Source organism: Ceratotherium simum, chromosome 18 (genome assembly GCF_057802395.1).
Source record: "Ceratotherium simum simum isolate JZ-2026a chromosome 18, ASM5780239v1, whole genome shotgun sequence".
NCBI classification, from domain to species: Eukaryota; Metazoa; Chordata; class Mammalia; order Perissodactyla; family Rhinocerotidae; genus Ceratotherium; species Ceratotherium simum.
The window spans coordinates 18,286,334-19,439,766 of NC_141917.1; the positions used below are offsets into that span (position 1 = coordinate 18,286,334).

The window sequence follows — 1,153,433 nt, forward strand, 5'->3', positions numbered from 1 at the left end:
TGACTCCTGCCATGCCATCACAGCAGAGTGTACTGTACACCACTTTAAATGATAAGAGTTTCAATAGGCACTTTAGTGGAATTAAGAAAAATCTAACACTCTTCCACTGTGATGCCACATAGCTATCTTCGTTCTAGGTTGTCATGTCAGTACATTGTATTTAATAGGCCTGAGCTTGTCTCAGTGTGTTTCCAAAACAACAAAACAAAACCAAGCAAGTACATATTATGGGATTTATCTCGTCTTGGCAGAAAAAACCAAACTGACAATATGATAAATATAGCAACTTGCTAGAAACCAGATAATCAAAGGAATCTTGTTCTAGCAAGCCTGGGGCGTGTGTGTGTGTGCGCGCGCGTGTGTGTGTGATTTCTATTTGCGTTTCTTTTAAATTTCTCCTGTTGGTTGTGTTTTAGCCTTCGCTTCTCGCCTAAGTGACTTTATCAGAGTTATAACTCTCTTCTTCACCAAACATGTCTGCCAAGACCTTAAAGCGGGGTCCCCAGTCTGTCAGATAGTCATAGTCCTGGTCAGCTTCCGTGGTGAGAGAGTCTATGGAGCTAAGGGAGTCTGCTACAGATCCATTTCCTTCATAGGCGTATGTTGCCAATGAATCGTATGGTGGGGCTGTTGGGTCGACATCGTTTTCCTGTAGCCTTTGATTAATGAAATCCCTTATGTCTGTGTTATCTTCCACAGGTGGTCTCTGACGAGGTAAACAGAGAGAGTCGGGCTTTATATCCCTGCGAATTTTGTTATCTTCAATCACTTTTGGATTTCTCAGAGCACCAATGTCGAAAGCCTGGGTGTCCTCTTCACCCCCTCCTTCATCATCATAATGGATAACGTTGTCTCTGATGTCTTCTTTAGAGGTCATCAGGGTATCTTTCTTCTTCTGCCTTCGCAGAGCTACATACAGCACAACTATGGCTAGAACGAGACAGAAATTGCAATTTGAGAATACGTCAGTTCATCTCTCTCTCAAACATCAAAATTGATTGGGGCTGGCTGAGTTTCTTTAATGACATCCTATTATTTTCAAAGTAAACATACTGTAATCATTACGGATCATATCTATGTTTACATTTTTTTCCTTGTCTAAACTTAACTTCATTTTGAAATCATAACTAACAAGAAACCATAGCAAAATTATTCACAAAATCAAATAATCATAGCTTTATATTTAACATGTATTATGTTTAAATATGTTAGCATCATGTAAAAAGTGCATGTTATAAAATTTAAAAAAAGAGGAAAGAATGGTTAAGCATACAGAGAGCTGTATAGCATTGATGTAACAAAACTTGAATAGTATAGCCTGTAAATAACATCTGGATATTATTCATACCTAGATTTCCCAGTTGTAACATTAATGTGTTTCTACTGAAATAAACACAAATCTTCAAGTGACAATCACTATTAAAAGCAATAAATGAGAAAAAGAGAAGAGAGACCATAGAATATAAGGGCCTTAGTTGTACAAATCATGTCAACAATCATTTACTGCAGCAGTCTGGAAGCCTCTTGTCATAGGATTAGAAAGTGGAGGAGAGGGCATGATGATGAAATCCTATTTATTCTCTCTTCCTCCAAAATAAGAATTTGGTGAATTGGAAGGAGGGAAGAGATGTAGGCAGAGCTTCTGTACAATGGGCCTTGGAGAGATCTTTAGCACTCTGCACTCCTCCCAGGGTTTAGGCAAATCCCGGAATTAAAGACACTCTTGTTTATTCACATGCGGAGTGTGTGAGTGACTGCAAGCCTCATAGAGAAGCCCTGCATATAAATGGTTTTAGAGTTACCATGGCTGAGAAAGGGACTAGTTAGATGTGCCTGAGGGCCACTTAAAAGATACCCAAGCATCACAAGATTCTTGGGCATCCCTTCACGCCTGGAAGGATATAAAAACAGCTAAGAATAAGCTGGCAGATGTAAAGGAGTCTGAGATTGGTTAAGGAGATGAAAGAAGAGACGGATTTTTAAGCAGACCCCGTGGCAGGACTAAGTGTCAACATTCACTGCTGGAGATAGCAAATTCACGATTCTAGAACAGCACAGGTGCGCTGTGGACGCTTGCAAAGTATTTGGATGAATGAGTGGCAGATGGAAGTACATGATAATGTTGATCTGAGCAAAATTAATTGCAACAATATAAGAGGGGCAGGAGGCCAAAGGCGAGAATCCAGAACATGACAAATCATGCTGGGTTGATACGGAAATATTATGGGACTAGCTCCTAGAGAGGAGAGGAGCATGAGAGAGAAACACTTGATTTGAAGTTAAATATTTAATTGATAATGTTCCATTTTAGATGTGAGAATGTTATTTTGAATCAGCCCTCTTAAGGCTTATATAATCAGCACAAACAGATGCCAGATATAATTTATTATAAATTATAAGGATATAACGATTGCTTTGTTCCACACACCCAAGTCACTTGCGTGGAATTAATATCTACACCATGCAAATTGGACTAGAACTTTACCCTCCAACCTCGCCTGAGCTTCTGACTCAGAGAATGTTCTTCACAAACTATTATATAATGCCTTACTCCATGCTTGCACCCCAGTAATTTTTTAAAATGTTGTTTTCTAAGCTACAGATAAAAGTAGATATCCACATCTGTCAAAATATTTTGGTTAAATAATAAACATACGTATACAAACTGATTCCACAGTGCCCAACCATATATCTGCTGCAATTTGAATTTAAAGGAATGACTGGAAAAATAGAAAATTTCTCTTTATTTTTGTGATTCTGGCAGCAAATTAATAAGTGAAATGGAGTCAGCTGAACAGAGTTGATGGAAGAGGGAACCCCCTATGGTAGGTTTGTATTTATTCTCAGAGATGTTACAGAATACATTTACTTCAGCCCTTTTCCTTTGCCGTGCTTCTAGATATTTTAGTGTGTTCTGTTCTGTTCTAGCAGGAATAGTTAGAATTTTGACGTGAGGAGATGTGACAAAAGTAGAATAAGAATTGTTTCTGGCTGGCATGTTAAACAGAAAAAAACAAATTTGGAGGTCCCTTCACTTTTTCTCTATTTCTTTCCTGTCCATCCTCTTTTCCTCCTTTCTTCATTGACCCGGTATTTGAGAACTATCATTCATCTAGCATATTTTTAAAAGGTTATATAATATCTTATTAGGCAATAATAATTACTAGGATGTAAAATGAATTGAGAAACCATTGCTGCAAATGAGATATTTTTTATAGAAAATGTTATTGCGGCTAGTGCCACAAACTGTTATTACTTGAAAATCCCCTAGGGCTTGAACAGATTTTTGCATTTTTGATGATGTTATTTATGTATTTCTAATGATATATATTCATGAAATATGAAATGGAAAATTAACTTTAACAAAAATATAATTCAATATAGACAATCTTCCTTCTATCCAGATGTGGCATCTTAATAAAGAAAAACTGATTTATATGGTAAACTGAGGAGAGAGATACACAGAAAGGAGAGAGAGAGAGAGAGAGAGAGAGAGAAAGAATGTAATTAATACTGCAACCCACCTAAGAGTATAACAACGCACAGTAGGATTGCAATCAAAGCCCCAGTGCTGAGTCCTACAGGTAGAAAAATTGCTTCCACATTACAAGACAGGATGGTACCATCAGAGTCACATCTACAAACTCGAATAGTCATTGTGTTTGTGCTGCTCTGGACAGGATAACTGCTGTCTTCTATTACAACAGGGAGGAAATACAGCTCTTGCTGCCTGCGGCTGTATCCATTTCTTCGAGTTTCAATTCCAGCTGTGTTGTCTACAAAACATGACATTTATGATAAGATGGTTACTATGAGCTTCACTTCACATCTTAAAGTTACTACCTGTTAAACAGTAGGAAGCTCTTCTTAAATCAGTAAAATATTGCATATTTTAATTCTTTCTTTTATCATTATGAAAGCTGCCGAAATGTAATCAAAATAATCCTTAGAGAAAGAAGAAACATTAAACTTGCCTGGTGTAAGAATTAAATTTTCTCCTCAGAAAGAATATAGAATGGTTTACAAGACAAGAAGTGTGTTGTGTTCACCCATTTTTTTCTGAGATCAAAATCTCCTTGGGAAAAAATACTTCTGTGGATGTTTTCTTACAAAACAGAAGAGCAAAGATTACAAAGTATGAATCTGTAAAACATCTTAGCTAAGAACCTATTCTTTAAAATATAACAAGTATCAATTTACTATTCCAGATAAAAACTTGATTTTTTACTTTTTCCCAAATCTCTATCTATGTTATATATGTACTTTCATTTTTGCACATCTGTTAGTGTAAGAGACATGGAAAGAAAAAATGTGTTAAAAAAATCAAGATTCAATAAAAATTTTAAACATCATGAATTATAATCAGCACCACTTTAATATAATTATAAAAGTAATTTATTTTAATTCTGTAAAAACCAATAACAGTAATATTTACTAGGAATAATCGAAGGCAATAAAAATCTAAAATTTTATATAAGTGCAACTATTTCATCCAAAGTGTTATTTTGCACGCCTTTGTTCTTTAATTCTTTTATTTCTTTACATAGAAGTGGAAATTTTGTTTCATTCATAACACTATTTTATTTTTTGTCTTTTAAAGTAACTCCTAGAAACACTTTGCTATTTTTAGAAATGTATTAATATTTAGTTTATTATAGTCATACATGATACCCAATTTGCAATAAGGTAAAATAAATTTAGAAAAATATATTACTCATTAAAATACAAGTGTCAGAAAAATGTTACTATCTCAATAATACTCCATTCACCTATGTATTTGTAGATTCTAATTTCAACAACTGAAAATTAGGCAGCTTCTCTATACTCATTTCAATAGGAAGCATCAAATTGAGAAAACTTTACATGATAAGATAGAGTTTGGCATGAGAAGACTAATTTATTATTACATAAAGGGTATTTCTAAATTGAGAAACAAAATATCAAGATACTAAATGTCTAATACAATATTCTCAATAAGAGTTAGTGATGCCTGGCACTTATGGCAAAAGTAGGAATGGAAAAAGGGGAAATAGTTGAATTAACGTCAAAATCTTTGATGATTTTTTTGATGATTAAATACTTGAGTCTCAGAAAAAAGATTAAAGTTTGAAATCTGGGTGAAAATGATTATTAGGAATAGAAAGTCAGAAAAGCTGGTATATTTCCATTTGTGGAGTCAGGGTTTGATATTTTTGAACACAAGTTATGTCAAAAGGCAGCCTATACTTTTTTAATGTTTATTTTCAACCCATTATTATTATTGATATAGACCATATAAAACTCATTGTGCTCTCCATAATGGGAAGAAAAAGACATATTAAACCTCATTTTCACCCTTAAAATGGTTTTCTATCAATGAACGGACACACACACACACACACACACACACACACACACACAGAAGAATAGTATTCAGCCATAAGAAAGAAGAAAATTCTGTGCTTTGTGACAACATGGTTGAAGCTGGAGGGCATTTTGCTAAGTGAAATAAGCCGAACAAAGACAGACAAATACTGGATGGTATCACTTATATTTGAAATCTTAAAAAAAAGGTGAAACTCATGGAAACAGAGAGTAGAAAAGTGGTTGCCAGGGGCTGGGGGTGGAGGAAATAGGGAGAGCTTGGTAAAAAGGTACAAACTCTCAGTTATAAGATGAATAAGGTCTGAGGATCTAATGTATAACATGGTGACTATAGTTGACAACACTGTATTATATAATTAAAATTTGCTCACAGAGTAGAACTTAAATGTTTTCCCTAAAAAAAAAGGGTAAATATGTGAGGTGAAAAAAAACGTTTCTATCCGCTTAAAAAAACTTACACTTACAATTAAAATATAACTTAAGATAAAACAGGGAATATGGTAAATGGCATATGAGAGACAAATACATGTTCAGACTATGAGAAAACACTATGCTATGAGGCAAGATGATCTGATTCATATTATTATGATTAATCAAATATAGATTCTCCAGTAAAGATACAATGGTGAGAAATAGTCAATACTTTCATTCCTGAATGACATAGCCATCTACTTAGTTGCCCAAGCCAATGATCTGGAAGTCTGATTCGTCTCCTTCTCCATCATATTTACATATGGCATCTAGAGGATCTAGCATCAAGCCCTATGAATTCTATCTCCATCCACCTATCTCCATCCTCACAGCCATTACCCTAATCTAAGACTCCTACTCAATATCTGCACTAGCATCAGAAGTAGTCTTATATCCCTCCATGGTATTTTCCACACTGCATCTGGACTGATCTCCCCGAAACGCAAATCTGACCGTGTTATACTCTTGTGGAAACTTTTCAGAGACTTCTCAAATCACTGGATTTAAGTTATGATCTCTTTAAATGGCTTATAGAAAGGGTGACCATATTGTCCAGTGTGTCTTGGACAGCCATATTTCATGTGTGCTGTTCTAATTAAAATTGCCAACATTGTCCACTTCTATTCTCAAAAGTGCTTCAGTTTTCATGATAAAATACGTGGTCTCTCTATTTAAAAGGTCCTTCATATATGGGATCCTCTTTCATCTACAGGATTCCTCACACAACATTATTGGATGGAGCATATCCCACTGAATTTCCTTCTGTGACAAAATGTAGGGACTCTGATTTCCCTCCCCTCAATATTTGCAGAAAACTCAGTTTTCTCAAAACATCCTTTGGCTTCTATCAGTCATCACCATCATCATCCTCTCATCACAATTTGTTCATTTGTTCTATAAGCATATAATTTAGTAAAAAATTAGCTTTTCACTGCCCAATATTATGAACTCAGGTATTTTTAATTCTTATTTTATAACTATGGAAACTTAGAGAAGATAAAATACCCAAAGTCACAGAACTACTATAGTCAGAACAACTGACCAGTATTTAGCCTTAATATTCTAAGCCAGTGTCCTTTCTATTCTTGCAGTGACTGTGATGGCAGTAGATGTGATAGTAGTAGTAGGAGGAGCAGTGGTAGAAATGTAAATGCAGACATGACGGTAGAGGTGGTGTCTAAAATGATCTTGAAAGTAATAGATTTTCGGCATTGTGTTAAAGGATTTTCATACATTACCTTATTTAATGTAAATACTATGATGTGAATTTATTTCAACTATGAGGTTAAAATTATTTAGTATAATTTAATACATTGAGAGTCTGCCATTTCACTAGTAATGGAGTGGGAACGAAAACCTATATCATTCTAATGACAAAGCCTGTGTTCTTAACCTGTCTGTACCTAGGTTTATTCAAATAAAACAAGTACTAAGAATTTACCTTTTTGGACATATATGTAATGTGCATGTGGAACAAATGATATATTTAAAACATGGAAAGCATTCAATTCCCCAGATAGCCTATTGTTTGCTTGACTCGTTAAGGAACTGTCCACGTTATAAATGGAAGTAATTTGCCTCATTAGATACAGTCTATACAGGTTAAATATTTAATTTACTGCTAGCTATAGAATTTTGTATTCCTCATATATGGATTTCAATATTTTATGAACCTGAGTGCTTTTAGGAAAGCATTGATTTCTACTTTCGTATCTTTTTACAAAGTTACATGATAAGAGGTAAATTTTTATGTGGTTAAACTTACTTCTGAAGTCACGGACTGTAAAATTTGGTTTGATGGCAGCTTCGGGCGATAATCTAAAGGAGAATTGCTGCCCAGCAGGTGAAAGATCTCGGTCTGCAGCGCTGACTATCTGAATTATCTGAAACAAAGTTGAGATGAAACTTGAAGTCAGTCATCATTTTCAAAGGGAACTCTACATACCAGGCTAATAAGTTTATTTAATGAAGCATGCAAATAGAAATACATTTTTAGGATTCATATCAGTGGGCCAATTATTTACAAGTAATTTTTATAAACAAATATCTAAACATTTACAGTTAATAATGGCGGGTACATTTATAGGGTATGGGCTAATTCCAAATCAATATCTGCATAACTAAAAGGCTTAACAGCATTGAAAATTCTCATTAATAAGCAAAATAAAATTAAAATATACTTGCTTGCATTTTAAATTAGATGAAATAAATGCTTTCTAACCTAAATATGAAAATGCTTACTGGAAATAAAATCTCTGATTTTTTAAAAGCCTTTGCAATAGCAAAATTTTAGTAGAGTTATGTTTGTGAGAATGTTTTATTTTCATAAATAAATAAAATGATGACAAAGAGCGATACAAAGAATGTATATCTGCTTTTGTTGTTATGTTTGTTTTCCCCCAGTGGATAAGAATACAAATCATGTTTTTACAGAGTTTTTAAGAAGTAAGTGCTATGAACCCTGTTTCAAAATTTTCCCTAAATTGCTCCACAGTTTGTGCATCTAGTAGATAAAATTATGATACTTCAACAAGATGTCCTGAAGAATTTGGAAGTTAAAAATAACTTCTGAGAGTCAAACTATGAAATTGATAATTCGCTACAGAGATAAGCAAATCAGAATGGCTTCGAGGCATTTATTTAATAACATAGCCACTGGCTTTGCATCAGGAAGAATTTCAGGAAGTGTGTGTGGAAGAGGGTGAGTGCAGTGTGCTGGTCAGGTGGTCACTCTCTTAGACTAAATTTGAATTTGCCAGAGGAAGATCTTAGATTTCAGTCCCACATCCTGGTCCCAGTGGGCAAAGCATGTGATCTTAGATGGATGCCATTAAACATGTGATTTATTTACTACTATTTGTTTTGATTCCATGGTTAAAACTCAATCCCATGCCTACGATTTTCCTGTATAGCTGTGTTCGTGCATGCACACACTCACACACACACACATTCTCGCTGTCACACACAAACATATATACTGAGACTCTGAATGTCTGGTGCAGTATTAGTAATTTGTAATTTGATAAATTGGTCCTCTAATGAGAATTTCAGTTCTCTGGTTCAGTGTGAATCAGTCACACAGGATCTATTCACCCTTCAGAATTGTCATGAAGGAGACTTTCATTATTCAACACCAAAGGCCAGATCATGAGATGTGGCAATTTATTTAAAGAATGACCATATAGACCCTGTAAAACTTCAACCCTGTAAAACTTTCTTTCACACAAACCCGTATACTCAGATCAGTATATCTCATCCATAAAATTTCTGTAAATTCTGGGGGGTTTATTTGCCAAGTTTTGTTTTGTTTTGCTTTAACTACTATCAACTAGCATAATCATTTACTAAATTAAAGGTATTTAACATCAAATATATCAAGAACATAAATCTAGAATGAAGAAAAGTCCTTTAAAACAGCATACATAAATGAAAATTTTGGTATAAACTGGCACTTATCTGGCATTGACACCTGGGAGTCATTGCCCTAAGGAAAACAAATCCTATGCTTCCTTGATTCACCATATAAATCATTATTGATTTATACAGCATCATATTTCTCTCTTTTCTTTCTTCTTTAGATAGACAGATGATAGATAGAAAGATAGATAGAAAGATAATGCATACATACATACATACATACATATTCAATTACACTCCAGAAGAGATAGATAGTTTCTATGCATGTTCTTAGACAAGGGGCAGAATGGCTGGGGTCAAAAGCAGAAAACGCTCATATACACTCCCTGAAAACTCAAGAGACATTTCAGTGTTATGCTTTGTACATAAAGGTGGCCCAGTAGGACACCACAAGCCCAACAGATATTTATTAGACAAAAATCCTCCAAGGATCCCACAGATTCCTCACCTCTTTGTCCCAATGTAAGAAAATCAAGTCATCTCTAGTAACTTTCACTATTGCCAACTTTTTAAACTTTAATTTACTAGACAAACATAGAAGCATTAAATAGAGTTCTATTTCCAAAAGGCTTTCATTTAGTGCATTACAAGGTTCTGATTGACATGAAATAATTAATGTCCCTAATTACCTATAAAAATAAAGGACTGGCTTTTGGGGGTGTGGCAGAGGGATCTGGAAAGTGGAAAATAGCTAAGTTGTGGAATTTTGGTAAACCTCTTATAACTTTCCAAATAAACAAATCTGGTTATTTATTTGTGTAAACACTTATGCAGCATCTACTATTTCAGACACTAAAGCAGGCACTGGGCTAGTCCCATGTAAATTGTGGTTACATTTAAGGTGATAAAACACTAAAACTTTGTTTAAATGCATTTCTGTGTCAATTCAAAATTAAGGATGCAAATTTTACACTAGGGAAGATATGACTAAATAAGTCATGTTGTAATAAAATTAATACTTTCTCCAAATTATCAAAAGAAGGATTAAAGCAGCACAGGCCACTAGAAGTTTCTGTACTGATGGAAATATTCTATATCTATACTGACAAAAATGGTAGCCACTCACCACATACAGCTGTTGAGCATTTGAAATGGACTTAGTGTGAATGAGAACATAGATTTTTTTTTTCTTTTTTTTTAGTGAGGAAGATTAGCCCTGACCTAACACTGTTGCCAATCTTCCTCTTTTTGCAGAAGATTTGCCCTGGGCTATCATCCGTGCCCATCTTCTTCTACTTTATATGTGCGATGCCGGCCACAGCATGGCTTGATAAGCAGTATGTAGGTCCACGTCCGGGATCTGAACCTTCGAACCGCGGGCCACCGAAGCGGAGTGCGTGACCGTAACTACTACACCACCAGGCCGGCCTGAGAACGTAGATTTTTAATTTAATAGCTATGTGGCTAGTGGATATCACAGGATTATGGGACAAATGTTCTACGAAGCAATAGAAAACATTCGAATTGAAACAAATACTAAAGATTAAAGAATGACCTTTTTCAATAAAGATACTGTTTCAAATATTAAGATTTTTTTCAAATAAGAATTAAAACTTCAAATTTCCTTAAATGAGTAATTATGCTGTTTAAAGGTGATTGAAATATACAGCAAACCAAAGCATACTGATATAATTTTCCTTTGGAAACTAGATGCACAGTATTGGATTAGTCATATTCTTGTTTCATGACATATTCTCACCATTTACTCATGACTGATTCCTACTACATTACACTACATTACATTACATTACATTATATTATATTATTTATTCATTTGTTTATAACAGTGTAGGAAAAAACTGGCTACCCACCACCACCCACATAATATCTAGGGTTTTGACAGTAACTTTCATTAACTATACGGTCTTCCTTCATGACATCTCCCCACTAGAACCTCCCCTTGAGCAGTATTGACTGAATAAGGAAAATGTAATTCAGATATTTTGAATAACCTAGATGTTCCATCAAGGCCACCATAGAAGAAAGTTTTATACTTTTCATTGGCTTAAGAGTTTTGCCGTACCCCTTTATAAAAGCATGTGAACAAAGCAAGAAATACTTTAGAAGAATGCTCTCTAAAGTTGTTTGCTTACTGGGTTTATAGTCACAAGTTCATTAGAAACTCCACAACAAAAGAATGGAAAACATAGAATCTGCAATCCTAGACCTTTTAGTTATACAAAGAATATTCACTAGCCCATCATCACTTTATCCCCTGTGGTATTCTACATCCAAATATGTACCATTAATTTATAAGAGTGTATTATCTCTTATAGTTTCTTTTATGAAGACATATAACCCAGAAAAATAATATATATATGTTTTTATATATTATATATTATTTATATATATCGTCTTATAACCTAAAACACATGCATATAGCGGGTCTTTTTACATTCTTAATTGATAATATTGATAAGATACCTGTCCTGGTTTGGCATTTTCACACACAGCTGTCTCATACGGCACAGATATTTCTGGAGGAAATTCATTGACATCTAGGACATTAATCAATATGTTGACTTTGCTGGTTAATAATGGGTTACCTGTTGAAAACGTAAAAAGAGAAAAGAGGATTATAAAACCTGGTCTGTTATTGCTTTTACAGTAAAAATTACTAAATTTTTTAAAAAATCAGCTTTCATGTAGAATCCAAATGACCCTTTCTTTGTGGAAACTCTGAGGTGTTGTGTCAAATATAAACGATAAAGGATGAATAAGTGTGGTATCAATGTTTTGCTGTCAGAGCACTAGCAGTGCACTATCCCCGTGTTTATCTCTGAAAATCACCCCCAAAATTGAGGTCAATCATTTAGCTGGTATTTTATCACTGTGTAGCCATCACACTAGGGTTAGTTTATGGAACCAATCTTCACCAGTAGTCATATTTTTCACTGGATAAAACATGTTTTTCTACGTTATTTCCATATTTAAAACTATATTGGGTAGAATCGTCTACACATTTTAAATAACTCTCTCAAAATGATTCCTCCTAAAAAGAAAGATAGTAAATTACAAAGAGAACAAAAGACAGAGAGCTTTTCATAAATGAAAATTAAAATAACAGCTTTAAGAAAGTAGAAGAGATAGGCTATGGAAAGCTAGAATACACCCTGAAATTACTTGCTGGTGATAAGAACGGAAAGAATAAATGAGCCTTTCTTTCTACAGCATCAAAAGGAATGTTGGCTTGAAAAATATATCCAACGAAATCATATCGTAAGTTTTAGCCTCAGCCTATGATACATTATCTGCATCCCTGTCATTTGTAGAAGACTAGAAATAATTAAACTAATAAGGCACAACAGAACGAACATGTTTTAACTTACTTATTATAAAATTTTACCTTATGAAGTTTTACAGATGGATAAGCTGCCCCAAATTGTTGAAGGAATCTTGCCCAGAGTCACACATCTAGAGGAATGGGGAGTTAAGATTCAAACCGAGGACTCTGGACATCCAAATACCATGTTCATTCCACCATACCTTCTCTTTCACTTGGTTTGTGTGTTAAATTCCTCATCTGCAGTGCCACTGAAGATTCATAATATTAGTATTCTTTTAGATCTCTATCTGGATTCTTTGAAAGAATGCATACAAAATCTCACCACATGAATGATTCTGACAAGTCTACAATATCCTGCTGTGTTAACATTTATTAAAAAGTAAAAAGCACTGTAAACAGTAGCTTAAGAAATGTTCATATATTCACATATGACACGGTGAAATCTATCATTGTGTACCACGACAGACACAGATAACACAAAGTGAGGATAAATGGAGTATTTTGTAATACGGGGTGTGTTTACAGAGGGTGCGTGGGTAATCTTGGAGAAGGATGTAGAAAATATCTATCATCAAAAAATTAATATTGGTCACAGGGCATTATCTTATTTGATAGAAAAGGAGCTTTCACAAGTTATTTAATCTTTCTTCAAATCATGTTTTTCATATGAAACGCATGATATTAACAGACTCTAATCCATAGGTTTGTTGTATTAAATGAAATGATGTTTACAAAATGTTAGATCATTTTTAGTAAATTATCATTACTCTTATTACCAACAGCACTTTGCGGAGATTATCCAGCTCTGCTTCTGTTAGCGTATTAATTACTCATACAGCATAAAATGTAGAAAAAATTCAACAATTTGGTTAAACTAGGTCCACTTTCCTGAACAAACTGGAAATTATCAAAAATAACAACAAAAATTAATGCCTAATATTTTATAATGCTTACCATGTATCTATATTCTAAAATTCATTACGTAGATTAACTCATTTAGGGTTCACAATTCTGATATAGACACTGTTATTCCCAATGTTAGACAACTAATTCATATTAGAGATTAAAGTTTAGTAAATTCACGTGAATAACTTAACCTAGTCAACTTCTGTACAATATGAAAATCAGTCCCTACTTCTTATTTCACTTGGTCCACAAGGTACAAGTCCCAAGGACATATGAAAAGGAGAATTTTGTTTTTATTTTTTTCCAGAATTACAGTTTTATCTTATTAAATTAGTGTGAGGATGGGATATCTTCCAAAGAGGGTGGGACTTCTCCCACAATTATATTTATAATGCATATTTGCCTTTATAATGTATATACATGTTATTAAAATTAATTTAACTCAATTTTTTACACATAAGAAATTCCCTTTTGGTAGTTTTAAATTGTTTATCCTCCTGCAATATAGATTTTAACATCTGCTCCAATGCGTAATATGTCACAAAAATATAATCCCTACTGTAACATCTAATTATTAAAAGTGTTTCTCAGAGGGGTGCTTTTGGTATTTTAGCTAAGACAAGTATTTGTTGTGTAAGATTTTCCTGTGCACCATAGGATTTGTAGAATTACTGAAAACTAAATGTCACTAGTCATCATTTTGGCAATTATAAAATAAATACCCAAACAAAGATAGAGGAAACCTATAACAACAACAAAAACAACATGTTCATATTGTCGAAAATGAGTAATGGGTTTATGGGTTTCATTATATTGTTCTCTCTTCTATTGTATATTTGTGAAACTTTTCATAATTAAAGGCTTAAAAATGCTACCTTATGATTTTAAATGCCAGCTGGGGAAGCACTAAAATCTCTATTCATGAACTACTGTACCCAAGTAAGCACTGAACTTTTCACAAGAGAATATAATTTATTAGAGTAATATAGAATTGTTTTCATTTATATATATATATTTCACTAAATTATGCGAAAAAGTAATGATCTATTTCCTTTCTGATTTATCTAATCTTTATTTGGGACAGCAATAATGAAATCTGTTTAAACTTGATTCAGCATGAGCACTACTATCCAAATTTTTGCCAGGTAGTTATCATTGACTACTTAGAAAGCAAATTCAAATATAAACTTAGTAAGTATTTAATAACAAAAATATTACACAATTAATTGCTGTGTTAGTAGTATTCAAACCATTTAAACTCCAATTATCATTGATCCATGTTGCTTATATTTAATAACCAGCTTTATTAAGGGCTCATATAAGATCATCAAGAAATAATTATATTTTTATCCCTCAGGCCTTCAAAACGTTTGTTACGTCTTCTTTCCCTATCCCTTGTTGATAGCTCATTCAGCTCCCATAGCTTTCTGTGTCGATTTGAGTTAGAACTGCTTTATTATCAGTATTTTAAAGTACAACTTAAACTAAGAAAAACAAAGTAAATCCCCAGTTACGAAAACCAGGAATGAAGAAGGAAACTTCAGTTTTTATCAAAATGAATTAAAATATTATAAGATAATATCGTAAATTACTTTACGCCAAAAATTTAGTCAACATAGATGGACTGGACAAATTCCTAGAAAGACACAAATTACCAAAACTGACCTCAAAAAGAAATAGAAAATTTTAATAGACCTAAAATAAGTGAAGAAAATGAAACTGTAATTAAAAATCCTCCCACCAAGAAAAACTCATGCTCACGTGGTTTCACTGGGGAATTCTATCAAGTATTTAAAGACCACATCATATCAATTCTTCACAAACTCAGAAAATAGAGGAGGAAACATTTACCTAGTCATTCTACTTATCCTGATACCAAAGCCAATCAAAAACATCACAAGAAAACAAAAGCATGGACTAATATCACTCATGAAGACAAGTACAAAAATTCCTTAACAAAATCAGTTCCAGAAGTGTATTATAAAGCTAATACACAATGATGAAATGGCGTTTATCCTAGGGATGCAAGGTTAGTTTAATGTCCAAGAATAATCAATGCAATACAACATATTAATAGAAGAAAGAACAAAAAAGAAATCACATGGCCATCCCAATAGAGTCAGAATTAGCATTTGACAAAGTCCTACATCCATTCATGACTGAAAAAAAAAAACTTTCAACAACTAATGAATAGAAGGGAATTGAAGGCAACATCTTCAACCTGACATAATCTATCTAGCAGAAATCTTTAGCTAACATCATACTCAATGGTGAAAAGACAGAATGTTAGCTCTCTATTAGGCACTGGGCAAGAATGTCTGCTCTTGCCACTTATAGTCAACACTGTACTTGAAGGTTTACCCAGTGCAATCAAATGAAAATAAAATTAAAAAAATAAAAGTCTCCAGATTGAAAAGAACGAAAACTATTTCTGTTCAAAAATCACATGCCCCTGTAGGTAGGAAACCCTAAAGAATCCACAAAGAAACTGATAGATGTAAGAAAGGAGTACACCAAGGCCATGGGATAAGACAGCAATATGAAAAATAGCAATTGCATACTTAATATACTAGCAAAGAACAAACCGAAAAGGAAATTGAGAAAACAATTCAATTCACAGTAGAATCAAAGAAAATAAAATATTTAGGAATAAATTTAGCATAATAAATGCAGGACTTGTAAACTGAAATTCACAAATCATTGCTCAAAAAAATAACATGAATTGCTGATGGAAAAGATTTCTGGTAGAAATATAAAGTTGTATAGTCACTCTGGAAAATAGGTTAGAACTTTCTTTAAGCAGTAAACATGAATTTATAACCCAGCAATTCCACTCCTAGGTATCCACCCAAGAGAACAAAATAAATGTGCACACAAAAACGTGTATGCATTATGCATATGCACATAGAAGTATTACACATATAGTCCAAAACTGGAAACAATTCAAATGTCTATCTTTGGATGAATGGATAAACATCATGTGGCATATCCATACAATAAAAAATTCTTCAACAATAAAATGAACAAAATACTGATATGTGCTACAACAACATGAGTGAACCTCAAATATATTATGCTTCATTGATGAGAAAAGAAGACTGATATTGCTCCTCACTTGGAGCTTGACTAGCTGCAGAAAGCAAAAGGTTTCAGTGCCTTTGGGTTTCTTAAGTACAAGAGCCTTCAGAAGATTCCAGCTCCCAGCTGCCCAGCCCTCCAGACTTCCTGGAGCAGATATTAAGCCATTCCTTTCAGATGAATCCTTTTAGAATCCCCGACTCAAAGAAACTCTATGATAATTTGTTATGCAGCAATAAATAACTAATCCTGGTGATAAAACATATTAAAATCTATATTCAAAGGAAAGAAGGATTCTCACTAGGGGTTGCAGCTGGGATGGACCCTGCAGGGCTGGGTGGCAGTAGCAATGGTGGGCAGAGCAGGCCCCACTCCAGGTAGCCATGCAGAAACTTTGCCTGAATGGCCTGTCACTGGGGGTTGAGCTGCCACTTTACTCACTAAGGGAAGGTGTCCCAGGTCTGCAGAAACTTCCAGAGAGGATTGTGCATGGAGATCAATGCAGCTATCAGCACCCACAGCCCCCAGGCTGCCTAGAGTGGAGTTGCCGCCATTTGTAGCCACCTGCCACTGTGCTCTGACCTGCAGGGATTCCCAGCCCACCTACCTGCCCTCTGAGGCTGTGGTTTGGGGTTGGGGCTGGGCCGGGGCCTGCTGGGGGATGGAGCCTGGCTTGGAGCGGTTGGCCAGCAAGGCCGAGGAGGTTGGTGGAAGTCCCTGTCTCCATCAACTGCTGACCAGGTTCACAGCTAGTCCCAGGAGTCTCAGCCCAAGTCACCCCCTGCCTGGGAGCTTGTGGCCCCACTTTAGAGCCTGGACCTTGACGTTGAGATAGAGCAGGACAGTCTGGACGTCATGTGTGGCATCTGCATGGACAAGACATGGGATAAGCCAGAGGCTGGGCGGATCTTCGGCATCCTGTCCAACTGTACCCATGCCCACTGCCTGGGCTGCCTGTCCACATGGCCAGGAAAGCTGACAGAACTTCTTGCTAGATTTCATCGAGGCCTGTCCCCAGTGCCATGTCCATTCCAGCTACATCATCTCTCACAAATTCTGGGTGAGCAAGGGGGCCAAGAAGGAGCAACTCATCAGGAACTTCAAGGCTTGGACCAACTATATTCCACGCCGGTTCTTCACCAGGGAGAATGGCTGCTGCCCCTTCAAATCGGACTGCATTTACCTCCACCAGCTCCCGGCTTAAGGCCCCGAGCTCTGGTCCTACCTGGCCTGAGAGTGTGCAGCTGGCCTCTGGGAGTGAGGTGCTAGGCCCAACAGTGCTCCTAGAGCACACTGCATTAGAGGACACAGTGTTCTTCACGGACTGTGCCTTGGCCGTGGCCTTCTGGGGCTCAGAATGTTAGGCGGTGGGTCTTTTCTCTTTTCTGGCTTGGTGGGAGATGAAAGGGTCAAGCCCTCCAACCCCATGGACTACAGCAATGACTCAGCTGGGGAACATGGGGAGAGTGGGAGGGCTCTCGGGAAAGAGGAAGGGTTCTCATCCTCTTGCCAGGGCCTTGGTTTTTGATTTTGCTCTTTTGTAGAAAGATTCTGAAAGAAAACCAATAAAATGCACCTAAGCCATCAAAAAAAATGAAAGAAAACTATCGTTTCTCTCTGAGTTGACGCTTTTTTAGCTGGAATCATCTGAAGTTTCATTTAGTCACATGTCTGGTGCTTGATGCTGGTGGTTTGCTAGAACCCGGGATGGAGATGTAGACAAGAATACTCATGTATGGTCTCTTTGTGTAGAGTGGGCTTCCTCACAACATGGTGTCTCAAGTTCAAAGGCAAGTATTTCAAGAATTAGAGAAATCCAGAAACTGTTGCCTTTATGACCTAACACAGTCACATAAGAACACGCCTCCTCTATGTTAGTCAAGGCAGTCACTAGCCCACTTTCAATTTCAAGAGAAGGAAAGATAGACCCTACTTCTTGATAGAAAGAATGCTAGTCTCATTGTTAGAAGAACATGTGGGATGGGACAGACACAAAGGTGTGGCCATCTTTGGAACTCAGAGTCAGAAATCTCTCTTAGAAGTGAGTTCACTAGTAACTAGCATTGTAAACCTTTGATAAATACAAGAAAAACAAAATTTTAAATCTAAAAATTGTTATAAACTTATGGTTCTCATGCCATCCTCCTTGGTGGTAAGGAGTTTCAAGGGTCAAAGAGAATTCATTGGCTTTATCCACAGATCTCTTTATGTAGTATATCGGGATTCCACATAAGATTTCATTTGACAGAGTATCCTGATGATCTACAAAGCTGGAACATTACAGATCTATAAACACCCATTTATAGGTAAGAAAACTTTGGCATAATCTTGCCCCATAACTTGTGTCAGAGCCCAGACTGGAATCCAAGTCTCCTTATTATACTTTTCATTGCTCTGGGATATGTATCAACTAACTCACAGAGCAAGATGCACTGCCTGAGATCTGCCCACATAAATGATGATCATTGACTTTCAATAAGTCACGCTTATCCTGCAATCTTAGCCACCGTGTTGTGCGGAAGCCCAGTTTACATTAGAGGGTCAAGGTAGTGAGGTTTTTTTTCAATTACATAATAAATGCTCAATAAATACTGGCCAAATGATAGAATGTTTCCATGAACCAAATGAGAAGTATAATTGAAAATGTTTTGAAAACTGTAAAGTACTGACAAATACAAGGTTCTTAGTATGTTAAAATACACTGGAGCTATTAGGCTTCCTTATTTAAAAATGACATCTACTTTTGAAAAACTATAGGAGTTAAAAATTCAATTTTGTGAATGTGTACTAAACTGCAACTACAATAACTTCAAGAATGGAATCTTAGCTTTTATGCCAAAAAAAACTGAATTATAGTGCAAATTGAGCAAGATACAGTGAATAAATAACACCATCTTTCTTTGTCTTTTCTCTTTAAATCTGTTCACTTTTAAATTACAAGTTAAGATAAACCATGTCAAATAATAGTTCTGTTCAATTACAGTAGTATGATTGGTAGGTAGACTGAGCAACCCATAAAGATTTAAATTATTCATATATACCTATGCTAAAGAGTCAAATACTACCTTCTATCCTGCTGGTGACAAAAACTGATCTCCAAAGAAAAAGAAATCCTTAACAATACCACCAATCAATTTATTTTTCCAGTGAAAACAGTAGGGAAAACCTATCATTGATTCCAAATATTTGCAATACATAAAGCCTTAGACATTCTTAGTTCTTTGAGAGTAGGAACTGAGTCATATTCACCTTTAAACTTCCAGAGATTAACGCAGTGACTAGTACTTGTTAGCAATTTGGATATATTGATGAATAAATATACTTTCAAAAATAGACTGAACTGGGGCCAGCCCCATGGCCTGGTGGTTAAGTTTGGCACACTCTGCTTCAGCAGCCTAGGTTCGATTCCCAGTCACAGACCTACACTTGTCAGCAGCTATGTTGTGCAGCGACCCACACACAAAATAGAGGAAGATTGGCACAGATGTTAGATCAAGGTGAATCTTCCTCAGCAAAAAAAAAATAATAATAATAGACCGAACTGAGAAGCAAAAGTGGGTTAGATGCAGCTGATGTACCAGGAAACCTCTGTAGATCATGACCTGCTGACATCATGAGAGTTAACATATTTTCCTTGAATTCACCCAAGGTCAACAAGACTTAACTTTAGATGTCATTTCACTTTATGTTAAACTATCTGTAATTTTAAAAAATTCTTCTCAAGTGACTTTCTTTGATATAATCAGAGCAAAATTAAATTAGTATTTTGGAGGCATGTAAGACTCATTACTGATTTAACTAAAAACAGGCAATTGTATACAAGTAGTAATAGATGTTAGTCAGTAAACAACCAAATTTCTGAAACATGCACTTGCAAAAATATAATAAACTGTTAATAGTCTATGATTATATATTATTTTCTATTCATTATAATCAACCAAGTCACAGTCGCAATGAGAATATAATGCACAAAATACAAAGCTATGTTTTATCCTCTACTCTTCCCTTTCTCCTACATTCTTCATCAAATTACTTGACTAAAATTTTGTTTCTATCACCTAAATATATCTCTGTTCACTTCTACCTTTAGAAGTTTGTTCTTTTCCGATCTTTCTGCTTGTCTTTTTGCCCACCCCTTAAGTGGCTTAAGTGCACATCATTGACCCACTTTTCTTCCCATCTTTCATGCTCACATATTTATTATAATCTAAATGTAGATAAATCCCAAATTTATTTATCAAACCTAATCCCTCTTCTGATTTCTTGACCAGTGTACACAATGATTACATAACTACTTATATAAGCATCAAGAATATCAAATTCAATCTGGTCAAAACTGAACTCAGAATCTTTGCACAATACCACTGTTTCTATTTCTGTATTTCCTACCTCAGTTTACAGTACCACCAGTCTCCCTGCTGTCTATCTAGAAATCTGACCATTAATGGTGACTCCTCATTCACCTCATTCCCACATCCAATCAATATCAGTTCTCATCAATTTCACCTCTAAACTTTCTCTCAAATTTCTCCATTTCTTTTTTATCATCCCTGCCATTACTCTACAAGTCATCAAAGTTTCTTTCTTAGATTACTGCAAAATATTTCTACCATTTTTCCCACCATTATCTAACCCTGCTTTCCGCCAACTCTTTCTCAATTCTGCAACCAGCATATATTTTCAAAAATACCAGTCAAATCAAGTTCTGTGTTTGATCACATCTCTTCAATGTTTACCTATTTACTGCAGGATAAAATCAAAACAACATAGCATGCTGGAAAAGACCCTTCATATTTCTTATCTAAATTCTCTTTATTAGTGGGAGAGGATGAGTGGGAAGAGATAAGTATGGAGAGAGAAAGACAGACAGACACAGAGAGACAGAGATACAGAGAACGAGTGAGACAGAAAGACAGAAGAGCTTTGCCTTTTACTCACCCTTAATTTCTATTTTTTGCTATATTGAATTACTTTATGTTCCTTTGTGTATCCTGTGCTTTCTTCCACTTCCACAGCTTGGCGTATGCCATTTCCATCACCTAGAACACTTTTTACTCTCCTTTCACTATTTCCTTTCTAATCTTCTACCTTTCAGTTTAGATACTGTGTTCTTGTGGAGGATTTTCCTCATATCTTTCTGTGTGCTCCCATAAAGCCCTGCTTCTTTGCTTAGTTTCCATGTTAACCTTATACATGGTATTTATGGCCAGTTTACCATGCGGGAGCCCATTAGACTGTAAGCTCATCTGAGAAAGATATTTTTTCTCTGTAAACCTTATGTTCTGAATACGAAGGATGGGCTTTAACATATACCAAGGAATAAATAAATGAATGAGTAGTAAAATATTGCTGTTACATTTATACTCATGATGGATATAAATTTCTTAAAAAATTAATAAACAAAAGTTATGATATAATATTTTTCACTTAGGATGTAACACATATTTCATACAAGTATAAAGCTACTCACAATTTATTCATTAATTATGTACATATCCATATGTTCCAGAGAGTATGATAGACCACGGACGTCAAAGATGTATAAGATAAAGTCCTTGAAATTAAGAAGTTCTACTTGAGAGGATAACAATACAAATAGGTGAAATACAGTATAGTGCATGATGTCAATAAAAAAGCATTTTCCATGTAAAAATGTTTCCTATTTTTGAATTCTATTTTTGGTATATTATATTAAAATGAATTTTCTGTATATATCTAAATATCATTTTTTACCCAAATTTCAACCTTTAGGTGAAATGCTAAGTTTTAATTTCCTGAGAAGGTCAGATGCTAATTAAGAAAAAAAACAAGCCTGGCATTATTGTTGTGTATGTGATTTTGATGGTGCAATTATACTGATTTAAAGTACTCCTAAGCAATTTGATTATGGTAGTGTACCCATAAGCAGTTGAAAGTTTAAAACAAAATATAAGCTATTGCAACACAAATTTGGATTCCATTATATTTACACAGCATAAAACAGTGATAAAAATGGTATCATTTCTAAATTAAGTTGAGGATTATGATGGTGTTAATGATTATTATTTCTAGGTATATGATACATTGTAAGGCTTTATAAAACTGTGTGAATATTTATAAGTGATTCTTTCTTCAAATTATTACTCTTACAAGTAATACTGAAAAGCTGCCAATACTAGTATAAATCAAACTTACCTTTCTTTGAGAAAACAAAATAGTTTCATACAGTCACTTGGGAAAAAGAAAGATAATCAGAAAATGGTAGATAAACTACCTAGACTCATACATGTAAAGTAAGACATTCATGAAAAGTAAGAGAAAGGTAATCAGGGCAAGAGAAGGAAGAAAAAATGACTCCAATCCAGAATTGAAGCCAATGGTTACATTTAGCCCTCAAAAGTGAACTGTACTCTCTGAGTAAGTACATTTACACATGATAGCTGATTCCACTGTTCTGTTTCCCAAAATCTATGTTCATCTTCAGGATGCTGGAGAGTCTGGCATGTTAGTTCCAAAATCAGTGTCCATTAGAAGACGTAGAGAGCTTGTTTAAAACGGAGATTTCTTGGCAATACTCCCAGAAATTCTGATTCAATATGTCTTGAATATGACAGATCTAGGAATCTGTCCTTCAAAAAGTCTCCCAGGTGATTCTGATGCAGGTGACAATGACTGAGAAGTTGAGGAAGAGTTGTAAGAAGAAAGGGCCAACTCAAGCATGCTCATTCTCAATTAATGTGAGAGAATTAATAATATCTTTCTGAAAAAAAGATTGGCCAAACTAGAGAGGAGTGTCTGCTGCTCAGACACTGCAGAGAATCCAGACTCACCCTTGTCTCTTGATTTTGGTGAAGTTAACCATAGTCACCCAGGCAGATAAATGTAAGGCGATCAGTGCTGGCTTATAGGAATGAAGGTCCAGAGCATAACCACCTTCCACACTCACCAGACTGGGAGAGTTGGAGAAGTGATATATGCCTCTTTGGATGTACGCTAAGCTGGGGACACATAGTAGAGACAACAGGAATAAGGACAGGCTCATACGCCTGCCTGAAAAATGTTGTAATTTCTCAGTGAGGCATTTAAGGCTGTTTGATAAAGCCTCAGCCTTCCTTTCTTTGCTTTTTTTTACTGAGATATAATTGACATATAACATTATAGTACTTTCAGATGTACAACATAATGATTTGATATTTGTATATGTTGTGAAGTGGTTACCAGAAGCGAGGGGTAAGCAGTAGGCGAAAAAGGTAAAGGGGGTCAGAAGGTACAAAATTCCAGATATAAAATCAATAAGTCCCGGGGATGTACTGTACAGTATGGTGACTATAGTTAATAATACTGTATTGTATATTTGAAAGTCGCTAAGAGAGTAGATCTCAGGCTTCCTTTCTGAATGCATTTTCTCTACCTCCCAATAGGCACCCTTGATACACACTGTACCAACCTATTTGCAACATCTGGTCTCAACATGAACTTTGATATTTCTATGCCTTTGCTTGGGATGTTTCTTCAACCCAGAATACCTTTCTTACCTCCCTTACAATATCTTTTTCATATTTTAAAGACTCAACTCGAATGACAATTCCTGTGTGACTTACTATGTTTATTCCTCCCCAAATAATTATTTTAATTATTTTCTTTCTTACAGCACTTGGTTTTTTGGTTGTATACTTAATGAATTCAGCCAGATTGCATTTCTCACAGTATTTTCAGTGCCTAGGGCCAGGTAATATGGTCTCTAAACTTTCTTAATTTTAAGAGTGACTTCACTGGTTGCCAAGAACTACAAATGGTAGGGAACCTTCTAAAGTGGCTCCCAATAATTCCTACTTCCTGATATCCACGTGAGTTACTGTCACGTAACTCCCTGCTCTTAAGTGTGGCTTGGATCTAGTGACTAGCTTCTACTGAATAGAATGTGGCAAAAGTGATACCTGTGATGTCAGAAATGACATCTTATCACTTTTGCAGCGGAGCAGGACTCTAGTCAAACAAGCCAATCCCATGTCCTCACTGGCTCCTCCGACTCCTCCTTCTTCTGGTCTGTCTTCTTCTCTGCTGTGGCTGGGGGGGAACCAGCAGCAGGAGATGCAGATCCCGGGGTGCTGGAGAAGGCCACAGCCTACCGCTGTCATGCTGGCCAGCTTGGTGATCCTCTGGGCAACGATTCTTCAGTGTTTTTCTGTTCAGCTCACTGAAGAACTTGTTGAGCTGGTCATGGGTCCACCTTAACGCCCACACTATCCAGGATCTTCTTGATGTCCTTGGCACAGAGGAAGGCATTGTCCCCGAGAGCGGCCAGCATATAGGAGGCGATGCAGCAAAGGTCAACAAAATCTTTCAATACACAGGGAAATTATGAAAAAGGATCCTTCACGATGAAATCTTTAGGAACTCTTGTTGCAGCTTGAGACTGATCTAGTAATACATGCTTATTGGGCATAGATAGAAATCTACCTAAATACACCACTGTCACACACTTAATATTGCACATATGTTTTCCTATTCTTATATTTTGTCTTTTTATTTTATTTCTAGAATGCAAATTCACTATAGAATTCTAATAGTTAAGCAATCTAACAAGCTTAAATATAGATAGATGATGATAGATAGATAGAGAGATGATAGATAATCAAGACTAACAATAATTTCAATCCAATTATATGTGTATTGCAAATGTATATATAATTTTTTACTACATTGTACTTAATCATCTATGCATATGAAAATCACTCTGACTAGTTTTACTACTAACTTATTTAAAATAAGTAAAATGAAGCATAGGCAATTTAATAGTTGTCCCTGTGGAATTATGTTTTTGAGTAAGATAGAGTCCAGGACTCATCTTAGCTTGATCATCATTCATTGTGTGGCACAGGGCTACAAAGAAAATATCTCTGAGCCTCCATTTTCTCACTCCTAAATTTGGACAATAATACTCACTCTGACTTAATGTATATGAAGCTATTAGAATAGTTTAGTTTATTAGTTTATATTATTATTACTATTAGTCAAAAAAATTAGGTACTTTCTTCTCATTTGGTCTAAGAACATCATTTCACGGCTAAGTATTTGGCATATAGGCAGATGAAATCCTTCAGAAAATTCTACACAAAATCTATTTCTTTCCATTTAAATCCTTCCTCACTTAGTGACCACACTCTGGTCAGTCATAACCTTTTTCAACTTCCCCCTGGAGATTATACGAGGGTATACTTAAATATGAAGTCCCTGGAATTCAGTGTAATTTGTATAGTTATAACTTAATAAAATTCTCTATTTTGGTCAATTTTGAACTACTCCTAAATTTTAAAATGCTTAAGAATACACTTCAGTCAGTTTTTTCATAACCCACAACTAATAGTGCTTTGTACATAAATGATATTCTGTTCAAGTTTATTAAAAAAATGTATGAATTTATGTTGTGCCTGAATTATGGATAGTAATCTAAGAGTTTGATTTTTCTGTACATATGAAGATGACATCACTTGAATTATGTTGAAGAGAAGTTTTAACAATATAGCTCTATATACCAAATAACCTTAAAAATCAACTACTCAGCCATTTAATCCAAACTTATAATGATATATTCACATACAAAATTTCCCCCAAAGATAGCATTTAGTAAGTCAATTCACTGATTTTTTTTACCTATTCTGCAATGAATGAAAGCAATCCATTGCCATCTGGATAACTACACGACCAAGAAAAGAAGACTTGACTCTGGTATCATCTGTTTATTTTATAATTACATAAGATATGTTTTAGGGCTTTAATGTAGTTATTTTTAGTTATCTTTGCCTAATGATATTTGTTATAGTAACATAAAAACACAAAAGAAAACAAAAAATTAGAAACTTTTGCATGTTGAAAGTTTCTGATAATTTGAATGAAGTGAATTTTTGGAGCTTCGGTCTCTTCTAACGTTCTCAAGATTAGTATCATAAAAACAGCCAAGCAGTAATGCACAAAAGAATTATTAGGAGTCTAATAAAATTATTTGGTCCTACAACTACAGCAACACTGATTAATGACTGCTTTTCAATTAATTGGAAGTTGTTCATCATACGATTTCATTTCACCTGCGAGTTTTTATAGAAGGGTCAAAGCCCAAACATATGCTGGTTCAAGCTGCAATAAGGTGTAGTTACACCTTTTTGTTCTTCTTGGCAGGGCAAGTGTGGACTACGTATTTCTCAGCCATTCACTGTGATGATAGTTTCCTGCTCAGCTGGCTCACTGATCAATGAAAACAGCCTTATGCATTAGAATATGAGTAAAATTTACTTTTAAACTCTGTAAACTCAAGCAAAATAAAGCCCAGAATAAGCTATTCTTACTACTGAATCATCAATGATCCCATGGTGTGTGTTTAGTTTCTTTATTTTTCACACAGACATATAGTGTTTACTCCAGCAGACTTTCTCAAAAGATCTAAAATCCACACAGTGGTCTTTGCATAGGTGCTAGAATAGACCTGGGGTAGATATTTTAGAAATATTAGTTTGGTATTATACTTATATTGTGTATATATATGGATTATGTGTCTAAGTTTCAGTTCTACATATGTCCCAGCAAGGACCAACATAACTTATGAGATCCACACACAAGGGTTTCCTCATTTGCATTTAGGCAAAAACTACAGCCAGCAGGTTGGAGTGGCAGAGCCAGCCTATACCCTAATCATATAGAGAATTTAAAAAATAGGGTTCCCCTAGTTTTAAAAAATACAAGCTTTTGAGGATCAATGATACTTGCTTCCGTTGTAAGGGTGCATTTTCCAAATGGTTGAAGCTCAAGGTTCTGACTGGAGATGCCAGACCTGCTACCATTAGAGCCCTCATACCATGATGATGCTTTTGGTGGACTAGGTAGCCATTAGGGAGAGAGACCTTCCAGAGCCACAACACAGGTGATTAATGAACTATCTGCAGACTTTCATCTCGAGTTAAGTTACAGGAGCCTATTACTCCTACTTAAAAATAAGCACATGTTTTCTGTGTGTATTAATAGGAAAGTTTAGGTTAGATTAGATAGTTTTCTAATGAACAATCTTTTATTATGGACAATATGTCTTTATAAATAGAAGTTATTTGAAGAGACTTCCTCTGGTGAGTTGTCACTTACTATGTCCAAGCCATTAGCGTGAATGTAACATAGTTCACAGAGGTCTTCTACTCTCTAACTTAGACAACTCATTTTCACTCTACTTGCCAAAGATCTTAGAAAACTAAAGTTTATTTTCTAAGTACAATGTGGTTAAGCTGTCCCCAACATTCTGGATGAATGAAATAATTGAAAGTTGGCAGGAAAGAAAGAATGAATAACATACATAACTGTAATAGGATGTGGTACAGGAGGGATGTAAGATGCCACGTGTGAAAGGAGACTTCAGGAAAACAAAGAGAATGGTGGGGCTCCAGAAAGGGGAGACTGGCATTCTGTTCTCAGTGTATCTGCCCAGGCAGCTGACTGGATGATCTGCATTCAGAGCCTTAAGGCAGATTCGAATGGAGATTTGAAGGCAGGACAGAGAAAGCTTAGAGTAGAAGAGCAGCCTGTAATGCACCTGTTTAGCATGACAAGGGTGTGTGAATTTTCTCAGGGTCAAGTGGGCACAACTGAAAGCTACAATTGAGAAATCATGCTACTAAGTCACCCAAGAAGGCTGCCTGTTGCACAAGGGGTCCCTGGAATTAAGAAGCTGTAAGGTCTACCACTGGGTGCCCCTATCAAGTTCCTATGCAGATGGGACGCCAGAGTCCTCAGCATCAAATAAGTCAAAAATCATCTAAGAAGACAGTGTTTGGCAACTGCCTCTACTGCCAGTCCATTTTAGCCCTAGAAGCAGTAGCAACCAACGGAGCACTATATGGGGGCAGATAAGAGAGATTTGTGCATTTTTATTTCTCTCTCTCATTTCCACTCCAACTGACTGGAGAATCTGTACCACCACCAGCAAAATCATAGTTCCAACTTACAGTGTCATTGAGTTCTACAGTTATCTAAAGCCAGGTAACAACAAACGATCACAAAATGTAGTTGCTTGAAATAATTACAATTTTAGTATTTCTCACAATTTTGGAGGTAAGAATCTGGGCAAAGTTTGGCTGGGTGTATATTTCATTTCACAAGGCATTGACAGAGGTTACGTTGTGGTATTCAGCTGGCAAGTGGTCTGGACTAGAGATTCCAAGATAGTTTCACTTACATAAACAGCATGCTGGCAGGTATGGCTGGAAGGCTGAGCTGAGCTAGATGATCAACCTGACCCCCAACGTAAGAACTTTAATATGGCAGCCTCGGGGAAGTCAGCCTTCTTACCAGACAGGTCAATGTTCCAAAGAACAATGTAGAAGTTGCATGTTTTTTTATGTTAGGCTTACCTTTAATAATCAGAATAACCTAAAAGTAATGAAATCAGCTAAAGACGTCCTTAAGGCCTGGGAATAGGTGTTTGACTATTCATCTTTGGAAGCAGTTGTTGAAGATAAAAATAACTGTCTCATATTTATACCCCACTGAGTTGAGATTGATCAAAAACGTCTCAACAGAAATATTCACAGTTAGCTTTTCCCTGCATTGAAAGGTGAAATTAGCTGCCAAAGTGTTTGTACCAGATGCACAAAATGAAATAGGATGAAAACAAAGTGAAAGATACGCAGAAGGGAGTTCCCTAAATCTTTCAAGAGACCGTAAACTGAAGGATTGGTAAGGTGCACTTCTATTACGAACAAGCATGTTGACAGCTGAATGTCGTCACTCCTACCCTAATCTGTTACCTTGGGAAGTTCTGATAATATCCTTGATTGTCTAGCCAAACAATTAAGACCTATAATCACTCTCAGCCTAGAGTACTCTTTTCTGGGCCAAGTAGAAACCAACACAAGGAATCATTCCTAACAATCGTATAGATTCTGAGTGATTCCTTGAAGAATGGTACTTAAAACTCCTGTATATTCCACAGTGATATTCATAAAAATTACATTCTAATGAAAGGAGAGAGAAGAAAGAGGGAGGACTTAAAAAATGCTCTCTTCAATTTCAGAAAATACTTCAGAATGGGTGATTTTATGTGATAATTATTTCCTCCTGCCTGGTCTGTGAAGCTCCCAATAATATCTACAGGGATCTGGTATGGAAGAGAAATTGGAACTCCGGGGGATTTTTGAGGGTACAGCGTGGAAAGGGATGAGGTCATACAATGAAATTCACTACTAGATATTCATGCAGTCTTGCAAACAGGGCTCATTGGCAGCTGTCACAATTTTTCTGGACTTATGCTATGAGGAAAAGGAACAGGTTTCTGAGTTTGCCCAGGAGACCACTGAGCTGTCAGTCTAAAAATGAAAAACACCTCAGCAGGGACGCATTTAAGAGTGTTAAATCCACAGAAATGCAGTATAACATTGATTCTGTCCGTGCCATACTTACTAACTTTACTCGCAATTATGGAGAAATTATACTGCGCGGTGCTTTCTCTGTCCAGTAATTCATTAGTGGCGATGGTTCCTTCAGTTCCGTCTATTGTAAAGTAGCCGTCCCCATCACTCTTCCAATCTATGAAGTACCTGTACATAAAAAGAGTAGATGCAAATGTGCAATGATTACACATTAATCACAATGGCAGTCAGGCTAACTCAACACAGTTCCTTATTTTCCTCCCTGTAGCTATTACCCACCTAGCAATACAGAAGAGTGTAAATGACAGCTTCTTTATTGCCAAGTCAGTATGCTCAAGGGGAAACCGGAAATAATGAAAGATTTAGTACTCCTGCTGTTCATATTATTTTAGGGTCTTGACACCTTGAAAGCTCAGCAGAGACTAAAATTCTAAAGCTGACCGTGGGTTTTCTTAACCTGCTGAATATTAAAACTTTTTCAAGCAGTAAAAGATTCCTTAATGGTGGCTGTCGGAAGAGCTGGGGGTGGGGGAAGCATCTGGAAGCAACCACAACAGAATAGAGCTTAGGCCAAGACAGAGATAGAATCTTTGTTTCCATGGATAGAAAAAATCATATTATGGACACTAAGGGAAATTTTTTAACTTACAATGTGGTAATTGTACAGAAATATTTCCTTTAAACACATATAAAACGGCCATTGTTTTATTACTCTATAGATCAGAACAACTTTCTAAAAAAACAAGTGACTTTGGCTAATAATATTTCTTTGTCTTCTTTATTAGCTAACCTTCTCGATAATAACAGATGTTGCCTTCTTTACATGAGACAGCTGGACTAAAAAATCCAAGAACATGAATTAAAAAACACACATTGCATTTATATAAATATTTATATAACAGTAGACAAATAGACTGATATAGGTAAGATTATTTTTCAAACATATATTTTCAATCATAATAATAACAGACATTTCAAAATATTACCATGTGCCAGATACCAATATAAATACCTACACATATTAACTTATTAAATAGCTACAAAAGCTTAAAAAATGAGTATTATTAATCTCCCCATTTTTCCATACGAGGATGAACCTCCTTAGTGACTACAGCATTTACAGAAATATTGTTGGTGTAGACTAACTATGTTCAATTGTACAATTTACTAAATATTTGCTGAGTGCCCACCATGCACACTGTACTAGGGTTGCAACATATAAAAATAAGTAATGTACAATGCCCACCAATGAAGAGTCTAGTTGGGGAGACACATATAACAGACTATTTCAACGTCTGATATAAGGACAGAGAAGATACTACAGAAAGACAAAGAAGACACCTAGTTCAAAAATCTATTGGTTCAGACGAGATCGGAAGTGTTCTGGGTAGTATGGCTGTAGACTATATATCTTCATTGCAAAGGTGATTACACAGGAGTGTAAATGCGACAATACTCATCATAGGGTACAGTCAAAATATGTGCATTTACTGTGTATAATTATACCTCAATAAAATCAATGTAAAAAACAAAACAAAACAAAACAAGCAAAGAAAACCTATTGGTTCAGGCAAACCTTTCTGCACATGAGGTTTGGCTGACATTAGAAGACTGTATAAGAATTATTCAGGAGAAAAGCGAGGCAGACAAAGTGAGGAAAGGGGAAAGTTATTTCAGGAAGATACAACAGCAGTAGCGAAACCATGGGGTTTGCATGGAAAACTATAAGCTGCTGAGAATTATGAAAAAATATCTGAGCCACAATAACGTGAAAAAAGATAAGTAATCTAGGTCAAGAAGGCCTCATAAATTACAGTAAGGAGGCTGGACACAATCCTGTGGGTAATGAACACCATCGAGCGTGCAATTAGGGTATGGATTAAAAGTTAATCACTTTTAAGGCATATGGTGGATGTATTTGAAAGGGGCAAGGCTGTAAGCATTTCCTGTACACCAGAATTTTGCCAAGAGACCAAGAGAGTGACCAGGCCTGTAGAGATTTGATTCAATGGGTTGTGAGGAGTCATTGAAACAACTAGGGAAATGCAGGCTGAAAGAACAAAGACACAAGAAGAACATGCTGGTTGCCTTTAATTTGATAAGGATACTCATGCGAAGCAGGCGTCAGATTGACCTGTTATGTTTCAGTGGAATGGAGCTAGAACAGGAGAATGGAATCTACAGAAATTATGACCGCAGTTAAATATAACAAACGCTGTGATGTCAGAGCTGTACAAGGTCATAATGGGTTTCTTCAGGAAACAGTGAGCACCAGGAGTAATCAAAAATCGATTATCGAAATACCTGGTGCAGATGTGGCAGAACAAATTTAAGCATGGTGGGAGATTCTGAAGGTACCTTACAAGGCTGAGATTCTATTACTATTTCCTGTATAGAATGAAATCTTTTTCTCTTACTGTGCGTAGAATACAGTACTTTCCAGTCATTATTTCCTACTAGCTCTCTTGTTCTGACCTCAACAAACATACTCTACTCCAAGCACTGCAATAAATTCTCAATTTTCAAATATATGCTTAATTTCTCTTTAAGCTTTTTTTTAAATAATAACTTTATTTACATACCATACAATTCCCCCATTTAAACCCAATGATTCAATCGTTTTAGTATATTCACAGAGTTATGCAATAAAGTGATAGTTTTTAAGACAAATTTTAACTTATTAGTTCAGATTTTTTTCATTTAATGGGGTAAGCTCCAATTATCTGGAAATTTCACTTCTAAAGGATAAAAATTGCAATGTGTTAGGTTCCTGGATTTCTTCTCTGCTACTTTCTTTTGCATTAAGTGAACAATTTTCTAGTGTAATATTAAATCCTTTAATGATTTTTATACTATTTTTGAGTTATTTTCTTGTTATCTGCTCCAGGTTTTACCATATACATCTTTTAACTTGTCTGATTCAAATTCATACTAACTTAATTCCAATAAAATATAGAAATGTTGCTCTGATGTAGCTATGTTCTATTATACATGTGTTATATGTGTATACACATATTTACATATGTTGTTACATATATTACATCTATATAGTTAAAAAGCCAATAAAATATCATTTCAATTAATACTTTTTATTATTTTATGTCTATTAAAGCTGAAAAAATAAAAGAAATCAAATATTTTGGGAAAGTTTCAGAGTTCTCTATTCTTTTTTTTTTTTTTGTGAGGAAGATCATCTCTGAGCTAACATCTGTCAATCCTCCTCTTTTTTTGCTGAGGAAGACTGGCCCTGGGCTAACATCCACACCCATCTTCCTCCACTTTATATGGGTTGCCACCACAGCATGGCTTGCCAAGTGGTGCATCGGTGCGCACACGGGATCTGAACCGGGGATCCAAACCAGCGAACCCCAGGCCGCCGCAGCAGAGCGCGTGCACTTAACCACTTGCGCCACTGGGCCAGCCCCCAGAGTTCTCTATTCTTATGGACTTTCTTTTACACTGGGAAATTACTGAGCCACTTCTCCTGGCACTGGATGAAGGCAAGATGGTCTTCCTGCTCTGACTCTCTAGAAATGGAACTAGCAACCTGAGGTAAGAGTGACTGGGCCCCATATTATCATCCTGCCTGTGCCCTATGAGTGGGTTTGGATGGAGGAAGTAAGCTGCCAACTTCTCAACCACACTCACCAGTAATTTAAGCCTCTGAAAACTTGGAGTGGAGGGGATGAGAAATGTTGGCATCCTGTCCCTCCTGGTGAGATATGATATAATATCTTGATTGAGAGGTGAGGAGACAGGAGCCATATTTTTTCAACCAAATCCTGCCCAGAGTGGATTTTCTATCATGCTGAGTCAGGAGATGGGAGTGGGAGGGAGAGAGCAGATCCTGGGTCAAGTGGCACCTCTCTCGCTGTTCTTATCATGGTTTAGTAGCTCTTCTTGAATAAATGTGTCTTCATTTGCTGTATGCTCTTTGGAAATTTTCCAGAAACAGTAAATGGTTGTTTTTAATCTTTTAAAAAATAATTTTCACTATTTATGCTTGTTTCACTGGGAAGTCTATCTGTAGAGCTCCTCATGGTGCCATTTTTAAGTGGAACTATCATCAGTTTTTGGAATTTCCTTCATCTTCTCTCAATCATTCCAAGTAAACTGAATGCTATTTTTTAAAGCTCTTCTTTATTTGCATTTTTGCTAATCTTTGCAATGAACAAATCCTTCTTTGATGCTACACAGCATTCAGTTTTTATGTATATTTTGGCAAATGTAAGACAGCTTATATACTTTTTGTGCATGTGATTATGTTTCTTACCCAAGGCCCTTTAAATTACTTGAAGCTAGTTTTATTCACCTCTGTGTTGCCAAAGACCTGGGATGTTATTTTGCACCCAGCATCTGCTACTTAAATATTATATTGACTTCAACGCACAGATCCTATTCTCTCTATCTATATAATAGTTAAATAGTTCTACTTCAAAGGAACATATTTAGGCTTTTAAGAATGTCTTATTTAGGATAATCAGCTCTTTCTGGTTTGCTGAGGGCTTTCTCACTTTTAGTTCTGAAAGTCCTGAGGCCTGGAAAATTCCTCAGTCTTAGACAAAATTGGCACAATTGATCACCTTACTTCTAGTTACTACTTAGAGCATGTGTTATAACTTACAAATCTGATTCAAACAGAAGTCTATCTTTGTATAATCAATCACTATACACACATAGGTCATTTTTAATTGTAAGTTTAAGTTTTTTTGGTAACATGTTTTAAAATTCAAGAACTTACACAATGCACACATAAAATAATGTGTCTATCTCTCTGTTTCATGTTTCTATATATCTATCAACCAAAATCCAATATCTTGCATGCAAACTTAGTAAGCAAATTTCATTTATTTAGTCAGTTCAGTATAACATTGACATATAGTTTATATTCCATAAATCAACCACCACTGAGATGCAATGAAATACAGCATGAAGAACACTAATTTTTTGGACAGAGTGAACTAGGGTGATATACTAATTCCTTCTCTCACCTTGTGCAATCAGGTTAGGAATCTTGTCCTCTATAAATATTGTGTTCTATAAATTTTGTCTAATTAGGTCAATTTAGTTCATATTACAATATTGTGATTAATTGCAATTAAAACATCATTCTACCCTTAGATTGGATGTGGTCTGTAGCAAACCCAAAGTAAACGTGTGATGGTTCACTCCAAGAGGGTGTATCTCCTGAAAATGATCTAGACATTTTAGAACTGGGTCATGTCTTCTCTGAAAACGCCCAGGAAGTGTAGGAGTGGTTTCATTGTCAGTTCATTCATCGTCATTTCTTATAAATGTCTCCTAATTGCTATATTGGGCAAAATATCACAGTAAAAAATGGTAGTCTTGTCTTCCTTGTCTCTATAAAATTTGAGACTCCTTGTCTTCTATAAAATTTGGAAAATAATACCCATCTAACAGTGTAACAGTGAGTGTTGTTACAAAGATGAAATGAGATAAGATATATGTGCCTCTGCAAAGAATCTTGTGTGTTTGTCTGTATTCCTTCCTTCCTCTCTCTTTCCACATTGTTGATTAATTTGTATTTCTTCCCAGATAAAAAAAAAATTTCTTTCTAATGTATAAATGTATGCTTAGTTCTGGGACCAAGTTGTAATATATATAGCCTTCAACTTTAAAGTACCTGAACTGCAAAGCTCCCACACAAAGCCCTGAAGAACAAACCATGGGCACACATAGCCAGGCCCTGTTGCACAAAATGGTGCTCTTGTTTGGCTCTCATTCACTATTTTCTGGCATTTGGTTTTTACCCTTCACCTTGTGAGATTTGGTACTCCCCTTTTTCAGGATGTTATCCTCAGAAAGCTTACTGCCTTCTTCCGGAGTACTGTTGAAACTTATTTGAACATTTTCTTCTCAGCTAAATATCTGCAGCATCTTCCCACATCTGGTCAGACTCCAAGACGGTAGGTCTAGTACTAGGTGCTGGTGTTTCCCTGATGTCCTACCTTTATGTGACTGACTGATCTACGTGCCTGATGAATGATAAATATGAGACACCAACTACCATTTTCTATTGTGATTTTGCCCAATATAGCAATTAGGAGACATTTATAAGAAATGATGATCAAGGAACTGACAATGAAACCACTCCTACATTTCTTGGACATTTTCGGAGAAGACATGAACCAGTTCTAAAAAGTCTAGATCATTTTAGGGAGATACACCCTCTCAGAGTGAACCATCACATGTTCACTTTGGGTTTGCCACAGACCGCATCCAATCTAAGGGTAGAATATTTTAATTGCAGTTAATCACAACAGTATAATGTGAACTATCTAATTTGACCCAACTCACCAGTTTAAATGAGCAAAACCCCTTAAACAAAGAATTTGTTTGAGCCATCTTATACTTATTTGGTGAGTAGATGAGATTCAAATAAAAAAATGTTTATGATATATATAGAGAGAGAAACAAATCTCTAGTTCATACAGGTATGCATAGTGACTGTTGCTAAGAAACCTGTTTTAACAATTGAATGGAAATCAGAAATGAAAGCCTTAACTTAATCTGTGCAGGCCAGTTGACAGAGTACAATTTTATTACTTTTCTGTAAATGAGTTTTCAGAAATGCCTTAAAAAGTTTTATTCTCTTTATTAGGTAAGCATTCCCCTTAAAATTGTTTCTTTTAATTTGTCTAATAACTTTCTCACAGTTAATGGAAAAGCTAACTTTGACCCTGTCCCAATTCTCAAACACATTTTGTAAAAAGTACTTGATGATACAGAGTTCCTCTAAAAGTATTACTTCTCATTCTTTAAGCAATAAAGACGTAGGAGTAATGATTCAGGACAAGGTAGGGAATATTCTTTTGTTAAGGTAATAATAATAGATTAGAATCCCTTCACTCTTGTCTTCTCTTATTTGCTAATGTTTCTTTTTTTAATTTTTTTTTCTTGTGGCAGATAATTAAATGAAAGTAAATTCAGTTCAATTTATTTCCCCAAACATTTATTGAGAACCTAACCCACATAGAGCAACACTTAGATTGTAATTGCCTCATCAACAACCACAATTAAATTTTTTTTCTTAGGAATCTCAATATGTTTATCTGAAATTTTGTTGAATAGTAGTTGCTAATTTCCTATTAGTTCCTATTAGGGTTTTTTTTTTCCCCTAATCCTCCTCCTCATTCTTATTTTCCCCATGGTAGAATTAAAAGTTATACCTTAGACAGTTTAGCTGGCTTCTCTTGTTTTAAGTGTTTGATGAAAAACTTGTAATGAATTTATAAAGGCATAACTCTTCTGTCCTTAAATTTTCCATTTGGGAAGCATGTAATATGATTAAAATAGATGGTTAAAGAAAGAGAAATACATCATAATCTACATATTATTAAAATTATGGTTGTTATATTTTTATTTCCCTCCAAGTTGCTTAGGCTCTCCTCTTTTTTTTTAGTCATTTTTAAATAGTCACACATGGTCTTCTAACTGCATTTCCTTTTCTGTACCTGGATGCCGACTTCCATCTGCCCCCAAAGTTTTTTACCTGGACTTTAATTTATTCTTCAGAGACTTTGAAGCAGCTTGCTCTAATGGGAAGAAAGTAAAGTTTAGGCAAATATTGATTAAATTTGGATTCTGCACGTAAGAGCTTCAATATTAAACATGTAGTCTCAGTTTTCTCATATATTAAAACATATGGACCCCAGTACCTGACTAAATAAGTAAAGAACGTGATTATGCCTTTGCTCAAGTTCTTCCCATGAAGCCTTGCCAAATCCCTCTAGGCAGCATTTATTCCTTCCTTCTTAGAAGAATCTATCTTCTTACTGCTTTTATCTTAATTATCTATTTTAATCAGTGTTAACAGTCTCCCTCAAATGAGAATAGCAAAATAATTGTATTTTGTTTTTTGGATCATACAGGAAGTTCCTTTAGAGTAGGAAGGATTCATTACTGAATTTATTGTTCTGTCCATTATACCTGTTACTTGCACATATGAATTGAATTATTTTATAAAAACATCTGACTGTTCTTGCTAATAATGACCTGATCACATTTCAAGCAGGCAATTATTTATTTTATATCTCTGAGTATTCAATCATATTTATTCTGAAGTCTTTTTCAGATAGCTTCAACATAACTACTCCCTTGAACTGAATCAAATGCCTGTTGCTCCAGGTCACAGGTGGACTTACTGACTCTCTCTCGTGGCATGGGCAAATGGCTCTGAAGAAACATGCCACTTTAACTAGAGTCATTTACCATTTGAGACCCAAGTAAAGACATCATATTTGAAAGACAGCTTTTTTATTTCCCTTTTTTTTTTTTTTTTTGATAACTAAGCTTGCAACTCCTCCTTGAGCTTTGTCTGCTCTTCAGCTCATTTGCACTCTGAAAATGACTCATGTTCTCTAAACTCATTAAATAGTCTGGGGCAGCTTATGAACTGGATCATGATTATTACAATATTTTCTAAGGAGAGTGTTTTATATCTATTTATGATATATTTAAAGCAACTAATCTTCAAAAAATTAAAATAATATAAAAAGTTTCAAATATGTGTGAGAAAAGGGCTATCTTCTAAAAGCAATTAAAGAAATTATAGAGAGAAAAGAGAGAGCTACGAAATTTGCACTTAATATAGGGTACTCCCTCAGTACTTCAAAATAAAGCAAAGAACTGGAACTTCTAGCAAGCAAAAGGTAAACCCAAAAAGTTCAGTTCAGTAATAAAGAATATATAGACTTGAATATTCCATCATTTTAAGGAGTTACATGAAGTATAACAAAATAGCCTTAAAAGTAGTTCACCATCCTAACTAATATCTGGATACTTAACCACTGAGATTTCCTGCAGTATACTACTAGAATAATATAAAATTTGTTTAAAAATAAAACCAAATTTATCATTGGTCATCAAGATCCAATACTCACAAAAATTATAGCTGTAGATCTGTATCACAAATCCACTGAATTTTGTCAATAAATCCTTATGTATAAATATTGTAAGAACTTTGTGGTTGTCTAGAAAACTCAAAGGTAATGAAACTCAAATAGTAAGATCTTCTCCCATACATACTAAAAAAATGTGTTAATAAAACAACTGTATATTTTGGTTTTTGCATTTTCAGCCTGACTAATCTCAATATTGCCATAGTTCAATTAAATACATTTCAGATTTATTTAAAGTTGTTGTAAGGTTTAAATCAGGAAAACACATGTAAGTGTTTAGCATATTTTCAGATATATAATAAGGTCCATAGTTATCATATTTTAAAGAATCAAATATTGTACGTTTTTACTAATTGTTTACTTTTTGGCTATTTGGTTTAATAGGCTATTGAAAACCATATGTAATTTTAATTATATTTTCAACAACCTTAGAATTACAAAGGAACTCAAAAAACTTAGACAATATTTCAATTAAACTTAAGTAGCAGGGCAACTTAGTAGCTTGACCTTTAGAATCTGGCTGCTCATGTTCAAATCCTTTTCCCACCTTTACTGAAGACATAATTAGATCTTCCTGGGCCTCAGTTTCTCCCTGAGGAGATGTTTGAACAAATCTGACCAAAGTGCTCAGCCCAAAGCCGGGTACAAATTAGTTATTACAACGTCACTGTCTGTTGATAGCTAATTGCCGCCAAAGCAAATAAAAGTAAACTTGTCCATCCTGGTACCTGTTCTTTGCAATAGCTCTTTTTATATTGATTGTCAATAAATTGGTCATTTGAGGGGGAAAGCAAAATAAGTTTATTCACAAAGGCATTTCTCATTCATCATAGTGAGTTAAATTCTGTATCAACAAGTTCTCAAATGAGTAATTCTTAATCATTCATTTGGTGCAAATTTAGAGGGAATGATTTTTTTTTTTCCACTGAAAACAAAAGTATTAGGGAATACTATTACAGGTGTTGCCTTTCTTTAATATTGTCAATGACAGACGTGATCCCATGGTAAGAGGGAAGATTCTGATGGATGAATAACTTGATAAGAGCATGTCTGAAGCTTATAAATATTCAATTATTTCACTGGGGGTAGCTTCTGCTGGGTTTCTGGGCAATGGCTACCCAGAGACATCAAGGAGAAATTACAGATATGCAAATCAAGTCACTGATAAATTATAAAACTCAGAACTAACATTTCAGAAGAAATCTGAAAATGAGGGTTACCAAAACTCAACTTTACTCATTACCTTTGTTCACACAATTCCATTCCCTCCAATTAAAATAGTTTCCCACACTCTATTTCATCTCCTTAAGCCTAGACTTTTAAGAATTCTTTGTGCGGTTTGGAGAAAAGTCCTTTATCAAATGTGCCTCTTGCAAATATATATCAAAATTCACATTGTGAATGCTAAAGGAAAGAGATAAGGTAAGCAGTGCTCAAAAAGGATTAACTATTTTATCTTAATGAATATTTTATATAACCTTATGGATAAAATGTTTTCTCTCAATTGCTGTTTGAATCTTTAATATTTTCTAAGAAAACAGGCCATAAAAATAAAATCAGTTTGTTTTCTGCTAAATAATAAATGCTAGAGTATGAAAGAGTGACTAGAGTTACACAAAACAAGAAATTGGACTCTACATAAGGAAGTATTTTTAAAGTCCACTTTAAGGAAAAAGAAGAGTGTGTTTGTCTCTGTATCAGAAACTATCTTTCACAAATTAATTAATTCTAAGTGGAGATAACAACTGGCATTTAACCACTGTTAGGACTAAGTATTGCTAAAAGGTATACTGTAAATTCTTAGATCATTTGAAAGTATGCAGGGAACATAAGTGTATAAACAATCCAAAAAAGTGTTAAAAGAAAAAAATAGAGACATTGTGTACAAATGGTAGACATGGAAACAAAAAGCAGATAGAACCCGATAATATGGAATTTTTTCAAAGAAACTCAGGGAAAAAAATAAGAAGGAGCGTGGAATTTAGACACTGTAGTAGTAGGTAAATGTCTTAATATCTGGAGAGTTTGCCTTATTTGACTTTTCACAACTGTCTTTTATTTACTATTTAGGACTCTCAAGAGGATTATTTTTCTGAAGTCGATTTTTGTATGAAGTCTACTTGCAAATGTACTACCGATGATACTGGCTCAACACAAGCTTGACATAAGGAAAGCCATTTTGTAGAAAGGGAACCATATTGTAACTATGGATAACCTCAAAGTAATTAACCCAGCTGGGCATACTCTGGCTTACACATAGGCTAGATAATAAATAAATGAAACATAGAGAAAATTGCACACATTATGATTGTGTGCATTATGATTTGTGTGTATCTGCTTAGCTTTATACCTCCCAATTGCGATGAGATGATAACTTTGTTCTTTTGAGTTCCTTAGAAATGTAGCAACCCCCAGTGTATAGCGCCAGGACAACATTCCTGACTTTCTCCTCCAACAACGTCCAGAGAGAGACTCTATACTGGCATACATCATCAATGACAACTGAAAGGTATGGTGTGGCATCCCCCAGTCTATAGTGCCAGATGGTGCAGAGACCCCCAGTCTACTGCGCCAGATGGTCAACATTCCTGATCCACTCCTCGATAGCCCACTAGCCCTATATAACTGCTTCAAGATTCTGTATTTGCCTTAAGACGGTTCTTCAGGACACTAGTCCACTGTCTTCTGATTAGCTAGCTCCTCACTTAATAAAAGTCCCTTCTCTACCACCATCTTGCCTCTTGACACATTGGCATTTGTCTTGCAGTGAGCAAATCATACCATTTGTGTGGTAGCACTGATAGCATTTAGCTTTCATTACCTCCATTTATAGAAGCCAAGGAACTGAGAAACCATTTTACCAAAAAAAGGAAAAAGAAGAAAGAAAATATGTTCTTGACTGCATTGTGCTAAAATAGCAGAGATTAAGACCTACATAGATCATATCCAAATACCCAGGTCTACAAACCCTTAAAAAGAAAAAAAAAAAAAAAAAACTATTATATTTATATATCTACGTCTAGATCTAGATCTGATTACAATCAATTTGGAAAAATAGAAATGCATACATCCACATATAGATACATTCTACATTTCATTAATACATTGCATTATATATTAGGATAAATATATTACATCAAGACAATTTTAAAATTAAATTAATTTGGCATGTACTAAATGAGAGAACAAGGAAATATTCCCAACTCTCAAGTATTGTCTCATTTCGTGCATTTTGGGGATGGTGGTTAAAAAAGTGAATACATATTTATGCAATAAGCAGAAAATGTTAAGTACCATGACAAAGTTCAATATGTTGTCTTTAGTGAATATGAAAGATGGAAAAGATGATATTGGGAGGGAGGAGGAGAAGTGAGTTAGAATAGGCAATGAGTGTACATATGGTTTTGCCACCTAAGATGGCAGAAGTCTAGGATGAAGAAGATGAAATAGAGGGTGAGAAACTATTTTAATTGGAGGGAATGGAATTGTGAACAAAGGTAATGAGAAAAGTTGAGTTTTGATGAACCTAATTTTCAGATTTCTTAATGCTAGGTCTGAGTTTTATACTTTTTCAGTGACTTAATTTGCACATGTGTAACCTCTCCTTGATTTCCTTGGGAAGCCATTGCCCAGAAACTACCTCCAATGAGACGACTGAGTATATGTAAGCTTCAGATTTGCTCTTATCAAGTTATTCATCCATCAGAATCTCCCTATTACAATAGGATTGAATCTGTAATTGACAATACTAAACAAAGGCAACAGCTTTACTAGTATACTCTGCTTATTTTGTTTGCACTGGAGGAAAAAAGCATTCTTAAAACTTAACAATATGAAAATAAACAACCTGATTAAAAAATGGGTCAAATACCTTAACAAACATCTTACCAAAGAAGATACAGAAATGGCAAATAAATATATGAAAGATGCTCCACATCATATGTCATCAGGGAAATGCAAATTAAAACAACTATGAGGTACCACTACGCACCTATAAGAATGTCCAAAATCTGGAACGCTGACAACACCAAATGCTGGCGAGGATGTGGAACAACAGGAACTCTCATTCATTGCTGGTGGGAATGCAGAATAGCACAGCAACTTTGGAAGACAATTTGGTGGATTCTTACAAATATAAACATACTCTTACCATATGATCCGGCAATTGCACTCTTTGGTACTTACACGAAGGAGTTGAAAATGTATGTCCACATAAAATCCTGTACATGGATGTTTATATAGCTTTATTAGTAACTGCCAAAACTTGAAAGCAATCAAGATGTCCTTTAGTACGTGAGTGGATACATCCAGACAACAGAATATTATTCAGCAGTAAAAAAAAAAATGAGCTATCAAGCCATGACAAGACATGAGGGAAGCTTTATGTATATTACATAAGAGAAAGATGTCAATCTGAAAAGTCTACCCACAGTATGATCCCAACTATAAGACATTCTAGGAAAAGTTAAAATGTGGAGACAGCAAAAAGATCAATGGTTTCCATGGATTGGTGGGGGGAGGGATGAATAGGCCGAGCACAGATTTTTAGGGCAGTGAAAATACTCCACATGATATTATAATGATGGATACATGTCATTATGCATTTGTTAAAACTTATAGAATGTACAACACCAAAAGTGAATCCTAAGGTAAACTACAGACTTGGGTAATAACATGTCAATGTAGGTTCATCATTTATAACAGATGTCCCATGCTGGTAGGGGATGTTGATAACAGTGGAGGTTATCCATGTGTGCAGGGGTATATGGAGAATCTCTATACCTTCTCTCAATATTGCTGTGAACCCAAACTGCTCTAAAAATATAAAGTTGATAAAAAAATTTAAAACTTAAACATTGTATGCCAATACCTCATTTAATCCTCACAAAAATCTTGCTAAATAAGTAAAACATAGAAAATGGGGAGTTTCTCAAATTTTTAATTTTTAACATTTAATTTAATTAATAATTAAAATAAATGATATATGTTGCTATAGGATACCACTTAATAAGCTGGGCCTCTCTTTCCTCTCACTCCCTAAGCATGTTTTGTAGTCAATCTTAAGTTTTTGCCTATGTAATAAAAGATTCCTGATGTATTGAGAAGGGCCCTCAAATGAAAACCAGCCACTTCGATAGCTTCTTAACCCATGATGAAAAATCAAGTACAATTGATTTCAGAAATTTTTCCAAAAGTGTGGTGAACAGACCAGACTTGGGATATAAGATAATTTTAAGCAGGGCATGGATAGACTTTTATATTTTAACAACCAGTTACGAATTATTTTAAGTATTATATTCTTTTTTTTTATTATTCTTTTTATTTTTATTATTTTTTTTATTTTTTGTTTATTGCAGTAACATTGGTTTATAACATTGTAAAAATTTCAGGTGTACATCATTGTACTTCTATTTCTGCATAGATTAGATCATGTTCACCACCCAAATACTAATTACAACCCATCACCACACACATGTACCTAATTATCCCTTTCACCCTCCTCCCTCTCCCCTTCCCCTCTGGTAACCACTAATCCAATCTCTGTCCCTATGTGTTTGTTTATTGTTGTTATTATCTACTACTTAATGAAGGAAATCATGCGGTATTTGACCTTCTCCCTCTGACTTATTTCACTTTGCATTATACCCTCAATGTCCATCCATGATGTCACAAATGGCTGGATTTCATCATTTCTTATGGCTGAGTAGTATTCCATTGTGTATATATACCACAGCTTCTTTATCCATTCGTCCCTTGATGGGCACTTAGGTTGCTTCCAAGTCTTGGCTATCGTGAATAACACTGCAATGAACACATGGGTGCATGTACCTTTACAAATTGGTGTTTTCAAGTTCTTTGGATAAATACCCAGCAGTGGGATGGCTGGATCATATGGTAGTTGTATCCTTGAGTTTTTGAGGAATCTCCATACTGTTTTCCATAGTGGCTGCACCAGTTTGCACTCCCACCAGCAGTGGATGAGAGTTCCCTTCTCTCCACATCCTCTCCAACACATGTTGTTTCCTGTCTTGTTAATTATAGCCATTCTGACGGGCGTCAGGTCATATCTCATTGTAGTTTTGATTTGCATTTCTCTGATAGTTAATGATTTTGAACATCTTTTCATGTGTCTGTTGGCCATCTGTATATCTTCTTTGGAGAAATGTCTGTTCAGGTCCTTTGCCCATTTTTTTAATTGGGTTGGTAGTTTTTTTGTTGTTGAGATGCATGAGTTCTTTATATATTTTGGAGATTAAGCCCTTATCAGAAGTATGGTTTGCAAATATCTTCTCCCAAATGTTAGGTTGTCTTTTCGTTTTGTTGATGGTTTCCTTTGCTGTGCAGAAGATTTTTACTTTGATGTAGTCCCATTGGTTTATTTTTTCTATTGTTTCTCTTGCCCGGTCAGACGTGGTGTTTGAGAAGATGTTGCTAAGACTGATGTCGAAGAGCGTACTGCCTATGTTTTCTTCTAGACGTTTCACAGTTTCAGGTCTTACATTCAAGTCTTTAATCCATTTGGAGTTAATTTTTGTGTATGGTGTAAGGTAAGGGTCTACTTGCATTTTTTTGCATATGGCTATCCAGTTTTCCCAACACCATTTGTTGAAGAGACTTTCTTTTCCCCATTGCATGTTCTTGGCTTCTTTGTCAAAGATTAGCTGTCCATAGATGTGTGGGTTCATTTCTGGGCTTTCGATTCTATTCCATTGATCTGTGTGTCTGTTTTTGTGCCAGTACCATGCTGTTTTGGTTACTACAGCTTTGTAGTATATTTTGAAATCAGGGAGTGTGATACCTCAAGCTTTGTTCTTTTTTCTCAGGATTCCTTTAGCTATTCGGGGTCTTTTGTTGTTCCATATAAATTTTAGGATTCTTTGTTCTATTTCTGTGAAAAATGTTGTTGGAACTTTGATAGGGATTGCATTGAATCTATAGATGGCTTTAGGAAGTGTGGACATCTTAACTATGTTAATTCTTCCAATCCAAGAGCACAGAATATCTTTCCATTTCTTTGTGTCTTCTTCAATTTCTTTCAGAAATGTTTTATAGTTTTCGGTGTACAGATCTTTCACCTCTTTGGTTAAGTTTATTCCTAGGTATTTTATTCTTTTTGTTGCAATTGTAAATGGGATGGTATTCTTAATTTCTCTTTCTGCTACTTCGTTGTTAGTGTACAGAAATGCAACTGATTTTTGTATGTTGATTTTGTATCCTGCAACTTTACCATATTCGTTTATTACTTCTAAAAGTTTTCTGGTGGATTCTTTGGGGTTTTCTATATATAAAATCATGTCATCTGCAAATAGTGACAGTTTCACTTCTTCCTTTCCAATTTGGATCCCTTTTATTTCTTTCTCTTGCCTGATTGCTCTGGCTAGAACTTCCAGTACTATGTTAAATAGGAGTGGTGACAGTGGGCATGCTTGTCTGGTTCCTGTTCTTAGAGGGATGGCTTTCAGTTTTTCACCATTGAGGATGATATTAGCTGTGGGTTTCTCATATATGGTCTTTATTATGTTGAGGTACTTTCCTTCTATCCCCATTTTGTTCAGAGTTTTTATCATAAATGGATGCTGGATCTTGTCAAATGCTTTCTCTGCATCTATTGAGATGATCATGTGATTTTTATTCTTCATTTTATTAATGTGGTGTATTACATTGATTGATTTGCAAATGTTAAACCATCCCTGCATCCCTGGAATAAATCCCACTTGATCATGGTGTATAATCTTTTTAACATATTGTTGTATGCGATTTGCTAGTATTTTATTGAGGATTTTTGCATCAATGTTCATCAGTGATATTGGCCTGTAATTTTCTTCTTTTGTGTTATCCTTGTCTGGTTTTGGTATCAGGGTAATGTCAGCTTCGTAGAATGAGTGAGGGAGCTTCCCCCCCTCCTCAGTTTTTTGGAAGAGTTTGAGAAGGATAGGTATTAAGTCTTCTTTGAATGTTTGGTAGAATTCACCAGGGAGCCGTCTGGTCCTGGACTTTTATTTTTGGGGAGGTTTGTTATTACTGTTTCGATCTCCTTACTGGTGATTGGGCTATTCAAATTCTCTACTTCTTCTTGATCCAGTTTTGGAAGGTTGTATGATTCTAAGAATTTATCCATTTCTTCCAGATTGTCGAATTGGTTGGCATATAGCTTTTCATAGTATTCTCTTATAATCTTTTGTATTTCTGAAGTGTCTGTTGTAACCTCTCCTCTTTCATTTCTGATTTTACTTATTTGTGCCTTCTCTCTTTTTTTCTTGGTGAGTCTAGCTAAAGGTTTGTCAATTTTGTTGATCTTTTCAAAGAACCAGCTCTTGGTTTTATTAATTTTTTCTATTGTTTTTTTGGTCTCTATTTCATTTATTTCTGCTCTGATTTTTATTATTTCCCTTCTACTGATTTTGGGCTTTGTTTGTTCTTTTTTTTCCAGTTCCTTCAGGTGCATTGTTAGATTGTTTATTTGAGATTTTTCTTATTTGTTGAGATAGGCCTGTATCGCTATAAACTTCCCTCTTAGAACTGCTTTTGCTGTATCCCATAAATTCTGGCATGTCATATTTTCATTTTCATTTGTCTCCAGGTATTTTTTGATTTCTTCTTTGATTTCTTCCTTAACCCAGTCGTTGTTCAGTAGCATTTTGTTTAATCTCAACGTATTTGTGGCTTTTCTGATTTTCTTCCTATAGTTGATTTCTAGTTTCATACCGTTGTGGTCAGAAAAGATGCTTGGTATAATTTCAATCTTCTTAAATTTATGGAGACTTGTTTTGTGGCTTAATATGTGATCAATCCTGGAGAATGTTCCATGTGCTTTTGAAAAGAACGTGTATTCTTCGGTTTTTGGATGGAATGCTCTGTATATATCTACTAGGTCCATCTGTTGTAGTGTGTCGTTTGAGGCCAATGTTTCCTTATTGATCTTCTGTTTGGATGATCTATCCGTTGGTGTAAGTGGATTGTTAAAGTCCCCTACTATTATTGTGTTACTGTCTATTTCTGTTTTTATGTCTGTTAATAATTGCTTTATATATTTAGGTGCACCTACATTGGGTGCGTAGATATTTACAAGTGTTATATCCTCTTGTTGGATTGTTCCCTTGATCATTATGTAATGCCCTTCTTTGTCTCTTTTTACAGTTTTTGTTTTAAAGTCTATTTTGTCTGATATGAGTACTGCTACCCCAGCTTTCTTTTCATTGCCCTTTGCGTGGAGTATCTTTTTCCATCCCTTCACTTTCAGTTTGTGAGTGTCTTTAGGTCCGAAGTGTGTCTCTTGTATGCAGCATATATATGGGTCTTGTTTTTTTATCCAGTCAGCCACCCTATGCCTTTTAATTGGAGCATTTAGTCCATTGACATTTAAAGTAGCTATTGATAAGTATGTACTTACTGACATTTTTTAACTTTTTTTTTTCTCAGTGTTTGAGTAGTCCTTCTCTGTTCCTTTCTTCTTCTATACAGAATTGATGGTTACTTTAGTTTGACCTCTGTCTGAAAGCTGTACTCTTTAACTCCCCTCCTCCCTCATGTTTTTGATATCATATCTAACCTCTTTGTTGTGCATTTGTATCCATTACGTTCTAATCATGGAAATAGATAATTTTTCCTATTTGTGGTCTTCTCTTTTCCCCTTAAATCAGTCCCTTTAACATTTCTTGTAGCACTGGTTTCTTGGTGACAAACTCCTTTAATTTTTGCTTATCTGGGAAAATTTTGATCTCTCCTTCCATTTTGAATGATAACCTTGCTGGGTAGAGTATTCTTGGCTGGAAGTTTTTTCCTTTTAGCACTTTAAATATATCGTGCCATTCTCTTCTAGCCTGTAAGGTTTCTGCAGAGAAGTCAGCTGATAGCCTTATGGGGTTTCCTTTGTACGTAACTTGACATTCTCTTGCGGCTTTTAGGATTCTCTCTTTATCTTTAATTCTGGACATTTTGATTATGATGTGTCTTGGTGTGGGCCTCTTTGGGTTTATCTTGTTTGGGGCTCTCTGTGCTTCCTGTACCTGGATGTCTGTTTCCTTCCTTAGGTTAGGGAAGTTTTCATCTATTATTTCTTGAAATAGATTCTCTGCCCCCTTGTCTCGCTCTTCTCCTTCCGGGACACCTATAACACGGATGTTAGTGCGCTTGATGTTGTCCCAGACGTCCCTTAGAATGTCCTCAGTCTTTTTAATTCTTTTCTCTTTTACCTGTTCACCTCGGGTAATTTCTTCTAGTCTTTCTTCCAGCTCACAGATCCGTTCTTCTGTATCCTCTACTCTGCTTTTGAGTCCCTCTAATGAATTTTTCATTTCCAGTATTGTATTCTTCATTTCTGATTGGTTCTTTTTTATATCTTCAATTTCTTTGTTGACATTCTCACTGAGTTCATCTATTCTTCTCCCCACATAAGTGAGCATCCTTAACACACTTAGTTTGAACTCTCTGTCAGGTAGGTTGCTCATTTCTGTTTCACTTAGTTCCTTTTCTGGGGTTTCGTCCTGTTCCCTTACTTGGAATGTATTCTTTTGCCTCTTCATTTTGCCTCTTTTCCTGTGCTTGTGTCTACGTATTAGGTAGGTCAGCTACGTCTCTTGCTCTTGGATAGGTGACCTTAAGTAAGTGATGCCTTAGGAGGCTTCCAGTGTGCTTCCCTCAGTTCTCAATGTTCCAGGGGTGACCCCTATGTTGGCTACGTGTATCCTTCTGCTGTGGCCTGTTTGCTTTCCCTGTAGGCGCCCAGGGAGGCTGAGTTATGCTCCTGGCCAGCTGTTGTAATGCTCAGATGCTTGTAGTTGTTGTGGGCCCTTCAGTCTCTTTATCAGGTGTGGGGAGCCCCAGCACAGTTGGCTGCAAGTTCTAATACCACATTTGTGTTGCAGTATTTCTTTTAAGTGAGTAGGCCCCCACCGTGGCAGGTTGTTAGGCTCAGGGCCTTACAATTGCTGTAAGCCTCTAGCCTATTAGGTCTCTTGTCAGCTCTCTGAGGATTGCAGCTGGTGGGGCTGGCCTCAGGCACAAGAGCACCCAATTGTTTCAGGTTTTGGAAGGTGGAGCAAACCTCCTATGTGGGTCTTCGAGAAGTACAAGTCTTCTGCGGCTGAGAAGCCCTGCTGTCCACAGGTCCACACACACAGTCAACACAGTCCTGCCCCGTGTGAGTGCTCCGACCTCCCCAAGCGGACCCAGTCTCTCCACGGCGGGAGCCCCACACACTCTGCCACCACCCCCACTCTCCACCCGCTCCTTGTGCACACCCTGCCCTGCTCAAGTCAGCTCAGTTGCCAGGCTGCAGAGAATCCAGTCACCAATCTATGCAGGCCCACACGTTGCCTGTGGGCTTGTTGTTGGGTGGGACCAGTCTCTAGGGTGGGCTGCCTGCCCCAGCTGAGCTGGATTAAACCGGTGCTCTAGCGGGTGGGGCAGACCCTGGGCTAGCAGGCCTCAGGGAGAACTCCAATGGCGTCTGTGTCATCACGCCCACACCAGGCCACAACAATGGCCGCCGCCAATGTCCCAGTCCCTGGAGAGGTCTCACCCCTCACCGAGATGCACTCAGGGCCTATTAGGTGAGTCTCTTGTCACCAAAGCACTGTGCACCTTTCTTTCTGGTGATTTTAGGATGCTTCCTAAAATGGGTGAGTTTGTGCGCGGGCCCTTTAAGAGCCAGTTTTAGTTTCTTTGTGAACCGGGTTTTCTGGGGGTACTCCCCAGTGTTTTAGTAGCAGGCACAGTCAGATATTATGCCGCTGGTCTCGATTGTGCTGGGTCCACAAAATGCCCACAGCGTGGGCGCTCCCCGGCTCAGGGCCCCGCGCCTCCAGGGAGGCTGCGTCCCTGTGAGCTGCTCCAGGCGGCCGTGAAGCTGGCGGCTTGTGAAGGCGGCGTTTTTCCTCTCCAGAAGGGAGTCTCTGCCTCTTCCACCTCAGTTAGGATTGTCCGTTGTTGCAGGAGTTCCTCTCATCCAGTTTTCAGTTCTGTCTCAGGGGTAATTTTTCCACGAGTGGTTGTAAATTGGCTGTGTCCACGGGAGGAGGTGAGTTCAGAGTCTGCCTACGCCGCCATCTTGACTCCTCTCCTTAAGTATTATATTCTACTTATGGTAATTGATAATGATTTTCTATTTATTAATCAATTTCACTAGTTGATTTTAAGTGGTGGATTTTGGTTGGAAATATCATTAAGCAGAAGGAGGTAACATGAAAAGTAAACTCTTCAATTATTCTATTAAGTACAGTATTTTTTTGAATTGATACATGGAAGTTTATATGCATAAAATAAATTTTACTTTATATCATCAGTATGTTATCATCTGACACTTCTTACATGGAGTTAGTTTAAAATTGAATTGTCTATTTTTTCATTTTATACACAAAATTAGTTTGATTAAACTTTATTTTGAAATTCTTTCATAGAATAAGATTTTTACATATTTCAAGCAAAAGAAAAGTGGCATGTATTAAAAAACATAATCCACTAAAATCTCTCAAAAACTCAAATTACTCATATTCAAAACAAATATTAATTTCCAATGTAACTGAATAGTCACCTGTTCTAAATTTCATTTCTTAACTTAAGAGACTATTGTGAAAATGCCTCACGTCACTAGCAGTGGGTACTCATTGCACTCTTGTTTGACTCACTAGAAATCACTCCCATGAATTATATAATAAGATGGTCAAAGCATATAGAACATTAGAGGCAGGAAGTCAGTGCATCTTACAGCAAAGGCTAGAAGAGTAAAGGAAACAATGACTAGAAATGAAGCTCGGGGCAGGGGCACCAGACGTGGAACATTTGGAAGTATCACATCTAACCGAACCTTTCTTCTAAGCTGTTCAGTCCTTGGTTAATGTCATTGCATTCGGGGTCTTTGCTATGCTCAGCAATGATAAAAGAACAATAATAATGAAATACCCAGTGGTATGAAATAACATAGTTCTAAAAGAATACTTGGCACAATAACTCTGGGAAAAGACAGTAAAGCAAAGGAAAACAAAACCCACAAAGCATACAAAAACATGTCAAGCAATTTTACATTTTGATGCTTATTTTTCACAACATATTTTTACTATCATTCTTAAGTGAGCAAACAAGTTTTCAGACCAAGAAAAGATGATTCATACCCCCACATTCCTCAATTGACATGATTCAAGCTTCTTGTTTACTCCAGGATGTGGAAGTAAGACAACTTTCACTAAGACAACTTTCACGTTGATTCAAAAGCAACTCTCTCTTTTGACAACCCCTCAGGGGGCTAAATTAGACCCATCTGTGTCTACAGCTTTCGTTAGTTAGGCTGCTACCCATTAGAAGTAAAACTAGGGACACTACTTTGTTTACATAAAGTAGCACGTATCAGATGCTAGTTCCTGTGACATTAAAAAAAAAAAAAAACTGGCTTGTAGCTGGAGAATTTCTTTAAAATGTAGACTTCCTTTATCCTCACACTAGTGTCTTGACTCTAACCGTTTTCCTGTATTTGGAAGTTTGTAACTGTCACCTTACTTTACCAAGTGGTATTGCTAAGTATTGCATTAAAATCATATTTTTATTAATATTTTGACCTCATCATGCTTTCATCAGACTTCAAAAATAGAACACACAGTAAATTAAATAACTTAGCATATTCTCTATCATGTTCCACTATGTCCCCAAATTCTCATTTATTGACCTGTAGGGAGTTTCAATCCACAGTTATTTACCTTTTTATTACTTTTTTTTACAACCTTCAATATTTCTCCCATAACTGTTTATGCTCTTGAAATTACCTGTAAATCTACTCACCAGGCATTTCCAACTTTTGCAATTACCAACAGCACATGCAGGGTCATCAGGAACGAGATTGATGAGTGATGACAGGTTAATATATAACAACTACTAATGTGGCAGATGCTTGAGAATGCCCCTACAAATACTGGTAATACATATTCCAGTTTAACTGGAAGTGAATTGTGCTATAATACGGACATGGAGAACAATAGCTTGAATCCAATGAGTAAATTAGCCTGCATTCAACCTGGCAGGTAGGGGTGCTAGTAATTGCTATTTTTGTTCCCTTTCCCAAGACAAATGTGCTTCTTTAGAGTTCTGTCTTGACCAGAGACATGCCTCAAAAGGAAAATATTCAGGCCACTTGGGGAGATGGATTCAACCGAATATAAAGAGCAGGGCTTGGAAGCTTTCAAACCATTTCCTGAGATTTTTCTAAATCTATGAATGTGTTGAGACGGCTGATGAATGGTTGATCCATTTTTTTTATCAGTCATTACCCTATGACATAAAATCTTATGAGATATGTGTGTATATGTTCCCTATGTTAATAGAATAGTGGTTTTGCATTAAAATGTTGGCATTAATGTTGTCTTTGGTCTTGTTCAACTCTTTAGAAGGGGAAGATTCAGAACAAATCACTTTTCTCTGTTTTTCTTTTTTTGTTTGGTTTCCCAGTACTTGTAGGCATGTGGGCTAAGGGCATGCATGTGGCAGAAAATTGAAACACACAGAAGCAGCAAAGTTGAATCAGAACGAGTCTCATAATATGTTGCAAGATCAATGTATAAATGAGGGAAAGGGAAATCGCACCATGTTTCCGTAGTGCACCTGGAATTTGTGGGTTTAGGGGGTGGGAAGGGGAGAGAGATTATTTACTTACTCTTTCTTATTCTATTGATTGCCGCGTTGACTCACTCACTACCCAGCAGCCTTATGTCAATACGAGCTCCTTTCAAAGTCTGGGCTTTGAGCGTTTCCATAATTCATCTTACCCTAGGATTGCTTTAACTGTGCTTCCATCAGCAGACACAATTGTCACAGTGAAAAAAAGAACTGCAAATTGCAAATGGTAAAGCTATCTTTTTCAAACACTAACTTTGGCTAAGGGACAGAGATTTTAGAGTAATTGAAATATGTATTAAATGTCTATTACATAGTGGGCACTGCGGAAGTATCTTAATATCATTAATCATGAGAATCATCCTTTGAGATTGTACTATTAAATCCTTTTTATAGATGAAAAATTGAGATTGGTTAGCTTGAGTGACATGTCCACCATCATACACTGCTAAACCTCTGTTTCAGGAATGGACCGAGGTTTTCGTTCAAACTCTATGGCTTTTCCTCCAATACTTAGGTATTGTGAAGTCATTACATTTTCAAGCACCATATTCCAAAACTAAATCATTCATGCAAGTTTGGAGAGTACTGTTTTTCTTTCTTTCTTTTTCTGAAACACAGAAAAGAAAATGTTTCTTTTTCTTACCTAACAGCACTACTGCCCACATCGAGGTCTTGCGCAGTGACGGCACCAATGATGGTCCCAACCGGCGTGTCTTCGTAAACCTCCATGGTGTAGAGCGGCTTGCTGAAAACCGGCGGCTCCTCCACGTCCAGCACGCTGATCTTCACTGTGGCCGTGTCCTTGAACGGGCCCGCGGAGTGAAACCGGTGGTCAAGGTGGAGGTTGGAGGCTTCCACTTTAAAAGTATACGCCTTCTTTGTTTCAAAATCTAATGGCTGTAGATAGGACAAATCAGAAGTGAAGAGATACATTCATATAGAATGTGGCAAAGATGGGGAACATGGCTTCAGAGCATTCGCAAGTTAATACCAATTGCATTGGTTTCAAAAACTCATTTTCCTTTATAATTAATGGGGAAGGGAATATTTTAAGAAGAGAATCACCCACGTGTAGAAGATTCTGGGTAACTTGTAAGGATAATCAGTTACATACATTAAAATGACACATATGCGCACATGCATGCTAGGTAGGGCTTATTCGGTTCATATGAGCGTTTAAAGCAAGAGAACAGGTTTAAGGGAAGCATTTTCAGCTCTTATACAATACTGACATCTAGTGGAGTGAAGCAGTAATAAAAACATAAAATTAAAATAGGATATTGAAGATACTCTTTAGATTCCAGTTAAAAATTTGGTATAACAAAATATGTTTTTTTTTCTCGGACCACTTTTCTTATCCTGACAATAATATCATTTTCTATTAAACACTTTTGAATAACAAAGGACTGTATCAGGATTTGAAAACATACACAGTGGTAATTACGAAGAGTTTCAGTCTTTTGTGTGCTCAGCATTGTATACATAATTAGTAGGCACTGTAATGCATGGTCAGGATATTTTACCAATAATTAAGGCTTTGAACATATATGACCAAATTAAAGTAGAGTGTGAAACATAATATTTGGAAGTCATTTGTCCAGGGAGTTACTGATTGTCTCTTTTAACTTTACCACTACTTGCATTCACTTTTATTCTGAATATTGGTTTTATGTTCCCCATAACTGAAAATATTAGATTCTATAAATATGGTGTTGCTGTGGTGCTTTATTTAAATGAAAACTTTAAGGTCAATGGCTCTGATTTCTAATCACCTATGAAAAACTAAGACAACATGAAATTAAAATTAATATAGTGATTTTCTGGGACCTTTAAGTTTCTGTTTTATAAATTCATTCCCTCTAATATGACTCCAATGACCTGCTAATTGTTGTGTCGACACATCTCTTTTTGCCTCAGTGCACCAGGGGGAAATAAAGGAGGTATATTTCTCTCTTGTAAGGACAAGATTGCTGTTTTATGCATTTTCTCTGAGGGCGGAAAAAGAAAATTTAAAAAATCACTGTGAAATCCTCAAAAACGTTCACAATTCCATGGAGTTTATTATAGCAAACAGTAACACCTCTTGGACTTGACATTAAATCTCTTTCACAGTAATTTTCATTTAGAGGGATCTATATTTATTTTCCCTATAATTATTCCCTGTATTTCATCTAATTAATCCCATTCTTTTTTTTTTTTTTTGTGAGGAAGATCAGCCCTGACCTAACCTCTGATGCCAATCTTCCTCTTTTTACTGACGAAGATTGGCCCTGGGCTAACTTGCCCATCTTCCTCTACTTTATATGGGACGCCATATGGCTTGAAAAGTAGTACATCGGTGCGCACCCAGGATCCAAACCCGTGAGCCCTGGGCCGCCGAAGCAGAGTATGTGCACTTAACCACTAGCCACCAGGCCATCCCCCAATTCATCCAATTCTTATTCATGTTTTTTTATCTGCTTTGTACTCAATGCTTTCTCTTACTTTCTATATTTTTAGTTACCTCATACTTATTTACTTCAATTTCTATGTCCTTCTTGTTAGGAATTTTGACTTATCTTTAAGCCAATAAAAGTAAAGAATGGTGTGTATAATATGCCCTGGTTGATATTATAGCTATTGATTACATGAATAGAAATATAATGTCTAGAAAAAGAGAGGAGATCGTCCCATAATGCTCTTGTTGTGATCAGCCCACAGTTTGACTACCGTGTTTTGTTCAAGGAATCAAACTTAAAAAAAAACACCAACCAATTGCCAGAATAGGATAGCAAAACATTATTCAAGCGAAAAATACAAAATGCTACAATTACTGGAAATGTTCAGCCTGGAATGATAAAGATCAAAGCAAGACAAGACACATATTTTTAAATATTGAAGGGCTATCATGCTGAATGTCAGTTAGGCTTATTCTATTAGTCTCTTATTAGAATTAACAATTTAAATTATTAAAATGGTAACTTTGGGTAAAAAAAGGAATAAATCTCTAAAAAAATTACACTATTCAAAATTGAGTTAATTTAAAAAATATCCATGGCCTTTGGGGTGGTAGGGACAGAGATACATCCTGGGAGGACAGGAAGATGCAATGACAAATGAAGCTTGCTCTCTCTCTACATTCAACAAACCTAGAGAATAGTGAGAACACATCATCTTGTTTAATGAATGAGTTGTTTGAAGAGGTCCTAAGTCCCCCGTCATTTGAAGTGTTCGAGAGAAATCGGATGCCTTAAGAGAAGTCTGAAAGAGATCAATGTATAAGGTAGAATGCTGCACTAGTTAATTTAAAGAACATAGAAAAATATATTTTCTGTTTTTGTAAACTCTAAATGCTCTATGAATGTTAAACAATATAATTTGTCTGCCATAAAGATCCCTAACTTCTAGTGTAAGACGATTTTGACTTTATCACATCAGGTCCTTTTACCTAGAAAGCTAATGGAGCTGCCCTGGCTCATCCTTACTCCTTTTTTGGCTCAGAATTAACTTCTGTCTTAGAATGTAGGAGTTCATACCAATTGTTCTTTCTTTTTCTCTCTACTTGCTTGTAGGCATTCAAATGCCTCTGATTAGCTGTATGATGAAGTGAATTCTTTCTAGATGAGATCTAAATTTTATTTACCTCCTTGAGGAGCATTCTACAGCTGTCTGATGGACTTGACTCCCCCTTCAAAGTCTATTTCAAGCCCAGAAATAAGGGAGCATTCTGGAATCTTTTCTACATTTTTAGTAGATCAGACATATTCTATCTTTTAAGAACCTCTGACCCGTCACACCAGGCAAATATTTGGTGGTCAGGGAGAAATAGAGTAAGATGAAAGAACCTTTCTGTACATACAAATTTTTTTTGTACAGAACAACTGAGAACTTATATCCTTCAGTGATATAAAGAACTGGAGGAAATTGTAAGAGAAATGCCACAATAATCTCCTAGGTAGCCTTGTTTCTTCACGCCCCTGGCCCTTAGGCAATGCCACTTTGTAAAACCGGATGGCTCAGAAAGAGCAAAGAGAATCAGTGCTGATATCTCTCTGTTTGACTTGATCCAACCCATCTGACTGACTACTCTCTACTTTTTTTTGGAGGGGCAACACTGAGGAATGAAATTCACCTGACTTTACAATCAACAAAAACCCTAATATTTGAAATAAGTATAGAACAAACAGTATTACTTTTTTATTGGTAGAAAATTAATCACATTCTATGACAGACATCCATTACTATGAAGTTGAGCTAATTTAGCTCTTGCACAATAAATAGAAACCTTTGCGGCGTTACTTGGGGCCCGTTCAATTTAATGAACCTTTCTAGAAAAGTAAGAAAATGATTGACTAAGAGAATGTACTTGAGAAACTCCTTGCTCCTAAGGGTATTTCAATAAAGGAAAGTTAGTGAGACCAGAATTTTCAGGAAATAATTCACATTGTAGGGAGTTGTACAGTAAAAAACCATAACTATGGAGAAATAATATATGATATATTTAATTGTTCTTCAGAATATAAAGGAAGAATGATACAATTTTTGCATCTTTGTTTTGAGCCACTTTCTCTGCTCGCTCTTTTCTAAAATCCAGGTCATGAAAAACTGCATAAAATACTAAGTGCTAACTGATTTTCTCACTTCAAAGAGGGATAAGCAATTTTTGGCATAAGATACAAAAGAATAACTCTCTGGGCTCTTCCAGGTCTCATCATGCTTCTAGATACTGTTGAATGGAAATGGATAGCCATAGTTATATTTTGAGGAATTTGAAAAACAGCAGCTTTGGTAGACAGACTTCCAAGATGTCCTCAAGATTCCCACCCCCCATGACCTGTACTCTTGTACAATCTCCTGCCCTGGAGTGTGTGTGGGGCCTGTGAATTGCATGGGATATCACCTCATGAATTTGTTAAGTTTTATGTAAAAATAAACTATGCAAATATAATTAAAGTCCTTAATCACTCGACGTTGAGTGAATTAAAAGGGAGATTTTACTTGAGATGTGTGAACTAACCATGTGAACCTTTAAAGGAAAGAGGCAGTCCAGATGATTGGTGGCTTTGGAGAAAGAAACTTCTGAGTGTAGGAGCCCACCTGGCAAGTGCCTAAGAGGTGCCTATAGGGACTGAGACTGGAACTTGGCCAATAGCTAGCAAAATATAGGGACCTCAGTCATAAAGCCATGAAGAAATGAACTCTGCCAACAACCAGTAAGCTTGGGAAAGGTTTCAAGGTGGGAAGCCTCAGGTGGGATCACAACCCCAGTCTACACCTTGATTTCAGCCTGAGGGACCCTGAGCAGAGGACCCCGTTATACCAAACTCGGACCTACAAGACCTGTGCTTCCATCCCTCTACTTTTTACCATTCTATAGTTTCAATCTTTATGATGAACATGTGTCATTTTCACTAACACAGTAAAGTCATCACTCTTAATAAAATGTATCCTTTAGTAATAAGACTCTGCTGTCTCAATCATATAGTAGGTCTTCAGATCCAATGGAAAGGAATGTTGTCAATGAATCCAAATGACTGAAGGCTGTACATTTATCTGAAACAGACTAGATGCTTTTGAGGACAAGCAATTAGAAAACAGATTTATACAAGGCTGACCCACGCTGAGAAGACAATAGGAACAAGCACTTGTAAAGTAGGTTTATTATACCAGGCTGAACACAAAGATAAGGCTTTCAGATCAAGCATCATTTTTTTTTTTTTTTTTTGGTGAGGAAGATCAGTCCTGAGCTAACATCCATGCTAATCCTCCTCTTTTTGCTGAAAAAGACCAGATCTGAGCTAACATCTATTGCCAATCCTCCTCCCTTTTTTCCCCAAAGCCCTGGTAGATAGTTGTACATCACAGTTGCACATCCTTCTAGTTGCTGTATGTGGGACGTGGCCTCAGCATGGCCGGAGAAGCGGTGCGTCCGTGCGCGCCTGGGGATGCGAACCTGGGCCGCCAGTAGCGGAGCGCTCGCACTTAACCACTAAGCCACGGGGCCGGCCCAGATCAAGCATCATTTAAAAGGAAAATCAGGTTTCCCAAAACTTAGTTTTATGATCAGTATAATAGCCAATTCATTTATTCGTTGCTAGCACTTTCATTCAGGGAGGAAAGGATAAGTTGCATGAAGATAAGGTGTGCAACTCGGAGAACAGCCATTACGAGGGTGGTAAGGAGTAACTAGGAGGCTTGTAAGTCAACCCATGAGGAGGAGAAAGAAGGAAATTTTAGTCCATGTTCAGGAGAAATCAGGCTTAATGTCGGCTTCATGTCTTATTTGTCAGGAGGAAGTTGATGGCAATGGAAGCAGCATAAGAAAATTCTAGGGGCCGGCCCCATGGCATAGCTGTTAAGTGTGCACGCTCTGCTGCTGGCAGCTGGGGTTCAGATCCCGGGTGCACACCAATGCACCACTTGTCAGGCCATGCTGTGGCGGCCTCCCATATAAAGTGGAGGAAAATGGGCACCGATGTTAGCCCAGGGCCAGTCTTCCTCAGCAAAAAGAGGAGAATTGGCATGGATGTTAGCTCAGGGCTGATCTTCCTCAAAAAAAAAAAAAAAGAAAGAAAGAAAATTCTAGATTTCTGATTTAAGAAACTAGAGAGGAGGTGAGGCCTTATCCAAGAAGGAGAAAATATGAGCATGCACCCTTTTGTTGGAAGAAGAGAAGGAATTTGGCTTTGGACATTCTGAGTTTAAAAAGACCATGGAACTCAGTTAGAAATGTCTACAAGGCAGCAAACAATTTGCATTGGCTATGTCAATTTGGGGGCTAATTTAAAGTTGATAAGATTGTTTAGGGAAGTTAGGTAAGATGTTTGAAGGTGAGGACAAGTATTTACCAAAACAGGAACATAATATTTACAGAAAGAAGTAAAGAACACCACTTATTTTTCTTTGAAATTATGCATGTCAGACTGTCTAAAAATAGTAGTATTTTAAACTTTATAAATTGAGGTGTATGTTAGGCCATATGAAATAGGTTTTTACAAATTTTATTTTCATTTTTTTCCTAAGAGTTATTCAAGAATTAACCACAAGATGGTGCTATGATACCAAATCATTTGCTGTGAACTCACTCCTTGACATTTAAGACTGCAAAAAGAAAAGGAGTTTTAGTGACTTACAGCGCATAAGTAAAATATAAAGTTTCAGTGTGCTCGGTTGAGACCTTAGCCTATTTATTAAAGGTTCCTGGTGAAGAATAAAGTATTTTATGTCTTATGTTTTCAAGAAAAAAGAAAGTAATTTTTCTTTGGATTCAATGTGATCACATTTATGTGTATCTGAAATGAAATAATATTGCCAAGTAACACCAAAATAGTAAGGATTTTTTAAATTCCAAACAAGTTTTACTTATTTTAAAATAAATAGGAAATCACTTCACCATTCTTTATTTTAAACTGATGCTATCATTACTTATTAGTTCCCGATAGATATTTTTGTAGAAATGGTACAGAACTGCTTGAGAAATTAGGCAAGATATTAAAATTGTCCTTTTGCATAATTTAGGTATTCATCCCACTATTTAATTGCCTAAATTTCTAAATCAGTAACAAGAAAGCCACAATACTTCTATAAATACATGTATTTTCAGTTCTTAAATGTTTTTAATTCATATAACTTTATATTTATATCCAATAAGTATATATTTATTCTCATTTATCCAGTAGGAAAAAAACTCTACTGACTGAAAATATATTTCATTTAGCTTTTAACTTAAGAATTAAATTGCTGCATTCAAAACACCTTATTCTCTCATTTTAAATGTAGCAGATCTCCTAATTTTTACATGGGATATAAAATTTAAAATGCTTTATTATCCTGATTTTGTTGGTGTTTTTATTGTTGTAATACTGAATATATAGGGCGTTTTTCATTTGTTTATACTTTGCTCAGCGCAATATGACATTACTATAGAATAAGAGTAGTCCTTTTTTTAAGCAATATCTTGTGCCTTGGACAAATTTATATATAAAGTTTCATCATGTTATTCTGAATTCAAAGTGACACAGTGAAATGACATTCTCTCACAGGGCTCATAAACTGAATCCAAGTTAAAGTTAAAAAATAAAATAAAGAAAAATACCTTTTTTCATTTTTCTCACCTCACATAAATCTGACCTTCATTTTTACCCACTTAGACCAGCCCCTCCGTCGATAGAGAAAGAGGAGAGAGGAGGAAATAGTAAAGGGAAAGCAAATAAAGATTTTAGAGATAAAACAATAATGAGAATATGTGCGTCAGAGAATTTACGCATTTTAATTTATTTTTAAGTGAGTTAAAAAAAGAAAAACTCTCAGAAAACAAAGAATATCATGCTCTAATGTTAGCCAAACAATTAAAATAACTGTTGTTTAAAAAACAGCTACATATTCAAATGTAGAATATATACTTTAGGACTTTCTAAATGCATTTAGTACACTTAAGAACATAATTCCTATGTGAATTTTGTTTTACATCAAAACTCTTCATTGCAATTCTACACTGAGATATTGAAGGGGAAAGTTTCAAAAACCTAATTTTAAGATCATTATGGAACTGAAACACTTCCGTTGATGTTACATACATCTTTATTATCATGTATCTAATTCTTTTAGGACTTCTAATGATAAGTTCAAGATAAAGTTTTCTAAGAACTTACTGGATCTATGCATAAATAGTCGCATAATATAATCTTCACTCAAAAAACTCTATTTAAAGAACTGCAGGCCAATAGGTACATGAAAAGATGCTCAACATCACTAATCATCAGGGATATGCAAATCAAAACCACAAGGAGATATCACCACACACCTGTTAGAATGGCTACTATCAAAAAGATGAGAAATAACAAGTGTTGGCAAGGATGTGGAGAAAAGAGAATCCTTGTGCACTGTTGGTGGGAATGTAAATTGGTGCAGCCACTATGGAAAACAGTATGGAGATTCCCCCCAAATTAAAAATAGAGCTGCCATATGATCCAGCAATTCCACTTCTGAGTATTTATCCAAAGAAAACAAAAACAATAACTCGAAAAGATATATGTACCCTCATGTTCATTGCAGCATTATTTACAATAGTCAAGATATGGAAACAACCTAAGTGTCTATGGATGGATGAATAGATAAAGAAAATGTGGTGTATATATACAATGGAATATTATTCAGCCATAAAAAAGAATGAAATCTTGCCATTTGCGACAACATGGTTGAAACTTGAGGTCATTAAGCTAAGTAAAATAAGTCAGACAGAGAAAGAAAAATACTGTATGATCTCACTTTTACATAGAATCTAAAAAACATCAAGCTCATCAATATAAAGAACAGATCAGTGGTTTCCAAAGGCAGGGGTTGGGGGGGTAGGTGAAATGGGTGAAGGGGGTCAAAAGGTACAAACTTCCCAGTAAAAAATAGATAAGTCATGGAGATATAATGTACAGCATGGTGACTATAAGTTAATAATAGTTAATAATAATAATATTGTACATTTGAAAGTTTCTGAGAGTGAATCTTAAAAGTTCTCATCACAAGAAAAAAGTATTCAGTAACTATGTATGGTAATGTATGTTAACTAGACTTATTGTAGTGATCATTTTGTGATATATACAAATATCAAATGATTATGTTGTACATCTGAAACTAAAAAAATGTTGTATGTCAGTTATACCTCAATAAAAATGTAATAATAAAGAACTGTAGTTGTTTAAATTAATCTTGAGTTTTTCATGGGCTTTATTCAACTAAATATTTTCTTATTATTTTATTTTTACAAAATCATGCTGCCATGTCATATATGTATATGCATATGTGTATATGTATATGTGTGCACACAGATGCATTCAATACCATATATACACCAGATAGGTAGATAGGTAGCTAGACAGATAGATACATAGATAGAAAGATGATAGAGAATTTTAAAATTTTGTTACAAATATGTCCTCCTGAGTAATCTTTTAAAAATTTAATAGATGTAGTTTGTAGGTTGCAATTTTCTTTTGCAACGGTACACAATAGGTTAGCAGGCAGGGATTGCCTCTGGTGATTCCTCATTTAGAAATTAAAACAATGACACTGAAAACAAATCTATTCAAATGCTTGGTGTAATTTACCAGATGATCAGAATATTTATAAAAATCTGTTTTGGCTGTTCCTTTAAAATCTAGCCAGAATCTCACCATTTCTCACAACCTCCATTGCTACAAACAGCACTGTCTAGATCTCCGTCATTGGTTTCCTGGATTATTTCTATAGTTTCTTAACTGGTCTATTTCTGTTCTCACTTCTTAGTCATTATTCTCCTCAGAACAGCCAGAGTACCCTGGCTTGACAAGGGTCAAGGAAATTTAGGTCTGAACTCACCATGGGCTTCCCATATCATGATCTAACTCAAGTCCTTGGCCTGGCCTACAAGGATCTCCAAGATGGGCCCTTCCTCGGAGTCTTTGACCTCATATCTGGCTATAGACCCTGCATTCACTGCACTGGGTCTCCTTGCCCAGCCTGCTCCCATCTCAGAGATTTTGCAATTGCTGCTCAATCTTTCCGGGACACACATCACTCAGACACCACATGGCTCATCTTTTGCTTCTTTCAGGTCGCTGCTGAAATTTTACCCTAACAGAGGAGGCTTTTCTGACTATAAGAGCCACCACCCTCCACATTACTTGTCATCCCCTTTACTCTGCTTTACATTTTTCAAACTTGAATTTGTTACTGTTGACAGTGCTTTTGGATCTGTTCATTGTCTAACTTCTCCAATTAAACGGAAGCTGCTTGAGTCAGGGAATGTGTCTGTTTCATTCAGTGCTCCATCCCGAGAGTCCAGATCAGGGTCTGGGATTTAGTGGCTGCTCCATCAATATTTGTTGAATGAAGGAGTGATGTTAGTTGTGGGTGAGCTTTATTTAGATAAATTTTATGTCAGCAAAATGGACAATTATTCATCCACTGCAGAAGGAAAAGTATATTTTTTTACTTAGAGATATACTTTCCAGACTATTTTCTACATTATGTAAAGCAATTTTAATAAAGATATATCATAATTTCCCAAATCTCAATTTTAATCTAGTTAAACAATTGAAAATTCTCAAAAAATTAAACAAAATAAATACAACAAAGTAAATATGTCAAACCGTTTATGATATTTTCATAAGCTAAAAAGGGAAAAGATGTGTTCCTATTCCTTTAGTGATGATGTATAATAAATAAATATGTACAAAACGTTGATTTGTATAAGTGAATCATTACCTTCAAAGATTAATCCATTCTGATATAATAATATAAAGGAATATGGTAAGCACACTGTACTCTTTTCAAATGTGTTAAAAAATAGATAAGAAAGCCACACATTTTTCCAGATTGAAACTTAAACATCAATTATTTATTGGCATAGATGGTAAATGAGGGTAAATAAAAATAAAATATAGAATCATATGTGTAAATATAAAAAAATTCATAATAAATATATAAATGTAAAAAATATATAAATATAAATACATATAGTATACACAATATGACTCTTCTGTATCTCAATTCTACTTTGTAAATATAATTAATTTTATACTTAAATTTTATGAACCATCAATGTAAAATATTTTCTATTATTTCTTATATTAAGAGAACTTATATTTGTTCCATTTGAATTGTTGTCTTTAACCATTTAAATGTGGTTAGTTTTGGAGATCATTTTTAAAAAATTAAGTGACGAGAATTTTCACTGATTTTTTATTGAATAGAAAAGAGAAAAACAGGCAAAACTACAACAAATAAGAAAGAAATAACGTTGACAAGAATTTGACACAAATTTTTTTCTAGGTGTACTTTGAAAATACAGCATAAATGCATAATTTTGCTAAATGGGGTCATATGGTTAAATTAATTTCTAGACAAAGTACAATTTATGTGCAATAGTAGGAATAAAAAATGAAAAATAACCGATATGAAAATTGTGTTTCTTTTTGAGATTATTTTCATTACTACGTATATTGTTTCTTTGTTAAAATTCAGAGTTCCTGAGCAAATTTGGGAACAGCAGCCTGATTAATGGGACTGAATGCAAAAATACTTCCTGTGGGTTAAAATCATCACAATTATTAAACGTGTATGATATACTGCAATTTGGGATAAATACAGTGTACTTTGTAGGAGAGGGGAAAAGAGGACTAAATTAAATGAGGTTCACTTTTTTGTCTACATTCCATTATTGGAAATTCCTATAATTTGCCACATTGTTCTAGAAACAATCTAAACACCTCAAATATAATCATGATTTTTCTCTTTCTCACATTTACATACACCTTTTTCATGCTACCACCCAACAAAAGACAAGCTACCTATACTAAAAATAGTGGTTTATTTCAAATATTTTGAATTTTGCTCTCCCCTTCTGCAATCCTCTTCTATACTAATCCATTTAATATTACAAATGGCTTCCCATCATGGACCACCTTTTTTCTCTCTCAATAATTTTTCTTTTTACTTATCTCATTATAGCTCCCTCAAGCCCAACATTTCCCATTCTCATTTCTTCCACTCCTCCAGTAGTAGAGCCTGCCCATATCAGGATTCCTCCACTGCGATGTCAATGCTCGCCAACAAGGTGTGAATTAAATATTTATATCCTCAGAAAAGTCACAAAAAGGGCAAGACCAAGCCTGGTGGGGTCAGAGTTTACTTCTAGATCTTATTTTTAAATCAATCTTTTCATCTAAGTTTGTAACAGTAAAAAATTAAATTACAGTTAAACTCTGGTATGAATTTTTTAAATAATCTAGTCAAATTAATAGGCCTAATTGTTTCAACATAAAATATATATCTATTGAATCACAGAATAAAAGTGCCTGTGGGATTGAATACTTCATAGTCACCTGGTCTTTTTTTATTTAAAATAATTGAAGGAAAATTAAAATTGCTATCATTTTTAAGTTTTAGTCTTACTATTCTTTAATTATTGGGTAGACAACTGTCCAAAAACTTTGTATACCTTTTTCAATTTGATGACTCCTTCTTGTGTATCTTCATCTGTGACGATGTCAAACAAATTTCCCCCATCTCCTGGAACAATATTGTATTCAATTTCTGCATTTTGTCCAAAATCAGGATCCACAGCTCTTATTCTTCCAATAGCTGAGCCAATAGGAGAAGACTCAGGAACTTTCAGATGGAAGATGCCTGATAAAACACATGTAATTTGTGTTGACAATGGTGTTAGTAAAGTATATAGTAAGATTACCAGGCTTGAAAAACATAGTCTACAGAAAATAAATCAAATTTAAAACATAATAGTGCAAAATTGGTAGGAAATTTGCTGTCAAGTTAAGGATTGTAATTAGGAGTAATAACTTCTCAATTCAATAGATCCTGTTCTGGAATTTGAGTTGCGCATTAGAAACAGTAGTGTGTGTTAAATTTAAATTACTGTGAGGAAATACTTTACATAATAGCAGCATCAAAATGTACCTAACATCAAGTGTGAAGATGGGAATACACATGAAATTAATTGGCACTAATACAACAGAACTTAGGATACAAGACGTAGTAAAAAAGATACATAGATAGATGATAGATAGATAGATGATAGACAGAAGATAGATAGAACATAGATATTTAGATATTTATAGAAAGTTATGTTTCCTAACATCTATAAATATAAAAATAGCTGGACTATTTATGCAATCATTCAACTAAAAATGACCTGTAAAATGACTATAGGTACAGTTACACAAAATTTTAATCCATGATGTATTTAATATATTATAGACTAATATTCACCTCATGTTTAGTAGATTTTTACTGGGTACCCTGGTAGGTACGTTAACACACTTTTAAAATCAGGATATAAAGTTTTATCTCCCAATTTTTTGCGCTGAAAAACAGTAAAATGCTTATTTTTTACCACCAGGTGGAGCACCGACATTATTATGAATTTCATACTGAATAAAAAAAAACCCATCTTTAGAAAACATACCAGAATCATGAAAAATTATAATATCCCACAAAAATAAAAACATAAACATTCTTTAAAGAAGTTTTCAAAATTTTATAAGGTATAACATGAAGAAAAAGACACAGTATAGGCTATGTTACTGACATCTCATCAAAGTAAACACTAACGGATTAAACAGCAGTCTGTTCAAATCAAATTTTGGAAAGGAAGAGGATGGGAGGAAATAAAAATACAGAAGCAAAACTAAACACCCAATACAAAGTTCAAATTCTGATATTTACTTTTCAGTTTAAATTTCTATTAATGGATTTTGGATTGCACTTTCCCGTGGGGAAAGCAACCAGGGTCATTAATTTGCTGTAGACTTCTAGTGACATCTACAGAAATTACATTCGGAAGCTCTTTAACGTGTTTTTTGAATGGTAAAGTTCATTCAACAAACCACATTACAATGCTACAGTTATTGCCTTCAAGAGGTATGAGAAAAAAAAAAATAATCACCCTATATAAGGATTCTGCAAAATAGTTTCTTTTTCATTCTCAAATATTTTTAAAAGTCTTGTAGATCTTTCACAATCAGTTTTAAAATTTGGTAATTTCGTTAGCTTTGGTAGCACTTAAATCTTACCATCTGCCCCTCCTCTTCCCCTCAAAGAAGATAGCCACCATTCACCCTTATAACATTAAAATCAGCCTTATTTACATCCAATAACGTTATCTCAATGGGATATATAATATATTTAGTCTCAAGAGAGCTAAATATTTACCTAAGACTTGTTTGGTTCCAGGTAAAAGACAGAAAGTACACTTTACGGTAGTATAAAATACTTATTTAATTAATTAACTTAATCATTAATTAATAGTATACCTGCCTTCAAAGGGGATATCAGGAATCTTTCTAAAAAACAAATTTAAAAGTTAAATAAATAAGTAAATAAACATAGACAAAAAAAGATACTCAAGTGGCAATAATGGAGTGTGATATAGACATTATAAAAGAATTTCGGTTAAAGAAGTCGCATTAATCAATCAAACTAGCAACTTGTCATAGGCTAGGATTGTGTTACATTAGGTTTTATTCTCTAAACACTAGGATAGTGGTTATCATATAGAGATGCTCAACGTTTGTGGACTTAAAGCACGGTTTGAACTTGAGGCAACCAGAGCAAAGAGAAAGAATAAAACTATAGGTTACATTGTATACTCATTGTCTACAGGAAGGATAAAGACAGATATTCAAGGAGAATTTGTCTGAATTCAAGTAGCCGTGATTACATAAGCACAACCTAATGTGACTTTTGCAACCTGCTTTCTATAGATCGTGTTTCACAAATGCCGTACTAAACCTTGATCCTATTAAAGCACTCCTGAGATATTAGCAAATACGAGGATGCCCAAATTCCTGTTTTATGTGGCAAGAAAGCACGTGACACAGTTATGTAAAGTTGTACTAAACTTCTCACGGACAAATTCCAAAGAAAAAGAACACGGCATAGAACATATGAGTTATTTCTCATTTCCTTTTTTCTTCCTTTCTTAATGCCTACTAAATAGAAATACAATTTATCAGAAACGTGTCCACATCCTTTGCCTCTCCTTGTGTGATTCTGATAAAAACCTGAAGAAACACCAAAAGCCTGGAATCTATAGTAGGATCAGTCGTGGTCCCATCTCGTGGTTCATAAATAAGTGTTAGGAAAGGTCTTGAATTTTTTCCAAATGAAATAGAGCAATGGAGGTCTGTGTTGAATAATGAACTGTAAATCCTTCTCTAACAGGATATTTAGTTCGGAAACTTACTGACTAAAAATTATCAAAGACATACCAGGCAGACAGAACTGAGAGAGAGAGAGAGCTGTCAAGTGTAGTGAATTTCCAATTTTAAACAAGGTCAGCCGTGCATGGCACTGATGGTGGTGTGGCATTGAGGCAGAGGGAGGGTTGGATGGAATCTTTAGGAAAATGTGAGCATCTAACTTAAAAAGCTTGGGATATTTCTGCTTACTCTATCTGATCCATTCAAGGGGAACAACTTCAGGTTACTTATTAGGTTTATGAGTTAGCTTTTCATTTGAACATTTAAAAGTAAAAATAAAAGAATCAAAACTCAAGGGAAATATTCTAGTCTGGCGGCATCACTTAAGGATTATAGTTAGTGTAGGATGAAGAGTTTAGCAGAATTGAGACCCTCCAATATCAGAAGAGTTTTTAAAACTCTGAAAGGTAATCTGAAGGACATCAGATAATGCAGACTACAGAGGAAAGAGTACCCCTTTTCAAGACAAGTTGCTGAGATATGAATTTTATGTTTATAAAAGATATGAATTTGATATTTTATGAGGCCAATAACAATAAATGTGAAGACAGCTATGCTTCGTAGTACTCTATCAGTATAAGTTAAATGGCAGTTTTTTAAAAAGTTGTCATCATACATTATGCCCACAAATTTCAAAATTATCTAAGGGCATTGGAAAACTTGTGATAAATTGAAATAGTACCATCATCCAAAAAAGATTGACTCAGTAGCATTCCACTAATATGCCCTACCCAAATTAAGATATAATAGAAGTCAAACAGTGATTCACCACTTACATCTTTTTTGTGCACTGAAGTTTTAATGTACATAAAATACACACAGAGCACTGAATTTTCTGTTCTTCACATAGCATACATACATTCTAGTAAGGTGGAAGACACTCACATTCATTAAGACAAGCATTTCTCAATAAAATATTGTAGTTGGTAATAAAGTCTACAGAATATGGAACAAGTCAGAGAAACTATGCATTTGTCATGTCAGATTGTTTAGGTTCTGTCGTTTTATTTCCAGTGACTTGACATTTTATCATTTCTAGAAACTCAACAGCAGTAAAGCTGGGGTCATTCAGATTAATTCAAAACTGAAGTAATCTTCAGCCGTGCCAAAGTCAGATCGCTTATGTTGTACTACACAATTACGTTGCCATCATCTTCCAGGCGTCCTACTTTTGATGCATATGAAACATCTTAATGGCACTACCTGTACAACACAGATTAAGAAATAAAACAGTTGACAAGAAACTGTTCACAGAGTCAATAAGAATATATACTTATATATTCATCAAATACACATGCTATGCTTACCAAAATAACTGTAGTCCCGTGGAAAAGGAGAAGATTGCATGCAGTGAACTAAGCTGGAATTATAGTGACCAAATTCTATAACTTCTTACAGATAATGTTCCCTGTTAATTCCAAAGGTAAAAATATACCTGTTACTCAGTTACAGCCTAAGTGGGCATCCTCTCAGTAACTATGCCATTTAAAAAATTATACTTTGATTATTCGGACTCACACTGGGTGTGCGTGTTTGTCAGGGGGCATTCATTGATGTCTAAGGAGAAAGACTATACAATATATACAATATATTTTCCTTATATAAACTATGTACCTGTTATAGCCTCTTATTAGCTCTGTGACCTTGGGCAAAACAGGTAATCTTTATTTTCTCGATCTGCAAACTTGATGTAATAATAATAATAATGTTATTATTGTTATATCCACCTTGTAGATTGGTTTTTGAAAAGTCACTTATACAATAGTGCATGAAACACCATAAGTAATATCTATCATTACTAGCTGTTTGTCAAATAGCATTTTGGTAGATAATCTCTATATCTACATTACAATATTTTCCGGTACGAATGGCCATAGTCAATAGGAAACTGCTGAGAGAGGTGTGGAGATGAAAGAAAGGGAGCATTTAAAGAGTTCTGAAAAGTCATTCTAATTTAAATGAAACATTTTTCCCATATCTTCAAAATTGGAGGATTCAGGAATAAAAATATTTTGATGGTTGAAGAACATTTTATGCCCTCTGTTTCTTCAAAAGCCTGAAGCTATGAGTATTTCCAATAAGTCCAAATTAAAGTAATAGAAATAAAGTCCACAAGGAAGAATGCTCCTCATAACATAGTTAGATTCTAGCTGGGTTTTAATCAAGCATACTAAACATACAGCAAACGGAATCTCTCGGTAATGACAGAGAAATCCACTCTTGCTCATTCTTAGGATGAGTCTAGAATGAACAAATTTTTGGAAGTGTCAAGTATTTGGCATCAAGAGATTTACTGTATTGGCTAAATTACTTCACCTTTATAAAGGTTATGATTTCCCAATCTAGCTTTTAATTAACCATATACATGAATATGAATTGCAATGCACACAATAGCCAACATATTAATGGATAAAGTTTTATAAATTCTATTTAACCATAACAATATTTCTTTTCTCTGAGCAGTGAGAAATTCATTCCTCTAAACTTTCTAGTTCTGAGCAGCTAAACACAAAACAAAATTTTAGGGCTAGATATTGAGCTGTTCCTTTAAAATACCCTTTGGATAGTAGATTAATTATTAAGTCTTCCAGTAACTCAGATTATTGATATTTGATTCAATTACAAGTTGTAGTAACCTCCTGCATGGAATGATGAAGAAAAAACAAACAAACAAAAGACTGCGTTTATCCTGATGGCATTTATAGTCTAGTGCAGGAGGTAGACATTAATTAAACAATCACACAAAGTAAAATTGCAAAGTAACATCAGTGCTCTAAGGGAAAGTTATACAATTCTATTCACTTTTTATAACATTTAAGCTGAGAATTTGAGCTGAGTTAGCCAGGTGATGTTGGGTCTGTGAGGTTAGCTAATAAAATACATTCCTAATAGAAGTAACCATATGACAAAGCCGATAAGATCACGACCTCCTGCCTTCCTATTTTGTTTGTTTAATTAATCCCACTATGACCTATCAACTCGCATATAAGATATTGATGTAACATAAAGATATATATATATAAAGTAATATCAACTTTGTTATCAAATTTAAATACTTTAATATCAATTAATATCAGTATATTAATCTCTCTACGTCCAGCAATCCATTATCATTTCTCTCCCTGCCTTCTTTCCTCATCCAACTGAAACACATTTTATCATTTCAATTAACCTATGGCCTATATATCTTGCCCGGGTCCTTTTGTTGCTGCAGTCTGGGAAAACTCATCCCTTGATAATGATAATTATCTTCCTTCTCAAGAAGGAGGTGTGGTTGACTGAGGAAAATCAAAGAGAGGCAGCTAGGTATCACTATAAATTTTGATCATTAACCTCATATGCACCTTCAAGATCGGCTGCAAAGCATACAAACTTGCAAAGGGAACTTATTACCGTTCTCCATGACTTCTATTTTAAACTGATCTACTCTCCACAAACCTCTGCTTTACTATTTTTACTACTTCCTTTCTCAGTTGGCGACCTTGTCTTGAATGTCACAGAAAAGATAAACTCATACCACATAGGAGATCACTCAGCTTCCTGAACCTTGAACAATCCCACATCAGTGTAACTGTTAGTTTGAAAAAACATAACACGCAAGAAGTAATAACACGTTTTTTTTCTTTGTCTCCTATTGCTCCTTTAGACTTTCTTCAGTGAGGATAAGCTTTGTCTATTCTTGGATGAAGACTATGGTGAGCCACTGATGTTTCCTGTGTTCACTTGAATTCCCAAAATCTAGATTTGGAATTTAGAAATTCCTAGTATGTCATATTGATATGTACTTCGATCCTTATGCAAAATTAAGAACTCTTGTGTGCCACCCCACCTCTGAGTCAACCTGGGCCAGCAACAGATGGGACTTCATTTGGGATATGAATGGTTTGGCAGGCTTCCCTCTGTCTCACCAGCCACTTGCAATAGATGCTCTCACCTCGCCTTAGATACTCTCACCCTCATCAAAGCTAGGGGATTAGGTTGTTCTTACTTGAATGGACTTTTGTCTCTCAGGGACTGACTCTTTCAGTGGCGCTTTTGGGAGACTCTTGGAAGCCTCTCCTATTACACGCTCCATGACAAAGACGTTGCCTGTGCTTCGATGTAACATTCTCCTTAGTCTCTGGATCTCCAAATGATCCATTCCACACACAGAATCTCGCTTGGAGGAACATCTCTTTGGCAGGACTTAAAACAACTCTAGGTTGCTTTCCCCTTCTGCTTACACACTTTTAAGCCCTGCTCTTATTGTCGTAGAACTACTTTTCCAAACAAAACCTTGTTCCTCTGTCTCTGCTCTTTCCCGGGACACTTTCAGTTCATTAAGCATGAGGCAGGCATCAGTCCATGGATTTCTCCCATTTTCTGGGAAAATATATTAGACTTCGTTGTTGGTCCTTGTTGAAGGGAAGGTTCTCTTCACCAGACCTGAGAGGAGCAAGAAGGGCATCCCTCCCCTTACTTTTATTAGGTGGGGGCTCAGCAGGGCTTTCTCCAAATAAATCCTCTATGCAAAATTCTCCCTGCACTCCACACTCCATATAAAAGTATTTAAAATGGTACAAATAGCCTTGCTGTGATTGAGGGTTTCAAGAGTCTTCAATACATCCTAACATTTCTATTGTAAATTCTGAATTTTGTTTTGGGACCACACTTGGCTATGTGGTATCCATTGCATCTTAGCTTCCAGCAGAAACTTCAATTTTAACCTCTTGCTATGTCTGTAAAACTTCTCCCCATTTCTCTCTAGTTTCAATTGAGGTATCCTTCTTCTGTGTCCTCTTTTACTAAACTCTAGCAGTTTGTACATATTGTACTATGTATCAAAGAGTCTATCTTCTCTGCATTCAATACTTTCTTCTCCAATGAGATATTCTGAAGAAGACAAAAACTGCTCATATTTGATCATATTACGAAAGTTTTCCCTTGTCCCAAAATCTGATTCCAGCCATCTCCTTAATTTTCTTTTCCTTTCCCAACAAAACTTCTCAAATATAGACGCTGTTACCCATTCCTACCTAACAATCACTCCAAAAGCAGCTTTAACCTGGTTTCTGAACCCATAACTCTATTAAAACAGTTTCCCCTGAGATTTCCATGACACTAAATCCAGTGACAACTTCTCAGTAGCATTCAACACTCAGTTATTCCAGTTTTCCTGAAGCATATTTCTCCTTAACATCTGTGACACTCTACAGTTCTGGTTTTTCCCACCTCATAGCTTGTTCCTTGTTAGCTTCCTTTCTTGGTGTTTTCAGAGAGGATCTAGATAAGTGATTCCCAAATTTGACTGCATATTGACATGATATGGAAAGTTAAAAAAAAAAGAAAGACTGAATCCCAGGGGCCATCCAAGATATTCCAATTTTATTGTTCTGAGTTTAGACCTGAACAGCAGAATTGATTAAATTCCCTCCTGTTGTTCTTTGCAATCATGGTCAAAAACCATTATCTCAGACTGTGTTTATTCAGGTTTTTCTCATCCTAGGTTATTTCATCTATCCATTTGACTTTGTTTACTATCTTTATGCTAAACTTTCTTTATATTTTAATTCCAGCCCCTATAAGTATTTTGAGTCTCATTCATACTTGGCAAAACATTATCTTATTCCAAAAGTTCACATATATCTATAAGTTATCTCAGCCTTGACATATTCAAAACTGAGTTTAAGACTTGCCATGCACCTAGAAGAAGACATCTCCTAATATTCATTGTCTCCACAAGTAGTATTACCATCTCTCCAGTTCCACAAACTAAAATCCCCCTCTCCATAGCAAATTCATTGATATTGTTGATTTTTTACCTCCTCAAATCATTCAAATCTAACCACACATTGTTGTTTTTCACAACTACCCTTCGCACCACCATTACTGATTCAATGACTTACATTACTTGTCTGTACCACTACAGGTGTTTGCTAACTGGCTTTCCTATGTCTACTCTCCCTTCCTGCCTCCCATTCGCAATCTCTTTTCCATGACACACTGCAAGAATAGAAGGGGTCATTTCTGTCACTCTCAGGTAGCTCTATTCCTATATTATGGAGAAGACTGTTGCAAGGAAATATATGAACTATTAAAAAATCTATGAGTGTAAATATGAAAGAAATAAAGAACTTTTAAAATAGAGATTACTCTTTAAGTAGAATAGACACATCATTATCATCATCACCATTGCAACCATTTGTATAGTGCTTTCTATTTCCCAGGCACTTTTCTAAGCACTTGTCCGTTATTAACTAATTTTATAACTTTGGGGGCCTGGGTTCAGTACCCAGGTATGGACCTACACCACTCGTCTGTCAGTGGCCCTGCGGTGGTGGCGCCTCACATACAAAAAGAGGAAGATTGGCAGCAAATCTTAGCTCAGGGTGAATTTTCCTCAGTAAAAAAAAAGAAAAGATAGATACTATTATAATTTCCAGTCAGTGATGTCCCAGTAAATGCTTAACAATCAGATTAGAGGGTGGAGAGAGAACAGATGTAAGCACTGATTTTAATGTATGTAAATTTCTGTGGTGTAAGAACTCCCACCATGGCTGATCTCAAGCCAACCTGACATCACTGAACACAGAGTTGGGAGGACATGTGCACAACTGTCTCTGATGATCTGACAGAGTCAGCTCCAGGACACCACTCTACCAGTCGGTAAATAAGGAAATTGGTGCATACAACTAGTCACTTATAGGCAGTGATATGAACCAATCAAGTGACATCTCTGATCTAAACTAGAGTCCCTCATTTGGTCTGCCCATTTCACTTCATTGGTGTTATTGCCCAGATGTCATTCAAATGGAAACAATATTGGGTTAAAAAATAAACTCCTTTAAAATGCAAATAATTCATATTCCTAAATTCAACTACGCTGATGAATGCAAATTCCAATTAAGGGTAGGTTGAGTGGGTTGGGTAGACTTGGGAAAAACTTCTCTTTTTAGTGCTTAGAGAACAAAATCAATGTAGATATAGAGAAAAGTGAATTAGGAGATGTAAGAGGGTTCTGGGCAGGAGATGTGGCTCTAAAATTAAAATGACTTCTGCTTATGCACCCAAGAAAGGAAGGACTATTTATTACATCTCCTTCTGTCCTTCCAATTCTACTTTTTTTATATGTAGCTCCCAGCTTTCAAGTACAAATTGTTATGTTTAATACTTTAGTTCTACTTACTTGTAGATGCAATAAACATGTACCTGTATTTCCCTGCAAAACTAATTGATCTTTATAACATTATTTTTTCAAGAGATTGCATTGGAGATCTGAACCAAAACAATTCAAAATGAGCCGTGAAACACAACCCACTTATATTACATAATGATTGCCAGAATAAAGTGTTTCTGATTCTCAAAAATAAGTATTTTTAATACATATGATTTATGTAACCACTATCCCCATTACATAATAGTAAACATGATGGAGATCTGGGCAAGAGTTCACATTTCAACTGCATCAATAACTGTCCACTGTTAATCCATTTTATGGAGTACATTTAATATCCCCTTAAAACCTCCATTAAATATGTAAATCTTTCTTTTGTCTTTGTCCACATAATTTCTGATTTATCTAACAAAATACAGTAGGTGGATAAATTCTCAGTGATAATGCTCCTTGATTTCACAAAAATAAAAGTTTTATTGCAAATTACAAATAAATTTGACACCTTATAAACTAAGCTCCTGCAAAATGCTTGGAATTCAAATTCACCTGAGAATATTTATTTATTGAAAGCTTGGAGTTCTCACAGGTATTTTTTGAAACATTGGAGGATAGTCTGGAAAAATGAAATTTGGTAATAGTCCCTTCCCGCATGTCATTTTGGTTTCTTTTAGCAAAACTAATTTTTTCAATAGCACTCAATTCATTGATCTGCCATTTTTTTTCCTGAACATTCATCATATATTCATGCATAATGTACGTACACAATGGTTTAATTTTTCTGTCATTGCCTATATTTTATTATTTGAATACTCCCTATATCTTCTCTATTTTGGTGTTTATGCTTAAAATGTGTCACTTGCCTACTACTCCTCATCTCTCTATGTATAAATTCTATTTTTCATTCTTTCAAAGGCAGTTTACAGCCGTTTTTTGATGAAAATTTTTCTTGTCTTTGTACGTCCATTTTTCACAATTCTATGTATGCAATCCTTTAAATAATACATCATGTTCTTGCGGTGGCCTAAATATTTCGATGCACATTTGCTCTCCTACTGGTTAACTCTTATTATAGATTTTAGAAACCAATATGAATATCATTTCCTTCAAAATCCTCTCAGATCTCCTCTGTAATGATTTAGGTGCCCTTCTTATACATTTATATTTCATTGTGTACATTTGTCTATCATTTATTTTACTTTAAGTAGTATAATGGCCCATTAATAATCTGCCCATTATAACTGAGCTACTTGAGGGAAGAGACGAAAAATTTGTATCTCCCTTATACAGTACCAAAAAAAAATACAGACTTTTTTGCATTTACCTCAATAAAACTAGCAATCAATGAAACAATACTCATTGAATGATATAATTAGTTGTGTTTGATATCTGTTAATAAAAGAGATTTCTTATGTACCACGTTTTATTTCCATTGGTTTTATAATGCTTAAATTCAGTTTAACTCTCATAAATACTTTAGAAGTCCAATTTCCTGGCCTATATAAATGCTAAGACCAATAATAAGGCAAATATGAAATAGAGAAACTTAAATCATGTGAAATAAATGTGAATTTAAGATGCTTTCACAAATTTCAAATCTATGATTAAAATTTGCCACCACTGTTAGAAATCTATGTATTAAAAGATTGAGGTGGTTATATTTAAGGTTCTCCTCATATCTTTGCTCATTCTCCTTCCTGTATTTTCTTATACATGAAATTTGAAGAGTTTTGTCTTCTCTAATCTGTTTAATTTTACGTATGTCTCAGACTTCATTTCTCTTAGAAATGCTTCTTTGACTCTGACTTCTCTTTGAGGATCCCTGAATTTTCAACCATCTCCTCTCATCTCCACTCAAATTTCAGCATATCAACAGATAAACCATCTTCCTATTTAAATCATTTCTTCACATGCTCTTTATCTTACTTATCTCTGAATCCAATAGATCACAAAGTCTTTTCCATTCTGTTACTGAAACATCTCTCAATTCTGTCTCTACTTCTCTATTCCAAACAACTGCCCCAGGTTTTCTCCACATCTACTTTCTTCTCTAGTCTTTACCAAGTTACCAAGGTTATTTTTTAACATATTTTTGATATACAATATTGCCCCTCTACTCAAAAGCACACACATATGTACGTAAATATATGTTTATATTACAGCATTGTGTCAGTCTGTAACCAACATCCTTTCTTTTAAATCTGTTAAATTCTTATTGTACACTTTTTCTCAAATGCTATGTTCTTCATAAATATGTTCCTAATAATCCCAGTTAGATCTAATTACCATATCCTATTTATGCCAATAATTACTCTGATCATATTACTATTTGAAGTGTTATTGTGGTTGTAATATATTTATACCTCTAGATATTTCTTTTATGGAGTGAATTATTGACTGAGAAATGTAACCTTGTATTAATCAATTCACATTTCTTACGAATCAGGAACAAATGTCAATAAACATATATATTTGATTATATAAATGTTGCAGGAATTTTTAATTGGCTATTAATGTCATATTCATACACTGCAAAGATAATAACTTAAGCTTTTTAAGAAAACTGGAGAATGATATTAACTAGAGCATATATTTTTTACTGTGGGTAAAATTGTTTAAAAATAGTATTATTTTTATTATAATACACATATATCATAAATACCTTCACTGTAGATTCATTTAGGATAAATGCAGTGGATATCAGTCTAGATAAGCTGGGATTCAATTAAGGCTAGCCTGTAGAGGCAACTCACAGTCTTCTTAATACTTTGATAGAACGAGAAGACTAAGACTTCACAGGAGAAAGGATTTCTCTTTCACTTGCCCAAACAGAGTTTCAACAGTAATATTTTGGTGACTATCAAGCAAATAGAGACTTCATAGATCAGTTTAATTTTACAAGTGTGTTTTATCCAGGCTAAAGTAAAATGAAATCAGAATATTGATATGTAAATCAATGCAGTCATCGTAAATGGCTAAGGGTAGAAGTAATATTATTTTGGTGATAGAATTATCTTGTATTCACCTCCCAAGAATTTCTTTGCAGTTACAAATTTTGAAATTGATTTTTCTATTTGCATAAAATGTATATAATCTGTCCTAAGATTTTAATTTTTTTTTTCTGTTGGTAAGACCAGCTATGAATTTAGGCATGAGCTATTTCTTGAGCTATTTCTCTATTCAATGCATGTTTGATCGTACATTAATTGTGAATTCTGATAAAGCAACAGCAAAAGACACAAATGAATAATACAAGAAGGGCGTATAATACACTCTAGGTGGAGAGATATAAAGGAGATATGGAGATAGGTTGAAAATGAGGGAGGAAAATGTGGGAAGGGGTACAAGAGGAAAAAAGACACTTTTACCACTAGATACTATAATTGTATTATTTTATTTAATCCTCCCAGAAGCATTGTATATTATTATTAAGATGGCTGTATAATTTATTATGCAAACAGAGCCACTTTTGAGAGGAATCACTATTACTAATTAATTTGGGACTACGAGTGTAAACTGGAACTGTTGCAGGCAAACCAGGATATATGGTCATCCTATTTATTATCTTAATCCGATGATGTAAAAACATGAGACAGTGCAAGTTTATTTAGCTTACTCAGGCCCCAGCGAGTAAATGGTAGAACTGAGATTTCCATCAGTACCTTTCCCAAAGCCTCAGCTCTCTCTGTTCTACAAACCACTTTACAAACATGAAAATACCCACAGAGACTTTAAGAGAATGACTTTTCAGCTTTGATTAGTGGAGCAGTGGGCTGAATGCCCCACATTCACGTTCAGGGCTCCTACTCCTATCGAATGGCTCAATTCTAGTGTTGAAAGCAGTAATCTATATTTTCATAAATATGAATATTTAAAAATCACAGCTTTAATGAGCTTTAATAACTACAAATTACCTGCTCCATCTCTTACTATCTCTTCTACTTTCAGTTTCCTCGTTTAAAAGTTGTAGAAATAAACAGAACCTACGCATAAAGATTAAAGAAGTTAAAATCTGATGTTAATGGTGCGTTTACACAGTACATGTGCAATAAATGTTAGGGGTTCTTCTCTCTATTATCATTCTGTAAAGAGAAGTGGCAAGTGGACCACCCAGGGAAAATCTTGTACCCAGCTAACTCAGTTCTAGAGTCAAACACAAAACAGCCGACTGAGGACCTATGAACTTGAGGATTGAAAAAATAAATAAGAGGTATGTATGGATTACAGCCAGAGGCTGAGAGGTTTTATTATTACTTAAGTCAGTGAAGTTCTGTATCTGTCATCTACTTAACTTGCTCTGATTGACAGGAAGTTGTCAGAAGAGACATGTTTCTCCTCTTTTTACAGTAAGGCTGGAACTAGAATGTGTGGATGGAAGAACTCTCTCATTTAGATTTTCTCATGTGTTAACTTATTTGTCTGTTTAGGAACCTGAGAGTTTTATTATGTCATAGGTAAAGTCTTACATTTAAATTGTGGATTATGCAATGCCAAAACATTCAAGCCACCAAGATAACATTGGTTGATAACATTGGTAAGATTAAGCACAATATCTTTGATATCACTTCAATTTTAAACTTCATTTAATACTGTTCGTGAAAATAATTTAAAACTAAGAGTCAGATTTCTTGAAGTCTTATTGATGTTGTAGTTTATAAGCTCTCCTGCGAATCAGTTAATGGGGTTATGGAGAAACCAGGCTGCAATATTTTGCCCTTTGCCACATGGGGAAACAGACCAAGTAAATCATCAAAAGGTTTCAGCATCATTTAAAAAACATTCATGCTCTCATTAGCAAAGCACAACATGATATTAATGTGACAATTATAGCAACGAGAAATGATTTCAAAATTACGTTTTTTGTTTGCTTACTTCTGCCTGAATGAAGTCCAGTGTAACTCACTATTCCATTCTGGTGGGAGAATCTGGAGTACCAAGTTTTTCACTGAGCTTGTATTCAAATTGGATTCAGTTCAGTGTTAGCCTCAGAGTATCAGCATTTGACATTTATAAGCTTTTTAGAAGACTTTTAAGCAAGATATATGACTGTATATGAGTGTTTACTTAAAAAAACTTTCACAATACTTAGCTTAAAATGAATAAATTTTAATATTCAGTTTCCACCCAAATACATCTGTAGCAATAGAATTTTGCATGAATAAAAACAATTCTCAGGAGACACAAAATAATTAACTCATTACCTCTATTTAATGAATAATGAAAATGCCTTCTCTGAGAACGAACACCGGCTGCTTCATCACAGTAAACCAGTGATTTTCAAATTGTTCCCTGCAAACTACCTATATCAGAATCTATCAGAACCCTTATTTAAAGTTTAGATTTCTGGATCCAAGCTATGTCAATTGAAACACAATTTCCATCACCGGGACATAGGATCCCAAGAGATTCCTAAGGCAAATACAATTTGAGAACTATTGGAAGAACCACTGGTGAAGACCCAGGTTATCATTTGCACGCATTATCTTCAGGAAATAGTTATTTCTTATTTATTTTTATTGAAGTAGACAAATATCTATTTGGGAATTAAACTAGAAGTATTTATTCCACTTAATAAAAAGCCAGTGTTATAACATGTCTTGGCTTATTTTTCAAGAAAATAAATAGAGTCGTCAAAGGTGATGACTCATGCCTACAATCTATATGAGACCCAGGTAATACCTGAATATAAGCTCTTTTCGTAATTTTTTTAATCTCTTAGATTTACAATTCATTTTTGATGCTTGTTAAACATTTCCCCCAAATGAGGAGTGATATATATGATATATTAATATGTGTAATGTATATAATTGTCATATATCATGCATACCTACAATATCAAAGGTTTACTTTTCTATTTCTTTGTCTTATTCATATCTTTGGGAGGTACTGACCTAAAAGGTCATATTTTAATACATACTATCTACACACTGTGGGTTGGGTTAAAATATGAATATTACGTAAAACACTACTTCTGAAAATTACATTCTCTTTCTACTATGGAGACATCTGGGAAAGAAGCAAGCCCCTAAAAGCCCTGGGCTGGGTAAAGTTGTTGTCAGAGAATGCCAGAAAAGTGTTATCTGGGGCCAGCCCGGTGGCATTGCCATTAAGTTCGCGTATTCCCCTTCAGCGGCCAAGGGTTCCCTGGTTTGGATCCTGCGCGCAAAAGGATCTACTCACTGCTCATCAAGCCATGCTGAGGCGGCATCCCACGCGGAAGAACTAGAAGGACCTACAACTAGGATATACAACTATGTACTGGGGCTTTGGGGAGAAAGAAAGAAAAAGAGGAAGATTGGCAACAGATGTTAGCTCAGGGCCAATCTTCAAAAAAAAAAAAGAAAGAAAGAAAGAAAGGAAAGTGTTATTTATTTGAAAAAATTGATTATATATTAGTAAAAACTGAATTGTGAGAATTAAAATGTGTACTAAAGTTGATGCTAAATCAGCACCAGTACTAAATTTGAGAAACATAACAAATGTGAATTTATGTCAACAGATTAATATATTATTAATTTTGTATTACTATTTAAAACCTCCACCTGGTTCCAATTAAGGAAAGGCTTAACTTGCATTTGTAATCAAAACTTCTGCATTAAATAATATGTTCTATACTGTTAACTTCACAATAAATTGGCCTGACCTCAAATATTTAAATGAAGCTGATGTAGTTATCCTCATTTAAGTAGTGGTGGATTTCACATAAGACCCATTAATTTAGCCATGCTTCTTCTGGGATCCTGTCAGAGTAATTGCCACCATCTTCTCTTTTCCATTCCTTCACCTAAGATAACATATTGGAGATAGTGATAAGAGCAGAAATTCAGCCTTTGCTGAGCCTCAGAGGAGTCATTTAGGAAGTTGCTAGGGGTATTTTTGGTTATTTGCGCTTGTCCTGCAGGTAGGTAGTAGGAAGCAGGAAGTACTTAGGAAGGAAGGAAGCCAGTTAGCCAGGGTCTCCAAGGAAGTTGGGAAGTCAGAGTTGTATGTAATTCACTCCCTAACAGTAACAGACAGAGGTTGTGAAACAAACTGAAGCGATCCTCGCCATATTTACATATTTGGGCATATCCTGGGTAGCAGAGTACCTTCTCTGCACTCAAAGTTCAGGGAATATTTTTTCCTATGATGTTATTTAATGATTTTGAAACTATATATAGATACATATATATCTATATATAGTCTCTCTCTCTATATATATATAGTCTCTCTATATATTCATATATATATATATGAATTTAGCTATAAAATGAATACAAAGTTGTGATAAATATATACATAAACTTAAATTGTGGAACTGGTATCTCTAATGGTCAATCTCAGTCATGCCCATGACAGTCAAATACGGGGCACCTGGAAGAACGCGAGGGTACATTTTCTATGGCTGGATCCGGGTAACTGTCAAAATTCATTTAGCCTTTAGTTCTGCATTCACAATGACTTATTACATGGTTTTACCAAGAAAATTTCTGTCTAGAAGCTTACAATTTTCCAAGTGTAAGGATACTAAATGGTAAACAAAGACAAATAGACTTTATGGTCGCATCTGGATATAATTGGGGTCATGTTGATTCTAATGAAAATCTATAAAAATTACATACTGTAAAGAATATTTCTTTAAATAAATGATATATTATAAATTTCAAGATAGTAAAGGAGCCAATTTTAACCCAGATAACAAAAAAGTAATGACAGGATGAAAAGAGGAAATGTATTTTAAACACATCGATATTTTTCACTAAATGAGTGTATAGTTATCAACATTTATTTATTTAATAATTCAAAATTAGTCTGGGCATCCTGTAGTCTTTCTATGTCATAAATGTACAATAGAAGAAAGAATGTATAGATGCCTATATGTATATATATATATTGTTCATAGATCTGTAGTCTTTATCTGATAGTTTGTGTAAACAAAATAATCAAATATTGCTCATTGTGCAGTAGACATTTTGGCTGATGCATTTAATGCTTTAATTTTATTTAGATTATTTTTATATTAACTTGAGGACAATAACGTTTTTTCCTGGGGAGAAGTCTAATATTTGTTTTTTATTTGTTAAATTAACAAACTATATCTTTTATATAGTAATTATTGTGCAAATAATGTATGATTGGTAACTGAATTAAAATTCCTATCGCTAGAAACTGAATCAACATTTCTACAGTATAAACAGTCAATAAAAACATATTTGGTAGGTATTTGATTGAAAATACTTACTATAAAATATTGTTTTATGATTAAGAGATTTTCAAAGAACAATTATTAATGTCCTATTTTCTACATTCAAACTCATGTACAATACAAACAGTTCTCTTATTCTCTTGTTATAGTGATTAAAAAAGAAAAGAGAAGTGAGTACTTCTTTACATTTCCTATAAATTATCTCTTTTCATGCAAAATTTTATACAAAGTACTTTATTTCATTTAAGTTGTTTTTTTATTCATTACAAAATTATTATACAGAAGAAAGAGACCAAGTGGGTGAAGTATAAATATTTCACCTAGTGTGAATTAACCACATCACTTAATTGATTTGATCTCATAATGTATAATTTAGATCAAATTGTTAGATGGTTTTGTCATTTAAAATTCAAGTAACGGAAACCATCAGCATTTTTCTGTAGCTTATTTTAACAGATGGAGATCCTCTACTGATATCCTTAATTATAGAAGGTGGTAGTTTCATAACTATACAGAAAAGATTTTGTAAAAAAAATATTTGCCTTCATGTGACTGCAGGTAGAGCTCTTTTAACGCACCAGGTATTATTTTTATTTCTGAAACAGTATTACTACCTTTGTTTGTGGACAGTTTTCAGGGTTATCTGTAGGACCTTTTGGGGCACACACAGGCACCAAAGGCAGATTGCCTTTCAAGAAGGGGAGTGATACAAGGTTGGAGTCAGTAGTCCCTGCATAAGATGAGGTCTTAGTTCTCTCATCTAGTGGTTGCATGATCTTTGCCAAGTTACTTAACCTTTCTTAATAATATAGTCTTGCTATTTTATTTCCAAAATTGAGCTAATACTGTACAGTCATTGTAAGAGTTAAATGGGAACATATATGCAAATCACTTTGCATAATGCATGAAACATAGTAATTTATTAGTCAATATCATTGGCACCATCATCATATCAAATTGGAAGGAAGTTCTGATGTCCCAGGAACCACCTATTTTGCAACAATAAAACAGCAAACTATTTACACTTGCATGACACAAATGCATATGCAATTCAATTTTCGTTTAATCTCTAACAGATTTATAAAAGGAAATGGATGGAAATGGGTGTTGAACAATATGACATATGTATATGTACACACACAAAGCCAAAAAAAATGATTAGTAAATTTTAGGAAATTATCTTGTGAATTTTTAAGCAATGAAAAATGTAACTTACGAAGGAAAATTTTTTTGTTTAGCATAATTGCTTAACAGGCATAAACAAAGAGAGCTAGTTGTGAGAAATTCTCTTTTAAGTCATTTACGTATGAAATATATGTTTTCTTGACTTTTACATTCAAAAGGCTATTATTTCAGCTTGTAATTTTATGTCATATTTTCAGTTTAATTGCTCCACATGAGAAATATTCCTACCAAAAGAGCACTGGTTTCTAAAGAGATGGCTTTTCTGTTTATAAATGTATTCTGTCTTTTCCTCTGAAGGATGTAATTCAAAATGACAGTACACTAAAAAGCGCTTGACATGAAGGCATGTAAAATTTCAAGGGGATTAATTTTTTATTCATTCAAAATGTGAAAACTCTCTTTTTTCTCATGATTCAAAAATATCTCTCACCTATTATAGTTTCAGACTATGGTTCAAATATGCATGTAACACAAGCAGAAAATAATTTGATCACAGTGATCTACATGGTATATTTCTTCTGCCCTCTCATTTCTCTGTTTATAGTGACAATTCAACATATGTCATGTGACTTTTTTTCAGATGTATTCTAAAAATATAGTTTTAGAGTGGCCGGTAAGAGAAAAGAATAACTTTTAATTTTCATATTATGTTAAAATAGAAGGAATTTGAACTTGAGTAAAAACAAAATCTCTGCCACTTTATTTTGTTGACTTTGGCAAGTTATTTAATCTTTCTAAGCAAGTTATTTCATCTCTCTGAGCCTCAATTTTCTTAACAGTAAAATGTGAAAAATAGAGATCTCAGAGTATTGTGAAAATGAAATAAGATGATGATCAAGTTCTTGACACAAAACATGTAAATGCTCTAAAAGTTCCAATACTCTTATCCCCCACAATCTTTCCTAGTGGGTCTTATTTAGTTACTGCTAGACCCACAGATTCAACTTTGAATAAATTCCAAACAAGCCTACTGCTTTATCCAGATTCTCTTTTCACTACATAAGATCTGTAGGTGAGCTTCCTGTTTCGTTGGGACCTGAGCACACCATCTTGGTTTCCTAAGCATACTCTAGTTTCTCTCCCACTGAGACATTTTTATTTCCCTGCACCCCAGTCTATGTGTCTGCTTCCCTGTCCAAATTTTTACAAGCTATCCTTCATCCATACCCATAAGAGCTGTGTGCTTCCACTGGCTGAATTTTGTATTCCTCATCTGAAAAATCTCACTACCATCCTTGTGAATAAGAATATTGACACTATCTAGGAATATCTCTGTTATTTCCTATACTTTAGACTGAATGTATTTTATATGCATAAAACCCAAAACAAGACCCAAGTTCACAACGTTGCCTTTGATATATAAGAAGAGTAATCTCCCAAACCATCCTCCTCAATTAGCAATTACAGCTTGCTACACGTAAGTAGTACAAAAAAAAAAAAATCAATGCTTTTTGAGTTGGGAACATATTCTCCATTAATGCCATATGCTACAGAATCAATTTCATTATTTTTTCTCCTTTTTAATATTTATTTATACTTTTCCTATTTCCCTTAATAGCAAGGTAAGGGAATGTGTTGCTCTAAGATTCTCTGTGTTATTAATCATAATATATCATACACTAGCCATTTGTCATATATGTTCCATTTGCTAAAGTATGATGATTTCTAATTGCCACTCATAACATTTGGCCATTAGACTTTCTGATCACTAAGTAAAAATATTTCCGTTAAAAAATATAGGTTGATGATTTTAAGAAAAAATGACAAACAAGTAAAATATGAAAAACCATGCAGCGAAAGGAATAAAATGTCCACTTAGTTAAGCATTCTCAGTATTATATACTTTAGTATGTGAACTCAACTCTCCTTCTGGAGTTGGAAGAGGAAAATCATTTTGTTTTGTTTTTTAAACTGTTGATGCAAATGAGTACCTTGTGATTTAATCAAGTTCCTTATATAACCAGTGACAGAAACATTCAGTTCTGTATCGTAAGTCCTAGGAACACTAAACTAATCCTTGAAAATGTACCAGAAACGAAACGGGTACTGATTGGTGTTAAATGTAAGACTGCAAAAGAAAACTAGATGTAACACAAGTGAGAAGTATTCATTTTCAACAAGAAACACAGAGTTATAGAGAAGATACAGGTGTGAATCATTCTATTATCCTAGAAACTGTAGCAATTTTCACCTATGGCAAAACTAAAATAAAATAGAACTAAAGTAATGTAAATAGCATCACTGTAATAATCATCTGATACATGGAAGTAAATGAAAATGATTCAACACATAGAATCGCTAAAGAGAAGGCAGAGAATTCTTATGCTAATGAGATGATGTAGCAAATAATGTGGTGGCACATATGTCATAAATATGAGTCCTAAATTACATCGGAATTTTTATAGACATATTTGTTTTTGAATGAACAAAAAATTAAAGCACGATCTTAACCTATTGTGAATATTTTACTTTGATAGGAGTTGATAGCATAAGACTCACTGTTCATTTATTGAGTTATTTATATTATTTTCTCTTAGTCACACTGTACATGATTCTAATGGAAAATTGAAATTCTGAAGTCACTTAATTTTTATCCATTAGCTTCTGCTTCCTGAAGACCAAGTATCTAGAAAATTATCACAATTCCTGTGACATTCAATGAAATGTAAGAAATTTTTTTAAAAGCTTCACTAATTTAGACTGAACAGGAAAGAACATACTTTTGGGGAACCGAGGTGGATTGTCATTGACATCGGTGAGGGTGATGTTGACTATTGTCGTTCCGGCTAGCCCTCCCAGCTGTCCGCCCATGTCCTTGGCTTGGATGAGGACTTGGTATTGTTCTTTGACTTCCCTGTCCATGTTTGGCAAAGCTGTTCTAATAATACCTTAAGGAAAAAAACATAATAAAAGATAAATATCACAAATGTCGTGTTTTCTAAAATAAAATAGTCCACAACAAGAAAATGATTTTATCTAGATTCACTAGGAAAGACACGCTAACAAAAATTACATGTTTTTCAAGAAGTGAAACACCCAAAATGTCCAACCGTTAGGATATAATTAAATATGTTATAGTAACAGCCATATAATGAAACATTGTACAGCATTGTGGAATATGGTTAAGGAACAATGTAACAACTCTAAAAGATGGTCATCGTTCATTAAGTCAACCAGGTTGGACATGATTTATACAGAATGATCCTGTCTTTAAAAGAGAATGAAATTGTTAAACTGTGATATTTTAATATAGATAAAAATACGTATACTAAAAAATTAAGTGATTACGCTGAGTGTAAGATTTCTAAAGAATGCCATTTTCTTCTTCATTCTTATCTTTATTTTCTAGGATAAATGTATTACTTTACTTTTTTAAGCACATGAAATTTCTCCTGCATGTATTTTATTTTGTCTTTCAGGATTTCTTAATTATTTTAGCCACAGTTTTTTTCACTTAGATCTCATTAAGCTTTGCCGTTGCAGAGACATTGTCTCTCTTGTCACCAGGTTACTCCAGCATCTAGGGCAGTGCCGGCCATTTAGAAGGAACTCAATAAGAACGTGTTGACAAACTGACTAGTTGAATGACTGGCTGAATGAATGAATCTATAAATAATTAAATTTCCAGTTACGAATCATACAGCATATATGCATATCTACATATCCGACTATTTTCTTCCCTTGTGTCCAAGTGTAGAACTGATTTATATTTATATTTATTCATAGCGAAATAACTAAAACCTTCTGGATTTGTTGCAATAAAATTATGACTAAATTTTATACCAAATTCCAATCTATAGCCAATGGTTTTAGGGAGACATTGCCAAGCATTTGTCTTAAACCCATGTGTCTTGGTTAGTGTTGCTTCTTAAATAAAGTAGCATATATAAATAACAAAGATCATATCAACTGTCAACACAATGTATAGCATCCAAATCATAAACTGAATATACATCCCCGTTTTATCTGTACCTTCCACTATCAACTTACCAAATGCTGTTCTGTTGCTAATTCAGACTTAACTACAATCTAAAGTTTCTTCTGACCCTTGGCATGAAATAGTTGCAAAAAAGGCAAGCTCTTTTTTGTTGCTACTGCTGCTCTATTCATACACTGGAACCGACACCATTTTAATTCAATCTGTTTGTCCTCTCTCAGCTCAGATTCCTTATGTTTCATTTCCAAGTGTCTTAACTAAGATTCTTCATCTCTTCATCTCAGTGGCCTAGTCCTACATGCCTTAAGCTACATGACTTCTGCTCGTTCTATAATGTTTATATTTTCTAGATAAATGCCTGGGTTTAATTCATGTGCATGCTGTATTGTCCTGTTCTTGACCAGATCTATCTCTACTATCTTTACTCAATTCATTTCCAATGTGAATATATATGATGTCAATATGAATCACATATGTATCATTTCCACTATGAATTATACATATAATTTTTACTTTACTCAATTCATTTCTAATATAAAATTGTCAAATATGAAAATTTATAAATGTTATATATATAAATTTTATACTTTATATAAAAATTTATATAAACACTAAGATGCTATGTAAAAGAGAGCAGATAGGCACAATCAGCCTTATTGAAGACTAGATTTTTTTTTCTGATGATTTGTTACAATTGTCATCAAGACCCCAGACTGCCCTGCCCTCCTGCTCTATCCAGTGTCTGATAGGTGACTATCTGCTGATTCTAACCCTCCTTTTATTGTAATGCGGCTCAGTTGGAAGACTGTATTTTAGAATTTAGAGAGAGGAAAGGGTTGTATATGTAGTTTCAAAGAAAATCTCCTGTGATGACCATGACAAGCTTCCCCTTCCCCACCACCATCTCCATTTAAGAACCACTGTCCCAGAGAAATAAAATACGGCATTCACAGAATTTTTTGAGTCAAATCTGGGGAATCAGGCAGACTGCTAAGTTCAGTGTGAGAAATCTTGAAGCACTGTGGAGTACTGAGAAAGCCAAGGGAGAAAATCTCCTTTTCAAGAAGTTACTCTTTTATGAGCACCCATTGTTTATTGACTGTCTAACATTTAAAACCAAATAAACAAAAATGGACTGCATGGTCTTGAACAAGGAGGAACTTTGCAAAGGACTGGGCTAAAGGGCTTCCATTGTAGAATGTAACTAGCAGAAGAAAATGCTACATTCTGTTATTTTAGTCTTAGGCTTAAGTTCATGTGTCCATCTCTATTTTTCAGTATTTGTATATAAAGGTACAGCGACAGCCTTGTGTGACAATAGCTGAAGCCTAAAAAGAAAAAAAACACACATTTCATAAAACAATATAAATACTCCATAGCAGTGATACCACAAACTTTAATTAATTTGATATAATTCTGAAATAAATTGTATTTATTGGATGAAAAGAGTAGATAGGCATGTATACACGGAATCGTGGTATAATTTGAGTGTCTTGTACCTGATGAACTTCCAATATATTAATCAAGATAATTACAGTAAAAACAAGAATGAGTAAAATAATCGGATTTTGTTTCTGCCAATAGAAATGGAAATATATGGTTGCGAGAGTTATAAACTGAAAATAATACATCAAAGGACACTAGTTTGCCAGGCGATACATTCTCCCTTTGCAATCACCCTCATTTTGTATGCAAGTCCCTCAATCTTGGTGGATCTCAGCTAATTTTGTAAAAATGGGTTAACTACTTTGATGATAACATTTCGAGATGAAAATCATGCAATACTATATATGAAAAATCATAAAATATTACATGTGACAATCCAGGGTATGGTTTTATATGACCCATTTCTTGAATTGAGTATTGAATTACAGGATTGAGACATAAGACTGTAGATTCAGTCAACACTTGCACTAACATATATGTTTCATTCACGCACTGCTATTAGGTTTGAGGGTATAATGGTGAACATTCGTCCATTTGCCCCTCCAGATCCACTTTAGATACTTTTCTGGACTTCTCTCTGCTCTCTGGCTTCTGGTTGCCTTAGGTCAATTGGCAGGAGATTGGATGGTAGTATAAGAATGAGGCTGGGTTTTCTTTCCATGGATCCCCCCCACATTCCACAGTGTCTCTGGCCATGGTCCCTCACTCTACAGCTGCATGTGTCTGCAGGCCCCCCTCATTCCTTCAACCCTAGTGTGGTAACTGCAGCCACTTGCTACTCCTTCTCTAGATTCTGCCCTACCCCTTATATTTTCCCTACAGTCTGCTTGCACTTTCAGAAAGACTCTTTTTATTAACTAATTTCAAATTGCCCAATTGGGTGTCATCTGTTTTCATCTGTAATAATAATTTATAGAGTCTCTGTACAAGGCTCTTTCATGGAATGTACATTTAATGGAAATGTGTTCATGTGAAGTGGTGAGGAGACCATAAAGAAGTATTTAAATAATTAAGCTAATTTCAGATGGTGATTAGTGTTATGAGGAAAATGAAATCAAGTGCCTTTGAAGATGGTGTCAGAAAAGTCCTCTCTGAGGAAAGGCTTTAGAGCTGCGATCTCAGAGAAATGGAGGAGGCGGAATTGGAAAGGACACAGGGAGGAGCATCTAGGGAAGGAAAGCAGGAGAGCACTGCTCCTTCAAAGAGCATGAGAGGAGCAGTCAGAGGCCAATTTGGCTGCAGCCTACCTACCTCTATGGGAAAGGATGGCATAAAATAAGACCACAGAGGGGGAAAGAAGAAGTAACGTAGAGGTTTTCAAAGATAAAAAAAAAACTCTCTGGGGAAGCACTTTGAAAATCACCAAGTGAGATTACATCAAACTAAAAAGCTTCTGCACAGCAAAAGAAGCAATCAACAAAATGAAAAGGCAACCTATGGAATGGGAGAAAATATTTACAAATCATATATCTGATAAGGGGTTAGTATCCAAAATATAAAAGAACTCATGCAACTCAATAAGAAAAACCAAACTGATTAAGAAATGGGCCTAAGAACTCAATAGACATTTTTCCAAAAAGTCATGGCCAACAATTCCGAAAAAAGTTGCTTAACATCACCAATCATCAGGGAAATGCAAATCAAAACCACAAAGAGATATCATTTCACACTTAGAATGGGTGTCATCAAAAATCCAAGAGATAACAAATGGTGGCGAGGATGTGGAGAAAACAGAATCCTTGTACACTGCTGGTGGGAATGTACAGCCACCTTGGAAAATAGTACAGAGCTTCCTCAAAAAGTTAAAAATAGGGCTACCATACGATCCAGCAATCCCACTTCTGGGTATATATCCAGAGGAAATGAAAATAGGATCTCAAAGAGATATCTGCACCTCCATGTTCATTGCAGCATTATTCACAATACCCAAGGTATGGAAACAACCTAAGTGTGCATCAGCAGATGACTGAATAAAGAAGATGTGATATATACGTGTGTGTATATATGTGTATATATATAATGGAATATTATTCAGTCATGAGAATGAAAAAATTCGTGCCATTTGCAATAACATGGATGAAACTTGAGGGCGTTATGCTAAGTGAAATAAGTCAGACAGAGAAAAAGACTCTATGATATTACTTATATGTAGCATCTAAAATAGCCGAGCTCATAGAAACAAAGTATAGAATAGCAGTTACCAGGGTATGCGGGGTGGGGGAGCTGGGGAGATGCTGGTCAAAAGGCACAAACTTCCAGTTCCAAGACAGATAAGTTCTGAGGATCTAATATACAGCATGGCAATTATAGTTAATATTACTGTATTATATACTTGAAAATTGCTAAGAGAGTAGCTCCTAAAAGTTCTCACCACAAAAAGAAATGGTAACTGTGATATGGTGGAGGTGTTGGCTAACATTATGGTGGTAATCATTTTGCAACATATAAGTGTATCAAATCAATACACTGTATACCTTAAACTTACACAATGTTATATGTCATTTATATCTCAATAAAGCTGGGGAAAATGTTAGTTATTATTTTGAGACTATTCAGATAGAGAGAGAGAGAGACAGATAGATAGATAGACATAGAAAGATAGATAGATAAACAATGGATGAATGGCTCTGTTCTCCATTCACTAAGGATTAGAGTCCAAAGGAAGCCTTGGCCACTAGTCTGTTCTCAAAAGAGCAGCCATAGTGGTGAGGTCAGAGTATGACCTGGGTCACAGTGCCCCTCTACTCTGAAATCCTCAGAGACTGTCCAGGTCACTCAGAGTAAAGACCTCACATAATCTCCACCTTCCCCTTCTGATTTTATCTCCTACAACTCCCTCCTTCATTCACCAGAGCTTTGCACACTCTTTTCTCTCTGCCAGAAATGTTCTTCCCGAGGAATACTTATGAACAGCTCCTCCACTTCCTTCATATCTGTTCTCAAAGTCATCTTCATAGGACTTCATTGGTCACTCTATCTAAAATTCTATACTGACTTAGTTCCCTATTGCGTCTGTAATAAATTACCACAAACTTAGTGGCCTAAAAACAACACAAGCTTATTATCTTACAATTCTGGAGGTCAGAAGTCCCACATGGGTCTTGCTGGGCTAAAATCAAGGTGTTGGCAGGATGCATTCCTTTCTAAAGACTTTCTATCTTCCAGAAGATGCCCAAACTCTGGCTCCTGGCTGTCTTCCTTCATCTTCTAAGGTAGCAGCGTAGTATCTTCAAGTCTTTCCTGGACTCTGACTCACTTGCCTCCCTCTGACCCTTACAGGGTTACATGTAATTAAATTGGGCCCATCCATATAATACAGGATAATCTCCCTACCTCAATGGCAAGTGATTAGCAAACCTTAATTCCATCTGCAAATTTAATTCCCCTTTGCCATGTACTGTAGCATATTCCATGGGTCCGGGGATTAGGATGTGGACGTTTTTGGGAAATCATTATTCTGTCTACAACACATATACCTCCCCAGCATGTCATATGCCCTTTCTCTACTTTATCATTTTCTCCTTTGCCCTTATTGCTATTCAAAACACTATGTATTTCACTTATATATTCTGTTTGTTTTCTGTTTCCCCAAATAAAATGTATATTCTTGAAGGTGGGGTTTTTGTCTTTATTTCTTCTTCCCTGCAGCATACTAGTTCTAGAACAATGCCAGGCATATAGTAGGCACACAATAAATATTAGTGAAATAAATAAATTAACACATTAACAATAGCTTAAGTAAACAGAGAAAATAAGCATGCATCTTTCAAGAAAGATTATGATTTAATATATTAATAACAGTCTTGGATTTTATTGACCAAAATACTCTGGATGTAATTTTGAGTAAGATGGAGTTGTTAGTATGTACCAATGTGTATAATTGGTGTATTACGGAAAAAAAATCAACTTAATTAAAGGTTATTTTTGCATCCAAAAATGATCTCTCTTAGTAGATCACAGACTCTAGTGTTGGCCATGTCATAGTTAACCTTTTTAAATGATCTGAAGGAAGCATTGATGCACAAATCTGTTAGGAATAGCTAATGGATGGTAGGATAGCAAAAATAATGACATTAAAGATGGAAACCTTTACTTTAGCAGTGATGATGAAAGTTCCTGTTTTCAATTCCACAGCTAAATTTTATTTAAAAACAGTTGTGAGAGGGGGCCAGCTTGGTGGCATAGTGGTTAAGTTTGCCTGCTCTGCTTTGGTGGCCTGGGGTTTGTGGGTTAGGATCTGGGGAGCGGACCTAGGCACCACGCATCAGGCCATGCTGTGGAGGCAGCCCACATACAAAATAGAGGAAGATAGGCATAGATGTTAGCTCAGAACCAGTCTTCCTCACACGCACACAAAAAAACGGTTATGAATGACCTGCTTTTGCAGCAGTTTGTATGAAAAGTTACTGAGTTTCATTTCATTACAGTCTTAAAGAAGCTTAAAATGTGAAATAGATTTTTCAAAGCCAGTGCATTCTTTTTTTTTTTTAAATCTCGTTTCTCAATTGCTCTTTGAACTGTTTTTTTTTGTTTTTTATAATTTTGTTTATTTATTTTTTCCCCCAAAGCCCCAGTAGATAGTTGTATGTCATAGCTGCACATCCTTCTAGTTGCTGTATGTGGGACTCAGCCTCAGCATGGCCGGAGAAGTGGTGCGTCGGTGGGCGCCTGGGATCCGAACCCAGGCCGCCAGCAGCAGAGCACGAGCACTTAACCGCTAAGCCATGGGGCCGGCCCAGCCAGTGCATTCTTAAAGAATATTAACAAAAATGTGTCCATCACCACACAGACGTGGTGTATGTTTTTTAAAAATTTGTTGCCAATAAGTATTTTGAGGACAAGAAGAGTTATCAGGTTATTTTCAATAAGAAGGAAATTTAGAGACCGTGTGGTCCACCTTCCCATCTATAATGTGCCGTAGCTATTCTTTAGGATTTAGAAGTCACTTCTTCAGGAGTTCTTCCCTCAAGAAGTTTCTCCTGCCTCCATCAGTCTATATCTAGTGCCCGGCAATAGCGTGATTTATCATAGAATTTTATTCTACGAAACTCAAATGTTATCTTCTGAGGACCTGAGGACCTCCCTGCAATAGATGCAAATCTACTTGAGGATCTACTTGATTCATCTCAGTATCTCAGTAGCAAAGCACCTGTCAGGCCACCGGTTATACATAAATGTGCATCAAATGAATTAATAATAATCAAATCCAGCACCACTCACTCATGGCTCATCATCTGCTTTAACACGTCCGGTAATGTGAGGCTCACAATCTCATGAGGTACGCCTCTTATTTATGGACAAGTATTAACATCTTTTTTTTTTTAAATATCAAACGAAAATTCTTCCTTCCTGTAACACATACCAGCCATTGACAGCCCTGTCCTCCCGAGCAGCACAGATTATAAGTTCCTCTTCTGCATGACAACTCTACAACTTTCTAAAGGCGTGTACTACATCCCCCTAGAGGATTTTCCTTTCAAGGCCAAATATTCTTAGTTCTAGCTGCTGGATGTGTGCATTCCAGGATTTCTAAAATAAGGCAAGTGGAGTTCACACAGAGTTCTCGAGAAGTGTGACAGTGCAGAATACAAGGAAACCATTGTCTGCAGTACATAGTCAAGTAGTTTTACTACACATATGCAAAATATTACATAATTTTAATCTTAATAACGGTCTATTTCTATGACACATTTTTCCTCTTTTATATTTATTAGCATCCCTTGCTGTCCTTGTTCTTGCTATGGCCATAATCAGTCCCTGTCTTCACGTAAAAAGTATTAAACGAGTGATAATTTGTGTAAGCAAATCTTCTTTTATTTTGCCCTTGAAGAAAGAAGAGTATTTATCTTTCTCTCACCAGCGCCAGGTGAGGTGTTTGAATCCCGTAAGACTTTACTGAGTTAATATCAAAAGCATTTTCAAGCCATAAAACAGTGCAAGTATTTATATAGTAGTTTAAAGTATTAGCTAAAAATATAGTCTGACCAATGCTTTAACTGTAATGTGAGGCTTTAAAACACCAGCACATTTTTAAAGACCTAAAAGAATTAATATCAGTCAGGATATTGAAGGAACTTTCATTTAGGACATAGGCTTGAAGATTATAATCTATGAATAAAAGGTGATGGTTTGATTCAAGGAGTAAAAATCTTGAGATAGCGTCAGTTCTCTCATCAACCTTTATCAGATTTCTCTAAACAGAAGCTAGGACAGGATTTCAGAGCATGAGATATAAGAATGGTGAATATAAAGAAAAAAAAAATAAAGTAGCTCATGCATGCAACTCCATTCTCACTCAACTGTTTTCATATAACTTCTACAAATGTGCATATAAGTACATAAAATCTTATAAATGAACATTGCTTTTGACAGTGCACTTAAATGAAAAGATATTGATGAAAAAGTTCTGGAGATGGATGGTAGTGATGATTGCACAACAATGTGAACTTACTTAATGCCACTGAATTGTTCTTAAAATGATAAATTTTATGTTATATATATTTTACCACAGTAGAAAAAATTAAAGTGCATAAGTTTAAAAAAATGTTTAGAAAAATACATATTATCACCACATGATATATGAAATAGCAATGTCTAGTTACCCAAGTCAGACTAGTTTTTGAAATCATTTAGGGTAAAAACTAAACACTTTTAAAGAATTTAAACATAAATTAAGTCATGAGATCAATCTTTTATAATAATGTTTGTTTTCCTAAATGAAATAATTCTATTATCAATGCTATGGAGATGTTTAGCATTCTGATTTCAGGCACTGGATAAAATATTACAATGTCTATCGTTTAATGTTTTGTACATTATAAACGTTTTTCTAATGTATAATGTGTAATAAACATTAAGTATAAATATATATATAATATAATATGTTAATATGGCAAACGTTTTCATGTTTTATAAACATTAAGCATAAGTATAAATGTTATTTAATGTTTTATAGATATAGCTACATTTTTGAGTTTTTAAAATATCATTTAATAATCATTTGAGGCATATACAGGAATGCATGTAAATTTTAACTCACAATAAATAGTTTCATAGTTAAGCCAAATAATCGGAAAATTAGCCAATTTTAAAGTAACTGTTATTTCTGGGCTTATTTCATAGAATGCATTAATTTATATTGTTTATAAATAAGCTTGCCATATTCACTTGGATAGAGGTGCTAGGAATGTCAAATAGCAATAGCAATACGGAAATCTTTTTTATTTTCTCTTTCCAAATATATAATAAATGGTTATATTTATCTCTTCATAAATATTTAGGCACAAGAAGTTTTGATGATACTCTTCCTTTAAAAATTATTTTAAACTGTATTCTACACTCAAATGTGGAAAATTTTAGATAATATTAGTTTTTCATGCATTTTATTTAATAATAGCAAAAGGAATCATAAAAGGAAGCTATATAGCTGGAACAAATGGAGACTATTTCTGAGAAATGGCAATTATCCTTGATTTTTGATTTACTCTTATCTACCACAAGGTGATAAATTTGACAGAAAGTCTTCTTAATGGGTTCTGTGCACGAAGAACTAGTTATCATTCTATTAATGAAGTGCCTCATCATCCAGTCTTTTCCTGTCTAGTGGTCTGAGGCGTTGTTAATATCAAGACTTCTGTCTCCAGTGAAAATCAATGCTTCAAAAAATCTGTTCCATAGTTTATGCCAGAATTGTTTCACCTTTAGTTCTAAATAATCAGCATTACATAAAAATATAAATACACAATTATAAAAGTCAGATCATGAATATACATACTCTTCTGAAAGATAATACTTTCTAAAGGCATTAGAATTCATCTAAAGTTGATAATGAGCAAGTAAAGTCAAGGGGAGAGCAAGTGTTTTGACTCATATAATTATTGTCTGCCTAGTATTAATATGACAAGAGCAATTATTATCTTAACCCATGCTTTATGCTTAAGTTCATCTTTGTATGATTTTATCTTGCTTTTTTTAGTTAGATGTTGGCTCCATTTATACTTATTTCACCAGTATTAAATCATTAACCTTTCTTCTGCCACACTTATTATGAGTATATAAACTCACCTACTCTGTAGAGTTAATCAGTGCAACACTGTAAGTATATCTCATACTGAACTACCCTCTTCACCAGTCTCTACACACTCTCCTTTCTCTTTCTTCCATCTCCTCTGTCTCCGAGGAGTGCTTCTCAGAGGCTGAAGGGATCTAAGAGACATATATTGTCGATACTTCTGTTTCTGGTCAGATTATCTATTACAGTAAATTTGGAAAAGACAGGTAGTTACGTAAGAAAAAATAACCCATAATACTCCCATCTGATAAAATGATGTACGATATTTTAGATAACTTCTCTTCATTATTTATCTATACATTGAGCCTATTGTCCAAACCTTCTTAATTCCTCTGGAACTTTGTACCATCATACACTTAGTTGAACAACTTCCCCAAACTCTTTCCTCAACATTTTTTTCCTTTTTCCTACAAACACTATGATTTTCCCACAGTTAAACAACAACCACCACAAAGCTTCCTTAACCCCGATATTATCAAACATCTTATCTTCACTGCCATACTTTTAAAAAATAACCTATATTGTAGATGTAATTTCCTCATCATGCCCTCATTTTTAACATTTGACACTCTGACTTTTGGTCTCTGATCCTATTTCCAAACCAAAAGAGCTTCTTTCTCCTAACCTTTCTGGATTCTCTTCAGCACCGATGTTCCCTGCTTAAAGGACTGATGTTGTCCTTGTTACAATCTATTCTTTTTTAAGTTTACAAAAGTGAGCAACTCCCTGCCTTATCCCTTAACTTTTTGATGACTTCTGTCCCCCTATTGGCTTGGTGAGGAGGGTAAGAAGTGAGGCGAGAATGGCAGGTTCAATTGACAGAAAGTTTGCAGATTCTCTATTTCCACTTAATTGACTTTATGTTTCTAGGCAACATTAATATATGGTCAATTACTAATTAACCTATATCTAATTGGTATTCTAGATTTTAGCACACACTCATGAGGAAGCGTAAATTTTGAAATGTTTAGCCTATTTGCATGTCTAGTGTCTGAAATTAATACCTTTCAAATCGATGTCGCTCTTTAAAGATTTATTTACAAATTGAAAAAGTAATTTATTAGTTCAGTATGTTGACAATTTATTCCATTATTTTAAGCCAACGTTATAAATACTATTGAATTCAATATGTGATATATTATAATGTGAGATACAAGAGTTGATAAAATAACTATCATTGTGGAGTTCCTGCTTTAATTGGGACATGGAACACCTATTTTGATCACTGATCAGCATGACTGGTCTTAAAAACTATCCAACATTCAAAAACAGATTCACTAGAAACAGGGGACCTCATTTCATTTAAAAGGGAATCCAAGTCTTCCTGCATATACTCCTGCCCTTTCTGTACTCCCCATAGATTCTCATATATTTAGCTTTGAAAACTGCAATTTAAGTGGTTTGACTTAAAAATGAAACTGGCTTCAAGAGCATCGACCAGAAAAATTAGTGAGCTTGGTGTTCCAAGTTTGTCAACCCTCTCCTCTCCCCTGCTAGAAGCATAGGTCTAAATGTATCCAAATCCACCATCCCTAACCATTAAAGATAGCAATAGAAGCTCCATGATTTTACCACATGTTGACAAGACCCCAAACTGAGTATAATTGAACCCAATCAAGAAAACCTGAAATGAAAAGCTATTTTAGCCAGAAGAATCAAAAACCAAATAAGGCCAGATTTTTGAAAATTTAAAGTGAAACATACAGTGAATCTCTAACTAATGAATTTGGACTTGACACATATATATGAAATGGCTTATGTTTGAACAAAGTTCTATCCAAAAGATAGTTCTGCAGCAGCAGGATAAGATTCTATCTTCCTTTGCTTAATGTGCAGCACACTGAATCTTTATTGCAGTATTAGAATAGGCAACTTCCACGCCAAGATTTAATTAAAGTTTAAATATTTGAAGGGGTGGTGATAATGTTGTCTCTAATAAAAAATTTACCTGTCTTGGGATCAATAGAGAAATAAGGTTGTCCCTGAAGAATGCTGTAAACGACTCTGGCACTGTTTCCATATGTCGGGTCATCTGCGTCCGTGGCCTTGACCTGGAGCACATACGCACCTGGAAAATGAGACAATATGACTCTAGCACCTTTGTTTTACAGAGGTCAAGGTCATGTCTATTATCTGCTGGACTCCATTTTCCTTTGGAATTTGGCATTACTTAATGATTCTGTGAGTATATGATGCCACCGATAACAATTCAACTATTATAACCAAAATGTTGGGCAACAATATAGCTGTTAGTGCAAATGATACATATTTTAAATATCTATTTTTAGAGCTGTGTCCATTTCCAGTACCTAGATCATTGAACTGAAAGTCATCACGATAGCTTTATTGATCTGTGCACCAAAGAAAACATGACACTGCTTACGTTAGCTCATCTGCTCACTATAGATGATTTAACTCCATGATTAGGATATCAATAGAGAAGCTAAAAGGTTTAAAGGCTTACTGAAATTAAGAGGGTGTTAAGTAACTTGCAATTGCAATTTAAAAATGAACAACAACATACTAGCATTAGGAAGGCTTTAAATAGGACAGAACATTTGAGAAATTGAGGAACTGAAAATAATGCAATTATAGTCACAGGAGTGCCTCTATGCCTTAAGACTGAATTAACCTAAGGGTTCATTGACATAGGAAAATATTGAAGACAATCCAAATTATCTGTAGCTTTTCTCATTTTTTGACACCCTGTCATATTATTTATGTACTAAGAGAAGTTGAAGGGAGAATTTTTATCTTATATATACATAATCATTGTTAAGTTTTTCTCTAAGGAATTTTTAAGTGGGTATTTCTTCTTAATGTCATGTTCAATGTTACCATTCTGCATTGAGAACAAAGTAAAATCAAAAGTATCAAACTTGACATAAATAAAATCAGTATGTCACTGATGGTTAGAAGGAAGTCTTTACTGAGCATAAAGGAAGTGATTTGTACATCCAAATTTACACAATGGACAGAATGCATCTCTTGGAGACATTCAAAGTGACTGCCCATCTTGGGAATACAAGGTTGCTCCTTTCCATTCAGTAACTCATTCAGGCTTTTCTCTTAAGGCAATACAAAATAGGAACAAACTATATCTTAAAGGTTTACCCCAAAATCTAAGAGAATGAACCATCTCTTTGCCTCTACTTTTTAAAAAAGTAATAATGTGTTAGAATGATGAAAAAAGATGATAATTTTTGGTAGACATTTAATGCCAAAGCCTTTATTTTTAAGATGCTTTGGTGAATTCTAGCTATATCAACAGAGGAAAAATATGTTTTATTACAGCAACGTTTCCCAGGAAAGGAAATTTCTGAAAGGAAAGTAGGCAACCATTACTAGGATGTCAAGAGTGATAACTGATACTACCCATCATCATCATTATCATCATCATCATCAATATTTGTGCCATCATTAATAATTATTTGCCAAGTAGGCATTGGGCACCTCTATTAAAGAGTCATCAAAACTACATCCTCCTTAATGCTGTAGGAATGAACAGTTTATCGAGAATAAATTCCTCTCTCCCCTCCCCTCTTTCCACCTGGATCTTCACTATCACTTCATCACACATGTTTTGTGCAGGCAAAGTCTACAAATATTAAACAATGCCCCAAATCTAGATATAAATATTTCAGTCAAACAGCTATGGACTGTTTTACCCTGAAAATACGTTTGAAGAAAAAAGTATTTTATTTGCCAAAAAATATTTAGTAACAAATTTACTAAACTTTTACCTAACCCAGACCACACGCTCAATGGGGAACAAAGATGAACAAGATAGTATCTTTTCTTTTACAAAAAACCTTTAGTAAGCATTTGAAAAATATTTCCTCCCAAAAGTAGTATTGCATTCTTTATATTAATCATTTTTTTCTTTAAAGCTCAAATATTAAGAGAGCACATTAAGAAATAGCCCCGTAAGTCATAGAAGCATCAGATATGTGTCATTTAATTCCACTTCGTGCAACTCAAAAGGAGCAGTGGATAGCAAGAATAATTGCACTTGTAGCATATTTCTCCAGTTTCATCCACAGTATCAAAAATGATTGTTCACTCAAAGTAGAGATTAATTCTGGTTTAGTGAAAAAGCAGATTGCAATATGTTATTAGAAAGTGCGTAGAGCTGCCTCTGTAGATGTTTCCAAGAACACAATTAAACACCATTATATCAGCTTGTTTTACTGGTTGCTCCATGACTTTCACCTAACCAATGCAAAAGAGAGATTTCATACTCCTTTCGTTAAGAAGACTCAGTTAATTGCCTGGAGCATGTGAATCTCCAAAGACTACCTTTGTCAGTGCTTATATAGCATGCCAGTTCCTGACACTTTTAAACACTGAATACCCAAGAGTTAGGAGCAAGAGGCTGTGGTTGGGGGCCATGCTTAACATGCAACAAGGAAATAATATAGTCAATGATGTTCACAAAACTGGAGTAGACTTCTTGTATGTAACAGTCATCCCGGGATTTATTCTCTTATCACTCAAATACAGGATGACAATATAATAACTCCCAATGTTGAAGTGCACAGAGAATGTAACTCACAGAGAAGCCATTCCTTTATTAGCAGCTAGAGATGGAGTGCCAAATGTGCAATGGAGAGTATTGAATCACTTCAATTTTCCATGCAATACTGCTCTGATTAGTAGTAAATTAATTAATGTAATTTTTAGTAACCATTAAAGCTAATACTAAAAAAGTTATTTCATAGTAATAGTAAAATTAACAGTAAATAGTAATACTAAAATTTTAAATTTACAGTAATAGTAAAATTCTAAATTTTAAGCAGTCGCTCAAAAGACAATGTGTATAATATATTAATGTATACATTTGTATGTATGTATATATGTGTATGTACATAAATAACGGAGCAATGAACAGAGAAATTGATCATTAAGAGTTACAGAACCATCATGAAGAAAGAACAAGCATTAGGAGAAGCCCATTTGATATAAACTGAACACCAAATAAGAGTTTTGCTAAAACACTTACATAACTGAGTTAAGTTCATATGAGAACCAATTTGGATATCATTTTTGTATACATATATGTATATGTTAAAATGTATTTGGAAAATCAGTTCCATGTTGTTAAATTCACACTTATAATATGATGTGATCTCAATCTTTTGCCAATAAACATTCACTTCATAACATTTTGAATAAAAAATATGTTAAAGAGGGATACATTACCTACATGAATTAAATTAGTCAATATTCTCTTCTCCATTTTATGTTGAAGGCACTAATAAAAGACATGGTGTTTGACTTAGTAACTGCAATTTGAGAATTCCTACACATGATATTTTATACGTACGTTCAGGCAGTGCACATAAACAAACACAGAAAAGTGGTTTAACAGTTTTCAAGGACTTTTCTCAAAGTTATGAGCATGCATTCATCCATTCAGTCAGTTATTCATTTAACAAAGATTCACTGACTTTCCATGATATGCCAGGCACACTGTTCAGGGTACTAGGGAAACATCGTGAAGAAAATGGAGAGGCCAAAATACTCAAGAATGATGTTCTATTTAGAGGAGAATGGGAAGAGCAACAGATTTTAAAATAAACAAATATATAGATAAATCTAGATGTAGATGTAGATATAGATACAGATAGATATGATGTCCCATTGTGATCAGTGGTAAGAAATGAAATACGGCAGTGTAAAGAAAGAGAGTGACAAGGTAAAGGATTTTCTATATGATGATCAGGAAAAACAATTTTGAGAAATGTCATTTATGTGGAGACCTGAATGAAGTGAGTTTTTTTTTTTTTTGAAAGTTCATGCCATGCAGAGGGAACTCTAGGCACAAAACAGTCCTGAGGCAAAGGCATGTTGGAAGTGTTGAGGGGAACCTCAAGGAAATCAGAGCCCCCCTCCCTGTGGATTGAAAACAAGATAGAAGAGAGAGGTGATGCTGCAGCCACTGTTTTTAAGCCACTGTTAGGACTTTTCCAGTGTTCAGCTACCCCTCCAACATTTATTTATCTCATTATAACTATCTATCTATCTATTTACCTACTAGCCTATATTTCAAATTTCATTTATATGAAAGAGATGGAACTATTCACACATTCTTGAACCTTACTTTACTCCTTAAATAGTAAATTGGGCGGGGATTTTATCTTTATAAAAGCACATAAACATTATTAAAATAATAAATATTATTACATAATAAAAGCATATAATCATTATTTTTAATTAATCTCCTTTTAGTGGACACTCTGTTTAGAAAATTTTGGGTTTTTTACCTATTACCAAATTTTGCAATTGGTAAATTCATACCATTGAGATAGCCGGGTCAAATAGCGTATGAATTCAACATAGTGATATATATTGTCAAATTGACTACCGAAAGATTGTACTAATTTATGTTCCTATCAACAGAGTCTATTTTCCAGTTTTTTCACCATGTTCATTGTTCTTAATTTTTAAAATATATATTATGAGTGAATTTCAGCACCTTATGTTGATTGGTCACTTTTATTTTGTGTGTATTTATTTATTTTGTATGTAAACTGTACTCATATTCTTAACCCATTTTACTTCATAGTTTATATCTGTCTGTCAATCTATCTATTGAAAGTATACTTACTAGCTTATTTTGACTTAGTTTGTAGTCTTTTTTTTCATTTTGTGATCATTTTAAGTGGTTTTCTTTTATGTGTATATGTTTGTGTGTGTGTGCATGTATGTATGTATACTTATCTCAAAAACACTGTTCTATAACTGTGTTTGATGAGATTAGGTGCTTTTAATTATCTCTTCTTCCTAAATTCTGTTAAATGAGCACGTGAGCTCTGGAGCCCAGAGCAGGCAAACCAGCTTACTTTCATAATGAACCACACGTAGCCTACTTTTCCTTTATCTGTGTCACGTGATAGTCATGCTCTCTTCATTTGCTCATTAAGATCATCTTTATGGGTCACTAAGGTCAATATTATCAAGACAGGCGATGACTTTTAGAAATAATCTGACGTAGCGTCTGCACTTTACAATTGAATAATTGAAGCCAGTAATGTTAAAATCATTCTTGTTGATACTAATGACATTCTCATACAAAATGGCAGAGAGGTAGGAGTAGAACTGAGCTCTACTAACTCACAATTTCAGCAAAAGTAGGCATTAATTCGTTGATTCATTCATTTCTTCTTTCATTCAACAAATGTTCAGTGGTACACACCATTCACCAGGCACTACGCTCAACATACAGTAAAAAACAATATATTACACAATTATTTATTCCATCAAATGGCACTTTCAGCATGGTTGTTTTATAGTCTATGCATTTTTTGCATTTGGGGTAGTACACAAACTTGCTAGAAATACATTGAAAATATAAGTGGATTATATTTACTCTATGGCTTCTGTAAAATATGTTTTAATCTCCCAATTTAATTTAATATTCTGTTCATTGAATATGTTCTTTGCTCTTTATCGCCCCAGCCACTGTCTCAGCTGGTCTGGATTCTCACTCTCTCGCACTTGGAAAGCTAAAAAGCATCTTAATTTCTTCCTCCTCCTTTTCCTTTTACACAGGAGCATCACTGTCGTTGTCCCATAACACAAGATTGATCTTGTCACTCTCCTTCATTAAAAAAAAGTTAAAATTAAAAAGAAATCTCTAATGTGCTTCTATTTCTATCGAAAGAAAAATCATCTAAACACACTGACATACTATGAATAGTATGACATGAATGGATTTCAAATGTGCTTCCCAGATTAGTTTCCGACTGTGTTGTCAGAGCCCCCACGCTGTGCCTGCACTTACTTATTTACTGTTTATTTGAGGCTCTTTCTTGCCTCTGCTGCCTGGAGGACATTCTCTTTCACCAACTGGAGAAATCCTACTCATCCTTCATGTCCCAGTTCTGCTGTCACTTCTGTGAATTCTTGTTTTTCTGCTCCCAGGTAGAGATAATATGTCCACTCCTCTGTACTCCCATCAGCCTTAGGATATTTTGATTTTTTGAAACTCAATACATCGTGTGTTCTTGTCATGGACTACAAATCTTTTACATCAACTGCCCTTCCATATTCATTCTTTGTACATTTAGTGTCTGTCATGAAGTAAGTCCCAAATCAATGTTTATCTTTTGGATACTTATAGTACTCATATATACACGCAAAAGGCACGAACACTATAGACACAATACTTTAAATGGGTGACCTAGTAGCTGGCTGTGACCTTTAGAATCTTTTTTTAGTACTAAAGTGGAAGTTTAACTTACTTGCTTTTAATTTCTAATGTACATCATTGTTCTCACTCAAGAAGGCAGAGCCAAAAATGAGTGACACTACATTAAAAAAAAATCACATAAGCAAGATTGAGCCACAGTATGGAATGCAAACCCAAGAGGACTTAACGTAAATTTCCTTGCTGAATGATGTTTAACCTTTTCAGGACTGATGCGTAAACAGGAAAAGAGAGAAATTTCAGGTAATAAATCATTTTCTTTTTGCTTTTGCCTTATGTATACATTGCATTATAACTAAGAAATAATACAGTTAGAATTAGAAAGGTATGGAATGATAAATACACAGAAATTTCTTTTCAAATAGGATTGGAAAATAAATGTACATTTTATTGTATACAGAAAACATTAAGCAGCAGAGAAACGTAAAGCAGAAATGTTTTCAGAATCAAGTCAAATAGAGTGGATTTGTGTGTGTGTGTGTGTGTGTGTGTGTGTGTGTGTGCGCGCGCGCGCGCACAAACGCGCATGAGATCCTACAAAGGAACAGGACACTATGAGACATTGAAACACAAGGTCTGCTAAAGCAGAGTTAATTACAAAATAGGGTTAAGCATAGATGCACAGCAGGTGAATTTAGTCTTTAAAGTAACTGGGTCTTGAATCAATTTTATGTTAGATTTCACTGCACTGCTCCTGAACACTTGGGTCTTAGCTTCCTTCTGTGGTTTCTCTTCTTATATTTGCCCCTTAAAGTTGTAAATGCCTCCTCTGTCCCCTTTATCTTCAACAAGGGCTGCATATAAGGCATTTATGAGGATTATTAAGAACAATTCCTGGGCCCCCAGCAGAAAGTCTAATGTGATTTTTCTTGCTTGTTCCAGGTATCCGAAATCTTTAAAAATCTCTGCAGATGTGTCTGATGAGAAGCCAAGGCCAGTTCTACACAATTTCCCTAGATTTCTCCAATTAGGAAAGTCCGCATTGCATGCCATTGTGATTGTCATCTTTGTCTCTGAAGCCTTGCTGCCTAGGTTTGAATCCTAGATCGACCACTGGCCAACTGTGTGACCTCAGGCAAATTACTTAACCTCTCTGTGTAGATTACTCATATGCAGGGAAAAAATAGAATCCATTATCTAGCAGTATGAAATGAGTTAATACTTATAAAGAAAGTATAATAGAGTTTTCCAGCATGTGCTGTTTAAGTGTATATACAATGAAATACACACTTAATTTCTGTTCTCCCCCACCACAAATAGGGTGACAATTCCCAAATGTGTAACACTAGCATGATTCTTGTCCTCAAGTCTCATATCTAACTATTCAAATACTGATCTGGACTTTGTCTCTTGTGTGTTAAAAAATGAAATTTTGAGATGCATATTTAAAATATGTTAAAATGCAAAAAAGTAGACTATGACAATATTGGACCACTTTGTTAGAGACCTAAGAAAGAAGAGTTTGTACACTTGTTAAATCTCCCTGAAATAATCAGAACTTTTACAGATTGGAAAAGATATATGTCATAAAAATCCCCTAGAGTAGAAGCTATGCCCTCTCGAACTGTACTTCCAGATCAGAGCAGGCAATTTGGTTTTGTTCTGCCCCCAACTCCAACTCTGCTTGGCCTGGCCTCAGAGTATCCCCTCACACACCTAATATTGTAACATCCATTTATGATGTGTTATTCAGTCCCAGGACCCAAAAGGAGTCTAAGGCTATAAAACTTTCCTCCTAGATATGTCCTAAATATTTTAGACTATACATATTTACATCTTATGATTCAAATGTACTTTGATGGATAAGTGAATCCATTTTTATGAGCACTTTATCTCTCTGTTGTGTGCCAAGAATTCTATACCACGAACACCAATACAAAAGCTAATGCCAGCTCCCAGTGACACATCCTGAACTCCATTTCCCGTGACGGTATAATGTTGCCTCCTTTGTGCCTAATGTCGTTTAGAAATTATTTTCACAGACGCTGTGAGGAAATTCCATAGAAATCAAGATGAAATGTATGAGCTTGGAATTCACTCACTCAGTAGCTCTCAGCTATAATTCAGTAAGCTTTGCATTTTTTCTGTGTAACGTATTTTTAAAGGATAAAAAAATCACTTCCTATTCAAATGCATTTAACCAAGGTGTTAAGGACCAGTTAATGTGACTAATTAGTTTAATACACACATTACACACCTAAAATTATTTGTTTTTATTTGAACAAATGATTCTGCCATTTTAAGGGTAAGAAAGATCCATCTACCTATCTATCCATCTCAGTCCGTCAGTCCATCCATCTATCCATCCACCGTCTATCCTTCCATCTGTCATCTGTCTTTCTATCTATCTACCTACCTATCTCTCATCTTCCTATCCATTTCTATATATGTAGTTTTAGTGAAAGGAAAAATACAAATTGCATATGTATGTGTGTGTATATATATATGTGTGTATGTGTTTGTGTATATGTGTGTGTGTAAACCGGAGGTCAGAAGTATTGAATCCTAGAACCAGCTCTGTAATTAAATAGACATATGATCTTTTGTAAATTATTTCAATTCTGTAAGGATAATAATGTAATTTTAGTGGATAGTATAGTAACCCTCCCCTAAAAATTATTCCCACCTAATCTTAAAATTGTCCATATACATATTCGTATATCACTATCTCCCTCACACTTCCGTGTATGTTAGAATAAGCTTAACTCCCATGAAGGCATTTGGCTCAAGACTACACTAACAAACACAAGCCTTTTTTTCTGACTAATAGTGATTGGTTAAGGAGTGTAAATGTAACCCATTTCAAGCCAATAAAACCAGAGATGTTTGCTGAGATCTTCTAGGAAATGCTCTCTCTTTTTCTCTGAATGCTGTATGCAAATGTCTGGAACTGCTATAGTCATTCCAACACTTGGGGGAAATGTGACAAGAGACAGTCACACACAAGAGGTTACAAACTTAGGAATCCCAGGAAAGGAAATGGGAAGTCTTGATCAACCCTGGCTGAAGGTCACCCTTCAAGCATATTGATGATTTGAGACCATGAATCCCTTTTTGTGTAAGATTTTATACTTTGAGTTGGATTGAGATTTTCTATTACATCCAAATTAACAAAATATTGGCAAATCACTTAAACACTCCAAGCCTCTGTTACTTCAAATCAAAACTCGGAATATAAATAGGTGGGACCTCATGGAACTCACTTATGAGTTAATGCATGTAAATTGCTTGGGCATAATACATGGCACATAGGGAGCCCACATCAAAACGATTGTTGTTAAAATTCTTCAACTTTGTAATGAAGGGGTAAGATTTCCTCGTTTCCTTCTAATTCCAGTAATTTGTTCAACAAATTGAAACAGAATCCAATTTTACCACTCTCCAAAATAACTTTCCCATTACTGCAGATTAATCTTTTTGTTAAAGGATTTTGAACATATCACCGCTCTGTCCAAATCCTTCAGTGATGTGCCAGGAATCATTACGTGCAATCTGAACTCCTTCAAGAGAGCTATCAGGCTGACATCTGTCTGATTTTTCATCCTAAAATTTAACTCCTCGGCTTCTTCAAATGTCCTCTTGGGGAAATTTGTTTTTTCCACTGTCCAACAAAAATTAGAGCTCTGACAATTAATTTTGGGTAACAACTCTGAGCCTCTCATCTAAGAATTGGAAACATATACCTGAATTCCATAAAGGCTTTGTAAAATATAAATTAAGCAACATATGTAAATCACCTCCTTCTGGTTTCTTCACTATTGTCTGTTCCCTGGTCACTTCCCCTAATCCAGTCTAGTGCTGGAAGTACTACAGATAAACTCACTCATTGATACACTTGCAGAATATTTCCATCGTTTCCTTTCCTTAATTGAAATTTTGCTTTCTCCTGAGCCCAGAACTCCCTGTAGCACATTTTAGGCCCACAACTGCGTTCCTTCAGCTTTCCAATACTGCTTCCGATTAACTGGTCTTTCCTGCCAAGAGTGAAAGGTGCTCCTCATGCTTACCTGCCTTCTTCAGGGGCATTTAACTGGTTGATACCAATCTCTTTCTTCAAGTAGCCTCCAACTATGGTTGGTTTCCTCAACATCATTTATTCTTGGCTCTCACCTTTCTTCTGTGATCACTGTTTCTTAGTCGTCTTTACAGCCCCCTTTTCCTCTCCCCGCCCTTTGAAGGTTCATGCACCCCAAGTTCTGTCTCTCACTCTATATGCCTAACTCTACAATCTCATCCATGTTTGTCTCTAGGTGCTAGTGACTAGACCATCATTTATATTTTCCAGTTGCTTGAAAAATAAAACTACAAGTTAACTAGATCAAGACACACCCAATCTCTTGGTTACATTCTAAATATTTTTTTATAACTTATTGTTTATATCCAGTCCAGTTTCCTTCATTGATTAAAAATTGCTAAAATACGTTTCTTCTCTTCACTCTGCTGCTATTTTTCTAAAAATTTTACTGCTTCCCACCTGTATTATAGTGTTATAATATTTAATAATCTCTCTGTTGCCTGTTAAACCACCTATCATCCAACCTGTATACATAAAGCCATGTTTGTCTTTCAAAAATGCAAAAATGCCCTCAGCACTATCTCTAATTCTTTTTGTGAATCTGCCTCTACCTACATTTCTAGATTCATCTCTTTCCACGCTTTCTGCCTACTTTCTGCTGCCTCAATACAGTACTAATTCCCTAAGACATAGTGCTACTTCATATCCTGCTCTTTATAGCTTCTATCATGGATATCAGAAATATCCTTTTTCACCCAGGTGACCTTCAGCCCAAATTAAAGATTGGCCTCAATAGCTCCTTGTCTAGAAACTGCTTTCCGTATATTCACAGAACGTCTTATTTCACATCTCTCACGTTTCCTGTAGGTAGCAAGCACAACATACAGATTGAAGACTGTGTACTGTTCTTTTTGGAATCCCAGTACCTACTATGGAGCGTGGTACATAATAGTTACTTAATACATGCCTCTTCAGTAAGTAAATTTTAAAAAATGGGTTTGGCTTAGAAAATATCTTTGATCAGCTGACGTTAGAAGTTTGCAATGATGCCTCTATGATATCTCTTGACTCAAGCAGAAAGTTCAACGTCCCCTCCTGTCAACAATTACGACAGAGATGCTGCTTTGCTTTCCGTTACAGAAATCAAAGGAGAAGCTTCAAATCAAAAGTGTCTTCAGAACTCTTAATAGCAGTGGCAAAAGAACACAAGAAATCAGTTACTAGAATGTTGCTCATCTTGACATATCAAGCCCTGCTAAGTCAACAGAAGAGTACACAATTCTACTCCCAGTTTCAAGGAAGAAAATAAACTTTTGTAAAAGCAAGGACTATACTGAGATCATAAGTGTGGAAAATTCATTATAATAAAGTCTAGAACTTATGGCAGTTGACGTTATCTGGAATCAAATGACTTTGCTTACTGATTATTTCACAAACTCAAAGACGTGATGATGCCACGTGACTTTCAATATTTGCAAAAGTGCTCACGAATCCACATAATGACAGAAAGAGTGACCAGCTAAAAAGTAGGAATAATTGTAGCCATTACTGTTCATATACCCATAGTTAATAGAGAAGGGTGTGTTATTTGTGAAAAGTACTATGATTTAATATTAAGGTTCTGTTCCTTTTGTGTTGCTGTGGTTAAATGCTGCAATGATTTAGGCTGAGGTTCGGTTTTAGTAATTGTTACAGAAATAAGAGACTTGAAAACCTATTTGTTTTGCTAGATTCATTGTAACTCAATTCATCAGGGCAGAAACGCATTGTAGCTAAACAAAATTTAAACTTTACTAAATTTCCTATGCCTTCTGATCCAAATTCTCCTAGCTGATGAGCAAATGACAATGGTTAAGTCAATTAATCTGATCTCAGTTTCTTCATCTATAAAATGGGAGGATCGGACTGGATGCCTTTGGATCCACTATACAAACATGTTGTAATTCTAGACAAAAGAGCCTGATTAAACTGCCAGTTGATGAAATTAAACTTTTCATATCCATTTTCATTTCATTTCATATAAATTTCTCTCTTGAGAATGGAACTTAAGATTTGAATTAGAAGGAGTTCTTATATAGTTATCATTTTCATGATGTACATTTTCATTTATAAAAAAATTTTATGAGTTGGACATGAGTTTTAAAACTCATAAAAAAGAAAAATTACATATATATTATTACTACCTTATAGGACAATGATCTGTTTATTAACCACTTTGAACTTTTCAGAGTAGCACATAAAAAGAAATTAAAAACCATTATATCACTAAAGTATAGTTTTAATGCATACTATATGGAACATTGAACTTAACCTAGTACTTGCACAATAGATGCAGATATCTTGGAGGCATTCATGTTATTTAAAGCAATGAAACATACATAGATGTTACTTTAAAACATATGTTGGATAACAAAAATAGAATTAACTATGCCATTATTTCCAAATAAAAGTTATGTCTCCTAGTCTATGATTCCGTTACTTATCATGAAGCTTCTCCCAGTACATTAAAACTATTTCTTTTCAATATTTTGATGACTATATCATTACATGGAATTTTTCATATGTAGTATTTTAAAAAAATTTTTTTCAAGTTATAAGCCAGTCATAAAACAGTGCAGATTAAAAGATAAAAGGGATTAAAAGTCCAAGAGAGAATGAGTTATAGCTAGATGGGGTTACCCATGAATTTGTTTTATGACCCAGCTGAGGAGAGAGAAAAGAGATCAAATGAAAAGTGGGCTGACAGCAGAAGACAATGCTCCAGGAGCACAAAGAGTGTTCAGAGTATTAAAGTCTAGAATTCCATTCATGTTTGATTTAAAAGGTAGACCGAAAACTTGGTGAAGGGCAATTTTGCCTGCTACAATTACAAATTATGGGTTAGTGGTATTAAAAAAAGAAGCTGTGAGAAGATAAATTTCAGGAAAGGGTTTGATACCCTTGCACATAAAAATTTAGCAGCTGGCCAGAAGTCCACCTGAGAAACCAGAGTGCTTAATGCATACAGGGGCTGAGGTTCAGGTCCCAGTTCTCCTCTTACTCTTTTAGAGCACTGAACCTGGGGCCACAGTCAGCAGAAGTTTCCAAGCCTGTGAAGTTTTGGATAGCAGTTTGGTCCATTCCCTAAGTCCTACCCAACTGAATAGTTATGACTCAGGCAGTCATATTTCCTATTTCTGTGGTTTCCCTTACTGTCTTTTCTATAGATTCTGATGGTTTGCTTCCACTGGAGTCAGTACCAAGAGTGTGGCTTCCTTCTAGTCTGTGACTTTCTCTACAATTATTGCTTTTTGTTTTATAATTTTTTTTTGCCCGGATGTTGCCTTATCCACAGGCATCCACACCCTGCAAACTATGTGTTAGAAAACAGGGTCCCAGTGGACCCCATCTCCTAGGATTTTGTATCTGAGAGAGAAAGCTTCAGGTTCTCAGGGCTTCCACATCTTAGTTCTGAAGGGTGAGATTTTGCACTGAAGTGTAGACTTGAGTGTAGAGTCTTCCATATTTTCTAGAGTACAGAAACACAGGAATCCTAACCCACTTATCTAGTGATAGGCTCTAAACATACACATTTAATATGAGGGCATCTCTTCAGATACACTCTAGGGAGAAAAAAATTCCATAGTTTTTCATTTATAGGGCACCAATTAAATGACAAATAGCCAACAGTTACATCAAAAGATGCTCAATATCACAAATCATTGGAGAAATTTAAATTAAAACCAAAATGAGATATCACTTCACACCTGTTAAGACAGGTTGTTACCAAAAAAAAAAAGATAAGTGCAGGAGAGGATATGGAGAAATTGGAACTCTTATCCATTGTCGTGGCAGCTAATACTACACTACGCACTGAAAATTAAAAAAGAAGCAAAAATAAAAACAAAAGAGAACTCTGCCCTTAAAAAGTAGTATTCAAAGAACTTAAGTTTATTTTATATGATTTCTTTTTTGGAACTCAGAAAATTAGTCTCATCTTCAATGCCCTCTTTTTTCCTAAAAAGGGTTAGAGTATACCAATTAATATATATGGAACTACTGCAATGTATCCAATATTGTGCAAAACATTTTGCATGTATTATTACACTTAATGCTTGAAATAATCTCACCTTCTATAATTAGCTCCATTTTTACCGATGCTAACTTACATTTAGCGAGCTGTGGAGCTGGGATAACTCAGGCAGTTGACAACAAAGCCTTTGCCCGTAGCCACTACCTTGGACCACGTCCAGGGAACACAAGAGCTCTTCGAAAAGTGACTAAGCTGTTCCATTTTGTTTGGCCATACTTGGTACAAAAATTTTCTTCTAAATTTTTTTTTTTAAATTTGGAATTGAGCTTTTAGAAATACACTACTCATTTTAATGTTTGTACTTTTGTAATGTATTGAAATCAGTAAGCTTGATGCCTCCAGCTTTATTCTTCTTTCTTAAGGTCGTTTTTACTATTGTGAGGTTTTTGTGTTTCTATATGAATTTTAGAGTTGTTTTTCCTATTTCTGTAAAAACAAGCCATTGAGATTTTGATAGGGATTGCTTTGAATCTGTAGATCACTTTGGGTAGTGTGGACATTTTATCAATATTAAGACTTTCAATCCATAAACATGGGATATCTTTCCATTTACTTGTGTTTTCTTTATTTCTTTCATTAATGTTTTGTAGTTTTCAATGTATAAGGCTTTCACTTCCTTTGTTAAGTTTACTAAAAGTATTTTATTCTTTTTGATGTTACTGTAAGTGCAATTATTTTCTTAATTCCTTTTTTGAATAGTTTGTTCTTGGTGATAGAAATGAAACTGATTTTTGTATGTTGATTTCGTACCCTGTAATTTTACTGAATTCGTTTATTAATTCTAATAGGTTTTTTGGTGATGTTCTTTAGGGTTTTCTACACATTAGAGCATGTCCTCCACAAAGAGAAATAATTTTACTTCTTCCTTTCAGCCTTGAATGCCTTTATTTCTGTTTCTTGCCTATTTGCTCTGGGTAGGACTTCCAGTACTATGTTGAAGAGAAGTGGGTGAGAGTGGGCATCCTTACCTTCTTCCTGATCTTAAAAGAAAAGCTTTCAGTTTTTCACCATTGACTATGATGTTAGTTGAGGACTTTTCAGATATGGTCTTTATCATATTGAGGTAAATTTCTTCTATATGTAGTTTGTTGAATTTTTATTGTCAAAGGGTGTTAAATTCTGTCAAGTGTTTTTTTTTGCATCTACTGAGATGGTTATGTAATTTTTATTCTTCATTCTGTCAATGTGGTGTATCACATTAATTGATTTGGGTATGTCGAACCATCCTTTATCCCAGGGCTAAATATATAGAAGACTGGAACAAACTAGAGAGCCCAGAAATAAATCCATGCATATAGGGTCAACTAATCTTTGACAAGGGAGCCAAGCATACACAATGGGGAAAGGATAATCTCTTTAACAAACTGTGTTGGGATAACTGGATATTCACATGCAAAAGAATGAAATTGGACTCTTATTCCATACACACAAACTAGCTCAAAATGGATTAAAAAATAAACATAAGACCTAAAATTGTAAACCTCCTAGAAGAAAACATATTGGAAAATCTTCACGACATTGGTCTTGGCAATTATTTCTTGGATACGATACCAAAAGCACAAGCAACAAAAGCAAAAATAGACAAATGGGACTATATCAAGCTAAAAATCTTCTGCACAGCAAAGGAAACAATCAAAAGGGTGAAAAAGCAATCTTCAGAATAGGAAAAAATATTTGCAAACCATATATCTGATAAGAGATTGAAGTTCAAAATATATAAGGAACTCCTACACCTCAACAGCAAAAAAAACACAAACAATACAATTAAAAAATGGGCAACAGACTTGAATAGACATTTCTCCAAAGTATACACACAAATAGCCAACAGTTATATGAAAAGAGGCTCAATATCACTAATCACTGGAGAAATTTAAATCAAAACCAAAACGAGATATCACTTCAAACCTGTTAGGGTAGGTTATTACCAAAAAAATAAAAAACAAAAAAATAAGTGCAGGTGAGGATGTGGAGAAATTGGAGCCCTTGTGTGCTGTTGATGGGGACGTAAAATGATCCAGCTGCTACGGAAGACAGTATGGAGGTTCCTCAAAAAATTAAAAATAGAACAATCATAGGATTTAACAATCCCACTTCTGAGTATACATCCAAAAAAAATGAAATCAGGTTCTCAAAAGGATATCCATACTCCTATGTCATTGCAACATTATTCACAATAGGCAAGAAATGGAAACAATCTCAATGCCCATCAGCAGATGAATGGATGAAGAAAATGTGACATATACACACAATGGAATAATATTCAGACTTTTTTTAAAAAAAGAAGGAAATCCTGCCATATGCAACACCATGGATGAACCTGGGGGACATTATGGTTAGTGAAATAAGCTGTCACAGAAGGAAAAATACTGCATGATTCCACTTATAGGAGATATTTAAAATAGTGAAACTGATAGAAACAGAGTAGAATGGTGGTTGCCAGGGGCTGGGGGAAGGGTAAAATGGGGAGCTGCTGTTCAAAAGCGTAAAGTTTCAGTTATAGAAGAAGAACAAATTCTTGAGATCTGCTATACAACACTCTGCCTGTGGTTAAAAATACTATATTGTGCACTCAAAAATTTAAGAGGGTAGATCTCATGTATCTTAAGTGTTCTTACCACAACAATAAAAAAAAATTACACTACTCTTTTTGTTAATTCAAGTAGTCAAATAGATCGTTTTGTTAAACTTAGTATTATTCTTAAGTTTTGGTTTGTCTGATACTAAACGGTAACTGATGGATCTGTAATTATATATAACAAAGAATTTCAAATTAATTGATTACTTAGAAAGTACGCAAGAAACTTTCAAAGTAGCCACACACATCTAAGATTAAACGGGAATAACATACATCGAGACTTGGATCTTTTTCTTTTAATCTTATTATTTAACTGTCTAGCATCATTGTAGCCCATACTTTCACATTCAGAAAAAGTGGGGAAATTGATCTTCTGTTTAGGCCCCAATTTTAGATGCATTTTGATGCTTCATGATTTATTGATTTGGAAATTCAAGATAAATAATAAGTGCCTTAACTGAAAATAGATTACAAAGCAATGCTTGTAAAATTATACCAAACAATATTGCCAATATTTAATTAAGAATCAATGTCTAGGTGTCAGCATTATGTTTTTAGCACCAGTTATTATCAGTGGATTTCTTTGTTAACGCCATAATAAATTAGGCACTGATACATCATGCTGATTCCCCCTTTACTGAAAATCATGTTTTGTCAGAATTTATTCTTATGCCAAGATGTTCATGACATACATGTAATTTACTTTATTGCCACACATTCGCACAGACACATACAAAGATCATGTAAAGCAATTGTGGAAATTATAAAAAACATGCATTATTGTGGCCAGCCCAGTGGTACAAGCGGTTAAGCACGCGAGCTCCACTGCGGCGGCCCGGGGTTCACCAGTTCAGACCCCGGGCGCGTACTGACACACCGCTTGGCAAGCCATGTTGCGGTGGCGACCCATATAAAGTAGAGGAAGATGGGCACGGATGTTAGCCCAGGGCCAGTCTTCCTCAGCAAAAAAAAGAGGAGGATTGGTAGATGTTAGCACAGGGCTGATCTTCCTCACACACACAAAAAAAGATGCATTATTATTTCTTTATCAGTATTTTTCAATTGAATTTTTAATCAGGAAAACACAAGTTATTTGTACCAGAAATAGATAGGCTGTATTGCTCTCACCTTTTGGTAGGTGTCTGTGTGTTTCCATTTATGCTGCTACTACACTGAATTGCTAATCCTTTTTTAGTGTTACATTAGGCAACATTCTAAGTTTTCATTTTTTAAATATATTCACCTAATTTTTGCAACTACCCTATATGGTAATAACTTATTATAACAGGCTCTGTTCTAAGCACTTCCCTTATCTTAACGCATTTAATCCTCACAACAACATTGTGAGAAAGATACCATCATCTACTTTTTATAGGTGATGAAACTAAGGCAGTTGAGGGTTTGTATCATTTGCCCAAGGTCAGACAACTACAGAGCTAGTTTATGATTCAGTTGGTCTGATTCCTCAGCCACTGTTCTTGATCTGTGTGCTGCACAGCCTGTTAGTTTACATCAAAATGGTCATATGCAGATTGAATTGGGTAGCTGGTAGCATAACTTTTGGCTTCATAATGTTTCACTCTTTCAAGAAAAGACCCACTCAAGCTCACCATATTTGGTCAAACACAATTGTAGATGGCAAACTTGAATCCACGGTCTGGATGATATAATTTTATATTTCACCACTCCAAACTAGAGTTGCATCTCAATATGTCTTTTGTGTTGATTTTATGTATAAAGTATAAATATATTTTAGTTCATCAAAGAATAACTTCATATGGCTAAAAGCAACAATCCTTAGCCCATTTATTACATTTTCTTTTTATAAACATATTTGTTTTTTATAGAGTTTTAATTACCTTTCTTCTTTACACTCTATTTGTCTTTATTTATCATCAGTGCTTTCCAAACACATCGCTCATTAATATCAGTATGATATTAAATTCCTATTTTCTTAAGTAGTTCCTCCTCACCATCATCCATCCTCCTGCTTTCCTTCACTGCTTTGATGGATGGATACCTCTGATCTCTCCACGTCATGTTTAACTCTTTCTGGTTTAGACTTTTATTTTTGAAGAAGGAAATTCTAGCATAATTTCCAAAAGTGTATTGGGAATGTATATTGCATGTGCACTTCCTTAAATTTATCCTTGGAATAGATTTGATCATTTGGATTGATCATTCTTGATTGGAAATCATCTTTCTTTGTGACATAAAATCGTTTCATTAACTCATAATATTCATCATGTTTCCATGTTGCTCTTGAGAAGTCTAATGTTGTTCTGATTTTTCATTTAAAGTGAATTATTTTATTAGTTTGTCCTCCTTTTTTGTTTTTATTTTTTATCTTTTTTATGTTTCTTTTCCTCCTCTGAAATTTTGGAAATTTCTCTTCATCTTCAGCATTCTGATTTTTAAAATGTTTACCTCTTTTTTTCATTCATTATTTAGTGTGTTCACTGGATGAAAATTTTCAGTCTATAGCTTGTAGTCACAGATTTGTGAACCTGTATGTACTATTTCTTTCATAATTGTCTAACCTTCATTATCTCAGTCTTCTCTTTCTGGAACTACTATTCTTAGATTCTCTTGATTGATGATTTCTGTTATTCCTTTCCCACATTTAAAAAAATCTGACACTTTGTTCTGTTTCTTTGGAAAATCCCTCATCTTTCGTCAACTGTGTCTTCAAATACTACATACAGGCACTTAATCTCTAATTATTCCTTTTTTCTAATATTTATTCTTTTATTATAGATATAAGTGTAACTTGAATTTCTGTGGATGTTGGGGAAAGCGAAAAGTATTCTTATTGATCTCTTATTACTAACTGATCTCTCTCATTCAAGATCATTATTTTTTCTCTTTTATGTATTTTTTGTTGTAGTTTTCCTCAAATGTATGATGATTTTTGGTTTTTGGATCATCTTTTAAGATGGAACAATAAAATCCTCTTGAGATCTCTGTGTATGTAGTCAGAATTTGTTTATTTAGAGCAGAGCCTTCTAATCAATGTGCCATGGACCAATAGTCTGCTGTGAAGGTGTTACAGGTTTGGCAAGAGTTTAATTGCCTCAGCCCATGAAACACTGAGCCAGTAGTCATGGCCACAGGAGTCATGGAGCCAATAGCCTCTGGTCAATTTCCTCCAGCGTTCTATGCAAATTCTCTTATTATCTACATGTGTTGTGATATGATAATATCAGTGTTTTATTAATATCAGTATTCCCGTGATCAAATGTGATGTGAAAATAGGTAGAATGTTCTTCTTTAGGATTTTCAGGATTTGTGTACTGATTTGACTTGATTAATTTTATTCTTTATTTTTTCTAAACTTGACAATATCTGAGAAGACTTTCCATTTACGTTTCCATTCTTCTCTATCTTTATCTCGCCACTTTAGAATTTCTCTCTGGTGATAATTCTTTGAATCACCTTCATTTACCCATTCATTCACCCCTACTGAGTGTTATTTTTAGACACGATTTGGTATAGTGAATAAAATATTTAAACATGATGTTTATGATATTTGATAGAGATTGAAAAAATAAAAACATACATAACCATAATATAAAAAATATAATAAAGTTAATATTATTATGAGAAACTAGCTGTAGAAATTCATTCCATTGTGATAGAATAGATAAAATTTCTCAACTCTAAGTTGTGTCTCTTATTTAGAGCCTAAGCAATGACTATGAATACTGCTGAATTAACATTTAGGTTTGCATAATTAGATATATGAAGTAACTTATGAAACCAAGAATTTTTTATATCTGCATATGCATATTGTTCACATATAGTTTTTTAGGTGCATATATGTATACATATATACATATATAATGTAATATATATTCATATACATATAATCATATACATAGGCACGATTCAGCAAATGTCTTAGCATCTCTAAAGTTCTGTTTCCTCATCAGCAAAACAGTAATAATAAGAGTACAAATCTTCTAATAATATTACCCTCAATTCAAAATGAAAATTTAAGGCATAGAGAGGCTAAAATGCTCATATATTAATAACAGGTAAGCTGTGACGAGTTTGCAGATCTGATTGGCTTTGAAGCCCACACTGAAATCACAGACATGACCTACCATTTCTAAGCACCATGTAGCCCAACAGCCCCCACCTATATGTAACAGGATCATAGAATCTTCTCCCATCTACATGTAGAAAGATCTGAGACCCTTCTCCTCTATCAAATGCCGCCTACCCCCACCCACCGCAGCTGCTATCCCTATGTCCCTGGCTCCTTTAAGTAAAGCAACCACAACTGAAAATATTAACAGCCTACAGAAAGAATGATATCTTTAGATCAGTATTTTAAACTTATTTGACCAAATAAGGTAGGCATTTTATATTAGAAAGTATTTAAACAGATTCATTAAAACACAAAACCTTCTAGGTAGATATTTTGTCTATTTTGTTCGCAGCTGTATGTATTTCTTGTGCCTAGAACAGTGCCTAGCAATACAGTGATCAATGAATATTTGTGAAATATATATATATATATAGTCATTAATTTATAAAATAAAAGATCAATTACAGGATATCATTTCAAATCCTCTAAAACCAGTTATCTGGAGGTGCTTGGTTAGTTGTAATTTTATTTTTTTTTTTGGTGAGGAAGATTGTCCCTGAGCTAACATCTATTGCCAATCTTCCCCTTTTGGCTTGAGGAAGATTGTCCCTGAGCTAACGTCTGTGCCCATCTTCCTCTATTTTGTATGTGGGATGCCACCACAGCATGGCTTGATGAGCAGTGTGTAGGTCCATGTCTGGGACCCAAATCCAGGAACCCCAGGCCACCAAAGCAGAGTGTGTAGCTTAACCACTATGCCACCAGGCTGGCCCAGGTTAGTTGTATTTTTAACAAGCACTACATGATGAGTCTCATCTTGAGAACATTTTGAGAAACATCATAAAGCTTCCACTTCTAGATGAGCTAGGATGTTGCCAGGCTCCTTTTAGAGGCATAGAATGCTGCTAATGGCTAACTCTCCAGCCCTCTTTCATACTTTTTCTCTGGAGACTTTGTAGATGCTTTTCTAATGCCCAAATTCCCACATAGCACATAGCCTCTTTTGGATATTGTATCTTTTTCTCTTCTAATCCCATCACCAGGAGGATCAAAACTTGTCACAACCTATCAAGTTCTCTTCCCATTTCCTACCTCTTATAAAATTCCCTCTTTTATCCATGTAACTAATCTCAATGGTTTACTCACATGTGCAGAGGTAGATGCTTATGCACACAGGGGTGTGTGAATGCCAGGGTGGGATGAATGTGGTGGGGATGAAAAGAGAAAGCGATGCTATCTCTTCCAAATTATTATTTCCCAAATTTGGTAGACCATTACTATCACCTCAGTGTTCTATTTCTGTTTTAAATACATATTTCCTTACTCAATCACTGGAGATTCTGGAATCCGTATTTTTTTTATATCTCCCTATTAAATTTTTGATGACTTAGGAACTTGGTGTACCAACCAAAACAAAAGCAAAATGTGTACCCCATGTTATGCATGTTCTATTCTCTGACTTTAAGAAGTTTGCAATCAAATTGTAAGATATGTTTAACAGCTAGAACCATGGACCAGACAGAACATACGTTTACGATAGTCAAACGAGAAATGGTTTGATAAGATCGCTCTACCTCTTTAGAGTCGTTGGAAAAGGTTTGTGGTGCTTAGGCAACTCCTTTAAATTTGAAGAATGAGTTTTGGGGGCAAGGAGGGCTGGAAGAAAACTGTCCAAGTGATGAAGTAATATAAGATAATACCGGGAAGTAGAGATGAGCATGTTCCCTCAAACCCACAAGGGAATTGCTCAGGAACAGAGGGAGTTGTGTTAATGAAGAAGAAGTGAAAACAAAATGAATGGGGTCAGAATGTGGGTTATTATCTCCCCCAAGCTTCTCAATCGACACATTTAACAAAAGTTTCCTGAGAGCATACCATAAGCCTCAAACGAATTGTTCAGGTTATTTTAATCAACAGACAAAACAGCTTTCAATATTTGTAGAAGACAATGTTCAAAGGATTTCTTCTAGCAATACAAAATCTTTAGCTATCAACAAGGAAATTGTCTGACTGCTTAGAACATTATTACAAAAAAATCAACTGTTCTTTTCTCTAATTTTTTAATCTCCAATTCTTGACTGGTTCCACCTCACTATCGTTTAAGATAACAGGCAGGCGGACTAATAAAAAGATAACAGGCAGGCACTGTGCTAAGATATTGATAAGCAGCTGACAAATCAACACCCTTTCTCTGCATGAACATCAATGATAACACAGGCTACTTCTAGTGGTTAGAAAGATCTTCCTCACACAGTTAAAATCTGGCCTCCTGTAATTTCCACTAAGTTGTTCCTATTTTACTCTCTGGAGACAATGAGGATCTATACCTTACATGATGACCTTCAAATATTGGAAGTCAGCTCTCATGTTCCTCATTCTTTCTTCTTCCAACTGAACATACCCACCTTCTTCAACTATTCCTTGTGTAACATGGTTTCGTACCATATACTTCTCACTCTGTCTCTCCTGGTCCCTCTGGTGCTGCTAAATGTCACTCCTGGCACCCAGAAATGAATTTTTGAGTTATAGACAAGTCAGTACCAGGTTGCCTGAAACTTCCCTTTAATATTAATTTAATCAGAGCCTGTATTAACTCTTTTAGGTGGTTAATTATATAGTGGGGCACAAGAGCTAGAAATAAAAATACTCTTGAGCAGTGCTGGGAGTAGATGGCATAAGCAGGGACCGCCTTAAGTCCAATCTTTCTTCTCCTAGCCCCAGGTTTTCTTTCAGCTTTCTTCCATTAGTACTAATTAATGAGCCAATTAATTGAGCACTTGGTCCAAACAAAGTCTACAGATGTAAGATAAAAAACAGATTCATTAAGGAGAGTCTGAGAAAAGGGCTACGTTAGCCAGGTCTAGGGCAGTGTCTTAGAGGCAAAGGTTTGATTATAATACATGCAAAGGTTAAGTTCTAAACTGATGTCAACCTAGCCATGTAGCAGATCTGAGAAAGAATGAGAGGACATGAGCTTTCCTTTCTTTTTTTCCCATAATTTTCTTTAATATAAATTCAGATTATTAAATGTTTACTTCTTCAAATGAAACATAGAAACATCTTAGTTTTCAAGCTTTAAGAAGATAATTACTAGTTAATTGCAAGCACCTCACGTGTTAGGTCATAGATAATATATTTCACTAACAACACCGGGAGGTAGACAGCACCTAGTTTTAATTTTTCCTCAGTCTAGAAAATAATTTGCAATGTTTTATCTAAAAACAGAAGTAACATATCTTCATAGAAATTAAATTCACTCATAATCTCAATATCTGGAAGGCATTTCTGATAATTTTTTTAAGTTTTACTGTCATTTCTACAAAGATTTAAGTAAATTGAGATCATACTATTTGTAATACACTACAATCTACTTTTTTAAATTTAACACTATATAGTGATAACTGTTCAGTTTTTAAATATTACTGGATGACATACTTTTAATAAGTATTCAATATTTCATCAGATCAATTATCACACTATATTTTTAAAGCCATTCTGTCTTTAATGGTCATCTAGTTCATTTCATGCTTTCACATTATAAATAAAGGCACAGTGTATATCTTTGCATATACAGATGGATGCATCTTAGAGAATTAATTTATTTCTAAATAAGTACTAAGTATTTAGAATAGAAAAGAATATTTGATTTTATATTTCTGATAGGAAAATGAATACATTTAAAATGCTACTCTTATATTTTTAATTACGGAAATATAAGGTTGACATGCCTCATTATACACAGCATTTTTATATTTTATCTCTGAAACAGTTTTTCGATAAAGGAAAGAGGAAAATGATGCCAGCATTTTCTAAAAAATACAATTGGATCATTAAAAGTACTTAAGCTCTTAATGTCTGAACCCAAAAATGTGTAAAGGATATTTTTCTTTTAAATATTAATATAATTTAACAAAACAAAGTGGGAAGCAGGGAGATTTGGTTCCTGGCTCACCACGGAGGGACATTACCATTCCAATCAGGAGGCCACTAGTCTCTGAACACAGTCCCCTCCCTGTCACCGCCAGTTTTAGCAAAGCTGTAGTTGCCTGCACCTGTACAGAGACAGGCCAACATAGCCTTTGTGGGCTTATCTTTTGAAGGAAAAATATTACCAGTAATGTGCTCTGAAGCTAGACTCCTGAAGCTGCTTTTACAGAAATAATGTGAAACAAAATATTATACCTAAAGATGCCTCTTCTTAGTCTGTGTATTCTCATGTGTACAGCCTTGATAACACGTCATCAATATCTTGAATGCTGAACAAAATCAGGAAGGCATATTCTCCTGCTCTTTTGCATTCTAGACATCACAAAAAACAAGTGTGGTTTTCTTTCTGTTTTCTCTTTCTGTCTGCTGTAGGAAGCAACAATATCCATAAAAGCAATACACTGTTTCTCTATAGAGATGATGAAGAACGGCTGCCTTTGCCTAAAACCCTTTTTGTGCTAGCATCAGAGGCCAGAGATGCTTTTCTTAGCATATCAGTTACCCCACCACTGGCAAGGTTTGACTTTTATTGCCTACAGAATGAGGTAAAGCATCAGGTGCAGTCTAAGACACTTCCTCTTATAATACGAACTATATTTGACAAGTAAAATATAAATCTCAAAGTTTCATTCTATGTTTCAGGAAATACAGGAAGCAAGTTTAAATGATTGGCACTTAAGTGAATCAATTCCAGAAATAGTATCCCATTTTCCCTTTGCCAAATTATGGTAAATACTCACACTTCCATGTGTGTTTGTGTATGTGTGTGTTTTACTATTTCTTTTTATTTCTATGTGTATGTCTTTCTATTTCAAGATCTAAACAACTATTGTACTTTAACTGTTAAAGTTTATTTGTCTCACTCATCTCGTCATCCTGGGCTCATGACTCAGCACAACACCTACCACAAATATTTATTTAATTGTTGCTTAAATGAATAACATCTTTATGGATGAAACTCTTGAATAAACGCATAAAGTCAATTATCTGTTAATAATAGTTAATGGAAAATAAGAAAAGAGAGAACTGCAGTCTTACTTTTAGATAATTATTTGATTAAGAAAGGATTTCAATTGGTATATTTCTCATGTGCTTTCAGAATTCTAACTTACATTGGGCTTCCACCTCAGTAGAGAGGCATAACAAACAATTTCGTGTTTTACATTCGTTTATTTTTATTTTCATGTTAATAAATACGCATATGCTCCACACTCATTAAAGCACAGTTTTAGAGGTAGAGTGACTTTACACATGTAGATTTTGCAACAGAGATGTACATAAAGTAAAAGAATGTTTGTGATTCTCTATATATTTGAAAAGTAGACTAGCTCAATAAAGCTCATTTTGTAAGATTGCACCAAAAATACAAGGGCATTGTCAAATCCAGCTTATTGGGTAAATCGCAATATTTAGAAGAAAAAAAGAGAAAGTAAAAATAGAAAATTTAAAGTAAAAACAATTATATTTAATATACTTCTATGTTAAAGACACACACCAAAATAAGGAAGCAAGTTGAAAGAGATAGAAATCTGACTTTTTACAGTTGGCATATCTGTTGTCAATGTTATCCAAATTACATAAACATCAATATGTCTTCATAGAATGTAGACTAGAATTTAAATAAATGATGGCATTAAGTCCAAAAGTTAAGATATACCAATATACCTAAAACACCTTCCCAAAAGAGTGACCCGCCAGCCATATCCTGAGTAGTTTACATATATCATAATTGCAATGCATAGTTCTATAGTAAACATAAGATCTCATTCATTTTAGGGTCAGCATAACATATGAGATTAAGTAGAATTAGGAGAAGATTAAGAGTTCTGGAAAATACATCCTTACGTATTTGATACTATATACCAATTCCTTTTATACATCTAAAACAAAGTTAACTTACAAATGTGGAATTTTCAGGCCCAAGCCCATTTTTCGAAAATTCAACCAGAAATATTAACATTGCATCCTTCATAGACTCAGAATTTTTGAGCTGGAAGTTACTTAAGATAAAATCTCTTTTTATCCTCCATTTTTTGAAACGAGGACAATAGCCAGAGAATGTTCAATGAATTACACCTCACATGGTCTGTTACTATCACAGTTGGGAGAAAGACACTAAATCCCTTCGTTATCAAGGCAATGCTCTTCCCTCTGCCCAACATTAAAGAAAATCTTCACTTCATCAACAATTCTTACACAGACAAATTTTGAGGGCAGGTGAGTGATGCGGCTAATGAGCAAACGCAATTACAATCAGCAGATGTTTGCCTCTTTTCATGTGGCTCCTTTTCATAATGAAGAACACTCTGCAAGGCATCTCCACAGACTAAATAATGATCAGAAGTCAACCTTTGGATTAAGTCATCTATATTTGGACGTGGCCAAAGTAGCTGAATTTATCTCTATAGGGGACAATAAAAATTATCTTCAAACAAATCAATATTGCATGGTTACAGTTTCTGTTTTTACTTAATTTTCCTTGCTAAATGTACCCTATTAATTATTTGGAAACAAGGCAAGATTGTGTGGCTGGATAAAACCAAAACTTTAAAGAAAGGGAGGGGAGAAGAAAGGAAGAAAGGAGGGAAGGAGGGAGGGAGAAAAGGAGATAAGACAGATCAAAAAAAGACAGAAAACTAGGAAAAACTTCAAATGTATGCTTAATTGATAGCTACTAATTTCAGTTCTCTTGGAGTTATTCCAACTCTGTGCTGAGAAATTTAACTGCAGAATATTATGCTAAAGTGATATAAGACAGTTAGTTTAAAATCCATTATAATTTCTTTGATTTCAGGTTAATAAAATCATATTTAAATTCTTACCATTTTCAGCAAAAAGTAAGAATGATTATAGAGCTGAACTCCATTTTGGAAATAAAAAATGAATAACATTTTGAAATGACTCCTATGATGGTGTTAGTAATTCCATTTTTTAAGTTTTTTTAATAGCAGAAAACCAATGATTGATAAATAGCTTCTGGCTTAGTCTTATAGATACTTGGCAAGGTTCAGAGTCATGTGTTTATCAATCATGGTGATGAGCTATCTTGTTGGTTTAACATGATTTTTCCTGGAAGACAACAAAAACCCCCTTAGAAAATCCCACAGCTGTGGAGCCCATGGCCATTTCAGAGTGACAGTGGGAATAAGTGGCATATTTCATTGTTGTCACTTTTCTCAGGTCCCCTAATCACATGCAGCCAGTTACTTAGGTCCAGAGATTAATTTGGATTGAGAGAGAAATAAGTCTTCCTCTTCTAGCCTAATTTTATTCATCAGAATACTAAAATATTCATATGTATATTAATATAAAAATATTCATGTCTATATTAAAAACATTTATTTTACTTTAAATATTTGAACATAAATATATATGTTTATAAAAATGTTTATACCAAAGTAAATTTATCTACAATGGGAAATCTTTTGGAAACTCTAATGGAAAATGGTTCTCAGGGATCTGATCTATGGCTCTTCTGATCCTCAAAGACACTGCGATGCTGGGGCCGGCCAGGTGGCATAGTGGTTAAATTCACGCGCTCCGCTTCAGTGGCATGCGGTTCGCAGGTTTGGATCCTTGGCGTGGACCTATAGATTGCTCATCAAGCCATGTGGCAGGCATCCCACATATAAAGTACAGGAAGATGAGCACAGATGTTAGCCCAGGGACAATCTTCCTCAGCAAAAAGAGGAGGAATGGCAATGGATGTTAGCTCAGAGCTAATCTTCCTCACCAAAACAAAGAAAAGAAACTGTGATACTGCCTGAATTGGTTTTAGGAAAATCAAAAGCATGATGCTCATCTCTGTTTTCCTCCTTACAAAACCTGTGCGGTCCAATAAGTTTACTTAAACAGCAACTTAATTAATGAAATAGTTATATCCCAAAGTTTAATAATGTGATATAGAGTAATGATCAGAAAGAAACAAGCATCTATGCTTCACACAGAATTGGGCTTACTCCGGATGAAAGGGGTAGACCAGGTTTGTCTTTGATTCGTGTATCCCCATTCTCCACCATTTACCAGCTACTTAACGTTTTCCTGCATCTCATTTTTGTCCCTATCTTTTGAACATCAATATCTGCTAGCAGAGATTTCATTTGCGCTGCACTTTAAATGACTTAGAAGAGTTTTGATCATTATCTTTCAAGTTAATTGTGGAATTTCAAACATGGATGGATCATTCTAATGGCTATTAGCAGGAACTATTTAGTCTAAGCTGTGGTTGAGGGCAGAGGACAGGATTCAGGAATTACAGTAATAGAATCTGAAAAAGTGAATGGCAATGATAAAAGGAAAATTCAAGAAAGAAAGAAGAAAATTGGGTCCAGAAATGCATAAGGGGTTTAGAAATGGGCACATCAGAGAAGAAGGGGCAAATCCAGACACATATCCTTGTGGCACAGACACACCAACAGAAATATCAATGCTGCTTCTTTCTTGCTAAATAGTTCTGCTTACATTTACTAGCTGTATCTAACAGTTATCAGCTGTATCTAACAATGTCTTTGAATTTTTGGTACAGTACTACAAAATTAGTTTTCTTGAGCTATTCAACTTTTCAAAAAATAGGAATTCCAAATATTTTTGTAATTTTAATAGATATTTACTGCAAAATGTATGCACGTAGAGTCACTCTGCTGTTGAGATTGTTTTTAATGAGGACTGTATATTTTCATATCTACTGCCGTATGAAAAAAAATACACGAATATAACATTTAAAATCAATTATAGCACCCTTCTCCACCACTGGTTTTGAAGCCTAGTAGAGTTATAAAGCAATCCATTTATCAGAGAAACACACAAACTGAAATGTTTCTTTAAGTAAATTGTAAGCTGCAAGTAAAATTTTTCTCTGTATTTGTTGTTAACTTTAATCAAGGAATAAAGGTCTTACATCATAGAAGAAGGATTCAAGATTTCATACTTTAATTAGTCATTCACTCAGGAAACCATTTATTTAATGCTCGCGGCTAGCGCTTTGTTAGGTGCTAGTTCCTGGAGATGAGTGAGGGAAATAGATCTTAAACAAAATGTGATAGGCGTTTAATAAGTAGAAATATACTTAAACTCGTAAACACACACACAACACATACACATCAAAGTAAAATACAATAAGTGTTCAATAGGTGTAGAAATATATTTAAGACACATACACACACACACGCACGAACCAATATAAACATGCAATTTGAAAGAAAGGTAATCTGACCTTTTTTTACCCTGGTAAACCTGTTTATAACTTTTATTCAAATCATATAAAGAGTGTTACCCCTTTTTTGAATTTGAAATGCACTCAAGACCTCCATAAATTTTTTTCTGAGCAACTTCTGACATCGAGATAGAGTGGATTGCTTTTTTATCTTTATCTCTTTAGAGCATATCTAAAGGAATCTAACATTGTCTGCGTAAGTTTCTTTTTCTGGCTGAATTACAACCATTCTCATCCCTTTAAGAGCTCCGTATATAAGAATGACTACATAGAGCACAGGTGGTTGATAATATTTGCTCAAGTGAAGTAAAATATGAAGTAAAATGAATCTATACAGTCAGTAAACTGAAAAAGGACTGGTTTTCAGACAACTGCTACTTTTGAACCTGCTATTCTGTTACTAATTAGTTGACTTTAGTCTATTTAGCTTTATTTGTTATAAAAAGGGACGGGTCTAGTGTAGGTGAGAGCACAGAACTAAGGAGAGGAGCTAAGTAAGTTTGTATGAAGCTTCCAATGACTTTCTGAGAGAAATGAAACATACCTCCACCATCCACCCACCTCACACACCATTTTTTTGGAGATACTATTGGAGTTAAAGTTATGTGGTTCAAACCAAAAATGTAGCAAGGATGGCATTATGGTTCCATGTGGGGAGAAAGAAACAGAAATGAGTAGGCTTGTGCTGGAACTGAATAGAGAGCAGAAACCATGGTTCTGTATCCATGTATTTTATTAATTCATGGAGCCTTCTTGACTTAGCACATCACAGAAGGCTCATCCTTCTGTTGAAAAACCTACTGTTCCAGTAACAATCTTCAGTCTATTAGAGCAGCCAGGGATTTTCTCCCAAGCTCCATATGTGACAACATGGGAAACTCATCACCCTGTTAGACACATTGCTGCTCTTTCCTTCTTTACTCGGAACCAGCTGAGCTGCTGACAACAGACCCCCTCTCCCCAATTAGAAATGTGTTGGAGCTCAGAGGGGTGTCTGCTCCCCACCTGCAGCCACTGAGGCAGGGGAGCCCAATCATACCATCTAGAGAGGCTCAAGCCTTGCCAAAGTGGGCAGGTACAAGCGCCCATCATTGAATGTAAAGGTAGGTAGTGGGCTGGCTGCCTTCAAATAATCATGCGTGATGGTAAAGACAGTAAGAGCACCCCATGCTTGAGAGCAAATAGAGCATGGGAGCCCACTCCAGCACTGGACAGAACCCCTTAAATCTCACTTCCGTTCAGCAGTGTGTGGCTCTTGGCTGCAGCCTGAGGAAGAGGAAAAGAACAGATCAGGCTAAACAACTCCTTTCCCTTGGGAGCCAGCAGATACCTTGAGGGAAGGTAAATTGGCTTTTATGGCTATATATAGTGTCAGGTTTGAGTGCTGAACTCTGGTCATAAATGAGGCACAATATCTGCCCTGCCAGCTGGAATGATAGACAGCCAGTCATATTAACTTAATTGAAAAAAAACTGAGAGCCACCAAAAGACTGAGAAAAAAAATATAGATATATGATCTTGAAGAATTACAATACATGAATCTTTCTTATAAAAATCAATATGTTTGATATCAACTCTTTCCAAACATAGATAATTATCTTCACAGCTTGGGCAATTAAAAAGTGGTAAAACATAATTTTTCCCAGCTCAAATACCTAAGAGATGGCACACTTTTTTTCATTACATGTAGATTATTTCAGAAGCTATCGCATGAATACGATGCAATACAAGTGAGAGCAATTCTCAGCAGATTATCAGAATTCTACATCTTTCCCTTCCATTCACCTACAAAACACCAGGTTGTCGTAACAACCTTTAAAGAATGAACTTGATAGAGACAGGAAGTGCAGTTCAAGGTAATCCACAATCCAACTGACGTGTAAACGAATATAATTTAGCTGTCATTTTGAAATTAAAAAAAATCAGCTAAGATTGACAAATGACTGAAAATGTGTGAGACAAAAGTAACTTTTTATTGAATGCTTGACAGATGGCTAAACCTGTTTACACTCCAGGCTTCCCACACACTTTAGAAAAGTGATACTGTAGATTCATAAGATGTTAACCATACGGTAACATACCACTTTCCAGGTTTATTTGCTTATTTATTTTGGTGAATATAATTCTTCTAAAATCACCAGTAAAAATTCCCAATTTAGAATATTGCTGGAAAAGAAAATAAGCAGGACTTTTTGTTTTCTATCCCTTATTGATAGAATAATGGGAAAATACAAAATAACCCCAAAAATTAAACTGCTTACAACTAAATCTGAAAAAAACTACTTGAAAAAAAATCAACATAAAATCTGTGTTATTTCAAAAGAAATTGCTATAAAATATGATCAACAGAAAAGTTGCTCAACAAGGAGCTAGAAAAAAACTGTAAATAAAACCACACAGCCAGGCATTGTCACTTTCAATGTCTCCATTAACTATTGGTCACAGATTGTCTTTATGAATATGACTGAGAAAAATTTTCTGCATCAATCCAAGAATTAAAATACATTGGTCAAAAAATATTGGCTGTACACGACTTTTGACAACTAGAAAGCTTCTGGCATTCTCAGAGATTATGATATCAATCTCTTTTATATTTTGCTAACAAAAGAAAACTTCTAGTGATACCTTGATGTTACTGAAGAGAAATGAAGCACAGACCATCTGTTGTGTTGAATGAAAATTTACTTACAAACGTGATCTGAGGTTTCTAGAGACAGTACCATTAGCCAATCCTGTATACCTCAAAGTTTCTGAGTTACTCAAAAATAAAACTGACAGAGAGGACTGTCAGATTTTTTTGATTGTATTTAAGCCAACTGTAAAATAATCCTAAAAGCGTGAATATGTTAGCTATGTATACATATGTTTGCAATAAAAATGTTATATTAAGATTTCACAAATATTCCTGACATAATTTATAAGCTAAAAACTCAGCATTATAAAACACTTATCAGAGCTATTTAAAAAATAATAGTAAAAATAGCTCACCTAAGTTTTATCTTTTGCAATGCATTAGAATGTTTCTTCCAATCCTATGACACCAACCAAATACTTCCAAAAGATTGCAATTTTAAATACTCATATACCATAATTAAATTATAAGAAACAACATCATTAAAAATGTAAAGAAAGTTGAGTGGGTTATATGCCACTTAATGTTTATAATAGCTTTGATATTTTTATTAAAGTCATCATAAAATTGACACGTTCCTTCTTAATGACAAGTGTGACCTTATGTAATAAAAGTACTGTTTTGAATATTCAACACCTGTTTGAGTCATCAAAATTAATCAAAAGGTTGGTTTATTTTGGGAAAGAATTATAGGAGGAATCCATATTTGTGGCCATGAAATATAGATTAAGATATCTTAAAGAAACAATTTGAGGAGAGAGAATTTAAATTTTATGAAAAAAACTTTTGATAAGGGAAAAACAATGTCAAGCTTAATGAAGAGAGGTAATAATAAAGAATGGAGAGAAAAATGGTGACCATATAACTTGAATTTTATCATGGGGACTAAAATAAAAATGATTTGACCTAGGGGATGAGTAAGAATCTATAATGGAAAAGGCATTTCTCCATGGCCCAAACTCTCTTTCCAGCCTGTCTCCCACTATTTGTCTTCTCTTCCAGAAAAACTTCACTTCTCAGTCCCCAAATCTTTCCACTTCTATGATTTAATTCATACTTTTCTTTTCACCTGGGGGTTCTTTCTTCCCACACTTTCTATACTTGTTGTAAATTTACCTATCCTTGAAATCTACATTTAAGTATCATAACCATCATGGATTTATCCATGACCTTTCTGGCTAGAATTAATTTTCTCCCCTGTGCTTCCACAATACTCTTTATTTATACTAAAGTATTTATTGCATGCAACCTCGCATCACAGGTCTTTATGAACACAGTTAGCCTCATTCCTGGTTTGCAGATCTATTGAAGGTGAGAGGAATCTGGTTTCTCTTTGCATCTCTCATAAGAACCAGAGAATCTAGCATAGTGCCACTTAGAAAGTACATACTTGATACAATGCAGCAAAAACAGGTCCTGGATACAGTCAATCAAAACCCTAATTAAAGCCTTGTTATCAACAAGGAAAAAGTTCCAAGCTTTCAAGTTTATTGTGTTTCGAAATATCAACGTTATGCACTAATTAGGAAAGAAAGAGCAATCTCAAAATTTGAACTCCTTTAAAATTCAAAATGCCTCAAATATCTGAGGATTTTCTTTTTTCTTTTTTTTTTTGGTGAGGAGATCAGCCCTGAGCTAATATCCATGCCAATCCTCCACTTTTTTTTTTTCCCTTTTTCTCCCCAAAGCCCCAGTAGATAGTTGTATGTCATAGTGGCACATCCTTCTGGGTGCTGTATGTGGGACACGGCCTCAGCATGGCCTGAGAACAGCGGTGTGTTGGTGCGTGCCCAGAGTCCGAACCCAGACGGCCAGTAGCGGAGCACGTGCACTTAACCGGCAAGGCACGGGGCCAGCCCACTGAGGACTTCTACTGACAAAACAATCAGTTTTTAGAGGCATTTGAGGTAATGCATTCCAGTACACTAGGAAGACATTTTTTAAAGAAGTATAAATAGGGAGAGAAGTCAAGATGGCAGCGTAAGCAGACTCTGAACTCACCTCCTCCCATGGACACAGTCAACTTGCAACAACTTGTGGAAAATTTTCCCCAGAGACAGAACTGAAAACTGGATAAGAGGAACTCCTGCAACAAAGGACAATCCTAATTGAGGTGGAAGAGGCAGAAATTCCCTTTTGGAGAGGAAAAACGCTGCCTTCACAAGCTGCCAGCTTCACGATGGCCCGGGAGCAGCCAACAGGTCTGCAATCTCCCTGAAGGAGCAGGGACCTGAACCAAGGAGCACCCCCGCTGTGGGCACTGTGTGGACCCAGCACAATCGAGACAAGTGGCATAATATCTGACTTTGCCTGCTACTAAAACATTGGGGAGCACCCCCAGAAAAGCTGGTTCACAAAGAAATCAAAACTGGCTCTTAAAGGGCCCACAAGCAAACTCACCCGTTTCAGAAAGCAACCTAAAATCACCAGAAAGAAAGGTGCAGAGTGCTTTGGAGAAAAGAGACTCACCTGATAGTCCCTGAGTGCATCTCGGTGAGAGGTGAGACCTCTCCAGGGACTGGGACATTGGCGGTGGCCATTGTTGGGGCCTGGTGTGGGCATGCTGACACAGATGCAAATGGAGTTCTCCGTGGGGCCTGCTCGCCCAGGTCTGCCCCACCCACTAGAGCACCGATTTAATCCAGCTCAGCCAGGGCAGGCAGCCCACCCTAGAGACTGGCCCCACCCAACAACAAGCCCTCAGGCAACTAGTGGGCCTGCATAGATTGGTGACTGGATTCTCTGCAGCCTGGCAACTGAGCCCAATTGATTGGGGTAGGGCATGCACAAGGAGTGGGTGGAGAGTGTGGGGCGGTGGTGGAGTGTGTGGGGCTCCCGCTGTGGAGAGACTGGGTCCGCGTTGGAAGGTCGGGGCACACACATGGAGCAAGACTGTGTTGACTGTGTGTGTGGACCTGTGGGCAGCAGGGCTTGTCACCTGCAGAAGACTTGTGCTTCTCAAAGACCCACATAGGGGGTTTGCCCCACTTTCCAAAGCCTGAAATAATTGGGTGCACCCATGCCTGATGCCAGCCCCACCAAGCTGCAATCCTTAGAGAGCTGACAAGAGACCTAAAGGCTGGAGGTTTATAGCAATAATAAGCCCCTGAGCCTAACAACTGGCCACGCTGGGGGCCTTTTCACTTAAAAGAAATACTGAAACACATATGTGGTATTAGAACTTGCAGCCAACTGTGCTGGGGCTCCCCACACGTGATAAAGAGACTCAAGGACCCACAACAACTACAAGCAGCTGAGCATTACAACAGCTGACCAGAAGCATAACTCGGCATCCTTGGGCGCTTACATGGAGAGCAAATAGGCCACAACAGAAGGATACACATGGCCCACATAGGGGTTACGCCTGGAACATTGAGAACTGAGGGAAGCACACTGCAGGCCTCCTAAGGCATCACTTATATAAAGTCACCTATCCAAGAGCAGGAGACGTAGCTGACCTACCTAATACATAAACACAAGCACAGGGAAAGAGGCAAAATGAGGAGGCAAAGGAATATATTCCAAGTAAGGGAACAGGACAAAACCCCAGAAAAGGAATTAAGTGAAACAGAAATGAGCAACCTACCTGACAGAGAGTTCAAACAAAGAGTGTTAAGGATGCTCACTGATCTGGGGAGAAGAATAGATGAACTCAGTGAGAATGTCAACAAAGAAATGGAAGATATAAAAAAGAACCAATCAGGAATGAAGAATACAATACTGGAAATTAAAAATTCACTAGAGGGACTCAAAAGCAGAGTAGAGGATACAGAAGAATGGATCTGTGAGCTGGATGAAAGACTAGAAGAAATTACTCAAGCTGAACAGGTAAAAGAGAAAAGAATTAAAAAGAGTGAGGACAGTCTAAGGGACCTCTGGGACAACATCAAGTGCACTAACATCCTTGTTATAGGTGTCCTGGAAGGAGAAGAGTGAGACAAAGAGGCAGAGAGTCTATTTCAAGAAATAATAGATGAAAACTTCCCTAACCTAAGGAAGGAAACAGACATCCAGGTACAGTAAGCACAGAAAGACCCAAACAATGTAAACCCAAAGAGGCCCACACCAAGACACATCATAATCAAAATGTCCAGAATTAAAGATAAAGAGAGAATCCTAAAAACCACAAGAGAAAGACAAGTTACATACAAAGGAAACCCCATAAGACTATCAGCTGACTTCTCAGAAGAAACCTTACAGGCTAGAAGAGAGTGGCATGGCATATTTAAAGTGCTAAAAGGAAAAAACTTACAGCCAAGAATACTCTACCCAGCAAGGTTGTCATTCAACATGGAAGGAGAGATCAAAAATTTCCCAGACAAGCAAAAATTAAAGGAGTTTGTCACCAAGAAACCAGTGCTACAAGAAATGTTAAAGGGACTGATTTAAGGGGAAAAGAGAAGACCACAAATAGGAAAAATTATCTATTTCCATGATAAGAGGGTAATGGATACAAATGCACAAAAAAGAGGTTAGATATGATATCAAAAACACAAAATGAGCGAAGAGGGGAGTTAAAGAGTAGAACTTTCAGACAGAGGTCAAACTAAAGAGACGATCAATTGTGTATAGAAGGAGAAAGGAACAGAGATGGACTAGTAAAACACTGAAAAAAAAAGTTAAAAAATGGCCGTAAGTACATACTTATCAATAGCTACTTTAAACGTCAATGGATTAAATGCTCCAATTAAACAGCATAGGGTGGCTGATTGGCTAAAACACCAAGACCCATATATATGCTGCATACAAGAGACACACTTCAGACCTAAAGACACTCCAAATTGACAGTGAAAGGGTGGAAAAAGATACTCCACACAAATGGCTATGAAAAGAAAGCTGGGGTAACAGTAGTCATATCAGACAAAATAGACTTTAAAACAAAAACTGTAAAAAGAGACAAAGAAGGGCATTACATAATGATCAAGGGAAGTATCCAACATGAGGATATAACACGTGTAATTATCTACGCACCCAATGTAGGTGCACCTAAATATATAAAGCAATTATTAACAGACATAAAAACAGAAATAGACAGTAACACAATAATAGTAGGGGACTTTAACACTCCACTTACACCAATGGACAGGTCATCCAAACAGAAGATCAATATGGAAACATTGGCCTTAAATGACACACTAGAACAAATGAACCTAGCAGATATATACAGAGCATTCCACCCAAAAACCGAAGAATACCCCTTCTTTACAAATGCACATGGAACATTCTCCAGGATTGATCACATATTAGGCCACAAAACAAGTCTCCATATATTTAAGAAGATTGAAACAATACCAAGCATCTTTTCTGACAACACCACTATGAAACCGAAAATCAACCATAGGAAGAAAATCAGAAAAGCCACATATACATGGAGATTAAACAAAATGCTACTGAACAACTACTGGGTCAATGAAGAAATCAAAGAAGAAATAAAAAAATACCTGCAGACAAATGAAAATGAAAATATGACATGCCAGAATTTATGGGATACAGCAAAAGCCATTCTAAGAGCGAAGTTTATAGCAATACATGCCTATCTCAACAAACAAGAAAAATCTCAAATAAACAATCTAACAATGCACCTAAAGGAACTGGAAAAAGAAGAACAAACAAAACCAAAAATCACTAGAAGAAGGGAAATAATAAAAATGAGAGCAGAACTAAATGAAATAGAGACTCAAATAACAACAGAAAAAATTAACAAAACCAAGAGCTGGTTCTTTGAAAAGATAAACTAAATTGAAAACCTTTAGCTAGACTCACCAAGAAAAAAAAAAAGAGAAGGCACAAATAAGTAAAATCAGAAATGAAAGAGGAGAGGTTACAACAGACACCTCAGAAATACAAAAGATTATAAGAGAATACTATGAAAAGCTATATGCCAACCAATTTGACAGTCTGGAAGAAATGGATAAATTCTTAGAATCATACAACCTTCCAAAACCGGATCAAGAAGAAGTAGAGAATTTGAATAGACCAATCACCAGTAAGGAGATCGAAACAGTAATCCAAAACCTCTCCCAAAATAAAAGTCCAGGACCAGCTGGCTTCCCTGGTGAATTCTACCAAACATTCAAAGAAGACTTAATACCTATCCTTCTCAAACTCTTCCAAAAAATTGTGGAGGGGGGAAGCTCCCTAACTCATTCTACGAAGCTGACCTTACCCTGATACCAAAACCAGACAAGGACAACACGAAAAAAGAAAATTACAGGCCAATATCACTGATGAACATCAATGCAAAAATCCTCAACAAAATACTAGCAAATCACATACAATAATACGTTAAAAAGATTATACACCATGATCAAGTGGGATTTATTCCAGGTATGCAGGAGTGGTTCAACATTCGCAAATCAATCAATGTGATACACCACATTAATAAAATGAAGAATAAAAATCACATGATCATCTAAATAGATGCAGAGAAAGCATTTGACAAGATACAGCATCCATTTCTGATAAAAACTCTGAATAAAATGGGTATAGAAGGAAAATACCTCAACATAATAAAGGCCATATATGAGAAACCCACAGCTAATATCATCCTCAATGGTGAAAAACTGAAAGCTATCCCTCTAAGAACAGGAACCAGACAAGGATGCCCACTGTCACCACTCCTATTGAGCATAGTACTGGAAGTCCTAGCCAGAGCAATCAGGCAAGAGAAAGAAATAAAAGGGATCCAAATTGGAAAGGAAGAAGTGAAACTGTCACTATTTGCAGATGACATGATTTTATATATAGAAAACCCTAAAGAATCCACCAGAAAACTTTTAGAAGTAATACACGAATACGGTACAGTTGCAGGATACAAAATCAACATACAAAAATCAGTTGCATTTCTATACACTAACAACGAAGTAGCAGAAAGAGAAATTAAGAACACAATCCCATTTACAATTGCAACAGAAAGAATAAAATACCTAGAAATAAACTTAACCAAAGAGGTGAAAGAGCTGTACACGGAAAACTGTAAAACATTGCTAAAGGAAATTGAAGAAGACACAAAGAAATGGAAAGATATTCCGTGCTCTTGGATTGGGAGAATTAACATAGTTAAGATGTCCATACATACTAAAGCAATCTATAGATTCAATGCAATCCCTATCAAAGTTCCAACAACATTTTTCACAGAAATAGAACAAAGAATCCTAAAATTTATATGGAACAACAAAAGACCCCGAATAGCTAAAGGAATCCTGAGACAAAAGAACAAAGCTGGAGGTATCACACTCCCTGATTTCAAAATATACTACAAAGCTATAGTAACCAAAACAGCATGGTACTGGCACAAAACAGACACACAGATCAATGGAATAGAATTGAAAGCCCAGAAATAAACCCACACATCTGAGGACAGCTAATCTTTCACAAGGGAGCCAAGAACATACAATGGCTAAAGAAAGTCTCTTCAACAAATGGTTTTGGGAAAACTGGATAGCCATATGCAAAAAAATGAAAGTCGACCCTTACCTTACACCATACACAAAAATTAACTCCAAATGGATTAAAGAGTTGAATGTAAGACCTGAAACTATGAAACTTGTAGAAGAAAACATAGGCAGTACGCTCTTTGACATTGGTCTTAGCAACATCTTCTCAAACACCACGTCTGACTGGGCAAGAGAAACAATAGAAAAAATAAACAAATGGGACTACATCAAACTAAAAAGCTTCTGCACAGCAAAGGAAACCATCAACAAAACAAAAAGACAACCTAACAATTGGGAGAAGATATTTGCAAACCATACATCTGATAAGGGCTTAATCTCCAAAATATATAAACAACTCATATATCTCAGCAACAAAAAAACTAACAAGCCAATTAAAAAATGGGCAAAAGACCTGAACAGACATTTTTCCAAAGAAGATATACAGATGGCCAACAGACACATGAAAAGATGTTCAAAATCATTAACTATCAGGGAAATGCAAATCAAAACTACAATGAGATATCACCTCATGCCCGTCAGAATGGCTATAATTAACAAGACAGGAAACAACATGTGTTGGGGAGGTTGCGGAGAGAAGGGAACTTTCATATACTGCTGGGGCGAGTGGAAACTGGTGCAGCCACTATGGAAAACAGTATGGAGATTCCTCAAAAAATCAAGGATAAAACTACCATACGATCCAGCTATCCCACTGCTGGGTATTTCTCCAAAAAACTTGAAAACACCAATGCATAAAGATACATGCACCCCTGTGTTCATTTCAGTGTTATTCACAATAGCCAAGACTTGGAAGCAACCTAAGTGCCCATCAAGGGACGAATGGATAAAGAAGATGTGGTATATATACACATCTACTATACTACTATATATACTACTCAGCCATAAGAAATGATGAAATCCAACCATTTGTGACAACATGGATGGATATTGAGGGTATTATGCAAAGTGAAATAAGTCAGAGGGAGAAGGTCAAATACTGTATGATTTCCTTCATTAAGTAGTAGATAATAACAACACATAGAGACAGAGATTGGATTGGTGGTTACCACAGGGGAAGGGGGGAGGGAGGAGGGTGAAAGGGATAATTCGGCACATGTGTGTGGTGATGGGTTGTAATTAGTATTTGGGTGGTGAACATGATGTAAACTAGGCAGAAATAGAAGTATAATGATGTACACCTGAAATTTATACAATGTTATAAACCAATGTTACTGCAATAAACAAAAAATTTAAAAAAAAAAGAATAGGATGAATCTGTAACAAATAAACAAGTTATTTGGAAGTTTAATTTAAAAGGACTCCATTTAGCAACAATTAATATTATTATTATTATTAACATTATTGTTATACTGACTATGAGCCAGTGAGAAAAGTCAGCCCTGGTGGTCTAGTGATTAAGAGTCAGCACTCTCGCCGTTGCAGCCCTGGTTCCCTTCCTGGTCAGGGAACCACACCACCCATCTGTTGTTGTCACATGGTTGTGGCTGAGTGTTACTACGATGCTGAAAGCTATGCCACCAGTATTTCAAATACCAGCAGGGTCACCCATGGTGGACAGGTTTCAGCAGAGCTTCCAGAGTAAGACAGACCAGGAAGAAAGACCTGACCACCAACTTCCAAAAAAACTGGCCATGAAAACTCTTTGAATAGCAGTGGAGCATTGTCTGAGGCAGTGCCAGAAGGTGAGAGGATGGCACTAAAAGTCCGGCAGGCTTCTGCCCTGCTGTACACAGGGTCACTAGGAGTCAGAACTGACTTGATGGCACTAACAAAACAGTGTGAGAAAAGCATCATTGATGCTAAACATTCAGAGGCAAAGAGCTGGGACATCACAGCCACCTTTAAAACCTCTGCCTAAATAAAGATGAGAAATCCTTGAGAAGATAAGAGAGCATCACAGCCCACAGAGTACCTGTCTACATGTCACACTGCAGACAAAAGGCTCCATGCTGTTCTTTCTCACTATTGTTTCCGCCATACAAAGTCTCTGGCACAGAGTCATTGCTCAGTAAACAGCGTGAAATAATGTAAATGGATTTAAAAGTTTGATCTAGACTCAGCCAGAAAAGAGATTGCTCACGGTTCTTCAAGCCTTTCTCCAAATCTTTAGTGAGGTGGTACATATTGTAGCACAAGTTGCATATTTTTCATTGTAAAATGTAATTTGAGCCACTTTCAAGAATATGTTTGGGTTTTCTAAAGTCCAATATACATTAAAAATTTTTCTATATGGTATAGAAGATGCCTGAGGCTTAGGAATCATGTTAATTACTAGAGTTAAGATTTCAATTCTGAAAGTGGGCAAAACAGAGTAAAATGCACTTTTTATAATTATGCCCAATTATGGCTTATTTCTAACTGGTGTGGATCCATGTCACACATGATAAGAGCCCATGCAAAACTTCACCATTTTTGATCCACGTAAATAGCTTCAGATTCAGAATTTTCAAATATCCTTATTTGTCAGAAACTCATTGGAACTGTTCTAGTTCCACGACATGCTTTCCCTACTGAACTTAAAAGTGATATCTCAATTTACTTTGATTTATATCTCTGACACTACTGCCTCAATGCTTTATGATTTCTCATCTGCATAATAAACTTCGTGCTTTGCTCCTCAAATTTTGGCAAATGACTACCACTACATCTCTCTGGATACTGTCTTTGTCAAGTCTCCAGCCTCGCTTCAACTAACCACCTCCACATAGGTTTTTCAGCAACTCTGAGTCCCAAAGAGAGCCAGTGTTTTCCCTTACCTCACTTTGCTTGCAATTAATCCAGTCTTGTCAAATAATATCACAGTGCTGCAGCCATTTATATCCATGGTGAGGTTTTCCAAACTTCATTCAACTATTTCCTTACCAGTTTTTGCTCTACCTGCATATTACTGGAACTATTATCACTATGCCTTGAAAGTATAACAGACATTCTATGATGAAAGGGATTTTTTGTTTTGTTAATCATGGTAGGTATACAACTTAGAATAATACCTTCCATGTAGTGTGTACTCAAGAAATATCTGTTCAAGGAACATATGAAGGTATAAATAGATGGAATCTATTAAAATCATTACAATACAAACAAAGCAATATTATTAAGTTCTGTCTCTATACTGTGGCCTTCTGTAGGGTCTGTCCTAGAGGTCTGCCCCCTTTTGGTTATGAAGAGGGACTTGCAAGTAATAAATAAATATAAAGACTTACTAAACCAAAATGAAGCTCTTTCTAAAATCCTTGCTACTCAAATTATGGTTCCACCACCAGCAATCAGCCAAGAGAGACAACAAATAAAAACACAAATGAATAATAAAAGTCAAAAGATGTAATTTCCAATTTATTTCCTAGAAGTAAAGACATCAAGTTCCACATTAAAAAGTCTCACTCAGAGCCCTGCATGATGCATAAAAATAGATCCACAACAAGACTCAAGATTGGGAATTTTCAAAACATCAGGATCCACCTCTGTAGTCGCTTCAGAGAAGCATCCATCTTAGTCCAACCTCAGTCCCCCTCTCTGTTGGATAATTAGAATACTATCTGCTTTGCTGCGTTTCTGCCCTAAATTCTGCCAATAAACCTCATTTTACATTTCACTATGTGTCTTTCGTGGTGTTTGGCCTCTTTTCTATTGCATGACGCAAGATCTCAAAAATTTTACCTACCGTGCATCCTGTTACAGAAAGTAATTGGGGAGGGGGTATGTGCTCCACCAAAATAGGGAACCAAACCAAGCGGAAGATCAGCAGAAGATCCCCTAGAAGAAAGGGGAGCGAACTCAAGAGAGAGGTGGAAGGAATAAAAACAGGGTGACTATTAAGGAGAAGCCCACAGCCACTGGAAGCTGGAATTTTAGAGAGCAATCAATCTAGATTGGAGTAGGTCAGAAAAGACTGAGGAAGACTTCTTCAAGACTATAAATTAAGAGAATAGCTAATGTATTGAGATGTGATTTACATTGTTGGGAGGTGAGATTGAGGATGCATTAATAATAAGTATATAGGAACCCCCCCCAAAAAAACACAAAAAACCACAATGTTCACAAATTTATTAAGTTAAGGGAAACCAAGGAAGTGACAAGAGATTTTCACATATTGAGGTATATGGGGTAACTATTTGGGTTCAAAACTGATTCAGCTTGAACCGAAAAGCCTGACTTATGGCCTATCAGACATACATTGTACATCTGCTTTATCCATTAAGGTAAAGAATGTACTCTTTTAAGATAAGAATGATTACTTCCCCTCCTATGCCCTACTGGTAATGCCCATATTAGTCCCTTTCCCAACATCAGGGTCATGTTGACCTGCTAATTTGCCACTGAATACCTCTTTGAAACTTTGATGAATATGTATCTTAGGCATGTTTAACGTATGATTCTTTGTTTTAAAAAGGTATAATACTATTCAAAACCATGCTTCTTCGGAACGTTTTCTTCCTTTCTGGAAAAGCCCTTCCCAGGTTATAATCCTCACTCTGGCTCAAGTAAAACTCACCTTATCTCTCTTATCTATAGAAAGGCTATTGGTGATTTTGTGTTGACAGAAGTATGCATTTGCACAGCCATAATAATGTATACTTTGGATGTCACTAAACTTCTGTATTTAGGGACAGAGTTATATAGATAAAAATAATCAAAAATAGTTTTATGTGGGTACCAGTGAGCACAGGAAATGGGTGGGGTGAAGGAGGAAGACAATAGACAATTTTGTAGGGGATTACTTTGCCTTATAACCTTTTAGAACTATTTGACTCAAAAACTCAAGCTAAAAACATACCAATGATAAAAACAAGGTGGAAACAAACTAAATTTTAAAGAAATGGGAGAAAATTTCATACCAACTGTGACCATGCTCTAAGTTTATTAGGAAATTTCCCAACTATTTCTAGAGTGCCAACTAAGGGTCTTCCAGAGCACTAGAAATAAAACAGTGAATGAAACAGACAGAAATTACTGACTCTATAGAGTCTGTCTTCTCTTCACTGGTAGATTGGAAAATGACTGTAGGAAACAAAATCTGCTCTAAAATTTTCTAACTCCAGGTTTTAGAAGTTTTGCAACTGACTACAGTTGCCAGGCTGTGGCCACCACTCTGATCCCTCCTATCTCCCCACTCCAGTTAAATATGCCCTCCTCACAGTCTTTGCTTTTTCTGTTTATGAGGGCTAGAAAGCTCTCCCCACTAGATAATCTCAATTAGGTCATTCATTCCAGCCTGATGCCAAATGCCATCTCATCAGAGAGGCCTCCCTGATCATTATCTTTAAAATGTCTACCATACAAGCAACAAAAGCAGAAATAAACAAGCGGGTATATCAAACTAAAAAGCATCTGCACAGAAGGAAAAGGCTACCTATGGAATGGGAGAAAGTATTTTCAAGCCATATATCTGACAAGCGGTTAATATCAAAAATATATAAGTAACTCATACAACTCGATATCAAAAAAACAAATAATCCAATTAAAAAATGGGCAAAGAAACTGAATAGACAGTTTTCCAAATAAGACATACAAATGGCTAACAGCTACATGAAAAGGTGCTCAATGTCGCTAATCATTAAGGAAATGCAAATCAAAACCACAGAGACATCACCTCATACCTGTTAGAATGGCTGTCACCAAAAAGACAAGAGATACAAGTGTTGGTGAGGATATGGAGAAAAGGGAAGCCTTGTGCACTGTTGGTCGGAATGTAAATTGGTACAGCCACTATGGAAAACGTACGGAGGTTCCTCAAAAAATTTAAAAAAATAGTATCATATGATTCAGCAATCTCACTTCTGGATATATATCTGAAAGAAATGACTCACTATCTCAAAGAGATATCTGTTTTCCCATGTTCATTGCAGCATTATTCGCAATAGTCAAGATATGGAAACAATCTAAGTTTCCGCACGTGGATGAATGGATAAAGAAAATGTAGTGTGTATATACATGTAAAGAAATTGTAGTATGTATATATACACCCACAATGGAATATTATTCAGCTGTAAAAAGAAGGAAATTCTGCCATTTGTGACAAAATGGATGGACCTCATGGGCATTATGCTAAGTGAAATAAGTCAGATAAAGACCAATATTGCATGATCTCACTTATATGTAGAATATAAAAAAATTCAAACCCATAGAAACAGAGAGTAGAATGGTAGTTGCCAGGGGCTTGGGGGTGGGTGAAATGGGGAGTTGTTGGTCGACGGGTACAAACCTCTGGTTACAGCATAAATAAGTTCTGGGGATCTAATGTATAGCATGGTGACTATAGTTAATAATATTATATTGTATAACTTGAAAGTTGCTAAGACAGCAATTCTTTTTTTTTGGTGGGGAATATTAGCCCTTAGCTAACATCTGTTGCCAATCCTCCTCTTTTTTGCTGAGCAAGATTGGCCCTGGGCTAATATCTGTGCCCATCATCTTCCTCTACTTTACATGGGACGCCACCACAGCATGGCTTAATAAGCAGTGAGTCGGTCTGCGCCCAGGATCTGAAACCTTGAACCCTGGGCCGCCAAAGCAGAGCACACGAACTTAACCACTACACCACCAGGCCAGCCCCATGTAATTCTTAAAGATCCTCTACACACACACACACACACACACACACACACACACACACACACACACAAGCTTACTGTGTGAGGTGATGGATGTGTTAACTAACTTTACTGTGGTAATCGTTTCACTATATATACACAAAATCATCACATAGTACACGTTAAGTTTACACAGTGTTTTATGTCAATTATATCTCAATAAAGCTGAAAAAACTTTAAAATAAAATAAAATAGAATACCTACCAGTCAGTCACTCTTTTTCTCTCTCTCATTTCCCTGCTTTATTTTTTTGTTACAGCACTTACAACCACCTGATCTAATACATATTTGTTTATCTGTTCATAGTCATTTTTGTTGTTGTTGTTTATTGCAGTAACTTTGGTTTATAACATTGTATAAATTTCAGGTGTACATCATTATACGTCTATTTCTGCCTAGATTAAATCATGTTCACCACCCAAATACTAATTACAACCCATCACCACACACATGTGCCGAATTATCCCTTTCGCCCTCCTCCCTCACCCCTTCCCCTCTGGTAACCACCAATCCAATCTCTGTCTCTATGTGTTTGTGTTGTTGTTATTATCTACTACGTAATGGAGGAAATCATACAGTATTTGACCTTCTCTCTCTGACTTATTTCACTTTGCATAATACCCTCAATGTCCATCCATGTTGTCACAAATGGCTGGATTTCATCGTTTCTTATGGCTGAGTAGTATTCCATTGTGTATATATACCACATCTTCTTTATCCATTCGTCCCTTGATGGGCACTGAGGTTGCTTCCAAGTCTTGGCTATTGTGAATAACACTGCAATGAACACAGGGGTGCATGAGTCTTTATGCATTGGTGTTTTCAAGTTCTTTGGAGAAATACCCAGCAGTGGAATAGCTGAATCGTATGGTAGTTCTATCCTTGATTTTTTGAGGAATCTCCATACTGTTTTCCATAGTGGCTGCACCAGTTTGCACTCGCCCCAGCAGTGTATGAGAGTTCCCATCTCTCCACATCCTCCCCAACACATGTTGTTTCCTGTCTTCTTAATTATAGCCATTCTGACGGGCATGAGGTGACATCTCATTGTAGTTTTGATTTGCATTTCCCTGATAGTTAATGATTTTGAACATCTTTTCATGTGTCTGTTGGCAATCTGTATATCTTCTTTGGAGAAATGTCTGTTCAGGTCTTTTGCACATTTTTTAATTGGGTTGTTAGTTTTTTGTTGTTGAGATGCATGAGTTGTTTATATATTTTGGAGATTAAGCCCTCATCAGATGTATGGTTTGCAAATATCTTCTCCCAATTGTTAGGTTGTTTTTTCGTTTTGTTGATGGTTTCCTTTGCTGTGCAGAAGCTTTTTAGTTTGATGTAGTCCCATTTGTTTATTTTTTCTATTGTTTTTCTTGCCCAGTCAGACATGGTGCTTGAAAAGATATTGCTAAGACCAATGTCAAAGAGCGTACTGCCTATGTTTTCTTCTAGAAGTTTCATAGTTTCAGGTCTTACATTCAACTCTTTAATCCATTTGGAGTTAATTTTTGTGTATGGTGTAAGGTAAGGGTTGACTTTCATTTTTTTGCATGTCCTGTCCAGTTTGCCCAACATCATTTGTTGAAGAGACTTTCTTATCTCTAAAGATATTAGCTGTGGGTTTCTCATATATGACCTTTATTATGTTGAGGTACATTGTATGTTCTTGGCTCCTTTGTCAAAGATTAGCTGTCCATAGATGTGTGGGTTTATTTCTAGCCTTTCGATTCTATTCCATCGATCTGTGTGTCTGTTTTTGTGCCAGTACCATGCTGTTTTGGTTACTATAGCTTTGTAGTATATTTTGAAATCAGGGAGTGTGATATCTCCAGCTTTGTTCTTTTGTCTCAGGATTCCTTTAGCTATTCGGGGTCTTTTGTTGTTCCATATAAATTTTAGGATTCTTTGTTCTATTTCTGTGGAAAATGTTGTTGGAACTTTGATAGGGATTGCATTGAATCTATCAATTGCTTTAGGAAGTATGGACATCTTAACTATGTTAATTCTTCCAATCCAAGAGCACGGAATATCTTTCCATTTCTTTGTGTCTTCTTCAATTTCTTTCAGCAATGTTTTATAGTTTTCAGTGTACAGATCTTTCACCTCTTTGGTTAATTTTATTCCTAGGTATTTTATTCCTTTTGTTGCAATTGTAAATGGGATTGTATTCTTAATTTCTCTTTCTGCTACTTCGTTGTTAGTGTATAGAAATGCAACTGATTTTTGTATGTTGATTTTGTATCCTGCAACTGTACCATATTCGTTTATTACTTCTAAAAGTTTTCTGGTGGATTCTTTAGGGTTTTCTATATATAAAATCATGTCATCTGCAAATAGTGACAGTTTCACTTCTTCCTTTCCAATTTGGATCCCTTTTATTTCTTTTTATTGCCTGATTGCTCTGGCTAGGACTTCCAGTACTATGCTCAATAGGAGTGGTGACAGTGGGCATGCTTGTCTGGTTCCTGTTCTTAGAGGGATAGCTTTCAGCTTTTCACCATTGAGGATGATATTAGCTGTGGGTTTCTCATATATGACCTTTATTATGTTGAGGTACTTTCCTTCTATACCCATTTTATTCAGAGTTTTTATCAGAAATGGATGCTGTATCTTGTCAAATGCTTTCTCTGCATCTATTGAGATGATCATGTGATTTTTATTCTTCTTTTTATTAATGTAGTGTATCACGTTGATTGATTTGCAAATGTTAACCCACCCCTGCATACCTGGAATAAATCCCACTTGATCATGGTGTATAATCTTTTTAACGTATTATTGTATGTGATTTGCTAGTATTTTGTTGAGGATGTTTGCATCGATGTTCATCAGTGATATTGGCCTTTAATATTCTTTTTTCGTGTTGTCCTTGTCTGGTTTTGGTATCAGGGTAATGTCGGCTTCATAGAATGACTTAGGGAGCTTCCCCCCCTCCTCAATTTTTTGGAAGAGTTTGAGAAGGATAGGTATTAAGTCTTTGAATGTTTGGTAGAATTCACCAGGGAAGCCGTCTTGTCCTGGACTTTTATTTTGGGAGAGGTTTTGGATTACTATTTCGATGTCCTTACTGGTGATTGGTCTATTCAAATTCTCTACTTCTTCTTGATCCAGTTTTGGAAGGTTGTATGATTCTAAGAATTTATCCATTTCTTCCAGATTGTCAAATGGTTGGCATATAGCTTTTCATAGTATTCTCTTACAATCGTTTGTATTTCTGAGGTGTCGTAATTTCTCCTCTTTCATATCTGATTTTACTTATTTGTGCCTTCTCTCTTTTTTTCTTGGTGAGTCTAGCTAAAAGTTTGTCAATTTAGTTTATCTTTTCAAAGAACCAGCTCTTGGTTTTATTAATTCTTTCTATTGTTTTATTGGTCTCTATTTCATTTAATTCTGCTCTGATTTTTATTATTTCCCTTCTTCTACTGATTTTGGGCTTGGTTTGTTCTTCTTTTTCCAGTTCCTTTAGGTGCATTGTTAGATTGTTTATTTGAGATTTTTCTTGTTTGTTGAGATAAGCCTGTATTGCTGTAAATTTCCCTCTTAGAACCACTTTTGCTGTATCTCATAAATTCTGGCATGTCATATTTTCATTTTCATTTGTCTCCAGGTATTTTTTGATTTCTTCTTTGATTTCTTCGTTGACCCAGTCGTTGTTCAGTAGCATTTTGTGTAATCTCCACGTATTTGTGGCTTTTCTGATTTTCTTCCTACAGTTGATTTCTAGTTTCATACTGTTGTGGTCAGAAAAGATGCTTGGTATAATTTCAATCTTCTTAAATTTATGGAGACTTGTTTTGTGGCCTAATATGTGATCGATTCTGGAGAATGTTCCATGTGCATTTGAAAAGAAAGTGTATTCTTTGGTTTTTGGATGGAATGCTCTGTATATATCTACTAGGTCCATCTGTTCTAGTGTATCATTTAAGGCCAATGTTTCCTTATTGATCTTCTGTTTGGATGATCTATCCGTTGGTGTAAGTGGAGCGTTAAAGTCCCCTACTATTATTGTGTTACTGTCTATTTCTGTTTTTATGTCTGTTAATAATTGCTTTATATATTTAGGTGCACCTACATTGGGTGCGTAGATAATTACAAGTGTTATATCTTCTTGTTGGTTTGTTCCCTTGATCATTATGTAATGCCCTTCTTTTTCTCTTTTTACAGTTTTTGTTTTAAAGTCTATTTTGTCTGATATGAGTACTGCTACCCCAGGTTTCTTTTCATTGCCATTTGCATGCAGTATCTTTTTCCATCCCTTCACTTTCCATTTGTGAGTGTCTTTAGGTCTGAAGTGTGTTTCTTGTATGCAGCATATATATGGGTCTTGTTTTTTTATCCAATCAGCCACCCTATGCCTTTTAATTGGAGCATTTAGTCCATTGACTTTTAAAGTAGCTATTGATAAGTATGTATTTGCAGTCATTTTTTAACTTTTTTTTCCTCAGTGTTTTACTAGTTCTTCTCTGTTCCTTTCTTCTTCTATACAGATTTGATGGTCTCTTTAGTTTGACCTCTATCTGAAAGCTCTACTCTTTAACTCCCCTCCTCCCTCCTTTTATGTTTTTGATATCATATCTAACCTCTTTTTTGTGCATTTGTATCCATTATGCTCTTATCATGGAAATAGATAATTTTTCCTATTTGTAGTCTTCTCTTTTCCCCTTAAATCAGTTCCTTTAACATTTCTTGTAGCACTGATTTCTTGGTGATAAACTGCTTTAATTTTTGCTTGTCTGGGAAATTTTTGATCTCTCCTTCCATTTTGAATGATAACCTTGCTGGGTAGAGTATTCTTGGCTGTAAGTTTTTTCCTTTTAGCACTTTAAATATATCATGCCATTCTCTTCTACCCTGTAAGGTTTTGTCTGAGAAGTCAGCTGATAACCTTATGGGGTTTCCTTTGTAAGTAACTCGACTTTCTCTTGTGGCTTTTATGATTCTCTCTTTATCTTTAATTCTGGACATTTTGATTATGATGTGTGTTGGTGTGGGCCTCTTTGGGTTTATCTTGTTTGGGGCTCTCTCTGCTTTCTGTACCTGGATGTCTGTTTCCTTCCTTAGGTTAAGGAAGTTTTCATCTATTATTTCTTGAAATAGATTCTCTGCCCCCTTGTCTTGCTCTTCTCCTTCCGGGACACATATAACACGGATGTTAGTGCACTTTTCGTTGTCTCAGAGGTCCCTGATACTGTCCTCACTCTTTTTAATTCTTTTCTCTTTTACCTGTTCAGCTTGGGTAATTTCTTCTAGTCTTTTGTCCAGCTCGCAGATCCGTTCTTCTGTATCCTCTACTCTGCTTTTGAGTCCCTCTAGTGAATTTTTAATTTCCAGTATTGTATTCTTCATTCCTGATTGGTTCTTTTTTATATCTTCCATTTCTTTGTTGACATTCTCACTGAGTTCATCTATTCTTCTCCCCAGATCAGTGAGCATCCTTAACACTCTTTGTTTGAACTCTCTGTCAGGTAGGTTGCTCATTTCTGTTTCACTTAATTCCTTTTCTGGGGTTTTGTCCTGTTCCCTTACTTGGAATATATTCCTTTGCCTCCTCATTTTGCCTCTTTCCCTGTGCTTGTGACTACGTATTAGGTAGGTCAGCTAAGTCTCCTGCTCTTGGGTAGGTGACCTTATGTAAGTGATGGCTTAGGAGGCCTGCAGTGTGCTTCCCTCAGTTCTCAATGTTCCAGGGGTGACCCCTATGTGGGCTACGTGTGTCCTTCTGTTGTGGCCTGTTTGCTCTCCCTGTAGGTGCCCAGGGAGGCCAAGTTATGCTCCTGGCCAGCTGTTGTAATGCTCAGCTGCTTGTAGTTGTTGTGGGTCCTTGAGTCTCTTTATCACGTGTGGGGAGCCCCAGCACAGTTGGCTGCAAGTTCTAATACCACGTTTGTGTTGCAGTATTTCTTTTAAGTGAGTAGGCCTCCAGCGTGGCAGGTTGTTAGGCTCAGGGCCTTACAATTGCTATAAGCATCCAGCTGTTAGGTCTCTTGTCAGCTCTCTGAGGATTGCAGCTGGGTGGGGCTGGCCTCAGGCACGGGAGCACCCAATTGTTTCAGGCTTTGCAAGGTGGGGCAAACCCCCTAAGTGGGTCTTTGAGAAGCACAAGTCTTCTGCAGTTGACAAGCCCTGCCGCCCACAGGTCCACACACACAGTCAACACAGTCCTGCCCCGTGTGCGTACCCACCCTGACCTCCTGAGGTGGACCCAGTCTCTTCATGGTGGGAGCCCCACACACTCCACCACCGCCCCACCCTCTCCACCCACTCCTTGTGCATGCCCTGCCCCACTGAATTGGGCTCAGTTCCCAGGCTGCAGAGAATCCAGTCACCAATCTATGCAGGCCCACTAGTTGCCTGAGGGCTTGTTGTTGGGTGGGGCCAGTCTCTAGGGTGGGCTGCCTGCCCTGGCTGAGCTGGATTAAATCGGTGCTCTAGCGGGTGGGGCAGACCCTGGGCTAGCAGGCCTCAGGGAGAACTCCAATGGCGTCTGTGTCAGCACACCCACACCAGGCCACAACAATGGCCGCCGCCAATGTCCCAGTCCCTGGAGAGGTCTCACCTCTCACCGAGATGTCCTCAGGGCCTATTAGATGAGTCTCTTTTCACCAAAGCACTGTGCACCTTTCTTTTCTGGTGATTTTAGTTTGCTTTCTGAAACGGGTGAGTTTGCTTGTGGGCCCTTTAAGAGCCAGTTTTGATTTCTTTGTGAACCAGCTTTTCTGGGGGTGCTCCCCAATGTTTTAGTAGCAGGCAAAGTTGGATATTCTGCCACTGGTCTCGATTGTGCTGGGTCCACAAAATGCCCTCAGCGGGGGCGCTCCCGGCTCAAGGCCCCACGCCTCCAGGGAGGGTGCGTACCTGTGAGCTGCTCCCGCTGGCTGTGAAGCTGGCGGCTTGTGAAGGCGGAGTTTTTCCTCTCCAGAAGGGAGTCTCTGCCTCTTCCACCTCAGTTAGGATTGTCTGTTTTTGCAGGAGTTCCACTTATCCAGTTTTCACTTCCGTCTCAGGGGTAATTTTTCCACGAGTAGTTGTAAATTGGCTGTGTCTGAGGGAGGAGGTGAGTTCAGAGTCTGCCTACACTGCCATCTTGACTTCCTCCCATAGTCATTTTTTTTGATAGAAGCTAAGACATATGAGATTATTCTGGTGTCTAGAACACTGCCTGGTAAATATTAGATTCTCAATATTAATATTTGGAAGAAAAGAAGGAAGAATGTAAAGGAGAAAGTAAGACAATAGATTGAAATGAGAGATCAAAAGAAACTCCGATAATATGTTACTATATGCACATATTTATATTTATAAAGTTATTTTAACTTCTAATCTTTAAGTAATGTTTAAGTAGTTTGCCTCAGGTGAGGCAAGAGTAGTATTTTAGGTAGTTTTAGAAAATAGAATTAGTGTTCAAAAAATTAAGTTAATTTCTTGAAATAATAGAATATTTTCCAGATGTGTATATAATTCCATGAAGCAGATAGGTCAGAGTTTTTCATAAGTTCAGCGATTTCCTTTAGGGTTCTTGCCATATTTACTCATTGAGCAGACTTTTGTTTTTATATGTTTAGCAAAACGTGAAGTTTGTAATGCTCTATGTCCAACATAATGAGGTTTTGACACATACTTTAGAAGATAACAACACCTTATTAGCTACAGAATAATAAACAGATCCTGAAATGAGAAAAGGAGACAACTCTGAAGTCCTGCTTGTCACTTTACTCTCCAGGGAAGGAAAAGGTGTTAAGAGGTGCTGAATAATAATCACGGATGAGTCCCTTTCTGACTCTGTTGTCTTGCATGATTCACAGAATATAACCCTTCGTGTGATCTTTGCTTTCTTTCCCAACCTTCAAAAGGAGGTATTCATTTTTATTGTGTTTATTAAATCACAGAGTTTAGGCAGCTTGATAAGAACTTTGGGGCCTGACACTATTTGAGTCTACAGGTGTGGCCACTGTTGTCCTTCCGCACCTGAGGCAACACTTCTTAGCTACATTCAGATTTCCTCCCTGCCCCATCCTCTCCAGCTGCCCCCGTCATTATTCGCAAATATGAAGTAGGAAATGATGGTTTTGTTGACATAGAACCCAGTTCCTGTGAAAATCTGCAGTGAAATGTGATAAACTAGCTATTACAAAAGGCAGCCACACTCCTACAGAAATATAACCTACTTCAGTACTGTTATTTATGGGGGAAACCGATCAAATGAACTCCAACAGCAGCCCACCATGCACTAGAAAAGCTGAATTGCTGCAGATCTGTAACGCAGCTGCCAGTTAGGAGATGATGATGGAAAGGAGGGGTTAAAAAAAACAAAAAACAATTGCGAAGAGTTAAACTGAAAGCCTTTCTGCCAAAGACCTCTTGCGTTTGAGTGGGTGTTAGAGGATGGGGATTGGAGGGGGAAGGTGGAGAAAGATAGGGCAGCTCAAAGCCTGTGACCCAGATAGGCAAGAGAAAAACAGGGGCATGATTTTCTCACTAATCTTGAGAGCACTGGGTGAGATTTAAGTGGAAACTGTATGTGAAACTGCAAAGCAAGCATATGAAATATAATTTGCTTCCACGTTGGCAGAGGGAGGGGGCTGCAGGTGGGCACAGGGATAATCGGTATCATGCAATGTAAGCTTGATGGAAATAGCTTCAGAAAAGCGTATGATTGCTGCAACCAATTTAAGATTGGAAGTAAAACATGATTACTCTGTATCTGGGAGTTCCGACCCCAGCTCTCTCCCAGGTGGTAATCAAAGACTACCCACTTGCAAGCCTCCTTACCAAAATCTTACAACTACCCGAGGCCTCTAGGGCAGGATGTTGGTAGAAATGGGATTCGGGATAAAATATCTGCTGCTCATCCTGGCTTGGAATTTCATTTTCGCATTTCAGTAGCAGGCTCTAGTGTCTGCCCCCTTCCAGAAAATAGATTATCTGCTCAGACTATTCTACCCCAACACTTTGAATACCCAGAATAATATCACCTCCTCACCAAGCCTCAGTTTTCTCTGTTATAAAATGGGTGTAATAATAGGGGTTTTATGAGGATCCAGTGAGTTTATACATGTCATAAGCTCAGAAGAATGCCCAGTGCATTGTAACTTCTCCAGTTAAGTGAAAAAATGTTACCCATCCCTTCTCTTGACTTGTTGAGAAGATGGATTATTTCTGTTTCTCTAATGGTGGAACTTGGGGTATTTTTGCTGAGGGAAAATTGTGATATAAACCTGCACAGCTGTCAAGGCTCTTGGTTATTTTACCCAGTTAAGAGATAGTTGGATAGAAGAATAGAATCATAGCATGGAGCAACTGGGAAGGAGGAAGCAGATTAGTGAACCTGCCAGAGCAATTGGGAATTTGGAGAGAGAATGTTTAAAGGGAATTCTTATGAAGTTCTGTGATAACAATTGTAACAGCTATCACAATAATGCTGTGTAACAAATACCCCAAAATTCATTTGCAAACTACAATAAGCAATTACTCTCATGCTTATGGTTCTGCCGATTCAAGCTGGGCTGTTCTGACAGGCTTTGTTTCAATCTGTGGATCCAACTGTGCTTGGTTAGGCTAAGGTCTCATCCGTCTGTCTTTATTCTGGGGCCCAAGTTGACATATAAACAGGTATCTGGCAGAAGCTGTCTTGGTGGCACTTACAGAGCACAAAAAGTAAAACCCCTGTACATGCACATGTCAAGTCTCCTCACTCGTCATGTCTGTTAACATCCCATTTACCAAAGCAAGTCATATCACCAAACCCCAAATCAAGAAGCAGAGAAGAATCTTCTTCTGCCTGTAGTAGGACAAAGATCCATAACAAAGGAGAGGAATACAGGAAAATGTGCTAATCTTCCATATAATGTTACTCCATCCTCATCCTTTATCATCAAATAAATCCCCAGAACAGGCGGTCACTGCTCTTTAATGCTTTTGAAATCAGATTGTGGGTGTAGGTTAGTTGTTTGCTTGCTTCGTGTAACTGTTTGTGAGACCTTCTCAAAGGCAGGTGCAGGGGATAAATGAGGGTGCCGAAAAGGGCACATATTTGTTTGGGTTTTATTAGGATTTCTCTGATTTAATAGTTAGCTTGAGCTCAGTGTTGGAGAATTATCTTTCTCCCTTTGCTCGTGCCTGTTATTTTTTTTGTGTTCTCTTCTTAAAACAGATCACATAAAAACACTGAAGAAAAACTCCTCTTGCATTGTTCAATAATTTAGACTGCAGCTGTATGAATATCGTCATCGCCCAAGTGTCTAAAGAAATCTTTATCCCGTTATTCCAGTATCTTCCCTTCCTGGGTCTATTGAATCTGGGACATGTCATATCTCCAGTAATAATTACCCACAATGTTGATGCCTTTATTCATGCCTCTGTGATTGTATCACACTTGTGCTTGAATTTAATCTATTTATTTAATGCCCTATAGGATATGTACCAGGCTGGGGCCTACCCCAGACTCCTCGCATCAGGCACTGCTGAGGGGCATACAGGTAAATCTGAACTATTTCCAGGAAAACAGGAAAAGGCACTTTTGTAAACTTTATGTTTGGCTCACAATTTTGCACGGTTTCATAGGGTGAGATGTAATGAGTGTCAGTCCATATATTATTTTAGTGAATAAGGATAGTTTACAGAGCAAAATAAACATTACAAAAATCTACTACAAATTATAAGTTAATTTTCTTAGAGACATTTGTAAGCCAAAATAAAAAAAAATGTAAGAGATAATCTCAGAATAAAAGACAATTTAGCTATAAGAGAAAAAAAAAAAGTATGGCTTTGTCCTGATACTTTTCCATTTTCTCACTCGTTGGTGATAACATCATCATAGACTGGAACCTAGGAATCATTACCCTAAATATCTTTATCTTCACACATTTCAAGAGGTACTCGATGGTATGGAATTCCAAATGCTATAGGGGTCAAATGGAAATCTCCTTTGGTCACAGAGAGAAAAATAGCTGTTATTTGACACAGAACCAGATTGTTCCAGTTTAGAAAAATCTATACTTCTCAGTTATTTTATTATCTATAGGGGTATGTTTAGCATTTAACACCCAGGCTACCACTTATCTAAATGAGTTGCCATGTGGAAAATGTGTATGTACTCGTGGCCTGAGCATCCTAGATGCATTATTCAGGACTCTTCTGGCTGTGAGTGATAGAAAATCAACTCAAACTGCCTTAAGGGGGAAATGGACTTTATTGACTCACATAACCTAAAAGTCACGAATAGTCTGGCTTCAAGTATATCAGATCCAGAGGTTCCAAGGATGTCATCAGGACTCATGCTTTTTGTCTCGGGGCTCTGTTTCCATTTGTAGTGCCTCATTTCTCAGACATAGTGACAACAAGCCTGCCAGTGACTCCAGGTTTACGCTTTTTCCCTCAGCCACTTCAGGAGGAAGAAAAAGTCTGTTCCCTACAAGACAGCGCCAGCATAAACCTTAGAACTGGAACTCATTGGCTCAGATTGGTTTGGCGTGGATCACGTGGCATGCCTGAACTTATAACTGATGGTCAGATCTGTCCTACCTCTGGAGCAGATGCTGCTGCAACCCACACCCAGGAGTGGAGAAAAGTGAGGAAGAGGTAGTTCCCAAGAAGAAAAGTAGGATTTATTTATTTTTTTAACCAAAAGGAGGAGGAAAAAATGCTGGCGTGCTGGGCAGGTCAAAATACAGATTCAATGACTCTAAGAAACCTCATTACATAAACCCTCCACTGACGTTTATATACAACAAAAGATATCCCCTCTTCTGTGCTAAAGGAAAGCTGATGGATAGACCCTACGTGTTTGCCCTTCTAGAAGCTTCAATAACTCAGATCCCAAAGGGTAAGGAAACTAGAGGACTCAACAATACAAATCCAATTAGCAACTCCTGTCTTTGGAACCAAAATGCTCTCAAAGGATGTTTCTTGAGGCTTTCATTTTGTTAGACGCAGCAGCCTAATAATAAGCCTTGTAGTGTTTAAAAGAAATTATTTTGCAAAGTTAATTTACCGCAAGAAATGAAAATAACATATGTGTTGTCTTCTTCACCCTAAGTAAGTATTAAATTAAATTTAGTCTTTAAAAGGCCCCAGACAGACATAGTAACTGTTTCTCCCCATTGATGGCCATTCCATTATTTACCTTAGCTTAACTAGTTCTTAGAAAAACCCTGAGCTCTTCATTAAAGTCAGAATAAATCTTAGTGTGTAGAAGTATCAAATCCCAATACATCCTATAAGAATAGAGTCATCCTTGGGCTATAAAGTAGAGGTCATACTTAATGTTTGTTTTAAAATACTTAGTAGAATTCTTATAATTATTGATCACTAGTTGACTTTTGTCCAAGGTTTAGTTAGATTGCTAAAAGAGGGGCTGGTATATGAAATGATACTACAATATTATTGTTAACAATTTTTAAAGTTTTTATTAGAAAGCTATCATATATAATGTATGTTAGAAGATACAGAAGAATGATTACATATGGTTGAAGTCATCAAGAGCTTATGCTTAGTTGGAGAGTTTCCTTATGAAAATTAATAAAATATAATTTAAAAATATGAACAAAGGGTAACATTTTAACTTTGGCATAGTTTATTCTAACTACATGGAAAACACTCATCTCTACTTGTATTTCTTGACAGGAAACATGTACTTTTATTCTTTTAATCATAATCACTCCTTAGCTTGAAAAATAGAAGCAAATTTATTTTATATAAATTGCTATATAACTATTCAAATATTAATCCTCATGTCTGGCATATTCTTTTTTATCTTATTTTCAAGCTTAATTCAACCTCAAAAATATTTTTTTGTTGTTTTTCCCCTGGAAAAGTTTGCATCTTCTGTGATTGCATTAAATTTGTTTGGAATATCATGGTTATATTATGTGGGTTGAACTGTTTTAAATACTCTGATTACAAAATTCATTGCCTAACAAAACTCTAAGACTTACCAAGAGAAATTAGTTTGGCTAGTCTTTGTACAGTTCTCCTGTAAAAGTCAGAGGAGAGCAAGAGAGAAACTATTTCCAAAAACATATCAAAAAAATGATCCACGGCTAGATATTCCAAGAGAAAATTAAGAATCAAGCTGTGTGATTTTGAGATGGTCAGTTTTGACACTTTTTGATCTTAGTAAATAGTAGGTAAGGTGAATACGGTATTTAACACCAGGAACATAGTATGTTTTTTGAGTGAAAATAAAATGAGAAACGGAAAGGAAATGGACCGAAAAATTGTTAAGCAGCTTCGTTTATTTCCTAGAGTCTTATATAACTCTTAATCCTATCCATCAGCTCTGCATCCAGTCAGGTCACTTCAACAAACACACAACAGGATTTTAACTGGAACTGCTTTTTTCTCAGTTTTGATTGCAGTCCCAATGTCGAGAATAAAATATGTCACTCTTCATATTTGTAAAGATCTGCAACCATCTATGAGAGGTCGGCCCAAAGGAGGATCAAAAACAAATCTACCACAAGTGGACCATTAACCACCCCCCACGCCACCTAAAGACAAGGTATTCTTGGCGGTGTCAGTAATATGGGTGTCTTGAGAGCGCCTCTGTCAACCTTGACTCTGCAGAGGAATCATTAAAGATGCTCAGGCCGTACATGAAACGTTATATCCCAATCTCTGGTGGTGGAACACAGGCATCGGTAGTTTTTAAGGTTCCCAGGTGAGTCCAGTGTGCAGCCAGGTTAGAGACACAATCCATGCAGTGTTTCTAGCATTTCTCTCTTTCTCCTGGTTGTGCTCAAGCCAAATGAAGGGCTTCGGAAATGCTGGGAAGGCTTGACTGGTGTACCGGGGAGCTTGGGGCTCATAGAGATCATTTGACCCACATCTGAGAAATTTTAAAGGAAGGAGGACCACAAAAGGGGGCCTGGTGTGAGAAGGAGAGAACTAGAGAATTACCAGAACTGTAGTAGGAGGGAGCTCTACTTCCACTAACTGCAGGATAAAAGAGCTGTGTCGTAGGGGCTGCATATGGACATTCTAAAATAGAACTATTCTTGAGTAGTTTTGAAAGGAATTTCATTTAAAAAGAATGTTTCAAGACCATGAAAACCTCCAGAGAGAGAGTGTGTACATGAGACTGTAAAAGCCAATACTAACAAAATGAAGCATTGCCTGGGCCAGAGAACTGAGTCACTGGCCCCAGTGGGCTACCTCCTAGCAACCCACAGAACCCACAGGGGTGAGGTGTTCTTTGAACTTTGAGTTAGCCCTACCCAGAGAGTATCAATCAAGATTACAGTTATACTCTCCTCGAAAACTTTGCCTTTTTCCCTCCACCCACGCCGAACTCCAGGCCTAACATCAGAGGGACCAGAAACAGTTGTCAGTTCATAGGGGAGAATGAAGGATGTTAGGTGGGGCAAGGAAGAGGGAAGAAACTAATTATTCTCTTCATACCTCCCCAAAGCTGGCTTCCAATCATCTCTGATCTACAAGCAAAGGGAAGGTTTGACAACTGGACTCTGAAAAGACCACAAATGAGACCCATTTGATATTCGAGTTTTAATCCAAAGGCAAGAAGAATCTTTCAATGGAGTTTGTTTGAAGACAGAGAAGTAGAAAAAATAACCTGTTCTATAATTGTGATCTTTCTGAGTCCAGCTCATTCAATTAATGTGTAATTTATCTTAAGTTCCTAATTGACAGACACTACGCTAAGTATACAGGAGACAAAGATAATTATATTTATGTGGGTATATGGATGGTCTAGCACACAACATTGTGAACTCCTTGTAGATAGAACACTTACATAATCATAATAACTACTGTTGATGTGTTGTTATTATTATATTAGCAGTAATAGTATTTGTCTCATGGCCCAGTATCACCCATACCTGGTAGTCATAGATGTTCAAAAACACTTATTGAATAGATAGATGAATAAAGAAATATGCAAGTATGAATTAGGGTGATATTCATTAGTACTGTGGAGACACTTTTTTGTTATGAAGTAAGAGAGCATAGACTTTATAGTTTAAATTCATATATTTTTGCTAATTACAAGCACTAAAAGCTTGTTCTCTTCCTCCCTCACCTACCCTGGTCCCTTGTTTTTCTTTTTCCTCTCCTAATCTATTTTACGCACTTCTTTCCACTCTTAAACATACACAAATACACACACAAATGGTTAAAATAGAAGTAAAATTAAAATGTAAAAAGAATTGCATAATTCATTTATGGCACCCCTGAAATAATTCACCCTGTGAAAAGACTCCCACAGGGGTGGGTGGGTGGAACATGTCTTTCCTGCTCCTGATTTTTCCTTGCACACTGACCTCGCGCCACACCTCACACCTGTACTCAATCTTCCACCCCAAGCGAGGAGAATGAGTTCCCGCTCCTCCACTGATCGCCTTGGAGAGGAGGGACACTGGCAGGGGTGGTGACCCAGTCTACCACGGCTAATGGATAAATCTGTCTAAATCTGGGATGTCATGTTTGAGAATCTCCATCTCTGCAGATTATAACCTACGCTCTCCATACCAATCTCGTTAGAAATGGATGTGGCATTTTGGGCTCCAAATACTTTCCTTCTGTGTCTATTCTCTACTGGCTCAAAACTCAGGTCATGAGAGAGGTTATTCAGTATGTCTTTTTCAAAAATCCTAATAATTGTCTTTGCCTACCTTTTCCTTTAGCTGGTCAAATCTTGGCACTTCAATTTCCTAGGGTTTTGGGTTTTTTTCCCTCATATTTACCTTCTTCTCTCCATACTGCTATTTCTATTAACTGTTATTCCCTCAAACATTGTCCCTCTCTCAGAATGTAAAACTCACCTTTGACCCCAATTCCTACAAATTTCTAGTCTTTTCTTCAACCTATGCTATAAAATAATAAGATCAGATTTATTTTTCCAAAAGACGTATCTAATTATGTTACTTTTTGCTTAAAATCTTTCATGGCCACTAGTTGCCTTCAAGAAAACAATGACTTTTCAGGTCATTCCCAGGCTGACTTACCCTGCCTTTCCAGTATTTGATCCTACTTCATCTACAGACATCGTCTGCACACTGGCCTCCCCATTCCTCAACACAGCACAGTCTGTCCTGTCTTATTGCACACATGGTCTCTGCATTTTTCAGCCTTTGTTGTACTAATCATACAGTTTGAACATTTCTTACTCTTTAAAAAAATACTCACTCTCACCTGCCCTCTCAAGTTGACATTAGTTGGTGTGATGATTAATTTTAATGTCTGAACTTGGCTAGACTATGGTACCCAGTTATTTAATCAAACACTAATGTAGGTCTTGCTATGAAAGTATTTTGTAGATATGTTTAATACCTACAATCAGTTGACTTCAAGTAAAGGAGATTTCCCTCAATAATGCAAGTGGGCCTTATCCAATCAGTTGAAGAGCTTAAGAAAAAAATTGAGGTTTCCTGGAGAAGAAGAAATTCTGCCTGAAGTTTGCCACATCAAACTCCTGCCTGAGTTTCCAGACTGCTGACCCACCCTAAAGATTTCAGACTTGTCAACACCCACAATTGTGTGAGCCAATTTCTTAAAATAAATCTCTCGATTGATAGATGATAGATAGATGACAGATACATACATAGATATATACATATACGATAAATGTAAAGATTTCATATATACACATGAAATATATGAAATATAGGATACATATATCTTGTTGGTATGCTTCTGTGGAGAATCCTGATTGATACAATTGGCTCTTCTCCGTGTTCCTGTAAAATGTTGCCTGCTCCTCAATTACATCACCCATTATTCCTAAATTTTATCACTTTAGTGCCTTTTGACTTTATTAGATATGGACTATTTGATATCCTCTCATAGTACTTTGCATCTGGAAAATGCACAATAAATGCTCCATTAAAGAGAAAAGCAAGAGTATTAGTAATACCATCTAAGTTTTTTTGTGTCAGAAGTATTACTTCAATGGATTTTTATTGCTATTGTCGAGGAAGATTGGCCCTGAGCTAACATCTGTGCCAATATTCCTCTATTTTGTATGTGGGACACTGCCTCAGCATGGCCTGATGAGTGGTGTATAGGTCCGTGCCTGGGATCTGAACCCATGAACCCTGGGCCGCCAAAGCAGAGTGCATGAACTTAACCACTACGCCACTGGGCTGGCCCCTTCAATGGACTTTTTATAATGAGGAACTGACATTGTCTGTCATCTTCAGAGACTAAGACTAAAAGGAAAAATGACTTTGTGTATATTGAGACTTATTATGTATGACATACACCTTACACCATTTCTGACAAAGGACCTGACTTATCAAATACTAAGAAACTATCGTCGCACAGTATGGAAACTGTGTCACTTATCTTCTAATTAACATGTGTGAAATATTTTATATATAAACACCATTAATGTTAAAAGGTTTTAACTGATTTGTAAAATAGACCAGCCTAAAAAAAGTAGGGTTTTGAATGCATGGTTTGATTTTGAACAAAATTTTGAAAGTTACTGAAGCAAAAATAGTGAATGATGCCCCCAAGCAGAATCTTATTTTATTTCACTACTATGTAAACTTTTTAAATTTCTTTTTCCCAAAAGAAGCACATATATCATTCTTTTGAATGTTTTGACATTCCCTCAAACTCCAAAGGAAAAAGAAATTAGATGCACTTTTAGATGCAAAAGGATAAAGTTTTCATAACTATAATGGTTTAATGTATGCATTTATTTTCATTTTCATACAATTTTAAATATTCTATAAACCTCACATTTTCATTTCCTCCCTAATTCATAGTTCTTTTCTTAGTCATCACATAAGAATGAGAATCTATGGAAGTTTGGGCATCCTTGACACACAGAAGATAATATCTAAGCTTGATCTCAATATTAAGTTTCTAATTTATTTGAAAATTATTTCAAACTTTTAGAAAGAATCTTTTTTTTTTTTTTTGAGGAAGATCAGCCCTGAGCTAACATCAGTGCTAATCCTCCTCTTTTTGCTGAGGAAGACCGGCTCTGAGCTAACATCCATCACCAATCCTCCTCCTTTTTTTCCCCAAAGCCCCAGTACATAGTTGTATGTCACAGTAGCACATCCTTCTAGTTGCTGTATGTGGGACACGGCCTCAGCATGGCAGGAAAAGCAGTGTGTCGGTGCGCACCCAGGATCCGAACCCAGGCCGCCAATAGCGGAGCACTCGCACTTAACCGCTAAGCCACGGGGCCAGCCCCTAGAAAGAATCTTAAGGCTCATTCCAATGTGGTTAGAAAGATAAAACTATTAAAAGTAATTTTTCTCAGATACTCGGTTTTTCTGAATTACTAAGAAATGAAAGATAAATTATTTAGGTTTTTAATTTTGTCCGCTGTAAAAAGTAATTTATACATGCAAATCTCATTTATTCCTCTTGAAGTTATTTTCTTTCCTTAAAGAAATAGTTATATAGTGATTTTTAGATGCTCTTAATAATATCATTTATATTAGATTTTTTAAAAGAAACTAGACATTGAAATAGTATTTAATAGAATAGTACTCAGTATTTACTTACTATCAGTTTCTGAACTTAACTCTAAGTTATTTTTAATATATTTATTTATCAGAGGAAGGAAAAATGAAAGCAAATGGGTAGGTAAATATGAAAATACACCTATGGGCCGGCTCCACGGCTTAGTGGTTAAGTGCGCGCCCTCTGCTGATGGCGGCCTGGGTTTGGATCCCGGGCACGCACCGACGCACCGCTTCTCCGGCCATGCTGAGGCCGTGTCCCGCATGCAGCAACTGGAAGGATGTGCAGCTATGACATACAACTATCTACTGGGGCTTTGGGGGAAAAATAAATTAATTAATTAATTAAAAAAAAAGAAAATACACCTATGTCTTTAATTTAGACTTATTTCATGTGGAAGTGTAACGCTTAAAAGGCTTAAGAAAGGAGATGGCTGTGCTTTCAAAATAGAAGTAATGGTTCATATTAGATAGCTTCTCATTCTACTCATTATTTTCCTGCAGCTAAACACTGTCAAAGAAGAACACTCTTTCTTCCTCTATTATATAATCCAGAATCTGCTTAATCAGCTATCCCAGTGGAATAGCCAAATCACATAAGATCAGGACAATTCATTCTGGCAATCTCTAACTTAGGCCTTCTTCTTTGACAGAACATCCAAGCCTACAGAATATGCAGGCATAGCATCCAATGCCTATTTTTCTAAACAGAGCTGTCTGATCAGGCTCAATGCTGCCTCATTTCATGAGAAAAAAACGAGCTGCCATTTAGATTAGCTCAATAAATTTGCAGTAGGTCAATCATTGTACAAACTCTTGTCCTCACTTAGGATATGGTGGAATCAGGTACCAAATGAAAAATATAGAGATATTTGAATTTGCTTTGTATATTTTTGAGGAATTTATTTAACAAATATCTACTGAGCCCCTACCACATGCAAAAGAATATTAAACTCTGTGAAATATAAAGCTTTTTTTTTTTTGCATCTACTATTTAAAACCAGTATTAAAGGTATTATCTCATCTAATTCTTTGATGAGCTATTGTGAGAAAGTTATTTTACTCACATCTTATATATGAAGTTGATATTGGGAGAGAGTGCATAATTTGCCCAAGATCTTAGAGCTAGTAAGAGCCAAAATAAAACTGAAATACAGATTTGGGTAATTACACAACCCGCATGGACTTCCTTCCAACAATGCCCAGCGGCCTTCAAAGAGCTTACAGGTTACCATGGACAAAATATAATACAAGATGAAAAGTGATATGTTTAAAGAGAGACATTCAGAAGTTGTAATTCAGGAGTGAGATTATCTCTAACTGGGAGGATCAAAATCCTGGCTCAGCTTTATTTGAGTGGAATGTTTTATAGGACATACATATTTTCATCATAAGACCTAAATAGTTTGCTCAGAACCCCTATTGCTCCCAAGAGTGGGGGGAAACAAAAAAATAAACCAAGCATGATCCATAATCTGTGATATTTTATCTATATGCTACATGTCGGAAGATTTATTTCAGTTCTTGATGTGGCTCCAATATTTTAAATCTTCGTTGACTGAAACAAATAAACCAAAAAATAATGAAGAAAACTTTCTATAGCCATTATGATGTCAACCCACTCTTTCAACTGTAATGAAAAAAGGAAAGAGTTTGTTACTGCTCTATATTGTTTTGTCTGGAGATAAGTTTCAGAAAGAGGCGATCATATTTCAGATTTTGGCATTTAATGAGAAAGAGATAGCTTGTACTAATATTCGTTTGATTTTTAATTGTACTCTGTATTCTGTTGTAGGTGCTTATTGATCATAATAATATTTTCATTATTTTTACGTGAGTCAGTGCAATGATCTTCACATTAGAAAAGTAGAAGACTGTTTTCCTTTTTCACTATCAAAGCAGGGAAATATACAATAGAATATGCTTTGGCTGAAGTTTTGAAGTGGACATTATGTAAAATGTTTAATTAATCTTTCTTTGACAATTTCAAGATGTTTCTCTTATATTCTTAGAGCTTCTTAGAGTTCCCACTGATGGTTACTTTTATACCGGTAGGTTGAAATTACTTTCAGTGCTAGACACCAAGCAAAAACTATTAAATACCTTTAATTTCGTTATGTGATGAACCTACTAAGCTTTGTGAGGAAAACATTAGACTTTGGAATAGGCAAAATAGATTACTGAAAGACTTTTCACTGAAATGCTGGAGACATCAGGGGTTATCTGATCTTATGAGGTGTAGACATTGTCTTTGGGTTATTTTAAACAACTCTAGAAATAGAAGTTAATTTAGAGAAAACAGATAGTAATGTAAATATTTCTTGTCCATAGAAGTACAAATTACTTATGGCTGCTGGAATGCAATTGATTATTGCCCCATGGATTGACGAGATTTTCAAATTCATTTCAATATTCCTTTGCTGCATACAAATTTATGCATCTTGGATTTCTCCTTTGTATCAGTCATAACATCTTACTGGTTCCCTCTTCAATAATGAGATAAATAAAATCTTTAATGCTTGCTCATTTTAGCTCTGCATGAAAGTCATGAATTTGCTTTTTTATTGAAAATAGTCCTTTAATAACTTTAAGATGTATTTCCATATATAGTATGAAAATAAATATGCTAATGTACAATGTTATTTAAAAGAGATCTTCAAATGTTTCATTTTCCTTTAACACTAATAAAACTACCACTTAGAAAATTGTTATTTCACTATTAATCATCATACACTGGAAAAATTTATTTTATTCTAGTTTCCTACATGCATTTAAATATGTATTGGGATTAAAGTAATCTTAATTTCTTAGTAATACAATTCCTATCTAGATACTATAATAAGGTTATTTCATTCTGAAGCATACTTTGTGTCTAAAAATCCATTTTTCTTAACAAAGTATTTGAAAACATTTTTGGTATAAGTTATACCATCATATTATCATTTATCTTAATTCAGGAGGGAATCACATGATTATCCAAATAAGAATTTTTTTATAAATTCAATTCTGGTTATTTTATCATTGTTTATCAGTATCTCTATCATATATCCTATATACTTCTCAGTTTTACAGTCATATTGGTAGAGAAACATCTACGTTAGGTGTTTGAAAAATAAAATTTTTACCTTATGCCTATCAGTAATGCAAGCGTTACCTGTTGGCTCCTTTTAAATTTCAAAGCCCAATAAAATACCATTAAATCAATCTGATAATTACTACAGAGACAAATGGATTGATAACAACTGCATTAAAATAATGTTTTAGTTACAAGGTTCTGTTCTATTGGAAAAATAAAGCCCAAAGTATTTACAAATCAAGAAGAAAGATGTTGTTGCCTAGTCAAAGCTCCTTTATTTTCAAATATAGAGGGGATTCTATTTTAAGGGGGCTTCATGTCTCAGTTATTAATGTTTTACACAGCTGAGCTATTTCTTAACATTTTCTCTTACTATGGCTTATCCTAAAATGTTTGATCACATTTACTTACAGTATTCATTAAATTACAAAATATTCCTTACCAAAACACAAAGTTTCAAGTGGATGGTTTAGTTGTAAAATTGTAAGCCTGTTCCTTCTTTTCTTTTTTTTTGCAGATTTGCACACAAACATGTTAATAATGCTTCAGTTCCACTCAAGATGTGCCATTATTTCATAAGCTGCCTATTTTCCCCCTTCTTTCATGCAAATTCTTCTTAGTTTCCCTTAGGAAAACTATCAGGTTTACCCAATTGACCTCAAATTTCCAAGCACCTTCAATCTTAGCTATTTGCAGTATTTATTTTCACCAGTAGATGTCACTACTCTCTTCGCAAAAGCAACCACAGATGGCCTTCATTCATGGAGAAACAGACTGATAAATACATAATTTATTAAATCTCAAAGTTAACATTATCTGTGAGGAATCATTTGGATGCATTAAAGTTTTAATTAATATTATATTTACTATTTAAAGATCATTATCAGCCTGTCACACGAGGATTAAGTGTTGACAAATATTCTCACTGTCAGAGTTTTAATGTTAGGGCTTCTGAACGACTACCTTACCCTTCAAATATTTAAGGAAAGAAAGATTCCTATATCTACCACCATGTCGATGCTCCCAATGATAATATTAAGGCAAATAGTCCTCATGTCCATTTCGGGAGAAGTAAATGAGAAAATATTGAACATCGTTTATTCATTTTACTTTCCCATTTCCCTTTTAGTAATTATGATTATTTAGTAATTATGATATATTATTTAAAGCATATAATTATGGATACATATATCACACATTGACTGCAAAAACGTTCAGAATATTGTATAAGACATTCATTCATTCATCCATTCATCTGTTCATTCAACAACTATTTATTGAGACCAACAGTGTCCAAGCATTCTTTTAGACATTTGCAATACATCAATGAATAAAGCAAAATCAGACAAATGTCCCAGCCCTGGGGGAATGTACACACTAGTGGACATGTGAAAAATCTTATCAATTACAATAAATAGAAGGATTTTGACTGAAAGATAGTGTCTTGCCTCTAAAGTCAGATATCTTAGTTCCTTCAGATTTTAGAGGTTTTAGAAGAACATAAGTTACTTTTAATATCTCCGGAACTACCTTCCAACAATTCTCAAAGTCAAGGAATCCTTTTTGTGACTTGGCACAAGAAGCCATTCAGAGAAGCGATCTGGCATCTTAGGATGGTATCGTCACAAATTTGAAGTGTGGTGTATTCACTGCTGTAATTTTATCTCATTTTTCTGAGCTTCCAAGAATTCAAAGGCATGTAAGAAACTAACGGGATAAAATAGGAATAGTAGTGAGACAAATAAAGAGGATCATGAATGTTTAGATAGTTGAATTTGCTTCAGCAAAGGAAAACCTCCTCTGTAGCAGATGCTTGCAAATTGCAAATTTTCTCTAATTCTACATCTGCTGCTCACATTTTAGGATGCAGTTACATATAGAAAAACTTTTTCCTCTAAAGCATTAAAATTGTCATCTCTCTTCTGTGTCTGTCCTTGAGGGACATAAAGTTGATCAACAGCATTTGTTGAGGACTTTATTCTTAGGGAATGTGAAGAAAAAAGAGAAGAAATTTTAAAAGGCACAAGGCATAATAGCTCACATTTTAGAAGTACAGAATTAAATGGCTTTGAGTGCTACTATCCTAAATTCTTTTTTAGACCTTGAAATCATAAACAAGATAAATTTGTATGTGGTTAGCATTATCCATGTACTTGTCATGACGGCAAGATAAGTTTAGCAAGAATGATCCTGCGTTTCTTCCATCTGGTCCTAAAACTAATCTGTTTACTTTATTCCTACAGGAATGTGGATGTGCTCTTTTTTGAATTTAACTTAGTTCTTCTTAAAGCACTTTCCCTCTCTGTCTTCCTTTATTTGCTACTGAGGGACTTTCTGTTCTTTCTGACCCAAACTGTATGAGGCCGTAAGCAAGTGTTAGAGACCGTGACCATCTCATCCTTGAGGCTCCTGGTTGAATGAGTTAAAGTGGCCTCTGTGAGTCCCAGCAAAGCACGCTGGGTCAGTCCAATCCCCAGATGGAAAAGAAAGTCAATTTGCTCTGTTCTCTCATACCTCATTGATACCACTTACTTTTTCTCTTTTAGATACGATGGGCTAAAAAATCTGCCACTGCGAATTTCCCTCTGTGCAGTATGAACTGAAGATCTGTTATGTGTGCATTCTTCTGACTTCAAAATAAACAAAATTCATCTCAGAAACCTCGAGGCCATCAAGGAGAGACGTGGAAGACCATTTAAAGCTTTTCCTTGTATAAAACTGCTGGCTTTCCTTCTTTTGCCATCTGCTAATTTTAAAATGCTCACTAACCTACATTTTCTCAGACTACCTAACTCATTGGCCAAGTCTTAAATTGTTTCTAACCAAGAAAGGAAAATAAAAGTGTCTTTTCATGCAATGTGTAAACGCCAAATCGGTTATAGTAATTTCTTGTCACCTGGGGGTGCCCAAAGTTGACCCACAACTTGATCGAATAAGAGAGAAAAGTCACCGTGATGGCTGCTCCCTGAGCAGCCACTGAGTATTTACTGCCATTTAGTATCATGTGCCCGTAGTTCCGAAATAGCTTACCCAAGTCCCCGAGGAAGTATTACCAGCAAACTGAAAGTCCCTTAGAAGTGTTTCCTTGTGTATTTCATCCCTTATTCACAAGAAAAAACTTCATAGAAGATTATCGTAGAATTTCAGAGCACAGGATCTGTAAGAGGCATCTAAGAGCCAGTGAATGAGTTTACGCTGCAGGATTACTTTCAGGAAAAATGAGAAATCTTATTTAGAATATTTTCAGGCATGCCTTGCTTCTCAAAGTCTAAAATGACTTCTCTTCCAGAAATGCTGAATTATCAGCCATCAAATCTACATCTGCTTACCAAAAAGGCTATTGAATATGCAGATGCCTGTGCTGATATCTGAGCTTTCTTATAACATGTAGCCAAGAGTTCCTAATAATGCACAAGGTTCGGTTCTCTCTCGCAAGAAACTTTTCAGGTAGTGATATAAGATAAGGTGTTATTAAACAACATATTTTAAATTGAATGCCATCATCTACGACGCTTGTTCAGATTTAGATAGCTGACACAGATACCTGTTTACCGAAAAAAGAGTATAAATGTTGCTGCTATATCCTTCCTTCAGATGCTCAAAAACTACCTGCAATCCAGCCTACCTTCGTCTTTCTTGTTTAAAATCTACTTGTGTGCTTCCAGAGAGCATAAAGGAGTAGAAAACCTTGCTTACATTCTCCCATCAAAACCCTCTTAATGGCATCTTTTTTCTCTACCAAGCCAAGTCCGCTCATTGCTTATCCTCCAATGTTTTGCCTATATCATAGTCCTTCCTTTCCATCTGTACACCTAAGTTGTGTTATGATGTGTAAGTTAGAGAATTTTGGAATAAGAAAAGACATTCCAAGTAGTCTAATTCAAATTTCTACCCAATGCCAGAATCCTTTGTTTAAGATGTTTGAGAAGCCGTCTCCAGCATTTGTATGAACATATTAACAAGTTTCTCTATATAGATAGATGATAGAGATATAGATTATATATATAATTACTACATGTATAATATACATAATCATCAATATATAATTGGTGTTATTTAATTGATGTTATACTCTCAGTGTTATTTATTAATTACACTGAACTGATATCTTACCCCCACCTAGAACCCCACCCTTACCCCCCTTAGCTCTCTTTCTACCCCTAAGAGTAGCTTCCTTCTAGTGCTCCTAGTAGACCTTGTTTTGTCTCCCAGAGCAAAACTAAACAGTATAGCCTTCCTTCCAGCCCTTAAAATACCTGAGGACAGCTTTTATGTTTCCTTGTTGCTCCCTGTGTCTTCTATTAGCTAGATTGTTTCTGGTTTCTTTAGAGATTGTGTAGAGAATATATAGCAGTCCTTCTAGAATATCAATGCCTAAAAATCTTTTGTTGTTTAACACTTGATAATTCTGGTATTAATTTTTTTCTGTAAGTTTAGGGTGCTGCTTCAAAGAGAGGTCTTACAAGTCATAGAGATTTTTGGTATACTTTTTAGCCATTACAATGCTTCTTGCTTTCTGTAAAAGCATCTCTCACAGTCTTGAGTAGGGTTTTACATCAGTTTTTTTTTTTTTTTTAATCACCACTGACAGAAGTGAATCAAAGTTTCTCTTCTACAGAATTGAAACTTATGGTTGATTGTTGGAACATGAAGATATGTTACAGCAGTCATGATATATTAGATGTACACTGTATTCATAGTGGAGAGAGTTGAGAGCTTTAGATTGACAGAGAAGAATTAGCCTATTGTCTCCTTCCTCTCTGTACTAATTTACTTTTCCCATTTAAAGCAATCAATGCTCACACTGTAATAACTCCACTAAAGCTTTTGCTGATTCAAATAGGAAAACTGAAAGTTAGAACTACAGTCATCAGGTGCTTTTCTCCTGTGAACTGGGGGAGAAACAGTAAGAATGACAGTAAGAATGAATGAAGGTGAGGATGGTGTGTTCAATTGCTAGCTGTTCATTTATTACCTGCAATCCTTTCTAATTTCTACTAAGTGTGAAAACTTAAAGTGGTAGAAACAACTTTCATTGTTTGATTCATCCCACTGTCGTCCTTAACCCATATTCTCTCTCTTATGTGGTTATTTCAGAAAGCTGGAAGATAGCTCCTTTTAAGTCAGATTAACGTTGGACAATGCAAGAAGTTAACAGCTGTTTCTTATGTGACTTAAGTTTGAGGTTGATGTGAAAATTTTGCTTTGAATACTTACTATCCACAATTATTCAAAAACAACCTTTTTTTTTTTTTTTTTTTGGTGAGGAAGATCAGCCCTGAGCTAACATCCATGCTAATCCTTCTCTTTTTGCTGAGGAAGACTGGCTCTGAGCTAACATCTATTGCTAATCCTCCTCCTTTTTTTTTTCCCCAAAGCCCCAGTAGATAGTTGTATGTCATAGTTGCACATCCTTCTAGTTGCTGTATGTGGAACGCAGCCTCAGCATGGCCAGAGAAGCGGTGCGTCGGTGCACGCCCGGGATCTGAACCCGGGCTGCCAGTAGCGGAGCGCACGCACTTAACCACTAAGCCATGGGGCCGGCCCAAAAGTAACCATTTTTTATATATATTTGACTCAGGCTATTTTTTATCTATTCTTGGAATTTTCAGTTGATACTAGAAATAACTATATTATTTAGAAATTCATACTCACTGTTACAGTTTACTAATGCTTTTTCCTGGCTGAGATAATCAATTAGAACGATCACATACAATAGTGTATGTTAATGTATGTCTTCCTGAGGAATACAACATAGTTAATTTAATCAATGATGCAGCTATCCTTTTCTCTGCATGAAGAAGCTGAAAACAGCACACAAACAACAAGCAAAACAAAGAAAAAAATTTAAAAAAAAACAAAGAGAAAAACCAGGTTACAGTATTACTACAGAAGCAAAAATTGGAGGATCAAACCCTGAATCTTCCTGAGGCCACATTTGCGTTGGTTTGGTATATGTGGAGTCTTCCTGCAAATCACGATCCATTTGACAGCTTTTTCCCTTGTGGGAAAAAAAAGACAATTGAAAAAAAATCATGAATATATGCAACAGTGGCTCTGATGGAAACTACCTTTCAGATCTTCTCTAAAACATTGTATTTCTGAAACATTTGACTAAATAGACCCCTTCATCATTTAAGTGAAATAATAGAAAATGAGATAAGCCTCTAATTATAGCGACAATAACATTCAGGTGTGATATGACTTGTGCCTCTAGTATTGACATGAACACCTGAATGTGACTCTTGAATTCTGTCCATGAGTATGTTTCCATCAAAAGCCATGTAAATTTTTTTGACTATGTGCCACATATGGTCAAAATTAAAAGTACTATGTGATATTTTAATAGAAACTACCACCACCACATAAAGTGACATGTTCAATTATAATAAATATTTCCATGTCTTTATTCATTGGAACCAATTTGGTTTTTCTTCGATTAGCCTTTTCTGTGCATATTTTTGCATTCCTTCAGCAAAATTTAGACACAAAAATTATAAGCATCAGTTCAGTCACCTATATGCAACAATGGATACTTTTTATACCACTAGGCATTATTCCCTAATATTTAATGTTTAATTAATGAGTAGGGACATGCACACAGTGTGCCCCATGACTATAGCAAAAGCAGGCCAGGAAACACGTATGGAACACTTGAAAGTAGACTGTTATATACTACAGACTTTCTATTTCATTTTTTGGATGTGAATTATGACTCCAATAATATGCTTTTGGTGAAAAAAAGAAATGATTTCTGGCATCTTGTGGGGGGAGGATCAGAAGAGGTTTTAAATTATATTTTGTCATGGAAATACACATCTTGTCATCTTTCTTTAGATGTTAGAATCTTTCATCTCACTTGCAAGTTCAGATTGATCTGTAACCTTTTGTTGAAAAAAAAATCATATGTCAGACACTTTGATGTGTTGTGCATATTTTTGCTCAGGAAGCTACCGGGCTTCTTGCAGACCATAACGGAGAAATGCAAATTGAATTTCACACACTATCCACTGACCTTGGGATGGTGTTGGAGTGCCCTAGGAATCAGACTGCCCTACTTTGGGCTGCCTAGGCAACTCAATGACGTAATTGTTGACATGGCTTAAATTCTGCAGCTGAGGTTTACGCAGACAAGATAACTTTCCTCAACTCCTAGCCTTTGGTGGACACTTTCAGAAGGAACCTTGACTTGTCGACTAGAACCAATGAATATCTTAGTCCAGTTTCCAAAGGATGTCAAACTCCTCTCTGTCTCTCAGTGTGATTTTCCTTAGGTACCAATATCTTTTAGGCAAGGCCATCCCAACAACTGACTTTACTGTCATCTGTGATTGTGCCAGCTTCATGGCTTGAGAAGTAGGTTGAATGAACTCTGGAGGACAGGGTTAATAACAAAAAGCATTCATGTATCCCAACAATTAAGTAACCCTTTTGATGCTCTACAGCAGGGTTTCATATCCCTGGTTCCACGGAAAGGGGCAAGGGAAGAGAGGACTTGTTTGAGTGATGTCCTTGAACAAGCAAAAGTGAATGGAAATTAACATGTGAGTGGAGGGTTGGCCTTCACACATAGTAGCATGAGCGAATGCAAAGTATGTATGCACAGATATGGGGACAGTGGTAGAAGTGCTAGGAGGATATTCTCTTCTGATTGCTTTTATTTTCTCAATAAAAAATGAACTAGGGGGCTGGCCCTGTGGCCTAGTGGTTGAGTTGGGCCAGCTCCCCTTCAGTGGCCTGGGTTTGGTTCCTGGGCGTGGACCTACACCACTCATTGGCGGCCACACTGTGGTGGCAACCCACTTACAAAACAGAGGAAGATTGGCACAGACGTTAGCTCAGGGCGAATCTTCCTCAAGCAAAAGGAGGAAGACTGGCAATGGATGTTAGCTCTGGGTGAATCTTTCTCAGCAAAAAAAAGAAAAGAAAAAGAACTAGAACATCAGTGTTGAAAGTCTGGAGGAGAAGTTTTTGGAGTTTTGAGGAAACAGCATAACACATAAGGAAGATTTTCAAGGCTAGTAGCAGACTGAATGAATAAGGAATTTTGTAGGATAGCCAAGCAGCATATGGGACTACGTGGTGTTTTTGGTCACGGCAGACAAGTTGGCATGGCTGTATGGCCAGTCACATTACACTGGCCTGATTGTAGGCATGGAGTAAGCAGAGAGGAGGATTTAACCAGGGTCAAGGCAAAGAACCTAAAGTTGTATGCAAGAGATTGATGATAACAATCACCCATAAAATTTAAGATGGGTAAGAAAGGATGTAAAGCCATGGATGGGAGAGACTAAATGTAAAAAGATATTAAAATAAATGAATGATAGTTTCCAATGGGGGAAAAACTTACTAGAATTGGGTTATTAGAGGGAAAGAACCGGAAAGATTATGATCAAGGATTGAGATGCTTGAAATTGAAGCTATGGAGACTACAGTTATTGGAAATATTAATGATGATGATGAAAACACTTGACTATGACCAGAAGAGTGAGTGGCTAAAGTAGTTAAATGACAAAATCGTTATGTGTGTGTGTGTGTGTGTGTGTAGGAGTGTAGGTGCGTGGTATGTGTCAGAGAGAGGAAAAAAAGAGAAAGTTCAAGGAAATGAGAAAATGAAGCTAGAGATTTAGGATGATCATCTATTATCTTTATGAATATTGAAATCACCAAGATTTATGACAAGGGTAATACTGGATAGAGACTAACAACGGGCTATGTGTATTTCAAGAGGATTTAGGGAGAACAGAAGAAGAATGGCCCAGAAATGAAAGCAAGGAGAATAAAACACTCATTCTCCCCTCCAGAGTTCCTAGCACAAAGGCTGTGGGAGAAAAATCAGCCATCACTTGATAAGAATTTTCAGGGAAGAAATGTTCTCAGGGAAGACACCAGTACTGATTAGAGCAAGAAGGTGAAGAAAGTAAGAGATAACAGATCAAGGACATATGAGATTTTGCTTATGGTGGACTGCATACTCCAAAGACCCCTCTAGACAGATGTCAAGAGTTGGAGGATTGGAGATGGAAGCAGGAGAGGGGCTATGCAGTGCTACACGGGGATTAAAGTTTATTGACCATTTGTGCCCCTCTTCTTTATAATATGTGCTCATGTCTTTTGTTAATTTTATCAAGAGCTTTTTTTTTAATATCTTGGATACTCATTCTTAATTAAGTCTTGCATATTTACTTTTGGCATCCTTCATTTCCTTGCTAATAAACTGATTAATGCCATTGGATATTGTATGTTTCCAATGTAATTTTACTAGTCTTTTGAATAATCCAGAAAATGGCAAAATCCACATTCGGTCTTGCATTTTTGGGTGATTTGTAATGTTTGCTGTATAAATTATTCCTTCAATTTTTATGTTCTTTCTCTCAAAGTAGACACATTTTCTTGGTTCTTTAATCATTCTTGATTTTTTTCCTTTACTCTTTGCTCATCCATAAATTATAATATGGATCATACTAGTCAGAATTTGCTCTCCCTGCACAGATTTTCAAGATTGATGAGACAAATAAGGAGATTTACAGTAATGAGAACATTCCTAGAAAATGAAGGGGAAGTGGGAAGCCATAGGGATATTCAAATTGGGCTGTAGGAAGCTTTTTCAATGTCTTCATTTTCCAGTCAGCTTCAACAATATGAAATCAAGTGGCTGTCTTTGTGGTCATGAAATGGGAAAAAGTTCAGTCTGTTTGGGAAACAAAACAAACCGTAGTTTTAACTTGTGAAAATCTATATACATTTTTCTCTCTCTCAGTTGTAAAAGACTTTTCTTTTACATGGAGATAAAACATTTTCCATTCCATTATGTGCAAAATCTGTGTTTGGTAAGAAAATAATACATGGTGATAAGTATCTTTTTGTAAGATACGTCTTATTCTCCAACTAGCCAGGGAATAAATAGTATGTTAATGAGAAAAAAGGGTGAAGAGTGGGTGAGAGAGTAGAAGAGAGAGAGGAGAGAGAGAAATATTGATTAGAGTTGACTAATGATTCCAAGACATTACATCCCTTCCTTCTTCTTTCTTCATTTTTTCCTTCTCATCATGTCCTTAGTTGATTCCTACTTTCCTTCACTCTCCCTTTCTCTACTGTTATTTCCCTGGGTTCATCTTGGGCAGTGAAGGATTTGGACTATTTTTCTTGTGGTGGCAGATAGAGAATATTCCAATACAAGCATGTATTACTCTTATAATCAGAATCAATTATTCTGATTAATCTGATCAGAATCTGATTAATCTGATTAGTTTCCAATCTAATAAAGTATATTTGAAAGACAAGAAAACTGAAGAATTTCAAGTCACTATCATTTGTTATCTAAATAAGTCCTCATGAGCCAATATGACTGCTGATGATACTGCCTTCATGTGGCCTGGAAAATTCCACAGCCCAAAATGCTGTCCTGAAATTCTACCCTGAATCATTCATTTTGAATACCAAATAGTTTTCTTCAGGGCAATACAATTCAGTTCACTGATATTTTTGTGTTAGTTATTGACATCAGAAACTCTACCACTTAAATAGTGACATAGTAAATATGGGAAATATTTGTGATTTGGTAGAAACAGCATCTCAAATCACTGATTTAATGAGTGGATGCTGGGAAAGGGGAGGACAGGCTTTAGAGAGCTGTGAGGGCACTGAGTGTTGTATTTGGAGCCAGAAAAAGGATCGTGAAAGAGAATGAGTAATAATTCTAAGTGGAGAGGGTGGTTTAATGCTTAAATGTTTGACTCTGATACCAGATTGGTGGCACTACTGCCTGCTAGTTATATTTGCTGAGGAATGGTTTTTGTTTGTTTGTTTTTTGGTGAGGAAGATTGGCCCTGTGCTAATATCTGCTGCCAATCTTCCTCTTTTTCCTGAGGAAGATCGGCTCTGAGCTAATATCTGGGCCCATCTTCCTCTATATTTCATGTGGGACACTGCCATAGCATGGCCTGATGAGTGGTGTGTCGGTCTGCACCAGGGATTCAAATCTGTGAACCCCAGGCCGCCGAAGCAGAGCACGTGAACTTAACCACTATGCCACCAGGCTGACCCCCAGCTAAGGAATAGTTTTTCAGTCTCATTTTCCAAGTCTAAAATGTAGAGAGTGATTATATGTATCTGAAATACAAGACGGAATCATAGTGATCCTACATCTTGGTTTGTCAGGGACAATCCTGGTTTACAGCCATTTCCCATCATCCCATCTAGATGACATTTGTCTTCGATCAAAATATCCAAGTTTAGAAGATACCGTATAAGGCTGTCCTGAATGTAACCTACTTCTTGAGAATTTAGCACACTGTCTGACTCTTTGTAAACACTCAATAAACGGGGTCATTATTATTAGGATAATAGCTCCCAGTTCTACCACACCCCTTGTCATCTGCTACTGGGACGTTCAACATCTTCCAGCCTCAGTGCCTTCATCTGTGGAGTAAGAATATAGTATGGTAAGGACACAACATAAGTTGCTAGGATTAATGAAATAATGTGTGGATTAACAGCTTTGTACAAGAGAAGAACATATAAAGTTCTTGATAATTGTGGTTTTAGTAGTTAATAATAACTTTATTTTTATTATGAAAAAATGTCTCAAGTGAACTATATAGTAATTCGGATAGACCCAAACTAGTGGATTATTGAATTATGTCCCATAATCAATGCCTCAAAGGGATTTTAAAAGGATTTGGGAAGATCATGGAGAGCTAAGGAAAATGGGTTTTTCCAAAACTTTCTGAAGCTTTAAGTGTGTAGTGTTCTTGGCATTAATTTTAATACATGGACATATTTTCTATGAAATAGTTTTTAACTGGATGATTCAGAAGTCCCAGTGGCCCACTACATCTATAGACCTTGCATCTTTACTGCTAGAACAGGATATCTTATTAGTATTCCAGAGCATATGATCCAACAATTTACAGTATTCAAAAGACTGTGAAAATTGTGAGAATATTGAAAGTTGTGAGAGAGAGGGAAAAAAAAAAGCTAAGAAAAGAAAAAAAAGATGAGCATTTCCTTCACACTTGTTCCCAGCTGGGATTACAGCTGCTTGATTCATGCCATCTGGGGGTGTCTAATTAGAAACTACCTAGAATAGGCTTTTAAAGAAGTAATTTGAGAATAAACTCAAAATCAGCGGCAGTTCAGATCCCAGAGGGCTGGGAGTTAAGGTTGCATGAACTACTGGATCAATGAACAAAAGAAATAGTCACTAATCACTCTGCTTGAACAATGTGATTCCTGAAAGAAGCAAAATTCCACTTGTTTCTTCAAAGCATAATAACTCTGCCAGAGACTGACTTACCTTCAGGTTAGTGGATAAAATCAGATAAGAAAGCTATGCATATTAGACTCTTGTGCAAGTTCACTGCTACATTGTGGCTTAAGTTGTTTTCCAATTTTAAATCCAAGTTTTTATATACAATAATACATCGATTTCAAAACAAACTGCTCTTTACGCTATCAAAGAATTTGGCCAATTATGATCAGATTTCTATCCTCAAACATTTTCCTGGTTTCTCTGCTAAGAATAACCTTTCAGGAGAAATAAAATGGTATTTGCTTCCTGTTTAACCTAATTAACAAAGGTTTCATATACCAGTTAGATTGGTTTAGATGTGAAAGTGTCATAGAGATTTTTCAAAATCAGAATAATGCTGTGATAGCACAAATGATCAACACTTGAAATGGGCACCCTGGGAATGATGAAATAATTTTTATTTTACCCTTTAATTTTGGAATCACTGGAGTTTTACTAGTTGTATGGATGTCCATTATCTATCACCAGTGTTGAGTTTTACAAAACAATACTAGTATGCTATATACAAATAGAGGAACAAAAAGGGAGAACACAAAAATAAATTTTTTTATTTTTAATCATAATAAGATAGTAATGTTTATTGGAAGTATTGAGAATTAAGATTATATTCTTGTCACATATGAGTTGCATCAGCAAAACTAACAAATAGGAACTCATGCTTAGGCAGAAGAAAAATGAAGTCTAGAGACTTCTAGACTTCAGAACATTGTAGTCTTAATATTCGTTTTGTTATTACTTAGCCAAATTAGCAACAAACTTCAATATTTCACTGCCTCCATTTTCTCCCCTGAAAAATGAAATAATAATTCCATCTCTGGATAAAGAAACACCTTTGGGTGTGCAGGTAAATATACAAATATAGGATATTATTGCTATTAAAATCAAAACTGTGTAGTGAAATAATTAATCATTTCCTTTTGGAACAAAAAATATCCGGTGCTCTCTGCGAAAGGAATTCTGACATCATAAAGTTTGAAACATCCAGAACTTTGTGATTTCTTGCTGTTTCTTTTCTAACCCCAGAGTAGTTATGTGGGTTAAAAACACCCACACCACAAAACTCTTAATCTGTTTGTCATTTTATCTAGTATATTCCCAGAGCTATTTTCAATTTTAAGGAAAAATAGGAAAAAGTGTATATTCAACATCAGCAGACCATCATCAATTTTCATTAGGTAAAGTAACTAAATTATAAAAACAAGGAGAATATTCTCCTCACACACATCAGAGTTTCATATTTAGATCCCAATCACCAAGACAATTTAAAACTGAAGTAGGTAAAGTACCACGATATGTATCCCCAATTTATAACTATTTAATTGAATGCTATCTTCTCTGTACTATTATTAATTTTATTACTTTGAACATCAAATATTTCTATTTTTTATAGTATATCAAAATTAAATATGAGGCCAATAACCTGTATAACCTACTGAGCTTTAGGTATTACTAAAATGAAAACCCCACCGGGCCTCTAAGACAGTGTTTTAACAAGGAACGGGGCAAGGCATTAGTGATATTTCTTAGTATTCCAAAATGCCCATCAAGTAAATCACGCTCATAGCAAACAGCGCTTCTAAATAATTGAGGGAAGATTAATTGGAGCATATCAAGAATCATTGCAAAGTGGAAGGAGGGGTTTAGAAACAAATTTTGCTGGAAAATGAACCATATATTCTACAGCATATAATACTCCTGAGGGATCATCTTTTGACTCAAGATTGTATTAACAAAACAAGCAACAGACTAGAGCAGGTAGGAGGGGGAAATTTTCAACTGATAAATGGGAGGTTGCTCTAGACATGTAAATTAAATGGTAGAAAATACCGACATAAGAACAGAAGATGGTAATGGATCTGAGCCCATACATGTAGGGGAGCCGTTTATATATAGCAACTGTTGGAAAAGGGAGATGGAGGAGGATGGTAAGGCAGGGAGAATTCATTACACATTTATTCATTGAACTCAGACATGGCAGTGTACTGCCATGAAAACTTTTGCAGTCAGATAGAAGATAAAACTAACAGAAAGCATGAAGCAGTTACTAAATCTTTTTGCTATCTATGGATTCTAGGCACAGCCATAAGATTTATTTGACAAAAGGATTGCTTGAAAACAGCAAATTGTGTCATGGGGAGTTTTTCTTTGGAAAACGTTGTATCACTTCAACGTTCTCAAGTTCAGTTTTTAGAAACTTACAATTCCATATTGGAGTAACACACACACACTTCACCAAAACGATGTGCATTCTAATTGGTACATTTCATAAGATTAAGTCCGTCACCTTAGTCACAGATGATTATTTTTGTCAAAAACATTTTAATAATAATAAAAGGATACTCCTATCTCATGAAGATCATTTTCCCACTTGGAGGAGAAACAAGGAATAAAAATGATTTCTATATTTCAGAGTTCATGCTGGGGGAAAAGAAATGATTTCTATCATATAACAAAATTTTATTAATTGTAAAATTATTCCAGGTAAAGATACACAGTATTACCTTAATATGGTTTACTACTGTATAAAGAAATATAGTGGTTGCCTGAGCATAGATTGCGTCTTGAAAAGTTGTCTCATATTTAAGCACAATGCTCTTCAGAGTATTCTCTCTCTTTAGATAGAAGTGATGCATTAGATAGAGGTTGATCATATGAAAATATTTTTGTCAAATATTATACAATATCAGTGGTTTTTTGACCAAGTAATTGAGATACATTTAACCTACATGGTTAAATTAATAAATCCTCAATTAGGATAGCAAGACTGGTCAACAAATAAAGAGTCCAGAGACATGAACTCTACTTTTCTCTTTCTACTTAATATAGTTGAACATGAGGACAATGCTAAAATTTTCTGAGCCTCACTTACCTCCTCTGAAAAGTAGATGTAACCATTCAGTTATTCATTCATTTGGTCAGAAATCTTTATTAAGCATCTTTTCTGTGCTACATTACACCTATTCTATGTATAACAATGTGCTGATGTGAAAATTAAATAAGATAATATACAGGACAGTTATTTTTAAATGATAAAGTTCCAAGTATCTGTAAAATTCTTTTATTATAAATGGAAACTAACTTTAATTCTAATTTATTGTATATAAGAGTATAAAATAAAAATGAGAGCAAAGTGTCCATCCACAGAGGACTGTTCAGTTAAATCATGGTGTAGCTACTCAGTAAACTACTTAGATTTCTGAAAGAAAGAGAAAGCATGAGCTGATACAGAAAGCTCTCCAAGATATAATATTAATGCATAAACCAAGGTATAAAATAAGCTTCTGTTAAAAAGAAGAAAAGGATACACGAACACATATACATATACATGCACGCAAGGATACACAATATGTATATACGTGTGTCTCTATATGATGCATGGGTTTGTGTGGTTTCTGGTGGGGAGAAGGGCTAGTGGGAGAGGAAAACAAGCTTTTTCCTCTTCTTTTCCTCCCCATTCTTCCTCTTCTCTTTACATGTCTTCCTCTCCTTCCACTCATTCCTCTCCTTCTCTTTCTTTTCCTCCTCCTCCTCCTCTACCTCTTCCAATCTTGTTTGGATGGTTTACCATATGTTGTGTTCACTTTAAAAAATTACAGTGTTTTCTCAGTGGTGGGATCATGGGCTAATTTGATATCTTTATTTTCATTGTCTATAATGTTCTATATTAAAAATATAATATGTATTATTTTTATTCTTATTCAGTTCAGTTATGGTTTTGCAGACATTAGCAAACTTTAAAGTTTTACAAATCTGAAAGGGTAGAGAAGGGAAAAATGATTCTTGGTCAAACTAATGCATTTCTGGTCAATGAAAATGTAACATTTCCCTCGACTTTTTTCCTCACATTTCTGAATTAATTGAGGGAAAATGTTTGAACAGTTATAAGTCTGTCTTTCACTCTTAAGTCCCTTCATTCACTCATCCATTTTTTTCATTTGTTTACTTATTTTTTAATAGACATATATTAATTATATACCTTGTTTCAGCCAATGTGCTATGGTAAGCATAGAAAGATGAATACAGTATAAAGTTCATGCCTCTTATTAAGCATACAGAATACAGTCATTTAAGCTGAAATATCTACACAGTCTGGTAAGCCCTGTAATAGAGGTATGCTAATTATAGAGGGATGGGATAGGAGAAAGTAAGATATATAAAATCTGCTTTATGTTGATGTCAGGAAAATCCTAGCAAAGAGGATACACTTCAATAGAATACTTAAGAAATTATGGTAATCAACTGGTGTGTGGATGCAGTGCATCATTTTAGCAAAGGAAATTAAAAACATAGCCATGTAGAATAAAAATAGCCTAAGAGAGAGTGACATAAGCAAGATGGCGGCATAGGAATTTCCAGAGCTCGTAACAGTTCTGAGAATAATACGATGCTATAGCTGCACAACAGGACAATATGATGGAATAGTAGAAGTCCTGAGGGTCAGGTCATGAGGGCTTATGTGATGTGAAAGGGGATTTTACTCTAGAAAATGGGAAGCATTTTAAACAGAAAAATATTGGTTCAAAATTTGACAAGGCAGCACCTTTAGTTATTGCTAACCACACTTTTCCTCTAATTATAATTTTTCCCTCTGACTCTTTTTCTATTTCTTCTCACAAGTCCCTTTTCAAGATCCCAGAAAGCAGAATTCTTTTTTTCTTTCTTTTCTACCTCTATTTCCTTCTCTTCTTCCACCAGGTTTGAAAGAGGAGCAATTGAGTAAGTAAAAATTCTTGGAAAAATTCAGGGCTATTTTGAAATATCTACCTAATTGAAAATGTATATGCATTCTAATGTAACTATTACACATCCAGGTGTAATACTTTAATTCTTACATGGGCACAAAGATAGATATTGAAAACTGTTCACTGAAACATTATTTATAGTAACGAAACCCGGAAGCAACTTAATTATCCCTTAATAAGGACTGTCATAAATTACAGTGTGTCCATGTTATAAAAAAATATGCAGCCATCTAAAAAATGAGTTAGCTGCATATGTACTGACAAAGAAAAAAAAAGATCATGTAAATACTATACATATCTTAATAAAATTGTACTAAAATGATAAATGATATATATGTTGGGCCGGCCCTGTGGCTTAGCGGTTAAGTATGTGCTCTCTGATGCTGGCGGCCCGGGTTCGGATCCCGGGCGCACACCGGCGCACCGCTTCTCCGGCCACGCTGAGGCTGCATCCCACATACGGCAACTAGAAGGCTGTGCAACTATGACATACAACTATCTACTGGGGCTTTGGGGGGAAAATAAATAAATAAATCTTTAAAAAAAAAAAATGATATATATGTAGTTGACATAATGTCTGTAAAAATAAAAAATTTTAGAAAAAGGACTTTGAGTAGATGAACAATATGATAGTTAGTTGCACTTTGAGTTATATATATTCTGAATGTTTGAATCTCCTCAAACATATATGATAATCATACTTTTAAAATACCAATAAGCTAATATACACAAATATTTGATTAGGGCTTAATAGAAGCTTTAGCAAAATATATATTTTATGAAGTTTCCATATACAGCACAGTCAGAGTTAAATTTAACATAATTTTTTTCAATTTCTTACATTCAATAAAATACTTGTTTATTTCCTTCTCATTTTCCTTATTAAAAATAAAGCATTTTGCATTCATCATAAATGAAAATTAGTTTCAGATTACTAGGAATGATTTCAGTAATAATCACAAATAATGCATCTTAATTACTAAAATATACGAAGAAGGGGATTGTATTAAAATATGCCATAATCATTATGCATGGTAGCCATATTTAAAACAAAACAGAAAAAGAGACTACAATATGCATTTCTGCATTTAACTCTGAAAACCTGAATATCTACTCAACTATTAATTCTAAGTACTCATGAAACTTTATTTCTACTTTGGATATGCCTTTGCCTGTTTTTACCTAATAAACTCACATTTTTCCTTTCTTCCTAATGATTAAAAATATCTGAAAAAAAGATACTGATAAAAATGATTTCATAGTGTACTCCTGGTAAATAAAAATAAAGAAAGATTTATAAATAGCTATGATTTATTAAAATAAGTCTTAAATTCCAAAAACAGGCCAAACTTCCTTAGGGATTTGGGTATCATCCTGGAGGGAGTATGAGCCTGTTAGCTTAAAACGTATTAACTTTATTTTCATTTATTTTTGAGAGAAAATAAAACCTTTACAATTTATGTTTATTTGACATAAATATGAGAATATTACTACATTTTTTCCACATGAAAAATACTCTTGTCAAGTTTACTTCCTTAATTTGTGAAGTTCACAACTGTTTCAAAAAATGGTTGAGCTATAAAAACCCACCATCACTCTTCCCCCCACACACATACCCCAGAGAAAGAAAAGGCTGTAGGAAACTAGTTTAGTATCCAATTAAATCTATTTTTCTTCAGAAAGTGATTTATGTAAATCTGATTATATACATCTACTTCATGTAGCATAAAGTTAACCACGTTACTAGATAATGCAAAAGTAATGGTCACAGAAAACTTTATATGTATGTTTGGACAGTATTTCTCTCTCTCTCTGTTTCTCTGTCTTTCCGACTCTCTCGCTCTCTCTCACTATCCTTCATATTTATTTTGACAAAGAAAAAAAATTATCCATCTGAGACTATGACGTAAATTCCAAAATTGTCTGTAAGCTGTCTTTAAGTCTATGTTTGGAATTGAAATCTAGTATGTTCATGAAAGAGTCATAGACTTCCCAGTTAGAATTTTCCCTCCACTTCAAAAGGAACTGAAGTTCTGGAATGAACTTTAGTACCTTGTTTTAATATTCACTGTTGCCTGCAAGCTAGCTGCAGGTTATTTTAGTTACCAGAAGCTGCACTAATTTGCAATATCTTTCTATGACTATTTGTAGGTAAAAATTTGCAGACAGCTGACTCCAGCCAAAGGCAAGCTTTAGGAGAGCAACATAATCCCTAAGAGAAATATGTGAGATAATCTAACTCACTAAACATCAAAAGGCAATGCACCTTGCTTGACAATTTTTGGAAGAACATACCGGTTTCTGAGATTATTCAACATTTATGAAAAGATAGAAATTAAGATGAGTAATTTAAATAGCATGCATACTTAAGTCAGTAAATTCATTTTTCATTATATAGAAATTTCTTTTTTTAATTTTTGAGCCAAATGCTTCAAATTATGAATAATTTGTCAATTTATGCTTAAAACCAAACTTAGAAAATGTGATTTGTCATTCTCATTAAGAAACTCAACTCAAAGTTTGTTCTACTAAATCAAGCTTAAATTAGTGATTGTGTACTTAGATGTAGTTGAATTCTAAGACCTTTTGGATCAAAACTTTTAGACTATATTTTTGGAAAACTAGTCAGTGTTCTTTGACCTCAAAGTAAGAGTGACACCAAGTGACAAAGTACACAGTGGAAAGAGTATTATCTGGAAATTCTCTCCACAAGGAATCAGAATGAATGATGTAGCCATCCTCAAGTTTCCATGTGGAGACTGGTGTGGCTGGTTTCATTTCCTAATGTAGTTTCCTTGTTGTTTGGAAGAGTATTTTATTTTCAAACATGGAAACTGAAGAATGTCTGTTGTAGTAGAGAGAATAATGCCTCCCCAAAATGTTTGCATCCCAAATATGTTACCTAACTTGGCAAAAAGGATGTTGAAGATATAGCTGTTCAAGGATCTTGGGATGAGAAGTTGCACCTGGGTTATCTGAATGGGCCCAGAGTAATTACAAGGGTCCTTAAAAGAGTTAGAAGGAGGGTTAGAGTGACATAATAGATGAGTGCCGCGGAAGCAGAGGTTGGAGTGATGTGATTTCAAGATGAAGAAAAGGTCCATACACAAGGAATGCAGGTGGCCTCCAGAAGGTAGGAAAGGCAAAGAAATAGATTCTCCTCTAGAGCCTGTAGAGGCAATGCAACTCTTGGTTTTAATCCATAAATCCATTTTGGAATTTTTACCTCTGGTACTGTAAGATAATAGATTTGTACTGTTTTAATCCACTAAGTTTGTGATAATGTGTAACAGCCACTCTAAGAAACTAATAAAATTAAACATATAGTTGGAAAAGTAGTAGATCCAGATCTAGATTTTCTGAGTCTCTGCCTAGGGGCTTATATTTTTAGTTACATATAACTAGTGTTCTATTAATTGTTTCTTATAATTTAATTTTTATATTAAGAGAAATTCTGAGATATATGTATCCATATATATGCATATAATCATGTAGGAATATATATATATACACACACATACATAACAAATATATTCAAAATTCTAAAACATTTTACATCATAACACTAGCAATATAACTTTCATTTCTATTTGTTTAAGGGTGTCTTTTGTTTGGAAGATAAAGTACTATCCATTTGTGAGTTGCTACACTAGCCTGAAAAAAAAAACACAAGAGTAGTGGTAATGAAAGATCCCAATATTTAATCCCCAAACAATGTTAAATCCCCAGATGACCCTTTAGTAAGTTGGCATTGACTGGTGTGAGCAATACATGAGCAGGGCATGAAGAGTCCATACATTTCTATATGTAATAATTTTTCTATTAGAGTTAGCTAAAAAAACAAAAAGCTGGGGCTGGCCCAATGGTATAGTGGTTGAATTTGTGTGCTCCGCTTGGCAGCCCAGGGTTCGTGGGTTCGGACCCCAGGCGTGGACCGACGCACCACTTATCAAGCCATGCTGTGGCAGCGTCCCATACAAAGTAGACGAAGATGGGCACAGATGTTAGCCCAGGGCCAGTCTTCCTCAGCAAAAAGAGGAGGATTGGCAACAGATGGTTGCTCAGGGCTAATCTTCCGCACACACACACAAAAAAAGCTTTCAGTCAAAATTTAATTAAGTATATTTATATAATATTTAATTTATTCTTAAAATTGTATGCAACCAAATTGTTGACGTATGTTTTAAATTCAAAGTTGACTTTGTTTTTTCTCCAGATAGTAATTTTTTTTGTATGTGGTATTTCTCCCCATATTGGTGAGTAGGAAGAAAATATGAACCTAAAGTTTTAATCGATTAAAGTTTTGAATTAACCCAAACACCCTAGTTAATGCCAACAGACAAAACGTTCATCTGGGGATGTGTCATTGTTTTAGAATTACATACTGGTATTCTACATTGCTGCTACTCTTTTTGCTATTTCACTCACTAGTGTAGGAATTCAAGAATGGACTATATTTAAACTTACAAAGAATAGACACAACTAAAGAAATAGAAAATGGGAGTCAATACTGCTATTGGTGCTATGTAAAATGACTTACAATTTAATATTTAACTCCAGAAATTATTTTTTTAATCACTGCCTTACTGACTTTGTGGTATTCTAAAGAGGAGTTTCATCAACAAATTGACAGGACCAGCTATACAAGTTGCAGGGCCCAGTGTAAAACTAAAATATGGGACACCGTGTTCAAAAATTATTAAAAACTTCATGATGTTGACAGCAAAGAATTAACCAAATGCAGGGCCCTTCTTACAGGGCCCTGTGCAAATTCACAGGGCACACACTCAGAAATTCAGCCCTGGAAATGAGTTAGTTATAAGACATAAAAGTTTAAGGCTAGGGCCCATATCTATATTTTTATGCATAATAGTATCCATATCCGTATCTATATATCTGTATCAATAGCTATGTCTATACAATTTCAGAGCTGCATTTTAAAGGGATCTTTATAGATCAAGGGAGAAAACCGAGCCACAGAGCACTTTAATTATATCAGAAGTTGAGATTATAAATAAAAGTAACATTATTCCAAACATATTTATGCATTTCTCCTGATTGTCAGTTTCGTGCTCCTTCTACCATAGCAAAAGACGTCCCTGCTTTATATCACTAGGAAGTTGAACTGCATATTTCTGCTCTAATTCACTTTTGAAATAGTCTTTGAATAGAATGTTTCGTATTGTATTCAGCAGAATAAAGAATGCTGATGACATAAAGGGAGTTAAGAATTTTGAGAGACTGAGTGAATTGATGATTGTTACGTAATAAAAAAAATATGTAGAGGAATTATATAATTTATTTTCTAAACTGGGACACTTTTGAGCGTTAACGAGGGCATTATTAATAATGATGTTGAGACAACAATGAAAATAGTACTGTCTTGAGCAAAACTGGATTTATGTCATGCTACGTGTAACTAAAGCTAATGTCTAAAGAAATTTAACAACTTGGCAGGCATTGTTCTAAATGCTTTGCTTGTATTCAGTTCTTGTTTTCTCAGGACCTCACTATAAACTTTCAGCACTCTCATTTTAAAGATAAGAAAATTGAGACACACATAGGTGACACAGCTAGTTTTGCATCTGAAGATTTTATATATGTATAAATATATTCATACTTAGGTATGAAACTGGGATTCAAACCCTGCCCCAGAGTCCACATCATGAACAAATGTGTAATAGCATCTCTTATATATTCCATGGTGATAGGCTGGCATAGATTCTTTGAGCCATGAGGATAGGTACTATAAAAGTAAGAACTTGTAATGGACACTTCAATTATCAGACCACGTTCTTGCATATCCTATCATCCTATCGCCTTCCCCACACCTTGGACAACAAAGTGGTATGAGTCAGTACCCACTTGCCCCTCCCTGATGTCAATGGGATGCATCAGAGACCTGAGCTCATAACCCTACTTGGAGGCAACAAGGATGTGTGAGTCAATGCCCTACTTTCACCAGGAGGTTGTCAGTGGGTGGAGGGGTAGCTGAACTTCCACCTCATCAGTCTGCAGTGGGGCAGCATGAGTCAACACCCCACTTTTGGTAGAGTGATGTTAGTAGAGCCCAGCAGAAAGTTGAACATGAACAACCATCCAGGCCTCACGTTACATATCTATACAGGACCATTTGCTAGGAAAAAAAAAAAAAAAAAAAAGATTAAATAGAATCCAGGGTCTCAAGACACACCTGAAATTTACACAATGTTAAAAGCCAATATGACCTTAGTAAAAAAATAAATAAATTTAAAATATCCGGAGTCTCATAATATAATATCAAAAATACCCAGGATACAATACAAAATCACTTATCATACAAAAAACCCATAAAATCATAACTTGAATGAGAAAATACAATGAAAAGATACAACACCAAGATGAATCAGAGATTGGAATCATCTAACAAGGATTTTAAAGCAGCAATCATAAAAATATTTAAATAAGCATTCTCTTGGAACAAATAATAGTAAAAAAATTCCAACAGTGATTTAGAAGTTATAAGAAGTAGCCAAATTGAAATTATAGTACTGAAAAATACAATAATAGAAATAATACACTCCGTGGATGGGCACAATAGTCAAGTAGAAATAGTAGAGACTAGAACTTGAAAACATTCAAATAGAATTTCTTCAGTCTGAATGATAAACAGAAAAGTGACTGAAAAAAAAAAAAAGAACAGACTCTCAGGGACCTATAGGACAATAACAAAACAGCTAACATTCACTATTGTCAGAGTCCCAGAAGGAGAGGAGAGAGAACACGGGACTGAAAAAATTATTCAAAATATAATGACTGAAAACTTTCCAAATTTGGTGGGAAACACAAAACTAAATATTCAAGAGGCAGAGCAAATTCCAAACAGGATAAACCCAAAGAAATCCATGCCAAGACCCATCATAATTAAACTTCTGAAGGTAAATGACAAACATTTTTTATAGGAGAACAATCATTTAAGTGATGACAGATTTCTCATCTGAAACCATAAAGACCAGAATGAAGTGGACAAGATTTTTGAAGTACTCAAAGAAGAGAACTATCAACTGTGAATTCTCTATCTAGCAATAATATCCTGCAGAGATGAAACAGAAATAAAGACATTGTGAAATAAAGGAAAACTAAGAGAATCTGTTGCTAGTAAATTTACCTTTAAAGAATGACTAATGGAAGTTTTGCAAATAGAAAAGAAATGATAAAAAAGAAGGCTTGGATCTTCAAAAAAAAACCGTCCAAATGGGTAAAAATAGGAGTAAATATAATAGACATCATGATTCTCATGAGTTTATTAAATCGTAGTTAATTGTTGAAGCAAAAATTATTACATTATCTGATGAGGTGCTCAATGAATGCTAAGGAAATAGTTAAGATAATTATATTTAAAAAATAGGAAGCATAAAGGGACCTACATGGAAGTCAGTTTTCTATGCTTCATTCATGGTTTTAAAACATTAATAACAGTAGACTGTGATAAGTTACGTGTATATATTGTTTTGACTGAGCAACTAAGAAAACTAAACAAAATCATATACTAAAAACACTGTAAATAAAGATGGAGTTAATTCTACAGTGTTCATATAATCCATGGGAAAGCAAAAAAAAGAGAAACGGAGCAATGAGAAACTTAGTAAAGTAACAGAAAACAAATAACAAATGGCAGACTTAAGCCATACATATTAATAGTTAACTTAAAGGTGAATGGTCTACCCTCAATGTCCATCCATGTTGTCACAAATGGCTGGATTTCATCGTTTCTTATGGCTGAGTAGTATTCCATTGTGTATATATACCACAGCTTCTTTATCCATTCGTCCCTTGATGGGCACTTAGGTTGCTTCCAAGTCTTGGCTATTGTGAATAACGCTGCAATGAACACAGGGCTGCATGTACCTTTGCAAATTGGTGTTTTCAAGTTCTTTGGATAAATACCCAACAGTGGAATAGCTGGATCATATGGTAGGGTATAATGCAAAGTGAAATAAGTCAGAGGGAGAAGGTCAAATACAGTATGATTTCCTTCATTAAGTAGTAGATAATAACAACAATAAACAAACACATAGGGACAGAGATTGGATTGGTGGTTACCAGAGGGGAAGGGGGTAGGGAGGAGGGTGAAAGGGATAATTCGGTACATGTGTGTGGTGATGGGTTGTAATTAGTATTTTGGTGGTGAACATGATGTAATCTATGCAGAAATAGAAGTACAATGATGTACACCTGAAATTTTTACAATGTTATAAACCAATGTTACTGCAATAAACAAACAAACAAAAAAAAGGTAAATGGTCTAAATGGTCTAAATGATAGAGGTTGACAGAGTGGATACAAAAAGAACAAGGCCAGCAATATCTTATCTACATGAAACTAAATTCAAATACAACATAGGTAGGCTGAAAGTAAAAAGATAGAGATATATTAGGCAAATAATAATTTTAATCATGCCGGTAAGGCTATGTTAACATCAGCAACATAAATTTTTAAAAAGTTAAAAAGTTAAATTTATTTCGAAATATTTTACAATGCATTGCCATTCACAAAAATAACATTGTTTTCAATATGATAAAAAAAAGCATCATTAGATTTAGACGGTCACAATTTTTTGTGTGTGTGTGTGAGGAAGATCAGACCTGAGCTAATATCCACGCCAATCCTCCTCTTTTTTTGCTGAAGAAGACTGGCTCTGAGCTAACACCTATTGCCAATCCTCCTTTTTTTTTCCCCCTTTTTTCTCCCCAAAGCCCCAGTAGATAGTTGTACATCATAGTTGCACATCCTTCTAGTTGCTGTATGTGGGACGCGGCCTCAGCATGGCCAGACAAGTGGTGCGTCGGTGTGCGCCCGGGATCCAAACCTGGGCCGCCAGTGGCACAGCGCGTGCACTTAACCACCAAGCCATGGGGCCTGCCCCATAGACAGTCACTATTTTTAAAAAAAAAAACAGTGTTAATATTTATAAACTTTGTCTACCTTCTTTCTTTCTGAAATGACTTCATAATTTCCCTTTTTAATTCTATTTTACTTGGTGAAACTGAATTAAAGTATATTCATATGCAAAATAAAAATAAATAACAGTAACAAAAACATTCCAGCTATTTCTCTGTGCTAAAGGAAAGTCCCTTTGAATCAGATATCCTTGATAATGAAAAAAAGCATTTCACTGTACTGTCTGAATCATGCAAATGAAGATGATGAAGCTCCATTGAAGGAGAACAGGAAGAACTGTTCTCTTATACGGAGGGAGTAGACCAATTGCTTATATACAGAGCTCAACACCAACCACCTACTCCTCCTCAATTAAAGTTTGAAAACCTTTGGGAGTAGACTGGTTTATCCCTGTTCAATTTGAACTGACAGGAGAAGATAATGAATGGACCAGTAGAGAGGAGTGAGTAGGAAAAAATACTCAAGCCCGGAAAGCCTGGGTTCAATTTTTGTTTCATCCACTGTTTTGCATCTTCAGGCAAGTTATTTAAACCCTCGGTCATTGAGTTCTCTCATCTGGAAAATGGGAATAATTGTAATACTCAAGTACTTAGATTAGTTATCGTGATTTAAGTGTTTTTTCTTATAATTTTTCAAAGAGTGACTGGGCACTGAGAATCTTACTAGACTTCACTCTGCGACCTCAAGTGGGGAGGTGGAGAGTTTTGACTTGCAGTATAACATTATCTTAACCCAGAGACCTGAATGTTGGTAGGTGAAAATCTGCAACTGGAACTAGAATCTCTCCAGATCACAGCCATCTAGACTGGTGGCACTCTAATGGGAAGTTGGCTCTTGAGGATGTAAGATTAGGAGGAAGTGCTATGATATTAGCAAGGTAAAGAGCGAAAGCAACGTGGCGGCACAGAGTTGGAGAACCAGTCTAAAACAGTGGCGATGAATGGAAACTGCTGAAGCACCTTTCCCGTCCAGTCTTCTTTGTCTCTGTGACACGTTGTTGTTGACATCATGAACACCCACCCCTCTTGACCTCTTTTGGAATAACTGTGTCCCCAGAGTTCTTGGACAATCAATGTGGGGAGTGACGTGTGCCTGAGGATGAGGAGACTACATGCTGTGACATGGGTTGAAAGCCTTGATGAAAGATACTCGATTTCCTTTTAATGGAGGATTCAGCGCTTTGAGTAAGCACATAAGTCAAGAAGATATTTGAGTGTATTTGTACCTCTGAGAAGTGAATCAGGTCATAATCTTTAAAAACTATCAGTCAAGTATGACTGATGCTTAGACGGGTATGTAGGGGAGAGGAGAAGGTCTCTTCCCATTCCTAGTTCTGGTTGTTTAAAGTGAAAGTGGAAAAGAATTTGTAGAGATGTGGCTTGTTAGAGAAGTCGTGGAAATTTCCTTCAGTTCATAGCTATTCTACTATAGTGTAACAATGCTTTTAAAAAGCATTATTTTCTTCATAATTTATATTATTTATTATTATTTATAATTATAATATTTTTTAAAAATTCTATTAATTCTTTTATGGTTTGGCATCTACAGATTTAGTATATGTATGGACAGATTCACACTATTTTTATTAAATTTAAGAAAAAAACTAGGCATAACAGAAACTTTGTTTCTTAGAAGCTTAATAAAAATCACAATATGATGTCTCTCAGACCAGAGCTATGGAAAAAAATTATAAGCAAATAGACATCAATTCCAAACGAACAAATAACATTGAAAGGGCAATAACTCTCATCCCCAAAACTGACATGAATGGAAAAGAATTCTAAGATGTAAAATGAGCTCTATATCTGTCCAGCTTTTAGCAGCATATCATTCAGATTATATAGATAATATTGTTGCGCACATAAATATTATTTTTATAATTTAATGGTGATAATGGTAATTGTTTTCATTGCTGTAATTTTGGTTCTGGCATATTGATGGGCAACAAAATATCTACTTAACTACACAGATTAGCTGATCAAAAACTCTTACAATATTTTTTTAGATTATTGGGACTCCTCCTGTCCTTGAAGTTAAAACTAGATGTTAACACATTTCTTCTGTGTCTGAGCATGTGTGCTTTATTTCCCCATTTTATGCCCCCTCAGAGTAGTGTGTGTAGATGTGTGTGTTTGTGTGTGTGCTTCTTACATCTAAATTAATGTTGAATCATTATTAAAAAATGAGGACAACTAGATGCTAACTCATTCTGCCTTACCACATCAGAGGGAAATGTGCATGGCTTCCCAGTTACCAAGTTAGTATAACTTTATTAGTAAATTCAATGATATTAAAAAAAAATGTCCACAAGCTAAAATTCAGAAGTGAGACTGCATTCTGAAATTCTATGTGATGCTTGTAACTATCAGAGCATCTATGTGTTTTTTTTTTATTGTACAACAAGAGAGATTTGACTACTGGAGGAACAACTGATGTTCTGAAAGAGGGAGAGATCAGTTATCAATTGAATTGATGTTTGGTTGTTTCTCAGTAGCTTTTATTCTCAAGGCACCATTTGATTATGACTGTGAACAAAGAGTTTATCCTCTATTAAATGCAAACAGGAGAATAGCAGGAATTTATAAGAGACAGAAGAAAGTTGCATGAGTGACATGGTTTGATTTGTTTGGAAGAAGTACTTGCCCCAGAAGACAACAACGCAATTCATGCTATTGAGCAAAGTGGTTATACACTGTGTTCCCTTGTGACATTCAAGTCCAAGAACTTTAGTGGCAGATAGGACAATTGAGAGTGCTGATTATCCAATTCCTATTATTTTCAGGTGTTATGTTAGATTTTCATACATTATTGTCTTTAATCCATATAGCCCAGTTATGTATCCCCATCTTACAAATGAGAAAATAGGTGCTTACCAATGTCAAATCACTTGCCTATGGTCATTCAACTGGAAATTAGTGGAGCTAATATTGTCTTAAATGCCAATCTCTTTTCACATAAAATAGAAGTTCCAAAATGAGTTCTAAAATAAAATTAATTAGAAAAAGACAAATGGCTTAATATATAAAATGTACTGCATATATGAGTAAGCAAAGATTCTAATTTCCAGCAATGCAGGGATAAGTTATTTGAACTATACATCCCATTGAAAACAACCAAAAAAAATAGTTATGGTACATTTTTAAACACCCTTTTGAAAGCATTGAGAGTTTACAAGATTTTAATGAGTTATCAGGCCAAATATGAAGAGTAAAGAGGAGTGCATAGAGGTGAGGATATTGCTTTCCAATAGCAAATTTCTGATCCCTACAAATATGAAGATTTATTTGACAGCTTCAAGAGAAAGAAACAAAAGTCCAAGTCTAACATGTTGCAAAGTCTAACAAGAGCCGTTCTCCAAAAGGTTAGATCAGCAAAGCCTACACCCTCAGAGTAAGAAGAATCAGAAGTAAACCAGGCCTATTCTGGATCTACAACCTGGGTTTGTGTGCCTGTGTGACACAGCTAATCTCAAAACTTGAAATTTGTATTGGTAGCTCTACTCATGTAATGCTCAGGTAGAAGAAAATTTAATTACCTTATAAAGATATCTTCAAGCTAAACCTTCCAGTATTCTTAGGGAACACAATAAAACAAAGCAAAATGAACTAGAATCAACAGAAGCAATATAAAATGAAGCTAAGCCCACAAAGATTTTTTTTTAATTTTATAATTTTATTTATTTATTTATTTTTCCCCCAAAGCCCCAGTAGACAGTTGTATGTCATAGCTGCACATCCCTCTAGTTGCTGTATGTGGGACGCGGCCTCAGCATGGCCAGAGAAGTGGTGCATCAGTGCGTGCCCAGGATCCGAACCCAGGGCGCCAGCAGTGGAGCACGTGCACCCAACCGCCAAGCCACGGGGCCAGCCCCGACACAAAAATTTTTCATATTGGACAATATTGGATGCTGATAATAAATATTTTACTGTTCAAAAATGTAGGAAAAGCTTAAAATAATTGCATAGAAAAAACTATCAAAATATTATATGGTAGATTAAATAAATAGAACTTTTAGGAATATCAATATAATTACTCAGATTTAAAAAAAATCAGGATATATTTACCAGCAGATTAGACACAATTGAAAGTAGAATTAATATACTGGAATATAGGTTAGAAGAAATTTATAATTCAGCATGGAAAGGTAAAAAAGTAGAAAATAAAGTCAAGAAATAAGGACACAAAAATAAATTAGGTGATTTTGATCAGAAATATATTGAATTAAATAAGCCTTGGTCATCCAGGAAGAATCTATTAAATAGTTGCTCTTACATTCAATCTTATAATTATCAGATAATTATTTTCCCCCAAGACAAACATTTACTGTGTGGGGGGAGGTAGATTGTGTGTAATAAATCCTCTGACCTATTATAGTTTGCACCAAATTCCCTTCTTTCTAGTTCTGATTTTGGAGTTATTTTTGGATTCAAACAAAAAATATCATTTTGCCAAAAATCATCATTTTGCCAGCGTGGACTATGGATTACTCACCTTTACTGGCATTAACTGCCAGTATTTTTACACACGATTAATTGACTTGCTTGCTTACTTTTTTAATATACTTTATCTCTCTCCCTCTCTGTTTATTTATTATAATTTAGATGCAGTACTATGCACAGAAGTTAAGTGTCCAATTTATTGAGTTTTCACAGATGTACACATCCATTTAACCAGTATCATAAACAATGTAAAGACCATTGCTTTACCTCAGAAGAGAAACTTTAATCCTTTGCAATTTCTCGAGACTTATTTTATGGCTTAGAATACACAATCCTTCTTCATAAATGTTCCATGTAAATTTGATAAAAATGTTATTACATAATTTTGTGTGTGATGTTCTATAATTGAAAATTAGACTACATTGGTTGATAGTGTTGTTGAAATCTTCCAAGTCCTTACTAATTTTTATTTATTAATATATTAATTATTGAGTGTTGAGTGTTAAAAACTCCAACTATAAGTAAAGGTTTTTCTATTTCTGTTTAGTTCTGTCAGCTTTTACTCCATGCATTTTGAAACTCTGTTATTAGGTATATATACATTGAGAATTATAATATATTTCTAAAGAATTTACCCTTCTTATATCTCATTTTATCTCTATCTTTATTCATCTTGTTTTAAATACCACTTTGATGTTAAAAAGGTACATCAGCTTTGTTATTCTTAATGTCTCCATTGCATATCTTTCTTCACTTTTGTTTTTAGCCTATTTTTGTCTATATGTTTAAAGTTCATTTGTAGTAGACATGTAGCTTAGTCCTCCTTTTTATCCAGTCTGACAATTATGCCTCTTAATTTCAATGTGTTATGGGTTAAATTGTTTCCTCCTAAAACGATATATTGGGGTCCTAACTCCCAATATTTCAAGATATAAACCTCTTTGCAGATTGGATCTTTACAGAGGTAATCAAGTTAAAATGAGGTCATTAGAATGCTAATGACTTTGGGGTGGCCTTATGAAAAGGGGAAATTTGATATAAAAAACATCAACAGGAAGAACATCATGTGAATATAAAGACAGTCATCTACAAGCCCAGGGAGAGGGCAAGAACAAATTCTTCTTCATAGCCCTCAGGAGGAACCAACACCTTGATTTTAGACTTCTAGCCTCTAAAAATGTGAGATAATAGATTTTTGTTGCTTAAGCCAGTCAGCTTGTGGCACTTTGATACATTAGCCCTAGCAAATGACTACAAGTGTTTTGACCATTTATATTTAATCTTTGAAATGGCTGTGTTTAAAACTACCATATTGCTATTCATTTATTATTTGTTTGAGGGTTTTTTTTTCATTATTGTTATTCCTTTCTTAACTTTTCCAGTTTACCATACACTAAATGGATATTTTAAATTATTCCATTTTAATTGCAATGTTGTTTTTTTAAAGGCTTTTTGTATGTATTGTTGTTTGTTAGAGGTTTTTAGATCTCTACATTGAAATTTTAATCAAAATTTGGAAACATTAGCAATTATTTCTTCAAATATATTTTTTCTGACTCATCATTCTTGGACTCTAATTATGCACATGTTTGATAGCTTGATATCATCCCATGTCACTCAATCTCTTATTTATGTCAATCACTTTCCTCTTTTGTTTTAAACTGGATAATTTTAAAGATTCTGTTTTCCATGTCATTTGTCTTTTCTCTGACAGCTGCTATCTGCTATTTAGCCCTACTGGTGAGTTGTTAATAGTATATATTGCACTTGTTATTTCTAGTATTCAATTGTTCATAACTTCCTTTTTGGTTCTATCATTACGACAATCTTTTCCATTAGTCTAAAAATATATTTATAATAGATAATCTGTTAATTTCAACACCTGAGTCATTGTGATATCTATTATTATGGACTGGGTTTTTTTTTTTCCCTTGATTATTGATCTAATTTTCCTGCTTTTTTGCATAACATATTTGTTTTTATTGTACATTGGAAATTAATACATTGTAGACAATCTGGATATTGTCTACTTACAAAGAGACTTAACATAGCATTGGGGGCAATTAAATTACTGGCATATATTTTTGATCTTGTCAGGCTTAATTTAACTCTTTGTTAAGGCAAGTCTCTTTTATTTTTGTTCTTAGTTGTAGGTCATAGCATTTACTGAAGGAAATGGCCTTTATTCCTAATGCATAGGCTGGTGCCTCACATAAATGTCTGAGATGTTCAGTGGAATCTCTCTCCAGTGGCTAGTCAATAACTTCATCACCTCCTTGCCCTGTGTTACCACTGGTATCTCAGCCCCACAGTATCTGCTTTCAGCAGGGATTACATGGGCTAATTCTGCTCATGCATGGAGAAACTATTAGTGAAAACCCATGCCAAACACTTATTCTGACTTCTGCAGTGCTTCATTATGCTTAGCCTTCCAGCCATTTCAGCAGCTCTCAAACTGCAGTAGCTCCAAGCTTTAATCTCTACCTCTCGACTCATTATTCTTAGAGTTTCCCTCCTCATGTCATGGTAAGAAAAGTACCCCTAATCAGAGTCCAGCTAAATGTGGGGCTTGTCTCATGTCTTTCTCTTCTCTTAAGGATGACAAGCTTGCACTACTTGTCACATACATAGAAACTGTTGCCTTATAAATGTTGTCCAGTTTTATCACTGTTTATGATGAAAAGACAAGCCTAATACCAATAATTCCATTTTGGCCAAAACCAGAACTCCCTCTGCCATGATTCTTATCCTTTGGAAATGTGTTAGTCTCTTGTCTGCTAGTGGAACACTTCCCAGCTTCCTGTAGTTATTTTTTATAAGTATTTTATTCTGTAATTTTAATGGTATTTTGGAACAAAGAAGAAATAAATGTGTTTGTTCAGTCCATTTTCATAAATTTGAATGTATGACGTTTCTCTAACATCCACTAGACATATTTCTGCATAGTATTTCTTTATATTTTATACCTATCATATCTCATTTCCTGTGTTCTGAGTCCCTACTCAAATATTTTGGATGAATGATAGTTCATAGAAAATATATGTATTCTTGGAAGGAGATGTTTCCAGAAATGATCTTCTTATGTGATTTACTAGGAACAATTACAAGGATGAAGATAGAAAAGAAAAGTAATTGAAGACTCTTATCTTTCCAAATCTAAAACCTTTCAGGAAAAAATGCTGCTGAAGGAAGGAAGGAGGAAATGACTAGCATTTATTGAAACCCTTCTAGGGTTTAGTTTTTTTACATAGTATCTCTTTCAATCCTCATAACAACACTTTAGTGGCAAATAGTACTTACCATCTAAGCTTTAAAAAAGGAAACACTTTTCTAAACACTCTCCCATACTTCATCAAAGTTTGAATGCAGATATTTTGTACTCCAGGGTCTATTTGTTTTCCCTATAATATTCTGCCTTCTAGAATTAGGACAATTATTTTTTATCAGTGTTCTGCAAACCCTCTTTTAGCCTCAGTCATACTCATCTTTTTTTAAACACTTTCCACAAGTCATCCCCATGAGAAATAAATATATGGACCCCCAAAATAATCTTTAAAAGTCTTCTTTCTCCTTCTATTTACCAAATTATAATCTTATTATGGTCAGAAAAACACTCAAAACTATTTAACCCTAATAGCTCTTCTAAATCTGGGAATTATTAGAATTCTTTTAGTTAGAATTATTAGAAATTAACATATGAAGACAATGTTCTTGGTGATTGGACATGGGGATCTGTTATGGCTCAGGTGACACATAAATCATATTTTAAAAAATACAAAATATTATTGCTATACATGATATTTAAGCAACATTTTGTACAGAGCTGAGACCTATTAGAAAATGAATTCTTCTAATCCCATTTGTATTTCCTTTTTTTTTTTTTTAATTTTATTTATTTATTTTTGTTCTCCCAAAGCCCCAGTAGATAGTTGTACATCATAGCTGCACATCCTTCCAGTTGCTGTATGTGGGACGCGGCCTCAGCATGGCCAGAGAAACGGCGCGTTCGTGCACGCTTGGGTTCCGAACCCCGGGCTGCCAGCAGTGGAGTGCGCGCACTTAACCGCTAAGCCACGGGGCCGGCCCCCCCATTTGTATTTCTGATGTTCAGAATTCTTTGTTAGTTTAGGTATATACCAGATTAGTTTTTTCAAAGAAACAGGTATCAGATATATAGGTAGCAAAAATTTACGTGATCGGGGGCCAGCCCAATGGCGTAGTGGCTAAGTTCGTGCACTCAACTTCAGCGGACCGGGGTTCACAGGTTCGAATCCTGGGCGTGAACATATGCACCGATTATCAAGCCACACTGTGGCAGGCGTTCCACATATAGAAAAGGAGAGGAAGATGGACACAGATGTCAGCCCACGGCCAATCTTCCTCAGCAAAAAGAGGAGGATTGGCAACAGATGTTAGCTCAGGGCTAATCTTCCTCACACACACACACACAAAATTACACGACCTTGTAAATTTCTAGAATATTCATTCTGACTAACTGGGCAGAAATGAGAATAATAAAAGAGGACTCAATTTAAATAATAAATGAATATATTTGACAATAGAACTATAAAATGTGAGTGAGTTGCTTCTAATTGAGGCCTCTAGATAAACAGACACAATATTAGCTACAAAAAAAATGACTTCTATGAAGATGACAAATTCTTTCAGAAATAGTAATTTTATTTTTAAAAAGATTTGGAAAATGGAAGTGTGTTTTCTCCTCTTATAGTGAAGTTTCTACTAAATTTTTGTAACAACAATGTTTTCAGTATAAATCGTTTCACTGTCAAAGAGCATAGACTTGATTAAAGCACAGGGAAAAAGAGAAGAAAAAAGGCATGAAGCAGAACCTTCCGATATGCAGGCTGCCACCAATTGCTTTCTTGTCTAATTTGAGTTGTGCAGTAGCTAATCATATTTTGGCACTTTCTTGCCATCAAAGCATTTCATGAAATTATCCCATTACAATGTTTTTCTCAGAGGCAAAATTAACATGGATGGCAGTTTAATTGACATGTTTCTTTTTCTTCTAATGTTGTCGCCAATTAAACAAGTTGTACCATAATTTTATATTCATTTTCATTAATTATTTGTAAAATAGTAAACCCTGATTGTTTTTACTTTCAAGTTTTAGTTTCTTGGTCAGAAATGAAAATAGCGCTAACCTTGATAAACTCACCCTAACCTTATTTTTGGAGGAAGTTTCCTGTAACACTTATTGGGTAGTTAATAGTTAATGCTGGTTGTTGTTTTTAAATTTGCTTTCAGTAATTCTCAGTTTCTCTTTCACCGCTTGTATTCAGTGAGGCAAAGAACTTATGAATCTTGAGAAATGATATGGGGAAGGAATGCTTCAACCCAATCTAGAAGTTGTCCTATTCCAACATGCCTAGTTTTAAATTTTTACTTATAATTTAAAAAATATTGTTACATAACTGAAAGAAGAATTATTTTTGAAGGAAAATAAAAAATACTTTATCATGAACCTTTAACACTTTAGGATAGTACTTAAGTGATTTTTTTTTTTAATAAAGTCATTAGTCTTTTTTTTTTTTAATTTTTTAATTTATTTTTCCCCCAAAGCCCCAGTAGATAGTTGTATGTCATAGCTGCACATCCTTCTAGTTGCTGTATGTGGGACACGGCCTCAGCATGGCCGGAGAAGCAGTGCGTCGGTGTGCGCCCGGGATCTGAACCCGGGCTGCCAGCAGCGGAGTGCGCGCACTTAACCACTAAGCCACGGGGCCGGCCCCTTAAGTGATTTTAATACAGTTGAACTATTCCTTTCAGTGCAGACTAACTGGGACATCTGATTTCATGCCACATACAATATGCTAGTGTGGAATTTGCTTCCACTTGCATTTTACATCTGGTCCTGCTATTTTTTGAGGAGGTATCTTCTAGAGTAAACACTCTTCTTCCTCATGGATGTATTTAAAATGTTGTCCTTATCCTAACCTCTAAGATGAATGAGTATGATTGTATTTCAATAAAAACAGGTAAAATGTTGGATTTAGCCCAAGAGCATTGTTTGCTGCCAGTGCACTAGATGTTTGGAATGAAAGCTTTCTGAGGGCAGGAGTTTTGTCTATTTTTCTCACTATTGTAACTCTAATACCTAAAAGTGTCTAGTCCATATTAGGTATCCCGTAAACGCTTGAATCTGTTGAACATACACCCTGAATATAATATTTGGCAAAATATAATATTAAATGATTTGGAAAATACTTGGATCCTGTAGAAATCAAGGCTTAACTGAGTAATTATTTGGCTTGATGGTAAATTACTATGCCTGGGACGATAGAGCAGATTCATTTTTTCGATTGACTCAAGTGCCACATTTGATTTTCATTGTGATTTTGGTTAAAATAAACAGATTTCCTGAGCTAATTCCTAGATAGACTTTTATATAGTGCCATGCTCTTTACTATCTTTGAAGTGCATGCAGTTGTCACACTGAGTTATTTCCAGACATAGATTTCAAGTCCTTCATCATGTTTGGGTTAAAGATCTCGTTAACTTAGTAGTCCTAGCATTTGCCTGTCTTTGAGCCTCCTCACTTGATGGAATATTTTCACCTTGATCGATGAGCATAATCAATCCATCAGTGTCTGCTTGCTTGAAGTTATCTTCCATAATACAAAGCTTAGTTTATATCCATTTTCATACCTTAACACATTGCACAATGGAAAGCAGAAACAAAAATTGTCTTGGAAAACGTAATTGATCTCTATGTGGAATACACAGTACAAGCAATTGAACCTCAGAGAATTCCTATTGCCAGCAGGGTTTTATATAGGTGCAACTGCTCTCCCATGATCACTTATCATAAAGCAAAAGACAATTGAGCCAAGGTAGCCTCTTGTCTGCTTTTGTGTACAAAAAATAAATAGAATAGAGCAAATAAGAGAAACCAGTCCCACAGCTGGAAGGCAACTTTAAAGAAAAATGATGTTCATAGCTATCCTGCCAGTGGCTGGCAAAGCAGTTTTTATAAGACATATTTAATGTTTACAACCATTTGGAGGCTGGGGAAAGAGTAATACTTTGAAAATATGTTTAATGTTTTGAAGCACTCAGTGGCCAAGAAGCAACTCCGGCTAACATATATTTAATGCTTAGAGTCATTTGGCTGTTAGGAAAAAAAAGAAACTTCTTGTTAATTTTTAACATTTATTGCTGATCAGTGGCTGCTAAAGCAACTATCAAGGCAGCATGGTGTATGTTTAGGGACACACTGTGCTGCTACTAAAACAATTCATACGCTTCTCTCAAGGCCACGCAAAAACTGTCAATAGCATTACCTTTGCAATTGTACCACTAGTGAAAACATAGGAATCAAATGCAGGAATAAAATGCTCCCTGAACACACAGTCATAACATCCTATGGCCCTGAAAATAGTTCTGCCATGCTGTGTGCTGTGGACACTTCACTGCTGACACCACAGGGATCACCCGGCCTTGCTCCATTTCATCAAATGTGTTAAAGCGACTCAGCAGATTGCAAAGCAAAAGTGTAATCTGATAATTGGTGTTTCTTACAAATCAACAGCTTGTCTCCACACATTAAGGTAAAAGAGTACTCTATACCAAAGAAAATGTAGATTGAGATAGAAAGTCTATGAAGTTTTTATATAGAGTTGGTCTAGTTTGTAGAAAAGACAAGAGTAAATATTGAGCTCATACGTCAGAGAGAATGACTATATGAAAAAAAGGAGTAAGATGATTAGCTGGGACCTCTAAAAGTTAGGTTTTCTCCTGCTAGTTTCCTGAGAATGATCACCAAATGATTAATAGGATCCTTCCACATTTATTGATCACATTTTTCCAGGCATTGGAGTAGGTGCTACACATGCATTGTCTCCTTTATTACTTGCAATAACTCTGAGAATAAGGTATTTTTATTCCTCATTTTCAGATAAGAAAACCAAAGCACAACAAGGTCAAATAATCTATGCAAATACCCCAAACTGGGAAATAGTGCAGGAAACTGGACTCTTAACAAGTTGAAGACCCACATACTGCATGACTAGAATATGTTACCACAGAGTTCTGTCCTCTCTCTCTCTGTACAAGTACTTTTTTTATTGATTGTAAGAGTAAAAAAGATACTTCCCAATATCAAAAAGAAGTTTCCAAAACCAGTATTTTGGCAAAATGGATTTTGGCCGTATCAACCACTTTCTAGATCATCTTTGGCCTCCCACATCAAAATTTTGACTCAGCTCAACAAATTATGAAAGAAATTCAAAATGAATGAAGGACTCTGATTTAAACACTGTTAATGCATGTGAAAATACAACCCAGAGGTAGACATTTCTAGGAACACTCTAAGTCCCTTTAAGAATCAAAGAGAGCCTCTTCCTCTTTGCTAATCTTCTAGAATAGTTCAGTCCTAAAGCCTAGCTGTGGTGGGAAGAGGTAGATTTTTGTGCTGGCAGAGATGTGGGAATGGGGGAGTTGCGAAGGAGCTGTGAAGAGCAAGGTATTGGAGCCTGCACAGAGTGAGGAAGGCATCCACACAGAAGGGCTGGTGGGGATGTCAGAGATGGATTGGCATGAGGTAGGCACGTATGCATGGGAAACATAGCCTAGTGTGGGGATTCAGAGCCCTAGTGAGGTGAGAAAAACCTCCATAGTGAGGGAGAGAAGACGGTGGGAGCTGCCAGTGCAGATGGTCAAAGCTGGAATGGAGTCATCAGGGCATCTGCAAGGGGTCTGGATGAGTGCTGGCAATGAAAGATTGGGTACAAACAGGGGGCTTGATCAAATAAGAAAATGTAATAAAGATAACAAGACCCAGATGTTTCACTTCTCACTCTCAGAAAAGACAGTTATAAATTATAAAAGGGTAAAAAAATAAAAACTCAAATAAATGGTGGTGTTAGATTGGAACTGGAGTTATTGATGTAAAAATCATAGTTTTCGATATATGTAGAAGAATAGAGAAATAAATGTTATGTATGCGTATATACTTAGATGTATATTTTTAGCTATGCCCACTGAGAGGGCCTGGGAACAATGACACTCCAATAGCAAAGAATACACCTTGCAACCATATTTCAGCTTCTAAATATCATTCTCCATGAAGATGGGGAGAGGGCTCCTTGGAGAATTAACTTTTTGCAAGGTGGGGGAGGGAAAAGTAAAAGACAAGGCCCAAATGTATTTTTGGACCAGAAAGTAAGGGAGTATTCAAATAATTAAGGAGTAATGTTGAAAGGACACAAAAATCAGCTTAAAGGGGCTTTTGCTGGCCAAACCTGAAATTATTTCAATATTAAAATAATGATATTAATCGATTAGAACCAACTTAATAGAATAAGAAACCTTCTGACCACACTGATATAAACTAATAAATGGATAATCTGAAAGTGTGATGAGAACATCATCAAAATACCTGTTGACAAAATATGTAATAATTACAGAGATAAAGCATAACTTTATAGTTGCATCATCATCTAATGTAGGCAACTTCTAAGATGGACCTCAGTTAGTCTGCCTCCAATATTCTTTGTCTAATCCCTTTCCCTCTAGTGTGGAAGGGGCTTATCAAATTGATCCTAACAAATGGAATATGGCAGAAGGGAGAGTATATTAATTCCAAAGTAACAACCACACGAGTAGGCTTGGCATCTTCCCCTCACCCAAGTGAATCTTCAGATAAGACCACATTGCTGACTGATAGCTTGATTCTAACTCCAGGAGAGACTTTGTAGGAGAAACACCTGGCTAAGCTGAGTCCAAATTCGTGGCCCAGATAAACCAAGAGACCATACATATTTGCCGTTTTAAGCCGCTAAATCCAGGGGTAATTTGTTACACAGTAGTTGATAATACCAATTTTTCACCTGGTGGTGGGGGGCTGCCATAACAAACACCTAAAATGTGGGAATGGCTTTGCTGTCACGCAGCGGACTTTGAGGAGAATGCCAGTGAAAGTATAAAGTGCCTTGAACACACTGTCTATTGAATGTTGGACTTTGAGATGCTGCAGGTGAGGGCTTGCAGGAAAGTAAGAAGATCGTGTTGGAAACTAGAGGAAGATCATTGTTATGCAACGACAGAAAATTTAGAAAAACTATTACCTGCATTTATTTGGACAATAGAAAATGGACCTAGTGATTTTTATACAAAAAGGATTCAGGTCTTGCTGATGTTAAACGTTCCTGGCCTTTCCAGACGGCAAATGATGTTAAAATTAAGAAATGGCCTCTAAGCAAAGATCAAAGTGAGGGCACACAGGGAAGCGAGGTCAAAAGGTAATGTCATGAGAATGACTGTAAAATCTTTCTTTAAGATCTCAGAAAGATCAAGGATGGTCCATTGGCTTGCTACCTAGTTGGACCTTTTAAGAGATTAATGATATGTAGGACTCAAAGAACCTCCCTAGCAAACAATAAAGATTCTAGTTCACGTAACGACTTGTCACTCAGGCATCTTAGTAGGGTCTAAGGCAGAAAAGGATTTATATGAAAAGATTTGTTGTCTAATTCAGTGAACTCCAAAAAGACACACGGGATACCCATAATACTTACAAAATTCTTAAAAAGAGTTCTACAAATAGAAACATCATAAGAGTGGACTGAGGAGAGGGGATCAGAGATTGCACAGTGAGGAGAGGCCTTTGGACCCATTGAATCCTATTGGAAGGAAGCTGATGAAGAGAGCTTCTTATATGCACAGACATCCTGTATTTCATGAAAAAGCAAGGATTACTCAGAAAGTGGAACCAAGAGTCTACATGGTAGAACTGAGTGCTATGGATAATTATTCCCAGGCCTTGAATTTAATCAGAGTTTTCAACATTTACCAGCTAGATTTCAGAAATGCAATGGACCAGTAACTCATTTATTCTGTGAATTTTCCCTCTTTTTGAGCATAAATACCTATAGAGGTTATCTCATGCATATCTCACCATTGTATGTTGGGTGTTTGGGGGGTAAGTTACCGGTTTCCTTAGCAACACAGGTCTACAGATCATGAGGAACTAAATCCAAGGAGCCTCATTTGTATCTGGACTTGATTTAAATGATGATTTTCTGGGCTTTGAACTCATGCAATAATAAGACAAAATTCTGGGGATCCTAGAAAGGGGCTGAGTATATATTACATGACAGCAACATGGCTCATTGGGGGCCAGAGGTTGGACTGTGGTAGGCAGACTATAAGAGGGCCCTCAAAGACCCCAGCTTCCTTGTAGGCTGTGTAATCCTATTCCCTGAAGGTGGACTGAATTTACTTCTAACAATTAGAATATGGCAGAAGTGATGGGATATCACTTTCAAGATTAAGTTATAAACAGACTGTGGCTTCTATCAAAGCCTTTAGATCAGACAATAGTCCCAGCCAACAACTTGGCTGCAACTTCTTTAGAGACCTTGAGCCAGAGGTACCCAGCTAAGTCACTCCTGGATATCCATGCTCCTGTGAGATAATAAATGCTTGTTGTTTTACACTGCTAAGATTTTGTTTAATGTATTATGCAGCAACAGATAACTAATACACAACCTTCATCAAGTAATAAATATTAACATCATTAGTAATGGGACATATCAAAACCATGTTCCACCTGAAAGGATGCAACAAGGAGCAGAGAGCATTACCTATGTGATATACCTGACAAAGATGCATATTCTGGATTTGTTCATAAGGAAACATCAGACAAACCCAATATGAAGGACATTCTAAAAAATAACTGGCCAGAAAATTTCAAAACTGTTAGAGTCATGGAAGTCAAGAAAAGGTAAGAAACTGTTCCAGATTGAAGGAAACTAAACAGATCTGGCATTTAAATGCGATATGTGATTTTGACCTTAAACGTTTTGTTATATATGACATTATTGAGCCAATTGATGAAGCTTGAATGGGATCTAAGAATCAGATTGCAATAATACATTAATGTTAATTTCCTGGTTTTAATCATTACATTTTGGCTATATAAGGAAATGTTTTTATTTGTAGAAAACATCAACATTCTATTTCCAATTTCCTGACAAAGACTCTGCTTATGTAGGCATAGATAGAAGCCAATGATAGTTTACCTGTTCCTACTCATATACTACTTGAACTGCTCTCTGTGGCCGTGCCTGGCTCACGGGATAACAAGACTATATCTTGGTTTTTCTCCTATGGCACTTTTGTGAAAGCAAGGAAGTAGGGAGATTTATACATGTTTCTAAGTTATAATAATGATGTAATAAGTTAAAGTTGACTATAGTTACAGTCTTTACTATTTTTTTCTTGGATCAAATAGTAAACAATACTATACAAAGTTACTGTAATGGTTAAATAAAATAGGGAGTGCAAATCTCTAGTTAGATTATCCAGCCTCTAATTATTGCTCAAGAAATGGGAGATCTTACTACATAAATTATCATTCATAATTGACATCTACTAAAAGGTGTCATAGAGACCTGGTTATGAATAGTCCAATCAGCTGCCTCAAAAATGTCTTAGCTCAGATAGAGGAAGATAATATAAGTACGAATATGGATTTAAAGATTTTAAATCTGACGGCACTCTAGGAAAAGTAACTTAAACTGCATACCCTACTGATGCATAACCATCAGAGACTACAGAGGGCACATTACTGTAATTCATTGTTACTCTAGTGATCTTAAAGAATTAAGACCACATTCATAACGTCCAAATTTGTCTCCAAGGAGTAACTTTGAGTTGGGGAATATCTGGATCATTAAGTAATTTCCTTAGGTCAGAGTAAAAGCACTTTATCTGTGAATATTACTTTCATGGCATATTAGATGTAGCACAAGTTAGTAACAAAGTGACCTTTCTCTTAAATGATTCAGAGATTCACGAGAATTTTCTTCAACTTTTGAGAACTAAATATATTCCATAGTCTTAAAAGTCTTAAATATTGATTTTCCTCTGAAATCTCTACCCTACTCTGCTCACCATCATCTTCCCTTTGTACAGTTATGTTCTTTGTAATTTTCACTTTAGTTAATTTTCATTCCAGGTTTAATTGTTCATCATATTTTCAGGTGCATAATCCATTATTGCTAAATTGACTTTTGCATAATAAACTTGGTTTTGATGTCCAAATATTTGTTGACTTTTTTGTAATACAAAATAAGCTATTTTACTATATGTATTTTTAGTTGGTTGACTCTTTTCTTTTTTCTTTTTTTTTTTTGGTGAGGAAGACTGTCTCTGAGCTAACATCCATTGCCAATCTTCCTCCTTTTCCTGAGGAAGATTAACCCTGAGCTAACATCTGTGCCCATCTTCCCCTACTTTGCATGTGGGATGCCACCACAGCACGTCTTGATGAGCAGTGCGTAGGTCCACGCCTGGGATCCGAACCCGCGAACCCTGAGCTGCTATAGCAGAGCCTGTGAACTTAACCACTACACATCCCACCCTGAATGCCCTGATTCTTTTCTTTTATTGAAAATGGAATAGCAACATTCTCAATTATTGGGAAAGAGTTATTTCCTAGAGAATACCTCAAACACGGATGTATAAAACCAACAGTGAGATTTGCCACAACAATAGCTATATCGCCTAGTATACCATGGTGAGCTCCATCTGGTCTTGACCAAAAATTATTTTGATATTCCCAGGAAAATGATACAGAGGCAGGAATTGCCTAGATCAGATGTGGGAAAAGAAAATAGAAAAAAGAATAATCACTGAGCAAAGCGACTTAGAGCCGTGAACCATTTCCATACGGTAAGAAGAGCATGCTTGGGAATGGAGATCAGGCACTCTAGGAACACTAATGTGACGTCTGTATGCACAGTAGGTTTGGGTTAGCTTTAGCTTGGTCATGTAAAAGCAGAAACAACAAATACCACGAATCCAATTGAGTCTCCTGTGTTTTTTGTTTATATGTGTACAGGCAGGATTGTGGAGAATCCTGGGCAAAAGTAGTGCATGGTAGATATTTAATTTGTAGGTGGTGTTCATGCTTCTTAGTATTTATCTGAAAAAAGAATATTATGTAAATGTAATCCAAGAATACCTGGGTGAACTCATAGCATGTGATGTGGTTTCACATTCAAAAGAAATACTCTTCTGTTATTAAAAAAAAAATTAAAAAGAGAGTGTGCATTGAAAATAGGTTTAAATATTTACTGAATTCTCTTGAATAATCAATGAGAAATTTCGGTTATGGCACATGGCAAAACATTTTAAAGAACCTAGTCTTCCTTAGATCTTCCTGATACCTCATGGCTGCACAGCAAATTATGTCTCACCTCAATACCACGCAAAAGCTGGGACCACCTTGTTCTCTTATTCACCTACCCCTCACCTGATTTTCCAGATTTATTTCTCTCTTAAGGCACTAGCTGCAAACTCATTACATAAGGGCTCAGACTCTGCAGCCCTACCCTTTATTCTAATTGGCACAACAAAAGACCTTATTGTTTATCTAATAAGACAGAATTTTCTAATACTGTAGAGGAATGTTTGTATTTGCTTTAGGGATGCTGTTTCAGTAATAAAGAGTCACCCAGGGTCATGAATTCATGTAAATATTTCTAATTTACATGAAGTAAGCACCAGATTAAACCACTTATGTACTAAATAGCATTGTCTTCCTAAAAGTCTTACATTCTCTCAAAATATTACCTTCATTTTTCTCCTCCTGCAAAATCAAGGCACAATTAAAAAAATAGCTTTCCTCATTTTCAGGGACTATTTTCTAATAAGAAATATTGCTTCCCAATTGTACTTCTAAATCTCTAGCAATCATAGCGTCGCATAAAATAGGCAGCTTAAAAAATGTAGCGGAAACTGAATAACAGATTTGCAGCCCTGAGTATGCACACTAAAATTTTAAATCTAAGTGAACTACTCTAAGCTGATTTCTCAGGTCAAGGAGAGAATATGGTCTTTGAATGCTTGATAAGGTCACAGACACAATTTCAAGTGCATTTATGGTAAATCCATGTGACAACTCCTACAGGCTCTCACCTGCTTCTGCCCTCAGGGTAGTCTGTGCAATCTTCTCTGCATGTCTGGGATAGTTGTGGGGGCAACAGAAGCCCTCTGAGGAATGTCAGACTTAGAAAATATTAGCAATGACTCACATACGAGTTTCAAGTTGTAACCTAGAAGTGATGAGTAGCTTTAACTTACGAATGTGCTAGAAACCAGAAATTACTTTGAAATAGATTGAAGGATGGCAGTGGTGACTGAGGAATAAAAGTTATCATTTAAAATTGTCATTAAAGCTGGAATCCTTAATTCATTGACCTTAAAATACATATTATATGGCTTTGTAACTTTAGGTTGACGTTGAAATGTGAATTTATATTATATTTAAAATATAAAGAATGATGATGATAATATAGCTAATTGTAAATTTATTCTAATAATGACCTCACAATGATATTTGCTTCCGGTTTGATGACATAACACTATGAGTTACTTATAGCTGTAAAGGAAACAATATCATCCTTCTGGAATCTCTATCAATAGCTACAAAGGAGGCAACACACCCCTTTCTGGACCACTTCCAGAGTCAGATGCAATACATACTTTAGATAATTTACTTTGAGCCAAGAATTACTATCTGGTATTTGGTGGGTAAAGTATTTACCTCCAGCACCATGTAGGCATCTAGAATTATAATGACAATTAATTTCAGTACAAAGTGAGTTTTGTACTTAAAGTGCAAAGGAATTCTATGAGTTTAGGGAAATGCAAAGATTGGAAAATAGAGAAGAATGTTATAAATTCTAAATATTTATGTATCTATTTATATATTTAGAATGGATCCGAAAGGAAAATATTAAATTGAAAAAAAGTTGAAAAAAATAGATGAAAATGATTGTATCTTCTACAGTAGAAGAATTTTCTGGGTTACAAATAAGAAGTTTACATCAACCTGCAGAAAATAAATGTTGAAAAGGCCTCATAGCATCTGACAGAATTTTGATTTGCCTACTCACCCACAGGAGACATTTCCGGAACACTTGCAACATAAGGTCCATCCAAAAACTTTGGCTCATTATCATTAATATCCTGTACTTTGATGATGAATTCTGATTCAGGCTCCAGGGGCTTCCTGGTTTCTATGTCCACAGCCTGAGCTCGAAGTGTGTAGAAAGGTTTTTCTTCTCTGTCTAGGCTCCTTATTGCATGAATGTCCCCAGTGGTCTCATCAATGGTAAAAACGGTGCCAGCGCCATCTCCTGAGAGGGTGTATTTAACAGTACCCTCTCCCTTATCTAGGTCGGAATGGAGCTTTAGAGAGAGACAGGGAAAGAGAGAGAGAGAACACCATTAAAGGAATGGTCCCCTGTTAAAAAATGCTTGCGGTATAATTTTTTATCGGTAAAGTTAAAGAAAAACCTTATGGTTCTTCTTGTCTTTTTTTCCACTGACGTTTCGACTATAAATTTTTTTGTGTGTGTGTGAGGAAGATTGGCTCTGAGCTAACATCTGTTGCCCATCTTCCTCTTTTTGCTTGAGGAAGATTTGCCCTGAGCTAACATCTGTGCCAATCCTCCTGTATTTTGTATGTGGGACACTGCCACAGCATGGCTGACGAGTGGTTTAGGTCTGCGCCCAGGATCTGAACCTGCGAACCCAGGCCACTGAAGCGGAGCACATGAACTTAACCACGAGGCCATGGGGCTGGCCCCTAAATATTTTAAACACACAGAAAAGGTGAAAAAATGTGTGGTGAACATCTGTATATATCTATATATCCCAGAGATTCCACCATTCACCTTTTAATCTACTTGACTGATCACATAGATAGATCACATATCTATCCTTCCATTCATCCTTCTGTCAATCCATATTATTCCCTGATGCATTATGAAGATCAGAAGTACAGCTCCCAAATACATCAACATGCATAAACACAACTAATTTGAACACTTGTATTTACTTCTTTTTATGCTTCTGGCAATAAAATTTTCATAAAATGAAATGCACAAACCTTAAATGTATTTATTGTTTCATTTTAAACAATTGTGGTAATAAAAATAAATTCGCTCATAAATATCAAATCATAAACTCTCCAAATGTCCTGAAGGTAGAAATCAATAACCTAAATCCAGTGAGAGAGAAAGTAAAAGAACTCAGAAAAGATTGAGCATTTTCATCTGAAATGAGAGGAGACTTTTGACACACCATGAAGTTTTCAGTTATGTATGTAGAGAATCTCATTTTAACAGACTGAGTTTCAATGAGCTATTCAATATTACTCAGCCAAATGATGGGTAGAATCCTTGATTATCCTTTCAGATTCACAAATAAATGGCTTGTTCTAATTCTTTCTATATATTTGAAACCTTATAATATAGAAAAGATTTGAAATTCTGCTAATTTCTTTTGAAATTCAACAGATGTATAATTCACTATATTATGGCATGAAATAAGGTACACATACATAGCATAGGAGAGAGGACCAAAGAGAAGAGAAATTATTATTGTGCTAATGTAAGTCAGTGTTTTTTAAACTGGAGTCCAAGAATTAACGGAAGACAGACATAATCTTGGAGATCTGTAAATTATCCAATAATGTATATATATAATATAAATATTACTTTGCATATAATTCTCTAAGAATATGGAAACTCATAAATACATATTTCTATAAATAATATATACATTCTCTTTAAATTATATAGCATATACATTCTTATGAATATTATTTTTCATTCAGATATTGATCTAAAATGTTTTAAACTATTCTCACTCATTTGAATACAGCCATCTAATTTCAATGTCCAAGTTTTTATATTTAAAAGCTCATTTGTCAACAGATCAGCCAAAGAAAAAATGTTAAACTTGTAAAGTGTCGGTGGACACAGCTCACTTCCAAAATTTTGGGTAAGAATGAGTTCTATTTTTCTTTTTGTTTTCTTTTGTTTTTCTCTTTTGCAGAGAAGGATTTGCCCTAAGGTAAAATCTGTTGTCAATATTCTCCTTTTTTTTTTCTCACCAAAGCCCCAGTGCATGGTTGTATATCCTAGTTGTAAGTCCTTCTAGTTCTTCTATGTGAGCCGCCACCACAGTGTGGCAACTGACAGATGGGTGGTATGTTTGCGCGACCGGGAACCGAACCTGGGCTCTCACCGAAGCGGTGAGAGCGCCAAACTTTAACCGCTAGGCCACCAGGGCTGGCTCTGAATTCTGTTCTTCTTAATGTTTTCAACACATACAAAAAAAACCTTTGAAAATATTTTCAGTTATATATTCTTTTGCAAATAGGCTCTGTGTATTAGTAATACCAAAATACAAAAACACAAACCTAACTGTGGTTACTTCTTTGTTCTTAAACTCATCATTCTGGTATAGGTTCAGTAAAATAACATCATCCCTCCAATTGTTATTAAAATGAATTTATTCATTTTGTGAGTTTGTATTTACTTCAAAATTTGCTCTGAAAATATATTTGTATAAGAGCATAAGCAAACGATTTATACCTGGGTAAGTGATATAATTTAAAAAATGAGAAAACAATAAGGGAACGGGATACAAGATTCTGATTTTTCTTTAATAGTTTCTATATATTTTACTCAAGTCTAAGGGAAATTGCCATGAATGACAAGAGGAACTTTTTTCCCTCTAATTTTTTACAACCTGCTATGAAGCATGGGAAATTTCAAGCATAAAATCAAGCTGCAGATAAATGTTCTTTGAACTTAGGAATTTCAAATTACAAATTTCAACCTTACTATTAAAGATATTCAACACAGGGGATATTGCTTTTGCTTTCAAATTTACCTAAAGATAGGAGACAGGCAAAAGCTCAATGCAAAAGCTATGACTTTATAAACTGGATCCAATTTGTCAACGGCTCAAAAGAATATGTGGTAATATTCTGGGAACCAAGTGAAAATTCCAAGTAGGTTTTTACAATGTGATCCAAGTGGAGTTACCAAAAAATCTTTATTTAGCTGAATTCAGAACTGTTTGCTTTTCAAACTGACATAAGAATAAAAAAGCCAATGTGTTTTCAGCTGTATCCGAGATCCAAAATAAATGCAGGGGCTGCTCCTCCTCGGTCTTCCACATTTTCCTTCTAAATTAAAGCTAAATTTTGTAAAGATTAAAGCTTCAGAAGACATATGTGAAAATATATTAAAATTTTGAACTGAAAGTGAAGTTGATTAATGTAAAACTCTTCTGAAGATTAGAAATTTTATAGCAGTTCATTGCCTGATAACTCCTTAAAGCAGATCCCCCGCGATGTCCCGAGTTGACAAGCAATATTTAAAATTAGCTCTTCAGTGTTGATTGAGTTGAGCACATGGATGACTAGCTTAAGTACAAGTGTTTTTCCAACATCAATTCTAACATTAAATAAATGATGCTGGCCTGATGTTGGGTATTGTTGAATTTTCTATCACAAATAAAATAAAAATCCCCACCATCCTCTTACCTACAGATAACTTCTTTTATCATTTTTATATACTTTCAGTTATATGTACTGATATATAAATGACTATATATAATACATGTATAACTGAATTTGTATACATATATAAATACATTTATATATACATTCAAATTTATATATAATATTGTCTGATTGTATATCCATATACACATAATATAAAAATAACAAGAAATGAGTCAACATTTTCAATATCAATATACCACAATCATTTTCCAGTGTCACTTGAAATTCTTCAAAATTATTTTTAATGTCTGAATTATATTCATTCTAGGATGTTGAATGATTCAATGGGTTTTACTTATCCTTTCATAAACAATGCAATGAATGTGTGCGTGTATGTGTTCTGTTTAGTTCTTTAAAATAAAAGGATAATTATCAAGAGCAAAAATATGATAATTTTTATTAATCAAAAATTTTTGAATCTTGAATGATTCCAGAAATCGATCTCTATGGGTGAAATTGGTTTTGTAAATCTTTCAGCAACGGAATTCAGGCTTAGCTTACACTGTGAAGCTACTCCTTAGTCTTATTTGCATAAAGAAGGAGGGAGAGTTACAGAAGGGTTCATGTGTTTGGCCTCATCTTTGGGCTGAGTTAACTATGAAAAAAATCACTTTGCCATTTTATGCAGGGACTTTAAGCTACACATACATCAAGCTAATAATTCCACAAGGATAAAATTATTTTCCTTTGTAGCAATTTAAAAATGACAGCAAGAAATGTTTCTTATTCCCATTATTTAAAAAAAGCTGTTTCTGCGTAGGTGCTGAGTGTATTTACCGACTGAATCACCCAGCTCCGATAATATCATCTTTTAGTATTGACACTGAAAATAAAATTTCTCAAAAACAAATAAATAAATAAATAAATAAAATAAAATTTCTCCAAGCAACAGTTCCATAAATGACGGACGTAGAAGTATGCACTGTCTAGACAGTTGCTTTGTGGAAGTGGTGTTGTTATTTTCTGATGTTTTCCAAGTCAGCTCAAATGGAGCGTGAAAATAAGATGCCAAAAGAGACTTTAAAAACATACTGAGGACTAGCTTCAGAGTGGAAGCGAATCTGAATTCCGGTGCTTTAAATTTTTGAGAAAGCTAAAGTTAAGTGTTTACTAGCATCTCTCTGATTTTATTTCAGAAACTGCTGCACCAAATAAGGAGTTTATTCGTATTTGCTCTGGGTTGAAAAGGCCACATAAAATAGAAAATGCTTATATATTCCTACATCCATCTGTGATTTTATTTCCATTTGCTATTCGCCAGGATAGGCGGTAGTTACTTGGCATGGGGAGACCATGGGGTGTGTTGGAAGGAGAAACTTCTAATTTTGAAAAGGTAGCTTTTGCATGAACACTAAAAATTATGTTCAATAAGTATTTGATTTCGTGTATATACCTACAGATTACTTTTTTTATGAAGCTGATTTTTTTTTTTTTTTTGAGGAACATTGGCCCGGCACTAACATCTGTTGCCAATCTTCCTCTTTTTTCTTTTTTCTCCCAAAAGCCCAGTATTTAGTTTTGTCTCATAGTTGTAGAGTTGTAGCTCTTCTATATGGGACGCCACCTCAGCATGGCTTGATGAGCGGTGAGTAGGTTTGCACCCAGGATCTGAACTGGCAAACCCCAGGTCCCCGAAGCAGCACGTGCGAACTTAACCACTATGCAACCAGGCCAGCCCCCGTACCTGTAGATTACTTTACTAATCATGTGTCCACAGATATTATGGTACATCACATACTGTTTTATAACCTGCTTTTCAGATGGATTATATTATGAACAATTTGCTGTATCAATAAGTATGAATTTATTACATCTATTTAAATTTATCACAAGTATTTTAATCAAAGTAATACATTGAAATGGCTAAAGTCAAAGAGTATGGAACAGCTTATAACACACAACTTTACTCTTCCCTTATCCAGTCTCATTCACCAGGGAAATTTACATTTTAACTGTTGCTGTTGCATTCTTAGAAAAAATAGATATGTGAATATTTGATAAATGAGTAAATGTTACAATAGTATTTATTTAATTATCAATTTGAATAATACTTGTTGACTTGCAACCCTAGGCGACCTTTTTTTCCAACAGAGTGTAATATCCTACTTGTAGAATATTTATTCCACTTGCTATCAATGAAACCTGAGACTAAATAATATACGTGTAACAACTTTATTTCTGAATTCAGTTCAATAATAGAATGTACCTGTTAGTTTTATGTGTCAACTTGACTGGGCCACAGGGTGCCTGGACATTTGGTCAAACATTATTCTGGGTGTGTCTGTGAGAGTGTTTCTGGATGAGATTACCATTGGAATCCATAGACAGACAGTAAAGCAGATTGCTCTCCCTAATGTGGGTGGGTCTCACCCAATTAACTGAAGAACTGAATAGAACAAAAAGGCTAACCCTTGTGTGAGTGAGAGAGAACTCCTCCTGCCTGACTGCCTTCAAGCTGGGACATCATCGTTTTTCCCTGCCTTTGGATTTGAACTGAAACATCAGCTCTTCCTGGGGCTTGAGCCTGCCAGCCTTCACGTTGGAACTACACCATGGGCTCTCCTGGGTCTCCAGCTTACTGACGGTAAATCTTGAGACTTGTCAGCCTCCATAATTGTGTGAGCCAGGGTCTTATAACAAAGGATACATACACATCCTAACTATATATGTACCTTTATTATATATTATAGAATCTATAATTCTAGGAAGGAGATGTAAGGGGAAGTGTCAAGATGTTAATGCTATGATCTTAGGAAATGGAGAACCACAGTTAATTATATAATTATAATAAAGATATATATATATATCCTATTGGTTGTTTATCTAGAGAACTCTGAATAATATATAAACCTTCAAAGCCTTGTCCATCAGTCAATGCTAAAACATAAAGCGAAAACAAAAACAAAGAAAACAATTAACACTCTTTTGTTTTTTTATTTGGTGAGGAAGATTAGCCCTGAGCTAACATCTATTGCCAATCCTACTTTTTTTGCTGAGGAAGATTGGCCCTGGGCTAACATCTGTGCCCATCTTCCTCTACTTTATATGTGGACCTGCCACAGCATGGCTTGATAAGCGGTGCATAGGTCCATGCCCAGGATCCAAACCTGTGAACCCTGGGCTGCCAAAGCAGAGCATGTGAACTTAACCACTATGCCACTGGGTTGGCCCCTAACACTCCTTTGATAATAACAATAATGTAAATACTTTTGTTCCATAGCCAAGCAATATACAATTCCTATATGATTACTGCATTTTCATTTTGCAGATGGAGTTTTCTTGTAATATCTTTTTTGTTTGTTTGTATTATTTGCTTTTTTCATACCCTTAAGCTCACCCCGCTTGTCAGGACCAAACTCACGTCTTCTTTTCACAACATACCTCCCTCAGAGAGCCCTCTTTCTTGCTAATCCAAATAGAGCAGTTGCACAATCTTCAACCTGGAAGTTTTCTTTATTAACGTCCTGATTTGAAACACTACAGTATTTCTCGGATCTTATATTTTCTTCTATATTAGTTTACTCTCTTCTTTGCTGCCACCAATCTTCTATAACTTCTTAAGAATATGTCTGTAAGAGATATGTTACTTGAGTCTTTGTATGTCAGAAATGTTTTTATTTTATCTTCACACATAATTAATTATAGTCTGAGTATACATTTCTAGATTGGGAATAATTTCCCTTCACTCATTTGAAGGCATTTATCCATTGCCTTATAGAAACCAATGGTAAGACTGATATTTGTCTAATTATATTTCCATTGTAGGTAAAGAGCCTGTCTTGTTTTCTTTTTCCACTTTTTATTTTCCTCTTTTCTTTCTCTAAAGTGTTTACAGTCTTATTTTTATCTTGTTATTTTAATTATTTAGAACATTGTCTCCAAGCATGTCTTTGTATTTTGAACATTGTCTCCAAGTGTGAATTGATGTGTGTTTGTGTTTCTTTCATTGGGTTGGGCACTTAGTAAATTCTTTCAATTCAAAAACTATTTTCGTTCAGCACTGAGGATTATTTCCACGATTATTTCCTATCTTCTGTTTTCCCAGTTCTTTATCTGGACTTCACATGTTGAACATTAGGCTACACATCTTCCATATATCATATATATTTTACTCCCATTATTTATTTCTGTATCTTTTGATCTATTTTGTGAAAAAAACTCTAATTTATCTTACAATTATTTATTATTTTCCTCATTTTCAAAGTCAATACACGTGCACCCACGGTCATGCGCATACACACGCCACAGATATTAATTGCCAACATTTCTTTTGTTTACCATGAGTGTTCCCTTTTTATGGAATCATACCCTTATTTTGTGGCCCTTGAATATTCTTGAATCTTTTTGAGGACTTCTAATTTGCGTGTGTGTGTGTTTTCTCTAAATTATCTGTTTTTTCAGGATTACTTTTCTGTTTTTGGAATTTGAGTTTTTGTCATTCCTAAAGCTGGCTTTCCTCAAATATCTGATGACTCCCAGTTGTCTGCTGATGTTTAAGGATGGAGTTTTGAGCTTGTGGGTTGAATTTATTTTTTAGAGTTGTGTCCTGGGATGAATGGAAAGGGAATCAATCATTTCTTTTTTTTTTTTTTTTTTTTTGTGAGGAGATCAGCCCTGTGCTAACATCCGCCAATCCTCCTCTTTTTTTGCTGAGGAAGACGGCCCTGGGCTAACATCTGTGCCCATCTTCCTCCACTTTATATGGGACGCCGCCACAGCATGGCTTGCCAAGCAGTGCGTCGGTGCGCGCCCGGGATCCGAACCAGCGAACCCCAGGCGGCCGCAGCGGAGCGCGCGCACTTAACCGCTTGCGCCACCAGGCCGGCCCCTCAATCATTTCTTTTGATGTCAAATATTTGGTTAGGGACACTAACCATAATGGGGTTCCAACACTGCCCTCATTTTTTCCAGATTCTCTACGGAAGAACTTCTTTTTATGTCTTTATTGTTTACATTCTTTTCATTTATACTTGGATGCAACACATTCACATGCAGGTGGGAGAAATTCTGTATACAGACTATCAGTTAATCTCTCTGTTTTACCCTGTATGTCTTTCTCCTTTTCTCCCAATCACTGGCATTTCTGAGTCTCTTTCAGAGTGGTCCCTCCTTTGCTGGAGACATCTCGATGTAAACACTTATAAGTAGCTTCTTCAAACTTGTTTAACCTATCCCCAGTCCTTCACCCACTTACCGTTTTATAGAAATTGGCTAATCTGCCTAATGACCCCCACACCATTCCCATGAGGATTATGGGTTAATACTTTTGTTCCTCAACTATAAATTACTGATGGTCTCAGGAGAGGAGTGAAAAGCATCTGGGCAGTACACTATCTTCCTTTACCAAAATTGTTTTAAATAGCACTTCAAACCAACAGAAAAACTGAAAGAAGGATACAATGAAAACCTACATTCTCACTATCTACATTAAACAATTATTAACATTTTTCTGTATTTGCTTTATTTTTATGTGTGGACAATTTGGAAAAAAAAAGTTGAAAACATCAAAGTAATTAACTACTTCATACTTCAGAACCAACTTCTTAAAAATAACGCACTTTTCTTACATAATCATAATGTCACTATATAATTTAAGAAAATTACTTAAAAGCTATCATCAACTAATAACCAGCCCATATTCAATTTCCCCCTCTTGTCTCTCCAAGCATCTCTTTTAGTTCTTTCTTTATTGTTTTGAACATACATCCAAGCAAGTTTCAAGCATTGCATTTGGATTTTCTGTCTTTACTTTTTTTAAGTTTAGAAAGGTCACACATTTTAATATTTACTTATTAACTTATCTTTTTTCAAGGATCTAGGCCTCCACTCTGAATTTGTCTGCTGGAACAAGAAACTATCTGATGTGTCTTCCAATTCATTGCTATTCTGTCTTAGAATATCTCTTCTTCAGTCTCAAAATATTTATAACCAAAAGTTGTAGCATAAAAGTATACCCTACTTAATATAGAGATCCTTATAACTAATTGCAGGTGTCTTCTGCCAGCCATTTCTATAAACACATTCAATGTATGGGAAAGGTTCCTTGGGAGGACATGCCTCAGTAAATTTTGATGCAGTAAGGGCAAGTAAGTGGTAATACTCATTACTGGTTTTAAAATCTATGATTATGAAGGCTGTAGAATGGTTTAGTATTACGATTCAGCAATTGGTGTATGAGATTTGAAGTAATATTGTAACTGTTTTATTTACATATAGATTCATTCAGATAAACTGGCCAAAACGAGTATGAGAAAATTTCATCTGAGTTTCTTTGGCTGAAGTAATTTCATTACGTATAAGGCAAACTACTTTTTTACATTTTTTATTGACAAAAGAAGACCAGATTCAAAGACGATCTATAACCATGCCTGAGTAATGTTATAATGCAAAATTTCTCTCTTTCTGAAGCCACTGAACGCCCAAGAATATTTGAAATTCTATTCCATACTACTCCCTGAGGGGACTCATTTATTCTTCCTAGCTCGATTGTGGCCATTTGAACAAGAGGAATACCACTTTACAAGGCTCGGAATTCCCTTTAACAGCCCAATGTGAGTTGAGAATTCCCCTGCCTGAGTTAAAGACCCAAAGCTATTTATCATCTGGAAATATTTCACCTTCTATTTAAGACAGTAGAAATCCCTTTGAAAAAATCCCACACCTCCCCAGAGGTATACTAAGGAAGAACAAAGAAGAACAAAGACTATTTGCAACGCTTGGGAGCAACAAAAGCCGATGTGCTAGAATATATTATACATTCTGTTAAGGAAAAATATATACTATTTACCCAATATTCTCTTTCATCATTCTTTTTCTCCTAGATTTTACATGTGTGGTTACATGTGAGGGGTATCCTAACTATTTTTTCAGATTGTCTTATTTTACAACTTTAGCTCACCCAGATTACGTTATATCATTTGAAAATGTCACAATATATTAATAGGTATTTCGGTAAAAGTTTGAGAGGTCATTGGCATGGTGCCTGGATTTGGAAGGAAAAGTAATGGGAGGAGAAGGTTAAAATAATTTCTCTCTTACATTTCCATAGCTGTAAAACATTTTTCACAAAGCCAGGTTTTAGGTAACTAAACATTCCCAGACAATAAACTATTCTTATCAAACTGTCAGTTATGGAATCTCTATTTGAAATAAAGGTGAATTTTATGTGTGATATCAAATGTGATTATTTTTCAAAATACTAGAGAGATTTGTATGATTTATTCTAGATTTAAAATAAATGTCAAAAGCTATGAGTTATTAATAATGATACATTATTATGGGTAGATATCATTTATTAATTTGTTATTACTAGTTACTATTTTCTCATGTTATTACTTTTATTATTAGCCTTTACTGAATAGCAGGTACTTTGTTACATATCTTATAAACTTCATTTAATTCTCAAACTAATCAGTGATATGCTAACATGATAAATCTGATAAATGAAATCTTTTTAACTAAATTCTAATAGTTCAAAATGTAAAACTTAATTTTAAAAAGCTATATGTTCTACCTTAACTTCTTTGTATGTGCATTTTATAACTCTATTAAAGCAGACAAACCCAAATCTTACATCTAATATAAAATATAGAATGATCTAAAATCCGTGATCATGAGCATCAAACATTTGGAGTTAGAATCCCAAACCCATTACTTCTTACCTGGATGCTATTGTGCAAGTTACTAAATTACTTTAGACATCAGAAGGTTCATATGTAAAATGTGGGTTCTAATATTTATATCACAAAATTTCGAGGATAATGTAGAGAGTTTAACTTCGGAATATCTATTTTCCTTCATTTCTCCCCATTTACATCCAAATGAGCCCAATATAGCAATATTTGTTTCCATTTATATTAGTTTATATTCATAGGTACACAAAAACTAATTGAATCCAAAATAATGATAGAAAACCCTATGAAGCTTCTTTTTTGCTAAGCAATTTTTAATGGCTTTATCTGTCTAAAACTACTTTAATACTCAGAACAATCCTGTGAGTACAACCCTGCTATTATCATCCTCATTCTGCAGCTACAATAATCGAGGAACAGAGAGACTAAGTTTGCTCAGTACACACAAATAGAAAGATACAAGGCTAAGATTGAAATCAGCTTGTCTGACCCCATGTGTCTTCGGGACTAGCACTTCAACCAAATCAGCTTTCTTTTAGTTTGATGAACATAGTGTCATTTTTTCTTAACTTTCAAAACTAGGGCTCTCGAGAGGAAAAGAAAAAAAAAACAACTATACTAATCTTTGGTCAGAGAATTAGATTAGCTACAGATACAAACTACCCAAGAGTTAGTTTTGTGACATCAGTTTTGAGCAAAACCTGACTGTATTATTATGGTTGTATTAATGAGAACAATTTCATTTAAAAACACTTTGGACTGCCCACTAGTGATTGAACTAGACACTAGAATAGAGAACACAACTTAGTACTTCAAGGAGACAGGAGTCCAGTGGGGAACAATATGGGTCTCACAGCAGCAAAGATGTTCATTCAAATCTCTATTACTTTTGATAGCCTTGTGCCTCTCAAATCACACTTTCCTATAAAAATTTGTGATAAGTATATATTGTATAATTAAAAAACGTTTTACTTGTGTTTTTACATTATAGTTAGAAATCATCTCAATAATATACTGTGTCAATTACATATTTGGAACAATTAATCAACTAGAAAAAAGTGAACAATATCTATGTTGAAGAGAATATAATTTACTTTTGTATCAATAAAATATTTCAATGATTTTTTCAAAGGTTTTGCACATTGTTTATACTCTAATTTGCCTTAAAACAGATAAAAATCCATTATGTTAAAAACAGAATGGAGCAACTCCATTTAATTAGAGAAATAGTCATTAACACGTACTTTCTTCCTCACAATGAACTAATAACCACACAGACATGTGCATATGTGTGAGGATGTTTAGATGTGTGTCTATATATGCTGTGTGTGAGAGTAAAAAAGACAGAGGGAGAGAGAATATTCGAATGTGTTTTCATGTGCCCACATATGCACATTTTCGCAAAACAAATACCAGGCCAAGTAGATATACATGCTGTAAAACAATGCTCTTAAGAGCACAATCTGAAATTACATTAGCAGCTTGTTTTCAAGGGTGGTTTGAAGGTGACCCATTTTCTGAGCATGCATTACTGTGGGGATTGCTTTACGTGTTAGAGCACAAAGCCACCTCATTGAAGTCTTTTATGTTCTTTCCTCACTTTGCAGTAACTACTTTAAATGGATTTTAAAAGTATAATATCATAAACACAGCAAAAATAAATCCAAGTACTTAAACAGGTTGCTTTCTTTGTATTATGAGTCAAGCTGTATTATGTCAAATTTACTGTTAAAAATTCATATCTGTCTTACATCCTATAACAGTGTCATAAATATTATCTTATTTGCATGATAATTTATAAGTTAAATATTCATTTTTTCCCAGTAGTATGAAATGAGTAATCAATGCTAAATTTTAATGTGTTAATGAGAAATAGAAACAGAAACTACTCTGTGTAGGAAACGCAGTTAAGTTGCATCTTGTTTCTAAATACAGGTTAGCTAGAGATGTTTTTTTAAAAGCCCTCATTATAAACACATTAAGGAAGGAATCACTCTCAGGATTCACTTATTTCCCGGTAGGGCTCATAGGATTCCCAAGAAATCTCCAAAGAGATAATAGTTGACTTTGACTTCAACTTTAAAAGGAAAGAATGAAAGAAAAAAAAAAGAAAAATGGAAACAGCTGTCACAGGTGCTGGACCCTCAATTTTGACTGCTTTTAGCACATACATATTATAGGATGCCTGAGTGAAATAAATTGATTTCAGGCTATTGCATTTTTAAAGGTCAAAGTTTTTTTTTTTAAAAATAAGGAATTCAAAGTTATAAGAGCAGACACTTAATTTGACATTGATTGAGACCTTAAATGATGAATAAATCTCTCAAAGTTTGCATTTCAGAAGAAACTAAATTGCTTTGTTATTAACTTTTCCTAATAATTCATGAAATCCGTAGAATTCTGTGTGTTTGCAGCACATTTTCCTAAAACTGGCATATGAAGATTATAGATCGTATAGTTCATTATTTCTAAGATAAAAATAAAAAAATAATTTGTTTACTGATCTCCTTCCACTGCTATTTAAATTGTTTTTTTCTTTCCGTGTATCACTGGGTGCTGACTAAGATAAGTTACAGACAGAATTTCTGAGACTAACCAGGGTCCAATCATATTGCTTTGTATTATTTTAGACCATAAAACTTGTGCATACTCAATACAGAACTGAATCCAAATCAAGCCTAATTCTCAGTTATGATTGAACACCAATACATGGCATGGTAGGCAGGATTCTGAGAGGTTGCCCAAGATTTCTCTCCCCTTGGTATACGTTCCTTGCATAATCCCCAGGACTGTGAAAACTATGGATTTAACTCATAGTTACATTATGTTGGGTGGACCTGAACTAAGCACACATGGCCTTTAGAAGTGGAAGAGTTGTTTCCAGGTGTAGAAACAGAAAGTCAGAGACGCATGCTCCAGCAGGCTTGGAAATAAACAAACACCCATGCTGAGAACTGCTGATACAGAGGGGCAACCTCTAGGAGTTGGGGGCAGTCCCCACATCACAGCTGACAGTATAAAGTGGACCTCGGCTCTAAAATAGCAAAGAAATAATTTCTGCCAACAGCCTGGATGAGCTTGAAAGCTGAGTTTTTCCCCCAGAGTCTCAAGAGAGAAAAACCGCCCGCCTGGCACCTGAGTTTCAATCTTGTGAGACCCTGAACAAAGAACTCCATCCCACTATGTTGGATTTCCACCTGAAGAACTGTGAGTTAATAAATGGGTGTCATCTTAAGCTTCTAAGTGTGTGGGAATTTGTTACGCAGCAATAGAAAACTAGCACATACAAGTAATTACAGAAATGTAATGTTATTGTTACTTCATTTTTTAAAATAAATCATGACTTTTGATTAAAGAGAAATTTTTGTTTTCTTGGTTATGTTCCCCAATTTTCTGACACGTTATTTAATTTGTTTGCTTGTTTAATTTTTCCTGCCATATCTCTCCTCCATTGTTTCTAGTAAACACACCTGCTCCTTCTCTTGTATAAGTGATCCTGCACCAAACCACACTGTGAATCATGATCTTAAACACTACATTTCGTCTCTTTGGCCATGCTATGGCCAGAGGTCTCAGATCTAGCCAATGTTAGCATCTACCTTTCCTGTCAAATGAGTTGCTGCTTCACTACTAAGATAGTCTCTACTCACCCTGCATCCTGGATAACATAACACAGGCACCTTAGAAATAGAAGAAAATGAAGTCTACACACAAAGACAGACTGAGATGAGAGACACAAGAAAAGGAGAGAGGGAGTTGTTCTGACAACACCATGTCAATTCCAGGATTCCCTTGGACTTCTCCACATAGAATGAACCCATAAATCTCCTACTCTGAATTTTGTTTTGTCAGTCATAAAAAAAAAATTCTACCTAAGTCACCCCAAAACAGAACCGCCTACTTTCTTTTTCCATGCAACAAGCATTTATTAAATACTGATTGTATTCAAGTGCCACAGATTTGGGGACAAATCCATCAGTAAGTTTCCAAAGGTCAATATGAGTAGAAAATTTGCTGTTCTACATCAAAGTCGGTTAAAAAAAAAAAGTGCAGCAGATTTTACTACTGCTACTTCCTTATCCTTTATACAATTTGAAACAACTATGTTTCTTGTATTAGGTCAAAGTGAAATTTCTGCCAATTTTAACTTTTGAATGAGGGAAACCTGGGCAATTGATCTGGTGTGTGGTGAGCTCGGGATTGAGGGTAGGGCTTGCATCATGTAAATTGCTGTGGGAAGTCAAATGAAACACCTTGTTTCATTTCTGTACAGACACTTACATTGTTACATGGGCCTATGCTCCTGCCATTCAAATAGTGACAGTTAATTAAACTTTAATCAAATGCATAGATGCGTTAATTTTATCATGTTCCGTACCAGTATTCTCTAAGCCAGTCGTTCTAAGCATTTATTTTCAACATGGAATTTCTCAACATGGAAGCTTAGCAGCTATCTCATTATGCAGAATATATGTTGAATGAAGCAGGTTCAGCGTTCACAGTTTCTTCCAAGTCCCCTTCCCCAACTCAGAATCACGGTACACACTGGAAAACTCATCACAATGCACAAAACACTTTGAAATTCTCTTTTTGAACCTTTATGACACCACAATTTAGCTGCTGCCCAAGTCAATCCCCCACTTTTTTTGTGCTAAACATAATTTTTCTTTATTTCCAAGTTTTGATTCCTCTCGCATAAAAAATACAAATAATTCTGTATTTTAGTTTAAAACAGGCTTCATTTATTGCCTTATAAAATGTTGAGTACTTTTGCTTCTATGATCCTTCTATGCTGGCAGATATAACAAAGTTGCCACCCATTTTATATCCCGAACTTTCTCTGAGAAGTTGGCATATTCTTTGTTCATTTTGAGTACAAACTTGCTGCTAATGATGCTTGAAATTTATTGGCCCTGTTCAGGGGAAGGAGAATAATAAGGCATTTGAGCAGTCAGCTCAAATATATATCAGTTCACATACAAACTTAAAGGAAAAAAAGCTGCCTATCTAAGGTTTAGGCTGTGTCTTTTCGTGTTCTAGAACTATTTCTACCACAACTCTTGAACTGGCCAGTCCAGACCATTCCACAATTCTTTGACTGGAGAGATTGACCACTCTTGGCTGTCGCCCAATTTTGCTGATCATTGGTAACTATTAAAACAAATTATACTGGGGTCAGATAATCCAAAAATATTGTTAGTGTAATTTGAATTGGTAAGAAGGAGATTTAAAAAGAAAGCAAAAAATAGTCTTCGTGCATGGTTTCTGTAATGGCGTAAAATCGGGCCTTTGAAATTGGAAAATACCTTGGAGACCATTGTTTTAATTATTTCATTTCACAAATGAGGAAATTGAGAATCAGAAAGGCTAAGTGATTTCCTCAATATCATAGAGCTAGTTAATTACAGAATTCACAATGGAAACTGGGTTATCCAACTCTCTGCCCAGAGTTCTTTCCCTTGCACCAAGTGAAATTATCTGTCGCTATTTTGGGGCTAAGTGGCTCGTGAAAACAGTCTTATGATGTTTAATAAATCAAAATACCATGTGCCTATAAACTTTAAAACAGTTAAAAGCAAAAGAACCTTAGTTTTCTGGTGGTTTCAGTTAAGATAAATTACATTAAATGTGTTTCAGATGTAAATGTGTTACAGCATTATATGAGGAAAGTCAGTACCACCAAAAGGCATCAGGGACTGAGAATAGATCGATGCCAGGATTAGAAAGGACCACATCAATTTCAAGCTCCATTAGCAACACAGGAAAAATAACGCAGAGTAAAATTAGTAGACATAAGCTTCATTATCAGACTTGGGTATGTGTGTAAAGAACAATATAAATCAAATGAAGTGAGATCATTTGATCATTAATAATTATACTAATATTTTCTATATGAATAATTTATACAAATGTACTAATTATTTTATAAACATTGTCTTCTTTGACATTATGGATAGTCTTTTCTTCCTTAGTGATGAGAATGAGGGGCCTGAGTATTGCAGCTCAGAAGTTGAGAGGCTGGAAACAAAACTCAGGTGTCTCGACTTAGTCTAAATAATGCACTTCTATTATTTTAGTTTTAATTTTACTGTAACCTACTTTGGAAGTTTTTCAACAAAAAAGGAAACCTTTTCCTCCCAACATTTAACCCTATTTAAAAGGCCCAAAACTTGTGATTATGAAGAAGCAGTAATGGTGAATATTTTCCGCACTTCACAACTTTTATCACACGTTATATATTGTGGAACATAAAATTTTATGAAATTATAGTTACATGCTTGAAATGGATTTTAAATCTCTTCATTTTCTATGTCACAAGTGAGAGTTGTAAACCTGAAAAATTAAAGCTGCAATATAATTTATCTTACCCATAAATAGTCTGCTATACCTTATACGATTTTGAAGTAAACAATGATAGATAAGACTAACAATGATATTTCTCCATGGAAAACTACAGTGATATTTCTCCGTGGAAAACTATGTGATAAGTAGTTAGAAATGCCATGATATAACTGAAATTATGTCACTTGAATACAGAAAGAAGACTCTCAGCTCCCCACTTTTACGCTCAATAAATAGTAGCGTATAGTTGGTTCAATGAGTACAATTTTATTTTCTTTTCTATGGGGACACGAGTCTCTCTCTCTCTTTCTCATAACAGATATGAAAATGTCAAATAATACATGTATTTTTAATAGTTGTTTCTGTTTGCACTGCAAATAGGTAAAGAAAACTGTAAATTCCAAAGCTAATAGATTATATATAAAGTAATATACTTGATTATTTAGGAATACTTATAAAACCCACAATGATTTCACACTTCACAATATTGTTTTCAATTTTGGGATAAGAGTTTTAAAAGTTATTACAGGATATAAAGTAATTTGAGGGCTATGGATATATTTCCTTAGCAGGAAAACTTACTATAAAAAGTAAGTTTTAAGAAGGACTGCTCTTTTTTTGTACTCTTTTGAGCAGGTAGATTGAGGTTATAATACAAGGCCAAGACCTGTGTGTGAAGGAGACAGAAGAGAACTTCAATATAAGGGTATAAATTGGCCTTTCTTCTTAATTTCTCCTATAACTGTTAACTTTCCTCCTCCCTGACACTATGCATTTAATTATAATAAGCACTACCTACACACACAGCAAAAAAAAAGCAATGATAACAACATTTAGCCATGTAGCAGCAACAACAGTCAATAAAGGAAAAAAGGAACGAAACTAAAATGTTCCTTCTTTATTAAATCTAGAGTACGTTTAAGCTTTCAAAATTTAAAAAATACATTTACACATACACCCCAAAGATAATGCAATTTTAGTCCCTCCTCCATAAATCATGTATGGTTCTTACTATTAGCACCAACATCAATTTTCTCTTGCATGGTATATCCAAAGCTAATTTCATATAGTACAGAGAACACAAATAGTTTCCTATAATAATTTTGTGTCATTAATAATGGTAACATCAACTCATACATTAAAATACAAAAATTGTTTCTCCAAAATATCAGGAAAATCAATCTACTTATTTGGAATTGTCTGAATAAAATTTCATTGACATTAAGTCTTTACAAAATGTTTCCAGGGCCAGCATTTCAAGAAGAATAGTAGTAAACAGTGTCTTACATAAAAAAATTTACACATAGAGGGACAATCTATTCTTTTGTGTCATTGGAATAAATATTCTTGGTGAAGCACAGTTGGTCTGAGAAGTTAACCCACCTTTTAGTACATTACCCAGCACCATATGCTCTGCCTTTCTTTGTTCTTTTCCCTCTCATTGGCAGTTTAAAGATTTCTTCCTTCAAAACAGGGTGTATATAAGGAAGGAAGAACCTTACATTCACTATACTTTATACACATCTAAAATATTACTTAAAACATCACACATAGTAAATTAAATACTTAATATTAAAAGAGGTCTTAACAGTCCTCCAGTTCCACCCGTAATGCTTAGATTCAGAGCTTCTCCCAGCGACAATTTGCAGCAAGACACTTAAAAGGAATTCTTTGTTAAAGCAATAGTAGTCACTGATTTCTTTCTTTCTTTCTTTCTTTCTTTACAAACTAACTTTTATTTACTATGCTTTCTTAGCAGAGACTCATCAGTTTCTCTTCAAATGTCAATTACTGTAGATATATTGTTCCACCATGAGAAAATTGATGTTCAATAGTCTCTAGATGCTTTTTTGTGATATGCTTTTATCTTGGTCTTAAAAATGAAGCATGGACATTTAAAAGGCAAACTTGAGGCAGTCTCTTCTAACATTCCCGTTGCATCTAATATTATTTGATTCAAAACATGAGGCTAAGAGCAAATAAAAATTGACTTTTGTTTTCAATTCAGAATACAAACCCATTGAACTATCCCTTCAGGTTTGATGCTCCATCAGTTAACACTACATTATTGTCACAAAAAATATGATTTGATCTGAGAAGAACTGCAGCCGCCTGAAACATATATTCCTAGAACATGTCTCTAAGAGTACCGTAGCCATTAAATGTCTTCCACAATGTCTGTGATAAATCTTACTATTAGTGAACACTCTCAGTTAAAGGCATCTCTTTGGAACTACTGCCAGTCTAGTCTACAGGTACCCATCTGCTATGGAATCTTCCAGTCATAATGGTGGGTAGTTCAGTCTATCAATGTTTCTCTCAAAGCAGTAAACTCAGCAAGAGTTTAAGGCTTCCTTTTTTAATTTAATTGTTACTTTTATGTCAATATATCATAGAATATCATTTAAAAACACAGACTTTAGAATGAAACTGCCTGAGTTTGATGCTATGACCTTGGGCAAAATAGTTAATTTCTTTTGTGTAAAATGGGAAAAATATGGGAAGTTTTGATGATGAAATAAGATAGTAAAAGTAAAGAGTTTAGTGTAGTGTAAAAAATAAGCACTATTAAGTGTTAGCTATTGTTTCCTTCCAACCACTTATGCCTGCATTCTTGTCTCCATTGGCACTGGAACCAATCTGATCTTTTGCTGTTATTACTGAGGTTTATCGTGGTTAACATCTTGCCTTCTGCTGATTCTTATGCTTAATGTTCTTCTGTTGTTTTACTCTCATATTTGATAGCCTGCGCCAACAGCTATGTATATGCTATAAATGCCACATGGAATACTGAGACTGGGATCTGCTTGAGATCAAATGATTTCTGCAAGACAAGATAGATCAACGGGTATGTGTAAGTCTCAGAAACAGCAGGATAACTAGACACGGGCAGCATTTTACCTGGTTAGCCTAGACCGGAAAGCAAGGGGATGGACCAGACCTCTTGAGTGTTGCTGTAGCAACTCAGAATCAGTCCATCGCTGTGACTATTTCTAGGTGTAAATAGACATAATTTTTGCTGATTCAATTTCCAGTTGTAATGTGCTAGTTGTTACTGGCAGGAAATATTGTAGCAACCAGGAGGACCCCCACGTCTCTGCCATGTAGAAGAAGCAAAGATGATGACAGTCCATCTTCAAGTGATGGCCAGAATAATGCAAGAATGTTTTTCCTGCCATCCATATAAACACAGGCAACGTGCAATTCATTTTACTATATTCTTCTGCTATAAAAGTATATTTACACTCTATTGAGTATCTACTCAGCTTAAAAATAAGCCTGCAGTAGTTCTTAAAATCAACTGATTGTTTACTTAGAATCGTTTACTTACATTATCAGAAAAAAGAAGTCCTCAAGAAAATTTCATTGACATTGATATTCATTCATTGAAATTTCATTGAAAAGTTTTCTTTTTCCTGAGTATTTTATTCAATGATTGAAAATTACCGATTACATGAATTTTGAGAAAATGGGAAGTCATCTAGTAGTTGTGTATCTATTCTATGCAAAATAATGTGCCCACTCTAAAATTTCTCCCATTTTATAAACTAGAAAATAAATGCCAAGTGATGTTAAGTAACTTGCCCAATCCTACAAAGCTAGAAGGTGGGGAGTAAAAATGCAGGTACAAATGACTCCACACTCTAAATTTTCCACCTTTAATTGTTGCAGCTTTCACTAAATGATTACTCCAGAACATTAACTCATAAGAGACAGTGAGAATTGCTATCTTCGATCCCACTGAAGTTACTTGAACTTCTACTTTTAGCAAGCTCTTCAACAACATCTTATCCTTTTGGGATCTGATTGCAGAGTCGATAATGAGTATGGCAGTCACTTCTAGTGGCCTATCCAATATCCATTCCCCCTTTCTCCTTATTATTAGAATCCTTCCATAAGGGTAGAATCTTTTATCAGTGGGCAGTGTCTTGGCTAGCATATGCCTAATTAATATGCTCACCTCCCTATAATATCTTGGAGCCAGGGTACACATGGCTGTGTCTATTTTGGCTAATGAGATAAACATGGAGGAAACCTTTTGGGGGTTTTAGGAAAACTTTGTTGAGTGGACAGATTCATGTGGTACATACTTTTTGCTGTTTTTCTTTCATCTTTCTCATTTTTTTCCCTTCATCTTTTCTGTGTCTTGCTGATATAATGGCTAGACACAGAGAAACTACTCTATGAGCATAGAGAAGAAAGCAGAAAGCTTAAGATGACGGATTGGAAAATTAAAAGGCGATTTTTGATGTCATCTTGGAGTTGCTCTAACAGACCCAGGATGCCTATCTCTGGACTTCTTTTTACACAAGAAAAATAAATCTCTACTTGTTTAAGAGATTATACTTGGATTTCTATTCCCTGCAGTTGAATCCAATTCTGACTTAGTAGATATTTTTCTTCACGCAACAATATTTATGTTTGTAAAAACTACTTACAATTTACTGTAAGAATCACATCAATGTAAAACACATATAAAAGAGGGAATCTTAAATCCCTTTAATTTGCTCTATCAATACTCAATTGATAAATATAACATGAAAAATACTCTAAACATTTTTGATTGAGCTATTTTATGCTGTATTTTTTCCTCAATAAATATCTTATGCAAAGAAAATCTGCTCATGAACTCTCCAATAAATAATGAAGCAACTATCTTGTAAAGAAATTTAAAAGACAAGAAAATTTAAGGGGAATTATCTGTATGGAAATCCCAGAGCTACCTCTCTGCTGCAAATCAGAGAACAGTTCTATATACTAATTTGCATCAACCTGTTTTAAAGCTTGTGTTTTAATAATGCCATTTTCATTTTTTAACTATATTTTCTGATAAAATATAAGATATATATTTTAAAATGATAATCAGTTCTTTATTGGATTTCTTCTTCATATCCTTTCTACAATGTAATTAAAATCCAATCAGACCAATTACAAATTATCTATTTTTTTTTCCTCCCCAAAGCCCCAGTGCATGGTTGTATATCCTAGCTGTAAGTTGTTCTAGTTCTTCTATGTGAGCTGCCGCCACTGCATGGCAACGGACAGATGGGTGGTGTGGTTCTGTGACTGGGAAATGAACCCGGGCCACAGAAGAAGTGAGAGCACTGATCTTTAACCACTGGACCATCAGGGCTGGCTCACAAATTGTCTATTTTTAAGTTATCTGTTTGTGTATCTGTAAGCACTATATTTGAGCAGAAGTAATTTTTTAGGAAAATACAAATATGGTGATTTTTAGGAACATGTGAGTGATTCTCTTAATATAAAATATTATATAAGATTTGGCCATAACATTTCACCTATCTCCATTAGCCTGGAGAGACACATCACAAAAGAAAGTATTTCATTAGCCTGCAGAAATAAGACTTAATGTGCACAACAGTACTGAAAAAAATCAATATAAGGAACAATTTTAGGAGCTCAGATTTTCTGATTAAACTATGGTGCTCTGAAAACTGACTCAAAATGGATACAAACAGAAGTACTTGCTTATTGAGTACTCTAAAAAAAAGTGTGAAACTTAAGAAATGAATACTTAAGAAAAGTATTCATAACTTACAGGTATCTGATTGGCCTTATTTTGAACAGTATAAATTGTTCTTTCAAAAATAATATAACATAGTTGAAGAAAAATATTTAAACAAAAATGAGCTTTTGATTTAGTGTAGATATACCTAAAAAGTGAATATTTTTCATTTTAATGATACTTGTGTAGGAACTATATATGGGTATTAAGGGATCTGACTGCCAGTCAGAGAACGGAATTGGCCTCTATAAATTTACAAATAATCCTTGCCTTATATAATATATAACACTTTCAGTATGATGCATGTATATTAAATATGTATGGACTGTAATCTTCACATTTTCTCCAAGTATTCATGTGAATAATGTGTGAGTTAAGAAGAGAATCAGGGGGTTATTTAATTGGAATTAGTAAATGCAGTCAGCTTTCACTGTTAATTAAAATATGATTATTTATCTTGCATTGCTGTCCCAATATCAAAGTAACTGAAACAATTTTAAAGGCCAATCATTAGCACTCAAAGTAAATACTCCACTGACGGTTCCAGTAATTTAAAAGCTAACAATTCCATTCAATCCTGGGTCTGTTATAGAAGGAAAGCCAAGGAGAAAATGTCAGATTGAACATTATTATTGGGAAGCAAGTTTTGGAAAGGTGTCAGTTGCATTCACAGTGGGTCATCCCTCTGAACACTATGGGAAAGAATCATTTTATTGAATAATTCCAGTGTTGCATTGGTAGGGCTCACAAAGTGGGTAATTGACATATACAGGGAAAAATACTACAACATGGAAAATAAATGTGGAGATAAATGAAGAAATAATTTGAATAGTAAATTATAGAATCAGTGCTTGACTTTCTAGAAAAGCATTGTCCAACCAGCTCAAAATTAGAGCAGTACGTCTAGGACACAGCAAATTTAGTTCCTCTCTACCCACCCAAAGAAATACAGATTTGACTCAGCTGCACATGGTATGTGAGAATACATTTTAGTTTATTTTATTTCTACTAAACGAGTTTACTTATACAGAATTCCGTAGATCCATTTGATCTTATTCTTAACAAACACTGCGTCTGTATATTTCAACACAATATATTACCCAAAACAAAATTAAGAACAATGAGTTGGGTGTCACATTGATTTGCTTTTGGGGTATGGTCCTGAAAGATGGATTTCCTAATCAAAATATGCTAAACAATCTTACGTTACCTGGTGAACTATCTTCATCTAATATTATGTCCTCTCAGAAGCTTTGTCTAGCCCTTCTAATGCATTCCCATGTCTTTGTTATGTTTGTCTCTATTGACTACATACGATATTATACTTCCACTATTCATACACAAGACATTCTTATCACTGCACTGTGTGCTTCTTAAACCTTCTACATAGGTTCTGGTACCAATTCCAAGGTGTTTGGGGAGTGGTTTTACTCACACCGCTAACAAGCAATTCTCAGACACCAACAGGGTGTCCAAGAATTCAACAACATTCTGACACTATCTACTGGCGATAGCATCAGATTCCACAGGTGAAGACTTCAGTCCTACAAGACTACCCTCCCTGCATCCCTTCAAATGCCAGTCACAAGTGCAGGCTGTTATCTGTACTTCTGACCAACTGCCTATAAGACAGAGGTTCCCAAGACCCCCTCCTCGGGTTCAATTAATTTGCTAGAGCAGCTCACAGAACACAGAGAAACATTTTACTTCCTAGATTACTGGTTTATTATAAAAGGATATAACTCAGGAACAGCCAAACAGAAGAGATACATAGGGCAAGTCACGGGGAAAGGGCACAGAGCTTTCATGCCCTCTCCAGGCATGCCACTCTCCCCGCACGTCCATATGTTCACCAACCCAGAAGCTCTCTGAACCTTGTCCTTTTGGGTTTTTATGGAGGCTATATTACATAGGCATGATTGATTAAATCATGGGCCATTGGTGATTGAACTCAATCTCCAGCCCCTCTCCCCTCCTTGAAGGTTAGAGGGTGAAACTGAAAGTTCCAAACCTCTAATAACATGGTTGGTTCTCCTGGAACCAGCCTGCATCCTTAAATGAGGTCCAAAATATTAGCATAACAAAAGACCTCTCTATTGTTCTCATCACTTAGGAAATTCCAGGGGTTTTAGGAGCTCTATGCCAGAAATGAAACGAATACCAAATATATATTTCTTATTATAAAACACAATATCACAGCTTCTTAAAGGGAATATTTCCTAATATTTATCTTAATATTTTGTATAGAGTAGGTAAAAACATATTCATTTTCTTTGTTTAGTTTTATGAGTGAATGAATGAATGAATGAATGGCCAGTAGGCCAAAAAAAAAAAAAAAAAGATTTAGAATTACTCTAAATTCCAGAAGTAGAATATTTAGTTTCTTTTTGAAATGTATTATTTAAAGCTTCTTTCTGTGTTCAAACATTTTTGGTTCAGAATTATTATTTTTTCTCCTCTTTGACCCAGAACCCTGAAATAGTTCTAGAAATGAGAGTGATTTGACTAAGGAGAATCAGGATGACCCAATGCTGAGAAAACCTCAAATTCTGGATCTGTACACAGTGTGTTTATCTTTTTATGGGTGAATGAGAACTACAAACATCCTCATCATATCCCCAGTCCATTTTCCTCTCCTTTCTTCCAGTACAGCCACTGATTCTTTTCTTCCCTCCGTTCTTTATCAAGCTGGGAACATATGGTCCTGCATTTTCATAAGACACTTGTCAAAAGTCCATCCTTTTGTCACTCTGTCTCTTTGTAGTAACTGTCAAAACCAATTGTGAAGCCAACTCTCAGTGCATATAATCCACAAACTGAACACAACTGGAGAAAGTCAAGGACCAGTGCACATTGTTAGCAATGTAAATGGCTCTTATTTCACTCAGTAAAAGCTAAATCCTCGCGATGACCTTCAATCCCTCTGTTTTCTGGCCCCCACAGCCCATTCGCACTGTTTCCTTAACCTCATCTCCAATACTCTCCCCTGGCTCACTGGGCTCCGTGCATCCTGGCCTGGCAACTCAAGGAGCTTGCACTGGCTGTTCCCTTGCCTAGATGCTGTTCCCAGATATCCACGTGGCTGATTCTTACTTCCTCCAGTCAATATCATTGCTCAAATATCACCAGAATTAAGTATATTTGCCAATCCCATTTTAAATTGCAACCTCTTAGCACAAACACTCCTGGTTTTTCTAACTCTTGGCTACTTGTTTTTTAAATAACACTGGTCACCTTCCAACGTTTTACCTGGCATTCAGGGTTTCTTTACCACCCTGCTAGACCGTAATTTCCAAAAGAGCAGGGATATTGTCTATTTTTATACCCAAATGTGCCCAACCGCCTAGAACAGTGCCTTGCTCACTGAGACTGTTTGATGAATACTTTTTGAATTAATGAATAAATTTATAATCACTACTCTATGTTTTTTTCCCCCTAAATTATCTAAAATTGTACATCTAGTCAACTTATTCTACTGCTCTCTGGGAGGGTTATTTCAAACTTGTTCAGCTGACTTAGAACCTCCAGCCCCACTCCTTTACCTGGGCAGCTTGAGAAGGTTGTCCATGTGCTCAGCGTGGCTTAATCCAATGCAAACGTTTTCAGTCCTCTTCCTACCAGCCTTTGATGCTGTTTACCATTTTCTCCCTGAAATAGTCTTTCCTTGGCTTCTGAGACACTATATGGACCTTATGTTCCCTCTCCCCATCTGACCCTCTCATCAGTTCCCTTTTCAGGCTTATCCTCCTTTCCCCACCTGTTGGATAACTCTACGTCTGTGTTTCAGGCCACTTCTCTTCTTAATGGAAAATACTTTCTCAGGTAACGTCATTCACTTTCACAGCTTCGATCCCTATTAATACACTCAAATAATTCTCTCAACTAAACTTCTGCTTTTAAGTTCCAGACTGTTTAACATGAATATTACTCATCATTTAAATGTGACAACACGACAGTACTGAATCACACGTCTCGAGGCTTTAGTAAATTGGCCTATAGACGTAATGTTTACAAAACCAATGGATGAAAGCTTGAGTTTTGAGTCAGATATTGATTTGAGTCCAGGCTCTGTCCTTTATTATCTTTATTAGTTTTCTTATCTTCTCTATTCCTCGGTGTTCTCATCTGTACAATGTGATCACTAACAGTAATTGGTATGAAGCGTCGCTCTGGGTATGAAAATAGATAATGCATATAAAGTGTTTACACAGTAACAGGCTTGCAGTAATCCCTCAGTAGAGGGTTTATGTTATTATTATTGAAATTAGTATCATTATCTGTTTTATTCTCTTGCTTACCTCATTTTTATAAACTTTTAAAATAATACGAGTCATTTTATGTAATATTGGAATAAACTGGCCTATGAATCATAAACAAATAATTGTGAGAATAGAAACAGCCTCAACCACTAGATGCACACAAATTCCTTACATTTAGTATTTTAGAAAAATCTCGATTCTTAGATTGACTAGGACAAATCTAATAAGATGAAGTAGATAGGGGTAGATAAGGAAACTAATAATGATAATGGTAGACAGAGCCTGGATTCAGTCTTCTCATGCATTAATATAAAATGAAGATGGTACACACTGACCACCAAGTAATAATTGTTGACCCTACTATCCCTACTTTGGAAAAAAAGACATTTTGTTGTTTGTACCAACTGGTATGCAAAATCTAGAGCTGAGGAAATTATCTTGTCTGAATCATAACACTTTCTGGTTTTGCGTAATTCCACTTGTTAGTTTGAGAATCCTTAAAAAAAGACTTTATAGAGATACAGATTGATAAGACTGAGGACTAACCAAGCAGCTGGGAGAAAATGACTGGCGAAGTTGGAAATTCTTCCTAGATTTTATTTATACAAAATCACCTAGTAGCCAGACCATATAATATGTGTTGGCTAATGTTTTCAACACCTGTTGCATGTATTGTTTTGCCATGTTGTGGCTTTCCTAGATTTTTAGCATTGTTATTGTTCATCTGTTTATTTATTTTCAATTGCCAAGGAAATGTTTTTATATGTGTATGTGTGTGTTTACATGTATGGAGAGAGAGCGAGCAAGAGAAGGCCAGAGCGAGACAGAGACAGAAAGAGACAAAATAGGGGCTAATAGGGAATTTGTGTTCGCTAGAAGGCAAGCCCCATGAAGGCAGTGGATTTTCTCTGTTTTCTTCACTGCTGTATTCCCAACATTGCTGTATTCCTATAGTTCCTTGGCACTCTATGGGCACACAACATACATTTGTTAACTGTGTGGTAGAAAGGAGAGCACCTACCTTACAGGATTGTTGTGAGGATGAAACTGCTTCTACAAGCAGTTAGAACTCTGCCTGGCATGCAATATGCATATCCTTTTAACTGTATTTTTATTATTATTAAAACTCTCAAGTTTTGGGGCCAGCCCGGTGGCATAGCAGTTATGTTCGCGCACTCTGCTTCATCAGCCCGGGGTTCACAGGTTCGGATCCCAGGTGCAGACCGATACACCGCTTGCCAAGCCATGCTGTGGCGGCGTCCCATATAAAGTAGAGGAGGATGGCCACGGACGTTAGCCCAGGGCCAATCTTCCTCAGAAAAAAAAAACAAAAACAAAACTCTCGGGTTTCACAACCACTTCAGGTTTGATGACACATTTTGCTTTTGCTGTCAACTTCCTCATGGTGGCTTGTCTCTTTTTGTGTTTTGTGATGTTTTTCTTGGGAACTCACTTTCTCAGAACTTGATCTCAGGGAATTTTTGAGGCCTGAGTTTAAAAGACATTCCTCAACAGGTGATTTGATGTTGCATCACCCAGGTGTCTGGGATCACTTCCAACCTGAGACCTTTTTTTTTTTTTCAGGAAGATCAGCCCTGAGCTAACATCCATGCAATCCTCCTCTTTTTGCTGAGGAAGACGGGCTCTGAGCTAACATCTATTGCCAATCCTCCTCCTTTTTTCTCCCCAAAGCCCCAGTAGATAGTTGTACGGCATAGTTGCACATCCTTCTAGTTGCTGTATGTGGGAGGCTGCCTCAGCATGGCCGGAGAAGCGGTGGGTCAGTGCGTGCCCGGGATCCGAACCCGGGCTGCCAGTAGCGGAGCACGCGCACTTAACTGCTAAGCCACGGGGCCGGCCCCTGAGACCATTTTTTAACTACAGTTTTGACTTGAAGGTTTTTCTGGGACCACTACCCAGTATAAATGAGAGCCCATGAATAAGAATTCTCCAGGGAGTTTTCTCTTCTTCTCCTCATAGAGCAACTTCCAAGAAGGGATGCTTATCCTACATATCCTTTTATGGGGTGGAACTTTCTTTATTTTCTGAAAGCCTTACCCTTATTCAGGGCACTAAACTGAACTCTGACTCTCTGAGACCGTGGAATCATAGTCCTTGTCTTCTGTCTCACACCTGTGTGTGGCCCATTAAATCTCAGACCCCAGGCTGAACAGGCATGATGGCTGTGGAAATGCAGCATTCAGGTCTCCTTCAACAGAACCTGATGCAGGGAGCCAAACTGACTGTTTGGCCCCACACCTGCCCTTTGGATGCACAATCGCCAGGACCGTGCTTTCCCTAGGATATTCCCAGCTAATAACTCAGCAAGACAGAAGTACTGGTGCCCGCCCATTCTTGCAGGATGCAGACTCCCATGACTTTGGCTGGAGGACTCGCCATCTGCCCGGCCAATGATACTTTTTTTCTTAGATGCCCTGTCATCTGAGGGTCTTCCTACACATCCCCCTTCCTTTAACAGCTGGCAGACCTGCATCACAATCCCAAAGCTTCCCCTGTCTTCTTGAGCACCTTGCACTTGATCCATCACGTGCCTTTTCCCCAAAAAATCTCTTGCACATGTAATCACATCTTGGTGATTAGTACAGACACAAGTGACAGACAGTGTTCTAGGACAAGCATAATTCTCTACAGCAACATTACTTATTGATTCTCTCCCCCAAACATTTATGTTACGTTACCATCAACTCAACAACTGTGTGGTAAAAAATAAATCACATAAATATTTTATATTTAATGCTAGGCATTCTAGGAGGAAGGTTTTAGTTTCCCCTATTGCCAGAAAAGAAGGTCAACACTGTCTTTTCCTTGTCAACTTAAAATAATGAAGTAGCTCTTTGTATAAGAACATTAAATATATTAGTGAGAAATTTATATGATAAGTTCTTTCTTATCATGAATTTTTTTCCACATTTGTTAAACTATTACTTTACCATCACGTTGAAGAGTGTGTCAGTATTGGCCTAACATTTCCTGGAATTCTGATGATGCGTAAATGTGGACGACATCTTAAGATAATAAAATTAATTAACTGCTTATAAAATATTCTCTTCTTCACCCTTTTCCATGCCAGTTTCACATACACAGAAAGATCTTTTTCTCCTTTTTCCTCTGACCATGAGAAGGCTGGAATAAACATTAAGACAGTTAATCCCATCCTTTTAACTACGTGGTTTTCATGAGTCTTGGATTTAACCAGGGTTGACTTAGCAAGGCTTTTATTCTGGGTGAGCGCCCCACTTCACCCAAATCATGAGTGCTCTTTGCTTCATGGAACTCTATTGCTTTTGTTCCCAGAACCAATTATATCTTAGCTAATCTCTTGCCCTTTTAGTTCTCCTTGATAGTTTTTAGAATCAATTGTGCAAATTGCTAACGCATTATTACTCTCTCTTTCTGGTTTATCCATTCATGGATAAGGATACAGAACTGTCTTGGTTTATTACAAATTCACTATTCTCAATTGTGCCCAAAAACAAAACTTCCCTTGCCCTCGTTCAGCAATAATCTCAGTCATCTCTATTATTTAACTGTAATTCTCTTTTAATGTACTCTCTAAAATTATATGCATATCATTTTATATATATGTATATATGTGTATGCGTCCATCGTCCCATAGGCTTTCTCTTTTGTGTCTCTCTGCTTCAGAATTTGGGGCCTAATCCATATTCCTTCATGTGCTAAAAGTCTTTGAGTGGATGTTTGAATCCTTGAGGCCACCCTCTGAGCAGAGGTGACATGACCTTTCATTCATAAATTTGTCCTTACCAGACCCTGGATTCTTCTTTTAAGCACAAGACTTGCAATTAACCTGCAATAAAGACTCACCAAACTCTAGTTCCTTTTCAGGGGAAATAACCACAAACATGCTCCCGTTCAGTACATATGGAAAGGTTAGGGAAGAAACGCAGCATTTAAGAAGGATTCCTGGAAAGACAGCGGGCCCATCATTTCCTCTGGATATTGGAAATTCTTCCTTAGATTAAGCCAGACCAGCCTAGAGCATTAATCCTCTACCATATAAAATCAAGATCTTATAGAAATGTTTTTACAAAATGATTTTACAAAGACCTAAAGGAGGGATGTTACAAGAAGATGCTCTTTTAAATTTACCAGATTATTTACTGTACAGATATTGTTTTTTATTTTTTTAACTGCAAAGATATTGTTGAAGGCCATTGTTTTCATTACTGGGTACCCTCTTCAAAAAAGACTAATGGGAGATATTTTCTTATCTGACTGAAAGGAATAGTTTGTCTTTCTACTGAGCAAAAATAGCTGTATGTGTGTTTGTGTGCATTTAACTTGTGGAAAGTCTGATCTTGTAACTGTGTCATATTTTCTATATGCAGAAAGATAGAAAGCTTAGAGCCTCATGTGAAGCTCCCTTCTAGAAAATAATTCTCCTGTCTTGGATTTTGAATACTAACTTAATCCCTGGTTTCACAGAATTTTCCTTACTCTAATTTTCCCTCCATTCTGATGTCCTCATCCAATTAATTTTATTTTATTTCATTCTGTGACATTATATGTAATTATACGACACATTAACCCTTCCTGAAAAAAAGCATAAAATAAACATATATGCGAAAAATGATTACTATTCTATATACAATTTAAATCTCATTCTTTCACATGCTATCAAAGTGTATGCAGTATATGACATTTCATATATGCTTAGCATACATTTGTTTACCAAATAAAGAAAACTAGAGTTTGGAAAACAAAATCGTTTCTTCAATATGTTTTGTTTGTTTTAAAGAACTACTTGAGCTTATGATCCTGTCTGGTTTCTATCTCAATAAAGTCAACTCTCCATTATCGAGGTAGAGATTAATGGTTTAAAAATTAATTGCATTCAAAATTTCCATATGTATTTGCATAACTGAAATACACATTATACTTTTGAAAGGTTATTTTAATTATTAAAAATCAGTCTACACATCTAGAGATTCAGAAAATGTCTGCTGTTGGATCTTCTGCTTAAAGCAAATGCCACACTGGGCTGTAATGACATGTAAATTCCCTTTTCCATTGTTTGCATTGTATCTTTACACATCAAAAAAAAGAGAAGAAGTTTTTAACATTTTACTGTAATATAGTTTTCAAATAATTGAAAAAGTTGGTAGACTAGAAAACTTGCATTACAATAGTGACAAGAGGAATAAACGATTCGTGATATGAAAGAGAAAAAAGATGAATGAATATATTTTGAATTCCAATTGAGTTAAGTAGAATGAAAGAGCACATTATTGTCTAACTTACTAGTTAGATTTCTTCTATTTTTAAGAGTCAAATTTGTTTGTCTTTCGGTTGATAGCTAGTTATTATCGAAAAGCTTTTACCCCGATGATTTACAGAAGTGCTAAAATGTCTCTGTGCGATTCCACAGAGAATCGTAATGGATTTAGTAGAATAAAAGTGTGAAAGACGATTCTGTACCTTTAATATATTTTTTTACTTCATTGGGTTATATAACATTCAAAAATAGAGAATTGGGAGCCTGAAAACCTTGATTTCAGGTTAGCCTTCGATACTTACTGGATACGTGAGCTAGAGCAGATTATTTCATTGCTCTCAAACGGTGTTTCCTCTGCTTAGCATGAAAATAACAATATCTATCCTTCTTTCATGTGAATTATTGTAAGACCAAAATGAATTAATGTATGTCAAGTATAACTGTAACTTGGTTTTAAGTTATTTTAAGTGAAACTTGATGCTATATGAATATAACAAATTTAACTTCGGAATGCAAATACAGTGTTTGCCTTGTTTGATAGAGATAAATTCACACGGAAATTTTGCTACAATTTTTACCAAGTTACAAGGCCTCAGGAGAGGTGACCAAATTATATGGATATGTCAAAACATAGAGTGAAGGATGTAAATGTTTAAGAGCTCAGGTCAGGTCCAGAGGATCATGTACGCTTCTTCTTAAATGCTAAAACTAGAAATAAATAAATAGACAATGAATGGGGTGTAAATCCAGGTACTCATCTATGTTCCATAACATCTGAGATGCCTAAGAGTCTCTAGTATTACATCTACTCATATTGGTTGTGATATATCATGCATAGAAGGAATGCAGGTTAAGTTCCCATTTCTTAGCTATTTTTAGGCTGAAGCACCAAAACAAACAAATGAACAAACAAAAACCTGGCTGTAAGATCCTATGAGAGAAGGCTTAAAGCTTTTGATTGATTTTTTTCAAAGGCTGATGGATTACTTTTTATATTAAGGAAACGAAGTTTTTTTGTGTGTGGTCCAAATGCCTTTTGTGAATCTCATTTCTTTAATATACTTTTTTTTTTTAGCACTGGCTTCTAGAAAGAATCATGAAGAAAAGAGAAGAGATTCTACATTTTGAGAGAGGAATATTTTAATAATGTGCAAATAAAATAAAGAAAGAGCCCTGGTCTCATATTCACTTGGAATATCCCACAATACCATTGATGTTTGGACAATAATGAAAGTTCACTGAGTACATGTTCAATTAAATATATAAATTTTCAGGATACATTTATATATATATATACATATATATGTACACACACACGATATATTTCATATATATCAAATGACTTTGCATATCTAGAATTTACATAGAATGTGTGTATATTTATTCTTTAGAATCTGTAATGAAGGTTGATAGACAAATCCTTCTGTTGATGGTAGTTGTTAGGAATAAGTGGGTCATTTCGGATAGGTCAGGTCACACCTATGCCGGCTAAGGACGAATCTATGTTAAATGACAGTATGAAATAGAGTCATCCTACTGCGTAAACAGAAGCATAGATAGAAAAGCATTCATAACGTAAGGAAAATTTAAATCATTCATAACATCATTCATTTGCCTTCCAAGTTATCTGACCTATCTGGTCTGCCATGGAACCATTTATTTTTAAAAAACTACAGTAACTTCATCATGACCATTTTCAGATTCTCATGGTACAGTCCACAAAACATGTAAGTTTAATAGTATTAAACTTCAGCAGAGCAGAGAAAAAATATGTATAAGAACTATGCACTTTAAAATATATCATACCTATGAAGAATATTTCAAATTTTATATATGCATGTGTAAGACCCATTAATGTAGCTGAAGCACAAATATTATAAATATAGGCTCGTTCCTGAATATCGTGATAACTTTCCCCGTAAATGTAAGGAAGCAGAAATAATGGAAAACTTCCCAAAAACTTGTAAAGCAGGAGATAAAAGTGGAGGAGTGTTTGCTCAACTGTTAATTGTGAGTCAATCTGTTTAATTTTCTCACAGTTGATTTTGTTTAATTAGGAGATGACATTAGCTGACTTTACAAATCATTAGCTAATCATTGCAAAGAGAAAAGAGTCTTTGAAATACTGTCTTTCCTACTAAAAAATATTTATTCAGTGAGTCTTTAGTTCACATTTCTATCTTGTATATTTTTTTTCTGAAAGCAATACTTTCAAATTTTAGAATATAATAGCTTATTACTAAATAGAGATATATGTATTGCACCAGTTCCTTTTAGAATTAGTGCTAACATAGCATGAGGGGAATGTAATTCAACTAGAGAAATAGAAATTTACATTTTTTATCTCTGACACTGAACACTGATTCTCTGAAAATCATTTGCATTAATAAAATCTGTCAAAATGTGTTGAATATATGCAACATTTAGACAAATGTCACCATTATCTCTTGCTCAGACATGGTTTGAAGCCCATGTTCATCATGTCCTTTATTCTATCATCCATGCATATTAAGACTACAAATGACTTTCAGCTACTTAAATACATAATCATGATATAATGTCCGTAGCTTTATAGAGTCCCAGCACAATGCTGCATATTCTTTTCAGCTTACTTTGTTCTTTTACAGTGAAGTACTGTGACAGATAGTTACACCAGAGATTTCTGAAGCAAATAATCGGTATATATTCATTTAGCTTACCATATCATAGTGACTGTTCATAGATGGTCAAAGAAAGGAAAGCTGACAAACGTAGTGGAAAAGAACACTTTGTTTCCAACAATATGCCTGTAATATGTAATTAGTTTTTTAAAAGTAAGTGGACTGAGGAATTTGCAGAATATCATCCTAGTTGGTAGAAATCTATTATTATCTCATTATGTAGGACAGTGTCACAGCTATATAATATTCTCTTCAGAATTATATAAAGATAATTTGCTATTAAGCTATGGCCATTGATAATAGCTAGCCTGAATCAGATTAATTATGAATGTCATTGTTTTGAAATTGCTGTTCACTGATAATTTAGGATCACTGAGTACATTACAAAACGGAAGAAGCCATGATAGTTTCGTCAGATTGTAGTGTGCGATCTTTCTAGGTGGTCAGAAATAACGGAGATGCCCTTGTTTAAAAGTGTAAACAGAACACTTTTGTCAATCTTGCTAATCCTAATTGAGTGATTGCAGTCAGGTGCATGGTGGCTCGTACAAGCCAAACACTTTGCAATTTTTCCTGCTCCCCTGTATAGAGTCATTTCTCTGAGATGTTCCAGGTTCTCTAGTGGAACCTTCACTCCGTGTAGGAATATCTTACACAGCAACACCTGCATTTATCCAGTTCCACTTCAATAATTTTTCTCTTCTTTGAAGTAAACCTTTGCCCTTACAGAAAACTCTGACTGACATGTCACTGTGTTAGCCAAAGATTGCTGTACTTTTCCTCAGTAAGTGGAGTTATTGAAACCACATTTATTGACCTTGTTTACTATGTATGCTAGTCTCCTGTGCTAGCCCTTTTCTCTTTCTATGGAAACTGCTTCTGCCTCATCCTAAGGAAGACTGCAGCATCTGTTTCCACTCTATGACCGACCATCACCAACTAAATCTGACTGCATCAAAAGTGGGCTCCTGGGTCAATATCGGCCACACTGTTAACTCAGACCTAGGTCACCTCACTTTGGCCCTAGCCTCCTTTCTTTCTCTCTCCTTCTTTTTTTTTTTTTTTTTTTACTGAGGAAGATTTGCCCTGAGTTAACGTCTGTTGCCCTTCTTCCTCTTTTTGCTTGAGGAAGATTCGCCCTGAGCTAACATCTGTGCCATTCTTCCTCTATTTTGTTTGTGGGTCGCCACCACAGCATGGCCGCTGACAAGTGGTGTGGGTCTGTGCCTGGGAACCAATCCCAGGCCACTGAAGCAAAGCGTGCCGAACTTAACCACTAGGCCCCGGGGCCAGCCCCCTTTCTCTCCTTTTATCCCTACCCCCCTCTCTTTTTTGCTACTCTTTCTCACTTGGACCTTGACTAATAGAAAACCCTGAAGGTTTACAGAAACAGCTCTGAAAGGAACTGTCCTGAGAGTGTTTGGGAAGGGATCGCACCAATAATTCCAAATGAGAGACATCAAAGCTAGAAAATTCCAATTGTTCCAACCATAACTTCAGTAGCAATCAAAGATGAAGAAAACTGCAACCTGGGCTAGACCATAGGCTACATACTCCTCTTTTCTCCTCTCTTTATGAAAACTCCAATCCAGCTGCTGAGGGAATTAGCTGGTCTCCACATGCTCTTCACTGTGCATCGGCTGAATAAAGTGTTTAATCTCTATTTGAGTAATAACAACTTTTTTTTAAATTTTCAAAATGATTCGATTTTCTGTGAATTTTGGACAAGATCATAAAGAGACTAATCTCAGGAAATGTCCTTCTATTGAATGGAGAAGATGTTAACTTTGGGGCCAAGATGCCATGCTTGTAGAGAAGCAAATAAAAGGAAAAGATTAGAGAGAGAGAGATTGAGGATGAGCAGACGCAGGACTTCTGGGCTAGTTTAATTTTTCAGCTGAGCTCTCTGCTTTGACTCTTACCACTATTTAGTCCGGGTTATCTGCTGTCCTTGGATATTAAGAAATTATAGTGTTATCCCAATAAATATCTCTTTCTCTTTTGATTAAGCTAGTTTGAAGTGCTTCAATTTTTAAAACTAAAAGTAACTTAACAGACACAGCTTTGAAAAGACAAATTACCTCTTTCTTCCTCTTTATGATAAAGATTGATGAGTGCTTACTCTAAAAAAGGCTTATGAGAGCTCACCCCAAAAAATATTATGTATTATTTATACATAATAAATAAATAATAAATAAACACACATATTTATTGCTTTATCATTTCAAAACACTTACTGTTATTAAATCTTAACACAATCTGTAAGAGAAGTTATGTGATCTCAGTCATATTGATGAGAATTAACTGGGTAAATATAACTCAAATAACAATATGAATTCCGTGATGACAGCGATATTCCCTATTTGGTTCACTGTGAATTGTGTACGTGTTGGCACTCAATATTATTTGTTGAATAAATGAATGAATAAACAAGGACATGTACAAATATTCTTGAGACTAGAAACTAGACTGTCTGAATTGAAGTGAGATTATACTTCTAATTAGATTAGATTATGCTTCTAATTTGGATAAGTAGGAAAGGAATTTTACTTATAGTTGTCTTATAGAAGTCATTGAAATACTGTTTTAAAATATTTTCCAGGGGCCGGCCCGGTGGCGCAAGGGGTTAAGTGTGTGCTCTGCTGCAGCGGCCCGGGGTTCACCAGTTTGGATCCCGGGTGCGGACCAATGCACCGCTTTCTCAGGCCATGCTGTGGTGGCAACCCATATAGAGTAGAGGAAGATGGAAATGGATGTTAGCCCGGGGCCAGTCTTCCTCAGCAAAAAAAGAGAAGGATTGGCAGATGTTAGCTCAGGGCTGATCTTCCTCACATAAAAAATAAAAGAAAAGAACATATTTTCCATACAACTAGCACTTTCAAATGTTATAATATTAGTGAATGAGTGGTAACATTTGTCAAAATATGATCTACTAAAGACTAGGGCTAGTGGCACTATTAAGTATAGAAATGTTCCAATGTTTCCTGATTATATCATTTGGTATATATCATTTTGATATATCTTTTGATATATGAGATATGATATGCTATATATGATATATCATATCTCATATATCTACAGGCTGCCCTGCCCTACCACAGGTCCTGTTCTGTACTTTGGAGAAAAATCTATAACTAAGATAATATCTTTGCCTTCATGTACCGTTTATTTAGGTAGGGGATATAGAGGTGAACAAATAAACATATACTAAAGAGTATATTTAAGAAATTTAAAGAGTTGGGCCGGCCCCGTGGCTTAGCGGTTAGGTGCGCACGCTCTGCTGCTGGCGGCCCGGGTTCGGATCCCGGGCGTGCACCGATGCACTGCTTCTCTGGCCATGCTGGAGTTGCGTCCCACATGCAGCAACTAGAAGGACGTGCAGCTATGATATACAACTATCTACTGGGGCTTTGGGGGAAAAAATAAATAAAATTATAAAAAAAAAAGAAATTTAAAGAGTATGTGTTAAGAAATGTTTGTACTGAGTGTCAAAGTGTGTGTCCTTGGCCCATGACTTTGACTGTTAGAACTGTTTCATTTGTTGAACAGAGAAAATGATGCATAGCATTTCAGACAAAAAAACAAAAAAGCATATACATAGGCACTTTTAGGATAGAAAGACTGGAATAATCTTCTGGGAGCACAAAATAGTTTGATCTGATGTGAGTTTCAGACACATTAGAGATATAAGATAAATGAAGCTAATAATAAATAACACTGAAATAACTACTCTATGGAACCGGTCTGCTCAGGCTGCCATAACAAAATACACAAGCTGAGTGGCGTATACAACAGACATTTATTTCTCACAGTTCTGGCGGTTAGGAAGTCTAAGATCAAGGTGGCAGCGGATTCGGTCCCTAGTAAGAACTCTCTTCCTGGCTTGAAGATGGCTGCCTTCTGGCTGTGTCCTTACATGGTCTCTTCTCAATGTGGGTATGCTAGGAGAGAGAGCAAGAGCTCTCTCTCTCTTCTTCTTCTTCATATAAGGCCACTAAACCTATGGGATTTTTATGACCTCATTTAACCCCAAATACTTCCCAAAGGCCCTATCTCCAAATACAGCCACAGTAGGGTTTAGAGCTTCGACATGAATTTTGGGGGTGCACAATTCAGTCCATAGCACAGGGATTCTGGTAAGCTCCTTATATGAAGTATTTATTTAAATACTCTTAAAGTTTCTCTGTGGTAGGTATGATCATTATCCCTATTTTAAGTGCTGTTTTATTATACTGGGCCGGGGGGGTGGTATTATTCTTGGGGAAATGGGATCTGTCAGAGGAAGAAATATGAATCAAGCAGTCAAAGGTGTGAGCAAAGCAGGAAGACACCATGGAAGTACCAAGGCATCAAGATGACTTGAAATGGTGGAAATATACATATTGATATTACATAGTATATATTTTTGAAAATAAGGCCATAACAATAAAGCTCTTAAGAATGATTTACGTAAATCTTTCCTTGATATATAGGTGGGAAAAGAGCCATCCATATTTCAAGTACAGAGGTAGTAAGAGGAAATTGAAACCTTTACCTGAGGATGGCTGCTTTGATCCGGTAACCTTCTTAGAACTGCTGATGCAGGCCTCAGAAGCCTGGCTGCAGCAGAGGCCCGGGTAAAGCTCCCGAACTAATGGTCCAGAGAGGAGCTGTGACCAAGGACTTTGCAGTGATCTTTCTCAGGACCGCATTTTATCAAGAGAGCAAATCACACCACGCCAAGGAAAGAATGGAGAATGTGAGTAACGACAGCAACATTCTGGAGAATAGGAAATAAAAACATCACTCTAATGGAAGACGGTGAGTCAATGGCCTTAGGTAAGTGAAAAAATTCTATGGATTGTGTTGGCTTGATCAGTCCTAAGTGCGGTAGACAATTTGGTTCTGTCATTAGAGCAAGTAGTTAGAATAGGCGTGTGGCTATTCACTTTAGACATTCTATTCTGAATGTAGTATCAGTTTATTATACCATGAATGAAACTGATAGAGCAAGGTATTGGATTTGGTTGCATTAATCTTTCAAATACTCTCTAAATATTAAAGCCTATAGACCTTCTATCCACCCCATAGTTTTATTGGTCACACTACATAACTTTGATTTAATCTAAAAGCCAAATCCTAGAAGTCTCCTTTGATTTTTCTCTTCTTTTAATACCTCAACTGGAAATTACTACCAGTACATACTGTTTGATTTGCATCCAAATAATACATGGACTCCTTGTCTTTAGCTCCATTTCCACTACAAATTAAGACTCTAATATCTTATGTTCAAAGTACTGCAAAATAATCCAGTTGCTCTCCTTCCTTCCAACCTAACCAATCTTCCAATAATAATTTCAAAGAGCAACTCGAGGAACTTTAAAACATAGCAATCAGGTCATATTGCCCCCCTCATTCAATCCCTTCAATAAGTTTCAACTATATATAGCATAACATCCAAATCCCTTGGTCTGCAAGGCCATGCATGATCTACTCTTGACTTCTTTGGTTCCTTCTTGTTCCACTCTTCCTCATGCTTACCAATCACCTGAACATTCATATCCTATCAAAATCAAGATCTTGTCTGACTCAGGCCCTTTGCATATGCTTTTCTACTTTGTAGAACTGCCTCCTAATGAACACTCTGAAGGATGCACTCCACTTGGATATTATCCATTTTATCACTCCATTATTTCCTTTTTAATTGTATACATCACAATTTGTTTAATAATTGGCTCACAGAAGTACTAAAAAATATGTGTTGAATAAATAAGCAAACAGTGTGCTAGTTTTTGGTATATATTCCACTGATTAGGGCAGGGGCTCTGGCCTCATGAAGCTTTCATTCTCTATGGTGTGTATAAATAGCTTTCTACAGAGCTAGGCGGAATAAACTAAACAATTACTACACAAAAAGCAGACTGCTTTGCAAGTAGGGGTGGAAAAGATATTAAATGTACCATGGAGATAAAAAATATTTACAGATGGATATTAAAACAGACTTGGGTAGCCTGTGCTAAATTAACTCATAAATATAAGAGGATTAATACAACAAAGGTTTAACTCATACCAAGTTGGGTGATGTTTTGGACATTCTAAGAGAGCATTCTTCTATGCAGTACTTCAAGATGGAGCCTAATTTGGCCCTGCCTTCTCAACACATTCCGTCCAGGGTACTGATGCAGAAGAAGATGTGGAGAATCACTGGAGAGTTCTTAAATGCATCACTTCCGCTCACAGCTCATTGGCCAGAGGTACTAGTCATGTGACCCCACCTAGCTGCATTGGGCCTGGGAGTGGCTGGGAGCACATGTTCGGTCATCCATGATCTGTAAATGTTCTGGCTGCTCTGGAGAGATGATGTTTGAGTATTGGGGTGAGGTGAATTTATTAACTAAGTGGAGGGTCAAGATAGATCGAGATTTTTGTGAATTGAAAATATAATGTTACTAACTTCAAAACTACATTATGCAGTGGTTACAGATATAGAAGATAATTACTCATTTTCCTTGCATAATACATTATAGTATTTTGTCCCTTTTTCTTCTGGAATGTTTCACCTAATATGTCATAATAATCCTTTAGGCCTGCAATATAAAACTGCTTATGCCTCTTTGGCTCCACGTTAGATACAAAATAGCAACCATAATCTTCAATTTAAGAAATTATTTGCATTTTCTCACTTAAAGAGACATTAAATGCTTTTTTAAAATCTAGTGAAAATAAATTCACCTTCAAAATATAAATAATTTAAAAAAATCATCATGCAAACTGGTGCAGCCACTATGGAAAACAGTATGGAGATTCCTCAAAAAATCACGGGTAGAACTACCATATGATCCAGCTATTCCACTGCTGGGTATTTCTCCAAAGAACTTGAAAACACCAATGCATAAAGATACATGCACCCCTGTGTTCATTGCAGCGTTATTCACAATAGCCAAGACTTGGAAGCAACCTAAGTGCCCATCAAGGGATGAATGGATAAGGAAGATGTGGTATATATACACAATGTATATCCTTGGAAATGATTTCATAAATAATAGAATTTCTGATTATTTCTCTAGAGTGAAAATAGTTCATTTTTTTCTAGATTTTAAGGGGAAATCATGTGACATGTGGTATATTTCCAAATGTAGGTGGAAAGAAAATACCATACTAGAAATCATGTAGACATATAACCTACAATGGAGACCCCATGACAAGCTAAAATCTCTTGCTTTCTCTGGCCTCATGCTACCCCAAAGACATTAATTTGTAAAGGATAATATTCTAGTCTCACTCTTTTACAAAGAAAGGGCATTATTCACAGACTGTCTAACATAAAGTCAGCCTTATAGAAAATCATACTTTCATAGTTGAAAATTATTTTACCGTAACTTAGGAGGAACTGTTCAGGGGAAAAAAAAGAAGTCAATTGTCAATTTTCCAAATAAGTAAGAAAAATGTGTTATGAAGAATAAAAACAAGTTATTAAAATTATATTGGAGTCTAAAATATCACTCTTGATATAGGTAGCTTTAATAATCTAAAATTTTTCAGTGTTCTAAATAAGCCAATGATACCAGATAGTTCATATAAACTTCCCATTTTGGCTCATGTATAATTATTCACTAATATCCCAATCCCTGCTTAGACTGCCTTCTGAGTGCTTCATTCTCTATGAGTGTTTGGGGTCTTGTGGAAAATTGGAATGACTCGCAGTTGCAGTGTTTTTCTCCCCGGCACACAGACCTAGTCAAGCAGCAGGATTAAGCAGAAAGACCATGTTATTAGTCATCAGCAGATCAAGGGGAAAGATCCAATTTATATAAATTATTAGATGCATTAACCTTGGGTAGGTAAGTTAATTTTTCTTGGCCTGAGCCATATCATATGACATAATATTAACTGCCCTACCAACATCCAATCTTATGGAGAGCAGTAAAGAATATGAAGTACGCTAACATGCTGTGAGAACTAAGGAACTACATAATATTTATTGTTTTATTATTTAATACAATGAGAACAGCAAATGTAATAGGGCTAAAATTTATCTAAAAACTCAATTACCAACAGGAAATCAGAAAATTAGATAATCAATCATCAGGAGTTCTAGATTTGACCTCAATTTAGAATTGAATATTGATGAAGAAAAACGGGTTTAATTTATGAAAAGATATATTTCTTTTTCTTTTACACTTAAAATACACACGGGCGCGCGCGAGCACGCGCACACACTCCCCAGAAGAAGATTCTAAAAATCTGGTCTGAATTAAAGATTATGAAAAACTAAAACCTTTCAAAAATTCTCAAAGGAAACTTGACCACTGTTTCAACTCTTCACTATATTTATGACAGCCGTTAAGCTATACAAATGCCAGCTGTTGGAATTCATTAGGATTATATGAGACTACTCTTTTGAATCCACAAAAATCCATTGATTGATTCTGAGTATCTACCACTGCTATCAATTAAGGTTAAACTAGAAACAACTACCTACTGGTGGAAAGAGGCCCTTGATACTGACATAGAAGGGCCATTAACTGCTTCTATTATGCGTTTGGAAAAAAAAAGGTACCTTGGATGGTACGATTGGTGCACTGAACTAATAATGGAAATGCTTTTTCCTCTGGCTTACTGTTTATCAATTGATGCATGTACTCTTGCAGGAGGAAAATATCAATTTTTTGAGCTTTGGCTTACTACTCCACACTGCATCTCATACTTACGATGATCGAATGCTAAGGATCACGTAAATGCTGCTGATGAAAGGAGTGGGGGAATTACATATTGGTGCATCCAGAGACCATAGGCAGAATTACTGGACAATAACAGGATTATTTCCAATATGCTATGATAATGACAGTATGATGGGCTGATCCAAGAAAGAATCTTGTCAAAACTCAGGAAAAAGAACTGTTTCAGAAAGCCATAGTTGGAAAACATTTCATTTTCTCTAATGGATAGTCATTCATCAAAAGACAGAGAGATGGAGTTCTGTTGTTGGGCTCAGTTTAGAGATTTTTTTTTTTTTGCCAAGAGTTATTTTGGAATAATTACTACATGCAGATTTTTAGAGCCATGACATTGTTAATGAGCCTTATGTATACAGGGCATATTTCTTTGTCATCTGGAAAGAAAAATATTACTAGCCTTTAGGGGCTGTAAAATTTAATCAAGCTTTAATTGATGTTTTAAGGCTCCATAAAATTTCCTTAATCAAGATTTCACGTGAAAATATTTTTAATAATAGGTTTTTCTAACTAGATCTCCCAGCCAAAGACACCAAAGGACAACTTTGAGATAACTCATTGCCTTGATTTAATACAATTATTTTTCCTAATCTAACAGAATTTTATTTTTGATTACTTAGGAAAAGAATATTGATTTCAGGGAGTGTGGGAGGAAAATTAATATTTATTTGCAATCCTGTAGTTTTTGTTAAGGAACTCTAAAATTGAGAATGGAGAGAACTGAGAGTACAAAAACAACTGAATTTGGGTGGTAGGATGAGCACAAATAAAGCATATATGAACACAGACATAAAATATGAAAATGCCTGGAAACCATAAGCTTGAAAATCAAAACCCAGTATGGTATGCAGAACGACGCTCTCTCCCTTCGCCTAAAGATGCCCTCATCCTAATCCCTGGAATTTGTGAATACCTTACCCTACACAGCAAAAGGGATTTTGCAAATGTGATTATAATTTACTTAATTAGTATCTTAAGATGGGGAGATTATCCTAGATCATCAGGGTGGATTCAATGTAATCACAAAATTCCTTAAGAGAGTCAAAGAAGGAGATTTGACTCTGAAAGTGTTAAACCTGAGTGATATAACCTGAGAAAGACTCTGCAGGCTACTGATCACTTTGAAGATGGATAACTGCAATCATAAGCCAAGGAATGCAGGCAGCCCCTAAAAGCTAGAAAACGCAGGAGAAACAGATTCTCCCTACAGCCTCCGAATGAAATTCAGTCCATCCGGTACTGTGATTGAGACTCAAGTCAGACTTCTGACCTACAAAACTATAAGGTATTAAATTTGCATTGTTATAAGCCACTAAATTTGTGGTAATCTGTTACAGCAGCCTTAGGAAACTAATAACACTGAGCTAATTCACTGACGTAAATATAACAGCGTGTCTAAACAGAATTACAAAATTACAAGCAATGTTGAGAAAAATCATTGACTGTTTACTTGTTCAAATAATGTAGCTATTCTGACTGAATTGATATTCAAACCAACAATCTGGACAATTATAAAAACAAATGGTCATTTGAATGGTTTGACAAGTTTTACAACTAAATACATTATCTGTTTAATAAATAGATATTTATTAACATCTGTTTATTTTACAGCCCCATGGCAATTTAGCAATAGTTAATCTAAAGCAGCCCGGCAGTACAGTAGTTCTGGTAAAGCAGAAAGAGCCCTGAACCCCAAATCCAAAAATTTCCATCCTTAGCCTAAATGGCAGTTACTAGCTTTATAAACATGGGCAGGCCATTTATTTTTCTTTGCTCTGAGTTTTTTCAATCTGTAATGTGGGAACATTACCCTGAATCAAAGCTAAAATATGTGTGAAAAGCAGCATGGTACAGTGGCACATGGTGGGAGAGATGTTAACTGCCAGTGTGAGACATTTTTACCCTACATCTGATTCGCAAAATCCTCTGCATTCAAAGCAAATTATTCCTTATGGTTCACCCTCATTTACTTTTTCTTATACTTTTGGAGGTAGAAAAATGCTTTCATCTTGGAAATATTTTCCAAAAATTGGAGAACATCTTATCATTTTTCTCATGATTTTCAAGAAGGTGCTAGAAATCCACTTGGTTAAATGTTGGAGACCCACCTGCTCAGATGCTTAAGTAAAGAAGAAATGATGTTTGAGGGTCTCTTTTGGAGCAGCTGCTCACTGCAGCCTCTTCTTAACTGTGTCCTGGCATCTCCCCAACAACTTTAAGCCTAAATCCTGATAACATGTACTACTCAGGCATAGTCCACAGATCTTTCTGCTCAGTGGTGTCCAACACTTAAGCAACCTCATCTAAGTCTTTATGTCTATATATTATACACAAGTATCTATGAAAATTTTGAAAGCTGAAAGCAAAGACTCCCGCACCCTTTGTTCATCAAACATTTACTCAGTACACTTTTGTGCCAAGCACTTGGTCATCAAACATTTGCTCAGTACACTTTTGTGCCAAGCACTTGGTCAAGTAAGAGATTTAAAGCTGATTCCTGCCACGTGTAGATGCTTATGTCTATTTCCAGTCTTTAACTTCCTCCTTTCTGCTGTTGACTTCCAAATCCATATCTCTACGTCTAACCACAACTCCAAAGTCCAGTTAACACGTTGAACTTCAACTGGTAATCATCTCAAATCCAACATATCCAAAAATAGTCTTATCTCAATTTTTAACAACTCAATACCCTTCTAGCATTTCCTCTTTTATTGATGGTAGAACAATGCATATGAAATGGTCACACTGAATGTCTCTAAGTTATAACTAGCGTAGTAAAGAATGTTGTACAGTATAATGGATATTGTGTTTTGGGATTCATCTATATCATCCCCTTCCTCTGAGAGATTTCTTATTTGCCTCTCTATGTAAATATCATTCTGGAAAGCATTGTCAATTGGGATACCTTTGTTTTCAGGGGTAATCACATGACATAGGCTAGATAAATCATTGTACTTCATTCTCCCTGGACACATATTTGTCATGCATTGGGCATGAGAGAGAACCTCGATCTGGCATAGAACAGGTTTCTTTCCTTTCTCATCATAAGGCTATAAGAATGAATATGCAATAAATCAACTGTGGTTATTATTTTCAACTTATAGAGACATATGATCTAACAGAATAAAGTCATATATTAAAAGAAAAAAGCAGAAAAAAAACAGATGAAATATGTGAAAAGAAATCAAGAGAGAGTACTGATGATGCTTGAAATGTTTTAGTACATTCCTAATAGTTCATGGTCTTGGCACAGTGGATTCCTTTTTTTATTTGTTTGGGATTTTGACATTTGGCACTGGCCTGGGCATTTGACACTAAAAGTTGCTAATACATATGAAGGCTATAATGACGCTGATTACAATGGTGGAGAATATGTTTTTGTTTAAAATCTTGTCATAACTGATTTTTCCTGGTAAAAGAGTGAGCTATTGATCACAGAGGACAACACAACCAAAGAAAAACAATACTGAGTTTCTAAGATGTGGAAAGATAAAAGAATTGAAGAGACAGAGAGAGAGAGAAGAAATTGAAGGAAGATACAAGAGTAGAATGAAGGAAAGAGAGAGAAAGAACATATAGTACCATATCCAAGCATTTAGGTTAATTTCGCCCAGCACAAAAAACAAATAGAAAGCCTTTATACAAAATATTGATAAAAGTCTCAGAACTACTTTCAAGCAGAATTAGTAAGGACTTTTTGCAAATAATAGTAAGGCCATGAAAAAAAAGGAACAACAACCCAGCATAGAACTGTGTGGTACCAGTAGTCTATGCAGTAATGAAGATCTGCGTTATCTAGGGGAAAGAGGAATCTATTAATATTCCAAATAGAAACTATAATAATTTTTCCATTATTTATGAGTTAAACATCATGAAGCATACAATTTATAGTTTGTTGCTTATATTTATGCTTGAATTAACTCTAGGGTAATTTGCATATAATTCTCATTACAGAGTATGGATTCAATCATTGTCAACAAATTCTTAGATTGGTTTAGTAAATTTATGAAGTAAAGATCCCTGGCTGGTATCGATACATACATATGCTGGAGCTGATATATACATATGCTAGGAATTAGTGGTCCACATATATTATCAACACATATCTGGTGCCCAGAGTTTAGCAACTCTTACAAAATGATGTGTAAAAATTATTTCTATTGATTGAGCGTTATGTCATTGCACCACTACACACCAAATCATGTCAACTAGTAATTCTGAGTCCTCTTCCTTCTTCTTGCCTAAGTTCAGCTGCTTTTAATTCTAAAATGTGTCTCTAATTTGTCCTTTTCTCTCCATGCTAACTGCTGCCTTAGTTCAAACTCTGTGCCAATCTCTTCACAGATTCCCTTCCTCAAATTCAATGCATATTCAATGTACTTCTACGTTGCCATCAGAAAGGTCTCTCTAAATTGAAAATGTGATAATTTCCCTCCTTTTCTTCAAACTCTCTGGAAAATGCACACTGTTTTCTACAGAACACAAAGCAAGTGTCTTATCTTGCATAGAATAGCCCTCATGAGGTGGCTCATTTGAAACACTTACACATCATTTCTTTCCCCTCCTAAACTCTTTATTTGTGCCTCTTCAGATACTCTGAACATCTTAGAGTTTCATCAAAAGTCCATATTGAAACGTGCACCCATGCTTTGCAGATGCAACTTCTTTTACAGTATCTCCACCCTTTTCCTGTCATCTACAAATTGGTTTAAATGTTGAGTTCCTATCACCAATATTTAAGGTCAGTTATTACCTACAACATAAAGCCTCCAATCTCTACCTCCCTCCCTACCTTCTCAACTCTCTAGACCCCTCTCCACTCTATTGGAATTAACCGTTCATTTCTGGAGCCCATCTTTAACCTAAGTTTGCAAAATAACTTTCGGCATGTTGTATTGTGCTTATATAATTACGAATATGTTTGATTATGAGCTCCTTGTGGTATGTCCAATGTCTAGAACATACCTGACACACACTAGGGGTTCACAAAGATTTGCTTAATTAAATTAAATAAATTTAGTAATCTACTGGTTACCAGTATTGTAATTTTTAATGGAAAGACCCAGTTAAACTTTTTATTGTACATCTCAGCAGTTAAGCACTTCTAAACAACCATTACATGCATTTTCCACTTGCTATGTCAGTTCATCTGCTATCCAATTATCACCCTTTAAGCTGCAAACACCTGGAATTAATTTACTCTTGGATTACTGTGACAATTTCAAACTCTTTTTCTGTGGTATATTACGAGCAATTGAGGAAATTACAGTCTGTTCTGAATACTTGGTATTCCATGGAGAGTTTCCGAAAAAGCTGACAATTTGGAAACTAGAATTCCCCGGTGAGAGTTCAACCATGAAACCAGCAAATACTGTGAGAACTTCCTAGGCCCTGTGTGCACTGATCTTAACATTAATGTGTAAAAGGTGATTTTACCACAAATCAGTGTTCTCATTGAACTCTAAGGCAACATTTCTCAAAGTGTGATCATCGGGACACCTAAATTTAATTCACCAGGTTTTCCTGTTAAAATGTAGATCCCCATATTCCACCCAAGACATACTCATACTTTGTCATGAAGGAATCTAAAAGTCTTTTTTTCTTTCTTTTATGACAGCTATTCCAAGTAATTGTGATGAATCCTAAATAACTCCTGCTTTAGGGAAAGTAGAGCTATAATAAAACCTGACAGCTATTGCATAGACATGGATGACTAGTCTGGAAGATGGACCCACCTGGAGATGGATCCTCCCACTGCCTCACTCATGGTATTATTTGAACTCTCTCACTCTGAGCTTGTTACATAGGAGGCACTTAATAATTAAGAGCTATAATTACTACTTTTCTTTGTTATGACAAAGTCAATTCTAGAAGAAATTCACTTAGATTCCAAATAATAATTATTTTTTATTTTATTGAATTGTCATTTTTAAATGAAGTACAACATATTCTATTCTATAAATAATTATCTATGACTATATATAGTATACTATAAAAAGTATACAATTGGAAAGACATAGGTGATTATATGTTAGCTTTTTGGTGGTGGTTGTTAGATAAACCAAATCAACATGGCCCATTTCAAAGAGGGAGGAGGGTTAACCCTGGCTACTCTATTCCACTTACAAGAGCAGTGATCTTGGCTATTCTACGTCATTTCTCTAAGTGTTGTTTTCGTCATCTCTGCAATAATAATACACATGCGACAAGATCTAAATTATTAAAATAAAAGAGCTTCTAGTCTTTTCCTTCTACTACCCTCTAAAAATGATTCTGATTTGGTTCATTTCACCTCACTTGATCTTTACGTTTGATTTAAAGTAGAAAACCATTTCTGGGGCATTTGTAATGACTAATGAGACAAAAAGACAGCGAGAGAAGGATGGTAGAAAAGAACAAGAACTGGAAAACGCTTTTCAGAGATTGTGAAGGGTGTGGTTTGAAAGAGATATTTTGGGAGAACCAAATAGATGATATGAGAGAGAAACTAATAAGACTTTAAAGAAATATAACTTGAGGATTATGTGTTTCATTCATTGTCTCCAAGAAGTGAGGGTAAACCAGTCGAATATTTTATCTCTTATCACATGGAATATTTTCTTTTAACTGCAGTTCTGCCCTGGGTTTTAAACATGTGGGTCACAGCTTCATACATTTCACAACCCCTTGGTTAAAAAAATCTTGTAAGGTGTAAAGGAAGTGATGCGTGAAAAGTCACCAGCCCTTTGCCCTGCACAGACAAAGCACAAGTACAAATCAACAGTGCTATCTATTAAATTTTATTTTTCTTTGATATTTTCCTCTCTTATAATCTTGTTTAAAGTATATTTCTGCTACATTGTTCCCATATATCCTCACAAAAATAAAGGAATACGAATTTTATTGCTGCTTTATTTTACAATTCATTGGTTTCACTTCAATGAGCTTAACTGGCAACCTAAAACGATGTATGAGTATCTTCTTTTAGCCAGTGTTTGTGAATACTTTCTTAAGAATTGTTCACCTGTGACAGCCCACCCTCCCTCCATTTCATCATCTTTCTATTCACGGAGCCACAGACCAGCTGTGTAGAGACACAGACCTGAAATTTAATTTGGACATTTTTTGTGCACACACTCTGAGCTAGTGTTTTTTACTTGTCTGTTTCACCCCCCTGCTTTCTAATGAGACAAGAAAATAACAAATTTTACTCATTTTGTTTTGATTTGCAACAATCGTTTTTCCTTAAAAATCAATAAATTGCATTCAAAACTTGTTTTGGCAAATAATATATACATTTGCTGTTTTCCACATCAGTTTTCTTGTCAAGCTTTATGGAATCTCTTCCTCAGGTGAAATAAACATTTATTACATTTGTTAAATTTTTCTTAAAGTCTGTTGGAACATGCAAATTCATTTTTAAACATTTTATCATGAAAGTAAGCAAAAAATAACAACAAATTAACAGCATAAGATTCAACCAAGGGACTATTCAAAGCAGAGTTCAAAACTTCTTAGGAATATATCATTGTATATTTTGCCATCTAATATTTGCGTAGCAAGAATGTTTTGTACTTATATCATATTTTAAAATAGATACTTGAGGGGCCGGTCCCGTGGCATAGTGGTTGAGTTCCGTGCACTCTCCGCTTGGGCACCCTGGGTTTGCAGGTTCAGATTCTGGCTGTGGACTTACCACTCGTCAATCGTGCTGTGGTGGCGACCCACATACAAAATAGAGGAAGATGGGCACAGATTAGGTCAGGCTAATCTTCCTCAAGCAAAACAAAAGAGGAAGATTGGCAACAGGTGTTAGCTCAGGGCAAATCTTCCTCAACAAAAAGAAAAAAAATGATACTTGAAGAAGGGTTTTCTTATCTCTAATAAATTTATTTATTTAATGATTATATTTTTGTTTGTCCATTTAAGAAATCTGAGAATCTCTCTTATAAAAAAATAAAAATCATCCCAGATAAATGAAGGAGAAGATCTGCAGTACCACCCTGCATTTCTGATTTGTCTAAAAACATTTGGAGTGGTGCCTGATAAGTCTTGCTATGCCGAAGCTCTTCATTTCCACTGAAACATAACCCCCCTTGGATGTTCTTTATCCAATAATTGAGTAATTGTGATGTCCTTCTTCAGGGACTGAATTAACATATGCCTTAAGTTACAGCCCATTCACCATCATCTCTTTATCTCCTTGAAAGCGACATCATGAGAATGAATAATATGTGTGACATTACGCACCTTCTCAAGAGTTTTTCACCAACAGCCTGGTCTCATTTGGGAGCTTGCTTTACTCTTTGTCAACATGCTTTATGTGCCAGAAAGCATATTAAACACTGTCAAATGTTATCCTGTCTCTGCAGGCACATTTCCCCTGGATCACGGTGGCTACTATTCTGGCTTTGTAGTTGAGGAGACCTATTTTTGGACCCCAGCCCCCCATTTTATGAGCTACTTGTGACAAACGACAGAACTTCTCTGTGCCTCTGCTTTCTTATTCCTAGTATGCAGAAAACAATAGCATTCTACTTTTGGGGATGCTGAGAGAGTTAATGAAATAATTCCTGAATACTCTCCACATAGCTATCAGAAAACATTAAATTATAGGTGTAATTATTGACAATATTATAGCTCACCTGTCACCTTTACTCTATCTCCCCATCTCTCACAGGAGTTTTCAAATGTATCCCATTCTTATCATCCCTAGGCCTTGTATCAAAGCCATAGTTTCCTGTGCCTAAATCCTTATCTTTTAAGTAACACCAAAGTAATTATTTTTAGTCAGCAAGAAAAATCTTCTACTGTTATTGGAAATTATCTTGTCATTTTTCAGAAGCTGAAGTGATTTCCAAAAGCATCAGGATAATCAAATCGGGCTAGGACTTGAGGGACCTAGACTTATTGTTTTGATTCTTGTCCTTTTCTTGGCCATGGTCATCTCCTACTCTTTTTTTTTTTTTTTTTGGCTTTAGGAAGATTAGCCCTGAGCTGACATCTGTGCCAATCTTCCTCTATTTTTGTATGTGGGTCACTGCCACAGAATGGCTGACAAGTGATGTAGGTCCACACCCAGGATGCAAACCCAGGGCGCTGAAGTGGAGCACACCAAACTTAACCACTACGCCATGGGGACACTCCCATTCATTTCTTATTCTTAATGTAGTTTTTGCCACTTACACTGATCAAGGAAACTTTTTAGTCTTCCTTTGTATTTTACTTCTAAGCTATAATATAGGTCACTTGCTAAACACTAGAAATCCTACTCTTCAAGAAACTTTTCTACAAATACCATCTCCACTCCATCGTCTCCTCTTCCAACTTCTTCATCCACTCAAATTCTATAAGAATTGTAAATAATTCCTAGAGTTGGAAGAACCGGTGAGCTTATAGCTAAAGTACTTCCCACCATATTATTTGCGGGTATCTGGTGAAGTTTTGATTTTTATATATTCGAAGCTGGAAAATTTTCAACTAGAAACTTTCCAATTCTTTTCCACCTTCTAAGAAGAAGACTAGGATTTACTTTTGAACCAAACATTTTCTTAGTTCTGGAAAGAATGAATAGAATGGCCTACTGTAGTTATGCAGATACATGGTGTAGAATCTCCCCACTAATGTGAGGGCAAAGTTTTCTAACAGGACATTTCGATTTGTCAAAGGTCTACCCAAGTCTCAGCTAATATTGATTGTTAAAATTAGATTGCACTTTTCTTCTATGTATCTATTACATTGGAAAGTTTATAAAGGAGCAGAATAATTTTCTATGAGTAATGCTGAGGCTATTAATGTGATTAAGTATGTCCAATGTATGTAGAGTCCCTTATTGAGGCCAAATGATCAGAAGAATAATAGGGGCCTGTAGGAGAAAAGTCACAATAATGATCATGAAAATTCTGTTTCAAAATCAAGACAGTGTCTTGGGAGAGTGGTGTTATTTTAGGCCTAGAATGAGCTGATTCTGGATGCTCTGCCAACCAACTGCAACGGGCATGCCCCAGGCAAGCCAGCTGCCTGCATGTTGTGATTTAATAGAGCTATAACAATACGGTCATAGCCTTTAAGGCCCAGGCAGTGTTCTAAATGATGGACACATTAAGGCGGCCATATAACATTTGTCATCCAACAGGACCACTTTTAAAGTAAAAATGGGTGCTATGAATAATTTTACTCTGACATCAGGCGTAACCCTATAGCCAACCGGATTATTGCTGAGAGGAGAACACTTCTTTCTTTGTATCATGAGGAGCAGTCTTGGCTTTGAAAAATCAGCAGAGACCTGCACTGCAAGGCCAAGTAGAACTGGGACAATGACATTTTGCAGTCTGCCCTTTACTCCCTGCAGAAGGAGCTGCAAGGAACTTATTCATGAAAGGTGCAAGCTACGTGGGAAAGGACTACACATCCTGCGTAAACCGCACACGGGGACTTGTTTTCTAATAATCTCAAAATAGCAAGTAAGAGTGACCTGATTTTTTAGATCTATATCATTGAAGCCTAGGACTGAAGGGGAACATGTTGAAATCTATATTTTTCATTCTGGACGATATTTACTCTTCCTTTATATCTAAGGAAGAGTATCATATTTTATTTCATCATATTTTACTCATCCTAAAATTCTCATAGTCCCTGCTCTTACCCATTTATCTATATCTTATTTGTTCTTCTGAACTCTCACTCAGGAAGCTTAGTGCATTGAGAGTATACATAATTATTTTTCTGTAAGTAATTATTTTACTTAATTGAACTAGAATATTCCCCTACTGGGTTACTTAATTATTAACTTACTAGCTGTTCTTGATTATTGTTTGATCAAAAAAATTTCATTTAATAATATGTATTCATGGCCATTAATAAAGGCATAAGCTTTGAAATATGAATGACTATACTTCAAAACTGATTGAATGATAAAAATTAAATAATCATTTAAATTTATTTAATGTGCCGTATAATAACTAAGTTTGGTATTTAATGAAATAACGCATGTTACAGAGAAATCTAATCACTGGAGGCAAAAACTAGAAGCAATACTTCGCAAATTAATTGATGAGTGCAGGGCCGGCCCCGTGGCTTAGCAGTTAAGTGTTAGCGCTCTGCTGCTGGCGGCCTGGGTTCGGATCCTGGGCACGCACCAACACACTGCTTCTCCAGCCATGCTGAGGCCATGTCCCACATACAGCAACTAGAAGGATGTGCAGCTATGACATACAACTATCCACTGGGGCTTTGGGGGGAAAATAAATAAATAAATAAAATCTCTAATTGATGAGTGCAGGTTTACACATATTGATAAAAATATGTCATAATTAACACTTCTAAACTTTGAATTTAAACATTGGCATTCTAAAATATGAAATCTAGATTTCTTCCATCAAATGCAAAAATTTTAAATGTACATATAATTGCAAAATTCCTTTGTAATTGTTTGTTGTAATGAATATGAAGGAGGGAGACATTATACATAACAAATAAGTCTTTAAACCAACCAAAGAAAAGAAAACAAGGTCTTGAAATAAGTGTTTAAATTATTTTTCTCCACTATGCATATTAACATTTATTTAATCTTTAGTGTGTTACAAGTCTCGGTGGTCTTGATTTTGTTCATTTGTTCACAAGAATGTATTTGGTTTTAAGCTGATTTCCCCAAGACATTGTTAACTCTGAATAAACTTGTTTCTGTGCTTTATGATAGGAGTCGTGCACTCTCGACAAAGTGAGCTTACTAAATTATAGTAATAATTTCCCCACTTATTGTGACTATTTGTCCAAGATTATATTATACTGTTGTTCCAGCTATGTGGATACACTTAGATGAGGGAAGGAGAGTTTGGAACATGGGCATGCTTGTGGTGCTGGGAGATTCTGAGGAAACTAAGGAGCAATAGTAAAAATGGGAATGTATGTTCATATCTATGTCCACTCCATAGAATATGATAGATTCTTCATATATGATTCTCTTGTTCCAAGGAGTGAAAAGTACATTCTGATGAATCTAGACGCCTTTCGGTGAAGCCCAAATCCCTACATTCCATCCAGAAACATTACAATATCTACACTGGACAAAAAGTGTGGAGTGAGGGTATTGCAGTAACATTAACTATGCTTGGCTGAGAATCTACATGCATTGTCTCATATGTGGACTAAGTAATCCCCACAATAACCTTATTATTTTCTTTCCATATCATCCCTGCTTTACAGATGAGGATACTGAAGTCGTAAGCTTATTCAAAGCCACAAAAGAGCCTATGATTCTTTCACCAACCCTGCTGGTTCTCACTCAGGAGACCCATTTCTGACAACTAGTCCACGTCCCTGAGAACTCTGAATCTTCGAGACAGAGACAAGACTCAGAGGGCAGTTCGGAGTGTCCACAAATGAAAGGCCTAAGTCCATATAGCATTCTTTTGTCAAGTGTAGTTATCTAAAAAAGGGTCCACACCCCTTTTCTGTAAAGGGCCAGATAGTAAGTATTTTAGGTTTTATGAGCCATACGTTTTTTGTCCTAATTACTCAACCTTGCCATCTTGTGTGAAAACAGCCATAGACGGTATGTAAACAAATGAGCATGACTGTATTCCAATAAAACTTTATTTATAAAAACAGACAGCGGGCTGGATTTCGTCTGAAAGCCATAGTTTGCCAACCCTAATCTAAACTCATACTAGAAAAGTTCCTATTAATGTTTTTTTTCCTTTCTTTTCCAAAATACTTCTCCAAAACTTCTTAAAGGATGGCATGAGCAGGAGTAGCCATTAAACGAAGAAGCACTTTCAAGGATGCTCAGATACTTGTCATCATTAGGGGGAAAAAATGTGTGATTAAGATTCTTTAACCTAACTCAGTATCAGAACCCCTCTTTTCTTCCAGGAAAAATAAAGCAATGGAATCAGAGAATGGGGTAGATTCTGAGGAGTTGATCAGTTCAGACACTGTGAATTTGGGGACATAGATTTCTTCAGGAATAATTGGACACTAAAATGTCTTTCTTCCATCCTATGCTCATTTCTACTACTCCAGCCCCCAAACTACGAGGATGGAGCCATGCTGTTTTATGATCCACAAGAGCCAGATATGTACAAACATTCACTTAGCTGAAAACAAATGGACTGTTTATGCAAGCTTTCATGGAGTGATGATAAAATTCCGCTTATTTAAGGGCAGTGAAGTGATCAAATATGTCACTCACAATTCTGTGTCCACTAGGGAGCCAAGGGATATGCAGAGATTCACAATAAAATGTGTCCCTTGCAGAAATTCCTTGATATTTGAAAATATATTTAGGAATTTTTAGAAGTCTTTAATAACACTATCTAAAAGGAAGTGTAGTGTATTTTTGTACACATATTTACTGCTTTTTTTTGTTTGTTTGTTTTGTGAGAAAGATCAGCCCTGAGCTAACATCCAGGCTAATCCTCCTCTTTTTGCTGAGGAAGACTGGCTCTGAGCTAACATCCATTGCCAATCCTCCTCCTTTTTTTTTTTTTCCCCAAAGCCCCAGTAGATAGTTGTACGTCATAGTTGCACATCCTTCTAGTTGCTGTATGTGGGACACGGCCTCAGCATGGCCGGAGAAGCTGTGCGTCAGTGCGCGCCCGGGATCCGAACCCGGGCCGCCAGTAGCAGAGCGCGTGCACTTAACCGCCAAGCCATGGGGCCGGCCTGATATTTACTGTTTTTAACTTGTTAAAATAGCCTCTATTTTTTTCCTAAATTTCCCCTTCTTTTGGTCTCTTAAGATCTTTTCTAATCAAGATAGAAAGAAAGATAGGAAGGAAGGGAGGAAGGGAGGGAGGGAGGGAGGGAGGGAGGAAGAAAAAAAAAAGAAAGAATTATATTGACCTTATGTTACCTTTGGTCTCACTTTTATTTTCAACTATAGGTTTAAAGCTAGGGTTTAAATGGGTTAAGAAGCTTTGATTGTTTAAATAAACCATGCTTCTTCATTCATTTGAGAGAAATCAAACTATTGCTAATTTCTACGTGCTTCTTTGGCACTACATAAGTGCACCTGTAGGCTTCAGGAAAACATTCGATGATCTAACTTGTAGACAGTTATGAAGCAAAGGAGGAATCTTAAGGAATTTCCTGATCGCAATCATGTAGTGGATAATAAAAATAATTTAAACATTTTTCTATTTGATGCTCATAATGTTTTAATCAAAAGGAAAAATTACTTGAGGGTTGTGTTTTCAATCATTCCTTATTATCTTGCTTTATTTTCAAAGTACAGTTTTCTTTGTGTTTTAATTTGTTTTTCAAGCTATAATATAATTCTTCAGGGGTGGATTCAAAAGTTACTATTTGAAACATACTTGCAACAGTAGCTGACATGGTCAACACAACACAACTGTAATCCCATCTTTCAGTGCTACCAATTTATTGTTTAGTTTGTAAGTCTATTCAACAGAGAATTGTATTTAGAGCCTCTAACAGTAGGACCTCCATATCCGCAGGGTCGCACCCGGTTTCCACATCTGAGGATTCAACCAACCGTGGATGAAAAGGCCTATGATGACTGGGTCTGTACCAAACATGTACAAAGCTTTTTTTCTTGTCATTATTTCCTAAACAATGCAGTATAACAACTATTTACTTAGCATTTACATTCTATTAGGTATTATAAGTAATCTAGAGATGATTTCAAGTATACAGGAGGATGTGCATAGGTTATATGCAAAAACTACTGCCATTTTATATAAGGGACTTAATCATCCTCGGATTTTGGAACCAATCCCCCACGCACGGAGGGATGACTGTATACATCATGGGAAAATATCATTGCCCTCTTTTAATGCCCATCACTTTGAAAACAACATTTTGAATTACAATATCATTTTCTTTATGATAGATGGCTGAAGATATCATAAAATCCTATAAATATTTCCAAACTGTATCAGATTATTTCAGAATTCAATAGCACTGAATACTTTGTAAAATAAAAAAAAATTAATTCTAGATGAACTCTCCTCTCCTTATAATAAATCACTGTTTATGATGGAACAATAATTCTTACATTTTAATCAAGGAGTGAGACTATCAGTATAATTGTGAGGAGGTTATATCCCAAACAAGTATTCATATCCAGTGGCTGAAAGATATGTTATCTTCCATCATTTATATAAGAAAAAGTAATATGTATACTGCAAAAGTTATACTTATTGAGAAGATAGTTAATTTGTGGAGACCAACATCACCGAGGGCCAGAATTAGACTTGGAATTTCTTTATATATTCAGTTCCAAGTCCAAGATTCAGAATGGAAGAGAATATGAGCTATGGGATGAATGAATTTGTTGTTGTTGTTGCTTAAAAAGAAAAAAAAGGGGGGGGCATCATTTGACTACTGATGAAGGAATTCAGTTAGTTGGAAGAAGGTATTTAAATTATTTCTAACTTTACTAAGTCACTATACTATATGGTATTGCTTTAGTAAGTCAATACACTATATAGCATCGGGAGACCATTCTCCATCATCTCTTGTGTTCCTGGAGGTCTTACACAGAAAATACTAAATGTTCTTTTTTCAATACTATATTTTCAAGAATGTTCATATAGCAAACAACCTTGAAAAGTTGAGATAGTATCTTCTTCCAAAGCAAAGGGCAGACATGCTTACTACCCAGTTCATTATAGATAATGTCTCCCTCTCAAGCAAAGGGCAGAAATTATCAGGCTTCCTCTTCCATAATGCAACGCACTGCAGGTGCTGGCATCCGTCTGGGCTTAGCCGTTTTGACCCTATGGTTCATGGGACAATGGGCACTGACTCCATTATGCTGATGTTCATGCTGCTTGCTGTGCTGTGAGTAATAAAATGTCCCTTTTCTGTGACCCAGGCATCTCATACCTTCTTCCAACATTCGTGAAACTGTGGAAGACTAACAGTTCTTGACAGTTGATATAAAACAACAAACAACAACAAAACAGCATTCTTTAATAATGAGTATGAGTATGCATTAAAAGTCTACTCTAAAGTGGTTACATTAATATATGCCATATAGGAAATCTCCTTTATGCAATCTCTATGGGAAATTCCAGGAGTAGAAAATAGATGCTTTCATAATAGTGATTTCATGTATTAGTTATATTGATTAAACGTCAGTAGCAATAAATTATGTTGTGCTTTCACGAATAACGAAACATAGATAGATGGTACCTTCCATAACAGTGCTTTCACTTCTTTAGAGTCATGAAAGAGGAATATTTCTCACATAAACATACTATGTTTAAAGTGTACCAAAAGAACCCAATCACATTTCAAGTGTACGTCTGACTGGCATAACCGTGGCATATATTCATAAACTCAATATTTTTAGAAGAATCACCTGGTATAATATGCAACTTGTAGAGATTTGACCATGTTAGCCCACAGAGAGCACTGTTTTTCAAAAAATCCAACTAATATTTTATAGAAAAGGTTTTGGAAACACATGTACACGTACACACAGACACACCACACACACACAATCAACAGTACTGTGAAGTTTGTGACAAATGCACTTGAGATATTTTTGGTGAAAATATAATTTGAGTATGTGATAACTCCCTATATCATTAGTTACATGAATTGAGACACGTGTGCTTAAGCACGTTCATAGGGATAACCTGGGATTAGAATCAAAGCCTCAACTCCTTTTCCTAGTTTTTAAGTAACTACAGTCAGGCAACATCCATAAAAAATTTATATGGGGCAACAAAAGACCCTGAATAGCTAAAGCAATCCTAAGAAAACAGAGCAAAGCAGGAGGCATCACAATCCCTGACTTCAAAACATACTACAAAGCAATAGCAATCAAAACAGCATGGTACCGGTACAAAAACAGACACACAGATCAATGGAACAGAATTGAAAGCCCAGAAATAAAACCACACATATACAGACAGCTAATTTTCAACACAGGAGCTAAGAACATACAATGGAGAAAGGAAAGTCTCTTCAATAAATGGTTTTGGGAAAACCGGACAGCCACATGCAAAAGAATGAAAGTGGACCATCTGCTATCGCAATTCACAAAAATTAACTCAAAATGGATCAAAGACCTGAAGGTGAGACCTGAAAGTACAAAACTCATAGAAGAAAATATAGGCAACACACTATTTGACATTGGTTATAAAGGAATCTTTTCAGATGACATGCCTACCCAGACTAGGGAAACTAAAGAAAAAATAAACAAGTTGGACTTTATCAGATTAAAGAGCTTCTACAAGACGAATGAAACCAGAATCAAGATGAATATACAACCCACCAGCTGGGAGAGAATATTTGCAAAACATACATCTGACAAAGGGTTGATCTCCATAATACATAAAGAACTCACACAACTGAACAACAAAAAAATAAACAACCTGATCAAAAAATGGGCAGAGGAAATGAACAGACACTTCCCAAAGAAGATATACAGATGGCCAATAGGCACATGAAAAGATGTTCAACATTATTAATCATCATGGAAATGCAAATCAAAACAACACTAAGATATCACCTCACGCCCGTTAGGATGGCTACAATCACCAAGTCAAAAAACAACAAACGTTGGAGAGGATGTGAAGAAACAGGAACCCTCATACACAGCTGGTGGGAATGCAAACTGGTGCAGCCTCTATGGAAAATGGTATGGAGATCCCTCAAAGAATTAAAAATAGAGATGCCCTATGATCCAACCATCCCACTACTGGGAATCTCTCCAACGAACCTGAAATCAACAATCCAAAGAGGCTTATGCACCCCTATGTTCATTGCGGCATTATTCACCATAGCCAAGAAGTGGAAGCAACCTAAGTGTCCCTCGACTGACCATTGGATCAAGAAAATGTGGTCTATATATAAAATGGAATACTACTGAGCCATAAAAAAAGACAAAATCGTCCCATTTGCAACAACATGGATGGGCCTGGATGGTATTATGTTAAGTGAAATAAGCCAGAAGGAGAAAGACAAACACTGTATGAGCTCACTCATATGTGGAATATAAATCAACTCATGGAGAGAGAAAATTGTATTGTGGTTACCAGGGGCCATGGGGGTGGGGGGTGGGCACAAGGGGTGAAGGGAGTCATATATATGGTGATGGACAAACAAAAACGTACAACCCAAAATTTCACAATGTTAAAAACTATTAAAACATCAATAAAAAAATATTAAAAAAATACAGAGAAATTGTTAGAAGAAAATAAAGAATTAGAGGATAATTAGAGGTAAGGTGGAAAACAGCATAAGGAGAAGGAAGAAAGGAGAAGGAAAAAGAAAGAAGAAAGAAGTAGAAAAAAAAATTAAAAAATAGTGCTCAAACCTTAATGCCAACCATGTCATTTTTGAAATGCTGGTTTTAGTAATTCATATATTGATTTAGAGATCACTGAATTTCATTCAAGGTCCTGCCAATTCAATTAAAGTAAGCACATTAAACCTTTATTGCATAGCTATTCTGAAACAACCAGCATGCTAGAAACAAGAAATAAATTGTAAAGGAGAGAAAAGAAGTGGCATACAATGGACATCCACTATTGGACAAGAGCTTTCGTATATTGTCTTATTTATTTGTTCAAATTCCATTTCAAGCAATTTTCCTTTTAAAGGTATTGCTATCTAACCACATCCAAAGATTATTATTTCAAAGATAGCCTCATGTACTGAGAGAAACTATAAAACTCAGGGAGATGTTTAAGAACCAAGGTGTGCAATAAATTATCAGGCTTACCTAATGATTCCTTTTCATGTTTTGCTGCAGAAAGAGCAGGTAGCTAAAGATGCTTTAATTAGCAGCAAGGTCAATCCATTTGGCAGCAGAATGGGTTAGAAACAAGAACTCGATTTAGGGCACTTGAAGACTGCAAAGGTTCTCAGAAATGTAAGTGAAGCAGGAGTCAAGAGGATGCATTATGTTTCAAATCTTGTATGAAGACTGAGTTGGTATTATGAACCATGAATCTCAAATGAACAGGAATTACTCTGACATTGAAAGCTCACACTTGAGGAGTAAATTGAACCAAGAAAACTACATTATAGGCTTCTCAAAAAGTTACGTGACTCATGAACCAGATAGATAGATAGATAGATAGATAGATAGATAGATAGATAGATAGATAGATAGATAGACAGATAATGTTGAGCTATGAAAACATCTTTTAAGTGTGTTAGTATAACCTGATATAATTTGCATTTTTATTGTGTGCAAAGGGTTATGCACAGGAGTCAAAATATCATCCTAAAATTGTGTTAATTTATAAGAAATTCCAGATAGACAAATTATTTTTGCAAAGTAATTATAGCTATTTTAGTAAGCTAAACACTCTATTTTTCTTCCTTCTTCTTTTTTTTTTTTTTTACTAATCCAAAACTAAATTCTACATACAATTACAAAAAAAACCCCTAAATTCTATGCCACTGTCTTGACTTCCATATATATATAAAAGCATATATTTTTATTGGTAAGTCTCTTTGGAACTTCAGTGTTTGTAGTTCCACCCCGGTTTCTCTTGGACTTCTCCTTTTTTAGTACCATTCTCTCTTTCATCACACTGGCCCTATAAATCTGCGGTAATGAATTGATACAATCGTGTATTCCTTTTTCTTCTTTCATAGGGCTTCCTGCTGGTGAAGAAAGTCATATATTGCTGATTAGTTCTACCACCTGAAAATCTTTTACAAAGTCATTTTTCTTAAATTCTAGCAGTCAACCAGCACTTCTTTCTTCTGACTAATCAATCATCTCATCTTTATAAGATCTGATTGGTTCTATTATTCCTATGAAGGTTAATTTTGTCTGTTAACTTAATTGGGCCAAGGTGTCCAGATATTTGATCAAACACTATTCTGGATGTTTCTATGAAGGTGTTTTTTGAATGAGATTAACATTTAAATTGAGTAAAGTAGATTACCCTCCATAATATGGGTGGGCCTCATCTAATCAGTTGAAGCCTTAATAAAACAAAGGCTGACCTCTCCCCAGCAAGAAGAAATTCTGCCAGCAGAATGCCTTTCAGCTCAGACTGCAACTCTTTCTGGGTCCCCAGCCTGTCTGCCTACCCTGCAGATGTTAGACTTGCACCTCCACAGTTGTATGAACCAAATATATTTAAAATAAACACATATATAAACATCCTATTTATTGTTTCTCTGGAGAACCCTGACAAATACATATTCTGGTACTAAGAGTGGTTCTAGAGGAACAAAATCTCATGGATGAGTTTTCTTAATTGGTTCTCTGGTTTCTGGAATTGACTCTCTAATCTGATTAAAGATCCTAATGACTCTATTTCCAGTAGTAAAGACAGCACTGATAGTCCGTGGTGTGATATAGCCATAGAGATACGCAAAATATCACCCTTGGGTACTGCTAATCAAATACTTAGAAGAGGCAAGCATCTGGGTGACCATGTATTTGATACCTTTGAACATTTTTGTCAAACTCATGGTTATGATAAGATTGGCTAATTGCTCCTAGTGTCGCTGGATGTCTTAGTCTGTTAGGGCTGCTATAATACCAGAGAGTAGGTAGCTTATAAACAACAGAAATTTACTTTTCACTGTTCTGGAAGCAGGAAGTCCAAGATCAAGCTGCCAGAATGGTTTGGTAATGGCCCTCCTTTGGGTTGCAGACTTCTTGCTGTATCTTCACACGACAGAAGGGGCTAGGGAACTCTGGGGACCTTTTCTATAAGAGCAGTAGTCCCATTCATGAGGGCTCCATCCTCATGACCTAAGAACCTCTCGAAGGCCCCACTTCCTAATGTTATCACATTAGACATTAGGATTTCAACATATGAATTTGGGAAGACACAACCTTGAAGATCATAGCACTAGACAAAGTGGGGAAAGAATAGATATGCTCAGGGATTTGAATTCTCAGCTCAAGTTCCACATAAATGACCTGACAGCTTCTATGTCTGCTCTGAAAGAGACCTTTATCTCCTAAAGCCACAGAACCGAGACTGCTGAAAAACAGGCCCAGAATCTCATCCTGTGAGTGGTTGAATTACAATGCAAATTGAATTCCCAGCCAGATAGTGCAACTACTTGCAAAATGAGTGCATTGATTGTGAAGGAATGGGGTCCTGAAAGTTGGAATGCAGATGCATGGAAAGACCCTGATGAAGCTGGGGGCATTGAGACCCTAAATTCTGATGAGTTTGCTTTGCCAGCAAAGCAGCCTCTCCACCTCCGTCTGAGCAGATTAACCCTGAATGCCTGAGGAAACTGTAATGGCCTCCCCTGAGTCAGCTGCCATGTAAGACACTGCTGATTCTTCGAGACCCACCCTCGTCATTTCTCTTTGCTTTTTGATCTATAACTAGACTCAAGTCTCAGCATGCCCCCAAAGGTGAAACACAAGGTGTGACCTGTGAGCAGGTGTGCTACACACCAGAAGAACTACTTGGTTTGTCTAATTTATACAGACAGAAATCCAGGGAGTACGTGTGGGAATGGATATTAAGGCTGTGAGATAATGGTGGAAGGAATATAAAGTTGATCAGGCTGAATTCATTGATATGGGCCAACTAAGCAGATATTCTGCATCTAATGTTGCATTTAATTCTGCATTTAATCTTGCAGCTTGGGAATTAAAAAGTGCTCTAACAGTTTATTCGGCTGAAACGTGGAACAAAAGGTTGCCCACAGTAAATGAATTTGAAATGCCAGACCTGCCTTGGTTTACTGTAGAGGAGGAGATTCAAAAGCTTAGGGAGATAGGAAGGCTAACGCATTTGTCATTTAAGACCTACTCACCCACTCTGGCAGCTTCCAGAGGACACATTTTTCACCATGATTGTGAGAAATAAGTTTGAGAGTGGAGCTCCAGCATCCCTGAAGAGCTCTGTGATGGCTCTTCTCTGTAGGCCAGAACTGACAGTGGGAACTGGTGTCACTGAAGAGGAAAAACTAAATGCAACAGGAATAATTGGAACTTGGGGTGACAAGGATCAATTGGCAGCATTCAATGGCCAAGGCAAGATGGGTGTAGTTACCATAATGGACAGCTGAGCTAAAGCAGTAGTCAGAATAGTCTGACACATGGAGACCTATGGCATTGGCTAGTTGATGATCATGTTCCTAGAAATGACATAGAGAGGAAGCCTATCAAATTCTTACTTGATCTATATAAGCAGAAAAATTCTAGTCAAGTGAATTAAAGTCTAAATTGAATCCTAAAAACAGAGAGTCATGGCTTCTCAATCAATTCCCAGACTCAAGCCAGTTTACAAACTTGAAAGAAAGGAAGGCCTGGTCCCCTTGAGGAAGGAGCCCATTACACTCCCCAAAATTTATACTGTTAATCTTTCTTCCAACTTTACTCAAAGGGAGTTTTTACTGGGTGACTGTGCATTGGGGAAAAGGAAATAATCAGATGTTTAGGGGACTGCTGGACACTGGCTCTGAACTGACACTAATTCCAGGAGATTCAGAATGCCACTGTGGCCCGCTAGCCAGAGCAGGGGCTTATGGAGGTCAGGTGATCAATGGAGTTTTAGCTCAGGTTCATCTCACGCTGAGCCCAATGGGTCCCCCCAATCCATCCTGTAATTATTTCTCCAGTTCTGGAATACATAGCTGGAATAAATTGTAATAGACATAATCCATAATTATGTATATATTTTATATATATATATATTCCATAATTGGAATAGATATACTCAGTATATCTGAATGTCTCCCTTGAGTCTCCAGCCTGCTGGCCTACCCTGCAGATTTTGGACTTGCTTCTCCACGATCACAAGAGCCAATTCCTTAAAATAATACACTTTCTCTCTCTCTCCATACATATGAACACACACATGCACACACACATGCTGTTGGTTTTGTTTCTCTGGAGAACACTAACTAATAGAATACCTATCAGATCAAACCAGGCATATCAGTAGGGCACAGATCAATCTCTTTCAGCTATACTGTTGAAATGTACTGGCTGTACTCATTTCTCTCTCCTTTCTTTAAACTCTAGAGAAAACTATTAAAACCATTTGACAAAGGTCACCTCTGGCTCACCAAATGACAAAACCATACAGTCTTTTCAGTCATTATTTAATTTTACCTGTGGAGTTTGATATTATTTGTCATTTATTATTCTTTTTTTTTTTTTTTTGTGAGGAAGATCAGCCCTGAGCTAACATCCACGCTAATCCTCCTCTTTTTTTGCTAAGGAAGACCGGCTCTGAGCTAATATCTATTGCCAATCCTCCTCCTTTTTTTCCCCCAAAGCCCCAGTAGATAGTTGTATGTCATAGTTGCACATCCTTCTAGTTGCTGTATGTGGGACCCGGCCTCAGCATGGCCGGAGAAGCGTCGGTGAGCGCCCGGGATCCGAACCCGGGCCACCAGTAGCAGAGCGTGCGCACTTAACTGCTAAGCCAGGGGGCCAGCCCGGTCATTCATTATTCTTAAAACTTTCTTCTGGTTTATTTTCCATGACACTATTTAACACTTGTCTTTTACCTCTTATTAGCTAGATCTATCTAATGATTCTTCATCTGCTTTGCAGTTAAAAATCAAGGTTCTCATATCTTCTCTGTAATTTCTCCTAGTCTGTTATCCACTTAAGTGTTGTTGCCTACCATGTGTGTACTGGTTACTCCTATGTCTGTATCTCTACCATGGGCCTCTTGTTTGTGAACTCTAGACTAACGTATCCAAATATCTATGAGATACTTCACCTGCATACTTCTAAGTACCTATGTAGATATATAATGTCTAACAGTGATCATTTTATTTCTTACCCTAAAACAAAACCCATACAAGCTACTAGTATAACTGAAGTCAGACATCTGTGGCGTTTTTTTTTTATTTCTCCCTCTCTTTCATTCTCTACATAAAACTATCCACTAATTTTTTTGTCTCATCTTTTATATTCCCATGACAAATGGATCTTTAAATCTTTGATTATCTTGCCCCCACCTTTCACGTCTTCAATTCTAATACCCCATTTTCTTTATTACTTTCTAGACAAGCCTACTGTAAACTTCTGCTACATACGCTGTCTGTCTCCATGCCTGTTTCTCTGCCTCCAAAGAGTACTTTAAATGGCTCTCTGAGTGATCATTCTAAAACTGCAATTCTGTCCATATGAATCTTCAACCAAGACATTTTGTAGATCTTGACACCTTTAAGAACAAATAATAGTGTAATGTACAGCATAGGGATTATTGTTAATAATACTGTATTACATATTTGAAAATTGCTGAGAGTAAATCTTAAAAGTCATCTCAAGAAAAAAAAACTATAGCTATGTATGGTGATGGATGTTTACTATGCTTATTACAGTGATAATTTTGCAATATATATAAATATTGAATTATTATGTTGTACACCTGAAACTAATATAATGTTATATGTCAATTACACTTCTATTAAAAATAAATAGGTAAATAAGTAAGAAAATAAGAACGAATAACACTGATCTTGGTATCAGACTTGAGTCTCTGCATACATTCTGTAGTTACCTATTTTAAACAGCTGGCTTCACACTCTCTGATTATATTGAAATACTGTTATCTAGGCTCACCTTAAACTTTCAAGCCTCAGTGCTTATAAAAACTTTTCCTCAGACTATCTCTTCTGAAAAGATAAATTCATCCTTCAAGACTCATCTCGGGTGCTTCCTCATCTGTGACACTTTTCTTGAATTCCTCCATCTTCTACACAAGTCATAGACCTTCCTTTGTTTCCACCATCCCTTATAGGGTCTCCGTTATAGTACTTTTGACAGAGTATTGAAATTATTGTTAACTCTTAAGATCCTTATGAGATAAACTATGATATTTTCTTGTGCAATGGAGTTTTAAACTATCTGTCTTAAAATCCTAGTTTCCGCATTTACTGGGTGGGGCCATGGAGAAGTTACTTAACTTTCCTGTGCCTCAGTTTTCTGATATGTAAAATGAGATTACTAATAATCTTCCTCATAGTGCTGTTGTGAAGATTACATTAGTTTATGTGTGTAAAGCAATTAAAACAGCGTTCAAAGTAGCACTCAATAAAGCTTACCTATTATAATTGTAATCTAGGGACCATCAGACTTAAACTTATGCTCACAACACTTTCTCAAATTGTAATGCATTCTCAGTCAAAAATATGTTGAATAAATGAATGCCTCTGAAATTAGGGTTTATATATGTTTCAATGTTTAATCTTTTTGCCATTTTAAACAATTTAGACTTAAGAATTGCTGCTAACAAAGATCATCTGAAATGACAACTCAGTTTCCTAAATTATTCTTTGAGGATAAAATGGGCAGCATGTTCTTGACACAGAGCTTTGAGGCTATGACATAAGTTAGTACTACACAGACAAAGGCATCCAGTTATATATGTTGGTGTCAGCATCCAACTTACTGCGTGTGTGTGTGTACGTGCACACGTGTGCATGTCTTTAATAACAGTTTTTTGTGGTCACTTTGAGTAATTGATAATATCTGAATTGAAAACTTTTGCCTATCAAATTAATTTCTGTGTTACTCTGCAATATGGCACCTTACATTTATCCAGGCGTTGTAGTAAGTCCAAAATGACTGTTTGAAGAAAGCATTGGCCTTACCTCTGGACACTTCTGTGATTTCTTAGTATATAAAATAAAATAATGTTCATTATAAGCGATACCACAGTTTGATCTTTCTTGAAATGATGTCAATATTAACAGCTGCTCCTTTTAAATATAAAAATTGTTGAGGCTAATGTCCACTAAGCCACTTAGGTGACACCACGCCCCCCATAAATTTCTACATGAAGAGATTCTTTTAGATTTAAAGATAGGAAAGTTGATTTTTCCTTTCAATAAGTGGAGCTTCCAGTAATGGGAACCATTCAAATTAATGTTTTCCTTAGACGCTCTTGCTGCAAAGAAACATAAAGTTAAATTTAACACTCAATTATAATAGTTCAGTTTACTATTGTGCTTGGCACTTTTACATTTGCCCTTTTCTTTAGCCCCAAGTTCTATGTTATTTATAATACTTTACTTTTCTATAAACTGTCTCAAAGCTTTTCTGGAAAGAGCAGCAGAATAAATACATTTATATATGTTTACACACACAAATATAATGGCTTGAATTGGTCCCAATGTTATCGTATTACTATTCCCACATCTAGAATCATCAATATAGAGTTAATTAAACTTTAATTAGTTTCCATGTCGAAAGGAAATATTGGCAAATGTTTCATCTGGACGAGAAACATACATTGCCTGAGAACCTTGGGTTTTCATTACATATTACAAATGTGGAACCATGTGACTATGAAAATAATGTTTAATTTAATAATAGGTTAGATCTTAGAACTACTCCTTTTTAATCTATTTATGAATAATAACTCATCTTTTAAATGAATTGGATGAATTCCATACTATTGGAACAATTATAAAGGTAGAATTCTGGAGTATCAAACAAAACTTGCATAAGTAACTCCTAGACCCTTTTTACTTACTTCTCTAGTCAGTTTCATTAATTTTTCAACAAAATGTCAACTTTCTCACCTCAAATTCAAGCAAAAAAGGCTAGGGATCAGCTTCAATCAAAACCAGACAATATCTTCTCATCGGACATTTGCCAGGTACCTCAACGTGATGTCTAGTTTTCATTATAAGCAGAGTTGTGATAACTGTTACCCATGAGGTAGAGTCTTAGAGCCATGATTCCTCTCCATTTGTCTTGGATTTCAAAACTTGATCCTTACATTAAATTAACTCACAAGAATCAAGTGTACCAGAACAACGTGAAATGATCTCACCATAGAAATGTTTTAGTGATTATTATATCCCATGATCATATGGGGAACCATATAAGCAGAAGCAATGAACAATAACATCAGGGGACTTCCATGCTTTGAAGTGCTTTCCTCAAAATTTTCTAAGACCCTTCTTGTTCCCAGGGCTATTTGTGGGCAGCAATACTATCTGGGTGGAGGGCCCTGGGCTAGAACCACTTGGGCCATTTCTCCTCTTTAAAGCTCTCTCCGACTTTCTACTCAATTTTTTGGCCCATCAGATACCCGTGGAGCTCCAGGACTAGCACCTATGGAGTTGTCTCAGGGCCACATGACCAGGATCTGACTTCTAGTAGTCAGCCTGTCAAAGAGATTGCTTCTGCTTAATGGCATTGTATAATTTTTACAAAATCATTAGAAATTAGAACTGCCAGAATGGTACTCAAAGACTGATTTTTTGTGACTCAAATTTTATATATAGATAGGTGTCCCACAGAAAATTTGTGTTGTGGGACCCCAAATGCCTACGGTCTCTTACACCTTAGGGCAATCCTGGTTATGCGTTGATTTTTAACAAAGGTTCTATTTGAAGACCTTCTAAACTGTATTATTTAATATTATTTAAATACATTTCTAAAAGGTAAATTCCAAAAATGTACCGCAAAGAATTTAGATCTTGAATGGATTTGTTTCCCTTGACCTAAAATTGGAATCATAAGACTCATCATGTTTTTCACCCATTTAGGCTTCCAGAAAGCTCTGAGGACTATAATGTTCAACAGACATAATCTTCTATATTAGCCCCCTAACACTTCTATATTTCTCTGTTAGGATCCTAATTCCATTTCTGTCTTTGGATTTATTTTAAAATCTCTTCAAGCATATATGTTTTTATTAAGACCATGGCAAAATCTTTTAGAAAATTTAAAAACAGAATTAACAAAATCAAAATAAAATAAAATATTCATTTTTCTGGGAAAAAAATATTTTTTCTGTGTCATTGGTAAGTTCTCTCTAGTCTAGACATGGGTCAAAAATTTTATGTAAGGAAATTAGCAGTAAAGCATAAATGTGCGAGAACAGTTGCCATCAACTATTTTTGTGAAAAAAAAATTAAGTTTCTATAAACTTGCCCTAAGATTAAAAAATTGTGTGCTGTGTTAAAGATTGATGTGTATGTATTTGGATTCCAACATTTATTACTTTGGCCATAAATAGCTTCATAACTAGCTTGCCAAACATATAATAAAGAAATTATTTATAAAGCATAAGCAAGCCAAGTCAAACACTTCAGAACCAAAATCCAAATGGTATGTCATATTTTTAAAGTGGAAGGGAAGGGAGACATTCTGGTCATTCAAGGATACTAACAGGTGATATTTTTCTATGTCTGTCATTGGTAAACAATTTCAGAGTGTCTGTAAGCAATAATGTGCTGTAATAACATTTTTAATGACATTTACGTATTTTAACTTCACTTCTTAAGCAAAGAATATAAAAAATAGGAACAAAAATATATATTACTTTCATTAAAATAATCTGAGAGAATGGAAGTAAACGGGGGTTAAATGATATTCCAAAGCTTACCCGGGCCATTGAATCAGGAAGAGAAACCAGGTCTCTTGGATTTCAATTCCAGTGTTCTAGTCACTGGTTTGTTCAACTCTTGTGCAAAACATCCATACACAATACACAATGCATAATCCCCCTTGCTACCAAGTGGTTGTCAAAAGAAACACGCCATTACCTTTCCCACATACTGAGGCTCGGAGCCCATGTATTCCTCCAGCACAAAAAATTGATTCCATACCCAGCCACGTTTAACTCGTTGGAAATGTAATCGCCGCCCTGGCAGGTGGATAACATTTTCTCTTGGTTCTGTGGCTAAAGTCTGTTGTGGCTGTGGTTGAAGTGGTGTTAGGAGACCTCCATCAAACAGGACCCAGAGAAGCAGGGAGAAACAGTTCCTTGTAAGCATTGGCAAAGGCTTTCCTACGGCAGAGTAATAAAACTCCAGCACTTAATGCAGAATTGTGGAATCCAGGTTTGACGTGTCTGTGGCCTCCACCACTTAGCTTTCTATTCTATTGCAGAAATGATAATGCAGGCATTAATCCTTTTGATGAAAAGCCTTCTGCTGTATTATATTCCATCTAAAGGGACCTATAAAACAAATTAACAAAGATTCATTAAATTGATAGAATTACATGATGATGGTCATCAAAACTCTCATTATATCTGCCAACGTTTAAAGAAGCAGAGAGGAAAGACTTGAAAAGAATTATATTGGTAAATGGTCATTGCTATTCAACCTGTAAACCTGGATAAACTGTTTTTCACAGACTTGAAAAAGTATTAGCTACAATGAAGAAAAAGGTGTATCATGAACAGAAGCAACTTTTTAATTTAGTAATTATTTTAAGACTAAAACACAGAACACTATTTTTAATGTGAACTAAGTTAGAGTAGGATTTCACAATGTCACAGTTTTGACGTTTTGGGTTGGATAATTATTTGTTACTGGGGAGCTATCTCGTGCATTTTATGACTTTTAGTGACATTGCTTTCCTCTGCTTAATAGATGACAGTAGCATCCGCCCCCACAACCAGTTGTGACAACCAAAAATATCTCCAGACATTGCCCGATATCCCCTGGGAGGAGCAAAATAGGCCAAGATTGAGAACCACAGATTTATAAAATAAGAAAAAAGAAAATAATTTTTAGAAAAACAAAAAATTCCCCAAAGTGAGAAAATAGGAAGAATCAGACCATCCAGAAAAGAACAAGATAAATTACTAAATATAAAAGTAAATCATCTTATTAAAATGTAAATGATTGATAAAATGTCAGATGGCTTTATAAGCTTTAACTTAAAAAAATGCTTCTCTAGCTTAGATATATGGGAATTATTTTATAGAAGGTGTGCAGCTCAAAGCAACCTTGGATCCCCACAAGATGGACAACCTCTACTCTGTATTTAGATAAAATGAGCTTTAAACTTTTCCTTACAGCAAGCATTTTTTTCATTCACTTATCTAAGCTTTATTGAGTGTCTACAATGTGCAAAATCCTTTATTATACAGTAGATTAAAAAAATACACAATCCTGTTCTCCCTCTTAAATCAGAAACAGAAAATAAATTTAAATAAATCAAATAAATACACAAATGAGAGCAAATTTACCAACGCTGTGAAAAAAAAGCAAACAGAATATCTTGATGGTAAAACTGAAGTTAGCACAAGCCTGCCATAGGTGAAAATTGCCCTGAGAGCTAAAGAAATAGGAGCGATTCTACATTCTGTAAGCAGGCAGGGGAAAATGTGGCTCGAGCCAGGTGGTTTTATGCATTTGGCACTAGGGGCACAGTGTCCACAGCCTATGAAATTTCCAAGGGCCAAAAATGTTGGAGGCCAGAAATTATATATAATGCTTCCAAAACAAGAGCACCAAAGTCAAAATCAATATATGTTTAATTAAACATCTATAAAACATGCCATTTTGTCAACCTGTCGGCTACAGTTCAGTTCAATGCTTATTCAATGTGTATAATATAATAAAAAGTGCAATGCATTCTTCACAAATATTCAACTTTAAACATTTAACACGGGAGCCATTCACCATGCTTAAGATATGAGATGGGGAATATTCAAAACTTATAATCGGAAAGTGTTCTATAAGGACACTCCAAAAATAGAAATAGAACATGATATGACCTTTTTTCTATTGTCTGGATACTGACAAAAACCTAAGTATATATTTCATTGCATCTTTTCATTCTGGCAAAATAATGTTCATAAAAAGTTAACTTAGACCTACATTGTTCAATATGGTACTCACTAGCCATATGTGGCCATTTAGTTGAAATCTGGCAATTTGAGATTGAGATGTGCTCTAGTTTTAAATTATAGACCAAATTTCAAAGAATTAGTATAAAAAAATAAGAACGTAAATTATCTCATTATTAATGTCTGTATTTATTACTAGTTGACATGAGAATATTTTGAATATATTAAGTTAAATAAATATAAACGATTAAAATTCATTTCCTCTATTTCTTTTTACTTTTGTAATGTGTTTACTGGAAATTTAAAATTATATATGCAGTTCACATTTGTGGCTTGCATTATTTTCTATTGAAAAACACTGATTTAAACAATAGAGTTTTAATCACAGCTGTGACTTCTACTCAAGCAATTTATTTTTAACATTCAAAATCAAATATCTAACATGAACTGTATCATGTTTGTGTGATAATACATTTAGAAAGTGGGAGATTATTTGCATCTATTTTCAATCAGCTTGTATAAACAGTGGGCATATTTTCCTCATTTATTTTCAGGTTTCAAATTGCTAATATCAACATCTAAAGTGTTTTAATTTCTTGAATTTTCCATTTCGCCCATGTTTTTTCTCATCCTCATGTCAATCCTAGCCCAGTCATATACAGAACAGATGGGGAGGTAAACATGAGTAGAAAAGATGGAAGGCAGGAAACGACTTCTCAAACCTAGGCTATTATACGTAGTTAGGTTGTATTTTTGCCTTCTTTTTCCATAACATGTTTCTCTACTTTTTTGGAGCTGTGAGGTATCAAAACTCAGATTTTAGAGAGCATTGACACCTAAGGTCTTTTCTCTAAATAACTATCTTTTTATTTAGAGTAGCTAGATAGTCTACTAGCTAGAAGTCTGCTTCTAGCTACTCTTTCTTCTTTGAAGTCAAAGGTGTCTAAAATTTGAGTTTTGATCCCTTACTAGAGGAATCTTCTAGAAATTCTAATCTACTGTCATTTCCCTCTGTTATACTAGAATGTGTGTCTGTAATGTGAGGGGATTAGCTCATAAATGATTGGCAAGTTGAGAAGAACATGAATATGACATGGAAAGTCTGTTGTTTCATATGCCAATTCCCCAGGACATTAAAGATTCACATCACCAAAACCAGCAGCTAAACGTAAAATATTGTAATAAGGCTGAAGTTACCTGGAGCCACAGAGGAGAACAACGTGGAACATGATCCCCATTTCCCTCATGTCCACATTCTGTTCTTCCCTTTTGGCTCCCTTTGGACACACTTTCTATCTTAGCATGCTGTGTTCTGCCACTTTTTTGTGCATTTCCCTCTTTCTCTTTCTCTAAGTAGGCTGATCCTTACTTATATCTCTGTCATTAAATTACTTTCTCCTCTTTTCTTAAAATAGAATTTTATATTTATAGGAATATGTATTTATTAGTACTTTATTTTTGCTAATATTTAGACTAGGATGATGATTGCTAGGCGTAACTGCACAGGTTTTGAGGATCTGCACACAATCTTATTTTTTTCCATGAATGCTATTATTTTAATATGAATTCTGTAGAATGCAAAGCTTTCAGGAACTCACATATCACATTGTAGTAGAAACATATGTAATGAAAAATGTAAAGCCTTCTCATTGCACACTGGAGATATAATATACAGCATGGTGGCTGTAGTTAACAATACTGTAGTGTATATTTTAAAGTTGCTAAGAGAGTATATCCTTTTTTTTTTTTTTTGGAGGAAGATCAGCCCTGAGCTAACATCCATGCTAATCCTCCTCTTTTTGCTGAGGAAGACTGGCTCTGAGCTAACATCTATTGCCAATCCTCCTCCTTTTTATTCCTCAAAGCCCCAGTAGATAGTTGTATGTCATAGTTGCACATCCTTCTAGTTGCTGTATGTGGGACACAGCCTCAGCATGGCCGGAGAAGCGGTACGTCCGTGTGCGCCCGGGATCCAAACCCCTGGCCGCCAGTAGCGGAGCGCGCGCACTTAACCACTAAGCTATGGGGGAGGCCCGCTAAGAGAGTACATCTTAAAGTCTAGGATTTTTAATATGACATTCATGAACTTAACTGGGCCTGCATTATCTACCTCTGCCTGAGCCTTGCCAGCTTCCCCCCGCCCAACTTCAAACTCTTTAGGTTTTATTAATAACAATAGTAATCATTTATATCATAGATGTATTTGTATGATTATTTGTTACTGTTTTCTGAGTGGAGTGGTGGAGTGAAGAGGGGCTATGAGAGTCGCAATGATGCCTCTTTTGTCACCTCTTGTGTTCCTGGCATCTACAATATTACCTAGCATGTGGTAGGTACCAAATACATAATTGTTAAGTTTGAGTGAATTAGTCATTGAATGATAGTAGCAAACTTTTATTGAAAACTTACTTTGTTCCTCATAATTTTATATGTTCTGTACCTGTACTACTGCTCTGTGAAGGAAGTGCTATTATTACACCCATTTTACAGATGAAACGGAGGAATGGAGAAGTTAAATGACATGCTCATGGTTCACAAATTAGTACATAGCAGGCGAGTTAGAATCTAGGCAGTCTGATTCCATAGCCCATCCTCCTGGATACTGTTCTAAGCTGCCCCTATATTAATAAATGCATAAATAGATGAAACCACCAAAGATTTCAAATCCTAGCAAGACAAGGAATATGAGCTTAAAGACCTGAGTTCAAAATTCTTTTTCCAAAGCTAAGTGGGTATTTCAATGCTGGGCAGCTTAAGTCTTCTTAGACTCATTTAGATGTTCTGTAAAATTAGGAGATCGAAGCTAGCAGGTCAATATAGTTCTTTTGAAGTCAGGAGGTTGAGGAGTCCCAGCACTTACCCACCAGGATGTAAAAAGAGAGACATAATGCTAGGCAGAGACAGAAAAAAAAAATGCAATAATTGACAGGGCCAGTGTGCTAACAGGATTGGATGGTGGCTGATAATGAAGAAATTGCACAACAGCCCAGCTAATCTACCCAGCAAGATCACTAGACAGGCCAGGTGACCGAAAGTAGGTGTCATAGAGAGGAAAGTAAGGTGGTTTCCAGCTGTGCAGGCTTCTTCTCAGTTAGCTTGAACTGTGGATGCCGTGCTGGGGTCCGTCAGACAAGAAGGCAACCTGTTAGATCTGCTTGACAACTCTGAATTTGGGGGTCGCTTCCAGCCTTGGTGGAAATCATTAAAATAAATGAATAAAAATATGGGCTTTGGAACAAGAGACATTTGAGGAATAATTTTTAAGGAAATCACAGCATGATTTTATGCTAAGTAACTATCTGTCAAGTAGCATTTGAATTGTGGGGACACAATCAGCAATGTTCTTATGTCTGTGGTACAATATACATGATGAAATAAAATATATTTTAATCTCATTGCTCAATTAGAACATGTGTAAGTGTGCATTTCGTAACTCATGTTATTGCAGTATGATCCTAAAATCCGTTCCAAGACTCTAACACTGCCATTCTTTAGTGAACAGATAAAGAGATATTATTTTCAGCGCATGATGCTGCTCCCACCAGAACCCAGCCTCTGGCCACAGTTGTCAGCCGGGGAGTTTTTAAAGTGTTATATCACAACAAAAGTAATGCAAGGAGATTGAAGGCCTCCGATTCTTAAGTGAAAGGAAAACAACTTCCCTAGGCATGAAACATAGCCTAAATCACAAGGAAAAACTATACCGAGACATCAACCTGGGTACACTTGCCCAGCACCAATCGTGTTGTTATAGAACAAGTAAAGCAGACTTATTCTGAGGTGTCAGCACCCTATGGAAACATGTGAACCTTAAAGAAGACATATTTATCACAAAGGACATCACTAGAGGTGTGTTTTATTTCATAGACTGAATTTCGAGCTAAGTGTTTAAAAATTTATATTTGTCTACTATGCCCAAACTTTCATAGAGACAAAGTGGCTTTCCAAAGACTTTCCAAACCTGATGATGAGTCTCTGAAGCCAACCATTCCTTTTAGCAGAAGAGAGATTTTTAAAAATGGTCATATATCAAACTAGGAGATACTTACACGTGAAGTGAAATACCCACTGGCAGTTTTTCTGTTGTGTCTCCAAAGCTGAGAGATAGACAAAGGCTGTGGTTTCTGTAGTTATTTATTTAATTTTGGGTGTGTTTGTTTTTAAGAATAGCTCCTGATAAGGGATCTACTTCATATAAATTACAGTGAAAGAGTCTATCTTTGTTAGATGTCTTATTAGGCTGACAGATAAGTTAATTATTACAAATTGCTCTCTATTATGGGGAACTTTCTCAGGGTACCTGCATATTGGATAACTCTTTAATGGTGACTAGGCTTGCGGCCTATGGAGTAATTTTTCAAGGGTACTTCTTAAAGTTTGAAAAAAAAAAAAGAATATTTACAGCCCCCGCACCCCTTCTTGTGAATAGTCTTTTAATTTGAAATATTAGAAAAAGAAGTCTTCTTTTCCACATAATAAAAAAAGGCAAAATAATTTATGTAATCCCACAATTATGGAAATGTTACCAATAAACTTTATACTTGTCATCATGTAACTCTTCACCTTAAAAACATAATTTTTTAAATGTGATTTAACTTTACATTTTCAATTTTCTGTTTCATATTGTACAAATGCATTATTGTCAATAATCATTTAAAGATTCCAGGGAAATCTGATAGTTTAAATATTTGACTCCTAGAAAAATTATCTGGAGGTTTTAACAGAGACATTGTTATGTAAAATTTTTAACCTTTATTTAGAAATGAAAGTAGTTCTTAGAATGCCTTGGGGATGAGCAAACATCCCTACATACGTCTCTCAGTCCTAGTAAACCCACACCAAAATGAAATTTTACCCTCTCTCTAGTGCCACAAAACCTTAACCACAAGTCTCCTATTTTATGAATTTGACACTGAGAAGTAGACAAGTAGGGACAGTAAACCATTTCTATTGCCTCTTAGGAGTGAAACGAAAATGACTGAAGGTGATAATTACTCTGCGATCTTAATTTGTGTAGTTCATTGATCCTTGCTTTCTGACTTGTTCAGATCCTATTCTCTACCGCACACAGATATATGTGTATATTTAAACTGAAACAGCACTGTTATCCCTAATAAGCCAGGAGAAAAATATTGTGAAAAAAGGAAACTCAACGTGGGCATCTTTCCAGTTTGTGGTGACAAGGGACACAATCTCTCTCTTTCTCTATAAGAAGAGAGATTTCTGTACACATTTACTTTCATGGTGTGATTTTAAGCTCCATTGTTAGAACACCTTTGATATGATATTCTAAAAATAGCACTTTACACCTCTCTCGTCTTCCTCCCCAAAACCCATAACTCCAGTCTAATCATGAGAAAAACATTGGAGAAACCCCAACTGTGGGACGTCCTACAAAATACCTGACCAGTACTCCTCAAAACTGTAAATGTCATCAAAAACAAGGAAAATCTGAGAAATTGTCATAGCCAGGAGATGCCTAAGGAAACATGACAACTAAATATAATGGATGAGATTCTGGAACAGAAAAAGGCCATTATGTAAAAACTAAAGAAGTCTGAATAAAGTATGGACTTTAGTTAATTATAACGTATGAATATTCAAACCAGTGGCCAGATAACCATTAATAATTATTCTTAAAAGTCAGGTAGATAAGCAGTATATTATCAGACTACTACTAGGTTTTTTATAAATAACATCTCTGACCCTTGAGTCACTATGGTAACAGGTGCTTAAGTTGTTGTGCAGGAACCAAGGGTAGACTCTTTGTGCAGTTCAGGGTGGTTGAGATCGCCAACTCATCAACCGGGCTTCGAGAATGCCTGATGAGGGACCATTTGACATCAGGGGGCCAAAAACTCTACCCTCAGATCATGCTAATGCCACCATTTTGTGAACATGTGTCCTGTGACGGTCTATGAAGACAACGCGCTTGTGCAGATAACCGATTACCTTACTTTTCCTTACCTCCAATCATCTATTCCCACACTTCGGATCACTCTGCCCCTTTATCCCATAAATATCCCTAATTCTCACCTTGGGGGAGGCGGATTTGAGACTTGTTCTCCCATCTCCTTGCTTGGCTGCCTTGTGAATAAACCCTTTCTCTCCCACAAAACTCTTGGTGATTGGCATACTGTGTGGAGGGCAAAACAAGCCTGGTTCGGTAACAATACTGATTATTTAATTGTAACAAATGTATCGTACTATTTTAAGATACTAATTATAGGGGTAAGTGGGTGCTGGATATATATGTGGGTTCTCTGTACTATCTTTTCAATTTTTCTGTAAATCTAAACCAGTTCAAAAAAATAAAGTTTATTTTATTTCATTTTCTTTTAAAAAGGAAGACATGGGATTCAGTAACAGGGATATTTAACAAAAAAGAAAGACAAGGGGAATTTCTAGTGAAATAGTAGAGAGGAATTTTAGGAAGAGAGCTGTATGCAGGCTCAGGTAGCACCAGTCCGGATTGGATCTGAAGAAAGGATTCCAAGAAGTATAACAAGGATGGGAAATTAGTAAATTAAAACTAATGAATTACATGATGTTTTTAAATGACACAGAAGAAATTCACATTTCAGTGGAGCATTTGCTGGTGAATTAATGATTAATACATAAAAAAGTAAGCAAACAAAAAGAGGCAATTATTCATTCCTTGGAAACAAAAAAAAATACCAGAAATGAAATTGAATCATATCATTACATGGTTGTATTCAAGGATGACACTAAAATATTTGCAGCATTATGAGCTTATCTACTTCAGGACATAAAACAACACACTTATGTAAATATTTACTAGACATTTGTATTTAACCAAGCTTCAGTAGACAACCAATTCTTAAGAAATTGAAACCATTTTTGTAAATTGAGAGATTGTGGTCAAATAAAAGAGACATTTTCAAAATATTTGCTAATAAATGGCCGAGATGTCATCATCTAGAGGCTTGGCTAATGGCTAAAAAATGGTACAACCTCCTTTCTACCAAACACAGGAGAAATTTACACAGTAATGGGACAAGATCCAGAGAAAAAGAACTATTTAGGGTCCTATTTAGCGATTGCCTTTGAAAATGATGGAAATCTTCAGTATTAGGAATAATTCAAAGGCTGAAAGCCACATGATCTCCATTTTGATTACCACTTCACAAAGCCTGGAAAAAGTATACTTTATGTTGAAAAATAGTTTGGATTTTTATACTGCATTCAAATTCTGCACCAACAAAATAAGGGAAAATGCTCCAGCTGTGATAGATTGAAGAAGGCTTACAGGAAGCCAGCCACTAGGGACTGATGGAAAGTTGCTCAGAAAATCAGCTTAGTGTAAGATCGGATTAAATCCCAGCTCTAGCAAAGCAGCCAAGATTGTCTGAAGGATCTTAAACTTCATCACACCCCCGAGCAGTCTTCCTGAATTCTCTATCTTATGAAGCTAATCAGGACTGAAGGAAAAAAAATTAAAACGGGTACATTCTGAGAACAAAACTAAATAATAGGGAATATTTACTTCTGGAATGGCATAATACGGAGTTCTCAGACACTCTCAACAGCAAAATACCAATTTTACTGAGAAAATTATTTGAAAACAAGCATTTAAAGTTGCTGGAAATTGTCTCAAGCAGATACAGCAAATGGAGAAACATTCATTCCATGAAATTGACTAAATCTTGGTAAGAACAGCAAGAATCTGTGATGTTGAGCCATGACCTGCTTCCTTAGATGATATTTTAAAATGTATATATCCCAGGTCTGCATTACAGAAGCTCTCTACTCTGGGCAAGAGCAGCCAAGAAGCTGGAGGTTTCCTCTCTACTCGGCTCCTACTCTCCGAGCTACAGTTTCATCCGGGTGGGAAAGGGGCTGGCCGTGGCGTTCCACATCCCTCTTCCCTAGTCCCGTGTTACAGAAACTCGATTTCAGGCAGGGTGTGACTGAGATGATGAGATTCCCTTTCTCACCAGCTCCCACTCTAGACTGAAAAAGCTCTATGCCAGACACACCAGGTTAAGAATACGGGGCCCGATCATCCCATCCCAGCTCACCTGCAGGGCAAAGTTTCCTCGTTTGTAGGGGAAAACTGAGAAGACCAGGGGCTGCTACCCTTTACCACCACCACCACCACCACCGATGCCCACTAATAGAGCGAGGGTGGCTCTACAGGAAAAGTGGGGCCCAGCTCCCAGCTCTGTTGCACTGTTGCAGGCATTCTTCCCAGGGGGAAGGAAGGCCAAAAGGACAAAGAGCTCCATAGCTCTGTCTGAGAGGACACACTTTATTTCTAATAAAGAATGTGAACTCCTTGTCTAAGCTTGTTGTTGAAAATGATGGAGATCTTGGTGAAGAACAATTATGAGGAATTTGGTAAATCTATGATACAAGCAAAATGGTAGAGCAGCCAGCAGTTTAACAGAGAGAATCAGGCAAAAGGACAACCAAGAAGAGCCCTTTGGGATCATCCCCTCTTGGGGTTGGGAAGGCTGTGCACATATGCTTAGCTGTACTCACTAGAGATCACTGCAGGGAAGGAAGCAGATGTGACAGCATTCCCCAAACTGCACCCAGACCCATCAACACAGGGCAGGGGCCTCAGAGCACAATCAACCTAAATACAACTTCATACCAACACTGACTGAGCAATAAGCTACTCTGACCCAGGGGCAACTCCTAGGAAGCCAGGCTTAAAAATTATACTCATCTCTTGCAGTATGGGAGAATTTGGGTATCCTCAATTCTGTGCTCTCTCAGTAGCAATTAGAGATGGAACCTTCTAGGTACCAGTCTCTGGCTGATTATGGGGCAAAAAAATGCAAATTCACTGGTTAGTCATAGCAGCCTACAAGTCACACAGATATCCAATGGTAGGGAGTAAAAATCTAGTTGGCCATTGATCAATAGGCGGCCTCTGCTGATGCAGGGCCAATACCATATGTAGTCAGGTTAAAAGATCAAACAGAGAAAATACATATGAACAGGGATGTCAGAGGCTGACATTGTGGAAGTAACAGACTTTTCTGAATGAGTTCACACAATTCACTAAATGAGTAAGGGATCAAGAAAACAACAAGAACAACCCCCAGGGGAGGGGATTGGAGGTTCAATAACCACTGCTGTTACAATATATTATTTATAAAGTAAGTGCAGTTTATAACAATTATAATACATATAAAGAAACAAGAAAGTGTGACCAATACACTGGGAAGAAAGCAGTTAGAGAAATGAGCCTTTGAAGGGGCCTGGATGGTGGACTTAGAAGACAAAGGCTTCAAAGCAGCTATTAGAAACGTGGGCTTTTGAGCTAATGGCTCTCAGCCTGCAGTGAAGAAGTAAACAAGCTAGGGGCAAATGTACAGGGTCCATCTTTGGCTATTTATGTAACACCATGCAAGGGAATATTATTTGGACTGAAAAGGACTAAGTACTGATACATGCTACAACAGTGATGAACCTTAAAAACATTGTGCTAAATGAAAGAAGCTAGTCACAAAAGACCACATATTGTATGGATTTCATTCATATGAAATGTCCAGGCTGGGCAAATACATAAAGACAGAGGGTAGATTAGCAGTTGCCTAGGGCTGGTACTTGGGGTGGGGTGTGAGAACTGATTGTTAATGGGTTTGGGGTTTCTTTTATGGGGGACAAAAATGTTCTAAAATTAGATTGCAATTATGGTTGCACAATCTTGTGAATACTAACAAAATATTGAATTGCATAGTTTAAATGAGTGAATTGTGTGGTGTGGAAATTATATCACAATAAAGCTATAACCAAAAAAAAATCCACACACACACACAAAAATGACCAAATGGTAGACTTCATACTCGAGATTTTGGACTGAAATTAGCAAACTGGAAATTGTCTTTGTTTCTTGAAGTAAATTGAATCAAGCAGGGTCTCAAGGTGCGTGTTAATATATTTTACATGATAGTGATCAGGGTTTACTCAATATTCACCTATGGCTCACGTTCGAGAGTATGCTCACTGATTTACTACTGCTAGTGCCTAAGGATTTTACCATGACCACCTAGGTATCATACAAATCCTTTGAATCCTTACAGAAATCATATGGCTGGAGATAGTGCCCCATTTGCTTCATCTATGCTGCGTCTTGACACAATGGGAATCAATAAGCATGCTGTTACATGCATGATTTTCTTCCATCACACAAAGGCAATACATTCCTTTAAATATTACTAGAGGCAGTGAACTCGGGTGAGAGAGGGATCTGAATCCATGCCTTGACTTATTTGCTAGACTAAGCCTTGAAAGCACCTTTACAGACGCTCCATACAAATATGAACCATGGTAAGCACAAGGGCCCTTGGGTTGCAAAAATAGATACCATGCTACTCTCTATGGAGAATCGCAAAGATTTAAATAATATCAATACTTAATGGAGGGAGGAGTTTTATTCACCAGAATTCCAGAGGGACTAAATCTAGGAGGAAAATGAGGCTGAGATTAGCACAAAGTATATTTCTAAGAGGAATGCACATAAGGAAGAAAGTAATGACAAAGAGACCATCATGACAGTGAGGGGGTACCATCCAGTATGGGTAGGTGAGCATAGGAGGGTGGAGAGAAAGAGAGAAGGAGATTTTGGAGATGAGTTTTAATTTGGAGGGTGTTGAGGGGCATAAAAAGGCATCAGGATGGCCCGGATACATACGTATCAGTACAGATTTCAAGACACACGTATAATTGAAGCTACAACACTATCAATTGGATTTCTAAAAACCGAGGAAACCTTTTGTGTTTCTCAAATAAAAAATACTTCTATTTATTAACCATATTTTAATGATTTTATGATTCCTAAACCTTAAACAAAATAACAGAGAAATTTTTCTTGTAACTTCTTGGCCCTCCAGTAATGAGATACATACTCAGGATCTTGAATGGAGATTGGACTTTAATTTTTCAAGTAGAAAAATAGTGAGAGTGGGAGAGGCAAAAGGAAGGAGAGCTATTATAGGAGAAGAGAAAGAGTTGGTAAGCAGTAAACATTCTCTAATTTAATAATTCCAGACAATACTGAGATTGCACAGGCTCACAAGATACTTTTTTCCCTTAGAATTACCTTACATTCTTCTCTAAGTTTAACTCTTGATGTGTCTCATTACAAATCTTCAAATGTGAATCTCCAAAACCATTATATAACTCTCTATAAAGTCTTACCAATATTGCTATGGCTTCTTTATCTACTGTTTGCCACATTATTATTATTATTTTTTTATTTATAGAACCCAGTCCACCTTAAAAATATATCTATTTACATAACAAATTACTGTGTTATACTTTTGATTTATTAAAATATCCCTGTATGTCAGGACCCTCCTGGCTTTCATATACCACTGGAGACATAAATGATTTTTCTTTTGGGGGAACTATTCTATAATTTCACTCATTCTAATATATTTTACTTATAACTCAATTATTTAAACAGTTGAGGAATACATATTATTTACCAAAGTACCCACTGTGCCATGTGAAATTTATTCTTATCTCTTTTGCTATAATATTTTACTAGAGTATTATTTCCAAATTATATCAATTGTGTTATTTATTCAAATTACTCATTTTTTCTTATGAAAATCAGATATTCCCTTTGTACAGGAATTTAAAAGTACAGTATAAAAAGAAAATAAAAATTACTTTTATTGACACCCAGGTTTTTGCTCACTTCTTCTGCATACAAATAGTTATTGAACACCTAAAATTATCCAGGCAAAATTTAAACACTGCAGCCTATCACTGAACAAAACTGACAAAATTTTCTATTTATATAATCTTTCTCTAGGGAGATAATACAAATGATGTTGATGTAATTATTTAAATATTTTTATTCCTGTATTTAAAATATTGGTCATGTACTCTGTATGTTGTATGTTTATGTGTGTTATTATGGGAAATTGAAAGTTGATTTGCAAGACTGTAGAACGTAACTGTTTTTATTATTCTTGTATTTGCAGCCCTCCAAAAGTTTGTTAATATCAGGGTCTCATTGAAAAACTTATAATGCCTCATTGACTATTTCATTTTCCCAGAATATGGCAGGTGTAGTGCTTCCAGTGTTCCTGTGGACAATAGCCAGATCTTAGACTATGCCTAGAGCGTTTTTCACTTTTATAAGAATTACTAAAGACAAGTGGAGATAGTAAAAATGAAAATAAATAAAAGAGAAATTGTCAAAAAGTGAGGTCTGCGTAAAAACACGTTAGAAAAAAACCCACTTGTTCAGTTGTTTTTAATCTCATAAATCAAAGAAAGTGGTAAAATATTTTTTTCCAAAAAACTCTATACTAATGATGTAATTCTATAAACTGTGGATGAAGAAACTGGGATCCACGTATCAGATGGATTTCTATTAATGTCATAATCCAGGGATTCACAAACATTTTCTGTAAAGGACAAGATAAGAAATATTTTAGGCTTTGTGGGCTTTAAGCTCTTTGTCACTGGTACCCAACACTGCCATTGTAACCTGAAAGAAGTCATCAACAACATGTCACCAAATGGGTGTGGCTGTGTTCCAATAGCTACATTTACAAAATCAGGCAGTAAGCAGGATTGGGCCTGCAGGCCATAGCTTGCTGATCCCTAAAATCTGAAGGTCCTTTGAATAGTACCTTTCAAGAGCAGAAAAGTATCTTTAAAGTCACTGATAATTCTATATCAGCACCAGAATTTCCATGTCAATAAGACCACTGTGTTTGTTTAATTCTCTTTCAAATACACAAAATATTTTACAATAAACTTTGGAATCTCTGGAAGTATTAAGTAAGACATGATGATGCCCAGGGAGCTTCCTCCATCCTTAACCAACATTTATTCTTTGTAATTGAGATAACAGCTTTCAAAGAATGTCTCTTGATTGCTTTGAAAAGATAGATACCCTTCAACATACAGTAGTAAACACACCACATCCCTGAGTGAGGAATAGACACTCCTCTGCACTGACCTACATCATCAGAGGCTCTGAAGTAATGTCCCCGGTGTGACTTATGCATGTTCCCCACTCTCGTGATTAATGAATACAGTATTTCAGCAGATGCTTGCTCTGACTTTCAGCACTTAGAGACAGCAGATAGGTGACAGAGAATGGAAAACAAAAGCTATAATTTCGTGACAGCATTTAATCTTGTATCTTTACACATCTGGTCCCAAGGCAGCAGATCTAACAACATTACTATCATTTTTTGATTATTACTACTCTTTTTCTTCTTTCACCAGGTCTCTTTCTCTCTTAGGAGTTGTCATGCTCTTAGAATAGGTGAAAAATCCACTAACGTTGAACTCTGAGTTGATGCAGGTAGCTTTCATTCTTACAGTGAACAATCTGAGTGATGGGGGGAAAGGGTCTTAGCACCTATGCAGCTGTTCTTTGGCACAGATTTCTCAAATGATAAATAAACTGCTCTCTATTTGCTGGTGTGAACACGTAGATGAATATTGACTTGGACAGATGCTGACTTTTCTTTAATTTCGTAAATTGCATTGCATTCCCTCTCTACTGCCAGCAGAGTCCTCATCGCTTCTTATGCAGTTAATCATTTATTGCTTATTAAACAATTAATAAATCCAGAAACTAGATTGTATTACAGATTCAAAAAATCTGGATAATTCTAAGCTTTCCATGTCACTGATTCTGAATTAAAGGTTATGTATAGAAGGCAGGGAAAATATAGTATTTCTATTTCTCATTTAATCAGAAGGTTATGTTTTTCATTTGTTTCATATAACATTATTTCGCATTGAATGTTTATCCAAATGTAACATCAGTGAGATATATATATATGTGAAATAACAGTACTATGTAAGTAAAGAAAGTCATACCTGCTTCTCAAGTCAGGTTTTGGGCAATAAGCATAAATTTGTCAAGCTATTGCACTTTGTATCATTATGGTTTGGAAGAAAAATCAATAATGCATTTGTAAGGGTAGCATTAATTGAAACAAAACAAAGAAACAGTCCCTGGTGAAGCCGTATTTTAAGTGAACTCACAATGGAATATTATGAGAAAATTTAATGGCAAACCTACAGCTTTATAGACTCAGAAGTTACTCAATCAGTTCTAGAAGTCCTGCAAGTAAATAGATATAGCACCTACATTATTCTGGGTCAGCATACAAACATATTTGTCTGTTATATTTGTAAATGTATTAGAAAAATACTTTCAAAAAGTTTGGCTATCAAATAGTTATTGCCAGTTTCTTTGTGGAAGTTTGAATTAGATCATAAAAATTAGTATTATCATAAATGGTTGTGAATCTAAGTTTGGGGAATGTTCATTTTTGTATGTTACCCAGTCTTTGTGAGGTATATATTTGAAAAGGGATGTTGCTTCATTTGGAGTCAGAGGAAGGAAGAGAGGAAGGGAGAAAGAAAAGGCAGACAAAGAAGTTACAAGTTAGCTTTATTATTATCAGGGCTACCCTGGAAGGAGAGTATATCTTGAAAAGTCTTTACAACCGTACATCTATCCTGACAGGTCCAGAAACGTGTGTATTTGAAACATTGGCTGATATTGCCAAGCTGCCCTGAAAAGTGAATCCATTGATTTACACTCCCACCCAAAGCATGTGAGAAACTTATCCTCTAAAATTGTTATTTCCAAACTTTTTGATCTTTAACAATCTAATAATAGGGGAAAAAATATACAACTTTTTTTTTTTGCTGAGGAAGATTCATCCTGAGCTAACATCTGTTGCCAATGTTCCTCTTTTTGCTTGAGGAAGGTTCACCCTGAGCTAACATCTATGCCAATCTTGCTCTATGTTGTATGTGGGTCACTGCCACAGTGCGGCTGCCAACGAGTGGTGTAGGTCTGTGCTTGGGAACCAAACCCAGGCCGCCGAAGCAGAGCACACCAAACTTAACCACTAGGCTACAGAGCTGGCCCCTAAAGTTGTTTTAATTCAACTTTATAAATTATCTCAGAGGTTTCTCTTCTATTATATGTAAGGCACTTGGTTTTCATTTATAATTAACTGTCGGTTCTTTTTTGGTCCATTTTTCAATGAGACATGTATTAATTTGCTATGGTTGCTACAACAAAGTCCCACAAACTGGGTGGCATAAACAAGAGAAGTTTATTGTCTCACATCTCTGGAGACTGGAAGTCTGAAATTAAGGTGTCAGCAGGGTTGGTTTCTTCTGAGGATTGTGAGGGAGAATCTGTTCCATGCCTCTTTCCCAGCTTCTGGTAGCCACAGGAGTTCCCTGGCTTACAGATAACATTTTCCCTGTGTCTTCACATTGTCTTTTCTCTGTACATGTCTCTTCTGTGTCCAAACTGCCTCCTTTTTTATAAGGACACTAGCCACGTTGGATTAAGATCTATCCTAATGACCTCATTTTCACTAGATTGCCTTTGTGAAGACTCTACTTCCAAATAAGATCACATTCTATGGTACTGGGGGGCTTCAACATATCTTTTTTGGAAGGTTATACAATTTAACCCATCAAAGGACAATATATCTTTTCCTTTTTAAATTTTAAGAGCTTTTTAGATACGATATATTGTTGGTCAGATGAGTTGTGAATATTATTTCCAGGTTAGCATATGTGTTTTGATCAGTTTATGAAATATTATAATAGTAGAAATTTCAAATATACGTGGTCCAATTTGTTATTCTTTCCATTAAGAAGTTTGGGTATTTTGTCCATTTTCTGATGTTTTCTTCTAGTACTCCCATTTCCTTTTTATGTACATCTTTGGCCCTCTTGGAATGTATTTTGACATACAGAATTAGTTACATATTTAGCTACATTTTATCCAGGAGGCATGCCAATTGTCAAAATACCTTTTATTAACTAATACATGTAATAATGTTATACAATATAATACGAGCTAATATTTATTGAATCTGACTATATTCTGGGCACTCTTCTAAAAATTTGTTATTAATCATTTAATGCTTACAAAAATCCCTACTCTTTTTTATCATCTGCATTTTACAGAAGAGGAGACTGAGATATAGTAGGGTTTAGCCTGCCTATCCTAAGGGCTCCACAAGGAAAAAAGTCCAAGAGCTCTTCATGCTCCAGAAAAGAATGCCCTTCCCACAGTTTGCACTAAAAAATACTATGTATCCAGTAGACAACTTTTTGGTATGCCTATGTATCTCTTCCCTATCTCTCCAGGTATATCACGCAGGGACATCAATTCCATTTAGTGAAAGAGTCATAACTATTGAGGTTCTATACATCTTAACAGAAATAAAATCTTGAAATTAGAGGACTAAAGATCCCATAGTGAGCCTTCTAGCATCACTCAGATGGTAGGAGAGGGAACTGAGAGGGTCGTCCCTTGTTTATTTCCCCTGAACTTGGTCTTTTTTTTGTGTGTGAGAAGGATCAGCCCTGAGCTAACATCCATGCCAATCCTCCTCTTTTTGCTGAGGAAGACTGGCCCTGAGCTAACATCTATTGCCAATCCTCCTCCTTTTTTCTTTTCCCTTTTTCTCCCCAAAGCCCCAGTAGATAGTTGTATGTCATAGTTGCACATTCTTCTAGTTGCTGTATGTGGGACGCGGCCTCAGCATGGCTGGGTAGCGGTGCATCAGCGCGCGCCGGGGATCTGAACCCCAGCCCCCAGTAGTGGAACGTGTGCACTTAACTGCTAAGCCACGGGGCCGGCGCCTGAAATTGGTCTTGTGTAGTCCTGGCTTGTTCCTTTTCTCTCAGCTGCCCATTCTACTGAGTCGCACTTTACTGAAAGCTAAGTCCAAGTGCATGAAGTATGTCAAAGCTAGCTTCTAGGACATGCTACAGCACCATATTTCCACTCTTGTTGAAATAGATCTACTTTAGATGCTTAAGAATTTGATTAAATCGATAGGCATTGGGCTATCTTCAATGTGAAGAGTCTAGATCCTATGCAATACCAAAATGGAAAGATTAATTACCTTTATACATAAAAACCTATATTTATAGGAAGATCATACTTAAAAAATCCTGATATATAACAATAATTCACAAAAAATTCATAATAATAAGCAGGAAGATGATATGAAACTAAGGGAGCAATTGACAATGTAAAGGGTACTAGCCCTTAATTAACAACTGTGTATACACTGTGATCTGTTATCCTGTGGGTCCACAGGAGATACACATGAAGATTTTCATCACTATGTTGTTTGTGGGTAGCAAATGGAAGTAGGCACATCACTGTAGCAGCAGGGGTATAAAATGTGTTATAAGCATAAGATGAGTTACTATAAAGCAATCAGAAGTCATGAACTAGATTTACATGTAGCAACGCAGACAGATCTCAAAACCATAATGTTGAGTGAAAAAGAATGGGACAGGAAAATATTTTCAACAAAAATAAGGTCTGCAATATAAGAATCAAGGGAAATAATAAAAATGACACCAATATTTTTATGATACTCTCTAAGGCAAAGTATGAAAAAAGGATTGGAAGGACACACATAACATACTCTCGAATGACTGTTTCTAGATATATGGAGGCAGGGAAGACGGATGAAAGGAAATTATATAAAGAATGAGAGGTATTGCATTGAGCAGTGATGCTAGTGAGCCATGACCTGAAGCATATGATCAACCCAGTTTTGTACACCTGGGGTCTGACAGAGAGAACTAAGTAGCTAGGAACTCATCAAGCGGGCACCTCCGGCCTGGAGTCCAATACTTAGAGATGGAGTGATTTCATTGCCAGAGAAATGTCATCCTGAGTGATAACACAGAAGACAAATGATGACAGGCTGTGGAAGCCTTCTCTGCCATAATATATCTTATGTCATATTAGATTCATAATGAATTTGGAAGGGATTTGGAGCATTGATCAATGTTTTTTCAGTGACCCCCTTAATAAAATGAAAGTTTTATACATTGGTACTATATTAATTTTGATAGTAGAAACACATCACTGACTTGAGAGAATTATTTTTAGATTTTAGAATGTATAATTTGAACAAAGTTTATAAATTTTACCAAGCAATTAACAGAATATTTTGAGTCAAATACTTGATAAAAAGAAGCATCATTACAATATATGTAAAAATGTTGCCTACTTTGCAAGGTGCTGATTATCATACTTCATACTACTGTTTATGATATTTGAATTTGGAAGACACAATTCTCTGTGCATCTTTTGTGTTTCTGCAGATCTTGCAAATGAGGCACTGGCTGCCCTTTTGGATCATTTATTCAAGGATGGAAGATAGGGATGGGGTATTTTCCTGGAGCAAAGGGCAGATTTACTATCAGTCTTGGAAGATAGAGATACTATCTCCCTGCAGAGCAAAAGTCAAGCATGCTTACTGCCCATTATAAATGATTCAAGTTTCCTAAGCTCTGGAGTCCTCTCCTGTACTCAACACACTGTGTGTGCAGGTGTCATTTGGTGATTTTCACATCACTTTATGGGATTCAAAGTTCAAGGAGGCACAAGACAATGCTGATACACTGGCTACCGCTGTCACTGTGAGTAATGAAGTATGTTGTCTCTGACCCATGAATTTCATGACTACATGCATCCATGAAACTGTGGCAGGCTAATTTGTTAGCTTGTAAGTAGGGTAAAATATCACACAGTTCTTAACGGTAAGCGAGAGAAAAACCGTCGGACACTATGAACTCTGAATGTTTGAGTCTGTGCCTACATCACAAACAAGTACATTTTATTTATTGAATACATTAGAAGAGATTCCTCAGATTATCAAAGATGTACAACCATGGATTCATCACAGGTAGTTAAAAGAGTTACTCAATTATATCACAGTTAAAAGAGTTACTCAATTATATCACATGATCTGAGTACTTCAGAATGTTCCCTCAATCATTATATTTCTGTTACTTTCTTAAATAGGAGAGTGATATGGTTCTGAGACTGAATCTGATGTGTGTGTGGCGGGGGTGGTTTCCCCCACACCATCAAGCAATTCTCAGACACCAACTGGGTGTCCTACAATTCAGCTCAATTCTGACACTAGTCTCCCTGCATCTGTGTGTGTTCACAACCTGAAACCTCTCAGAACCCTCTCCTTTTGGGTTTCACTAAAGTAACAAGAGACACCTTTATGGCGCTCATCACAGGAAATGCCAAGGGTTTTGGGAGCTGTGAGCCAAGAACTGTGGATGAAGACCAAATATATATCAAAAACATATTTTGATCATTTAAATGACCAAATATACATTTCTTATCAATCACAATATTGCAGTGTGTGATGGTAATTAGTCATTGCGCTTTTCCTGGGATCTCTTTTCAAGTAATACCACCGTGGAGGTAACATTCATGGTATACCTAAATGTGTATTCACTTGTCAAGTTATTTTCTAAGATAACAGTAATCATTTGACAAAATAAGAAAACTGATAAAATAGAGTTATAGAAAAGAGAGATATAATTTTAAAAATCATCCTTTATTCTTCAATAAATGAAATATACAAAAAGGTTAAGCAAGAGGAGTGTGGATCATATGTAGCTGCTTCCTCATTTTTTCAGAGACCAACCCTTTAGGCTGTGATCATAAATCCAGGAACATTCTCGATACTTTGTTGAATAATTCAATTTGAGTTTCACTATGTATTTGGCGCTCTTGGTTACAAGTGAAGTTTTCATTTACATAATCACATTCTGCTCACTTGAATATTCCCTGTGCTGTTGCACTTTTATATAATATACTTGTTCACCATCTGGCCTCAATTTTGGTCAAGAGATGCTTCATATTTTCCAACACTTTGCATGGTAATTGTGCCACCCCAGAAGTCGTTTTTTGTTAATACACACTTTGCTTATCTCCTGTCAATAAGACACTTTAGGCTCTTACTAGCTGAAAGATGGCCTGCCTTTGGAAGCTTTATATCCACTTATCAGGAACAAAGAGAAAGCCCCTACAAAGCCATCAAATATATTTGAAACTTCAAATGCATAAATACACACACAAGTACTACAATTGTTATGAAGGAACCTCTTGAAATAAACGACTTTGGGTATGTAACACATGTAAATGTCTAGATTACATATGTTTCAATTCTGCACTTCATGCTTAAGTTATAATGAAATGTAAAAATAATTTAATATTACTCATATTATTTAAAATTTGTTTGCTTTAGGTCATTCCCTGTAAGACCATAAAAGAACGTATTAACGTATTTAGAGATCATTCAAGAGTACCAGGTAGACTCAGCTTCTCTGCTGTGTCTTTTTTCCGGTAATGCGAAAATAAAATTAAATTTACATGTTAGATCAAAAATTTTTGTTCTTAAAACAGAAAAAAAAAAAAAAAGACTTGCTCGACTGCATTATTTTGCCTGGTTTTTCCTAAAAGACACTCTGATATGAGAATTTTTGATATACCTGGGAAGCTTTTTCCTCAGGACAAGGGTCTAGTTTTCCATTTCAAAAAGAAACTATATATATTTTGTTTTTTATTACTTTTGATGCATTCATATGTGTGTATACACACACATTTTTCTTTATTAAATTTAGCAGTTTTGACTACTCTTACAACACACAAGAAGCTATAGAGTGAGTTATGTTTTCTAATTGGATGATTACATGTTTTCTAATTGGATGATTATGTTTCGGCAACCCAAACATAAACTAACTTAAACAAAAAAGGTCAATAGAGTTATCTAAACCTTAACTTTAAACGTACTGTAAGTATTTTGTAATCTAGATTAATTGTATGGTTCACCATGATCTTTTTTCCCCCTCAACTCCCGATTGCATTTAAAAATGCTTTCAAATACTAAGATGATATAGATCTCCAAGTTCAGCAAAGCTTGATCAGAATATTTAGATTGATTCAGAATATTTTGTTTTTTATTATTTTTGATGCATTCATATGTGTGCAAAGCAAACTTTTGAAGTTAAAATATGGATTTTATTACCCTACTCTGTAACTTTCTGGCTGTGTAAATTCATGCATGTTCTTTACTATTTCTCAGTACATCTCTGTAAACACCCATTTCTGTTAAAGGGACAATTTAATAGAACTTTTCACCTCATAGTATTGTTCTGAGAGCATATACACAAAAAGATTAGCACAGTCCATGGCACACAGTGGGCTTTCAATAAAGGGTAACAGTGGTTATTTTAATGTTAAAATTACATTATGACCAAAGAAGCAGTTATCTAAATAGACATCAAAATAGAATAATTTCTCATTCTCTCTGCTTTTTTGTTTTCTTTAGTATAATTTCCTCTGAGATCACGTAGAGGTCATTCCTGTTTTAATAACCTTTCACTACTCTTCGGTTTCCAATGGGCTTTTCCCTGAGGGGAGGAGATGATCCTGGTCTAAAGGAAAAAATATTCAAATAACCATATTGCTGTTTGATTTTCAGCAAAATCTCTCCTTTCCTTAATATTCATTATATAAAGTGTTATATATTGTCTCTTAGGAATACTTCAAAAAACCAAGAATATATACACAAACATGCAAATACTAAGCTCTCATATAATCATCTTGTTGTTGTCTCTATTTTTGTATTAAATGATACACGTTCATTTTAGAAACTTTAGAAACATAGCAAAAAGTAGAACATATAAATATATAAATTATTCTTATAATCTTACTATCCAGAGTAAACCAATGCTAACATTTCACAGTTGTAATCTTTCTAGATTTTTAGATATTGTCATTTTATTAAATGTAATTTCCTATATATTTTAGCCTGGTTTAACTCGGGCACCATTTCTTAGGAGAAAGGATTTTTGAACAAGATAGAATTTGATAAGAATTTATAATCTAGATTTTTATGGATTTTAAAAATTACAGAGACTATTTTTCTACGATATTATTTTCTTTTATAGCTGAGTCAACTGAGTCACCATGAGATTAAGAGATGCTATCTGAAGCTACACGTACAAAAACTTGTGAGAAAAAAGAAAAAAAAACCTAGAAGCTCTAAATCTTGATTTTCCTTCCACTCCTATTAAGGTTTAGGGAGGGGGAGAAAGAAAGATAGAGAGAGAAAATATTGATTTGGAACAAGAATAAATAAAGACTATACTGTAATGGTAAACAATGTGCCAGCATTAGCTTATGGGCAGTCTGGTAGAAGGATCATTAGATATGGCTCTTTGGGGTCTTTGGGTTCTTAGCCTGGTGACCTCAGGGCCATTCATAGACTAGCTTTTCTCTCTTCTGTTTGGCTGGGATGCATTTACAAGGACACTATCAGTTGGCTACCCTCCCTGGCTTCAGCCCATCAGAGGCATCAGAGGGCATCTTGAGAGCAAGAGGGAGAAGTCTGGATATTTCTTCCCCTCCAACACTAAGTGAGGTGGCATCTCTCAGCAGCTGGCTCCAGTTTTCAGAGGAGAGTCTTCTTGGTTCCAGCTCCCATTGGGTGAACCAACCCCCGGTCTTTAGAAATAGAACATTCCCCTTTTGTCCCTCCAGGCAACACTATTAGTAGCTCTTTGTTAGGCTTCCTTACTATACCCAGTTGGCTTCTCCGCTATATTACATCCTGTTATCAGTTCCCTGCACTGAATTCCCTGTTTCAAATACTCTAAATGTTTTTTTGGTTTCTTGGCTAGAGTGTGAACGATACAGTGTGTAATTGAAATCTTCCTCTCTACACTATTCCTATATGATATAAAAATATATCATTTTCTATATGATCATTTCCTGATGATATAAAAATATATCTTTAGTCTTTACTCAGGGCGTATACTATCTTATATTTGATTATGCCTTAGAGCTCTAGACAATTGTTTATATGTTTAAAATGGGTTGAACTATGGAAAATAGTCACAGGGGATTTGATTTCTAAAAAAAAAGAACAACAAAGGTGATTTCTTAAATTGTTAAGTAGTTTGCTTACTACATTGAGAATACAAAAAAAAATAGCATGTAGCAACTGTTACCATGAAAACTGCTGCACATTCTGATACTTGTTATAAAAAATGAAGCTGTAAAAGGTTCTTCTTTCTGTGTCGTTGCTCAATTCTGGGGAAGAGCAGTGCTGTGGTTTCCATATACGGAATTTGTGTGTACAAAAGCCTTGTACTTGAAGGCACATTATATCAGTTTCTTTCTTCGCATTGGCCCACACAAGAGAAAATCGAGGACATTAATAAACTGCGTACTATCTCTCCTAAAGGGAGAAATCACATAAAAGTATGCAAATCGCCTCTCCTTTAAGAATAAGAAAGAAAATGATTCTCAGAGAAAACAACCCAGTGGATTTGAAGACAAAGAGGGGAAGATTTTGAAGCATTACCTATTTGTTGCAGCATCTGCAAATCTCTGGAGAACAATCTTGAGGCTAACAACCCAGGAACAAAGGAGGCTTAAAGTTCACATCTTGGTTTCAGGCTGTAAATCCCAGGGTAATCTACGTTCTCTTTCAACCACCCAGACAAACACTCTTTTATTTACATAGTTGCTATTAGATAGCATTCAAACACTATCAAGTCTTAATGCTCTTGATAATATTGACCACATGGCTTTCAGTTATCTCCGAGGACTGCCCTTATACACAGCCTTTTAGTGCTATGCATTTTAAGCACAAGATCATGTTGTCTGTTTCCATAAGTTATGTTTATGGCATACAGCTTTATTCCTTGGATGGTTTAATTTCACTTTAGAAATTGTCATTTATTTGCAATGTTTTTAGAACATTCACATAGCTACAAACATGTATTTGTACTTAGCTTCAGCTACTTTGCTTCAAAAATGTATACCATAATAAGATCAGAACTTGCATTATAAAATTGGTAGCTAAAAAAGTATTATATTGCCATCAACTGCTCATGACACCATTTTTTTTTTTGTTGGTTGTATTTCTGTTTGTATCTTCCCTTCATAAAATAGTTCAGTTTATATACACTGGCTATAGTATTAGGATGATACATGTTTGCCTTTGTTTGACCAATTAGAAATACAGCAAATTTGATATCAGGGCTGGTACCATTTGCTTTTTATTGATATTGTAACCTTGGATTGTGAGTGAGATAAGCAGAATTTTGGTCCTCATGAATTTTACGCCCTGGTGTCGTAGCCATGAATATGTTATGATACACGGCAAAAGGGATTTTGCAGATGTAACTAAAGTTACGAATGGGTTACCTTTAAAATAGGAAGATAACCCTGGATTACATGGGTGGGACCAATCTAATCACATGACCCTTAAAAGCAGATCTTCCTTTCCCCTTAGTGCAGAAAAGGAAGTCTGAGAAATGTGGCAGAGGAGTAAGTCAGAAAGATTCAGAGCATCAGGATACTACATACCCTTATTGTCATGTAGATGAAAGACGTCATCTTGTCATGTCGATGTCATGTGTCAAGGAAATGGGGACATCAATACAACTGCAAGAAACTGAATTCTGCCAACAACTAGTGAGTTTAGGAAAAGAATCTGAGCCTGAGAGAAGCACAGTCCTAGCCAATACCTTGATTTTAGCCCAGTAATGCCTCAAGCAAAACATAAGCCATGCCATGCTCGACTTCTGTTCTACACAACTGTGAGATAAATGAGTGTTGTTTTAAGCCACTACATTTGGGGTAGTTTGTTAACAGCAGCAATAGGTAACCAACACAGTGATTGACACCATCTTCATTCAGCTCTGCTGGAGCATCTGCAACACTCATTTTTGATGCTAGTGGATTTTTCCATCATTACTGCGCTCTTAAGACTTGATTGCTGTGATTTTTAATTTTTTTTTTTGTCAAGAAATAAGTGAATAGAGAGGCAATATGTTATGGCGGAGTGAGAGGTAGGGGTGGTAAGGTCTGATTCTGGGCCTGTCTCTGCTTCGCTTCTGTTTGTAAACTCACTCAAGTTGGGTAGTCTCTCTGGGCCACCTTTTCATCTCCAGTACACAATGAAAGGTCACCTTAATTTTCATGTCAATGTTAAGGTGCTACAATTCTATGAAATATTTATTGAGCTTCTTCTATATACTACATTATTTTCTAGTAGCTTCAAAGAATATGAAGGACGTTTAAGACACAGAACCAGCTTCTACATAGCTTATTTATTTGAAGTGACTTAAAGGAATGTGTAAAAATGCTTAATGAATGAGAACATGAAATCAAGTTCTGGAATGTGTGCTTCAGAATCCAAGGACTATTCTACACCCGTAGAAAGGATATCATTGTTACTGGTTATTGGCCCTTGATTTAAAAAGTTGGATGTAACTCAGATCTGAAATGATGAATGGAAATGTTATTCACTTTAAATCCATAAATGTTAATGAGTACTTAAGTGCTAGACAACATAAGAACAACAAAGACAAATGAGAGAAAAACCTTGATCTTGAGGAGGTTACAGGATGGAAGGTAAACACATATTCACACTAATGAGTGTATTAGTAATAATAACATTAATGCCAATAATAACAAGTTCCCTTTACTGAGTATCTTTTATGTACCAAACTGTACATATATTACATCATTTAATTCTTATAATAACTTACTAAGTTTTAGTTACCATTATGACTTCTATTTTACAAATAGAAAAGCAGCAGCACTGGTAATATAAATAATTTGTCCAAAGTCATATATTTAGAAAATGGTGGAAAAATTATTCATAACCTAGGCTCCCAACTCAGAACCATGCAGAATCAAGCCATTGCTCTGTAGCTTCTTCAGTTCTTTCCTAAGAAATATAGGTCAAGTATGTCTAACTATTTATTTAGTGTATATAATTAGATGCAAAAAGTCACAAAAACTACAAATATTTCTAAACCAAATTCATGATTTTTCCACTTCACCTTAGTCTTCCTTTTGTGAATCCTATTCAGTGGATGGCACCTCCATGTAAGCAGCTGCACATGAACCATTTAAATTAAGCATAAGTGAATCATTCTTCACCATTTGCTCTCCCACAAAATATATTTCCAATCCATCGCCCAGACTGTTGATTTAGTCTTCTATGTATCTCAGGTCTATTCATTAACTAGATCTCTACAACTACCATCTCATTACAAGTCACAATTATCTCTTTTGACTCTGGCCTAGACTATCATACACCACTTCACAGCTCCAAAGCATTGCAATGGCTTCCTGATGTAAATGTATTTAAAAACTGAAAATTTTAAGATTGACTTCACAGCTCAAATTATGCATTTACACTCTTTACTCATATACCTTTCAAAAATAAAAGAATACAAAAAATTTTTATTAAAATTTCTGCTTTTTCTTCTTCTCTAGGATCTTCAAAGTTCAAGGAACTCTCACCATTATACTTCCAAACAATATTCTCTCTTTCTCTTCCTTATCTACAAACTTTCATCTACTTTGTATTAATCATTTCCTCTTCTTTTTTGCCACCCTCTCCTATGTCATTATCTCAGAACATGTCATAGGAGGCTTCTTTAAGGAATGTAGTACTCCAACCACCTTAGTTGCTTTTCCTACTATAATAAGGAAAAGGTGTAGATTTCGTATGGGGGAAATTGGGTTTGAAATAGTTTTGTGGTCCACATCCAAATACTCTGTTTTGGGGGAGTTATAATTGAAGTCATAAAGTTGAACGAGTGAAAACGGTGAGGAGAGGAACAATCTGAGAGTGAGAAGCTAGTAATAAGATTGCCTTTTCACTTTATATGTGCATCTCTTGGCCTCTAACCAAGACTGTAAACATTGAGAGAGTGAAGATCACATATACTGTATTAGATGCAGACTTGGTTGTCAGGAGGAAGGCAAATATTAAATCTCGCTCAGTTTCAAATCCCCTCTCTTCTGGGTATGAAGTTGCAAGTATTAAAATTCTTTTTGCCTTCAATGTACCCAATATCACTAGAGAACAGTGACATATTGGACACTGCTAAATCTTCTATTTCTCAAGTTGCATTGAAAGGAGGACTTGACTTTGAATGAATAAATTAGAAGTTCTTGTCACAGTACTTTATGTCTTCACAGCCAAAAGGACTACCAATCTCTACAAGCTATCTATGCCTTGATTATCTTTTTTATTCCCTCGCACAAAGTAGAGCCAATATTTATGGGGAAAAATGAAAATGTGATATATGTTCTAATTTTAAAATGGCTATGAATTCAAATACATATCAGAGTCCCTGGGTTGCTTAGAGGTCACAGATTTTCATGTTTAAACATGGGTATTATTCTCAAAATAAAGGATGCTAATAAAAATTCTATTAAAGGGAAGACCAATTTGCATTTGAACAAGAAAACTCTATTTCACAAAGATAAAGTTTGCCTTTTTTGAGAACAAAGGTAAAATGTAACACACTTGCCTTGCTGCCTCTTATTGATTATTTTTGCACCCCTAGGAAATCAAGGGTAAAAATCTCAGATACTTTATTTCCTTCAGCTTTGTACAGAACTGAATCATCACTTTCTTTTCTGGTAGCTGAAACTCCCGATGATACTGTTTACTTATGGATCCAAATTCTCAGAGGTTAAACATCTTTTTCTGGAGTATCATCATAGCTGTGTTGGACTATGTAAACACCAAGTTAATTTTTGCCTTGACAGCAGGATTCAGAACTAAAATGAATATCATGACAGGAAAAAAAATATATGTACATATTCAGTGGAACTTAAATTAGCCCTGTACTCTTCAATACATGGGCACATGCCAAAGTGCTCCAAGAATAAAGGGCAACATTGTATTAGGTGTTGAAGTATTTTGCATATAAGGAAAATTACATTAGAGGTTCTTAAAGCAATTGGTTATTCAAGTCACAGGCAAAAAAAAAAAAAAAAACAAGTAAGAAATAAACCACTCTAATAAAGTGCTATGTTGACATATTTTTATAGAAAATACAAAAGAATATTTGCATGGATTTTATATGATTTATTGTCTTAATGAATAAACATATATTACTTGTTCTTTAAAATACATAAATGTGAAGAAATTAGTGGAAAAAGGAACTAATTTATGAAAGTGAACCAGACTTAATGGCTTCCTATAGGGTTTTGTTAATTTTCTTTCTTTCCTTTCATTGGATTGGTTGTCTAATGACAATAATTTTGACTTCATTAAAGGATTTAGAATTCAAATGGAATGAAGTGTATTTTTTCTACTTCTTAACTGTCATTCTCTTTATTCAATTGATATAACACTTCTATACCTCAAATGCACAGGTTTCTTTTTTATCAAATTTAATAATTTTATAGTTATAAGTTTATTTTTTCTGGACAATCCTAAAAGAGATAACAGAACAAAAAATATTTAGTGACAAAAAACTGTTTTAAAATATTTTGTTAATTAAGTGAATATCTAGCAAAATTATTATATACAATTACATTTTTTGAGGTGGAATTTATCACAAAATTATAAAATTACCATGGTAAAATACTAGATTTATATTTCAATTAATCCCAAACTTAGAATTGAGACTTTATAATTATGTCCATGTTATGGGCAAACCCCTCTCTCTCCACTTTTCCATTTATGAATGGACCAAAAGTTCATTGAGATATCACAGATTAAAGATGCTTATTAAGCATACAAATAATTGATTTTTCTTTACCTTATTTTAAAATTTTGAAAAAGACTTCTAGTTTCTGGTTCCTCAAGCAAGGAGCTTGGAAGTCACCACTTCATTGTAACAACAAGTAAAAAGCTGACCAGACTGAAAAATGTACAACTCTTCTTGGATCCATAAAGTATAAGGGGACATAGGGCAAACTTCTCTCCCCATCATTGGAGAGACACACAGGTGAATACAGGCGTTCCCGGCTTACCAGGACAGGGACTCATGAGCAGAAACCTCCCCAGAAAACAGTGAGAGGGTAGGAAAACATGAACTGTAATTGATAAACTGCTGGGGCTCAGTCTGAACAAGTCTGAGAGTTAAAAACTCCAGGGGTACGCAGTCCCCATACAATATTGTGACATTTACCTCCAGGAGCTCCACCAGGTTCCCATAGAAAATATCTGAGAAAAAGCTTCTTAGGCTTCCTGCAGGGGGAGGGGAAAAGGAGCAATTTTGAAATATGCCAGCCAGTGCACTCTGTTCTTCTTAACAAGTTCTGCCCTCAGGGGAAATTAGTTAACCAAAGCCTAACCTACTGGGACATTATCAGAGCCTAACTGACCTGGGAAAGGGAAATACTCAACTTCAGCTGGCTCTAGTCTTCCTAGTGGGAGAAGAGAAACAGCCAACTCCAGCCCACTCTAGCCATCCAGTCCCAACTAAAGGACGAAAAAAGACTGAGAAACATTTGTGAAGTTCACAGTCCATTTAGTTTCACTAAATGACTGAGACTTCATCATAGGACAATAGAATGCTTCCCCCACCCCACCTTACCACCACATTACTTAAAGCCTATTTATAGCAGTTTTTTTCACTCAGTAAGTCATGTCTGGCTATCAAAAAAGAAAAAAAAAAATTATAAGTCAGACCAAAAGGTAAGAAACACATTTTGAAGAAACAGAGCAAGTACCAGAACAAGACATGGCGAGTATGTTGAAATTATCAGTATGAGAATTTAAAACAATGATCAATATGCTAAGGACTCTAGTGGATAAAGTAGACAGCATGCAAGAACAGAAGGGCAAAGTAAGCAGAGAGATAGAAATCCTAAGAAAGAAACAAAAACAAATGCTAGAGATTAAAAACACTGTAGCAGAAATGAAGGATGCCCCTAATGGGCTCATCAGTAGACTGGACACGGCTGAGGAAAAAATCTCTGAGCTAGAAGATATACCAGTGGAATCCTCGAACTGAACAGCAAAGAGAACAAAGACTAAAAAAAACAGACGAGAATATCCAAAGACTGTGGGACAACTGTGAAACGTAAAACATGTAATGGGAACACCAGAAGGAAAAGAAAGAGAGAAAAGAATAAAAGAAATATTTGAAACAATAATGACCAAAGATTTTCCCAAATTAATGTCAGACACCAAACAACAGATCCAGGAAGCTCAGAGAACACCAAGCAGGATGAAGAATGGAGTGAAATATTTAATGAAATATTGAGAAATAATAATGAAATAATGAAATAATGAAATAATGAGAAAATAACCCACTAACCTGGAATTCAGTACCCTATCAAATTATCCTTCAAAAGTGAAGGAAAAATAAGGACTTCCTCAGAAAAACAAAAATTGAAAGAATTTGTTGCCAGTAGACCTACCTTCCAAGAAATGTTAAAAGAAGTTCTTTAGAGAGGAGGGAAAAAAAATATAGGTCAGAAACTCAGATTTACATAATGTAAGGAAGAGCACTGAAGACAGAACAGATGAAGGTAAAATAAAAACTTTTATTTTTCTTATTCTTAATTGATCTAACAGCTAACAGTTTGTTCAAAATAATATTACCAAAAATGTATTCAATTATGTATATATAAGCATATATTTAAATGCTTGTGTACACTTATGTATAAGTGAAATGAATGACAGCAATGATACAAGGGAAAGGAAGGAGGAATTAGATTTATATTATTATAATGTACTTGATTTCAGCAACAGCATCAATCCATGGGACATAGTTGACATCTATAGACCTCTTCATCAACAGCAGCAGAATACACATTCTTCCCAAGCTCACATGGAACATTCACTAAGAGAGACCATATTCTGGGCCATGAGACATACCTTAGTAAATTTAAAAGAATAGAAATCATACAATGTCTGCTCTCAGACAACAGTGGAATTAAATCAATAACAAAAAGAAAATGGGAAAATCCCCATATAAGTGGAGATTAAACACACCTCTAAATAACAATTGTGCCAAAGAAGAAATCACAAGAGAAATTTTTTAAATATTTTGAAATACACTAAAATTAAAACACAATCTTTCAAAATTTTGTGGGATGCAGCAAAAGCAGTGTTTAGAGGGAAATTTATGTCATTCGATGCATATATTAGGAAGGAAGAAAGATCTAAAATCAATCATCTATGTTTCCACCTCAGGAAACTAGAACAAAAAGAGTAAATTAAATCCAGATTAAGTAGATGAAAATAAATAATAAAAATTAGAGAAGAAATCAATGAATTGAAATCAGGAAATTGATAGAAAAAAAATCAATGAAAGCAAAAGCTGGTTCTGTGAAAAAAAATCAATAAAATCAGTAAACTTCTAGCCGAGCTAACTAACAAGAAAAGAAAGAGGACACAAATAACTAATATCAGCAATCAAAGGGTACATCACTACAGATCTCATGGACGTTAAATGGATAATAAAGGAATACTATGAACAACTCTATGCCCACAAATTTGATAACCTAGATCAAATGGACCAATTCCTTGAAAGAAGCAATTTGCCAAACCTCATACCAGAAGAAATAGACCATCTGAATAGGCCTATATCTATTAGAAATTAATCAATAATTAATAACCTTCCAAAACAGAAAGCACTGGGCCTGCACAGTTTCACTAGTGAATTCTATCAAACACTTAAAGAAGAAATTATACTAATTCTCTCCAATCTCTTTCAGAAGATGGAAGCAGAGGGAATACTTCCTAACTTGTTGAATGAGGCCAGCATTACCCCACATCATATGTCATCAGGGAAATGCAGATTAAAATGACAATGAGATACCACTACTAGAATGGCCAACTATTAGAATGGCCAATTCTAGAACACTGACAACACCAAATGCTGATGAGGATGTGGAGTGAAAGAACTCTCATTCATTGCTGGTGGGATGCAAAATGGTACAGCCACTTTGGAAGACAGTTTGGCTGTTTCTTACAAATCTAAACATACTCTTAGTGTACCATCCAGCAGTTGTATTCCTTGGTATTTACCCGAAGGAGTGGAAAACTTATGTCCACACAAAGACCTGCACACAGATGTTTATAGAAGCTTTGTTCATAATTGCTAAAATTGGGAAGCAACTCTGATGTCATTCAGTAGGTGAATGGATAAATAAATTGTGGTATAAAGACAATGGAATATTATTCAGCACTAAAAAGAAATGAGCTGCCCTCCCAAGAAAAGACATGGAGGAAGGTTAAATGCATATTACTAAGTGAAAGAAACCAGTCTGAAAATGCTACTTACTATATGATTGCAACTATATAACATTCTGAAAAAGGCAAAACTATGGAGACAGTATCAATCATTGGTGGTCAGGGATTGGGGGATGGGAGGATGTATAAATAGGCAGAATACAGAGGATTTTTAGGGTAGTGAAAATATTCTGTATGATACCATAATGATGAATATATATCATCATACATTTGACTCACAATGCCAAGAGTGAACTGTAATATAAACTATGGACTTTGGTTAATATTGGTGTGTCAATGTAGGTCCGTTAATTGTAACAAATATACCACTCTGGTTTGGGTGTTAACAATGCGGGAGACTGTGCATGTGCACACAGGAGATATATGGGAAATCTCTATATCTTCCCCTCAATTTTGATGTGAATCTAAAACTGCTCTAAAAAAATAAAATCTTAATTAAAATACAACAAAAACATCTTTAAAATGAAAAAATACATTGCTTCTGCTTCTTGCTCTGTGCTAAGTGATTTTCATGCAGGAAGTTAATCCTCATTGAACCAGTTAAATGAGGTACTATTATTATCCTAATTTTAAAGATGAGAAAATGGATTTTTAGAAAGTCTTTATAATCTAGACAATCTGTAAAAAATGACAGACATAGTGTCTGAACCCAGGTTTCTCATGCCAAATTGAAGCATTTAAATAATAAACTACATTATTTATTTTCCTTGATTTCTTCAATGGTTTTTAATTTCTACAATAATTGGAATTTATCATCAATTTCCTTCTTTAGGTCTATACATGCCCTTGCCGTCTCATTACACTTTCCTTCTCACCGTTGATCTTTCTTCATGGTTTCATACTTTATTGGATATAATTGAAAACAAAAATCAACACAATTTAATTTTCTTCCGTTTCCTGGAACGTATTCTTGAAAAATAGACCCTGTTTTCTTTTTCATTGTTATGTTGCTTTCCTTCTTCTTTGTCTTCTAGTTAGTTAAAATACAGATCTTGTTCTATACTAGTCTTTTTAAACTCATCTTCCTCTGGGTGTAATCTTCACCTGAGTGTAGTTCTATGTAGGCCTGTTCTTTGCTCACAGAATAGGCAGGGACATTGTTTTTGAATTTCCTCCTTCTCACTTTAGGCTCTGTGTGACTATTCCCCTCAGAACAGGTACCTGAGAAGTTTATTCTGATCTTTAGCTAAGTGAGTATCTAAGATGTGGCCTTGTGACACCAGTTAGTAATTGTATTACTGAATTCTTTCTCTCCAAATTAAAAAGAAAACATAAAGAAGAAAAGAAAAAAAATAAGTACATTTAAGAGGGTGTCTTGTCTGTTTCTGTGTGAGATTTACATCTCTCCTTGCCTCCAGATATGTGGGTAATTTTTTTTGAAATGTTTACATTTTCAAGATGTGAATTTTGATAGAGCCATACTATTTTTTTGTTTCTTTTGTTTTGTTTTCCCTGCTCAGCCATGTCTTTAATGGTTTTACTCAGTCCCAACTGAGTGAGTGGCTTATCTTAGACTTTATTCCATTTTTACTAACAATCTCTGTAAGGAAACACTCCACCACTGTTCTGGCCTGGACCTGAGGTTCCCATGTATTCACATTGAGATGAGTTCTAAGTAAACCACTCCCAGCCTTTCCTCTAGTTGACAGCATGCCTCACCTCCATCCTCAGTTCAAGAACAACAGTGAGGTTTTTGAGATATTCTTCCCACTCTCTGCCAAACTACGACCCCCTCCAAGGACAAGCCCTGCATTGACTTTTTTTTTTTTAAAGATTTTATTTATTTATTTATCCCCCAAAGCCCCAGTACATAGTTGTCTGTCATAGCTGCACATCCTTCTAGTTGCTGTATGTGGGACGCGGCCTCAGCATGGCTGGAGGAGTGGTGCCTCAGTGCGCACCCGGGATCCGAACCCGGGCCGCCGGCAGCAGAGCAAACGCACTTAACCGCTAAGCCACGGGGCCGGCCCTGCATTGACTTCTTGAATCTTCTTTTAATGTATTCTAAAATTATATTGAGTCTGGATGATACTTCTTGAATTTTAGAATGAGAAGTTGGACACTTCCATAGTTTCAGCTTTCATTGCAATTTTAAAAAAACTATTGTTGATTTCATTCAGTTTTTGGGAAAAAAATTATAGAAACTTCTTTTATATTCCAAAAATTTTTTCTAAAAATTCACATTAATTTTTTGCGTAAAGAATACCAATGGTTTTAAGAAAGCTTGTATAGAATTAAAATGTGCATAGACTTGAGTATATAAAAGTAGCCACTTCTTTATCTACATTAAAATAATGGATTTCGTTCTCCGAAGACTCCAAGTTGCTTCTTGGTGCTAAGTGAAGCACTTAGGGAAATGCAGTCAGCCGTGCAGGTTGCAGGAACCCTGGATTATATTAAAGTCAACCTGGAACCATCAGCTCTGTTAGTGGTCCTTCCATCCCGTAGGGACATAAAAACTAATGTGTTCTACTATGCTTTCTACCATTAGGTATTATGAAGCACTAAGCAAAAGCTACTGGCTGCATTGCATCTTTCTTTGATTTGAGATTAAAAGAATTGCAGAAATTCTATATATCCCGTGAAGGGCATTTGTGTACATGTCTCAAAGGAATGCAAATTGTGTTGAAGTCATCAGTTTATCTTGCATATAAATAGCTTGTATATGTTTTGAGTAAAATATAAAAAGCAATAGCTATCAAGAAAAATTTGTTTTACTATATAAATTTCATGTTCTTTGCTATTGAGTACTTGTTGTATATATTTGATACACCTCCAGAATTCATTCTATTCATAAAGTAGGCAGTTACTCTATTAGTGAATACAGTTGCTGTCTCTCATTTCTTCAGCCTCACTCCCTCTCCACCCCAGCCACTTGTAGAAGTGGCAACTACATCAAAACAACTGATTACAGGCTTTGCAAACTGCTAATTGTCAAGATCTTAAGAAAATGACCATTTTGCCCAGTGCCGTATAAAAAGGCTGTTAAACAGTTTGCCTAATGTTTCCTACACGTTGATTGATCCCAGTGTTAAAAGATGTGCCACGGGAAAAACAAAATTCAATGAAACAAAGAATGAACAAAAGAACATGTGTTAAAAGGGGGACTTCTAGCTAATTTTATAGAGAAGGATAAAAATTCTCAAAATGTGTGTATGTGGGCAAGGGTAGTGCATAGTCATAGCACTCCACAGAAATACTTTCCAAGCCTATCAAAAACAACTACATTGTGCTTTTTCCAATAAGCACATGCAAATGAAAACTACAAAAACGGAGAAAGATGTTAGACATAAATGAAAGAGGAAAGCAGCAAAAAAAGAATTAAGTGGAAAAGAATATTTCAGGGCAAATAATATTAAATACAAGAGTTGAAGGATGACTTTAATGTATTTTGAACCACAGAACATTAAGCAAAATCCTATTTTTCTTCCCCTCAGGACCTTAAAGTTGGACAATATTCATATCTTTCACAATTTCCATGTATTCTAAAACTTCAAATTCATTCATACACTTTCAGAATATATGATTATGCAAAAGAATTTCAGCACTGGTAAAATCTATGTTATCTGAGGGAGATGATGTATGTTTCGTAGGGTATGCCATCATCTTTCTGTAGCGCAGAAGCCAGCAGTATATAGTATGTGGCCCTGGGAATAGCTTTAAATGAGATGTTATGAAGGTCATATAAGCAGTCATTATATGTCTGAATCTTGGTTTACTAGTAAAATTAGATATGCAGTGACACTTTCTGACTCAGAAAATGTCTTATATAATGACCTGACATTACCATTTTGTATGCATAATATGCTATCTCTACTGGCACATCTTATGAAAGCTATAGGTTGTGACCTGCTGTTCATTACACTTAGTTTCTGAGGTGCCAGAGATTGACGGAGGAGCCACGTGCATCACCAATCTTCCTTGGACCTTTGCAGTTATTAGTCACGAGTCTGATGCTAATGGGACCCGCTCTTTTGTTGGATTGATGTTCAGGGTTAGGTGGGCAGACGAGCTCCTGATCTTGACCAGAAATGATTTGCCCACTGCCAATTAAAAGAGGAAAAGGGCAAGGTGGAGGGTGAACTTGGAGTTAATAGGAATAACAGATGCTGAGAGTGCATAATAAAACTCAATAAGATGATGCACTCTACTCTTAAATTGACGATTTTACATAGTGAAGTGACTTTATTATTGTCAACCAAGCAATATGTAATCCTATGAAAATGATCCAACTAGTTTTTCTTTTTTTTATTGCTCATAGGACATAAAGTTATTTTTGTTAAATACAGATATTATTTTATATATTTTAAAAATCTCCCTCCTGTTTCACACAAATGGTAAAAAGAAAAAAAGTGTCACCCAATCGTTTTTAACACGTGATCCCTCAGGATAAACAAATATGTCCTCCTATAAGTACCATTCATTGTAAACATAAATTAATATTATATTAAAAGATAAATAATAGAAATGGAACAGAGTAATATTTTTTTAAAATTATATCTGTTCTTTCAAGATATTCTCTTAGTGAGAAATTTTCTTCACTTCTCCTTTCTCACTGAGAACCATAGTCCTTGAAATTTACAGAAGGCATTAGTATTGACAAACAAAAACTGCTTTTGAACAAAAGCAATTAAGACTGCGTTTTGCCTTTTTCTCAAGTAAGTTTTCTAAACTGTGCTCTAGTAAGCCAGAAGTATGCACAATTGCACATCCCTTTATCTTCTAAATTTTTGCTATTTTCTCTGCGTAAAGGTGGATTTTAAGACACATGAGGCATAATTTTTGTCCTCAAATTGTCAACATCTTTGTAGAGACAGCAACTTGTGCACAAACGACTAGAATGTAAACTGCTCAGTGACCAGTAGCAAAAAAAAAGTTTAAAAATTGCAAAATCCACTTGGGACGATAAAGAATAATAATAACTTCCAATTTGGAGAGAGCAAAGATTTTTACAAACAAAGTTGTATGAAGGATGAATCAGATATATACACATACAGCAAAGCTGGAAATGATGGCATAATATAAGGCGGTGTATAAAAGTGAGAATTGTAAGGGTTTTGTATGTGTCGGACTGGCTCAAGTTTAGTACTTGTGTGACCATAACAAGTTATGCAACATCTCTGAACTTCCATGTCTTCATCTGTAAAATGGACATAACAAATCTAACTTCATAAAATTGCTGTAATAGTGAAATGCAATTATGTGTGCAAAATGCTACACAGAATGGCTTACATTAAGCACCCTATGAACAATACTTATAATTTTTATGCTTATGGTTAATACTATCATCATTTCAAGAAGTAAAAAAAATCCTAGCAAAAATACAAACTTAGGCAAGCTCTGGACAAAATCATCTCAATGGATTTATTTCAAAAGGTACTTGAAAGTAATCTGTAAAAATAAAATTGACAAAAAGTGCTGGTTGACATGAAAATTAGAAGATCTTTGAATGCAAGGATAAGGATATTGAACACCCTTTTATCTATCCATGCTTGGCCTTTAGCACATGCATGGTGTTTTTCAGTTCCCAGGAAATATTTGTTTACTGGCTTTGGTTTGACTCAAATTAAATTTTCTGGTAGATATTGAAAACTGGCAAGCAGATAAAAGATATAAATTGAGCTGTGCTTTAGTGATATTATTACTTAGTAGCAGTATGTAGGATAAATTAGAGAAAAGTGGAGCACTATTATAATGATTAAGGCTATTCGTAAATGTAAACTCTTTAGCAGAACAATTGCAGGTATATGGCGGTTATGAGTGAACATTCAAAGAAAAATCCTAAGATTTCACTAAGGCATGATAAATACAAGGGCGAAGGAGTTGAATAACATGCTGAAGTTTAAATTTGAGGTTCAAGTTGTCTTGGGTAGAAGAAGATATGGTATGTAAAATTTGAGATAGGATGAGTTTGTGGTCCACTGTCAAGATACCACATTTTACCAGTTGGATGACCTCAAGAAAAGGCTAGAGATAGATATTTAGAAAGCATTAGCCCAGAATCAATTGAAAAGAGCATGAGGAAGAAACTTTGGGTAGAATCCTGAATTCAGGAAGGAGTTTAAAAAGCCAAGCAAAATGATTATCAAAAGGCAATCTTTGACATAAGAAGGAACTAGAAATCTGAAGTCTGAACCAGAAATCTTAAGTCAAGAGTAGAAAAGATTCTGAAGAGATTTAAAAAAAAGCAATTACTGAAAATTTGAGAGTCTTTGGAGATGCTGGCTCAATAGTAACTTTTTTCTTTGAGTAAGTTTTAATAAGAGTAGGAACGGATGTTAGAATGCATGCCAGAGATGGGATGAATCCTGGACATAGAAGCAATAAGTGTTAATTATTATTTCAAGAAATTTGCACAGAAGAATCAAAGAAGCAAAATAGGATAAGAGCTTAAAAATAATGCTTTTGTTTATTTTCATTTTCTCATCAGAGGGAAAATGTTTTTATATTCAAAAACCTGCATACAAAAAGAAAGAGTAGGATAAATTGAAGTAGACTTAAGTTCCAATCCCAGATCCCACTAGATAATTCTGAGGCTTAGTAGATTCATGTATAAATGTAAAATAATTACCTGTCACATTTGGCTCTAAAAAGTTTAAGTTAATGTATATGATTTTTAAAAAAATTAATTTGTTGAAGTATAATTTACAAGCAATAAAATTTATATTTATTTATATAGTTTCATGAGTTTTGACAACTGTATACTCCCTGGTAACCACTTCTACAATTAAGATATAGAACATTTCCACCACCCAAAGAAGTTGTCTTGTGCCCTCATCAGGCAGGCAAACACTGACCTAGATTCTTTCACTATGGATAAGATTTACCTTTTCTAAATTTTATATAAGTGGTATCATAAGTATGTATTAATTTGTTTCTGGTTTCTTTTTCTCAGCATAATATTTCTGAAATTTATCCATATCACTGAGTGTATGAGTCATTAGTTCCTTATTATTGCCAAATGTATTGCACTGTAGGAATAACAGCCATTTAATTTATCCATTTTATCTAATTTATCCATTCACTTGTTGACGGACATTTTGGGAAGTTCTAGTTTTTGGCTATTATTAAAGTTACTATGAATATTCTTGTAAAAACCTCTGTGTATAGATTGAACTGAGAGCTTTATAATATAAAAGTTCAAAAAATCACTCTTTCTTAGAAAACTGGAAATGCAGACCTCTGAAGCCCAGCATTGGCTACTATGTTTAGATGGGATATTAGTTTTCCAATTTATTAGACACCACTACCATACTTACAAAACGTTTCTTCACCAATTACTTAGGTATGTAGTCTCTGCAGACAATTAATCACGTGGCTCTGACTATAGTCTTGATCCATCTTGAGTCAACAGTTGATGGGATAGGATAGACTGGTTTTAGCTATTAGTATCAGTAATCTACCTCCTGCAAGCCTGTCTCAAAATGGTCTTAGAGTTTTAGAACTGGAATGGCAAAATTCTTCTCCTGAGTGATTAAATGGCTCTACTCTTACTATTCTACGTAGCAGAAGTCACCTGCTTCCTTGATGAGAAAGAAAAATCCTGAGCCTGGCTCTTTCCTCTCATCCATGCACACTTTCAACAGCCAGATCTCATCCGTAAGGAACTATTTCCATGGTAGCATGTGGAAGTATTTTTCCATCTGTTTCACGTAACTGAAAGAAGCACCCTCAGATTTTTCAGACCCAAGGAAAGAGAAATTCATCTATCGATTTCGTTCAATTTACAGAAATATTTATTGGGTGTAGAGTCCTGCCTAAGAATTAGATCCAGCCCAATATAAAGAAAAAGTGCAATCTCAGATCCTTTGCTGGTTCTCTACTAGCTGAGAGGAGCTTGGGGTATTTTGAAAGGCACTGTAAACTGTCCCTTTTTCTTCAGTATTGATGGGCATGATTAGGAGGCAGAAAGCTATGGAAAGGAGAATTTAAACTGTTCTTTACAAATATGTAATATGTGTATATCCATGGAGGGCCTGCAAAATCTTTATAGGGCATATTGTCTTCAAGAACTCCTTTCCTTATACCACTGTTTCAATCAACCCATTTCCATAGATAGATAGGTAGATAGATAGATAGATAGATAGATAGATAGATAGATAGATAAAGATACATCCATACATACACACACACACACATACATACACACACACATACATACATACACACACACACATACTGAAGGCTTTGACTGGAAATGCTATAACTCCATTGGATTGTTGAGCTGAAGCCCCCACGGACAGTTTGCTTTGGTTGGGAGGAGGGAATGAAGACAGGAAGTCTTCTGGAGGGAGAAGAAAAAATTTTCTGAAGAGCAAGAGAGAATGAAGAGAGCTTGGAGGACCAACTTCCGAACAGGGACCTAACCTAGGAACTAGGGTACAGCCATGGGGTGACTTTACTGTTGTGTTTACACAATTCTTCTTTTCTATTAGACACATGGAACAGTAATAGTAAGCATCCCCAATTTTAAGTTGTTGCTGGTTTTGGATTCTCAGTTTTATTTCCCTTTGGTTAATCTCAGACTTCAGAGACATCTGATACACAGCAGCTTTGTGCAAGAGGTATTGTGAATAAATAGGGGAGGAAAAAAATAACGAACTCATTGAAAACAATAGGAGGGAGACAGCAGACAGTAGTTGTTTCAGGCAAATAATAGTGAAGAATTTCCAGGCTATTACCAGGTCAAAAAAGGAAAGTCCCAGGGGTTGACATTTGTAGCCAGATACAAGTAAAACAAAAAGTAGGGCCTGATCCAGGCAAAACTTTTTTTTCCTCAAATACTTTAAGAGAAAGAGACCACGGAAGAAGACGAAGAGTGGCAGCTATTAAGGTTACGTATAGTTTTCATCCAGCTTGGTTGTGCACCTCAGGTCCAAGATTCCTTCCAGCTACTAATTACATAAATTCCAAGGAGTCATGGCCTCATATTACAATGCTCCATGCTTTGCTCAGAGACTTTAATTTTGATAAAACATGTTTTGTTTTCAATTATCACAAATTTTATTCTCAGAACAAATACACTTTCCAGAGAATATTTTATGTCATTTTAGAAATTGATGAAATTCTGAAATGATTTTATTCATTTGAATACTTCATCATCCCAAACACATAAATTGAAATTTAACATAAAGAGTTAGAGATTGACAATATATAATATAAATATCATTTTGCACATTCATGACAAATAAGTAAAATGGATTTTGCTATTTAATATTTCTGAAGGCGCTCCTTTATTTTAACTAGTATCTTATAGCTAGAAGGTATCAATGTCTTCAAAAGAATTACACTGGGTATTTTTGATCATTTAACTTGGCAAGTTTGTCTTTGGGAGTATGTTTTAGTCAGACAGTAAAGAGTGATCATTAGTGAAAGCTCACATCCATCTATCATTTTCAAGTTGTAGCTCACACATTGCCCTAAATCCAGTTCAGAACTTTATGGAAAAATTGTAGCACTTCTGACCTTTTAAAAATTAGTTAAGATAGATTGAAGACTAAGAGGCAGAGGAGACTCTTATTTGTAAGTCAATCCAAATTAAGCATTTTCTGTTACAAATTTTCATCTAGTTTTTAACTAGATTAAGGACATTTAACCTTTAAATTCTAAATAAAATAATAATGTGTAAATCTCATCATCAGAACAAGGGCAATTTCTGTATATGTATTTACTTACAATTAATCTTGACTACAAAAGAGGCAGTTTGATTTGAATTAATAGCAGAGTTAAATTGTTTGTATTATATGAGTCCGTCTTTGTCTGTTTGGGCTGCCATAACAAAAACACTAGAGACTGGGTGGGTAAAACAGCAAATGTTTGTTTCTCATAGTTCTGGAGGCTGGGAAGTCCAAGATCAAGGCACCAGCAGATTCAGTATCTGGTGAGGGCCCACTTCCCAGTTCACAGACCACTGTCTTCTGGCACCGTCCCCACATGGGACAAGGGAGATCTTTTTAGTCTCTTCTTAAAAGGGCACTAATGCCATTTGTGAGGGCTCCATCTTGATGATCTAATCTCCTCCCAAAGGCCTCACTTCCAAATTCCATCACATTAAGGATTAGGATTTCAACATACAAATTATGGGAGACACAACATTTAGTTCATTGCAAGGTTTATATATGAATATATATGCACATAAATAACTAAATGTATACCCTTGTCAATAATAAAAACAAGTCAAATAAATCATGCCAGTTTGCTTAATCAGATTATTTAATTCAGTATAAAATATTATTAATTTTCTAACTAGATAGTTAATTTCATTTTTGACTATTTATATCTACAGGTGAGGTTTTCAGATGATAGATTTGAAATAGAAGAATGGTTGAAGATGAGGAACTAATACTTCTTGAATAGCCATGCCAACAATGTGACAATTTGCATAGGGAAAACCAAGAAAGAATAATCAGATATATAAAAATAATTATGTAGAGTTAATATTATCCAAGATCCTTAACTTTAGATAATCTTTTGTCTCATTGTGAGAGTCTCTGCTTATTTTTCACCAATTCACAAGGCTAGAATGACCATTTTGACCTGTGGCACCTTCAGATTCCATGAACAGAAAGATGACAGGCTTCCAAATATCACTTCTAATAGGCAGAGAAAGCAAATCCACGTGCACTGTTTTGGAGGAAGAACAAGGCTAAAAATCGTGACCTGTGGGCTGTTAGCTTGCGGTAAACATGACTAATGGGCAATGGCATTGGCTTCACTGGGTAGGACTCATTCAGAGAACCCCATAGGTCTTCCTCTCTATAATAAAATATTTTCTAGGACGGGAGGGTGCAATTGGGGGCTCCATCAGAAGAGCTGAGAAGGGGAATGTGATAGGAACTTTTGTCACTGTTGGAAAGTGAGTGAGCTGTGACATTGGGTGGGCTGTGACATTGACTGAAATAGATTCACTCAGGGAGACAAGTTAGATATATCTTTGATCTTTTTATAAGCAGCTGGATGGAAAAGAATTAAGCAGCAGAAAAGAAGGGACAGGATAAAAGAAAGTGTCTTTTCTCCTTTTTTATACTTACCATGTCCTGATTCTTCAGCCTAGAGCTTTAAATACTTTTGTAACTACTTTCTTGGGAAACTGTCATCTTATAGTAATTTTGTATGTATTGAGCCCCTAAAGCTACGGATGCTTTATAAAGCTACAATGTAAATTTATTTCTCTCCGTAATCCCTGTCACTTCCCCTGTCTCCACATAAAAAGCAAGAGATGTAACATTTCATTATTAATTACAGCAACAGCAAGCCGGCTGTCAGAGAGTCAACCCCGACACACTCCCCCCACCAAGCTGCAGGGCTTTCAGCCATTTACTCATTAAGCTTCTGATGAGGATGGAGTTTTTAAAACCTGCTGCTTGTAATAGACAGTAGGCCTTATAAATCTGTCATAAATTGCTCAATGGAGGCAATCAAATGGCAAAGAGAATGATCCAGCCTAAGAGCAAACAAATTGCACCATAAAGAAAGTTGTGTCTTTAACCGAGTTTTCATTTTTACAAAGAATATGAGGGCAACTCGGAGACTATCAGTGGATGCTGTGGGATTGTTTAACTGAGAGTGGTTATTCACAGTAAAGGGGCTGAACACACAGGGAAAAAAAACCAAACTAACTAAACAAAAACAAAGGAACAAAAAAAAAAAAAAGCACCCTAAAGTGCTTTTTGTTTTTGTTTTATAAATAATACGGTCCTCGGGAGTAAAGATGACTAAATCTATTTTTTTTTCTTTCTTTTTTTTTTTTTGTGAGGAAGATCAGCCCTTAGCTAACATCTGTTGCCAATCCTTCTCTTTTTTGATGAGGAAGACTGGCCCTGGGCTAACATCCGTGCCCATCTTCCTCCACTTTATATGGGACTCCGCCACAGCATGGCTTGATAAGCAGTGCATATGTCTATGCTTGGGATCTGAATCTGCGAACCCCAGGCCGCCCAAGCAAAGCACAGGAAATTAACCACTATGCCACCAGGTGGCCCTGACTAAATCCATTTTTGAAAGTATATTTTCCTTAACTTTTCAATAACAAACTATATAAGATGAAAGCAAAGCACATTTCAAGGTGAATGCAAATCAAGTTAAAGATCTAAGCATATGAAGGAATTTTCTCTCCCATCTAGTGAGATATTTAAAAAAATGTACATCGACTTTGATATTCTTGATTCATTCATTCAAGAAATATTAATGGTATCTATTATGGTCCAGATCTTTTTCTGAGCATTTTGGAATACAAGGATGAACTAAAGAGAGAAAAGTCTTTTCAAGAAGGGAGATAGTAAAAAAGCAATGTGCATAACACATAGGTAAGTTAAGCGGTGTCTTTGAAAGGGGTAAGTGATGAGAAAATAGAAAAAGTAAAGCAGGTATAAACGGACTGGGAGGGCAGGTGTGGTAGTACGAGAGCAGCTCAACTAGAAGGTAAGATGTGAGCAATCGCATTCAGGAAGCGAGGGAATTTGCAGTCCGGACACTTGGAGGGAGAAAAGCTTTCTAGGTGGAGTGGTTACCTTAAAGGATGGAATTTGCTGGGGAAAGCACAACTCCCAGTTTACTCAATATGAGATAGGTAGCTAGGTAGACATGAGCGGGGGATTATAGCTGGAGGCCTTGCTGCATCAGTGGAGCATCGTGCTGGCATCCAGACATGAGCGGGGAATCACAGCTGGAGACCTCGCTACATAAAAGAAGCCTCTTGCTGGCATCCCACAAGATACAGATAAAGCGGAACTAAGACCCACCTGGTGTCGCCACCGGAGTCTGAGACCTTCAACCAGGACGATAAAGATAACAAGTACACAAACAACACATCCAAAGCCTTCTACTATACATCTGTAGAGGACAGTGACCTTTCTTTAATTTACATACGAATTCCATATGCATTAGCTCCTTCTGCAGGAGATGACTGCCTTGACAGTCCCGGAGTTTCCCCTAAAAGGTCAAGAACTCTCCATCCCGACGTGTGGGTGGAGGAAAAATCATTATTGGCAAATAACCAGGTTATGCTAATTCCCTTCTAAACAGCCCAAATAAAAATAAAACTAACCCAAAACACAGGGCAGATGCATTCTCTGGCACTGCCCGCTCCTTACTTGGAGTGTATCAAACCTTTCCTCAATAAATCTCGGCTTGCCTGCTGTTGCCATTGTGTGGGTGTCTGAATTCCTCTCTTAAATGGACCAAGAACCTGGGCGATTGGACTCTTCAGTCTGGTTACCAGGAGAGCAGAGGGATGGCTAGCTGTGTGGTGTTCCCATATGACACAGCTCTTTCTAATATGGGTCAGGGCTCATCAAAGACTAATCATGCCACCCTACAATAATTCTATCCACTAAACACCTTTTTAAAGACCTATATTTTGCACCAAAAATACCATTATAAAGAAGGACTTGTACATGTCTATTTGTACACATGCTTATGTCAACCTTCAATTATATATATATAATAATCAACAATATATAAAAAGCTAATATTCCCATTGATGATATAACTCCTGCTTTACTCATATTAATGGAAGAATTTTTCTACCATTGAGGTGCCACATTAATCAATTATTTAGATTTTTAAATCCCAGAGATCAACTTTACCTGGGTAATGTAGCTACAGAGTTGGAGCGAAAAAATACTTTGGTGATAGCATCATTGGAATGATAAACAGAAATTGGAGAAAATCTGCTATTGTGATACAGGCGGTATCATTTGGGACCTGAAATCTTATCTAGGCAAAAATAAGCGATTCTGGAATTGTATGCAAGAGAACAAGAAATGATGAATAGCAAATCACCAAATATGAGCTAACATCACTAAAGAAAATAATTGCAAACTTAGGAATCACTCTAAAATCTAAGCATTTCTTGGTCTTTTTTTTGTTTTGTTTGTGAGGAAGATCAGCCCTGAGCTAACATCTGGGCCCATCTTCCTCCACTTTATGTGGGACGCTGTTACAGCATGGCCTGACTAGCGGTGCATCGGTGCACGCCCGGGATCCGAACCGGGGCCGCCAGCAGCAGAGCGCGAGCACTTAACTGCTATGCCACCGGCCTGGCCCCAACATATATTAGTCTTAATTGTGAATGTCACTGTATGAAACTCTTTAACCTGACCTTCCCATATGATTTGCAAAGCCCACTTGCTATTTCTAAGAGCCTCGTGCAACTCAGAACTTGCTTCATAACTTTTCTAAGATGCAATCTTGATAGCAAACACATGTTGTATGAATTATAGGCTTTGTTTTCATATTTTGTACATTAACTGGCAACCACGTTTTATATGGTCCAGTGTGTGTTACTCTGCATGCAAGTTATATTAGACCAGAAATACAATACTGATATAACTGACATAATTCTGAATCTATATATAAGTTTTTGAGTCTCCTGGGACTGACACTCATTCATTTTCTCTCTCTCTTTCCCCACCATGGCAGCCTGGGTGTTGCTTTAGGACATTTACTAAATATACTACTATTTATTTCCCAGTGATTAGTGACAATTAGATTCAATGACTCTCCTTTATTATAGGTTCCTCTTAACATGTGTGATTTTAATTTTGGAAAATAACCATGCACACTCATGGATGTGTGTTCCTCTCAATCTGTCCTATCAATTTCCTGGGAGCAATTGGCCCAATTTACATCTCCACCTAACTATACTCCTTCCACTGTAATTGATGGCATCTATTTTTAAAGTAAAGTCTATTCTTGTGCTATTTTATTTTGGTAATTTATTGAGAATCCATTGCCAAAAACAGGCACATGGGTGCTATAAATGAAGCAGCCTGGTAATTGCTTAAACAAAACTGAGCCTGATGGACAGGTAATGAACTCTCATTACCGTTAGGCTAGAGAGGTGTGTGTAATTTCTCCGAATAACCTTTTTTATTTCTCTTTACACACTACTGTGCATTCCATAAAATGATAATTTTGAAAGATATGAGCAATTAAACAAACAGAGAATAAAAGAAACATGATATTTGAGGTGTATTTTATTAAGCTACACATTTAACTAAAAAACTGGAACGTGTGTTGATGGAAAAAGTATTCATATAGGAGCAATGAGATTTCCACTGTAGAGCTAGAGATATTTTACATTTTAAAAGCTTGCTCCCTTTGCGGTAACTTTTATTTGCTATTTAAATTCAACTTAACCTTTCCTGTCCTCTAAAACTAAAAATAGCACTTGCCGTCTTTTATTGTTTTAAAGCACAATTTAAACAAAATAATTTAGTGTTTTAGCTTGGCTCAGGAATTGTAAAGATTTAGGTTCTAAAGGTTGCTCATTTATAAAATGGTGTATGTGCCTCATGTGCAATGTGAAAATTTTGGAAATATGAAGAAAAGTATGAAAGCCTTATTATATTTAATTTCATAATACAAAACTAGGGAGATTAAAAATAGTTATACTTACAAACAATTCTGTACTAATAAGTAGATTTATTTAAATGTGTGTTTATGTTAGCAAAATTTTCAGTTCCTTTTCCTTCTTAAAAATTGCTCCTAAAGTGGCTATATTGATGTTTTAAAAGAAATTAAACTTTGGAAATTTAAAACAAAATGAAAATAAATGTGTTCCTTTTATATTTAACAAAAAAGTCCTTTACTTCATTGTCTTTGAACTCAATGAAAGCTTAATGGAAATTGAATTAAGTTTAATTTTAACACATCAAATGAATGTTTGAATATGAGTAAGATCAAACAGATTTTGAACCATTTCTACAAGATATTAATTTTAACATCATGCAGACAAAAGCTGTAATTTAATATTTTGTTTTACTGTCAATTTATTCCTCTCCAATTTTTGAGATGACAAATACCATCTTTTTATTTTCAATTATTAACTTATAAACAAGTAGGGTACATCTATGCACATGGAAAAGCTAGATATAAACGGAAATCCTATTAATTAACAAATGCTATTCATCCTTAATATCAACCATAAACTGAAATCCTATAGATAAAATAGGTAACCAGATACACTTTTACTATTTTTCTTCTAATAATTTGATGTTGTGGTGAAATTTGGTGTCTCTATTTTTTCCCCAGATATTACTTTCCTCCATTAAAAAACAGTAATAATAATTCTGGAGGCTTAACAACACTGTGATTTATTAATTCAATCCTTGTGATTTACATAGTCATCAAAGTAGTCTTCATATTAATAAAAAAAACCCTGTATTTACCAGTTAATATGCACTCTTTTGTAGGTGAGTATTCAGAGCAGAAAGCCACTAATCAATAGGCAAAATTAGCATCGTTAGTTAAAAAGTGCCGGAGTGTTTAAATTGTAGGAGGTTTGCAGGAGGCATGTGTGTTGGCAGAACTGTATAATGAAGCATCTGCAATAACTGTCTACATTATGCTTCCATTTAGCTGGTGTCATCACTCTGTCCCTCTCATCCATCCCATAATCTGCACGAAAAGAAAGCAAACCACAACAACTCTTTAAATTCTCGAAATGTACAGTAAACTGTCAGTTTCCCTTCTATAAAGTTGTTTATCTCAGGATTTTCCTTGGCACAAAATTTCTCAATAGATGAAGCCCTCCTTCCCAAAAGTAAAGAAAATCCCATTGATCAGTGGAGATTGCAGTGCTTATGAACATCAAAACGGAGACAATTTAATTCCTTAGATTAGCATTTGGCTCAAACCAGCAAAGGTTGCCTGAGAAATTACTATTAATATATTTAAAAGTGTCCAACTTCTCTATCTTCCTCTACCAGCTCGAAATACACGCCAAGGCCATGTGGCTGCGTCTTAATCACGTTTGAGTTTGAGAGCTGTCCGTTGAAAGCCTGTCTCAGTTCATAGATATGAGAGATCGTAATATTTTAACATTTCTGACTGCCAAGTTGCTAAGCAATAAAACTATCTTGGCACTTTCCTGCCAGTTCATCATGGAGAACTACTTTAGTTTTGCTTAGTCTCTTGATGCACCAAACGGAAGGCAGCTGCACCAAACGGCCTTTCAGCAACGTGTTGCCAAACAAATCCCTAGAACTTTCACCCCGCTGCGTGGCTAACTGAGATGGCTGGAAGCAGAGAAATCCTACATGTGTAGCAGCATAGAAAATCAAGTCTTAAATATTAGTGATTAAAATTATACAAATATTAGCTCATAAATCTAGCCAGATGGATAATACCAAGCAGGAGAGAATTGTATAAAGGAAAAAGCTGTAGTTCCTCTTTCACATAAGACCAGTCTTATATTTTGGTATGTATTTTTTCAGACCTTTCTCTGTGTATGTGTGTCTATGTGTATTTGTGTGTGCATGTGTGTGTGCATATACAGATCCTCCTTGACTTGTGATGGAGTTACGTCCTGATAAACCCATTGTAAAGTGAAAATATCGTAAGTCGAAAATTAATTTAATACACCTGACCTACTGAACATCATAGCTTAGCCTAGCCTACCTTAAACATGCTCAGGATACTTATATTAGCCTATAGTTGGGCAAAATCACCTAACACAAAGCCTATTTTACAATAAATTGTTTAATAGCTCATGATTTTTTTTTTTTTTGGTGAGGAAGATTAGCCCTGAGCTAACATCTGTTGCCAATCCTCCTCCCTTTGCTGAGGAAGATTGGCTCTGAGCTAACATCTGTTCCCATCCTCCTCTACTTTATATGTGGGATGCCTGCCACAGAGTGGCTTGATAAGCAGTGCATAGGTCTGTGCCTGGGATCCGAACCTGCAAACCCTGGGCGGTGGAAGTGGAGTGCGTGAACTTAACCACTACACCACCGGGCCGGCCCTCACGTGATTTATTGAATACTGCACTGAAAGTGAAAAACAGAATGGTTGGATGGGTACAGAATGGTTTTCAGTGTATCAGTTGTTTACTGTCGTGATTGCATGGCTAATAGGGACCTGTGTCTTACTGGTGCTGCCCAGCTTCACGAGAGAGGATTGTACCCATATCGCTAGCCCGGGAAAAGATTAAAATTCAAAATCTAAGTACAGTTTCCGCTGAATGTGTATCACTTTCTCACCATCATAAAGTTGAAAAGTCATGAATTGAACCACTATAAGTTGGGGACTGTCTGTATAAGCTAAGAATTTTATTCTACAAATACAGCAAAAATCAACACATTTCTCCATCACTGTTATTGTTTTTACTAAAATTGAATCAGATCCTGAGTCCCAAGCATGCCATTATATGAACTAAGTTTTCCCCTTTCATCACAGAGGAATCAGAAAGTCCCAAAAGTCTTGATTAGAGCAGACCATTTTGGGAGAACCCCCAGGCTTAGAACACACGAGTTTCCAAATAAATGCCCTCCACGCAGACTTACATCACCCCATGAACTGGCCGCCTGCATCCCAGTCCTGCACAGACTACGCTTTCTCCTGCTTCAGAGAGTTTGCTGGTGCCTGGCCACCTCACACGCCAGCTCTTTCACTAGTCATCTCTTATTCCCCTTTCATCTCCGTTGAAAGCACACAGCTTCCTTATGGAGGCCTTCTTTATCAACCCAGGAGAAGTTAGGACTGTCTCCCTAGTGAACAGCATGACACTTTGCATATCTCCTTCATAACACTTCTCACAATTGTTTTTGCTGACTCTCTGCTTCCTTACTAAACTATGGTCTTCATGCGGACAGGGCACAGTGCCAGACATTTATTCCTTAATGGAACAGATATTGATTAAACATCTACTATGGTGAAGCAATGTGCTGGACGCTAACGGTAAAGTGATATATTCTAATGGCATGATTCTCTCTTTCTCAATAGCCTTACGTTTGAGACAGATGTGAACAAAAGTTACACTGATAATTACTTAATTAGAATGGTGGTGACATTTATGAAGGGGAAGTGTATAGTGTCAATATATGTACATTGAGCAAGTTAGTTGGCTGAGAGAGGCGGGTGTTTAGGGAAGTGCCTGGAAGAAGTCACATTTAAATTGAGACCAGAAGAGTAAAGAGGACTTCATCAGGAGAAGGGAGGGTCCTTAGCTCCTTAGTGGAACTAGAAGGTGTATGGAGTAAAGAGCTTAGTGAGCAATGAGTGACAGACAGATATTAAGGACAAGCAGCAGACTATGGCTAGGCTGGTCAGTAAGGTTTTTATAATATTAAATATTTTGATCTTTTTCCTAAGAATATTGGAAAGCCATTAAGCACATCAGTGATATGAATAGACCCGCGACTAAAAGACAGATAATGGTGGATTTGGCCAAGATGGTGAAAACAAAGACAATAGAATTGGAAAATATTTTGGAGTTAGAAATGGGAGAACTTAGTGATTGAATGTGAAGGGTCTGGGTCAAGGAAGATAAATAATAATAAAAGCAATATCTAACACTCATATAGCACTTGGTACCAATTTTCAGTGTTTCACGTTTATTAGTTCATTTAACCCTCATAATAACCATATGAAGTAGTACTGTTATTAATCTAATTTCATAGATAAGTGAAGCACAGAGATATTAAATAGACGCTCACAGTCATACAGCCGTATAGTAGAGCTGGTATTCAAACTCTGGTGGGTTGGCTCCAGAAACTATCACTTGAACATTGCTCCCAGGTTTTTGGAAGGAGAAACCAAGTGAATGGTGATACCATAAACTGAAGCAGAGAACACTGGAGGAGTGAATCTGGGTTAATGTATAAGACTTGAATTTTGGACATGCTGAACGTGATGTGCCTTCTGAGATGTGCAAGTGGAGATGGTAGGTCTGGCATTCTCAAGTTGAATGTGAGCAGGAGATCTCATTTGGGGACTCATCCAAGTATAGAGGATAACTAACGCCATGAGATAGATGAGATCATCCCAGTTTCCACTATACAGTAGGAGAAGAGAAAGTCTATGCTGAATAGAGGAAGGGGGACTGACGTAGGACTCTGAGAAGAAATTGCCTGAGTAGTAGGAAAAAACAATGGAAAAAAGCTGTCACAAGAGCCAAAGGAAGACCTTTGTCAAGGAGAGGACAGTCACCCAGTACATTGTAGGTTATCGGAATGTTCATTGTCTCATTGATTGTCCATTAGGCTAGACTTTAACCTCTATATATTTTTACTAGAGTGTTCTCAGATCACTACTATTCATGCATAAATCTAAGGTTGTCATGTAGGAAAGGTCAGTAGTTTTATCCACTCTAGTAACAGCACAATTTTAAGAAATAATAAATTATTTTCTCTAGAATTATAAAATGTTCTTTTCTTTCTCCATCCAATAAGTGGTTCAGAAATAAAATTAATTACTAGGACCTAAAAACAGTAAATCTTGACAATCATATTTATTGGTTAAAGTCCAATAGATTTCCAGGAAATAAGCAGATTTGGGTTAATGTTAATCTTATCCAACTAATATATGAGAGGGATCTTTGATTTATATTATTGCCAGCTTATACCATTTTAACTAATGTATTACCAATGTTACCAGCATTAGTTAACAATTTTATATACAAGTACAATGGAGACACACAGATACAAATTCTTTCAATTATTTTTGCCTCATGGTCAAAAATTTAATAAAGATTTTTGTACTAAGGGTAAAATGGAAAATTGGGATTAAAGTATGCAGTGTATTTTATTTGTTGTAAAAAGGCATCTGCCCTATATCCAATTTTAACCAATTGTAATGCTCTACTTGTTTAGATTAATTAATAAGAATTACATAGAACTTTCTCCCCAACTTACAACTTTGTTATAAGGTAAAAGTGTCAATCTTTCAACTGCATAGTGATACCAATAGTCTGACATCAATTAGGCATATGTATGCCAGAAACAACTTACCACACAGCAGAAATTAAATTTGCATAGTTAAATATATAGATTCAGAACCAGGTATCAGGTAAATTTTATAGCAAATGTAGATAAATACCTTGCAATGTTATTCAAATTGAATTAAATTTACCCAACATCGGGAACATGCAGTTGTCTCTGATTTGCCCACCTCATAAGATTGTAAATTCCTTTCTCAAAATGTTTTCCATCTCATATTATCTTGACCTCTCAAAAAGTACCTAGCACTTGTATGGAGTGACACAGAGTTGCTTCTCAGCTAATATTCACTCAATTTGAAAACGTATGTGAATACATGAATTAATCAATGACTAATTTGTGACATCAACTAAAAAGGTTTGGAGAAATTTTATTGAAATATTTGATCTGATTATTGAAATATTTTTGAAATCAGCTTAAGTAAACTTTTTAAACATAGAATTCAATATTTTATCTAGATTCCAGAAAGAACTGGTTAAAACACAATTGAGAAAAAGAAACATTCTAATAACTTGTCTATTTTCTCATGTATCAGTAAGTTTCATAAGTGATAGGGAAATATGTTTTTTATTTTCATGGCAATTATCTACTCTTTCCTGCACCATTATCTTATTTATTTCTTCCAGGTCATTCCCAAAAGATTTTCAACAATGTTGAGGTTTCTTTTATATGTGTTTAAAATTCATTGATCTTATTTATCATTTTCCCAATCCAATAATCAATCAATTAGCAAACTTGACTTCTTTTTATAAACATATGGGAACTTCTCATCCCATCCCACATTCCATGTGAGGGCAAGCCACAATCTTCTCTCACGTAAATTACTACAGTAACCTCCTAAATTTTCTCCTGCTCTTGCTTCCTAAAATCATTTCTTCCTACAGCAGCCAGTCATTATTTTAAAGTATAAATCAGATTATGTCCTCCCTCTGCTTGTCACCCTCCTTGGTATCCCATCACATTTAGAATAAAATCCAGCAGTTCATGGTGACCTAAAAGAATGTAAGATCCAGCGTGTGCCTATGTCTCTGAATTTAATTGCTTTCTCTCCCCTCTGGCTCCCGCTCTCTAGTTCTGCTGACCTTCTCCGTGTTTCTTTAACAGGTCAAGCTCAAGCTCGTCCCTGACTCTCAACAATGACTTTGCCCTGCCTTCTGCCAGGAAAACCCTTTCTCAAATCAGTTCATTAAGGCCTCTGCTCAAATACCCTCTTCAAATAAATCCTGTCACGAATTCACCTTGCTTTAGCTTTATTCATAGCTTTTATCAATACTTACTATCACATTATATCTATTTTTATTCCTTTTTCCTTCCTCTTTCTTTCTCTCTCCTGCTGGAATGCAAACTCCTTGAGATCAGGCTCTTTGTCTTTCTTTTTTATTGTTGTATGTACCCCAACATGAAAGAATTAATGCATCACTGAAGACTTCTGATTGTCCTATCTTGGGCCTGTCTGTACTACTATTCTCCAATTCAAGAAATGGCAATCTTTTCATACTTTAAGCTAATAATTTTGGACTTTTTTTTACAAAGTGAAATATAAAGTTAAAAACAGATACTATCTTAGTCAAAAAGTAATCATTTTTATTCAAATTACCTTAATTCAAATGATAATCATTTTTCATCCTTTCTTATTATGTATGCATTGTGTCAATTGAAGTTATTGTTTTATTTGAGTTCTATGAAATTTACATTTTATGTAAATTTTAAATACTATCTGGTTAAATAAACTATATATTCTTCAGAATCAAACCAGATTACAGCAATCTTGAAAAATTTAACTGAATTTCTAGGTAGCGAAACTATCGAAGCACAGAAATCCTTCATTATCTACAGAGAAAGACACTAAAACTCTGAGCAGTTACTTATCCAAAGATGCGAGGGATTCTGGGAACATTGACTTAAATCCAGTTTTCTTCAACGCACGTCAAGAGAGTTGCCTTTTGTGAGCAAATGGCTACTGCCAATTGTGACAAAATCATATATTAAAATCATATATACACAATCACGTAAAAATAATTGTGTACATATGTGTGTATGTACATCAATATATAAAATTAAATTAGTAAAATTTATCCAAAGCCATGCAACTAGTTATTAGGGGATCTAGGATCATATCACGTCACCTTTTTATGAGGTCTCTGTTTTTTCCATTAGATTTTTCAGCATGTTCATGAAGGACGTTCTTAATTATTTACTGAAATATTGTGAGTGATGTTAAATCAGGCTTCCACCTTGATCCTGACAGGTACTCAACAAATTCATATTGACTCCAAACAAGTAAAACTCTAAAGCACTTATTCCCATTGTGGTGTTTTTTGCCCTTGATGTGTCCCTATGGATCTCTATTCTCTAGCTCTTCCTAAGAATAAATACACTTCTATCTATTTCTTAACCCACTTAGATAGGAATAGGGACAAAGCAAGAAGAGAAGGGGAATGGGGGCCAATGGCAAGATGAACACGAGAATATACAGTCAAGTATTTCATTTCCAAAATAGTGTGAACTATAGCAGAAAGCACTTTGTTGAATCAACACAGTTTCAAGGCATTCACACAGGAGAGATATAGCAGGTATAAAATAAATATTTTTAGACAGAATGAAATAATGCATTGGTGAAGGAATGAACAATCATACTCACAGAGGAGTAGAGAAAGAGAAGATCTAAGAGTTGAGATGGAGAATATAGAAATTTCTGAAGCACAACACAGCTCAGAAATTCAATCTGAATATATTCTAATTCAGGGCCCTGCGATAGATACACGATGATTGCCTACTTCTTTCCATCATACAAAAAAACAACTCATACCATTTAAACATTTTTCTAGCAAGAAAATGTGCCTGGGTTATAAAGTATAACCTTTACCCAAACATGATTCTAGTGTTTTCAAACACTTAATTGTAATGACCTGCAAAACAAGCAATATATTTTTAACACTAGAATTCTGATCAATATATGTTAATGAAGTATGTAGTGACCCACGAGACCTTTTAAATACTTTTAGTGGCCATCATGATAGAGATTCTCTTCTTTATGGTATATTTAAGTTTTTAATCTTGCAATGGTGGAAATGAAATACATATGAATTACCTTATATTAAGTACTCAAGCGAAAGTCCCTATACTATCACCTTAGAAATGTTAATCTGCTATTGAGAAAGCCATAAAAACATTCTTGTTATAGGTATTTTAATGTTTTCTCTTATATCAATCAGGATTATATTTTCAACTTTACATATAGTTTAACAGCAGATTGAATAAAGGGCCTAAAGTTGTTTAATACAAAATGAATAAATATTTTGTATAATTTAAAAAAAGAAGACAGACAAAATTTGATAACAAAAAGGTACTTACAACTTTGCATTTTATGGCCTCCATTTCATTATGTTATACCATTTTCTCATAATTATAGACCGTTAGCACCAAATTGAAAGAGAAGGGCATTGCATACTAGTAACTAGAAAGTAAATTATCTGCAGGTGAGAGGGAGATACGCTTTTATTCAACTACAATTTAAAACATTGAAAGTGCTCCCAAATCAATGCTTAATTTTAATATTTCTTAATACAGGTGAAGAAAAAATAATTATATATTCAAATTGGGAAGATAGGTGGTTTTGTTCTTATAACAAAGCAGTGATGACATGGTCCCTTCCTTGAACAGTTATATCATCTTTACTTTGTATCACTTACAAGCAACGCCTCCTGGGAAGCTGGAAATTTTCTATCTACACACCCACATAAACAAGCCAAGACTATATGAAATAAGGCTAGCTTAGCCATAACCTTCAGGAAGTTCCAGAAATAGTGTTTACTGCAAATGGATATGTGTAATAAATATATATAGACACATCTTTATGATATTATTTCTTTAAATGTGTTCTTACGGAAACTTAACTCTGTGCATCCAGTCTTAGCTTCTCAGAAATTCATCTGTTGTAAAAATTAAGTAATATTTTATTCCCATACTAGTTATTGTTTGTTATTTCCATTCTGTACCCTACTTGCTTCCATAAAAGACCTTTCAGCCAAATTAAATTCCAGGGTCATATTCTTAGCAAACCAACTCCATTGGATAAACAATTGTAATTTTCGTTTTATCTCAAGGAGCGGGTTAGGCATCTGTCTCCAACTTTTCCCTCAGTTTATAATACTTTCTGGTTCCCTTTCAACAATGTTTGTTTTCTCTTTCCCTCCCCTCGACTCAACATTGAAATTCAAGGTAAACTATTAATGAAGCGGCGGAAGTCACATTTGCCTCTCTCACAATGAACCTCTACCACATCAGATCTCTTTGATTCCCTTTCTGCTCCCTACCAGAAAAAATTCTCTGCTTTTAAAGGGGTTGTGTGATTAATCGTGTCCTAATTTAAGATCAACTGTGTCATATAACATGACTGAATCACAGGAGTAAAATCTATCATAGTCACTACCCCCAGGATTACACAATGAGTATGCCACGGTGGGAGGGAATCTTGGTGGCCAAGTTAGATTATCAATTATCACAAACATAAAGAGCACCATTATATAATTGGAGAGCTGAAAACTCTTCTCAAGTAAAAAAGTAAAAAATTTAATTTGATCCAAGATATTTGAAAACATGCATAGTTAGAAATCCAGTGTTTTAAGCATACATAGAGACCTTTTAATCATGGTACCATGTAATCATGGTATTAAAGAACAATTGAGAATATTTTATATTTTAGAGAAACATAACGACTTTCTTGGAATGATATATTTTGTGTAGGTTTGGGGTGTTGGAACATATCATTAAACATAAGATGTTTTAAAGCACTTAAAAATCTCTAAAAAAAATAAAGTTAAAATTTTTACAGAAGGAAAGAAGTTGATATTGAAGAGAAATATTACATAAGCATCGTTAATGTGTTTAAGGAAATATACTCCCAAACATGAGGAAACAAAGGCACCACTGATTAAAAAAAGATTTATAGACATGAGCTGCATGCACTTGTTTTATGGACGAGAACAATTCTCTGCCTTCGAGAATTGGAGAATATGCAACGCCTCATTCTGCCTTATGGGCATTTCAGAGCTTTTAATCTAATAAAACCTATATGTCAGCCAGTAGCATGTCAAGGTCTCATTACGCTGCTTCCTCGGTGCTTGATGTGGATGGTTAAGTCCCTGCACAAATGTACCCCTTGGGGTTCCTTGAGATGGAGCTGTGCAGGTTTGCATCTTTCCTTACTGACAAAAAAGGGGAAAAAAGATAACATTAAATATTCTACTCCTGTGTTCACTTCTGCATTCACTAAGCAGGATGAAAGTGGAGATCATGCGGCACGAGCAGGCTCTTTGTCTTACATGTCTCATCGGAAGTTGGTTTCTAACCGTATTCAGTAGGCAAGCATGTTCCCTCTTTGTCATCTCGCCTGAGCTTACTTAGAGATTGCCAGCAAACAAGCATAATTTAACTGGTGCAATTAAGGAAAAGGAGGTAAATTTAAGTTGTACCTTTACGAGAAAAAAAAGGGCCAAGAGAATTGACAGAAACTTTTCAAATACAATTTAGTGAGCATGATTTTTATTATTGAACAATACTTGCCTATGAAGTCTTATTCAACTTGAAAAAAAATAATAAATGTTAGGGAGTCCTTGTTTGAACACTTTATTTTATGAAGTCACATCTACCTATATTTAAGGAAGAAAAACAAATAATGCAGTATTTGCCATCTTTGAATCATTGAGAAATAAACTTTAAAGACTGCATGTATCATTTAATTTAGCTGAAGATTGAATGTGATCAATAAACAGACAATTTTTACACAAAATACTAAGTAGATGGCTGGGTTTTGCTAGTGTTTCAAAATTTGAAATCATGGGGAAAAAAAACCGCTTGAATGAGCACTAGAGAATTGAGATGTTTTAAAGTAAAATTATAACTGCACTTAATCTCTCATTGTCTTCTAAGCCTTTTTGACATTTTAATTGCTGTGCCATTTTTCACTAAGATGGCAAGCATTTTTTACATATGCATAATGCAGCCTGTGTTAATGTGTATCGATTAACTTACAGACAGGGATGCCAGGATGTTGGAATTTTCCCCACTGTGACCTTATTGAATATTTCTTTCTCTCCATTTTTGTTTCCTTTTTAAACAGAGGAAAGAAAACATATATTTTTCAATATGTCTCTATGCTATTTCAACTCTAGTATTAATAGATGAAAAGACATAGCTTAACAAGAGAAAGACTAGAATGCATCTACTTCACAAACTTCTAAGTCTTTCATTTCTGCATGGGAGACACTACAGGAAAATCAATAACTCCCTTTGAGTCAAGTGATCTAGTTCCTTCTGAGAAAGTTACATCTCCCTGACAGGCAGTTTGTAAGGTCTGGTTCACCTGTGTCACTGGAGTCCACATAATTTGCATCTTGAGCAATTTCTCTTCTTTCCTTTTACCCGTTCCTTGAGGAAGGAAGATTGAACCTGGTCATAAAGAGGAACTCATTACGTCTCAGCTGAGAAGAGTAATTTTGTAGGTGTTCCTAGAGTGCAAGAGTATCGTACAATGACAATATTTTCTCATAGATCCTCAGACATACACGTACACCAGAAATGAAAGTACCATACATTGAGGAATATTTGATGCATTTGACCTGACATTCACCAACTAAAATTGAAGTGTCCCATCAAGGTCATTGGTGAAATATAGTCTCAAGATGGATACACAGATCATTTGCCAACAAATATACAAGAGGAAAAGATATTTAGGTTACCTCTCAAATCCCCCCCCCAAAATTATCCCCTATATTTTATTTTGTCCTTTAAAATTCACAAAGTCTAAATGTCAAATAAATGTTTATTTTATTATACAATAATAATACCTGGAATATATTTTCCTGGTTTCTGAAGTAAGTTTAGTTTAAAAATAAATAAAAACCAAGGAGGCAGTGCTGAAATATTTTTGTATCCAAAAAATGCAATAGTATTAATTATAATTAAGTCTTTAGCATACCTATTTGAATCTCACAGTTAAATGTGAGTCTATTTGGATACAAATCTAAATAAATATCCAGAATGGAGTCTAAAATCCACTCTATTCCAATGTTTCCTCTACAGGATAAAGGAAATATATAATGAGATTCAAATATATTAATGTTTATCCTGTATTCATGAAAGCTAACGTCTAGGTGTAAATGAATTATATTATTACAACTCATTATATTGTATTCAAAACCAGTATTTTGGGCCTAATATATAAAATGGAGGGAGACTACAACTTTAAAATGGGTTCTGTATGTCCATTTCATAGTTTTCCTCTTTGTAATTTGGGAATTTCCTCACAAAAAAAAAAGATTACATTATTTAGGCACCTATGTTAACTCAGAAAAGTCAATTTAGTATCATTGAACTTGAATACTAATAACCCTGGCCTAAGTTGTCATTCCTGGAAGCAGCCCATGGTATCTTGCAAAATTGTTCTGGCATAGTATTGGTCATGGGCACCATTTGGAGAGGAAACATAGCTTCATCTATTTCTTCCACACATGCTTCCCTCATTATTTTTGCATATGATAAAATAGATAATGTTTACTGAGCATTGATCACAAGTCAGATGTCATGTTAAGTGATGTTTTAGCATTTTTGGTTAGTCTACAGAAAACCACTCTGAGGTTGGTACAGCACAGCTGCCTTTTATTGAAGGATCCATTCATGAAGACCTTGCGCTCATGAAAGATTAATTTTCCCACAGGAGCAAATAAAAAGCTGAATGGGCATGTTTTTTAGAAATATCATGGTGATAATTCAGCTTTATTTAGAGTATTTCTAAATCGAGTGTCTGCTGTACTACATGTGGTGGTCTGTTTTCCATTGTTTTCCAGCCCTAACCCTTGTACCCTTAATTTTAATATCATTATTACAGTGTATATTAGTTTTTTTGCGTGATCACAATGCAAGTTAAAATAAAAGCATAAACACAAGCACACTCACCAATGTTCTGATACACTTAAACAACTGTTTGATTCACTTCTTATTGATGAACTAGCAAGAGTCATCATTTTTATTATCCAACGTACTATTGCTATGCTACATAAAAATAAGAAAGACAAATAAAAATAATAAAGACAAGATTTAGAATGGAGCCCCCTCAGTTCTGAAACTTTGTGACTCTTAATAATAGTTTTACTGGCAGTATTTTAAAGTTTGCATATAAAATAAAACTTCATTAATTAAAAATTTGTTTAGAGTTATGTTGCCGGCACGGGTTTCACTTTCCCTAAAAAGTCCATAGGTTTCCCAGAGTAGATTTTACAGCAGTGGTGAGGAGGGATTGTATGTGCGAGACACACACCTGGTAACCACTCAGCTAAAAGAGAAAGCAACTGTCAAGGCACACCACTCAACAGCAAGGCCAGAGGAGAGAGAGGACAAGATGGGATATATTGACAATGGCACGTAAAGAAGGGAATATAAGCCTAAATACCACTTTCCAACCCTCATTTAGTATAATTTATTATCCAACTACCTTCACGATGAAAATGACTACTTTTCTTTGATAAAACTTATTAATATAATAAAGATATGCCTATGATTATATAATTGACAACTGTGCTAAGAAAACTTCGTTATTTTAATCAGAAAATGGTGCACAGGTGCAATTTTCTTGAAAATTATTATTTTTTTAATGTAGCAGCATTTTTTTTCCTCCAGATATATTAATCAAAACCATATTATCTCCTTTCTAATCTCTATTTATGGCCTACAAAGTCCAAATGAATTTCCTCTCTGGCAGCTCTCTGTCTAACTTAATCACTGTTGGTAAACGCTATTGATCATTTCTTTACTCACCAAGTAAAAATTTCATCTTAATGCATTTTGTCTGCACCGCACATATTAATAACTACTACAGCAAAAACTTAGCTAGGTTTTTATCTGGTAGACAAATGGCTTATCTTCCCTTAACTCAAACACATAACCTTCATTACAGCCTATCTATTGGATGGGTATAAATGTACTGGAATCAATTTGATCATGAAATAATTTAAATAGTTTACTAACTAATAGTTAGATCAAAATTATAGATCAAATAGATCAAAATTATTACTCCTTTCTGTAAAAGATAGGTCAATTTACATGCCAAAGTGAAAAGATAGTACTAAATATGTGTGTTTGTGTGTTTTATGATCCCTTAGTCTAATGTTAGACACAACAAACAGTAATAGATGTGACAAGAATAAAATGTGTCCCAGGCCAATGAAAATTAGAAAATCATCACCCATCTGTTGCTCTTTTGTCCTAGCACATCTAAATAGGCATGTGTTCCAGAGAGTTCTACAATTCCTCAAAGAATCTTCTTCTCAATAGGGTATCCATCATTTGGCACATACAGTTAAGACTGAAAATGGGTTCAATCTGATAGCAATATCTCCACAGACAGCATTTTTTACAGAAAAACAAAACAAACAATTAACATTTTATGTTTGATGTGTTAGATGTGTTTCCCAAGGGACACTGTGGTATCTCCTTGGCTGGATATTTTCAGAAACTCCCAGTTTTTATCCTAATATTGAATAGCTCCATGAATGATGTTTAGCAGGAAGAGATAAACCGAGTAAATCATTCTTTCAGATGGGAAAGTACCCATGGGAATTGGCATGATCTTAAACAAACAAACCAAAATGAATAGAAATATTAAATGCCACAAGCAGAAAAAGACTAATGCTAGAGGATCCTTGACAACTGTGTTTGGGAATATTGTTCATAGCTTTGCTTGGAGTCCTGTAACACACATGGCTCCTGGAATGCACACACTCTGCGACATTGCCCAAATACTTAGGCTTTCATATCACAACTCAGGGAGAAGATACAAGGTGAAGAAGGTGCACATAGAGTTGAGCTGTCACAGAAGCTTCACTATATTCACGATCTCTATTCTCATTCATGTCTTTTCTCTATAAAACTATCTTTAATCCCAATGAGTTCTTTGTTATCACTCTATGCTATCCTTGAACCTCTTTGTCTTTGTGTCACTCTTCTGTTCTCTGTTCTGAAAATTAAGGAGAGGATTAGATGATTTAAGGGTCCTTATGAAAAAAATAACAAGATGACTTTGGAAGCTTAAAATAAAACACTAAATGGGAGCATGCATTATGTAAGCATAATCAAAAACAGGTTGAAGAAAAAAAATCTAACCAGTACTGGTTAACTGCAGTAAGAAATTAAATTTATATTTGAGATTCCTGAAAGCTGAGATACTAGAGAAATGTATATTTTAAAATAAACATCATGCACGGTAGCTTAATAATTGTGTCTGATTAACAAAAACATTTATGTTTATCATAGAATGGGGGATTCCCCTTCCACTAAAGTGCTCTTGTCAAAATCACATCACTCAGTTCTGAGCCACATCTGACATTGTTGAATCCTTCCTTCTCCCTTATATGGCTTTCAATACATCACATTCTCTTCATCTCACTACACAGGTTACTCCTTGACAGTCTCTTTTGTTGGTTCCTCATCTTCACTCTGATCTTTTAATGTCATGTCCAAGGACTCAGTCCTTGGCCCTCTATTTATTCTGCTTATATACATTTGATTGGATTTCTCATCTAGTGTCAGGACTTTAAATAACCTTGATATGCTGATAACTCTCAAATATATAATTCCACCCCACACCTCCTTCCTGTTCTGTACATTTTATGCAAATGGTACAGGCTCAGGTATCAATTGACTACTCAACAGTCACCACTTGAATATCTAAAATATATCTTAAACTTGGCGTGTACAAGACTGAACTTTACTTCTCCGCTCTCCACGCAAAAAAGAAAAAAAAAAAACAGACCCCAAATTTTGAAGTTATTATTGAATCTTCTCTTTATTTTACACTCTACGCCCATTCCATTAATATACTATTATCCAAAATATTCATGATTTAAAACTTTTTATCACCTTTGTTGCTGTTACCCTGATATGAACCATCATTGTTTCTTGCCTGGATTATTGCCATCTGCAACAACACCGAGGATTGGATTGTCGAATGAGACCCCGATGAGCTAGAGATTTGATCCAGTGTCAAGCTTATTAATAATTTCAAGCATACAAATAAGCAAGAGATACAGGTGAAGCAGAGAGAATCCCAGGACCCCCTACTGTGACTCCTTATGTCCTTTTATCATCTCATCATATGTATTTGTTCCAAGAAATAGATGAGATTTCCAATGAAGTATTTGGTCATCTCACTTAGAAAGAGCCGTTTAGATTATGAAACATTGCCATTTCATACTCAAAAATTATATAATTCACATTATGTTATCCACGGTACTATGTCCTATAAATCCATAGATTCCAGGTTTGTTTACCAAAAGCAATCACAGAAGAAGTAAGAAATCCTGCCAAAACTTTCCATAGTAAGGACTGTCCTCCTAGCACAAACCATTTAGTTTAATTGCCAGGAGGTCTGTTGTTGTCATGTTTAATAGGACATCAGACTCCTCACTGAATTTGTTTCTTTCCCAGAAGCATTGGGTGGGTAAAGGGAATTAATTCCTCTCAGACCTGCTGTGTAAACATTTATGTCTCACCTCATAACAATGTCATTGTTTTCACGACCCCCACCCCCACCTACATTCTATTCTCAACACAGAGGCCAAAGGGACTGGTTAGAATGTTGGTCTGAATATGTCATTCCTTTGCTCATCACCCTGCAATGACTTGACATTTCTTTCAGGAGGGGAGTCAAATTCCTGACAATGGTCCCAAGGGCCCCACGTGATCAGGCCTTGTTACTTCTCTGAACTCATCCTCTGTTAACCTCCCCTTCACTTTCCCCACTGCAGCCCCACTAGCCTCCTGCATGTTCCTGATTTGTCAGGCATGTTTCTGCTGTTCTTCTCATAGATACACACAAGGATAATTCCTTTACTTCCTTTAAGTCTTTGCTGAAGTCTCACTTTCTTAGTGGGTGGATCCTTGATGACCATATTTATAACTACAATGACCTACACACCCCATGCTCACACACACACACACACACACACTCTAATCATTGGTGATCTACCCACTTACCATAGTTTACTTTTTTCCCTTATTAATGATAGCTTTATGTTTATTCTTTTTGGCTATTTCCTGTCTTAATCTGCTGGAATACAAGTTCCAGAAGAGCAAGGACTTTTATTTCTTTTGCTCGCTAATGCATACCAAACACCTAGAAGAGGACCTGGTATACAGCAGATGCTAAATATTTTAAAATGAATACATGACTGTACCAGAAATGATATAGCTGCTCATTTTAATTGGGTCTCTGGTCATCCCTTGAAGAGGCTAACGCTTTTCCTCATGTCCATATCATACTGCTTGATAGTCCATTGAGAGGATAACTTTTCTAAGTTATCCTAGGAAAAATTTTCCTAGGGTAATCTTTTTAGGATACCCTGAAAAAAATTTTCTCTTTCTCAATTTTTGGTAACTGGAAAACCAAATTAAGATCTTTCAAGTATTTTGTTAAAAAATATTTAGAGCAGGTCAATCATAATAAATCTGAAGAATAACTACTTTTACAATCATGCACTAAGTCCTTATATTGCTAAATTATGCAAAATATGTACACATACTTCTAAAATATTTTGACAGATGGGAAACTACATAGTAAAACTACCGTAAAATGATTATAAGAACTTCATTTTATAGAAATACTGCTGCTCTAATGTGTTATATTTCAGATACATTTTTAATTCAATGTTTATATTTGAAAAATCTCTTACTTTTACAAATGATAGCTCCCTGGAGAGAAAGGATAGATTTTACAATTTTAAAAAAGTAAAAAAATGACTGCGAAAGTCAGTTTAAATCAAATCTAAGACACCTTTTAGCTGATAAGTAGTGCTGTCTAAATATCTTGAGGTTCAGAAGAAACTTGAATTGTTGACTCTCAATCTTTATGTTTTATATAAAAATATTTCGGAAAGAAAATGTGAGTTTCAACTGAGAATAAACCAGTCTAAAAATCATCATTCACCCTTTGTAGTCATGAGACATACATATGGATGAGAAAATAGAGACCACAATTTGTTTAGATTAGACTCATTTCAATCAGAGGAGAAAACGCACACAGGAATAGATGTGGTTTGTGGGACAATGTGTTAGAATCTCTCCGTTTATATTCTGAGGGCTGCTGGTCATATGAATGATTTTAAGCAGCAGAATATACAAATGCCAATCAAGTGAATTACTCACGAGGAGCCAATACCTTGCTAAAAGAAAGGTACCCAAGGGAACCAGAATGACCTTACACTGCCAAACCAAAGTGGACTGAAAAGTTTAATGCCATGGACAGATTTTGACAGTGGTAATGGTATTGGTGTCCTTGGTTTGTTCCCACTCAGGGGAGTTATAACTTGAAAAGCTTTGATTTTTGTTTATCATGACAAGTTCTTCAAATATATAGCTCTTTGAACTCAATGGCTTTGGCATGCTCCATTTCTCTTCTGTAGGTCTGGAAACAACCAAAAGAAAATAAAACATGGCAATGTTTTTTAAAGACACAATTTAAATCTTTAATTTTACTTTGGAACATATAAATACTATAAATTTATAGTGCTATAAACAGGTAATGATATCATGATGAAAATTAGATTTTCTCATTTTTTATAGGTTTGGATATTTTCTCTTATGAAGTATGCTGTAAATGACTCCTCTGGGTCTGGTTTCACTAATGGCATTAACGTTAAGCTTTAAAAAATCCACATTCCATTTCTAATAGCTTTCCTCTGGCACATGAATACATATCTGACCCAAAAATCTATCTGACCCAAAGGGTGACATCAATCTTTACTTTCTCAATCATATTGATTTTCCTCAATCTTTCCTCAAAACTCTATCATTAAAATGGATACTTTTCCATTGTCTCTAAAAGTCATCATTTTCCTCCCAGTATATCTGCCATGAACGGCAGCTGAACAAGGACAAGAGAATTCCCACAGCATTAAGATGAGAAGCTGAGGACAGTCAGAGGAGGGTGGAAGTTGTTTTTTGTTAAGTATTCATTGTGGGTTCTGCACCAATATCATCTTTGTTTTGGTTAAGTGGGACTCAACTTTATGGAATAATAGTGCTATATGTTTACATGCATGGAGATAATATGTGTATGCGTAGGTATGTATTAATTTTGAATAGATGGCAAATTAAAATTATGTGATTCTTCTCTTGATGTCTCATCTTGCATTATTACACTACTGGTCTCCTGTAAAGCCTCCGATATTGTCCACTTTTTCTGAATCTATTTCATAGTTAGAGCTCAATTCTCTGACTAATGTGATATCTTCTATTTATAGAGTGATAGCTCATATATTTTGCTGTCATCAGAAATCTTTAACAGATTTTGCTGTCTTGAGCTATTTGAAGGAAGAGGTCATTTAATTTTAAAACAGTTTATTTAGCATGCATTACCAAGGCAAATAAAGACCGATGGATACAGATGTATGTTAACATTAATGTTTCTTTCTTTCCTGTTTCCTTTTTATTCCATAAAAATCGAAAGCAAATGAGCAAAATTGGCTTTTGTTTGTGTGCTTTTTGCTTTTCAACTTTCCATCCTGACTCTCCTTGTGGCTTTCAACTGTGGACACATATTATTTGTGTCACACATGATTCAAGTTCTGTGTTGAGTTATGTGGTACAATGTCTGATATATGTCAGCTATAAAAATAAAGGGTCTAATACATTCCTTCAAAGAATAATCAAGGTAAATAACGTGTGAGTGGGGCATACACTGCGCAAATAAATATCACAAAGAGACAGCGGTCCTTGCTGTGAGGCACACGTCTTCCCTGGTGACCTCCCATCGATAATAGCTACACTTCAAGGCAGAAGAATAAAGATCCTTTCTTAATGTCAGACGAAAAGAAAGTACTACTACTTGTATTTTATTTTCTCTCTTTCTATCTGCCCCTTTGTCTCTCTGCCCATCCAATTCCTATTTCTCTTGTCTAATTCACAGGCTGTCTCTCTTTCCTCATGTATATGTCAGTCTGTCTTCCCCTCTCTCTGTCTGTCTGTCTCTCTCTCTGTGTCTTTCTGTTTTGTCTCTCTTTGGCTCTTGATCTCACTCTACTTCTCTGTTTTTCTCTTTGTCTCTATTCCTGTATTTGTGTGTGTGTGTGTGTGTCTCTCTCTACATCCACACGCACACACACACACCCTTTCGCATCTCCTCATTTTCACTTTATCCTCTTCTCCTCATGTTTATATACAGAGAGATATAGATACATAATTTACACTTTATAGGTTGAACTCATTACTGTTCTGCTCCCTGCCTAGGAAAATATCAATCATACTAACCCGCTTACTGAGCCAAACTTCTTCCTTACAGTCGACAAACCTCCTAAGAGTCTGAAAATGAACAGTCTTATCCATAATGAAGACAGCATGCATTAGATTTGCATAGTGCCTTTTCAGTCAAACTGTTATGCAGCCCGTTTAGACCTCTGACTTTAAGAATGCATACAGAATTGATTAACACAGTGACCTTGACAAGTCTCACAGTAAAGTCTGATTCTGAGAAAATAACACCTGAAAGAAAAATAATTTACTTCTAGCATTCCCAAGTCTAAATTACACCCACCATAGACATTCTTTCTCAGGGTTGCATCTATGCCTACATTATATGGTGTAGGGAAAGGAGGAGAAAAAAATGATTGTTGAATACATATTACTGACTAAGAACAATGTTAATTACTTTATATGTAATATCTCCTTTTATTTTTTGTGTCACCTGTTTATCTCTCTGAGCTAATTTTGTTTTATACATAAGTAAACTGGATTTCCAATAAAGTAAATTAACTTGCTTCATACCATAGATTTAGGAAGTGGTATGTTTTGGATTCAACTCTAGAGCCACGGGTACTGAAATTATACCTTTTTTCCCTTGTTAATAATATCTCTTCCATCAGCCTATCCCCAATGCTTCCAAATTCCTATGAGGGTTTCATTTCTTTGTTGTATAACATTACTGCTTATAAAAATATGCTTAATTGGAATAACCCACTAGGCTTTTACTTGCCATTACAATCATTGAATTATTGAATTTATTGGTATATTTTCCCAAAAGCTAACATACAGTAAATTCTGAATGAGTGAAATGCATAGCTGAATAACATAGGTATAAGGGTAGAAACCCAAGTGTCACCAAAAAATAGTAAAAACGCTGTTTGTTGGGGTGGGAGGGATGATAATAGCCAGCCCTGCTTCTCTTGAAGATATTACATTAAAGGCACTAATATCTAAAAGCAAAAAGAAATAATATGATCAAAAGCTTTAAGTTGTTCTGATTTTCTAGGAATATCAGTTTTGGGGAATTGAATATACTGGATGATTCAATTGACTTCCCACATTCCATTTCAACTAACATTTGCTGAGTATCTAATGGCTGGATTCTGTCAGGCAATTTTATTTCTTTGACATTTTTTTAAGCCTCACAACAACCCTAAGTTGTAGATATAATTGACTCAATTAAATAAATTACTAAATGGGAGCTAGGAGGGATTTTTTATGAGTACAAAGTTAAACAGATGAGAGGTGGTCAGTAAAATGAAGATTCATCATATATATTATTATATATATATTATTATATATATATATTATATATATATATTATATTTTCAAATCCAATATTTCCACCAAATCATCACTGTTCTCCATCTGCTTCTGGACTGACTTTTCTACATTGAAGAAATATATCTACTTTAACATGATACAATCCTCCCTCTGGCACCTAGTTCACTGAATCTGAGAACTGGTGGCACATTCCTTATGATAATGACAACCTTAATAGTAAGATTTTTTTCCTAACCTTCAATTAGATTGAACCATAAAATTAACATTTATCTTATTTTACTCATTGTCAGTAGCTATAGTTAATTAAAATTTTAATTAAGCAGCAGTATAAGTTGTTCGAATTCATGAGAATCTCAAATCAAAAGGTTAGTGGATGTATGCTTAAAAATAGAAGTTGTCAGAGGGACACACACAATTATTCTTTCCAGTTTTAACAGTTAAAATTAGATACACTTACATAGTATTCAGAAGAAAACAATTTAAGAATATCTAGTCCAAGAAATAGCATGATAAACCTAGCATCCTTGACAGAGAATCAGGCCTGTGCTTCTATTCCTGGCTACATGCTGAACCAGCCATTTAGCTTTAGCAAGTAGCTCACTGGTTCTGTGTATCAGTATTGTTATCTCTGACACTGAGATAATAACTCTGACCTACCACACAGGGATCTGTAATGATTAATTGGATAATATATATTAAGTGCTTCTAGCTTCTTAGAATAAATGTACTATATGGCTGTTAAGCATTGTTATTATAAGATGTTGCTTCAATATAACATCAGTGACTGACTGCTCCAATGATTATGAGGGAAATTACTTCCTCCAATAATATGAGTGTAATACATACTGATTTAAAAATATATCCTTTGAAATACATTTAGACTTTCTGAATGAACTAAGCAAAGGACAGCATTCTACATTGTTTTTCAGCTGCATGTGTAATAGTGCTCACTATCTGTCATGCACTTTTATAGATATTTCATCCTTACAATAATTTTGTGTGTAGCTGGTATTTGCTCATTTTTTATATGCAGAACCTGGGACACTGACACATAACTGACTTTCCCAAAGCCACACAGCTAGTGAGTAGTAGAACCAGCCCACAATTTCAAGAAAACTTACTTCAGACCACCCAAGCTTAACCACTCCATTATTCTATATGTCTTTTATGTTTACATTTACATTATATTCCCCTCTTTGCTCAAGAACGTGGAAGTGTTTGGTTATATATTACCTGTGTATCTTCCTCACTGAAGAGAAACTATCCAAGATTAGTTCAGGAAGAGCCACCAGGGACAAAAACTTAAGGGAGGATTGAGGTATAAAGCTGGCCAGAGTGGGAGTCAGAAATGTAGCAGCCTGGGCTTCCTTTTTCACATAAAGCCTGTCATTTACTTCCTATTCCTTGGCTAAGTTATGTTAAGTTTAGTGTAATCTTGGATTTAGATATCCCCAATTTTTTAAATGCAGACAAAAACAAAAAAATCCTACATGAAGTTATTTTATGGCACCTGGGAAAGAAACAGATATTTTATTCTCTAATCTTCTATCAGTTAGGATAATTTGGTCTATAAATAAAATAAAACTCCAACACAATGTGTTTAAAATCATAAAATAAATTATCTTGCAAAACAAGAAACCCAGAGATCAAGTGGTTTAATTTAATTTTGAATTCAGTATTTCAAAATCATCATCAAAGACCTGGGCTCTTTCCATGTTTTTCCTCTATATTTCTCACATGTTGCCTTCACTATCCTTCCTTGAATCCTGTGGCTTCATACATAAATGTGGTTTCTTGAACACAATTAGCATTCTCTTAACAAGGAAGAAGGGGGATATGCATTGGGTAAACAAGTATATAGAGTCTGCTATTATCCTTATACTTTCTGAATGTACTTCCTTTTTCCTTTCTGTCCTTGATATTCCTAAAGTGAGAATGAACACATTTAAGTGTTATTAATTTTAAACATGTCTTAGTGCAAGGCTTATGCAGCAAAGTGACAGAAATTTTTAGTCCACTAGATTTTGTGGCACTGCATTGAACTGAACTTTCTCCTAATTCTATAACTCTGAAGATGACCCACAATCCATCTTTCTTCAAGCTCAAATGCAGACAGTCTCCAAGATTCAATAGACAGACCCAATGACATTTACATCTGGTGTGCATGTTCTTCTAGATTCCATATCAATATGTAGAGTCCAACATGGCCACACGCATACACAGATTCCCCCTAACTGGTCTGTTCATTTCTAGTCTCTGCTGTCTCTAATATATTATTTACATTTTTAAAATTTTTACTTAGCATAGTTTTGGTGATGTGCATGTTTTATATTTATATATTTAGTTTAAATATATACATACATACTATCCTACTTACTATTAGAATGGGCTCTAGAGAACTCTAAGTCTAACCCTCTACGATAGTTATATCAAATTTGTTGAAGCATTACTTTATTTTCAAAACGTTGTTTAACATTTCCTTTCTGTGAAATGGCAAGATATCACTTGTACTGCTTTTATTATACTGAGAGTCTGCTGTGTGCTGTGGCTATTCGTATAATTATATTGTTACTCCTACTAGACTGTAATAATAAAGACAAAACTAACATTTACATAATGTATAATTTCCTCAGTATTTTCCATGGTACAATAATTTTTTGCAGTGCTAATAGGTATCATATGATACATAAGACTTCAGGTAAAGAAATCTGGAGAATTCTAGTTTAAACAAAATTGTTGTGCCTGTAAAAGTTAATATGTAACATGCCATTCCAAGTAGAATGAATATAGTATGCTGCATTTCCAAACTATATTTGATCAAGAATCACTTTTTTTGGTTGAACTCATAGCAGGGCTAGTGTTGTGTGAAATACATTAGGGAAATGCTAGTGTCACCATTTGTAATTCACAAAATACTTTCAAAATGTATTTTATCTGATTTTTCACCAAACATTTGAGCTCATTAGATCAAGAATCGATATTACCCTCATTCGATAGATGAGGAAGTTGAAGTTATAGGTTTCATCCCATATTTATACTAAAATAGGCTCAAATTTCAACCAAATCCTGTGGTGTCTTCACTACATTTCTAAACACAGGCATATATCTTCATTTTTGTTGAGTTTCCTTCAGCACCTGGGACAGCGGCCTGTACGTTGTAAATGCTGGGAAAAAACTTGTCTCAAATTTCATTTGATTTAATAGTAAATTACTAGTAGAACAGGAAATGTGCAAGCAAGAAATATTACTGTATATTTTGTGCATATGTTGATAGAACAAAATCATTTTTATTTAATTAGTTCAAGATTTTATGGCATTTCCAAAACCTTGTCAAAATTGAAATTAAATTCTGTTTTCTTTTCTATCAAAACTATAAGTCTACAATTTAGTGAGAAATCAGATGTAAATCATGAATTGGAAAATCAGTTCTGTCATAGCTCTAGGTGAGAAGTGGGATGATTAATCCAGACCATAATGAATATAAATGGAGTTCTACCTGTTCTATTAATGAACCACAGGAATTAGTCAATACCATTTGTCTTGAGGACAAGTAAAGATTGAGCCAAAGTACACTTAAAAAGTCTATATTAATGTGGATTTGTAATTAACAAAAATCCCCACATTCTTGTCATTAATAATAAAAAAAATTTTAAAATATGCTGTATATATGCATAACCACATATACACTTGGTGTCAAGTTACTTTGTAAAGCTAGAAGCTTTAATCAAATATCTTAAATTGTATCAATTATGAAATAAATTCTGCTATTTTACGGATATAGGACACTGGGAACCATCTCAATGCTCTAATGATTTTATTTACTTTATTTATTGGTCTTCCTTTCTCTCTGTAAGTGTTATTGTTACAAATGGTCTATATCTAATTACCCAGGGTTAAATTGAAAACTTAAACTATCAATTAATCAAAATATGTATTAAGTTATTTATCATGTAATGCAAAAATACTTATTTCTCAATCAATTAGATATTTCAGATAAAAGACAGCCTTGGCTTTGTGAGTTATATAAAAAATAAACTCATCTCTTCTTTTTAGGCTGAATAGACTCTCTGATCATACCTTGTTTAATAGATTGTCAATATTTTGCTACTCATCACATGTGATAGCATTAATTAGGAAAATATAATGTACAGCCATATTTTCTTTCCACACAAGTAGTGAACAATTTATCTATTGTCAAATGTAGGAAAAACATATGTTTACAATACAAATAAAAATGTGCTAGCTTCTCCTATGACTGTTAAGTTATTCTGTTAAATGCTGGAAGCACACAAAAGTTCAGGGTCAAAGGGAAACTTGATACAAAAGTATTTGGAAAACCTGAGAAAGGAACAAAGTATGTATATATTTCTTTGCTTATTTCTTAGGTTTGAGTTTTCCTAGATATCAGAAGAAAAAGTAAATTTTTATAACTAAAATTAAAACGAATATTATGTCAATTTTAAAAAATGCAGCAAAGTGTTTATAGGTTGAATTGGACACTTCTTAAAAAGGAATTTGTAGATGTGGCATCTATGTGGGTCAAATTGCAATGGGAAGTGAAAATGCCAGTGGGAGAATGAAGTCTAATCATGCTGAGGAGAGACAAATCTGGATACCTCTGGAGGCTCATTTCCTTCATCCGTTCAGTGATTTAGCAAGCAACTGGTTCAGCTCATCTGAACTAGCTCAAGAAAAAAACAACTTGATACCAGAGGCAGAGCTCAGGACCTTTCTCCCTTTAACTTGGCCACTTTTTCAACCAGGAAGCACCAATTTTAACAGAGTTTCTAAATTTTTTTCTCCTTCCCACTAAAAATCTCTAGACCATTACAGACAGAGCCTCTCTACTGGAGCCTTTCCTCAAGTGATTCCAGTCCAGCTATATCTGATTGTAGCACGTGTCTATGGATTATTGAGAGATTGAGGGATCATAGGAATCATCCTACTTCTCATCTTATATATTTTCCTCAAATAATTTTATATATACATTTCTATTTTCTGTATACATCTTATGGTGTTAGTGACGTGTGCATATATGGCTCCTATAATATAGGACAACAATCTTATACTAAATGCAGCAGCAAAATCTTGACATTCATATTAAGTGGAAGACTTAAAGACATGCAAATTCCTTCACTGTTTTCTTCCTTTTTTTCTTTTGAACATCTGTTTCAAGGTAAGTTTTTACTAATCAATATGTAATATCTTAATGTGTTTTAGGAAACAGTCATTCTTATACTTGAAATAGCTATGTTCATATGATCACATTTGTTATGTGACATTCTCTGCTTATGTTATCTCATATTTTGCTTTCTTCCTGGCTTCCTCACCTAAATAATCAGCAAATTCTAGTTTCTCATACCAAATGCTAGATGCCATCTTTCATTGCTTTCTTATCTATTCCACTAGTAGGTCTGGCTGGTTCTAATTCAAATACCTTCTTGATACTTCCACTGGGCTCCATCTCTTCATTATAAATACCCTACTCCAACTTATCATCACTTTCTGCCTTGACAGCCATCCTACCTGGTCTCCCTGCTTCCACTTTCCCTCTCATCAACCCAAATGTCTTCCACAAGGAAGCCAAAGTGATCATTTAATCAGACCATACCACATGCCTTCTGCTAGGAGCAAAATCCAAACTAAGAGTCCCAGTAGAATCTGGCAGTTTTCTACCTCTTCTGCTTCAGAATCTACCATCCTCCCTCTGCTTCTCTCACTAGCCTCCAGCCATATTTCCCCGGAATGCCGTTCACCTAGATATCATCATGCTTTGTCCCTTTACTTTCCTCAGGTCTCGACTCAAATACCGTCTAATTAGAGAAATCTACCCTCACCACTGACTCTCACACACAGGCACATATTTGTACTCTATCTCCTTATTCTAACTTTAATTTTTATTCCATAGTAGTTATCATAACCCGACATAACACATATTTACTTGTTTACTGCTTCACTGAGTGTAAATGCTGTAAAACAGCGAAGTTTATTTTCTAGCTTATTACTATATCCTCAGTTCCTAGTGCATTGCAGGCTCTGAAGAAGTATATACTAATTGAGATGTTAATCACGTGGTCACAGTATGACGGAATCAACAAATTCCCAAATTGTGTATAATTTCTCTATAATCTGTTTTTTTTCATATAGCAATGGCTTTGCTTTGTTGTTGTTAATGGTACTTATCTTTTGAATGAAATGACAATATATTGGAAAGACAAGAGGAAACTTCCCCTAATTTGAGTGTGGGAATCACCCTGTAGAACTTGGTGCCTGAAAAGCTTTGTCTCACAGGGGAGAGAAGTATGAATTCCATGCTTAAACTATGTAGCACAAATGGTAGATATAGCATCAACCTAGAGAATTCCATGAATTCTTTAGAAGCCCAACTATTCAAAGAAAATCCATATTCAAACACAGACTTTAATTTGGACTTACTTTTCTGTTGGATCTGTATATAGCTTTGAAAGTGATTAAAGATATATACAGATCGATTTCTGCATTTAGAAATTAATCACATACATGGCTGGATTACAGCCATTGTGACTACTATCCTAGACCAACCTTGCTCTGTGAGACTATGAAAACAGTGACAGGAACCACCCACCTACCACACAGCCAAACACTGTCACAGAAACACAACCTATAGTGGGGTTGCTTCACACGTTCTTTTCTCTAAAAACATTACCTAGAATTTTCTATCTTAGCTTTTATAGCTCTTTGTAAGTTTTTAAATATGACAGAAAGATCATTTTAACTGATAAAAAAGTAGCTAGCAGTAATAAACATAACTCTGTCAACTCTTAATTCCAATAATAAAATAACATTTTACTATCTTCATATTATGAAAAACAGGCAATAGGAAAGGTTGGTATCACTCCTGATAGTGAAAGAAAGGAAATGCTTTGACTCATCTACACTTATCCAGCTCTATCTTTCTGCTCTGGCTTGCTTCCACAGCGTGATCTACAAACACTAAAATATAATCCTGAATATTCAAGGCTTTCTCTCATCTCTGTGTGTTTAATTGGTCATGCCTCTCTGACTAGCAGAATTTTAACACCTCTCCCTTTTTCTGGCTAACTTCTATTCAGATTTCAAATCGGAGCCTAAAGTTAAACTCCTCCAGATGGCTACCTTCTCCCCATTAGTCCAAATGAGGAATTATCCATAGAAACGTGGATTTAACTCAAATACCATGGATATCCTGAGGTATCATTGACTTAATTATTCACATGCTCATTAAAGCCTTCCTTGGGTTAATGTGGTACGTTATTATTATAGAGGATATTATTTATCCTCAGAATTATAAATATCTATGTGTAGAAAGAGTAATTCTTTATAGGAACTTTCTTTTTAAATGTCCACATATTTCTGGTGTTTAAAACCTCTTGTTTCTGTTATAAACAGCACTGCAATGCAATGGATATCTCCTACGTACATCTTTGTACCTTTTTCTGATAATTTCTATTAATTAAATTAGAAGCTAAAGTTGCTGGATACATGGTGTTAACATTTAACACACATTGTCAGTTGCCATTCTGAAAGTTTGTACCAATTCATCCTCCTACTGATAGTCCATGGGGGTGCCCTTTGCTCCCAAATACTGAAAACTCTGGGTAATATGAATTGTTTTAACTTCATAATACTGAGAGACAATCTATGTTGTTTTGTGGGTCTTTTATACCAAAAGAAGACTGGAAAATGGAAAAGAAAGTCTTATCATTATGAGTTTGAGATTAAACGGACTTTCCTTTTCTAGTTTATACATATCTGCTTTCAAATTTGATTTAATGAATAGATGACACGTCAGTAATAACAATTATACTAAAATTATTTGCCTTGAAAATATCTTTGATAGTTTAACTCTGAAAAGACAGTTTTGCACCATGGTTAAGATGGTGAGGTGAGGACTCAAAGGGGTCTGAGTTCAAATTCAAGCCTATGCACTTGAAATACAGTTCATTATCTAGAATGTGAGGGTGATAATACCTACCCTCCTAGGGTTAAAAAAGGTTATAAATGTTGAGGACTTAGACAAGTACCCAGCATATAACAGGCAGTCAGTAAATGGTGGCAATAAGGAAACTGACGATGAATGTAGCATCTCAGATTTAAGAATTCACCAGTGCAAATGGAACTCATGGCTCTATGTGCCCGGACTTTTATTCCTCACGGTGTTGTCTTCAAAGATAATGAATGTAAGAAAGCAAAACTAATTTGAAGTGATTACTTGTGTTGTTATCAAACGTGGGTTTATGACATATTATAGACTATTCTTTGAAGTAGGTTAATTGCATTTTCCCAATAAGAGATTTAGTATTATCAATAGAAAACACTTAAAGTTTTTTTGGATTTTGTCTTAAAAGTATTTAGTTGAAATTAAATATACGCTATATTTTGCTCATTATCTTAAAGTTTGAAGACTTAAATGTTTCAGAAGTTAATTATTTTAATACAAATCTAAAATTCCAATTATAATTCTTCTAAAATGCAATAAATTAACTTAAAAAGATTGTTACTAAGTTAAAAGTTTAAAGAAAAAAAGTGATCATTTATGGTACATAGCTCTTGTGTGATAGAATGTTTTTAAATAATATCTCTCGATTTGATCATGTTAGTATTCCCACTGGATGAAAATCAATAGTACTACAGAATTAAACAAGGGCATCAGATACAAATTCAAAATAAACTCACACCTAAATTCAGACTGAAAAATCTGTCCTGCCATCCATTAATTGAGCACCTGCAAAATTCTAGACTTTAGTGACTTAGGGAAATATTAAGACTGGGAAAATCATGTAATCTCTGTCTTAAGAATGAGTAGCATTAGTTCACCAAACAAACAGAGTGGACAGGTATAACCAAGCAGAGGAAGCAACTAACATATGCAGACAGAGAGGTGAAATTCAAGGTACAGTCAGAGAAACTGTGTTCGTTGTGAGGGAAGACTGCCTTGGAAGACTGTGAGTCCAAGGCCAAGGGATAGTTGAGGACTGATTATGAGACGGAGATTGGATCTTATTCACTTCACTCATTTACCAGGGAACTTGGAAACTCTCAGAGATTTTCTCTCTCCCATAACATCTACTAGAGTAAACATAGACGACATTATGGATAACACAGGAAGTAGCCTAGATCATCAATTATTTTCCTAAACTTGCTTTTTCTACCTAAGCCACCCTACAGTCACTCATTTTCCTCAGTACTTCTAACATCCTGCTACACATTCAGGAGATGAACTCTATCTACTTACCAGAGAAAATTAGATCTATACGTTGGGAACTACCTCACCTTTCTTCCTCAAACATACAAATTCACCTAAATCTACAATGACCATTTTTTTTTTAAATTTTTCCTTTTATGTTAGATGAATGAATCATCTATTCCCTTATTTAAAACAGTCCTTTCACCAAAGGATTTTCAATACTTGGTGGAAAATGTAACTTTTTGAATTGGAATGCCTTTAGGGCATACACTGCAGTTACCCACAGAATCTATAACAACTTGCTGCTTTAGAGCTGGTTGTTTTGCCTGTAGAAGGTCACATTTTTTGTTAGACATCTAATGGCACATAATTTGGGGCATCTTAATTACACTTTCTCCCTTTTATATATTTGATATTGATTTCCTAACTAAATGTTTCCTCTGGGTATATAAACCCATTCAAGTAATTTAAATAAATAAACAAACAGACCCTCTGATGGATAGAACTCATCCTCTCCTTTCCTTCACAGGCAAAATTATCAAGAAGCATTATGTGCTATCTGAATCTCCGGCCACTTCTTTCTCTCTCACTAACATTCTCATCTTACTCTAATTTGCCATCAGTTTCCTATTACCTACAAGAGTTGTTGATAAGGTCATTCATATAGCTCCAGTGGACAAATCTAATAAACATTGGCAGGCTTTTTGGACTCATAACCCTAAAGATATTTGATCACTCCCTTCACCTTGAAACTCTTCCTCTCACATGGATCTCAGGGCCCTCTCCTGTTTCTCCTCTTAACATTCTTCCCCCTCCCATTTTGCAACTCCTGAGGCTTATCTTCTTCTATACAGACATTAAATGATGAAATTCTTGAAGACTCATCTTTGGCTTTCTTTCCTTTGAGATCTATATTCTGTCTATATATAATCAATATCATGCCTACAATTCTAATTACCATTTGTGTGCCAATATCTCTAAAATTTATATTTCAATCTTGGTTTTGTTTATATGTTTATTTACAGTATAAAATTTTTCAGTTTTACTCTGTACATTCAACTATTCCTATATATTCTTTGGCAACATCACATTTTATGTTGCAAAGCATGTTAAAGTCTAATGTACACAAAAGCAGACATCATCTTCTGATCCTGTTTCTCCCTTCAATGCCTGTCTTCTTTCCTGGCCCCTGATTTCAGTGAATGGTATCTACATCACCCATTTCTGCAAATTAGACATCTAGAGGTCATCCTTGATATCTCCGTCTCTTTGATTTATCTCTTCCTCCATTCAATCCATTAACAAATACCCTAACATTTTTAAGCACAAATTAAGAATCTACTCCTAAAATATCCCTTAAGTCTTGTCACTTCCCTCCATAGTCACTACAGTCTTCATATCCCAAGCTATCTTTATCTCTTGTTGTCAATATCTTCTGTCTTCTCACATCCACTCTAGCCTCTTGCAGTCTGTTTTCTAATCATATCACTTTCCCCTCTACTCTTAAACCTTTCAATTGATTTCCTTTGAATGTAGGATGAAGACCAGACTTATGGCTTTTACAGTCCTGAATAATCAGTTTCAATCTCCTATTTGTTCTCTATGTTCAAATATACCGGCCTTTAATTTCTTTAAATTTGCTGAGCCTCTTCCTATTGAAGGGATTTTGTTCAATTTGTTTCATCTGTTTGGAATTTTTTTCTAACCTACCTTTTATCATTCTTCAGTTTTCAACTTAAAGTCTCCTTACCTGGCTTCCCAGACTGCACAGGTCACTTCTCTACATGCTATTGACACATATTATGTCATAACTTTACATTTGTCTGCTAGGTCATTTGATTAAGGTCTCTCTCACCTACTCTATGAAGGCAGCTTCAGTGTCTCCATTGTTTCTTTAGTACCTAGCCTGTTAGATAGTTCAATCTCCATAAGTTCCTACCTGAAAGAATAAATATTTAATATGTTGGAACGAAAGATATTGAAGATAACTATGAAGGGTAAGAACATGGTTAAATTTTTGTTTTTAGAAATTATACACAGCAGAAAAATAAGAGAAACTGAAGGAGTGAGGGCTTGCTATAAAATAGGGAAATTGGCTAGGAGGTTGTTTTAATAGTCTAGGCTCTTGCCTAGATGGAGGATAGTGAGTAAGATAAAATCAGTTGGTTTAAAGAGGAGAAGATGAAATTGAAGATATTTATGAGATTAACATAGGGCTTGTTTCTCACCGGTTGAACTGGAACAAAGAAAATAGAAGCTACATGAGCAAATGATTGGCCCTATAAGTTACAATCGGATGTAGAGAAGAAGAAGGTTGTGGTGAATTCTCAGTTACATTTTACAAAGGCTGAATTTGAGTTGTTTGATACGGAGAAGTCCAAAAGTACGTGAAGATAAGTACATATTGCCCTAAGAAAGTGATGGACTGCTGAAACAAGTTTGGGAGTCACTGGTACTGGCAGCAGATAAACCCATGGATGTGCTGAGAACACACAGAAACTGAGCTATGGGGATAACCATATTTTAAAAAGAGAAGGGAAGGATTCGAGCCCAAGGAAATGAATAACAAATGGTTACAAGTATAGAAAGAAAACAAGAAGAGAGTTGGGTAATGACAAACAAGCCAAATGAGATATTAGAGAAGAGAGTGGTGAATCAAGATGAGGACTAAATAAAATACTATCCATAATATTTGGTGATTAAAATTTCTTTCTAGAATTATCAAGTGTGGTCTTATTGGAGGTAAATGAATAGAAATGAAGCTAAATGAGATGAAAAGTAAATGGAACAGAAAGCACCAGAAGTTATAATACAAATTATTCTTTAAATATTTTTGGTTGTAAAAGGAAAGAGCACTATGGTGGTAGCTAGATCAGAAAGCAGAGGAGGTGGGTGTTTCGTCTGGTAAAATTTAACAAAATCAAAAAATTTTACCCCTGTAGCATTTATTATATCTCATGCTAGTCCCCAAGGTCCCTTCCTGACTCTGCAATGGGAGGGAAGGGGCTACTGTATTATTACTGTGGAGGATCAGCAGAGAGACTCTCACTCAAACCCATGGGACAAACTAAATCAGTTGAGCAAAACAGAACTGACTGAAGTTCAAGTGGAATATTAAAAATTCAGAAAGCCAAAGGCATTCTGCAAGGTCATTAAACTGAAAGGATCAAGAAAGTAGTTAAAAAATCAGAACTCTGCTCCCCCTCCACCCCCAGCCAATAAGGGAATCAATAGTTAAGGAGGACACTATGTGACAATGACTAGAATAAAGGGAGTTATTAATGGCTTACTTTTATGTTCCGATCTAATATATGAAGAGTGGCTAGTTTGGAAAGGAAGCGTAAGTAGCTTAGTGATTTAAAAACCACGAAGTTTTGAATTAGAAAGACCTGAGCCTGACCTTCCAGTTTTGAGAATCACTAAAGGTTTTATTTTAGATAAGTCACTGAATATCTCTTAACTGCATTTCTTCGTTTATGCAATGGGCAATAATGCCTACCCTTACAATTGCAGGGAGGAATAAATAAGACAACATACCTAAAACACTTAGGATGCAACATTCCTAAGAATTGATAAAATCATTCTTTTTCTTGATGGAGTCCAAAATTAAAAGGAAAGAGTGAGATGGATTGATAAAATTGGTCCTGTGTTTTTGAAACTAAAAATAGTTTTTCATCTCCAGAAATATATGCTGTTTAATTGTCACTAATAAAAAAGTACAACATCCACTTTCCACTGGACGGAAGTTCAAGGCAGAATATAATTCAGAGCCATAAATACCCCTTGCCTGGAGCTCCTTCTTCATCTATTACTCAACAGCTAGAGCAAGACATTTTCTCCGGGTCTAAAATTTCCATTCCTAGTAATTGCATAACTAGTGGCCCAAAGCAAATGAAGAGTGACTACTTTTGATATATGTGTATGCACAAAAATGAACACAGCAAGTCCTTACCCAAAAAAGAGAAAATTAACTGGAAAAGAGAAAAAAAAAATGTCTTCTTGAACACTATGCCTTCTTCTCACTTAGAGCTCCTGTACTGGCTTCACACGTGCGGGACTAGTCTGCTGTGAATGTCACGCTCCCAATCAGCAGCTCACCATTCATCATTTTTCCATGTGGAAAATGGAGCCAAATCAAGCTCTTCCTGAAAGACTAGTTTCATTAGCATGATGCCTAGTACATAGTTAAGATTCAAGAAATGTTTTTTGGTTGTTTTGTTATTTTATCAAGACTCGGTTTATCTCAAGATGTTTACTTATGAATCTTCTTCCTCTCTCATATTCTTTGCAAATAAAATATTCCATTTGGTCATCTATATAAAAGAATAGAATCCTCCTTCTCTTCTATGCATGTATCAAAGCTTATTATAAAACTACTTCTTACAGAAAGGGTGCACATGAGCTCTTGGCATGCAACCTGAATCCTAAATTGTTTGGAAGAAATAGCCATGTACTACAGAATCACAGAGATCTTTACCTTGACATTCGTAGTGTGTCTCTTTTCATGTAACACAGATGACGTCATTTACCATTCCTTGTCTCAAGCATATTTAGGTGTATAAACGAGACAACGCTGGCGCTTATTTCTCATAAGTTAAGTGAAGATGCTTCGTGGGAAAAAATATCTGACAATGCAGCAAGATATTTTATTTCATATTGTAACAGGAGTTTTACTGATAATCTATTACTGAAATATGAAATGAAGGGGATGTTAAGGGATCAGTTCCATTTACATTCATTCCACAAAAGAGATTTTCAAATATATGCAACTGTTTGTATATTCTAAGACTCACAAAAGGAAAAAATTGCTGTAGGATTTTCGCTAAAAATAGTACAAAATAATGTTGAGGGACTTTATAGCAACAAGTAGAAGATTCTAGTCAAGTTGAACACATTCATAATTCCCGTAACATTTTGAGAAAACACACTTGAGTCATTCAATTGGTTCTAAATGCACTTGATAGAAATTCATCTGGGCATCACATCATGGGAATCTTCTCTCCTTAAGTGCCCTTGAGAAGGATCTCTCTGGCAGAGTTAAGTGCCTAACATTATTAAGAATCTTAATTTTGCACTGCCTTCTTGTACACGAAGCATAAAATTTAGGCAAAAGTAACGCTGCCTCTTTCAAAGTCAATTCAGAACCCTCATATATGAGAAACTTTTTTAAAGTCAAAAAGTATTGTCATTCAGTGAAAACCCTGAAATGAAATTTCATAATGCCAAATTGTTTTTCTACTTCCTTTTGATTTGATTTCATAGGAAAACATTTTGAAGTCAATCTCTAAACATACAGTCAAACCTTGCTGAATATTTGTAGATAAAGAAAATGAAAATCTATTCACCTATCTTTTTTACAGTAATGTGAGAGATACAGCAGCCATTCTGTGGACACAATCTATAGCTTTTTCTAAACTTTCATGAGATACTTCACAGTAACAAATTAATTTTTGATGATGCAGTTGATAAAAACTTGAATATTTATGATTCAAATTTGGAGTAAGATAGAAATAAAGGTATGTTAGGAAAAGTATTTAATAATACAAGAGGTATTAATGAAAAATACCCACCCAAGTAAATTTCTTGAAGAAAATAATTTTAACTACACTTTTAGGGATGCTGTTAAACTCCAAGTTTCAGTGTTCCAGGAATTGATTTAAAATATAAATTTGTAAAACAGAGGAAATATTAACATTGGGAGTTTCCTACTAAAAAAGAGGAAACTCATATACAAATCAATCATTAGGCTATGACTTTGGTTTTCAGTTGCTAACTCAACGTTTTGTCGTCTTTTTTTTTTTTTTTAGGTGTTCTTTTTTTAAATTACTGGTCTTTCCAATAGGGCATGTGGTTTGTGACTGATTTCTCTCATGCAAACACTCACATAAGCACAGGTGAAGTCCCTAGGAGCAGTAGACCAGTGCCTGGCACCTTGGCAGATGGTGCTTAAGTTGCTGGCAGGTGATGAAGGTGGGGAAAGACACTTGTCATCTCAAATCCCAGAGACCAACACTTTCAACTCAGAAATGAAAATATCCCACTTATAAATCCCTGAGGTGGAAGGGGCTGCAACAAGAATTATTCTAAACTACGCCTTTGTGCTGTACCCCAGTCAAAAGAAAATAAAGAGTTTCCCTTTGTTTAATAAACAACTGAAAGTTTTCCTTTCATGCCTCTCACAGCTCTTGGTATTCACAACAATGGCCATTTATTCAAGAGTCCTCTTAAACTTGTGAATGTTAGCTGAATATCTCAAGAGGGCTGATTCCCTTCACTTTGAAGTCCATTTTGACCCCGAATGCATTAACCTGGGCTGCCTACACTTCTTCCTGTGCTGTCACAGAAGATATACTCCACATAAAATAAAGAGCATCGACCTTGAAAGAGAAAAAAAAAGAGGAGAAAAAAACCACATTTAGCAACCCAGACCAGAATCTAGGCTCTGTCAAAGTGATTTCTTATTCTGTTTTACTGAAGTAGTGCCGTGCTTTATCCCTTCTGAGTTCATGTCTTACAGCTGAGGCAACCCACTTGAATTGGTAAGTTTCTTAGTTAAAGTATACATGTGCTGTTCACGTTGTCACTGTGATTTAAAGAGAGAGGTATTCTTCAGGTGAAATACAACTGAAATGGAGAGAGGAAGGGGGGCCCAGAAACATTAAGTTACATATAGTTAACGGTTTGGCTTCATGCTGGTCATTTTCCCCTCTCTTAATGGGTGGTATGTAGAGGCAGTATAGTCAAAAGGGCGGGATGCTTCGTGTAGAAGGTGCCAACTTTCTGCCATCCTAAATCCTTCATTCATGTCAGCATCAGAAATAGAAAGAGGGAAAAGAGGTCTGATCATTGCAGCTAAATTTGACAAATTATCACCTACCTACACGATTACTATGCTGCATAATCTCACAAAACTTCTATAAATGTCTTCTGCCTGTTAGCATTTTAAAGGGTTTTGTGGCCATCATACTCTCATTTTGGAGCTCAGGATGTTTCATTATTCTCAATTAAAACTCTCTCAGAAGCAAGATTGGCAAGCATTTATTTATATATTTTCCTTAGAGGCAACACGGGAGGCATCGATTTTGTAAAGTAGGCAGGGTGCTGCTCTGTGTGGCGTCAAGAGGCAATCCTCGTTTGGAATAATTCTCGTAATGTGAAGCTATCCCCATTAAAACATAAACCATAATTGTGGAAAGCAATTTGCTCAGTAGCAGAGAACTAACACGGTTTCTTATTGTGATTCAATAACAATGGAGCATGGAGATGCACTACTGAAAAGCTCCCCAAACTCTTAATTTTGTTGAAATGTAATTTTCTTCTGTGAAACAAAGTAAAAAGTTGAAATCATTTCCATTACACTCAGAAGCAAGATGTATATATATTTCATGTAAATTAACATTTTCTGACTTCAATCAATGTAAACACTCTTTCACTCACACATTCCAAAATGTGAATTAATAAAAACTTGAACCAATGACACTGCCGACCAACAGTGAAAGCAAATCCAAAAGTTAGGTCAAAAGTTGATGTACTTAAAGTTCTAATCAGTTTTGTCATACTTTATATATAGCTTCCCTTTCACTAACAATTGATTATAGTTCAATAAAGACTTTACACCAACATGAAAGATTGATAAATATTAATAATAAAGATATTTAAAATCAATAGCGTTATTAATAGAATCCTTCCTATATAATATGGTCAAAATCAATAACAGCATATAAATATAGCAGATGCTGAGATGTTATATAGTATATGCTACTAAAGTCAAAATCAATAGTACCAATCAAGGACTCTATTATTTTATTAATTGTACTTACAATAAGTAGATATTTCATCTGTAGAGTCCTATTTCTTTTATTAGACATAATGTGAATAAGTAAATGTTAGAAGCCATAAATGATTCTAATGAATTGATAAAAATATATTTATTTGTTTAAAATTTCCTGCTAGCTCATTTCTTTTTACAGCATTATCCACTTGCGAAGGACAAGGAACAGAAATATCTTTATATCTTTTTCTTTTTTTTTTTTTTGTGAGGAAGATCAGCCCTGAGCTAACATCTGCCAATCCTCCTCTTTTTGCTGAGGAAGACTGGCCCTGGGCTAACATCCGTGCCCATCTTCCTGCACTTTATATGGGACGCCGCCACAGCATGGCCTGACAAGCGGTGCGTCCGTTCACGCCTGGGATCCAAACCCGGGCCGCCAGCAATGGAGCGCGTGCACCCAACCGCTACGCCATGGGGCCGGCCCCTTTTTCTTTTTGTTTTTAATAGTAGCACCTGGTAGTGAGATAAGCAATGGCTTGCAATCTGCAGTCCACCCAGAGCATGCAAATGCCTCCAGAATACAGGTGCATCCTCTGCTAACCTCCACCCGGCCCAGTGCGCTGAATTACTGTGCCGGCTCCTGTGCGCTTTTCTAAGGCTTGCTCACTTCACAGCTGGTGAGTTGACACTTTCCATCACTTCACCTCTTGGCAACAGATGCCTCTCACTTAGGCACAGATGCTGAGTATCCACCCATCTCTAACATTAGCCTTGTGTTCCGACTAGTTGGGCCAGCAGAGTCATAATTAAGATTTGAGTAACTGGATAACAAATATGATTACTTTTGTAATTAATACTCATATTGAGTCAGCGTGATCTGTCCTGGGTGATGACCACTGGTCTATACTTAATTCAAATTGAGATAATTAGTTTTAAAAGGAAAGCATTACTAAAAATATCCCTCGCTTCTCCCCTAGAATGAATGTATTTTTAAAAAATATGACATTATGTATAGATACATACTTTTCATTTTTCAGGTAGATTTTATAATGATTTTTGGATGATAAGTAGTCATTTCAAGTCAATTCATGCCAACATTTTTACCTTTTATTTTTTTAAGGATCCCACTTTGGCTGCTGCATTGTTTTGGTGCTGTGTGACCACATTAAAAAAGAGTCCATTTTTTTTGTCTTTCTTACAAAGTTTACGGTAACAAAAAACACATATGTAAAAACAAATTGAGGATGACCCCTTGTCACCAGACATGGACCCTAACCCACTTCTCTTGTCCTACCTAAACTCTAACCTTTGTGTTTGACCCAATTCTGTTGTCTTCTTGAAAGGTGCAAGTGTTCCTTTATGTAATATCTTGGGGCCTTGAGCTCATGCAGTTTTCAGCTATGTTCCAGGAAGAAGCTCTGAGGGACAATGTCTATGGACCCAGCCTCTGTGAACCAGACTAGGCCGGCCCAGACCACAACCACAGGACTGACACCTGCAGAGATAGGCAGTGAGTTGTACTAAAGTAACCCGCCTTCATTAACATTGTAAATTCCCCTCCTCTGGGAGGGGCAAAGCAGCCATTTTTAGGTCATGCAATGTATGTAGAAGCATGATTTCAAACCATGCATGTGCAAGCTTATGCTCACCTGTACACTCGATGATGGAAATTCCCCTTTGAATATTCATTCCCTGCCCCAAATAAAGATGCTTATCTCCCTGTGCCCGGGGGGCCATAGCTTTGTGAAATTATTCCTGATGGTCTTCATTTTTCTTTGCTGCATGCCGCAAATATAACTTCTACTTTGTGAAACAACCACTTCTGGTACAGTTTGATTTAACTCCCAAGAAGGGACCCACATTTGGTCCGATAACACCCTCACCTCTTTTTTGTCTGCATAGAGGTACAAATGTTAGAATTTCCTAGAGTTTGGCCATGAGTTCCTTCCCTTCTCTCTCCACATTCTGTCCATATCTGTGATTCCTGAAATGTCATATGGTAGAACCCTGCTGCTAAAACACACCTAAAATCACAGTCCAAAGCAGACCTGTCAGCTCTCCTCTCTGCCGATCCCTCATGGAAGTTGGCCATCTTGATCCATCTCTTTCTCAATGAAAGAACCCATTAGCTCTGAAAATCAATCTTCATACTCATTCCTTTCTCCTCTCCCTCCCACAACCATCACATTCCAATCTATCATCAAACAGTGTTGACTTTTCTTTCTAAATAGTTCTCAAATCCACGCATTTCTCTCCAACACCACAATGTAGGGGACTCCAGATATATTTCTTAAGTAACATAATGGTTTTCCTCCCATATTTCTGTCCCATTTCCAAACCTCCTTCTCCAAAGTTGTCACAGCCTCCTCTCATATGGCTGTGCCCTCCAACTCTGTTTTGACCATCCCAGTTTCTCTTGATCCTCTGAGTACACCAACATCCCACTTGCTATTGCCTGAACTCTTCCATCAGCCCGGCACAGTCCTTCTTCCCGCTCCATCCAGTTAACTATACACCCTCAGATCTCTGCTCAGAATCCGTTCTTCCAAGAAGCCTTCTTTTGTCTCTCTACACCAAGCCAGGCCTCCCTTCTACACTCTTCTAATACCATTCACATTTCTTTCAGAGCACTTTCCACATTTTTATTTATAGGCGTTTTTGGTGATTATTTTAGCTTATAGTTACACTAGATCTGGCCCAGTTTCTGACACCAACAGACAGCTCACTATTAAGTCAATGAATCATAAGGTGGTATTATATTCAAAAACCTCCGAAATGTGTATTCAGCAACTAAGGATGAGAGAGGTCTCAGAAGTCATTACTCAATGTTCATTTATAACTTGGCCACAGATATCAATAGTCTTTGAAGAACATATTCTTTCATATACGTGTTCATGTATTGCAAAATTAGTACTCAAGTATTAACATGTGACAGACACAGTACAGGACACCGAGGATATAAACAAACTTAAGACATAGTCTGGGCTTGCACAGAGTTTGTAACCTATCAGGTACAGGACACCGAGGACATAAACAAACTTAAGACATAGTCTGGGCCTGCACAGAGTTTGTAACCTATCAGGTAACACAAATCTGTAAAGAGAAAATTAGGAAGCAATATGGCAAATGTAGTAAAATAGACCATCAATTAGGCTGATGGCTGGAGATCAGGGAGAGCTTCCTGGTGAAAGTGATGTCAGTTTTGAGTTTTGAAGAGAGAATAGGAATTAGCCAGAAGAGTTATGGAGGAGTAGAAGGATAAGAAGGAGAAGTACAGATACATTTCAAACACTGTGGACAGCACAGATGAAAGGCACAGAGGGTCACAAATACCATTAAATGTGTGTGTGTGTGTGTGTGTGTGTGTGTATGCTTATTCATGTGACTACAAATTGTTCACAGTGACTAAAGGTCAATGCGCAGGGAAAGGAATGGGAGAGACAAGAGGGTGGGAGAAGTTGGGGGTGCTGCCTCATATTCCCTGTGAGAGAGACTGGAGCTCATTTTGTAGATAATACAGAGCCAGTAGAGGCTTTATGCAAGCAAGTGGCAAGGTTAAATTTGTGTTTTACACAGATCACAGCTAGGAGAATGGGCATGAAGAAGAAGAGATAGAAGCCAGCATACTGAAGAGGAGGCTGAGTTCCGGCAAGAATGAGGGCCTGAATATAAGAGAGAAACAGCAAAGATGCAGATGCGGTTACACAGTTAAGGAATTAGGACACAAAAATGAGAACTATGATACAGGGAGGAAATTTGGGAAGAAATAATCACAGTTTAGGAAGACACTCAGATTTCAAACATGTATGCTGGGAAAATGTAGGTTTAACAGATGTATTTTATCTTATATGACTCATAAATTAGAGTCCTACATATAATTCTCTTGTTTGTTTTTGAATAATAAATGTTCCTGCCAATTTGTATGCAGGTAAACTCTAATGTGAGCTAAAGGTATTGTAACTTCCCAAATTCAGGCTTAATGTTTCTAGGAGAAAACACATTCAGAATTTTAACCAAGAGCATAAAGAAATGTAATGGGGTCCCTTGGTTGAAACAAAATACTGATGCAGTGTTTTTTGAAGCTGTAAATGTTAGACGTTGGGAAAACTCCTATTTCCTTCATGCTTTCAACATCACGTATCCATTCATTCCTTCTTTTCCCTGGTCACTTTCCTAGACATTGAGGGTTACAGGTGGTGGAAGAGAGACTCTTGGGGTAGGATTCCACTTTGTCCTGAATGTCACCTGTTTCTTGAATGCACACAATTTAGAATAAGAAGCTAATCGTTCTGTTATTATTAGAGATTAGAGCTAGGTTTTTTCAAGTTTCTGCTTCTTTGAATTTTTTTTCTTTGTATGTATGCACGTTTGTTTAATCTGCGAAATTTGACAGGTACTTTCTTGGGGAGATTCATGTGTGTACGATTGTCCATATAGTTGCTTTCCAGGAGCAAAACCCACGAGGATTGCTGAGTGGACCAGCAGACTCCGCTGGTCTTTCAGTGCAGATGAGAGTGATTAAGAACCTGATTTGGCTCAGTTCAACTTACTGGATTCGTGATAACCTAAACAACGCATCATTTAAGAATGACTAATACAGGGGCCAGCCCAGTGGTGCAAGCAGTTAAGTGCGTGTGCTCTGCTGCAGCGGCCCGGGGTTCGCCAGTTCGGATCATGGGCACGCACCGACGCACCTCTTGGAAAGCCATGCTTTGGTGGCGTCCCATATAAAGTGGAAGAAGATGGGCATGGATGTTAGCCTAGGGCCAGTCTTCCTCAGGAAAAAAAAGAGGAAGATTAGCAGATGTTAGCACAGGGCTGATCTTCCTCACACACACAAAAAAAGAATGACTAATACAGACTGAATTTATGTAGGTTTATTTTCTTCTAATTTTTCTATTAAGAATAGCTTAGTGGGTGAAAGTGAAGAATGATTTTCTTTTTAAATGAAGTAAGTGGACATTCTCACAACCAGTCCTTACTAGATTCGGAATCTGGAAATGAAAATGAGAGTCTCATAATCAAAGCCCAGGATGGAGTCTGGAGTTATGTCTCTGACACCTCACGGAGGTAAGTCCTGACCTCTGTGCCAGAAGATAATGTTTTAATGCAGTCTTGTTGGGAAAAGAAAGCTGACCTCTGGCCGTTGAAAAGTTGGTGAACAGAGATGAGACATTCAGTTACCAGGTCTGTGAACTTGAGAGTTGACACATCGCCTCACACTCGATTTATGTCTTTGGTATCCATTCCCTACCATTATTTCTTTACTTTATTAAAAAAAAGTGCCACTTTATCTGCATGTGCTACGTGGCCTCAATGAAAAGGCGAAGCTCAGGCTGTCAGTAAAAAGTGATCAAGAGAAGGACAGTGTTCTTTCCCTGTAGCTGCGATTGCATGAGCAATAGAGATTAGGACAGCGGACAGTGTTGCCCAGAGGAGCTGCCATCTCCCAAGAGACACCGGCAGTAGGAGTCTCTCCTGGCAGAAGGCAGGAGGTCAGAGAGGGAGACGCGAGAATCTCGTTTCTGAGGACACGAGCGAGCACCTTGGGAGCACTCACAAACAGCCACGCGAGACATTGAGTGGCTCAGGTGCAGCAATCAAGGCCGTGGGTCCTGAGCCATCATAAAGGTGGTACTTGATGAAAATAAGATCCTATTTTAGCATCCCAGGGCTAGACATTTGAGGTTGTCACAGGTCTCAATAAAACTTAATTTTCCATCCGCTGGGTAAAGAGTGGCTTTCTTAGCTTGAAATTATTAGAGACTCTGGGGGCGGGGAGGGGGGAAGGTTGTAGCTGGGATCAGGGACAAAGATCCTGATAACTCTGAAACCTAGAGAATTTGAGAGAATACATGAGGAAGGCCAGTGAAATATGTGGACCTGGGCCACCCAGTAAATGTAATAATGATAACCTCCACAGCAGCAGTAGGCTTGCTATAAGCCAGGCACTTTGCTAAACACGTGTGTTATGGCTTCTCCTTATATAACAACCCCTGAGGTCATGACTATTATCTGTAGTATACTAGAGAAGGAAACGAGGACCTTAAAAAGTGAAGAAAATTGCCTACAGCTACACAGGTAGTAAGTGGTGAACTGGATTGAAAATTCAATCTATTGAACTGCAAAACCCATTCTTTTAACCATCACCTCCCTCCCCCTTGCTGATGCACTTCGAGTCCCTGGAAGTGCTTCCTGGTGACCCCATTAATGTTGGGAAAGGCCTAGGAAAAGCAATTATTATTTTTCTTTGAGAAATTGCTATTCATCAGTCACTATGATGGGTGATTTCTCACATTTTCTCTCACTTAATTCTCAAAACGACCAATGAGGAAATATAAAAATGTATATTTTACACCTTTTAAACACCAAGAAGCTTACTCTTCCTGTATGGCCACCAAATTTGTTTCTTACGAGGATTTCTCTTCTTCCATAATCCTCTGCAAAACAGAACTTGTTCTGCCAGTCTCTTTCTCTTACTTTCTTGTTCCTGAATGTAGCTCAACATCAGGGAATAAAAGCCTGGGGATTAAATACTCGCTCTTTTTTCTGTGTGATGTCTCTCTTGCTCTCGTATACACTCTCTCATACACACACAGCCCCAATCACATTTTCTCAGTTTTAATCTATTAGTAATAACAAAGAAGAAGTATGCATTCATGTTGATCACAGGATTTAACTCTAGATGTCTAGACAAAATTAAATAAAAACATAAATAAGAACATGCTACATCTCACTTTGCACATTATATTACAGAAGTTCTGTGGAAATAGTGTATGTGTGTGTGTGTGAATATGTGTGTATATATGTGTACATGTATATGAATGAATAAAAGTATATATATGCATATATGTGGAGATATATATATATACACTTTTATTCATTTTTGAGGGAAAATTAGAATTTTCGCTACTGCTATTTCTAGTGCTCCATTCCAGGCAGTATCTTGTATGCAAGCCACATATATAGTCACTTGAACTGACCTCAAGTAAATAGAAGACTTTACACAGCTTTCAAAATCCTCTTACTTGTCCCCATAAAAATGGGTATATGCCAAGGGAATAAGGGAATTTACTCCAACATGCAAATCAGGCCTAGAAAATTCTGGAAGCATCCTCAGTGCAGTTTTGGCCTCTCTATCCTTCTCCTTGTTGCCTCTGCTCTCCTCTCTTCCTCCGTGTCAAGTACCTGTGAGTCTGGGGCACAGGGTAGTTCCTTGTTGGGTCTTCTTGCCCTTTGATTATCTCAGTCAATAGACCTTTCCTCTTTCCACCAACACTTAGTGTTCAGAGTGGGTCAGTCCCATTTTCTCAATTCCCAGCCAATCAGATAAAAATATACCATGACAAGATATTGATTAGTAAGAAATTGTTAGTTGCATTTCTAACACAAGAGTCTTTAGAATCCCAGTTTAAAGAGTGGAAATAATATTGGGAAATGTAGATTTTGTCAGAGAGTTCCAGGGAGATGCTTTGGAAGAAAAGTAGCTCTCAGCAGCACTACTTGTATTCTGTTTGGACAACATTTCTGTTTTATTCTAAATTGGCTTTTATTGCTTTTTATGAGATCATGTATTGGTAAAGTGTCCTTCTTATAGAGTCCTCATCTAAAATTATGATGTTATTATCACTTTTTCCTAAAATGCATCTGTATAGTAAAAAGTTCGGAGCAATTATTTCATTTCTACTTCAACCTCTCACAAGATGATCTCCTCATACACAAAATTATTACCTTTACAATTTTTAAAGTATCAAAACAAGTACGGATTTTCTGATTTATAAATTTGTATGCTTCTTGCAGAAAATTATTACATGCGTCTTCATTTCTTTTCCTATGTATCTGTGTGCAATCAGTTTGAGAACTATAAAAGAATTTTCTTGGTGTTCTTCACTTGCAAATTGGTGGGACCAAATTCATTATGATGAAAATAACCAAGGAAAATGAATATTATTCCCTTCACAATAAAAATCAGTCTCAATCTTATTTGGAAAAGAAAAAAACCTCCAGATAATTTATTTTTAATTACAACAAACTTCGGAACTAACCATGCAGAATGGATAATTTTTTTAATATTTAAAAATCATACTATGTATATATGTGTATGTGTGTGTATATATCTATATCTATATCTATTTCTCTCTATCTGTCTGTCTGTCTTCATGTGTCACCATCCACATTGAGGTGCCCATTTCCAGGTCCTTAGAACCCTCCCTTTTGTATGCCTTCTCAGTCAATCCCCTCAAAGGAAAGCACTCATAATGTTGGCTAAGTGAATAATGCTGTAACATTTTTATTCTTTTCATTATACCTTGATTTTATATAATTACTAACAAGGTTGAAACTAGACTTCAAATGCATTTTGCACATCAAATGAACATCCTTTTTGAACATGTATATAGATGATAGTTATGTTCTCTAACAATTTACCTAGTAGAAAATACTGGAAATAGGCATTTCTGACATTCTTCCATATTTTTATTTTTATGTAGGAATCACAACTAACATGAAAATAGCATAATTCCTAACAGTTTCTTCTATTTAAATTATATCTAGCAATCTAAATGCTAAGCTTGTTCCATTTGCCTGTGTTGTTATGCTCTTGTCGGATTTAGATAAGTAGCTCAGGAACCTATGGAAATCCTACTTTTTATCATGACTCAGGTCAACAATTCTGTGATAGCTAGCAAGTAGTTTATACAGAAAACTCAAGGCTGATTTTTCTTTTTATCTTTGGTGAGGAAGATCGGCCCTGAGCTAACATCTGTGCCCATCTTCCTCCATTTTGTATATGGGATGCTGCCACAGCATGGCTTGATGAGCAGTGTGTAGGTCCACTCCCAGCATCCAAACCTGCAAACCCAGGGCCACCGAAGTGGAGCACACGAACTTTTAACCACTATGCCACCGGGCCGGCCCCTCAAGGCTGATTTTTGATGGCATCTTTTACTTTCATTGGTCATGGCTCCATGTGGACAAAAATACTTTTAATTCTGGAATGTCCTCTTGGAATGCAAAGCCTATGAAACATTTCAATGAGTGTAACATTAGGAGGGTCACCCTTCTTACCAACTCTCAAGATTTTGAAATGTTTCCCAACCCTGACAAGGTTTAATTTTTTGTAAAGCAAGCAGACAGGAAAATAGGGCCTAATTTTTTATTTGGAATGCGTCAAAGGAACAAGAGTGAATGGTCTTTTAATAACCTCAAGCTGCGCTGTGTCCAAAAGGGGACAATGGAGAAATGCATGAACCTAGACACTGATTGTATCTGGGTTCAGTATACAATCCTGATTGTATAGGAAGCCCTAAAGCAGTGAGGAGGCAGAGCCTGGGTACCACTGATAACTAAATCGGTTTTCACACGGAAGAGAATTTTATCTTGCTTTTTTATTTGTTAATTAATTTATACTCCCACTTTTCAGAATGAACTAAATGCAGTTGAGGAATTAATATTTGATTTATATGGTTCTAAGGTGTGTGGTACCCATGAGTACAGAATTCTGCTTCAAATGGGGAAAAGGTTTCCCAGTCGGGTTCCTCCAAAGATGGAATGAACTACTTTGAGAAGCAAAACATTTTAACTTTACTGCTTTTACTCAAACCAGAATCTCCAAACTTCTTGAGCAGGATACTACTACCACAGACACACAAACAAAAGACAAGTAAAGAGGCTCTATCTCTATAGTTGTGTGGCTACTTAGACCTGAGGGGTAAATAACATAAGGGTTTGTAAAAACTGGACTAAGAAAGATCTAGAAGGGAGTGAGGCTGTAAAAGGACTGATAGCTTCATAAATTGGTATATTGGTCAAGAACAAGGGTAACATAAACCATTATTACACAGCAAGCTTTACTTCTTTAAAAGAATCAGTGTGACGTTTTCATTATTCCTCCTAAAAGATTTTGTGTTAACTGTGTTCGCTTGCTGCCGCTTAACTGTGTGTTGGCCTCTCTCCCCATGCCTGCAGACCAGAGTATAATTGGGTCTGCTCTTTTTTCCAAAAATGTCTTAAAAACAAAATGGCTTAGCATCCAGTAGAGAAAAAAATTCTGATATCTAATTATACTTCTGAGGAGATATAGAATTGTGGGATATTAAACCTGTTTATTCTTTCTTTTTTTTCCTGACAAGAGATATTTCTCTATTATCTTAATATTATGTTCCTCCTTAGACACTAGTCACAACATTTATCTTGGTATTATGTTTCTCTCTGCCTTTCAGATGTTTGCCTCTGGGGGCACTGATAGAAAACATTATATTTGGTGGATCTGCATTAAAAATCACTTCTTTTCCTGACAAGCTATTTAAAATGTCATTTGTGTCTTGTGAAGGCTTTTAGAAAAATCCAGACACCTGGACCCAGATGACCCAACCTGTGTTTCTGCAAGGATGGCAATTTCCTTTTGAGGATTATAGTTCCAGGGAAGATTGCTTCTAAATATCTGTGAGAGAAATACTTTCCAGAATTAATGCTATTGTTTACTCTATATTGATTTTTGGAGCATTTCACCTCAGCCCATCTAAAGGACAAGTAATAAAATATAGTTTAATTATGGTAATATTAAATATAATGGTGTAATCATTTCTTAAACATGAAAGATCAAAGAATATCTATTCAGGATGTGCTTTTTGACTACTGATTCTCAAGTATAGCCAGCTTTTATTGTTTGTTCTTTATTACCAATTATTATCAATTATTTTCCTCTAAAGATCAAAAAGCCTAAGAACAAGAATCATTGTAGTTCTCCTCCACTAAATATCGTCTCGTTATGAAATGAGAAGCTATAAGAGTGGTACTTTTAAGAGCATGGACTTTTGAGTTAAAATATGCATGTTCATTGATCACAAATGGATGAGAAATGTCACCTAGTTATTACACAGAGAGGAGCTGATTGAAAATAGGTGACCTTTACCAAACGTGTGTGAACAATTTTTACTGTTCATTAAAGGAAAAGATATCTACATAGTCCATAAGGTGGATAAGATGTATAAAATACATTACACAAATTTCAGTGGTTACAGGCATGGCAAATTTTTGAATTGATTGAATTGTTACTATATTTTTGTGTTTTTTGACATTTCATGAAGGTGACAGGGAGGAGCCAAATTCTATTCGGAATGGCAGGAATTTAACTACCCAAGAGGAAGGAAAAAGCTTATAATAAATGATTGCTCTTGAATTCAAAGAGGAACATTACCTGCCCTTTTTTTACAAAGGACTTGTATCCGTAAGTGTCTGTCACTGGTAATACAGTAGTTAATGAAACAGGCATAGAGCCCACTATCAAATAGTTTGGGATTGAGCATTATTAAATGAAGTTATGAGTTTCAGGGATGGAGTGGAAGGGGCATAAGATGTGTTACGAATGGGCCGGCTCCGTGGCTTAGCGGTTAAGTGTGCGCGCTCTGATGCTGGTGGCCCGGGTTCGGATCCCGGGAGCGCCCCGAGGCACCACTTCTCCATCCAACGTGAGGCCGAGTCCCACGTACAGCAACTAGAAGGATGTGAACCTATGACATACAACTATCTACTGGGGCTTTGGGGGGAAAAAACTGAATAAATAAAATCTTTAAAAAAAAAAAAAAAAAAAAAGATGTGTTACGAAAACTGATAGGAAGGGCGTTTCCACTAGACTGGTAGTGGCCAAAAATCATTTGGATAAAGTGACACCTTGTGTTCTGAGGGTCAAGAGATCTTGCTGGGCAAAAAGTTAATTTAATATGACAGGCAGCAAACACGAAATTTCAGGGATAAGGAACCAAAAGACGGTTGGGAAATAGACTGCTGGGTTAGGTAAGACTAGAGAGGATTCAGCGTCCAGACCTTATATACAAATGGATACTTCATGAAGGTTTGAATTATACCCTAAAAGAGAGGGGGCACTACAAGGGGGAGCCTTTAGCATAGAGTAATATGATCAAGTTTGTGGTTAGAGAGGTTAGTCTTCTGGCGGTAGGGATCATTATTTTGTGGAGAGGAGGAGTATAATAAACAGATTGTAAGCAAGTGACAGATGAAGGTGACGTGAACTGTGGGGAAGCAAGGATGAAAAGCCATGTGAGAGAGATTTAGAAGGCAAAATTGAAAGGACCAGATTTGATTGGTTGTGTAGGGAATGAGAAGTGGTAAGGCAAAGATGGTAGCTGGATTTCTAATTTGACCCAGTGGGTAGGTTATAGTGCCCTTTACTGAGATAGTGAAGAAAAGATAGAAATAGGTAGAAAAGGTTTGGACGGGTGACATTAGAAGCTGTATTGATCCCTCCTTCTCGCCCTTCTTCCCTTCCTCCATTTCTTCCTTGCTTCCTTCCTTCTTTCTTTCTTTCCATTCTTTAACAAATAGGCACTAGCTATATAATAGACTCTGATCTAGGTGCTGAGGCTTCAGCAGTGAACAAAACAAGGTTCTTATCCTCACGGAGCTTAGGGTCCTACTGAAACCATCATCAGGCAATAAGTAGTAAATGCCAGATGAATAGGAAGGAGAAAAAGAGAGGGGGGGTGATATTTTGGGTAGAATGGTAACAGAAAACTTCTGTGAATAAATGAGATCCATTTAATTTCAGCTACAATTAACAACAACAAAGTACTGTACAAAAGAGGCAGAGTTTCTGCTCAACAGAGTAACACCTAGTATTCTACCTCTGAAATGAAAGGGTCAAATTGTTATCCTCCTAAGAATATTAATGACATTAAACTTGAACAGTTCACTTTTGAGTTTGAGTATCCAGTAAGAGTAGAGGTAAGAATGTGGGCTTTTCTGTTAGGTCACAGTCAGGAGATAGGAGAATGTGAATACTTCTCCACGCCAATACTAGCAGATATGGCCATCCATACTCTGCCATTTTTCCTAAACTCTGAAATTGAAATAAGTTTGTTCACCTCATTATGCAATGCAAAGTCCTTGCAAGTCACGTATGGGTACATACTTGGCCAAATTCATGCTCATTCAACCTCTCGTTCAGTTCCAAGTCCTATATCTGAACTTTTGCATACCCTTGGCACAGTATTTTAAGTGTCTTACTCTCTCCATTCTGCCCCACCAAAAACTAATTTTCTCCTCTGGTATATTTTGTTTTGCTCTTAATTTTCATTTTTTTTTCTTTTACTGTATATATATATTTTTCTTTTCAATTTGAAGTAGTGAAAAATAAAATACCAGATTAAGAACAGAATACCAATATATCGGTCTCCCCCATTCTCAAAAAGCTTTAATGGGATCCCATTGCTCTTGGGTTGAAGTCCACACTCCTTACAGAGGCAAATATACAGTTGCCCCTTCTTACACATACAACACTCCACCCTAATGTTATACCAAACTAATGTGGTGTGGGAGAGTGTCAGGAACTCTCTCATCATATCTCTGTGCCCTTGAACATAAGGTGACTTTTAGTTGGAGCTTTTGACCCCTCCTATCTGTCTAAATTCAAGCTATCCTTCAATTTATAGCTCAGGAAACCGCCTGGAAGTATTCCATGGCCCCTCAGAGGTAGGTCGGGAGCTACTCTTTATGCATTAACAATGTCTGTACATATCTTCCATGATTGCACACCAGAGGGGGTTGTAACTGCTCTATCTCTTGTCCATCCCCGACCAACAGGCAGAACATATTATGGATAGGAATTAGGTGTGTCCCTAGCATATAGCAGAGTACCTAACACTTAAGGGGTACACAATAATTATTGAGTATATTAAGTAGATGAATGTAAATCTTTTGGGAAATGTGCTTGAATGCTATGCAATCCTAAGCAAAAGCAAAATGATCATTATTTAGGTACTGGCCTCAATCTTAACACAAAGACCATATAACTAATTGACTAGTTTGGAATATCCATTAATTCTTTGTCCAGTAGATATTTTCTGAGAATCTATCTTACAGCAAGCACTATTCTAGGGACTGAGTTGCAACCATGAATAAAAGAAACAAAAAACCTTGTCTTCATGGAGCTTATACTGTAATGGCTAATGTGGAACAGGGAGACAAAAATAATCAAATAAATTAGAAAGTGTATGTTAATGCAATGTGAAGCATTCTAGAAGAAAAAAATATGGAAGAGTAGTGGGGAATTCCATGGGCATGTTTGTAATTTTAAAAATGATAATATATAAATTGTCCAAAATTTGTATCTATATTAATGAAATATGATCGTCCCTTTGTGTTTAGCAGATTTTAGCAAGAACAAAGAAATGTGGCCATTGGGAATAGAAAGGGAGAAAGGTTAACTAGAGGAGAGAGATGAAATCAATATCCTTGCCATTTAGTTTGAGGAGAGAAGTAGAAAGTTGAACTAACAAATAGTAAAACCTAAGACTGCATTCCCAGGATGAAGAGAACTGAAATGATTTCTGAGGAGTCAGCATTTTCTGATAAGTTTTGAACTTTGGTACAGAGTTATCCAGGGTGATGCTAAAGCCAAAAACTTCTACACATTGGGAAGTGGGGTTGAAAAAGCAACGATCACTCTGCTCCCTCTTAACTGTGAAAAATTAAATGTTATCAATGCTTACCTAAATATGTTGCTTTCTTAAACATCCAATTATTCTATCTCCAGAGTGGGTAAGTGGGAATCAACGATAGGTTCAAAAAAAAAATGTTTCTCAGTTTTGACCTGGCTCAGAACTTCCCATCACCCTTCTGTGATGGAAAGAGTTTATTGAGAAGTTTTATCAACCTTTGACCCAGGTGAGCTGGGCTGTAAGTCACGTCCTGTGGTAGGTCCTTGAATATTTACCCACCTCTGGCAACCATAGGGCAGAGTGGGGCCACAAGAAGAGTAGTATTTCTCTCGGACCAGCAGCACTGGCATCCCTGGGAGGTTGTTAGAAATGCAGAATCTTGGGCCCCACTCCAGAACCACTGAACTGGATCCCCAGATAATTTGCAGGCCCATTCAAGTTTGGGAGTTTTCATCTACAGCAGCAGTCCTCAACCTTGGCTGCATATTGGAATTACCTGGGAAATTGTTTAAATCCCAATGATTAGGCCACCTTCCTATGTATTCTGATTTTATCAGAATAACCTGCATATGTCTCAAAACTGGTTCTTGGGTACCTTTCCCAGATCTACTGAATCAGTACCCCAGGTATGAGATCCAGCAATCTGCTGCTTTAAGACACATAGCTGTTGATTCCTATATATATACCAAAATATAAGAATGTGTGGCTTGGAGGATGGAAAATAATGAACGCCATTGCAGAAAATACATTTTCACTATGCTTGTTACTTGAATCAATTTACAAAATTTGGAATACTTTTGCATATATCTATATCTGTATATATATCTGGAAATTGATAACTTTTCAACATTTATAATTAGAGGATTTAAGTCCTATAGTAAAATATGGATGAGTTAGTAGATAAGAGGAAATGATAAGCTTGAATCTGTCTGGAAACAGACATTTAGATAGTTATCTTCAAGATATTTTAAAAATATGACACCAAATATTTATTATGCTCATAACAAAAATATCATGCAGCATGAATTAGTTTCTCTTCTAAACAAGAAGCCAGCAAACTTTTTCTGTAAAAGATAAAATAGCAAATATTTTCAGCTTTGCAGGCTCTCTAATCTCTTTGCACTCAACTATTCAAATATGGTTTCATAGCATGAAAACAGCCATTGACAAAAACAGGAAGTTTTCTATAACCTGTCTACTGAATTGTTTTTTTCCCAAGAAACTTCACTCATATAAACACAGGGTCAGGAAGTGGTTTCAGGAGCTTCTGGTAAGGTCCAAGTGTGCATTGTTTCTAAGGAGAGAGAATGTCTCTAATTTTCTCTACTTGACAGATAGGATGAGGGACTAATAACAAGGTTTCTTATTTATAACAACAAGTATCACTTCCTGAGCACCTGAGTAATTGTAAGTATGTTATATCAGTTATCTCCTTTATTTCTCACAACACTACTACAGTACTATCGGTACTATCATTAGCTCCATTTTAAAGATCATAAAAACAAAGTTTGGACACCTTAACTGACTTGCCCAAGGTCACAGAGCTAGCAAGTGCCCTCAGTGGGATTTGAATCCAGGCAGTTGAACCCAGAACCTGTCTTATAGCCACTACACTTCTACCTTATCCATTGTCTATCAAGACTATGAATATGTATGATGTTGGGCCAATTATAATCTTTTAGTTTGTAAGGAATACAGATGTGCTCAGCTTGAATTTGTTAATGGGACTGAAACGACAGAGATAAACGTGGAAAACAGGAAAAAGTCTCATTGCTGCATGGCATTTTTGGAATATCCAATTCATTGCCCCTCCACAAGGAAGCACTTCTTCCTTCTTGTGCCTAGCCATTATGATGAGTCAAAAATGTGTCTCTTCTAATTGACCTAAGGGAATATATCTCTTTTCTTTACTTCCTACCAATCTCCTGACTTTAGCTTATTCATAATTTCTGCAGACTACCGTCTCTATGTTTCTCAACTTTGGCTCCTGCTCACCGACTTCTGGTTATACATATTTATTTTATATTTAAAGTCACCAAGTTCAATATTTGCTATTTAATAACACAGAGCATCCATTACTTGCACGGTTCTTTTGTAAGGCCAAATAGTGCTCATTGGCTCCTCTAGGGATGGCTATCTTAAATCTGGGTGCATTCATCTCTGGTCAAAACTACTGTGGCCAGTGGGGCCTAGACACATGGTCATAGTTTCTGGGTGGAGAGACCTGTGCATTGTGGACACTCAGCATAAGGAGCTGCTCTGGAATACTGCTTTTTACAGATCCTGTTCATTCTTTTGGAATAGTAATAAAGGAGATTATCCATATATAGTTTGTTTTTCTGTTATTCTTATACGCAACTAGGATAAGCCAATAGCTTACCATAAAACCTAGAGAATGGAAATTAAGCTGACTGGTGGTTAGAGATTATGCATTTATATTTCTTGATCATGTTTTTAATCACTATTGAATTCATTATTTGCAGTATCTGATACAATATTACCTTTTCAAATGTTTAAGAACATGTTGGAGCACAACAAATGATCATACTTTGTAACTATGCAACCTAACTTCCAGTCACCATCTCAGCACATGCTTGGATATGACAGCTAATCATATTCGATTTTCCAGCTCAACCCTAGTTTTATAAGATCTTTCCTTTTTTGTCATAGATTGATCCAAATTTTGGTTTGGATAATATTGTCACAATATCAGCATAATTAGCTATAGCAAATCTCTGTGCATATCAGAAGGTTTATATAAAGTCAGTAGAGCAAATAGACTCCCACACATTTAAATCTGGTTTTCTTTTTCAGTCCACTTTCCAACATTCAATTCCAACTGTTAATTTCTGTATCTTTTCTAATATTGTGGATGTCTTTTTCCATGAACATGAATTCTCCTTAAATTCTTTTTAATCTCATTTCAATATAAGTGGCATTGGATTTGTGTCTCTGCTTTTTTCTGATTTTATCCTGAGACTATGTCTGCCTCTTGCAGAAAGATACATATATTACAGATACTAAATTTTAGTACTGATTATCCATATAGTAGAGTGCTTTGTCTGTCAGTAGTAATCAGAATCAGCTTAATGCAAAGACTTGAAAACTAACCCCTTTCAGAACCTAAAAGAACAAAAGATATGCTTGTTTCAAACACTGGTAGCTATGGAATTTACATTACACAATCATTTATTTTGAGTAAGACCAGGGTTAAATTATTCTGAGGGTAACATAATTAAGCTGCACTATCTTAAAAATCATCTTAAAATATTCATGATTGTCACACCAGATGTTGGAAAAGGTCACCACATATAAGGTGATAAGGAAGCATAGTACAAAGATTATGAGCTTTAAACACAGTCTGATCTGAATTTGAATCATAGGTCCACCAACTATGGTACACCCTGCCCCAGTTACATATCCTCTCCCAGCATCTACTCATCCAGAGAGTTTGGGTGAATAACCTCCATGTTATTTTGATTTGATAATTATATAATTGTACATACAAAGATTATACACCAACTGTCTGTCATTTAGGAGGCATATTAGACACTGCCTCTTCCCATTGTCTTTCATTGAAAATACCACATACTGAGGAGCAGGTTATAAATCTTAAGGCAAGTTTTATAAAGTTTTAACAGACTTTTTGGTTTAAATTTTGCAGCTGCTTACTCTAAGTGAGGTTATCCTATAAGATGTTTTCCGATCTCACTGAAGGAATAAATTACCATCAAATGAGTGAAAAATGGATTCAATATAAAATCTAGAGGAAAGGTGGCACCCGGGATAATATAATAAGTGAAAAGAAAAGGAAGTCTGATGGAGGAGGAAGGTACTACTTAAAATAAACAGCTCCTAATTCTCAATTGTACCCAAGATTTTCTCCATTCCCTTCTCAGCCTGTATAAGGCAAATTACAATGATAAAACCCCTTTAAAAACTTCAGGTATACCTTTTTGAATAAGAACTACAATTGTCTTCATTTTTTTTTTTTTTCATGAGGAAGAGTGGCCCTGAGTTAACATCCGATGCCAATCCTCCTCTTTTTGCTGAGGAAGACTGGCCCTGGGCTAACATCCGTGCTCATCTTCCTCTACTTTATATGGGATGCTGACACAGCATGGCTTGACAAGCGGGTGCGTCAGTGAGCGCCTGGGATCCAAACCTGCGAACCCCACGCTGCCCAAGCAGAGTGCATGCACTTAACGGCTACGACACCAGGCTGGGCCCCCCAGTTGCCTTCATTTTTAAATAAAAATATTTCAGTATACACTAAATATATCCTTCAGTGGTTGTATACATCAAGTAAGTACATCCAATAAAAGTTCATCAGGTAGGATACCATCATCAGTGTTGAACTTGGCACAAGGAACAGCCTATAATACCGAGATGTTTTCAGCAATGTACAAGTTTGTTACTAGCAAATGGGACCCTGTTTGGTTAATGTTGCCTCTGCCTGCTTTTCAGCATTGATTAAAAAAAAAAAAAAGAAGCCCAAGACCCAGTGACAGTAACTGTAGTCAACACACTCCTCTCTCAGGTTTCTTTGAATCAGTTGAGAAACCATCTCCCTGGAGAAAAGAGATAGAAGTCTCAGTGTAACAGAGATAGGTAAATGTCTTCAGGCTTTGGCAGAAAACGTCTAGACAACCAGCAAGTACATGTCAGTGCCCACGGGTATCCTAAAAATATTTTATTCCTGTGGGAAAAGCAATAACATCAACATCAGCCTGAAAAGCTCTCCAGAGGATTTCAGAAGGATGGCCAGTTAATATAAACAGTGTTCTGACATCTTTATTAAATGTCCCATCTCAGGATACTCATAGGAGGGAGGTAGAATCACCATTTCATGAAATATGAGTGCTCATTTTAAAAAGTGCATTTAAGATAGTATTATAAATCTTTACACAAAAGCAGCTAGATATTTACAACATGCATTAACATAACAGATTAGTTATCGAAATTCAATTTATGTATCATCTTATAAGATAAATGTATTATCTTATAACAATCTTATTATAGTGATATAAAATATTTATATTTTACATAGTATTTGTTTCATTATTTGAATATCATTTTGAAATATAAGCACTACATTTTAACAAGGTAAGCAGTTGCTATATTCACTCACATGCTTAGAGTGCTAATCAATCAATCAGTCATATATAATTATTGTGGTAGAATTATTTTATTGTTCTTGATTACATAGAAATTTATCATAATGTGGAATAAAACCATCAGACTCTACACGCGCAAAGTAAAGTAGAAAAGAAAAAGTTCAGATAATTAAATCTAACTTTGGAAAAAAGTTGCTTCCATTCTCTCTAGATATTTTTAACAACCTTAGGAGGAAAATGGGTTCAGAAGAAATAATGTGGACTAGTTTATCTAAATTAACTAGATAATTGCTCCAAACTAAGTACAACGCAAGCTTAACCTCAATTCACTCTAGTTTGATAACAAAGAGCAACCTCAAAGATAAAAGCCAAGATTTCAATAAACACATAATCTCTTATTGAAGAATTCTCCTTTTAAAAATAAGCATTTTAGAAAGAAGTTAATTTTTCTTTACTTTCTTTTTTATTAATCTATCTCATAAAAGAAATCCATGTCACCTGTATAAGAACTATAAATATCAATGGTATATTAATTCTTTTTGGTTTATTTCTCTTAACAGCTACACCAGAAACTTTATCATTTAAATTTTAATTCCTAAATGGACACCGTTAAAATATTCAGGGATTTAGTTTTAAATCCTTAAACCCAGAGGGAGCTCAGGAACGTTGCTAAAGTAGAAAGCTGCACAAAATCTCAACTCTCATTTGCAAATTTCCTTTCCATCTAATTTAACTTTGAAGCTTTTAGCCTCAGAGATTTTCCATATGACATCAACAAAACACTTCAATCAAAATCAAGCTATCTTAGCGATGCTCAGTTCTCTAGATTATTAAAAAGGTAAAATGAGAAATTAACTCTTGTCTTCATATTTCTTTATATTTTCTCTTGATACAAGGCGGAAGACTTACATTTCAAAAGAAATTGCCCTGAAATATCATTATCCCCAAATGCCGGTTTTCATTCTAGGACACTTGCTTATAAACTAAGCCTTTTCCTGACATAAACAGTCACTTGCTGCAGTGCAGAATGTCAGTTTAGTCAGTTAGAACTTTCAATGCAGAAATTCAGTGCGATGCAGTCACGCAGACCAAGCAGCACTTACCTTAATTGAAATATTCTCTGTGAACGAGGTGAGAAATCAGTCAAATCAACCGTGAATGGGGTGGGGAGATCGAAGTTTTCAATCAACCCCCTCCAAGGGGCTGCATGCTGTGTTTCTTTTTCCTGTTTATGGTGATCCCCTCACTGTCTAAGAGGACAAAAAGATAAGCTGAAATCCTCAGAGGCTCCAGTGAGTAAACGAGGACTAAGCGATGTTTCTTAACGGGAGATCCTCCGCGAGCGTGCTGCGTTTGGCGGCTCCCTAACTGCTGTGATAGGCTCCTGTCAGGTCCCTGGAGTTGGGCGATAATCATTGACCTGATTAGCAGGGAACACTCCCTGCGCGCAGGCAACACACGCGGAGGGTTGGCGGGTCTCCTGGGAATTGGAAAGGAACCAGGACCACTTGGGAATCTTGTCTTTTCCAGCCTAATGGATGAACTACAACTACGACTGTAATTTGCAAGGAGGTTAGCCACAGTGTTAAGTCATGGAAGGACTTAAACAAATGTGCTTTCCCCTACTGTTTTACAAGGTGCGTTGGTGTCAGATATCAGGTACAGTGAAACAATTAATAGACAGATGGAGCTGATTTGTAAGACAAGCCTAAAGCTGAAAAATGTTTAAAGCAATGTGATAAGAGAGAGAGCTGTACTTGTTTTTGCCCCAAGCCTGGTACCTACTTCCACCTTTGTCTATGTAAAATGAATTTAAAGGTTTATCACAGTCCTCCCGAGTGCAACTCTCTGACTCATAAAAAGGAAGTATTCACACTAAATAAGTGTATTTGGCAGTTTCTTACAGACACAAGCCCTCACATCAAGGCATGGAGCATAGAGCATGGCTTGTGTAGTTTTTCAAATAGCATTTTAAGTTGGCATCGCACTTACAAAAATGTTTGCATTATACTATTAACCTGAATAACATAGGTGAATACCTTACACCTATCTGAATCACCTCTTCTATTATTTGTTGAAATATTGATTTTCTAAAACAAAAACAAGCAAGGGGATGAGAGGATCCAAAATGTCAAACATTTAAATGTAGTCACCTGCCATTAACGACCTGCTGATACTCATCCACTGATCCCCTGAGAAGCTCGTCAACCTCTCTGACATCAAAAGTCACCACTTCCCCCAAATAGGTCTCCTTCTCTCCAAAAAATCACATAACTAAAAGCAAAAGCCCCAAATGGTTAATTTTTGACAGCTCTCACTTCTATAGGAGAAAATTATTCAAATAACGTAAAAAGAACAGATGAAAAAAGTCATTTGCATGTCTTGAGGGCGAGAAAAATCTCATTGCCAGGGAGAAACTGACAAATGTCCTCCACAATGATACTGTGTGATATGTTCAGCATTTCTTTTTTTCCAATTAGGTCTCACTTGAGACATATGGCATTCCCTTGATGTGTGTGAGTGTGTGTGAGTGAGAGAGAGAGAAAGAGAGAAAGGGAGAGGCTATATTTGCATTGTAATATTTACATATATCTTAGAAAAACCCCAAATTTCAATAAAGGGATGCACAAAACATACATAATAGAGAATTTGTTTGCCTTATATGTCCCTAAGTAAATTTCAAAAAAGTATCTCAAGCTCTTTAATGAAACTCTTTGAACGAAATAAAACTTCAGTGTAACTGAGTTACTATAATAGGGCAGATAATTGAACTTAAAAGGGAGATGCGTCCATGAGAAGCCTCAGGAGAGCCCATCCCGCATTCCACGCGGAGGAGGTCTCTTGCTCCCTCAGCTGGCGGAGGGTGAGAGCTGAAAGTGAAGAAAGCAAGGGGATACATTTCAAGTGAGGGAGAATAACTTCTGTGCTGTTAAGCAGGAAACCCATTATCCAATTATAGACTGACATTAGAGTGTTCTATCAGAAAAGATGCTGTTTAAATAAAAATTGATGCACATAAATAAATTATAAATAAATAGTAAATAGGAAATATATCTGCTAATTTCTTCTGCAAAGATCCTAACTAGTTGTTAATGCAGCACGTGTCAATGAAAATTTCATGGATTCCATGGTTTTGGTGTTTAGTGGTCATGCAATTAAAGCACTCTTTTCTTGTAGCGGTCTAAGCCTCATTCTGATGATTTTAACTTAAATAGTGACCTCTATTTAAATAAATAAATAAATAAATAAAACTTTTTAATACCTTAAGACAGTGCTTATTTTCTTGAACACCATCCACCAGCAAATATCATCATCAACTAAAACAAGTGCACACTAAGCTAACTTTGTGCCATAGTAGGTAGTTTCTACCTGGAAAGCCATGACTGCGTAAGATTGCATTGATGATACATCCAAATAACCAGTCTTTCTGTTCTCAGAGAACCCAAGGGTCTTTCACTCTAAACCTTTTTTGTTTGTTTGTTTTGCTGAGGAAGATTCACGCTGAGCTAACATCTGTGCCAGTCTTCTTCTATTTTGTATGTGGATTGCCACGACAGCATGGCCACCGATAAGTGGTGTAGGTCCACACTGGGGAACAAAATTCTGGCTGCCAAAGTGGAGTGTGCCAAACTTAACCACTAGGCTATGGAGCTGGCCCTGGCCTCCACTCTAAATGTTTTGTACAGAGAGTATGAGTAATCTACAGCAGTTTTTTTAACCTATGTTCGACACATAATTGATTTTATGTGGAAGTATACTCATGAGTAACAAATCAAATAATAATATTTTGTGGGGGACTATGGAGAGGATACAGTAGTAATAATTATAGGTACCATATATTAAATGCTTGCTATGTGCCAGATGTTTTGTTTGCACTTCAACTGTATCTATTGTCCACGGAATCCTTAGAACAATCCTATTAAACAGGCATTATGTTTTTAAATTTTTTATTAATTAAGATAAGTCTTTGAGAAGTTAAGTAAATTTACCAATGCCACATAGCCAGGACAGAGCAATCCCAGAATTACAACTCAGGTCACTTCAACTGTAAAATCTTAAATAGATGCTTAGAAATTATCAAATGTTAAAGTCAACAAAAATACCTGCTTCCAACAGAATTAGGAAAATTGTCTTCTTTTTATGACTTGCAAAACACATTTTTTCATCCTCAAAACGTGTTTTGTGACTGATAAAATATTATATTGTAACAGTTTAGCCACAGTTCTTATCTCTATTTTAGCAGAAAATGAAATTCAAAAAAAATAAACTTAAGCCTAAAATATAAATTCATTATAGAACTTCCCAATGATGTAATTTCATTAGCACAAATTGGTCAATTTCAAAAATTTTTCTCTCTTTTGCAATTCATTTCCCCTACTTCTCAAAAATAGTAACTTTCATTTTTTAAAAGCAGGAAAATGACACTACTCTGGTATATGGCTATCTAAAGAACATTTACTAAAAATGCATTCAGGCCAAAATTAAAATGATTTCTGATATCTCAGTTCTCCAAGAGGAGTAAACTAATAGCAAAGCTCAAAAGAACTATGGAGCTGAAAAATTCATTTCTAGCTTCTTCAGGCTTTATCTAGAAGTTTCTTAAACCTCACATGAATCACACTATTTCATATGGTCTGTTGAAATTCTCAGACACATTCATAATCTTACAGACAAATGTTGTGACCACACTTTCTCAAAGCTTCTAATAAAAACTCTGTCTCAAAAGAAATGATAACTCAAATTAATTCAGTCCTTAAACTTTGCCAAGAATTTTCCCATCTATTATCTCATTTGATTCTTACAGGAATCTTGTGAAGTAGGTTACGATGAGTATTTTACTCATATTTTAGTGATGGGGAAATTTAGGAATAAGAAGAGCAAGTGATTGCTTTTCGATTTTTGATACGTTAGTGGAAAACCTGATGTGCTCCCTTCCAGACAAGGCTTATTGTTCTCTACCATGTCTAACAAATATGTTTATCTGAATCGTGTTGTAGTCAAAAAAGAATCTAAATGGTTATCTAAATGGAAGCCACTCTTTCTTCATTTACTTGGGGTTGTTCTAAAGAACGAGAATTGTGATTGTGATGTAATGAAGGAAAAATTACTCTGAGCTGGTAGGAAGCTTGTGATTTATATGTACAAGAATTCCTCCACTTAGATTTCTTATAGACTTTTCCTGAGCTTGACTATTATTATATTAATTGTTTAGTTGTTGGTCTTATGATTCTTATATGAATCTCATTTTGCTTCTCTATGAACTTCAGATTCAAATATTGCCTCTTTACATCTATTTGTGGTGATTTAATTATCAGGAGAGAAGAAATCCCAGAACATTAGTGTTAATTGTTTTAAATACAAAAAAAAAAAGAAACAAACAAGCAGCCTAACAAAGTAATAACAAATTGGTCTTCCAACAACAGCATCGAGCTGATACTAACGCAGGAATGTTTGCTGAATGCTAATAAATTCTCATATAGTACACATATTTCTGCTTATGTTAAGTCATGGAGGTGGAATGGCTGAATTTACCTTTAAGGTAAACTTGTCAGATTTTTTTTTTTTTTGTGAGGAAGATCAGCTAACATCCATGCCAATCCTCTTTTTGCTGAGGAAGACTGGCTCTGAGCTAACATCTATTGCCAATCCTCCTCCTTTTTTTCCCCAAAGCCCCAAGTAGATAGCTGTATGTCATAGTTGCACATCCTTCTAGTTGCTGTATGTGGGACGCCGCCTCAGCATGGCTGGAGAAGCGGTGCGTTGGTGCGCGGGGTTCTGAACCCGGCCGCCAGCAGCGGAGCGCGCACACTTAACCGCTAAGCCACGGGGCTGGGCCCAACTTGTCAGATTTTTGAAGCCAGCTTCACTCATATATACTCATGAATTGAAATACTATGAACTTCTGGAAATAATGAAAGCTAGGCTAGATCTCAGAAAGCTTGGACTATAGTCAAAATTCTGGCACTAACAGGCTTTATAACCTTGAGCCACTTAAAAAGCTTCCAGTTAATAATTTCATTGGAAAATGTGAGGAAATTAGACTATATTATCTCTAAGATTTCAGTCAGCTATAAAATTATGTTATCTATTTGAATAATAATTTGTGATATCCTTTACTTAATTCAGAAATAACCAGGCAGTCAAGAAGAAAAGGTTGTCTACAAATACAGTTTTTATTCCCCCTCCCACGCTGCCATGGCCCCGATGGCGTTATTTTATTCTATAAATGATGTTATGGCAAGTATATTTTGTTTCCATAGTTCAAGTAATTTAAGAATCAGCCAGGAGTCATTGATTTAAAATAGCGTGTGGAATAGATGAGAAAATTTGCTGAGGGTCAAGAATATTCTTTGTTTTTTTTTTAAGTTACTATAATGCGTTCTTTTTAAAGGACATAGTCATTATACTACACCTAGACGGGATCCTTAGCCTTTTTCTTTATTGTCCTGCTCAGTTAAAAATGAAAGGTGATTTAATTAAAATGATTGAGAATTAACAAACTAGGGAGCACAACTGAAAAATGGACATATATTATTAATATATTTTGTATTTTTAAAACCACATTTTCACTTTATTAGGCAGTTATTTTAAAATAACCAAAAAGCATAGTGCATAATTAAAAGAAAAGAAATGGCTTTCAGTAGACACGGTTGCTTGGCATTTTACCTCTTTCCTGTTAGCTCAGATTTATTTTATTTTATGTCTCTTATATGTGATTATTAAGTACAAGCAAAATTAAATAAATATTATATAAAACTTTAAGAATGTTAATTTAAATTTGTATTAAATTCACTTAAAGCTATTGAAAATTAGTGATAACTAGAATTACACATATAAAATCCAAACCATACACATTTTTCTCAGATTAAAAAATAAGTTATTAACTAAATATACATAAAATACTATTTAATGAATAGTATTGCTGAACAGAAAAAAGAGGGGCATGTTTATTTCTTTACTGAGTAGATATTTTTACCCTTTTTGGAGAGTCAGAAAGGGAAGAAAGTAGAGTCAGTGTAAATTTATCGAATGTGGAAAGATTTGGACGAGCTAATGTGATAAACAGTATTAAATTAATTTGCTGTTCACTCAAAATTCCTAGGATTAAAAAAAAATCCTAATTTAGATAGACCTATTCATTTGAAACTATATAACCATATATTTAATTATTTAAACTTGTTTCTACCACCATACACCTATTGGCTGACATAGTTAAAATTAAAAAGAAAAAACCTAAACAATACCAAGTATTGGCAATGATGCAGAACATCTATACGTCTATGTACTGCTCATGGGAATATAAAATGGTGCAACCACTTGGAAAAACATTTTGGTAGTTTCTTAGAAAGTTAAACATATACGTATTGTGTGAAGCCACTATCTCACTCCAAGGTATTTACCCCAAAGAAGAGACAGTGTATGTCCATTCAAAGACTCGCACACAAATGATTGACTTTATTCATAACAGCGAAAAACCAGAAACAATCCAAATGTCCATCTACAGGTGAATGGGTAAACTATGGCACATCTATACAATGAAATATTACTCACCAATTAAACGGAACAAGCTACTAATACACCCACAGTCTGAACCACAAGACCATTATGCTGACTGAAAAAAGCCAGACTCAAACCAGTAACTAGTATATAATTCCATTTATGTAAAATTGAAAATATGAAAACTAAACCACAGTGACAGATGGCAGGAACGTGGTTGATGGAGGATGAGGATGGAACAAAGGGTGGCAAAGGGGCACAAGAAACCTTTTGAGACGACAAAAATCTTCAGTATCTTGATAACAGTGGTGGTTTCACAGGTGTATACATCTGTCAAAATTCATCTTATTTATACTTTAAATATGTGCAGCTTACTTTGTATGTTATACCTCAGGAAAGTTGTAAAACCACACATCTTCCTCGTTAATGAAACATTACCATAATTAAACGGTTAATGCCATATTATATCCATACCAAGATAAAAATCTGCATGCCTTTAACTCTAGCTCTTATTTTCTAAAGAAACCATATTGAAAATGGAATAAAATCACTCACTTTATATTTCTAACGGTTTCTTAAATTGTATAGAACATTCCCCATTCAATCAAAGTTTAAGACAACTTTAAACTTAATGTCCTAGTACCTATCGAGATAATAGTCCAGTAAAATCTTTATAGGGAAATAAAATGCCATTCCATTTCAAACAATGACCATTGTGAAATGCTTAATTACTTCTTGATACACATATATCATTGTCCATTTGTTTCTAAGTTCTCTTTAATGTGTATTGAAATCCTACCATAGCATATCTTCAGCATCTACTCCACAACAGGGGACTCTACATTCCAAAAATATAATGGGCTTTCTCAGGCTCTAAACTGCGTTCAGCAGGCCTTAAGATGAAAATACTTTATGCTGCATCATCAAGTTGGTATTGTCACAGAGTGCCTCTAAAAGGATCTTCCTCTTCCTCTTCCTTACGTATTGACTAAATTGAACTTTTTCTCTCTGTGTCACGGCGACTATCTCATTCTCTCCTCAGTTACACTGACTGTAACATCCAGTTTCCCCTCATGTCAACATGCTTTTTTTTCACTTTTGGCAAAAGTCAATAATTTACTGCCACAACATAAAGAATAGGGGACTCCCATCTGCCTTTCTGACTCTATTTTCCTTATTAAAATAATTTAAACTCTCCAGAGTGATACGGGGTTTTAGCATATCCCAGACTGCTGGTGAGTAGTCCGAAATAACATTTTTACCACCTCGTGTACATCAAATATATGGACTTAAGTTTTTGTAATGATAGTGCAGTAGTAAAAATAGTGATAAAAATAGCAGGAACTTTGGTGACTTTCTCTCTGGGATTAAAACAACACAGAAACAGCAACAGCAATTGTGAATCCTTGGGCTAGTTGCTTAAACTATATTATCTTCAGTTTCCTCAGATTAGAAAGGAGGATAAAATAGTATGAAATGAGTTTATGCATATGCAGAAATAAAATTAAATGAGTTACTAGATATACAGCACCAAGGAAGTAACTGTTCCCAAATGAGGGCTCAGTAAATATTAGTGATTTTCATTAGTTAAACAGGGACTATGTAAACCTCAAATAAAACTTTGTTTTTAATTGTGATGATTGTGGCCAATTGTACATAGGCTAAATCTATGCCATACTGTTGTTTATATTGTGAATTCCGAGGAAAATTTTGCCATTAAACAAGTAAAATAAAATTATACTGTTCCATTTTTAGCAGGAATGTTACAAAGCATAATAATAAATTTCTGGTGGACATATAAACTGATACTATGTCTCAGGGAAGTAATTTTGCCATTTGTAACAAAATGGTGTGTGTGGCTGTGTATGTATATGTGGGTTGTACATAGACTCCACAGATGTTTATTGAGACAATATCGTGTGTTACATCATTTTTATAATAGTGAAAACTGTAAACCTTAATATATAGTATTATTTTATTTTATTTGTTTAATTTTTTATTGTGGTAACATTGGCTTATAACATTGTATAATATGAAAATTTGATAAACGACTGCATCCAGTAATGTATTCTAGCAATATATTTCTAACATGAAAAGGTTTTCACAGTTTTTTTAATAGGAAGAAGACGATTATAATACAACATAAGCCTATATATATATATATATATATATATTTTAAACGAAGGTTGTGCATCATAAGAAACTGAAAACTTTTCTTGATTGATGTTGGAGTTTTGGGAGATTAACTCACCATTTCTTATTTGTAAGAAGTGTAAGCTAGAGAAAAATGAGGAAAAGGGATACTCTTTATTTTATTTCTCCCTTCGTCTTCCAATTGTTGTCTACTTTTTGTGTGTCTGTATAAACAAAGAGAAGGAGAAGCTACAATTTAGATAATTTCATAAAATTCAGTTTTAAATATTTTAAACTAAAGAGATATATGACTTCTTTTACAGTAGATGCTGATTCTCTCATAGTTGAGTTTCAAATGACATTGGCAGTTGTATCAACTGAAATAAATCATTACTAACTCCTTACAGTTGATGAGTGGGATTAGCTGTATTCTCATTTGCACTCCATCCCCTTCCATCAAGAATAGGTAAAAGTCAAGAAAATCGATTCCAATACCACAGAGAAACAGATCAGCTACTCTGTAGGGGTACGGCTTCTAGGACGATGCCTAGCCAAAAAACATACAAATATTTCGGTATTCAGCAAAATCTTTACCATGCTTTTGGGTAATTTTATGCTTTTCATTGTTGGATGACCTCTAGAAGGATCTTGGTTTGTATTGGAGGGGTCAAATCTGAGAGTCATGTTGGGTGTTGGAGTAAAAATAGACAAAGACTATTTTCTATTTTTTAGTCTCAAATTTTTTATTCCAACATTTTATTATAAAATTTCAAACATACATAAAAAGTAGAGGAATCAGTCTTAACAGACACCTATGTTCCCATCATCCAGCTTCATCATTTAGCTGTTTGTGGCCAATCGTTTTTCTCTTATTCTCTAACTCTGTTCTCTCACTTCACCTTGGATACTTTTGAAGCAAATCCTAGACATTATATTATGACATCTGTAAATATTTCAGTGTGCTGTGTAAAAGATAAGGGCTTCTTCTTCTTCTTCTTCTTCTTTTCTTTTTTGCAAAATTTCCATAATATCATTATCACAGGGTGTTTTTTTTGCTTTGGCCTCAGGTGACTAATGCTAATGAGCCTACTGTGACAATTTAGTCTAACTTACCAGATTTCAGCATTTGGACAGCATTCACGTTCCCTCTAGTACTATAGCGTGTTGATACTACTTTATTGCAGACCTCACAAAGAAGTTAGCTGGCTAATAATATTTTAAACTTGATTCTGGCAGCTACTACCCCCATCTCCCAACATCTCTCATTGATAATGGTTAACAACAACATTTGAAGATATATTATTTATTGTAAAGCTTAATAATTGACATGTCACACATTTGGTCAAAAAAATCTCAATAGTCCCCAGTTGCTTATTGAATAAAATGTAAATTTCCGGCCTACAATTAAAAATTCTCTTTGATCTGCCTATAAAGTGATTTCCCACTATTTCAAAGATGAAAGCTGGTCCTTTTAATTGTTATCAGATTATAATTTCCCAATCTCTAGGTTTTTATTCCTAGATCTTGTCTGACTTCTTTCCAATTCAACATACGTGTTTATGTAAAAGGACCTAAACTATTTGATAGCTCTCATAGTGTTTAACGTTAAGTACTAGATACAAAATAGATACCCAGTAAATATTTGCTGAACACACAGTATAATGCCCTATTGAACAAAATATTGGTTTTCTGTAACTGGCAGCTGTTTACCTGCTCCATCATTTTACTATTCTGTTTAAAAGCAGCACAGAATTATTGGAGAATTAGATTTCCAGATGCTTCTGCCCTGCTTGGGAATATGAAAAGCTATCACAACTCACCACACTAGAACTATCTCAGCCAGGGCAGTTCTATCAAGGGGGCTACAAAGCAAGGATCATTTACCTTTATCACAGAGTGTTATTTTTCTTACCTAAGTACCAAGAATTAGGTTCTTCATTTCTAATGGAAAAAACACTAGTTATTTTAAGGTGCCTTTTTATGTAAGTCATATTTCATAATGACAAGCCAACTTTACAATTTAATTGATTGTTTTTCAGTCTCACTGAATATGTACTCTTCTCCACTTAAAAATGAGTTATTTTTTAGCTCATAAAATTGTCATTTTATGTTTTGGGCTTTTATTTTTACTAATTTTAAACTCAGTGCTACGGATATGAAAATATCAGAATCATATATTATTAATAAACATTTCTTGATAAAATTAATATTTCACAATTCATATCTTCATTTATAATTAAAGCATACAATTTATTACACTAATGACAGAGGACATACTCGCAGTTAGTTGCAAGATGATGGATTGTGGTAAAACTAAGTTGCTACACTTTGCTTTTACTAGATTTAATTAAGAAAAAATTCACATAATTATGAAAAGTACTCTAAAGCAAGATGATTTAGCAATAATTAAATACATAAAAATTCTAATAAGAACAACAAGAGTGACCCCTTTATAAATAACTTGGAAGTACTTCTAATTATTCCAGAATTACTACAATGTAAATGCTATGTTTTCTCTCCAATTCTTATATTTAATCGAAAGACAATTATCCTTGTTCTAGTGAACTTTGCTTTCAAAGTGAGCAACTTGATGGAAAAATTCAGGCTTTTCTGAATTGAGTTTTGACGTATCCTTGAATAGACGTTTTAGCTGAGGATCTCTATGGAGACAACCCTCTTAGGATCATCTACTCAACTCAGTCTATATTAGAAGAGCTAGGGAAATAGGCTTGTTCAAGATCATAGATGTGTTAAAATTCTGATGATGTGTTAGGAGTAAATACTTAATGCTCGGCAGGTCTGAAATTTGGTAGTGAGCATAAGTGGCTCAGGGACACAGATGAGCCCTAAAGCTGGCTGAAGTTGAAGGTGTCCTGTAAGTTGCCCTAAGCTGAGAGCTGACACAATCTCTTGAGCATATAGAAGACAGCAAGAAACATCAGGATTTCAGTAGTCTAAGACAAACATTTGTGTTTGATTTCATACAGAAAGGCCATCTTTATGAGGGATTTTTACTGGTGTGGTTCTCAGATGAAGTAAGCTTAGGAGCGCTGTTGTACCCTTGGGTTTTGTGACTTGGTATACAACACGGGAACATTCACTAGAAGGTTTTCATTCTTAGGGTTTACATTAGGCTGTCTGACTATTGCTGTTATGCCAACAAGTGAGACTTAGGGCATTTTCACAGGAAAGGGGGGGTTCTTATAATAAGAACTCTTCTCTAATCTATTCGGAATTCAGTGTTGGGGCTTGGCCCACCCAAGCATTTTATGCAACAGCGCCTGAGTATTCCAGGATTATTGAGAAGGAAATTAAGTCAGAAGACAGACCTTCAAGTCAATGTGGGAGGGGGCTATGAGAAAATGACGCACCCATGAAAGTTGGCCCAGGAGACAATATCCTAGCAATAAAAGACATTACGCCTGAATTGCAGAGCAAGATCAGGGTCAGGTGTTTTCCAGACATTTGAACCACAAAGAGGGTCAGTTCCATAAGAAGGACATTCCAGAAGAAACCAATCATTATCTGGAAATTTGTCAATGGCAATGAGCAATGGAGGCAGATTTCCAGGAGGGAAGCAGATAAGAACTAATCAGGGACACAGAGATATGCCTCAACTCTTTCAAAGAACTAGGTTATAGAAAGTTTTGTAGGTAAAGTAACAGATTAATTTAGGGTGAATTCCCCCAAATCAACAACGCTAGGATGTGGCTTAACTGGGACTGAAATTCAGCAATTGTTCCAGAGCCTGCTCTTAAAGTGGAGGCTTATGTGTGTTCTGATTCCATACCACATCCATTTAATAATGTTATGTAATTTTCAGGAGTTTGCATACACGTTATTTCCTTTGAGAAGTACTAAATGTATAAGGTGAGCAAATCGTATTATTATGTCCATTTTACAGGTGAAAAAATTGAGGCTAGCATAAATTAAGTGCATCCTGGCTGAGGTCACATGGATAATAATTTGAAAACAATAAACTAGAATTCAGGTTTTCTGACTGCCCGTTGTTCTATGTTCATTTGACAAACTTTCTTAAAGGACTAGATAGTAAATGTTTTAGAGTTAGCAACAAAGAAGCAAAATTGAGGATATTATGTAGGTATTTGTATAATAATTTAAAATGTAATCATTTAAAAATTTAACATCTTTCTTTGCTGGTGAGCCATACAAAAATAGGCAGTAGGTCGGATTTGACCCACAGGCCATAGTTTATCAACCCAGACTATACCAACACTGGCTTGAATAGTTCTTTGCAATATCAACTTAATCTAATAGTGATGAGTCAAATAGTGCTGTATCATTGTGCATCTGTTTTACGTAATTAAGTTCTGTTTTGTGTAGAAGAAACATATAAATCTTGATTTACGTAGAACACATTATGAAATAACATAGTGACATCCATAAACTTATAAAATAAAAGAGTTTCCACAATTCTATTTCTAGATTTCATATACATTAATATTTTGATTTCAGTTAAAAATCTGTCAAATCCAACCCTTTTCAAAATAAAACTATCATGATTTGCAGTAAAATAGATTTATATTTAAATTTTTTCTCTATAGGTGAAATTTGTGGATTGAAATAATCACATAGTACATCTCACAGCATTTTCAAAAATAAACCAAAGGCATTGAGTTATCTGAAATCTCCCCCGTAACAATATGGTGGTATACTTTGTAATATTTCCAGAAGATGACTTTGTGACAACTATAGTTATATTTCTTCAGAGCAGTGTAGAAAGTAATTCTAAGCTCATAAGCATACAAAAGCATAGCTCTTTAATAAGTATTTTTCTTAAAAAGAATTTGTCCTGAGCATGTAAGCTTTGGAAAAAAGAGTTTTTACTCAAATATAAATAAATGGGATTTTTTATTAAATAGGAAAATAAGAAAAAATGTCAATATGCTCTTTCACACAACAATTAAAACCAGTCATTTTGTCTTCCTAGTTTTCCATGCCTTTATATGTTCTATGAATAAATGATGAATTGAAGACAGTGACAGCAATTATTGGTAATACAACTGAAATGACATTTAACAATTGCTAAAAAGGATTATAGCTTTGCCATAAGCTTTTAATATTTTTTATCTTGAAAGTTACAATACCATTGTTTTTTAGAGAAAAGTTTATTGACTGAACATTTTTGTAGATAAACGGGTAAGCTTTTCTTTCTCCTCTTATTTGTACACTTAAAAATTACCTTGGGAAAACAAAGTCAATTTGTCATTCTCTAGTATAATGTATGAATTGCAGTAATCATAGAGAAGGCTTCGAATCTGAGTCTACACTGAAAAACAGTAGATTTGCTCTGAGAACCAAGCCAGCCAAAAAATTTTGCCACATTAATAAACATTGGCTTTCTACATCATAATGCATTTAAGGTCTTTCTTCTGAATATGGGCAAACATGACATTGAGTAGAAAGAATAAACAAAGTGTGCCACCTTGTGTTTTACCTGAAACGATTTTACTACCCTGACTGTGGACATAATGAACAACTCTAAAACTCGTAGCATGAGTTGACTCTAAACTTGTGTCAAAATGAGGTTATAAAATATGTAGTGATAATGTTATTTGTGCTATTGATGTCTACCTCTTTTGCTCATCAAAATAAAGTATGTAACTGTATGATCATTCCTAAAATACTATGATGGTTGAGTCATGCACAAGACCATCAAGCACTTGCTCACAACACTTGTGGGTGGCTGCATCTGACGATTTAACATGCATTTGAGGAAATCAGCGTAAAAAGGAAGAGATGGTTCCAATAGAGTGTATTGTAACGACACTTTGGAAAGAAAGCAAGTGCCTTTTGTTTGTTTCTTTGTTTAAAAACAAAAGCAAAAACTAGTAACGGTCTTTTTTATCTGTCAACTCGGCCTGGCTACAGTCCCCAGCTATGTAATCAAACACTAATCTAGGTGCTGCTGTGAAGGCATTTTGTAGATGCGATTAAAGTCCATAATTAGGTTGACATTAAGTAAGGGCGATTATCCTAGATAATTTGTGTGGGCTTGATTCAATCAATTAAATGTCTTTAAGAGCAGAGCTGAGTCTTCTCTGAAGAGAAAGAAATTGTGCCTGTGGACAGCAGCTTCAGCCTGTGCCACCAGAGTTCCAGCCTGCCCTCTGACGGCCTACTCTACACATGAAGGACTTGCCTAGCCAGCTCCTACATTTTCATAAGCCAATTCCTGGCAATAAAATTCTTATATATCCACTGGTTCTTTTTCTCTGGTGTAATCCTGACTGATACACCTAGACACTCACTTGATTAAAGATTTTAAAACTTCTGCCAAATTCCCAAAGGGAAAGTGAATCATTTACGAGGTTAACATCAAATACTTAGTGGCTGGCTAACAATAACAACAACAGCAACAACAACAGTAGCAGCAACAAAAACTAAACACCAGGGGATCCAGAGTATAACATGAAACAGAATATGGAATAACAAATCAGACAGAGATTATTAATTAGCTTCAGTTTGGAAAAAAGAGGCTTAGCATTTCTTTCAGCTACTTTCCCACAATCTTCCTTTTCCTTTTTTTTTTTACATTTCTTTTTACATCCAGATATTTGCATTACTAAGTAGTGCTTCATCAAACGCAAGCATAAAGATAACACTGCAAAGGCTCACCTCTCTATACTCCGTATCCTTCTATCTGTGTGGGGATAGGTAGAATTCTAAAATAATCCCAATGACCCTCAGTCTTGTATACAGTCATGTGCCACATAAGGACATTTTGGTCAATGATGGACCACATATATCATGGTGGTCCCATAAGGTCTGTACTACATAGCCTAGGTGTGTGGCACGCTATACCATCTAGATTTGTGTAAGTACACTCTATAAAGTTCCCACAACGAGAAAACCACCTAACGACGCATTTCTCAGAAGGTATGCTTGTCATTACGTGAGCATGACTGTAAAAGCAAAAGAGATTTTTGCAGATGTAATTAAGGTTACAAATGATAGTAAATAAGGAGATTATCCGATTATCCTGGTGAGCCTAATCTAATTTAATGTGCCATTTAAAAGCAGAGCATTTTCTCTAGCAAGGGACAAAAGAGGAAGTTGAATATTTGAAACAAGAGGGGACTGTTGCTGGCTGAAAGATGGAGGAGGCCCTGTGGAAAGGACCTTCTGAGTAGCCTCTACTTTTGAGAGAGACTCCCAGCTGACAGCTAGCGAGAAAATGGGGACCTCAATCCTGCAATCATGGGAAATTAATTCTGCCAACAGCCTGAACGAGCTTGAAAGCTGACTATTCCCTAGAGCTTCCAGATAAAAGGCCAGCCTGGTTGAAACTTTGACTTCCACCTTGAGATATCCCAATCAAAGAGCCCAGTTGAACCGGCCCAGACTTCTGGTATACAGAAATGTGAGATAATAAATGGGTGTTCGTTTACACCACAAAGTTTGCAGTAATTTGTTACACAGCGTGAGAAATCTAACACTGTCCTTTGCAAGAAATCTGAGTCTCTCTAGTACTGATAGCACATTTTATTTCTTGTTGTATCACGAGTGCTTAGCACAGTGCCCAACACATAGTATATGTTCAGTACATAGTTAATTATCCAAATGAAGGGAATGCCACAGAGGACCTTAAAACTAGACCTTTAATGACTTTACTTAGACCAACCCTCTGCCCCACTCTTTGATATGTGTTGACTCAATATAACACATGTAGAAAAAAGAGTAAGACTGGGAACTTCCAGTTTTTCAGATAACATTCATAGAGGATGTATCAATAACCATGCACATTCTTATTCCATTTTAATTTTTGGTGTGTGACATATTGTGTTATTTAACATATCTAAATTCATTATGACTAGGGAATTTGGGATCATATAGAAAGGCCTCCCAATGGCCTTCCACTGAATTATAAAGGAACTAGATGGATCTAGACTGGAGTTTTCCAGAAGTCAGGACCTTCTCTAAGTACAAAGTACTTACTAAGTACTTAAAAAGTACTAATCCCAATACTATAAGTGTTCTATTCTAATGGAGCAGACAAAGTACATATAACTTGGGGGTGGAGGGAGGAGGGGATCATCCACATACTCAGAGATCCAGGTGTTAAAGAATCAAATGAATCAGTTTATGTAGGTGAATAAAGTCCTACATAAATTTTCTTTTAAAATTAGAAATATATTAATAATGACTTAATTTTGGACATTTCAGAAATAAGTTGACCAAGGAATTTTTTGTTTGACTTTTTGAGGGGCTTTCCCCAGTATTTCTTGAGATTGATTAATTTGCATATTACTCATAGAGAGAACTTTGAAGAGCAGCTACCTTTGAAATCTCAACTAGTATAATGTAGATCCTCTGAGAACATTCCTTTGTGTGAATAAACATAGGGCATCTCAGTACAACAGACATTTTATGCAATTATTTACAATACATTCTCTTTCATTTCTTCAAAACATTGAGAAACTTCAAAGATACTAAGACCAAACCTGTGGAAAGGTTATGATTCTCTAGTCCCTTGGCTGCTGATGTTCACTTCCCAAAGTTAACAGTTATGTTGCCATAATGGCCCCATTAGGCTGCATGCAAAATGAGAACTCCATTCTCATTTGCTAACAGAGTAATTCCTTTGCAGTGACATGCCACCCTTAGTTATTTTTTCTGTAAGTGATGTGAACTTTTCTGGATTGTCATAGATCAGGGTGGAAGTTCATAACAATTCCATATCTGTCACTCTTTTTGTAGATGGTGTAGATTTGGACAACGATAGAATTTGTTCAGGTCGCAGCTTTGCTATTTAATAAGTGCAAAGTTGGAATAATAAAAGTACCTACATCTAGGATCTTTATAAAAAAGATGAAATGAGCTAATTTCAGTAAAACATTCAAGAAAGCCTCATTAATACTGAATTCTTAATAAATGGTAGCTATTATTTGCTGTTGTTACTAATATAGCTTTAATAATAAGTACCAATATTCTTATGAAAAAAAATAGATGCAAATATAAAAGAATTTGAAAAGGACATGGGCCAAATATAACTCTGCAGTAGCATATGATGTTCAAATTTTAGACAAGGATGGGAGCACGGGCAATACTTTTTCCTGTTAAATAAGCTTTGCAGAATTTTAACGTTACTATTTAATATTTATTCGTGGGTAAAGTATATTTCCGAAGGAAAACTGAGATTAACTCTGTGTGTATAGACATTTTTCCTTTTTGTTCTGGTAAAAATAAATGTTACTCATTTTTCATAAAGGTAGACTGTGAATCATTTACTCTCCTGACCTCTGATAATGTAAACTGGAACTCAACTTGATATCATGTAGTATGCATTTTTATCATGAGCTGGAGGAATCACTGTTCTGCTCCCATTAATGAAGACACAAGCATGATTTTAATTAGCCTGAATATGCCCTGGAAAAGTGTAAATCCCTTAATCAGATATGAGAGACGAAGGCCGGTCACCACTTCTACGTGCCAAATTTATTATATCCTAAAAAAAATCTTGTTCTTTCTTATAATTAAAATTATAGCTTCCGTAATAAACACATCATAAAGATAAAATGAATTCATCAATGAAACACCTTTTGTTTCACTGCATATAAACCTATTTTAATAGTTATATTAATAAAACTGCTTTTCATATTGTAAACTGCTTGAAGTAGTCAATTCATAATTACAGGCACTATAATTCTGCAATTGCGTAGATCTCCAACCAAAATCGCTAGTATTTTTTTTTAACAGTTTTATTTATTTATTTATTTTTTTTTGTGAGGAAGATCAGCCCTGAGCTAACCTCCATGCTAATCCTCCTCTTTTTGCTGAGGAGGACTGGCTCTGAGCTAACATCTATTGCCAATCCTCCTCCTTTTTTTTCCCCAAAGCCCCAGTAGATAGTTTTATGTCATAGTTGCAGGTCCTTCTAGTTGCTGTATATGGGACGCAGCCTCAGCATGGCCAGAGAAGCGGTGCATCGGTGCGCACCTGGGATCCCAACCCCAGGCCGCCAGTAATGGAGCGCGTGCACTTAACCCTTAAGCCACGGGGCCAGCCCACCGCTAGTATTTTTGAAGAATTTTACACTATCGAATTCATAGCAGCAATTGTCACCCCCTCCTAGCAACTTTGGGAATTCTATCTGTCCTTTTAGTGCACTCAGTGTCATTGTGAGAGACTTTCTTCTTTTTAATAATGTGATTCCAACTTCCACCAGAATCATATTTATTATGGTGTTTTCCATTCTCACTTTCTCGAGTGAAAATGCATGATTATACCCATTTTTTTATTTAATGATCTTGCTATGAGTTCTAGGATCAAGTACACATGCAATTTAAATTTACTTTATTTTCTCTGCTTTTGCCAAAAAAAATTACTAGGTATTATATCGAAAAAAAGATTTTGGCTTTGTTCATGTTGAAAGGCAGCAAAAATAAATTCAAATCATAGAAATTACATGAATGTCTCAGACAGAATGCCAATTATTCAGTGACTTGGTAAAATATTATGCTTTCTAATGTTGTTTATGATTTCAGCAAAGCAACTACCCCTTAATTTGTAAACGTTCAGGTATTTCTCCCCAAATAATTCTAGATCATTGCTTTTTGGTCTTTTAGAAAGCTTTGTTTGATTTAATTTACATTTCAAGCTCACGTCTCAAATATGTGCACCCACTCCAGATAGTCTTTGTATTTAATCTGTCACTGAAGTCAAGAACGCCAAAGTCTTAATGCCAGATGACTTGACCTCTTCTGATTCCCACACTTGACACTATTTTATATCCACACTACACTTTATTGTAAGTGATAAACTTATTTTTTGTTAATTTTTAATCTTCCCAAATGACACTTTAAAGGTTAATAATAAAAATCAATGAAAAAGTAACATCTATTGATAAATGAATAAAGGTGTGACTATGATGCTATAAAGATACACTGATTTAGAAAATCAATTTGAGACAATAATTTAGAAAGTCAAAAACATAAAATACAGGACTCAAAAGTATTTCACTGTTTCAGATAAGAACATCAATTTGTTGATAAGAATACGTAGAAAATCTACATACAAACACACACATCCAAAAAAAAAAGCATTGAAAAGAGATGAATTAATGCTCCTTTTTATTCTGTGCTTTTCGAGGACAAAAGGCAAATTGCTGAGCAGCTAGGAAAGGAAGCTTATTTGGGCTACCTTTTTGTTACAATACAATATATGATAATGTTATCTTTATTTTTCCAATATTCTTAACAGTACATTAGAATTGGACAGATTTTTGCCCTGTTCATATTCTCACTACTTCCATTAACTAAAAAGAGATTCATGCCAAACTAGTTTCTGTTTTGTTTACAAACTATTGTCACAAAAATGAGAGTTCATAATTCTTTAATAGCCAAGATGATTCATGGGAGATGACTGCTGAAAGTATTTGCATATCTCCTTCACTTCCTCTACCCTGTTGTAACAAATGGGTGGAATGCTAACTCATCATCTTTATTAGATTTATGAATAAATAAAATACAATAATAACAGTTAGTAAATCACACTGAAATAGTCAGATTCCTTTGTTCTTTTACTGTTTTCACATAATGCCATATTTTGTGACTTGAATTGCAACGTGCACAGAATGTGAAGACTATATCCTCAAGATAATGATTTTGATGATACTGAGAAACTATGACAACCATGAAATTTTAATCTATAGACCCTCTTTACATTCCATTTTAATGTCTATGTGTGTTACATCAGTATACAACAGAATTATCTGAAAATTAACAATAAGGAGGAAAACTCCCACTTTACAATAGTGATTATAGCTTATAAAGTAGACCAAGAATTTTTAATAGAACATCTAGCGGCTCAAATGTGTTCCTGTGGGGTGGGATATTATTAAACACAGATTATATAGAATTTATGAAAAATAACTATGGTTTTCTTAATTATTTTAATGATTATTTGTTTCTTTTTAATTTAATGAGTATTCAATATACTGTTCCTTAGGGGATTATATGTTTAATACTACTAATTAAATTAAGTGAAAAAGATATATAGCATCATTAAAGTAGCATGTAAGAAAAATGCTAGTGCGAAAATAACTCTCTATTTAGTAGGTACCAAGAGATACACAGGAAAACCATATTTCACAAGATAACACTTCATTTGAAAACTATTATACTATGAGGCATATTTATCCCTTTCTCCCTATAGAGGTACAAACACAAAACATGTTGTTTTTTAAATCATAAATTACACTCTGTGTGAGATATTAAAAGTGGTACTCAAAGAACAGAACAGAAAAACTGTGAAGCTTCACTACATATGAAAATAAAAACAAGACTTTTGCTTGACCTGCTTGAATTGAAATGACGAAATCAACCACCATTATTAGTGCATCATCTATGTACCAATCTAAACTAATGACTGAAACGAATGAAACAAGAAGGGTGAGAATTTACATCATACATGAACAAACAGGCAAATTTCTTCAAGAAGAAAGAGTATAAACAAGAAAACAGCTATTCCAGAAGATATTTTAGAGATTCTCTAAGCTATTAATATAGGTACTTTTTTGTGGTAAGAGTCCTCTAAACATAATCTGTAAGGATTAGTCATTTACATGCTTAGGGACCACAGAAAATGTGTATTTCATACATAAGATTATATGAAATAAGTAAAAGGAAAAATCACTATCTTATTTTCTGTTTTCAATTTGTATGTTTAGTTAATATTTTGTCTTAATAAACCTTTTTTTTTGGATTTGTCTTAATAAATCTTTTTTTTTGGATTTCAAAGAAATAGAAAACCTCTTCTGTGAATTTTAATTATTCTCCAGAGAGCTGTATGTAACAATGATATTTTTTTTAAAAGCTACTTGGTAATATTACCTATATAACCCTGAAAGCAATTTTGATTTATAAAATCATAGAACTATAAGTCATTTCCTGGAAATAGTAGCAAAATAAAAATTTAAAGAACTATAAATGATAAAAAGTATTCAGTACATTAAATATAAATGCCGCTATTTTCTACTGATAACTGCCTAATCAACACAGAACCATTGCATCTAGCAGTGACCTTTGGGAGAACATCAATGGCACCAAAATAATGGTTAGTAAGATAACATTACAAATTTTTAATGGCTGGTTATCTCAGTGTCTAATGAAATTGTTTTTGTATTGGGATATTGTGCTGGAAATTTATGTTAATTTCTGGGTGATTCTAGCACAATGTAAAAAAGGAAATATTTTATCTTCGTAATTGAGAGTCAAGCCTTTCTACTTCCTTCCATCCATCCTTCTCTCTCTCTCTTTGTCTTTCTCCGTCTTTTCTGGACTCCTAGTAATTACATTTTCAATTCAATATATATTTATTTTAGATGATATTTAGGGACCTCATGGGTGTGGCTAAAAAGACATTTTGCTCATGTACAAGCCCCTGAATGTTTCCAGGAATCTAACTTGTTAGCTTGCTACCGTGTCCACTAAACTAGAAGCATCATCTCAAGTCCACAGTTTGCTAATAAAAATGTCATCAGTAATTCAATGTTACTGCCGTTTTACTGTTTGATATAAAAATAAAACAATATTAATGTGAGTGATCAAACACCAAATGCCATTTCTTCAGAGTCAGAATGGTGTTTTATAGAGAGACTCTCCTAAGGTACAGTATTTTTTGAACAACATGAACAGCAACATTTTATCAGTGTCATGGCTATATTTTTGATAGTGAATGATATAAACTGGGACAAGGAAAGCTAGATAAAGCCTATAAATTTCAAGACAACACACAGAAATGTGACTCATATTTTACAGAAATTTAGTTGGTACTAAATTGGTTGGCACTCTTCCATACTATAATCACAGTAAACACACTTCGACATGCAATGAAAGTGACAAAATTCCATTAATTAAAATAATTGTTAATCTATAGTCCGAAGAGTGCCATTTATTATTAAATTTTATATTCTCAATATGAATTAGTTTATACAAAAGAAAGTGTGTAAAATGTTTATATTTTTACAAGCTGATATGGAAAATTTAAAATGAAGAATAAAAAATATTATGACAGTTACCAATTTCTTTCCCTTTAAGAATAAATTTGTAGGTTTCAAACTCATTTGTTTGTTTGCAAAAATACCCATTATGTATCACTTTAGGATATTTAATTACCTCAAACAGTACTCACCATACTTAAAAATATAAATGTAAAATAATAGAAGAAAGATTATATATACAGAGGGAGCTATATCTATATATCTACGAATGTGTGTGTCTGTGTGTATGTGTCTATGTGTATCTCTAAACCTATTTTCCATCTACAATTTTCTAAGATAGAAAACTCAAATGCCATAAAACGTGTAGACAAATATATCAATATAAAAATTAAAATCATGAATCAAAAATATAAATGAAAGCAAAATATTTTAATCTCATTTGAAAGACGAAGTCTTGTTGTTATTATTTTTTTAGTTACATAGATGTTCATCCAAATCAACAAAGTCCAACAACCCAGTCAAAAACTTGGTACAAGATTTATACAGGTAGTACATGGTGTAAGGGGGAGATACATTTAAAATAGCTTGTAAGCATATGAAATAATGTCTGAACATACTCTAGAAATAATATACTATTATTTACACATACCTGAATTTTAGATCATCATCTTGCGTATATACTATATGATTTGCTTTAATCTGTCTGTTAAAATTTAAAACCTCACAAATCACAGGGAAAATGAACGTATGCATATATACTAAGTCAAAATACATCAATATAATATGACATGTCCCATAATATAGTATATGTAGTAAACAGAAACATATCGATATCTTAAAGAAACAAATTATTTTATACAAAATTCTTTCAAGTCAACTCTTCTAGTAAATATTAATTTTGGCATCACTTTTCTAATTTTAGAATCCTATGTAGAATAAATGATAGCAGGTATAAAGAATGAAGGAGGACCGTATAAAATAATAGAATAACAGAGGAAACAAAAGAGTGTGGTACATATTGAGTTTGAAGAAATAAAATAATGCTAGTGATTTGACTTTTCAAGTGACCTGCCCAAAATGCTTCCCATTTACACCTCAGTTTGTCTTGTGAAAATTTAAGGGTAAAATCATTTAGAAAACGTGATATTGACAAGGTACATGCATAGTTCAGAAAGAGAATTCATTCTGTGAAACAGAAGTTGATGAAGGTAATGCTGAGCAGGACAATTTATAACACCATGGATGCCTTAATATTATATATAAATTTTTGTCTTGATTCTAATATATTTTTCCCTATATGATGGCAAACAGTCTATTATATTGCTCTCCGTAATTCTTGTATTTGTAGTGTAGGTAGACTAGACACAGCAAAAACTACCTCCAAGATATGGCTAATATAATTTCCGAATGATTGACCTTCTCTTCTCGCTGGCATGTTTTGTATATTTGAATCTAATTGAACTAAACATAACAGAAAATTCAGGCATGGAGCCAGCATCCTTCTCGATTGACCCTGTTCTGAATGCCAGCTCCTGAAGGATCTTCAAGAGCAGCCCAACCTCTCGGTAATGTTGAAAATAGATTCCGCTCCTAAGCAACACAACACAGCTATACACCTGCTGCTGCAACAGGGGGAACTTCTCAAAGAGTTTACACGTGTTTAACAGTTGGTAAACATTGTCATTTGTCACCTGTATGACTTTTCCTGGTGAAGCCTGTGTAACACATTGAGTTTTCTTGGAAGAAGCAGCTGGAGTTCTAGTCAAAGAATGCATCTTTTGTCAGGGCTTGATAATTACGAGAATTCAAATGCATAATTAACAATCTCGTGTGTCTTATATACCATTCCAGCAATCCTCGGTGTAAACAAAATCCACTAGAGCATTTTTGAGACCTGAAAGGAAGACCATAATTTAAAGCAGGTGAAGTTGCACAAGACCTTACTATGAGAACCACTTGAAAAGGGGAAAGATTGTGGGGAGGAAAGAAAAGGCACTGGGAAGATTTTTCCTATCCGGTATTAACATAATCAAAATCTTTTTTATCTGGTAAGTGTGAAAGCAGGCTTTTGCTAATTTTAAAAGTCAATATGGCCATAACAAGCCCAAATGTGCCAGGAGGAATGTATATATTTTGCATGGAATCCAAAATTCATATAATACAATACCATAGTTAAGAGCCATATTGTATATATTTTCATTTAATTGCACATTTATTCCTCTTGTTCATTTTGAAACAGAGAGCAGGCTATTCAGCAAGCTCCAAATGCATAATAGCCTTAGGTATCAAGTTATGCCAAAATTTTTAGATATTAGAGAAGATTCTGAGACGATTTCTTCTCAAAATAACTACATATAAATCTGGATGGGGAAAGAAAGATTCATCCATATCCATAGAAAGAAAAAGGATGATTTACTCCTATAGCTTACTCTTTTTCTCTCTCTCTCTCTCTTCTCAGGAGCATTGATATTTCCTCAGAAAACTCCCAGTGAATTTCCCTAACAACCCTAATTGACGAGAATTGGGTATAAGCCCATTCTTGAACCAATTACTCTCCAGGACATAGGATTACTGCTAGACAAAATGATTTAAGAGATGTGCATTGATAAGCACCCACTGAGGGACAGAGCCCTGTGGGGGAGAGGAGGATACTGAATAAGACTGGGATTCTGTAAGGAAGAAGGAAGGGAAGAATCAGTGCTAAGCAGCCCTCACAATATCCACTACATGAAGATTTAAATGTTAAAATATATCAAAATTAAAATTGACTGAAAGATTCACTGCATCTTAGAAAAATATATGTAAAATATTTACATTCTCTCTCGTGCACATGTGCTCTCTCTCTATATATGTATGTGTGTGTATAGAGAGATAGATGATAGATAGATAGGTAGAGATAAATAGATATAGTGAGAACTGCCAGCATAGTTACAATTTTAAGGTAAATTGAATTTACTGTATCAGGAAGTGAAACAATCCATTATTAGAGAGTAATGGGCCAACAGGTATCGGATACACAGAGTAACAGGGCAGAAGAACAGATTTAGTTCATTTTTTCTTTTCTGTTTTACTTTAATTAAAAATTTAAGATTCATGTCAATTAATGATGGTACTAGTTCCTCCTACAACATTTACAGAAGAATATCAGAACATCCACCCCAATACTGCTTCTTACAATCAATATATTATTTTCCTTAATATGAAATATTGTAGCGGTACGTGTTTAAAAGAAGTAGCTAAAAATTACTTGCCCTCATTTTGTGCATAGCCATATGTGCATTTCAAGGGAATTCATTTACTCATAGAAATTCAAACACCAGTCTAGAATCTCTTAACTCCAGAGTCAGCTCGAGCCACTCTTTCTGGAATATTTAGATACTTATAAAAATGATAAACAGTGTTTATTTTTTTAATGAGGTTTTTTATGTACTTTTTTTGTTTAGACAACTGAATTGTAATTGTTTTCCTCAATATTACTTTCATATACATAAAAATGAGCACTAGAAAAATAATGCAAAATAATTAATGTCATGTAACTATGTTTTAATGTAGACACACAAATGATAAACTAAAGTTCACCAGGCATATGATAAACAAGGCAATTCAAAACTTGAAAGCTGTAAACAAAGAAATAAACAGACAAAATCCTTCCTCCAATTCACTGAAGAATTTAAGCAGAATTTGTATCATTATGGGCAAGAAGATGAGCTACTAACATTTCTATAGTAATTATTGTTAACATATCCCTAGAGCAGTTGTTTTTCACACCATAGGTTATGATCAGCACACAAGAAGAAACAGAAGGAAAGACAGGATGTGGAGGAGGAGGAAGAGGAGGGAGAGGGGGGAGGGAGGAGAAGGAAAGAAAGAAGGAAGAGGAAGAGGAATAGCTCAAGAATGGAAATATAGAATAGAATAGAATAGAATAGAATAGAATAGAATAGAATAGGAGTAGATAGAATAGAAAATAGAAGAATAGAATAGAATAGAATAGAATAGAATAGAATAGAATAGAATAGAATAGAATAGAATAGGAGTAGATAGAACAGATTTTCCTACTCCTATTCCTAGATCAAATACAGTTTGACCTTGTAAGAGTGAGAATTGTTTCAAGTATTAAAAAATATATATATACACACACATACGTACAAGGAAAATGTTTTTCCTATTGTGGGTTGCACTCAGAATGTTCAGAAAGCTCTTGTTCTAAAAGGTTGACAAACATACATTCAACTTTCTTTGAAATTGCTTTGTATCAGAACAATTACAAGACCTATTATCAACACAAATAACTCCAGCTTACTTGTAGCTATGGCTACAAGAGGGTTAATTAAAACATGTGGATAAATATCTAAATACACATTATATATGGTTTAAACTAATTCCAACCAAATTTATAACCTTTGAATTACAATAAGGAAGCAAACAATAGAATCTTTGAATAAATTTTGTATTTAATTTCTTGAAATTAAATCTAGAATATGCAAATTATTTTTCATGAGTAATTATAAATTTGCATAATATCTACATCATATATGAAAAGATTTAATTATAGTTATTACTGTCATTTATGGTACAAGTATGGTGATAAGATCTTCACCAACATTTTCCCTTCTAATTTTCAAAACGATTAATCAAACAGTGTTGTTTCTATAAAATCTCTAAAGGTAGCACCACTGACATTCATTATATGAGTTTTTTTTGGTGAGGAACATTGGCCCTGAGCTAACACCTGTTGGCAATCTTCCTCTTTTTACTTGAGGAAGATTGTTGCTGAGCTAACATCTGTGCCCATCTTTCTCTATTTTGTATGTGGGATGACACCACAACACAGCTTGAGGAGTGGTGTGTAGGTCCGCACCCGGGATTGGAACCCATGAATCCGGGGCCACCGAAGCAGACCATGTGAACTTAACCCCTACACCACCAGGCCGGCCCCTATTATATGCTTTATTTGTATATATTTTTATCAAACTCACTATCATACTCCTAATCAGAAAATGAGTACTTTCCTACATTTATATTAAACATTAGTCAATCCGGAAGAATGTTCTAAAGAGCAAAGAGTGGGTGCTCACATATGAATAATTATGAAATTACTCCAACATTTACAAAGATATTTAAACACCACTGGATGATTCAACCATTTTACCAAATTATATTTATACGTGGATTCTCAGATATGCATGCACGTATTTTCACTTATTTTAAAATGCCACTTCTACCTCTTTCAACGTTTTTCATTTGAGGCTATGATATTAAATCATAAATTTCTGCAGGCATTTTAGCAAGGGGCAGAACTAATAAATTTCAGGTACTTAGCTTTCTGATCATTGAACTTGACATAGTCATGCCAAAAGAATAGAAAATAAAGATGTCTAAATTCTCATCTTGAATCTCTTGTCTCTAAATCTACTCTTCCATAGTCTGTACTGTGATGTTAGGACAGATGATCGATCATTGGTAAACCTCATTGCTTGACTCCTTTGTAAACTGGTTTCCTAGCTGATGATTGGGAGCACTAGAAGGCTTTGGAAAGGTGTAACAGAAGGATTTCCTTATTTTGGTTCCAGCAAAAGGAGTATATCCCAAGCAATGATAGGTGGTTCTAGGCTCCAGCTTCTTTTAGCTCCATCTGAACCAACCATATCATGCTATCATGCCCTCTCAAAGACTCCAGTCTCATCCAGGAAAAGCTCTTCCCATAGATAGCTAAGAACCAATTCTGTAGGACACTTCTGCTGAGCTACTAGCTTTGATGAAGCCAACCATTTCTCCATTTCTCTTCCATTTTGTCTCCTGTGATAGACGCTTCCTACTACAGGTTTTAGTTCTCAATTATCTTCCTTTTTTATTTGTTTTTCAGTTATCCAGTACCTATAATCTTCTATATTAAGGGTCTTCTGTTGATAGATCTACTTGTCTTTGTTTATTTCTTGACTGCAGCACTGCAAAAGATTTTCTCTCTCAAATATTAATCTCTTAAACTTTCTTTCTATCCTTTGTTTAGGACATAACAATCTATGACCCCTTCATTTACTCACAACAGTAGGTATTTTGAATTATGTGGACTGATATGGAAAAATGAACAGCTAAATAATTGAAATGTGAGTTTAGTGAATGTCCTAGTTACCACAAATGTATTAGAGCTTTTCCAATCATGGATATGTCAAAGGAAAACAGGCAGGTATCTAGAGAAGAGCATTATAGGCAGAAGGAACAGTAAGTGCAAAGTCCCTGAGGCAGAAGCAACCTGATATGTTGGAGGAACAGTAGTGAGGGCATTGTGGCTAGAGCATAGGGTGTGAGAGGAGCTGCTAGGAGAAGACATCAGAAAAGTAGCAGGATGATTACAATGTTGGACCATATTGGTTATAGTTTGGATTTTGGATTTTATTCCTAGAGAAACGAAAAGCCATTGAAGCGCTGAGAAAAGAAAGGATATATTCTGGTTTAAAATCTAGCTACTGTAAAAAGATGAGTAGAGAGAGTCCCCAGTGAAAGCTGGGTAACATCTGGAGAATATTTTTCAAATAAAAGATGAAGATGGCTTTGATCCATTGTCAATCTGTAGATGTTATGAAAAGCATTTGGATTCTAGACCTACTTCTGAGAAAGCCTAATAGAACTTATTGACGGGATAGATGAGGAACAAGAGGGACTTCAAGATTATGAAAAGAAATTAGCAAAATTATAACATTTAAAAATATAATGCTTTAATTGATTCAAAGGTAAATATATATACTAAAATTAGCGGAAATAAAATAAAACCAAAGACACAAGGAAGACTTTCTTCTTATAGGGCACAATTTTCATGAGAACTGGAATTAAATGTATATCATTACATTTAGCTCCTTTTTATTGTATTTTTTTTTATTTTTTTTACCTTTAGCTCTTGAGATACAATTTTTTTAATATATCTGAGGATGGAGGGAGTCTTTCATTCTGGGAAATATCGAGGGGGATCTGGTCCAAATCTCAGGTATAGGTGTGCATTAGCAAGTATATAGATAAAAACTAACCCTACGTCAGGGAAATTGTCCAGTTTTCCCACCTTCCTATTATGATAATCTAAATCAATTCTTTTTGAGTCAGAATAGTGGGAAGATTTATGACCTAGAACATTCGTGATAAACATATAACTTAGCTTTGGTGTGGGGAGGGGAGATCCATGGTATAGCTATGTAAGAAGAGGTAGCATGTTAGCAGTGACATATCAGCTAAATCTGAAAGTTTATCTTGATGTTCTATTTCACATAAAATTTTTACCCTAGTTGTTTATATTATTAACACTAATTTATATCCAAATTATACAGTAGATATTTTAAAAATCTTCATTAAAGTATAATTAACAAATAAAATTGTAAGATATTTAAAGTGTACAAAGTGATGATTTAATATATGTACACATTGTGAAAGGATTTCTAAATTGAGTTAACACATCCTTCACCTCACATATTTACCTCTCTCTCTCTTTTTTTTTTTGTAAGAACACTTTAGTCTCTTAGCAAATTTCAATTATAAAATACAGTATCAACTATAGTCACCATGTTATACATTAGAGCCTCAAACCTTATTCATCTTATAATTGAGAGTTTATACCTTTTGACCAACCTTTCCTCATTTCCTCCACCTCCACAGCCCCTGGCAACCACCACTCCACAATTTTTTTTTTTTTTTTTTAGATTCCACATATAAGTGATACCATGCAGTATTTCTCTTTCTCTGTCTGGCTTATTTCACTAAGCATAATGCCCTCCATGTTCATCCATTTTCTCACAAATGAAGGATGCCCCCCCCTTTTTAAGGCTGAATAATATTCCACTGTATATAAATACATTTTCTTTATCCATTCACCTGTCAGTGGACATGTAGGTTGTTTCCATTCCTTGGCTATTGTGAATAATACTGCTGTGAACATGGGAATACAGATATCGCTTCAAGATAATGATTTCCTTCCTTTGGCTATATTCCCAGAAGTGGGATAGCTGGATTGTGTGGTAGTTCTATTTTTAATTTCTTGAGGAACCTCCATACCGTTTTACATAGTGGCTCTGAACTAATTTGGATTCCCACTAAAAGTCTCCAAGGGTTCCCTTATCTCCACATCCTTGCCAACATGTGTTTTCTCCTGTCTTCTTGATAATAGTCATTTTAACAAAAGCAATATGATATCTCATTGTGGTTTTGATTTGCATTCCGTGATTATTAGTGATCTTGAACACCCTTTCTTGTACCTTTGGCCATTTGGATGTCTTCTTTGGAAAAACGTCTATTTATGTTCTTTGCCCATTTTTTAATTTAATTTAATTAAATTAATTAATTAATTTATTTTTAATTTTTTGTTTATTGCAGTAACATTGGTTTATAACGTTCTATAAATTTTAGATGTAAATTAGGTTGTGTTTTTGCTGTTTAGTTGTATGAGTTCTTAGTATATTTTGGATACTAACCTTTTATTGGATATGTAATTTGCTAATATTTTCTCCCATTCCACAGGTTGCCTTTTCTTTTCGTTGATGGTTTCCTTTGCTGTGTGGAGGCTTTTTAGTTTAATGTGGTCCCACTTGTTTATTTTTGCTTTTGTTGCCTTTGCTTTGGTGTCAAATCCAAAAAATCGTTGCTAAGATCAACGTCAAGGAGATTACTCTCTCTGTTTTCTTCTAGGAGTTTTATGGTTTCTTGTCTCACATTCAATTCTTTAATCCATTTTGAGTTGATTTTTGTGTGTGGTGTAAGATAGGGGCCTAGTTTCATTCTTTTGCATGTGGATATCTAGTTTTTCTAATACTATTTATTGAAGAGACTATTCTCCACTGTAAATCCTTGGCACCTTTGTTGAACATTAATTGACCGTATATGCATGGATTTATTTCTGGGCCCTCTATTCTGTTCCATTCATCTACGTGTCTGTTTTTATGCCAATACCATACTGATGACTATAGCTTTGTAATATCGTTTGAACTATAGTATCTCCAGTGTTATTTTTCTTTCTCAAGATTGCTGGCTATTTGGAGTCTTTTGCAGTTCCATAGGAATTTTAGGATTGCTTTTTTCCATTTCTGTGAAAAAAGCCATAGGAATTTTGACAGAGATTACATTGAATTGTAGATCGTATTGGGTAGTATGGACATTTTAACAATATTAATTTTTCGAATCCATGAGCATGGAATATCTTTCCATTTATTTGTGTCCTTTTCAATTTCTTTCATCAATGTCATAGTTTTCAGTGTACACATCTTTTACCTCATTGGCTAAATTTATTCCTAAGTATTTTATTCTTCATGATGCTATTGAAATGGGATTGTTTTCTTTTTCTTTCTTTTTTTTTTTTTCCATGAGGACGATTACTTCTGACCTAACATCTGTTGCCAATCCTCCTCTTTTTGCTGAGGAAGATTTGCCCTGGGCTAACATCTGTGCCCATCTTCTTCTACTTTATCTGGGACACCTGCCACAGCACGGCTTGCTGAGCAGTGTGTAGGTCCACGCCAAGGATCAGAACCTGTGAACCCCGGGCAGCCGAAGCGGAGCACAGGAACTTAACCACTACATGCCACCAGGCCGGCCCCAGAAATGGGATTGTTTTCTTAATTTCTCTTTCCCATACTTTGTTGTTAGTATATAGAAATGCAACTGATTTTTGTGTATTCATTTTGTATCCTGCAACTTTACTGAATTTGTTTATTAGTTTTAACAGTTTTTTGGTGGAATCTATGAGGTTTTCTATATAGAATATCAGTTATCTGCAAAGAAAGACAATTTTATTTCTTCCTTTCTGATTTGGATGCTTTTATTTATTTTTCTTGCCTAAATGATCTGGCTCAGAATTCCAGTACTATGCTGAAAAAATGAGAGGTGAAGGTAGGCATTCTTGCCTTCTTCCTGATCTTAGCAAAAAACTTTCAGCTCTTCACCCCTGAGTATGGTGTTAGTTATGGGCTTGTCATATATGGTCTTTATCATGTTTAGTTATTTTCTATCTATACGTAATTTGTTGATAGTTTTTGTCATGAAAGGATGTTGGATTTTGTCAAATGCATTTTCTGCATCTATTGAGATGATCATATGATTTTTACCCTTCATTTTGTTAATAAGGTGTATTGCATTTAGTGACTTGTATATGTTGAACCATCCCTCCATTGCAGAAATAAATATGACATGGTCATGGTGTATGATCCTTTTAATGTACTGTTGCATTCAGTTTGCTGTTATTTTGTTGAGGAACATCTATGTTCCTCATGGCTATTGGCCTGTAATTGTCTTTTCTTGTAGCATCCTTGTCTGGCTTTGGTATCAGAGCAATTTTGACCTCATAAAATCAGTTTGCATGTGTTCCTTCCCATTCAAATTTTTTGCAAGAGTCTGCAAAGAATTAATATTAATTCTTCTTTAAATGTTTCATAAAATTGCCCAGTGAAACCTTCTAGTCCAGGACTTTTGTTTGTTGGAAGGTTTTTGATTACTGATTGAATCACCTTACTAATAATTTCTCTGTTCAGATTTTTTATTTCTTCATGCTTCCATCTTGGTAGGTTGCATGTTTTTAGGAATTTATCCATTTCTTCTAGGTTCTCTAGTTTGTTGGTGTGTATTTGTTCATAGTAGTTTCTTATGATCCTTAGTATTTCTGTGATATCAGTTGTAATTTCTACTCTTTCATTTGAGATTTTATTTTATTTTTTTGTTTTCTTTCTATTTTTTCTTAGTCTAGCTAAAGATTTATCCATTTTGTTTATCTTTTCAAAAAACCAGCTCTTAGTTTTCCTTGATCTTTTCTATTGTCTTTCTAATCTCTGCTTCCTTTGTTTACACTCTGATCTCAGGGCCTGTCCCTCGGGTGGCTGCTATGAAAGCAAGAGTGCTAGATGTGTGGACAAGCTCCTTCCAGGGAGACGCTGCTAACTTGGTTTTATTGTTGAAGCTAGCGGGAGGGGGAAGGCAAGGGAAATGCCCACCTGTTCTTTCAGGCTCTCGGGAGGAACCCAGTCAGCTCTAAAATGCAGGTTGATTAGAAGCTGGATCCTCAGGAAGCAGCTAGTAGTGTATGCAGTCAAACCACCTCCAGGGAAAAACTATGAGATAGGTGTTTTTGTCTGTTCCCTCTGTGCTAAGCCCAGGGACATAGCTGTGAGGAGTGCTCACACTCCTGTTTAACAATTGCTTCTTTGTTCCCTATAGTATTGTGGGATTCCTGGAAGCAAGCCCCTTTGTTTTTCAGAGCTAGGCCAACCGAGGGCCAAACCATCTGGTGGCAGCCTTAAAAACTGAGGTGCTATATGTGTGGTCTAAACCCTTTGTTCCTCAGGGAGAAGCTGGGATTTGAGGGTGCCCTCTCAATCTTAAGGCCCTGTTCTATGAGTGAAGTTTACTGCAAGAGTGTGTCTCAGCCTCCCCTACCTATTTCTATGTGGGCATTTTCTCAGTCATCCAATGTGTAGGAGTCACTTAACTAGTCTCTGGATTTCTCTCAGAGGAAATTAATCAGTGTGTACCTGTATAATCAGTGAGTCCCCAGGAGGAGGGAAATTCAGGAACCTCCTATGTCGCCATCTTGGTGATGTCAATCATACGGGGGATATTTTGTGTTGTAAAGAAGAAATATTTTTGAAGTCCAGTTGACTAGGTCCTTCATTATACTTCAGTGTTAATTAATTCAAGTAAAAATGACTGTTAATGACAAACTCTGCATAAGGCCCTGGAGACAATACATTTAGCAGTAAGACAAATGTCAGTCTTAATATTTTCACAGTCTAAAATTATTTGTTCAGTTTTCCTAATAAAGCTAACGTCAAGCCCTAAAGTCTGGAAATTGCAGAAATTAATAGACTAGAATTGAATTAAAAATACTAAAAGAATATCCATTCCAAGGTATATGCTTTGAAATTTCAGTCCTACTTTAGCAACTCAAGTTTCACATTTCTGAAGAAAATGATGAAATACAGAATGAAGACAATAAGAAAATGCGGTATAATTTCCATCTACCAGCCATTATTTCAAAGACAAAACGCTTAAGTCATTTTGGATAAATCTTTGGGAAAAAAACGGAAATGCTCAATATTCAACATTTTATTTTTATTAAAACCAAGTTCTACATTTCAATTCAACACACAATTCCTTAATAAGAGATTATTAATTGTGCTGCATAGAATACCTTTATAATACATTCTGTCAACAAAGACTTATGAACTTGGCTTTGGTAATGACGCATGAGAGGTTTTCAACTAAAGGCATTTCAAAATGAAGTTACATTCATCTATTTATTAGAAATATTTTTTACTTATAAAACTTTACATGCATCAATTTATCCTTAAATATTTTGGTATTCTTCAAAAGAATGAGTCAAATTTCCATTTAATAAAGTTGGTCTTGTTGTAAAGAGATAAAAGGATAACATTTCATATTCCAAAGCCACAGAGTGATTAAGCTCTATGATTTAATCATATAATCAGCTCAATTATATAAATTTCTAGACTAACATTAAGATTTAAGATATGTCTAGGGTTATCCACAGGTAAGAACCTAAGACTTATATACTTTTTTTTTCTTTGCTGAGGCAGATTCACCCTGAGCTAACATCTGTTGTCAATCTCCCTCTTTTTGCATGTGGAAGAATCACCCTGAGCTAATATCTGTGCCAATCTTCCTCTATTTTGCATGGGGGTTGCCACCATAGCATGGCTGCCAACGAGTGGTGGTCCACGCCTGGGAACTGAACCCAGGCCAGCAAAGCAGAGCGTGCCGAACTCAACCACTAGGCCACGGACCCGGCCTCAGGACTTACATACTTTTAATGCTAAAAAGATTTTTAATGTCAGTTCAGAACAGTCCCAGAGTAGGCAAGTAAGCCCAAAGAGTTTATACGACTTATTCAAGGACATTTACTGATCAGTGCCAGAGTTAAGACGAGTTGAAAATTACATGCGCCCTAATAGAATTTGCGAATGTTCAGTAAACACACAACTACTTCTCCTTCTCTTCTCATGTAATCATTAATCTAAGTGACGACAATGGTCAGTCAGCCCAAGAAAAACTTCCTAATGCTTCACGTCACAATGCATGAGGCTAAACCACCACATGCATATGGGCCTAAAACGTTTGGCAAATTTAAACTATAGTTTTCTTCCTTATTAATAAAAACTATGACTGGAAAAGTTCCATAAGTCTTTTAGTGTCTAGTGCACTGTTTTACTGTAGAAATGAATAGTTATAGGAAATAAAAATGACATGTAAACTTCAGTTCTAAACAAATGCACAGAGGTATGTGGGCAGACATATGCTCAAAATTTAAATGAACAAATCTTGCACGGGTCCATGAAAAATTTAACGTCTTTACATGAAGCCCCAAGAGCTTAAACTTGGTAATCTACCTTTTGTGAGGTAGGTTGTTTTAATATCAAGAACATCTCATTTTCCAATTTTGGCTTATTTCAATTATTAATATTTTAAACCCTAAATACCAAGAGACTCCCAGGAGTATTTTCAGACTTCTTGAACAATTTGAGGGGATATTTCAAATAAGAGGGAAAATAATGTTTCTGCAAACTCTGTAGTCCTTTTTTGTTATACACAAAGGATATTTGGGCATAAATACATGCTGAAAAGTCTATTTTCACTTGATTGTATGGACATAATCTCTTCTGGATACCACACTTTTGGCTAACCCCAATGAATGAAATACAAAATGAAAATAACAAGAGAAATTCAAGATATGGGACCAGAATGTTTATTTTTGGAATCATACATTTGTTGCGTTTGCTGAGGAATCTACCCAATATTATTTTCAAGTTTTTTTCATATTCTCTAAGTTTCATAGCTGTGTATTAACTGTGGCTGAATTTATAAATTACAGTGCACCTCAAATTTGGACTTACAATCTATTGCTTATCAGAAAAATAACTGAACATTATCTTGAAATACTATATTTTTAAAAATCATTTATATTTCAAATAAATGTAAGAATGCTTTCAATAAAAATGTTATGCAGAAATTTAACCTCTTATTATATACAACTTTACTCAACATTTTATTTATCCTTTATTTCTACTTTTTTTTTACCACTCCATAAATATGAAATTTAAAACTTGGGACTTATATGTAGTAATGAGTCTACAAATATCTTTACAATTTTTCTTTGAATACCCAAAGAAAATAATATGTTCCCATACAATTGTGATTATAGTCATGCGTTGCTTAGTGATGGGGTACACCCTGAGAAATGCATCGTTAGATGATTTCATCATTGTGTGAACATCATAGAGTGTACTTACACAAACCTGGTAGGTATAACCTACTACACACCTAGGCTGTGTGGTATAGCCTATTGCTCCTAGGCTACAACCTGTACAGCATGTTACTGTACTGAATACTGTAAGCAATTGTAACACAATGGTATTTGTGTATCTAAACATATCTCAACAAAGAAAGGTACAGTAAAAGAATGGTATAAAAGATGACAAATGGTACTCCTGTGTAGGGCGCTTACCATGAGTGGAGCTTGCAGCATGAAAGTTGCTCTGGGTGAGTCAGTGAGTGAGTGGCGAGTGAATGTAAAGGCCTAGGACATTACTGTACACTACTGTAGACTTCATAAACACTGTACACTTAGGTTACACTAAATTTATAAAAAAAAATTTTTCTTCAATAATAAATTAACCTTACCTTACCGTAACTTTTTTACCTTATAAACTTTAAATTTTTTTTAACTTTTTGACTCTTGTTAACACAAACACATTGTACAGCTGTACAAAAATATTTTATTTCTTTGTATCCCTACTCTATGAGCTTTTTTTTCTATTTTAAAATTTATTTATTTTTTTAACTTTTTAAGCTTTTTGGTAAGAACTAAGACACATACACACGCATTAGCCTAGGCCTACACAGGGTCAGGATCATCAATATCACTGTCTTCCACCTCCAAGTCTTGTCCCACTGGAAGGTCTTCAGGGGCAATAACATGCATGGAGCTGTCATCTCCTATGATAACAAGGTCTTCTTCTGGAATACCTCCTGAGGGACCTGGCTGAGGCTTTTCTTGAAGAGGTATCACTCTTTTCAGAAATATGTCCACGGTGGTTTGGGTTTTTTTCATCATAGATTTGCTGGTAAACAGATAATGCACCATGAATATTCCTTTTATTAAGGAAAATCTTCCGGTATTGGGGTCGATGTTTTCAAAATTTTTAAGGAGCTTGTTGAGGTCTGCAAAAGCTTCTGCTAAACCCTTCACTGGGAATTTTCTTGAGGGCTCTTATTTTTTCTCTGCCGCTATTTCCTTTTCTCTTGCCTCTTCTTCAGCTCTGTGTTTCTGTTCCAGGTCCAACAACTCCTCATTAGGCAGTTCCTCAGGAACCACCTCTAGGAGCTCCTCAATGTCACCCTCATCCACACGTTAAAGTTGTTTGCCATCTCAACCACAACCTTGTTGATTTTTGCAACATCCTTATCCTTGGCAAATCCTTTGAAGTAATAGACAAACCTCTTGAGTGTCTTCTTCCAAATGCCATTCATACACTCCTTGGTGACATCACCCTAAGCTCAAGCAAGGTTCTTGATGCAGTAATAGATGTTGTAATCCTTCCAGAATTTCACCAGTGTCTTCTCAGTGTCTTCCTCAGTTGCAGCAATAGCCTGGGCAAAGATCCACCTCTGGTAGTAGGCCTTAAAGGCTCCTATAACTCCTTGATACATTGGTTGGCTCAAAGAGGTGGTGTTTGGAGGGAGAAACACTGCTTTGATATTGGGATAAAGATCACCAATAAAAGGAGAATGTCTGGGAGCATTACGAACAATAAGCAAAATCCTGAAAGGTATGTTCTTCTCCAAACAGTAATTCTTCATTCTGCTGGCATAGCAATTCAGAAGGGCATTTTTGAAGAGGAATTGAGTCATTCAAGACTTCTTTTGATCATGTAGTACACTGGCATTTTGTACTTATTGATATGCTTGAAAGCCCTGTGTTTCTCACTGTGTCAGATCACAAAAGTTTTCAATTTGTAGCCTATAACATTGCCCCCAAGCAAGACTGTTATTCTGTCCTTAAAAGCCTTAAAACTAGGCATTGACTTGGCCTCCTTATGGGTGAAAGTCCTTTCAGGCATCTATTTCCAGAATAGGGAGGTTTCATCCATATCGAATATTTGCTCTGGCAAGTATCCACAATCAGTTTATCTAGAGTTTCCAAAAATTTCTTCAGCTGCCTTCACATCAGCACTCACAGACTCACCACTCACTTTCACATTGTATAATGAATAATGATTCTTGAATCATTTAAACCACCCAGAGTTAGCAATAAGTTCAACATCATAGTTGGGTCCAGATCTTTTTTTCAACACCTCAAAACAAATTTTTTGCTTTGGTTGTGATCGTCATGGTGCTGAGAGGGCTACAATCCAGATCGTTAGAAGTTTCTCCATGTCTGATATAGGCCCTTCTTGAATTTTTGTTAGCCTTGTTGCCTTTAATGAAGTAGATCCTTTAATGGCTTCAGTCACTTTTACTTGTTCTTCAAGATCATAGCTATGGTGGAATGAGACATGCCTGACTGGCAAGCAATAACCATCACTGATTTTCCACCTTTGTAGCCCTTAATCACTTTTAATTTCAATTCCAGTTCAATCACTTGATATGGTCTCCTACCGGCAACATTAGCAGTGGATTTTGCGTCATGGCGTAGAGGCCATGACGAACAAAAGAACATGAGATTAAATCAAGCAGAGAGAAAATGATGCAATCTACAGACGTGGTAAACACGAGATATTTGAGGCTGTTGCTGGCATAACACTGCATACTGTTTTACAATAAACTTTTTTTTTTTGGTGAGGAAGATCAGCCCTGAGCTAACATCTGTGCCAATCCTTCTCTTTTTGCTGAGGAAGACTGGCTCTGAGCTAACATCCACTGCCAATCCTCCTTTTTTTCCCCAAAGCCCCAGTAGATAGTTGCATGTCACAGTTGCACATCCTTCCAGTTGCTGCATGTGGGACACAGCCTCAGCATGGCCGGACAAGCGGTGCGTCAGTGGGCGCCCGGGATCTGAACCTGGGCCGCCAGCAGCGGAGTGCGTGCACTTAACTGCTAAGCCACAGGGCTGGCCCCAGTAAACTTTTTTTAAATATAAGTAGAAAGAGTACACCCTAAAACAATGACAAAAAGTATAATATAATAAATACATAAACTGATAACATAGTCGTTAATTATCATTATCAAGTGTTATGTACTATACATAATTGTATGTGCTATACTTTTATACGACTAGCAGCTCAGTAGGTTTGTTTACACCAGCATCACCACAAACACATGAGTAATGCATCGTGCTATGACTTTACCACATCACTAGGTGATAGGAATTTTTCAGGTCCATTGTAATCTTATGGGACCACCATCATATATGCAGTCTGTCATTCACCAAAACAGCATTATGCAGCGCATGACTGTACATGACTGATATCTCTTTTACTGAGGAAAAAAACGACAAAAAGTATCACCGAACCATGGTGTCGATTAATTTTAAATTCATAGAAGAGCTGTGAATGTTAGAGCCATACAGCTATTCACCAGACCCCTGTGAATTATCTGTCATGGTTAAAGGAAGCATAATAATTTGCCACAGGTATACCCAGAGGGTATGAACTCCTAGGAGACTGGAGAAAGCAAGTGGAGTGGTCAGGAAAGAGTGTGATTGGAGACAGCTGCACGGGGAGAGGAGAAAAGGTGGTAGGGGAAGTGGAGGTGGGATGAGAGATAATGATAGCACTGACAGAGGAGACAAACTGTGGAGAGATTAGGTTTACAAAGCAAGATGTGTATCCATAACTCAAATCCAGGAGAAGAACATTTCTACACATCAAAGAGCCTCAAGGAGATGGTTTACTTTTAATACAATTCAAAAGAGACAATAAAATGTCAGTACTGTCACTACTTCCTAGGTGTCTGAAATGATAAGATTACAACTCATGAATGGAATCATCAACCAACTATATCTCCCCAAAGGATAGGAAACAGAAACATAGCAGAGCTAACATTACTCCATTTGTTGCTGTCAGCTCACCTTTAAGATTCTGACATTAGTCTTAGTTACTAAGGTTTACTTTTACTAGAAAGGTAACAGAGAAATTTCTCTACATTATTTTTCTTATATTTTGGTGTTATATATTTTATTGCAATGAACTTGCAACTTATTAATTCATTTCTGTATTAATCCAACATCGATATAGCATTATATATGATGCTAAGGTAAAAGAAAGAATGGAATTCTAACGCAAACTGGGGGTTATGAGAAGTCACTTAGGAGAAATGTCATGAATTGAGCCTTAAACAATAGCCCTACCCAAAAAAGTGGGGTGGTTGGGAGGTATTCTAGAAAGAACTGAATAGAATTTGCAAAAGTCTTGAAATGTGAAAAAACATGGTGTCTATAGGGAATTAATATAATTTGAGCTAAGGATGTACTACAGAGTGGTGGATTAGGCTAAAGATTAAAAAAAAAGAAAAATATTTGTTTTGTTTATTACTGTATAAGAAAAACCTCACAGAACTTAATGGCTTAAAACAATGAGAACATTTACCTGTTATGAATCTGCAATTTAGACAGGGCATGGCAGGGACAACTCGTCTCTGCCCTACTCTCCATCAGTACTCAGAATCATCTGAAGACTCCAACACTCAGGTGTTGAATGGTTGATGCTGGCAGACAGCTGAGACCTCAGCTAGGCCTCTGATCAGAATCCCTACAGGTGGGTACTGGGCTCTGATGACGGACATTGCCTTTTATCACCCAGCCTTAGAAGTCATGCACTGTTACTTTCACCACATGCTATTCATTAGAAGTTAGTCACTGAATCCAGTCTGTATTCATGGGAAGGGAAATTAGACCCCATCTCTCAATGTATAAATGTCAATTACACATTGAAAGAAGAGCATGTAGGGAGGGATTTGTGTGTGTGGTGTGTGTGTGTGTGTGTGTGTGTGTGTGTGTGAGAGGAAGATTAGCCCTGAGCTAATATCCATTGCCAATCCTCCTCTTTTTGCTGAGGAAGATGCCGATCTGGGCTAACATCCGTGCTCATCTTCTTCTACTTTATATGGGATGTCGCCACAGCATGGCTTGACAAGCAGTGTGTCGGTCCGCGCCAGGAATCCGAATCTGCGCACCCCGGGCCGCCAAAGCGGGGAGCGTGAATTTAACCGCTATGCCACCAGGCAGGCCCCAGGAAGGGATATTTTTGCATAACCACCTTTGAAAAATAAACTTGGTACTATTGCTTTGTTTCTAAACTGAAAACAGTAAAACGTATCCCAATGACTTTCAAACAGACAGGAGGCACTATCAGATACGTGGCTTAGGTAGAACTCTCTGGCAGCTTTGTGGAGAACTGATAAGAGAGGGCTTGCATTTAATGGAAGGAGACAAATTAAAAAGTCATTGCAGAAAGTAGCAATGACACCTTGGATTACACCAGGGAATGTGGGAAAAAGGTCAGATGGCAATGCCCTTCCACGAAAGAGGAAGGGATCTGCAAAGGCAAATGCCAGAGACAGGTAGAGAAAAATAAGTCACAGAAACTTGTCACAGAATTGGGAAGCAATTTCAGCATAAGTGTTAAATACTGCAGAAAGAAGCTAGATAGAAACAATTTTCCAAGGCTGATGTAACACTGGGAACTTGAGAACTGTAAATATAGAGGTTAGTGACTCCAGGGATGCGACAAGATTGGATATAAGGAGCTAGAGGAGTCAGATAAAAAGCTGATACTTCTTTTCATTTATTTTTATCATTTCTTTTTTCTTTTTTTTTGTGAGGAGATCAGCCCTGAGCTAACATCTGCCAGTCCTCTTCTTTTTTTGCTGAGGAAGACTGGCCCTGGGCTAACACCCATGCCTGTCTTTCTCCACTTTATATGGGACGCCGCCACAGCATGGTTTGACAAGCGGTGCGTTGGTGAGAGCCCGGGATCCGAACCGGCGAACCCCAGGCCACCGCAATGGAGCACATACACTTAACAGCTTGCGCCACTGGGCCGGCCCCGCCCCTTGTTTCTCTGTTTTGAAATGGGTCTGGTTGAGATTTCATTGGAAGAGGATGAAGTTTCATTGGAAGGGCAAGACTCTGGAGAAGGTAGGCTCCTGTGATTCAGAACACCAGAGGAAGGGGCAGCTGCTGGAGAGTCTTCTACTGAGACTGATGAGTGGTGGTGTGGTGCTGCATAGGTTCCCATAAGGCATAGCTGAGAGAGGGCACAAGTTGTTGAAGTAGGGAATCTGCCTAAGAATATTATGCAAATTACTGAGTTTGGAAAAACATTAGTATACATTGGAATTAATGTATATTTTGAAAAGTAAGGTGCACAAACAGGACGTTTTCCTTATCTCTCACTACTCTGCTACTTATGACAATGAGTTCCTTTCTTAACTTCTCTTTGTCTTGGTTCCCTTACCTGTAAAACAGGGATGTTTTTTATTAAATGACTTAATTTAAGGAAAACACTTAGGCTGGTACCTGGCACATAGTACGTCCATATAAACATTAGTCAATCTTATTAAATTAAAGAAAATAGTTGTATAAAACCAAAACGACTCTGAGCACAAAAAAGAAAACGTTGACTGTTGCTGCAATCTCCTCTACATTATAATAATCTTAATAGAGCTCTGTTAATCTTGTCCTTTGGGAGAAATATTTTACTCAACAAAATATTTTTTAAATGAGCTGAACGTTGTCAAACAGCTGAAAAAATAGTTCATTTTCTTGTGATTAAATATTTTAAAACATATTCCAAAATACACTATGTAATAATGAACATATGGGTACTTTTTAAACCTTCCCAAATATAATCATAGCTTAAAATAACACATTTTCTTTAACATATAGACATACTACTACTAAATTTTTTCTTTGAAACAGTATTTAGGCAAATAGATTTGGTGATTTCTATGGTCAACCTCTTGTTGTTCAAATGAGTTGATGAATAAATAATTTTCTTTGTTCTCAATTGCCATATTTTGTAAGATACATTATTAAGAAGAGCTTTTCAGGAACAAAAGAAAGCAGGAAAGGGGCCGGCCTGGTGGTGCAAGCGGTTAAGTGTGCGCGCTCCGCTGCAGCTGCCTGGGTTTCTCCGGTTCAGATCCTAGGCACGCACCGCCACACAGCTTGTCAAGCCATGCTGTGGCGGCGTCCCGTGAAAAGTAGAGGAAGATGGGCACGGATGTTAGCCCAAGGCCAGTCTTCCTCAGCAGAAAAGAGGAGGATTGGCCTTGGATGTTAGCTCAGAGTTGGTCTTCCTCACCAAAAAAAAAAAAAAAAAAGAAAGCAGGAAAAGAGACAAATACTATGTTAAAAGTTACTACAATAATAACGTTGATTAAGTGTTAGAGGCATCCTAATTTTAAAAATGTTTAAATGAAAAAAATAGAATGAGCACAAATAGTAAATGGAAACACATTATTTTGTGTATGTATGATGAGTATAATTTTCTGTAGCACGATTATGGAAATGTCATGATCACAGATTAAGAAGAGATTAATGATTGGATTCCAACACTTGCTTTTATTGAATAAAGATTTCTGTTCAGATTTTTAATTTGTATTTGTCTCTTCCAAAGTTGTATTTCCATATCCTTCTCTCACTGAATGGTATAGTCAACAATCTAAATCAACAAGAAACCTAAGGCTTATCTTTTATATTACTCTCCCTCTCGCAGCCTATATCCAGATCATCACAAGTTTTAAAAACTTTCATAAATCTCCCCCAAAGTCCACCATTTTTCCTCATCTGCACCAGAACCACCAGTGCCTCTCCTAGATTACAGCAACAGCTTCCTGCTGCTACCTTTGGACACGTTGCCCTTCCTTAATTTGTTCTCCAGACTTTAGATGGAATGATTTATTTGTTTTTCAAATGTCAAATCTCAGCGTATTATCTCCCTCTCCACAGCTTCAAGGACTCTGGCCAGCTTACACTGCTGCCTGCCTCATTTCTCAGCCCGCTCAAGATCCACACATCTCTCAGTCTCTTGGCTGCAACCACACTGGCTTCAGTCTCTGATATATACCATTATTTCTCCCCTCCGGGGCCCTGTACGCGTGCTATTCCCTCTCGGTGGAATATCCTTCCTGTCCCTCTTTTTCTAAATAACTGTTCCGCATGTGTGAAGTCTTAGTTTAATTGCTTCTTTATCCAGTAATTTTTTCCTGACCTTGAGTTACCAAATTTCAAGAGAAGAGTTCAAAGAAATTTTTCATTCTGTACCTTCATTTAGTCCAGTCCCTAGAATTACGGTATTTTTCTTTCATGTTTATCTAAACCTAATTATTCAAGCGTATTGCCTAAAAGTTTCAGCACAATCAGGTTGCATTAAAGAGCAAGAGAAGAAAAAAGCTGGAGCGGGGCTGGAAACAGTGAGTTAGCTTCATCACAAATGTAAGCTAAGCTGGTTCTCAACTTCATTTTCCTGCTCAGATTCCTTTCAAAGACAATCATCTCCAATACCTGATTCCTTGTTGAGATTCTAATTTGTGGATATTTGTGAAAGACACTGAAATACTTGTAAATGTACAATGCACATGTTCAGTGATATCATTTCCATTCAGTGACCTTAAAGCCTGTTTTGAAAAGACTCTGTTCTCATTTTTATGCTGCATTGTTTACTAACCATCATTTCTATTCACCTCCACTCAGAGAGAATAGCCTGAGAATTCAGAGGAAAAGAAGAGGAGGAGGAGGAAAAGGGAGGTGGGAGTATTTAGATCCCTGAAATTTTGGAACTAGATTGAAAGAGAATGCTGAGAAAGGCACTAAGTTAGTGTCATTATTTGGGAAATCAATGTAAATAAAGTGTTTTTGTAAGGCGTATATGAATAAAATATGAAAATAAGCCTTTGAGCAAAATGAAAAATGGCACAGAAAGATATGTAAATTATTTAAAACACATTGATGCCTGCTCTGATATCAGTTTCCCTGTGTTAAACCCAGCATATATGGGGTTAAAACCAAAAGCACCCATCCCCTTTCCCTGCTTCTCTAAGTTACATTCATACGTAAATATCGTAAATATTGTTTTTTTTAAACCTTTGTGTCCCTGAACTTCACAAGGTAGATAGAAGTTACAAAGTGTTAAAAAGCCCAGGTGGCCTCACCCTGGGCTCACACTGAAGTTTTGGCTAATTACTAGCTCTTGAGTTTTGTCACAGGAAAACTGATGTCCAGAGAATATCAAGAAGCTAAAGCTTCCCAGACCTCAAGTCCTTGGCTTCCTGGTACCAGAATCCACCATCCACCATGGAGACAGACAACCAAGGACAGTCACCTGTGGATTCCCTTATCTCACCATCCTCCTCCTGGCCAGCAGCCTCACAAGGCCAAACACAGGCTGGTGGGAGAGCACCGACCAGCAAGGCTATAAGCTCCCCCTCCCTACAAGCAGCCACATTCCTCTTAACATTTAAAACCCCTTGCCTCCCATCTTTTGGGGAGATGGGATGAATTTGAGGGCTCACTCTCATCTTCTGGCTGATGTCACCCAAAATAAAAACTCTTTCCTCGCTGCAAGCCTGGTGTTCCAGTTGTATTTGGCCACTCTTGAGTGGTGGGTAAAAACCCTTGTTTGTGTCTGGTAACAATGTCGTTTATCAGATTATTCAGACAAGTACTTTTGTGATAAATTATAATTATTCAATTAAGTTGGCAGCTATGTCACTTATTTACCTCAGTTAATTTTTGAGTATCATTGTTGAAAATTTCCTAATTTTAGTTTAAGAATCATAAATAAATAAATGATATACAGCTTTATTTATCAGTTATAAACAAAGCTAAGTATTGATATTTCTGAAGGAATAATAGTCACCTTTATTCTATACTGTACCTCACACATTATACAATATTCTAAATATTATATTTTATTTTTAAAATACTGTATTATTAAATAATCTCATGTTAAGATATTACATCACATACTGTATTATTCTAAATCAAATCTCGGATGTAGTCAGTGTCGATGGGTTCATTCAACTTAAATTTATTTTCTCTACAAACAAATGTAAAATTTTAATGTGCTTGCTTGGATATTTTAGGCAAACAGCACAAGTTATAGTGATCAGTGGACTTTCCTCACTGAATAGTATATAGACCCAAAGATTAGCTCATGATAAACTGGAAATTAGAACACAAACAAGCAAAATGTCCTTCACCCAGGTAATCTGAGATGTATTCATTAATTTTGACCCTCAAATGCCCAATGAATGATTTTTTAAAGTTAGATATATGTATATTCTACATAACCAACAAGTTATTTTTATTATAATTTGCAACAATAAGAAAATGCTGATGGGGAAAAAATATATTACTGTAGGTCTAAAAATTTTCTTACCATGCCCTAGTAGATTGCCAATACCCCCGTTTGAAGACTGAGTCTGGTCTAAACCATTATAGTTAGGAGAAATAACCTTCTTTATTTTCATAAATAAGTTGATTATTTCAGTTTGCAGAAATACTTTCCTAGCTCTGAAACATTTTGAAATGAGATAGTGAAAATGTCAATAGGCATCATTCTAATTATGGGCAATTTACCCATCACAAAGGATCATTGGGTATATCAACATTGCCAAGTCTAGGTTTTAATTTATTGAGCCCAAGGAAAGTGTACTATTTTTATGGGCTGAAATTAAGACTAACGAAACTATCAGTGCTTTTTCACACATACACCTAAAATACTTGCTCTGCTGCTGTTTTTCTTTCATTTTATCCCTTGATCTGCAGGTAATTTAAGATATGCAAAGGACTTCTTTTTTTACTAGCACTAATGTATTTTTTAAGATATTTGCCTTGGAGAACAAACTATTCAACTGTAATTAATTCAGCCTCTGCTGGGGTAATCTTTGAAGTTGACCGAATGGAGGATCCTTAGACCAAAATTCTTGCAAATTAATAATAAAACATACACAGAGATTAGTAGTATAAGAACCTAAAGGTGAGCAGAGCTGTTCTTTAACAGATGGAAGAAACAGGGCAGTACTGTCATTAGAAATACACAGTTGGAAATATGTCTTCCAAAAGTTGGCATGTGTGTCTTTTAAATCTAGAAACGACACCATCAAACAGCATCTCTGGTGGTATAAGAAAATAAAAATGGATTATCCTTTACAATTGTGTCTTACAGATTTTTAATTTAATATCAAGACAGTAGTTTAAACAAAAAATAAGGGCCGGCCCCGTGGCTTAGCAGTTAAGTGTGCATGCTCTGCTACTGGTGGCCCAGATTCAGATCTCGGGCGCACACCTACTCATCGCTTCTCCGGCCATGCTGAGGCTATGTCCCACATGCAGCAACTAGAAGGACATGCAAGTATGACATACAACTATCTAGTGGGGCTTTGGGGGAAATAAAGGAGGAGGATTGGCAATAGATGTTATTGCAGAGCCAGTCTTCCTCAGCAAAAAAAAAAAAGAGGAGGATTAGCATGGATGTTAGCTCAGGGCTGATCTTCCTCACAAAAAAAATAAATAAACAAAAAATAAGACAGGATTATCCAATATTGTTTTATTTATTTGAAACTGATTATTTTAAGTAATGTGGCTTCACCCCCCTCTCTAGCTAGTATGTATTCTACCGTCTTTTTAAAAATTTTTTTTAATAATTGAAATATAATTGACATATAACATTATATAAATTTCAAGGTGTACAACATAATTATTTGGTATATATATATTTTATAATAAGTGTTGATCGCCACAATATGTCTGGTTAACACCCATCACCACATATAGTTAAAAATGTTTTTTTGTTGTGATGAGAACTTTTAGGATCTACTCTCTCAGCAGCTTTCAAATATGCAATGCAGTATGGTTAACTACAGTCACCAGGCTGTACATTACATCCCCAGGGCTTATTTATTTTATTACTGAAGTTAATACCTTTTGACGAGCTTCACCCATTTTGCCCACCCTCCACCTTCCTCTTCTGGGAACCACCAATTAGTTCTCTGTATCTCTGATGTCGATTTTGTTTTGTTTTTTAGATCCCACATATAAGTCAGATAATATGGCATTTGTCTCTCTAATGAATTATTTTCAGTGAAGTCAACTAACACCAAACTCCTCAGGCTAGGACAAAATTTTTTACAACCCACATTTTAAATGATTTTTCAGAAATTTTCATTCTGGGAAAAGATACATGGAACAAACAAAACTCACGCTACTTATGTTGTACCTTGTTCTTTTTAGCAGTGTTGGTGGAACTACTTAAAAATGTAATTCTCACCAGCACAGTTAATTTTAAATTTCTGGAGATTACATCGAAACAAGGCAGGTACCAGTTGTCACCTTCCGGGAAGATAAATTAATATCACAGAAGTTATAAAAGATCAATCAGATCTCTGAGTCAATACTTCGGACAGCGTTTAGTTTTTGCCTTTTAATGATCCTTTCATTTTTTTATGCTAAAAAGTACAGTCTTTCTATGTTTATTTAAGGAATGCAAGTGCTCCTAAGATAAACACATGAAACAATTATTATATAATAATAATTGCAGCCTTGCAATTATTTTCAGATGTTCGTATATTAAACATCTGTGGTTAATTGCAACATATTTGAAAATGTCAAAGATGCTTCATTCTTCCAGGTAATTGCCTTTAGTTTTCTCAATAGTTGAGAGTTGAATGGTTAATGAACCATCTATACTATTTTACTCAAATATTTAACCAAAATTGTTTGTGGACTTTTAAGAAACTTCAGTGTAGAAATGAATAACTAATAGATAATTAAAATCCAGGCAATACCAATCTATAGTTATGCGTCTGGAGTGTATTATGAACTGCACTGGACTTCAGTATCTCCTTTGTAAATCCATAGGTATTGTGAGAGAAATAAGATGAAGTTTATCAAACAGGACGCCTTCTGCCTAGACCATAATAGGTGCCTAGTAAATAAGAGCTGTAACTAATTTTGAAAAACATCCCTTTCAACTTTAAGTATGATGAAAACTATATCCATGGGGTGTAAAATCAAGGGCTCATAGTCATATAAACACTAAGTGTATGTATTTGCCTTGTATTTATTCAGATCCACTTACTTGGGTATCTGTAGCAATTAATTATAGTATGCAAATAGGAAGAAGATAAGGGGTTATATGCCAATAATCAAACAATTGAAGATTTAAAGTCACTTTTGCTAGAAGTGTGCAAATGCTAGAGAGTTAAGGAAGTAGTTAAAGAAAAAAAGAAGAATCAAAACAATAAATTAAAATTATTTTACTTGTTAGAGAATAGGGTTACATATGTGTAATGAGAAAGGCATATTGAATTGACAAATTTGAAGTACTTAAGCCTAGGATTATGATATATTCCATATCATTTGGTAAAAATCAAATTTTATCTGGGAAAGTTTTTTGAAAGGCATAACAGCTCTGACCCGTAGAATTTACTTCTAAAGTAGACAGCTAGCTTACTTTTGATATTGTAATAATAGCACAGCAAAAACTGAGAGTATATTTTGGTTAGGCAAATCATCATGTGTGTGTAAATGATTAAATTTATATCCTGCAAGAAAATATGTGTACATGTATTCTACTTAAGTCAAACTATATACATATAAAGCAAGGGGCATTACAAGAAATACTTTAATTTATTGTAGAAATACTAAAGCCTTAGCCCTTCAATATAAATTTGAAACAATTTGATGTGCCACATACTACAGAACATTTTTACCATAAACTATTAAGTGTCCATCTTTCAATAGACCCCATACAAAATACTATGTATAACTCTTTCACAAAAGTTGAAGAGTATACTTCATATGTCTAATTTGGTTTAAAAATAAATATTAAAAAGATTGATTATTTCTCCTCTGAGTTATCTAAGTTTTCTTAATTTATTTCTCATCATTTCTCTTTTTTCAGCTTCCCCCCCCACCCTTTGTCATTTTACTTTCAAGATACACTGGTTGTTAATAAGTTACTTTACCTGTAACAGTTCTTTGACAAAATTATAGCCAGATCACGCATACTGCTACAGCTGAGGTAGTGTCAGCATTTTTAGCATAAAAACTGTTCTTCAGAGGTTTATAACTCAACTGTAAGAATTCACATTGGGCTCATCTTGGCATATAAGGTCATAGCCTGGAGCAAATTGGTTTTACCAATTTTCAAACAAATAAACATAGCTAGTACTCTAAGTGGTGCGAACATAAATCAAACGCTGAAGAAATTTATCCCCCCAAAATAATAATAACCATTTGGCTGATACTTATTTTCAAGTTATTTAGTTGTTGTTAAATTTGCATGTTTCCCACACAGGTGTTGAAAGAATAGTTCTAGGAGAGAGAGGAGGCAAAAAATGATGGCTTTCTTCCAAGCAACTAACACTAACATATGTGGCCATAAAATAAATTGCCTTCATGGCAGGTGGCTTATTCCTCAAACAACAACCCAATTCTCAGTATTTCACATGGACAACTATGTAAAATATGTTAACGCTCTGTTTAGAAAAAGAAACTGTCATATCAATAACTTTCCAAAACCATTTGAAAAATACTGTAAAAACTCCACAAATGTTTTTCTCATGTCATATAATATTGAAATTACTGAAGAGTAGCAATTGCTATAATACCATTCCGTAGTTTTATATCAATGATGATACAATTCCCATTCTATTCCTGTAGATATCTTTCCAAAAGTAAAGACAAAGTCAAACAGAAGTGAATTTATATCATGATAGGATCCAGGAATTCAGGCTTTGAGAAAGAAAAAGGTTGGGTGTTAACTATTTCAAGATATATCCTACTTAAATCATTCAGCAAGTCTGTAAGCAATGATTTTCAAACCACACTAATGTTTTCGTGTAAAGCAACAACAGAAAAAATAAAACAAAGAAAAGAAAAGAAAGAAATGAAAAGAGTAGGAGAAAAAGAAAGAAAAAGGATTCTATTGCAACGAGAGTGCTGGCGTTCTGGAAAATTCAAAAGAAGCCATTCATATAGAAAAGCTATTATAAAGAATGTAAGGTCAGAAGTTTGTTACTGAATACAAGTCAGGCACCATAATGTATGTTAAAAGTCACATAAAATCTCGTCACTCTAATAACATCCTGGCCTTTCTGTAATTCCATTCCATTTGGGGAGTATATGCATCCATATTTTTATCAGATGTAATGATGCAATTTTTATTTTGATCTTATTACATTCTTATTTTAAAATTTTATAGTGTTTACAAAGCCATAATAATGATAAAAATCATAATAATAAAAATAGCTAAAACTTAGCTCTGACTATGTGCTTAAAGTATCATTATTTCATCTTCATAACAACATTCAAGTTCAGTATTATTATTAACTCTATTTTATACACAAGAGGAAACTGAGTTAGCGAATTTAAGTAACTGGCTCGAGGTCTCATGATTATGAGACAGTAAACCCAGGATTCAAAGCCAAGCAACACTTCTATATAATGTGTTCTTCACCGCTATGTTAGATATTTCTCATTTTAATGTCATTTGCTAGTTGTTTTTTTTGAAACCTATTTCTCTACTGTTAGGAAGAATGGTTACTTCCTGTCATTCCTCTAAAGAAACCACATTGCTTTGAACATCTCACACACATGTTTACTAGTTCGCTATCATTTCCTAGGGACTGATGATTGGAAGTGATATTCCTGAGACAAAGAGGTATGCACCTATTTTACATATATTTTGATTGTGTTCTATTTACAGAATATAACTATTAAACTATATCCTTGTCAACATAAAATTAGGTATGTGTGTATGTACGCACAGTCACAAACACACACATGCATTTCTAGTTGAACAGCCACGAAATGGATCTCATTCATTTTTTAGTGATTTGTGAAGTTGAACATTTTTAAACTTTTAAATAAATGTATTTCCTCACTTTGCTCATAATCTCTCTCCACACTGTTTTATTAATTCTATATTATCTTAAGTAAATTAATTTGCATTTGTAGTAAAATTTACTAGGTTTAGTGACAGCGAAATTATATTTATGAACAGAGAAATCAGGTATAGATGTGTGAAAATGTTCAGTACATACAAGAAAAAGTCAGAAATTTAATTTGGCTTGAACTATATGGACTAAGGTGTGGAGGTATTTGTCGGAGGCCATTGGTAGGAGATATGATTGGAATGGTCATGACAGCTACATCACAGTCTTCATGTGCCAGCAGTTTTGAACTTTTGGCTAGCTTGATAATGAATCACAGCTGACCGAGCCTATTAGAGACAGAATCACAGCTCAGATCTTGAGTGAAGTGGCTGCACTGGGGAAGAGGATTGGTTCTGGATGAAAATCTACATGGGAAGGACTTGTGCCCCACTCCATGGGCCCCTGGATCATAACTGCGGGTTCATGAACTTGGGTGGAAAACATTTACATCTTTGTTCCCCCTAATCTCTAACAGAAATTTAGTGGTTCCTTCAATTAAGTATTTCGGCAATAAACCACAACAGTGGTGTCAATGTCTGTGATTTTATCACTAAACTATCCTAGTTATTTTCATTTCACCTACGGTTGTTGCAAATACCACAAAATGCTGTTTACACTCACTTGTAGTAATTATTAGGCCCACCACTAGGTCTTTTTTTTAATATATTAATAATTACAAGTACATATTACTATGTAACATGTTTTAGATATTGATAAACGTATTTCAGATAAATCTGTTTTTTTGTGGGTTGTTTTTCGTTGTTGTTGTTGTTATTGAGGAAGATGCACTCTGAGCTAACATCTGTTACCAATCTCCCTCTTTTTGTGCTTGAGGAAGATTAGCCCTGAGCTAACACCTGTGCCAATTTTCCTCTATGTTGTATGTGGGTCGCCACCACAGCATGGCTGACAAGTGGTGTAGGTCTGTGCCTGGGATCTGAACCCATAAAACCCGGGCCACCGAAGCAGACTGTGCTGAACTTAACCACTACACCACGGGGCCAGCCCCTAAATCTGGACTTTTTAATCCTAAATTATTCATTTGATAAATTGAAAAACATTATTTTGAGAAGGAGTCAGACCCCTGAAGGATAAGAGCCCCTGAGGGAGTGTGTGATTTAAATGACATTTAGGTAATGAGGGCCTGACCAGGATAGAAATGTCCAACAGGTCACACATCATAAAGCACAAGAGCTAATTATCTCTCCCACTCTATATCCAGTTGGTTCAGTGAGGTCAGAGGGAGCATTTGGGGTTTTAGTTCATTTCAAAAAGACTAGATCCAATCTTATTTGATGCCCAGCTCCCAAAAGTCCAGGACTGTGTTTTACAGAAATTTATTTACACAAAGAAAATGATCGATATTATGGGTACCACTGAATGCCCTCTAACCTATATACTGGTAGATTTTGACTAAAACTTGATAGTAATATGACTATGAGATCATGTTTCACTTATTTGGTTGCAATACAAGATTTTGCTTTCTTGATATCAGAAAGGAATTCCTTCTTCCTTAACTGTAACTTTTTCTGGTACTGCATGTGTGAGGTGAGAAGTGTGGGCTGGCATGGGCCCTGCTGGGAATCCAATCTGTGTCTGCAATGTGTTATAGGCCTGTCTCCCCAAATTGTTTATGGTGAGACATTCTTTGACTTATAGACATTTGTCAAGGTCATGCTGCTGTAAATGATCCTCAGTTTGGAAACTGAGAACAATCTTTTCACAATAACTTTTCTCTGAATAGCTTCTGTTAGCTTGAAGTTTTCTTAGCTACCTGAGAAGCTAGCCACCAAACTTCAAGGACAACAAATTAAATCAGACAAGAGCTCTGGCCAGAGAACAACAGATGTATGTGACTCGGTCTCTGACAAAATGCTACATACAAAATATGAGTGGGGAATCCATTATGTATAACATCAATCAGCAGAAGGTTAGAGTGCTTACAACAAATATATGAGGAAAAGGAAATTGGAAAAAGGTGAAACATGGGCTACTTTTTAAGCAGAAATTATAATGACTGATCATAACATAAACACTTTTTCTTGCCATTAGTATAAGAAATCAGGACCTCTGGAAAATCTGAAATAATCAGTTAAGATGCAATTTAGTTATATTTTAACAATTTAGTTATAATTTCCTCAACTGCTGGAATACTTAACTACCAGCCTTGTTATAATTACAATTCAACTTAAAGAATGAAGTTCTTTTCTCTCACATTTAGTTCTCTTATATAAGAATAGCATTGATAGAGAAAATATTTAGCTTCTTGTATGTGGCTGTATTATTTTGACGATAGTCAATTAATTCACTGAAATCTATTCATTTTAAAGGATACTAGTTGTAGATGAGAAGACATGGTTTCTGTCTTCCAGGAATTCTCAATCAATTGGAAAAGAATGCTCTGAAAACAAGTTTATAATACAAATTGGGAAAAAATGTACTAAAATAGAAATTAACTCAATTTGTGTCACCCTCTCTCTGGACAATAGTAGCTTCCACTCAAAAGGAGTGTTTCTTATCCTCAAGGAGTTCTAAGATAGTATAGAACGTAAGATATAAACGTGTGTAAAACAATATAAACATGTATAAAGCAACATAAAATACATACAAACACAATTAGTGCAACTAAAGATTGAAGAAGCTTAAAAACAGGGCCAGATAAAAATTCCCTTGTTCATTGGGGTGACTTAATTTTGGAGGCTAAGTCAATGGTATATTAAACATATTAATGTATTGTTACATCTCACTTTAAATATAATGTGTGTGCTACTTACCTGACATAATGCTATGCTTTGTTAACCTTTCATTAGACTTTAAGCTCAAATTTGCAGTTTCGTTTTGATTTTCTTCCAGGATTTAAATATTTTGTTGCCCCTTGCAAAAGTATCAGGCCCCAGGCCCTGTGCCTGCAGTGCCAGGTGGATGAGCACCCAGCTGAGAACACTGAGGGAGGACGTGGTCATGCAGTGGCCTTTAGGCCAGCCCGTGCGATTTCTGAGATTCCATGCAGTTGCCAGTAGATGCAAAGGTAGCCCACGGCAGGGAGCCTGCATGGACAAAGCCTTGTGGATGGCATATAGTGTTGGCGGAGGAATGTGTAGTTCAGCGAGATTGCCAAGCTATGGAGTCTACGGGCAATCGGGACGTTGTTGAAAATTTCACAGCAAGGATAGTTACTATGTAAAAATTGAGTCACTTACTAATTTTCAGTTACAACAATTGTTAATTATAAAATTCCGTATGGTCTGTATACATCTTTTCAAAATTAATGTAGACAAACAGCTATTTATGTGTAAAATATTCCCATAGTTGGTGTATATATGGGGAATTAATATTTCCCAAATATTGTCCAGCCTTCCTTTTTTTATAAATCACAATTCACTTTAGGCTTCAAAACCACTGAAGAAAATATTTGAATCAGACTGTTTCTTTCTTAGGTTATGTTCCATTTAATAAGTCACATGATGTTAGTTATACAAAAATAAATCTTTCTTAATTGGATAAGTCCCTTTCTTTTTCCTTCCTTCTTTCACATCTTCCACAAACATTTATTTCATGTACATAACACATATGTCCAATATGTGCTATGAGAGCTGTGGAAACAATGATAAAGAATAAACACCTTGTGCTATTAAGATCCTCATCTTTTAATAGTGGGGAGAAACAGATTAAAATAACTAACATAGGGTTTCAGGAACAGTTACATACGACAATAAGCTAGTGATTATTTAAATGGACTATTTGTTCTGTCTGGGAGAGGATATTGTTCTGGGAAGATTTCATAGACTCAACTATAGATGACAGGATATTAGAAATAGTGCCATATATTTTACAATAAAATTAAATTTACTTCAAAATGCACAAGCTTAATATCTTTTCTTGCATGTCACTACTACATATATCCATTTTTAGAGTGGGGAAATATGTAAAAGTCCTTGTTACTCAACTTTTCTCTGAGGATTTAAAGTATACATCCATTTTGTTCTAGAAATAAATGAACATTTGGATTGTTGAGTGTGATTTAATCTGTCCATAGGATGTATTTTATATATGCTACTGATTGATGGTTATTTCTAAAAGAAAAGCACTTATATGTGACTTAGATAAAAGTAAAAGCTTCTTTCACATACTGAATTGTTTCAACTCACTACATTTCCATTTATTCTGGGGGGAAAAAAAGGATTTCATTATCTGAAAGAACCACTACATTTTTTCTTTTGTCAAACATAATTTGGTGCTCTGTGAATCATATTTTAGACTGCCTGTGATACATGTAGAGTAAACCATATCTATCATTGTTATGCATTTTTCTTTCTAAGCTACAAAATTGTAAAAAGCTTCACAATTATGTACATTTCTGCAATTTCTCAACAAAAAGTGAGACCCTTGTAGTTAGGAAATTTTACTCCTTTTAACTCCCTTACCACCACCTCCTCCAATGTATCCAAAGCTACTTTGTTTTGTGGTATATCTTATCTCCGCTAATGCATGATTATGGTACTTGTGTTTGTAGAGAAAGGAAGGAGACATTGGAAAAGCAATAAAGGGGAAAAATCCATTATTCTTGGAGAAAGTAGTTAAATAATTTTATTCCATCGATTGACTGGGTATAAATAATCTATTTTAATTTTTCAGTACTCCAAATTCTGTACTGAGTGTTGGTCAATAGGCCATGACTTCTGGAGTCCAACATAACTAGGCGAAAACTGAAAAATTAGTGCATTGGTTATTTGATCTATATGATTATTAAATTGGACTGCTGCGTTCTAGACTGATACAGACAGCCTTATTTCAAACTCCTTAATAATACCATTGAATAATATGTCATTTCAGACACTGTATGCTGCCAGCCAAATAGTCATCCCATTTTTATTTTCTGAGGGACCTCAGCTATATTCAAAGGGTATTTACTTCTGGAAGGTCCATCAATTGATTCAGGGTAGAGTATATTTGTATCAAGCTCTAGAAGAAAATTCTGATTGATATCGACCAATATTGGTGGTCCCTATTCACAGCTCCAACCAATGAAGGACAGACGGATGGATGGCATCCTTTATATAAGATTTCCTTGCTCTTTAAAAGAAGGCAGCAAGAAGAGAGGCCTTTTTATTCTCTGTATGTCACCACTTCCACCTTAATAAAGATATCAAAATATGGAGAAGAATAAAACCAAGAAAAACACAAAAAATAGAATTGGAGCCTGGAGGTGGACTTAGCATAGTCTTTGCATGTGAAAAAACAAAAATCTTTGCTTTTAGGTTGCATTTTCTGTTTTTTGCAGTTTTTAGCTTTCCAACTGTTACACGTAAACTTTGCACTTATATAAGATCAATTCAGCACTTTCTAGGAGCATCTAAGGAAGTGGAACAATCCTTAGCCACTCCTTGGGAATGATTAACATCTATGTGGTAGGTAGGGAAAAGGGAGTGTGTAAGGGGTATTGGGGCAGACATGAGGGAATGTATGTTAGAAGCATAAATATTGCCTTAAATCCACTAATGGTCATTCAGAATGAATCCAGTTATTGCTTTGAATAGAGGTTTCAAATCAACGTCTTGTTTTTTGTGTCTCTCTCTCTCTCCCTCTCTCTCTCTCACACACACACATACGCAGGAATTTTCATATAGATACGTATCTATGTATGTGTATCTGTAACACATACCTCTTGGACAGATAGGGTACATTGTATTTTAGAGGATAAGCATTTTTTGTGGAACAGAGTACAATATTGTTTGCTAGAACCACACGAAACAGAGAACCAGTAGTTTTAATCCTGGTTAGCAAACCAAAGTAAAAAGAGAAAGAACTTGAAAACACCAATTTGCAAAGGTACATGCACCCCTGTGTTCATTGCAGCCTTATTCACGATAGCCAAGACTTGGAAGCAACCTAAGTGCCCATCAAGGGACGAATGGATAAAAAAGCTGTGGTATATATACACAATGGAATACTACTCAGCCATAAGAAACGACGAAATCCAGCCATTTGTGACAACATGGATGGACATTGAGGGTATAATGCAAAGTGAAATAAGTCAGAGGGAGAAGGTCAAATACCGTATGATTTCCTTCATTAAGTAGTAGATAATAACAACAATAAACAAACACATAGGGACAGAGATTGGATTGGTGGTTACCAGAGGGGAAGGGGGGAGGGAGGAGGGTGAAAGGGATAATTCGGTACATGTGTGTGGTGATGGGTTGTAATTAGGATTTTGGTGGTGAACATGATGTAGTCCATGCAGAAATAGAAGTACAATGAAGTACACCTGAAATTTTTACAATGTTATAAACCAATGTTACTGCAATAAACAAAAAATAAAAAAAAAATAAAAAAAATAATAAAAAAAAAAAAAAAGAGAAAGTCCAATTCTAATGAGAACAGAAGTGTTATCTGTATAGTTGGAAACGATCATCAATTCAGTCCAAATTATAAAGTAAATAAGACATATTGTGTCTAAACTGAAGATGAAACTTGACATATACTTCTGATTTTATTTTTAGAAAAAAAATCTGCTTATCATAAGATGTTAAGGTAGAGGCAATGTCCATATCTACCCAATTTTAATTATTTAAATTGTGCATTGTTTGCTGCTTTTAATTTTATAATGCTTTAACTTTGATTATCTGCAGAACACACATAATAATATTATTTGGCAAGTAGAAAAATTCATCTTGTAAAAATAACAGATTTTTTTTCAGGAAAATGACAGCTTTCAGTTATTGAGTACCTTTTTGTGTAATATCCTAAGTGTTTTTAATTATTGACCATTTCTTATGTAGCACACTGTACATTATACTAGGTGCGATCTCCTTATATACATCTTATGAGGGAGTAAGTACACACACACGTATGTTAAAAAGATTGGTTAGTATAGTGGTTGAGAACATCAGCACTGGAGCATCCTGCCTGGACCCAATCCTGGCTCTCCTACTTGGATGCCTTATGACCTTAAGCAAATGTGTTAACCTCCCTTTTTCTCAGCATTCTCACCTGTGAAATGGGAGTAGTAATGGTATCTTCTATGCAGGGTTGCTGTGAATATCGAATGATTAATGCATGTGCTTAGACACTTCTTGGCAAAAAAATACATGTTCATTAGCACTATTATTTTAGCTTTTGTTTTAACTGACATTATTATTACTTGGTTAAAAATAAAACAGTGTTTTGGGAAGATACAAAATTCACACATGCAGCTATTTTCTTTGCGTAATTTAGTTTCTTCCATTCTTCAAAATATCTAACACAGATTACATTGTTGGCATCCATAGCTATATCTAACCTCTCCTCACTTTTTTATGCTATTTACCCTCATTTTAAAGTAATTTTATTCATGTGTTATTAAATTTACTTAACCTGGTTGTTTGCACCCTGAGTAGAATTTCTTCCTAAATATAGACTCTATCCCAAGTAAGCATGTTGTTTTTAACTTCTGTTACATATAATTTTTCTCATATTATCCATATAAAAGCAATTTACCCCATGTTCAAATTAATATAAAACTAGCCACAAAGAATAAAACAGAATCAAGTGCCTTGGTCTTAGATTGGAGCAACGTAGTCAGTCAGTTGACATGAGAAACTCCAGACAGTAGTTTTCATCCTTCGTCTGAAATGACACTCTGCTTACAGAATATTATGAAATAGTTGTACATCTCTGTGTGGCATACATAATTTAGATTTTTGTATTAAGTCAAAAGTAAAAAGTACCAAATATGTTCAATGGAAATAGTTTAAAAACACTGAAGTTGGTACCACATAAATGTCTAACACAAACTTGGGACAAATTTTAATTTAAAAAACCAATTACCATCATCAGGACACAAGCATTTCCTGGAAGGATACTTCAGATTATAAAATGGTGATTGGTTCTACTTATTTCAGTGTGGATAATTGCATGCATATTCATATATTTTAAAGTAGCTTTTTTATTCTATGTTATGTGACTCACCATTTACATAAAGGTATCTTCTAAATTAAAGCCATCTGTGGGAAGGGCTGAAAATCTGGAATTCTGCTTATTGTTTAAATGTCGTCTTATTTTCCATTTTCTGTATCCACCTTTACTCATTAACAACCTGACCTTCTGAGGATGGAAACTACAGAATAAGTAGTCCTCTTTCTGTTGCATTCATATCTTTCCATTCCTGTTACTAAAAGTAGAAGGAACATTATCAATTGTCTTCAGTTATATTTCATGTCTGATATTATAAGTTTTGAAAATATTTTCATGTTTTTTTAACTTTATTTTCTCTTTGCTGTATAAATAGCACACTTTTTAATGGGAACAAATATTTTTTCATCATATTTTTCTTTTCTAAGTGGGATTTACCTTTAGATTCATGACCAGACCTTCAGTTTGAGAAACAACTCACTGTGTTTTTAATTAACAAGATGTTGGTGGTGTGACTTCCACTAGTAGTTTCTTTTTTTAATTAATTAATTTATTTATTTATTTTTGGTGAGGAAGATCGGCCCTGAGCTAATACCTGTTGCCAATCTTCCTCTTTTTGCTTGAGGAAGATTGTCCCTGAGCTAACATCTGTGCCAATCTTCCTGTTTTTTTGTATGTGGGTCACCACCACAGCATGGCTTTGATGAGCAGTATAGGTCTATGCCTGGAATCTGAACCCCTGAACCCTGGGCCACTGAAGCGGAACATGCAGACGTAACCACTACACCACCGGGCTGGCCTCAATGTTTTCTGAAACTTTGAAATAAAATATATCTCTGTGTTGAATCATTTTAGATTACTGTTATGGACTGAATTGTGTCATTCCCTCCCACTTCATTTGTTGAAGCCCTAATCCCCAATACTTAGAATGTGACTGTATTTGGAGATGGGGTGTTTAAAGAGGTAATTTAGGTAAAATGAGACCATTAGGGTGGGCTCTAATCCATCTGATTGGCATCCTTATAGGAAGAGGCAATTTGGACATGCACGGAGACACCAGGAATGCACATACAGAGAAAAGAGTATATGAAGACATAGCAAGAAAGTGGCCATCTGCCAGCCAAGGAGAGAAATTTTGGAAGAAATAAAACCTGCCAACGCCTTGATCTGGGACTTCTAACCTCCAGAACAGTGAGAAAATAAATTTCTGTTGCTTTAGCCACCAAGTTGGTAGTATTTTGTTGTGGAAGCTCTAACAAACTAACACAAGGACTTAAGTGAAATTGGAGAAAAGGTGCATAACAAAACCATGCCTAGATGACTCGACTTTTAAATTTGTTTATGGTGTTTTCTTGCACTGAGGAATTTATAATTTTATCAAATCTTCATTTTATATTATTTCATTTTATATTCTTTTAATGTGGCCAAATATATCTCTTTTTTTTTTTGCTTTTTCGTTTCGAGTTTGAGCTTTCTGCTGTTTTAAGAATTCTTCCCTGTTCCAAAGTTGTAAAGAAGAGTGTATATTCTGGGTAAAATTCTGAGTTTTTGGCCTTGAGAAAATCCTTGCCCTAACTGAAACTCTTCTTATCAAAAATTATGCTAGACTCTATCCCAAATAAGCATGTTGTTTTTAACTTCTGTTACATATAATTTTTGGATACATATAACGTATCCAAATAAGGATATGTTTTTCACAATTGACTAATTAAAGTCCATTTTACGAGGATTTTATTAGACTACAAGGTATTTTCACATCTCGCATCATGGAAACACCAAAAGCAGTAAATGAAGACAATGGCATCTGACTCTTTACGTAAGATGAGAAATCAAATAATATCAGTTACAGTCCTGGATATGTTATGTGTATGATCTCATTAATTAAGCTTTATCATAAGTATTATATAGCTTGTATATTTCCATTTGATCAATGGAGACTCTTAGCACCTTATCGCTGCATTTACTGCCCAAAGAAGAAGTTGCATTGATAGAATTAATTTTTTACCTCTACTTCTCAGTTTGTGCTGTGAAAGTCTCCAAAATGTGTTGCTTCACTTTGGTTTTTATGAGCAAAATGGGAAGACTGATTAGCTTCTTTCCTCATCCTTATGCACCTACTCATATATCTCATTTCCACTCAAAATCAGAACTTCTAAGGTGAGGAAATAGAAACCTACTGCAGTGAATCATTCTATCTTTCTTGATTTAAGTTGTATAATATCACAGCATTAAAGTGGTATATTCAGAAATACTCATCAAAAAGAATAACTTGGGACTTTCAAAGTGTATGTAAACTCTTTTGAATTTATAGCCACAGTTATAATTACTTAGAACCTCAACAAGAAAAAGATAATAGTAGATAATATTGAGAATTTGCTATGCCAGGTACTGTATTATGCACATTGTATGCATTATTTCAATTATTCCTAGCTACAAGAGCAGTTAAACAATAATAGTCAGCAATTATTTAGTTATTATAATGTGCTAAGTATATGCCATATATTTTCTATTAAAGTACCTATTTTGGGACAAGGACATGGGATTTTACATGAAAAGAGTAAAAGAAAAATCCATTTGAATTATTTCCAAGGTACTTTTAATAATACAAACCATAACAAAATAAATATTACAATTTTTATAATTCAATTTCATTGAACTTTTCATCTCACTAAAAAAGGATTTACCACATATTCTCCTTACTTTTTACTGTTTAGAACTATCCCTTAAATTAATTTACCAGATTTGACAACAAATCTTGACTGAGATCTTGACATGCTTCGGTTTTAGACTTCAGACTTGTAATATCAATCATTTTTTTTTAATGGATAGATCTTATGACAAACAAATGTATTAAACATATATATATGTTTATGTGTATCAGTTTTACTATATTTGTGCTACTATTTTCAGTAACTCAGGCATACACATATCCTTATTTATATGCATATTTTTTATGTATTGCACACCCATAAAAATGCAACATACACACAAAAGTCTGCGTGGATCTGTATGATGAATTATATGGAAGACTCTAATAAGAGTCTTTTAGATTAGAGGGAAAATTATATGAAATACTCTAATAAGAGTCTGTTAGTCTAGAGGTAGATTTTATCATCTCACTACCCAAAAGTGAATTTACCTGATAATTTGGAATATAATTCAGAAGCAAGATTTTAGTTATATGCATCTATGATTTTTATTTCTTGATCTAAATTTCCGGTGTCTTTTGACAATCGGATTTAATAAAAATGAATAGCCAAACTTAGACTTTACAGTATACTGTATGAAATCCTATATGAAGGAATCACTTAAGAATCCTTTCTATTTTGACTCAGTAAAAGAATAAAATTAGAGATTATGAAACGTACACCAACTTCTGAGTCCTAATATCTTTCAGTATCTCACAATAAAAACCTTCCTTAATGTAGAATAACATCTACATTTAAAAAACACTAAAACTAAGAATCTACTCACATTTTATTTTTCAGTAAACCCAATCATGTCATGGAAATGTAAAGAATACAAAAATTACTTTAGCCATAAGAGAGGTATTTACAATTAGTTTTTAATCATGGAAGTTGAACATTGGAGTCTGCATTAAAAGATTAAAAAGCAGTGTCAAAAGATTTGGAATCAGGCTCTAAAAAATATTTCTAATGTAAGCAGTTTACATCATTTATTTTTATCCCTTCATTTCAATAATTAAGAAATCAGCTCAAACTCCTTCAAGTTGTTGAGTAACTGAAAAGGCATGGTAAGAGACCTTTCATTGTGTAGCTTCCATGAAAGTCATAGAAAGAACTATATAAGTCAGATTTCCTGAGGCTGGTGAAAAAGGTGTGATATTTAATAGAAGTTGTTTGAAGACACGGAAAGGCCAATTTGGATGCAGAAAAATACCTAGTTTTTCGCCCACTGGGCTCTTTTTTACCATGACAAAGCAGCATCACGCATAGCACATGTATTTGCTACTTAAAATTAACATGTGTCGTAATGAAGTATGGAGAACTTTAAAAGGATTATATCGTTTTTAAGATCTTCAATATGATAACAACCATTCTTGGAATTGAATAGAGAGTTTGGACTACATCCATTCCTTTTAACCATTATCTAAGTAATTTAGACTGAGGTTGTATTAATCAAGCTTTAAATGTTCTGAAACTAAATTATTTCAAAAAGCATTTCACTTTCTGACTGCCATTCGAATGATTCCCTTCATCCTATAAAGTGTAAGCTGTATCTTTGGACAATAGGACATTAAAGGAGAGATTCTGGGGATGGTTGATAAAAGAAATCTCATAGTGTCTTAAATTGGAAGATGAATAAAGGTTTGACATGTGGAAAAATAAAGATAAATCAGTCAAAAAACAGCCATAAGATATGTTTATCAGCTCAAAGTGTTTGGAACTAATATTTTATGATACGGGGCATCTGATTTGACATAAATAAAATACTGATGTCAAAGGAAGCAATAGCACATTCACTTGTTACAACCCATACTCTTGATGGAAGATTTATAATTTTTATTTATTTATTTTTTTCCCTCAAAGCCCCAGTAGATAGTTGTATGTCATAGTTGCACATCCTTCTAGTTGCTGTATGTGGGACGCGGCCTCAGCATGGCCGGAGAAGCAGTGCGTTGGTGCATGCCCGAGATCCGAACCCGGGCCGCCAGCAGTGGCGCGCGCCCACTTAACCACTAAGCCACTGGGCCGGCCCGATGGAAGATTTATAATCTGAGTGAACTGAAAGAATCATTCACTCATCATGAGCAGAAACCATCCTCTACTTTGTAAATGAATATTGACACTAGAAGAAATGCTGCATCTAAACAAATAATAATGACAATAATGATATTTATTTAGTAATTATGAGGTACCAGGCACCATCATAACCATTTTCTCTCTTTCTTTTTTTTTTTTTTTGTGAGGAAGATCAGCTCTGAGCTAACATCCATGGCAATCCTCCTCTTTTTGCTGAGGAAGACTGGCCCTGAGCTAACATCCATTGCCAATCCTCCTCCATTTTTTCCCTTTTTCTCACCAAAGCCCCAGTAGATAGTTGTATGTCATAGTTGCACATCCTTCTAATTGTTCTATGTGGGACGCGGCCTCAGCATGGCTGGACAAGCAGTGCGTCACTGCGCGCCCAGATCCGAAGCCGGGCCTCCAGCAGTGGAGCACGTGCACCCAACTGCTAAGCCACGGGGCTGGCCCCAGCATTTTATTTCAATAATTTATTTAAATCTCACAACAATCCTATGAGTTAGGTTATAAATGTTATGCCCATTTTATAGATGAGAAAATGGAGGCAAAGATTAAATCACTTGCCCAAGATTGGGAAGCTGTTATACAGCAAGAATTTCAGCTCAAGAAGTCAGTGTTCAGTGTTTGTAATCTTATTCAGGACTCTATGCTCCCTTAACCTTAACACTTGTACTGCCGGCTGAAGTAGTAGACTAGCCCCAATAACTACCCCTTGGACAATAGACTTTGAAACCTGCTTCCCAGCCATAGCCCTCAAGCCTTGCCAGACAGTTCTGCCTAAACTAGTTCTGCTTCCCCACAACAATAACCAGTATTCCTCTGCCAAGTATACTCTCAGTGGCAGGCAAATTGGCTCCGGTTGACCTAATGACTCTGCTGTCACCAACCACTCAAATGGCAGATCTCAGAACTTCATCGACCTGTTCTACTAGAGTAGACTTGGGCCATGAAAGTCCTGGCTTGTTTGGTAGAAATCTCGCATCACTGAACATATCCTGAGAAGGTGGGGTGGCTAGGACACGTCTCTCTGCCCTGAGATTTCTTCTCTAGATACTTGGTGCTACTCTGCCTTGGCCAGTGACTTTCGTGGTGGACAGATGCTCTGATAAAATATCCAAGTAACGTTGATGCAATATATAAGAATGCCTCCTCTGTCCTGACATTAGTAAGCAGCACACCAGGTTAGTTGGATATTAAAATATACAAGAATGGCCTCACAGAAATAGAGACTGATTTTCTTCTGATGGTTGCCATGTGGGAACTTGAACATGAAACTCTTGGAAATGGGACATTTCACTTGTAAACAGATGAGAAGAAAAACTATTGACTTAATTGCCAAACAGCAAATGATGGAACAGTACAATAGTCTTTACTAAAAGGAGATATTTTAAATATTGTAACCAAAAATAAAATAGAGGATCACAGAAATCAGTAGTGCACAAGCCAAGTCACTTCTCATTTAATTGAATAAAGCAAAGCAATAGAGCCAATGGAAACGCTGGTGTCACATTTAAGATTTGAGCTTTGTTGATTTTGCCAACACTTTACATTCCATTGAAGATTTGTTGGTGCTACCACCTGGCCTAACTACTGAACTTGTGTCAGCCAGAAGGATGGGAAAGTGAATCAAATAAATGAGACAATGTAGACAGTGTTCAAATGAGTATCTAACTCTCCCTCCTTGCAAAATGCTGAGTTATACAAACGACGAGACACAAATCACCTGACTCTGCTGAAAGCGAAGAAGAGTGTAAGACATTGTAGAAATCTTTCTAGCCGTAGCTTTTTTAAGTCAGATTTTGGCACTTGAAAGGATAAATACATGTTCTCTGAAAATTCACTTATGTAGAATATCTGCTTTCTTAAACACAAATACATATTACTACTCAATAATATCTTAGTTCTTTCCAGCTTTGATCTTAATATACATATTTTTGGATGGATTATGTAACATACATCCCACCCTCTAGGTGTGTATTTTCCTTTCCTACTTCTGAAGAGTAAATAATTTTGCTTTCCGGGGAGCAGAGGGGAAGGTAGCTCTTGAGGTCATTATTTAAAGAGATCAGAGTAAGCTAAAACAGCAGCAAAATAAATGCAGAAACATCATTCAAATCTCTTTGGATAAGTTAACAAGGTCTTTGAGTGGCTCTCCAAGGATGCTAAACAGCACAAGTTATAGACAAATTTATCTAGATATTTCCACTTCAAAGTTCCCAAACCCTTGTTATTTAAAATAGCTGGCAAAAAGAAAGTAATCACACATACAGATGTGATATATATTATATCTGTACTTATAGACAAATATTTACACATTTACAATATGTATAAATATTTATCTATACTTAAACATTAATATGTTTTCACCACCAGTAGAAATTCTGGCATTCCAAGTAAAAGCTGGAAACACTTGAAAAGTAATACAAATTGAACAAGAAGCGCATGTCAAGTTTAGTGAGTGGTTTATGCTCCATGACTGTTATGTAATACGTTAGCTTTGTCTACTACTTTTAGTAGCCTTTAGGTTCACAGTTCATAGAAGTTATGCCTTGATGAAACCATGAATGATAATCTCTGATGTTATAAAATTTTACTTAGAACATTATTTTTAACAATTTTTGTTTTTTCCTAATATTTTTCTATTAATTCTCTATGAACAAATGAAGAATCAACTTAATTTGGATAGTAAACTACTACCAGTCATTCCATTATATTGAGTGATAACAGTTTTTTTCTATACATTGTTTATATTAATTTAGTGTGTATGATTACTCTAAATCTAAAAGGAAAAGAAAAAATATGTTAATTATATCCCATTATTAATTCCTAAAGGACATAATTTTGATTATATATTTCAGCATAAAACAAATAGTCACAAAATACGTTGCAACTTGTTACGTATGCTGTATATGATAATTTTAAATGCACATCCATGAAAAGTTATGAAAACATGACTTTATAGAAAGGTAAGCTATAGTTAAAGAAAAACTAGTAAGCAATAACCTTTCATGTACTAAATAGTAGATTCAATTTTTTATGGAATAGTGTAATGTTAAAACAAACTGTGGGTTCTAGACCCAGATAGCCTAATTTCAATTCTTAGCCCTATTACTAATGATATGGTGGATGTGTGGCTTCTCTAAGATGCTTTCTTTATTTTTAAAATAGGCATAAGAAGACAGGCTTCATGGACCTCATAAACTACATTTTGTATGACTGGGGCAATCTATGCTTGTGCCTGTTGTCATGGTGTACTGTCTGGTTTCACATATTTGAACCAGGTTTTTAAACAAAGGACTATTAATAATAATTGCAATAAAACAATCTAGAATGCTCTCGCAGACCTCCGCTTTGTACTTGCAAGTTCTGCACAGGCTTGCTCAGTGGTCTGTGAGATACATGTGCCAAGAACAGTTCTCACCTTAACACATGGCTAAATGCGAATGATGACCCATGGTATTTCTTGACCCTTTCCAGATGCTCTGTGCTTTAAAAGATACCATGGTGGATGATAAAAACAAATATGCTTGGATAGGGACTCCCCCGGCCTCTGATGATGATGGGCAGGTATCTGATGCTCCTGCAGACAGTCATCCTGCAACCCATGCAACAAACTTCCAGACAAATCAAGCAGCCAGGCTGCCGGTTGGAATGGTCAGTGGGAAAAGTGTGAAATTATAGAGTAATTAAAATAGGTAAAGGAAGTAGAGGTTGAATCTCAAAATAAAGACACCTGAAAACCAATCTAATTTGAGCAGGAGAACAGATAAGGTTCATGATGGATGTGTTTCTTCTACATGGTTTTGTCATTTATTGTATGACCGAAATCTATATTTGTTTTGTTGCTTGGTTACACGTTTAAAAAACTACAATAAACTATTGGCATCACTAAGTTAAACATGTACATGTTTAATGAAAAATTAAGTCCTAAATTTCTGTTTACTAAGAAAGGTAGTGCTGAATATAAAACTTGCACAAAATATTTGTCCAATGTCTGCCATGAGTTTGATAATAATGTCACATGGAAAATAGAGGACAAAAATTTGTGGAAGAGGCATTAATATCACTTAAAACTTACCAGTTTTTTTTTTTTTTTTCTGTGAGGAAGATCAGCCCTGACCTAACATCCATGGTAATCCTCCTCTTTTTGCTGAGGAAGACCGGCTCTGAGCTAACATCTATTGCCAATCCTCCTCCTTTTTTTCTTCCCCAAAGCCCCAGTAGATAGTTGTATGTCATAGTTGCACATCCTTCTAGTTGCTGTATGTGGGACGCAGCCTCAGCATGGCCGGAGAAGCAGTGCGTAGGTGCGCGCCTGGGATCCGAACCCGGGCCGCCAGTAGCGGAGCGCGCGCACTTAACTGCTAAGCCACAGGGCTGGCCCTACCAGTTGTTTTTTAAGAAGATTATGCCCCAAGACTATATTTAAAGTGTTCAGGCACAAAAGATGTATTTATATACTGCTTTGTGAGCAAGACTTTTCATTTTACCAAACAAATACTTCCTCTAAATTAAATTCACTATTTTTTATTTCCTGATTTCTGATACATGTAAAGAAGGTCAAGTAATGATAGTTAATTATTGACTCCATAAAAAAAAAAGATCTTGCCAGTTAAATCTGCAAATGCAGAGTCGACATGCACGGCGCTTACAGTGAGGGTCTCATTACATATTGTGCCACAAACACCTCACTTGCCTCACCCTAGTCCCAGCCCTGGTTGTTATATGCTTCAAAGAGAAAATGTATTAATTCCAATGAGCTCAATATTTTCATCCAGTTCATGGTATCAAAGAAAATTTTCAAAAATTCAGTCTGTCATAGGTAACATATCTAATATTATTGGACATTCAGTTTAAAAATTCAACATGAAAGATAAAATTATTTGTTTCTACAACAAGAATACAAATACAAATTTAGGTGGATTATAATCTTGGGGCAAAAGCAATGTTCTTACTGAATCAAGAATGTAATTAGAATTGGTTGTGGTACACACGTATTCATAATCAGGTCTATATAAACTATGATATTTCACCACTCAAAATAAAAGCTATTGTTACTTTTATAAAGATTTTATTATATAAATTGAGTTAATGACTACATTTTTTATTGGTAACCACCTTGATGGGCAAGCCAATGTTGAGTACAAAAAAGAATTAAAAATTTAAAACTTCAGCATGTCCAAGCATGAACATTTTCTCTTTGCCTCTATCAAACAGATTTTAAAATATGCCTCTGAAGGACTATTATCTTTTAAAAAGATGATATGAGGGAAAATGAAGCAAGTAGCACAGAAAAACTTATGTATTTGTTATTTATTGCTGCAGAAAACATTACCACAAAACTTAGAGTAAAACAATAGACATTTATTAGCTCACAGCTTCCTTGGGTCAGGAATCTAGGCATGGATCTAGCTGGGTCCTCTTACATGCTACAATCAAGATGTTAGTCAGCTCTGCTGTCTCATTTTCAGTCTGAACTAGGGAAGGATCTACTTCTAAGCTCACACGCTTGTAGGCACAATTCACCTTCTTGAGATAGTGGACTGATGGCTTCAGTTTCTACCTGCTATTAGCTGAAGATCACCATCAGTTCCTTGCCATGTGGGCCCCTACAGTATGGCAGCTTGTTTCACCAAAGCATGAAAACCAAATAGGCAGTAGGGAGTCTGCTAGCAAGTACAAGTCACAATCTTACGAAATCTAATCATGGAAATTCCATTCCAAAACTTTTGCCATAGTCTATTGGTTAGAAACTAGTTTCTACACCAGCCCACACTCACAGGGAGAAGATTCCATAAAAGGTGTGATTTTCAGGAGATGGGAAAGATTGAGAGACAACTTAGAATCAGAAGAAACAGAAAAGAAAGAACAAGGGTTGAAAAAAATAAAAGACCGCCAGGAGAAAGGGAGAAGAGGAGGAAGAATAGGAAAATAAGGTGAATAGAATAAACACAAAGGAGAAAAATGAAGGAAAAGAGAAAAGAAAACGATAAAACGAATGAAAGGAAGTACAATTAAAGCTAAGTAAATAAAAAATGAATCATTAAATTTTAAATAGCTGAAATTGAGGCTGAAATAGCATGCGTTGAGAAATAGGTTATTTATCTTACAAGGTCATGGAATCAAGGCACAAAAAAATCAATTAGTCCTCACTCAAAATGGGAGAAGCAGTGGAAAATATTTTATAAGTGGATAAATATTTCTCTACTTGAATAATAATGGATAAAAACGTGTATTTTATAGCCATCATAACCATGATTTTAAAAACCAGAAAAATAAATTATTTTTCCTGAAAGAAACTTTGGTCATGGTTCAAGGAGCAATAACTTTTTCTAAGACTTATAAAATAAGTGAATATTTGTTAGCCATGTGTATTTGTTCTTGTCTAACTCAACCTCAAAATTTCGTGTATATGAATGGCTCCATTGTGGGAAGCCTAGACATGCATTTCCTCAATATTTTGATTATGTACATGGCTCTTTGCAAATAATTGATTTATTCGCGTAGCTTTGGAAGAGATATGCTGAGCCTCATTCTCTTATGTAAAAGGGTGAAAATCAACAATTATTTCAGGGTATTATGAGAATTAACAAAACTATTTAGCACTTCGTTGAACACGTAAGTGATATCTACTAAATATCTGTTGAATGGATGAATTAGAATTATATCGAATGATATAAACCCCATATCAAACTGAATTAGAGAGAAAAATCTGGTTTTTAACATTTTAATCTTGGCATCAAAGTCAAATTTCAGTTGTGAAATGTCCTATTTTAATTTGTTCTTTTTTCTTTCTCTGTGCACTGGAAATTGTAGAGAGGGTATTAACAGACTGTCAGGTCCTTCATTCATTTAGCAATTATGAGTTGAGGACCCCTAGGTAGCAGCCCCTTTCTTGGCTCTAAGGACAAAGCAGAGAAGAAGGTGAAAGTGCTGTGTCATGGAGATAACATTCCTTTACATGTGCAGGCATGTATGGGAGAAACGCATATACACTCAACTGAGAATTATCTTTATACATTTACCCTTACTTTTATAATTATCTTTATCAATTATCCTATAAATTAATAAGAAGCTTTATCCCATATCGGCAATATAAATATTCTTAGTTTGATTTATAATATATGTTGATAGTTACTTATGTCTTGTGGCCTCAGAGATTTCTTCCTGTACTTTATCTTATACATTGTTTCCCAGTTTCTGCAGAATCAAAATGACTGAGATGTAATGTTCTGGCCAAAACAGTACAGCTAGAAATTAAATCAAAAATATAATTCTCACGAAGGCAAGTCACGCAAAACAGAAAGAGAATAAATGGCATGCTAGCAATTTTTGCCATAATTTTCCCTCTTCAATTAATCAGACAATCAATTGGCTTGAAAAAATATCTGTCATCTAAGACAAGTCATCCATCTTGGCTGGCACCTAAAGTAGATGCGCCATTCTTTACCTTGTAGCACTTCTACTATACAAACCTAAAAATATAAATGAAATTCTAGACACACAAGGTTAAAGAAAAGCAGAGTCAGGTTTCATCTTCTGCAATAATGTTAAACGGTCAAGGTGAGGAACAAAAGTAATATCCCTGTATTGTGAAATATAAGGGAAATGTGCACCAGGATGTCAAAAATGATGAATATAACAGAAATTCTCCCATAGAAAGAAATTTGTCTACACAGCATTTTCAACAAATAAATCATATATTCTTTTTTGCTCTTAGATCAAGCAGTGAGTCCATAATTTGCAGTAAGCATTGATTTGACCATTTGAGTTGATATGACCACATATTTGATTGAATTTGGTTGTTCGAAAGTTAAGATATTTTGTATCACTTCTAACAAAATTATTGTTTATATATAATTTTGGATTTGGTGATACTGAGACGTGTCATGGAATGCAGTTTGTTCTGGAGGCTTTGCCTTCCTGTTCCTGTGAGTTAGAAGGTCCCTTGGTGACTCATTAGACAATTAAAAAAAAATTCTAATTTGTTTTAATAACCGGGTGGACCTCCAGGGAGAATCTGAAAGTTGAACAAGCATTGCAATGGAATAGGCCCTATACTGATCTCTGAGGTTATCATTCAACTCACTATGTACATGAGAGAAACAAATGAAGCTGGTTGACCGTGAGAGACTAATGAAGCAGAGAGACAGAGAGCAGTGCTCACGAGAAACAGAGAGCCTGTCTGCTTCTAATACTTTGTTCTAGCTTCCAAACACTTAGCCATATTGCTGCCTTTGGGTCCCATGACACATCCCTATGGCCTTATAAGAATATTTTCCTTTTGCCATTTTAATCTGGTTGTTTTGGTGTCTTTTACCTGCAGCCAAAGAAAGCTAAATAATATTAGGTTTTATTAATATTCCACTAAGTGTTCCAATATTACTTTTGTTAAAGTAACTCAGAAAGAGGTTTAAATTTGATAATATAAATGCCAATTTCTATTTCCAAAGATAAATTTTGCATAATATAAATAAAATTAATTTAATAAAATTTATAATATATTTTATATAAAGTATGCAATACAACATAAAATATAAAAATAAATTAGTTACAATATAAATGTGGGTTTGAGATTCTTTATAATGGCATATTCTGAGAAAGACTGCTATCAAGATAATTATTATTAACAGGTTTCTAGAGAACCATACTCTACTCAGTTCCTTTTCTAGAAACTATTATAGCTATTCCCTCTGTGCAGGCTCTGTAGTTTACACATATTTGAATGTTATAGATCATTCTACCCAGTCAACTACATGAATCCTGGACGGTGTACAAGTGGTTATATGTAAGTTCTACTTAATTGTGACTGTCTGGGTGCCTTTAGATATAATTTCAGATTTTAGTGTACAATAAGAGGATTTTCTTGGATTCCATGATTAAAATGTCCGATTGTTAAGTAAAAGCCAGATCCATTCTCTAGCTCATTGAGAACAAATGCAAGTATGTTTCCTTATGTCTCCTATCTGAACCTTAGTTATCTTGACTTGAGGATGGGGAGGATTAGCAAAAATTTGCTGCTTATTAGAGAAGCAAAAAATATCTAGGATGAATATAATCAATTTATTCAAATTATATAGAGATATAAATGTACAGCTATAACATTAATGTTGAATGCAATATATACATATATAGTTTATCAGATGCCTCTTTAAAACAATGTCACCATACATTTTTTGAAAAAGAGTGGTTTCTATATCTATTTCTGTATCTCTTTTCTATTCCATTTATATTATGAAAGTTAGAAATGACAGATGTGATTTTTTGGGAAGAGAAAAGGAGAATAAGTCAATGATAGATAAGAGGGAGCTGTGTTTTGGTGCATAATTTACATTTTTGAAGAATTTGCTGAGATATATAGGCGAGGAACTGTTAGAGAAAGCCTTGCTGTTTAATGTCATGTTCTGGCTTGAAACTGTCATGGATTAAACTAAAGATCTATAATAACCTGACTATTAGAAATATCCCTGTTGTGTTTATGCTAAGTACTTTGAAAACTAGCACACATCCATTTATAGTACTAACAGAATCACTATTTCAAAAATCTGCCCACTCTATTGCCTTGCTCTGAAAAGAATTTCCAGCACTAGTCAAGAAAAATCCTTCCATCTTCACTCTAGGAAATGTTTTAAATATTAAAATGGAAATCTGGATTTTAGAAAGTAAGGGAATAGGGGGGATGTTGGCAACTCCCTTTTCTTTTATCAGTTGGAAAGGTGGCAGAATATAAAAAGTATATCTAAATGTACAGTTTCCTCAGGATTTTCTAGGAAAGATTTTGTTCTCCCTGGAACCAGATAGGGACTTAAAACCAGAAGACATGGAGGGGATTTTCCTGGAGGAAATGTCATGTTTTCTAAGAGTAGTTGTATTGCCAACTGCCACCTGTGAAATGGCCTCCATTTAGACCTGGGAATCTGGGCAGACCTGCCTGATTCTGCTGGTCCTGAGCACCTGGCCGAGAGCTACAACTAAATTGTCTGTCTTCTTGGGGGTTAACAGGGGGCTGTCATTGTTACTTGGAAGAAATGGACCAAGTATGTAAACATAATGTCTGGTATTAGTAAAATTTGAATTTAAAATTTCTTTAACTAAATGTAAATATAGGATAATCACAACTAAAACTTGATTGATGTTCTGCAGAATCAGAGAGAAGAAATAGCACTTAATATCGAATAAATATAACAAGGAATGAAAAGCACTAGGGAAATATGAAGAGACTTACATCACAAAATAGATGTAACAAGAGGCAGTGGAGGAAGGAATTCCAGAAAGAGAAAGAAATGAAGAAAAGGAAAACCAAATAAGAGATGTGTTTTCTCTAACCCTGAAGATTTAAAGTGCTTATCAACTCTCAGATGGGATTAATAAAAAATGACACACAATTCATAATACACTTATATAAATCCTCAATTCAAAATACAGAGAAAATCTTATAACCTTTGGGGAAGAAAGAGAAGTTTTCCTGAAAAAGGATAGAAAAATCTGCCAACCGTGGGATTTCTCATTGACAAAGTGGAAACTGAAGGGCATTGGAATAAAATCTATGGGTCATGGAAAGAAGGTATCTGTTGCTCAAGAATGCTATGCACAGCCAATTGTGACAATTTCATTTTTAACATTAAAAGGAAGCTAATATAAAACATTGGAAAAGTCAGAGTTTGTGCCTCCTGTGTGTCTTTGGACAATACTAGAGAAATTATTTTTATTTAGTAGCTATAGAATCAGAACAGAGTTGTTAAAAAATGGAAAATGAAGAAGACAGTGTAGGAAACCATGAATTTTACAGTATATTTATAAACACACATTTTAGTCAATCATATAATTAGAATTTTTAATGTGTTATTTAAAAGTTATTGAACTAGAGGAGTTAAAATATTAGTAAATATTTAATAGTCTAGAATTAAAAATAGATGAGAGACAGATTAGATGGATGGATGGATGGACGGACAGATGGACGGATAGATAGATAGATAGATAGATAGATAGATAGATAGATAGATAGATAGATAGATAGATAATCTCAGGAAAATGGAGAAGTAAAGCAAGGATTAAAAGATACTAATTTCTCAGGGCTGGCCCTGTGGTGTAGTGGTTAAGTTTGGTGCCCTCCGCTTTGGCAGCCCAGGCTCACAGGTTCAGCCCTGGGCACAGACCTACATCACTCATCAGCCATGCTGTGGCAGTGACCCACATACAAAATAGAGAAAGACTGGCACAAATATTAGCTCAGGGCTAATCTTTCTCAAGCAAAAAAAGAGGAAGATCAGCAACAGGTGTTAGCTCAGAGCAAATCTTCCTCAGTAAAAAAAAAAAAAAAAAAAAAATGATACTAATTTCTCATCTACGTGGTGGTTGAGGAGACAGGATTAGACAAGTAACTTGTCTTCATAGGAGGGAGCCACAGGCACAAGTTACTTTGAATATAAAGACCAAGATGGCCTTAAGTGTCCTTTCAGCCTCACTAAACTTTAGACAGCTTTCTTTCTGACTATAGGCACCTTGACCTCCCTTTTTTCAGAGCATTTATTTTAGAATACTTGCACTTGTAAATTCTTTCTTTGCCTCTTCGAGATGTAAATCTTCTCCCAGCCTCTTGCCAGTTTTACAACCCAGGAATATCTTTCTCCAAGACCTGCAGACCATTCCTTTGAAATGTAATCATCAAGAAAGATAGACTTCTTAACAAGGTCTGGAGATCCAATGTACAGTATGGTGATTATAGCTAATAATACTGTATTATATATTTGAAAGTTGCTAAGAGAGTAGATCCTAAATGTTCTCACCACAAAAAAAGAGATGGCAATTATGTGACAGGAAGGAGGTGCTAGCTAATACAATAGTAGTCATTATTTGCAATATATACATGTATCAAATCAACATGATGCACACCTTAAATTTTACAGTGTTATATGTCAATTAGACGTCAATAAAGCTGAGGGGAAAAAGGAAAGATAAGGCCCTTATCTCCAAGTCTCTGTGGGAAGATAAGAGCTTAACTTCAATAAGCACCAATTATTAAACACAGATGGCCTAATAACATTGACTAACCTCGCCACAAATGTCCTCCAATACTTTTCAATTAGCTCACCCCAGAGCTTAAAAGCTCTCCCATCTTTTGTTTCAGCGAAGTTGAGTTCAATCTCTCTTTCCTATTGTAATAGTCTTGAATAAAGTCTTGTTTGTTCCATCTGGTGCAATTTTTGTTTTCTTTTTTTACGGATAATAAATTCCACGGGAAGAAACTTGAATTATGAAAATAATGTGATAATAGAATTTACCTCACTCTTGATTAAGAATATACAAATTAAAACCACAAGTCTCCTTACTTCAAACATCATATTGATTAAAGATTCTAGTGTTTACCTTTGTGCACAATAGTACAGGGAAATGGCATCACTGAATGCAGTCTAAACTGCTACACTATTTTTGAAAATAAATCTGCAATATATACCAAAATTAAAAATTCACACTCATTGACCCAGCAATACCACATTTAGTAATCTAGATTACAGAAAAAAAAGCATCAGTGCCTGTGGGCATATATACAAATATACCTTGTTAAAATGTTATTTTAGTGGCTAGAACACGTAAAGTAACTGCTCCATTCAGTGACAATAGGTTGAATAAATATGTGTTATGTCTACATCATGGATATTCTGAAGCCAATAAAAAGAACAAACTAGATGTTTGTTATACTGATAACAAATAAATACTAAATACTGATCAGGTGAGATCAATAAAATATTAAGAGAAATAAATTGCTGCATGTTATATGCAGTTAGTAAAGTTATATAAGAATCTCTATGTATGTTTCTACAGAAATGTGGAAGATAGAATTCAGCAAGCCAATATTGGCTTCCTAAGGTACTGGGAAATAAGGGAAACAGTAGGAGGGCCAAGTAATACTTGCATTTTCTTTATAAAAATTTGCATTATTTCCATAGTTATAGCAAACACATCATTTTGTTATTTTAAAGTATGATAAAACATTGTTAGTGGAAATCCAATTTTGTTGGAATTGACTAATTCTGTACGGAAACATTTAACGGACACTAAGTTTATGACACCTATAGAAAAAAAGAGTGCTTGAAGGGGAAAAAAACAAAACACAGGTATGTCTTTATAAAAACGTATTTGAAAAATTGTAATATATGTCAGTTGTTCAGTAACACAAGTTTACTAGCAAATTAATTGTTGATCATAGCAGTAGCAAAACATCCAACTAATAATTTATGAGACTACAGGGCACATGAATTAATTCGCTAATCTGCCTTACAGGAAACTCAGAAAAAAGAAACTATTCCAAAATATATCCCTAGAACTTCCTCTATTCATTAAATGCTTAATTTATGTATCCATTAAATAAAGAAGTGTTGTTAATGTACCCATTAAAGAAAGAAAGAAAGAAACCACCTGGAATGGTTATTGTGTATGAACTTTCTTCAATACTTGGTAAATGCATATTAGCTGAACCGAGATTAACTGAATATGATTTTTGGTTTAGATAATGATTATTAAAGTAAATATTTTTAGATGTAATGATCTTCAATTTGTGATAGATACATGCCAAATTAGAGAGAAACTTTATTTTGTAGTTTACCATAACCTCCTATAATTAATTAAGCTCCAAAGTAGAAAAGCAGTGTTCTGAAACTACTAAGTATGAAATATTTCTAAAGAAACTATTGGATAAATGTTAGTTTGTCTTAATTAATATGATTTCTATATTTTCAGGTACACGTTATTTATTTTAGAGAAATTGAGTTTTTATTAATAGAGGAAATTAAATCGAGCTAATCTGCTTGAAGAGTGAAGTTGGTTCTGGTTTAAGAGCTTCTAAATGATTTCAATAAAACTTTCTAAGCAATAAAGTTTTGCGAACTTGTTCAATAGACAATTAAATATTGAAGATAATGCAGCTGTGGGTCACTCCTATGTCTAATATTATTAAAGCATTAGCACAGAAGGAACTGTAGCTTTATGAAAGCATGCAAGATGACAATAATCCCTTTTGAAATGCAAATGATTGTCACATGTATTTCTATTTTAATTGCAAATTGAAGTACATATGTGCATATGTGTATGTGTATGCATTTCTAAATGAGGTAAATAACACCATATACTTAAATTATGTGAAGCTTTTAAAAAATATGTACTTATGCTGATATCTTATTACAGTACAATCACAATCCAATACGTTATCTGTACTCCTTCCACACTCCTAGATTTGATCTAAGTTAATCAATAACCATATGGAGAAAAAGTGCTTCCGTATTATCTTGAAGCTGCTTCTAAACCAGATTTATAACACACGAATTGTATTTGCATTCATAATTTACCTTCAGTTATTAAGTACATTAAATGGGATTAAAATATTTTTCAAATGTCATTTTAGATTGCTGGATAGAAGCTGAAGATCAGAAAAGATTTTAAAGTGGAGATAACAGACAGTTGATTTTAAGTTAAGCCACTTAATCTCTGTGTAATTCCTGTTTCTTATCTTCAAATTTTGAAATAAATCCTTTATCCAAACATAGATGGGAGATATTGCTTTTAAACAATGTAATTATCCCTGGATGTTGACTGTAAAAAAGATAAACCCTTGTTATTTTGTATTCAATGACTTACGACCACACTTCCATTACATCTGTTTACCTTGCTTTATACCTCTTTTTGTAAAAACAATGTTATAAAATTAATTGAATATTGATTAATTCATATTTAAAATATTATTTAAGATTAAAAGTTAGAATCTTTATTCCCAGAATTATTTTTAGTGGTTAGAAATTGTCAACAAACTTAAATAACCTGGCATTTCTTTACAGAACAATTCTATCTTTTCTGAGCCCTCACTTGTCAGTAGTAATGTTCTGATGGTATAACTATTCATGGCAGGCTCCTAGACTTATAGAGAGCTGGACCAGAGAATTTATTGAAGAAATATACCATTCCTAAGACAAAGGTTTTACAGGATAGAGAAACCTTAATAGAATCAGGATGTTTTTACACCTGCTCCCCAGTCTTCAAAGAATCAAGTCCATTTAGTTATTTTCTCCACAAATGATCATGTGCAGGAAAGAAATTTAAACTAAACAAATTCCAAAGATTTGTGTTTTTTTCCTTTGTACATAACAACTATCTAACATAGTTTTACTTAAGTTATTGTTTACTTTTCAAAAGAGAATTTAGTTATTTTTTTATTTTCAGAAATGGTGTTTCTATTTTGTTAACTTTCCTAAGTATACACTCCACGAGAGCAGCAATTTTGTCTCTTATTTTTTTCACTGCTGTATCTTCAGTGCCTAGAATCTAACTTCATGACACACAAAAAGTGCTTAATATATACTTGTTTAGAGTATGAATGAATGAAGAGTTTAACACGTAAAAGAGAATATCACTGTTTTATTTAGCAATAAGGGATATTGTTTCAGTTTTCAGACCTCTTTCTCTAGCAATAATCTGGTAAACCATTTCTTTGTGAATTATTATGTACATTATAAACAGTGGGCCATTTAGTTAATGCAGCATCTATTTTACTTGTCCCCACTTCCCCAGCTATTTAGGATTCTCCTACATTATATGACATTTTCCTGTACTGGCAGATGTCATATAGCAGAACCTTAAAATAAGTTGGTCCCAGTATTTGATACTTTCTCTTCTGAAAAACTCACTAAATTGTGTAGTTCAATATTTCTACGGAAAAAGACAGGAAACTTCCCACACTTGTTTTGGGGGGGTGAAATAAATCTGGAAGTCATTGTCTATGTTAAATATTTAATTACAAAGTAACAATTAATTAGTAAAAAGAGTTACAAAATCTATATTAGTAGCAAGGATGGCGTAATACACATCTAATTCATTCATTTAGCATATGTATCAACAGGAAAAAAATGGAAAATATTATTAAATAAGTTTCTTGCTGTACTGTTTTTAATAGAAATGGCTTTGATAGTGTAAAATTAATATAGATTTGATATTTTCTTTCTTAGAAATCAGAAGGTCCTAATTGCACTGGAAACATTGATTGATTGACTGATTTTAGTTAATTACACTCCTCAGATCAGGGCATATTATCATCATTTATCCTAGAAGTGCTTTTTCTTCATTTGTTCATTTGCTTATTCATTTTTATCATCTTATTTTCTGTCTCATATTTAAAATATTGATAAACATTCTCATATATTTAATACTATTTTTTGTTTGTATAGGTTTTTCAAAATCCATATTCTGATTTTTATTCATGCTTTTAAATTTACATACATAAAGGTTACATATCTATATATCTGTCTATGTGAATGAATACCTATGCGTGTACACACATGCATGTATACATACATATGTACAGACATATAATGATCTTTCTTACTTTTTTAGCAAGCCCTATGTGTTTACATATATATATATATACACACATACACATAAATATACACATTATATACACATGCCATATATACATATATGTGTGTATAATTGACTTTCTTATCTTTTTAATAACTAGTACTTTTTAAAGTTCTATCCATGTTTCTGTGTACACATCCAATCTGCTGCTCCATACTGTTGTATAATATTCCATGAAGTGTGGCTACCACATTTTAGCTATTTACTCTTCTTCCAGTGATGGATTCCAGAGCTGGAAGCTTTGAATAAATTTTGCAGCTATTTTTATCTCCAAATATTAAACTAAATTCTACAGAGTATATATAGTTTTTTAGTATAGATATAACCAGTATCGTCTCAAGAATAAAGATTTCTTTAAATATTCACTTTTCTCATCATATCACTAGTTGGCTATACTAATGATGACAAAGAGATTTAAATATCTCTTAGCTGCCAAGACTATTGACCAAAAGAAGCAGGAATACCATGGGACAGATTGAAACAGGAAGCAGTTTATTCAGGGAAAATAATATTGGTGAGTTTTTAAATACTCCAATATTTCATTTGTGTTTTGCTAATACTCAGTGTGAAATCCTTAGCAAATCAACAAAGAAGTATTTGATTCACACTCTCTTTTAGCCTTATACAATGTTTGCTGTACTTTTTGGAAAGCAAACTAATGATTCTTTACCCTTTCATTTGTGAATTTAGCAACAAAAAGTGTGATGGTCTTCTATCATTCAGATACTGTTTTTGAAGGCCGGGATATGGCAGCGAATAAAATAGAAACTTTAAGTAGACTGGTCAGGAAAAGACTCATTTAGAATGTGAAATTTAAAGACTTAAAGAAGGTAAGGGATTGAATCATACCTATGTCTGGGAGGGAGAGCATTCTAGGAAAAGAAAGGAGGAAGTGCAAACCCTAGGATATGGGAGCCTGACTGAGAGCAGGGGTGGAATGGTTCACTTTGGACCATGTAGGCAAGTGAAAAGACCTTGGCTTTATCTCTGAATAAGTTGTGGAGCCAAAGGATGGTTTGTTGCAAAGAAGAGGTAAGGACCAACTTAGAAAGTTTTGGAGATCTCAGGCTACTTGTGGACAAATTCATAAAAATTATGAAATGCTGCTGCTAAGCATTTAAATATTATTATTTAAATCATTATGAAAGAAGTAGTATAGTTTAATGCAGAGAACTTCTTTAAAAGAGCTTGGAAATGTGGAATTTTTGCCATGTTTGACACTAATTAGTTCTGTGAACCTGAATAAGGCACTGAGTTTCTTTGGCCTCCACTTCCCATTGGCTGAGAGAGACTGCCAAGTATGATGTCAAATGTTACTTTTAGCTCTAAATTTCTATAACTCTGGGCTCTGAGTCAACTCCCTGTGCTTTGTTGTTCCAGTTGTTAGGCAGATAAATCAGTAGTTGTATTTTATTTATTTTGTCCAACTGTCTTTTGTTGTTTGGGAGAAAGGCATTTTTCTTTCATTTTTTGACAGTAGTTTAGAAAACAATTTTAGTTTGGTGATATAACATGGTTTAGAAATAATTGTACATAGTCATTTTATTTCTTTTTCGTACTCTTTTCAAATTCACACACTTTTCAGAAAAATAAATCCCAAACAAATTAGCTGAAGCTTACAGCTGACTTTCACTGAAGTGCATAGAAACTGAGGATGGTAATAGATTGAGAAGTTATAATCCCACATTTTAAAATCCATATGTATTCATTTAAGCTGAAGTAGATGAAATTCGTTCTTTTATGAGATAGAACAGTAGCAGGAGAGAATAAATGCTGAAGAGAATGACATTTGGATGGAAATGAAATTACTCCACACAAAAATAGCATTGCCTAAAAGGTACATGTATTTGCATTAAAGATGTGGACAGCCCGAAGCCACAAAGTAAAAGCGCGGTGCCACTGGGTCTGTGGTATGCACTTTGGCTATGTAAAAACTATGGCCATGACAACAACATTTATTAAGAACCCACAAGACATATAGAGTGTTTCTTTTCCTCTGTGCGACACTTACAACTGGTTCTTCTTGATTTTTTAAATGACTGTCTACTATTAGCCAAGGAAAGTGGATGTTTCTTCCATCTGTGGCTCCAAATTAAATTTCCCCTTAAATCTATACCTTCCAAAGGTCAAACTCATGAACTACTCTGAGAATTCCCTACCGGGTTATTACAGCTGTCAGTTTCAGAGAACGGATTACCAGCCCTACCTTTGTACAGTTTTCAATTGAAAAACGTGGATCACAACCATTTTGAAGCCATATGTTTTTAACCTTCTGCAATAAAGCTCAATTCTTAGTATAACATATTTCATCATAATATTGTGAAATGTTATGAAACATTTCTCAAATGCAAGAACGTGGCCATTAAGAATTAGATTTTTGTATTTAGTATGTGTAATGTTATTTCCATACAGAATCCGTAATGGTCACATATGCAACTCATTCATCTCTTATAGGTTTAGTGTTGTCCTCACGCATATAGAACTGAAGTAGAAAACTAATAGCATTCTTGACTTTTATCATTTTTTTCCTCAAAAGTTATTATCCCAGGTACATAATTGAGATTTGAATATACATATATTTGTAATTAAATAATATTTATATAATACTTTGTATACAAACCAAAAATAAAAATTGATTAATATTTTGCATAGGATTAATAGTATTTTGACATTATTAACCTTGGCCATAAAATGATAACTAAAATTCACATCATTCACAACAGCCAGTAGGAAACTTTAAAATAAATTGTCTGGATTTCATAAATTTTGACTTTTATTTCAGAAACTAGGTCAGTAATATATTTTTATTGAACAGGATTTTCTATCAAGGACTATTTAAATTCTACACATGCTTATTGAAAATCTGTTAGGCAGGTGCTAGAATATAGTGGATATTATGACACATAAAAATATTGTCCTTGTCCTCAAAAGACTTCCTATCAAGAGAAAAAAAAAATCATTAATCTATTTATTCAACAGTTTTCAAGGGCACTCTGTGTGCCTGAAACTGGTAACAATGTCATGCCCGCAACTAATTTAATTCTTTTTGATGACAAGGATAATAACAAGCATTTACCGTCATCAAATATGTGGTGTCTAATGCATAAACAAAAGTGACTAAAGCACCAGGTGAAGAAAGTGTCATTAAAAGAAGATGAAAAACATCACTTTCTGGGGCTGGCCTGGTAGTGCAGTGATTAAGTCTGCAAGTTCCGCTGCGGCGGCCCGGGGTTGACGGGTTCGGAGCCTGGCGCAGACCTATGCACCGCTTATCAAGCCATGCTGTGGCAGCATCCCATATAAAGTAGAGGAAGATGGGCACGGATGTTAGCTCAGGGCCAATCTTCCTCAGCAAAAAGAAGAGGATTGGCATCGGATGTTAGCTCAGGGCTGATCTTCCTCACAAAAAAAAAAAAAAATCACTTTCCATGAAATATCCAACTAAGGGTTAGATAGTGATAAAATATACTGCAAAATTCCAGTGAAACATAAAGATGTGAATAACACCTCTAATTTTATAATAATAATGTTTATTAACTACTTAAACATGTTTTGCTTACTTTTTGCAAGCATATATGTTAAAATAATTTATTTAAATTAAAAAATTGAATTCATAAAATACAAAAAATCATCTTGTCAGTTTTAGATATTATACATTAAGATTGTGATTGAATTTGTAAAAAGGAGAACTAAATTTGAACAATCCAGAAAATAAAAATGCATAAAACAAGAGTTAAAAGACAGTAACAAAGAAATATACAAAGTGCTTTATAGAATGTATAAGTAGAGAGGAAAATACACACATACACATGGGCATAGGCAAATTAGTCCATGTGTCAAGAAATTAGAAATAAGGAAATATTTAAACCAGACAGTGCACAAATCAAATTTATATAAGCTGGCAACCAAGTATATGCAGAGTATAAGAAAGAAGATGTCATCAAAGAGTACCCCAGGTGGGTTCTTGGGATACTGGGAAAATGTGCAAATAATGTAGATTGAGTAGACATTTTTCTGAGAAGGCGTATTTATTGAATTCTGGGTGTGTTGAATTTAAGCTGCTTACAGGGACTCCAGATGGAGACGTCAAGGAAGCAGTTTGGAATGCAATTCTCATTTTAGACGAGTCTAAAAAGTTTAGAATCGTCTACATAGAAGTTCAAGTCATTGGAAAATATGAAATCCTCAAAGAAGGATAGCTTATAAAAGAGCAAAAACATTGTCACAGCACTGGTTTCTCAAAAATGTATATACAGAGGAAAGAAACCAAAAAAGGAGTGATTTTGGAAATAAGAGTAAAATGAACACTTTATACTAACATATAAAAGAGGAGAAGCTTTTAAGAAGAAGAAATCATTATCAATGTCAAATGCTCTAGGAATGTCAAACCACTTAAGAACCACCATATATACACACACTCCTTCTCTCAATTAAGCGATTGTTGGCAATCCTCAGAGAATAATTTTAACTATTGAGGTAAAGGCTAACCTGGATCATAAATGTTGAAATCTGAGTGTGGTTGAGGTTTTAGAGACAAGAAATGTGTACTACTTTTGCCAATACTTGTTTGAGAAGGGAAGAAGAGATAGAAGGAAAACCAGAGATTTAAAAAAAAGAGCAGATACACATTTTGTTTTTTTTTTTGGTGACGAAGACCAGCCCTGAGATAACGTCTGTGGCCAATCCCCCTCTTTTTGCTGAAGAAGACTGGTCCTGGGCTAACATCCATGCCCATCTTCCTCTACTTTATATGGGATGCTGCCACAGCATGGCTTGACAAGCGGTGCATCGGTGTGCAGCCGGGATCCAAACCTGTGAACCCTGGGCTGCCAAAGCGGAGTGCACGCACTTAACCACTGTGCCACCAGGCCAGCCCCAGAATCATAGACATTTTGAAGCGATTTGTGCCACAGAAGCCAGTTCACAACTGATTATCTTATAGACTTATAACCTTTGGGGCCTATGTGATACTTTAGAAAATGATATTTCAACTGTGTTCAACCAGGTCAGTAGAGAATACTGAAATTGAAGTCGGCTATCCCATCAGAGCCTCATAGTAAATTATCAACATCACTGACTCTCCTGCATGTGGATCATTCTACCACATCATGTTGATGACATAGGATTCATGAACTAATATATTTTAAGATCATTTTACTTTTTAAATGATAAGTTCATATTTTTTCAAAATGAATTATAATAAACATTTTATAACAATTCCACAAGTGTCAAATCATTTCCTTCTAGGATTAATGATTTGATTCATAGATTAAAATTATTCAATAAAAGATTTATGACAGGTCACATGTTACCTAACATATTGATAGGCTAAATTATTAAATAATCTAGAAGTACTCTAGGTAAGGAGGCCATATGACTGGATATGCAAGCCTGGATACTTTGAAGAGTTACAGGGATGCTATAAAGGATGGTGTGGCAACAACAGGCATGAATCAGGACTATCCTAGGCAAACCAGGACAAACAGTCTCCCCGACTACAGACCACATTCATTTGAATATCTTTCCCTGTTTTACTAAATATACGAGAGCGTAGCATTCTTTATATTAATTCTTCGTGTCAATATTAACTATTTATAGGAGTAAGCTCTTCATATCACCCTTTCAAGACAAAGGATGTATGTGACTGTATGTGTGTGTATGTGAGTACATACATAGTCATTTTCATTTGATTATTAGTAGTAAATGCCTCTCTTGTTATGCACTCAAGTCTAATTTCAAAGCCATACATGTATATATTATTTACTTGGCACAAACCCAGTACTATTAAATAACGAAATGTGAAATGAAAAAGGCGTGAAAGGGCTAAATCAGAACTAAAGAAGCCTGATGATGGCATTCAGCATTCAAATACATATGTAGGAGATATGAAAGTGATGAAAGTGACTTTTTTGTATCTCTTCCTGTGTTTATAGATGATATGATGTGAATAATCACTAAGTGTTCTCATTTAAATGTACAAGTTACCCTTGGGCATCAATTATAACCTAACTGAGGACATAAGCAACAGCTAAAAGCTGACAAATGTGTGTGTAGAAAGCCCCTTAAAACATAATCTCTTTCCCATCAAAGAAGCAAGGATATCATAACCAGGCAACTGGGACACCTTGTCAGTTATGCATAAATTGGGCAATAAAGAAAATAGATTGACATAAGAGATGCCGCATCCTGAGAGAGCTGCTAAGGAAACAGAATCTTGACTTCAATTTGAACTTGTCTGCTGTAAGCCTTCATCAACACTATAAGACGCCAAGTTGCACAGCAGAATTAATTTGTAAATATTAAAATAGTCAAATGATAAAAAGATTGCTAAAATCTACTCATATTGTAAACAAAATAGTTTTTTTAGTTTTCAGTAGAATCTTGGAAAAAATAGGTTATGAAATACATCTATAGCATATAAAAAATGTGAAAGATATTTTGGATTTATGTTTTTAAAAATGTACTCAAATGTGAATTTCTGCTCCCCTACAGTCCTGAATATCTTTCTACCTGCAGGAGATCTTCATCTAGTTTACCCACTATTATCTCCAATACAATATTCTAAAACTTTTTGTATTACTTTTCACCACTTTCCCCTTTGATACTTCCTATTTTGATAATGAAGTCTCAACTCAGGCACTTGGGCATCTTGGGCATCACAGTTTGGGTTCTCTGAAAGCAGATACTGAGATGGTGTTTGAGGTGTAAGATTTTTTTAAGGATCATCCTCTGTTAAAGGAAGGGAAAGAAGCAAGACTGGGCAGAGGAAAAAGTTGGAGTGCCATGCTGGCAGATGAGGACTCCTGCAAAGCTCTGGATGCTTGAATGGTTTCTGAAGTGGTCCTCAGCTGGCTTCAAAAGGCTGGAACTTTCTATCCCCTCTTTGATCACTCATTGGATGCAGGGTGCCCTGGGGAAGGATGTGATTTCAGAAGTGTCTCTGTGCAGCTAGGGCACCCTGAAGGAGCTCCCAGTTGCAGGCTGTCTGCTGGGTAGCAAGTCCTTCCTTGAAGGGACATCTGGGGATGTATCACCATGTCTACCACATTCTATGTCTCACTCTCATATCCAAGCACTCACTCACTAGGTCTAATAAATGTTGACTCTCTAATTTTTTTCTATCATCTATATCTTTTATAGCTTTGCTGCAGCTGTCTTAATCCTGACTGCCTTTTCTTTTTTCTTGATATTTGTGCCCATTTCTTTGCCCACATTTATGCTAGGGAAGGCTGAATGGTCTTCTTTTATGCCATGCTTAAATTACATAGCAACTTTCTCCTGCCTTCTCTAGATAGGTCCACAATGGCTAACTTCTCTAGCATGGTTTCTCCTACACTCTGACCAACTGAACTGCTATAATTCTGTCTCTGTGCCATGATCTTCAAGGTCTTCATCCTTTTGTTCAGGCTCTTTCTTCTGATACTAATATTTTCACTTGCCTCTCTCATGGTAGCCTGGTAAATGTTAACTCTAAGAACGTTTCTGCCCATGGTCAATAATTTATAATTTTCTTCTTTGAACCAGCTCCATATGAAGCAAAAACTTCAGCACAAGTTAGCTTGTCTCTGTAGTAATACTAGTGTAACATCTATGTGAACAGTTCCTAGCGAAGTGGCTGGTACATGTGGGCACTGACAATATGTTTTGCCTTGAGGTTTAAGGAAAATGAGACTCAGAGAGCATGAGAACATGAGAAAGAGAGGTCGGGGATGGACGTACGAAGAATCAACTGGTTAAAAATGATGTGTTTTAAATCACAGAAGAGCTTTAAATAATCCACTTCCCTAATAACTATCTGTGTAACGTCAATACACCTACTTTACCTCTCTGAGTTTTATTTACCAAATATGTAAAATATTGCTGATAATACATCATAGAAATTAAATAGGGATTCGAGTCACAGCTTCTCCACACAGTTTGTGCTCATTAAATTATAATTATTATAACTCTGGGTTGTGGGGTCAGATGAATGAAATTTCTGTCTGTTCTACCTACCGGCAAAATAATTAGCCTGTTCTAAACAAGTTATTTCAAAGATTTGTGTGAAAAATCAAGTACCTCAGTGCTATGTAAGACAACAAGCTAAATGTTAGGGATAAAAGGGTGAGGAAAAAAAATTTCTAAGTGTACCATGCCCCTGCACTAAAAATCTTACAGTTTTAAAATCTTAGCCACATTTTTTTAAGTGGCTATTTTTTTAGTATAGAAAAATATCACTCTTCAATGTAAAGTTCTATGGGTGTTTTATTAAGATGCTATTTTAATGCAAGCATATTTAGTTATACACTAATATAAACATCGTTTCTGAGTAAAACTAAGTTGCTTTATAGAGTGGGTCTGGAATCCTAATCACCACAGCCCTATGGCTGAAGCTGATTCAAAACAATTTTCTAAGGAGAATTTGAGTCCTGAAGGTGGACATGTCCACAGCTCACCCCAGACAGCTTTATTGAGATTTTGAGCCTCCATAAAAGGATTATAACCCTAACCCCACCTTGACTATTCCTAAGAAACATGGCTCTGAATTCCCATGGCTAGATAAAAGAGCCGTATTTCTGGCATTTGCCAGGGAGTAAGATCTCAAATCGTCAGCCAAAATTTACTAAAAGAACTGTGACGCTAAATGATTTTCAAGGACAAAGTCTACCCTGTCTTTATAATTGGTTTTACTAAATTGTGATTGTGGTGTGGTGCCACCAACCATAGGTCACTCGTTGCCAAGTCTCTTTAAAAGACATTAGAGTGGCTGATTGAAAGGGTCTGGTGCCTTGAATGCAGGAGATTCTGTTTCTTCTTTGATGCATCCGAAGGATCTAGTATCTGTCTGACACATAGTAGGCTGAATAAATATCTGTGGATGAATGATTCCACTTCATTATAGTGCCTTCATCAGGAGACCATTTAGTATAAATACTTTTCTAATTATTATACGAAGTATCATGTTTTCCCCGGACAATTAACTTATTTTTGTATCAAGGCCATTGAAGATTGGGATCAAAAAGAGTACCATTTCACACGAATTTTCAAAAGTTTGGTGACCAACTTCTGTTCCAACTCAGGTAACTAATATGAGTCACTACGGTGTACAGTTTATAGCTTAATTCCCAGCTATACTTTGTAGTGAAATTTTAATTTCTATGTATTTTTTCCTGCTTTAATTTTAGATTCTTTTGAAGTCATCTGAGATTCTTTCTGTAATAAGCAAGATGTGGAAAAAAGAAAGAGATGCTGTCTAAATTTCCTTTCTATTCTAAGATTAAACTGGACTGTCATTAACGGATGTTTTAGATGGAAGGACACTATTCTAAATGGTAAGAAAAAAGCAAGCATTTCCCCAAAGGTCTCTACTCACCTTCACCTCTGTTTCCATCCCTGCTCCACTCCTAACAAAAGTTGAATTATTTTGAGCAATTATTACTGGGATTCTGCCGCCTATATCAAGCAGCAGTTGTGTTACTTTAATAAAAATATATCATTAAGTATGAGCATGGGATGTCTTTTAAGGGTAATAGCACTGTTCTAAAGTTACATTATGGTGATGGCTGCACAACTCTGTAAATATGCTATACTTACATGTAATATTTATTTAAATTTCAGTGAAGCTTTTTTCTTTTTTTAAAAAAATATGTGCGGCTGGCCCAGTGGTTTAGCAGTTAACTTCGCATGCTCCCCTTTGGTGGCCCAGGGTTCGCGGGTTCAGATACAGGGCGGGGATCTGCACACCACTCATCAAGCCATGCTGTGGTGGCATCGCATAAAAAAAGTAGAGGCAGATTGGCACAGATGTTAGTTCAGGGCCCATCTTCCTCACCAACAAAAAAAAAAAAGCTTGCAATAGTTTCCTATTGCTGCCATAACATATTCCCACAAATGTGGTAGCTTAAATGCAACCTAGATTTTTTCTCTTACAGTTCTGCAGGTCAGAAGTCTGTAAGTAGTTTCGCTGGGCTAAAGTCAATGTATCACAAAGATGATTCCTTCTGGAGACTCTGGGAGGAGAATCCCCTTTCTTGTCTTTTTTAGCTTCTAGTGGCCACTTTTATTCTCTGACTTGTGGCTGCTTCCTGCATCTTCAAAGCACATTACCCCAATCTCTGCTTCCCTCCTCACATTGTCTTCTTTTCTGACTCCTTGGGCCCACAGGATAATTCAGGATAATCTCCCTATCTTAGGATCCTTAACTTGACCACATCTGCAAAGTCTCTTTTTCCAAATAAGGTAACATTCACTGGTTCTAAGAATTAGGATGTGGACGTTTTAGGGAGGCCATTATTCAGCCTACCACAATACCCTAAGTGCAAATATTCATATACGCAAAAAAAAAGTCATTTTCTAAATGAGAGAAAAGCAGACATAGAGAAAGGTAAGCAATTATACAATATGATGAACATATTCAATAATGGGAGAGATGCAAGTCACTTAACAAACAAGATTTATAGTACTGCACCATAACTCACATAGAAATATAAATTCAATTCAATTCAATTCAATACAATTCAATTCAATTCAACACAAATTCAAATTCAGCCTATATGTTGAGGTTGGCATAAAAATACAGTTTCAGTTACAAAGAGAGTGTTGAAAAAATACTCCCTGTTCTCTAAAGTTGTTGTATAAGCCTATTGGTTTAGAAAAAATCACAAGAGAATGAATGTTTCTAAATATCCCAAGAATCTAGAGGATTAATAGAACAACAACAAAAAATGTTATGTGTTTAAGAATCACAGATAGTCATAGAGAGAAAGTGAAAGGGAAAGAAGAGAGCAAAACAGAGGAAATAGTGGATAAAAGTATGGCTATCATTGAATATTCAAAACATAAAGGTGAGTAAGCTATTAGATGTAATTGATGAGCCTCAGACTATAGTTGTTTGAATTCATAATGCTTTAAGGTTACAGTAGGTCATCAAGGAATTCACATTCCAAGTGAGTTTCCCCAAGGACTAACAAGTACCTTGTGAGGTAGTTTCTGCCAGTCAACATTTTCTCAAAATAAACCATTTCAACAAGATTTTTCTTTTGCGGAGAGTGAACCAAATTGAAAAAGCTATCCTAAATCCTCTGGCTCCTAAGTCTTCCCATTAATAAACAAACAGACAAACAAACAAATAAATATCAAGATTTAAAAACAACCAGAACAAAATAACAAAGACAAAAATATAAGTCAGTCAGTCATGATATAGTGGCTCATCTCACCAAACTATCATATCTAATTTGATAATACCCCTGTTTGACATTTTCCTTTTTGGTATGTTAGAATTTCCTTTTATTTCAAGCAAGCCTGTCCCATAGCATGCATCTAATAGAGAGAAAAAATTGATCTTGTTATCCATATGACCACCTTGAGGGCACACTGCAGCTTGCAGAGCACATGGTGATACTTATGGTGTCAATAACAATGTCTAAATAACACAAGTTTTAATAGTAGCCATCTTTTATCATCATGGATGCTCCCTGGGCTCTTTTTAATTTGATCACATTGAAATGTGCTGTCCTGATTTTCATGAATTAGGGCAAAGTCACCCTTACTCACCATCTGAAGTCTCAGATGTTCCTTCCTACCCAGTAATGAAAGTGAAAATTATTTTCCTTGGCAACTCAGATGTTATTCTGGTTAATTACGTGGATATAATTCTTAGATTATTTGCATATTTTATAGCTGGAAAGCCCTCTATTTTATTGCCAGTTCTTTTTTTTTTTTTAACTTTCTTAAAATATTACTTCCCCAGTTTATTTTATGTTATTTTGTCACATTTTAAGAACATATTAAATTCACCTGAAATTCATTTTGGAACAAGGCAGGCTCTAACATACATTTTTAAATACATTATCGTGTTTTATTAATTTCATAATATTTATAAATGGTGTCTATACATTGAAATGTGATGTTTCCCTTAAACTTTGATGCTAATGAAGTGTCAGTTTATAAGATATGAGCTAAAAAGAATACGTACACAAATAACCGAATTAGTTATTTTTTGGAATATTCCAAGGATAGCTCCCAAACTACACTAGATTCAAAAGTAGATATGCACTCTTTGCCTCAAAAAAAGGAGAGGGTCAGGGCCGGCCGGCTGGCTCAAGCGGTTAAGTGCTTGCGCTCCGCTGCGGCGGCCCAGGGTTCGCCGGTTGGGATCCCGGGCGCGCTCTGATGCACCGCTTGTCACGCCATGCTGTGGCGGCGTCCCATAGAAAGTGGAGGAAGATGGCCACGGATGTTAGCCCAGGGCCAATCATCTCCCTCAGCAAAAAGAGGAGGATTGGCAGATGTTAGCTCAGGGCTGATCTTCCTCACCAAAAAAGCAGGAGAGGGGGCTTATTCAGAAACACATTATTGGCAAAAGATTATATATTGTAGTTAATAAAAATAAAAATATGTTTAGAAATTATGACCTCAACTACGTTATTTTGAATGGATATGTTATCGAATTGGATGTTCTTTATAAATCTGTTGCCTGGGTTATGGAGTGGGTATACCCTGAATGAATGAACATGATAGATAACTTATTTGTAAGGTAATTTGTTTTTAATGACAAGTTGCACAGCTGGTAAGTGTCACTTGCAGGGACTATAACTTGCTTTGAGATGACCTATCACATCACTGCATTTTTTTATCGTTATAAGTCTGAAAAAACAATGCTGAGGGAAAACAATTTTTTTTCTTGTTGGCTTCATATCATTAACCTCTGCCAATTAATGAATCCAGAAAAATTTTAAATTTCCCCATGGAAAAAGCAAATATAGATTAAAGCAAATGTACTACTTAAAAACATCATAAACATTCTTAAAACCAAGCAAAAGCTTCTCACATTCTGTGTCATTTCATGGTCTAAATTTAAAAATCCCTTAAAATGACTAGAATGTCTGATATCTGCCATTTATTAAGTACATACTTTGTTATATGGCCTTAACCTACATCATTTCATTTCATCATTTTAATAATCCTGGAGACAGCCATTATTAGAACCTCATGGAAAAGAGGGGTTCACGGTCTGCATAATGACCATGCTTAAACTACAGACAGAACGAGAACTAAAACTCAAGTCTGGCAACATTACTTGTTATACTGTGCTTCCAGAATCCGAAGGGATAAACTAATTGGGCTAGGTTGACCTAGTAGAATGTAAATGCCTTTGCATGATACTGCTTATTTCCTACAGAATAAGAGACATTAGAGGCTCAATTTTCTATTCTCTGGTACCAGGATGCAGGATTGCAGGACTAACAGCTTTCTTAAAGTGTCAGTAATCAGGAGTTTGCATTATATAGCTACTCTAGGGGATGAAGAAGAGGTTGAGAAGGAAAATAAAAGAGTTATAGATGGCATATCTGAATCTGTGCAATGCTAACTGACTTTAGTGGAACTGCACAGTCATCTTTAGTTCTCTTTATCTTAAATTATAAAGAAACAGGATGATATAGAGAAAAAAATTTCTTGACCAATTTTATGATCTTTTCTGTTTGCAAGCTCCCTTGAGAACTGGACAAGACAATTCACTTCACTGCTTGGGGTTTTCTAAAGTATAAATGACTATTTGTGGCTTTTGAAATGTTGAATTCTTAAAGTTATGTCAAGTTTTAAAATTAAATGACTTGATCCGATCTCTAATTTCAGAAAGATGCAGTAGATGTGTATTTCCCTATTCCTCCTGCTGAGTACATCTAAAAATCCTGAATATTATATATAAAATGAACATAGAAGACGCCGAAAGGTAGAGAGAAAAAGGCGAATAAAGGGGAGACCTCAGAACTCATGACATGACACAATGGTGTGTTCTCTAGGTTTTCCTTTTGCCTAGTATATCCTAGACTGGAGCTGAAGGAGCTGGTGTCCAGGAAATGCCAATGGGTGCGGAGAAAAAGCCCCAACAAATGTCTGCACTCTCCGTTCAAAGTACTAGGAAAGGGTCAGCTAAGCGATACAGAAATACTTAGATAAAAACTGCTGTATTTCAGCAAAACACCACAGAACAGAACCTATATTGCCTCATTTCACTCATGCCAGGAAAAGCTGAGTGGGAACTCAAGACTTCGATACTTGTCAAGCTGTAACAATATACCAAACCATCCTGTGAGGGTTATGTCAGAGAAAGTCAAGTAGGGAGCTGAGATTTCATCTTCACTGATAGTAATGAAGCCAATCTCCACTCCTCCAACAGTGGAGACCACTGCGATTTTGGAACTGAAAACGACAAAAAAAACAAAAAGACAAAATAAATAAATAAATTAATTAATGGATGGGCTCAACAGCAGAATGGAGAGGACAGAGAAAAGAATTGGTGGACTGGCACAGAGAACAATTGTAAACATGCTACCTAAAAAGTGAAGGGAAAATAGACCCAAAAAAATAATGAACAGAACTTCAAGGTCCTGTGGGGCTATAGTAAAAGATCTAATAGTCATGTCACTAGAGTCTCAGAAAGAAAGGAGAAAGAGGGTGAGGCTAGAAAAGTGCTCAAATAAATAATGACTAAAAACTTCCTAAAGTTGGAAAGGATATCAACCTACGGACTCACTGAGACAAATGAATTCCATATAAGATAAACCTAAATAAATTCACCTGAAAAAACCTCATAGTCAAGCTTCTGAAAACTAAAAACAAAGAAAAAAATTTCAAAAGCACCAAGAGAGAAATGATACCTTACCTAAAGCAGAAAACCAAGATAAATGACAGTGGGTCTCCCATCAGAAACCATACAGGCCAGAAAAAAGTGACACGATACTTTTCAAGTACTAACATAAAAAAACTATTGACTCAGAATTCTATATCCAGTAAAATATATCCCAGGAATTGGAGAGAAATCAAACCATTTTTAGAAAAATGCAGACTAAGAGAATTTATCAGCAAAAACTTACCCTAAAGGAATGGTTAAAGAAAGATCTCAAACCAGAAGAGAAATGATAGAAGGAATCTTCAAACATCAAGAGGGAAGAACAAATAATAGAAAGATGAAAATATGTGTACGTATATTATGTTTACCTTTTCCTTATTAGTTTTCTAAAGTATCTTCGATGGTTGAAGCAAAAATTATAACATTGTCTGGTATGGTTTTAATTATATGTCAATATTTAAGACCTTATATTATAGTTGGAAGAAACTAAAGAGACATAAAGGAAAGTAATATTTCTACACTTCATTTGAACTGGTAAAATGTTACACCAGTAGACTTTGGTAAGCTGTGAATAGATAATGTGATCTCCAGGGTACCCAATAAAAAACTATATAAAGAAACATACTCAAAAAACACTATAGATATATCACAATGGAATTCTAAAATATGTTCATGTAACTCATAGGAAGGCAGAAAACCAAAAAGAAAGAGGAAAAAACTGAGAAAACAGACAATACAAATAAAAAGGCAGTCCTAATATGTCAATAATATCAATAATCATGTTAAATGTAAATTATCTAAATACACTGATTAAAACACAGAGGTTGGGGGGCGTGCCTGGTGGTGCAGTGGTTAAGTTCAGAGCGCTCTGCTTCAGCGGCCTGGGGTTTGCAGTTTCAGATCCTGGGTACAGACCTACACCACTCATCAGCCATGACCTGGCTGCATCCCATAAACAAAATAGAGGAAGATGGGTTCAGATGTTAGCTCAGGTATACTTTTCCTCAAGCAAAAAGAGGAAGATTGGCAACAGGTTTTAGCTCAGGGCCCATCTTCCTCACATGCACACAAAAATGCAGACATTGGTCGAGTGGCTTTAAAAACATGATGCCTATGCTACAAAAACTCACTTTATGTATAATGATTTAGGTTGGTTGAAAATTAAAAGGATAGCAAAAGATATATTATATAAACATTAATCAAAATAAAATAGTAATTGCTATGCTATATTAATATCATATGAGGAAGACTCCAGAGCAAAGAAAATTACACAAGACAGAGAGAGACATTACATAATGATTAGAGGGTCAATCCAACAAGAACATACAGTTATCCTAAATTTGTAGGCAACAGAGCTGCGAAATATGTGAAGCAAAATCTGATAGAAACAAAAGGAAAAATAGATAAATCCACAATTAATGTTAGATAATTCAACATCCCTTTCTTAACAACTGATAGAATATCTGAACAGAAAATCAAGAAGGATATAGAACTCAACAATACCATAAACTGACAGGATCTAATTGACATGTATAACATGGCATGCAACAACAATAGACCATACTCTGGGCCATAAAATTAACCTCACTCTGTTTAAAATAATTAAAATCATACAGAGTATGTTCTCTGAACACAGCGGAATCAAACTAGAAATCAATAATAGAATGATAACAGAAAAATCTCCAAATATGTGAAAACTAAACAACTGACTTCTAAATAACTCATGGGCTAAAAAGAAAGTTTCAAAGAAAATAAAATACATTGAAATGCAACATATCAAAACTTGTTAGAAACAGCTACAGCATTGCTTCGAGGAAAATGTATAGCACTAGAGAATATATTAGAGAAGATGAAAAGTCTCAAATGGATCATCTAAGGTCTCTCCTCAAAAAACTAGACAGAGTAAAATAAACCCAAAGCAAACAGAAGGAAGGATATGATGTAAATAGGAGCAGAAATCAATGAAATTGAAAACAGAAAAAAAATATAGAAATAAATGTAGCAAAGAGCTGATTCTTTGAAAAGTTCAATATGATTGACAAACTTCTAGCAAAACTGACAAAGAAAAAAAGAGAGAGGACACAAATTATCAATATCATGAATGAAACAGGGATATGACAGCAGAACTTGCAGACACCAAAATATGCAAATACTATGAACAACTTTAAATACATACTTTGAAAACTTAGATGAAACAGATCACTTCCCTGGGAAAAGCATCTACCCCAACTCATCCAATAAGAAACAGATAATTTGAATAGCCCACTACATTTCTAAGAAAATTGAATGTATAATTAACCCTCCTCCTCCCAGAAAGAAATCTCCTGGAAGAGATTAAGTGGAGAAATATAACAAATGTTAAAAAAAAAAATAGCACTATTTCACAGTCTCATTAGGGAATGCAAATTAAAATAAGTTATCACTATACGTCTATCAGCATAGATGAGCCATTGTTCAATGGGTATAAAGTCACAGCAATACAAGATGAGTAACACCTACAGATCTGCTGTACAACATAGTGCCTGTAGTTAATATGGTGTCTTTCACATAAAAACTTGTTAAGAGGGTAGATCTCATGCTAAGGGTTTTTAACACACACAAAGGGTCAGGGGACTCAAGAACTCTTTTGGAGGTGATGAACATGTTTATTACCTTGATTGTGATGATGGTATCACTGGTGTCTCCATATGTCTGAACTTATCAAAATGTATAATTAAATATGTGCAATTTTAATATATCTCAATAAAGTCAAAAAATATAATTATATAAAATGATATAAAATAAAATATATTAACAACTAATAATTTTGGCAAGGCTCCCAAGAAACAAGATCTTCCTCAAACATTGCCGGTGTATAAAATGGTACAAACATTCTGGAAAACAGTTTAGCAGTTTCTTAAAAAACAAAAGAAAGTTAAACATGCAAGTACCATAGGACCTGGAGATGGTACTCCTGGTCATTTATGCCAGAGAAAGGAAAACATATGTTCACACAAAAATCCATAAATAAACATTCATGGCAGCTATATGTGTAATAGCCAAAAGCTATAAAAAAACCCAGATGTTCTGCAATGGGTGAATCACTAAACACAATTTCGTACATCCATGTGATGGAATATTACACAGCAAATACAAAGGAACAGACAATTGATGCAAGCCACAACTTAGGAAGATCTCCAGACAACTATGCTGAGTGAAAAAACAGCCATTTCCAAAAGTTTACATAACTCAGATTCCAATTTTATGATGATCTTCAATCTTCAAATGACAAAATTGTTGAAATGGAGAACAGATTAATGGTTGCTAGGGAAGGACTAAGGAGATAGGTCACAGGTAGGAAGTGAGTGTGGCTATAAAAAGGTACCACAGGGCTGGGCTGTGGCATAGGAGTTAAGTGTGCGCTCTGCTGCCGGCGGCCTGGGTTCAGATCCCAGGCGCGCACCGATGCATTGCTTGTCAGGCCATGCTGTGGTGGGGTCCCATATAAAGTGGAGTAAGATAGGCACGGACGTTAGCCCAGGGCCAGTCTTCCTCAGCAAAAAGAGGAGGATTGGCATCGGATGTTAGCTCAGGGCTGATCTTCCTCACAAAAAAAAATAAATTTCAAAAAAAGGTACCATAAAGGATCCTTGCTACGACAGAAATGTTCTGAATCTTGTCTGTATCAAAATATACTGAATGTTACATTTTGTTGCAGTTGTGCAAGATGTTGAGAGAAACTGGGTCAAGCATCCATGGTCTCTATTATTTCTTACAACTGAGTGTGAATCTATAATTATCTTAAAATAAAGACATTCATTCAAAAAGTTAGATGACTCCGGGAAATAATTAAAAAATAAATGTACCCTCATTTTTTAACTTTAATTTCTTATTTATTCATTAATACATTCATTCATTATTATTCATTCATTCGTATGTTCTTAGGCTTTTAGTTTTTCTTTTAACTCTACTTATGTGTGTTGATTAAAAGAGGTGTTTTGTGAAATTACTCACTTGACTTATTTCATTCACTGTGCTTTATTGTGCATTTGGGATGCTGTAAATAACCTAAACTGATAATAGTAATGATAAACTTATATACAGTGTCTTGTCAAGTTAGAGGGGAAAAGTCTTTATTTACTTCTTTGTAAATCAGTTGTTTTCTGCTTTCTAACACCAATATATCTTCTCTGTCTCCATTCATATATTCAGCAGGTATTTGAGCACCTATTCTGGGGCACTAGCTGTTCCAAGCACTGAAGATTCTAGTGGTGAAAATATAGTCTCTTCCCCTTAGATTCAAGTGTATGGGTATAGAGGTGGACAGGTGAACACAGAAACAAGTTAATAAATGTAATGAGAATATACTTTCAAATACTTAAGCGATACAGTCTTCTTTCCTCTTAAGACACTTCTCCTTTGTGTCATCCCATCTCTTAGGACAATGTTTATCAGCACCCTCGATATTGTGGGCTGCATAATTTGTTGTGGGGGGCTGTACTGTGCATATCATCGGTATCCCAGGTCTTTATCCACTACATGCCAGTAGCACCCACTTTTTGGGTTGTGACAACTGATACTCCTTCCAGACATTGCCAAATGTCTCCAGTCCCCTGGACATGGCCGTCTCCTGGGCGAGAGACAGACGGTGGTTGCAAACCATTGCCTTAGAGACCCTTGAGATTTTTGTCCCAGGGCAGCTCAGGGTGAGTATTAAATCTTTTTATCAAGACAATAAGTTCTGAAGCTAGACTTTGTGGAGAGAGAAAGTGCAATGATTTTCTAAATATGTTGTCTGAAGCCAAATTAGGAAGAGAAAAGCAGAAAATAAAGTCAGAGAGGGGATATGAACATTTAAAATAATTGTGACAGTAACTCTGGTGAGATGACTGCCCTCTGGAGGTTTTTTGACTAGAGAGTGACATTACGTGAATTTAAGGCAAACAACTCATCCTGGTTTGCCTGAGACTTTCTAGATTTTTGGCCTGAATGTTGTTTACTAGGAATGCTCTTAGCCTCTGGCAAACCAGATTGATTGATCAGACTGTATAACTTTTATTTAAAAATGATCACTCTCATTGTTTTAAGAAGAACATACGATGGGGGTGGGGTTGTTGAAAGAAAGTGTAAGATATTAGGAGATTATATCAACAATCTATTCAAGAGATGAATGTGATTTTTCTAGGTGTTGTCTTTTTCTATTTTGGATGTGTTAAGTTTGAGATGTGTATTACAACATTGTATCGTATTAATATTGTATTACAATATAATTGTACCGCATTGTCAAAAGACATTACGTATAAATCTGGAACTAAAGAATCTGGTCATAAATTTGGGAGTGATCAGGTTTGTAAAAAATGGTGGTGTTCTGAGCTGAATTGTGCCCCCCTCAAATTCATACGTTGAAGTCCCAACCCCCAGTACCTCAGAATGTAACCATATTTGGAGATAAGTTCTTTAGAGGTAATTAAGTTCAAATGAGGGCTTTAGGGTGGGACCCTAATCCAATATGGCTGGTGTCCTCATAAGAAGAGGAAGAGACATCAGGGATGCACATGCGTGAAGGGAAGGCCATGTGAGGACAAAGCGGCCATCTGCAAGTCAAGAAGAGAGATTTCAGGAGAAACCAACCCTGCTAAAACCTTGCTCGTGGATTTCTGGCATCCAGAATGGTGAAAAAGTAAATTTCTGTTGTTTAAGCCATCAGGTCTGTGGTGTTTTGTTATGGCAGTCTGAGTAGACTAATACATACGGTAGTCAATGGTATCTCATCCGGGGAAAATTTATACCTATAGGAGGAAGAGTAGGGGACTTCAAAATGTACCAGATAGGAAGAAGGGAAAAGGTTGTCTAAGAGGATTGAAAAGTTACAAGTGATGAGATAGAATAGAAACCTAGAGAATGTAGACAGCCAAAAAAATAAGTGAAGAAATATCATAAACATAAGAGGTCATTGGGGTTAAATGAGTGTTTTTTAAATTTAATTAAGAAAATATTAATTTTACAATATGTTTGTATACAACATGTTTGAATCCTTGAGTGGATGAAAGCAGGAAACTCTGGGCTATTCTTTTATGTAAGAGAAAAGATCATTTATCCCTTTATCATGGTAGAAAAAACAGAATGCATGCAGAGAGCGTAGATTTTGTGTTGAGAAGATGAGATTGTTTTCATATGAAGGTTTCTATTCACTTAATTAATAAGAAATGAGAGAGAGAAGATGGATGAAGCTCACAGACGTTAGAAGTGAGGAGACATGCTATCATATCTGAGGGTGAAAAGTGAATTTATTAAGAAAACGTAACCAACTGGGGAGTTGGACATACGCACGTGAGACATTGAGTTGTAAAATTAAGGTGAAAGGTCAGGGTTTGGAAAGAGTACATGTATGAAAACGAGGGGTTAGAAACATGGACTGTGGATTCTATTCTGGTTGAAGAAAAAATTACACTTTTGGAGCTTGGGGGAAAGTTTGGACAATGATCTCTGGACTTTTGGGGAACAACTTGGGAATATATTTTGGAAAGAGTGTAAATCGGTAGAAGAACAGGGAGTAAAGTAATAAAGGATGGCATTTGGGTTTTGTGCTTAAGGAACTGGCTGGCTACATTGCCAAACACCTTTTACAAACTCCATGAATGAGGTTTGAAACAGGAATTAAAAATTCCATCTTTTCAAATCCTAATGCAGATAACTAATACCTCTCTTTTTCCATAGTATTAGGGTTTAACTAGGCACAGGACTACCCAGCTGAGGGTTACATATCTTAACTTCCCTTCCAGCTAGGAGTGAAAAAGTGACAATGTCCTGACAAAAGAATGTGATATGTGCCATCTCCAAATCTGTCTTAATGAACTAGGGCACCTCAGGATGGCACACAGATATTCATAAGTGCACCAGACAGAAATGAATGACATGAATTGAGGATGCCAAATCTATTCAACTATCTCCAATACATGCTCATGTAATATTAAAGATTTTAAGAGAATGCTAAGAAACGTTCTGGTTTTAGTATAATATATTAAGTAATTCATACGCTCATTGGTATAAGGTTCAGGTATAAAATAATCCATTTCCAAATGAGCCCCCATACACACACACACCACAAAATATATTAAAAACAGATAATTTGCAAAAGGATTCTAGCATATAAAATTTTGAAAAATATTTCTTTGCATTAATTTCATTTATCTTACTGGCTCTAATCTGTCACTTCCATTTAACTCCAATATCATTTTATTTTATTCCCTTAAGACTAAATGATACTTTCCCTGAATTAAAGGGAATTTTGATACCAGATTAAAAGATTGTATGATTCCTGAATAGCAATTATACCTATTGTGACTTATTTTCATTGTTTTCTTTTGAAACCAGCACACTACTCTATAAATACACTTTATGTTTTGAGATTCCAAAAATTAAATCTATATCTATCATATTGTATTGAACTAACTCTATAAGTGTTTAATTTTCAAACATACTAAAAAGAGAAGGATAAAGAAGTGACGTATACCACTATATAGATGTGTACAAAGTCTATAATTAGGTTATTTTCTATAATCATGATATATACTTGTTAGTAAGTAGGGAAAAAGACATAAATTAAACAAATAATATGTTCCGGAAACTGTGGGTGAGTTACATAATTTATTATTATTCCCTATGCTTTGGGATATTTAATTTTGTTTTCTTTACTTAAAAATAACACTACTGGAACATCTATGTGTCCAGATGGTAAGAAGTGCATTGTTACTCTACTAGAATAGAAATGGACCATCTTAAAGAGCTTAGTAGACAATTTCAGGTCATAGACCAACTGGTAAAAGAGAGTCTAAAAAAATATTTTATTACAAATATTATTTACATCTTTTAATTGAAACCAGAATCCTTACCCATAGATATCTATTTGTGTATGTATGTATTTGTGTGTGCACAAACATATATACACTGAATGTAAATATGTATATGTATATACAGACATATGTATATACACACATATACATACATATATACATACATATATATTTAAAGAAATAGTAATACAACCACAAATACTAAAAAGGAGAACACCATAGATTGTCATACATTTGCAGTGTTGGTTGAACTGATTGTAATCTGGATGGGTTTTCTCTATAATTCTGGTTGTTTTAACTTAAAAAAAATGAGAAATTTTTATACATATTGTTAAAAAATTATCTCTTGTGCACCTTGCAGCTATAGGAAAAACTCAGTGTAATAAGCATTTGGACAATAGATAATCCTTGTTCATGCCATTAATGCCACTAATAATAGAATTATAATAAAATTAGTGATGCTATAATCTGTCTAGATGCAACGGCAAACACTTAGATTTGGTTTCTATGCACAAAGCACAGAGGGTACTTAAGACGGCTGTGAACTGGCACCAATGTGTTGACATAGAAAAATTCACTTTCAATCAGTGTGTTCGGTCAGCACTGCACTTCAGTGTTTAGTCCCATAATCATCCAAGAAACTAAGGCAAGCGTTGCATTTTCTGAACCTGTCCTTACAAGTTCTTCTTTCTTCCGTCTTAATTTACAAAGTCCAGAATACCTTAACAGGGAGGAATCGTTTCAGTTGCTTTGAGGAGATTAAAGAACAGAAATACCCTTCATTTTGAAAACCGTCAGTAAAGTAACTTCTATGTGCCAAGCGGACTGTCAAATCAAACCAATTTAGAAAGCAGTCCTTGTGTGTTTAGGTCTCATTAGCCAGCGGGAACGAAGGAAATCTTATTAATATGCACGTACAGCTAACTTTATTGCTGGTATTTCAGAGTCTACAGAGAAATCACACAGCACTAATAAACATGGCCAATTTGTCTTTTCCAGGCTGCCTGTGATATCACCAGCTCCTGACTTTTCATCTTCTGCAAGGATTAGCACACTGCATTTGTTGACATTCAGGAGTGTGTGTGCACCGCTGTAATCAAACTGTCAGCTCGGAATCAAAGTTCATTACCCCCGTGTGAAATGTGTAAAGGGAGGCTCTCTTAGTCCTTCTAAATGAGTGTTATTTATCAAAGTTCCGTTTGAAGATTGCATGGCCTCCAAAGTTATTGTCCTTTTGTTTTCCAATGAATGTTCCCCAAATTTAATGTGTCTGAGTTGAGGTAATCCAAGCAACAGGCATTAAGCTGTACCTGAAGCCACTGTCCTCTCAGCCCTCAGGCCATCGCTGGCCAGGCCAGAGTAGATTTTCTTCCAGGGAGTCTACAAGGCCAACCTTGCAACTTGCCTTTAGATGGAATCCCTTTCAGTTTGTCTTGTCTGTCCATACATATATGCCTGTATAAGTACATCTCTATATGTACAGGCATATTTCTCATTTGTTGAAACTATTTTAATTAGTTATACATGACAATCCTCATGCCTGTGTAAAGCAACCATTAAAAATATATATCTAGTAGGGAAAGAGTTGTTGGTGGCTTTACACACCAGTTATATACTTAGATGTCACTGCTTAGGAAAAAAAAAACTGTTAAATTTTTGAGGTCCTGGAAAAAAAAAGTATGATCATTCATGACAACCTTATCTAGTATGACTTCCCATAACCTCAGTTTTCAAGAGAAAATAGACATCTCACTGCCAATCTGTGTTATGTAGTAAAGGCATGAAAATATCAGAGCTACTTAGGCTTTTAGATTTAAAGCAAATCAGGAAATGTTTTAAAGATGCCAATTCAGCACTGTGAGTTAAAGGAAGGATAAGTAATGCAGATGAGTGCTCCAATTATATGAATTATAACAGAAATAGAATCACCCATGATACTCTAGAAACAGGAGAGAATCGAGGAGTGGGGTCTAGAAGAAGCAAAAGTTTCACTGGAAAGCTAGGATGTCAATCTCTCTTACTCCTTTTTAGAAAGGGAACAACAGAACTCACAAAACACCTCAAAACCAAAGTCCTCTGTGGAAAGGAAGGGATAAAAGACAACAGACTTGACTTAGATATTAGCAGTACTCTGTGGAAATTTATTTGCTTCCAGCTGGAATGGTAAACTTCTTAACTTATCAGAATATAGTTGGCTTCACAGGGTTTCACTGCTCAGTGCTACAATAGCTTAAAGTATGATGGTAGATCAGAAGAACTTAAAAAATCATGAGTTTAATTATGCAAATGGAAATTAATAGAAACTATATTGTGATTAGGCTAATAAAATGTTCTTCAAACATATGTGCAAACTATATTTATGAATCCTTCAGTTTAATTTTTATTTCACACTAAAATAAAGGGCATGAGAAGTAGAGTAATAAAACATCACCCTTACCACTGAGATCATTTTAGGGTTCCTACAGAGACGAGGGCAGGGAGGAGGAGGAGGAAGAAAGGGAGGAGGAGAAGGGAAGAGAGGAGAGAACGTGAGGTACTGAGATTTAAATCTATGACACAGTAGGAAGATATTTGGGGGACCATATTCTCAAGTCTTCAGCCTTAAACTAAAGCAGCCCTTTAAGAACTAAAACCACTTGGGTGCTCCCTTATTCTAGTCCAGGAAGAAAGGTTGAGATTTGTTCCCATGATCAGTTTCTGATGTGTGAACTGAAAAAGTGAAAAAGTGAGAAAAATAGAAAGTACAGCACACAGAGTCAACCAATGCCTGAGAAGAAACCAGAAAACATAGAATACTAAAAGTGAAGAAATTAACTATAAGTGATTTTATGTTTCACATAGGGAGATTTCAAAATTAATATATATTGCTAAAATAAATAAGAGATATTATACATCAAAGTCACTCTATTTAATTACCTTGGATGGGAAATTTGCAAAGGGGTTGTCCAAGTTATTCCGTAGCATTTTTTAAATATATAAATTCATTATTTTAAAAATTGAATTGCTTTTCCTATTTTAAAATAACTTCCATAGAGCTTTTATAAAATAAATGTCCCAGGTTTTTATTTGTCAATTAGAATGATCATGTATTGAATATTCTTAAAGCAGGGCATACCTGGGTGAAATACAAAGAAGCAAAACCCCAAGAATAAAACCCATGATATTTATTCACTGACTATACCTGTACTTAGTATTTAACTTCATATGAGAAAGAGATTTAAAGTTAGAAGTTTTACATTAGCTCTTTACTTTTCTCCCAGTATTAAATTAGCTTGGGTTGAATTGTATAATCTCTGGGGCTTTTAATAACAAAGGTTTATCTCCTGCTTACAGCCCATGTCCATCATTGGTCGCTCTCTTTACTCTGGGTTCCAGGCTGGTGTAATGGTGTAAGAGCCCCCATCTAAGTCGTTGCTAGTCTATAATTCTTGAAGGGATGGTCAGAACACATTTTGAATAATAGTAATACAGTGTATCACAAGCCAACTTTATCATAAATTCTCAAAGGGCAAGGAAATTATTCTAAATACTTCTGTGCTGCTCCATATCAGCTTGCACAAAATAAATAGCAAATAAATATTTTTGACTAAAGGTTAATAATAAAGTAATCCTCATTCTGAATTGAAACTTTAATTTTAGTAAAAGCGCCACACAACTGATAGGGGACAAGAAGAAAATTATTATCTTTCAAAACAATCAATTCAATACTAAAGGCATCAATACATTATTTGCATTTTTATATTTCAATAGCATTTTGTTGGTCTACAGGCTGAGTTAAATTTTTCACTTTATTTTTTTAGTAGCTCCGTGCAGATCTTTTTGTCCACATGCCGCTCCTGCTATAGCATAGCAAACAGCAAACTGCCATTACAGCAACCATAGGTTCAGTTCAGAATTAGAAAGTCCTTGTTATAATGATTAGGAGAGACGAAAAGTGTAGAGAGCTAAATTTCAGATCAAAAGCTGTCTCTCCAGTGCTGACGGAACAATCAGTCTTTGACTTTTACACAATAAGCAAATTCGATATGCATTTCATAAATAGCAAACAAATGGGCAACCTCAGAATATCATTTTAATGAGTGTGACTTTCCTGACTGCAACCACACATTCCGCATTCACTGAAGCTTCCTGTGTAGGATGGGAGTCAGGAAAACTTAAAAAGCACTTAAAAACCGTAGCAGACAATGAAAAGTGAAAAGGCCATTTAGGTTTGCTGAAAGAGAAGCATAACAATATGCCTTCAAAAGATTCTCAAAAGACATCAGCTTACGATTCCTCTCATGGAATTAAGGCCACTCTTTAAAAGGGAAAAATATTATCAGAAGCAGCAGAAAAAAAGATCCTTAAAAAAAATACTAGAATTTTCATAGATGTATTTTAGTTTAAAAGAAATAAATCGTAATCTGCTTTCATGTAATGTTATTTATGAATGCATGAAATAATACTCTTGTGAAGGTTAGCACTCCAGAAATATTTTCTATCATTATTTTCTCTGCTTAGTCTGTGCAGTGCCAAATACTCAGTGGGCACTCAATAAATAGAAATTGATGATGATGATGATAACTTCTCTGAGACACACAGGTTGAAAAATCAGTTATGAAGTCCATATGCATTTTAACTTTGAATTTGTCTCTCTAAAGAACTTGAAATCAGATTTATTTCAGTTTTGTCTCCACTATATTTTGATGAGAAGTGAAGAAACTGCAAACACAGATTTTTTTATATTGATGGTGCAGGATTTATTTGCGAGGCTCATTCACTGGGCAGGTTAGTGAGCTACCTTTTTTGATGTCACCCACCACAGTCTGGAGCAATGAGCCCTTGTAAAACTACCAACTCAATTATAGCATGAATTAATATTTTATACATTAAATTTCATAAGTTCTAGTTGGTTGAACAGAGTAACTGAATTAAAATATGATTTATAATTAAATACTTATCAATCACCCGAAGAGTGCAACCAATCTGAATAGCTGGTCCTCAGTTCTCATTTAAATTTGTCAAGTGACTTGTCAGGTAATAAGAATAATCAGTTTTAGGCAGGAGACAATTGCTTGCTGCAATACAGTCACATTTGTAATTGATCAGCGATGGCATGATGCTTTATCATTCATAGGATGTGTACCACTATCAGAAAGCTTATACAATGGAGCATTCAGCCTCAGGGTTGAAAATATTTCAGAATTAGAAAGTTCTATACTCCAAAAGATATGTTTTATGTTCCTTACCTCTTAAAAATATAGAAATTAAGCTAGATCTACTTTCAATCATCACAATTCATAGTATTACAATGAAAAATTATATTAGATACAAACATTTATGCATGTGTATTGTTGCTCATAAAAATAAGAGTTTTTTTTCCAAATGACTCCTGACATGGAAAAATGTCACCTGGGCTGTATTGGAGAAGGGTTACTTATTTACACTGACTCTTTTTTTCATTAAGACAATTTTTTAAGAGCAACTGTAGATTGACAAATAGTGACTTTTTCATTAACAGAAAAATAAGTAAATTTTATCCACTGGTCTTCATTTGACTATAAAATACTCATCTAAGATCAGAAATTCAAATAGAAGATGATAAATCTTATGTTTATTGGCATAAGCTACTTAATATGTGCATAGAAAATAATGCTGTAAAGGCTCAAATTTGAAATGGGTTTCTAGATGAAGAATCAAGCAACGTATTTCCAAATGGTTGGTGGTCTATAAGTACGAGATCCAGGAGAGGCGGAAAATGAAGGAATAAAGAAATAACATTAAAATAAGAAGACGTGGAGTTGCATCACAGAAAATACAAGATTGAGTGTTGGTATGTTTTGGGATTTTCCTTTTCTCTTTTGCTTTAGATTGTGGAGAGGAAAGAGAGAAGAAACATGTTCTATATCACCGTCTAGAGTCTAGATCTCAGAGCATTGCTCGAAGTTTAGACAAATTACTTGTTCTTTGAATCCTCATTTTTTCATCTGTAAATGTAAATAATAGTAGTTTACTTACCTCAAAGAGTCATGAGGACCATCAAATTAATAAATGTGAAAGAAATTTCCTACTAATTTAGTTCAAATAAAACATGCTCTTATTGTAACTTCTCACATCCAATAGTCAAATGTTGTTTACATTCTTTGCTAGTTTTGCATAGGCATAAAATGCATTTACTTTCTCAACGCAAAACACAAAATTTACAACAATGAAGAGAGGCTGTCAGTGAGGACCATTCTTGCATTGATGACCTTTTGTTTGTTTGTTTGCTTGTTTTTGGTGAGGAAGATTAGCCCTGAGCTAATATCTGTTGCCAATCCTCCTCTTTTTGCTGAGGAAGATTGGCCCTGGGCTAACATCCGTGCCCATCTTCCTCTGCTTTATATGTGGGATGCCGCCACAGCATGGCTTGATGTGGTGCATAGGTCAGCACCCAGGATCTGAACTTGCAAACCCCAGACTGCCGAAGGAGAGCACATAAACTTAACCACTATGCCACCTGGCCGGCCCCGCATTGATAACATTTTAATGAAGAAATTTTATTCAACTCATAAGTCAAAGTGATCAGGGATGCAAATTTTACTACAAAATCATCAGTAAATAGGAGGTCAGGAAGTATTACAGTGAATTCCAATATTTTGTTTAAGATTATGGAATTTTTATCTCATTGGTAACTTAACACATGTATTTTTGTGTAAAGCAAGACTATTATTTATGAGAAAACAGGTAACCCAGGTTTATATATCCATATGCAGTATTTTAAAATAGCCTTGGTTTATACAACCTAATGTATGGAGTGACAATGTATTTCTTATAAGTTGGAATGTATCATATAGAATTGTGTAAAGCAGGTTTTGAAAAGTTACTAAATTATCAAGGTTGTAGATTACCTTTACTAAGAGTGGGTCTCAAGCTCTAGTCTAACAAAAAAGAGAGTATATATTAGAAAACTTTAAACTTTCATATCACAATAAATAATCCAATAGTATTATTTGTTAAAACATTTTAGTTAAGTATTTTACCTGATCACAACTTTAAAGAGCAGAAAAAATATTTATATTTATTTTCATCATAATGAGGCTTTGAAAATAAATAAAAGGACTTAGATCCAATTACAATTATTTCAATGTCCTCCTTTGTCTTATGTTCTTTAATAACAACGCAGCAAGTCTCTTTATCCCAAATCTGAAAATGAGGTTTCCATCACTCTAACTTGTAATCAAATATAATAGTTTATAGGAAAATTAGAGGTCAGTTTACATTAAATAGCACAAACTTAAGCTGGATAACTTAATAAAGCGTGGTGGGAAGATTGTTATCTAAGTGGGAGGTAGGCTTAATATACCCTGTACCTCTAAAATACCATTCATAGAAAATTGATTCAGGATTTATAGCTGTAGGTAATAATTCAATGTCAGTGGAAACCAGGGCACATGCCTCATCAGCAGAAATTACCCCGTAAGCAAATGGTAGTATTCTACTTCTCCATGGGAGAATTACACCTGCTGACGACCTCAAAATATATCGCTTAGAATTTGGCAAAATCCAAAAAAAATTGTCTATTTGTTTATATGCAAATAATGCTAAAATATAAATCATAGCAAAAATAAGCTTCTTTTGATTACATTCAAACCTGTATTCATTTTGTTATATAGTAAATAAAAGTCATAATATTAAATAACAAACAGAAAGCCAGAAAGTGTATTGAAAAATCTGCTTTTAGAAGGAGAGATAAGTCTAATTAGATAATATTAGAAATGTAAATGTTAAAGGTTTTACCATGTTGATTTCATATAACACTATTATTAAAAAGTACATACGCTGTATCCTGAAAGTAATATAAATTTATATTTCTACCATATCACATTAACTACAAAAAACAAACTTAAAGATCTAAATTGACAGTATCATTGATCAGCACTCAGAAACATAGAACTACACTCTCCAATCTGAGTGAAGCATTTCATTTGTGTAACTAACCCCCAAACAGAGGTAATCACAAGCAATACAGCTCATCAAGATAAATAAATTGGATTAATGAGTTGGAAATCCATACTATGATCCTAGAAGGGAATGCGCACCAATAAATCCAAGCGCAGATAGTTAATATCACAGTGAAATATTATATTTTTCAAGATGTTAAATGCATTTAAGAAAAGTTTTTTTTTCCCCTTTCCCTCCTACTGTCAGTATTTGGAAACAAAGAAAAACAAAATTCATGCTTTTAATCAAGGATTTATCTATTTCTGCAGGATTGTAATTTCCCAGTTGGTTTTACAGCTCATGAAACTACAAAGAAGTGGTGCATTAACATTCCGGGCATCTAACAACACATTGCATCAAGTATATGATCAAAAGTGTCCTAGACAGACTGGATTGTAGAACAAGAAATAGACGTAAGGAAGAAATGTTTCCTTTTCAGTTGTGAAAAATGGTACATGTAAAACCCTCTCAAATTCTGCGTCTATATTTGACAGTGAGAATATACTGCATATCAAGTCATTTTTCTAGCTCCACCACTGATACTGATCATATAGAAAGGCAAGGTTTAATACTTCAAAGTATTCAAAAGACACTAATATATGCTGCGTTTCACTTACTCCAGCTATGTATACATTGTCTCAAAGGCTAACTGTGAAAATAATATTCAAGTATGCAAAGTAGCAAAAGAGTTGAGGCAAATCATATTGTCTAGGAAATCATGGAATCTTGTTCTTTCTGATTAGCAAAAAGAAAAAAATACATTGAGGGAGGAAAAGCAAAACTTTTTATTAAATGACCATTTCATTTTATAGTACTTATTTCTCATTTTGTTAGGAAGAATATCATTCTTGTAAAGGGCACAAAAGAGTAGAAAAATATATATTTTATGGTTGACATGAGACATTTAATACAATTGAAATGTCTAATTGGTGTCACATGAGGTCAGATGGCTTTGTCCCCAAGCTCAGGGACTCCTGTGAAAGGAAAGGTCAAGGTGTAATGTCTCCAAACCTACTAAGAAAGAATAGTATTTTTTTCCCATAACACATTCACAAAAAGTCATTTTTTGTTATAAAAATAAGCAAAAAAAAAGCAGCATCTATTAAAATGGTAATGTTTTTCATGAACTGTCAGTATTTTGTTATTTTGTATTGAAATGACAGGTTACCCAGAAGGCCACTGACTAGGAGACAAAATATGTGTCTACACGTGTGTGTGTCTAATGTGTGTGTAAAGTGTGTTTTCTATTAAAAATTGCAATTGCATTTTGGAGGCAATTTACATAAAATTAGACTGATACTTTCTGTATATTCTCAAGATATATCCGTGTAAAATAAATTATTCCCTTGGAGGGTCATAGAGGGCTGATCCTAGGTAAAGACTAAAGGAATAGATATTTCTCCTTTTACCCATTATCACTCCATGACCTCTCAAGTTTGAAGAGCCTACAACTCTTCTCTGTCTTACCATTCTATTGTGAGTCATTTCCTACTAAAATACCTTAGGTCATTCCCCTCTCCCCACATTGGACTCTGAATTTTTAGAAGTCTTTACTTAAGCAAAATAACCTTGTCCTATGATCTGCCTTTGAGAGGTTTTGCTAGTTCTAATCTGGTAAATAGATTCCAAGAATATTTTTCTTTAATAAATGTAAATGGACTATAATGGTTGAATATGTTAGCTGGCTGTACATACATTTGAAAATAGATTTAGGTACTGTAATGAAAAAGCACGGGTGTCTAATCTAAGAATATAGTCACTATGGCTTAATTGATAGTATTTGAAAATGGAGGTGGGAGGCTGGGTTTAGACAGAAAAAAGAATAAAGCGCTAACAAGCATTGCTTTCCACAGATTATCTTGAATCACAAAATATGGAGGCCCACAAACTATACTTTTAAACTTCTAATTGACAATTAAGTGATTGATTCTACCTTACCAAATCAGTTATTTATTTATTTATTTTGTGAGGAAGATTGGCCCTGGGCTAACATCCATGCCCACCTTCCTCTACTTTATATCAGATGCTGCCACAGCACGGTTTGACAAGCAGTGCATCTCTCTGCGCCTGGGATCTGAACCTGCGAACCCCGGACCGCCAAAGCAGAGTATGTGCACTTAACCACTATGCCATTGGGCCGGCCCAAAATCAGCTATTTTTTAAAAATATATGATTAGACTTTTCAGCTCTACTACTCTTCACACATGGTTACTGGTAACTGTCATAAGGTTTCATTTAGAATTTATAACTTATGCTTTTAAATATTGTTGCTACAAGATATATCAGGCATATAAATGAGGAGCTTATTGCAGAATTTGTTTATTTGTACAACATTTATTAAAAGGTAACTCATGGATGTACCATACCAATATGTAGTCCTAGAGAGCCATATATCCAGTCAGTAATGTTGGGGGAGACTTTTGTCTGTGTTCATGTTCTAAAAATAAATTTGAATATTTACATGTGAAAGAAAACTTCTAACATTTTTTGAGGTAGTGTTTTATATTCTAGGTGAGAGTTTATAAGAACCAAAGAAGTGGCTGAGCCATTTGTGTGGCAAAACTATTGGATTTGGCATCCATCTAGATGTAAGGAGAGGAATCGAAAAAATGAGGGAGGCTTTGAATATCTACATGTGGCAACAGAAGCCAGTCAGAGAATGTTACAGGAGAGGAGTGGGTTGGGGGGAGGAAAACAGAGAAGATGCTGAATTGGATTTGGGATCAGATCTGTCACGGGCTTTTAAGAAATCTGGATTTAGGACTTGATTTTAGGAATTCTTGCATATGGAATGTCCCAAGGAAGAAGAAAGAATAAGAAGCCTCAGAGTCTTGGGAAAGAAACCTGAGTTCCCTGATATTTAGATGGTACACCAACATGCCAGTAAAGAAAACCGAGAAGGAGTGAGAGGAAGGCAGATACACCAGGATAAGAGAAGACAAACTATAAAGAAAGGAGGATTTTCAAATAAATTGAGTAGTTAATGTATTCCAGGCTCAATGAATTGACATTCAACTTAGAACAATAAAATTGACCTTGATAATCAGTTCTGTAGGGTGGTCAAATAATATCACATCAATTAATGCTAGAGGAAGGTTAAATAGAAACTAGGTGGAAAACAAAACAGAACATACTACCAAACTGAAAGTAAGGTCAGATTTAAATAGGACAAAATTCACAGAGAAGTTTAAAAAGTTTAAGACTGCAAATAGAGACTCTTCCTTTAAGAGGCTGGACTAGGAAGTGAACAAGAACACACAAAGCTTTGGAGTACAGATGGGTCTATGTGTTAGGCCGAATTCTAAGACGCTCCCAATGAGCTGCACTTTCATACAATCCCCTCTCCCTGAGTGCCTGTGAGTTTTTTAGCCAGTAGAATATGCAAAAATGATGAGATGTAACTTCTGTAACTATGTTACTGCATATGACTCCCTCTTAGCAGACAGGACAGGGAAATTCTCTTGCTGGCTTGGAAGAAGTAAGCTGCTATGCTGTGAGGAAGCCTGTGGAGGACCATGTGCATGGGAAGTAACAGACTAAGGGGGCTCTAGGAGCAGAGGGTGACCTTCAGCTGACAGCCTACTAGAAAGCTATGGCCTCAGTCCTACAACCACAAGGAAAGAAAATCTGCCAACAGTCGTATGAGCTTAGAAGAGGGTGTAGGATTTAAGAAAGGAACAAAATCCAGTGACACTTTCATTGCAGCCTTGTGATTTCTGAGCAGAGGAACCCACAAAGCTGTATCCGGACCCCTGACCCATGGCAACTGTGACATAATAAATGTTTCTTGTTTCAAGCCACAAAGTTTGTGGTAAATTTTTATACCACAGTACAAAAATAACACAGTCTGGAAAGGAATCTTGTGTGCCTTTTTGGGGACATCAGAGCTAAGGGACTCAACAAACAGAAAACACACCTGAGCCTGTATTCAAATCCCGGTTTTGACAATTTTTAGTGTTGTGAGCATTACTTAAGTTCTCTGCATCTCAATGACTTTATTGGTCAAAGAAGGTAATAATATTCTTATCTCGTAGGATTGCTGTGAATGTTAAGTGAATTAATTCAGGTTAAATTCTTGACAGATAGGAAGTGCTCAGATAAATGTTAGTTATGCTTATAAATGTTTGGTTTGGGGTGGTTTTTGTTTTGTTTTTCTTTAAAGAAAAATAATTGAGCTAATTTGTGGAGTGAGGAGAAGGGACAGATGAAGCTGATGATTCGTGAGAAAGAGATCGTTAGAGAACATAACCCTGAAAGAAATTGAAATCAGAGAACATGCAGAGTAAAGAATGAGGTAAATAAATGTAACTATAGAAAACATAATCTGGCTTTACCTCATTTTGAGAAGTGAAAATATAATTCAATAATTTTAGTAAACAAAATTCACAAGGCTCTGGCAGGTCCTCAAAAAACAGATGAAAGAAAACAGATGACCAGTATCAGTATTAAGCATTTATTTTTTCTTTAAAATAAAGAGCAGAAGAGTGAGAGATAGACATTATATATATAAATAAAAAGAATTTTTCTTAATAATGTGTTAGGATTTCTTAAAATTTAAACTTAAAATTATTTATTACTTATTTTCTCGTATATATGAATGTGTGCATGTATGTACGTGTGTGTATGTTTCTTGTTTTAAGTCACTAAGTTTGTGGTAAATTTTTATACCACAGCATAAAAACAATGCATACATACACACACATATATGTATATTCAAAGATATCTGTTCAACTATGTTATTTTAAACACTTATAAGAAGGAAAGACATTAAAATGAATTTACTCTAGAGAATTTTTATACTTACAGAGTGCCATTTAAACAAATCGGGGCTATTTGAACATTATATGTATATTAAGCATTAGCACACTTAAGGAAAATGCTTTTTCCCTCAGCCTTCCTTAAGTTATCAAACCTAGTTTCTTTAGCCCCATGGGGTGATATTTTTAATGGCATTTTCTGAAAATACTGTTTTTTTAAACTCTACTTCAGTGAATTTCATAACAAGAAAATGCTCTTTAAAAAACCTTCGTTTGGAATTACTCACTTATTTACTCAAGCATTCATTTATTCCCAAATATTAACTGAATGCCTAGCATGGCTGTTTTGAGAAGTTAAGTCAAATATTCTACAGACAATAATTCTGTTTTGCATTTAGTCTTGTAAAGTTTTATAAAATATTTTAAACTATCATAAATACCAGCAGTAGATATATCTGAGAGATTTTCCATTTCAGTTTACTGACGGCTAAGCATCTATGTTCCATTTACTCTTCAGAACGACTTGGGATACTGAAGAAAAATACCTACAATTTTCCAAGAAAACCACTATTCAGAATCTGCTGTGGTCTTAATAGTCAATTCCTTGGTTTCCTTATAATTGCAATATAAATGAGAAATTTTATTTGAGGTTAAGTTTTGGGTCTGGATTTTCATGCAGCCTGTCATTTGGTTTAAAGATCTGAAAACATTCTATTAATCTATGTGGATGATTCTTACTTCAGCCTGTATACTTTTTGAGCTTTAGCTAATACAAATAGTTCCTTTTTAAGAACTGCTTAATTTCTCAATAATCAGAAATCATGCTGCCCATGAAAAGAAACAGATGCTCTTTCAATATAAAGAATGGTCAGATTTATAACAAAGGCTATGTTGGATTTGAGTAGTTGCTGGAAAGATAAACAATCATGCCTTAGAGCTAGCAAAATTAAATATAAGGAATGCCGTTTGGACTTCTGGTAGGGAGGATTGTACTGGACACATTAAGATGTGATGCAAAGATTTAATGAACATGGCTTTCATTATGAACCCAGTATAAAAAGCCATGATGACAAACTTTTCTAAGAGTAGTGGGTGTTGGCTTGCTATTGTAACAGTTCCCACTTATCTCTCTCTCTGTGGCCACTTCAGGGGAGCAGCAGCAGTGATGTGTTTACTGAACAGAGGTGATGAATACCCTGAGCAACATCAAGGACCATACTATTTCACATAGAAGTTGTTTAAGTCATTCAGCTTTAACCTTTCGTTACATCAAAACCTTTTTGATAAGATATTTTTACTATAAGGCAATCATACCTTTTTGCAAAACCAAAAACAAAAACCCAGGACTTTTCGTGTAACCTGAGTGCTTTCTTCTCGGGATCTTTTTATTCTACAAGAGAGACAGAGGGACTGTTGCTGAGTTTGGGAGCAGGAGTCGGGGAGAGGGAAAAAGAGACTGTTCTACTCAATATCGTATCATAAGTCAACACGAATTGTTATACAACTCTTGGAAACCCTACAATGTATATCAGAGATTTGAGTAACACTATTAATTAATATATCATCTCTCTTCAAATCCTGTAGGAACATAGGCTTGAACAAATTCCACAGCAGTCAGTAAAGTTTATTACTGTTTGTTCTTGAGACTTCAGGAAACAGCCTTGCTACTTATGAGTTTTATCAAATTTCTATATCTCCTGGTATTTTCAAAGTAGGATATAGACTAAAATGGAAAATTGTCCATACACTCACACTCTTCCACCTATCAGAATTATTTTACGAGGTTTAAATCAGACAAAAATAAATCTTAGAAACCAGTTTAAAGAGAACATATAATACACATACAACACAGAATCAAGAGTGATGAAAGCGGAAAAGAAGCTGCCTCTCTCTCTCTTTCTTCGTGAGGATTGCTACAGATCAGTTGAAAGCCTAACTCTCCAATCTTTTTAAAGCATATCTTGGACATAGTTGAGAGTTACTTCCAATTTTTCAAGAATATCCAACAACAGTAAAGTCTCAATACAAAAATCTAGTGTTAATTGCTCAATTTACCATGGCATCTGTTGTAGATTAATTTTCTCCTTAATGTACTGCATCTTTATTTCATTTAAAAGGATAATAAGTGGAAACTTGTCATGCTTAGTAAATACCCAAAGCAATGTTACTTTGGGATAGACTAAATATGGGAAATCACCTGAGAAACAACTTGAAGGGCTTGAAAAATGGATCATGGTCTTCTGCTTGGAGGAAATAAAGTTCTAATATGTTATGACGGGGAAAAACGTCTAGAGGAAGCCATCCAAAACGAATTGCCTTGTCATAACGAAAAATTGAGCCTCAGGTCCTTGACATCAAAGATAGCTGACTCACAAATATATAGTTACCACATACATTTTCAATTATTTTTACGAACCCCAAGGAAATAATGTTTGTTTTCTTGTTGTGTTATACAAAATAATCACTTTAAATCCTTATCCATGACCATATTTTAAGCACTATGGGGAAAAAAATTAAAAACTAATCATTGTTTTTGTTTTTTACCCCAATCATGAAAATGCCATATATCAGAACTAATTTGTATATGGATAAAGCAATGACAATATTAAGTACAGATTAATCTGAAAATCAATAATGAAATTAGTTTTGCCACCTAATCCATAATAAAATAAGAAATGCTTCAATTCATTATGGGAATTTAAGGTAGTATAAGACTCGTATTTCATCTATAGCAATACATTGCTGACGGTTATGTAGCTATGACAGCTATGTTATAGCAAGGGAGAGTTACAGGTAAGATAGAGATTAGCTGCTTACTAGATATGTGAACATGGGAAATGGCTTAATTTCTCACACTCTAAAGACTTCATTTAGAAATAAGCATGAAATTCTACTCAGACTGGACCAAAAAGGTGATATAGAAGGCTCCTGAATTTCGTTCCTCCTATGGACACCAAATATACAGATACACATGGAACAATTCCCTTTGAGAGAAATTCAGAAACTAGTTCGGTGAATCCCGCACGTGGAGTGATGGAGAAAATACCCACATCAAAATGAGTAGGAAAGGCTGAGAGACACTCTCCCCATAAACCCCACCCTCAGCACAATGCCACACAATCAGGAAGGAACTTCTAGCTTCTTTCTAAGGAGTGAAGGGTTTGGACCACACATCTGGCACTCCAACTTTTAAGGTGGCCACCGGCAGGATGGGCCCCCAAATCACTTAACACTGATAGTCAGTGAGCCTTACGTTCATGAGTCCCACAGTACTATAGCAAACAAAGATGCAGTTGTTAACAGGCACGCAAGTACTCACTGCTGCTATCCCAACAGGGCTCAGCAAAATGTGCACCTCACAGTCTTTCCCTGGAAAGATTTGACCTCATACTTTCCCAGATACTGACTGAGAGTCTGGCTTCTAATCAGCCTACATGTAGATGCTGACTGCAGTCCTCCCATTTGGGACATTGATGGATCTATGTCCCAGCACTCAACTGCTGGGAGCCACAAAGAATGAAAACAGTGGCTTGGACTCAAAAAGGTTTGAGAGGCAACCAGGAGCTCAAGTCTGGGTGATTAATAAGATTTATCTCTTACTTGAAACTAGTCTATTCAGACTAGGAGAGGTGGCTGTTTTATCTAACAAGTAGAAACCAACAAAGAAAGTCAAGGAAAATGAAGAAACATAAGAATATATTCCAAACAAAAGAACAAGATAAATCTCAGAAACCATTCTTAACGACATGGAGATATATGATTTACCCAATAGAGTTCAAGATAATAGTCATAAAGATGTTCACCTAAGTCAGGAGAGCAATGCATGAGGAAAATAGGAATTTCAACAATGAGATAGAAAATATTTAAAAAGTACCAAACAGAAGTCAAAGCTTAAGAATACAATAACTGAACTAAAAAATTCAATATCAGAGTATTTCAAGTGGAAGAAAAGATCAGCAAACTCAAAGACATGGCAGGGGAATTCATCCAATCATAGGAGCAAAGATGTCTACTCTTGCCACTTTTATTCAAAATGGTACTGGAAGTCCTAGCCAGAGAAATCAGTCAAGAAAAAGAAATAAAAGGCATCCAAATTGGAAGGGAAGAAGTAAAATTGTCTCTGTTTGCAGATGACATGATATTCTATATAGAAAACCCTAAAGACTCCACCAAAAACTTTTTGAACAAATTAACAAATTCAGTAAAGTTGCAGAATACAAAATCAATATAGAAAAATCGGTTGTATTTCTATACAGTAAAAATGAACTATTTAAAAGAAAAATTAAGAAAACAATCCCATTTCAATTGCATCAAAAAGAATAAAATACATATAAATTTAACCAAGGAAGTGAAAGATCTGTATACCGAAACTATAAAACATTGATGAAAGAAATTGAAGAAGACACAAATAAATGGAAAGGTAGTCTATGCTCATGGATTGGCAAAATTAATACTGTTAAATTGTCCATACTATCTAAAGTAATCTACAGATTCAATGCAATCCCTATCTAAATTTCAATGGCATTTATTACAGAAGTAGAAAAAAACAATCCTCAAATTCCTATGGAATTACAAAAGACACAAAGAGCCAAAGCAATCTTGAGAAAGAACAAAGCTGGAGGCACTACAATTTCTGATTTTATACTATATTACAAAGCTCTAGTAAGCAAAATATTATGATATTGGGATAAAAATTGGATATCCACATGTAGAAGAATGAATGGACCCCTGTCTCACACCATACTCAAAAAATCACCACAAAATGGATTAAAACTTGAAAATAAGACCCAAAATAGTAAAATTCTTAAAAGAAAACATATGTGGTAATTTCCTTGACATTGGTCTTGCCAATGAATTCTGGATTTGACAACAAAAGCAAAGGCAACAAAATCAATGGAATAGATGAGATCCCAGAAATAAACCCATGCATATATGATCAATTCATTTTTGACAAAGACGCCAAGAATACACAATGTGGAAAGGATAGTCTTGTCAATAAATGATGTTGAAAAATCTGGATATCCACAAGCAAAAGAAGAAAACTAGACCCCTATCTATCTTACATCATACACAAAAATCAACACAAAATGGATTACAAATTTGAACATAAGACCTTAAACAGTAAAATTACTAAAAGAAAACACTAGTGGTAATCTCCTTGAAATTGGTGTTGCAATAATTTTTTGGATTTGAGACCAAAAAAAAAAAAAAAACGACAAGAAAAGCAAAAATAAACAAGTGGACCACATCAAAGTAAAAAGCTGCCTAGCAAAGGAATCCATCAACAAAATGAAAAGGCAACCTATGGAATGGGAGAAAATATTTGCAAACATGCTACTTGATAAGGGGCTAATATCCAAAATATACAAGAAACTTGTACAACTCAATAGCAAAAACTCAAATAACCCAATTAAAGAAATGGGCAAAGGACCTGAATAGACATTTTTCCAAAGAAGACACCCAAATAGCCAACAAGTACATAAAAGGTACTCAACATCACTAAACATTAGGGAAGTGCTAATCAAAACACACAATGAAATACCACCTCACACATATTAGGATGTCTATCACCAAAAATACAAGAGATAACAAGTGTTGGTGAGGATGTAGAGACTGCTGTATACTGTTGGTGGAAATGTAAACTGGTACAGCCACTATGGAAAACAGTATGGAGGTTCCACACGAAGTTAAAAATAGAACTACCATATGATCCAGCAATCCCAGTTCTAGATATATATCAAAAGGAAATGAAACCATTATCTCAAGAGATATTTGTTCATAGATCCCACGTTCATAAAAGTATCATTCACAAAAGCCAAGGAATGGCAACAACCTAAGTGTCCATTGATGGATGAATGCATAAAGAAAATGTGGTGTGTGTGTGTGTGTGTATATACATATATACAATATATATATAAGTACACAAAAGAATGTTATTCAGCCTTAAAAAGGAGGAAATACTGCCCTTTGCAAGAACATGGGAGACTTGGTGGACATTATGCTAAGTGAAATAAGCTAGATAGAGAATGACAAATACTACATGGTATTACTTATATGTGAAATTTTAAAAAAAGTTGAACTCATAGAAACTTAGCATAGATTGGTGGTTGCTTGGCTGGGGTGTGGGGAAAATGGGGAGTTTGTTTAAAGGGTACAAACTTTTAGTTACAAGATGAATAAGATCTGAGGATCTAATGTGTAACATGGTGAGTACAATTAATAGTATTGTATTGTATTATTAAATTTTGTTAAGAGTAGAAGTGTTCCTATGCAAAAAAAAAAAAGGTAAATATATGAAGTGATGCATATGTTAATTAACTTGATCATGATAATCCTTTCATAATGTATATGTATATCAAATCATCACATTTTACATTTAAATATAACACAATTTTATTTGTCAATTATATATCAATAAGCTAAAAAAACCATGAAAAGCAGCATGTATTTCCCAGGGTTAATTTGACTCTGGCATAAAATATCACATAAATGTAAAGATGTATCATTAACAACACTGATCTTTGTAGATATTTCTAGTAACTACCAGTTCATAAGGTAATGTGCTACCTCATCCCTGCATAGATAATGTGTGCATGTATCACCCAAATTTAAAATTCTCTTCGTCTTTTCCTAAGATAGTCTGGGAGTCACTTACCTAAGTTATCAAAACTATTTTAATATGATCTTTCCCCAGATGATTTATTTCTCTAATTGACACACATTTCAAAATTGCCAGCGTCCTTAATTTTGATTTTGAAATTTGCTAATTTCAAAATAAAACAGGATGTTGAACTTAACAGCCCACTTCAGCACTGATGTGATGAGGATCATGTAAAAAGGTCCATTACATTCCTATTCTGACAATTATTCTTTTATAAATGCAGCCCCAATGACTTTAGTGTTTTTTTCTTTTGGCATCCATATCATGCTGCTGACTCACACTGAGTTTGCAGTCAATTATAGCCCAATACCTGTAGTACCTTTTCACAGGAAATGCTGTTAAACCTGTCCTTTCCCTGTCCTGTAGTTGTCAAATTAGTCCTTTTGAAATTTAATGTGGAAAGTTCTCTTATGCCTTGTTAAATAGTATACAGCATTCTAATCTGGAGAAATTTTCTGAATCACAATTCTAAAATCTAAGGCACCAGATTCCTAACCAGACTTTTGTTAGCGACAAATTCTCTAACTTATACTGCTGTCTTCATGTAAGTTGCTAAAGCAAATGTTAAATGTATTCTTTAACATTAATAAATATGAATATATTAAAAATATTTTATTTATTTATTTAAATTAATTTCATCTCCTTTTATTTATTTATTTTTTCCAAGGGAAGATTCGCCCTAAGCTAGTACCTGTTGTTGCCAATCTTCCTCCTTTTTCCTTCCTTTCCCCCCCAGAAAGCCCCAGTACATAGCTGTGTATAGTTGTAAATTCTTCTGTGAGCTGCCACCACAACATGGTTCTTGACAGGGGAGTGGTGTAGTTCCGTGCCCAGGAACTGAACCCGGACCACCAAAGTGGAGCATTGGAGAACTTTAACTGCTAGGGCATCAGGGATGGTTCAAAGATATTTTATTTATTGACCTCAGATTTTATTAATTAGTTCTATTTGGGTATGCTTGCTCAATCAATTAAAATCACCCAATTGTATCATCATAAGTTCACGTTTCTCAATTTTTCAGAAGAGAATATTAAAAAAAAACTTTGTCAAAGGTTTACTGAAATCAAGATACACGTTGTACAATTATATCAATTTCAAGGTTGTGTAGCCTACTAATTGTATCAAAAAGGAGAATGAAACTAGTTGACATAATGTTCTTCTGACACCAAGATCGGTGTTAGTGATTACTGCACTGTGTCTTAAGTTCTTAAGCGTACTTTAAAAAAAAATATGCCATTCTAGAGATTTGCCATGGATTAATATCAACCTTAACTGTCCCTAGTTCACAGAATCCCTTTTATTCCACTTTTGAAAAGGGTATCATTTTCATCTTTAGGTTTATTTAAATAATTTCTTAAAAATTTTCTAAAATGACAATTTATTTTCTCCCCACATCACTCTCAAAGCTACTTCGCTAATTGGTCCATTGTGATCCAAATTTAAAACAAATGGCTTCTATCATCAGCTCCACATAGTTTGAGAGAGAACGTCCCCTAAGTGACTGTGAAACATGTCATAGATATGTCACTTTCCACACAAAAATCTGTGAATGCAATACCCAGTTAATAGATTCTAGGTTTTAGTAATATAAAAATAATACTTCAAAAATTTATTGAAAATATCTTGTGCCAGAAATTTTAACCTGGGAATTGGTGCATCACAGGAATATTGAAAATGAAACATGGTACTCACTGCAGGGGCCCTTGACATTGCTCAAGAGTTGAAAGTGGTTCAGGGGTTGATTGCCCACTATGAGCTCTTTTCAAAGAAATCTATTCATGTATAGTACAACCTGCTGGAAGAGGTCAGTGGAAAAGTCAAAACCCCTAAAGCTGGGGAGTTTTATATTTTAATGATTCTTTGAAACGTTACTCACTAGAAAGTGGAGCGCGTATACTTCAGATGACCTATAGATAATGGGGCAGGAACCAAAAAATAAAAAGAAAATGAGACTTGAAGTGCGGAGTGGACTTGAGTTCTCCATCTCCACTCACTAGTTATTTTACTTAACTAATAGACCAAACCAGTTTCAGATGGAATTTCCTCATTTATAAAGTTAGCTTATTATGCACCTTGGATTCATTTCCAAAGGATACAAGAGATTGTGGCTATAAAAGCCATGTTTAGTACTGGATAAATATTGAATGCTATTATTGCTTATTTGCAACCCACAAATTATTTGAGGCATATGATGATGATGATGATGATGATGATTTTAGGCATTAGTAGTATTGCCATTAGTATTACTATTAGCATTAGTTGTAGTACTAGTAGTATGACTAATATTAAATCATAAAAGCTTCAACACTTCCAGTATGATGTAGCCTGTAATGGAATCGGAATTCGGCTACCCCATGTGGATGTCAACGATTTACAGTAAGCTTTTCTGAGGTGGAGGTCATGGACTTGAGTTAAGCATCCTGCCTGTGAGGCTCTTCGGGTCTCCTTTAGGATGCTCCATCTCCCAATAACCAAAACGGAAGCTCATGCCCAGAGACCCTTGTTGTGAGGGACAAAATCTGAAAGCTGTTATTATGGAGAAGGCCCATTGTGCAATGTCTGGCACCAAGATTACAGGCAGCAGAAACTACCACAGCCTTGAGAGAGTAAGGATGTGGACAATCTCATGTGGCCGCCCCTAGCACAGGCTCCAGCCATTTTGCTGAAATAAGCATTACTTCTTTAAGCCTGAGAACTTTTGAAGGAGAGGAGAGAGAGTGACGTCCCTACTCTGAAACATTAAGGGTGGCATAGAGGTTATTGTCAATTTCCTGAAATCATGTATTCTGCTTCATTTATTTCATTTAGTTGTTTTCTCTGTTGAACCAAGTCAGTACAACACTAATTTGATTAGAATAAAAAAGGCTTTCATTTTTACTTACATTCTGTTCATTTAAAAGCTTCAACTCAGAAATGATTTTTTTTCATGGAACAATATAGCATGGGAATAGACTAAAAAAATTGAGTGATTGTTCATATACTTATTTTTTCCATGCATATAAAACCATAAAGAGACAGCATTTTATACATGAAAACAAGGATGTTTGCAATCAAATCGTTACTCTGGGATTTGCTAGCTCTATTACGCTGAGTGTTCAGCTTCAGTTTTCTCATCGGTAAACTGGTACTAATGGGATCAATCTAGCAGGATACTATATGGATTAAATTAATTCACTCACTTAACAGATAGAGGCGGGATGTCAATTACGCTAGGCACTCATCAGTGACACAGAATTCAGCAGTAACCGGACAATGCCCTGGATCTTACATTTCAGTGATGGTAATGCAAGGAGTAGAGTTAGCGTAGAATCCAGCAAAGAGCAGGCACTCAATAAATGCCAGTTTCCTCCAGACTGAACCACTGGGTGAAGGCACTTCCAGATTAAAAGAATGGTAATCTGGGAAATGCAAATCAAAACTACAGTGAGATATCACCGCATGCCCTTCAGAATGGCTATAATTAACAACATAGGAAACAACAAGTGTTGGAGAGGATGTGGAGAGAAGGGAACTCTCATACACTGCTGGTGGGAGTGCAAACTGGTGCAGCCACTATGGAAAACAGTATGGAGATTTCTCAAAAAATTAAGGATAGAACTACCATACGATCCAGCTATTCCACTGCTGGGTATTTATCCAAAGAACATGAAAACACCACTGTGTAAAGATACATGCACCCCTGTGTTCATGGCAGCGTTATTCACAATAGCCAAGACTTGGAAGCAACCTAAGTACCCATCAAGGGACGAATGGATAAAGATGTGGTATACATACACAATGGAATACTACTCAGCCATAAGAAACGATGGAATCCAGCCATTTGTGACAACATGGAGGGACATTGAGGGTATTATGCAAAGTGAAATAAGTCAGAGGGAGAAGGTCAAATACTGTATGATCTTACTCATAAGTAGAAGATAAAAACAACAACAAACAAACACTTAGAGACAGAGATTGGATTGGTGGTTACCAGAGGGGAAGTGGGGAGGGAGGAGGGTCAAATGGATGATTAGGCACATGTGTGTGGTGATGGATTGTTAATTAGTATTTGGGTGGTGAACATGATGTAATCAATGCAGAAATGGATATATAATGATATACACCTGAAATTTATACAATATTATAAACCAATGTTACCGCAATAAAAAAAATTAAAAAAAAAAGAATGGTAATCTCTTGTTAATGGTGTAAAGCATATTATACCTGAATTTCTATCAATCTGAAATTATAATTTCTTTCTCTCTATTTATATATGCCTTCTTCACATTTCAATTCCATTTATAAGACTTACTCCTTTGGTTTCAAAATTTATATTTTGGTCAGTGAATATGATTCTTACACATCATTTCAATTCCTCTTTCCTCCAGTTCAATGTTATGTCAATATTATTTCTTAGCCTGGCATTCAAGGCATTTCTCAACAATCTTTCTCTCTCATTCTGCTCCTACTGCACCTGACAAGATTGATGGTTTGCTCATCCCCAAATATGCTCTTTGTTTTCCTCAAACTTTGCATTTCCACTTGCATGTTAGTGTTTTAGAATCCCTGTCTCACAATAGGGCTAATCCAGGCAATCTTTGAAGAATTTTCCAACCAGGAGCTCATTAAAATATTAACTAAGTGAACAAATAAATGAGTGTGTACACAGTTTTAGACTGTGAATCTCCTAAGAGCAAGGGCTCTCCTATTATTTTTTTAATATACAGGTACATTTAACATATATACACATTTACACCTTGTAAGCTCACAATTAATTTGCTAGAAATAAATTTAACTACTTATTTAACTCAATTTAAATTCCTCATTTCAACAACGGGTGAAAAATGCACAGAAAATAATAAACTCTATGATTCCAGACACTTAATTCACTAGGATTTTGATTTTTCTATTCAACACGTTATATAAATCACAGCTGTCACAATAAAAGAGCTAAATTTATTAGTTGACCAAAATGCTTATTGATAAATATCATCTCTAAAGACTGTACAAGTTATCATAGTTTTAAAAAAGAGTTTGACCTTATTGTATTCATTCATAAATGATAGGTCCATTAATTTTATTGAAATGAACATCCGACTGGAATGGCACAGTTAGAACAGGATTGGTAAATGTACCAGGAAGTAAACTCATAAGGAGAAGAAGATATTGAAGAAAAACAGAAAAGGGTTACTTTTCTTTTTAATTTGAATATCATAAGATAGTTCAGTGGCACATTTTTATTCGATATCCAACTCTCTTTATAGGTTGTGTCCAGTGTATAACTGAGTATTACATAATGTGACCTTATTTACTAACGAAAGTTGGGGAAACAATTATATTAATTTTTATCTGCAAAATAACACTTGGTAAATATTCTCCCACCTTTGTGTTTACTATTATTGATCATCATTCACAGTTATAGCAATGTGAAAATCAAAACGCAGACAATTGGCTAGGCATACAGTCAAGACACTTGTCAAAATGTTGTGGATTAATATTAAATCGAATTTATTATTACTGAGTTATCCATTTAAATTGCTTTAGGTTTTACGTTTATAGACAATGGTTAGGGAATCTAGACAGAGGAGGACTGGGTTTTCACGAAGAAGTAGATTCTAAAGGTTATTACCCGCAGTCTCAAAAGAAGCTTTGGCTAAGTTACATGTTAAACAAGTTTTTAATACTAAGCTCAAGACAATGGGATTTAGGCAGATTCAGACTTTATAGAGTAATGTTTTCAGCTTCCACCATTTTCATCTACTAACACAATGATATATTGTGTCCAAGTAGCTGCAACATCTCAGTGGCAGTAGAACTGCATAGAAATATTACTGAGTGTCTTACAATCTAAGAGCTTCCCAAGATTATGTTATGGTTTGTTTGAATGAAGAAAAATACAAAATAACAAAGATAGAAATAAATAAGGATAGATCTTTAGATACGTTAATTGACAGATGATGGAAGCAAAGCAAAAAGGAATAATGGGTAGAGGTCAAAGTCATGCTTTGAGCAGTGATGGAGAGGGACAAGTGAACCAAAGATGATGGCCCTGCCAAGCCAAGGAGCTCAACTGGAATAGCTAAGCGTGCAGAATTTCCTCAAATAACAAGTTGGCTTAGCAGAAACAAAATAAAAACGGGTGCTTTATCACACTGTCCAAAGCTTATTGATTCTCATTTGAAGATAAGGGGAATTGAGTCAAAAACTTAATGTTTCAAAATGGTATGTCATTTTCCATTTTGAAATTAATTATTTAATAATTTAATAAGATGCCATCACACTTTCTAAAATGCAAGTTTTTAAGGCGGCATGTACATGTCTTACCAATTTATATACATTGCAAAAACCATAGTAGCATGCATTATGAAAATTAGAATGTTAGCAACCGTTTTCTAATATATTCATAGAAAATATTATTTTAATATATTTCCCCTATAGAATTTGTTTATGATCATATAGTGATACATGATCCATGGGGGCAAGGATCTTTGTCCTCTCCAGTTATTTAATGCGTCTAAATTATTTTAAAGAATATATTCTATTTAGAACTTTGCCATTTATGCATAATCATGGTAGGAATTAAAGGTTCTAGACTATTTTGACAAGTAGAATTTTTCCTTACTACCAGCTTCAATGCCCCAGATAGTACTAATTGGAGAGAAAAATAATTCATCAATCATTTCATGTTTGATGATTGAACAAGAAAGGCAGTTAATTCCTGACTGAAACAAGGGATATTTTATTTCACCACTATATCAAATTTGATTTTTATGTAATTATTTACTTTCTAATTTATCAAGTAATAACATATTTTAAAGATCAAATTCATCAAAATATTTGCTATTTAAAACCCTGTACGGTGTTTGTGATCATATTTTTATCCATGTTCTGGTACTTGGAAATCCAGCCAATTTTTTTCTCTATTATCTAGCTCTCTCTTTAAGTTTTCACAAAGCTGCATTATTTTTATACATAGTACCTGCTGGCAATAAAATTGAGTCTAGTCTATTAGTCTATTGTTACTCATTAGTTTGTGTTAGTAGTTGCTTATCCTCTTTTTCTTTCATATTTCTGATCCTTTTTTCTTCCTATATGTTGCCCAGTGTTAGGAGACGCAGGATGCTGAGAATCGTAAAAAAATAAAATAAAAAGAAAGGAAAAAAACACTACAATGTAAAAGTTGCTTTCTGGCAGCAATAGAATTACAGAGAAAAGAAAAAGTTGAAATCTGACAGGATTGGTCTGCCGACTTGCTGAGTTTATGAGCCCCGTAAAGAATACCAATGAGAGAAAAAATAGAAGATAGAAGACAATGTTATAAATCTTACCCACAGACTTCTTCACCAAGAGTTGGAAAATAAAATCAAGTTCTGGATACCATTAATGGTTAGTATGTCACAAAGGAGAATCAGTTTGCCATCTGCTTCTCTGTTCGAGATTAATAGAATCACTGGAGGTGGAGGTCTTTGTGAAATAGTTACGTGATCTGCAGCAGGACAATGTGTATACCTTCTCCCCTCTGACATCTGGACCTTATACTAAATGCAGCTGGAACTGTTTATACATAGACATTTGGAAACTGTTGAGTTAGTCTATCCAGTGTGAGAACTAGTAACACACTCTACTGAGGATTAAAATTAAAAGACTTGGACTAGATCAAGGTATATCATAATTAGAATAACTCAGCATAAAGTGGAGGCTCAAAATCAGTCCTGTACACCACAGAATCTATGTTATGTAGTGGTATTGCCAAAGTTGGGTATCAACAGTTCCTTATTTATGCTAGTGAGAGGGATGGAGTGTGTGAGATGTTTCTGGAATATAGTCAGGTTTCACTTAATGATGGGAATACTTTCTGAGAAATGCATCACCATGGGCAATCATTAGGCAAATTTGTCATTGTGCAAACATCATAGAGTGTACTCACACAAACCTAGATGGTATAGCCTACTACACACCTAGGCAATATGGTACTAATCTTATGGGACTTCTGTTGTATATGCAGTCCATCATTAACCAAAATGTTGTTACACAGTGCATGACAGTACTATGACACAGTTGAAAAATAAAAGTTATAGTCATCAAAAGCCTTACACCATCATGGTCTCTCCAATAGTGCTTATCTATTTATTATATTCATTGGATCCCTTTCTAGAAAAAAAACACATAATTGATTTTTTAAATCTTTGAAAATTTGATGAAATATGGAATTCCTTTCTACGAATAAATCACCTATGCACAGACACAAACATTTTCGACATAATTACAGGGAGTGAATGGACCCACTGAAATCTGCCCAAAGACTCTAATTTGACTATTCCTAAGCCTAACCTGTATGGTCTAATAGTTTTCTATACCTAACAATTATAACTCATAGGAACAAACACATGATCTTATAATAAGAGCAATATAACTAGATAATTCCTAAATGCACCACATTATGGGATTAGTTAAAATATGATGTATCTAAACAGTGGTATTTATTCCACCTTTAAAGTGGATATTTTTTAATTTAATAGTTTAATATTTTTAAATGCATACATGTTATATGTTACTAACCACAGAGACAAGTTTCAAAATCATGGATACTGTTAGAACCCATTATTATTATAAGAAAATATACATATATATGCAGAATGAAAGTCTCAGAAGAGTACACTCCAAAACCTTGATAGTTATATTCTGTATTTGGTTTATCAATTTTGTGTATTTAAATTTTCTCATTTTTCTACACTAAATGTGTAGAAACATTTGCTTAATGAAGACCAACCTATCTTAGTGACATACATTTAAAATACAGCTATTTCTGAGAGGCACAATGCATTCCATGTCTACAACCCTGCGTATATGTGGATTATACATGGATTGCCTGAAGGAAGACAGGACTAATTTACAAAGAAATGCAAATGTAAATTGTAGAAAGTTGCAGATGCTGAAAACTTTATTCCATGCCCAACCACTAATACAAAGGAGAGACCGTTTAGCAAATTCCCTTGGGAAGTGATGAAATTCACATTCAAGTCTAGGAAAGCACTGTCCTAGAAGTGAATCTTATCTGAGAATGGACCATGTTCCTGGATTCAGGAATTCAGAGCAGTTGCCTGTTGGGTTATCAAAGGCAAAACTGGATCATATTACAGTAATCTAGAGAGTAGGTGAGAAAAAAGTGGAAATGGGTTTGACAAAATAAAGCAAGAAATAATTTTTCAGCACATAAGCACCAGAGACCCAGGCAGCTGGGCATTCTCAAAGAACTGAAAGGATCTTTCCTGAAAAGGAGTAAACTGTCTCCTGCCACCATCCCACACCCACCCACCAAAAGTGGTGGGAAAAGAAAGTTTGGAGTCAGTAGTTTTGGGAAGTTGCTATCTGCTATACCTAGATGTTTGGACACCCAAATAGAAGATAGCAGACTATTTCAGTTAGCACATGTAAATTAGATGAGATCTCCTAAGGGCAGCACAGGTTGTCTGCTCTAGGTCCTGGCACTAAGCAAAGCTCCCAGAAGATGTCTGGTCGTCAAAATCCAAGTCAGATGGGGATATCCAGGACATAATAGAGGGTGACCATGGAGGAAGGAATAGTGAAGAATTGAATGGTATTATTCCATATTTGATAGAACTGATTACAGCCAACTCCAGAGGCAGCACGTTCAGATGAATTACACTGGGGAAAAGTATTTTGTAAGAGGTAAAAAGAAATAGACATTTATAGATGCTTATTAAAGGTATTTAGAAACTCTTTCATCTGCCCACTGTATTTCATAGTCCTAAATAAAAAGCAAATATCTTCTATGTAACGGTTTATAATTTTCAAACAGTTTCACTTGCACTATGTCTTTGATCTTTATCACAGGGTTAATAACATTACCATTTTACAAAAGGGGAGGATGAAGCACTGGAAATTGAACTGAATTGATTGAGGCCGTTTGAGTTCCAACAGAGCTGGGACTCACACCATAGACTTCTTAGTCTAATCGCCCTTATTCAATCCATGTACCATGTTGTCTTTCACGACCATATAAACCTGTGAAGAGAATGATTTATAGCCAGACATTCATTTCGAGTATGATTAATTTCATTGCTGTAAATGATTTTAGATGTCTGCTCCATTTGGGCATCATAATGACTTTCATTACTAAACAAATTTGCATTTTGAAGTAGAAATAACGTGGGTAATATCTTCCTTTTTGTGGGCGATTTGCTGCCAAGGGGGAATTCTCTCATTATATAGCAATAATGCCCTTAAATAAATGAGCTCTGGCAACACTTGAAATCAGAATATAGCTTGCCTTTAGTGAACTGAAATTGTCACCTAGGAACAGTCCTGATGTTCTGAAGTACTAATAAAAGTAATTAAAGGATAATAAACATTGGTTAAGTTGTTGGGTGTTTTTTCTACAAAACTTCACACATTAAATACTGGTATTCATCCAGCCTTTTTATTTAAAAAGGTACCATCTTTTTTACTATTTCTTGGTATCTTTTAAATCAAAATATAGCAGTATCTATTTAAATGGACTGGCTTTCCCATGTAAATGCACACTAGCTATCCCATATCAATGTATATAAAAAACTGTTCTAAGAAAGAGGATTCTGGTTCCAGATCTTATCCAGATCATCATCCAGCGCCCAATCTTCCACAATTTGGTATTCTTCACACCTTATTGGATCCCTTAGGGTGGTGTACATGGGTTTGGGTATGAATCAAACAATAAACACAATGCTGTACAAATACATACAACTAACATACACATGCACAACTTTGTAATTTAAAAGGAGTCATAATTCTCTAAGACTAAACAATGCAAATTGGTAAATATCTTTATATAAAGGTACAGGAATAATCTTTGGAGTGGATTATCCAATCAGTTAAACAGATGATCAGTCCATATATATCACTACTGGCCTACTGAGAATGTCACATTAAATAAGCAAACTATTGATTATTATTTTAATATTAAGTTAACCAAAATAAAATAAAAGCAACTAGAATGGTCAGACAGACTTTTCCATCATGATCAAACGCAAAAACATTACTGCCCAAAGCCTAAGAATGATCATATGTAAACAAATGCCAAATTCAAAAATGTATTTGCTCTGAGCTTAGTAAAATCAAGGCAATCTATATGTGTTATTTATGTAAATTTGGGGGAGAATAGTAATATTGCCTAAATATGAAAGCCCCTAATAACGACCAGTGAAATCATACAGGTTTGAAAACTTTACTTATATGACACTATATGTTAGAAAAAGAAAGCTCATATAACATTTGGATGAACATGACTTTCATTATACTGCTTACCTGAATACAAAGTCAACCAAGTTGTCATTTTTAAATATGTTTTTCATTCCCTTTACAATGAATAAAAAACCTGAATGTCAACTGAATTCACACTGCCCTTGGGATTTAAATAGACCTTTCTTGAATCTTCTGTCCCATTTTCTGGAGTGGTTCTGGTGGGCCTCCACAATATGTTTACTAATCTTTAGACTGATTGATTTTCATCATCACTGAGGTTTCTGAATCACAGCAACCACTGAGCTCCTAATCTTACTTTCATCTCACTCTTAGAGCTGTGTGATTTTTATCCACATCAACCCCGTTTACCTAGAGTTTCCAAACAAACACTAACCATTCATATTCGATATGTAGTAAACTCTGCCTATCTGGGGAGACGCGCAAAGGCCACATGTCAGAAAACAAAGAAGTCAAAATTGAATACTAGGTTTGCTAGTGGTTAAATTTCCTTTGTCCATTTTATCATTGACCATCTATCTGTATGGCCAGCCCTGATGGTCTAGTGGTTAAGATTTGGCACTCTCACCACCATGGCCCAGGATCATTGTCCCCTTTTTTAGGGAACCACACCACCCATCTCTCAGTTGTCACACCGTGGTGGCTGTGCATTGTTGTGATGCTGAAAGCTAAGCCACTGGTATTTCAAACACCAGCAGGGTCACTCATGGTGGAGAAGTTTCAGCGGAACTTCCAGACTAGGACAGACTACGAAGGACCTGGCTGCCCACTTCTGAAAAAATTGGCCACAAAAGTCCTATGAACAGCAGCGGAGCATTGTCTGATATAGTGCCAGAAGGTGAAAGGATGGTGCAAAAACACCTAGCAGAGTTCTGCTCTGCTGTACACAGGGTCGCTAGGAGTTGGAATTGACTTGATGGCACTAAATCTGTCTGTATTCTTATTCTTTTGAACCAGTATCCCACTATATAACTCCAACTCTCTTCACATATTCTGCTATCCATCTTTCCCCCATTTCCCATCTCCTTGTTTTGTTCTCTGCAGCCAAACTATGCCTTCATGTCATTATCTGCCATCATCAAAATGGCTTGCCTAAAAGTAAGCCACGTGACTTCTTACAAAATTGGTCCCAAATGTTAACATCATCAATTTTTTCCTTTCTATAAGCAAGTGGTGTCTGTTTATTATGAAGCACTATCTATATCGGGCAAATATAAATACATATTCATCATTTATTAACAAATAGTTGTTGAATATCTACTATCAAGAGATAACAATGTTCAGGAAAGGAAAATAATAATGATGACTACTCAAATATTTACTACATTTAACTGCACCAAGCACATCGTCAACATTTTTTTTCAGTTCTCATAGCAATTGTAGGAAACTATTGACATTATATATACACACATACCTATATATACATGTATGTATATATGTGTGTGTGTATGTGTGTATGTGTATATATATCTGTCTTAGGTTGAGTCTTTTTTTTTTTTTTTTTTAAAGATTTTATTTATTCATTTTTTTCCCCCCAAAGCCCCAGTAGATAGTTGTATGTCATAGGTTCACATCCTTCTAGTTGCTGTACGTGGGACTCGGCCTCGCGTTGGACGGAGAAGTGGTGCCTCAGGGCGCTCCCGGGATCCGAACCCGGGCCGCCAGCATCAGAGCGCGCGCACTTAACCGCTAAGCCACGGAGCCGGCCCTTAGGTTGAGTCTTAAATAATTTATATATATATTGGTATATTCGTTCAGGTCCTATGGCAAATTGGTGTCAAACTGTGATAAACTCCAAGCATATCTTGGTACACATCTCACACTCTTAACAACTTTAAGACTATTTTAACTAAGAGATGAAGTCTCAGACCTCTAGGACCAAATGATTCTCTTGGTAACATGAACTGTTTACACAAATAACTAAAAACCCGATGGCGTATGTGTAAACTGAAGGTATGACAAAAGGAAAAGAAAAAGATGGCTTCCAGTGTAGAAAAATATCTGTAACAACAAAAATAATTAAGAAAAGCAGCTTCAGTGGAATTATTTTGTAATGAATTTCTGAATAATTAAGAAAACTTTGGTTGAATGAGCCTTTTTTAAATATGTATCTATGTGTAGATAGGTGTATAGATAGATATAGATATTATTTGTATTTCTTCTGCCATTTAAAAGAAGACAAACTGATAATACAGTTCTTTCTGATAAGCCAAGAGTGAGAATGGCATAAACAGAAAAAAATCAGCAGAATGACAAAACTGTCTAGGTTGGATCTTCCCATGAGAGGTCAGCGTATTATTTATTCTTGCAGCTACTGTCAATTATTTCTGATTTCTGGTATTTACTTATATCTGTGTTTCTATCTAGGTGGACAGTTGACAACTATTTTAAAAGTGACATATCGAAAGAGATAGCATAGACTTCGAAGTTGTCTGCTCACAGAAGTTCTTTACCAAATATGAACCCAATATTCCAAATTGAAGATAGCATAATCCATAAAATAATAATTACCATCATGATTATAAAAAAGAAAGAGACTCTAATTAATATAAAAATGACCTATATTTAATGAGAGAATGGGGAAAATTATTGTCAATATATAATCATATTACTCTCTTTTTGCATTTTATAATGAAAAAAAAGAGACTACTGTCATACTAATTCAAGTAAAAAGCCTTGGATTGATCTAAGAAAGTGATCCATTACCAATGGCTATATAAGTCAGTAAGCAAGTAATAAATTTATGTTTATTATTAACAGGTAAACATTGATTAATTTCTCCTTCAGGTGTAGAACAAACACAAAACTCATATTACTTGTATTTCAATATGAGACATATACGGAAGATAAAATTGTCAGAATAGATACAGACAAAATGAGTAAAAGACAAAATAGAGTTATAACAGCAGGCTTTGTCCTGATAAAATTTTCTATTTAAAATACGTATTTTCGAGCTGGCCCTGTGGCTTAGTGGTTGGGTGCGCGCGCTCCGCTACTGGAGGCCCGGGTTCGGATCCCGGGCGCACACCAATGCACCGCTTCTCCAGCCATGCTGAGGCCACGTCCCACATACAGCAACTAAAAGGATGTGCAACTATGACATACAACTATCTACTGGGGCTTTGGGGAAAAAAAATAGGAGGAGGATTGGCCATAGACGTTAGCTCAGAGCCGGTCTTCCTCAGCAAAAAGAGGAGGATTAGCATGGATGTTAGCTCAGGGCTGATCTTTCTCACAAAAAATAAAAAATTAAAAAATAAAACATATTTTCCTGTCAAAAAATTCTAACTTTATAAAAATTCAGGAGAATTTCTGTTTGATATTTTAATGCATATTTCATTAAATATGGGCTTCAAAGATATGATCAATATTGTTACCTATAGCTCTTTCCATACTGTTAAAGTGCACTTTAAAAGCTAAACAGCATTAGTTTTCTGTGCTGGTACATCACCAGTTTTCTCAAACTGTCTCTGTAGCCATCAATGGGTAGATTTTATTAATGCTAAAAACAGAAGGGCAGATCCCGCCTTGAGAGAACTTGAAAATGTTTGGTAATCTCAGGTCTGGTCTATGTTTAATACTTAACTGACAATCTGGAGTGTCATGAGTCTGGATAATTCAGCAATACGATATACATAAATGAGTCAAAACAAAAATTAATAAAAATAAACTTTCTCCTATTTTTTTCTCAAATACAATATGACATGTTCTGGCCCCTACTGGTACAGAATTATTGAAGTCAGCAGAAATTATAAAAAGAAAGAAGTGTTTACAAAGAAAGTTCATTTACGACTTAACTAAATATGTTGTCGGCCTCATCCATTGTAACTATAAAAGTGATTAAACAGATTCTCATGTTCTGCTCTCCCATGCCAATAAATAAATTGATGGTAGCCCATATAAATTGATTCACTGAATTCTAGTTATACTGATGATGGTTCATAAAATTCTAAACTAACAAAGTAACAATTTAATGTACAGAATGAACATATTATTCAGAATAAATTTCCATGTATTTGTTTTTACCTAGAAGATATTTAAAGAACTTTTTAAAAATTATAACATAGAAATAGATGAGGCTCTGTGTTAACTAGATATGCACATTCAAATGAAAAATTTTAGAGAACAATGAAAATTGATAACTACAGTAAAATAATTAAAATGTAACACTTAGCTGAGTTTGTAAATGAATAATGGAAATATCTTCACAAGTTTCTTAAAGTTATCAATACACAAAGTTAATAGAAAAATGCAGATGGCCTTTATCAGCATATGTTTTTACAGGTATATTTAAATTTTTATTAAATATTTTGATCTTTAAAAGACAGTTCATTTTCGAAACATAGAACTTAGGGAATGAAAACAACCATTAAATTATATGCCAAATGGGCCTGTTACCTAGGCAGAGTATGAAAAATATTTGTGCGATGTCTATTAAATGCATGAAGAAGACATTTCTGCTCCTCTAGAAAGTCTTTTTCATAGCTAGTCTCTACTGATTGAAATTATCTCCAAAAAATGTAACATGTTGAGATTTAACAAGCTCCTTATTTTGCTGTATTTTCCTCCCAAAGGTAGATGTCCGTGGAAGGGTGAAGAGTATAATGGCAGAAAACCTTGATTGGTGTCTTGCTCAGCTCGGGCTGCTGTGACAAAATACCATAGACTCAGTGGCTTAAACAATAGACATTTATTTCTCTGAGTTCTGGAGGCTAAGAAATCCAAGATCAAAATGCAGGCAGATTCAGTTCCCAGATAAGGTCTTCTTCCTGGCTTGCAGCCAGCAGACTTCTCACTGTATCTTCACAAGGCAGAGAAAGTTCTGGTCTCTTCCTCTTCATCTAAGGACACTAACCTCATTATGAGGGCCCCATCCTCATGACCTCATATAACCTACATACTTCCCAAAGGTTTCACCTCAAAATACTATCACTTTAGGGCTTAGGGCCTTGACATACGAATTTTGGGGTGCACAAACATTCAGTCCATAATTATTGCATTTTTTGCCTAGATACATGTTTATTGTTTGAATAATCATTCAGTAAAATAAGAACCTCACGGATCTAAAGCTTTAAAAAAACACATCTTTTGGGAACTGAAGATACTATGTTGATTTAGACAAAACATACTGAGTAGAAATGGAGTCAATACTTGCATCATTATTAATCAAACCTGGTAAAACCTGATCATCTGTTATTAGATAACAAAGAGAGTAAATTAGACAAAGGAAAATAGATATTCCTTAGTAGGATCCTCACATTCTGCTAACTATCATACTATTTCTATCAGATGGCTTTCAGAAACAGTGCCTTTATCCTGTGGCCTTATAAATGCATCACCTTCATGCCCCTCCTCTCCTCTTTCTCCTGGCCCAATAAGCTGCCATAGAGTCTGTGGTTAGCAGTAAAGTAGGTGTTTAAACTGATGCCAAGAAACGTTTTGTGGATTCAAATTCAACACAGTTAAGGCTTAAAAGATAAGAGTATATGGCTTTGTCCCAAAAAATGTATTGCATGACTTAGAAGAAATGAAATTACATAGCTTTGCTTTATTTTGTTTTCAGTATATTATCCATTATGGGTTAGAGAGGTTAGGGGAGGGGATAAAAAGAGAGGCAGAAGGGAAGCCCACATGCCCTGAATAGGAGTGATGGGGAGAAAAGGCTATACTTTAATGAACTGTCTCAGGGGTTAAAATGGCAACCAAAAAGATTTCTGGGTGAATCATATGTAATACAAGGAGATCTGATATACATTCGAATTTTTTGCATCTCCTGGGAAATCACTTACTTAGTTCATGATAGTTTTGTGATGAACTTCTGGCAGTTGAGATTCCACATGGGAGTCTTTCTATGTGGCAATTTACAGCAGGAAACAGGGAGACTTACTTCAGTAGAAGAAAGCTACAGGTGAGAAAAATAAGTGTAGAAGAATGGGGGGATCAAACCGAGGCAGAGTTGTAACTTAACCGCAAGGCAGGAAGAAATGGGACTCAGGCACCTTGGTACCTAGAAGTACGCTAGCAATAGAGTCACCACTCAATAATTGACTGACTGAATGAATAGTTTCAGAGAATTTTACAAAGGAATAATTCATTAATGTTACCTTAGCATCATGCCATCTCTTTATAATACTTTTGTGAATTTGGTCTGTGGTCAGACGGCTGTATCGTGAATGTGAGGATGGTGCAGAATTTGACCACGAGTGTATCTGGGGCAAAGGGAATGTTTAAAATACAAGAAATTAGGTCAGTAACAAAATTCAATTATTTCAAACTTTCGTCCACACTGACATCAGTGTAAATACTCATTAAAGAGAAAAAGCAAAATTAGGAAAAACTTATTTAGTCTCTAAATACAAACACATTAAGCAACGTTTCAAACTGAGCTGTGGACCAAAGGTGGAACTAACTCCCTTTCTTCAATATGACTGAATTCACTCAACTTCAAAACTCAAATATCTGTATTTATATCACCATAACTGAACATTTCACTTTTTATTCATTAATATGTGTTTTTCTCCCTCTGGTAAGTGATAATGGCCAGTGGCTAATTTTCTAAGAGTATAAGCATACACAATTTTAAGGATGCAAATCTTGTTTTTACTTATTAGTGGGAGATAATTTGAAAAACATAAACACAATTTAATCTCTTCAAATATCTACAGAAATTGGGTCTAGCTGATAAATGCTACTGTTCCAGTAAAATCATCTAATTTCTAGTTTTTCAATGATGCATTTGGTTTGTAATATTTAGAAAGTGATTTTGTCACTGAGAGACATTCATTTAATACTATTATTAAATAACTTCTAGATGCCCAGCTCCTGGATAACACAAGATGAATCAGATATCTATGGCATTTTCAAAGAGCTTATACTTCCTTAAGGAGTTAAATAATGTATGTAAATAAGCATATGATAAATAGATATTAATAAATGTCATAACACAAGAAAAAGGAAAGAAGTTCTATGGATGCATAAAGGAGAGAAAGTTAACTAACCAGATTAATTAAATCTCTATGGAGAAAAGTTATCTTCTTAAAGAAATCCAGCATAACTTTGATTTCAAAATTAATTGATCCACAAAAACTCAACAACCCCCTTGAAGCTGTTATTTTTAACCACTTCCCTCACTAAGAAAATGCTTCCACCTCATTATCTTGCCAGTTAATTTCTGTTTGGGGGAGCCAAATGGAAAACAAAGAAAAAAACCAAAAATTAGTCGAAGCTACTGTATTGATTAGCAGGAAAAAGAAAAGGCAGGGGGGCACGAACATTTTATTTTTCATTCAACAAGCGTCCAATGGTTACTTTTCATTGAAGAAGTCTGAAAAATAAAACTTCATATTACTGAGTCCATCTATCTAGAAAATATTTCTGAGTGAACTACTTTTAGAAAATGATATAAAGAAAACTATTAAGCCCTTTTGTTTAGTTGTTCGTATGTTCGTTTGATTTTGTTTTTAATCTTTATACAGAGAAATCTTATTCTGTCCTTCCAAAAGCTTCTCCTTCTTTCTGTACCACCTTTACTGCAGGCACCTAGTGATCTAATTGACTACATTATGTCTATGTCAATCCTTTCAGCGATTTGGGATGGGCAGGAGGAAGTGCTGGAGAGTTGAGGTGTTGGTGGGAAAGGAAAGAGATTCAGCAACAGGAAGTCAAGCTGGGGGGCCACCCGGTGGTATAGTGGTTAAGTTTGCACTCTCTGCTTCCACCGGCCTGGGTTCACAGGTTTGGATCCCGGGCTTGGACCTACACACCCCTCATCAAGCCATGCTGTGGCAGGTGTCCCATATACAAAATAGAGGAAGATGGGCACAGATGTTAGCTCCGGGCCCATCCTCCTCTCGCAAAAAAAAAAAAAAGAAGAGAAGCTGGGGTCAGTGATATCTGCATGGGTTATTTGATAGTTTGCTGCCTAGTCTGTTATATATTCCTTCATTCTGTATTCCCACAAATATTTAATAAAACATACATACATTAGTTGGTTATAGTTTTGGAATTGCATTTATATTGCTTGGAATGTAATATGCTGCTGTTTGACCGTAAGGCTGATACTTCGTGACAGCAGAGAATGCCCAAGGACCCCCAGTCATATTGTGAGTTACAGGTTTTTCCATACTTTGTGTACAATCAAAGGTTTCCTTATCCTATCTGCTTGGTTTGCAGTGTGTCTTTATGTTTCATATTTTAATGTTCATATCAGGCAAACACAGGAATCCACTCCTCTCTGAGAGCAGAGATTACACCATGGCACTTTTGTTATTCCAGGATGTGTCTATTTTTTTTCACATACTTGAAGGTTCATAAGTATTTGCAAAATTAGTATTATGACTTCTCTACACGGATTCAACAAATGAAAAGTGTGTTAAATATTGCGGTTTCCTTCTAGATTTATATTCACTGCTGCTTCCATATAACACACTATACTCATAAAAATAAATATCTCTATAAATGAGATGGATTAACGCATTATTTTTCCCTACAAGTACATGAACTATGTATGTACATTGAAGTCAGCCTTTTATTTCTCTATGAATTTTCACCAGAATTATGAATTTAATTATAATTATCAAACATTTATATTGATACTACCTGAGAAAAAGTGAAAGGTAACTCCTTCAGCCTTCTATTTCTATAGAAACATGTTAAGACAATTTTTTTTATATTTGTGAAATTAAAACCAAATATATGTTCATTATTAATCAGCAGTAACTATATAAACATTTGAATTTAAGCTTTACTATATATATTGAATTTTCTATTTTTGTCAGATATTTGTATAATGTACAGAACTGAAGTTCTAAAATAGTTCCTCAAGATATTTTTATTCCTTTTTTTTTTTGGAATTTGATGTCCCTCAAACCTGTGTTAACAAATATCTAAGGGCAAAGCATCATCTTCTGTTTCACATGCTAAAGTGGACAAGAAGAAAACATTTTTTGCGTAACTTTCCTTTAGGAACTACTATGATATTATTTTATAATACGCAAACAGCATTTAATGAAAATTATAATAACTCAGAAGAAAAAGTAGTCTGTATTTAAATACTCTTCAACACATTTTTCCCACCATTTTTTTCTAGAAAACAGCCATAAAAGTGTCACCCTGGAGAGGGTATCATATTTAATTCCCTGCATAATAGAGTTCTTAACAAAAGAAAACAGAAAAGATCAACTCATGCCTTTAAGGGTTCAGATTTTAAGGAGGTAGCTTTATTTGACTTCTTAAATGTAATTTAAAGTTAATGTAATAAATTCTGCTGCACAGAATGAGAGCATCACTGCCTTTGAAGGACTGAAGGGATGCCATCATCTTACTATAATCTCAGAGTGCTAATGGTATCCTAAGATCTTCAAACATGAAATCTCAAGCAGTCAACTTGCTGAATTTGATGCTTAAAAACTAAATTTGTCCCTTCGTGCTATTTTCAAACACTCAAAATCATTCATAGTGACTGTCAGATGTGAAATGCCTGTCTTTGAACGTAAAATAGTGAATAAATGAACTGTTAGTATTTACTAGTAACTAATTGCCATTAACCAAAATTTGTAATCAATCACATTTTTCCTTAATACACTGTGCCAGTTTAGATGGCTTCAGATACAATAACAGAAAAATCCCAAACTAAATGACTTAAGCAATATGAATTATTAATGTACTTAAAACGTTTCCTCAGGTATATTGTTCCAGTGATTCTGTCACATCATTAGAAGCCTATTTTCTTTCCACTCTGCCAACCTCAATGTTTTGCCTTTGGCCACCTTCACGAACCAAAATGCTGCATCACAATCAAATGGAAGTATTAAGTGCTGAAAAAAGGAATCACTCCTGTCTTGTGCCCCTTTACACGAGAAACAATTTCTAGACATCCGTCCACTTCAGAAGACTTCAGTTACTTTCCACTGTTGAGAAGTGCGTCTCACTGTACTACATGCCCATTCTTCAGCCAATCACCATCAAGAAAAAGTAGATCATCATAATTTGCTTAGATTATTTAACCTTCACCCCTGGGTTGCACAGACTCCTTGATGACCATGAGCAAGGAAGAAATGAGTGCAATGAAGTGATGGTTACTGAGTAGACAAACAACAGAGTCTGTCGTGTAAATTACTTTGTGAAGGAATTTTTCAAACCATTTACGTCTTCTTTGGTCAAGATTTATAATACATAGGTTTCTTTTAGAAAATTTAATATTTTACGGAATCTTTAAGCATTTTTTTCAAATTCTTTGGCTAACATCTTTGAGTATTTTCTTAATAGATAAATACTTCATATACAAAAATTTAAAAAAAGCTTTTCGTCTTTAATGTGTCCAGACTTGTGTTAGTCAATGTTATAGACTCATTAGAGAGAGAAAATATGGCCAAGTTCAAGAGGAAACTGGCGTAGTTGAGGAAACAGGTTAAAACATAAAGCAACTGTAAACGGGTAGGTCATATGTACAGGAATGACTTGACCAAGAACTAGAAAACCTGACCTGCTCTGCTATCAACTAGAAACACTAGAAAACCCAACAACTGGAAAAGCTCTAGCAGAAGATGTAACAATTAAGAAAGCCCTCAGGATTAACAATGAAATGTTCCATGCTGGCAAATAGTAGGAGTAAACACACACACATGAATGAGACATCTATTTGGAAAATATAGTATAGAACCTGGAGAGGAGAAGTTTAAAAAAGATAGTCTCAAGAAATATTCTAATTAGCAAATAATTCAAGATAAACCATGATAATATAGGTCAGGGTACAATTAATATTAAGGAAGAAAATTCTTTGCAGGTTGAAATTTTCTCTATGAGTTTTGTTTTTAATTCCTGGAGAATTTAATAAGTATAATTTATTCTAGGTGATAATTTAAGAACATAATTGAAATATTTGCTGAACTATTAAACTAATAGAAATGTCTTGAAAATAGTTGTGACAAAGTACGAAAAGTCTCAAACACACACATACACTGTATATGTTTGTACATATAAATATGAAAATCTAAAGCAAAGCAAAATTATATTGATTTTAACACAATGTGTTTGTAAATAATAGAATCTAATACTTCATAGTTGAAATGAGTAGAGATAGAATTCTGCTTTTAAATTGTAAAATAATGTGATTCTACTTCTTTATCAATAGAGTAATATAATTTGAGATGTTACTTTCAAACAAAAAACTGAGTTTGCACTGGGTCTTGAATGCATTCCCATCTAATTATTTTATATTACCAACTAGTCTTAAATACAGTTAATTTAACTAAGGCTTTGAAGAGATTTTATCAATATGGTAGTTAATCTATATGGACATTAATCCTTTTATGATCATCTCTTTGATCTATACATTAAGTAAATTAACTGGCTTTTAAAAGCAATTATACTTATTTTAAACACATAGAATATCATGTGCCAAGCATCTATGCGAGGAGAATCAAGATACTCTCAAGAAATTGAGAAAAGATTTTGGCTAGACCACAAAAAATGGTCAAAGAGTATAGAAGAATGAGTTCAATTTTGAGTTCATGAGTTCAACGTAGACAGGAGCTAGTCTGTTAAAAGATCTTGTGGGCGATAATAAGACTTTTGTCCTTTATCCTCAGAGATTTGGAAAACCTGGGAATTTTAAGCTAGGGCAAGACATGATAAGATTTATATCCCTAACATAGAGTTTGGATTCAGTTTGAGGAATGAATTGCAGGACAAACTTGGAATTAGTTAAGAGAAAAGGCTATTGCAAGTAACTGGTCTAGACATGACGCTAGCTTAGGTCAGGATGGTTGGCATACTAACAGAGAAAAAAATATATCAGTTAAGATGCCCTGGAGTGCAGTTAAATAGAAATTCACACTGGAATTGGCTGAATCATTAAAGATAATGTATTGGCTTATTATTTACCACCACAGGTATTACAAACCTTACTGAAAGCAATAAGCAGGCCTCAAGACACAATTTCCTAAATTTTTCCTACCAGTTTCTTTAACACTGTATCCTAGGTAAGTTATATGTATGCTCCCAGCATGAATCTGCGAGTTTCAGTTTTGGCTCATGCAACAATTCAATAATATCAAGGACAGAGATTCTTTTAATCTTGTAGTTCTGTCCAAAAACTTAGGTGCATTGTAAAGTGGCTTCCCTTATGTAGGAAAACTTAAATATTAAAAGGTATTTATTGGTTTAAGGGAGTAGAATATCCAGTGGTAGGTACAGAGTTTATGAAAAATTGGTAGATTTGGTAGCTTAGCAAGGTTATCAGTGACAGTCTCCTTATGTACACCGGCATGAACAGTTCTAGCTTTAGTCTAAAATGAGCTTTCTTGGTCAAATAGGATGGTTCTAGTGCGGTGAGGACCGAATGCTTCCTCACTTGCATCCAGCTTGAGAGACAGAAGGACAATCAGAGAAAGTTGTCATGAGCGTTATTGTTTTTGAACTAGTTGAACTAAATGTTTCACAACTGCACAGCAAAGATCTGCTTTCCCTTCTGCACATCTTCATTACAAAAGAGTCTATTTCTTTCAACACCTCACTTCCTGTGCCAAATTTCCCATATGATGTTTTCAGTTTTTAATAACTCTTAATAAAGTCATATTTCATTCTCATTTGACTAATGACACTTGTGTCATATCTCCTTAAACCATAAGGAAGGGGGTTGAATGGTACCCTAAATTCCTAACACTAATATCTCACAGATCCATCATTTAATTTGGTGGACATGATAATACCCAAGATTATCTGCTACATTTGGAAATTCATACTATGCTGTATTGCTAATCTACTAAAATTTGCTGGAAATTTTGCGAAAGTTAATTTATAGAACTAATATTATTCCACTCACTAATGCAGAAAAATAGTTTTGAGGATATAAAATTTATTAAAGTTTAGAAAATTATATTTTATGATTAATAACATTTGATTTCCCCCCTACTACTTGTAGTGCAAAAACATGCTTTAAGTTTATATTTTAATATCTTTAGTTTGGGTCCTGAAAATTATCAGCCCAGAATGGAGTTGTTGTAACACGTACAGGTAAAACCACTATGTATATACATAGAATCAGTTGCTATTCCGAAACTACTGAAATTCAAGATAAAATGCATTAATGTACTGGAAGGGAATCAGTTGAAGGACTTTTTCCTCATTTTAAAATTCATATTTTTCCTCTGATAAATATAGATCACATATATTACTATAGCCTGCCCAAAAACTATTTCATTGCAAATATTTATGCAGTATTTTTTGGTTTGGTTAATGATGAATGGCTTGGAATGCTACCATTAACTGAAGAAGCAATGTCATAACTCAACTACAGTAGACATATATAGCAAAAGTAGTTATATAGCTAAAGTAGTTTTGATAAGTAAAATCACATAGTTTACAGAGTTGCAGAAAAATAAACTTTTGGTTCAGATGGATATGAATAAAGAATTATGAATTAGGATTTAAATCATCTAAAATGACAACTAATATAATTTCCAAGAACAAAGGGGGAACTATTTCATAAGTACATACACTCAAAGAACTTTTCTTGTATATATTTTGCTATTTAATGCCACTGAGTAACATTTTCTCATATGAGTCACTGATCTTTCCTCAAATTAAGAATAAAATCAATAGCAACAAAATTTTGCAAGTTACATTATGCTTTTGGAGAATTATACAACATTTTATCCAAATTCACCTAGTGTTGCATTACGACTTAGTGCTAAGAAAATTGTCTTTAGAAATGATATTTATTTTTCTAAGTTACAAAATGTAATGATTCGTATATGCCTACATTTATTGCTTATGAGTAACTTTTACTTGAAGCAACTTGTAAAACCAGTCAAATACAATAGAATGGATGCTGATTGCTTTTTGTCTAATAAATCGATCTATTGTTTTATAGATTTGCTTATTGTATCATATTGAAACTACAAAAAAAAAAGAAACACCATTATAAGAGTAAATAACATAGAGAGTCTGAGAAACACAGATAGTTGTCTAGATATTAGGAAAAATAAGTCCTTAAGGGTTACAGAATTATAGTAAGAAAGTTGCTTTAGTCTTGGGAAAACATAAAAATTATTTTATTGCCTTTTAAGAAAAAAACTGCCAAGTTGTGGCACAATATGACTAATGAAAAGAGATCATGCTCTAGGATTAATTGTTTGTGGGTAAAATTAGTGTTCGGTTACTCTGTGTATTGGGAAGGTGGGAGGGAGATAGGGTCATTGATATGGAACTACCACCTTAGCTCTTTCTAGCTAGAAAGACAATGAATGTTTCCAAAATTTACGTATCTCAAGGGTTTGAGTTACTCTGGATCACCCAAGTCATGACCCAAGACTTAGGTGTCCACCATGTCCACCTATTGGACAAGAAACAAATAGATATTGACATGACTAAATGACTTGTTTACTTGTAGCCACACCTGTGAAATAGAATTTTTTACTGTAATCAATGTTAACAGATCTGTGCTTAAAGTATATGTCTTCCATTTATCTGTGGTGCAAACTTAAGTCTCTGGCCCTCATTCATTTCCTTAATAATGTATTGGGAATAATAACGCACCTTTAAGGGATTATTGTGAGGCTCTAGTGGCAGAATGTGTTTGATATGTTTGGTAAATTGTAAAGCTCCACTCAAACTTTAGAAATGCTAATTTTACCACTAATGCAATATTACAATATAGTGGAGAATACAGCTGGACAAAGGAAAAGAAAGATAAATTCAAGGAAGAGTTGAGGCATAAAGAGACTTTTGAGTTAACAGAAAGTGGCAAAATCATTACTCCTTAAGCAATATCAAAATAAATTGATTAACCCCCCCTGGGGATTTTTTTAGCATATTTCATACTAATCATTTCTTCAGAAAGACTTAACATAGCCAGATTTCTTCATCCCTTTGAAATTATTTATACTCAATGGCTATTTTATTATATTTCTCTCTGAAATACTTGAAAAGAATGGAGTCAACTCAAAATGCCTTTCCCAACCTACCTTATTTGTAATACAATTTTATCTAACACAATGATTTCAACATTGTCACAGTATTGTATAATTATAATTTTAAGTATAAAATATAAGATAAATAGAACAAAATATAAACTACTATATATTTCATAATATAATTAATTATTTTCAGATAGGCATATACATTAAGAACTACACACATTCTTAAAACTAACAGTTTATTGTAAGTCTAACATATTTATTTTTATGATATATGAATAACGATGTAGTTGCATCTTGTTAAACTAAATTAGTCATCTCTTACTGTTTTAGCAATTCATGTAATTGTCCTGTAATTTTGAAAATGTGCATAACAAGAATGCATAAATGACATAAAGCTCATTTTTATATAAACAGTGTAATTAACACAGAAATCTCAAATTCTCTTAACTGTCAAAATCAATATGCTTAGAAGTTAAGGGGAATCCTGGCTTACTGCCTTGAACAACAAAGAAAACATTAGGTAATTGGCTTTCAGTTCAATAAATATACTCGTAAAGCATGTAAATGAGATTCAAGGAGATATTATATAAGAAATGCTGGATGATATGACACTGAGTCACACTTTTTTTTTTCCCTCATGATAAAAGAGAAGACAAATTATGACAATGTTCACTTTAATAGAAAAAAGTAATTGATCTTAGCATAAGAGAACAAAAATTGATGTAGTTGATCACAACTGTAATCTATTCTATCTTTTCCTTGGGCGAAAATGTCATTCTTGTATACGCTTAGCAAAATTGAATTGGCATAAAAGTGTACTTACTGACTCTCCTCCCTCAGAATATGTGAAACTATTATGTACATGTCCAAATACCAAAGCAGTAGTCAAAAAAACTTATGCCTTTGGTCTACAAAATTTTTACTTTCAATATCTCAATAGTGTCAAAATTACTATATTCAGAAAATTTTTTTAAAATCCTGTAAATAGATAGTGTTTGTTAATAAAAAGAGAATTTTCAACTTTGGGGTTGGCCATTTAGTGACCTCTTTCAATATGAAAACTCGTGTTTCTCTGGGGCATTTTATTTATTTTTCTTTAATGTTTTACTCCTATACATTTTCTTGATTTTCCTTTATTGGATCTCTTATTATTCAGATCTTGGGTATCCTGGTCAATTGTCTCCTTTTTTTCTGGGTGAGGATTGGTCAAAATCTTAATAGAAAACTCTTCCTATGGAAATTATAATACTCTCATCATAGTTCTTGGTTTTGGATAGAGAATGAATTGGGGGTACTCAACTTTCGGGGTGTAAATTTTTAATTTAGTCCTTTGTTTTCACATTGGACACCTATGCTCAAATCTTTCTGGTTTTCTCCAAGTCACAGACACCAAAGAGACTTCTCCAAAAAGTAATAATATTATATAAGTAGAACAAAATATAAGCTACTATATATTTCATAATATAATTATTTTCAGATAGGCATATATATTGAGAACTACACACATTCTTAAAACTAACAGTTTATTGTAATTTATAAGTTTAATATATTTATTTTATGATATATGAATAATGATGTAGTTGTACCTTCCATCCAGACCAGAGAGAGACGTTCATATGGTAGCATGAAGTCAAGAAGAGAATTGGGGAATTTAACAGAGCTTATATATATGGACTTTCAACTATTCCTCTTGTTGTAAGCCCACTGTCATTTCTTCCAAAGGCACTCAATGACGCCAGTCACTGAGTGCTTAGTAGGTCCTACAGGGTTGTGTCATCAGTGTTGCATTGTGAGGCTTCTTCTGAGAACTGAGACTGAATCAATCTTGGGCTAAATGCAGTATTAAATTTCATTAATTGAATAAATAAAACTGGAAAAAGTGTGTTGGCATTACTAGGATACAAAAATGAATAAGAGTTTCTGCTCTCGGAGGACTAGCACTGTAACAGGGGAGATTTAATAACTACTACAAAGTGACTAGGATGTTAGGAGGAGCCGAGGAAATACCAATAGAAATGTGCCAATACCAATCCAATGGATTACATAGAATATGATATACACTTAGAATAATACAAAATGACTTAGGAAAGTGTCAATCAAGATGAATTTTGAGAATATTAGGACAGTAACTGTAGTTAATAGTAGAGACAGGGAAGGAAAGGTCATGCCTGGGGGCGTCATTTTGAGAGAACATAAGCAAAGACAGGGCAAGAGAGCATTTGTGTGTTTGACATCACCAAATAGTTTCATTTGTTACAGTATAGAATAACTTGGAGAGTAGAAAAAATATTGCTGGTAGAATTTCAAGCTCTGAGGGCTCCTTTCTTATTGGGCATTGCTGTTCCTTCCTGTAATGTTTTCTTAATTAAATCTTTCAAGCCAAAATAATCTCTTAATTCATGTGTATGTTTCTCTAACTGGCATAAATCAACCAAGAAAAATGTGAAATTCCGCTGGTTACTTTAGGAAATTTTTCACATGAGCATGGTTGTTCATATAATTGCTAATTATAGCCAAAGGAAAAATTCTTCTCATTTGGAGATCTCTCTTTCTCTCATCTGTATGCTTTCTACAAACTTGGAGCATAAAGACAATCAGACTTTTATGATAATTATTTCATATCTGTCTGAAGACAGCTCTCTCTTAATTCTTTTACTGTGTTTTTTTTTCCCTTTCTTAGGAAACTTTGTTCTGTTGCTATACACACACTGTAGGGATATATAGCCTAAATAAATGTTACAGAATTTCCAAAAGAAATTCTCTTTGATAGTTTTATCCATTACCCAAATTGTACCTTGGAAGAAAGAGTTTAACTGTGAGTTTGGTAATGGCCTAGGTTCCTGAATAAGAACAGCCAGACTCTTAGAGCTCTTGGCAGGAATTCACAACTCTTCAAAAATTTTGATGTTATCAGTACAGAAGTTTATTTACACTAAAAACAATTCACACAATAGCACTGATTAATATATGACTTTTTGAACAAATTAGAGTGATTGAATTTTAGCTTAAAAACAACTCTATTTCTTTTTCATGGTAGCACAATGTTAAAATAATGTTAATACAATATATGTTAAATAATGACTTGGATTTAATTTCTAACGATTTGAATATTATAAAAGTCCTTTATTACTTCTATGGGTTCCATATGCTATCATTGTTTCTACAAATTGGATAAATTTAGCAATAAGTAGGATTTATTTCGAAACAAAAAAAAGTGTTAAACTAAATACAACTGTAATAATGTATGCCTTTTTTTTTTTTTTTTTTTTTTTTGTGAGGAGATCAGCCCTGTGCTAACATCTGCCAATTCTCCTCTTTTTTTTGCTGAGGAAGACTGGCCCTGGGCCAACATCCATGCCCATCCTCCTCCACTCTATATGGGACGCTGCCACAGCATGGCTTGCCAAGCAGTGAGTTGGTGCGCGCCCGGGACCCAAACTGGCAAACCCCAGGCCACCGCAGCAGAGCGTGAACACTCAACCGCTTGTGCCACCGGGCTGGTCCCAATGTATGCCTTTTTTTTAATGGATATCTTTTAAAACAGTGAAATCTTATAAATTCTTATAATGCTACAAATCATAAAGACCTAATATGTTGGGTTAAATTGTTACTCCAAAGTCTTCTGTAGAATTTAAGACCTTAAATTAATATTAAATTGTAATTCTTTGTATATTTGGATAATTTCCAAGTAAGAAAAAAATATACCTATTAGCCACAAAATATAATTTTAGATTGCACTTCTTCCTTATTTTTACATGTATATTAGCTAAAGATTAATAGACTGTGAAGAAGCAGATCTCTTTAAATACATAAATATTTATATATATTTAATATATAATATTTATGTTATATAGTATATATAGTAATATATAATTATAATATAATATTATTATGCTCTCAAATAATACATAGTATAGTATAATATATAGTAATATATAATTATAAAATAACATATATTATGTAATATAATATATAATATATTAATTATGTATAATATTATATACATATATGTATGTACATATATACAATTATATATAATTTTCTTTATTTTGCCACTTTTGACCAAGATAGCGTTAATGTTCCCCTCAGCTTGACTAAACTTTAGACAGGTATATATCTGATTCTAGGTCCCTGACATCCTTTTTCTAGGATCATTTACTTTAGGAAATTTTCAATTGAATATTCTGTCTCTGCTTCCTAGCAAAGTAAATCTTCTCCCAGACTCTTGCAGATTTAACAACCCAGGAAGGTCTTTTTCAAGGACCCGAGGGTCATTGCTTTAAATTGTAATCATCAAGAGAGGTAGCATCCCTATCTGCCAGTCTCTGTGAGAGGTTAGGAGCTTACAATCCATAAGCACCAATTAGCAAACAGATGGCTGAACCACACTGGCCAACCTCCCAGCTATAACATCCTTCAGCATTTCTCTACCAGCTCACTCCAATTCTTAAACACTCTCCTGTCTTTTGTTTCAGCAGAGTTGAGTTCAACCTCTCTCTTCTATTGCAATTGTCTAGAACTATATTGTGAGTCTTGAATCAGACCTCCTTGCTTGTTTAATTCTGTCCAGTGCAATTTTTCTTTGACACCTTAAAATATACAGTGATATAAAACATGCGTTCATTTTAAAGAGTTATCTGAACAATTTTTGGTTTCCTGTTCTCTAGGTTTCTTTTGTATCTGGAAAAAAAGTTTATTACTTTGTTTAAATATGATAATTAATATATATCTTCACAGAGAAATAGAACAATAATAAATATTTTGTCTGTTATTGTTCATTAAGATGAAAAATTAATAATATAGTACATACATTGTATTATTTAATATGGTGACAAGATTAATTATATTTTAAAGCCACAATTAAAAGTTTTAATTATACCATCTATTTGCATACTTATATATTTTTGTATGTTTAAATACATAAGCATATTTGAATATTGAGGTTAATTCAAAAATTTATTAATAGCTAAAATATAACAAAATACAAATTTGAGGGCATGCTGTAATTATAAAAAGTTTGGAAATGTGCACTCTTTTTCCTTCAATATATATGCCTAATTATTAACTTAAAAGAAAGAATGAATTATATCAAGCTTTATTGACAAAGTTGACCCAGTATGAACAGAATCATTCCTAAAGTAATATGATTATTAAGGCTTGACTATAAATTATGAGTTGGATGTTTTATAGAAATTAGAATGTGGGCTTCCTTTCTATAAACTGGACAAATTATTCTTGCCTAGGTAACAGAAGTTACCTGTTATTATCAAAATATTCATTAACTCTTTGAACTTTCAACATATTCTTATGTCATTTTGACTTAAAGTGCCTTTAAAAAGTTACATTCCTAAAAAATAATTGTATGTTTTAAATGTATTGTCTGTAACTATGTGTTCCCTTTTGTTTTCATGGCTTGTTGTTTCTGAAACCTCTTCTTGATTGTGTTTTACCAAAACTCATGCTTGCTGTCTTTTAAAACTAAACTATCTTTGGGTTTGCTGGAGTGGGTTAGGCTGAAAACAGACCACTGGTGGATCTAATGATGGACATTTACTTTGTGGCACAAGAGCCTGTTGGCTGCTATCTACAGATTTGATGGAGGTCTGTTATCTCAGTAGAAAGCTGTTTGCCTCAGGATCACCCTGGGTACAACTTGGGATTTATTGTGGCCCCTCCTTCTCAGAAATGAGACAAACAGCTCTTGGGATAATTTAATTTTTAAAAGGAAAAAACCCACCTCCATTTGAGCTCACAAACCTGAACCACTAAAGGGAAATTTTGCAATGCCAATTTCTGTCTCCTAAACTCTTCTCTCATGTTTTATAGTAGTCATGGAAGTAAGGAGGCTACTTCATGCTGCAATTCAGAGAATAGCAGAACTAGCCACTGTCGCTAAGACCATAAGACTTTTTATCAAAGGGGTTCATAAATTGGATAGGAAGTGTTTCAAATAGAGCAACTGTAGAAAGAATAGTGACTATTTGATGTAGAGTTTATGCTGTTTTAGGATGATTATTGTATTTATATTCCTATAGATTTGTATGTTATACTGAATATTACTAAACAATTATGAAAGAGAAAATCAGGAAACTAGGTAATTTGGTTAATACTCCCAAATGGACTTTTATGAGTTCTTTGGACAGGTGAATAAGATATGTTTTTGTTCTTTAGTTTGAGCTCTCTTGGCTCCTTCCTTAGAAGTGAACTACAAATTCTGATTATAATCCTTCTCTTGGTATGTGCGGTATTGCAGTGCTCAAATGAGTGACTTGAAGAGAATTCAATGTTTCTGTGCAATTGCTAGCTGATCAAATGATCCAACAAATGATCTTCCAGCAAAGCGAATAGAAAATCTTGACATAGGTATTGAAACAATTCCTTCAAAAACTTATCACATGATCACTCTGTATATTATACACACATTATACAGTGGTGGAGATCTACACTGATCATGTCTCATTACAGTATTATATCATGAAGCTTAGACTGAAGAATGATAAAAGTTGGAGGGGAGCTGATAATTTGACACCAACATAATTCTTTGTCCCTGTGTTAAACAATCCTGAGACCAAAAACAAAAAGAACACTAAGTGCTTTGCTCAAAGAACCACTAGCTCCTATAACATACGACATGAACCAATTAAACAGCTTACAAAACTAACAGCTTGTTCCAAAACATTCACTTCAAAAACCTAACCCCACCCCTTGCCCAGAAATCTAAAGCCATTGTGTGATAACCTCTGTCTAACGCAACAAACTATTAGCGTTACAATATCAGTGTTAAAATCACCCAGTCCAGGCTCTAAAACCAATGCTATAAATACCTTCCCTAATTCCTCCATTTGGAGAAATGAGTAAGACCCTTCAAGATGATATTCTTCCTTGCTGCAGTAATTCAGATAAATTTAACTTTGATGAACAACAATTGGACTCTATTAAGAGCTACATGCATCTAGAGAGTCACTGCCACAGGGATTTTGCGGAGTTGACATCACTGTGAAATCAGACTTCCAGAACACATAGGGAGCCTGAATTTGGTTTCAAAAATGAGTATTCTCCATCCATGTGAGTTTTACTTTATAGTATCAAAATATCTACAATAGAAAAGTACTCTTTCATGTGTAAAGGAAATATAGGTAGAGATCAGAAAGTGAAATTTAATTAATTTATAATAAGGTATTTTATTTTTAAAAAAGCATGTTATTTTAAGAGGTTTTTAAATAGTTACAGATCATATGACAATTCATTTGAGAATAAAAAATAATTAAAGGCCAACATATAAACATAGTTTTCAGAGATTATAAAGATTAAAAAAATATTTCATGTTAAGATCTTATAAGGATATTAATCAAGATTACAAATTCCAAGACAAGGAAAAAAGGGTATTTTAATGTCTGCATTCATTATTTTTTGATATCAGATCTCTTTTTAATAAACCTCAATTTGAAGCATCTCAACAAGATACAATTTTATGATACACTATGTACAGTAGTATTATTTATAAAATAAAGTCAATTTAAAAAGTTCTCAAAATTATAGTAGCTTTAGTTCCACAAAGAACATCACCACCTAAATGTGAAATGTTTTTGGGAAGAGATCTAAATATTAACTTAAATAACTCTTCTGATAACTCTTAAATGCAATTTGATCAATTTTTAGCATTATAGAAGAAGTGTTGAGTAGCTATGAAAATCTATAGCTGGAGGGCTTATATTTATTTTTTGTAATGCTTCCAAGAAAAGGAAATAATACAAGCAAAGTACTACAGCTGGAGTTTAAACAAATGGCCATCCATTAAAGTTTTTCAAAGCATTTTAAACATATTTTCTTATGATTCCTGACAGCTGAGGGCAAACAAGGTTCTTTGTCAATTTATGACTAAGCTGATACCTATAAAAATCCTCTGAGATTACTGTAAGCTCCGACTAATGTCCATTTCCTTTATGTTACATTTGGGCTTTCAAGAGTGATGTCCTCCTAGGTGGCTATCAGTCTCCCAGACTCATTTACTTGAATACATAAAATGAAAAGTGATGAGCTTTTGGGGTGGACTTACTATTTGGCACATTAAAAGCTAATTTATTATAGATTAATATGACCTTAACAATATCACCTTTTCTTCATTTCATTTTACTTTTCAAGTAAGAAAAAAGACCTTTATGGATAATGACAAGCTGAAGTAAAATAGCTTATGTTTTGCCAAGTTGCACATACATCTGTATCATATTCACACATACAATTCTTAGGAAGTTGAAATCCACAGAAGGTCATACTGAGGATCTAACTTTGGTTAATATATAATCAATATTGCCTGAAGACTATCTCCCATCTCTCTCTCTCTTTACATATATACACATATATCTATGTTTTTATATATATAAATAAATATACATATTTTTGTATAAATATCACACATGTAATATTACATATGTAATATTTATATAAAATATAGATAGATAAAGGTATCGGTGTAGATTCTTGGTATTCTAGCATCCTTGGAGACATACACCATTTAGCCTTTATTTGCATATACCTCTAATTATGTTGGCCTAGAAGTCACTAGAAAATGATGGAAAACTCTTATTTTCAGAGGAAGTGGGTATTGTGGCAGTAGGATACATTCTTCAAGACTCTGGACCTGCTTACACTTAAATTCAAAAACTATTTCTAATACCTATTATCAGAGCTCAAAAATAGAAATCTAAAAAGAAATCTTACATTTGGATTTATAGTTCTTTATCCTTAAAAAAGCACTTCTTAGCAAATGAAATGTGGCTTAACATTTTTGAACTTGCTATATTATAATTAGCCAAATTAAAGCCTGTGCTACCTAATCCTTTTTATTTAAATAGCGAGTAACTATAAAACTATGTCTTTAATAGTAATTCAATTTATTTCAAATGATCACAGCTTTTCTCTGTGAGAGCATACCAAAACCTCTTAAGCTTCTTCCATAGAAATTTTAAAGAATTTAAGTAAAATTAATCTATATCTATCTAGACTGATAATTCTTAATATATTTTTATTATAGGCATCTTACATCTAAAGCAAATATTTGTAATATGATACTACCTTGCAAATTCAAAAAGCTGTGATATAGATATATATAAACATATATACATTCATATAGGTAACTATCATATTCATATATATGACTATCATATATTCATATAATTATATATATGTAATTTTTAACTTGTTAAAAAAATGGCATCCTCTAGGTTTAGGGCAGCAGCTGGTTTGACAGTTGCTATATTAACAGTGGGAAAGACAGAATCGTGGCCAAGAACACAAGGGCAAACCTCACTTGCATGAAAAACATCACATGAGGCTGTATATAAATCATTCCAGCATAGTACGTTTTAATTCACAATCTTAAATATAAGTTATGCCCCAAAACTGTGGGAACTTAAAAATAGCAGCCCTAATATCTTGAACTTAAAAACATGAGTCAAATATTAATGTGGAAAAAAAAGTCTAGTTACTAAAGAGGCAGAGTTGGATTAGACCTTGTTTGGTTGGGATGATGCTAAATTCTATGATACAGTAGTTATGGAGGGTTGCTGCTTTATGAAAGAGTGAGGACCAGTGATGTCCCTCTATGGTAGTGCTAGGAAGTGCTAGAAAGGGTGCTGCGTCTTTCTCTAAGATAGGGCCATGTGCAGAGTGTTCTAGAAGAAGGCGTGGTATTGTCAGGATGTTTACCATATGAGGTAACGTTCAAAATGAGACCTGAAGGATAATTAGGGAAAATCTAGGAAAGTCATTCCAAGTAGTAGGAACTTATTATTCAAAAACCAAAGGCAAAACAAAATAGAAAAAATTAAATAATTCCAAGTAATTTATTATTCATTAGTAATTCATTTATTCAACAAATATATATTGAATATCAGCAATTTGAGTGCAGATAGATCTAAAAAACCTCATCAAAATTTGGGTTCAGGGGCCGGCCCTATTGCCTAGTGGTTAAGTTTGGCGCACTCCACTTTGGTGGCCCGGGTTTGGTTCCTGGGCACAGACCTATTCCATTCATCAGCGGTCACGCTGTGGCAGTGACCTGCATACAAAATAGAGGAAGACTGGCACAGAAGTTAGGTCAGGACAAATCTTCCTCAAGCAAAAAGGGACAGATTGGCAATGGATGTTAGCTAGGGTCGAATCTTCCTCAGCAAAAAACAAAACTTGGGCTTCAGCAGTCTTATTTGAATTATTTTGAGGCTTATATGCAACAAACTTCCCTGCCTCTTACTCCTTCTCTGATCCTACATGAATAATAGGAGAATTTCTCTTTCATGGTGATTTGTTTTTATGCCCATAGATTACATATTTTATAACTATATGCTAAAACGGTAAATATATTACATAAAATACATTACAAATGGAATGTGTCCCTCCTAAATGATCAATATAAAATGTTTATTTATTACTGATAAAATTGTAAAAAACAAAAAATGTTCTGAGGTTTCCCTGTGCAGTTCAGAGATGAAAATAAGAAATCATATAAAGACTCAAATATTTACCCCATAAATATGGTGATTAATCTAAACCAATCAAATAAGATTAACAATAGCAGGAAATCTAAGAAAGCGGATGTGTCCATAATATGCAGACTTCAAAATTGAAAACAGAATCACTTTTTATGAGGCAGCAAGCTGTTTTTTTTTTTTTTTAATAAAAGTAATACTATGGTGACTAAAATATAAGGAATTTAATCATAGTACTTGAGATTCAGCAAGGGGCAGCAATGAAAGGCACCAAAGAGGTAAGGGATTGAAGAAGCTTGCAGAGAGTGTTGGATGGAAATACTTGTTCCTCACTCCTCAGAGTTCCATGTGAAGGGAGGTTTATTTGGGTAACAATTCAGGCCTCTTGTCCTAACCCTTCATTCAGTCTGGTCCAGGAAAGCAAGGGAGACTTACTAACTGGTGTTTTGGGGAGAAACCCGGACACGAATGATGAAGCCTCCTTTGGGTTCTCTTCTCTTCTAATCAGCCTGCCTGAAAAGAGGGTGCCTTCCAGTCTGCTGAGAAGCTAGAAGTTGTGTTGGTTAATTTTACTCTAATGGGAACATTAGGAAACCACATATTACACTTACCACGTATTACACTGACACCCCATCGTCCAATCTTTTCTCAGTAATTAACAAAGCTGACACTTGATCTGCATCTGCTTGATCCCTAAATCTATCTCTCAACTACTTTTGCTCCATTGTTGGCTTTGCAGTGGACAAGACACTAAAACTCACTCGGTCTCAATTAGAGTTAGATGCAGTGGTCTAGATGAAAGGTGACGCTGAGATGAGGTTGAACAGCAATTTTACAGAGATAGATCAAGTGTGGCAGAGATATTGCTTTGGAAAACCTTCCTTATAGTGCTCTGCAGTTTGTAACACTTCCACACAAACTTCTCAAACACTCTCCATTATTAGGGAGAGATTTTTGCTGTGTTCAGATTACTTTTGTGATCACCTGCAGGCAGGCTCTCTACTTTCTCTTACACAGGTATTTCCTATAGGTAGTGGGTTGAATGATGGCCCCCAACATCATGTCTCCACATCCTAATCCCTGAAACCAGTGAATGTTACCTTATTAGGAAAAAAGATCTTTGCAGATTTAACAAAGTTAAGAATCTTAAAATAATGAGATTATCCTAGATTATCTCAGTGAGTCCTAAATCCAATGACAAGTAGCTTTATAACATAAAGGTAGAGGGAAATCTGAGACAGACACAGAGAAGAGGAAAAAGCAATGTTACCAAAAAGGCAGAGATGGGAGCAATGTGGCCATAAGCCAAAGAAGCCAGAAATGCTGATGACCAACAGAAACTAGGAGAGTCAAAATATGGAATCTCTGCTAGGCTTCTAGAGAGAATGAGGTGCTGCTGACACATTGTATTAAGACCTCTGCCTTCCAAAACTGTGAGAAAATTAATTCATCTCGTTTTAAGTCATCAATTTGTTTTGGTAGCTTGTTATGGCAGCCATAGGAAACTAATGCAGATTTTGGTACCAGGAAGTGGGTTACTGCTGTAACAAATACCTAAAAATGTGGATGTGGCTTTGGACTTGGCTAATGGTTAAAGGCTGGAAGAATTTGGAGAAGTATGATAGGAAATTTCTGGACTGCTTTTCAAGAGGTTGTTGCTAGATATAAGGATGCTCAAGTCAGTTCTGGTGAAGACTGAGATGGAAATAAGGAGCATGGTAGAAAAAGAGTCTAGAGCCTTAGAGAATAAATATATTGTCATAAATAGAATATTGGTGGGCACATGAGTTTTAAATGTGCTGCTGGAGGGGGCTCAAGAGGAAATGAGAAACAAGTAATTGGAAATTAGAAAAAAAGACAATGCTTGTTGTGTAGTATCTAGAAACTTAGCTGAATTGTGTTCTCCTGTCGGATGGTAAGCAGAAGTTTTAAGTGATGGACTGGCATATATAATTGAGGTAATCTCCAAACAAAATGTTAAAGATGCATCCTTATTTTTTTTGCTGCTCATAGTAAATGTGAAAAGAAAAAGATAAATTGAGAAAGGAACTGTTAAGCAAAAAGCAATCAGCAACTGGTTATTTGAGATGTTCTCAGCCTGTTCAAATTACAAAGGATGTTAAAATTAGGAAATTAACTATTGGGAAAGTGTGCTCTGGAGAATGGGCCTAGAGTGTACTCGATAACCTTATGCTGAAGGTTTATGAATTATGGATCAATTCAAAGATTTGAGCAAAATCCGAGAATAGAGATGGGTTTATCCAGGAAAGATCTATGGAGGACCTTCTTGTCTAATGGTCTGGATTACTGTGACATACACAGGAGACCCATAAGGTTGTTGAGCATGTTATGTCAGCAGGAATATTGCCAGCTTGTACTGGAAAGAACAGGGTAGAAGAATATGATAGAGGATTGTTGGACTTCCAAAATTCTACACGCAAGCAAAAGGAATATAGAGCTACTCAGCTGCAAACATGTGAAATCCTTCAAGGAAAAGGAAAAATAACTCTGAGGCAGAGACGGGTGGAGCCTCAGGCCCAAAAGGTGGAGATACATGCCCAGACAGTGGAGCTAAGAGTCACAAATTATTAACCTCTGGCCTTGAAACCTAATAGAATTTCACTTGTTAGATTTTAAATTTGCTTGGTTCTGTTGACTCTTTTATTACTTACAATTTCTCCCTTTTGGAATGAAAACATCTATCCTATGCTAGTCCCATCATTGTATTTTGGAAGGAGATGACTTGTTTTCTAGTTGGACAAGTCCACAAATGAAGAGCAATTTTGCCTCAGGATGGATCATATCCAGAGTCTCAACCATATCTGATTTAAGAGTTAAACGATGAAATTTTGACTTTTAAGATCATTATATTTAGATAATATTATGAAATTAGAGTTTATGTTGTAGTGGGTTGAAAATTCTGGAAATTTGGGGATATGTTGGATGTATTTTGCACATTTGGAGGGACTACAGGGTCCACTATAGTGGGTTAAATGGTGGCTCCCATAAAGATGTTTCCACATCTTAAACCCTGGAAACTGTGACTGTTAACTTATTTGGAAAAATGGTTTTTTCAGATATAATTAAGTTAAGGATTTTGAGATGAAGACATAATCCTGGATTATATCTGGGTAGGACCTAAATCCAAAGGAAAGTGTCATTATAAGGGAAAGGCAGAGGAATCTTTCAGCCATACAGATGAGAAAAACACATAGAGAAGAGGAGGAGGCAATGTGACCACCGAGACATAGACTGGAGTGAGGTGACCATACTCCAAGGAAGCCAAGGGACGTCAATGAACACCAGAAGCTGGGAGAGGCAAGAAATGGAATTTCATCCACAGTGTCTGGAGGCAGTGAAGGCCTCCCAACACATTGATTTTGGATTTCTGCTCTCCAAAATTGATAGAGAATAAATTGCTTTTGTTTTAAACCACCAAGTTTCTGGTAATTTGTTATGGCAGCCACAAGAAACTAATACTCTCTAATAAAATCCTTGCACATTTAATCTCATATTGGGTTCTGCTTCTCTGAGGGCCTGGACTAACACAACTTGGGTAGAATATCTTATCTGGGGCTGAGAATCAATATTTTAATTTTGGACATATTAATATAAGATGCCTCTAACATTTAGGTGGGAATGTGATGTAGGCAGTTTGATACATGGGTCTAGAGATAAGTAGAGATGCCAAACCTGGAGAAATACATGTAGGGGACCTTGACGTATAGATGGTATTCAAAGATGTGGACTGTTTGAGGTAACTTGTTAAAAATGGTGTAAATAAATAAGAAGAAAGGGATAAGCCTTGCCCTGGAATACTGCAGAATTTCACATACTGTCAGAAGAGAATGAACTAGTGAAGGAGACTAAGAAGAAGAGTCAATGAGGTTATGTGGTTTGTCTTCCAGATAGTGCCTAACTCCCTTCCCATCCTTAACCCCATCCTTCACCACCTGTCTTAGCCTTACTCCAGTTCTGTTCTCTACTTCCTCCTGGATTCATCCCCACAGAAGTTGAGATTGGTTTGTATTGATGATGATCGGTTTATATATATTGTAGGATTTCTTTAAACTGAAATTTTTACTGCTGTTTCTCTTTAAAAATTTTTTCTACAAAAATTTTTCTACAAAAAATTCTTTTGAAATATTCCACAAAGGATCTGTATCAAAATATCCTTGAAACCATATTAATATTATTATTTTTAAAAAGTCATTTTTCTGTTCAACGTTCCTGGTGTACAATGAGAAAATGAAGGCATAGAGATGTGCTGGAGAGAGCAGCATTAGAAGGCAATGAGGACCACGAAAATCTGGCTGAATCAAAAGTTTCCGCAGTCACTCTTACTGTCTGCCACATAGTCTAAAATATCTCCATTAGTGTTTTTCTTCTTAGATGACTTCATACCCTCTCTCTTGATTGCCTTACATTCTCTCTGGGTCAATATGGCATTAAAACGAATAATCATTGTTTTCCTCTCTTCTCCTACATGCATATAAACTTCGGTGTATCAGAGTCTACTCGTTGCCTCCCAACACTCAGTATTCATCCTACTCTTCTTCAGTTGGGCGTTTGGTCACCTAGAAGAAAGGCAACATTCTCTCACCTCCCTGTAGCTGGGTGTGGCTCTTATTAAATCCCAAGTGATACAGATTTTTAATAATTTGGAACTGGGTTGCTGGAAGTAACAGCACATGTGTCATTGGCTTAATGGAAGTTGTCCAGCAGCAGATGGCAAGGACTCACAATGTGGACTTATAATGTAGTAGCAAAATATGGTAAAAATTCCCTGTTTTCCCTCATAAGGCAGATCAGCTACTGGTGAAGTTGTGTAATAAGAAGATATCATAAGAAATTGCTTTGAGCTGAAATACCTTTCTCCAGAATTCATATGTTCAAGTACTAACCCCAGTACCTCATAATGTGACTGCATTTGGAGATGAAGTCCTTAAAGAGGTAATCAATTTAAAACGAGATCATTAGCATAGTCCCTAATCCAATAGGACTAGTGTCCTTATAAGAGGAAATTGAGAAACGGACACAAACAAGGATGAGCATGTGATGGTACAGAGGCAGGCTGGCCATCTACAAGACAAAGAGAGAGGTCTCAGAACAAACCAATCCTGCTGACACCTTGATCTTGCACTCCTAGCAACCAGAATTATGAGAAAATAAATTTTTGTTATTTAAGCCACCTGGGCTATGGTACCATTTTATGGCAGTCCTAGTAAACTGGTACAGAGAAAATCAAAATATATTGTATATTGGGGCCAGCCCGGTGGCATAGAGGTTAAATTCACGTGCTCTGCTTCAGCAGCCTGGGGTTCATAGGTTCGGATCCCAGGTACAGACCTATGCAATGCACATCAAGCCATGCTGTAGCAGGCGTTCCTCATATAACGTAGAGGAAGATGGGCATGAATGTTAGCCCAGGGCCAATCTTCCTCAGCAAAAAGAGGATTGGCAACAGATGTTAGCTCAGGGCTAAACTTCCTATCAAAAAAATATATATATACTGTATATTAACTACTTTTACCATTATTAGGAAAGTCTGATAAGAAAGAGAATAACTTAGCATATATATGACCACTTGCTGAGAAAGGTGAAGAAGAATACAGTCATGGTACAGAAGGCCTCCTCTGAAGGCAGCATACACTTATTAAAAGCATTCTAGTAATATAGCATCTCTCCGGGTTGAAAAGTCAACTGCTGCCCTAAGTCACAGTGAAGCAGCTCTAAGCACTGGCTCTCAAGAAGAAGCCTTAGCAGAACATAGGTCTGTGTCTCAGGTCTTTTTCCAGCACCTGCCATTATGAATTCTCAGCCAAACAATGGAAATCACCCTGAGTGAAACATCTGATTTGGATTGCAGCTTCAAACCAACTCTCCCTTTTAAAGTTATTTCTAGTTATCAATCATAAAATTATGAGAGATGGCATTGTGAATGGAATCCAAACCACGTAAGTCTTCAGACTTAAAGATTTCATCTAGTAAGATGATTGGTGGTGTTGCAAGGCAATCCTCTATGGATTTTTTGGTGTTTCTGCTGGGGCTAGATATCCTAAACAACTTAAATTGGCATCCTATAATAATAAAGAATGCCTCATTTTCTTTTCTCCCAGTACCATCTGCTCTTTGTATCCTAAAGGCAATAGATACATGGAGCCTTTTTTTCTCCTTTCACCAGAGACATCTCTTCCTGTTCAAAGGATAATAAAGACTTTCTTAGCTCTCCAGGAGCCAAGGTTTACATTCCTGGTTATGGAATTTTTCCTCCTCTCCTAAGAGAAGATCTGTTTACATTCCAGAATAAACGACAAGCTCTTTCTCTTAACTCCAGAGGGGAGGAGGAGATGCCCCAGCACTTATAAAAGCTTCAAGATTCATAATTTTGAAGTTCCTCTCCTGTGGTGCAGACTTCTCTCTACGCTCATGGTACATTTGGCTTTTATTATATAGTCCCATGAGGGATTGGAGATGGGGAAACAGCGATAGTAGTAGGTACTCTGGGAGTAAATAAAAAGAACTTTTTCTTTTGTCTACGATCAGTATTTGTGTGTGTGTATGTATGTGTGTATCTATCAATCTATATCTCTATCATCTTCCAATCTATATCTACCTATCTACCTATCTATCTATCTATCTAACTGTACAAGTAGGGTAACATCTCATACTTTTCACAGTTTCAGACTTAATATATAAATTTAAATGGATGTGACAAAGAGCAAATGTGTAAGAAGTTCTAAGTTTTTTTTCTTGAGAATCATATTAAAAAAAAAAAGTAAAAATATTGCAAGCATAGCCTGCAACTCCTCAAAACAATCCCTTGGCCAACAAACCTACGTCAATATAATTGTCATTTTAAAGTCATTCAGCCTCTAAAAAGGACATCAGTTTCATTGCCAACTTCACATGTGGACAGAGAGTATAATGGATAAAAATAAACCTTCCAGAAAGAGCGATCCAGAGGCCATAGAGGACAATGAAAAAGGTAACTCCTGCCAGACAGCAAATCCAGCCACTAACAGATGGTCAACCAGAAATTAACTGCACTGCCAGTGCAAAGAACATTCAAATCCTGCCCGGACTAATGACTGCCTTGTGGTTTCCATTCTTCCTTTTTTGAATGCGGGTTTTGAAATGGGTTACTTATTACCCCAATACAATTGTATACTAAATGTGCTGGGACACATAACTTCTTGAATTTAACTTACAGGTGTAAAGTAAATTTTTCTAGCTAGAGCGGTACTTGAATAGAAAATGTTAAAACTGACTGCTGTGTTTTATCAAAACCATTATAACCAACAAAAGCTATTAAAAAAATACAATGATCTTTGATTGACTCCATTATGCTAGAACTTCACTGGCCTGACCTCTGAACAAGAGTTCTTGTTTTAACCATTTGTATGCAGGCTCCTAGACTTATTCCTTCTTAACTAGAGAACACCTTGTCAATCTCATTAGTATAACTAAGAAGAAATAAGATAACATACTTTCCACCCTTTCTAGCAGTTAAACTCCCCTAATTTGCCCCCTTCATGAAGCACTCTGAATTTTTTGCACTGGTGTGTCTCCTTGCCTGGCAAGTTAAATTCAGTTTGCTGTTGTTTTTTATTGTATGTTTTCAAAAATTACCGGAAGTCATTGTTTACAGAGGTCACAGTACAACAAAGATCTATATCTGGATCTGATAGAGATCTTGGAGATAGAGCTGAATGAAGTAACTAGTTGGGACTTCAGGATTTTTTTTTTTCCCCTTGGAGAGAGGCTGAATGTATGCAATAGAAAAATAAATGGTATGTTCAGGTAGTTAAGTTTCTAAACAGACAGCTTTTGGCACAAACTTAAAATATATATTCTTCACTTATTTTATATCCTTGGACTGTCAGACATTTTGCTGTCCATGTAGCATTTTTTTGGTCTCATTGCTAGGTGTAGCTCTGCAAAAAAGTTCTGACCAATGAGAAGTAAGTGGAGGTATACACATTCTTTAAATGAACATTCTTTAAATGATAGCAGGCCACTTTTGTCCTTTCTTCTTTGATCTGCTTTTCGTGATGACTGGAATGCAAATGAGATGACTGTGGTAGATTGGGAAACTTGGAAGTGAGTTGACCTTGGGAATGGAGGCTATATAAGGTACAACAAGATAAAAATAATGAGTTATGTACTTTGTGGACCAGAGTATCATATTGTACTCAATTTCCATACATCTGAATTCCTCCATGAAAGAAATAGAGTTGTATTTTGTAAAGCTGTTGCTATCTATGATCCTTATTATTTCTTGTCAAGCCTAATCATAACTAAGAGATTTGGCAAACTAAACTATTAAGTAGAAAAATTGAGGGATTTAACCTTATCTCATTTTTCTGGACAGCACTAGAACTTTTCTTCTGTGCATGAAACCCATTCAATAGCACAGCCATAATTTGAAATTTATAATCACATCTATAATTGACATCTAAGTCTAAAAGTTAGAGCTACCCAGCTCAATCACAACATTTTTACCCATTTGCTAAAACCCAAGGAACCTACTTTTTATTTTTATAAGACTCTTTATCCACCAAGAAATAGTCATATATCACTGATGTATTCCTTCTCTGAATTCAACATTTATGTTTTGCAGCATGCATTTTGTTATATAACACAAGTGAATTATATTTTATAGTAGTTTCATAATATTTTTACTGTTATATTCTTTTGACAGCTATGGTAGGAATGTGATAGCAATAAACTAAACTAGTGATAAACACTAATTATAGATACTATGTATTGGGGTATATTGCATGCCAAATGCTATAATACCTCATTTAATTTTCAAACTATCACACAAATAATTAATAATAGTGTGAACCGCTAAAAGATATGTACAAGTCTTATCCCCCAGAACATGTGAGAGTGACCTTACTTGGACAAAAAGTGTCTTTGCAGATCTAATTAAAGTGAGGATCTCAAGGTGAGACCATCCTGGGTTAGGGTAGGGCCTAAATCCAATAGAAATGTCCTTAGAAGAGATAGAAGGTTAGAAGACACAGAGACACACAGAGGGGAAGGCTATGTGGAGACACAGACACAAAGAAAAGGACACGTAAAGATGGAGGCTGAGATTAGAGCAATGGGTCTACAAGCCAAGGGAATGTCAGGGTTGCCTTAGCCACCAGAAGCTAGGGAGAAGTGTGCAACAGATTCTCCCTCGAGCCTCCAGAAGGAACCAATGCTGTCAATTCCACCACGACTTGATTTTTGACTTCTGGCCTCCAAAACTTTGAGAGAATAAATTTCTGTTGTTTTAAGACACCTAATCTGTGGCAATTTGTTATGGCAGCCCTAGGGATCTAATAGAGATTTTGCTACCAGCAAGGAGGGTGCAACTGTAACAAATACATAAAATAGCTAAAAATGCAGAAGCAGTATTGGTTTGGGGTAATGGATCAAAGTTGGCAGAATTTGGGGACACAAGATGGAAAAAGCCAAGACTGTCTTAGAGAGACGGTTGGTAGAGATAGGGATGTCTAAGACTATTCTGCGGAGGGCTCAGAAGGAAGTGAAGAGCATCATAGAGAAAGCTTCTATCATCTTAGAGAACACAGATTGTCATGAACAGATGTTGGTAGAAATATGAACATTAAAGGTGCTTCTAGGGAGTCACAAAAGGAAATGAGGAACATGTTACTGTAAGTTGGAGGGAAGGTGATCTTTGTTATAAAGTGCCAGAAAACTTAGTTATTTTCTACTGTTAGGTATTTTACTGTTGGATGTAAGCAATGAACTTGGATATTTATCTGAGAGACTTCGAGGAAAGATGATAAAGATACAAGCTGGTTTCTCCTTGCTGCTTGTAGTAAAACGTGAGAGGAAAGAGATAAATTGAGGAAGGAACTGTTAAGTAAGAAGAAACCAGCACTTGATGATTTGGGATGCTAAAATTAGGAAACCACTGTTAGAGAAGTATGCTCTGGAGAGAGGGTAAAGGATGTGGCTTGAAAAACTTTTGTTAAAGAGATTATGTGTGTGATTCATGGATCCAATGAACTATATTAGTGGAAGCTAAAAATATAGACAAGGTTATTTAGGAAGAATTTGTGCACCACTCTCTTTCTAATGGCATGAATCTTCTCAACACACACAGGAGACCCAAAGTTTTTTGAGAATGTTATACCAGCAGAAACACTGCCAATTTAGACTGAAAGGGAAAGAGATGGGATGGAATGAAGGAAGGTTGTCAGTCTTCTGGGATTTTTTATTTAGGAAATGGGCTGAGAGAGTTTCTCAGTTGGAAACATGTGCTAACATTTGGATAAAGGATGAATGACTACAAGGATGCTGAGAGCAAGGGTACAGAAAGAGGCCTGGAACAGATTCTCTCTTAGAGCCTCCAGAAGAAACCAACCTTGCTGACACCTAGATTTCAGACTTATGGATCTAGAACTGTGAGTGAATGCTTTTAAGCCATTCAGTTGGTGGTAATTTGTTATGGTAATGCTAGGAAGCTGATATATAGTGTATTCACTTTAACTGTGGGCACATGAAGCCTTGAGGAGTTTAAATAACATTACCATCATCACACAACTATTAGGTAATAAAGTAAGATTTTGCACCCAAGGAATCTACTCCTGAGAATTATTCAATGTAATCCCTGGAGAAACTCTCTACTTTTTTGAGCAATCCAACATATAATGATGGACTGAATAGATAATCAAGGGATTCATTCAGTTTCCAGCCATTCCAGTGTGTGCTCCAGAGAGAGATTTTTCAGGTAACCACAATCCCTATAGGAGCTACAACATGCATGTAACCAGGGTACAAACTATAGTAGCCATGACCAGAACAAAGATACCACTAATGAAAGACTACAGAGCAGCCTCAATCATGAATGGCATTACCTGAATAGAATTAACATGCACAAAGTCACGTGAAGACCATGAGGCAGCATGGTAGCTCATCATTTATGTCAAGGGCTAAGTACAGTCCATGAGTTTGCCATAATCAGCATCACTAGATTTTCATTGCTAGTATGAAATAAGCAAAGAGACAAGGAAATATGTTGCAGTGGTAAGATATTACGATTGGGACTTAGGTAGCTGCCATTGTTCTTGTTCTTACTGAGTCAATAATTAGAGGAGTACCCTCAGTGGATCAGTTACCTCACCCAGCCTCAGATTTCTAAGTGACCACGAAATGATAATGATTGCATAATTCCATATAATACAGCACGCTATAATATTGAACTGCATTATGTTAGTATATCACGTTTATATAGTACTTGACATGTTTTGAAGTCCTTCTAGTAGGGGAATACCAAGACTTGAGGAAGGAAAGCAAGAACAATTGTAGTACTTTTCAAGAACAAAAATCATAAGATCAATTTTTATCATATATATTTGCATGTAATGTCCAATCTATAGTAGCAAATTTTAGGAAGTTCTAAGTCATTAGCTTTAAAAAGGATATGTATTTTCTATGTAAAAACATACATAAAATATATATTCATGTATGTATAAACTATATATGTGTATATATGCATATATATACAATTTTAAAAATTGAGTGGCTCTTGAAGTCTGGCTATCTAAATCCCTTATTTTGAATTGAGAAAATTCAGACTGGTGGCATACAGAAGCTCACCTACCTAGATTAAGGTAGAATTTGTACTGGAATAAAAATCCTTGATCCCCTTTTTAGTTCTTCTTTCCATATACTCTAAAATCTCTATACCATTTAAATGCTACAAGCACCAATATTCATTTTAATGATGTAAAAAAAATATAAACTTGGCTTTGTACTTCCCAGTTTATTTTATCCTTCTAATCAAGCAGCCTGCCTTGTTTGCTCTTTTTTTGTGTTTGTTTTATTAGCTAAAATACATAGAAGCAGCATCATAGGAGGACATTAATGTGTAGAACAAATGTTCTTACATACTTGCCTAAATTATGTATTTGATTAAACTGTTATAACAGCCATGCCTTTCTAACCAGTAAAATGAATCTCATGCATCAAGGTAATGACTAGACCTTTAACATGATATATTGTACGGTACAATACCTGTAGAAATGAGCAAGGAAAGAATAATTACAAAGGAAGTGTGTGTTTGAGGGAACAACTTTGCAATTAGAGGCATGCCAGGATTTCTGTTTGCCCTGTGCATTCTTAGTAACCAGCATGGTATTTTAACAATTATAAGATAATACAAACTATTAAATGTGAAAATGAGTGTTTACTTGTGAAGAATATTTTAAAGTTAAATACCTTGCATCACTTTATATTTATGCTTCAAACACACGTTACTATCATTTTGCTTACTAGCTGGTAGCAATTTATTTTCCAAGGCTAGCTTATGTATCTTACTAGCCTCACTGTTTTCACCTCCTTATTAACTTGATCCTATAGCACTGGGAATCAATACTGAAAAAACATATATTTAAAAAATGCTTTTAAAAATAAGCAAGACTCTCCAGAATCTTTACCATATTAATTTGGCCTTTTGAAAATATTTGGTTGACACATCTTTTGGAAACCTCAAAAGCTGTCACATATTACAATGCAGAAGCAAAGGGCTGGTCTCCAACCAAAATTCTATCAGGCCAAAGAAAGGAACTCAATGGAAAAAGAAAAATAGCTCAAATCTTAATCAGGGTTGCCTGAGATAGAGAAAATGGTAGACAGAGTGGGAAAGAAAATGCTTTTAAAAATAAATTTAGTTACAATCAGTCAATGTGATTTGATAGTGACATAATGGATTCAACTGCATTAACCAGACCAACCTAATGAATCACGGTCCTCAAAAACAAAAGCATAGCCAAGAGTGTAATAACACTTCTTTATATTTATAGTGTAGCTGCAGATTACAAAATGCTGTCAGATACTTAATCTCTTTGCATTTTAATTTTAATCTTTACTACAGCGTTATTAGGTTGGAAAGTTAAAGGTTCACTTTCCTATTATTTAGATGAGCATATAAACCTTTTGGAGATAAAGTTGTCCAATTAAAGCTTAGGTAAAGTGCAATGGTAAGTGAGAGTCATCACTCAGCCCTGGGGCTCCTCAGTTCCTTAGTCTTTCCACTACCCTAATTTACAGTCATCAACATAAAAATGCCACCTACATGATATTAAAGGTAAATTGACTGATTTTAAGTTTTTGAGCTACAGTTTACAGAGAATATATTGAAAGGCTTTATAATGTTTGTGATTTTTGAGTCTGGGGATCTGTCTAAAGTTTAGATTCCCAAAAAGAGATTATTCTTTCCACTAAAGAGTAATGAGATTAAAAAAGGGCCAATTACAGGGCCAGCCCAGTGGCATAGTGGTTAAGCTCACGAGCTCTGCTTCGGCAGCCCAGGGTTCTGAGTTCAGATCCCAGGCATGGACCTACACCACTCATCAAGTCATGCTGTGGCAGCAACCCACATACAAAGTAAAGGGAGACTGGCACAGACATGAGCTCAGGGACAATCTTCCTCACCAAGCAACCCACATACAAAGTAAAGGGAGACTGGCACAGACATGAGCTCAGGGACAATCTTCCTCACCAAGAAAAAAGGTGGGGGGGGGCAATTACATGCAAAAGCAATGACGCTAATAAGCATATTTATAAGGTATTTAAAACAAAGTCTCCAAGATAGAAAGACTGGTAGTAGCAACTGTGTGGTAATACAGAGAAACATCACACCTATTTATTGAGTGTTGATTATTCAACAAATAGATTTCTTAGAAAAGTACATTTAAAGGAAGAAATATGCAATAGAGTTGAAAGAATCTATACCTATGTAATGAACTTATAAACAAGCATATGAGCATAGGCCTTGGCAAAATAAAGCAACTTACTGACCACAAACTCATATTGAGAAAAAAAAGCACAAATATGGAAAAACATAAATCAGATTAAATGCTTTTATTTTATTTATACCTGGCTATAGTCACTTACTAATCCTAAGTAATGAGAAAATTAGAAACTTTGGGTTCAATTTTGTTCCTGTTTTAGGGACTGCCCTTAGAAAAAAATCCAGCCTGGATCTCTGAATAGATTTTTACATCTATGCATACATTATATCCAACAGGCTCCTGATATGTCCCCTTGAATGAGCCACTGCCATCTCAAACTCGAACATTACGATTTGAACTAATTATCCATCCCATCTCTTGAGAACGTCTCCTTATAGGATTGCATATTTTAGTGAGAAGCACCGTTATAATCCATCCTGTTTCCTAAACCACAATTCTGTGTTCCCCTTTACCTCGCCTTCTCCCATAGCAGCCATAGCTGAGGAATCACCAAATCCTATCTTCAGTGGTCTTAATCGTTTAGAATCTACTTACTTTTGTCCATCTAACCATCTCAGCTAATACAATTACCACATCCTGTTTGTATTACTAAAGGATTCCCCAGCTCTAAGCTTTATGTTCCTCTCCAATTATTTCTGCACTTTACAGTAAGAATGACTTTTCTGAATCCCAACTAATTATAACACTATTTAATTAAAAACACTTTTTATCTTTCCTCATGGCCCTCTGCCTGAACCTGACATATGTCATGCTCTTTTCTATGCTTACTTGTCTGGTATCATCCTTCACCAATCACCTACACCTCCTCTCAAACTATTTGCACACTTTACTGAAACTGTCCCAAATCCACTGGTTTGCTCTGTTCTACAAAGCCTTTGTGCCTATTGTTCCCTCTACTTATAATTCTTACCCTGTCTCTTTTTCCACTTTACTCAGTGCACAAAAACAATTACTTGTCCTTTCCCCAGTAAACCTTCCTTTTCTTTATCAAGATTAGATTCCCCGTTCAATCCCATCTTCACATAGGATACGCTTTTTACGTCTTCATTCTACTTACCATACTGTATGGAAATTGCCCCTGTCTTTCTCTCTCTCTCCTCCAGATTGTGAGTTTTGAGATGGAACATCATAATTTTTTGTCCTCTGTCACATCCTCAAAATCTACCTATTTCACTAAATTTATTTTTGGTTTTCATAATGTTTTGAATGTACAACCTCCTTAGTTGTTGGTATCAAGAGTCATCTGGACTAGCTAAAACACTGTCTTTACTAAGGGAGCACAGGTAAGGAAAACTCACAGCAGAATAGTGTGATTTCCACTTTTACCTCTGTTTTTATATAAAAGTTGTGATTAAACAAGCTACATCCTTAAAGGTAAGAAACCAGAGACACTTAGAGTTTCAGAGACAATTTCTTTTGGGGATGGCAGTTGTTACTGAAATCAATGTCTCCAGCACTGCAGTGAGGGCCAATCCAGCACAGAAGGATCCTGAATAAATGTCCTCTTCGCCTGTGCTTCCTTTTCAAAATAGTTGATCCCAATGTAGGTCAACTACTCAATGTGCAAGTTTCTAGCTGTCAAAATAATTTTTAAAACGTTCTTCAAAATATCTGGCAACCTTATGACCTGGAGCAGCAGAAGCAATCAGAACTTCAAATCACTGCCAATGAGCATTGTAAGAGTCAAATTGTGTATTATATATACACAAATACTATATATTACGTATAATATGTACGGATTATTTGTACTTGCCTATTATATATTATATACACATATTATATATAAATATATTATTTGCATATAAATGAGTGTGCACGTATTTGTACTGCAGCCCACACTGCTAAATTAGACCTAACATCATTTAAATCAAAATACCTAGAATAAGCAGATTCTATCACATTCTGAAAAGCCTCTAAAATGATGACCAATTCCATTGGTAAAATTATTTTTCTATCTTTATTTTCCCTCAACAATGGTAATAGATCTTGTTTCCACTAAATAATGCAGTGAAGTTTTTTTCAGTGGGTAATTAATAAGTTCTCTGAATATGATCAGTATGCCCCAATAGGCCATACTGACTTACTTTTCATCAAAAGTATTAAACTGTATACTGTAGGCTAGGATATTTCTACTAATATACTAATGTAAGTTTCCAGAAAACTACCTGCACATAGAGTACCCAAAATACATCCCTAGGGATTACCTACAAACATTTCAAAGTATCCTTTGTGCAAGAAAAAATATGAGAGCAAAAGTATCTTACGTAAGTTCTCAAAGAAAAAGAGAGTATAGTCCTGGAGCTCTGTTTTCTGTATTAAAGATTTCCATAGCAGCTAAGCTGCTTTGACACTTAGAAAATTGTGCTTTTCTCCTCCTCTTAGAGAAACTTCTTACATATGGTTTCATCTGAGTTTTTTTGTCTGTTTCTTTGAGGCTCACAATTGTATCACAGTATGCTCCTAGGCTCCAAGCAGATATACTGAGTGTCTATGAATTAAAAACAAAACAAAACAAAAAGGAGTATACCCCATGTTTTATTTATTTATGTTTCTTACTCCCCCAATAGAAAACTAATCTATTTTACAAAGCTAAGGGTGAGATTTTCTCTTTGGTTTGGAATACCATAGCATATCTATTTGAAAAAATAAGGCAAAATATGAGAGTCACGTTCTCTTTTCTCTCTTGTAACTAAATCCATGTTAACAGGCAAATGTGAACCTCTTCTGCTTTAATCTTGGTTTGGATTTCTTTTTTTCTATATTACAACTGAAAATGAATCTATTGCTTCTACTTAATGTTTCTTATACAAAATTAATAAAAGTTCAGCAGTGTGATGAACCATTGAAACAGAGCACACAGGCTTAATTTTTTAAAGGGGCGGGGAGGCCAAAGCTTGCTTACCAGTGCTATGCCATTGGTAACGATTGCCTAGAGCATGGTGTTATTGAAGATTTTGGGGCTGAGATGTGATAGATCTGGGGAATTATGTCCAGGTAACCTAGTGTTATTTTTCACAACTGAAAGGTAAACGCTTAGATTGGTGGCTGGTATATAGTGAATATGATAAAAGTGTAGACTATGATTATTATTTTATGAAAATGATGGTAATACAAGTATTGTTATTATTAAAATGTTTCTCATTGTTTGAATTAAAACTGATATTCCATTTGAATTATGAAGAGTAAAAATGATAGAACATAAATGAATGTATATCATTCTAATGAAGAAGATGATGATTATTAACAAAAATGTGTTTGGGATACAGAAGAGTACGGTATATGTTAGATTTTATGCAACCAAATTCTAAGGAAGGAGAGACATTCTAAGAGAGGAGAGACACCACCTGCCTAAAAGAAGGATGCAGGAGAAACAGCATAAAAGGTGCTAGACTTTGAATATGCCACACCAAGCGTACTTTCCAGTTGGCCAAGGTTATGAGAAAAATGGAATAGATGAGAAATAGAAAGAAAAGTGAGTCTAACATATAGGAGAGATGGAATCTGAGGAGCAAAGAACATCATCTTGGGAATAAAGACACTCTGTAAAAGGGGAATGTTGATGCCTCGGACTATGAAGAAGCGTCTAGAAATAAACTGTTTAGAAAAGTAAAAGCAAAATACATAATAGAAGAGAAGATAAAAAAGGATAAAATAAAATACTGGATTTCATTTCTAAAAATTCATTTACAATAATTTTTAAGTATATAAAATATGTTTTATAGTATTTTTTATTTATTAATAGATCCATTATACCAATTGATGACCCATATTCCAGTGACTATATGTTACTGCTAATTATCGTAATACACTAACAAGGTAGGAATTATCATCTCAATGTTATAGAGGATAAACTGAGTTTCATTCAAGTCATTTGCTCAAATCGTCTGATTAGTAAGTGGTAAGAGATAGACTTCATACCTTCATCTTTCTGATAGTCCATGAGATCCACAGATTATCTTGGTAAACTTCACCATGTGATTTTAAACCATAAGCCTTATTAAGAGTATGTTGGTTAGCACAATTTGATTTCAAAAGATTGGACTATGTCACTACTTTTAAACATTGTTTTCCCCCAGAGGACAATGAAAGAAGTATAAAAGTTTTAGTGTGCAAATCAGTGTAATTCCTTCACTTACATTATTGAAGAATGTGCTTATATTTTAACTTACATATTTTTGACCTAACATTTTTGTTGCTGTATTTTAGAAATCCAGACAAGATAGCTTCAATTTACGTTACTCTTTAATACAATAGCTCTGGTTCTTAGATACATTCCTGGGAAAATAATGACTTAAGAGGATAGGTTTATGTGAATTTTCATGAAGACTTCAGGGAAATACTTCATCAATCTATCTGTTGAGATGACAACTGGGTTAGGCTAATTGGATAATGATTTAATCTTGTATTCCAATGTGTTCTCAATGGTAATGTTTTGGTTTTCTTCTCTAAAGGCATTCAATTTATTCAATTGACAAGTGACAATAGAATATGCAGGTTAAGGTGCTATGTGTTTTTAAACCATAATTGTTTTTAATTCAAAATGTCTTTCTTCATCCCTATGCATCAACTCTGTGAAATTTGCATCGTCTTTCCAAGAAAATATCAGTATTCCCTTGATGAGTGTTTTTCAAACTTTACCATGCATAAGAATCAACTAGTTTCCACCATTCTAATTCCAATAGGGATAAAAACACATTGCTGTGTTTTAAAATAAAATATTGATCACCATATTCATATAATATTTCTATAAAATATGTATATAACTCAGCCTGTGTCCATATGGTACAGCCAATTGAATTAGATTTCCAAGTTCTATTGCAATTCAGAAATGCATGCATGGTTTTCAGTTTCTTTTAAAGGAACAGTGATAGTTAGCCATTAGAGTTAACCATTACTTGTATATAATACCAAACAATTTTGTCATATTTTACAGATAATTATGTGCTTAATAAATGTAATACTTATTAAACTGATGTTAATCTTGTTATCTTATCTTCATGCAAAGTTATTCTGAATAGGATGAAGCACATGAAAACAATTTGGTAAATAAAAAGCTACCTCAAAAGTATAAGCTAAAACTATATTTTATTTGCCAAAATAGTTATTTAATTGTGGCTTACACTGTTTATAATTATCTTTACTATTTATAGGTTTTCCATTTTTTATATAACTTTAACAACAACCATCTAAAGGCGATTGTGTAAATTCATTATATTCATTATTGAGAAGGAAAATGTGACATGGTTAAATGAAGGAAAATCGCATTATAAAAAGATGCCTAATGTAGAGGATGAGAAATCCATGCCTAGTTCTTGGTCTATAATATAGGCTCTATATAATTTTAATCCTTATTTTAATCCCTTCTGTCTTTGAGGAAATGCTGTTCCTCTTTGTCCCCAAGGCTGGTTTCTGCACCAGTGTTTTATGCTCCTGTTCTGTAACCCACAGTCTATTGTATTTTCAATATTTCATTCCCTCTACCGGTTTTCATCAAAATATTAAAAAGGCTCAATACTCCGCTATCATCAAAATAATCTTCCTTCAAGCCTACATCCCTACAGACTTCAGCCATCATTCTAGTTCTTGTCTCACAAAAACAGCAATTCTTCTAGAAAGATAAATATGTCATTGCTCTTGCTGTTTTTTAATATCTCATTCAATATTTTATCTGTTTAACTCTGTATACTACTCCTATCCAGTTAGTAGTTCCACACTGAGAAAATTTTGAGGCTAGAGATATAAATTAAAGTATTACCAAATTGTAAATGATTTTGGGAGCTAAGTGAGGGCAAAATGTCTCCCAGGGATTATATATGGCATGAAAAGTCCAGAGGAGAGAGTGTTGAACTCCAAGTGCATTAGTGTTTTTTTTTTTTTTTCATTATTTTATTTTATTTTTTTGTGAGGAAGATCAGCCCTGAGCTAACATCCGTGCTAATCCTCCTCTTTTTGGTGAGGAAGACCGGCTCTGAGCTAACATCTATTGCCAATCCTCCTCCTTTTTTTCCCCCAAAACCCCAGTAGATAGTTGTATGTCATGGTTGCACATCCTTCTAGTTGCTGTATGTGGGACGTGGCCTCAGCATGGATGGAGAAGCGGCGCGTTGGTGCGCGCCCGGGGTCCGAACCCGGGCCACCAGCAGCGGAGCGCGCACGCACTTAACAGCTAAGCCATGGGGCCGGCCCCTGCATTAGCGTTTAAGAACAAAAGCAGAGAACTTGAACAAGCATCGCTGGCTAGAACATTTACAAGAAAACTAGGACAGAGGGCCAGGAAGAATACTGACAGATCAGAGTTACAAGAGCAAAGAGTGATCAGAGTTCTAAAATGCCACACAAAGGGTAAGTAAGATTAACTATACCAAGAAGAAGGTCATAGTGAACTTGTTGACAGAGGCCTCAGTGGAGGGGTAGGGGTAGAAATGAGATTATTTTGCTTTGAAAGGTGAATAAATGGGCAGTGAGGATGCCGACACAATATTTCATATTTCTATTTCAAGGCATCTGGCTGTGATGGAAAGTTACAGAATAATAGCTATGGCACTTGGGCTTAAGGCAAAGTTGTATTTTAAAATAATAACATTTCTTTACATTAGCATAGCATATAGATATATACACACACACACATATAGTGTATGTTCACATTACTTGATCAGCTATCCGCTATTTTATTTAGCTTTCTCTTCTTTATTTTTCAGTTTGTTAATTTTCTTCAGAATTTTTTGGTATGTTGATGTCACTATTTTCGAAAAATAATGCCAGCTGAATCTAAGTTTTCTGTTCTTTATAGCTAATTTTGAATGCTTTCTCTCTCTTTATATATCACTAGTATTTTATACTTTATCTTTTCAAAAACTGTTTAATGAAAAATTTTCTATGCCTGTTGATTAATTACATTTAGTCCCAAAATGCAAGTAAAATAAGTTATAGTCAGATAATTTATGTATATATTTTATGCATGTATATAAATGAACATATTTCATATTTATAGTTATATGCTTTGTTTCAAACTGAAAATATTTGAGTTAATAAGTAGGCAAGAACGTGTAGAATTAAAATGTATTTAATGCCCACAGACATAATTCTAAATAATCAACACAAATACTTAATATATTGGATATATAGGAAAGCAATTTGGTCATTCAGTTTTACACTTATTTCCAAGTCAGAAAGACGCAGACTGATTTTTTTGACACACAATATTAACCTTTAATAAATTACTGCTTTAGTGATAGAAGGACTCACTTATTCAAACTCTTGCACTATGATGACGTTGTTTGAATAAAGATTAACAGCCTCCATATGACAATGTTAAATTCCTATATCTGGATTGAATTGCAGAGTTTTCATGGAAGTTAATTTTTCGATGTACTCAGGAAAAATTTCTAAATGTTAATATTTTTCCAGGTAATTCATATATTTGGAATGAATAGCCTCACTATGGTTTATTTCACTGAAACACTGATTCAGTAAAGAAACAAAAAGCACATTGCATATTCACCATTCCAACATTAAAGTTCCAACCATAGCCATTAAATTGCAGAAATCAAATGAAATGCCATATATCTGGATTTAGCTTTTCTACTAATAAAAATATTCAAGATGAATATCACTTCTTGGTTGGTTGCAAAAATAGCCACAGATTCTTTCCCTTCCTGTATGCACACCCCCTCTGTGAAACTTTGCTTTCTAATATGATTCTGGATCCATTCATACGATTTGCTTTGTTCAATGAGATATTAGCAAAAGTGACAGTAATAAAGGCTTGAAAAGTACTTACACAGTGGGATTTGTCCTCTTTCTTGCTATTTTGGGATTCTTGCCAATACCATTAAGTGAAGAAGCTCAAGCCGGCATGCTAGAAGATGAAAGACAAATGGCCCTGGTACCTCAGTTAGAAATAGGGCTGTCCTGCTGAGAGCAGCAGCCCACAGACAAATGAGTGAAGCCATCTGAGCCAGGCTGAGTACAAAATACCAATCCAAATAATTAAAAGGTGCAAAAAACGTTTGTTATGTAGCAAAAGCTTACTGATACAGAAATTGGTTCTAGGAGAAAGGTACAGTTGTAAAGAAACCCTATAACATTTGAAATTAGCCTTGGGGCCAGGCTTTGGTTGGCAATGGAAAAGAGTCAAGGTAATTGTTAGCCAAGACTTGAAAATGTCCCCAAAAAAACATAAGCAAACCAAAATAAACAACAAAGAAAAGCTGAGGCTATAAAAGCAGGGAGTAAATTGTTAACAGCAGGTTGAAAAGTGGTAACACGCATTATATAGTTGTACGACAAATGGCAAAACTATGTCTTCTTGTAAATTTGAAGACAGGAAATTTAAGTATAATGTACTTGTAGATCTTGGATTTCCTGGAATATGATGAAAGTGCCAGTGGATTACTATAAGCTATGTATAACAATGCACAGAAAGAGAAGAAAGACTATTGGAGTGAGGTTGGAAATTTAAACAATTTCTCTTTCTCAATTCCTACTTTTTAAGCCAGAAAGTACAACTAGCCTTCAGGTAAAGATAAAATCAAAAGTATAGCTACAACAGACTTGGTTGAGATCCCTGAAAGATTTAAGGCAGTGATTCGGACAATCTTTTGGTTAGGAAAAAAAAAAAAAGCTTTTAAAACTCTTAAGGTTGTTGTACCAGTCTGGTCACTCAAAGTATAGAGAAGACGTCTTAAAAAGAATTGTGAATGTGGCTTTTAGGTCATTGAATGGACCCAAACAGGAAATTTGCAAAGTTTTTAAGGAAGCTATCTGCCATCTTGGATTGAAAGAGACTAAGAGAGTTCAACAACAAAACAGCCCTCTGCAGTCTTAACTTTCTACCCTTTGTAATTAGGCTTAGAAAGTTCTTCAGCTACAAATTTAGGTCGTTTCTCAATGAAAATGGTCTGCTCAAAGTGCAGAGCCATGGGCCCAAGAGAATAGTGGACTAGAGCTGTAGTCCTCAAATCTTTGTTCCCATAAAAATTTTTCAGACTTCAGAGAACTTTTCTCCATGTGTTTATATCTCTTATTATTTACCAATAGAATATTAGAAGTGTAAATTTTAAAATATTGTTTTATTTAAAATAACCCACCAATTGATAACATCACATATTTTATGAAAAATAATTATATTTTCCAAAACAAAATAATTTTAGTGGAAAGAAGGGCCTTGTTTTACATCTTTATAAATCTTTTTATATTTGACTGAATAGAATACAGTTGAGTTCTTACATATGCTTCTGCATTCAATCTGTTGTGACACGTTGTAGTTAAGTATATAAACAAAATCCAGCCTCACACAAATATATAGTAGAAAAAGAGAAGTGTATTTTCATAGCCTTTTCAGATAATTGTGGATATTCTTTGATAATACCCTAAAACTTGATAAGTCATAGATTCTTAAAAGTTAAAATCAATTCCAATATCTTGCAGTTCGAATGGATCTTTATCCATTCATGATTTTGTGATATCGTACATCGGTCACTTGGAGAATGTTGGTAATTAAGTTATATACATCTTTTAAATATTGACACACTTTGTTAAATAATATAAAATAGTATTTTCTAATATCTCTACTGATCTAATAAAAAAATGTCTATGTATTGAGAAGCTGTTAAGCTTGTGATGATACATACAAATTTTCTCAAATTCTCACTTGTTTTTAGAAGCACAAATTTTGTCACTGACCACAAGTACAGTCATTTATCTTCCTTGAATTTACATGCTTGCTTCATTCCTTTTTGATAAAATATCCACCAAATAAACCAGTCTGAATTACCATAGTTTATTGGTTATTCTTTCAAGTAAAAATTAGACCATGAAAAAAAATGCCTAGTTCAGCTTGCAACTCAATCACGTTATGTGCTTTTTCTTGATACGAGTGTCACTTTAGTGTGTACCAAATGACCTTATGGGTACTTCCCATTTCCTGACAGAGTTTATTAACATATCAGGTACTCAAGGGTTGAGATTTAATAAATTTAATAATTTTTACTGCTTCTTCAAGGATATTCAAAGTCAAACTGACTTTTGATTTTCTTCCTATGAGTGTGTGGTGAAGAATATTCCTAGTTCAGTTTGGTGTCACTGCCTTGGTTTGTGCTAATGTGCCAGCAATTTTACTCACCAGGACTTTGCACCACCAGCGTGATTGTGAACACAACAAAAATAATAATAAAAGTAATAATATCTTAACATCCTTATTAAAATAATTTTTATTTCAAGATCCCTTAAAAGGTCCTAGGGTATTCCAGATGCCCAAGCATCACTTTGGAGAATGGCTAGATTCAGGAACCACACCTAACAAACAGTAGAGAACAAGGGACTTGGAGCCACTCTGAGGGAGCAGAAGTAGAATCTAGTCAAGGGAAGTTCATGCCTCCAGAGTAGGCAACCCTGGCAATATTGACTTGAGGAATTTTAGAATAGTTATGAGCCTATGACTTCTCTGCGTTTCTCACCATCTTGACAGTTTTGGAATGCGAGTTAGTCTATTTGATTTGCTAACACTTTTGGTGGTACTCAAAGGGGGTGACTGTATTACTTCTGTAAGGTCCATGAGAAGTTTGTGGCTAGAGGAACAGATGTGATAAACTGTAAAAATGACCACAAATTCTCCCTCTACCTGTATCCACATCCTCTTGCCATGTGTCTGTGAATGGGGTCTTACTCCGACTCTGGGCTTGAACCTACACCTTGCTGTGTCCAAAGAGATCACAGTAAACAGGATGTAAGAATGATTGCAGAGCGAGGCTTGTCCTTCTTTCTTGGTTCTCTTAAGAAAGTTGTGAATGACACCAGGTGAAAAAGTCCAGGCTAACGTATCGGAGAATGAGAGACATATGGCCTAGGTATCCCCACTGCTCCAACTCAAAGCCAGCCAACCCCAACTGAGTGGCAACTGACCACAGAAACACAAGTCTCTGTGTTTGTGATTCCGAGGGATGGCAATTTCTGAGGGCTCTGTTCAGTAGTTTCAGTAGTTCTTTACTAAAGAAACTACTGAACTGTTTACTAAAGAAACTACTGAACTGAGCCCTCAGAAACTGCCATCCCTCGGAATCACAAAGTAAATAAATGATAGCTGATTTCAGCCACTATATTATGTGATGATTTGTTCCTCAATAGAAGGGGATACACAGTCTATGTTCCATCTTCAAGAATTCAGTGTTCATTATGTATGATCACATTCCTCTTTACTCGTGACATTCCTTCTTGGATTTTCCTAGTCTTGCTCTCCTTACCTAGTCTTACTCATTCAATTCCTTACATTGTTCTTTTGTCTCTGTTCTTTATATTCTACTAAATGGAAAACCCATATGCTTGATTTATATTTAACCACAATATAACCATAAATGATGTAACCTGAGAAAAAAAGAAATGAATGATTTATGATGGCTAATCAGATACAAGACAGAAAAAAATTATTTAAACTCATTTTAAATATAAAATAAGAAATATGCAGGACAAATAAAACAATATGGAGAAAATTAAAAATAAGAATTCCTTCCGTATATTATATATCATTAATATGAAGGATTGCATAATATCTGCAAATTGCTTTTTCATTTGATGATAGAGCCTGTAGAATTTTTCATATTTGCATATCTATATCTACTTATTTCTTTTTAAAGCAGTGCATAATATTCCACTATATGAATCTCATAAATTACTTTTACTAATAATATCTAGGCTATTTCTAGGTTTTTTATTACTATGGTTTTGTGGGTGTGGTAATTTAGTTTTGTTTTATTTTGTTCGGTGAGGTTTTGCATTGCCTTTACAAATAGTGTGTCAATGAGTGTCCTTATAAATACATCTTGTGTAACTCATGAGATTATATTTATGGAATAACTTCCTAGAACTGAAATTGTTTTATTAAAATACTTCTTATCACAGAACTTTCTTTATTTTTTTAAACTCTTATATTGGAGTGAATCACTAAGAGATCTGGCAGTTCCTTTACAGTAATGCTATTACAGGAAGTAGGTGCTCTATAAATATTTTGAACTATTTTTTTATTTAATGTAAAATAAATTTACAATATGAAATATGATGTAAGAGCCAATGACAAAATAGTTCTTCAGTTTATTTGAACAAATATATTTGCTTTAATACATTATATAACTAGCATGTCTAAAATGTATTAGTTGAAATTCTACAAGATATTTTTTCATATGGAGAATTACCTTTAATTTATTAATATGTATTACCTGTATATGAAAATAACAATAAAAATAATAATACCATTTTGATGAGTTTATTTAAAGAAAAGAATATCCTCATTTAACAATCACATAAAATCAAATTACTTGGGGGAACATACACACACACACACACACACACACCTCTAAGTCTGTTGTATAAATTCAGCCACATATTCACATGTTCCTGTATCATCAACACAGACTTTCTAGAAAAGATCATCCCCACACATGTAAATGTGTAACAGTGCCAAGCAAAGTCATTGTTTAAGATACAAAGAAGCCACTTTCCTCTTATGCTATTTTATTCCATTTGGTCGCACCACAGTTTCAAATCTACTTTCTTTGCTTTCATAGAATAAAATGAAGCCTTATAAATTATAAATAAATAAACATAATATTGACTCATACTTCTGGCCCATTTATACTCCTTTTATATCTATAAATACTTTGCTATTTGACTTCACATGATGGAAAGTTGCCTCAGGTAAATAAAACATAACACAATACAGCAATATACTTCAAATATTCCAGTTGCCTTCAAAAAAAGTAAACCTCAAATATAACTAAATATTTATTGATATAAATAAATATCAGTACTAAGATTATATGAATCAATACCAATATGAAGACGAATTTCATTGGCTTCGTGGCCATTCAAATGAATCTAAATTTAATTATAGGAAATCAACTATATTGGTGTTGGGCCAATTGTCTTCCATCATCACAAATGGCCTATTTTTTTTTTTTCCACATTGCAGTTAGTCATATTAACCATAGGCATTCTTTGCTTGTGTTATATCATTTTACAAAATAGAGGAAATTGTACTTTTAGGCAAACCTCACTACAGGGCTTGGATATTTTGCCTGATGTATCCCCCGCCTAAGCATGTTCATCCTCATATTTCATAGAATGAAGCTTTTCTTTTCTCTCCCTTCATTCTTCCCACCTCCACCTCAACTACTCCCTCTCTCCAACCGCTTCCTGTCCCACCTTCTTCTTCTGCACTCCCCTCTACCATCTCCCCTGTGTTACTGCTTCTCCTCCTCTTCTCCCTTTTAGAGAAGGATATCTGGATAGGTAGGTGGATATAAAGTATAGGTAGGTGGATATAAAGTAACTATCAATTATTCCTAGAAAGATTGTACTCTTCAGGGAATAAGCAGAATACTTTCTCTCTGAACTAGACCACTTAGTCATGGAACTAAAATCATTTATCACAGAGCTTGTGTTCTATTTTCTCTTTCTTTTCTTTGTCTTTGTCTTTTTTGTATTCTTTTAGTAAGTACTTGCAAGACATTCAGTAGGTAAAATGACTCTCGTTTGGTAAATCGCATTTAAAGGACTTCAAGCCACTGCTTCTTTCCATGAAGGCTTTCAATTATTGTAGAGCAAGAAATTCAATATTCTTGTAAACTGAAGATATAATATCTACTTTGCATGACTGTAATATACCTTATATATTATAGGATAAATATGCATAATCAAATATATAAAACACATGGAAATTAATGGCCAACATACATAATATGTTTGTACTGTTTAGGATTATATTTAATTCTGAGAAACAGATACTTCAAACTGACTATAAGACAGAATTTCTCTCTCCTGTAAACATTAGATAGATATAGGTTATCCAGGGAAGGTGTAGCAACTTTGCTCCAAAAAGCCCTCAGAGGTGAAGGCATCTTCTGGTTTATGGTCTGTAATCCCTAGGTTGTGATCCTTGTCTTCATGGCCCAAGATAGCAACTATGCGGCAACCCATTACACTAACATTGCAAGAAGCAAGATGAGGGAAGAGGAAAGAAGAAAAGGAACAAAAGACGTATCATCTTTATTTTAACAAAGGCTCCAAAGCCATTCACCAATATTTCTGCTCTCTTTCCATCGTCTAAATGGAATTGTCACATGACCACATCTAGCTTCACAAAAAAACTGGAAATATAGTTTTTATTCTGAAAAACTAAATGGAGCTAAAATTTGAGGCTTCTATTACTATAAGAGAAAGTGAGAACAGATATTGAGGGACTACTGGTAGGTTCTACTATAATACTTACTAAACTGTACCAATTATTAATTTTGTAGCCTGAGAGTGAGTTTAGATTTTAGAGGTAACACTGTAGAGCAAGTTAAACATATTACAGTTTCCTTCTAGTCCAATTCTGAAAGGAGATACTCTATAGTATTCTCTAGTTATCTGTACATTATTCAGATATATTTTTGTCCATAGTGGAAATTTTTTTATATCACTAGGAGTTTATAATTTCTTTTACATAAAGTATAAACATTAAACTTAATTTGGAATATACACATGATAAATGGCATTGCAGGGTTTCCACAGAGAGAGAGAGAGATCTGGAAAATGATCAAAATTATGTTATGTACAAAATATCAAAATTGTTTATAGCCAACTAACTGATGTGAATAGATCAACTATGCTTATATATGTATATATGTGTGTATATATATACACACATGCACATATACATGTATACATATATACCACAATAGTTATTATATATATATGGATATGCTTTCTATTAATAGAATATGCTTCCTATTAGTATATATGCTTTCTAATAATTTAATTATTTGGGCCCTTGCTATGGCTAGGCCCTGCGTCAAATACTCTAGAGGCATTACAACATGAGCAGATGAACAAAGTGAGGCAAAGAAAAGTGGAAAGCTTGGAAATCCAACTCAGGCAGGTGACTAGCCTCGCAGTCAAAGTCTGTCTTGGTTTTAAAGCATTTCTCTTCCCTTTTCTAGCATAGCCACTTACCAGGCTTCATGAAATCCCTTATTAAGCTGAGAGAATAATCTTCTTTTAGGAATATGTTGATGATCCCAAATGCCTCAAAGCAAAATCACATAATCTTTAAGACTTCAAAATGCTCTCTTCAACCTTATGCTGTTTTTTCACATTACATCTTAACTGGAACTCAACTCAGGACAGATCAATTTCTCACCAATCCTCATGTAAAATATCTTCATTATAATCTCTGAAACTACTGATTTACCTCTTGTTTAGCCCAAAACTTTCTTTCTGTCAATCAACATCCCACCTTCTTTAAACTGCTTTAACCTCATCCTCCAAGGAAAACTTTCTTTAAAAAAAAAAAGAAATTCTTACCTATCATTAGTTTTTCACATCTTTTTATGATGCTTATTGTTTTCTTATTTTTCTTTTCATTTATCCTGTCAGTACCACTCTATTCTTCCCATTGTAGTATCATGTATATCTAATATTGTATTCTGACTCACTAAACTCTCTATAAAGTAAACGTGAATTTATTAGGTCAATGTAACAAGAACATTTTCTGTAGAGATTACTCTTTTTGAAGTAGAAATGTTTCATGCTAAGTTATCCATATTGGGATCTACTGAATTTTGTGGTCTTTGCAACAGCTGTACAGAACTCATGACAAATTTGCAAGTTATTATGTTGTATCTGTGACATTAAAAAACTCTGTATGGTGAACTGGCCAGTTCAAAGTCATAGCATCTTTGAACGAGAGAAGAAGAGTACCCAATATGGATGGCCAAATAATGAGATATTAAAGATTGAAAGAGACTGATAAAAACTCAATGCAAAGACATCTCCAGAATTATCCCAGGGTAATGTATTGGTTACAGTACCTACCATTTATCATGATCAAGACTGACTATTTTTCCGTTGCTTTTTATATATATCCCCAAGATCTTTTTACTACCTAAGGAAATACTTTAAATACTTGCAGTCCTAGTAGGGGAGTGATTTTCTGCTAAATTAATTAGTTAGAAGTTATCTCCCACTGAATTCCAGTGTACACTTTGCATGCTCCAGAAACTTTAGCTATTTCAGGTGTTCAAATTAATTGTGTTTCCAGTAATAATGGGGATCATTCAAACCTCATGAGGATCACTTGAGCCCCATGGCTCATGGCAGAGAGATAAAAGAATTTTCAGTGATGTATCCCTCAGGTTAAGATAAACAGGACATTGGTGGCTATGTTGTGCAAATGAAGGAGAAAAGAAATATACCATTGCATATAAGTATTGGGTTTAGGTAAAATTCATTTGGAAAACAAATAAGAATTCATATTCATTTGAGTATACTGAGATAGAAAATTCATGGGAAAATTTTAACAGTCTAGTTTTAGTTGCCTAGGATTTTCCATATTTCTTCTCAATTTCTTTATCTCAGAGTGCTGTGGGTATTGAAAATCAACTACAAGACTACATCTGTCTCTCCTCCTATCTTTTATAGCATATGTTAACTCTGAATAAGTACACTGCAACAAATTGTTACTAAAGAATTGAGACTCTATCCCTGGAATAAGTGGCTATCACACAGTAGAAACGTTGGCAAATGGAATTGTTTACCATCTTATATAATGGGCTAGCCAGTAACGATTTGGTTTTGCATTTTTTGCCTACCAAGAAGCTAAATGTAAAAACTATTTTTTTTTCTTGGCAAGTAGCTCACTTTCAAGCTCTTATAGGTTAAACATTCTTTAGAGGTTTCTTTTCTTTTTTTTTTTGCTGAGGAAGATTCACCCTGAGCTAACATCCGTGCCAATATTCCTCTATTTTGTATGTGGGTCACCTCCACAGCATGGCCACTGACAAGCTGTGTAGGTCCACACCCAAGGTCCAAGCCCACCAACTCTGGGCTGCCTAAGCAGAGAGCACTGAACTTAACCACTAGGCCACGTGATCAGCCCCTCTTTAGAGGTTTCTTTGCAGTATGTTGTTGATTTTATTTTAATTAAAAGAGAATGAAATATAAACATTTACCAGGTATGTGATACTGTGACCTACTTATATTAACAAATAAGAACACATTAAATTAAGAAAGATTCCTATGTTTATACGCTTGCAGTGGCCTTATACTCATAGTTAATATAGTTTCCATAGTTTTGCCTTTCTCAGAATGTCAAATAGCTGGAATCATGCTTTTCAGATTGGCTTCTTTCACTTAGTCATGTGCATCTAAGTTTCCTCCATGTCTTTTCATGACTTGGTAGCTCATTTCTTTTTAGCACTGAATAATATTCCATTGTTTGGATGTACCACAGTTTATTCTTTCACCTACTGAAGGACATCTTCGTTGCTTCCAAGTTTTGGCAATTATCCATACAGCTGCTAGAAACATCTGTGTGCAGCTTTTTGTGTGGAGATGTGTTTTCAATTCTTTTGGGTAAATACCAAGGAGCATGATTGCTGGATCATATGACAAGAGTCCGTTTAGTTTTGTAAGAAACTGAGAAATTGTCTTCCAAAGTGGCTGTACCAGTCTGCATTCCCAAATACTGCTCTATATCCACATCAACATTTGGTGTTGTCAGGGTTCCAGATTTTAGCCATTCTAATAAGTGTGTAGTGGTATGTCATTGCTACTTTAATTGATTGGATTTTCAAGAATATTTTAATAGACAGATATGAGATGCTTATCAAATAATTTACCCTTCACATTTTCTAATATAAAGAAAAATATTTCTTTGTTTTTGACATTCCTTATATTGTCCCCTATTCCTATGCTTAAATTTCTTCTCCTACTCACTTCTCTTTATACTGTTCTTGATTAATTTTCTTTTAAATTGAGGTCCAGACATTGAATAAGCTCACATTTTCACCTTTGTTTCAATAAAAGTTTTTTTCACAATTACACATTCAAATTTCATTCATTATCATTCTGCTCTATGCTTGTGCAATCATTCATTAATTCAACACACATTCAGTCATGCTCAGTTAGTACCTTATACAGTGGTAGTATTAAAGCTCACAGGAATGCATTCTTTGTTTAAGGAATTCACAAGCTAATGGTTTTGACAGATATGTAAATAAATAATTACAACATAATAAGTAGTAGAATAATAAATTTTTAAAATAAAAATAAGAGTTAACATTTATTAATCCCCTACCATGTGACAAGATCTGTAGAGAGTATTTAATAAATATATTATAATCTTCGTGACAAAGCTATAGAATAAGTTATATGGTAGTCTTTACTTTGCAGAAAAACAGTTAAGAAAATTAAGTACTTTCTCAAGAAAACCCAATACTTACCAGCTGAGTAGGAATTCAAATGCAGACTCACTGGCGACAGTGTAAGTGTTCTTCAACTAACTATGTGTGCACAGATTTTACCTTTTGGAAGTAACTTTTTGAAATTCAAATAAACTATGAGTTGTAGCGTGAGAATTAAAACTCAGAATTCAGAATCACAGCCTTTAAACCTACCAGGGAATGTAAATAATATGTAGCCCTGCTCTCTTGTAAAGGAACCTGTTTCCTCTGCTAGACTATGCATTCTGTAAGTTCTCTGAGTCTTTCTGGTCATAAATCATTTCTCATGTATGTAACTATGCCCAGCCCCAGTGCATCACCTTTTATATGGTAAACTTTAAATAAATGCTTCTCAAAAGGACCAAAGAATTAGAGAGATACATCAGAAATGACTCCACAAATATTTATACAACTGTTCAGAATATACACTCTACACGGAATGTTAAGACTTGTTGAAATATGGACGTAGTGGGTAGTATTTGGGGAAATGGATGAAGAGAAGAAAGAAAAGGCAAAATCAAATCGGAGGAGAATTTGTCCCTCAAATCATTATAGTCTGGACATCTTAGAGTTTGATGTTTACCAGAAACTTCTCTCCACATATTTTCTCTACCTGTATACTTATATTTACATCTTCAACTATGTGATCCAATACTCACAAATTTTCTCCTCCATTTCAATTTCCTTTCTAGTCCTAAATTGACTCCCTTATTTTCTATTGACTTACTAGATATTTCCATTTGAGTGTGTTACAGGAACATTAAATAAAACATATTCAAAGCAGACATCATCATCTTATTCCCAAATGATTTTTCCTTCTATTCTTCCAAGTTAAATAGAATAATAATCAACACAATCTATCATAATGCCTTCCTCTCATAGTCCTTGCATCTTACCATTGTATTAGCCACACAATATTATGGATTGTACATGTCACTTAACACAGGATCTATTATCTAATCTTATTCACACTCCCAATTCCATTGCCTACTTTACAATTACTTGTTTCGTGACTGAGATAAGGTATTTATTTCTCTGTGATTCTGTCTAAAATCCTCTCAGGAAAGTTATGCTATTTTTGTCTCCATAATTGCATTGATTAAAGCATATTAATATTTATTTGTTAGTCTCAGCTTCTTTCCCTCTTCCCTACCAAAATTTTCAAAGATGCTGGAGATGTTAGTCAATGTTAGGTTTTAAGGGAAAAATGTGGTAATCTCTTTTGTTGTTGTTGCTGTTGTTGTGTTAGCAAAATAATTCAGCTCTATAATTCTCTCATGAAAAATTAAATGTATAGCTTGTGTTCTAATGCAGAGAGAAGGCCATGATGCCTTAGCCCAAGTGTGGGCAATGATTATTCCTGTAAGCAGAACCAAGAAAGTGTAGAGTCCTCTCAAACTTTTGTATTTGCATGTACAACTACAAGCATAAGTACAAGCTGATAAAAATACATGATATATTTTTTAAAAATCCAAAAAGAGAGCCAGCCCTGATGGCCTAGTGGTTAAAGTTGGCCATTCTCACTGCTTCAGCAGCCTGGGTTCATTCATGGAACCACACCACCTGTCTGTCTGTTGCCATGCTATGGCAGCAGCTAACATAGAAGAACTAGAAAGACTTACAACTACGATATACAACCATGCATTGGAGGGCTTTGGGTAAAAAAAAACAAAAATCAAAATCAAAAAAGAATAGGAAAGTCAATCTTTAATTCAATGTAAAAATTAGTATGTCAGTTATATCTTTTAATTATAACGTCCTTAAAAACAGCTTTTAATTTCTTTATTATCTGAGAGAGAAGAGCAACAAGCTAGAGAGCTTCAATCTTAAGACATAAATCTTTATCTTTCCAAGAGTTACAACGAATTGTTAACCTAATGAATCATATACAAGATTTGTTTCAAGCCATTTCTACCTAAATTAAATACATAAAATATGCCAAAATGTTGAAATAAATTTTATCTAGTTAGATTTAGCAAAACAAAGGTAATATGATAATTGATTTACTCAAGTCAATCTATAAACCAATATCAGGAATTTGTGAAGAAATCTGAACTTCTCAATTATTTTTAAGTTATCTTTGATTATACTATTATTTAATGGAAAATAATTTTTTCAATCCAGGTACAAATTTCAGTCTGAGTAGGCACATCACATCAAGTGTTATCTCCAAAGTCAAAATACATTATAATATAACTGGATGGATGTTAACTAGATTTATTGTGGTGATCATTTCACAATACATATATATCTCAAATTATTATGTTGTACACCTGAAACTAATATAATGTTATATGTCAATTATATCTCAATTCTATTAAAAAAGAGGTCACAGATAAGCCACATAGAAATTATCCAAATTTTTTTTTTGATGTAGTAGAGAAAACGCAGTAGACCTTGGATAGACTTCATTCCTCTAATGCCTCTTCATTCATCAAGGGATCATAACGATATCTATTTGGGGAAGTTGTGAAAAGAAAAGGAGATAATGCTGAAAGCATTTAGCACAAGGCCTGGTGAACAATAAATGGTTAATAAACACAGATTGTAACACTCTCAAAATAGACATTTTTTAAAAAAACACCACCACAAAGGAAAGGATTTTTTTAAACTAAATAAAATGGCATTGCGGCTGCCTCCATCTGACAAGTATATGGATATTACAAGAGCACCACACAGGAAGAGGAAATGGAGCCAAGTTAAGAAACACCAAAACATCGATGAGATTCTCCCCCTGCATTCTTGGATCAGAGAGGATGGATTAAATGACCAGTGGTAGATTGGAAAATCTGGCCTTGGTGAAATGTTGAAATAGTGCAGAAAAAGAACAAACTGCTAGGAATCAAAAAAACTTTCAGCAAACCTATCTGGAAGACTGCCTGACAAGATGACCCTTGCCATTTAATTGACCATATATCAACTCAGGTTATTTATTGGAGAGACGATTATATAATGAGAATAATTTAAAACATAACGTAATAGAAAGATTAGAAGTAGACTATAGCTGAGTCACTAATTTAAAAACAGGAAGTAAAATAAAATAATATCAAGCTAAACTAAAAGTATAGTCTTATTTTATAATGGAGGGATATGAAATATAAATATAATTGAGTTTCTAAAATTATATTTGGGGAACTCCGTGATGGAAGCTATGTTGCTCCCACCTAAGAAGGAGAAGGAGAAGAGGAGGGAGAGGAAAAGAAAGAGGAAGGAAAAGAAAAGGAAGAAAAGAAAAAAGAAAGAAAATGTTTCCTATGGTTACAAAAGTCTAGGGAAAGAATTCTTTGTTAAGGCGTTCTCCAAGATTTGCAATACCCAAGACTGCAATATAACCAAGGTGCCAATAAGTTTTACTTTAAATATACCCAAGGTTCCAATAAGTCTTAGTACACAGAAATTTATCTTTGTCAAACTTCGCTTTCCCAAATATGTCGGAACATAAAAGTCATCATTTTTGTCATAAAGATTACTTAATGGAACCCTTGTCTGGAATTGATAGCTCAATCCCTAGATCGTTTGTTTGTTACCCATAATTTTTTTAAGGATAGTAAAATCTCTTTGAATCTCTAGCAACTAGGAGAGTGCACGGCAAATTAGATATACTTGTCTTCACTTAGAAATGTTGTAACATTTATTCTAAGCTAAATTCAAAGATCACTTCCTTTGGGAAGCTTTTCCAGACCCATCAGAGCTGGGCAGGTCTCCCGTCTCATGCTTTCATTGTACTTTGCACTTTCTTTCCAAAGTCCCTATCACAATTTTAACTAAACAATTAGTTATGGTATTTTTAGCATCATTTTCCTGACAGAATGGGAAGAGATACCAATTCTGACTTAAGGATCATTGTATCCATAGTATCTAGCACAGTTCACAGGATTTGATAGATGCTCAATAAGAAACTGTTATTGATTGAATGAAGACATTCATGTTTAGAGAAGTGATGTGACATTTTCAAAGAGAACTAGCTAATGAGGGTAAGTTTAAGCAAGAGTCCAGATCCAAAACACAGCTCACAACTCTTTCTTCTAGACTTACTTTCTCCAATATGGTAGCCACAAGGCATTTTTGGCTATTTGAATTTGAATTTAAATTAGTTAAATTAAATATAATTAAAATTTTAGGGGCATATTCATACTAGCCACATTGCAGATGCTCACTGCCTTTGTAGTCAATGGCTAGCACGCTGGAGAATACAAAAGAATTTTACCATCTTTGCAGAAAGTTCTATTGGACAGCATTGTTCATGCCTGACTCTATCAAAAAAGTGTGATACAAAAATAATAAATTAATTCTCTCATAAAACTTAAATAGTAATTATATCTACTATAAATTAATAAATAAATTTTATTTATTAGATTTATAAATTAATATTCTCTCATAAAACTTAATTAATTCTCTCATAAATTAATTAATTAATTCTCTCATAAAACTTAATAAATTAATTCTCTCATAAATTAATTCTCTCATAAAACTTAAATAGTAATTATATCTACTACAGTACTGTACCTAGCTTGGCATTCTTTATTCTTAGAGTTATTTTTAAAAATCCATAAGAAATTCAAAAATAGCACTTGGGAAGTAAATTTACATTAAATAGTCTTAATACATAGCTTAAAAATAATACAAATATGGTAATATGAAAATGACAGTGAGTCTCTGGTTTATCTACAATGATGACAGACAGTAAGAAATTAAGTTCATTTTGATGGGAGAGATTTAATTAAGACAAATAATTTGATGTTGCTTATGTCTACAAAGCACAATGTAAATTGAGTATCAGGTTAATTTGATCATCGCAGATAAGCCAAGTAAAGAGAAAGGATAAAGAAATGCATTATGACCTCCAATATTAATGTAGGAAATGTAAATTGACACTATTTTCTGGTTAATACAAACAGTTATTAAAATTAGCAGAGTTCAAGCCAAGGACGTTTGGAGAGTGAGAAGGTATACCATATAGAAATAAAAACTGATTCCTTACATTGGCAAAAAGACATAAATAACAGGAAAATGTTACTCTTTACACTTAAAAATACCATTAAAATTCATTGTGCTTCAAGAAAATGTTTATGAAATTAAAAATCATTAAACAATATATTTTTTAAAATTATTGTAATGTGGAAATGGTTTAATGGGTAAAAATGGCATTAGTTTATTTAGGAAATGATTCAGTGTAGGGAAACAATGAACAGTCAATTTCATCAATTTCTATGCTATCAAGTTGAGCAGTTCTTTAACATTTCAAAACTGAAAACCATTGACCCGAACGGAGGCAATATAGACATTTTGTCTTTCAAAATTGTAAGGCATCATTCCAAAAATAGATATCAGGGAGACCCAAGTTCTGATCCTGTTTAGAGTGTGATGTTCTTGGAAATTGGCCTTGGAATCTCCTGTTCAGAAAATAGACACTCAGAAAATCTTTGTTGTTACCAATTGCATACACCAAATAAGCAGGCAGGAAGGTGGACATTCTCCAAAAGTTTTAGGGGTGGTGAGCTGGACGTTAAAATCTCCATGAAAAAATCTAAAGTTATGTTTTCTGAAGAATTTGATGAGTTGCTAAATGTAACCTGAATTAGGCAATATCATCTGGGTGCTTTTAGGGAACCTGAAGATGCTGTTTATTAATGAACTTGTGCTGATGTTCATGGGATAGGCAGCTCTCTGAAGATAATTAACTTCTTGCATTCTTTTCAAATATACATTTACACTTATAACTGTCACCATTGAGACTCAAGCTAAATAATAATAATTATTACTGCCATCCTCACAGTATTAATGAGCACCATCTCTGCTCAGAAGCTAAAATCCATGAAGGGCAGCAGAATTTGCCACACAAAATGTGCCACTGTGGCATGTGGATTATTTTGTGCTGAAGGCAATTAAGACCCAGCAGATTCAGAAAATGTTTTAATCTCTCCCTTAACTGAATAAAAGAATTTAGATAGGGAGCCTATCTAAACCCCTGGGAAAGTGCTGTTACCAGAAATAACTTTTTATATCAGAAAGACTTATCTGCATGTCGTGGCAAATATTTGTTTACCAAACGTTTGCTCTTCTCATCTTCCTGTGAATTGTTTTCCTCCCCTTTGAAGCCCCAGACCCATACCCACTTCTCCTTAGCTCAGGATATATAAGCCTCAATTTCCTGACTGTCTTTGAGTCTTCATGTCTTTGTGGAGCTCCCGTACATATGTAATTAAATTTGTTTTTCTCCTGTTAATCTATTTTATATCAATTTAATTATTAGACCAGACAATAAACCTAGAAGGGAAGAAGGGAAAAGTTTTCTACCCCTACACCCATATCAGATACAAGAGGAATTTCAGTCTGATATTCACCCTTATGAACATAAGACTAAGTTCTTAAAAATAAACTAGTATATTGGAAAGTGGTAGAGGATATATAGAATGGTATGCCATCAAAGCGTGTATGGCATGGAATGGAAAACAAATTTAAATGAGTTTTGTTCATGGGAATTCTTTCAGTTGGTATAAATAGTAGAAAAATTTCCATATAGAAGTGGGAACTGAGTTGCTCTTTGATAGTTAATGAGAAATTCAAAGCACGAATTAAAGTGCAAAGTGATGTATGTTTGATCAAGATTTGCTGACCGTTAATGCAAGATGCTGGAATAGATATTATCCACAATTAATTATGATAGCCACAGTCCATTAAACACTGGAAATTGTTGTCCTTTTTAATCTCCTCCATCATCTGTGTCAATTCTAGTCTATAAGGTTGTATTAGTTTCCTGTTGCTACTGTAACAAACTTACCAACAGAGTGTCTAAAACAACATAAATTTATTATCTTATTGTTCTGGAAGTCAGAATTCCCAAATCAGTTTCAGGGATGAATCTATTTTCTTGACTTTTTCCAACCTCTAGAACGATTGTCCCCAACCTTTGGCTTGTGTACCCACATCACTCTAACCTTTGTTTCCATCCTCATATCACCTTCTCTGACTTTGACCCTCTGCCTCCCTCTTATTAGGCCCCTTGTGATTATATTGGGTCAAGCTGGTTAATCCAGGACTATCTCCCCAACTCAATATCCTTAAATTAATCACCTCTGCAAAGTGCCTTTTGCCATGTAAGGTAAAGTATTCACAGGTTATGGGGATTAGGACATGGATATTTGGCATGGGAATTATTCAGCCTGCCATAAAGGTGCCTTAGAAAAATATGCTTCATTTTGGTGGGTACAACTACAAGTATCAAATTCCTGCACAGCAGAGCACAGGTTAGATTTCAACTGGTGCTTCACTCCCTTGGCCACATGTTTCCTACAGAAAGAGCACAGTTACATATGGTGGGTCTACTATCTATTGTGTGACTGATTTGATAGCATCTGCTACTTGATCCAAAATATATCTGAAAATATTTCTGAATCTATACATGTATATTTAATTATTCTGTCTTTGTTTTTTCATGCTCTCTTGGGAGGTAATTGATAGCAACTCCCTTGTTGGAGAGCTGGTTTTAAAGCTAATAGGGTGATATATTTACCTGACAGTATGTTCTAGAAGGTGACTTCTACAACCTTTCATTGACAGCATATTTTTGTATGCACCAGATATACAATTGCTAGAATAAGAGGAATGTGGCAATACAATGGACAACATGTACTTGAAAAAACCTAGAAAATTGCTTAAAATATTTTTTTACATTATTTCAATCCTTTAATTGTGGATTTTGATTGCATTAACCTAAAATGGGTCATGGCTGTAATTTGTAAGACATTCCCTCTTTTTAATCATTCCAACTGAACATTCACTGCACTAACGTATTTTTTACTTTCCTCCTTTTATTACAAGCACACACATAATTGTTAGTAAAATCACAAATGTAGGTATATTTTGTATGTTTCATAATTTTTATTCTAATGTAACCCAGAATCATAAAAAAGGGAGTATATAAAGGAATATAAATAAAAGAATGTCCAGATATTAATATGAAAACATGAATGCTTATCACTGCTTTAATGAAAACAAATTGTTTTAAAATATTTCAATTCACTGTTTGATAGCTCCAGAATATTATTAGCAGATTGGCTTAAGTGATGATGCCTACCACCTAATTTAAGGGTCTGAGAAAATCAATTTGTCTGCGGTAGTGGATGAAATCATAGCTACTATGATAAAGGTTGATTTATTATAGCTGTGGTTTCACTCATGATCCTATAACAAAAACAACACTAAAAGCTCAAACATTTTACATTATCAGGAAAATTAACTGTGAAAAAAATGCTTCATATAATAATTAGCACTATGAGAATTATTATTTTATTTTTTTGTAAGGAAGATCAGCCCTGAGCTAACATCCATGCCAATCCTCCTCTTTTTGCTGAGGAAGACTGGCCCTGGGCTAACATCTATGCCTATCTTCCTCCACGTTATATGGGACGCTGCCACAGCATGGCATGACAAGCGGTGCATGGGTGCGCACCCGGGATCCGAACCCGCGAGGCCAGCAGTGGAGTGCGTGCACTTAACTGCTACGCCAGGCGGCCAGCACGAGAATTTTTTTTTTTTAATTTTGGACAATTTGTTTAGAGTTAAGACATTTAATTGGCAGCATTCAAACCCAGCCTTGTTGAAAAAAAAATTGCGATAGAGATATACTTTCAAAAATCAGTTGACAACTATGACTGCTGCATTTTTCCAGTTTTCCAGTCTTTCTAGAGGATCAGGACCATTTTCTTCTGGCTTTCTAACTGTGGTTTCAAACTCAAGTAATTATGTTGTGTTTTCTATGATTCCAAGTATAATTTTCGTTGTAAAATGTCTCCTTATTAAATATTCTTATAGTAAAATAATTACGTAGTAAAGAAAAGCAACTCGAACACCAAAAAAGGAATGAAGAATTATTGCTTTCCACAGTTAAGCAGTACCAATCTCTCACTGTGTACATTTTTTTGAGAATGGGACTGCTATAAAAAGTGGGGTCTGAATTTTTGGTCAGCATATGATGAGTTTGAGAATGACTGTGATGTTGAACATAGAAATATTTTTATTTATAGCTGTTGGTTAGTGATAAAAACTTTTAATGCTTAGTTTGTGGCTATAGAAGGAGGAAATGTAAGAGGTCTTTTCTCCCAGGAAGTCTAGAAATAGCAAGAGTATTTTTTTTTAATGTGGTATTAAGTGACAGACTGAATGGCTATGTTTAAAATGTCATTTAATTCTTCTCATAGTACGTTATTCGTAATATTATATTATTATTTTCATTCATTAAATTATAAAAGATTGTTTCAGTGGAAAAAACAACTCTGGCACATGAAGGAAAGTGACAAACATAATCTGTCTTTTAGCACTGATCTTGCTAACTCTTCCTTCTTACACGTTTTTCCACTTTGGCACCCTTCACTTCTTTGCTGTCTTTTCCTTTTATGTTTTTACATTTTTAATAGGCAACATTAATACTCTGAGGCACGGATCTGACTGATGTCTCAGTGACCCGTATTTATGTCTTGTTGGGACACTAGATACTTTCTGTGATCTTCCTGTGTTTTATTCTGTTCATATTGCTGTGCTAATGCTCCTGTATAATCAGGCAACTCAGTACAAGACAACATTAATTTGTCACCATCCATCGGGAGAGGAGGTCGTGAGGATGATCCACAGTCAATCAGTAAATCAGGAGTCTTGAGATTGAACAAGGAGCCTGGAGTGTAATCACAGATTATCTCTGAGTGACTAAAATGGGGAGGGGAGAATTGGAGAGAAATCAATGTTCCATCCAAGGGTTAAAGAGCACTCCTGGTTGCAAACTTGGATCTATGTAACTAACTGAATCATCAGACTAATCATTTTTAAGTTAGTTGTGATGTAAAAAATTCCCAACGCAATGTATTTATCAACACAGTGTAGATGAGATAGCATCTTGAATGCTTTTTCTTCCATGTCTAGTAATAGCATAGGCATTGCATGGGCCAACTTTAACTCATGTTCATTTAAACAGAACATTGTTCATCTGGATTCCCTCATTCTGTTGAAACAATGCTCACGCACTCAAAAGCAGACTTAATGTAAAAGTTCTAGATTAGTTAACATCTATGCATGTCTAGAGGAGCAACCTTCTCATTTGAAATAGAAGTCTATTTAAAGATTCTCATTCAATTTCAAATGATTTTCCTGTAATTTGTTTCCTACCCGTAGACTTTCTATTTAGGCTAACAGACCAACACTAAAATTTCACTAAGCCATACATCTGAGACATCTTGTGGAGAAAGTTTAAGGCAGCCTTGGTAACTAATAACTAATTGGTTAAGTCCAAGGCCTAGGATGTCATATGTGAAATGAGCCCAGAGTGACTTGTCAAATCCTAAGACTACTATGAAAATAAAAAGTAGCATACCAATTGTGTGTGAGTTAATACTTTAAGAAGTCTCAGATGACAGTTGTCAAATAAATGGCATATTGTGAATGTAAGACTTTCAAATCAGCCTTGGGGCTTTATTATTCCATTCAATTTCCATAACATGGAGCAGAAAATATAAAGGGATTTTGATTCCACACTTGCATTTGATTTAAAATATATTCTCAAATTATCACAATCTATGATACAAATACATTGGAGTAAAGCAAAGTTATAATTATACCCACTTAGGTTATATGCATAAATGAGTGGTCATTAGAAAAAAATGCAACCTGGCTAACTAATACAAATTAAGTAGACATTAACCATAAACTGAGGGTTTGAAGTGATTATATCTCAAGTCCATTTTTAGTTCTACAGGGTTTTAGTTTCCTAAAGTAACAAACTACTGTTTTCTTACCTTATATATGTGTGTGTGTGTATACATATGTACACACACATATATTCACACACATATGAATTGTATATACACATATATATGTATATATACATATATGTGTTTGAGTTTTTTAAATGCAAACTGGGACTTTGACATATATAAAATGAGGAGGAGAGTTTTGAATGATTTCAAGAAAATCTAGAACAACGATGGGATTGAATTCTTATCAGCTTTCAAAGCAAATTAGGAGCCATAAGAGATTAAAATGATGAATAATAATAATACAGATTTTTAATTAAAATAACCAAGTAAAATCATACAACTCCTAAAAGGAAAAAATATACAATAAAACTAATATGAATCTGTAACTTTATCCTAAATTCAGTTCACTTTGAAATGTCACTGAAATCCAACTGTTATATGATTTTCTATGTAGTTATTTATTGTGAATACACACACACACACACACACACACACACTTAGAATGTTCTGCGATATATTTTATTCTCCTTTGCTACTTCCATGGTACAAAAACATTAATTCTCATAGGAAAAAAAATATTTCAAGGACACTTTTTGTTCTAGTTTGTAGTTGTGTAATTAAGGTAATATTATTCATGCTAAATATTTATCACCTCCATGAGAAACTACACCTTCCTCAATGGGACTGAATGATAGGAATAAAGGCAACCTGCCATCCTGCTTTGTTCCTAGAGATGAAAAGACCCATCAAAGTTGCTGACGCTGTCACACAGTTTTTAACATTTTTTTCCAGCAAAATTTCAGAAAATATGTTTACCTGGCTTGAGGACAGCTTTTAATTTTCCAGTCAAGAAACACGACTTGGATAAAATGAGAGTAACCTATAATTCTCCAACGCCCCATTTCCTTCAGCTGCTTAACTCAGCAGTATATTCTGAGACTTTTAAACAGAAATACATTACTGAAAACAAATTCCACTTGAGGAGTATTTCAGATAATGATTTAAGTAACTACAAACTAAATAAAACTGTTCTTAATATTATCAACTAATTTCTTCAATATGGAAAGAATTTTAATGGAAGAAAAAGACAATTTAGAAACGTGTCACCCACTATTTGGGCATTATCCACTGTAAGCAGAAATAAAATATATTATCTGAAGAGTAGACAGTATAATGACATTTCTGTAAAATGTAAGAAATAAAAGTCTCATTTCCTTCTTTCTGGAAGTAACTCAGGGCGCTAATGCTTTTCTAGTTCCCAATGTATCACAGAAGTTTTTTCTCTTTTATACACTAACAAATACAAATTATTTTTTAAAAGAATAAACATATTACATTTCTTAAGCATTTTAGTATTCATATAATATATAGACTCTATTCTCAAGAATATTTGACTGATTTTTTTTCAAAATTAATATTTAGAAGTTATGTTATCTAAAATAACCAAATACTGTTTTTAAGGAAGGCGGATAAGTCAGAGATACTACAAGCTGTCTAAGAACACAACTGGATTAACAAAAGACTTTTTTTAATGCAAAAAATGTGAATTCGCTTTGGAAACAAGGAAAGGATTCCATACACATGTCACAATACTTGGCGAAATTTCTTTAGATATAGCATAGAATGCAATCAATTAATGGGAAACACAAAAACTGTCTCAGAATTCTCTCTAGAGAAAACTATAGTTTCTTTGGGGAAATGTATAGGTACGAAACCTACAAAAGACTGACATTTCAAATAAATGAATGAGGGCTAAAAGTGGGGTTGAATCCGGGGGCTTAATAAACAGGATGAACAAGCTAAACACAAAGGATATAAATGGAATACAACTGTCTTCTTTACCACCCACATTGCCCAAGTAAACCTGTTCTGTGGGATTCATTCTTTCCTTCCCCTTGGATGAAATCTAGGGCAAGTCACAAGGACTATTCCAGTCACTTTTAGATAATTAAAACTTCTGCTTACTTTAGTCAACAGAAATTTTAGTTTAGTTCAGTCTATTTTTGTAATTAATATATCCAGTCCTGTGTAAAAACAAAACAAAAATAAAAAGAATACATTTTTTTTTAATGTAGACTGTTTTCTTCTTATGTCCAAATTTCTCTCACTGCCCCCAAAGATGGAAAGAGAGGATGAAAGTCAAAGGAGAGACAACGAGTGAAGGTCAGGAAAGCTCTCCCTCAATGGTCACCGTCCTGATGATTTAGCACTGGTACCCCGTGGGCATGGATGCTCTTAGAAGCTTGCGTTTCCATCAGGTGGCACTGTGTCAATTCGCCAGAGCTCCCTCCTCCACTCTAAAATCACCTGGATATCTTACCTGTAGTTTCCTCTACATAGGCAGATGTGTCCTTCTATAGACAATTCTGCTGGTTATAACTCATTTTTAAGGATCTTAGTATCTCAGGGTACACTTCTAACTTCTTTTCACTGATCTCTCCCAGCCTTCCTCAAATGATCCAGGGTATATCTCTCTCACGGTTCCTTGGAAAACACTCGTCTCTCCCTTGTTCTGAGAAATGCAGACAAGCAGGCAATCCCCACTTACGCACCTCTATGTACCATGGAGCAACTACCAGCCCTAACCTCTTAGTCTTTGGATTACTTAAATTTGAGTCTGACATTGTTGTGTCCTTGGAGTTCAGGAGACACATGTCAGTTCTCCAACAGTCACATCAAAGCTGCTCTCCCTAGGTTCGTGGGTCCACAGTGAAATGAAGCACTTTCAAAAAATTTCTCTCTGAACCTCCAACTCTTTACCTACTTCGACTTTGAACCTTTTACAACTTCCACTGGGTGAGGTGTCAAGTCTCAGAACCAGTTCCTAACCAACACGTTTGCTAGCATTGTCTCTGTGGTCTTATTTAAGAATACGAGACTAAATGATTTACATTATCTTCAACCAAATATGAGACTGAAAAGCCTCCAATTCAACACTTGTTCAACTCCTCTGTAGGAGTGTATCCGCATACAGCTCAGATGGAATGTTTCTAAGCAAATAGAAAAATGCAGAGATGGAAAGGTTTCCTTCTGATATAGTCAAGTTCTTCCCTGATACCTCACACTGTAGAATCTAGAAGGAACCCAGAAAGAATCACACATCACAAATGGAATGTAGATAAGTAAAACCAGAAACAAACTTTTAGGTTTATTGAATATAGCCATATTCATCCAATGAATTGATTTATTCCTTCAAAATATATATTTTTCAAAATTCTTTGTACTCAAACCATGACCATCTACAACATATCCATAATATACACATGTTTAAAGTCTGAAAGTATTTCTCAAGTTTTAATCCTATGAGAATTTCACAATATAATTTGGTAGGTCATCCCAGACTGAGATATAATCGATGAATTGAAATAGCCAATATCCATTTTTTATAGCCATCACTAAGATAGATATTCTGTTCTCCCAAATAATACGTGTTTTTCCTATCAATAATGCTAACCACAAACATATACAAGATGCTTCCTTTGCATTACGCTTCCATGCATTAGCATACTAAATATACTTTCCAACATGTACTCTTCTACTCTGTATAGGAATGCTTATTCCCCCATATTATTGAATACCATACCATGAGAAAAAAATGATATATTCTTCTTATATAAGGGTCCTAATTCCAGCAGCTTAGCTTAAGTTTCTTATGTGTTGGTATTTGTTTTTCTAGCTATAGACTACTCTTCTGTATTCCAATTTGCTCCAAATTTCTTGTATCATATAATTCTCTATAATGAATTGTTTTGGGCAAGTTATTCTAGTATAATTTGGTTACTATTGTCAATAGAAACATACTGACAGGGAGATGGCAAGAAAATTCACAAAAAGTAAACTTTTCATTCATTTGGTAACAACACCAAAGCTTACTAAATTAGAAATGAATATATCAACAAGCCTCATGCATGACTAGTGTCACCTCATTTTAAAAATCTTGGATTGATATAAAAAATTCTGATGTATTCAGTCAGTAGAGATATTGACACAGGAAGGAAACTGTTTCTGTATTAAAAAATAAATACTTAAATGAAACCACATGTGTGTGGATCAACTCTAAATTTATGAGCAAGTATCTGTAGATAAGCAAACAATCTTTTATTAAATTATTTTTCCAATTTGGTTTCATTAATTGTTAAACAGGTCTTTCAAGATAACTTTATGATGGGCTAGCAAATAAAAACTATGTGCCAGCTTCTCAATTTCCCTTGTATTTCCCAACTTTTGAAGACAACTAAACCAACAAAATAAAACAAAACAAAATCAACAACATGTCTGAGGAATAAGTTTACCACTGGGTTAAAAATGTCTAAAATAAAGCTATTTTATTTAAAGTAATGAAATTAAAGGATACAGACAAACATTACAAAATGCAAAAAAATTAAAAAATAAAAACGAAAAATTCAATCATTATATTTATCCTGTGAGTTTCCTTAATACATCTTCAAATTTTAACATTACTCAATGCATAGAAATAATGCCAATGAGTAAGTTCGATTTCCTGTATCCCTTCCCCACCTGCCCCAAAAATAAACAAATAAAACAGGTACGTTCTAAGCCAGACAACCATAAGATTCAGTTTTCTTAAAAGGGCATTCAACAAACATGAAGTTATATAGAGGCCCAGATCAAAATGCCATTATCTGGTAAATTATGGTGACACAGTTAAGTACTTTAAATAATTCAGAGTAATAACAAGGGGACTTAATCTTCTGTTTGCCTAAATCCCTGAATGATTATACTAAGTTTAAATCTGCTTTTTACTGTATGGTTCCAGATGTGGTAGAATAAGGCAGCACTTAGAAACGTTTAGAATTATAAAAGCATTTATAGGACAAAGCTTTCAAAAGCAATATTTTAATTTTTTAATAAAGGTAAAAGAAAACAGGCTGATATTAGATGCTAAGAGCATATGTTTCTCACATTTTTTTCAAGATATTTCTTTGAGTATCAATAATATGATGTAAGAATTTGGGGTCTCTTTTGCTACTGAGCAGCGGCAACTGAAATAATGTATATACAAATGCCTTATGATCATTTATTCAATAACTGTCAACCGAGTAAAATGTACAATTGATTAGAGTCACAAGAATTCTTATTCACTTCAAATGTCTTCATATAACAAAAGAAAAAACAAAAAGCACAAAACCAAAAGCAAAATTTAAAAAGAACAAAAAAAAGAGAAAAAACAAAGTCTTCCAGTTGATCTTATATATAATGCCTTGAATATACCGTTTTATTAATTTTCTGTTCAGATGTCATGCAATGAACCTTTCACTCTCATTGCTTATTTTATATGAAAATCCAATATAATACTTGATGAGAAATAAATAGCATTGACAAAATTAACAAGACTTTTCAATAATCCTTGAATGGAATTATGCACCCTTTTCATGTACAAGTTAAGAAAATCTGAAACTCCTTGTTTTGAATGCAGTGTGAATCTGTCTTTTTACAGGAAGCACATCACAGCACTTCTCCTTTCTTTGCTCACCCCATTAACTCCCTTGACAAAAGACGCATGCAGATCTTGAGAGGGTTCGAAGTTTTTTCTTTGAATGTTTCAGATATGCTGAACTGTAAGAGTGGGAGTGTCATATCAATTTCACTTGGAAAGTATTTTTCAAAAATAATATTTTTCTTGGGTGTCTACAGACTCAACATAAAATTTTACAGTGTGTCTGACCAACTCTACTCTCAACTTGGAAATAACAGAAACATAATCAGAAAATAACTTTGAAAATGAAATGATTTTTTATATTCAAATGAGATGATTTGGAACCTGATTGCAATTAACTTTGCAGTCAACACTGTGTTCTCCTCATTAATGAAGGAAAATACTAGAATGGCTAAATAGAAAAAGAATTTATTTTATAACAGTTACATGCACCTATTTCTTTTAATGAGCCACAGGCAATATGAAAAATCACTTCTGCAAAATAAAAAATAGTGGCCATACTGGAGAGGAGACAATCTACATGAGGACCCTAAACACATTCTTTTCAGTTCATTGATATGGACAGTGTTGCAGTGTTATTTTATTGACTTTTTTTTTATCGTAGTGATTTCGTGTATCTATTTTTTAAATGTATACAAACTGCCTGATTGTAAAACAATAAAATTATAATACTAACTCCTTGAAAATAGAATGAACCAAACATCCTTAGCAATCTCCTCTTTAATTACAGAAAATGGTTGGAGGTATTTCACAATTATCATTTCTATGACATCTCTCAAAAATTTTAATAACTTCTTGCAAAGCTCATTGAAATCAGCAAATAATAACTTTACAAGTATATCTTGCATTATTTTTTAGTTCTCCAAACCTAAATAACCTTCCAAGTTAGTGGCCACATAATATGTAGCATGTTCTTGCCATACATCAGGTATTAGAATTACATTTGATATCTCCACATGAATAAGCATATAAAAGCCAAAAATTACCATGGCCAAAAGTGAAATGTGAATCTACCTTCCTTCTAAATTCTGCTCATTCAAAGCTTTCTCCTGACAAAGAATATTCCCTTTATCCAGTTGTTCAAGAGAATAACATAGAGATATTTATTCGTCTTTCCTTATTTTTCATATCAATTTATTTTAGCATATTTTTCCAACTCTAATATGAAATCATATTTTCACTCTGTTCATTTTTTCCCTCTGTCTTAGTACTACTATAATCTCTTACTTGGACTATCAGAATAATTTCTTAACTTGGCATCTCGTCTCCAATCTTGCCCCATATTACTCAGCTAATCAAATAACTATTTAAAACATAAATTATGCAATGTAATTTCTCTGTCTCAAATCCACCTGTGATTTCTATCTTAATTTAAATAAAATTCAATTCTGCCATGAATAACAAAGCCTGATTTACCAATCTTGGAAGATCCACTTACCACCATGGACCTATATATGACCATTTTGAAAGAAGATACAGTATTTGATATCGCTATTGCAGTTTTCATTAATCCACAAAGATTCGGTATTTAAAATTATTACATTACCCAAAATATAGAAGATATTTAACATGTTGAATATGAGATATAATTACAGAAGTAAAATATGAAGCAAAAGTTAAAAATGTCACTATTTTGAAATCCCTAAAAGTACATTCAGTGTAAATTGTTAACATATAACTTATTCTCTCAATTTTCCTACTTCTCATTATAACTTTTAGTCCATGGGAGTGGTAGGGAAGGGAAAACTGAATTTGCCTTTATTTTAGTCATTAGAAATTAAGAAGGTTCATTAAGTTTCTAGCTCAATTTGCATTTTAAGAAGAAACATGGTTTCTGCATGAAAAGAACAGTAAGTTTTTCATATATCATAGTAAAATATCACTTAAGTTCTATTGATATAAGAATAATCTATTTATTTTTAAACTGTCTTTGAAAGTCCTTCAATACTAATGAGACACCTACAAAATGAGAGAAGAAACAGTCTATGAGAGATCCTAAGTGGGGAAAAATGATTGGCATGGTCAGGGAGCTTTATAGAAGTCAAGTGAAAGAATGGAGGTGTAGAAGAAAATGAGACTTGAGAGGTAAATAAGAATGAGGATATGGAGATCCTTGTAGATTTTATTTAAAATATAATGAGAAATCTTGGAAAGACAAAATAAAAATTGAACGTAGGTGTTTAAAAGTTTATGTCGGCTGTGCTATGAAGTGTTGTTTTTAGGGGGCAAAATTAGAAGCAGAACATCAAGTAGCCATTACAGTTGTCCCAGGTGAAAGTTGATGGAGACTTACACCAGCATGATCCTAGCAAAAGTGGTGAAAAATCGAAAGTTTATTAACATTTTTATTGAGATGGGTAAGAGAGTAGCTGGTTAACTGAAGAAATCAACAGGTACGTTTTAGAAACGATAGACTTTAAATATGTATAAACAGTTGGTACTCAGAGTGTGGTCCTTGGTTCATCAGCATCACCTGGGAAGTTGTTAGAAATGAATATTCTTAGGCCCAACCCCAGAAATATTGATTAGAAATTCAGAGGGTTGAGGCCCAGTATTTGAATTTTAACAAACACTCTAGTTGATTTTAACAAAAGCTGCAATTTGAGAACCATGCTATAAGCTATACATGAGAAAATATCAATTACAGAAATGTCAATTACAATTAGAGAAATTTTGTAAATTACAAAATTACAATATGTATGAATAGACAGATTTCAGAGCAGAAGTTTGAGACAGAGACATAAATGTGGAAGTGATCAACACAAAAACCACATTTAAAATTATGGGAATAGTTGAAGTTACCTATACTGAATGGGACAAGAGAAAAATGCCAAGACTGAGGCCAATATTTCAAGTTTTTGGTAGCCTGTGAAAAAGGAGCACCCAGAGAAAGAGGAAGAAAGCTAGGGATGTGGTATATCATGGCAACTGAGTAAAGAAAGAGATTTTTAAAAGAGGGAAGTGATAAATAATGTCCATGAAAGATGAGAAATTCAGCACACCTTAAAAAGTAGTGTGCTGGCTAATGTTTAATCATTAGATCTCTGGGGAAAAAACAAATGCAAAAACTGATTAGTAATGTTTTCCAATTTCTGTTCTGTAAATACTCCCAGCATGGTTGATTTCAAGCTACCAATCTGACATCACTGAATAGTGTACAGAGTTAGCAGGAGATGTATAATAGCACCCCATTATATAGTATTTATGCCATATAGGTACAATAGATATAAAACAACCTCAAAAACATAGATAATAGCAAAATGTAGAAAAATAATTACAAATGAGTTGTTAATATTTATTACCAATGTTTTATTTAATTAATATATAATTATAGATATAAATATGTAGTTAATTTTTAATAATGGTTGTGTTTAGCACCTACCTTGCAAAATTCCTGAGAATTAATCAGCTGTCATGAGGCAATATGAACCGATTCCTATACACCATTGCTTACAGATGTAAGACTTCTAGTGAGATAGTTCCAGGTCCCGTGAATCTCTTACATTGATATTCTTTGTATATTTAACACATTTTTGTTAGCTTTACCTTGTCTACTATATTGAGCTGTTCAAGAATGGGAGTCATGTCGTACTGTGTAATATGTATTCTTAAATTAAATAGCACAGAGCTGAATATGTAATGTTACATCAGAAAATTATTGATTTGTTAGTACATCTATGACTGCTTCTTCCAGCTCCTAAAGTCTTTGCGTGGAAAGAGCATTTCTGCAGAAGATTTTGAAACCTCCGAAGGTTAAATCACATTCGAATTCTATCACAATATAAATGAATTAGCTCATGCAAGTTCCAATTCTGACATAATTTATGCAAAATCCTGACATACTTTCTCAAACTTAAGATATATGTCACCTAGGAGGACAGGATCTCTGCCTAGTTGACTTCTGCTGGAGCTTCAAGGTAAAAAGACAAGTGTGATAATCATAGCAAAGTAGATCAAGAGGGTACACAACAGTTTTGAATAAGCTTGCGAGTTCAACCTCCTTGATCTGAACTGAATTATTTATGGATTTTTTTTTTTTTCTTTTAGTGCCGTGGAAGTGATTCTTTCTAAAGTAAAAGAAAACCAAGATTAATTTATCTTCTGAAAGTTCTGAGTCCTCCCTCTGAAATGAAAGCTATCAGAGACCCCAGAAACTGTCTTAGATTCTGAAACTTTGAGCATGGGTGAAATTCATACAAAGCCAAGTTATTTTCCTTTGCCAAACAAATGCCCCTATAATTGCCAGAGGACACATTTCAAACGCTCCATGCCTGTATTGGTTTTCTAGGGCTACCATGAGAAAATACCACAATCTGAGTGGCTGAAAATAACAGAAACGTATTACCTCAAAGTTCTAGAGGTTAGAATTCTGAAATCAAGGTTGTCAGCAGGGCCACGCTCTCTTTGAAATCTTTAGTAGAGAATCCTTCCCTGCCTCTTATTACCTTCTGGTGGTTTGCTAGCAACACTTGGAGTTACTTGGCTTGCAAATGCATCACTCCAATTTCTGCCTTTATTGTCACAGGCCATCTATTCCTTGTGTGTCTCAATCTTCTCCTCTTCTTATAAAGACACCAGACATGTTGGATTGAGACTCACCCTAATGATGAGGTTAAGACCTCATCTTAACATGATTACTTCTGCACAAACTCTATTCCCAAAAAGACCACATTCATAGGTACTGGGGGACCTCAATTGGGGGACATTTATAGGTACACAGGACTTCGGCATATCCTTTGTGTGGACACAATTCAACCTACAACAATACCTTACTGAGTATGACCCATTTCTGTCTCTAGAAGAGAAATAAATATCCCTTTGAATGTATCATAGATTTTAGCTGACAGACCAACTATTAGGGATTTAATTATTGCACAATTGCCATTACATAATTAATGTCTGAGTTTTGAGAAAGATAACATCACAAAATTAATATTATTCTTTTCAAATTTAATATATAATATATCCTTTTAGATATTTTACAGTTGCATGTTAGTTTACAATTATATTTCAATAACATTCATTTTATAAACTCAAATTAAAATTACTTTTTATTTAATGTGAGGCTCAAAAGTGTTTTCATTCAATTGTTCCTTTTAATCTATTTCTGTTATAGTTAATCATGCTTCCTGTTCATTTCAACTTGAAAAAATTCTCAATGACAGAAAGTATCATTATTTTTTATCTATTAAAACCTGCTCCTTTGCATGCACTTTGAATAAGTATACCCATTTAATAGCACTATAGAAATATTGGTGTGACTGTAATGAGATCATTAACTTTATTGCATTAATCGTGGTATGAGGCTAAACTGTACCCTTAGCAACAGAATTAGTGTCCAACTGCTTCAGGTAGCTCTCTAGGAATTTTCACAGTACGACATGCCCTCCTTTGTAATTGAAAAATTAATTATCTACAATTCATGCTTTAGTTTTTCATCTTTCAAAAACATTTGATCATCTCAGGTCAAGAAACAAATTTTGTTATTTCTCCATCTTTTATTTGTTTGGTTTGTTTGATGTATATAATAACATTTATATTATAAAATTTAAGATAAAGATAATTATCAGCCATATAACATTTCATTCTTATTTTAAGGCCAAAATTAAGATTGCAGTTACTAAATATTTTATACAATCTTATACAAGCAATGAAAAATTAATATATTTCAACATTAAAATGTTGTGTAGTTATGCTTTCTTTAATCAAATAATAAATAAAAAGATCAATAATAAATCAGCCAAATGACTCAATTGTTGTGTGAGCCAAGAGTAGGGGAAAGGAAGTATGAAGACTAAGGATCTCTCAGTTGAGTCTGTTCAAACTTTTCAAATGAGTGAATGAGAAGCATGTGACTGTGATAACAACAAAAACAGGAAATTACTTTGCTTTAAAATTACAGCATGTGGATGAGAAAGTCATATTCCTTGGAGCACATTAGGAAAATAATATAACATAATGAATTTAAAATAATGAAATAATTGATACATAAAATGAGGTAAAGAAATGATTGTGAATTAATAAATAGATGACTTCCCAAACAAATAAATAGAAAACCAGATAAAGCAAGTGCAGGAAATAGGAAAAAGTAGAAACTAAAGGCAATTGTAAATATCAAGTTTAGAACACCAAAATTTCTAGAAAAAACATTGGAAAACCTAGAGAATTTTTCTGTTTTTTTTGAAAGGACAAAGACGAATGAAAACAAAAACTGTGGTATAGTATTATTTAGTTTAATTTTGAGCCTCGTTCATTCAAATTTTTAAAGGGGAGCCAAAAATTACTCATAATTTAGTAAATGCAAATCAAAACAAAGATGGCACTTGAACTTTCCACTTATGGGAGAGACATTTAAGAAGTTTCATAATATCCAGTAATATCAAGGGCATAAGAAATGAGAATGTTTGTAATCTTTTGATGGTAATTTAAATTAATGGATGCAAGTTTATTAGAGAGTGGTTGGCAATATCTAGCAATATATAAATATGCTTTATTTTGACCCAATGATCATAAGAAGTGAGTACAGGATAATTATTTTGTTATTGTAAGGAAAAGCAGAAGTGTATTCAAGTGAGGTTAAACAGACTATGGGTCATTCACAGCTTAAAACAAACAAAAACTGCGCCCATGAAAGAATGCAGTAGATGTCAAAGGGCTAAAAAAAAAAATATTCCAAGACACGTTAGTGAACACAGTAAGGTACAGAACAATGTGTGTACTATGATCGCATTTGTGAAAATAAATTTTTTTCTAATTCAATATAAATGATACACATAAACCTTTGGGAAGGTGCTGGGTGAAGGGTGATGGGAGATTTCATAGTTCACTTCATTTATTTTGCCTCTATTTATTGCTCATTATTTATTTACTTATTTCAATTGTGGTTACCTGGGAGATGATCTTGATGGTCTTTTTAGTATTTATCATTATACTTCTCTATTTTTATAGAAATTTATTAAACACTATAGAAAAATATCAATAGTACAGAAAGAGTGAGAAAAGGGTATTCAATAAATATTGCTGAAATTTTTTAACAATTGGAGAAAATCAATTTAAAGCCTTACCTCATTGTACAAATTACCTCATACTACACATACATTAATCCCAGATGGACGAAAGAGTCACTGAAAACAAGCTGAAGTATATTATAAGGAATATTTATGGACAACTGAAACAGTGATATCTTATGAATCTTAGAGATCTAACAGAAATTACAAAATAACTCCAAAAATTATGCATGTTGAAACAAAGAATTTGTTGAGGATATGACAAGAATATTCCCCATCATAAGTCTGACAAAAAAGATATCAGAAACATTAAGAATATATAGCTGAGTGAAAAGAAAAATCAGAAACCACTTGCCAAAATCAAAGAGGATGACGGGAGAAGGGTTAAAACCCAGCATAGATAAACATCCTAAGAGCTATTGTTGAATGTCTGTGGAACGCTGGGGTGTAAGGCTATCCACCCATCATTTGGAGGGTAATTGCAAATGGGCTTCCTGCACAAGCCAGGGTTAAGAAGGGAATTCCAGCCTTTTAAACTGGAAATAGAAAAATACCCCTGCCCTTGGGATGCAGCATGGAGGCAGGCTGCCTACTCTGGGCGATGGGTGGAAAAATAGTCACTGAAGAAAAATCAGGTGCCACCTCCCCTGTGAAAACCTGAGTCTCAGGAGACATTAACATGAAAATTGAACTGAGACCAATACAATCCATTGGATCCTAGCAGAATTAAAAACAAAATCTGCCCATAGGAATGTTGATAAACACAGGGCACCTGCAGAACTCCTAGAGAAGACAACACACTGAAGATAAACCCACAAAGTACTAGAAAACACATGAAAAGACTTACCACCAGGAGAGTGTCACCAGAGCATAAAAGAACCCAAATCACTCCATACAAATACTGTTAATTTCGTTAGTTGGGCAATTAGTAAGGAAGCATGAAAATCATGACCAAAATCGATGATGGAAAATTTGCCTCAGTAAAGATGCCAAAAGAAGAATATATCATTAAGTGAAGAAACACTATAAGAGGAAAACAACCATGATTCTAGTAAATGAACAGGCAGACCACAAACATGTAATTTACAAAAAGATACAGTTAGGAATAAATCAAGAAAAATGTTCCAACTAAAAGTAATAAAAGAAACAGAAGACAAAATATGAGTAATATCTTTTTCACAAATCTAATTAGCAAAATATAACAATTAATGATGGCAACAACGAGTTGTCAAGGATCATTTTCATAATTGCTTTTGTGTGTGTGTGTGTGTATAGATGGTACAATCCTTCTGAATTGGATTTTGATAATGTTCATATAGATTCCTAAGTAGTCAATGATTGATTTCTTAATTCCTTTTTGAGAGCCTGCTCAAGGAAAATTGTATTAAATGTAAAATGTCTTGTAAATGCAAATGTATTGATAGTAGCACTACTTATACAAAAAATGTCTTACAATACGGGGTTAATTTATATAAACAAAAGAATATATATCCAGTGGATTATTGCCTGCATTCTAAAAAATAATATTTACAGAAAATACATAATACTATCTAGGACTAGCCAAATGCCTGGTGTGTAATTGTTTAAAATATTTTTGAATATATGAACACACGCAAGAGTAGTTAAATCAAAGTAGAAGGGTAAATGTATATATATAGAAAATGTTAGGTGAGAAATATAGAAAAGCTACAACACTTCTGTCTAAACTATAAATAAGGTTTTGAGAATATATGCATAAAGTGCTTAAAAGCAAAGCCACTGAATTATAAATCATTTAATTAAATTATTTATTATAAATTAATTTACTAGATACAGTAAATGTTATTTATCCCTTTTACTGTTTAACAATTTCAAAGTATTACTTTATAGTAATAATAAAAAAAGGCAGATAGTTTTTTAAAACCCATTTCAGAAGGTATACCTTTCAGGAAAAAAAACATATTCACTAATTCCACCTAAATGTCAAATTCCTAGTTTAGTCTATAACTTTCTTCAATGGTTGTCTTAGTCAGCTTGAACTCCTATAACAAAATATCACAGACTGAGTGGCTTAAAAAACAGACACTTATGGGGCCACCCTGGTGGCACAGTGGTTGAGTTCAGCACGCTCCAGTTCAGTGGCCCAGGTTCATGGGTTCCAATCCTGGGTGCGGACCTACACCACTGGTCAAGCCATGCTGTGGTGGAGACCCACATATAAAATGGTGGAAGACTGACACAGATGTTAGCTCAGGGCCAAACTTCCTCAAGCAAAAAAGAGGAAGATTGGCAGCAGATGTTAGCTTAGGGCCAATCTCCATCACCAAGAAAAAAACCCAAAAAAGACATTTATTTTTCACAGTCCTGAAGGCTGGAAGTCAAGATGCAAACAGATTCATTTCCTGGGGAAAGCCCCTCTGTGGCCTGCAGACAGCTGCCTCCTTGCTGTGCCTTCACATGGCTGTCCGTGGTGTGTGCAGGTGGAGAGATGGAGCTCTCTTCCTCTTTTTATAAGAGCACTAATCCCATCCTGAGGGCAGCACCCTCATAATCCAATTTAAACCTAATTACTTCCCAAATGTCCCACCTCCCAATACTACCACATTGAGGGTTAGGGTTTTGACATATGACTTTTGGGAGGACACAAACATTCAGTCCATAGCAATAATTATGTAATAAGATTCTATCACATTAAAATTCAAATATTTTTAATGTATTTTTCATTTCCTTTTAGTCTTTCATCAGCTCTTACCTTTCCTCATTTAAAAAACTTTGGGTGGGTGTTTCCACATCCTGGATTTCCTACTAAAATGCAAACAGTGAGAAAAATCACTTTCCTTCAAAAAATTTAATGGAGATCAAAAAAGTTGTTTTGAAATATATCTTTTGAACTCTAATTATCTGGAATTTCTTGCATCTCTAAATTTGGTACTGATTTCCAGCTAGGCCTTCTATCATATATCCAGTCTAATTTCTTGCTGGAGATTTATATATTATTAGTATTCACAGGAAAACCAGTATTTCTAAATTTATATTTCCAGCCATGACCTGAGCTCTGGACCAAATACCCAACTAGCTACTCTATGTTTCCAATTTAGATGTCTCATAGATATCCCAAGCAAACATGTCACAGCAGAACTCTTGACTTATTTCTCCCATAACTATCTCTGGCATTATTATCACATCTCCGTAAATGGCATGATCATGCACCCAGTGTGTCAAATCAAAGGGCTAGAAGTCATTCTTCATTCCTTATTTCCCTGAACTTCTTACATCCAATCTGTTAGCAAAACCCAGTGGATCCGTCTTTTACGTAGACTACAAATGCATCCATTGTTCACCATGACCATTACTATCACCAAAATCCAAACCATAATTACTTTTATCTAAACTCTAATAGTCCCCTAACTCTCTCTGCATCCACATTTGTCCACTGGCATTTATCTTCATCATGCAGATCAGATTAATTCATTCTCTTACTCAAACCCACCAGCGCCTTCTCATGGCCATCATCATAAAATTCAGACTCCTTGCCATGGTTCACAGGACCTCACATGATCTGCCATCTTGCCATGACTTCATTCAAAATTTTTATTCTTATTTTGACTAAATTACCTCTATGCAACTGGTCATCTTATTTTTTTATCCAATCTGCCAAAGCCTTCTTTTTCTGTAGGGCCAGGAGGCATTTCCTTCTATAGACCTTGGCCAGAGGTTGATAACTCCCCTTTCCCTGGCCCTATGCTTTAGAAGACCCCGCAGATCACAAACAACTGAAGCACAAAGTGTTTCTATTTTTTTCTTTTTGGATGCTACGAGGTTTTTCTTCAAGTTCTTGGAAGCTCAGTAACCAATGAGAACATGGGGATTATGGAAAGATGGTCACCCCAAAGCTGAACTGAGACAAAGCTGAATGATAGACCAAGGATGTAAGCCTGAGAGAGCAAAAAACTGAGTGAGGGTATGTATGGTTGTGTGAGTGTGTGAGCCTATTTGACAATGTATGACTGAGTGTGTGACAGTTTGTGTGCATGTGTGTGGGGATGTGTGAGAGAAGGTGGGTGACTGAGGGTGTGTGTGTGTGTGTGAGTGGACGTGTGGGGAGATAAGTGAATCTTTGTGATTGAGTATGAGTGAGAGTGTGTGAGAGTTTTGTAGTTGTGTGTAGGTGAGTATGAGAGTGAGTGAGAATGAGTGAGAGTGTGATTGTGTGTGGATTTTTGTGAGTGTGTGTGAGAGTGTATAGTGAGCGTGAATGAGAATGTGTGAGAATATGGGAGTCTGTGCATTTGTGCAGGGGTGTGTTAGTGTGTGTGTGTGTGTGTATGTAGGGGGGGGGGAGGAGAAAATCTCAGGCTTTGAACTAGTGAGCCAGAAAGAGAGGAGGCTTCAGTTTTGATTGACTACTCCAAATCCCCAAAGTGGGTGCATGGCAACTCTTATTCCTTCACCTCTGCTAATTTTGAGGCACTTTAGAGACACTTAGAACTGTTTGGAAATCCTGAGTGGGAAACGTGAGACATGGAGAATCTCCCTGTGGAGCTCAACAGGATTCTCCTGTCCCAGGTTCAAGAGCTTTCACTACTCGGCTCCATCAGATCCTGCCACCCCTCAGGCTCACACTGGTTTGAGGTGAGAATAGACCTGGGTGGGGGTGAGGGGGAGCCCTGACAAGCCAACTTGTGTTAAAATTTTAAATACTGAGAAAGATGGTATGAGATTTCCATATATACTCTTGTGTCAGCTGTCTGGTGTGTGAGAGGAGGGCCTGTGTTGAAGCCCTCAGTCTGAAGAATTCCCCAGGGTCGTGGTCTCCCAAGGCTTCCTCACATCTCCATCTAAAGGTTACTTCTTCTGATTGACTTTCAAGTTGAAACCACCTAAGAATTCTTATCCCACTTCCTCTTTCACTCTGCCTTATATTTTAGTCACCGCGACCTGATGTTTTTAAAAATTTTTCAAGAAATCAATTTTCTCTCTCCTGCGCTAGAAATGTGAGCTCAATGAGGAGAGGGACATGGTCTCCCTTTTTACACCATGATATCACTGCTTAGAAAAACGTTGGGTACACAGTAGTTGCTCAATTAGTATTGGTTGAATGAAATGAAACCATGTATATAATGTCTAAATGCATATATAATATCTAACATAATGTCTAAGTAACTTCTAAAGACTAAATATAACTCATATTTGTAACTAGTTTCCCTCGTCCCGGCAATCTATTCTGTCAAAGACAACCAGGTTCACCTTTACAAATTATTAATGGAATTACGACTCTTTTTCCCCTGAACAACCTCAGGAATATTATTATATTTTGTTTTACTTTTCTTTAGTATGGATCATAATGCTTTGGGGGAAAAAATTCACATTCCTTAGTCTGATGTCCTAGGACTGCAAAATATAGATTAGAATTTCCTAATTTAGCATTAGTCTTTAAGATACTTCAAGTTGAAATGGCTTTGCTTCATCTATGAATTAAGATTCAACATCCCAACAGCGGACACTCTACTTTCAAGTAACTATAGATCTCATAGAAAGACGAGTGTTTCATTCTTTTGAATAGCTGGGAAATACATGCCAAGTTCATAGAATTAAAGTAAGTGATATCTGAAAGCCCCTTCGGCAAATTAGACATTTGTGATTTTATGACCATATAACCATCTTTCACAAAAAGAATTTGTTGTTAGTGCCTTCCAGTTGATTCCAACTCCTAGGAAACCTGTGTACAGCAGAGCGGAACCCCGCCCGGTCTTTTTGCATGACCCTCTCACCTTCTGGTGCTGTATCAGACAATGCTCTGCTGCTATTCATAGGGTTCTCACAGACAACTTTTTCAGAAGTGGGTGGCCAGGTCCTTCTTCTTAGTCTGTCTTAGTCTGGAAGCTCTGCTGAAACCTGTCCGTCATGGGTGACACTGCTGGTATTAGAAATTCCAGTGGCATAGCTTTCAGCAACACAGCAACTCGCAGCTGCCACAGTAGGACACCTGACAGATGGGTGGTGTGGTTCCCTGACTGGAAATGAACCCAGCTGTGGACATGAGAGCACTGAATCTTAACCACTAGACCACAAGGATTGGCGCAAAAAGAGTACTCAAGGGGCTGGCCCCGTGGCGTGGCGGCTAAGTGCGCATGCTCCGCTGCTGGCAGCCGGGTTCAGATCCCGGGCGCGCACCGATGCACCGCTTGTCAGGCAATGCTGTGGCGGCGTCCCACATAAAGTGGAGGAAGATGGGCACGAATGTTAGCTCAAGGCCAGTCTTCCTCAGCAAAAAGAGGATAATTGGCATGGATGTTAGCTCAGTGCTGATCTTCCTCACAAAAAAAAAAAAAAAAGTACTCAATATGTTAATAACTTTCCAACTAATCTTTAAATTTCTCACTTTAAAGACTTGTGGTATATTAATTACATAATCATTCAAAATTATATGTTTAATAGGGGGGTTTCCATAGATACTCTTGATAAACCACCTAAAGTAGTTAAATATGTGAAATATTTCTGTCCTTCAATTTGCAGGTAATTCATTCTCTAAATATAACATTCAGTATCTGAAAAGCACAGTAAGAAATCTCAACTGTTATCATTAATAAATGACATGTCCATCTCTTTCATGAAAACAGAACTTATTTCACTTTTATTAAGATGTTTATAGGAGCACTTTGTATTCCATAGTTCTCAATAGTTTTATTTTGGTTACCTATGATGTCTTTAGTACTATGTATATAGTTTTGAAACTATCAAACATTTTTACATAAATTCCTCTTGCTTTAATGTAAAATTTATAATAAAATATGGTATCCAATAGATATCTTACATAAATAGATACAGATATAAGTATAGGGACACACAGATATGATAGATATGGTTTTAGATATAGATAGAGATATACACACTTATATCCTCTCCAAAGTCATAAAATATTTACAATGTTTAACATGACAGAATTTTCTCATGCAATACATCACTTTCTTCTTTCCTTCAAACATCTGAAATTTTTGTAGGTGTTTGCATTACTGATATAACTCCTAGTAAATTACAATTTCCCTAACTTGCCTGAGGATTAAGCTTGCCTGGGATACTTAATAAATGTTCTCATTCTTGGACCCTAACTCAGACCAATGGAATCAAAATCTTGTGAGGACGAGGACTGGGACAATTGTCATCGTTAGACAAGTAGGTAAACCCACAACTCCTTAATGGCGTGTGATTCTACAGAACGTGTCAAATTATACCCAGAATGGAGTGGAAAACAAATATTTGTCAACTGAAAATTAAATGGGTTCTGTGTTAGTTTGCTAGGGCTGCTATAACAAGTAGTATAAACTGGGTGGCTTAAACAACAGAAATTTACTGTCTCGAAATTCTGGAGGCTAGAAGTCCAAAATCAAGGTGTTGGCAGGGTTTGTTCCTTCTGAGGGCTGTGAAGGAAGGATCTGCTGCAGGCCTCTCTCCTTGGGCTGTGGATAGTTGTCTTTTCCCTAAGCCACTTTAAATCTTCTCTCTACACGGCTGTATCCAAATTTCCTCTTCTTATAAGTACACAAGCTGTATTGGACATGAGGCCCACCCCAATGACCTTGTTTTAAATTGAAGGCCTTATCTCCAAATAAGGTCACATTCTGAGATATCGGGGGTTAGGACTTCAACAAAGGAATTTGGAGGAATGGACACAATTTAACTCATAACAGGTTCAGTGGCAAATGTTTATTTTCCAGTGTTGTCCATCTATATTTAACTTCACTAATTATTAATAGGCATATACTCACCACTCATTTTCTTTCTAAACTTTCTTCCCTCTACCATTTGAGGGAATCGTATATGTGTAGAGGCTGACGTTGTGGTCAAAGTGGACGTGTCCAGACACTTTCTTGGATAGGAAGCATAAAAAGTCCTTACTGTTCAACATCGTAGAGAAATTTCTAACTCATTTCTGCCAAAACTTAGAGTTGGGGTGAGTCCTCAAAGTCCTCCAGCAATTCTCCTTTCCCACCAGATATAAACACGTGAGTCTGCATGTTTTTTGTTTTTTTTTTTTAAGGGAAAACAGGAACCCTTCAGACAAGAGAACGAAAACTGCTGGGTTAACCCTGGCAGAGGTGAAAAGATCAAAGACGAGTTACAGCCTTCTGGCAGGCATCTTTTGTCATGAAGAATAATTAATGAGCACCAGAGGGCACAATCTGCTGCTTCTAAGCATCCCCCCCTGACATGGTATGGCACATGAGTCTCAGGTTGTGAAAGGATTGTTATTTTATAAGCAAACACCTTGAGGATCAGGGTGTTAGATTCTGAAATTATCTTACGTAATTGGCTTAAAAGAATCATGGATTATGAAAGATATAGGAAACTATCAGTTTCTTAATTTGGCTGCACTTCTATTATGGATACTTTAAAATTTTTACTTTATCTGCCTTCATTTTTCCATTTTATGAATAACTGATACAATTATTCTTTTCCACTTTTAAGAAAGATAATGGTTTTCAGATTATTTGATACATATGAAGTTATGTCTCCATATTTAAGCTAAGTACAGGGTGTTTCCAAGCCCCCAGCCTCTTTATTCCTTTGTCTCTCCATCACACCCACTGGCAGAACCCTAATTCTTGTTTTATCCAACATCCTTGCTCCTCTGCATCTGATTCAGAAAAATTAAATTTGATTGGAGAAAAAGACACAATCACAGTAACTGTTCTTATTTTAAATTCATAAGCATCTCCCTGAAGGGGACCATTAGGGCTACCTGGAATCCAACTTGATTTCCCTAATCAATTCCCTCTGTCTCTCACAAGGAGATAAATCTACATTTTTTCTCTTGTCAAACTTCTAATGTCCTCTTCTCCTTCTCCACTGATGACCTGCCACTTTATTTTCTAGAAAACAGGAAGCGTTCCGAAGAAAAATTGCACACATTCTTCCAACATTGCATCTACAAACTCCCCACATGTATATATGTATGTGCATTTCTCTGCCCTGCTTTCTATTAAAATGGAAGAATTTGTCATGCTCCTCTCTAAGTCCAACGCCTACCTGCCCCTTATGTATGGGATCTTATAACATCTCTGCTACTCAGACATCCTACTCTTACATAAGTCTTCCATATTTCCATCATCATCATTTTATTTAGTTCCTATTGAATCACTACAGGAGATATAAAAGTATTCTGTAATACAATATTTTATTTTAAAACAAGCAAAATAATTCCTTGATCCTACATTCCTCTCCACATACAAAGCTATGTCTGCTCCAATATCAGATAAAACTCCTCTGGAGAAATAAATCTGTATCTTCTGTCTCCAATTCATGTTTTGTCATTTTCTCTGGAACAAATTCCAAATATTTTATCCCTTGACCATTCAGGTCTGGGTCTGTTTAAGGTCACCAATGACTTTATATCCCAATAGTTCTCAGTCATTACGTTGTTCTACACAATATGACACAAATCAACCACATCTTATTTTCTGAAGAGCTCTCTTTACTTAGTTTCTAGAATATCACTCTCCAGAGACTCTCTCTCTGTGTTTTTTTTCAACATTGTGGATTATTTCATCTTAGGATGTTTCGCTGATCTGTTAAAGAAAAAATTATTCTGACACTTGTTAAAATGTAAGGAAGACTATTCAAGACTATTGCAGTGCCTCCATTGCAACTGGGGAGAGAGGCCGTGCTCAGCTCTGAATAGAGCAAAGACAGCTGGGAAATTGTAGCCAAAGAGCAGAATGAGGAGGTCAGTGGATGGAAAATTACTAAGAGGAGACAGCAAGGGTAGAGGGATCCTTGCAAAACTGACTTAACAGGATTTTTGCCAAAGGCAGGTCAAGGATTTATACATCAAAAGTGGGGCATGAGGAACTTGATCAGATATCAAGAGTGATCAGATATCAAGGATGGAGGGGCTCCCACTTACTTGACTTAGCAGGATTCTTGCTAAGACTGAGCTGGATAAGTCCAAAGTCTTGCTAAGACTTTGGCTGGGCCAAAGACAGGATGAGGACCAAGGTCAAGGCCTAATCGAAAAGAGGGTTCAGAGGAGCCTGAGTAAAGTTTGGTCAAGGACAGAATCTTTGTCATATCTCACTTACTTTTACCAAGTTCTGAATTTTTAGAATGCCCCAGGGCTGAGTCTTTGGGCCTTTTCTCTTCTCTATCTATATTTACCTCCTAGGTGATTTCATGCAATACTGCGGCTTTCAGTACCATCTATATTCTTTTAATTTTCATTTTTTAGTTTCCAACCTGCATATTTTCCCTAAATTCAGACATGGATATCCAACTGGCTACAAGACATGTCCCCTTGATTCCTTATATGAATTTACTTCTTAACGCTTTCAAAAATTAACCTTGGTTTTCTCCCCCAAATCAGCATCTCTGCCTTCTGTGGTTCTCATCTCAACAAATCACATTACATTGTGGAATTATCTCTGATAGTTTTCTTTATTTCATTCCCACATCATTCTATCAAGCCCTTGTGACTTTATCTTCAAAAGAGATCCAGGGGCTAGCCCAGTGGCATAGTGGTTAAGTTCACGTGCTCCAGTCTGGGGGGCCAGTTCATGCTCCACTTCATGCTCTGGGTTCGCAGGCTCAGATCCCAGACGTGGACCTATGCACCACTCATTAAGCTATGCTGTGGCAGCATCCCACATGCAAGATGGAGGAGGATTGGCACAGAAGTTAGCTCAGGGACAATCTTCATATCCAAAAAAAAAAAAAAAAGAGAGATCCAAAGTTTGACCACACCCGGCAACACAATCTAGGCTCATAATACCTTCAACTCCTATGTGGGCTATTACACTAGCCTCCTACCAAGTCTCCCTGTTTCCGCATTTGTCCTCTTATATTGTATTCTTCATTCAGAAAATAGAGCAATCTCTTTTAAAGGCAAATCATATAACATTACTCCTTTGCTCAATGCCCTCCATAACTTTCCATTTTATAAGGGTCATTGCAATAAAATCCAAGTTCATTCCCATGACATTTGAGGCCCTACCTAATCTGTCCTTGGAATTCTCCTCTATCCTCAACTATTCTTGCATCTTTTCTTGCTTTCTTATTTTGCTCCATCCACAATGACTGATGAGATTTGAACACTCCCACATCTCCCACGTGTACTCCCACATCTGTGCCTTGGCACTAGATATTCCCTCTTCCAAAAATTGTCCCTTAATTTTGGATATGACTCATTTCCTCATTTAAGTCACCTCTCTGCTCACATATCAATTTATTCAAGAAGGCTTCCCAAATTCTGTGTATAAATAGAGCCACATCCTGGTCCATCACTCTTCATGTACTTATCCTGACTTATATTCTTCATAGCACTTGGCATCTATTAACATACACTACATTTTTTGAATATTATTCGCCTGCTCCCTACTAAGATGTAAGTTAAATTATAAGAGCATTTTAACATTTTTTTCATTGCTGTATCTTGACACTTTAAATCTCTCCTGGTAAGGATTAAACATATATTTGTAGAATGGATAAAGGTACACAAAGTGTTCATCTAAGTTTAATATTTTTAATTTTAGGGCCGGCCCCGTGGCTTGGCGGTTAAGTGCTCGCGCTCTGCTGCTAGTGGCCCGGGGTTCAGATCCCTGGCATGCACTGACGCACCGTTTCTCCGGCCATGCTGAGGCCGCATCCCACATACAGCAACTAGAAGGATGTGCAACTATGACATGTAACTATCTGCTGGGGCTTTGGGGAAAAAAAGGAGGAGGATTCACACTGGATGTTAGCTCAGAGCCGGTCTTCCTCAGCAAAAAGAGGAGGATTAGCATGGATGTTAGCTCAGGGCTGATCTTCCTCACACACAAAAAATATATAAAAATAAAAATAATATTTTTAATTTTAGAAAGTATATGGGAAGCACAGGGATAAAGCCCTTAAGAATGTTGATATAGAACTAATCTTATTAAAATTGAGTAGAGAAGACTGGGTGTAAAACTAGGTCTGTCCTACATTAATTACAAAAAACTTGAATCTGGTAAGAGTGTCCTTGGTTTTAAAAAGGCATTAATGCCCTAACTAATGTGATTATATACATCACAGCCCTTCCTAAATTAGTATACACATGTGGATTTTATTTTTGTCAATTTCTAAGGTTGTGAGTGATAAGGCTGATATAAGTGTAAATTGGTATAAATATAAATTGGTGTAAATTGGAACTTAGGGTTTTGTTTCTCAGTGTCATTCTCTGTTTATCTCTTTCTCAATAACACTGCACTATCTCAAGAAATCACAGATTGATGTTCAATCAGAATACATGATAGAAGCCTATAGATTTAAAGAAAAGGAAAAATCATGCCTTGAGACATAGTGAATTTGAATAATTGGCCCAAAGTGACACAGCAACTAAACAGTGAATAAACAGAATTTTAATCCAGAGCTCAGCTTCTTATATAATACACATATTGCCATACAGTCGAGCTGTTTAATTAAATACTTAATAATAAGGAGTCACAAGGTATAGCATACTGTTGAAGACGTTTGTTCATTTTCTCTCATGGATGTTTCCTGAAAAATGGAGGAGGAGGTGATAATACTGATGATCTGGTCAGAGGTTGGAGTGGCTGCAGTTAAGTGAGAAAGGGAAGAACTCTGACTACAGCAAGGTCCCAAAAGAAAAAGTGAGAACTCTATTTTCAAATAGCTGTGGCATATAACCTGGACAGACACACTGGTGGAGGAGGAGGCGTCATGTCAGGAGAACCAACCAGAATCACTGCAGAAATTAGACTGAGGAAAATGATTCTCATCAGGGTGGCATGAGAAAAAATAAAGAGGTCAATCCAATCGAGTGTTGAAGAAGATGCACAAAGTAGTGATCAAATAAATATAGGTAGTGATAGAGAACTAACCGTGAGAAATGCCACAGGTGACTGAAAATGTTACAGCAAATTGATAGCAAAGGAGAATGTTGGGAAGGGAATTAATTTGGTAGAGTTACATGATGAACAATGATTACTTCCATTGTGGCCATGTAAAGAAGAGGATAAATATGGCAAAATTGACATAAAAATGTAATAGTATAATAAAACTAAGATGATATGTAAAACATCAGGTAATTAATGGCTATATACAATACATAGGTTAGTATCTGGATATGTATCATCATGGACAAAGTATTTTTGATTTTTGTGTTGTGTATGTACATTATCACAGGAAGATGCCTCCAAAGCAGGCTCAACTCTGACATTTGCTGGGCTCAGGCAGGAGTACAAATGAAGAACCGTGTAGCATATGTCTTAATAGTCAACGCTGATGAATCAAGCTAACAAATTGTCATACACATTCTATTCTCCTACCTTGACAAACCTTTATAACAGCCTTGAAGTTCTAGATACCAATATGTACCTTCAAGCAGGCCCTGGAAGCAGTCTCTGATTGGCTGGCCAGAGGGTGTTTGGGTATCTGGTAGGCACTCTATCTTGAACCTTTTGATTTATCCATCTTGGTGAGAGATGGAGCCAGAGAGCATCCTGAATAGGGCAGGATGCCCTCCTACTTGAATCTAAGTCGTATGATCCAAATAGACATCTGTGAAATTTACATAGGATTTTCACTTGGGCAATATGATCTAGCATCATTTTTACCTTTTATACTTATATTATTTCATATTATTTGAATTTTCTTCGTGAAAATGTTTTAAGTTTATATTACAAATGGAACAACATGCATTTTAATTTTATCATTCAATACAGGAAAAATAACGCACCCCTTAATAGGAAATTATTCAATACAAGATTTGTGAATCAATAATTTATATTTTTAAGAGAATATTATGAAAGTATTTAACAGAATGAGTGAAAATAAAAACTATTGACTACATTAATACAGATATATTTCCAGCAGAAGGGATACACGATGATGCTGGTATTTAACAACAAAATATGTAGCTTCTGTTTGATATTAGATTCACTACGACGTAAACTAAAATACATAGAAGTTAAATCTTGTTTGTTACATAAAGAAAACCGTAAATATTCTACAATGGAAAGTCACTACAGATCTTTCCTTTCGATGTTTTCATTCAACTTTCGCCAAATTGCTTTATTCCAAAACTAAGAAATTGCATTTTAATCTTTAAAGACATATATTGTAGTTGTAAAAAAATATCCAGGAACTAAAATATTTGCCAAGAAATAAGATATTCTGAATGTAAATTTCAGATCACTTTTAAATACTAGAAGTTGTATTAGCTGTAATTTACCTGGACGTATAAAAATAACATTTCATGAATCACTCACAGAACTTCCTATAGATTATTTTTTCCTCTGAGCCATGAATATACTAATAAAAAAATAGTAAAGAAAAAACTACCTTCCATTTAAATGTTAAATCCTTAGCTATACATTTTAGAAAATATATTAAGCATTCACCTGGATAATTGCTTTTCAAATTATGCCTCTCTTCATATAACTATTCTGCTTATCTATCTTTATAGACATTTGAGGTAAAATGAGGTTGATTTATTATGCATTTAGTGGTCTGTCAGCTGTCTACTTACCATGTTTGGAAACTCTGCTTATTTTTAATTAATTACAATGTCAATTTCCATATGATTCTATACTTACATGAATGGATTGATAATGCAAGCATATCAGAATTTTAAAAATCTTAATTTTTATTATATAAATTACCTGATTTTGGTGTCTTTAAGACACTTTGAGTTTAAGAATAAAGTCAAGTAAGATGGTTTACTATTTACTAAATGGTGCATTTCATAGTGCAATTAAATTGATTTCAAGAAATGACTAACCCAAGTTAAATATCAAATGCACGTCTTAAGAAACTTATGGGCTTCACACATCTTGTAAAGTAATCAATCAAGGCTCTCCTCGTCTCCTTCCTACATTTAATGTCAGTAACACCGTCAATGGTACCTGTGAAATGTCTCTCAGTCCTGCTCCCCTTATCCACCCCTTCTGCTGTCCTTCTCATTTCCTGACCACACTCAGTATCATTACAAGTGGCGAGATTAAATTGACCATAAATGATATTCTGTCATCCTATATGTAATCAATATATTTAATTGTATAAAATACCACACAAAAAAGTATTATTAATACATTGAAATATTTTTAAAATTTAATTCATAGGTGTATCTTCAAATTTGTGTGTTAAAACGATATAGAGTATTTATCCAATACTCGCTATATAAGGTATATACTGGCCATTTGGAATTTTATAGTGTATTACAGATGATTTAATCTCTAACTTCAAATGTTTTCCAAACTAATGAGTCCCATCCAAACATTTATTTACCTATTTTTATAATTTGGGAAGGTGGTAGATACATGGTAGAGAAGTCATCATATTGAGATGGATTGAGGTGGTTTATCAAAAATCTGTCCCAAGGCCCAGCAGGAGGTCTGCTTCTTCAACACCTAGAGAATCATTAGGCTTTATCTACCTATTTCAACTGTTTTTACGCACACATACACACACACACACTGCTCCTAGGGTGTTTATAACACTAATGGGCCACCCTCACAGCTGAAAAGCAAAACAACAACAATAACCATCAAACAAAACCCTCAAAAAACCTCATGAGCAAGCAAGCCTCAGGGCTTCAACTCTTTCACCTGTACTGGGAACAATAAATGATCCTACAAGATAATGTGTTTCACATCTTATGTCACATCCACAAATCCACTCTGGTGAGAAAACAGCTCTCTGAGAATGGTACAAGTGAGTTAAACTGTCCACTATCAGTTGTATCTCCTGGCATTTTCTAAATAAGATCACATCACCTTATACATGAAAAGACACTTTTAATCCAAGTTGTGGATTTGACTCATATTAGGCAACATAAGAGGTTCACTATCTCTTTGTAATGTGTTCCTAATGAGGGAGGAATCCAGTTTAAAGTCAAATTTTATTTGAAAATTGCAAAGTAACAATGCAATTTTCATTGGTGTTTGTATGTAAATATTCAAGTTGAGAAACAATTTTTAATCACTCAATTTTGTTAAGCAAACAGTCTAAAACAATCATTAGCAGCTAAATATATTAACAATCTCTGAAAGAGAAATGCATGTTCAAATAGAGAAGTACAAGTTTAGCTACCTTTGTCAAAGTAGTCAAATAAATAATATTAAAATATATTATGATGGTGCCTTGACTTCTATTCTCCAAGCCTAAAAGACTTGCTCTGACTTAAATTTCTAGTTACCGGAAGGATTGCATTAGTAGGGGGAAGAAATCCCATTTGTTGTTAATTATGGATTTAAAATCACAAAGCACATCCATTTACTAATATAATTAAATCGTGCATATCATAAATCTTTATTTGGGTGTTATTTTTCTGTCCCTTTTCCTAAATATGCTAATGGACAGATGTTATCATTTAGATAATTTTGAAAGGTGTTTTCTAGTGTAATTGAAGAATGAAGATGGAGGAAAAGGCTTTCTGTTCTCTCTTTATCATAGAGAATGACAGTATAAATCCAATTAAATATATTAATATTTCAAAGTGTTGCGGCATGTTTATGTTTTAGGTTTTTATTATCCATTGAGTGATTTAGAGGCCATTAACTGTATACATGAAAAAGAAAAGCAACCATACATATTTCAAACATCAGGGCTGACAGATGCATGCGTGCCCTGGCTTTCCTGAGGAGGGTATTTGCAGCATACATTTTCTTGTTTCAGATACAACCTCAGGATAATATAAGTTGTTTTAAACAAAGTCTTACAACCTCCTATGATTTATTTTTCCCTATTATTTTAATGACTGATTTGCCATTCTTCACCACCTCTGCCAAGTTTTAATAGAGAAATGGATTTAATTATTTAACACCCTTCAAAATGTAAGCTTTCTTTGCATCAATTTTCTTATTTATACACTTATATATTCTCTTCCTCATTATACAGTAAAAAGAAACGTGGTTCCTTTAATCTTTGTATTCTTAATTTCTGGAACAGTCCCCGGTAGACCATAGCTAATGTTTGTTCAACATGTTTTAATGCAAACAAACAAACAAAAATCATTTATTACCTCACTACTAAGTGCCTGGCACTATACTGATTACTGCATATACAATAGTAAGCAAGAGGCATATGGTCTTGGAGTTAATGGAGCTAACTGTTCAGTGGGAAAGGTGGGCATTAAAGAAAGGAAGACACAAATGATATAGTATACAAGGTAGACATGCTATGGGGACACAAGTCACAGAGAAAGAATATCCATGGTGAAGTCATGTAAGAGATGGTCTTTCTGAGAAAAGGACATTTATCTTGAAATGTGCAGAGTGAGGGAAAGCCTATCAATTTGTTGACCTGAACTGATACCTTGAACAGAGACTCCCTGGTTTTACCTAAAAGTTTACTGGGCTAATTATAAGCATTTAAAACAGCATCTAAGTTTGTATCTATTTGTTAGAAAATGGTTAATGACATGAGGCTTATGTAAGAAATTGAAAGTCACATTTCAATAAAAATTGTAATAATTCATTAAAGTATGTCAAAGACTGATTGGAATGCAAGTGTACATTTGTTGGCTTTTAATTTTGATTTTTGTGGTGTATTATACATGTTTAAAAGTGTCAATATAATTAAAAGAGAACTAAAATATGTTCATTATACAAAACAAAAACAAAACCAAAGACAAACACATTCAAGTCTCAGTCAGTCAGACTTCTTTAAAAATCCTCAGAAAAATTATTGTCTTCTATGACCTTATTTTTCAAGTAGTTGAAAATAAAAATGCTAGCCTTCCCTTAAAAAATAAAGTAACTGATTGATTCTATCAATTCAGGCAAGTTTTTAAAAATGTCAGGACTTTGAATCCAGGGCAAATTTTGCACCAACTATATTTTTCTGATATTTTTATTCTCATTGGCAGATCATGTGCACATATTAGATCTAAGCAAAAATTTATTCACCAAAATGATCTTGCTGCTATTATTTTGCTAAATTATGTCTGACATCAGATTTTCTTTTGAAAAAAAAGGTTGTTCTTTTTCACTAGACACTTTCACTAAGTACCTTTAAATTCACTAACTATACTCATAAAGTACATTTAAAATATACTTTTGGATTTCAACTTTATGTTATGCCCAAAATGCACAAGCTTAAACCCAACCAAAGTATATAAGCTTTTCTTGAAGTAATAGCTTCTGAAGGTGTCTCTGATCACTGGGACTGCTGTAGAGTCTTCTGTTATGAATGCCCATGTGCCAGATGGGCAGAGAGATGAGCTCCAAGACTGATGGCAAAGGTCTGAGGTTCTTTCTATTTCTTCTTTCTAATTGCAAAATAGGTTATCCGTATTTGAGAAATGGGTGCAATGTCATTAAAAACAAAAAAAGAAATGTACATCTTTTTTCCAGTAAGAGATCATATGTAGCATATTTCCTTCAGATTTATTTTTTATTAATCAAGATATGTTTTTAATCTTATTTGGTTATTCATTATTATAAAAACTAGAGCTGTTTTATAATGACTTTGTAGGTAGCATCACCTGGTATTCTTACTTTCATATCTGGCCATTGTTTTTAGCCTATTTAAATTCACTAATTGCCATAATTGAAATAATAAAATAAATGAAAATCAATGAAGCCAATGCAACTTCATAAAGAATGATTACCTATAAAACCTCAATGTCTATTGGGACAGTGACTACTTGAGAAAAGAATTCGTGAAAGACAAAATGATAGGAATACTAAGAAAACTAACCTTATGTATTCTTTACTAGAGTTTCATATTACAGATGAGAAAACCAAGTTCTGAAAGAACCAGGATCCCTGATTCATACTGCAGAAGACTTTCTCATGTATTTCACGAAGAGAGTATTTTCTCTTCACAAAATCACTGTCTGTAAATACCTCACAGCATGCTTGACATGTTAGCTGATCATCTGCTCTCCTACCTCTACCTTGTCTAGATTTATGGTCAAAAAATCTCCAATTTAACCCCAAAAGCAGCAGGCCTCTCATATGCCATTATGTGAAACAAGACTAACTGAAACCAGAGGAAAACATTCTTAAAATCAAATCAATTCTTTCAAATTTATTCCTTATGTCACTGAATTCATTCCTTCTTATAAAATCATCTATAAAAAACAGCCATTTTCCACATTCCATAAGATATTTATAATGAAGCACAATTTAGGCAAATTTTTAGCATAGTATTATTAAAATTTAATTTTGTCAACATGAGAGAACTGTATAATTTTTGTTCCTTATCAAGTTATTAACATATCCTCCTCTGAATATTCTATCTGTTACTCCCTGTCATATGTTACACTCATATACTATCATCAAGTTTCTACGAAGGTAATAAATAAGATTGTGTCAGACATTTTCCCAACAAATACCATTCACCTTGGGAGATGATGCATTGATATATGTCCATCATAAAATGTCCAATCTAATGCAGTCAATTCATCCCTCTAGCCAGAGTGTTCTTTTGCTGATGGACACCCTCTGTCAATTTAATGCTTCATTTCCTTAGCTGGTACCTCATGCAACTTTCTTAAAAAATTATCTAGTGACTTTCAGAAGGTTTACAGGAAGACACTTACAGATATCTCTCTTTTCCAACTACCACCCTTTCTCTTCTTTTTCTTCCTTTGAAGATAGAAAGGGGTTTTTTGTTTGTTTGTTTTTTTAAATTAATCATTGTAGTTAGAAAAGAAAATACAGGCTTTGTAAAGAAAAATTTTGAAAAAAAATCAGCTTGAAACACTGCTATGTCAAAAATTTTGCCTTATCAAGTCATTCTTCCAAGTACAGGAGGAGATGCACAAAGAATGTAAGACACTATTGCTGCCTCAAGTTTCTCGTAATCTAGTTAGAGAAACAAAGTTTGTACAAGAAAGGAAAAAATATAAACACAAACATATTCATTTATTGCTTCAATAGCTATTTAGTGAACATTCACCCCAAGCCAGGAGCTGTTGTAGGTATTGAGAATAGAGCAGCAGACACGGTTTCTTCTTTCATGAAGATTACTTTCTAATGATGCAAGACAAATGATACAAAGCAAATGAGCAAAGTGATGTTAAGGAAATAGAGTTGCTGGACTTGCTACTCTAAAGCAGCATGGTGATAAAAGACCTCTGTAATGAGGAGACATCTGAGCAGAGATCCAGATAAAGTGAAAGAACGAGCTTTGTGAATATCTGCTGGAAAATTTACCTGCAGAGAGAACAGCAATGTGGCACCCTTGGGCAGAATTGAACTTGACCTATTTAGGGTCGATAAGACTTGGGTATGGAAAGTGAGAATAAGTGAGTGATAGCAGAAGATGTCAGGGGTCATATAAGCTGGGAACTCCAAATTCAGAAACAAACTTTGTTTAACAATAAGGAATTGTCTGTATGATCCATGATTTATCTAAAGGATGAAGTGTAGTGTTGCTAAACATAAAAATTAGAAGGAATACATAGAAAACTCAAAAAAATTACAAATCTAAATGTCAAATGTTATCTTTGGATACTGGGCTATGAGTGATATCTATTGTCTTCTTTTTATTCTCTGGCAATTTTTCATTTTTCTAAAAATTCATATCTATAATTTTTTAAAAGTAAAATTATATATTGCAAACTATATATTTATGGTAAAATAACATTTCTTCCCTGACATCTTATCAACTTATCAAGTTGTTTTCTTGAAAGGGAGCTATTCCACAGGCAAGTCTTAAAAGTGGATTTATCAGGGACCGGCCCAGTGGCATAGTAGTTAAGTTTAGCGCACTCCACTTTGGCAGCCCAGGATTATTTACAGTTTATTATTTATAGAATATTTTTGTATACTCTGTAAGCCCTTTTTAAAAAATCTCCCTTCCTTCTTCTGTTCTTCTGCTTTTTTTCTTTTACATCATAGAGTTAAATCATCCAGATTTTCTCTAGAAATTATTTTTATTAAATTAAATTTAGGCCACTATTTTTGCAGTTTTATCTTCCATTTTCTTTCCTGATGTCTTTAGCCTTAAGTTTAAAATATAGCTCTAAGTAAGATTTGAGCTCAACTTATATATTCACGTGGACTCAGGAAACATTTAGAACACGTAAGAAATCATTTTACACTTTTCCAGGAAATAGAGGAAGACACTTTTGTTATGAGGGAGAAATTAATCATAGCCAAATAATGAAGCTAATACCCACCTTTCTATTTTTTTGATTTACTCATATATTTGTAATATTTTTGTCAAGGAACATTTTGCTAAGAAGATACCAGGGCAACAAGGATATATAGCCCCAGAGGGACAATAAGCTTCAAGCACTTCTTGGGCTGTATCAGCTGGTCTCCAGCACTGGGTTGGGGAACTTGGACAGAGCAACCTGCAGGACAGCAGTACCAGTGCAGGAGGTAGAATACATTCACTGCTAGCTTCAGACAGCCGCTGCCCCATGTCTGCCCTCAGCCTCTCCTCATCAGACCTCACCATTGCCTCTTCTGTGGGTTGCCCCAGCCAGACCTGCCTTTCTGCTTCTTCCTGTAATCTCCTTCTTCTTACTTACTGCTTCATGTCAACCTGCCCTTCCCTGAAATATAGCTTTACTTACAGTCCCCAAAATCATCTCCTCTCCTCTCCTCCCCTAGTGTCTGCAGGACACTGTGGCCCCTTACATAAAAACCCTCACCCACTGACCAATATTATCACTTTATTTGCTTTCCAGATTTATGGTGTAGACAAAAAGATCTCATCTTGTCAATCCAAATCAATACAAGTAGAAATAGGCTTTGAATCACAGATGAGGCAAGAGGATGAGAAAGGGTAACTAATAATTTTGACCAATAATAACGTTTTTAAAATTCCTTTTGGATATTTTTTTAAATTTTAGCTTAATTGAGCTATCATTGACACATAAAATTGTAAGATATTTAATGTGTACATCATGGTGATTTGATGTACATATACATTGTGAAATGATTCCCCCCCTCTAGTTAATAAACATATCTATTACCTCACATATTTATCTTATTATTATTATTACTTTTTTTGGTGAGAACATTTAAGTCCTACTTTCTTAGCAAATTTCAATTATATAATACAGTGCTATCAACAATAGTCACAATGTTTTACATTAGATCCTCAGACCTTATTCATCTTATAATTAAAAGTTTGTACCCTTCTGTGTACATTTGAAAAGCCTTACTTCAAGTCAGACACACTGACCATGGGTAATTATAATGTATATATCATCATCAGTTATACAATGAGGTGAGGTGGTCATTATCTCCAATTTCCACATCCAGACCTTGACATGCAGAGAGGTCAGGTGTTTGTAAGGATCTTCTAACTTTGGTGTCAGTGCCATGTCTATGGACAAACCGTGAATGAGACTAAGATTAAATGCATGCCAAGAAAAATGCATAGATTTTTGATTAAAAAAACAAAGCAAGGTCATTATACTTCTATTTCTGCATAGATTTTTACAATGTTATAAACCAATGTTACTGCAATAAAGAAAAAATTAAAAAAAAAAACAAGGAATGATATTAACTATTAAAATATTAACTATTAACTATTAAAACGATTAAAACAAAACAATAAGGTGAAAAATAGGTGTAAAATATAAATCACATAGACTCACAATGAATGATAGAAGAAAAAAAGCAGAGATGTCCTGAATTGGATAAAAGAAATCCTTGTAATTCTGCTGCCAGATGAACGAAAATGAAACTTGAAGATACAGAAAGCAATACATACATGGAAATACATTAAATGAACCATCAAAAGAAAAAACAAAAACATAAAGAGAAGCCAAACACTGAGTCTATGAGTTGCAGAAATGATCTACATCAGAGAAGAAAAAAATTCTGTAAAGAAATGTCTATTCTTCTTTGGTCAATGGCTGAAAATCAGGTACAACATTTAAGAAGGCAAAAACTGCTTCCCAGAGGGCTAGCAAGACCAAACACAAGCACGTGTGTTAATGTGTATACACATGCAAGCAAACACTTCACACTATCATAGGACAGTATGTGAGCATCTGAGAACAGTGCTCGATATTAGCATGCAATCCTGGATATTAAAGTTTAATTTTTGACAAAATTATATACTTGATTGGATACATAAATCCATCATATTTATTTCATATAACAGACATGTCTGATAATATAAATGTCAATTGGTTTCAATAATTTATTTTGATACAACATCCGTCACAGTAAAGTATTAATGGCAAAAGCAAAAATCATGTAATACATTCTAGAAATGCAAATGATGTATCTCAGAGGAAAATACTTTGTAACAAAGAAACATACTGAGGTAGTGTTCCGATTTAACACAATTTGACACACCTGATATAGGAAAGTGCTGAAAGTGACAGCTAAGTCTTCAAACAAAATCTGGTAATATTCTTTGTCTGCTTTTCCTTCATTAATTTTAAATTATGCAGGAAAAGTGACAGTCATTTGAATCGTAAATAGAAGGCCTTTTATGGCTAATATAGCACAAAATAAAAGAAATGTTTATTCCACTGGAGCCAATTTACCTTACTATTATTTCAATGTTTTTACTTTTCCTGTATAGTGACTATATAAAAAATATAGATTTAAAAATCACAATTTTTGTAAAGGAAATCAAGTGAACACAGTTGTATGAACGATGCCTTTTATTTTCTACATTCTGGTGCTCTGATATCTTGGGTCTTTGTTGACCCTGGACGGACCATCCCTCACAGAGTGTAGCTAATTCTTAGAGATAGAAAATAACACTCTAAGAGTGCACATTTCATATGCAAGGCAACCCATCAGAGCCCATTCTCTAACCACTTTCTCTGTTGAGATCTCACACCCTGGACCATTATCCACCTGGGCCCAGGCATCAGAAAACTAAGGACAGCCCCTGTGCCTCAAAGCCCACTGAAATTGTTCAAACTAGCCAATCATAACCTGCTTACTCTGCCTCACCTATTGCTTCTTGACGAAACCACAAAGGTTTCCATAAATGTTCTCTTCCTCTACGTTTCCCCCTCGGTCCTTCTACCTCTCCACCAGCCCTAGTGCTTCCCCATGTGGCCCTGCATGGTGTGCCATGCTTCCTGTTTCTAGGGAACTATGAGCAAAAACTTATTCCTTCACGACAGTCATTTCCAAGTCTGCATGTCTTACCGTACTTGATTAAAACAGATCCCAGGTACCATTAAAACAGCAGTCTTATCTAGCAAATCCTAAGAAGAAAGGCCATTTAATAACAACTTTATATTTCACCATACAATGACCTTAGAATTAAAATGACCTTTCTACTATTGACATAATTTTAGGTGCAATCTGTATATTGAAGCTATGGCTGCAAAAATAATTTTGAGTTTAAATTTTAATTGGACATTATTTTATTAAAAACATGAGCTGCATAAGCTGCAATTTTACAGTTGCAAGTATAACTTAATCTTTTTAGACTACTGCACAATGCCTTGTGTGCAGTGAAACACTTTTGCTTAAATTTATGTCAAATCTTAATTTCATATCATTCTTTGATACTCTTTGAGACTGCCTATTGAGATACAAAAGTTATGATTTTAAATTATATTATCACTGAATACAATTACTACAGTCTTAATCACTGGAACAATAATGATAAGTATATTGCTTTTGCTTTCTCTTTTTAATTATACCTGGAAAAATATTTTAACCATGGAGAGTGTATATTTTTAGAGTGTTGAGATGTTACGCTCATCACTCACAGGAAAAACTTACACTACTAATTTCAGGCCAAATTTGGCTGCAATGAAAGGAACATGTATGTTACATAAAGTTAGTATTTATTTTCTCACATGGTTGCCTAACCCTCCTTCCCTGCTGATCCCAGTTGCACTGCCCTAGATTCAAAGCAATCCATTTTGTCTAGATTCCATACAGCACTGCTCTCTTCTTCTTACACTGAATAGTCATGGGTTAATCAAACCAAGAAATTCCTACCTAACAAGACATCTCCTAGTAGGACTTAAGTCAGAGAACAGGATAATCGAGAATGAAGTCTTAATAAATCTCCTGTTCATGAGAGGAGATTCCACAAAGACAGAAAACCCACAGAGGAAAGGAGAAAAATATGGTCCTCCGCAGATTTCTTAACTTTGGAATTTCCTTAATCAACAATTGTTAAAAAACGTAGGGATGAGTATAGCTGGCCAGCTTTTTTCTACTAAATACAAACATTTTAATAAAACTCACATGACTACTAGCTATTATTAACATTATTTCCTCTATGAGTAAAGAGTTTTTTTATAAAAATGTAGGAAGGACATACTACTGGTGCCTTTGATTACACAACTTTCCGGTTTTGTAGAGAAGCAGTAAACTCTTTGTCAAGGATTGGTGTTGTGGGCCAGAGAGGTGAAAGCACAGCTCTGGTCAATCCAGCTTCCTTCCTCTTGCATATGAAACTGCCCAGATCCCGTTTAAGTAGACAAACCGTTGTCAGGACATAACATTTCATGGATGGTGTATTCGTCTGCTAGGGCTGCTATAGCAACGTATGACAGACCAGGTGGCTTAAACAACAGAAATTCATAGTCTCACAGGTCTGGAGGTTAGGATCCCAGATCACGGTGTCAGCATAGTTGGCTTCTTCTGAAGGCCATGATGGAAGGACCTGTTCCAGGCCTCTCTCCTTTCTTGTAGATGGCAGTCTCCTCTCTGTGCCTTCATATCATCTTCTCTCTGTTTCTGTCTGTGTCTAAAGTCCCTCCTTTTATAAGAACACAAGTCATATTGGATTAGGGCCCCCTCTACTGACCTCACTAATTTAATTACCTCTTTAAGGACCTATCTCCAGTCACCTCTGAAGTAATAGGGGTTAGGACGTCAGAATATGAATTTGGGGGGGGGCGGACAAAATTCAGCCTATAACGGATAACATTCCTGATTATTGGAAGCTGTGACCAAGAGACGCTCTTGCAGAAGCAGAGATAGCAGGTCCATAGAAAATATTTTCCTCAACCTCCTGAATTCAGGGTGTGGGATGTACAAAAGAGACAGAGCAGGGCAAGTACTCTATAAAGAGACATCCAATGAAGATAACAGGACACTCAATTTACCTTTGCAAACTTTTTTCTAGACAAATACCACACTCTAAGCATGCAATTCACATATTCCAAATGATTTTCCATTTCCTAAAACTTCTTCAATTTTTCGTTCCTCTAGTATTATGCAGTCCTGTCTTCAATTTGTCAAAATATTGCTCATTCTTCCAGGTCTGTCTCAATGTCTAACTCTTCCAGGATGTCATCATCCCCACACCCCTGTACTGTAAACCAGCTTCTCCTCCTCTGCTCTCCTTGGAAGTTACCAATAATTTGTGTTTTTCCATCATGCCATTCCCTTGCTTAATACACTCCTAGGACCACTGATCACACACAGAAGATCCAAATTCCTCACTCTGGCCAACGAGACCTACAATATTTGGCTCCTGATGATCTCTTAGACTTCATCCTCTCGCTCACTCACATTGTTCACCCTCTCCAGTCATTATGGCATTCTCTTTTGTCCCTTTAATATGTTAAGCTTGTTCCTCCTGGGTCCTTTTCACTAGCTCTGCTTCTGCCCAGTAACCTCTCCTTGCATGTGGTCATATCACAAATTCCTCCTGATCATTCATATCTTGGCTTAAATATTTGACCTCAGAGACAGTTTCTCTGACCACCAATCAGAAGTGAACTCCCAGTGCCTCCCTAATACATCATCTTGCTTGTTTGACTTTATTGTACTTTGTTAATCTCTAATCATTTCTTACACATACATAATTCATTTGTTGATTTTCTGTCACTCTCAATCACAATGTAAACTCCAGAAGAGCAGAAAAATATCAGGTTTGTTCAACAGTACCTGGAGGCAATCAAATCGGTACTTGGAATACATCAGGGAAAATTGTCAGATAAATGAATGAACCAATGGATGAATGCACATAATAAATTTCATTCATGCATACATGAATATATACATGCTAGACACTATACTTGGCACTGAGAATAGGCTTAAGGTTCAGGGAGCACACATTATTTCAAAGATATCATTATCACTGAAACTAGAATAAAATTTTCAAATTAGGTAGAGAAGATTCAATTATTCATTCGTTTAAATAAATTTTTTCATAATTTTAATTTGGACCTCCATATATTTACGTGTTTCCTTCAATATCTTCTCTTGTGAGGAGCTATTTCCACACCTCTAGTTCAGCTACCCATACAATTCAAAACAAGAAATACAAATATCTGATAGTTTCAGCAAGATTGGAACCAGAGAAGTTATAATCTCTGCTTTCTCTAGTCTGAGTACTTAACTTTTTGAGTGTTCATTTCCTCATCTAAAACAGTAATCTATATAGTAGTCATTAACTGCATCTATGTAGCTCTTGAGCAGGTGAAATGTGGCTAGTGCAACTGAGGAACTGAATTTTCAATTTCATTTAATATTAGTCAATTTAAATTTAAATTTAAAACTTGGAGCAGTGTAAAAGATTTCCTATAAGAAAAATTTGAAAATTACTTTGTTGATAATGATAAATTCACTTCCTATTTAAAAAATACCATTCCATTACATTCATATTATATAATGTGCAAACCTATCACCATATGTGATATAGGGCCTACAATTAAGGCCTGATATTATGTGTGCCTTGGCATTTGGGGAAAACCTGGAGGGCTTTAAATGTCCTAAAGGCAAGTTCTCCTCGCTATTATCTTCCTACCGATAAGGTCCCCTAGTCAAACAACATTCCTAGTCACAGGGAGCAGGCACAGAGCCTGATCATCCCTGAGGAGCAAATATCAGCTCCCTGACAGCCTGTAGGATGATTCACACAAGCCAATCACATCCTCCTGCAGGAACCAGAGATCATCTCATGCCCTTGTTATCATGCAGCCTGCCTACCACAGCCCTTACTTGTTCATTCCTCCCAAGTGCAATCCCTGAGTGGCCCTGTCCAGCGCAATGTCCTCCTGCCTTGGCCTGTGGGTTTGTGTGACTAATAAACAGTTGTCAATCTCATCTGCGCAGCAGCAGCTGGTGTGTATTCAGCCCTCGCTATAACCCTAGGGCAGAAATCTCTCCTTCACCAACAGGGTGAAAAGAAGGAAATCAAAACACAATAACATTTGATCATTGTGAATATTCTCTCCTTATGGGCAATAGCTTGCATATGTTCAGAGTTTAAGTTCAGAACTTATAAATAACATCCCCATCCAATGGTCATTAACATTACCAATGACCAATGCTTCTTTTTTTTTCATAACTGTTGCTGTTTATATGCATATAGTTTGAATAATAAAAAATTGCCCATATCATTCATTTTTGCTCTACAAAAACAGCAATGTTGAACGGTTCAACTTTTAATATTTGAAAAAGATTTTTTTAACGGTAAGTGTCAATGTGTAAAGATGATGTATTGGTTCACTGAGCAGCTGTTGCCCAACTTCTTTCTAGTGTTGCTTTAAGTCTGGCAGATCCTAGAAAGTAAAACTTCACTTTCCAGATTCTTAAGTTCTTAAGCCAGACCTTTAAGTGACTTATTTTCTGCCAATGATATGTGCTCTAAGATATCTGAATTCAGCTGGGAACAAAGTTAAGCAGGAAGATAAAGAACAATGATGCAGGAATCACTTAATTTACGGGTGTAGATCTGGCAAGAGGGCATGGGTCCCAGCCAGCTCTCCAGTTACAGCTTCCTGCTACCCCGCTTGTAGTGAAGGCCACGTGTTCTTAAAGCTAACGGTGCTGTGGTGGATTCTTGATCCTCAAATTGTGACTAAGATGGTATAGTCCTGGAGCCAGGAGTCCCCTCTCCCCCGGTCTCTTTACTGTACCCAAGGGAGAAAATCCTTTGACAGGCCACTCCTTTGATGCTGTTCTAAGTCTCATTCCAGGAAGTCCAGATAGTACCTGCTCCTCCTACTCTAACATTTTTAAACATGGATTTCTACATAAAAATTAGCTTCCTGCTTAACATAGTGACTTCCTTTATCTTTAACTGAACCTTAGATTGTACTAGTTTATTGGATTGAATCAACGTGATACTGCATCCTTCATTAACACTGTTCTGGGTATAATGTGACTGGCAATTACTCCAATCTTCCATCATTTCATTGCCTTGCAGTGATGCAATGACTAATTTTATAAGATTGAATTTTTTGCACCCCACTTAAAGTCCTATGGCACGTTTAAAATACTTTTGAATCATACCTAAATCTTCTGAGTCCCTAACTCACTAATGACCATACCTCTAAACCCAAGTTATAAGCTGCACATCTAATACAATGTAATTGTTGCTTATGATTTAGGCTCACTTTACCTAAATCACTAGATTAATCCTTTGTTGTAATTCAATTTTTCCCTGAATAAGTGTCCATTGAGGTGATCTGGAAGTTGGGTAAAATTTTGCACAGTAATATGGATAGAAGGGGATAAAGTCATTTCACAAAAGATGGAAAAGTATATGGATACCCAGAGCTGGGAGGAAAGGTTGAGTAATTGAAAGAAGGCCAGTGTGACAGGAATACGCTGGGCTGAGAATGAGCCATTGGGCAGAGTGGAGACAGGACCTGAGATGAGGCTAGGGGACCTTGAAACCTGCAGTTTAATATCAGATGCAGACCAATAAACAGCAAATAAAACAATGTGAAGAAGGAATCTGACACAGATACTAAGGATAAGAAAGGCATAAAGAACAGAGTGACATCCAAGTCGTGGGCAGTGAGATGGTCCAGAGTGAGAAGGTGTGGGTGTGTGTAAGTGGGCAGGAGAGGGGGGGAGTTTCAAGCAAAGTGTGAGCTTGTGAAAGCCCTATAAGTGAGCAGGGTTGTAGCTGAGAAACTGACAGTTTTGTAGTGTATACAGTTTAGCATGGAGTACAGGGTGGAGAGTGTCTCTAAATAAAGATGCACAGCAAAGAGCGGACCATGAAGACCCTTGTAAGATATATAAGGTCAGAATAAAGTTATCCTAGAATTACCTATTGCTGCTCTGGAACCACAAGGAGTATCTGTCACAAGGTTGGAGAATTCAATTTAAGGCATAAGTATACCCCAGAGACATTTATGCCAAGTTTCAATATTCCCAAGCATTAAGAAGACCTGTATTGTTATGAAATAAAATGCGATGATAAATAAACCATCAGAAGGACACAACACAGCATCTTGCACTATAGAAGGAATTCTGGTTGCAAAAAGGAAACTCCCTTTTGCACAACTGAAGAAGCAGTTATCCTATATTTCACCACTCTGTCAGACCCAGGGGACACACAGGACATATGCTTTCCGTCTAGTTTCCAACATGCGCTTAGATGACGGGCATCCCTTAGGGGCAAGAGGAAGAATGAATTTCAAACAACATGGAAAGACGGAATACATATCATGCTTAAAAAAATGAATTTCTCCATCTGTCTCATCATATGCAGCAAAAACTTTACAGGAGCCTACTGCTCTTCATAGAAACATTCCTTAAAAATATTCATTGAGAATCTCAGTACGTTGACTATGTTAATAGGCTATTCATGTGTAGGAAAGAATTATTAAAAGCTAGAAAAAGAGGATATATTTTTGTAGATAGTAATTCAATTAACACAGTTATGGGGCTATATGTGTTATTCACAAATACTTTATTATTTCCAAGGATGCTGTGTCTGTCCACAGTTTAAGTAGCAGCTTCCATATAGCACGGAAGTCTTGCTATGTAGCATATACGAATAGAGTCTGACAAGTTGAGAGAGACACAGACACACATACACACACACATACACACACATATGTATATCATAAATACATGCTCATCTTAAGACATTTCATTAAACGAATGATGAAGTAATAAGCAGAACAACATAAGAACTACGCTTGGAAATACAAGAGAAACAAAGTTAAGAAAAAACAACAACTAAAAATACAGTGGAATTTATGGAAAAAATATATAAACTAAATATGAATCTCTTAAATGTCAGCAATGGGAGTTAGCTGGCTTGAAATGGAAAGGCACCCAAGGATTTCTGGTATTGAAGAAATATAGAAGAAGGAGAGCAGTCCATTCCCTCCAAATTCCAGAGGAAAACAAAGAAAAGCATAATCTATTTATTAAAAAACACTTAAATTGGTTTTTTACAGGTCAGACACTGTTTTAAGTATTTACAAATAGTATATACAAATATTAACTCACATAACTCTTATAACAACCTTATGAGATGCACACTATTTTTAATCTATAATATTCTATATTATAGATAAAAGAAATGAGGCATGGAGAGGTTAAATAATTTGCCCAAGTTCATACCACTAATAAATGGCTGTGCTGGATTCGAATCTAGACAATCCAGCAGAAAACCTATACTTGTAACTTCTATAATTTGGTGCCACTCTAAGGCATTTAACTACTGGAACCTAAATTATCCAGGCAACCCCAAAAGGCCCAATGGAATAGACACTACTTTGTTAATCATATGGTGAATGATCCATTTTGTTCTAATCTTGATGACATAAAAATTTGTTTTTCGACTCTGAGTTTACATGCTCTGGGAAAAGTGGTGAAACAATGTAGATTTATTTCAACCTGTGCCACTTTGTTATAATCTTTTCTTGATAATTTGAAACGTGTATGACAAATGTTTTTGGTGAATTTTGAACCGTGAACCACAAGTATGTCTCTATTTGCTTTAAAATAGCATAAAAATTCCAAATGGTTTAAAGACAAAATCTAAATAATCTGCATGTCCCCCAATATTTTAGCTGCATGCTTGGCTGTAACAGGATTTGTGAGAAACTGGTGCCTGCTAAGGGTGTTCTTATAAGGAAGTAGGGAAAAATGGCTACACCATCAAAACTGTACCAAGCAAGGCTGTCAGATCAGGAGAAGCTGCAGAAATCCTGAGAGTAGTTTTGGGATAAGATAAAAAGTCATCAAGAAACTCACAATGGTAGCAAGAGTGATGAAACTCAGTGTTGCCAAAGGGGCTGCATAGAAATATACAAGGGATATCATCAAGAAATGACCACAGAGTATGAATTGCAGTCCATCACTGCCAGGCTTCTAGAACTGTCTGAAATGTTTGGATCCCAACTTAACTACTTGGGTACTCTAAAGTATCTACAGGAGCCGGGGTATGACAATAGTGGAAATTAGTAAAGCATTTCAGGCATCTTCCCACCCCAACCACCATAGCTAAATATTGAGATTTTTACAGGGTTAGAAGAAGTCATGCTGTGTCCTGATTATAAACCAAATAGGCAGTTCCCTCAGATTTATTATAAATACAAATTATAGCCTTTCCTATGATCTTATTGCTCTGATTTTCCAAGAACTATATCTTTGTGATATCCAAAGATCAGATATAAATTTACTTTGAGGCTTCTTGTAAGGTAGTTCCACTAATAGGAAATATAGTAATTAAGTTTTAAAAGCCCTTATACCCGCATTATCAAAAGTAGATCTTTTATGCGCGCGCTCCGCTACTGGCAGTCCGGGTTCGGATCCCGGGTGCGCACCGACGCACCGCTTCTCCAGCCATGCTGAGGCCATGTCCCACATACAGCAATTAGAAGGATGTGCAACTATGATATACAACTATCTACTGGGGCTTTGGGGGGAAAAAAAAAGGAGGAGGATTGGCAATAGATGTTAGCTCAGAGCCGGTCTTCCTCAGCAAAAAGAGTAGGATTAGCACGTATGTTAGCTCAGGGCTGATCTTCCTCACAAAAAAAAAAAAAAGTAGATCTTTTAAACTTCATCTACCTATATTTTCACAATGGACATTTGTTAAAGGAACATTCAGATATTATATATTATTTAAGATTAGTTTTAGCCAGTGCCCCCAAATGATAAGAAGTCACTTGTCCTAAGCATTCTTTTCATAATGGCATGGATTGCTATGTCACAGACTATATTTTCAGTAAGATTTAGATATACAGTGAAGATGTTATGCCTTTGTTTTCAGAACTGATATGACTTTTCTCATGAGCAACGCTTAATCCAGTTTAAAATTTTGTTAGGTCCAAAATTTAAAGTAGTTTGTGAAGATGAATATCAGGATCTTTAGGTATCATTCCATCTTGCACATCCCTCCTTTGGCTTGTATTTAAGATAAAAGGGGCTCATGTGACCTTGTTGAGTTGGGAGGAAGAGGGCTTCCTGGAACTGTGGTGATCCTGCATTGTGGGATGGCTGGCATCTTCTGAGATATGTTGAGTTCAGTTGCTTCCTTGGATATACTTGTTACATATTGTTGGTATTTTTGGCCAATGAACATGTCATCTATTCTTCTCAGTTCAGCCAGGCCCTTCTTCTGTTAACAGTGCTGCTCCAACCCCATAATTCTCCTGAGGCTGCAGATTTTAGGTGTGGCCACCTTGCTGTCTTCTCCAGCACCCAAAAGCACTGATCAAGGACTCCTTTGCCCTCTGTTGTACTCAGCTCTACTTCTCAATGTATCATCTTTCATATCTTGAGATAAATTGATTCCTACTCTCCCTCATGTCCATCTTACATGTTTCCCCATAAAACCAGCCAACAATAAGGAAAGGAAATTTCTTTTACTTCCATTATGTCATATTTTCCCAATCATGAGGGACAATAAGCCTCATGGCTTAATTGTTGTTGAAATCACCACTTGTGCTATCTTACCACTCCAAGTTTTCATCCTCACTGAAATATCAAAGAGAAACTTCATGATTTCATTCACCACACCTATCCTTAGTACTGAATGGGAGCTAAAGGTATTGAGTAAATCCATTCTTTCTCAATGATTCCTTTCAAGCTTCTGCCTTGCTGTTGAAAATTAACTCTGTCTTTATTTTACCTCCATAGCTCTCTCATCAAAACTTTGCTCACCAATCCATCAACACTGCTCTTGTCAATGTAAACAATGGAATCCACACTGTGAACTCGAATGGTCTGTTCTCAGTCCTGACCTTTTCTGATTCATCAGCAGCACTTGACCCCGTTGAACCAACTCCTTCACTTAATTTCCGTCCAACACTGTACTTGTTCCTCCTCTTGCACTGACCACTTTCTCTTTCCCAGTTTCTATTCTTCCTCATCTCTCTGACTACGGTGCCCCAGAGACTAGTTCTTGGATCTCTGTTCTTCTCTAAACTTGCCCCATAAATGATCTAATCCTGTATCAAGTTTTTTAAACCCATTTTATTGTGAGAATAGAGTAGTGGTTAAGAGCATGGTCTCCAGCACTAGAATGCCTGGGTTTGAATTTCAGTTCTGCCACTTACCAGCTGTGCAATATTAGAAAACTACTTTAGCCACTTAGCCTCATTTTCCTCATCTGCAAAATGAGGAAATAGTAATAGTGCCGGTCTCATAAGGTTGTTTTGAGGATTAAATTAAATGAGCTACTACATACAATAAGCTTAGAACAGCACCTGACATATAGGAGGTATTTTGTAAGTGTTTGTTAAAATATATATATATATAGGTTAAATGTCATAGAATTTGTATACTAGAGTTAACTTACCCCTGAATTTCACATGAACATATCCAACTGCCATAGCCAACATTTCTTCTTCGACACCTAAATGAAGCTCCAGACTTCATGTGCTCAATTAATGGCAAAACCATCCTCCAATTGCTCAGGCCAGATATCGTGGAGTCACCCTGGACCTCTCTCATTTTCTCACACCACACATATAATATGCCACAAAATCATCTTGTCTCAATCTTCCTACTTCTCTACATTTGGTCTGCTGTATCCACTCCCAGCTATTGTCATTACATACCTGGGTTATTGTAATTGCCTCAAAAAGGGTTCTCTAATTGTACTCCTGTGCCCTTATAGTGCATCATCAACATCTCAGCCAGAAAAGTCCCTTTAAAAGATAAAATGCATCCTGGTACTGCTCTGCTCAGGTCCATCCAATGCCTTCTAGTCTCACTCAAAGCAAGGTCCTTACACTGCCCCACAAGGCCTGTTGTCTATCAGACCTCACTTTCTACAATCCTTCCCCACTCTCTCAGCTCCCGCCACACTATTTTTCTTGCTGGTTTTTGATTGTGCACCTCAAATGGCTCTCACTTTGGAGACTTTAAGTTCGTAGTTTACTTTGGAATCCTCTTCTTCAGATACTTTCATGGTTGTTCCCGCATCTCCTGCAAGTTTTCTCAAATATTATTTTATTGAGAAGACCTTCTCTAATCAAGTTTTTTTTTGCGTGTGTGTGTGTGTGTGTGTGTGTGTGTATGAGGAAGATCAGCCCTGAGCTAACATCCATGCTAATCCTCCTCTTTTTGCTGAGGAAGACCAGCAGTGAGCTAACATCCATTGCCAACCTGCCTCCTTTTTTTCCCCAAAGCCCCGGTAGATAGTTGTATGTCATAGTTGCACATCCTTCTAGTTGCTGTAATCATGTTTTTAAAATTTGCAAAATACTACTTCCCCTTTCCTTTGCAACACAGAAACTTCCAATCACTCTTCCCAGCTTATTTTCTGCATAGCATTTATCATTTTCTATAAATGGATTTATCTATAATTTAAATATTATATAATTTGTTTGCTTTTATTCTCCTCACTAGAAAGTAAGTACCAATGTGGTTAGTAATTTTTAATGATATTTTTCATGAATTTATCCACTACCCAGAGAAGGGTTCTTGGCACAAAGCAATATATAGACTGTTTTCAATAACTATTTTTGAGTAAATTAACCCATGAACCTATAATTTACCCCCCCACCAAGCATTGGATGCTTTATGTAAACTAGGGAGAACATTATTAAGGGAAAAAATAAAGAGGAAAAGTGAATTATTTTTGTCTTTATGTCACCCACTTTACAGAAGCACTTGAAATATAAAAGAACACTTTAAAATGCTATTAAAATATATTAAACATATAATATCATGTCTCTCAAATATTTTCTCCCAATTTAACAATCATTTTAAAAAATAATTGACATATGTAGACAGAGAGGCAAATATTCAATTTTTTTAGTGGTAGCTTATTGTTTTTTAGAAGATACTGGGAATCGTGATTTTGTGGTTAAATAATAGTGTCATTATGAAGTCAAAAGTGATGCAGTCTGTCTTAAGTCCAAAAGTATACAGTAAGTTGCCCCCAAATATTGATCATAGTACCAGTCTTAGTTTAAATGGCAAAGAAGCCTAGCTGAGTCTCAGCGTTCTGGGCCCTTCTTCTCTTGAATTATTGCTGGTAAATGTACCACAGTGTTGTTAGCAACCAGATAAAGGAACAACTAAATACGATGATACACAATACAACAAAGCTGTCTTGCTCTAAAATCATTATGCAAGCTTGTATCAAAGCATATGGTACTTAATCACCTTCCCGGAGGAAGGAAAAGTGGTAGCTATAAAGATATTTGAACTAAGTTAGAATAGTATAGTATTGCCTGCCAAACAGAAAGATAGGTTATTTGACCCAAGCATGGCATGTACATAGAATAGGGTACATCCAGTGTGGAAGTAGCTCAAATTCCAATATCTGCTATGTTACTCTAGTTGTTTTCAAAGATGGAACAGTTGTGGCTTTCTAAATGTCAGAAGAAATCATGTTCAATGTCAACACAAAATATGTTTCAATGCCAAATACAAATATATATTTTTAATTATCAGCCACTCTGGATTAGCCACACTATACCTCCCTTCACTAAAATTGATAATTAAGTATTGGCTATATTAAAATAATCATTGCCAAGGGATATTTGATATTAAACTAGGGAATCAGAAACTGGAATCTATTTGTCTCTCCTTAATAGGCTCATAATTATCCTTGAATAAGTGATTTTATTATTCTCTGCTCTATCATGATGTTTTTATAAAATTGCGAAGGTCAGTTATATCATGAACCTGATTTAAAAGAATACTGAGATAATTAACAGATTAGTATTTTTCAAAAGCTTTAAAATTTGATCGAAGTTTCTATTTTCAACAAAAAATGAAACCTCTCACTGTGTATGATTTACTCATTTGCATCCAATGGCCTTTGTCTGGAATAATTTTTCAAATATAAACAATTAGTAACAGGCCATTTGTTTACTAAATGTTATAGGAGAGACCCAGCTGTCTGTATCTCCTTCACTTCACCATCTGAAGTTAGAATTTTCTCATGACATTTCACTATTTAAAAATGTTTAGCTAAACAAGAAGGTCTTTTTGTATTGGATATTTTAAGGTTATTTTCCATATACTGTCCAAGAAGAAACATGTTTCAATCTAAAAAACGATTAACATTTCCATATAACTTGACTCCACTTTTAATATACTCTAGAAATATACCTTATTACTTACACAATTTATTTTGATGCGGAAGGGGCCTTTTTTTAATCAACTTCAAAATTATGTTCTACTGACTTGCAAATGGCAGGTCAATGCTAACTGAGAAGCCTTCAAAACTCTGACACTTTTTATCCCTGCACAGAGATTCCATGCTCTGCATGTTCTAATCCTTGGCTTTCCAATATTGCCTTTACGAGGTTAAGAAGATGAATGCTCATTGCTTTTAATCCTTAGTATGATTTATGAGCCTCTTGGTATCCTTTCCCTGGAGCATCTACAACTATGTGGTTGTTCCGCCTGCTGCTTAAATTACACAGACATCTGCAAAGTAAATTATGGATTGTTGTCCCGTAGACCATAATCGAGCATTCTCTTCATCTCTCCTGCAGGATTGTTTTTATTAGAACAAAAGCCATGTGCATTTTCACTTGCTTATGTACTGAAGAAATTTTAAGCTAACTTGAATGACAGCAGAATCACCTGGATTATGATCTGCCACAAACCATCGGAGAAACATGACATACACGCAGGATTACTTTAAAGCTAGAAAAAAATATCTCCCGTTTATTTATATCCCTCTTCTTTATTTAAGGAATACCATCTTTAGGTTCACAGAAGGAAAGTGACCTTTAAAATTAACTAAAAATATGTGCCATGGAATAAAGCCACATATAAGTGACCTTTGAGTTTGAGTGTGTGAGATTTTAAGAGCATCTTGTGGCCTATGGCTCTTTAAACTAAATAGCGAGCAAAGAAAGAGAAAATTACACACAGGCAAATTCATGGAAGATTGGGGTATCTTTTTTAGATTTTGTTTTCCTTCCACTGATATCACTTGTAGTAAACCTGTTTTAATTATCCTGGAAGCTTGCAGCAATCATGAGAAATTGGAACAATTCTTTCTTCTGAATAAAAAGCCTAGCAGAGTCTAAGTTGAAATAGTCAACTCCCTCTGTATTTTCCTTTCTTTTCTGTGCTTATTATTCTGTGTAGATGATGAATCATAATTCCCAATGACAAGTCCATTGTGCAATCCTAACAGGCATGTCTCATATGACTAGCCTTTGACAATCACCAAAAATTAGAAATATCCCAGCATTTATTTTCTTCAGATGTGCTAATTGCAACCCAAACAATAACCCATCAAGGGAAAACTACACTAACAAAATTTACAAAATGATTTCTAATAATGCGTTACAAAGTACATTTCTTTTTTAAACAGATGGCTCTACAGTTCATTTTTTTGAACCCTATTGTCAACTCAGCAGGGTGCCGTGAGCACTAAAACCAGAAATGCTCAAATCCACTCCTGGCTGAGCAGATCTGTTGCTCTCTCTGTGTTTCCATCAATTTCTGTTTTACCTCATCACTGCTGAGAGGCCGTGTTCCCTGAGTGTCAGGAGCTGCTATTCATACCAATGCCCTAAAGACTTTAAGACAGATCCTAGATTTGTTTACCTCTGTGTCAGCCTCTGTGTTCACTTCCAGAACTTTCCTTTTGCAACCGCACTTTGCCTCCTCGTCCTCATGAAATGAAATATTAAAGGAATCCTGAAGGATTTGATTTAGTTAAAACCCTAAACTATTTAAATATATCTCTAAATAAATAAATGTCTTTTGAATATTGATTACATACAAGTCATTGTCTAAGAAATTACAAGGGATAGACACAAATAAGATGAAATCGATGCTTCTAAAAGATTAGACAACTATATATAAAAATATAATCCCCTGATATTGCCAGCAATCATTTTCTCAAACACACACACACACACACACACACATGCTCTGATCAGGTTATTTATCTACATTCATAAGCAGCAACAACAAATATGGCTTCACATCACATAAAACATAAATCCCACAGCCCAGATATGTTTTTCCATTTCATTCAAGGTTCTTCATCATGTGGGCCTACTCTTATAGATTTATCTACCAACTATCCTCATATTTGATATACATCGCATTTTCTAACTCCCCAAATGGTTTAAAATTCACCAAACATAAAATAATATTACATATCTTCATGTCTTTTATACATCTACACTCTCTTCTTTACATATTTGTATCCACTTCTCTTTAAAGTCTAGCTCAAATGTCTCTTTTCTGCATTTCTCCTTCCCTTTCAACCATAACATGCAGAAGAAATCCCAGCCCACTTCTTCTCTGCAGCCATAGCATCTTTCATATTGGAACAGAAAAGCGTTCTATATATTACCAGAGTGTTGTCTGATCATATGAAAAGGAATTTCTTTTTCATTGTTGTTTGTTTATAATAAATTAATCTAACTGTTAGGCAATCATGGATATAAGTGATAAGTGTATAGAACAAATTGTACATTTTGTAAAATTTTAAAGGAGAAATAGATTGACCTTTCTTTGATTGTTCAAAAAAGAATTTACAAAAGGAGGTGGTGAGATTGTAAACAGGTCCCAGAGCATTACTCTACTCAAAATTAAATTAATGAAAGATAAATATTTTAATACTAGTTTATTTGGCTTGAGTCTTCTATCTTCCATATTTTTGGATATTACTCCCTATTTTATTATATCATTCCACTGTGATTACTTTCAGGTCTCTTTTCATATGTGAAGTTTATGAAAACCCTCACATTAAAAGGAAAACAATTCTCTTCAAATGTCTTCTGCATTAATTTGAACTCTCTCCTGATTGAAAAGAAATAAACATTCTAATTTCCTTAAATTTATCCTTTCTCAAGTTATTATCTTTAAATTATTCTTATGTAAAATGATTATCAAACTCCTATATATTTCTTATTATCTTTGATTATAGCACAGAGAGACCCAAAGGACGTTTGAGAAGAGTGTGCTTCTCTTTTATTTGGATCTTTGGATGTTTAATGCTTCATCAAGCTTTAAAGAAAAAGACACAGAGTCCTGCATTAATAATTAGAATGGTATTAATTTTGGTACTAATTTTTTATTACTCATACTTATATCACAGATAATATTTAGGTTGATGAAATCATGGTTTTGTAACAGGGACAAGTTGCCAGTTACAAGAATTAAATTTGCAGTATTAACCTCTCTTACGCTATCAATCTGATCTGGAATGAAAGATCTGGAATGAAACCCCGTTCCAAAAGTATTCAAGATAGAGATTTAAAAATTAATCAAACTTTCTATAAAAATGCAAAAACTATATATAGTACAAGATACTATATATATGGAAATGTTGAATATTGATGAGAGCAAGTTGAAGGATAAAATGGATGACAGAGATTAGGAATCAGTAGCATTTGAGATATAAATTGGTTAAATTCATTTCAAACTTTTCATCTTGAAAAATTATATCTAAAATTTGTGTAGATTTTGTTCAAATCTGACACTTGAAGTTAATTGATAATGTTACAAAACTAGATTGATGTGTAACACTTTTTGAATAAATGTATCTCATAAAAGGAAAGTTAAAAACAAAAAGAAAAGATTTAATTTTTCTACTAATTAAATATGAGTACGCAGAGAAAGTTTGAATGAATATCACAGTAAGATCTATAAAACCAGATCAGTTTAATTACGTTTGCCTTATCTCTTTAACCTTTCTTTCTGAGCTATTATATAAATGGTTAATCTTAATTGATCACTGATTGAAAACTGAAAATATAAAGCTTGTTTTGACTGCAGCCTGAGAATAGACGCCACAATTACCAAGCAGGGAGCGCCAAGGCAGTGCTTTAATTATTGTCTCCAGAAGGTTAACTGTAAGTGTCTAAATCTCAGAGTTTAGATTCCTGCCATCAGCAAAGGAACAGCAGCCTACAATCGCCTGCCCAAGAAACAATTGAACTAGATTCTGCCATATTAATACTAATAAAGATAAGAAAATTTGTGACATTGTCTTTTTGTTTCCTGTGTCAGAGCTTCATCTGAGGTTTGCCTTTGAGATGAGACATATCCAATTTAACAAAAGTAGTATCCACTAATTATGAGGGAGTAGGCAGTGTCACAAAAAAAGAATATAAAAGAGGAAAATCAATTTCTATCTTCAGCAGGCACATAGCCACTAGGTCTTCTCAACTCTGCATGTAAACTGAAACCATGTGAAAAAATACAATAAAGAAGCTTAAAAATGTAGAATCCCTTCTAACAGAAATGGTTGCTTAAGTTTCATGGTTTTGTCATATCTATGTCAACCACCTGTAAGTATATAGATATTTGAATATTCCGATCTCTAATGAAATCAATATTTTTAAAAGTAAAGAAGTTTTAAAAAGAATTTGAATTTTGAGGTATTTATTAAGAGAGTAAAAGTTTATATCTTAATGATATTTAAATATCACCTACCTTTAAAAAGCCTGGCACCCTTTAAAACTCCAAAGTGCTGTTGAGTTCCAAATGGAGTAAGTTCCCAAATTGAGCCAAACAGAGCTGGAGAGACAAACATACACGAAGTTGTAATGTCAAATATTTTTTTTCTAATATATATTTATTTTGGAATATTTTCCATTTACTTAAAAGCTGCAAAGATGGTTCAGAGTTCTTCTATACTCCACACCCAATTTCTCTTATTGTTACCATTTGTTACGTTATTATAGTTCATTTGTCACAACTTTTTTTGTGTGTGTGTGAGGAAGATCGGCCCTGAGCTAACATCTGCCGATTCTCCTCTTTTTACTGAGGAAGACTGGCCCTGGGCTAACATCCTTGCCCATCTTCCTCTACTTTATATGGGACACCGCCACAGCATGGCTTGACAAGCGGTGCTTCAGTGCGCGCCTGGGATCCGAACTGGTGAACTCCTGGCGCCACAGCGGAGCACGTGCACTTAACCGCTTGCGCCACTGGGCCCGCCCTTGTCACAACTTTTGATACATTGTGATACACAGACTTGAATGAACCAACATTGATACATTATTCTGATTTCATTAGTTTTTCTCCTAATGTCCTTTTTCAGTTCCAGACATCACACTGAATTTAGTTTTCATATCTCCTCAGCCTCCTCTGGACAGTGACAGCTTCTCAGATTTTCCTTGTTTTTGACGACCTTGAGAGTTTTGGACAGTAATGATCAGACATTTATAAAATGTCCCTCCATTGAAATTTCCCTGCTTTTTTTCTCGTGCCTAGACCAGGAAGGATGGAAGTCCTAATTTTTGTCATTAGACTGGGTTTTGGAGGAAGACCACAGAGGTGGTGTCCTTCTCATCACTTCATATTAAGGGTACATGTCCCCAGCATGACTTTTGTTCTTCCTTTTCATACTGTGACTTTGGAAGTAAGTCATTAGACACAGCCCACACTTCAGCGGTAGGTAGTTCAGCTCCACCTCCTTGAGGGGCAAAGATCTGCAAAATTTATTTGAAGTTGTTCTGCAAGAACGATTTGTCCATTCTCCCCATCTGTTTGTTTGCTTGTTTGTGTATTCATTCATTCATTCATTCACTCATTCAGTAATTGATGTATTATCAGTATGAACTCATGGATATTTATTTTGTATTTTTTGTTATAATCCAATACTATGCTATTCATTTTGTTGCTAAAATCGTTCCAACTTTGGCCTTTGTGAGCTCTTTCACTTGGTTCTGTGACCTTCTGACACACCACATTCGTTTGTTTATGGAACATTGCCTTACATTCTGGCACTACAAGATAGTTCATGCTAACTTGTATATACCCTGCCTCAGCAATACCTCCAGGGCCCTTGGTTCCTTTATTGGTGAATTGCGTTAGAAACCAACATCTGGGCACTAAATGTGCTTCTTGTTGCTGGGGTGCCACTGATTCTAAGCCCGCTCTAAGCTCAGTGGACTGAGCTAGGAAATACATGCATTTATAGTAATGTATATACACATATATTCATAATTCTTTCTATTAAGTTAAACATTATTTAATACTGATATCTCTCACTCTAATCCTGTAACATATTTCAAATAAACAGCATCTTGGGTTTAATAAAGTATATTATTGAAAGCACATCTTACATTTCTGTTTGAAATGCTCCTATCTGAGTAATATATCGGAATGACTCTAAAAAAGATGCCCAACCAAGTGAGAAAATGCATGCCTGGTGCCTGATTTTGAAGAATCTTTAAGAAAGTCTACGGATATTTATTGTCATTCATTCCTAATAAAGTTTATCATGCTTGAAAAAGGAAAATAGCCTTTAATAATATTGCACACACAATCACAGCTGCCTGATTGATTTTTGCCAAGTGTCATACACTGAAACAATAAAAAGAGCATGAAGAAACATAGATTACTTAATAAGAACTAATATATTTTCTTCTGTTGATGCATCCTATTACTATGTCTGTTTTCATATGGTTAGATTTTTTTTTAAAAGACAGGAAGTCTGAGTTATATCAATTTTACCTATCTGAGACATTTTATTTTTTATTAATTTATAATATAATTAAAATTAGTATATACATATTAGCCATTATAACTAAATGGTAATCAAAATACTTATAAGTGTTTCATCACTATCATAAAAATTGAGTGAAAAATATAGATAATAATAGGCTAGACTGATAATCCATATGCAATAACTGTTTTTTTTCTGGAAGTAAAATCACCAACTCATTTTATCATTGTTATTCTGGTATTATGAACTCCATATTTGTGTTCCCCCAAAATTCATATGTTAAAACCCTAATCCCCAATGTGATTGTATTCGGAAGTGAGGACTTTGGGAGGTAATTAGGTTATGAGGGGGGAGCCTTCCTGATGCGATTAGTGCCCTTCTAAGAAGAGACATGAGAAAGCTTGCTTCTCTCTGCTCTCTGCAATGTGAGGATGCAAGGGGAAGACCGCCTTCTGCAAACCAGGTAGAGCATCCTCACCAAGAACCGAATCTGCTGGCACCTTGATCTTGAACTTCCCAGCCTCTAGAACTGTGAGAAATAAACACTGTTTAAGCTATCCAATCTATGGTAATTTGTTACAGCAACCCAAGCAAATTAAGACATCTGATAACTAATAAAGTTTTACCTGTCAAACAAAATCTCTAAGATTAAACGCATTAAAGTAAGACCAATATTCAAAAGAAATTCTAAGCCATTTCATATCTTTAAACTATATTAGAAATTTTGGTTCAAGTGTAGCAAAATCTGTATCAGTTTCCTTTGGCTGTGGCAAAAAATTACCACAAATGTAGTGGCTTAAAGCAACAGAAATTTATCCTTTCACAGTTCTAGAGGTCAGAAGTCTGCAATCAGTGAGACTGGGCTGCAATCAAGGCATCAGCAGGGCTGTCCTCCCACCAAATCCGTTCCTTGACTCTTCTAACTTCTAATGACTGCCAGCATGCTTTATTTTGTAGCCACATTATTCTATTCTTCAAGGCTAGCATCTTCAAGTCTCTAGCTCCCCCTTCACATTGCTTTATCCCCGTGAGTCAAATCTTCGTATACCTCTCACTTATAAGGATATATGTGATTGCATTTTGGACCCACCCAGATAATCCAGGATAATTGCCTTATCTAAAGATCCTTAACTTAATCACATCTGCAAAGATCCTCTCTTGTCATGTAACATAACATTCACAGGTTTCATAAATTAGGACCTGGCTATATTTTGTGAGCCTAATTTTCAGCCTACCACAGACCACCTTATAAATTTCCTTCCCATTCTGATCCATAGGATAGAAAAAAATTACTAGAATAAAACAACTTCCTCCTGAGTTTATTTTACATAAGACAGCATGTATAGCCTAGGCAGCATCAGAAATATAATCAAACACAATGAAAGAGTGTTTTAAAATATTAAAGTCAGTATAGGACAGGCATAATCTAACTTGTTTAGAGAGATAGATGGCTATTACTTAATAATGTAACAAATAATTAATTCTTCCTCTTCCTAATAGAATAGCACCACTGATAACCCACAATTATGTTGTGATAAGCTGAGTACAACTATGGAACTGATGTTTCAGAATTATGGCTCCATAAACTTTAGAAAAATCTTAAGCAAACCTTTAGAAAAATTTTAAGGGAAACACTTGTAAATGCTAAAGCATACCACATTTGTAAAGTATTATTATTGGCACAATATATCTCTTCTGTATGTTCAATTTTCAAGGGCCCCTGACACTGAGAAAGGGAAATCTGAAGGTATTAGCAATAAAATGAGAGGAGTGGGAGCTGATGATTCAGAAAATTATCGGAGACAGATAAAGGCATGAATGGCTTCGGCAGGGTTTAAATTCACAGCATTGTTAAGGGAATCCGGACCACAGGCCACAGGAAATAAAAGAACTACGAATGAGATACTTGCATGCAAGTGGTATGTAGAAAGAGTTTGCCCCATCTATGGAAGGGGAAAAAGCACCTGCCCACCATTTCTTGGAAGCTGCACAATACCAGCTGCTAACCAGGGACTATGGATAGAAAAGATGTCATCCTTGAGAAAGCAGATGGCAAGCATAGACCTCATGGGTGTAGGAGGCCCAGATTCACAGACATGTATGTTGTGGAGACTTCAACCCAAAATATTATGGCACTGGTGAAACCAGTAGAATCTGAGCAGAGCAAAGACAAAAATATCTTGAAGAAATTCTTTCACAGACTAAGACACTAGACTCCCATAGCAGGGGGAAAAAAAAGAGGAAGCAAAACACCATGAATGAAAGTCAGCACAGTCCTGCCCCGTGTGCGCGCCCCAACCTCCCCAAGCGGACCCAGTCTCTCCACGGCGGGAGCCCCACACACTCCGCCACCGCCCCACACTCTCCACCCGCTCCTTGTGCACACCCTGCCCCGCTAAAGTTGGCTCAGTTGCCAGGCTGCAGAGAATCCAGTCACCAATCTATGCAGGCCCACACGTTGCCTGAGGGCTTGTTGTTGGGTGGGGCTAGTCTCTAGGGTGGGCTGCCTGCCCTGGCTGAGCTGGATTAAATCGGTGCTCTAGCGGGTGGGGCAGACCCTGGGCTAGCAGGTCTCAGGGAGAACTCCAATGGCGTCTGTGTCAGCACGCTCACACCAGGCCACAACAATGGCCGCCGCCAATGTCCCAGTCCCTGGAGAGGTCTCACCCCTCACCGAGATGCACTCAGGGCCTATTAGGTGAGTCTCTTTTCACCACAGCACTGTACACCTTTCTTTCTGCTGATTTTAGGATGCTTTCTGAAACGCGTGAGTTTGCGCGAACGTCAAATACCGTATGATTTCCTTCATTAAGTAGTAGATAATAACAACAATAAACAAACACATAGAGACAGAGATTGGATTGGTGGTTACCAGAGGGGAAGGGGGGAGGGAAGAGGGTTAAAGGGATAATTCAGTACATGTGTGTGGTGATGGGTTGTAATTAGTATTTTGGTGGTGAACATAATGTAATCTATGCAGAAATAGAAGTATAATGATGTACACCTGAAATTTTTACAATATTATAAACCAATGTTACTGCAATAAACAAAAAATTAAAAAAAAAAGAAAGTCAGCAGAAGCAATAAATGGGAAAATTTGTTCCTTAAGAATTAGAAATAAAAGAACAATCTGTAATATACATACCATATATTTAAAGTCTTCATAGTCAAAGAAAGAAAGAAAAACCATAAGATAAGAAAGAGATTGTCAGAAATACAACAAACAAATTGGACCAAAAAATGTTATAGAAACATATATATATGTATGTATATTCTTATAAGAGGACTTGTGGGCCATGCCTAGCTAATCCTAATACTCATTTGGAAAATCAAAACCCAAGAAGTACATAGATTACATTGCAAAGAAAAAATAAAAAAGTTCTCCTTATCAGATATCAAAAATCATTATAAAAATATCGGGGCCGGCCTGTTGGCATAGTGGTTAAGTTCGCGTGCTCCACTTCAGCGGACCGGGGCTAACAGGTTCGGATCACGGGTGCGGACCTACTCACCAATCATCAAGCCATGCTGTGGTGGCATCCCACATATAAAAGAGAGGAGAATGGGCACAGATGTTAGCTCAGGGCCAATATTCCTCAGCAAAAAAAAGGAAGATTGGCAACAGGTGTTAGCTCAGTGCTAATCTTCCTCACATACACACACAACATTATTATAAAAATATAAAAAAAGAAATTATATTGCTATTCTCACAGATAGAGCCCAAATGATCTTTACAGTATAAGAGAAAACTGAGAAATAAGCCCATATCAATATGGAAACTTGATATAGGGCAGAGATGCCATCAAAATCAATGATAGAGGGACAGATTATTAAGTAAGACGTGCCAGAACAATTTGCTATGTAGATGCACAAAATGAAAGTAGATTTCCTTCATCATATTATACACAAAAAATAACTTTCAGATGTGCAGAGAAATAAAAGCTTAAAAATGTAAAAAAGATAGCATTGCTTTATGACACAGGAATAAAAAAGCTTTCTTTAAAGAAAATGTTAAAAGTACAAGCTAAAATGATAAATTTGAATTAAAATCACATATTCAAAATTAAACTTCACAAAAAAAAGAAAAATTATGTCATTTACCGTGAGAAGATATTTGCAATTCATAAAACAAAGTTTAGAGTACAGATTACACTAAGAATTTCAATAATCAATAAAAAATACTGAATTTATAAGGATATAAGCTGAATATTTACAGAAATAAGACCAGGACGTCCAATAAACATATAAATAGGGATTCCATGTCAGCCACTATCAGAGAAATGCAAAATAAAACAGCTATGACATATTTAATACTCAGATTGGCAAAAAAAAATTTTTAATTAAATATAATGTCTGCAGTTATCAATATTTAGCAAGGATGTGGAGTAATGAAAATTTTTATATAGTGTTGGAAGTGAACACTGATACAACTGCTCTGAGGAACCATTTGTCAATATCTTATAATGGTGAAAATGCAGATAATCTCTGCCCCAGCCATTCCACTCCTGTATGCATACACTACACAAAGTCTTTCACATGTGCACAAACAGATATGCACAAGAATGTTTACTGCAGTTTTGTTCAAATTCCTAAAACAATTGTCATTTTTGAAAGCATTTGATTCGTAAAAATGCAAATACACCTAATTGCTTTATATAACTTTTTCAACTATTAAATTCATGAAAATATTTTTACTCATAATTTATTGGAAAGTGTTTTAACTATTTTTGATATCTATATGTGTGTGTGTATAATTGTCTGCAGGGGGGTTTGCATGTGTCTGCTGAGTATGTATGACATCATACAAGGCAGGTAATGGTTTGCTTTGTTGTCTCATAATCAGAATTATCATACCTAACTTAGTCAAGAAGAATAATCGTAAAAACAGATCATTATTACTAAGATGGGTTATGAATACACAGATATTTGAAACCACAGTGGGCCAGTGGCTTGAATTTTAATAAAAGAGAACAACATTAGTGTCAGGAGAAATATCATACTTGGTTAAGGCTCTTAGGTGACAGACACTCATTTTACCAGTAAAGAGGATACATCAAAGGATTAGGTACACTTTTGTGTGTTCTTCTACCTGCTTCTAGAATAAAGATAAATCCCCTTATAATTAGCTAACCTACTTCACTGTGAGGTGGTGGTAAAGATGTACAGCAATGAAAATAAGTGGCCCCAGAAAAATGTTAGCTGAGGGAACTGTCAAAAAAACAGGTAGGAGTTGTGCTTCAACAAGACCCAGGGCACTAGTTTAGAGTAAGTACAATCTGCAAGAGCACAATCATGAGGCCATTTCAGCTAAGGCAAGAACACCCAGGACAATATCAGCTGAGGACAAGTAGTTATCAAAAGTTGAGTAAAAGGACTCACTGCAAAAATTGCAACTTTGGCATAGATATATATCTCATTTCCAATGTCTCTACCACAATGAAAAGGATTTGAAAAAGAGGTAAAACCTGTATTAATGTGGACAGTAAGGAAAGAGATCAGAGACAAATCTCTGCCAAAACTATGAGTTGTGCCTATTTTAAGAATAATCCCAACATACTTGTAATAATTTTCTTCCAAAAAAATGTTATGAAAGAAAATAGGTAGAATACGCTGGTAAAATCCCACTAATCTCTCTTGAATTAAAAGACTGAGGAACTGAGGTGCATCTGTTGAGCACTGCACTTAGAATTCCTTTAAAGGCTTTGTTTCCAGAACATTCAAAAGCAGCCACACTGTGAGGTCCACTCATAAACCATAACCAAACCAAATGGGACATCTGCAGGGTGCCAAGTTCTCTCCTGAGGCAGCTGTGTTTTACTGGGGAAGGAGGCCCAACCAAACCAGGTGTGGAAAGTTGGTTACTGATGCGGCAAAGAAAATATACTGACAGGTTTTCCCCTCCAAGCACTCTCCAGGCCCTTGATATCTCCCCACATCCACTGACTGATGAAGATGGTGATGGACATTATGGTCACCAGCTTTCTAACTTCAGATCCTAGAGCATTCAAGTATCACCTGTGTATCAAAGAGGAATATATTGACTTTTGCAACGTGTATTAGGCTTGATTTCAAATCTCTATATTCAAAATACATTATGACTCCTGGGAAGAAATCTGCAGTATATAAAGGATAGAGTACTTAAAATGCAGAACATATTAAGAAAAACAATGTGATAAAGGAAGAAAGGAAGACACATTTTAAAGTGACACAAGTATTTTCACTCAATAAAATTAAAGAGACTATGGGCCGGATGAAACAAAATATGAGAGATAAGTTGTTACGGCAACAGAATAAGATAAAAATATATCTGTCTGAATTAAGGTAATAGCATCATAACATTTTAAATAACATTAACGATTTCCCATAAAATGGAGGAGCTGCAATTTGGCTACAATACATGAACATTGTAGTTAAAAGACATAATACACGCACAGAAACACACACACACATTTTTAAATTAATGGATGAGTCTGAAAGCAAGTAAAAGGTGTGTTCAAAAGTGCAGGGCAAAGCTGGAGGATGAGTACAGGGAGGTGGGTGAGTATTGTAGACCAGTTAAGCATCTAAGAAGCCATAACCTTCTGTGGGTGAAACCTTTGAAATGGCACACAGGTGGAGGTGAATTGGAGAAAACTGCATAAATAACTGGGCTCCAGGAAGGCTACACATACAGAAAGAAATGACTTGCCTAAACTGGAAAAGAAGGAAAATTTATCGTTGTTTCTAGAGGTTTTTTTAATTTAAAAAAAAAAGTCTGCTCTGAGGATATGTCTTCGGTGGTAGGCTCTCATTTGAGTTTGGAGAATTAACTTACATTATTTGTTTGGTTCAAAATTAATCCTTATATCAAATTCAAATTTAAAGTGGATTGGGGTGTGTAATGCCTTCATGATAACAATAATCATCCCTGTAGAAAAGAACTCACAATCTACACCACAAAGAAATTTTGAAGGCTAGATTCCAACAAATATAATGGGATCTAATCTAAAATCACAAAACATAATGGATGTCCTATATATTCAATAAGATAAGAAGATAAGAAGAAGAAACAACAGAAATAGGATTATAAAGGAAGAACATTAATATTATTTGGAGATGTGAATGTATTTTACTTTAAAAATCCAAAGTATCATCCATCAAAGATTTATAATTAATAAGGGATTTTAACAAGGTTTCTGAACAATTTTTAGACAGTTGCATTCCAATAGACCTGCAACAAGAATTAAGAAGTGCAATTTTAAAATCATTTATCTTATAAATATTCATTAAATATATCTACAAATAAATTTAACAAAAAAAGGTATAACAGCTTTGTTAAATTAATTAAACAAGGAGGCCATTAGACTGAGGTGCTCTAATGCCATGACAATCTATATAAGCAAACCGAAGTCTAAGCCTGTAAACACCTTAAAGTCACAAAGTTGAAACCTAACTACAAACAGTCAACTAGGCTTTAAGCCATAGCCAATCAAATAATTTCCTTTCCTTGCTTCTGCACTTTTTCTATAAAAGTCTTTCCTGAGCTCCAGTCGGCAGAGCTCTCCTAACCACCTCCGGTTTGGCGCTGCCCAATTTGAATTGATTTTTGCTCAAATAAATCTTTAAAATTTTTAATATGCCTCAGTTTCTCTTTTAACACCTTTATTGATGCAATTGTATAACTCGATTGATAACTATTAAATAAGAACTAAACAAGTGGACAGAGATATTTTGTTTATTGAATCAATTTTAAGAATCTATCAGTTCAAATAATCCCAGGCAAAAAGAATAAGATTTTTTTCATTGAAGTTGTAAAACTGATACTGAATAATATGTAAGAATAAAGGGTGAAAATGTCTAAGATACTAATAAAGAAGTAAAAAGGAGATGGTTTTGTCCTACTCAATTCTAAGACATAAAATATATTACTTAAAACAGTAAGACACGAGCTATGGGAAAGAATTATTGCTCAATGAAATAGAAGAGAGAGCCTTGAAACACACACATACACACACACATATGAAACCCAGACACACAGCAGAGCATACATGAAAAACTAGTAGGGAACCATAGACTATTCAATACGCAATACTAAGAAATTTGATTATCTCTAATTAAAAAAATACTATATCCAGGGGGCCGGCCAGTGGCATAGTGGTTCAGTTCATGTGCTCCGCTTCGGCGGCCTGGGGTTCGAAGGTTTGGATCCCAGGGGTGGACCTACACACCATTCATCAAGGCAGGCCGTGGCAGTATCCCATATACAAAATAGAAGATCGGCACAGATGTTAGCTCAGGGCCAAACTTCTTCACCAAAAGAAAAAAAAAAATACTATATCCAGGCCCGGCCCCATGGCCGAGTAGTTCGAGTTCCACGTTCTCTGCTTCCACAGCCTGGCTCCTTGGGTTCAGATCCCAGGCACAGACGTATTCCACTCACCAGCCATGCTGTGGTGGTGTCCCACATACAAAAAAATAGAGGAAAATTGGCACAGATATTAGCTCAGGGCTAATCTTCCTCATGTGAAAAAGAAAAAAGGAGGATTGGCAATGGATGTTGGCTCAGGGTGAACCTTCCTCAGGAAAAAAAAAAATACTATATCTCTACCTCACTCCATATGTGAAAATCAATTATAGGTAGACTAAGCACTTAAATGTGAAAGATTGAAGTATAAAATTTTTGATGAAATATAATAAAATATAGTTATTAACATGGGATAGTAAATTATTAGCAAAGCACTAAAATATTCTACCCATACAAAGACAGGCTGATAAATTTCTATCACACAGTTAAAAATTTTTGTTCATTGAGACAAAATAAAAAGACAAAGCACAGATTCAGAAACAATATTTGTTACGGATATGACAAATAATCATTATCTATATTGTAAAAGTAACTACAACACTATTAGAGAATCTAGTATAAAAATAGTTGAAACACACAAACTGTTATTTGTGAAACAAAGTAACACAGATGCCCAAATTTATTAGTGACGAGATCAAGCACATTAAGGCTATAGTGAGATGCAATTTACAACACCTAAGTTGGCAAAAATAAAATGTATAAAAATGGCCAATGTTGAGAAGATGGGGAAGAATTTGAACATTCATACAGCACTGGCAAAAATATGAGTTGGTACAGTCCCCCTACAAATAATTTGTCACTATCTTGAATGTCACATAACCCAAAATTCTAACTCTTAGGCATAAGCAATTTGACAAAAAAAACCCAACATAAAAAACAGACACTTAAGGAAATAAGTACAAAGAATTCTAAATGCAGGTACAAAATTGAATATAAATGACATTTACTTTTCCTGAAAGAGAAGAGATGTAATGTCTGCATTGCATCAAGAAATTCTAGGAAGTAGTAAAATAAAATTATGAAAAATTAAGTAATTTTCCATTTTTAATAAGAAGTTAATTACTATATTCTAATTCTTGATAGTGGTAATTAGAAAGCTCTACATTTATAATTACAAACACTTAAGATAATGGCAGTAAAATTGAAATGTGGTATATTCATTACATCAACTAGAAAAAAGTGAAAAGGTAAATGAGATATAAATACAGAAATGGAAAGAAACATCAGAGAGGTGTTAACAAAATAACTGGACAAAAATACCAGATAAAAGAAGTTAAGAAGAGATGAACAATTCTAAACATACAAAAAATTAAATTATGTTGTTTCCATCATTGAATTTTGAGTGTCTTCTTTTTTTATTCTAAAATGCATGTAGTGAGGTTATATATCAGTAGAAGAAAATAATGTACCTTTTTAAAACAGAGTATTAGTTCTAAACACAGACCAATGAATGAAAGATAAAGCCACAAGATATAAAATAACTTTAAAAAATTTTATATTTTCAAAATAAAAAGTATTTAGAGTTTTGGAAATATTTGTTTTAAACTGCTTGAAAATTAGAGTTAACATTTATAATTGTAAACATTGCTTAAATAGTTCCTTTAATTAACACATTTATATTATTATATTTAAAATTTTGCTCTCTGACACTCCAAAATTGAATTGCCTTGAATATCTATAGAATGCAAATTCTGTACTTTTAGATTTATCATTCAGATAACAAAATCACATTTTATTCCCTTGAAAATCTTTATGCTCATAGGGAATTTAAAATATAATTTCCCAAACAAAGTTAATATTGTCAAACAGGAAACTATAGAAAAGCTTTGTTAAAGAAAATGATTTAGAGCTTTCCATATGTGGAAGGAAATCACACTATTAAAATGAAAGCCCCTCTTTAAAACTAGAAAATTAACCACATGACTCCGAAGCTTGAACTTTACCAAATTACTGATACTTAATCTATATTTTAAGGCTTACATATCAGGAAACTTGATAAAGCAGGAGTTTTTATTTTTTTCTAACAATAAATCAGTAAGAAACTAAAATTTCAGGACATAGGTATTCTGATATTTCATTTAAAGAGCAAAAAGATCTATAGTTTCTATTTTGATTATTTGTGCATCTCAAAATCTTAAGCTTCCTAATGTCAATATAAATGTATTTATTCAAATTAGTAATTTGCATTTCTACCTCCAATTCATATATTTCTTGTGCTTTGTTCATATGTATTTATGGAAGTTATGTTGGCATTAAAAGTGCGTATATTTAGAAACATATATGAATACTTACTGAATTGGAAAGCAGAGTACCATCCCCCTACTTCTATTCTGCTGTTTAAGAAAAGAAGAAAAGGCCAGAGAGAGAAAGTATGTTCATTATTTTTTTCTCCATGCTTTATTTCCACTATTTATTCTATTATTCATTCAGCAAACTATTGAGTACAGAGTAGATGCCAAATAGGAAAATTAATTAGATATAATTTCTGTCCTGAGGAAATGTACAAAATCAAATATAAAGAGGATGCATAAGCAAATGTTTGAAATACAATATTGCAAGTCATATGCGAGAAGTTCTACAGAGGCACAAAGATGAAGAAGTTAACCGACACAGCAAATAAAATTAGGTTTTTCACAAATCTTTAAACATTTGAAGTAGATCTTGGAGTATAAATAGCAATTTTCCAAGGAAAGAAAAAATGAGAGGTGATTTCAGAAGGAAGAAATAATGGGGTCAAAAGTGCTGAGGTCACTGAGATCTGGGAATCAGTGTACCTTTGGGAATGGCTTCAAAATAAAGTAACCTGCTGAAACATTACAAAAAGTAGTGGCCAGCAAAGCCATGTCAAAATAAGATGTCTATGTCTGTTGCCATAAATTGTGAAGGACATCAGACCATTAAATTTTTCTTAAGTTTTTTTTTGTTTTTTCCACCTGACCCAATCATGGTACCACAATACAGTAGTTAATTCCCTTATCTCTACTCTCTTCTTCCTTGCTTTTTGTTTCTCTGTTTACATTTTACCAGAATCTAAGCAAAGATGATTTTTTCCTGTTCCAACAACCAAACACCTACGTGCTAGGGGAGAGAATATCTCACAATTTTTAGATTAATGCCATGACAAATGCCTGGCTTCCAACCTCTACGGGGCCCTCCAGGCTTCCTAGCATCTTTTTCCTGATATTTTCATCAACTTTCATGATCATTCCCTACAGCAACTCTTTATAGACCTAGCCCAGGGTGCACAGGGTCCAAGCAGGTATTTTCGTGGTCCCCTGTTTATATAAAAAAAATTGACAAAAATATGTACTACAAAATCTATGGGCTCATCTGAAGTGTAGTGATTTACCGATGAAGATTGAGAATAAGGGTAGAAAAGAGGACTCAGTGTATTTGTTTATTGTCCAAATAGTGCATGTGAAGATTCTTCCTAATGTCCAAGCACCATCTCTTCCTGTTCAGGTCCAGAGACCCTCTCTGCGCCCTTTACTGTCAAAGGCACCATTACTGGCTAATTTTACATGGTTCTGCCACAAGAAAAAGGCAGCAGCAGTATTATTACTCACAACAGCTTTTTGGAGTCACTTGTATGGAAACAATACAGATCTTCTTGCCTCTGCAGTCCCCTAATGCCACTTACTTAATAAAGTTTATATCTTTACTCATCTATTGAATTGTCTATGAATATTGGCTTTTAGCGACTCCCTCAAAGCTTACATCTATGTTTTGATAATGATAACAATGAATTCAATTCTCTCCTAGATGAGGTAACAAAAAAAATTGGGAAGATCTTTTCTTTTCCTGGATGTGTTAAATTTGCTGTTTGGAATTTTATAGCATAATTGTAGAACACTACATCTTCCAACTATGACTTTTCTTGAACTAGTTACACCATGATCTTTGAATTCCAAGAATGTGATCTTTTAACAATGTCAGCCTCATCCTTAACTTCCCACCCTGCCATGAGATGGGAGGATGGGCAAGGATCATGAAGAGCAAGAAACGCAGTCTCACTGGTACAAAGGATGCCTGTCCCTTGTTCAACACAGCATAAGACTAACCCAGGGTAGCATGTGTCATCACATTGATTGGAAGCAAGAGAGAAAGTACAATAATCAGAAGGGCCCATTGTCGTTACTGAGCAATGGTCTTCAGAAGCACTAGGAAGGCAGGCTCAGTCAATTCTGGAAGACTGCCAGACTTGAGGCCCAGACCTTGCCTAGCACGAAGTTACCTTCTGGAGTGTCAATGTCCAGGTGCACACTCCATCAAGAGGGCTTTGCCAGGGCCAACTATTCCATGTAACCAGAAGGAGACAGAGGATTTTGAGGTAGACATTTTTTGCAATAGGGACACAGATGGCACAAGATCTGGCGTGCCTGTGCTGCTGCACTGTCAGCCTTGGCTGTTCCCACGCACTGAAAGAGGGCTCTGTGAGGCCTAGGGCTAAAAGCGGGGGCCCTCTTGTTCAAGGCTAAGGGCTGCTCAATTAAACCTATTTGTGTTTTTTTTTGAGTATCTATATCTTCATCACTACCGTTTTTATTTTCTACAAATCATGCCTGTTTCCACTTTAGTGCGAACATTGAAGATACAAAGTAGAATTCTCTCATGTTCAACTTGCCAACATTCACCTCCAACTTATAGATTTCTCTGTAACCATACTCATTTTTAATTACCTCCAGCAAACTATAGTAGTCGTTAACTTTGGAGTCAGGATGATAGAGTGTCTCAAAGCACAATGTCTAAAGTTATACAGAATTGCTACTTCACTGTATAGCTCAAACATTTTCCTTATCTTTATAATGGATATATCATCTAGTTCCTGGAGCTGTGGTGAAGTTTAAATGCAATATAATAATGTTTGTGCATTATAGTGTCTGGAATATAGAACACCCAGTACATTATTGATGTAGTATATTTTTTTCTCACATAATAATAGGCTTGTATTTTTCTTTTCTGATTTAAGAAATATAAAAATTTTACTTTGTTAAACTTTACCTTCTATGATGAGAGACCTATAACCTAAGGAAATTAAATTACATTTTAGCTATGAGATTTGGGGGCAGAAACATGGGTCTGTCTACAGGTTAAAGAAAAATCACTTAAGCAAGCTCCTGAAGGAGGAAGGAAACCTGGACCGTCCCAGCCAGCATCGGAAAAGCAAAATACACAACAGAATAAAGATGATGTCATTTATTCTTCATTTAATTACATAACAACTTATTTGTATTTATCTATACAAAATCTGCATTAATGTAGTGGAAGTTTGACATTTCCATAAGGCAGAGATTGGGAGATTATAATTCTATAAACATGCATGTGGCATTTTTCAATGAAACATGTTTTGCTCTTTAGAATTCTTCATTATACATAAAGACATCCATTATAAGGAATCCATGAAATAATTTAGATCCAACTAACTCTAAGAATAATTGTGAAGGTGCCATTAAAACCAATTTACATTGCATTGCATGAATACTTGTATGAATAATGCAGTATACAGCCTCACTTATCCAAACTGGCTTAAAGCATAGAAAGAAATATAGAGTCATATTTATTGGAGCATGAGATAGAAATAGATTATATACAAAGGTGTATAGGAACTCAATACGTCAGGGTTTCAATTAACAATGTCAATTGAAGTATAAGTAAAATGTAGCTCTTCAGTGGTCCTCATGTTTACCAAAAGGGACTTTTTAGTTAATGTTTTAGAAAGATAATGTTGTTATCTGTACATAACTACATGTGTGATTAAGACACGTAATATAATGAAATATCTGGCAGCTAGACACGAACTAGATTAAAAGAAACCTCTGTTGTTTTGTTATAGGTGCACATAAATATATTGCACTTGGTTTGAGTTAATTATTTATTATGCAATTCTGCCGTCTACCTTTTAGATGCCTTTGCTCTGTTGCATTACTCGTGAGACAAGCTATCAAGCTTTCTTACTTTATCGCTTCTCTTTCTCACCAGAGCATATTCTTTTTAACAGGTAGTTCTTTATCTTGGGAGAAGGTGAGAAGAGGAGAGGGGATGGTATGTTTCATGTTCCTAACATGCTTCTGGTAATATAGAGTTTGTTAAAAAAAATCCCTATAGGAAGTGTTTTGTTTCTACTTTTCTCAATTATATTTTTGAATTTTATCTGTCTTTGCAACTTAATGGGCAATTAAACAGGGGAAGCAGAATTGTTGATCGATATTAATATTTTATTACATTAATATTCAATGACATTTTATCTCAGTAATATATATTAATTGCATTTTTAAACTCATCTTTTTTGTTAATCCCTTGGAAGATCTGAAGTTTGCATATATAATGTTTAACATTTTATTCTTTGAATATGGTAAGTGAAAAATAAATAGGAGCAATATTAAAATTTTGGAGCCCATAATTATGGTCAGGTCTTTAGTAAACAGTGTTGAAAGCACATATAATATTTACCCTCAATCAACTTCCAAATGAATGAAGAACCTAATCCATGTACCGCACTACAAAGTGATGGAGATTCTTCATTAATAAATGTAAATGTTAACTATTGCAACGGCGTCCTATGACATTCAAGCACTATTTTACTAGCAATACTAGTTAATTACCTAGAGCAAAGGTCAGCCATCTTTTCTATAAAGAGTCAGATGTTAAATATTTTAGGATTTGCAAGTCACAAGGTCTCTATCAAAACTACTCCACTCGGCCATTGCCATATAAAAGCAGCCGTAGACAGTACTTAAATGAATGAACATAGCTGTATTCCAATGAAAATCTATCTACAAAAAGAGGTGGCCAGCCAGATTTGACCTGCAGGCCATAGATTGCTGTCTCCTAAACTAAAGGAGAAATTTGTCACCCACTCATACACGATACCCCCAGGCATTCTAGCTTCTGCCATCATTAGTCTGCTAAAATTGATCTCTCAAGAGTTTCCTGCAATTCTGTGGAAAATCCTCCCTTATTGGCCTTACCACTAGGTATCTGGATCTCTCAGCAGAAATTCAGGTTGTTAATCTCCCTCTTGACTTTGAAAAACTTTTCTTGGATTTTCTTTTTCTTTGTTCTTTCCCTGGACTCATTCAACAGTTTCCGCTTTTCTCCAAGGAACTGCCATGCTGATTTTATGTCATTATTTGTTCTCTGTTCATACTCTTCTCCACAGGAATCTCTCCTACTTTCATATATTCAAATGTCTTCTATGCAGACTCGATGTCTATATACGCTCTCCAGGCTCCAGACTCTCTTCCTTCCATTTCAACAGACTGTCTGATATATCTCCACTAGTTTATCGCTCACCATTACAATGTAATATGGCCCAAAACAAACTCACCCCATGCACACTCAGGAAGGAAGCCAATCTTTCCTAATCATTGATGGCTCAAATTTCCAAGTCGTCTTGACCTATTTCTCTCTCTCTATCATAGTTTATTTTTCCAGACATCAAAACTTTCATGTTCTACCTGTGTTACATCATTTATATCCAATGTCTTCTTTCCTATCCTGTCACTTGCAGGTCAGTCCTCCTCCCTCCCCATTTTATTATTGACTTTATTAACCTCTTCACTTCTCTCGCCACTTCAGGCCTTCAAATGATTGGATGAGGGCCATCCATTTGGGAGGACAATCAGCTTTACTCAGTCTATTGATTCCAATGCTAATTTCATCCAGAGACACTCTCACAGACACACCCAGAACAATATTTGGCCCAATATCTGAGCACTCCCAGCCTCAGTCAAGTTGACACATAAAATTAATCATCATGTCCCCTTTAGATCAGAGCAAGGCGTTAGAGACATTGGCCATCTTTATCCCAGTGCCAGCAGGCACTGGCAATAGGGAGAAAAATTTTGCTACTTTATTGCAAAAAGATCATTCTATTCCAGGATCTAAAAACAAAGGGTCAGATGAAAGGACGCTCTGTAGCCTCATAGACTTGCTAACTGTCAACCCTGTTACCTGAAGAAAGTTCCTCTGGGCAACAGCACACTGGGACACGTCAAAGATGAAACAAAACACTAAAACACTGAAATTAAGCTGTTAGGATTCAAGTTCTCTATTCACTAGAATAACTGACTATTTCGATTTAGACTTTTACCATTCCTGCTTCAAATTGTTAGTGATTATTAAGTTAAAGATGTCAGTTTAAAGTAAAATTCAAACTACCAAGCAATAAATAAGTCCCTTCTGAAGGATGGGTCTTACAGGAATGGGATCCTTAATGAAATTACACTTTGAAAATAATTCATCTTTATTCCGGGAAATGAAATTGTGGGAAGAGGTAACATTAGGGAAATAATTACAAGAGCATATATACTTTTCATTTTGTCTTAATGCTGCTTTTTCGTATATTTAACTTCCACATTAACCTAGATGAATTTTATATGGACTCATCTGAAAAGAAAAGACAAGAAATTATCTTAAAGTCCATTAAAATATATTGGTTTCATAAGGGCAGAGCTTAAAGATGTCTAACATTTTGCTAAAAACCTAGGAATATTCTTTCTGAAGAAACTTGGCCCAATAGAAATACCTGCCTCATTAAAATGCTCAGTTTGCTAAGTTTGAACTTTAAAGTATAATTTCTTTTCTAGTGAAAAAAAATAGCTACATTTAATGGTTTACTTTGAACTTTCCCCAAAATGGCTGGATGGATTTCTTAAACCATCTTAAAACTAATAGTGACAAAAATAATAATATACTTAAAAATTCAAAGTTCTTTTTAAACTACCTGCAATCCAGCCCACCCTCCTCTTTCTTATTTTTTTTTTAATGCTGAGGAAGATTCACCCTGAGCAAACATCTGCTGCCAATCTTCCTCTTTATTTTTTTTTGCTTGAAGAAGTTTAGCTCTGAGCTAACACCTGTGCCAGTCTTCCTCTATTTTGCATGTAGGTCGCTGTCCTAGCATGGCTTGACAAGTGGTTTAGGTCTACGCCCAGGGTCCGAAACCATGAACCTGGACTGCTGAAGTGGAGTGTGTGGAACTCTAACCACTCAGCCACAGGGCCGGCCCTAAATTCAAAGTTTTATCAACAATAACGAAAAACATTGGGATAACTATAACTTTTTAATAATATCTGTAGTTGTGCAAATAAAATAGTAAATAGCTCCTCTCAAATTTTTAATTATTTTCTGTGTTAGTCTACAGATTTATTTATTATTGGATTATCAAAGCAATTTACTTTTTTATTTCTAAACAGGTTCTATCAACCTCAGCTAAATTTTTTTGTGAAAATTACATTCCTCATTATAGAACTTTAATATATTCTTCTAGAGTCTTTTTATATGCATTCACATGTACATCTGATGAAAGTTTTTGTGTGTGTATGTGTTTTGGAAATTTTTTCCCAAATCCTTAAATACCTATTCCCCTCTTTATCATCTTCTGCTGCCCACTCCCCACCCTCTAAAAGGATAAAACAGAATGTGCTAAAGACAAATAGTGCAATTTAACTTCATTTTCCTCTCTAATCACACAATGCTCTATACAATCATTGTTGGAAAGTTAGGCTTTTAATCGGGAGAGAGTGAATGAGAGTTGTTATAAATGCTATGATGCCGTCTTAGTGTTTTTCTTCTTTAATTCTTTTCAATGATTTCCAGCTTACGTTCCTATAATCGAATGGTGCACTAGAAATTATAAATGGAGGACAAATGAATTGCACGGCAGATTTTTAAATACTTTGATTTCAAATATCTGTTGTATACATCACACTCATTAACAGGATCTACTAAATATTTGCACTTTAATCCTCAGTGCATTCATCTGCAAAACAACCCAGGGATGTACCTGGGAGGGGAGAGGGTGAATATCACCCTGAACTTAGAATACATATATATTCTAAGGTGTAATATATTATGTAAAAAAAAGTGTAAAATATATTTCAGTTTTAATAGCATTTTTATTAAAATAATTATATCTATTACCCTGAGTTTCTAATATTAACCCTCTAAAGTACAAATAGAGATAAAAGTAACAGCTCATATAAATCAACATAGAGAGTACTAGATCCAACAACTAGTATATTAAGTAGCAATCTTCTTAATTTTTATAAATTTCTTAATTTTCTAAGGTAAAATAACACTCTAAGTATATGTAGATGCAAATTTCTGTTAAAGTTACAAGTTGTCTTAACTTTAAACAGACTTTTCAATTACCTTCTAAATTTTCTATTCTAAAGAATTACTCAGAGATTTCAACATGAGAGTTAAATATAGTGATATGACACGTTTATCTCTACTCCTTCCTGAAAAACAAATAAGGTAATTGTTAAATGAAACAAAAACAAACACCCACAAAGTTATAAAGAACAGAATAGAAAACAGTAACAAAATTTGGCATATTAAAAAGAAGATGGGGTAGTGATGAAGCATACTAGAGAAATAATAGTTAATTTTCAGGTAAGAATGCTAAGAGGAAGTCCAATTCATACCAAAGACTCCAGAAAAGACACAAGAAGAGAGGCAACCAGTGCCTTCCAATGTAAGGAAACATATGGGTGTCAAAGTAGAAAGGTTGACTATGTCTGTATGAGAAGTAGTTAGACCTTGAATTCCCTGTGATTTCGCATACAGCCAGGAAACAGCTCCCCCCCACATCATGATTACAGCTCCAGGTTAGTCCTGGAGACTTTGCCACAGAGGGTCTCTGGACTCTGGACCACCAGGCATGGCTGAGGAGGAGGACATCATCCTGAGAATGGGGGTGGTCAGAGGACTCTCTTGAGTACTATAAAGAGTGGAAAGGGGTCAACATCTCAGGGACTTAGAAGAAGAAGCCACATGTAGCTGCACAGGAGGTCCAGAATAAGAAACAGAAAATAGTAGAAGATGATAGAAAATGAAGGAGAGAAAACAACTGTGATGTGTGCAAACACATGTCACCAGGCTTTCCGATGCCTGTTACCCCGGCCCCTGGCGCCATAAGATATTAACCACAACATACTCTGAACAAGCCTAATGTATTACCTTTAGCTTACAGGAAACCGCAAAGGGAAGAAGGAGAAGATGGCTAAGACCTGTGGTCAGGACCAGTTTAAACTAGTTGAAGGCAACATGGAAGTCCGACTTCACCTGACATAGACCCCACAGCTCATTATACACTCATTGTAATATAATGACACATCTATCCCCGGCCATGACATGAAATACCAGATCAAATAAGGAAAGAAAAGAGGTGCACCCCATTTCCCAGAAAAGCCTGCCCAGGTCCCTGTATTGCTATGAATATTCCTCCCCTTCATTGATCCCCCACCTTGATCCCTTATAACAGCTGCTTGATCACCCAACAGCTGAGAAGTTGATTTCTGAACTTTGTTCCCACTTCTCCATTCTTCGGTCATTGAATAAAGCTTGTGCAGTTGAATGCTCAGCTTTGGTTTCGTTTCAAATCCATGACACCAAACAGGAAAAAACCCTCCAAGGAAGGGGTGGATTGGGTATGAGGCCCCTCCTCAGGGCCTCTCTGAATGTGGGTATGAGTCTCACCAGAGGGGAAATTGGTAACATGCCCCCACAGACACAATCACATGCTGCTCTTCTGTCTGGCCTCTACTTCCTGTACATTCTCAAGGCTTCCTTTGCTCATATTAAAGGGATTTTATCTGTAATACTATGATACATGTAGGAAAGGAGCTACCACCTATCTGATGTGCTTTGGTATAGACAATTCTGATGGTCAAATGATAGCAGTCTCATAGTTTGTCTGCATCCAGTAGTTTCAGAGTTCCTAATAAGAAAAATTCAGCAATTTATAAAAAATCTGAGTTCAACCAATCTAAGATATACCAGTTGTTTTTTTTTTTTTAAGCAGGCCTCCCAGAGCTCAAAAATAACTTATTCAAGTTCTAATTCTGCTAATTTAAATTTCTGCTGAATTAAGACTTGATTTAATTTCACCATGGGGAAGTACAGATCTAGCTTTGACTTTTGAATTTATAGTATGCTGAGTCCTTCTTACACTTAACTTTTTTGATGACTTCTTGTTTACAAAGTCTCAGATGTGAATTGGTATTAACATGGCATAACTAAAACCTGGAATTGATCCCCAAAAGGGTTAGAATTGATGGAAATTGTAAAGCTTAAAAAGCTCTTGCAGCATAATTATGCTGATTGTGACCTGTGACAAGCATATAATCAAAATTTTAAAATATCAAATAAGCATCTTATGCATTGTGTAATGCCATTATTTCATTCAATAATAAAAATACATATGACAAAAAACATTAAATGAAACTATTGCAATTTATAGTACAAAAATATATAGGGCAAATCACTATGCTATTTGATACTCTAAAAAAGCATATCCTGAAAATTCCCTTGCTGAATTATCAAAGAAAATGGATGTTCCTGTATTTTGCTCTGTCTCGCTCTCATGTTTTTCTCTATCCATCTACTGTTTTTAAAACTTTTTTTTTATATCGGTGGTTCCAATTTGGGGAGATGTTGCCACCGAGGGGGCATCTGACAGAGTCTGGAGGCATTCTGATTGTTAAAACTTGGAGAAGAGGTGCTTCTGGCATCCAGTATTAGAAACCAGGGGTGCTACTAAACATCCTACAATTCACAAGAGAGCCCCCAACAATAGTTAACTGGGAAAAAATATGAATAGTTCCAAGGTTCAGAAAGCCTGTTTTATATCTTCTCATCTTTCTTACAAGTCCTCTTTTCCTGTATAATGCTACTATTGTCAAAATATACCAGTTATAATATAAAAAACACTGTCATTTTGAAGAGCAAAAATTCAAAGTCAAGAGACCTTTTTTCTGTGTGTTTCTTCTTTTTTTTTCTCTTTTTTTTGTGAGGAAGATTAGCCCTGAGCTAACCTCCAATGCCAATACTCCTCTTTTTGCTGAGGAAGATTGGCCCTGGGCTAACACCCGTGCCCATCTTCCTCTACTTTATATGGGACGCCGCCACAGCATGGCTTGACAAGCAATGCATTGGTGCGCGCCCAGGACTCGAACCCGCAAATCCCAGGCCACTGAAGTGGAGGGCACACACTTAACTGCTACTCCACCTGGCTGGCCCTCTGTACGTTTCTTATAGACCTGTTATTTGACCTTGAATAAACCATTAAATCTACCATGGATTTGTTTCTGGCAGTGTAAGTTGTGTAGTTAGATTTTATCCAAGCTTTTCAGGCAAATAATTAATTCATTAAAGAAACTGCATATTGAAAATCCAATAAATAAAACAGGACAAAGCATAGACCCGTCCCATGTTGAAATGTAGGTTTGGTTTAAAATTCAAGTCTGGTAGCCCTTGTAGTAACTCCACTTGAAACCTCAAGCGTTTATTGAGCACAGTTGAAAATTTCGGGGCTAGTAGGATATTTCAGGAATTTTGAGAAATATAGTAAACTCAATAAAATTTTTAAGAATTCAATTTAGAGGAGTTTTGGGGAGCTTGTTTGTTTAGATTAATATATATTTGTGTGTATGTATATCAATTTCAAGAATATAGACACATATAATACCCATTTTCATCATATTTGAACTTTTAGAAGTTCTATTCCTTGCTTTTGTGAAACTTTTTTAGAACTAAGCAATATCACATAAAATGTGCAATGAAAGTCCTTGTTTGTCTGATTCTCCCTATGCTTTAAATATGTCCCAAACCATTAAAACAGTCTTTTTTTTTGTGAGGAGGATTTGCCCTGAGCTAACATCTGTTGCCAAACTTCCTCTTTTTTTTTTGGCTTGAGGAAGATTAGCCCTGAGCTAATATCCATGTCAGTTTTCCTCTATTTTGTATGTGGGTCATCATCTCAGCATGGCTGACAAGTGGTATAGGTCTGTACCCAGGATCTGAACCCACAAACCCAGGCTGCCAAAGTGGAGAGTGCTGAACTTAACCACTATGCAACTGGGCTGGCCTCTCATTAAAACATTCTTTATTGTTGATTCTAAAATTTCCTGAAAAGCATTGGATGGATGGTACATGCATATGCTCTCACACCAAGGAATAGAATCTAGGTTGTCTGGTAGACTCAATTTGATCAATAGATTACAGTGGAAGTGAGGTTCTGGGACCTCTGAGCACTGTCTTCAAAGAAGAGGCAGCTTCTACTTTCCTCCTCTTGGAGACCTGCCACCGTGCTATGAGGATGTCCAAGCTAGACTACTGAATAGGAAGACACCACCCCAACGTGTGCGTGTGTGTGTGTGTTTGTAAAGAGAGAGAGAGAGAGCGAGCGAGAGAGAGAGACCAACCATCTGGAAGAGTAAAGAGCTTTAGGCTTGTGAATAAAGCCAGGACTCTGGAACAGCAAATGCATACAACTGACCCTGCTGTAATGGTTAAATTTATGTGTCATCTTGAATAGATCAAGGGTGCCCTGATATTTGGCTAAACATTATTTCTGGGTGTATATGTGAGGGTGTTTCTGCATGAGATTACCATTTGAATCAGTGGACTCTGTAAAGCAGATTGCCCTTCCCAATGTGGGTGGGCCTCATCCCATCCTTTGAAGGTCTGAAGAGGACGAAAGGCAGAGGAAGGGAGAATTCACCCCTTTTTCTGCCTGACTGATGGAGCTGGGACATCAGTCATCTCCTGCCCTCAGACTGAGTCTTACACCATAGGTTCCCTTGGTTCTTAGACCTTTAGACTTGGGCTGAATCACATCAATGGCTTTTCTGGGTTTCTAGCTTATAGACGGAAGATCACGAGACTTCTCCACTTCCAAAATCATGTGAGCCAATCCTTAAAACATATCTTTATATATATCCTACTGAGTCTATGATTCTGTTTCTCTGGGGAACCCTGACTAGTACATCTACCCATTAAGAAATAATAAATCTTTGCTATTTTTTTAAGCCACTAATTTTTGGGGTAATTAGCAGTTACATAACCAATAGGATAGTTAACTGTTTTTGCTAAAAATGTACTGTTATATAATCTCATCACATTTAATAATTTTTATGATACACATTTCATGATTCTTTTAAACTAGACCACTTTAGCACTCCTGTTGTATTTTTTATCTACCATACACTTGATGCCTTATACTAACTTATTCATTAATTTAATATATTTCAAAGTATTATCTATAGATTCAAAACATGAATTCTTCTTGATATCACTATTTTCCATGTGAGATAAAAGAATTTTGAAAACTGTGAATTGAAAAGCTTAACTGTGGTATGGTAATGTGAAATTAAAGGGTTTTTAAATTATGATTTGGAAATGTAAGCTTTATTTAGTATGTTAACATGTTGTGATTTTCCAAGAGGCAAATATAAAATGGAATGTTCTCAAAATTTATTTGACCATACAACCTTTTCTTACTAAATTGTCTATAGGCACTAGAGTGACAACATTAACTGTAGGGAAGGACTATGAAAACATATATCCTTTGTTCTTAAGTGGCAAATTTTGGCTTTGTGCTCACTTTGAACTCCACCCTATCACAACCCTGGGTGCCTAGATACTACCTCTGATATGGGGTAAGCAATATCTTCATTCTTTGCCTTAGCTTCCTCGCCTACAAAAAAAGTCATCAGAGTATCTAGTTTGTATGGCTGCTATGAGGATTTTAATATAGTAAACGTAAAGAGGTTAAAACAGGAATCGTCATGTGGCATGTGTTCCATAAATGTTAGCAATTATTGTTGTTCTTGTTGTTACCTAGCTGAGGATTTCTATTTGCTATTTGCTATTCCTATTGTAAATGGTGTTTTTACAGGTCCTAACGTAGTTATTTATTTGTTGAGAACTGTGCTAATGTGTTGCATCAGCCAATATAATATATGACTGATAAAGTATAGCAATGCTGTTCTACCTAAAACCCTCTCTCTTTCCTAGAAATTCTGTAGAGTATATAACATAACATTTGAATTGAGAAAACATGCATAAGTAAAAATGTAGAGCTAAAACCACTAAACTAGTGATCAAAAACTCAATTTATTAGGGCCTGCCCCAGGGCGTAGTGGTTAAGGTCAGCGCGCTCCACTTTGGCAGCCTGGGTTTGCAGGTTTGGATCCCAGGCACAGACTTACACCACTTGTCAGTCATGCTGTGGCAGGGACCCACAAACAAAATAGAGTAAGATTGGCACAGATGTTAGCTCAGGGCGAATATTCCTCAAGTAAAATGAGGAAGATTGGCAACAGATGTTAGTCAGGGCTAATCTCCCTTGGCAAAAAAAAAAAAAAATACCTCAATTTATTTGGGGACCATGAACTACTTTTTTTTTTATCTACATTGCAGGTTAATGTATGAACTTTAAGCTACACATTCCAATTCTTGGCTCAGCTCTGAGTCCACTTGACTGCACAAAGACCTCTTCTTAGCTTTATTTCTCTATGGTTTTCCTGATGTAAATTGCCTTTTTTGTGACCTATAAAAATAACACTGAATTTTGAAAAGAGTATTCAAAATTCATTAAAAAGATTAAAGCCCTAACCTTTGGGCTTTGACCCCACCAGTGCTGACATACCGAGGGCTTTTGCTTCTGAATACTGCAGACCAAATATGCAACTTCTTTTATTATGACCTTGAGATATAGACATTTTCTTACCGTGCCATTAATAGAAAATGAGCATTAAGACAGGCTGAAACTTTTAGTAATATGCACATTAAGCAAAACTTTAAAGGTAATGGGATTAAATATTGGTAAAGAAATCTTCTTTATATCCAACCATCAACTGGGTAAGAATGTTGCTGCTAAATTGTGACGTTAATAAAGCAGACATGAGGAGTGATGCTTGAATAGGAAAGAGAAGCAAATTTAAATCCATTCCAATTGGCATAGGAAAAAGGTTTACTCCAAATAAATATAATATGTTTATGAAACATATTATTTTCAATTATGTTACATATAATATATTCAATTATATTACATATAATATTACATATTATATTACAATTCAAAGTAATTGTATATACCGGTATCATTTCTTAACACTTTAAGAAAAAGTTGGGAATGATTGTTGTGTTTAGTTTCTGAATTGTCTAGACCAGGTACATTAGTCTGCTCAGGCTGCCATGGCAAAATATCATAGACTGGGAGGTTTAAACAACAGAAATTTATTTCTCACAGATCTGGAAGCTGGAAATCTGAGATCAGAGTGCCAGCATGGTTGGGTTCTGGTGAGAGCTCTCTCCCTGGCTTGCAGATACTCATCTTCTCACATGGTAGAGAGAGAAAGAGAACAAGCTCTCTGGTGTCTCTTCTTACTAGGGCGCTAATGCCATCAGAACAGGGCCTCACCCTCATGAACTCATCTAACCGTATCTACCTACCATAGGACCCATTTCCAAATATCATTACACTGAGGATTAGGGCTTCAACATATGAATTATGGGGACACAAACATTCAGTCCGTAACACCGGGGTTATCTAACCATAGCACTATAGACATTATGGGCTGGATGACTCTTTGTTGAAAGCTGCCTTGTGTATTGTAGGATATTTAGCATCACACAATAAGACAGATATCCAAAACCTGGTTCATCTTTCCCATTTCAGTCTCCTTCAATTGCTGCCAGTACCACTAGCAGCATGTTCCCATGGCCATAGGGATTGATGTGTCAGGAGGCATAAAGTTAATCCTTCTTTCTTCACCCCCACCCCATCCCACACAGCTCATATTTCTTTTCCTCTCTCTTGCTCTCTACCATCTCTATACTGGTCTCAAACCCTCCATCTCTTCACCTTTGAATTACTGCAACACTCTCTCAGGCATTCTACTCTCTCTAGTCTCATCTCATATCACTTCCTTATCAACTCTTTTCTCAGGGAAATTCTCTTTTTAAGAACTGATAAAACAGATGGGGTAGTCTATACTGTAAGCTCTGAACTTTCATGATTAGCTAAAGGCAGGGTTTCTCAACAACAGTACCACTAACATCTTGGGCTGGAAAACTCTTTATTATGGGGGACTATCCTGTACATTGTGGGATGTTTAGCAGTAGCCCTGGACTCTACCTACTAGATTCCAGTGACACTCGCAGTCTTTTTGTTGTGACAACCAAAAATGCCTCTAGACAGTGCCAAATGTCCTAAAGGGAAAGGGGAACCAGAATCACACCCATTTGAGAAAAACTGGTCCATATCAGGACTTCTCAAACTATCTTTGGTGAAACAGCAGATTTTTTCTTTATTCTGATCTATTTCAGATTGGTACTTTGTCAAAACATTTATGTAACACTGATGCTCAATTTATGTATTTATCTAGTTGCTTTCAGATACCAAAATGTTTGAGGAGCCACCTTAGTATACATACCATGTTGAAATGGAGCACCACAGATCTAGTCAGGAGTGGTACTAATTAATTATATAATAATGTATGTGACAATTTTAATAATATTACAACACATATATAGAGATCTGTACACACATCTAAGCAGATCTTTCACGTAGAAAATGTCAGGGGGTTCTTTAGAAGAGTAGATGATGCATGTGCATATTGACCTTCTGCGTGATACCAAGCAGTGTCAGCTTATATTTACACACATATTTCTTGAATGATTGGGTGAATGAATGAACGAGACACTTAGAAGTTTTCTTCCTTGAATGTAGATAATGTAGGTGATTTCAATGAGAGATACTTCACTGAAGTGGGGCTCTATAAGAGCAGAGACCATATCTCCCAAGAATGATGCTGAACACACACTAATTGCTCAGTAAACACATGCCAAGTTAATGAGTGTATTATTAATTTCATTTTTGACCATGTTGCCAGTTAACGAATGAATAAGTGAATAAAAGACTGTTGGAGTAGAAGATTTTCCTGAAAAGGATAGTGAAAAATTTTCCTGTGTTGGGCAGCACAGCAGACTGTTTCCCTTGCTTGTCCATAGGTTCGCACTGTCAAGATGATGTATTATATGAAAACATGTGTCAGAGCTTGGTGTAAATACGTGATGTTTATAAACCAAGATACAGATAAGTGGCCAAATAAATAACGTGATGCCGAAATTCAATTCCAGGAAAAGTTTGCTCATTTCTCCTCGAGGGTGTACATAAAAGTACGTTAAGAGTGAATGAGTGGTCTTTATGTACGCAATCTGTACAGATGCCCTACTTTCCGAAGCTTCAGAGTTGCACCATTTAATCAAAGTAGCAAGGTTATAAAAATTGTATCTCTGAAACAGAACCCAATCTTGGTTTCAAATGATTTTATGATGTCAGCTCAACAACTTGATCATATTGCTTGCCTTGTAAAATGTTAAGACAGCTATCAGGCTGTTTTTAATTTACTCTCTTGGCCTGGATCCACTCTAGTTCTTGTAACATTCTGTCAGCACTATTTTCCTATTGAATGTCAATGAGATGTTCTACTGTGATTTCTTATTTTTAAGCCAATATTCCAAGTGAACAACAAAACGTGTGTGCTGATTGACAGGGACAAAATGTTTATTTTTTCAGCATAGAGTAATTTTATATTTTCAGCTACCGAAATGTCACACAACATAGCCTGAGGATGAGTATGTCCGTGTATATATATACACATATAAATATATATGTATAAATATGTGTGTGTATATATATATATACGTATAAATATGTGTGTATATATATATATATATATATGTGTGTTATCAGATACCATAATGTATATATTATGTATGGAGAGAGAGATACAGAGAGAGAGAGTAATTCTATATTACTTCATTAATTAAATATTATATTTAAGGAGAAAATCATGCAAAATTGTAGAAATTACAATTTGTGCTTAAGTCCAAATAAGCCATTTCAAGAGGGGTTTTTTTTGGCAATTTAAAACTTCCCATAAGCATTATTCAATCTGTAGACTAGAATCCAGAAAAGGAAGAATATATCTATCACATTTTGAAAGCAGCCGTCTTCACATTTAGTAGTTGTATGGTATAAAAAACTTCCTCCGAAGCTATTTTTAATACACAAATTACTGTACTGTTAAAAAAAAATCGATTTGTAAAATTCCAAGCCTACAGTACTTTAGAAGTTATACGCATTAGGAACAAAATGATTCGCACTGGAGTACTTTCAGTATCCTGTTACTCTGGTGAAATTAAAATATGATTCTACTTACATTCAAATTTAAAGAATACATTCATTGTGTAAAGCGAGGTTCACTTGTACACCTCTGGTTTCTGTTCACTAAGAGTTTCAAGAAAGTTCACTTAATAGATTCAAAAATGAAAAAATAGAGCAGTGTTAATTCTGTTAAGCAAAATTATCATTTGATGAGTGACACATCAGTTATGTATGGATATATGCACATGCATTTATATATATAGCAATTATTTTCAATGCTTTAATTAATTACCCACACCTGTGTCTCATGATTTGCAGTCTCCATACTTTCAATACTTCTCAGTTGAGATGTAAAATGATCTCACTCTTACTGGTAGGGTTATCTTGGTAAAGGAAAGGAGATGTTCAGTCTCTTGGTCTCCATGGGATGTCATTTGTTTCCTGGTATTTAGGTTTGTATTTTTAGAAGTGACTAATAAGACTTGTGTAAAGGCCATTTCTGCCAGGAGGATTAATTGTAGCTGTCATGCCCACTAAGCCATCAAATGTCCCACCTCCTGCCATGAGAAGACAATGGTGGCAGACACTTGAGTAACACTTTCCCTGTCAAAGCCCCAGAAAGTCCCACCTGGACATGTAGCCGCTGCAGGGCTTTGGCAGTTTGCCAAAAGCCCTTCATTTCCTGCCTTTGTCTCTTGCACATGAAGTGTGAGATAAAGTGCTAAATGCTCAGCAAAATGGTGTAAAGCAATTTTAGAATCATCAAGCTGAGTGGTGTGAGCACCATGTGTTTTCTAAAATTCTAATATCTCAAATGTACTGAAGGTGAAAATATTTGTTCAAAGTTTGGCACAAACTCTCTTGGTGGCAAAATCTGATCAGATGTAAGGCCATTGGAGAGTGAAAGTGTCTCCTTAGTGAGGTTGTTCATGGTCCCCTGTAGAAATAATAATGTGTTTCATGACACAGTGCAATTCCACAGCCCAGTGATGATGTTATGTAACATACCTTGTTTGTGCCCTATTATTATTTTAAAATCCAAAAAAGTTTGAATTTCAAAGCCTCCAAAGTTACATACAAGAGACTGAGGACCTACATCTCAGAGATGTAATCCTGGCTTCTCAAGTGACAAGTGGGTAAAACTAGGATCTAAGCTTTGGGACTTTTCCAAAGATACACCTGCCAAAATTAGAACTAGAATGAGGATTTTTCTGACCCTTCCAGGACTTGAACCCAGTGATAGCACCTTGTAGCTCACTAATATATCTTTTAAACAAATTATTTTATTGAGGTCATATTGGTTTATAACATTGTGTAATTTCAGGTGTACATTATTATATATCAGCTTCTGTGTAGACTGTGTGTTCACAACCAATAGTCTAGTTTTTATCTGTCACCATATATATGTGCCCCTTTAACCCTTTTGCCCTCCCCCCACCCCCTTCCCCTCTGGTAACCACCAATCTGTTCTCCTTATCTATGTGTCTGTTTATCTTCCACATATGAGTGAAATCATATGGTATTAGTCTTTCTCTGTCTGACTTATTTCGCTTAGCATAATACCCTCGAAAATACCTGAATATCCTCAATTCATCCATGTTATTGCAAATGGTAAATTTTGTGTTTTTTATGGCTGAGTAGTATTCCATTGTATGTATATACCACATTTTCTTTATCCATTCATCCATTGATGGACACTTGAGTTGCTTCCAAGTCTTGGATATTGTGAATAATGCTGCGATGAACATAGGGGTGCATATTTCCTTTTGAATTAGTGTTTTCATGTTCTTTGGATAAATACTCAGAAGTGGAATAGCTGGATCATATGGTATTTCTATTTTTGAATTGAGCAGAATTGATTCATTGGCATTTGCTTTTATTTTCTCAGACTGCAAATCCACTAAAGATGAGGTTTATTTCCCTTGTTACTTTTATAGAACACTTGGCTAAGTTTTGAAAGAGGTACATGCCTTAGAAAAATGACTACAACGTTACATTTAAGAGATGGTAGTTTTCATATCATGGTTTTAATTTATAATGTTTAATCAATGTTAACAACTGCAAAATAATTTTTATCTGCAGGTAAAATAATTAAAGGTAATATTACTATCTCTCAGTAAAACTCTGATGTTCTTGCTGACATACAACTTCCTATTACATAAACCCTACCTTGTTTTCAAAAGCAAAATTGTTTTTTTATTTTAGTAATTATACATGTTACCACTGAAACCCAACAGATAACTTCCTGCAGAATAATTGGTAGAAAATAAATGTGTGAAGAAGGGAAAATGATTCAGATTGCCAAATGGCTGCTCAATCATGATTTCTACTGTTATTTTAAAGTATATTAGTGCAGTTGTAAACCAATTTTAGTGATTTATAATCACCAGGAGAGTTCCCAGAAGCGGCCCTGAAATTAATGTTTGGTTTGTATTTAAAGTAACCACCTTTAGCAATGGCTTTTTCTAAGTGGAACTTCCTTAAGAGTAGCACTTTGACTTAATTACTGAGACAGTTCATGTTTATCACCCTTTGGCTGCAGTGGGGAATTTTAAAAAGAATTAACATAAATGTGATTCTTTTTTCTCATGAGGTGGGAGAGCAATGAAGCAATGTAAGACATGACGAAAAGTCCTAAAAATAGTACCACTTGCCAACAGAAACTAGGACATTGAACTTAATTGCTTAAGTTAATGATGCCTATGATACAGATTACAGCACTCTCTGCAAAAGTGTGTGCAGAGGGGCCCCCGAGTGGCGTAGTGGTTAAGTTCTCACACTCGGCTTGTGCGGCCCAGGGTTCGCAGGTTTGGACACCAGGTGCAGACCTACACACTGTTTATCAAGCCATGCTGTGGCAGACATCCCACATATAAAGTAGAGGAAGATGGGCACAGATGTTAGCCCAGCACCAATCTTCCTCAGCAAAAAGAGGAGGCTTGGCAACAGATCTTAGCTCGGGGCGAATCATCCTCACACACAGACACACGAAAATTTTTTTAAAAAGTGTGTGCAGAATTCACAGACATTTGACTTCAATTTTATGTTCATCGGCATTGATAATTTTTGACAGTAGCATCTAAATAGGCAGATAGCCATAAATATGATTTTTTCACAAGGCATTTCCTACGTGTGTCTTCTCAAATAAAAAGATGATTTCAGTAGTAACTTATTTAATAAGGTCAAAGAAAACTCTGACTATAAGTTCCTACAATTCTTCAATTAAGGGCAAAGGTCAATAACATTGGAGCCAGAGGAATTGTGTTCATTCTCAACCTCTCTGTCTAGCTTACTGTAAGACAAGGCAAATATGTTATCTTTTAGCCATTGTTTCTTAAGTGTCAGATGGGATTAAAAATGCCTAGGCCATATACAATATCGAATTTATAGGAGGATCAAATGAGATAATACACACAAGACATGTAAATCACCAACCAACTTCTTAATGTTACTCACATGAAAAGAGAATAAATTATAGAACTTTGACAATAAAACCTGGGTAGACTGTTCCAGTAATGTAGCATGTACATTCTTCTGGTTTTATGTACACAAACTACTTTAAGACATTTTAAAAATTTTATTGAATGCTGTAATGTCCTTCTTTTTCTGTTTCTTATTCAATATAAATAGCCCATCAGAAAATCTGGCAAATTGAGATATTAAATTGATACTAGATACTGAGAGTTCAAGATTTTCCAGTCAATATTCACCAATTAATGATTGACATAAGACTATTTGGAGACTATTTTCAAAAAAGTTATTTAGACTAACAATAAAATTGTTAAATTAAACTATGATCTCTTAGATTAATATCCATTGAACATGGACACCAGAGTCAGCAGTGTTTCTAATATTGAACTACCAAAAGGAAAATAAAAGTTAATATTAAAATTATACCCAAGAAGTAAATGTTGTGAATTTCTTCATTCTGAGAAACTACAGTGTAGAAAAAAAATTGATAAAAGAGATGCAGATAACCCAGGCTCTGTTCACATTTTTACTGCAAACTAGCTCTGTCACACTAAGCACTTTTAATGGATTGGACCTCAGTGGTCTTATATCTAAAACGATGATGTTGAATTTCACAATTTCCAACTTCAGCTAATGTCCTATGATAGTACAAATCTTTGGTCCTAAGATACTTTCGCTATGCATCAATGTCCATACCTGTAAACATATTTCAAACTACATGCCCAGTTTTGTGAAAAATAAAATACATTAAATACACAACATTTTTTTATAGGCAGGTCCGGGCATTCCTAAGGGACTTCAGTGCCCTGGGACAAGGCTGTAATCTAATGATTTCCCTCTCAACCCTTGTACATTGCTGGTAGGAATGTAAACTTGTGCAGCCACTGTGGAAAATGGTGTGAAGGTTCCTCAAAAAGTTAAAAATAGAACTACCATATGATCCAGCAATTCCACTTCTGGATATATACCTGAAAGAAATGGAATCATTATCCCCAAGAGATACCTGCACCCCATGCAGTATTCTTTGCAATAGCCAAGACATGGAAACAACCTAAGTGTCCAAAGATGAATGAATGGTTAAAGAAAATGTGTATATACATATTATTCAGCCATAAAAAAGAAGGAAACGCTGCCATTTGCGACAACGTGGATGAATCTTTTTATTTATTTATTTTTTGTGAGGAAGAACGGCCCTGATCTAACATCTGCCAATCCTCCTCTTTTTGCTGAGGAAGACCGGCCGTGGGCTAACATCCATGCCCATCTTCCTCCACTTTGTATGGGACGCCACCATAGCATGGCTCAACAAGCCATGCGTCGGTGCGCGCCCGGGATCCGAACTGGCGAACCCCGGGCCGCTGCCGCGGAGCGTGCGCACTTAATCACTTGTGCCACCGGGCCGGCCCCAATGTGGATGAGTCTTGAGGGCATTATGCTAAGTGAAATATGTCAGACTGAGAAAAATAAATACTATATAATCTCACTTATATGTGGAATGTAAAAAAATCGAACATACAGAAACAGAGAACAGATTGGTGATTGCCAGGGGCAAGGGTTAGAGGGTGGGGAAATGGGTGAAGGTAGTGAAAAGGTACTAACTTCCATTTATAAGATAAATAAGTCCTGGGGATGTAATGTACAGCATGGTGACTATATTCAACAGTATTGTATTGCATATATGAAAGCTCCTAAGGGAGTAGATTTTAAAAGTCCTCACCACACACATAAAAAATTGCAACTATGTGAGGTGATAGATGTGTTAACTAACCTTACTGTGATCATTTTGCAATATATACATATATCATATCATTATGTTGTACACCTTAAACTTATGCAATGCTATATGTCAATTATATTTCAATAAAGCTGGAAAAAAATCAAGACTTTTCTCTCTCTCGTCATCCAAAAAATAAAGAATTAAAAAGAAAGGTATGGAGAAGGAGTGAAAAAGACAAAAATGAGGCAAAAATGGGTCCATTTTCTCTTCTCTCCTCTAGGTTGTCTCCTACTCACCAAACTTAACTTCCACTGATGCATAGCAGTATGAAATTAGACAATGTTCACAAGCGGAGATTCCTGTTGTTTAAAATCTGATGAAAAATTGAACAGCCAAAAGAATAACAAGAAGATAATTGATGAGGATAGATCAGTTCCACATATAATGAAATATAATTATTTGGTAGCAGTAACTATCTCCACAGAATCGTTCCAGACTCTCTCACTCTGTAGGAAGACCAGGTCTCTTCCTAGAAGCCTAAGTACTGTCACATTCTATACAAGTTTAAAAGAGTATCCATGATATTAGAATCTCAGATAATCCATCCATGAGTGAGTACACTAAAAATGCCCTATAGTATAACACATTATAAAATGTCACATCTTCTCTCCCATGCAGTGACTATATGGTCAGAGAATCAAATGTGCCCCAATGGAAGGAGAGGTTACAAGTGACCTTCATTTTTTTAAAATAGAGGAAGCCAAGTGTAAATTATGTTCTAGTAAGAAGCGGCAAAAAATTCTATACACATACACACACAAAACAAAACGATTTTTCAGTCACTCGTCTGTCTGTGCAACACGTGATTTTGTGATGAGTTTTATACAAGGTGCTTCTGGCTACCTTTGAGGTGAATATGTACACAAAGAGGGAGAATGGTTTCCTAGCCTTAAATTTACTAGGTCATTGTGCTGCGACGCTTAGAGCAATGTGGTTCAAAGGACTTAAAGAAGCTGTCTCCGTTGCTGGCTCAATATCCATCAATGCTGGGGCCACTCAGCCTGTAAAGAATCTTCTTGGATTATCTTGAATATGTAGACAGAGAGCCATTGCAACAGCATTCAAATCAGGTAGAACTATCTTTAGCTTCAGCAATGGCAGGTCACGCTCTTGCCACTTCGAGCCATGACATTGTTTGAAATTGTGTGACAAGAATTAATATACTAACAGACATGTAGGGCAAGGTAAAGACAGATAAACCTGCTACAATACAGATCCCTAGATGATTCAGGATATGCCTGGGAAATAAGAATAGCAGGGCCATAACAAACTCTACACTAAGACTGAAATAAGGGTACCAGGCTTTATAATTGGTGGTCTCAGACCATATATTTTATACCATTTGGTAAGCATTCATAAAAATAAGAATCTGTCCTGTAGATCGCATATGCCTAATCATTAATAATTATGTGTTAATCCATAAAATAGTTCCTTTTATACATCTAAAATGATGTATTAATAAATATATAAAATATAATTATACTCGTTCTATTTTTCTCATTTATTTGACATCTTTGAACTTACACATAATTGCTAAAGTACAAGGTAAAATTATGAGAGCAATTGAGAAAAATGTTTATTGGTGAAGAATTATATGAAATGTTTGTTTCATTAAATACATGTATGAGTTAAATAATATGTCAGTAAAATACTGTATAGATTTGCTATGTCAGAAAACTACAAGTTACAATTTTGCTTAATGTATTCATGTTATTAATTCTATACTAAATGAAATAAAAACGCATATTAATTAATATAAATTATGAAAGCAATAGCAGCAGTGAGTAAAAATAAAAAAAAGAGAGAGAGATTTGTGAAAACTCTCTGGCATTTTCAGACCATTTTATGGCATAAATTTCTATGTGTAAACAAAGCAATCATTGAATTTCCATATATACAGTCAATTTAATTTAGATAATGTTAAGTAGTACACCATCTGTAAAATTTTGTGAGACCATGATTTCATACCTGGAGAAAAGATTGTTCTTTAAATTTTCAGTTAGTATTATGCTGAACTCCACCATAAATCACGGAGCACATTACATCAGGGACATCCTGTTACTGCCCAACATCCCAATTTAGTAAAGTGCGTCACTTCTAGATAGTCAAGAAGGAAGACAGTGCAATGTGCTGTCCTAGAAAAGACAGGAGATCTACGATTCATATGTACAACATATTTAATAATATATTGAAAGTCTTTTGCATGGTGTGTCAAAGTAAATTTATTTTCTAGGGATCCAATTATAATCTTAGTGTTTACATATTTCACAATATTACAAAAAGCAAGCCTATTTATCTTACTCTGATCTCAAGCAAATGCAAAACAAATAAGCTAATCTATTCAGTATTTCTTCTGAGCTAAAAAAAATATATATATATATATATGTTTATACACACACAGACACACACACACACACACACACATATATACACTTCAAAACTGGGTTGTAAAGTGCTTCAGATGGCCATGCATTAGGAGAAAATTTTTGCATTTTAAATCATATTGACTAATTTTAAATGGTACCTGCCCATTTGGGGGCTATTTTATAGCACATATGCTGAAAACTCTGTCCTCAAGAAAGTTCTTTAGAACTCTTATAATTACAAAGTTAAAACAAAACAATCATGTAGCAAAACTGAATAGGGAGTTAGTGTGAGTCGTTTCTAAAGCTTATCTTGTGACTGTCTGGTCCATTATTTACTGGATCTGTTTATACAGAACAAGAGATATATTACATAGCTTCAGAGTTTATACAGGGATGTACCTCTCTTGAGAAGCTGCAGGCAATTCAGAACTCGGCGAGTATAAATGCATTAACTAGCTGTCAGCCCATTTTCTTCTCAATGAAGAAGGGATTTGATTCTGCAAGAACATTGTCAGAGAATACCCTATTCTTATATTTTCTAAACTATACCATTTTCCTGATTAGATAATCTTAGTAAACAGCACTTCCCTTTCCTATTTATATTGCATTCTAAATTTGAGATAAAATTAAAATGTGTGGCAACATATTCCAGGGCTGTTAATATAGCCTATCTGGGACAAAAATATAAAAATGCATTTTTATAAATAATGTATCAATTAATACATCATATTTTGTTCAACATGTTTTGATAGTGGGTTAATTAACATAAATTATGGTTTACTCAATGTTTAAATAGGTAACTGGTCTGAATTCATTAAGGGAATTTATAGAAACAAAGATTCAATGAATTAAACACATTGAGCGGAGGATTGAAGTAATGAATGGCACAGTGATTGAAAATAAGTCTCTTGAGCCCCATTTTTTCCTTGGAAACCTTCCTCCTCCCCACCCACCTCTATTATGAACCTTACATGGTATAGTTTTTACAGGCAAATAACTACACTGGATCCAAAGGAATGAGATAATTTATTTGGATTATTCTGTCAATCAATTTGCATAATTAATTTGATCTTAAATTTGAACTTTCTTTGAGCCTGTCTAATAAATGCCATGGCACTTCCTGAATAGAGGACTTACAAAAACAAATATACATGAAGGGTCCATTTATTATTTTCCTTTTAACCTGTCATTCAATATATTCCCTTAATAACTTTAAAGACTTCAGGTATACACAAAAAATATCCATTAACAAAAAATGTGCTGGCCTGGATGGTCTTGACAACATAGCTGAGACAGTTTATTTATGCACATATATTGTTCTCATTTTTGTTCCTGCCATAAAAGTAGTAAATGAAAGTGGAGTGTGTGAAGACCATTATTTTAACATGTCTACTTTAATGCTCCTGCAACACTTCCATATCTTATCTAGCTTGTATAATCTAAATCTTCACAGTGTGTTTCTATGTATCCAGATATACAGTAAAAGCAGTATATCCAGTGCTTTATAGTTTTAAAACTTCTAAAATAGTAGAGAAATTAATTTTGATCCTTTTTTTCCCCCTTAAAAACCCACCACAGAATGTAAAAAAGATCATAGGAAGAGGTCGATGTGCTGGGTGGGTATAGCCAAGCTGTCAGTGTCTCTCTCTATCCCTTTAGCCTATTCTCTAGGCTGCGTGCAGTCTCCTCGAGAATGGATGTTTCTTGTGTATATCACTATATTATATCTGACCAGCTGTGGGGCAGGACAACCACTAAGAGGCAAGAGACAGTTAATAAATATCCCAGATTCCTCATTCTGCAGTGAGAAAATTCTGAGGCCAGTTCCACAATTTATCTTGGAAGGTTGCCAGTGGGACTGAATCACAGTTTCTCCTAGTTGTACTCTGTGCGCCCTTTATTGTCATCCCCCCTCCCTCTCTCATTTTCCCACCATCTTTTAATGCTTCCTGGAATTGCCTCCCCCTGCAACTATTTGACCCCAAATCCATGCCTCAAGATTTTGATTTTGAGAAACCCAAACCTAGACATCTTTTTTTCTTTTTTGGAGGTAGGAGGGAGATGGAATACAAAATTTACTTCTCCATCATTGCATCTTCCAACATTGCTATGTGTAGGTTCTCAAATCCCAATTCATGCATATCACAGCCAAGACACTTAATGTTCCCTTATCAACTACTTGTTATACTTTCAAAGACTTGATTTGTTTTTAAATTAACTAACAAATCAGCATTATATGGTCATCCATTCTGTATATAACCTGTTCATGGATGAAGAAGGAAATGTCAATATAGTACAATAGTTGTAGTTCCTCTAGTTGTGGCTATGTAGTTCTAAAATATTGGAACTTTCTAATATAGGGAGATATTCCATAGATTTATACTATTCTTATTGGTGTCACGGTTAATTTCGAAACCAGAAATCCATTGTGAGATAATTGAACATTGATTTCTTAATGGATATCATGTATTGATCAGCAATTTCCAGATTTTACAAAAGAGCAAATATAGCTTAACTTACAGGGAAACATTTTCCAAAGTACATTCCCTCATGGCTTTCATTTGTAGTTTTCTTACATAGCAAAACTCTTGACAACTCTCACTGTATTTTCTGTCTCCACTTTGTTGTCTCACTCAATTCCTGTCCGAATTGGACTTAAACCCAACCACTTCACTGAAATTACCTTCAAAGTAATTCACTTACAACTTTATCCCACCAAATGCAATAGTTACTTTTTGGTCTTCCTTTCACTCAACTTTCTCAGCAACATTTTACACAATCATCAATCCTTGAAACCCCCTCTTGTCCCTTGGAAGCCATGACTCCTTCTCTCCTTGTTTCACTCATCTCTCAGTAGAAATTTCTTTTTCCTCTCCTGGCTTCTCCTCCTCAGATCAACACTGTAGGGTGAAATATTCTAGGGCTTGGTTCTTGGCCTTCTCGTCTATTCTTCATTCGATCCCTGAGTGATTCCATTTAGTGACACAATTTTAAATATAATTTGTACCTTGAGCTCTGATTTCATTTAGGAACTCCTGACTGGCATTTCCCATTGACAACTTAACAAATCTGCTTGCCTAATAACCAATGTAAATTTATATGCTATACTAAGAATCATATTTTCCCTCAAAAACCTATCTCTCATCGCAGGCATCCCCCTCTCAATAAATGTCACTTAATTCCCGTAGGTGCTCAAGAGAAACCCGTTTTTGCTCTTAATTCCTCTTTTTCACGCACACCACATTGAAAGCTTCAGAGCATCCAGTTGATTCTAAATCCAAAGTATCTCCAGAATTGACTACTTAAGATCTTTACTACTACGACTTGAGTCCAAATGAACATTATTTTTTTGTCCACATACTGCAAACTTAATGGTTTCTTTGATATTATTCCTGCCCCCTCTAGACCATTCCCCAGCTAGTATGAAGCATACTCATTTAACTGCTTAAATCTGGTTATAACATTCCTCTGCTTAAATTATTTATCGGCTTTCTTTTGCAATTATAATAATATCCACATTCTTCGCAATGACACACAAAACCTTGCATATGGGCTTTGCCTCCTCTCTAACTGCACTTTTCTGCCCATTCTACCTTCACTATGCTTCAGCCAGGTATGGCTTTTTCTTCTGTCCTCAACATCCAGAAAAAATATCTAGATATTGTGTACATTCAATATGTATTTGATAAGTGAGTGGAAGAACTTGAATAATCCATGTCTTACACTCATTTGTTATATGACGTGGGGCTAGTTGCTTGATCTCTTGAAACCATAGTTTTCTATCCTACATTTCAGCAGTAATCTCCACTATCTTGAACAGTTACTGTGAGAAGTCTGCTGATGCATGTGCATGTCTATAATACAGTAGGCACTTACTAGATGGTGGTAATATTGGATACTATTAGTAGGCCAATAATACTGACCCAGTAATTTGAATGTTGGAAATCATCAACATGTCAAATAATAAAGGCAAAAACATAAGAAATCTAAGTTTATCTCTGAGATACATGTAGCTAAAGTTTAGATATATTAGATGTCCAAAATTGTTTAGGTGATTATTGCACCAAAGTATAAACTCAGTTATTTTAATAAAATGTTGGCTGAGCAACACAATGGCATGTAGCTTTGGGCAAGGACCACAACATTTTAGAGGCCTGGCTTCCTCATCTGAATAGTACTGATAATAATGGGATGACTTCCTTGGATTGTTGTGAGGATTAAATTGGAAAACCCAGAAAAGATTTTAGTACAGTTCCTAACACCATGTAAACATCTCATTTAATTGAGATGCTAATTGTCCTGATGACCAGTGAAACAAGTATGTTTTGGTTTTTATCACTATTGTATGATATAAATATAAATCTGCTAAACATTACTGCAACACCTCCAGGGATCTCTCTTACGCTCAACCAAATGTACAGTTTCCCAAGACTACTTGAGGTCACACTCAGCATCAGTGGATTCAGAAGTTATAAAACTTACCTGCATTAGAAACTGTTATGGACTGAATTATGTCCCCCCAAAATCCATCTTTTGGAGCCCTAGCCCCCAATGTGACTGTGTTTGGAGATAGGGCCCTTGAGGAGGTAATTAAGGTTAAATGAATTCATAAGAGAAGGGCCCTAATCCAATAGAACTGACGTCCTTATAAGAAAACTAAGAAATACCAGAGATTTTTCTCTCTCGCTGCATACGCAGAGGAAAGGCTGTGTGAGGACACAGCAAGAAGACAGCCATCTGCAAGCCAGGAAGAGAGGTGTCATCAGAAACCAATCCTGCTGGATACCTTCACCTTGGACTTCCAGTCTTCAGAACTGTGAGAAAATAAATGTTTGCTGTTTAAGGCACCCAGTCAGTGGTATTCCATTATGGCAGCTTGAGCAGACTGAGACAGACACCAGCACAGCCCAGGGGAAAGGAGACAATTGCACATCAGGCAATTAGAAAATGGGCCAAAGATTTGAACAGATATCTCACCAAAGAAGATACATAGATGGCAGATAAGCACATGAAAAGATCCTCTATATCATATATCATTAGGGAAATGCAAATTAAAACGCCAATGAGATACTACTACATACCTATTATAATGGCCAAAATCTAGAACAGAAACAACACCAAAAGATGGTGAAGAAGTGGAGTAACAGGAATTCTTATTCATTACTGGTGAAAATGCAAAATTGTACAGCCACCTTGGAAGACAGTTTGGTCTTACCACACTATTCAGCAATTGTGCTCCTTGGTATTTACTCAAAGGAGGTGAACATTTATGTCCACCCAAAAACTTGAATACAGATGTTTATGGCAGTTTTATTCATAATTTCTATAACTTGGAAGCAACCAAGATGTCCTTCAGGAGGCAAATGGATAAATAAACTGTGCTACATCCAGACAATGAATATTATTCAGCACTAAAAAGAATGAGCTATCAAGCCATGAAAAGACACGAAGGAAACTAACATGAACATTACTAAGTAAAAGAAGCCAATTGGAAAAGGCTACATACTGTATGATTCCAACTACATGACATTCTGGAAAAGGCAAAACTACGGAGACAGTAAAATGATCACTGGCTGCCAGGGGGTAGGGGTGAGGGAGGGATGAATAGGCCAAGCACCGAAGATATTTAGGGCAGTAAAACTATTTTCTATGATTCTATAATGGTAGATACATGTCACATATTTGTCAAAACCATAGAAAGTACAACACCAAAAGTGAACTGTAATGTAAACTATGAACTTGGGTAATTATGATGTGTCAGTGTAGGTTCATCAGTCTTAACAAATGTACCACTCTGGTGGGAGATGCTGATAATGGAGGAGGCTATGCGTGTATGGGGGAAATGGGCATATAGGAAATCTCCGTACCTTCCACTCAATTTTGCTGTGAACCTAAAATTGCTCTAAAAAATAAGTCTATCTATATATCACAAAAAAGAATACATTGGTAATATTTATTTAATGAATTAATTATTGACACAGAGGTGGTTGTGGAATGAAGGCTATTTCAATGTCTGAAACTATTGTGTAGTGAACATCTCATTAAATGCCACACAGTATTACCCAGTATATCTTTCTCAGAAAATAATGCTCACTACAATGGGCTATTTAATTATGTAACGATGTCTTCCAGAACAGAGTAAGTTACTATTGCTACTGACTTTATTTAATTTAATGTAGATATTATTACCTTGTTTATTTTACATGTCTGTGCTGTGATATATCATTTATCATAGAGAACAAATAAAACAGAAATCAAACAAGGGCTTTTAAAATCTACTTAAAATGAGTTAATTGTAGTGATCTAGCTATAACTCTCTCAAGAACACTTAATCACAGTGATAGGACACTATAATTAAAATTCATACAAAACACTAGTTACTCAAGAAGAGTGCATTTTATTCATATTTACCTTGAAAAAAAAATCTCATATGATTGATATATTACTTAATCTGGCACAGAATACTGCTGGATTAAGCAGATTAAATAGAAGTTCCTCATTGCCATTCTGCTTAACCCATAGTATCATCTTTCTTCCCAGCCACCTAGTTTAATGTTAAATTTATCTTCCTGTCTCCTCTTCTCTTACAGAGAGAAAGGAAGAGAGGGAAAGGAAAGGGAGATAGAAAGGGAAAGGAAGAGATGGAAGGAGAAGGAGAACTCTATGACTTTAAATTGATATTATAGATGCTTTTCATATATTCCTTTATAAATTATAAAATACAACTAAAAAGCAAACAAGGCCATGAATTTTCTCACAGGAAAACAATCAAAGATGAATAAACCCAATAGCTCCAGATTAAATCTTTCCTCAGATGCTTCATTTACATCATGTCTTCACAATAAACCAACCACACAATGAGAGCAGCAGTATGCCTATCGAAAATAAAATGCCATCTCTTTAGAAATATCCCCAAAATGAGTGCTGTGTGGGAAGAATAGCCAACCTTTTGTTCTTGCAGAAGGACAAAACATCACAAAATATAGAAACTCAAAAAATATTGTGTTTTCTTTAAAAATCTTTTTTAGAATCATGGATTTTTGTGTGTGTGTGTGAAAGGAAGATCAGCCCTGTGCTAACATCTGCCAATCCTCCTCTTTTTTTTTGCTGAGGAAGACTGGCCCTGGGCTAATATCTGTGCCCATCTTCCTCCACTTTATATGGGGCGCCACCACAGCATGGCTTGCCAAGCGGTGTGTCGGTGTGCGCCCAGGATCCGAACCGGCGAACCCTGGGCTGCCGCAGAGGAGCGGGTACACATAACCGCTTGCACCACCGGGCTGGCCCCTAGAATCATGGATTTTAAACATAAAACTATTAAGCTACAGGTGTCAGATTTTTCCCCCAATTCTTCAAAATTATTTTTCAACTTATGGTTATCTTCAACAGTTGATTTTTATAGATGTTATAGTAGATGTGTATTTAAACCCACATCTTAATTCAGTATTTCCTTAAATATTTATTCATTTACGTAAGCATTTCCTTAAGCATCTATTTATTTAAGCATTCATGTATTTAAGATTATTTACATTTATTCTCCACATCATATCATAAAGATTTTCAGGCAGTTTATTAAAAGCATACATAATACTATAATAAAATATAAACAAAAAATAAAAACCCAGAAAGATATGCATTACAATAAAAATTAGGAAAATATTTTAAAAAAAGGACACATATGTACTGGATGTACAATTGCTATAGGTCGAATTGTACTTTTGAAAAACTTTTTGCACATCAAAGCAAAATAGAGAAACACTATCAGCCACATTCTTCTCATTAACTGCTAGGGGAAAATATTTTAGTTTTTCAAGTGAAGAAATATTTTTCTACATTCAGTTCAAAAATAAATTTTAATATGTGGTACAAAACAGGACACAATAAGAGAGGCCATAGATAAACTTGACAAGGGCATCACTCACACCAATGAACTTGCCTCGGTGAAGAGTGATAGTGGTGTTAGCGACTTAAGGCACACAAAAAAAATATTTTCTCAAGAACCAGCTAGGGGTCAATATTCAGTGTATGTATCCAGAAATCCTTCAGTCCGGCCTATTTATTATTGAGAAAACAGGTATGGAGAGATCCAGTGTTATGTTATCTGGTAACTAGTGATCATTTTAGAATTTTAATTGATGACTGAACTTCCTATAAGTAGTGTTCTTTTTTTATATACTTTTGGTTAAGTATACATAAATAATTCTTAATTGTATATAAGATGTTTGTCTTCAGATTTTTTATTAGAGAATATTGACAGAAACAGCCTTAACATTCCCCTCAGCTTGACTGAACTTTAGAAAGGTTTCTTCCTCCCTACAGGCCCCTGACCTCCCTTTTCTTAGGGCATTTACTTCAGAAAACTTGAAATTGTATTTGTTCTCCACCCCTTTGAGATGTAAATCTTCTCTCAGCCTCTTGCCAGTTTTATAACATGAGAATGTTTTTCTTAAGGATCTGGGAGCCATCCCCCTGAAATGTAATCATTAAGAAAGTTAGAGCCCCTATTCCCAGTCTCTGTGGGATGGTAGAAGGCTAACTTCAGTAACGGCCAAGGAGCAAACAGAGATGGCCTAGTCACATGGACCAACCTCTCAGCTAACATCTCCAGTACTCTTCCAATAGCCCATCCCAGTATTTAAAATTCTCCCACCTTTTTATTTTTTGGGATAGTTGAGTTCAATCTGTCTTCTTTATTGTAATAGTCTTGAATAAAGTCTTCCTCGCCTGTTTAACTTGTCCAGTGCAATTTTTCTTTGACAATATACATGCAACACATATGCACATGATTAATTTCTTAAATAAATATATTTCCACATATCCTAAAAGTACTAAGTTAAAAAACAGAAATAAATAACTTAAAAGCATATTTCCTCTAAAAAATTATAAGCAAATTGAGAGAAATATGAAAATATAACAATTTAATTTCCATAATAGGTCAGAGGGACAGTGGATGAAACACATCCTACTCTGCTGTGAGAGGCCATGATGACATGGCCTGAGAGATCGTGCCTGAAATGTAAACTTGAACAATTGATGTAATTTTTACAGATGGCCAAACCAGAGAAAGGCATTTTCAGCTTTTTTGTCAAAGAAAATATGCACTGGAAGTGAGCATATAAACTAACAGAAAGAGAGTGTGGGAGAATGAGAAAGGAAAAAGAAACAAGTACATAAATATAATATATAAAAGTCAATTTCAATGGAGCAATCTCTTCTTAACTTCTAGAAAGCTCAAGTCAAGATTCCACCTGTATTATTTTCTTTGGCCCTAATTTGAACACCCATAGTTAACTGCACAACTATTGAAATGATAAATCTTAATATTTTTAAATGAATTATTAAAAAACATTCAATAAAAGGGGCTAGCCCGGTGGCGCAAGTGTTTAAGTGGGCACAGTCCACTGCGGCAGCCCAGGGTTCGCCGGTTCAGATCCCGGGCACGCACCGACGCACCACTTGGCAAGCCATGTTGTGGCAGCGTCCCATATAAAGTGGAGGAAGATGGGCATGGATGTTAGCCCAGGGCCAGTCTTCCTCAGCAAAAAAGAGGAGGATTAGCACTGGATGTTAGCTCAGGGCTGGTCCTCCTCACAAAAAATAAATAAATAAATAAATAAATAAATAAATAAATAAATAAATAAATATAAATAAAAATAAATAACAAAATCAATAAAATACCAAGTTATAACCTTGCATTATGAAGATCAGATGACTGTATTTGAATCAAGTAATAATTTTCTATCTTTTCTTTGAGGAAACATAGAATTGATAATAACTTTTAAGTATGTTATTTTTTATTATTCAGTTTGTAAAGTAAACATTTTTGTCCAAATTATTTACATCCTAAGAAAAGATAACGGTGCTTCAAGTTTACAATGGCAGGCTGAGTACATTTCCTCTCATTCCTAAGGCTTACCTACAGTTACAATGAAGGGAAAACACTGGTAAAAACCCATAATCATGAGGAAAATGAAGAGGAGCCATGAGAGGCAGAGATTTCAACAAACTCACGGAAGAAGTGGAATGACTGGCAGAGGCCAGGACCTGGAGCACACACAAAGGGTTAAAGCAGAGGAAGTTTCTGCCAAAGAGAAAGGTTCCTAGACACAGAACAACGGGAAATACTGTATGACCTTATTTATATGTGAAACCTAGAAATGTCACACTTACAGAACCAGAGAGAAGAGGGTGGTTGTCAGAGGCTGGAGGGTGGGGTAAATGGGGAGACGTTGGTCAAAGGATACAAACTTTCAGTTACAAGATGATTAAGTTCTGGAGATCAAATATACAGCATGGTGATTATAGTTAATAATATTTCTATTATATACTTGAAATTTGCTGAGACTGTAGATCCTTAAATGTTACCACTACACACACACAAAAAGGTAACTTTGTGAAGTGATGGATGTGTTAGTTACCTTGATTGTGGTAATCATTTCCAGTGTAAACGTATATTAAATAATCGTTTGTATACCTTAAAAAAATCACCTTGGAGCAGGCCAGGTGGTGCAAGTTGTTAAGTGCGCGCATTCCGCTGCGGTGGCCCGGGGTTTGCGAATTCGGATCCTGGGCGCGCACCGAGGCACTGCTTGTTACGCCATGCTGTGCCGGTGTCCCATGTAAAGTAGAGGAAGATGGGCACGGATGTTAGGCCAGGGCAAATCTTTCTCAGCAAAAAGAGGAGGATTGGCATTGGATGTTAGCTCAGGGCTGATCTTCCTCACCAAAAAAAAAAAAAAAAAAAATCACCTTGTACAACCTAAATATTTACAGTTTCACTTCTCAATCACACCTCAATAAAGCTAGGGGAAAAAACACAAAAAGGTTTTTGAATCAGAGGTAGCAGTTACAAGGAAAGGTGGAAAGGGTTCTCATAAGAGAAGGATTAATTGAAAGCGAATAATTGGAACTGCCTTGCTTCTCACCTCAGATACCTGGGAGCCTAGCACTTACTTCAAAGGAATAGAAAGATCGTTAGGTCACTGAGGAGGAGAGAGAAGGGGTAAGAGGACACACAAAATGCATTAAAAGAAATATGTGTTTAAAAACACAGCTACTATGTGTTAAGCCATTTTCTTCTAGCATTTGGGGAGACTCGCAAGGATATGACTGGCTGTTGATCAGCCATCTAGGAGGTGAAGTGTGCAGGAGACAACCCTCCCACTGTCAGGTAGCCTTCATGTGGCTGCATCCTTAAGTATGAAGAGACGACACAAAGTGAATAGAGGCTTGAGAAAATCTGTAATATGAAATACAAATCCCAAAATAAACAGAGAAAAATACCTAGTATTCAAGAAGATGATAATTTAGGAAACTGAAGAGAAATTAAAACTCTCTCATTCACATACTTAGAAGAACCTGTAGAACAAGAACATGCAATTAAAAGGCATGAAGTAAGAAAAGGATGGCGGAGCGTAGGAATACTTATTTCCTTATTTTACAAAATGGCGACCGGAAACCATTTTTTTTCCAAATAGGGAAGGGAGAGGTGTAACTTGGATAAGCCTTCCTCTGTATCATAGGAAATTAATGGACAGCATGTAAAGTGATAAAAATATTATTTAAAGAAATGGTATTTACTGATGGAAAAAGAGAAAAGAGAGGCCAGTCTTTGCTTGCTTGTTTGTTTTTGACTGCTTAAGTGACTGCCTTTCACAGCTCTCTTTCTTTCCCTCTGCTCCTTGCTACCCTCCTTCAACACCCCCTTAAGTCCTAAAGTCCTGAGTACTGGGAAACTAGCTGTAGATTTGTTGCTCGAATAAAAATAAATAGGTTATTCTTCTGGTCTTGATAGTGCAACTGGCAGATAAGTAACTTTATCCCATAAAACAACTTAAAGGTCATAGGAACCGTGGGCCAGGTTGTATAAGAATTCCAATAAGATGGAAATAAAATAACAAAAAGCTAAAACAACAGCAGAGTAAAAATTCTTCATTTTGTTGTATTTTACTTTATGAATATTTATCACAAAAACACAAAACCACATATATTTTCTTTTCTTTTTTTTTTTTTTTGTGAGGGAGATCAGCCCTGAGCTAACATCCGTGCTAATCCTCCTCATTTTTTGCTGAGGAAGACCGGCTCTGAGCTAACATCTATTGCCAATCCTCCTCCTTTTTTCCCCCAAAGCCCCAGTAGATAGTTGTATGTCATAGTTGCACATCCTTCTAGTTGCTGTATGTGGGACGCGGCCTCAGCATGGCCGGAGAAGCAGTGCATCAGTGTGCGCCCGGGGTCCAAACCCGGGGGGCCAGTAGCGGAGCACATGCACTTAACCACTAAGCCACCGGGCCGGCCTCAAAACCACATATATTTTCAATTCAAAATTATATAAACCGTTGTGGAATAGTGCTATGTATCCTTTTATTTTATTCCACAAAAAATAAGAACTAACCAAACATAAAGGAGAGGCATTCGGTGATGCTAGCTTTTATCTGCTTTTAATTGTTTGTAATGTTCAACATAGATACACTTCCATGTTTTCTTCTCAGTATTTCTGCAAATTTTAACAGTGTGAAAGTTAAGACAGCTGTGCATACAATCACAAAGGAAACATTTAAAGACAAGCCAGGCTAACCTTTGCCACTGGTATCTCATTACGCTTTTTGGCAGTGGTGTTTCTCATCAAGTATTATTGACTTTAAGTTCTGTAGCATCTCTAGGTTATAAATCAAAGTAGCTTTCATATTTTTATATGGTGTATCATATATGATGCAATCCATAAAGTTCTTTTAACCCCCAATGAAAGAAATTTTTGTTTGTTTTCTAAGACAATGCCTTTAGTCCTATATTTTGCGTTAAATAGATCCTTTGAGATTTAACTCAGAAAGCTGACCTTAGAAGTACTATCTAGTATTTATGTATTTACTCGTTATTCTCTAAGTCATTGCCAGTGAAAAGCTGTACTTTTTGTGATAATTTATGTGAATGAAGGCGTCTTTAACCTGATGAAGATATCTTTAAAATTGCCTCAGTTTTCTTCATTTATATAGACTTAACAGGAACATTTCTCTCCCTACCCACCAGAAGATTAATGAAATGCTGAAAACAAAAACAGTAACAGCAGAAATAATATTGAAAATTTAAAATTATCTGAAGGGAAATAAAAAAAACATCAATTCCTCCAAGAATCATCCTAAAATAAAAAGGCAGAAAGGGATGTGCTGTGTTGCAAAAGTCAAGTTTTGGTTTATCTTCCTTATAAAGATGTTTAATTTATTTTATATTAGAGTGCTTTAGGAAACTGTTGATTTCTACAACTTATATAACATCATGGATTTTCTAAGAGTCAGAAAATTGCTTTCTTTAGTGTTAAACAGCAAGATGAATTGTATGCTTCCTAGAGAAGTATGCTGTTTTGTACGTAACTAATAGTCTTCGACCTGGTACACAGAAGGTGAGGCTAGTTGATATTCTGCTCAAGCAAGAGACACAAAAGAAGGTAACACTATATTTTTGCTGTTTGTCACATCTCAAATCATTCTTCTTTTGCATTTAAAAATAAAGGAAACATCAAATTGATGAAAATTTATTTACTTTCAATTCCTAGGTAGTTTTGGTTGAAAAATAAAGGTTTTGAATAACGCCATTTGTCAATTTTTTATAACTTTTTTGAGCTTCAAAGTGACTTCAATAAAAGCTGTCATACTTGAAGACATTCAAAATTTGAATAGCATGGGAAAGTGTTATAATTGGGCTAAGTCGCATAAAAGTTATAAGTATCTTAGACAAAGACCAAGCAGCCAGGCAAACTTGTTTTCTTATCCACATGTAGGAATAATCTGTATTATTCAAATATCTCATTTCACCTTTCAACTCAATGGTGAATATTCTAACGTAATAAATAATTATAATTTATTATAATTTAATTTGCAATAATTATAGTTTATATATATAAAAAAACTAATTCTGATTTAAGGCAGAGCTAGATCTCTAAAAAGATAATCATTTTGTGATTATTTTTTTAAACCTCAGCGAGTTGGCTGTAATTCTTCATCCTATTTTTCAGGTGAGGATTTCACATTACAAATGAGAATTTCCAGAATATGAAGTCTGTCTGATACATGTAGGCAAAAACTCATTTTCAACTTCGAGTTAAGTGAGTTGTATAGAAAGACGAGAGTAGCAATTTTTGCCAAAGGAGACTGAAGTCAAGAGGGAGTGAAATAGAATCTGGAATGCAGGATCTCTAAATTGCATAGAGAGTACAAAATTTCCAGTTAGCCCTCTGTCAAGTATTGCATAAGAATCACATCACTGTGGGCTCTTCTAAGGTAAGAACTGGGCCTTATTCATCCTTTAATCCTACCATATACTATCATGAATAGCAAATACTAAGTATTTATCATATAGAAACACCTTTGGATGAATGAAAACATGAATGGATTAATCTTCTTATTGAAAGAGAAATAAGGAACTACAGTGTTCTAAAAGTCAAACCATAAGACAGCATATGCAGTGTAAAAAGTCATTCTTATCATTGTAACTTAAATGTAGATAAGAGATGATAATGCAAAATCTAAAGTTCCAGGAATAAAAAAAATACAAGCTTCATTTATTGAGCATGACAAAATGGGAAACAAAATGAAATTGACATGGCCAGTCTCTCCTACTAACCAATAAGATAAATATGCAGATTTTCAAAAAAAGGAAACATCTGTATCAGCAAAGAAAGTGGAAGGTTGACAACTTTCTGGAAATTGGAAACTGTGAGGGACTGATTTTTCTTTTTCTTATGAAAGTAAAAGGCAAAGAAAAAATCAGACTATAGAGATCAGAGGGAAACATTTCTACTTTCTCAACTGAGAGAAGTTGAGCCAGTTATGCAGCCTTTCTTCTTTAATGAATAAATAATCAAAGACCAGAAAAATGCCAACATAAACACAAAACTTGACCCCAGAGGAAAGAGAGATAATACAGGACACGGAAGATGATTACTTTTTAATCCATTATGTTAAGAGATATTCAAGAATACATTTTGTAAATGCAAATATCGTCACTCAGAGGTTAAAGTATAAGTTTTTAAAGCAATAAAAGGAAAACCTAAAGTCAAAGAAACCTCCTAGAAGGTGGTGAAAGAACAGAGACATGTTGGGGCCAGATCTATGAAAGTGAGCTTCCAGAGGAGATGTATCCCTCCGCGTTCCTGCATCCCAACCGAACAATTCAAAAACTGAATAAGCAACGTTATGTAACCAAGTGCACTGTTTCTCATAGTGAAATGAGATGTTTAGGGTTGCTGCAAGGAATCTAAATGTTAATCTCACTAATATTGTAAAAATACAAGTATAATTGGCAAAAATTTAAAGAGAAAAAAACCTGGGACAAAAACCAGGGAGATAATGCCCTCATCTTACAATACACGAGGCTTAAAAAAATCATCAAAATTTCACAAAACAACGAAAAAGATATTCACATGCACATTCTTAAAGTTGCAGAGATTACCAAAAGAAGACTAAGATTGATATAAATTCAAACCTTGTGTTGAACAGAACAAGAGATGAGTAGAAGAAATTAAATAAATCTTTATACTTTTCATAAGCAAGGGTTAACTGATATTGTTGGACGTTTATAAATAAAGAAATATAGGTATACACTTAAATTCAAAAGTTATGAAAGTGATCTCCAATAGACGTTTAAGAAAAGAACTGTTAAAAAAAAGTCTTTGAGAATGAACCCTTTATATATTTGTTATTTTTTATTAATTCATTTACTGTAATGATGAATTTTAAGACTTGCCAGTGTACAAAAAAATACTTCAGAAATTAGCTGTCCTCCAAAATGTAAATGATATGCTTTCATTTGTTTCCCAAAACATGCAATTTTTCTTTGCTTTGGAAAATAAAGGGGAGAAAGAAAAGTCACATTTAAAGAGCCCCATTGTGTGTAAAACCCTCTTCCAGGTATTGGCATATGTTTATCACCCAAACTGTAACAACGCTCTGATTTATTACATCAGAGCTGACAATAGCCATGGCAAGGTCAAGCAGCCAGTTAAGAGGGTGATCACAGAGGTTGGGGTGATGTCTAGTCTAGTACTTTTCTCTACACCACTTCAATATCTTTGGTGATCTGAAACTAACATTGTTTGTTATTTTAGATGTATTCTAAATTTCATTTCATTTTCCATCAAGACACGAAAACAACAACCTAAGAAATAATAAGTAGGAATGGAGCATAAAAAATAGAAAACATACCAGGAAAAGGTGAGATCTTGGATGTGGGTCACCATGAATGGACTTTTTTGAGAGTTCTGTTATTTTAAAACAAGTCACTAGCCCCCGATGGTTTTATTTTCCCTACTTGTAAATTGAGTGAGCTGGACTGATATCTGAATAATGTTCCAGCTTCAGGTCAAACAGAAGAATAGACAAATGACTATACTTAAGAAAAATGCAAAAGAATAGATTATATGGTCAGATCACCAGTTATTCTTATTAACGGAAAAATCCGAAAGTATTTGTACACGTTGCTATGTTATTCTGTAACAAAAATGTGGCTGTGATGTGGCATAAAAAAAAAAGAATGAGGCTTCCCAGGATCTTTCTCTGTTTTTGTGGTCCATTGACAAGCAAAGTGAGCAGGTTAGCTTCCAGAATCTAGGCCCTACTTCATACATTATGAGATACTGACATGTCAAATTAATTTGTAAAAGTACTCAACAGTTTAGACCCAGGGCCAGAAAACAAACAAACAAACCCATTGCTGAATAGTATGATGCTGTGGCTCTCTATGATGTATTATTGTCGCCATTTTTTGTGTTTTAATAACACATTTGACAGGAGATATTCATGTGTAGAACATTCAGCCATGTGCTCTACTTTGTAGAGGCTGTTTTGTAAGTAAGAGAGGCTTCTGGATATATTCCCTATAACTCTGCCTATTTTCCTTCCATTGATTTTGGGACACACAAACTATGTCATGACAAATGAGAGGTGACTAAGGTACTAAATGAGGAGACTGCAAAAGAGTTAATCCATACAGTAAGTATGGCCTCTATAACCTAAGTGTATTTTTTAAATACAACTTCTAGTGTTTTTTAATATACTTGCTGTAATATTGAAGGAAAAATATTTTCAAGCTAACTATAACAGCTATGTGTCAAAATAACTTCTCAAAGATGCCTCAGTTGGCATCATTATCCCATGGTTTTGAGTTGGCCATGCCGTGTCAGATTCACTTTCTACCATCGTCCAGAAAATGTGCTCAAGAGGCACCATTTAATGTAAGTCACAATTAACCTGAAAATCTAATTTGAAAAACCTAAAACTAGAAACACCATCTCAGAAGATTTTCAAAGCAATATTGTTTGTTCCAAGGAAGCCTGATGGGCATGGGGATCTGTTCCTTGTCAGGGCTCATTTCCCAATGTCAGGATACAAGGCAACCTATTCCATTTAATAAGTACCTCTCAATTTTCTTACATCTTCTCAGAACCACATATAGTTTTGAGCAATTTTTCTTTTTTTTGTAAGGAAGATCAGCCCTGAGCGAACATCCATGCCAATCCTCCTCTTTTTGCTGAGAGAGACCAGCGCTGAGCTAACATCTATTGCCAAACCTCCTCTTTTTTTTCCCTTTTTCTCCCCAAAGCCCCAGTAGATAGTTGTATGTCATAGTTGCACATCCTTCTAGTTGCTGTATGGGGGACGCGGCCTCTGCATGGCCGGACAAGCAGTGCGTCGGTGCGCGCCCAGGATCCGAACCTGGGCCGCCAGTAGTGGAGCGAGCCCACTTAACCGCTAAGCCATGGGGCCGGCCCCTAGAGCAATTTTTAAACACATGTCTGTTATTTCTCAAAGCCTAGAAAATTATTTGACCAAATGGTGTTTTATAAAAAGATGATATTTTCTGCTACAATTTATTCTCTTTGGTTATAAAAATCAAAGACAAACTGAACTGGTATACGAAAGTTTTTTTTGCTTTTTCTTCTTTACGTGTAGAGATGGAATGTAACAAAGTTTGCTTTGGCAAATATTGATTGAGCAATCCTACTCGCCAGAATTTGGACTAGTTTTTGGTTGGCAATTGGTAGTTTGTGTATATGTTTAAACAGATGCAGGCGTGGGATCAGCATGCTTTATAAATTAAGGACATTTCTTGACCCTCCTGTCTTACATTATATTTGGACTTATTTTTGCCAACTTATTGGACTTATTCTCATCAACCCCACTGTGTACCTGTGTTAACTTTATGTGAACAATCATTCCCTATTCTTCAACACAAGTAAGCTATCACTGGTTAACTTCTTCAGTGTTTACAACGTACACCATTTTGCAAGACAGTTTATTCCTGTCTAATTTTCTATGTAAATATTAAAATAACAGTTTAGGGGCTGCCCCATGGCTTAGCGGTTAAGTGCACGTGCTCTGCTGCTGGCGACCTGGGTTCGGATCCCGGGGGCGCGCTGACGCACCGCATCTCGGGCCATGCTGAGGCCGTGTCCCACGTACAGCAGCTAGAGGGATGTGCAGCTATGACATACAACTATCTACTGGGCAAAAGATAGTTGGGGGAAAAAAATAAATAAGTAAAATTATAAAAAAAAAAATAAATAAAATAACAGTTTAATATGGAAGGCTTCGACTTATTACTAAGGCACTGGGAAAAGAAAACCTCAAAATAAATGGATTGTACTATAGATTCTAATGGATCTTTGAATCCTATATAAATCCTTTTAGAACTTAAAACATGTAAAACTTAAGCTAATGAGAGTTTACTGTCAGAATGTCAGCATAGGATTAAAGAAATACAATACAAATGCTTTGCACTCTAATTTTCCTTTTATGTACTATTTACCTTCTTTGTGAACTTATTAAACTTGTTTGAGACCCAAGCTGTCAATTGCTTGTCTGGCTGAGTGCTTGCAATAGTTGTATGATTCTTTAAAATAAAGACATGAGCATCTCGGGGATAGTACGTACGTAGAGCAAGCACGAGGATAGAATGAGATACTAAACCTGTCTGCACGTGCAACTTCCTTGTCTTTAAACTTCAGCTGGAGTTGCTTCAAATGCTTGTAAGAAATGAAGACAATCCTCTCCAATCTGACATGACATTTAATTTTATGTGTTAAATAGTAAATGTGTCTACACCCAAATTCAATAATTTCTAAGTGATGTAGGCAACAGAAAGTTAAATAAAAGCTCTTAAGACAAATATTTAAAAAATAGATTGAAGAAGATTAAATGCTAAAAGCACACTGGGTCTTAGTAACACCAAGTAACTAAATAATAAATACTTAGATCTCTAATAATTTAAATAGGACTCATCTCTCCGAGGAACTAATTCAAAGAAATGCCATATAATATCCTATCATGTCCTGAAATTCTAACTTACAGAACAAAATCAAGGTGCTGAAATGTACTGGCATATATGATGAAATAAAATGTCTTTTTTCCTTAACATTTAATACTAAAATAACTGCTAGTGGGACAATATTTTCCTTCCTTGAAAATTTATTTGACAGAAATATACCGGTTTTAAGCAATTAAATCAAATGGACTGTCTCTCCTCATTACTTAAACACAAGAAAACCCCATAGTTGTTTTATTCCTTTCACAAAAGCATTTGGTGGAACGTAATTTTGCATGCAGGGTTCCTTTTTCCTCTAATTCCTTTTCCCTGGGGATTAATTTTTTTTCAGACGGTAACAGGGTTTTCAAATCCTTACTCTGAACTCATTTTAAAACTGTAAAAAAGCAAGGCTTGTTATATTGGATTTGTAGAAGTCTCAGGTTCACATCAATTCCGTTTATATATTAATATATAGAGAACAAGACATACTTTTTTTCACTTAAATAGTGTGAGGTGTAAAACTCAGAATTTTCTTCTTTTCATTTGGTTTCTAAGTAAATTCTTTACCTCACTTATTCTGAAAGAATGAAAGTATATTCAAGAAATAGTACTGTGTTTTTATTGGGTGCTCTATTAAAAGGGCCCCTACACAAATCCAGAAACAGATCTAAATATTTTCCTCATTCATCTCTCTGAGACACGGCAGGTGAAACAACTGTTTTACATCCTCAGAACTGTCAGCAGGCATCAATCTATTTTATTCTACCCTGAAGTGATTCCACACAGATTTGAGAACTGAAATGCTTTGTATTTTAAAAAATTGAGTAATGAAAATAGAGAATACAAAATCATGATGTTCATTTTCCTCAATGCAAACGTCCCTCTCCAAGATTCATGAAATGTCTTGTTTTGTTGATGTAAAAAATTCTTTAAATTTGCAGTACTGGTGGAATTTGGGCTAGCAAAACATAGATATTCCTATAAGAGCCACTAAAAGCTGTTTTATTGCTCCTTTAATACAAAACCTGGAGTTCTTATCAGAACATTATTTGAAAAATTTTTGCAACATTCTCCTCATTAATCAGTGCATTTATTACCTAAAGACATATATCTCTTTATATTTAATATATATTTTATATATTTCTAAATTTTTAAAATCCAGTTTCCAACTCACAAAGACTTCCTGGGAGTTTTAAGGTAAAATTTGAATGTTATACGTTCAGTTTTCAAGGGAATTTCCTCAAATTGAACAAATTAATTGCAATAAATCAAAGTTTATTGAACAACATTTAGATGTAAATCAGTGCTCAAATCTGCAAATGGTGAAATAAATGTTTAAAAGAGAAAGAAAGAAAACAAACAAAGAATAACGACCAGAATCTTTTTTTCCTTTTTTTGCAGGGAAAGATTTGCCCTGAGCTGACATCTGTTGCAAATCTTCCTCTTTTTTTTTTTTCCTTCCCAAAGCCCCAGTGCATGGTTGTATATTCTAGTTGTAAGTCCTTCTAGTTCTTCTGTGTAAGCCACCACCACAGCATGGCAAAGAACAGATGGATGGTGTGGTTCTGTGATCAGTAAACAAACCAGGGCTGCCCAAGTGGTGAGAGTGCCAAACTTTAACCACTAGGCCATCAGGGCTGGTTCCAGAATCATTTTTTTTTTTTTTTAAAGATTTTATTTATTTATTTATTTTCCCCCCAAAGCCACAGTAGACAGTTGTATGTCATAGCTGCACATCCTTCTAGTTGCTGTATGTGGGACGTGGCCTCAGCATGGCCGGAGAAGCAGTGTGTTGGTGCGCACCCGGGATCCGAACCTGGGCTGCCAGCAGCGGAGCACGCACACTTAACTGCTAAGCCACGGGGCCGGCCCCAGAATCATTTTTTGACTGGTATGTATTAACTCTAATTGACTTTCTGAAAGAAAGAAATAACTTCTAAAAATTAAAATTTTGCTGTCTATCATTCATGTCCATTTTAGGAGTAAAATGCCATGATTGTATTTGAACAAACTATTTAGCACTATATATGCTATATACCATGATATTTATTTTTTCTTCAAATGTTCATGCTTGTTCCTTAAGATCTTTGATGAACAAAGTGTTAGATAAGCTCCTTGAATCTGGGGATTACGTCTCATCTCCCAGAAACCACAACATGAAATTGCTCTGCTGGGCTGGGGAGGATCAATACACGAATGAGGCACACAGTATGCCCCCTCTAAGCCGCTGAAATCGAATTTGCCTTTGGAAGAAACTAGCTCCCCAGTGAAGTGTCACACCGGATGGTATTGAGCAGCACTGACTCTTCTTGAAGTGCAAAAGACTTTTTTGCCAGGGTCTCTTGTGTAATATTTGATAAAACCTTATAAGCTCTATCTGTCCTCTTTCCCCTGCTTCCCTCCTTTCTCCAAAATTAGAAGCAGAAAGAAGCTAGGAGACTGACTATGCTCCCAAGGGTACCCCTCACAAGAGGGAAGGCCAAGTCAAGGAGAGAGGTCACAAGAAAACTTTCTTAATCCATCTTTTCTACTTGATCTCACAGAAAGCCTTGTCGGTAGGAATTAGATTTCCTGGAATAGAAAGCTATATCAAGAAAACAGAAACGTTAATTAAAAAATCAACTACATTGTAAACCAGTCTCATTTTTCCCAAAGCACATTTTTGTAATATTAATTCATATTCCAACCTTAGATGATAGGCACTATCCTACATTTGCCTCCATACTGGTTCTGGCTAGATCATGGAGCTCTCTTCTGATTTTTTTTTTCAGTTAATACCAGATTTTCTATAATTTTTATCATTAGTGTTGTCTCTTTCTGTATGTGCTATTATAACACTTCTATAGTGGGTTAATTGTGTTTGGAAATTTTTTTTGTTCTTTAAAATTTAAATTCTTTTGGGACTGGCCTGGTGGCGTAGTGGTTAAGTTTGGCATGCTCTGCTTCGGCAGCCAGGGTTCGCAGGTTCAGATCCCAGGCATGGACCTACACCACTCATTAAGCATATGTGGCGGTGACCCACATACAAAATAGAGGAAAGATTGACACAGATGTTAGCTCAGGCCCAATCTCCCTCACCAAAAAAAAAAAAACCAAAAAATTAAAATATTTATTGAGGGAGATACTTGCTATGTGTTTATTTTTGAATGGACTACATTGCAATTTAAACAATATTTTAAATATTGCTTTTTCACTACAATCCATATTTTTTGCCATTTTACAAACTGAACTCCATTTAACTTGAGGATTTACTAATTATGTTATTGAATATAAACCTGTTTATGATTTTCCATGACACAAAAATACAAATCATTTCTAATCTATCCATAGAGATGATCATAGCTAAAACTCTTCTTGGTATTATGATGATTTAATGTCAAATACACTTGGGCACACACGTGGTATGCTTATAAAATACAATGGCAACTTATTACACTTAGAGTCAAGTCAACCTAAACTCCTTACAATGGCATTCCTAAGGTCATGTGATGGGATTTCTTTTCTGAACTCATTCCTTCACTTTCCCCTTGCTCTCTCTCTTCTCTAACAACACTGGCCTGTTACTCTCCTGGACACACCCAATCACCTTCTCTGTGTGGGATCTGAAGCCTCAGCAATGTTCTCTATTCCGCACACTTCTCTTCACTGACTCCAGCATATCCTTCAGCTCTCTTTTCCTGTGTCGCCTCTGCTAAGAGCATTTCTTGAACATCTTATCTAAATTTCATCACTCTCTCCAATTCCGGCTTTCGTTTTCTATTCCCTTATTGTTTTAATACTATACCTTCACCTAATGTATCACTAGCTTCTATTGCACCATTTATTTGTGTTCATCTCCATGCAGTCTGACTTCCCCTCTAGAAGGTCAGCTTCATGGAGAGAGCAACTTTGTCTTATTAAGGTATACTTCAACACATAGTAGGCTTTCTTTATTATTTCATAAATTAATGAATTGATATGACACATTCTATTTTTCTCATATTCCATGTGATCCTTTTATTATATGTGTTCCAGTCTTTCCTTTCTGTAGAAAGTGTATGTCTTAGCTTCCTAATTTTGCCTTCATGAGACTCCCTGGAACTACTCTTTTCCTTCAGACTCACTCACATGCCATCAGGTACAATCAGGGTATCAGATGGCGGGTTTCCCAGCCTCATTCCAAGAACATGATTCTTAGAGCTAATGAACTTTGCTCTATTGATTATAGTCTCTGAGATGAATGTCCTAACACCTAACACAAGGATTCCTCATGCCCCTAGTAGGTAAAATTATGTTTGCAATCACAAAGACAAGCACTTAATGCAGACTTTATTTTACATATTTTGCATCCAGCTAAAATTACACTTAAATGTTGGTTTCTGTGTCTATAAAATTCTGAAAAAATATTATATTCCTTCCTTGTTAGTAAAATGAATCTAAACGAACTCCACAAGGGGCAGGAGTTAGAAAGGAAATTGGATTTCATGATGTTGGCAACAAGCCAGATTTTACCTTAATAGCAAGGATGCAGAAAGAGAGTGCCCTGGCCCCATGTCTGGTGTGTTTGGGCCAGTGTGGACTTTGTATTTGAGTATGATGTAGCTACTTATTCCTTTATTTCCTAAAATTTAGTAAAATTTTTCCCTCTATCCCTTCCTGTCTCCCTCCCTCATTCTCTTTCTGTTTTCTACCCTTCCATAAATATGAGCTGATTGCCTTTTGTGCACTCTGAACTAAGGATATAAGCAGAACTGATGTTCAGCTGGTATGCATCTCTGTGGCTTTGAAAATGCCTATGAAAACCTAACATTTTGGTAAACAATCACTTCCCGGAGACCTCCAATGTTCCCATTCCACTTACAGTTCTTCTGTGAAGCTCCCACATCTCCATGATATATAAACTTCAACTTAAATTTTAATGCCTGCCACAGCAGGGGTATGGTGAATCCTGCTTCAGTGCTGAAGCCAGGAGAATTTCTGGTTGCATGACAGCCATGTCCAGCTACCCATCACAGGTCTTCCCCAGCTGGCTTCTGGGCTTCATCACTGGCTCCTTTCCCATACTTCAGAGAGCCAAACCAGGCCTACTCCCCAAACCCTGTCCAGGAGGCTAAGACTGTTGTTGGGCAGGGGGAAGAGAAGGCAACCTTCATGTGGTTGTTAGGTCCCCAAATGCCTGTCGTCATCAATTGTTAGATATTTTGAATAGCACACCAAGAAGTAGGATGAATAAGAGACGTCTAGTGCCCTTATATGAGTAGAGAAATAGACATGTCAAAATGCAATTGCTGTACCATTGTGGTCAATAGTTTTGTGCATTAAGCAGGATCCTTAACCCAGTCTTGGCAGTTAAAGAAAGCAGTAGCAGACGAAATGTCCCTTAAGCAAAGTCCTGAAAGAGGAGCAGCCATGAAAGTTGGGGTGTGATGTGAAGAGGGCAGAGGGAACATCCTGTGTAGAGGCTTCAAGGGGATCATGGTCCCGGCATCTTGGGGAACAGAAAATAGTTCAATGGAGTGAGCTTTGAAATTAGAGAGAGAAGATGGGACTGGAAGTGAAAATTGTGGGTATAGAGATCGTAAAGATCATGTGTGCCAAGGTAACGATGTTGTCCAATCTTTTTCTCACACCCCAGCAGAGTTTACCTTCTGAAACTGAAATCTGGTTAAGTCCCTTAGCTTCTTACAAACTGTTTCAAGCACTCCTCATTTCCCAAAGGAACAAATCCAAGCCTTTATCTGTATTTCAGTAGAATCGTATTTACAAAATGGTACTGATATTTTTTTAAATGTGGAAAGATTGCCCCTCTTTCTACCTATCATAACATGTAAAAGGCCGTATATTAACGGTAGCTAAAAGTGTTGACCCTGGAGCCAGGCAGCCTGGGGAGGACGGTGGGTTGTACCTCTGATTAGTTCTATGATGTAAAAATTATTCAATCATTCAGCCCTCATCTGCAAAACATAAACAATCACAGAACATGCAAAGTGTGTAGGAGATTGCCTGACCCAGAGCAAGCATTGTGCACACATTGGTTACGACTGATTTTACTTAAATTATAGAACTGAAACAGTGGAAATAGTCACAGTTACAAGAGAAAACCATAATTTTTTTTTTTCTCAATAACTATTTGATCACAGAATAATATCTTGTTCCGAGAATTATTTAGTGTGGACAGCCTGGAAGGCATGAAGTTATAAGGGCTTAATTTAAAGTCATCTCAGTCAAGTAAATTAACATATTTAAATAACTTCCTACATCATGGTAATAAGCCTGAAGCAGTTCCAGAATGTGTAGGTTGAGGTGGGGAGGCAGCCCAGAAGGAAACTCGATAAAGTGTAAACAATTCCAGATTATAGGCACTTAATGGAATGGTGAGAATAAGGTTATATCTTCCACTTAAGAGGACACCAGGAGATAATTTAGGCAAATTAGACAGTTAACAACTATGTCCAGGCAATAGAAAACATATTAAAATACTGATATAATTCCAAGTTTTGTCTCTTTCAGAATCATCTTTACAATGCTCATCAAAGAAAGTAGTTGTATTTATAATAATTTGTGACAAGACCTAAATTTTCCTTTAGTGCAGAGAAAACCTGATGGCCTCCCAACCTAAAAGGAACAGCTAGCGTAAATTACAGCTAGAAAACCACTTCACCATGGAGTCCCAAATTAACCTCTGTAAACACTTCAGTATGCTCAAGTATCACAGGGGACATAATTCCAAACTCATTTAAATGTGTTAGCATTTATAACAACCCGGCTGGTGGATGGAAGCATGTGTTGTTTGGCCTGGTATTCTGAAAGCTGAAAAGTCTATCACATTTCTCATCCCTCTTATTTTTCATTGTCTCTACATAGTCTCCTTTAAATGGATGCTTTATGTCAGTTTCTTTTCATCGACTTCTAGTAAAGGACAATCATGCAAGAAACATTTTTTAAAAATTAGAAAGGAAAAGCTTCAATAGCCATAGTTATAAATATCAGTATTTTCCGTTAAGGTTGTTTTTCATGCATCTTTATCTGAAAATTGCTCATGTTCCAGAAGGGATATAAAAATGGCATCTTTTAAGTTTGTATTACCTTTTTCTAAAATCCTCTTATGAACTATTAATGATTTTCTTCAATGAAACTGGGGGTGGGGAGGCACGTTCTCAGCATATTGGTGCAAGTTAGTAATTGAGTCAGTATTGTGCTTTTATGTTGTATAATTTAGACCGCGTGTAAGTGCTCATAAAACAAGTCTTACTCTTTTATAGAATATGGTTTCAGATTATAAATATGCCCAAAGGCTCAGCAAAGGGTTCATGATTATACATTTAGAACAAATAAATAAATAAACCAGTTTCCACTGCTTTTCTAGAAAATCAAAATCTCTCCTTTTTAATGTCCCTAGGTTCGTGTGCATTCAGAAATAGGCTAGAACATATTAGCTGTTTCTTGTTATCCTTCCTCTTCTTTTGTTTTTGGTAGAAATATTACTTAAATATACATTTCTCCAAAAGGGAAATTAAACTGCTATTTAATTTGATTTGATCATTTCTCTCTTGAATTGTTCATTTTCTTGTGTTGCTGTATTTTAGGTTTAAAGGTCAATTACTAAAATTATAGTGTTGTTTTCCCCTGGTGATGCCTTTTACATAAAATGATTTAACCAAGAAACTGCTTTGTGAGTGATCACATTTATCTCAGCATGCATTCTGTTTCTCGCTGGTTTGGACAATTAGAAACATAACAAAGGCAGCGAACTTTTACCACTTCTACAAACTACACTGCTTAACATCAGCAATGAAAACCCCCAAACCTAATCGCCATATAAAGTGTTCCAATCTCTATACACAATTTATAGTCATGATGTCCCTCTAATTCAAAGCAGGGAGTTTATGGATAGTGGTTTCTTTATGCTGCTGTGTATGCCTCCCTGGGTGACATTGTCTCCAGTTCAATGATAAATGAAAAATACGATGAAAATAAATCTATTTATACATGTCAGACATTATGAAGTCAACAGCTTATTTTTCTTGGGAAAGAATTCCTTTTATTCTGATTTAATGTCCTTTATCCTTTTTAGTTTTAAAATATTGTTTCTTTCATTAAATAATTGTGGTAATACTGATTAGCTGCTCATCAATATGTATTATATTGAATTGGCAAAATAAATTTTGTTTATGTTTTTGTTATTATTTATGATTTATATATGTATCAAATCCATTCCTTTATTTATGTATTTTGCTGTTCTAAGAAAACTCAAGATCTGGGAGACATGGTCCAAAGATTGAACTAGAAATATTCTGATTACATTTTTAAGTTTTCTTAGCAAATCCCTATGCAAAAAGAGGTATGGGCTGACACATTTCTATTAGAAAATAGGGGAGGGGGAAGAGTTTCAGCAAGTTTCTCTCCTGAACTCTCCTATGCCTTAAAAATATTCTTTCTGAGAGCATTGAAACTCACAGTAAATTTTATGAGAACAAAACTAGCTGATGTCAATCAGGCAACAACTAGAAATGGGAAAATACCCAGAATATTGCAAGAAGAGAAGAGGTTACATTTTACATATCAGTTACATAACATATCAGTTAAGCTCGATTTTTATTCTGGGTAACATGATAAAATGCCTTTATAACACTTATAAAGCAGTAATGACTAGAAGAACCTATTCCTATGCCTAACTAAATTTTATTTCTTTTTAAAAATTATGATAATGTTTAGAGTTGTATAGGTAATACGTATGTATAGCCTGAAGATTAGAAAAACACACATGCCTACCATCTGACCCCAAACAGGATACCTCCAGACCTTGGAAGCTTCCAGTGTACTCTTCTCCCATTGCTTCTATTTATACCTGCCCCCCCACACACCATTAGCTCAATTTTGATGTTCTATATTATTTTATATCATATGTACATATTTCTAAATTTATTAACCAAAGCTAAGTTTTCTCCTTAATATAAATTACATCATATTTTATCCATTCTTATGCAACTTTTTTCCCCATCACCTGCATATTCCATTATTTAAATGCATCCACATGAAGCAATAATTCATTTATGAACATGACAAAATATATTCATCCTTTTTTATATTCACCCATTCTTACATTAATTCTTATCTGGGTGGTTCCTACTTTTTCCCACTAAAAATAATGCTTTGAATTTTCTTGTCCACAATGAATGTATGAGTGCTTCACACGTCTATATACACAAGGCTTGCATGACTGAATAGCATGGAACCTACATCTTCAACTTTACCAGATATCCCAAATTGTTCCCGCAGGAGTATATGATAACTTCCAGTCTCGTATTTTTAATAACCTTTGTTATAATCAAACTTCTAAAATTTATCCTATCTGTTAGTGGGAAATGGTACTGTCAAAACACATCATGGTTTTAATTTGCAGTTCCTTAATTATCAGCATTATTTATTTATAAATTACCATAGAACGTGTTAACCAAAAGAAGTATTGAGTATACTTGTGCATCCTGAGTTCAATAAAGCCATTGCAATTCTCTTAAAAGACAAGATGGACAAAATGTCATCTGAATTCATCAAATCGGAGGCAAGGAAGATGGGCTTTATTCTCCTGAATTTGGTCATTGGCTATGAGCCAGCATGATAGGGAGTGATATACACCCCCAGGTGTTTCTGGCTCTCTGTTCAAGCAGTGAAGCTCCTGTTGCTGGAGAGTCATCTCCCATAGAAGAGTAACAACTGGGGATCATACACATGGAAGCAAGTAAAGAGGCACACAGAATTAGGAACAGGAATTCCAGGGCATCTGAGCAGAGCATCAGCAGCATCTTCTACAGGACATTCAGGGTAGGCTGGTGAACTGAAAATGTGTTCTAACCAAAGTTCTCAACTGAGAAGGTTCCTCTGAAGCTCTCTTTATGGACTCTGTTCTATACCCAGTTGTATTCAACATTTTGATCAATCACATCAGTGAAGACATTGAAACTATACACATCAAATAGGAGGATAACTTCAAACTGTGAAAAATAGCAACACCAAATGCTCTCAATAGCTATGATTGACAGGAACCAAGAAAAAAATTTTAAAACTTTTATTGATATCTTAAAATTCCTGTATATAAAAACACAAAGGAGAATTGGCTAAAGAGAAATTGATGGGTTTTAATTGACCACATGCCTAGGTGAGTCAAAACTGTGGTGAATTTGCTAAAATAAGATAATGAAATAATAATAGATTCCTTTAATGGAAGGAAACTGTCTAAATCAATTTAGTTCCATTGTTCTGTTTATACCACACTTAGGAGGTTATTTCCCTTGGTGTGTCACGGTTTTTGAGAGATAATGTAAAACAAAAGTCCACCAGAGTGAAGAGTGGGATCAGAATAGTTATGGGATTTGGAAAGAGGTTAGGTGAAGAAAAAACGGCACCTCAATGTTGGAGTACCTCAAAATTTGGTTCTTGGTCCTTATCTCCTCCCCATATACTCACATTTCTCTTTCCTATAAAATCACATCCCACATAATTTTATTTTATCTCATAATATTACATATGATCTTTTTGACCATGACTACCAAATTTATGTATTTAACCCACACTTCTTGTTTGGGTTCTAACTACTATTAGCCAACTTCAGTTGAGATTCTAATAGGTATCTCAAATTTACCATGTCAATCATTAATTAGGACAAATGTACCATACTAATGTAAGATGGAATATACGGGAAACTGAGGTTGGTGTATATGGGAACCCTCTGCACTATCTTTACAACTTTCTGTAAATCTAAGACTATTATAAGATCAAAAGCTTATTTAAGAAAATGAAACTCCTCATCATTAAGTCATTTAAATGATATTTAACACTGGCAGCAAATGCAGTTACATTAGTTTTAAGGTAGCTAATGGGCCATCTCCCTAAATATATATTCCTTTTCTCTTTTAAATGGCTAAATCTGAAGATCTTGAGCATCAAAAAATAAAAGCAGAAAAAAAAGAAAGAAAACGAAAAAAATAAAAACCTTCATACATCCATACATCTAAATAGGTATGAATTATACAATGGTGCATGAAATTACCATTTGATATAGCCTGTGAATTAAAAAAAAATCTAAATTTTAGATCTTTTAAAGATTATAATTACCTCCCATGAAACATGCAAATATTTAATATAAAACTGATTACAAAGTTAAAATTGCTAAACACTGCTTTACAGAGAATGTTTTCCTACCAAATATTCTTTAGTGATTTTAAACAAATCCAAGATAAACAAAGGTAAAGATTAATCTTTAAAATTTATTCAAAATAGTAAGAATTTACTATTTTGTAAAGATCTAACGTATTTACTTATGTGACAAAAATGCTTATTAAATTATTGTCATTTTATTCTAGAAATAATATTTAGAGTTTTTTAATAGCAATCAAACACTATTTTAATTTTAGTCCAGCATCTGCATGTTTTGAGTGTATTCCACTCCAATGAGGGCCTGTTTGCAGTTCAGTTCTATTGCATAATCCGTATGTTTCCTCCTCTTTTCTCTCTTTCAATTTCAACTAAGTCTCTCCCTTTTGTCTCATATATTTCTCTTGACACTAAAGCTATGTATTTTATTCTGTTGGCGACTTTTCCTGAGGATAATTTTAAAATCTGTCTTTTTCCAATTATGAGAGGTGTTCTATAAATTCTTCAGGATATATTCATTTTGAGATGTGTGCCCATAACTCCCATTAATGTTGCACATTTAAACTTGATCTATTGCTTTCCTTTTCTCTCTAAGCGACTCCAGCCTAGCATTAATGCAGTTTTGTCTATAATCTCTAAACTCCCCCTCACCTACATGCAGTCTCTCAGAAATGCTTGCATATAGGTCATTTATTAAATCATATACCACAAAGTAATATAAGACCAACTACTTTTCTTGAAAGGTGGAATATTATTACTTCCTTTTTAGATGCTATACTGCCACTTTATAAAATGGAATATTTAAGCATGGTCAACTGAGAAAGAGTAATATTAAACTAAAATAAACTTAGCTTTAAAAATAACTTGCTTAGTTTCATCAGTGAAAGAAAGACCTGTAGGAATTAATATCATAGAAGTTATGTCCTAGACGACATTAAAAATGACACACTCTTCATTTTACAGTTGAGAATATATTACTAGTCTGTAAGTCTATTTATCACTGTGAATATGCGGTAAAATTCTTTTTAATACACAGTATGTCAAATTTAGCAAATCTGTGAAAAGTTCCTGTCAATTTCATATCTTTTTCTTCAAGTTTTATTTTCAAATTCCAAAATGACTCATAATATACATACTTTTAACTCATTCAGTACCCTAGTTTCCAGAATACTACCCCAGTCATAACAATGAATTTCAGTTCTATTCCACTTGAATTTTCTATAATATGTACAATATTATAGATATTGTTTAGTATTACTTATCTATAAATACATCTCAGGACTTGTCATCACCTAGGAAATACGGTTGTTAAGAACTGGACATTGTAATTACTGTCTCTTTACTTTCATATAATTACCCTCCTAGCTAATGCTGCCCTTTGCTGAACCTGTTCTCCCAACGTGCTGGCCCCTTGAGATTTCATTTCACAAGGTCTGCAGCTTGAATCTTGTGCACAGCATGTCAACCACTCAACCAGGTCTTTCACATCAGCCTTCATTTATATGCTGCTTTGACTTTCTACCGCAATCGCGCACTCAAAATAAGCCTTGGGTACTCCCAATCATTTTATTTCTCAGATCCTGTGCCGGGTAACTCAGCATTATTAAGAGAAATATTCACAAAAACATTCCATTACAAAGGGAAGGTTTCTAGCTTTCTTTGGAAACTCCGTTATAATCACGGATTTTTTTTAAAATCATGTCTTATCCACTCATCTAGGCCTTTGTTTATTCTCCACTCTCATTGCTCTGAACCTTTATTCTCAAGCACCCAATCCCACTGGCCTTATTCTCAGCACATCACCTAGCCTTCTACTTCACAAAGTAAAAACAGTAATCTTGTCTTCTTTCCTCCCTTATATCTGAAAACTAATTTTCATGTTTACTTTGTCTTTCCTCCAGGCTCAGGTGGAACAATTCCCCACCCTTTCCCAAGGTTACAATCTTCTGCCTCCTTCAGAATCACATAAAAGTTAGTTTACCTCTTTCGTGGCTTTAATCTTCTATCTCTTCTCCTCCTTCACTTCCTTTTCCTCCTACTTTCATAAATTCATAACAAAAATTTTAAGTGTTTTTAATATTTCTTAAATATTTTCTTGACATGCCTTCTTTTAGGAATCACCCTATATCTTGCCTTTCTTCAATTGCCAGATTTATTCAAAAAGATGATTTCCTTATACATTTTGGATATTAACCCCTTATCAGATATATGGTTTGCAAATATCTTCTCTCAATTGTTAGGTCGTCTTTTCATTTTGTTGATGGTTTCCTTTGCTGTGCAGAAGCTTTTTAGTTTGATGTAGTCCCATTTGTTTATTTTTTCTATTGTCTCCCTTGCCAAGTCAGACACAGTACTTGAAAATGTGTTGCTAAGGCTGATGTCGAAGAGCGTACTGCCTATGTTTTCTTCTAGAAGTTTCATGGTTTCAGGTCTTACATTCAAGCCTTTAATCCATTTTGAGTTAATTTTTGTGTATGGTGTAAGATAATGGTCTACTTTCATTCTTTTGCATCTGGTTGTCCAGTTTTCCCAACACTATTTATTGAAGAAACTTATGAAAACACACATGCATAAAGATACATGCATCCATGTATTCATTGCAGCATTATTCACAATAGCCAAGACTTGGAATCAACCTAAGTGCCCATCAAGGGACGAATGGATGAAGAAGATGTGGTATACATACACAGTGGAATACTACTCAACCATAAGAAACGATGAAATCCAGCCATTTGTGACAACGTGGATGGACACTGAGGGTATTCTACTAAGTGAAATAAGTCAGAGGGAGAAGGTCAAATACCGTATGATCTCATTCATAAGTAGAAGGTAAAAACAACAATAAACAAACACATAGAGACAGAGATTGAATTGGTGGTTACCAGAGGGGAAGGAGGGAGGGAGGAGGGCAAAAGAGACGATTAGGCACACGTGTGTGGTGATGGATTATAATTAGTATTTGGGTGGTGAACATGATGTAATCTATGTAGAAATAGAAGTATAATGATGTACACCTGAAATGTATACAATGTTATAAACCAATGTTACCACAATAAATAAATAAAAGAAGATTTCCCTCACTGGTTTCATTTTTTAATGCTTATTCTTTCCAAAATCCACTGCAATTTGATAATTGCTCTCACCATATTAATATTCTTGAAAGTAACGTTGATGACGTTTTATATGCAAGATCTGGCAATCTTTAATTGACCCTCACTTTGCGTAAATTCTATTCTTGATTTTACAATGATTTCAATTCCTTTATATAGGACACCCTCTTCTCTTGATATCTGAGACACTAGTATATTTGATTAGCTTCCAAGCATTCTCTTTCTTAACTATGTTAGCAAATCCTAAATCTGTATATTTTGGCCTAATATTTCTCCTTAGTATCAAAACTATATTTCTAATACTTTCCAAACTCTCACATTAATTTCAAATGGGTAACCAAAATCCAAAGTTCCCAAAACAAAATTATTACCTGTTAGCTACCCAGAAGCCTGCCCATCTTTTTTTTGTTTTCCCTGTTATAGTTAATATTTTTCGAGTAATAATTACTTTTCTCTCTTTCTTATCTTCAAATTTAATCACTATAACCTTCTAAACTCCCTACCTTTGTTTATTCTCCTGGTTCGGGTCCTCCCATATGGGGCTTAAAATAAAAAATTGCACTACTCCATTTTAATTATCTCTCTTCATAGGATTATTTTAATTAGTTACAGTTATTTTGGTTGAAAACAGCAAAAATCTAACTCCAATTGGTTTAAACAAACAAAAAGAGGAATTCATTGGGCCAAGTGACTGAAAAGTCAGAAGAAATTTCGGCCTTAAACATGACTGGATCCAAGAACGCAGATAACATTATCAGTCATTTGTCTCTCTCCATGCTTCAGTTTCGCTTACCTCTTTGTTGGCTTACATCTCAAGCTCTTTCTGTTTGTTCTCATAATGAGGCTCTTAGCTACATTCTGTCAACTTAGTACTGTGATCAGTATTAAATGCCTGATAGCTTCTGATATTTGATTATCTATAATCAATAAGTATTATCTATACTTAATTTGTCATAGGTCTTATTAGAAAGACCAGAGGGAGGTGTGCTTGAATTGACCAAGTCTGAGACTCATACCCATCCTATAGGGAGGAGTATGTTTATATCTATTGAATCTAAAAGGACTGAGAATAGAGAGGGCCTGATACTCAAAAAATAAAATAACAGATACCTATTATATTTGTCTAACATACTTGACAAGTGCAGCCTAAATTCATGAGTATGGCATTCAATGTCCTCCACACACTGCCCTGCTGGCCTTTCCATTTCAACTCGCACCACTTCCTAGCTTCCAACAGCTCAGTCCTAGACACACTGGCACTGTTGGCTCCTTGAAGTATGAACCATAAATTATTTGCTTTCAAGTTTCCAGCACCGGGCATAATGCTGAGAAGACTTACCTGAATGATTCCTGGCATACAGTATGAGCTCAGTTAATGTTTGTGAACACAAGTCTCTGTAAGCAGCTGAAACTGTTTAGGAAGTAGCTGAAATGAGCATTTTAATTTACCATTACAAATGGGGAGAAAATACAACAATGTATTTATATTAACCTAATCCTTATAGGTACAAAATTATTTGTTTATTGCATCTTGATATTTAAAGTTCATTTCAGGAAATACATTGCTGAAAAAAAAAAAAAAACGCAAGGACTGGCTGTTCTCTATTCTGTCCAAATGTTTCCAAAATTTAATGGAAAATGTACTTTTCCACCAGTTTTCCCTCAATTAATGATCCATAGCTACCTTGGAGTTACTTCTCATTGTAACACTTCTGCACAGTTTTCAGCTATTCAGAACACAGTAATTTTCCCAAAGATTAAATAATCCTCTCCACCATATTTTGCAGAGACAGCGGTTTCCTCCAGTTTTAACTGAGACTCAAATAATTAAACAAAAGAGGCTATTAAATTTTTAACAAAAGTTCATGTAAAAAAAGACATGAAAACTGTCACAAAATACACTAATCTACTTTATAAATATAGTTAAACACAATAATTCTTCCTTCACAAACCTGTATTTTATATGGTGTTGGTTCTCTCTGATGCAGAAACTTCATCTGTGTGGTTTGATTAATGTAGGATAAAGAATTCAATACAGGACATCACTTATGATCTCAGAAAACACTACGAGCATGTCTGACACATCCTGAGCATCTATCCACAGGTCATATCCAAGTTAAACACAGATACAAAGACATTTTGGCAGATGATCTCAAGGAAAATGTCTGGAATTGCAATAGATACTTTATTGCAGAAGTGGATATGTCAGGTCATGATGAGCCTAAGCACAACTTAATTTTCACAGTCATTTTTCAATTATGCATTCACTCATTCAAAAAGCACCTAGATATAAACCAATGTGACCTCAATAAAATAATTTTAAAAAATACCTAGATAAATAGAGGCTTAAATGAGAACTCTATAAGTATGGTTATTTCATACTCATTATAAACTTCAACTAGAAAGTAACCTCTTTAAGGGAAGAGATTATTCCTCATCCACACATCTTGCACACCTAACCCAACTCCTAATACATAAAAGAGGTCAATAAATTGTATTTCTTTTAGCTGTAGTCTCTATCCTCAATGTCCACAGGTACATTTCCACTTTGAAGCCCCCCATCCCACAAACTCAATCATTGTTAGTAATAATAAGAAAAATGTCTTACTAAAAGAATCTCTGTCTCCACAGAGAAAAAATTAAAATTGAAAGTTATGATATGGACGAGCAAAATGTGGTAGACACAGAGAGCAACAATCCTATTTCATCAAATGACTCAGGATTAATTAACAATGTTAATCAGAACCCGTGACTGGTATTTAAAAGATCAAGAAAGAGTTATTCATTGCCTCTTTGACTTCTTCTTCTTCAATATTACAACACACCATATTACCTATTGTAAACCTGGGACTCGGTATTAGCAGCATGTGGAATTAACTAACTAATAGGTTTCTGTTTTCAACAGCCACTCACATCTTTCATTCATTTGTCTTCTACTTCCCAAACCGAAGATCAGATATGTAACCTGCAATTTATATCTTCTACAATAATTGCTATAATCGTTTCATCTGACAATAGAGTCATCAGTGGTTGTCCAACTTTGGTACAATTAAAGTCACCTTGAACATGAATAAAAAATCCAGGAACCCAGAAACCAGGGCCTTTATTTTTACCAATTTTCCTGAGTGATTCTGATCTACACTAAAGTTGGATAATTGTTGAATTAATCCTTCCATTAAAATTGAATTAAACAAACAAACAAAAAAGAGTCCTCCATACATTGTTTGTCCTAAAAACTTACATATCCCCTAATCAAACTCACTCTCTAGTGTTAAACAATCCTGTCCTATATTTACATAGTTCTCTCTCCTTATATAACCTGTTATATTTTATATCAACAATGTTTAAACAGTATTAAAAAAAAAAACAAAAACACAACTATTTTTTTAAGAAACCCAGCCTAAATTTGTTAAATTTGTTTCATAAAATATGCAATTTATAGGCAAAGTAAGCTCCACCTTGCTAACTAACCAGGCTCTACATGTTGTGTGCAGAGATAAGAAGGTTGTATTTAAATGGGTCACTTTTTCTTACAGTAGATGCATTGGCCTCCCAACTCCGCTGCATGCACCATATCTAGGTCCTCGCACCTCTGGTCCCTATGCTTGTACTCATCCCTCTTCCCCTCCACTAGATCATTCCACAGCTGACTCATCCTTCATGCCTCAGCCCAATAGACTATGTCCAGAGCATTTATTACCATCCAAAGTTTCTTCATTTTTTTTTTTTTACTTACATTTTGCCAATCACTTATCTCTAGAGCATTTGTTCCCAAACACCTAAAACAGTGCCCCACCTATAACAGGTAGTCAATAAATATCTGTTAAATGAATAAACAAATAAAGGGATAAATGACTGGATAAATAAATGAATGAATAATTCATCTACTAAGAGTTATCTTTCAAAAACTAATGCAGATTTCCATAATTTGTACAAATATTTTTAGGTATAGTCTTTTAGTTTTATTTAGGCACTTTCTGTCACATATAGAGAATTATGTCTTTCATAAGAGTATCTCTACAAAATAAAAACATACTATAAAGAACCAAAGAAATAGAAAATACTTGATGAGTTAATTGAATCAATTGACTAGAAATAGAGAAGATTCTGAAGAGCTGGCTCTAGTCCCAGTCAATTGGCTAGCTGCATACACTGTGTAAATTTTAGCACTAAACTGCAAATTAGGAGACCTGAATTCTAATCATATCAAATTAAATTTCTGTTTTCTCTGTATATAAAATTAAGGACTTGGATGATGTAATCCTAAAGTTCCACTTCAACTTTAAGGGTCTGTGAATGAAATGGACTTCAGGAAGAAAAGATAACTTTGGCATTCCCCAGTGAATACAAAGATAAATATGTACTGCCCAGTAAATTCATAAATTCCTCTGTATTTTTGCGAAGTAGATAAAACTTGCCGATAACCTATATTTCATGAGAATTATAGTAATATCTCATTTCTATAACACTTTAGGTATAATTTATACTTTAGTTAGCAATTTACAAGGTACTCTCACCTATATAATCTTAATTGACTCTCACAACTATATACATGTATACATAGTCCTATGTATAATCAGAGATGGTATCATCCTTACATTTCCCCTTTCCCACCTTTGCGTCCCCCACAGGAAGATAATTGATGTTTAGAAAACTTGAATGATTCTCTGAAGTGTACACAGCTAGCAGTCATTGACCTTTTTTGACTAAGTCAATATTCTAAATGATAATATCAATGCTATTTCCTCCTTTGTACTGGATCTCTCTGCAACTCAATTATGCCTTATCTGCTCTCATTTGTGCTTAAACTTGGATGCCAAAATTCAGAGTCTGATGTTTGAGATCTCTCTCATAAGATTTGGACCCACATATCCAACTGCCTACTGGATATTGTCAGTTGGATATTCTACAACTACCTATGGTTCAATATTTCTGAACATGTCATTCTTTATCTTAAAGATAAGTTCTTTAAACATATCCCCTGGCACAGAAAATGACACCATTCATTATGCAGTTGCCTGAACTGAAAACTTGACAGTCATCCTTTATACCATCTAATCAATCTTGGATGGAGGAAAGAATACTGATAAGATTTAGTAATGTGCCGAGTTCCTAGTAGAGAGTACCAAAGCAAGTACTTGAGTGGGTGGAAAATTAAACAAAAGAAAGGATAGTAAACATCCCTCTGTTCTTAACTGATAATTTTTCTTTTTGAGAATTTCCAGTCTGGGTAACTGTAAAATCACTGGGCAGAAAACTATGCATTTTCTGTACCATGTAGAGAATTATCTCTTTCATAAGAATAACTTTACCACGTAAAAACATACTGTGAAGCATCAAAAAAAATTTTATCAAATATTTCATATTTGATTTCTAGCCCGGAAATGATGTCCCCTGGCCATTCTCCAATGAATTCTCATGGTATATTTTGGTAAACACAGTAAAAATATATCCTTTTAAAAAATTTGCCTACATAGCTTATCACTGGAATTTTGTGTCCATGGATATAGACAGTATTTTCACTTCTACTGGCTCTATAAAATGAAATTACTTCTGGATTATTAAAACATTGTGAAACATAGCAGTTTAGAGTCAAATACCACTGGATTATATAAAATATTTGATAAAACTTCCCAAGAAGAAAGCTTAAAAATTGGTCAAGTGAACATTAGTTCATTAGAACATTAATAAATATACTTACACAAATATTTAATGAAATGTATATTTTTCATTATCATTAGGATATTTACAGTCTTTTGTTCTTAACCGGTAAACAAAGAGATCCCAATAGAATTATCAGTTGTAAATTCTTTTCTCAAAGAAGAACACCTTGGACAACGGCCACTGTTATTGATGTGGATTTTGGTAGCTTCCAGGAACATATTATGTTCTTGGTTCTGACATTCATTTTTTTTAAAACTAGCATAATAAAAGTAACTTGAATACCATATAGACATCAAAGTTTGTCTCAATAATGAAGAACACAGCCTCTGGACACAGAAATTTGGGCTGAAATCTGGACTTTGTGGTAATAGCTGCATAAAGTTGGGCAGAATCTTTCACTTGCTTCATCTGTGGATGGGAGTGACAGTGGTACCTGTTCTATAAGACGATTATGAGCGTTAGGTGAGTTACTCTTGGTGAAGCACTTAAACAGTGTCTGGCACACTGTTATTAAATGTCTGCTCTTAGCACTGATGCTGCAGTGGCATCTACCTCTCTGCTGTTCTACTATTCCATCCACCGGCTTCCACTCCACCCCGAAGAGTGACCACTGTAACAAAATCTGTTTTTAATTTCGTCTTCATTTTTACAATCTCAGCAGATATGTTATAACAGGTATATGTATATTTTTTTCACTTTTTGAGTTCTGTAAAAATGGTGCATTAATGGTATGTAGTTTGACAGCTTTTCTTGCCACTCAATACTGCATTTCTAACATTATCTCCAGCATTGATATAGTTGGAGCTTATTCATTTTATATTGTTACTTCAGGTGTCATTATAACATAAATTAATTTTCCATTCTCTTATGAATACACATTTTGTTTTATTGCTATTTTCAAAATAATTATGTTAATAATGCTAGCTTTGTTGTGGTAATTTTTAGGTTGGTTTATTTTGTTCTTCACCTTTTTATTACGTCCTTTATATAACTCTATGTTTTAATGGACTAAGCAGGAGGTCAATTATTGCTTGATATATTTGGAAAACACAACCTGTAGTATGCAGGATTCATATCTACTTCAAACATTTGGAGGGGGCTGGTCCGGTGGCATAGAGGTTACGTTTGTGCATTCCACTTCAGCGGCCCGGAGTTCACAGGTTCAGATCCTGGGCGCGGACCTACTCACCACTCATCAACCCATGCAGAGGGAGCGTCCCACATAGAACTAGAAGGCCCTACAACTAGGATATACAACTATGTGCCGGGGCTTTGAGGAGAAAAAAGAAAAGGAGGAAGATCGGAAACAGATGTTAGCTCAGGGCCAATCGTCCTCAAAAAAAATTTGGACTTTTAAATACTTCAATTCTAGAATTCTAGTAGATTCACACAGAGACAATTATATATCTAATAGGTTCATAAAGGCTTCCCTTTAATAATATGAAACATGTAAAACTTAACATACACAATATGAGAGTTATTTATAATTGACATTTAAAAATGAAGATATTATCAGGATAGATATATCCTGAAGAATTTTTATTGTGAATCTACATTGTGACAGAAACTTTTCTGGGCAGATATTGTTAAGTGTTTTATTTCTATTGAAATAGCAGACACATTCAGTCCAACACTAAGAAAAAAATATATAAATTTAAGAGACAGAAGATTGACTCTGTTTGGAAGTTCTGAAATGAGAGTGTGCAGAGATAATAAAAAAGTAGTAAAGAAAGAAGCAATACTAAAGTATAAATGTAATACAATATGAAATATTAGATAGGACCAATGTCTCCTGGCATGCCAAGTGATTGAACTAATCACACATCATTATGGCTTCACTCGCCAAAAATTTTAACCATTTTTGGGGACCTTTTCTCCCATTTTAAAAGAAAAATATTGTCTTTTGCCAGCCAATTATTTTTAAGTCACTTTACTGGACACTTTCTTTATATGTGGGCTCACATTTAATCCTTACATCTCCCAGATGTGGAGTTATTACATTCAACAGCTGTGAAAAGACAAATGAGGCTAGAGATTCCAGATTTACCTCTCAAAGAGGTTGCTACTGAGGGACAGTGATGAGGTTAAAATGCAGGTTGACCTCACTTTGAAGTAATGATTTTTTTCGTTTGAAAGGAGAAAACTGGATATACTATCCTGAAATGCAGTGCCCTCACTATTATTAGAAGTTTCCTCAAAAAAAATCTATAGATCTAGATGGCAACCGTACACCAACTGGACAATCAGTATATAAGACCTCTAAGACACATTCAAAGGAAAATAACTACATACGCAAATCACCCATTAAGTAAAGATTCAAAGTATGCATTTTGTATTTAATATTTGAATATGATGGTGATCTAAAATAACTCCTAATTATTTCCACCTATTAGAGAATTCATAATTTACTGATGTAGGCCAATATAATTAGCTGTCAGAGAGGAGAAATTTTGTGTTATTAGTGAAAGAGCAAAACTTCCCTCACCCATGACTTGCTTTCGTAATGTTGATTCAATAAATGCCAGACGGTTCCATTCAACCAAGAATTTGTTTCTTATAACCACCAGGATGACAGACTCAGTGTTCTGCTTAATCTTGCTATTCTGCTGAGATTAACCATGTTAAATAAAATGAGCCAGGCATGTCAGAATAATTCAACAATTAAGGAAAAGTATCATTACCTTATAAAGAACTAAAACGAGTTCTGAAAAAAAGGAAAGCAAAATGACTCTTGCTTCTTGGTTCATCACTAGCTCCAGATTCAAGTCAACTTATCAGCTATTCATTGTTTTCCTAATGTAATAGTCAAGCTTTGCATGGAATGAAACTATAAAAGTCATGCAGGAGATTCAAGAAAAGTGCCAGGTGAGAGAATATTGTACATAAAATGATCAAAAAGGAATTAACCAGAATAATATATTTTTTTCCAAAATATATTGTTCCTTATGAGCTGACAGGTAATATATTCTCATATCAATAACTGTTCATTACAATTACTGCTAGCTAAAAGCACTTGTCACTCATGATACGCTATATTATAGCTGGCACTTTCATATCAGTTCCTTTGGGATTACAAAAAAATAATACCATCATTAATAGTGATAAGTATTTTAATGCTGTGCCAACATTTAACTCACGTTTGCCAATTGAAATAGGAAAACGTTCTTTATTGATTGGAGAAAGGATCTTGTTTGAAGATAATTGACTCCGAGTCTTCATTGACGTAATACTAGCTCCGGAAGAAACATACACTCAACTTAGAAAACAAAGTTTGGATGTAAGAGGCTGATCACTTTCTCCTTACTCAAGCACAGCTTCTATTGACTTGAGTGAAAGTTCTGTCTGCCTGTGAATTAAAGGATTATAGATCATCTAGTCCACTTTAGAAACAGAAAAATATCTTCAGATAAGAAGCTTACACAGAAGCAGGGCATAAGAAATACAGAGAGCCAGAAATCTCTCATAGATAAAGGCAGGAATGGGTGGGGTGGCCAAGAAAAAAAGAACTATTTCAAAATATTCAAAATTCAAAATATTTTTGAAAATAACTATTTCAAAAAAAGACACACAAATAACACTTTACTGCACTAAAATAATCACTGCTAAGATGTTGGTACAAATGAGAGCTTCAGTTTGGGAAATGTTAAGTTTGAGATGCCAATGAAACACCCAAGTAAAAATGCCCAAAGGCAGAAGAAATAAATAATCTTGCTCAGTGTTGAGGTGGAAAGTGGAAATACATGTATCACACACATAGCTACAAAAGAGAGGAAGACTAACACGGAGTGGCAGGGCGTTATGATAGTGAATATCATGGAAATCAGATGTATCAGCAATAAAAACTGAGCAGGAGTGAGAACTGAGGTAAAGGAAAATCTAGGCAAGTGTGGTGACCCAGACGGCCAATGCTCTAAGGAGAAGAGAGTAATGTAATATTTAAGATGCTGCTGGGAGACAAATAAAAGGATTGCAGAACTGAGCCTCCTGGTTTCACAGTGTGACTTTAATAAAAATGGGTTTGGTGAAGTAATGAGTATGAAAGGATGATGGTATAGAGCTCAAAAGAGAATGGGAGATGAACAGCGATACATATTAGAGACAGACAACACTTTGAAGGAGCTTTCCTATAAAATGGAGCAAGAAATGATCTGCTTGGTCAATTGGGAAACAGCTTTATGAGAGGGATTTTATGCTAATGGGAATGATCCACAGAGGGATAATATTGGTGAGGCAGGAAAGAGAGGGCAGGTGCTAAAGTGAGGTCCTTGAGTAGCTGAAAGGCAAGAGAAATTAGTTCACAGGTAGAGCATCTGGCCTCACCTGGGAACACAGGTGATTCAATATAGCTATGGGACAGAAGGAGGAGTACGCAGGCCATGTCCTAGAATATAGGAAACTCAGAGTGTGGATCAGACACATAGCACGCATCCTGCCAGGTTACGGTGAGGACAACAAATAATGTTTATAAAGTTACCAATAGGTGGTAAATTTTCACAGCTGGTAAATATCAGCTATTTTTTATGCATATGCTATTTAATGGGTTCCCCGAGCCCAGTACTCACGGCTCAGAGGACCAGAACTGCCAGGGCTCTGTCCATTTTCACAAAGCTCTGATTCTTAACCCCACATACTTTTTAACCTGGAACCCACACACAGCAAACTGTCCTGGGCCACACATGCAGCTACAAAAAATCCCAACCTGTCAGAAGTAACTGCTGCTCCTCTTCCCCAGATGAGCAATCAGCAAAAGTACACTTTAAAAGGGAAAAGCATTACCAAAAAAAAAAAAAACTTAAGAGAAAAAGCATTACAAAAAGCAAAATCACCATCATTAAAACAAAAGTGCAGTATGTGTTTAAAACAAAGTATTAAATAAAAATATTGTATTTTAAAAAAACCTTTGAAAAAGGTAAAACCATCAAGATGCTCTCGTGTTGCGTGCCAAGGGTCTCCTAACTTGGCCTGTGATGCTTTGGGGGCCCTGTGGCAGAGGGGTACCCCACTGTGCCTACCCACCTTGCTTCATGGGTTTAAATGTGGCAGAATGCACACCTTGCTCCCGAGGGCTCTCGCTCACTCCAAGGGCACAAATGTATCTAGCAAGACCACTGACCCTGGCTCACTTTCCTCCACCATCATCTCTGGCCAGTAACATGCAGGAGAGGGGCTGGAGGTGAGGACATCCCTCTCTCTTCTGGGCTCCTTGAACATCTGGTCAGTGTGTGGTGGTTTTCCTCATGTGGAGCTCAAGAAGCTTCTGTCTCTCTGTCCTGGGGTTGCACAGGGAGGCCAAGGTCTCACGTCTACTACAGTGTTCTTGAGGGCCACACAACTACATTCTCTGTGCTGTCTCTCTTGAACACAAAGATGAAAAGGGCTCCTCCGGAACTCTCTCCAATCTCCCACCCCTGAAGGGGAGATGTGAAGGCCAAGGTGAAGCCTGGTAGAAGGTAAATCAGCCTCAGGTGAGTCCTCCACCCCAGGCGAGGCTGTGACCTGGCCGGGGTGCACTGGTAGCTCCTTTCCTGTTCCCTGCAGGCCTGATGAGTACAGAGGAAAGGCTGGGCTGTTTCTCCTCAAGCCAGAAGTCCTGGTGGCTGTGGCTGCACTCAGCCTCTTTGATGTACAGCTCCAGGAGGACCTTGGCGGGTTCTTTAGTCATCTTCTCTTTGGGCATTCTACAGCAAAGAGGCCAGCACGTGAAGCCCATGTGCATCAGGTTGGGTCCAAGCACGAGCTTGGCAAGGCCAGGTTCATTCTGGCACCTGAGAAAGCAGACATCAGCAATGGTTTGCTTCTCCACCCCATCACGGCCATGCCTTTGACCAATAAGCTGACCAGCAAGAACTGGAACTCCAAGGGAGCAGCTGTCGGCAGGAGCTACTGCAGGCCACAGGTGAAGGACAGGTCCTCTGGGAGGGGCCTTGGAGAGTGGTAGATCCAGTTGAGGATCAGTGTGCACTGTAGCTGATGCCTTCCTCCATGGTGGTCTGGGGGCAGAAGGGCTTCTCAGTGGCCTGCAAGAGCAGAAAGGACTCCCAGCACTGGTGTGGGCCATCAACAGCCACATGAGCGGCATCTTGCACCTGCTCCACAGGGTCTTGCAGCAGTAGTTGAAGATGGCCGTCCTTCGTCAGGTCACCCAGAACACCAGCTCCCTGGAATTCAGGGACAAGATCTGGTCCTCTGGTTGGACCCTCAGGACCCATGTGATCATGAGCTGTTTGAGGTACTACTGAAGCCCTGGGAGATACCAGGAGCTTGGAGTACATGAAGTACCCTGCCCCATCCAGGTGAGCTCCTGTGCTCTCTCAGCCATGGCACACCACTCCAAATCAGGGAACGCCAAGGGAGCCAGGAGGGGCACTGCCGTAGGATCAAGATGGATATCTGGCCCATACAAATCCTAGAGGAACCACCAAGATAGGTGTGGTGGTGGCCTCCTCTCAGCTTTGAAGACGCACTCAACTCTTACTCTCTCCAAAGTGTCAACATCTTTTTTATTACAGTCTTTAAAGTCTCCTTTCAGCCATGCACCCCAATACAATACAGGCCTTCTCAACCATTTGCTCATACATATGCACATAAAGTATTTTAATGCTTCACTCATGTTACGCCTTAATTTGGGAAACCTTTTCCTCCTCTTGGCATCCTGGAAATCACCACTAATATGTAAGCTCCCTCTTTGTATTCCTATAGCACTTATAACACACTTCTGTTGTAGCACTTATAATATGTACTAAAATTTCTGGCCTAAGTTTTTGCCCTCTCTGCTAGACTTTAAAAATAGCTATTATATATTATATATCTTTATATCTCCAATTCTTAGCTCATTGCTCAGAATATAAAAGTTCAAAATGCCTGCAAAATTCTACATGTGCAAAAATACATGTGTATGTCATCACACAGATACAGTGGCAATGAATACTAAAATCTAAGTAACTGAAATCAGAATTTCTTTCAAGAAGGAAACTATCTTTGTTTAAGAAAATGCTTTGATAAGCTGTTTTTGAATGCAAGGTATAGTGCTGAAGGTTGGAAGGAAAAAAGAAAAAAATACAGTTAATCAGTTCTACTTAAGAAATATGCAGGAAATTACCTAAGTCTTCAGTAAAGTGTGCCATTGACTCAAAGCTGTCTATTCGTGTTTTTGTTTGATTGCTGTTTGTTCTATTCTGTTTTTATGGAAGTCAAATAAAGTAGCCAAATTCTATAAATGGTCAGAAGTAAAAGAAACTTGGAAATAGGGTGGATGAGAAAACCTGTGGACTTCTCTAATCCCACCTGTGGTAGACATTGCCTCCATGTTCATTAATCTGATTTCCTCTTTCTCCTGGGCAAATTGCTAAACTTCAATTCTCCAAACACACCTTGTGAGTTTGTTCATGTGTCCAAGTTCTATCCAAAATAATGTGAACTTCCAGACCTCTTTGGGTCAATGTAAACTTCTCACGGTGATTCTATTTACTCTTTGCTTTTGCTGCTGGCTTGATGCAGACAAGCACAGCAAATTTGGAAAATATATGAAAAGTCCATGCTGATAAAAGATGGAAGGAGAATAGGTTCTTTCATCACATCTTGGAGGATAACCACCCACCAAATGGAACATCTATCTTAGATTTCAGGGAAGCAAGAAATAAATTTTTATTTCATCTGGGTCAGCATACATCTAGAATATTTAGGGAGGTTCACAGATATTCAAGATTTCAGTATTAACGCATATAAGGAAAATAGTCAATTAAAAAAACCAACCACCTAGTAAAAATGTATTAGGTCATATGGATGTATGAGAATGCAGTTTATATACTACTCTGCATTTTAATTATGTCAACAATTCTCAATTGATCTTCTCATATTTTGTGTGATCTCCAGATATCTAATAAATATTCATTTAAGTAAAGAGAATAAAGCCCCTTATTTACTATTTTTAGTGTAGAAATTAAAGTTTTCCTTATCTTTGTAATTGCAATCAGTTCAATGAAACATTAGGTTCTTAATCTTAATTTTTAATGTCTTATTTTAGCATTCATTGTAGTTTTTCTCATATATTTTGATATGCTAGTATATCAAATATGCTCTTAATAAACTTTGTTAATAATCAGACCCAATTTGCCTTCAATATGAAGAAAAAAAAAATGATTTTTTGACCACTTTCTATGATTCAGATACTCTGGCAAGTAATTCTGCGTTAATTATTTCATATGAATATTATCGCAATTCTGCATGCTATTCCATTTGAGAGATGAGGGTATATAGGAAGCAATGACTAATTTCCCCAACGTGATACAGAATTCAAACCTAACTCTCTGACTTCTTACCCAAGCTCTTTAATTTAAGCTGTAGTATCTGTCAGTCTCTTCAGTATCTTCAACCACTATGTTCTGCTGATTATTGCTGGGAAATTTCATTGCTCTCCTAACATTACATGTTATATTCTAATGATATGAAAACCCACATTTTATCCTAGATATCTCTTCTGTCTTTCAGATCCATATTTCTAACTGTCTCCTAGATATTGGTATATGGAGGCTACTGTGGCAACACAAACTTATTCCAAAGCTGAACTCATGTTATACATATTTATACTTTTCAATCCTTCTGTATTTAACCTTGAATCAATTGCAAAACCATTCACTTTGTCAATTAAGTCTCAAACTTGACAATCACCTTCAACTCATTTATTTCACTCCCCATATTGAATAAGCAGCAAGTTCTGCCAATTCTGGCTCTTTAATCCTTGTTGGTGTCACCCTTTCACCCTGATCTCTATGAGGACAGGTGTCAAAGGGAAACAGGATGCTTCACTAAATCTGCTAAATTTTGAATGTTTAATACAGGTACTACTTGTAGGGCCAGGTTTAGGGATGTCATCACAGACAATGCAGTACCCCTGGACTGTCAATATTGGAGTAGCCCTTACTGCTACTCAGCTTGAAAGGAGAAGGAGAGAACAGTTACCAGAAACCAGAGGGGCTATTAATATGCACATGGTGGCTTGACAGGAGATGTGGTCTTTGCAAAAGAAATGACTCAGGAGGGATACAGCCAAATGAATAATTATATTCAGCTGACTCTGTGCCTAATGTCCAGTCTCCTGACACTACTTCCCATTGGCTGAACCCAGAATCTGATTAGAAATCAGAGGGCAACAGAGTGCAATCCACTTAGCTCCGCCTTCTAGGGAAAAGATCAAGACATAGAATGGTGAAGAGTGGATCTGGAACGGCAAATGGACGATGTACCCTTGCTTGGGTTCTCATCATCCCTTTTCCTAATTTCTGCCTTAGCTGCTAATTTTGCATTCCAGGTTAAACCAATGTATTCTTTCAGAATTGAAAATCTGATTTTCATTTTCTGTAGCATCAAATTTTGAATGGAATCCTTGCATCTTCAGAGATAACTACAAAATATTTAGTCATGTGTATAAGACTCTTTAAAATTTGGCCCCTATTTATTTGTTATACCCCTCACTCTATGATCTAAAACCATGCTATTTTAAATAGTCATGTTATTATATTATTACCCTGTTTCTGGTTAGCTCCCTTTCTCTCTTTAACACCTTGCTCAAAATTCATTTTTCTGTGAAACCTCCATCAGTTTTCAGCAAAAATTGATGTTTACCATTTACATTTCTTTAAGTCTTCATACAGGTTAACACCTGTTTTACTGCAGTGTAGTGTATGCATATCTGTGATATCTATACTTTGTGCTGGTTGAATTTGGTAACTCTCTCTGTTAATAATTGTGAGGTATCTTGTAATTGATACATATGTTCAGAAATATGATGGTTGGATGAAACTAAGAAAACAAAGACATTGTCACAATTATTGATGATTCTGTATCTTTCTAAATACATTTATTTTCACTTACAAAATTTTCTGTCTCTCTGTCTTCATTACTTTCCTTTTCTTATGGAATCACGTGATGCTAGAGGTGGATGCAAATATAAATTTCACTTGGTTGAGCCTCCCCATTTTGTATTATGAAGTTAAGGTGCTGTGAATTTAAATTACATGTTCACTCTGATGCATATTTTGGTATTTGAATCAAGAGTATAACTAGTATTTCTGACTGTCTGGTGTGTTCTCCACTATATCGTATTATCTAAGTAGATCTCTGTCCTTTTTTGACCTTCTCCTCTGCGTATGTGTGAGCTCTTCCAGTGCAACTCTATAACATCCATAGACTTTTCTGGAAGCAATTGAGGCATAAAATTTACTCCTCAAACTTGACATATTTCCTAAAGATTTTATTTGAAGGTTAGATGACCAAAATATTGGTCAGTTTAAGGCAGAGAAATAACTTGGTAGAAATGAAATTAGAAAAGGCTACAGATAATGAAGATCGAGTATGGCAGGATGGGATTGTTTCCTTATTCAATTTATCTGAAGCCTCTTCCACATCATTCATATTCTTGCAGGTTTAGGTGAGGTAAAAAAGGGGAAGCGAGTGATAAGCATCTTAATATGATGGCATCCATAAAATCTACATGTCACATTTCATCCAAGAGCTAATTTTCCATTTGAATTATGAACCTCTGTAAATAGGAGATGGAAATGGAAAGCCTGAAACATCTATCACTCTTGACCCTGGCAGATTGAAATGTGACGACTTCAAACAAAAATAAGTTTTGGTTAAGGTGCAAACTGAATCATCAGATAAAGGGATGGTAATATTTTTAAATGTAGTGGATATAAATATTGATATTGACTTTAATGCATCTTTATTGAATCTTACAATATATATAGAAATATATGTAAATATTATTTTTAGATCATTGTAACCCTGTGAAACCACACAGTGGGCATCTTCTGCAAGCTTTCATAGATACATTGAAAGTCAAAATGCTCAAGTGCCCTGACAAGGTTGTGATGATTTATGAGACACAAATCTCTTTCAGTACATAGTAAATAAACCAGTGCTTTAACCTATATATTCGAAAATATTCAGTATAGATCTGCAATTGCCAGAACATCTTAACATGCTGTTTCCAAAGTGTTAGGTATGTATTTATGCATGTCTTGACTTGTTCTAGAAAGGATTAAATGTGATCAAAATACATAAGCGACAAAATAAAATATAACTTGGCAAGGATGAGTGTGAATGCAATGCTGAGTGATATGGAGAGGCGATTGCTTTGACTAAGGGTAGAGGAATATTGTGGCTAAATATTTTCTTTTCATTCACTGGGAATCATGTCTATCGCATATATGGAAATAAATAGATTCCCAGAATGTTAGAGAATAGCTATGAAACTGCTTGGTTCAACATCTTTTATTAGATTTATTTCACATTTTAATTACAAAAAGGGTATATTTCTTGATTTAAGCAGTCTAAAGCAGACATATGGGAAGTGAGAGTCTGTCTCCTCTCCTGTCTCGCTCTCCATATATTTTGCTGTATACAGATGCCTCATCTTATAAAGTATAAATCATAAGGCAGGAATCAATATAGATGCAATTAGTAGAGATGAAAGATCAGGTTTCACTAATGTATTCAACAAACATTTATTACATGTCTATGATACACCAGGCTCTCTTTTGGGCTTCTTGCAAAACAATGGTAGAGAGAAATCAACACATACTCTGCCCTCTGAGACCTGGGAGAGGCAGACTCACGTTATTCAAATGTACTAACAACTATGCAATTGCATGCTCTGCATAGATGCCATGCAGGAGAATTGCAAGCTATTAATAAAGCTGAGAACCTGACCGTACCTGAGGGATCAAGAAAGATTTCCCTACTTGGAGCTATTTTGAGCTGAGTTATCATGGATGAGCAGATCAAGTGGGTAAAGAAGACAGTGGGAAAGGGACTTGGAAACATTATCTGAAGGGAGAAAACAGCATTGCAAAGAGATAAGTTAATTTATGGAAATCCAATTGGAAAGATACTAGTTAATTTAGGGAAATCAAAAACATGTCAGCATGTTTTAAGTGTGAAGGAGAGTATTATCAAAAGGAGTAGACAGAGATGTCAGAAAAGGCCAGATTGTGTGGTAGGATACTGGGTTGTGGGCATTTTGAGTATTTGCGCTTCCTTTCCCATCTAATTCATGACAGAATTTCATTTAGATAAAGTGTGAAACTAAAACTCTAATCATGTGCAACAACAAGAATTCCATGACTCCCTCATTGTCTTTATTTGATTAGGTCTTTATATTAGTCTTGAATGTGAGTCAAATTAGCTAATCATGGTTTTTTGTTTTTAACCATAATTAATCACTGAAAACAATATATTTTTTGCTTCAATATTTCTGTTAGGCTCAGGTGAAATGCTTCTGTAGTGCTAAATTGTTTCTATATCTACCTAAAGGAAATAATCACCCACAGTGTATAAAAAATTACCAAAATCTTTTTTCACTTTTATATTTGGAAATATTGGGAAAAGAAAGGTTTCTAGTTCTTGAGAAATTTTAGATACTAGCAAGGATTTCATGATTGGATGCTTACGCTATTCTTTGAGATCTCTGTTAAAAAAAACTTGTATCCTGCTAAGAATTAAAGGGAAAGAGAGAGCCAAAACAAGATAAACTAACAAAAGAGCCAAAAAGAAAAAGAAGAAGCCGCAATTAGAGACGACTATTATATTCATTTTCTTACTCTAAAAATTTATAAACCAAAATAAAGTTATTATCCTGCCTTTCCTGTAGAAACTAACTTTAAATTAATCAAATAGCCTCATTGATGAGGAAAAGATCTTTACATAAGAATACCAGATAACGAAAATATGGTGAATGGCTGGGTTGGAAATTAATTTTTAGCCTCTGAGGAAGTACATCATCCACACATACTGAAATCTCTAGGTAAAGGATTAATGGACAACTAGATATTCACGTGCCATCGACCTATTAGCTCACAGATGATATGTTTTTTGAGAGGCAAGACTTTACAGGGATCTGGATGTTGCTGCCTTGAATGGATGGTTAGTCTTGGTGATGTTATGGGTGGGATGACCAATGAATTGGATGCCTTCTGATTTGAAATAATAGGCAGTACACAGCATCACTTGTGAAGTATGAACGTCAAAGTTATTTAAACTGTACTGAGTCAACACCTATATGTCAACTGCACTGCTCTCTTCAACAAGTCAATGTTATGAAAAAAATGGGGAGAAAAAATTGAGTCATAAGAACAAAATGTACTCTGTAATCCTAGGTTATGTCTTGTTTTAAACAAAGAATGTATAAAAGATATTTTAGAGAAAATAGGGGATGCTTCAATATGGACTATGAATTAGATGGGATTAGGGAATTAGAGTTAAAATGCAATAGTGAAATATAGGAGACCATCCTCATTTTCTACAGGTGAATACTGAAGTATTTGAGACTGAAATATCAAGATGTCTGTGATTGCATTTAAAATTCTTTAGGGAAAATCAATGAAGCATTAGATTTATCTAGCTACTATCTGATAATAGTATTGTAAAATAATTTTTATAATTTCTTTATATTTTCTCTTTACTTTTCTGTATATTTGAGGTTTTTCAGAGTGAAAAAATATAAAGATATTTTCAAAGAATATCGATAATAATTAACTATTTCTTATGAGTGTGAAAAAAAGAAGGAAAGCAGGAAAGGGAAGGGAAGGGAAAGGAAAGAAAGGGAATAGCATATGTTTAAGGAAAACTGCACATTGCTTTATAATACCTAACGTCTTTCATAAGGCCTTGGTCCATAAGTGTTAAGAATCTTTGCATTTGAGGTCTGCCCATTACCACATTCTGCTTTGTCCCTACGGTTTGACTCCTTGCCCATTCCTGTTATATCTTCTCAGCACCAGATATTATTTTCAGAACTTCCAGTTTCCACTCCTTAACCTGATATTGACCAGATTCTTCATGAATGTCCACTAAATAGACTCTGCTCTTGTTTGCTTCGGTGTGAACTTAGAAACTAATTCATTTCAAGCAAGGAGAACAACAGAAAGAAGTGGCTGATTCCAATCTAATTTACAGGATAACTTGCAAACTCGGGTGTAAAATGTATTTTCTAAAGCGTAGGCTTCTGCTGCTCAATACTATAGTTTTACAAGAGCAGGAAATCTCTCTCTCTGTTCCCCAGAAATTGCCAAATATAGAATCTAGGGGTGATAACACTAGCTAATACTATTCATTAGCAATTAATATGGTACTGATGCTGAGCTGAATGTATGAGATAAATCATGCCCATTTCACAAATGCAAAAACTGAGAATCAGAAGTCACCCAACTGCCCAAGGTCAATTTGCTAAAAACTACCTGAGAAGCATTTTTTATTTCAGCTTTCTCTGCCTCCAAAATTAATACACTTTTCTTTACAACACAAATTTTATTTTGTTAGGACGATATTTAGTTTTCAGAAGTCAGTATTACGTATCATTTCCCATTAGAATAACGATTGCAACATGATTTCCAGAACATAAATGAATTCACTGTATTATGTGGATTTTTTCTTTTTCTGTTACAACTGCAAGTTGAGAAAAGCTACATCCTCAGGCTATTGTGGGCGTTTCTCAGCATGTTTCCAGAGGCCTGGGCCCCAAGGCCAGGGATCCTCTATGATCAACACTGCAGAAACCCATAGCAGCCTTAGTCAGGGATGTGCCTGCAATGGCAATTGTAGACATAGGCCTGGGTTTACACTTGGGAGCTCCAGGAAGCTTCTGTCAATACCCAGGGCATTCTTTAGAAAGCCCTTGTTGCGCTGTGCCTGAACTTGGAATCGTGTGCTGACCTTAATTGGCAGCAGGGCTCAGCACAGAGTTCTTTGCTGTCTGAATATCACCCTAAGTATTGAAAAAGTCTCACATTTCCTGAATAGCTAAGTCAGGGGTCAGTAGCTGAGGGGTAATGCTTGCTTCTATGGGTTATTCAAAGACATGTTTTAAAAAACATCTTGGGCATGAAATTCTAAAGCCCTTCTCACTTTCTATTATTTCTTCTTCCTATCTGGCTCATATTTGTATGAGCCAGATTGCTATTGGTAGACTCAGAAAAGACTCATTTATTCGGGTGAGGGTTTCTTTTGTTTATTTGTTTTCATCTCCATGCCTTTCATATGCTGTACTGCTTTTCAGAAGAAGAAAGGCTATATATTTTATAAGTTGAACATTACTCCAAAATTCAGCATAATTGTTTAAAAAAGGGGCACAATTCTGTGAGAACTCATCTAAGCAAATTGCCAAGACCTCACAGCAAGTTCTGTTACTTTGATCCAAATGGATGTTGGCTCCTGCTGATTTTATATTAAACACTGACTAGAGTCCTCACTACACGGGCATCTGGCTTTTCCATTATACTTTTATGATTTTGTCTCTGAATCCTGAATACACATTTCTAGTTAACAATTTTGCACTTTGTATCTTGTACAAATTATTCAGGAATTGTACAATTCCTCTTTTGGTATTTGAATCTTTTACCTGATCTGTCCGTTTTTCTATGATACCAACATATATACACTTCAACTCATTTGAATTGTATATAATGCCAAATTTTCACCCTTTTTTCTATGCTTCTCACCAATACCTGGGCTTTGATTCTCCTTTGGAGTGAGATCTCCCTTAATACATTAAGACCTATTGCAAATTAATTCCATATTTTCTAAAGAAACAATTTCTCTGCTGTTTACTAGTGTTCTGTTTCTCCCTAGTGAATGTATACAGGATTGCTTTATCAACATTGTACACTGACTCGTGCTTGCATCGTGGATGCTCTAGGCAAGCACTTGTTATTTTGTCAAGAAAATCAAAGTAAATTAAGATTATTTTATTTTACTGTGTAAATTTAAAATGGAAGCAAAATCCTTTCCATATAGTCATCTTTACAACATGGATATTGAATGGAATCATATTATTTTTAAGTAGAGAGAACCCAGGAAATCATCATTTTACTCACGATAATTTTCATATTCTTTAAAGATTTTGGTGAATACAATATTAACCAGTGTTTTTTTTTAATTATAGTTGTTTAGAGATATGAAATAAAATTAGATTGTCAGAATGCAAGATACTAATTATAGTTTTCATTTCATCATTATGGAAGCATAGATACCCAGAATGGCCATTCCACATGAAACTACAAGTTAGATACCGAAATATAAGAAACAACTTTTAAAATATATCACTGAAGTTACAAAGGAGGGAAAATTGTAATGAGGACCTGTAATGAGTAAAAATAAGTGAAAAATAAAGAGAGTTGCTCTATATAATGATTAAAATTTTAATTTATTAGGAAGACATAGCTGTTCTAAATGTGTATGCACTTAATAATTGTCTAAAAATAGACCTGAAACACAAACACAAAATCACATACAAAAATAATTGTTATGTGAAAAGAGTTTACCACACTCTCTCAGCATTTATTTGAGCACAAAAACAAACAAACAAAAATTAGTAGATCAACAAATTTATAGCAAATACTAACAACTTGATGTACTTCTAGTTTATAGAATATTGTATCCTTCCTATTTCAGAGTGCAATATTCTATGTTCCCAGTAGATAAAACATAAAATTTACAATAAATGATCAAGTAATAGGCCATATGAGTCATTAGGATTAGTGTCATGTAGGCCCCATCATTTAACCATAATCTAATTATGTTAAAAAAACATTCATTTGGACATTAAATCAAACAAAAAAAATAAACCTCTAAAAAATTTATAGCGAAAAGAAGACATTTTAATGGATATTCCAAAATATTTAAAAGTCATCATTGTAAAACTACATGATTTTTGGATGCAGCAATTGTACTGTAGTTTCCTATTGCTGCTGTAACAAATTACCACAAACCTATTGGCTTAAACAATACAGATTTATTATCTTACAGTTCTACAGATCAGAATTCTGAAATGGGCTTTACTGGGATAAAATCAATGTATCAGCAGAGCTGCTTTCCTTCTGGAAGCTCCCAGAGAGAATCTTTTTCCTTGACTTTTCCCGTTACTACAGGCGACTTGCATTCTTTGGTTTGTGGCCCCTTCCTTCATCTTCAAAGTGAGCAGCACGGCATATTCAAATCTCTGAATCGCTGCTTCTGTTTTCTACTTATAATACCTTTGTGATTACATTGGATCAAATCAGATAATACAAGATGATCTTCGTATATCAAGGTCTTTAATTTAACGACACCTGTGAAGTCCCTTTTGTCACATAAGATAACATATTCAGAAGTATCAGGAATTAGTATTTGGAGGTCTTTTGGGTGCTATTATCCTGCCTACCACAAGCAGTATTCAAGGTTAGACCTATAAATGTCTACATTAGAAAGTAAGAAAAGCTCAAAATTAGTGAGCTGAACATGCAACCTGAGAAATCTTAGAAAGAACTATAGAATTAACCTAAAGAAATTAAGAGGCATGAAATACTAGTTTAAAATTATGAAAAAAAAAAAGACATTGTAATATAGAAAGACAGCAAAAAAAGCTGAGCAAGACAAGCATTTCTCTGAACAAATTAATAAAATGCAAAGTCCTTTGACAAAATTAATCAAGAAAATAGAGAATGTATTAGAAAACATAAGGAGGGGCTGGCCCTGTGGCTTAGCAGTTAAGTGCGCGCGCTCCGCTATTGGCAGCCAGCGTTGGGATCCGGGCGCGCACCAACGCACCGCTTCTCCGGCCATGCTGAGGCCGCGTCCCACATACAGCAACTAGAAGGATGTGCAACTGTGACGTACAACTATCTACTGGGGCTTTGGGGAACAAAAAAAAAGGAGGAGGATTGGCAATAGGTGTTAGCTCAGAGCCGGTCTTCCTCAGCAAAAAGAGCAGGATTAGCATGGGTGTTAGCTCAGGGCTGATCTTCCTCACAAAAAAAAAAAAAGAAAGAAAAGAAAACATAAGGAATAAAAAAAGGGACATACTACAATTGCTGTAGATTACACTCATGAACAACCTTATAATAGTGAATTTGAAAATTTAGAATCAATATATTACTCAAAAAATACAGCTTACCAAAATTTATTCTAGATAATTATAAAATGTGAATAGTCTTGCAGATGGTAAATAAACAGGATCAATAGAAAAGCTGCTCCCCGACTCACACACACACAAAAAATCAGATGCTTATTCAATCATTTTCAATTAAATTTTACCAAAGATTCAAGGTTTAAATAATTTAGCCTATACAACACTTCTATAGAAAAGAAAAAGAGTGTTTTATCTCTAGTTATTGGCTGTAAGCTTCAAAAAATGGTAGCCACATGATTTTAAGAAAGCAAAATTGCAGGCTAGTCTCAGTCAGGAATACATTTGTTAAGATTTTTGTATTTAGTATCAAACCAAATCTGGAAATGTATTTAAAAACAAGGCATCATGTCCAAGTGAATTCTAACTCCAAGAAAAAATTTATGCAAGACTACATATTTGCATAAGAAGTTAGAAAGATCAGTAAAATTCAGTGGGGGAACCCTTAAATATGGAAAAATACCATCATTTAACATGGTTGGAAAATGATGAGATAATGGGCTTATTAGACAAATATTTCAAATTAGCTATTATAAATATGTCCAAAGAACTAAAGAAAAATATACTTAAAGAAATAAAGGACAGTTTGTAAACAATGTCCCATCAAAGAGACAATAACAATAAATTATTTTTTTAAAAAAGGAAGAAAATAAAATCCTAGAGTTGAAAAGTACAATAACTAAATAAAAAATTTACTGAGGAGGTTGAAAAGTAGTTTTGAGCTGGTAGAAAAAAGACTCCATGAACATGAACACAAGTCAATTGAGATTATTCAGGGTAAGGAACAGATGAAAAAAAGTAATGAAGAAAATGAACAGAGCCTCAGAAACTTGTGGGGCACCATCAGCTGTACTAACAAATTCCTAATGGGAGTCTCAGTTTGAGAAGAGAGAAAGGATCAGAAAGAATACATAAACAATGGCGAAAATATTCCCAAATTTGATGAAACATTAATCTACACATCCAAGAAACTCAATGAACCCCCAAAACAAAAAACTCAAAGAGATTCATTCCTAGACCTAAATGCACCATCATCAGTTTTGAAAGGCAAAGATAAAAGACAATTCTTGAAAGCAGGAGAGAGAAAGAAGGAGAGAGAGAGGGAGACTCATCACATACAAGGAATCCTCAATTAAGTTAAGAGCTGAATTCTCATCAGAAAGGATGGAAACCAGAAATCAGTGGTAGGACATATTCAAAAATGAATGAAGAAAAGGGCAGTTAATCAAGAATTTCATATATAGTAAAACTAACCTTTAAAAATGAAGAGATTAATAAATTCCCAGGTAAACAAAAGCAGTGAGAATTCATTGTTAATTAACTTGCTCTATGAAAAAAATCTAAAGGGAATGATTCAGGCATAAATCAAAGATCACTAGATAGTAACTTGACTATACAAAAAGTAATAAAGAACACAGTAAAGGTAACTACATAGATAGATATAAAAGCTGTACAAGTGTATTTTGGTTTATAAATCTTTTCTTCTCTTATATTATTTGAAAAAGATTGCTAAAATCTTTGGATGGGCTTATAATATATAATCATAATTTGACGATAATCCCACATAAGAAGAGGGAGGGAAGGGGCTTTATTGGAGTAAAGCTTTCGTATACTATTAAATTAAGTTTGCATGAATTTGAACAAGATTGCTTTAAGTTAAAATGGTTGTTATAATTACTAGGCCAACCACTATGAAAATTAACATTAAAAATATAGTAAAATGGAATCAAAATGGTACACTAGAAATTATATATTTAATACAAAAGATAGTAGTAACGGAAAAAGAGAACAAAAAAGACCTAAGAAATATAGAATACAAAGACCAAAATGACAGAAGTAAATACTACATTATTAGTAATTACTTTAAGTATAGATTGATTAAACCTTCCAATCTAAAGGCAGATAGGCAGAAATTAACAGAGTAGATTAAAAAAAAAAAGATGCTTTTATATGTTCTATGTTATTTACAAGAGACACAATTGCTTTAAAGAAACAAAGAGGTTCAATGTAACAGGATGGAAAAAAATATGCCATGCCAATAGGAACCAGAAGAGAAGAAGAGAGCAGAGCGGCTATACTAATAAAAGACAAAATATATTTTAAGAAAAAAATTTTTACTGAGACAAAGAAGGATATAATATGATGATAAAAGTATCAATTCATCAGGAAAACATAACAATTATGTTGGAGCTGCAACACAGCCCCAAAATATATGAAGCAAAAACTGACAGAACTGAAAGGGGAAATAGACAATTCAAGAATAATAGCTGAAAACTTCAATAACGCACTTTCAGTAATTGATAAACAACTAAGCAGAAGATCAACAAGGAAATAGAAAACTTGAACAATACCATAAACCAACTAGACCTAACAGACATCTATACAACACTTTACCCAACAAAAATAGAATGTATATTCTTCACAAGTGTACATAGAACGTTCTCCAGGATAGACCATATGCTAGGTCCTAAAGAAAATCTCTATCAATTTAAAAGCATAAAAACTATACAAAGTACATTCTTCCACAACAACATACTAAAAGTAGGAATCAATAATAGAAAATTCACAAATATGAGAAAATTAACAGTCTACTCCTAAATATACAGTAGATAAAAGAAGAAATCACAAGGAAAATTAGAAAACACTTTGAGATGAATCAAAATAAAATCATCATATCCACTCTTATGGGATATAGTTAAAGCCATGATCAGAAGGAAATTTATAGCCAAGAATGCCTATATTAAAAATAATGAAAGGTCACAATTCAATAACCTAATCATCTATCTTTAGATATTAGAAAAAGAAAAGCCAATTAAAGCCAAGGCTAGCAGAAAGAAGGACATATTAAAGATTAAAGAGGAGACAAATAAAACGGACAATTTTTAAAAAGAGAGAAATCAATAAAACCAAAAGTTTTTCTTTGAAAAGATCAATAAAGTTGACAAGCTTTTAGCTAGATTGACAAAGAAAAATAAGAGAAAAGTCTCAAAATTCCAAGTAAAGAAGAAAATATGGGACATCACTACTGACCTTACAGAAGTAAAAAGGTTTACAACAGAACACTATAAATAACTGTATACCAATAAAGTAAATAAACTCAATGAAATGGAAAATTTTCTAGAAACCCACAAACTACCAAAACTGATTCAACATAAAAAAGAAAATAGGAATTAACCTGTAACAAGTAAAGGTATGAATTAGCAATTTTAATATTTTCTACAAAGAAAAGTCCAATTTCAGATCATTTTACTATTGAATTCTAACAAAGATTTAAAGAAGTAATATGAATCCTTCTCAAAGTTTTCAAAAGAATGAGAGACAACATTTTCCAACTCTTTCTGTGAGGCCAATATTACCTTGACAGCAAAATCAGACAAAGCCACTGCAAGAAAAGAAAACTACAGACAAATATCCCTTCTGAATATAGATGCACAAATTATCAATGAAATACTAGCAAAATGAATCTAGCAACATATAAAAAGGACTGTATACCATGACTATGTGGGATTTATGCAGGAGATGCAATGTTAGTTTAACATCTGAAAATCAGTCAACCCAATATTATTAACTACAATAAAAAAAAAAAAATGATCCTCTCAATATATGCAGAAAGCATTTGACAAAATCCAACACTCTTTCATTATAAAAACACTGAATAAATTAGGACTAGAAGGGAAATTTTCAATCTGATATCAATGAAAAAAAACAGTTAGCGTTATATTTAATGGTAAGGACTGACAGCTTTGCCCTAAAATCAGGAATAAGACAAAGATATTCACTCTCACCACTTCTATGAAATATTGTACTGGAAGGTCCAGCCAGGACAATTAGGCAAGAAAAAGAAATCTAAGACATTCAGATTGTAAAGAAGATTTAAAACTATCTTTATTCACAAATGGCATGATCTTTTATCTAGAAAATCTGAAGGAATGCACATATACACACACATATCTATTAGAACTGATAAACAAGTTTGGTAAGTTTATAGGATACAAGATCAGCATACAAAAATCAATTGAATTTCTACACACTCACAATGAACAATTTGAAAATCTAATTAAGAAAATTGCATTCTAATAACATCAAAAAGAATAAAATTCCATGGGAATAATCTTACCAAAAGAAGTGCAAAATTTATACACTGAAAACTATAAAATATTATTGAAAGATATTACAGAAGACCTAAGTAAACTGAAAGACATCTCTTGGTCATAGATCAGAAGACTTACTATGGTTAAGATTATAATACTCTCTAAACTGATCTATATATGTAACATAATCCCTACCAAAATCTCAGCTGCCTTGTTTTTTTGTCAAGATGATCATGTAACCCAAGGCTCAGAATAGACAAAACAGTCTTGGAAAGGGGGAAGACAGCTGGAGGACTCACACTTCCCAATTTCACAACTTACCATTCAGTGCAGTAAACAAGACAGCATGGTACTATCATAAGAATAAACATATAGACCAATGGAATAAAATTAAGAGTCTAGAAATAAACCTTTACATTTATGGTTAACTGAGTTTGGCAAGGATGCTAAGACAGTTCAGTGGGGTCAGATGTTGTTTCAACAAATGATACTGGGACGACTGGAGATCCACATTCAAAGGAATGAAGTTGGACTCTTTCTTCAAACCATACCCAAAAACTACTCAAAGTAGATCATAGATGTAAATAGAAGAGCTAAAATTATAAACTTATAGAACTAAATGCAGGAGTAAATCTTTGCAAATTTAGATTAGGCATGGTTTCTTAAATAGGACACCAAAACACAAGCAAAAAAAAAAAAAAAGGAAAAATAGATAATTTGGTTTTCACCAACATTAAAAGCTTTGTGCCCAAGGAAATCATCAAGAAAGTGAAAAGTCAACCCAGAGAATGGGAGATAATGTTTTCAAATTATATATCTGATATGGGGATATTATCTAAAATATATAAAAAAATTTTCCATCTCAATAATAAAAAGAAAAATAACCCAATGAAAGAAAGAACTGACAAAGGACTTGAATAGGCGTTTCTCCAAAGAAAATATACGATTGGTCAATAAGCATATAAAAATATGCTCAACACCGCTAGTATTTAGGTAACACAAATCAAAACCACTTCACACTCATTAAGTGATTTACTCAAAAAGACAGATCATGACAAGTGTGGTGAGGATATGGAGAAATTGATACCCTTATATATTTCTAATGGGAATGTAAAATGGTGCAGCTGCTTTGGAACACATTTTGGAAGTCCCTAATATGTTAAAAATAGAGTTATCGTATGACCTAGCAAATTGCACTCCTAAATGTGCATGCAAAAGAAATGCGAACATATATACAAATAAAAACTTGAATATGAATGTTCATATTAAAATCATTCATAATAGCTCAGATGTAGAAACTACCCAAATGTCAAAAAAAACTGATGAATGGGTAAATATGGTGCTGTGTATCCATACAATGGAATATTATTCAGCAATAATAAATGAAGTATTAATACAGGCTACAATATGGATGAACCTTGAAAACATTAGGCTAAGTGAAAGAAGCCAGTCATAAAAAGTCAAATATTGTAGTGGGGCCAGCCCAGTGGCATAGTGGTTAATTTCATGCACTCCACTTGGGCAGCCCAGGGTTCATGGGTTCTGATCTCAGGCGAGGACCTATGCACTGCTTATCAAGCCATGCTGTGGCAGGCATCCCACATATAAAGTAGAGGAAGATGGGCATGGATGTTAGCCCAGGGCCAATCTTCCTCATCAAAAAGAGGAGCATTGGCAATGGATGTTAACTCAGGGCTATTCTTCTTCACCAAAAAAAAAAAAAGTCATATACTGTAGGAATACATTTATATGAAATGTCCAGAATAGGCAAACATTTAAAGATAGAAATAAAATTAGTGGATACTAAAGGCTGGAGGGAGGGTCAGATGTAGAGTGACCGCTAATGGGTGCCCTTTTTTGGGAGGACGTGATGAAAATATTCTTAAATTGTGGTGATAGTTACACAACTCTATGAATATACAAAAAACTATTAAATTATACACTTTACGTGGTTGAATTTTATGGTATGTGAATTATATCTCAATAAAGATGTTTCAAAAAGTAAATAAATAAATGTATTGGCATTTTGTGGAGCACTGGAAGAGGACAAGTTGAATACAGAGGAGCAGTTGGATGGATATTTCAGTAAGTTGATATTGGTTTTGCTTAGGCTGGAGATGCTAAGGAAAGAGTAACAATCAAAGCTACAACACTGGTTGATTGATTGGCTATGGGGAAGAAGGTCACTAAGGTAATCCGGACAGCACTGATGTTTCTTTTTTAAGCTACTCTGACAGGCAGCAATCATATATCTATTAATAAAAATATTCGTTAACCCTTTCACGTATTATATTCATGTGTACAATTTCAGCTTATGAACACAAAATAGGGTATTCTTTAGATGTTCAGCAATATTTAAAATAGCACATTACATTTCCATTTTCCTTAAAAAATATCAACATACAGTGTTTGAGTCACAAAAAATTATAATTATGTTATACCAAAAAAGGGATACTAAGACACGCACTGCCCATTATTGAGAGTAACACAATGTAAGGTTACATTAACTTCAAAAGAACATTTATAAACGTTGATATTACTGATAATGTCAACTTTTCTTTTAAGTGACACTCTATTTCAAACATGCTCAGAGAACTCTTTGTGCTAATCTCATCTCCAGGCAATACCAACCACCCACCACCCTTGAGGTGGGTGTTAACCACGTGTTACCAGCTACATATTAACTCTGAAAAATCCTTCCTCACATTTGTGATAATCACTTTAAAGAAAAAGAAAGGAGAACTGGAAACCAAAACATCCACTATAACAAGCAGATGCTACAAAGCACAGCATAAGCATGGGACAAAAGTATTCAATTTCACTGTCAGGGAATAAAGTAGAGTAAATTGCTCAGCCAGAACATCAAAATGGCGCAGATTGCGCTTCCTCTCTTGCCATCAGCAGATGATTAAGGAGCATGGTCTCTTTAAAGCTTCTTGCAATATATCAACAAATGGTAGGTTTTGTTTCTTTTTAGTTGACATGAGATGTTTATCCTCTTAATTGTAATTGGTTAGAAGTCTCAATCATCAAAGTATATTTAATATATTAGCTAAAACTTATTCCTCTCTGATTATTTACTATGGTAATTTTTTTCAGGGAGAAAAAAATAAGAATTAGCAATATCAACTTTGTAAACCAAATAGAGATTCTGTATAGTACTACTTCTTCAGTTTTGAGTTGTTACTATTATTATGCTATTGCTATTATTTTTTTCCTGAAAATGCATCTGACAGAAAATATTGTAATTTAAGAATGAAGACCTGATGGGAGAATGAAAGAGTAGGGCTCAGATTGATTCACACACACACAAAAATAATAAAAATAAATCATGGATCAGTTTCTATGTGTCAGGAACTATATTAAGTTCTGAGTTGAGAATAGCCTATACAACAATCATCAAACAACTGAGAGTCTAGCAGGGGAGCTTAATACACAAGCAAATATTAAATCTTGACGCCAGAGGTATGCTCAGAAAGTTACACAACGCAAAGTGCTGAACACCCACCCTGCCAGGATTGATGATTGTCAGATAAGGTTACCTAGAGAAGGAGATATCTCAGCTAAACTGCCCATGAATGGGTAGTAGTTAGCTATGAAGAAAATGAAGACTAGTGGAAAGGGCATTTCATGGAGTGAAGATAGCATGAACCAAAGTAGAAGGTTGAGCAGTAACATGATGTATGTAAAGAAGAATTACAAGCAACCCAGCGTCCTGGCATGAAGGAGAGAACAGTGCAGGCAGTACACGTCGTGTCAATTCTTACTCCCACAGTTATATACAGTGGCATAACCTGAGTCTTTGTCCCAACCCTGCCAATAATCACTAATATGGTTGGGTGAATTTTTTAATCTTTCTGAAATGACATCTAACCTTTCTTTCAAATTCCCATTGATTGAATTGCAAATCGCTGTCTGAATGTAGCCATCTTGCCACTGCCCACAATGACCATAAGCCAACCTGCAGACCACCCTGAACTGAACTGCAACCAGCAGGGACTCAGGCCATCATCAGGCTATCAAGTGCTCTGTATATGCTAGTTTATGAGATTTAGAAATCACGTTTGCTCTCCAGTTTCCAAGGACTAAAGTCTTTGTAAATGAAAAGACCATCTCATTTTCATTCACCTATTAAACTCAGTTTTTTGATTCTCTCTTCACTTATTAGCTCCGTGCTGGTTAGCTCTTTGGTGCCCATGACGACCTACCTCAGGACTAGAACATGAGACATTTAAATCCAATTCACCTCAATACAGCTGAGTGAGAATTTTGAGGGTCAGCCCCCAAATCTATATATTGTTTCAGGGTCACCAGTGACTCATATGTAGTCAACCCATTAATCTGGAAGATATAACTGAGGAAAATCTTTTACTTCATTTCTTCAAATAAAACTATTTTCCCTGCTTTTTCTTCATTAATTTTTAAAAAAGACATTAATTAATTTAACAAATATATTGAGTACCAATTTGATGTCAAGTACTGTTCTTGATGCATGGAATAAATCTGTGAACAAAGTGGACAAAACCCTCCACCATCTTTAGCTTATATTCTAGTGGAAAGGGGAAGCAGAGACAAAAATAAATAATACAGGAAGTTGTAACAAAATATCCCTGAATGTTATGCTATTTTGCTGTTAACAGCCATACACTGAAAACATATCCGTATTTGATTCTATTGATGTGGATCCTTTCCATCACATTTTGCCCAGAAATTCATTATAGTTTTGCCAATCTCCATGACAGTTTCTCCTTTTGCTGGTGTCCCTTGGGAGAGAGGGTGACATATCTTTTTTTCTCTGATTCCACAGCATGACCCAAAGAAATAGTATTAAAAAAAAGCCTTTGAGGGGCCAGCCCAGTGGTGTAGTGGTTAAGTTCACCTGCTCTGCTTCGGCAGCTCGAAGTTTGCAGGTTCTTCGGATCCCAGGTGTGGACCTATGCACCACTTATCAAGGCATGCTGTGCCAGGCATCCCACATATTAAAGTAGAGGAAGATGGGCATGGATGTTAGCCCAGGGCCACTCTTCCTCATCAAAAAGAGGAGGATTGACAACAGATGTTAGCTCAGGGCTAATCTTCCTCACCAAAAAAAAAAAAAAAAAAAGCCTTTGAAAACTACAAATAGTTACAGAAAACCTAATATTATTTTGTCATGTATTATTTTAATAATCTTAAAACATATATTCTCTCTGTTCCCATTTCCTACAGGCTATGTCCAAACTACTTAGCACATTCACAATATAGTCCTAATTACATTGTTTGTCCCTTTCTTCTTTACTTCTTTATTCTAATCACATTGGCATACCCAGAATTATCTGACATGATATCTACATCCTTAGCTCATTCCCGTACCTATAATTTAACATCCCATTTTTTGCTGCTAGTGAACTTTCAACAGTCCAGTTGTCATTTTCTCTGTGAAATGTGTTTTTATATTCCTCATAGAGAATCAATTGATCATTCCTTACTATGCCAACATTGAAAAATATTATACTATGTTTTTTTTTTACCTTGCCTTTACCTCCCACACCCACATCTCATCAATGAGCAAAACACACAAAACTTTTTACCGTTATCCAAGCAATGTTACATCTCACTTGGACAACTGTAATAGTTTCCCTGATTCTTCTCTTGCCACCATTCACACACCCTCTACCAGCCACCAGAATCATCTCAGTAGAATGTAGACTAATCATTTCACTCCCAGATTTAAAGTCCTTTAAAGGTGCAACCTCCATTTAAAATTCAATAAAAATCTTTTATTCTAAAGGCCTTTCTGATATATCCCCTGCCCACCTCTGCCACTGTATTTCGCCATCACCTGCTCTGCCTTAGCCACACTAGATTTGCCTTAGGCCCTCTGCACTAACCAAGGCTTCTGTTAAGATGCTTTTCTCACTGATCCTTACATGGCTGGCTCCTTTTACCATTTAATATCAGCCAAAGCAACATCTCCACAAAGAAGTCTACCCAAAACCACATGATCTAGTTTCTTGTGTTTTAAAATTTGTTTTTATTTGTTAATCAGTTTCCCCACACTAAAATAGAAACCCAGGAGAGAGGGCCTTGTTCATTGCTGTATTTCCAGTGCCTTGAATAACGCCTGACATAGGAGGAACTCAATACATGTTTTTGGGGAATGAATGGATCTTAGTTATTTTTACAGCAACCTCTATTGCTAGCCTAACAGAGCAAAATAATGCAAATAATTTCAAATACTTTTCTACAGAAATGATAATTTGTAGTTTACCCTTCCCCCACTCATAAATGAAATACTATATGAAAAAATAAGTAATTTAACATTCAGAGTTTCCTCTTGAGTTAAATGATATATAAATATTTCATGTCCTTAGGCTACTAGAATAACACAATTTGCTCATTGGCATGAGGATAAAGCCTTTGGGGCAGCTTGTTTAGGCTCTAAGTGTTTCTCTTTCGTTTGCTCTGATTTTCTGTGACTCATATATTTTGTCTTCCCTATGACCTTGGGATGACATTCCTTTGAAAAAGAGTCAGATGGGTTTAGGAGCGAAATCCATGACCTTCACATTAAAAAAATGTAGGTGGATCATAAAAGAATAAAGTTCATGGGGCCAGCCCTGTGGCTTAGCGGTTAAGTGCGCACCTTCAGCTGCTGGCGGCCCAGGTTCGCATCCTGGGCGCACACCGACGCACCGTTTCTCCAGCCATGCTGAGGCTGCGTCCCACATACAGCAACTAGAAGGATGTGCAAGTATGACATACAACTATCTACTGGAGCTCTGGAAAAAAAAAAAAAGGAGGAGGATTGGCAATAGATGTTAGCTCAGAGCCGGTCTTCCTCAGCAAAAAGAGGAGGATTAGCATGGATGTTAGCTCAGGGCTGATCTTCCTCACAAAAAATAAATAAATAAATAAATAAATAAATAAATAAAATAAAAAATACTAAAAAATATAAAAAGAAAGGAATAAAGTTCATAATATTTATGGTACCAGGTTAGTCTTATTTGTGGGCATAATAGTATGAAAATGAAAATGCCAGAACACAAGTTGTAGTAATAACGGGGTTAGTCAAAAAACCTGATCATTTTGTTATATTTTATTAAAAGCAATTCTTGCAATGAATGTAGTTTACTAAGATTCACATCATCAAAATATTGTCTTTTAAGGGTCACTAGAAAACATCTATTTACTAAACTTTCCAAAGTTAAAGTGAAACAATTACATAAAAATAAGTACAAATAAAAATTCTACATTGAAAGGGATAATGGTTATACACAATCCAATTTAATCCTTACCTTACTATTCAAGTTTTTGTCTCTAGAATTGACTTTTCTTTTTGTTACTGTGCTAGTGAACGGGGCTTTCATTGGAATTTATGTCCAGGATGCCCCATAATTCCCAGAGGTAATAATGGAAAAATAAATCACTTTACTTCACAATGTGCCTATGAAGCTTTTGTATTGATGCTTAAATCAAATTAAAGTAAGGTCACAGAGATACCTAACTCTCCTAGCATTAAGAAAAACAAAAAGTGCAAGGAATATTGAAAGGGACTGAAAATATTTAATAATGTTAAGACTTGATGAAATAGATCTAGCATTTAATGGCAACTCCCAATCGTTTTCTCAGCCCATAAGTCTATATTGTAATCACGTTGATCATTCGCTCTAGGAAGTTATCTGGTTTCACATTAATGTCTACTTATTATCATGATTTACTTTTTTAAGGTCTCAATGGAGCTCCTGAATTTTGTGTGCCTATCATTGATTAAAAAGAAAGTTTCCTTTTGCTGCAAACACTATATTTCAATGAATCTGTAAAATAGCTCATATGAAGGGAAAAGAGAATTACTCTAAATCTCTCCTAGTGTTTTTGCGAAAATACACGAAATCTAGGTTCTGTTTGGCAAGGAATTGTGGGTAATATCATGCCGACTCTTATTCGGCACATTATTGGTAATGTTATAAACAAGTTAATGCTAAGATCTTGCCAATTTAAAGTTGAGCATGTTAACCATGCTAAGAATTGAAATAGCTTCTGCAAACTTGTTAAAAGAAATAGATCAAAGAAATAGACTAAAAAACCTTCCAGGTTTAAAAGAAGCAATAGGCTGCCATACCCAGACAAAGTCAAGGAGACCACTCGCATGTGTCTTTATGCACCCAGGGATAAAAACAAAAGATATTGAATCATGGAGGTGGAAATATTCCACATAAGAGTGTGCTTTCTTTTCTTTTCTCTCAAATAGGAGGAATGGGGTAAGTGGAAATAAAACTGCTGAAAATGAATCAGTCAACTAATTAATCAATCATTCTGTTACTTCTTATATATGCTCTAAGAATTAAGTGGTAGGTTAGAACTCAGGCATAAATTGGGTATAATTTCAATTCCTGAAGAAAAACCACATGAGCAATAAGAAGTTCTGAGTTATAATCATACTCTTATAGTGGTTAGCTATGTAAATACGTTACACCAATACTCAGCCTCACTTTCCTCATTCCCAAGGAGATGGTTAACTACTTGATTTAAATAGTATCTTTCAACAACAGAATGCTAAAATGTATGGGATAATTGCTCCTCTCCTTTGATTCTCAACATACTGGTAACAATCAGAGCAAATATTAGCGTAATGTTATACATTCAAAAAAAACCCTATAATACTTAAAGTTGGGGCTCAAGGCACAAGATTAGTTAGTGAGATGAATGCAGAACAATACGAGTCTCCTAATTTCTAGTTAGATGGCTTTATACCACACTAAAACTTAAGAAATGGCATTTCTTTGCCAGATGCATTTAGAGAACACTGCTTATAAAATTAGCATAATACCCATGACATGGAATGGTTTATATTCTTAATAAAAAATAGAACACTTTAAAAACCAGTCACACATTCAGTCTAGTATTACAAATAATTGGTCATTTAGGAGAAGTAGTGAAACTAATTTTCTGAAAGTCATAACTCACAAACTACTCTGAAGATTTTGTCTTTTCAGTTAACCCAAGAGACGATTCCACAAAAATATACTCACATAAAGGAAGCATTACTGAGGGAATAACTTCATAAAACAAATAATGTAAAGGCCTTCATTCACTTGTAACTATTGAGAACATGGATTCCTGAGCCAAATTGCCAACTTAGAACCTTGGCTCTCTCACATTCCATTGTGTTACTGATTTTGGACAAGTTATCTTCTCTGGACCTCAGACTCCCCCATCAGGCAAATGGGAAAAATAATAGTGTTACCTCATGTAGGAGGTAGTGACTGGAGGATGATTAAAATTCAATAGAGGTGTATATTATTAATATTTAAATCCTATAACATTTTCCATTATGAAAACATTTTTATTTTATTCTCTACAATAATTTAGTTTTGTATTAGTCTGCTTGGGCTGCCATAACAAAGTACTATGGACTGGGTGGCTTAAACAATAGAAATTTATTTCTCAGAGTTTTGGAGTTTAGGAAGTCCAAGTTCAAGGTACCAGTACAGTTGGTTTCTGATGAAGGCTCTCTTTGTGGCTTACAGACTGCTACATTCTCCCTGTGTCCTCACATGGCCTAGAGAGAGAGCAGTCTGAGGTTTCCTCCTCCTCTTATAAGGACACCAGTTCTATTGGATTAGATTCCCTACCATTATGACCTCATTTAACCTTAACTACATCCTAAAGACTCTATCTCCAAAGACAGTCACATTGGGGGTTAGAGTTTCAACATATGAATTTGGGAGGGACACAATTCAGTCCATATCAAGTTCCTCTTAAATTTTCTATTGCTGACATTATTATTTTCTATTATAATTACCATATTTATTTGTCAACTACTTCTGGACTAACATTCTATCAAAATTCATTCCTAGGCAATCCCTGAACTCATATTTCTATAGAAGTTCTCACTTAATATTGTCTCATAAATGTTTCCTTTCTTCTAAGTGGAAAATGACCCAATATGAAATTTTTTGGAAAAATAGACTTTAAGCATATCACAATCTCTGATTAATCAATATTTTTGAAAGCTCATTTCTAACTCCGAATTCTTAACTAAGCATTTGTGAATTGCCAATAATTCCCTTTATTATAATCTGATGTGGTTCTTAAGAAGCTTATTTCACCTTCCACTCTAATGTAGAACCAGAGGATAAATTTGACATGTGCTGATGCAAGTGGATGTTTTTATTTTCAGTGTAACTGTTCACCTAAAATACAGAATTGTATGACAGAAATAGTAGTGTAACCACTGACCTTTAATTATATACGACTTGGCTAAATATATTATAATATGCCACTAATCTTTATAGTGCAGTTCAACCCGAATTTTCTTAGACTCCATTATATATAGAAATCCAGTTACTTTTAAAACTGAAATTTAATTAGCTCATTGCATCCACTTGCTAATGAGAACTTCTGGTATCCTAGAAGCATACTCTCTTCCAAGCATCCCTGGGTGTTAGCAAGTCAGACACATCTAACTGAACTATCACAATTCCTCACCCAGTGATCTCATCAGCTGCTTTCCTACCATCATACTCAGTCCTACTGTTCTGTGGAGTAGAGCTTTGACATCTGCAAGACCACAGAACAATATCTAGTATGGTAATTGACACATTAAGTAGGTAAGTTCTTATATACTTCTTGGTCAGCTCTGTTACCTCATAACCTAAATAGACATTAAAGGGTCTGGGCACCAGACTGAGTTGACTACCAGCAATTTCACTCTACCCCAATGACTAGAGTTTGATGCTCTTGTGAGATCATTGTCTTTAGCTTATAAAAATTTGGCTAGATTATCTTCTAGGAGATGCCTGTACCAATGCCTTTTCACAACCCTTCCCACCAGGTTTTCACACATGCTCAGGTATAACTGGAAACTGGTAGTGTGATTTAATTTCCTGTAGACACGAGTGAGGGCATGTGATTTGCACCAAACACAGTGATCAATGGATCTAGAGGCCAAGTTTATAACTCTGAGCTGTTTTTTGAGGGTCTTATTTTATCTATCATTTCAATGTAATGCCCACTATTTATGCAATAATAAAAGGTAAATCCTGACAATTGTCTTTTATCCTTCCCAGAATTATGTAACATATCCATGATATCTTCCTCATTTTAAAATGAGAATTTTTTCCTGCCAATTACTTTAGCTTAACAAAAAATCTGTGAGTCAGAAAAAGAAAGAAAAATGTAAAAACATTGGGATTTAGGCTGCAAATACATAGTTCAATGAAATGTCAATTATTAAAATATGACATTTTTAATCTTTAACATGAAAAATGTACTCAATTACAATCTATTTGTAGAAGGGTAAAGTAAAACTGGTCAATGAAGGACAATGAGAAAAGAGATTGTCAAAAAAATCTTAGAGGGTAAAATGAGAACTAAGGTCTTGGATATGAAGTCCCCAGAATAAAAATGTTAACTACCTTTTATTAACTGCCTGAAATGTACCAGGCACTCTGCCAGGCTTGTGAATACAGTATTTCCAGTGTTTACAATGTGGGAGATCAAGATTTGGCCACCCTAAAATATATCTCTTTACCTTGATTGTTTTCTCTGAGGGACATTTGACCTCCTCCACTAACTGCCTAAAGAATTTGACATGGTGGCTCCTTCCTGGAACAGATCTTCTATCATGATGGCTGTAAAGATAATGTAGGATAAACGTTACAATAGGAAAGGCAGCAACAAGCCCATCTTATCAGAAGTTCTATCTCTCTGGCCACATTCTCTGGATGGCCCTGCAAGGAGTTGCCAGACAAACATTTACATTTATAAGGGAAATCTCCATTTGCAAAGGTATCTCCTTCTCTGTTTTGGGAAGAGGGGGGGATGGCCTCATTTCTAGAGGCTTATCAATGTGGAAGGTGAGGCCTTAAATCTGCATAATAACCTTACTCTTGTTTACTGTGCTTTAGCGGTAATCTCCTGTAACTGACTCCCCCCACCCCCAACATCCTCCTTGGTCATTGGCTGAACATGGTATTTAAGACGAGAATTTCTGCTATCGTGTTGAGAAACGCAGTGTCCCTGCTTTCTCCCATGTATACATGTTATTAAACTTGGTATTATTTTCTCCTGCTAACCTGTCTTGTTAATTATTTGGCCAGCCATAAGAACCTTAAGGAAAAGGGCAGAGGGAGATTCTCCCTCTCTCCCGACAGTTTGTATATATATGTGTGTGTATATCTATAAAACATACATAAATGTCAAGACAATGTGTATAAAATTAATCATAAAACGATACTTTGAGTATGACTCCAATTATATAAAGGTTAAAACAAAAAAAAAAAGAAAGAAACAGTATATTGCTTAGTGATACACCCACATGATAAAATTATGAAGAAATGCTTAACAGTGATTAATAAAACATTCAGGATTAGCGGTTACCACTGAGGGGACAGGAAAATAAAATCTTTGTGAAGAGGCACACAGGGACCTTCAAAGGGAAGGATTTGTTTTACCTCTTAAGCTTGGTGCTGGGTATAAGCCTGTTCCTTTTATTAATTTTTTGAGCTACATATATCTAATCTTTGAATGCATATTGTGTGATAGCATCGTATAAACAATCAAGCAGTGCTTGGAAATATTAGAGACCTTTAAACTGAACATGTAGAAAGTAATCATGGTCCCCTATTTACAGGGACAACTGCTTATCAATTACTTTCTCCTGTAGAAATGTTCTTCGCGCACAAAATTGTATGTGTACATTTGCAAGAGAATGACTAGAAAGATGACATAACTGCTCCAGACATTTAGAAGTTAGAGGAAAAGGAATACTCTGCTCATTAAGCACTGAACTACATTTCCCAGGGCATTTTGTGCCTGTTAACCTCTTTCCTTTTGTGCATGAGAGAGGGGTAACAAGTATGAGATGATCTGGGGTTATGAAGCATCTCTCTCCGCATGCTACCCATCACAGATCCACTTTACAACATCAATATCAAAAGTTACTAAGAAGGGAAATGGCAGGTTCTTATGAGCCGCTGCAAGTGGAGTACAAGCAGAACTAGCATTGTGATGTTAGCCGATTTGAATGGGAATCTTGACAGTCTGTGGTGAGAGTCTTTCATGGAAACAGATGAGGAGAACTGCTAACAGCCACATTGTATGTTTTTACTTTTATCACTGAGATTAATATTTTGATTTGGTGGATTTTCATATGTAATGTAAGAAAAGTCTTTCTAGAGCAGAAAATGCCAATTATAAGATGTCTTACTCACAGTATAAGGAGAGGGACTTAGCCCTTTACATCAAGTGCCACCACACCACAAATACTTTTAAAAGATTATGAAGGAGGGCTTTGAAAGCCCACCTCCCTCTAAGTAAAAGCCATGACTATTTCACCTCTTTCAGTTCTTGACTTAAAAGTTACCTCCTCAGCCTTCCTTGACAACTCCATTTATAATGGCACACTGCCTCTCCCCACACAAACCCCACTTCTGTATCCCTTCTCAGCTTTACTTTTCACGTATTTAAAATACCAGATGGCTATGGGGTACAGGGTTCTTTTTTGGGGCAAAGAAAATATTCTAAAATTGATTGTGATGACGGAAGCACAACTTTGTGAATATATTAAAAGCCACTGAATCGTACACTTTTAAATGGTACTTGTACACTTGTAAGTGTATGCTTTTAAATGAATGGTATGGTACATGAGTTATATCTCAGTAAAGTTGTTAAAAAAAAAAAGATTATGAAAGAACAAATCTCTCTAATGTCTAAGTTCCAAGTCCTGGAGATCACAGGGGAGTTTTCTTTCCAATACTGAAGCATTAGCATTTGTGTCTTGGTCAGTTTGGGCTGCTATAACAAAAATATCATAGACTGGGTGGCTTAAACAACAAAGATTTATTTCTCATAGTTCTGGAGGTTTGGAAGTCCAAGATCAAAGCACTGGCAAATGCAGTGTCTGGTGAGGGCACTCTTCCTTGGTTTCTCTTTGTATCCTTATCTGGTGGAAAGAACAGTTTAGCAAGCTCTCTAGTATCCCTTATAAGGGCACTAATCCCATCATGAGGTCTTCACCTTCATGACCTAATTACCTCCCATTGGCTCCATCTCCAAATACCATCACATTGGGGATTTGGGTTTCAAGATACAAATTTGGTGCGGGGTGGTGGGGGGGAAGGGCACAAACATTCAGTCCACAGCAATTAGAATTCTAAAAACTAAAAATCAAGTAGAACTACAACAGTGAAGATAAGATACAGTCCAAATACAGCAGATGATTCAAATCTAGGCTCTGAATAGCTGTTCAATACTTCTAGGATGGAATCCACATATACATACATTTATATATTCATATATCTAGCATATTTATATATATAGTAATGATGAAATAGTGAAAAATTAAAATGTGAAATATGGCCAAGGTAAGGTAATGAAGACAGGATGTAATAGATATTCTGAGACAAGAGAGTAACAACGTAACAATGTAATGAGGACTTAGAATGAGTAGGTGAGTGAGTTTATTATGTAAATGAACTCCTGTACTGCACTTAAGAGATAAGAATAACATACAACCACAGAGCACAATGGTAATCAACACCAGTGTTTTCCAGAGTTAAAATTATATGAGATATATTAAAAAAGGGTGTCTCCTTCTTGACATTCTTCAGCCTACTGTTCTCACAGAGTAAGTGAAGCGTATCACCAGACCCATCAGTCAAACAGGGTTACATGCTCTAAACCAGTTCTTGAATTATGGGACAATATTTTGAGTAGCTGCATTTCAAATCAACTCCACTTCAACAACTTCATGATTCCATAGAACCTGCTATGCCTTTTATCACCTCTTCCCTCAGCATTTTCTATAAATTCATCTGGTACTAACGCAGTATTAAATGCAGTATTAAAATTAAATTTCATTAGATTTAATTTTTAAACTTTATATGTCCATTACATAACTGATACCAAATATAGGATTTAACAAGTACAAATCAGAACAAAAATCAGGTCTATATTTAGTTAAAATATTTTTTTGTATATAAAAATATACAAGCGTTCTTCAAAAATGTATGTTTTTGCAAGGAACAATTAGATAAACTGCTTTAGGGGGAAAAGAAATAACTAGCAAGAAATTTGAATCTTCCTGAGAACTACCCAGAAACTTCTGGATGTGACAGCACTGAGACTGGTGATTTCATAATAGAAATGGCCAGGGGAAGGGGTCTGAATGGCTGTATGCTCAAAGAAAATGTAGAGTGGAACCAGATATTAGATGGAAATTTTACGGGGAACGCTAAACACATTGCAATGTATTCACTTCCTGTAAACCCACAAATATTCAGAAAATAGGTCTTAATTATAGATATTCGAAAGAGTGGTATATTTTAGTCAGATGGGTAGACGTTTTTCCATAACCTATAAATAATAAATACCATTGTCATAATCATCATCATTCTCTTCACCAGAGCTATATGCCTATTCTCATCTCTATACATATTCATTACCTAGGTCACCTTGCCCAGACCCACGGCTTTAAATAACTCCTAAACGTAGTCTCTAATTAGTATCATCACCCTTGAGCTCATTGATAAGTTCTAGATTTGTATATATTCAACCAGTTTTTAATATCTTCACTTAGGCGAAAAATAGGAATTTAAAAATTAAATTGTTAATTATACCACCTTCCAAACAACTCTGCTCTTCTTAAGGCCCCCCAGTGCAGCCACCATTTACATAGTAACTCTGAGCAAAACTTCACTGTTGATTTCTATTTTTCTCACAAATGCCATAATACGTCTATCAGCAAGTCCTATCAGCTCTACCTTTGTAATATATTCTGAACCTCATATCATTTCCACTACCAACCTCTTTGTCATCCATTGTCATCCTTCACTTAGGGTATAGCAACACCTTCCTAAGATACCTGTAATGCAGCTTCCAGTGCTCCACAAAGCAGCTGGAGCCAGAATAACTGTTTAGAAATGCAAATTAGATTCTGTCAGAATCCTGCTTCTAATCTTCCAATAGCTTCCCACAACATCGTCTGGATAAAATCCAAAATCCATACCGTGGTCCACAGGTAGCTTGTGAGCAGGTTGCATCCTACTTATCCAAGCTCTTGGCCCACTTTACTGGCCACATTCCACTCTGAGCATGCTATTTCTTCAACATGCTGAATTTATTCTCAACATATTGTCATTATGTACTAAACACATACATACATACATACATACACATACATACATACATACATACAATTTCTCCTAGATACTTTCATCCACTCTCATGGTTTGAAATATCTCCAATGTATTATTTCTAAGTTTCTATTTCCATCCCATACCTCTCTTTTAAGCTCCAGATTACAATATCCAATTTCTAATAAGCAATTGCTCTTGAAAGCTTTAAAAAATTAACTCATTCCCTCTCATTTCTCCTCATCTTGCCAAAAATTCTTCATTTTCATTGACTAGCACCATTATTAACCCAACTGCTTATGTCAATTGCCTTTATCCAATCAATCAATCAATCAATCACTAAGTTTAGCCAATTTTAATTCATAAATATATCTCAATTTAATCTGGTTCTTTCCATCCTAACTGACAACACCCTGGACTAATTCAATATTACTTCTTGCTTAGATGCTAGCAACAGCTTCCTCACCAATATCCCTACCTCCAGATCTGCTATCATCCAAGCCACTCCAATGTGACCATTCTAAAATGCAATGGAGAGACTGTCACTTCCTTGCAAAAAAACCTTTCAATGGTACTTGTTTATATTGCCTTCCTAAAAAAAATTAAATACACCTAGCATAGCATTCAAAACATTCACTACTTAATACATGATTACTTTGCTTACAATCTCCCCTCCATATTCCACTAATGTCTTTGCCCTACTGAGCTTCTCCAAGCAAACAAGATCCATTTTGCCTTTGTATATGTTACTCTATCTTTCAAGAAGGACCCCATATTTGAAATTATTTTTGCATTTCTAACCGAGGAATTACAGTGAAAGTCCTTGCTATGGGTTACATGATCTACATGATCTGTTATTTACCTTTATTTATGCTCAGTATCATCTCTCATCTCACAATTCCCTTCCTTCAGCCACACCCAAATTCTTGAAGATGCTCTGCATGAGAACTAGAATCTCAACTAAGTCTAACCAAAGCTATATCTCTTGTAGGTGGCTTAACTAAACTTAATTACTTTTATACAGGGCATTACAGTGATGACAAATATACCAATCACCAAGACACAGAGTACTGGTTTGAAAGTTTCTCAAGTGTCACTGCAGTGGAAGAGAAGTCAAGGAAACGCAATCTACACCATCCTCAGACTTCAATCAAGGCAAGTCAAATTTATTTTTGCTGTATATGCTGGAGTTTAGTGTTAAGGTCTCTGCTGATAAAAACACGTGTGTGTGTGTATATGTGATGTTTTTTCCTCAAAATCCATGGCTCTCCTACATTCTATGTTTTTTTTTTTGTATTATAGTATTTGCATTTCAGGAGTTTTCTTTTGTTATAATAATCCAACTGTAATGTTCTGTATATTTGCTCTGCATAATTTTGAACTAAAAAAGTGAATATTTCTATAACCTCTCACTATTTGGGAGGAAAAAAGCTGAGCTCAAATTGGATATTTCTTTTTAAGATGTATTCAAAATAGGCCACCTGCTTTAAAAATGTGCAAAAGACACAAATGGGCAATTCACAAGAGAAAATTTCCAAATGGCCAATAAGCATATGAAAATGTGCCCAACATCACTGAATCATCAGGAAAATGTAAATTAAAAACACAAGGAGATATTATTACATGACCACAAGAGTAGCTGATAGTAAAATAAAAAAAAAGACTCTCAATATCAAATGTCAGGAAATAAGTAAACAACTGGAACTTGCGCACATGCTTTTATGCTTTTTTTTTTTTTTTTTTTGGTGAGGAAGATTGGCCCCAAGCTAACATCTGTGGCAATCTTTCTCTATTTTGTATATGGGACGCCGCCACAGCATGGCTTGATGAGTGGTGTGTAGGTCTGCACCCAGGACCCGAACCCTCAAACCCTGTCTGTTGAAGCGGAGCACGTGAACTTAACCACTAAACCACTGTGCCAGACCCCTGCACACATAGCTAATAGGAGTGTAAAGTGGTTAAAAAAATCACTTTGAGAAGATGTTTGGCAGTATCTATCAAAGCTAACCGTAAGCCTACCCTATGACCCAGCAATTCTATTCCTAGTATAAATCTAAGAGAATTCAGTGCATATGTGCACAAAAAAGACATATATAAAAATGTTCATATAAGATTTATTTACAATTGACAAAACTAGAAATAACCAAAAATGTCCATTAACAATAGATTGAGTGTATACATTTTTATATTCTTTTTTTAAAAAATTATTTTATTGAGGTAATATTTATTATTACCATTGTGTAAATTTCAGGTGTATATTATTATATTTCAGCTTCTGTACAGACTACATTGTGTTCACCACCAATAGTCTAGTTTTTATCTGTCACCATACCTATGCGCCCTTTTACCCCTTTCACCCTCCGCCCACCCTTCCCTTCGGGTAACTGCCAATCTGTTCTCTTATCTACGTGTTTGTAGGTCTTCCCCATAGGAGTGAAGTCATATGGTATTTTCCTTACTCTGTTTGACTTATTTCACTTAGCATAGTATCCTCAAGGTCCATCCATGTTGTTGCAAATGGCATGATTTTGTCTTTTTTTTTATGGCAGAGTAGTATTACCTTATATATATATATAGCACATCTTCATTATCCATTCACCCCTTGATGGGCACTTGGGTTGCTTCCACATCTTGGCTATTGTGAATAATGCTGTGATGAACACTTTTATGTTCTTAAACAATTAAATATTACACAGAAATAAAATAAACAAGTTCTAGATAAAACAATTATAGATGAAACTGTTAAGTGAAAGTTCCAGAGAGAAAAGATGGTGTACTTAGGATTCCACTTATATGAAATTTTAAAAACTAGACAAAAATAAAATAAGAATAATGATTATATTGAGTGGAGAAGTGTGTGCAAGTATTAACTGGAAATGACCACGTGCGGTGCTTCAGGGGTGTGGCGGTTCTATACCGTAGTCTAGAGACTGATTACATGAGTTTATACCTATGTAACAATCATCGATGGTTCATTTGGATTTGTGTGCTTCATTGTATATAAAGGAAACTTGGTAATAGTAAACACACATAAAACAAATCTCTTTTAAGGCACAGAAATCATTGGTTCTTGTGTCACACAATTTTACGTTACTTACCAGTGAAGCCCTCTGGGGCTTCCGGTTAATTACTACAGGTACATGAACTTTTATTACTCTATTATTCACAGTATTATGATTTAGCTAGTCCACATTTTTAAACTAATTTGATAGGGAAATATTTCTATGGTGACAGTTACAACCAACAAATGAATTATATTTCTAAATTTATTCCATAATGCCTTATAACAGAATTTTCCCAAGTACAGGCTCAAGTTCATTCAAAATAAAGCAAATTAAACATGAGAAAGAATAAAATAATAATTGGAGGAGAGAGAGTAATGATATTTGATGAAAAATAAAGCAAGAAACATTATGTTCAATTTTTCTCTTAACTTGTCCTTCAAGTACAATGACTTCTGGATTGAAAAGAAAGGTTATTGATTAAACATGATTTTGAAGGGCATTTATTGCTTACAAATTAGAAACATAAACAATGAAAGCTCAGGAGCTGAAAGAGCACCCAGCTTCTTTAAATAAATTCAAATCTCCTGGTCTGAAAATAACAAACATACATGCTGATATTTCAGGGTAGAATTTGCAAATGAGTCATCTCACCTGTCACTGATTCCAGTAGCAAGTTGTGGGTAAGGTTTTAATTTTATATATCATATTAGTATTCTATGGTTCTCATAACAAATTACCACAAACTTCATGACTTAAATGATACAAATTTATTATCTGAGAGTTATGGAGGGGAGAAGACCTCCAGAACTAGTTGGGATGTCAAGGTGTCAGTAGGTCTGCTTTCCTTTCTGGAGGCTCTAGGGAAGAATTCATTTTCTAGCCTTTTTTAACTTTCAGAGCATACTCTCATTCTTTGGCTTGTGGCTCCTTCCATCTTCAAATTCAGCAAAGCTGCATCTCTCTGATCATTCATCAGTAGACAGACCTCGATGAGGCTTGGAAAGGTTCTCCACTTTTCAGAACCCATATGATTTAATATAGGACTTATCTAAATAATCCAGAATAACCTCCCCATCAAAGTGCTTAGCTTATACCCATCGGCAAAATCCCTTTTTCCATGTAAGGTAACATATCCACAGATTCTGGGGATTAAGACATGGGCATTTTGGGGGTCATTGTTTTGCATACCACACACATATTAATTTTGAAGTATTTCTTTGGCATCTAAGTGATACTGTATATAAGCCATTGAATGCATGGGGCTGAAGATCAGGGTAGACACTCTGGCTGGGAATATAAATATATATAAGATATACATTATATCATAATATAATATAATATATTGTATGTTATACTATTATATATAAGGTATATATCCACATATATAATAAGAATATATCTTATCCTTATATACTATATAAGAATCATCTAGGTCAGATGGTGTTTAAAGCCTGGAAACTGGATGCGATCACCAATAAAGAAAGTCTAAACAGAAAACAGAATAGGACCAAGGACCAAGTCTTGAGGTTCTATAATGTTAGCAGATCAAAGAGGAGGAAGGGATCAACACAAGAGATTAGAGAGCTCTGCAAGTGAGTAGAAGTGAAACCAAGAGGCTGTGGTGACCTGGAAGCTAAGCGAAGACTGCGGGTCAGGATGAGAAGTGGTCAGCTGTTTCATTGGCCGAGTAAGATGAACGCTGAGAACTGATCATCGCATTTAGTGGAAAACTACGATATCCTTCACAGGAGTAATTTCAGTGGACTGGGGAGAAGAAAGCCAATTAAAAGTAGTTTAAGAAAAACATGAGAGGAGAGGAATGGAATGGAATCTGTAAAAGCAACTATTTTTAGGAGATTTCTTGCTGACCTGGAAGAAATGCAGTGGCAGCTGATAGGAAAAGAAAAGTTTATTTTGTTTTATTTTATTTCATTTATAATTTATTTTATTTTTCTAAATAAGTGAATAATGAAATCATCCGGCAAAAAGAGAAAAATTATTGAGAAAGAAATAAATTGTTGGAACAATGTCCTTGAGTATGTAAGAGTGTTGGCCTTTTCAAACATATGAGAGGTCAGCCCCAGGTGAAAGATCTGAAGGTTCATCTATAGCAACAAAAGAGACAACAGAGGAGTTGGATAGAGATAGCAGTGAAGTGGGTAGATATGTTAATCTATCCTGATGGATTTAATTTCTATGATAAAATAGTCAGGAAGGTAATTGGTTGAAAATGAGAATGGAGAAGAAAGAATTGGAGATATCAGAAGAATGAAGATGTAAAGCAGTTATCTAGAGAGGAGTCTGCAGGAAAATGTTGGGTAATTGCTAGGCAGCGTTTTGTGCCCAGATGAAATTTATAAAATTTCATTAAGACATATCAAGAGACACAGCTTACATGTATTCATGCATTTATACATACATGGATGTTTTAGTCCATAGTAGGACTAATATATGCTTAGAATTTGATGTGGCTGCCAAAAAGCTAATCTTATGTTCAGCTGCCATAATCAGAAATACAGTTATCCAGAACACAAGCAACGACATATTTCATTCAGTTTGGTACCACACTTTAAAAGAATGAGAGCTTCAGAGGGTGGCAAAGAAATAGCAACATGCACCTAGGCTAATACAAGAATAGGTGTTATATGTATGGAAGCAACGGAGAAATCATTTTAGGTTCAAAAGTAATAGCATTAGTTCATGCTACTTTCCCTAAGTGCAATGTTGATAAAATTTCAAAGAAGAAAAGAATCTGAGTTGAGAAGCACAATAGAGATCATTTAGTGAAAACTTCCACTCAAAACAGGAAGCTGTGACTCTGGAAGAAGGAACATTAGATTAGGAAGGATTATCTCAACTCTAGTCCCTGGTCTGCGATTTATGCCTTGAGGAAAGGATCCATCTCTTACTCTTCCTTGTATCTGCCCCAGTGGGTGCATGGTGTGTTTTCAGATAAATAAATGAACGAAAACCCTGAATCACTGCAAAATATTCCTTAAACTCAGTGTTTTATTTTCCTTGTTTAAAAATGGAATAATACAAATAGCTTTACCTAACTTGTAGATATTCTGTGAGAACATTGTTGATGGTAAAACATTTGTATAAATGTTGTTTCTAAAGATAAAATCACACTTTTTTTCACTTTGCACTCTTTTACTTCATTAGTAAAAGATTTAGGCTCTATCCTCAAAGATCTTGATCATATCTGGAGGTCAAGTGAGTGGAAATCTTTAGTACCAGATCTAATTGGATAAAATTTTACAACCACTAACAAGAATTTAAGACACTTAGGCAATCTCCAGAATCTTCTGTTTAGGTTAGAAACCCTTACTAATTTGCTTTCCATGAGTATTTTTTTTTTTACATCTTAAATATAATTTTCTTTTTGTTTTTCTTTAAGAACAAAAACCTCAATTCTTTGCCTCCATAATGAATTTCAAGGCCTCATAACTCAAGTTTCTTTACTTCTCTTGAGACCCAAATTAGGTTTAAAAAAGATTAGACATAGCCATGTAAACAACATAAGCACAGCGTAAGTGATGTTCTAGAGACTCCATTAGTGCCAGAGACCCCCTAGGAGAGCCTGCTCCTATTTCAGAATTCCCTGCTTATTTGTGGATTAATGAGGAGCACAGGAGCCCTTGCTAAGTATTTTTTTTATTGGCATTACCCTTGGATTTAAGTCCGCCCTGAATCAGGTGTTCTGTACCACTGAATCAAAGCAAATACAGCTTATGTATACACTCATTTTGCACATATAATTTTGGTCTATGATTTTAATAGAAAAAGTTGCATATTCTCTTCTGTAGTATGTGCATAGAAAGTTGATATATTCTAGATATCTATTTAACTTCGATGGAATTTACAGTTCTGACTAAAAGAGAGCACGACAAGAAATCAGCTATAATAAAACAAGTGTTCTTATTCTGGAAGAAATAAAGCAATTCTCACCAATCTTTCATTTTAGTTTATGCTTGTCTTGGAGGTAATGCAAAGACAGCAAATAAGATAATCCCAGCTGGTCATAGTCTCTAAGAAAGAAGGCATCCTCCCACATAAGAAAAAAATCATCATGTCTCAAGAGTTCTATTGAATCTTTATTGCCCAACCCCTTAATAAAACTCCTTTGTTGTTCTGTCAAGATCCGCTGAACGAGTCAGAGTCAGAAATAAACCAAAAAAAATCTTGCAACGTAGCAAAACTGAGGACTGCTTTTCTCCATAAATTAGGTACATTTCACTGAAGGAAGCTGTTTTCCGTGATACTTTTATTTTCTACGAAGTAAAGGCTTTTGAGAGGTGATTATTTTGTATTTTTCATATGGAGTTCAACAGTTCAAATATATCTCTATTAGTAAAATCATCAATTGGGGTAACAGATAATTTATCTAGCTTCTTTAGTACCCAAAGGGGCAATTTTCACATTAGGTCCTGGAATTAAAATGTCACTAGGAATAAAAATGGAATGAAGGATTTAAAGAAAGATCTAAATCTATTTAATTTTCTGTGTGCACATTATGAAACAGAAATTTTTTCCATATGTTGAATGGAGCAAATCTCAGCCATGTTTTTTTTTTTTTTAATTGAAGTATAGTTTTAACATACACTATTATTAGTTTCAGGTGTACAACACAGTGATTTGACAATTATATATTATGAAATGATCACCATGATAAGTCTAGTAACCATCTGTTACCATAGAAAGATATTACTATATTATAGAATATATTCCCCATACTGTATATTACATCCTCGTGACTTATTTTTTCTATAACTGGAAGTTTGTACCTCTTAATCCTCTTCACCTATTTCGCCCAACCTCCCACACCCCTCCCCTCTGGCAACCACCAGCTTGTTCTCTGTATCTGTGAGTCTGTTTCTATTTTGTGTGTTTGTTTGTTTTGTTTTTTAGATTCTACATATAAGTGAAATCATACAGTATTTGTCTTTCTCTGTCTGACTTATTTCGCTTCTCATAATACCCTCCAGGTCAGCCATGTTTTAATTGTACTGTTTGAAGTGGAAGTTTGATAATGTATATATACACATGGAAACAAACAAACAAACACAGGATTTGGGAATCTACACTTGTCTATCAAGTCTGCTTCTGCTGTTTATTGGCTTAGAAAAATTACCTACAACTCAAAGCTTGGATCATTACATGTAACTAGAGGATATAATATCTAACTCACAACGTTGTATGAAAAACACTTAGCAAATTAGAGAGCAGTGTGATAGTATGGATTTTATTTGGTGTTAATGGAAGGAAATTTCATACTTAAGAGAAAGTTCCAGTCGAATTTTCTAGCTCCATGCATACCTTGTCTGAAAGACTGAGTCAGAAAAAAAAAATACTTGTATATTTACACACATATATGTAAGTTTTTCAATCATTTCAAAACTAAACAAAAACATTGCTTAAATGGAAGAACACCTGTATACACTTTATCATTGTACATTTTCACCGACTGCTAACTTTTGCACAGTTTGCTTTATCATAGTCTCTCTCTCTCTGTCTCTCTCACTCATAGATAGATAGATAGATAGATAGACAGACAGATGGATAGATGGATAGATATGTATGTATACACACTATAGATACTGTCTCTCGATATATACATGCATACACAAATGTATACACACAGGGTATTTTTTAGAGCTACTGAAATTTAAGTTACAGACGTCATTCATACTTATCCCTAAATACTTCAGTCATTTTCTAAAAATAGAAATATTACCTTATATAACCACAATTGTGCAATTATGAAAATCAGGAAATTTAGTATGATATCACACTATTATCTAAGTTAATATTAATATTTTATCATGAAATTTTATTGTGCATTCCAATAATTGTCTTTATAGCAATTTATTGCTGACCAGGATCTAATCCAGTGTAAATGTAAAAGAAAAAAAAAATGCTCTGGAATTAAATGAGTTCATTTCTCTCTTGCAGAGAAAAGATAATGGATTATATTACATACATTCCTCAAAAGCATTGACAAAGATGGAGGTCTTTGGAACTCATTTTACAATCACTAACATCAAAACTGGATAAATAAAGCGAGCACATATTTATGTGCAAATACACATACACTACAAACAAAAATAGACACAAAACGTATTTAGGAAAGTTGCTCTATTTCAGGGTTACTCTAACTGTAAAGCTTGGCTTAGGCCCAATCATTTATTGCTTTGCATTGACAGTTAAGTCATACAGCAGGATGTGTAACAGGACAAGAATTCACTCTCTTCACTACATTAAAACTTCAACCCAGTTTCCTATTTGGAGATTAATACCTGACTGGCAGTAATTATTACTTTTAATTCTCGCATATCAGTCAGCTATGTTAGAAATTATACATATTACCTACAACAGATATTGACCAATTTTGTCCTAGGACCATCAACCAAGATACTAGAAGTTCTAAGATAATATTTGCATTGGGAAAATAACGTTTCAAGCCAGAAAAAAATCCAACAAAATGTAACCAATTTGTTTGCTACCTCAAAAAGTTATGAAGAGGGGATTTTCTCCTTCAGGCTCCAATACTACCATTAATTCACTGTTTTGTTAATTGTCTTAATTCTTAAACATAATTTGCACCTCATTTACTCATGGACTTAATACGATGATTCCGTTTAGATATTTTTAAAATGTGAGGTTTTAAGTAATACCACTGGTTTGTAGTGGCCGTTTAAAAATTAAATATGATTTTGATCTAGTAATAACATTTAAAAGTGTAGTGATTAAATACACATTGCTTTCTCAAGAGGAAAAGCAAATATACAAACAAAAAACACCCAGCTCCAAGTTTTCATTACACTACATTAAGCAAGTGAGGGGTCTGAATCGGGCAACTTCTGAATTCTTTGCAATTACATCTCTGTAGACCTTGTATTAGAATTTGGATTTCTGCTTCCCAGTAGAGCCTGATACTTCTAATGTGCAATTAGAGCAAGCAAAGAAACTTTGTTTATACAAACAGAAAGCTAATGAGATGGTACAATCAATGTGAATACATGATCATTTCAGAGCTACAACTGCACCACTTAATCTAATTCCTAACAAAGAATTAGCTGCAGCCAAGTGAATATCCTCAACAAAATTAGCTTCACTCCTGTTTGTCTTTTTATGACCTAGGTTCAATGCTAGAACCTCATTATCAGTGCTGGTCCCTCTTTTAAAAGCATCCACTTCATTTCCTTTAAAGGTTTCGGGAGGGATTATTCTTTTTAGTGCTACTCCAACACAGAATTATGAGAAAATCTCCAAATAAACATTTTTTCTGCATGCAGATAATATTTTTTTTGGAAATATTGTGGTTCATTGTCAACTATGCAATAGTAAGTTTTTTATTTTAAATATTAGTTAAGACAGATTTTGCTTTCCAATATGCACTAGCCCTAGATTTAAGATCTTTAAATAATTTTAGTACTCATGTAACCCCATTCGTCAATTTATAGATCAAGGAACCAAAACACAGAATTAGGCCACTCTGCCATTTAGTATAAAAATACTGGCCAGAAATTTAGATTCCTGTAGTCCCAGGACAGACTCATTTCTACAACAACACGCTGACTCTCCCCAACATCTTTCCCTAAACTCAATTACTAGTATTTGTAAATTGCTTCAATTTATACAAGTCAGAAATGAACATTTAAAAGAAAATATATTTAACAACAATCATTCATTCACAAAAAGAGAATAAACTATAATACTTATTACGGTCTTTTCACAGGTGTTTCTTTAGTTTGATCCTGAGTATGGATCGTGAAAAAAGCTGAAAATCACCATGGAATCAATTATCTGTATTACTCAGTCCTCTGAGTTAAGGAATGAGAGATTATCTTTAAAATATTAAAACTTATGTCTAAGGGATGCTAAACCATGTCTTGCCATCATCATCTAGAAAGAAATTGTCATTTGGACTCAGGGAAGACTGAGTCTTAGGGGGTTAAGGCATATGATACCAAGGTTTAATTGAGGGAAAGATAAACTGGGAGAGAGAGAGGTGTGGGAGCTGCCTGGACAACTTCATGTGAAAGAAACGTGTAGACAGAGGAAAGTGGGGAATGTATTTTTGTAGGAATGGAATACACAACCAAGGAGACATATGAAATAAAAGAGAAGGCAGACATTAGCACCTTAGCATGAGTTCTGTAAAAGAAACAGTGACATATTTTGGACAATACTTTGTTAAAAAATAAATCAAACTGTCAGAAAGGGGAAAAATAAAATCCGTCCATCCACAATGACACTTCATTTGTATACCAATGGCATACAGCCAGGATATTAATAGGTTATTTTAATGTTGATAATTTGTAGTGAGCCCTAAAAAAAGTTTTGATGAAATTGTTGTCAGCTGTTCCCTGTAGATGCAATTCTGGCACAGGATTCCATATCTTTTCACTGGGAAGTGTCTGTTAATAATGTTGCAGTCAGATTGCCGGGTGAAAAAGGAAGAACAACCCTGATTGCTGCCAATATTTGTATAATTATAACTAGATAGTCACTCTTCTCCAACAGGGAGAACACTCAGATTTTAAAATACTTTGCAAGGTCAGGGAAAATAACCAAAAACTTAGTCTTGGCTCTAAAATTTTACCAATAATAATCTCCTCTCCCATTGATACATAACAAGTAATATATAATTATAATAAAAATCCTGAAAATATTTATACACCTGGGATCAAGTTTGTACTCTGTGAACCTACCCAGAGAAATCTAAGTATAGAAAAAAGATTTTATGCACAAATATGTTCATTTCAACTTTATAATAAAAAACTGGAGATGACCTAAACAAAAAATTATAGCATGTTTAACTAAATTATGAGAACCAGTTAAAAGACACAAAATAGAAGAGAAAGAATCAAATATTTCTCAGAGGGTCATATATATTCCAGAAAACTTTCATTCAATCATTCCATCTCCCACACGAAAACCTCACATACTGCTCCCAAAGACTACCTGAATATTAGACTGTGCATTTTGCAAATAAGACAGCTAGTTGCCACGGTGATTGACGACAAAGGCATGCAACCAATAATAATGACAGACCATTTATGTCCTAAAATCATATACTTCATTATTCTTATAGTTTATCTTTTTTATATCACTGAATATTTTTTATCATAAATTTAAATATTCTATATGTTGCCCTAGGCTATTATGAAGAATAGTAAATAATCTACATTCTCTAAAGCAAATTACTCTTTACAAGTAAAAGTACTTATTTTGAGAATGTTTTGTGCCTTATGTGAGTATTCACTGTAGTAACGCTTTGTTTCATTTTAATAACATTTGCAGATTTAGAATATTCGGTGAAATGACAGTTCACCTGCTTTAATGTAATAAAAGCTCAGCGGGCTTCCTTTAGCTTTAGCCTGTAATTCTGCTGAAGTCCTAATTTCATCCACATAAATTTTTGGATCATACATAATGAGCCATGCTATGTCATAAGAATAATTGCTTTTAACTCAGTAAAGAATTTAATATTATAACATTAAACAAATTGAAATCAGATATGCTCAAATATTTTGGATATTGTTTGTAGAAATCTGGCTGAAAGAAGGCAAAAAAAAAAAAAATATTTGGGTACTTTTGTAGGAAAAGGCCAGGGATGGTGGGAGAGCGAGAGAGAGACAGAGAGAGAGACTAAGTTCAACCTCAACAGTGGTGATAGGAGAATTAGAAATAACACGTATAAAGCAAACAGTGGCAAGCACATAAAACATTACTAAAAGAGAATTATTTGTTATTATTTGAAGTTATTGACTTTTAAGAATTATTCATTATAGCAAATTTCCAGGATAAAAAAGTTAAAGCTATCACATTCAATTTTTGTGTGTGTAGGGTTTTGGCTATTTAATATTTTGCAAATAACATGATTACGTATAAAACCCCAAACTAACTGAGCAATTACTCCTTTTGGTCATATCTTAACAGTTTATAATTTGCTGTGGCTCTTAAAGATAAATGACAAAATGCTTAGTATGGCCTACAAGACCCTGCATATTCTGTTCTTTTCTCTGACTCCAAACACCTCGGACTTCCTGCCTCAATCTGCACTTCAGCTAATTATCCCTTCTGTGCATTGGCCACATGTCACCTTTCTTTCACTAACTTGTATATCACGGAGCTTGCACACAGAGGTCCTTCTACAGGGAATGTGCAATGGATACTTCAGAATTAAATAATATGCACTTTCTCTGTTTTGTATAGCACTTCGAGGAGGACTTTGTGTTTCTCTAAAGAAAAGAATCATACTTATATGTCTTGGCATTTTACTTAGGAACAAATTCTCTTTAGTAGGGTTTTAGCTGTGTTAACTCAGACTTCCTTTTGTGAATTCTCAATGAATGATCACCCTCCATTTTCTTCTTCAATTTCTGCATTCTAGGCTTCGTGTTTGTGTGTGAGTTGGAAGTATATACTAACAAGAAGACATATTGCAATTGTATTCTAAGTAGTCAGTTACCTTAGGCAGTGAGATTAATATGAGACTCTTTTTGGCAACAGTTTTCAGCACCCATAGTTAGGAATAAGCAGCCTGCCAGTGATGTGGTGTAGCCCTATTGGGCTCTGAGCTCTTTTGGTCCACCTGCTGAAACTTGAGGCTACGTGTGTTCAGAATTATCTATTCTGATCTACATTACTGTGGTTTCTGCTTTAAGGGTCAAAGTGATACCTAATCACCCATAACTAGGTGATTGTGAACAGTTATCTTCTTAGCTGGATGAGTGCCAGGGTATCTAGAATGAACTGATTTTTATCAAGACCTCCAATGTAAGGTTAAAAGCTTCATAGAAGTTTAAGAACCTATTTACCTGTTTGCTCCGAAGATTTGAAGAATAGTCTAAGGATAAATAAATATGTCCCATGCCTGATGCCCATACTGACCATAATCACTGCCAGTAATTCACCTCATTTGCTTTTGCTTCTTTTCCCATTCAAATGTACCTTAAGGTTGTATCAAGAAATTAGAAAGAAATGCACATAACATCAAAGTGATTATTTCATTCTGTATATTATAAGAGAGAACATTTAGATTATATTAAGAAAAAAAGTCATTCTAATTCCTCAAATCCTCCCTGGTTTTAAAAATCCATCAAGATTAGCAAATATGAAACACTATTTTGTCTTTTTTTCAATAAAAATTGAACATTTCTCCTTTATTTCTCATTTAAATTGTGCCATTTAGCCTTTTTAATTTATTTTATTATCAGCTTATACTTTATAGAAAAAGTAAACCTTTGTATTTTATCTAACTTTACTTCTATAATTAGTTTTTTCATTCTCCTTGAAGACATTCTTTCCCCAGTCTTCTCCTTTGTCTCTACGTTAAAGCCTCTGTTGATTTTTCTGTCTTTCTCTGTCATCTCTGCTGTATCTCCACTCTCTTGTTTCTTCAATCTCTCTCTCTCTCATAGTTTGATTTTGTACTTCTGTTTTTTAGGTACCTCTACATTTCTCAATAATGCCAGAATTTAGTTGAACTTGAGGCACCAGGATTCATTGCTGGTATGGGTCTTCAAATGTGTTATCATAATGCTTGCTCTTTTCCTTGCGCTGATGAAAATAAAATTACATTTTCCCCTCTAGCCATTCTTCATTAAGAATCCGTTCTCAAACACAGCATACTAATTTACTTTCTCCTTAAACAGATTTGTGGATTGGTCAAAATACAGTTATTTTTGTAGCCTGTATGATAAACTTCAATCTAGGAGCTAGTGCTAGATGAACCCTCTCTCATTGAAAACTGATGGAAACACTAATAGTTTTCAATGTTTAAATACACATGCAGATTCAAAATTAGAGATGCTATAATAGTAGAGCTAGACGGGGAGAAGACTACTGAGAAAAGAGAAAGTGTTGGAGATTCAGAGTATATGTATTTGTGGCAGACACAGCTAGTTGCCCACCCAAAATACATTCCCTCCTTCCTTACTAAGATAGTTTAGGAGTGGCAATATATACAACAAAAAAGCTACATTTCCTGGTCTTTCTTGCAACTAGAGGTGGCCATGTGACCCAGGTCTGACCAACGAAATATAAAAGGAAGTCACCGGGTCTTGTTCCCAGCAAGGCTTTTCTAAACGGCATAAACTCATTCTGCAAGAAGCTTTTGCCTTTTGCCCTTCTTCTTATCACCTGAAGATTGATTGCAATGTAAGAGTTGATACTGGGGAATCAATCATAAGGGTAAAAACATGATGGACATTGCTGGTCCTTCATTTCAACGTGTAGGCTAGAACTAAAACAGGATCACCATATCCTTCCAGATTTCTCCTTCTAGATTTCTCCTACTCCTTCTCTTCCTCCTTCTCCTTTTTTTAACAACTTTATTGTTGTATAACTGATACACAAAGAACTGCACATATTTAAGATGTACAAACTCATGAGTTTGGACATATGCAAACACATGTGATACCATCATCATCATCAAGATAATAAACATATCCAACACTTCCCAAAGTGTCCTGGAGTCCCTTTGCTTTTTGTTTTTGTTTTGTTTTTTTGTTTTTGCTTTTTGTGTTTTAAGTAAGAACACTTAAGATGAGATTTACCCTTTTAACAAATTTTGAAGCGCACCATATGTATTGCTGACCATAAGCACTGTGTTGTACAGTCAATCTCTAGACCTTCTTCAACTAGCATAAATGAACCTTTATACCTATTGAACAACAACTCTCCATTCTCCCCACCCCACCCTCAACCCCTGGCAATCACTATTGTATTCTCTGCTTCTATGAGTTTGTCTATTTTAGATACTTCATAGAGGTAGAATCATGCAGTATTCATTCTTCTGTGACTGGCTTATTTCACTTAGGATAAGTGTTCACAAGGATGTGGAGAAATTGGAACCCTTGCACCCTGTTGGTAGGATGTGAAATGGTGCAGCAGCTGTGGAAAACTGCATGGAGGTGCCTAAAAATTTTTAAACAGAACTACCATATGATCTAATAATATCACTTCTGAGTATATATCCAAAAGAATTGAAATCAGAATCTCAGAGAGATAGTTGCACTCCCATGTACATTGCAGCATTATTTACAATAGCCAAGATATGGAAACAACCCAACTATCCATCAACAGATGAATGGATATAGAAAATGCAGTATATATATATATATATATATATATATATATACATACACACACACAATATATACACATACACACAATGGAGTATTATTCAGCCTTAAAAAAGAAGGACATCCTGCCATTTGTGACAACACAGATGAACAAGATTTCTTCTTATATGAACAAAATATATTATTTATTGTCTGAGCCACTGTGATTTGGGTCTTGTGTTAGGAGGTGTTAGGAGCAGTTCTGTCTGTTCCTAATATACAATAATTTTGTTATGGTGTAGAAAGAGGTCAGAATTATGAAGTAGTGTATGAGACTGTACATTATATATTTGGTTATAACACCTCTCCAATTTTTCCATGCATTGATTTTCATTATTAAGTCATTTTTCTTGGTTTTTTAATATGACCACCAGCAGGGTTTCTGTGTTAAGAGTTAAGCAAAAGGCAAAATGCAGGAAAAAGTTCCAACAGGAAATAAACATTGGTGGGTGGCACTGCAGGAAGGTCCTGCAGCAGTTTTCTGAGGCTCCATACTTTGAACAGGATATAAACTCAGCATCTTTTTAAAGCCTATTTTTCTATAGTAAGATTTTATGATTACCCAAATAACATTTTTATAACATTTAGAATATAAAGATAAGATTTAAAAAAAAACACAAAACTCACTGTTCCACCAGCTAGAAATAACCACTGCTCTCTTCTTGGATTATAAATCATTTCTAGCTGTCTTGTATATATTTCTATAGAATATGATAGGCTAATTTTAAATACCAATGATATTTAATGGTTGAAAATATTTCATCATATTGATATATACCACAGGGGGTTATTAAACTATCTTATTTTCAGAAAATATGGTGCTTTACAGGCATTCCCTATGGTAAATACTAAGACAGAGTTCATAAATCTTTCCTTGATATCAATTCCAACTAGGCTACACATCTTTTTAACATTTTGATTTATTTTTAAAATAAACCGTAGACCTTCTATGTTAATTTGCACTTACCTCAGTAATGTGGGTGTTTTTTCCTTCCACTTCTCATTACAATACTCCAAATATCATTCAAAATTAAAATTGTCAATGTTGTGAATCAAGTGGAATCTTTACTTTGTGTTGTAGCAGGTTTACATTTTTTTTCCTTTTAAAATTTTCTTCCTGGGGCCAGCCTGGTGGGATAGTGGTTAAGTTCATGCACTCTACTTCGGCGGGTTGGGGTTCGCAAGTTCTGATCGCGGTAGTGGACCTACACACAGCTCATCAAGCCATGCTGCAGTGACATCCCATATATAAAGTAGAGGAAGATTGGCACAGACGTTAGCTCAGGGCCAAAAAAAAAAAAATTTCTTCCTCCAGCCACCTTCCACTGGAAGAAGTACCTTATGATACTCATGTGCACACCAATAAGTTAATATATTTCTCTATTAGTTATGTTAAGATTACTACTATAATCAAAATATTTTTAAAATGTGTAATGATAGAACCATAAGAGAAATTTACTTTTTTCTCACAAATTTGTTAACATCTGGCTTCCAAGGTTTTTCTAAATATTACACATATTGGGAGCAATATGGAAAACAGAATAGAGTAGGGTTTTTCAGCCTTAGTACTACTGGCATTTTGGATCAGATTATTCTTTGTTGTGGGGATGGTCCTGTGTATTGTAGGATGTTTAGCAGCATCCTTGGCCTCTACCAACTAGATACAAGTCGCTCACATCGCAGTGTAACAATCAACAATGTTTCCATATTTTGCCAAATGTCCCCTATGGAGCAAAATCTGCCCAGGTTGAGAAGCACTATCATAGGGGAAGATGTTTATGGGCCAAGCCTAGAAATAGTGCTTATCGCTCTTATATTCCACTGGCTAAAATTCAGCCATGAAGCAACATCCACAGAGAGAAAGGCTAAGAAAGGTAAGCTAACTGTGAGTCAAGGAAACAGAGAAAAAGTGTTTGATCAATCACAGGAAGTCTCTGTGACTATTACACAATGATTTTAATTTCCCCAATATTTTTTTCTTTTTTGGGTACATGTTGGTATTTCTTTCTTTTTTTTTTTTTTTAGTTTTTTGTTTATTGCAGTAACATTGGTTTATAACATTGTATAAATTTCAGGTGTACATCATTATACTTCTATTTCTGCATAGATTACATCATGTTCACCACCCAAATACTAATTACAACCCATCACCACACACATGTGCTGAATTATCCCTTTCGCCCTCCTCCCTCCCCACCTTCCCCTCTGGTAACCACCAATCCAATCTCTGTCTCTATGTGTTTGTTTATTGTTGTCGTTATCTGCTACTTAATGAAGGAAATCATGCGGTATTTGACCTTCTCCCTCTGACTTATTTCACTTTGCATAATACCCTCAATGTCCATCCATGTTGTCATAAATGGCTGGATTTCATCGTTTCTTATGGCTGAATACTATTCCATTGTGTATATATACATGTTGGTATTTCTTAGGCGGGAAAAAAAACGTAACTTCTGCTCTGTGCATATTTTGCCCTAAGCCCTGCCTCTCCCCACTTTGTAGTTTCCACCTAGCATGCTTCCTCTGCATTATACCACTTTCACTGAGACGGTTTTATACACACAGGTGGAAGAGTTTTCCACTCCAACAAATGAAGCTAGACAAGTGATTACTATTGATTTTTTAAAATCTTACGCTATCAATCATTGTCTGCCTATTACCATAACCAACGATTGTCTTTAGTCAATAAAGATAGATAAATCTTTTCAATCATGCATTGGAAGTAATACATATTAGATTGGGAATGATTGGATTAATGTCCAGTTTAAATATGTGGGGTCTGAATTTTGCCATATTCCTTTACTGCTTACTAAAACACAGTTTTAATTGTATGGATAAAATCTATCAATTTATTTCCCAAGTTCTCAAGGTATTCCAAAATGTTGCATCATATTCCATATCTACTTTCGTTTCTGAGCACTGCCTAAAAACCCACTCTTCCTTCTAATTTCTCTCCATGATAGCTGCAATCTTCATTTTTCTGACTCTGGACATTGTTTTATTTTCCCCCTTGGACTCATATAATCTTCATTATAAACCAGCCTTTCATATTTCAGAAACCCCTTATACAAGAAACCAATTATCAGTACTCCAGCTCTCATTGAGCTACCTCCAGTTCTTCTGAAATAATAAGTGTACTTAGAGTGTAAATCATGCAATATGTAATTTGATTTTATACTGTCAGTAGGATAATTCCTTTTTAAGAACATTTCATAACATTTTCACTAGAAATAAACTTGATTATTTTTAAAGAAATGCAATTACATTGTTCCCAAATGCCTATCATAATTTTAAGTACAGTAACAACTTTTGGCAAAATAAAGGTTCTTCCTGGAATACTTAATGAATATAAATTATTTGCACTTAATTCTTTTCTTGTTGGTTTGTGAAAGATTGTGGTCTTAAAAAGCCTGTCCTTGGTTAATATGCTTCCTGTACTATTGCTTACTTGACTAATATTAACTTTGTATCTTTTTATTTCTTCATTGAGTAATGGCAAATTTGGCATCCAGCAGCAATTTTAACATAGATTTCATATTAATATACTTTTAATGAAATTGATTTTACTGCAAATAATGGGGCCCACAGAGTTTTTGCTAGGCAGCTTACTTCTAACCATAAGGAAAAATGAGATGTGTAGATTACCTGGGTATCTAATTCACCAAAGTTCACCAGATGCCCCTAAACCATAGATAATTAAGTGCACTTATTAATGGTGCCTTTAGAAATTATTTATGTAAGTGAACATGAACTCCATTTCCAGAGTTCTCGCATCACCTTCCTACAATGAAGTTGAACACATGCCTATAAAGGTCATTTTGAAGATTAATGGTAACAAGGAAAAAGAGTTATTCCATACTCACAATCTGAAACTGATAACGAAAAGGTCAATTATCATATAGATACCTCTAAACAATGCACTCAAATGGGTAAGCAAGTTCATATCAAATAAAGAAAAATGTAAGATCCTTTAGAACAAAATCTCCTTATCCAACATTATCAGATCTGGGAGAACATGTCTACGTAGCAGAAAACTCTTTTGAGAAATTTCCTCCTCATAGAGGCATAACAGAAAAACAGAAGAAAATAACAACAATTCTGTGTGATTCCAGGAACATAGAGAGGTAAATACCTGTAGACTATTAAAGACTCACTTCTTTGTAATCAAATAACATCAGTGCTAAAATTCAAGCAAGCAAGTTTACATGCTTTGGGAATATTGAGACTAAATTCTTATAATTTTACTGAATTTTATATTCTAAAACTTTATTATTAAAGCAGGGCCTTCAGATTCATTAAAGAACATGGAAAGCAGCAAAGCAGTTCAAGGTATCATAACCATTGAACAGAAAATATTTCGAGATAACACTATTTTCATAAATTATTTTACACAAACTTTTGAATTGGTAATTATTCCCAACAAATTCACACACTCATAAAATAATATGTCCCCAGTACTATGTTGTTTGTGTGGTTGTAACATCAGGTATGCAATTTTTATAATCTAGGATAAATAAGGTAATATGAAATGGTGAGTAAATATTATTGAGGCAAAACTCACCAGAAAATTAAAGTACTATAAGCAATATGTTTACTATTGCTAGGAAATCACTAGGTGACAACTGCAAAGACCCTCTCATGAATGCTCACAGCATGATGTATCTTTTCTTCAGAGAATATATAGCTCTAATTTCCCACTTACTTGCAGGACCTCATGACTGTGTCCCCCACTAGCTTTAAGGGCATGGGCCATACCCATTTGCTTCCCATTGTATCCCCAACACAGGGTCTTATACAGACTTGTCACTCAGAATATGTCTACTGAATAAAGAATATCCTACTCAATGACGATGTTGGCCAGATACAAACCATTTTGAACACTAACCTTTCAACAAGGGGATGGGATTCTACCATACCGTCAAGCACTTTGCTAAGTACTAGAAGTATAAAGAAGATAATAGAGACTGTCTTCAAATGTAGATCTTGCTCTAGACTCTGGAAGGTAAGCAAGTGAAATAAATATCCATAGTATATTATGTGCATGTTATGAGAGTAGCTATGTGCATGTTATGAGAATACTTTGTTGAATTTAATAATTTCCTTTTAGGAAATAAGAAAAATAAAAGTGCATGACCTCTTTCAGGGGGGAAAAAACCTAATTCTACTAATGGTTAGGTGTATATTTTACTTATTTTTAATTATAAATAATGCTTCTCTCATTGAGAGACTAGACTCATCAATAGTATGTGCATCTATACAACCTATCAGATATCATGATATAGATTAGATAATCAATAGTTTCCCCCGCCTTAATAATTTTGATGTGGATCAGGACACTGATCAAAAGAAGAAATTCTGACAAAAAAAGTGCCTAAGTGGCAGTTGAATGCTGCTGGCTGATGCAAACACAAGTTAAGCTGTGTGACAAGTATTTATTTATTTATGGATTGGTTTTATTGATGCTCCTGACTCTGTCCCATAACCATAAATGTCTGAGCCAAAGTTCAGGCCCCTGACTCAATTTAGGCTAATGAGCGACTGGGAAAACTTCAAAGGAGATGCATAGACAAGCGAGAGAGCTGTATTAAGTGGGCCCTCAACAGCAACTGTTGATGTGGCCATGAAGCTGTGTCTCCCAAAGGCTGCTTGTAAAACTCTCTCTTTCTTCCTGAAAACACGTATACATTATTGTTTCTTCAGTTAGCCACAATCACTATGTATTATCATTTAATCCTGAACCAATCTTAATAGATATACCTGGTTTAGAAAAATCTTCAATAAACCAACATTTATTGTACAAAAAAAACCCAATATTAAATGTGTTTCTTAGATGTGAAACTCTTAGCGTCCATAGAAGCACCTTCTATGCACAGACATTTTTGGGGGGAGTGTTTTTAGCAATGAAATGTTACAAAAGCGCTTAATGAAGCTGTGTTACCATCAAGAACCACAGAAATAATAACTTTAATGATATTATAAAACTAATAAAAAGATAAAATTTTTCAAGATTAAAAGTGTTTCAGTTTTTTTAATGATTAAAACAAATTCATTCTCTTTACTCCCCATCTCTGTAGATCACATGAATCAATGATTCATAAGGAATGAATTTGATGATGTATGATAAGAACATCAGCTCTATCCTCAGAAATCATTCAATATATGCCCATTGTAGGTGATAGTGAAAGAAATGACTAAAATTAAACCAGAAAAGGTACAGCAATCCCCCCTTGTCTGCAGGGGTACCTTCCAAGACCCCCAGTGGATGCCTGGAACTGCAGATAGTCCCGAACCCTGTATATACTATGTTTTCTCTTACACACACATATTTGAGGTGCGATAGCAAAACTAGCACAAATTCCTTTTTCTTTCGCAATTCCACAGATAGAAGATTTGTTCTTACTGTAGATTTTAGCAACCTCAGCCTACGATTTTTTTTCTTTCCTTATTAAGTAGAGAATTTTCACCTTTTTACTTAAAGAAATCACTTTACGGCTTCTCACTGGCATATCCGAATTGCCAGCATCACTACTCTTGCACTTTGAGGTCCTTATTAAGTAAAATAAGGGTGACTTGAACACGAGCACTGTGACACCGCGACAGTTGATCTGATAACCCAGATGGTTACTAAGTGACTAATGGGCAGGTAGCATATACCGTGTGGATCCGCTGGACAAGGGGATGATTCACGTCCTGGGAGGTGTGGAGCTGGTCGGCACTCGAGATTTCATCATGCTACTCAGAACAGCATGCAATTTAAAACTTATGAGTTGTTTATTTCTGGAATTCTCCATTTAATATTCTTGGACCTCAGTTGACTGCAGGTAACTGAAACCGCAGAAAGAGAAACCATGGATAAGGGGGCACTAGTGTACTTTGCATTCACCTTAAAAACTTTTGCTTTTATTACTTAGTAATAAAAGGAGGTAATACAAAAGTAAAAACCAAAAGTATTTTTCTAATGTTTGAGCTTATTGAGAACTAGATATTTTCAAACGAAGGATAATAAAAAATGTGCTTGTATATTTTTGGGAGTTAGGAATTCCAAATGTTCTGAGCTAATTCTTTCAGTCTTACCAAACAGCATCAACTGAGAAAGCGCTCTCCTTTTGTTTGATTATTAATCACTTCAAGTACATGTAAGGCATGAGTTTTAGAGATCTGTATTCCTAGGTGTAACCACATTAAATGAATCCATTATTTTATATTACACAGACATTTTCCACTAAATTAAGAAATCGATATATCTCTGTTAACCTTCCAAGTTTATGGAAGTGTATTTGAGGTTATCCATAGGGCAATCAGATAAGGCATATTCACAGTAATCGCCAGCTATGTATTGCAATGAAAATCTATAACTACAATATCTTAAAATATATGCCTCCAGGCCTACTAAAAGCATGACAATAATTCATTTTCTAAATGAATACAATGATGTCATCATTCTTATACTCCGAACTACTAGGTATAATTTTAGCAAATACATTTATTGTTAAATAAAATTGGAAAATTTGTCAACAGAATTATTATGTATGTACATTCCTACCAGGATGAAATCTCACATTCATGAAAAAAGAATTGGGAATTTCACATACAACAAAAACATCTCCTTCTCCTTCTTCTCTTCTCTAAAAGAGACTGCAATTTGAAGAAATTTATTGTTCTTTCTCTCACTACATAATTATAACAATATGAATGATTTAAACATTTGGTTTGTCTTCTCTAAGATTCTCAATTAGAGAAAAAAAGATGCATGACCAGGGGTCAGTCTTTATGTAGATTATCTATGATGCTAAGTTTCTACTAAGACGTTAATTGGGTCTTTCTATTCATAGTAATTGTGTTGCTTTTGGCATAGGGCAGATCTCCTGGGTGAATTATTTGGATAGTAAAAGAAATTGAACATAGAATATATCATTTAATTCAAATTTTAGTTTAATTGATAATTATAATAACTTAAAATCATGGAGGTATATGAAGTATAATCATTTGCCCCTCTACTCTCTAATTATTCCAGATGGCAATATATTTTCTAGATGCTACTGTCTGGAGGAGACTGCATAATGATGTTAATACAGGTAAAATCATGAAGACCCATCCACTTACCATATAAGAATTAAAATGAGAAGAACTATTTTTGTTAAATAAGCTGTTTACACTTAAGACAAAAAACATCTTTTTCTGAATTTACCATGTAGAGGTCCAGTACAACACCAGACCAATGTCTGTATAGGTTCTGAGAATTCACTGCCTCATTTACTCCACTTGATGTTTATTGGACAGTGAACTGGAAGGCAAACTTCTCAGTAGCAGCCAGTAAACTGGTAACAACACTGTCCTATAAGGTTTATCTTAGAAGTATGTAAATAATTCCCAAGCAACAGGGAGCAGAGAAGGCAACCTAGACTGTTTAACTACCAGCTTAGATTCTGGAGTTGAACAGACCAGAATGTACCTGCCTCATTTACTAACTTTAAGACCTGGGTAAATAATTTAATCTTTCTCTATTTTCTTCGCTCTAAAGTGGAGACAGTAATATTAATCATCTCACATGGTTGTGGTAAGGTAATGAATGAAATACATGAACAGCACTTAGCATACTGACTCAATAAGCGCTAAAGAAACCCTGTTGCTATTACTATTGTTGATCACTATCTCTGATATTATTATGATTCATATTATTACTAATGCAATATGCCTTCTCTTTTGATTTTTAAAAAAATAACAGGTAGCCATCAGGTCAAATACTATTATTACTTTTTTGTTATTGAAGTATAATTGACATATGATATTATATTAGTTTCAAGTGTATAACATAGTGATTTGATATTTTTATACATTACAAAATGACCACCATGCTGAGTCTAGATATCATTTGTCACCATACATTATTACAGTATTATTGACTATATTCCCTATGCTGTACATTACATCCCCACGACTTACTTATTTTATAACTGGAGGTTTTTACCTCTGGATCCCCTTCACCTACTTCACCCTGTCCCCTCACTGGCAACCACCAGTTTTTTCTCTGTGTCTATGAGTCTGTTTCAGGTCAAGTATAATTACTCCATGTAAAAAGTGAAGAAACAAGCTCAGAGCACTTAGATGGATTGCTTGAAGACACAAAGCTGAAAAATGGCAGAGTCTAGAATGAAATCCAGTTGTTTATGTTTACCACTCTTTCAATAGCCGTAACTGAACCCTGTGATAGCATGAGTCCCTGACAACCAATATTAGGATATGTGGATTATAACATTGGCTGACTCAGCTATTCCCACAAGACACACTTGGGACAGAGCCACTTAGAGTTAAATAGGATGTACTGCTCACTCTTCACTTATGTTCTTATTGACATCTTATCTCTTTCTCATTCTTTCTGTAATGGACTCTTCACTAACCCTCACCCTCTGTACCCTTGAGATCTCTCAAGATTTCATCTTGAGATCACATCACTATACATTTAGGATACACCAAATGTTGTATACCTTCTCTGATCCACAAGTATTTCAATACTCATCTATGAGAAGCATGACTACTTTACACTCATTAAATTATAAAAATGTATTTTAAAATTCTTAGGTTGATATTTTGTTACTCGTGTAAATATACGCTTATGCGCTGTGCACTCAAGAGGAAGGTGTCTGAGAAATCCACTAATTTTAATTAATTACCTCATGATTAAACCACTTGCATTATTTCTAAATAGACAACCTCTAAAATTAGACTTTAATGCAGGAGTGCTATGAAATTATACATTTTTGTACTACTCTGTGTTACAACAGCAATAACTGTTAAGCAAAGTGATTAAGCCCTTAGGTATCTACTTATGTAAAAAAAAAGAAATATATATATATATATATATATATATATATATATATATATATAATGCCCCATAGATATTTCTTTCTTATTACCAAATGGAATATTTTAACAATGAGCATGAAGCAAGAAAGTTCATTTTTAATTGTGTTTCATCTCCTTCTAACCTAAGAAAAAAATCTGATAGTATAAAAACATTTTGATAAATTGCATGCCTGACTCATATTTTCTCAGGTAATTAGTGGATCTCATTGCATCCTGTGTGAAATAGGGGCTGCAAAATCGTGATCTGTCACATCACTTTCGTTTTAACGAATTTAGGGAGTCATTTTTGAGGGTTGCTGCATGTTTAACTATAAAAGGGGCAATTTGTGGGTGTTTTAGAGCTAAAGACTGACTTCAACTTTTTAAATTATCTAAATGATTCTGGTCATCCCCCCCATAACTACAGACACAATATATTTTCAAAAATGTTGCTAAATATAATAAGCTTTGAAACATCGCAATTGTTTCAGATGTTGAGAAATATGATCATTTCTTATGCTGGGTTTCCAATGTGATTTGTAGATAGAATTAGGAGGGTTTTTATTTGTTTGTTTTTGATAAATTTTGCACAAATTCAATTGTGATGCATTGTTCACTATAGAATGGGGGCAGAGCCTACTTATGACAGTTTTGTTTTATTTGGGTTTCTGTATCTGACAGCATGACATGAAATCCATCAAACAGTAAAACAGAAGGAAAAAATCTCCAAATATATACATTCATGGACACATAAATCAAACTACAAACTCTACAGTGTTAAGAAAATATGAATCTCTTTACCCAGTAATGGAATCACCTTGAATTCCTTAAATCAATTGTTCACTGAATCTGCAGAACAATTTTCAAACACTGGCACATACATAATCTGGTTGATGCAGTGGGCTAGAACTTGTTCAATATGAGAGCTGAGCTCAGCTGTTAAAATAAAAATGCCTTTACAGTACAGACCCCTTAAGTCCAAGAAACTTCCAAACATCAAAACTTCAGAGTATCTCTGTTATTACATCAATATTTGTAAACATTTCCTAGATATTTAATAATTTTGGAAGAAATAGTTTGGTAAAACTTAAAAAGCATTATGAATAAAATTCACAACACTTAAAATTAAGCAAGTCTTACTAATATATGTATGCAAGTTTTACACTTCACACAAAATGGTAGACAGAATGCAACATACACTATACAAGTCTCTACTATGGTACCCTGTACACAATAGAGGTTCTAGTCACAGTTTTAAGTGGAGATTTACAGCCTTCTTGGAACTTAGATTATTCTAAAACTTCATAAAAATCAGTTATCTTTCTAAACCATTTACAGGCCTAACTTCATAGAAATATTCTATTGTCTGAAGTGGAATTATCTCAGTAAGAATTTCTCCTATAAAATTCTAATTTTTCTATACTTTTGAAAATTTTTACTGGAATTTTTAATTTGGATGCAAAAAGTGGGTCACTGTAGAGTTAACTAAAGAATGAATTTTCTCTAAAGTTCTATTCCTCTTTTCAGTAACTTCCGTCCCTCAGAAAAAAGCTATTACTAACTTGTCATAGTAGATGTTAACTAGTAAATGAACAATTTTGCTATCAACTAGAGAAGAAAAATTCACAGCCAAAGCCAATATCATCCAGTGAAATGATCTATAAACATGAAGTTTTTCTATAAAAATGCAACTGAGAAATTCACATTGGCTTCTCTTTTTCTACAGTTTTCAAACTGTAATGAATTTTTTATTATCTTTCTTTTAATTCCATGTAGGTTTATTCTTGCTGATAACATGATCTATTGTTCTCTGAGCCACGGTGAGCTTGCCATTTCTTAAACAGACAGCACTTATTGGAAATTAAACCTCTACTAATGTGTTATAATTATTACTTGAGGGTAATTTGCTGCTCCAGCAGGGAGCTGCAGCCAATGTGAAGGTAACGTTTCTTCCAGGGAGCTGTTAATATTTCTTCTATGCTGAAATCCCACATAATGGATCTTGCCTAAGGCTGATTAATGATTTCAGAGCTGGAACAGTGATTTGTAGCTAAATCAGTCCTCACTGGAGGAGATTCAGGGTTATTTCAGTCAATACTGTTAAATAAGTGTAAACAGTAACTTCAGTTAATACACATGTAATCTAGTAGGTTAGAGAGAGAGGCATTAAAAGGGAGTAAATAATGGTAATCCTGCTGTCCGTGCATTTCATTTACACTGGTAACAGATAGAGGGGAAAACACACTGCAGTGTCATCAAACCCATGGAATTACTTCACTGCAACATATTTTTCTGCATTGAAAAAGCAATTTCCCAAACAAGTAAAAAGCAAATTGAGCTAAGTGCCTGAAATAAATCAGTATCTTTCCCTCCTTTCTTTAGTTTATATCACCTTCCTTGCTAAAGAAGAAATTGGACAAATAACTAGGAATGAAACTTGTACGAGACAGATTTAAAGTAGGGAAAAGGTTTCATTTAGGATAATACCCTACAAGCATACAGAGTTCCAACATTACACATGCTACCCAAGCTCTAGGGATGCTGGCTTCCCCTGAAACGATGCAAAGCAGGGAGCCATGAGAAGTAACCTTGAGATCCCTTTGCCCTAAGGCCTACATGAGGAATGTGTAGAATAAGTACTCTCTAGTCATTCAATTTAATCCTTCTTTGTTAACATAAAGCCAATATCAATAAAAGGCAAAGATATAACTGTAGTTAAAGACAATATGATGGACGTTAATGTGCATCTTCCAATACGTATTTCACTAATAGTCTTGCTTCCCACTGTCCCAATGATTTCTAAACAAGAAACAATTACAAACATTCTGATATACATTGTTTGTCTGAGGTCCCTGGCTTTGGATTAGCAAAATTAATTTATTAATTAAAACCTGAGTCTAAATAATATAGTAAGGGAAAGCAGAAATGCTTTTGAGGTAAAAGCTGAGGTTCTGGACATACACTCATTGTGAGCACTGTTGCTATAGTGATTTGTGTAGTCAAAGTGAGAGCTGCTGATACCTTTACTTATTATGATATAATTACACATAGAATATAACCTATGCGCCACAACTTGTTTATTAGGTTTACAAAAACCTTGGAAGAATCTGGACTGACTAAACATCTCAAAGCAATGTCAATGCATTTGTAATATGAAAACTTTCTCTCTGTCCCATTACTGAAGGAATTTATATAAAAGGGCTACAATCATTGGCATTGGGCTTCTAAGAATTATGTCTGAGCTTCCCTTCAAGTTAGACTTCTACATACATTAAACAGCTCACATGCCCACGTGTGTGCCTAAATACACACACATCTTGAATCAATGGCTTTTAATCTTCAGTCAGAATCAATACCAAACTACATCTTAACCTTCAATCAAATCAATACCAAACAGTGTTTCTCAGTTAATAATACTAGAGTTCTTTTTTTTTTGCTGATAGGCTCAAAAAGTCCAGTCCAAAATTAATTTTGCCAAGGGGAAGGTTTCTACCTTTGACAGTAAATATAAAGGTTTGGTGGACAATTTACATATATGTCTTATCTGGTTATTGGAAGTTAAACTTCTTGGATTCCTATCCTATTAATTTTTTAAATAGCTTTATTAAATATAATTCATATAATATACAATTTACCAATTTAAAATGTATAATTCTATGGGTTTAATATATTCATAGCATTGTGAAACCATCACCATAACACAATTTTAGAACATTTTCATCATCCAAAATAAAACGCCATTCTCATTAGCACTCACTCCCTATCCCTACACCTCATCCCCAGTGACGGGCCAACTATTAATTTATTTTCTGTTTCTATAAGTTTCTCTACTCTGGATAGTTTATATAAATAGAATCATATAATATGTGGTCTTTTTTTACTGGTTTATTTCATTTAGCATATTTTTAAGGTTCATCCTTGTGGAATGCATCAGTACTTCACTCCCTCATAGTGCCAAATAATATTCCATTGTGTGGATACAACACATTTTTTTGCTCCATTTATCAGTTGGTGGGCATTTGGGTTGTTTCCACTCTTGGAATATTGGGAATAATGCTGTTATGAATAATTGTGAACTAGTTTTTGTGTGGACATATGTTTTCATTTCTATTAAGTACATACAGGAGTAGAATCTCTGGGTCATATGGTAACACTATATTTAACATTTTGAGGAACTACAAAAGTGTTTCCAAAGCAGCTGGACTATTTTGCATTTCCATCAGCAATACGTGAGGATTCCAATCTTTCCAAATCCTCACAACACTTGCTATTATATCATCCTAGTGTCTGAGAAGTAGTATCTTATTATGGTTTTGATTTGAATTTCCTTAATGACTAATAATATTGAACACTATTTATATGCTTTTGAGCATTTGTATATCTTCTTTGGATCTTTTGCCCATTTTTAGATTGGGTTGTCTTTTGAGTTGTAGGAATTATTTTTATATTCTGCATATACTTATATATTTGGCTTGAAAATATTTCTCCCATATTGTGAGTTAACTTTTACTTTCTTGATAGTATCCTTTGATACACAAATATTTTTAACCCTTACAACAGTCAATTTATCTAATTTTCCTTTTGTTGTTTCTCCCTTTGGTATCAAGTCTAGGAAGTCTTTGCCTAACCCAAGGTCATGAAGATTTGCTCCTGTTTTCTTCTAAGAGCTTTATAATATGTACGTCCTACATTTTGGTCTATAATCTATTTTGAGTTAATTTTTTGAGTGTTTTGAGGAAGCATCCAAGTTTATATATTGCATGTGGATATCCAGTTACCCCAGCACCGTTTGTTGAAGAGTCTATTTAGCTATTTTTTTAATAATACCAAATAAGATACTTGCCTCAGTGTTTTCATTAGTAGGATGGGGGTGAGAGATACAAGTGCCTAATTCACTGCATTCTTTTCAGGATTGTGTTCAGTAATACATATAAAATTTCTAATATCATATTTAGCACATTGTACTTGCATTTTAGCTCTTAATAGATCTCCATAGGGTATCTTTACCTATTTCTATGCCCTACAGTAAGTCTTTTCATTAGACATCTGCTGTTCTGGTAAGAATTTTATTCTGAAAATATTCTCATTTTCCTTATTCCCTCCGTTAGCCAGATAAGTAAATAAATAAAATTTTCTCCATGTGACTCACTCAGGCACCACTTGAAAAATTTCTGATGAGGTAATTCATATTTAAAATTGCTATTCTTTAATGGAATTATATTGCTTCCATGTAGACACAGATACAGTACCCCAACATTTATTAACATTATTCACTTGTGTATTGAAACCTCCTAAATGACAAATGCCCCTTATTGTGCTATAATGAGAAAGATATTTGGTCTTTGTCCTGGTTCCTGGCATAGAGCTCCTAAAACCCTTGGAATTTCCAGGGTGATAAGGGTGATAGGAGCAGCCTTTGTTTTAATGAGGCAACTCTTGGTGGGCCCCTAGATAGCTTCAAGATGAAGACTGGTCACCAGAAAGAAGATTAGAAGCTTAGAACTTTCAGCTCCACCATCCTAACTTCTGCAGAGGAGGAGGAAAGGGCTGGAGATTAAGCTAATCACCAAGGGCCAATGAATTAAGCAATCATGCCTTTGTAACTAAATCTTTTTAAAGCCCCATAAACAACTGGATTCATAGAGCTTCTAGGTTGGTGAACACCTGGAGGTCCTGCTGGGTGCACGGAAGCTCCCCACCACGTCTTGCTCTTTGCATCTTTTCCATTTGGCTATTCCTGTGTTGTATCCTTTTCAATAAACTGGTGACAGTACATGAAGTACTTTCCTGAGTTCTGTGAGATATTCTAGCAAATTAAAAACTTGAGGAGGGAGTCCTAGGAACCCTTGATTTACAACTGTTCAATCAGAAGTACAGATGACTCAATCAAAGGTACAGGTAACCTTGCAAGTTACCAGCTCTGTGACCTTGACGATTGTTTTCTCCCACATACACTTGCCCATTTTGTTGCATGAGAGTAACAACAGCTCTCAGGAATTTCATGAGAATTAAATGAGATAGTGTATGTGGAAATGCTCTCAAGATGTAAAGCACTAGATAAAGGTTAATTTGCAAGTTAATTCCAATTTGAGAGAGAAAAGTAGAGATAATTTAGAATTAAATTTTGGGGAAGGTAAAAATAATGATTATTTTTTTAAATGCCTAAAATATCCTAAGAGGTTTTATGGATATAATGATACAAATATAAACTGATTGTAGAATTGCATGTATATTCAAATTATTCTCACAGCTTTCAAATAAAAGTAATAGTGAATTATTTGAACTAGGAACTCTTTTTTCCTCACTTTGAATTCATCTGGTGCAGATTTTTGGATCCATTGGTCAACTAATAGTGGATCCTGCAGTAATGGAACATTTCTATTATATTCCTTTCTCAATAACCAATAATACCATCTGCCAACCTGAGTGTGTTTCTCATCATTGAAAATCAGAGGAGTGTGTCATTATCCCACTGAAAGGGAATTTCTCAAGAAGAGCAAACGGAAGAAACTTAGTCTTGTTGCATTGGATGAAAAAAGTGCCCAAAATGATGAGATGTTGTATAATTTTATGTAAAACCACAACACATAAACACAAACATTATCAATGGAGGCATAATGCTCTATGTTATTAATTACTGAAATCTCGTATTTTTAAGGCTCTTGGCACTTTGGTTAGAACTGGATGATGACTGAGAATCTCACTCTGAATTAATTACAAAGAGGGTGTTTTGAATGATAACAAAACTGCCAATTAACATCTATTTACTTCTGAACAGGTGTTAAATGATTGATTTCAAAGTGCATTAATATAGTCTGCTTTGTAACTAGAGCTGTGAAAAATATTCACAGCCTAAACTAAGTGTTCAGAAAAAAAAAAAAAGAGGAGGGAGTGGTCTAGATACCAGTAAAAAATAACAACAACAACTCTGTACATAGTTATATTAAAACCATGGATGATCTCTAGTATTCTAGTATGTATCAGCAATACATATCTTCCCTTCAGAATATTCAGCAATATTCTAAAAGAACTTGCAAAATGTCCTGGTTTCAAACTTTTGGAATTACAGAGACTCTGGTATGGGCACATAACGCGGAAAGAAAATACTTGTATAAGGAATGGAGTGGTGGGAGATGTTGGGCTTAAGTAGTATCCACATAGCCATCATGATATATTTTGTCCTCAGCTAATAGTAGAAAGGTGCATGCCATGTACCAAAAAAATACTTGTTCTTAGAACCCTTACAAAGATGACATATGTGGAACAGTTTACACAGTATGCAGAGTAAATCTTTGAGGTCTTTTTCTAACATTACAATGAAATAGTTATAAATAGCAAAATAAAAGTGATTAAAATTGGAAGATACTTTACTCACATTAAGTGGAAATACATAACTAAGAATTCTACTCATATTTTTGTCTCCAAAAGCATTTATTCTTATAAATTGCAAGATATTTACAGGCAAAACAAAATTGAATTGATTAGGATAATATATCAGGTTCAAACTGGACAGCTACATGTCAATAATTCCATTTAGTTTCCAAATATTCAGTTCTATTCAAATAATATTTAATAAAAATACTGTCCATAGATTAGGAGTTAAGTTGAAATGATGGGGTTTGGAGATTTGCATCAAAGTGGAAATACAATGTGGTCTTTATTCCTCAGTATCACGCAGACCATGGGCAAAGTCATGGGTACAAATAAATATAATAAAATACATTTTATTAAATTCTATAACGTGATGGTTAATTTTATATGTCAGCTTGACTTGGCCATGGTATACCCAGATATCTGGTTAAACATTATTTCTGGGTGTATCTGTATGAGTGTTTCCAGAAGAAATTAGCATTTGAATTGATAGACTGAGTTAAGCAGATTGTTTCTCAATCCTGTGGGCGTCATCCAGTCCATTGAAGGCCTGAACAAAACAAAAAGGCAGAGAAAGGGAGAATTATCTCTATCTGATCACTGGAGCTGGGACATTAGTCTCCTCCTGCCCTCAGAATGGGACTTGCACCATTGGCTCTCCTGTTTCTCAGGCCATCAGACTCAGACTGGAGCTACACCCACCAGCTTTTTGTCCGTCTCCAGCTTAAAGAAGGCAAGTCACGGGACTTCTCAGCCTCCATAATCACATAAGTCAACTCCTCATAATCTCTTTCTCTCTCCTTCCTTCCTTCCTTCCTTCTTCCCTCCCTCTCTCCTCTCCCTCCCTTCCTTCTTTCCTTTCTTCATTCCTTCCTTTCTCCCTCACTCTCTTCCTCCCTCCCTCCTTTCCTCCCTTTCTTCCTCTTTCCCTTCCTTCCTCCTCCCTTTTTTCCTTCCTTCCTTCCTTGTCTCTCTCTCTCTCTCTCTCTCTCTCTCTCTCTCTCTGTATAGTCAGGGTTCTCCAGAGAAACAGAAACAGACCTATGTATAGAGAGAGACTTACAGGTCTGTTTCTCTGGAGAACTCTGACTATACCGATTTTGGTACCAGGATTGGGGCACTACTATAACAAATACCCAAAATCTGGAAGCAGCTCTGGACCTGAGTAATGGTTAGAGGCTGGAAGAGTTTTGAGGTACATGCTACAAGGAGCCACGATTGCCATAAAGGGATTCTAAAAGTGATTCTGGTGGACCCTCAGAAAGTGAAGAGGAGAGCTATAGAGAAAGCTTCCATCTTCTTTTTCACAAAATAAAATCATTTATGAGAATATGTAAATAATCATGAATAAAATGTTGGTAGAAATATGGACAATAAAGGCCATTCTGATGATGTGTCAGATGAAAATGAAGAATATGTAATTGGACAATGGAGAAAAGTCAATCCTTGTTATAAAATGGCTAAGAATTCCACTGAATTGTGTTAATGTTCTACTGTTTTGTGGAAGGTAGGACTTGCAAGCAATGAAATTAGATATTTAGCTGACGAGATTTCTAAGCAAACTGTTGAAGGAGTTTGGTTCCTCCTGACTGCTTATAATAAAATATGAGAAGAGAGAAATGAATTGAAGATGGAATTGTCAAGCAAAAAATAACCAGAACTTAAAGATTTAGAAAATTCTCAGTCTAACCATATTGCAAAAATCAGCAAGTATGTTTGGAGGAGAAAACTAAGGTGGGGCTGTGTATGGGGCTTCTGCAGGGAGTCCTGTGGGCAGTGGCTTGTGGGGTCAAAGCGGCAGGGCCACCCTGCTGAGCCATGGTGGTGACCCTGTTACCCCAGTAGGTCCAGTAGACAGAGACTTGAACCAAAAGGGATTATTCTTGAGCCTTAAAATTGCATAGTATTTTGATTTTGGATTTGCTTGGGGCTCATTGCCACTTTCTTCCTTCTTATTCTCCCTTTTGGAATGGGAATGTCTATCTTACACCTGTCACACCATTGTATTTTGGAAGTGCATAACTTACCTGGTTTCACAGGTTCCCAGCTGGAGAGGAATTTTGCCTCAGGATGAATTGTACCCTGAGTCTCACCCGTATCTGATTTAGATGATATTTAGATGAGACTTTAGACTTTAGAGTTGATGCTGGAACAAGTTAAGACTTTTGGGGAAATTCGGATGGAATGAATATATATAGCATGAAGAAGGACAGGAATTTTGGGGGGCCAGGGGTGGAATGTTATGGACTGAAAATGTATGTCTTGACAAAATTTATATTTGCAACCCTAACCCGCAATGTGATGGTATTTAGAGGTGGGGCATTTGGGAGATTAGGTTAGATGATATCAAGAGGGTGGTGCCCTCACGATGGGATTAGTGCCCTTATAAGAAGGGGAAGAACCAAGAGATCTTCATTTCTGTGTGCCCCCATAAAGAAGAGATCATGTGAGCATACAGTGAGATGGTCGCCCTTTGCAACCCAGGAAGTGGGCTCTCACCAGGAACCAAACCTGCCAGCACCTTGATCTTGGAATTCCCAGCCTTCAAAACTGAAAAATAAATATCTGTTGTTTAAGTCACTCAGTCTATGATATATTGTTATAGCAGCCTGAGACATGTAATTTAGCTATAAACAAAACACTTAAAAGAAAGAGGTGGAAATTATTCATTCTGAACCTGAATTTTGAAAGGCAGACATCACAGAGAAAACAGCATTCCACCTGGTTCTCAAAGATTGAGTGAGATTTAGACAGCTATACATAAAAAGGAGGAATTACTTTCCTGGAAGTACTGGAAAATGAAAATCAAATGTGACTAGAATTTTTTTCCCTGTACTACTAAGATAAGATTTCCAGAAAGAGAAGTATGAAGAAGTAGCAAAGTGCTATATTAATGGAAGTCAGTTGATTGTATAAAACTACATGTTATAGTCCATGAAACTTTTTTTGTCTGTCTTTAGTTTTCCTTGGTTTTAGTGAATCCACTAAATTATCCTGATATTAACTCAATCGTAAATCAGAGTATGGGAATTTGAAGTGATCTTAAACATTATCTATTCACAATATCCGGTAGGAGAGTTTTGAACTTTAGCCCAGAAAATGCCCACCAGTTTTTATCGCACACTTCAAATGAAAAAGTATTCACAACATGTTAAAGAAGTCAATGGCATAATTGAAAAATTCTAATTGTTAGCAAGTTTTTCATTAAATTAAGTCTTCTACTGACTCCCTGACAAAATCTATGTCTTCCTTCTGGAGCTGCAAAGGAAATTATTTTAACTCATGTATATTGTATGACTATATATATATGTGTGTGTGTGTGAATGAGTCAGGGACAGAAGAATGTATCATAAGAACAAGAATAGTGTGGTGAAAGAGAAATGGGCTGAGTCCAAAGATACACAATCTGCAAAACCCTTTTGTAAGATGAGAAAAATCACTTTTCTTTTGTGCCACTTGGAAAGTGACTTAATCCCTCTTGAAACCAGTGGGCAGATAGCCATTAATGATTAGGTAGCTAGTAACTAAATTTTTTTTTCCGGGCTGTTATTAATCGTAGCCTTTAGTTGTTTGCCCACCCAATGTTAGCGGTGCTGCTTATTGTTAAAACCCAGGTAGATAAGCAATATATTATCCCACTCCCACTAGGTACATCTCTGACTCTTGCGTCACCATGGTAATGGGTGCTTAAGTTGTTTTTCAGGAACTGAGAGTCAATTCCTTGTCTACTTCAGGCCAGTTGAGACCACTGACCCATCAACTGGGCCTGTGCAGGTATCCGATAGGTGACCCTTCGATGTCAGTGGGCTGAAAACCCCACTCTCAGATCATGCTGACACCACCATTTTGTGAACATGCATCCTGTGAAGAGCCATGAAGCTTGACAACACTTGCACAGATCATCGATTACCTCACTTCTCCTTACCGCCAATCATCTATCCCCACACTTCAGACCACTCTGCCCCTTTAATAAGTATCCTTAATCCTCATTTTTGTGGAGGCGGATTTGAGACTTGTTCATCTCCTCACTTGGTTGCCTTGTGAATAAACCCTTTCTGTGCTGCAAAACCCATCATCTCAATGATTGGCATACTGTGCAATGGGCAAGACGGGCCTGGTTCCGTAACACTCTGTGCTTGATATTTACCTCTAGTGGCATTATAAAATTCTAAGTTCTGATTAAAAATCATTGGCTGGTATTTTTTAGTTGTTTTCAGTATTTAAGATTTTATTATTCTCTCTGTACACTCTTCCCCATGATACTGTCCTTTCCAGTTACACAGTTTCAGTCTCTTCACCATTTCTCATGGGACAGTTTCCAGATCAGGCAACATCCTTTCAGTTCTCCATTGGATACCATTGCTAACGTCTTTCAGATTGTGATGCCCAGAACTAAACTCAACACCACAGATGGACTGATCAGCGCAGAGTGTCATCTCTCTTTAGCTAGAAACGATATTTTGTTTAAACCACTTAGGACTGACTTAGGTTTTTGTTTGATTTCTTTCCTTAGCAACAGCTCTTGTATAACTTGTAGGAAATTCAACAGGGTCATGGAATGTTTTAAATACAGTTGTACAGCTAAACGTATAACATTTTAAATGGGAATATAAAAAGCTATGCATGCATTTTTTGACCAGGACAGAGAAAAACACACACTTCAACTGAGCATTACTAATTTTTTACATCGATCTATGTTCTTCAGTTCCTGTCAAACCCACTAGAGACCATGTTAACTAATAGTTATAATCTAGCTCATAATTCACTATGCTTTGACCAAGATATGGTGAGAAGTCCCTCCCCAAGTATAATAGCACAGCTCTTCACAGCACCTGGGATCTGATATAATGGGGAAATCTAAGACTTTGGATTTGGACTATGGCTCTGCCACTTGGCATTGGCAATGCCAATATGAATACAACTTCTTTGAATCATCTTTTAGTCCTGTTTAAAATTGTATCATAATACCTAATTGATATTATGCAGAGTGAAATAAGTCAGAGGGAGAAGGTCAAATACTGTATGATCTCACTCATTAAGTAGTAGATAATAACAACAACAAACAAGCACATAGAGACAGAGATTGGATTGGTGGTTACCAGAGGGGAAGGGGGGTGGGAGGAGGGCGAAAGGGATAATCAGGCACATGTGTGTGGTGATGGGTTGTAATTAGTATTTGGGTGGTGAACATGAGAATATGATGCAATCCATGCAGCATAATGTATATGATGTATAATGATGTACACATGAAATTTATACAATGTTATAAACCAATGTTACTGCAATAAACAAAAAAATTTAAAAAACTGTATCACAATACCTAATTGAAGGTTTGAGTATAGAGTAAAAACATTTTAAACTTTTAATGTAATGATTTCCCTTCCACAGAGTATAGTAGATACTCATAATATTTCCTCAAAGAAGCCATACCATTCAGGCCTCAAGACTTTTGTAAACACCATCACCTGGGTCTAGAATGCTCCAGACAGAAGCCATTTGAGATCTTTTGTGATTCACTTTTTCCTTAAAGATAAAGTTGAAACATCACCCTTTTGTTTGTCTTCCCCACCCTCAGCACAGATGTCTCTTTTCTCTTAAAACCTAGCATAGTTCCTGACACACTGGAAACTTTCACTAAATATTAATAGAAACTACAAATGGAATCACAGGAAAAAAAGACAAATAAAAAGGAAGGAAGGATGGAAAAAATAAATGCTCTTTCTCTCTCTCTTTTCACTTTGTCTATCACGATAACAATATCATTCCTTATATGGCATTTCAGCTAATTGTTTCCTTGGCCTCCTGACTTAATAGATCTTGAGGCCATTGAAGGTGGGACTTCTATTTAATTCAACCTTGTCACCCCAGTACAAGGGAATGTCAGGTGCACAGTATTAAAAGAGTTTGGAAAAAAAGAAATAAACATCAAAGTTGGCAAATAGATTTTACATGTCAGCTCAAAAAAAAGAATAACAACAAAGGATGCTCCTGTAGAATGATTTCAAAGTTTAACGACATATTCTATATTTTGTGTTATTTTCCTTTACAAAAAACAATAATAAGTAAAAAGAATAAATTGCCATTATTCATAAACCATTCATAAACTCAACATTTTGTTCAATTAAAACATTATATATGAACATATGCATATATGGTTTGCACATATAATATTCAAATATTGTATAGATAGTACATATTATACAGTATGTATATAAATTTATATGTATATAAATTATACAAAATAAAAAGTATTTTACTTAATAGAATGTCATATTAAGTAAAACACAAGCTTTATGCTATATATTTTACCAATCAAAATATATTTATTGAAGCTATATAATATATATATTATATGTATACCTATACAAATTTTGTGTGTTTGCTTTGTTATGAAATACATCTTTTGACTATTAATTTGATGATTGCATAATAGTCCACTGTTTCGTGATTTACTTTTCTAGCCCACTATTTTAAAATGCTTAGTTATTTCATTGACATGAAATAATTATATGATGGATATTTTAACCTTAGGATAAATATCAAAATTAGAATTACTGGATAAATGAGAAGAAACATTGTTAAAGCTTTGACATAAAATGACAAATTGCTTTTGAGAATGGTTTCACTTTCTTTACAACCTCCATCCATGATTTTTCCCCTTAGAAAATCCTTCCACATCACAAAACCTAACAAAATTTTACCTCTAATTGATTATGCTGTTGATATGGTCTCATTTCTATACCAGGATTTTAAATTTCTTTTAAAATTAATTTTGATATGTTAAGAGAGTGAGAATATTTCTCCAATTAATTCCAAATAATTAATTGCTTAACATAATTACTAAATATACTGTTGTTTCTCTATTTCTCTAGATGATACATTTATTATGTAATTATTAAAGAATTATAATACATTTTCAAATAAACTTCTTTGGGAATTATTTTATATTTGCAAAGATAGGACAATTTCTTTATACTCCTCACCCAATTCCCCTATTATTAATATCTTTCATTACCATGGGATATTTTTAAATTATTTATAATACAGTACTAAATCTTCATTACAATTCTAAGTTTTCTATTTTCTTCCTGAAAACTTTTGTTTATTTTTTTAAATAAATAATATCAATAATTTTTTGGATAGTTTTAATTGAAATTATTTGGAATTTAAAGATTAAATCTGCAATATTTGAAATTGGGATAGTATTTTCTAGTGACATGTAAAACTTAGTATCCATATATTCAAGCTGTCTTTATTGTTCTTCAGGAAGATTTTATATATTTTTCCTGTATGTTCTATATATTTCTTAGAAAAATATTCCCCCCCATTTTCTCAAGGAGGACATTATGATTTAAATTTGTCCATTCACTATTTTAATTGGCTATAATGAAATTATATTAAAAATATAATTATAATTATGAATATTAATTTTGTATCCAACAATCTTAGTCAACACTGGTTCTTTTGTTGGTTTTTAAATTATATAAACTTATTTGTAAATCATATTTGTCTCTAACCCCCACCAAAAAATTTGATATCAGTGTCAGTCCTTTAAAAATATAATTTTTCCCCTTAATTTCACTTTTATTTCCCTTTGCATCAAAGTAAAATAGCATATTGACTTTATTGTGAGAACACAAATTCTCTATTTTTGTCAGAAATAGACATTAAATTCTGTCAAATACATTTTAGCACTTATTTTGTGTTAATATATGTTTTTCCTATTAAGTCCTTTTCATAAGCTAATATATATTTTTTACACATCCTCATTCTTCTTTTTACATTCATCAGCATATAGATTAGTACATATTTTCTACTCACATAACCGTAGGTAACTTAATAGTAACAATGTTTCTTAATAAGAAAAGTTTCGTTTAAGGTGTAGCTTTCTATTGGCTACAATGACTTTTTGTGTTGTCCCTCCTGTGACACCAATAAATATTTCACTTCACATTCCAACAGTGTCAGTATCTCATCTTAGTGTTTTTAAAATAGTTATGCATGCAGTCTTTTACTTAATATGCTCCGTAATATCACAAGGTTGAAATGCCAAGAATTCCATTGCTATGAAAACAAACTAGCAGCAAGCCTATAGCACATCCCTTGTCTCTGTGGCACTCAAACCAAGTACATAACTTTCAAAGAAAATAAAATCTTAAAAATAATTTCTATCTTGTAACACAGATTGAAGTAATTTAAGAAGAAATTCCCATTAGAAAATTTGGAGTTTTCTACCAATTCTGATCCCAAGGTGAGTTCCATATGGCAGTTCACCCAAGGAATTTCTTTAGGGTACTATTAAAAAAACAGTTATTTGATGACACATCATGCTACTGTAGTCTTTTATCACATGGAACGCTAAAGCAAATTATATTAAATTATAGAGAAGGGAGGTTTTCAGGTGACAGTGGAAAGGGCTTTGATGCAAAGATGTTGCAAGTTAAGTTCAGAGTTAGACCCTGCTTTATATAGAAGGAAACATAAGTATATTCTGAGGAGCATGCATTTCACCTATTCAACTACTCATTCTTAAATAGGTCTCAATTGCTTTGGCAAAACATTGGTGTCATGGACTGAATTATGCCCCCTCTGCCCAAATTCACATGTCAAAGCACTAACCGCCAATGTGACTGTCATTGGAGATAAGGCCTTTAAGAAGGTAATTAGGTCACAAGGGTGAGACACTACTCCAACAGGACTGGTGTTCTTATGCCAAGAGGAAGAGGCTGTGTGAGGATAGAGAGAGGCAACCATTCACAAGCCAGGAAGAGCAGCCTCACCAGAAATCAGTCCTGATGGCACATTGATCCTGGACTTTCAGCCTCCACAACTGTGAAAAAATGAATTTCTGTTGTTTAAGCCATATGGTCTGTGGTATTTTGTTATGGCAATTTGAGCAGACTAATATATTCGGACTCACTTTGTATTTTGGAAACTATCACATAGGTCACAGTGATACTGGTTCTGATATCTGTTCCCCTACATTAAACCAAGCATATATGGGGTTAAAACCAAAAGCATCCACTCCTTTGTCTGCTTCTCTAGTTACATTCAGATGTAAATATCAGTTTCTTTAACTTTTGTATAGCTGAGCTTCACAAGGGAAATAGAAGTTACAAATGTTAAAGTCCAGGTGGCCTCAGGCTGGGCTCACACTAAAGTTTCAGCTAATTACTGGTCCTTGAAGTTTATTACAGGGAAACTGATGTCCAGAGAATATCAAGAAGCTGAAGCTTCCCAGTCCCAACTCCTGGGCTTCGTGGTGCCAGAATCCACCACCCATCATGGAGGCAGACAACCAAGGACACCTACCTGTGGATTCCCCATCTCACCATCTCCCTCCCTGCAAGCAGCCTCACAAGGCCAAACTCAGGCCGGTGGGAAAGAACCAACCTGTAAGGCCACATGCTCCCCCTCCCCAACCTAAAACCTCAAATAAAAATCGCTACCTTTTTTTCCTTCAATGAGGTAGGTTTGAGTTTTAGCTCCCATCTCCTTGTCTGGTTGCCTTTTGATAGTAATAAAAGCTCCTTTCCTTGCCATAAGCCTGGCATTCCAGTTTTTTTAGTTTTTGGCCCCTCTTGTGTGGCAGGTAAAATGAATCTGTGTTTGTGGCCAGTAACAACACTCTGAATGACCACATAAATGAAGGCATTTTACTAGGAAAGCACGGCTTTACTGACTTACATCATCTTAGACTCTCTTAGTCATGGTAACTCACTAAAGCCTGAAAATACCTTGTGATATTTATATGAAAAATCACAAGCATGTCTTTTTCGTGGATGACTGAAAGGATGAACCTGCCTAAGGGTGTCAATCACAGAAGTTTTAATCAATGCCATTCTCACCTACAAAGTGTGTTAGTGAAAAGCGTTATATATAGTTTCACGCAATCCCCAGATGTATTGTGTGTATGTGTATGTATGTGAGAGAGAGAGAGGGAGGGAGAATTAGACAATTATTAGAGTAATTCAAGGATAAAAACTAAATAATTCTCATATACATGCTTTATGGTGGGAGAAGAGAGGTGAGTTTTATCAATCTGTAGTTAGAGGTAGCTCCTCTCTTTCTTGAGAATATAAAAAGTACAGATATAAACAGTACGAGAGAACAGGAATAATGTCCTAAGATTCTCAGATAGTTGTAGCTGTGATACCTGTATTTCTTTGTGTTTGATGTGCATTTCTTGTTAAGACAGAAAAGTAAGTTGTGTATTCTGTGAACAGAATGCATGAGGGTGTACTGATCTGAAAAATAATTTGTTGTATTGCCTCTAAAGCAGTGATGCGAACCAGAAAGAAATAAAAGGCTGTGAGCACTTACATATTTCTTCTCGTGTGCATCAAAAGCTAAAAGAGCAATAAAAGGAGATGATTCAGACTTATTTATACATCTGGTGTGTGTTTTTCATTAACACAAAAGAGTTCTAAGATCATCCACTCTTATTTATCTTCTAGATCCTATTACTCATTAGCGATTTAATAATTGAAAATATATCTTTAAAGTTGTGGTTATCTTTGTCATATGGGGTTCAGTTTAGAACAATTATTTAAAAAGGATAGCTATAAATGTGTGTTAACTCAATTCTCTAGAAGGTGGAATTTAGTGTGAAAGTGTTTCCCACAGGTCCTATCTAAGATTTACTGATGTATTAAAATATTGAAGCAGGCTTTACTATACAAAACCTCTAAAGTACATATGAATTGTAGCATTAAAATACCCCGCCAAACAGGAGGACAGTGGCTCCTAGGGAATGCATGTTGGATACTAAGGAGGGCTGTATAGAACTGGTCTGAGAAGGTACCACAGATGTTTTACCAAAATATACAAATACGATCAATCATATGAGAATTAATACATGTTAAACAAACTCACAAGTGTAAATGTAGATATAAGGCAGAAGAGATACAGATGGTTTTATTTTGGACAGAATGTTCCCTTCCTATAGATATATTCAAATGAAAAGCCACAGTACAATCAGAAGATTGCCCAATGAACTTAAATTCAAGTCAAAATAGGAAGAATTGGATGAATCATATTAATGTCCATTGTCATTATATTATGCTAATCTCATGCATCCACACAAACTAAAAGAACATACCTACTGGTGTATGCTTTTTATCTGGGGAGTGCTAACGACATGCTGACAAATTAAAACTCTCTGTGAGATATCCTCCAGGCTCTTCCCCTATTAACATGTTTCTTTTTCTCTTCCCCTTCAAACATCATTGGACAAATGATTTGTATTGAATGCTATTGGTTGCCTAGCATCTTTTCCCACATTCTTATTTCCTGTCAGAACTCCAATTTTATTTAGGAATACTCCTCTATACCACACAGGAATGTGTTTGGGGTGGCTGACTGCAGTCCCAGCTCAAACAGGACCTGGTTTGCCCTTGGTGTAGTGCTTTGTCTATTGCCAGTGATTAGTTCAAACATGTTTATATCATTTAACTCTGGCTTATCAAATACATAGTGAAATAGGTTGAGTGACTTTTGGCAAAGTTTCTTATCTGCTATATATATCTTCTTGTATCTAGTCACTCTGGATTTGCTCTGGATCTCTAAGTGGAAACTAAGAGAAGAGAAGGTATTTTTTTCCCTATAAGTATTGTTGAATCTGGATATTATAGTAGGACAGCTACAGCTATTGTCTTACAAGCCATCTTTTTACTACTTAAAGGACAGAGTGAATATTGGTGGTAGCAAACAGAAAGGAAAATAACCTAGATTATTGATGACATCATTCAGCTATTGAATTCAGTAATCCTAATGGCCTCTCTACATCTGAATACTCAGGTACCAGAGACATAAACTAGCTCTTAACTATGAGTCAAGCTAAAGTTGTATTTATATTACAGTGGAACACACTTTTTAAGGAACAGAGAGTTGTAAGATATTCTCAGGACATCCCTCTTCACATTTTCCTGCTTGTTTCTACTAATAGAGGAAAAATGTAGCCTGGATTTCTTCCTTTTCCTCTGAATATTCTTTCTTTCATCCGTTTTATCAGTTTCTCTTCAGTCAGTCATTAACCCACTTCCTTTCCTGTCCACACTCTTTCTATGGTTAATCTGATCAGATCTCATAGCTTTAACTCTATCTATATGCCTAAAACTTCCAAATTTACTTCTCCAAAAGGACCTCTCTAGAGGGTCCTGACGTCCATAACCAACTGCCCAGTTGACATACCATTTGTATGTCTGATAGTTTTCTCAAAGTGATCATATATAATACATTGATTCTTACTCTGCAAGTTCTCCCAATATTTCGCTCATTAGTAAATTACACCCTCTTTGATTTATAATCCATGAACAGCACTATCTCCAGTCATAACCTAAACCATCCTAATGCTCTTTAAATCCTTAGTCTTGAAATGCTACAATCTTTGTCTTGAGCACCATCATCTTATCCCTATTCTAAAGCAATAGGTTTCTTTTCTTTTTTTTTTTAGTGAGGAAGATTAGCCCTCAGCTAACATGTGTGCTAATCTTCATCTATTTTGTATATGAGATGCCACCACAGCATGGCCTGATGAACAGTGTGTAGGTCCATGCCCGGGATCCAAACCGGCGAACCCTGGGCCCATGAAGCAGAGCACACGATCTTAACCACTATGCAACCAGGCCGGTGCCTAGAGCAATAGGGTTTTAAAAATCAAAATCAGATTGTCATTCCCCAGCTTAAAATTTTCAATGACTTTTCATTGCCCTGAAAATAAAATTGAACTTCTTTCCATATCATGGAAAATCCTACATAAGCTGGCTTTGCCTACCACTCTGACCTCAACTAAAACTACATTCATCCTCCCTAAGTAAAATCCAACCACTCTGGATTTGCTCTAGATCTCTAATACCTATCATGTCCTAAAGCTTTGCCTTTTCTTGCTTATTTTATGTCAATCCGGAAGAAGCTTTTACTCCCAGATCTTACCTGCCAGGTTTTTTATTACAATCTCAGTTCAAACATTATCTTCTGAAAAGGTTTTCCCTTACTATTCAATCTAAAATTTTCTCTTCCCAGTATTCTCTATAACATCGGCTATACAAATTTGTGTAATGTTTCAAACCTCAGAGGTCACCAAGCAAATGTTATGTTTTTAGTGGAGCCTTGATGGGCAATGTTGTTTAAAATATCAACTCACTCACTTCAATCCCATCTTTCCCCAAATCTCCCTATTTCACTTTTCTCCATTTAACTTACTGATATCTGACATAACATTTATTATGTGTTCATTGCAGACCTTCTCGCACAAGACTTGAAGCTACTTGAGGGCTGGATTTTGTTGTTTTGTTCACTGTTGTATCATCACTATCGGAGAGTGTCTAGAACGTAGCAGATGATCAATAAATATTTTTAAATAAATGAACAAAATCCTTGTTTTATTCATAGTACATAACACTCGAAATAATCTTGTTAACATTTAATTTTGGCCTTCTTCCTTCTAGAATATAAATTCTCTGAGAACAAGAAATTGGCTTATCTAAATCATTGTAGTATCTTCAGTTTAAAGATAATGGAAGGTAACAAGCATCATGAATGTAAGTATATATGAATTATTAATTTCTTTGATATTGACTTGACAATGAAGCCTTGTGTTTGGCTTCAGTGTTTCTTAAATACTATACAGTTTGTTTTAAGGTGTTTTTTTCCACTTCTTTCTTGGCAAGGTAGTAAAATACCATGGTTAAGTACACATTCTTGGGCAACGGGACCTGCCCTTGAATCCTGCCTTTTCCACTAACTAACTTTGTGATGTATGGAAAATTACTTAACTGTTATTTTCCTCAATGTTCCCATATGCTTAATGATAATAATAACATTATCTATCACAGCACTGCTGTAAAGATTGCATGAGTTCCCATTAGACCAGTGCTTAGCAGACACTAATTGATCCATGTATTTTGAAAATTATTTTATTAGTCATTCATTTTATCCAGCCTAAGTAGAAAGACTTCCAGGTCCTTTTCCTAGTTAGGAGGCCTGCACCCACTGGCAATCACAAGCAAGGTATTTAGGAACTTCAGCTTCCCTTACCCATATATTGATAGGAACAATTGATGCAAGGCAGTTTCTGACAATCTCCCACCACTCAGATTGTAATCCCTGCCTCTGCTGTGGTCAAGTTCTTCCACCGTTCAGCCACCTCCTTCTCTAATGTTTTCTCTTTTCTTTACACCTATGAGAACTCAGTGGTACAATGGCCTGAGAAAATCTCCCTCTCTTTCTCAATCAAGCACTCTCTCTCTCTCTCTTTGATCTGTTGATCTATTTTGACTTCTCATGTAGCTGGTAAGAATATAACACCTTCTCACAATTGAGGATGGGCTAATGATAAAGAAAACAGTTTTCTTTCCCTCTGACTTGGTCATGTCTCCCAACCTAGCCTATCAAAGCTCAATACCGTGCATATTAGAACACAAGCTTGATAACTAAAGAAAGCAACCTTCACTTTTCTTTGCTGATTTTTCCCCTGTGTATGCTTCTTGTATAAATCTTTGGAGCAGTTTGAATCTCATCTGGGTTGGGTTGAGAGACACCTGGTCCCTTGACATAATATTACCCAATAGTGCTCTAAACTTCATCATCTTTTCCCCAAAACCTACCACCTAGTTTGCAGTAATAATAAAAACTTTGTTAAATGAATAAATGAATTTTTCTGCAATAAGCAATCTTTTCCTCCTCATTTCCCCTTCCCCAATTCAACTCAATTTGCCAAAGAACAAAGGTGAATTTTACTGTCTCTCCTCCTTCTGTTTCGCTCTCTTGTCCACAAATCTTCAGTAGCTTTCCTTTTCCTGAAGGATAATCTCCCACTCTTTGCCATTTAAAACCACATATCTACGCACGCTTTCATCCTCACTAACATTTCCAACTTTTCTTTCCTCGGTTTGTGTGAAAGCACTTCTGTTACAGTCAAGGGGATCTTTCTGCTACAAACCAACAGACATCGTGCTCTTTGTGTGTGTCTTCAGGTAATCTCTTCTCCAACTTGGATACCACAGCATCCTTATCTGTCTAAACTCTCAGCCGAAATGTCATCTTTCCCTTTCCAAGCAATATAGCTCTACGAGATTTTACTTTTCTCTGAATTTGATTTGTACTAACATCCTACATCATCTGTATGACATTATCCCATGACAACTGTCCGTCATCTGAGTTTGTTGACTCCTTGTTCATAGAAAACTATTTAAAACAATATTTTACAATACTTAGCACCTTTTTCTCCAAAAAGAGTAGGTACGCAAAATTAATTATTGACAGAATGAGTATCTAAGTGAAAAGTTTAATCAAGGCCCTGTAATTGTGAAGTGAGATGCCAAATAAGGAGTGCTAACCCCAAAATGATAGTCATGAGCTAAAGGAAATGTGGCAAAAAAAATTTAAATATCCTCATCATTCTCTGAACTTTACCTTTATACTTTTTCCTCCCCATGGGGTTAATTTGGTATTCTTCTGTATGTCAATAAGTCAAAATAAAATATGTATAAAAGAAATAATGGAACTGAGAATCATAGAAAAGACAATGACACTTTAAAATATAATTTTAATAGGAAATGTTGGAGCTAGTTTTCCATCCCAAATATTCCCTTGTCTTATTAGTGGCTCTTCACAAAGAAAATAAAGTCAATATAGTGTGTATATATGGTGTTTTTATTAAGACTTACAGACAAATAATCAAGGGTAATATAGCTGAAGTAGTCTAGAGTGGCTGCCCAGTATAAAACAAACTTTTTTCTTTGAGAGCTGTTCTCCCACCAAAAAGCGGCATCTAGTTGGTTCCCAAAATTTTTTTCTTTGTACCATGTGCTCTGCACATCACTGACTTGGGTTTTAACTTATGATATTTAAATTTTCTCCATGAGAAATTTGACAATATTTTACAGAGACAATTAGATTTCAAAGTTGTTACAACTTGGAAACTTTCTGTGGTCATCTTCTCATGTGTATATGGAGAGGTAGTAAAATCAGCAGAAAGAGAAGCTTCCAAAGATAATGCTAAAAGTAGCGTGCAGAGAAATGGGGAGAGTACTGTCTGGCTAAAGGGTACTACTGCCTTAGAGACCTTAAAATAGCCCTGTAGGCTTGTAATAAAATCCATTTGCATAACCCAGCTCAAGTGACTTTCTGTTATTTGCAACCAAATGTTTTTTCAGCTAAGCCAAAACTATTTTGAAATACTCCCAAGGGAAATTACATACAGTATTAAGGTTATGTCACTGAAGTCCCAAAGGCCCAGCAAGAAATTCACAGGCAAGAAACTGTGAAGGAGTAAACCTTACTTTAAGGGTCCATTTTGTGTAACTAAGTATTAATATGTGTGGCAGCTTACAAACGAATTTTTAGGATATTTATAACATCTAATGATAATTGTAGGAAATTCAGAACTACCTAAGCTCAGAGGAGAGACTATAACATATTTAATATTCAGGAAAAAGTTATAAATAATATTTACCATTATTGATAAGGTCATCCACCTCCTTTATGCTCTTTAGAGTACTATGACCCCAAGTTTTTTTAGGCAGATGTTGAATCTACACTATCATGTGAGTGGTATTTATGCTGTGGCTTTCACCTTTTGGAGAGCTGAATTTTCTGAGGCACCCATTATAATCGGTTTTATTTTGCCTCACACATTCAGGTTTGGTTCATAAAATTTCACTCTCCTTCCATCATAAATAAACAACATAATGTTAGAAATGAAGATAGGTCTTCTCCTTGGTTTATACAACAAAAATCTAATTGAATAAATTACTAATCATCTCTGTATACTGTATGGCTCTGGCCATCTTTATATGCATAAATTAAGGGAAAAATATATATGTATCTACCTGACATTAGTTCTTTGAGGTAGTAATTTGTATTTCCCCAAAATACAGAAGAAGACATTGAGATGCAGAAAGTTTAAATATCCTTGCTCAGGGCGACAAAGCTAATGAATGGTTGAGCAGCAAGGATATTAACAAGGTCAGTAAAACATACTGTTTTTCTATCACAAATCCAAAATCATATCCCCGAACTTCGGATTCTATTGGAAATTGGTAGCAATATAAACTCACTAGTTTCCATTTCATAGTACAAATTCAAAGCAAATTTTTGGGAGGAAAAAAAGGTTTCATTAAGAAAACAACACACAAACACATACACTCACACATAATATACGTTTCCCAAATTATGAAACTCAAAATGAAAATTATTAAAACATTTTTAAGATTATTTTGGGGAGGAAAAAATAGAGAGCATTCCTCAAATTCAATAAATGGCACAGCTGAAAAAATAAGGCTACATATGCCACCAAGTGAGACGATAATTACTTTTTTCTTTTTAATATGCACAGAGGGATAAACATATAATAAAAACAAAAAAAGAAAACATTAGCACATTGTCTGGTATTTAATCATTACTTTTATGTGTTTGTTAATAAGACTAAAAATGATGACAATTTCTTCAGCATCATTTTTTTCCTATCCTAATGGTATACTTTATCAAAATGCTATAATAAGGTGAATAGGAAGTTGTTTCCACATTATGGTTTACTTGCATTGTTTCTTGAATAATTGTCATAAAACCTGATATAACATGTCTTATTTACACCATTTAATTTTGGAGAGGCTTCAGATAGCTGGGAAATGTCCATTACAGAATTGATACCTTAAAGCACTAAATAAGCTTTGGGCAAGAGATAAAGTGTACACTTTTGAGATAAAGTGTAGTTGGCTCTGACTACTTAGTTCTAGAGCATTAACTAAATTAGTAGATTTTGCTGGGAGGTACAGACACCCATCCCATTTAATTTCTATATAAATTTTGTATCTTTTTAAATATATCTACATAGTGTGTTCTTAAATGTTTCTATTAAGAATCAAATGGATTTAATTTATAATTATTCCCTTGACTATCTTTAATAAAAATAACATGTATGTTTATAGTTTTCGGTTTTAGTATTTAAAAAATATCCTCTGGTTTTATTTGATAATTTATAATTCATATTCCATATTATAAAAGAAATGGAGTCATCATGGGACATATACACGCATAAAAAGTTCAAGGCAGGAAAGCAAATCATATATAACAAATCATACTTTGTTACATAAAATATAAATTTTTTTAATATCTTATTCATTTTTTCTATAATTTATTTGTTTTCTTTGGTTTTGTATTCCAAATTCAATTTACTATTTCAGCTTTTTACTTAAAGTAAGTTCTCCCATGCATTAGAAGACTGTTATATATCTTGGAGTGTGTAATGTTCAACTATTTTAATAATCATAGTTTAGTTAGTCCTTCATCCATAGATAAATACTTACCTTGAATATATTACTATTATAAATATTGCTACAATGAGTATCTCTGTATATAAGTTTTCATTACATTAGTGTTCCATTATTTGAATTGTTGAGCCAGAAGTTATTGGCATTTTAAATGCTGTTCCCAGGCATCAAAGCCAGAGAAACCAAGGTTTTAACATCTTTATAATATGCTGTCTCATTATATCCCTTTGTTTTTCACCACTATTCTGAAAGGGGAGGAAAATCCCATTTTAATATCACATTATGCTCTACATAACAAAATGAACTGGAGCAAGAACAAGGCAGGCCCATTTCAAGAATATCTCCTAGATCCAAATGCCGGTGTCTTTTCTGCAGCTTTAGTATTTTTCTTCAGTAGTGTCCCTTTGCACTTATCACACATCTGGACTCTCATTTTGGATGCACCACTGTGAATTGGCCTTATTACAACCTAATCACACGGTGCCCACATTAAACAGCAGAGTGATTCAAGAAGACACAACATTAAGCCTACATATGCATAAATCCCTTCAATTAAAACTCTGCAGGATGGTTTTCATGTTGAACATACAGACTAATTGTTTTTTTTTTTTTTTTTTTTTTTTTTAAAGATTTTATTTATTTTATTTTTTCCCCCCAAAGCCCCAGTGGATAGTTGTGTGTCGTAGCTGCACATCCTTCTAGTTGCTGCATGTGGGACTCGGCCTCAGGATGAACAGAGAAGTGGTGCCTCGATGCGCACCCGGGATCCGAACCCGGGCCGCCAGCATCGCAGCGCGCGCACTTAACCACCAAGCCACAGGGCCGGCCCCAGACTAATTGTTAATGTCCCTTAACTGTGCTAGTGTAATTATTTGTGCAAATTAAATTCTTCTTTGTAAATTTTTTTCCTGAAATTTCATTGTGCAATACTAATAGGAAAGAAACATCTTCTCTATTGAAATGATAGTTAACCTTTAATTAAGATTGCACCCTTATTTCAACCATATCCTCCAATGTCATTTTTTTAGTCATTTCTGTATACCATCTCCCATCTATATTCTAGACCTTAAGTTCACTAAAGGAAGAAATGGTGTATTTGAGTCTTTGTACCATCATCAATGACATTCACAATGACAGAAACAATCAAACATCAACAACAAAACCGTCAAATGGAGCAGCCCTTCCAAAAAAATTGCTGTTTTGTGAGGAAATCAATCTTTTTGGAAATTTCATCAGAAACAATTGGTTTCTCCATTATGACATGTGAGATATTTTATTCATTTACTCTAGGCTCAAATCTGAAATCTAATGCACCATCCTTTTTAAAATGAAAAACCAGCAGATTTGCTTGAATTTTACATTCTCTGCTGTCACATTATTAGAGCATGGTTTCTTCTAAGTTAAAATTAATAATTAGTTTATTTTGGAGGTATATTTTGATCCTAGGAGTATGGAAGACACTGAAACAAACAGTTTCAAAAAAATACGCTAGTTCAGGGAAACTGTGGTAGTTGGGAAAATAATCTAGTCTTCAATTTTTAACTGGCTGTATAACATTGATACAATAAGGCCAAATCCATTCTCAATAAAGTGATTTGGAGGCTGGTCTAAAATTATGCTGAGATAGCAATGGTAAAAATGGTAACAACTAGTCTCTTATAAATAAACACATCACTATCTCAGAAAATACTGTGACTTCAGGGCTTGCCCTGGTGGCCTAGTGGTTAAGTTCGGCGCGCTCTGCTTTGGTGGCCCACATTTGGTTCCCAGGCGTGGACCTACACCACTCATCTATCAGCTCCCGTGCTGTCGCAGCAGCTCACATACAAAAAGAGGAAGATTGGCGACAGATGTTACCTCAGGTCAAATCTTCCTCAGCAAAAAGAGGAAGATTGGCAATAGATGTTAGCTCAGGGAAAATCTTCCTTAGCAAATAAAAAGGAAGAGAAAATGCTGTGCATTCAAATGGAAAATATTATCAAGGCCTATTCTCTCACTTTGTCATTCAAGTAGATTATTCATAAAGTATTTCACATTTATGAAACTGACATACATTTGCAGTTTACTCTGTATTAGGCAGTGTGGTGATATGGGAGATATAAAGTTAGCCCTGACACACAGGACCCATGGCTTCACAACACTCTTACTCAAAACAAACACAGGCACACAGAGAAACACATTCTCCCAAGCCCACATAAATGTGAATTAACAACCATTCTAAGATCTCCACAACTGTGCTGAGAAAGTATAGTTGTGAATTGATAATGTGAGGGAGGTCAAAGAAGTTTCTTTTGAGAAAGTATTGATCACAATGAGGTTGGAGGACTGTGTGAAAGGGAAGGAAACGCATCCTTGGGCAAGGGTACAGCAGTATGGTATGTGCAAAGAAAATATGATGGAAGGAAGCATGACAATCTTCAGGCCAGTGTGTTTGGAGCATAGAGAGAGCATGGCCCAATATGTAGTGGAGGCCACGCATGTGGGGTTGGAGTTACTTAGGCTAGATTTGATGATGTTATCCTATATCAAAACCTATACTAAGTTTATTTTTAGAATTTAGTAATGATGGAGACAAGAGATATTTAAGGTGAAATAAATAAAAGAAAAATATGTATCATAAACGTAGGCGTAGTTATTCTAAATGTAGAATATAGTTTGCTATCATCAGAGAGTAGCAAAAGCACTAAGTAATCTGGGGAGATTTCTGTTTATGACATCAAAAAGGATCAAATATCCTGGAGATGAAAATAAAAACACCTAGAAATGCTAGATAAATATGTTTATAAAACTGAATTAGCAAGAAATTCAGGGAAGTCCTCAAGAGGCAAAATGAAGCGAGCAGGAGCTGAAAATTAATGTGAAACCTGCCGCCAAAACTGCTGTCACCACTGCGGTCACTCGCCTGTATTCATAAACAAGGAGCTTGGACTCTGGGTCACTAGAGGAGAGGGGACAGCTCTTTAGCACCAGTAAGCAGGAGCTTGAATTGAGACCTAAACACAAACAGGAATACTCAAATATGAAAAGGTAGATGGGGGAAAATTTTCCCACCAACACAGGAGAAATCAAGAGAGTTGGTCAGCCTCTGCCAGGTCCCATGTGGTGATGGGAAGAAAGGGAGCAGGCAAAACCCCTGAGAATTCCTAAATACAGGCCGGTCCTCACGAGATTTGGGAAAGAAAAAGAAGAGAAAACGATAATTCAAGCAAAAAATAACCGGAATAAGACAAATAGTCTTTAATTTAAAAAGCTATTTTTGCCACAAGGGGATACATAGAACTGGGCAGAAATATACAGAAATTTTAATTGGGTATGCCCCTAAGGAGTGGCTTGAAAAAAGGTAGAACAAAAATTGATGAAATTACAGGGAGAAATTGAGCCATCCTTAATCTTAACAGAAGATTTAATAATCTATCCCTCATTAATTTTTCAATCAAACAGAAAAAAAAATGATAGAGATTTAAATTTGTGCCAGTTAAACTGCACAATTAACAATCTTGACCTAATGTACATTTCTGTACCAAATAATTAGGGACTACGTATTCTTCTCTTGTATACATGAACTATTTATGAAAATTAATTTTGTATTAGGTCATAAATCTTCCTCAACAAAGTTCAAAGAATTCACGTAATGTACAGACCACCTTCACTGAAAAGAAGAGATGTAAGTTAAAAGTGAATAACCCATCAAAAGGTAGAAACCCATGTAATTTTGATAGATTACTGTTGGAGTAAAATATTCACAAAGTTTAAAATACAATTTGTTCTGAGCAAAACTAAGAGCTCAGGTCATTGAGCCTATGGCAGAGACTGAGAGTTGTGTTTCTTTAATAATCAGAGAAACATCAATCCTTTTTCTTTTCCTTTGTACATAACCACACTGGAGTAGAGTCTATATTTTCTAGCCCCCTTGTGCTCAGGTATGACTATACATAGGATTTCTGGGCAGTGGGAACTTGGCATAGGTAAGTTACCCTAGACAGTGAGGACACAGGTCATACCCTAGAATGAAATGGACGAAGCTCAGGTTCCTGACAATTCTGTACCTGAATACTAGCTTTACAGGATTGCTTAAACCCAGACTGTTACACGAAAGAGAAATAATCTTTCATGTATTATCATTTATATTATTTTGTGTTTCTATTTCATAGTGAAGTTTATTGCCTGAGCAGTAAAGAACTCAAACTGAATTCAAAAATATAGAATGACTACCTCAGATACACTCAGCTCCTAGTTTTGACTTTGAGAAGTTAATGTTATATTTCATGCTTGGTTTTTGCTTCTAAATCTAGTCTGCATTTGAGTAAAGATAAATAAAATATATTTAAGTTTGTTTAAAGTAAGAGCTGACTTTCAAAACGATTTCTTATCCATCACATTTAAAGTTGTCCTTCCGCACGTGTGATGTTCAGATTCTAACATAGGAAAAAGGACATGATCAGCCAGAGGAGCTAAGATGGTCATGACAGTTGACAATTGAACTACATGATGATTTTCAGAATAAGGTTTCTACTTAGGACCAATGACTTGTTTTTTGCAAAACTACTTCTTAATATTATTTATCTCAGCCTTTTTGGGGTAAGGATTTTTGCCTAATATACACAGTATAATAATGGCCTTTTATGGCTTCAGATGCAATTCAATATTAGGAATTTGCAAAGGAGAAGGCACAATCAGAAATGAAGCAGGCAACTATTTACACCTTCCCATCACAGAATGAAGAATTTTTAAAGTCTTCCTCACAATCAGCTGATATTTTGCCCATTCTAGCTGATGGCCTCAATGGAGATGGCATGGTTGTTGTGGTCAGAAAAACTGTGCCAACTGGATTCTGCCACTTAAAATGACCTGCTCGTGGCATCATTAAAAAAAAAAAATAGATTAATGGTAACTTCACAGGATTGTTATGAGGGTTAAAAAGAAATGATGTATGTGAAAGTCATTGGCACAATTATGTGCATATACTATTTCCTTAATATCTATTTTGTCACTATGCATCATGCATGAATGTCTTGTGTCAATTACACTGCCCAGAATTAAGGGTCTTTATCTTAAATTGTTTGTTTATCCCTGTGGGTATCACACAGTGTTCTTTATCATAGTTTTTTCCCAACCATTTGTAAAATTGTGAAAATCCAGACAAAAATGAGAATGATAAAGAACAAAACTTACAATAAAAGAGATAATAAAAAAAATAAACATATATCATAGTGCCATATGAAATATGATAGATCAAAGTAAGGTAATGGGAACATTTGGGGACTTGGGGTATTCACATTACTCTGCAATGGATTCTAGACAGCAAACCACAGTGGAAAACTAAATGGTTAAACAAAACAGCAGGGAGTTAAATGAAATCACAGGCTGTGAAAATAGTCCTATAGAGTGTTTGGCACTCCATATGTAACGTGACAGCATTTTAGAAGGTTCAGCACTCCACAGTCAAAACATACAGACTTCAAAAAGAATCTCGTTCTTCATGAAACAAAATTCATCCTTGGAAAAAAATATACAGTTTTACTCGTTTTTGCATTTAAGTATTCCTGTAAGTTCACTATCAGATCTTATCATAAATCATTAAAATAATATGTAAATCTGGTACTATGTTTAGATTTAAGAATTCTCAGCAAATGAATCTATACCAAACGGAGTATGGTATTTACCATACACATAGTCTTAGGGAAATTTTTTTTATTAACTTTCCTAAACAATTTGTCAACTTAATTCTTTAGGGAAAGCTATAAATGTTTGTGAAATAACAAAGGAGAAACTAATAGTTGATTGATTAATTTTTTAAAAAACACTTGAAATCCAGGTGTTGATGGTACAGAATAATAACTTTGTACTCTCTGAAAGGAATACTTGAGGGCATTTGTTACAAAATTGAATTCATAATGTATCCAAGACTTAAGTGAACTTGCAGTTTTTGAATTGAAAGCTATTATTTAAGGTCCACATTTTCTAATATTCACTTCATTAGTATGCAGGATATTTTTGAGCCCAAATTAAATTTTATCTCATAGATATGGTGTGCATATCCGCCTATGTCTATGTCTACATCAATGTCCTGACCTACATCACTTTCCACAGTGCCAGACACATAGTAAATACTCAGTAAGTGAGGTAGGTATGTGATGATCTAGACAGTCATGTTTCCTTCTTTCCCACGAAATTTGGGTGGATAAGATACTTTAAAATGCTAAAAACAATTATTTTTAAAAATGCTTTGACATAGAAATTTGATTTCAAACACTTATGCCCAAAAATTCATATATTTATTTGTGCTGATAAAAATGTGTTTGGCTATGAGAGTCTCATACCTCTTACTTTTGACTTTTAATTTCATTAAAAATATAAAATACATTTTTCAAGTTTAGTTATCAAACCCTCTTTTTTTTTGCATTTGCTTTAATCAATCAAAGACCTTTTGGCAACCAGTCTGGATGCTCCTGGGTCATTTCATAGGCTGACCTGGTGAAAATTTCCATGCTTCTATCCCCAGCTCTACTATAAACATTTCTCCCACTTTATAATAACTATGGCATAAAAATAAGTAATAGTTTTGATGGCTGCCTCTGTGGCACACGCTGTTCTAAAAGTTTAATTTACATATATTATTTTATTCTTTACAATAACTCTATGAAGTATCCATTAAAGTGCTTTTTTTATAGATAGGAACATTAAGACATAATGAAGTTTACATGACGCTGTCAAAGTCACCAAGCTAATAAGAGGTGGAACCAGAATTTTTTAAAAAGAAACTCTGACTCTCCAGAAATAATTTTTCCAATGAATAAGTAATATACTACCCTCTCCAATACCACATGTACCCTTGGAAGAAATGGATATTGTAAAACATATTTCAATAGCTATAATCAAACATTTGGAACCCCACATACAAGCTCCTTTTAAAATTTCTATTAAATTCAAGTAGAGGATTTACAATCTACTTTGTAATGAGCTCCACAATAGTGCCGAGAGTTGCCTACAACAGGTCACTGTGTTCACTTGGTTCACATCAGAGAAGAGTTAAGATCCCCAACTTTGAATCTAAATCCCTGCTCCATAACTTTCTCGTCATATGACCTCAGGATAGTTCTTTAGCCTCCTTGCCTTAGTTTCCTCAACTGTAAAATGAGAACAATAACAGCCAGGTCTCACATGCTCATGAGACTAAGTGAGCTGACATATGGAAAGTGCTTGGAAAAATGTCTAACACACAATATCCACTCTGAAAGTGTTTCCAATCAATTATATACTAGGGATATGTATAATAAGATAGTGGCTATATGTATAATTGTGATAGACAGACAGACAGAAGATGGGACAGGGTGTGTGTGTTTGTAATATCAGACACATTATCTCATTCTGTTGTTAATCCTACAACATCCTCCGCCTACTTCTCATGCTACCCAGAAATCAGGTTATTTATACTGACGTTTATAACCCAAGTTCTACTCATTTCATGGCTTCTGGCAATTCTAATGCCATCACCAACAAATCTTCAAGTTTGGGGATATACAATCTTCCCATTCTCATGTATGGCTCTAAATCACTATTCTTATTTATACATTCAATGCTGGGACCAACTTACCATATTATTGTTGTCTACTCCACGTTACGTCATTCTAGAAACAAAATGGAATCCTTCTCCTTTATTTCAATTCTCCAACTGCCTCACTAACAACTTATCATTTTATATTATACATGACTGTTTCTAAAATGCCCTGACCCATTCCTTCACCTGGAGATCTAGCATGCAAACAGTGGTTGGTTCTTCTTTTGCTTGGCCTCCTATCCCCTAGATCCTTCTCTCTACTAATGTAGAGCAGTTCAAGTACCTTGTTCTAACTAGGCCACCAGTTGACCCACGTCCTCAGAGCCTGAGCCTTCTCTCCAAAGGATTTGTTAGGGTGTTTCCTAAACAGAGTAGCTTCAGCATGATGGGAGAGTTTTCCCTTGGCTGGCATGAGTGGGTATCTCATGGGAACAGGATATCTGTGCCATGGGGCAAGAAGAGTTCTCCTCATTTGACCCCCAGTTGCTTCCGCATATTACTGGCTTTCAATTATGGTAATAACATATATTTGAACAAAATAATCATAAAATAAACTCTGTTATCTGATGACAGGTCATGAGGAGCCCATTTAAGAAGCAGTTAGACCTTTTTGTTAGATATGGATAGGAAAAAAGAAGAAGAAGGAGGAGGAGGAAGAGGAGGGAAAAAAGAGAAAAAAATTTAATGTTAACTTAAAACCTAGATACTTCATAAATATTTAAATAACCCTGCCCTACTGAAGAACTCATTAGCTCCACACCATACATTTAACAGCTAATGTATCCCAATAGACCCACCTAATATTGCAATCATATTTTAAATCAGATGTTCTTCAGTAATCATATTGAGGTTCATTTATTTCAGGAAACCTGTTCCAAAAAAGTACTCAGGCCAAAATGATATTTTCCATGCTATTTGGAATCAAACTCCTGGGTTTAACTCGGAGTTTTTTGAGTGCTTGAACAGATTCAAATCTCATTTTTAGAAGAAACACTAACTACCAACCTGTGAGAAGTCTATCCCATGCATAAGAGAATGGGATTTCCATTTGGGCAAAGTGCAAATTGTGTTTCCAAACTTTCAGTTAACGTAACTTTAACTTTGCCATCCTGCACATCTATTATCTAGAGCATCAAAATTCCTCTCGAATCAGCAGTTCTGGCACTCGACTGCTTGTCAACAATTCAACCCTAAAATCACAGTATTACTTGAGTCATCTGGTATTAATCAGTAAATCTAAGAATCTTGTTAATTATCCATCCTTTTAGTTTTTCTGAAAAATACAGTTTGATTATATTACCTCAGCTGCCTAAGCATATTTTCAGGAATGATAATTTTATATTATTTATTCAGCTTATTGAAGAACAACATAAATCAATTCCATCTGAGGAATGCATCTGCATCCTTGATAAAAATCTATTGGAAAGTGTTAGTTATTTCACTTACTCATTGATTCATCAATCACTTATTGTGTTGCGACTCTGTACCAAACACAGTGACTGATGTAGGAGCTGATGGAGAGGGATGAGAGCGAACACCTGCCTCTCAGAGTTCAAAACAGAGCACAGGCACTGACTCATTAAAATACCTATGACCCAATGGAGAACACTGAGATAACAGAAGACTAGAAGTGAAAACCACAATACTATTGAAATCAGAGGGGAGACAGGAGCCGAGCATTTACTGACAGACTGGGGAAGGGCAGGATGAAGACACAGGTAACTGGAATATATGCCCTAAAGAAGAAAGGATGTGCAAGTGTGACCCAAAATGCCTGGCAAGTGTAGAAAAGGTAGGTGGATATACAACACGGAAAAAAAAACCTGTTTTCCAGCATTCACTTCTTAGAGAGGTGCTGTCTCTGGAATAAATAATTGGATTATCTGCTAAGGTGTGGAGGAAGGTGGGTAAACGTGGGTTGGTTCTAAGGAGACCTGTTTACTACAGTGCTTCATATTGTTGCCTGAGGTTTGCAATCAGGGAACGACTTCCTGCCCCGCCCCATACAGTGCTCTAGTATTTTTTTAACCTAGACCGTTTTATCTAAACATTAACATGATTCCTGATATTGCCTAAAAGATTAGTATCTATATCCGTGAAGAAAAATAAGCATATTCCACAGAAGGAGCTCTGTTTTAATTGAGAATTTTCTATCATTCAGGCTTTTCATAAAGGATGTGTGTGCTTAATTCACAAGCAGAGCCCTAGAGACAACTAATGCTTTCACCTTCTGACTGCATCCTGCATTTTAAGAATGGCTGTTTTAGCTAATACATGTTTATTAGATACACATTTATTGTGAAAGTTACTCAAATTCATCAAGTACTCAATTTCCATTTCCTGAAAAGAGCATCAGTTTAGATCTTTAGAAAGTAATATATATAATATTAATTTTAAAAAAGCATTATAAATACTAGTTTCTTAAGTTAAATTTACGGGACATTGTGTAGTGGAGAATGTAGGCCCTCAGTTACTAGGAGGTGATCTCTAGACTCCTGTAATGTCCTGCCTGATAGGAGTGTCTTTGTTTTAGTAGGACTTTGGCAACAAGACAGTCCAACAACGTAAATTCTGTTGGGGGCTTTGGGACACTGGATATCAGCTCTAACCTACAGAGATCTAGAGATTAAAGTATTAGCCAAACTTCCAGGAGAGGCTGGAGGCTAAAGATCAGCCAAAGTGGGCCGTATGTGATCACACTCCAATTGAAACTCTAGACACCAAAAGCGCGGGTGGTCTTCTCTGGTTAGCAATACTGTCTGCACATACTGTCACACACCAAGGTCAGAAAGAGGAAAACCCTGACATGACTCCACAGAGAGAAGCTGACTGGAAGCTGAGTATTCGGCCCCCCTGGATCCTGCCCTATAAGTCTCCTCCCTCGGCTGAATTTAATTTCTTTCCTTTCACTATAATAAACTGTAAATGTAAATATAGTGTTTTCATTGAGTTCTGTGAGTTGTTCTAGTGAATCATCAAAACTGAGAGTGGTTGTGGGGACGCTCAAGTTTGTAGCCAGCTGATTTGGAGTGAGGGTGATCCTGGGACCCCCAAACTCATGGCTGGGGGCTGAAAGGAGGGCAGTGTTGGGAACGCTGGTCTCTCAACCTGGAGTCATATAACATTCCTCCTGGATTTGCTTGGCGCAGTGCAGGAGGAGGCAAGGCATTAGACACCTTGCTTGAGGGAGAGGTGTACGAGACAAAGAAAAGGAGAATAATTTATAGTTTCTAAAATATCGTTCACTATTCCACATTAAAGGCTTAGCAGAATCTACATACTTTCCAGAAAGATCTTAGATTCTTCCTTCCCCTATTTATTAGTTGTATGACCTTGGACTTATTACTCAGTCTCTCTTAGACTTAGTTTCCATGTCCGTGTCCATATGGACAGTATTAACATTTATTTCAGATAACTTTTGTGGGGATTAAATGACATAATGCCTATCAACATATTAGCTTTATTACTTCTGTCAACTATAAGAAATCTGGTTTCCCATTCTGAAAAGACATCTTCTTTGATTGTGTCCTTTCTTCTTATCTCTTTACTCTGGGATGAGAGGAAATGGCTTCAGATTGCAAACTTCCTCCAGTAACTCAAATCATGGAATGATAGGGAGCGAGGAGCCTAAATAATTAGTTCTTACCCAAAACATTCCTATAATTGGTACTTATAATGAATATTTTTTTGGTTAAAATATAAAATGAATATTGAAGAGATATCTGCACCCCCATGTTATTTCAGCGTTATTTACAATAGCCAACATATGGAAACAACCTTAGTGTCCAACAACAGATGAATGGATAAAGAAGTTGTGAGAGATATATATATATGTATGTATTTTTCATTTTCACAAAATGAAAATAAATAATAAAAATATGCTTAGGTGTATTGTGTGCAATGTTAATTCAGAAAATGTCCACATTGAGATTAAATTTAAATACTTGAAATGATTAAAAAAATTTATCTCATAGATGTTTCAAGTTAAATAGGGACACATTTAATGTATAACATGATTAAATGACTTTCTTCTGGGAAAACATATTAATATGACTTAACAATCCTTGACCTCATAACGAAACTATCATATTTATCATTCTGCCTGTGTACCATTTAAAATACATTGTAAATCTGTATCCCCAATGCAACCATTAAAAATTTTTCTTTCTTAGGAAGGTCCATATTCTTTCTTTGATTTCACAATTTTGCTTATGTAATTACCCTCACACAGAAAACCTTTCCTTCTCCATATCTGGTAAGATTCTTTACATTCTTTATGAACACTCGTAATTTCAGAACTTCTTCGATTCTAAGATATCTATTTTTTGACATTACTGTGTCTAAAACCAAGATGCCTCATATATTTAAACTATACTTCGAGAAATACCTCCATGAGGGTAGCCACTCCATTCTTTGTGCTTCTCTCAGCCTTCTGTGCATAATTTTGACTTCAGTAGTTTTGCTCAACATGACAATAACCTATAAACATGTGTATTTCCTGCAATGGATAGCAAGTTCCTTGAGTGCTAGAGCTTCTTCTTAGACATACTAACTTCATATAATCTTCTCAGGGCCTGCTTTGGCAGAAACAAGCCAGAAGACTCTCAATCGCACCTTCAATAACACTTAAGACACCAGGGCAATATGTGTATTCTTCTCTATCTACGTGCTGCTGCCTCAGCACTAAAATCTGCCAAAAAAAAAAAAGTAGAATAGAACAATTTCCTTTGTGACATCTCCAAAGTGGCTCTTTCATGGACAGGTTTTTAGTAACATATGTCCATCTCCCTTTGCCTCTTGACTACACCCTCAGATATCTCCTCTCATCTTTGTGATGCTGTTGGAACATGTATTATAGAAGCTACCAGATTGGGCTGTATTTATTTATCTGTTTCCCTCCTGCACTGTGAGCTCCTAGAAATCGCTAACGTATCCCCAGCAAAAATCACATTGCCTGGAGGGTAGTCAGCACGGTTCTGTCTGAAAAAAGTAAATAACTTGAAACATGGAGACTTAGAGTATGTGATGGTATTTTGATCATCTTTATGCAAGTTACAACTCAGTCCCTCCCAGAGTCATATAATGAAGCCAAATTGTGACACTCTTTATGTTGAAACCACTCTTTATTTTAAAGCCCATGGTCTTTAACTATAAATAAGAGATGTTTCCTTAAACTTATACGGTTAAAATACACAACGACTCCCCCTTATATTTTCAATTATAACTATGATAAATAGTGCAAAATGGCATTTACATCCTAAGTCAGGGCAGAACCAAGAGCCTGCAATTGATTTAAATGTTCACAAATTCAAGTGAAACACATAAGTTTTGCAGTTAAATTAGGTAAAATAAATCCACCCAGATGTCTTGCCAAATATGAATACACATGGCTGCAGTCTTGAGCTACTTCATACATATGTCCCCTCGAAGCAGATGTATATTCATATTCACTCAGGAGATAGTGTGTGCTTGCACATCAAGTATGAAAGAGGAATGAGCGTACAGAAGAAATAACTGCTCTCTAAGGGGAAACTCTAAAATTGATGCTAGATTTGTGTTTCTGCCCATATGTGTTTATGCACCTTGAGTTGTATATTAGCAAAGTGTATAATTCTGGTCTTTCTATTTCTGTTGCATCATTCTGGAAGAGAGTTATGATAAAATATCACCCTAAATGAAGTTGCATCTCACTGGGGGCATCCCTTAAATTTAGCTTGTAAACACTGAAAAACACTTTGTATTCGAGGGGCAATATAACTCAACACGTCTCTATAGTAACTCTGAAGAAGATCCGAAAATATAATGCTACTGTAAAGAAGATAATTGCTAATTCTTTCCTCTAAAAGGTTTATCAGGCTTTCATTTTATAGCCTTTTTTATTATTACAAATGCAGGGCAGGCTCATTGTAGAAAATTTCAAAAACTCACAAAGGTACAAAAGGTAGAAAGGGGCTGGAGGAAAAAAAATAAATTCACATGCTTCCCACACCTCTTAATCAAATATACATAGTGGTATGTTTTATGCAAAACAAAGCACATTATATGTACTATTTTGTATAACAAGTAACAAATAACTTTTATTAGATTATATGTATGTGCATTTCTATAAACTGCCCCAAAATAATAGAAGACAGAAGATTAATTAAAAGTGTTAATTCTAAATTAGGGTCTGATAGTGGATAGAGAAAATATCTATCAGAATACTAAATATAAAACTGCAGTTCAGTCAGGGGCTAAAAGCCAAGATGGTTGTGAAGGTCCCACAGGCAGATAACACAACAAATTTCCCTCACACCAGACAAAGACCTAAGACTTCAGGACTCTTCCTGGCACAGTCATTGTTCTCGAAGCCCAGTACCTTCAGAACCTTCAGTGTTGATTCTAAACTTCGAGGCAGTAACTTTAAGAAAAAGTAGTTTATTTTTTCCTATTTTCTTTTTTAAGATTTATATGAGTAATTACAAGTGGGAAAGGGGAAGGAGGTAAAGTAATCCTGAACTGTTTGTTTGGAACTGGTAAATGATTTTAGGGGTAATTTCCTCTGGTTTCTTGAAGTACAGTTTCTGAAACAAAATCTGACAGAGAAGAAATATAATAACCACACTCTCAGTTCACAGGGTGATAATAATAACAAGTAAGTATGCTATGTCCTTGAACACATCTAAGCTCTTTATTTCCTCAATTCTCTCAACAACGTGATTAATATGTGCTACTATTTTCTCCACGTTACAGTTAAGCAAACTGAGGCACAGAAAGGTGATGTAAATTCCTTGGTAGCAATTGCCAAGTCCAGACTGTGATCTCAGGCACTCTGGAACTGGGGTCTGAATTCATAATCACTGCAAGGGAGAGTATGGACTTACCCACTGTTAACACGATACTTTACATTTTTTCCCCAAACTTGTATTTTGATGTCACTACAAATTCTTCACAACACAATTTTAAATGGCGGTATAATGATCCATCTTTTAGAGGTATTATGGTTCATCTAATCATTTCCCTACTTTAAAAATTTTTCCTTTTTCTTGCTGTCATGAATTCAGCTGTGATAATGCTGGAATAGATATCTTGTTACTAAATTAATGACTTTGAACTTAAAAAAACATTCTATAGATTTTTCAAATTGCATTCCAATAGGATTTTAGCAATTTTATTTTCATCAGGAGCCTATGAGAATACTCAGATCATCAAATTCTCAGTAATATAAAATAGTACCCAAAATTTTAGTGTGTTGGGATTTTGTGATCTTTAAGGTAATTCTGCTGAGTCTTAAGTCAACTCTGCTGATTGTTTCTATGAAGCGCAATAATAAAACAGAAAAGAAACTCCAGATTTGAATGCAATTCTTACAATTACAAGCTCTATGACATCACACATAAATTCTCTCTGAACTTCCGTTTTCTCACCTACTGAATAAGTCTATGACTTGCACCCTCTAATTTAGTGGCTGTGGTTAAAAAGAAGGAATAAAGTGTCAACATGCTTTCTCAACTGTAAAGTGCTATACAAACCTATGGTATCAGCTGTTGAAAACATAAAGAATGGATGAATTATATTTTTTTTATTTTTTGGTGAGGAAGATTAGCCCTGAGCTAACATCCATTGCCAATCTTCCTCTTTTTGCTAAGGAAGACTGGCCCTGGGCTAACATCCGTGCCCATCTTCCTCTACTTTATATGTGGGAAGCCTGCCACAGCATGGCTTGGTAGCGGTGCATAGGTCTGCACCTGGGATGCAGACTTGAGAACCCTGGGTTGCCAAAGCAGAGCATGTGAACTTAACCACTCTGCCACCAGGCCAGCCCCATGGATGAATTATATTTTTTACTATGAGATAGGAAGCTCTGAAAAGACTGATACTGTTTATTATAGCTCTGAAGTTAATGGAGCTCAATCTCTGTTTTATCCTTGGCTCTGACCTATTCATTTTGATGAGTTTAATGAAATAATATGCCAAATCTACAACGTATATTTCCAAAGGAAAGGACATTAATAGGTCTATATTCTTTTAGGGTCATGAGGCAGACAGCAGAAACTAAATTGAGATCTAGAGAATTTGATCCTCTTTTAAAGCATAAAGACGTATTTTATAACATACACTCATTTTAGACATGATTTACTTTTATTATTCAATAGATTTTATTTTTTATAGTAGTTTTAGGTTCACAGCAAAATTGAGTGGAAAATTGAGTTCTCATACATCTCCTACTCAGCCCCACAACACAGTCTCCCCCACTATCAGCATTCCTCACCAGAGTGGTACATTTGTTACAATTGAACCTACACTGACACATCATTATCACCCAAAGTCTATAGTTTCACTAAGGTTCACTCTTGGTGTTGTACATTCTGTAGGTTTTGGCAAATGTAAAATGACATGTATACACTATTATAGTATCATATAGAATAGTTTCATTGCCCTAAAAATCCTGTGGGTTTGGCCTATTTATCCTATTGATCACTTCCTCCTTTCTAAACCCTGCCAACCATGGTTGCTTTTACTGTCTCCATAGTTTTGCTTTTTCAAGAATGTCATATAGTTGGAGTCATACAGTATGTAGCTTTTTCAGCTCAGCTTCTTTCACTTAATAATATGTATCTAAGTTTCCTCCATGTTTTTTCATGGCTTAATAGCTCATTTCTTTTTAGCGCTGAATATTATTCCATTGCTGGATATATTCCAGTTTATTTATCATTCCCCTACTGAAAGACATTTTGGTTACTTCCAGGTTTTGGCAATTTTGAATAAAGCGGCTGTAAACACCCATGTGCTGGTTTTTGTATGGAGGTAAGTTTTCAACTCATTTGCATAAATACCAAAGTGCATGATTGCTGGATTGTATGGTGAGAGTATGTTTAGTTTTGTAAGAAACTGCAAACTATCTCCCAAAGTGGCCACACCATTTTGCAATCCTTCTAGCAATGAATGAGAGTTCCTGTTGCTTCACATACTCCTCAGCATTTGGGCTGTCAGTGTTTTGAATTTTGGCCATCTTACTGGGTGCATAGTGATAGCTGGGCGTGATTTTTTTATAGCAGAGAAAACTTCAAAGCTCACAAATGTTCTACGCTTATTTCAATACCATTGCACAGATTCTTGGGGAGATTGACAATTCACTTTCTCCCAGAACAAAGATTTTCAGACCTTCATTCTATAAGCAGTACAAATAGGACCTACAGTGATTGCTGGAGCAGTACATTATGTATTAAAATAAAAACTGAAAGAATGCTCATACATTTTCTTGTTTTTTAAGCATTCTTATTCTCCTAAAAATATATAACATCATACTAATAATATACATTTCTTTTCTTTAGCATCCACAAAGCATTTTTCAGATGCTATTTAATTAATTATTACAAAGAGATGAAATGAATAAATTGGAGATGTTATCACCAGTTTGTATCTAAAAACTTAGTGGTTTAAGGCTCGTAATCATTAGATAAAGGATAAACATCAGCTTTTCACTTTGATCTCTATCTCATGTGTCACTAACAATTAACAAGGAACTTACAATTAACAAGGAACAATATAGAAAACTCAATGGACATAAACTTGAACAGTTCTTTCATAAATGTTCCCATTCAGTACTAAGTATAACTACATAAAATATTAAGTAGGATATCAATTGCTTATCTTATTTGACTGTTGATCAGTTTATTTTAGTATATATTTCTCTCGATTAAATATTTTCAAAAGAAGATTTGGAAGATTTAACTTGTGACCCCTATTTCTTCTTTATTATTAGCTAAAAAAGAAGATAGTGCCAGTTAGTTTATTTGGTACTGTAACTCAATCCTGCCAGAAAAGACAGGAAAATTAGAACACTATTTACTGCATCCATAACTTATATACTATTTTTCTGTGCATTTTATTTATATATGACATTGTTTATCCAAGTCAGTATCATTTACATTTCCCCACATTTACATTTCCCCACGTGTTACCATTTCATGCCTTGTTGTTGTTTCTAATATCTTTGAAATGTACCCTACTATTCCTTTAGAAGAATCATTTGATGTTTATTTAAGTTTGTGTCTCCTGGTAAGAAATTCCTTTTTGTTTTACCTGAAAATGTATTTTTTTGGCTTTATTTTTGGAGGATATTTTAGCTAGATAGAGAATTTAAGGTTGGCAATTAGTTTTTCCATTTCTTTCATCACATTGAAGACATTCCATGATCTTGTGGCTTCTATTGTTTTTTTTTTTTTTTTTGGAAGTCAGTTCTCAATTGTTCCTCTGAATGTAGTGTATCATTTTTCCTAAGTAATTTTTTAAATTATCTTTTAATTTTGTTATCCACATTCTTGCACTGCTAGTAGTAGTTCTGTAGTTGTGTATTTCCTTGAATTTTTCCTTATTAGAAGTTGAATATTTTGTTGAATATGTTGAATATTTTGAATCTGTAAATTACTGTTTCCTTTATTTCTAATAAATATTATTCATGATTTTTTCAAACATAACTACTGTCCCATTTGTTTTCTTATCTCCTTGTGAGATTCTAAATAAATATGTAAGTTCTAATTCTACTTTCAATGTTCTTTATATCTCTTATGAAATCTTCTATCTTTTTATCTTTCTGTGCTTCTTTGATCCAGTTCCTCCTCATCATTAATTCTCTCTTTATCTTATCTACTCTACTTTTAAACCCATTTATTGGATTCTTAATTTCAGTTATTGTACCTTTTTTTCAGTTCTAGTAATTCTATTTCACACCTTATTATTCTATTTGGCAATTATGCTATGCAACTTTTTATATTTTCTAGTTCTCTGCCACAAATTTTAATCTTGCCATTCATCTTTCAAGTAGAATAAGGTACTTATTTAAAGTCTATGATGATTCTATTCATCCAGAAGTTCTCTGGGTCTCTTATGATTGTTGTATTTCTTTTTGTTGTCATTCGTGTTGTCTTGTCTTCTCAACTGTTTTATTAATTTTTATTTCATGATGGATATTTTATTCATAAAACTGTATTAATATCTTGAGAACTTGCATAATATTAAACTATTCCAGAGAAGATTTGCGTTTGCTTCTCCTACGCATCTGCAGGCAGTAACCATCGGGGATCAACTTAACACAGGATTTATAAACTGTAGAATTTTTGTCATTTGGGGACAGATAAATATTTATCATGGGAGACTGTTCTATGTATTGTAGGGAACTAAGCAGGCTCCCTGGTCTCTACTCATTAGAAACTGATTGCATCCCCCTTTCCCTAGTTGTGACAACCGTAAATATCTCAAGAGATTGCCAAATGTCCCTTAGAGGAAAAATTACCGCTAGTTGAGATACATTAGCTTAACCCAATTTCAGGCAATGAGATTCACGGGCACTCCCAAATTGACTGAAGCTATGTTAGAAGTCATATGATGGCTGTTTTACTTATTCTAGTCTTAAACCCAAGGTACAGTCTTTCATGGCCCTCATCCAAAATTTAAATTCTTACCAGAGCCCTCAAACATGCTGGGATCTAGGCTCTACTTTTGCTTTCCTTAGGATATAGGGTGGCATTGCATTGCTTGGCCTCCCAGTCTTCTCTTCTGGATTAGCAAATGTCCCCAAGATAAAAGCATTCACAAATGATGGATTGTTTCTCTAAATTTTAGGCCAGCAGTTCCTCACTACTATGTTTGCTCTGTGTATCAATGTTCTATCACTGTCACAATAATTTACCACACACTTAGCACCTTAAAAATACAGACTTATTTTCTCAAGGTTTCTGTAGGTCAGAAGTTGGGGCACAGCATGGCATGATTTTTTTCTCAGGGTCTCAATAACCCAAAAACAAGGTGTTGGAAGGGCTATGATTCTCATTTTAGTCTCAGGATCCTTTCCAAACTCACTGGCTGTTACTAGAAGTAATCTCCTTCTTACACCTTCCACATAGCCCCCCACAACTGACTCAGGCCAATGAAGGCCAGGTGAATTATCTTCATGTTTCAAACTTTTAAGAAGATTTTTTTTTCTTTTTAATATTTTTCAAGTTTTTCTGGTTGCCCTCAGCTGAAACATTGGCCTGAATACTTACTCATACTTACTCTGCCATTACTGAAAGCAGAAATCCTCTTCATCAAGCTTTGTTCAGTGCTTTAAAAGTTTGTCTTGCAATTTTCTCCATTTTAACAGCAGCGGGGGTCACAATGTAAGCTTGTGTAATAGGCTGAGTGGGTTCAAATCCCAGGTTTTCATTTACTCCTCTATGACTTTATCTACAAAGTTCTTCATTTTTCTATGATTCAGTGTTCTTATCTATTAATTTGTAATCACATTACTTAAAATACTGGAGTATTGTGAGAAGTAAATGAAGGTATAAAAGTCACAGAGCACTAAAACTTTTACAGTAAATGTTAGTTTTCAGAATGTTAGCTTTTATTATTAATCAAACTTTAGAAGAATGTATTTGTATTAAAAAAACAAATAAAATGGAAAGCAGCCCACTCATCTATGTTTCAATCCCTAAGGAAATACATCTTTAGAAATAGTGGACTTCATCGTATATTGTACATATTAATCCTAAGGATAAGTTACAACTAAATATTTAAATAAAAAGCAAACAAACAAAAAAGAAACAACAATAAAATTAAACCTTTCTTTCTTTAGGCTTTATTATTCTTAAAAGTCTAGAGTAGATATTTAGAAAATTATTATCATAAATGAAACAAATTGTCTTGCCCTAGGCTCAGCCTTTAGTGAGCTACATACGTTTTTCTCAGCCTATGACAATACTTTTATAAACATGTTTCAGCAGTAGGCAGAAGACAACGTAATAAAAATTAATCTCAGCCCTAGAGCTACATATACAGAGTATATGATTACAGCTTTTACTGCAAACCTTGTTGAACATGTTTGGATTCAAGTTGAAATATATGTTTCGGTACATTCACACCAACTCTCAAAGAAGAACAGTGTCACCCATAATTATAAAGAACTCAGAAAAAAGCACAAAAGGCCATCTGTGAGATTTGAACAGATGTAGCTGTTCAAAATACTTTGCTCATCTTAAAGTTGAGAATTCTAAAGTTTAAGTAATTGGAGTTTACATGAGTGGAAACCAACACTGGGAGAAAATCAAATATAAGAATGATAATTTGCATAATTTTGGTCATTTAAAAGTTTTCCATTAGGATTGAAATAACTTCTTCCTTTTACACATAAAAATAATTCCCTATAGGAAAAATATAATTTTATAGACACAGACAAAAATTAAAACACAGAAGAAATAGAAGTCCCTAAAAAGTTTTTTGTCTTATATCTGTAGTCAAATTTATCACTTTTTGTTAGCTATTACACAATTAAAATATTACAATGATTCTGTTGCTAAAAATTGGGAAGTTTTCTCCTAAATCAAGTGTTCTCAATTACTTTCTCGCCCTAGATGTGTTTAGTCTTCTTCCTCCACTGTCTCATTTTCATCAAAAACATCGTTTAAGACTGTGGTTCTTAATTTCACCATACTTTAGAAACCTTAGGAGGTATTTTTAAAATATCGTATGTCTAGCTTCATACTGATTAATTAATCAGAATCCTTGGAGATATGACCCAGTCATCAATTTTTTATAAAATCCTCAAGTGATCCTCATGTGAAACCAAGTTTGAGAATCAGGGCTTTGTGAGCTATTGTAGGTTAGATGTAGGTGGTATTTGAAAGACAAATCTATATAAAATATGAGAATAAAACCAAAAAATTAATGTGGATGTTACATATTATGAAATTAATGAGTGTATTATAGTCATTAAGATATTAGGATTTTTGTAAACGTTGATATAAATTAAATACCTCCTTTTCATTTCCTATGGGAAGTCAAATATACAAAGCAATGTCTCACTGGCAAGTAAAATATAGAAATTAAAATACACATTTTTCATTTATTTTAAGACAAAAGGCTAAAATCTTTGAGTTGGAGAGTGAATGGGTGTAATCCAATTTAACTTTCTGCAAAATCTCAGTTGCATTCTTCAACATCTTTTGTTCATGAATACTCAATGATCTCTGAACATTTCAAGTTTACTTGTGGAAGTGATAGACAATATAGTTGTGACTGTTTAATTCTTGGAAGGTCTTTCTTTATATTGAACTTAAATAGACTTCTAAATTGTAATAACAGATTCTATTTTTGCTGTATGGCTCAATTTACAATAAAAGAATTGCACTCTAATTTAAACATCTTTCAGTTTTTTACACACAACTATGACGTTGCTCAGCTAAAAATAGCTTCCTTTTAAACAATTAAAAAGCTATAGGTGACTTGCTTTAAACATGAAATTAATATTAATCATAACTTAAGGCAAATTAGAAAAATTGATCAAATACATAGTAACAATATTGAAGGGAAAACAAAAATAAAATCTGAGAGAAGCTAACCTCCTATTATGGGTTAAATTGTATTCTTCAAAAAGTCATTTGTTGAAGTCTGTATTAGTTTGCTAGGATTGTCATGACAAAGTACCACAGACTGAGTGGCTTAAAGAACAGAAATTATTTTCTCTCAATTCTGGAGCTAGAAGTAAGAGATCAAGGTATTTGCCAGGGTTGGTTTCTTCTGAAGCCATTTTCCTTGACTTGTAGATGGCTGTCTTCATGTGTCTTCACATGGTCTTTCTTTTGTATAGTCTGTGCCCTAATCTCCTCTCCTTATAAGGACACCAATCATATCGGATTAGGGTTCACCCGAATAACCTCATTTTAACTTAATTACTGCTTTAAAGGCCCTCTTTCCAAATACAGTCACATTCTGAGGTACTGGATGTTAATGACGTCAACATATGAACTTTGAGGGAACACAATTCAGCCCAAAGTCCTAATCAGCAGTGCCTCAGAATATGACCTCATTTGAAAATAGGGTTATTATAGATGTAATTGGTTAAGATGAGGTCATACTGGAGTAGGGTAATTGTCTGAGCCAGTGTGACTGGTGTCCTTAGAAAAAGGGGAAATTTGAATACAGACACTCACATAGGGAGAATCCTAAGAGAAAATGAACACAAAGATCAGGGTAATGGATCTACAAGCCAAGCAATACCAAAGATTGGCAGCAAACCACCAGAGCGCTAGTAGAGAGTCGTGGAACAGATTCTCCATCACAACCCTTAAAAGGAAGCAAGTCAGCTGACACCTTCAGCACAGACTTCCAGTCTCCAGAACTGGGAGACAATACATTTCTGTTGTTCTAAGCCATTTAGTTTGTGGTTCTTTGTTACAGCAGCCCCAGGAGACCAATATGTCCTCTTTTGAAATAGTCTTTCAACATTGATTAAAATAAAACAAGTTTTGTTTAATTTTTCTAAAATAAATACTTAAGCAAATCATTAAAAATCATTTGAAACAATTTGTGTATCATGAAATAATTTTATAATACTTAACAATAATACTTAGTAATACTTAAATGCATATACTTATAATACTTAATAAAATAATTTTATAATACTTGAGAAAATCATGAAAAAATTATCTGAAATAACTTATGTATTAGGTATATCATGACAAAACTAGGGAACCATTGGGAAATAGCTGAAGTTATTCCTATTGAGAACCAATATTAGATAATTAACACAATTTTAAATACCAGTTGGCCTTAATTATACTTTCAAATTAAGATTAAAATTACCTTACTCCTGAGTTATTTACAGAATTCTACTGAATGACTAAAAAGAAATATCATTTGTTATCACTATTTACATAATTAGTTTTATGATAATTAAATATTTTCAAAAATAAAATGTGGCATGAATTTCTTCATTTTTAGTTTTTACACATTTATAATGTGAAGCATATTTTCAAATGAAATATGTACAGAACCAGTAAAATTCAAAAATATACATTTATATGAACCTTGATCTTTTACTGAAATTAAACTGTCATTTTCTTTATGAATCATTATTTTCTTTAGTTCAGCATTTTCTTCCTGTGTATCATCTTGTGATTCATTTCTCCCACCACTTTTTCCTCTTTTAACTTCTATGAGCACTGTGTTGGTTCATTTATATGCACCCATGATGTCATATTTTTGCTATTATAAAACTTTGATGAACTATACATCATTTCCATGTAAAGTCAGCCTCTCTTCTTCCCTCATAGCCCCAAGTCTATAAAATAAACAATACACGGTGCAGCATGGTCAAAATCACCAATGAAATAAAAATAATAAGTTATGAGCTGTTCTTCTTACTTATTAAGGGGGCATTCATTCCAAATTTCTCATATCTCCTTGTGGAGAAAATTTTCTTCCAGAAACACACCTGGCCCCACGGGTTCCTTCCTGGACCAGAGTGAATTTGATTACAGAGATCAGTAGAAGCAACCAAGGAACACTTAAATCAGCCTCTTCTGTGGTTGTTTCGGGATAGGCCAGCCTGCAGAAGAAGTGTATTCTAGTTGCTATCCTGGGATGAAATAGAGGGCCTTTCCCAGGCTTTGGATTGGGAGAGTGCTGGTATGTCCATTGGACAACACTTATTTGGCTTCCCATTCTCTAGCCAAGGATTTCACAGATATAAAGTTAAATCTCTAAAAATACACTAACTGGATGTGATTCCGAGCTCCTATATTGACTAGCTGTGTGATTTTAGACAAGTTTCTTAACTACATTGTTTCTCAGTTTCCTCAAATTTAAAATAAAAATGACACTATGACCTCATTCTTCCAGTTTTTTGTAAAATTTAAATGCACTAACAAATGACATGCTTGGAAAGTGTCTGGCATCCAATAAGTATTCATTATTACTGACTGTCACCTGATGGTCTTTTGTGTTCTTTTTAATTGTTCAGTATTTGCATATAGTAAATAGTGGTGTTATTTTTTGACCTCTGAATTTCCAACATTTTTAGAGAATAATTTTAAAAAATGGAAAAAAAATAAATTATACTCACAAGTATACATTTGCAAAAACTGTTGAGAAATCCTAATCTAGAGGAAAAAAAGGAAACTAAATATACACTAATTCCTGTGTTCACAGTTTTTCATACATTATCTAATTAAGTGCATCATGAGATATTGGTCTGTAATTTTCTTTTCTTGTAGGACCTTTATCTGATTTGGTATTAGAATAACACTGGCCTCATAGAGTGAGTTTGGAAGTGTTCTCTCTGCTTCTATTTTCTGAAAAAGATTGTTGAAGATTGATATTATGTTTCCTTTAAATGCTTCATAGAATTCACCATTGAAACCCTCTGTGTCTATTACTTTCTTTACTTGTAAGGTTTTTAATTTTAAATTTATTTAAGAGATATAGGGCTATTCATGTTATCTATTTTTCCTTGTGTAAGTTTGAGTAGTTTGTGTATATTTCTAGAGTAGTCTTTTACATAGGCAAACACACACACTTTATGAGAGAGAAGAATTTTTCTTTTTACAAATTATATCAAAGAACTAATCTTTTTAGAACTTCTAAAGAAACTGGAATTGACCCATCTATCCCTGTAAAAAAATCAATGGATTAAATATTAGTGAATTTAAATCATCCACAACTGAAAATATTTAATTTACTTGAAAAATGAATGTATTACTCATGTGAGAGCTTAGGTTTCAGTGTACCAACATTTTTGTTAAGTTTTTGCAAAACAATCTGAAGAAATGTTTATACCAAAAGTTATCGTTTAATCTTTAAAAGATTAATAACAGAAGTACTAGACCAAGTTTCTGACGCAAATATTATTTGGGAACAATTACAAAACATATATGGATTGAAATTCTCATTTTTTATTATCTAACAATTATTAAATCATTTCACTTAAATTATATAAATTATTTAAACTTGCTGAGTCTGCAACTCTCCTTGTCTAAAAAATGAGAATAATTAGTTTTAATCCAAAGCACAGTTGTAGAGATTATATACGACACTTTGTATAAACTACTAGCAACATAATTTATACTTAAAAATATATATTTTCCACAAATAAGATATTTTAGGTCAATTACCTAATATGTACATATAGACGTGTGTGCATGTATATATGTATATTAATTTTTTAAATAAGATGAGATAATCCATTGGTTGAATCCAACAAAATACTTCTTGTGTTATTTGGTAAATTTATTTACAAGAGATATTATTGTATTTAATTTTGCCGTTGCCTTTGCTTTTTTCTAAGACTCAAATTTTTAACAAAAGAGTATACTTTTAATAACATTGCTTATACACACATACATATTTGTGATATTATTAGAAATAAAGTATTTGGTCTGCTGGAGTCAGCATTTTTTTTTTTTACTTTAAAGTTTAATGCACTTTTTATTGAGGGATAATATTTCAAAAAGTGCTATGAATATTTTTTCCTTGTTACACTTTAGTCAGCATTTTCACATATGTATCAGATAGATTAGGAGGAAAAAAAAATGGCAATACAACCCGAAGGCTGCAGGTTTAAATGCTAGAAATAGAGAAGTCATAGTTGTCATAGCAACATAATCTTGCTATATTCATATTATCCTTTTCCTCACAAGAAGAATTTTCAAAACTCAGTAGAGTTGTTCCAACTAGTACGGGAATGTGGTCTGTGTGCATTTGATATAGAACTTTAAGGTACTGTTAATACAGCCCATATTCAGTAGAAGCAATACTTGATTGGGAATTTGATTCAGAGAGTATAATCATTTATGGACATTTCTAGTGATACAACCTTTATGGAATAATGTATGGTTAAGACTACACTTTCGCTTCTTTCCAGGAGACATAAAGACAAAAGTATCCCATAGCAATATTTTAGAATCATCCCAATGGTTTACTAAATCTTTTTTCTTTTATTTCTCAGTGGCGTTTCACTGATTTTTATAATAAAGCAGCACACGTTATATATCTTCTTTTACCAGTGAATATTGTATATTTTATCTTATATGTGTAATTTTGCATATAGGCAAGGTTCTTCTAACCTTTTGATATCCCTATTTTCACTTTAAGACATATCAGGAAATTAATCACGTTACATACAACCCAATTTCATAGTCTGATCTCTACCTAATCTTTTGCTAGAAATAAATACAAAAACAATAACAAACAAAATCTTCACATTGTAGAACATAAGTAGTAATGAAACTCAAAAGACCACATTTAGTTTTACTTCAGAAATACTTGTTCTTTAACTTCTTTTACTTACTGATTTAACTGATTAAAATTATTAGTATCATTAATTCCCAAACTAGTACATATTTGTGTAATAAACAATTATTGAGTGAGAAAAAGAGGTAATAAGACATAGCTTTAAAAAGAGGAAAATAAAATATGTACAGTAGAAGATGTAATATAAATGAGAATGAGCTTCAGTTATTTAGAAAGAGCTACCTCTGAAAACAAAATATATAGGAAAAAATCAGCAAAAAACTTATGAGATCTTAAGAACAGGCATTTTAAAATATGGTATTATATGCCTAAAACATAATAACTAACTGTTTAAAAAACTAATCTCTCCTGGAACTCTTGGCGGGATACAGACATATTCCATTAAATGTTTTTAATGAACATTAATGATCAAATAATGAAGACTACATAGATTCATTTAATCCATTCAAAATTATACAAATGCCAAACAACAATGTAACTTAACATATCGTAGTCTTTTTCATGTTAATTTTCTCCCTCCACATTCAGCTTAGTTAAAGTTATTAGAAAGCATTTAACCAGTTCTAGATAAAATGAAACACTTGGGGAAGCAGGTAAAGTATATAAAGGGCATTAACTGTGATCATCTGGGAAGAAATGCAGAATTTCTGGAGTGTCTGGAAATTGCACTGCAAGGACAGGATACATCAACTAAGACCACAGGAAGGCCCAGTGAGAAGTGAGAACCTAAAACACTGAGTAGTTGGAAACTGTTCAGAGTAGGAAAGAGCCACAGAGGGAGCACAGCAAGGTCTATCAGCAGATCCCATGGTTATGGTTCTCACGACTCTTTCTGGAGAGCAGAATGACATTATGTAAGGTCAAAGGTAATAGCCTACTTTGTCTAACATTTGCTTTGCTCCAGTTCCATTTATTGTTGTATCCTGTGGTTACAGACGCTTGCCTTAGGAAATTTCAGGAAAAAAATATTTTCTTAAACTTAAAACGCAGCAAAATTGACGTCTGATTTGGTAATGAGCAAAATGACCATATCTCAGACTTGACTCTATTACTTAGATATTGTTATACCTAAATAACTGAGCTGGAGGAGATGAAGAACAACATTTTCATCTGCCCCTCTGCCCCCACACGGTGATGAAGCAGACACCTGACGTGTAAGAGAAATTTTAGTAAAGTGAAAGACATTAGCTCCCACAGCTTGCAGAGGTTTTGGAGAATGGTAATCTTTCCAATTATGACAAATATGCAAAACTGTCCAACTTTAAGTGGATGTGTTGTTTAAAAGTGTGTCAACTCCTTTAAGAACAATGCATTTTTTTACCATAAATGTGCTAACATTAAAAAAATATAAGCTCAAATTGAGTAAAACCACAAAATTCCACAACCAACGATAGGGATTTAATTTACTAATATGTATATTACTTTGAGGGTACAACATGAAAACAGTTAAGCTATGAATTCACATTTTACTCTATGTGAGAGCATGAAGTTTCTGGTTTAAATATAATAACAGCTTCACTTTTTTCTAGTTCTAATTGATTTCTCAAGCCTATAAGAGTAATAATAAAAGTTTGCATATTACTCAACTGCAATAGACAAATGTAGTGAATTTTGGAATAGCTCTGCTATTCATTCATGAATTCTAGTACGCCCTTGTTTGTTTTAAATAAGAAAAATTATATATTGGTATTTATTATTCCATACATATCTTTTAAGATAGAAATCAAGATTAAAACAAAAGACCAAATGTCAATAAAAGAAAAAATATAAGACAGTTACGTTGGTTTTGATTAAACAAGAATTTTCTATTTTTGGTGAGGAAGATTGTCCCTGAGCTAAGATCTGTGCCAATCTTCTTCTATTTTGTATGTGGCACCCTGCCACAGCACGACTTGATGAGCGGCGTATAGGTCCACGCCTGGGATCTAAACCTGCAAACCCCAGGCCACCCAAGCAGAGCTCATGAACTTAACCACTATGCCACTGGGCCAGCCCCTAAACAAGAATTTTTATTGGTAATTTTATTTTATAATCACTTTAATGAAAAAGATTGCAGATTTAATGTGTAAAAAGAAGAAAACTAACTTCTTTACACCCTACTTATTTTTGACTACAATGAAATAAATATATTTACTACATTTTGTTTGAACTTCAGAAATTTTATTTTCTCTTACTTAAAGAAAAAAATTCTGAGACCCATAATACATTTAAAATCTGTATCAATAGCCATTTCCCACTTTTTGTTTCCTGGACAAATATTATATTTAAGAATCTAATTTATCATTTTATAAATAGATATTTTAGGAGAAAACGAAAATATCCCTATATTTCTGAACAGTAAAACCAGAAACATATGATGAAACAAGTACAAAACTTCTGCATGGCAATCTAATTATAGAAATACAACGCAGACTGCCAGAATAGTCATGTGAGGAATTCTGTGGACCGTCACCCCAACAAAACAACCATAACTGGTGAAAAAATTTTAAAAAAACTAAAATCTCTGGAAAATTTCCCAAAGGCATACATCAGGTGAAAAAAACTTTTATTCAAGAAAATCTACTGGGTCAGCCTGGTAGCACAGTGGGTAAGTTTGTGCATTCCACTCCAGCAGCCTGGGGTTTGCAGGTTCAGATCCTGGGCGCGGACTTACACACTGCTCATCAAGCTAGGCTTTGGTGGCGTCCCACATACGAAATAGAGGAAGATTGGCACAGATGTTAGCACAGGGCCAATCTTCCTTAAGCAAAAAGAGGAAGATTGGCACAGATGTTAGCTCAGGGCTAATCTTCCTCACCAAAAAAGAAAGACAGAAAACCTATTAAATCTATGTAAGCAAAGCAAGAGTCTATGGCATTTGAGCTGCAATCTGCCCATCCCTCCCAGGCTTCCCAGTTTAGCATAAGGGGAGCTCTATTTTGAGTGTAAAGCCAAGAACACAGGGCTTCATCTTCTCCTAGGTTTTAATCCAGGGCTACAGAACCTCCCCAGGAGGGGCAGGGCATTGCCATTTCTTATTATCCCAAGCAGAGGCTCTATTCTAGGCAAGAGTGGCTGAGAGGTCTGGGATCTCTTCCCTCATCTCGCTCCATCTCGCAGGGGGAAGCTCCACCTGATATGCAACAGGCTGAGAATACTGGGGACCTGATGGCCCTCACTCCAACTCACTCATAGCATGAAAGTTCCCTCCTGGTAGAGGCAACAAAAGAAGACCAGAGGCTCCTGCCTCACTCAGCTTCTTGCTCATAAAGCAGGGTTGTCATTCCAAGAAGGGCATGGCACTATCCCCACACCCATCTCTGGAGCGGAAACATGGAGATTTATTTGATGAGAGCAGAAGAAGCAATCAGAATAGGTGATTATGTAATCATAGAAGGCAGTATACATGCATATTTCTTCTAATTTCTTGTCTTAATTGATTTGAAAAGCAATTGTATAAAACCATGTGTATATAACCACATTGTTGGGACTATAAATAATATATAGACATGCATTATATTTGACAATATAATAGCACAAAGTAGGTAGGTATAATCAAAGCTGTATTGGAGTAAGGAAATAACACCAGATGGTAACTCCAATTCACAGGAACTAATGAAGAGAACCAGAAATGGTAAATAAGAAGGTTAATATAACAAACTTTGTAAATAACTAATTGCTCTCCTTTATTTTTTCAGTTTTTAAAAAAAAGATATAAAATTATACAAAGTAATTATTATAATAATGTATTGTTGAGTTTTTAGATATATAGATACAATTTCCATAACACCAATAACATAAAATTGGGAATAAGGATACAGAGGAGAAAAGTTCCTATTCTCACTGGAATCAATCTGAAGTAGATTCTGGTAAGATGTATACGGTAAGCTCATTGTACAGATATCAATTGTATTTCTATACAATAGCAATGAATAAGTTGAAAATGAAACTAAGAAAACAATTTCATTTACAATACCATCAAAAAGAATAATACTTTACCTAGGAATGATTTTACAAAATAAGTACAAAACTTGTACTCTAGAAATTACAAAACAGTGTTGAAAGAAATTAAACAAAACCTAAATATATGGAAATTAACCCACTGTTCATGGATCGGATGACTTAATATTAAGTTGGCAACACTCTCCAAATTGATCTACAGATTAAATGAACTCTCTTTAAAATTCTAGCTGACATTTTAACAGAAATTGACAAGCTGACCCTAAATGTCCTGTGGAAAATCAAGGGACTCAGAATAGCCAAATCAACCTTGAAAAAGTACAATAACATTGGAAAACTCACACTTCCTAATTTCAAGTCTTACTAAAAAGTGAAAGTAATCAAGACAGGATATCACTGTATTTAGGATAGATATACAGATCACTGATATAGTAGTGAGAGTTTTAAAGACCCAAATATTGGACTGATTAATATAAAAGATACATTTCTGCTCCACCAGGATATGGAGAATCTTAAATTTTAGAACAGTGATAGATAGATAGATAGATAGATAGATAGATAGATAGATAGATAGATAGATAGATAGCTGGCTGACAGATACATAGATACGTATATAGATACATAGATACGATATCAAATAATGTGGGCAGGAGGTAATTTATCTTAGTCTATTCTTCACTCACTCTAATCCCATCTATAGGTGTCAAGGAGTAGTCGGAATCCAAAAAGGAGATTAGGTTAGAGATGGGTGATATTATATATATATATTATGTGTTAACTGAAAAACAAAAGGATTATATCTTTAGATGGCTCTCTCAAAAATTACTAAAATGGTTCTGTGATACTGCCATGTAGTCATGGTTTTCTTCATATTCCTAGAGTTAATTAATATGGCAGAGATTGATTTTCCAAAGTCATCCCTTAATAATTAGGTACAATTTTTCTGACAACTTTTCAAAAGTGACTGAAGAAGCATCCCTGCAGGACAATGGCTGGCGCACCAGTGACAGAGAGAGACTAGAACATGCAAGAATCAGAGACTAAGTCCTGAACATGTTACAATATCACCTCTTCCAAAGATACCTCTAGACATCAAGAGCTCATTCAGGTCTCCAGGTTTTTTGTTTTGCTTTGTTTTCATACATCTTTTGAATAAGTTATAAAAGGCCATTATAAGAGTTTAAAAGCAAGTTGATTGATGATTAAGCCTTAAAATAAATCAGCAACTAAAATCATTTTCACCAGCTGAATTCTCTAGTATACCTCTTCTCCTACTTCAAGTCCTTTGTGCAATTATTTAATGTGTTCTGAAATTTCAAAGAGATGCATTTCTTTGAAAAATTTTATTTTCTTTTGTCCTTCACGAGGTTGGATGAGTCTTTGGATTTGAAGATTGCCTCTTTCTTTAAAAGTTCTTGCTTAATTTTATTTTTAATTTTGGCAATCACATCTCTACCTAATATCTATATCTATATAATTCCATCTAAGGATATTTACGTCTATAGTTAGTTATCTCCATCGATATATCTATAAATTTCTAAGAACAGTTCTTTTTTTCTGATTTTTTTGTTCCAAGATAGCATATTCTTATTTCATTGCTGGACTATCTTCTTGAATCTCACTTATTCAAATCTTTTTATGATCTTGTTTTGTTGTTTGCATTAGTTACGTCCTCAGCGATCAGATCTGTCTTCCACTCTCCTCATTATCTTTTCTTGGTGCTAATTTTCTCCCTCTTTTTGATGAACCTTAATTCCGTAATTATATAGTGAATAAATATTTATTGGGGAACATTTTAACCTATCATCATTGCCTTCTGTCACAGATGGAAAGGGGTGATAGTCAGGCTTTTATGTTGATGATGTGCATTGTTTTAGTGGCTCCACTTTGGAATATTTATATGAGGTGGAGTCAGAAAAGCATTCCATCCTCTCCCATTTAAAATAAAGTTTACACTATTAAGCTCCAATCTCCAATTCTGCAGTCCTCCCTGCTCCCATGCATGTGAATCAATTTATTAAGAAAGTATTTCCCTGATTCATCTGGAGGCATGTTATTCTACAGCACACGTTGTGTGCACAGAGTGAAGAGAAAGGCAGGGGTAGACGTGTGGAGAAATATCATGCAAGAGGTCATTCCAAAGACTTTTAGAAAATCACTCATTTCTGTCCTTTTCCAGGTTTAGTTGTCCATACTTAACTATTCCAGGGTTTTTTCTGCAATGAAAAATAGCTCCTGCCTATAGAAGAGCCTTCTCCTGTAAATGCTCTGAGTGGTGCCCTTTGCTCCCATATACCCATCAGTGTGGTTTTCTCTGAGTTCTGTCTTCCTGAAATGCATCAAAGACTTCAGCCGCTCTTCCCTCTTGTCACTCTCAGTGTGTTTTTGTTTTTAAATTTTGAAATATTTCTTTTTTTTGATGCCTCAAGAGTGTTTCTTGGGGGATATAACTAAATATATGTTCAGTCAGACCTTGAAAATTCAATCTTCACAACAACTTTAGAGTACAAATTATTATACACCTGATTTATTTTTTCCATTTTTATATGGAAGAAATATTTTAGGAGGAAACCTTTTTAATACTCAACTGAATTTATTGTAATTTAAGGGATATAAATCACATTGGTCAAATTGTCCAAGGGGTTGTCATTGCAAATTGTACTTACTGTTTTAGGTTCCAAAAAAATAGAACCTTTTTAGCCCCCATTACTAAGTATTAACATTAGTGTGAACTAGTAAAATGGAATTGTGTAGAGTTAGGTTCCAAACTTAAGTCTGAAAATTACTTTCTCTGTGACCTTAAGCAAGCTCCCTAAACTTTAGCTTCCAAATATGTAAAATAGGGAGGGGTACATTATGCCACTAGACTTTGCTTGATGTAGGGAGGAATAAATGACACTAAATTGGATGTCTTTATCATGAATTAATATATTTTAAGACGTCAACTTTAAACTGAATTTGCAATTTCTCAATTAGAATATTAAATAATTTGCTTTGGGCAAACAGGAATAAGTTCATATGTAATTAATATTAACATTCTTTCCAGTCTTTAATAAAAAACAGAATGTCCTTATTTATATACAGATTCCTTATATTGCAGTGTAGTCTTACATACTTGGAAATTGAACTAGCACTGTATTTCTCAGAAAAAGAAGCTTCTGATTCCTTTTTATAGCATTTATTTATATTATGTAATATAATATCATTCAGCTATTCTTATAGGAGATTTTCTTTGCTTGATTTACTTCACTAATTTGGTCAGCATTAACCTCATTTCCTACATGATCACAATGTTGTTCTTTTATATACACACAATCATGTAGTTATGCTGAATATACCCTCTATACTTACATATTCCTTATGTACAAGAAAAACTCAACTCTGTTTATGTCTTAGGATGAATTGTTCAAGAGGCTACTGCATATGATTCTCATTTTGTTTATGGTAATGATTATTAAAAGTCATTGTTAAATATTTACTTGATGTTTTCAATGTGCTAAGTAGTAGATTTCCTTGCAACTTAAGGAAGCAAAACAAGATACCTAGACCAGATATGAAAACCACATAACACATTGCGTATAACTGAAAATTTCAAAGTGACAGGATAATAATATTTATATTAATAGAAATATTTTCCATTAATTTGACTATTTTTTGCAAAAATGTAAATATATAAACATAATATTACATAATATGTATGGATTCAATAAAATGGCTTCTCCAGATAAATTGTTATAAGTATTTTTAGAGCTGACGTATTTGGGATATATTCTAACTGTGGCAAAGATATGGCAAACAGAATTATGCACGTTCTGGACTCTCTTATTGATTCCGTCTGCAGGTGTTTTAATTCTTGGTGTCCTAGAGTTGGGAAGGGAGGGCTTTAGTTTTGTGAATCAAAGAACAATTCTATGTTACCATTCAATACGCTAAGATTGTATTATCTATGGGAATTTGGTCTCTTAAATAAAGTATCTGGGAGCTCTTGTAAGAAAGACAATGATTTGAAACATAATGCATTAAATAAACATCGTTATACTGTTAAATACCTCTTTATAAATGCAAAATATAACTATGGTATACTTCAGAAACAATAAGGGATTTCAAGTGCCTTCTTTGCTCTAATTTGAAAATCTCCTACAATATAACATCTTAGTTATGTAGAAGAGACTTTAGAAAATATTTGAAACTTATGTCTAGTGTAAATCAAGAGATATTTAATCTGAAAGGTTCTGAGAAGAATGAATTATCTATTTGAAGGTAGGAGGCATCCAATATTTTCCTTGGGTTGTATCATTCTGCCTAAAGGTAAGCCCACTTGAAGGAAAATTTCCAGAGGACTTTCAATGAAAAAGAGCAGTTTTCATGAAACATGCTCACGAAGATTAGCAACACTTCGAGAATATCTACACTTTGAAAATCTGTAGAGACTCTGATAGATTCTTTGCTTTTATGTTATTAATTTAATCATGTGTGTTTCTACAGATTCAAGGTAAAATTTTCATAAAACAAGTAGGTTATTTCCCATATTTGCTATTTCTATTATTAGCATTATTGGCAGTCAGGAGTGGCAAATATCAGAAAATTTCAAATCAAACTGGCTTAAACAGTACGTATTTTTGTTTATTCATTTGTATTCCCAAGCATGATGAGTAGATGTAGGATGGGCTCCCGAATTGGGTTATACAGCAGCTTGATAGCTCCATAGGCCACCTTTTGGCCTCCACTGTCTCATGTTCAACGTGTAAAAAGACTTTGTTGTTAAGCTAGCCTCCCTCCGTGTCATAAGATGCCTCCAGCAGATGGAAGAGTAACATCCAGATAAGGTTATGTCTAGAGGAAGAAGAGAGCGCCATTTCTATATATCTCCTTCACAGGAGCAGTGAGCCTTCCCAGAAGCTCTCTCAGGACTCATCTCTCTACAGGACAGTGGTCAGCATTGGGTCAAATATTCAAAGACACATCAATCTCTAGCAGGTGCATGGGCTTCCCATGATTTGGGTTGGAATAGATAGTGGAAAGTCAACTATTAAGAGCTCTATACAAAAATTTCCTTATTTTGAGTAAAATGCTTTAGGAATATTAACAATAATAACAACAATAGCAGACAAAACAAAGGGTTTATCTTCAATGTAATCAAGGTCCCAAGGACCTGAGAGGTATGAGTGTGCTCTGCCATCTGTCTTAAGGAACTAGAAAACCAAGATAGAAGAATAATAAGAAAAGAAAGCAAATGGTTTCACATGGCTTGCTCTAAGATAGAAAGCTGATCAAGAATCAGAGAGGGCCTGATCTTCAGAAAGCCTGTGAAACTGTCTTCAAGGAAGAGTAGAGGAGAAATGGATTACAGTCATGCATCGCTTAACGATGGGGATAGATTCTGAGAAATGTGTTGTTAGGTGATTTCCTCATTGTACAAACATCATAGCATGTACTTACACAATCCTAGATGGTATAGCCTACTACTCACCTAGGCTGTACGGTACTAATTTTACAGGACCACCACTGTATATGCAGTCTGTCATTGACCAAAATGTCATTTTGCAGCACATGACTGTACCCTGACATTTCTCTCTAGAGGATAGCCAAAGCAGATAACTTACAGAAATTTTTCTACTTAGGAAGTCTCCATTTTCTACATTTATCTGATATTCAGATAAAGGAACTACCAAACCAACAGAGTAGGCTGCTCAAGTTAATTAAAAAAGCATATGAATGGACATTTTAGGATTTATTGCCCAATTAATAAAGGACATTTACATATTTTATATAAAATGATATATATTATTTTACATACATACAGACACACACATATTCACATTCTTTTATGAGATGATTAATTTTATGTGTCAATTTGACTTGGCCATGGGGTGCCCAGATATTTGGTCAAACATTGTTCAGGTTATTTTTGTGAGGGTATTTTTGGATGAGATTAATATTTAAATGTGTAGACTGAGTAGAGCAAATTACTCACCTTAGTAGGGATGGGCATCATCCAATCAATTGAAGGTCTGACTAGAACAAAGAGACTGACCCTCCTCTGAGTGAGAGAGGAGGCTCTTTCTGGGTCTCGAGCTTATAGGCCTGATCGGAACTACACCATCAGTTGCCCGGGTTCTCAGGACTTCGGACTCAAACTGCAACTACACATTGGACTCTCGATCTTCAGCTTGTTGACTCACCCTGCAGATCCAAGGAGGTGTCAGCCTCCATAATCACATGAGCCAACTCCTTGTACTAAATCTGTATATGTATATAAATAAATACAACTGATTGTTTCTGTTTCTCTGGAGAACCTCAACTAATACATGCTATTAAGTACAAAATCTTATGACAGAATACTCTTGGAGGGTGTAAGAAGTATTGATAGGATAAACTGTAGCAGAAATGATGACACAAAAATGATCAGATATGTTTGTCCTTCATGAGTGCTAATATATTAACACAAAACACTCTTCTCTTCAGGTTGCACTCATCTAGGATTTTAGCACTCTTATTCTAAGGTTGTGTGTTCAGGTTAATATTTTTGAGAAGATAAGTTATTAAAGGCAATTATACATGAAGCATTATACTGATTATTTTACTTATAGTTCAGAGTAGTTACATATTTTGAAATATTAACTCTATTACATTTTTTATATTAAATGTATCTTAACATACTAAAGGTAGCAATACATTTTTAAAAATCCTTCTCTGGCATAGCAATTTTTATCTCTACCTCATGAAAATAATACAAAATCTGTATTAAAACAGTCAAACTCTTCAATGGCTGGCATTATTTCACACTAATGGTAGCTAACTTCCTGCCTAACAGTCTCTGACTGTCTGAAGTATTTTTTACGTGGTATGTCACATTCAGTAGTTTATTAAGTCGGGTTTATACTGTTGGACATTTCATTATTTGAAATGCATGTTGTAATACTTCCTTAGAAGTAGAATTTATGGTTCAAAGAGTATGTGTACTTTTTAATATTTTTGACGTAGAATGATAAATTGCCTTGCCAGAATATATACCACCTGTATCACACCACTATTATAGAACATGCTCCTTGCCATCATATCCTGACCAATGCTCTTTATTAACATTATACAGATCCATTTTTATCATTAAAAATACTCATTAATTAAATTTGGTTAATTATTAGTTCTAATTGGTAATTAAAATTCATCTTTTTATACTCTTTAGCCAATTATTCTACTGAGAAATCATTATTTTTCCATTAACATGTAACAGCTTTTTATAATTTAAAGGGATTAATAGTGTGTCACCTTAAAAGCCATGCTTCTCCCAGAAACTTTATAGATAGCCATCTATATGTTTGGGTCTTTTTTTTCTTTTCTGTTTTGTAGTTTAAATCTTAAATTAAGCAAGCATCTATCTCCACAATTCCATCAGGTATGCAGTTAATTTTTGTTTTTCCAAAAAAATCTGGCAATAAACTAAAAAATACTTGTTACTTTGATTATTTTTACCATGGACTTGAAATATCCCCTTTATCATAATATGTAAGTGCACACGGTCAAGAAACAGAGTGCTCTGCCCCTTTCTATCTGTGTGACTCTGGGAAAGCTCAGAGGAGCTTGGTCCCTGTGTCCTCATCTATAAATGGAAAGGAAAATAGTACATACCCGATAGGGTTGGTATGAGAATAAATTAATCTATATATGAATAAAACTGGAAAAGAAACTGATAACATAGTTAACACTTAATAATTAACTATTGGCTAGCTAAGTACACCTATATATTATAAATATTAAATATTTCTAAATATTAAATCTTCTTCTGGAATTGACCTCTCTTTGACCTGTCTATACCTACATTGGAAAGAAACTTTATTTTTGCTGTATGATATATCTCTAAATCATCAAGTCAGGAATGTCATGCCATTCTTCTTCAAATATCTCTTCCTCGCTCTTCTAGGGATGAATATTAGTGTCAATTATATCAAGTTCTCAAACGAAGAGTTAAACAAACAAACTCGCAAATAAGCATCCCATTGGGATGTTTTTAATTGTAATTGTGTTGAAGGTACAGATCAATTTGTGAAGATTGGACATGTTTTCAAAATTAAATCTTTTCACTCAGGAACATCAAAGTCATATAATTAAAAATGTGATGCTTAATTTGTTGTTCTAGCAACTAAGTTGTATTCTTATAATGATAGAGCAATTTAAAAGGTCAAAAATATTTACAGTGTGTGAAATATAATAATTGGTCCATGTGTAAAATATAATAATTGGTTCATCTGTCAACTGAAAGAAAATATTTTAGCATTTAGTAATTAATTCCTCCAAAGTATAATCTGTGTATGAGGATAGCATGAACACAATTTGTATATATGGAAGTTGTAGCTGTACTGAGTACCACTTAAAGTAGGCGTTTAATTGAAACACAGACGGGCACGTTGCATGTCTTCTTTTCGTTAAGTGGTCTTCAGAGGCTATTTCGAAATATCCAATTATCAATCCCCCAAACCCCACAACAATAGCAACAATTAAAAAAAAAATAAAGTCACCTTCTCTTTCTCCTAATGAGAACTGCTAAAAAGTGACATAAAGAAAGCAGAGCAAATATCATTGTTTTATTATGTTTATACCTGTTTTAACAGAGATTAGTCCAAAAAAGCTACAAATATGGATACAGTGTTAATTTTGCCAAAGTAGGGATTTTATTGTAGTTGTTTGCATTTGGAAAACTAACAACAAAAGCAGTTAAACATTACAGGTGTGCGTGTATCTATTTATTTATGCCAAATTGTGTCAGAGAACTGCAATATATTTAGAGCCACATACTATTGTTTTGAAATTCAATAAGCATAAGTATTATGTTTGTCTACTCTTCTTCATTTAATTTTCAATACCTGTCACTGCAATGTATTAAGTTGTTATTTATTATACATCTCTTAATCCAGCATCCTAACATAATATATTAAATTAGCATGCTATCTAGTTCTGCACCAAATACATTTTTAAATTTCTATAGTGCTTTTAAATAAGAAAATTTAGTTTCAGGTATTTACATTAGAATTTTTACACTTCAAACTATGACTACAAAAAGACAAAAGCATATATTAATTATCTGATTGACACAGATAGTAGCAGCCTCTAAAATGCAGCTGTACACAGAATCATTGATAGAAACTTTAAAAATTGAGAACTGCATAAGTAGAGAGAGACTCTAGGTGACATGATTTTCACTTCTATCTCCTGATATCTACCTTCATTCTGATCCTAGCTCATCTCCCTCAATGCTTCCAAATCTTGAAAACAATGTGCCTTTAAAAACTTAAATATGGGGCCAGAATGAATTAAAACACAAAATGCCAGGCCACATAAATAATTACTACATAAGAAAAACGATAAATATGTTTCTTATTGTAAGTTTCCTTTACAGAAAGACTCTATCTACAGTCAATAACTTGTGATTTTTAGAATAGCAGTGATATTCAAACATTCAAAGCAAATGTCAAAATAAATTAATCTTGTCCTCAAGTGGGTATTTTGTCTTCCTTTATAAGCAGTCAACTGAGTTGCGTATTGAGTTCTTGTGGCTCAAAATTTCTTCAATAAGAGCATCACAAAATGGGTGACTCTCCTAAATCATAATTTATAATTTCTAGTTTTTCTAACGTTGCCTTGTAATAAAATAGAATCAATAACTTCTTATTAATTAGGGTCTTTTATTTTTCAAAATTAATTCAGTAATAAAGTTGTAAATGGCTGTGGGAGTAGGGTATGTTTACATTTTTCAAATTCTTGTAGGCTGGTAATTCAAGAAACATGTGTCTCCATCTAAATAAATTAGAGTAGAGAAGAATCGTTTCCCATAAAGAGCACATGGATGCTATTATTACTAAGAGCAGAACTGATGAAATGCCAAAGTGAAGATATTTGCATTTGTGATGGCTTTTGAGAAATAAATGCTTAAAATTTTTTCAGGAAATCAACTATTTGAAAAATGTCTTCAAATAAAATGAGGTAAAGCTAAACCACAAGACACAAATAAATAATTTTTTAAAAAAATGATACAAATGTGCTGATGAGCGTAAGTTCTATTTTCTGTGTACAACCGAATCAACTGATTTCTGGCGTCATTCAGTTTTAAGTGAAATATAGGAGATAGTACTCAAACACTTCACTACTGGAAGTGGTTCTATATAAAAGAAGATGATGGAATACATGAGACATAAATGGGTAGATTGGATGCTGCAAAGTGCTCCCAAAATATAGATAACATTGGCAGCACTGAAAATAGGAACGCATATAAAACATTTGTGAGGACTGAGTGGAGGGGAAAAAAAAAAGCTAAAAGCTAAAGATAAAAGCAAAGTCTCAAAACGTTGACCTGCTTAGTATAGAATATTGTGTGAATGAAAATAAAGATGTATTTTGTTTTCTTTTGGGCACTGTTTCCAGAAGCTTAATGAAAGACTTAGGCTATCTTCCATAATTCAAAGAAAGAAAAGCACACTTTTAAGATCTAAAGCAACCTCTGTTTCTGGAGTATATCAAAGGCTGAATTTCAAGTATTGTATGTACAGAAATGAAATCCTAGAGAAATATTAGTAGAGATTGTGGATTTTGTAATGATGTAATGAAATCTTAAGATTAACTTCATTGCCATGTCTCCCATCAAATCTCTTCTTTAGAAATACTGTTTCATTACATTTTAATGGAAAATAAAACAAAAATAATCTCTCTCGAGAATTGAGTTATTAGGAGCTCCTTGACTTCAGTTCATCAACTATTGATTGCCTTCATACCCGGTTCTATATGTTCAAGCCACAACACTTGCCCTTGAAATCCACACGTTAAGGAGACAAACAAAGAGGTGTAGCACAGAATGAGTCTGATGAAGACAAACTTGATGTGGAAAGGCAAGGCGAGATACTGACTTTGGTTTTAACCACAATGCTTTTAAGACACTTGCAAGGAGAGATTAATTGTGCAGTATTTGGCCACCGTGAGCATCCTGGGGCAAACAGCTGATACGTTGGCATGTGAGTTGTAATTTGCCGGCAGAAGTTGGAATTATAAGCAGAAGCGATAGCATGATCCAGAGCAGAGAGGCATGAGGGACTGGCACTTCCAGGGCACTTACCCTTCCAGGGTAAAGACAAGTCTGAAGATTAGGTGAGAAATGAGTCTGGAAAGGGACACATGGTCCCGATGTTAGAAAATTTCCTATTGTCTTGAACTTCTTTGATTCACAGAATGCCTAATGAATGCCTTGCAAAGCTGGTGCAGCATTTTCAACTTTGATGAAGTGTAAAATAACATAATTGGAATATTGGATGTTTCCCCAAGTTCTCTTTAGTTTTGAGTGAATGATTTTAATGGTCTTGCAGATCTAAATGCTAAAAGAGGGACCAGATTATAAAACCAAGGAAGAAATGTTATAGATTTACTACACAGAGATAAGATCATTACTTTTTTTTTTAAGTAACATCAAATTTGTATTACTGTATGAGTAGAATACATCTAATATCCCAGGAAATCTAACTGAGAAAGGCAAAGGTTTTTAAATATCTACTTTGCATGTCACTATCTATTTTTCTCCAAACATTTAGGATGAAAAAGGCAAAACTGAATTCTGGTAGAATATGAAAATGGACGCTGAGAAGTAGCCCTCTCCAACCCACACTTGTTCAGAAATGCATACTTCCATCCTACTATACGCACACACCCAACCACAAATAGCACTTAATCGTGTGTTATTGTATTTATGAGTTGCATAAACACACACATACTCACTTATACACACATACAATTTCCCTATTGATAAAAATTATCAATTTAAGGGCCGGCCCTGTGGCTTGGTGGTTAAGTGCGCGCGCTGCGATGCTGGCGGCCCGGGTTCGGATCCCGGGTGCGCATCGAGGCACCACTTCTCCGTTCATCCTGAGGCCGAGTCCCACATACAGCAACTAGAAGGATGTGCAGCTACGACACACAACTATCCACTGGGGCTTTGGGGGGAAAAAATAAAATAAATAAAATCTTTAAAAAAAAAAAAAAAAAAAAAAAAAAAAATTATCAATTTATCACTCCTCCATTCACCACACACTCCTTAAACATTTTATGTCTTGAACATATCCTTCTGATAAAACACCATTCTTAACCTAGTGCACAAATTTTTCCTGTGGAGAAAAATGCATATGGTATTACAATTGCATATTTAAATATTATAATAGAAGTATTGTATTTCAGTTGCGGGAGCAAAGTAGATACTTTAGTAGGGGCATGGATTTTTTTTCCCCCTGGAGAGATTAGGAAAGCAACAGTAGAGGGTACTATTTAAACTGGGACTGGCACATAAAAGACCACGGGAGGTGTCACTGAAGAGGTAAACTGTCTTCCAACTGTGGAGAGCCCTGAATATCATGTAAAGGAAATTGCACTTTATGCTATAGGTAACGCCAAGCCATTTGAAGCCTTTAAACTGTGGGTATAACTCGATCTATTTTCTGTATCACAGAAGTAATTGGATTGGATAGGGAAGAACAATGGGTAGAGAATCCAATTAGAAAACCATGGCAGTAGTCCAGATAAGAGGATAGGATAACCTAATTAAGATAACAGCAATGGAATGGAAGTAAAGGATCAAGACAAATTACAAGCCACAAGATGTGGTAATGGAAATATAAGAAAGAGCCAACACCCAAAGAGAGATTTCTAGGGCAAAATGAGGAGTTAGTGACTAATCTATGCAGATGACTATGCAGTGACTAATCTATAAGAGATGGAATAATGTAAAATATACTAGAGTTCTAATCTGGGATGTTGATGATACTGTTAAAGTAGAGAATTTATGTTTAGAAGTAGATTGGGGAAGTAAGGGAAGAAAAAGAGTTAGGTTTTGAACAAAATAATAGGGAAGTATCTGCAGGATATGAAAGTAAAGCCATTTAACACCTAGATGGGTGGCTCTGCAGCTCAGAAGAAACATTTCAACTGAGTATATAGATTTGTGGTGGTTAACAGTTAGCTTATATTTAACATTAGGGAAATATATACTCAAAAAAGGTAGGGAAAGAAAATAGGACAGGTTTATAACTCTGGAATAAGAACTAAGAATTTAAAATAAACCTTTAAATTTCAGAAAGTTGGGATACTAAATGACTTTATTGAGGTGCTAAGAATAGTCAAATGTATTGGAAAGGAAAGAGAAGTAAAGGAAGGAGAGACAAATACATTTGCAGGAATTTAATTTGTTTTAATTTGAAGGAAAGTAAAGATTTGGGTCATAGCTTAAAAAGGAAGTAAGATAAAAGGAATATAATTTTCTTAAGATGGTACTCATCTAAGAATGTTTGTAAGATAGATCAAGAGAGCCCAGTGGTCATTTTTTGAGAATATCTGACTAACACAGAAATTCACAAAGTTAAAATTATTACATCATGGCTAAGATATACAATGCCTTTAAAGTACTTGACCTTGTCTTCCCCGGAATACGAGGTCTCAGTTAGTATTTGGTCATGACTATATAATGCTGAGAGTCTTTTATATCCATGATTATTTTCACATATTAAGCTAATTAACATCGCTTCTCTAGATGTCATATAAATTGTTATTATTTTACCGATAAAGTTAGTTGTTAGCCTCTGGAAGATTTATCATCTTTCTTAAAATAGAACAGAAAAATAACATAGAACATTACTGTTTCTGATACCCATTTGGAAGGTGTCTGCAAGCAATTTCAGTTGATCATTCAAATATATCCGCTGCCAAACCAGCGTCATGTGCTTACTGATAACTCTAAAGTATTCGGTTTGGGGTATGTTGCCAGCTAGCAAAACACATCCAATAATCTTACAACACTTCACAGTAATATTTTGATCATATTTTATTTGAAACACTTATGATAAGATGCTACCATACACATTTATTATTTGTGGGATAATAAAGTGTCATTATATGTACATAAACATTTCATAACCACTGTTTAAAGACTATTGGTGCAGCAACTAGAAGGATGTGAACCTATGACATACAACTATCTGCTGGGGCTTTGGGGGGAAGAAAATGAATAAATAAAATCTTAAAAAAAAAAAAAAAAAAGACTATTGGTGCATAAAAATCCATTTGGATGATATTCTCTACACAGTTAGCCAGCAGATGCTATACTCTGTTTTTTGGAAAAGTGATCAGATACAAGACTGAACATAGTCAGCTCACATATGCTGTATAGTTTAAGTTAATTGCTATCATTTCCATGTAGAAATGTTCAAAAGAAAAAGCAGCAAATCTAGTACTAGATATTAAAAACTAAATGTATTAAATTACAGCAACAGCTGCTATTTATTTTGTTTTTGCTTCACAGCAGGTACAATTAATATTGTTTTAGGCATAGATTTATAAAATTTTCTCCATGGGTAGTCCCATTAGAGAAAATGGTTGCACTCAAATATCCACAGAGATTCTTTTAATATTTGTAAATATAGAGCATTACAGGAAAAAAAAAAACTCTTAATGTACCATGTTCTAAATTAATTAACAGTAGAGTGACTTCAATAATTAGGTTTCAAAGAAACAAAAAAGTGTGAAAATTCTATTAACACTATTTTCATGAAACATTATGCTTTTTCTTTCTGCTTTTGTTTCCCTGAGTCTACCAGTACTCTAAATATGAGACTTTCTGTATGTATTCATTTATCAAGATTTGCCTGCTCTTTGTTTTAGGTTCTGGGGATACAGTGCAGAAAACAGACAAGATATCTCTCCTGGAGTTCCTATTATCCTGAAGAAAATAGACAAGAAAAACAGTAAACACACAAAACCTAAACACATGATGATTTTGCGTAGTGTTAATTTCCGTGGCGAAAATAAACGAAAGTGGTAATAGGATGCAGAAGAAGGCAGCCCCAGCAAGAATAGAATGGTCATCAAATGTCTTGTGTGAAGGTTTTGGTGGAGATTAGACTGACAATAGCGAGCCAGGCATGTTAAGATCTAGGGGTGCACACTCAGGCAGAATAAACATCAATTATGAAGACTAAGATGTGAACAACCTTGACAAATTCAAGGATGGGAAAGAAGTGCAATGGTTGAATATGCTGAATGAAGGGAGTGAGGTAGGAGATGAGTTGGTGAAATAGACAAAGGGCAGATGACATTGACTTTGTCAGCCTTGGTGAAGAGTTTGGATTTTATTCTAAACGCAAAACAAAGGCATTAGAACATATGCAGCAGGGGGATGATCCAATATGTTTTAAAAGAAAAATAAATATTTTTTGACAATACATGTTAAACAAATGGAAGAGGAGAACGTGTAGAAGCCAAGATTGCTACTAGAACCGTATTGCAGGGTATTGGAGTAGAGTTGAAACAGAAGGAATGGAAAGAGAAAGAAATAGTTGAAATATATATTTTTGTAGTTGAGCATAAGATAAGCCTCCTGGATTGATTCTCTTTTGGTCCTCTAAATTTTAACTTTAAGAAATATTACTATTCTCTTAGTTCTTATAAATTTTCAGCAACAATTTATTTTGTTAACAAAAGTCCAGAGAAATTAAAATCTCCAAGTATTATATAACTTGAATCTCTTCTGTTGCAATTATTATGCCTATTTCCTCATTTTTTCCTCTTAATGAAAAGGGGAACAGCTGTTTACCATCATCCATACATTCTTTTTATAAACTTCAAGTCTATTATTAAGCAGTCCTTAAGCTTGTGATGCCTAATTCAAATATAATCATCCAGATTGACTATTTGAAGTCAGAAGCACTAAATATGACAGTCATCTCAATGACAAAAATAACCTGGCAATCATCCATTATCAAACCAAAATAATGATGACCATTTTATGGAAGCAACTGAATCAGTAAAAAATAACAGAAAACAATGTGAAAGTTTTTAGAAAATCGACTAATAAAGCCATTACACTGTGCACCAGTTGACAAGAGGAAATGTGTCTGCTAAATGAATATTTGTAGTAGCTTGTTCTAGAAACTAGGGTAACAACTCAAAAACTATGTCTCTGGCTTCACAGAGATTATGGACCAGAGGGGGATTTAGACAAGTGAATAGGCAAAAACAAAATACTATGATGAGCATTGCAGATGGTGGGAAGAACAAGGACTATGGGATCTTCTATGGAAAGAGGATGAATCTAGGTGGTGGTGAGTCTAAGACGAGACCTGAAAGAGAAGCAGAATCATCAAGGACAAGAGAATAGAGGGAAGGAGAGTGGGAGAGTGGAACGAAACTAGAAAATAACAGCTACACAAGCCCGCCAGGAGTGTGGACAGCAGACTGGAGGGGAGAAGCCTGATGTCAAAGAAACTGGTTAGGAGTTTGCAGCAGTACTGTTATATATCGATATGAATATTTAAATTTTATTGTCTTACTTGAGACCTTCTATTAGATGGAGAGAGGAGGAGAACAGGACCCATGGGACCTTTCTCTGCATTTGGAATATAAATGCCCCTTATTCTTTAACCAAAATTTTTTCTATTTCACTTACAGAGGACAATCTCTACCAGAAAATGCTGGGTTTGAAATTAGATCTTTCTGGAAGAATAAGAAAATCTGAATCTAAGGTACAGTATCTAGTACCGTTTTTTTAATGTATTTGTATCATACAGTCTTTAAATCAGTTTTATCCATTCCAATTTTATAGGTACTAGTTTCATTCACAAAATATTTAATGTGTGACAAATCTGAAATGAAAATTTCCTAATATAGTTTTCTAATATCATTTTTCATTATAGATAAAAATTACTAGTTTTTATTCAAAATATCATGTGTTTGTTAAGGTGTATTTGGTGTTTTTGTATCTTGTTCATTCCCCATAACTGATAGGTCACAGAGAACTTGTGAGTTGTAAATTTTTCCACTTTATGAAGCTAATAAATGAAGATTATAATAAATTCTGAGGTTCTTAGTAAATCTTAAGTGTGCTGCAGTTTAAATTTTGTACTAGGGTGATATTTCTTCCAATCTTGTAACTCTTAAAATAATGAGAAAAATAACGCATGCTTATGGTGAAAAATTTTGAAGGTAGAGAGGTGTATGCAGAAGTGAAACATTTTATATACTTGAAATATCACCAAGAGCATCTAATTTGCAAATACAGACCTAATTCTTCATTAGCCATTATTAACGTGGACAAATATGTTAACAGCTCTCAACCTCAGCCTCTCCATTTGTAATTTGGAAAAATAATGGTACCAACAGTGCTGTTGTATTGGTGAACGAAAGGTGCTGAAGGAAATTCCTTTTATGAAATAGAGGTCAGTAAATATTTTGTTCCATTATAATTCCAACATATACCTGGTCCTATTAATATAAATTATTTTCTTTTGCTACTAAACAATTTGTAAAAATCATTGGCTTTGAACATAATATCCATGATTTTTTAGTCATATTATTGTTTAAAGTTTAAAAAAATAAAACCTTCCAAGTTCTATTTTGATTAATAAAGTATGCATGAATATTCTCTTCCCAGCACTTTGACATACTTTTTAAGCATTCTTTATTTATGTACATTAATGCATATTATTTTTATTTAAAGAAAATCACATCATTTAAATTATTTTATTTAGCAAGGTGGACTTATTACTTATTATTCTTAAAAAAATTCAAATATATCTCAAATCTAATCTTTATAAAACAGTGGGAAGAATAATAGTCTCAAATAAAGTTTAGCTTCTAAAAGAATGAGGGAACAGCTTTTCTATGTGTGAAGTATTTTGAACTTTTAAATTATGTGTTGTTTCAGTAAAAGCAAGGAACAACTAACAGACGATAATTCAAAAATGACATAAAGAGAAAGAAAAGATAGGAATAATCTGAATATAATAATAGAATTGGAATAGATTCAAACAACTATTCCTTCCTAGCCTGAATATCTGTTTTCTTATGTCTTACTACAATTTCTAAGGTGTCTAGGTTAAAAACAAAAAATCAGGGGCTGGCCCTGTGGCGCAGCAGTTAAGTGCACGTGCTCTGCTGCTGGTGGCCTGGGTTCAGATCCCGGGCACGCACCAATGCACCACCTATCAGGCCATGCTGCGGCGGTGTCCCACATAAAGTGGAGGAAGAACGGGAAGGATGTTAGCTCAGGGCCAGTCTTCCTCAGCAAAAAGAGGAGGATTAGCGTGGATGTTAGCTCAGGGCTGATCTTCCTCACACACACACACACACACACACAAAATCAATGAGCATGGAGGTAAGCAAATTAATTCTCCCCTACTCCCCCCAAAATGCCCAAAGTCTACTACCTGGAACCTGTGATTATGTTACCTTACATGGCAAAAGGGAATTTTGCCTGTGTGATCAAGTTAAAGACTTCATAATGGTGTGGTTATCTTGGATTATCTGGTTACTACCCAATCTAATCACAAGGGTCTGTACAAGTGGAAGAGTGAGGCAGAAGAGGAGGGTCAGAGACAGAGCTGTGATGAGGGAGCTGGGACAGAGGAGTGCAATGTTGCTCGGTTTGAAGATAGAGGAAGAGGGCCGTGAGCCCAGGAATGTGGAAGGCCTCTACAAGCTGAAAAGTCAAGGAAACACATTCATCCCTAGAACATCCAGAAGGAAACAGCCCTGCCAGCGTCTTGATTTTCACACAGTGAGACCCACATCAGACTTTTAACCTACAGAACTGTAAGAATAAATAATTTGTGTTGGTGTAAGCCACTAGATTTGTGGTAATTTGTTACAGCAGCAAGTAGAAAACTAACACAAGCATTAAAAAGAGGGTACATTACTGAAACAGTGGCCTTTAAGGCGTATTTCAACATTAACAAAAATAAATGATCGAATTATGATATTCTTCCTCATAATTAAAAAAAATGGTAGAAAGAACTAAGTATTTTCACAGAATACCTAAAAAATTTCTTTCTCAGTTAATCAAATCATTATTCTTTTTCAGTAATATTCTCACATAGTAATGGGACTAAAACCATTAATGTTACAGTTCTATCATCAGAATAATTACAAATGTGACATAAGAATGTTGTTATATCAAACTAGAAAATTTAAACATGATTTTTTCTGATTAAAAAAAGTAAAATGACTTCATAGCATAGTTGTATAAAAAATGATATAAAACAGTATCGATCACAGAATAACATACTTTTATTTGGGTATTGGGTAAGTTTTTATAGGCATTGTGGGATGTAATGCCCCCTTAAGGAAGGTTTCTGCTATAGAGTCTTCTCAATTTAGCGAATGTTAGAGATGTCAGGCATTCTTAGGTCTTGATCCACAGTTTGCATCGGGGAAGCCACATCCTCAAGATATTGATGGGGGGTGGGGTGGGCGCAGGGAGACCAGAAAGTAAAATTAATTCCCAAGTGCTGCTAAACACTACCTCTACCTCTTCCTCATCCAAAATCACAGAGGCATTGCCCTCCTCTTCTCAAGGTTGATATCTCACTTATTAAGCCAAAAATATTATATGATATGCTCAATGTATGCTATGGAATATACAACTTGTGAAACTCAAACAAACAATTGTTACTTTTAAGTTGTTTAAATTTATTAACCAGTTATAATCAAAGAATATGTTTTTTTTTCTCTCTGTCTCTATGTGTTTATTGTTGTTATTATCTACTACTTAATGAAGGAAATCATACGGTATTTGACCTTCTCCCTCTGACTTATTTCACTTTGCATAATACCCTCAATGTCCATCCATGTTGTCACAAATGGCTTGATTTCATCGTTTCTTATGGCTGAGTAGTATTCCATTGTGTATATATACCACAGCTTCTTTATCCATTCGTCCCTTGATGGGCACTTAGAACACATGCATCTCAACAACAAAAAAACTACCAACCCAATTAAAAAATGGGCAAAAGACCTGAACAGACATTTCTCCAAAGAAGATATACAGATGGCCAACAGACACATGAAAAGATGTTCAACATCATTAACTATCAGGGAAATGCAAATCAAAACTACAATGAGATATCACCTCACTTGCGTCAGAATGGCTATAATTAACAAGACAGGAAACAACATGTGTTGGAGAGGATGTGGAGAGAAGGGAACTCTCATACACTGCTGGTGGGAGTGCAAACTGGTGCAGCCACTATGGAAAAAAGGAATACGTTTTTATGTAATGAATTTGAAGTGGTAGAAGTGTAAATGATGTGTGAATTTGAAAAATCAGCCTTTATATATTAATACAGTTGCAAATCACATATTCACAGAGCTACAAATCATACATTTCTGCAACTACAATTGATTCTACCTCAAAACTATTTGTGCACCTTGCAAACACTATACTGTGGAATAACTAATCTGTCCTTATCTTTGGTCTCCACATCAAGTTACTTTGAAGAGAGAGCCGTCAATTTCCTTGCTTCAGAGATAACAAAGTCAGGGGTATATGTGGGTATGTAAATTCCCTCAAACAATAGTAGTTAGAGGAAAAGCTAACAAACATAGACTTATTTCATATCTCTTCTTCGGGACAGCTCTCCAACTTGCAAGGGAGTATAAATACAAATTTTATCATTCTCTGAGTCATGGCTTTCTTAAAAAATTGATATAATCAAATCTTTTTTATTCTAAATATAGTAGACAAAGAGACGAAGTAAAATTTTACAAAATAAAGCCAATATATATTAATCCATGCAATAAAACTACTTTTGTTAGAAACGAAAAGCTTTTAATTCATAACAATGTTGACATCATTCCCCTTCTGTGTTAAGCAGAGGACACTCAGAGTTTATATATTTAAACTTTGCTTACCCAAATGTATACATAGGAAATTCAGTGAGATTATATTTATACACAGGAAATTCAGTAAGATTATATTTCTAAAGTTTTAAGACTTTTTTAACTTTCATTTTTTTGGTATATACTCATTCACATATAGCCTGCAAATAATATCAAAGAAGGCAACACTTTCTAATTATTTTAATTTGTCCTAAAGTGTTATGCTACACGTTTGGAGAAGCAAGTGAGAATTGTGAAAAAAAGCTGCAATGTATCTATAAGGTAATATTACATCCTTTGCTTTTATTATCATTTTAATTCTTGACTGGGACAATTCCACTAAAACTTTCTTAAGAAAACTTGATGCGGGCCGGCCCTGTGGCTTGGTGGTTAAGTGCGCGCGCTGCAATGCTGGTGGCCCGGGTTCGGATCCCGGGTGCGCATCGAGGCACCACTTCTCCGTCCATCCTGAGGCCGAGTCCCACATACAGCAACTAGAAGGATGTGCAGCTATGACATACAACTATCTACTGGGGCTTTCGGGGAAAAAATAAATAAATAAAATCTTAAAAAAAAAAAAAAGAAAACTTGATGCTATAAATCTCCTCTGGAAAATTCCTTCTTTAAAAATGACAGATTTTGTAAGTGCTTTGAAATAATGGATCCTGCCTATTTCATTTCACTGTGTACTGCTCAAAGTCTCTAACAGCATATTCACACGTTTTTGGTGGTCTATATACGTTTGTTAAGAGAATAAACACATATTAAGATGGCAAATACTGATTAATACACTATTATGTGATAGTAACAACACTGTTACACGTGATATTTGTAACTTTCAAGGAGGTATACATTCTCTTTAAAAACTTGCATTTGGTTATAAAGAATGATGCATTTCAGTCAATTTTAAGACATCAAGAATACTTGAAGAGATACACATAATGGTTGTTAACTTTCTATTCCAATCTTTATTTCTTCCTATATTTTACTTTTGGATTTAAAATATTATCTGTTAACATCTGTTAAATATGTAAAAAAGAAAGAATATTTCAAAAGACGTATTTTGTTATCCAAATCATGATTTATCTTCCATATTAAATTTCTAACTCTGAAAAGGATTCTTCTTTTTTTTTTTTTTTTTGGTGAGGAAGATCAGCCCTGAGCTAACATCCATGCTAATCTTCCTCTTTTTGCTGAGGAAGACCCGCTCTGAGCTAACATCCATTGCCAATTCTCCTCCTTTTTTTTTTTTTTTCACCAAAGCCCCAGTAGATAGTTGTATGTCATAGTTGCACATCCTTCTAGTTGCTGTATGTGGGACGCGGCCTCAGCATGGCTGGAGAAGTGGTGCATCGGTGCACGCCCGGGATCCGAACCTGGGCCACCAGTGGAGCATGCGCACTTAACCACTAAGCCACCGGGCCGGCCCAGGATTCTTAATATATAAAATGTGAAATCATGAGAAATATAAAGAAACTCAAGCCATTATTAAGTTTTCCAACTTGCTAATTTTCATTGTTCCTTTTATTTTTGCCTTCCTTACTGATGCCAGCTGTTCTCTTATATCCATCCTCTGTTTCCCTCATGGTAGGGGAATTTAGCTTGGCAGCAGCACTTGGCTAATGATTGGTTAATGGTTTATGAACAAAAGGTGATATTCACAAGTTCAGGGTCTTATTTGTAAAAGTAAGGAAGTATGCCTTCTTCCTTCCTGGAGGTGATATTCCTATATGTAACTTTTCTTCTTCCTGCAGATGTGATGATAGGACCTGGACTCATAGATAAAAGCTGTGCTGGAGATGGAGATGGCACACTACCAGCCCTGGAACACACTCTTCTGAACTGTTACATCAAAGATAATATTTACGTTGCTTAAATATTGGATTGGTTACATGAAAGAGAATACTTATCTTGCTTAAATATTTAGGGTATCTTTGTTAGAGCAGCTTAGAACGACATCAACTAATACCTTTCCTTGGTGAAGAAAAACATAACCCGTGGTATCCAAGATTAGATTGTTTTGATTAAAGGTAATATTGTTTCACTCTTTGATGGAAATTGGCAGTGGTTAGTTACATATAGTATAAAAACGTTTATGTGATTATCAAGTTATTTTCTTATTAGCTATTTTCCCACGTTCTGGTAAAATTCTATAATTCAAACTCCTTCATTTAAGAAAAATAATGGTTGTTCACATACATTGATACATTATACTTCTGTTATCTGTCTTTTCAATACTTCACTTGCCTTTTCAAAGCATACAATGTTGAACAACTAACAATCAAAATGTGTAATTCATTTTCAAGTTTTCTGATAATCCTTAGTGACCTTGGATTTTTAGCTTTGTCAACCTCTCAATGAACACTTACAAAAGTTAGACGAAAGAATTGGTCCCTCAAGAAATCCCTTAAATGAAATAAATTGTAAAATCCTTTCTTGCATCACACTGCCAATCACTGTGACTAATTCCATTCAAGCTCCATAATTAGCATTCCAAGGTAGAGATTCCCACCTGTATCATGTTCCACAACATCACCAAGTGGGGACGGGTGTATGAAAGAAAGGCTCCCGGCAGATCTCTACATGGCAGAATGTATGAATCAATTTTAATTAATTCTGCCTCTTTAAATCTGTCTGCTCTTTAGGAGAGATTGCAATCTGCCTCAGACACTATGGCAAGATAATTAACAGAACCACTGGTGGAGACAGATAGCACAGGCGGCAGCTGCCACTTATGGCAGGAACTCCCTGTCACACAAGTGCCATGGAATTGTGAAAGTAAAGGACACTGTAAAGTGCAACATTAATTTTACTAAATAAGTACATTATTCATAGCACACATTATAGAGTTTTATTTCCCTAGCATGTAACAAAAATAAAAAAGATTGTTTCCAAAACGCTTTAAACTGTTCTGGAAACTATCTTAGAAGGTTCTGGCAAAGCATCTCTAAATAAGACCGCCCACAGCAGCAGTGGTGTGCGTGTTTCTCTGCTTCCTACCCCACAGAAAATCAATCAAACAAACAAAAATTATTCCTAGATGAACAAATAGAAGTTGTGAACTATGAAAGTAAAGATTAAACATGATATTAAATTTTCTAACATCCATTTAATATTTAGGGTTTTTGTTTGTTTGTTTGTTTGCCAGAACTTGGTCTCTTTCTTGTCACAAAAATAAGAATTCTCTTATTAGGTAAAATTAAATAGCATTGGCCAAGCAGAGTAAACTTTGTTTGTTTTAACAACACTAGAATTTGACATCATCTTCTCCAATAGTAAAGATTTGCTCATCCATTTAATGACTAGATCTTCATGGTTACAACAACCCAGTTTTTATTTATTATTTAGTCAGTTATTTACTTTATTACTTACATATAGTGGTCAATAGAAGGGCTACAAAATTGTATACTAAAATACTATGAGAAAGATAGCATGGCTCAAATAATTATTTCTATATTCAACACACTTCAGTCACTATTTATTGAGAAATCTATCATCCTCTAGTTTGTCCTAAATTTTCATTTCTATCATCATTCCATCAGGCTTCCTCTGAGGAGTCTTAGACTACGTACTCTATATTTTTATTATCTATTAAGGAAATAACAGGACTTTAAAACCGAGTAAGATCCTAGCCAGGATACCATCAGGAAGGTGAGTAAACTCAGAGAAGTCAAAAAGCTTACTAAGTCCTAAAGTTAGTGAGAAGTGGAATTAGACCTGGCAAATTGGACTTCTGACTTGTGATCCAGTGGTATTTCACCAAGGAGACAGCTTTGCAATCTCAGAAAAAAAATACTTAGCTTGATTTCAAAGAGGCCACCACAAATGGATTCTTTCTTCCAAAGCTTTGTTTTACTCTTCCTAATTTCTTTTTCTCCATCCTCTGATATACACATATACACCTTAGAATGAAATGATATATTTTCCTGTCCCAGTTCTAAGCAATTCTGGGAAAACTTTTTTCCTTGTTTTTGTGCTAAAAAATATATACTAGGATTAGCAAAATAACTTTGCTGCTTGCCTCAGGAGATATTTGCTCTTTAAAGACTTTAAACCAACTGAAATGGCACACTTATCAGGACTAACAGCTTGTCTGTCAGTACTTGCCTCAATATCCTATCCTCTACACATCCATCAATCCAGAGCTATTATGTCATAGACTCTGCCCAATCCAAACTAGTTCCTTGAATTGCAAGACTTGACTTAAAATTATCCAGATTTATTGAGAAATCATTTTTAATGAAACTCTATATGTATCTGTCCCTGATTTCTCCCTTCTGAGATGCTCTAAGACACTGTCAAGATAGCGTTGTCACTTGTATTAGGGTTTTCTAGAGAAACAGAACAAATATGATGTGTGTTCATATATAAAGAGAGACTGATTTTAAGGACTTGGCTCGTGATTGTGGAGGCTGGCAAGTCCAAAATCTGCAGGATGGGCTAACAAACTAGAAACCCAGAGAATAAAGGATGTTATAGTTCAAATCCAAAGGCAACCTGCGGGCAAAATTCTCTCTTCCTCACAGGAGATCAGACTTTCTTTTTTTCTCTTTTTAAGGTGAAAACATTCCTTTTTATTTGTGGCCATAGACTGAATTTGGGGGTAATTACAAAAGTGAACAAGGGTAGCATCATTGCAATAATTGTGTGGATTCCCAGAGAGTTACTTTGAAGGACAATAGTTATTTACAAAATTATTTTTTTCCTCAATTGTAAAATAACAAAGATGTTAATATTTAGCATAGAAAATTCCAAAATTTTAGAAAATCATAAATAGAAAAATAGAAATTTGCTATCATACATACCTACAGATAACCACTGTGAAACTTTTGTAGATTTCATTCCAGAACCTCCAGACCCCAAACATCTACACATGCACATATACAAGCTCATATATTTGTGATCACAGTGAATATGGTGTTACACATCCTGGCTTGTTTCCATTTAACATTTCACAAGTAAGTCAATACACTTGAACATGATTTAAAATATTTGTATAATATTCCATCATATGGATATATCAATTATCTTTTAAAGCTAGCCACTGTAGGACATGAAAAATTTTTCATTTTATTTTATGGTTAAATCTTACGAATTACAAGATGTAAAACTACAAGTTGTCCTATGAATTTGTCCAAGTGGATTTGAAACTTAAAAGAGGTCTATCAGTCTATTTCTTAAGGCCTTTAACTGTTGGGGTGAGGCTCTCCCACATTATGGAGCATAATCTGCTTTAACATTTAAATCAGTAGACTTGGAGTAATCTCATCAAAAAAATACCTTTATAGCAACATCCAGAAATGTTTCAACACATATAAGGGTACTTTGGCCTAGCCAAATTGACACATAAAGTTAACCACCACATCCCTTACAGCAGTAAATTAAACTTAGTTTTGCTTGATCAACAATTTTTCTAGTGGTCTTTCTGAGAAGTTGACAGCTGACACACTGCTTGCAAGCATTGGGCCTGTGTAGAAGTGTCAGAGCTAGGAAGACAATCCAGTTTCTTGGTTGACTCTAGAATCTACATATAAGATAAGATTCATGAGGGAAGGGAGTTTTTTCTGTTTTGTTAATTGTATTATTCTCAGTGCCTAAGACAATGACTGACAAATAGCAGGTACTCAATAGATGCTTGAAAAATAAATGAGTCAAAAAAATTAATAAGTTAGATATTCTGGTATACTATTTGTAGAGAAGGAGATTATATTTTCAAAATGACCTCATTTTCTAAAACATATGTACTGTCGAAACTCTCTTGTATTTCAGTAATTGAAATTCAATATATACCAGGCATATAATTATAGCATAGCTCTATGTGTGTGTAATATCCAGGCTCACAACACACACAGAAAGCATCCAATCCTTTTTTTATTACAATTGACAATCACTTTGTTCCATATGGGAAATTAAATTTTAAAAACTCTTCTTTATTCATGCAAATATCAGTTGCTTTGGTGGTGTTTCGCATCCTTATGTTGTTTCACAAACAGAGCTCAAACATTTTATTATCCCCTACATGTCGTTGTCTTTTTGTCATACTTCTCCTTAGTATTGCCTCTCATTTCTTAATAAATGACACTTTCAAGATGCCAGACTTATCATTTGTATCCACAGGTCTCCAGCTCGAAAAGCTCCAGGTGACAAAAGATACCCGAGCATCAGATTGATGCTATCTTGTTCATGAAGATTGAGGAAGTATTCTGCTTCTTGATTTATATCCTGGGTTTTATACTCATAGCATTTCCTATTTAAAAGATTTTTCACATATGTCATCTCTTAAATCTTTATGAAACCATGTTGAAAGCAACTCATTTTTCTTTTTTTTGTTGTTGTTTTTTTTTAAATTTTTTGTTTATTGCAGTAACATTGGTTTAAGACATTGTAAAAATTTCAGGTGTACATCATTGTACTTCTATTTCTGCATAGATTACATCATGTTCACCACCCAAATACTAATTACAACCCATCACCACACACATGTACCGAATTATCCCTTTCACCCTCCTCCCTCCCCCCTTCCCCTCTGGTAACCACCAATCCAATCTCTGTCCCTATGTGTTTGTTTATTGTTGTTATTATCTACTACTTAATGAAGGAAATCATACGGTATTTGACCTTCTCCCTCTGACTTATTTCACTTTGCATTATCATTTTTCTTATTTCAGTTAGGAACTGAAACTTCCTGGACCCTTAACGGGTACCCTTGCACAGCTTTATGAAGGACATGCACCCTAGGATGCCACCTAGGACTCTGTAATTACAAATGAATTGTTATCTACAATACTAAGTGCTACATAGGTGTTTGTTAAATTGAGTTAAACCTCCTAGAAAACATTTTAAAAGACTCACTGTACTGAAAACTTCTGTACTTTTGACTACACAAGGAAATGATATTTTTTTGGGTTTATCGTTCTTCCACTCTGAACATTAAGAAATGTTCTAGAGGCCCATGATATGGATATAAACAATAACATCTCTGTACCTTATATGCCAAATCTCCTGTGAAGTTACCAGTCAGAATAAGCTTTTCTGTTTATACTGGACATTAGATATGGGTGCAAACTAATAAATATTTTACTGTTTGATTCAGGGAATTCCTGTAAACCAATTTATCTATTCCAAGAGTTTGCTCATCTGAGAAAGCAACTCTTTTATCAGTAAAATTGATGTCTTAATTGGTCATTAAAAATGTCAGCTAATTATTTCTCCTGTTGAACTTACAGTTAATGCTAAAGAAAATTCATAATAAATAGAAAAAGAAAAAAAGTTTTTTTTTAAAAAAAGCTGTCAAAATACAAACTAAAAAACTAAAAACTTTTTTTTTTAAAAAAGCTGTTAAACTACAAATACAATAGCTGTTAAAAAAAAAACAGCTGTTAAAATACAAACAATAATTTGTATGTGATTTACCATGTTTTAATGATAATTGTGCCTTAGTCTTCTACAGAATGTTTAAGAGTTTACAATTTTTCAAACACACACACACAAGCACAATCTAGCCTTATAACACGCAAAGGGTAACAAAGGAATCTTAAAAATTATAGGTTTCAATGCCTTAATCTTCCAGACAGAAAAAATGGCATGCTCACAGAAGTTAATTGTTCAGATCAAACAACTAGTCAGTGGTTAAACCGATAATCAAAGTCAATTATATCTTACTCCAAAACCCAGACTATACCTCATTAATTACTGAATGTGTGTGTGTACTGAGTGTTATGTGTGGGTACATGTGGTTAGTCTTACTTTTTTTGTTTTTTTGGTGAGGAAGAGTGGCCCTAAGCTAACATTTGTACCCATATTCCTCTATTTTGTATGTGGGATGTCGTCACAGCCTGGCCTGATGAGCAGTATGTAGGTCCACATCCGGGATCCGAACCTGTGAACCCCAGGTTGCCGAGGCGGAGCGCGCGAAATTAACCACTACACCACTGGGCTGGGCCCCCTAAATTTGTTTGATAAATGTACATAAAAGAAATTAGGTATTTTAAAGTGCATGGTTCTTATGTAGAAGGCGTAATAATAATTAATAGATCTTACTAACAAATCTTTCTCTTGGCATTAGAAAAGAGCAATTTTAATTTTGTCATACAAACTTGTTGGCATTTAGATTTAATCTCAGGCAGTGGTTCTTAAAAGGAGTGTTATATCTTTGTGTGTTAAGTTTTTTTAAAATAAATAATATGATAGAATAGCATTATTCATTAAAAAATAACACCGGCAAAGAATTCATTTTATGTTAAAAAATTAGAGTAATTTATCCCTTTCAATGATTTACATTCCAATATCATTTCCTGAGTGTGGCAGAAAGTTATATCATCACCTTTTTTAGCACGAGAACCCTTTATAACCTTGAAAATGGAGCTGAGACTACTTGAATCCACATAGCTTAATGATCAGGACTGAGAATGGAGATCATTTGTGTCAAACTGACATAATTTGTTTTGGCTAGCATATCCTTTTCTAGGAAGATAAGGGATAAACTAATAATTTTGCTGTTTGCTTCAGGAAATTCCTGTAAACAAATTTATCTGGACAGATTTTATTCATCTGGGCAAACAAGTATTTTATCAGGACATTAGTTATCTTACCCGAGCAAACAATTTTCTCTTCCAACAGTTTAGTTATTGCAACTTGCTTCAAGGTCCATACCTTTTCCTGCATGTCAATTCCAAACTATTATGTTATGAACTTCGCTCAATCCCAACCACTTGTCAATCCCAACCACAGTGTCCTCCTTAAACCACTTGAACCCAGACCCCCAAATACTGAAACACAAACACTAAAAATATCTATGTTTATATCTATACTTCTAAGGCATCAATAGGAATCTTCATGCTGATATTCTACCTTACTGCCATAAGTCTAATAAACTGGGCTTTATTGTTATTTTTTTGATTGTCTTTTGGAAAGTTGACAGTTGACAATCTACTGACTCTTTATCTGCGCTGCAACCTAATAATCTAAGAATGTCTTTAGAAATACGTTGAATAATTGAACATTCTTATAACCTAAATGTGTCTACAAAAAGAACAAACATCTGAGAACTGCTTCTTAGACCTTACCTTTCTTTATCTATAAAATGATAAAAATCTGCCTTGTGGTTTATGTAACTTAGTGTGAAAGCATATTTTTATGTGATATATATTTCTTTTAGTTCAAATTACACAATTGACCCAAAGCTATCCACATCAAAACATAAAGGAAAGCACAATTCACTTTTGTATCTTCTTATTTGGATTATCATATTAATTTGTGAAATAATGTAAAATAAAATAGTTATCATATATCTTATAATTTAATTGTAAACATAACTGAATATATTTAAATAATTAAATATGGTCAATTCTGTTAAAAATGGAAAATGCCTGAATGTGAATTCCTACAAACACGTGAAAAATGAAATTTACCAACAGTCCTTGCACATGAGTTTCACAAATTTGTCTACTTAAATCTCTGCAAGTTTGTTCAGTCAATCCATTTTCTCCTTTACATAGTGACTTGTTCAGCCTTTTGGTTTCTAAACTATAAAAGTAAGAGTAGAAAGTTTGAAAGATGGACCCATATGCCTCTTTTTCCCTTGTGCCACAAGAATGGTAAGCCAGTGGCTAGAGATGTTCCAAATTCGATAACATTTAATTATTTTCTTTCTGATCACTGAGCGACCATTTCATTTCTAAATTTTACCTGCATTTATTCACCAAGTGAAATTCAGTAAACTCTACTTACACAATATGATCTCTAAGAACCAAAAAGAAGACATAGTGTTTGGGAGTGAACAATAATCAAGATATAGAACTTCAACCAATTTCCCTATGCGTTGATAAGATAATTAAAGTCAGATATTTTACCTCAGGGTCCTTGGGGCCCCTTTCTCTGTGGCTTATAAAATTGTGTAACACCTTTTTATATTTTATAAAAGGCTGAGATAGTACCAACTTTACAAGTTTACAAAAGGAATCCAATTAAATTTTAGTATGTAAATATATACACATATCATGTTCACATTTAACTTTGAAATAATTTGATTTTACTGAACGGTTGAAAGAATAACCCTCAAAAAATTCGATACACTCTTTATCTAGATTCTTAAATTGTTAACATTTTGCCTCATTTTCTTTATCATTTGTGCTCTCTTTCTGTCCAACACTCAATGCATTTTTTACTGAAATAGTTAAGAGTAAATTGAAGATATTTTGGGCCTGTACTTCTAAATTCTTTAGTTGTTTTTCTCACACAAAACCACTCTACAGTTATTATAAAGGAAGAATTTTTCATCAATAATTACCAAATCCCATCTGTAGTTATATTCAACTGTTGCCATTTATATACATATATATATTATATATATATAAACTACTCTAACGTGGTTATATAAATACATAATGGAAGGAAGGAAGGAAGGAAGGAGGGAGGGAAGGAAGGAAAGAAGAAAGGAGGGAGGGAGAGAGGAAGGGAGGAAGGGAGGAAGGGGGTAGGAATAAGGGGGAAGGAAGGAAGGGGGGAAAGAAAGACGGAAGGAAGGAGAAGGAGGCACAGTTTTTCCTTACAGTAGAATTCTAACTAACAAATGCCGAATAAATTGTCAAAATGGACAATGAAATTACAAGGTAAAGGTGAAATAAAAAATGTGATGTTATATAATCTCAATCTTCCTCCAAATTAATTTTAAAACATAAAGTGAAATACTGACTCTATACTAGAAAAATTAATCAAGCATCACCTTAACCACCTTAATGAATGATCAAAGTGAACATCACCACAAATGGGACAAATTGTTACCCCAGTCCTCCTGATCTGATGCCCTGAGAAGGGTACAGCATCAATTCCATGGTCTTCCTGCCTAAAATGCCTAACCTGAAACTAGTCATGAGGAAGTATCTGAAAACTCAAATTGTAGAAAATTCTACCAAATAACTTGCCTGTAGTCTTTGCAAATAACAAGATCATGAAAGACAAAGAAAGTCTGAGAAATTGTTACAGATTAAAGGATATTGAAGACATATGACAACTGAATGCATTGAATCTTGGAAGGAGGGATTAGCATGTATTTTGCAGGTATATCATAAAAACTGATACTAAGGTAATTCTGCTTGTCTTTTTCCTTAAACTAAATAAAAAGAAATCACCATTAATGAAAATATTGCATTACAAGATGCATGGCAATCAAACTCGCATTAAAGAATAATCACTTTATTCTTGATTCCCATGACTAAGGACAATGGACAAGCATCAGAGGACGCTAGTAAATGAGGTCCATTTCTGCTCACCTAAACGCCGAGTCTTTGACTGCTTCATGTTCACCGTGGGTAAAAGAAGCCCACACAAAAGGTGGACACCCTTAGAAATAAAGCACCTGAGTGACACTAATGATATCCTAAGGAGTCAATTTTAAAATGTCTACTAAATACAGAATTTCAGTATGATTCCCAGTGGGTATGACTGCTGTAGAGGAGAATGATATGTGTAGTCTACCATAGTAATTAATTGTGTGAGAAAGTCTTCATTGTCACAGATCTATTGGAGAGAGTCAATCACCCGGTTGAATATGAAAGCCCTCTGTTTTTGGTCTGCATAATTTATAGAAAACTGTGAGAGACCTGCAGTCCCATATGACATGAGTTAGTGACTATTACCAGTATCTTCTAGGGTAGATCAGTTTTACTAATTAAAGTACCGGAAAGTTGTCAGATCAACTATGTTTTACCTGCCATTCAAACCCTTACCTTTTTAAAAATAGCTTGGTTTTCACTTTGGGGGTATGTGTATGTATAACTTCCTTTCTCCATAGTCAGGCCAGGTAAAATTACAGGTCAGAAGAGGACTGGTTTTGAAATTTGAGCCTTCTGATGCATAAATCTTACAGAAGTTCTAATTTAACAAAATGCACTCAAGAGATACATTCTCACCAAAACATACTGTGTATGTATATATATATATATATATATATAGCTAGTTTATTGCATGTACTATAGTTGAAAATAGTTAAATGTTTTACTGACATATTTCATAATTTTAAAATCGGGTGATGCATGTACTGTGATATAAACACATCAGATATCAATTATTTTAATTTCTTAAAAATTTTATGAGATAATTTCACCTGTAATAGATTCTTAAACTCTATCTTACAATTATAAATCCCTTAAATTTCTGGGTACAAAGATAGACGTGTATAAAAGTAAATTTTCAAAACTTTTAAAAGCAAAGATAATATATTTTATTTATGTCCTTAGAGTATGCATAATTATTTAAACAAGATACACAGATCATGAAGCATAAAAAATCTCTCATAAAGTCAACTGCATTGAAGTTTAAACATTAGCATAAGGGATTATTAAACATATATAAAGAATTCCTACAAGTCTAAAATGAAATGATTGACAGTAAAGTTGAAAAAAAAAATGGACAAAGAGTACAAGAAGGTAATTTAAGAAAAGTAAACAAGAATTGTCAATAAACTTCTGAGAAAATGCTAAATCTCATAATCAAGGAAGTGAAAGTGAAAATCATAAGAGGAGACAGTTTAACTATCATCCTGGCAAAACAACCATCTGATTTCCAAGTACTGTGAGCAAGGATGCAGAGCAAAGGCAACTCTTTACACAATACTCGTGAGAGTGTCAATCAGCATACCCAAGTTAGAGGATAATTTCAATATACATGCATTTAATATGTGCATACCATTTATACAAAATTCTACTTCTAGATACCTGAGAAAGAATGATTACACAAGTGCAGAACGACATGCATAAAGACTATTACAACTTCATTTGCAGTTAGAAAAAAATTAAATCAACAAGGGAATGGATAAATAAATACTAGAATACACACACTGGAACTGTGCAGCAGTCAGAATGTGTAAAACTGAACTACATTTGTAACTGTGGATCAATTTTTATTAGAGTATTACATAGAATGATAAATCAGATTGTAAAAGGATTCGCAAATTATAAGTCCATTTTGTAAACTTTAATATATCTCAACAGTACTCTAGAAATACACTCTGATGGGATGGAAGAGAAATAAAACATGGAATATGCACTTAGGAGACTTCAAGTTAATATGTCTTATTTTATTTCTTAAGATAGGTGGTGAGTACACAGTACCCATTAAAAGTCTTTGCGTCATTTTATATGTTTAAGAAATTTCAGAATATACCTATATACTGTTACACTTATTGTGTGCATTTGACTATGATTGGAATGTTGGCAAAATAGACTATACTGAATCTAACGTTTGTGAATTTTTAAAAACATCCATTGTGTCTAGGAATTGATTTTATCTTTAACATAATTTATACAAAATCATAGGACCTTTGAATACTGAGCCATTGCATGGTAAAAAGGCAAAATGAATACCCAGTTTTCTTGAGGCCTACGAAGGTGTGTAAGACTAAAATTAGCTGGGACGTTGAATATCTTTAATTGGATAGAAGCCTTAGATTATTAATCAATAGTCATTTTTTTTTATTTTTTTGTGAGGAAGATCAGCCCTGAGCTAACATCTGCCAATCCTCCTCTTTTTGCTGAGGAAGACTGGCCCTGGGCTAACATCCATGCCCAGCTTCCTCCACTTTATATGGGACACTGCCACGGCATGGCTTGACAAGCATTGTGTCGGTGCGCGCCCGGGGTTGAACTGTCCAACCCCGGGCCACCGCAGCAGAGCGTGCGCACTTAACAGCTTGTGCCACCGGGCCAGCTCCTAATCAATAGTCATTTTTGATTGACTCCTTTACATTGGCATTTCAACATAAAAAATTTTTTTCATAGAACTGTTCTGTTTGCATTTTCACCTAAACCTGAGAAAATGAATTAAATCAAGATGCAGTCATCTCAAGAGACTATTAGGTCCATTGAGTGGTAAAATAGATTAAGCCAACCTCAATCCATTCAAATCAGAGTTATTAAAAAGAAAAAAAGGAGGGACATTTTATAATATAATAATAACCTAAATATATGAAGGTTACAGTCACTACAGAGTATTTATTTATGGATTTTTAATATACCTATTCTGTTTATTGCAAGGAGTTGTGAACCAAATTAGTAATACTAATTATACTCAGCCACCTGCAATGAGAAGCATTAAACAAAATTATATCTACAATTTCTCTAAAAATATATTGTTTGGAGGCTGGGGAATGACAATCTACTATAGTTAAAGAAGTTATTATTTTCCCCTTATATCAAAGCTTTACATAAAAATAATAAATTATACCTGGGGCTTTAGAATATTGCCATTTTTAAAGGCAGTATTTCTCTTTGACCTCATATTTTCAGTATAGAGCATAGACATTTAAACTATGGTCTATGATTAAAGAAAGGGAAGTATTTTTTAATAAGGTGATTGTACAATTCAATGTAATTATCAGGCATTGCAGTTATAAATTCAGTGAATAAATTCAAGAAAAATTTGATCTCAGTGTTTGGAATTGTTATCTCACTCTGCTTACTATTTCTAGGAGATAGCAGAAAGACTGAACTCGAACCAATTTTCAACTTCTAACTACTTCATCTCAGGTTATGTTTCTCATGAACTATAGGATTCATATAATCTATTTTCTTCTATAATTTGTAGTCAAGACCACATTGAGAAAGGAAAAAATCTTAATTCAATTCTAAGCAAAATGTAGTCAGATGACGCTATCATCTGGAAACTAAATATGTATCATAATGTATTCCAAAATAAATAGAATTGACGTTGAGTTCAAAAGCTCTGTTCAAAAACATTCAGTTATTGAGTGTTTACTGTGTTCTAGGAATCGAGCCAAGACACAGGGACACAATTTTGAAAAGATATGGAAACAGCCCTAAAGCACTGATAATCTAAATGGGTTTGAAGTGTAGAGTGTAATTTTTCCATATGGTAGTGATTTTTTATTAGCATAGTTGTAGAGTAAATAAAGTTTTGTTTTCTGAGAATTAATGGTGATTGGAACTCAGAACATTAAGATTTTAATAATGTAAAACTGAGAGAAGCTATATTCAGTTCTTTAACTTCACCTATAAAGAGAAGAGGGGAAATCCCAAGAATATGGGCAGGATGATCCCAACATAGGGAGTCAGGGTACATGGGATCTATCTTAGTTCCTGCCACTGACTTCCTCTTTAGTCATGAAAAATCATGTACATTCTCTGGGCCTCATTTTCTTTTAATTGTCTAGATATAAACTGAAGAAGACAGAGTAGGCAACCTGCCATCTTATAATTATGAGAAAACAATCTCAGTTTAAAATTAAATAAATAACTCAACTCAGGTAATTAGATATTCCTCTTCTAATATCATTATTCTGTAGTGAGATAAAAAATTATAGAAAGAATAAAACTAAAACATTTAAAATATAACTTGTTAAAGAAATACATCCTCTCTTTGCTTAGACTGTTTTGACATCATCACTCAATATTATCTCTTGCAGCAAAACAACCCCCAAAAAACAAACCAACAATAACAAAAAAAACTTAAAGTTTTTTCTAAAAAATTATTACTTTTTTTCTCATTACCTCTGACTAATTCTCACAGGCAGGAAGCTATTCTTTTTAAATTTTTCTTTAAAGGATGAAAATGAAGAGCTAAATAGGCAATATTATGAGCAAATTCCTTAGATACATCCTTGTCAAATGAATAGATTTTGAGATAGATATGATAAGTCATCAAAACAATTCTAGGGGCCGACCCTGAGACTGAGCGGTTCAAGTTTGGCACACTCTGCTTCAGCGGTCTGGGTTCACAGGTTCAGATCCAGGCGCAGACTTATACTGCTCATTAGCCGTGCTGTGGCGCCATCCCACATACTAAATAGAGCAAGACTAGCACAGATGTTAGCTCAGGGCTAATCTTCCTCAGCAAAAAAAAAAAAATAAAATAAAATAAATAACCACAAATTCTAATATTCTCTTATGATATTTTATGGAAATCCAAGACAGGACTCTTGATAATTTTGAATGTAGAAAGAAAACCCAGTATTTTGTATATTTACTGGCCCATTTTACTTTGGTTTATACTTCAGACAACTGAAAGCCAGTGTCTCTGAAATCTTTGCTTAGACAGAGACAGACAGACAGACACACACACCCCCCAACTTTTTATAACAGGCCTCATATAAAATATGCTACACTTGCTGGGTTGCTCTGACTGTTGGTTTTCCATCTGTCTTAATCAGGCAATCAATACAGGTGACTCCTCCACGGTTCCACGGTTTCTCACATGCCCCCAGGCACGGATTTTAAAGTGTGCCATCCTCCTGAGAACTGTGGAAAGTCTAACAGCTGACCTCAGAAGAGCCTTCCCTGAGACTCATAAACAGTATTGAGAGAAAGAAAGCTAAAGCCTCTGTTTCTCATAAACATACGTGCATGAGGTCTACCATAGGACAACAGGTAAAGAACAGCAAAAGCAGAGTTGGCATACAGAGAAAGACGGCTCACAGCACTAAGTCTCTGACTTCCTCTTTTTATCAAGTTTTGATTGTGTCAGCAACTCCTATAGATTTCTCATGCTTGAGAATCTATACATTTATTTTAGGCTTCACTTGGGTAGAATTGGGGTTTGGCCCATTCCAACTACAAAAGACAAATAAAGTAGACAACATTTCCCTATGGTATACAGGAATGATCATCATGGTAATGCTAACATACCCTTAGATTAAATAAGAATATTAAAGATAATTTCTGTTTGCTCCCTTTAGTCACACAGTGTCATTTCATGAGAAGAAAGGACTTCTAAAACAAATACATACAAGGTGCAATTAATGATATGATAGCAGTTGATTATTAGCTTTAGAATATAGTCTCCATTTTATTTTATAGTCTTATTGTCCAGTTTAACTGTGTGATCCTATTCTATATAATATTATATTGTTTTTGATAATTGGTGAGTAATGCCTAAACTTCATATAGATATATTTATCGTGTGCCCTTCCATAGGGCAAGCGCTTTACTCATATTTTATCTTTAAATATTTTTTACAACCTACGGCACTGTAACAATAAAGTAAAAAATGTCTCTGCTGGTAGCCAGTCTGCCGGTGGAGCTTATCCAATTGAACTGCACTAGAGCTGCAAAAAAGATAGACTATGCCACAATAAGTTATCGTGTCCATCACAGATCATCTAAGCTCAAACTTAGCACACAAGTTAATAATACAAGTTGATTTAGAACATATGTTTTAAGATATTACATAAACATATCTAAAAGTAAATCTAGATGAATCCATTTGATACAATGATAACACTACTGACTGTTCCAAACACACCATGGTTCATTCTGTCAAATCCTTGGCAGGATAATTCTATGACTCACTCCATGTCCCCAATTATACAAATATTAAACACTAAAAATCCCTCTTTTTGAGAAACCCAGTGTTTTCTGAGTGTGTAGTCTCTTTTGCTGCAGCATGTAATAAACCCAACTTTGCCAAGTGTATTCCTTAAGGTCTTTGGCTGACAGTGTATTCCTGAAGGTCTTTGGGCATTGACAATGATTAGTGCCCACATTTTATAATGAAAGGATAGCAAATTTGAAAGAAGACACTGTGTTTATACAAAAGTCTACTATATCAAATCTTTAAGAAACAAAAATAATCTAGTCCACAATTTACCGATGGGATAACTGATGAAGGGGGAGGATAGATGATTTGATCAGAGTCCAACTCTTAATCACCCTCAAAATTTAGGTGAGAAATATTTTCTTCTAATTTTTAAATTTCTATTTATTATAATATAAAATGCTATTGCCACAATAAATATATAAAAAATTCATCAATTTGTAACTGAAGGAACTACAATTTACTTATAGTCAAAATGAATTTAAATTTGTGTAAAAGTATTTTAATTTCAATTATTTGTATTTCTCATTTATGTAACAAAATAGGCTCTTACGCAATATATCTACATCCTTATCAGAGATCAGCAAACTCTGGCCAGTTTTTGTATGGTTTGGACTGGCTTTGGACTCAAGCTGAAACATCAACTCTTCCCTGGGTATCTCCTGTTGGCCTACCCTGTAGATTTGGAGCTGTCAGTCTCCACAATCACGTGAGCAAATTCATGTATATGATATATATACTGGTTCTGTTTCTCTGGAGAACTCTAACACAGGGGATACAATTAATTAATTCCAGAGTCATACAAACAGGTAAACACATCCCTACATAACATAATTTTAACTAGTGATGGATAATATTGTAAGAAAGAAAGTAGGTGTAAGGAAATGATGTGTGATATTGTAGGGTAGGGCTGCCACTTTAGGTAGGATGATTAGAGAAAGTCAATTTAAAGAAGTGGTATTTTACTAGAGACCTCAAGTAAGAAATGAAACTAGCCATGGGAAGTTTTGAGGGATCATTTCCAGCATGGGGAACTACAAGCACAAAGTCCTGAGTCATGTGTACTTGAGGAACAGCAAGAAGGCATGGTGACTTGATAAGAAGATAGTCTGTGAAGGTGGGAGGGAATAAGTTTGGAGAGGAAGGCAGTGTGAGGAGTTATTAATAATGTATTCCATCAAGTAAGTAACAGTGCCTGAAAAGAGTGGAATTAGAAGTGAGCTCTAGTTTCACAGTGCTGGGAAAGAAGCAAGTCCCGGGGTCTCTAAAATTTACCCCCTTCAGAAAGATCACCCAGAAGAACGAGGTGTCCTTAAAAGTGGAGTGGACTGCCAGAAGCTAGGGGTCAAGGTTAGGGGTTCATTTCAAAATGGCCAAATAAGGACAGCAATGAACAGAAAAGCCATGGACTCCACTGATTTCACTCAAGAGGGGATCAACCCTCAGAATAGGTGGAAGAGGAAGTCCTTCCAGAACGGAAAAATAAAGTTGATTTCTGCTTGTATCTCACAAAGCCTAGGTCTTTTAATAAACCAGTTACACATATTTCTGTGATAATCTGAACCTAAATTTAGCTGAGGGGGGAAATATACGTGAGAGCCAAATGCCGTGCAAGGTGGGCAGAAATCATGCCTGACTAATGCATAGGATCCACAGCCAGGAGATCTGTACTGAGTTTATTGAAGTTCTAATTTGTTCCACAGCTCAATCTCAAAATACTTCATGGAGTACTAAGAATGCTCTGATGATGACTGTAAAAATACTAGTACCTGGAAAGCAGCCTAATGACACTTAAAGATACTTGTTTTTAATAATGGCGTGGATTCCAACGAGAATTCAAGCTCAAAAATCTATCTGCAAATAAAATGTTAAACACTAATTAAAATTAATTACATCGCCCATTAATTATATATTGCATATACACACACACATATGTATAGATGTATACAATAGATAATAGATAATAGATTATATATACTATCTAGTATCTATATACATATTATCTATACATTATCTATCCAAACACATGTATAGATAATATGAATTCATATATATATATGTTCATATATATATACTACCTATTATATATATATTACCCATTTTATATATATAAAATGGGTAATTATTACTCCCATGAATTAAATGGAAAAAGCACAGGTTTTTCTCAAGGTAAAGTGAAATCCTTACTTGGTTGTGCTTGGATGGATCAGCCTTGACAGGAGGAGTTACATTATAACCTTAAAATTTATCATTGCTACATAGAAGTTACAGGTTAAAGGATACCACAATCAAAACTAGATTTGTGTCATTTCTGAAATCAATATATCACCAACACAAAATCACAGTCCATAAAATTACCCTGGGGTCATGGTGGTTCACAATGATATACTTGAAAATCTCATTTTAGGAACAGGGGAGATGCGTGAGTCGGCCATGCTGCTAAGCCAAACTGAAAACTGTATTTTAACCAATCTAATATATTTATTCTAATATGTACATTCTGATTTAATTCAGAGAAGTAGAATACTGAAATAATGAAAGGAATAATTGTGGACTAAAACCAATATATTTGGGTAACAGAGAACTGTGGATAATAATAACATTGAGGTAAACATTATATATTCTTCCTTTCGGTGAGATTAGCACACTTTGTGTAAGTTGGCTTCATGAGATCTGTGCAGAGGTTGGAAAGGAAGAGAAGGTAAACCAAAACGTAAGTAGCATATTCTACATGTGCTACAAAGTACATATATACATGTTTATTATATAGTCCCATCACTACTTCTTTTTTTTGTTTGTTTTGTGAGGAAGATCAGCCCTGAGCTAACATCCGTGCTAATCCTCCTCTTTTTGCTGAGAAGACTGACTCTGAGCTAACATCTATTGCCAATCCTCCTCCTTTCCCCCACCCCAAAGCCCCAGTAGATAGTTGTATGTAATAGCTGCACATCTTTCTAGTTGCTGTATGTGGGACTCGGCCTCAGCATGGCTGGAGAAGAAGCGGTGCGTCAGTGCGTGCCCGGGATCCTAACCCAGGCCGAAGCTCGCGCACTTAACTGCTAAGCCACGGAACGGGCCCAGTCCCATTACTTCTTAATAATTACCCTGAGTGTTGATCTCTAGATAGGCTAAGTTCATGGACACTCAGCAAGTAAGTAGAAAAGGTAGAATATTTATCCAGATCTTGGACTAGTTAAAAACAAATGAACAGGGCCGGCCCCATGGCTTAGCGATTAAGTGCCCGTGCTCCGCTGCTTGCGGCCTGGGTTCGGATCCCGGGGGCGCACCCATGCACCACTTCTCCGGCCATGCTGAGGCCGCGTCCCACACACAGCGACTAGAAGGATGTGCAGCTATGACATACAACTATCTACTGGGGCTTTGGGGGAAAAATAAATAAATAAATAAAATTATTAAAAAAAACAAAAAACAAATGAACAAGCTAACAAATCCACCACAAAAAAAATAAATATAATAATAATAAAGCTTTGGGTACTCTACCACTTTATTACATCTTTTGATCATTTTTATTGTTTAATAATTAATTCAACAAAATCAATGTTTAGCACCTACTACTTAGGAAACACTAGTGACACAGGAATATATGATCCATGTCCACCCTGCAAGGAGCTCACAGCCTTTGTACATGCGTGTATGTGCTCACGTGTGCAGAGTTGAGACAGGCTGGTACTGGGCAATTATAGCACAACATGTTATTGCTTATGATAATTGCTTACACAGAGCTCTATAGGCACTGAAGGACATATTTCTAACCACACTCTAAGATCAGGAAGGATTTTCAGAGACAAGTATATTCTAAATTGTTAGAGGAGCAGGACTTTTCTAGAAAAAAGTAAGGATGATAAGTGGGTTGTGAGAAATTTTAGAGCTGTGAAAAAGAGTATCTAAAGTCAGGAAAATAATTTTTGACCAGTATGTTGAATTTAGTATATATATTACAAACTTACCTACTGTCCAGTTTATAGCTTTATGCCAAAATGGCTCTTTTTTTTTTTTTTTTACTAGCATTTTCATCAAAACATGCTAAATTGATGAGCTAAAAGAAATGATATTTTGACATTATATTTTGACAATCACCAGTTAAGATAATAGTTTCTAGTTAAAAATATCACATGGAACACATTTGAATTATGCACCAACCCGCTCAGATAATCCTAAACATGCAATTTAGCATACATATGTACGTCAAGTGAAAAGGTTGCAGAGTTCGAATCTTCTACCACACCTAGTCTCTTGTGTACATGCATGATTTCCATGTTTCCAAGTATTCTGGTCCTTAGCCTTTGTGTTGTCCTAAATGTGTTTGGGATGATAACTTTGTGTTTAGGCACAGTGTAAGTGCTTCATAGCCATGAGTTACCCTATTGTCCAGAAAAGGATAAAACTGATGAAGAAATAGTACAGGAAGAGGAAAAATGTTCTAAAGAATGATTCTCTCCCCCCTTCTTCCACCAACTACTACCCATCAAGTCTTCCTCCTTTAGTGGGTAATGTAAACCTTCAATGTATTACATTTAACGTATCACCTATATTTATTTATTTGTAAATTGTTGTCTATTACTTATACAAACTTTTTTTGTTACTCGATGGATATATTTTTCTGTGGAGATTGTTTAGGTATACTAGTTAGGATAGACACAATTTTTCTCATTAGAATTACTAAAATATTCTTTTATGTAATTGCTTCTCATTTAGGGTCAGGATTTTATGGGGTAAGTTATTCTTGTTAAAATATAGACATGTATACAAGTTAAGTATGATTTTAATTAAATTGTTTAAATCATTGCATTAAATTTCCAGTGGCTATGAGTGAACATCTTTCATTTGCTTGACATGTGCCTATTTTTTGTGAAATGTTTATATTATTGGCTTTGAAGACAAACTCTTTTTTTAAATGAGTAGAGGTTCAGGGAAGAATGGCATTATTTTTTCCTCCATTTGGAAGAAATTCTTGGGTGTAAGGAAACCATTAATTCTATATGAGTTGCAAATGTATTTTCCTCAACTGATTATTTTACCGTTGGATTTATTTATTTTTATTTTGCCATAAAGATATTAAATATCTTCCTCTACGAGTCTCACTACGTTTGGAAAAATTTTCACAACTCCAAAATTTTAAAAACATTAATACGTGTTTTCATTGAGTTGGTTGTTACTGTTGTTGATTTTGTGATGAAATAATGTAACTTAGGTCTTTCAGCCTTTTGAGCTTGCTCTATCTCGATCCTCCCACTAATCAGCTTACACAGTAAAATCACTGAAAGAGATCACGAAATGAAGGCCCTTCTCATGGGGACCTGCTCTTCACAGCAAGGAAGAAAGGGAATTTACATTGCTATAAGCAGACATATTCCTAAAAGAATGTGAGGAAATGGCTGAGACAGAATTGTATATCCTTCTCTCACCTTTTGATTCATTCTGGTCCACCCTTGAATTATTCCTTCTTTGTTGAGAAGGTGGGGTGGGCAAGAAGCCAGGTTTATTATCTCAGAGAAGTCTAACTCCATGGAGAGGGGGCTCAGTATTCCTCCCCCGACAAATTAACATATAATGAAAGCTAATAAAAATTAAAAGTGGATTGAATTATATAAACATAGAGTGTTTAACATCCATCAAGTGTAATCTATTTTTTTGTGTGTGTGTGAGGAAGATCAGCCCTGTGCTAACATCTGCCAATCCTCCTCTTTTTTTGCTGAGGAAGACTGGCCCTTGGATAACATCCGTGCCAACATCTTCCTCCACTTTATATGGGATGCCACCACAGTATGGCTTGCCAAGCGGTGCTTCAGTGTGTTCCCAGGATCCAAACCGGCGAATCCCGGGCCACTGCAGCGGAGCGCGTGCACTTAACCGCTTGCGCCACCAGGCCAGCCCCAAGTGTAATCTATTTTTAGTGAAAATATTTATCACCTTTAAATTTCTCTAATTTCTATTTTTATTCAAGAAGCTAGGCTATTTTTATTCAGCATGTAAAATCGATCTCTACTCCTAAATCAATCTCACAGATTGAAACTTTTTAATCATTCTCTAGAAAACTTGCATTTTCACATATTTTACTGAATTGAAATAATTTGGTTGCAATGTCATTTTCCCAAAGAGAACAAAAGTTCAAAAACTAAAGTACTGAAGAGTACATTCCTAAATCTGTTCAATTTTTTTACTTAACAACATGCCTTTCAACTGTTGGGTGGTCCCTAAACTATAATTTTATGTTTAGAACAAAAACATTTAAAAAAAGAGTTTGTCTTCAAAGCCAAAGACAGAAATCTAGTCTAGAATTTCTCTTCATTAAAATAATATAATGTAATTTTGATGGTTTAAAAAAACCTATTATGCAATTGTTGGGGTTTGTCTTATGGTTTCAGTTTTAAAAGACTTGTATGAGCTTCAATCCTGAAGGAAGTTTGTACAAGTAAATTACTGTCTACCTTGGGATATAAAAGTTTCTACATTTTTAGCAGTAGCACTTTGGTGTTTATCACAGCCTTCTAGTTGAAAAGTACTGAGCAAAAAATGCAGAAATGGCTGTCTCCAAATTATTTATGTTTAAATGTTTCAGACATATGGGAGAAAATATTTTCACTATAAACGCATACATTTCACTAGGGATATTTCCTATGTTTGGCAAGGAATTAAACAGAGATTTAGGTCATGTGTACCCAGTTACATAAAGTAGAAAAATAAATGTAATCACTTTTTTTAATTCTGCATCACTCATTTGATCAGAGAACTTCATTAAAATATTTAAAAATCATGAAAATTTAAGACAATAATTAACCCTACCATACTAGTTTTTCATCTTTATATCCTTGGCGCCTCACACAGAATTTAGGTCCTAGTATATAATGCACAATCAATATATTTTAAAGTATTGTATTTATATAGTCAAAATCTATCTTCTCTCTATAACAAATTAGAATTTGCTTATAGACAAATTATAATGCTGGCTTTTGGCTTTTAAAACATATGATCTAAGGATAAATATGTATTTATAATTTTTATAAAAAGGTTTTTCCATAGACTTTTGGTAGAAATATTTGCTTTCATAGCTTGTAAATAGCAATTTTAGCAACAATAGAACAGCTCACTGTCAGCTTAAACACAATCACTACTGACACAGTAAGATTTTTTTGGGCAAGGCAAATACTATGTAACTTTATTTTTTACTATAAATCCTCTCTCTTCACTATAAACGTGACACTGATGAAAAGAGTGAATATTTGGATGAACTGTTCGTGATCAGGATCAGTCAGCTGATTATTTCACATACTCAAGTTGTTGCATTTTTAAATATATTTTGAATCCTCTATAAATATAAAGTGTGCATTCCAATTTTGTAAGATGTTATGCAAAGTGCCGCACTCAAAAAAGGAAAAAAATGAAGCTTGATTTTTCCAAGTAAAGCTTTGCTGCTCAAAATTGTGGCAAGAATGGTCACATTCAATCTCATTAATCATTCCAAAGATTAAATATTTTTGCATGGCCTAGAATCAATACGAATCTTCTGGTTCAGCAACAGGAATTGGAACTGAAAAGTGCTTGGGGCACAGGGTAAGTGTCATTTATTTATACAATAAGGCTCTTGCCAATATATCCTTTCTTCTTCCTTCTGGTCTATTTCCTTTCTTTGGCTCTGCAGTTACTAAGCTTACATTCAAATCTCCTCCCACCAATGGACTCTTCATTTTTCATTTCTTCCCTTCTTCTGACCTATTTTCCTTCATTTTAGCTCCAACTTGCAATTGAAAAGCTTTGTTAGCTGTTATTCTCAGCAGCTATGGACAGCTTTCCTTTGGAAATAAGTGACTGCAATTGTCCCTTAATAGACTCTGTACTCTTTAGTCCAGAGTAATTGAACCTATTAATTTCCCCTGCTTTTTGAGCCAGAATACACTTCCGCAGGAAGAATAATGACGTGAAGGAGATTCGAGTTTCTAGGAATTGGAGGAAATGGTGAAGATGATTTTTTGGAAGGAGTATGTTCAAAAAGAAATGGGTGTCTTTGAGATTCTTATCTATGATCTAGGTTACCTATTCATTGGCAGTCCGAAATTTGAATGCTATTTGATGATATCTTCCTATGAAATATAAAATTCATTTGTTTGCTTGTTTCTTGTCTGTTTTTAGTTGGAAATCTTATGTGGAAACTATGGATTGGATTTGGTGGAGCAGCACGTATAGATCATGTGTTAGTACACTTTAAGTCTTTACAATGAAACAAACAAATGGACTCAATCATGGAGCATTAATTCACAAAATTGAATTGGAACTCAAGTTACTTCTTCTGTGTACCTTCCTCCAATAACACTCACTTACATTAACAAAGAATTACATCTGGATCTTTTCTTTTGCTAAGTATGATATAAAATCAAATTGAGGTAGATCTAGATGTCATTTTTCTATACTGTAAAGATTAATGAATACCACTTGGCTACTTTATAATACGATGCAAAAATTAAATTGGCAGAATTTTATCATCATATGAAAATGACTAGATTTTACTTTTAGGACCAAAGTTCAAAATCAAGCCTACATTTTGGACCTTTTAAGCATTAAAATATATTCATAAATACACATCTGACACTTTAAATGTTATATCAAGAGTAATGTTCATAAAATACCATGGAAAAGTTCATTTCTGTTTATAAATATCTGAGACATTATCCCAGGGAATTTTATCCTGAAGTAAAGGCAAAGCTGTGAATAACTAGAGATTAATAGAAATGAGTTCAGCTCAGTTCTCTCAGACATTTGCTGAGTTCCATGACTCACTCTGGTTTTATTAACCCACGTAGAAAACTGGGTTAGGACAGACCTCATTAAAATCAGATGATTCACTGAAAATAGGTTTTCTCAGGTAAAAGAGTTAAAAATCATACTATTAATAAAAGTGTTCCATAGTTATAGAATTGCCAACTCATAATTCTAGAGAATAAAGGCAGATGATTTTATTCCAGAAATTACTTGGGAAAATACAAAGTACAATATGAAAATAACCTATGTTCTTGTTGCTATAGTTAATATTATTAGTTTAATATTAGAAATTTATACAAATATGTCTAATTTGCTAAAAGAACAGAAGAAAGGAAAGAAGCAGCCATGGTGACAAGTCCTGGTCCAAATAAGACAACTTCAAACAACATATGTGCCTGTGAAATAATGTGAAGCAAATGACTTCTTGAGAACCACGATTTGACAAGTTGAGTCTCAAAGCCTCATCTGATTAAGCAAAATGTGTCTACAATGATAGCTACATCATCTCGTGATTCTATAGTATGCCTCCTGCCTACTTTTGTCCATCAGAATAGAGAAGTTCTCTATTGACAAATCGCCACAGATGCTTTTAAAATCACCGATATGTATTGATATGTCATTCACTGAAAGATTTTCTCCTGTTTTGTGTGTGTTTGGTGGTGGAGGGGGGTCACTAGATTATTTTTTCTCTATATTTTTATTAAGAATTAAATATTTATATCTTACATTTCTTACTCATATAGTGTCAATATATCTATTGGTATTTAGTCTGACTACCATTTATTTTTTTTCACAAGATACACCATCTAATTTTCGTAAAAATTTCTCCTATACTTTTCTTTATTATCTTCCTGTACAAATAGTGTTACATCACTAGGATATTTACAGCTATGACTTAATTACAATCTACCTGCTTCTCTCTATAGTCTAGTACTTTTCTTGATACAGCAAATCTCTGTCCTGACCCCAAGACTTATATTTCCAGTTTCTTACTATATTTTGCCACTTTCTAGTTCACATTTACACTCTTTCTCTTTCCCCTTAACTTTCCCCACTTCATATATTTCCTACCTTGGACAAAGACTCCTCTACCCAACTACTCTCCTCTCTTGCTCACCAATTCATTCTAATTAAATTGATCACCACCACGTGCTACTAATTTTTCTTTCCTAAATATTCCTCAAATTCCTACTAAAACTATTCTTTAAAAGATTCTTCTCATGTCTTACCTGGATTAAAAACTCACCATCTACCACTCCATCCTACTTCATTCTAATCTATTCTCCTTACTAGACTTATTATAATCTAGTCCCAGATCAACTCTATTGTTCTATTTTCCTGCTGTACCAAAAAGCATGTTTTCAGTCTCAGACACATTGGCAGGCAACAATACCTAACTAAAATTGTAAAATATTGTTTCAGTGTGTTCATTTTGGGGTACACCTTCTATGTATGCCAAGTGATATGAAGTTTACATTCCCAGTACTGTTAAGTTATTTTTTAAAGTTTTTCCTTATATAAATTTAAATAAACTTAAAAAATATGTAAATAATAGTTAAGACAGTAAACAGTTTGTGAAACACTGGCTTATAAGATAAATTCCATGATCCTTACATAGTAGAAACAGCTTTTAATTATTTTTCTTTGCCTCAGGAATGGCTTATTCTTACTTTTGGAAATTTTTTAATTTTCAAGTCTCAATTCGTGTTATTGCCACCAATTATAACTTGATTCATACTTTGAATTTTTGTTATTTATTAAGTATAAGACGACAGTGACAGGGTGAGCACAGTCTTGATTATCGACTAGACCAGTGCTAATGAAATTTCATCCCACGAAATCTGTTATTTTCTACTACTTCTGTCTGCCAAATACTTTTCTGACATTTGGATTAACAGAATTTCTGAGAAAATAATTCTTAACATATTATTACTTATGTCCTCTTAATATCTATTTCTTGTGATTACAGTATAAAGGTTGCTGATAATAGGACTTTAGGTTTAGAAGAGGCTTAACTAAATACTATGCAAGATGAGCATTAACATTCCTGGGAAGCTTTGAGAAAAACCATAGTCTTATTATATCATAATTGCTTGATAAATATCACCTATGAGGACAAATAAATAACAATACTGGAGTAAAATTTTACTATCACTGTCATGTCTATTTTCTTTATCAATCTCCTTTTATTCTCTAAGGGTATTAAATAATTTATTCAACAATTGTGCAAGCCACTCTGCTTTTTTAATGCAGGGGTTAGCAATTTTGTTCCCTAAAGGGCCAGATAGGGAATGTTTTTGGCTTTGCAGGCCATGAAGTCTCCATTGCAACTAAGCAACTCTGTGGTTGTAGTGCAAAACAGCCATTGACGATATATAAACAAATGGGTGTGGCTGTGTTCCTTTAAAACTTTATTTACAAAAGCAGTCAATGGTCCAAATTTAGCCCACAAGCCACAGTTTGCCAACACCTACTCAAAGGGAAAGCATATATGACTATACTGTCTGCTCTAACAAAGTATTGGACAGATATGAATCTAACGCCTATTGTCACAGAGCAGGGGGTTAGCAGGGCAGGTAAGAATGAACATCTGTGATTATAATAGCTGTAGGAATCTAACACATTCCCTTATCAAAGTGTAAGTAATACTGTATAGAAGTTCAGATGAAGAAATTAAGAAAAAGTTCAGAGACGAAACATGGATTTGTCCTTAAAGAATGAATATTATTAACGGTCTTTCTATTTCAGGTTTGATATGAAGAGAAAGGCTGCCATTTTCAAATCTGCAAATGTGTACACACACTGCGCAGGAAAGAGTTAACCCAGCAGGCCTGAAGTTGCTATCTTCAACAAAGCCCATTCGTGGCGTTGGCCCTTGGCTGGCAGCTGGTACCTGGCCATTTTACCAATCTGGGCCACTGAACACCTGCTTTTCTTCTTGAAGTCTGAAATGTCAGTAGTCATGGCTGGTTGTTGCTCCTACATGACCAGTGCCCAATAAAAACCTTGGGCCCTGAGTGTCAAGCAGCCTTTCCCGGGCTGTACACATGTTGTTGCATTTTGCTGCTAGATTAAGGAGTGCATTCTGTGTGACTGCTCTCTGCATGTGTGGAGTGGGAGTAGAGGGGAACAAAGGAAGTCTGTGCCTGGATTCCTCCAGACTCAGCCTAATCCATCTGTTACCCTGTTGATTTTGTTAATAAAATACAGCTATGAGCACAACTGTCTCTGAGTACTGAGTCCTTCTAGCATATCACTGAATGTGCACTTGTTCTTAGGACTACTAACACACACACACACACACACACCCCCAATACTTATCCTGATTATTTCCAAAATAAATAGATATTTTCTATTCTGTTCTCTCCTATTTTATTTTCTTCCATTGCATTCTATTCTACAACATCCTATTCTAATGAATTTAATTTTAATGCACTCAATTCCATTACATTTAAATTAAAAGCCATTTGTGTCCTACTACTTGATTTCCTGATTCACTAATGTGACACCATTCTTGTTAGCCCACTGAGCTGTCACCCTAACCTATCTACCTTACATTTTTCACATCATTTGTAAAAAGCACACAGAATGTTTCCTTTGTAAAGACTTGAGTCTTAATCAATGCCAAGAAAGACATATAGCAGTAGTATGTTAGTTATCCATTGCTGTATAACAAATTACCCCAAAATATATTGGCTTAAAACAACAAAGATTTATTATTTCATAGTTTCTAAGGGTGCCTCTGGCTCAGGGTCTCTCACTAGGCTACAATCAAGGTGTTAGCTATAACTACAGACATTTCAAGGCCCAACTGGGAATTTGCTTCCAAGTTCACTCACACAGTGTTGGCAGATCCTCACTGGCTAATATCAAGAGTCATCAGTCCTTACCACTTGGGCAACTCCATAGGCCAATTTACAACATGGCAGCTTCCCTCAGGGCAGGAAAGAGCAAAAGGAGGCAAGCAAGACAGAAGCCTAAGTCTCATTTGTAACCTAATCTAGGAAATGACGTATCAACACTTCTTCTGTATTGTATTCATTAGAGACAAGTCAGTAAATTCAGCCACACCCAAGGAACGGGAATTCAACAACGGCTCGGATGGCAGGAGGCAAGGGTCTTTGAGGATCAACTTAGAGTCTTATCACAATATGAAGAGAGAAAATAAACATAATGAAGCTAAAACAGTGTGTGTGTGTGTGTGTGTGTGTGTGTGTGTGTGTATACTGTTTTATACTGTTATAGCTTACATATGTTCGGCAGATATAAATACACACACACAAACATTATATGTATATATGTTTTAGCTTACATATGTTTAGTATATACATACACACACATAAACATATATACATATATACAATCTGTATACATATTTTACATACATATATATATACATATATATAAAATTCATCCTATCAGAACTAGAATTTCAGCGCAGAGAGTCTGGTTACAGAGTCCACATTTGTAACTCCATCATACATTCCTACATGGATTCAAACATAGAATCAAGTATATACCATTTCTTAAAATTCAACTAACATTTTTTAAAAAATACAAACGAGGGACTATGTCTTCAGTGCATATGTCAGGTAATCAATAAATATTCATTGTCTGAATAAGTGAATATCATATTTTATTTTAAATTTGCTGGAATGAGCCTAAAATAAAAAATAAGTCATAAATTATAACACTTGCTTTGCATATGAGAGCGAGACAAAGGAAGAAAACAAAAGAAAAAAGGAAAAAAATTACCAAATAAGAGGTAGAGAAAGAAAGAGAGGAAGGAGCGAAAGACAAAAGGATGAAAGAAAGAGGAGACAAAAAGAAAACTTCAGGGAATTTTAGTTTGAATCTGATATTACAGTTAAAGAATCAGGATGGATTCTTACACAGCTGTGAATCACATATTGTATACAGTTAAAGTTCAGCACAATGAAACACTTTGAAGTTTAAGAATTAGGGGCCGCCACTCCCCATGGTTTAGTGGTTGAGCTTGGTGCGTGCTGCTTTGGCTGCCTGGGGTTCCTGGGTTTGGATCCCAGGCACAGACCTACGCCACTCATCAGCCATGCTGTGGCAGTGACCCACATACAAAATAGAGGAAGATCACAGATGTTAGCTCAGGGTGAATCTTCCTCACCGAAAAAAAAGAATTCAAGTGATATAATAAAGTACGAAAAGGTTGTATCATAAGATGTGATGTAATTGTAAATACCCCAGGAAAACAAGATTTGTAAACACAAATTTATCATGTTTGGAGGTTAAAAATGTAGCAGTTGTGTGTAATAAAACTTATTATCAGCATACAAATGTTAATATGAGTATTTCTTTTTTAGTTAAAAGAGACAAATTTATAGTTATTTCACTAAAGTCTGCAGGGTTCTGGAACAAAGCAACTTATTAGATTTAATATATTTCTCATAAAAGTGTCTCAGAAGTATTAATTTCATGCTTGACACAACTTTTCATAGGCTTTGTGATTTTATATCTCTGATTTACAACAGGCTAGTTTTGTTGGATGATAAATTCTCAAATTGCAGAAATTTTAAAACTGAAAGATTTTCTTTTTTAAATATAACAGGGAAGTTTGGTTGGTTCAAATGAAATATGAACCTTTAAGGGAGTTCATTTTACCAATGATAACATAACTATAATGCTATATATATTTATTAGTAAGAATAAAATATAAATTAAATATTAAATAGTCTTTTCCAATTTTACTTTTTTTTCCACTCAGTGGACATATTTAAAACGCAATAATACCTCAGACAGCAAAATACTCAAGAATTTAAGAATGCTTATCTTTTCCTATCAGACAGATAAGACAGATACGAAAATGACATAAATATTTGCTGATTGGCACAACAGCAGTCCCTGAACTTTTAACAAACATAACTAACATACAGAGACAACAGCCTGTTTTTAAGTCAAGTAACAATGTGGCTCATAAGAGAGGAACACATTTCAAAAAAATTATTACTACAAATGATGCTAAAACTCATGTAAATTGATTGGTCAGTTCATTGCAAAGAAGAAAAAAAATGTGTTCTGTTGAGAAGGTGACATGTAGGAGAAGATAGGCTTTCCATTAAAAAAGAAAGGACAGAGGAAGGAAAAAGCCTAGTTAAGGTGGGGCGGGGGGAGTGACAGTAATTAACAAAACAGATAATGGAATCAGTGATAGGTTAAAGATAAATTAGATATTTTTATTCTGAGAAGAAAGCCAATACCAACCAGTAGTTCTTACAATTCTCTAAGGGTATTCTACTTGCCATCCTATAAATGGATTAGTCCAAGGCTTCTACTCATAAAAAATCAGTACTTATAAATTAGAATAATAATCTAGCAAAATGATCCATGTAACTTCCATCCTATCAAAGCTTTCTCAGTGCTGTAATCATCATACCTAAAACAGTACCTCATACATAGTGATACTCATACATATTTGTACATATTTGTTGAATGATGGAATCTGATACTTAAATTCACCTTATAGAATTGATCTTGAGGGGTCTTCTCATCACATCCAAAGATTGGGAATCATTACTGTGCCAGATCACCCCATTACTGAGATTTTTAACATAGAAATTTCTTTGTTATATAAACTAAGATAGGTCTTTAAAGAAAATCTATCCATGGGTTTCATATTACTCCTGGGAAATAAAAATGAATCCTTCTTCTGCTTGGCAATTTTTCAAATATTTGAAGAATGCTATTTTAAGGAAATGTTGCAGAGATACTTAATGATTTCTCTGCACTATATCTCTGACTCCCTACACCCCACATCCTATTTCACAATATTAGCCAGAGTTTTTGGGTAAGGAAGTTTGCAGGGCCTAAGCAAACTTACCTGAACATATTTTCTCTTGTCTTCTGTGAATATCTAAATCAATTGAGCCATTATGTGAAGGTTCAGAGGTCATGTTCCACTGCCTGGGGGCAAGGATTATTGGGACTGGACAGGAAGACAGTTATAGACCCAGTGTGTTCTGTTTAGCATGGGAGAAACAATCACTTGCCTTAGGGATCATGCCAGCTTCTCCTGAGAGGACATGTATGGCAACCATGATGGACTAAATATAAGGGACTTTATATTGAAGACTTCCTTTCTTCAATAGTTACCACATAAGTGTCTCAGATTCTTATGTGACCCTATGGAGGAGAGAGCTCCAAAGATGCCCAAGATGAGCTTCCCTTCAATCTTCTGGGATAGTGGTTATAGGCCTGAATTAACTTTAGTCAAGGAACATAAAGGAATGTGAGCTACCTGGCACACTTCATTTGGAAAAAGTATATATCAATGACATTGCAATTACATTCTCCTTAAAACTTGTTGAAAATATAAGTCTAAGCTTCATTTGACTCGCCTCCTTGCCTGCTAGTCTACAAAGCAATATGAGATAGTCAAGAGCAGAAGGTCCAGAGCCAGAAAAAAATGGATTGTGAGCCTATTACCAAGGAAAAGATTTTTTATCTAAGTCTAAGCTTTTACAGGTATAAAACAGAAAGAGTAATGCCATTAGGCACTATTTGGGTTACCTACCACAAAAGAACAGGGTGCCTACATCCATCCTTAGAGATACAGGCAAATAACAATACTGCCTGAGAGTTCAATCTATAGTTAATGTTCTAGAGCTGAGATATGAAAATTCCCTTTAACGTGAACAAATATTTCTTCAGGCTGGCAGGACCATATGTAACATATTTCATCAATTCTAGGACACACCATTTTGTTTACATTGCAACATATCTAAAATTGAGACGCATCTTCTAATCAACGGTGTATTAGAGTTAATTGGGGACATTTCTTGAATTTTAATCATATAAACCAATGGTGGTGCCCATAGAAGCATCTTTCACAGCTGAGAATGTCATGACTCAGGGCGTTTATTTATGTGGTTTTATGTCAAATGTAGACCCGTTAAGGCAATAGATGCATAACTGGCTTCTAATTATGATTTGGTGTATCACATATACAGTGGCAAAATATGATGGCCAGAAAACAGAAATTCCTGGCCCCTTATCAGTTTTAGTTGCCATTGTTGTAGTTTGTTTTCTTTCCCCTCTCAGAACTATTAAATTGTCAAATTGGGTACAACTCATTTTTGTGAGCTTGGTGATCTGGAATCAGCTTTGAGAGATATATCCATTTTTGTTGTGCTGATCAAACCCAATCTCTAATCTGGTGTGTGGCTAGGAACCAGATGCTGGATCATCAGCATAATTGTACCAGAGTCCCCTTGGGTGCCAAGCAGATAACTTCTCCTGATGTTACCCATAGATACTTCGTCATCACCTACTTCATATTTTTCTTTTTTTGAGATAAAGGAAGTAACTTCTGTAAAGCAGTTATGAAGTGTTAGGTACTTAGGCGGCCCTCAACAACAATTATTTTCATTTCTCAGGTTGTCCTTCTCTAAATTTATTCTAATTTCACCAACCATCTCAAAGTATGGTACCCAGGACTGACAAGACTCCCGTAAGGCCCGCCTACCAATTCTTCAATCTGTTACTATAAATCTGTTCGTGAAACATAAGATCCCATTAGCTCTGTTAGAGCTACATCACACTATCGATTTAAATTGATCTCGCTGTTGAGTAAAATCTGCATTCTCTTTTACACATGCTATTGCTAAGTGATTCCATCCTTTCTATGGGTGGCTTTTTGGACCTGAGGACAAGACCTTATATTTATCACTCTAAAATGCTTCTTCTTAGTTTTTGCCCTTCACTCTTTGTTGTCCAAATATTGTGGATTCTTTATCCTGCAATATAAAGAATGTACCAAGCCTCCCTGTTTTTTGCAATACTCATTTGGGTGGTTATAACTACTTGATAGTTATATAATTACTTCAAGTTATAACTTGGTTGGTTAAAACTACTGAAATGGATGGGACTGAATTTAGATCCTGAAGGGATGTGCTAGAACTCTCACTTTAGACTAACACCATTGTATACTGCCCTTCACCTAGTTATAAACCCATAGCTTTTATCATCAAGTTCATATTTATGTGTCCTAGTCTCCAGAATCTTATAATCAATGTTTTGATCAAAATCAATCAACTGCATTTCTTTGATCAATTTGTCTAACATTCTTGTTTGAAAAGAGGGTAAACTGCTCCAACATAGTCTTAAAAAAATGCTTGCTGAAGTCTAAGAAATGTAATAAAACCTGAACTCATTATATGCCCTCACCCTTTCACTGCTTTTCTTGTACATGTCCAGTTCTCTTTTATGGATCCGCCAAAAAGAAGCATAAAGATTACAGAAATTCCTCCCTCCTTCATGGGCAATCTATGCTGTCAATATCGCTCTTTTGTGTTTTGTTGTTGTTGGGTATTTTTGTTTATTTATTTTGCTGAGGAAGATTCACCCTGAGCTAACATCTGTTGTCAATCTTCCTCTTTTTTTTTGCTTGAGGAAGATTAGCCCTGAGCTAACATCTGTGTCAGGGATCTGAATGCATGAATCCAGGCCAACCAAGTGGAGGGCGCTGAACTAAGCACTACGCCATAGGGCCAGCCCCTGGCAATACCCCTTCTTAACAACATGTTACCCTACTAAGAATTTCCCATTACTATCAATGCATTGGTTTTGACAATTTGTGTTTGTTACAAGTACCATCATGAGTTTTCTAGCTGGTCTTAATGCCTCCTATGGTGCATCATTTATATACTAACTCCAGAGTGTCACTGGAGAGAATATACTAAAACACGCAGTCTCTCTAGCCCTAACTTCTGTCTAGCTCTCAAATTCTCCATATCTGGCTGGCCATGATCACCTACACTCCAAAACGACAACTGTACCAAACAGTTCACATGTCCCAGAAAGCTCCATGTTATTCATGCATCCTGGATTTCCTGCATGCATTCCTGCTGCCTGAAATCTTCCCCATCTAATCAATCCTCATCCTATCCAGAAGCAATTGGACAAACAGAGAAGGAGGTGACTGGCCAGTTTTGTCAACAACTAGAAAAACTAGAGTATTAGAAAAGAATCCACTAGACACTGAATGTCTGCCATATCCATAGCTCCATCAGAATAAAGTAGCCAATATAATTCTGCATACAGGTTAACATGCTTTCTATCACGTGACCTGTCAACTCTGACCACAATTTAACTGGACCAGGGCCTGAGTCCTGAGTCAAATAGGCCATCTGTAAGATGACCTGTTATCTATGAGGAGACTTGGTGTGAGAAATCCACTCAATAATGAGAATAAAAAGGCCAGTCATTTTCTATTAAAAAAAAAAGAGAATTTGCCTTTTTTTTTTTTTTGGTGAGTAAGAGTCCCTCTGAGCTAATATCTGTTGCCAATCTTCCTCTTTTATTGCTTGAGGAAGATCAGCCCTGAGCTAACATCTGTGACAATCTTCCTCTATTTTATATGTGGGTGGCCACCACAACATGGCTTGACAGTGGTGTAGGTCTGCACCCAGGATCTGATCTCCCTATCCTGGGCCGCTGAAGTGGAGTGTGCCAGACTTAACCACTATACCATGGGGCCGGTCCTAAGAATCTACTTTTTGAAAATTTGATTTTAAATATAAGATTCACAGCAAGAGACAAAGATTTACAAAGAATAAAAAAAAAAACAGATGTGGAAAAACACACAGATAAGGGTGTGGTAAACAGAATAACTATCCCCCCACACCTCCTCACAAACACACTTGCAAAGATGTCCATGTCCTAATGCTCTGAGCCTGTGAATATGTTACTTACAAAGCAAAAGTGACTTTGCAGATGTGATTAAGGTAAAGATTTTGAGACGAGAAGATTATCCTGGTGGGTGCCATGTAATCACAAGAGCTCTTAGAAGAGAGAGGCCAGAGAGTCAAAGTGAGAGAGGTGATAAGGCAGAGAGGGCAGTTATGAGCTTTGAGGATAGGAGAAAGGGGCCACAAGCGAAAGAACGCAGATGGCCTCTAGAAGCTAGAAAAGGCAGGGAAACGGATTCTCCACTAGACATCCAGAAGGAATGAACCTTGATTTTAGAACTCTGACCTGCCAGAACACTGGTATCTTGATTTTAGGACTTCTCACTTCCAGAATGTTAGGTAGTAAATGTATGTTGTTTTAAGCCACTACATTTGTGTTAATTTGTTACAGAAACAGTAGAAAAGTAACACAAAGAATTACATTTAAAATCTGTATCAAGAGTTAAGCCACATTCATCAATACTCAGATGCCGGCTTAATCTCAAAAATCAATAAGGATAAAAAACTGGTCTACCCACACAGGAAGACACTGGCTGACTAGCAACCTTGCGAGAGGAAAGAACACAGTAAGGTGTTGTCAGTAGGCAGAGAAAGAAAAGCTACAAAAAAAGACAAGTCAAATCGAAAACTGAGAGATTTAAGCCACGTAAATATTACAGCATCTCTGGGAGGATGTTTCCAAGCACACTTTAACAATTGCATGCTATCTTGATTTCCCTATCAACATGAAATTTGGATTTAATTCTGAGGAAATACATTTTTCTATATCTGACACTAATCACTTTGTCAGATTTCCATGGATATACTTCTTACCCATATTTATTTATTTATTTATATTCCTTACTTTAAGTGAGATTATCTCTGTTCTTAATTCCCTTGTTACTCCTTACGTCTTAAGGAATAGTTCAGTGAGGAGACATATCCCGAAAGAAGAAATAAGTCTTGGAAAATAATACTATTTATTTAAAACTGACCTTGTGTCTAATCACACAACGCATTGCAAAGAGTGAGTAAGGAGTGGAATTATCCATGTTAGACAGAGAAACAGGCGAGGGGGCTATCGGGGAAACAGAAGACTGTTAGTATGTGACACCTGGAGGAGGTATGTATTTTTCACGAGGCAAGAAACATCTTTTCTATTATTAATTGGCTTGTAGGTCTAATAATTAAAGACTGCATGAGTGAAGTTAAGAAATTAGATACATTATACTTGGAATATACTCCTAAAAGCAGAACAAGAAACAGGAATAAGCGAAATAGATTTCTGAAAGTCACTGGAGAAAATTTTGACATGAAATTTTCATCTGTATAGAAATAAGATTCTCAGCAACGCTTGTAATCAAGAAAATTCCCTTTGCATTAAACATGAGAGGATTTTACTATTTTACCTCATTTAACTTTTAATTCCTAAGCTTTTACTGAAATATAATTTCTAATTAGAAATGAGTATATCTGGTTTGGAATTTTGTGTTCCTTAATATGATTTTTAGAAAATGTAGGTCTTTGTTCTCTCATGTATAAAATCGGAATAATAATAGTCCTGGCTCATAGGGTTGCTTTTGAGGAACAAATGACATAATACAGTACTATGCATATTGTTATTTCAGTGTTATTTCTTGTTGAATAGTGAACATTTTCTTACCAGCTTTGTTTTACTCAGGAAGCCTCTGGCAAACCTATAAAAAAAATAGACTTTTTCTATCTTCCTACTCTCACTTACTTTGGTTCTAATTTTACACTCTATATTATTGTTATCCTCTCCCTCAAAAAATCCAACAAATTATCCTCAGTTCCACCTTATAATGTTTAATCTAGTCCTGTCTTCTTCAGATAATTCCCCTATATTCAATCTCCTTACTCTTCAATTTTAACCTAAATCTGGCTACCTCAACTTTCTATTTCCTCTGAGGTCTCTGATCTGATAGCTAATTTGATGAAAATATCACTGGTAAATATGCGCTACTTAATAAAAATTATAATAGTTTAAATACATTACTTTATTGATGGACTTTCTAAAATCCGAATATATATGTATATATATATATACACACACACACAGAGACACATTATCACAGATAACTATTTATACATACACACATACATTGAATTTGATCTTTATTATAAAACATATGTTTCTGAATAATAATAGGGATATAAAATATGATACTGGCCCCAACCTAACAAAATAACCTCAAAAGCATTCATAAGATAGCCTAATAAACGATGTATTTAAAAGTTAATTTTATATTATTGCACGAGGTGGTAGATTCACACATTTTGCATAAATATTTTTGTTCTAATAATGGAAATTCTTTCTCATATAATTGTATATAGTATGTTTTCTAAATGCTATTTATTTTTTAGTTAAAAGTTTCATGATTATTAAAATAAACTGTCTACATATGTTGGGTTCATTGAATCACTAACTTAAGCGTTCTCCTCTCTGTGTAGAAAATGGATTTGCAATGAGAACAGTTCCTAGCATTTGATAAAGCATTTAGAATATAGATTATGAAAACAAAAATATTATAGGAACATTACAAATCATACAGTAATGAAATATGTTCTTCCCTAAAATGAATACTCTAGTTCAAATGTTGCTGATGTAAATGCATTGCAAATATCTTATAATTTCTATCTTCACAATATGTAGCACTTTTAGTATTTTTTAATATATAAACGTGTTTGTATTAACTTGTTAATGGATTGGAAAGTCATACACTAAAATGGGCAGAGAGGAATAGCCATTAAACTTTTATTTTCAACTAAGGATGATGAGATATTACAGCGAGAGAACTTTCACATCGAACACCTTTTTTAAACACCTCTGCTCTTTAATTGACTTCTTGTAATTTCAAACAACTATCTTATTGAAATCTCCAACAGATAATTATATCCATTAATCATAAAGTACTCCTGCACATTCATTAATGAATATTTAGTGAACACTGTGAACACTTATTTTATGCTATGAAATATATATGTATAATAGTCATGCTTTGAAGCACTAGAATATATAGACATTTACAAAACACAAAGCAACACACATGCATAGTAATAAGCACAATTCCTGCTCTCAAAGTTTTATTCCTGGAAATCTAATCAAAATTGTACAAACTAGAAGACTACTTAATAATAAATATTTATTCTTAGTAAATTTGAATGTAATTAAGTTTTGATTCATAATATTTGAATGGACTTTATTGTCAGACACAGCACATATACTAGTAATTACGCACTGATGTAAGTTAGGAGAGCGGTCTGAGGAAGTGGTTTGGTAATCACTGACAGTAGCTAATTCAGCCGGGAGGACTCAAGGGTTCAGAGCTTGTTGGAGAAGCTATATTTGTGCTTTTTAAACTGCCTGTTCTAAATACAATTTCAATTTTTTTGTGTGTCTGTGTGAGGAAGATAGCCCTGAGCTAACATCCATGCCAATCCTCCTCTTTTTCCTGAGGAAGACTGGCCCTGAGCTAACATCTGTGCCCATCTTCCTCCACTTTATATGGGACGCTGCCCCAGCATGGCTCAACAAGCAGTGCGTTGGTACACGCCCGGGATCCCCACCGGCGAACCCCGGGCCGCCGCAGTGGAGCAGGCGCACTTCACCTCTTGTGCTACTGGGCCGGCCCCCAATTTCAATCTTGACGTGTATATTTTTTCTGCTGTTACCAAAACAGAAAAACAATAGCAGCATCAGCAATGATAGCAACAAATATATCGTTGGTCAAACTAACCTGAAATTTCTTGATTAAAGGAATTTGTTTTCTTTCTTACTGTTTAGAACTGGTCACTGTCAGGTTTCTCCTGGTTTTGATTTCCACAGACTTTTAGTTGCCATACTTTAGTTCATCAGAGGACTGGGCCCCACAGGTAGCTTCATGGGTCAAAGGTATTGATTAACAAGGCAGCCTTCATCAACTGAGCAACAACAGGCCAGCTTTGGGAAGCCTTAAAGAGATTTTGGATGAGCTATTTAGGTCATCAAATTTAAAAAGAGATTTTTTTTTTCAATTTAGTGAATATTTTATGCTCATTTTATACTGCTTTCCAATTCCCTTTGATTTCCTTTGGCTGGTGAGTTTATTGTCTTTTAACATTCTGCAGTGTTGTTGATATCCTTCTTCTGTTTTAATCTTAGCAAACAATATTTCATGTTCTGAGTTTAGTTCATAGATGGAATTACCTTCCCCAATATTTACAATATATATCTTATCTACTGACTTGTACATGTTTAATGGGAAGAAGACCTATGATTCTAAATGTTATTCCTGCCTTTAAAAAGAGGGATGTTTCAAATATCAAAGCTCTGTGGCATTTTTTTTTTTTTTACATGAAAATGTTTTTGAAGGGGGATTAAATTGTTTTCAGGGCAGCTGTGCAAGACATGGCAAAGTGGGAAACGTTAACTTTCCATTTTACTGTTGTTTTCAATATCCATCACCTCTTTAGATTTACCTGTATATTTATCAACTTTGCTCACCAAAATATCTTGAATCTTTTATCCTTTCTTCAGCATTCACTTTTTTGTAATTCTGAAGCATACCCTTTAATAGTTTTTTCACCTTTGGTGATTATAATTTCTCTCAGAATTTGATTTTAAAACCTTTATTTCACCCTCTATTTTTTAAGAATTATTTAGCTATGAATGTGAACATTTTTGTCAATTATTTCTCAGATTCTGAAGATAGTTTTCATTGACCTTTGCCACAATTTGCTGCATTTGCTGCTGTTGAAAAGATCGCTATCATTCTATTGTCATTCTGTGTATATGACTTGTTATTATTTAATAGCTGCTTTTTCAGTGCCCTCTCTTTTTGTTCTTCTGCAGTCTCATTATCATGTTTAGATGCGGATTTACTTAATTAATTCTTCTTGGGCCATTTTAAAATTAATTTCTAAAAAGTTCTTATTAATTTATTCTATCCATACTACCTTTCTCATTTTCTTGATATTTTCATTCTAAAATTTCTTTTAATTATATGTGTAGCATCTAATTCTATCCTTTTTTTTTTTTTTTAATTTTTATTTTTGTTCCCCCAAAGCCCCAGTAGATAGTTGTATGTCATAGCTGCACATCCTTCTAGTTGCTGCATGTGGGACGCGGCCTCAGCATGGCCGGAGAAGTGGTGCGTTGGTGTGCGCCCGGGTCCGAACCCGGGCATCCAGCAGCGGAGCGCGCGCACTTAACCGCTAAGTCACAGGGCCGGCCCCTAATTCTATCCTTAATATCCATTATGTTTTCCATGTCATAATCTTGCTAGACTGTGTTGCATATCATCTCCTAGACTTATTTCTTCAATTCACTGATATGCTCTTCACCTATGTCTAATTTTGCTAGTCAAACTGAATTTTAAATTCTAATTCCAAAAAGTTTGTTGTTGTTTCAAATTTCTTTATAATCATAAATTATTAGATTATTTATGATTACTGGGTCATAGACCCTCAGTCACCATAAAACATTTTTTCCTATCCTCATATGTTTGTCATTTTGAATTGTGAGGCAATATTTAAACAGATTTATTCTGAGGGCAGCCCTTCATACCAGGTTGAGTCTTATATTTTCAGAGTACCTTTTCATTTGCTTATACCAGACGTTTTGGGAATATAATCAATTCAGATTAATTTTGTGTTAATTTCTGATCTTGGTTTCTACCAGACTAGGTAAGTAACGTAAATTAGGATCCCAAACATACAACAGACACAAATCCATGGTCTGAGTTCTTTTTTGTGTGTGTGAAGAAGACCAGACCTGAGCTAACATCCAATACCAATCCTCCTCTTTTTTACTGAGGAAGACTGGCCCTGGGTTAACATCTGTGCCCATCTTCCTCTACTGTATATGGGACGCCGCCACAGCATCTTTTAACACGCGGTGCGTCAGTGCGCGCCTGGGATCCGAACCGGCGAACCCCGGGCCGCCACAGCAGAGCGCGTGCACTTAACCACTTGCGCCACCGGGCCGGGCCCCATCGTCTGAGTTCTTAAGATAAACATTTTCTTTTTTCTCTAAGCAGAGTGCATTGAGAACAAAGAGTTCGGAATTTTATACTACAGGGTACATTTTTTAATTTATTTCTAGTCTATGGTTTCACTTAATTTGTCAGTTGCTTCAAGGCTACAAATTTAAGTGTAACTTGAAATGGTAATTCTTCAAAGAGATCCAGTCTTAGCCTTAAGCGGGTGTAAAATCACAAACCTCTAGGTTTCAAAGATCAGCATTTCCTCCCAACCCCTTACTACAGGAAGCTGCATCATTAACTTGCCCACATATGTCCCCCTAAATGGCTTTTATCAATGGGGAAGTGTTTTCCCCCTTTTAAGTTTTTCTCTATGCTCCAAATATTCTTTTCCTTATTTTTAGGAAGATTAGCCCTGAGCTAACATCTCTTGCCAATCCTCCTCTTTTTGCTGAGGAAGATTGGCCCTGGACTAACATCCATGCCCATCTTCCTCTACTGTACATGGGACGCCACCACAGCATGGCCTGATAAGCAGTGCGTAGGATCCGAACCCGCAAACCCTGGGCCGCCGAAGTAGAACAGGAGAAGTTAACCACTATGCCACTGGGCCGGCCCCAAATATTCTTTTATGTTAAGTGACCACATTTATAGAAGTCTCTGTCATTCATTATTTCAAGTTATTTAATCTATTAACATTTCCAGTAACAGAAGTTATAATTTTATTTAAATAATCAATTTGTAAAATTTTACTTTTAACCTGTGCTTGAGAATGTGAGTGGCCTACTAATGATAAAAATAGGCATAAGTTCAGTAAAATTTCCCAAAACTTGATAAGAACTTTCTTCTCTTTTTCCTACTATAATTACTCCAGAGTAGCTAAGACCACAAGGAGTATTGATAGTGAAAAATCCCTCTAAAATAAATTACAATGGCTTCACCCTTTGCTTAATTCCTACCACACATATGTAATAAAGAGTATGACTACGCTTTTTTATGTTTGACTATTGAGAGCTTTTAAGCCTCATCCCTCCCTCTTCCCCTTCCGCCTCACATCTGGAAAAGCTGATAACAAAGCTCCGATGCTCCCTTCTTGAGCACCAGCTGGAAGTTCAACCCACACAAGATAATCCACACTCTGGCCACACTCCTTAGCTACCATAAAACAAAACAAAACAAAACAAAACAACCCAAGCCTGTCTCATTTCCTTGTTCCCTCAAGCCATTTTGGATGCACTTGAGATCCTCGCTGCTCTCCCCAGAAAGCCTCAAGTGTGAGCGATAAACCTCAAAACCCCGTGGAGTGTCTGTGATGTCATCAGTCTTGACATCCAAATCAAATTTGGGGTGGATATCTGTGCCATTTCTATGGAGCAGCAAAGTATTTATTTGGCAAAAGGCTATTTATAAGATGTAAATTTTGCTATGATTCTGAGAGTTATTTGAGTTATTATTAGTTCATAAGTCGCTTATGGAAAAAATGATCAAGAGCTATTGTTTAACAATTTACTTAAAAATGGAAGAATTGCTTGCATATTCTGAACAATGAAGAAATTTACTCAAGCATAGAAAAGTAAAAGTATATATTGCTATAGTTTGAAGTTTATATGAATTGATTTAAATTCATCATACTTCAGAAAGACTTTGTTTTATTCCTGATATTCAGATGACGTTAAATGGGAAACAAAATAACTATAGCAAAGACTGAGAAATATGTTATAATTTCATTTGAATTTGGACATATATATTTTTCCTATGTTTAGTATTATTTTTCTACACATATATTAATAATGTTTCAAAGTTTATTGTCCAACTTATTTCTCTTCTGTTGAATAGAAGAAAATTAAAGCTGTCTGTGTGTGTGTGTGTGTGTGTGTGTGTGTGTGTGTGTGTGTATGAGAGAGTGAGAGAAAGAGAGATTTTCAGGAACTGGCTCATATGCATCTGGGGCTGGCAAATCCAAAATCTGTAGGGCAGGCCAGGAGGCTGGAAACTAAGGAAGGAGTGATGTTGCAATCTTGAGTCTGTAACCCAATTTGTAGGGCAGGCTGGAAGACTGGAACCTCAGGCAAGATTTGATGCTGCAGTCTTGAGATAGAATTTCTTCTCTGTGAAACCTGTTTTTGCTCTTAAGACCTTCAGATGATTGGATGAGAGCCACACACATTATCAGAGATAATCTCCTTTACTTCAAGTCAACTTATTGTAGATGTTAACTACATCTACAAAGTATCTTCACAAAGATAACTAAATTAATGATTGATTAAATAACTGGGTACAACAGCCTCGAAGTAACTGTCACAGATGGAATAAGATTAAGTGCTACATAATTATGAAATTGCACATACACTACTGTATGAGCCATTGAAATTTAACTTGCTGAGTAAAGCATGGCAAAGTAAGTGTGGTTTCCTTCTTTCTTGTTCGTTTTTTTATAACACTGAACATCAAAAGGTCGCCTAGAAGCAGTTAGAGCTACCAAGTATGGGCAAGAATATGAAGCAGTAGGAATGCTATACACTGCTGGTGGGAATGTAAAATGCTATAATGACTTGGGAAAACAATTCAATATTATCTGACACATTTTAAGATGTGCAAATCAACGATGTTACAATTTCTACTCCTAGAGAATCTTTGTATATATACACTGTTCCATAGCATTATGTTAATAGAACAAAAGGAAATATCAAATATAAATTGACAGACATGTGCAAATATTGAGGTATATTTGTATAATAATGTACTACACAGTGTGAAATTGAATGTGTTATAGTTTCATGCGTCAAAGTGATCGACCTCACAATCAGACTATTTGCAGAATGATCCCATTTATACAAAAATGTATTCAAAGTTAAATAATATAGCTTAAGAATATAATAAACACCAAAAGGGATTATTTAAAAATTAGAATAGTAACTATATCTAAAGGAGAGGACCTAAAATGCAATTGAGAAATGGCAGGACAAAAATTTAAAAGGTACTATTGGTTTCTATCTTGAATGTGAGTTTCTGGTATTTGGTTGCTTAATTTGTGATCATTATATATCTATTATATATTATTATGTCCTCTTTGGTATAGTTAATATATTTTAAAATGAAAATCATAAAAAATTTAGCAATTGCATTTATTTGACTAAAATGTGTTTTAAAAATCTTTTCAGGGCCGGCCCCGTGGCTTAGCGGTTAAGTGCTCGCGCTCCGCTGCTGGCGGCCCGGGTTCGGATCCCGGGCGAGCACCGACGCGCCGCTTCTCCGGCCATGCTGAGGCCGCGTCCCACATACAGCAACTAGAATGGATGTGCAACTACGACATACAACTATCTACTGGGGCTTTGGGGGAAAAATAAATAAATAAAATCTTTAAAAAAAAAAAAAAAAAATCTTTTCATTGATGGAAGTCTTGAGTGAAAAGAGCTGAACATAAGAGTATATAGCAGTATAAAGCCAAATCTGTTAAATATTTATATAATTATGATATGCATAGGAAAAATAACATGGAAACATATCAGAATTTTAAGAGTGATTAACTTTGGGTGATGTGATGACAGGTGGCATTTATGTTATTTTAATTTATTCTCTGAAATTTCAGATATGTATTCTTCTGAGTGCATACATGCACATATTAATGTTTATATATTTTTAGACTAATCCATACAACGTATACAATTAAATGAATCTCAAATATAAGAAATAATAATGGAGGAAGCTTCCTCCTTGATGCAAATATTTAAACTTTAATAGACTGAAAAATCCTGCCACAGCTTGTATACAAAATACAATTTCAAAAGAACTGAATTAAATAAAAGACATCGTATAATTGTTTAGAGTGATCCCCATTATCTACATAAGAATTCATTTGAATGTTATAAGAACTAGTCACATTCATGCTATCTTCTCCACGTGTTTCCCTATTCAATACTGAACAGTCTAGTTAACACAACGAAGTCATTTAAAACAGAGGTAAAGGATACTTTAGAGACCAAACTGTCTGCTTTACAAACTACTTATTACACACTATAATAGATTCAAATCACGCTTGATGAATAAGAAAGGTGAATGATATCCTTATGGTCCTTTTTCAGAGGTTTTAAAAGGCTCACTTTTTTGAACATTAAAAAATAGAGTTAAATGAGATTTTAATGGACTTACTTTAAAAGTAAGAGACTCCTTTTAGCATATTTTTTTATCATTACATGTTATGGAACTAAGAGTAAAGAGAATAGCCTGCAGCTTAGTTACTTTGTTATAAATATCAAAAACTTACATAGATATACTAACTGGTAAATCTTCGCAAAATATTCAACTCCAGGTTGAGGCACATACGTAATGGCTTAGTTTTGATGATTCTTTTGAAACAAGTAGTTGTGCTGAGAAATATGTCACAAAGAAACAGAAATGCCTAAACAATAAGGTAAGGTAAATTCTTCAAATCCAACCAATAGCAAAGAAATGGTAAAGAAAAGAAAAAAGAAAAATAATTCTGAGTCTCCTACAGCTCGAATAATTTTAATTTGAAGTACAGCCTGAAGTATATTTAAGAAATTTTAGTTATATTGTATTCATTAAGGCATACCAGTTGTCACTTGCTATTTTGAGAAAGATACACAAGTTTATTCTTTCCTATTACAAGAGTTAGTTATATGACACCAGACACAGTATATTTTGACTTCTGAATAAAGGATAATTCTATAGAGAATAGGAATAGTTATTTCTGTCATCCCTAAGCACATGATTCAGTGTAAAAATGTAAAATAAGGGGAACTTATAAAGGACATATGCTAGAAAGAAATATATGTATATAAATAAGATACACATTCCTTGAATAAAATAATTTTAAATATGTGTATATATATTTTAGAAATATACATATTCATGTATTCTATGCTCAATCTAAATAAAACATTAAGCAAAATTGAACATAGGCAGACTGATGTGGATAAAAATATCTAATATTAAAAAGAAAAAAAAACTAAAAAAAGGTAATCCATTTAGCAGACCAAAATTTAGAATCTATGGCTCTAATTTGCTGGAAAGAAAAAGTTACTAAACCAAATCAAAGCTTCATGTTTGGGGGTGTGAGAAAAGTGCAGTAAAGGGATTCAAAGAACTGGAGGTCTCAATAACGTTGAAGAACAGGCTCAGAGGAACTTGAGGAGGAAAACAAACCCTGGAATAAAGTTTATAGTCAAATCATAGGACTTCGATGTCATTGTTTCAAAGAGTGTGTAGTACCAAGTGAAGTCAAAAAAAATTGTAACTAGAGGCAGTTGAATGAAATAGAGCAAAGATGACAACTGACAGTGAATGTGTGTGGTTGAAGAGATTGAAGGACTGAGAGGGTAGGGTGAAGAGATGATCCTTGTGACTGGGGAGATGTGGGGAAGAGGTCACCATCACAAGGTGGCTGACCTCAGCTAGTTGGGAATTGGGTTAGGCATAGTGAGGAAGACTGATTCAGGTGCCCAATTTCTTTATAAATTCAAGGGGGGACCAGCAGGAATATTGAGGCGAGGAGAAAGAATTCATACCCTAATAAAAAATCGTTTTTTGTAAGACTGTAAACGAGTAAACAGAGCTACTAGCATATGAATGGTCTGCGGTCTGGGAGATCTGGGACAATTATTAGCCTACATTACAAAGGACAGCTAAAATTGTAGAAACATGAAGAGATTCCAAATTTTAATTATGGCCAGGAAGTAAAGTGAAAGTCTTGTGAAAAAGCTGCAGGATTACTGAAACAATAATAAATGCTCTGTCTTGAAACATCCTATACCTTTTAGAATCTATGCTGTAAAAAGTTGTCCATTCAAGGGAGATCTGGGGTGGGCACAAGGGGTGAAGGGGTGCATTTATTTGGTGACTGACAAATAATAATGTACAACTGGAATCTCACAATGTTATAAACTATTATGACATCAATAAAAACATTTTGTTTTTAAATGAAAATAAAGGGGAAAAAAAAGTTGTCCTTTCTTCTTATGTTTACCACCATGAAAACTTACTTCTTTATCTCCGTGGTGGAAAAAACACACTAAGGTTGTCCCCATGATCCCTGCATCCTGGTTTTCACATCTCTGATGATCTCCTCTCTTTGAGTGAGACCTGGGACTTCCTTTTAACCAATAGAGTACAAGGAAGGATGTCATTTCTGTAATAACGTTACATAAGATTGCAACCCATCTTTCTAAGGAGAGTTACTCTCCCTCTCTGGCCTTTAGGAAGCAAATAGCCATGTTGGGGTGGCCCATGCGGCAAGGAGCTGAGAGCAGACTCTGGTCAACTGCTCAACTGAAAAAAGTGAGGCTCTAAGTCAAAGATCCCACAAGAAACTGAACGCTGTTAATAACCATGTGAGCTTAGAATTGGCTCTTTTCCCAGTCAAGCCTCAGATGAGAAATGAAGCCCCAACCAACACCCTCAGTGAAGTTTTTTAAGACCGTGGAGCAGAGGAATCAACTAAGCCATGCCCTGGCTCCTGACTCACAGAAACTCTGAGACAATAAGTGTGTGTTGTTTTAAGCCTCTGAATCTGTGGTAATATTGTTAAGGAGTAATAGACAATAAATACAATGTCAGAATCCCATTCTCCTAAATTACATATATGCTTGACAAAAGCCCATTTTTTCACATTAAACTGTTTGCAAAGATATTAAGGAATGCTTGAGTATTTGTTGATTTGGTCAATAAAAATAATGTATGTCAGGGAATGAAGACATTTTATTTCCTTATACAATCTAAGTACATTAAGTATTATAGATGCTTGGCCCACAGAGAGTACCAGATGGGGATCTACCCAGAGATTGTCCCATCAGTCAACTTGGAATGCCAAAAATAAATATATGTTGTAGTCACACATTAAAATGCCTTGCCTGCCTCACCAAGATAATTTAAAATGAAATTTTTATAACAACTACACATTAAACAGACAAATAGTTACTAAGAATTCAGTGCTTTCTATTTCAAGAATTATAGGAATAAGGATAAGAAAATTACAGAAAGATTCATAGGATTATGACTATCTCTGCTTTGCCATTTACAGGACAACTCATAAACACCATGGTGCATTTATTAATTAATTGATCTCTTATTTAGCAAATAATTTATTTCAATAGATATAAAATCAAACTTTCTTAAAGAATAATGTAAGGGAAATACAAACTGCAGAAAAAGAAAAAATCTAAAGTTAATTTAGTATTCATAGCTAAGCATAATTTTTTCAGCAATTTTTTGGTTTACTGTGGTTATTACTGTGTTTTCAGAATACAGCCATTGGCCATTCTCAGATTTTTTCACCTAGTGTAACGAGACATCTAGTATTTAATTTCTCATGTCTAATTTAAAAACATACTGCTCATAATGATTAATAGATCATTTAAATATATGAATAAAATAAATTTTATGTATGAATGAGTGGTATTGATGAAAAAGGCAGTGTTTTTCTAAAGATAAACAACACAAAAACTTCTACAAATTATACATGATCTTCTGCCAGCTGATTTTAGGAGAGAGAAAAATGGATATAGAAATAAAATGTTAGAAATATCAAGCTTGTCAGAAAATATTAACTGCATACCTAGTATTTTTGGCATAGAGAAGAGGGTCTGACTTTTGCTTAGGGAGGAGAAAATGAAAGCCAAGTAGAGAAGGGTTAGCATTAGATCCTGAAATAAGTTGGTGATGATCACATTTAACTTCTGGTCCACCCAGGAGGGGCCAATACATAATTCATCATAAGCGAAGCTGGTTGCATAGAGGGCAATCTTATTTATTTATTTTTTTCTTTGTGAGGAAGATCAGCCCTGAGCTAACATCCATGCTAATCCTCCTCTTTTTGCTGAGGAAGACCAGCTCTGAGCTAACATCCACTGCCAATCCTCGTCCTTTTTTTTTCCCCCAAAGCCCCATTAGATAGTTGTATGTCATAGTTGCACATCCTTCTAGTTGCTGTATGTGGGACGCAGCCTCCGCATGGCTGGAGAAGCGGTGTGTCGGTGTGTGCCCGGGGTTCTGAACCCGGGCCACCAGTAGTGGAGCGCGCGCACTTAACTGCTAAGCCACGGGGCCGGCCACTGCATAGAGGGCAATCTTAATCAGTGGTGAAATTTGTGGAGAATTAGTAATGTAGAAATTAAATCAATTATTCTTCCTTTTGCCACTCTCCTATATCTGAGTGTCTACTATCTGAGAGGTTTCAGCACAGAAACAAGAGATGCAACAGTGAACACGACTGATGGAATCTTTCCCTTAATGTAAATTCTAACAGAGAGAGGAGACACAAATTTCAACAAGTAATTACAATTAAGAATGATGAAGACTACAGGGGGGGAAATAGGGAGATCTATAAGAACAGGATACGTGGAGACACCCTGCTGGGGAGAGAACCTGTGAGGGGAAAACCTGAATAGGCTGTGACACCAAAGGGCAAGAAGACCTTAGATGGGTTACCGTATTAGAGGAGAAACTAACTATGCTCTAGGTTTGGAAAAAACGATGTGCAAATTATGAAAGGGGTGAACGGACGTGACTGAAGTCCTGTATGGACAGAGCTTACAACAGGAAGGGGAATAACAATGTCATTGTGATGAATATGATGATTTTAATCTGATTTTATCAGAAATCTTTCATAAGGAATAAAATCAGCTTTATCTTCAGCACCATGCTTCCGCAAGTAAAATTCATTTTCTTCCCTTGCTAACATTACTTGAAAGTTACCTTCTTATTTTAAAATTGACTCAAAGTTGAGAAGCTTGAACGAAATTGAATTTTGCTGCTTTGTGATGGGTTGTTCTGTTACTATCCCCAATTAACAGAAGAAATTGAGGCTAAGGAAGTTAATCAACTCTCCTGAGGAAGTTGTCCAGCAGGTTTCAAATCAAGGGCTTGTCCATAAAGCTTATGTGTTTATTTCTTCCTGGACTGCAGAATTCCTTTTTGAAATCCTTATAATAGCTAGATTTCTTAAGTGCAGAGAGCTTGCCTAATCAGTGAGACTGAAAAGGCAAATGGGAATATTTTAGCTAATAGTCCAAGAAAGATCAATTTGTCAGTTTTGACATGAACCATAGAGGAAAACATCTACTTTTCTTGGACGATTAAGCCAATATAGCTACTATTGAGTAAAATCATTTACTTGCTGCCATGCAAAATAGATAAATTAACATACTAATTTTTCAAACATTTTTAGCATTGATTAGAGGCAGCACAAGACAGCAAATTTGTGACAAAATTTTAGCTAATACAGCTATGGCAGAGCCTTCTTCAGCCTGAGGCCCTGAAGGGTCTCCTTCAGCCACCTCCCAACCCACACTTGAAGTCAATGGGAGGTAAACTTCTGTCATGTCATTCCAGATATTTGAGTGGAGGATTTTCTTTACAATAACAAACTAGTGTAAAAGTCAGGCGTATCTCTAAGTATTTGCCACATAAATAGGAAAGAAACAGATATAATTAATGGTTCCTCTAAGGAGAATATTTTCATAACAGATTTGATCATTTATTTTCTTCTGCCTGCTCAACATTCCTACTTGGAAGAACAGTTCTCTTTTCAAACTAAACTTATCTAACTCAGATCTAAATTGATCTCCCTCTCCCTCCCAGTAGCCTCCCACTGGGGTAGTCTCTACACAAAGAAAATGCTACTACTCGTCATAATATTTCTGCTCAGGTTTCCAAATTTAGTTTATTCACATTAGAAACCTGTAACATAGGACCTGCCTCCTTATTTACTACTTAAAATTTTTGACAATAAAATGATATAATTAAGTTTAAAAGTCCAAATGTTTCCTTCAAATTTATCAGAAACATACACACTCTCAAATTAAAAATTTCAATAATCTGACTCACAAATATTTCAATTACATAAAAAATTAATTAAAACATCTGTTAATTATAAAAATATAGATTGCAGATATTAGTCGACATTTTAATCGTAGTTGAATATATGTATTCATTTAATGTCTATAATGAGATATATTGATTTGATCATATAGCTAGTCCATCTATGACTCTAATCAAAAATCTAAAGTCAATCTTGACTTTCAAAGTCCTTTATTGCAAAGAGTATAAAACCTGTGTGTCATGATTTTAACAGCAATCCTTAGATCTCCTCAAGCCAGTAATTATTTGACTAATATACGTTGGCTGTAAAAATTAAAGGGCTTAATGTCTTTAAGAATCCTCAATGCATTACTGCAGAGAGGTAAGATCTGTAGTCAGAAAATAATAACCAAAAAGTCCATAAATAAAAATTATAAAATAACATATCAGACAACAAGTAAATACTTTGGAATTTAGAGCACTCCTCTCGTTTTCCTTCAAATGTGTCCTGTCCATTTATTCATGCACGCATTTGGTGATATTAATGCTAGATCCATTTATAATGTTGGTAGGACTACATAATACAGTTTATTAAGTGTTACACTAATGTTAGTGATCACTGTGTTACGGGACATGAATAACTCCATGAATCTCATATAAGCCCTTACAGTTTGTTGAACCCATTCATTGGCAGAAAACTTTCAAGGACTGGGCTAACATTCACCGAATCTAAAGAGAATAAAAACAATAAAAGAGCAATAAAAGATATGCATTGGTAGAAATTTCACCTAATACTTCTGTGATTTCTGTGATGCTTCTCTGTTAATAGTCTGAAAAAACTTTATTCTGAACAGTTTTCTTTCTCTTTAACATAGTTCTGATATTTTGTAATTGTAAAAATAATACACCATATTAGCTAACACACAGAAACATAAATACAAAAATCACAACCTTATTTTAAACAAATATGAATTTGAATAAATAAAATATGTATTAGAATTTAAACAAATAAATACACATTAACCTGTCCTAGGTGCTAATATTTACTTTTATGGATTTCATCATCTTAAGGGAGGGCCTATATATTTGTTCCTGAAAAATTTATTAAAAAGCCAAAAATGCGGTGCCAGCCCTGTGGCTTAGTGGTTAAGTGGGCTTGCTCCGCTACTGGTGGCCCGGGTTCAGGTGCCAGGTGCGCACCGATGCACCACTTGTTGGGTCATGCTGAGGTGGCGTCCCACATACAGCAACTAGCAGGATGTGCAACTATGACATGCAACTATCTACTGGGGCTTTGGGGAGAAAAAGGGAAAAAAAGGAGGAGGATTGTCAATGTATGTTATCTCAGGGCCGGTCTTCCTCGGCAAAAAGAGGAGGATTGGCATGGATATTAGCTCAGGGCTGATCTTCCTCACAAAAAAAAAAATCTTTAAATAAAAAAATACAAAACATGCTAGGTGTCAAATTAATCTAACATGTTTCAAATAGTTTTAATAAACTAAAATTAATTTTAACATTATTATTTATAAGTTGATTCAGAATATTCTGTATGTTCCTGCATTCCCTTAAGTAGTAATCATCTGTTTTAATTCTAATAACTTTAACCAGAGGTCCACTTTTAAAGTTTTATATATACTTTTAAGTCATGTGACCTTAATAAACTTAAAACCACTTAAGAAGAAATAGCTGTATACCATGCTGAACAAGTTCCTTATAAGTATAGTTTATTAACCATTTATCCAATAAAAATGTAAAACTGTATTGCCTAATATCATAACTCACGTATAAAAGGAATTGTAAAGCACAAATTTGATATTCTTGAATCTTAGTATTATTCATCTTAAAATCACTGCAGGCATGCTGTTAGTTACGTTCCAAGTAAACCCTGAAATAGATTTTGTGGACCATGGAAAGTGAAAGGTATTGCAGAATGAAAAGTGGAAGGATTGTGTAGTATGTGGGTTGTGCTTAAAAATAGAATATAAAAATCAAACTGCCGCAAAGCGTGGTATATATTCAACAATGCCTTTTAAATATCAGGAAACTAGACCAGAATCAAAGACCTTCTGCAAATAGCAGTTTGTCCCTTCCTATGTTACATTTTCAATTAGACTAGACGTGCTGTCCTAGGGAGACTTTACGAATACGCTATAAAGGCAGCCATTCAAACCCACTGCAAAGTCCAGACCCAGCCTCTCATTCTCTCTCAGTCCTAGTCAGCTCTACTCTCCTGTAAGACTTTGCCCTATCATAGTTTCACTAATAAATGGTTCCATTTGCTTCATATTGTGTATTATACATCAAAGCTTCCCTCCAACCCACCATCACCACCATCCTTCATTCTCATCTTCCCTCTTTCTATTTCTCTCACCTCCAAGAAATGTTCTTTATTGAAACAGCTCTGCCTAACTTCTCCAGGTCTTATATGACTTGCGTGCGTGTGTGTGTGTGGGGGGGTGTGGGTGTGGGTGTGTGTGTGGTAGATGGAAAGGGATGCTGAAGTTGGAGGAACATGTCCATGTTAGCAGTCTATTTGCTTATTCCTCAGGATGGCGGCATGAAGAGGAGCAAGCAAGGACATCCTTCGAAATAAAAATAAAATCTAAAATTAAAATCTTATTTCGCTTATTGCTTAAGAATCTAAATATTTAAAGCAATGATTCTTGGTAAATATGCCGTACTTTAACTTACAAAAATTATGCCCTTCAATGATTTTAATGGTTGGGAGAGATCAAACAAGTCTGACCAAGTATAATTTCCTTTTACCATCAGAGACTTGATCACAGGTGAGGTTTTAAAGTAGCTTGACATTATTTCTGAAATATGCCTAGAAAATAGAATCCATTGGTTGCTTCAAAGAGCTAACATATGGCTAGAAATATGCTTTCAGTAGTCCTATTTGTATACTTTGTCAACTGGAGGGAAATAATATGTGTTTAGTGAGAGAAGAGATTGGTTTCAAGATAATTATTTATCATCTGTTTATAGCAGTATGGCAGTCTAAGAATCCTGACCAGCCCACTTAATATTTTTAAAAGTTTTGATTAAAATCTTTCAAAAATGAATCAGTGAGTTGGAAAAAAAAAAGTAAAAAATAATCAAAAGCCAAGAACTAAGTGATATATAAGCAGAAAATTGAAGCAGGAATATAGTCTGGTAGTATTTCTGAGAACTTGAGTCTGCTTTTCGTGGTCATAGAGCTAAAGGGACAGGTGACAATGTGGTCCTGCCTAAGATGCCAAGTCAGATAGGAACAAAACGACAAGTTCATGAAAGTGAACTGGAAATTAACCCAACACTTCAAGGTCAGCAGTGAACCCAGTCTCGAGACTCGGTGCTGAGTGGACATAAAAAAAAAAGAAAGAAAGAAAGAAAGAAATTTCCTTTGAAAAGATGTATCCAAAGGCACCCTTTATATATGTTTGCACCCATGATAAAATGGGTAGTTCAAAAAATCTAAAATTGAGAATTTGCTTAAAATAGACTGGGCTGAGAGTTCCATTAGGCACCTGGAAGAGGAAAATGCAAATTCCTTCTGGAGTAAAGTTACCCCAATGCAGGCTTCAGAAAAAGCCTACATTTAATATTGAAAGATATATGATATCACAGAAAAAATATCACACACACACCTATACACCACAAGGAAACAAACCACCACGTGTATAAGCCAGCACAAACAAGAGTATCAGACACATAAAAAATGTAGAACTATCAAATACTTTATAAAATACATGTTCAATGTTTTAAAGATATAAAAAGGGAAAAGAAAATAGGAATAAACAATGAAAGACAGGAGAAAGCCACGAAACTAAAGAACAAATAAGATATTCAGATATAAATAATATATTTGAATCAACAGTAAAAGGGCTTTTTAAATAGTAGTTCAGATATAATTGAATAGAATTTTGATAAACAAGAAAATATAGCTAAATAAATTATATGCAGTTACACAGCAAGAAAAGTTTTACATCTCCTGAGATATTTTGAACTCTAATTTTCCATGCACCTAGTAATATATAAAACAGGCAACTCCAAAAAGATAGAGATATATCTACAATTATACATTCATCCATTCATTTCTTTTTTCATTATTCAACAGTTATTTTTAATGTTTACTAGGAGCCATATACAGTTCTAGACATTGATGATATAAGAAGAAATAAAATAGAAAAAAAACCTGTCTTTATGGTGTGTGTGTGTACAGGCACACATACAAGCAAGTATATATAAATAGATATTTTTTGGAAGCCGGAGACAATAAACTAGATATATTGAGTAATGTCTGGGAAAGATTTAGTGATTTCGGTTTATGGTTGCAATTTTAGATAGGGTGATCAAGGTAAGTCTTATAGAGCGAGAAGACAATGTTTGAATAGATATCTATTTGAATAGAAGGTTAAAGGGTAAGCCAAGCAAATATCTGAAAATATGTTCCTGGCAGAGTGCACAGCAAGTACAAAAGCCCCGAACTGGGAGTTTATCTGGTTTAATTATGAAACAGCAAAGGCCAATATAACTAGAAGTGAGTAAGTGGGAGAATGAGTGAGTCAATGAATGAATGAGTGAGTAAGGGCAAGATCATTGGTAGGAGATTAGGTCAGAGAGGAGAGTGGGCAGGGCTAGATCATGTAGAGTCTTCTAAACCATTGCAAGCCCTCTCTAGACAATTGGCTTGTACTCTGAGTGAGATGTGAAGCCACTGGAGAGTTCTGAGCAGACTGGTATAGTGACCTGACCTAACTCTCATATTAGAAGGATCAATCTAGCAGCTGTGTTGAAGATAGATTACAAGTGACAAAGGGCAGAAGAAGGGAGAACATTGCAGAAACCCAGAAAAAGGATAGTGGTGACTTGATCAGTAGATGATGACAATTGGTCAATCTGGTTATATTTTGTGAGGCACATCTCATTCACTGATTGATAAACTAGACAGAATCAATAACCAGTAAGTATATAAGTACTGTCAGGAAGCAAAGAAGCCTGCTGTCACCATTTCTATTGGCCTGTGTACTATAGGTTCTAGTCAACTCAGAAAGCAAGCAAAATTAATAAGCACTGTAAAGACAAAAAACTAATTACTCACAGATGATACAATTCATTTTTAGGAAATATTATAATTCTAAATGTATTATGGAGATAAGAGAATCTTGCAAGTTTGCTAAGGACTAAATTAATATTTAATAATTGTGTTTCTACATATCAGCAACAGTTAGCAAACATACTTGAAACTTAGATGCCATTTAGAATAAAGAAAATATCTAGTAATAAATTTAACAAAATATGTACAAGAACAAATTATAATCTTTATTATGATAAATTAATGATATCTTAAATTAAGAAATACAAATTATTTTTTACCTGAGACTCAGGTAAAAACTATTGATGTTCCCCAAGAGGATCTATAAATCAACAGACTTGAGTCTTTTTGTTTCTGTTTTTGTTTTGTTTTGCTTTTCGATTTTGATCTGGAACTTGACAAGCTAAAACTAAAATTTACAAGGAAGAGTAAAGTATTAAGAATAGCTATTAGACTCCTAAAGACACACCACAAAGTTGGGACTTGACAGATATCAAGAATCAGGTTATCTAACACTGCTATATATATCAACAGGATGAAACTCAAGCACGTAGAATTCACCTCAAAGAAGAAACTAGTAGAAATCTCTTAGTGTTTACTATGTGACAGCCATTATTCTGTACTTGTTAAATATCATAACTTATTCACTCCTCTTAACATTATGAGCTGCTTCATTAACTCTCCATATTTTATAGATTAGGATACTGAGGTGCAGAAATGTTAAGTAATTTGCTAATAAGTAGAGGAGCCAGGAGTCAAACCTAGGCAGTCTTCCTACTGAGTCTATGTTCATTAAAATCTCCTAGCTTTCTGAATTGTAAACACACTCCTCAAGAGGGTTCATACAGCATCAATCATTACTGTAAATTGAAAAAACTTTAAATGTAAAAAAATATATTGTTTAAGGTAATAGACGTTTGCTAAGCCTATAAAGAAAGCAAGAGAAAGATAAACTCATAGTTCTGGACAGTAATTGCCGTTAAAAGGAGAATGAGGGCAGGAAACTGCAAAGGGTGCCCAGGGTAATTCCAAGTTAATGACGCTAATTTTATTCTTTACACAAATCTTCCTTGGGTCTGTATTCATTGTGTTTCACATATAGTTTACAAACATTCATTTGTGTCTACTCAATATTTAATAAAAACTATTGTAAAAGTAAAATTGCATGGGTATGAATTCTGAAATTCCACATTCATGAAACCCAGTAAACCCTACATTCTGAGGGAGCCTACCACAATTGGATTATGTGATTCTATTGTGGGAGTCAAATATAAAAAAGAAATTATAGGGCCGGCCCGGTGGCGCAAGCAGTTAAGTGCGCCCGCTCCGCTGTGGCGGCCCGGGGTTCGCAGGTTCGGATCCCGGGCGTGCACCGACACACCGCTTGTTAAGCCATGCTGTGGCGGCGTCCCATATAAAGTAGAGGAAGATGGGCACGGATGTTAGCCCAGGGCCACTCTTCCTCAGCAAAAAAAAAGAGGAGGATTGGCATTGGATGTTAGCTCAGGGCTGGTCCTCCTCACACACACACACAAAAAAAGAAATTATAGCCTATGAAAAGGGCAAAGAATTTTATTAGAAAATAGAAAACAATTTCACGACAGTGAGCATAAATAAGTGTAAATGTTTACCCTAAAAATATCATGAAGCTTATGGGATCTGCAAAGAAAGAACTGTTTATAAATATTTTCTCTATAGCTTATAGGTTATATATAAGTGGACAAAATTTAAAGATAATGGGCAATATTTTAAAAATTAGATAATCGCCGTCTGAATAAATGGCCTTATCAAAATGAGGCTGATTTTTCGTTAAAGAAAAATTTGATAGACTTTTCTTTGGAATGTCACTGGGATCTGCCATCAACTTTATTTTATTTAAATGCTAATCTACATATCCAAGTTAGAAGTTATATACATGCTTCTGGTTGACATGAAGTAGGAAGCGATAGTTCATAACCTGAAATAAATTGAAAAGCTGATCTCAATGACTGAATCCAATAACAGTGTGGTGGAAAAGACCTAAAGATTTTAGAAATTAGTAAGAGTAGTAGGTGAAGGGATAAATATTTGTGGTTACCAAATAAACTAATATGATCCAAGTGCAAATTATTTGGATAATAATATCTTGAATAGAGGAGATACGCTTCTCACTGTATTCTGTGCTAGAAAGCCAAAGGTTTTTCCAGGTACAGAGAACTTTAGGTAAATTTAGACAGAGCAATACAACATAAGAATCATGTATGTGAAGATTATGTTATTTGAGGCATTGATTAAAAAGTTGGGGGGCCATCCCTGTGGCTCAGTGGTTAAGTGCGCACGCTCTGCTACTGGCGGCCTGGGTTCGGATCCCGGGCGGGCACCGCTTGTCCAGCCATGCTGAGGCGGCGTCCCACATACAGCAACTAGAAGGATGTGCAACTATGACATACAACTATCTACTGGAGCTTTGGGGAGAAAAAGGGACAAAAAAAAAAAGTTGAGAATGGTGAATTTGGTAGTTCTCTGTACGTATATATACGTTTTCATTTACTTAACAAGTATTTTATTGATTACCTAAATATTCCAATGGGAAAAAAAGTTATTTTTCTATATTTTCCTAGGGCTAAAACAAGGGTCTTTCAAAAAGAAGTTAGATGAAGATCATTTTCAACTTTTCTGAAAGTCAAAGCGGCAGCCTCAAGAAGAATTTGGTTCTCGTTATTGAAGGAATCAAAGGAAGTTTGGTCAATTTCATAATGCATTTGCTGTAAAAGGAATTCTAATAATAGATAAGTTATTGGAAAAGAAGGATGCATATTATAGTAAGGAAAAGCACAGATTTTTAATCAGTCATAAGTAGATTTAAATTCTGCTTCTGTCTGTTATTAGCCGGAAGACTTTGGAGAAGTTAGTTTAACTATCTGTAGTTCTAACAGATATTTTCAGGGTCAGGTAAACTCAGATCTATTTGACACATTTGAAAAACTATCTCATATAATTCACAATATCTCACAGTTTTTGCATCACCTATAAGATATGTAACATTTTATAGATATGAAATCTGAGGTGGCTGTGTTTTAAATTTCCTACACAAAATACTGAAATGATTTGGTAGATGGAATTAGTGGTCCCAGTTATTTACTTGCTTGTAATAAAATTATACAACCACAACCTTGTCTTGGCCTCCTGGCAGGAGGAATGTTCTCTTCCACACCTTGAGTTGGGGTTGGCCATGTGCCTCCCTTGGCCAATGGGAATCTTGAACAGAGCAGAAATGCTAAATGTTCTTATTTGGTTTGGCTTGGCCCTCCTCTGTTTCTGTTGTCATAATGTGAAGATTTTTTCCCAAGTATTCATGGTCACTTACAGGTCCCCAGGATGAATACATTTACAGTGACCTAAACCTAGCTAACTAGAACCTGAAACAGAGTTGCCCAGTGAAAGACAGACTTGATAGAGCAAATCACAATCAATTGGTAGACACATGAGCGTGAAAATAAATGCTTGCTGTGGTTGGTCCCTTGTACAGCAATATTACGACAGTAGACAACTGATATGGATGATTTTGAAAAACCAAGGGGTCTATAACATCACAGTTTTTTTCTTTTGTATTTTACAACAGCATAGAATGCATGTGTCAAATATTAGGACATATAACATGGTCATTATATCACTACTAAAGGTTGACTATTTTTTTAAAAATGTTAATCAAAGCCTTATTCTGCAAATGAAATTAATTTCCTTCTCATTTAATTTTATTGAAAGGCTTAATAAGCATGGACTATTTATTTTATCTATCATTGCCTGGTAAGGAAGATGAACCACGTGTTTCTGTCATTTGAATCTGTAACATAAATTTTCATCTATTTCAAATATAGTATGAGACAAATTGTTTAGGAAAAGTTTTATCTAATGTATTTCTATCTAGTAGGTATGTGAAAAATAGCATAATTAATATTTATGTAGTTTAAAAAACTCTAAAACTAGCAATTTACATAGAACATATATATGATATCTATAATAACTTGTTACAGCCTAGCACATGAATATTACCCCATGGTACGAATGAACCCTAATCAGATCTCTGACTTGAGTTATTTACTTATATGTTTTCAAATATGATGATTATTTCTCCTAATACTCTATTATTTCTGAAAAAATATCCAATTACAAAGAATTAATAAAGAGTCACTTTTTGTTTTTAATGTTCTCTTTCATGTTCAAATCTAACAGTTAATTCTCTTCCTTCTCATAAAACTTTGCTCTATGTTTATATACAGCCCTTCTTATATTTCATCTTTCTAATTATTTTCTATGATTCTAAGAAAAGCAGAGATTGTGATTTTCCAAATTGTCACCAGAATTGAATTTAGTGTGAAACATATTTAAATTTGATTTTAAATTCCAAGTCCAATTATTTTATCTTATATTAATTTAGTTTCAATGGATTCTATTAGAAAGAGAGAGAATTTTAAAATCCTTTATATATTCTCCACTCCTCTCTAAAATTTGTATGTACTATGTTTTACTGAATCACTGCTATATAATGTATAGGATTAACATCTAACATTAATAATAACCAAAATAAACATACTAAAAGCAGAAATGAAATCAATATGTTTCATTTCATTAATTAGCCATATCAATAGAATTTTCCTTAATCTATTTTATACAATTGGTGTAGCATATTTTAGTTCAGTTCAAGCATAAGTGAACATATTATTACCTACCATATTCTGTGATTCAAAGATGAGTCAGTATCTATTGATTCTTTCAAGTACTTACAATCTAAGTTGGGAGACTAATCAATAAATTGAATATTATAACGTGAAGGAGATCGATATCATAGATGTCCATAAAGAAAGAGATGATGTCACCCTTCTTTTTGCAGGTGAAGAGAACTCAAGGAAAATGATTGAGAATTCAAATATGAGTGTGTGTTATCAAAGGAAAATTGAAGTCATCCTGAGAAACGAACTAGAAGAGGCAAAAAAATGTAGGGGTGTGTGAGTGTTTGTTTCAAATAAGCCTGGAAAAGTAGAGGGTAGAACATGTTAGGTACCACTTTTAGGCCCTCAAACTTTACTCTATAGCTGATAGAAAGTAAATTGAGGAGCTCAAGTGAAAGGGGTATGGCCAACTCCTCCTGGAGAGATTGCATTAGCTATATCTCAAAAGTTGAGTTATGAAAACAGAAAACAAGACCACCAGTTAAGATACCAGCTAACTTGGCAGGAAAAATAATTAGAGCCCATATGAAAACAATAGTAAATAGGGATATCTTTGGGAGATATTTAGAATTTAACTTATCTAGTCTTGGTGATTGATTAGGTGGAGGATTGGAGGAGAAGAAAGGGACAAGGAGACTCCCAGGTTATAGATTTGCATGACTGGGTGGAAGATGTTATTACTGACTACAGTGAAAAATAGAGGAGGTATAAATCATACCTAAGAGGATGGGCTTTGGCATCAGTCACAATTGGCTTCCAGCCTCAGCTATTCCACTTAATAGTTTTGTGACCTTGCCATTAAATTTCTCTCACTCAGAGACTTGGTGTCTTCATACGTAAAATGGAAATGTAGTAGGTCAGAGGGTTACTGGAGTATTAACTGTGATAATACATGGAAAGTACTTAGCATAGTATCGGACATTAACTAAACATTTAAAAAATTAGCTAATATTTTTGTAAATATTGGGAATAAATATAGAAGTATAGGAGTCACAGCTTCATTCTTATTTCTCAGCAAAGTCTGAAGTTCAAGGAATTGGACAGGGTTTTACATCCATTTGAGAATATTTAGCATACACATGTTCATTAAGATTATTAGACTGGATGGACATTGAGGGCATGATGCAAAGTGAAATAAGTCAGAGGGAGAAGGTCAAATACCGTATGATTTCCTTCATTAAGTAGTAGATAATAACAACAATAAACAAACACATAGGGACAGAGATTGGATTGATGGTTACCAGAGGGGAAGGGGGGAGGGAGGAGGGTGAAAGGGATAATTGGGTACATGTGTGTGGTGATGGGTTGTAATTAGTATTTTGGTGGTGAACATGATGTAATCTATGCAGAAATAGAAGTACAATGATGTACACCTGAAATTTTTACAATGTTATAAACCAATGTTACTGCAATAAACAAAAAATTTAAAAAAAAAAAAAAAAAAAAAAAAAAAAGATTATTAGACTGGTGATTTTTCTTGGAAAGAATGTATTAGGTAAGATAAGCAAAGAGGTGTGGGAATTGGGGATGTTATCTTATCAAAGTCTCAATGGGAGACACCCATGAAGGGAAACACAAAGAAATAGGTAGATAAGGGTGAGGAATTGTAAAAAAATTAATAGTGTAAAATGTAATCATAACAAAATATTCTAAATATATTTGTTATAAGGACAGAATTGAAAATAATACCTTTTTTTCTCTTTATTCTATAATTCATTTCAATACCTGACAAGTATGTGATTTTGTGAGAGACCCAGGGACAAATGTGGGGGATGAGAAGGAGCATTTCAGTTACTAACAAACATTTTTTATACAAATATTTATTTTTGTCCTGAGACTTCAGAGGCCAATAACATCCTAATAAAATCTACGATAATTATCCTTTCACATTTGCTGAACATCTTTAGTAACATGCAGGTTTTTTTAATTTTCAAGATTATTGTCTTTTTTTTAATTAGCAAACAGTTTATTTTCAAAATTTTAATTCTACTCTTGAAAATACATCTCCCATGAAATCTCTTTACACTCAGTCATTAATTTGGGTTTTGAGTGAGTAATTTTTTTTTCCTAGTCTGGATGAACTACTTTTTAATGATTCTCCAACTAGATGTCTGGTGGTTTGGATTATATTTTTAACTCTAGCTAGAACACAGATATAATGCCCCACAAAACAAAGAAATGTAGGCAATAGAATCAACGTAAAAAGATCCAGAATATTTTCTATGTTCCCTGACAATGTCACAATGTACTGTGCTGGTAGGACACTGACTAGACAGCAAAGCAAAGAAAGAAAAAACTGCATTCATGGTAATCTCTTCAGACCAGAGTACAGTGTTTGCCAAAAGTTCAGTGAAAATGCCCTGTATGCCACAGATTTTGTGAAATCATAGAGCCATTTTAAAATGGAAACTATGCCAAATTTGTGATGTAAAAGTCATATTACAACTAACAATGATAAATCAACCCTCTTTTGTTAAAGAACTGATCATCAAGTACCTTACTGCAAATTGCATAACAAAATATCTTCACTTAATTATCAAGAACTTGCAAAGTCAAGGCTGGCCCCTTGGCATAGTGGTTGAGTTTGGCATGCTCCACTTCAGTGGCCAGGGTTCAGGGGTTCAGATCCCAGGTGTGGATCTATACCACTTGTCCGCCACACTGCGGAGGTAACTCACATACAAAATTGAGGAAGAGTGGCACAGATGTTAGCACAGGGTGAATCTTCCTCAAGCAAAAGGAGGAGGACTGGCAACAGATGTTAGCCCAGGGCAAAACTTCCTCAACAAAAAAAAAAAGAAAAAAAAGGACTTGCAAAGTCAGAGTTGGTACACACATGGAAATATTTCAGAAAACACAGGAACAGTAGATCATAGTATCCCTGATTTAATTTACTCAAAACTTTCAAGTATTTGCAGTGGGAATAATTTATTCTTTAAGGGACATATAATTGCCAAATTCTGTTGGTTTTTTTTTAATTTTGGGGGGTAATAGTCATAATGTATAATGTTTCAATGGTCATTTGATTAAATCAAGACACATTATGATATATCAAAATTCCATCATCACTTTTGCAAAATCACTTTTTCATTAACCAAATAGCCAATGCTGTAACACGTGATTATTTTCATAAATCAAGTAAAGCCATTGGAAATAAACATTCACTAACAACGTCTACTCCATATAAATCACGCAATCATCCTCTTTAGTTTTGTTTTGAACCAAAGGACATGAGCTTTCATTAACTCTGCACTTGCTGTTTCCCCATGAGATACGCTAGACAGCATGACTATCAGATGTTTTAGTTAATAATCCTTGACCTTCAACTACTGAACACAAAGTATTTTTGCTGTGTCTATTGCACTTTATAATTGAAAATTCTTCATGTGTTAGTTAAACCTTCTTATATCTTGGAATCGGTGAGCGGTCAGCATCAGTACAATTTCAGCTGTATCACGGAAGAAGGAAACAGTCAAATGGCTTTTTTCAGGTCCTGTGTTTGAAAGCCAGAGTGGTGATTTTCAGAGAGCACAATGAGCAAATAAAATAACTAACAAATTTATAATAATTAGAGAGAAGACCAGCAAGAATGACATGATATTTAGGGAGAAAATTCAAGTACTTAATTAATTTGACCTCTATACTAACAAAAATATTTCCAAGTAGAGCTCTTCTAGGTACGCAGTAATTAAATACGTTAATTATAATGAGCACATTTATTACCAAAACAATGTACTCTTTCACCAAGGTTTTAAAACAGGTACAGTTTAAAATCTCCCTTTTCCAATCTTATTCTCTTTCAATACAAAGCCAAGAAAAAGTTCAACACGGCCCTGAGTAAAGGAGGTTATATTCATTTCATAGAAATCACATACTCAGTAGATCAAATATCCTGGAAGCCAGTTAATTTTTTATTTGTATTTTAGGAACACTGTAAGAAACTACAATTATTTTCAAGTATATATCATATCAGATTTTACTAGCAAGTACTCTAAACGATCATATTTTTACGTAGTACTTTTACAAAGAATGAGCCATTCACCATATACTAGGGAAGGGAGTTATGGAAGATGGAATATGTCTATCTTGTTCATCATTTTATTTCCAGTGTAGAATGAGTGACTGGAAAATAGTAGGTGCTCCATAAATACTGATTATATAAGAAAAAAATTAAAACAGTGTATTAAGTTATTATGTGAGTAAAACCATAACCATACAGTAGATCTACAAATAAGATTAAGCAGTATGCTGAAAGAATGGAAATAAATGGGGACAAAGGCTTTCAGGGAAAATTTAAAAATTAGATGAAGTTTTAAATAAAAGATTAAAGTATCACTTTGAAAGAGTGCATCATTCATTGTGTGGAGAGGTGTCTTAAGGAACCAAGTTTAACTAGAATGATAATGTTATGATAGAAACAAAATTTATTAGAAAAAATGCTCCCCCATTATGGAGGGCTTAGAATATTTTATTTGAAAAGAAAAATCTAGAAGGAAAAAGAAAGGAAGGGAGGAAAGAAAGAAGAGAAAGAAGGAAAGAATGAAGGGAAGGAGGGTGGGAGGGAGGAAGGAGGGAAAGAAAGTCACTATGGAATATAAGCACAGCATTCCAGCAAATGAAAAAGCATTGAATGTGCTCATAAAACAAAGAGCCGTACAATCTTGTAATAAAATTTGCATTTCTATTTAGCAAAATACTGCAATGAGAAGGGATTTTTAAGATTTCTCCTGCAAGAATTTGTTAGTCTTCTGTTAAAATGCACAACTCCTTTAGAGAAACACTCAATGTGAATCTAATTATCATATTATTACTACTCCTATATTCCTATCCATACTCTATTCACACATTAATTTTTGCTTCTTCAGCACCAAAATTCTTAGGCCTGTTGTATCTTCTAGTTTTTGAATGGGGAAAATATTCTGGAAATGGAAAGCAATCAAATGATTAATAGATGTATAAATTATTGAAAACTAGAATGTCCTAAAAGAATGATTACAGATGGGAAGCAGCACTATATAAAATACATTAATATTTCAAATGTACCATACCATTTATTTGGAGAGTTAAATATTATTTGAATATTCTTTCAGTGTTAGGAGTAAAAATATAACTAAACATTCATTTGTTCTTTGAATCGGGACTAGATCAAGGAGAATAATCTTACTAATATAGAGATAAGTGTATTCAGTGATCATTCATAGTTGTCATTATCTCTCTGTGAATCTAACAATTTTCAATAGCATTATCTCACCAGTAATCTATTTCTGGCAAGGGGATTGTATTTGTACTCACTGTAAGATCTTCCACTAACAAACCATTAGTCCCACCTTCCTTTACTCTATATTTATTTATTTTTCACTCATACAAAGTCAACTGTGGGTCTGCGCAAATCTCTAGGGCAGCTGTCTCAATGCAATGGCTCATCAATTCACTTTCAAAGCAGCTCATGCTTCCCCAGTCGCTGGTTGACATGGCAGTGAAAGAAAGATTGGAGAGGAAAAACCCAGCAATTCACTTCTCCCATAGGAAAGGAGTTACCTGTGGGTCAAATTCCATTTGGTGAACTAAGTTGGAGGACAACTAAGGTCAATGTTGTTGAAACTACAATTTTCCTCTGTTCCCAGAAAGAGGGGGTGAGTTGTTGGTCAACCGTAGCAATGTCTGCATAGGAAGTGTATGATTCTTTTCTTCAAAAGAAGTTGTATGAAGCGTGCTTTGTGTAACAGAAAACTTCAAATGCAGCAAGAATTAGACCAGGAAACGAGGCCTAATCTAAAGAGAAACCATTATGTGACCTAGGTGGGGAAAAGCCTGACACCTCTGGAGGGGCTTTTTTTTTGTTTTTAAATGTCCAATCTCTCTCTATAGAATGGAGACAATTTGATTCTAATGAATATTTTCTTCTGGGTGACAGAAAGCTATGGGACTGGCTGTGAGCAATTAATTGTAAAAACCACTGTACTAGGACCATACAAATGGCCAACAGGTACATGAAAAGGTACTCAACGTCACCAATCATCAGGGAAATGCAAATCAAAACCACAATGAAATATCACCTCACACTTGTTAGAAGGGCTATTATCAAAAAGACAAGAAATAACAAGTGTTGGCAAGGATGACAAGGGAACCCTTGTGCACTGTTGATGGGAATGTAAATTGGCTTAGCCACCATGGAAAACAGTATGGTGGTTCCTCAAAAAATTAAACATAGAACTACCATACCATCTGGTAATTCTACTTCTGGATATTTACGGAAAGACAATGAAAACACTAACTTGAAAAAAATATGTGCACCTCCATGTTCACTACAGCATTATTTACAACAGCCAAAACAGAGAAGCAACCTGTATCCATTGGCACATGAATGGATAAAGGAAATGTGACACACACACACACACACACACACACACACACACAGAGGAATATTATTCAGCCGTAAAAAAGAAGGGAATCCTGCCATTTGCAACAACATAGATGGGCCTTGAGGGCATTATGCTAAGTGAACTAAGTCAGACAGAGAAAGTCAAATACTGTATGATATGACTTACATGTGGAATCTTAAAAAAAAAAAAACAAGGAACTCATAGATATTGAGAACAGATCAGTGGCTCCCACAGGCAGTGGGGTGGGAGAGAGGGTAAAATAGGTGAAGGTGGTTAAAAGATACAAACCTCCAGTTATAAGATAAATAAGTCCTGGGGACGTAATATACAACATGGTGACTATAGTTAATAACACTATATTGTATATTTGAAAGTTGCTAAGAGAGTAAATCTTAAAAGTTCTCAAGACAAGAAACAGAAACTGTAATGTGTGGTGACGAGTGTTAACAAAACTTAATGTGGTGATCATTTCATGATACATACATATATCAAATCACTATGTTGTACTCCTAAAACTAATACTATGTTATATGACAATTACATCTCAATTTCTAATGTTGAAAAAAAAGAAAGTTGTGAACTAACAAAAACAGTTGAGGGAATTTATTTTATTTTAGGCTCAAGTGATTATCAGAGACATAGTAAACAAACTTCTTGGTTCTCTGCTACAAAACGGCCATAATTCTATTGTAGGAAGTTCTGGAAACTACGAGTAATCACGTAACTGATGAAGTTACCCCCACAATGAACACTATCACTATTCCCACCACTTTCATAGGAACTTCAAGATCGTGACTAATCCAGAACTACTGCACTTATTTTAAGTTGCCTATCGGAACTTCTTTAGCTCCAAGGCAGTTATCATTTAATGGGATATATGAATTAGAGGCTAAAGAAGAATACTGATGAGGACTTTGTTGTTTTCCTTGCTACATACACAGTGCTTAGAACAGGGTCTGGCATATATTAGATCACTAAATAAATGTTTACTAAATTAAAGAGTGAAATCAAAAATAATATGATCTTGGGACATGAGATTCAAGATAAAATAATCCCAAATACATGAGGATAAAATTTCAAAATTTCAAGGCTATTATTAGGCCTTCCAGACTGCTGCCATATGTCAGATAAACATTTTGTATTACACATAAATATAAGTGAGAATACCAATAGGTTGTTGACATTTTAGTCATGTAAAAATATGTTCATTATTATGGAGAGAGAAGTGAAAGACTGCATCATATTTTTCCATGGACATTCTGGATAAACTGTAGCGTCGAACATTTTATTACATATTGCTTTTCATTATTGCTTAATGTATACTAGACCACAGAGTAAAAACAGGCTGATTAAATATAATAAGCTATTAAACAATAAATATAATTTACATAGAAACTGCACTCAGATGTTGAACCATAGGATTGTCAGGTTAGGTGGAAGCCTAATTTTGCTATTTCCTTTATGGGGAAGTTAAACATAGCGTAAAGAGGTGTGTTTGGATGCCAGAGTGATGAGAAAGAGACTTGTCGCATTGTGCTAGATCAGCTTGGTGAAGCTGGGAATGTGTCTCATAGATTCTCCTTTCAGATAGTTGCTGATGAGAACTGACCAGAAGCACAATTTGGAAGACAGAGGGGAAGGAGCAACCATTATTCTCAAAGACCATTTGATGGACAGACCCAGAGATGGACAAGCCGCCCAGCTAGTCCTTGCTCTGCTATACTCCTCCATCAGCTTCTAATTTTTGACGGCTGGCACTTGATGCACAGCAGCCTCATCCTACCCACCCCTATTTTCTTGGCTACAGACCCACAGAGGCAGTTGCTCAGCTATAGCAACAGCTTCTTGTAGACCTCGGTGTGAGCATCCCGTCATGACCCGCCACCTCAGCAAACCTCCATGCTTGGGCTCCCAGATTTCCTTCCAGCTGCGACTGCTCCACATCGGCTAGTGCTTCAGTCAGAATGGGTAGAGGCTGTTTCTCTCTGATCTTCAGTTTTCCCCCTTCCGGACTGTCAATTCCCCATCTCAGCCTCAATTGTGAAAATTCATTCTCAAAATTAATCCCTTGTTCTCATGAAATTTAGAGTGGTCTCTGCCTCCATGACTAAAGCCTAATTAATACATTGATTCAACAGTCAATTTTATCAGTGTTGAAACAACAGCAACATCACCTTCCACTAAAGGCAGTGCTATAGACTGAACACTGTGTCCTTCAAAATTCACATGTTGAAATACTAACTCCTTTTGTGGTGGTATTAGGAAGTGGGGCCTTTGGGAGGTGATTAGGTCATGAGGGTGGAGCCCTCATGAATGCGATTAGTGCTCTTGTAACAGAGACCCCACAGAGCTCTCTCTTCCCTTCTACCATATGAGGACAGCAAGAAGACTACTGTTGATGAATCAGGAAGTGCAGCCCTTATACTGAAGCTGCCAGCACCTTGATCTTGGATTTCCTAGCTTCCAGAATTGTGAGAAATAAATGTTTGTTGTTTAAGCCACCCAGTTTATGGAATTTTTTTATAGTAACTCAAATGGACTAAGATATACAGATAAGGGAGCATACACCTGAAGGTAAGAGACATTTTGTAAAATGGATATTTTAGCCTTTTATGCAAGTTTTCCATTTAAAAGTTTATTTTTGCTGTTATTGTTTTTATGTTAACTTACTACTGTTTATTAACTGTTTGGTTATTTCTTTGGTGGGTTTTTAATTCTTTCTCTTGTTTTCTTGGTGTATCCTAGATTCTGTGTGTGACAAGTTAGAAAAATTAAGGGGTTTACTATCACACTAAAATATTTGTAAATGGAAAATATTTGCAATTCATATAAATGGGCATAATTCTTATACTTCATAAACATCATTTAAATTTTACTTCTGTCTCTCCCTCTCCCTTTCTCCCCATCTCTCTCTTTCTCTGGATGTGCATGTGTTTAGGTGTATATGTTTCTATGCCTAGTTTACACCTGAAATGACTTATACCCCTGGGAACTTACAAACTTCAATTTGTGGCAAGTCAACTTAGTAAACACACAGACACATAAGTAGACACTTGTTTGCACACATGTGCTCATATACACGCACACCCACACTTTCGCCTTAGTTTGTAAATATCTGAACACTTAAGAGTATAAAGGGTAAAGCACATGAATGTGAGACGGAAGAAGAGCTGCAGGTAGAGGTAATTTTTACCTTGTTTATCCTCCACGGTCAGTGAAAAGAAATCTACAGAAACAATCAGGTTAAAACTCTGATTTCAATTCATCAAGTGCAACTGAAACCACAAAACTACAGTCGCACAACAACAAACCAGAACAAACTAAGTGCTATAGATGTTTCATTTCACTGCCCTAACATTCAATCATATTTCTCTCATTATAAATAAAAATATACCATGATTTACATTTTCTCTTTTTCTTTTAAAAAATGTGAGTGTGTGTGCACATCTTAATGTATGCTCACGTATGCTTATAACACACACAAGTCATAAGAAATCTGGAGTAACTTGTCACTCATTTATTTATTCATACAAAATTTATTTACAAATATATAGCAAGTACTTACTATGTGCTTCTGCCAGACGCTAGTCGTATCTCCTAAGATATATCAGCACACAAGATGTAAAGATCCCTGTTCTCCAAGTGTTTACATTCCAGAAAGGAGAGGTGGAAATAAATAATAAGCATAATATGGAAAGAGACAAATGAAGAACAGGATAAAGAAGGTTGTATTGCCTCAGAGTTTTGTGCAATTAAAGAAGGTTGGAGTGCCTGAGAGTTTTCTGCAACTCACACTACTAAATAGAGTAATGAGGATACCTCATAGAAAAGAGTGAACTTGAACAGACACTTGAAGGCAGCTAGCCAATTAGGTATCTGGTAAACAGGATTCCAGTCAGAGAGAATGGCCAGAAAATGTGTGAGTAAGCCTCATTAAGTTCCGGGAAAAGCAAAGAAAACAGTTGTGAGAGCAGAATGAGCAAGGGAAAGACTGTAAGGAGAATAGATCAGAAATAAAATGAGGAATCACAGATCATACAGACACTTGGCATTTCGTCCAACATAAATGGAGAGCCATCAGTTGGTTTTGAACACAGGGGTGACATGATCTAACATGTTTTCAAAGGATAACACTTGATGTCGAGGCTAATCTTCAGAGGGCTAGAAGCAAGAAGATGAGTTAGGAGGCTAATGCAATAATTCAAGTAAGCAATTATTACTACTAGAATCATGGTGAGAACAGTGAAACTGCTGAGAATTGGTAAGATTCTACACATACTCTGGAAGTAGAGTCAACACAATTTCCTGGCAGATTAGACATGCAATGTGAAAGAAATAGAGGATGTAAGAGAGTTTGAGAAATTTTAGCCTGAATAACTACAAGGGCAGAGTTAATCAATGGACATGGTAAAATCTGAGAATAGAATATATTTGTGACTTAAGACCAAGAGTTCATTTTGGACATGTGAATTTGAGATGTCTATTAAGTATTGAAGTGTATCATATGCCAAGAAATCAGTTGGGTATAGAAGATGAGATTTTTGAGAGATCTGAGCTGGAGACATATATTTGCGAGTTGTCAACATATGGTGTTTAAAACTATGAACTTGGAACTATGTGTGTGGGTGTAGATAGACAGGAGAAAACCAAAGCTGCTTCAACATTAAGGGGAGAAGAGAAGAAACCAGCATATAAAACAGAGAAGGGATTTCCAGTGAGTTAAAAGGTAAAACCAAAGTTATGCAGGCATCTGGGAATTCAAGTTAAAATAATTGTGTTAAGGAGAGAGAAAGTAACTAGGTCAAATAATCATTAAGTAAATTGAAGACAGAGAATAGTCTTCTATATACATTTATGAGTTGGCAGAAAGTTTCTGGAAGAATACATAAGAAACCGCTGGTCTGAGCAGTTATCTCTAGGAAATGAAATAACAGGTGAGTAGGAAGGGAGATGAAGATTTCAGTTTAACACATTCAGCAATAACTGATTTTCTTCACCATGAGCATGCATTACACTTACAATAAAATATGAAAATATACTTAAGCAAGAAAAAAAATCATCATCTAGGTGACAAAAAATCATCATCTAGGTTACGTGACAACTGATGAAAACACCAAACAGGTTCTATTTGAAAAGGAAAAAAATCCTCAAAATAGCATCCATGGAATCCCAAAATCTGTCATCAGTTGGATTAAACATTACCTCCAGATAGCTTCTTTTAAAATATAAACATGTCACCTGAAATTGATCATGTTAAATAAGTAATCTCAAAAGTATTTTAAATGGCAGACGGTTAAATTATGTACAGACAGCTAAGAAAAAGTAGTAAGCAACATAAGGGAGAAATGAATGTTCTGTGACTCTGTGAACATGGATGAAGATAGGCTGTAGAGCTCAAGAGGAGAGCTGTGTAATCCAATACAAGGCTGTCCATGAGAAACATGGCCCATGAGAGTTTCTCCCAAGGGAGTACTGAAATGCCACTGACCTTTATGGGGCTGAGAATAGTCAGGGACCAGAGCCAAGGTCAAGTAAATACCTGGAGTAGAGTATTAACCAACCATCCATTGCCTTTACAGGCTAAGGGTACAGAGCAAATCAAGAATAAGGCAAGATATTTCTAGAGTAGTAAGTTACAAGGTGAGTGGTCACCCCAGAACTAAAAATAAAATTCCATAATAAAATCAGAAATGTGAAACTTCCTGGATTTTTTAGTATGGGACCAGAGATAAAGTTGAAAATATTTCGAGAAATAAAGGATAGAGAATACAGACTATGAAGGGTTTTAATATTTTTGCAACTAGACATCAAAAATATTCAAACTGATTTTGGTCATAGTAAAATCTCCCAATACAGTTTATTTTAAACAATTCGTAATAAGCCAAAGGAAAAGTAAGGAAATGTCTTCATACATTTTGTAACTGTTTTTACTTTCCTTTAATTTCTGTCAGAGAAAGACAGGTACATTTTTTGTTTGTTTCTGTAAAAAGAATCATGGCTCTACCTTTTCAGCCTAAAATTATCTCCTTACTTTCATGGAGTTTGAAACTTTTCTTGGCATTAAAGAATGAAAGAGTAAATGCATTTACAAAAATTGGTTAAGTAACCATTAATGAAATTATCTTGGCTCTGTGTTAAAGTTATTAATCATGGCTTTGTGACTGGGAAGCAAATATATAATAATTTTTTAGGGTAGTTCTCTGTGAATCAACAATACTGGGGAATTTTTCCCAAGTCTATGGTAAAAATACCATAGCTTACTAGTTTTCCATGGTGACATGAACTAATGGACCAGCTTTAAATAAATTCACTTAGAGATCCAGAATATAACACAATGCTCTCTTTTTCTGTGGTGCTGTAAAATTAGCATCAAAACACAGAAGAATTCACCATGCTTCACCTCTCCCATGGCTGTCGTCTCTACACTGTAAATCACAGAGCAAGAATAAATGAAGTTGTTTTCCTCCTGTCAATCATATTTCATATAGCTTTCTCTATAGTGTAGAAGTATTTCATTTTTAGGAAGGATTAATGCCAAAAGGGTTTATTGCCTTCTATCAGAAACGTTTAGCTAGCTTTAGAGATCTTACTGAAGAAGTTGCTTTTAACATTTGTGCATGTCTGCACACAAGGGTGATAAACGTGAAATGTGAGGGCATCACAAAAATGCTTTAAAAAATATTTAAAATATATTTCCAGTGTATTTTCTTTAATTTTCAAGATTTCTTAGCAAGGACATGCGCCTCTAAAGAGACTGCACAGAATTAACAGAAAACAGACATGTAAGGGAAGCAATCACCATGTTGGCACTATAGAACAGATTTTGGCTCCTTGATATGCCAGTTATAATTGATGTAACATTTTTTTAAATTACAGACTGATTCAATGTCTACCAGTCTTGTCTATGTGTCTGTGTGCAAGTTTTTGTACTTATGCACAGGGGAACAAGGGCAGATGGTAAAAGTGAATATTATTATAAGGATACTTAATTATGGAAACCTATCCATGGGTTCTCTATCCTTCATCAAGAAAGGAAAATGACAAAACAAAAACAGAGAGAGAGGGAAAGAGGGAGAGAATGTCTGCCTTTTTGTTTAAGAAGATGCCCAGACGAACTCTGAACAAGCAGCTGATATTCTCATGAGGAAATTGACCCAGATCTGAAATTTCACTCTCTTGGCAAAAATAATTCATTTGCAGTTATCAGGCATAAAGCTTCATGGACTTGCACACTAAGATGTCTTGTAATGACTTAGAAATCTGCAGGAACAAGGGAAGGGGCTTGACTCATTATTTGGATGTGATAACATGACCCACATGAATGTTCAGGATAATGGGCAACTTAGCTCACTGCAAATCAAACAGCTCCATGATCTGTCATTAACCTAAGTGAGCCTTCGCTTTATTGAAGTAGCCCTCTAAATGAATAGGTCACAGCCTGTTTAAAAGCTCAGAGATTTGTTAATGTTCCCAGAACTTAGAGTCTATTAGATCAGATCGCCTGAGCATGTACAAAATTGTAGGCACTTGGGATAGCTAACACGCTTTTGGTGTGCATATAAATATTTTAAAGAATAGTCTTTGAAACTTGGTTTAAACAGAACACACTGCATTTGTGACATTATCCTGCATAAATGTGCACAAGTGTCAAGTTGAAAGGAAAAGAAAGGACTCTGTGGAGACATAGTCCACAAGAGGGAATAAGTTTCCACTCTAAGCCGACTTTCATAATGCAATTAACTCCATTAGAGAGAATGGAATTTTGAATACTGTTCAAATTAAGGCAGCGCAGTTAGAAGCAATTCAGGAAGAATTAGCAATGCCCTTCTGAAGAGAACTACTGAATTAAACCTTGGAGGTTTTTAAGATTAAGCCATTTAATTGTTACTTTAGGAGCTCTGGACTTTGCAAAGACAGGAGTCCAGGCGTTAATACTGATTCTCCTCTATTCTCTTCAGATAACACAACTGAATCTCAGAGCCAATTAAGACAAATCTTTTAAAGCCTACTTCCTCTTTTTTAGTGTATCCTGGGAGGTTTATTTTAATTGTTGACACCACGGGGGTTGGGGACATTATACACAGTGAGATAGTATTGAATCTTGAGTTGAAAAGATAGCTATAGTACTCATCCACATTATTCTGCCTTAACATTAAAACCATTTTTTTTGTAGGCTGACACTCAAATTATATTTTTATTCGCCTAATCATTTAACAGGCAAACACTGTTACAGTACCAAATACTAATACAAATGGCATGACTCATTAATGATTATTATATTTATAGGCCATATTATATGTATGAATATATTACTATAAAAAGTAACAAAATTCACAAGTACATGTTACTCTCCTCCCGAAAGATAATCGCTCTCAACACATCACCATGTAAATCATTCAGACTCCTTTTATATTCATGTGTATGTTTAGGTGAATTCATGTGCCCACATCTGTTCTTTCCTTCATTCATTTATTCATTCATCAAGCAAATACTTACTGAGGGCTCCTACATGCCAGGCACTAGTATATGGCTTCTCTTGTGGAATTTGCATTTTATTTTGTTTTTGTTTTTTTTTTTAACGAGGAAGATTGGCCCTGAGCTAATGTCCGTGCCAATCTTCCTCTATTTTGTATGTGGGACGCCTCCACGGCATGGCTTGATGAGCGGGGTATAGGTCCACACCCAGGATCTAAACCTGCGAACCCCAGACTGCCTGAAGCAGAGCACATGAACCCAACCACTACACCACCGAGCCACTCCTGGTTTGCTTTTTATTTTGAAAGACAGACAATATAACGCAATATCATGTAAGCTGAAGCAGGTCCTGTTTAAAGAAAATATGAATAATAGGAAAGATAATACTTCTGGGGAAGGAAGTACTATTTACAGATAGTAGTTAGAGAATGTAGCTCTGAAGTCAGGACATTTAAACTAAGACCTACAGGAAGTAAAGGGGGAAGCTGGGTGAGTGCAAAGGCCGTGTGGTAGGGATGAACTTGGCATAATGAGAAAGAAAATGGGAGGACTAGACCAGATATTGGCTTTAAACCATGGAAAATACTTTGACAGTGATATCGGATGGCTTCCATTTGGCTTCTGTGCAATGAATTAGGGGGTGGGGACAAAAGTAGAAACAGAGGGGCCGGCCTGGTGGCATAGCGGTTAAGTTCGTGCACTCCGCCATTGCGGCCTGGGGTTCACTGTTCGGATCCTGGGCTCAGACTTATGCACTGCCCATCAAGCCATGCTGAGGGGTGTCCCACATAGAGCAACTAGAAGGATGTAAAACTATGACATACAACTAACTACTGAGGCTTTGGGGAGAAAAAAGGAAAAAAGGAGGAAGATTGGCAACAGATGTTAGCTCAGGGCCAATCTTCCTCAAAAAAAAAAAAAAAACCAAGAAGCAGCAGAAAGACGAGTTTGATGACTGAGACAATAGCAGTTGGAGCACAAGTAGCTATTGTGAAGATGAGAACTATGTATTATCTAAATATAATGATATGCTTAGACAATGAAGCCATGAAGCCGGTGGATTCAACACTGGCACTGTGGGGGGTGGGGGAAGAGAGGAAAGCAAGGCCTCAGAGCTGACCCTAAGTTCTTAAGAAATCAAATAAATAACTACATAATTTACTGATATGAGGAAGATGAGGAAAATGAGTATATGTAGGTTGCGGTGAGGAGGAGCAGAAATCAAGAGTTTGGTTTTGAACATGCTGTATATAAAATGATTATTAGAAGTTGCTGTGGACAAAATTGTGTCCCCTCCCAAAATTCAGGGGCCACATATGTTGAATCCCAACGTGATGGTATTTGGAGATGGGGCCTTTGGGAGGTAATTAGGGTTAGATGAGGTCATGAGGATGAGGTCCTCATGGTGGGATTAGTGCCCTTATAAGAAGAGGCACCAGAGAGCTTGCTCTCTCTCTCTGCACCAGCACCAAGAATTCATGTGAGTATATAGCAAGAAGACAGCTGTCTACAAGCCAAGAAGAATGCTCTCATCAGGAACCTAATCAGCCAGCACCTTAATCCTGGACTTCCTAGCACCCAAAATTGTGAGAAAATAAGTTTCTCTCAAGTAAGCCATCCAGTCTATGGCAACCTGAGCAGACTAATACAGATGTGCAAGTGGAAATACTGAGGATGCATTCAGAGATTGGAGTCTGATGCTCAGCACAGGGATTGTAGACAAAGATACAGATTTGGAAAGAGCCATTCATATGGCATTTAAACCTGTGCTACTGGATGGGATTACCTCTTCAGTGAGTTTCTAGATAGAGAGGTGAGTAGAGCCTAGGACCCAGTCCTGGGATACCCTAATAGTTTCTATTCATAGATCTGAAGACAGAGAACTCGGCAAAGAAGAATGAGAAAAAGCAATCAGTAAGAGAGAAAAAAATAAGAAGGCAATGACCAGCACAGGAAAATATTTCTGCAGAAAATAATCCAAGTACTGGAATTGCTAGATTTTGAATTTTGATGGATAATGCCAGATTTCCCTCCAAAAAGATTCCACATTTTACAATCCACCCAAATTCTATAAGATGGGCCTGCAATTTTGTGGTGTGATTGTGTATTTTGAACATGCCTGACACTAATTTTTGTTTTTCAAAGTAATACCTGTTTGACAATATCGATAATTTGGAGGTGTGTGTAAACTTCTGGACTGGGGCAGATCACACACCATATATTTTCATTTATACACTTGTTGCCCTCATCACTACTGTTATATAATAATAGGCATATAAAATTCCTTGTTAAATAAACATTTGAAATAATGAAATTTGAATGTATTATAGAATAACTATCTTTTTAATACTGCTGTTGAAATTTATATTATCTATGTTTAGTATATAGAGGAATAAACTGTATTTGCTAGATTACCTGATACAAATAATTCTGGTTGCAACAGCTACAATTCTAATACTGGACTTACTTCTCCTTTAGGATCTTACAGTGGTGACCTTCTTTTAGTAGGCAGTTTAGCGTAAATACTGGATGCTGATTAAGATAACTAGATATCTCACTGTGAGACATTATTCTATTTCACAAAATTATTCTGGGCTTCGCATTCTTGCTAAGTAAATGTATAACATAAAGCCTCACCAAGAGCTTATTTTTCACTTTTCAATCATTATCCTATTGCTAGTAATTAGGGAAGAGTAGAATTTCTATAAAATCTTGCTTTTATATCTGCCTGAAATCACATCCCTTGGAGTAATGGCTACCCCTCACGGAAATAAATATTGATTCACAAAGTTTTAGGAGGACATTTCATTTTGGATACATTGTTATTTGCTTGTTACTTCAAGCATTCCTACATTCTCTCGTGAGAAGTAGTTTTAAATGCATCATACCGTTTACTGCTCACGGCAGCACCCCAACATTTTTTTTTCATGAGAAGAACAGAGTCTATTAATGTCAGTTTTTTCTAGTTCTCAACATTTACCAAGCATTCGTATCTCTTTCAATTACATTTGAAAGTACTACTTTGGATAAATTAATTAACATCACATTTTGGTTGATTATTTCCTAACAATCCTTTTTGACATTCAAGGTATTATTTCAGTAAATGTTGAAACGTCAGCTAAAATTATTTCATATTTGGCTTTTGAATATTATTTCACTTACATTATTAAAATTAATGACATGTAATTGTATCTTCCACCTATGCCCTTGATATTATAAATATCCGTCTTCTCTACTTTGGTTCACAAACTTGGGAGCTTCCCAGGTGAAATCTGAAACTGGCTGCCATATAGGAGGGCAAGGAGAGACTGAAGAAAGAGGCAGACCACTCCAGATTGGTAGGTGGTGGATTTAACAAGCAAGGGAACTTACATACGAGGCTTGTCTTGGGGGGCTGCAGGATGAGTACATCTTCACACCCGCCCACCAGAATCTTAGAGGTGTTAACCGGGTTCAGTCAGGTATACAGTCCAGATAGTTTCAACAACACCTTACTCTCTCAAGGCTGCGTCCTTGAAACAGCTCCTAGTGTGGGAATGGTGGGCAGAACGTACATTCTAAGGACAGGGGAGGGGGTGAGGTGCCTCCAATTGCCTGGGTCCAGCTCTTAGGTCAACCAGCAGTCATGTCCTCTCAATGACCTCCTCCAACACCCTAAAACCTTGATCCAACGTTTATTTTCCTTTCTCTTTCTAATGATTTCCACCTCATCTATTCACATGTTCAAGTCTTCCCACAAACTTCCCTTGACTCTCTACTCTCTCTTCTAGCTAAATCCTCTCTTCTCTACTCTCTCTCTAGCTAACTCCTATTCTCCTCTTTGCTTGACTTCTAAATCTTTTGAAATATGATGGTAAAAGTTTCATCAATCTAAACTTGACTGATTGTTTAAACTACCAGAAACATCCATGCCTGTCTATTGAAAGCATTCTTGCCAAAAATAAGTGGAATTTTTTTTTTTTTAGCTAAATGACCTGAGGACTATTTCCATCACAGCACAACAAGTAAATCCCAGCACATAACAAATCCTGACCATCACATATTTTCATCTAACCCTGCAGGTCAGCTCTGACTGTAGCTAATCTCTACAAATCTAGCTTACTATAGTCATGGAAGTTTAAAAGGAGAGAGACTTGGCCATTAATGAGTATTGTCTATGAAGTAATATTATACCAAATCAAGAGAAGAAACCAAGAATCATCAAGTTAAGTAACTTGCCCTAAAGTGCCCATAGAATGATTCTAAAAATTTGAATTCAAAACGTTATCTGACTCCCAAGTTTTGATCTTTCCAAATCATCATGCAGACAATGAATCAAGACTTTCATCTTTACATGGAGAAAAACATTCTTTGTATATTATAATAATTTTCCAGGAAATAGGATTTATAGAATCCACTGATTATATTGCACACTTAAGGTGTAATCAATCATACCTGTAACTAGCATAGTATTTTGTGGATAAGTCTATATTCACAACCTATGCCCTAATGCTTAACTATTTCTTTGGTACTTGGAGCTAAGTATGCATCATTTAGCCATTTGAATGCATAGATTTAGGAGTTGATATATAAGTTCTGTATTTCTCTAATGAGTATCTGTGCACAATTTGGGGCCTCATCTTCTCTGACTAGAATCTTCACACATATATGTATGAGATGTACATATTTTAAGAAGAATTTTACATTGTTCAATAACATATCCCTTATATTCAAGGTAATATAAATGCATTTATAGAGTAATGACTTAGATAGTCACAGAACAAGGGTTATGAAAGAAAACGATAGCCCTTTATTGAAAAGATAACTGAAGCTAACTGAAGATTTAATTTCTCTCTTAATACCATGAGCTATAATATGACAAAGTGATACAAACTTGAATGAAGCTAAACTTATAAAAATAGTAAACCTAGGCCTTGTTTTGAATGGACTTACAAGTGCTTATTAAATTAAGTGATAATGAGTAAATGAATAATTGAATAATGAATTCTTAGAACATTTATCCAGGACCTCACCAAAAGTAGAATAACATTATGTAAAGTTCATCTATTATTTGATTTTTCAATAGTCATAACTCTTATTCTTTTTAAAAATGTTACTCCATATTATTAGTCATCTTAACATATGATGCTTAAAAATAACTTTGAGTAACCACTATTGACATTCAACACAGGCGGCATTATGCACATTCACACACACACACACACATTTTCCTTTTAAAGTTGGGTGATGACATATCACCCTTTTAGCACAGTAATTCAGAAAAAAATTGCCTTAAAGCCAAAAGTTAAAATGCTTTTAAAAGCTATAAAAATGTAAATTGTTTAATTATCATGTATTAGTAAAGGAAAAGTCCCCAGCACAAATCACAAATTTTCATTTCTTATTTAACAAGTTTATTTTCTTTTTCTTGACATAAACTGAGCCTATTCATAAAAATAAAACTCAATATTTGTTAAACAGGAAGGGATAAATAATTTCCACCTATAGTTTAATATAAATAGAATCATGAATTGGTACCACATTATAACCAAAATGTTATCTATTGATGTGGTAATGCTGACATGGTAATACAGGACATAATTACTTTAAAAACAGCCATAATTTGTTAAAAGACTAAAGGAATAGTATCTTACCTTAAATGAGACATCTGTAATCACACTTTTCCTTTGGAAGTATGAAGACATTTATGACAGAGTCTACTAGTAGGGTTGTTTTATTGCACAAGTCCTTAGATTTGATATTTTTACATGAACACATGGAACACATAGAGTGAAGAGAGCCATCACTCTATGCATCTTCCTATCACAATTATTTGACAGATTTAATGATATGACATCTAAAAGGCATAGGTGTGAAAACACAGTAATAATTCACATTTCATGTAAGAACAGTTTAAGCAGACTATTTGCAGTTCTATTTCATCAGCAAGAGTGATTTGATGTTCATCACCGTGCATTTGAAGAGGTAGGAGTGACAGATATTCTTATCAACCACAAAATGATAAAACCTTGATTGATTTCAACCAATATCACAGGCTATTACACGAAAGACATTCTGCCAAAATACCAGATGCAAAAGATGCTCAATCTAAGGAGATTAGTTTTGTGCTCCATCCTTAAAGGTTGCAGTCATATTGAGGTGTAAGCATTAACCTTATAATGTCATGTGAAGCATTAACAGGGATTTTTTTTCCATGAACTAATCACTGTTTTTTGCTGTGATAAGAACTTAATATGTATCATCCCACATGTAGAACAAATGACAGCTCCCTCCCATAATAATTCAGCTCTCCCTTTTTGTGGGAATTATCTAAAATGATCATATCACTAAGCAGCTCAGTGTAAGGAATGAGATCCAGTAGGAAAAAAGCATTCTTGGCTTGAAAACTTCCCCCTACTGCTTGAAAATGGTATACAGCAGAAGTTAAGAATCCAGAAACTGGAGGTTTGCTGAACACAACAGAAAAGAAAATGGGATTTTTTTTTTTTTTTTTTAATGTAGAAGAGACTTAAAGGCAGAGTTAAACTTGGCAGTTAGTCTTCAAAGTAAGAGCTATTAATAAAGGGAAAATATATCGCATTCTGGAATTGGATTCAAGTTAATATGAAACCTCTTTTTACTCCAGTAGTTTCTGTAGCAGGTGGAGGAACGGTCCCTAGATCTTCTTACTGAATAAGCTGATGTGCCGCTTAGTTAAATTAGTTAAGTGGAAGCTCCTACTTTGTGTGTGGCGATGCTCTTGAGCATTCCCAAACAATTCGTCAATCAACTGCTTACGGCTTGGAAAGAGTAACCATCTGCCTTTCTTCTGAAGAGACCTTCTGCTGGAATCATGGAAATATTTATAATTAAAACCTATTCAGTTAAATTCCTTTCTGGAAATAATAATGCAGACACATCAGTTAAAATGATTCTCAAATTGCTTAGGATAATTTAATGAATAAGAGATGCCATTTAATGATGAGGTTCAATATTTCTGTACAGCTGTGTGTCTGGGTGTTATTTTATAAATCGTAAAATTAATCAGGTGTGCTGAAAAGATCAAGCAAACTAATACCTGCTTGGCATGGTTGGATTTTCATGTTTTGGTCATGGATAGTGTAATTTAAAACTATAACCACATTTCCAGGACCTACTCTATTTTTTTCCTCCTTAGTATGTAAGGTAATTTTCTAGCTGAGCAGTTTGTGAACGAGCTTCAAAATACCTGATGAGAAATTGAGAATCATGACATGGTCACAGAATCAGCCAAAAGTATGTCAGTTCCCTCTCCAGGCAGTACAGAGAAATATGTCTGTAAGAGACATTGCACACTGTGAACTACAGAGGTTCTGAAGCCACTGTGATGTCCACGTAGAGAGAAACAAATGATGAGGTTTCAAAAGAAGAAAATATTTATAAAATGTTGAAGGTCTCTTTGAAAAATGATTTGTTAGCATGTCGTATCTTGCACATATTTCTTACTTTTTAAATGTACCACCAAATGATTAATACCCTTAAAATAATTTTGAAATGCATAGTATATAACCCACAGTAGATCTGGTAATCTCTAGCTCTTCTACTTGTCCCAAATCAGTTTTGTGGTAGGAAAGTCATATAGCTGTATACCAAGAGACTCGCTATGAAAACATTTCAATTGTTTTACAGTTGTATTTTTAATGAAGAATGAAGTTTTAAAATGTACATATCTCAATAAAAATCAATGGAGAAGGGAGTAGGGGTGTTGTATGTTAACAAAAATCAGTGGAGACAGGCATTTACAGAAGCTGATTGAAAACAAAGTATTAATTATTTTGTGTAAAAAATGGATGTCAATAAAGCCATTTATAACATAACCAGTTGAGAACCTAGCACACCTAATTATTTTCATTTGAAAATTTTGCCATGCGAAGTCGGGTATATTAGTGGTTAAAACATTTCTTTCCCTCCCCTTTTAATTTAACCTCTCGCTCTGAAGACTAGAGACTTGTTAAGAACTTACCGAAGTTTCCTAAAGCAGAACCACGCACCTAATTCAGATGCCAGATCTGTGTGCAGCCGCTTTCCGCTTCTGACTATGCTAGGCAACACTTTATTAATCATGTATGAATTTCTGTGCGTGTACCCTGAAGCGATCACACACGATGCAATCCCAATCGAAGAAGGAAGCCTTACCTGATGGCAGAAACGGCAGCTGCAGAAGCAGCAGCAGAAACGGCAGCAGCAGGATGCAACAACCCCGGTTTGCACGGAAGGTGAGACCCTTGTCTCTCTCTCCCTCTTTTTTTTCCTTCTAAATCACTGTAGCAACAAACTGCCTTGCATTTTGTCCCCTTTCATTCACAGAAGGTTCTCCAAGCTGGGCAGCCAGCAGATACCACTTTCTTCCTGGAAGAGGCTGCCTGTCTTCTCAGAAACGCTTGGACCCCTCTCTGTGGCTCCCTCCACGTTCACCCTTCAGATCAATAATCCTCTCCGAGCCGCTGGAGCTCAACTGCAGCGGAGAGCGGCCAGCCAATGGGGGCCCAGGATTCCCTCCCAGTCATCTCCCCGCCCTCAAAACAAAACACAGCGTGCCATTGACACATCATTGAGTTGTGAAAAGTAATTGAATCCTATATTTGAAATTTATCTTGTTTGTTCTTTTCCCCCCTAGCGTTCACTGTGTAATGCTTTGAGTGAATAGAAGGACTCCACAGCTCTCAGAACACGCATTAAACGAGCTTTGTAGAGAGTGAAGATTCGCGCTGAGAAAGTGAGAGCACCTGAGTTAGGCAGCACCTGGTGCTTTGGTGTTTCAATGCTTGAGGACTGTTGAAAATCAGAGAACCATCAGCTGGGAGGCAGAAGGCTGGGTTCTAGTCCTCGCTCCACTAAGTAGCTTGATTCTTTTATCTTGTAGAAGAAGAAAATAAAGTCCATTTTACTTGGAAGCTGACTTATTCTCCAAAGGTTGTCTGAACAAGAATCAGCTGCTAATTGATGATATCTACCTTATTCAAGCAATTTCTGCTGGTTCATTTACCTGTGTTTGTGCTGATTGAACTTGGTGCAGATTCTGAGGAACTAAAAAGTGTTCAGACTATAAAAATTAGTCTAGTTAGTTTAATTTTGGCATGTTTATTTATTGTAAGATTTTTTTAATTAACATAAATTTCTCTTAGGAATTTGTTAGTGATTACTTGCAACTTTATAGAGCTAATGATTAAAAAAAATCTGATAATGAAGAGTAAGACTATTGCAAACAATAATACTACTTCCTCTAAATTCCCAAATCACCATGCACGCTTTATCCATGATGATCTTTCTTCACATTTCTGTTGGCTCCCAACCTTGGGAATACCCCAAGGTGAAATTTGAAACTGGCCCAGTACACATAGAGCAAGGAGAGACCGAAGAAAGAGGCAAGCCACTCCAGGTTGGTAGGTGGCAGGTTTAATAAGTTTCGACACAAAATAACCAATAACCATTCTAGAGATAAGAGAAATAAGGTGAATTTTACTTGAGCCGGAGTGAGGACTATAATCCAGGAAGGCCTTAGAAAGCGTTCCAGAGAAGCATGGTTTTCAGTACAGTCTTATATCTTTTTAGAACAAAGAACATACATTAAACACACCCAGGATACATTTTCATCTAAGTTTCTAAGAGGTATTTAGTTGCAAATTAGCAGGTCAACATGACCCTGATGTCAGGAAAGGGACTAAGCTGGGCATTACCAATAGGGTGTTACCAATAGGGCATAGGAGGGGAAGTATGCATTCTTATCTTAAGAGAGTACATTCTTGGGGCCTGCTGGTGGTATAGTGGTTAAGTTTAGCATGCTCTGCTTCAGTGGACTGGGTTCGCAGGTTCAAATCCTGGGCTCAGACATACACCACTCATCAAGCCCTGCTATGGCAGTGACCTGCATATAAAGTGGAGGAAGATTGGCACAGATGCTAGCTCAGGACCAATCTTCCTCCACCAAAAAAAAAAAAGAGAGAGAAAGTGCATTCTTTACTTTAATGGTTAAAGCAGATGTACAATGATGTTTGACAGACCATAAGTCAAGCTTTTTTAGTTCATGCCAAATCAGTTTTGAACCCAAATAGTTACCCCATATACCTTAATATGTGAAAATCTCTTGTCATAAGTAAGGGAACTTACCACAAGTCTTGTCTCAGGCAGCTGCAAGACAAGAAGATCTACCCACTCGACTGCTGAAATCTTACAAGTTTATAGAGAGGCATCAACGGAGGTCAGTCACATACACAGTCCAGGCAGTCATAATAACGCATTACTCTCAAGGTTGCATCCTTGAAGTGGTTCCTAGTATGCAATAGTGACCAAATGTACATTTCAAGGACAAGGAGGCGGATAAAGAGCCTCTGATTGCCTGGGTCCAGCTCATGGGTCAACTGGCAGTCATGTCCTCTCGATGACCTCCTCCAACAATTTCACTCTAAAAGTGATAAGTATTGAATAAAAATTTGCTTAAAAATGTTCATCAGGAATCATCTATTTTCTCTCCAAGAATCTAAGTACTTTATCATTTGTATGTCAAGAATGCAGTGATATTTGGGATAATCATTTAATCTAAGTATGTCAAAAATCTCAAGAGTATGAAATCTCTGTGCAGTTTTAAAAATATGTGTAAGTACAAGTAGGGTTGGTAGCTTGAACAACTACATAAATAAGAATCTTTTCAATGTCACTGTTGAATAAGAATAAAATTAATGTCTTTCTGAAATCTTTTTGTTCCACTGAAGTAATACATATGGGTTGATGAATTTGGTGTAGCCAAGCTTTGTGTGTCATGACAAGTTGATATAGCTTGGGGAGACTTTACAAACAAAACAATTTTGTTACCTGTCCATCATGTGAAGGAGGCATGGAAAAGCTTAATACTTACAGCACTGTATGCTGTGTCGCTATAAAAAGGTGAACACTAACTTTATTGTAATTCACTCATGTAGGCAATAAAATTTTATTCAGGGCATTCTCTGGCTAAGTGTAGCCACCTGGCTTTTGTGAAGAAAGGAATATGCTAATGAAATGAAGATCATAAACATTGTTTATTTCTTAATTTTATAATAAAATGTATTCATTTATTTGAATTCATTTCTCAATCACAAATAACAAGTCATTGAATACAGGATATTGTCTTTGCTTTATTGGTCATTGGTTTTCCATGTGCAGTTCCCAGACCAGTAGAAAAAGCATTACCTGGGAACCTATTGAAAAGGCAAATTCTCAAGCCCTTCCCCATTCCTACTGAATCAGACACACTAAGAGTGGTATCCACAAACCTATGTTTTAATATCCCTTCAGATGATTCCAATGCACACTCAAGTTTAAGAGTCATTGCTCTAAGGAAGGGATCTACAAGCTACTGCAAGACTACCACCTAATTTTGTAAATAACATTTTATTGGAGCACAGTCACACCCATTATTTCCATGTTTTCTATGACTGCTTTTGCACCACAATGGCAGAGTTGAGTAGTCGCCACAGAGACCTAAGGACCTGAAGCCTAAAATGTTTACTGCCTGTCCCTTTAAGAAAAATCTGTCAACCCTTGCCTAGGGCATTATAAGATGTGCTATATAATTAGTACAGATGGCAAGAATTGAGAAAGAAGTAACATTTGAAGATGGGGTGGACAAGATTGGATTAATGAAATCAATAGGTCTTGGAATAGAGTGAAAATGATGATGTGGTAAATTATATCTGTGTGTGTTTTTTACAGATTTTTGTTGTTCCACCCTGGGGAAGGAATATACTTCTCCTTTGCAGTCTTGGTATCTGACTTAACGTTGAAACATGAATGGAAGAGAACATTATCACTTCCAAGTAAAATACTGAAGAACAAATATAAGCTTGTACCCACTTCATTTAGAGGCTTTCTATCAGCTGGGGTTGTTGAATGAAAAGAACATTGGAATCTTAGCTGTCCCAAGATTAAACATGTAGCTTGAGAGGATAATAAAGCTTTTATTTGTAAGCCACTGAGATTTTGGGGTCATATGATATCACATAAGAACCTAATATATCCTGACTAAAACAAATAAGTAGAATTAAAGTAATTAGAGGTAAGAAAACAAGTGCTAAAGCAAAAGTGATGATTGGGACAAAGCATTTAACTGGAAATTCAAAAATCATTTTGGGGAAAGAACAATACATTCTTTAGCAATGGGGAGCCATGGAAGGCTACTTAGAAAAGGAATGACATCATCAAAATTATGCTATAAGATTACTCTGTTGGCAAGGGAGAGAGAGAAAGACAGTAAAAAAAAGAAAATTCAACACAAGGCTGTGAAAAATTAAAGCATGATGTAATATGGGCCAGAACTCAAGCATTGTCACCCTTATACCTACATTCAATGAGTCAACAAGTCCCATCAACTAGACTTCCTAAATACCATTAAAAACATCATTTCATCAATTATTTTATCCACAATTCTCATTGTTTTGATTCAAGCTTTCACTCTTCCTCCCCAGAAGTTTGTAGCCATCTCTTAATGAGTATCTCTGTCTCCTCGACAGGTCTATTATTGATCAAGTGTAGTTTCGCTTTACAATTTCTTTAATCCAGGACCTACCCAGGCTGATGAGACATTTCCAATCTCACAGAAGAAGAAAAGGAAACATAGAAACCAGGTGATTCTCATTCAAGCAACAAAAACAATAACTTTTGCTCAGAAGTAACAAACATCACTTCTCTTTATATTTCCTTGGCCAAAGAAAGTCAGACACACTGCTAAGTATGATGTCAATGTGACAGAGATGCATAACCTTCCTAGAGGAAGAGAAATGTGGGAAGGGCCAGTGATGATTTGGAAGAATAATACAATCTACAACATTCTTCTCTGATACTAAAACTAAAAGATGAAGTTGCCTACCAGGTGGTTTCCATGTCTAGGTTAGAGATCATATTTTCTTTATCTTTGTTTTGCCATTTCATATCTAGTACTTATTGTTAAATTGAAATGATTTCAAACAAACAAAAAGAATATAAGTACATAAGAATAATTGAGAAGATTTTATTAAATATGGATGTAGACAATAAGAGAAGAAAAAATCAGAGTGCTTGGTGTTTTAAATCTTGGAGATGATGCACCCTTGCTCGTATTCTCTTTAAAGCAGAGGATGAATCAAAGGCCCATGTGCACATAGTTTATGTAGCAGGTGATCTCCAGAACCAGTGTAAAGGGGCCTGATCAAAGTGGCCACAGTGTATAACGTGGCTTGATTCCACTGGGATTTTTGGAGAAGTATACAGAATACCTCCAAGAATTTGCCAATCAAAAGTCTAGAAGCTCCCTTCCGTTATTGATCTAGACTGATATATACACATGTAGGCACAGTGACTCCCATCATTCTTTTCAGGGTAAAAGGAGCCTGAGGGCAGTAAGCAAAGACAAGCCATGCTCACTTGAGGGATTTACCATGGGCAAGAAAGCGGATGACAACCACATGGATCTGTCCCTCTCAGCTGCAAGTGAAATCAGAGGGTCCAAGAACATGTAAGCTTGTCGTCTGATATCCTAGGATAACAGTTACGTCAATAACAAAAGGCAAAAGGGGAAAATGAATTTATAAAACTGTCTTGCCAAATATTTTGGGAGTCAGATCAAAGCAGAATACCCAGATTGTCTAGAGTGAGCTGATGATTGAAAATAACTGGACAGAACCTACTGCCAGAGAGTGTAGCAGGAAATAAGAGATTTGGTCAGTCATCCAATAACAATAATAATATGCTACAGCAATTATTACTAATAATAAATGGGTTAATGTTTACTAAACACTTACTAGATGTCAAGCATATTATTTCACTATATATTTCACTTATATCACTTATGTCAGGTTAAATATTTCACTTATATTTTCATAGCGTGTGTGAAGGTGGTAATATTATTTTCTACAGTTTACAAATGAGAAAACAAAGCCATAGAGAAGTTAAATAACCTATAAATAGGTCATAAACAGAGTAATCAGTGCAGTCAGGATTTGAATCATGGCAGTTGAACTCCAGAGCTCATTTTCATAATCACTAAACTCTAATGCTTGCCTCTAATATTTCTGTATTGCCATATAAATACAAAATATGAATATAGGCAGCTTTATAGTTTTTGATTTTTGATTATTAAGAAATAGCATTTTTTCCTTCAAAAGAAGACTGATATTTTAATAATCCATTGAGCAAATAATGTTGAATTCTATAATGTGTATTGCTTTGTGTTAGGGGTGAATGGTGAATGCAAAATAGTCAACTCTATTATCTCTGGAAACTAAAAAATAAGCCTTGGGCCTCAGAAATTGACAGCAACTACATATATTACCACTAGCTATATACAAACTAAATATTCTTACAATAAAATACTGTTTTGTCCCAAGATAATAAATGCATCTCCATTAGGAACAGAAACAAATGTAACATTTGAAAAGGAAAAGATGAAACCAGCACAAGGCTTTGTCACAAAACAGCGAACTTCAGACTCAGCAAAGTTGCAAACAGGTGGAGATGAGATCTATGCAGTAATTTTCTCACTGTCTTGATTAGAAATATACATGGGATTCAGCCTTGTATGGAAGGAACTAATTTTCGAAGATCATATCTGTGTTTGACATAAATATTATCTCATTTCAATCGCACAGGAATAATGAAAGAAGATATTTTTATTACCATTTTATAGATAATATAACTGAGGCACAGAGGGGAAATACCTTTTGCTCAAGGTCACACTGATAATGAGTGTCAGGATTCAGTATTATGGTTCATACTTAGTGGATCTCATACTTATGCTTTTCTGTTTTTTCTCAAAATGACACCTGCCAGAACTGAGTTATCTGATTTAGCACCATCCGATAATAATACTTTCTCTTTAGCCTATGAGCTGCCATCAATCAGTAGAATGCCAACTCTCACCTTCCTACCACCGGCTACTCCCCACAATTGGAAAAACTCTGGTTAGGTATATTTTGGGGACAGCTATGGGCATTACTGAATATGTGAAAATGAGAAACACAAGAAACATGAACAATACTGGTATATCCTAAGGTTGATTGGGAAAGTCACGAAATATAGCTGGGTTTAAACTGGGTGCTAAGAGTATCATTTGAATAGGTAGAAAGATTCACATATTCAGACTTGAAGCTTCCGTAACCTAGCCTGATCGGGGTCTAGGATTTGTGTTATGGCAAATTAATACACATATTGAGAAAACAGACATTAGGTCAACTATAAAATTAAGATGTTTATTTTTTAATCTACTGGGAATTGAGGAAGGGCTACCATTAGGAAACACATATCATTATTCAGGGATAGGTAGGACATAGATTAAGATGAGTGAGAAATAAATGAAAATGCAATTTTGAAATAGTTTTGAAATAAGAAATTATAAAATATCATGACTTCTTGGATATAGATGACAATGCACAGGATGACGTTAGATGTTAATCTGAATTTTCAAGTTTAAGTAACTAAAGAAATATTGGTGCTGTTGCGTGATGTTGGGAAATCTGGAGTTAGCATTGCCTCTAGAGAAAAGATGGGTCCAATTTAATATTCACTTTTACAAAGAAAATTTAAATGAAAAAATATTTTGGCAATCCATGATATATTATATATCTGGGTGTCAATTTTATAGTAAGGATAATAATATAACAACAACAAATTAATAGTGAAAACAAATTATAAAATAAGTACTATATGAAACACTTTATATTTCACTGCTATCAGAGAATATGCACTCTAGAAATACAAGCATATGTTAATAGCCTGAGTACATCATAAATTCAAAATTTGAATACTTTGACATCTCTATATTTGTTTGCCTGTAAGTTACATCTATCATAAATTTAAAAGATTTAAATTTTGTAACCAAATCATACATAAATATTTGATACAAGAAATGACATGTTTAAATTAAAATGTATTTTATACTTTTTTCTACAAAATGTATATAGAACCAATTTTTATTGAATAAATACATTCCATGGTTCTGAACAATTGCTTAGTTTGATAACAAACATTTTTCTCTTATAGATATTGTATTGATTTTAAAACAAAATCTACTTATTTCCTGATTAGTAGCTTTTATAATATGTCTCTGATATCATATTCTCTGGAAGCATAAATACTCAAAATTGGATGTACTAATATGAAATACTAAGATGTATTTTATATCAATATGCTATTTTCCATTTTAATAGTTTTAATCTCCTCTATCTGTATTTTCATAGTTTATTTCTTAATTGGATTGGCAACATTATTATTTGTCCTTATTATTTTTCTCTTTAAGAAGGTCTCTAAATAAAAAGAATATATTTTAGTGCTTGTTGTAATGCTCGGTTTTGTGGTCAAATATCTGCCACTGAAATAGAATAATTAGAAAGAGGAAAAGCATATTTTTACACAGTGATATATAAGTAGGGAGAAAAAAAGCAAAAAGAAAAAGGAGGTTGTGATATTTCCAAAATCCTCTGTTACTCTCGGATTTATCTTCCTGACCATTGGTACATAAGGTCAAACATATCTCTAAGAAGCCTGCATCAATTTAGTCTTTGGCTACGGATGTCACTTATTTGCTCTTGCAACTCGGACTCACTGAATGATAGGATTAAACAATTCTAAACTGAGTCCAGTCGAAATAAGCCCACAAACAGCTGTTGGAGGAGGTCATCGACAGGACATGACCTCCAGTTGACCCTCGATCTGGACTTGAGCAATCAGAGGCTTCTCACCTCCTCCTCCGGCTTTGGAATGTGCATGCTGCCCATGGTTTCCACAGTGGGAGCCGTTGTCAAGGAGGGAGCCCTGATAGAGCAGTGTGTTGTTGAGATCATCTGGACGGTACATGTGACTGAAGCCAGGTAAGGCCTCTATAGAAACGTTTAAGATTCAGCAGAGTGGGTGCAGAGATCTACTGGTCTTGCTGCTGCCTAAGATAAGCCTCATATGTAAGTTTTCTTACTTATTAAACCTGCCACACACCAATCTGGAGTGTTCTGTCTCTTTCTTTGGTCTCTCCTTGCCCTCCAGGAACGGGAGCCAGTTTCAGATTTCACCCAGGGAAACTCTTGACGTTGCAACCCAGTAACAGCTGAGCTTGGATAAGGTTAAATTTATAAATAAAGAAGAATATGAAAGCAGTGGGCAAGTAAGTAAAGGTCATTTCCCTTATTTAGTGATATTATTCACTCAGCATTGTGTCAGGAGGGCTAAGCCAAAGTCCCAAGACTATTCTTGAAAAATAATAAAATCTTAAAGCAGGGAGAGATGGATAAGTGTGCCTTATCATACAACAATAAAATAAAAACATAAAAATAAGCCAGCACAATACGATGTCTGTTGTAACATCATTCTATTCAGTCGTAGAGTGGACATAGTGGATTTTTAGTTGAACGATAGGCAAACTTACTCTCCTTTGAGATCTTAGGGTCTCTACATGATAAATAGCCCATTCAAGGTCAGAATATTTATCAAGGGCTCTCAAGGATAAGTGTAGTTTCTAATAAATGGCCAAGCAAATTTCATTCTTTTTGCAATAAAAAGATTAGAGCAAACTTTTAAGGAATACTGGAAATCGTTACACCACAAAATGAAAAATTTTAGGATGGCAAATTTCTTTACTGTTTCTTAACTCAAATCTACAAGTCCTGGGTGATGAAGACCTGTCTAAACAGCACGATGCGTGAGTATAAACAAGCTGTAAGCTCTATATGGCTAAAGTAAGCTATGACTGCCAAAAAAGCACTTACAATCTGAAGTGGAATGAATAGAAATACAGTCCAGACAAAAAGAAATAGTATCTCTTCAGAAAGTTACAAGACTATAATGAAGAACTTGGAGAAAACTTAATTGAGACAGTAAGAACTAGTAATTTACCTGTTTTTCATGTGGAATAAGCATCCAATTAGGTCTGCTTGGTTTCAAAGGGCAAAATGATACTCAATAGCAGAAGTTACAGCTTCAAGTCAACCTTCCGACGACTGGAATAGTTGAAAGATCAAGTTATCTGCATGAAAATACAAAAAGTTCCCCTTATACTAGAAGTACCCAATAAATATATATATGAAAATGAACAATTTCATACTTGCAGAATGGTGGAATGACAGGGAAGGTTAGAATACTCTTGCCAAAATTCACATTATGAAAGGAAAAAAAAATTATCTTATTCTCTTATTGCTCTGTTATGTGTGGTATGAACTATGGTTGGTTTTAGAGCAGAAAAGATTTGTTTTCCTACTAATATCAGACCAATAACATATATGCCAATGCCAGTTCTCATTTTCTGGACAGATCCATTTTGAAAAAATCCTTACAGTTCCTCATATCCTTTATTTTTAGCTCCTTCATTGAATTACAATTTATGGACCATAAAATCCAACCCTTTTAAATGTACAATTCAATGAGTTATAATCAATTTATACAGCTGTGCAACCATCACCACAGTGCAATTTTAAAAGATTCAAGTCCCCCGGGGCCGGCCTGGTGGTGCAAGTGGTTAAGTGCGCGCGCTCTGCTGCGGTGGCCCGGGGTTCGCCGGTTCCGATCCCGCGTGCACACCGATGCACTGCTTAGCAAAGCTATGCTGTGGCGGCGTCCCATATAAAGTGGAGGAAGATGGGCACGGATGTTAGCCCAGGGCCAGTCTTCCTCAGCAAAAAAAAAAAAAGAGGAGGATTGGCAGATGTTAGCACAAGGCTGATCTTCCTCACAAAAAAAAAAAAAGATTCAAATCACCCAACGTGATTCCTAGTGCCAATTTGCAGTCAGTCAATCCTCAGTCCCACCCCAACCCCAAGCAACCACTTGACTATCTCTATAGATTTGCCTTTTAGGTACATTTACTATAAATAGACTCAAACAATATGTGGTCTTTTGATCCGATTTCTTTAAATTAGCATAATATTTTTGAGCCTCATCCACATTGTAACATCAGTAATTGATTCCATTTATATTTCTGAATAGTATTCTATTGTCTGTATATACCATATTCTGTTTATCCCTTTACCAGTTGATAAAGATTTGGATTTTTTTCCGCTTTTTGACAATTATGAATAACCTGCTAGGTCAAGTACAATCGTTTTGTGGGAAGAGTCCTAGGAACGGAATCACTGGGTCATATGTTACACTTATTATCAATTTTTTAAAAAAGAAACTGACATACTGTTTTTCAAAGTGAGTGTGCCAGTTCACATTCCCATCAGCAATGTAAGAGGTTTCCAGTTTCCCGTATTCTTGTCAACCATTCATATTATCTGTCTGTTTTTTTTTTTGAATAACCATTCTAGTGGGGAGAAGTGGTATCTTATGGCTTTCATTTGCATTTCCCTAGTGATTAATAATGGTGAGCACGAGCATCTTTTCATGTGACTATTAGCCATTTATATATCTTCTTTAGTGAAATGTCTGTTCAAATTTTTGCTCATTTTTAGCTGGTGTGTGTCTTATCATTCTAACATTTCTCTACATATTCTGAAAATTAAGAGAAATAGGATTTGCAAATATTTTCGCCCAGAATTTTAATTATCTTAATAGTATCTTTTGAAGTGCAAAAGTTGTGGGGTTTTTTTTTTTTTCATTTTGAAGAATTCCAATTTATCTTTTTTTTTTTTTTTTTAATATGGTTTGTGCTTTTGGTACAGAGATTTTGCCTAACCTGAGGTCACAAAGGTTTTCTCCTATATTTTCTTCTAAAAGTTTTATTGTTTTAGATATTACACTTTGAAGTATGATCCATTTTGAATTAAAAAATTTGTATGATATGAGGTAAGTGCTAAATTTATCTTTTTGCATGAGGATATCCAATTTTCCCAGCACTATTTGTTGAAAAAAGCTATCCTTTTCTTCTTGAATTGCCTTGGCACCTTTGTAGAAAATCAATTTAAGTGGAAGATGACAAATTCTACACACTATGAATATCGTAGCATCATTTTTTTCCTAAAAATAAGCCATATCTTTTGTGCAACAAATAAAGAAAATTAATGAATCAGCAATGTCTCTTTCTCATAGCCACAGTTCCTCTAAAGGCACAGTAGCCTGGAATTTATATAAAGCCTGCTTAATCAAAATTTAGTGTTTAGTTATTTGACATTAATTGTTTGGTGATGAGAACAGAGAAAATTATTTGATAAATCATTTTTCAACAAGTCTTGATCTTTTTAATGTCTCTTTTGAATAAACTTAATTTGAAGTTTTCCTTGTTTCATTTTTTTTTTGCTACTTCAGTGTTTAGAAATATGGTATAAATTTATTAAAATGTCTGAGTTCTTAGTATATTTCACTATATTTCCTTCTTGCACTTAGCATTTAGAAGGTTAATTACGTGTTGACACAGTTTGTGATAAGAGCTGTTGTCTGTGCGGTAATAGGAGGACAGAGTACATTGGAGAGTGCTTTTAAAAATATTTTTGTTAAGAGCTGCTGCTTATGGTTGCCAAGTGAGAGAGAGTACCCAACTTAAGATATTCCTCGGGGAATGGAGGGTGATCTTTAATATTACAGGCAAGAAAGCTGACTCTGAACTACTGTTATAGCAGCTTAATGGTTCCCAGTGGGAAATAGTTACAGGATTTATTTCTTACATGCTGATTTGGGAAAAGTCATGCTTGCACCCATGTCCTGTATAAAGAACTTATTTAGAATAAGCCATTCACTGCTATAGAGAATAAATTGAATGGCTATATATAAAGCTGACTAAAGAGAGAAGTAAAAAATAAGTTTCATTGGCTGAAATCGCAATATTCTAAGAGGAAGGGAAATAAAAATTTACATGGGAAATTAAATGCCAGGATTAAATCAGTAAAGAAGGCAGATAAAGCTATGGGAAACCAGAAAATAAAATTAAAGAAAGAAAAAAGAAGGAAGGAAGGAAGAAGGGAAGGAAGGGAGGAGAAATGAAAGAAAGATAGCTGTAATGTTTGACAATGATATGAATTTTACAACTGTGGTAGATCGTGGCAGTCACAGCTTCATTTTGTTCACATCTTTCTGTATCCACTCCTTCAGTCTCCATCCACTCTGATTCTTGTCTTGGACGTGTGACAAGGTACATCCGATGGTCAGTAGAAAATATGACACAATTAATTGCCTGAAAAGCACTCGAACGTTGGAGCTTGTCCACTTGCCGCTCTTGGGGCCTCTGCCAACTGTTCCAGGTGAAATATATATACTTATTGTTCCGATGAATAGAGACCACATGGGAAAACATATATGCCATCTCAGCTGAGCCATCTTACACCAGCCATCCACAGCTGATTCATCAGCAGACCATAAACTATGAGCAACCCCGACTACAATCAGCTGAGTCTGGCCCAGACTAGAGAAACCAAGAGCCCCCTAACTTACCTTAGAACAAATTTCTGACCTAGAGAATCATGACCTAGATAAACGGTTACTGCTTAAGCTACTAAAATAATTAAGCCACTATGATTTGTTGTGCAGCAAATGCTAACATGAGTTTCTTATTTTTGGTAAATATGATAGGCTATTGTAGGTATTTTTAAAGCAGATATTCAGTAACTTATACATTTATTCTGAGAAATTATCATTTTTTAATTTTGTCTATGTAGCTAATAACTTGATTGATGATTTTAATATTGACTGCATAAGCGACAATATGCTAAGAGAAAAAGATAGCACTTTTATTTTAGACCATTTTCAGCTCCTGTATACATAGAACCAACAATAATTTCATAATAACTAAGCAATCATAAGATTTCCTACACAAGCAAAATTGGCCATTTGAAAAATTCCCATTGGCAGGCTTTAAATACATGATCAAAAGCAATAATGGTGATAACTACATACCACATTGTTCCTTTTTGTAAGTTTCAAGCATCAACTTATTTATATTCAGCCTGCAAATATATCATTATCATTTTTGTTTAATCATATACTGATGCACATATTGGAAGAGGAAATTATTACTTGAATTTTTCCAGCCACTTTGTAGAATTATATGGAATGGAAAAATTGTGTATTTACAAAGTCAGAGGGAGCAGTACAGAATGACAGTGCATATTTGGTACAACAGTTATTTTAGATGTGTAGAATGGCATGGAAACAAATCATCTCTTTATGTAATATAAAATCACAGCTATATTTTTCTCAAGTCTGATCACGTTCAGTTTACATTCATACTGTGGCAATAAATCACCTTCCTTAGAATGTACCTTTTCCTTTCATTTTCCCACACTATTTACATTCACTCAGAAGTGCCTCCATGAAAATCATTTTCAATCTCTTGAATTTTAGGATAGATTGTACTAATCAGCTATTAGCTATCTGAAAATACTTGAGGAATAGAATAATTTTAGGAAAATATAGTAAGAGAGACATAGGGAAAGACAATAGTAAAAGAACAGAGACTGAAAATAAAATGCATTTATTTTGGAAGCGATTTAATAAGAAATACAACTGATCACTAAGTAAATGTCCATTCCCTGCTATCAAAGCAATAAAGGTAAAATGGGCATAGAGACAGGAGATGTGAAGAAAAAGAGAATCCCTGGAGGTATGTAATTCAATGTAGGTGTTTACTCTTTTTTGCGTATATATTTTGAACAGGCAATACAAGTATAAAGTGCACAACTAAAAATGTACACAATGGTTTGCAGGGAAAGAACTTTCTCCTCCAACTCTGAATCCTAATATTTTCCCAAAAGGCAACCAGTGTCACTACCTTTGATATTATTTTTTATGGAGATGTCTGAATTCTTATAGTTCAGATTTTCTTCTTATCTATGCAAAGGATAGTTTTATGTGCCAAAGAAGCCAAACTTATGTTTTTTTTCAGTAGGATTTTGATGGAACAAAAATCATAGGAGTTCTATGTTTTTGATCTAATAGAAAAAGAGAAAAACTGAGCTCTGTAACATCCTCAATGTTTATAAAATCCATATAGCAAGAGTTCCAGAGCCCTACAAGGAATCTGTATCTCTCAGGTCATTCAATTTTTGACCTCAAGAACTGAAAGAAATCTAGAAGGTTTCAAAATAAGCTTTTCCATGAAGTCAATTGCAAGACCTTTAGTTTCTTACAAGTTACCTTGAATAGTTTCTCTTGATTTTGAAGAACAACAATTGAAAATAAAATACTCCATACGTTTTACAGTGAAGCCGTTTCATTTGGCTTTTATAGAGATTCACAAAAATCGACTCTTTTTCTTTAATTTGTAAGCAAATTGTACCAAATCATTTTTTCTTAAGATGTCAGATGATTATACATTGCTTCCCACTGCCATATGACATGCAGTGCTCTGTGTGGGAGGAGTCTACCTGCTATGCCATTGATATCAGGCTTGGTCACGTGACTCTTTTTTGGCCAATGGAGTATGAGTAGAAATTATGTGCACTGTATCCAGGTTGAAGCTTTAAAAGCCTTCACATGTTTTTGTCCTTGGTTGTCCCCCTCCTCGTGAGAATCACATCACAAGATCCATATGGAGCCTGCTTGTTCAGTCTGGTTTCTGATTTGCAGACAGAACAGAGTTATAACCAACTCAGAGGCACAATGAAACTTAGATATAAGCCACTGAAATGTTGGGACTGCTTGTTAGTACAACACAATATAGCAGAAGCCGAGTGATGAAAAGTACTAAAAAACACGTGATTTCTAGAAAATTGCTTTTGTGTATTTTAAATGATGGTGATTTTATGGGTAAATGTGTATCAATTAGGGATTTTTTGGTAAATATAACACCTTTAAATATAAATAAATCAAAAGTATGGAATTTAATTCACCTTATTTAACCTCACTTAACCAGCTACACAAAGGAGAATATGTGTGTGTTGTATTATGTAGAGATTGCCAATATGTAATGCATCCACAATAAATTAGGAAATGGTAGGGATTAATTATATCATAAAGGCAATCTGAAAAGAATATGTATTGTGAATCATATCCTAAACAACAACAAAAAAACAATGTTTAGTATATATACTTACAAGTAGACTTTTAAAAAAGTTTGATTACTCCAATTTTGGAATAGAAATGAGAATGTTAGAAGTGATACTTGCCTATAAACCTTGTCTGAAACACAGTATTTTGTTTTCTCTATCATGATTTACACTTAAAATTTACATGGGTCCATATTCCAAAATGAAATCTGATAAGTTACACATTGACACTTAGAAAAATTCAAAAATAGTAAAATAAATGTATAGCCTCTGAGAAATAAAATAATGGTGACAACCAGGGGTAAATATGAATTCATTAAAACCAGTGTATCCCCAGTGATCTATTTTATTAAGTTTCCTATCCATTTTGAAGGAAATATAAAAATCATGTGTGCTGATTATATTAAGGAAGTTCACAAAGTTTCATTGTATCATAAATTTTATTGGGAAATATGAGCTGAAGTTATTGCATTTAAATATATTTATAGTTAACTAATCATTCCAAATGGCATTTAGTAATAAATAAGAACAATCTGAATAGAAGTCAGTGGTGGGAGAACACTGAAATCTGTCTTCAACCCTGTGTTATTCAACATATTTATCAATAAATATGTACCATGTGCCTGTGTTTGTGTTAGGACAGCTATGAATAGTTTAGGTAGAGATACTGAGATATATTTAGACGACTCTATAAACTAGGCATTGTGAGTGAGGGACACGTGTAACAGTTAATGAATATTCAGACTATTTGGAGACTGAAATGATGGAACATGTACCAGAGAGGCCAAGACCTTGTCAGTTTGCTGTACCTCCAACAAAGCATTCAGTGGACCATCAGCTAAGTTTGACAGTAGTATCTGGGCAGGTGTTTTGGAGTTCATTCTCATTATTTTGTAGAAAAGATAATCAGAAGTAGGGCAGAAATGGAGATAGGACCAAAGAACTTGAAACAGATTGGAGAAAAAGAGGGCTTTGAGTATGTGGCTTTTGCCTTTAGAGGCCAAGAAATGGATCACAGACCAGTTCAGATGGGGATGTATCCCTAAATGCCTACCAAGACCAACATTACCAACAGTGATGATAGTAACAACATCCAAGGACCTGGTTTCCTCACACCGAAGTCAAGAAGGATAGATTGACCATGGATAGACCATTGATGCCCTGTTCTTTCTGCCTCTCACACTCAGAAGCCCGTCTGGAGAGGAGGAGCCAAGGACGCCCTAGGAAGAAAACACATGATTATGATGTGACGTTTGAACTTTTCTTGACTGAGTTTAAATTCTGTTTTAAGATAGATGTATATAGACATCCTGTGTGTGCAAATTTTTCAATGCTCCCATCTCTTAGCCCTTAACCACGCAAATCTACTCCAGCAAAGAGAAGTGGGTTCTTGCATTAGTCAAATTTATTGCAAAAAATAAAGATACATTTAGACACATCTGAATTTTTACTCTAAAATGTGAATCTTGTTCACAATAAATATTTTGACTGCCTACTCTGTCAGGAATTGTGGTAAACCCTGAGGATGTAGAGGTGAACACAGTTCTGTCATATAGCTTTCCAGTCAATAAGTGATTATTGAACATCTTGAATTCTAGTCTAGGATATTATTTGACCTATTATAGACACTGTCTCATGGGACAGTCTCAAATTCATAGCCATTTCTCCCTTGGGTTCATGCTCACCATTAGTATTCTATCCTAGGAAATAGTGTGAATAACCTTTTAATGCACCTTGTGGATATGATTTCCATTCCTTCTGGCTGGAGCCCTTTCTGCATTAAATACTGAAATTGCAATTAAATAGTACAGCTACTCATAAGGATTATGGCATATATTTGGCAGGAATAAACATAAGTGGATTATTAGCAGCTAGGGCACTCTTTAGACATATTTCTCAGCTGTGTCAGTGATTTGCTCTCTAATGGATAATGTAGGGCATCATCAGGTTACTCATGTCTGCTTTCTTGGATTGAGGTACTTATTCCCCCAGTGACTGGAAATATTGTCAGTCCACAGTTCTCAACTGAGCCTTTTCTCTAGGGGACACCCTGAGCAGACATCAGCTGTCTAGCCCTATGGGGAGCCCATATCCAGTGACTGGTGTTGGAGGGGTATAAAAGCCTGGCTTACTTGCCTCAACTGGTTTATTTATTGTTGAAGAACAATTTCAGCTCTAGAGTTCTTCATGTGCTCAGCTCAGACTTTTGATGAAATTGTATTGCAAATCAACTTCTCCCTCTGCCCAGTTTTACTTTATTACTCCCCAAAAGATGTTGAACTTGAGACCACTTTCCAATAAACTTCTTCAGGCAAGGAAATTTACTTATGAGGTGAGGGGCTGTACAGTTGCTATTCTTGGATTTGGCAGTTTTGACAGATGTGAGCAAGCAGAAGATATTGACCTACTTTCTGCTTCCTGATTTTTATATGATCCCATTCCAATCCCTTTCAGTTAGTAGGACCCTATAGCCTTTAGACAATGGCTCACACTAGACATTCTACAGGGCCTATAACACAGTTTTATGAGCCTCTTCTCAGTGATCCATGACCACTAGGATTATGGGGTGGGGGAGTTATACTTGAATGCCTATTATTTTATGGGCTTTCTTCACTTTGCTTGTTTACTTCAACCTTGAATTACTTAAGGTAAGCTAACATACTGTGAAATAGAGACCCAAACATGTAATGCTTCAAGCACAAAAGATGGGTATTTCTTTTTTGCAATCTTCAACCTGTGGTTTCCTATGACTCCACAGGCTTCACCATACCAATCAGTCAGATGGATGAAAGAGCGTGGCGGAGAGTGCTGGGAGTTTTCCACGCACCAGGCCTGCAACTGAACAATATAACCTCTACTTAAATGCCATTGGATAAAATTTAGTTACCTGGGCATGCCTAATTGCAAGGAAGGTTGAGACTGTGTCCAGGAGAAAGGAGGAAACGGAACTTGGTGGACAACTGGTATCTATGTCACACAACTCGACCTGATAACACTGAATTTGTTAATGAGTAGCTTATCAATCTAGAAACACCTTGAGTAGTAAACACAAAGAAGATTACAAATTGAAACAGGGTCAAATGATGATAATCAATGCATTTTCAGTGTCTGTTCTCATAGTGCTGGAATTCTATGTGCTAATACATTTCAAAGATTTCTGGCAAAATGAGCACTTATCAAGAGATATCTTCACTCCTGTTTTTCTTCAACAGCCTAGGACCTTGAAGGATTATGGCCCCTCTTCTTTCTGTTTACCACTAAAATAAGTATATGATCTTATAATTCCACACAATTTATAATTAACATTTCTGTTGTATATAGAGTACTATAAAGCCTGAGAGAGCTTGGAAGCACTTCTCTTTGGGGATTATTAAACGTATGTACATACTAAAAGGGCACACGCTTTTATCTGCCACTATGGAATGGCTGAGGGATCCAGCAGATTTCTTATGAAGTGGAGGAAGAGATTTGATCTCATAGTAAGACTAAAAAGAAGGTGACCTTTCAAACAATGTTGTCAAGAGTGTGGAGAAGAAAAATATACTTTTTCTTTATTGTGGTAAAAACACATAAAATAAAATTTGCCATCGTAACTATTTCCAAATGTACAGTTCAGTAGTGATAAGTATATTCATATTATTATGCAACCAGTCTCCAGAACTTTTCATCTTGCAAAACTGAAACTCTATACCATTAAACAACAATTCCCCATTTCCCCCATGCCCCAGCCCCTAGTAACCACCATTCTACTCTCTGTTTATATGCATTTGACTACTCTAGACACCTCATATCAGTGGAATAATACAGTATTTGTCTTTGTGTGACTGGCTTATTACACTTTTTTTAGAAAAAAACTTTATTTATGGGCTAGACATTTTCTGGGAGACTTTATCCACAAAGAAAATAAACAACTCAAAATTTAAAAACTAATGTAAAAGGAAGATAAAGAGCTGGGCAGACATCTACGGAAATCATAGAGAAATAAGATATTGGAGATGCCATTGTCACAGATGAAATTAAAACTCACTGATCTAACTAGACTATGTCTGTCATCTAAAAAAGGAATTAGAGGAAGAGACAAGAATGTACACTTGGAGATGCGATATGAGACTGGAGAGCTAACCACATACATGCCAGTGCAATTGGCAACTTTGCCTCAGAGAAGGTGTGGCTCCAATGCTCATTATAGGGAATCCCTAAATGTGTCTGTGTCTTAAGTCAGTAATTCTCACACTTAAGGCTGTAGCTATTGCTCTGTGTGATTTCCTAAGGTCCAGGGACTTCCACTTCTCCCCTCTCAGGTCAGTGACTCATATGAGTAGACTAATCTTACCCCAAACTTTTGCCCTTGTTCAGGTATTCTATGTGGCCAGTGGCAGGACAAAAGTGTGAACGCCACTCTTAGGCTCAAAGGCAATGGAGTCAATTTTGTGAGGTGCTTCTCCAACTCGTTTCTATTCATATCCTCTTCTTCCTCAGAATCATTGTTACGCCTCCAAATTCTGGATCTCTAATTTTGGATGAGGTATCGCATTTCTAAGTTTTAGGGAAAGCGATTTGTGATGGAAAAGCACCTTTTCTTCTTTGGTACCTTGTACATTAAAGTTATTGCTAAGCATCCAGTATAAGAATGAGTTTTAGAAATATTCTCAACATCTGCTGTGCTAATTCAACCAGTGCCATGACAAAAAGAGCAGAACCAAAGGTCGTATGTATGGAACCAAAATCTAGTCTATGGAACATTTGTCTAATCATTAGTCCTATAAAATTATGACAGGAAGGTTTAGTTCTCATAGACGCCTGATGAAAAAGGAAGCTCTTTTCTGTGAGAAAAATATTAAAGCCCCGAAATCTTATAGCTCATATATGAAAGATAATCACTAAAATTATCCCATTTTTGAAAATTCTAAAATTTTACATAAATGCATCATGAGTTGTGAAGCTGAAATATAATTTTCTAAACCATAAACCATCCAAGAGGAAATATTGAATAATATGTCTAATATTGTTTTAGATAATTGTATTATAATATTGCTGTGTGAAGAGGCGAGCAGAAATTATGCAAACAGGAAAACATTTTATATAGAAGGATATGACAGGCAGATAATCCATTATTATGTAATTGTTATTGAGTTTTTCAATTTTTAAAAATTTGTGGAGATTTCTTTCCTTATTCTACATAAACATTAACTTTTCCTGCCTAGCTTTATATTCATAATTTTATATTCTTTTTCTTATACAGGACCCCTAAATTGTTTAAATGTATTACCCCGTAATGTCTAGATCTGTGTTAATCTATGAGTGTATCATTTCCTGTTTTTTATTCCCTTTTGCTGTCAAAAATAAGCCCCAGAAGGGCCAGCCCAGTGGCGCAAGAGGTTAGGTGCGCGCGCTCCGCTGTGGCGGCCTGGGGTTCGTCGGTTCGGATCCCGGGCGTGCACTGATGCACCGCATGGCAGGCTATGCTGTGGCGGCGTCCCATGTAAAGTGGAGGAAGAAGGGCATGGATGTTAGCCCACGGGCAGTCTTCCTCAGCAAAAAAGAGGAGGATTGGCAGATGTTAGCTCAGGGCCGATCTTCCTCACAAAAAAAATAAATAAGCCTCAGAGATGATTTCTTTCTCTATGGCAGATACTAAAACAAAAACAAAGAATTAACAAAGCAACGTGACTTAGAGCAGAATGGATTGATTAAGAAGCAAATTTGAAAAGAAAATTTTTCCATTTTCCATACTAAGCAAAACTTAGTATGAGTGAGACAATTCCCAGACTGGAAAGAAAGGCGTGGACAGCAGGTCTTCTGTGAGAGAGAAGAGGAAGAAAGTGGAAAAGATCAGTGCCGAGTTGTTCTTGAATGTGAACGCTCCACCTGTCCTATCATCAAAAAGCTCTAGACGTGGAAGCTTCCCTGAACAGAGTGTGGAGGATTGTACCCATCGATAGTGTGGACTATAGTTTAGCAAATATTCATTCTCCTCCACCTCCTGTTGTGTATGGTGTTTACTTCCACACTCCATTGGTGGGTTGGCCATTTGACTGGCTTTGGCCAGTGGGATGTTAGTAAACTTGACTTCAAAGGCTTGCAAAGTGTTTGTGCAATGGAGCTTGTCCTCTTGTGTTTCTACCACTGTCTTGTGAAGAACATGCTCTGAGAGTGACAAGGATTCTTCTTGAGGTCTGACAAGGACTCCATCCTTGACCAAACTTTCGCCAACCTCCTCTTAGCCCTCCTTTCCACTAAGCCTCCTCCTTGGCCTTGGCCTGCTAACCCAATTTTAGTAAGGAATTCTGCTAAGGCAGTTGATCAGAATCCCTCCACCCTTGATATACAGTGAAGCTCTTCTTCCCCCATCTTTGATATCTAATCAAGTTCCTCTCCCACCTCACCCTTGATATCTAATCAAGTTTTTCTTAGTAATTTTCCATCCATTGACTCCTCACCCTGCCTGTTGGCTATAAATCCCCAGCTGTCCCTGTGTATTTGGAGATGAGTTCAATCTCTCTCCCCCATTGCAACGGTCTTGAAGAAAGTCTTCTTTGCCTGTTTAACTAGTCTGATGCGATTTTTGTTTTACAGTAGCCCACTGATCACAGGTAACACATAAAACAGAGCCATCCCACCCAAGCCACAGGACACTAGCTTGAAACTGAGCCCCTTGCTGACTTGCAGACCTACAGCCTGAAGCTGAGATGCCCCAACTTACCCACAGATCTGTGAGCATGAAAGGGAAAAAACATATTTGTTATATGCCACTGAGTTTAGGGGTTTTGCCCAACAGTGGCTTACTCACATAGACATTTGATATATTTATAGGGATATGAAAGAAAAATTTTTGCCTCTTGATCAAAATGAAATTTAAAAGAATCACCTTGGGGATTTTCCTATGAGATGATATTACAAGGATTACTCATTACTGTTACATTAAGATATGGATAGATGGCAAAAATAAATAATGTTTCTGAGCAATATTTGTTTAACGAATATTGGGGGATTTTCTTTCAAATCTTGAACAGAAAATTCTGTATGTTTCCATAGATATTTCATGAGATAAGAGTCTTTTGATGTATCATGATTTTGGACCATCTGTGAAATGGTTCTTTTGAGGTATCTAGGTAAGCCCTTAAGTAAAATTACAATTTATATGAATTTTATTTTGGTAAGAGTATAATCAATCAGACTACAAACACACCAGTCTTGAGTAAATACCTTAAACTTATCTGGTCTCAGGCTTTTCATAAGAAAGATGAGGGAAGTTGGACAGTATTATTTCATAATCCTTTCCAGGTCAAGAAATCCATGAGTCTTCATATTTATTCTGAGTGCTTACTGAGCACAGAACCATAGGTTCTACATGGATACAAAGATATATAATCACTGACCCACAAACAAAAGTCTGTATACAAGAAAATTAATAATATGTGTTAAATTGTATGGAATAGAATAAAAGACGTGTGTGTGTTTGTGTGTGTGTATATATATCTTTTGGGTACTGAGAAGGTAAAGATACACGCTAGATAAAATAAAAGAGTAAATTACAATGACAAAAATTCTCTGCTTTCATTTTAGGAAGATAAAGTGAAAATGGCTAATGGTTGAACAGTACTCACTTGGCTCGCAGAAGTTTTCTCTACATTCACTCGGGGTTGGTGTCATACCTGGAATTTTAATACATCACAGTCAAACTGCACTTTTGTTATTTCCGCTTAATGAATTACCCTCTATTGAGAATCCTGCCTCTTGTAGTCTCAGATCAAAAGAAAGGTAAATTCAATTTTTATATTTGAAGAACAGGTTATTATCCTTCCTTCTACAAACTTGTTAGAATAGCATGCTGCTCAGTAGGTCTAAAATAATGTTTCTCATTTTTTCTATGATGTGTTTTATCATTAATTACGAACCATTTTCCTGTTGTAGTTCTTATTCTCACAACATGAGTAAGGGGATATCGAGGAGATGAAAAGCCATTGATTGATTCTAAAATGTTGAATATATCATTACTTATTGTGTGTATGATGGAAAGCATGCTTCTATTTTTTCTGTCAGGACTTTGCACAAAATCTATACCAGGAAATTAATTTATGATACTGATACACGGAAACCAAAAAGAAATAAGAGGGTACAACTTATTGTCCCTGATTTTTACATGTTAATTTAATAATGAAAATTTCCTTAAAAACATAGTTGTATAGTTCACTTCTGTTCGATTTTGCCCCATTGTCTAAAGATTATTTTTTGCCACGTCAGAAGTTTAAAATTAAACTTTATATTATCTTAAATGTTTACTGTAGCATTTAGAGTAAAGCATGCCCCTTATTTACAATGCAAAGCTCAGGATACAAATAATGAACTGACAGCTTTTAAACACAGTGCAGATACTAACATCTTCAATGTCTTGTATGTGTATAGGAGACTTTAACACCTAAATCAAAATAATATTCATCTACACATTGACTAGGTGATACCAATTAGACTAAGGGTATTACACAAGTTAATTTCTTCTTGGCATATTTTGGGAGATATCCCCACATTCAGACACTTGACAATCTTTCCTGATCCCATGCCTTGAAGTAGTTTATGTCCTATTAGCAATTCTGCTTCCCTCTTTCTCAGCATAAATCCCTTTCCCTATCCTATTCTTTTTAAGGAATTATTTCTTACACCAGATTTTATTACTCTCATTATTAACCTAAAATTTACCACTCTTTCAAATCCCAGGAGGTCTATTTCCTTGCTATCTTTCTTCCTTGTTATGGACATTGTCTTATTTCTTTTAATTATACAAATAAAACATGAATCCATAGCCTTAAAAAATTACAACCAATTCTGTTTGTTCTAACTCCCAAATTCCGTTCACTCCATTCCCCAGAAGCTATCAATTTTCTGATCATTTTATTGCTGATTTTTTTTCCAATATGGTCTTATAAAAAATATAGTTCTGACTTCTTCATTAGTTTTCCTTAATGGTGTCATAATGTCCACGTTATTCTGCAATTCACTTTCTCAGTTGCAATATATTTTGGAGTCGGAACTTGGCAGTGCAAGTAGAATATCTGTAAAAATATTTCTCTAAGGTATAAACTAGGAAGTGGTCTTTTAATCAAATGCAGTTTATGTGTGAATAAATGCAGTCAAGTTGGCCTCCAATGTGGTTTATGAATATACACTGCCATCAGTTCTTTTTGAGAAGACTCACTTTCCCACCACATTGTTAATATTTGATATTATCAAACATTATAATTGTTCTTATCTGATGCTTGAATAATCCTAGTTGTATTGTTTTAATTTGCATTTCTCTATTTTTCATAAGACTGAAAACACTTCCTTTTTGTTTATGTTTTACTGTATTTCCTTGTAATTTGCCTGTTCTGTGTCTTTGTCTTTTTTTTTTTACTGGTTTGTTGTTTTTATTATTATTATTTTTTTATTTACATATATCTTTATATATTCTAGATAATCATCCTTAGACTGCTTTACAAAATGATTTATTTTCTCCTGGTTTTGTCATTTATATGTAACTTTGTGTAATTTTGTTTTTTTTTTTTTCAATTCTGAAGTTTTAACATTTATCCATCGAATCTTTTAATGATTTTGTTCATACATCTTGCAGTGGACAATGTAAATGTGTGTATACGTGTGTGTGTGTGTGTGTGTGTGTGTATTTGATCATTTCCTTAATTTGTACATATATTGGAAGTTTCTGGCCTTTATTGACACCTACGTATATTGAGGTAACAATACTATATTGTTTATTGTTTTAATTTCTGGTAGAGAAAGATACTCTTACATGACTTTATTTTGCATAATTTCATAGCAAACTTTTTATATTAATTATTTCATATGAATTTTAGAATTATTTCATGAAAGAACCTGTTTATTAGATTTGCGCTGAAATTGATAGAGTATTTTGGGGTAATTAATATACTTATTTTTGAGCATTTTTTAATGTACTAATAAGATATTTCTTTTTACAAGGGATATCTAAATCTTTCAGTAACATTTTACTCTCAAAGACTTGAATATTTCCTTCAATTTTTTCAGTACATCTGAGTACTTAATATATCATTTTCTATTGTAAATAAGATCTGTTTTTTTATTTGCTTTTCTAATTGTTAATGTGGTGTATAAGAACAATTTTTGGGGGCCAGCCCAGTGGCATAGCGATTAAGTTCGCGTGCTCCGCATTGGCGGCCTGGGGTTTGCTGTTCAGATCCCAGGCACAGACCGTCACACCACTTATCAAGTCATACTGTGGCAGCTTCCCATATAAAGTAGAGGAAGATGGGAATGAATGTTAGCTCAGGGCCAATCTTCCTCAGCAAAAAGAGGAGGATTGGCAACAGGTGTTAGCTCAGGGCTAATCTTCCTCACCAAAAAAAAAAAAGAGAGAGAGAGAACAATTTTTGTTTGTGTAGGTTAATTTGTATTAGTTTAAAAAATTCATCAGTTGGTTACCTTGGAATTTCTAGGTAGATTATTGTATAGTCTGCCAATTATTAACATTTTGGCATTGTAGTTTACATATTATTACTCTTCATTCTTACTCCATTGTCTAGGACACAAGTGGAAATTAAATATAATTGAAAATTTAATGGAGAAGGTTGTAACGTTTCACAAACAGACACTGTGTGCCATGGTTTTCTCATGCATATTGTATGTCAAAACTATTTTTGGGCATCAGTTGAGATGATCACATTGTTTTTCTCCTTTAATCAAAATGGTGAATTACATCTTGTTTGCTGATATTGGACTATCTTGACTTCCTTAATGAAACCTGATATAAAATACAGGTTTGCAGATTCTCTGCCTTATAATTTTAGTATATATTATTTGGAAAATCAAATTTATGGTTTCAGCATCTAAGCACATTTGTGACTGTGATGAATACGGATATGTGACACCCAAATCCCCTTCTCTTGGAGCTGATGCTGAAAGTGATGAGAGCAGTCTTCAGCTCTCAGTGCCTGTATGGATCACCTCAACTACAGTCACCTCACTCAAGGACATAGTCCTTCTAGAGGTGAATGTTGACACCTATCTAATGACTGATTGTGGCAGGAATGTGAAGGCCAGGACATTTTGGAGTAATAAACGACAACTCAGTCAAGTCATTTTAGCTCCAAATTGTCCCCTTGGTTCCTCTGAGCCCGTTGTTCAGGCAGACTTCACACCTAAACCTTTCCCTTCGAAAATCCTGCTTATTTCCCATTCTTTCCACAGGAGTTAATTCCAAGGGCACTCCCTAATAAACATTCTACACAGCAATCTCCAACTCAGGGTCTACTTCCTAGAAAATCTGACCTGTGAGAGATGGTGTCAGAAGTTGTCTGAGAAATAGGTGATGAGATAAGATTTGGGACCGGGATCACTCAATATCAAGCTGGAATTGGGGACCTCGTCACTGCTGATAAGTGGAACACAGATGGCAGTGCACTTCCACTGGTGGGGAATTTGCCTTAATTGTATTCTAGTGTTTTGTGGAAGATAGAATATATGAACAATGAAATTGGATATTTACCTGAGATTTCTAAGCAAAATTTTGAAGGTGTCACCTGGATCCTCCTGACTGCTTATGCTAAAATATGAGAGGAGAAAGATGAATTGAAAAGGAATTATTTAGCAAAACGTAACCAGAACTTGAAGGTTTGAAAAAGTCTCAGCCTACTCATATTGCAAAAAATGAGAAAGCTTGTTCTGAAGAGAACACTTAAGGGTGTGGTTGAACAATAATTTGATAAGGAGATTAGTATGAGTGTGAACCACAAATTTAATCAGCCCCTTCAGCAGAAGCCAGAAATAGAGATGGGATTGTACCAGCAGAAACACTGCCAGTTTAGACCCAAGCAGCAGAGACTCCACCAATTTGGAGCAAAGGAAACAGGATGAAACGATAGAGCTATTTGGATGCAAACATACTTTATCCTTCAAGAAAGGGGAAGAATGACCCCAAAGGCAATTCAGAGCTGGCACTCCTACCACAAGACCAAGAGGCTAGACTGACCCCTCCTCTGTCAGCGAGTGAGGTGGCCCTTGCAGAGAACCCCATGGGCAGGGCCACCCTGCAGAGCTGAAGGGGTGAGGCGGCCCCTCAGAGCCACCTCATCGGGTCTGGAAGGCAGAGCGTGAAACCAAAGAGGATTATTCGCAAGACCTAAGATCTAATGGCATTTGCCTTGCTAAGTTTTGGACTTGTTTGGGATCCAATACCCCTTTCTTCCTTCTACTTTCTCCCTTTTGGAACGGGACTGTCTATCCTACACCTGTCCGCCACTGAGTTTTGGAAACACATAACTGGTCTAGTTTCACAGGTTCACAACAGGAGAGGAATTTTGCCTCATAATGAATCAAATCTTGAATCTCATCCATATCTGATTTAGAAGGTATTTAGATGAGACTTTCTAGACTTTAGAGTTGAGGCTGGAATGAGTTAAGACTTTTGAGCCTGTTGGAAGGGAATGAATGTATTTTGCATGTGAGAAGGAGATGAATTTTGAGGAGCAGGGATGAGTGCTATGGACTGGATTGTGTCCCTCAAAATTCATATTGAAAACCTAACCCCCAAGGTGACCATATTTGGTGACAGGGCCAATAAGGAGATAATTAAGGTTGAATGAGGTCATAAGAGTGACTTTATGAGAAAAGACACCAGAGAGTTTGCTTGCTCTATCTCTGTGTGCGTGCACCTTGGAAAGGCTATGTGAGGACACAGTAAGAAGTTGTTTATCTGCAAGCCAAAAAGAGAGCTTTCACCAGAAATTGACCATCCCGTACTATGATCTCAGACTTCCAGCCTTCAGAACTGTGAGAAAATAAATTTCTGTGATTTAAGCTATCCAGTCTGTTGTACTATATTATGACAGCTCGAGCTGACTAATACAGATCAGAATTATCCTTCAATCTCATACAGAATTTTCCCATAATTATGGTAACTTCTACCTTTTGGGAAGCTGGGACTTTTGTTCCTATTCAATTTTGCAGTTGTCAGGTATTCTTCTTTCTTAGTTTGATACATACTATTGAAAGGACATTATAAATCACACCAAATTTTATTTTTCAAATCCCTCAGTATTGATACTATGCCCCACTCTAGTCTCTGCACTATTATTATCATTGCTAATATTATTATGTTTATTTTTGCCCTTTCTCAGACTTTTTTCCCTTGATCATTCTTTAATATTTTGTCATTCATTAATATTTCAAAGAACTATAATTGATTGTACTAATCAACAGTTTTAGAGTTCTTTGCTTGCTTGTTTGTTTATTGCATTGATTTCTGTTTTATACTTTAATTCATTTCCTCCTTGCTTCTGGCTTTTTTGTTGTTGTTGTTTTTGCTGAGGAAGAATAGCCCTGAGCTAACATCTCTTGCCAATATTCCTCTTTTTCTGCTTGTGGAGGATCAGCCCTGAGCTAACATCTGTGCCAGTCTTCCTCCACCTTATACGTGGGTCACTGCCACAGCATGGCTGATGAGTGGCGTAGGTCCACGCCTGGGATCCAAACATGGGAACCCAGGCCGCCGAATCAGAGCATGCCAAACTTAACCACTACACCGCGGGGCTAGCTCCGTACTTTTAAATTTATTGTTTATCTTTTCCTACTTAAACTGAGAGCTTAGTTTATTAGTTTAGTTCATCCTTGCTTTTTAGTTAATTTAATTGGAGGCATGCTTTGTCTGAGTACCATTTTGGCTTCTTCTTTTTGAATTGTGACAGGCAGAAACATTACTTTTTTATCCTAAATAGATTCTACTTTGATTTCACGTTTAAGATGAGAATTTCTTAGTAGAATTTCCCTGATACATAGATTTTAAAAAATAAAACTTTTTTCTTAGTATCTTATTTCGTTAATTTGATTAGTCAATGCAAACTACATGGGAATGCTTGCTTGAATATATTTTTTTTAAATTTAGTGTCGGCCTAGTGCATGATCAAATTACATGAATGTTTTGGTGTGTCTGTAAGTTAACGTTCCATACCTTGTTTGGTGTCTAAATACTAATATACTAGTTTAAGCTTACTAAATGTATATTTTTTTAAAGGATAATTTTATTCTATTCCTTTTTTTTTTTTCCCAAAGCCCCAGTAGATAGTTGTACATCATAGTTGCACATCCTTCTAGTTGCTGTATGTGGGACGTGGCCTCAGCATGGCCGGAGAAGTGGTGCGTTGGTGCACGCCCAGGATCCGGACCAGGGCCACCAGCAGTGGAGCGTGCGCACCCAACTGCTAAGCCAGGGGGCTGGCCCTAAATGTATTTTTAAACACTCTGTATTCTTAATTATTTTCTCTGTTACTCTCAGAGAGAGATTTTTAAAGGATGTTACTACAATAATGGATTTAGCACCTCAGAACATAACATCCTTTTTCCCTCTGTCCTTCCTGAGGGCAGTGGCTTCCTTCAGGTGTCAAACTCTAGATTGGAGTCGGTTTTAGATGGCTGATGAAATGCTAAACATTGGCAGGACAGAAGTTTCACAATTCTGTCCCCAAAGTAAGTAATTGCTATATAGGATCATCCCTGGGAAAAGGGATTATAATACAAATTACATTCACCGGGGAAGAAATAATTAATCATATTCAGGAAAAATCCAGAGGTGAGAGGTAGGAATTAAAGGTGAGTCCAGCAAGAAAGGATTAAAAAAGGAGGAAATGACTTAATCAAGAACCAATTAAGTCAAATTTAGGATAAAACAGATGGACCCAGCTCAAAGGATAAATCTTCCAAAGGAAACAATATTGCACGAAATAGTTTAAAGCTTGGAGTAGAGCTAACTTTGAGGGAGAGGGTGAAGGATAGATAAGAGGTTGGATAAAAATCAGGGTACAAAAGGAGCATAAAGGCATTCTTCCAAGGATTTTTTTGGCATTAGAGTTCACATTGATATGTGTTTGTTCCATGGGTACTTTGACTGTGCTGCTCAAATTTTAATTTGAATATGAATCACTTGGGGATCAGAATAAAATGCAGATTCTGATTCTATAGGTATGGGTGGGCCTGAGATTCTGAATTCCTAAAATGCTCCCACAGGACATCCGTGCTGCTGGTCTGAGAGGACACTCTGAGTGGAGAGATTTACTCTCCTCCCATAACTTGGAGGCACTTAACAGAGATGTAGAAAATCAGGAAGTGCTAGATAAGAGAACGTGCACCCTGGGGGACACCTGAAGTCAGAAAGATTAATTTGTAGACTCTGGATCCTGACTTTTTAGACATTGGGATAGAAACATACCAGGAGGAATTCTGGTAGGACATGGATTCTTTAGAGAAGTGTGCTGTTTCTCATTTCTATGTTAAGGAAAAACTGTGGAATCAGAGGCAACTATCCATTCCACCCACAAAACATGTGTTCCTCTGAGTGAGAGGGAGACTCGAGCTCTCCGTGTTCCTTAGTGCTAATGTGAAAAACCTCATGATATAAAATCTCCTAAAATAAATGACTGGAATATATTACGATTTACAGAAGAAACCACGTAGCAGTGCTCATTATGAAGTGGGTAATACCAGCCACTGGTAAAAAACCAAGATAGTCAAATGAGTTACTAAAATAACAGTCATTTCTTTTTTTTTCCTCTCCATTGAGTACTGTCTTTACACCCAGAATCATTACCTGTCAATTTATTTAATTTCAGTTTTCCCATGTTTATGAAAAAATTTTTCTTCACTAGGATTATTCAGACAATATGTTGATAATCTCTTCATTAAAATGGAGATACTTTTGAAATAGTTTAAGAAAATAAAGTCATTAGAATTTTTATGCGAACCGTAAACTATAAACCTAAAGCACATTTTCTAATACATCCTTCAATGTGTCTTACACCGGGATCCTAAATAGGGGGGATATTTTTAATAATAATGATCGCGTTGTTCTTTATGTTGAGACACTTGCAAGAAAACTACATGTATCAAGCTCCATTTCATTAACTGAGAATCTGAAGTATGTATTTATAAAGAAACAAAATGATACACTTTAGAACAACTCTAATGTCTATCCATCTGAAACGTTTCCTAAAGATACTAAAAGTCTTCTAAAAGCCACAGAAGCTTTGCTCTGTAGGAGTCATGGTATCTATGAAGGACCTTGAAGGGCAGAATGGTGAAACATGATATTGAGGCCCTCAGCAGGATCTCTCAGAGACATACATCCTGCAATCTACTGCCTTTTCCATTTCAAAGTGAAGAGGGGATAGAATTGCCATGCTTCAGATATATAGACTCAGGTTTCCCAAACTGGGCATATGTTAAATAGTCCCAGTGTCCCATCTCTCTAAATTGTCATATGATCTATACAATGAATAATTTCACCTGTTCTTCCCCAGCCATCACTAAGAACTCCTCCCAAATATATTTAATCCCATATGTGAGAAAAAAAGGTGATGGAAATAAGACATGGTATAAAGTCCTCTTTGATGAACCATTATGGTTTCTATCTCAAAATTGTTCAAGTTTACCTGTGGATAACTTTTCTTTATTCAACCTTTCTCTTGATTAGTCTCTCTGGTTTTTCTCAAAATGATTATTTCAAGTCAATCCTTTATCTAGAATTTTAATATCGCATATTTTATTTATTATATACAGTTGTCTTCTATAAAAAGCAAAGACCTTCTTTTGCACTGTTACCTGGTCCTGGGTCATTGTTGTTTTGCTCTGTAATTTCAGTACAGTCGTCAGCCAGAGTGGAAACTGAATCCCCACTCCTTTACTTACTAGTCATATGATATGACAGGCTATTTAATCATTCTTGGCCTTAATTTCTTCAACTATATAATGAGGATAATAAGATTTTCCTCATAGGATTATTATGAGGACAAAATAAAGCAGAAAGATATTAGCACAGAATTGGTGCCTTATCAGTGTAAAGTCTCTTGTCTTTCTTTGTATCTTCTGTTTGTCTGGAGTACTAGAGCAATTTTTACATATGCTAGATAGTCAGGGAACCTGGGTTGGGCAAACTCTCCAAAGCTAGGAATCTGGAGCCTCCATAATGGATCTCTAATGGGTTAATATAAACTACAAATATTTGTTTAACTAGATTACCTTACTGGACCAATCCAGTTCACCAATGATTATATTTATGACCAAAAATATCAAATTGATCTACCACTTAGATAGTTCTCCCAAACACGTGGGATTAAACCAGTGCCAAAGAGTGAGGCCTCCAAGTTTTAAGGTTTTATGAAGACAATGGTGATTTCTATACTGTTACATTAATATACATGTATGAAAGAGTAGATATGTTGCCATTCTATTCCCTGTAGAGACTGAATAGGATGAACAAATGCATGGAAATTGACCAAAGGCCAATTGGACTGTTTCCCAAGCAATATCATTTATTTTTGTTGTCATTTTTATTCAGTTAAATAATTGAAATTTTCTGTTAAATGCAACTAAGTTTGAATTTAAATCAAAATCAATATGCATTTAACATATAAATATTGGTTTTACACACTCCCTGTTGGGATTAGTTAATCCATGAAAGACATCAAGGCCCAATTTTAAAATGTGCAATTTTTATGAGATATCCTGAAAATGAACACCAGAGGGTGCTCATACTTAGAAGTGAATTCAATGAGGGCAACTTTGAAAAAGATTTTACTACTCCAGTAGAAAACAAAAGTACCAATTATTGACACCTCCAAATTGTCACATGAAACACAATGATCTATAACTAGTACATCAGTACTAATATTCTCATTGGTAAAATGAAACTCAATTTACTCTTAGTCAAGGCTTTCCTCAATAAGAGCACCAAAACAAATACCTCAAAATGTCTTGTTTTGTTCCCCAATTCGTATTACTACTCTGTTCAGAATATTCTCCCTCATCATTCCCATTATCTTCCCATGTCCAAATTTCACACAAATGAAGCTATAGTTCATATCCAGGCTTTACATTTTCTAAAGCATTTTCAGAAGAGGTTTTTTTTTTTTTTAAATATTTTCTTTTGCATCCAAAAACTTTGAACCTTGGAATCCTACCATTCTCATTTCAAATGAGGTGGCTTGATATGTGAAATTTGAAGAGCAGTGATTACTCTATACTAAATAATATAAACTGAAAGCATCACATTACCTGTCTCAGGTAATTTGAACTGAGAAGTCAGAGTTAGGTAACATTAAATGAACAAGAGGCACACAAAATATTGCAATTAGTTACATTCTTCAGAAAGTAAGTAATAAATAAGTAAATAATAAGTAAAATAATAAATCATGAGATAAAGTGAAACAGAGTAGAAGGAAACCTATTAATTGTGTGAAGGACAGGTCAGAGTGCAGTTGAGTCACCACAACGATGGAGCACTAGATTTGGCAACAAACCACCAGGTTGCTGAGGATAGATTTGTTTTTTTCCCGAATACAATCCAGTTCTTGACATTGTGTTACGACTTTGCATTATGATTTGACTGATGAAGTTATTTCCTATCTTTTTTGACTATTCTGTGTATATTAAAATACGCCCCTATTGAATACGATAGTGAGAGCTTGTCTCTGTTCCAAAATATTTGAAAAGAATGCAGCATGGTACCTTCCTCAGAAAGTTTTTCTGATTGCCTCAGACCTCACCCTGTCAGTAACACTTGACACAGTTAAGTGTTACTGTTTCCTACTGGGTTCTATGACTCCATACTCTCCTAAATGTTTTTTCTACTTTATTGTCATTTGTTCTTTATCTAATTTGCAGGTATATCCTAACATATCTAGTATAGCTAGTTTGCTGGAATATCCTGCTCTATCATACTCTAAAAGGTGAATATATTCAGGGCATGATCAAGGGCTGGGATCTCTTTTCAATCTCGATTCCAATCCCTGGAAAGCCCATTCATCTGAATGGCTCTAAATGCCATGGATATTTTGGTGAACCCAATTTACATCTCTGGGCTAGATCTTTCCTTTGAGCATGAGACACGTATTCCAACTGCTTTCTTGATATCCAGACTTGAAAGTACCCTATGAATATCCAAATGAGTATTGTAAGAAAGGTTTTGATTCCTGAGACAATCTCTTCCTTTTCCCATTTCAAATGCAAGATCCTTCTGTTCCTTTTCTCAGAGGGAAGCATTTGCTTTCTTCCATCTCCTCTATCCTCCAGAGTTGATTAATCACAAAGTCCTTGATTTACGTCGTAAACTTCACTCAAATCAGTCCACTTTTCTTCATCTCTTCTGCAGTCCGCTGTGCCAATGTCCTCTCTTACTTGACGTACTAAAATAGCCACTTAATTCCTGTACTCTCTCCGCTACTCCAACTCATCAATACACAGTAGCTAGAGTCATATTTAGTAAATATAAATCTCATTATATCAGTCTACCAAATAGAATATTTTAATGGTTTCCTTTTGCTTTTAAAACAAAACAAAACTCCCAAGTCATGGCCTATACAGTCCTGCACGATTTTCCCCCAGCACACAATTCTCACCTCATTCTGTTCCACTTCACTGGTCACTATAGTCCAGCCACATTGGGATTTTTTCAGTTTCTGGAACACTTCAAGCTTAGACACTTCAGCACATTTGTAGAAGCTATTCCTCAGCCTGTAAAACATGTGTCCTAGAATTTAGGATTGCTAGCTTCTTCTCATCCTTTGGAGCTCAGTTTAAAAAGTAGTTCTTCAGAGATGCATTTCTTGATGACTCTATTTAAAGTTCCTTAGATTAACCACAATCACAACATTCTATTCATTTTTTTCAAAGCAACTACCACAATTGTAACTTAGTTATTTGTTTGTTTACTTATTTCTTTTCTACCTACCCCAACCTCCTTTAGACTTTAAGCTCCAGGGAGCTCTGTCTTATTCATCACTATTTAGTCAATACCTAAGAGAGTACTGAAAACATAGTATCTAGAATATAATGCCTGGAAAAGAGCATCAGAACACCTTAGGTGGTCAGAAAAGTTGTTCAGATCATGGACTTCCGTGTCTGGAGGATCTTGTTTAAGTCCTAACTCTAGAACATCTTTAATTCTCTAGAACATCTTTCCTTGAAATTATTTCTGATAGAAACTTTTTCTGAGAATTTTCATTATTAAAAACTATTATATGATCTTATGGGCATGTTCCATCGTGATATTGAACTAATAATATTATCTACCTTATTGGCTTGAAGGGAGAATAAAATGATAGTTGGCTTTAAGAGTTTAGTAAAGTAGTAACTGCACAAAGTGAGCACTCAATAAATATCTGCCATGATAATGATGATGATGACATTTTTAGGATGAATATGATGACTCTTCCCCCGACAATGACAATTCCTGATGATTTCTCTTAGAGTAAGTTGTGAGCATCAGAGTCTGCTTCACGGATGTGCTATTTATTGAGTCATACCGAGCCCTGAACTTAGAAGGGTCATCATTAATATAACGCTGTGCTGTCACTGTTTTGAAATTCTTAATTGTTTTGATCAAGGGACCCTGCATTTTCATTTGGCTTTGTGCCTTGTAAATTTATGTAGCCAGTCTTGGTGGGTATAATATCAAATTCTAATTCAATACACTGTTTGTCATCACTAAAGCAATGTGAGACAGGAGTGCTAAAATCAAGACAATGTCAATCATATAAATAATCGCTTGTTTTCTTTGCATTGGTAGCTATGAAGCTCATACCAAATTTATTACTTAGTTCTTATGTATAATTGTGCATGAGAATACATTTCTGTGTTCTAATTTCACAATAAGCCTTTCCTTACTCTTCTACTATTATCATCTTCACATTAACTTGATTTTTTTCCAATTATATGCTTTTATAAAAGCTTTCTTTGATGCTCCTTGGAATGAGGTAATGGATAAAAATAAACATTGATTAGTATATCTTTTATAATTCTTACTTTTCCATTTTAAGTTTAAAAAAAAAATACATAGACTGTTTCTCTCTTCCAAAAATTTTTACCATATTGAGAACAACTCCTCTAATTTTTCAAAATCATAAGTCAAACAGGTCCATATGAAACATTCTAACGAGCTGGAATTGAAGATAAATCTGTGCTCGAGAGCTGATCAGCCCCAAACAATATTCCATGGCTTGAATGAGAGAAAACAGTGAATGTGTTTTCTTTTAGTCAGGTAACCAATTTGTCTACAGTAAATAGACATGAGTGAAAGGACCTGAGGACTTTTTTCCCCCAAGCTAAGACAATTTTTACGGCAGTGACTAAGTGCTCCCAGTGGAGCAGCCTTCCCTAGAATTCCCATGAGAGTCATCCAGCTCACTAGGGGGGCCTATGAATCTTAATGTATTGTCAGCATAGAGTACCATTATTATATAACAAAATACTATTTAGTGTATTTATTGTTCTTAAAGACACTGTTACCATTCTAGTATTTACTAAACCAGGAATCAGCAAACTTTTTCTGTACAGGACGAGACAGTAAATATTTTAGGCTTCTTGGGACAGACTACCTGTGTCTCAACTGTTCAGCTCTGCTGTTGAAACACAAAAGCAGTCATGAATAATATGCAAATAAGAGGAAATGACTGTGTTCCAACAAAACTTTGTTTACAAAAATAGATGGCTGAACAATGGGTCACGGTTTGCATTGAGGGATTAATTAATCCCTATATTAAAGGATTTGCATTACTATACAAGGCAAGGATATAAAACAATTACTATGTCAAAGGCAACTAAAACTTAGAAATATTTGGTGTTCTTGACATTAGTCTTTTGAATAGGATATATATGTATACATATCCTCACAATAGCCATAGTTCAGAACAAATCTGGGACTCTTAATTTGGAATTGAAAATAGGATCAATTTGTGAACCACTCAAGAAAATCCATTTCACTACTTTATAGTAAAGCTACATTTGGGGCAGAAAACACTATTACCCAGCTTAATGGCACATCTCGTTATGCAAAATTGGCTAGAATGAATTTGTCCAATTTCAAAAATCAACTCTACAACGAAAGGATAAAGACTGATTACTATTGAATCTCCAAAGAGATGTTTCAGGTTAAAATCAATTCTATGTAATTTAGAGTCACATCTTGTTTATTCTTCATTTGCATATATTCAATTGGAAACAATGGCAATACATTTGCAGCTATTTTCACGGCAAAAGTGAGGAAAAGTGATGTCCATGTTGGTAATGCCAGATTAATGTTTGACATGGCTGGTGAAAGTTGCTGTAATTGCATACGTCATGAGAAATAAAGCCTAGAAATGAAGAATAAATGCAGTTTTACCATTTCTTTCTTATGAAGGAGGTTTTGAGTAGGTTTGGCTTGGCTTTATGTCTGAACTGGAAAATGAAGGAATTGAATAGATCCTAAAGATATTTCAAAGCACAGAAATGGCAGAGGACTATATGGAAAATGAGGAACAATTGACAGGGAAGAATGTGAAGAAGAGTTGGTTAGATTATGTCAAAACCGATCTTCACTGAATATCTTTATTTCACAAGACAGCAACTCGCTTATGGTTTACCGATTTCGCTAAAATTATTTTCAGAATTCTTTGGCTTTCAATTATTTGAAGAACTGACCTGATTCTTAGCAAGCTTTCCTTGACAAAAAAATGATTTTCTTTCAGCTTCCCAGCTTTGTAATGTATTTGAGTAAATGGTTCAAGAAGTATTCCAATGTATATTGTTGCTTCCAAAAGAGGTGTAGGTGTTTGTGTGTGTGTGTGTGTGTGTGTGTGTGTGTGTGTGTGTATGTTTTGGGGTAAATGAGGAAGTAGAAAAGAAATTCTAATGATAATGGACAAAATAAGTTATTTTTCTGATTCTAATAGCATAATCGTAGAGATTATATCTACCACTTCAATTTTGTTCTGCAGATATTTTATCACTGACTTTAAGATGGACACCATCTTCTTTCACAGATCCTGAAAGTTACTTAAGATATCTATTGTAAAACACACATTCGAAACATATCTTCATTGACTCTAAGTAAAAAGCAACCAAACAAACAAAACAAACAAAATCTACTAGGGACTTTCTTTGATAGAAAAGTTAATATTTAAAAGTAAAGACCCAAATTCTTTTCCTCATGCATGGGATCTCAAAATAGGTCTTAAATTTTTCTCTCCTTCTGTGCTCCATTTCAGTAGATTTTTACTCAGCCAGCAAACTCTCTGCAGTTTTTTTTTTTTTAAATCTCTTCCTCAGTCATACTCTCCCTTAGTGGTCTTTAGTCAAAATACTCCACTCAGAATATTACATGAATTCATGCTCTGATTCCAAATACTTTTCTAAAACATGACTGAAATTCGAGGTCCTGATGGATCCCACAATCACAATTCCAAGTCTAAGACTAAATGATTAGGTTTTATACTCAACAGACTATAGTTGTAAGGTTGTTGTCTGTTTCACTCATTAATATAGGCCCTCCCCAATGATCTCAAGCCTTTTGAATATTTTCGGATTTTTCACATATATTGTGAGAATTCTGAGCTATTATTTATAACCTGTTCCATAAAACCAGCCAGTAGAGTGGATGAATTTTAGACAAATATTTATATCATTGAAAATTTATGGTGAAATGGAACCACTTTGCACCATTATTAAATTAAATAGGATTTATATTTCTCCATGTTTGAAATAGGGATCAACAATTGTCTTTGTTTTTTAACTCATCTGCTAAATTTATTTCTTGTGTTTTCTTCTAAAAACATCTATATATGAAGATCAAGCAGGACAATTTTGCTTACTAAACAGAAAAATAATAAAATGAAATTCTGTGCGTGTGTGTGTGTGCTTATATTTGCACAAAGTGGTCTAGGAAAGGCAGTGGTAACTTATTTCCTGATGAAGCAAGCATTAATGTTTGTCATTTAAGTCTGATCTGCCTTATTTGTGATGGAGAGTTTAAAAATTTTTTGCAAGATAGCACAGTATTATCATCTTACTATGTTAAAGACACCTATTAGTCATGTCCAAGGCAAATTGGGATTTATGACTCAGACATAATTCTTCCAAATATGCCTGCTGTTCATAAAAAGACAGAGATATATGACTCAAAAATAACACGAAGATAGATATAATTTTGCACTTCACTCTGCCACATCGACTTTCTACTGGAACGTATGGCAAAATCTCCACATTTTATGAATAGGATTTGTCGATACTACAGATGTATGTTTCCAACTTCTAAATTAAGCAAATCCCTGAATCAAATAAAAAAAATGATCAGCTCCAGTGGAGGCAAGGGAAGATATATATATAAGAACTATGCATTAAAGATTTATGGGAAGCCATATACACTTTTAAATGTCCCACTGCTGATGTTGACTGTGCCTTAAAGAGAAGGTTAAGCATGTCATGTATCACTCAAAAATGATTAAGTCATTTTATGTATCTGACAGTGTCTCATTCTGTATGATCAATTGTGGAGGAGCTGCATAAAATTTTTGAGGGGAGGTGGAGAAGATATGGATAGAATACAGCACAGATAAAATATGTATTTTTCCCCTAAATCTGTACAAATATTGCCAAGAGCCTGGCAAAGCACCACGCTTTGTGTACACTGATTGCTCAAGGTAACTTGGGTACAAATACCAAATTTCTTTACGTATGGCAGCAGTAGTAGTCTCTTTTCTCTGTGAACTATCAAGTCGTTCAACTTAAATATTTTGGAATTTTAGCAGGCATTAAAAATGTAAATGAAATATTGCCTCCAATACATCCTTGCCCTTGAAGAATGATCAAAGTTCTACTTATGTTTATACATTAAAATCAAATACATTTTCCAAAACTCCAGTGGCAATAATTCTATCCTCTCCCAGTCCTGCCTTTTTAAATCATCTATAAGAAGCAGAGATACCAATTTTTCTTCCAGTGAAACATAAACATTGCATTAGGTAGATATTAAAATGCGGATCTTAAAATGCACAGTTTTTTGTTAGAATTAAGTGATTTCCTTATACTCCATACCAGGAATTGTCCAAAGGGAATTAATATGTTAGAAAGAAAAACAATGCACACTTATAATGTTGTTGAAAACTGTCACCAATTTCTAGTTGGGCATATTAATATTACACTCTCACTATGTTTCAAAATAAAAGAGATTTTGTCTTATTCCAAGAATCCTAGGAAAGAATCTACATTAAAAAAAAGGAGAGTGGCATTTGTTTTTTTAACACTCTTCTCTCCCCTATTATGATGGATAGCCTCAAATAGTTGTGTTTTAGTCAGTAATTCTCCTCACAAATTTTTCCAGAAAGTTTAAAAATTGGGTCAGATGAACAATCAGGCAATTGAGGGAAGGTTTTTTCTCTGTGTAAGGAGAGTAGCCAAAACACTGTTTCAGTCCCATGTTACTTGCTGTGTAATATCCACCTCGACATTGTGAAAGTGTGGGTTACAGTTTAACTGGATTGTAACATTGGATATCATATACTGGATATATGATTGCCACCTGATATTTCCTCTCCTGCCGTTCTTGCTTACAGGTCCCTCATTTTGTCTGGGCTGACTGTATGCCCAAGCCACATACGATGAATATGATATCATGTCATCAATAATGATAGTCCTATCACTTGACAGTTCTTTAATTTACCCAACTCCTTTGTGCTTGAAGTGGAGGGTGACCCAGATATGGTCAATAAGACATCACGGGAACTCTGTTGGGTAGATCCTAGAAAAAAAATTTGCTTTTCTAGTAAAATGGGACAGATGATAGTTGGTGATATTTCTGCTCTTCTTCTTTCTGTCTTGAACCTGAACATGATGCCTGGAGCTTCAGGGCCCGTGTTTTGACTATGAGATCACATACCTTAGATCAAAACACAACGAGGAAGAGTGGGTAGCCAGAAAAACGCCGTTTTGCCCTGATGACACTGTCAGCAGCTACACTGTTGACAGCAACCGTGATCTCTCGATTTCTTTTAAAATGACAATAATAACCCCCTACTAATTTAAGCCCATTAAATGGATTTTCAGTTCCTTGCTGTTATAAGCATTCCCAACTCTTAAAGCCCTTGGTTAGAAACTAAAACAAAATGAACTTTATGTAAACATAGTTACCTGAGGATTAAAAATAATGATGATCTTTAGCATAGGAGTGACAATTTTTTTTTTTTTTTGTGAGGAAGACCAGCCCTGAGCTAACATCCAATGCCAATCCTCCTCTTTTTTGCTGAGGAAGACTGGCCCTGAGCTAACATCTGTACCCATCTTCCTCTACTTTATATAGGATGCTGCCACAGCATGGCATAACAAGCGGTGCATTGGTGCACGCCTGGGATCTGAACCGGCGAACCCCAGGCCACCACAGTGGAGCGCACACACTTAACTGCTTGTGCCACCGGGCCAGCCCCAGGAGTGACAATTTTATGTCACATTCTTTTGCATTCCTGGATCCAATTCCAGCATGTGTGGGAGGGGCTTCCATACAACACCAAGCAATTCTCAGACACCAGCAGGGTGTTCTCGAGTTCAACTCAATTCTGACACACTATATACTGGAGATAGCATCAGATTCCACAGGTTAAGAGTTCAGTCCTACAAGACTGCCACCCTCCTCCTCGCACCCAGCCACTTCAGTCACCAGTCACAAGCCCAGGCTGTTACCTGTGCTTCTGACCAACTGGCTATAAATCAGAGATACCCATGACCCCTTCCTTGGGTTCGATTAGTTTGTTAGATGGCCTCCAGAACTCAGAGAAACATTCTACTTTCTAGGTCACTGGTTTATTATAAAAGGATATAACTCAGGCACAGCCAGATGGAGGAGATGCATAAGGCAAGGTATGGGGAAAGGGTGCAGAACTTCCATGCCTTCTCCAGGAATGCCACTCTCCCCAAATCTCCATGTGTTCACTAAGCCAGAAGCTCTCCAAACCCTGTCATTTTGGGTTTTTACTGGAGGCTTCATTGCATAGACACAATTGATTAAATCATTGGCCATTGGTGACTGATTCAACCTCCAGCTCCTCTCTTGTCCTCATAAGTCAGGGGGGCGGGGCTGAAAGTTCCAGCCTTCTGATCACATGGTTGTCTCCCCTGGCAACCAGCCCCCATCCTTAGGTGTTTTCCAAAGGTCATCTCATCAATATAATGAAAGATACTTTTATCCCTCTCATCTCAGAAAATTCCAAGAGTTTTGGGAGCTGTAAGCCAGGAATCATGGAGGTTATATACATTTATTTGTAAAATTTAGCTGAATGATAAAATATATGTATGTATGTATTATAAAACACATCATCACACATATAAATAGAGAATAGTCAATGTTTAGCTAGTAGTTGCCTCGGTCAAATCTTAAATTATGATATGCAAAATTATAATTTCCATTCAAAAACAAAAATAAGTTATAACTTTAGTGTATCAAGAATATACTTATCATGGGAAATAAAAATGAGGTAAGATTGGATATACAGAATGGGTGACTTCCAGTGCTTACTGTATACAATAAAGTTGTATTGTGTTAATTTTACATTCATTGTATTCCTTTTTGTGTTTTCTAAATTAATTAGTTTCATTTATTGAAATTAATTCATTCATTGATATGAATTTTATTTTCACAAATAACTCATTGTAGAACAGAAGCATACAGATAATTCAAAATGACAAAGGAAGGCTCTAGAATGTCGTAACATTTTCTTTAATTTATATCAGATAAGGATGTAGAGTCTGTGGCACTGAATATTGTGATTGTGTGCATACATTAGAAGACTTATGACTAAATGACTCATCAACTGGAGATAGGTATTGAACACAAGGTTTATGCTTACATCCCATGTAAACATACTTGATTTCAAAATCGTTCCAGTTTCAGCATTCTTGTTCTTTTTTTTTTTAATTTTATTTATTTATTTTTTTTCCCCCAAAGCCCCAGTAGATAGTTGTCAATCATAGCTGCACATCCTTCTAGTTGCTATATGTGGGACACGGCCTCAGCATGGCCAGAGAAGCGATGTGTCGGTGCGCCCCCGGGATCCGAACCCAGGCCGCCAGCAGCGGAGCGCGCACACTTAACCACTAAGCCACAGGGCCGGCCCCCAGCATTCTTGTTCTTAAGAAATAAGCCCCACAGATAGAGAAATGGATAAAGAAGAGGAGGCAATTAGGAACAGATAACCGATATTAAAATATCATCATATAATTTCTAGGAAACTCAAGATGTTAATAAATCAAGTGTTAACTTCATCCTCTGCAGCTCCCATAGCACCATGGATGGAAAAGAGGAAGTGAGTAGAGGGCTATCTTGGGGAGTCTAATGGTGTAGGCACTGTCCACATCTAATTTGTATTTTAACCCTTAGCCCTAGTTATCTTTTTCCAGTACTTATTCACAGAGCATTTCCTAGTAATAAAGAGAAAACTCGCTGGGAGACCAAAATATCCGTGCTATTTTTTGAGCTTATTATCACTAACAGGCAATCTTGATAATGTTTCCTGGATGAATTTTTACCCATACCTTCTGCTTTGAGACACAGCATCTGTTAACGTGGTTTGAGTCTGGCTGAGTAGTTTTCCTTTCAGCTATACACAGCAGTGAGACAAAAAAAACCAAAAAACAAAAACCACAGTGGCACTTGTTTATACTGACCTCAGACAAGAGAGAGCAGAGACGACACCATTAGTGTCTCCTTACTTTCAAGTTTTAATAATCAGCTAGAAGCTCTTTCTCTATATAAATACAAAGGAGGGAAAAAGAAGAAAGAAATATTGTGCCATATTATTTTGTGTGTAAGATAAACAAGTGTACTATGGTGTTTCTCTATTTTCCAAGATATTTTTGGGAAAAAAATGAATACAATTCAGTTTTTTTTTCCTAAGGGAGATTTTTTTCATGTAAATATAATGCATCATACACCAGGCTCTCGTCTGTAATTATAAGTTCTGAATTTACAGACATAAGCCACTGTCTCTGCAAAAATATAAAGTTAAACCCTAAATATGAATATCAGATCAGTAAATGGTTGGTATACAGCCAGCAATAAATACAACACATATACTAGTAAATAAGTCCTACATCATATTTGTAGTATGGGAAAATACAGGAATTGTACATCAGTGAATACTGATAACTCAAAAACTATCCCCAATGAAAACTTTTTTACAGTATTTCTATGCAGTACATTCAGACTAAACAAAAATATCGTTAAAACTTGGTACAAATCAAGGTACCAAATGCAATAAATTTAATGAAATCCTACAGATGTGGCACAGTTGCTACATAGTCTAATGAGAGGTTACCGAGACCACCCCTAGGTTTGATGAGTCATTAAGAGGACTCACAGATCTCAGCAGAATGCTGTACTCACGGCTGTGATTTATTACAGTGAAAGAATACAAAGCAAAACGAGCAAAGGAGAAAAGCCCACGGGGTGAAGTCCAGAAGAAATCAGTCACCAGCTTCCAAAGATCGTCTCCCAGTGGAGTCATGCAAGACACACAATTTCTCCAGCAAGGAGTAGCGACAACAGGTGGAAAATGTTGTCTACCAGGAAAGCTCACTGAGGTTCAGTGCCCAGGGTTTTTACTGGGGCTTGATGACATAGGCACCCTCTGTTTAACATGTACCAATATTCCAGACTCCCAGAAGGAAAGCAAGTGTTCAGTATAATCCACAATGTTTGCATAAACCGTTTAGCCATAGTGAGTCACTCCTATCTGTTCTGGGAATGGTGAGAACCCTCAGAAATTTAAGTCACTAGAAGCCAGCCAAGAAGTAGCCTTGTAAGCAAGCCCATCGAGCAGGCCCAGTCAAGCCAGCTATGTTAAATCTTTTCTGCACGATAGTCAAATAAATATTTCAGAAAATCTATTCTAAAGCATTAATATTTTTAAAGAAACTCCACTGCCATGCCCATATATTCAATGAACTATGTTTTTTTTCAATATTAGGTAATTGGCTTGAAAAAATTGAATTAATTCCAATTTTTATAGTACCCTGTGTTCAATCACTATTATAGCAATATATCAAAAAGCAAACATGTTAAAATATATCATGCAAGTTTACTCTTCATCAAAACCTAGAAAGTCATCATCTTTAAAACCACTTAAATAACTATCTTCAATAGTTGGAAATCAAAATAACTCACCTGCTACTCCTCTGATAATTCTTTTCATTATTTGCTTCAATCAATTTGAACACTGAATGTACAGCAGGTTTATTAGTCTTTGGTAACTCTACTTATTAATACTTTCTTATTTGTGTTGAACCATGTATTTCATTGAGTCAATAAAAATCATAAATATTGTTTGACAAACCAAATTTACCTCTGTGTTACCTTTTAAAACACTTTTATTGAGAGATATAATTTACATATATACATTGACCCATTCAAACTGTATAATTTAATGGTTTTTCATGTGTTTACAGCATTCTGCAACAATCACCACAATAAATTTTAGAATATTTTCATCACCCCTAAAAGATCAGCATGTCAATTAGTAGTCATCATCCATTTTTTTTCCTGCAGTCTCCCAACACCTAGGCAACCAGCAATGACTAATCTACTTTCTGTCTTCATAGATTTGCCTATTCTGTACACTTCATGTAAATTGAGTCATACAATATGGTGTCTTTTGTAACTGGCTTCTTTAATTTAGTATGTTTTTAAGGTTCTGTCATGTATAAGTACCTCATTCCTTTGTAGTGCTGAACAATATTCCATTGCAAGAATATACTGCATTTTATTTATCCATTCACCAGTTGATGGAAATTTGGGTTATTTCCACTTTTTGGTTAGTATAAATAATGCTACTGTAAACATTTGTATACATATTTTGTGTTTACATATGTTTTCATTTCTCTTGAGTATTTCTGGGTCACATGGTAACTTTGTTAAGACTATTCCAAGGAACTGCCAAATTGTATTACACAGCAGCTATACCATTTTACATTCCCACCAATAGTATGTGAATGTTGCAATTTCTCCACATCCTCACCCTTACTGGTTATCTGTCTTTTGATTATAGCTATCCAAGTGGGTGTAAAATGTTATCTCACTGGGGTTTGCTCTCCGTTTTCCTAATGGCTAATGATTTTGAACAATTTTTCATGAGCTTATTGACTATTTCTATATTAACTTTGGAGAAACGTTTGTTCCCATTCTGTGAGTTGCCCTTTGGCTTTCTTGATGGTGTCTTTCCAAGTACGAAAATTTTAATTTTGACAAAGTTTATCTTTCGTTGTTTTATTTTACAGATAATTTTGGTGTCATATTTCAAAACACTTTGCTTAACCCAAGATCACAAAAAGTTATTCCTACGTTTTCTTCTAAGATTTTTATAGTTTTGCAATTTACTTTGAGGTCTATATCCATTTTGACTTAATTTTTGTGTATGGTGTGAGATAGGGGTCCATCAAGTCTTTTGCATGTGGATATACAGATGTCTCAGAACCATTGATTGAAAAGACTATTCTTATCCCATGGAAGTGTGGGACATCTTTGTCAAAAATCAGTTGACAGTGCATGTACAGCCTTATTTCTAGACTTTCAATTCTATCCCATTTATCTGTATGTCTATCCTCATACCAGCACCAAACTGTCTTAAATACTGTACTGTTGTCATGAATTTAGAAATCAGGAACTGTGTGTCTTTCAACTTTGTTCTTTTTCAAGATTGTTCTGGGAATCTTGCATGTCCCTAGCATTATTAGGATCTGCTTGTCAAACTCTGCAAAAACGTCAAGCAGGATTTTTGATGGAGTGTACATTTCACCTATAGATCAGTTTGAGGAATATTACTATCTTAACAATACTGTCTTTCAATTCATGATCATGGACTGCCTTTCCATCAATTTAGGAATTCTTCAATTTATTACAACAATATTTTATAGTTTTCGGAATACAAGTTTTTCACCTCTTTTGTTAAATTGACTTCTATGTTATTCTTTTTGATGCTGTTTTAAATCAAATTGTTTTCTTAATTTCATTTTTGGATTATTCATTGCTAGTGTATAGAAACAAAATTGATTTTTATATATTGAGCTTGTACCCTGCAGTCTGACTGAACACATTTATTGTTTGCAATAGTTTTATGGTAGTTTCCTTCGGATTTTATATATACAAGATCATGTCATCTGTAAATAGAGATAGTTTTATATACTCCTTTCCAATTTGGATGCCTTTACCATATTTTCTTGCCCAGTTGCCCTCGCTAAAATCTTCAGTACAATGTTGAATAGAAGTGGTAAGAGAGGTCTTCTTTGCCTTACTGCTGTACTTAGACTGACAACATTTAGTCTTTCACAATTAAGTATGATGTTAGCAGGTTTTTCATAAATGTCCTTTATTAGATTGAAGAATTATCCTTCTGTTCCTAGTTGTGTTTTAATCATAAACAGGTGTTAGATTTTTGTCAAATAGTTTTTCTGCATCTATCGAGATGATCATGTGTTTTTCCCCTTTATTTCACTGATATTATATATTATTGATTTTCATATACTAAAACAAACTTTTATTCTTCAGATTAATCCCATTTGGTATATAATCCTTTTTATATGTTGCTGGATTTCATCTGCTAGCATTTTGTTGAGTATGTTTGTGTCCATATTCATAAGACATATTTGTCTGTAGTTTTGTTTTATATTCATGCATTTATTTATCTGGTTTTGGTATGGGTAATACTGGGCATTTAGAATGAGTTGAAAACTGCTGCCTCCTCTTCTATTTTTGAAAGATTTGGGGAAATATTGTTATTAATTCTTATTTAAATATTTGGTAAAATTCACCAAAGGAAACATCTGGGCTTGGACTTCCTTTTGTGGAGATATTTCTTTTTTTTATAATTACTAACTCAATCTGTTTACTTGTTTGAGGTCTATTCAGATTTTCTATTTTCTGCCCAGATTTTCTAATTCTTCTTGAGTAGGTTCAGTAGATTGTGTTTGTTTGTAAATGAGTCTATTTCATTTAAGTTACCTAATTTTTTGGCATACAGTTGTCTTAGTATTCTCTTATTATGATTTTTATTTGCCTATCATCAGTGGTGATATCCCTCTTTTCATTCTATCTAAAGATTTGTATATTTTCTCGACTCTTTCAAAAGACCAATTTTTGGTTTCATCCAATTTCTCTATTGTTTTTCTATTCTCTATTTTACTATTTTCTGATCTAATCTTTATAATTGCATTGCTTCTGCATGCATGATGTTGCATGTTAAGGTAACATGCTAGCCTTTAAAGAGTTTGCTCTTTTAGTTTTCTAGTTGCTTAAGGTAGAGGTTAGGGTATTGATTTAAGAATTTATCTTCTTTAATATAATTGGTTACAGACATAATTTTCCCTTTAAAGTCTGCTTAAGCTGCATCCTGTAAGTTTTGATATTTTGTGTTTCCATTTTAAGCCACCTCAAACTATTTTCTAATTCCCCCTGCGATTTCTTTTTTGCCATTGATTATTCAAGAGTGTATTGCTTAACTTCCACATGTTTGTGAAACTCCTCGGTTTCTCTTTGGTATTGATTTCTAATTTCATTCCATTGTGGTCAGAGAACTTACTTTGTATGAATTTATTGAGGTCTGTTTTGTGGTTTATCCAGGAGAATTTTCCATGAGTGCTTGAGAAGACTGTGTATTGGGCCATTGTGTATGAAGCAATAAAGATCAAAATCAGAAGTTTTGTTTTCTAAACAAAGAAGGGACAGAAGTAAGAATAATAATTGGATTAAGTTCCAAAAAAATGTGTTATGAGAGAAAGAGAAAGATTATTGGATATTTGAAGGGCTTTCCGGGTAAGATTTTTATGAATCTGGGATCTAATCACGCTTATTGATGATACTATCTGTGTCTGCTGAGCAGGATAATACGATATCATTAATGGAGATGACAGTTACTCTTCTGACTAGAAAAGTAGATCAACCGAATAATTTTTCTGGAGACTTCATTTGACTGTTAAACACATTTAACAATAGGATGGTGGAGCCACTGGAAGTTCCCACTGCCTGATTCGACTAGGGTTACAAAGAGCAGTCAATGATTCCTGAGAATACAGGGACCTGCTGGCCAAAGACTCTTATTTCTATGTGAGATGTCTCATAACCATGCAGCAGAGAATCAAAAGGAGTTACCCTTTCAAAACCTAGTAGAAAGGAGCAGGTTTTCTTAACTAACAGGAATCAGATCTATTGGCTGTTAGCATAAAATGGATCTCATTTCATGAGGTAACAAGGCTATTTCATTATCGATTTCCTCGAGTCTCTTGGAATAAAAATTTGGTGTATTCATATGAATTAGGGATCATACTGGATATCCTGGACCTTGGGTACTCAAATATCCATAACCCCTGAATATATTGTGTGCCATTGCTTTAAAATTTCACTACAAGCACATGATATTCCCTATGGAAATAATAAATGCTAGTATGCAACAGGTTACTGTAAACGATTATCCAGAGGAAGTTCATCCTAGACCACCAATTACTGGCTAAATCCTTCGCCTTCTTGCTTTGCACATGTACTCTGTTGACCCGAGCTCCTGGACTCCCTGGAGCATTATAGCCACTTCCTTATGGTATGACTCTAAACCAGGTATACCTGGAATAAACAAGACTCTTGGTGTCTGGGGAGGGGGGAGGGGAGAGAGGGTGCAAGAATGGTTGGAGGGAAGCTGCATCAGACTTCGAAGGCAGATATATTTTCTTTATTCATCTTTTATCCTCCTGTGTAGAACAAGGCATAGTACAAAATTAAAGTTCATTAAGTACTTGTTAGCTAATCAATTCATTTATGTTTTCAGGAAATCAAGCCAGTCACTTTAAAACTCTCAGTTAGCACATATGAACAATTTCCTGTTCCTCAGGCACAGGGTGGTAAGTGTGTAGCAGGGTATGCAGTGCCTGAGAATAAGAACTAGGCTCCAGTTTCAGAAATGAAAAGCTCAAGTAGAAGCTGATAAGCTTGAGAAAACTTCTCTTTATATGTTTGTGTTCCTAGGACAAGGGTTTATGGGGAAATACATCCAGGCTCCATGAACTCAGACACATTGAATCCTGGATTTTTGGTAAAAGAAGTTAATTCAATCTAAGGCTTTCAGTATAATATAAGTTCAGGCTGGTGCCTATGAAGGAACTGGGTGGATACACTTGCAGGTAGAAAATCTCAGCAATTCTAGTTGAACGTGGTGAGAAACAGAAGGTTTGACATTGAATATCTCTACAATCAGTACCAAAAGATAAGTGTATTTTCAACTTTGAATAATGCCCATCTCCCTGGTATTGCTGGTTCTGGCTTCATTTAAATCCTATAATCCTCTTCCAAATGAAGCAAATGTACTATCTGAGCAACACAGGAGCGTTATCTAATACTAAGTTCTCTTTGAGACGTATATTTCAAGTGCCAGTGAAATGTGATTGGTTTGCTCAGTTTGATGCATTATTTGTTGTACTTATGAAAATGTGTTTATTTTTAGGGGCACGCAGTATTTCCCCTAAATTTTTGTTCCTTCATCTGGGTTTTTATAGCATATTGTAGGTAACCTCTCCAAGAATATCCATAATAAATACTATGTGTGTGTTGGTAGGTATGTTAGTCTTTTCAGGCTGATGTAACAGAATACCGCTGACTAAGTAGCTTAAATGACAGAAATTTATTTTCTCACAGTTCTGAAGTTTGGAAGTCTAAGATCAAGGTGCCAGCAGGGTTGCTTTCTTGTGAGGCTTCTCTTCCTGGCCTGCATATGGCCTCTTTTTCACTATGTCCTTACATGGCATTTTCTCTGTGCACACTTAGAGAGAGACAGAGAGGAGGAGGGAGGGAGAGGGAGCTCTGGTGTCTCTTCCTCTTCTTTTAAGAACACCAGTCCTAGTGGATTAGAGTCCCACCCTTATGACATCATTTAACAGTAATCACCTCCTAGAAGGCCCTATCTCCAAAAACAGTCACATTAGGGGTTAAGACATCAACATGTGAATTTGGGAGGACACATAATTCAGTCTATATAGGAGTAGGTATAGATAGAAGCTCCTCTCTAGGCCAAGGGCTACAATAATTCTCAATGCCAGGGGAATAGTAGGTTCCCAATAAATTCTGGCGGAAGGAATAGAACAGATATAGAGAAAGAGTAAAACCCACAAATATGTACTAAGGAGGTGAAACATTCAGTTAATTGGTAAATTTATGAAATCTAAGTCATGCATATTTAAAAAGTATTTAACTTTAAATTAGATAATCGCAATTATACTAAAATTATATATGTGAAGTGAAAAGTGCTGTAAACTTGAGAGTTCTTTGTGGTCAAAATCTCAATTGGAGAAAGCAAAATGACAGAGAGGCTAAAAATTGGTCAATATAGAATCAGTTGTAAAAATGATTTCCAGATCACAGGAAACTGATCCCTTTATTTGGACTCAATTTGGAATACCTGTTCAAGTCTACAAGAACTAAAGACAGCCACCCACGGGTCACTTGAATGGCACTGGTGGCTGAATGGCATTTAGTAGAGAGCTGGTTCATAAGACTGAGCTAGCCCCATAGAGGGTGGCAAAGTCTCCCAGCCAATTCCAGCAATACTGACACGTGAGATCCTTAGATAACCTCCAATCAAGAAAGCAATAATCCCCTTGATCAGAAAACGTCCATTTTTGCAGAGTTGAGGGGTGATTCTCTGAACTCATCTCAATTTCCTTATAAACGTGTGCTCTACTGAAGCACTTTCCATTATGTGCTTAACCCAAGCTCTCCTTTCTGTGGGTCACTGAGAGCTTGGGTGATCGTGTGCTTTCTGCAGTTTCTCTGCTTCTAGGATATTCATAGTAAACTTTATTGCTACTGGTATATAGTCATGCATTTTGCATGTCAAGCATGGACAAACTAGACTGTATCCAGACTAGGAAGGAGTGTGAACAGGTTAATAAAAGAAAAAGGAAAAACATATGGAATATCTAACCTGACTTAGAGGAGGCAAAATAGGGAGATGAAACTGTAAATCTGAAAGGGCTGGTATTTGGAAGAAAAACCTGCTTCATAAGGCAGGACTGGAAACAAGAGTTGGAAATGAAGAAGAGGCAGTTCTCAGCTCAATTAAGGAGGATCTTCCCAATGTTAGAGTTGTTCATTAATTTAATGATCTGCTTCATAAAGTGAAGAGTTCCTGATGTGGGATAGTCTCAAGCACCGGCTAAGATGGCAATTTGTTAGGGAAATCTAGAAGAGACTCATAGTGGATTGGAGTTTAAGCTAATAGACTTCAAGATTCCTTTCTGTTTATTCCTAGTACTCACAGTGATTCAAAGAAGGCTAACATGTTGCTTGAATATGGCCTCAGGGAATGAATTAATCTAAATATTTATTGAGTACTGCATTCTAAGAGATACAAAGAATGTATGGTAGACTGTAAAGGATTATTTACATGCCTTTGATTAGTAGGTTATATATAAAGGAATATTTGCAACCAACTTGAAACTTGAAAATAGTGATTTATCCTTACATATTATAAAATTCACATGTTCAAAATGATTTACAGGAGATTTCCATTTTTCTGAAGAAATATATAGTAAGCAAAGACAAAAATCAGTTCAGCCCTTCTCTAAAACTTCTCAAATTCGGACTAATTAGACATTGTTCTAATATATTTTAGCTATCCCTTTTAGCTGAGAATCTTTAAAAGCAGGATCATATCTCTAATTCTTTTTGTATTTTTAGCACCTAAAAAAAATAAAAGTAAAATTCCAGGCTTTTAATCAATGCTCAATAAATGTGATTTGAATTGAACTGAATTGATACATAACCTATGTTGTCTCTTTTACAGATATAATTTCCTATTTCAAAGAAATTTACTCACTAAGTTACTAGCAAAAATAGCAAAATGGAATCAGACATACAAGCACTGCACACTTTCACAGCAAGAGTATTTTGTATCACACAACTGGTAAAATTTAGGCTGACCTATGCCAACACCATTAATTCTTCAAGTACTAAAAATAGCTTCAGGCTACAGACAATAATTTACTCTGAAAAACAATGAAGGATATTTTCAAAAAATTATAAGAAAAGGAGCGATTTTAGCTCAAAAACAAGCAAATAGCCATTCTAAGGAATTACAGAACAAATATCTGAAAGCAGAAGAGTGCCTGTGTGCTTATTCTCTGTTAATTTATATTTGGCTGTGTCGTGTTACTTACAAGGTGTGTGGGGGCACTAAAACCTGCTAATTATTAGTAGTAGTGTTTCTCTTTTGTTCTCATGAACTGTCAAATAATTTAGCTGTCCTTCCTGCAGAACTGTGGCTGAATGCAGGAAGTGTTTCCATAGTATTCAGTTACCATCACAATGGAATTTTAAGCTTGGACATTTGCTGCATCCTCAACACTTTCAGGACAACTTATTTGGCTGGAGCATCAAGGTAGTTTTTTTTTTTTTAAGATCTCTATTTTTTTGCTTGTTTTTTGCAGAGGAAGATTCTCCCTACACATCTGTTGTCTATCTATCTTCCTCCTTTTTTCTTTGTTTTTATCCCCCAAAGCCCCAGTACATAGTTGTGCATAGTTGTAAGTTCTTCTAGTTCTTCTACATGAGCCACTGCCACAGCATGGCTGCTGACAGATGAGTGGTATGGTTCCACGCCCGGGAACCGAACCCAGGCAGCCAAAGCAGAGCGTGCCGAACTTTAACCACTGGGCCATCAGGGCTGGCTCTCGAGGTACATTTTTAGCTAAAGAAAATATCACAGTGATCATGAATATTCTCCTTTCTTTCCATTGCTTTGTTTTTTTTTAAGTTAAAAATTAAAAACGAAAATAGCTGACATTATGATTGAAGCAAAAAGCTATATTCAAGGAAAAAAAATAAAGCTCTCATGTGAAATGTAGCTTAAAATAAATACTTGATCATTACTCAATATTCTAAACGAACTCCTGACAAGATGTGGGACTTTACTTAATGTCATTACAAAACTGCAAGGATAACTTCTTATTCTAGAAACGAAGATAAAGGTACAATGAGTAACTAAGTTCATTTTTGTTTTCTTAAGAAACACCTGTTTCTTACACAAATGGGGAAGATTGTTTCTGGCATCCTTTCATTTCCATGTGCTCTTTCAATTTTTAGGACTAAGCACATCTCTAGTAGCCAGGCAACTCTATGCTGACTCGGATGGCCTGTACATATTTATGCACAGGACCTTAAGGAAATCAAAACAGGTGGATTCCACATTGATGAGTATGTTAGTTTGCTAGGGCTATCATAACAAGCTACCACAGACTGGGTGGCCTAAACAGCAGAAACTTATTTTCTCACAGTTCTGGAGATGAGAAGTCTGAGATCAAGGTATCGGCAAGTCTGGTTTCTCCTGAGGCCTCTATCCTTGGTTTGTGGATGCCACATTCTCACTGTGTCCTCACATGGTCTTCTGTGCTCCCGCATCCCTGGTGTCTCTTTGTACATCCAAATTTCCCCTTCTTATAAAGACAATAGTCAGCAGTTTGGATTAGGGTGCACCTTAGGGCCACAATTTAATTTGATCATCTCTTTAAAGGCTCTGTCTCCAATGTGGTCATCTTCTGAGGAACTGGGGCTTAGGGTTTCAACATGTGAATTTGGGGGGGGGAGCACAATTCAACTTGTAACAATAAGCTATCATATTTATACAGAAGAAATCTGGTTAATCATTATGTTTATTATCTTTATATAAGCATAAAATCATATTCTTTTATTCGTGAACCAGAGTGAGCCTCCAGGATTATGAAGACCAAAGTAAGAGAGCTAGAATAACAATTTGAGCTGTGATAACACTGAGGTCCAGGTAGTTATTTCTTATGAAGCATCATCACTGAAATTTATAACTGCTATATGCTCATTGTCTTTCTTGCCTTTTTTCAATTTCACTATATTTTTCTATAATCACGATATTTTAAAGAACTTCTAAATGTTTTCAAGGCCTAATTTCACCCTAGAATTTATTTTCATTGCTCATTGGGGTTAATTCTATTTTTCTTAGAGTCTAAACTTCTTCCTTCTTGAATTCTTTTTATGTTTAGCTGACTATCTTCTCAGGTAATTTTTTCACAAAGTTATGAGAGAGATTCACTGAGTTTTCCCATAATCAAAAATGTCTTCTTTTCATCATTGTACTGTATTGCTATGTTGGATGATTATATAATTCTATATTTCAAATAATGTTCTGGTAAATATTAAAATAATGCTTAATTATCTCATGTTTTAACATTTTTTTTTTTGATAAATGGTTGAAGGTTATTCTGACAATCATTTAATTTAATGTAACTAGATTCACAATTCCAGGGGGCTTCTGTAATCTTCTCTTTATCCTAGATGTCATGGATTATCATGAGGATGTGTTTGGATTTGTATGTTCTTTTATTCATTCATTGAGCTTGGTTCTGGGTATACTTTTTCACTCCCCAACAATTTTCCTTTATCCCCAGTTTTTTCTTTTTTTAATAATATGCTTTTCTCTAAATTTTTTTTGTGTGTGTGTGAGGAAGATTAGCCCTGAGCTAACACCTGTTGCCAATCCTCTTCTTTTTTGCTGAGGAAGATTGGCCCTGAGCTAATATCTGTGCCCATCTTCCTCTACTTTATGTAGGATGCCTGTCACTGCATGTCTTGATGAGCATTGCGTAGGTCTGCACTCAGGTTTCCGAACCTGTGAACCCTGGGTGGCAAGAAGTGGAGTGTACGAACTTGACCACTGTGCCTCCAGGCCGGCCCCTCTCTCAATTTTTAAAAGGTTTTCTACTACTAAAAAGTCTATGAAATTTTTAATTTTTTTGTTTGATTTTGACTCTGCTGGATCATTCTGCAACATCTATTTAGTTTTTTCTCAGATTTTTGTTTCTTTTTGTTCCCCACTCTCTCTATTCTGGAATGTTTTATTTACCCTTTGTTAAATTTGTACAGAATACTCTCTTTCACTAATTGTCATTCAGTTTCTATTTCTTTTTACTATGATTTTTTTCTTAGCCCCAATTATATTATGAAAGAAATATAGAATCTCTTTGAAAATAATCCTTGATTTTCTACCTTTTTGTGACTTCTGGATAATTTTTTCTTCTTTGTATTGTTTGTCCTATTTGTGTTCTTTGATATTTTGCTTTGTGTTATTTTATGATCATATCTATGTACAAGATACGTTGATTAAGATAGGCTGTTATTGCAAATATTTTCTGACTTTACCAGTGTTTAATTTCAGGTCAGAATGTATCAAGGAGACTTCACATTACGATGTGTAAGAAGAATGTAAGTAAGATGGCCAACCACTTCTTTCTCTGCTGAAATAATAGCAGTTTCACTCAGGGGATATAAGTCATACTTTAGGGGCCCCAGAATTGGACAAGCCAAATATACATTTTTTTTTTAATCTTGGAGCAAATCCTCTACGTACATAGAAGTATGGGGAAATTGGGTAGAGCTGGCCAACCCATTCAACTGCTGGGAGATTTAATCATCTAATCTATGATCCTGATTAGTAACGCTCCTCACACTTGCCCTTGGTTTGTGCTGAGTAGGTCACTATGAAGAAGGGAGCGATCAAGGGAGTATATAACATGAAAAAAATGCTTCAATATGAAAAATGAACAGCTCCCATATCGACTTCAACATCTTCTTCTGTAAGCTCTGAGCTGCTGTATCTGTCATTATGATTACGTATTCCATTCATCATTCAGTAATCCATCTAAATCTTTGTCTGCTGATATTCAACCCCTTTCCTGCAGTCAGTGACTTCTGCAGATTTTTGCTATTTGGAAAAGGAGGAAAAAAAATGTGTATGCTCAGTCTGCCATTTTTCCTTAGAGTAATATTCACTACTTAACCCTTAGTCATCTGGATTTCACCCATAACACTCTAAAAGACATTACTTTACATTTTATACTGAATCTGAGGGTCTCTTTCTACTTGATTTCTCACCAGAGTGGTAACTAAGAAATGACTTTGCCTTTTTCAAAAATAGTTACTCCCACAATCTTCACCACTCTGGAACATCTTCAAATAGAATAATCTGATTAACTTTTGCCTACTATCTCGTTTACCATAAATTGCATTGCCTTGAAGGTTGAACTTGGTCAGTGCTGTACCCTCTTTAATTGAAGAAGGATCTCTCAGTGTAGGGAGTCAGGTATCTGTGTTCCTTTGCTGAAACCTGCAAACTCATGCCTGTTCTCATTCTTCTGCTACTTCTCTAAAGTGGAAGACCAACACACAGTAAGACACATGGAGATTTAGTGGAAAAACTGTATACTGAGTTGTGACCACCTCTGACCCCAACTACAATACACACAGGACAGTTTGACAATTTAACACTTGACTCTGAAGAAAAATTTAGATTGTTTACCTCAAAGAAAATTGAAATAATTTTCTGTGGGAGACTAGAAGAACTAACGTGGGCTTACCTATTCAGAACATGTCTGTCGTTCTGTGCCTAGGCACAGTGGTCAGAATCTTAACACTCTCATCCTAAAGGGACGTCTGAAAGTTGACAAAATCTGACAACATATATGGAACATAGTCATCACTCTTCTCTCTTCATTCTTAAAAATAAACAGATTCATAAGAATCACCTGATATATGAGAAATTCTGAGTCAGATTCTAAGTCAAATTCTGAGTCAGAAATTCTGGAGTAAGTCTGGCCTTTTAACAGAGGCAGTGGCCCTGATGATCTCTGAATGGCCTTGGAGTCATTCTTCCGTTTTCTTGAAGAAGAGCTCAAGTTGTTCTGTCCTGCAGAATCTAAGAAGTCTAGCAGACCTCTTTTGTTCCATAGCATCTCAGCTTCCTTCAGTTCAAACTGGCAGTGTTCCTGCTGATGTGGCGATTAAGTCTATGGTTCACACTGTACTAATCTCCCTATCAAATGGTTAATAGGCCATACCGTAAAGTGTTCTCTTCAGAACACACTTTCTCATTTTTTGCAATAGGATAGGCTGAGAATTTTTCAAATTTTTAAGTTCTGATTTCTTTTTACTTAATAAGCCTTCTTCAATTCATTTCTCTCTTCTAGCCTTTTACTATAAGCAGTTAGGAGGAACCAAACTACTCCTTCAAAACTTTGCTTAGAAATCTCCTCAACAAAATATTCAGTTTCATTGCTTGCAAGTTTTATCTTCCACAAAACACTAGAACACAATCTTGCCACTTTACGACAAGGGTTGCCTTTCATCCATTGCCCAATAACATGTTTCTCATTTCCATCTGAGATGTCATCAGAATCACCCTTAGAGTCCCTATTTCTAGCAACATTATGTATATGATTATTTATATATTCTCTATAAAGATGGAATCTTTTTCTATAGGTTTCCTCTTTTCTTTCTGAGCTCTCACCAGAATCACCCTTAACAGTTCCTTCATGGCAATATCAATTTTTTCTAGCACACACCTTCAAACTCTTTCAGCATCTACTCATTACCCAGTTCCAAAGCCACTTTCACATTTTTAGTTATTTCTTACGGCAGCACCCCACTTCTCAGTACCAATTTCTGTATTTGTCAGTTCTGACTGCAATTTTGAAATACCATAGACTGGGTGGCTTAAATAACAAACATTGATTTCTTACAGTTCTGGAGGCTGGAAAGTCAAATTTCAAAGTAGATTTCTGGTTTGCATATGGCTGTCTTCTGTTATCCTTAGAGAGGGCATGTAGAGAGAGAGAGAGTGAGCCCTGATCTCTTCTTCTTAAAAGGACACTAATCCCATCATAGAAGCCCCACTTCATGACCTCATCTAAACCTAATTACCTCCCAAAGGCCCCACCTCCAAGTACCATCAAACTGGGGATTAGGGATTCAACATATGAATTTGGGGGGGATACAATCATTCAGTCTACAGTAGTATATTTATATCTAAATCTATAAATTAAAGTATAAAGAAACACAGAGGGATGATATTCACAAATTCAGTGATTAAATTATGACTTATGCTGTCATATAAATACCTCTTTATATCTAGATCCATACCCACAGCCTTTGGTTCAACTGGGCTTTTTTAATAGGATGCTTCACTCTATCCTTGAGTTTTAGCAAGCTAAAACAAAATCTATATCTTCCTTTCCTAAAGAGTCCTCAATTATGAATTTTTTATAATTATCTTGGACTCTTCCTGTTGGTTCTGATCTTTAAAACTGAGTTATTTTTGCTAGGGCCTTAACTCCAGTGTGCCATAACCTATTAGTCCCCTGTTGGGGACTTTCCCCTTCCTGTTTGACCTTGTCCATTATCCCATTCATTTCTTTCTCCCTGGGCTCCTAGTTGGGATGTTGCTCTGATCCTAGCAGTCTGGGATGAAGAATTGTCAGCCTTTTCTGTGACAAACAGACTTAAGAGACATGTTCTGTCTTTCACCAAAATTAAAGCAGTTACCCTAAATCACTCTTAATTAAACTCTATGTCTTTCATCTCTCCCACATTCAGCAAACTTTCAACATTCCTCAGGTAAATTTATATATATACACATATATATATATACATATAAATGAACTGGTTAGGATTATTTCCATGATGAAACAGTTTGTAGAGTCATCACTGCCTGGTTAAAGTCCATGAAAAGCATTTTGGAATCCATTCCCAATCAAGCTGGCCAGGGTCTTTGTTTTAGTCCATGTTCCTGCAATCTGGCACTTATTTCTTCCTCTACTTAATTCTATCTAACTCTCAAAATCTGACTTAAACATTATTTTCTGGGACCTTACCCAGAATATAAAATTAATCTCTTTCCCCAGCAAAACCTTATATATAGCCTACTATGGTATAGAACAGATTATTATGATAACTTGTTTTCCTAGCTAGAATGTACATTTCTGGAATGAAAGGAGTTCATACCAAGTTAGCTGGCACACAATATCTTGTAAAATGCCTGAAAATACTGTGGGCTTTCAGTAAATATTTACTGAGACACTGAAGAAATTCTTGTGATGGCAGCAAGAAGACAAAATAACATAATCTCCTCTCCTGTTCTATATTTGTTGTATAAATTTTGTGGCACAACATTGTGGAAATCTCCCCAATAGATTTGCTACTCATTGTCTGTAGGAACTGTCTTATTATTTGTGTATGCGATTGTGAGTGGCATATAGAAAATGAATAAGATGGAGATAACAGAAAATCCAGTCTGAAAATTGAAAAAACTTTTGGAAATAAGCTATACATAGAAAACCCTTTATATAGCTATATATAGAAAACTTTCTGACAAATATCTCATGGTGTTATTTACTAGGCAATTTTATTTTTCCATTTGTGTTTTAATATGATCCAAGAATATGGTAGCAATTTTTTCATTAATAACCAGAAAGAAATCCTTAGCCTATCCATGCTATTTGATGGCAACGGAATATCACTAAACTCTGTCGGATATTTGTTGAAATACTTACACAATGAAATATAAAGGGATGGGACAAATAGTGAGTACCCCATACTCAGTGAATGAGTAGCATATAATCAGGTACAATTTAAATAAATTAAAAACCAGTAGGTACTGAGCACTCACCATGAACAAAGCACTCTGTCTGCCCTTATTGTACATCACAAGATCAAGAAAAGATCCACTTGATTCACCTGCTTTAATTTCACCGCACTCCCAGGGATTCTCTTCACTTCATTCAATGAAGCTCCGCAGACCATCTTTAATGAGAAAAACAAATAAACATTTTCTTCTGCTCAGTTATTCATTCTTCATGCTGGTCTAACACAAAAAACAAACAAATACGGGAAAGTAAGTTAGATTGTGTGTGTGTGTGTGTGTGTGTGTGTGTGCGTGTGTGTGTGCATGTCTTAGATACATCCTTACTCTTTCCCTGTGTCAGAGCATTTAAATTTAACTCACTTTTTAAATTTTTAAAAAGATAAATAGTATCCTGTTTGATATACTTCAGCTCCCACCTTAATCAAATTCTGAGATTTCTTATTCAATTTGTCTAAAGTACTATCTTGGCATAAAATCTCTTCACTCATTCATGTGAACAACTTTAGTCTGGATAAGGCAATAATAATGGAGAAAGATGAAGAAAAAAATAACCAATTTCTTAAATACATATATTAAATTTAATGATAAAAGCTGTAAACTCATAGGAAGTGGGAAAGCATTAGGAGTAGACAATATTAGAATTAATCCAGAGATAGAAACAAAAACAGACATCTCCTTTCCTCCTCCTCCATCCTCCCAATTTAGCAATCATGAGCCTGTGACACAAGGAAGAAAGAGAATAAAAACTAAAAATTTAGAGCTTTTAGAGCTAAATGAACTGTTTGTTAGTTTTGTTTCTGTTTTTGTTTTAACCAATGGGAATTTTGATGATGGTAAACGGTATATCTAATTTTATTTTTATTTAAAATTTTTTATGCCAGACTCCCCACTTCCCTCTTCCAATCCTGAGTATGTGTTCAGGAATGAGAAAAAAAAAATAACCTTAGAGTCATGTTTTGCCTCCAGAGAAACAGAAGAGCCAACTGTTAGAAGGTGGTCAAGGGATTCGCACTGTCTTTTACTCAAAGATGCAAAATAGGAATTTTATGCCTCCTTTTAGGTTAACCGTTCTGATTTCAGGGTTTTAATAAATCAGCTTAATTGTAATAAAGCTTCTTAAAATATTTCTCCTTTACACTATTGCAATATAATTCTGTATCTGATTTCAATTTTTATAGTGATATGTACTTTTATTAAAACCATATTTTAGTGAAACTAGCTTTATATAAACACAAAATCTAATACATGGAGGCATTAGAAGTTCAGTGCTTAATGATGCAGTATCAAGGCATATTAATGTGAGAAAGTTTGGTCAAGTTACACAAGACACACTTAACCTCTAAATGGCTCATTAGCCCACATACTGGAGTTCTGAATTGCAATGGAGAAATTATAATATACTGCTATGTAATGTCTTTCTTATCAATTATCTCAGTATGGCTTGTGTTTTAGTTAAGGACATCAACTACACCCACAGCAGGCAGCATTCCCTGGGGGAAATAATGTTGATCAGACCTAATTGTCTATAGTTACAGGAAATACCAGAATCCAGAAAACACACAGCTAAGAGCGTAGTTAATAGTTATTGACATATATCCCTTTAAGTTTAGAGTGATTAATTACATAGTCTGAAGACTGTAGAAGTTAGTGCCATCTTGATTCAACTATGGCTATTTTGATCCATCTTTGCCCTCATTAGACATTAAAGCAAAACAAAACAAAAAACAGTTTATAGTGTTTGGAAATTGAGAACATAGAGTGAATCCCTGTTCCTCTATTTTCTAGCTCTTTAACTTTAAGCAAATTATAAATCATGCATCACTTAACAACAGGGATATGTTCTGAGAAATGCATCGTTAGGCGATTTCATCGTTGTGCAAACATCATAGAGTGTACTTACACAAACCTAGATGGCATAGCCTATTACACACACCTAGGCTATATGGTAATAATCTTATGGGACCACTGGCATATATGCAGTTGGTTGTTGACGGAAGTGGTATGTGGTACATGACTGTGTTAAGCTTTTCATAAATTCAGTTTCCACAACTATTATATATATCACCGTCATCCCTAATAGGTTGGTATAGCACACAATATTTGTGCCCTGTACTATGTGCCTTTGATCAATTACGGATTTCAGCTCCAACTGTAGTAGAGTTCCCAAGCTTTCTGCTGGTGTCTCAACTCAGAGGCCTGGTGCGACTGTCATCTTTCCTGCCTCTGTGCTTTATCTTTTGTAAGAAAGCTTGCTTAGGTGCACTGCCTTCAGGGAAGACCCAAGGAGTGGGGATGGAGTGGGCATAGAGGTAGAGGTTAGCCCCTGGTGCAACTCCACCTCCCCTACTTTGGAGGTTCAATTCTGTGGCATAGTCTACATGATTCCTCGCAGGGCTCACAGAGGGACTGAGCCCCAGTTGCCCACAGCTCTGTAACACATCTGCAATTATCTTCCCTCCTTTGTGTCATCATCTCTCGCTTCTACTCCATTTCCAATTCCTTACTCTTGCTTTTTATCAAGTAATCTACTGGTATCGAACTACTTGTCCTAGGTTCCGGTAGACTTGTATTAGAAGGTTGTTTCTTATCCTCATGGTTGTCATCATCTGCATTGTGATGATCATCATTATCATCATAATCATCATTGTCATCATGATTATTTAGTGTTTATTTCCATGTTTCCCACATTATTATAGGAAAATATTAATTCCTTAGATTAGGTAGATAGTTCAGTGACTGATATATTTATTTGACCCATTGGAATGCAAAATAAGAAAATAAGACAATTGTAAGAGACGAATAGCTCATTGTGGTTGCTTATGGTGCCATTTAGTGGAATAACATTAAACAGAATTTACATAATGTAGATTTTATAGTGACTTGGTGAATTATTATGATATTCTTTTCCTTTCCTTAATTTAATCTTACTGTAATATGAATCATATCAAATGGTTTCTATCAAAAGTACTTTTTAAAGTACTGAAATAGGCAAAGTAATTTTCAAAACATTAAAGCCCATTGGGAACCCACATTTTTATAAAACCAGTCAGTCTGATAGTTTTTGTCTACTCGTCAAATATCCATAAGCAGCGGAGATCAATGAAAACATTTATATACCAAAGATAGTAAAATTATATGCTATAAAGTATTATATAACTTGAAATATTTATTAACTCAGATCATTCTTTCCCAGGATTCTGTATTTCATCTGCTCAGCATATAGTGACCTTCATTTTTATCCTCATTGCTTTAAAACACATTATCAATCCAAGTTATATTTAAATTTAATTCTGTTCATTAAGGGGAATTGTTTTCATAGAGCTGTACTATAATTTTTTAAAACACAGTCTTAATAATTTCAGTTGAATCACATTATATATGAGACGAAATATACTAGAATGAAAAAGCAAAGGCATATCATAGTAATAGCTTTGAGATAAGTCAAGTTTGGGTATATAATAAAAAGTTTTTGTGTAAAATAAGAACATATATTCAATACTAACTATTAAACATAAAGAACATGAACCACTTAAAATGTTACTGCTTTCTGTTCAATAATTTCTCACACAAGGTACCTGTTCTGTGCCAGTACTAATCAGAGTTCTGTGGATTAAAGATGAATAAAATAGAATCACTTCATTTTAGGAGGTCATAACCTGTTAGAGAAATAAATATTAATAAATATTTACACATATATTTTAAAAATCCTCTATTATTTAATAAAAACAAAACTGTAAAAGGTATAATAATTGGTGACAATCATGAAAATTTCATGAAAAGATTGCATTTGAACTGGATCTTGAAAAATAAAAGGGCAGTTCCAAGTGGAGGTTTTTGAGAGAATTCCAGGTAATACGATAATCATGTACAGAAGACGTGGTGGGGTGAAAGAGAATACTATGATTAAGGTATTGTCTAGTTTGGTAGAATATGGTGTGAAACCCTAGAAAGATCAATTAGATAATACTGCAATAGATATTGTATTTTACACTTACATATTTGAAATTCATCCTGGAGTTAATATGGAGGCCATTTGAAGATTATAAGTAGGGATCTCCTCCTTTATTGTATATCTCACTTTTGGATTTCTCCAGGAGTTCTTGAGAAGACATTTCTTTTTTTCCTTTTCTCATCTAAACTCTCTCCTGAGGTGATGATCTCTTCCAGTCGTACAGTGACCATCTATGTGCAGATGACTGTGAAATTTAAATTTCCACTGCCATATTCTTCCCTGAAAGGCAGACACTGTATACATCTATATGATATCTTCCCCTAGAAGTCTAAGTGGAATCTCAAAATAAATATGTTCAAAAGTGACCCATTGACTTTATCCCTAACATGTATTATCACTAATATACTCCATTTCAAGAAACTACCACCAACACACACATGCGCACACACACACACACAGTTTCTCAAACTAAAAATCAGTGAAACTATCTTTAATTGCTTTCTTCCTCCAACACCTATACACCTTCCAATCTACCAACAGGTCCTAGTTTCACCTCTAGAATCATCACAATCTCCTCTCTACTCTGTTTCCATTCTTACCACACTTGTCCCAGTGATCATCTGTCTCCTGGCCCAATGGAAGTGACTCTTAACTGGCCTCGCTTCTTTCACTGTTGGCTCCTTGTAATCCATTCTTCACACCATAGCCAAAGGGATCTTTTAAAAATGTCTTGCAGTTTTTCTTATACCACTTTTTCTCTTATTCAGTCTACTCAAGCCACACCATGTCTCTGGCTATTCCTTGGGTGCTAATACTCCACCAAGGGTATTTTTTGTGAATATTCTTTACCAAAAAATAAAGTTTTTGCTTAAGGATTGATCCTGAGTAAGGCCTTACTCAGTAAAATGCCCTGCCAATTATTTTTTTCTTACAGAGTCATTCTCTATTTTACTCATCATCTACCCACAGTTTTATCTTCAACTATTATTTATAATTAGCTCAAATTATCTTTTTTACTGTGTGTTTATTTGTTAATTGTCTGCCACTGACCCCCTCATTAAAAAAATGGATGTTAACTCTATGACAGCAAAATTAATGTCTGTATTATTTCACTGCTGTATCTCCGGCACCAAAGAACAACAAAAATATTTGTAGAATGAAAAATACATTTTTTTAGGAGTAACTCCAACATCAATGCCACCCTAGGCCAACAGGGGGCATGAGCTTCAGAGAAAGAGATTACTGCATAATGTTCATTTATACTGGCTGAATGTTTATAACAATAACCTAGGCCATAGAAGGCATTCCATAAATATTTGTGGAAGGATTAAATAGCCTATGTTTGAGAAAGAAAAGATTCGGATATAAATAGATCCCCACAGCAACTATATAGTGTGGTAAAATTCAAGATATTCCCAAGTGTTCTCAGAGAGCAAATGCAGATGGCAGCTGAATGTTGAGAGTCACTGGTTATCACCAAATGGCTTTCATCATAAGGGCCGAAGTGATCCTGTAACAGAAGTCGTAAAGCAAACAACATGAGCTGTGGCTTCAGGCTAAACAGGGAATATCAATCAGGAAGGCAGAGAGAACGCTAGGGACAGCACAAGGATGAACACTCTAATTTTAGGCCCCTTTGCCACTCTCAATGAAGAAACAGAAACGTTCCCTTATACATGCATTTTAGATAGACAGAGATGAGCATTTGCCCTAATGAAAAGGTTAAAATAGCCAATACTAAATAGCCATGCGACTTTCTGGATCAAAATTTCTCAATAGAATGGTGGAATGATGATGATGATGGTGATGATTATATTGGTGGTGATGATCTCATTGAAAAAACGTCGTGGAAAATAAACGTTTCGTATAAAATGCCAACAAAATTGTGTCTCTTGTTTTTGTATCTAACAAATATCTAATATGTTCTAAAGATTTTGTTAGAAAAAAGTACAGTACAATCTTTCTGTCAAAAGTCATCCAGGAGCATATACCGTGGCAATAACTCTGCCTTAGCTTCAATTAGAAATAAAACCAGTCATTAAGCATTAAAACCACTCACTTGGCTTAATTGCTGTACTTACATGATTTCTCATTATGTTTGACTATCTAGAGACATTTGCTGATGGCGAAGGACTTGCTTCTTTATGTCTGCTCATCACCTGCTCTGAAACTAATTTGGATTCAGAGAAAAAAAATGGCAATTTTTACAGCCTGATTCCCACCCACTGTAGTTCACAGGACTGTTATGAAATGAGTTTCCAACAAACTTGAAAAATTGAGCATCCCCATAATTCTAGACTAGTCTATAGAATGGAGGGCAAGATTTTGATTTTCTTACTCGATGTTGTCACAAACATATTTTACAGTTTTCTTAGTTCCCAGCTTTGAAATTGTGCAATTATTGATTGCCTTTCTAATTTGAGAAGGTTCCAGTTATTTTCTATTTATAGTCTCATACCATACAAGTTCAGATTTTCGTAACTCAAGTTACTATAAAATGCCTTTGCAGTATAATTAGAAAAGAGAACACCCATGAATTCTCATTTTTGTTTCTTATTATACATATCTGTTTCTTGATATCTCAGTGAGGTGTCTCCAAGGAGTTACTGTATGCTTCGTGTTTTGCTGAGGAACATCAATACTTAAATGATCCTAACAGTTAATATTTAAAGATATTCAAAACCTCTTTTGTGGGATGTGAATTTATGTTGGAAATACCTATAGAGAGGCTGTTGACAAAGAATTAAGAGAAAGATAACTTTTGGATTGGTAGATAAACTAGTGAGTCTACCTGAGCCTTCAAGTTAGTATCAAGTTTTTTGAAAATATTGGAAAAGGAATCCCCTAAGAGGAAAAAATACCTAGCCCCCACTCTCAGGGATCAGAATTGCAGGAAAAGGGATGATTTCAAACGAGACACTGATAATGGAAACGTATGGTAGCTATATTCTGAAACGTAAAACTTGTCTCTGGAGAGATGACAATACTTGAGATTTCATGGAGCATTATTGCATCTCATACCCTCCATGAAATCTATCTGTTTGTTTTAATGTCTCTTTTTTTAGAGGACTTGATAGCATCTTTACTTTTTGTATTGAGCAATTTTAGGAGACTTGCTTATGATATTCACCTGGTAACTTAACTACAAAGATTGATCCATGTAGTGAGAGTAAGGGTAGCAAGTCCTCAGAAAAAGAGTGAACATTGGAAAGAATATATTTCAAGAATTGGACAATATGAAATATTTTTAGAAGTAGAGTCATCCCAACAAGAAGAAAATAAGGAGAACTACGGTGGGGATAAAAAAAGAATTACTGAATTCCAAATATGTACTGCACTGGTTCTGTGAATCCTAAAAACTGTAGGGCTGGCCAGGTAGCATCATGAATAAGTTCACGTGCCCCACTTTGGCAGCCAGGGTTTGCGGGTTTGGATCCAGGATGCGGATCTACATCCCTTATCAAGCCATGCTGTGGTGGTGACCCACAAAAAAAATAGAGGAAAATGGGCACAGGTGTTAGCTCAGGGCCAATCTTCCTCAAGCAAAAAGAGGAAGATTGGCAACAAGTGTTAGCTCAGGGCCAATCTTCCTCACCAAAAAACAAAACAAAATAAAAACCTCTATTATTACTCCCTGAAATAATCCATGCATATCAGGTAATTCAGAAATTACAGAACACGATTGAGATATACTTAACTAGACATTAATGGAGCTAGAATTTTATCCTAGATTTATCTCACCCCAATTGCCATTCTCTTTCCAATATACAACACTATCACCAACAGAAATCACACGTGGTCAGGAAACAAGTCATAAATTTGAAGTCCTGAAAATAACGTTATTCAGCCACGCAAGAATGTGATATTATAGAAATAATAAGAGACTGTCTAGAATCAGATAGTATTTAATAATACATTTTGTGTCAGAGAGGACTAAAAGATTATTGATTATACTTAGTTAGGAAGCATTTTGAGTATAAATCTGTGACAGATAGCCATAATTTTTTTCCCCAAAAAACTTTTTAGAGAGTTGCTGTTAGCAATTTCTTGTGAACCTTGAAGGAACACTTTTTCAAATTTTTTTGAGTTTTTTTTCAGTTGTTAACTCTTGTGTTTCAAGGGTGGTAATAAGTAGAATTAATATGCTAATGTTAGAAATCAAGAACACAGACATTTAATAGAAAATTTTATTTGAAATAAGTTGAGACCACAATCTTGACATTACAAATTCTATAGAATCAATGGAATGATCTGAAATGTTTCATACATATCTATCCACATCTTTGTCCTCACGAGGTCTACTCTACAGTCAAATAAACAATTTTCTTAAATGGATTTTAATCCAAACTAACAAATGCACACAGTTAACAAATGTAGCAAGTTTGAGCTAAACACACATTAACTCCAATGTGACTGAGACAACTGGGCTGACTGAGATGTTAATAAACAGTTATCAAAAGAAAAAATCTGACCGCATGGCCTGAGGTTACATTTCAATGATGTATGCAAACTGGGTCATGAAGTTAAAAAATGATAAACCAGCAGTTGTAGAAGTACCTGAAGAATAACTCATTTTTAGTTGCCAAATGAATGTTATCAGCTCTGGCTGGGTTCATTGTCCAGGTGAAATATTTCGGATCATTCTATGAAATTAAAAGTATCACCTTTAAATAACATTGATTTAAACATTACTACATGACTGTATAAACCTGTTTATAGGTTTGCACTTTTCATTTTAAGACAAATATTGCCATACTTCTTCATAAAAGGATATAGTACTTGCTGTATAATAAAATTACAGGAATGAGAGTGAGCTAGCTAGTCACTTGAGTCACCCAATAAACATCAATGTTTCATGGGCTTTCTCATGCAAATTATCAACCAGACAAAACAAAATCATTTCAGTATGTGAACCTCATCATAGAAAAGTCATTTAAAAGCAAATATAATCAACAACAAAAGGAAATGGCATTTAAATGATACTGCTTCAGGGAATGTAACAAATTTAAAATATGAGGAATGTCTTCACTTTTGGAACAAACTCTCTATAACTGCCAACAGTAGAAACAAGAGAAAAACACTCTTGAACAATTCAGTAAATACGAAGTTAGGACACCAGAATTTTTGGAGTGTCTAGATTGCACTGTGTGTCTAAGTTGAGGAAAGAAACAACTTATCCCCAGGACTAATAGTAATAATTTTGGTGGAGAAAGCTTTCATATTCTACAGTCAGTATGTGGAACATAAAGAAAATAGGAGTGAATAGGAGAGACACATAGGTGAGCCACGTTCTAACACTTTTTAGATTTTCTAATATACAAATATCTAGGATGATGTACTTCATTTTTTAGGGGTTCTCAGCACAAAGTAAAGGAAGATACTTGTAATTATTATGAGATTGCTGATATTATACTCTCTTATATTGAAGGCTAAGTGAGAAATGTCTTCTTCCGATCCTTTATTTATTTATTTTTCTTGTGAGGAAGATTAGCCCTGAGCAACATCCGATGCCAATCCTCCTCTTTTTGCTGAGGAAGACTGGCCCTGGGCTAACATCAGTGTCCACCTTCCTCTGCTTTCTATGGGACGCTGCCACAGCATGGCTTAACAAGTGGTATGTCAGTGCATGCCCGGGATCCGAACCTGCAAACCCTGTGCTGCCGAAGCGGAGGGCGCGAACTCAACCACTTCACCACCAGGCCGGCCCCAATCCTTTTTTTTTTAATTCACTGACCTACATCGTGTTTTAGGAGGAAAATTATTATTTTCCATATATTATAAGTCTGCATATGACAGCAACATTTGTGAGGAGTGCTAGGTACCTGAAACCCAAGTATTTCAAGAGAGATCCAAGAAATAATTTTTAGTTTATTTTATAATTAAATTTTTTGAGTTAATTTAAAAAAAGAAAGAAAATAGAGTTTTCAGTGCTCAAAACGTGTCAAGAGAACTCTCCAACCTTGTATGCCACTGTCGCTGTGCACATACTGGGTGCACAATAAATGAACAAATAAATGAATGAATTGATAATTGTGAGAACTTTATTATTCTATCACTTCAATTGGACTAGACCAGTGGTTGGCATGGTGAAGACACATCCTGAGCACTGCTTTAAGTACTGTCTTCCTGCAAACAGAGAGAAACTAGAACTACACTTTCTCAAGTTTGGTTCATTGAATACTAATTTCACTTTTTATGTAGAATAAACTTTAAGGTCAAAAAGTTTGGGAATTGCTGGGTAAAACATCTTTTTTGTTATTACTGCATCAGGCCTCTAAAAGACTAGCATAGAATTTCAATAATGGATTCCATTTTCATCACTCAATTGGGCTTTCAGTTGATCATTTGAAATTATTTTACGCATTTCATTGACAATTATAAATTAATAGAATTTTGGGGAAATTTGGTAAATTTTTTTATTTTTTGCCTTTAGCATAAATTATATGCCATTAGTATTTCTAATTAGGTATTTATAGCCAGTAGCCTAAATAATATTCCTTCCATGCTATAATGAAAAAAACTTAATACATGAAAAAGCACACTTATGAAAGCAATATCATGAATTTCAAATATTTATTATAGATAATAATATTTCATTTAATATTTTAGTGGACATTTAAGGCTTATATGAAAATTATAAACTACAATAGAAGTGTAAATTATTGCCTCATCATTAGATAGTCTGTAAAAATACATGAGGAAAAAGATTGTTAACCCACAGTTTGCCAAGAAAAATAATCAGTAGCATTTACTATCTTGATCCAATGGAAACATAATTTTTTCCTATCTGTCATATTATAAATAAATTTTTAGGAGTAATGATAAAAGAGTAGTGAAAAACAATTAAAATTTTTCGTAAGAAAATAGAGACACGTTCTTTATATCAACTAAATCTTGGCATTAAAACATCATGAAAGAGGAAAGAATACTATTGGATGACACTTGAGCAACACCGGATCTTCCAGATCCTTTTCACAATATAAAGTGAGAGGAAGTCTTTCCTGTTGCATGACTAACTGAATAAGAATGCCATATTTCCTTTTTTCCCTAAGAATATATAGTTTATTCAATATTTCATTTTGAGAAAATTCATGTAGGATATAATCATTTTAAGAATCATAGTTTGAGATTTTAGTTTTATGGTCAAGTTAACCATCATTATTAGTTTTGAGTTGAACTATTATAGTAGCCACTTGTCACATGTAGTTATTTAAATTTTAAATAAAATTAAATAAAACTAAGAATTTAGTTCCTCAGTTAGATATAAGCTACATTCTAGGGCTCTTTAAAAACATGTGAGTGGTAGATACCACACTCAACAGTGCAAACATAAAATATTTCCGTCATTGCAGAAAGTTCTATTGGCCAGCATTTGTATAGATTGTTTTTCTCTTTTTACATTTATCTTTTGAGCTGTCTAAACATTGTGAAATATCTACCTCTGTCAATTTTTTTCCTTTTGCCGTTTTGGTTGCAAAATAAAGGAAATCTTTATTCTCAATTTTGTTCAGTAAAAGCTAAAAGCAGAATGGAAAGATGGTCTGGTCTAGTCCATAATATTATAACTGTGATGCTATGCCAAGGTTTTTTTTTTTAATATTCAAAAATACTACTTTTGGAATATGATATAATTTTGGAGTGCTGACTTCAATTTTTTTCTCTATTGCTACCATATCTTTTCACTGTACTTTTATTATAAAGTAATTATAATGTTATATATAGTTACTTTTGCCTGACTGATTTATTGTATCATAATATTCTCAAGTGTATTTGTTCTTACATCTCAAGCACAGTGTCTTTCTTAGAAATGCTAAATAAGTCTTGGAAGGAAATGCATGAAGGAGAACAGGAAAGTAAAAGAAAGACAAAGAGAGGGAAACAACCAAGAAAGAAAGGAGAGGTTAAGGAGAATTATTTTTGATTTAGCAGTAGTCTATAAAAATTATAGAAATTTGGATATGAATGAATCTACCCACTCATTTTGCAAAAGAAGAAAATTGTATCAAAGATGCTAAAGTAATTTGCCAAAGGTCCTGTATTAGTTTCTTATTACTGCTGCAACAAATTACCTCAATCTTAGTGGCTTAAAACAACACAAATTTGTTATCTACCAGTTCTTTAGGTCAGAAGTCCAATATATGTCCTAATGGGCTAAAAACAAGGTTTTGGCTGTTCTTTTTTGAGTCTTAAAGGAGAATCCATTCCTTTGACTTTTATAGCCTTTGGAGATTGTAGACTCCTTCTTTTTTTTTTTTTAATTTGTGGTTGCCCTGGAGTTTGCAACATACGTTTATAACTAACTTAAATCCACTTACAAATAACACTGTCACACTTCACAGGTAGTGCAGGTACCTTATAACAAGGTATTCCCAATTTCTCCCTTCAGTCCCTCATAATGTGCTGTCGTTCATTTCACTGATCTATAATCTATAATCACCAAATACATTCTTGCTATTATTTTGTGAACAAATTATCTGTTAGATCAATTAACCACAAGAAAAATAAATACATTTTATCTTTATTTATTCTTTCTCTACCACTTTTCCTTTCTATATATAGATCCAAGTTACTGACTTGTAATCTTTTCTTTCTCTCTGAAGGACTTCCTTTAACATTTTTTGCAAGTAGGTCTACTGGCAACAATTTCCCTCAATTTTTGTCAGAGAAAGTCTTTATTTCTTCTTCCCTTAGGATAATTTCACTGCATACAAAAAGCTAGATGGGTGTTTTTTTTTCTTTCAATATTTTCAATGTCTTGCTTTCAGGGTTTCTGAAAACAAGTCCTATGTAATTCTTATCCTTTTTCACCTGTTAGTAAGGTGCATATTTTTCCCCTCCAGGTTCTTTCAAGATTTTCTCTTTGTCTTTGGTTGTCTGCAGTTTTAATAGGACATGCCTTGGTGTAGGTTTATTGTTATTTATTCTGCTTAGTTTTCTCAGAGATTCCTGAATCTATGGCTTGTTGTCTCATTAATTTTGGAAAATTCTCAGCCATTAATAATTCAAATATTCCTTCTATTCCTCTCTTCTTCTGGTATTCCCTCTATGCATATGTTACACTGTTTATAATTGTCCCACAATTCTTGGATATACTCTTCGATTCTTTCATTCCTTTTTCTCTGCTTTTCAGTTTAGAAAGTTTGTTTTGATATATCTTTTAGCTCACTGACTCTTTCCTCAGCCATTTCCAGTGTATCGATGAGCCCAAAGGGCATTCTTCATTTTTTTTTTTATTTTGTTTTTATTTTTTTTGTGAGGAAGATCAGCCCTGAGCTAACATCTGCCAATCCTCCTCTTTTTTTTTGCTGAGGAAGATTGGCCCTGGGCTAACATCCATGCCCATCTTCCTCTACTTTATATGGGATGCCGCCACAGCATGGCTTGACAAGCGGTGCGTCAGTGCACGCCTGGGATCCGAACCGGCAAACCCCAGGCCGCTACAGCGGAGCATGCGCACTTAACTGCTTGCGCCACCGGGCCGGCGCCGCAAAGGGCATTCTTCATTTTTGTTACAGTGTTTTTGATTTCTAGCATTTATAAATTTTCTTATAGTTTCCATCTTTCTGCTTACATTACCCATCAGTTCTTGCATGTTTTCCACTTTTCCATCAGTGCCCTTAGCATACTCATCATGGGTATTTTAAATTCCTGGTCTGATAATTCCAAAATTTCTACCATATCCGAGTCTGGGTTCTGATGCTTACTTTGTCTTTTCAAACCGGGTTTTTATTGTTGTTGTTTTTGCCTTTTGGCATGCCTTATAATATTCTGTTGAAAGCAGACATGATGTATTGGGTAAAAACTGCTGAAGTAAATAGGTCTTTAGTGTGAGTTTATACGTTTCTGTGGTGAGAAGTTAGACTGTGTTAAATGTTTGCTATAGCTATAGGTGTCAGAGACTAAAATTCACTCTCGTGTTCTTGTTTTTGTTTCCTCTTTGTCTTCTTGAATAAGACCTGAACCTTGCAGTTCTTTTAGCTATAATCTGTTATTATACAGGAGCCTGACTGATGTGGTAGTAAGTGCGGGGGCAGGGGAAACATTCTGAAAGCCTGTGATAAGGTCTCCGTCTTTTAGTGAGCCTGTGCTCCTGGGCTGCCACTTTCACAGGTGCTTCTCGGCGTTTCCTCCACTTAGGTGAGACAGGAAGTCTAGGTGGGATGGAGTTTCCCTTTCTCAAAGTTGGTAGGCTTGGGTAAAATAATTTGTTTTTTGGATAGTACTTAGATGAGGAGAACATTTAAAATGGTTACTTTTCGTCTCCCTCGCCAGAAGCATAAGTTCTTTCTCTGATCTTCACCATGAGAACCTAGTAGGGCCCCTGGAGGTAAAACTCATGAATATGTGCCCTGTCCTCCAAAACTTGGCTCCTGGTGTTTTTAAATCTTAAGCTAGTTTACAATGGGCTTTCAGCAATTTGTCAATTACAGTTCAATGTTCCCATCCTCCTGGCTCCAGCACTGGGTTTTTGCTTCTGGCTCTGGTAGCAGAAAGCTGTAATTTTTTCGTATCCACTTTTCTCTCTTTAGTTTTAAGGCAGTGATTTGTCCTTGACCTCAATTTTCTTATAGATCTAAGGAAAGTTGTTGATTTTCAATGTCTTCAGCTTATTCTTTGTTTTGAGGAGGGATTGAAAATTCTCACACTCTTTATATGCCAGACCAGACACTGGAAGTACAGACTCCTTTCCATCTTCAAAGCTGGTAATGATTGATCAAGTCTTTCTCTGGGTATTAGCATATGAATATCTTATAGGAGGCCATTATTCTGTCTACTACAGGCCCCACGCTCGTAAGTCAAAGAAGTAGGATTGCAACATAGGTTCCCTTCCACCCAGGCCACCTCTTAAAGCATTTTTTAAACTCATTAAAAAGTGTCTGTCTCTCTCCCTCGCCCTCTCTCTTCCTCTCTCTCTTTCCCTCTTTATCCCTCTTTCACCAAAACATCAGCTTTGCAATTATTTTCTAATTTGGGTAACGTTTTGTTTTGCATATGACATTGTTCCTACTGAAATTATAAAAATGTGGTTGCAGTTTGGAATTTAGTCTCTCTACCTAAGAAGATGATCCTTCATGAAAAGTGCCCCAAAATTGTAACTAGCAATTAACATTAAAATTCATATCATGCATCCTACCCTGAAGGCTGTGCTTAATATGTTACAAATTGATTTGGCCAATGAACTCACCTTCGACTGTGAAATTAAAAACAAAGTCATCTAATATTGGAGACTACAAGCTGCTATTATGAACATTATAGAGATGAGAAGATAATTCAAATAAACAACCAGTAATTTTTTTTTTTCGTGTGAAAGATTCACACTGAGCTAACATCTGTTGGCAATCTTCCTTTTTTTTTCTTCAGGAAGATTAGCCCTGAGCTAACATCTGTACCCATCTTCCTCTACTTTGTATGTGGGATGCCTCCACAGCATGGCTGATGAGAGGAGTAGGTCCGTGCTCGGGATCCAAAACTGCGAACCTGGGCTGCAGAAGCAGAGCACACGGAATTGAACCACTCAGCAATCTGGCTGGCCCCAGCCACAGGTATTTTTTAAAGAGGAAACATATGATCAGTACTTCCATGCTTCCAGGTGTACAAACTCATATAAGGTCAGATACAGTGTTCTGTTAAATTCCAGTGGATGTAACATCAATATTTCAAGTGGTTTATTTAGTTTCAGTGATTCTCATATGGTTTCGGTGATCCTTATGTAGAAACAAAGTCTCAATAAACAATCTAATATTATTTATAAAAAGGAAGCTAAGTTTGTAAAGAAAATTCCTTCAAAATAACATCTATATAACCTGGAATTATATAGCATGATTAAAAAAAAAAAACCTGAAAATAAAAAGGGCTGAATTTGTCCAAATTGCTAATAAATTTTGAAAATTTTCAAGCCTTGGGATGAGGCCCAAGTCCAGGTCAATTGGACATACAAGTCAAGTTGCCATCTGGTAGATATTTTTGAAGGTTATGTAGTATAAATTTGTATTTAAATACGTTTTAGTCCTCAAAATGTTCATACCACAAAGTCACCATTTTGACTGGCATTAATTAGAAACTTTGTCTGGCAGTCTCTGCAGAAAGACCCAGAATGGAATATAGTAACAATGCAACTAAATTAATTGTCTACTGTGATGGACAACTAGGGCCAAATATTCAAAGGGCACCTACTACTTCTTCTTCTATAATGGCAGGTTTGAGCTATTAGTTTCAAATAATGCATGCGTTGCCAACCCTATTTCAACAGAACAAAAGGATGTCAGTGGAATACATTCAGAGGTAAGAGGATTGAAGCAAGTTATTTTTGACTATTGCTAAATTGTATGGCACCAGCCACACAGGTCAAGAGACAGCCTCCAGTGGTTCTAGTATGCGAATCTGATTTTCTAGAAGAATTATGTTTGAGTGTAGTAGAACTACAGACAGAGAGATTACAAAATCTATTATTTTGAAGAACAAATGTAATTGCACATAGTCCATATTTTTTGGTAGAATTCCATAAAAATAAAAACTGTGAGAACAGAACTATTCTATGCTATTTCATAAGTTTTTCATATAAAACATAGCTTAAATATGATTCATAATTACATGAAAATATATATATTTTGACTAATGTAATTGTCTTTATACCATAGAAAAAGGAGATATTATATCTCTATTAAGCTCTTACAAATAATGTCATAAATCATGTTCTTTTGGGAAAAATATTAGATGTGCAAAATGGAAGACAATAAGGAATAATCACTACACTTTCAGCAGTCGAACAATTATTTAAAATGTCTTAGACCTATTATAAAATATATATTATAAAATACTTATAATCTAAAAATAAAAATGATAGAATTAAAATGGATTATTCAATGCATTCTCAAGTATGAAGAATAAAATACTACCAACTATTGGTTATGGTTTTCTTTGGACATATGGATTTTTAAAATTTTAATTATTATGTTTTTTATAATATGTGTACAGTAAATATATATCCTGTTAAGAGCTAATTACATAAAAATGTTGCTTATTTTTTTTGTACAAATCTTTATTGTATATAACTTCTCAATGTAAACACTGGTACTGATTTTTGAAATGGTGTTTCCATGGTGGATACAGGACTTATGATATCAAAATAATAAAGGATTTCTGTGAATGCTTGTTCTAAGTGGTATTAAATATTTTATGACCAGTCTAATATAAAGGAAATAATTCAGCATAGGACTCAATATAAACTTAACTAAATTCTTTATCATCTGTTTCATTATCTCTAAATATCTTCTAATTACTTATCCATAAAAATTGTGAGGGGGCCAGCCCAATGGCATAGTGGTTAAGTTCGTGGGCTCTACTTCGGCAGCCCAGGGTTCCTGGTACGAACCTAAACACCACTCATTAAGCCATGCTGTGGTGGCATCCCACATTCAAAAAATAGAGGAAGATTGGCACAGATGTTAGCTCATGGCCAATCTTCCTCACTAAATAAATAAATAAAATAAATAAATAAATAAATAAATAAACAAATTAAATAAATAAAATTGTGAGGTTGTTATTAAGGTCAAATGAAAACACATAAACGGAAGAATCTTGAATACTGGCAACGATATGGCTTTTTAGAGTCTTTATAGTTTGACCTCCACGTATCTATCTTGCAGCTGTGTCCACTATTCTCCTCCAGGTAATTTGTTCAAATTGTGCTGTTATAGTTGTCAGATGAAATATAGCAAAGTCAGTTAAGTTTGAATTTCAAATAAACAATGAATAGTTCTTTTAGTATAAATTTGTCTCAAATATTGCATGGGTCATGCTTATTCTAAAAATATTAAGTAGAGTAGTGTAGAGTGGAGTGGAGTAGAATAGAGTATGATATTAGTCTCATACAATACTTGGGACATAGTTATACTAAAAAAAATTAATCATTTATTGTAAATTCAAATTTAACTAAGTGTCCTATACTTTTATTTGCTAAATCCAGCAACTCTCACCATTGCTAGTTTGGTTAACCTTGAAGCTATGTTTCCCAGAGTGTCTTTCACTGTATATAGAGTTTGCCAAAAGAAGACCTTCATATAATTTAAATGATGGAAATGAAGTGGCCACTATTACTCTGTAGGTCTTTGAGGTCAGGTAGGGTAACGGACAGAGTTTCCTGTTGGGCTTTAGCTGAATCTCACTCTTCTCGGCTCAGCCTCCAATTCTGCGTCTTGACTGCTGATCTTGCATGAGCAATAGTGGCCCCAGAAGCTTGGTTGTGACAAGAGCCTCCATAGACCTCTTCAGGAGTTAGCAGAAACCTGCTTGGATTCTCAGCTTCCTCTGCAAAAGCTCCAGTTTACCCATCTGTGTTATGCTTCATGAGGATTTGTTAGTCTCTCTTTGTGTCCGTCCTCAGCTCCTCAATTATAGAAGACCTAATTCCTATAATATCCATGACTTTCATAATGCTCATCATAGCTCTTTATCTCTGATTAAATTCAGATAATTATGGACAATGGAAGTACCAATAATCTTACCTGGCTAGTTTCTTTCAGTATAAATTGGCAGATGTTGCAATTTGCTTAGTGTGTATACCACCTCCTTATGGGTCACATTTCGTGACTAAGTAAGCCTCCCAAGACTTGAGTGAACTTATAGGCTAGAAGCATCAGAGTTTGCCTGTAAGAAAATTTTGCTCATGATTTTTCCAAATGCTCATCTTTCTCCAAATTCTCTAGCAAGTCTGTCAAACCCATCATCTATGGACATACAGGATGCCTTATTCAGCACTGTGGTATTCTCAACAGCATTGCTACTGACTAGGGAATTTAGTTTACGGTAAAGGAAGGGTATAAATGGGCTCATGCTCTTGGAATTTCCTATTCTTAACCTCTAGTCTTAACGACCTAGTTTTAACTATTGTTGGCCTGAAGAAACAGTGGGAGGCACTAGATAATACCTTGTGGGTTTGGGGTAATGGCCTCCAGGATGTAGTATATGCTTTGAATCAGTGACTAGCATATAATACTATTTCTTCCATAGCCTACATTCATGCATATAAAAGTCAGGGGGTAAAATGAGAGTGTACCCCTAGCAATCCATCAACCAAAGGTTTGCTTCCTATCTTGTAATTTGTCTGCTGTTTTAGAGATATTATTTCCCAATGGAGGAAAGATTACTCCAAAGGACACAAAAATTTTAATGGAAAAATAACATTTTCCTTAAACTGGTAGTTGAGACAACCGCTTGGCCATATTGGGATCCACATGCCAATTAACCAACAGGCTAGCAGACTGGCTGGAGTGGCTTATTCTGACTTTCCAGAGGAATCTGGGTTTACACGGAAGAAGTGCTGAGAATGTCTGGAATTCAGACATAGGGGCCTTCTTAGAAATCCTATGTCCTAAAACAAAAACTAAAGGAAAACTTTAACAACTCTGTACAAGCATAACTACTAATTTTCTCAGACACTACAGGAGTGAAGATTTGAGTCACTCCACTAAGCAAGGAACCATGACTAACTGAGGTGGTTTCTGAGGTCAAAGGGAATATGAAATTGGAAATAGAAGAAATTTACAAATATCAGTTACAGCCACATGACCTATTGTAGAATTGGGAATTTTACTAATTAGGGATATTTATTCCTTGCTTTAACATGAGTCCACTTGTATATTTACTAAGCAACTATTTTTCTTTCCCACTGTCATAGTCCTGGTATCAAACATATGGTAACCATAGTCAACCTTATATCTCAGTATTTAATTTATAGGGTATCAAAAGAGTAGTGATACTTAACTAGAACAAGAATAAACTTGACCAAATTATGGATAAAGAATATTTATGTATCTTCTTTTAGAATGAGGGTGAGTGAATTTTAGATTATGTGAGGCATGGTTGTCTCATATTGTGTGAAAGCAGATAATTGCTATTTTCTGTATTTAGATATGAATATAGTTATGATAGGTGTTAAGAATGCCAAAATGTGCTTCTGTCATCTTGCTTAAGCTGAGTATTACATTATGTAAAATTTATTCCCTATATGGCTGATGGACAGAGTTGACCCACAGAGAAACGTTATTTCCACTACAGCAGCTGATGTGTTTAGTTTCATAGATTTCCCTGCAGGCCCTGCCTTCTCCCTCTGCCCTATGCTTCCAAAGGATTCTTTAGGAATGCTTTCTCTGTACCTTCTACTCCTCCTTCCAGACCTTTACTTCCCCAGCTTCTCCCAAAATTGTGTAAATTGTAGCTCCTCTAAAAAAAAATCCTTGACTCCATGTGGCAGACAAACCCTAGGTTGCCTCCCAATAACCTGTCTCCTGATCTTCATGCCTTAGTGTAATTCCCTCCCCTTGAGTGTAGAACCTGAGTTGCTTCTAATCAATAGAATATGGCCAAGTTGGTTTGATAGTGCTCCCTTGATGATGTTACATTGTATGAGACTCTCTTTTAGCAGACTGTGGAGAGATCCTCTCCCACTGGTCTTAGAGAAGCAGGAAGTTGTGACATAAATGGTCTAAACAGGGAGCAACTTAGAAGCAAACCATGGGAGCCTCTAGGAGCTGAGAGTCTCATTCTTGCATCTGCAAGGGATTGAATTCTGCTAACAACCCCATGAGCTTGGAAGAAAACATGAGCTCCAGAAAGGAATGTAGCCTGGCCGACACCCAGACTACAGCTTTGGGAGACCCTGAAGAGAGAAACCAGCTAAGCCATATCTAGACTCTTGACCCACAGAAACTGTGAGAGAATGAATCTGTGTTGTTATAAGCTGATAATCCTGTGGAAATTTATTATACAGCAATAGAAAACTAACATACCCCATGATACTCATAATGGGCTGCCTTCCTGACTGAAATCTGATTGGTTCACACTTCCCAGTACATATTACAGTTGGATTTTATACTTACTTATCTCATTACTGTCTTGCCCCACCAAACTGAAACTTTATGAAAGAGTTTCTTCTTTGTATCTCCAGAGTCAGTATATACAAGGCCCCTAATGAATAGTTAAATAACAATGACTAACGGATCAAATCGACGAATTAATGAACAAATTGTGATTCCATATCAGGTTTTTTTGGAAAATGGGAATGAACCATGGTAGGTAAAATTGTCCTCATTCTATATCAGGATAGTGGATTGCTAAAATTTCAAATCGCCAGCATAAAGTTTCTTCAATGTAAGTTTAAAAAAATCATTTTCATTCTCCTATTATGTCATTGTGATGTACAGTGTTTAACATTGAAATTACCTGAAGTACTCATTAAAAAATGCGGATTTATGGACCCTAACTCAGATACAATGGTTTAGGATTTCTCAGAGTGGGCCTCAGAAATTGCACATGACACAGACTCCTCAAGAGATGTTTACTCACACAAATGTTTGACAACTCTTTCTGGAGAAGCATGACTTTTTACAAAAATTTAAAAAATCTGTTTTCACATAAAGTGGGTGCTTCACTGTGCAAAGTGGAAAATCAAAATCTTCTATACCTACAATTAGATGATAACAATGAGTTCATATACTGTTGTTTAAAGTCAGGAGGCAATTGAATCTATGAAATGAGAGAATCAGAACAAAGATTATATGCCAACAATTGAAAAGGATCGTCTAACTATCATGTAGTATCATGCAATTTCAGAATTTTATGTATTATGTGTTAAAAATAATACTTTCGATTCACTTGCTTTTTGAAATGTTAAAACGCAGAAAGAAATCTTTTTTTTTAACTTAACTGTGAACATAGTGTCAGATTGTTAGTATTTTTCCATAATGTTAAAAAGAATCCCTGATTCTATTTCTGTTAATTAGATCTCAGGTTTATAAAAAGAATTTTAATATTTATTTCGTGGTCTTTGTTGAAAGGGTGATACTCTGTTAAATTTTCATTAATATAATGATACATTATACAACCTTTAAAATCTATTCATCAAAAAATCCCATAATAATTATTTACTGAAAAATGAGTAATCAAGAAATTCTTTAGCGTGCATATTATACCCAAATCGATAATATAATTTACAGAAAATATTCTGGTGAACTTTTTATGGGAAATATATTTGTATTATACTTACTAGTGAAAAACATTTATAATTTTCCAGAAAATTGAGAAAGTTTGAGAAAGCTGTATATCAGTACAAAAGTAGAAATGGTTTATAGTTGTTTGTATGATTGTGGCAACTGATGTTTGATAAAATAGTAATAAATTTATTTTAATGTTAAGATACCAAACACTAATTTGCCTTTAAAATATATAATGTAATTAGATTAAATTACATGATATTATTTCTTATTAGCTTATCTATTCACTCTTTTCCTCTATACAAAGCAAAGCTCAGGATATCTCAATGCTTTTTGCAAGATGATAGAGAATGAGTTAACTTAACAAAAATATCATGGGAATAAAAGTGCTGTAAATAAATATGACTTGATTACCAAGATTACAATATAATAAAAGGCTTGACAATTGCAATTTTTCCGTAGTATATGTCAATTACTTTTTAAAAAATCCATTTCTTGAATGTATTTATAGAAGTATTCATTTATGACCTTTCCAGTATCAGCATTTTCTGACAAAAAAAGAAAAAAACAAAGACAGCTCTCCTAAATTTTGAAATTGAGAAGCTTAATACATATTGAAAAAATGGAAGACTCTTGAGAAAATCCTGTCAACCCAATCAAGTGAAATGTTCAAATATGGAAATATCTATCATTAATATATTACAAAATGCAGTTATTTTTTGAAACTTTAAAGGCTTAAATCAATAAAAACCAGTCAAGATGGCATTTTAGAAACGTGACAAATTAGGATTTAGACAGCCACCAATAATAAGTATGTGTTAATGGCAATCATTTTATTCCAGAACTGATATTTCAAAAGTATAATTTAACAAATATATATTCTGTTTATAACGTTATATATTTTTTAAATGTTGACAAGTTTAAATCTTTTAAAAAATGTATTAAGAAAACAATTACATTGTAGTGCTGACAAACAAATTTAAGATATACTGTGAAGTACAGTAAAAAAAGTACTGGGCAAAGTATCAGAAACCATACCTTCTGCACATTCTCACCAAATTATTAGTGATTTGATCTTGGATAAGTCAAACATAAAATAAGGTTAATGTAAAAATTAAATATTATGATAAAGTTCCTTCTAAACTGCGTGATATTATTAGTGAATATTAAGTGCTTAACAATGTTATTTGTAACGGATGTCTTTTAATCATTTCTGCATTAATTCACAAAATACTTCTGTAAAGTAAGTTAAAATTTATCACCAAATACTGTCAGATATATTTTTAAACTAATTTAATTCTGTCAATTATAAACATAACATATTGCTGACTAAGTTTAGCCTTACATATAAATTTAACTTTGAACATAAATGATGGAAAGACATTCACAATTTGGTATTAATTTTGCCTATTGAGGCTGATTCTTTCATTAAGTTTCCACTGTCAGATACAGTAACTTGGACTTTTAGGATTTTAGAATAAGAATGACTTGACTTAGCATCTCAAAGCTCAGCTAATGAAGCTTAACCTTCAGTAGCCCTCAAAGACATAGACGCTTATAGGGTCTTATTATTAAAATTGTGTTCTTTTCTTAAATTGGGCCCTCAAAATAACACAAGATTTAGGCTTCAGATACTCATTTACATTTCTAGCTATTAAAGAGGGACTCCAATTTTTCTCTTTGTTCCAATATGTGTGTGCAGGTGTATGTATATGCATGTATATAATTGTTTGTGCATATATATATACATATCTGTATGTGTATATCCATTTTTTATATTTAAATATATATATTTTCCCCAGGGAAGAATTTTAATAGGCTTAGCTTGAATAGCTTGCCTACCCCAAATGTTAGCAGCCAGGGCAAATTGTTTTGAAGCTGCATTGCAACCGATGACTTGGATTGGGGAGAGAGAACTTTTGAAGGAAAATGACGCTTTTCCAAACAATGGTTGGACAGACCAAATACTAAATGACAGATACCACACATATGTTTAGAAAGTAGGACCTGAGTTGGTAATAGGCAAAAGATAAGTCTAGAGAGAAAGCAGAGGCCAAATCATAGCGGTCTCTATATGCTGAGGCAGCGGAGCTTACGGAATTCAGCAGCAGAACCCTGTAGCTTGTGGATTTTGCCAACTGAGGCAACATGGATAGAGTTTAAGGAAAGTAATAAGCCTTGTTTCTGTCTTGGAAAATTGCATGTGTAATGTGCTTTTCATAGACAATAGGATAGAGAAAAAAAGGATAGACTTAAAGGATAAGATGACAAAAGAAAGTCTAATTATAACAATTTATTTTGCTTACAAAATAGCTCTATTGTTTTGAAGACTGATATATTTCACTAAAATTGAATCATTATTAAGCTATTTAACAAGTTACGGAAAATATTTGTAATGGACCAATCTCCTATTATTTTGAAATTATTTACAGGACTGTTTTAGAGATTTATATTTTGTAAAAGGAGTTCAGCACAAACAATATAATGATCTTATTTCGGCTTAGAAACCTAAGTTCATCTTGTAAGAATAACAATGTTGGACATGTAAATGAAGAAAACATTTAAATGATGCTGTCAGAGGAAAAGAGTTTCCAAGTGTTAATTAAGTGCTTTGACAAAATTCAAGATATATAAAAGTGTGAAATGTTGATCTTCAATCATGGTGACTGTAGTTTTATTATTAAAAACTACAATATTGATTTAAGAAATTTAATTTGATGAGTGTTTGTGAAATAGAGACACACTTATTTTCTCTACAAATATTGACCTGTTAAAATAAAAAAATGGCTGGAAAAAATTCTTGTTTTTCTTGCTTTAAGCAAATCACTCTGGATCGTTTTGTGTGTGTGTGTGTGTGTGTGTGTGTAGGGTACTTGCATTAATTTCTTTATAATAGAAAAACAAGTTATTTTGAAACATTCAACACTAATACTTATTTTAATAATATTTAGCCATTTTAATCTTTCTAAAAATCTGACAAGTGTATTCATAATTTTCAGAGCTGACCAAACTTCATATAATTTTGCTTGTCACTCATATGCTTCTTTATTTTACACATATATATGTTGTTCTATTCTAGGAACCAGGATTTATAGACTTTAGGGATGCAGCAATGAGTTATTGTTACTTTTTCGTGCAATGATTTGATTCCATTTTATCCCTTCTTTTAGCATATTGATTCTACTTTTTAATTTTTTAGTGGTTTCCGTACAGTTCTCAATATATATTTTTAAGTATTCTTTTTTTTAAAGATGATTTTTAATAATACATCTAACAATCAGCCTCTTTTTTTTCTTTTTTTTTGGTGAGGAAAATAAGCCCTGAGCTAACATCCATACTAATCCTCCTCTTTTTGCTGAGGAAGACCAGCTCTGAGCTAACATCTACTGCCAATCCTCCCCCTTTTTTACCCCCAAAGCCCCAGTAGATAGTTGTATGTCACAGTTGCACATCCTTCTAGTTGCTGTATGTGGCATGCGGCCTCGGCATGGCCGGAGAAGCAGTGCGTTGGTGCACGCCGGGGATCCGAGCCAGGGCCACCAGCAGCAGAGCGCATGCACTTAACTGCTAAGCCACGGGGCCAGCCCTATTTTTAAGTATTCTAAGCCCACCTTCAAATAACACTATACTGCTTCATGTATAGTCCAAGTACTTTATAACAGAATATTCCCAATTCCTTCCTCCTATCCCTTATGACTTCATTGTCATTCTTTTCATTTATCCATAGGATATAATCACTCAATATATTGTTGCTATTACTATTTTAAACAAAAGTTATCTTTTACATCACTTAAAAGTAAGAAAAATAGATTTCATTTTACCTTAATTTATTCCTTCTCTAATGCTTTTCTTTATATAGATCTGAGTTTCTCATCTATATTATTTTCCTTCTCCTGAACAAGCTCTTTTACCCTTGAGGGGCAGATCTGTAAGTAATGCATTACCTCTGTTTTTTTTCTCTTCGAAGCCATTAATTCTACTTTTTTGAGGGATAATTTTGCTGGGTATAGAATTCTAGGTTATTTTTTCTTTCACCACTTTAAATATTTCACTTCATTATCTTCTTATTTGTGTGGTTTCTGATGAGAAGTCCACTGTAATGCTTCTCCTTGTGCCTTTATATTAAGGTTTTTCTGTTTCTATTTTCTCAAGATTTTCTCTTTTTTTGGTTTTCTGCACATTGGATACAATATGCCTCAGCGATTTTGTTTTGTTGTTTGTTTTACTAATCCTGTGGGGCTTCCTCTGAGATTTCTTGGTCTATAGTCTGGTGAATATTGTTAATTTGGGGAAGTTTTGGGCTTTTATTATTTCAAATATTTCTTCTGATTTCTGCTCTGTTCTCTCTTTCTTCTCCTTCTGGAACCCCAATTGCACATATGAAACAGGTTTTGCAATTTACCTACAGTTCTTGGAGAGAGCAAGCCTCAATGTGAAGTTTCGTCAAGTCTTTACTTGTGTCACACCTACCTAAATCCCATTGGCCAAAACAATGTTCATGGCTGAGCCCAGAGTCAAATGGTGGGCAGGGTAGCTTGCCCTTGGAGGAAGGGCACAGTAAAATTATGTTGTAAAGAAATTGAATGCAGGAAGGGGTAAAGAATTGATGTCATGATTGCAATCTAACACAGAATCCACTCCCATTTTGATAGCACTTGCTTTGTAGTCCACCGACATTGCACGTAATTTGGACTCATTACTCTCTAGGTGCGCTCTCATGAATGAAATCATGAACTGGTCTCAGTATGTCCTGTTTCCTGCCTATACATCTCTCTTGCTTTTCACTGTCATTTTCTAGATTAGATCCAGAGTAGTCTTTAAAAGTATGAATGCATCTTCATTTTATTTTCATTCTTATTTGATCATTTAGATTCATATATGATTTTACTTTGTGAATAATTTCTCATAGAATTCAGTGATTTTTCCATCTTTTTTTAATTTCCAAGTTGCTGATGAGAAATCTAACGCTATTATTATTATTTTCCGTGTTAGATGAACTGGTTTTTTTCTCTTGAAGTCTTTAGGCCATTTTCTGAATCTTGGAATTTTCAATTACTGCCAAGATGTATTAAATGCAGGTTTCCTTGTCGTATCTTGTCCCTTTTTTATCTGGTCATTAATTTCTTTTAGCACTTACATTGATACTTTTGAAATTTTTCTTTTCAGAAACAATTGCATTATTCTACAATTCTCCTTTTTCATCCAATATTGCACCTCTTCAATTTTGTCTTACATATGAATTTTTTTCTCAACATTTTAATTTATTTGGTTTTGTATCCTATGTTCAGAACAATATTCTTGATATTTTTCTTCCAACTGCTATATTGCTGTATTTTTTTCTAATTTTTAAGAGCTCTTTCTGTTGTTCAATTTTTCCAATCATTCATTTTTCCTAACATCCTGTTCTGTTTTGTAGGTAAAATATTACTGAATTCGAAGACGCTATAATGTGTTTTAAGGACATTACTATGTTTTACCTTTTGAATTATCCTGTTAAATATTTGTTGATATTTTACACTAAATTATCTGTTTTCTTTCTCCAAAGTATTATGATCCTTGGTTACCCATGTATCTTTAAAATGAGGGACTTGCTTAAATTTTCCTAAAAAGATAATTGAGTTTTCTTTGCTATTTTATATGTATACCTATTTTCCCACTAGTTGTCACCCTCAAGTAGGACAATAATATAATTGGAAACTCTTTGTTGGATATTGATAATGAAAATTACCACATTACATTATAGCATTGCTAAATGGGAGAAAGAAACTTATGGATAAGGTTTACCTAGGGCTACCATGATCCATATCTCATTCTTGTGAGACTAATGCTCAGGTATTTTTTCCAGTTTTAAAATCAAGCTGTATATAGGTGTTTAGGGGTAGAGTTGGCATAGTTGTTGTATAGAAAAGCATTTCTCAACCACCCTATTTCTAGCTTCCCTTTTACTTCCTGCCTCATTACTTTCTCACATTATGCTCAAATTTTCCCTGGAGTTCTACTTGGCAAATGAGTTTTCTTCTCTTGGTTTCATTTATTCTGGACCTTGAATTCATATACTCCGCCTCAGTGATCAGCATCCTTCCACTCTCAATGTATCTTGCAGAAATTTGATGCTATCTTTTGTCTAATCTTGTATTCTTTCATTCTTGTGATATTTCCTGGTAATTATTTTTCTTTCAGTTAAATAAGAACCCAGAAGGAAGAAAAAATAAAAGCATTATGAATGTTGGCTGCATAGAGCTGGAAGTCACTGTGATTCCTCAGCTTTCAACGAGTTACGGAGCCTGTTCCTGTTTAAGGGTTTAATTGTTTAGTACAACTGCCATATTGGCATTGCCATCAATTTAACATGGCATTACATTTCTTTGCTTCACTCATCAGTGATTTTGAGCCATTGCCTAATTAGATACAAAGAATGTAACAATAGTGTGTTTTTTTTTCATTCAATAGGCATTTACGAAATAACTGGTCTGTTTCTAGCACAGTGTTATATCTGATGACAAGCAACAGTAATAGATAATATTTATTCATCCTTTATTTGTCCAAGGCACTATGTAAAGCCCTTTACAGACAGTACTTCATTTAGTCCTCACATAATCCTTTGGAAGTAGATAATATTACCATTTCTCTTTTCCACGGGAAGACTCTAATTCATCCAAGTTGATTTACCCACAAATGGCAGAGCAGGAAAAGGACCCTGGTTTTTCTTTCATCTAGGACTGGTTTTTTTTTTTTTGATGATGAAGATTGGCCCTGAGCTAACATCTGTGCCAGTCTTCCTGTATTTTTGTACGTGGGTCGCCACCACAGCATGGCTTGATGGGTGGTGTAGGTCCGTCCCTGGGATCCAAACCCGGGCCGCCAAAATGGAGCACGCCAAACTTAACCACTATGCCACCAGGCTTGCCCCCCATCCAAGACTGTTTTGTTAGTCAGTTTCAAATTGTCCAGACTCTGCCACCAAAGTGGAGTGCACCAAACTTAACCACTATTCCACCAGGCTTGCCCCCCATCCAAGACTATTTTGTTAGTCAGTTTCAAATTGTTCAGACTCTGCCCTCTTTCTCTACCTAGGCGAGAGAAAGAAACAGAAAGATAACAAGTAATCATTTAACATGAATGATGTTCATTCTCCCTTCTCTAATTTCTGCCTTTACTGATGCCCTTTTATTTCTTAGAGGAATAGAGAATGGTGTTTGGGCCCCCTAAAACAAAGAGCATCCATGTTTCTGATTTTTGTCAAGTTGCTTAATTAGGAGAGGCAGAGCCAGAGAGAAAGTCATCACGCATTATTTTCTTGAAGATAGGTCTCTACATGAATTTCACCTCAGGAATTAGCAATTTTTCCAAAAAGGAACACATTTGTTCCTATGTGTGATCAAAATAGGCTTCAATCTTTCATGAAGACAAGTTAAATATACAAAAATAGACTTTAATAGGGCAGGTTAAGCATAGGCCCCCACCCATCCAAATTTCGTTAAATATATCTATTTCTAATTATTTTAGTACATGATAGCAGAAGGGGGGATACATTATTAAACCAGATATTTTGATGTGTTTTTGGAAGATGAAGAATTGAAATGATTGACTGGCATTCAAAGCAGAAATAGTCAAAGATGTTACACCCAGAACATTCATAGGAGATGTTTGTAAAACATACAGGAATAGGAAAAGAAAATATTTGAGCTGAAGTGTCCAGCCTTTTTGCCCTGTCCCTATATCATAAGCAAAACTTGCCAATCAGCACACCATGCTTGCAAACAGAAACCTCTTTCAGACTCCCAGGCTTGGCAGAGACTTGCTACATAAATATATCAATACTACTGCTGAAGAAACCCACACAGTTCCCCATGTTAAACAAAAATTTTAAATTTCCATTCATATATATGAAAGGACAAGCAAGAATTACCAGACATTAAGAGAAATAGAAGCACAAATTTAAAAACAAAACAACCCAAATGAAACATAGAGAATAACTTTCATGATGCAGAGCCAAATCAGGAAATAGAAAAGATTTTAAAGGAATTCTAATTAGTAGCTGCAGAGAGATTCAAGAAGATATTGGATACATAAAAATGGAATAAGCTGTTATAAAAAGGAGAAATGAGAGACTATGAACTAGTTCTTATATATTGAAAATATGATTGCTTAAATAAAATATTTAATGGAAGGGCTAGAAGAAAAAAAATCGAGGAAATCTCCCAAGTGTAGAATAAAAAAAGAAATAGAGATGAGTATTATGAAGGAAACATTGAGAGACATAAATCGTTAATTTAGGAGGTTTAATGTTCACCTAAAAGGAATTGCAGAAAGAGAGAACAGAGGAAATGGAAAGGAGAAATTTGTCAACAAAATGATGAAAGCAAATTTTCCAGAGGTGAGACACATAACTTGAAATTGCAAGAGCTCACCTAGTGCTTAGCAGGATAGATCAGAAAAAGATATACAAAATACTGTACCTTGAAGAAGCCTGGCAAATTTCAGAATTATAACAAGTATCCTAAACTTTTCTTTATTTCATTTATTCATTCATTCATTGTTCATCTGTCATTAATTAATGTCCTATATTGGCTATAAAATGGTGAATAAAAGAGGAAAAAGTCACTGCATATTGAATATTATACTCTATTTTAACAGCAGGAAAATGCACGTAAACAAAAATATAATTGTATTAGTCAGCTAGGGCTGCCATAATAGAATACCACAGAGCTTAAACAACAGAAATTTATTATTTCTTAGTTCTGGAGGCTAGAATACCAAGATCAAGATGTGGCACAGTTGCTTTCTGGTGAGGGTTCTCTTCCTGGCTTGCAGATGGCTGCCTTCGCATTGTATCCTCACATGGCTTTCCTCTGTGTCTACACGCCTAGTGTCTGTTCCTCTCTTTATAAGGATATCAGTCCTATTGGATTAGATCCTCACCATTATTACCTCATTTAACCTTAATTACCTCCTAAAGACCCTCTCTCCAAATGCAGTCACATTGTGGGTGAGGGCTTCAACATATGAATCTTGGGGGAACACAATTCAGTCCATAACAATAATGTTAGGTTTGCTGAAACAAAATAAATTGTGGAATGGGATGGAGGAAATGTGGTGGCAAACATTTTATGTAGAGTCATAATTAAAGCCCTCTATGATGAGGGGATATTCGAGTAGAAGTTTGAATGAAGTGAGCTAAATGAAGGCATGAGGGGAAGAGTATTCCACGTGGAAGAAGCAGTAAGTGAAAAGACCAGGGGAAGAATGGAGGAAGAGGATTTGAAGTGGAGACAGAGAGTGGTAGTGATGTTGTTGGTGCTGTAACCAAGAGTAACATCAAGAACAGATTTGTAGGCCAAGATCAAGGGTTTGCATTTCATTTGAAGTATAATGGAGGAGTCACATCACTATCTGATGGGCTAGAAAGCATCATCATCTATGTAGTATTCTTTCAAAGTTCACTGTAGTTGCTTTATGAACAATAAACTACAGGGATGGATGTGAAAGTAAAGAGACTTGTTAGAAAATCATTTTAATAATTCTTATAAAAGGACAAGTGCATGATGCAAAGATAATTCCAGAAATAGAAGAGAATTTTAAAGAATTCTAATTAGTAGTCGCAGAGATTCAAGATAGTATTGCATCCATAAGAAACTGAAAAACCTGCTACAAAAAGGAACAACGAGAGAATGAAAGGGAACTTTTGAAAGTTGAAAATAAGACTGACTAAATAAACCCTCCATTGTTGCTACAGAAAGAGAAGAGGCACTGGCAAAGGCATACTGACCTTGTGTTGATGCAGAAATGATGATCTCATTACTCATTTGGAAAAGAAGGAGAAGTGAAGCATCACACACTAGTCACTATTCCAGAATATATACCATGCCCTGCTGGTTAGAGGTAGAAGAGTACATTAGAGACCAAGCAATTTTACCTACCTCTATTTATTCATTTTGTTTCCTTGTAGATAAACCGTTTTGTTCTTATTTTGTTTGGTTTGGTCAATCCAGCTGCCCAGGTTCTATTTGCTAGATTGGACAAACACAGATTCCTATTTACCTTAATTCATTTCCTTAAGGACTTTGTTTTGTTTTTTAGTTTGTTTAATGGTGATTCAGGTCCTTGAAAATTTTAGCTTACTGCCTGTTGATTTTACTCTTGGAAATTCTATTTCTTAACAGCCAAATGCAGAAACATTAGGTGGTTCTGGTTAAATACCCAGGTCTTTTAAGGGAAACGTAAGGGTTAGGCTACTCTTTCACGGCCTCTATTTCTTACCAATTCTGGAGTATTCTGCCTGCTCTATCTCTCAGCTTACAGATAATATATTTAGCAGCGTTTTAGAAAATGCTTCATTTTACAAAGAGGGTTTTCAGACCCAGTGAGGTGTGTGTCTGTGTTCCTGAACTTTTTTAATCTTAAGATTAAGATTGGAAGTCATTTTTAAGATTAGGGATCAGTACACCGAGATCAGAAGAATGTGGAAAGGAAATCATCCTGAGAATTTGGGATTTAATCAGAAGAACTTCCCTAAATCTAAGCAATGTTAATCCATAAAATTCCTGTCCTTTGTGATAAAGACTTTCATTTTCTACTATGACAGAATGCATTCTCTCTCTCTCTCAAACAGAAAAACTTTCCTACAAATTCATGAACTAATTATTCTGACAATAATGACATTGAAATAGAACCTGCCCTCCATGAATATACTCAAGGCAGAGAGAAAACACAAGCTATTTTCCCTTGGGATATTTCTTTCCACTGGGGTGAAGAAGAGATTAAGCTGGCTATCCTTGAAGCTTTAAGTGTTAACACACTCTCTTCAGCCGGCTGATCACCCCTGTCGTTATTATCATTAGTAGTAGTAATAGAGTATTTGATTTTAATGACAGCTGATACTAATTAATTTCTTAAATTGTAATTGCAGTCAGTTTCTCTCATATTCTATACAATTGCATAGAATATCCCAGAGACCTTTGGATTAACACACTTTACAATTTGTTTACAGACATGAAATACTTTTGCCTGACTATCTGGATTAGACCAGTTACATTTGACTTTGGGACTGTATCCTATTATTTGTATCAGAGGAATTTTATACTACAATATCTGTGTCTGTTGATATTCTCTCATATACCATGGTATCACTTTGGAGAAGTTTAAATAGAAGACCTCAGAGTCCCCTCATCATGAAAAAAGAGAGAAGACTCTTCTTGACTGGCCATGGGGTGTGGATGTAGACAATGTAGAAAAGCCCAGAGCATAGTAGACTTGATACATAGTGTAAAGTAAAGAGATAGAATTCAAAGATTAAGAATGTCCAGAGTTTAATTTTGTCCGGTAAGAGGGGCACACATACTAGTTATCTAAGATAAGTACTAGAAATAAAAAATTTCAGAAAGGTCAAGCAGAATTGAGGAAGAAATATCACTCAGCTAATTTCAACCTCAAAAATCTGGGAAAAAGTGTCATTAAGAGGAAACAGAAAGTCCTCAGTGATTTAAGCAGTGCTTTGTTGTAGCAAGATTACTTTAAAAGTTACTTCTTTCTTTCTCAAAGTGTACTTTTTTTATTTTAAAAACATGCAATTTATATTAAGAAGTATACAAAATACTGCCAACACATTTTATAAAATCGTTGTACCAATATTTACTTCCACCAGGAGTGTATGAAAGCTCAGATTTCTCCTTACTTTGCTAATATTTTTTCAATTTTTGTCTTTCTAATGATTGTGCAGTCATATTCCATTTGAGTTTGAATTTGCATTTCCCTGATGCCTAATGATTTTGAGCACCTTTCATATTCTCACTGGCCATTTGGATCTCTTATTTGGTGAAGGGTCTGTTCAATTCTTTGGCTTATTTCTAGTTGTATCGTCTTTTTCCTACATATTTGTAGGAGGTCTTTATACATTCTGGATATAAGTAAGTCTAATTTCTCAATCCTTTTCTTTATCCTTTATGTACATTTTAGTGCCGTTTTAAAATAAATCTTTGTACCCCCCCCACCAGCTTTATAAAGATAGTCCATGTTACGTTCTAGACTTTGTTGCCTTAGCTTTAGGTCTAAAATCTGCCTGGATTTTTTTTTTTTTTTTGGTTTTAAGTATAGATCAAGATTTAGTTATTAATTATTTATTTGTTTTCTCAGAAGGATATATAGTCAAACTTGCATTACTTATTTCAAAGTTTATTTGGTTTATCTACCAGGGCTCCTTCTCTTTGGTAGAGACAATATGTTTCCTTCCCCAGCCCCACAGAGCTGTGAAAAATACTGCTTAAGCTTCTGGTTTCTTCTTGGCCTCTGGGCTTCTTGCCCCTGATCTGAAACTCTCACCATACACTTTAGTTTAAAATATTAAGCCTTCTTTGGGTAACACAATACTATCTCAGCAATATAAATTTCCCAAGCACAATTGAACCTTGATTAAAAGTGCTGGGGGCCGGCCCCGTGGCTTAGCGGTTAAGTGCGCGTGCTCTGCTACTGACAGCCAGGGTTCGGATCCCAGGCGCGCACCGACGCACCGCTTCTCCGGCCATGCTGAGGCCGCGTCCCACATACAGCAACTAGAAGGATGTGCAACTATGACATACAACTATCTACTGGGGCTTTGGGGAACAAAAAAAAGGAGGAGGATTGGCAATAGATGTTAGCTCAGAGCTGGTCTTCCTCAGCAAAAAGAGGAGGATTAGCGTGGATGTTAGCTCAGGGCTGATCTTCCTCACAAAATAAATAAATAAATAAATAAAACAGTTTAAAAAAGAAAAAAGTGCTGGGATACTTGATGCCTAGTGAAGTCTGGGAAAATTGTTAAGCAGCTCAGTATATGAATACCACATATAAAATGAAGCTAAATTTATTTGCAATTTAACTTTTTCTTAATTAAACTCATTGAATTTGAAATCTCCCAAGTTAAAAAAAGTCTAAAAATATATCATTAATTTCAACCCTAATGCCAGTGATTATGTAGTTTTAAAAATTCCAGAAAAGCAATAAGTAGGATAAAAATTATGAGTTCAATACTGTGTTCAAAACATTAATTTTTGCTATGGTCTGAATGTCTTTGTCCTCCCCAAATTCATATGTTGAAATCCTAACCCCCATAGTGGATGGTATTAGGAGGTGGGGCCTTTGAGAATTGATTAGGTCATGAGAGCTGAGGTGTTGTGACTGGAATTAGTGCCCTTATAAAAGAAGCTCCGGGGGGATCCCCTGCCACTTCCACTATGTGAGGACACAGCAAGAAGGTGCCGGCTACGAACCAGGAAGAGGGCCCTCCCCAGAACACAACCATGTCAGGACGTTACTCTTGTCCTTCCCGCTTCCAGAACTGTGAGAAATAAATTTGTTATTATAGTAGCCTGAATGGAATAAGACACTTTTCTTCTATTAAGCAAATTGTTCTTGTTGCTCCAGGCAAATATCCACATCAGTGGCTCTCAAATTCCATCGAACAAAAGTATCACAGGCCGTACTGTAAAATCGAGTAAATTGTACCATCCCTCGAAAAAATTTGATTGAATAGATCTGAGGCGGGAGGAAAGCCAGAAATTGAAATTTGTTTTCGGATATATCCTTAGGAATTTGGATGTGTGTTACTCTTGGACTACAATTTAAATGGACTAAGAAATTTGGGATACTGGTTGGTTACAAAGGAAAATCAGGTGAGAAAAAGAGCAATGAGTCTGTAAATATCAAGGCCATTTCTGGAAATTTAAATCAATGCGCTTCATATGCAAATTTTGAGTTTGTCAAGTGGTGTATTCACTATACAAGAGAGCACACAACATGCATTCAAGAAATGCATGAACATTTTAAATAACAATACGGCTTTTAAAACTTAAATATAATATATCTCAGGCTGTCTAGGGGCCTCACCCCGAAGTAGTCTCACTAGCATAAATTCAGGTATCATCAAAAGGAACTTGTTATGAGTAACAAAAGATACACCTGTCACCTCTATCACTCAGGAAGTTTTCAAGAGTTTTAGAAACCCTGTGTCAGGAGATGGTTAAAAAAAAAAAAAAAACCAAATATTACAATAAAAGATGCTCCTATCACCCTTATCCCAAGAGTTTTAGGAGCTCTGTGTCAGGAAATGGGAATGAAGACCAAATACATGTATATATTTCTTATTATATCACAATATCATAACTGCCATAACAAAATACCACAGATTGCTTGGCTTAAAGAATAAAAAATTATTTTCTTACAGTTTTGGAGGCTAGAAGTCCAAGACCAAGATGTGGCCAGTGTTAGTTTCTAGTGAGATCTCTCCTCCTGGGAATGATGGCTGCATTCTCTCTGTGTCCTCGTATGGCCTTTTCTCTGTGAGCTCAGAGAGAGATAGATCTCTGATGTTTCTTCCTCTTCTTATAAGGACATCAGTATTATGGGATTAGAGCCCACCCTGATGACTTCACTTAACCTTAATTACCTCTTTAAAGACCCTGTCTCCACATAGTCATTCACACTGGGGTTAGGGCCTCAACATATGAATTTGGGGAGAAACACAACAGAATCTATAACAGATGAGATTTCAGTCTAGGCACTCTGGACAGAGCAGTTGAGCTGCCAAACAGCCATAGTGCTCCTGTCTCTCTGGTCATTGTCCCGTATAATTCCAAACAAGTTCCATCCTTTCTCACTTCACAACTATTTTCTCCCATAGGATGAATGGCATTTGAGTTGCCCACTACCCCAATAGATAATCTCTATACTAAAACAGTGTGACATTGATAACTTCGACATCAGCTGATGGTCAGCATCATATATATTTAGGAATTGTATTTTCTGGGTAAGCATGATTCAAATAAGGTAAATGTATTTGTCATTGTCTGTCTTAATATCAGATTTTCTTGTTTCCCTTTGAAAATAGAGAGAATAAAATGTTCAAAAACAACATCAGTATCTTTTCCTGTATAGTTCTATTAAAGTGACACAAACACAGATTTGCAGCTGAGCTTTTGAGTCTTATAATGTGCCAAAGAAATGTGTTGCCAATTTTATATAAGTGATAGCATTAATATTCACCACTCTTTAGGTACTATAACACCCAGTTTAAAACTCTATAAAGAAATGGGTTTTGCATTTTGATATTCATAATATATAATACAGAAATAAAGCATACCTCTCACATAATAGTCATATAAACACTTAACTATAGATGTTCACTTCTAATTGACTTAAATAAGTCAATTATTTAATTTTTCTTTTTTTGTGAGGAAGACCAGCCCTGTGCTAACATCTGCCAATCCTCCTCTTTTTTTTTTTTTTTTTTTGCTGAGGAAGGCCAGCCCTGGGCTAACATCCATGCCCATTTTCCTCCACTTTATATGGGATGCCGCCACAGCATGGCTTACCAAGCAGTGCGTTGGTGTGCACCCGGGATCCGAACTGGTGAACCCCGGGCCGCCGCAGGCGCACTTAACCGCTTGCGCCACTGGGATGGCCCCTCAATTATTTAAGTTTTGATACTAGATGAAAACCTGACTACAACTTGTGCTCCTCCTAATTATTTTTATTATGCTAAGAGAAAGGAATCTTTGATATGCGTGTGATTTAATTACCCCTAAACACATCATTAGTAATATAGAAAAAAAGAAATAGATCAAAAGGGAGTAAACATAGGTAGAAAGATAGAAATTTTAAAAAGTAAAACAACATATTTCTTAAGAAAATGCTTAAGGATGTGGCTATGCAAATAAAATAGGAGGATTCTATTTAGATGAAAGTTAGACATTGTAAGGCGAAGAAACTTTATAGAACATGAAATGAAGTTTCACATCATTGAGTTTGGAATATACTTGTAATAAGATTTATTTTGAAATATATTGATAGTTTGTTACTAGTGTATAGAAACACAGTAGATTTTTCTAAATTAATTTTGTATCCTACAACTTTACTGAATTCATTTATTAGTTTTGACAGTTTTTTGGTGGAATTGTTAGGATATTCTATATATAATATCATGTCATCTGCAAACAGTGACAGTTTTACTTCTTCCTTTCCAATTTGGATACTTTTTTTTCTTTTTCTTGCCTAGTTTTTCTGGCTAGGACTTCCAATACCGTGTTGAATAAAAGTGGCAAGAGTAGGTATCCTCCTCTTCCTGATCTTAGACGAAAAGCGTTCAGCTCTTCACAGTGGAGTATGATGTTAGCTGTGGGAGTAATTCTGCTCTTTGCTTCTCCCAACCTTACCTCTGCATTGCTAATGAAAGCGCTGGGCTTGAGTAATATTCCCATCTGCTTCATCTTTGTTTTGTCATTCCCTTTCCTGTTCTCCTGTTATTTTCAGGAAAGGTCAGTCTTTTTTCAACCATTTTAGCTTAAAATTAATCTCTCTTTTTTTTAAAACACTTTTAAGATGAGAACTCATAGCTGAACATTCCTTTTAATTTCTCTTTGTTGTCAGGCTCAGACTTCTGTATTTTTTTAAAAAATCCATATTTTGTCTTGTAAGTTCTCCTAGGGAGAAAGGGCATCAGTAACTTCTGGCGTTTTCAGAAGCATCTTAAAGCTCAGGCAAATCCCGTACACCTGCATCTAGCTGAGTTGAATAATCCCACCCAAGATCCCACCCATTGGAACAACACACAAAATATGTACAAGCCAAAACGTATATTTATCTTATATTGTTGATTCAAAATACATAAATCAAACATTGAGAGAGCTTCAAGATAACAGTTGTATAAATTGTATTTTTCAGAATGCTTAGAATCCTTGGTTGCTTAATTTCTCCTTCAACAAATTATACGTGTTGCTTTTGTCAGGATCTAGGGAATATTATAATTATCAATCACTTTAAAGTAAATAATTAGCCTTAAGAGTTTTGTTGTAATTAACTCTTACTGTTCTCTCTGTCTTTGTCTCTGTCTCTCTCAAAGGTACTGCAGATGTGGGTTGAATTCAGTCCTTAAATCTGTATGACACCCAAACTTGTAGTATAAATATTTAAAGGACCATTTCTCCCTCCATCCTGAGTGGGGTTAAGACAAATTTCCTTCTTACTCTATTTCCTGAGGGTTGTTTCCACCTCTTTCTGGTTCCTACTTTCATAGCCCTATGATGATGGAGACTAGCGCGAGGCTCCCAGGTGGCTTCCTCCCCTTTTGCAGGCACCGTACTTTACCTGTTGCCCCACAAAGCTATTTAAAAGGATTCTCAAACAGAAGTCTTCATGTTCCCTAGGGCAGTCTCTGGCTTAGGTAATAGCTTATATCTCTGGAGACAGCCTTCATTTGGGTCTCTGAGAATGATTTGACTTCATTTCTTTTTTTTTTTTCCCTAAGGAAGATTCACCCTGAGCTAACACTCACTGCCAATCTTCCTCTTGTTTTTTTTGTACTCGAGCCGCCACCACAGCATGCCCATGAACAGATGAGTGGTGTAGGTCTGTGCCTGGGAACTGAACCTGGGATGCTGAAGCAGAGCACACCGAACTTAACCACTAGGTCACCAGGGCTGGCCCGCTGTCTTCATTTCTTATAAGCTCAGCAATGCCTTTAAATTTGTTTTATATATTTTAGCAAGCATTTTTATACATTTCCAAGAAAGAAAGTTTTCCAGGATATGTGAACTGCCATATTGCCAGAATTAGAAGTCTCAAGTCTTATATTTACACAAATTTATAGAATTAGAGCAGCATGGTGCTCCACGTTGGGAGAAAAATCCCTCTAGAGCATCTGCAGTTCTGTTTTCATCTCACCCAAAATTATTATTTATATGGAAAATCAGACACCTGAGAAGTTTATCTCAAATTTGCTAATAAAACTAACTTAACTATTTTAAAAACATAATGCCAAATTGCTTAGTACAATATGTTTTTTTTCCTTTATTTGATAGGTGTCGTTAACACCTAACAAGTTAATATGTATAAACATGATGAGGTTCATTAAATACACATTAGTATTATTTTTGTATTAAGTCAAAGGGCAACTTATATATATAGTTATTTAATACTTGCAATGTTTAGGATAATTTGTCATATTAGGTAAAAATTGAATAGATTAGTCCTGTGTTTTCAATTTAAAAGATTTGGGCTTCTGGTTTTACAGAAATTGTTACTAAGTTTGTAGATGGTATATGATTCACCATTAAAGTTAGTATTTATAATATATAGAGTACTTTAGTTTATTAGATGAATATGAGTTAGTAAATACTTGGTAAGATTAGGCTTTTAGCATGAGATTTTAAGATAAGATTGGTAAGATTTTTTGCTCTTAGAATCTTAAAGCACACAAATTAGACCCAAATGTATTAAAGAAGTTTAATTAATTAATTTTCATGAAGGCAAGGTCATAAAAATAGGAAAGTACAGAAGAAATTATAATGAAAACTGCAGAATTGCCAGTCGCTTTCAGATGCTGACAATAATGTGTTTCTTCTCTCTGCATCTGTAGTTATTGCCCACAGTTTTTGCAATCCCAGACCACATATCATGATAGAATCTCTGTGATGATTTTTCACAAAACAGAAGTGGGAAACAATATATTGGAATCCCTGTTTCATGTATCCATTAAAGACTAAAGATCAGAAACAGATTTGGTACAGAGTCCATCATTACTGGCCTAACTACTCTTGAATTATCATGTTTTAAACCAGTATCTTAAACTCTGATATCAGTTATTTCAAACAATCTTCACTCAACTAAAGCTATATATATTTAACGGCATGTGTTTGAAAGGTTATTTTACTTTTTAAATATATTTGTTTAAAATGGTTTAAATAAAAATTTAACCGTAAATGTAAATCACGATGTATATCGGTATTTTACTGACCTTAAACCCTGACTTGGATTCTGCTTTAGAAATAAAAGGTTTTCCATCTTCCATTTCAAGCTGGTCTGCAACATTGAATTGTGTTAAATGATGTATTGCACTTTCTCAGATGTTCATTATTGCCCTGTATGAATTTCGCTGAGATGAACAAACTCACTTGCAGAAACTCTTTATGTCAGACTCATGTTTTGAGCCAGAACTTGAGGTTATCTCTGAAGTGTGGGAGACAATGTCCTAAAAATGAAAAATAACATTTTCTCTAAAATATTTGGTGCATGAAAATCTAAATACTCTAGACCATAGCTATCATTTATTTCCCAAAGGCATGAATTGAAGCAATTTGTGTGTTAAAATTATACATCTTAATGGGCACCATAGAACATAATGCTGGATTTTGCTATAAACTTGTATTCAACATACATCATATTTATAAGAACTACAGTTTTAACTTCATTTACTTTCTATATTACAGTACGTATACTATCCAGCTACTGGATCCTTCATAGAATAGGAGTTATACTCTTTATTCACTACTGAAAAATGTCATTAATTTTGGCCAGAATATGTGTAATATGAAAACCTCCATATATGAGGATAGTTTACCTATATGCTTGAGAATATATAGATTATATTCTCAGAACATAAAAGTGTGTGTATATTAATGAAAAATATCAATAAATGAGTTGGAAGCATTGTCAGAGTTCGTGTTTTATTTAAGTGGTGCTGTGGAGAGGTGCCTGTTGAATGCCCCAACTTGATAATTGCATAATATGTTGTCTGAAAAGGAATGCCTGAAATATTAATGTTGACACTTTAACTATAATTATGCTTCTGAAATATACACTGGAAAAATTAAATCTCTCAACAATGTCCAATGTTGAAAAATCTACCTTAAATGCTTCTAACTCTTTTTCCTCTGTGAAGAAAGTTCAGAAAGACTTAATTTTGGTTGTTCAATTCCTACAAGCAAACTCAGACTGTCATAGACTTCATATTTTTCTTCAAGGCCTGAATATTCTTTTTTTTAATAGAAGTTGAGCATGTGGATCTTAAGAACCAGGTAGTCACCATCTAACACTTCAAAGTGCATTTAAATGCTTAGTTTAAAAATGAAGTGTTCAATAGTCGTGGCTGAATTCACAGCAGAGGAGCCACTAGATGACACAGGAATGAGTATTTGGGGAAATAGGAATTCTCCAACGCTGATGTAAATCAGCTGAATGCATAGCTATGAGGAATCGAAAGGAAGAAAAACACTACAACTAAACAATTGCAGGTCCCCCTATATTTCCCCAGTCTTGCCATGTAACTTACAGTTATTTATAGTAGCGTTAACACTTAAAATTCATTTAATTGAATTGAAATATCCCATTTTTAAAAAATGCAATGTAGTGGAATATCTCATGTAATAAATTAAAACTTACTGAAGTAAAGCCCTTTGTGTTCACATAACTTAAAAATCACAAAGTAAAAACAAAGCTGAGTCCTAGAACTAATTTTATATTTGGGCTACAGCCATATACTTAAATAACATTTCCATCTGTTCCAGGCTGTAAAAGCTGTTTGATTTTAGCAATGACAATCCAGCTCATTGGCATGTTCTTAAATCTTCCTTAGAAAGGTCCCAACCTGGCAATGGCCCCCTCGTCATGGCCATAGATTAATATTTGAACTATACGTTGCATTGTCTCAGTTGAAATCTCCCGGTTTTTGTCAAAGCTATTACATGCATAAGGACTCTTAATTCAGAATGTCACCTGGTAATGTAAATAATATAAGAGTAATCAAACCACTCGGAAACAGAGAATAAAGAAAAATAAAGTCAGGTTCTATTGAAACACTGCAGAATAAAATGGAAGTAATTCAATACAGAGAAGCACTGTGGGTTTCCCTGGACGTGTAAGATGGTTTTCTTGCCACCTGAGGGATCGGTTTGTACTTTGCTCCTCACTCTCCAGCTTCATGTTGCCTGGAGCAGAGAAAGGACAGCAGGTGACAGTTATGCTGCAAACTGTTTTTACCTTATGGCTTCTCCACTGTCAGGCAAACTGTCTCCTGTGTAATAAACATGGAGATGGACTAATTAGATCATAAACTGACAGCATAGTTCTCCTTTTACTGTGCAGAGGGGCAGGGTCTTATATCTGACCTCCACTGGAAAACTTGTGAATAGAAAACGAAAAATAGGGCGGTCCCGGTGGCTTAGCGGTTAAGTGCGCGCGCTCTGCTGCTGGCGTCCCGGGTGATCCCGGGTGCACACCAACGCACCGCTTCTCCCGCCATGCTGAGGCCGCGTCCCACATACAGCAACTAGAAGGATGTGCAGCTACGCTGTACAACTATCTACTGGGGCTTTGGGGGAAAAATAAATAAATAAATAAAATTATAAAAAAAAAGAAAACGAAAAATATATGCCAACTATTGTTATTATACTAGTGTTAATTCAAATTTCAAAATGTTTAAGGTCCTTATTGTGACTTTGGAGGCATTCATTTAAGTAAATATCTCAAATTCAACTGAGAATTTATTGAGCACTTATTGAAAATGATTGCTTTTTTTTTTTTTTTTCCAGATTGGCTGCTGACAACCCTGCCATCATTATAAATGACAATAGGAGAAAGTCCTGTATGTAGCATGGGAAAATTAAAACTACATCCATTTAGCAATTGTGGTGGAAAAAGACATTGAATCAAAACTGGTGTTAAAGTTGTCGTGTGTATTGCTAAAATTATCTATAGCTGTGTAAATTTGAACCAATAATACCAAATATAATAAAATAATTTATTTACATTAACATTTTGATGACAGGATACAACCTGTATTGTCAGTTTCAACTGATTATTTAAGTTGTTCAAATAGTTTAGAAGTAAAATAATTACATCTGGTAGTTGAGTTTTTATTTTGTGCTTATCTGATCGCACTAATTTTAAAGTATAATGTTTAATCAAAGGAACAAATAGTAAGTAGAGATGTTCAGAGAAGTAAGAAAAGAAGTTTACATAAATTAAAAATGGTTCAAGAGATTTTGGAAAATTGTTGGACTTCATTATGGGCAAAGCCTTCAAATTGCATAGTATAATTTACATATATCACTTTGTTAAAAGAATCTTTACCTCATTGTTGTTCATTTTCTGTTTAATTTTATTCACAAATTTTAATTCACAGAATAAACATTATTTTATTATCTTGATTTATTCCAAAATATGTATTTATTTCAATGAGACTGATTCATTGATAAATTAGAAAGCGTGTCAAATATAACCTGTATAAACATATTTAAATCATAAATCAGCAAACTACTTGATTATTTCCAGTTTATTTCTTAAGATAAAGTAAATATTATTATTATTATTTGTTGTAGATACAAGTCAAAATACATCATTTTCAGAATAGATTAAGAATCTTCAGGCTAACATAACCCAGTTGCAAAGAAAATTCTAATTTAACTGTGTAAAAAAATTGAAGTAATTGAGTAGTTGAAATGAAAATACCCTTATACATGCATTTAGCCATATATTTATGTCTCCCAAACTGCATTTCAGAATGTTTTAATCTTGTTTGTGTTGACTCATTTCCTGCTGGAATAAAACCACCAGGCTCCCTTATGAGAAATAAACAAGGATAGATGGGACTTTTGTCCTGCAGTGGGAAAGGCTGATGTGATGAGCAGGCTGTCCTGATTATCCCCAAGGAGATCTTCTTGGATTCTAAAGTTATTTGTTCTTTATGCATTACCACTCATATTTAGCCCTTCTTTTGATTATTTTGATAATAAGGATCCATTCATTTGAACACATTAAGATGCTGTCATGCCTAATGAATATTTTTTATTTTATTTGGAAGAAAAATACACAGAAACTAGAGCCATGCAAGCAAGTTAATCATTCATAGCCTACCTTGGAGTGTGAACAGATGTTTTAATTAAAATTGACTGTGAGATAAATTATCCCTTGGTGTCATTTAATAAATAGCCATTGGTACAATAAATTATAGTACAAATATTTACTTGACCATTATTGCTTTACTTGTTTATTGCGGTGAAAACTGTATTTGCTTCAACGCCATTCTTCATAATCTTTTGTTAAGAAAAGAGTTATTTTTCTTCTCCTAACAACATGTTTTTCCATTCATCAGCTTCTTAGAAAGTCTGCAATTGTCTGCTTTATCATCCATTTATTGTCATAGTCAGTAAATGTTCAGTTATCTTTTTGTGAACAGAAAAACAAAGGAGACCACTAATGCTAATCATTTCTCTGGAAATATGATAAAAGAAATAGTTCTTCCCAACTCTCTTTTCAATTTAGATTTTTATTGCATTGAAACAGGGAGCCATGCTATCATTTGCAGAAAACTTGAATGCTTTTGTTAGAGCTCGTATGGGGGAAGGAAGGTCTGTTTGTCGAAGTTTCTATTTTTTTTTTTAAGAAATACATATCAAGTGATCTATTCACTCTGATAGCTTTAAAAGACAAATGTATTATTGAGGATTAATTTTTTCTATGTCAAAAACAAAAAAAAAATCATAAAATATATATGAGTTCTGTATTTACATAGAGTTAATAGTAATAATTTACCAGAAGGTCTTTGGAACGATATCCAGAATTGACATTTCTCTATAAAACATAGGATGACAATATATTGAAAGGGAATTCTGCCTACTTTGGAAGAAAGTCTAGAAATGCTATCCATGTTTCTAATCTACTTCATAGGCTTCTTTATGTTGGCTGAGTTTATATACATTTTATGTCAATGTTCAGGCAGTTTTCTATTTTCATTTACTTCCCACCTCTCTACCTCTTTGGTACATGTCATTAATTATTTATATTTAGCTTGCTCTGTAAAATATGTTTTAAAAAGTTTTAGTGATTGCTTTAATTTTGTACATTTAAAAGAAAACCTAGAATATTCCAAACATGGATTTCAGGGATTGGGAGAATTTGTGAGAATCTTTACACAGTATAGAATAGCTTTAACAAGGGTTACTTTATTGCACTAAAATGTTTCTGACATAAAACAGTAGCAATATTAATTTCACTCTAACATTTATTTTTAATATTTCAGATACATTTTTCAAAACTATTTTGCATTTATTACTCTTTGCATTATATCATTTTCAAAACATGTCATTACATCTTATGAGTTATAATCTTTAAATAATTGCAATTAAATATGATCGTTTTAAGAACATTAAAATAATCAAAATGTTTATGTATAGCCATGACTTTAACATAGGTTAGAAAAATTTTACCAGGAGTACTTATTTTGTTTAATTAGAAAGATGAAAGTATAGCAGATACTTATTAAATGCATGTTTTCCTTTCACTATCACAATCATATTCCTAAATCCTAAGTAGTCCCAGACTTTGAGACTTTGTAGGAGATTTGTGTTCAGGCAAGTTATCTCAGAATGCTCTCATGATCAACACTTGGAGGTGGTATGAAGGGAACAGGATTGAACATAAGGAAAAAATATACTATGAGCAATTGCATCCAAGGTCTCAGTCCATTCTAGGGGATAAGTAGAGCTAGGATGGCACCTAAATATCTTTTTAACCTGCGGTAAGGGGCTGGGGCTTTGCTCCACGTCTCCACATCATCCGGTTAGTTGATCCTGGCTGCCCTTGGAAGCTTGCCTTGGACAATGCAGCTCACTTCAGCTGAGGGAAAGCCCAAGAGTGGGATTCAGCTGAGAGCTGTCAGCACCATCACCTTCAGCAGCTGGGGGAAAAGCGCCTCAGTTATTTGGGTTGAGATGGATCTGGGTGGCGTTACATTGCAATTGCTTATATGCGTTATACTGCAAGTGACTGAGTAATAACGCATTAGGATCCCGCAATCTTTTGTTCAGCTTCCTGTTCTATCACCCTTGGCTTGGGCTTTTGTACTTTTGAGCTTATGATCACAGTTCCACTTCCATGCCTTGTGCCAGCGATTCAGCGAGAATGTGGAGATAGGCAAATGTCATAGACTTGCTCTGTCATCTTTTTGAACAATTCAATCTCATGCCATTGTCTCCTCTACTGTAAGAGAATTTGAAGAAGTCTTGACTAATAAATAGGCCTATAGCCATCACAAATAGGTTAAACTTCTCTTTATAAGGAAGATAAAGAGAATGGATATTGGCCAGGCAATTAGGATAATTTCATTCTTTGCATCAACGTTTCAGATGTTTCTTTTATAAATAAATGTTCATTCATAAGGAGTTGAATTTGAGGAAATGGCAATAATTTTACCTTTCTTAGGGAATCTTGAATACATATATCATACAGATATTTATTTTTCTTACAACATATTTATCTAAATAATTTTTATATAGATATTAAGTTTAGATGATTTTCCTATTCATAGATCTACCATTCCCACTAGATTTTTGCTCAAGTTGAATGTCTTCAATGTCTTTGATACAATCACAGCATGCTATTTTTATAAATTGGGCCAGATAATTAAGAGGGCTGGGAGATTTCCAAGGGAGCTGGCTTCCCTTTATGAATATACAGAGAACTCACACAGTTCCTCAAAATGATCAAGTATTTAAAGTTATTTCTCAGCCAAGATGCAAACAAATGGTGATAATTTACGGCCTTTCAATTTTTCATATCACATTTTATAGAACACACTTAGAGAAAGAAATGCAGAACCTCTATCCCAAGGATATGTGATTCCACGATGAAATGGGGTTTTTTTCTTTAGAAAATTTGTTAATGGTACATCTATAACATACATTTTAATTTTGGGATCATATCTACTATTTCTTTAAGTCTTACTGGTCTAGTAAACACAATCTAATTTATTTTCCCATATTTGCAGTGAATTCCACAAAGTGCAATTTCATAAATTTGTGGAATGAACTGATCATAAAATCTACCAGGGGTTAGGCTTCTTTTTGTGCTTTATATATAATTTCTTTAGATTGTTGTAATTTCATTTTTACAGCTGTACTAACTACTTTGTAAGTGCCATGATAAAATAATATAACTCACCCTATTTAGGAATTCCTTAATGTTACTTAAGTACCTGACACTACCCTGATGAACATATCTATCAAATTTAAAGTAGAAAATGTGTATTAATTAAGGTAAATATGAATGTTTTTCATAAAATACACATTTTAGTAGTAAAGGCTGGCTTCTGGGCACTTTTTCTTGCCTCTTTGCAAATACAGTTTTGTTAAATTTTAAATGAGCAATATATTTTCTTTGGTTGAAAAGCTATAAATGAGAATCCCTTGAGAAATATGGCCCCAGTATTTCAAGCTGCAACTAATATTCAAGTTACTTTCTCAGGAAGGTAGCATTTTGCAGGCTATATTTATTTTTTTATTATTGGTTTTTTCACAGGTTGGAATACAGAGTGAAACTATAGGAAGCTTTCATATTGATATGAGTCTACAAAAATTTGAATAAATCAGAACACAAAGAAAAAGTAAATATGTGAATCAAAACTTAAGACTTTCAGGGACCAGCCCTGTAGCGTAGTGGTTAAGTTTGGCGCTCTCTGCTTCAGTGGCTTGGGATTTTCGGGTTCGGATCCCAGGCACGTCCCTATACCACTCATCAAGCCATGCTGTGGTGGTGTGTGAGTGTGACCCACATGCAAAATGGAGGAAGATGGGCACAGATGTTAGCTCAGAGCCAGTCTTCCCCACCAAAAAACAAACAAAACAAGAATTTCATAGATATATTATTTATAATTACATAAAACCGATAGAAAGAGAGCAATATAAGTTTGAAAGTTTGCAATTAATTATCTAAAAAGGTGGGATTTTTGTTTAGAGTGTTTAAAGGAATTGCTCATAGCTTTCTGTTCATACCATTTTATTATCAGTCTACAGCAAACGTTGGCCTATTTTACTGTATCTCTCACCTGAAGTGAGTGAGTGTGACTGATGAGCTTCAAAGACTTATGTTAATTAGTTTAAATATTTGTTGATAGCCTAGCCTCCGTAATGCTGCAATAAAAATAATATTACTCATCACTTTGCAGCTCAAGGACATTTAATAAGTTTCTTTACCTAGTTCGCTGATGCAGATTCTTTCAAGAGCCTGATCCTACATATTTCACTAGCCATTCAAAATTTTGGATCAAATTCTTCTATGATGAATACCAATTCATCCATGCCCTCTAAATTAGATTAAATGAGTAAACTGGAAGTCAGTAAAGAGATATGATGTATTAGTTACATTTTTTGTGTGAATGTCAGAAAATTGGCTCTAAGTGCAAAGACTATGGATTTTTATAATGAGAGAATATATGGATTCTGCCCCAAGAAGGAATCTTTTCAAATTAGTTAGTATATCTACATTGCTTTAGTTTGATAATAAAATTTGATATTTGTATGTAAAAGATTTCAAACATGCATTGCACAGAATTCTATACCTTGGGATTTTGAAACATTAATACTTGTATGTAGTATTTGGAGAAAAAAATGTCCTGTTCAAAAATACAGAATAAGCTTCTCGTACTATGAAAAAATGTTTTTTATTGAGCTAAAAGAGAAAGAAAAATGCAGTTACTAATGAAATGTCATGAGTTATCTTTCAAGTGTTTACAATATGACAGTTACCATATCCGCATTTCAGTCTTGGTTTGCTTATGTAACCCATCCCACAAGGCAAAACTTTTTTTCACTATTTCCAAATAAACGTATTCCTATGAAGATTTCTGATGCCCCAAGGCATTTTTAAAGTTTTGTCACTATGAAAACAGAATATGTCTATTTTTGAGCTGTTTTGACCTTGTTTTTTTTGGGTATAAGGACTAGAATCTAATTTTAAATTATACTAAGTGCTTGGAATCTGACCTCATTTTTCTGATTTGATAGCTAGCTAGCTAGATAAATAGATATTCTATTAAAAGCATTTTTAATTGAGTGACAAGCTATTTGTTTTGTTATCAGAACGTAAAGTTAATCTTAAGATCCTTAAAAGCAGACACTCTTCAGTCTTGCTTGCTGCTCTTTCTTGATTATGTAGTAAAGTTCCTGACAGGTCATAGAGAATAATTACATGTTACGCTGAGTAATAGTAATTCTGAATTAGATTAATCTCTCCCCTCACAGTCATTATATACATCAGGAGAAGATGACATAAAAATAAGTAAGACATATATAAACAAAAATATGGTTTGAAAAAGCATTCTACATATTTAATACTTAACATATGAATTTTTACAGATTATTTCCATTAATCTGTGCTTTGGCCATTTTAGTCAGAATTATGGTAAATATTGTCTATCTCTTCACACAAAATGTCTTGCTCAAAGGAAAGAAAGACAGAGTCCTTCAAAGGCTCTTTGAATTTGTTTTGGTATCTTGCTTGTTCTCATCTCATTAATAAGTGAATTGAGTAGAACCTTTGACAGGTGTTCATTTTTGTAACTATATCAGAGTTATTTTACCTTTTTACATTTTATATTTTACTTAGTCACTTTACTAAGTCATAATTTCTACACCATAGGTTTAAAGTTGGAAATGCTAAAGGGAAAATATATAAAGTTGATTGATAGGGAAGTAAACTATGCTTGAGTAGCATCAAATTTATGAAATGCAGAAAAAGAAAAGACCCAAAACAGTGTGAAGTAAAGAACTCAATGTTAATGAACTCATACCGTTGCTACAAACTGCTATGTCTGAAATTTAATGAAAAATATAGGGAAGGAGGATTGGACATTTCTCAGTTAGAAAGACACATGTTCCAATTGCATTCAATAAAATTAATTTAGATCACGGCATTTAGTCCAGAACAGAGAGACCAGAGACAAGATATTGAAAATGCCTCTGGGAATGATTTTATTCCTTTGCAGTTACCAAAGTTACTCGTGACTATAAGTTTAGATTTTGTACATTTTGATAAATTCTCTTTGGCTTGAATCACTTCTCTCTAATGGCACCTTTACGTAAAACCTACCATATTCCTCAACGTTTTTTAGCATATTATGCTTGATTATCATATTTTTTAAAAAAATCAGAAGCTAAAATAGCTTTATTAGTAAGATAGTAAAATGTGCATTGAAGAAGCATCTAATTCAATAACCTAAGGAAACTAGGAAGGAAAGAGAAACTCTTTGATTCTACTCCCATAACGCGTTCATTCACTGTTGGGTGACCAGTACAGCAGAAGAGTCCCTTAGTCCCCATTTAATCAGAGATCCAACAAAACGCATCCTGCAAAAACAAAACCCAACATCATAGGACTCTGATTTATTTTGTCTTGAAAAGATAAAAATCGATTTTATATTTGGTATTGTCTAATGAAACCTTGATCTGTGCTTATTTGCAAGATGCCAATCTGCAGTTTTAATGTAACTACTTAAAAGTAAAGAGACCAGAAAACCAACCTTTCCTTTTGAGTCACTAGATGCTTAATACAAGTTTTGACTGATGAACTGCAGATAAAGAAAATCAGAGTAATCTGTGCATTTTATCTATGATTCAAATTCAAAGAATCAGGGCCCTTGGGAATTTCAGAAAGATTATTAAAAAGTGAGTTTTAGGGGTCAGTCACATGGCCTAATGGTTAAGTTCAGCACGGTCTGCTTCAGCGGCCTGGCTTCAGTTCCTGGACGCAGACCTACACTACTTCTCTGTCAGTGGCCATGCTGTGGAGGCAGTTCACATGCAAAATAGAGGAAGATTGGCAACAGATGTTAGCTCAGGGCAAATCTTCCTCAGCAAAAAAAAAAAGAAAGAAAGAAAGAAAGAAAAAAGCGTGAGTTCAGCCTGGGTTTATTTTATGGACAGACTTTCAGATTATATATGTCATGTAGATTGGGAGCAAGCAATCTCTTCTTTAATCAGTTGGGCAGCTAAGATATCAAATGGATAATTATTTCCTTTAGTTCAACTGACATAGATAAGGACCTCTAACTCTTCTCCGCTAGAAAAAAATGTGTATAGTTCTAGCTATTCTACCTTCTCAACAAGAAATCTCAAAACTCACTTTTTAAGATGAAGTGATTTGACTCATTCATAATTAAAACCCAAGCAATTCCAGTATTTTATAATAAATTATTGTCAAAATAGTTTGTATAACTATTAACAGTTTGTATTAATGATATTGTGAAGGTGTGTATTTTGTGATAAAATTTGAAACTGACTCTTTCAAGTGCTGAATTCCTTTAATATGTGTGATAGTTAATTCTCTGTGTCAGTTTGCCCAGATTAAACAATTTTTCTGGGTGAGTCTGTAAGGGTATTTCTGGGTGAGACTAGCATTTGATTCAATGAACTCAGTAAAGTAGATCGCCCTCCCCACTGTGGGTGGGCATCATCCAATCCATGGAGGGCCTGAATACATCAAAAGGCACAGGAAGGGGGGATTCACTCCTTTTTCCCTGCCTCACTGCTGGAGCTGGGACATCTCATTTCATCTTCTCCTGCCCTCAGACTTGGATCTGCACCATCAGCTCTCCTAGATCTCGAGTCTTCAGACTTGAACTTATGCCACAAACTTTCCTGTCTCTAGCTTAAAAATAGTGGCTCATGGGACTTCTCAGCCTCCATAATCACATGAACCCATTCCTCATCATAAATCTCCTTTTATATATATATGTATGTCCTGCTGGTTCTGTTTCTCTGGAAAACTCTGATACAATATGTCTATGAATAAAACTAAACTCTACGTAAAATGTTTTCAATCTTTCCTTTTTGATAATGAACTTACACTTATAACATACTTACCTCTTTAACAAAGATTTTCACTTATAGTTATTTTAAACCACTTCATATTTTATAAAAAGACGTACATTTCTTAAACTAATAAATAATAAACTAATAAAATTTCTGCTAGGCGATATCAGAAGCATAAATATGTATCATTATGCTATAATGAAGGATAGAAAAAAAAGTCATAGGTTATTTTAGAAGTATTATAGAAATATAGAAGTATTCATAAGAAATAATGCATAGAGACAGGTAAAATATTAAAATACCTCAGACACTCAACACTTCCAATGCCACTGCTGTATTGAGAAAATTTACATATCACAAGACAAAATTATATGTGGGAGATTCATTCATTCATATACAGGTTGTTGTTTTCTTCTTGTTAAAGTTTAGAGCTTGGAAAGTGAAAAAGTATGCTGACTAGCAGCAAGGAAATTATTGCTCATCCTCCAGTTCTAAGAAAACAATTTTTCACCTATTTGACATATTTCAGGCAAACTGACTCTTAAATATTGGAAAGTGAAGTTGTTATTTCTCTGCTAGAAAATTTTTGCTCGCCAAATGTGTTCGACACCTTTCACAGAGTTCCTCAGATTCTTTCAGTTTTGCCTGTCTTCACAACCCTCAGCCCGTTTCTCCACTCCAGCTACTGCTGCACCATCATAAGGGGCCTAAATCCTCTAGCCACTTCCAGAAGTAATTGAAAGGATATGTAGCACAACATGGGATTTGGCTTCCTGGCTACTACCAAATGGGCGAGTTGATGCAGTCCCAGCATAGTAGAGTGTTAACTCCATCATGGGACACTTTGAATAATGTGATCTTGGAGTTAAGAAAAAACAGGCAAGTGAACAATCTCTTCTTTTCTCCCTATGTAGACTGTTTCAAGACATGGTTTCTCCATACAGCCTGTCTCACGATTCTGTTGGCTAATCAGAGGAAAGTGTCAAAAAATTGTCTCTATCTCTTCAAAGCTCAACATGAAGCAGCAACTAGTGCAATAACACATCACCTTGTATCCTCTTTCCAATCCAGTCTATCTTGTGTCCTTTTATCTTCTTTCTACTGTGGAATTATTCTTCACTAATTTAGCTTTATTACTGATTCTTAATCTCAGGGTCAATTTTCTGGGGAACCTAGGATAAAAAAGCATTTAGTCCTTGGATCTGAGAAATCACAAAAGCTTGTTCCCTCAATATACTCCTATTTTTCCCAATACCTTAACTGGAGCTTCACCTACGCATAAAGCATTTGGGCGTGACATGGAAGGCTATACCTCTCTTCACAAAAACTTTGTTTCTTAGTTCTACCATTCCTCATCACTGGACTTGACTAATAAAATCAAGAGTCATATATTTATTTAACAAACATTTGTTGAGCACTTGTGTATGCCAGACACTATGCTAGATATTGAAGCACAAAAATGGATTGGATACGGTACCAACCCTCAGATGTCATACCTCTAACATACTGTTATATATTTTTTCAAATACAAACCACGACACCGATTTTTTACGTGAATTTCATTTCGTATTTAATTAAAATCAAGTCTACATTTTAATAACTGAGTGCGCATGTATATTTTGTAAACCTTACCTTGAATCTGCTCAAACACATACAAACTAGGTTTGAATTTTTTATTTTTAGAAATTGAGAAACTCAAGACTCAGAAAAGTTGTGAATTGTCACACGTCACACAGATGGAAAGAAGCAAAGCATGCAGATCTTGTCTGACCACAAATCCAACCTGTTTTTAGAGCAAGTCCCTCTTTTTTATCCCACTTACCATGTTCTTACATAGAATTTCTGCTAAACTCTTCAATACTCTTAGAACAATGCAATCCCTCTATTTCTGCTGTGAGTGATTATAGCTCACTGTTCAAAAATGAGGCAAAATCGTTTAGTGCTTAAAACCATACTTCATCGTGGAAATTAGACATATCTAAGATCAAATTCTGATTATATAATATTGGAAAAATGCTAACTTTTTAAAATTTTAGTTCATTCAGCTGGAAAATTTTAATACTTACTTCATAAGATTCTTTTATTTATTCATTCTTCAAATATTTTTTGAGTCCCTCCGAAGTTCCAGTACATTTTGACTGGAAATGCCAAAACTGACAAAGTGTTCAAAGCTCCTGACCTCATGAAGCTCATATCGTAAGGGATAGATAGAGAGATGATAATAATAAACTAGTAAAAATTTAATGTAGTTTCAGGCATGATTGAGGATACAAAACAAAGAGAAGCTAAATAAAGGATAAGAATGACCAGCTGGGAGATAATTTAACATCAGGCAGTCAGGGACTTGAGGAAGAAGATTGTATAAGCATCTGTCTGAAAAAGCATCTTAGGCAGAGGGAACACCAAATACTGAGGTCTTGAGGCAAGATTGCCTGGCACAGAGGGCCTTATGGATGGAGCAGAGTAAAGGAGAGGGAAAATTGCTGGTACTTGAAAGTCAGCCGGACACCCAATCATTTGAGACTTGCAGGGTATTTGGTTTCTTAGTAAATGTGGAGAGAAGCCACTGCAAGGATTTAGATAGAAGACGTCAGAGAGACAAAGACAAATATCGTATGATATCACTTATATGTGGAATGTAAAAAAGCCGAACTCACCAAACAGGGAGTGGAATGGTGGTTACCAGGGTCTGAGTGGGTGGGGTAACTGGGGAGATGTCATTTATTTAAGGGTACAAACTTGCAACTAATAGATAAATAAATCCTGGAAATCTAATCCACAGCACAGTGATTATAGTCAACAACACTGTATTATAAACTTCAAAGTTTCCAAGAGATTAGATCTTAAATGTTCTTACTACACACACAAAAAGAAATAATTATGTGGTGTTAGAAAATCTTCAGTGGTAGTCATATCGCAATATACAAATGTATCAAATCAACATGTTGTACACCTTAAACTTACACAATATTATATTAAAATCATATATCAATAAAAAAATATTCTACCATACTTTTAAACAATTGCTCTGGCTTCTGTATGGAGAATAGATTGTAGTGGGGAAGAGTTGAAGAGCAGACACTGATGGAAATGGTATTACAGTTGTAGAGGTGAGAATTGTCCTGGAGATTATAGAGTAAGAGACAGTAAGCACTTGACATATTGTAGATACTAAAATGTATCCACAGTCACACTGTAGCACCTCCAACTCAGGGGTCTAAAAGTGACTTCTTAGGTGCTCCATGTGTGTACCTATATGTTCATTTTTATCCTTAGTTCTGCTCCTCCTCTCTTTTTCCACCGACTTTTCCTTTCTCTGTTATTTGCCCTCTGTATGCACTCTTTTTTCATTCCTTTTATTTTTTCCCAGTTTTTCTGTCAGTCCATTGGTATGGACTATTGATTGCCCCAAAGAAATTCCATCATGTTTTTAAACGGAAACAGAGTCTTTCTTCCAGTGCTACAAAGACTATTTTCTTTCCTGGAAATAAATCTTTCACTTCCAGAATTTTCTAATTCCTACAAATAGAAGAGAAACTAGTAGATTTTATTCACTTTCTTTTTTTTGGTTTCACTTTAAAGTACTAAGTAGAGTACTAAGGACTGTTCTTAGCAGCGACTGAAGAGATCAAGAGAATGATATTTAGCACTTTCTATTATTATCTATTTTGTAAGTTACATTTACAAGTAGTCTAAATATTGCTTTCTTATTCATCTCCTGAGTTTTTCATTTAAATTTTTAAAATATATGCAATGTTAACAAAAGAGCTGATGTAATCAGTATAATATGCTACTAATAAATAGCTTTTTTCATTTATTTCCTAACTCAATATAATGGGAGATGGTTCTCAGGGATGAGAAATTATGGTCTTTACCCTCAAGGAGTGTAGAGCTTCATGGTGAAATCTAAAAGTAGACTGATAAAATAAATTGTGATAATCACTAAAGGGCACACATTTATACAGGAAAACCCGAGCCTACGAGAAAGAGCACATAGATCTGTGAGGGCTTCTGGGAAGGGATTTCAAATGAAGACACCTGACCTACTTTCAAGAAGAAATGAGCATATGGGGGATGAAATGGAGGAGGGGATAGGAGGGAGAACGGTTAGGAGAAAAAGCCTTCAGGAACTCCTGACACTTCTTTCCTGAAAGGCTTTATTAGGAGGAAAAGAGGAACTGTCAAAGACGACAATGAACAGTAAATGGTCAGTGATGAGAAGCTTTTTACGCTATAACGTTTTAAAATTTTATGTGTGAATCATATGAATATTTTTGGCAGATTTGAATATGATATCCCTTGGGAAGCTGTGTGCAAAAAAGACTGCAGCGCCACAACACTGTAAATTACACGACTAGTTCTGAATGTCTGGTCCACCTTCAAAGGACTTCAGAACATGGAGGTCTAGTTCTGGTTGAAATAATCACAGCCTGATCTGGACTTGCAGCTGAGACACCTCCTCTTCCAAGTTCTGTTGAAATAGGAAAAGCCTAGAAGTAAGTGGTTTCTATGGTTTTGGTGGATTAAGGTAATGACACAATTGTGACATGAGGACACAGGTACTTACTTGCAGTGGACAGGGAAGATATTATAGTGATCCTTATGGAAGAGAATCATTTCCTGACATTCAGTGGTGGCAATGGAAAAGGACTCAGAGAATGAAGAAACATCAAAGCTATTTAGGAAATAAAAATATAAGACACAAGTTATTTGATGTCAAAGATGTACAGTAAGAGAAATCAAAGATAGTCTCCAGAATTTTGATTGTATTGCCTAGGTACACAGTGTTGCCAATCAGGAAGGAAAACAGATTTCAGGAGGATAGCTGGTACTTTCTATTTGGAGTCATAGAACCCAAAGCATAGAATCCTCCCATCCCTTTCAAATGTTTCTCCCTTTGCCTATCACAACTGAGGTTTCACTTCTTTGGCAATCATTTCTTTGATTTTCAAGGTCCTCCTTCTGTATGCTCTCTTAGCACCCTGTAGTTCCCCTTCCATAGCATTTCCAAGTTTTAGTGCTATTACACTTTTAATATCTGCATTTCCTAGTAAACCGAGATTCTATCAAGGGGATACTTACATCTATGTTATTTAAAATCTTATAACTGTGGCAGCACTTAGTAGACACAAAAATATTTGATGAATACCCACATGAAGTTGTCCAGTACAATTGTTATAGTCACAAGATGATCATCACAAGTACCTTAGTCCATTTGTACCCTTGTACAGTTCTGGAGAGCTAGTCAGTATCATTTAGAGTTACTCTTGATCATCCAGCCTCTAACCTCTAACACACTTTTGTGAAAACCTGCCTAAATCAAGTGTGCTAACGAGTTATACAATCTGTAACAAGAACCTATCACAGAATGCTGGCATAAGATAAGGATTAGATGAATATTTAGTGAGTAAAGGAATAGACAATACAATATATACTGCCTTAGACTTCCACAGTATGCAGAGTTCCTCAGATTTTCTTAGTCCCCTCTGAACAAAGCTGTGTTCCTGACCCTAGTTGACTCACGTAATACACCATCTCAGCCCCAACTGACGGTTCAACCACTCTTTCCATAGGCTCAAAGATTGGATGACCAGCAGAGGATGGAGACTTGTATTTTCTAGCTGTAAATATACAACTTTTCATATTTGTGCACAATGTCAACGTCAAAGTGAGGACTGCAGAACTCTAGAGATGCAGGCATATAATCTAGGGTTTATAACTTTTCAATGAGATTTTTGAATGCATATACTTACATTTTAATAATTACCTGAAATTAACATAGGCTTATTCTGGAATAAGAAAAAGCACTGCCACAGACTTGTCTATGGGGGATTGCATTTGGCATTCACAACCACTCTATTACCAGTAGTAGGTTAATTGTAGAAAGCCATGTGGAAAATAACAGAGGAAGGTGGCAGACTTCACATCTACTTAATAGGAAGTAAAGGCTCTTAAAGGAAGAGGTCCTCAATCAAGATATGAAAAAAACGAAAAACCTGAAATTATTTCTGCTAAACAAGAAGGAACTGTGCTTATAAGCCAATCTCTTTGAACTAAGCAAAACTCTGATCCCATACAGAGTTGTTAGAAATGCTAAGCTCAGAGATAGGTAGTCTTGCAGAAGCAAATTTTGGATTGGTTGACATTGGGAAAAGAAGGATGATTTTGGATTGGTTGACATTGGGAAAAGAAGGATGCTTGCTGGAGTGAGGCTGTTGCTGATGGGCTGATTTTCCGGAGGATGTGTCTGCCATTTATTAGCTAGCTTTCAGAGGTGTGTGTGGAAAGCTCTCACTGATTGATTGGGATGGGTTTATTCCCAGGTTAAGTGGTTAGTTGTTACTATAAGTAATGAATAATCAATCATTCCCATTCTTGAAATGAAGTACAGAAGCATTTTTTTTTCTTCACCTCCATTTTTTTCTTCTAGCATCAGTGATGAATTTTCATCACTACTGTTGACTGTTCTTTAAGTAGATGTCTCACTTGAGGGTGACTGATTTTGAGTGTGATTGCTGATAAGCATGATTTCATTCTATTATTATTATTATGAAATTATTTGTTGACTCTTCTGTCAGGGTGGAGCCTGAAGCTTTTATGGCTCTGCATAGCAGACATTCAATGACTGTGAGATGTACCACAATGACTCTAAGTATTATAAGGAGGGACTGAAAAGTGCTTGGGAACAATGCTACAAGATTTCCCAGGCTTGACAAAGAAGAGATAAAGCCTTGCCAAGGATCTTTCAGGTAGCCAGGTTACTTTCCATTTTAGCTTAGATATGAATATACTAGCTTAGATATGAATTAGTTGTTCTGCTTGTTGGTGGTGTTGATCCAGGTACCACACAAAGTTTAGCAAATTCATTCTATTATCCATAATTATTTAAGCTAAGGAATTTAAATCAGTTCTTGTGTCCCTGGAGAATTTGATGTAGTATTTACTATTAGACGAAGTGTGAGACTAATTTTTAAAGAACACCTGAGTTATCCAAATCTTCTGAATGAGCTTGCTGGCTTTGGGATTCTGTATTCTGTTCCATCAGTTTACATGTATACCTTCAAGAAGCATTTGATCCTTCAGTTTATTTGTAAGGAGGCACAGTCTACTGAGGAATTTGAGATTCATATATTTCACATAAGTTAACTATTAACTTCATAGAACAATTTGTCATGGCCTGGAATTGGCATCAATGAGACTATGTTACACAAAAGAGAAAGGAACTCAGGAACTACAAGAAGTCAGTAGAACCATTACCACATTTATTCTAGGTGCTGTTGTTAGAACACAATCACTGTTACATTCCAAGCGTATTGGCAACCCTGTCTTCCAGAGCAAGGGCATTGTACTTAATTTACATATTTGCTACAAAGAACATCAATGTGGTATTTCCCATAATAAGGTTGCAAAGATTTTCTCGTATTTCTTTCCCTTCTATGAGTTTTATATATTTAAGATTTAAATTTAGGTCTATAATCCAATTTGAGTTAGTTTTGGGATATGGTGTGAGGTAAGGATTAATGTCTATTTTCTTCCATAGGCATATCAAATTTTCATAGCACTGTATGTTGAAATGGCTTTTCTTTCACCATCATACTCTCTTGGTAACTCTTCCAGAAATGACTGGACCATATAGTTGGAGGTCTATTTCTGAACTCTTATTTTCTTCCAATGATCTGTATGTCCATTCTTTCACCAATAATACACTGACTTGATTTCTGTAGTTTTATAAGTTTGAAATAAAATACTGTCAGTCCTCCAAATTTATTCTTGGTTTTAAAAATCATTTCAGCAATTCCAGTCAATTTTGGGGAAAAAACTCTAGGAATTTTGATTGGGATTTTGTTTAATCTATAAACAATTTGTTAAGAATTGATATCTTAATGAAATCAAATCTTCCAATTCAATGACATGGCATATCACCCCATTTATTTAAGTCTTTTTAAATTTTGTTATCACAGTTATGTAGTTTTAACTGAAGAGATCTTATGTTGTCTCTTGTCACATTTATTTCTAAGTATTTTATGTTTCTTTTTTTTTTGCTGAGGAAGAATGAGCCAGCATCTGTGCCAATTTTCCTCTATTTTGTATGTGGGTTGCTGCCACAGCATGGCCACCAACGAATGGTGTAGGTCCACAACCAGGAACCGAATCCAGGCCACTGAAGCGGAACGCACCAAACTTTGCTAGGTCACAGGGCTGGCCCAATGTTTTGATATTTTTTAAATGGAATTTTTAAAATGTCTTTTCCAGTTGTTGCTAGTGTATAAATATGTAATTAATTTTTTATACATTAACTTTCCATCTTATGACATTCCTCCCTTCCTTCCTTCTTTCCTATCTTCCTACCTTTCATCCCTCTTTCCTTTCTATTCTGCCTTCCCACCTTTCCTTTATTAATATATATTGTGGCTGTACTATATGCCATGCACTTTGCTTCCACAGAGCAGAAAAGGCGTATTCTAGTTTAGCAGTCAAAAGTGCATTTGAGTAGTGATTTAAACTGAGTAGCTGGAGGGATAGTTTTATACTATTTTATACACAATAATAGAGAGTTCCAAATTCTTCTAGGAATAAGACTGACTTCAGTTAACAAATAATTTCAGGTAAGAAAGCTTACATAATCTTTCCTCTTTTCTTTATTTAAAAGATAGCATTTTGAACAACATATTAAAATTTTTTCAACAATATGTCTTTTACATAAAATAATAAATGCCTATAAATAATAGAAGGTATAAGAAAATAATAGAGAAAATCAATTTGGGGTACTTTCACTTTTTCTTCTAAAAGCGTCTTCTTGCATTGTGAAATGTGGTGTGAGCTTCATTCTCTTTAAAAGTTCCAACTGCAGTCGAAAGTAATTTACATAAAAGACAGCAGGTAAGAACATTTTGCAGCATATTTTTCCTTCGTACAGGAAGAGAAAGAGAGAAGGAAAAGAAAGGAAAATCATCAAAGAGTTTATGAGGTCGTTTCTGGAACAAAGTTGAACATTAAAAAACAGCCCTTGGCTTTTGATGGAAAATCACTTAAAGTTATCCAGTTTCCTTGGAATGCATTTAAGACAATATAGCAGATGGGGTGTTGAGTAACATCTTGAGTTAATTTATTTTTGAAATGCACAATGAGTTTTTATGATATAATTGAATTAGAGAGTCAGAGGGAATCTCTTTCTCCTGTTATTTCATAGTTACCTTGTAAAAAGAGTCAGAATATTTACGGCATTATTTTTATAATTTGTAGGCTATATACTTAAATCAACATCAGGCACATAATTTTTTTAAAAAGTTCTGTTTAGTTTAATTCTGAGAGGAAGATGCAAAGACACGGTATTATAAAGCTGCTGTTGTGATGTTTCTGAGCCAATCAGCTTGTCTCGTATTGAATAGGTCTTAGTTGATGTTATGGTAGAATTTGAATTACTTATTATTTTTGTATAGTAAATAGTAAAGAAACTTGAATTTTTCATGAAAAAGTAGAAGTAAACCTTCAGTATGTTCTCCAGCTTCTGCTGTGTAGAGACAAGGAACAGTAATTTAAGTTAAAAAATTAATTACTTGTAGCAAATTTGTTAATAAAATTGAGAGTGTGTGCATGGCGGGTGCTTAAAATCTCAAGGGTCCTACTTTCATTTTCATTCTTGATAGGGAAAAACTAGAATAATAACACAAATAAGGTGACATCACACTAACAATCATTTTAGTTTTGATTTGTTATTGTATACTTCTTTCTATAGTTCTGTTCAAAAAAACATTTATGATTTAAGAAAGCCAAATAAAATAGTACTGACCACGTATGTCTTGAGAAATGCTTTTCTCCAAATTCAACTTCATATTTTTGTTGCATTTAGAAAAACATAAAATGATATATTTTCTTAGAATAAATTACATTAAAAGCCTGTAATTCATTTGAGGAATCTTGGAGCCAAAAGTGAAGCTGTGAAAGAAAGAATATACATTGCTCTTTTTTTCCAGTTATGTTTTTATATCTCCTAAGAAGAGACTTCATAACTGAAACCCTGGTTCATTGTTCTTTATCTGGAGTTCAATTTTCTATTGGATTCCCAAGGACATAGGTTCTTCCTTGTGTACAGAAGTTATTGTGAGGCGTCGAGTATGCAGAGGCATCTATCAAAACCTACTCGGTAGATCTGAGGATGACAGGTAACTTGTCAGCACACACTTTCCTTTCCTTCCACTGTGGCAGCCTGGCAGCTTCTGTGCACTCTTTATTGTGCAGGTGTTTACTTTTGGCAGACGTGTTCAGATAATAGAGCAATCCAAGCAAAACATCAGCGAGGCTCCCTGACAGAACATTTGCTACTTTGGAAACATTTGCACTTACCATATGGCAAGGGCATCTTAGGCGGTGAAACGGTGATTATTTGAGTTTCATTCTTTGAAAAGCATGCAGGATTTATTATGGTGAAAATGCACACATTTTTACACAATTTATAAGGTAGTTGCACACTTAAGCCAAAGAGAAGTTTGAGTTTTAATTCCCATGATATTAATAAAATGCATTATCAACTTCAGTCATTCTTCTTTTCTACTTGCATTATTTCTAAAATTATAATAATCTATTCCAACATTTAAAAATTCCATATCAGATAAGTGTGTGCTAAGTTATGGTGCAGTAAGGGACAATGATGAAAAAGCACTGGCTTGAAATACTGGTGGCTCATTTCTTTATTAATTGTCTGTCCATGTTGGGTCAGTCGGCTCCGTGTCAACTGTAATATGCAGGCTGAAGAGTGGCCCTATCTGGAACACACTCAGTCTTTTGGCAGAGAAAAAGGATATACCCAGAGGATCTAAATCTGACTCTTAAAACATATATTGGGTATTAGTACATTTTACTTTGCCTACATTTAATTGGCCCAAGCAAAACATAATGTAAGCCTGGTGCCAATCAGTGTTGCTGGGATGTTTATGCTTCCAAAGGGAAAGGCAGTCCAAGACTCATATATAAGCGTGTGGTCAATGGAGCGAGAAATGTATACCAATTCCAGGAAAAAAAATATATTTGAAAGTGGGTTATTATAAAGTAGAATATAAGTTAAACAACTTATGTCTGATTTTGAACCTCAGCTCTTCCGTTTACTTGACATGTGACCTTGGAAAATTTATTTGTCTATTCTATCCGACTTTCACCTGATAATGGGATAAAGTCAAACAATAATGACTATTACAATGATTTATGTTTGTATTAAATTATATGAGTATAGCAAATACATTTTATTTCCTGTTTCATTTTTGAAAACCAAGAAGCATTATGCTTTATAGAAGGATACGCCATTACTACACTTTTCAGTTGAAAAAGGCAATTTTTTGTTGAATCTTTGACTGACTTGAAAACAAATTAAAGAAACTATTTATACATGAGGCCCTTTTAATTGATATAGACATTTGCATCTTATCAATATTCTTATATCAATAGATATGGCAAATAGTATGAGTATCAATAGTTACATGCACATACACATTCTACATATCCCTACTATGTAAGTAGAACCGTTGTCGCCTCAGTGCAGTTAAAACAAAAGAGGTTTGAGTTGAGTTACTGCAATGATCAGAGAGTAGTCCTTATTTTTATTTATTTTATAGGATAGAAGGTAAAGCTATAACCCTACTAATCAGTGGACTTGATGTGTTCGTTCTTTGAAAAGTATTGATTTAACTTTTCTTCTTTTAACTTTGTGAAAATTTTAGAGAGAAGGATGCATTCTCATTCTCTTTTGTTCTTGAGACAATAAGAAATGAATCATCTAAGTTTACTTTTATGAACAATAGTTCATAGAAAGATCTTAAGCGGTCTGTTTATCATAATCATATCTATTTGAAAAAAGGCCTCCATTTAACGTTGTTTTTATACCAGCATGGAATTAGAGATTTTCAGTTTTACCCTGGGATCAGTTCCAAAATCTGATACTGCAATTACATAAGCATGAACTTTGTAACATGTCACCCAGCATTTTTCATCCATTATTATCTGGTTTTAGGAAATTCACTCACACTATCCACACCCACGAGCTTCTCTTTATTTCAGAAGCAGAACAGTGTGTAAGTACCATATATGATTCCTTTTGACTGGAGAATCAGATCATCTATGAAGGGTCCCCTTTTTTCATGTAATAAGTTGATGTAGTTGAGGAAATAAGATGAAAGGATAGATACTACTTTTCATTAAACATGTCTTAGTTAATCACCCCATTTCTACTCCTATTTGAAGGAAGAGAGAGAGAGAGAGAATTAGAATATGGAAAAAGGAAAAGTAAGAAGCCTGAGTGTTTTTCTTTGGTTCTTATGTCAAAGTACTGCTGTGTTCACATCCGTAGTTAGGACAAGCCTGAGCTCATGGCTGGATAAGCATAGGAGAGTGGAGTTGCTCATAGAACTTGGGAGTGGAAGTGGTCCACGTAGCTGTTTTCTGTGCCTCCACCACCCTGGGATGGGGCTTCTTATGTATTTACATGGTCATAATTTTTTTTTAAATAAAATTTTTTTTTTTTTAAAGATTTTATTTATTTATTTTTCCCCCCAAAGCCCCAGTAGATAGTTGTGTGTCATAGCTGCACATCCTTCTGGTTGCTGTATGTGGGACGTGGTCTCAGCATGGCCGGAGAAGCAGCGGGTCGGTGCGCACCCGGGATCCGAACCCGGGTCGCCAGCAGCGGAGCGCGCTCACTTAACCACCAAGCCACGGGGCCGGCCCTAAATAAAATTTTTAAATGTAACACCTTGTATCTACAGTAGTTTTATACCAATGTCTCTTTCCACACGGCTTCCCTTCTACCACACTTTCCCTCAGTTTGATTGATGCCACAGTGGTCACGACACTTTTGGGGATTCTATTAAGAAAATGTTGCATTTGGCAGCACCATTTTTTATTTAGTTTGGGTTTTGTTGGATATAATTATGTAGCTCACAATTATTTTCATGTATATTTAAATTATTCTTAGCTGTTCCACCCTAGGAATATTCTGACCACATAGTGCCAACTCACCTGACTTCATATCATGAAGAGGCCAAACCAAAAAAAATTGATTGTAACATAAAAACAATGAAAGCAGCTGGGTAGTAGAGAAGAAATACAGTTTTAAATGTCCTAGAGCAGTACCTAGCCTGGAAAATTCTTCCAATAACCAGTTATATAGAATTGTAAGCATAGAGTTATATTCTTATGATTGCCAATAAAAAAGGTCTCTCCTTTTCATATTCTCAATTGTGTGATTTTTATAATTATAAACACATCATACATTTCTCTTTTTTTTTTCCGATTGAGAGCCATGCAAAATAGATCGATCAGAATTCTTGTTTGTGACACAAACGTGCAGCAATCCTCTGAGCATCAAGCCTATCCATGTGTGAGTGGAAGGTTTTAAGTATGCCAAGATATCAATTACCAATATCAATATCAATAATCAAGATATCATCTTAGTACAACATTACCAATAACTAGTGAGGAAGCTATAATAAATTTCTAAATGATCAAATAATCAATAATGTTAAAGTAAAAACTAAAGCATCTTCATTTCCTTTTTAGTACATAATATTGCAAATCATTTTCGCTTGAAGAAATAAGAATTATGCAGCCAAAAATATAGGGAAATTACAGCATAGAGGTGTATTAAATAGTTGCTTAATAAAAACATCATGCCATTATAGCATTTAGATTTTGTGATAATTTTGGTATTTGTTAGCTTTTAAAATTCATAATTCGTTATGCTTTCTTTTCTTTGCTCTAAAGAATTATTTTATATTTTCAATTTTGTAATCTTTTTCTTAAAGAGGGCTACAAAAAATTGTAAGTCCCACAAAATTTGAATCCACTCCTGGCAAATGTTAGACCTTACCCCAGTGTAAGAAGATTTCTCCCATTAGTTTAGACATCTTCTCTCCCCTCTTTTTCTTCTCTAGGTCTTCTGCCTTGAGAGGGGATTTTATGTTCCAGATACATTTCTTACTCTTGACCATGTTTCATTATTCAGTTTTTGCTTAACGTTTATTGCTAATGTCCTTCCGTTATCATCCTGGGCAACTATGATGAAAGAATGAATAGATGTATATATTAAAATATGATTATATGTTACACATAGCATGCAATATTCATATTACAACAAATGACATCCTTTCTTACAATTTTCATGCATAATATAAATACTTAGGCAATAGTTTTATAGCATTTTTAGCCAGAGATAAAATCTTTGACAATTTTTGTGGGTACACAATTGAATGCTCCAATAAATTGAGAATAGTCCTCCTCATTTTTTTCTACATCACTGAGGTTACAGGGAAATTTAGTAAAGAAAAGAAAGAGAGAAATACATTTGACAAGTCTAATATTTTATTAATTATATCTAATGAACTTTTTTCTTCATTATAGATTAGTCATTTTCTCAGCAACTAGCATGTTCCTGTTCACCCAGATAAAATGTCTTATTTCCTTTAACAGGTCTGCTGGAGGTATGAGGGTGTAATGTCACTCTTAGTTCTCTCTTTTCTAGTTTTCGTAATGACTGTCACCTTCCATTTTTCCTTACTGTTTAATTATCGTATTTCCTCATTTCAGCACATTCATAACATGATGCAATTATCAAGTTTAATGCTTGTTTAATTTTGTAGTTTGGATGCTTCCTGAAGAAAGAAGACCTTGATCTTATCCATAACTCCATTCCAAATTACATTTAAGGGTGTTACTTCTTGAGAAGTTTCCGTGGACAGCTAATCAAGTGTATGTGGATTCTTGTTATCCTCAAAATGTGACTCATTTCTAATCCTTGCCTGTTCCAGTTACGTGTTTCCAATGACACTCATCTTGTTCTCTCTAGCATTCTTTAGGAGCTGAATTTTTCTGTCCACTGAATAAAGTTCCCATATTAAAATGGATTACAAGTTAATTCTCTCCAACATCCTAAACATCTGCCTAACAAACTCAAAGATTCATTGATATTTTCCAGCAGAAATTGACTCAGGACAATCATATATGTCTGATATTACGTGTTCAAGGTCTAGGAGACACATTTCTGATACTATGGATGATAATCGTTCATACTTCTCTTTCATTCCAGAGTTTACAATATTCTTCATGTTGGTTAGTTAATTAGATGTCTCCTGCCATTAGATGTTTTCAGTAATTAAGTTTGTGCCTAGAGAACAACAATAGTTTATAGTGAGAGCTTTTATCAAGTAAAATAAAGACTTAAATGAAGATTTCTGAATTCTGAATTCAGAAATTCAGAATAGTCTATTTCTGAATTTCCTAAGCAGTTAGGCTTAAATCCCCAAAAGTTATGAAACAGAAATGTAAAGCTTTGACAAATACAACATACATTCAAACTACCTGTTCATTATGAAGAAACCGTACAGAAATATCCCAGGAAAAATAACTTTCTGGGATTTTAACTGTGTTTCGTCCATTACGTCTGCCAATTAAATTATCGTAAAATTCTCTTATGAAATGGTTGCATTTCTGGTGAGCATATCTTTCATCTTTATGTGACTTCATTTATGGGTTATATTATTTATCAAAAATATTGGACAGTGCAATATTTGTGATTAATTACTGAATTATTTTGACAAGTGATATATAAAAATACGGTTTTAAAAAATTATTGCAAGGATTAAAATATCAAGGAAAACAAACCTATAAATAAAACTTGGAGGATGATTTACTCAACTCAAACACAGAAGGCATTTTATAAATCATTTTCAGGGAAAACTAATCACTCTTGCACATACAGAAACATAGAAATAAAATAAATAGCATATGCTTAGTACAACTAAACTTATTTCCAATAGGTTTAAAGATACTTATATATTGAGTAAAGATCAAGCTTTACCAGTATAATTATGGCAGATGATTATGAGGTGAAAAGAAGCTATTCTACTTTTAGTACTTGGGTTCCCCAGCTTAGGCTAGAATCCTTTGATGAAGGAATGTTATGGAAATGGCCTGATATTCATCAGATACCAGAAAGGACACATCATGTCTGCTAGAGATTTTCAGCACCCTAAGAGTAGGAAGAAGCAGTGATAGTTTAGCAATTTTTCATCAAGCACATAAAGATTATGTTAGAAACTTAGTAGTGTCTAATATAACCTTTAGATTTAATTTCAAATTGCAGGTAACTCAGTTATTGGAAGAATATTTCGTAAAATAGCATACACAATGAAAAGAATTAGTCAACTCCCAAATATATTACGTATCCAATTTATAGTCTGTTCAATGTGTCAAAAAAATTCAGTAGTATGTTTTAACTTAAGCATCTATTCATTGGTCTACAAAACACACAATTCTGACATTCTGATAGATGTTCTAAAATATTTTCTATGGATCTGATCAAATCCTCTCAGAAAATGCTTAAATACTGTAACACATCTGCAGAGTCAAAATGCAAAATCATCATGATGAAGAAGCAATGCTGATTGCTGGTTTCCAGGGATTGTAGGGAAGAGGGAATGGGGAGAAACTGCTTCATGAGTGTCAACCTACAAAAACAGAAGCCAGTTTAAGAGGCAAAGTGTTTTTCTGAGATCAAAGAATTGCAACTCAGGGAGCACAGATTCAGGTAGAAACCCAAATAGTGTCCCGATTACAGGAGGGGGTCTCAGGGTTTTTATGGGAAAAAGGGAGGATGAGGTGAGTTGTATTAAAGAAGAGTTCATTGGTGCTAGATGAGGTAAGGCCAGGTTTGTACTTTATAGATTGAGCTGAGTTTCAGGCTAGACTTGCACTTCATTGATTTGTTAGTGATTCAGTCATCAGCAAAAGCCAGTGTCATCAGTCCTTAAAGACAAGATATTCTTGTCCTTACTGACTTCTTCGAATGTTGATGGTTGGTCCAGTTTTGAAGATAAAGAAAACAAGATGTGCAAGTCAATTCCTCTGGACTGGCAGCTCTAACTCTATTTTAATAGGGCTCCACTCATGTCATCTTTCACATGAGTAAGGGATTTTACTTTTGAAGCGACATAAATACTTTGAAACAAGGTAGAGGTTGTGGTTTCACAACACTGGGAATGTATTAAATGCCACTGAGTTACTTTAAAATGCTTAATTTTACGTTACATGAATTTCATCTCAAAAAATCATTTTCCGAAAAATGCAAAGTCCCCATCAGATTCCCATGGTACACCCGCTATCAATTGTTCCTTCTGAGTGCTGGATTATGCCGAGCTTCCTCCCACGGTACACATTCAGTCCATTTGTACTCTCCCCATTTCTTTCATAGAACAGGGAATTTTCCTTTTTCGTTTAATAATCCTTAACACTTAACAAGTTTTTCTCTTAGAAAAAGGAGGGAGTGTTCAATAAAGACTGGATGAATAAATGTTATTCTATAATTTTGATTTTACTAGTATAAAACCCCAGATATTTGTCTTTACAAATATATGCGAGACATATATGTATTCAAGTTTCTTACAAGAATACAAGCTGAAAGAGAGAATGAATGAAATTTGCATATTAGGGTTACTGAATTATGTCTAATTAGATTCAAAATTTATTTTTAATATCATTCCTTTCCAGGCACAGGCGCAGAAAGCCAAAATCCTTATAAAAGGGTTCTATGGTCAGGATTTCCCAGTGCTGTGGCCTTGTGTAAGGTGTTCAACTTTCAGTTTAGTTATCAAAAATATCTTAATAGATCCCAACTCTGGATTGGTATAAGAAGAAAATTGTACATGTATGTACACACAAATACACACCTATGTAAATGTATATGTATAGATGGATACGTAGGCTATGTTCCATGCAAAATTCTTATTAATTTATTTTTAAAGCTAGAATGGAAATTATGTTTTGCTTTTTCAAAATATTCTACTATTGCTAGCTATTCTATTGTTGACACTCATTATAATGCAGGTTAGAGAATATGGGTACTAGAGCCAGATTAACTAAGTTTTAAATCCAACTCTTTCACTTCGTTGGTTTATGACATTGGCCAAGTTCCTTAAACTCTCTGTGCATCAGTTTTCTCATCATTAAAATGGACTATGACAACATTTACCTCATAAGGATATCTTGGTGATTAAATAAGATAAAATAAGATGCTTAAAATGCTTGAAATGGCACTCAACAAACATTATCTGTTGTTTTTTCATTATAAATGTTATTTTTTTTGTTTGAGGTAACATTGATTTAAAGCATTATATAAATTTCAGATGCACATCATTATATTTCCTTTTCCATTTATACTACATCATTTTCACCACCCAAAGTCGAATTACCATCTGTCACTGTACACATGTGCCTTTTCACTCCTTTCGCCCTCCACCATCCCCCCTTCTCTTCTAGTAACCACCAATCTAATCTCTATATTTAAGTGTTTATTTGCTGCTGTTGTTGTTTTTATCTTCCACACATGAGTGAAATCATAGGGTATTTGACTTTTTCTATCTGACTTATTTCACTTAGTATAATACCCTCAAGGTCCATCCATGTTGTCACAAATGTCAAGATTTCCTTTTTTATTATGACAGAGTAGTATTCCATTGTATAAACTATACTACGTCTTCTTAATCCTTTCATCCATTGATGGGTGGAGAAAAGGGAACCCTCATACACTGCTGGTGGGAATGTAAACTGGTGGATACACTATGAAAAACAGTATGGAGATCCCTCAAAAAATTAAGAATAAAATTACCATATGAGAGGCCAATCCTGTGGCCTAGTGGTTAAGTTTGGTGCTCTCTGCTTTGGCGGCCCCGGTTTGGTTCCCAGGCATGGACCTACACCACTTGTCAGCAGCCATGCTGTGGCGGCGTCCCACATGCAAAATAGAGGAAGATTGGCACAGATGTTAGCTCAGGGCGAATCCTCCAAACAAAAAAAAAAAAAAAAAAAAAAAATTTACTGTATGATCAAGATATTCCACTTCTGGGTATTTATCCAAAGAACATGAAAACGCTAATTTGAAAAGATATTTGCACCTCTGTGTTCTTTGCAGCATTATTCACAATAGCGAAGACTTGGAAACAATCTAAGTATTATAGTTTTAACACAGTATTTGTGAAGGTGATTTAAGGATCCGGTTTGTACTATTATAAATGTAACACCTCCCAGCAGAAATCAGCGTGCTTGAGGCAATATTTTCTCAAGAGTGTAGCTTCCCTGGTTTTATCAGCCCTGGTCACCAGGATCTTGAATGCATTTCATTGTTTGAGATTCAGTTAGCCCAGAAAATGAATTTAAAACAATACATGAAGTACCTAGAGGGTCCTTTTAACTCATTTCCTTAAGAACACGGTAAAATAAATAATTTATTCACATTGCAAATCCACACAATTGAGAAACCTTTATAATAAAACCCACATACACATAACAATAAGTCACAAGTTATGCAAAGAACTAGTTCAGAGGATTTCAGCTCTTTCCCAGTTAAATCTCATTAAGGAACTAGCGAAAATAGCTCTGAATATCTTAAAGGATAATCTTTCTGTGGTCTGATCTAGATTTTTCCTTTTCTGTGTGACTCACACTGTCTTGTCTGATGCCAATTTGCTCATAGATTTCTCTTTTATAGGGCCCTTTTCTATATCTTCATTTTTGTTTATGAATTTACTCACAAGTTTAAAAAAATGTTTATCAATTTGTTTCAAAAGTCATGTATTCCTGGCGAAAATCCTTGTTGCTCTATCTATCTTCTTCTGTTTGTCTAAGGTCCTACGGCATTTTCACTCTGTCTGTTCATTCTTTGCTTGTTTCTTTTTTCTGTACAGCTCTCTTGTTCTCAGCTGCACTGCATTAATGGTTCAGTTGTCCCTCTATTTTCTTTCTTTTTTTTTTTTTTTTGGCTGTGAAAATATATTCCCAAATTAACGTCTTGTCAGGGAAAAAGTCTCCCACTAAACAGAAACGTGGATATGAAGTCAGCTTTTGTATATGCAATTGGACTGCTTCCTTTCTTCTCCAGCCATGTCTTCACTGTCTTCCTCACCATCAAACTATTGCAGTTCACAGTATTACCTAGCTAACTATCTCACATCCAACGTTGGATAGGGCATGGAGTAGTATAGTTTATTTTTTTCTTTTTGGAGGTAATCTGAAGTAGATACCATCCGCAAAAGTATTCTCAGATTTCTCTCTTTACCCTGGTGTTTCTGATGAAAAAGGAGAACATATCCTACTCCATTGTTATTTTTTACAAGCACCTCAAATACATATAACAAAAATGGCATTTATTTTGTTCATAGACACATTCTTTTTTTCCGTCTGTACACCATATGGCATATTGACTCTCTTTAATAGTAGTAATGATACCCTAGTATGTTAACAGTACAGATCAAAATAAGAGCAACCTACTTCTTTGTCTTATATTAGTTTTTGTCATTCCCATTGTTTATAAAATGTTGGCTTGCTTTCCCAAATTGTATATATTTTATATCAATTTTCTCAGTACACTCATTATAAATAAAAACAGTATATATACCATAGAACACAAATTTAAAAAATTAAGTATGGAGAAGGCATTTCACAATGAGGGTATTTAGCATATTGTCCAAAAGGTGAGAAGAGTATATTTTAAGGAAAAAAAAGTGGTGACAGAATTGCATAAAGAATTAATGACACAAATAATTTATTTGAAATCCTCTTTCCCAGTTTCTTCCACTGGGTGTCTGAAGTTCTCTATTTCTAAAGATTCCTGAGCTGTGCCTCTGATATTTTAGTAGGACCATTTACAATTATATAGCCAGGGACAGTCTGTTACACTGAATTAGTTGGCATTGTATAGCAGCTAACTCAAAAAAAAAAGAAACCTACTCATGTGTAATCAGAGCCAGGAATGTGTAAACCCATTCTCAGAGAAGTTAGTTATATGGTTATTTTTTAATCAGGTGTGACTATAAAAATAGTTAACTAGGGAGAGTATCCTAGCCAATAAATAAAGAATGACAGAGTCAGAGCATCATTTTGAAACGACAAATTAATTAATAGATTTAGATAGTGAGCATCACTGGCTGCTAACATCAAAGAGAGACACTTGGATGTTGGTGTATCTTAGTGGGGTACACAGTATGTATTTTTGCCAAAATTCCACAGGCAGGAAATGGGCTGACAGAGGTAGTCAGCTGCAAACATGTGTTATCCTTTGAGAAAAAGGAAGTATGATTCCAAGGGTGGCTCAAGCTTGGAGGGGTTGTCACTGTCGTCATTGGCCAAAAGGCAAGGTCTCTGCTGCATCCATAGGCCAGAGCGGGGCTGCCTCCAGCAGCCAGAGGACAAAACATCAAGCCATGGAAGATTATTTTCAGGACTTGAAATCTAATGGAACTTGCACCTCTGAGTTTTGGGCCAGTAATCTCCTTATTCATTTCATTTTCTCCCTTTCGGAATGGACATGTCTATTTTATGCTCGTCCCACCACTGTAGTTGAGAAGCAGATAACTTCTTTTCTAGTTTCACAGGTGGCAGATAGAGAGGAATTTGTGTCTGGATAGATCAGAGACAGAGTCTCACTCATACCTGATTTAGATGACTTAGATGATGAAATTTGGGATTTTTCAAGTTGATGATACGTAGATGAGATTTTGGATTTAGAGCTAATGCTGGAATGGATTAAGATATTGGGGGATTTGGGGATAGAGTAAATATATTTTGAATGTGGAATTGACACGAATTTTGGGGGACCAGATATCAGACTGTAGTAGGTTGTGTAGTGTTTCCCAAAAATTCATGTCCGTCTAGAACCTCAGAATGTGACTTTATATTGGAAAGTGTCTTTATTAACGTAATTAGTTAAAATGCGGTCACACTGGATTAGAGTAAGCCCTAATTCCAAACTGATCCTCTTTATATGAAGAGAGGACACACAGAGGGACACAGAGAGAATGGCACGTGGAGATGGAGGCAGAGTTATGGTGCCATAAACCAGGGAATGCCAAGAGATACCAGAAACTGGAAGAAGGAAGGAAGGATTCTCCCCTAGATTCTTCGGAGAAAGCTGGCGCCTTGATTTTGGACTTCTGGCTTCCAGAATTGTGAGATAATAAGTTTATCTTGTTTTAGCCACCTATATTGTGGTACTGGGTTACAGCATCCCTGAATAAGCCACACTCCTGGAGCATAATCAGCAAAGGACTTTATTCTTTTTATTTACTATCCATTCAAATACATCTTGTGGATCTAATTATTTCCATACAATTGGGAGAAATTTTTTTCTTATCATTCCCAATTAATAAAACATCTTCCTGGTATATTTAGTAAACAATTCTTATAATTACATCCATTCAACAAATATATATTGAAGACTGATTATTACAAGATAATGTTTTGGATGCTTGGATGCATCAGTGGAGAAACAAACACAAATCCCCTTCCTCAGGAAGCTTACACATTTATCAAGTAGATTGTGGAGGTCTTTCCAAAGTGGGCTACACTTGGCAACCAGATGAAGGATCCAGGAGGAATAAATGACTTGTAATTTATTCACACCCCATGGACAGTTTTCTCTACACTGGGAGTCATTCAGTTAGAAAAGGTGGTATGAATACTTTCCCCGATTTTAACTGAAGTTATCAATGACACAACCTTGGTTATGCAAGATTTTCAGTCCAGCCTTAACTCACTGGCCAGGTTTGTTATGGAAGATAGAATTGCCCAACACATGCTTTTTATGGGTCAATGAGAAGTCTGTGCAATCACTAATATACCCTACTGTATTAATGTCTTGAGTCAAGTGGGTAAGTTCCCATTGTCATGATAACACTCCTTCTTCCCATCCAGAGGAGAGTGAGCAACAGCCAGATCACTAGGAGCGCATTTTTTTTTCAATCCCACTTCTAGCCACTCAGTCTATAAACATCCATTAACTGTCAGAACTGTGGGGAATTCTTACTCCCCTCTGTCACCCACCATTTGGATGAAAGCACTTGCTACCAGATTCCAGGGAGTCTTCCTATATCCCATGACATCGTATTTCATATCTTGATCTACAAGGTCCTCCTTCTTTCTCTTCCAGAGCTATGTTTCTGATATCACTCTATCCTCCTCACTGAAAACTGTCAAGAATCTGTGAGGGATCTGAGATTTTATCATATTTGTAAGCCAAAAAGCTAGCCTGCCACAATTGCATGCGTGCTGGCAGAAGACACGAGACCCTTGGATCATGTACGGAGGGCGTTATTCCTCATGGCACAGAAAGCAGCCCAAGTGCCACAGGGAGAACACAGAAAAACTCAGGTGGATGCTGTGCAAGTAGTGAGTTTTCACCACAGCTGAGGAATCTTGAGCTTAGGAACCCAAATATTTTGTAATAGAACTGAACTTTGTCCCAGCTGGAGGGATTATCTTCATTCTATTAGGCAGTAAACAAACCTGCTCTTTCCTCTGGAGGGAGACACTCTCTTTGTATGCCAAGGCTACTACCTATACAAACATTCATGAAAAGCTAGTGTGGAACAAGGGCCGTCAGGGCTTCAGCATGCAAGAAACATGAGAGATCCATGGAAAGAAGTTTTCCAACAGACATTCCAGCAAGCACTTGATCCTTAGAAGTTGCACTGAAGAGATAGTCTTCTGAAATTTCAGAGGGTTTATCATCCACCCTCTAAAGCCCGGCTGTCTTGCCAAGCCCTCCAATGTACTTGCAACCTTTAATTCATTCATCCAACAGCATGATGTCATCAATGTAATGAAACAGTGAGCTATCTGGGAGATATGCAGGCAGTGCAGACATCTTTGGATTATGTTGTGACAGATGACAGGAGATATTACATGCCCCTTAGGCAAAACTGTAAATGAATATTTCTGTTGTCCCATGTGGATGTGATCTGTTTCTGATCCAATTTTCTGATGAGAATAGAAAACAATGCATTCACTACATCAATGGCTGAATGCTATGTACCTGAGAATTTATTAAGATTCTTCAGCAATAGCACCACCTTAGGCACAACAGCTGCAATCAGGACTACTACTTGTTAAGTCTGCAGTAATCTACAGTCATTCTCCACAATTGATTCAGTTTCTGTGCAAGTCAATCTTGTGAATTCAATGGGGATATAGTAGGAAACACCACTAAGGCTCAACCCTATTGGTCTTTAATTGTGGTACGAATCTTTGCCATTTCTCTGGGATACAACACTGGTTTTGATTTATTAACTTGAACAGAATGGGAGGGCAGTTTATGAGGTTTACATTTGGCCTTATTTTCTATGATAGCACAACAAGACAAGCACCCAATGTGGATATTTTTCCTGACTGCCCAACTACAATTCAACTACACATTCAGGGATATGGGAAATGACCTCTAGGTTCCCATTCTCACCCAATGGGCTCACTGTGATCTGGACTTTAGCCAGGACTCCATTTACTACCTGGTTCATGAAAAACTCCTTCCATGGTGATGCTTTAGGCCCCCAGGTATCAATATCAACTTGTAGCCTGTGTAAAATCCCATGAGTAAATGGATATAGATTTTTGGGGGAAAGATTGGAATAATCATTACAGTATATTTGCCAGTGTTACAGGGTCCATCTTTTAGGAACCCATCATAGAAAGAGTTCTTTAGGCAAAGGTTTCTAGACTAAGAAATCAGCTCCGTCTGGTAAATAAGCAAGGGAACACAACTCTTTATTGGAACAACTGCCTTCTGCCTCTTGCTCATCTATTTTTGTCTTTTTGGTTTACACATGTCAAATAACATCCTTGTTGATTGCCTATTTTATGTTTAGAGACATCATGCTCTTTTAACTATCACCCAACTCCCTGTGGATCAAAGCTCTTCAGCTGCCTTTCAATCTTGCCAGTCATTATGCTAATTAAAGCTTCCTGGCTTCTTCTGGTTAAGCACTGCCATCTGGCCTCTAGTTCTTTGGGGGTTCATCATTCCCATCGATATTAATGAGCCCCGATCTGTGATTCTGTTATTGCCTCTCCTACCATCAGCCATGTCCTGCAGAGGACAGCTGTCACTGAGCTTCTTCACGGTGCAGGTGCCCCTCTCATCAATATGTTCCTAATGGTGTGTCCTGTAGGCTGTCTTCTGGAGAATTACCCTCTGATGGGTCTTCTAGCCTTACATACATAATGTATTCTTTCTATTTTGACCACTTCCCCTAGACACTTTAAACCTTTCTTTACCATCTGCCAGAGAAAACTCAGGTATTTCCACTTCACTGAACATTGGTCATCACTTTTTCCAGTCTTCTAAGTGCCAACCTAGCAGTGAGTTATCGCATCTCCTGGGGTCCTGACCAGAGTGTTTAATTTCATGTCTTGAGAAAATTCTTATATTTCTAGTCTTATATTCCAGCAGCCTGCTTGATCAAGCATCCTTGAAATCCAATTTCAGAGCTAATCCTCTGGTTCTTAGCAGTACCTACAAGCTAATTCTTGTGACTCCTTCAGTGTATGGCCTGTTAGCATGTCAACAGGTGGCATATGCTGTGCCCTAACCCTAATTATGGGCCTGGCAAACAGGAGAGGAGGAGAAAGCAGATCTCAAGAGGAGGTCTAATCTTTCCTTGTGGGGGAAAAGTCTCTGAAGGCATATTTCAACGTATTCGAGGTACTTTTTCTTAGCAGAGGAGGATAAGTCAACTCTGCAGGCTCCGACATTTCATGGGTGCCTGAAGAATCTACATCTTCAAGGACATTCCTCCAGATATTCTCATCCAATGTTTCAAGGTATGGGGTTTTCCCAGCCAGAACCTTGACCTCAGTGTTTTTTGATCTGCTTTGGCCAAGCATTCTGACATCTCTGGAGCTCTGTGCCTATAAATATCAACGTTTAGCCTCTTTTTAGCTGTGTCTACTTTTCCACCATACGAGAAGAGGACCTCTTGGTAAGCTGCCAGAGGCCTTCTGGCTCTGACACTTACCCTCTAGCAGTTTCTCAACTACTTTTATTCTCTCATTACCTCTCTGTAAAATGTCAAAACAACTTTTCAGTAACCAGTTAACTCTTCTGCCTTTGAACGCATCATTTGCTCTCTATATTTCAAATACCTGGACCATTGCACTTGAGATATTTCTCTCCCTGTGGACATTTAACTAGATCATCAATAGTGAAATCTTTATCAATTGGGCCACCACTTTGTGCTAAAGATTACCTGTGTCCCACTACTATTCAGGGTAGTGCTGTCTTGGCATGCTGGGAGGGGAGTGAGCCAGTCCTAAGTTCCCTTCTTACTGTCTGTATTCTTAGACTATTCCTAGTACCACTGGGGTTAGTTCAGGTCTTCTATCAGGCAGACATCAAGAGAGAACTAGAGGTACAGGAGATTTACTGGGGGAAATGACTGTGAGAGAAAAAGAGGAGGGACCTGGGTTGGGTAGTAGGGCCATCAGACCAGGATGCAGGTCTGACCCCTGTGAAGGAGAGAAAGGAGGAAGGCAGAGTGTCAGGTTGCAATGCATTTCAAAGGAAGATTTGGCCAGGCCAATGCGTGGTCCTTGAGCCAATGTCACCTGTCAGAGGAGTCCTACATCTTGCAGGAATGGGCCTGCCTTAGTATCCCTGCTTTTAGCTGAAAGCCTCCTATAGAAGGTGTGGTCTGGGCATGAATGTGGTAGTGGATTCAGAGCACCGCAGCTGGCTCCATGTCAAATACGCTTCCTACAGTATGAGAGTTGAGTGGCACATTTTCACGGCCTGTCTTCTAAGAGTCATATAAAGTATTGCATCTCAGGACAGGGCTGTCCAGTGGAAAGAAGGGAGAAAATAATCTGTCAGCACCTGTCTCTTCCTATTTGTCTAAGACTTTCTTCATGGATGTTAACTCCCTACACTTTTGAGTTGAACACACATAGGTGCCCAGTGTGTTTCTTAGTGTATTATGCCTTAGCAGCAACAGGGCAACATACCATGGTGCAAGCCTGAGACAAGGGGTTGTTGATTTCGCTAGTGTGAAATTGGACACTATGGAGGAGGCTGGGCAGAGCACATGCAGTCAGTTGCTCTAAAGCTGGGACAAGCGAAGCTGAGAGTCTGAAATTGTTCAATAGATTGTACTGTTACAGAGTTCCCTGAAAATAAAACATTGAATTGTGTAAAATAGTTAAAGCTATTCACTGGAATTTAATAAGTTTTATCTTCTTGTGTTCTAGTAACCCAAACCATAGCTATTATAATGTACCTTAATCAAATTAAGTATATTCCTCAGTGGATCTAAGTTGAGATTAATTATATCACTTGGTTTATTTTTAGTGAGCAAGCTCAAATATTTAAAAGATCTCAAATTTGTTGGAATATTTTTTTAGTTTTGATTTTTAAAATAACCCCCTAAGGTTTACTTTGAAAAAATTTTAATCCTTCCAATTTAGTTGTGAATGAAGAGTGACCTACATCACATTTTTTTTCCCTAATAGGACGTAGTAGGAATAGAACAGCATGTTCAGTCTGAAAATAAGCAGGCTGGATTGTCTGAATATATTTATAGCTGGTATATTATCTTTTCCTCTTTATGTTCAAAAGATTAGGGGTCAATGTATTTGAAGGAGAAAAAGTAAAACTACCCTGGGAAGTAAAACTATTAAGAGCAATGGACTTTCCCACTATGAAGCTGCACAAAAGACATACATATTGAGACCTATCAAATGTGCCTTTAACTTCTACACAGGGGGTGGAAGGCTAACAGAGAAAAAACACAGGCAATTCAGAAAGTAGACTGAGACCAAGGTCAAGCTATAAAGTATGCACTGGTAGAGCTCATACTAGTCCCAAACAATTTCACACTGCTGGCGAAATGAGGTCCAAGAGAAGAAAGCAGTTAAGACAAAAGATTAGGAAAAGAAAGATAGGGAAAGCAAGCATTCTTACATTCTGTTCAACACCATTTGCTTTATCTGATTTTAAAATATCCTCATGTACATTTTCACACCCATGATCACACATTTATATTTACAATATAGGTGCCTATCTCTTCCTCAATGCCCTGTCTCCCTCCTGCTTAAAAAGCCCCCATTTCTGAATCTCATGCTGTCTACACTGCTTAACAATCCTCCGTGTTGCAGGTACTGCTGGCTGCTACTCAAACCTCTCGGTTCTTGCAGATTTTAGCCCTGATTCATGACGGCTTTCTCCAGCCTTGCTCCTGTCTCAGTTCTGGTTGATTTTATTATCCACAAAATTCAGCTTCCCACACCTGGCTCTCCCAATTCCTTAAATTTTTCTCCTCCAGTGCCCTTTTCTATGCTGCCTCTGCCATCTATTCCTGTATAATAGCCTTGAACCGCCCAAACTGATGTTCCCACTGTAATCTGCTTCAAGCATCACACTCTCAGTCTAACGCCCATTCCTAACCCCTCGGCTTTTCTCATTTACTCCCTCTTACTCTGTCTTTAAAAATCGTTAAACCCCTTCAGTTCCTATGATCCATTTTACCCAGTGTTGTCCAACAACCCCTTCATGTCCTTGCTTCTCTCCCTATTAAGCTTAAATTTTAATCATTACTCTAAATATGCTCTAACTCTCTTGCCCCGTCTCATTTTTTGACAGTTTTTTAAAAATGCAAGCCATGTTTAAATTCAATTATTTACTTAATCCAAGTCTGCATTCCTGCAGCAGAAAGTATGGATGGAAAAATATCATTCTTACTAGTAATTTTCGATTTTATTATAACCATTATGATCATTTCACTCGCACATGGGCCCCTAATGCTGCCTCACAATTTCAATACCCTCTTTTCTACGAAAATATGTAGCGTATTTTTCCTTGTTCCTCAGATCTCCAATAAGACCTGTTCAGTCTCAGGCAATGATCTAGGTTTCCATACGACTCAGAAGAAAGAATCAGCAGAGAAGAGCTTTTAGGCATTCTTACCACATGGGCCCATCTACCAACAGATGCATTGCATGTCCTTTTTGTCTTCCTGCTGTGATGGATCAACTCTCCATTTTCTTTTCTGAGGCCAGATCCTATTTTTTAAAACAATTTCTCCATTCTCACTTCTCTTTCTTGCATCATCAACTTTTCTTCTCTACTGCATCATTTCTCATTCCCAGGAGCATACCAACACATTATTTCTCCCATTAAAATAATCAAAGAAAAGAAAGCTTTTCTCTCTACTTCCCTTTCTAGCAATCTATCTCCACTCTTACATGGAAAAAATCCTCAATAGTGTTTTCTATATACACTCTCCAAATCCCCCCTTCCCACTCTCCCTCATTTGCTCTTTGGTCAGCCCTTTGCCCCCAACCCATTATTAAAACTTCCCCTACCAGTTGATAAATCCAATATCCATCTTACTTGACAGTTCCGTAGCCCTTGGCTGAGTTTTTTATTCTCTCTTCCTTGAAATACTTTCTCCAGTTTCCAGGTTTTCATTGTATCTCCTCCCTAGTGTCTTCTCAGTCTCCTTTGCTGGTTTTTCCTCAGGTCTAGAGCCTCATAATAGAGGAGAGCCTTATGCTCAAGTTGAGGGACATTTTTGTTTATATTTTCTCCTTTGGTGATCTCATTAATCTCTTGGTATTAAATACCGTTTATTTGATGAAACTGACAAGTGTACTTCCCCATCCTACTTTGGATTCACTCTCTTGCTGGGGAAGGAGGTGGAGAGAGCTGCTCTGTTTACTCTTTCCCACCTCATTTAATGCCTGATCCATCAATCTAGTTGTTCTAGTCAGAACTTCAAGCCACCTCTTTTTTCTTTGTCTCTCTCACTTTGAACTTCCTATCCCCAAGATAATTCTGATTGTTCCACTTTCAAAGTGTATCCAGAATCTGTCCACTTCTCATTGTGTCTATCATGAGTTTTCTGGTCAAGCTACTAACAGACCTTCTCTAAATAAATGTGATGGTCTCCTCTTCCTGCTGTCATCCTTTTCCGGAGATTTCATTGACAGTTATGAAAGAATAACCAAAGATTACATAATTAATCCATATCAAGGCTGAATTAGGTTAGCTCTCCATGCAAGAGAGTATGCCACTCAGGAACGAAATGATTGAGTCTATCTGAATGTGTTATCTAAGGGCAAAATGTAAGACAACAAGAAGGAGAAAAATTCTCTTATTAACAGGATTCTGAAAGTCTCCTTTTAGTTGGTTACAGGAGATTGAAAACTCTCCATGGGGATTGGTCATTATTGCATCATGATACCATTTATGTGGGTAGCAATGTGGGTGCAGTTCTCAACAATTTCTATGAGTTTTTTAAATTCAAGCAACTCCCAGTCATGCATTGAACAGGCCCTCTGAACGTGTGCAAGATTCAAGAAAGGATTACCTTTATCATACTTAATATTTTTACATTATTTCTCATAAAAGTCCAATCCTTGATTTTAGTCCTTTATTAATGCCCTTAAATAGTGGGAAATATACCATCCCATAGTGGAAATGATCCAGCACTCAAAAATTTGTCATCTACAGTTTGATTTTTGAATTAGAGAAAATCATATATTTTTTTCGTTTTATTTTGTTTTTTGATGAGGAAGATTGGCCCTGAGCTAATATCTGTGCCAATCTTCCTCTATTTTGTATGTGGGATGCTGCCACAGCATGGCTTGATGAGTGGCTTGTGGGTCTGCACTCGGGATCTGAACCCACGAACCCCGGACCATCGAAGCGGAGCAGGCAAACTTAACCAATATGCCACTGGGCCAGCCCTGAAAATCATATGTTTTGAAAAAGAAAACATCAGCTATAAAATTCAAATGGTTTGATACCAAGAAACTGCCCTCAGCTGCCTAGGTCAGAGTAAATAAGAGACAGGAAAATGACTCTATTCTTTTTGGTCCCCTTATAAACTACTTATCTGATCTACCCCATTAACTCTTCCTATAACTAACTGTTAAATCCTAATGTCTGCTTAGCACTGTGGTGGCACGGCTGCAATGATTTGATAGATATAATTTCTGAGGACTAAAGCATTTAAAAATATATTATTCTAAATTACTTTTCTGTAAATATCCACGGAAATTGAATATCTGAGCTGCCACTTTTTGAGTTTCTGTTTAATCACAGCTACAGCTACCATTGCCACTGGAGAGAGCAACTCTGTGCTGACAGAATTTTAGCTCTAAATTTATGCTCCCACAGGAAGGGACCCAACATTAAGTTTCAGGGCATTGTTTTCAGAAGAGTTGCGGGAGGGCTCAGGAATAGCAATGACAGCGATGGACGTGAATCTATTGGAATTTGTAGCTTGAACCTCAGGAACAAAAGAGGTGCCTCCGGGACCTATAAATGTTCTTGTTAGGAGTATACATTTTAGAAATACAAGTTCTATTCTAACACATTTTTGGGAAAAACAGAATTCTTTGTATCTTGCATATTTTTCTTTTGTGGAGCTACTTTACCTTCTGCCTGCCAAAGTCTCAGCTAGAAATTTCTGATGTACTAAATGAGCTGATCTCTGAGGTTTCTTCCGGCTTTAAAATTCTACAACTCTGTGGCAACTAGTACCGAAAATGTACTCATGGTTATAGTTTGTTCCCTAAAATAAAAATGGAATAAAGCAGATGAAGATCCAGGTGCCACATGAAAAGCAAAATGACTAACTGTATCAACATGAGGTACATGGTGTTCTTACTGCTCAACTACAAGGCAAATTTTATGGAATAATTCGCTCTCTGCTTACCCTTGTGCATAGAAATACATGGATCCTGAGTGTACAAAACTTAATTCCACCCCCGAAAATTAAAAGCATGTTAGTCAAGAAAGTTATGAAGTCTAATAACTTTAATTATTTTATTACGTTTTCTCAAGTATTTGTCAATAAATATTATCTCTATTAATTGAAGATTGTCCAAAAGTTATAGCTACTGGATATTAAGAGAGAGAAGCTTGGTGCAAATAAACCACAGGATTTTCTTTTCTATTAATATACTTGAAAATTTGATGTGCCCTAATGGGAGTATTTTTCATGAATAAAAATATATAATTCAGGGGCCAGCCCAGTGGCATAGTGGTTAAGTTCACTCTCTCCACTTCAGTGGCCTGGGTTTTGCAGGTTTGTATCCCATGCGCGGACCTATGCACCACTCATCAAACCATGCTGTGGCAGGCGTCTCACACATAAAGTTAAAGAAGATGGGCATGGATGTTAGTTCAGGGCTAATCTTCCTCACCTTGTTGCCAGGAACTAACAACAAACATAGAAACTTGGGGAAAAATTAGGAGGTAAGAATTTTAAAAGATACTTATACATGTTGGCTACATAAATCTTTGACTTTAGACTCTTCGCTCACTGAGAGAACAAATGAATTTAATGAAGAAGTAAATTAAGAAATTGGATGTGCATTGCAAACGTGACAAGATGTTCGAGTAAATATTTAAAACATAGATGTAAATGCTTTAATGTTTGTTTTTAATTATAAAAGAAAATATAGACACAAACTGTTTACAGTAGCTCTGTACACCTAAATGAAGCAGCATTAGCACAAATAAAAATGTCTTAGCTGCACAGATATCTTGTGTATGTGACTTGATTTATGTGGAGGATTGATGATAAATCTTGCTTTTCCCCATTGGTTCAAGTTTCTCTTTCTCAAGGAAACACTAATTTCAGTCATTTACATGTTATTTAGAGATCTGAATAAACAAATGTAATAACTCTCCGGAGGAGAGCTGCTCTCAGGGGTGATAGGAAGCTACAAGCAGAGACAATACAGAGAATACCTGAACTCCGAGTGCTGAAAGGTAGAGAACATTCCAAAGGTGGTTGAAAGCTAAGGATCACGAAAGAGATGTGACTTTACCAAGTTAACTTTAGTTCAAAGGCTTGTAAGTCTCATGGTTTAAAATGTTATTCCTGTTTAGAAACATTAGCATTATTAGTATAAGTTCTTCTATAGTAGAGTGGAAACCTTGTAGATAGAAGAGCAATGTATTATCAAGAATGTGTTTGTTGTTAGTGCCGTGGAGTCGATTCCAACTCCTAGTGACCCTGTGTATGGTAGAGCTGAACCCTGCCCTGTTTTTTCAAGCCATTTTCTCACCTTTTGGCACTATATCAGACAATGCTCCACTGCTATTCATACAGTTTTCACGGCTAATTTTTTCAGAAGTAAGTGGCCAGGTCCTTCTTACTAGTCTGTCTTAGTCTGGAAGTTCCAGTGAAACCTGTCAGTCATGGGTGACCCTGCTGGTATTTGAAATTGCTGATATTTGAAATATTGGTGGCATAACATTCAGCATCACAACAACATACAACCACCACCATATGACAACTGATGGACAGTGGTGTGGTTCCCTGACCAGGAAATGAAACCTGGGCTGCAGCAGAAAGAGCATGGAAACTTAACCACTAGACAACCAAAGTTGGCCATCAAGAATGTGTCTTCTCTCTCAAATCTGGCAAGACCAGAGGTGTGTGGACTAACACATGCAGCTGCATGTCCAATAGGAAACCCAGGGTAAACGGAGAGGTCACACATAGATAAGCATCCTCTGCCCCTGCTGTAAGTATCTGTATAGTCACCTACACACAGGGTCTTCTGTACCATTGTCCAAATAAGCAGCAGTGGGCGGGGGTTGGGGGGAGGAGAAAGAGAAAGAGACAGATATCTTCACATCGATAGATATCCTACCTGCAACGCTTCACCCTTCCCTCTCCATCCGTTAGACTCAAACTTGTTCAGAACGATTTTCCCTATAGGAACAATTATGTCAGAATTAATCTTCTCTATAAGTAAATTGGCCAATCTGAGGAGGAATAGGATTCCTGATCAGTTAGAAAACCAAGAGAGGAGAGTGGAGATGGAGAGGATTATAAATGCCCATATTGGATACATAATTCTAAAATAGAAAAGGAAAATATAAATATTTCTGGGAAACAAATGCTCCAGACACAACGTAAATTGCCGTATATCGACATCTGATTTGAGTCCAGCTGCCTATCTTATCCTATAACCACTATCACAAAAGCAAATCCCAACCTGGCTAGTCTAAACATGCAGACAATTTAACCAGATATTCTGCGGGGCCACACATTCAGAAGAGAGGGTTTCTGGGTTTAAAGAATTTTAAAACTACAGAGAAAAACCTCATTAACTATCTATGTTAACCATTCTATTTATTCTTTTATATATAAATAGAAAACACTTGAATACCATTAACTACACAACAGGAAAAGGTCAAGATGAACAACAGATTAATTTACCTAGAGAAAACAAATAAGGCAAAATGAAATATTAGAGGGAAATTGAAACTCTTCATTATTATATTCAGACATATTTGAAATAATTTTGACTTCACTAAAAATATATATTTTTATAATACTCACTGTAAATCCTTTGAACATTGCATTGTCTTAGCACTTTTGTTGATAATCAACTCATATATTTGTGTGTCTACTTATTGAATCATTCCATTCCATTGATCTACATGTAAAGCTTTTTGCAAAGGTAAAGCTGTTATTGCAAAGGAGACACTAAGAAAGAAGTTGGAGTCCTTGGGAGTGTGTGTGTGTGTACATGTGCACAGAAGCAAGTGTGTATTTGTTGAAACAATTAGCAATGAATAAAGAAATGGAGATAGATGATTCTGTAGGCCAAACTGGTGATGTGGAAGACAAAGCATGGGAGTGTCATAGAATATGGGACAGACAGGAAAGGTTATGGAAACCATGAAAGAAAATTTAAGACCCTCGGAAAATCGATCCAGCAGGGGTCATGTACGTCAAATTAGAATTCTATAATGAAGGAATAGAGAGGATTACAGGACAAGAATCATCAAAGAATTAATAGGCTAAATAAAGATTCTGAAAAAAATCAAGAGCTTCAAAGTTGTGAGGCAATCATAAAAAATGAAGAGTTGAAGGGAGAAGAAAATAGGCAATGATAACATTGGCTTAGACTTCTGCCCAGCTGCTACATTACAGGGAGATGACAGAGGTGGAATGGGTTTAAACACGTAATTGGTATTTACCCAATTTAATAATCAAGTGAGAGGGAAATGTGAAGATTTTCAGACACACAAAATCAGGTATTTTTACTTCCCTAACACATTGTTTTAAATAAAAGATTAAAGAAATATTTGAGCATTGTATTAGTTTACTAGGGCTACTGTAACAAAGTACCACAGACTAGGTGACTTCAGCAACAAAATTGTATTATCTCACAGTTCTGGAGGCCAGGAATCCTAAATCGAGGTGTTGGCAGGGCCATATTCCCTCTGAAGGCACTAGGGAAGGCTCTGTTCCAAGCCTTTCTCCTAGTTCCTTCATTGTGGCTGCATAACTCCAATCTCCACGTAGCGTTCTCCCTGGGTGTGTGTCTATCTCCAAATTTCCTGTTTTTATAAGGACACCAGTCAAATTGGATTTGGGGCCTACCCTACTCCAGTACAACCTCATATTAACCAAATTAGAATATTAGATGAGAAAGTCAGTGTTTGATAGGATTGTCTTCAAGAAGAAGGAGAATTCTACTCACATAGTTTATTGACATGAAAATGAGAACTTAATGATATATTAATGTCAAATATTTTCCTTAGAGAAACAATATAATACACTAAATAATATACAGCCTCAAATAATAATAATTATTATTATTTGTTTTATCCTTAGGCTCTTCCCCTTTTGAGGACTTTATCAGAGAAGAAGTCCAAAACTCAGAGAGACGCTTTGTGTCAGAAAAGCAGAAGAAATGTTTTGCAGTCCCATTATCCAATATTTTTAATTTGTGAAGATTGGATTTCTGAATTAAAAATGTCAAGTGCTTTACGCTGTCAGAGCATAAAACTATTCCATATAAACTAGATTTTAAAAATGAATAGTTTTTCAGCTTTCACTGGCCCAGAATATTTGTTTCCAGAAACTATAGAACTTGAGACAATTCAGAAAGAAGTGAAGAAAATGTGAAGGAATCTACTTAATAACTATTAATACTAATAAATCAATTTTTCAGAGTAAAAAAATAAAAGAATAACATGAAAATAAAGTATATTCTTCTAGACAAGGAGGAAAAACTGATACTTCTTTCTATAAATCAGTAATATTAAAGCAAATCAGTTCACTATGGTGCCAAAAAAACCCATGAAATAGTTGAGAATAAATTTTACTAAAGATAGCTAACACCTATATATAGAACATTACAAAACATCATTGAAAAAATTTAGAGAAGACAAACAAATGGAGAAAAATGCCATATTTACTGATTGTGGTACTCAATATGTCAAGATGGCGATTCTCTCCAAACTGATCTACACATTCACTGCAATCACAATCTCAATCCAAATTCTAGTAGGCATTTTAATAGAAATTGAAAAGTTGATTCTAAAATTTGGTGGAAATTTCTAAAAACAGAAATGCAAAAACCTAGAATAGTCAACTAATTTTGAAAAAGAAGAAAAAAGTTGAGGAATTTAACCTGCCTGATTTTAAGACTTACGATACAGTAATATTAATCAAGACAATTTTAAGTGTGCAAAAAGTTTGACATATCGATCAGTGGAATGGAATGATTCGATAGGTAGATACTCAAACATATCAGTTGATTTTTAACAAAAGTGCTAAGACAATTCAATGTTGAAAGAAAGTATTTACAGCAAATTGGGCTGAGTCAAATACATCCATATGTGGAAAACACAAAACATAGAACTTTACAAAATATACAAAATTATATACAAAATTAACTCAAAGTGCATAATAGGTGTAAGGTGTTAAATGAAAAACCATAAAACTGCAATAAGATATATGGGAAAATATTTGCCATCTGGGAATTAAAAAAAAAGTTTTTTCTTTGATAGATCCCCCAAAATATGCAATATAGAAAATGATAAATTAGAATTCATCAAAAATTAGAATTCACAAATAAATTAGAATTCATCAAAACTTTTTCATTTCAAAGACATTGTTAAGAAATCCAAAAGGCAAATGATAGGCTGGTAAACGATATTTGTGACCCAGACATATCTTGGACAAATCACCTGTGTCCGAGATATATAAAAAGTCTCTTAGAACTCAACAAAAATAAAACAAATAAAGAAATAATATATATGGCAGAAAATTTGAAAGATAGTATCCAAAAATAATATGCAAATAGACAACAAATGTATGAAAAAACACTGAACTTTAGTAGTCATCAGGGAAATAAAAATGAATACCATAAAGATCTACCTCTATACACCCAGTAGATGAGCTAAAATTGAAAAGTCTGAGCATATCAAGTATTGCTAAGGCTATGGAGAAAGCAGAATTCACATTTACTGCTTGTGGGAACATAAAATGGCACAACTGGTTTGGAAAACAGTTTGGCAGTCTCTTAAAAAGATAAACTTACCATAAAATCCATTCAGTTTACTCTTAATTATTTACCCAAGAGAAATGAAAACATATGTTCACAAAAGAATCATACATGAATGTTCATATCAGCATTATCTGTGGTAGCCAAAAATGTTAAGGAACCCAAATGTCTACCAACAGATGAATGGATAAGCAAATTATGGTGTATTCACAAAGTAGAGTGCTTCAGAGCAATAAAAGGAAATGAACTATTGATATGCAGAAGAACATAGATCAATTGCAACATCGTTATCCTGAGTGAAAGAAGTCAAGCGAAGGAGTAAATTCTGTATGATTCTTTTTATATATAAATCTAGATCATGCAAACTAATCACAATGCAGAATTCAAGTCAATGGTTGCTTATGGAAGGGGGTGGAGAGAAGGAGTATTTCTAAGAGGTATGAGAAATCTTTTTTGTGGGTGATAGAAGTGTTCTTTATTTTGTTTGTGATGATAGATGCAGAGTGTGCAAATATATCAGAACTGACCAAATTGTATAGTTTAAATATTTGTAGTTTATTTTACTTTAATAATACCTCAATAAATTTTAAAAATATCAGTCTAAGTATATACCAAAAGAGAATAAAACACAGAGCTCAGCATCTTAGGTTGAATAAAAAGAAAGTGGAGAAAAAGAGGAGAAGATTTTAGAGTCTTGTTCTGAAATATGTAAGCTGCAAAAATTTACAACTTAAACATATAATGATATAATTGTTTGATAATAAAAGTATTAATAGCTAACATTTATTATGATCTTAATGTGTACTAAGCATGAGTCCAGTACTTTACAGACATGATTTGGGTAACTTCACTCAGTTTTAACCAAAAGACTTTCAAAATTGCAATAGCAAGTGTACAGGACACTCATTGCCCTCAGCAGCCCTTTCCTGTCTTATCATTTTGGGAGTTGTTTCTGGAAACTTAGACTCTCTGCTCTATGTGTACCTATTAATAAATCCTTTTCTGCTTACCTAGCTAAAATATATTGCTTTTTGGCAATTATTAAAAATGACCAATAGAATATATTGACATTTTATGATATAAATACTACAATTATTATTCAACATTATGAAGAGGAGACTGCATCACAGAGGGAAAATAAAATGCTCACAGTTAGATAAGATAGTATATGGAGGAGTTTGAATCCAGTCAGTCTATCTCCAGCATCCAAAACTTTATTGACTTGTTCTGCATATAAATTACAAGGGAAATTACATATAGAGACTCAGAAATGTTTGTATAATATAATATCTGCCTCATTAAAAATACTTAAATAAAAATATTTTATATTCTGTAAGGAGCCAATGGGAATGTATTTGCTGCACTGATTTTCATGACTATATCTCACAAACACACACAAATGTAAAAAATCATAGAATTATTTTTCATATGCAACTGAAACATGAAACCAATTATATGATTGTAAGTGCTGATCAGGCACTTTATAAGAATTTACCAGGTCAGTTTGATATAGTCCCATTTGTTTATTTTTTCTTTTGTTTCCCTTGCCTGGTGAGATATGGTATTCCAAAAGATACTGCTAAGACCAATGTCAAAGAGAATACTGCCTGTGTTATCTTCTAGAAGTTTTATGGTTTCAGGTCTTACATTCAAGTCTTTAACCCATTCTGAGTCAATTTTTGTGTACGGTGTAAGATAGTAGTCTACTTTTTGTTTTACATTTGGCTGTCTAGTTTTCCCAGCACAATTTATTGAATAGACTTTCCTTTCTCCATTGTATGTTCTTGGCTCCCTTGTCAAAAATTAGCTGTCCATAGATGTGTGGGTTTATTTCTGGGTTCTTGATTCTGTTCCGTTGATCTGTGCCTTGGTTTTTGTGCCAGTACCATGCTGTTATGATTACTATAGCTTTGTAGTATAGGAAACCATAAACAAAATGAAAAGATAACCTAACAATTTGAAGAAGATATTTGCAAATCATATATCTGATAAGGGGTTAATATCCAAAATGTATAAAGAACTGATACAAATCAACAATAAAAAACAAACAACTCAATTAAAAAATGGGCAAAGGAGCTAAACAGACATTTTTCCAAAGAAGATATACAGATGGCTTACAGGCACATGAAAAGATGTTCAACATGATTAATTATTAGGGAAACGCAAATCAAAGCTACAATGAGATATGACCTCATGCCTGTCAGAATGGCTACAAGTAACAGGACAATAAATAAGGCAAGAGAGGATGTGGAGCAAAGAGAACCCTCATACACTGCTGGTGGGAATGTAAACTGGTGCAGCCACTACGGAAAACAATATGGAGAGTCTTCAAAAAATTAAGACGAGAACTATCATATAATCCAGCTATTACACTGCTGGGTATTTATCCAAAGACCTTGAAAACACTAAGTCAAAAAGATACTTGCACTCCTATGTTCATTGCAGCGTTATTCACAATAGCCAAGACTTGGAGACAACCTAAGTGCCCATCAACTGATGAATGGATAAAGGACATGTGATATAAATATATAACGGAATACTACTCAGCCATAAAAAAGATGAAATCTTGCCATTTGTGACAACATGGATGGACCTTGAGGGTATTACGCTAAGCAAAATTAGTCAGACAGAGAAAGACGAACATTGTATGATTTCACTCGTAAGTGGAAGATAACAGCAACAGCAAGAACAAACAAACACATAGATACAGAGATTAGATTGGTGGTTACCAGAGGGGAAGAGGACAGGTAGGAAGGCAAGAGGGGTAATAGGGCATGTGTGTCCAGTGATGGATGGTGATGAGTCTTTGGGTGGTGAGCATCATATAGTCTACACAGAAATTGAATACAATGATATACAACTAAAACTTATATAATGTTATAAACCAACGGTATCTCAATTAAAAAAATTTTTTTAAATAAAAAAAGAAGAATTGATCAGGTTAAATAATGTATACATTTAAAATTCAATCTTCATAGAGTAATAGAAAAACAATTACTAAAGATGTACAGGTAGGAATAGGAAAAATAGAGTCTACAAAAAATGCCTGCCATCAGCAATATTTATTTTCATATTTATAAATACAGTAAATATTATATCTGTGTTGCCTCAAACATAATGGTTGACTGTTGTCACTAACAATAAAAATAGTTAGACTTAGTTTTAATAACCTGCAATATGATAAAATAAAATCAGCTGCTTTTGTTTCTACAAAGTTTCTAAGATATTAGATATATATTAACCAAATAGCTAGTATGTTCTTAATTAAACAAGTAGTTTTCAACATTTTTTCTGTGCACTGTGATTAATATTTCATTAACATATTTCAGTCTTAGTTTTTTAGTATTTTTGTTATTATAAAATTACACAGTTGGAGCAGGATGAACAAAACTTGATCTGTGTATTTTCAAAATCTCTAGTATTTGTTTACATGACATACTCACAGACAATTTCAACTTTGACCATAATTATTACTGAGATGTTTTGCAGATGAAATTTTATGAAATTTTTGGCATTCAGCTTATATGAAACTTCTCTCTCTCTCTCCATCTATCTATTGTTAGGCTATATAAATAAAAAGGAGGAAAACAAATGTGAACATATGAAATAACAGTAATTTCTTTGGAAACATTAATTACCAGGACTCAGATTAAATTGTTAAAAATGTGTGTGTGATCTTTTGTTAGTCTTTTGACATAGCCTACATTTGTTAGAAAAATCTGATGAGACAAATTAATTTAAAATAATTACCAGCTCCCTGAATTTATAGTTCCTTATATATCTTTATTAGTAAGAGTTGAAGCTATATGCCTTCAGTCTTCACTTCATTAAAGCTGGAACTTAAGGCAATATCTCATATTTAAACTATCTATTTAGTAATGATGATCAATTCACATACACAGGTACCATGGCAGCTTAGAAAATTACTTTAGCTGAGTGATTTTGAAGATTCAGGAAAGGTAAATGAAAGCATTTTCCTTTTTTTTTAAACATGAAACACAGACTACGTTTGGTTTGAAATTACAGTTAGAAATCTTTCAAGCATGTATTTGTTTTGATAAATTCAAATTTATAATTTAAAAACGTGAGATACATGAGATAAAACAAAAATTAAAGTAAAACCTGGACATATTTCCTGACAGCTTTTTTTAATTTTTTTTTTTCTGAGGAAGATTGGCCCTGAGCTAACATCTGTTGCCAATCGTCCTCCTTTTTCTCTTTTTTCTCCCCAAAGCCCAAGTAGATAGTTGTATGTCATAGCTGTACATTCATCTAGTTGCTCTATGTGGGGCTCCGCCTCAGCATGGTTTGATGAGCGGTGTGTATGTTGCCACCCAGGATCTGAACCGTTGAACCCCAGGCACCGATGTGGAGCATGTGAACTTAGCCACTATTCCACCAGGCTGGTCCCCTGACAGCTTTTATTTTCAGCATTAAATATCATCACTCTTACATTTCTCTAGATGTATGTTTTAAAAGAAAACCCTCATAGCATTTGGCTTGCTTTTTTATGATTGTCCCCATAGATAAAATTTTGCATTGATGGTTATATACATTAAATGGCGAAAATTTAATGTCATGGAAAAAAGTCTATAATTTATATATTATAGTCAAAAGGATTACACAAGATAGTGGAATGAAACTATGAATTCAAAAGTAAGCATTATACTTATTGCTTTTTTATTAAATCTCTTGCTGTTTGGGTTTATATTCTTAAAACTTAGATAACACTGTCATTTCTGTGCCTTGAACTACTTGTGCAAGTCAGTTCAACAATAAATGTGAAACCTCTTCAGAAGCTAATTTCTAAATGTGACATAATGTAATTCCTAGACATTTAGTAAAAGAATATCAGCATATAGTTCATTATATTTTTAGTGTTGTACCAAGTAGAATTTTTCCTGTTATTGTAAGGTGAAAACAATCATAAATCTAATTGTCAATAAACACAATGGCTGTAATTTATTATTTATTATGTGTCGAGCACTTTGCTTTTACTTTGTAAATACGGTTTTATTTTCATTCTCATATCAACTCTTTAATGTAAGCATAGGTTTTTTTTTAATCTTTTGTTGTTTTTTACCTTTTTAATGGTTTTAGAAATCACAAATAAATTAACTTGCTTTTTGTTTCGTTTTTTATTGTGGTAAAATACACATAACATAAAATTTACCATTTTAACCATTTTACAGTGTACAGTTCAGTAGTATTAAATACATTCACATTGTTGTGAAAGCATCACCACCATCCATCCTCTTTTTATCTTGTAAAACTGAAACTCTATACCTATTAAACAGTAACTTTCCGTTCTCCCAGCCCCTGGCAACCACCACTATACTTTATGATTTCACGATTTTGACTACTCTAAGTACCTCGTATAAGCAGAATCATAAAGTATTTGTCTTTTTGTGACTGGCTTATTTCACTTAGCATAATGTCCTCAAAGTTCATCCATATTGTAGCATAAGAATTCCTTTTAAAGGCTGAATAGTATTCCATTGTATGTATATACGACATTTTCTTTAGCCATTTGTATGTTGACAGACACTCAAGTTGCTCCACGTCGTAGCTATTGTGAAAAATGTTGCAATGAACATGGGGATACAGATACCATTTTTAGATAGTGATTTCACTTCCTTCAGATATAAACACAGAAATGTGATTGCCGGATCATATGGTAGTTCTACTGTTAATTTTTTGAAGAACCTTTGCACTATTTTCTTGGTGGCTCTACCAATTACATTCCCTACCAGTGCACAAGGGTCTCCTTATCTCTACAACCTCACCAGCAGTTGCTATGCCTTGTCTCTTTGATAATAGTCATTTTAACAGGTGTGAGGTGATATCTCACTGTTTTTTTGATTAGCATTTCCCTGATGACTAATGATGTTGAACACCTTTTCATATACTTATCGGCCATTTGTATGTCTTCTTTGGGAAAATGTCTATTCAGGTCCTTTGTTCATTTTTTAATCTGATTTTTTTTTTTTTTTTCTATTTAGTTGCACTAGTTTCTCGTATGTTCTGTATATTAACCCATTATCAGGTAATACAGTTTGGTAATATTTTATCCTACTTCATAGGTTGCTTCTTAATTTTGTTGATTGTTTCTTTTGCTGTGTAGAATCTTTTAGTTTGATGTAGTCTCACTTGTTGATTTTTGCCTTTGTCACTTGTGCTTTTGGGGTCATATCAAAAAAATCATTGCCAAGACTGATGTCAGGGATCTTTTTCCCTGTGTTTTCTGCTAGGAGTTTAACCATTTCAGGTTAAGACCTTAATCCATTTTGAGTAAGCTTTTGTAATATTGTAGGATAGAAGTCCAATTTCCTTCTTTTGCATGTGAATATCCAGTTTTTCCAACACCATTTGTTCAAGGGGCTAACCTTTCTCTATTCTTGGCTTCCTTGTCAAATATTAGTTGGCCATATATGAATGAGTTTATTTCTGGCTCTTTTTCTGTTCTATTGGTCTATGTGTCTGTTTTTACACAAATATTATACTATTTGATTGTGATAGCTTTGTAGTATAGTTTGAAATCAGGAAATGTGATGCTTCCGGCTTTGTTCTTTTTCAAGACTGCTATGGCTATTCAGGGTCTTTTGTGGTTCCATATGAATTTTAAGATTTTTTTCTTCTATTTTTGTGAAAAATGTTATTGGAATTTTGACAGAGATTGCATTGAGTCTATAGATGGCTTTGGGTAGTATGGACATTTTAACAATGTTAACTCTTCTGATCCACAAATGTGAGATATCTTTCCATTTATTTGTATCTTCAATTTCTTTCATTAATGTCTAATAGTTTTGATGTCCAGATCTTTTACTTCCTTGGTTAAATTTATTGCTAAGTATTTTTTTGTTGTTTGGATTTAGTGTTATTGTAAATGTGATTTGTTTTCTTTATTTCTTTTAGAAACGCAACAGATTTTTGTACATTGATTTTGTATCCTGGAACTTTACTGAATTCATTTGTTCTAACTATTTTTTGGTGAAGTCTTTAGGATTATATATATATATATATATATATATATATATATATATATGATCATGTCATCTGCAAACAGATAATTTTACTTCTTCCTTTCTGATTTGGATTCCTTTTATTTCTTTTTCTTGCCTAATTGCTCTGGCAAGGACTTTCAGTTCTATGTTGAATAGGACTGGTGATAGAGGGCAGCCTTGTCTTGTTCCTGGTATTAGAGGAAAAGCTTTCAACATATCACCATTGAGTGTGGTGTTAGCTATGGGCTTGTCAGAGATGGTCTTTATTATGTGGAGGTGTTTTCCTTCTATGCCTACTTTGTTGAGAGTTTTTATCACGAAAGGATGTTGAATTTTATCAAATGTTTTTTCTATATCTATTGAGATGATCATATTGTTTTTGTCCTTCATTGTGTTAATGTGGTGTATCACATTCACTGATTTGCATATGATGAAACTTCCTTGTATCCCAGGCATAAACCCCACTTGATCACGATGCATGATCTTTTTAATGTGATATTGAATTTGGTTTGCTAGTGTTTTGTTTTGAGAATTTTTACATCTATATTCATCAGGGATATTGCCCTGTAATTTTCTTTTCTTGTATTTACTTGTCTGGCTTTGGTATCAGGGTAATGCTGGCCTCACAATGTGAGTTTAGCAGTGTTTCCTTCTCTTCAATTTTTTGGAAGAATTTGAGAAGGATTGACATTAAATTCTTCTTAAATATTTGGTAGAATTCACCCATGGATTCACCTGGTCCCGGGGTTTTCTGTATTGGAAGGTTTTTGATTACCGATCTAATCTCCTTACTAGTAATTGGTCTGTTCAGATTTTCTGTTTCTTCATGATTCATTATTTATAGGTTGTTTATTTCTAGTAATTTATCCATTTCTTCTAGGTTGGCCAATTTCTTGGTGTATAATTGTTCATAGTAGTCTCATGATCCTTTGTATTTCTGAGGTATCAGTTGAAATATTCGTCTTTTCACATTTTTTATTATTTTAGTCCTTTCTCTTTTTTTCCTGTTAAGTCTAGATAATGGTTTATCTATTTTATTTATATTTACAAAAAATCAGCTCTTGGTTTTATTGATTTTTTTCTATTGTCTTTTTAATCTCTATTTCATTTATTTCCACTTTAATCTTTGTAATTGCCTTTCTTCTGCTAACTTTGGGCTTTTTTGTTCTTGATTTTCTGGTTCTTTGAGGTGTAAAGTTAGGTCATTTATGTATGATCTATCTTCTTAATGTAGGTATTTATTACTATAAACTTCCCTCTTAGAATTTCTTTTGCTGTATCTCATAAGTTTGTGGGTGTTGTGTTTCCATTTTCATTTGGTTCAAGATTTGTTTTGATTTCCTTTTTGATTTCTTTCTTTAACCCATTGGTTGTTCAGGATTGTATTGTGTAATTTCCACATATTTGTGAATTTTCCAGTTTTCCTTCTGTTATTGATTTCTTGTTTCATACCATGTGGTCAAAAAAGACACTTTATATGATTTAAATCTTTTAAAATTTGCTAAGACTTGTTTTGTGACCTAACATATGGTCTATCTTAAAGAATGTTTCATGTGCACTTGATAAAAATGAGTATTCTGCTGCTATTTGATGGAATTTTCTGTATATGGCTATTAGGTCCATCTCATCTAAAGTACACTTTATGTCCAATATTTCCTTATTAATTTTTGTCTGGATGACCTATCCCATTGAAAAAGGGGTATTGAAGCGCCCTACTATTACTGTATTGTCTATTTTTCTGTTCAGAACTGCTAATATTAGCTTAATATATTTAGGCCTCCAATGTTAGGTGCATATATATTTACAATTTTTATTTCTTCTTGATGAATTGACCCATTTATCATTATATAATGACCTTCTTTGTAGCTTGTTACAGTTTTTGACTTAATGTCTATTTTGTCTGATGTAAGTATAGCTACTTCTGCTTCCTTTTGGCTTCCATTTGTGTGGGATATCTTTTTCCATCCATTCACTTTGAGCCTGTGCATGCCCTTAAAGCTAAAATTAGTCTCTTGTAAGCAGGATGTAGTTGGGTTTTGTTATTTTTTTCCATTCAGTCACATAGGACTAGAGCATTCCTAGAGAATAACAGGAAAATATAAAAAATGTTTTATAACCAAGTAATATACATTGAATAGTATATTTGCATACTGCATAATAGGTGAAAAATACATTATTAAAATATGTCTAAAATGATTACCTTGGAAGTAATAATTCTATGAATAGTGGTAAGGCATATCAAATTGAAGGAAGATATTATTATTTTGGTTTTAGGTATGTTGCCTTTGAAATGAAGACATGGTATGCATACAAAATGGATAAATAAATTTCTAGATCATAGCAGAGTTATAGAGCCTATAGTCTGAACTAGAACTGAAAATAGTACCTACATATTCATTGTGCAAAAGAATGGATATCAAAGAATAGAAGTTAAATATAGCTTGTAGTATAAAAACTAAATGATGTATTCCTTACACTTCAAATTATTACTCACTGTGTGAATCAGTGAAATAGTCTAAACTTCGAATAGGATATGATGTAATATAATATAATATAATATAATATAATATAATATAATATAATATAAATGTTCCATATTATGGTGATCACTTTACCATTTCTATATATCATGAAACTTTCCAAACTCTGTAAATGATACTGGAACTTTTCCTATAGAAATAGAAGGAGTAGAGTCAGAGTTTTTCCATGGCTGGTGTATTAGTCAACTTTTGGTTAATATGCTGTGTAACAAGCAACTCCTGAATCTCGGTGACTTACAACAGACACCTTTTATTTTTGCCTACAAGTCTGAGAGCTAGCTCCAGCCTCCAGGCTCCACTCTAACCTGAGGGATAGATTCAGGTGTGCTCCACATGTCTTTCATTCCTGGAACACAGGGAAATAAGCAGTGGGAGTAGGACATCACTCTTCTCTCATTGGAGGAGAGGAATGTAGGAGATGAAGGCGAACACTCAAGCACATTTAAAGCCATTGCTGAGATGGAGGATGCATTGCATCTGCTCATATTCTACTAGCCTAAGCAAGACACCTGATCAAGCCCAACACCAGTGGGTCAAGAGGGGTGGTGCACAGAGTGACTATTTGCTGAGCAATAATGCAATCAATCAAAGCCAGATAGTTAGAACTGAAGGACTTTGAAAGTAAAGACACCTGCCCCATGTTAGATATTCAGCTAACATTTGCTGAATTAGCTAAAGACAGAAGTAGTTTTACTGTCAGTTACATGTATAAGATTATGCCTATTCTTTCTCCTAGTCTTATGGTGCCACTATCTTATTATTATTTTGAAAACTGAAATTCCAATTATAGACTTATTGTTGTCCATAACTTCAATTTTATTACAATTACTATTTTTCTACAGCAAGTTATTTATAGAGCCCATCTCATTTCTATAACTGCCTAAGAATGCATTTTCCATATTGTAATAAACATTGCTGAACTTGTAAATAATTTTCATTGGCTAATACGTAGTATTATCATGGGCAAGTTCTGCTTCTTGGATATAGTTTAATATGTGAACACCTAATCTTGATTTAGTTCCAGGTAAATAAATACAAATAAAATTACTGTGCACAATCTTAGTAAAGCACACTGATGCTTTCCCAGGAAATGTACTTTCTTCCCCATAAAGCTCTAATTGTGGCAACCCTGTTATGAATCAGCCTCTCTAATTATTTTGAATTTATTTGATTACTTAATTATTCTTTTGTTATTAGATAAAATTGGAAAATATTATGTGTATTCACAAACACAATTACAACATTTTAAGTAGTGGTTTGAAGTATTTGGACAAATTATGCTATTATGATCTGTGATTACCAGAATCAATCAATAAATCCTTAGGAAACATAATGTGTTTTCTTTTCCAACCTGGTCAGATTATATAGCATTTATTACGGAATGTAACAGCTAACAGGGACCTAAAAGATCATTTAGTCACGGGATCAGTGAATTTTTCTGATCATATCATAATTTTATTGAATCTTCAAGTCTTGGAGAATAAAACCAACCATATACTTTTTCAGCCCAGCCTCTCTGTCTTGGGTCTGTGAAAGACCAGACATCTGCCAAACGAAGAGGCAGTAGCCAGTTTGATTCTGAAGCCCCAGGAATAGAACTGGCTGCTGACAAAGGAATTACATTCTCATTTTCACTGAGCCTCTAAGTTGTCCTTTCAAATAAATATGCTAACTGTGATAGCAACAGACAGTAATCCATGAAAGAAGAGACGCGGTAGTGAAGGGAAGCCGAATTCAGACAATGAAAGATATTCAGCTAGAATGCATTTAAGCACCACATTATTGATGGCTTTTGGCAATGAAAGTTAAAGTGTGATGTGTAGTCATTTAAAACTATCAGTTTCAGATGTAAGGCAAAAGTGAATAGTGCCGGTTTGCAGGGAGATTAAACATTTTATTCTTCACTTGAAAAATAAATGTATTGGATGTTTGATTTTGACAGAATATGAAAAAGGAAATGTATTATTTTTAAAAATTTAGTAGTTGAGTTGGTTAAGCTTTCTTATCCCTGTTTAAAATCCTTATTAAAAATGATTTGACATAACTACGAATAAATTTGTGATCATGAAATAAATATGATAATACAGTGAATTTTTAAAAATAACTTCCAAGTCAATATTTGAGTTTCTATTCTTGCAGAAAATTTAAATAATAAAATATAACATAATTTGCATTTTATCAAAATAGTTAAGATTTTAACTCTTACATACAGCACAAGAATTGTTTATTCCCTAGGCATATAGATTACTGTCAATTGCCATCATTATTGTTGTTGTCAGGAGGATAATTACTGTAATAAAAATTTTTACTTTGATGGTGAATATTTTTCTCTTGAAATAATATGTCATGAGAAGATGCTATTTTAAACTGCTATCCTCAGCCTCAGGGAAAAATAAAATCCCAAATTATAATATGAATATGCAACCAACATATTGTCAACTAAAATTCTTCCAAGAAAACAAAATATGGGACACTCTTTTGGAAGATGTTTGTTAAATGTCAAGAACGTATCAAGAATAGGAACCTGTGCAGGAGAGAAAAGAAGGTCAGAAATGGTGAGAATAATTCTGTTTAACAGGCATCTGACATGTTTGTTTATTTATGTAGAACAAATAATTTGCAAATAATTATAAGTTCCAAACGTAGTCCTCAATATAAAAACCCTTATGTTTTAGAGATGAGTCTTGGCTCTATTTTGACAAATTGAGTTGAGTGTGAGAATTTTGTACTCTTGGGTGTGGTATTGTAATTTAGTAAGCTCTAGAGTTAGCAGGCTTGGGTTCCAACTGGGTTTTATCTTGTACTACCTATGTACATAAAACCAGTGCTTGCTCACACTGTTATCACCTCTTCCCTCTTCCAAGTATATGGTAGGCCAAATTCCCAGTTTTCTTGCTGTTCAGCGGGTCCATATGAGGATGAACTAGGAAAAGAATGTATGTTGCTTCCAGGATAAAACACTTAATTGCTGGTGAAATCCCCTGCCTATCTATCTTTCTTTCTTTCTTAGCAAGATGGTGGTGGAAGCCTAAGGATAAGATTAACAAATGCTAGATAGAGAAGAATTGTCAAAGGGTGCCCTCCAGATTTGCAGTAGATTTTGCATAAGTGAAAATTAAATTTGCTATGTTAAGCCAATGAGAAATGTGTTTTTATTTGTTACCCTGCAAATCCACACTAGCCATGTGACTTCAGGCTAGAACTTAACCTCCCTCCCATTTAGTTTACTCTTCTGTAAATAAAAAGCTATGACACACAGACATATGAAATGACAGCAATTTCATTTTATGTTTAAGAACATTTTTTATGTTTTATGTTTTATGTTAAGGTTATGTTTATTACCTAAGGAAAGAAAACTGATGTGATTTATTTATTTGAATCTTTAGTTCCTTAAGATATCACTCTTGGAGGGAGTCAAGATGGCGGCGTAGGCAGACTCTGAACTCACCTCCTCCCGCGGACACAGCCAATTTACAACTACTCGTGGAAAAATTACCCCTGAGACAGAACTGAAAACTGGATAAGAGGAACTCCTGCAACAACGGACAATCCTAACTGGGGTAGAAGAGGCAGAGACTCCCTTCGGGAGAGGCGCGCCGCCTTCACAAGCCGCCAGCTTCACGACGCGGGAGCAGCTCACAGGTCGCCCAGCCTCCCTGGAGGCGCGGGGCCCCTGAGCTTGAGGCGCCCCGCTGTGGGCATTGTGTGGACCCAGCACAATTGAGACCAGCAGCATAATATCTGACCTTGCCTGCTACTAAAGCATTGGGTAGCACCCCAGAAAACCCGGCTCACAAAAGAAACTAAAACTGGCTCTTAAAGGGCCGCGCACAAACTCATCCGTTCAGAAAGCATCCTAAAATCACCAGAAAGAAAGGTGCACACTGCTTTGGTGACAAGAGACTCACCTAATAGGCCCTGAGTGCATCTCGGTTGAGGTGAGACCTCTCCAGGGACTGGGACATTGGCGGCGGCCATTGTTGTGGCCTGGTGTGGCGTGCGAACACAGGCGCCATTGAGTTTTCCTGAGACCTGCTAGCCCAGGGTCTGCTCCACCCGCTAGAGCACCCGATTTAATCCAGCTCAGCCAGGGCAGGCAGCCCACCTAGAGACTGGCCCCACCTAACAGCAAACCCTCAGGCAACGTGTGGGCCTGCATAGATTGGTGACTGGATTTTCTGCAGCCTGGCAACTGAGCTGACTTGAGCGGGGCAGGGTGTGCACAAGGAAGCCAGGTGGAGAGTGTGGGGTGGTGGCGGAGGTGTGTGGGAGCTCCCGCCGTGGAGACTGGGTCGCTTGGGAGGTCAGGGCACTCACACTGGGGCAGGACTGTGTTGACTGTGTGTGTGTGGACCTGTGGGTGGCAGGGCTTGTCAGCTGCAGAGACTTGTGCTTCTCAAGAGACCCACATAGGAGGTTTGCCCCACCTCCCAAAGCCTGAAACAATTGGGTGCTCCTGTGCCTGAGGCCAGCCCCACCCAGCTGCAATCCTCAGAGAGCTGACTAGAGACCTAATAGGCTAGAGGTTTACAGCAATTCTAAGGCCCTGAGCCTAACAACCTGCAGCTGGGGAGCCTACTCACTTAAAAGAAATACTGCAACACAGATGTGGTATTAGAACTTGCAGCCAACTGTGCTGGGAGCTCCTCACACCTGATAAAGAGACTGAAGGGCCCACAACAACTACAAGCAGCTGAGCATTACAACAGCTGGCCAGGGAGCATAACTCCAGCCTCCTGAGCGCCTATAGGGAGAGCTAACAGGCCACAATAGAAACACACACGTAGCCCACATAGGGGCCACCCCTGGAACATTGAGAACTGAGAAGCACACTGGAAGCCTCCTAAGCCATCACTTACATAGGTCACCTATCCAAGAGCAGGAGGCGTAGCTGACCTACCTAATCGTAGACACAAGCACAGGGAAAGAGGCAAAATGAGGAGGCAAAGAATACATTCCAGAAGTAAGGGAACAGGACAAAACCCCAGAAAAAGGAACTAAGTGAAACAGAAATGAGCAACCTACCCGACAGAGTTCAAACTAAGAGTGTTAAGGATGCTAACTGATCTGGGAGAGAAGAATAGATGAACTCAGTGAGAATGTCAACAAAGAAATGGAAGATATAAAAAAGAACCAATCAGAAATGAAGAATACAATACTGGAAATGAAAAATTCATTAGAGGACTCAAAAGCAGAGTAGAGGATACAGAAGAACGGATCTGTGAGCTGGAAGAAAGACTAGAAGAAATTACCCAAGGTGAACAGGTAAAGAAAAAGAATTAAAAAGAGTGAGGACAGTCTAAGGGACCTCTGGGACAACATCAAAGCGCACTAACATCCGTGTTTATAGGTGTCCCCGGAAGGAAGAAGGCGAGACAAGGGGGCAGAGAATCTATTTCAAGAAATAATAGATGAAAACTTCCCTAACCTAAGGAAGGAAACAGACATCCAGGTACAGGAAGCACAGAGAGCCCCAAACAAGATAAACCCAAAGAGGTCCACACCAAGACACATCATAATCAAAATGTCCAGAATTAAAGATAAAGAGAATCCTAAAAGCCACAAGAGAATGTCAAGTTACATACAAAGGAAACCCCATAAGGCTATCAGCTGACTTCTCAGCAGAAACCTTACAGGCTAGAAGAGAATGACACGATATTTTTAAAGTGCTAAAAGGAAAAAACTTACAGCCAAGAATACTCTACCCAGCAAGGTTATCATTCAAAATGGAAGGAGAGATCAAAATTTTCCCAGATAAGCAAAAATTAAAGGAGTTTGTCACCAAGAAACCAGTGTTACAAGAAATGTTAAAGGGACTGATTTAAGGGAAAAGAAGACCACAAATAGGAAAAATTATCTATTTCCCACGATTAGAGCGTAATGGATACAAATGCACAAAAGAAGTTGGATATGATATCAAAAACATAAGGAGGGAGGAGGGTAGTTAAAGTACAGCTTTCAGACAGAGGTCAAACTAAAGTGACCATCAATTCTGTATAGAAGAAGTAAGGAACAGAGAAGGACTACTAAAACACTGAGGAAAAAAAAAAAGTTAAAAAATGGCGAAGTAAGTACATACTTATCAATAGCTACTTTAGCGTCAATGGACTAAATGCTCCAATTAAAGGCATAGGGTGGCTGACTGGATAAAAAAACAAGACCCATATATATGCTGCATACAAGAGACACACATCAGACCTAAAGACACTCACAAATTGAAAGTGGAGGGAAGGAAAAAGATACTCCACGCCATAAATGGCAATGAAAAGAAAGCAGGGGGTAGCAGTACTCATATCAGACAAAATAGACTTTAAAACAAAAACTGTAAAAAGCGAGACAAAGAAGGCATTACATAATGATCAAGGGACCCATCCAACAAGAGGATATAACACTTGTAAATATCTACGCACCCAATGTAGGTGCACCTAAATATATAAAGCAATTATTAACAGACATAAAAACAGAAATAGACAGTAACACAATAATAGTAGGGGACTTTAACACTCCACTTACACCAACGGATAGATCATCCAAACAGAAGATCAATAAGGAAACATTGGCCTTAAGCGACACACTAGAACAGATGGACCTAGTAGATATATACAGAGCATTCCATCCAAAAACCGAAGAATACTCGTTCTTTTCAAATGCACATGGAACATTCTCCAGGATTGATCACATATTAGGCCACAAAACAAGTCTCCATAAATTTAAGAAGATTGAAATAGCCACCAACCATCTTTTCTGACCACAACGGTATGAAACTAGAAATCAACTATAGGAAGAAAATCAGAAAAGCCACAAATACATGGAGATTAAACAAAATGCTACTGAACAACGATTGGGTTAACAGAAGAAATCAAAGAAAGAAATCAAAAAATACCTGGAGACAAATGAAAATGAAAATCGACATGCCAGAATTTATGGGATACAGCAAAAGCGGTTCTAAGAGGAAGTTTATAGCAATACAGGCCTATCTCAACAAACAAGAAAAATCTCAAATAAACAATCTAACAATGCACCTAAAGGAACTGGAAAAAGAAGAACAAACAAAGCCCAAAATCCAGTAGAAGAAGGAAATAATAAAAATCAGAGCAGAAATAAATGAAATAGAGACCAAAAAAACAATGAAAAAAATTAATAAAACCAAGAGCTGGTTCTTTGAAAAAGATAAACAAAATTGACAAACCTTTAGCTAGACTCACCAAGAAAAAAGAGAGGCACAAATAAGTAAAATCAGAAATGAAGAAGAGGAGAGGTTACAACAGACACCTCAAGAATACAAAAGATTATAAGAGAATACTATGAAAAACTATATGCCAACCAATTAGACAATCTGGAAGAAATGGATAAATTCTTAGAATCATACAACCTTCAAAACTGGATCAAGAAGAAGTAGAAATTTGAATAGACCAATCACCAGTAAGGAGATCGAAACAGTAATCAAAAACCTCCCCAAAAATAAAAGTCCAGGACCAGATGGCTTCCCTGGTGAATTCTACCAAACATTCAAGAAAGTTAATACCTATCCTTCTCAAACTCTTCCAAACAATTGAGGAGGAAGCTCCTAACTCATTCTACGAATCTGACATTACCCTGATACCAAAACCAGACAAGGACAACACAAAAAAGAAAATTACAGAGCCAATATCACTGATGAACATCGTCTGAAAATCCTCAACAAAATACTAGCAAATGCGCATACAACAATACGTTAAAAGATTATACCATGATCAAGTAGGATTTATTCCAGGTATGCAGGGATAGTTTAACATTGCCAAATCAATCAGCGTAATACACCACATTAATAAAATGAAGAACAAAAATCACATGATCATCTCAATAGATGCAGAGAAAGCATTTGACAAGATACAGCATCCATTTATGATAAAAACTCTGAATAAAATGGGTATAGAAGGAAAGTACCTCAACATAATAAAGACCATATATGAGAAACCCACAGCTAATATCATCCTCAATGGTGAAAAACTGAAAGCTATCCCTCTAAGAACAGGAACTAGAACAAGGATGCCCACTGTCACCACTCTATTTAACATAGTATTGGAAGTCCTAGCCAGAGCAATCAGGCAAGAGAAAGAAATAAAAGGGATCCAAATTGGAAAGGAAGAAGTGAAACTGTCACTATTTGCAGAGGACAAGATTTTATATATAGAAAACCCTAAAGAATCCACCAGAAAACTTTTAGAAGTAATAAGCGACTATGGTAAAGTTGCAGGATACAAAATCAACATACAAAAATCAGTTGCATTTCTGTACACTAACAACGAAGTAGCAGAAAGAGAAATTAAGAATACCATCCCATTTACAATTGCAACAAAAAGAATAAAATACCTAGGAATAAACTTAACCAAAGAGGTGAAAGATCTGTACACGAAAACTATAAAACATTGCTGAAAGAAATTGAAGAGGACACAAAGAAATGGAAAGATATTCCGTGCTCTTGGATTGGAAGAATTAACATAGTTAAGATGTCCATACTTCCTAAAGCCATCTATAGATTCAATGCAATCCCTATCAAAGTTCCAACAACATTTTTCACAGAAATAGAACAAAGAATCCTAAAATTTATATGGAACAACAAAAGACCCCGAATAGCTAAAGGAATCCTGAGAAAAAAGAACAAAGCTGGAGGTATCACACTCCCTGATTTCAAAATATACTACAAAGCTATAGTAACCAAAACAGCATGGTACTGGCACAAAAACAGACACACAGATCAATGGAATAGAATCGAAAGCCCAGAAATAAACCCACACATCTATGGACAGCTAATCTTCGACAAAGGAGTCAAGAACATACAATGGGGAAAAGAAAGTCTCTTCAACAAATGGTGTTGGGAAAACTGGATAGCCACATGCAAAAAAATGAAAGTAGACCCTTACCTTACACCATACACAAAAATTAACTCCAAATGGATTAAAGACTTGAATGTAAGACCTGAAACTGTGAAACTTCTAGACGAAAACATAGGCAGTACGCTCTTCCACATCAGTCTTAGCAACATCTTTTCAAACACCACATCTGACCGGGCAAGAGAAACAATAGAAAAAATAAACAAATGGGACTACATCAAACTAAAAAGCTTCTGCACAGCAAAGGAAACCATCAACAAAACGAAAAGACAACCTAACAATTGGGAGAAGATATTTGCAAACCATACATCTGATAAGGGCTTAATCTCCAAAATATATAAAGAACTCATGCATCTCAACAACAAAAAAACTACCAACCCAATTAAAAAATGGGCAAAAGACCTGAACAGACATTTCTCCAAAGAAGATATACAGATGGCCAACAGACACATGAAAAGATGTTCAAAATCACTAACTATCAGAAATGCAAATCAAAACTACAATGAGATATCACCTCACGCCTGTCAGAATGGCTATAATTAACAAGACAGGAAACAACATGTGTTGGAGAGGTTGTGGAGAGAAGGAACTCTCATACACTGCTGGTGGGAGTGCAAACTGGTGCAGCCACTATGGAAAACAGTATGGAGATTCCTCAAAAAATCAACGATAGAACTACCATATGATCCAGCTATTCCACTGTTGGGTATTTATCCAAAGAACTTGAAAACACCAATTTGCAAAGGTACATGCACCCCTGTGTTCATTGCAGCCTTATTCATGATAGCCAAGACTTGGAAGCAACCTAAGTGCCCATCAAGGGACGAATGGATAAAGAAGCTGTGGTATATATACACAATGGAATACTACTCAGCCATAAGAAACGACGAAATCCAGCCATTTGTGACAACATGGATGGACATTGAGAGTATAATGCAAAGTGAAATAAGTCAGAGGGAGAAGGTCAAATACCGTATGATTTCCTTCATTAAGTAGTAGATAATAACAACAATAAACAAACACATAGGGACAGAGATTGGATTGGTGGTTACCAGAGGGGAAGGGGGGAGGGAGGAGGGTGAAAGGGATAATTCGGTACATGTGTGTGGTGATGGGTTGTAATTAGTATTTTGGTGGTGAACATGATGTAGTCCATGCAGAAATAGAAGTACAATGATGTACACCTGAAATTTTTACAATGTTATAAACCAATGTTACTGCAATAAACAAAAAATTAAAAAAAAAAAAAAAGATATCACTCTTTATTCTGTTTACATAAAATAAGTGAAATGTCATATTTAGTATTTAGTAGGAGGTTCTATTTTTTATTTCTCACAGACAAATATTGGAAGTTTATTATGAGTGAACAGAGGCAAAGTGTTTCATGGAAGAAACATGTCCTAAAACATTCTAAGCAGGTTTAGAAAAGCTAAAGTAAGTGAGGCTCAGGATTACCAATTTAACATCATCCATAAATAAAAGTGAAGTAAGTGTAAACTTTAGAGGGGAGGAACACGCCGTATTAAAAATGATGACAGACTGTTATAGAATATTTTTGTCCCCCCAAAATTCCTATATTGAATCTCAAACCCCAAAATGGTAGCATTTGGAGATGGGACATATGGGAGGTAAATGAGGTTAGATGAGGTCATAAGGATGGGGTCCTCATGATGAGATTAGCACCCTTATAAGAAGAGGAGGAGACAGAAGAGCTGTTTCTCTTTCCATGCCCATGCATGGAGAAAAAGGCCGTGTTTTAGAAGGCGGCTGTCTACAAACCAGGATGTGGGCCCACACTTTGATCCTGGCCTTCTTAGACTCCAGAACTGTGAGAAATAAACGTTTGTTGTTTAAGCCACTTAGTCAACGGTATTTTGTTATAGCAGCCCAACCTGTCTAAGACGTAGGCCTTTTACGGAAATGAGAGCAAAAGAATAAGCGTCTCTTCAAACAGTAATCAAGTAAGTAAATGGTAGGTATATTTTCAAACACCAAAATGCTATGTTCCGTGATATTGTCTTTAAGATAAACAAGGATTTAAAACGTATGGACTCGTGGATGTAGAACCCTTCATTTTATTTTTTATTTTGTATGGCCTAGCTTCTGTTTGATTCCTGGTTTAAGAAGAAGAACAAAGAAAATACTTAGTTTTAGATCAATGGAAAAAATGTAGAGCTATACATTATATTTTTTTAACTTTGAGTGCCAAATATTTTAGTTATTGAGCAAAATTCTAAGTTGTAATAAGCACATTTGTCACTATCCTCTAAACTAGATCACACTGCCTTGAAAATTATACAATATAGAACCAAATTTAATAAGTAATAACTAAATTTCTTAAATTTCAGTAAATATTTGTAATGGTTTTGTCTCTGCATATCAAACCAGGCACTTAGGGAAATGTAATAATAACTAAGCTAGAGACAGTACAATTCATGCACAAATAAGTTAGAATATTAGTAGATATTTTTTCTCTGTTATCAAAGCATGTGTAATTTCTCTGTAAGCCAAAATCTAAGCCTGTAAATGTCTCAAGTTTACAAAATTGAAACTTAAGGACAATCAGTCATAAAGAGCCAAGGAGGCTTTAAGCTACAGCTAATCAGTGATTTCTTGCTTTGCTTCCACCTTTTCTCTATAATAAAGTCTCTTCCTGAGCTCCTGTCAGGGGAGCCCTCCTAACCACTTCCAGTTTGGCACTGCCCAATTGGAATTGATATTTGCTCAAATAAACTCTTAAAATGTTTAATATGCCTCAGTTTATCTTTCAACATTGCTTGAGAATTTCTATGCTCCCTTTCATTCTTACATTGTTCTTTTTCCTTTCACCGTAGCATTTTTCATATTTTAACATAATATCTGATTTACTTTTTATTGTGTTTGTTGCTTTAATTACAAACTGTCTTCCATGCTCTAGCATATGCCCCTGCAGCACCAGAGAATTCTGTCTGTTTTTAAATTTTCACCCCAGTAATGGAGCTCCACTTAGAGCAGTGCCACAAAGGGGGACCTTGGTGAACAGGCAGTGAGTGCTCATACATTTGTGATGTGTCTCAGAGGCAAAGCAACACAGGTCAGGGATACGAAAGAAACGAACAACAAAATTCTGGATTTTAGGTTTAATAGACAAAAGAAATGTCTACTAGGATGTTCTGGGAAACAAACTGACAAACAGAACTGAGACTGAGCTGTAGCTCAGAGACGATCTGGCCTGGAGGATTCACTGTGTGGTGGACACAGTTTATCACGAGGAGTTCCTTCTTAGGAAGGAGCAGTGATGTGTTCTCAGAGCGACGGCAGCACCAGGAATTGTTGCGAGTCAGTGTCTACTCATGGTAAAGGGTTGCATTCTTTCTAGAGGGAAACAATTTCTAAGTCTCAGTTTTCTCATATGTACAATGAAGATTCAGAGGTGGATAAACTGCCCCCTTTTGTTTTTAATGGCCTTCGAGCCAAAAATTTTTTGTTTGGTTTGGTTTACATTTTAAAAAGATTGCTTTAAAAAAATGAAGAATACGTAGCAGAGACCACACGTAATCTGCAAAATTTATTGTCTGACACTTTACTGAAAAGTTTGCTGATCATGGTCTATATTACCTATTCTTCCTTTTCTCCCCCTAATATCAGTTGGTTTCGACAGATATGCATAAATTTAGGGATGGGATGACTCATCTTGTTGAATTTCATTAGGCTTTATATAGTGCCTATAGTGTCAAATGATCTGTATATGTGCAGCAGCAATATAGTTTTTTTGACATACAAAGAGATAAAATTTAATAGTATAAATGCTACAGAATGATCATATAGAGGAGAAAAATGACCCATAGAATAAAAGTATCTCTTTAACAAAGACGCTGTTGGAAATCTAGACAAAATTCCCCATTATGCCAAATTGATGTGTAAGAATATTATTTCCTAGATGAGGCGATAAATATCTTCAAAGACTCATACTGTACTCAGGGCACATTACTGGAACATACATCTTCCAGCAGAGAGGAAAGCTTTTATGCGATCTTAGCAAATTAAGGTGGCAATCATTTAACAACCACTATTATTCATATGTATGTTGATAAAAAATTGAATTCTATTCTGTGTTCAAAATCTTTAATAATGTAGACAATTACTAAAAATAAAATAAGTTTCCTTAGCATTTTTTACAAATATGACTTTCCCCAACAAGTAGACTGTATATGTGAACTGTTGTTGGCAGTTCAACACAAATATAGAGAGTTTTGGCTTTCTCTCCATGGAGCTTCCTTTGTGGAGCCAGACCACGGCCTCAAGCTGCTACAGACTCACAACTTCACAATCCAGATGCACAAAAGCCAAATAAATCTTTTACTAACTCTCAATACTTGCTCTTAAGTCATTACCATTATCATGTGCAAACACCACCCACAACCGCTGTACACAAAAACAAATCAAAAGCCAAACATCATCTGTTCTTTAATGGTAAAATAACATTTATAATGTTTGGATAAACAATAATTGGAATATTGAAATGCCTTTGAAATTTCAAAGAAAAACTCCTTTGAAAACTAAGGCCAATTCCAGCAGTTAAACCCCAGGCCATTAAGGCAATGCCTTGGCTCAGAAACAGAGAGACTGTTTGGAAGAAGAATTTGATCTTAAAAAGAAACTCTGCTAGTAACTACATTGCTAAGATTAGCTTGAAACATCCCAGGAAGCCATAGAGTGGAGCCATTCTGGCTTCATATAGATTAGGTTCAGCTGACTCACATTTCCCTTTGGAGGTGGAGAGTAGAGGCCAGAGACTAAAAATAACTGGGTTGGAGACAGGCCTTATGATGCTTAATTTTGTGTGTCAACTTGGCTAGGCTGTGGTCCCCAGATGTTTGGTCAAACACCAGTCCAGATGTTGCTGTGTATGTATTTTCTAGATGAGATTAAAATTTAAATCATCAGAATTGAGTAAAGCAGATTACCTTGCATAATGTGAGTGGGCCTCATCCAATCGGTTGAAGGCCTTAAGAAAAAAATACAAGGTCCCCTGAAAGAAGAAATTCTGCCTACACATTGCCCTTGGAGTCAAGAATTCAACATCAACTCTTCCCTGGGCCCACAGCCTGCTGGTTTGCCGTGCAGACTCCCTGTACCCATAATCACATGAGCCAAGCCAATTCCTTACCTTAAAGCCTCTCTTTCTCTCTCTTTATATGTATGTGTATATATATATATATGTATCTTAATGGTTCTGTTTCTCTAGAGAACCCTGACTAACACACACCTGCAGGGAGATTGGGGTTAAGATACTGGTCTTCATTTCTTGCTTTATTTAAAGGAAATGTTGGCACTCAAACACCACCCCTTCACCACACCAACTTTTCACCAAGCACTGTCAAGCATCACCTAATGCTTACTGGCATTCAATTTTTTAGGTTTGCCTGTACTTACAGCTGAACACCCTTAGTTGATGGGGTCAGTGTTGGGAAACAAATGAAGATTCCTAAAGGGAGAAGCAAAAACTCCCATTACAGTAAGGTAAAATTTTCACCCAGTATCCAGATTTACGTGGCCAAACTTGTGATTTGTCTCCTGGCCCAGTCAGGGCTTGAATGTTGATGGACCTTACTGATTCAACCTCACTGAGCTCGTACCAGCATGAGTTTTATGAGTTTCAGCCACAAGCTGTATTTTTTCCCAGTCCCTGGCATAAACAGTCCATTGTGCATGCAGCCTCTGTGACTGGATGGCTGTGTCACTTACCTGAGATGTTCGACCTATCCTCAACTTTCTAAATTTCACGTTCAATGGGGGTATTCAAAAGATTCAGGGTCTCCTCCATGCCAGGAATAGGCCAAGGGAAGTGGCATGGTGGAGAGTGATCTCGGGCCTCCTTTCTCCAGCTAAGAATGATAGTGACCACCCATAGCTGCTTCATATTGACGCAGGATGCCCTGGGATGTGGTATCCTCCAAATATCATGATCAGATTGGGGAATTGGACTCCCCGTTTGTTTGGAAATTCTGCTCAACCAACCTTTTAATGTCTTGCGGAATCTTAATTGTTATACCACAGGTCTGCAATTCCATCTTGACTGAGTGAACAGCCTCAGGAAATAAAGACGACCCAGGTAAAATCTCCTTTTAGGCACATGTAATATAGTTTTTTAAAAATGCTATCTTGACCTGGTTTTGAGGCTCTGGCTATAAGTCCGTCAGTTCTCCTTTCAGAGCAGCTAATGAAGTCCACACTTAACACTTCTCTTCTTGCGGTCTCATGATCAAGGGCCGTTATGCTCCTTCCCTAATTGTCCCAGGGCCAGGTACCAGACAGCCCTAGACAGCCCCTATACCCTGGAGCCCAAGAAATAACTCAAATTAGCCAATCCACTGGGAGCCCCAAGAAAACTAGCTAACTCCACTCCACTTGCCATACATGAGCTGCCCCCTACAGCCCTAGCTTGCTGTTACCCTGTTACTGGGTGTACCCTTGTGCATGACCCTGCCTAGTAGCCTTCAGTCTTTTGGAGCTGTAAGTTACATCTATCCTAGTGTCGGTGTGTTGTGTCTCATCATTGAAAGAATCTTTAAATCTTATAAAACAGCATGCTAATAAAACAAACCCTAGGAGACCAACTAATAGTATTTTGGAGAGTATTTATATATTGCTTTCAGCGGGATATATCTACTCTGTCCAGGATTGCTTGTGGTAAATAAACCTGGTGCCTGACTCCTCGGAAAATGTCACACATAGTATGTAACTGTCTGATTATGCAATTGGAATCTTCATGACTGAGATGACCTCTTCTTTGTAAGTGACATGAACTCATTCATCCCATAGAGACCTCATATGTTAATGGGCTATGGTACATTTGGATGTGGTAAGAAAAGTCCTGGGGAAATGCATTGATGCTTCTGGTTTCTTCTTGCTCCACTAGTAAAATTAGACACTAGGTCAGATCTCTGATACGTGTGATTCTCATTAGACAGTTTGATGCTTTGTGCTTTCTCTCTCAACTTAGAAAAATAAAATCAAAACAGAAATTACAGCATATTCAGCAAACGATCTTGGAAAAAAAGGTCAAAACTTTGTGTATAAAGAAATTTCACGACTTGTATAAAAAAGCAAGACCCTAGCAAACTAACTCTTTCACAAATATCAACTAAGAACTCTGAAGAGAATACAAGAAACAACTGCCTGAGAGCTGTAGAAAGTGAAGAAATGCAGGTAGATTTTCAATAGGTTTTGAAATTTTGAGGCGGTGACCAGCACAAAGTTAGTTTCCTTGTTTTTTGCACATGTGCCCTGAGGGAAGCCACAGTTGTGGTGGTGGTGTAATGTTCCTAAAACTCTGATGGAAAAAAAGCATCCATCTTCTCTGCTGAAGGAATTAGGGGAGTGATTTCAAGAACCACTGGAGAGTGAGAGAGAAAAACAAATAGGAGAGAGACAGAGAAAGAGAATCCAAAGTCTATCTAAAAACTATGCCCAAGTTGAGCTGACCCATTAACCACCCATGAGCAAGGCAGACAGAAAGCTCTTTGAGCTGAGATCTAAGCTTCAGCCCAGCACAGGTGTGCCATAGTTTGAAATATAAGTATAAGCAAGTCAACTGGACTCTACAATAAAATCATCAACATTCTGTGAAGATATATGACAGAATCTAGTGTTTCCACACATATTAACAATCTCCAAGTTACAATCTAAAGTTTCTTAACATAAGAAGAGCTAGGGCGGTGCCATGCATTCTCAACAGAACAGACACTCAACAGATGACTACTCTAAGATGATTCAGTTGTCAGAATTATGAAACAAGGATTTTAAAGCAGCTATTACAACTATGCCCAATGAGGAACATATACTTACACTAAAAGAAAACATAGTAAGTCTCCAATGGAGAGTCAGGAAATATAAAACAGAAACACACAATTCTAAAGTTGTTGAAAAAATACCATCTTAATAAAAAAAAGGCAATAGATGACGTAAAAGAAAAGTGAAGTGTGAAAGGAGTGAATCAATAGACTTGAAGATAGATCATGCAACCTGAAGAAGAAGGAAAAAAACTTTCTCAAAAAAGAACCTCAGAGACATATGGGGCAATATTGCAAGATAAGTCTAACATAAGAAAATCAGAATCTCAGAGGAAGAGAAAAGAGAAAGAGGAGATAAATATAAAAATAGAATGGCTGAAATCTTCTCAAATTAGGTGAAATATGTAAGCTTGCATATTTAAGAAATTTAACAAACCACAAATAGATTAAGTACAAAAAAATAAATCCTAGGCAGATCATAGTCAAATGGCTGAAAAACAATAATAATGAGAAATTATTGAGAGCAGCTAGGGAAAATATAGAGGTGAACCGCAATTTTAATGGTCATAGACTTCTCATCAGAATTTACAGAAGGAAGACCATGAAACAAAAATTTTAAATACCTGAAAGAAAAAAATAAATCAACCGAGAATTCAATATAAAGTAAAAATCATTCAAGCATGAAGAGCAAATGAAGATATATTTAGATGAATGAAAAATAAGAATAAAGTTAAAAATATCATAAGGATAGACACATAGATCAATGGAACAGAATTGAGAGTTCAGAAATAAACTCTTATATTTATGGTAAATTGAGTTACAACAAAAGTGACAAGACAATTCAGTGGGAAAGAGAAGTTTTTTGAATAAAATGTACAGGATCAACTGAATATCTGTATGGAAAAAAAATGTCCCTTACCTCACACCATAAACAAAAATTAACTCAAATTATATCATAGACCTAAGTATAAATACTAACATTATAAAATTTCTAGAAGAAATTATATGAGAGAACATTTAGGATCTTGATGTAAGTGAACATTTCAGAGGTACGATGCAAAAAGCATGGATCATAAAAGAAAAAAATTATAAACTAAATTTTATCAAATTCAAAACTTTTGTTCTTCAAGGGAGGCTATGAATAAAATTAAAATATAGTACAAAAAAAGGAAAAATAGTTACAATATGTATATTTGACAAAGGATTTTTGTTTTAGAATGTATAAAGAACTCTCATAACTAGACGATAAAAGTTAACCCATATAAAAAAAACAAGAGATTTGAAAAGATACTTCATCATAAAAGATATACAGATGTCAAATAATCACATGGAAAGGTATTTGAGGTAGTCATTAGGAAAATGTAAATTAAAACCCTAAATGAGACAGCACTACATATCTGTAAAAACAGATAAATTTATAAACTTAGATCAAATTTGGTAAGGACATCTCACCAAACTGGATATCTCACAAACCGCTGGTGAGAATGTAAAAAGAGACAACCACTTTGAAAAAGAGTTGGCAGTTTCTTAAAAAGTTAAAGATAGCTACCATAATACCCAGTCATTTCCCTCCTAGATATTAATCTAAGACAAATAAAAACATATATCCATAAAAAAGACATGTGCAAGTATATTATAGCAGCCTTATTTGTAAAAGCTCAAATTGGAAACAACCCTAATATCAGTCAACAGGTGAATGCATAAACATATAACAAAATAATACTCAGCATTAAAAAAAAATGCTGATACATGCAACAACATGGGTGAAACTCAAAATCATTAGGCCAAGTGAGAGGTGTCAGATGAAAAAGAATACAAATTCCATGATTTCATTTATATAAAATTTTAGAAAAATTAAATTATAATGCCAGAAGTCAGATTATTGGATGTCTGGGGCTTGGAACAAAGAGATGGGTACACTGCAAAGAGATACATGGAATGTCTTGTGGGTGAACAAAATGGTCTGAGTATTAGTTGCGTTGTTAATTTCCCAGCTCATACTTTGGTCATTCATTCAACGGCATGTTTTAAATATTTGCAACTTATTATACATATATTATTCCTTAATACAGTTGATTCAAAAAATAAAAAACCTTGGAGATGTAGTTAAAATTGAAAATTCAAAGTTCCCGTTCTCAAGTACTTATGTAACTTAAAGAATAAAGGGTTTAAAATAATAAATGATGTGCCAAACTCAAGAATTCGAGAAAAGAGCAAAATAAGCCTGTGGGAAACAAAAGGACATAATTAATAAATATAAGTGGATATTAACACAACTAGAATATACAAATACATAATTAATAAATATATGTGGATATTAATTAACACAACTAGAATATACAAATACTAGCACTGATATATAAATTTAATAGCTGGTACTTTAAAATAAACCAATTAAATAGATAAACCACTAGCTAATCTAATCAATCAAGAAAATAATCACATAACCATACTGAGGAAACTAATTATATGACAATATTTTCCTCAACTCTATTCAAATAAATTTGAAAATTGACTTCATGTTCTCAGAAAATATAAATTACCAAGAGAATATAACATGTAAACAAACCAATTATCTGGTAGGATTTGAGAAAGCTGTCAAATAGCTCCTCTCCAAAATAAAACAAGACTGATTTTTCACAAGTGGTTCTATCAAACTTTCAAGATACAAATATTTCTAGTGTTCTTTAAATGTTTCCAAACAGAGAAAAGAAGAAAAACTCCCTCTCTCTGTTTTCTACCAATCTCCCTTTTTAAGAAGTTAACATAACCTTTCATTCTATGTTCTTGTTCTCCTTCCAATGCTAACTGATTTTAGTAATGGGCCGGGTGGATTATGGGTCACCGGCATGGGTTTTCTCCGTACATGTGTACGTCAGATTGCTTCAGGTGGCTTCCCTTATCTCTATTGGAAGACTGACTGTAACCTCTGTAAAAACTGAGCAGTGAGTGTATAGGAATGCTTTCCGTTAGGGAAATAGGCTGGCAAGGAGGAAATCACACTTGGACACCCCACAGCTGTTAAACCAAGAAAAGATGTTCTCTGGCAGTAGAACAACATAAGATTGTCACTATTGAGTTGAGCTGCTGTCCTGTTTTTCCTGTCTCCTTTTCTGGGCAGGACTGACCTCCTGTGAGCTAGTAATAAATTCTTATAATTCCTGGTCTTTCTATTTAAATGTTTAAAAGTCAATCCAATTTTCTTATAGATTATGTCTCAATTCAGCCCATTCATTAAGTTTAAATATTAAGTGGCCTATCATACATCAGTTGATTTTTATTCTAGAATAAAATATTTTAGTGATTTCACTCTATAATTTTTAGAGTTTTCCCTACTAAAAGAAAACATATTTTTTTTTTTGAGTTTCAACCTTGCCTACTGGAAATCAATTACAATATGATCACTGCTGAAAAAAGGAAATGAAAGATGAGGCTGAATCCCAGTTAACAATAAATAATAGAATATTTTTCTAGTTTCTTTTATTGTAGTAAAATATACATAACATAAAATTTACCATTTTAACCATTTTAAGTGTGCAGTTCTGTTGTATTGAGTACATTCCCATTATTGTGCAACCATCACCACCATCTATCTCTAAAATTTGACTAGATATTTTAAAAAATGAACAAATGTAAAACTTCATTGACTTACTAAACCTTTTTGTGAGGCAGAGAGGTAATAGAAATATTTTAAAATTTTAAGAATACCACTCATAGTTTAAGCTTTAATAGTTTTAACAATCAACCGTAGCTAGTTCTACCATTATAATAATAAAACTCACTGAAAATAGATATCTCTTTTTTTGGAAAGATTATTTCACCACTATCAAGATAGTGATTATACAGATAAGATCACAAATAACACAAGACCTTACAATTTTGGTTTCATACATATATATTAATTATAGAAAAAAGCAATTCAAAAATTTCAAACAAAATGTATAAAATGACTCATTCGTTCTGCAGATGGTTTCTACTTCAAAGTGAATTGCTGCCAAGACAAATATAAAATTTTAAAATAAAAATCAGTATATGTCATTTCAAAGTTTTCTGAATCTTTGGTTATTGATAAAATAGGAATTGCAAATTGCCAATTTTTGCAGACTTAAATCAGTATATATGTGTGTAAAATATATGTTTAGTGTATGATAACTCAATAACTTTTTGTGTCTGATCTGAAATTCCAGGTTTTAAAAATAAATTTTCTCAATCTTTTTAGTTTGACTTTCTTCTATAGTATAACTTTTGTATTTTTAACCTATAAAATACAACACATATGTTTGAATTTCACTTTAGAAACTGCGATATATTTACTTCTTTAAAAGTAAATGTATTTCTACATAACTAAATATTGTTTTTCACAAACCAGAATTATGAGTAGCTCCTGTCTCATTTTTCAGTAATCTTACTCAAATCATAGATATTTTAAATGCAAAGTGTAAATGCTGTCTAGAAAACTGAGGAAGGAGAGATGTCAGGGCCTCTGACTAATTGACAACAATTTAGAGCATTTAAAACCATTTACCCAAAATGGTTTGCTCCTTTGCTTTACAAATTTCCCCTCATCTTGTCTCAAAATCTGAATTAAGGCTTAGTAAAATGATTGCATTTTTTAAAGTTGAAATTTAAAAGTAAACTCTCCAAAATGTAAAGCCTCTGCGCATAAATATGCATACTTTCTACCATTTATCTCCTACATAGGAAGATTTAGTCAAAGAAACAGAAACCACCTAGGTATTTCAAGCAGTAAGAGATTGAATGCAGGTAATTAGTGACTTATACCACCAGTAAATGTCAGGGAAGCCCTGAGGAAATACAGAAGTACAAGAGGTTCAAGCAAGCTGTCCTCAAAGATTTCAGCTGCCTGACACATTGAAATGGGTGATTTTGCTGAGGACAGCAGGGAGTTTTTGGTAAAGCTCCAAGTTGGCTGCTGACAACATCCGTGGGTCTGTTCACAGATTCCACTGGTGACTAATTGCCTAGGATTCTCTTCCAACTTCCAAATCTTGCATGAGTGTCTCTCATTAGGAGAATCAAAACTGGAATCCTGTGAGTTAGGCCTTCTGGGAAATTTAGATCCAGGCTTCTCCACTAAGATATAGGAATGAATGTAGAAAAAGGAACAAATGTTAAGAAAGGCCATTCAGAACCCTTCTAAGAGAAGAACTAGAAAAAGAATGTTTGTAGAAGTTAGGATATAAAGACCCTTTCCTAAGCCTTCCAAAGCAATGAAATGTGACCTTAGATTTTCCCCAATGTATTTGAATTGCTCATTTAATTAACATTTAAGGAACTATCCAGCAAGGCTGGAAAGTCAAATCTATTTTCAATGTAAGTAGTTATTTCATGAGTTCAGAGCAAAACCCTTAATTGACAGAACATATCGCAAGCGTTAGGGATACAATGACTTCAGAGGCTCCAGGTTAGTTAGAGATGGAGAAGTAAAACAAATGTTACAAAACAGCCTTATGAATGATATGGTAAATGTGTGTAAAGGGCTCCAGGAAAGCATGCAAGTAGCCCATGTGTAATTTACTGCCAAATGACTAAGATTTCAAATATTACTCAAATAATGAGGCTGATTTTGCCAAATAAAACTTGGTTTTATTGTATTTAGCTCAATAAGGAACTGATTTGTACTTGGAAGATTTGCAAACACAGGCACAGGCTCAATTTGTATTCAGTGGAAGACATCTTCAGGATTAGAAAATCAGGAAAATTTTAAAAGATTGTGTTGATTATCCCTTTATCAGATAGCTTAAGATCTCAAATCCTTCCACTGGCCCTAACTAGTAAGATTGATTAAATCTTTCTTATTCACACACAGAGATCTTATTATTAGGCCTCTGCACAAAGTGGAGACAGTCATTTAGAATCAGGATCAACTAGCATTTAATAGACCAACTGTGATGTTCCAGAGTGCAAAAGACTTTGCTATGCACATCTATTTAATTCATTTGACATCAAGGACAGTACATAGAACATAACAATGATGTGTATATGTATGTGTGTATGTGTGTGTGTGTGAATGTGTATGTGTGCTTGTGCTTGTATTACCAACAGTCTTTCAAGTCCTCCCTCTGCTTCTCCTCTATTATGACTCCTAAGCCTACAACAAATTGAGTTTCTTATTTACTTTCAACCATCTACTGAGGATGTAGCTATTTCCATTTTTTATGAGCGTGTGTGTGAGGAAGATTAGCGCTAAGCTAACACCTGTCGCCAATCCTCCTCTTTTTTGCTGAGGAAGATTGGCCCTGGGCTAACATCCATCTTCCTCTACTTTATATGTGAGATGCCTGCCACAGCGGCTTGATGAACAGTGCGTAGGTCCACGCCCGGGATCCTGACCTGTGAACCCCGGACTCCCAGAAGCTGAGCACATGAACTTAACCACTACACCACCGGGCCGGCCTCTCTATTTTACATCTCAAGCATAAAATTTGTGCTCCAAACTGGGCATTCCAGGTAGCTTTTTACACTAGTAAAGGGCATATTTTCCTATATCATAAATCCTATGGTTCTTAAAATTGCGTATTTGTTCAATTTTCATCAGAATCTCTGGGCATTTTAAAAGTTAACACTCTCCCAAGGTCTTCTTATTATTACCTTAATATTTGAGTGCCGCTAGACCTCAACTACTCTTCAGTCTATCTTAGGTCATCACTACTAGGGCTGTTACTTTAGATTAGTTTGCCTGGAAACAGACTCTGGGATGGAGGACCTGTGTGCAGTTTTATTGGGAAGAGCTCTGAGTAGCTCTGTGAAGAAGTGGGGAAGACATGATGTGAGGATAGCTGAGCAAGAAGCTCAACAGTGAAGCCCATGGGAGGATCTGGCGCTGAGATAGCCTTTCCAAGATGTCCCAAACTGAGGCAAGGAGGCCAGCCTTTTTTATCTCTGCATCAGCTAATCGTTGGCAGGAGGGTTCCCACATGTGCAGAAAAATGTTAACATAGCAGACCTGACTGCCGTCCTCTGAAGGATCTGCTTACAAGGTTGGTCTTTGGCTGACAGCTAAGAACCTGGATTTCAGGAAAGTACCACCACCCTAACTGATAGGAGTGGTTCACTGTGCTTAAACTGTGCAAACAATACAATTTATGTTCAATATCTGTTTTTCTTCTGAGTCTGGTATTTGGGTACATGCCAAGCAGAGGATGCCTACATGATCAGTCCCCAACAAAACCCCTGGGCCCTTAGTTTTTAATGAGTTTCCTTGGTAGACAACATTTAACATATATTGTCACAACTCCTTGCTGGGAGAAATAAACACTGCCTGTGTGACCACTGGGGGATGACTTGTAGAAGTTCATGCTTGGTTTCCTCTGGACACCATTCCTGTGTCTTTTCCTTCTGCTGATTTTGCTTTGTATATTTTTGATGTTAGAAATCATAGCTGTGAGTATGACTACATGCTGAGTCCCATGAGTCTTCTTAGTGAATCATCAAACTTGGGGATGGTGCTGAAGACCACCAACGCTCCGTGGAAGAGAGCTTAAACTTGCACAAGGCAGTTCCCTGCGGCAGAGGACAATTCCCAGTGAAGAGACAGCTTTGAAGCATTTGCAGCTGATATCTCCAGATGCATGGAGCAGGAGTTTGTCAGCCTCACAGAGGAGATCTAGATGGAAAATCATTGCATCCAATAGTGTGAATACCTGTGCCACTCAGATCCACATGCTTTGTCTATCAATTGTGCCCCAACTGGGAAGAGCATCTCCAGAATTCTGGTTAGTTTTGTTTCCTGGAGCGCTAACAAAAGACAGATTAGTGGAATGGAACTATGGCTTCTTCTGCGGCAGCTGAGCTCAAGGGCATAACTCAGATTAATCAACCACTCCTCACCCCTTTCTTCAAGGTCCTTCAAACTTTGCTAGCACCTTTGCTGGGCTAGGCAGTTTGCCTGCTGAAGATCACCCAGAATTCACCCCTAAGCGTCCCAAATTGCTTGGTATAATGCCTTTCTCAAATAGTATCTCCTGAAATATACATTTATCTTTAAAATGGGGTATGACGGCACCAAGAAATTCACTGGTGCATTACCTGAGCCAAAACCAATTCTTCCTGGATTCCATTATGTAATAGCAATGTTACCTCCTCCTTAGAACCAGGACATCAGTAAGGCAACTTGTTCTTTGTCGGCTGGTCTCTTAGAATGAGGACCCTGAAGTGACAGGGCAACAAGTATAACTTAGAACTCTATGGAACTCCTGCTGTATATGCTGGTTGAAACATTAGCATTCTGAGAACCAATACCTCTCATCTTACAGAGCCCGAAATTAAGGTGTAGAGAGTACAAATACTTCAATTGCCTCACTAGGAATTATGGTAAGTGTAGCCTCTATTGCTTCTATTCTTTGGTTCCCAGACCTCTATATTGCACCTCTTGCAGATACTGAGTCATATACTATTTTTTGGTTATGGAGTATACCAAATCCTGGAGGGTGGCACCCCCTAATACTAGGATATCATCTTCTGTCTCGTGCCCCAACTGCATCTTTAAGTGGCTGTTTCTCTATTTCATCAGGATGGAATCTCTGGGTGGACTGATATAGTGAAACTAGTGGATTCTATGTTCATGGCCAGTTGTCACTGCTCCTTTAATGTAAAGTGGATCTCTTGTTCCTGAGCAATGTTGTATTATTCCAAGGATCTTATGCCAGTGGATTGAAGACTCTTAAATATTCTTTTGGTTATGCTGGCCATGACCTGGGAGGCGAGAAAAAAAATCTATTCTGGGAATATACGTTGATCCCAGTCAAGGTGAATTTCTACTCTTTCCAGAGTAGAAGTCAAATAAGGTTAACTTGCCACCAAATGACTGGTTGTTTTCTTTGAAGGATGGTTTCATATTGGAGTCTTAATATTGCTAACAGGTTGGGTAAGTGGCAGCAACTAGATTAGACAAGTGACAACCCATATATTGTACCTATGCATAGCATCCATCTCTACTGCTGTAGCTTCTCCATTCACGTACCCATTGTTTCAGCACTGGGGTGGCCAATGACACAGTGACTGAAATAAATGGGCTGAATCATTCTATCTACTTGGTTGGTTAGTTGTGGATACTCCCCAATAGACATGATACAAAGATCTTTATATTGCACGTCCACTCCAATAGATCCTTATCTATGCCCCTTCCTCAGAAATTATGTCAATGACCTTCCAATTTTTCTCCCTCCAGGTCTGTGTTCAATAAGATAGGCCATCTGCACTACCCATGAGCCCAGCTGTATTCTTTCCTCAGCTCACATTTCTTTCTGCACAAAGTGGATGTCCAAGTACATCACCCGAAGCTCTTCCCATTAAGAGGACTTTCTCTTCCTGGTTTCCTTAAGGTCTCCCCTGAGGGCGACTATAGTGTGACACCAGTATACTTTTGGCTCATCCTTGTATATTTGACCCTCGTCATCTCTGATCCTGGATATACAACTTTTATTTTACCGTGGATTGTTATTTGATTTGTCCATCTTATGATTCAATGGATCAGACATAACCCACTTTTAGCTGCATGGTCACTTGTTTTCCCATGATTAGAAGCACCATCTCAGTAGTGTGTCATGAACTACTTTTCCAATGTGTATAGTTTCCAATGTGAATAGTTTATCGATGTGTATGGTTCTCTGCTTCAGTTTATATGACTTTGCTCTAATACCCCAAGGTACTACATTGTTATTCCCTTCTTGGGGATTGGTACTAACTTCACATTAAATCCAGACGGCCCAAGGTGCAGAGCATGGTGCTTCAGTGAGCTGCAGAGCCCTTTCCTTCTCCGAACCACATGCAAAGCTGTAGTCTTCCATGTCATTCCATAATCCCAAACGTGAAATACGGTGTTCCCTGAACCTGAAAAGGTCTGCCAAGTGTTGAGCTTTGTCCTTACTTGTGAGAAGGAATGCCCATTTACATCTCAGTCCACTTGACCCTGAAAAACTTTATTGATGTGGCAGGCCTCTGAATCTATGTAATACTTGCCTCCCACATATCTGACTTTATATTTCTCCCCCTTATACAGCACTCTCAATGAATCATCCTATAAAAATTCTGTTGGCTTCTGCTGGTGCATGTTGGCCAGGTCCTTCAGGTTCTTTTCATATAATTTTTCCCCTCTTTCTTTAGGCCTAGCATCTCCACTGTCATGGTATGTTGTTCTAGGTGCCAGAGAGGAAACTGGTGTAGACCCTGAGGATAAGCAGTGTTTTGTAAAGCACTTGCCTCTCTTGGGATTTGTGCAGGGTCTTCCAGAAAGTAGGCAGTATCATCTAGTAAGGGCAAGTGGGTCACATTTATGGTCCAGAAGGTATGTAACAGTGGTTCTCAAACAGAGACAATTTGCCACTCGCCAGCTGGCCACACTTGGGTATGTCTGGAGACATTTTTAATTATCATGACTGGGGGAGGAGGTGTTGCTGGCATCTAGTGAGTAGAGACCAGGGATGTTGGTAAAGATCCTACAATGCACAAGACAGCTCCCCACAATTGAGTATTATTAGGTCTAAAATATAAATGGTACCAAGGTTGAGAAAACTTTGTTCAGAGAAATATGAGTTCAATTTATCTCCTTCATCTACTCAGCTCGTTCCTTCTCAAGTGTTAGGGCCTCATTCCTTCTTTAATAGAGCCCTGAGATTGGCATAGGAATCCTACTGGGCTAAGAGTTCATTCTTCTTTAAGTCTTTGTTTCTCTTATGATTAAGTCATAAACTTATTTTTCTACCCTATTTACCCAATAGGGAGCTGTATATGGGAGATTTATAAGGGTATTTCCTGCGGTGATAGACCTGAGAGGTGGGATTGGGCAGAGGAAGACACCCATCTGCAATATGGTTGCAACTGAGGCCTCAGTCAATACAAAGAGCTCTCTCTAGAGCTGGGGGACCTCTTCAGAGACTGCCCAAAGTGGATCAAAGGGGTAGACCTTTGTTTTGCCACATGAACCTGTCAATGGTTGTGGGTAACCCCTGAGAGAAGGCATCACTTTGGAGGAATGCAGTTACAGAATACAGAATACAGAATGTGGTCGTATAAGGACCACAGCTGTGAGCCATTAGCAGCTGCTCTTCCAAGAAGTTGAGAGCTACATGTGCCAATCTTGAAGAGGGAATCAGTAGAGTACTACACACGTATACTATAGCCATCAAAGTGATTGACACATGGGACCAGGGTCCTGGCATCAATGACGGAACTATCCTGAAATGTAGACACAGAATCCAGAAGGAATAGAAATAAAAATACATACATACGTCTATTTAGAATCCTAAAGCATTAAATGGAGATAAAAATAAACAAATGATAGAGGTGTTGGAACTATTTATTGGGTCAAACAGATGGGAGAGGATGGGGATTAATGAATGGTTACCGAGACTTTTCTATTTGTCAGGCAGTAAGAAGGGCAGATGAAAGGTGAAGAATTGGTAATGAGTTATCTATGTATATATTATATATATATTATATTGATAAGAGAAATCTTTCCTTTTTTCGGGGTGGGGGAGAGAACTATATTTTTAAAAAAGAAACGTTCAGTTTGTACCAGGTGGTGGTATCAGGAATTATACCTCTCTGTTGTTATGGAAAACTATGTTCTCCACCCACTCTGTTGACCCTTTTTTTAAAAGATTCTGCCATATGTTTTTCTCATGCAGGTTGGTGACTGAACAGGGAAACAAGGTACAAGGAAAATTTGAACTTTTAATTTGAAGTGATGAAGTATAATCGTGGCTGCTTTGCCATATTATAAAGGATAGTTTTTCAATATTCACTTTTATGTGATCTTTTATCTCTTTAGAAGAAAATTTATATCTGCATTGGAACATGGTGTTTTAGTATTGATATCTATTGCTTGTAATTTATATATCTCCCGTAATCATGCCGATATAAAAACAATAGCTTTTCTATTTGTATTTGATTTTTGTCAGCTCTCCAAATAATAAATTATGGACGGCATCTATGAAAAAAGTAGCTTTATAGATGCCACCCATAATTGTTTTTTTATTCCACTATGTTTGAGAGAATATCGCCATTTTCTCATACCCAACTTTTCTATTGTTCCTGCTACTTCCCTCTTCTGAAATCTGATCCTTAGTATGCATTACACTCACTATAAGCTGCTATTCCCCTCATAAAATATAGCAAAATTGATTTAATGACAAACATAGATTTATTTACAAATATTGAGTATATAGTGTAAAAATCTCCTGAATATTTGAAAATATGACTTATGGAAATCATAAAACCAGTTGTTGTATATATTTAGTATTTTATAATTCAATAATTTTAGATCAGTGCTTCTCAACTCATGGCACTCCCCACCCCACACATGACAGAGGACATTTGGTAACATCTGGAAGAATCTTAAATTGTCATAACTGGGGTGGGTACTGCTAGAATCTAGCAGGTAGATGCCAGAGATGCTACTGAGCATCCTACAATGCACAGGGCGGCCACCCACAAGGAAGAATTACCCAGTCCAAAATAGCAACAGTGCTGAACTTGAGAACACCTGTTTTTGATAATCTCATACTATGAAAATAATGAAAATTTAATTGAAAATGTTAACTTTAGTAGGATGAGTAAATGAAACTTGATAATAATTCTGCTATTGATAAGATAGCTTTCTGAATTTTTTTTTTTAAACATTGCTTTCACAATATTTTGAGTTCATTCTGATAGTGATATTAAGAAACATTTCTGTACCAAATTCCAACTTGATTTGTGGATAATATACAGAATGTTTGAAAGTATATATCAGTATTTTGTGAAGCTCAAATTTCTCATTAATAAAAAATATACTGGAATAAATATTGAATTGTATTGCTTTAATTTTATTTTTTATTCCTACCATTTTAAAATTCAAGTTTTGTTTTCTAGGGTAGTGTTTCCACTCTTGAAGTAGTATTGAAATATTATTAATGCTCAGTTTGTGTGATAAATGCTACATTCAGACTAATTTGTGTATAGTCAAGTAAACCAAGTATTAAAATTAAAAACAAAATAAAACAATAAATCATCCCATTAGGTAGTATGCATAATACAGTGTGCAGAAGTTTATTGAGCATTACCTAGGGCTCATAAATAAGACAGAATGTTAGTAAGGTTGTAAAATACGTGAAAATAGAGATTTTGACTTAATTCGAAAGTAACAAGGAAAATTGCCATTGAGTTGTGAAAATTGCTTTCCTTTTAAGCTCCAGGTTGCTCATATTTCAATTTGACTAATTCTTCACATTTTTAATCAGTTCCTTGTTCCTGAGCTGATTCCTTCTTTGTTCTTTCCCTTAGAACAAAGGTCATGTTTACAAATCATATTAATATAACCAAATTTAATCTGACACTGTATCAAATTAAGTTCCTTTTAAACATTATTGTGATGAACTTAGCAGATATTAATAAAATTTTTCTTTCTTTACAACAAACAGATATATAAAGAATGAACATACTCTCAATTATTTTTATGAAGCAGAAAAGTTAAAATCACTAAATCAACTCTAGAAAACCATACTTTTTTCCTAGATGCAGCTAACTGTTGATAAATATCTAGGAATATATTCTGTTCACATAAACTCTTTGAACAGACTCTGGTTAATTTCCACATTTTCATTTGAGGACCTCTGGTAAAAAAAAAAAAATTTCAAAATATTTACAAAAATTTCCTATTCATTGTTCCTGTAAACGTGCCCATACTGCCGAAGTTGCTATTTTAACTGATGTTTTTAGGCGAAGCTTTGCGAATAGAAATTTTAAGCTCAATATTGATCAATAATCACTGATCTCAAATATAATCATAAGTTTAGACAAATAGCAGTTCCCTGAATGAATTAAAACCAGAATCCTTTAGTTTCGCTCAAAGAAAAGAATAAAAAACTGAGTGATTGCATTATACTGTCGTTTTTTGAGAAATGGTGAGTTGAGTATCCTGTTATTTATACCCAAAACGACTTTAACTATTAGACCAAATATTGGATCTTAAAAATGTGACAAAATCGTAGTCAACTGCACATAGAAGACAAGAAAGAGGAAAATAGCTTAGTGAATGTAGGAGTTAAAGCATAAGGTTCAGCGTTATTGAAGGAAGAGCAATGTTGACCTTCAGGGGGAATCCATGGCTCATTTTATGTCTCTACCCTTTTTGACCACTTTTTTCTCTTTACCTATTCTTTCCATGGATCAGAATTAATGCAGAGGATAACATAGTGCAATACAGTCCAACTCAGGTATGAGGTTGGGAAAAGCTACATGAAGAGAAATAAAGTTTGAGTCTGGCTCTTTGAACACATGTCTTGCTGTGAAGTTACAAAAGTAAGAAATGCCAAGCTTTTTATATTTTCTCATTCCAGCAAGGCCTGGGATTGATAGTCAAAACATGCTCTGTCCTACCCATTGGGAGAAAATTCTTGTACTTCCTTATTAAGAATCTGTTTTCCTGAATGGAAAATGTGTCAAGTGGGGGATGGGGTATGGAACTAGGTGAGAAAGAGGACAGATGAACTAAATTATACTGCTTTTATTCTACCTCTAGGCTTACTTCTAGCCTAGGAAAAGGATTTTCTTGGCTTGATTGACCAGTATATTGGGTTTTGGGGAAAAGCTTCACTTCTTTGCCTAAATTTAAGCCACTGTTAGTTGTATACTCTATTATTTCTTGTGCCTATATTTCCATCAGGAACTTTTGAGGTGATAGGAAAATAGTTAAGAACCAAACTCAAAGAGAGTTAGCAGCCTTTTACAACCTCTTGATTTTCCCAACAGCTATCAAACAAATTGTTAAAGAAATGGTTATGATGCATCTTGATCAAACACATATATTTACTATAGTAGAAAATAGATATATTTGATAGAAAATCTCACAAAAAGCAGAATAAACTATAGATTGGATGATAATAAATGTGCAGTAATGTGGATCCATACTTAGTTGAATAACCAAATCTAAAACTGCTGATAAGACTCATATCAATCTGCAGGAAAGTGTTTAAACATGTGCTAACTGAGCCCATCTTGTTCCACATTTGTACCAGTTCCTGGAACTGAGGTGGCATGATGAGTAGATTTGAAGGTGAAACTAATTTGGGATATATTAGTAGGTATATTAGAGGACAGAATCCAGGATGTGAAAGAGTATTGATGAGTTAGATGGACCAAAGCAAATTAAATGAAATATAATGAGAATAAATATAAAGTAACAGACTTAGTTCCAAAGAAACAATTGCAGAAACATAGAAAGAAGAAAATAAGTCTTTACACCAGCACATCTGAAAAAGACATATGAGTTCTAGGTGACTGCAGCGTTTACACGATTCTATTCCATGGTGAAAAATGCAAATTGGAGCTTAAGACTGTTAACATAAATACAGAATACAGAGTGAGGAATTTGCTAGTCTCGTTGTAACCTCAGACACAAAATGCATTTAGGGTTAAAATCCAATTTGCACGCTAGATTTTTAGAGAAATGTCATCCAAAATGGAATGCATTCAGAAGAAAATGGCCAGTTTCAGAAAATGCTCTGCTATACTAAATAAATAAATGGATAAATGAAATAAGGAAAAGGATATTTTTACAAATATTTAAAATGTCTTGCTCTAGAATGACAAATATTAGGTATATATCACATAATTCCAGAGAAAAAAATTAGGTGCAAAAAAAGAATGTATGGGTAGAGGTTCCACATAAATAGAGAAATTTTTAAATATTCAAGGTGATAATAGAATGGGCTCTGTGTTCGTTTGGGCTTTTGGAAAGGAGACACAAAAGTTGTAATAAGAATGTAAGAGATTTAATGAGGGAAATGGCTGTGAAAGATAATGGGAAGTAAAAACTAGTAGAATGTAGGAAGAGCCATCAAACCATGATGCAGGTCTGACACCTGTGAAAGGAGAGAGGTAAGGATGGAGAATTGGGTAGGAAAAGCCTCTCATTGCAGTGTAGGTTTTAGAAAATCTCAGCCAGGGTGACGGAGAGGCCCAGAGCAGTCTATTAGAAGAGTCATTAGAGGAGTTGCTTTTGGGAAGACAGGGCAGGGCTCTAGGACTCCTGCATTGCCCAGTCAGTGGCTAGATGCAGCCCTAGTAGGGTGTGGCTTCCATAGGAGCACTGGCAGATTCCAAAAGTGTGGCAATTGAAGACTGTCTAGTAACTGCACTCCTTAACTGGTTTGATAGTTTTACTTTATTTGAGAGTTAGATAATCTTTCATTCCATGAAGGAAACTCCTATTCATTTACAATATGCCCCATTTGAACTACCATCATAGGAAAGAGGCTAATGCATATGCATCAGTTAGGTCTTCCAGAAAGCAGATGCTGAGACCAAGTTAGGAGTAAAGATTTATTGGAGAGCAGCACCTGTGGAAAGAAAAGGGAGGTAATAAGAATGTGCAGAGGGATCCAACAGACCATGATGCAGATCTGACACAGTCCCCGACAGCTAAACCCAAGAGCTCTAGAACAAAGACTGCCACCAGAGGAGTCTCATATTTGGTGGAAATGGCAATATTCTTTAGTGCAGTCTTACTTAGCCATTGCCTGGAGCCATCTTGAGAAGTACAATCTCAGCTCAAATGCTGAGGAATTAATAGCCATGTGCTGTCAGCTAACCACACCTGTGGCATGTTCTTTCTTAAAGAAGGATCTGGGTGCTACATGGTCCAGCATTTGCCCCATGTAGTTCCACCTTTCCACTCATATTCAAGAAGTAGCTCCTCTGGTTTTCCAGTGGTTGTCCCTTCCTAGGTGTAAATTTAGAAGAGGGAGGTTAATGAGACAACTTATAGCTCTCATTTCTGCGGTTGGTTTGGGGACTGCAACTCATGGTATCTCCTCTACTATACATTCTAAATTCCAAGTAACCTCAGCTGTCACCTCTGCTGGTCTTTTGACTGACGTAGGGCTGTACCAGAAATCTTCATTTTAGAGGTCAGATACCTTAATAATCATATTCTTTTCAAGCAGGTGTTGCTACCCTTGTCCATTCACAATCACAACTGACATAGCAAGAGCTAGTGGACAGCCAAGTGCATCGTCTGCATTTTGCATGTATTCCTCACTGTCCTGATGCTATAATGCTAGCCCTATCTTTTCCTGCCAATCAGGGTCAGTTCCCCCTGCAAATACTGTAACTTCTCTTCTTGCTTGTTGGTCTCCTAGAAAAAGGGCATATTCTTCAGGGTCCAGGACCTCTATCCCAGCAGATCCCAGAGTTCTAGAAATGAGAAACATAAATTAACCAAATGGTCAACCGGGACTGATGTCCCGGTTCCACTTCATGGTTCCTGAACCTCATCACTTTCCTACTGGGGATGTAGTAACACATAGACTTCTCTGATTCAGTGAGGACGGAATCCTATCCTCAGAGTTTTGCCTCCAAACTGTCATTTCAGATGCACCTTTACCAGGCTACTCCAACTTTCTATTAGTCCAGCTGTTTCTGAATGGTGCAGTATGCAATATAGGTCCACCCCTGCATTTCCTTCACGATGAATGGGGTCCCCTGTTCTATATTCAGGTATGTGAGATTTCATGCCTATGGGCACATGCTACATAAGGTGCTGAATAATGGTGTTGGCTGAGGCTTAGCAAGTAGGCAAAGCAAATCCATACCTGAAATAAATATCTATTCCTGTGAGAACAAATCAACAGCCATTCCAGAACATTAAGAGCTGGTTGATCTCCTTGAGGCATAGTATCACACCAGGCACTTGTGTTTCTCTCTCTTGTACATTTAGAGGTGGCAATAGCTAGATCAACCTTGATGGGAAGGAGTACAGGCATGTCTTTCATCTCTGCTACAATGCACACATAAATTTTTGCTCATGTTGCCAGCACAAAGTGGCTGCTGATAAAATCTTGTTAACATCCACTGGCTGAGTCATTACTATCTGGATGTGTAGTGCTTCTTCTGTGATAGACATTTTCTGTTGCACATTAATACGTTACACAAAGATCTTCACATTTTTCCCCATTCCCATCTGTCCATCAATATGCCTCTGCCCCAGACCTCCTTGTCTCTGATTTTCCAATCTCTTTCCTCTGATCTCCCGAACAGCTATCCAGCTCATTAACTACTACTCTTAACCTCAGCCTCTTCTTCTTCAAACAATGTGGATAACCAGATTCATGACCCAAAACTTCACCATTTAGAAAGGTTTTTCCTTTCCTCTGTCTTTCAAGATTGCCTATGAGTGAGGCTGCAACACAGCCATGCTCCAGTTTCTGCTTGAACAAACATATTTAGCTAACCCAAAGATAAATCAAGCTTGTGCTTTTTTATCCACATTCAAGTGGTCTCAAGGGACTTCCCACATGGTCATTAGTGTGATATGAGGGAGGAGTGATAGTGCAATTGCTCTATGTGACATGAGAATGCTTGCTTGGGAGCAAAGTGACTTGCTCATGCAGCTTATGTCTTCTAGTCCTTATGTCCTCCTTGTATTCAGTCTTAAAATTATATTTTAGCTTTCAGTAAATTTGCTACTGGACCTGCCTGACTTGGAAGGTGTGACAGGACTCGGATCCCGATGTGTAGCCCCAGACACAAGTTCACTTTTGTCCCATCGTAAAGCATTTTGACTCCATCAAGGAACAGGTGCATGCTAACAGCCGTTTTTTAAAAGACATGTAACTTTCTGTTTCAAACGTCATGGCATTGATCCCGTGGGCTTATGCTGTGTTCCTACGACAGGGCTTTCCATAAACTCCACAATGCATCTTTTGTTACCGCTGATCCATCCAACACCTTGGATACTGTTGGAAGTGCTGCTTGTGCCACTGCCTGGACCTACGGCAGAGTCCTTACTTGCTCCAGGCCTCGTTCAAAGCAAGTAGCCTTCCACATCACCTGGTAAATAGTCTAAGGAAGTATTTTAGAGGTATTGCCTCCAGAACCTCAAGATGCCTACTAGGTGTTAGGCATTCCTCTTTGTGATAGGGAATGCAAAATGCAGCAATTTGCCTTTTGTTTTGGAGGAAATATCCGAACCATTTGGATCTCCAAAGATTTTACTGAAATGGCAGGTCCTTGAAATCCATAGGGCTTATTTCCCACACTCTGGAATTAACATATTTTGTTAAGGTCTCCATCATACTAGTCACCTGTTGATCATGCTGTCCATTCAGCATGATGACATCCATATAACGGATCAATGTGATGTTCTACACAAGCACAATTTCACGTCAGACATTGAATATGCTTCTAAAGTAACAACTTGTGATCTTGTGGTAGTCTACAAAATGCATCTAGTTTCTGCAGGGGTCAGACTGGTGAATCAGATGGAGATATTATAGGGACCCTCTCCTCTGCATTCCTTAGATCTTTAGCGTTGCATTAATCTCCACCATCCTGCTCCACCACGCAATATTATTTGTTTACTCTCTTGGCTGGGGGAAGTTTTAGAAACTTCTACTTGTCCTTCTCTACTATCATACCTCTTACTCCACAGGTCAAGTTCCCAATGTGGAGATTACTTTAAGTACACAGTGTGCCAATCCCAATTATAGATTCAGAGACCAGTGAAATAACCACCAGGAAGCTTCTCTAAGCTTCTCTAAGCTCATATTTTCCAAAGTATGGCACATAGACCGACTATATGCCATACTTTCAAAAGGTTTCCATGTGTTACCTGGACCAGAAGAATTATAGTTTAA

General features: G+C 35.2%; 2 protein-coding genes and 1 pseudogene across 2 annotated transcripts; 1 reads left to right on the forward strand and 2 right to left on the reverse strand.

Annotated features, from left to right (window-relative positions):
• Nucleotides 1–372: 372 nt before the first annotated feature.
• On the reverse strand, nucleotides 373–101,194 carry LOC101404876 (cadherin-12). The gene is made up of 9 exons (XM_087443161.1): nucleotides 101,083–101,194; nucleotides 88,401–88,568; nucleotides 66,382–66,569; nucleotides 54,073–54,326; nucleotides 29,939–30,075; nucleotides 11,677–11,798; nucleotides 7,601–7,718; nucleotides 3,525–3,776; nucleotides 373–930 (listed from the first exon to the last, which is right to left on the reverse strand). Exons 2-9 carry the CDS (start codon nucleotides 88,540–88,542, stop codon nucleotides 431–433), a joined length of 1,713 nt encoding a protein of 570 aa, XP_087299287.1. The 5' UTR covers nucleotides 88,543–88,568; nucleotides 101,083–101,194; the 3' UTR covers nucleotides 373–430.
• On the forward strand, nucleotides 16,841–17,886 carry LOC147914588 (uncharacterized; annotated as a pseudogene).
• A 114,644-nt stretch (nucleotides 101,195–215,838) lies between the features above and the next one.
• LOC106800098 (cadherin-12-like) lies at nucleotides 215,839–957,417 on the reverse strand. The gene is made up of 4 exons (XM_014781523.2): nucleotides 957,146–957,417; nucleotides 653,613–653,696; nucleotides 288,129–288,544; nucleotides 215,839–216,141 (listed from the first exon to the last, which is right to left on the reverse strand). Exons 3-4 carry the CDS (start codon nucleotides 288,357–288,359, stop codon nucleotides 215,839–215,841), a joined length of 534 nt encoding a protein of 177 aa, XP_014637009.1. The 5' UTR covers nucleotides 288,360–288,544; nucleotides 653,613–653,696; nucleotides 957,146–957,417.
• Nucleotides 957,418–1,153,433: the final 196,016 nt, after the last annotated feature.

Coding starts and splice junctions, on each gene's coding strand:
- LOC101404876 (XM_087443161.1), bottom strand. CDS start 88,542: ATGGACAGGGAAGTCAAAGAACAATACCAAGTCCTCATCCAAGCCAAG. Junction 54,327..66,381: donor GAGTCATCAAATTGAAAAAG/GTATACAAAGTT, acceptor TCCTATCTACAG/CCATTAGATTTTGAAACAAA. Junction 11,799..29,938: donor CATAATTGCGAGTAAAGTTA/GTAAGTATGGCA, acceptor CGTTTTCAACAG/GTAACCCATTATTAACCAGC.
- LOC106800098 (XM_014781523.2), bottom strand. CDS start 288,359: ATGCTTACAAGGAACTGTTTCTCCCTGCTTCTCTGGGTCCTGTTTGAT. Junction 216,142..288,128: donor AGCCTCAGTATGTGGGAAAG/GTAATGGCGTGT, acceptor CTCTCTCTAAAG/CTCCATTCCGACCTAGATAA.